Below are 1,125,861 nucleotides of genomic sequence, written 5' to 3'. Positions count from 1 at the left end.
CTGGCTGCCAAGTTTCTCTTCCCTGCAAAGTTCTCGAGCCGGACCCCGCGGCCTGGCGCCGGCAGCCTGGGGGGGAAGCGGGCCGGGTCGGGCCCGGCGGCCGCGGGGCGAGCGGCGCGGCTCCGGCTCGGCGGCGCGGAAAAGGGGAAGGGGAAGAAGGGGCGGGGAGCCTCAGCGGGGTGATCCCCTCCGACCCCGGCCTGCCCCGCGTAGCCGCACCGCGGGACGCGTGCGCTGGTTTTCCGCCTGGGGCCTTGGCCACTCTGCTCCTCTCCCAACGACACCATTCTCACCACCCCCAGTGGTTAAGAGCTCGGGCTCTGGGGTCAGGCCACTCCGGTTCAATTCTTTCTCCACTACTTTAAAAGTGTGTTATCTTAGACAACTTATTTACCCCTCTTTGTAAAACTGAATGCCCTTTGGCTCAGTGGTGAAGAACCCGCCTGCCAATGCAGGAGACGTGGGTTGGATCCCTAGGTCTAGAAGATTCCCCTGGAGTTGGAAATGACAATCCACTTCAGGATTCCTGCCTGGAAAATCCCATGGAGACAGGAGCCTGCAGGGCTGCAGTCCATGGGCGGCAGAGTCGGACACGACTGAGGGCGCATGAACACTTATTAGGCAGTTTACTTTACCCGTCTTTGCAAAATTAGGAAAACGGTCCCCGTCCAGGGCGAATTCAGACTTTGTGGAGCCTGAAACTTAAAACAGGGAGAGGAGGAGTGTTCTGTTAGATTCAGGACCTCGCAAGGGACTCATGGAAGTGAGGGCCTGCTGCTGAAGCCTCATTAACTCAACGTGTCAAATGCTCAGGTTGTTGCAAGAATTAAATGAGGCAAACGGTGAGAAACGCCTGGAATGGGGCCTGGAACGCTCAACAGGTGTTGTTTGTCGGGATGATTTCTCTGTAATCGGTCAGGTGGATCTGAGAGGGGAGGAAATGACACTGATTGTCAATTATGTGACAGATGTTTTAAGTACACATGTGCTTAATTCATGCACAAACGTTAGGCCAATTTCACAGCTCAAAAGCTTCAAGCGCAGAAAAGCCATGTAACTTGCTCGTGGCCCATGGTCACACACAGTCCAATTCTGCCATCTTGCAAGTCCTCGGTTTTTCCACAATTCCACCTCACAGGTAGTAATATGTAAATATATCACTATAAGCTGTCGTTTGGGTAGGAAAAGAAGAAATTCCCTCCATGAGAGAGCCAAGTGCCTCAGAAATACCTGTATTTCTGAATTTTCATTGCAAAATTTCCCCAGCTAAGTACAACAGCAAATGGATTGCCCTTGAAACTACAGGGCCTGCCTGTGAAGTACCTTGTTGGAAAATCAATAAACATCTTTACTTAAAAGTGTTCAGATTACACATTTGCTTGCTCTGCTAGCATTACGTGTTTACTTTTTCTATCGATTATTAATACTACTGCAATTCAGATTAATGAGTTTATAAACTATCTCCAAAGGGCTTATAAAGTAAGATAAACAATAGGATAATGAAAGGAAGTCTCCTTGTATAAGGCACTTATTAAAAAATTACAAACTTTTGAATCTCCTTGAATCACCACATCTCTTTGCTCTAATTGTAGTTACCCTCCATTATCAGATGAAATCTCAAAACTATGTAAATTTGTGTACTTTCACACAGATAATGGGGATTTGAACCAGTTTTGCTTGGATCCTAAACCTTGGTTCTTTTACCTACACTTCAGGGAGAAGAAAAGACACTAACAAAAATACATGAAGTCAGATGTCTTGCAAGTGGGAGGAGAGAAGATATCAAATTCTAGTAGTTATTTTCTTAAATTAAGTTTCTATAGCAGAAGAACCAAACATAAAGCCTAGATCCACAGGTTGTTTTTGTAGAATGAGAAAAGTGCCTAGTATAGTGCTACACATATAACCATATATTTGTTGAATGAATGAATTCAGCAAAGAATTAGTGATGTGGTACTTGGTGGTATCTATTAAGACAATAAGTGTGATTCTTGTAAAAATGACACAATAGTAAACAGGTTTTCCTTTTCCCTCTATTTTTTTCCTCACTGTCTTCACTCCTCAGTCACCATTGGCCAATAAAATGTGCAAATCAAAATGTTAAGAGGGAGCAAAAGCAAAAAGGAAAGAACATAGGAAAAAGGACCATAAGTAAGAGATGTGGAGAAAACAATGGCAACCCACTCCAGTATTCTTGCCTGGGAAATCCCATGGACAGAGGAGCTTGGCAGACTACACTCCATGGGGTCACGAAGAATGGGACGCGATTTAGCGACTAAACAACAGCAAGCAAGAGGTGGGCGCAATGAGGGGGAAGAATGAAGACATCCTTTTCCTTGCCTGTTTCTCAGGAAAAGATTTTATACCTAAGAAATACGAAAAAAAAAAAAAAATCAGTGTTCAAAAATTTAATGTTCAAAGACATTAAATCCTCTAAATTGTGAGATTGAAGCCATAGCTTTGTTTTTATTGCATTAATGAAACAAAAGGCAGTATTTTGTTGAGGCAGAAAAGAAAACCTGCCTCTAAGCAACTTGTTGGTGCCTCCCCCACAAATCTGTTAGTCCTGCAGTGGCTTTGGAGGGGGTAGGGGATGGGAGGTACGCTTTTAGATAAGAAAGTCAAGTTCACTACCTCTCCCTCAGGCAGGGAAGCAATCATGCAGGAAGTGAACTTTCAAAGACTTTCAGAAACGAATTCAATAAAGGAAGTGAGAGAGGGGGCCTACAGGCAACTTTCAAGGAATAGGTAATTTTTTCAGAAATTCTCAGGATGAAATGGTAGCTCTAATGAAGCTAACATTTTAATGTTTACCCAGGCTAGCTGACTCAGGGTCCGTGCTCTTTAGCCCATGCTATTAAGCACTCACGCTAGACCACCTGATGTAGATACGGCAGGCTAGAGAGCAGAAAGGGAGGGGGAAAGGAACTCTAAATGACCTGCAGAAGATGTGAGTTTCTGGAGCCTGAAGTTTAAAGCAAAGTTTAAAGAAACAGGTGAAGGGGGTCAAAAGGTCAAAAACAAAAACACAAAGAACATCTGTTAAATGAATAAATATGTTGGCCAAACTGCAATCTGAGTCATTTCTTATAAAAAACAAGAATACAGAATTGACTTTACTCATTCCACTTTCATTCAATAAATATTTGGTATTTTTAGTGTTATCACAATGTACACATGTAACTCATGGATGAATAAACATCAAAGTTAAGCATACTGAGACAAAATGAAAACTTCAACTCTGCATTTTTTTTCATTGAGCACAAGATCAGTTTAGATGTTCAGCAATTGAAATATTTTTTTTCAATTATCCTTCTGTATTTTTAATATTTGAAGAGCAAATCACTTACTGTATAATTATCTAACAAGACCAAAAAAGTAAATGTTTTTACCAATAAATACATACAAGGATTAAAAAGGATATTTGTCTCTACTCACAGATTTTATCCAATCCCATCACCTCATGGCAAATAGATGGGGAAACAGTGGAAACAGTGGCTGACTTTATTTTTTTGGGCTCCAAAATCACTGCAGATGGTGATTGCAGCAATGAAATTAAAAGACGCTTATTCCTTGGAAGGAAAGTTATCACCAACCTAGACAGCATATTAAAAAGCAGAGACATTACTTTGTCAACAAAGGTCCATCTAGTCAAGGCTATGGTTTTTCCAGTGGTCATGTATGGATGTAAGAGTTGGACTATAAAGAAAGCTGAGCACCGAAGAATTGATGCTTTTGAACTGTGGTGTTGGAGAAGACTCTTGAGAGTCCCTTGGACTGCAAGGAGATCCAACCAGTCCATCCTAAAGGAAATCAGTCCTGGGTGTTCATTGGAAGGTCTGATGTTGAAGCTGAAACTCCAGTATTTTGGCCACCTGATGCAAAGAGCTGACTCATTGGAAAAGAGCGTGATGTTGGGAAAGATTGAAGGCAGGAGGAGAAGGGGACGACAGAGGATGAGATGGTTGGATGGCATCACCGACTCAAAGGACATGAGTTTGGGCAAACTCCGGGAGTTGGTGATGGACAGGGAGGCCTGGCGTGCTGCAGTTCATGGGGTCGCAAAGAGTCGGACATGACTGAGCGACTGAACTGAACTGAACAGATCTTAAGAGTAAGGTGATAAGACAGTATACCCTGAAATATTGGCTTCCTTGATGGCTCAGACAGTAAAGAACCTGCTATGAAGGAGATCTGGGTTCCATCCATGGGTTGGGAAGATCCCCTGGAGGAGGGAATGGCAACCCACTCCTGTATTCTTGCCTGGAGAATCTCATGGACAGAGGAGTCCATGGGGTTGCAAACAGACACGACCGACCAACTAACACTTACACCCTGAAATGTTATAACTTTTTATTGCAGCACAACATGGAGTGCCTCTATTAAAATTTTGCTGTTGTTGTTTAGTCTCAAAGTCATGTCCAACTCTTGCAACCTTACAGGCTGTAACCTGCCAGGCTCTGTCCAGGCAAGAATACTGGAGCAGGTTGCCATTTCCTTCTTCAGGGGATCTTCCTGACCCAAGGATAGAACCTGTCTCTCTTGTGTCTCCTGCATTGGCAGACTGATTCTTTACCGCTGAGCCACCAGGGAAGCCCCCTATTAAAATTAAATCAAAATATAAAAGGCAAAAAATAGTGGAAATTCAAGGAAAAGTTGACAAATCCACTACTTGTTGGAGGAGATAATGGAGAGGACATGACCACTGGTAGACTTGAGAGCTGAACCTGGGCAATCAGAGGTCCCTGACCCCTCCCCTGCTCGTGGAATATTCACTCTACCCACCCTTCCCACAGTGCAAACTGTGTTCAAGGATAGAGTCTTGAGAGAGAAGGGTGTTACTGAGACCACCTGGATGGTGTATGGAACTGAACCCAGTTAAGTCCTCTATATAAACTTTTAAGATTGGTAGGTGCAGAGTTCTACTTACCTTTCGGCTGCCCAAGACAAGGCTCATATGAAAGTTTGCTTGCTTATTAAACCTGCCACCTGCCAATCTGGAGTGGTCTGCCTCTTACTAAGTCTCTCCTTGCCCTCGGTATACAGGGACCAGTTTAAGAACCAACACCACTGTAGCAGGAGGTTTCAGCAGAATCTCTCTACATTACTGTTGGGTTAAGCAGACAAAAATAGTAAGGATACGGGAAGTTTGAAAAACATACATAACAAGTTTGATCTACCAGACATATATAAAAATAAAATAAAGCAAAATTTGTTCCCCAACCTCAGATTGAGAATACTGTTCTCCTTAGTTATGTATCTAGTTAGGACAACCCTGATAGCCAGGTTTCACTGGCATGTCCAGCAGACCTCAGCTTGTGAATGCAGTATCTCAGTTGTGAATATACTGCACAGTTGTACATTCTACATTAATCGCCGCCCCCCTACTCCCCACATCCCCCAGCTACCAGTTCCATCTGGGTCATCATCTGCTGAGAGATGACATGAGCTGCCTGCCAAGTGATGGGTGGTGTTATCAACTGCTCACCAACAGGTCAGACTCCTGGGAGAGCCTGAGTAGTGCTGAGGGCTTGTGACCCCAGTGCTCAGTGCCCCATACCGAATGACAATGCTCTTCAACCTCCGCTGCCCCTCAGATGGCATCTGGAAGGAGGCTGGGCGGGGCTGGTGGGGGGTCATGTCCCAGAGGCTAGAACATGCTCCACCCAGTGGGTGGTGGGGAGTTCACGGTCGTTTCGGCGGGCAGCTTCTAACCCTTAACGACAGCTTCAAGCTCTGTCCCCTTCCCTGTTCCAGCTAGGTAGCCTGGCATGACCCTGGAGTGCATGCTAAGTCACTTCAATCGTGTCCTACTCTTTGCCACCCCATGGACTGTAGCCTGCCAGGTTCCTTTGTCCATGGGATTCTCCAGGCAAGAATGCTGGAGTGGGTTGCCATGCCCTCCTCTTCCCGACCCAGGGATTGAAGCCACATCTCTTGTCTCCTGAACTGGTAGGTGGGTTCTTTACCCACTGAACCACCAAGTTTAGTCTCTAGGTGCGTGGGACAGGAGTAACCTGATGCCAGCATCTGTCCATCTTTCTTCTTGGGGTTCCAGGGTGGGGGCAGGGAGGTTATAACTCTCATTTGCTCCCCAGTCTGCTCAAGCCTGAAGGAGCCAGAGCTTACAGAAACCGTAATGAGGAATTCTGCAATCATTTCTTTGTTGTAGTAATGAGAACCGTTTATAACATTTATGGGTTTTCTTTCCTTATACATTTGCCTTTTGGACACATTTCCGGGAGCTCATTAGTTACCGATGTAAAGGACTGCCTTAGTGAATACATTATTCCAAGTTTATAGAACTCTCTTCTCGCACCACAGCCTTCCATTCTGCTCTGTTCTCTCTTGCTTCCTATTATAAAAAAACTTCTCAATGACCTTTAATCCCTGGACCCCCTTCCTATTTTCTCAGTCCATTACCTCCATTCTAACTTCCTTTATCCACCTACCCAGTATAGGTCAGTAATTATTTTTTTAATGCATATATTTCCTTACCACCGTGAAAATCTTCATTCCCTTCTGGGTCAGGAATCTACGTCCCTGACTCTTTTATTGTTCTTTCCCAAATTTTTGCATGTTGCTGAAATAGCAGAGGAATATGCTAATAGGATCCACTGTGAATTCATATAATCTAAGAGCATTTATGAATTTTCAATATCATTTTCATCCTCTCTCCATTGCATGTTCCATCTCTACAATTCTAAACCTTTTCCATCCAAGACCTTAACTGATGCCTCTTCTCATTGTCAACCAATGGGGCTACTTTCTACTTCAAGTAGAAGTACTTCTTACCCGCAGGAGTTTCCACAAATACTTTTTCATCTTTCCATTGTTTATCTTTCTTTCTTCTCTCTGAGAAACTGTCACTCCCTGCAAAAGCTAATCCTTTGGCCTTAAACCCCCAATTTCTCCAGGATTAGTAGTAGTAATAGTCAAAGTGTTAGTCGCTCAGTCGTGTCTGATTCTTTGTGACTCTGCGGGCTGTAGCCCTGTAGCCTGCCAGGCTCCTCTGTCCATGGAATTCTCCAGGCAGGAGTGGGTAAGCTATTCCTTTCTCCAGGAGATCTTCCCAACCCAGGGATCGAACTCAGGGCTGCTTTGCAGGCAGATTCTTTACTGTTTGAGCCACCAGTAAAACTTCCTCCAGGGATTAGACTCCCGACCATTTTGTCACCTTTAACTTGTGTTTTCAAAGTCCTCCACTTTGTGGGCTCTAGGGCTCTGCCTTCAAGCCCAGTCTTTATTATTCTTTAAATAAAAATTATTAATATTAATATAAAGTTGTTTAACATCTCTGCTATTTTCTCAAACTATTTACCTATAGATAGTGTTCCTTTACCATCAAACTTTGTCAATGAATGTCTATTACCATTGCCTCAAATACTGGCCTTTACTCTCTGCCAAACATCTTAGAATCCACCCTCTTTGGAATCTGGGCTTCCCAACCATTCTAGTTTACCTCCTTCCTTACCAATAAATGTTGCTGTTGTTGTTTAGTCTCTAAGCTGTGTCCAACTCCTTTGTGACCCCATGGACTGCAGACCGCCAGGCTCTTCTGTCCATGGGATCTCTCATGCAAGATTACTGCAGTGTTCCTTCTCTAGGGGATCGTCCCAACGCAGGGACTGAACCTGCATCTCTTGTGTCTCCTGCATTGGCAGGCAGCTTCTTTACCCCTGAGCCACCTAGCAGTCAATAGTCATGTCCTAACTGCTGGTACACTGGGCTCAGTCTTCATCATCCTTGACATCTCTGAACCATTTACTAGGTTGACCTGCCCCTCCTTCTCACTCTGCTCCCAGGGATTTTTCTTTTTTAAAGGAAAATTAATGTATTTTTAAAAATTGACTACATGACATCTACCTGATATTACCCTTATTAGAGGTTCCTTTGGTAACTGATCAGTTTGCACACTTCAAAACAAGCCAGATTCCTGGACATTCCATGTCATACCTCAATAATCCAAAATTATGTGGACTTCACATACCTACATTTTATATACTCTTTCAATACTTTCTACCTATAAACTTGCTAGGGAGACAGAGAAAGTCTTGGAAAGAGCCCCAAGGAAATACCTAACATCTCTGTGCTGTGCGTAGTCTCTCAGTCGAGTCCAATTCTTTGCAACCCCATGGACTATAGCCCGCCAGGTTCCTCAGTCCATGGGGGTTCTTTCTCCAGGCAAGAATATTGGAGTGGGTTGCCATGCCCTCCTCCAGGGGATCTTCCCAACCCAGGGATTGAATCCAAGTCTCCTGCATTGCAGGCAGATTCTTTAGCATCTGAACCACCAGGGAGGCACATCTAACATCTCTAAGCAGAGGCAAAAGCAAATGTCAAGAAGCTAAAGGAAATCCTACATGAAATTATCTGTCCATTCAAAGCTATCTTCTCTGAATTGAGGAAATAATGTCAGCTCTGGCAGTAAACAATTTCTCATTTAGCCTCTGTGATTCTGTATTGCCTGATCCTTCAAACACACTGGAAACTCTTTATCTCCATCCTTTCCTCTTCCCCTTTCCTAAATGTGGGGGTGGTTCTTCAGTGTTCTAGCGTCAGACCTTTTCCTTTTCCTATCTTCTCTCATTCTCCTTTCCACTCATGTCGTTAATAAGCCTGTTATGAATCACCTGCAGGCATACAAATCGTGAATTTCTAGCACTGAAAGATTGTGAGTCATCCTCCCCTGGGCTTCCCACCAGCCCTGGTAACTCAGCATTCCAACCTGAACGCAGTATCTTGTCACTCTAACTAGTTTCATATTTCAATTTTCATAATTGTATCACCACCGCCATTCTCCTACATACCCTACTTGAAAACTTTGTGCTTTTTTAGTTTTTTCTCAGTCCCATTTCTCCCATACCATACTCCCTAAATTTCATCATAAGTGTACTGGAAATATGCTTGGCATATATATTCTTAGGATACCTATCTTACCTTGTCTTGAATTACAATATGTGACAATTTTAAGAGAAAAATTCTATAAAAGGAAATTTAAACCTTACTATTTAGATACCTTTCTTTTTTAGATACTTTAATATCAATGATATTATTCACTCTGTAAAAATGTTCTTTATGGCAAGAACAAGATGTAAAACTCAACCTCTACTTTAAAATTTTAATAGGCTAAAATTACATGCAATTATATTTGTACTTACTAGAAAAAAATTAATACAATTTAAACTACATTTTTTAAGTAATTGATTTCATTATATTATGGATGGAATTATGTCCCCCCCAAATTCATGTGTTGAAGCCTTAACTACCCAAGTGCCTGCATTCAGAGATAGGGCCTTTAAAGAAAGAAAGTAAAAGGAAGTAATAAGGGTTGGGCCCTAACCCAACATGGCTGTGTCCTTCTAAGAAGAGGGAGAGCCAGAGATGCACATGTACAGAGGAAAGGCTACGTGATGCCACAGGGAAGGGAAAGAACAACTATCTGTAAGCCAGGAAGAGATCCTCACCTGAAACCGGTCCTGTTGACACCTTGATCGTAGATTTTCAGCCTCCGGAACAGTGAGAAAACACATTTCTGTTGTTTGAGCCAGCCTGTCTCTGATTTTTTTTCTTATGGCAGCAGTCTAATACATTATGAAAAATCTAACTATCTAAGAAGAGAATATAGTCAAATAAGCCCCATATAACCATTGCTCAAATTTAATAATTACAGTTGAACCACTGGATTTATAGGTTCTGTGCCCTCAGTATGGAAATACATATATTTTTTAAATTCTGGAGAGTTCTAAAAAGCAAAACTTGAAATTTGCCATGTGTGGACAAGAATTTATATAACATTTACATTGCATTTACATTGTATTAGTTATTAAAAGTATTCTAGAGATGGTTTGAAGGATACAGGAGGATGTACCTAGGTTATATGCAAATATAATATTATACTATTTTATATAAGGCTTTTGAACATCCACAAATTTTAGTATCTGAGGGGTTCTGGAACAACCCCTCTATGGATACTGAGGAACAACTATACCAAGATCTTGCCACATGTATATCATTTTCTTCCTTTCATTTTCTTCGTTCATTTCATTCCTTGCATTTAAAGAAAACCCTAGACATCAGTTTATTTCACCCTACCTTCCTTCACTGGGCATCTTGTATACAACATCAAAGCCACTGTCCCACTAACAAAATTAACAATAACTTGGAATTGTATAAAACCTAGTCCCTGGGTTGGGAAGATCCCCTGGAGAAGGGAAAGGCTACCCACTCCAGTATTCTGGCCTGGAGAATTCCATGGACTTGCAAAGAGTCCTACACAATTGAGCGACTTTCACTTCACTCGTCCATATTCAAACTCTTCACTGTCTAAAAATGTGTTTTTACAACAGATTTTTATATTGTCTTGTTTTGTTTCAATCAAGACCCACAAAAGTTCTATCTGGGGCATTTGACTGTAGTGTTTCCTAAGTTTTTTTAAATGTTTTTTATTTTCTATGCCATTGATTTGTGGAAGAAACCAGGTCCATAATGTCCACATTCTGCATTTGTCTGTTTACTTCATTCCTGTGGTTCTTATTCCTCTAGCCTCATGCTTCCTATAAACTTGTGCTATTTGGTTTGTTTTCTATGTTTTGTTTTATTCCCTCTATCTTATGGGTCACTCATAAAAACATGCCTTTCAGTGACGCCTTTTTTCTTCTGAATTCATCTCAGTTGGTTCTTAGTCTTTTAATAGGTACCAATTGTGATGAATTAGTCATATTCTAATGGTTTCCCTAAGCAGAATGATGACATAGTGTAGGATCTGAAGACACACAAACATGAGTCAAGTAAAATTATTTTATAAGAAATTCAGGAAATGATCATTGTTTTATGTGACTCTGTTCTATGATTCAGTAAGCTCTACTATAAGAATATTCTCTCTTTTAAAATTTACCCATTAAAAAAAAAACAAAATACTCCCACACACCAATTACTTTTCCTGATTATGAGGGCCGGATTTTGAAGTTTTTAGATGTATAGAGGCAATTATTTTTAAATAACTGGAGAGATTTAGCTTATGTGTGTGCATGCACGCTATTCTTTGCAATGAACATGCAGAATCTTGTGTTTGTAGATTAAAAACTGAAACTATATAAGATGAAGTGTCTTCCCAAGTATATATAGATATCATACTTAAACATTTTATCATATATACAACTTTTTCATAAGTATGTAGTTTCTAAATATTCTTTCAAGACTTGATAATTTCTCAATGGTATGGAAATTTCATGAAGGATATGGCACAATTATAATTACTTACATTTATTAGGTACCTACAATTTTTCAGGTATTAGTTTATACTCTTTATATCTCATAAAGCATTTAAACTTCATAGCAAACCTAAAAATAGATTCTAGAATCATTCCTATTTAATAGGTGAGGAGTCAGAGAGTCATAAACCAATAAGGTTCCAAGTTTTTTCTTACAGCCGGTAAGTAGCAGAGACAAGCTTTGCATCTAGGCAGCTTAACCCCCTGATCCTTAGAGGCCTGATCCTGAGCCTTAGATCCTCAACTTCTATGCTGTGCAAAGCCTGTATGAAAGTGGTCTAAGCCCGAGGGAGGCAGAAGTCACTAATTGGTTTTCAGCCTGTGCTGACCAGTGCCCACTTCGCCGTGGCTCCGGGGAGACTTCTCCAGTTTCAGAGGGAATTCAGGGAATCCCCATCCAAATAAGGCTGTGTTGGATGGATCTGAGAATACTGCTGATGAGAAGCGGAAAGCCCCAGTCATTGAGAGACTTGAAAGAATCTAGCCATTGCCCTTCCTGTCTCTTCTGACAGAACTAGTCAAAATTAGTTTGTAGAGACTGCAGTCAAGACAGAAGTGGGTATCAGTGCCTTTGAAGGAGTGTGGATCTAATCTGTGTCAGGCCATACTGGCTAGCTCCACCAGGCCTTCCAAGAACACTGAGGATAGAGGAGTTTGCATTTTGGAGATTAGTTTTGATAGAACTGACTTGGTGAGAAACTGCTTGTCACACGTGCCTTTTTAATCCTTCATGCTGAATGTGTGTGTGTGTTCAGTTGAGTCCGACTCTCTGTGGCCCTATGGCCTGTAAGCCTGCCAGGCTGCTTCTGTCTGTGGAATGTTCTAGGCAAGAATATTGGAGCATGTTGCCATTTCCTACTTCAAAGATCTTCCCAACCCAAAGATCTCTTGCGTCTCCTGCATTGGCAGGTGGATTCTTTATCACTGCACCACCTCAGAAGTCCCGGTGCTGAATATGTCACTTTAGATCTTCAAAGACTACAGCAAAAAAAAAACCTGTCTAGAATAAAAAGACGAAAAGTTGCAATTGGACTGGTTGGGCTTTGTTCTATTGTAAAACCCCTCTACGTATCTACATTACAGCACCTGGAAAATTGTTGTTAAAACTTGTTTTAACTATATATATATCAGTTTCTTAGGGTTGCTATAACAAAGTACAACAAATTGGGTGACTTACACCACAAAACTTTTTCTATCTTTAATTTTTTGAGAAATTGTTATAATGATTTCCATAGTGGCTGTACAATTTACATTCCCACCAACAGTGCACAAGGGTTCTCTTTTCTCCGCATCCTTACCAACACTTGTTATTCCTAGTCTTTTTGAAAATAGCCATTCTAACAGGTGTGAGCAGCGAGCAGGGGCTGCTCTTTGGTGTGGAGCGTGGGCTTCTCATTGCCGTGACTTCTCTTGTTGCAGAGCGCAGGCTCTGGGGTTGTGCAGGCTTCAGAATTGGCAGCACACGGGCTCGGTAGTGGCAGCACACGGGCTCTAGAGCTCAGGCTAAGTAATTGTGGCGTGTGGGCTTAGTTGCTCCGTGGCATGCAGAATCTTCCCGGACCAGAAATTGGACCCATGTCTCCTACATTGGGAGGCAGAGTCTCATCTGCTCTGTCACCAGGAAGTCCTTGTTGTGGTTTTGATTTGCATTTTCCTGATGGTTAATGAGGTTGACCATCTATTCACGTACCTGTTTGCCATCTGTTTGTCTTTGGCGGAATGTCTGCTTAGACCCTCTGCCCATGTTTGGTTTTTTGCTATTGAGTTTTATGAGTTCTTTATATATTTTGAATAAACCCTGTATCAGATATATGATTTGCATATCTTTTCTCTCATTCTGTAGGTTGCCATTTCACTCTGTCAGTGGCCTGCTATGCGGTGCAGAAGCTTTTTGTTTGATGTAGTCCTACTTGTTTATTTTTGCTTTTGTTGCCTTTGCCTTCGTGTCAAACTCATAAAGTCCTTGAAAAGACAAAGGAGAGGAAGCTTACCTCCTGTGTTTTCTTCGAGGAATTTATGGTTTCAGGTCTTATGTTCAAGTCTTTAATGTATAAGACAGTAGTCCACTTTTGCATGTGGTGCTTCAGTTTTCCCAATATCATTTATTGAAGAGATTGTTCTTTTTCCCCTGTACATTTTTGGCTCCTTAATCATAAATTAGCTGAATATATCCATTTGGATTTATTCCTGGGCTCTCCATTTTGGCTTATTGACCTACATATCTGTTTTTTATGCCAATACCATACTGTTTTGATTACTAAAGCCTTGTTGTGTAGCTGAAAATCAGGAATTTTGATACCTCCACCTTTCTTCTTTCTCAAGATTGCTTTGACTGTTTGGGGTTTATTGTGGTTCTTAAAAATTTTAGGATTGTTTTTTCTAAAAATAAACAGGTGAAAATACCATTGGGATTTTGTTAGGTATAGTATTGAATCTGTAGATTGTTTTGGATAATATGGACATTTTAACAATACTAATTCTTCCAATCCACGAGCAAGGAATAACTTTCCATTTACTTGAGTCTTCAACTTCTCTTATCAATGTCACAGTTTTCAGTGTGCAAGTCTTTCACCTCTTTGGTCAGATCTATCCCTAGGTACTTTGTTCTTTTTTGATGCAGTTGTAAATGGAATTGTTTTCTGAAATTCTCATTCTGGTCATTCATTATTAGTGTATCTTTTAATTCCACCTGCTAATAATTCATTGAGGATATCGCCATCTATGTTCATCAGGAATACTGGTCTATAATTTTCTCTTCTTGTCATATCTCTGTCTGGATATGTATCAGGACAATGATTGCATCATTAAATGATTTTGGAATCAAAATCTCTTCTATTTTTATGAAAAATGTGAGAAGGATTGTTTTAATTCTTTAAGTGTTTGGTAGAATTTACCAGTGAAGCCCTTTGGTTCTAGACATTTTTGTTGTTGTTGGGAGGTTTTTTTTATTATGGATTCAATATTATTAGAAATAGTTGTTTTGTTCAGATTTTCTGTTTCTTCATGATTCAGTCTTGGGTGGTTTTATACTTCTAGAATTTTCCATTTCTACTAAGCTGCTCAATTTGTTGTTGTATAATTGTTCATCATAGTTTCTTATGCCCCTTTGCATCTCTGTGGTATCAGTTGTAATGTCTCCTTTTTCATTTTTTTAAAATTAAATTTATTTATTTTTAATTAAGGGCAATTACTTTACTCCTCTTTCATTTTTTGTTTCACATGCTTGTGCTCTCTTTTTTTCTTGGTAAATCTAGCTAAAGGTTTGTCAGTTCAGTTGTTCAGTCGTGTCTGACTCTTTGTGACCCCATGGACTGCAGCACGCCAGGCTTCCCTGTCAAACACCAACTCCCTGAGCTTGCTCAGACTCATGTCCATCAAGTTGGTGATGCCATCCAACTACCTCATCTTCTATTGTCCCCTTCTCCTCCCACCTTCAATCTTTTCCAGCATCAGGGTCTTTTCCAATGAGTCACTTCACATCAGGTGGCCAAAGTATTGGAGTTTCAGCTTCAGCATCAGTCCTTCCAGTGAATATTCAGGACTGATTTCCTTTAGGATGGACTAGTTGCATCTCCTCACAGTCCAAGGGACTCTCAAGAGTCTTCTCCAACACCACAGATTAAAAGCATCAATTCTTCGGCACTCAGCTTTCTTTATAGTCCAACTTTCACATCCATACATGACTACTGGAAAAACCATAGCTTTGACTAGATGGACCTTTTGACAAAGTTTTGTCAATTTTGTTTATTTTTTTAAAATCAATTCATAGTTTCATTTATCTTTTTTATTATCATTTTAGTCTCTATCATTCATTTTCTCTCTGATTTTTATTCCCTTCCTCCTACTAACTTTGGGCTTCATTTACTGTTTTTTCTCTAGTCTTTGAGGTGTAAAGTTATTTTTTTTAGTAATTCTTTTTTCTTAATGTAGGCATTTATTGCTATGGACTTCTCTCAGAGTTTCTTTTGCTGTACTACATACCTTTGGGGATATTGTGCTTCCATTTTCATTTATCTTAAGACATTTTTAAAACTCTCTTTTGATTTCTTTTTTGACCCACCAATAATTCAGTAGCATTGTTTAATCTCCCCATATTTGTGAATTTTATAGCTTTCTTCTTATAATTGATTTCTAGTTTCATAGCATTGTGACTGAAAAAGACACTTGATATGATTCAATTGGCTTAAATTTATTACTTGTTTTGTAGCTTAACATATGGTCTATCCTGGAAAAATGTTCCATACACACTGAGAATATGTGTATTCTGTTGTTTTGGATTGGAATGTTCTGCATATATCTGTTGAGTCTCTTTGGTTTAATATTTCGGTTATAGCTAATGTTTCCTTATTGATTTTCTGTCTCAATTATCTGTCCATTGATAGATCTCCTACCACTATTGTATTGCTTTCTATTTCTTTCTTTAGATAGGTTAGTATTTGCTTTATTTATTTAGGTGTTCCTATGTTATGTGCATAAATGTCAACAAACATTATATCCTCTTGTTTGATTGATCCTATTATCATTATATGACCTTATTTGTCTCTTATTACAGTCTTGAAGGAATGGCCTTATGTAGGAGTTAAAGCTTTTCATTCAAACTTGCCCCAGCTCTTGGTTTGTCTTTCAAATCTTTGTGATCACCCAAGCAGCCTACATTATTTTAAGGGGTTCCCAATAGTTGAGGATATTCCAAGACCTATCAATGTCTCAAAAGTGAGAATCTGACTCCCACCTAGATTCAAGCTGCTTGGAATCCAGACCCTCAGCCAGCAACTTTTAAAGTATGCACATATTCATTTTTCAGAGGAAGATTGGGAGAATAGTGTTTTTGCCTGCTCCCTCTTCACTTAGCCCTGGGGTAATAGGCAGTTAAGAACTGTTTCTTTCTTTGCTACTGAACACAAGTCCCACATGCGCCAGAGCTAAGCAATCATGGGATGTGTCCTTTGGGTGGCAGACACAAAACCCAGGGAGCCAGATATGTACACAAGCTCATTTCTTGGAGACAACAATGGCCCCTATATGTGTGTTCAATAAGATGCCTGCCTCTCAGGTGGGAGCTTTAAGACAAGCAAATAAGCTCTCCCAGAGTCTTTTTTAATTGATTACCTTTTGTGGCTGGGTCTTTGTTACGGCATGAGGGTCTTTCCTAGTTGCTGTGAGGAGAAGCTACTTTAGCTGTGGTAGGTCGGCTTCTCCTAGCGGTGGCTTTTCTTGGTGCAGAGCATGCGCGCTAGGCAGGCGGGCTTCAGTAGCTGTGGCTTGCAGGCTCTAGAACACCATCTCAGTAGTTGTGGCACTCGGACCTAGCCACTCCTTGGTATGTGGGATCTTCCCAGACCAGGGATCGAACCCATGTCCCCTGCACTAGCAGGCGGATTCTGAACCACTGGACCACCAGAGAAGTCCCTTTCAGAGTCTTACTGGTGACTTTTCAGTCAGCTGCCTCTGTGCGAGCCTGGGTGTGTCTATGGGAGCCCTCAAAGAACTGTTTCTCAGTTTGCTATATTCTTACGGGTCTCATGAGTGTGAGCCCCTTGGCTTTCAAAGCGACAGGTTTTGTGGGCTCATTCTCAGGGGCAGGTCTTAAAAGTTGGAGTACCAGGTATGAGTCAACCCCTTCACTCCTAAAGCAGAAGCTCAGGGTCTGAGTTCTTTCCTGGTTGCGTGTTGGTGCACTGAGGCTGGGGTTTATGGTGAGACTGTCCCTCAGCCTCTCCTACCCTCTTCCATGTCTGTGTGTGTTTTCTCATTTATCTAATCTGTATGAGTTACTTAGCTAGTTTCTAGGTTTTCTTGTTTGTTTTTTCAGAGAAAATTGTTCCAGATGCAGCTATAGATTTGGTGTGTCAGTGGGAGACAGTGAGTTCAGAATCCTCCTAAATCACCATCTTGGCATGGATCTGCTCCTATTTTCACTTCTATTTATTTCTCAGATTACTTGTCCCATATTCATTTTCCAATGACAGATGTCAGAACTTTCTCCTTCATTCTGTATCCTGCCCCTTCCATCTCCTTCAGCCCCTTCCATCTCTTTCACTCTTCACTCTCTAGCCAATCCTTTCTTAGTATTGATTCCAGGTTAATCTTCTAAGTTATTCTTCTATTACTCCTTTCCTGGTATTTACTCCAAGTTAATCTTCAAACAGCCTAACATTCTGAATAAGCGAATTTCTGCTTGGCTATCCCCATTAACCTATCACTCATATTATTGAGTCCAGGCTCCTTCATTTGGCACTTAGAGATCTTTCACAATATGGCTCCAACATAGATTTTCTCAAAAACCTTCCACTCTTAACTTTCTCTGAACCACCCATTCTGGCCAGGGGCATCTTTCTTCCTAAAGTACATCATTTTACATCCATTTTTTTTTCTTATTATCTATTCTATTCCTTCTAGAACTCCTCTCTCTTCCTCCTTTTTGTTTACCTGAGTCACTCTTTGCTCCTTGCTCAATAGTGTCCAACTCTTTGAGACCCCATAAACTGTACCCCGCCAGGCTCCTCTGTCCATGGGATTTTCCAGGCAAGAATACTGGAACAGGTTGCCATTTCCTCTTTCAAGGGATCTTCCCAACCCAGGGATGTAATCCAATCCATGTCTCCTGCAGTTCCTGCACTGGCAGGCAGATTCTTTATCACTGAGCCACCTGGGAAGCCTTTATCTGAGTCACATGCTTTCTAAAATGCCAAGTTCAATACACACTTCTTTCAGTAGACAGTCCCTGCTTATATGATGTGACATGATTTCAGAGATATAAAAATGGGGCAAGGGAGGGGAATGTGCATTTTCAAATAAATTAAATGCAATATGTAGCATGAAGCTGACTGAATGTTTAAGAGACTACATATTTATAGGGGTCAACTCTGGTGTATTTTTTTCCAGCATCCATTCAATCTCCTCCTAATAACTGTTTCCATATTTCTCTTAATGGGTCCACTTCCTGCTGTGGGGTCAGGGACCTCTTGAGGCATTAACTCCACTTGTAATCTAGGGGAGGAACACATGCCCAAGTCCAAGTTAATCAATATATTGTTTCCCCTAGCCAATATGATTGATTCAGGAAGGGTTTTGGATTTGAACCTGGAAGTATATAGCTCCTGGAGCTACTGGCAGCTTTCAGGAAATCGATGCAGCACTGAGGAACCAGAAATAAAGAAAGTAAGAAAGAGAAAAACAAAGTTCTGGTCGTGTAATTGGATCCTGGATCATGATGTGCCAAGGAGAGCACTTGGACTGGTTAGTAACACAAGCCCGGAAGTTCCCTTTCACTTCAGCTAGTGTGGGTCTCAGTGTCTTTCTTTTGCAACTAAAATAATCCTGACTTAGAATAGAGAAGTCCCTAGGCATAAAGACACATTCAGTAAATATTTATTGCAAGTCTACTATGTACTAGTTTTGAGAAAATCTGTGTTGGAGGCATATAATTAATGAGTACATAAAAATGAGTAAAATAGTCTCTCCGGTCAAGCTCCTTTTAGGTAGGAAGGGAAAATCTTCCAGCAGCTTCGCCCAGGTCAGTCTGGCATTCTAGCTTGACTCCTTTGTACACCCTGAACCAAATAAATAGAATTTCATGTAAGTGGCTACGTCAGGAGGAATTTCTGAAAGTAGTACTGTAACAGACACAATTTGGACTTTTATTAACCACATATTTGTGGTAAACTCTATCCTTAGAAAACCATAATCTCTCATTACAAAAAATTAAGACATGATACCAATTTAAAGCATAGATTTAACACTATCTTTTAAAAGCAGCAGTGCTGTTTTAAGCGAGCTGTTTATTAAAGATACCACATAAAAATTAGAAGGTAGTTTGAATTAAACCCTTTTTAGATTTATGTGCTGTGCACTTCTGATATTTAAGGTTCAGTTACTTGGTGGAAATCTGGAACAGAAAATATTTAGCAGATTAGGCTGAAGAACGAATAAAGGAAGGGCCATCCTGGGTACAGCACTTGCCGTACAAATCAATGCCATATTTATTTCAGTGCTTAATGTGACAGATAAGTCAACTGATGCTGATTATTAACATGCTAGGCGTATAAAACTGCATTTTAGCAATCCCACAGATAGTCTGACACTGAAAGATTTCAGCAATTTAGAGCGAGTCATAAAGCTCATAAAAAGCTCATAAAAATCAGTATTATTACATTCATACTTGAAAAAGTGAGCCAGTTATTATTGATACTAATTGGAATTTTAAAAATCAAAGGCTAAGTGAAACACAGAGTTTCAGTAGAAATCTGTTCATATATAATATTATTATTTGAAACTTAAAAAAGGACACGGAGACACAATGAGACTCAAACTTTACCCTATTAATTGCCCAGAACCTTGAGTCAGAGGCAAAAGTGAGCTTTCATGTAAGTTAGTAACAATACATTAGGATGAAAAGAGACCTTAATGATCTGTACGATTACCTAGATGTAGGGCAAACTCCTCGTTTGTAGAGGAAGAGTCAACTGAATACATACAAATATGATTTTCATAAAGGCACGAGGCAGCCCTACTCTGACATAAAACAAATTTGAGGTAATTTTACAGACATTGACTATCAAAGAAACTTTCTGTATGGTGATATCTATATCTATTTCTATCCATATGTCTAGAAATACGTATAAATATATACATATATATAGTCTAAAAATTAAAATAATCCTTCCCGCAATACAAAATCAATAACCACTATGCCCAAACTTTGACTCTCTGAAGAGCACTGCTAGGAGGCAATGCTGGCATTTTACAGCCCACAGAATGTTCTACCCAAGTCTACGGCCATACCACCCTGAGCGTTCCCAATCTCATCTCATCTCGGAAGCTAAGCAGGGTTGGGCCTGGTTAGGACTTGGGCGGGAGAAGGCACTGCCTGAGCAAGACACGCCCTTTGAGGCTTCCCTGGCGGCTCAGTGGTCGAGAACCCACCTGCTAATGCAGGGGACGTGGGTTCAAGCCCTGGTGAGGGAAGATCTCACCTGCCGAGGAGCAGCTCGGCCCCAGGTCCACACCTACTGAGCCTGAGCTTCAAGAGGCTGGGAGCCACAAGTACTAGCCCATGATCTGAACCACTGAAGCCCGGGCCCGAGCCTGCGCTCCATGAGAGAAGCCTGTGCCCTGCGCTGGAGGAGACCCTGCTCGCCGCAGCTAATGACGAGTCCGCACAAAACAGAGACCCAGCACAGCCAAAAATAAATGAATGAATAAAATTATACAGATTTTAAAAAGACATGCCCTTTGGCTAGCTCTCTGGTAACAGCATTCAGACACTTTCACCTCCTTCTCACTAGAAACACTTCCAATAGTCCTGGCCTACATAGGGTTGCAGTTTTTAATCTCATTATAGAGTTTGTAGTGAGGCAAATTACTGACTTAGATAGTGAATAAGCCTGCATTTATGGTCTCGTTCAAAAAAAACTTATGTTATATAAATTCACCATGCTTAAATTTTTTAAAAAGAGATGTGATACAGAAGCATGAACAGCCAGCTTAAATATAATTAATACATTAAACATACTTAAGTGTTCCAAATACATATGAATAACCCCAACAAGCCCCTTCTACTGTAACCACTCATAAAGATATGTAAATATTATTTAGAATGCATTTAATTTCTCATTGATAGTGTTCTTTTTATAAAAATCAAGTGTGTTATTAAACTATGGAATCCTTCACATAAATACATCTTACTTGCTACCTTAAAAATTCATCTCTAGGCAAGGGAAGGAGAGGGTGAGAGAAACTGAGAGTAGCACTGAGACATATATTAATATGTCACCATATGTATAACAGATAGCTAGTGGGAAGTTGCTGGATAACACAGGGAGCTCAGCCTGGGGCTCTCTGACAACCTGGTGGGGAGGGCTGGGATGGGGGCTGGAGGAAGGTTCAAGAGATAGGAGACCCATGTACACTCCAGGCTGATTCACGTTGTTGTACGCCAGAAACCAAGATAACACTGTAAAGCTATTATCTTCCAATTAAAAAATACATTAAAAATTCATTTTCTATGACAGGAACTTCAGAGTATGTGAAATTAACCCTACATGTCTTACTAAGGTGAATTCTAAAGAAGTTCTAGGGCTGCGAGAAAAGGATATTGATGTGTTGGCATCATTACACTAGTCAGCTGTTGAGTTTCTTATGACAGAACAGCAAGAGACAAGAGGTAAACGGGGAGGGAAATAGACCCCAAGCCAGAGGGAACACTAAAGACCAAGAAAAAAATGAATGTCTAATCTGCTCACAACCGCAGGAGGACAAACATGTTTTCACAATCCAGACTCTAATAATCACAGGCCTATTTAACTGGAAAACAAGGTACATATTTAGTCCTGTGCAAGCATATTATACTCAGCATCCCCAAAGATGTTCTAATCCCAGATTTTGTTTTCCATATGTTGATAAATTTTATGTTTCTAGGAATATATCCATTTCTTTTAGGTGGTCTAATTTGTTGGTATATGATTGTTAATAGCATTGCATGATCCTTGTTGTTTTTATTTATTTTTATTTTTTCATTCTAATTTCAAAATTGTATTTTTCAAATGAAAAATGAAAATTTTTCAAAATGAAAAAATTAAGTTTTACTTTTTCATACCACGCACATGGCATGTGGAACTTCTCCCACCAGGGATGGAACCAGTACCCCCACAGTGGAAGCAGAGTCTTGAGCACTGGACCACCAAGGAAGCCCTGATAATTATCTTCTACTACCTACAGGAGATGTTTTGTGTTTGGTAAAATATCCTTTCCCCAAGAAACTAAGAAAAAGAATTCTCATGTGAGCCTATAAAAATGACTATTGTGGAATTGCTTATTAAATCAAAAATATATTCTGAGATCGACTTAGCTTAAGGTTTTCATTTAATGTGAAATTGTCAAGTTATTTGAGTACTTGATGTTTTTTTACATTGCTTACTCATATACCAAGTGACAGGCAATGTATGTTCAGCATTTTCAATGACCCTCTCAACCTCACCCAATCTCCATTGCTTCTCATGTACTTGTTTACTCATTTATTTATTTATCCACTTATTTGTGATTCAGCAAATGAAGTTATTGAGTACCTGATATTCTAGAATTGGAAGATTCACTTATGTACTATGTTTTCCCCATTAATTATGACTTTATTTTTATCCTCTTTAAATTATATGTTTAGTTTAAAAAAAATAAATTATATGTTTAGTTTTTTGAGGAACTGACAAACAGTTTCATTTGTATATTTTTTAAAACACAAAATACTTCTATGTCAGATGGGTGGATAGGTAGGTAGATAAACAGACTGAGAGAGACAGATGTTTGGTGTAATGGATAAACTGAAAAAACACTCATAGAAGTCGTTTCAGTGGTGGGGATGGAATTGATATGAGGAGAGAGGAAAAATTAGGCTAGGAGTGATCAAAGGAAACATTAGTTTTATCTGTAGTGCTTCCTTTCATTTTTCAGAAGGGCCACACTCACGTATATTATTTGCAAAATTATTTTAAAAGTGGGAAAGAGGGACGTAAATTTGATAGAATATAAATACTTGTCAATTTGAGGTAGAAGGAATATCCATGTTATACTATTCTTTATACCTTTCTTTTTTTTTAATTAGAGAAAACGATTTTTCTAAAAAAAAAACCAATATTACTTGATCTATATAAAAATTGGTGAAGGAGATAGGATCATGATATAACAGTATCCTTACTGTAAAAGGCAGAGCTCTGAAATAGTGGTGGGCCAGAACCAGGAGTAGGGCTCTGGTCTGCTGGTGGAGGGCTTGAAGAGGAAAGCAGGACTGAAGAGGTGAACACCCTAAATTCTTTGATGCTGTGTGCCAAAACCCCTAAAATTGCTTATTTGTTCCCCATTTTTGATGGTATGAAGACATTTCTGTTTTGAAGTTCGCTGCTTTAGTAAGGTAACATGGAGGAAGAAAGGATGAGGTTCAGGAGAACACAGAAACAAGAGGCAAGGCTGGGGAACAAGATAACAACTGAGAACAGTTGATAGGAAATGAGCGAAGTGGAGGAAAGGAAGGATTCTGAGGTAACACAGATCAAAGTCAGAGAGCTTCAAAGGGCCATTTGCAGCAGGCCATTTGTGCCAGTGAAGACGAGATGGATTTTCCCAAGTCTTGATTTCCTACCAGCACCCCTGACCTCTTCCCAGGTTTCACTATTTCCGTGCTAAGTGACCGAGAGGGCAGGTATGTGCAATGTGTGTATTGCAGGTAAGGAAAACGAAGGACACGAGGAGGCTGGAAGCAATGTGGGATGTGAGATAAAAAGCCAGTTAAATTAAGAACAAACTGTCATCTCTCTGAAGTAGACCAACTGTTGGCTGTCAGATCGTTCAAAGCCGACGCTTTGTCAGATACATCTTCCAGACCCTAACAAAATTAGTAAACAAAAACTTCCAAATTCCTCAATAACATTTCTTTTTTCACATCCTAGCCATGGAAAAAGATTGCTTCATTACTAATTTGTGCAAAATAATTAAGTCTCTTTTGTTTCTAATGTCTTTAAGTTGCTAGTTTTAGAGACACGAACAGTATCAGGGCTGAGAACAAAGAACTCTTCACTCACAAATGTACTTATTTTCAGCTGAGGAAATTAGAATAATCTAAGAAGGAAAGGAAAGTTATCTGTGGTTATGAGTTCCACCTACACACTGCCAGCAAATTCATTTTCCTCAAGCTCAGGGCTGAATACATCATTTCTCTATTCAAATTTCTCTCGCTGACAAAAGCAATATCCCCCCAAAAAAATTTCTCAAAATTATCTTGGTATTTCTTGAGAAAAGGAACTCCTAGTTCAAATAAGTTTAGAAAACGATAAGCAAAATTTCTTACTGCAGAACTTTAAAAAATTAAACTGAAGCATGAAACTGCATGGTGTAGAGCAACTCTGAAACTTATTTAACCAAAATATTCCCTTGCCCTTATTCCCTCCCAAACCTCTGCCCTTCAAAAACCATCTAAAACTTTTCGTGGAATTAGAATTCTGTGAGACATAGTTTGAAAATCTTGAACAACCTTATGAAAAGCCTGGATGCTAAAATCAGACCTGGGTGTAAGTCCCTGCTCAACCACTCAGTAGCTGAGTGATATTATGCTAATAACTTAATTTTTCCTATTTCTGTTTGCTTTTTGGTAGAATGGGATAACCACCTTTGCAGGGCCGTTGTGAAGATTAACTGAGATAACATTGTTATCCTTGGATTTAGGCCTCAACCTGTTTTTCGACCTTCTGAAAAGAATAAGGACCAGAGAGTGAAGGGCCATAAGTTATTGGAAGTCATGGTAAGGTTTTAAATAGGAATAAGGTGAATTCTCCTACCCTTCCTAGGGCAGCTTGTTCACATCTCCAGAGCATGGTCATGCCTTGCCCTTGTTTTACACATGTAAGTCCTACTTACCACTCAAGATCCTTCTCAAAAGCCTCTTTCTCAACAATGCCCTCTTCCATTCCTTCACAGGCAGTTTGTAAATTCTTCTTGTAAACTCTCTCACCTTTTTCCCCTATACCTTTCTTCTAGCACTCAACTCATGCCATTACAGATCAGAGATATTTATGTGGTACTGTATTTATTTCCCTGACAAGTAACCTTTGAAGGGTAGCATCCTTAATTTGTCCCATCCTAGTAAGTGTGATACCGTGATCTGGAGTATTCACTACATATCTGTCAAAGGGAAACATGTTTATTATTTTATGGTTCACAAAGTGGCTTTCTAATTATACCACTGAAATAAAAAGAACTGGTTTTCTCCCTTTAGCAGAAATCTACAAGTTTAGAGCGCCTTCCAAAAACTCCTTCCAAAGAGCATCATCTGCTGCCCTCCTGTGTTTGATTCAAAAATTTCATACCAGTACAGAGTTACAGGTTCAATTAAATGTATTTGGACCGCATTTTATTTACTTTCAAACCCTTGAATGGATTTTTCCTACATAAGTGATTATTTCCATTAAAATCATCTTTATTCAATACATTTCAAGTTACATTTTTTAAGTGTTATATAAGAACTTTCACATTGGTCTGATAGTCCTTCATTATAATCTACTAAACTTTTAATATTTCCATTTTTCATCTGAGACAGTAGCTTATTTCCAATTATTCTAATGTGATTTTCTACCTGTTGGGGCAACAGTATGTTTAAGACTTTGTACTTTGGAACTAGAAAGACCTGGTTCAAATCCTGGCTTAGCCACATAGCATCTGGGTGACCTTGGGCAAATAGCTTTTCTGAAACTGTTTCATCTGTAAAACAAAGATAATTCCTCCCAGAGATCACATCAGATAAAACACTCAGTACACCATAGAAGCTATTGATATGTTAGCTATTATTACTATCTGAGAAGCATGTTTTCAAATATCTCTTTCCTTTGCTCTGACCTACTCTGGTGAACTTGAAGACTGCCTAAAACATAAATTAGTATATTGTCTAAATTAAGCCTTATCTTTTCACACTCAACACAATATTTGTTGAACACTTGTGATATGCTGGCACCATTTGAGACACTTGCGATTTATCAGGTAATAAAACAGACCCAAATCCTTGTCCCTGTGAATCCTGATAGTATAAATTCAAGCCAGTTCATGTAAGTCTCTAGGTTACTAACTTCCTTCTAAATTCCTGCAGTTCTTTATTGTCCACATTTTCATTTGATTCTTTATATAAACTACCCTATACTAAATATTCAGTCCCTTCCCCTCTATTTCCAACATGGGTTGTCATCTCTCCTGGTCTACTGCTACACATCCAATTAGAGACAAGGGGTCACTCTCATTCCAGTTTTGTAAGGATGAGAATTTACAGCTTGACTCTCTCCTATTCTTTATGGGGGGAAAAGCATCAGTATTGATACTTTTATTTAACTGCTGACAATTACAGTCCGTTCTTTATTACATCACCTGTATCTATTCTCAACACAACAGCCAGACAGACACCTTTAAAAAGTGGCTCAGTTGTTTTCCTGGAAATGATGGCCTATCTCATTCTTTTTCTGAGAAAATATCTGCTAAATACTCAAGTCTTATTCAGTTGCTCAGTCGTGTCCGACTCTTTGAGACCCCATGGACTGCAGCATGCCAGGCATCCCTGTCCTTCACCATCTCCCAGTGCTTGCTCAAACTCATGTCCATTGAGTCAGTGATGCCATCCAACCAAGTCTAAATAATATAGTTTAATCTATCATTATATAAGTTTTTGTTCAAGTGAAAATGGTGGGAATTTCAGAGAATCTGTGAAGTTGACACTATTTTAATAATACTTAGATTTTACTATTTTAATAATAATACTTAGATTTTACTTGCCATTTTCACTGCGTTATCTTGATATAAAAGCAATCGTGAATAAAACTACTAGCACTTAGCATCAATCAGGATGGCGACACCAAACTACTAGTAGTCATTGTATTCTTCACTGCCATATACTCTCAACAAAAATTAAAAAAAAAAAAAATCGACTCCGTTTCACGTAAGAATGTCCTTGATTAGGGCTTCCCTGGTGGCTTAGTGCTAAAGAATCTGCCTGCCAAATCAGGGGACACAGGTTCAATCCCTGATCTGGGAAGATCCCACTTGCCTTGGAGCAGCATAGCCCATGTGCCACAACTATTGGGCCTGTGCTCTAGAGCCCACGTGCCACAACTACGGAAGCCCGTGTGCCCTGGAGCCTGTGCTCCACAACAAGAAAAGCCCGCCCACAATGAGAAGCCCGCGCCTTGCAATAGAGTAGCCCCTGCTTGCCACAACTAGAGAAACGCCCACGCAGCAACCAAGACCCAGCGCAGCCAAAAGTAAATAAAATTATTTTTAAAAACAATGTCCTTGATGAAATAAAACTGATTTTATGAAATCTTAGCCCACAAGGACACATCTTTTTGAATGATCAAAACTGGTAGTATGCATAAACCATTTTTGCTGCCACCAAAGCACAGTGGTTTTTTTTTTTAAGAAAAAGCACTTGTTATTATTTGAGTTGCAGACTAAATGGACTCTTTTTTTCTTTCTCTCTCAAGGAACATCATTCTTTACTTGGAAGACTGACAAACTGCAATTATTCAGAATTTGGTGTTTGACAGATATTTTCTTGAAAATGAACCAAGTAAGCTTGTCACTTTAAGGGAAAAAAGAGACACGATTTGCTACCAGTAACCAAATTTAGGCTATCAAGTAAAAACTTCAAATTGTGGAAAACTTATACCATCACTGTTAGTTTTTCAGCTTACTAACACTCTAAGACTTTTCTCAAGAGATCAGCGATGATACTAACAATATGTACAAAGAACATTACTTTGGTACATACAATGAAATCTGTCAACACTTAGAGGGCCTGCACAATTCAGTGAGCCAACACTTTCCAAATGAGCAATTCAAGATATTATAAAATCACATATGGGTAAAAGGTCCATTCAATGCTCAACATAGATTAATGAATTTTAATACAATAGAGAATGAAAAGTTGATCATATCCTACCTTCTATCTAATTTCTAAGATATTTGAAAAGGCTATTGAAGTATTTCTCCCTTACTATATATTTATGTGAAGTGCGTTTTTTTAAGATGACTTTAAAAAAACTTTGTTTTTTGGTTGTGCTGGGTCTTCCCTGACACACAAGGGTTTTCTCTAGTAGTGGCAAGTGGGGGCTCCTTTGTTACAGCCCATGGATCTCTCACTGCAGCGGCTCCTCTTGCTGTGGAGCAGACTTTCGGTGCACGGGCTCAGTGGTTGTGGCCTGCGGGTTCCAGGGTGCACAAGCTTCAGGAGCTATGCACACAGGCTTAGATGCTGTGCAGCATATGGAATGTTCCCAGACCAGGGATCGAACCCTTGTCTCCTGCATTGGCAGGAGGTACCACCAGGGAAGTCCTGAAGTGGGTTTTTTCATACTTCAGCCAAAACTTCATATTCTAGGAGTTTGAATGCAGAAGCAGATAAAAGAATACAGCTGTCTTATATTAAGCTGGACATTGAAGAAGGGGGCTGGTGACTCAGAGGGCAAAGAATCTGCCTGCAACGCAGGAGACGCAGGTTTGATCCCTGGGTCAGGAAGATCCCCTGGAGAATGAAACGGCAACCCACTCCAATATTCTTGCCTGGAGAATTCCATCAATTAGAGAAGCCTGGCGGTGTACGGTCCATGGGGCCGCAAAGAGTCAGACACAACTGAGCAATTAACACCGTTATATACCGACACTGAAGTCATATGCAAAGTTGTTTTAAAAAAAAAAAGACACTATCTTTTTCACTAAATTATTTTGGAAAAGTTATTTTTCATGAAAAATATTCTCGTTAACATGTAATGGTCTTTTTATTGTTATTTTATTGATTTATGTATGGTTGCACTGGGTCTTTGTTGCAGCGTGTAGGCTTTCTCTAGTTGTGGAGTATGGGTTTCTCATTGTGGTGGCCTCTCTTCTAGTGGAGCACAGGCTCTAGAGCAGATGAGCTTCGGTAGTTGCAGCACCCAGATTTAGTTGCCCTGCAGCACATGCAATCTTCCTGGACCAGGGATCAAACCTATGTTCCCTACATTGGCAGGCAGACTCTTAACTGCTGGCCCACCAGGGAAGTCCTCTTATTGTTATTTTAAAATGAATTACCAGGTATTTTAAGTATTTCTCAGTTTTAGTTTTTAATTTGGTGACTATCGACAGCTATAACCAAAAACAAAGGCTCCGTGGGAGTCTTCAAGAATTTTTAACAATGTAATGGTATTCCAAGGCCAATATGCTTGAGACTCACTGATCTAAAATGTGTCAGACCCCATCACCTAATAGTCTTCCAATGGCTCCCCATATACCCAGGATAAAAGCCACAAGTCCTTACATAGGCCCACCAGGCTCTACTCTTATCTGTTCCCTCTCCATAAGCTATACCTCCACTCTCCCCCGGCTCATTCCCTTCAGCCATATTTGTTTCTTTACTCTTCATCCAATAAGCAATACACAATCGGTCTTAGGTACTTTTCACTGGAAGTTTCCCCCTGTTTTCTGCATGGCTATTTCCCTCACTTCCTTAAAGTCTCTGTGCAAATGTCACCTTCTCAACAGTCTAACACTAGGCAGCCTATTTAAAACTGCAATGCTACTGTTACTCCTTTAGCCACAGTTCCTTCTAACATTTGCTTGTTATCTACAATTGATGCAGTGTGCTGCTCCCCCAACTGGTGTTAATATAAGCCCCCAAAGCATGGAAAATGCCTGCCACATAGGACTCAACTAATACTTGTTGAATGATGAATGAATGAAAGAATTTGTCTGACAGCTTGTCAAGTCTCAAGACACATCCACAAAGTCCCAAAAGAAAGAGAGAATGCAATCTGCAGAGAGGAAAACGCCAGCAAAGATTTTCTTTTCTTTTTTTTGAATGAAAGAAAAAGAAAGGATACCATGATCACAAATTTCCATACTGAAAGTATTACGGGCCTGAAAAAAGCTCTTGGGAAAAGTCTGGGTTGGGGAATGTTATTAAAAGTTATGCAGGGTGCATCTAAGTGTCCGGCAATGAACGCTGGCCCTGAACTACCTACCCAACCCTTTCCTAACCCTCCCCTTCTTTATCCCTCCTATTCTCCCGCCTCCCCCAAAGCCATAGTTCCAAAGCCCTCCCTGGACCCCTCCACCAGAACATAAGTAGTCCACACCAAGAGACTGAAACATTTCTAAACTTTATGTAAAAAGCAACAATCAACTAGGCGAAAACGAGCCTCTAAATCCCGTCTCACTCCACTGCCGTCTTCTCTAAAGTTTGCTCCACGGTCCAGTCACAGTTCTCAGGTGTCCTGACGGTCTCCCAACGCTGTGTTCCACAGGAAAACAGGGTCCACAGGAAGGCAGGTCACGCGGGACGCCCTGGGTAAGCACCTCTGTACAAGGGAAAGCACGAGAAGGAGAGAGATGGAGAATCAGTTCACTTAAGAACAAGCGAGAATGCAGGCAAACCCGGGGGACTCAGGGACAGGTACTCACGTACAGCGGTGATACCGCGGGGACTCAGTTCTCCTCCGGCTTGTCGGCTGGCGGGCCGCAAGGCTGCAGCATCTTCTCCATCAAGTTGAAGCGAACTCGCGCTTTGCTCTCATTCTCGGCAATGGCGAAGTAGTTGAGAAGATCGAAGTGGCCCATGTAGGAGCAGTAGGAGTCGCGGTGCTGGTTCACCAGCCATTCCCACTTCGTGGTGTCCGCGTGGCCGGTGCCGATGTACTTGGACTGCAGATGCTCTAGCTGGCTGTGAATGGTGTAGCGGTCCGTCATCTCACCGCTTTTCCCTTTGTGCCCAGTTGAGAGGCAGCCGATTACAGGAAGGCGCTCTGGAACTTCAAGCGGGACTGCGGAACCTCCGAACCCACGCGGTCGCAGGCGGATGGCGTCACAGCGACGAAGCCGCGCAGATTCGCGGTACCAGGACTCAGAGGCGGAAGCGGAAGTGTAGTCTGTCACCGAATTGGAGTTGCCTAGGCGACACTACAAGTGGGCCGTCCCTGTAGAGAGTCCCGCCCCCTTCGCAGAGCGTTGCATGCTGGTCCTTTTAGTGGTCCTTTCCTAAAAGGAGCTTTGCATGCTGGGACTTGTGGTCTCTGAGGGCTGGTAACGCAGGCTTTTTAGGAACCCTGAGAAATGTTTAAAGGGTTTGCCTGATGGCTCAGTGGTAAAGAAACCACCTGCCAATTCAGGAAACATGGGTTCTAGCCTTGGGTTGGGAAGATCCCCTGAAGAAGAAAATGGTAACCCACTCCAGTATTCTTGCCTGGGAAATCCCATTGACAGAGAAGCGTGGCCGGCTACAATCTATGGGGTCGCAAAAAGAGTCAGACACAATTTAGCGACTAAACAACAACAAGAAATGGAGAGATGTTTAAAAGGATGTTGGCGGCTTAATGGAGGGAGGTGTCTGGGAGGCAAGAGGCATGCTCAGGAGGTTTGGGGCCAAATGGAAATGAGAAACTCTACAGGACAGGGCAGGAACTAGGAATATGAACTCCTGGTATGACACCGCTTTCGGAGCTAACGAGGCACAGTGGTAGCCCGTTCACAACCGTGGGTGGGTCACCTTGAAGTCAGGAGACGCAAGTTCTGGTCCCAGCCACCTTTTACAAGTTGTGTGGAAAGTTATTTAATCGCTTGCAGGGCTGCCGTTTCCTGCCTGATCACCAAAGTATAGCACCAGTTCCGACACGTTCCGGCGCCTGCATCAAGCCGCTCCTTCCTCTTGAGCTTCTAATTTTGATATTCTCCCTTCAACTTCTCACCCTGCCCTACACGCACTCAGCTTATAAATCTTTCTCAATGTTCTATGCTGCTCGCCTCCCCAGATCTCCGTTCCTGCTGTTCCCGCTGCTTGAAATGTTTTGTTCCCCCTGGCAAACGCTTTTCTCTGTCACCTCGAAAGTATCTCCTTGAAATTGACTTTGGCTACTCCAGACAGGTGGAAATTCTTCCTCTTTACATCTCTATGTCATTATCACTTTAAATCCAATTTTTGGTTTAAAGAACTTCTTCACACGAATACAAACTACTTAAGAAAAATTGTTTGCGTCTGTTGATGATGATATGCTTCTTTTATGATATCCTCATAGCCTGGCAGAGAATGTTCCTCTAAAAACTTTTGATGAATGGATAAACAACTGAATGGTAGCCATATACAGAGAACTCTTTACGGGGTGAAAGACAACTTTAAAATACTTCTATTCTGGTGCAAAATGGCAGTTACCTAGTACCAGTGAGTCTAGAGGGGTACAGCATGATGATTATAGTTAATGCTATACTGAATGCGAAATTGTCCAGAGAGTAGATTTCAGGTGCTCTCATGAGTTTGAGTAAGCACAGGAGATGGTGATGGACAGGAAGCCTGACGTGGTGCCCTCCATGGGGTTGCAAAGACGACTGAGGGGCTGAACAACTCTAATGGGAGGAGATGCATATGTTAATTAGCTTGACAGTAGTAAACAACGTTTCACTGTGTATATGTATGTGAAATCTTTTTGCACCCATTAGATACACGCAGTGGGTTTTTTTAAAGAAAGATTGAAAAAAGAAAATGACACAAATATTCTTAAAGCATCAAATAAGTGTATCAATAATGAAAAAAAAAATGTTACCCCTTCAGTTCAAACTTTGCTACAACAAATGTTTCCTTCCTAAAACCTAGAAACTAATATAAGGCATGCTTGTGGATTTACCATCCAGATGTATCAAACTTGGCCTTTTGCCATTTTTGCTTCCAACTTCATTATTTTGTTTTGGCTTTGTTTTTTTAAAGAAATAAAGCTATAAAATAAACTCGAAAAGTTCTCTGTATTGATGTCCCTAACTTACTCACTTTAGGATCCTATCTTGAGTTTAGAATTAATCATTCCTGAGCCCGTGCTTTTGACTGCTGCAAGTTTGTATATCCATAAACAATAGATGTTTTTGTTATGCATGTTTTAAAGCTTCATAAATCTCATGGACAGAGGAGCCTGGCGGGCTACAGTCCATGGGGTTGCAAATAGTCAGACACCACTTATCAACTAAACAACGACAATAAATGATACAGATAAACGTGTGTACTGTTATGAAAGTTTTTTTTTCCTCGTCAGCGTACTTGTTGATATATATAGCTATAGCTATGTGTTTTATTTAGCATTTTAAAAAATGTGTTTATTAACCTATTGTATTCCTGCTTCTGTGAATTGCATATTCTTATCCTTTGCCCATTTTCTTATAGGGATGTTTGTCTTTTTCTTACTAATTTTTAAGTAGATCTTTAAATATTCAGGATACTAGGCTTGCCACTTGCATGCAACGAAAAAATTTTTTTCCAGCCTAGGGTTCATCTTTACTCTTTATTTATGGTATGTTTTGTTATACAGAAGTTAATTTTAAAGTAGTCAGATGTATCAACCTTCCTTTATGGTTTGTCCTTTTTGCATTTGGTTTGAAAAAATGAAATTAAAAAAAACAACAAAACCTCTTTTCTACTCCAGGACCATAAAAAATAGTTTTCTTAATTTTCTTGTAAAAGTTTTAGAATTTTGCTTTTTCATATTTAGAAACTTAATTCACCTGGAAGGTTTTGTTTCTTTAGGGATCTAATTAGAAGGAAATGGCAATCGACTGCAGTATTCTTGCCTGGAAAATCCTGTAGACAGAGGAGCCTGGCAGGCTATACAGTTCATGGGGTCACAAAGAGTAGGACACGACTGAGCACATAAACTCAACTCAACTCATATGGCTAACTAGTTAAATATGTTTCTTTATGGCTAACAGTGATAACCAGTCACTCACTAAATAGTACATCCTTTCCCTACTCACCTTTAATGCTTCTGTTGTACAAGTAGGTCTGTTTCTGGGCATTATGTTCTATTAGTCTCTTTGCTGTGTCCATACCAGTAACACAAGATCTTAATTATTGTATCTTTATAATAAGTCTTGATATCTGACAGCGTGAAAGTCTGTAGAATTTCCTTCTTTCATAAATGTCTTCACAATTCTTGATCCTTTGCTATTCCACATGAATTTAGACTGTCAGTAAAAACCTCATGGAAGTTGTGATTGAGTAGTTAAATAAAGCCATGAAAGTTAATATTATTTGCGTATCATTAAGAATGATTCTAAGGATATGAGAGAAAAACCTCGAATTCAAAGACCTTTGAAGCTAGATAGAAAATATTTATATGTATTAAGACCCAAGGTGTATAAGTTTGCTACGGCTGCCAAAACAAAGTGCCACAAACTGGATGACTTAAACAATAAAAATTTATTTCCTTCCAGTTCTGTAGTCTGAAGAAGATCAACGTGTTGGCAAGATTGGTTTCATTCTAGGACTCTCTCATTGTCTCACAGATCTCATCTTTTCTCTGTCTTCACATGGTTTTCCTCTGTGTTTCTGCGTCCTAATCTCCTCTTCTTAGAAAGGCACAGTCATACTGAATTAGAGTCTGGTCATAACACCTCATTTCACTTAAAGGCCCTGTCTCTAAATACAGTCACCCATAAGTTACGAGGGGTGAGGACTCCAGTGTTTGTTTGAACTAGGGTGAGGGGTAGGGAGGTTCATCACTGTTCTATACAGTGATGTGGAATATATGAGAACTTTTGAAAACCTTTGTAATTTGTGAAAATAATACAAGTACATGAGAGCTTGCATTTGTTGTCAGACAATTGCAATACTTAAAAGGAAAACTGGAGAATTATGTTGAAAGTTATGGTATAAAATATTTGAGAGTAAAAATTTGGAATGAAACTCAATTTTATCTAAAAGCCTCTTTAAAATGACTGTGAAAAGTTGCTAGACTAATAAACAGTTTAGGATTTTTTGCTGAGCTTGAAAGTTTAAGGAGGGCTTCCTTGGTGGCTCAGTAGTGAAGAAGCCTCCTGTCAATACAGGAGACATGGGTTCGATCTCTGATCTGAGAAGATCCCACGTGCTGTGGGACAGCTAAGCCCAAGCACCACAACTATTGAGCCTGTGTTCTGGAGCCGCAACTACTGAATCCCACGTGCCCTAGAGTCCGTGCTCTGCAACGAGAGAAACCACTGCAAAGAGAAGTCCGCTCACCACAACTTGAGAGTATGCCCTGCTTGCCACAACTAGAGAAAAGCTCATACAATGAAGACCCGGCGCAGCCAAAAAAAAAAAAAAGTTTAAGGAAAGAGGCGGTTCTTCGATTTATGGCTTTAATAAATTGAACATTAGCTTTAAAAATCTAAATGAACCTCTGAATATTATTTTGTACAAAAGATTCTCAAAGTCACCAAGAAAGCCTCCATGTATCAAGATCAGCATACAGATAACACAAAAACCCTGCTTCACTTTTCATTGTAGTTACACTGAATTGATAGATTTATTTGGGGAGAATTGTCATCTTAATTATATTGAATTTTCTCATCTGGTAGATAGTAAATATTTCCATTTATTTAAGTCTAATTTTTTTGACTTATATAAAGCTTATGTAATTTTCTCCAAATGGATCTTTCATGTCTTCTATCAGATTTATCCCTGGGTATATGCTATATATATTTAAAGATGTTCCTTATGAGTCTTAAATTGTCACCTTGTAAAGAGTATCACATTTTCTTACGTTTCTTGCTAATAAAGAGTTTTGGTCTGGAACCAGTGGTCTTGTTGGTGAGATATATCAGAAGAACTGTTACTATTTCCTGTCTGAAGATATTACTTTAAGTCAGTCCTGCCTATTAGGTTACTTCAATGTAACTATCAAATGCCATCTTGTATTTTGTCATTTAAGTAAAGAAAATAAGCAAGACAAGTTTCCAATAAAGGATATAGAATAAAAAATGTATAAGGAAAAGAAAAGATATCTGTTTTAGGTGGAAAATTATACTTTAATCCATTTCTTAAGTCCAGTAATGCAAGGCAACATTTTTCTCTTTTCATCTTCTGTTGGTCTATCTTTGTAGCTGCTGGCTTTAAAATTTTTTTTAAGTCATTTAATATTTTGAATGGTCAAGGTTTTGTTCAAGACCAACAGAATGCATTTTTCAACATCTACGCATTTCCCATCCTCAGTAAGTAACGACTGCTATGTGTATCTTGTTTACCCTTCCAGAGATTTTAAAAATCAAAGCACAAATATATATGATATACTTATTTAAGTGCCTATGGATATATTTGATATTTAACCCCTTTTAAAATTTAGATGGTAGCAAAATGCTTGCTATAGTTCTCTATTTTGACTTTTTGTTTGCTTTTTGTTTTATTTTCTTGGACATATCATGGTGATCATCTCATATGAGTATATAAAAAACTTCCTCATCCTTTTTGATTTCTGGTCTTGTTTTAAAGCTGCATAATATTCCATTGTATGGGTGTATTATGCTCTATAAATAAGCACCCTCTTATTGATTATCAAATGTCTTGTGTATCCAGAAATTATATTTAAGTTTTATTACTATTGAATAAAAATACAAAGTTCAAATTGAAATGAACAAAAATAACATCTCCTTCGGTGAAATAATTATTTTAGATATCCTTTTTCTCTAAGCAAATCTTAAAATAGCAAAAGGATTGTCTGTATGTCCAGGTGTTGATATCATGTTTCACACTAGGGGTCGCCAAAACAGTATTTAAAGCTAACAAACAAGCCAGTAGTTCAGTTCAGTTCAGTTCAGTTCAGTCGCTCAGTCGTGTCAGACTCTTCCCGACCCCATGGACTGAAGCAGGCCAGGCCTGCCTGTCCATCACCAACTCCCAGAGTTTACTCAAGCTCATGTCCATCGAGTTGGTGATGCCATCCAACCATCTCATCCTCTGTTGTCCCCTTCTCCTCCTGCCCTCAATGTTTCCCAGCATCAGGGTCTTTTCAAATGAGTCAGTTCTTCACATCAGCTGGCCAAAGTATTGGAGTTGCAGTTTCAGCATCAGTCCTTCCATTGAATCTTCAGGACTGATTTCCTTTAGGATGGACTGCTTGGGTCTTCTTGCAGTCCAAGGGACTCTCAAGAGTCTTCTCCAACACCACAGTTCAAAAGCATCAATTCTTTTGTGCTCAGCTTTCTTTATAGTCCAACTCTCACATCTATACATGACTATTGGAAAAACCATAGCTTTGACTAGATGGACCTTTGTTAGCAAAAGGATGTCTGCTTTTTAATATGCTGTCTAGGTTGGTCGTAGCTTTTCTTCCAAGGAGCGTCTTTTAATTTCATGGCTGCAATCACCATCGGCACCATCGGCACCATTTTGGAGCCGAAAAACATAAAGTTTTTCACTGTTACCACTGTTTCTCCATCTATTTGCCATGAAGTGATGGGACCAGATACCATGATCTTAGTTTTCTGAATGTTGAGTTTTAAGCCAAACTTTTCACTCTCCTCTTTTCACTTTCATCAGAGGCTCTTTAGTTCTTTTTCGCTGTCTGCTGTAAGGGTGGTATCTTCTGCATATCTGAGGTTATTGATATTTCTCCTGGCAATCTTGATTTCAGCTTGTGCTTCATCCAGCCTGGCATTTCGCATTATGTACTCTGCATATAAATTAAATAAGCAGGGTGACAATATACAGCCTTGATGTACTCCTTTCCCAATTTGGGATCAGTCTGTTTGTTCCATGTCTGATTCTAACTGTTGCTTCTTGACCTGCATACAGATTTCTCAGGAGGCAGGTCAGGTGGTCTGGTATTCCCATCTCTTTCAGAATTTTCCACAGTTTGTTGTCATCCACATAGTCAAAGGCCTTGGCATAGTCAATAAAGCAGAAGTAGTTGCTTTTCTGGAATTCTCTCACTTTTTCGATGATCCAATAGATGTTGGCAACTTGATCTCTGGTTCCTCTGCCTTTTCTAAATCCAGCTCAAACATCTGGAGGTTCACAGTTCACGTCCTGTTGAAGCATGGCTTGGAGAATTTTGAGAATTACTTTGCTAGCATGTGAGATGAGTGCAATTGTGTGGTAGTTTGAACATTCTTTGGCATTGGAATGAAACATTCTTTGACATTTCTTTGGGACTGGAATGAAAACTGACCTTCTCCAGTCCTATGGCCATTGCTGAGTTTTCCATATTTGCTGGCATACTGAGTGTAGCACTTTCACAGCATCACCTTTTAGGATTTGAAATAGCTCAACTGGAATTCCATCACCTCCACTAGCTTTGTTCATAGTGATGCCTCTGAAGGCCCACTTGACTTTGCATTCCAGGATGCCTGGCTCTTGATGGGTGATGACAGCATCGTGGTTATCTGGGTCATGAAGATTTTTTTGTACAGTTCTTCTGTGTATTCTTGCCACCTCTTCTTAATATCTTCTGCTTCTCTTAGGTCCCTACCATTTCTGTCCTTTGTTGTGCCCATCTTTGCATGAAATGTTTCCTTGGTATCTCTAATTTTCTTGAAGAGATCGATAGTCTTTCCCATTCTATTGTTTTCCTCTATTTCTTTGCATTGATCACTGAGGAAGACTTTCTTATCTCTCCTTGCTATTCTTAGGAACTCTGCATTCAGATGGGTATATCTTTCCTTTTCTCCTTTGCCTTTTCCTTCTCTTTTTTTCTCAGCTCTTTGTAAGGCCTCCTCAGACAACCATTGTGCCTTTTTGTATTTCTTTTTCTTGGGGATGGTCTCAATCACTGCCTCCTGTACAATGTCACGAACCTCTGTCCATAGTTCTTCAGGGATTCTATCTATCAGATATAATCCTGAGTTGAGAACATTTTATTATTAGGCACCTTGAGTATCTCAACTATGGGAAGCAGGAAAGGTACATTATGACTGAAATGCTGAAGACAAAATTTTGGTTTGCTGTATTTTCAAAGGCAACTAAGGCTTTTATAACATAGGAGAAAACTAAGCTATCTTTTCTTTATCATCATAAAGATTTTACTTTAGGGTTTTATGTTTAGTTGGAATAAGTGATGATGTGGAATTTAGGTAATATGGAATTTATGCAACTTTTAAAAAGAAGTTTGCTGGACATGATCTTACGTTGCTGTGGTTAAAAATGTCTTTAACTCCAGCTTTTCTTCTTCCAGCTAACATAGTTTTCATATATTGGAGCGGATCTAGAACTCTCAGTTTTTGTAGGGCTTTACTTCTAATTGGGCACATACTTCAAAAGTGTAAAGTGTTCTGTACTTTAAAAGTTCTCCTTGGGCAGATATGATTGCCATGGGTTTGTATTAAATAACTTTTCATTTGAGATTTTATAGGCTGGTCCTTCTCTGTTTAGTAACAATAGTCAATGACACGCTGGTATAATTTTTGAACAAAACTTTCTCATAGGAAAAGTTGCACAAGGGAACTTTGAAGTATTATGCATATTTTCCATTTGTTTCAGTAATATGAAATCTTGTAGCATTAAGATTAATGATTTATATATCATAGGTGCTGAACCAATATTCAATGAATAGATCAGTGAATGAATGTTCATGACAGCATCTTAAGTGACAATAAATGATTGGAAACAAGCTTGGTGCCAAAAATACAGGAAAAATTACATAAATTAAGCTGTAAACTTAGTACACATGGCATATCTCATTTGAATATAAGCTCCTCTGAAATGTGTGACTTTTTTATCCATTATATTAGCATGGTGATTTACCCATTGTCAGTGCTCAATAAATATTCCTTGAATTACAATACTTTTCTCACACTGGGTTAAGCATGGATAGCGCCAAATCACACAGCATCCCCCAGGAATTGGGACTGTCCACCTCAAAATCACAACCATCCTTTATAAGAGACATGGATTTTGGGGGAATAATTTTTTCTATGGAGTTAATGTCAGAGAAAACAACCCATGACAAGGCTTTACAAAATTATGAATATACTACATTTTAACTGTTTTAGAATTGCTTCACTCAGTTATCTAAGAAGATTGCAAGGAATAGTTTTTCATAGCTGAGCCAATTCAAGTGAGGTCCGTGAACATCCGTATTCAGAACTTAGGATATAGAATCAAAGAACAAGAAATGAAATGGATGGGACTGACATATGCAACATTTCAGATATCCAATTAAACATAAGATTCATTCTTGTCTACGTGCAGTAAAAGTCAAAGATGTACCTGGAGGAAAGGAATTGAGTTTATACCTTTCTTCTGATTTGCATCTGAGCAAGTGTAAGGTTTGGGGTTTGTCTTAATTTTCATTAATTTATGGCTATGCTGAGTCTTCCCGGCTGCGTGGGCTTTTTCTCTAGTTGCAGTGCTCGGGCTTCTCGATGTGGTGGCTTCACTTGTGGAGCACAGGCTCTGGAGTGTGCAGGGTTCACTAGTTGCAGATCCTAAGCTCAGTAGTTGCGGCCCGTGGGCTTAGTTACTCTGCAGCATGTGGGATCTTCCCGGTCCAGGGATCAAAACCGTGTCTCCTGCATTGGTTACCACCGAGCCCCCAGGGAAGCCCCGCTAGTGGAGGTTTAATGCCTGCAGTTTTGAATCAGCATGGGCAGTTGTTTCATCTTGAACTTTTAGAACAAGTGTATGTGTACAAGAGAAGCCTTTTGGCTTATCAAGGTATGGTGTTTTTCACTCTTCACAAGTTGCAGTTGATTTCATAAAACAGAAACCTATTTCAAAGTCTGCATGTGTGTTTTTGTGACCTTTTTTCTTTTGTATTATTTCTCCTTTGCATATCACTTATGAGTGTTTTCTAACAGCATTCCCGAAAGGTTCTATGTTAATATGCTGTGTACAGTGGCCCAGAAAGAAAATGACACAGAAGCAGGCCTAATACTTTTAATGCTGTTGATTTATTTATGGTAGCTTAAGGCCAAAAAGGAATTTGGAGGATGGGAGAGATTGGCACACACAGTCATGGCAAAGCACCAACAGTGCCCTATCCCCACCTGTTCCTTTTGCATTTTTTTCAGCTTATGTAAACCACTCTACAAATGAAGTTTCAAGTCTCCCCACTTCCAAATAGACCTCTGCCTCTAAGCCTCTCTTACAAAGGAATTCTAGCATTACAGCTACGGAGGACTGCTCTAATAAAAAGTTTTAGGGAGTGAACTGTTTGCATTGAGTGAGGAACTGGTTTGCTCTATAGAAATATAGACAAATCTGCAGTTACTGCCTCATCTGTGGGGCCCTTGAGAGAGCAAAATGCTGTTGGTTTAGTCTTCTGTCTCTACTTTTGTGTCCCCTGATTTGTTAGGATAATCTTTATGTTCGACTTAATAGTTTAGCTTTAAAAAGTCAGAAAAGCGCCTGAAGTTTTGTCCTAGTCTAGATGCCACTCTGCCCCTAGGTCAAGACAAGAGTGGGCCTTGAACTGGGCCCCCATCAGTTTAGAGGGTCCTGCCATGGCTCCCCGCTAGCTTCACCCCCCCATGAGCTGAGAAGTCCATGGGTCGACGGACATACCTATCCCTGTTGATACTCCCTTTAACCCCTGGCTCACACACACAGACCAAGTTTGGAAACACAAATTCCAAGGACTAGAGAACTCGCACAGGCTTCCTGCCTGCTCTGTCCTCCTGAAGGCTGACCTTGGGGTTGGTGTGCACACCCCTTGCCTGCAAAGGGCCAGGAGAATGGCTACTGGCTGGGGTGTTTACTTTATGAACTCAAAGAGGCAAACTGAGGCATTTCACTTGAAGGGGTTGGGCTTGGAGGCCACTCTTAGAGATGATTTTTAGGACTCACAGTTCTACCCATAATTCAGAAAAGGTTGTTGTTGTTTAGTTGCTAAGTCATGGCTGACTCTTTTGTGACCCCCTGGACTCTAGCCCAGCAGGCTCCTCTATCCATGGGATTTCCCAGGAAAGAATACTGGAGTGGGTTGCCATTTCCTTTTCCAGTGTATCTTCCCCACCCAGGGATTGAAATTGTGTCTCCTGCATTGGCAGGTGGATTCTTTACCACCGAGCCACCTGAGAAGCCCTCAGAAAAGATTACCCTGAACCTAAACTTCCTCCAGGTTCCCTTCCCAGTCTCACATTTCTTATCTTCTGGTTATTTATTGTAGAATAAGTAACAACGACGTGTGCTAGGTGGTAACCTCGGTTTCCTAAAATGGAACTTCTCTGATCATCTTCAGTGTTAAAGCTGTTGCTTCATTAAGTAGGTAAATGACTTTTTAACCAGAGGAGAATTTATCAGTTCAGTTGCTCAATCGTGTCCAGCTCTTTGAGACCCAATGGACTGCAGCACACCAGGCCTCCCTATCCATCACCAACTCCCAGAGCTTGCTCAAACTCATGTCCATTGAGTCGGTGATGCCATCCAACCATCTCATCCTCTGTCATCCCCTTCTCCTCCTGTCTTCAATCTTTCCCAACATCAGGGTCTTTTCCAATGAGTCAGTTCTTCACATCAGGTGGCCAAAGTATTGGAGCTTCAACTTTAGGATCGATCCTTCAAGTGAATATCCAGGACTGATTTCCTTTAGGATGGACTGCTTGGGTCTTCTTGCAGTCCAAGGGACTCTCAAAAGTCTTCTCCAACACCACAGTTCAAAAGCATCAGTTCTCCGGTGCTCAACTTTCTTTATGGTCCAACTCTCACATCCATACATGACTACTGGTAAAACCATAGCTCTGACAAGATGGACATTTGTCAGCAAAATAATGTCTCTGCTTTTTAATATGCTGTCTAGGTTTATCATAGCTTTTCTTCAATATTTTCATGTTAGGTTTAGAAATGATCTGTTTATGTATGTTATTTAAAGTATTTGTAATACTTAAGAGACTTTGGCATTGTAGACTATCTGATAGATAAATATGACTGTTATTTAAAACATGTCATTGACTTATAATTTCTAATTAAAAGAAGAATGTGAGCAAGTTTTTTTGTAAGTTGTATTCTAATATTTAAGAGAAATAGGCTTACCAAATTTGTAAGGTAAATAAGATTTACAACAGTCTGAAATGCTTTGGATGGTTTCTCTTACAAGGATCATGTACTAGATTGGTCAGACATTTGAAATGCTTAAAAGTAATTTGAACATATTAAACTCATTAACATAGTTTAAAATATTTAAGTGACATTGCTGGATACAAAAATCAATATAAAAAAGTAATAGTATTTCCATATTCCAGCAGCAAAAAGAAAAGAAAGAAACAACCACTATAAAAAAGGATTCTTGATAAATGACAGTGGTATATTACAGGAAAGTGAGAAAAAAAGACAATCTTTCCAATAAGTGGAGGTTGGACTGTTGTGTACCATGTGTGAGAAAAATAAAATTGGACTCCTAATTCACACTATGTATAAAAATCAACCTCAGGTGGATATGAAATCTAATATGAGACAAATTATAAAGTTGTTCAATGATTAATATAGGAGAGTATCTTCATGACCTAAGGGGTAGTGAAGGGTTTCTTAAATGAGACACAAATTCACTAACCCTAACGTACAGATTAGGAGAGCGAAAGGAAACTCTGAGCTGGAGGCAACAGGTTTAAGGCCCAGAGAGGGTGACTGGCCAGTTCCAGATCATGATGCCTCCAGGAGGAGGACTGAGCAGTCCTTTTGGAAGTGCAGAAGAAGCAGCTCCTCCCCATAGGCTGGCACCTAAAATATGTGATCAATGGAAGAACCTCAGAACACATCTAAAATGACAGCTCCCCCAAGGTGGCGTTTATAAGATGCAAGGTCACAATGAGGTTTGATGACGTGGGATTATTCGCGTCCTTGTTGCATCAGCGATTCTGTCAACTAACTGAGTATCTTGAAAGAACTAAAATAGTAGCAGAGTTTAAAGCCACTGTAAGGAAAACAAAGCCAACTTCTTCACTGCTGTGGGATAGAAAAGGAAGGCATAAGCAAGGACACTAAAGGTCGTGGGGAGTCTCTGGTTACAACCTTGTTTAGATCTCAAAGCCATTTACCCTTTGGGGATTCTGCTTCCTGTTCTGAGACTCCTGCTGCTAAATCCCAAATGCATACATTTTATTTCATCCCTAGCTATTGTTCTGCAGTCTTTTCTTGAATGATCTTTATTGCTTTTCTTCTCTGCTGCTAGCTGTCAACAAAAACCAAAATGTTGCTCTTCCTTCAGGAGAAACTGGTTTTGGCCTCTTCACAGGTGGTTTTGTTATGAATTAATTGTTCTTTTGTTCTCTCACCAGCCTTAAAGGTCAACCTTTATCCTTCATCAGTGTCATGGGCAATTTCCTTCACAAGCTACTCTTCCTCTCTCTGGGCCCACTGACTTCTGTAAGACTTTATTCAGATGTATTTAGGTAATGGGGTTATGTAAAACCTTAATAGTTCTTTATTCCTGTTAATTGTGAGAAGAGATGCTCAAGAACCATAGGCCTGAAATTTGAATTCTTTAGTAATAACTAAAAAGTGATTTAAAAAATCTGCTTCCCATAAATGAATACTGATTCTGGCCTATTTCTGATACCTTTCCAGGGAAAAAGTCAGTTATTCAGGTACACCAATTAGGCTACTTTATAAAGCTTTCCAAAAGCTCTAGATCATATTTACAAACAATTTCCAGAAAAGACTTGGAGACCTTAAGCCAGGAGGTTAAGCAGTTTAGCAGAGAAGTGTCAACTGGCTAAATTCATGGTATTTGCCCAAAGATCATGGGCTGGCAAGAGTTATGTTGGCTTCCCAGTTGTGCAGTAGTAAAGAATCTGCCTGCCAGTGCAGGAGACACAAGAGACCCACGTTCGATCCCTGGGTCGGGAAGATCCTCTGGAGAAGGAAATGGCAACCCACCCCAGTAGTCTTGTCTGGAGAATCCCATGGACAGAGGAGGCATGAGGGCTATAGTGCATCGGGTTGCAAAGAGTCAGACAGGACTGAGAGCTCACACACGAGTCTTATTGCTATAATCTGACAGGCGAAAGTCTCTCCCAGTCAGTTTGTGTAGGGCTACAGTCTCAGTTCCCACCCTTCACTCTTGTTGGACCAACTGTTACCAGAGGAGAGAGTCCGGGTGGTGGAGCGACTTGTATGAGTGTCTGCAAAGCTGACACCAAGTGCTAGAAATATCTTCATCATTATTACAATTTAGAAAAGCCCAAAGTGTGTTTAGTCACTACACTCCCTTCGGCCTCGCTGATTAAGGGCCTGCAAGAGCTACCTGCCAAGCTCCACTTCACGTCCTTGGCACATCAAGAGGATCTGCTCACGGCTTCATCAACCAGTTTTCCCTCTTTCAATTGCCCTGCTGACTTTGGAGCCAAGAAACGCCCACCCCAATGACTTTATCAAGCACTTCCTATCTCCATCCTTTAAATGGTTTGCAGCTCAAAAGTGGTTATAGCAGAGTTGATTGGAATTCAGAGCATTTCTATCCCATTAAAAAATGTCATAAACAGTGGTTAGCTTTTTAGGCCCAAACATGCTAACTTGTTTAACTCACAGTGTAATGGTCTAGTTGTAGAAATGAGCTACCATTTTTGTCTGTGGTTTTGTTTTTCTTTTAATAGAGAATAAAATGATTTGTGAATTCGAAATTGGATTGCCAAGAAGAAACCTAACATTGTAGTGCTGACCTTGTGACCCACCCCGCTCCCACCACTCGCTGCTGTCAGCCAAATGAGAGGAAAAGCTCTCCAATTCCATCAAAGGCAGGGATCTGGGGAGGGGAGATGGGGGGAGCCAGAGATGGGAATACAGACCTGGAGGAAAGAGAAAACATGAACTATAGCATAAGCCTCTGGGTGGCAGTGATGGAACTCTTTGAACTTTCTTCTCATCATTTCTTTTCCTCCATGAGGCTGTAAGCATGGGTTTATAGTGCCTGGGTAGTCTGGTCACCATAAGAAGCACAAGAGGGGTTTCTGTGCTTGATGGGGGTGGTCATTTGTACTAGGAAGAAATTCTGTATATTGAGGACTGCCTGTACTTGGAAGATTCAAAAATTCTTAGCATTCTTTTTCTCAACTTCTAGGCTGCGCTGAGAAATTGTAGACTCTATTAAGCCTAAAAGCTTTCTAAAAGTGCATTTGATGCCGAATGTTTTTCTAGAGTTGTATCAAAAGCAAAACATCAAACCTGTACTAACATTGCAATGTAATTTTGACAGGAACATTTTGCTATTTTCATCAGGCAGGATTCGATATAGCAATTGAATTAAAGTAGCAATCATGTATTTTTTTAAAGTAAAGATTAGTACATCAATTATATTAAAGGAACGTACTCTGTTTATCAAAAATTCACTTTAAAAGCAAAAAATACAAACCACAGATTGGGAGAAGGTATTTGCAGCCTATGTAACCAATCAGTAACAACAATAAATATTTTGTTTTTAAATATATAAGGAATTTTTACAGTTTGAGTCTTAAAAAAGGCAGAAAATCCAATAGAAAAATAAGTGACTTGATTATGCAGTACACAATAGAGGAAATCCAAATGGCTAATAAATATTAAAAAGTGTTTTTTAACATAGCTAGTAAAGAAGATATGCCCACTATTATTAGCAAACTTTCAAAATTTTATAACATCACATATTGGTGAGGAAATCTAACTTTGAGTGGAAATGGACTATAAATTATACAGGCACTTTGGAAAACAGTTTGGTATTATCTAAATTGATGATATCCATATTCTATGTCCAAGCAGTGCCCCTCATGAATGTTTTTTCAAAGTAGGTTCCCTGGATTAGCAGTTAATACTGCTAATATAGCAGATAATACTGTATCACCTGGCAACATGTGAGCAATGCAGGTTTTTTGTCCCTACATCAAATCTACTCAATCAAAAACTTGGGAAATGGGGCCCAGAAATCTGTTTTAACAAGTCATCTAGGTGATTCTGATGAAAACTAAAGTTGAGAACCACTGACTTAGAGATTATTCTGTTCCTGCAGACACAACAACATGTAAACAAGAAAGTTTATAGTGGATTCCCAAATGGAAACAACCCAAATCCCCATTGCTAGTAGAATGATAAATTCATTTTTAACTAGCGGCTAACTGAAACATCTTTATATACTGGGGGTTGAGAACAAGTCAAGGCAAAAGTGTGAAGTTAAAAGAGAAGAGAATAATTTGATGGAATAAGTTGAAGATGATAAGATCTAAATGGGGGTATTAATTGAGGAAAAAAGAGGCACCCCTTTGTTGAAAACCAGAGAAGGAATGCAAAAATTTTATTGAGCTGGTAGAATAGGAAAATTTAAAGTTTATTCGTGCATGAAAGCCTTTAGTTTCTTTATTATCAGGAATCAAGATATATTTTTTTCTCTACATATGCAGAGAAAAAAGGTGATTCACCTAGTTTAGTTTGGCCAGAGGGGTAAATTAAATGGAGGATAAAATGAAGACTGATCGCCTCTGCATCCTTTAAATTCTTGAGGATGACACTCAACTCTGCCCTTCCTCTGCTGGGATGTAATTCTATTTTTGATTTACAATCTTTGCTGAGAGGTGAGGGTGTAGTTTTCGGGACTTCTACTTGCCTTTCCTACTACAATAACTTTTAGTCTACAAGTCAAGGAACTAGTATGAAGATCCTGTAAACTTCTAATGTCTGTTCCAATTATACTTTAAAAAACCGAGGAAAAAAAAAAAATAAAAAAAAAAAAAATAAAAAACCGAGGAAATGATCTGTTTGGATCTGTGGATGAGTGGTCATGTATACCTGGCTAGATCTCCATTAATACGGTGACCCTCACATGCTCCTACTCTAACAAGGGTGTCAGAAGGTGCTTTGGGTCTCTGGATATTAACATCAACTCAGACTCTGTATCTAGTAGTCCTTAAAGGAGCCGTGTATTCCCCTATCTCCAGTTCATGGCTACTTGAGTACACAGCCATAAGACCCTTTGGGGAAGAACCAGAGGAATATTCAAGTACCATGGCTTCCCTGGTGGCTCAGAGGATAAAGCGTCTGCCTGCAATGCAGGAGACCCGGGTTTGATCCCTGGGTTGGGAAGATCCCCTGGAGAAGGAAATGGCAACCCACTCCAGTATTCTTGCCTGGAGAATCCCATGGACAGAGGAGCCTGGCAGGCTACAGTCCTCGGGGTTGCAAAAAGTTGGACACGACTGAGTAGCTTCACTTTCTTTCTTTACACCCTGCCATGGTACTGCGGTCCTTCTCTATGTGGACCAAGTCTTTTTTTTCAGTCAATGGGGATGTTCTGGGGTAAGTTTGAAAACTGGCTCAGGTTTGAAAAATAGGCAAGGGATCATGACTTTCCTCTGAGGCAGCTGATTCACAGTCTTCTGCCTATCTGTTCTTGATCTCTTTTTATTAGATATATTAAGCTATATCCTTGGTGGATGCACATCTATCTTATTCCTTAGAAACCTTATTCTATGAAATATCTCCATAGATTCCTAAAGATCAGCCCCATATTCACTGCATTCCAAATGTGTTGCCCATTAAAAACATTATACCCATGTTGATTTTGGTAGTTAAGTGCTACCATATGGCTTCTGCTCTTCTGGGATCCCATCATCTCCATGGCTATTAGGGACCCTAGTTCTGTAACAGAATCATTTTATCAATTCTAACCTACAGAGGAGAGCCACTACTGAGCTTCTGAAAGACATTGATTCAGTGGGTGTTCTGGAGCATTAATTGCATCTCAGAGTTGGTGCTACTGAGACAAGGGACTCAGTATTTAATTTCCCAGTGTTCATCACTAACTGTGGTCTGCACCAAGGGTAAGGTGGCTCCTATTCAATCAGGGACAATTCCTTGGAGAAGAAGGTACTTCTTCAAAAGTTGATAGCAGCCAGTGTCTAGAGCAGTTGGGGATGGATGCAAGAATGTGATAAAAGTGATCTGGGTGGGGCAGATCCTGAAACTTCTGTGCATTAGTTTCCTTTATCTATAAAACATAGATATAAAAAAAAACATAGGATATCAATATTTAGTTCACAGATTTATTTGGAAGTAAAGGAAATTAAATGATAGGTGGCTTGAATCTAAGTGGAATTTGGACAAGGCAGAATAGAATGTCTGCAGAAAAATCTTGACTAAGCCTGCCAAGAGCCTGTTTGGGTATGGAGTAAGAAGCATTGTGGGAGAAGATTCAAATTGTGATTGTTAAGACTGATTCATTCCTTCATTTCCTGGCAAATGCTGAGTGCTCTTCGTTCATGTGCCTGCCCTCTATTAGGCTGTGAATGTCTGACTGGTTTAAATGTGTGGAAGTTAGGGAGGTGATCCATCAGAAGTCCTTTCCTCTCTGTCTCGGAGCTGAGACACATCGAAACATGCATCAGGCGTGATGAGCCTGACCGAGCCTGAGGCCTGGGAAGACTGAGGGCAATAAGGAAAAACAAAAAGAATATTTTACTAAAATCTCTACTGTAGTGGAAACGAGGAGCACAGCTTAGGAACTCATCTGACAAAGTCTTGCACACAAATGGGGGCAGGGAGTGGGGCAACGACTTCTCACTTCACAGCAGAACATCAAGAGCTTTGTCATCAAGGGGTTCACTGAGACTGATGGGGGAGCACTGTGCTGGGAAGACTTGTCAGCAGAGAGCACGGTGACTCTGCGGGACTATAGCAGTAGGAGGCAGACACGGACATCTGTGAGCACATGACTACATGTGTGAGCGCTCTGGGCACTGTCAGAAACTCCCCAGGCCCTCCTCAGCGTCTGGCTGATGAAGCCTAAGAAGCTTGCTTCCAGCTCTAGCCTGTCTAGAACTCTCAGCAGGGTGTGCAAAGCTTTACTCTCATTACTCAACCCATTATTTGATCGGTCCTTCCTCAATTCAGTGCCTTGACCTTGCTGCCCTTAGGTCACCAAGCAGGCACCCTAAATACACATTTTAATTACTGTCAGTTTAAGGAACATTCTAGCTCCCAGACACACCCTCCCAAATTCTTTCATTTAACGATAAAGTCTTTGTTAACAATCTTTTTATTAAATTCCAAAATGGCAACTATTTATTCAAAGTGGGTAGAAGGAACCAATAACCTAGAAAATCTAGGGCTCAAAGTTAACCTTTCCAAAAAGATACTGGTTTTTTCTCAGGTGGCACAGTGGTAAAGAATCTGCCTGCCCATTCAGGAGACAGGATACCTGGGTTTGATCCTTGGGTCAGGAAGACCCCTTGGAGGAGGAAATGGCAACCCACTCCAGTATTCTTGCCTGGAAAAATCCCATGGACAGGGAAGCCTGGCAGGCTACAGTCCACAGGGCCGCAGAGTCGGACGCGACTTAGCGACTGAGCATGCACACTGGTTTGTTGTTTTTGTTATGCTTTGCTTTGTACCCAGATCATTCCATGAGTCACTGACTAAATGACTTGTCTTTTCTTTTGTTTTTTGCTGCCCTAGAAAGGTAACTGATTTTCCTTACATCTAAGATGACTCATTTGACATAGAGTTAGAACTAGAAGTATTAGTCTTATGGTTTATTTTCATCCTACCGTATACTTTTCTGTCTTCCTCCAGCTTAGGCTTCTGCTTGAGTGATGTGTGGTCCTGAGCTCTGAGGGGTGTTCCAATTCTTCCCATACAACCAAGATTAATACAAAGTGCATGATATAGTTTAAATCAGATCAGAAACAAGAGCTATGGACCAAAAAAGAGGTCATATGTAGAATAGACAGAGAGGCCAATAACATGAAATTACAAAAGGGTTAATATGAAATCCTGTTTCTTAGGAAGAGGTGTCCTTATAAGGCCAATATGGGATCTACTTTCAAATAATTTATTCACCTTAAATTTAGAGTTTGTTTATTTCAACAAATATAGCCATATTTTTCCTGTCTCATTCTAACAACGAACTAATGAAATTGGCCAACATGGACAAATCATTCATATGAAGTAGAAATTGTAGTCCTATTATAACACACAGTTTAATACTGCAACTATTTTCATTTCTACTCTCTGTCACAAAAAATTAAGTAGCAGTCAAAACTATAATTTTCTTTTCTTCACATTTCTGAATAGGCCTGAGAGGTTAAAATAGAAAGTGAAGTAACATAAGTTACATACTAAATGACCTAGCAAGTGTTTGACAGAGATAAGTTATAACACTTATGCTAAAAATTGAAAAACTGTCACTTCCTTGTTAAAACTGAAAATAGCTCTTACCAATTGTTCTTCCTGATGCAAATCCATATTAAGCTTTGTATTACAAACACAAATCACTCAAAACAATTCCAAATGAGCACATATAGACTTAGAGAGAATTATGCAGTAAGTAATACTAGATTGGTGATAAAGCCTTTAATCCAATTTAAATGAGCGCCTCATAAAAAGTGAGCTGGCATCCAAAAGTCTACAAGCAATAAATGCTGGAGAGGGTGTGGAGAAAAGGGAACCCTCTTACACTGTTGGTGGGAATGCAAATTAGTACAGCCACTATGGAAAACAGTGTGGAGATTTCTTAAAAAGCTGGAAATAGAACTGCCATATGACCCAGCAATCCCACTTCTGGGCATACACACCAAGGAAACCAGATCTGAAAGAGCCACATGCACCCCAATGTTCATCGCAGCACTGTTTATAATAGCCAGGACATGGAAGCAACCCAGATGCCCATCAGCAGACGAATGGATGAGGAAGCTGTGGTACATATACACCATGGAATATTACTCAGCCATTAAAAAGAATTCATTTGAATCACTTCTAATGAGATGGATGAAACTGGAGCCCATTATACAGAGCGAAGTAAGCCAGAAAGATAAAGACCATTACAGTATACTAACACATATATATGGACTTTAGAAAGATGGTAACGATAACCCTATATGCAAAACAGAAAAAGAGACTCAGATGTATGGAACAGACTTGTGGACTCTGGGAGAAGGCAAGGGTGGGATGTTTCAGGAGAACAGCATTGAAACATGTGTATTATCTAGGGTGAAACGGATAACCAGCTCAGGTTGGGTACATGAGACAAGTGCTCGGGCCTGGTGCACTGGGAAGACCCAGAGGGATCGGGTGGAGAGGGAGGTGGGAGGGGGGACTGGGATGGGGAATACATGTAAATCCATGGCTAATTCATATCAATGTATAACAAAAACTACTGTAATGATGTAAAGTAATTAGCCTCCAACTAATAAAAATTTAAAAAAAAAAAAAAAGTGAGCTGGCTTGAGATTTTTCTCTTACCTTGTATAAATTTAGCACTTATATACCAATTTCATTTAGTAAACATGTATTATGTAGCTCTAAGGTAAAAATTCAGAGATTAGGTGCTCCCAGCCCTACAAAGGTAAGATGTAGTACTATGTAATTTACAATATAATTGTTATTACAAATATGAATATTTTCCAATTTACTATAAAGGAATGCAGTATAAAAACAGCAACTATTCAGAGAATGGGTAGGCTATTTTTAATGGAAGTGATGGAAAATGACTTTACAAAAGAAATATCATCCGGGAGAAGCTTGGACATCTGCGCAGCACAAAAGGTGGTGATGGGCTTTTAGGAGATCATCCTGGTAGAAGGTCTGTCATGAGAAAAATCATGGTGTATTCACAGAATGGCCAGTTGAGAGGAATAAAGAAGGGTAGGAAAGAAGAGGGTGACCAAGTATTGAGATGGTATTATAGAGGATTTTAATAATGCATTCAATAAAAGTGTTTAAACTTCTACATAAGTAATAGGGACCTATTGAAGATTATGGGACAAGAGAATAGCTTACTGTACTTTAAAATTTTAATTATTTATTTTTAATTGGAGGATAATTGCTTTAAACCGTTGTGTTGGTTTCTGCCGTATAACAACACGAATCAGACATAAGTATATACGTAGCCCTTTCCTCTTGAATCTCCCTCCCATCCCCACCTCCATCCCACCCCCTAGATCATCAGAGCACAGGGCTGAGTCCCCTGGGTTACACAGCAACCTTCCACCAGGTAACTATTAATATTTTACACATGTAAGCCGGTACTTTGAATGGATGGCCAATGACAGTGACCTAGAAGAATCTGAAAGTGGAGGCAGATAGACTGGTGAGGTGGTGTGATTATACTCTAGGTGGGAAACAAGGTCAAATTTTGGAGAGCCTTGAAATGTTAGGCACCTGAGACGAGGACAGTGTGTTGTCTCCAAGGTCGATTTTCCTCTTCTTCCTTTACTTACAAATCACCCCATTTTAGTCAAACATATGTTCATTTGGAATAGAGATTAATCCCTGCCTGCCTTGTGGTTACATGGGCCATGTGTCTAAGGTCTGGTAAATGGGTGGAGGTGGAAATAGCCTGTGTAACTTCTGTGGAGTGGTATTAAAGAATAGGTATTATAGTCAGCTTTTCTCCTTCCTGATGGTTAGAATATAAACTAAACCTTTGTCCCTGCCCCCATCCTCAAATTCGAATGTCAAATCGTAATTCCAGTGTGAAGGTATTTGGAGATGGGGCCTAATGAGGTGATTAGATCATGAAGGTGCAGCTTCAGTGTATGGATTAATGCCCTTATAAAAGAGATCTCTTGACCCTTTCCCTATGTAAAGACACAGAAAAAAGGCAAACATTTGTGAATCAGAAATCAGGCTTTCACCAGACACCAAATTTACCAGCACCTTAATTATGTACTTCCTGGCCTCCAGGACCACGAGAAATAAATTTCTGTTGTTTATAAGCCACCCAGTCTATGGTACTTTTGTTATGGCAGCCTGGATGGACTAAGAAATAGGGACAAAATGACTAGAAATGGAACAGCCATGCTCTTGGGCCATGAGGTAAGCTCAAACATGGTAGCCACTCATGGTAGAAGTTAGAAGCACCCCAAGTCCTTAGCATCTGGCTCTACATATGCGACCTGGAATACTTATCTCTGCAACTTCATCTGAGACAAATGAACTTCGGTTTGGTTTTAGCTATTGTTGTTGGGGCTTTCTGTCATTCATAACACCCTCTCTGCGAGCTGTGAAGAGCCACAAAAAGTTTTAAGCAGAGGAATGAAATTATGAATATAATCAGTTGTAGAAGCTTGCTCACTGTATCTTGAAAGAACTGGAGAGATGAAAATCAATAGGCAAAGACACAACTTGGAATGATATGGCAGCCAGTCTGGTTTGAGAAGGTCCTGGGCTACAGTGGGTTAGCGGGAATGAAAGGCTATCTGAAGTTATTCTGTGAAGATACCCCCAGCCCTCTCACAAGTCCCACATTTTGGCTCTTGCTATGCCTTCTCATTAGAAAGACTTACCCTTCAAGACCTAGTCCCGTGACATTGTCTTCCACATTCTCAGTATTTCTCTTTTCCATAAAAGTTTGCGCACTCATTTAGTTCATGCTAATAGCGCTCTTTCAAACACATCCATAAACCTGACGGTTTCTTGTTGCACCTCCTTAGCCTTGCAGACAAGGCTTTTGAGGAGATAGCAATCATGGAGTGCTTACTATGTGCCAGGCAGTGTATTAAACCCTTCATATGCATGATCTCAGGTAATTCTCAATACATTTCTATGAACAGAGCAGACTGTCTCAAAGAACATGCCACCACTCTCAGCAAAGCAGCCCCTCTCTCCTAGTTATCCTACACAGGCAAAGTGAAAGTGAAAGTCGCTCAGTCGTCTCCGACTCTTAGTGACCCCATGGACTGTATACTGGAGTGGGTAGTCATTCCATTCTCCAGGGGATCTTCCCAACCCAGGGATTGAACCCATGTCTCCTGCATTGGCAGGTGGATTTCTTTTTTAATCACTGAGCCACCAGGGAAGCCTCTGTGTGTGTAATTCTCTGCAATTTTATTCCATGTATAGATTCATGTTACCACCAGAGTAACAGATATAGAGTGATTCCATTATTTACCTCTTTGTATTTTTACCCACCTCTCACTTCCTCCACTCCTTGATTCTCATCCCTGTTCCCTGGCAAGCGCTGTTCTGTCTCCATCACTATCATGTTACCATTTTGAGAATGCTTTATAAATGGAATCTCACTGTGGGTAATCTTTTGGGAGGGCCATTTTTCACTGAGCATACTGCTCTTGAGGTCTAACCAGGTAGATAATTGTATCAACAGTTCACTTCTTTTCATTACTGAGGAGTATTACGTGGTATGGATGTACATTTTTTAAACCATTCACCCATAAAGGAACATTTGGGCTGTTTGTAGTACTTCGTTATCATGAATAAAGCTGCTGTGAACATCCATGTAGAGATTTCTTGTTGTGAATATAAGTTTTCATTTCTCCGAGATTAAAGAATGTGGCTGCTCAATTATATGGTAAATGCTATTTTGTTTTGTAAAAAATTGCCAAATTATTTTCCAGAGTACCTATACCATTTTACATTCCCACCAGCAATGTATGAGTAACACAATTTCTCTATATCCTTGCCAGCATTTAGTATTATCACTATTTTTTTCCATTTTCTTAATTGTGATACAATTCAAATACCATAAAACTCACCCTTTTAAAGCATATGATTCAATGGGTTTTAGCATATGCACCATCACCAATACATAACAGAAGAACATTTTGATCACACCCTAAAGAAACCCTGCACACATTAGCAGTTATTCCTCACTCCCCACTCCTCCTCCCAGCCCATGGCAACCACCAATCTACTTTGTGTTTCTAAAGACTTGCCTATTCTAGACGTTTCATATAGATGTAATCATATGTAGTCTTTTGTGTTAACAGAAATTTTAATTTTAGTAGGTCTAATAGGCGTGTAGCGATATCTCAGTGCAGTTTTAATTTTTATTTCCTTAATGGCTAATCATGCTGAAAATCTTTTCACGTGCTTATATGTCATCCTTATTTCTTTTTGGTGAAAATTTCTTCATGCCTTTTGTTTACACTATAACTAAATTGTTTACTATTGAGTTTTGGAGGTTTTTTAGATATTCAAGACATAAGGCCTTTGTCAGATATTATATACAGCTTGCAAATCCTCCCCAATTCTGTAGTTTGTCTTTCATCTTCTTTGCAAGATTATTCATAGCACAAAAGTTTTTAATTATGGAAATTTATTAATGTCCTCCTTAGTGATCATACTTTTAGTGTCATGTCTAAGAACTTGCGTATCTCTGTTTTAAAAATATACAAAAACAAAAACAAAGGCACATCATAATCAACCTCCTGAATCTCAACAATATGGAGAAAAACCTGAAAAGAAACTAAGAAAAAAAGTACATTAAATATAGACTTTAAAGTACTGAAAGAAAACATACAAAAGGAATTATTGATATTTTAATTTTAATTTTGTGAATGCATATATGAATGTGTGTGTACACATATACATACATACAGGCAGTTGATCTTACACAACTGTATTGCTTGTTCAGCGGACTCTGCAAGGCTGATACTGGAGCTTGAAGTCCAGAACAGCAGGCAGGAAAGGAAGATGAGCAGAAAATGGGGGGAACCAAGAAAGGGCACCCCAGAACAAGCCCCAGAAGGGTTTCAAACACTTTGTTTATGGAGAATATATCCAGTTAGGCCCCAGCAAAAAACAAGTCCCTCCAGGCAGGATTTGGATAAGAGTCGGCTTCCCAGGTGGCACTGGTGGTAAAGAACCCATCTGCCAGTGCAGGAGACATAGAGAAGTGGGTTTGCTCCCTGGGTTGGGAAGATTCCCCGGAGGAGGAAATGGCAATCCACTCTAGTATTCTTACCTGGAGAATCCTATGGACAGAGAAGTCTGGCAGGCTACAGCCCATAGAGTCACAAAAAAAGTCAGATACAACTGAAGCGACTTAGCACTAACTAAGTTTACACAGGTGAGGACAGGTAAAAGGAACCAAGAGAAAGATCTGAGGCAGGTTTCATATGGTATGAATGTTCCATATGAAACCATATGTTTCATATGATAATTTATGTTCTGGAATGTTCCAGAACAAGTGCCGGCAGAAGGCTTTCCTTCCCCAGATTTATAAGCAGACCAGAGCTCCATGGTAGCTGCTGTGATCAGGGACACAGCTACTGTCAGAACCTCGGTGTAGAGCCTGGAAGGGAGTGAAGAGGAAATATTCTGCTGATTGTCATTCTGCCTTAGGAACTCGTGGGACTCAGAGCAGCAGATAGAAGGCCTGAAAATGAATCTGGGAGAATACACAGAGACTAGCTAGCATTGTGAACAATATCCCATTCAGCCAAACTTCCTAACGTTTTACCAAAGAGCCTGAAATATTTATGATGATAAATAATATAGTAGAAAGTTTACATTTTCTGTGAAACTGGTTCTTTTCCACTGGTGTTGCAACTTTATTCATCATTATCTTGACAAATGCCATTAATTTTCATTTTCCTTCCAATGGAACATTGCCCTATAAATTATTTTCATAGCAAAGAGTGACTCAACTCTCAATAAAAGTGATTTATGGGATTCTGCCATGTCCTCACTCTGCTACTCATAAATTTTATGCATGAAGTCAACTTTCTTAAGTATTCTGAGCCACAATAACTCATGGTCAGGCAATGAAATGCAGTTCAATTGTTCCAAAGGTGAAATGTATGATGGGTTAATATGTCATTCGAGTAATAATACAAGAAAGCAAGCAGCTCAACAAAGTCATGGCACCCAATGCCCTTAGTTCAAAAAGTGGTGGATTGAAGTCAGGGTTATAACAAAACGCTTCTCAAGTACACTCTTACCTTAAATTTTAAAAGTCCAGTGTAAATCTCTGGCTCTTTCTTTGGAATACAGTTGGTATTCTCTCTTTCTTCCTTTTCCCCTTCTTTCCATCGTCCCTCCATGACTTCCTCCCTTCTGTCTCTATGTTCAAGCACTTTTATGTGTCCTGTCTTATTTAATTCTGAATAGAGATATTATCCCATAACACAGATGATGAAACCAAGGCCCAGGAACTTTGAATATTATCCAGCTAGGAAAAGTACAACCTCAAACTGAAGGTGGATCATTTGCTTACTGAAACTCCCTACTTCAATTAAAACACTTTCTAATGTTTTAAAAGGCCGTTGTCCTGCCTGCTGACTCTGTAACCAATACTTTCTGTGAACCATCATCTTAAAAATCAGTCTATTCTAACTTCACTTCTATGATTACCCTGCCTTGCTAGAGGGCTGTGTTAATATAGCCTTATAAAAGAGCTAAAAAAAAATTTTTTTTAACTTCTTGGTAAACTTATCAGTTCCACAGTGACTTAAAAAAAAAATTCAAGTGTAGTAGTGATCTTTAATGGAGAAGGCAATGGCAACCCACTACAGTGCTCTTGCCTGGAAAATCCCATGGGCGGAGGAGCCTGGTAGGCTGCGGTCCATGGGGTCACTAAGAGTCGGACACGACTGAGCGACTTCACTTTCACTTTTCACTTTCATGCATTGGAGAAAGAAATGGCAACCCACTCCAGTGTTCTTGCCTGGAGAATCCCAGGGACGGGGGAGCCCGGTGGGCTGCCGTCTTTGGGGTCGCACAGAGTCGGACACGACTGAAGTGACTTAGCAGCAGCAGCAGCAACCTTTAAAAGTAGGGGGCTTCTCTGGCAGTCCTGTGGTTAAGACCCCACACTCCTAATGCAGGGGTGTGGGTTCCATCCCTGGCTGGGGAACTAGGATCCCACATTCCGCATGCATGTGTGCTGCTCCCCCAATATGTTTTTTTAAGATTTTTTTTTTTTTTTTGGTGTAGACCATTTAAAATTCTTTATTAAATTTGTTACAATATTGCTTCTGTTTTATGGGGTTTTTGGCCATAAGGCATGGGGATCTTCGTTCCCTGACCAGGGATTTAACCTGCACCCCCGGCATTGGAAGGCAAAGTCTTAACTACTGGACATTTTTAAAAAATTAAAAATAAATAAAAATTAACAGCCACTCCAGGTCAAGAGATAATAAATTGGCTGAAGGACCAGAAGTTATCAAATGCACCTGACAGATATATAATCAGCTCCTAAATCAACTTAAAAGAGAAGGCTTGCTAAAAATCTGTCTATTTAATCTTCTTCAACAAGCTTTGGAGAATGCAGGGGAGGGTTTCTCAGCTCATATTTTCAGAAAAATCTGCTCTTACTCACTACTCACCCTCCATTCACAATATAACAATTTTACTAATTTTTTTATTGGAATATAGTTGCTTTAAAATGTGTTAGCTTCTGCTGTATAACAAAGTGAATCAGTTATATATATACACATATCTGCTCTTTTAGATTTCCTTCCCATTCAGGAAAATCTGAACAGTTCCATTACTGATAAAAAGACTGAATTAGGAAAAAAAAAAAAAGACTGAATTAGTAATTTAAAAACCTCCCAACAAACAATAGTCCAGGATCAGATGGCTTAACTGATGAGTTCTACCAAACATTTACTAAAGAAGAATTAATGCCAATCCTTGTCTAACCCTTCCAAAAAGTAGAAGAGGAGGGAACACTTCTGAACTTATCTAATGAGGCCAGCATTACCCTAATATGAAATCCAGGCAAGGACACCACAACAAAAGGAAATTACAGGCCAATTTTTCTGATAAGCATAAATGCAGAAATCCTCAACAAAATACTAGCAAACCAAATTCAATAGTACAGTAAAAGGATCATACACAGTTAAGTGGGATTTATTCCAGCGATGCAAGGATGGTTCAACATCTGCAAATCAGTCAATGCAATATATCACAATAACAAAATGGAGGATAAAAATCATATAATTATCTCAATAGATGCAGAAAAAGCATTTGACAAAATTCAACAGATTCACTGGAGAAGGGAACGGATACCCACTCTAGTATTCTGGCTTGGAGAATTCCATGGACTGTATAGTTCAAGGGGTCACAAAGAGTTGGGCATGACTGAATGACTTTTACTTTTCACTTTAACATCCATTCATGATAAAATCTTTCAGCAAACTGAGTATAGAGAAAATATACCTCAACATAATAAAAGCCACAAAAAACAAGCCCACAGTGGACATCATGCTCAGTGGTGAAAAGTTGAAAGCTCTTCCTCTAAGATCAGGAACAAGATGAAGATACCCTTGTCACTTTTGATATACTACCGCAAGTCCTCGCCAGAGAAATTAGGCAAGGAAAAGAAGTAAAAGGTATCCAACTTGGAAAGAAAGAAGTAAAATTTTCTCTATTTGTGGGTGGTATTTTGTAAATAGAAAACTATAAATACACCACCAAAAATACTGTTAGAGCTAACAAATGAATTCAGTAAAGGTGGAGGATCCAAATTTAATACACAGAAATCAGTTGTGTTTCTACATGCTAACAATGGACTACCAGAAACAGAAGTTAAGAAAACAATCCTATTTACAATTGCATCAAAAAGAATAATATACCTATAAATAAATTTAACCAAATAGGTGAAAGATCTATACACTGAAAACTATAAGATAGAAGTGAAAGAAATTGAAGAAGACAAAAATAAATGAAGAGGTAATCTGTGCTCATGAACTAGTAGGATTAATGTTGTTAAAATATCCATACTACCCAAAGCATTTTGATAAGGATTTAATGCAATCTCTACCAAAGTTCCAATATCATTTTCATAGACAAAGAATGGTGGTTGATGTAAATACAGGCATATAGATCAATGGGTTAGAATAAAGAGCCCAGAAATAAACTCATGCATATATGGTTAATTGATTTTCCACAAAGGCAGAAGAATATAATGGGAAAAGGACAATATTTTCAATAAATGGTGTTAGGAAAACAGGACAGCCAAATGCAAAAGAAAGAAACTGGACTTCTCTCCTACACCCTACCCCACAACTAACTCAAAGTGGATTAAATACTTGAGCATAAGTCCTGAAACTATAAAACTCCTAGAAGAAAATACAGGGGTAAACTCCTTGACATTGGCAGTGATTTTTTTTGGATTGGATGCCATAGCAAACTCAACAAAGGCAAAAATAAAGAAATGGGACTACATCAATAAAAAACTTCTGTATAGCAAAGGAAACCATCAACAAGATGCAAAGTTAGTTTACTGAATGAGAGAATATGTTTGCAAATCATATATTTTGATAAGGAGTTAATGTACAAAATATGTGAAGGTCTCATACAATTAAAAGCAAAAAACCATGGAATTGAATTTTAAAATGGACAGAGGAACTGTGTAGACATTTCTCCAAAAAAGGACTTGCAAATGGCCATCAGTACGAGAAAAAGTGCTCAACGTGAGTAATCATCAAGGATTAATGAGTAATGAGTTATCCGCTCATATCTGTTAGAATGGCTAGCATCAGAGGGACAAGAGATAAAAACTGTTGGTGAGAATGTGGAGAAAAGAGAACCCTCGTACCCTGTTGGTGGGAATATAAATTGGTGCAGCCACTATGGAAGAGAGTATGGAAGTTCCCCTCCAAATTAAATAGAACAATTATATGATCCAACAATCCCAATTCTGGATATAAACCCAAAAGAAATGAAAAAACAAGATACTGAAGATATTTTTAAAAAAAGATACTGAAGATGTATCTTCACCCCCATGTTTATTGCAGTACTATTCACAATATCCAGATTATGAAAACAATCTAAGTGCCCATCAACAGATGAATGGATAAGGGAGATATGTTATACATAAGTACATGTTTCTCTGAAATGGCAACCCTCTCCAGTATTCTTGCCTGAAAAATCCCATGGACAGAGGAGCCTGGAGGGCTACAATCCAATGGGCTTCAGAGAGTAAGACATGACTGAGCAAACATAATAAATATAAATGATATATGAAATAAATTTGTAGTATGATTTAGCCATGAGAAAGAAGGAAATCCTGTCATTTGCAACAACATGGATGGACCTTGAGGGCATTATATTAAGTGAAGCAAGCCGGACACGGAAAGGCAATTACTGCACTGTGTCACTTATATGTGAAATCTCATAGAAACAGAGATTAGAAAAGTGGTTGTCAAAACCTGCAGGTTGGGGGAAATAAGCAAAGGTTGGTAAAAGGCTATAAACTTTCAGCTATGAGATGAATAAGTTTACACTAAAACCTGTGTAAACATGGTGTAAAACATGGTGACTATAGTTGATAGCACTGTACAGTTCCTTGTACAGCACAGGTTTGAACTGCATGGGTCCACATACACATATATATATTTTTTAATTAAATGCATATTACACAATCTGTGGTTTGTTGACTGGCTGTGAAACTGCTGATACAGTAGCCTATTAAAATTATACTTTGATTTTCTACTGTGTGGGAGGCTGATGCCGCTAGCTACCATATTGTCCAAGGGTCAACTGTATTATATTGAAATTTGCTAAGAGGATAGAACTTTAATATTCTCACCAAAGAAAAAAGAAAGATCAGTATGTGAGGTGATGGATATGTTAATTAATTAGGTGGTGGGAATCTTTTCACAATGAAACATATATCAAATCACCACCACATATACTTTTTAATTTCTTACATTTCTATTTGTCAATTGTATCTCAATAAAACTGAAAAAAATTGTGGCTTGATGATTCAAGATGAATGTATAGTTTAAAAGGGAAAATCATAGCAATAATAAGGAGAATCATTCAAAGGAGTGTTATCTTCAAAATAAAGAGACTCATTTAGATAAATGAAATACAAATTACCCCAATGCACTTTTGGAATAGACATTCGGTTTTGCTTCATCAAAAAAACATTAAATCAATGCTGTTTATTTTAATATTATTAACTTTATACTTGTAGTGCGTGGATTTGCTTAAATTTTATAGTTTTTTAAAGAACTTATAGTCATACAGAATTTATGCCATATTTATATAAGCTACACTGTATTTATATTATATTCAAGTAATTTGTCAATATTAGGTGCCATTTATTCTTTTTCCTTGAAGAGCAGTGTACTCCTTACTTAAGCTGGAAAGATGACGTACTAGTACCGTAAAAGAAATACGGAGTGAATAGATTATGTCCAGCACTCATATCCACATTGTAATCAATTAGGAATTTCAATTTGCAGGGGGGCATTTGTTTTGTAAATGTTTCTTTGTGACTAGGGATGTTGAGTTGTGTCAAAAGTTCCTGTTTCATAATTGACCTTTGCCTTCATCAGCCTATAGAAAAGAGGGTTTTAAGAAATCAGGAGGGGTGGCCTGCTTTCAACACCCAGAACTAGTGACGCAAGACCCTGTCAGCTGCTAGCAAGGATTCCTGCTCACCCTGGGACACACAGGAAGGTGAGGAGCTGGGGACCTGAGAGGAACATCTGTCAGCTTCTACACAGTCTCCTCAACAAGTTCATCATTCCAAGAGCAGCTATCCTCAAGGAAAGACTGTCCACTGAATCTGTGACTTCTCTGCTCGGACTTCAGTCTACTTTCATTGCGTCACTCTTTTGTACCAAGCTCATCTTTAAAATACTCATCATTTAAAACACACTTGTTTTTTTGTGGTGCCAATATTATACTTTTACGTTTTCTTTAGTATCACGAAGGAATGCTGGTTGTGGTCTATGAACTCATAGAAATTATAGACCACCTTTGATGAAGGAATCTGTCCAATTGAAGTGTGTATTAAAAGGAAAAATAAGACAAATAAAGATATGGAGCTGCCGCAAGGGGATGAAATGGATGACGAGGAAAAAACGAAGACCACGTCTCAAAGTAAGGCTTTTTGCTGTAGAAGCTTACAGTTTCTAAATGGATGGCACAAATTCTTCTAAATGAACAAACTATACATGTAAAAATGTTTAGTCTATTTGTGAACACTACACCTTTGAGAACTAATTTAATTATTCAAATTCGAAAGCAGCATTGGCTAAACATCCTGTAAAAGGCATTGCTTATTTGTTACCTTCTGTTGGTGTTTTTTGTTTGTTTGTTTCATTTTTATCAGTTCCTCAGGACAGGGCTATGGTGCAAAAGGGATTTACCAGAAGTGAGCATTGATCAACAGTCTCATCTTAAAATACTTTTGCAAGTTGTTATGCAAAATTACAGTTTTAGAAAAATTGAGGTATTAAACAGATCAATTATGCTATCTCTAGTCCAGATTTTTTTAGCCCATTCTCTTTCACAGAGAATGTTCTGTTTGTATGCATAGAGTAGCCAATACATGCTAAACTTCAGGCCTCTTACAACAAGTATGCCAGTATATCAGAGGAAAGTTTTCACTTATTTGCAATTTCTGTTAAATTGAAAATACAATGGTGTCATTTCAGGAACTATAAGCAAAGATAACATTTAACTAATACCAAAATAGTACAATTTGCACCCTCACTTTCTACCCCTTCTTGTGTACCATGCACAAAAAAATAAGTTTATTAAACAAGAAATTGCTTTTCTAAGAGAGATGTCTGTTGCATTTTTTATTTTTGTATATTTGTATTTATTTTTTAATTTTTAAAATTTTTATTGGAGTAGAGTTGATTTATTAACACAACGTTGTGCTGGTTTCAGGCACACAGCAGAGTGAATCAGGTATACACACGGCCACTCTTTTTAGATTCTTTTCCCATATGGGCCCTTACAGAGTATTGAAAAGAGTTCTCCTTATTAGTTATTTATTTTATATATAGTAGTGTGTATGTGTGCATTCTTGTTTCTTTTCTTTTTTTAGTAGTTTTTCTAAGCTTACCTTGAGTTTGATATAACAGGATGAAATAAATCATTTGGTTTGGAAAATTTTTCTTTTTTGTTTTATCTGTGGTCTTTGAGTTGCTCTTGGACACTTTTTTGTAGTTAAGAACATAACCTTTTATGTTGGACGCTAAGATTTGGATCCAGGTTCCTTTGCTTGCTGGTCCCGAGACAGTGGACAGAAAATTTGAAGGCTCTTTTCCTCCTTGGTCAGATGAGGTTGAGTTGTGCATACCTCATACCTTGTGATGCAAATGATAAGTGTTGGTTATCTTTGATATGAACCTGCCCTCAATGTGGGAGACCCAGGTTCAATCCCTGGGTCAGGGAGATCCCCTGGAGAAGGGAATGGTTACCCACTCCATTATTCTTGCCTGGAGAATTCCATGGACAGAAGAGCCTGGGGGGCTACATATAGTCCATGGGGTCACAAACAGTTGGACATGACTGAGCGACTTTGATATATTAGTATTATGGGGTTTATTTTTTTTTTAAATGATGTGTTGTTTGCTAATATTTGTAAGTTTAAATCTTGAGTTTCCAAGATGTCTTAATCTGTTTGGACTAAACGGTATACAAAAATACTCAGACTGAGTGTCTTATAAACGACAGAAATTTATTTCTCACAGTTTTGGAGGCTGTGAAGTCTTACATCGTGGTAGTTATGAATTTGGTGTTTGATGAGAGCTTGCTTCTTGGTTCATAGATGGCTATCTTGTTGCTATATCCTCTCATAGCAGAAGGGTCAAGAGTTTCCTGGGGCTTCTTTTCTAAGGGTACTAATCATGTTCTTAAGGTTTCTATATTCATGACTTCATCACCTCCCAAGGTTCCACCTCCCAATACCATCACATAGGGATTGGGTTTTAACATACGAATTTTAGAGGGACAGAGACATTCAGTGTATAGGAAAGGGTTAGAAACTCTGTTCTCCTATATGCTGTATGTTGAATAACAATGGCTTATTTGAAGTACTGATCTACCAATTTCCTCATATACCTTTAAAAAGCTTATTTGGGAAAAATAAATAAATATGTTAAAAAAACTTATTAGATACTGGATAAATGAAACCTTAAAAAGTTACCTGTTTACTTTACAAAATCATATTTCTGTATTTCTATAAATTGCATTTTATATAGATAATCTATATGCAAAAAGATTTGGATGTGAATCTGAGAATATTTTTCTAGTCTGAGTATACTAGGGAAAAATTTGTATCATATGACATACAACATTGTTTCTTTGAAAAGCTGACCAGTGGGTTTAAATAAGAAGATGAAAATATCATCAGGGAACATTTTCATAGACTGTGGGTATAAACATTTCAGAGCAGATTCAGGTGCTCCCTTGGCTCAGTGGTAAAGAACCTGCCTGCCAGTTCAAGAGACCTTGATTCGATCACTGGGTCAGGAAGATCTCTTAGAGAAGCAAATGGCAATCCACTCCAGTGTTGTTGTTTGGGAAATCCCATGAATAGAGGAGCCTGGCAGGCTACAACCCATGGGGTCAAAAATGGCTGGACACTACTTAGCGACTAAACCATAATCCCTAATCTCTAGCTACCATTTAAGGATTCTGTGGCAGTTAGGGTCTCAATGTGAAAGAGATGGCGCATTCAAATTAAAATAACTCAAGGAGGGTTTGTAAATAAAAGTACTATTGTAAAGGCTGAGCAGAGAGGGAACTGAAAGGGATCTCTGGGTTGTCATATCCCAGGCCTGAGAACCATGAGTAGAGAGAGGTACCCAGAACCGAGGGAGAGGGAATCACGGAGAACAGACCACCTTAGAGGCAGCGTGAGCTTATTTTGAGAGACAGAGACACAGATAGCCCTTCTGTCTAGAATAAATTCCCTGACCTCACCCCTGCTTCTGCGCTCCTATAGGACTTCCCTTCTGGCCAAACCCAAGGAAAGCCAGAGGGCACAGGAGCCTGTTAGAATAGTCCATTTTAGCCTCCGATTAAAAAAGAAAAAAGAATAGTCCCTACTGGGAGTCATCAACTTCCCAGGGTTGAGAGCAGAACAGAGGGAGATAGAAAGCGGATGTTAAGGAGCAAACAGAAGATTATAACGCTGACATTATAAAATCTAGAATTCATTTTTCTCTTGTTTTATTCATTGGTGGCAAGTGTTTCTCTGGTGGCTCAGATGGTGAAGAATCTGCCTGTAATGCAGGAGACCCGGGTTTGATCCCTGGGTCAGGAAGATCCCCTGGAGAAGGACTTGGCTACCCACTCCAGTATTCTTGCCTGGAGAATTCTGGAAAGAGTGGTTTGGCAGGACTACAGTCCATGGAGTCGCAAAGAGTCAGACATGACTGAGCAACTAGCACCATTCATAAAATAGAGTTAAAGCTTTATAAACGTGCAATAGACAGAATCCTTGTAGGAATTTTAAAACAACTTTTTCAACAGTAGGATAAAAGAACAAAGCTTAAGTTCCATGTTCTGTTTTTTTTAAAAAAAGTCTTTTAAAGCTACATCAGTGCTAGAGACAAATTCCAAAATCTCGTTTTACCCAGCGTCACCCTCTAAAATGTTCTCTCCGTGACCTGAGCTCCACTTGGGGCTTATGTTGGTCATTTATTCATTCATTATGTAACAGATATTTATTGAGAGTCTCCAATGTCTGAGGTATTTTGCTAGACTTTGGGTAAATAGTAATAAGTAGAATGGACACAATCTCCACTGTGAATCTTAGAATGTTTTCAAAATTTATGGTTTAGTAGGTAAGTAGTTTAAAGGATGTAAAGAAAGATTTAAATAATTTATAGGGATTTTTCTGGTGGTCCAGTGGTTAAGAGTCTGTCTTCCAATGCAGTGTACACTGGTTCTATCCCTGGTCATCGAACTAAGATCCTGCATGCTGCATGGTGTGGCCAAAAAAAAAAAAAAAAAATTAAAAAGCTTAAATAATTTATAAGTCTGTGTTCATAAAGGTAATCATCCAGAATAACAGAACCATATGCTCACCAAAAGTCCAAATTAATATCTAAACATAAAATTTGGGGGAATTCACAGAGCAGCCATTTATGTACTAAAGAGCCACAGACATTTTAGACAGTGTACAGCCCCCCTCTGAAGGAGATCAAACCAGTCAGTCTTGAGGGAAATCAATCCTGAATATTCCTTGGAAGGACTGATGCTGAAGCTGAAGCTCCAGTATTTTGTTCAGTTGATGTGAAAAATTTGACTCATTGGAAAAGTCCCTGATGCTGGGAAAGATTGAGGGCAGAGGAGAAGAGGGCGTCAGAGGATGAGATGGCTGGAAGACATCACCGATGGAATGGACAAGAACTTGGGCACATTTCGGGAGCTGGTGAGGGACAGGAAAGCCTGGAGTGCTGCAGTCCATTGGGTTGCAAAGAGTTGGACAAGACTGGGCGACTGAACAACAACAGCTTCCTCTCTTATTAAAGAAGGATTTTTGTCTTAAACTTTAGTTATCCAGCTCTGGGAAAACTTATCCAAATAAAATTAGTGAGACAAAGAATAAGTGGCTACCAGGATCTAGAAAGTGCTGTCCAACACAGTAGCTAAAGAGTTGTCTGCGATAATGGAAATGTTCTATTCTGTACTGACTGATACATTAGATACTAATAAGCGCTAGTTATTATGGTGACATGTCAGTAATGAGACTGATGAACTGAATTTTAAAATCTGCTTAATTTTAATTAATTTAAATTTTAAGAGCCACATGTGGCTACAATAAGAACAAGATGTACGAGGTGGGGCTGGCTGAATACAAGTTGATTCATTTAATCTCATTTCCCTTTTCTACAGAGTTAATAACAGTTATTTATTTACTCATGCAGCATCATGGGCCCAGCAGGATATCAAATAGAGAGGAAATTAAACATAGGTTATATGAAAATAACAAAGAAGTGGAAAATTTGGAACACTTATGCGCTGCTGTGTGAATGTAAAGTAGTGCAGCTGTTGTGGAAAACAGTATAATGATCCCAGAGGAAATAGAATTACCATTTTGTTGTTCAGTCACTAAGTTGTGTCCAACTCTTTGAGATCCTGTGGACTGCAGCATGCCAGGCTTCCCTGTCCCTCAATATCTCCCAGAGTTTGCTCAGATTCATGTCCATTGACACGTCCACAACTGAGCATCATCATTTCTGCTTTGGTCCAACAGCTTCATTCTTTCTGGAGCTCTAAGTAACTGCCCTTCACTCTCCCCGGCTTGCATATTGGACAGCTTCCGACCTGGGGGCTCATCTTGCTACATTATATCGTTTTGCCTTTTCATGCTGTTCATGGGGTTCTCGGGGCAAGAATGCGGCAGTGGTTTGCCATTCCCTTCTCCAGTGGACCACGTTTTGTCAGAACGCTCCACTAGGACCCATCCATCCTGGGTGGCCCAACACAGCATGACTCATAGCTTCATTGAGCTATGCAAGCCCGTTTGCCATGACAAGGCTGTGATCCATGAAGGGGAGAATTACCATATGATCCAGCAATTCCACTTCTGGGTCTCTACCTCAGAAAAATGAAGGCAGAGACTGAAAAAAAAAATAGTATTCAATATTTAAAAGGAAGATTTTGACACATGTTATAACATGCATAAACCTTGAAGCCATTGAATAGACTGAAATAAGCCAGTTATAAAAAGACAAATATTGCACAGTTTTACTTATTTGTAGTCTCTAGAGTAGTCAGAGACAGAAATTAAAGTGGTGGGTGCCAGGAGCTAGGGAGAGGGGGAGTGAGGAGTTGGTGTTTACTGGCTACAGAGTTGCCAGTTAGGGAAAATGAAAAAGTGCTGGAAATGGATGGTGGTGGTTGCATAACAACGTGAATGTACTTAATGTAACCAACTTATTTTTTAAATGGCCACCGTGGTACATGTTATGTCACATATATTTTATCGCAGTTTTAAAAAGATAGGTTAAACACCTGTCCTCAATAATTTGAAAATTAGCATAGAAAAGAGAAACGGGAACTGGTGATTGTTACATGGTGTAGGGATATAAAGTGGCTATTGAAAATGTTGTATGAAAGGAGAGATTGCTCTATAGCAGAGACTGGCAGAATGTCATAAATCAACTGCACTTTAATTTTAAAAAGTAAAATAAAATGACTATTTATAGATGATCTTCTAACACTGAGACTGAATGGGTTTATGAGCCCTTCCAGTGAGGGATCGTGGTACACAGGATGATGTATGCAGTATCCAGGGGGTGAGCCTTTATGTGGCAGATGTGCCCCTCTTCAAGTGTGCGCCTTGCTTTATCTGAGCTTTACCCTAAAGTACTAATGGCTTAGAGAATCCAGACTGGAGGGAGACTTCCCTGGTGATCCAGTGGTTAAGGCACCATGCTGTCATTGCAGGGGATTCAGGTTCCCTGGTCAGGGATCCTTGGTCAGGGAATTAAGATACCCCCTTGAGGTGCAGTACAACCAAAAGATAAATAAAGAAGAATTAAAAAAAAAAAATCCAGACTGGAGGTGAGAGCCAATATCTCCAGAAAAACGTCTATAAATATAGAAGACCTATCTGGGAGCCTAGCCAGGGTGGTCAGGCCAAGTGCAGAGAACCAGGTCAGTCTAGATCTTGCCATTATCAATATCAATATCTCTGCATAGTCTGCTCTCTGACAACCAACTTTTTTTTTTTTTCAACTGAATCTCTCTAACCACCTCCCTCCCAACTGCAGCAATTTCTTGATACCCTGGATCTTCTGATCCATGGACCTAATATCTTTTCACATGGCCCCATCACTATCATTCATGTCCTCTCTTCTCTCCTTACTCGGTTTAGATTCCATGGTCCTGAATTATGGTTATTCCCTGGCATAGACCCTCAACACTCTGGTCCCTGTGGCCTCTGTCACATTCATCTGGCAGCTCCAAACTCTGATTATCTCTGGACCTCTGCCTAATTTTATTGGTGCCCAAGTAGACACATGAGGTTCGTGAAAACACAACTATACCAACTGGTCTCCCTTTACATTCATGATCCCCGATTTCGAATTCTTAGTACCACCTAACCATCCGACTAGATTTTCAAAATACATTAGCTCTCTCTCTGTCCCAGGGTGCTATTTCCTACTTTCTCCTCTATCTCAAACTTCCTCTTACTCCTCACTCTGAGCTGATGACCTTCCTTCTTCACTGGTAATACTTGTTCCTATTTCCACATTCAGTAGCATCTGTGCCTGTACATTCTGCCTCCCCCTCCGCCATGAGGGGAGAAACCTATCTTCTCTTTTTAATCCCAGCTTTCCATCTGTGCACTGGATTCCATATCTGCTCATCTACTCAAGAGCACTGTTTTGGCAATTATCCCTTTTCTGTCTTGTCACCTTTTACTTGTCTTCTGGCTCATGCCTGTGAGCATACAAATATGTACATTTTCTAATTTAAAAAAATTCTCCCTTGACCATACATTTCCTTCCAGCTATTGCCCCATTTCTCTGTCTCCATTTTATCTCTTGTTATTCTCTCTGGGCTCCACAGAAGCATTGGTCATCACATACCACCAAACCCTTATCAATTTCACCATCGACCTCCATATGGCTAAACCCATTGCTCAGTTTTCAATCCTAATTTTATCCACTTTAGCAGCATTTGACAGAATTGACCCACTCTTGAAATATTTTTTTTCATTTGGCTTCTGGCACTTTCTGCATCACTTTACCTCCTCTCCCACTGATTACGCCTTCTCATCCTCCTTTCTTGTTCTTCATCTTCCTGACCTCTAAACTTTGGAGTACCCTATCACTCAGACTTCAGACATCTAAATTCTGTGTGCTGAAGACTTCCAGATTGAAACCAACATCCCAGACTCACCAACCCAACCGATACTTTTGACAACTTAACACTCCAAACTTCAAGTGTCCGAAATGGAGCTGTTAGTCCCCACAAACCTCCCCTCCCCTCCCTCAGTCCCCACAAGTTGCTTCCCAGGCAGTCTCCTCATCTCAGTCTAATCACGAATCAGCCATGGGTGTAGATGTATCTCCCTGTCCCGAACCCCCCCGTCTCCTCCCTCCCCACCCCATCCCTCCAGGCTGTACCGGCTTTTGAGTGCCCTGTTTCATGCATCGAACTTGGACTGGTCATCTATTTCACATATGGTAATATACATGTTTCAGTGCTATTCTCTCAAATCATCCCACCCTCATCTTCTCCCACAGAGTCCAAAAGTCTGTTCTTTATATCTGTGTCTCTTTTGCTGTCTTGCATATAGGATCCTTGTTACCATCTTCCTAAATTCCATATGTGTATATTGGTGCTTTTCTTTCTGACTTACTTCACTCTGTATAATAGGCTCCAGTTTCATCCACCTCATTAGAACTGACTCAAATGTGTTCTTTTTAATAGCTGAGTAGTATTCCATTGTGTATATGTGCCACAACTTTCTTATCCATTTGTCTGCTGATGGACATCTAGGTTGCTTCCATGTAGAAGGCACATTCTTAACCACTGCACCACCAGGGAAGTCCCTAATCTTAATTCTTTTCAAATGGTTTTAGATTTACAGAAAAAAATTACAAAGATAATAAGAGTTTCCATAAATCTTATTTCTATTTTCCCTATTATTATCGTTGTATAATTAAATATGGTACATCATCATAACTCATGTACTAATCTTGATACTGTAACAGAAGTCCATACTTGATTCATATTTCCTTAGTTTTTACTGAAAAGCCTTTTCCTGTCCACATACATTTAGTTGTCAGCTTTCCTTAGGATGCTCTAGGCTATAGCAGTTTTTCACACTTTGTTTTTTATGATACTCACATCTTTCAGAAATATTCAATGCAGTTCAGTTCAGTCGCTCAGTCGTGTCCGACTCTTTGTGACCCCATGGACTGCAGCACGCCAGGCTTCCCTGTCCATCACCAACTTCCAGAGCTTACTCACAACTCATGTCCATCCAATCGGTAATGCCATCCAACCATCTCATCCTCTGTCATCCCCTTCTCCTTCTGCCTTCAATCTTTCCCAGCATCAGGGTCTTTTCAAATGAGTCAGTTCTCCACATCAGTTGGCCAAAGTATTGGAGTTTCAGCTTCAGCATAGTTTGTAATCTAATACTACTTTATCTTGTTGTTCAAATTGCTCCTCCTCTGGCTGTGGGAGCTCTTTCGGTTGACTCCTGCATTTCTTTGACATTCCCCATCTACGCAAATCATTTTCATCCCCCTTCTTGAGCACTTTCTAACTTTTAAGCCTCAGGTTTATTCAAGATACCACTAACCTCCCATAACAAGCATTTTATCTGTCCATCTTTCCTCACTGGAATTCCAAGTCTTTGCGGGTAATGTCTTGGCTGTGCTTGACACACAGCATCCTCATCGCCTGTGTGGACGCTGGGTTGGTACTAAATGAATGAACGAATGAATGAACGAACCGGACTGGTGTTTAAAAGCTCACAGGAAAGGGGTGAATTGGAGTGGGTTCTGGGAAGAAGATACTCAGCCTCGGGGTGACTCGCAGCCTCCCTGCCGGCCGCCTACGGGGTAGGCACAGGTGCAGGGCCGCCACAGGCCCCCCGCACTGAGAACGGCGCGGGAAACACACCTGCACGGCCCGCAAACGTCACCAGCGCAGGGGGATCCCCGGGGAAAGTCCAGAGCCTTTGGGCCACCCCCGCCCCCCGGCTTCCAGGGGGGCCTCCAAGGAAGAGGAGGCTAGGGAACGCGGTGAAGTGAGCCGGGCGGCACGCTTCGCGGCTGGTCCTCGTCGCCCCCGCGCAGAACATCCGGGGCGCACGCGAGGGAGAGGAGGCTGGAGCTGGTCGGCCGGGCTGCCCGGGGTCCGGAAAGCACAGGCTCGGGGCGGGGAGGGGCGGGGCGGGGAGCCGGCGCCCGGGGGCGGGGCCTGGTCCCCAGCTGTGGGTGCTTCCGACGCCCCGGGGCCCGGGCGGGCGCCCAGATGCGGCGGCGGCGGCGCGGAGCTCGGGCGGCCCGGGAGGAACCGCGGAAGGCGCTGGGAGCCCATCGACCGGGAGTCCAGCCGCAGGTTTCCATCCCCGCTGGGACGCGCGCCCACTGGAGACGGCCCCCGGGGTCGCCCGCGCGGTCCCGTTCCTGGTTCGTGTTTCTCTCCTTGGGGCTGCTTTTCTCTCTTCCAGGAGAGGCTGAGCCCTGTAGGCGTGCGGCCGCAGGGGTACTCGCTCGCTCGGGGACACGAGGGATGCCTTCGGGGAGGGGGCACCTCGGGTCCCTCGCTGCCTGTTCACGTCGGGGGACGCGGCCTTTGGGTCTCTAACTCGGAGAGGAGTGATTGTTTTTTCCACCTAATGGACAAAGTCTGCGCATTCAGGGCTTCTTAGAGATTATTTCACGGACATCTGTTGGTAGGCTTCCTTTATACGGTATCCACCCAAGACTGCTTTTGTTTTTTCAGTAGAAAGGCTGAAGTTTGGGGGGATTGTGTTTGTTTTTTGAATTAGAAGGGGTCATGACTTCGATCACCTCTTCACTCCCCATTAGGTTGCACTTTCTGACCAGCTTGGCAGTATGACTCAGGAGTCAAGGAATACAGAGAAGTCGTACCGCCTTGAAATCGTTCCTTCCCAGCCCACAGAAGACTTTTTTTCTTTCCTTTTTTTGTTTTCAGTAGAATGCAGAGCCTAGGTGCTCCACACCGGCCAGAGAGGGAATTCTAGGCTCGGCTCGCGGTGCCCACGGTCTCTATTACTTCCGGTGGTTCTCACGCACTTGTTGAAGCCGAAGCCGTTTCTCAGCAAAGGGAGGAGTTGTTATTTCGGGTATCCAAAAATGAGTCACAGAGCTGCTCTCTTACATGTGAGACTTTGTTAATGAACTTTTGAAAAGTGAGGTTTGCTCTGGCTGTATTTAAAATAAGCCTAAGATGTGAAATGCAGGCGCTGATAAACTGGAACTGGTTGGATAGGAAGTAATAGTTTAAAGTTTTGTTTCCATGAGTGCCTGGGTGGTACAGCATACCAGCTAGGCTTACCAGGCTGATGTAAGATAACCATTAAAATCATGTGCTTTGCCACAGAGGCCCAAGAGAAATTTAATTTCATTCTTCAATAACTGGTTTGTTATTGCTTTTGCTGGGATGATGTGGTGGAAACATGTCATGTTACATAGTGATTGTATGTCACGCTGAATAGAAATCTTTTAGACAGTTTGTCTTTATAAATTAGTGCCATGTAAAAATTGTGAAGATGGTGGATACCCCTTGGGGCTGAGAAACTAAAATGTTCAAGCTGATTAGTCCTATTGCAGCTGGATAGAGACACAGTGGAGATGTGGACAGCATCACTGTTGGAGTTGAGTTGAATTCAGCCCAGCAAACAGTTGTTGGGCACCTTCTCTGTGCCAGTCTCTTTATCGAGCTCTGGTTATACAATTGAGAATAAGACAGGATCTTGCTGACAAGGACCCTAAAGACCAGTGTACAAGGCTGGCAAATCCACTAAAAAATCCAGTAGAAGGAGTTGAGTGCAATGACAGATCTATGCCCACAGTTGAGCCTTTGTCCCAATATGACTGAAGTTCCTGCAGCTCTGGGATTCTGAATGAAGTGGGTTATCATTGCTGGAAGAATGATGAGGGTTTGAGTTTAATCATCTACTTGTCTTTGTAGGCAGCCTGTTGAGTTTATTCAGTCAGTGTTTTATTCAATAAGTGATTTAAAAATATGTTCATTAGAAAGACATGCTTTTTAGAGATTTTTTTTTAATTAACCACATTTCAAATTATCTAGTAACCATGTAAAAATAAGTCCAGTCTGTTATTACCCCTAGATAACCACAGACATTTTTTAAGTGACTAATTAATGGCTAACTTTACAACACCATAGGGAAACAACTTTCTGATCATTGTTTTTACAGTTCAGACCAATCTTTTCTAACACATTATAGCTGTGTAACTCAACATGAGTAAATCCACTGTTGGGACTGAAATCTACTGAGATGCTTTTTGAACCTAATACCAAAATAGATCCAGTTTCTCCAATTCCATAAGATATCCACCATAGGGAAACAGTGCTAAATTTGACACAAATTTTTCGTAATTTCCACACTTTATTTCTCTTTCAAGAGCCTCAAAATTACTTTTTCTATGAGAAAATGTGGAGTGTGATCTTCATCATTGTACTCCTTGAATTTGGCACAGGCTTCTGTCATGATAAGTTTTAGGGAGTAGGTATCAATTAAATAAGGAGCCTTAATGTAAGAGGAGGATTTGTCTTCCAATGGAGGAATAGATGACCCAGCAGAAGGATCAACCCGTTCAAGGTGGACACTGGCTGGGGAGAGGGCTCGAGAGATAGACTGGGTCAGATCACATAGGCCCATATGTCATGGAAGAGCTTTGAATTTATCCTATACAGGACTTTAATCGTGTGAATTATATTATCAGATTCATCTGTGTTTGGAAAAGCCAACTTTGACTCAAGATAGAGAATAGGTTGGATGAGCGTGGCCCTGGCCTTTGGGTGACATGGAGGAGATTGTTGTAATATTCAAGATGAGAAATTAAAGAAGCCTTGAGTCAAGCAGTGACAGTGAGGAACGGAAAAGAGGGAAGGAGCTGAGAGGTATTTAGTAGGTGGAATCTGGCCCGGAACCCAGAAATGGCAGTGAGAGAGAGGGAGAAGGTTGGGATGACTCTCACATTTCTAGTTAATGACTAAGATAGGAAGATAAACAGAAGAGCAGGCTTGGTTTCAAGGATAATGAGGACCTCATAAAGGGTTTGGCATATAGTCAGTACTCATAAAACATTTTTGAAGGGATACTAATAACAGCTAACATTTATTGAGTGCATATTATGTTCTAGGCACTATTCTAGGCTCATTATGTGAATCAAGTCTTTCACTCCTTACTGCAATCCTCTGAGACAGGTACTGTTGTTAACTATGTTTGACTGGTGCAGAAAGTGCAGTGTTAGTAATTGTCAGAGCCAGGAATTGATCCTGAGCATCTCTGACTCCAGAACTTGCTTGTATTCTTTTATCGTTTTTTATGTTTAGAATGTTTACTGACATAACTAAATATTAACAGTCTGTTACTGAGTTATAAACTGTATGAATAGCATGCTCTTAGCTCTAAAAAATTGTTCATATGTACATGTACATTTATGAAGCAGTTTAGAAAGCTATACATCAGAACGCAGAGCTTGCTTGTATCCTTTTTGTTTGTTTGGGTTTTGTTTTGTTTTCCTTGCTTATGCTCTTACCACTCTGCTCTGATAGGCTGTCTTTATGAATGAATGAGTGATGTTTTAGACACTGTGGTAAACTCAAATTGGAGTCATTCTGCTGATTCTCACAGTCCTCTTGCAGCCAGGAATAGCCCAGTACATGAGATGGCTCCCAGGGGTCCCACTGTGGTGCGGCACCTCTGACCCTCCCGTTACCCCAAGAAGTACCTGGTTGGTCTAAGAATAAGCTTAGCTTAATCAGAGCATTTCTCCTGGGAATTTAAAATATTTTAATGGAGATTTAACATGTCTGAAGTTTCCCAGAGCTTCCACAGCTGTGTCCTCAGAGGCGCTTCAGTTACTGCCCTTCCCAAAGCCCTAGATGTACAATGCTATGTTTCCTGCCTGTTCGTGCATGCTAAGTCACTTTGGTCGTGTCCGACTCTTTGCAGCCCCAGGGACCGTAGCCCACCAGGCTCCTCTGTCCACAGAATTCTCCAGGCAATACTGAAGGGAGTTTCCATTTCCTCCTCCAGGGGATCTTCCTGACCCAGGGATCAAACTCGCATCTCCTATGGCTCCTGTATTGGCAGACGGATTCTTTACCACTGAGCCACGTGGGAAGCTTCCTGTGTTTCTTAGATGCTCCATGTTTTGTAGCTAAGATCTGTAGTATGCCTCCCATGGGAAGCAGAAAGGCTGGCCAGAGGACATACATCATCTACTGAGCAGGGTCTGATGGTAGAAGATTTACTAACAGATGCACGCAGGTCCATAACAGCTCCAGATCTTACAGTCTTGGTTTATCATCTGTTTTCTGAGGCCTCTTTTGCTTTGGTTTTACCCAAAACCAGGTAATTACCAACCCCTCCTGCTTCTAACTTTCTGAATCTTGGTAAATTGAAGCTGGCGCCACTATTTCCCGTTTTCTTGATTTAAGCTAGGCAAAATAATTCAAGTTTCCTGGGTTTGGGCTGTCATTTTTATTTACAGGTCCATTCATTTGGTCCTGATAAATATATTTTTCACTATCAAACCCCAAAATCTGACCCCACCTCTTCACTATTCTCATCGGCTCATGATTCACTCTCTTTTGACTTGGAACAATTCTCTGATTTTTGCCCAGCAAGCAAGATCTAATTCCCTTTTTCCTCAACAGCCTCTCCTTTGGACGATGTAAGGTTTATAGACATTGAATTATTGTTGTGCCTAAATGAATGGCAACCCACTCCAGTACCCTTGCCTGGAAAATCCCATGGACTGAGGAGCCTGGTAGGCTACAGTCCATGGGGTCCCAGAGTCGGACATGACTGAGTGACTTTACTTACTTACTTAAATGAATCAGCAAACTCACTTAAGTGTGAAATTATAAAATGCTCAAATATCTTAACACTTGAAGCTTTGAAATGTTTTCTCCATGCATGAACAAACCGTTTCATTCAGCATTGCTTTAGATTTACCAGGAAATCTCGATATTCATAGTTTTACATTATATGAAACTGATATAAAGCCTTCTGAGATAATCCAGTCCACATGTTTACCCCTTGGTCTAAATTCCTATATGCCTGCCTGTTACTCATTCAGTGTTCAGAGAATAAGACAGGGAAGGGTTTTGGTTAATATTTCATGTGGGTTTGTCTGGCCTTCTCATTTCCACTGTGGTTTTCCTGAGTGCAGAGAATTGCCAGAGTTAACGGCTCTTGTAGGTCTCAGGCTCCTCTGAGTTCTAACTATTCTGTGACTTTTGCTGATCATGAAACCATCTGTCAGAGTAAGTTTGCTGGTCACTCCTTCTGAGTTTCTGGATACCAGACACTATTTGTGCATCTCACTCAAGTTCTTTGTAAAACTCAATAATTTGATTATTTTTAGTAGGAAGAAGTTTTAGGATTAGTAATTTTCATTTATCTTTCTTGAGCTAATTGAATGTTTTCAGTTAGTTTATATACTTTTTTTCTTTCTAGTGGATACAATATCAAGGTAATCTAGAAAGTACAAGTTGCTTAGTAAAGTGTTCCCCATTTTGTATACCCAATTGTTTCACTCATTTCTCTATTCAAAGATAAAGGACATTTCATGCTCATTGCATAACTTGTTGGGTAATAATGTAAATTCTGACTTTTTACAGTAGTGGAAATGGCTCAATTGCTATCTTCACATGGAAAAAGAGGGAACAAGGATTGTTCTCACTTTTGTTTCAGAGTTGCATCAATGCATGTCTCATTCCTGGTTTTGCTTTTAATTTCTGTTATGTGCCTGGGTGTACTGATTAGTGACACAAATCTGTTGATTTGATATAAAGTCAAGCACATTGTGTAAGTGGAATTCTATAATATTAGTAGATATCCACCTTCTTTTTCCCCTCTTACCCGATTATTACGTGGCTAAACCAACATACAATGATGTCAGTTGACAGAATTATACAGTTCTTCATTACTTACAAAGTAATCTCATAGATATTTTCTCTTTTAATTCTCATAAAACTCTGGCAAAACAGATATAACACGTATTATTGTTTTCTGTATTTTAATTGTGTAGATGAGGAAGGAGACCACGGGAGAGATTCAGTGACCACCCAGCATTACCTGAGAAGTAAGGTGCAGAGGCCCAGTGCACTGTGATGTCATTACTCGACTAAAAGAGGCGAGTTTACTCTTTTGATGTTAGGTCAAGCTTCCTGGGAACAGACTCTGAGATTTGCATATGAGAAACTTATTGGGAGGTACTCTGAGAGGACTTGGCAGGGGGAGAGGAGAGCAGGAGTGTGCAGATGGAAGAATGAACTGCAGTGCAGGTACAAGGGGGGTCTTCACAGTGGGAAACCTTGGAGGTGGGATGGCCCTTCAGAATTGTAATGCCATCTTGAAGCTTGGGGGCTGGTCGTTGTATCCCTGGCATCCCTGTCATTGGATGTGGGCTGTATCCAGGCAGAAGTGTGTAATCTTGGACCAAACAACTCCCTTTATTTAGTCAAAGGCAGTTCCTGGAGCTGTGACCCTTCTACAGTCAATGTTCCTGGCAGCCGGAGGAGCAAGGGCCTTGGTCCTGAAGGGGATGTGAGTATCCCATCAACCACTGCATTTCTCCGGAAGGCAGTGTTCTCCTCCATGAGGGCTTTGCCATGTCCTTCTGAGCCAGACTTGCCCTGCTAAGTGGAGCCCAGAAAGCTGGGGTTTTGTCCAAGACCCTGGAGGCTATAGAAGAGCTGGTCAGAAATCAAGAAGATAATAGTCTTAATCCTGGGAAGATTATGAGCAGAAGAGCCAGGTGAGGGTTGGCCAGGATGAGTAGAGAAGAGTGCATCACAGAGAAGGCTAACCAAACACACAGGCTGTTCAAACAACGGACAGAAGAGCTGGTTTTTCCTGTAATTCAAAACTTTGCTGTATTGGAATTAGCATTTACTAATTCAAGTATTGGCCACCTGATGTGAGGAGTTGACTCATTGGAAAAGACCCTGAAGGTGGGAAAGATTGAAGGCAGGAGAAGGGGACGGAAGAGGATGAGGTGGTTGGATGGCATCACAGATTCAATGGACATGAGTTTGAGCAAACTCCAGAGATGGTGAAGGACAAGGGAGTGGTGTGCTGCAGTCCGTGAGAGCCCAAAGAGTCAGACACCAGTTAGCGACTGAACAAGGGCAGCAACAAGGCTTTACCATTGCTAAATGGTAAACAATTTTATTAGGCTCTGTTTATTAGGCTGCCTGGTGGGCTATAGCCCATGGGGTCGCAAAGAGTTGGACGCGACTGAGTGACTAACACATACATTTATTAGGCTACATTTTCTCTCCCTTCTCTCCCTCCTCTCCTCTCCCTTTTTTAAAAGCCTTTGAAAGGCCACAAATCAGTCCAGTGAACCTCAGTGTGTAGCCTGTAGATTATAAGATCAGAATTGCCTGGGATATTTTAAAACATGCCCCACAAACAAGCAACAAAAAGAAAACAGAAAAGAAGTCCAGGTTTACATTCAAGATATACTAGAGTAGGATCTTTAATAGTGGAAACCATGAATTGACATTTTCAACCCATTTTCCACAGATGATTTTGATCTGTGCTATAGTTCAAGTACCATTGCCTGGAACTCTTATGCCCTTGATGGTGACCAAGCCTATTGGGGTTTTTCAGATTAGCAAAAAGTCACAGGAACTGTGGAGCAGAGGAGCACCTGAACCTTAATCCCAGCAGGATGGATTTAGTGATATTTGCTCTTTGTCCTTTATAGCATATTCCTGGCTTGGCCACCAAAGAGCCTGGCGCAAATTCCCTGGCTGGCTTCCAGCTGGGGTTGCTTGAGAGAGGAGTTTCTAGCTTGGCCTTTTACTATCTTGATAACTGGGGGAGAGATGCCAAATTCCTGGAATAGTTGTAGATAAAAAGGTTGGGGGTGGAGAATGAATCAGTGAATTTATAGGAATCAGTAATTACAGGTTGGGGGTGGGGAGAGAATCAGTGAATTTATAGGAATCAGTAATTTCTAGGAGAATAAGGAGGTTCCAGAAAATCTTATGCCAAATGAAACTTGGAGGTGCTGTCTTAAAGCTTTAAATGACCATCTAATAGAATGAGATAGATAACTATGATAGGAAAATATATTACCTGATTCATTGAAATAGGGAATAATTATTTCCCTGGTGGCTCAGACGGTGAAGAATCCACCTGCAATGTGAGAGACCTGGGTTTGATCCCTGGGTTGGGAAGATCCCCTGGAGCGGGGAATGGCAACCCACTCCAGTATTCTTGCCTGGAGAATCTCCATGGACCGAGTGGCCTGTCACACTGTAGTTCATGAGGTCACAAGGAGTGGGACACAACTGAGCGACTAAGCACAGCACAGCACATTTTTCTTCAAAGGGAAAAGCATTGATTTTGAGTCAGGTCATTGCAGGAAAATGAGTCACCTAAAGAGTAGTCTGATAAACTCCTAGCAAATTTTGATATGTTTTGTTCATCTTTGCAGCACCGAATTGCTCTGGTTCCTATACCTTCGATGGTCTGGGTTGTCTCTGCCTGGTCCCTTCCCCTTTTCCTTGCTCAGCAAACTCCTGATAAACCATTTAGAAGCATCCAGTTGAGTTCTCTGGAGAAGGCACTGGCAGCCCACTCCAGTAATCTTGCCTGGGAAATCCCATGGACAGAGGAGCCTGGTAGGCTGCAGTCCATGGGGTTGCTAAGAGTCAGACACCACTGAGCGACTTCACTTTCACTTTTCACTTTCATGCATTGGAGAAAGAAATGGCAACCCACTCCAGTGTTCTTGCCTGGAGTATCCCAGGGACGGGGAAGCCTGGTGGGCTGCCGTCTCTGGGGTTGCACAGAGTCGGACATGACTGAAGTGACTTAGCAGCAAGCAGCTGCAGTTGAGTTCTCCATCTTCCAGTGAGTTCAGAAAGTACACCCATCTATTCCCCTATTACATTTTATTATTATCCTTCTACAAGCATGTCCTCTTTTTTTTTTTGGCTGCTACTTGAAGCGTAGCATGTGGGATATTAGTTCCCCCCCAGGGATTGAACCTACTTCCCTGAATTGGAAGGGTCGAGTCATAACCACTGGACTACCAGGAAAGTCTCTCGTCTTCTTCATCTTGAAGATAAGGAGTGTCACTTCCTCTTTGTGTACAAGAGACCTAGCTTCATCAGAAATGGTTGAAAGAAATAACCAGTCTGGCAAGCATAGTTATTCAACAGATATTTACTGAGGTTCTGCTATGAGCTTGACGCTCGAGGGCACGTGGCAAACACAGTTAAGTACAGCCCTTGACCCCGTGGAGCTTATTGGCCAACAAAGAAGATAAGCAATGAAACAAGTAACAATAGAAAATAATGACTGTCAGGAAAGAGGAAGTATCATGGACCAGCAACCCAGCTTAGTCTCGGGTCAGAGAAAGTTTCCCATTCTTATGGAACACAGTTTATATAAAAAGTAGAATCTGTGAACCTGGCTCTGGTTCTAAGACAAGGGACCTCTTTTTAAATAAAGAAAGATCTTTTGTTCTATCTAGTTCAGAATTGACCAGTCCTTCACACACATGTGTGTTTGTGAGCACACATACTGGCAAAGATAGAACAAGAAAGTGACTCCATTTTTTTTTTTTTTTTCTTTTTTGGCTGCATGGCATGTAGGGTCTTAGTTCCCTAACCAGGGATTGAACCTGGACCCCCTGCATTGGAAGTGTGAAATTTTAACCACTGTACCACCAGGGAAGTCCTCAACTCCTTCATTTAATGAATAAAATAGATAGCAAGGAACTGAGAAGAAAGTTTCTATTCATCTCTTTCAATGTGCCATTGCTAGAAGCTAATGTATACATATTTTAATATGTAATATACAGTGAAGGAATATAAACTTAAAGCTGACAATCATGAGCTTATGTTACAGCTTTTTAAGGGTTAACTTTAAAAATCTGATGATTACAGCCTAGGAGGGTGCTTGACAGATTTGCCTTTGGATCTTGTTTTAGATCAAGGTAGAGGCACCTGTGCTCAGAGGTCAGTATCTGCTCTGACTTCTCGTCTTTCCACTTCGTTTTCTTGGCCCTGCTGTGGGAGGACCTGGCACAGGTGTTGTAGCTCTACCTGGCTTAGCAGCTCCTGCTGAGTCCTTTTATTCCTTTTATGGCCAGTTCTTGCTCTTTGATTATTTCTGTACCTGCCTATTTCTCACTATACATTTTAAAAAACTTAGTTGAGGGCAGCGATTGTGACTTCTTGATTTTTTAATCTTTGAATCTCCTACATCTCTTCTACTGCAATTTATTTATGTCCAACAGAAGTCCGTCTAGTCAAAGCTATGGTTTTTCCAGTAATCATGTATGGATGTGAGAGTTGGACTATAAAGAAAGCTGAGTGCCAAAGAATAGATGCTTTTGAACTGTGGTGTTGGAGTAGACTCTTGTGGGTCCCTTGGACTGCAAGGAGATCCAACTAGTCAATCCTAAAGGAAATCAATCCTGAATATTCATTGGAAGGACTGATGCTGAAGCGGAAACTCCAATAAGTTGGCCACCTGATGAGAAGAACCAACTTATTTGAACAGACCCTGATGCTAGGTAAGATTGAAGGCAGAAGGAGAAGGGGGTGACAGAGGATGAGTTGGTTGGATGGCATCACCAACTTGATAGACATGCGTGTGAGTAAGCTCTGGGAGTTGGTGATAGGGAAGCCTGGTGTGCTGCAGTCTATGGAGTCGCAAAGAGTCGCACATGATTGAGCGACTGAACTGAACTGATTACATTAAATAAATAAATATAGTATTTGAATTAAGAGTCTTTGGGTTGAGAAAGTAACCAGATTGCTTCTCTACTAAGAATCGATTTCCTGTTTAACCAGACATCACAAAGCAAATATGTGCACATTTAACCTATGAATGTCTGCTTTACTAAGAATACCATCCATTGGGGAATTCCCTGGTGATCCAGTCGTTAGGACTTGGGCACTTTCACTGACAAAGCCAGATTCAATCTCTGGTCAGGGAACTAAGATCCCACAAGCCTCATGTGTGACCAAAAAAAAGAAAAAAGTCCGTTTGGCCGATTTCAGGGCAGGGAGGGTTAAGTCATCATAGAACGGTGTTTACTAGATGTAGATGGAAATGTAGAATGCTCCGCTGTGTCTCATTTCTGTCAACTTAAACACATCTGCACTGTCCACCATCTAGCATCTCAAAACAACATCTCAGAACAACAACATCTCAAAACAAAAGTGGAATTAAAGACTACAGTGCAAGTAAAAATATAACTCAGATATGAAGTGTGATTTTAAATGAATGGACAAGTGATGTCCTGTGATGACCATAAGCCATGTTTTCTCTCGTCTTTCTGCCAATGCTTGGCATTTTCCGTAGTATTGCAAATGTACTTTTATGTTCTAATTTTTTTATTGCTTCTACTATAAATATTGTATTGATATACAGGGAGTATATGAACAATGAGCAAATCATTGCATCAGTTTTTATACTTTCTATTTTTCATAGTTCGAGCTTGGTTTATCGCTAAGTGTAGGTGGGTGACAAGTTTAACCATGGTGAATCCAATTGAATACTTTTGTAAATTAGTTCAGCTTTTATATGTATATTTTTTTCAGCTTTTATATTTTCATTGAGTTTTTTTCAATGAGAAATTTCCATGAGATTTTAAAAATATATTTGACTTACAAATTATTTATTTATGGCTGTATCAGGTCTCAGTTGCAGTGTGAGGGATCTTTCGTTGTGGCCTGTGAGCTCTGGAGTGCGAGGTAGTTGCCCCAAGGCATGTGGGATTTTAGTTCCCAGAGCTGGGATCGAACCCATGCCCCCTGCATTACAAGGAAGATGCTTAATCACTGACCAGAAGGGAAGTCCTTATATTTAATTTTTTATTTTATATTGCAGTTTAGCTGATGGACAATGTTGTGATAGTTTCAGGTGGACAGCAGAGGGACTCAGCCATACATGTACATGTATCCATTCTCCCCCAAGTTCCCCTCCCATCCAGACTGCCACATTATACTGAGCAGAGTTCCCTGTGCTATACAGTAAGTCCTTGTTGGTTATCCATTTTAAATAAAGCAGTGTGTACATGTCCATCCCAAACTCCCTAACTATCCTTTTCCTTCTGTCCTTCCTCCTGGCAACCATATGCTAGTTCTCCGGGAGTCTGTTACTGTGTGTAAACAAGTTCATTTGTGTCATTTCTTTTTGGATTCCATATAAAAGGGAATACTATACTGTGAGAGGAAACCTTTTTTCTGTTCCTGCAGGTGAGCTGAAATATTTTTCTCGTTTGAAAATGTAGAACTCTTGAGAGGATGAAGCTTAGTCCTTAAAGAGTCAAAATTATAGTAGTGCCAACCCATCTGAAAAGATTAACAGCTGGTGGAAGAAAATTCCATGTAGTCAGCATTATTTTGTTTTTGTTTAATTAGAAAATTTCTCAAGATATTAACTGCCCTTTACTGAAACTGAGTGCATGGACATTTTCTCCTTTCTGTTGACATCTAGACCCCTACACCTACCACTGACAGCAACATAAACACACAATAAACATTTTCAATTTTGTTCTTTCCATCTGGTAACTAAGGCATCAATAAACCTTGTGGTTTTTTTCTCTCTTATTTCTATCTGTTAGTCTAAAGTAGTGTCTTATCTTTAATTTGTATTTATTTGCTAAAGAGCAGATCTTGTCATTTCCTATTTTTATTGAGAATATTTTATTTCCTGTGATTGTCTTTTTATATGTTTTCCTCAATATATTTTGTCATGTTGTTTTCTTTCTGGTTAAGATTGTGTATTCACATAACATTGTATATCTACCTAATGTCTATTATGTTTTGTGCAAATATTTTCTTCTGGTCTCTTGCTTTGATTTTTAATATTTATTATTTTTGTTTCACAAAATTTTCAAATTTTGTGTAGTCACATTTGGTTATCTTTTTCTTTGCGAGTTCCCCTACAACCTCCAATCTAGTTTAAAGTTATCATTATCCCAGAGTACTGATAAATACTCCATTTTAGTTTCTCTTAATGTTACTGTTATTGATGTTTTCATTTTTAACTCTCTCATGTTTCTGAGGTATATGATGGGGTCTGTGATAAGGATTAGAGAGAAATAAATTCTTTTTTTAAATAAATTCTTGCTCGTCATTCTAGTTGCTTAAATTTTTTCCTCTCCTATTATTTTTCAGTGGCTGCTTCTTCATAAACTAACATTTTATATATAATTGGCTTAGTTCTCCTTGTTTTATTCATGTCCATTTATCTACTTTTCATGTTTGCAAAAGTATCACACCTTTTTGTGCTTATTCACTCAGTCGTGTCTGACTCTGACTCCATGAACAGTAGACCACCAGGCTCCTCTGTCCATGGGGTTCTCCTAGCAAGAATACTGGAGTGGGTTGCCAGTTCCTTCTCCAGGGATCACGCTTTGAGTGATTGTCTTATAGTAGGTGTTCATATCTGTGGGGCTTTCTCTGCTTTACCAGTGTTGTGTTCTTTCCAATTTCTAAAAAAATTAACCATTTATTATTTGAGTTTTATTTTAGGATCACTTTTGTTTTCAGATTTATTTTTTAACTCTGTCAGGAATTTTGGGTTTAGTTCAGTCAAAATGTTAACTTGAGGAGAGTTCCAGATTTCACTTATAACTGTGTCTAACTGTCAGTGCTATAGCAAAACCTGTAAAGAAATGTTGGCATGAGAAGGAAATGAGCAGACAAGACGGAGGGTTCCTAGAGAGCTTCTGGTTAACCCCAAGCCAAACCCTTAAATTCATATCATTGCCCTTTGGATTGGTGGTGTGGATTTCTAGAAAGCCTTCTTTCTTCCTTCCTGCTTTCTCCCCTCCCACCCTCCTCTTCGCCCTCCCTTTCTGCCCCACTTCCTTCTTCTTTCTGTCTCTTTCTTTCTCATTTTTAATTTCATCAAACTTACATGTAGATAATTAGAATGAACTAGTTCTATAAAACATTTAATAAAAAGAAGTCTAATGACGAAAATGTCTATTTCACTTCCCCTTCCCAAAGGCAGCTATTTTCGACTATTTTTGCTGTTTCTTTTAGGATGTATATTCATGTCTCTAAATAACACACTTCTATTACTATTTCTTGATTGCTTTCTGTTTTGTTTTAAGCATGGCCTATTGACTTCTCTGTGTGGAAGATGGTGTTTTAGTTCATTTCACACCTCTTTTCCATAGACACACATCCTTCCTGTCCCCTTCTCCCATTCTCCCAACACAATTCCATTATACGTTGTTAGATCAGTCTTCTATGATCATGTTTTTATGATTATGAAAATGCCAATCACAGCTGAGCCATGATTACTTTCCTGTAACTACATATTTCTTTTTGCTTTTCTAGAAGTTAATGGTGTTTTTAAATTGTTGTTGTTAGTTCTATTTACACTTAACAACCTACTCAACCCCACATGGTCTAAATCTCCTCTCAAGATATTTTGACTCCTTAGAAATTCTATCAGTTTCATCTTCCTGCAGAAACCTCTCCAGCCGCCTACTCACCTCATCTAGACAGAGGATCCTCTCAGCCAGGTTCCTAGCCGTCATCTTTGTCTCCTTTGCCATCATCCTGGGATACCTTTGCCTTTCTCCTCTGTTCGAACTTGTTAGGAGTCTTTATTCTGTGTTATTTTTCCGCTTCATTTCTTTCTTTTGTTGGAACGTATTCATCAGCTTCTTCCTGGAAAGGAGAACAGAGGAGATAACTTTTTTGAGACTTTGTTAATCTGAAAATGTCTTTATTCTATCTTCACCTTTGATTGATGGTTTGACTAAAGTCTGGGTTAAAAATACGTCTTCCTCAAAAGTTTAAAAGGTGTTATTCCATTAGTTTTGTTTTGACCTTTAAGTGAAGTCGCTCAGTCGTGTCGACTCCTTGCGACCCCATGGACTGTAGTCCACCAGGCTTCTCAGTCCATGGGATTTTCCAGGCAAGAATACTGGAGTGGGTTGCCATTTCCTTCTCCTTGTTTTGACCTTTAAAGCTTTTTAGGCGATCTATTTCTTTCTCTCTGGAATTCCTATTATTTGGAATTTGAACTTAAACAATTGGACCCCTAAAGTCCCATCTATTCTGTTATTTTTTGCTTCTTTTTCTTTCTTTCTACTTTATGGAAAAGGGTCTTCCATTCTCCTACTTATCGGCTGCAGGTCAGTGTGCTGGACGTTAGGTGAGTGAAGACATTCACTTAAACATCTTCTCTTTAGGTGGGCATCTGTAACCCAGTCTTGGTTCAGATTCTAGCCTTGCTTCTCTCCTGCCACAGTAGGATACACTCACTTCTTTTAAAAAAAAAAAAATTTATAAATATTTTTATTTCTTTGGTTGTGCCGGGTCTTACTCGCAGCATGTGAAATGTTTTAGTTGCAGCATGCAAATTCTTAGTGTGGCATGTGGGATCTCGTTCCTTGACCAGGCCTCCTGCACTGGGAGTGTGCTGTTTTAGCGGCTGAACCACCAGAGAAATCCCTACACTCACTTTTTAAGAAGGCTTCTAACCAAACATATCTTGTTATTACCTCACTGCCACTGCCTCCTTTTCCGTCCTCAGCTTTCAGTTCTGGTTCCTAAGCCTTTGAGTACCTGTTTATGGTGTAATCATTTCTTGGTCTTCTCCAATTTTTGCTTAGGGTTCGACTTTCTTGAGAATCTGCTGAGTTAGTTACCATTGGCCCATTTGCTTTACAAATTCTGAAATTTTTGTTGCTGCTTTCTTCTGTCTTGTTCTTTACCTTGTGGGTGTATGCCTTCAAAAATTCCTTTAGTGGAATTTTGGAAGAAAGCAAAAGTAATGTTCAGTTTGCCATTTCACCCAGAATATAGATCTTCTTTAAATGTGTGTGTGTCTGTGAGTCACTCAGTCGTATCCAACTCTCTGCCATCCCATGGGCTGCAGCGCACCAGGCTTCCCTGTCCCTCACCATCTCCTGGAGTTTGCTCAGTTGCATGTCCATTGAGTCGGTGATGCTGTCTAACCATCTCATCTTCTGCTGCCCCCTTCTCCTTTTGCCTTCAGTCTTTCCCAGCAGCAAAGTCTCTTAAAATGAGTCACCTCTCCACCCAGGTGGCCAGTGTATCGGAGCTTCAGCTTCAGCATCAGTCCTTCCAGTGAATACTCAGGGTTGATTTCCTTTCGGATTGACTGGTTTGATCTCTCACCATAATTCGAAAGCATCAGTTTTTTGGCCCTTGGCCTTCTTTATGGTTCAGCTATCATAGCCATACATGACTACTGGAAAAACCACAGCTTTTGACTGTATCGACCTTTGTCAGCAAAGTGGTTTCTGCTTTTTAATACACTATCTACGTTTGTCATAGCTTTCCTTCCAAGGAGCAAGCATCTTAATTTCATGCTGCAGTCATCATCTGCAATGATTTTGGAGCCCCCCAAAATAAAGTCTGTCACTGTTTCCACCTTTTCCCCTTCTATTTGCCATGAAGTAATGGCACCAGATGCCATGATCTTAGTTTTTTTAATGTTGAATCTAGGGTATAGCAAGGAGAGATAAGAAAGCCTTCCTCAGCGATCAATGCAAAGAAATAGAGGAAAACAACAGAATGGGAAAGACTAAAGATCTCTTCAAGAAAATTAGAGATACCAAGGGAACATTTCATGCAAAGATGGGTTCAATAAAGGACAGAAATGGTATGGACCTAACAGAAGCATAAGATATTAAGAAGAGGTGGCAAGAATACACAGAAGAACTGTACAAAAAAGATCTTCATGACCCAGATAATCGCGATGGTGTGATCACTCACCTAGAGCCAGACATCCTGGAATGTGAAGTCAAGTGGGCTTTAGAAAGCACCACTATGAACAAAGCTAGTGGAGGTGATGGAATTCCAGTTGAGATGAGCTATTTCAAATCCCAAAAGATGATGTTGTGAAAGTGCTAGGCGCAATATGCCAGCAAATTTGGAAAACTCAGCAGTGGCCACAGGACTGGAAAAGGTCAGTTTTCATTCCAGTCCCAAAGAAAGGCAGTCCCAAAGAATGCTCAGACTACCACACAATTGCACTCATCTCACATGCTAGTAAAGTAAAGCTCAAAATTCTCCAAGCCAGGCTTCAACAATACGTGAAATGTGAACTTCCAGATGTTCAAGCTGGTTTTAGAAAAGGCAGAGGAACCAGAGATCAAATTGCCAACATCCATTGGATCATCGAAAAAGCAAGAGAGTTCCAGAAAAACATCTATTTCTGCCTTATTGACTATGCCAAAGCCTTTGACTATGTGGATCACAATAAACTGTGGAAAATTCTGAAAGAGATGGGCATACCAGACCACCTGACCTGCCTCTTGAGAAACTGTTGCTCTCCAGGTCAGGAAGCAACAGTTAGAACTGGACATGGAACAACAGACTGGTTCCAAATAGGAAAAGGAATACGTCAAGGCTGTATATTGTCACCCTACTTATTTAACTTCTATGCAGAGTACATCATGAGAAACGCTGGGCTGGAAGAAGCACAAGCTGGAATCAAGATTGCCAGGAGAAATATCAATAACCTCAGATATGCAGATGATACCACCCTTGTGGCAGAAAGTGAAGAGGAATTGAAAAGCCTCTTGATGAAAGTGAAAGAGGAGAGTGAAAAAGTTGGCTTAAAGCTCAACATTCAGAAAACTAAGATCATGGCATCTGGTCCCATCACTTTATGGAAAATAGACAGGGAAACAGTGGAAACAGTGTCAGACTTTATTTCTGGGGGCTCCAAAATCACTGCAGATGGTGACTGCAGCCATGAAATTAAAAGACACTTACTACTTGGAAGGAAAGTTATGACCAACCTAGATAGCATATTAAAAAGCAGCGACATGGGTTGGGAAGAAAAAAAATAAAAATAAAAAGCAGCGACATTACTTTGCAAACAAAGGTCCGTCTGGTCAAGGCTATGGTTTTTCCAGTAGTCATGTATGGATGTGAGAGTTGGACTGTGAAGAAAGCTGAGTGCCAAAGAACTGATGCTTTTGAAGTGTGGTGTTGGAGAAGACTCTTGAGAGTCCCTTGGACTGTAAGGAGATCCAACCAGTCCATCCTAAAGGAGATCAGTCCTGGGTGTTCATTGGAAGGACTGATGCTGAAGCTGAAACTCCAATACTTTGGCCACCTCATGCAAAGAGTTGACTCATTGGAAAAGACCCTGATGCTGGGAGGGATTGGGGGCAGGAGGAGAAGGGGACGACAGAGGATGAGATGGCTGGATGGCATCACCAACTCGATGGACATGAGTTTGAATAAACTCTGGGAGTTTGTGATGGACAGGGAGACCTGGTGTGCTGCGATTCATGGGGTTGCAAAGAGTTGGACACAACTGAATGACTGAACTGAACTGAACTGAGGGCATTAATATTCTGTCACCTGAGTTATAAGAATAATACAGAAACTGATATCAGAATAGTTGTTTGGTTTTATAGGATCTTTAAAATCACTTGGTCTGTATGGGTTTCTTAAGGAATAGTACTTTGAATAAACTACCTTGTGAAATAAACTGATTATGGATGGAAAACATGCAAAGCCGTAACTCCTAATATCATGTTGTGGGTTTCCCAGGTGATGCTAGTGGTAAAGAACCCCGTCTGGCACTGCTGGAGATAGAAAAGACAAGAGTTTGATTCCTGGTTGGGGAAGATTCCCCTGGAGGAGGGCATGGCAACCCCCTCCAGTATTCTTACCTGGAGAATCCTGTGGATAGAGGAACCTGGTGGGCTACAGTCCATGGGGTTGCAAAGATTTGGACATGACTGAAGCGACTGAGCATGCAATAGCATGATTGTAAAATACTTAAAAATTTACAGAGTGCTTTTATATACATTTTAAACCTCATTTAATTGTCAGAAAAAGAAGCCCTTATAGGTAGTGTCATTACCATTGTACCAATGGAGAAACTGACACTCAGAGGCATGAAATGTCTCCATGCACTTTATAAGCTAGAGCTAGAAGCAGGAAGGCCTCTGACACCTCGGGGAGCATTCATTCTCCCACACCTCATTTGTTTTCAGGACTCGAGGCAGTTAGCTGATGAGCTAGACTCTTCTGTGAATGCTCTTGAAAAGTAAAACAAACTCCTCCCCGACCAACAACAAAACCTTGTGGGGTGAGGTAGGGAATAGGGCTTATCTTTATAGGCATTTATGAGGGAGGTGTTTGGAGGATGTTTACTGAATTAAAATTGTACATCTGTTCCTGAAAGAAAGCCTGGCCACTGACTTTATAAACACTGAATCCTGAAGATACCAGTCCTTATTCTCCTGCTTTGGGATTCTTGAACATGAAAGTAAAACACAAGGATTCTCTCATTCTTTTTCTTAAAAAAATTAAGTCTTTATTGAATTTGTTAAAATACTGCTTCTGTTTTATGGTGTTTTTTTTTTTTTTTTCTTTTGCCTCGAGGCATGTGGGATCTTATCCTCCCCACCAGGGATCGAACCTGCACCCCTGTGTTGGAAGGTGAAGTCTTAACCACTGAACCACCGTGGAAGTCCCCTCTCTTTTTTAAAAGAATTTCCTTTCCTTTTCCAGGTTGCTCCTCGGTGTTCCTTTCTTACCTGATATCACCTGGACAGAAATGGTGGTGGTGGAAAGTACAGTGTTCCCCTGGCAGGAATAAACCTCTAGAGTACTCTTGCAGTTTGCCAGAAAAATGTCCCATAGTTTGTAATCAGGGTCAGCTCTAATGGATACTGTTAAGTATTCACAGCCTTCGTGAATAGAAAAGAGTCTGGAAGACTGTGTATTAGAGTTTAATCATTGGTTATTTTATAGTTATTATGTATTGTTGTTGTTGTTCATTTGCTAAGTCATGTCCTACTCTGCAACCCCATAGACTGTAGCACTCCAGGTTTCTCTGTCTGTGAGGTTCTCCAGTCAAGAATACTAGAGTGGGTTGCCGTTTCCTTCTCCAGGGGATCTTCCTGGACCAGGGATTGAACCTGTGTCTTCTGCATTGGCAGGTGGATTCTTTACCACTGAGCTACCAGCGAAGTCCTAGTTATTATACATAGTGGTAGTAAGTGGTGAGATGTTTTTACTTTCTATGTAAAACAGTTCTGTGTCATTGGATTATTTCTTCTTCATCTTTTCAAAGAGCAAGGGTTGCTTTCATAATCAGAGAAAAGGAGAGAGACTTTTACAAAGAAAATCTTAAATAATCTGCTGACCCATGGGTATTAGAGTTCACTTATGATTATGATATGAGTAACAAGATGTTAGCAATAAACTGTTAGTGGTTTATCAGCCAATGCACTATTTATACTGATAGTTACTGAATCTGCATTAGTTTTTTGAGTGAATTAAAATCACAGAGTAGATGATAAGAGAGCACATATACAGAGTGCTTGCTCTCTGCCGGACACTCTTCTAAGACCTTTTTTTTTAATTGGAAGATAATTACTTTACAATGTTGTGTTGGTTTATGCCATACAGTAAGTGAATCAGCCATTAGTATACATACACCCCGCCCTCTAGAGCCTCTCTCTCAGCACTTCCTCATCCCACCCCTCTGTGTCATCCCAGAGCACGGGGCTGAGCTCCCTGTATTACACAGCAGTTTCCCACTAGCTGTTTATTTTACACGTGATAGTGTGTATATGTCAATAGTGAAGTGAAGTCACTCAGTTGTGTCTGACTCTTTGTGACCCCATGGACTGTGGCCTGCCAGGCTCCCCCATCCTTTGGATTTTCCAGGCAAGAATATTGGAGTGGGTTGCCATTTCCTTCTCCAGGGGATCTTCCCGACCCAGGGATTGAACCGGGGTCTCCTGCGTTACAGGCAGACTCCCTAACATCTGAGCCACCAATGCTACTCTCTCACTTCATCCCACCCTCTCCCACCCAGCTGGGATTATCTCATTTAATTCTCTTCCTCATCTTCTGCAGTCGGTATTTATACATGTGGAAGATAAGACAGAGAGGAGGTGAATGTAAGGAAACGTGACATCAGCAGACATTTGCAAAGCACTTACCTGTTAGGAATTGCCCTCTCTTACTGCCAGGAACCCTGAAACCAGTGAGGAAACCCAGGCTACTCCCAGTGTCAGCAGAATTCTCTCCCCAGGCTGGACACTTTGCCACACTCTTCCACTGTGCTGGCTGGGTGTGGAATTCTAAGCAGATCCTACAACTGGGAAGCGGTATCCTGATTGCCTTAAACACTCTGAAAGACTAGTAAGGTCTCAGTCCAGTGCTCCTTAGGAACCTGGTTCACATCACATTAATTTTTGTTCCTTTTAGTCAGCAAGAAATGTCTCTGGTTCAGTCTTGGGTGACGGAGGATTGGGACATGGCAGGAGAATCATGTTTGGAAGTTGCGTTTTGCCTAGCTGGTGTTATTTACTGATTTGAACAATAGATTGATGATACATTTAAACTATCTACTTCCATTTCAAAACTGGCTTTTCAAGTTCTTAGAACCTCGTATCAGACTGAAACTCAGCCGGAGTTAAAGCTGCCTAGCCTGTCTGTGCTGCCCTGCCCCCACTGCTCGAGAGCCTCGATTTAGCGTACTGCATTATCAAACCGCTTCTGCAGTCTTTCTTGTGGAGGCTGCTTGTGTGTGAGATAGTCTTTTTTTAGCATCGTTTTTTTCCCCCTTACCATGCTCATGACCACAATCCTCAAAAGGAAAGGAAGGCTGTCCTCAGACTTGTTGAGAAACACATGCTCCTTTTATATGTATGCTTTACATTAATGTCTGTATACAGTATGAACAGGAAGTTGTAAATGTAGACTGTCAAAACCCAGGTGTGTAATTAGGCCATGATCATCAGGACAATGATTTGGTACACGTTTCTTATGTTTGTGTGTGTAAATTGTAGCAATGAACTTTGGTTTAAATGCAGCAGCCTTTACTTTCAAAGAATTATGGTTTATCCATGAGTCACATCATCCACCTAGGTGCTCTTTAAGAAGAACACAAATACGGGGGTATAGAGAAACCCAAAGAGTGGTGTATCAGTTAGCTCTGTCAGTATATCAAAATACTCCCAAGTCACCATTGTTATTTCTCATCATTGTGAAGATTAAATGAGAATATCTGCAATATGTAAAGCTTCTACAGTGGTACCTGGCAGGAAGTAAATTCTGATTAGTTCTTCCAATGGGTTCACTTTGAGGCCAGTCATACAGATGTAGGGGTGGGTCACCTGGGGTGCGCTGGCCCCTCTCTCCTTGTGGCCATTATCTTCTAGGAGGCTAGTCCGAGCTTCCTGACATGAGGTTTTGGTGTTCTTGGTAGTAACAGGGCACACGCCCCAGTCTGCGAGTGCTGTTCAAGGATCTGCTTGCATCATGCTTTCTATTGTCCCGTCTGTAAAAGTCTCATGGCCAAACCCAGATTGAAAGTGTAGGGAAGTTGACACTATGTTTTTTTGTTTTTTGTTTTTTTGAGAATGATACTTTCTGTTTTAATACACATACTATAAGCATGTGTACATACAAGTACATAGATTGCCAGCTTTTGGTGCCCCCTCACTAAAGAACTGTTAAAAACACTTTGTCAAACAGGTCCAGTTGATGTGTTGACATCTGCTCGACACAGACTGGTCCCCTCTTCTTCCACATGCTGTCTCGGTTCTGTTGTACCTGCTCTTCTCTGCAGACCCCACTTACTGCCAGGGCTGTGAGTTTCCTAGCCCTCTGCTCTCCCTGTGAGTTGTGACTGCTGAGAAAGCAGCTGATTACTCTCAATGAAGCTTCACCTCACTCCTCCAGAATACCGAGAGTGATGAACTTTTATTAACAGGGCATGTCTTTTCCATCAGCACCGCTTCTTGATCAGGAGGTACTGCTAAGAATTTGTGGCCTTCTTTTGTGCAATCAAATATCGTCTGCCTTTGGTAAAAATTACTCACATTTCTGCTATAAGAAAGATACATTCACTCCTATCATAGGATTTGAAGAAGCCTTATCACATTAAGGCATCAGCCTCTGAAGTCCAGAGGCTTATCCATGATCTGTATCACTTCTGGGTACAGATGAGCCCCCTCAGATACAGCTCATCAGATATGGATCCTCTTGATCTAGTTGGATCAAGAGGATCTGGATCTGTGGATCTAGATGTGGATCCGATAACTAGATAACTTTTTACGATCATATATTGTATCTATATTGCATATAGATATGTTATGTACACAATATATATGATAACATATATTTTAGTTATGTATCAATAGTTATCATAGTTTTTACTTATCATGGACAAATGATCTCCTTATACACACCCAACACATAATGGTGAAAAGGCAAAAGATAACCCCTCAAAACTACAGAAACAGAATACAGGCAGCACTCAGCAGTCCACAGCCAGTCTATCCAGGCCCGTGTGGTTAGCTGCCCCCCACTCCTGGGCCAGCGGAGGTTCCTTGATTAGGACCCAGTTCTCTTCCCCGGGAATGGTTCACTGGTGTCTCTCTACTGCCCTCGGCTCTATCCTCTGAAACATTCTTCCTTTTTCTATAAGAAATGGCTTATATTTGCTTCTAAATAATTTCTGTGGCCTCGTTATTGTAAAAGCCCAAGCATCTAGAGGCCTCTTTTCCTTTGAATGATCTCTGTCTCTTTTAGGTCACACTTCTGCGCTTGCCAGTGCAGGCATGCATGCTAAGTTGTTTCAGTTGTGTCCGACTCTGTGTGATGCTGTGGACCATAGCCTGCCAGGATCTGCCCGTGGGATTCTCCAGGCAAGAATACTGGATCGGGTTGCCACGCCCTCATCCAGGGGGTCTTCCCGACCCACCTTTTCTTGTACTTCCTGCACTGACCGGCAGGTTCTTTACCACTAGCGCCACCTAGGAAGCCCATGCTTGTCAGTAAAACTCGCTTAAAAACCTTGAGGATTTCCTTAGTATCCCAGAGAGCCCATTCCCCTAAAATCCACAGCCACTGTTTGTTTTTTCCAAGTCTGACAGACCTCCCTTGACTCTGAGCTGAGTGTCAGACTGCTATGAGACAGTGCCTCTAGGGGTCTCAGAGGCCCTCTTGTCCAGATGAGAAGGGCTACAAGGCATCACATTAAATTTTACAAAAGTCTTCTCTCTGAGGCCATTTCTTGCTCTAAGAAGCTTGTCTTCCAGCTGAAGAGATTGGAGATATAAAAAATTTTCTTTTCCAATATCATGAGTTCTTCTTCTTCTCTATTTTCTGTAAATAATGCTTATTAACGGGATAAATCATTTTGCAGCCCATCCGTCCTTTGCAGAACCTTATATGCAGCTAGAAACACTCAACGAATACTTCCAAGCTTCTGCCTGGAGTACCTGGGAGCTAGATTCAAAATTCATTGTGTACATTTTTTGTCTTTTATGCTGCCACAGGCATCACTTTTACCAGTTGTTTTGCTGCTGAAGAATGCGGGTTGCATTTTTGCCTGACAGCTGTACGGTTTCCTCATCACTGCTCCAGCCTCCACTAAGAGTTTGTCTGCCATTTACCTGGGTTTTGCTAATAGCTACCTCTCTGCTTTTCACCTGCTGTTTGCTCCCAAAGCTGATGTTGAGTGTCTTAAGCCTTTCATGGCATCCTGCTGCTTCTAGGTAACAATTTCTCTATCAGTTAGTTTTGTGGCTAAAGAAACTGCTACAAATCTTAATGGCTTAAGCAGCAATGGGCTTCCCTGGTCGCTCAGAGTCTGCCAGCAATGCGGGAGACCTGGGTTCGATCCCTGGGTCGGGAAGATCCCCTGGAGAAGGAAATGGCAACCCACTCCGGTACTCTTACCTGGAAAATCCCATGGACAGAGAAGCCTGGTAGATAGTCCATGGGGTCACAAAGAGCCGGACATGACCTTCATGTTCACTTTTAAGCAGCAACAATTAATTATTTCTTAAAATTCTATCAGTTGGCTCATCAGTCTTCTGTTGGTTGTCTCCTGGATCATGTGTACAGCTGCAGTCAGCTGATGGATTAGCTGGGGGCTGTGTTCAGCCAGGATTACTAAGACTCCTGGGTCTTATTCTCCTGCAGGGGGAATCCAGGCTTCTTTATATGTTTGATATAAGGGTCCCCAGTAACAAGCTCTTTTGCAGATGTGCTTTTCAAGCCTCTGCTTGCATTGTGTTTACTACTGTCTCATTAGCCAGAGCAAATTCCAGTCTCATGGCCACACCTCAAATTCAAGGAGTTAAGAAGTAGTCTGTACTTGTTGATTAGAGGACATGCAAAGAATGTATAGCAGATTTTTTTCAACCTTCCACAAAGAGTATGTCCATATTTGGGAGGGGAAAATTGGGCCCTGTAGGAAGTCAGGTTAAGAAAGTAGATTATGAAAAAAAAAGAAAGTAGATTATGAATCGACAGTCATCACATCATGGAAATAACCTAACAATTTGATGCTTTCATAGTTACTGTGAATCTTGTTGATGGGTTATATTTCAGTTGTCCAGTACAAAGGCAGGCCCACACTGACACTAGCTTTTCTCCTTTCCTACTGTGCTTAGGTTTGACCCTAGAGGGCTACTGACCCACTCACAGCTTACATTGTTAAATGCTTGGTTTTTATATAATTTCTTGGCCTGATACAACCTGTATGGGGAGGGAGAGGAATGTCAGTAGCAGTATACAGAAATAACTGAGGTCAAGTCTGACATCATAACCGTGTGGAAAGAGAAACATTTTAAAACAAAGAAAAGTGCATTATTACACAGTTTAAGGATTTTAGTAATGATAATCTGAGTCACCAATAAATCGTATCCAATGCCCTGTCTTTAAGGAAGCAGTGAAATATATCAGTGCAGTTTAGAAGAGGATTTCCAACAAAAAAGGAGTGATATTTTTCACATTTGAAGGAAGAAACTTCAGTTAGGTAAAAGTCACTCATACAAAAAAACCTCATGCACTGATGATGTTGAATAACAGATTTTTCTGCACTTATGTAAAAAAATGTTAGCCAAGAGACTTCCTTGCTTCCACTTGCAGGGAGCATGGGTTGGATCCCTGGTTCGTGGCCTCCTCTCCCCAAAAAAGTCAGCCAGAATAATTATTTGTTTCCCTGGGGAATGAAAGAGGAAGAACCAGCCAACAGTATTAGGATCACTGGTTTATAGGACTTTGTTAAAGAGGAAGAGGGACAGAGAAAGAAATGTAAAAATTCTGTGAGATTGTCCTTAAGTAGTATTATGAATTGAAATAGAAAAGATAATTAATAATTCTGGAAACACTATTGAACCACATGTAGTATGTGGGTTCTTAGTTCCTCGACCAGGGATTAAACCTACATCCCTTGCATTGAAAGCATGGGGTCTTAACCACTGACCACCAAGGAAGTCCCTGATTTCTCTTGTTTTAAAAAAATACTGTACAGAATAGGTATGAAATAAAAAGTTTAATCAAACTGGACTCGATTTATTCCCCATCACTCTTTCTTTCTACATAGATTTCTGCTGTATTTTTTAGACAAAGTTTTGCTTCACATCCTAGGGCCAAACCAGATCAGGTGTAAGATACAGCAGCAACAACTGTGTGTTTGTAGGTGCTGATATAGATAACAGTGGGAGAACTTGTATGGATGATTTGCCCTTGAATCTGGAGTGGTCCTCCTTTACTTTCTCCCTTACAAGGTCATCTCTAGCATTTCGTCTCTTGTCACTTCTACACCCGCAACTGTAAAACTTCTCCCTCCAAGTATCAGTACTTTGGTCTTTCAACAATCCTGAGTCAGTCATAACCACAGTGGATCTTTGTTAGAATTATCTGTGTTTATTAATAGTTTTGTGGGCTTTGGACAGTTATGATGAGTGACAACCTGACTGAGTGCTCTAATAATTGAAACATTACTGTGTTGGGAAAACTCTGATATGAAGACATGATTGTGGGAAAGAAGGTAATGGTTGTAATAGTAAAAAATCTTTTCATGTGTTCATTGAGAGCTAGGTTATTAGGAGCTAACAGTTGCTCTAAATAAAAAACCTCACTTAGGGAATGCTCCGGTCTGGATGCTTGTGTTCCCCTGAAATTGATAGGTTAAAGTCCTAGCCCCCAGGGTGATGGTATTGGGAGGTGGGGTCTTTGGGAGGTGACTAGGTCGTGTGTGGAGCCCTTGTGAATTGGAAAGGTGCCCCCATCAACAGACCAGAGAGAGCTTGCTTGCCGCTCTGCCCTGTGTGGTTACCATGAGAAGGCCATTTATGAATGAGGAAGCAGGCCTTTATCAGACACAGAACCTGACCATGCTGGCAGTCTGATCTCACACTTCCAGCCACCAGAACTGTGAGAATTACATTTCCATTGCTTACAAGAAAATTTCTGTTGTTCATAAGCCAGCCAATATATTCAGAATAAGTTCAGAGAAAGTTCCCTATAAGATGAACAATTTCAGAAAACCTTTTAGGGCAAGGCTCAGGAAAAAGAAGCTAGCATAGCTTTGTGGTTTACAGAAGGGCTCTCAAGTCAGGTTTTCTGGATTCAGATCTCAGTTTCATATTTATTTACGTTTATGGCTTTAGGCAGATTGCTTAAAACACCAGATTTCACTCACTGAAATAAAATGATTATTTATGGATCTGAATCAACACACTAGGAAAGTACACTCCTTGTTCTTTAAGGGTGGTGTTACTAGTGAAAGTGAAAGTTGCTCAGTCATGTCTGACTCTTTGCGACCTCATGAACTATACAATCCGTGGAATTCTCCAGGCCAGAATACTGGAGTGGGCAACCTTTCCCTTCTCCAGGGGATCTTCCCAACCCAGGGATCGAACCCAGGTCTCCTGCATTGCCTGCCGATTCTTTACCAGCTAAGCCACCAGGGAAGCCTGTGTTGCTATGGTGTGTCCTAAAAGTAACTCCCAAGTCACTGTGACACAGGCCCTATAGGGTTTCTTGGTTCTTACTGCATGTCTGTGGTGATGGTGGGCGGGAGGGACTGGGTGAGGTGGTCGAGAAAGGATGATCACATAGGGCTGTTCAGCACCAGGGTGAGGGGGCTGGAAACCCATCCCATGCCCAGTTCATCGGTCCTGTGCCCTGGCGCAGGGCTGCATCCACCCGGAGACGTCAGATGTCATAAGGTCCCTACACAAGTGCTCACAGAGGGACTGTCTGGACCAGTGGTGGACCTCAGCATAAAGACACATTCTGATTTGGAATCATCTTGTTTATTTTTTTTTAACAGGATTTTAAAAATTGGTATAAAGTCTGGACTTAGGAGATACAGATTATAAAATCTGAAAAGCTGAATGTGGGTGCTACATTTCAAGTTCCTGCTCAAAAGTGCTCATTTGGAATATATATCTGCAAGATCTTTTTAGTTTTATTAATAACAAAGACCTGTGTGTGTGTCTAAATGTGTACTTCAGTTCCTGTTGAAAGAAAAGTCCTAAACTTTGTGAACTCACATCACATAAACACATCACATCTCTCTCACATCACATAAGAGATTCTAAAGCATCTCTTTGGCGTAAACACTGAAAGGAAGGCTCTTCCATGCTTTTGGATTGGTTCTCCTCCTGTAATCTATAAGTTAATCTCCATAATAAGCCTCACATGATTTGTGTGTTGCCCTGATGCTCTGCATTGTATCTTCCTGTGTCTGAGTTTTTCACATAGCGCTGAGAGGCAGGGAAATGTTTTTTCCCTTGCTAGTAGGCAATGCAGTTCAGTTCAGTCGCTCAGTCGTGTCTGACTCTTTGCGACTCCATGAATCACAGCACGCCAGGCCTCCCTGTCCATCACCAACTCCCGGAGTTTACTCAAACCCGTGTCCATCAAGTCGGTGATGCCATCTAACCATCTCATCCTCTGTCGCCCCCTTCTCCTCCTGCCCCCAATCCCTCCCAGCATCAGGGTCTTTTCCAATGAGTCAACTCTTTGCATGAGGTGGCCAAAGTACTGGAGTTTCAGCTTCAGCATCAGTCCTTCCAATGCGCACCCAGGACTGATCTCCTTTAGGATGGACTGGTTGGATCTCCTTGCAGTCCAAGGGACTTATCTCCAGGTAGAATTATATTCTGAAGTACTGGGGTTAGGGCTTCAACATATGAGTTTGCAAGGGGGCTGGGAGGAGGTAAGACAATTCAGCCCATAACTTTGTAGGTTTTGTTCCCTTAGAGTAAGTAGGCACATGAAAGATAACATCTCTTATGATCAGAGATATGACTATGTATTGTGTTTATAACTGATTCCCTTAGAAGCAACTAGGGATTAATGCTTTCATGGGCATTCTTGGTTGGTTGTGGTCTGTCTGACTCTTTTGCAACCCCACGAGATTGTAGACTGCCAGGCTCCACTGTCCATGGGATTTCCCAGGCAAGAGTAGTGGAATGGGTCACCATTTCCTTCTCCAGGGAATCATCCTGACTCAGGGATCGAACCCACATCTCCTGCATTGGTAGGCAGATTCTTTACCACTGAGCCACCAGGGAAGCCTAGGTTATTTTCTGTAGCGTCCTGCATATTGGGTTACTTACGCAGTTATCACCCCTATTCATTGATCTTCTGAGGTAGGTAGAAACCTACTTTCTGAATCTTCCTTTCCCCATCTTTCTGAATCCTTCCCTAGCAGTTGCTTGTTTATCAAGATGCCCCAACCTGGGAGCTATTATAAGTTGTCCAGGACAGCATGAATAAAAAATTGCCATAAGTACCTGTGGAGTCGGTCTGAAATTTGAGTGTGCATTAAAATCACCCAGAGGGAATCCTAGATCCTCTGAGTCAGAACCTCCAGGGTCCCAAGCATCAGTACTTCATGTTTTCAGCTTTTCAGAAGATGCTGTTGCCTCCTAAAGTCTGAGAGTCACTGAGTTACCATCATCTATTTTCTCTTACATTGAATCACATTGCCCCGTGAAAGAAGGCTGACAATTTCCCGGAACTTGCCTGTGGAATCCAGGTCTCAGAACAGATGACCTGCGTGCCTGAAAAGAAAATTAGAAGCAGATTTCTGGTAGCTGGTTGTAAATTTTCTTTTGAATTCTTCATCTCCATGAGAATAAAAAAAGCAGGATTTATTAAAAGACTCTTGCTCCTTGAAGAAAAGCTATGACAAACTTAGACAGCATATTAAAAAGCAGAGACATTACTTTGCCAACAAAGGTCCATCTAGTCAAAGCTATTGTTTCTCCAATAGTCATGTATGGATGTGAGAGGTGGACCGTAGAGAGCTGAGCACCAAAGAACTGATGCTTTTGAACTGCAGTGTTGGAGAAGACTCTTGAGAGTCCCTTGGACTTGTTACCGAAGTAACAAAGGACTTGTTACTGAAGTTTTTCCTGACAGCAATTTTCAGAAAGAAATTTGGGCCAGGCTGAAAGCATATTCAAAGCTCCCCCCAAATGCCATGAGAATTTCCAAGCAGATCATCAGAAACAAGGAGAAAGAAAAGTCACATGCAGTTAATGTGGAGGAAAGCAGTGTCCTGAGGGAGAGGTGGCTGTCAGACAAGTGCATGATTGCCATCATGAACTTCTTGTCCAAAAAAGCAAAAGCAAAGCTATGGTGACCAGCATGGCACAGCTAAGTGTTTCCAGAGATGTGTTGTACTACTGCTTCTGCTTTTCAACTCCTGAGCCAAATAAACCTCGCTATGCCTTAAAAAAAAAAAGAAAAAATGCAGGGAGATCAAACCAATCATAAAGGAAATCAGTCCTGAATATTCATTGGAAGGACTGATGCTGAAGATGAAGCTCCAATACTTTTACCACTTGATGCAAAGAACTGACTCATTGGAAAAGACCCTGAAGCTGGGAAAGATTGAAGGCAAGAGGTGAAGGGGACGACAGGATGAGATGCTTAGATGACATCACCAACATGAGTTTGAGTAAGCTCCAGGAGTTGGTGATGGACAGGGAAGCCTGGTGTGCTGCAGTCCATGGGGTCACAGAGTCAGACATGACTGAGCAACTAAACTGAATTGAACTGATTTGAACAATTTTATGAATAGTGTACCAAAGTTTATTACATTATCCTTTATCATAATGAGACAGGAGGGTCAATAGAATTGTTTGACTTTTCTTTCTCATTTACTATGGTTCCCTTTTTCAGCTGTCACAGTAGAGAACCAAGCTATTGGGTATATGGCTTATATTGATTTTCTTGCTGTGCCTACTTATGTATTTTGGTATAACTACAGTAAGGAGTACATTTAAACTGTTTAGGGAATATTGTTAGAAGTAGTAGCCTCTTGGTTGACTTTCTGTTGTAATTTTCCCAATGTTTGCACCTTGGCAACCAGGAAACCTTCTAGATCAGTGGGACCAGCTCATTTGGGGCTGAGCTGGGCCAAAAAAGGTGGGCAGGAAGGCAGTGAAGGCCACTTCCGTGTGTACACCTCCTAGAGAATCTGGAGCTCCCACATCCTGCCTCTGTCCTGACTGGTTTGTAGACCTGAGCCTTCAAGTGAACTTAGACCTTCATCTCATTTAGGACCCATGGCTTCACGTTGGTAGGTATTGGGAAGGAATGACTGCCTCTGAACACCTTCTTCGAAGGCCACTTTCTATATAATTGCAGTGCACTTTGCTCATCCTATTGTGAGTGAAATGATTCCCTTGAATAGCTTTTTCAGGGCCCCAGGAGAGCAGGAGCGGGCTTGGGACCTGTCTAGACTAGTAGAGACCATCAAGCAGGTCCCTAACGTTCTGGTGCATGATGTTCCCCTTTAACTACCCCCTTACCTTCTTTTTTTTTTTTTTTTCCAATTTTTTTCCCCCTTACCTTCTGTGGTAGTGCTTCTCAAAGCCTTCCTTGCATCCATCACCATTTCTTGTCTTGTCCTTCAAAAATTTTTCATTCTCTGTTCTATTTACATTAAAAAAATAAAGTTTATTTATATTTTATTCTATCTATATCTTCAAAAATTATTAATTCTACACTTGCAGAGTAGCATATGTTGGCTGCTAACTTAAGCATATAAATAAAGCTCAACTCCATACTAGCCAACTCATGTACTTTCCTCATGTCACATATGGTGGTAACCTGATTGTAATGCATACATCTCAAAGGAGTTAGCCTTTTAAACAAATACTTACGGTTTTGTGGGGTTTTGTCTAATTGATAAATCTACAGGACATTATAAAAATGTTGAAAAATAGAGAAAAGCACAAGGAAGTAATTAAAGTGATAAATTATTCCACAATTTGAAGAAAACTACATTTTGATGTGTATTATTCAAGTCTTTATTTCAAGATATTTACATGACAGCACTGCTCATTCTCTTCCCTTCACAGATTTTTTTCTACCTAAAATATTTATGCTTTTCATCCCATTAGATAGCCTTCTAAATTCTGTGATTATGTAGTCATCACTTTCTCATTCTTGCACCTTTAAATTATTTTTGAATTCCTGTGAAAACTGTGGTGATGAAAATATTTACAACGATGAGCTTCACATAACTCTGAATATATGCTTAGAATAAATGTACCTAAAACAAATACACATTTTAAAAGCTTTTAATACATATTATTCAACTGCCCTCCTACAAGGGTTTTTATCCATTTGCCCTCCTACAAGCATTTTTTTCAGAGTTCACAGAATTCTCTTTTAAATTATTATTATTATTTTGGCCACAGCCTGTGGCATGCAGGATCTTAGTTCTCCAACCAAAGATTGAACCCAAGCCCCCTACACTGGGAGTTCAGATCTCAACCACTGGACTGCCAGGGAAGTCCCTAAATTATTATTTTTAAAAATTCCTGCCAGCTTGATGACCAAAAAAAAAAAAAAATTTCAGTGGCTTAACTTGCATTTCCTTGTTTTGATAGTGAAGTCCCTCATGCCTCACTTTTTTACACCTGCTGGAAATACTTGAAGGTAGTGATTAAGCGGGGCCACTCTAGAGCTAGACTAGTCACTTACTGGTGACCTTGGGTATGTTCCTTCATCTCCCTAAACTCACTGACCAACTCTGATAATGACAGTACCTACTTCATGGAGTCTGTATGAAGATTAAAGACAGTATCACATGAGAAGTACTTAGAACATGCTTCCTGGAATTACAGTAAGCACCTGATACCTACTATATCTCCATGTTCTCTGGCACTTCTATTTCTTCTTATATGAATTGCCTTTTCATTGTCTTTGCTAGGGCAAGTGGTTTTTCTGTTTTTTTTGGTTTGGAGGGGCAAGAGTTTTTAATACAGTATGTTAACTCATTATCTACTATATATTGCAATCCCCTCACCCCCACCAACTTGTGCTTTATCTTTAAATTTTATTCAGAATGAGGAAATATTTAGGTATCAGGCAATTCAGGCCAGGGAAGGCATAGTTTTGGTCCAGCCTGGTTCTTTTTTCTTCCTCTCAACTGTGCTTCCTGGAGTCACTTTCTCCTCAGTGAGAAGGTCTGGTATTGATCTTTGTCATCAGAAAGCAGAAATGGCATTTTAAGCAGGATAACTTGTTGTATTAAAAATCACCACTATGGAATAAAATTTTGCTTAATTTATGTAACTAATGGTCATGGCAGATGGGAATCCATGGTTAATATTTCACCATTTTCCATTTATCACTGAACCCAAGTTGTCAGCATTCCATTAGTGGTGTTGTGAAATTAATTACTTAACTTGAGGGAGGCTTTTAATTTGAGATCAAGATCCCTAATAGACTGAGTAGCCATTAAATGTGACTATTTTCCCCGTTTCCTGCAAATTATATAAATAGAAAGAAATCTTTCTAGCCACAAAATCTTGTATAAAATGGCAAAATGTTCATTATTTTGGCATATACACAGTATTAAAAATGCAAGTTTTTAACTTCATTGGAAAAAATATGGACACAGAGAACATTATTTTGCCTTGCTAAGGAGGGAATTGATCAGAACCACCCTTATAAAAGCAGGGAAATTCTGCTTGAGCTGCCAACTTATTTCAAAAAGCTATTAAAAATGGGCAAATATTGCTGCTGTGTGATGGGTATATGGGAGTGTGTTATATTATTTCTAGTAGGCTTGTGTACGATCGAAATTTTCCACATAAACCTTTTTTAAAAAAGCAGTTTTGTTAACATTTACCACTAGAGATATTGGGAAAAATTGAATGTCTTTTGATTCTGATTCTTCCCCTGGCTTTTGCCATGTGATTCCTGCATAAACATCTTTCTGCTCACCTGTCCTACTTATTAAAATCACATCAGTCAGTCAGTGAAAGTCGCTCAGTCATGTCCGACTCTGCCACTCATGGACATGGACATGGACAGTCCATGGAACTCTCCAGGCCAGAATACTGGAGTGGGTACCCTTTCCCTTCTCCAGAGGATCTTCTCAACCCAGGGATCGAACCCAGGTCTCCCAAATTGCAGGCGGATTCTTTACCAGCTGAGCCACACTTAACTATTTCCTGATCTCTTTTACTCAGTATCATTCATTAGCTTGTATTTTGGGATTTTCCCCCAAAATATTTTTAAGCACTGAGTCTCAAACATTCAAGTTAAAGTATGTATTGGTCATATGGGCATAAGAGCAAGGAAATTTCAACTTCCAAATTTTATACTTCCTTATTAGATTTTCATCTTTGTTCATTTTGTTGTTTTACTTTAAGCAGGTTCAATTTTTATGTTTTTAAGATAAAAAATTAAACCACGATTTATATCATTAAAAAACCGTTATGATGTACAAGACTGAAGATGCTCACCAGTGCTGAAATAGACACAGAATAGACAACACTTAGAGTTGGACTCAAAGCCTATAAATTGACTATCCTTATTTAACAATCTTTTTCTTTTTCTTTTTGCTTCTTATTGGCCTTTATTGTTCTGCAAGTAGACTGAGGCTATCTGAGTGGTTGAACTTTGATATGTAAAGCAACATTTTCAGGTGATGGATACTACATATGCTATAGGTTTAAATCAAGAGATAACAATAAATAGTGGTAAATAAAAACTGTTAGATGTCTCAACAGTAAATAGTAAAATGCAGCAATTATTCTTAAAAAATAAATTTTAAAAATAAAATGCAGAAAAAGATCCAAAAAAATCTGAAAATCAAGGCAGAAATTCATCATTAATGTGTCAATGTATTTTTTTTAAGTATGTATTTTACTTATTTAACAATCTTTATCTTTGCTAAGGGCATCTCAAGTGGCACTAGTGGTAAAGAACCCACCTGCCAATGCAGGAGACATAAGAGATGTGAGATCAATCCATGGGTCGGGAAGATCGCCTGGAGAAGGGCATGGCAACCCACTCCAGTATTCTTGCCTGGAGAATCCCATGGACAGAGGAACCTGGTGGGCCACAGTCCATAGATTCGCAGAGTCCCACACGATTCAAGTGAGTTAGCACGCACGCAGGCAAGCATGCATGCATATAGATAGGGCTTCCCTAGTGTCTCAGTGGTAAAGAATCCGCCTGCCAATGCAGGAGATGCCGGTTCGTATCTCCCTGTGTGGGCAGGATCCCCTGGAGGAGGAGATGGCAACCCACTCCAGTATTCTTGCCTGGGAAATCCCATGGACAGAGAAGCCTGGCAGGCAATGACTTAGGGGCTAAAACAAGGAAGAATGAAGTGGCTGGGCCAAAGCGAGAAGGACCCTCAGCTGTGGGTGTGTCTGGTGGTGAAAGTAAAGTCCCATGCCGTAAAGAACAATGTTGCAGAAGAACTGCAAGCTATAAAACACAAAGGTGTCGTGACTCCTAGTCACATCAGTCCTTCACTCATAAGCCAAATGTCGTGAACCATTTAGCTCCTGTAGTGCATTTTGTTACCTACACTCGGGAGTAAAGAATTGAGAGTGATGAGCAGTGAGCAGAATGTTTCTCTATTTTAATGTCTAATTCTCTCAATGCAAATATTCTGAGTCTCGCTAGAGGAGCTGAACCTCCATGTTTCTATTTGCAGGCAAAATGAAGGACCGACTAGGAGAACTCGTGGAGTTAACCAAGCAGTATGACCAGCAGTTCCCGGACGACGACGATGATTTTGACTCGCCTCATGAGGACATTGTGTTCGAGACGGACCACATCCTGGAATCCTTGTACCGAGACATCCAAGACCTTCAGGAGGAAAACCAGCAGCTGATTGCCGACGTGAGGCGCCTGGGAAAGCAGAACACCCGTTTCCTCACGTCCATGCGGCGCCTCAGCAGCATCAAGCGGGACACCAACTCGATCGGCAAGGACATCAAGGCCCGGGGCGAGAGCATTAACCGCAAGCTGGGCGCCATGAAGACGCTGAGCGAGCAGGCGGAAGTCCAGCACGGCGCGCACTCGGCCGTGGCGCGCATCACGCGTGCGCAGTACAGCGCGCTCGCCCGCACCTTCCAGGCAGCCATGCACGAGTACAACTGCGCCGAGATGAAGCAACGCGAGAACTGCAAGATCCGCATCCAGCGCCAGCTGGAGATCATGGGCAAGGACGTGTCGGGCGACCAGATCGAGGACATGTTCGAACAGGGCAAGTGGGACGTGTTCTCCGAGAACCTGCTGGCCGACGTGAAGGGCGCGCGGGCGGCCCTCAACGAGATCGAGAGCCGCCACCGCGAGCTGCTGCGGCTGGAGGGCCGCATCCGCGACCTGCACGACCTCTTTCTGCAGATGGCCCTGCTCGTGGAGCAGCAGGCGGACACCCTGGACGTCATCGAGCTCAACGTGCAGAAGACCGTCGAATACACTGGGCAGGCCAAGGTGCAGGTGCGCAAGGCTGTGCAGTACAAGAAGAAGAACCCCTGCCGGACGATCTGCTGTTTCTGCTGCCCCTGCCTCAACTAGCAAGTGGCCCCGGACCACCACACTCCCATCCCTGAGCGGGATGGACAGTTAAGCGCTCTGGGGGTAGATTTTGAGGCCATCTGCCCTGGGGTGAGTTGCGCTAATCACTATGGACCTGAGCCCTTAGAAAAAGGGGGGAAAAAAAAACACGAGGTGCAAGAATTCCAGCCCAGCTCGTACTTGGATCAAGGGTCCCACCCGCTGATTCTTGAGTCATGACAGATGCCGGCTGAAGTTTTATGAGGTCGTTTAAAGGGCACATAGCACCCTTGCCTCTTAAAGGAAGCCAAATAAGGAACTGACGTTGTGACAACTCTACAGTAGATGTCCAAGGCATGTTTGTACATGAACCTCTGGCCGGAAGTCACTTCTGGATCGGCTCACAGTATGAACTTGTTATCAAAATTCCAGTTCGTTTACCTTATCCTGAAAGTACCTCGGTTCTGTTCCTTTTCGAGTGAAACTGACCTTGGGAAAAACTGCACATCTTCCATTTCTGAGTCTTCCTCTGGTTTATGCTATGCGATCCACATCTGAATGTATATCTTCTGCTCACATCCTCTACTTACTAAAATCACATTTAACACTTAGGATTTCCTTACCTCTCTACTTTCAGTGTCTTCCATCAGAATACATTATGGGATTTTTTTTTTCCCCCAAAGTTTTTTGAGCACTCAGTATTGAACAAGCACTCAAATTGAAGTATGTATATCACATTATATATTTTTTCATAAATAAAAATAATTTAAAATTTATCTTTTTACTTGATAATTATGAATACACTTATATGTTAATGTAAAGTGCCAATATTTACTAATGTATGTACATAATGACCAGTTGGTTTAGCTTTACCTTTGTAAATATGATATATAAATATCAAGAAAAACATTTTTACTGTGTTGATGTTGGTTTGCTTGTTTTGAGTTTATCTCGCTCCTGTCTGCATTTCCATAGTTCAGTCTGGATCAAACCACCCAAGTTTATTTTGAGTTAGTTGGTTATGGTGGTAAAGAACAGATATCAAATACTGAAAATACATACAGAGTTAGAAATATTAAAAAAAAAATCTGAGAAATAATTACTTTTGTTTTACTGTGACCCATTCCTTTTGTGCATTGAAATGTAGTAATTTAAAATAAATGTTGTTTTTCAAGTTAAATAAACATTACATTATAAGCATGCTTTTTATGTATTTGTGTCCTGACCATCTAAATCTTAGTCTAACTTTTCAATTATTGTTTTAAAAATTCTACCACCTTGTTTGAGGCTGCAACGGGTGAATGGACTCTGAATGGGGGAGGGGAGAATGAAAAAGAATTCACAAGGGGTTGTGTTGCTTTCTCTCTGTGTTATTAGTAATAATTTAGCAAAGTCATCATGTTTTGGAGATTTGGTTTCATTTGCAAACTTTGTAATATCCTTACCTACACTCACCATGTTTCCTGTCTTTTTTATGAATCAACTCTGAACTCTTTCTACTCATTGTTTAATAGATGAGAGGGTTTATTCAGTGGTCATTATTCTCGGGTGCTTCAGACAGTGAAATTTTAAAAGCAGTAGAAAGAATATCTGAACTATTTGGAACTCACTAACTAATCTGCTTACGACCATGAAATCTAGCCCTGCTCCTAATTTTAATTTCATGGTTAAATATGAGAACTGTGGAAACCGAGTCCCACTGGATTCTTCTTAGACTTCTCCCAATTCTTTCTCAGCTAATTCCAGGGATGATATGTTTCACCTTTGACCTAATTCCCTTTCTCTAAAAAATAAAGTTCACACAGCTCCATTACTAAGTCTTCCATGGTAGTGAAGAGATACTGGGAATACAGGACACGAGCTATTACTAGTTTCCATAAGAGAGAATACTTCCTGAGTTTACCCCATAATGCATTTTCTTTGTTTGGAACCATTCCTGAAAGTCAAGGAGTTTGCTGGTTCTGTGTATTTAAAAAATTTTCACATTGGAAAGTTAGGTAAAAATTTCACTTTAATATACTCAGAGATTTGTGAACTTTTGCTTATTGAAAAGGCAAGAGTTTTTCTTCCTGCTCTTCAGTAACTGTCCAACTGTGGCATAGCAGAAAAGAACACAGATTCAGGACTGCACTCTCTGGGTTTAAATCATGACTTTGCCACACACCAGCCATATGACTTGTGCCTTTTTCCTTATCTGTAAAATGGATATGATAGGACCCACCTCCTAGAGTTGTTCGAAGAAGTAAATGACTAAATATGTAAAAGTACTTAGGATAGTGCCTGGCACATGCTAAGTACTATATTCATTATTGTTACTGCATAACTTTCTTGTAGACTGATAGAGCTGCTATTAATTAATAGCTATTAACTTCTGAGAAAAAATACATGTTTATAAGGGCTTCCCTGGGGGCTCAGCTGGTAAAGAATCTGCCTGCAATGCAGGAGACCTGGGTTCAACCCCTGGGTTGGGAAGATTCCCTGGAGAAAGGAATGGCTACCCACTCCAATATTCTTGCCTGGAGGATTCTGAGAGAGTCAGTTCCTAGGCAGGTTGATAAGAAGTCTAGGGGTCCCCAAGGAGAGAGAAGTATGGAATATTCAAGGAGGAAGAAAGGACAAACTTTTTTTACTTTTTTTCCTCTACATTCCTTAGGATTATATAACAATAATGTATCCTGCCTGAGGACAGTCTCTGGCTAATTCTGTTATCTTAAAACATAAATTATGGGAGTAGGTCTGGTCTTTACAAGGATGTATCCTGCCTGAGGACAATCTTTGGATTAAACCTTCTAGCCAACTCTGTTATCTTAAAATGTAAATATGGGAGTGGGTCTGGTGAGGTCTTTGCAACCTCCAGACATTCTTTGGATTCATTGGAGAGTATCTAACTCCATTGCTAACACTAGCAAAAGGGGTACTCTTTTGCCCCCTTCTGATGCCTATGTCAGAAGCTTTCTCTATCTCCTTTATACTTTAATAAAACTTTATTACACAAAAGCTCTGAGCGATCCAGCCTCGTCTCTGGCCCCGGGTTGAATTAGTCTCCTCCGGAGGCCAAGAATCCCGCGTCTAATCGTTCAGCAACAATCTTTCAATTCCATGGACAGAGGAGCCTGGTGGAGTACAAACCACGGGGTCATGAAGGGTTGGACACGACCGAGCGAATAACACTTAAACTTCCATTCTTCTGTTAATAATCTTTAATAAAATAGAAGAAAGAAACCAAGACCTTATCTTCTTTGAATATTAGGGTTTACCTTTTTTTTTTTTTACAATGAAAGGGCTGTTTTCATAGTGGCATTTCATGCCTTCTTATATTCAAGTATGTTACAAAGATGAAATTAGATATTCCACTCAAAAACTGCTAAGCAGGAAGCAGCTGTTCTGCTCCATGTAACAAGTGCTTTCCCCTGATCCTTCCAAGCTATGAGTCAGAAAGTCCCAGAAGTTCAGCTGTGGAGGCCAGGTCACAATAGACCAAAGACTCTTCCCACACCCCACCCTATTTCCTCAAAGCCCTTCCCGGCTCTGACTGCCCTGCCTTGGGGTGGGTGGAATGCTGGGTTTTTCCTTAAGAAAGGGGGCATCAGTGCCATGAGCAGGTGCTTGAGAGTGGAGTTTCCCTCGTCCTGTGATGCTCACTTGGTAAACTCTGAAAGTTGCCTGTGGGTAAGAAGCAGACTTTGAGGCAAACCTGGAAACTTCATGCACTGCGTCACTTCGGTACGTAATGAAAGAACCAATCACAAAGAACAACAGATCTTTCAGGGGTTGAAGGTAAAAATCCTTTAAAGCTATTTTTAAAAACCTTTTTCCTTTTAAACACTTGGCTGCACCAGGTCTTGGTTGCAGCACACAGGATCTTTAGTGGCAGCATACAGGATCTAGTTCCCTGACCAGGGATTGAACCTGGGCCCCCTGCATTTGGAGTGCAAAGTCTTAGCTACTGGACTACCACGGAAGTCCCTTAAAGCTGTTTTATTTTTAATTTTACTTTTTAAAACTAGAGGATAATTACAATATTATGATGGCTTTTGTCATACATCAACATGAATCAGTCATAGGTGTACACATGTCCCCTCCCTCTTGAACTTCCCTTCCATTGCCCTTCCCATTCCACCCCCCAAGGTCGTCACAGCACTGGCTTTGGGTTCCCCGACACATATATTGAACTTCCACTGGCCATCAGTTTTACATGTGGTAATGCATAGGTTTCAACGCTATTCTCTCATATCATCCCACCCTCTTCTTCCCCCCACTGTGCCCCACCCCCGCCAGCTTAAAGCTATTTTAACATATGAAGTGACTCCTAACTAGCCAAAAACCACAGTTCTAGCCACAGACTCTAGCCGATGACAATCCAGAAATGTAAATAATAGGAAAGATGCTCACCTTGGATGCATCAGTATCCAGGATAAAAAGAGTTAGAATTTTTAAAAAGCTGATCAATAACATTAAAATGTTTGAACTGTGACATCACAAGAGTCAGTTTATAGTCTTTCAAGATAACAACTTGGAAAGAAAATAGGGTTTCTTGTGTCAATGCTTTAGATATACTTAAAAACAGTTCCAATGCTTTGTAGTTAAATGTCACATGCAAAGATTTTTCAGGCTCAGTATAAACTTGCTATAAACAGTATAACAGTTTAAACTTATACAGTAAACAGTATAAACTTGCCATCTTGACAGGCAACTACTGAATGTTGTGCGTAGCTTAAAAGTAATAAAATAGGGTACCCGTAGTCTTGGTTTCTCTATATAAATTCTGCCATTCTACTTTCTATTAATACTATCAGAACTCTCTCTTCAAAATATGAAAGGTAAGTATTAATGGATAAAATGAGAACCTATGCATAGCAGAGGAAACTCGACTCAGTGGTCTATGATGACCTAGATAGAGAGGAAGTCCAAAAAAGCGGATATATGTATATGTGACTGATCCACTTTGCAGTACTGCAGAAACTAACATGGCCATGTTGCTGTAAACAACTCTACTCCAATTTAAAATATATATATAACGTATTTCAAACTGCAGCATGCAAGTCTCCCATTTGTAATCAAGGTGATAGTTTGAAACATGCATTTATAATCGGAGTAACAGTTGACTTACTTTTGATAGCAGAATTAAAAATCATTGGACTTAATAAAATAGGACTATTAGAAATGGAAAATAAATAGGATCTAGAATGTAACTGCACCATCATATAAAAATTGAGCCTCTTTATTAGCAACATGTGTTGTGAAGAATGAACAAGATGTCTTTATACACATAACAATGTGCTGTGCCTAGTCATTCAGTCGTGTCCGACTCTTTGGGACCCCATGGGCTGTAGCCCACCAGGCGCCTCTGTTCATGGGATTCTCCAGGCAAGAATACTGGAGTGGGTTTCCGTACCCTCCTCCAGGGGATCTTCCCAACCCAGGGATCGAACCCAGGTCTCCTGCATTGCAGGTGGATTCTTTACCATCTGAGCCATCAGGAAAGCTCATAACAGTATCTGTTGGCATCATACTTTTATTTGGCTGCACACCTGGGGGGTTATCAACTCCCCAATCAGGGATCAAACACAGGCCCTAGCAGTGAAAGCCCAGAATCCGAACCACTAGGCCACCAGGAAACTCCCCTATAAAATGCTTTGATTTCATTCTTTTCATGAGAATTCTGTGAAGTAATAATACCTTCTCTTTTTTTTTTTTTTTGGTGGAAACTAAGAAGCAGTCCTATGCTGGGTGCTGGGCCCAGATTAGGGGCAGTGTCCTGGGAGCAGGGGTAGGTCTTGGTGAGAGGAAGACAAATAAGACTAGAGAAAAAGCTACTTGGGGAGAAGCAGATCAATCCAGAGAATGGTCAGTCCAAAAAGACTTCATGGAGAGAGAATGAAAGTCTGTCTCAGGGGACTGAAGTAGGCAGAATTGGGGTCAAATTGAGACCAGGAAGACTCTGTACCTTATTAAAGGTACAGACTAAGGTGGGCTGCAAAGAAAGTTGTAAAACTTAAGTTTTAAATTTCAGTTTTAAGAAGGGACTTTTTTGTTTTCTTTTTTATTCTTTCAGCCAAACAAAGATTATTTTTAAAATTGCGCACAGGGCTTACCTGGTGGTCCAGGGATTAAAAATCCACCTACCAATGCAGGGGACACAGGTTCACTTCCTGGTCCAGGAAGATTCCACGTGCTGCGGAGCCGCTAAATTCATGCGCCACAACTGCTGAGCCCAGATGCTGCAACTACTGAAGCCTGTACCCTCGGGCCCGAGCTCCCCAACAAGAGAACCAATGAGAAGCCCACGCACCGCAGTTAGAGAGGAGCCCCTGCTTGCTGCAGCTTGAGAAAAGCCCACACAGCGACAAACACCCAGCACAGCCAAAAGTCAATAAAATAAATTTAAAAATGTTTTTTTTTTAAATTTTGGACAAATTATGTTGGCTCAGGTTTCAGCTATACATAGTCCTCTCTCATATGGCATCTAGTGGGGTCATTTACACAAGATACTGAAAGTTTTGTTCCTGACCCTCAAAAAGATGCCGGATTCTTGGCCTCTGGAGGAGAAGAATTCAATCTGGGGCCAGAGACGAGGCTTGATCGCTCAGAGCTTTTGTGTAATAAAGTTTTATTAAAGTATAAAGGAGATAGAGAAAGCTTCTGATATAGACATCAGAAGGGGGTAGAAAGAGTACCCCCTTGCTAGTGTTAGTAATGGATTTATATACTCTCCAATGAATCCAAAGAACGTCTGGAGGTTGTAAAGACCTCACCAGACCTTGGGCTTCCCTGGGGGCTCAGAGGTTAAAGCATCTGCCCGCAATGCGGGAGAGCTGGGTTCGATCCCTTGGCAAGGAAGATCTCCTGGAGAAGGAAATGGCAACCCACTCCAGTATTCTTGCCTGGAGAATCCCATGGACGAGAATCCCAGGGACGGAGGAGCCTGGTGGGCTCCAAGCCTTGGGGTTGCAAAGACTCAGACAGGACAGAGTGACTTCACTTTCACTTTCACCAGACCTACTCCCATAATTTACATTTTAAAATAACAGGATTAGCAACAAGGTTTAATCCAGAGACTGTCCTCAGGCACCATGCATTATTGTTATATAATCCTTGTAAAGACCAGACTTACTCCCATAATTTATGTTTTAAGATAACAGGATTAGCCAGAAGGTTTAATCCAGAGACTGTCCTCAGGCAGGATACATTATTGTTATATAATCCTAAGGAATGTATAGGAAGAAAATTTGTCCTTTCTTCATCCTTGAGAATTCCAGACCCCTCTCTCCTTGGGGACCCCTAGACTTCTTATCAACCTGCCAAGGAAATGACTCTTTCAATACTAGTGTAAAAATCTGGTCATAAAAGGCTGTGTTTCAGGGCAGTGGCTTTGGGCATCAGTCCCAAACTGTCTCCAGTCACTGAGGTTTTTTTATGAGGCTGCCCTGAGATGCATCAGTCCATTTTCCTAAGTATGTCAGGCTACATCCACACTCCAATACAGATTCCTTAGGGATCTATAATACTTGTCCAGTGCAAAAATGTTCAACTGCAGGATGATTGAGCAGAGAAATAACTGGCAAGGCCATTCCTTTTGCAGTAGGAGTTGAAGATCAAGGAGAGATTGGGGGACCCCAAACCGCCCATCCTTTGAGCTGTGAGCTCGTCTGGGCTACGAGGCCTCACTCTCCGCCTTTGGAAACCATTCTGGCAGAACTACTGTTAATGTTCTCCCAGCTGCCAGCAGCTGGTGCTCCAACACTTTCAAAAGACGGTTTGGGACCAAATCAAGGAAAGAATCTCCAGCGGGTAGAGAGGTTTTAGGAGGAATGTCACCCCTAGATAAAAAGAAATGATATAGCCTGCATGTGACAGAACAGGAATTTCTCTTGCAGCGAGGAATGTTTAACCAGTTCATTTTTCGCCCTGCCCTGTGGTTTACCCTGGTCTAAAGCACCCTTAAAAGGGAACAGATGAGGTTACAGAGCCTCTCTTTCTCGATTTTCATCACACTTGGTAATCCGGTTGGTCGAAGAAACCTGTCAAACGAGAAATGTCACTGGGTGGCAAGATGTTAAAACAGGCACCAGCGCAGGAGAAAGTGACACTGGCAAATGAAACAAAATGCCTGCTCTTTCAATGCTGGGACTCCTCAGCAGGGGAGCTTCTTGGGTTTGGCACCCTGCCTTGGGTGTTATCAATACATGAATAACTTTGCAACAAGTGTTCATTTCCAAAAAGAAACCACAGCTTTATTAGCAAAAGTTGCATCCCTTCTCCCTGATAAGAATTTCACTGTTATATTAGATATGACTGGCAGAGCACACCGGGGAATATAAAAACGGTGACGAGAAATCCTTTCCTTCTTGATAAGAGACAAGAGGCTTAAAATCAATATTTCTGGAAGGAATGGTGTGAATGGTATGAATGAATTTGATATTTAAAATAGGAAGAAGGAAGGATGACCTGTTCCTAAAATAAAAAAGCAAGATAACCCTGGACACCCTAAAGGGAGAAGGATCAGGGGACATGGCTGAAGTGGAAAGAAGTTGAAAAGGGAAGATGAAAATACAAACATAGACTTTTCAGTGAATTAACCTGATTGATTTTCACCTGTGTGCTAAGAAATAGAAATTCTGAGCAAACGATGTACTTGGCTGATGTGTCAACAGGGGTAGTGGTTTCAACTAGAAGTTGGTAGGTTAACTTCTTTTTATCTCCTCTGTGTATGCCCTGTGAGTATAATTTGGTTAAATTATGTACTATAACATTCTAGAATATAATTTTGTTTGGACCTAACCTAAATTCAGTGTAGTAAGTGGGTTGAAAATTTTGGAAATTTCTCTTAACTCCTAAAGGCTTTCATAAATTTCTGATAACTCAGAGTCTTTATACTCACTTGCATATTAATTTATTTTCCTTTCACATTTTTTGTAAAACAAAAATGAAAAAACTGTGCCTCGAAATTTGATATAATATGATTGTCACTACTCTCTTCATCCTACTATTACATTATTCTTTAACAATAAATAAAACTTGGAGAGGCTGATGCCATTAATTCCATTTAGTCTATTGTTTCTTCACCTGGTCTGCTTTTTTATTCAGAAGAAAATTTATATGTATGTATATATGTAATAAAATGTACAATATATACATATATATATTCCCCTTTTCAAAATTTTTGCAACACTTAAAATAGATACTACAGTTTTACACCTTAAACAATAACTCCTGGGATTAAAGGTACATCATGTGGCAACTGAACAACTGAATTACCTTCTTAAAAAATATTGCTAAAATAAAACAAAACAAAAGGAAATATTCACGCATCCAGATTTATATTACCATTTCATCTGATTTATTTGACTGGAAAAAGAGGCTGTGATCTGCCAATGCCATGCTCTTGTGGGCTTAGCTGACAGAGTTTGCCTTCTCCATAGCTACACTACACAGCTAAATCATCAAATGAGTAAGGCAACTAAGAATAAAGCGGGAGGGAAGTGACTGCTCCCCAGGGCTTGGCAGCGTAAGAACACAGAGGTACCACATATATTTTTCAGAGCAGTGGGTCAGATGAAATGTGAAATGGCCAAGGGGGTCTACCCTTGACTCTCTCCTCTCTGTACCTTCTTTGTAGGGGACCTCATCCGTCCCATGGCTTCACTGCCTATGGTGATAATTCTCAAACCTCTGTGGAGAGAAGGCTGCTTGCTGATGACCCCAGCATCTCTCTTGAGTCTGCCTGACGAGGAGGAAGCAAACAGTTTTCGGTGCACTCAAGGCACCGTGGTGCCGTCAGCATGAGTGGGCCACCTCCCCTGAGCAGGCGGCCCCCAAGTTAGAGTCTTTTTCTTCTGGTTGCAAGACCGCTCCTATGCTCACCTGTGGGAAATACTATTTTTGAGTAGCAAGGGTGAGCTCCTAACGACTGCACTGGGTCCTGCTCAAGGATATCCTGGGATCACTAGACATCACACCACGCTACCTCCCTCCCGCCAGCCTGTGGTTCTGCCTGTACCGTGGGACACTCAGACGTTTGCCTGAGCCATTCACTCAATAATCTATATCTTAAGCCTGGACTTGTCGCCTGAACGGCAGACTTTTATATCCTACTGTCTACTTGAATTCCCTTCCTGAATGTCCCACGGGTTCCTCAAACTCAGCTCTTTCTTCCTACTCCAATGGACCTGCTTCAGTTAATGGAATCATCACCCTCCCAGATATCTAGAGGCAAAACACCAGAATTGCCTTCATTCAATGCTGTCCACAACAAAAAAAGATATTAAAGAATTGCTGTTTATACTTTTTGAAAAAGATGAATATTTGTGGGTTATTATGTCGTTAATGTGGGCTTTCCTGGTGGCTCAGTCGGTAAAGAATCTGCCTACAATGCGGGAGACCTGGGTTTGATCCCTGGGTTGGGAAGATCTCCTAGAAGAGGGCATGGCAAACCATTCCAGTATTCTTGCTTGGAAAATCCCCATGGACAGAGGAGCCTGACGGGCTGCAGTCCATAGGGTTCCAAAGAGTCGGACATGACTGACTAACCACACACATACACATGTGGTTAATTTAATCCAAAATGCACATGAGATACTTGAACTGTAAAGGCAGCTACAATTTTCTGTCTGGATTTTTCTAAGTGACCCAACAAGAAAGTTTCACATTTCAGGAATTGTGTTTTGATTTACATTTAAATTTGTATAGGGGCTTCCCTTGCTGCTTTGACAGTAAAAAATCTGAACGAAAGGCAAGAGACCCAGGTTCCATCCCTGGCTTGGGAATCCCCTGGAGTAGGGGCTGGCAACCCACTCTAGTATTCTTGCCTGGAGAATTCCAAGGACAAAGGAGCCTGGTGGGCTATAGTCCAAGGACAAAGGAGCCTGGGGTCACAAAAAGTTAGACACGACTGATTGACTAACATTTTATGTTTATATAACTATCAATGTAGTTGTTCATTCAGTAAATGTCTTTTAAGTGCAGAGGTGATAGTATTTAATTCTGGTCTAAACTTGCATACCCATTTCTTTCAAATACATAAGTTGCCTAGCACCAGCTTCTTGCAGATCTGTCGTCCAGCATAACTTTTAATAGCTTCTTCTTTCACTTTCACAAGTGTCTGAGTGTGGATGATAAATTGTATGGTCACCCAACATACATCTGATGTATAATTTGAGTGTCCCTTTGTATGACATTTTCTAAGTTCACCGTGCCCTTTAACATTTAGCCAATATAGTCTGAGTCCTCATTGTGAGTGGCTGCAGGAAGACTCTACCCTTTGTTAGATTGTCCCTCTCCTACCCTGGGGACAGAGGATAGGTCCTTTCTCACTGCCACTTCCTGACGCTGTATTTCCTACTTGCTAAAAACAGAAAGTAAAATAAATACCCCTAAAAAAATTAAGTATAACAATGCAAAGAAGAGAGAAAATTAAGAAAAACTAAAATGTTAAAATCCAAATACAGGTTAAAATAGAAATATCACGAAAAGTGAACTATAGCAAGATAAAATAACTAGATTTAACTATAAAATAAAAATTAAAAGCTAAATAAAATAAAATCAAAGCATAAATATAGACTAAGTAAAAATCTAAACTAAGACTAAATATAAATTCAATCAGATATAAAAGTAATAATACTTTTAAAGGAAATGCAAATAAGGGTAAAGTAAGGAAAACAAGATAGAGGCATAACGCTTAAATAATAAAGAACTAAAATATAAATGGGACACATCCCTGGGGTCTGGTGGTTAAGACTCTGAGCTCCCAATACAGGGGATTCAGATTCAAACCCTGGTCAAAGAACTAGCTCCCGCATGCTACAACCAAAGAGCCCGTGCACCACAGCTAAGACCCAGCACAACCAAATAAATAAGTAAATTTTTAAAAATAAACATTAAAAAATATATACACACATATAGGGAAAATTAGATAAAATGAGATAATAGTGTAAAGTGCTTCTCACAGTAAAGTGATCTGAAGACACTGCCCCAAAAAACAGAATCTGTCTTTGATAAAATTGGAAAACAAAAGATGAGGGGGAAAGAAGGAGAGAAGGGAGTAAACAGCCCTGTTGAAGGCAGACTAAAAGTCCTGTGCAAAATTCAGGATGTGCTTCTCTGTAGTTGAGTCCTGAATTGCCAGGAGGCAGAGGGCACCAGGCAACGCAAACCTCCCTCCCCTGTCCGTCCCTTGTCTCGTGTCCCAGCAACCTTGCATCCCTTTGCGATACCTCTAGCCCTTAGCTTTCCGAAAGAACCTCATCACAATTTCAGCAGAGTCAGAGCTGGTTGACCTCACGCTTGCTCAGTCACCAACACAAGAAAGGCACACCGAGGTATCTGAAAGTGCCTGAGAAGTATTTGGTAATCCCCACTGCAAGCAAACAGAATGCTTCTCTTTCTCACCTTCAGATGAAAAACTACGTCCTGGTGTTAATGCCGTTTAGTGATAATGTTATCCAGTCTGGTTCTGGGTCTCTTTAATCAATAGAAGTTGGTAACAGGCCAGACAAGCAATTCATGCAAAGTTTTATTGGGACTTGGGCTGCAAGCTCAAGGGAGTGAAAGCAAATAATAGATTCCCTTGCTTGCTCCCTCGGCAGGGTGAGGTTGTCCCTTAAACGGGGTGAAGGTAGGGCCAGATTCAGGCGTTGGGAGAGGGGTGGCTTAGGTGGTCTACCCACCCCCTTGATGGTGCTGTGTGCAGGGATCATGAGAAGTAACCTGCTTTAGCTCCTGACACCTCAGAAGTGGCAGTTGGGTTTTTGATCTTATCATACCAACTGCCTGTATACACACTTATATTTAGTCCCTTACAGTTTCTTTGTATCCTGTTACTGAGATGTCTGTCCAGGCGCGTCACAATAATATTCTAAAAATCTATGATGTGGTCATATTTCTTCATTATAGAGATAAAGAAGGGGATTAAAGGAAGCTGGAAGTTGAAGTGTTTAACTGATGTTGAAATAAAAAAGTGTTAGAATGAAGTCAGGAAATGAGAGATTTAGGGGAAGGTGAAAGTGAAGATTCTATCAAAGGCAAGACACAGCTAGAGAGAAGGCAGCTTCGGGGCTCTACACAGTCATTTATATATTTATTTAAATACTGAAAGATAGCAAGTGCATTCTCAGGAGACAGTCTCAGGGGAAAAAAGATAAATGATAAGTCATGCCAGTAATGGGGAATCAGTCAAGGATGGATTCTTGACCTTGGGGGAATACTGTAGAACCCTTCAAGTGTTCTACATGTACTGTCTAGCCCTCAGGAAGGTTTTGGCAGAAACCCTACGGTGAAAACAGTGCTACAATATGAATGCATATATGTGGAATCTAGAAAGATGGTACTGATGAACCTATCTACAGGGCAACAATGAAGACGCAGACATAGAGAACAAACCTATGGACACAGTGGGGGAAAGGGAAGGTGGGATGAACTGAGAGAGTAGCATGCAAACTCATCCATTACCATATGTAAAACAGACAGCCAGTGGGAATCTGCTGTGAGACACAGGGGTCTCAAACCTGGGCTCTGTGACAATCTAGAGGGGTGGGATGGGGTGGGAGGTGGGAGGGGATTCCAGAGGGAGGGAACATGTGTTTACCTATGTCTGATTCATGTTGATGTATGCCAGAAACCAACACAACATTATAAAGCAATTATCCTCCAATTAAAAATAAATACATTAAAACAAACAAGCAAGCAAACCCTGAGCATGCCTCACAACCCCCCAGTGCTGAGACACAGATTCAGGAAGTTGGGCTGGGGCCTGAGAATCGGTGTTTCCAACAAATTCCCCGATGATTCTGGTGTTCTGAGACCCACTGGCATGTATTCCAAGGCATGCTAATTATCCCATATCACAGACAGATTGAGGGTAGGTAGTTTCTGGCTAGCAGTGGCTCTTCAAGGTCATTAAGAGCAAAGTTTCTTTCAAACACATCTTTCTGACATCATTGGGTGTTAGCTCTTCAGCCACAGGCTCGTCCTCTTGTGGCCACAGGATGTTAACACAGTTCCAAGAATTTCATCTCACACCATGTCGTTGAAGGCAGGAAGAAAAGGGGAAGGCATAGCACAAGTTTTCACTTCCCAAGACTCCCCCCTCCCCCTGCCTTTTTTTTTAAATTCTGAAAGAATACCTTTCTCAGAAGCTCTAGACAACTTTCCTTATCTCCTACTAGCCAGATCTAGATCACTGGTCCACTCTCCCCCTTATTCCCGGCCCCAGACCAATTATTGGCAAGAGGCCAACAATAATTTACCTCATGGGGGAGGGGGTAAAATCTTCCTTCCTTGAAATCAAACTGGGAATGACCTTTTGAAAAGCAACAAGCAGTGACTATCACAGGAGTCCCCTTCCAACCAAGCAGCCTGCTAGATGCTTTCCATGTGGTTTTTCACTTAATTCTCACAACATTTCTCTTAGATAGGTATTATTAGTCCCACTTTACAGATGAGGACATTGAGACTTGAAGACGTTAAGTATAATGTCTATACAGCTTGGGAAAAGTCAGAATTTGAACTAGATTTATTGACTCCACAGCCTAAATAATGTCTTTATATTATGACATCCTGCTTCCTCGTGTTTCATCTGTCGAAAAATCACTGCTGTCATAACAACAACCCTTAGACAAAAAGACTAATTTATATGCTGCTTAATATATAGGAAATGTGTATTCTACATTTCATGAGTTTTGAGACAAAAATTTAAACTCTATACCTCAGGAAATTATGTTACTAACAATAATATGTTATCACACATTGTTATCACACATACTAATGTTATCACATACCTTATTATAGTAAACAAGATCAAGCAGAGTGATAAGGATGCTTCAAAAGGCTAATTTGGAACTTCCTAAGTTTTGTACACTCATATTTGCAGGTCAATGTAACTGACACTTACTCATTTCACCTACAATTCAATGTGTAGTGGGGAGGTAGGGTTTATGCTGAGCCTTGGAGGACAGGTGGGCAGAAAGAAGCAGGAGGAGAGAGACAGAAAATGCCCAGCATTTCTAAGGGACAAGGGTCCCAATTCAATATGACTGGAATGACAGGGCTTGTGGAAAACGGTTATGCACTCTACTTCATTCATTTCTATATTGTTTGAACTTCATACAACTTTTTCAATCTGAATCTGTTTTAGTAAAGATGTTTTCATTCTGAAAAGATAGAAAAGGGTAGAAGCCCCACAGTAGAGGATTCTGGAGAAAAGTGAAAGTAAAAGAGAGGACTTGGGAAGTGTGGGCAACTCCATCTAAGAGTTTGAAAACAAATGGAGGAGGGAAAGTTCAATTTTAGCAAAAGGGTCAGCAGGATTATTCTTTTAAGATGTATGTATGTATGGACGTAGAGAACAAACAAACAGATACCGGGGGGAGGGGGGGGAGGGGGAGTGGGGTGAACGGGAGATTGGTATTAACATATACACACTATTGATTCTATGTATAGAATAGATAACTAATGAGAACCTACTGCATAGCGCAGGGAACTCTACTCAAAGCTCTGCGGCGAGCTCAATGGGAAGGAAACACAACAAAGGGGATAGATGTGCACGTATAGCCGATTCACCTTGGTTACAGCAGAAAGTAATAGAACATTGTACAGCAACTATACTCCAATAAAAAAATTTTTTTAAAGATATACGTATAGAAACAAAATATACGCCTATGAATACACTGTCAAAGCTAGAGATGGCAACCCACTCCAGTACTCTTGCCAGGAAAATCCCATGGACGGAGAAGCCTCTTAGGCTACAATCCCTGGAGTCACAAAGAGTCGGACACGACTGAGCGACTTCACTTCCACTTAGTATGTCTATTAGTTACCTATAGCTGCATAAAAATAATCACAAAAATATTTATCATCTTGCACTGTTTCTGAGGGGCAGGAAATCAGGGTTTCTCCGGGTGGTTCTGATTCAGGACCTCTCAAGAGGTTGTGGTCGAGATACTGGCCAAGGCTACAGTCATTCAAAGGCTTGACTGGATTGAGGCCTCCGTTCCTTGCGGGCTGTTCTTTACCACATGGGCCTCCAGAAAGCTGCCCAGGAGGTGGCAGCTGGTTTCCTCCAGAGGGAATCGTCCAACAGAGAGAATCCAGGCTGATAGCAGCACTGCCTTTTGATGACCTGGTCTCCCAGGTTGCACACTGTCTCTTCTGTTTTATTCTTCTCATTGGAAACAAGATCCATCCATACTCCAAACGCTGGGGACCCGGGGTGTGATCCCGGGTCAGGGAATTAGATCCCACACACCACAGCTAGGACCCCAAGCAGCCAAATAAATAAATAAGCCTTTAAAAACTAAAGAAACAGGATCCAACCTACATTGAAGGAGAAGGTAATTAGCCTCCATATCTTAAACGGAGGGGGGCTTCCCAGACGGTCCTAACGGTAAAGAACCCACCTGCCAATGCAGGTGAAGATCCCCTGGAGGAGGGCATGGCAACCCACTCCAGTATTCTTGCCTGGAGAATCCCATGGACAGGGGAGCCTGGTGGGCTATGATCCATGGGGTTGCAAACAGTCAGACATGGCTGAAGCTACTGAGCACAGTCTTGAAGGGAGGAGTATCAGAGCAGTTATGGACATATTTTCCAAACCACTATAGAGTGCATAAAGAATGTCACGTCTTAAATAAACACATACACAGCGAAAAGTAGTTTAAATAGAGTAAATCATTTCCCCATGAGAATTATGTTAAATGTAATTTCCAGAACATGAGGCCATTTCAACCTTAAAAAAATCCATTTTAATACTATCTTTTGCGCTCTAGTAGTGTCAGTTATAACAAATGTCATTGCATGGTGCTTTTCATATTTTGTTCTAGCTTTCAGGTGGATATCTGTCACGTCTTGTGATTGCTAGCATCTTTTGAACACCTTCTGACATTTGAGCAATCTCCTCCATTTTGAGGCCGGCTTCCTAAGGAACAAGCCCGCACTCGGCCTCCGAGATGGAGGTGGTGAGTAGTGGGTGGTGTGTCATCACCACACTGGTGCCTGTAGACCCCGGCAAGAGTCCAAGTTCATCTGCCCTCAATAGGGCAGGGCCGGCCTGAGGGATGCTCTGGCTCTGTCCTTTGCAGGCTCTGGGAGGGCCAGGCCTGACGGCCAGCGGGTGGGACAGTGTTCAGGCCGGAATGTACACGCAGGCCACTGAGCCCTCGCGATGCTACGTGGCCAAGTGGGTAGGGGGCAGTTCCACCCATTCCTCTCCCGGGGAGCTCTCTCAGGGGTGGCCCGTACTGGTGACTGGTACTCAGAGAACCAGGGCAACAGGCTGGGCCAAGGCCTCCCCGGGGTCATGGCAGTGTTCCCGGGGAGGACAGCCGTCCAGGAGGTGCCAGGGCAATGGGCTTCTCCGTGTGACCCAGTGGGTGATGAGCCAGTTGGTGATGTGAATATGTGTACATACTCCAGGACGATGGAAGCTCTCGGTCCAACACAGCCAGCCTGCACAACCTGGACAAGGGCCTGGCTGCCAGATGGTGGCTCCCTGACGCTCCTGGACGCAGAAGCCTTGGCTGTGTGCTGGATTCCAGGTCCTGGGTGGTGGAGAATGGAGCGAAAGCCCTGGAAAAGGAGGCGAAGTGAAAGGCCCATGTGCAAGCTCTGGTGCAAAGAAAGGAAGGAGAGCACTGCAGAAAAGTTAAGATAAGAACGTAAACATCTAGGTGCACGGGCGGGTCAGCGACCCGCGAGAGGAGGTTCCCCGCACTGCACGGAGGCCGTGTCCGCAGCCAGCCGGGCGGGCGAACAGTGCTGCGCTTCCTGCACTTGCCGGTCTGTGTAGACCCACGTGGCTGCAACACTCCCTGCCGGTGTGACCTGTCGAGGAGAAGAGCGGTCCACAGGGACGGGGCGGGGAGGGGTAGGGAGGGTCCCCGATCTCTGCTGCTGCCCGCGCAACCCACTCCTTGAAGTTTATCCCACCCGGAATAAAACAAACCCACCGCCACCCTCTGGGCGGCGTCGCAGCGCCGCGCCCAAACGCGGTCGGCGAAATCTGGAGGTTCATTGGCGTGTTTGTTTCCCGCGCCCGCGCACCTCGAAACCGAAAGCAGAATGGCTGGGCCCGAAGCCCGCCTGAGCGAGCGGCCTGGCCCGCCGCCGCCGCCGCTGCCCAAAGCGCGCCGAGCTCGGCTGCAGTTGCCTTGGCGGCCGCGGCCGGCCGACAGCAACAATGAGTTGCAGCGGCAGAAAAAGCAGGCTCCGGCTGGCGGGCAGCTGCAGCTCCGGCTGGGGAAAAAAAAAAAAAAAAGGAATGGCGGCGAAGAGCGAGACGGTGTAGTACGGCTTGTAGGGTGAGCGAGTGAGACACCAGGATGGCCGAGTGGTTAAGGCGTTGGACTTAAGATCCAATGGACGTATGTCCGCGTGGGTTCGAACCCCACTCCTGGTAGTTAGGTTTTTTCCTCATATTAAAATTTTTTTTTTTTTTAAAAACATATATACATTTTCACTAAGCACATTATGCCTTAAACTCAGGAATTCTGTCTCCTAGTTGAGAGAGGAGTTAAGTCCCACAGCACACGGCTCCGCTTCCCACCGGCCAGAGGCAACCCAGCGAGCGGGCCGGGCGTGGGGCTCGCGCGCGGGCGCTGACCCCCGGTCGAGGCGGCGGGGTCGGGTGGGGTGGGCGTCGCACGCGCTCAACTGCTTCGGGGGGCCCAGGCGGGGTCGGGACTCGGGAGGCAGCCGCGCGGCGGGGCGCACCTCCCTCGCTAGCTGGGCAGGAAGGCCGCCTGTGATACGGCAGGCAGCGTAGTTAGAAAAGTGCAGAAAAAGTCAAGAATGCATCTCTCCCTTTTCCTAATTTTTCGCCAAAATTAATTGTGTGCCCAGAATTCTTTCGTTAAATCCATGAAGGCGGAGACAGTATGCATCACAGCTACAAAATGGACTCTAATCGGTAATCGGCTAAGAATTTTAAAATAAGATACACAGTCTAGGTTTTTTTTAAATTTTTTGTCTTTGTTGTTTTGAAAATACTTTTAAAAAGTGAAAGTGATCTAAAATCTAGAGGGGCGGAGTTGCAAGTACAATGAAAATTACTCCCCCCTCCAAAAAAAATCATTTGAGAGTAAGATGCCAAATAGATGCTCCAGTACAACCGTTAAAAATCAGTAAATTAAAAAAAAAAATTAAAAAAAAAATCAGTAAATTAACGTTGATAATTTACTACCATCTAATCCCCAGGCCCCATTTAATCACCAGTCGTCCTTTAAAGTAAAAGGCTCCTCCTGTTCAGAATAATGCGCTGCATTTACTGGTCACATTGCCTTAGGCTTCTGCAATCTGAAATAATTCCTCACTGTTTCCTGACTTTCATATCTTGAAACTTCTGAAGATGACAAGCTCGTCATTTTGCAGAATACCTCTTCGTCAGTTTGGGTTTGTCTGATGTTTTCTCGTGATTCGATTCAGGTTGTACTTACAAAGCCCAGGGCTCTCCCAGAATTGACGCTGCGCTTGCTTTCTGGCCTCTTAGGTGGCATGGTTTTGATGTGTCCTGGTACTGATCTGAATTCACTTGATGAGGCTTTTCTGCCAGTTTCCCCGACTATACTTAACCCTTTGTGACTGACGCATATTTTGAGATGAAGTGCTTTGAAGCTATGTAAATATCCCATTACTCATTACATTTTCTGTTTTATTCAATCATTATAGAATCACAAGTTAGGCACGTATGCATTCATGGTGTCCTGTTTTTTTTTCCCATTTATTTTTATTAGTTGGAGGCTAATTACTTTACATCATTGCAGTGGTTTTTGTCATACATTGAAATGAATTAGCCATGGATTTACATGTATTCCTCATCCCGGTCCCCCCTCCCACCTCCCTCTCCACCCGATTCCTCTGGGTCTTCCCAGTGCACCAGGCCCGAGCACTTGTCTCATGCACCCAACCTGGGCTGGTGATCTTCCTGTTTTTAATTAATGGTTACAATCTATTTTATTTCTTTTGATGCTGAAAGTGTCCCAGATTTGGCCCCAGTGGGAGTCTGTTCAAACTGACTTTTGACATGCCTGCATTTTTTAGCATGTCCTTACTTCCTAGTCCAAGATGGTCCATGCTTACCTTGTATTGCTCTTGATCCAGACAATGCAGGATCAGACATTTTGAAAAGAACCTTTAGTTCTTTAGGAAACCGAGGAGAAAAGTAATTAGAAACCGAGATCTCAGTAGTAGATGTGCTCCTTGGTTCTGTTGTGTTACTGTTCCCAGGCCCTCTCAGTGGACAGAGATAGACACGTGTGTACACACCTGTATCTATCTATCTATCTATTTATATTTAGGAGTTCATACCAATACTCTAATTCTGATACAACACTATAAATCTTGTTCTAGTCTTTCTATCCATATTTGTAATTCCCAAAATTGCCCCCTGGTCCCCTGCCCTAGTGTACCATCTACCTTGTTTGGGCCCATCTAATGGATTTAGAATGGAATTGTTCAAGAAGAAGGGAAGAAGAAAAGAAAGAGGGTCTAAACAGGTTAGAAATAAGCATTCTGCCAGCACCTAGAACTGGCTGTAAACCAGTCACTCTTAGACCTTTCAGATGTGCAGATTAATAAGCCAGCCTTTCCTTAAAGGAGCTTAGATAGTGAGAGACAGATTTTAAACCACACTTATGATGAAAAAATAGAAATTATATGCCAGATGCTAAAGGAGTAGTGCTGATAGCCCTCTTTCCCAGTGAGTCAGCTTTAGATGAGAACTGAAGGAAGAGGGGGAGGGTAGGAACAGAGAAAGGCAGAAAGAGGGGTACATGTCGGGGAAGACATCTTGAATCCATCCTAAATATGGTGCCTGAAGTCCACTGAAGGATCCAGAACAAGAAGCAGCCTGATCAGTGTTGCATTTGAAAGTATCTCTTGTCTATTGATGTGCAAACTCTTGATGTACAAACTCAATGGGTCTCTTTATGCTCAGGACAGGGAGCATGTTGAATTGGCAGAAAATATTTCTTAGGGAAAAAGTTGAATGCAGTCAGTAGCCAGTTAGACTGAACTCTATGCCTCTCTTCCTCCTTAAAAGTTGAGCAAGGAGAAAAACAATATTGACTTGAAGCCTTCCCAGTCTGAACCCAGGGCTTCTTGCTGATTTTTTTAAAAATTTTGATTTGTTTTTATTAATATGTTCATGTGCAAAAATGGAACAAAACTTCCAAGAAGAGGCAGAGTAGTGTAGAATTATACTTTGTTCCTTTAAAAGTATATTGTATCTCTAGTCAGTAGTAACCAGTTACTGTGCTATAGCAAAGATGGTAAAAGTCAGCTAGTATTCTTTCTTGTGCTTGTTAAAATTCTGACAGATCCCTGAGATGCCGTGAAAAGGAGTGAAATGATGTCTGAAAGCTGCTGGTCTGGAAACAAGAGAATTTATTAGATGAATCCTAGGGCACTGTGATTGATCAGTATAGTTGGCCCATTTAACCGCAATCTTCACGTGGCAATTTAGACGGAATTTTCTGCTTTACTGTATCCTTCTCTATGAAATGTTCTATCATTGATTTCCTCTGATTAGAAGAATTCTCTAAGTGAATTTCAATTTAGTGCGGCAAACTCTAAGACTATGATTCAGTTTATGATGTACATAGCACAAAGTGACTCGGTAGGAAGAATCCAGGCTTTGGGGTCAGACAGAACGTACCAACTTTCCCAGGTTATCAGCCTTCTTTCTTCATTTGCAAATGGGAAAATAATATTTTACCCACACAAAATGCTTGTGAGGCTGTGATATTCTTCTCATAAAAGACAGTGTTTTGTAACTGAGTTCACTTCCTTTTTCTGGAGCAATCTTTTGTGGAAAGTACAGTAGATCCCAGCTGTGCAAGTAGGAAGGAAGCTTACCTTGCCTGTATAGACCACTTTGCAGTTTTCCCAAACACTTTTACATTCATATCCTCCTTTGACAGACAATATCATATACGTAGATAGGTGGTGGATACGATTAGACACAATTTTCCTTAATAAATGTAAAGAATAATGTTTTCTTTCACTCAAAATGACATAGATAGAGCTAGAGGATAGCATTAGTTCTTAAAAAATGGAAACTCTCTCCTAAAATGTAGCAGAATTTTTACTTTTCCTTGAGAAGTAGACCTGTTATATTTGACTATTTATTTTTTAAAAATTCTTAAAATATTTTGAATTTAAATTTGAATCCTTTGTAGGTATACTACACCTAAATTTAGGATGATATTCCAGTGATTATTTTAACAATAAGAAATTAAGTCATTAAGTTGAGCTATAAATATGAGTGTAGATTTATGAGCATATTTTCAGTTCAGTTCAGTTCAGTTGCTCAGTCGCGTCTGACTCTTTGCGACCCCATGGACTGCAGCACGCCAGGCTTCCCTGTCCATCACCAGCTCCTGGAGCTTGCTCAAACTCATGTCCATCGAGTCGGTGATGCCATACTTTAAGTTATTAAAAAATTGATCTTTTTCTATGGGACTTTACACAGAACATAGGAGAAGTGTTGCCAATGTATTTAAAGAGTGACATCTACTGGTTCATTTGAGGTAAAATGTTTGCTAAATTCTGTCTGCCTTACTCTGACTGTAAAATCCTGATAGTTCCTCCACAGTTACTGTGTTTAGGAGTACCTTAAGATGTGTAATCCAACCAGCAAATTGAATTTTTCTCTCTCTGTTTCTATCATTAATGATAAAGCAGCCATTGAAGAGAATCTCAAATCACTGACACCACTCACATGAGCTATTATTTTAATTGTATGAATAGGGCTTTTATCTCATCATATCCATCATCTTTGGTTCTTCTAATATAATATTTTTCTTCCAAAACTCACTATGAAGTTGAAGGAAAATAGAGATTTGGATTAGTCATGTGCTTTACAGAAGTCATACCCAATTTGAGAAATCCTGAACAAGAAGCTTTCCCTGGAGAGCTTAATTATGCCCTTTCTTTTACATTTTGCTTTTAATACAATTGCAGCGATTTCATGAACAAATTGGGCTTCCCTGGTGGGCTCCGTGGTGAAGACTCCACCTGCCAATGCTGGAGACACGGATTCAGTCACTATGTCAGGAAGATCCCCAAGAGGAGGAAATGACAGCCCACTCCAGTATTCTTGCCTGGAAAATTCCATGGACAGAGGAATCTGGTGGGCTACAGTCCATGGGGTCACAAAGAGTCGGACATGACGGAGTGACTAACTTTTGTTTGCTAATTGTTCAAATGATGTAAATGGTAACGCCCCAAGTTTTAACAAATGTGTCCAATTATGAAGATGCCATGTAGGAATCAGAGACATAATCCTAGGTCCTTTGCATCCACCCTATTATTTATTGAAGAGAGGGCCATCGTGAAGAACTTGGTTCATTAGTGAACCACTTAGTTTCATTTTTATTCATATAGGTTTTGGTGTTTCTGGACCACTTATCAGTGCTTGGCAAAGAAGCAGTGATTGCACTGGGTCTTTACTAAAGTGAGATGGAGACTGCTTAACAGGTGTCTCTTCTATACGTGGTATGCACTCTATAAATGCTTGTTGAATAAATGAACAGCCTTGAAGTCCACTGAGTATATTTCACAGTTCATTCTATCTATTGTACACACACTAACTTTCATTTAGGATATGTGTTTTAAAATGTCCCCAGCATTTTCTTCAATCAGGCATGTTAAGATATGGAAATGACTGTCAGGAAGAAGAATTTTTTATATTCACAGATCCCTGGAAGCAAGAACCATGGCACACCATGCAGGGCCACCTAGGGAAGAATGAGGATCAGGAGGCAGAGGGAACAAGGAGAAAGCGAGGGCAAGAACTTTTATTGTGGTTTTATTGTTGTTGTTTCGTCGCTGAGTGTCCTACTCTTTGCGACCCCATGGACTGTAGCCCGCCAAGCCCTCTGTCCGTGGGATTCTCCAGGCAAGAATACTGGAGTGGGTTGCCATTTCCTTTTCCAGGGGATCTTCCCCACCCAGGAATTAAACCCGTGTCTCCTTCTCAGCAGGTAAATTCTTTACCACTGAGTCACCTGGGAGAAACTTCATTTCAGTTTTTACAGGAAGGAATGAGCAAGGCAGAGTAAACAGGCTGAGGATTGGCTAGTTTGAATAATTTCAGCAGGCTCTGGAGTGTTGGGGTTGCCCTGAGTTTTCTGAAGAATTGATGCTTTTGAACTGTGGTGCTGGAGAAGACTCTTGAGAGTCCCTTGGAAAGCAAGGAGATCAAACCAGTCAATCTTAAAGGAAATCAGCCCTGAATACTCCTTGGAAGGACTGAGGCTGAAGCTCCAAAACTTTGGCCACCTGATGTGAATAGCTGACTCATTGGAAAAAGCCCTGATTCTGGCAAAGATTGAAGGCAGAGGAAAAAAGGGTGACAGAGGATGAGATGGTTGGATGGCATCACTGATTCAATGGACATGAACTTGGGCAAACTCCAGGAGACGGTGAGGGACAGGGAAGCCTGGTGTGCTGCAGTCCATGGGGTTGTGAAGAGTCAGACACGACGGTGACTGAACAACAACAGAAACAACAGTTGTATTTTTAATTTTTTGACGTATCTCCACGCTGTTTTCTATCATGTCCGCAGCAGTTTACAGCTCCACCAATAGTGTTCAGAGGTTCCCTTTTCTCCACATCTCTCCAAGATTTGCTGTTTCTGGTCTTTTCTATAATAGCCATTCTAACAGGTGTGAGGTGATTTCTCATTTGATTTCGATTTTAATTTCCCTAACAATTAGTGATGTTTAGCATCTTTTCTTGTACCTATGTTTTCTTTGCTGCTGCTGCTGCTAAGTCGTTTCAGTCCGACTCTGTGCGACCCCATAGACGGCAGGCAACCAGGCTCCCCCGTCCCTGGGATTCTCCAGGCCTGAACACTGGAGTGGGTTGCCATTTCCTTCTCCAGTGCATGAAAGTGAAAAGTGAAAGTGAAGTCGCTCAGCTGTGTCCGACTCTTCGCGACCCCATGGACTGTAGCCCACCAGGCTCCTCTGTCCATGGGATTTTCCAGGCAAGAGTACTGGAGTGGGGTGCCATCGCCTTCTCCGTAGGTCTTCTTTAGAAAAATGTTTATTCAGATCTTCTGCCCATTTTAAAATTAAGTTGTTTGGGGTTTGTTGTTGTTGAGTTATACAAGTTCTTTATGTATTTTGGATATTAAACCCTTATTAGATTTATGATTTGCAAGTATTTTCTTCCATTCAGTAGGTTGCCTTTTCATTTTGATAATGGTTTCCTTTGCTATGCAGAAACGTTTTAATTTGGTGTAGTCCCATTTATTTATTTTTGCTTTTGTTTCCGTTGCCTGGGGAATCATATCCAAATTTTTTATTACTGTTTCATTCTGCTTACTTGTAATTGGTCTGTTCAGATTCTCTATTTCTTTACAATACAGTATGGTATATTTCTAGGAACTCATCCATCTCTTCTAGATTGTTCAATTTGATGATGTGTAATTGTTCATAATGGTCTCTTATGATCCTTTGTGTTCCTTCTGCTTCAGTTTGTAACTTCTTTTTCATTCTGATTTTATTTATTTGAGTCCTCTCTCATTTTCTTGGTGAGTCTAGCTAAAGGTTTGTTGATTTTGTTTATCTTTTCAAATCTCCTCTTAGTTTCATTGATCTTTTCTGTTGCTTTCTTAGTCTACTTATTTCTGAGCTTTCCTTATTGATTTTCTGTCTAGTTGAACTTTCCATTGGTGTAAGTGGGGTGTTAAAATTCCATGCTACTGTTGTATTGCTTTCATTTTTTTCCCTTTAAGTCCATTAATACTTACTTTATGTATGATGGCTCCTCTGTTGGGTTCATGTACATTTATAAATATTATATTTCCTTGGTTGCTAGGTTGACTTGTTTATTATTATGTAATGCCCTTATTCATCTTTTATTACAGTCTCTGTTTTAAAATTTATTTTGTGTGATACAAGTTATAGCTACTTCAGCTTTCTTTGCATCTTTATACACTTGAATATATTTTTCCATTCCTTCACTTTCAGTCTGTGTGTGTCTTTGTTGTGAAGTGTGTCTCTTATACACAGCACATAAATGGGTCTTGGCTTTTTTAGCCCATACAGCCACTATATATTTTTATTGTCAAATATGGTCCATTTTCATACAGGTCTTATTGACACATTTGTTAATTTTGTTGTTTTCTGACTGTTTTTGTATCTCCTCTCTGTTGTTTCTTTTCCTTCTCTCTTCCCTTGTGTTTTGGTGGTTTCCTTTAGTGTTATATTTTGATTCCTTTCTCATTTTCTTTTGGTTATTTGCTATAGGTTTTATATATATATATATATATATATATATATATATATATATGTATATTTTATAGGTTTTTTTACTTGTGATTACCATGAGGTTCACATGTAACATACTGTGTCAATAGTTGCCTGTTTTTTTTTAAGCTGGTAACAACTTTAATTTGAATACTTTCCAAAGCTTTATCTTTTTACCCTCTGTAATGTGAATGTTACTTCTCTTCTTGTTGTCTCAAAGGTCTATTAAAGTACATTTACTTTGCTTAATTCTTTTTAAATTTTGCTGCTCTGTTTGAGTGAGTTCCAATGCTTTGTCTTCCATCTCATTGATTTGTTCTTCCGCCTTATCCGGTCTGCTATTGAACCTCTTTATGTATTTTTCAATTCAATTATAATTTTGTTTTGAACTTGCTTATGTTTTTATCTCTTTGTTGAAGTTCTCACTGTGTTCATCCATTCTTCTCCTGAGTTCAGTGAGCATTTTTATGACCACTACTTTGAACTCTTTATTAGTGAGTTTCAGTTCAGTCACTCAGTCGTGTCCAACTATTTGCGACCCCATGAACTGCAGCACGCCAGGCTTCCCTGACCATCACCAACTCCCAGAGCTTGCTCAAAATCATGTCCATGGAGTCGGTGATCTCATCCTCTGTCGTCCCTGGCCATGGCCATTCCAAGAAAAATCAGTTTGTTTATCCCTGTTTCATTTAGTTCTTTTTCCTGAGTTTTTTGTCTTGTTCTTTTGGTTGGAATATATTGTCTCCTTATTTTGCCTAATTTTCTGTATTTGTTTTTCTATATTAAGCAAATCAGCTCTCCTGGTCTTGAAGGAGATGTTCTGTGGGGCTCAGAGTCAAAATCCTGCCTAGCCACAAGAGAAGGAGCTCAAGGGGTGTCCTGAATATGGGCTACATACACTTTCTTGTTGTGTCAGGGTTGTGACTACTGTTGTGGCATGCTGGTGGGCTGGGCTGGACCTGGACTGGCTGCAGGGCCTGGCCATGGCCATTCCAAGTTTTAATCCCATCTCCACATTTTATTATTAATAGCTGTGTGACTTTAGGAGATGCAAGCTCGATCTCTGGGTCAAGAAGATCCCCTGGAGGAGGGCATGGCAACCTACTCCAGTATTGCCTGGAGAATTCCACGGACAGAGGAGCCTGGCGGGCTACAGTCCATAGGGTTGCAAAGAATTGGACATGACTAAAGCAACTTAGCACATGAGACTTTAGACTAATTATTTACCATTTCCAAGACTTCAATTTCTCACAAGTAAACTGGGTGATAACAAAAGTACCTATCAAACAGCTTGTTGTGAGAATTAAGTCAGTGTTGGTAAAGTGCTTGGAAAGTAGTGGCCTGTAGAAAGACCAGGAGATTAATCTGTTGTTACATTTTGTGACATAGGTCTGTATAATCAAAGCTATGGTTTTCCCAGTAGTCATATATGGATGTGAGAGCTGGACTATAAAGAAACCTGAGCAACGAAGAATTGATGGTTTTGAACTGTGGTGTTGGAGAAGACTCTTGAGGGTCCCTTGGCATGCAAGGAGATCAAACCAGTCACTCCTAGAGGAGATCAGTCCTGAATGTTCATTGGAATGACTGATGCTGAAGCTTAAACTCCAACACCTTGGCCACCTGATGTGAAGAACTGACTCACTGGAAAAAACCCTGATGCTGGGAAAGATTGAAGGCAGGAGGAGAAGGGGACAATAGAGGATAGGATGGTTGAATGACATCACTGATTCAATGGAGAGGAGTTTGAGTAAGCTCCAGGAGTTGGTGATGGACAGGGAAGCCTGGCATCCTGCAGTCCATGGGGTTACAAAGAGTCAGGCACAACTGAAGGACTGAACTGACTGACTGACTGATACTTTGTGATTCTTATAAAATGTACCTATTTTGTAAAGTACATTTACAAAATCCAGTATGAGACCAGATTTTTTAAAATGGTAAAAGTTGTTCATGGAATTGATTCTGCTATAGGAGATACATGATATTTGCCATAGAAATTGCAACAAAAGACACAGTTTTTAAAAGACATGAATATTTGGAAGAAGGACTTAGATTTCATTCTTCTGATTTGTTCGTTAAACTTTATTTTTCCATTTAAAAGTCTGTAAATGTTAATATTCCATAATCAACATTCTCTTTATAAAAAAACTTCCATAAGTCCTTTAATAATTTGTATCTTAAAAAACAGCACAGAGTTCTAAACTCCAAGTTTTCAAATTCATTATAAGTGAACTTATTGTTTTCCTTTGGGTGTTACACCCACTGGGTTAGTCACAGATAGCTATATTAAGGATGTTGTTCACATTTTTTTAAACACTAGCAATTCTGACCCACCCAGTTTAGCTTCAATTTTAAGAGCAACCTGACTTTTTTTTTTTAATTTCACATAAGAAAAATAAGAAATGCCTGTCACTGGAACATATGCAAAATAATATATAATGTAATGCTTTTAAGTATGGAAAAGTGCTTCTTACACTATAGACTGGCATTGAATTCTATTATTATGCAGGAAAACTCTTTTATAGTGATTCAGTGGAATGCCTAATTTTACTAGTGCATTACAAAGAACAGGGAAAAGTATGTCCATGTATGCTAAATCCCTTCAATCCTGTCTGACTCTTTGTGTCTGACTCTTTGGGACCCTATGGACTGTAACCTACCAGGCTCCTTTGTCCATGGATATTCTCCAGGAGAGAATGGGTTACCATGCCTTCCTCCAGGGGATCTTCTCCACCTAGGGATTGAACCTGTGTCTCCCAGGGCTCCTGCATTGGGAGACCCTATGGACTGCAGCACCCTAGGCTTCCCTATCCATCACCAATTCCTAGAGCTTGTTCAAACTCATGTTCATGGAGTCAGTGACGCCATCCAACCATCTCATCCTCTATCATCCCCTTCTCCTTCTGCCTTCAATCTTTCCTAGCATCAGGGTCTTTTCAAATGAGTCAGTTCTTCACATCAGGTGGCCAAAGTATTAGAGCTTCAGTATCAGTCCTTTCAATGAATATTCAGGACTGATTTCCTTTAGGATTAACTGGTTTGATCTTGCAGTCCAAGGGACTCAATCAAGAGTCTTCTCCAACACCACAGTTCAAAGGCATTAATTCTTTGGCGCTCAGCTTTCTTTATAGTCCAACTCTCACATCCATACATGACTACTGGAAAAACCATAGGTTTGAGTAGATAGACCTTTGTCAGTAAAGTAATGTCTCTGCTTTTTAATATGCCATCTAGAATGGTCATAGCTTTTCTTCCAAGGAGCAAGTGTCTTTTAATTTCGTGGCTGCAGTGATTTTGGAGCCCCCCAAAATAAAGTCTATAACTGTTTCTATTGTTTCCCCATCTATTTGCCATGAAGTTGTGGGACTGGATGTCATGATCTTAGTTTTTTGAATGTTGAGTTTTAAGCCAAGGTTTTCAGTCTCATCAAGAAGTTCTTTAGTTCTTCACTTTCTGCCATAAGGGTGGTGTCATTTGTGTGTCTGAGGTTATTGATATTTTTCCCTCCAATCTTGATTCCAGCTTGTGCTTCATCCAGCCTGGCATTTTGCATGATGTACTCTGCATAGAAGTTAAATAAGCAGGGTGACACTATATAGCCTTGACGTACTCCTTTCCCAGCTTGGATAAGTATACATAGAATGAAATTTTACAGTGGCCTAAAGAATCAAAATTACCACAGCAATATACTAATTTAATCAGTCAACTTCTTTCATGCTGATTTTGGTCTATGTGTAATTCTCGGACTAAGGTGAAATGGGGGTGAATTTGGGTAATTCTGGATGGAGAAGCCCCTTAGGTGAATCTGGGATGAAGAGGATCCCTCCCATTGGATTTCTCTATTTTGCTTCTACATCTCAGCACCATGAGTCAGCCCATTGCCTGCTTCTAGAACACACAGCTACTGCTGCCTTTTGCCCATATTTTCAAATATCTAGGAAATTCTTGTGGCAAAATATCAGAAGTGGGCAACCTCTAGTTTCAACAGGGTGAGTCACTCATTCTGTAAGTATTTGTAAAAGAATTTTATTTGTTTATTTTTGGCTGTTCTGGGTCTTTGCTGCTGCACAGGTTTTTCTCCAGTTGGGGTGAGTGGGGGCTACTCTCTTGTTGCGGAACCAGGCTCCTCACCAAGGTGGCTTTTCTCGTGGTGGAGCACATGCTCTAGGATCCAGCACTCGCAGGCTCTGGAACACAGACTCAGTAGCTGTGGTGCACAGGCTTAATTGCTCTCAGTGGGATCTTTCTGAATCAGGGATCGAACCCGTATCTCCTGCATTGGCAGGTGGATTCTTTGAGCCACCAAGGAAGTCCTCTGTGAGTATTTTTTAAGTGACTCGAATGAGCAATGCTATGCTGGCTGCTGGGATACAGCAATGCATAAGAAAGACCAGGTCCTGTCAATAGAGCTTACATTTTATTAGGGAACGCAAGTGTTAAAACAACTACTTGCAGCGTTAACTTCTTCATCCTCACAGTCTTTCTTGAACCGTGGGACACAGTTCGGAGCAGGAGAGGAGAAGCAGAGACCTTCCAGAGAGTAGACAGAATGTGAGTGATGCCCGTAACCATCTGCGCATCGTCACCAGGAGGCAGCCTGGATTCAGCCTACAGAAAGAAAGAGGAAAAGGAGAGAGGGGTGGGGGAGAGGGAGGGGAAAGGAGGGCCAGAGGAAGGGAGGAAGGATAGAAAGGGAGAGAGAAGGACTTCCTTGGTGGTCCAGTGGTTAGGAATCTGCCTGCCAAGGCAGGGGACACAGGTTTGATCCCTGGTCCAGGAAGATCCTACATGCCTTGGAGCAACTAAACTGGCTTGTTACAATTAAGACCCGATGCAGCCAAATAAATAATAATAATAATAATAAAAGGAAGTGGGGGTTTCCTTGGTGACCCAGATAGTAAAGAATCTAAAAAAAAAAAAAGGGGGGAGAGAGAGAGAAAGGAAAAGAGGAAGGAAGATGAGGGCATGACCTCACTTGACTTCTTTTTTAAGACTGGGTCTTCGCTGCTTTGTGCCAGCGGCCTCTATTTGTGGTGAGCAGGGGCTGCTCTTCGATGCCGTGCGTGGACTTCCCATTGCGGCGGCTCCTCTTGCCGCAGAGCGTGGGGTTCTAGGGCACCCGGGCTTCCCGCAGTTGCAGTGCATGAGCTGAGGAGTGGTGGCGACTGGACTTACTTGCTCCGCCACATGTGGAATCTTCCGGGACCAGGGATCGAACCCCTGTCCCCTGCTCTGGTATGTGGATTCTTATCCACTGTGCCACCAGGGAAGTCGCTCATTTGACTTCCTGAATCCAGTTATTTCAGAACCAGCTGCACACTCTTGGTTCCAAGTTTGTGTGTGTGTGTGTGTGTGTGTGTGTGTGTGTGCGTGCGCGTACGTGCACTCAGTCGTGTCTGCCTCTTTGCGATCCTCTGGACTATCAGGCTCCTCTGTCCGTGGAATTTCCCAAGCAAGAATACTGGAGTGGGTGGCCGTTTCCTCCTCCAGGGGATCTTCCTAACCGAGAGATGAATCCCGCGTTGCCTGCGTCTCCTGCATTACAGGCAGATTCGTGACCCACTGAGCCATCCGGTTAAGACAGTAAAGCCTTGTTTTGTATGTGGATGGACACAAGTTTGCGTTGGTTTCTTGTTATTTGAAGCTAAGAGTTCTGACTGAAATAACTAATATTCATATAAATTGAGTATCTTTTTGAATATCAAAGAAGCAGAAAAATATAGTATTTCAGAAGGCAAACAAGTAGTGGCTTCATGAGATGTAATTGTGGGTTTATTGAAGATTAGAATTTGAAGGGTTTTACTTAGACAAAGCTTCCAATAAGGCAGAAATAACCCACCAACAACTCCTGCCAGATGCAAACTTGTTTCTAAATCAGTGGTCCTTAACACTGGTCCTGGGGGACATCTGAGAAGAAAGTAGGGTTCTTTGGGCTTGTCATCATAATTTTTGGAGTCTACTGCCATTAGGGAGAGAGCAGGGATGTTGGGCATACTGCAATGTATGGGTGTCCCACACATTAAAGAATTACCCTTCATCCTGCAAGATTTTGAAATGTCCAGCAGGGTATCCCTGTAGGTTAAAAGCCTGTTTACCTGAAACTACAAACTAAATCGATTTTTCATATTAAACATAAAATGTTTTTGCAAGCTTTCAATATGCAGTGGATTTTCAAAGTACACCACTACCATGTAAATCAAGGGAACACTGTATTTTGTTTTATATAGAATTTCATCAAGGGTTTGTTTCCATGTTGGAAAACTCACTTCACTCACAGCAAAAGCACTGGTGGCATTTGAGTCATTGATTCAACACACCTGCTTCAGTGTGCATGCATAGCTGTTGTATTCCTCCTGGTTCAACTGGCTCTGTCTTCCACGTGAAGTGAAGTTGCTTAGTCGTTTTGGACTCTTTGCAACCCCGTGGACTGTAGCCCACCAGGCTCCTCCGTCCATGGGATTCTCCAGGCAAGAATACTGGAGTGGGTTGCCATTTCCTTCTCCAGGGAATCTTCCCGACCCAGGGATCGAACCCAGGTCTCCCACATTGAAGGCAGAGGCTTTAACCTCTGAGCCACCAGGGAAGCCCCTGTCTTCTATAGTCATGCTCTAACACTTACATATTGAGATATAATTTAGAACCAGAAGTCTTCAACCTTCTCACTCATCAAGATAGGCCTTTCTGTGTCCCAGCTATTGTAAATAGTGCTGCAATGAACATCGACAGATGAATGGATAAAAGAAGTTGTGGTACATATATGTGATGGAATACTACTCAGCCATAAAAAGGAATGGATTTGAGTCCATTCTAGTGAGGTGTATGAACCTAGAGCCTGTTATACAGAGTGACATAAGTCAGAAAGAGAAAAACAAATATCACATATTAATATGTATATATGGAATCTAGAAAAATGATACTGATGAACCTATCTGCAGGGAAGCAATAGAGACACAGGGGCTTCCCAGGTGGTGCTAGTGGTAAAGAACATGCCTGCCAATGCAGGAGATGTAAGAGACACGGGTTCAATCCCTGGGGCGGGAAGATCTCCTGGAGGAGGGCATGGTAACCCACTCCAGGATTCTGGTCTGGAGAACCCCATGGACAGAGGAGCTTGGTGGGCTACAGTCCATGGGTTGCAGAGTCAGACACAACTGAAGCAACTTAACGTGCAATAGAGACACAGAGAACAGACTCGTGGCCACAGTGGGGGAAGAAGAGCGTGGGACGAATGGAGAGGAGCCTGAAACATACATTACCATATGTAAAATAGATAGCCAGTGGGAATTTGCCGTTATGATTCAGGGAACTCAGATCAGTGCTCTGTGACAACCTAGAGGGGTAGGATAGGGTGGGAGGGACATTCAAGAGGGAGAGACATACACATACCCATGGCTGATTCATGTTGATGTATGGCGGAAACCAATGCAACATTGTAAAGCAATTATCCTTCAATTAAAAATAAATACATGTCAAAAATAATAAAAATTTAAAAAATCAAAAAGGCCTCTCTGGTCTTATAATTTAGATAAGATGGTATTGGACAGGTTCTCCACTGTAAAGTTACTTACTAAGTATTTTATACTTTCACCCACTAGTACTAGCCTCTGTTGATTTTGTTTGAAAAAATTACTATGATTTTTTTTTTCCTATGTCCATCATTCTTTCTATATTTCTTAGTTGGCCTTCATTTATAAGACAGACTTTTCTCTTCTCCCTTACATATTAATTCATTTACTTATTTGTTATCAATGTAGGCTCTTGGATTCCTATTTTTACTCAATTAATTATAATCTATACAATCAACAACTAAAATTTCACTGCTCAGATTTTTTAAGATTTGGTCTCTGGGAGCCCCTTCAAGTTGGGTCATCTTCTCCTTGACTCTGTCCACACTTGCCAACCAAGTAGACTCAGCCCATTTGCTGTGGTCATGTTGAGCTGACACCCTTCCCAATTCTGGGCCATCCATACCCAGATCCCAAGCAGTTATGAATCTAAATACTGAACTTGATACAGGTCTTTTAATAGCCTTATTTAAAGTTTTTTTTTTAAGGTTATTGAGATCATTTTGAATTTTGATTCTGTCATCCACTGTCTCTCCTACTGTTGAACCACCCAAGCATTTAATACATTTTATATTCAAGTTGCTGATAAAATCTCGAACATAACAGAGCGAGACTTTCCTGCTATTAGAGATATTCTTTCTAGGAGAATTGATACATTAATACACATCTGTGTATGTCATTGTTCAACTATTTCCAGACTTACTTTCAATAATTATCCAGTTTACTTTTATTTATTGTGACCACAAGAATATCTTAAGATATTTTTTCCAATGGTGTGCCAAAATTAAAATGCACTCTGTCTATGCATAGTAGTGGCCTTGTAAAAGATAAGAATTATGTTAGTTTGACCTAAGATGTTATTAATGAATCTACACTGGCTTCTACTGCTCATGACTTTCTTATCAGAGAGGTTAAGTAACTTGCTCAAAGTATTGCTACTAAATGAAGTCCTGGAATTTGAATTCAGGCTGGTGTGTCTCTAGAGCCTTGCTCTTTTTACAACACCTCCATCAGTTTACATGGAGATGGGGAAGGAATCTTCTCTTTCCCCATCTGCAGCCAAGGACATCTTGGGAAAGGGCTCAAAAAGTGTAAATAACAGTTTCCTGTATACCTCTGTTCCCCTACCCCCCACCCCCACCCTCAGGGACCTGAGACAGTGGTAACTCCTAAGTCTTATCAGATTAACCTTTGTTTTGCCATTGGGTACCCTGGGGCTTCCCAGGTGGTGCTACTGGTAAAGAACCGGCCTGCTTGTTCAGAAGACATAAGAGACTTGGGTTTGATCCCTGGGTCGGGAAGATCCCCTGGAGATTCTTGCTTGGAGAATTACATGGACATATATAGATAGAAACCTAACATAGAAAAGCATGTGTATTTCTTCAAGAGCCAAGCATTTCTAAAACACAAATATGAAATTGAATTATTTGTACATGTGAAATATTTAGTCAACATTGTTTTATCTCTCAGAATATCAATATTTCAAATATGGATTTCTATGCAGCTTTTTAGTTCAAGAAAGTTACAAATTTTTTATAACGCCTTTATATCTAAATCTACAGCTTAGAAATGCCACAGAAGCCACGGAAGATATACCCATATCCAAGAACTTGATGAAGGTGGCCTTGCTAGCCAAAAAAAAATAGAGGAACAAACATCTCAAGTACTAGAAGTGGTCTATTGAGGCTTTTTGCTGGATTTGATAGAATGTTTTGTGCAAAGATCACATTCTTGAGGTTGTGGTTGTGTTGAAGGGGTCAGAACAGAGGACAAGGAAAGAGTCTGAACAAAGGCGGATTTAAGTTGACTGGCAGGGAGAAAAATCCCCACAGAGGAGTCTGTAAATTCAAAAGCAGTGGTGGGAGTTCCCGCTGGAATACTCGAAGATGAACTGCCTGAAATAACAGAGGCCCTTCTGTGGGAAAGAGCCCAAGCTGGCAGTTGCTCAGACAAGTCTACCCACCAGGACCAGAGTCAGTGATGGCTCTAGGGCTCTCTCTGTTTCTGTGGAAGAGTTCCCTGCCTACAGCCTCTCAGAAAAATGACCTGCAGGCCTCTAAGTCCTGGCTCAAGTGATTCCCACCACGCTGGATTACACCTGGAACTGAGCAAGCAGGAGGAGCCTTAGAAAACATCTTATGAGCTCATTGACTTTATCCATGTGAATATCTTTATTTTTTCTCTACAAATACAAAAGTAACATTCTTGGCATGTTCCTTGGTGGGCCACTCTGAACTTCCAACGCAGGGGTCGTGGCTTTGATCCCTGATTGAGGAACCAAGATCCCACATGCCATGTGGCCAAAAAAAAAAAAAGTAGCATTCCCTTTCATGATCAAATATCTAGGTATTTTCTCAAGGTCTTATCCATTGTTCAGAGAATAGCATTGCTAGACTGCATGTTGTGCCCCTCCCCACATGTACTCTTCACGTCATCGGTAGTAATTGAAGCTGCGTTCGAGGGCACCCAGAGCTGCCTTGAATAAAGGCCACATTGTCCAGTTTTCTCTTAACTGCAAGCTGCAATGTGAATAATTGGCCAGTGACTTATAAGTGGTCCTGGAAAGCTTCCAGGAAAACATACTTAAAAGATTGTCAGTGTGCCCTTTGTCTGCTCCTGGGAACACCAATTTGATGACTGATACTTCAGCCATTGTATTGGACCACAAGGATGGAGGTCACAGCCCAGAATTGGCAGAGAAGTGAGCTAGTCTTTTTTTCCTGACGCCTTAGTCAAGTCTCTATCCCAACTCTGGACTACCAGCCTTCAGACTTTCATGAAGGCTGAAATAAGCTGTTATTTGAAGAAGATTTCTTTCATCTGCAGCCAATGCTAGACCTACCTGATATTAGTGCAAATTAGTGTAACTATTAGTATAAGAAATATAGGAAAGAAGTCACTAACCATCTCCCCATAATACTCTAGCTTTTTCTTTTTTATCACGTGTCCTCTCAATCCTTCTCTGAAATAATGCTATAGAATCTAAGAAAAATTGTTACAATTTCAATTTCTCTACCTGAATATTGACTTAGAGAAATACTCACATGCTTCAATTTTTTTTTGCTTCTGGTCTCATGATTGTGTCCCTCCCTTCTGGATCCTCCCATTCTCTGCTTGCCCGAGGACCTTCAGATATATGATATTAAAACTCAGGAGAGAGGCAGGTTAGAGACATTAGATGAGAGTTGCCAAGCTACAGGTGGCAATGAAAGCAAAGGGCTGAATCCAATTGTTCAAGAATAAAGAGATCAGTGAAAAGACAGTCTCGGATGAAGCTCTGCAGAAAGTTCACATCGAAGTAGTGGGTACAGAAAGGGCATCGGTAGCACAATGAAGACCATGAAGAAGTGGTCAGAGGTAGAAAAACCAAAAAAAAAGACATTATTTGGGATTTCCCTGGTGGTCCAGTGGTTAGGACCCCCTGCTTCCATGGCAGGGTGTGTGGGTTCCATCCCTGGCTGGGAAGCTAAGATCCCTGGCTGACAAAAAGAAAAAGACATTACCATGCCTTTTGTTGATTAATTGGTGAACAGTATCAACTTCTTGTGACCTGGGAAATAAGATACAAATTGATGGATGGTTCTTTGGATCTAGCGACTAGAAGGTCATCAGTGAGGACTGATGCAAGGAGCAGTTTCAGGTGGCAGGACTGGGGGTGGGGAGAGGTTCAGGCTGGAGAAGGACTGAGATTCTGTGTATAGATATATCCAAGGCTACATCCAACACCCAAACTGCTGGGCTGCTTTTTTTTTTCTTTTTTGCATTCAATGGCAAAATCAGTTTAAAAGTCAGTTGACTGGACTTTTCAAGTCCTTTGACGCATCTTAGCATGTGTGTGCAAACCCAACCTCTGTTAGAGGAAGGAGAACAACTGGAAAGCAGCTTTTCCTGGTGGGTAAAATCTTTATGGTTGGCAAGCACCCTCCGGTTACATGTGTTAATCGCTCAGTCGTGTCCGACCCTTTGCGACCTCATGGACTGTAGCCTGCCAGGCTTCTCTGTCCATAGAATTTCTGCAGGCAAGAATACTGGAGTGGGTAGCCATTCCCTTCTCCACGGGATCTTCCTGATCCAGAGATAGAACCTGCATCCCCTGCAATGCAGGCAGATTCTTTACTGTCTGAGCCGCCAGGGAAGCTAGTGGCAGGCATCAAAGCGCTGCTGAAGTGCCTGGTTGGAGCATGTGGAAATGGCAGGGAAGCCCTAATGGCCATTGCTAGGTAGAATCTTCACATCAGCCTTGAAAGGCATTAGCTATCTAAACAACTGCTCCCCTGTATCCAAAATCAGGCACTTCACATGGAGAGGGAGGCTGAAAACTGGGAGAGAAGGAACCAGAAGTGCCTGAGAAACTGCCCCGCCTTTTGGGAGCCAGAATTAGGATGGAAATCTGGAACTTGGACTGTTTTTTCCCCACTGATTGTTTTTTTAAAAATCACGTTCTTTCTGCACATGCTGAGTATTTGGTAAAGTTCTCTAATCATGTAGAGACAGTTTCTTCTTTTTATCTCTGTTTCTCAGTGCCTCGCCTTATCGTGTGCTAAATATACTTCACCATTTTATTTACTTCGGGCTGAAGCGCTGACACCATTATGTGACTTTTCCACATCCAACTCGAAGCTGCACATTTCAAAGATAAATCACTGTAATTATTTATTCTCCTGAAAAGGAGCAGGAGGTGTAAATGCCAAACTAATATGCACCTTTTAGCCCACCCAAATGACACTTTGGAAGCTGACTGCTCTGATTGCTCTGAACTCCTAACTTTTGGCTCCCTATTTCCAGATCCTCTAATAGTCTGAGATAATTGAGGTTCATAGAACAAGTTGGGAAATTTTACTTATCTTTCAAAGACTACCAACCATAGCTACATATTTATTAGGATTTCTTTTTTTGGCCACACCAGGCAGCATGTGGGGTCTTAGTGTCCCCAGGACCAGAGAACCTGCAATGAAAGTCTGGAGTCTCACCTGCTGGACCACCAGGCAAGTCCCTATTTATTAGGGTTTTTATGAGCCCTACAGTGTCAGCTCTCAGGGCTGGTAAATTCATCAAAAACTTAAAGATAAACTGACAACTAGAAGTTTGGATTCAGGATGAGCTTTCAGTGCTAGGACTAGCAAAGTTTTTATTCAGTTGCTATGGTTTATTTCTAGGAGACCATTTTTTTTTCTCAGTAACATTCTTCTTTGTTGTTTAGTCGCTATGTCCAACTCTTTATGACCCCATGGACTGCAGCCTGCCAGGCTTCCCTGTCCTTCACTATCTCCCAGAGCTTGCTCAAATTCTTGTCCATTAAGTTGGTGATGCCATCCAACCATTTCATCCTCTGTCACCCCCTTCTCCTCCTGCCCCCAATCTTTCCCAGCATCAGGGTCTTTTCCAATGAGTCAGTGGCCCAAGTATTCCCATCAGGTGGAGCTTCAGCTTCAGCATCAACATTTTTCTTAGATAACTTACAATGTGATCATACTGACAAATTCAAATTCCCTTCCCTTCACAGTGGCAGAAAAAGAAGTTTTTAAAAAATTATTTCCTGGATTTCCCTGGTGGTCCAATGGTTAAGAATCTGTCTTGCAATGCAGGGAACTTGGGTTTGATCTCTGGTTGGGGAACTAAGATCCCACATGCCATGGGGCAACTAAGCCTACACACCACAAGTAAGACCTGATGTAGTCATAAATAAATAAATTTTAAAAATATATTTCCTATTCCAGTCTGATGTAGAAAGAGAAGTTTCATGGAGAATTTTTTCTTTAGATGGATAGACCAAAAAATGGCCCACAAAGGTATCTTGAACTGGCTTTGCAAGGATAATGCACAAAGATGATCACTGTTTTCTTCAGAAAATATGCCAGTGTCAGGGCCTTAATGTCAAATAAGACCTCTTACCCCAACACAGTTGCCAAGTTCTGCTTTAAAAATGTTTATTTTCTGCGGCAAAAATGTCTTGGTTCATTGTTGAAGAGTACCTCCCAGGCCTTTGGGAAAAAGCTGGGTGGATTAGAAGTGGCTCATGATTTCCTTCTCCCTACTCCTGCCTTTTAATTTTAAACACTTTAAAAATGTTATCTCTTAAGAAACGTTAGTGGAAAATATTTGGGTTTAACCCATTTTATTTATAAATCATTTTCACATAAGTATAAATTTTGTATATGATTTGTTATTCAGTTGCTAAATCTTGTCCAACTCTTTGTGACCCCATAGACTGCAGCACGTCAGGCTATCCTGTCCTTCCCCATCTCCTGGAGTTTGCTCAAACTCATGTCCATTGAGTTGGTGATGCCATCCAACCTATTCTCCCTTTCATTTTAGATGATGGAAGCTAGTAGTAAGCAAAAGCCAAGAAAATAATATGCAGGTTCCAATTCATCGAAGGCCAGTTTTTTGAAAGCTAATCTGTAGGCTAATATGTCATATTTTTATGAATTTACAAAATTCACTATTTTCCTTTGCAAAATATTTAACAAAATGTTAGCATTTCATGTGAAAATCTTTCAGCTCTTACTTTTTTCTTAATATATAAGATTGTTTTAGATAATTTCTGATTTATTTTAGACAGTTTTACATTCAAACTTAAAAGTGAAAGCTGATAGGGACTTCCCTGGTGATCCAGGGGTTAAGACTCCAGACTCCCAATGCAGGGGGCACAGGTTCAATCCCTGGTCAGGAAACTAAGATCCTATATTGAAAGGAAGCTCTCTATTTAACCAGGACTCATTCTATGACTAGGGTACAATTGAACCAGTGGGTGCTAGAGTTCTCATTGCTGGGACTGGATGGACCTGGAGTCAGCAAGTACGAGATTTAAATAATTTAAATCCTTCCCATAAGTGGCTTCTTAAAAAGTAGGCTGAGCATGTGATTATTTCAGTATGTCTTGTATCTTGGATTTCTTGATATTGACGTCTGAATGAGAAACTCTCGACAAGGTTGGGTTGTCACTGAGAAAGGACTGATGGTCTGGCTTCCAAGAGGTCTCACAAGGTGGCATTTATCTTAATGACTATCACAGTTTTCCAGATGCATAATTTCCAGCTTGCCATCACTCTAGAGTCGATTCAATTTGGACAAGCCAACTCACGCTGCGTAAACATCAGGAGCCTGACATATGTAAACCCAAATATGTGTTAATTCACAATGTATCAATATGACTAGGGCTTCTCTATACAGAAGACTATTTGGGGGAAAAAATATTAGAAAATACTTTGTGGTGAGCATGCAGTATATTTAGAATGCCTAATGGCCTGAAGCTCTGTCAGATGCACAGCCTCCATCTCCACCTTGGGACTGTGCACACCTGCTTTGCTCAGCCTGCAGACTCTCTGCCTGGCACAAGGCCTGCCACACTTGCCTCTCCCTCTGCCCCTTCTCTTTGCTTTCTTTATTGATCCGCGTCCTCTGCTGATTGCTTCTTCTTTTTTCAAATGTGTTAACTTTAATCAGGTTACTATCAAATCTTCCAGGTCTGAAAGCCATTCTTTTTTTTTTTTTTTTTTTTTTTAAAGTCTCTTTATCAAGGTGACTTTACATAACTCTCCTCTGGTCTGTCATGTAGTGAGTTTATGTTTGATTTTCAGACAATAGCTTTTAAAATTATCTTTATTGTTTTCTTTTGATTTAAAAATACACTTTTCAGTCTCCGGTCATAGCACCATGAATGTGCCCGATCTCTAAAAATGCAATTTTTATTGGAAAATTCAGAAAAATATAAAGATAATTTGTAATTCCACCATCTGGTGGAAACATATTTTTTAATTACAGAGTTTGTTTCTGCATTACTGTGAGTGTTCTATCAATAGAACTGCTTTTTTAAACAATTCTATTGATATAAAGTTTATATGTAAAATTCACCCATTTCAATGATTGTTAATAAATATATGGAACTGTGTAACCATCATCACAATCCAATTTTAGAACATTTACATCAGTTCAAATCAATCTCTCATGCCTATTGGCTGGAGCCCATTCCTACCTCCACCTTTGTCAACCACTAATCCACTTGTGTCCTTAGATTTGCCTATCTGGACATTTCCTAGAAATGGATCGTATAATATTTGATTTTTTGTTACTGTCTTCTTTCACTCAGACAGTAAAGTTTTTGAGGCTCATCTATTTTGTAGCATGTATTGTTCCTTTTTATTGTAGAACAGTCTTCCATTATGGATATACCACACCTAACTTAACCATTCACTACTTGAGAGAAGTTTGGATGGTTTCCACTTTTTGACTATTAATGAATAATGATCCTGTGAACATGTATGTGCATATTTTTGTGTGTACATATGTTTCCCCTTCCTCTTGAGTAGATTAGAAGTGAAACTGCTGCACCATATGGTAAATTTGTGTTTAACATTTTAAGAAACTGTCTCTTTTTAAAGTGGTTGCACCATTTAAAATTCCCACCAGCCATGTATGACTTTTCCAATTTTTTCATATTATTGCCAGCACTTGGTATTGCCTGATTTTTTTATTATATTCTAATACAAGTGAAGCAGTATCTCATTATGGTTTCAACTTGCATTTTCCTAATATGACGTCTTCTTACTATTGATTTGAAAGAAGTCTTCCGTGAGATTTTCCAGGCAGGAATACTGGAGTGCATTACCATTCCCTTCTCCAGAGGATCTTCCTGACTCAGGGATTGAAGCCGGGTGTCTTGCATTGCAGGCAGATTCTTTGCCATCTGAGCCACAAGGAAAACCCTTATATGTTCTGCTGCTGCGGCTGCTAAGTCGCTTCAGTCGTGTCCAACTCTGTGCGACCCCATAGATGGCAGCCCACCAGGCTCCCCCGTCCCTGGGATTCTCCAGACAAGAACACTGGAGTGGGTTGCCATTTCCTTAGTAATTTATCAGATATATGATTTGCAAATTTTTTTTCTTTTTCTACATCTTTTCATTTTCTTGATGATATCCTTTGAAGCACAAAATGTTTTAATTTTGATGAAGTCTAATTTAGCATGATTTGCACCTTGCTCTATGATCTGTTTTCAATATTTCTGGAGTATAATGTGAGGTAAGAATCTAAATTCGTCTTTGTGCATGTGGATATTTAATTACTCTAAAACCATTTGTTGAAAAGGTAAGTCACATTGAATTGTCTTGCCCCCTCTTTTAAAAATCTAATGACCATAAGTGTTTCTGAGCTATAAATTCTGTTGATTTATAATTAAAAAAAAAAATCAGTACCACACTATCTTGATTACTGTAGTTTTACATCGAGTTTTGAAATTAGTATCTTTGTTTTTCTTTTTGGCAGTTCTGCTCTGCTCTTTGAGCCATAGTCACCACTTGGTATGTTTATTCTATTTCCTTTCTTGTTGTCATTTCCCATATCTGGTTGCTATCATGGTATCTAATACTAGGACTCCCTTTTTCTCTTCTCCTTCTTTTCCTCTTTCTTCTTTTTTTTCTTTTTTCCACCAGCTCATTTTAATCATATACTTAGGTCTGGAAACCAAAGAACATTGTCATGTGTTGATGTGGTGCTTTATATTTCCCACATCATGTGTGAGTTACCAACGTGGAAAGAGGACTGGAAAATAACAGCTCCAGTTATCATGTGTGTGGTGCTTACTTGCTCAGTCGTGTCTGACTCTTTGTGATCCCATTGACTATAGCCTGCCAGGCTCCTCTGTCCACGGGGATTCTCCAGGCAAGAATACTAGAGTCGGTTGCCATGCCGTTCTCCAGGGGAATCTTCCCAATCCAGGGATCAAACCCAGGTCTCCCACATTGCAGGCAGATCCTTTATCATCTGAGCCACGAGGGAATCCCAAAGAAAGAGGTATAGTTTCAGAATGGAGAAGACACTCTCAGTCCCTCCTATATTGATATATAACATTCATTATAAAGGAGGTGATTGTCCTGCTGTATTCTCTGGACTTACCTCACCCAGGATACTGAGTTCATCTGGACATCACAAGGTAAGTTCTTCTAGTAAACACAGCTTGCTTTCCCTCTGAGACACCAATTGTTTCCCCACTTAAGTGCATGCATTTCCAATAAAGATGTCTTTATTCCTTACTCTTGACCAGTCAGCATATGACATTCTTTTGGTGACAGAGGCGTGCTCAGGGGAAAGCATTTGGCATTTGACACATGCAGAGCTACTAATATGCAATGAAACTTTGTCTGGAATTCCTGAAAGATTCCCACTCTTCTCTGTTAGACTTGAGACTGTAAGAAGATAAGACTGGAATTCTTTAACCATCTAACTGTCCTGAGGGAAAAGCCTGCCTGAAAATCTTTCTTAGAAAGATGAGAGCTGGGAAATGAAAGAGACAGCAAATCCTGATTCTGGGGATCTTCTGTGAACTCTGGTTTCAAACCATGTCTTAAATGAAACTGACTTTGGAATTTTAAATTATGTGAGCCAATAAACCTCTTTTTTGCCTAAGCTAGCTTAAACTGAGTTTTCTGCCATATGCAACAAAAATAGTTTTTAGTAATTCATTTTAAGAGAGACATTGATAAATTCAAATAAGCCTAGAGAATTGCCACTGGGGGTAAGTGTGATCAGAACTATGTTAAAAGGGGAGAAATCAAAGAGAGTTTGACTTGAGGAAAGAAAGTCTGGTGTGTATGTGTTCCAGGAAAAGAAGGATGTTAAAAGTATGGAGCAGGGTAACAAAGAAAAATACCTTCAAATATTTAGTTAGAATTCATGATAGCAAGAACCTGGGAAACAAATTTCAACTCAAAGTGTTACAATTTTAACAATTTAATGTGTCTGAAAATCGAATAAATTTTGTTGATAATACACTTGCTAAGTCTAAAAGCATTTTAAATCACTTATCAGAGATATTATAGTGAATTCAATAGATGGTGTTTTCTGAACTTTGGTCATTTGAGTATGGTCTTTACTGGTTTTGTGCCAGTACCATACTATCTTGATGACTATAGCTTTGTAGTATAGTCTAAAGTCATGAAGTAGCAGGTAGATTCTTAACCACTGGATGACCAAGGAAGTCCCAGGAGTTCTTTCTAGAAGTCTACAATGCTACACTACTTACTCTTCACATTGATGAAATCCAAAATTCAGTTTGAAGTAGTTACTCTTTTTTTTTTTTTTTGGTAGGGTTGACTGCAAATTTATTCATCTTATAAACGTTTTATAAAGACAACATAACAAAAACTAGAAAAGCCTACTGAAATACCAAAACTTGAAAAGTCATAAAATATGTTTAGAGGACTATAAGAAGAAATGAGATTAAAGCAGTGCATGTGTGCGTATGTGCTCAGTCATGTCTGACTCTGTGACCCCATGGACTGCAGCCCACCAGCTTCCTCTGTCTATGGGGTTCTCCAGGTTCCTCTGCACGAAACTGGAGCAGGTTGCCATTTCCTCCTCCAGGGGATCTTCCTGACCCAGGGACTGAACCCCCCAACCTCCCAGGTTCCTTTATCTCCAGCATTGGCATGCAGATTCTTTGCCACTGAGCTACCCGGGAAGCCCATAAGAACAAATTAAATAAAAGCCGAAGTTACTTAAATTCTTCAAACTCTTCTTCACTGTGCACAGAGTTGACTTTCTAGTATCCAATTTAAAAATTATATACAAAGGACGTCTAGAAACAGAAGGAAAAGCTGCCCCCAAACATTCATATCTACCCCAGATTAAAGAAAATAGAATTATACATAAAGCAAATAATAGAATATATTTTGCCTTTTTAACAGCAAACAAATTAACAGTAAAAAACTTAGAAGTGATGGAGCAGCAGGTGGAAGAAAGGAGGAGAGGAACCTGCAAGTATAATCATATAAACATCAAGATTGCTTGATGTGAAAATAGATGACTCTTCTGCTTTCCTATGATCAGGGAAAATAACCCAGGGCGATAAAAAAGTAACATAAGAATCAAATAGCAGTGAAATGACTAATGTTTACATCACTATAGAAGAAAATCAAGATGGTAGCCCAAGGGAAATATCTGAATTTTTCTTATCGGTATTATAAGGAACAGTAGATGGAGGGGAGGGACACTCCAAGGAACAATAAACAATTAGGAAACAAATGAGAGTCTTCCTCTAACTATATTGAATAATAAGGATGGGATAAAAAGATGCAAAGATTTCCCACCTGCATTCATTTTCCTTATCAAATAGACAAACTTCTTAGTAAATCCTAAATAAATAGATTCTCACTTTATTCCTCTTTTTAAAAAATGTTTGTTTATTTGGCCTAACAGCATCTATGAAGATTACATGTGTAAGGTTTTCCAGTCTGAGTAAATAGAACTTATCACAAAATGATTTAGGCTGAGGAGTTAATGAAATATATAATCATTAATAGGGGTTTCCCTGGTGCCTCAACAGTAAAGAGTCTGCCTGCAATGCAGGAGACTCAGTTTTGATTCCTGGGTCGGGAAGATCCCCTGGGGGAGGAAATGGCAACCCACTCTAGTGTTCTTGCCTGGAGAATTCCATGGACAGAGGATCCTGGCAGGTTATAGTCCATGGGGTGGCAAAGAGTTGTGACAGAGTGAGTTTTACTTCACATTTTCATAATCTGTTCTCTGATTAGGAAAGAATAGTAAACAGCTCACATCAATTAATACAGTTTATGTTACAGTAACTGGTCAAATAAAATGATTTTTCTACTTTGTTAGCTCTCCAATGCTGTTGCAGAGAATAGCAATGAATGAAGACTCCAGTGAGCACTGGGGGCCCTCTACATCTCTGGTGATACACTGTCTCCTGATGGGATGCAAATAAAACAGGTGGTGTCATGAAGTTTTCTTGCCAAAATTGTTTAACTAAATCTAATCAAGTTTTAGATACAATTCCCATAAAACATGAAGTAGTTACTTTTTTGTCTCTGGGTCTGCAAACTCATAGGCTAACTAAAGACCATCTTTGCACCTTCTGGAATATTCTCTTTGGGGATATTTGGCATCTCCCTTGTACATATGACAGAGGAGCAGCAATGAAATCAAGTTGCTATGTTACAATGAGAAAACACATCCTCCTTGCTCCGTAACCATCAAATGAAACCACAGACAGCTTCTCTTCTTGGATTATAAATCCTTCTCTCCAACTGACATTGGAAAGTCTGACTCAGTAAAAATGTGGGGTGTGTGGGGGTGTGTGTGTATGAAGAAATCTTCTTTACAATTCTTCTAATCTTACATGTATAAAGGTACTTTAGTTCTGAAAACAATTGGTTCATTCTAAACCAAGTAGATGAGCAGGTAAGAGGAAATTATTGTCTTTAAGAGCATAGCTTTTGACTGGGGTTACCTTATTTGGAAGAATCTGAAATGTTGCTAAGGCTCTCTGTGGCTCTATGACTGATGGAGAACATCTGATACCAGTTTACAGATTCCATGATTCATTAAAGGATTTTGGTCTGTTTCTACTCCTTTAGTGCCCTGTCTTTATCCTAAAGATTTCCCCACAAACAGATTTCAGCATTTTCCTAAATGGACAGATTATTTCTCTGAGTTTATTTGTGTGATTTATTTTTTCCTTGTCTTTTTTTCCTAATTGTGGTGATTTACTGTCACTGGTGTTTTTTTTTTTAGTTCCTTTCTTGGGTGGGAGATCATTTTTGGCTTCAGACTGGAATGTCCCAGAATAACTGCTGTTTAAAAGACTACTTGTGTGTTGCAATTTTAAGGAACTCTCATGATTGAGGCCTGAGATCTATCTATAGGTCCCTAATAGGGTGGGAATATTTATATCTCTGATTTCTGTGCTAAAATTCCCATTACTTCAGAGTACATTTAGCCCAATTCTCTACTCAGGCCTAGAAGAAGCAAAGCAGTAAAAGAACATCAAAGTATGCTATAGACTCAATTTTTTATGTCCCCAAAACCAGTAAGTTGAAACCTAATTGCCAGTGTGATGATATTTGGAGGTGTGGGGTCTCTGGGAGGTAATTAGGTCATGAGGGTGGAGCCCTTAAGAAAGGGATTAGTGTCTTATAAAAAAAGACCCCAGAGAGCTCCCTTCCCCCTTCAGCCCTGTGAAGATATAGCCAAAAGACAGGTATTTATAGATCTTAAACTTTTCAGTCTCCAGAATTTTAAGAAACAAATGCTTTTTACTCAAGCTACTGAGTTTATGGTATTTTTGTTAGAGTAGCTCAAATGGATTAAGAGTGTATGGTATAGTAAGAGGCAGGATTTTGACTCTCAGTTTTCAATCATCTGAGGACCTTGTTAAAATGCAGATTCTGAGTCAGTAGGTCTGGAGTGGGGACTGAGAAATTGCCTTTCTAACAAGTTCCAAGGTGATACTGATGCTGCTGATCAAGGCACCGTACTTTAAGAACCACTGTGATGTAGTCTTTCCCGAATTTGCCTGAGGCTCATCAGAAGTGACTGTTGTATATACAAACACCAAGTCTTTCCCCGGGAGCAGTGATTCAGAGGTCTCCTTTGGGGTCTCTAGTCTGCCATTCTAAGAACCTCTTCATGCTACAGTTCCACACTACATCCTGACCTACTGGTACTCCTCTACCCTCCCTTCATTCATTTTCCTCCTTCCCTTCAGGGGCTTCGCAGGCAGCTCAGTGGTAAAGAATCTGCCTGCAATGCAGGGGACATGGTCCCCAGGTTCGGAAGATCCCCTAGAGGAGGAAATGGCAACCCACTCTAGTATTCTTACCTGGAGAATCCCAAGGACAGAGGAGCCTGGTGGGCTGCAGTCCATGAGGTCCCAAAGAGCATGACTGAGTGCGCGCGCGCGCACACAGGCACACACACGCACACACACACACACACACACACACACACTTCCCTTCTATCTCTTTTTCTCCCTTCCTTCCAACAAATATTTATTGAGCATGCACTTGGGATATATATCTGAATAACAGACTACCCTTGCAGACAATAGACAAATAAATAGGTAAATAAGCAGAAGAATTACAGTTTGTGATGTAGCTAAGAGGGAAATAAATAAATCTGATGAGATACAGAGGGATGGGCGGGGGTGGGAAACCATTTAAGTCAAGGTTGTCAGGGGTGTTCTGTAAGGAAGACAGTTAGGCTAAAATTCTTATTGAACCCTCCAGCCTAAGCCTCACTACTTGTGTTTTGGGGACACAATGCCTTGGTTCATGCTTTTTTTTTTTCCCCACCATGAGTGTTTCAGAAGAGTTCTAACATTAGTGTAACATTAAAGAAGGAAAAAAAAAAATAGAACAGAATTTCCTTCCTGTCTTGTATTAGTTTGCCATGGTGCTGTAACAAAGTGCACATATTGAGTGGTTGTAATAACAGAAACTTACTATCTCACAGCCCTAGAGGCTAGAAGGCTAAGATGAAGGTGTCAGCAGGGCCAAAAGCTCTCTGAATGTGCAGGGAAATATTTGTTCTCAGTCTCCCTCCACCGCCAGCTTCTGCTGGTTCCTTGGTTTAAGGCTGCATAATTCTGCCCTTCCATGGTATTCTCCCCGTGTGTGAATCCCTTTCCCCAAATTTCCCCTTTTCATGAGGACACCAGTCATATTGGATTAGGGACCCAACCGACTGACCTCACCTTAACTATGTAAGTTAACAATCCCATTTCCATATAAGGTCACATTCTAAGCTACCATGGGTTAAGGCTTCACATATGAACGTCTGGGGGACACATTTCAGCTGTGGACAAAGAATATCATGACTGCCTTGTCCTAAAGCCATCAGCCACTGCAGCCACCCCGCTGTGGGGCACATTGAGAGAATTCAGGATGAAGAAAACTAAACCCTGGCCCTAGATAGTTAAGGTGCATGTCAAAGGGATGATTTCAAAGAGTCCAGATTCTTGCATCTTCCCATACATAGAAAAGTACTAAATTTATTAACTTGAGATAGGTTTTTTAAGTAACAGTAATAATTTTAAAAAAATATATATTTGTGTATTTATTTATTTGGCTGCAACAGGTTTTAGTTGCAGCACATGGGATCTTTAGTTGTGGTGTGTGAACTCTTAAGTTGCAGCTTGTGGGATCTAGTTCCCTGACCAGGGATCAAACCTGTGCCCCCTGCATTGCGGGTGCAGAGTCTTAGCCACTGGATCACCAGGCAAGTAACAGTGGTCTTTGGATGTTATGACCACGAGGGTTTGTTGGGGTTTTTTTGCAAAATTTCCTATATATCCTCCCTTATATCCTCCTATATATCCTCTTCAGAAGAGCCCCTCAGAGCTATGAGAGAGCGTCCCCCAGCCTCAGTGTGTCTGCTGAATAAACCCTAATTCTCAACTTTTAGGTTGTGAAAGTTTTTCAGTCGACATAACCCATAACAGATTTCTACTACATAGCTTTTCTCACAATGCTGATCCCTAACTTACAGAACCTGATGTAGTTGTGCTATTTCCCCTTCCCAAAGCCAACACTGCTGAGGGGTCAAGTGATCAATTTAGACAAGTTTCACTGTGCCAAAACTGAACCTAGCTTTAGCTTCGATCTTCAATAGATGCAGCTGTCCTACAGTTACCAGCTCCAATGTGAGTAAGTTTTTCTCATAAGCAGACGAAGTCACCTACATAACTCCAAAAACTCAGCTTGCCTTAAGCCACAATAACCTTTGATTTCTTCTGACCTTCACTAAAGGGGTGTGTTGGTTTCTGCATATAACATTACAACATCTAGAAGTTATGTTTGATGATGCTTAAAATGCTTAAACTTTATTTCAAAGTGGATTTAACTTAGTAACTTTCACTAAGTTTCAGAAGTAAAAGGAAATGAAATATTGAGACAGAGCAGGTCTCTGTGGGGGCCTTCCTGGGTACAAAGCCTTTCTGTGTCCCTCATTTCTTGTTTGTAGGGAAAAGGCTTCACCCTTCTAGACCTTCCCTGAGTTCCAAAGAGCAGACCTCTGTGAATTGTGTGCTTCAGTCGTGTCCAGCTCTTTGCAGCCCCGTGGACTGTATTCCGCCAGGCTCCTCTGTCCAGGGGATTCTCCAGGCAAGAATACTGGAGTGGGTTGCCATGCCTTCCTGCAGGATATCTTTCTGACCCAGGGATAGAATCCATGTCTCTGGAGTCTCTTGCATTGGCTGGCAGACTCTTTACTACTTAGTAAGCCACACTGGAAGTACATCATAATGCAAAATAGGTTAGAGTGATACAGAGTCAAATTTTTAAAGTCCAATCAGTCACAAAGCACAGGATATGTAAATATTAACAATATTGAATCGGCCAACAAGGCATTTTGCTTAATAGACTGCAAAATTCCTAAGGAGAGAGATTCTGCCATCTGACTCAGCTTTGATCCCCAACACAGTGCCTAGCCCAGGGCATTGCACAGAGCACGTTTCTGATACATTAAATTGAATGAAGTTTTTAAAAAAGTGGCTTATCTCCCTTAACAGAGATTGAAGCATTCAAAGTTAAATTTAAGGAGTTAAAGTAAAACTCTACTTTCGGGGAACTGTTATAAGTACAATCAGAAACAGAAGTAGACTCAATTATCTCCATCCTAAAGAAAAAGAAATAGAGATTAAATAGCTCACACAACTAGGGAAGTAACCGTGAGAATTCACAATATGTTTATAATCATTATGGTCCACATACTCAACCATTGTTCTATATGTCAGTTAATACCACTGGTGAATAGCCAGAGGTCCAGAGCATCCTTTTTCTAATGAATTCTTCAACTGAGAGGTTTGCTATTAGCTTATTAGTGTATTCCTCCTGTTGAAGTCAAGAAATATACTATAATGATTATTCATTCTATCTTTGGCATTACTCAAATTCTGGCTTTGGCACAGTATAACTGTGTAACTTTGTGCTACTCAACTTTTCCAAACTCAATTTCATCATCTGTAAAATAAGGCTAATTATTGCTACCTCATAGAGTTGTGATTTCATGTTTAAAGCGTTTAGCACAGTTCTTGGTACATAACCCAAACTCCATAAACGATATATCAAAAGTATACCTATTTTGTATGTAATATGTCATTGTATGAATAGACACAATTTATTTATTCACTGTTGATATACATTTGAGTTGTTACCAGCTTTTGATTATTACAAATCAAGCTACTTGAACATTCTTATATGTTTTTGTATAGAGTTATGCTTTAATTTCTCTTGGGCACAGTTCTAGCGTGGAATAGGAGATGTATTTTTAGTTTTTACAAGATTGCCAAAGTGTACCAAGGGAAAGGAGGTGGGTGGGATGAATTGGGAGGTTGGGACTGACATATACACACTGCTGTATATAAAACAGATAACTATAAGCACCTACTGTATACCTCAGGAAGCTTGACTCAGTGCTCTCTCATGACCTAAATGGGAAGGAAGCTTTAAAAAGAGAGGATATATGTGTACATGTAACTGATGCACTTTGCTGTTCACTAGAAACCACCGCAACGTTGTAAAGCAACTATACTCCAATAAAAACTTCAAAAATAGTACAAAAAAAAATCTCCAAAGTCTTGCCATTTGGTCGTGCCATTTGGTATTCCCACTAACAGTGAATGAGAGTTCCAGTCCTTCACATTGTTATTACGACTTGGGATAGTCAGTTTATTTATTTACAGAAATGCTGTGTGTGGTGAAACAAATAAAATTTGCTGTCTTGACTAGTTTTAGTGTACAGTTCATTAATGTTTAGTACATTTACATTGTTTGAAACATGTTCAGAACATTTTAATCTTACAAAACTGAAAATCTATATCCATTAAACAAGTCCCCATTGTCCCTTCTCCCTAACCCCTGGCAACTACTATTTTACTTTCTGTCTCTATGAATTTTACTACTTTAGATCCCCAATATAAGTGAAATCATACACCATTTGTCCTTTTGTGATGAGTGATTTCATATATAAAATTTTACTTCTTCCTTTCCACTTTAGATGCCTTTTATTCCTTCTTTTTCTTGTTTAATTGTACTGGCAAGTAGTGATAGCACTGTGTTGAAGAGAAGTGGTTAAAATGGGCATCCTTGTCTTATTTTTGATCTCAGAGGAAGAGTTTTCAGTTTTTCACCATTGAGTATGATATTAGCTGCAGGCTTTTCATATGTTGGCTTTATTATGAAGGTAGTTTCCTTCAACTCCTATTTGGCTGTCTTTACCATGAAGGGATGAGAGAACTTGTCAAATATTTTTTCTGCAAAAGTTGAGATGATCATGTGTTTCTTGTCCTTCATTTTGTGAATTTGGTCTATTATGTTGATTTTCATATGTTGAACAATTCTTGCATCTCAGGAATAAATCCGGCTCAGTCATGGTGTATAATCCTTTTAAATGTGCTTTTCAATGTAGTTTGCTAGTGTTTAGTTGAAGGTTTTTGCATTAATATTCATCAGGGAAATTAATCTGTAGTTTTCTGGTAGTGTCTTTATCTGGTTTTGGCATCAGGGTAATGCTACCCTCAGAGAATGAATTTGGATATGTTCCCTTCTGCTCAATTTTTTCACAAGCGTTTGAGAAGAACTATAGTTAATCACTTCTTTAAATGTTTGGTAGACTTCTTCAGTAATATCTGGTCTTGAGTTTTTCTTTGTTGGGAGATATATATCCATCTGTCTCTCTCTGTATATATCTCCGTGTCATTAGAAACAATAAAGACTATATTCTATTTGGAAATGAGACTGTACCAAACAATGGCTGCAGAAGAATCATCCATTCTGTGCCTTCTCTTTTGTTGGGTCACTCAGAAATACATCAGCTAGTGGTTTTTGCTTGTCACTTCCAGTTATTTTTTATTTGTGCATTTAGTTGCACCTACTTTCCCTTCCATATAAATTCAAGACCCCCTTTTCACATACTGTTCTGCCAAGTCTCTGAGGCCTGGCCAGAAAGCTGATATTCTGTGCCATGTTGTCTTTTGACTGACATCGCCCATATCTCAGTTTCCCCTGATCACAACATCTCATTTACTGCTAGAGAAAACACTGTTGCGGGATTTTCCCTTGTCACCTGTCTCATGACAGAGTCCTGACTCACTTGCCCAAATAGCTGCACACAATTCAGAGATCTTTTAAGAACCAAACTGCGAGTTATTTGAGACTCATCAACCTAGGAAATACCTGTAATACAGGTTTTGGAAACATGGTTTATTTTTTGGTTACAATTGTTAGTCTTCCTGATGCTCTAGCCCCTGATGTCTGAGAGCTCAGAGATCTGTTGGGAGGGTTTTTTTTTTTACTGATTCAATCTCCTTACGAGTTATTGGTATGTTCAGATTTTCTTTTTCTTCATAATTTAGTTCTGGCCGATTTCTAGGAATTTTATCCAATTTGTTGGCATACAATTGTTCATAGTATTCTCTTATAATCCTTTTTAATTATGTGGCATTGGTTGAAATGCCCCCCTTTTCATTTCTGATTTTAATTATTTTTTTCTTAATCTAACCAAAGGTTTCTCAATTTTGTTGTTCTTTTAAATAAAGCTGCTGTTAGTTTTATTGACTTAAAAAATCTTTTTTTATTCTCAATTTCATTAATTTCTGTTCTAATCTTTATTATATCTTTAAAATAGTAATTTTTATGTTATGTTTTCATGATAATTTAAAAACAAATTTAAAACATCTTTTAAAAAGGAGGTCAGTTTCCCTGGGAGAAGGAACAAGAATGAGAAGGGTCCTGAGGAAACTTTTCGAGATTGATGGATTTTGATTGTGGTCATGGTTTCACAGATATAAACATATGTCAAAACTCATCAAATTGTACATTTTGCAAATGTACAGTTTATTGTATGTAATTATACCTTAATAAAGCTATCAAATTGCAGATTTCTAAAAACAAGTCAAATTTTTAAATTGCAGGCATACGTTATTTCAAGTGATTTTTTCCTAAGTTTAGTCTATTCAAAATTCCTTCACTACAAAGTCAGTATTTGTATATCTCTCTCCTGTGCTTTGCCTGTTCCTGGATCTCCAGTTTTGATCCTGACCTGCTATTCAACTCTGAGCCAATCACTCTCAGTCTTCTTGAGTAGAGGTAGCACTATAAAGAAGTTCAACAGAAATATTCTCTCAACCATTTTCCAATTAGACTCTTTCATCATTGCATTTTCAGGTTGATATTCATCTCATCAAAGGAGGTTGCACTTATGAGATAATCTTGTTCTCTTAATTTTTAAAAGCAGATAACATTTATGACATGATTTCAGATACTTTATACATTTAACTTTGGAGTTTTACTTTTCAAGAGCTTTATTTATCAGTATGAAAACTGGCAATGATGTTACACTACCCCCGATGGCTTTAAGATGCTAATTGTGTCTCTGACGTTGTACAGTTTCAATAATAGATGTGACTCCTTTGACACTAGTACTTGGAAAAATCTACAGACCCTCTTTGTTAAAGCAACTGAACCTAAAATACTAATATGTGCTCTATAATAGATGAAAGATGTTTTAAGATAGGCAGGCCTAGGGGCAATTTGACATTTTTCTCTTTGATTTTTAGTTATTACCAATGTAATCATACCAGGTTCAATGCAATCCCAAGATTCTTCCCTTTTTCGTCTTCAAAACTTGAAAATTCTTACTTTTTCATATGATTGATTCCATCATATACTGCATCACTTTGTACACCTACAGCAACTCCAAATCCACCTAGTGGTTTTATCTGCAATGTAAATCTACCCATCATCTCTCTTGAAGGCTATGGCTTCAACATAATTTATTCAGCATTTTATTCAAAAGATATTTATTGAACATCAAACTATATGCCAGGTCTCTATACCAGAGATATGGCTGTGAACAAGGAAAAACAATCACTCTCATGGAGTTTGTAGTCTAACTGGAAGACAGATTTTGAACAAGCAGTTAGAAGGTTGATGAGTGTTAACAATAAAGGAAGTACAAGACCAAGATGTTTGCTACGGGAGCATTTCTTTTTCCTTCGCGCTTTGAAGGGCAAAACCACTAGCTTAAAAAATGATATGTATTTCTTCCAACTCCCTGCTCCTGGCAACCCACAGGAAAGATTCCACATAGGGAATATCATGTCAAGAAGTAGAAACAAGTCCTTATGACTTTTTTTTCCCCCTTTTTAGGGAAGTCAAAACATCCTTCTTAACAGTAGTCATTCTGGTTTAGCTGCTGGCTGAGCAAGACTAGGTATTTAAAACAATTCTCCAAGTTTTCTCTGGGTGGCTACAGCTGTTCCCCACATTTTATAAGCTATCACTGCCTGGGAGATACTTAGAAGAAACACCCTTCGAAAAAGATTGTTTTCCTATGTTTTTAAACAATAGTTCAGAGAGTTGTTAGACCATATCTACAAATTGGTTCCATGAGAGCCTTAAGGAGATTTTTTTTTTTTGTTTTCTTTAGTCTTAGATTTCTTGACATACCTGGGGGCTCTCAGAGAAAAGACTTTATTGACTTTAAGGCCATGTTTACAAGTCAATAGCTCAAACATTTTTGCTATGAAAGCTGTTTGGTGGCTCTACAAGCACAGTTAAGCTTGTCAGAGGGTAAGTAAATGAACAACTACAACTTAGGCATCTTCTGAAAGATCATTAGGTCCAAACTCAACCCCAATGTCAACAGCAGCTGAAAAAGACACTGAAAAAGACAGAAAAAGACAGTCACACCTGGTGAAAAATACAAAAGAGATAAGATGCTTTTCAAAAGGCTAACCTAGGATTATCTTTCAACCAGGGCTAAACCAAACAGAAGATAAAAGACTGTTTACTTGCAGAATCCTATCATATTTGTGCAGACCCAGAGTCCAGGCCTGCTTAAGTGAGTTGTTTTCGCTCTTTATTTGTCACTCCAGTTCACAGAGGAGGGGAGGAGAGTTTGGGTGCCTGCCACTCAAACCTTCCCCCAACCCTCTGCTTCCTAACATCCCTGGTGTGCATGGGTGGATCTGTGAGGCCAGTTCCGCATTTTGATTGAGTCTATAATCTTCTGGCTGATGAGGACAAAAGGTTTTGCTGGCAGTAGACCTAGAATAATCAGGCAGCACATCTGTGTGAATGTTAGCACCTTATGGTGGAAAGAGCCCCAAGTCTTGGTAAAATCACATAACCTCTCTGGGTCTCATTTTCCCCTTGTTTTAAAATGCACTAGATTAGAAGACTGCACATCTGAATCACCTGGGATACTTATTAAAAGTAGGTAGTTCTGGGGACTTCCCTAGGGATCCAATGACAAAGACTCTGCACTCCCAACGTAGGCGGCCCAGGTTCGATCCCCGGTCAGGGAACTAGATCCCACATAACGCAGCTGAGAGTTCACATGCGGCAACTAACAGCCAGTGCAGCCAAACAAATAAAATATTAAAAGGAAAAAAAAAAGGTATTTCTGGCCCTTCCTTGCAGATTCAAGTGGTGGCATGAGGATAGGAGCTGGGTTAGGGGTAAGAGTGTATGTCGAAATCTGTTTTCTAGAAGCTCTGCTGGTGGCTCTGCTGGGTAGCCTGTCACATTCTGTTGTAAATTTTTCAGAGATGATTTCAGAAAACCACAAAGTTAATATTAAGCAAGGAATACACTAGTATTGTACTATATAAAGTATTAAAATATGTGCTGAGTGCTCGCTTCGGCAGCACATATACTAAAATTGGAACGATACAGAGATTAGCATGGCCCCTGCGCAAGGATGACACGCAAATTCGTGAAGCATTCAATATTTAAAAAAAAAGTAAATAAATAAAATAAAATATGTGCTGAAAAATACAGCAGTTGGTGCTCTTTCCTCCCATCTCCCAAAGACTAATCTGAGTTAACCCCAAAGTTATAAGCACTAGTAACAATAACAATAATATTAAAACTTAACTACATGCCAGGCACTGTCCTAAACACTTCATAGGTCTTCAGACAATTATCTCAACAACCCTGTGGGACAGAGTATTACTGTTAGTCCATTTGACATATGAGGAAGCCAAGGCATGAAGAACTCAAGTAACTTACACACGGTAACACAGATAGCAAAATAAACCTGTTGGATTCAGGCTGGGCCAGAGGAACATTCTGTCTGGAGATATTCAAGTAGTTTCCCTCTGACATTTGCAGGCAGTATAGTTTTCTGGAAAAAGCCAAGGCTTTGGTTTCAAACACTTATTCAATTCTGGTACAATTACTCACTGCTTGTGTGGTCTTGAGTGATCTTACTAAAATAGCATAGTTGTTGTTTAGTTGCTAAGTTGTGTCCAACTCTTTGCAACCCAGGGACTGTAGCCTGCCATACTCCTCTGTCCATAGGATTTCCCAAGCAAGAATACTGGAGTGGGTTGCCATTTCCTTCTCCAGGGGATCTTCCTGACCCACATCTCTTGTGTCTCCTGCATTGGCAGGTGGATTCTTTACCACTGAACCATGCAGACTGGGTGGCTAAAGAATAGACATTTACTTCTCACATATCTGAAGACTGGGAAATCCACGATCAAGATGCCAGCCACTTCAGTTCCCAGTGAGAGGCCTCTTCTTGGTTTGCAGAAGGCCCTCTTCTTGGTGTATGCTCATGTAACTCAGAAAGAGAGGGTTCTGATCTTTCCTTCTTCTTCTATGGGCACTAATCCCATCATGGGGGATCCACCCTCATGACTTCATCCAAACCTAATTATCTACCCAAGTCCCCCCTTCAAACAGATCACATTGGAGGTTAGCTCTTAATGTAGGAACTTCAAGAGCACACACCATTCAGTCCATAGTACTGAGTTTCAATTTTTTTAAATCTTCATGTTACATATCATAGCTATTTGTAAGGTTTGAAAATGACACAAAGCAAGATTTTTATAAGGCCATAGCTCGGTCCCATAATAAAACCAAAGTAAAACGTTCAAAACTTTTATTGATTACGTACTGATTACATATCAGTCTCTCAGTTGTGTCTCTTTGTGACCCCGTGGACTGTAACTCGCCAGGCTCCTCTGTCCATGGGATTTACCAGGCAAGAATACTAAGTTGGGTAGTAATTCCCTTCTTCAGAGGATCTTCCTGACCCAGGGATCAAGCCAGGGTCTCCTGCATTGCAGACAGATTCTTTCCTGAGCCACTAGGGAAACCCGAGCAGCTAACACATGGTGAGAGTCTCATGGTGTATACTTTATTTTCAAACTCACTAAAATGTATGCATTAAACATGTACAACTTTTTAGTGTTTCAGTCATACGGCCCCCACTTCCTCAAATCATGAACTTAAACAGTGGAGCAAATTGACTTAAAAAGAATCCAGTGGCCATAGTCTCTGCTTTGCCCCTGTCCCACCCTCTCCTCTTTGTTTTTTTCCTAAAATTAATTTTCATTGGAGTATAGTTGTTTTGCAACGTTGCCTTAGTTTCTGCTGTACAACCAAGTGAGTCAGCTCTCCATGTACTTATATCCCCGCTTTTTGGGATTTCCTTCCCATTTAGGTAACCACAGGGCAGTGAGTAGAGTTCCCTGAGCTATACAGTAGGTTCTCATTAGTGATCTATTTTACACACAGTATCAATAGTGTGAAAGTGAAAGTCACACAGTCGTGTCTGACTTTTTGCAGCTGTAACCTGCCAAGCTCTTCTGTCCATGGGATTTACCAGGCCAGAATACTGGAGTGGGTAGTCATTCCCTCCTCCAGGGGATCTTCCCAATCCAGGGATGGAACCCACGTCTCCCGCATTGCAGGCAGATTCTTTACCAGCTGAGCCCATATAGGGAAGCCCATCAATAGTGTATATATATGTCAATCTCCCAGTTCCTCCCACCCTGCCCCCAACTCTTGACGTCTATTACCCAAGGCCAACTTCAAGGGGAGAAATACAGCTGTGAAATCTTTAGCCTAAGGGCAATGTTCTTTTCTAGCTCTAGAATTCTTTAGTGTATGTGCCATCATCCAGCCCCTCCTTCTCTGTTTCTGATTCATCAGTGGAGTGTGGAAATGTTTAATACTTTCTCCCTTGGAATAATTCTTCTGTGACCTTTTCACCTCTAGTCTAGCCTACAGGCTGAACTACTAGATTAAAGATAGAAAAGCTTTGGGTTTTAGAGGAAACAATAGTAAACTGGGATTGAGTTTCCTTTTTAGGAAAAAATTTCTAGATTAAAAAAGATAGCAGTATCATTTTAATATTTTAAAAATATGTTGGTTATGAAATTCATGGAGAAAATATAAAGTAGTATAGCAATGTTCTGAAGAAACTGCATTGTAATCACAAAACCACACAACTGGTATTAGAAACAAAAGCACTGACAGAAAAGCCTCTTTTCCCACATCACCGGAAAAATGAATCTAACCGCTGAATCTCTTATTTGGCAAGATCCGAAGACTCAGCTACTTAAGGTAACCACCGGAGAGGCTGGCGGTCAAGTCCAAGGAGATGCCACAGAGAAACCACACTACAGTATTCATCCAGCCAACACAAGACCGTTAATCAACCACAAAGACAGAAAGATGAATAAGGAGACTCGAGAATGTGAAGACGTTAACCCCAGGAATCTTGGCCCTGTCATGCAGTGACCCCTCACGTTAATACTGGACAGACCATATCATTATCTGGAGGAAGATAAGAAAGTATGCAGGGCTCTGGCGCATCTGCATTGAGCCACTTCAGGGAACAGCTCTTGCAGAAGGGTCTATGAGTAACAACCTGCTAACACCTAACATTTTGTGACGATTAAACAAGCATTGCTATTCACAATCATTGTGGCACAAGACCAAGAAGTAATCAAAAATTTATTCATGTGTTTTTCTGTCTTAACCTTGTTTCTGACCTCGTCTTACCTTTCCAACCTATAGTTTTAATTTGGTTCAGCTTTCCTCAGCCATTTAGCTTGCATTTTATTTAATCATTATATAAATAACCTTAAATCCCATGGAGAGTCAGCAGAAATCATTAAATAATTAAATACTTATTAAGACAATGACAGCAAGAGACTTCTTTCTCCCTCCTTTCTCTCTAGCTCTCTCTCTCTCCTCTCTTTTCTTTATACAAAGATTCCTTGAGAATGCAGTGATCTCAGGCCTAAAATATTCAGCTCTGCCTTTTGTTCAGGACTCCTGGAAAGCTGGGGTGGTCTACAATCTTAATCTACAATTAAGATGTCATCCCCGCTCCCTCCTCTTTTGCCCCATGGTTTGCCTGCACAAATGGAGGCTTTGGGATTTTGCAGTGTGCTAGCATCTAAAACCCTATTAATACTGTTGCCTTTTTGGTTGACAGATTTGTAGTTACGGTAACTAATCTGAGCTAAAAGATGTAGAGGTTTTTGCAAGTTCAAACAAAACCTATTATTATTTTGAAAAAAAAAAAACAAGCCACCAACTCAGCCTCCATACTTAATTTCAAAGGACAACCATCAGAACAATATTCTTTACCCCAATATGGGAAATTTAAAAAAAAAAAATGTATTGTAAAGGATTTTGCAAACTGCAAAACAGACAAAAGTTCCTCTACTTAAAATTTGAGGTTAATAAACTTCAGAAATCTTGCTAAAATAATGAATGAGACCGGTTTCCCAAGCACTTCCTGTTGTAGTTGAGGAAAGAAAAGGCTCCTTCCCCAGCCCTCCCCCAACCTGAAAGACAGTGGGTGCTACTAGGACTGCATGCTGGTTGATAGGCCTGGCTGGAATTCCCCCAAAAAAGGCGCAGCCAGGGTGGGGCAGAAGCACAGGCCTCCAAATTCACAGCTGCTATCAGTTTTGCTAACTGTTTTTAGAATCTCCAGGGTTGGGAGTGGGATAGATTATGCTCTGCACAATTTGGTTTGCGGATCTGGGAAGGGAGCCAGATAGAGTTCTGTGATTCTGGAGATGATGTGTGCTCTCCAGAGACATGTGAAGTTACATGGGCCTTCGGATATCACTCGGTGAATCTGTCCATTTGTTTTCCAGAACATGCAATGGAGGCGCAAAATGTAAAATAATAGTGTCCAAGGTCATCACATAGATGTTCTCTTGACACAGCAGGGACTCAGACCCAGTGTTTTCTTCCAATTCATTCATGTCTAATAAACCAAGTAGATAGTAATCAAAATTGTCAGATATAATTTGAAGATATATAAAACATGGACTTTGGTTTAGTATGCATGTAATAATTTTAATGTAGTAAAATATATATAACATAAATATTTTTAAGTGTACAGTTCAGTGGTATTAAGTACATTCACATTCACACATATATTTTACAATGCCCACTATCTGCATGGAAGTGGAAAAGTTCAGCCAAAAATATTTTGCTATTCTCAATCAATTATTGAATGGGAACCTACTATGTGGCCATGTTAGGCCATTTCTAACATGGCCTATTGTGTCTACCATGTTAGAATCTGACAGACTCTAGGACCTCAGGAGTTTATAACTTGTTCAGGAAACAAGATTCATAAATAGGAGGCTGTAACTAAACATAAAAGGAAGTATGATGCCTTTTTCTTTTTGGTCACACAGCTTGTGGGATCTCAGTTTCCTGACCAGGAATTGAACCTGGGCCATGACAGTGAAAGTGCTAAATCCTAACCACTAGACCAGCAGGGAACTCCAAAGGGCAGTATGATACATATTAAATGAATGATTACGACAATAAGTGTGTAGAATCCAAAGGACAAAATCATTGTGAGATGTGTGCGTGTGTGCTCAATCACTTCAGTCGTGTCCAGCTCTTTGCAACCTCGTGGACTGCAGCCCCCCAGGCTCCTCTGTCCATGGGATTTCCCAGGCAGGGATACTGGAGTGGGTTGCCATTTCCTTCTCCAGGGGATCTTCCCGACCCGGGGATCGAACCTGCGTCTCCCGCCTGACGGATTTTTCACCACTGCACCAGCTGGGAAAGCCTCGTTTTATGATGAGTAGTCAGGAAAAGCTTCAAAGAGAAGGACTTGCGCCGCATGAGTAAAACAGAAGTCACCAGTGGATGCTCCAGAGGAAGGAACAGAGTGACCCAAACCATGGAGGTGCATTGCAAAAGACTTTTTGACAAAAACTAAATTAAAAAGCCTGAAAATAGCAAAGAGTAGCTTGCTACCAGATTCAAATGGCCAATTCTATGCAAGAGGCCATTTTGTTGGGAGCTGTTAAAGACTCTGGAACAACATGATTTTAACAGCACGTTGCAATGAAAAGTGTAGGATGGATTGAAAGAGAACGAGCTGTAATTAGGAGGCCATTATGAAAGTTTGAGTACAGAGAAAAGAAGGAACGGTGGGGTTGGGACGTGGTGCCATAGATAAGTGAAATATTGCAAAGAGAGAATCAATAGAACTTATTAACCAATTAGATATTGAAAGTGGGGAGGAGAGGCAAGAATCCTAGGTTCAAGCTAGAGTGACCAGAATTGTGGTACCAAAGACTGGATTAAGTCAAGAGAGGGAGATAATAGTAAAGGGAAGCTCAGTTTTAGATATGCTGAAATGGAAGGACTTCCCTGCTGGTCCAGTGGTTAAGGCTCTGCCTTCCAATGCAAGGGATGTGGGTTCAATCCCTGGTCAGGGATTACTATTCAAACACATTTTCAAGAAATTCTTTTAATTTTCACTAGCATCTTTGGCACAAAGTCTTAATCTCCTCAACTTAACGAACTGAAATGGGAATGATTAAGTTAATCACAATGTATGACATAATCTTCATGCAGAAGTAGAAGGACTGTAACTCAATGGCAAATATCACGTTCACTTTATAATAATGGAGAAAGAACTGGAGACAGAAAGCCTTTTAATATTGTATTTGGTTGAGAATAATCCTATTGAAAATTGCAAATACATCCAGCAAGTGTGATATTGGTTTATATTAAGCAGCTGTGGTGGTGGTTTAGTTGCTAAGTGCCGTCTGACTCTCGCGACCCCATGCACTGTAGCCCCACCAGGCTCCTCTGACCATGGAATTTCCCAGGCAAGGATACTGCAGTGGGTAGCCGTTTCCTTCTCCAGGGAATCTGCCTGACCCAGGGATTGAACCTGCATCTCCTGAATTCCAGGCAGATTCTTTACTGCTGAGCTACCTGTATTAAGCTGCTAGGTTCAAGCATTTCAACATGATGTTATTGCTCTGAAACAAATTTAGAAAAATCAAGAGAAAATACTGTGTAATGTACTAACAGTGTTGGAATCAGACCAAAAGAAAGTTTTATTGTTTATAAAATTATTTAATTTGCCATCATTCTGACCTAGAAATTTTGATATCTAGCAGAAAAAGCATTAACTATAGAGTAAATGAAGTCTGTATTTTTCTGTATATTTCTCCTATAGGATGGATCTAATCAGTAGGTACAGTGCTTAGGGACCATGATATATATATATTATTTTGGGACCGTGATATTTTTAAAAAACCCATGAAATTTTATTAAATTTTGTCTAAGAAGAAAAAAAAATGTTGAAGCATATAAATTATATAAAAAATAATTTACAATATTGATATTAGAGTGGGAGGGAACTACAGAGTCAAAAGTGTCTATAGGGTCCACAAAAGTCATAATGTGGCCTGCCCTCTGTACTCAGATCTGGGTCTCTAGTTCTAACCATAAACCACTGCTTTTCAAACTGTTCTGCATTCACTTAAGAATTCTGTCAGCCTATTATTTTCTTTTAAAGTTAAACATGCTCATAATTAAGGATCAGCTAGTTCTACAAAGTTTGCAAAGACAAATGTCAGTCTCCAATTGCTTTTCTCCATATCCTCTTTCTCAGAAGCATCTACTTTGTACTTTTAAGCTACGCTTCTGATATTACCTCTAAATCTCTAAGTAACAAGCTTGTAATGCTCCTTGTTTCCTTTTTTAAGGTTTAGATTTTATCTATTGACTTCCTGTCATGAAGATAATTATTTATTTATTATTATTTTAAAAGTATTTATTTATGTATTTGGCTGCACCGGGTCTTATGTTCGACATGCAGAATCTTTAGTTCAGTGGCATGTGGAATCTAGTTCTCTGACCAGGGATTGAACCCTGGGCCTCCTGCCTTGGGAGTGCAGAGTCTCAGCCACTGGACCACCAGGGAAGTCCCTGGTTAATGTTTATATTATACTGGGCTTGTTCAGTCACAAGTGATAGAATTCCCACCTAGGTTAATACTGAGAAGAACGGAGCTATAGAAAGGGCACTCTTTTGTATGTGGAACTCTCACATCCTCAAGTCTCCTTTCCCGCATTTATTCAGCTCCAGATGTGGTACTTTATTTTCTCCTCTATAGGTATAGAACTCAAGCTAGCAGTAGGAGCAGGAGATGGGTGTGGAGAGATTCTATTTTATGCTGCTCCAGCAAACTAATTCCAAAGAGAAAAAAGAAGATTCCCTTCCAGTGTTATTGTGAAAACTCTTCTGGAAGGACTCATATGGGCCTAGCCTGGATCTCCCATCTTCTCTTTTAGGTTAATCATTATCACAGGGTTTGAAGCCTATGATTGGCTGTTCTTGAGGCATAAGCCCACCCCAAGGCAAGGTAGAGAAGTGACTGACATCTCCACAAAATTTGACTGGCACAAGAGAGGAGCAATTACCTAAAGGAAGAGGTAACATTCCTTCCAAAAGGGGAGAAAAGATGTTGGGCAGAGTCAAGACCATAGATGTCCTTTATGATCTCTATGATCTCTTAAGGATCAACTTGGGTGTCATTTCTTGGTATCCCTTACGCCCTCAGTTCAGTTCAGCTCAGTTTAGTCACTCAGTCATGTCTGACTCTTTGCAACCCCATGGACTGCAGCACGCACCAGCCTTCCCCATCCTTCACCAACTCCCGAAGCTTATTAAAACCCGTGTCCATCAAGTCGGTGATGCCATCCAACCACCTCATCCTCTGTCATCCCCTTCTCCTCCTGCCTTCAATCTTTCCCAGCATCACGGTGTTTTCCAATGGGTCAGTTCTTTGCATCAGGTGGCCAAAGTATTGGAGTTTCAGCTTCAGCATCAGTCCTTCCAATGAAGATTCAGGACTGATTTCCTTCAGGATTGACTGGTTGGATCTCCTTGTAGTCCAAGGGACTCTCAAGAGTCTTCTCCAACACCATAGTTCAAAAGCATCAATTCTTTGGGTCTCAGCTTTCTTTATAGTCCAACTCTCACATTCATACATGACTACTGGAAAAATCATAGCTTTGACTAGACAGACCTTTGTTGGCAAAGTAATTCTATTGGGTTACATGTCCCTTTCTGGGCTCATGTTACATCTTGGCTGTACTGCATCCATATTAAATTATATGTGCATCCATATTAATTTAAAATTGTCTGTGTGTTGGTCTTTCTTACCAAACAGGAGCTTTCTGAAGTGAGCTACTGTAGCTTATTCCCATTTGCACACCCAGCCCCTCAGCAGATAGTGGGTGTTCCAGGAATGTTTAAAAAAAATTAAAGATTATTACAAAATGGCAGCAAATCCTTTTGAATTGAGAGGGAAGAACAAAATGAAAGCTTAAAAGTATCAAACATTGTGATACATGGTTTATAACAAGGGATTCATTTGATTTTTCACAACAGCATTTGAGGGAGGTATTCTTTCATCTCACAGGAGGTTACAGATCAAGGTCCCACAACCTCATACAAATGATGTGTCAATATAATAATAAGCACTTTACTACTTGCTCAGTGGTAAAGAATCTGCAGTGCAGGAGACAAAGGAGACATGGGTTCAATCCCTGGGTTGGGAAGATCCCCTGGAGGAGGGCATGGCAACCCACTCCAGGATTCTTGCCAGGAGAATCCCGTGGACAGAGGAGCCTGGTGGGCTACAGTCCATGGGGTTACAAAGAGTTGGACACGACTTAGCACACTCACTGCACACAGGTAACTTAAACCAGCCTGTTCTCTTTCAGCTACACTATCTTCTGCCCTCCTCCTTCAGGCTAACAATGAACTTACATAACTGAGTGGTGCTCTTCTCCCTTCTTGGTAATTTGGACATTTTCTGCCAAGATTGTTTTATTTTACCTAAAGGTACTCCCTAGTAAGTTTTGCATCTTTCATTTGTTTATATCTTGAAAAAAAAAACTTTTTATGTTATATTGGAGTATAACCGATGAACAGAGTTGTGATAGTTTCAGATGCACATCAGAGCCACTCAGCCATACATATACATGTATCTGTTCTCCCATCCAGTCTGTCACATAAGATTGAGCAGAGTTCCCTGTGCTACACAATAGGTCCTTGTTAGTTACCCATTTTAAATATAGCAGTGTGTACCCGTCAATCCCAAACTCCCTAACTATCTCTTCCTCCCATCCTTACCCTCTGGTAACCATAATTTTGTTCTCTAAGTCAGGGAGTCCTTTTTCTGTTTCTTGAATCAGTTCGTATGTATCATTTCTTTTTAGATTTTGCATATAAGCGATATCATACAATATTTCTCTTTCTCTGTCTGGCTTATTTCATTCAGTATGACAAACTCCAGGTCCATCCATGTTGCTGCAAATGGTTTTATTTCATTCTTTTTAATGGCTGAGTAACAGTCCATTGAACATATATCCCACATCTTCTTTATCCATTCCTCTGTCGAGGGACATGTAAGTTGCTTCCATGTCTTGGCTATTGTAAACAGTGCTGCAATGAGTACTGGGGCGCACATACCCTTTCGGACCATGTTTTTCTCTGGATATATACCCAAGGGTAGGATTGCAGAGTCATATGGTAACTCTATTTTCAGTTTTTTAAGAAATCTCCATACTCTTCTTCATAATGACTGCACCAATTTACATTCCCAACAACAGTGTAGGAAGGTCCATTTGTTTCTTTATCCATGAAATTAAAGGGTTGAAGGAGAGACTCTGTATAATCTCTGCCAGTGGCAACATTATAAAATTATACAAAGTAACTGAAACCAAGTAAAAGTAACAAGTATGCTAACTCCATAAAAAAAGCTGAGTGCCGAGGAATTGATGCTTTTGAACTGCGGTGTTGGAGAAGACTCTTGAGAGTCCCTTGGACTGCAAGGAGATCAAACCAATCAATCCTAAAGGAAATCAGTCCTGAATATTCATTGGAAGGACTGATGCTGAAGCTGAAACTCCAATACTTTGGCCACCTGATGTGAAGAACTGACCCATAGGAAAACACTGTGATGCTGGGAAAGATTGAAGGCAGGAGGAGAAGGGGATGATAGAGGATGAGATGGTTGGATGGCATCACCGACTTGATGGACATGAGTTTGAGTAAGCTCCAGGAGTTGGTGAGGAACAGGGAAGGCTGGCATGCGGCTGCAGTCCAAAGATTTGGACACGACTGAGCGACTGAACTGAACTGATGATAACTCCAGTTTTCTGGCTGTCAGGGGGCAGGCACACGGAGGAGCTGGTGTGGGTTTACACCCTCCACTCTCTGCTCCCCTTCCTTCTGCTTCGGAGCCTCCTTTATTCTCTCCTTTTGTATCAGTTGCTCTTTCCTCCCCAACAGCTTAGTCCTTTTATTTTATCCTTAGTTTCCCTGGACCTGGCATTTCAGCACGCCTACTCTCCAGGGTCCTCTCCTCTGCCCTCACACCATCAGACTTTTCCTTGCAGATCATCCAGGCAGGCTTTGAGCCACAGAGCAGATTGAATTGCCCAGAGGGCTCCTGAGATGTGAAGACCTCTGGTAATCTCAGAGTGATCCACAACTGAATGAAACACTTGAATGTGAAGTGTTAAGGCTAATTGTGGGTATTATGAAATTATGATTGATCCAGTATGGATCTTTTCCCTTGTAGGGCAATTTCTAGACCCATTCAGTCACCCAGAATGGCCTATTTGAGGCCGGACCCTTAGGGAACAGTTGCTCAAAGTGTGATTCCCCAACCATTGTGATCTAACCTCATGGGTTGCTTATTAAAACTGCAGCTTCCTGGGCCTCACTTGACTAGTAAATCAGAATTTCTCACAGCTGGCAGGCAATTTGAATTTAAAATATGCTCCTTGGTGATTTTTAAGTTCACTAAATTGTGAGAAACTCTGCCATTGTGCTAACAATCATCTAAAAATCATTATCCTCTAAAAACCACTATAATTTCCCCCTCTTTATATTACAAAGAATTTTATTTATATGTACCTTTAACTTGTGCAAGTGTTAGATATTAGATATTAGACTGAAGAATTTAGCAACAATATTCAGCAAATATTCTACTATTATACATAAGCCATGGAGCTATACTCTCTTGACTTGAAAAAGATAAGGTGAATTCTCCAACCTACATCCCTCTTTTAAATGCTTCCATGTAGGGGGAGTGACTCATAGGCAACAAGGAGCACCTTGCTTTTTAAAAAAAATTTTATTTATTTTTAATTTAAAGATATTTGCTTTATAATACTGTATTGGTTTCTGCCATACATCAACATGAATCAGCCATAGGTACATACAAGTGCCCTCCCTCTTGAACCTCACTCCCACCTCCCACCCCATCCCACCCCTCTAGGTTGTCACAGAGCCCTGGTTTGAGTTCCCTGCGTCACACAGCACATTCCCACTGGCTGTTTTACACACATGTTGGTGTATGTATATCATGCTTCTCTTCCATCCGTCCCACCCCCTTCCTTCCCGCCACCCCCATGTCCATGATGTCTGCATGGACATTATACCTGCATATCCACTACTGCCCAGTAAACAGGTTCATCAGTATCATCTTTCTAGATGCCACATATATATAAAATGGAAAATTACTCAACACCTTTTTAATACATTGTGTATTTCATGATGCTTCTAGGAAATGGCAACCCATTCCAGTATTCTTGCCTGGAGAATCCCATGGACGGAGGAGCCTCGTAGGCTACAATCCACGGGGTTGCAAAGAGTCGGACACGACTGAGAGACTTCACTTCTTCACTTCACTATTGTTCAGAGAGGATCTGCATTTATATAATTTTACATAAAAAGTTTAGTTGGAAAGTTTTCTTTTTGGCCCTTATGTTAGTATACAGTTGCCTATATATGAACCATATCTATGTAGAATCATGTCTCTTGATATTACATATACCTACATATGCATATATCTTTATGTAGAAATCTATCCACTAGTCATATCATCATATTTTCTCCTATGTCAGGGACTTTATCCCTGAGACATCAGTTCAGTTTTCTTCAATTTTCATGTTCTCTGGTGACTGTGGGGCAGTTCAGAGTTTGGATTAATGACAAACCCAGGCCACATTCCTATTACTTTTTCTGATGGGGGTTGAGGGGACAAAATCCCATTATAGGCTACTGTCCCTGTGATATAGCCGGACTCAGAAAGCATTTGATCTATCCTTTTCTTATAGCACTTATCGCTGATCTTGCATATTCTTATTTTTTTACTTGCCTTATCTCACTTAGTAGATTTGAAATTCTTTAAAGCAACATCTCTGTCAGATTTATCTGTGTATTTTCCACAGTACCAGTGAAACTGGCAGGCCCCAAATTGATGTTTGTAAAATGAATGAAAGCAGATGATTAATTATACTTACTTCCTATTAATATTCTGGATTGTATTTGGCTTATGTGAAGAAAATTCACATTAAGGAAGGAGTCTAAGCTAGAGATTTTATAAGGAATACTATCTTTCAGAATGCAAACCCCACCACCCCACCCCCAGACCTTTTACTCTATAACTAATAAAAGACAGGTGAGTTCTTTCTGAAAAAACTGTTTAAGGTCCCTAGTGTTTGTCTTTACTAACTCATAAGTTGTTAACTCTCAAATATTAAACTAGCAACAAACCAGAGTTCCTTTTCTCACTATTTATAGGAACTAGGAATTTAGGTTGCTGTTTTTTTTTTCCCCCTCCCAAGTATATTGATCATGTAAGAGAAACACACACCACACTGGGAATGAAATATGTAAATAAAAAAATGCATACACAGCACAAAAGCTGTATTACAAAAGCTGTAATAATTTCTTATCAGATATTATTTTGACCAACACCTCAGCTTTGAAACAGACTCTGCAACAGATGTTTTAGTGTGTATGTATATTGAAAAAAATGGAAAAATCAGATCAGCGCAAACACTATTTGTATATATGTATGAACGAATGTAAAACGAAATTGTCAAGTTTTTCTTAATATTAAAAACGACACCAAGAAAATGATATAAAAAATATATACCCTTGGAACTAGGACCAAAAATTTGACAACGTCAACACACTGGGATGGGGCGAGTGGAGGGGTAAATGAGAATTCATTTCTCAAAGGAGGGAAACTGGAGACCGGGTTGGCCTGGGGTGGGTGTGACTCACATTTTCGGTTAATCTGAATAAACGGGACCGAGGCAGCACCAGGCATCCATGCTAGCTCCGGGCTCCCGGCACGCACCGTCCGCTCCGGGTGCGCCGCCCCAGGCCCGCCGAGCGCCAGCCGGGCTGCTGCCTGCGGGGAGGGAGCGCCGGGCGGGGGCTGATTGACGGGGCGCGCGGTCAGGTGACCCCGGGCGCCACGTTCCCGGAGCCCAGCCTGCGGTGGCCGCCTGGGCCGGGCCGGGGCCGAACCCGGAGCCGAGAGGACCTGATCTCCCGGAACAAAGTTGCCGGCCCTGCGGTAGCCGGGGCGGGAGAGCCGGGGGGAGCCGGACCTGCTGGGCGCCCCTCTACTGGGGAGGCCGAACCCGTGTGCCCAGACGGGAGCCGGTTCCCAGGAGGGCGGCGGCGCGCACCCCGCGGTGCTGCGCCCTCCCCGGCCTCCGGCGCTCCTTTCCCCGCTTCAACAAAGGGGCCGGCCGGCGGGCGGGTGAGGGGAGGAGGAGGAGCCGGGGGCGCGAGCCGCCGGCGCACCAAGTTGTGGAGTCGCCTTTCCTCGGAGGAGGGGAGCGGGCTGCCGCGGCGGCCCGCGGGCTTTCTCCCGCCGAGGGGCGAGGAGGAGCCTCCGGCTCCCGAAGCCGATTGGGGAATCTCGGGGAGCGGTGCCCTCCCCGCCGCCACCCTCCTTCGGGGTCATTTCTGCAGACGGAAAACTCTCCAGTGTTTGGCAAACTTGCTGCCTGCGCGCCCGTTCCAGGTTCGCACTGGGACTGTTTTGTTTTTGGCGGAACTACGGGGCAGGAAGATTGCACAAGTTAGGGGCGTTTACAATCGAGTGTCAAAAAAAAATTTTTTTTTTTTCTTTCGGATCTGGTCTGGTTTTCCATATTTCCTTAAACAAAACAAAACAAAACAAACAAACCAACCAAAAAAAACCGCACCACAAAGCCCACGTTTGCACACACACCCGCGATTACTACGCCTGAAACACCTCCGAGGAGACCCGGGCCGGCTTGGGACTCGGCAGCGGCGGCGGCGGGCTGGCGAGGCGGCCCGCGGGGCATGGGAGCAGGTAAGTCCGTGCATTATTGAGCCTCGGGCCGGGCAGTGTGACCACAGCCTCGGGGACGCGGGACGTAGGATGGAGGAGGATGGAGTTTTCTGCGACTCCTGTGCCCAGGATCAGCGTCCCGAGCTCCTTCTCAAGGCTGAGCCTAAGATGTAACCAACTTTTGCGTGCACTCTCCTTGGAACCTCAGTGCAGCTCCCCGCCCCGAGGCAGGGAATTCCAGAAACGTGGGGGGAGAGCTCGGGCTCGGAAGTCCTCGGAATCCGTGTAGTATTTCCGAACGACCCGAACTCCTTCGACTGGTTCTGGGCAGCTTCTTGACTCCCTGAGTCTTTCTCCTGGCTGGGGTGAGAGGGTCGTGCCTCCGTGCGCTCTGGGCCAGTGATCCCCAAGAGGGGACGTGGCTTCCTAGGAGAGCCTGTCACACACACACACCTCAGCCCTGGGAAGGCGGGGCCCCGGAGGTGTCCGCCAGGACCGGGTGGGGAGACGTTCCCAGCCATCCGCCTGGCAGGAAACGTGCTCGACCTCCGGGCCGTTGCTTCTCCCGAGGGTGGGGCTTTGGAGAGGTGACAAGGAGCGCTCAGTTGGTGCGTAGTCCCGCGCGACTGCCTCTTCTGGGGTCCCGGATCCTTGGCATCTCTTGCGGCAATTGGTAAGGTAATTCATGTCCCTCCCTGTGTGGCTTGGGGTCCGAGGCACTGGTTGCCCAAGGCCCCTTTAGGAAACCGACACGGCACAAATTTTAGGCTGTGCAACTTTTAGAAGGCACGCTGTTAAAACTGGATTTTTTTTTTTTTTTAAGCCAAGCCCCAGATTACGAAAGGGACTGATTCCAGGGTTGTTTCAAGGGGAGGAGAGAATGTGCCCGACTTGCAGGAGCCAGAGGACTCGCATTTTGTTTTCCACTGAACTGGGGAGCCCGGGTCTAACCTGGGTCTCACTGCCCTCCCCCGCTCCCGGGATGGCCCGGGAGAGTCTCCTCTTTTCCAGCCCCCAGGTGACCTGGGTCACCGGGGCCTCGCGGGTTGTAACCCCTTGTGGGGGAGTGAACCGAATTCTGGGAAGCCCGGATCCCAGGGTCCGGGCGGGAGCTTGCTGCTCCTGGGAACCCGGCAGTAGCCTCATCTATTCCTTTGTAACTTGCACGGGCCTCGGGAGTCGGGTGGGCGCCTCTGGGCTGGTTGCTAGTGGACCCGGGGGACCCGGGAATCAGGCGACAGCTGCAGGAATGTGGAGCTCCTGGGTGCTTCGGCTTCCAGAGCACCGGGGGGCGAGGACCACGGTTTACGCGGAGCCATTCCCCGCCCCCTGGACCAGTTTCTGAGACCCAGAAGACTTCGTTTTAGCTCTCCTTCAGGTGTTTAAGTGAAATTGATCGCCACCGTAAACAGCATTAACCACAACTGTATGAACTTCCCTTGGAGCGCTTCCGAGAATGAATGGCAATTCTTGACACTGGGCGGTGTCTTTTACTAAGTTTCCTAAGGAGCCTCAAACTCTGGCCTCCGGGCTTTCCTTTCCACTATCTCTAGCATTCTTAGGATTGTGTAAACGAAGGAGTACTTTTTGCCCAAGGACCTACACCATATTTCCATCATAATTGTACATTGTTGAAAATGCTTGTATTCTTACATCTTGTAATTTCCAAATTAAAAAAAAATTAAAGCTTGAGTTTTGCCTGTAAGGCCATCCCCCGTCCTTTTAACCCAGGTTTATCGTGTTGGCTTCTGGTTCCCTCTGACAGCCAGAGAACTTTTGAAGAAAGAACTGGATGTAGAGTTGAGGGTATTGGTTTCAGTGAGAAAGAGCTGGCTAAACTTTGCAGAACTTCATTTTGGGGAAACAGAACCTAGAGCAGAGGTAACAATAAATTATAATTATAAAGCAATATCTCATTCTTTTATTCGGTTTGTCACCTAGCTTGGTGTGGAAGATGGTGGTGTTTCCATAGTCTGTATGTGGAAGTGGAGGGTCGCACGGAGGTGCCTTGTAATGAAACTTTGAGCCTGTCTTCCGGCAACCAATAATGACTTGCTCCCAAATGTTACTCAACTTGGAGACCCCTGCCAATTAGTGGCATAAAGTATCAGTCAGTGGTAATGTCACTGTTAAAATTTTGGTCATCTGCAGTTCTCCCAATTTGCCCAGTCTTTCCTTGTCCTCTGATCTCCCTTACTGCTGAATCTGTGTAGCCTGTAAAGGATTTTGATTATCAAGAGAAAATCTGAGATTATCTTAAGGAGCTGGCAAAGTAAAACTTTATGATGAAGGAATATTAATGTGCAGATGAAACACAGTTCTGTGCAAGCAATTTACTTTTCTCTTTTGTGGGATGGGAAAAATCTTTTGAAGACCTTGGCTAAGACCACTTATGAAAGAGAGAATTAGAAATATATTTCAAGGGAAATAACTAGTTGCTTTCCAGTAAGAGAATTTTTTGCTGGGAAAAGCTGATTTTCATAGTAAAATTTTATGTGCATTCTTCTGAACAAAATTTTTGGTACTCGAATGTAATAAAATACCTTTAAGTATTTAGCAAATCTTTGGCAGGTATTTACCCCCCAAAAAGAACCTAATTACATGATAATCCATAAAGTACAATAGTAGTGGACAGTATAAAAAGTGAAAAATGTTTTTATAATCTCTCAAAATCTCGCAGATTCAGGCTGATGATCTAACCCATATATTTCTCCCTTTTGGAGAGAAAATTGTTCCTAAAGCTTTAGCAATTCATCAGTTTTCATCTACCTCAAACACTTTAACATTTAAAACCTGTTTCTAAGGTGACCTTGACCTCTTTATTATTAGAATATACCCTTTTCCTAACTACTAAGGAAAAGAAATTTTATATTTTATGTATTTCTATTGTTATGAAATATATTATAAAACAATGTGGTGTGTCCTTGAATGTTGTATATTATAAACATAATATGTAAGAACTTCTAAATAGTGAATAGATATGTAAAATGAACTGTATTACAAAATAGTAATGCATATGATGTGTCCTTGAATTAAATAATTGAGTTTTCTAAGCCTAGCTAACAATAAACTCTGGTTTTGATATCTATTATAATATGTGAATTAATGTCTATTATTTGTAGATTAATATTTGGATGTTTTGACTTATTTTCCCAATTAAATGATTGATTTATTTAGCTGGCATTTGAGATGCTCATAAGGGGATGTTAGGGTATAGCCAAGTTGCTGAACTTAAACTTGAATTCTGATTCTGTTTGGGTTGCTTGGGCATTGTGTTCCAGAAAGTTCTAGGACAGTGCATGTCTAATTGATGACATTTTAAAAGAAAAGTGGTACTGCAGGGTAGAATCCTCAATTCTGTAAATTCTCATCATGCCTCGACTCTTTAATTACTAAAAGATTAAAATTATTTTGAGTGATGTCTATTCTCAGGAGAATTCACATGATGGGTTTTCCAAAATAAAATCTGTGTCAATGGATAGAACATGTAACTGTCCAGATTTACATATAATCCAGACCATTCCTGAGATCAGACTTTTTGGTTATCTCCACGTGTAAATCTCAAACTCCATCAGTCCAAATCACACTCCTTGTTTCGTCCTTCAGATTCTCATGCTTCAGTGTTCCCAACTCATTGAATGTCTCAATTGCACAGGCCAAAATTGGGCAGTCAATTTGTGCCTCAGTATCCTGAAACTCTCATATCTAGTTAGTTCCCAAATCCTATTGGCCTTCATTTAATATCTAATAGCCCACATGTCCACCCACTTCTTTCTATCTGCACTTATTTAGGCCACAATCATATGTTGCTTCCCAGCTTAAAATCATCTGCTGTTTTCCCACTGCTCTTCGGAGAAATAACAAAATCCTGTACAGTCTGTCTTTACAGCCCTACCCCTGGTCCTGTCTACCTCACCTAGTTCAACAAATCCCTCTCCTCTTAGGCTCCAAAAGCACCTGCCTTTGCTCAGGTTTTCGAATGCTCTTTGATGCTTCCTGTCACTCTACATGGGAGATTCTTACCTTTTCCTCTTCCCATCTCTTATCCTTGAAGGCTTGGCTCAAATGTCACATCTTCAAGAAAGCCTTCTTTAATTGCCCAGAGCAGGTCAGATTCCTCTGCAGTATGCTCATATTACTCTATGCTTCTCCTTTGTACTTTTGTAACTTAGTAGTAGTATAGTGAAATACTCCATTATATAATTAATTACTTGGTGTCTGTGGATTTCAAACTAGTATAGGTTTTGTCTCTTTGATAATCATATTTCCATTGCCCAGATCAGTGCATTATACTTGAAAGTGAAAGTGTTAGTTGCTCAGTCATGTCTGACTCTTTGCAACCCCATGGACGGTATAGCCTGGCAGGCTCCTTTGTCCATGGGATTCTCCAGGCAAGAACACTGGAGTGAATTGCCATAGGCCCCAAATAAGTATTTGTTGAAGGATTACTGTATGAAACCATATATAATGTGCTTGTGTGTGTGCTCAGTCGCTTCAGTAGTGTCTAACTCTTTGAGACTCCATGGATTACAGCCCACCAGGCTCCTCTGTCTATGGGATTTTTCAGGCAAAGATACTGGAGTGGATTGTCATGCCCTCCTCCAGGGGATCTTCCTGACCTGCAGATTGAATCCTAGACTCCTGTCTCCTGCAGTGGCAGGTGGTGTCTTTACCACTGAGCCACCAGGAAGCCCACATGTAATATATGTACATATATTTTAATATTTATAGTCATATATATTATACATCTATGATATATATTGTGGTTATATATTACATCTGTATGTAATATGTTATACATAATATATATGTCAGCATATATTACTATATTACAACATATTAATATAGTCTTGTATATTTTAAAAAATCCATGTTTTTCCTTTTCTCTTTAGGTATTGATGTTGATAATTATAGAAAATTGAAAGTCTTTAAAAGAGGATCTTGTCAAGCCTTTGGATTGTACTGAAGTGCAACTAAGATGGCCAAGTATGGAGAACATGAGGCCAGAGCTGACGATGGGCAGAATGAGTTCAGCGACATCATTAAGTCCAGGTCTGGTAAGTAGTGGAAGCTTCAGAAGATGGCTGATTTTTGTTCATAAGCTACAGAGGAGACATAGGATTTGGTTTGTTTTGCACTGTCCTTAGGAGACAAACTTCTTTTGAGAAGCAGAAATCTGACGAATGCCGATGGCTCTGTAAAAGGGAACGCAGCATCTCTGTGTGTGCTGTGCTTAGTCGCTCACTCGTGTCCGACTCTTTGCAGCACCCTGGACTGCAGCCAGCCGGGCTCCTCTGTCCATGGGCCTTCTCCAGGCAAGAACACTGGAGTGGGTTGCCATGCCCTCCTTGATATCTCTGTGTATTCTGTCTTAATTTCTCAATCCATCTTGGTCTCCTGGTATGTTGATTGGCATTGCTTGGTGAAACTGCTGCCTGGTAGCTGATAGCTTTTCATTTTTAAGAAGCCTCTTGAACATAAAAATGCAGCTTAAAAAATGATGCTTTAGGTAGGAAATGCTGTGGTTTCTGATGAGGTGGGTAGTCCTCCTGAGATTTGCTTTCATACACCCTCTCCCCCATCCCATTTCTAACCAGTGCTAGGCCAGTGTTTTCTACCTGTGCTTCCCTTTTTGAAGCATCTTACAAACCTTCTCAAGGTACACTTTTACCTAGGTTATCTAGTAAGCTAGATTAAGACAGATGAATGGTTTTCATTGAAGATCTAAATTGATGACATAAGGATACCACTCCCTCCCCCAGTCTTTTTATATAACCAAGTACTCTACCACTCTGGCTGTATAACTGAATCAACTGGGGAGGGTTTTTTAAGTAGAGATACGTTGGCTCCACTCCAGACCTACTGAGTAAAAGTTTTGGTATTTTTAAAAAGCATCAAATGTGATTCTGAGATAGACTCTATGGGGAGATATTTTTGAGCAGCCAGGACCTGAGTTTTGAAAATTACACAGAACTTGACCCTGGGTGTGAACACTATACTTAAGTAACTTTGAGAGTTACTTTGGGCTATAAACTTAATACCCAGTGTCACTTTAAAACCAAAAAAGGAACCTCATGTCTGTTTTTGCTATGTGAACCATCTTTATATTATGTTAGAAGGTTGTTTTTTATTGTATGAATCTGCAGAAATATGCACTGAAAATAGGCTGTAAATTAATAGAGATGAGGGTTTCCCTGAGGGCTCAGATGGTAAAGAATCTGCCTGCAATATGGGAGACCTGGCTTTGATCTCTGGGTCAGGAAGATCCCCTGGAAAAGGTAATGGCAACCCACTCCAGTGTTGTAGCTTGGAGAATTCCACGGACAGAGGAGTCTGGTGAGCTACAGTCCATGGGGTCACAAAGAGTTGGACATGACTGATCTACTGACACACACACACACACATTTAAGGTATATTTCCCTTCATGGCCCTAGTGTTGGTTGGTTGGTAAAGACTGGTTATTACAGTCTTGGCTCTAAATGTGTAGCCTCTACTGTGTAGTTTGAAGGATCTTTTAGGGGATACAGCTTAACATCCTATTTTAAAGTATGCTCTGAGAAAGTTTAATGCCCCCTAAAGTTTGTCTTGATTTAAATGCTTTAGTTGTATAAAGTACTATGTTGATGTAAGGGATTACTAATATCTTCTAAACAGTACAGAATGTATGTCCAGAAAAATATAAATGTACCAAGGAGGAAAATGACAGTGAGACAATTTAATGTATCCATGCTTGTCATGTTCTATAAATTGTGAGGAGTTATGTTCTTAAATAGTTTTCTGAGTCAACCACCATGGTAAGACCTTTGATATTTATAACTGTACTTTAGCCATGTCCATAAAAAAGTAATTATATAAGTTTAAAAATACGTGTTATATATGATGAGTACACATAACTTTTAAACTACTCTTTAAATTAAAAATGATCATTTCAAAAGACTGACTATTCTCATACACTATTGGGGACAGTTGGGGGGAACTTATTAAGTTTTTAACGTATGCATTCCAACTGGCCCAGTACCTCTATTTTTGGAGTTTTGTTTGGAAGTCACAGAAATATACAAGCAAAAAGTTGATCATAGCATTTTTATTACAGAAAAAAAAAAACTAGAAATTCCATAAAAATCCAATACTGAGGATTGGTTAAATCATAATTTCCCAAAGCATTTGAAACAAGCCTAAGTTCTAATGTATAAGTTGAAAAAGGATGTCACAGGCAAATAACTTTAGGAAACAATGGTTAACCTATGCTGTTTCTTTAGTGTAGGGCACTTGACCAAATCATATAGAATCTCAGTGGAGCTAATTACGGTGTATTCATAAAGTAAAGATTATACATTCATAAAAATGTTATGATATGTATATATATGAACATAGAAACATGTTCTTGATGTTGTTATATAAAAATTATGTGCAATATGAAATCATGTATGTGAAAAAAATTTTTTTCCCCAATAAAGTTCAATGGAATGTACACAAAAATGTTAATGCTGGTCATCCTGGCATTTGGGGATTATTATTTTTCTCTTTTTCACTCATATGCACTTTAAAAGCTTTTCAATGAGTCTGTATTACTTCTTAAAGTATTTCTAAAGTATTCTTAAAAATCTCAAATTGCTTCAAGTGTTTTGATGCCAAGGTGATGACTGTTACTTTCTTTTTTAGTTTCGATGGCTCCTACTTCAAAAAGCATTGAAAACTTAGCTGTTGCATAGCTGAGATCTGAATCACATTCTTTTGGCTGGATTATGTTGCAAAAGGCAGTAGATAAATTTGGATTTGAATGGGCCTGTTAATTTCAATCTTGCTTTCTGAAAGTCAAAGGAATCATATACAAATAATGCATATTCTCCTATAGGAGAATTTTGATTCAAATATATTTCTGTGTTTCTACCTTTTGAGGGTCTAGCTATGGCGGAGGGGATAGAGATTGGGGTAGGGAAGACCTGATATTGAGGTTATACTGATAAACTTTTGTCTTGGTTCATGAAGATTTGTCTTTTTCCTTCTCAAATCCTTAAGTTTGGACAGTCTAAAAGCCTGGCTTCATAAAAGTATTGGTGCATTTTATGTTAAGGTATTAGGATCATTTATATTGCCCTCATTCAATTTTAATTTGCTTTATGCAGTGTATGAGGTTTAATAATTTTTAAAGTAGTTTCCACCAACTAAACAGAAATCTGAAATATCAAGAGTAGGTGATGAAATATTTCATGAATATAGAAATCACATATTTCTTAATGATTGTAATACATTTGTCTTGGATTTGAGTGAATTTTAGAAAAGAACTTGAAAGAATATGACCTTTAATGATTCAAGGTTTGGAATTGGGTAGAAGTAAGTCTTTCCCTAACTTAAAGACATGCAAGTCAAATTTGCCTGTCATTAATCAGAAAAGAACTTGAAAGAATATGACCTTTAATGATTCAAGGCTTGGGATTGGGTAAAAGTAAGTCTTTCCCTAACTTAAAGACATGCAAGTCAAATTTGCCTGTCATTAATGATAGCCAGAATTAGTGAGCTTCAGAAAGTTTTACAATTTATTAAGTATTTTAAGTGTAGGTCAAGAGTAAGTTTTTTTTTTTTTTTAAGTGAAATATGTTATCAATGAAGTCTGTGGTGCGTAAACTTCTGCTGGGAACATTTTAAATGTGAAATAATAAAATGGTTTGAGATATGTGTAAAATCAAAGAATAGCCTCACTGCTATTTTATTCTATCAATAGTGACACTTTAATGCCAGTAACATAGAGTAAGTCAACCTTTTCTGTTCTTCTCAGTGCTGTTCTGGTAGGTTTTAGCTCATAGCCCTGTAAAGAGGGTAGACCTCGGGGCTAAAGACTGCCAGCTAGCTCCTTGTGCGGATTTTGACTAGTAGGGATTAGAATCACAGATTCTCACATGGGAAGGGGCCATTTGTTGAATGAATTAGTCGGTAAAACTCCGCATTGTTGTATGATTCAAAACATTCTTGAACAGCCTTTAGGCAGGAAGCCTGAGTGTAACAGTTTTATCATTGCTTCCTTCACTTTTTCTCTTCTTGTGTAATTCTGACCTAATTGTGGATGGAACCTGAGAGGTCCTGTTGCCTGGCCATGCCCTTGTGTACCCAGCGTCTTCTTGCACACCTCTAGTAATGGGATCTCACTGATTATGATCATTCTAGCAACTGACATTTATTGAATACATGCAGCGTGCAGATGTGGTGCTCAGAGTTTCATCCTCACAATGACTGTTTCACAGATGACAGACATGAGCCGCACAGAAGTAATTTGCCAAACTGGCCTTCTTTCTATTTCTGCAGAGACCCAGCCATGCCTGCCTGAGGGCCTTTGCACATCCCTCTTTGCCTGTCTTTGCCTGATGGGCTCCTCTTCTTAGGTAGATCTAGGCTTTAGTATCGCCTCTGAGAAAACTTGCCTGCTGACTTTAGGAAGTAACTCTCCCAGTCATCTTTTTGTTGTTGTTGGTACTGTTTATTTACAAGACTTTCCTGCTCATCCTGTGATTAAGAATCCGTCTTGCAGTGCAGGAATGTGGGTTCGATCCCTGGTTCAGGATCTCAGGGTTTTCCCTGGTGGCTTGGTGGTAAAGAATCCACCTGCTGATGCAGGAGATGCGGGTTCGATCCCTGGGTCAGGAGGATCCCCTGGTGAAGGAAATGGCAAGCGGCTCTAGCATTCTTGCTTGGGAAATCCCACGGACAGAGGAGCCTAGCAGGCTACAGTCCGTGGGGTCACAAAAGAGTCAGACATGACTTGGTGACTAAACAACAACACTGGGAACTGAGATCCCACCTGCTGTGGAGCAGCTAAGCTCGACCGCCACAGCTAGAGTCTGCGCGATGAAAAATCCCACGTGATGCAACGATGACCTGGCACTTCAAAGAAATAAATATTTAATTATTTGGCTGTGCCAGGCCTTAGTTGTGGCACCAGGGATCTTGAGTCTTTGTTGGCAGCATGCAGAGTCTTTTAGTTGTGACATGTGGGATCTAGTTCTCCGACTAGGGATCGAACCGGGCCCCCTGCATTGGGAGTGCAGAGTCTTAGCCAGAGGACCATGAGGAAGGTCACTCCCAGGCACTTTTGACTGTATCAGTATATGGAGTTCCCCCATATTCTGTCTCTCTCTGGTAGTTTTCTTGTTTCTGTGTGTGTGTGTGTGTGTGTGTGTGTGTGTGTTAGCTTCCTTGGTAGCTGAGATAGTAAAGAATCTGCCTGGAATGCAGCAGACCCAGGTTTGATCCCTGGGTGGGGAAGATCCCCTGGAGAAGAGCATGACTACCCACTCCAGTATTCTTGCCTGGAGAATTCCGTGGACATAGAAGCCTTACAGTCCATGACGTCGTCAAGAGTCAGACACAGCTGAGCAACTGACACCTGAACTTTTCTTTCAATGTCCTACTCAACTTAATTCCACAAGAGCAGGGACCCATGCACCCCTGGGACTCAGCCCAGTGTCTAGCTCATAGCAGGTAAGCAGTGAATGTCTATAGTCAATGAAAAAGGCTACGGAGCTAGAAATGTCAAGAGCTGGGGTGATCTGACCCCAGAAACTCTGCATTCGAACTCTGGATAGAGTGCCCAGTTTCCTAATTTACCAGGTAGTTTATTTTGTTGCTGCCAGATGGTGCTTTGTTTTTTTCGTGCCTAACTTTATTCCTTAGAAATTTTGCAGAGTATTAATTGTTTCGCTACATCCCTCTGCTTCTGCCTTTATGGTTACAAAATTGGGGCCCTTGGCTTTGAGATAGAGCTGCTCCAGGCTGCTGGCGGGCATCCTGTCCTGCCATGGGAAGGCCGGTGGCAGGAGACCTAACCTGCTGCTCTCAGCCCTGATTATTGGCTCTGGTCTCTGTCATTCTCTTTTAGAAGTTAGCAAAGGAGAATACCAGAGGACCGGCAGTCCTCTGGGTGGAAGGTAGAAAAACTGATAAGCTTTCTGACGTGAATTCCCTTTTCTCTTTTCCTTTGCCTGCTGCTCAAGGCTTTTAACTGGCTGGTGAAAAAAAAGGTAGTGGATTTCAGATGGACTGCAGTCTGGCACAGTTTGAGGCCTGGTCTGATGCCTGGATGGGTATCTATGGCATTGAATGGGTTGGTTGGGGAGGAGGGGACTGGGAGGGGAGAAAAGGGAGGCCAGTGAAATAAAAATAAAATGAATTCTTTACTATGGAATATTATACCTGGTTAAATTTATAACAGGTCTAACAATGATACTGTGTTTGCAAGATACTATGTTTCAACTTTCTTAAGAAGATGTGGTTTTATGAAGCTTGGGAGGAAGGTTACCTTATTTGTTTATCTTTTAGAGGCCTTTCTTTAGGAAAAACAGTGGTTACGTTGTATTTCCCATTGGTCTTCTTTCTTTTTCATTTAAAGAAATATCTGTGTGGGGATTTTCCTAAAGAGTTTAAGGGACTGTGAAAAATAGTTGTTTTTTTTTTTTTTCTTTCCCCCCAAAGCATTACTTGGCTGGAATGCCTGTGCTTTGAAGGGAGTCTTTGAGTGTGTTTGGTTTTTTCCATGAGCCCTGGGGATTTGTGGTGAGGGACAGTGACCCTGGTGGAAATTCAACTCTTAACAGAGGAGAACAGCTATTCTTGTCATGCACATAAAATATTCTGTGTTGGTACCTCATTAGGCTGAAATAGTGCCATCATAAAAAAGATTTCTGCATTCATGTGATTCTCATGACCTGTAACTAAGGTTGGGAAAGCTGTGTAGGTGATCTGTTCTCCACAGGAAAACATAAATTTTGGAGAATGTTCTAAGCAGTAGAAGTCTTTAGTATATAGACAGAATGGAAAATTCAGTTTTATTGGACCTTATTTGAGCCCAGATTTGAACTAGATGTCGATAGGATGATTTTCAGGAAACAAGGGAACAGGCAAGATCATTGAAGCAGTTGTAAATATTAGTTAAAATTCTATTGCGAAAGATTACTCAGGTGGTTTCACATGTACTGGTTAGATTTTTTTTTTTTTTCTCTTTAAGCTGCGTGTGTATGGAGGCATAGATATTTACTGTTTTACTCTTTTTATTTTCTGGTGTGCCTTAACTGCTTAATAATAAATACAGTCAGTTTAGTATTTGAGAGGTGAGTCGGTGTGAAATTTTAACATATATTTACTGTCGAAATGATGATTGTGGATTGAGACATCTAAGCTGGACCTAGTTCTTTCACTTTTCCTTGCTCTACCCCTGGATTTGCAAAGGTCAAGTGTGGGAAGCAGATAGTCCCAGCCTCCATGTAGCTCTCTGGCCTTGACATTCGTGCCTTTTCACAACCAAACACCTGAGATTTATGTATATTCTGTGAACCTTCTCTGTCAGAAGCTTGTTCTCCTAGCCTAGCCGATAATAGGAATTGTTTGTGTGTGTGTGCCCTCTTGGCAGTTAAGATTAAAGTTTGCATTGGTACAATCTTATACCGATTTTGAGATCTGTTTAATTAAAAAAGCAAAAAAATCAGTTTTGTTTGTCACAGTCATTAAAATCAAGGTGTAAAGCAGGAGAATAACATTTTGTAGGTGAATATTTTCAAATGAACTTTTTTTTGGTGGGTGGGTGGCAGGCTAATTATTATGATTTCTGTCTAGCTCATCAGTCTCAGTATTGAATTATGTAACATTCTTTTTCCTGAAGATCAGGACAAAGCACACTGACAAGCACATTGATAATGACATTTCTGATAGAGCAGAGAAATCTAGTAAAAAATATGACTTTCTGTCTCTAGGCTGGCACAACTTAGAAAAATCCCATGATTAAAAAAATATTATCTGCTGAGATCATCTTCTCTAATTCCATTGTTTTAATGTTTGCACATTTGTCCCAGGCCGTGTTCTGATTAAGATTTTGGTGTAGGATATTTATGTCCAAAAAGGCTTTAATACAAATTGATTGGTTCTCTTGCTCCTTATGGGCGAGTCTTGTGATTTTCATTAGTTCAGTAATTACATAGATGTTGACATATGCTTTTATTTTGAAAGTCGGGTTTTGGGCTCAGTCTCTCAGAGTTCATAACTCTGGCTGCATGTCAGAACCACCCTTTGGGATTCCCACTCAGTCATGTGGGGTGGGGTCCCGGCGTCTGGAGTTTTAACAAGCTCTGCAGTTACTGTTTAGTGCCGTTGATTTATGGACAAAGGAAGCAGGTTTAAGACTCTTGGAACCAAAGTGAAAGTGGTCTGTGCATTTCAGAGGAGAAAGGAGAGCTATGGTCCAATGTTGAAGATTATTTCTACTTCTTCTTTTTAAATAATTTTAAGAGGTAATGGATTTTGTGGTATTGGACTTTTTTTCTTTTGCCTTGTATTCTTGTGCTGAGCAAAGGTAAAATTGTGTAAAGAGAGCAGGAGAGTGATGAAACTTTGGTGCTTTTCTTACTGTGGACTGTTGAACTGGAAGATCCTACCAAAATATCCAGCCCTGAAATATTTCTTCTTGGAGCACCTTGGTCTTCAGTTTGGTGCATTTAGCCTCTTCCTGCTGCAAGGTTAGAGTCAAAACCTGAATTCTTTCATGGAATGCTCTGAACTTATCATAAAAACTTACTGTCTGTTTTTTTCTAAGAAAAATTTCCGAGACAGATATGGTTTGACTCATGGTGAGAAAAAAATCCCACATCCATCCTTTATGTTGATTTCCTTTCTTTTTACTTAAGTTATAATTTATTCATACAGTGGAATTATTTGCAATGAAAAATCACAAGTTCTTTCTGTATTGATATGGGATGGTCTCTAAGATATGATATAAAATGCAAGAACATAATAACTTGATGGTAGTTTTCTTATCTTCTTTAAGGTTAATAAAGTATTACAATTGCATTTACCTCCTTGTTTTTGTAATTGTACTTATTTTTTTAATAATCTTTATTTTTTATTGAGGCATGTTTGATGTACAATAATACAATATGTTATGGGTGTACAATGTAGTAACTCACAATTTTTAAAGGTTATACTCCATTTATACTTATTATAAATTATTAACTATATTTTGCATGTTGTGAAATATATTCTTGTAGCTTATTTTATACTTAATAGTTTGTACCTCTTACTTCCCTACCCTTATGTTGCCTCTCCCCTCACCCTCTCCCCACTGGTAACCACTAGTTTGTTCTTTATATCTATGAGTCTGCTACTTTTTTGTCATATTCACTAGTTTGTTGTATTTTTTAGATTCCACATGTGATAACATGTAGTATTTGTCTTTCTCTGTCTCATTTATTTCCCTTGGAGCATAATGCCCTCCAAGTCCAATATTAGAGTTACAAGAATTTCAGTACTTTTGAGGTTTACTTGTCAGATAATTGAATTGTCTTAAAAGATAATCAAATATGTCAACTGTGGTTTGAGCTGCTGAAAGGAGTTTAAGTTTGTAAAGGAAACCAAGGATCAAACCCCCTGTATTAGTTTCTATGGCTTCTGTAACAAATGACCACAAGTTTTACAGTTTAAAACAATGGAAGTCTATAGTTTCCCAGTTCTGGAGGCTAGAAGCCCAGGATAGAGGTGTCAGCAGGGCCTTGTTCTTCTGAAGTTTCTAGGAAAGAATTCTCCTTGCCTCTTTCGGCTTCTGGTGGCTCCTGGCTTTTGCTGGCTTGTGGCAGCATCCCTCCAACTTCTGCCTCTTTTTCTAAAAATTGGAGGATAGTTGCTTTAGCCTGCTGTGCCAGTTTCTGGTGTACAGCCAAGAGAACCATCCGTATGTATACATACACTGGGTTTCCCAGGTGGCTCAGTGGTAAAGAATCCTCCTGCCAATGCAGAAGACACAGGTTTGATCCCTGGGTCGGGAAGACCCCCTGGAGGAGGAAATGGCAACCCACTCCAGTATTCTTGCCTGGGAAATCCCATGGACAGAGGAGTCTGGTGGGCTACAGTCCGTAGTGTTGCAGAGTCGGACACGATTGAGTGAGCATGCGTGCATACATATATCCCCTCTTTCTTGGCTTTCCTTCCAGTTTAGGGGACCACAGAGCACCAAATAGAGTTTCCTGTGCTATACAGTGGGTAGGTTTAGTCGCTAAGTCGTGTCCGACCCTTGCTACCTCATAGACTGTAGCCTGCCAGGCTCCTCTGTCCATGAGATTTTTCCAGGCAAGAGTACTAGAGTGGATTGTCATTTCCTTCTCCAGGGGATCTTCCCCAACCCAGGGATTGAACCCTGGTCTCCTGCATTGCAGGCAGATTCTTTACCGACTGAGATACCGGTGAAATGGATTCCTGTCCATGTGGAATGGTCTGCCTCTTTCTTTCATCTCTCTTTACTTTTTGTGTATGGGGCCATGTTTGGAATTTACTCAGGGAATTCTAAAGTTTGCAAGACACATGACCCCTTATCAAAATACTGTCTTTTAAAATGCAAGTCTGACTTAGAGCTGGGAGAGTGACTGAGTCTTATTTGGTGTTGAAGGCTCTGGGCCATATCCAGAAGCCGCCTCCTGGGATGCTCTGAGATAAAACTCCAGGTATACTCTATTTGATACTTCCCTGGTAGCTCAGTTGGTAAAGAATCCACCTGCAAACAGGAGACCCCGGTTCAATTCCTGGGTTGGGAAGATCCTCTGGAGAAGGAATAGGCTATCCACTCCAGTATTCTTGGGCTTGCCTTGTGGCTCAGCTGGTAAAGAATTGCCTGCAATGTGGGAGACCTGGGTTCGGTCCCTGGGTTGGGAAGATACCCTGGAGAAGAGGATGCCTGGCTACCCACTCCAGTATTCTGACCTAGAAAATTCCATGGTCTGTACAGTCCATGGGGTCACAAAGAGTCAGACACAATGGAGCGACTTTCACTTTCTACTCTATTTATTTTGTTATCCTTATAGTCCCTTTGTAAGTTGTTTAGAAAATGTTATACTGCAGAATGTAAAGCTATTTATTTTTGTGCTTCTACTTAGGGTATCTGTGGTCAGTTCTATAACATAACAGACCCTTCAGTTCAGTTCAGTTCAGTTCAGTTCAGTCGCTCAGTCGTGTCCGACTCTCTGGGATCCCATGAATTGCAGCACGCCAGGCCTCCCTGTCCACCACAAACTCCCGGAGTTTACTCAAACTCATGCCCATCAAGTCGGTGATGCCATCCAGCCATCTCATCCTCTGTTGTCCCCTTCTCCTCCTTAATCATGTACTAAATCCCGTTATAGTACTGTGTCTGTAGAAAAAAAATCAGAGTGACTTGAATTATTCTCTTACGTGTGCTTTTTCAAGAGGTGTGGCCTGTTAGAAGCGCGTTGGTATTTGGAGAATGCACGCACATGCTTGCTGTCTGTCTGGGGCTGGCCTTTTGGAGCATTTGGTGTAGCACAGATCTTACTTTGGGGACCTGGCATCAAGGCAGATTGCTCAGAGAGGAGAACTCATTTGCATGCATGTTTTAATGGAACATTTAGGGAAGTCTGATGCTGACCTATCTTTTTATGTCTCCCTCCCTCCAAAAAATACCCTGTGAGGGAGGCGCACGGTGCTTGTGAGGACGGCCCGTGGTCCTTTTCTTGTCTTTGGGACGTGGCTTGCTTTGTTTTCTCTGCTTGATTGTTCTTCCCTCCCCACCCCTTGGTTTTAAAACCTCCATCTTTCAAACATCAGCATAAATGCCACAAAGCATTCTATTCTTTGATCGATCACAGAGCCACAATCAATCTTCTTCCCTCTTGCTCACCATTTATTTCTATTTTTGGCTCCTCTTGCTTGTGCATGGGCACACGCTTTCCTGACTTGACCTTCTGATGCAGCCTTTAGCTTAGTTTCCACACACAGTAAGTGCTCAATAAAGGTTCGCCATGCTCTTTAATGGTTTAAAATAATCAGACTTGCTGATATACACACTTTATTCACTCCGCAAATGCTTGTCATTCATTCAGTGTAGCTAGGTGATGGGCCCAGAGGTGAGCAAGGCATTGGTCTCTGCTTCATTCAGGTGTTCTCAGGCTGGTTGGGAAGGAGACAGCCCTGCACAGACCCTGTGTAGTGTGCCCAAAGCTGGGGAATCAGGGGAGGAGGAAGGACAAGGTCTTACTTCATTGGGAAAGAGAGAGGCCTAAGAGGAAGGGAGCTGAGGTGTGCCTTGAGGGATGCATAGGATGCATAGTTGTGTGACTGTGAAGGGAGGGCATTCCAAGGTGATGGGAAAGAACAGTGCATTTTGAGCCTGCAGCTGGTGGGTGAGTGTGGCTGGGGTGTTGTAGATGAGGGGAGAAGTTGGTACCAGGTTTTGAAAGCAGGTTTGATCTTTTCCCTGTTGGGAGCTACTGTGGGATTTTAAGTGGGTTAATGATGGGCTCAGTATTGTTTTTCAAAAAGGTAACTTGGTGGACAGTAAGAATGATAAATTTCAAAGCGAGAAGAGTTGAAGGGAGGAAGGGAGCAGATAAGTTGTGAAAATAACTAAGGTTAGAGATCATGGGAGCTTGGACCAGAGTGGCACGAGAGGGGAGGAGTAGGGGAGGGGATTTGGAAGATGGTTTGCAGTTAGTAACAACGTGCATAAAGCTATAATGCAAACTTCACTTCAAGGGATTTGTTTTATATTCTTCAATTCTTCGAGCTTTTCACATTATAATTCATATATATATTTTTCAATCAGATGTATAATTTTAAAAATTATGTTATAAATCATGTTACAGCCCTTTTAGTATTTGCTCTTCCTCCAGAATTAATATTCTTAACTTGATTAATTTCTACATTTTAAAGGTAGCTTTTACTCCTTAATTACATTAACAATTGCTGTTTTTCTAAAATAGCGCTGTTGGTTGGCTTGTTCAGGTGACTTTGAATTGAACTGTTTTAATAGCATTTGTAATTTTTTTCTATATGTATATTCTGAAAGAAATATGCTTTAGAGAAAAAGTAGGTTGATTAAGAAAAAAGATAATATAAAAGCTCTTTGAAAAGGAGGCAAAGAAAGGTAATATTAATTTTTATCTTGAAGGGAATAGTCTTGGACAGCTGAAAGAACATTTATGTGTGAAAAGAGCCTGGAAAACTATTTCAGAGGAAATTTAATTAAAGAATAGGATGTTTCATGTGAGGATAGTGTCATCCTATATCACTGATTTCACTTTCAACAGATAGGATAGAGTAAATGCAAATTAAAAATAAATCAAGAACAGACGTTGAGAAGTACCTCTCATTTAGGAAATAATTAAGTGGTGGAAAGGTCATTGGAGTTCAGTCAATAAAGCAGGGATGCTCAAAAATCATAATTATTCAGGTAACAGATGCTTTTGCTAATGTGATGCTCTGTTGTAGAGGTTTGAGGAATAGAAGAAAGAAGAAGTTACTATTGTCATATTGTTTTTTCTTTTGCGTTCCGTCTTTCAAATACTAATATTCAGTGGGCTAACTTTAAATTCTAATATAGAAGCTGATATTTCAGAATGGTGGTTCCCTTGACCTTCAAGGAAAAACACAAGAGCTAGCTTGAAAATTCTGTGTTGTTGGGTTGTACATTGTGGTTTCTAAGGTTTTGACTTGGCCAGTTTAATTGTCTCTTGAGGTGGTGAATCTGGCTTCAAGATTCAGCTTTATTTTCTGTTATGGAGATTGTTAGGGAAGGACTTATTTGTCTGTCTCTGTCTACCTACCTACCTATCTATTCATCCATCTGTCCTTCTAACCAACCATCCATCCATCCTATCTGTAAAAGACATTTTGACTAGCATGTTGTCGCCTCCTATATGTCAAGCACTTGGACTGGCAAAGGGTGACTAAGACATAGTTCCAGAGGTCAGTTAATCTTTTGCTTGGAGAGGGCGGTTGCACAAGCTTTTAAGTAAACAGATTGAACAGGCAGTTAAGAGTTTTAAAAAATGAAACAGCACAGGTTGCTGTGTGAGCTTCCTGGAAGGGTAGCTAATGTCTCAGGAAAGGTTTCTTTCCTGAGGAGAGATATTTAAACTAAGAGGAGTGAATACAAGTGAGACAAAAAGTGGGCAGAGGGAGATGAGGAGGGCTGTTGAAATAAAGGGACTCGATGACATGTCAGAGGTTTGGAGGTTAAAACCGCAGATCACTCAGTGTGGCTGAAGTGGGGTTGAGAAGTAAAAGTAAAGGCTGAGAAGTTAAACTGAGACCAATTGTTGAAGAGTCTTATAACCATGGTTGAGAGTTTGGGTTGTATCCTAAGAGTGACTGTGAAAGGATTTTAAATTTTTTTTTAAGTTTTGTACTGGGGTATAGCTGATTAACAAGCAAGGTTGTGATAGTTTCAGATGAATAGAGAAGGGACTCAGCCATACACATAAAGGTATCCATTCTTCCCCAAAGTCCCCTCCCATCCAGGCTGTCACATAACATTGAGCTATTCACAATAGCAAAAGACATGGATGCAACCTGAATGTCCATCGACAGAGGGATGGATAAAGAAGACGTGGTACGTATATACGATGGAATTTTCAGTTCAATTCAGTTGGTCAGTCATGCTTGACTCTTTGTGACCCCATGGACTGCAGCACGCTAGGCTTCCCTGTCCATCACCAACTCCCGGAGCTTGCTCAAACTCATGTCCATTGAGTCGGCGATGCCATCCAACCATCTCATCCTCTGTCATCCCCTTCTCCTTCTGCCTTCAATACTACTCAGCTATTAAAAAGAATGAAATAATGCCTTTTGCAGTAACATGGATGAACCTAGAGAGTGTCATACTTAGGGAAGCAAGTCAGACAGAGAAGGAGAAATATTGTGTGACATCACTTATTCATGGAATCTAAAAAGAAGTGATGCAAATGAACTTACTTACTGAACAGAAACAGACTGAAAGACTTCCAGAGCAAACTTAGGGTTCCTGGGGGGTGGGGAGGATAGGGGAAGGGATAGTTAGGGAGTTTCGGATGGACGTGTACACACTACTTTATTTAAAATGGGTAACCAACAAGAACCTACTGTATAACACGTGGAACTCTGAAAGGAATTTTTTTTTTTTAAATTTAAAACTTAACACTATTAAAAAAAAATAATGAAGTGGTCCATACCAAAAAATGTAGAAATGATATACCGGATATGAGAACAGTTCCTGAAAGAAACAAGGGAAGAAGGTTTGGGTGCAGGGAAAATCTGAACTTCAGTTCAGTTACAGCCGGGGCTCCATCTGACTGCTTAGCGAGTCCTGTAGCTGGGCGGCTCTTCAGAGGTTTCCCCAAGTGAGACCGTGGTGTTGAGCTCTGGGGCCCGTGTCTTGGCCTGTGTACGGGCTTTAGGCTGACCGTGGGAAGGAGGTGAGGTGAACGTCTGGCCCAGTCAGCTACCTTGGGCCAACTGCCATTCCTGGAGCTATGCAAGCTAGGAATTCTCGTGCCAGCCCTTTGAGCTGCTGGAGGAATGAGTGACGGTGTGTGTTGTCTCCTGTGTCATACAGCCTAGCCTCCCTTCAGTGATACACACTGGGCCGTTCTCCTGCTGTCTGTCTGTGGGTTTGAAATAGTTCCTATTTTTTCAAACCTCAGCATTCAAAAAAAAAAAAAATTGTCCAGTTTCCAGATATTTCCCAAATTACTCCTCCAACACACACACATACACACAGATTACACACACTACAACATAAACCTCAATTCAAGTATCTGATCCCACGCTATTTATTTTTCTCTGGCAGTTGGTGATGCCCTCCTGTCTCTCATTCCTGGCTTTAGAAGGTTTTGCCTCTCTGAGAGGCTTTAGACAGAGGGCTGATCTGATGAGATTTGCTCTGTAGAATAGAGGACTTGTGTTGGGGCGGTGGGTGGGCACGTCTCGAGGCCTGTGTGACTGTCAGAGTTGAAGAATGAGGGGTGTTGTTGGCCTGAACTAAGGAGTGTGATTGGGATAAGAAGAGGGGGGTGTTGGAAAGCTTTAGGCAAGAGATAGAATGGGATGGAATGGTGGGGAAGGAGTCTGCTTTCTGCCTTCCATGCCTGGCAGGAGAAGCCTTTCTGTTAAGGTTTTGGGGGAGAGAGATGGTTGAGTGTCAGTGTTATTCGCTCAGTCATGTCTGACTCTTTAGCGACCCCATGGGCTGTAGCCCGGCAGGCCCCTCTGTCCATGGAATTCTCCAGGCAAGAGTACTGGCTAGATTGGATTGCCATTCTCTTCTCCAGGGGATCTTCCCGACCCAGGGATTGAACCCAGGTCTTCTGCATTGTAGGCAGACTCTTTACCTTCTGAGCCATTTTAGGGGAGAAAGATGATTAGGGGATGTATTCTTTCTGCCCTTCTGTCAGTCTGTCTGTTTGCCTATCTACCCATTATCTACATCTCCTAGGAGTGTGGCCCAGACTAGGATCACATCCTTGAAAATTGACAGCTGGGGTCTTGACTATTTTCCTCAGTATCTATGGAACTCTTTTAAACACATCCTTAAAATTTTTCAAATTTTGTCAAGAACTGTTTTATTTCTCTTCATATTGTCTGAGATTTTTGCCTGACCCTAGAATGAGCATCTGGAAAAGGTAATTTAAGACATGGTAGATGATGGTAGTGGAAAATGAGGAATTAAGAAGTGATTTTTGATTTTTAATATTTTTAACAGATATTGGTAGTTAACCCCTTGGGAGTTGACTGTATTTGTCTCTAAGGGTCATAGGAAACCAATTTGCAGATATTATTCTAGCTGACTTGGTTAGCTTGGGGAGGGAGTGGAGAGGGTTATTAAGAAATGGTTGTAATGTGTCCAGAATTTTTACTGAGATGCCTCTGTGCATTTTCTGGGGAAAAATTGTCCACAGTTTTCATTTTTTTCTCAAAGGAGGTGTATGATCCATCAGAAAGTTACGTCTTATTAGTCTCTTGTAGGGTTTCAGTCTTTTCTGATGGGAACTAAATTGGTGGTCTGACACTCTGACATGAGTTGGGGACCCACATTATTGCCCCAGGTCAAATTCTGGGCCTTATGTCACCTCTGTTTTCTCAGAGCCATTCAAATAAAAGACCTGATTGCCAGGATTAGGGTGAGTAGACACAAAGCTTGAAGGGCAAAATTTCTAATAATGTTTGACACTAGTTTTGCATATAATGAATTTCTATTTGTTGATGAATCTTTCCCTTTTGTTGCTAAAAGTAGCAAATCATCAGACAAATTGCTAATTAATAATCTGGCTCAGATCTTTTTTTTTAATTAGTGGAACTTGTGCTTCATCAGGCTCAGGTGGAGTGGGTATCACAATGCTTCATTTTTTTTAACATCAAACATTTTTTCACAAATAATGATATATCTGTCACTTGAAAATGGATTAACAGTCTCTCCTGTAATCTTGGAATAAGAGTAGTGGTCCTCACATGAGAACCCCACTTCCTGATGGCCTTTCTGATATCTCCTTTCTTCCACCCTCTCTTTTTTTTTGAGAGATCAGGTCATGTACCCTTTGCTTCTCATGCCACGTGCTGCCCAGACCACCCCCCCCACCCCCCATGCCTCAGCTTAAATCTTATATCAGTGAATTGCATCACCCACTAAATGTCATTGTTGGGATGGCACTCTGTCCCCCCATCACTCCCTCTCATTTCTTGGTCATTTTACCTCTTGGTTCACTGTTAACTCTCTCTAAAAGTCACTCTTTTTAAAACAAACTTATGGCTACTGAAGAGCAAAGGATCAGGGAGGGATAAATTAGGAGGTTGGGATTAACATATATAAACTACTCTATATAAAATAGATGACCAATAAAGACCTACTATATGGCACAGGGAGATTGAACTAGTTAGTCCTAAAGGAAATCAACCCTGAATATTCGCTGGGAGGACTGTTGCTGAAGCTGGATCTCCAACACTTTGGCTCCCTGATATGAAGAGCCGACTGTTGGAAAAAGACCCTGATGCTGGGGAAGACTGAAAGCAAAAGGAAAAGGGGGTGGTAGAGGATGAGCTGGTTAGATAGCATCACTGACTCAATGGACATGAATGTGAGCAAACTCTGGGAGGTTAGTGGAGGACAGAGGAGCCTGACGTGCTGCAGTCCATGGGGTCACAAACAGCTGGACACGACTTAGCGACTGAACGACAGCAAATGGCACAGGGAACTCTACTCAACATTTCATAATAACCTATAAGGGAAAGAATCAGAAGAAGAAAGTAAAATACATATCTGAATCACTGTGCTATACACCTGAAACTAACATGATCCTGTAAACAAACTATACTTTAGTAAAAAAATTAAAAAAAAAACCCTCTTGTTTTAGTGATTTTAATGTAAACATAGATGATTCTTTCAACACTGTACTCTCTCAGTTTTGGAGTTTCTTTTTCTAGTGATCTTGTCTTTCACTTCAGTGCTTATATCCTGGCCAAACCATATCATCATTTAGGATGGCAGGTCCTCCGCAGTCTGAATGTCAAGTGTCACACTTTCTGGCCACCACACCTTAGACTTCTAGCTCACTCCCTCTTGCATCATAAGTTGAGCAGTTTCTGCTCCAGCAGGGTCTGGAATCCGTCATCCCACTATCATGCTGTTGCCCATCCCTTTGCCCTTTACTGAGATTGCCAATCAAAATCACTCCTTTCTCATGCCTTCAATTTCCTTGACGTTCTTACTTTGTCATGATTGTCAAACCTCACCCCTGGTTAAATCTAAGTCTCTACCTATTCTCTGCCAGTCCCCATGCAGAGACCATGGCTGGAGAAAAACACATTCCTTCATTCCTTGCTGCTGCTACTGCTAAGTCGCTTCAGTCGTGTCTGACTCTGTGCGACCCCATAGACAGCAGCCCACCAGGCTCCCCGGTCCCTGGGATTCTCCAGGCAAGAACACTGGAGTGGGTTGCCATTTCCTTCTCCAATGCATGAAAGTGAAAAGTGAAAGTGAAGTTGCTCAGTCATGTCTGACTCTTCTCAACCCCACAGTTTGTAGCCTACCAGGCTCCTCCATCCATGGGATCTTCATTCCTTGTCTCAGTGTAATTTAAAATCATGCGTGAGACCTTGATGCTACTTGGCACTCATCTCCCACTGTTCTGCATGATTATTTCATACCGTCTGCTCTTTCCTGAAATATTCGCACCTTCTTTCCTGTTCTGACTCTTAGCTGATGATTTTGCCTACTCTTGTCCTAAGAAAACTGAAGTCAACTGAAGAGGAATCCATAAGGTTTGACACTACATCTGCTTCTGACCAGCTCCTGCCTAAGGCTGTCCCCACCATATAATGGTATCCCGTCCTCTCTTGCTCACTTGAGGGTATTTTCACTGTACTTTCTGCATTCTTATTATTTTCCTTTCTAGTGGATTTTTTTCCATCAGCATATGAACTACTACTTTTATTCTGTAAAAAAATCCTTCACTCTTGATCTTCCACCTCTGTCCACCTATCATCTTATTTCTTTGTTCGCCTTTATAAAAAGACATCCTCTGAAGAGGTTTTTATACACAGTCACAAGTCCTCTCCTTTCATTCTTTCCTAAACCACTTTAATGGCATGTAAGTGCATAGCTTCTACCATGCAACTGAAACTGCACTTGGCAAAGTTACTAGAAACTTCCCTATTGCTAAATCTGGCAGTCAGTTTCCAGTCCTCATTTTGCTTGATCTCTCAGCAGTGTCAACACAGTCCATCGTTGGTTCCTCCATGAAGCACTTCCTTCACTCGTCTTCCAGGATGCACTGCACTCTGCCTGGTTTCCCTCTTGTTTTCCTTTGCTGATTCTTCTTCCCCACATTGGAGGATCCACGGTATAGTCCTTGGACCTCTTCGTTATCACCACTCACACCCTCTGTCATTCTTCAGTCTTGTTTTAAATACCATCTGAACACTGGACTCACATTTCTATCTCTGGCCCCAACATCGTCCCCTGAGCTGCATACTTATATTAACAGATGCCTGCTTGGCATCTCCACTTACATGCTCAAATCTGAACTCCTCATCTCCCCCCAAGCCAAACCTGACCCCACAGTTTTGCCCATCTCTCCTAAAGGCAATCTGATTTTTCCAATTGCTCAGGTTGAAGGTTGAAAATTCTGGAGTCATCTCTGTGGTCCCTTTCTTCCTCTTATAACCACATCCAGTCCATCAGGAAATCCTGTTGACTCTATTTTCCTGATACTGTTCCTACAGAATCCTAGTCCAGTGTTAGCATCTCCACTGCCATCGGCGTGGGCGAGGCCACTGTGACACGTGCCTGAATTTCTGCAGCACCCCCCCCACCCCGCCATGGTCTCCCCACTTCCCTCCTTGTCCCACTGAGGATGGTCTGAACCAGCAACAGAGTGAGCCTGTTAAAAACAGAAGTTTTAAACTTCTGTTAAAGGCATAAAAACAGGATTATGTCATTCTGCATTCGAAGTTCTGCAGCTACTTCCCATTTTACTTACTGAAAAAGCCAAAGACCTGGCAGCGACCACAGGCCCCGGGTGATCCGGTTTTATGTCCCCTTGGCCTCTTGCTCCTTGTACAAGCCAGTGCCCCCCCAGTTCAGGACCTTTGCCCTGGGGGCCCTGTCTGGAGTGCTCTTCCCCTTTCTCTGTGACTGGTGTTACTATCTGATTAGAACTGTAAACCCTCCTTTCTGAAGCACTCTCCACCCACTTTACCTGGCTTAATGTTTTCCCATAACCCTTCTCACCCACTGGCACAGTCTGCAGTTTACTTGTGTGGTATGCTGACAAGTGTCTCTTTCCGCTAGAATGTAAACTCCATGAGGGTAGGTCTTTTCCCTGAGTTCAGTTGCTGGCGTCTAGAACAGTACCTGACACACAGTATGTGTTCACTGCGCATGTCTGCTCAGTCACTCAGTCTTGTCTGACTCTCCGTGACCCTATGGACTGTAGCCCGCCAGGTTCCTCTGTCTGTGGGATTCTCCAGGCAAGAATACTGCAGTGGGTTGCCATTTCCGACTCCTGGGGATCTTCTAGACCCAGGGATCAAACCTGCATCTCCTGCATTGCAGGCAGATTCTTTACCACCCAGCCACCAGGGAAGCCCTTGTGTTCAATAAATAAAGGTTTTCTGTTGCTTCAATAAACGTGTAATCCCTGAGATAAATATCAGTTTAATCTTTATTGTATCTTTATTGTAGTGATCGAGTAGCTCCATGTTAGCCTATGACTGTTTCCCAGTTACTGGTTGGCAGTCCGCTTTATGTTTTTAGCACTCAGACATGAAATGAGAAGACTAAGGCCAATGTAATGTACATATTTGTTAGTGTAAGGTCATCAACAGCCTTTTCTTTTCCAAGAATGTCATTTATTCTGAGAGCACATTAACTTTTTATTTGGCACAAAAATGCCCATTTAATGAAATGATCATGATAATTTTTCTGTGAGATGAATTTTGGCAGTAGGAAACTTTCTTCAGATTAAGCACTCCAAAAGGATCCAGGTATAGAGTTCCTGAAAGTAAGGATGCTCATACTTTGTTAACTGTGTTAACTTTTCTCCCTCCATTCTTCTTTCCTTTCTTTCCTTTTTTTTTTTGGTCTTGGAAGTCTTTCTGAAAACAAGTCTTAGCTAGAGGCCCGTTTTAGGACTGTGACGATGCACTGCTATTCTCTATAATGCAGGCTGACAGGTAGAGGGTAGCTTTGGGGGATGGGAGTGGTGGGAAGCCCTCCTCAGGCCCCTCAGGGTCCTTTATGTTTTTTGGAACTTAAAATCACTGCTTTAGTTGATAAATTCTAGAAAATCTGGGCACTCTATTAAAAAGAAAGATCTTACTTTAGTCTCAGAGAGGAGTAAGGATCTAGTTTTGTTCTTCAAATAACCAGGTATGTGACCTTGAATTAACTAGTCAGTTTCTCTGCGCAGTTAATTGATTTGTTTGTAGGGTAAGAATCAGCTCTAACCCAGTTTGTTTGTGGGCTAGATGATCTTACATAGATTGCTTTAGAAGCTCCAGAGAACCAATTGTTCAAGTAAATGAATTGGGCTTCCCTGGGGGCTCCTGCCTCCTTATGCACGAGACCAGGGTTCAATCCCTGAGTTGGGAAGATCCTCTGGAGAAGGGATTGGCAACCCACTCCAATATTGTTGCCTGGGAAATCCCATGGACGTAAGAGCCTGGCTGGCTGTACAGTCCATGGGGTCACTACATGCCTTAGCGATTAAATAACATCAACAACAATTATCTAAGCTGTGCTAGGGAAGCAGTGCATTCTGTTACCATTTTCCTCATTGAACTTCAGTTCAATGAACTTCAGTTTTGTCTGCATTGATCTTGTGACTGTCCCAAATATTCTCTATCCCTGGGTTCTTACAGGCAGTATTCTTGTTGGGATTATAGAAAGGATTATATGATAGCATTTGGGCTAAGCATTTAATGTCTCAATAGGATTAGGGATGAATTATAGCATATTATTATTTCATACAATGTTTGAAAAGCAGAATATGAAAATCCTGCAGTACTTAAAAATTTTGTCAATACTCTCTTGCGGCAATACTATAGGGATTGGTTCAAAACTGTATTAGAAGATATGGTTTTGAATCTGAATGTGACCACCCATTGGCTGTGTCAACTTGGGCAAATTGCTTAGCTCAGTTTCCTTATCAATGAAGTGGACATAGTAATAGTACCTTCTTCGTGTTGTTACAAAAATTAAATTAATATACGTAAAAGTACTTGGGTACACAGAAGCACTCAATAAATGTTAGCTGTTACTGCCATATAAGAACTTATTATACTTGTGGCTGTATTCTTTCCTGACTTTCTAAACAAGCATGTAACAATAGCTTCAATCATCACGCGAGCAAAATTCGTGTTTTTATTTTTTAAGTATATCCAAAATTTTACCTTTTTATGTTCAATAAGAAAGCATTCTAGTATGGACTGAGCATTTTCAGGTCATGCTATAGACCTTCTGATACTATGGTTAATTCTTATTTGGAGCTTTTTATTTTTTCTTCTATGTTTAGCTATATATTTGATACATTTTTCTGGTAGGATTTTTGAGGGGAAAAAAAAAACAAAAGCTTTGCATGCATATAAAATCCCTCCTCCCTTTCTGCATTTTATTTTTCTTGCTAAGGCGTGGTGCTGTCGTCTTTTGTCTGGAGTCACTATATATATAGTTGACATATTGAATGTGTTAGTGTATCCGCAAGTATCAAATTTATAACCGGTTTATTTAGATCATTTGCAAATGTTTACTTAGAAAGAGTCTAGACCAAAGAAACCCCAATGCAGTGGCTCAAACGAGAGCAAAGTTGTCTTCCCTCTCATCTTACAGTTCAGAGTTGCTGGGTGCCTTGTGGCTCTGCCCCATACGGTCTCTCAGGCAGCCTGGTTCCTTCATTCTTATCGTTCCATCGTTCTGCGGTGTTGTCTCATCTTGTTTGCGGCTGCCTCTCAACACTGCGTCCAAGTTCTAGTCCGAGGAAAGCGGGGAGAGGAGTGAAAAATAAGCAATGTCCTTTTTGAGAGATATGACCCAGAGACTGCATCCAGGCTTCCTTTTGTCCTGTTGGCTGCAGCTTGGTCGCATGGTTTCATCCAGAGGCAAGGGAGGTTGGAAAGTGTGATTTGTGGTGGGTGGCCGTGTGCTGAGCCAAAAATTGCAGGAGGACAGGAGAGAGCTGGGTGTCTGATACCAAAGAGAAGAAGGGAAGAATGGATAATGCTGCGTATACTTTTATAGCAGCTTGGTGGGCTAGGTTTGAATTTAGAGTTCTTTACCTCCTAAGTAGAGGAGCTCTGTGTCAGAGCTTGGCAGCCAGGAGAACTAGCCTTCTCCCTGGTTTTCCTGTGTCTGCTCCGTTCTGCACTGGGAAGGGCCATGTGCACAGGTTGGTGGTCACCTGGCCAAACCTCCATGGTCTCTCTTCGTATCTCACTTGCAAGCAGTGAGTGGTGTGGCTCACCCTTGGAAAATGAGCTCAGGGCTTGTGTGGGCAGAAGAGGTCACATGGACTCTGGGTGCACTTGGCTCCTTGGGTCTGTATTTCTTCCATCCCATGGGGAGGGATGAGGCTGGTAGAAGACAATAGAGCCCCTCAAAAGGGCAGTGTTGAAGGCAGCACCCCTCTAGGTCAGAGGTTGTATTATAAAGGGAAATATTAACTTGATTTAGTTCTTAAATTTTTCTACTTTCCCTGTCTATGCTTCATTTTACTCATATTTATCATTCATAGTATACATGTTATATATTTAATCCACTAGAAGTGGAGTATCTTTGGAATGAATGGAGTGTCATTTTAATGGATGGTGAGGTGGGGAAGGACACCAGTGGAAGAGGCTGGAGAATGTTCACTTATTTAGCTTAATGTTGTCAACAGCTTAAAAAAAGTCCCTTTGAGTGGCCCTTGTGATTCAATGGCAGTTTGCCCAGACTTGTGGGAGCCAGTGCTGGGGATGAAAACTAGATTCACTTTGCAAATTTAGGAAAAAAAAAAAAAAGTAACTAAATAAGTTATATTAAGAATGTGCTTGATGGCGTGTGTCCTCTAAGAGCAAGTGAGGTACCTCAGCGGGCTTGAGCTCCTCGTCCGCTCTCTGCCCAGCCTTCAGCATTCCCTCCTCTGACCCTGTGCCTGGCCTGTTTAGACCCAGGACCCCAATCCCAACCTGTCCCAGGACTCAGCCCCTGCTGCTCTGACAGCCTGACAACTCCCTGATGGGAAACAAAGCCGAAATCCAACCTGTGAGACTGCCCTTGGGTTGATTCAGCAAACCACCACCTCCTTCAGTTGAGAGATGAGTTATGATACACCCTCAATCACGTATTTTTTGGTTTCAGAGAATTTATGGTACATATGCTCTATATTACGGGTCCCCAGCCTCTAGGCCATGGACCAGTACCTTCTGTCAGATCAGGGAGGCATTAAATTAGAAATAAAGTGCACACTGTTTATAATAGCCAGGACATGGAAGCAACCCAGATGCCCATCAGCAGACGAATGGATGAGGAAGCTGTGGTACATATACACCATGGAATACTACTCAGCCATTAAAAAGAATTCATTTGAATCAGTTCTAATGAGATGGATGAAACTGGAGCCCATTATACAGAGCGAAGTAAGCCAGAAAGATAAAGACCATTACAATATACTAACACATATATATGGACTTTAGAAAGATGGTAACGATAATCCTATATGCAAAACAGAAAAAGAGACTCAGATGTATGGAACAGACTTGTGGACTCTGGGAGAAGGAGAGGGTGGGATGTTTCAGGAGAACAGCATTGAAACATGTATATTATCTAGGGTGAAACGGATAACCAGCTCAGGTTGGGTACATGAGACAAGTGCTCGGGCCTGGTGCACTGGGAAGACCCAGAGGGATTGGGTGGAGAGGGAGGTGGGAGGGGGGACTGGGATGGGGAATACATGTAAATCCAGGGCTAATTCATATCAATGTATAACAAAAACTACTGTAATGATGTAAAGTAATTAGCCTCCAACTAATAAAAAAAAAAAAAAAAAGTTTAAAAAAGAATTTCAAAGGAAAAAAAAAAAAAAAAGAAATAAAGTGCACAATAAATGTAATGTGCTTGAATCATTCTGAAACACCCCCTCCTTCCCAGTCCGTGGAAAAATTGTCTTTCATGAAACCTGTCCCTGGGGCCAAAAAGGTTGAGGACTGCCGCTGTATATGATAAACTGTCTCTGGGGTTGTTCGACACAGCATTCCATAATTAAGTAGATGAATATTTATGCATTAAAATGTGTGAATATTCGCACAAATGGAAAATAAACAAGGTTATAAATAGCCTCAGGTCAGTTCAGGTTATGTTTTGCTGCCAAGTGGGCTATGGGAAAACCTTAGGTTTTCAGAGCTTTTTTGATGCTGGCATCATGGATTAGGAATTGTGTGCCTGAGATGGCCACTGTTTTTCTCAGTGACCAGACAGTCCTGTCTATTGAGTTTTGTAGCGCTCACAACAGATCTGGGAGGCAGAAGATATTTTATTGTCTTTTGTTCTCTTTTTCTCTCTCTCTCTTTTTCTTCTTCTCCCACCTCCCTCTGTCTCCATCTCTTTTCTTTCTTTCTTTTTTGTAGATAGGGGAACTGAAGTTTTGTGAGGCTGGGTGACTTGCTTGACATCAAGTGGGGCCCAGTACTCCTGGCCAAGGCACTTACTGTGTTGTAAAAAGTTCTTATTTGCTTGTTTGAAACTCTAAACTCTAAGCTAGCCCACAGAATCCTATGTCATTGAATGGTGCAGAAAGAAACGAGAGCATTAACAGTGCCATTGGAGGCAATCATCCTTTATAACATTGTTTCTTGATAAAACACCTCTCGGTTCATCCACGGAGCAGGAGCAGGGTCCGAGACTGGGCTCATCTGTAGTGATCGTCCTTCCAGCAGCTCCTCCTCCAGGCCTGGTAGGGGCAGTGGGTCGGCACACTCTTCCAGGGCTGGTGGGAGTGCGGGCGGGACGTGGGTAAAATGCAGGGCAGAGAGGGGAAGGTTAAGGTATTAGGTGTGATAGGAGAGGTCAGGGAAGGGGAAATTGACTGAGGTTCTGACACTGTGTGGTCAGGGCCAGCCCCAGGTGCTGGTTACTGTTTCATAGTGGTTGCCATGGGCGCTGCTGAAAGAGGGATCAGAGACCTGGCAAGTCCCGTGGATCTGTTAGGGCTGCTGCTTGGCAGCGTTTTGTCTCTATGAATATTAGGCCAAAGCATCCCTTCTAGGTGGGCATCGGACAAACACGACCTCCTCTGGAGAGACGCAGTCTGATGGCCGCACTTAGTGGACTGTGCCTTTGTGCAAAGAAAAAGGTGTTCCTTCTCCTTGGAGTCATTGTTCTGGCTGGTTTCAGCCCCTTTATCCTCTTGCATGGTACCTTCATGCTGTGTACAGAATTCATATTTGAATGTAGCAGCTTGGCATTTGTAGAGATCTGCCCGAAAAGCCCTGTATCCATGTTGGAATCCTAGGGATTGTTTTATGATGAACTGGGGATTAGATAGTGCTTCCCTGGTAGCTCAGACAGTAAAGAATCTGCCTGCAATGCAGGAGACCTGGGTTTGATCCCTGGGTTGGGAAGAAAGGAAATGACGACCCTCCCCAGTATTCTTGCCTGGAGAATTCCATGGACGGAAGAGGCTGGTGGCACACAGATCATGGAGTTGCAAAGAGTCGGGCATGACTGAGTGACTAACACACACACAGGGAGTAGATGTGACTAGCAGGTGACAGATGAGAGTGCCATGGCTCTGGGGGCTGTTTAAGCCCGTCTCAGGAGTCTGTGACTCCTGGCTCCCTGGCATCCTGATTAGGGCTATTTTCTGTCCACTCCCTCCTCTTAAATGGAAGATGCAGCTTTGGAGTTTCAGTATCTGTTTCCCCCAACGTTGCACTCTCCGCTGCCTCTTGTACTGAAAGGAGATCAAACCAGACAGTCCTAAAGGAAATCAGTCCTGAATGTTCACTGGAAGGACTGATGCTGAGGTTGAAGCTCTGATACTTTGGCAGCCTGATGTGAATGAAGAGCTGACTCCTTGGAGAAGACCCTGATGCTGGGAAAGATTGAAGGCGGGAGGAGAAGGGAATGACAGAGGATGAGATGGTTGGATTGCATCACCAACTCGATGGACATGAGTTTGAGCAAGCTTCAGGAGATGGTGAAGGACAGGGAAGCCTGGTGTGCTGCAGTCCATGGGGTCACAAAGAGTCAGACACGACTGAGTGACTGAACAGCAACAACTCTTTCATTACTGTGTTTAAAAATGGATAAACTGATATTATTATTGAAGATATTATTTCTCCAGTATTTGGCGAAATTGTCACTTGTTGGCTCGGACTGGTCTCACAGCTCTCACTCCTGAGTTTGGGTTAGAGTGGGCTCATAGGTGTGCCACTGAGTGGGGAAATGCAGTCATGTTAAAAGAAAATATCGGAAATCAGGTCTGGGTAAATATGTTAGTATATCAATCCCTTTGTTACAGTGTCTTCATTTATATGACCCTAGTTTGTTAAACTTTTACTTCATGTAATAGATGGGTTCAGGAGTCTTAGCTAAAGTCAATTTTTTTAATGGGAAGTATCTGGATATACATTAACCTTTTATAATTGTAACTGGTTAGTTATACCATAAAAGCTAGCAATGTGTGAATGAATTGATTGCTTGCTAAACAGAAGAACATAAGGAAAATTAATTTTAGGTTGAGAAAGTGTTTCCTAAAAGAGAAGGAGGTAGAGAGGTCAGCTTATGTACTGGGACCTTTCACATGCATTACTTCGTTTACTCCCCAAACTAATTCTGTGGGAAAGATATAATCATTTCTGTTTTATAGACCAGGATACATTTGAGTTATTAGTTGGATTTTACAGTAAGTTTTTGTAATATTTAAAAGATGCATATGTGTTTGTTGCTCAGTTGTATCCGACTCTTTGTGACCCCATGGACTGTAGTCCGTCTGGCTTCTCTGTCCTTGCAATTCTCCAGGCAAGAATACTGGAGTGGGTTGCCTTTCCCTTCTCCAGGGGATCTTCCTGACCAGGGATAGAACCTGGGTCTCCCACCTTACAGACAGATTCTTCACCGCCTGAGCCTCCGAAGAAGCCCTTACCCGCCATCTTATTGCAGATTACTACAGAAAGTCACATAAGAAGTAGAATTTGGGGGGGAGAAAATCAACAAAAGTGCAGAGAGAAGAAGAAATGAGTCAGTTAATAAGATAAGGCCAAGAGGAGTTAGTGCACAGACATTCTATTTGTTTTGCATAAAATGCCCTGTGCTATTATTAAACTTTGAATTCAGGTTTGTTTCAGAATGTCTGTTAGGCAATGCAAAGAGGAAAATGGTTAGTTAGAAGACTGGCATTATACATAAATTTTCAAAAAGACATGTACTAATGTGAAACAGTTGTTTTCATGGCCCTGAGCCCTCCAAACCTTTTCCCTGGTACCTTGTAATGGGACAGTGAATGATGTGGAGAAAACTGTGTCCCCAGCTCTACATGAAATCTGGACTAAATAGACTCTGACTCTGACTTGTGGCATCCTTTATTGTAAACCTGGTACAGATTTGTAAAGTCATTTAAAATAATAGATATGGGAAGAAGTTCTCTGGTGTTTTGCCTCAAATCATCAACACATTTAAAAGATCCCGTTACCTCGGTCAGTTATCAAATTGTTGTAATATGAGGATAACATCTACTCTTACCTTTCTTTTCATAAATGATTTTTTAAAAAAAAATGTGGTCCTCAGACTTCCCTGTCAAGAAATCCTTTGATATTTGATCGTGTGGTGTGGAACTTTTTCCACAGTTGTGTGTACATTTCTGCTCTCACAGTCAGTAATTCTTAAGCATAAGCTTTCTTTCTGGGTTTTGTTCTTTCTTCCTTTCCTTTCCTGGAAATAGCTTCCAGATGGGAATTAATTTTTTTTTTTTTTTAAACAAACCTCAAATCCTTATTTTTATCGCCTTTTGACCTATTACCTGTTTTTTTCTGAGTTTCATTTTTGGCTTAGGCATTCTGCTGTTAGGATTTTGTTGCTCTGTAATACATCCTGAGAACACTTGGCAACTGTCATAAGGCCACACAACAGCTCTGCTAATGATGCTATGCCCTGGACTTCTTTGCCACTCCCAGTTCTTAGAGGAATTATCTTCCTTCAGGATATTCCTTCTTTCTCACACCTGTAGGTTTCTTTAGAAAGTACAAGAAATACATGGTTAGCTAGTTTAATTCCTGTATCATCTCTATTGAAAAAAATAGTAAAAAGACAGACTTGCTTGGTATCTTTTTGAAATAAAGTGAATTTGTACAGTATTTAATTAGACTCCCACCCCCGCCTTGTTCTTTTGTAATTTTCTAAATGAAGCCACACGTCTTTCACCCATATGATGTCATGGCCCAAGGTGTTACTGTCCATGAGGTCTTTTCTTTGGGAGGGCTTGTTCTGGGTGGACCACAGCTTTTGCACTTACATGTTCCCTTTGCCAGAGACCTTGGCAGTTAAGGATTTCTTGATAAAATGCTTCCAGTTGTTTGTTTTATGAGACATTCACTTGATCCTAGAGATTTAGATGATTGTTGCTTAAGAGTAACTTGGGTCACTCGTATCCCGCTTCTTGTTTTCCTGTCATCATTTCTGTAAGTAAGGGAGCCTGGTAGGTTTTCCTGTAGGATTTTATATATCATGAAATTTATTTGAGACATTGTATCTGTCTTTGATTTTTGGTCCCAAGTTATTTAAAGAAACTTCCCTGATGGCTCAGATGGTAAAGAAACTGCCTGCAGTGCAGAAGACCCGTGTTCGATCCCTGGGTCTGGAAGATCCTCTGGAGAAGGAAATGGCAACCCACTCCAGTATTCCTGCCTGGAGAATCCCATGGACAGAGGAACCTGGCAGGCTATAGTTCATGGTGTCGCAGAGTCGGACACGACTGAGCAACTAACACTTCTACTTATTTAAGGGAAAATTTTAAAATGTTAAATCTGGGGATTAAGTAGAAGGAAAAGAATGATTCTACTAAATTTTAGTGAATCTGGAGAGTTGCTGTGAGGATTAAATGAGTTAAGAGTGGTGAATTCTGTTGGAGGCTCTTGCTCTTGCTGTTGTCGTTATTATTATTGTTATTTTCTGCCTTTATTCCCACCCTCCCTTCTCCTCTGCATCCTTGCCCTTGACTTTTGGTAGGCTGTGGAGTGAGACGGGGGCTCCTCTGTCGAGCCAGGTTTCCCAGGTCTGGCCAAATGGACTCTGACCCGTGTTTCCGGCCACTGTGTTGGTTGGCATATGCCTGATGTTCACACAGTGGGACTTTCTGGTTGGATTTTGCAATGTAGGGAATGAGGGGAGAGCAAGAGAGTGAGGAAGTGTATTAAGTAAGGTGAGAGGGTGCGTTCTGGAGCAAAGGACAGTTTCTCATAGGTAGGATTACTGAGATAAGAACATTAATCAAAACAAATTAGTGTAAAAACATTCATCAAAACAATTAGTGTGATCACTGTGTTTTTCAGCCCTTCCTTTCAGTCCGGGTGTGAAATATTAGCATTTAGTTTGATGCTGGACTCTTGTAAGCCTCATTTAATACTGGGAACATTCATTGGAGTCAGCTTTTTAGAATCTGTTAAGTACTATCTCAACTCCAAGATAGATGGTACTTCGGCTTTATTTACCATGTTCTCTTATGGCCTTTTTCTGCTGATGGGGAGGAGTGGGAGAAGGTGCTGGTTGAAAGCACTCACATGAGCTTGCTGTGTATGAACAGCTATATGGGCACAGATGTTTGGAATCAGCTGACAATTTTAAATAATCTCTACCTCATCATATTAAATACATTTGCACATGCTTAGTGGTTGCTTAACTTTCGTCTGAAATGCCATGTAAAAACGTTTGTTGTATAAGAAGCATTGCAGTAACAAGGAGAGTAGCTTAATGGTTTTTGCATGCTTCTTCTGCCAGCCACTGTTCAACCATTTTAATATTATTTATTGAATCAAACACCCACGTATGAATATATACATATGGACACACACACATATGAATTTATTTATTTCTGACAATAACACTATGAAAGTGGCACTTTCTTTAACATCCCCATTTTACAGCGACAAAACCAAGGGACAGAGTGGTTATGTAACTTACCCAATGTAGCATAGGTAGTGTGTGGCACAATTGGAATTTAAATCCACGTAGCTGTGCCTCAGTCCACATCACTATGCTGTAGTACTTCTCATAGCTTAGTGTTTAACTCCAAGCAAATAATAATCATAGTAAATCCGTCCAAAGTTATTTTATTACAAGAAAATCTAAAAACGATATATGGTTGACCCTTGGACCATGCTTGTTTGAACTGTGCAAGCGGGGCCATGTATATACACGGGTATTTTCAATAGTGAATACTACAGTGCTAGCTGACTGCGTGGTTGATTGAATCCCGACCTAAGGAGGAACCGTGGCCATGGCAGGTCAGCTGTAAATTATACTTGGATCAACTCTTGCCTTGCTCAGCAGTCAACTGGAATTTGAAAAATGGAACCTGGTTCTGTGGCATGGGACAAAATGGGCCTTTGTTTGGCATTTGGCTCTCTCTCTTTAAGTAGAGAGTTTAATTGTCTGGATGTTTCTGTGACCAACATCGTTGTGACTTCCTGAACTGTGTCCTGCATTAGTGAGCACCCAGCAAGTGTGTCCATGGAATTTACTGTCTCTCCTCTGGAAACCTGTATCAACTGATCCCCAAAAGTCTGTGAGTGGCCTTTCACAGTGGCCTGCAGATAACTTTGTGGGCCAGGAATTGATTTCAGCCACCAGAAATGTTGTTATGACTCATCATGTAGCGTTTCTATTTTTCCTTATTAGGTATTGGAAACTAACAAAACTAACTCAGAAATGTTTCCCACACAGAGACCCTTTAGGTGAGACTGATATTTCGGTATGCTGAGTGTTGGAGAAAAAGAAAAAGGATTTCATGGATCGTTTTATGTCACTGCCTAGAATGATGCTCGACATGTAGGGACTGGATACTCATATAATGGATTAATACGTAGAATACCTTAGGTTTGTAGGAAAATGTGTAGGGAGTGTTTGATTTTGATTTTTTAGAAGGTGAATTCTGTTTAGATGTAGAGAGTGGCACTGTTTTGGCTTGCTTAGGAACTCAAGGACTAATTTCCACATTTATGTAGCAAAGACACAAAGAAGGTAATTCTTTGTAATTCTTAAATTTGGTGAGATTGGATCAATTATACTTAAATTGTCATGACCACCAGGCAAATTTAAGATTAAATACTATAAATAGTATTTGTAAATATTTTAGTATCTTCATCTTTACTCCTCAAGAGTAATTATTATAATTGATATAACTATTATTGTTTGAATGAGAGCAAAATGATCCTCCCACTCTAATGATATGATAGAAAAGAGCAAAGAAATGTATTTCTGAGATACTCTGTTTTGAATGTTGGAGTTATTAAATATTCTTGGGTCAGAATCCATGGAGCACCATATTAATACATGTTTTGCTTTCAAGTTTGAAGTCACTTAATAGTAATTACCTTAATTTTTAACTTCATCTATCTCAGAAACACATAAAGGTTTAAAGGGAATAAAGGAAAGAACCCATTATTACATTTCTTGTTTTCTGTCATCACTTATTAACTTTTTGTGATACATTAAAGATATATCACAATGTTGGTAAAATATTTTCTGTGAGCTTCCATGACTTTCAGTGGCTTAATCAGATTGGCTTCTAAACAAACTGTTTTGGGCAAAAGTTTCCAATTTTATGAATATGTTGAAAATCTTTACTTTCTTAGCTTGAGAAGTTTCTTCTTTTTGTTGGATTTTATAGGGGAATATTGACATCTAGCTGTGAAGTTCTTTCAAGTCCAAAAGCAAAGTATTGAGAAATTATGGGAAATGCTTTCTGTGTTTTAAAGCTTACAGTCAGTTCTTTGAGACAGTTAGCATCTGGGTTATAGGAACATCTTACATTGGATGTTTTTTCTTTCAGTATTAATAATATACTTGATACGGTTAGAGAATTTTTTCTTTAGTAAATATGGGCTTTGAATTTCTGTGTTTATTTTAGCATACATTTTTAAGACATAAAATTCATTTGACTTTATTTAATTTTTGTTAAGGCGATTTAGTACTTTCAGTACATACCAGTCAGCCTGCTTTGAGGTCCTCAAATAGCAGCTATAATTCGGCTGTATTGAATTACTAAGCGTAAATTTTCACATTTGAAGATAAAAGAAAGAGATGTAACTTTATACTATAACTGCTTGTTGTTGTTCAGTTGCTAAGTCCTGTCTGACTCTTTGTGACGCTGTGGACTGTGGCACACCAGGCTTCCCTGTCCTTCCCCATCTCCCAGAGTTTGCTCAGACTTGTGTCCATTGAGTTGGTAATGCCATCCAACCATCTCATCCTCTGTCATCCTCTTCTCCTGCTATAACTGTTACATTTCATTATATATGAAGTCACTGTGTTGTATTGTAAATATTGAATTCCAGTTCTAAACTGGACCCAATCATAAAGAGAATGAGTAAAGGACAGTTACATCTGATGTGACAGGTATTACTGTACAAAGTCTGGTTTGACCTTAAAATATTCAGCAAGATTGTCTTTTGGAATTTGATCCTGCGAGAACCAGGTCTTGCTTGCCTCCTACTGCCATGTGCCACCGATGCCCAGCTCTGGGTAAGTAGCCTTCTTAAGGGTGAAGTGCAGAAAGCAGAACTTGTAGTTAAAAGTGAAAGAGTCCGTATGTGCCCATTTTCGCTGTTGCTGTCATAGCACTCGAGTTAGAGCAAAATCCCCAAAAGGAATAAACTTACATGGCCAAAGGGAAGTGGAGGCAAGGGAGCTGTGTGTGCTTGAGGAAAGTGATGGTAGGGTGGTGGGGCTGCCCAGGGGACTGGGGCAGGGTGTTGGCAGTCAGAGGCGGCCTGCTGCACCTCCAGACTTGGCAGGCGCCGACTTAGAGTCACTAGTACTGTCGGAGGTTGGGTCGGGGAAGTGGATGGAGTTTGGGGCTAAAAACTGTCAACAGCGCACTTTGTCTCTCAGGTCTTTCCCCTTCATCCCCTCCCGCACAGGAGAACAGAGATTTATATATTTCATGGAAGATGATGAGGTTCCGGTTTGACATCAGGAAAGTGAAGGGACGTCAGAATTCTTGAAGCTATCCCAGTCCAAATCAGAGAATGCTTTTGTTGGGAGTATAGTGTGAAAGTATGAAAGTGTGAATCACTCAGTTGTGTCCAGGGGTTCTTCCTTAACAGAGATCGAACCTGGGTCTCCTGCTTTGCAGACAGATTCTTTACCATTTGAGCCACCAAGGAAGCCCTTGGAGTATAGTGTAGTCACAGCATGGAATTGGATGACCTACTTTGAGCCCAGGAGTTGGCAGGTGACACCCAAGCTCATAGAACTTGAGCGGTCGATTGCCTTGTTTTGAAATGTGAGAGGCTGCCAGAAGTCAAATGTTGGAGGGGAACCTCTGTCATTATAGCCACAGCCGAACAACAGGAAAAAGGAGTTTAGGGGAAACAGAGAAAAATGATACCTGATATTATATTTATCAGAGATTTGGGAAAATAATTGCATCTTTGAAGCAAGAAAATGCTATTAAAAAATCAGATTCAGAGAATAAGAGACCTTGGAAATTAAAAGTATATCAGAAACTGGGAGAGTGAAACAAGTTATATAGAAACTCTGTAAATAATGTCTGACAGTCAGAAAATAGTAGTGTAAGAATAGTATTTTTTTTTTTTTAATGGATGTTTCATTTAAGTTTTTATCTGGATCAGACCTCTTCAACATTATTCTTTTTTTAATTTAATATTGATTTATTCATTTGGCTGTGTCGGGTCTTGGTTGCGGCATGTGGGATCTTTTAAGTTGTGGCGTATAGGATCTAGTTCCCTGGTCAGGGATTGAACCCGGGTTCCCTGATTGGGAGTGTGGAGTCTTAGTGGTTGGACCACCAGGGGAGTCTCAAATGCAGTGTTTAGAAATGCATAAATGAATGTCAGAATAAATCGATAACAGATGAAAGGGGTCAGCCTCATGGAAGTAAAACTGAAGCAGGACTACTGCATTTTATTGTAGTCCTATGTGATTTAAAAAACTACGTGCATTTATTACCTTGGTAAAAATGGAGAAACATGTAATGAGAGATTTACTTCAGAAACCATTTTGTTGAAAAAAATTATTGACAGGATAGGAAATGTGGCACGATATTACTTTTTGGCAATCCCGGAAGTAGTATGGTCCTCTAAATTTTTTTAGTAGCTGTCTTTTTTCAGCACCCAATTTCTTGCCAAAGTTAGGTATGGTTATCCTACCATTTTCTATACCTTCTGCCAGGCCTGGCAAGCTTCGTGGCTTTTGAAATCTTTTATTGTGCATATGAACTGCAAAGATCTAGATTATTTTGAGACAGGCTTCTCCTCACGTTACCACCATGAACTTTCCATATTGCCAGTGATGGTGGGAAGATTTTCTGTTGGATATTTCACAAGTTGTGGCTGTAATGGAATACAAATGTGAGGAACGGAACGTTTTAAATGAGCAGTGAGAGCCTGCAGACCTTTCAGCCAAAGTGGACTCTTTCCAGCATTTCCAGACTTAGAAACCATTTTTTAGAGCTAAATGGCCTCCTTCAGCTCTTCACTTAATAACTGTGGATGGCTATTGTGAAAACATGGGCCTCCACGGAATGTCAGAGCTGGAACATGTCTTAAGGGGCCACCTAGTCCATATCTGTTGCCCGATGATTGTTGAAATTCATTCAAGGACCCAGGAAATGACTTTCCCTGGGTTACACAGTGGCCCCAGACGCAGTATTCTTGCTGCTTCCCTGGGCTGTCTGAACCACAGAAAAATGTCTTGCTCACTTTCCTTCAAATCTCATTCTGTTCTTGATGGTTGTCTATGGATTTGTATCTGAAAAGAGACAGCTTTCCAGGAAATATTCATATGTTTAAGGGTGGAGTCTGTGGACTTCTCAAAAGATTCTAAGTTTATATTTACTGTGTTGTGTGTTAGTCGCTCAGTCGTGTCCGACTCCTTGCGACCCCATGCACTGTTGACCACCAGGCTCCTTTGTCCATGGGATTTTCCAGGCAAGAATACTGGAGTGGGTATCCGTGCCCTTTCCAGGGTATCTTCCTGACCCAGGGATCAAACCTAGGTCTCCTGCATTGCAGGCAGATTCTTTTATTGTCTGAGCCACCACGGGAGCCCAGGGGGTTTGTTAATTTCCTGAAAGAGATGTGACATACACCTGTGGATTGAGACAGGCTGATCTTGGGCTTGAAGTCTTCAGTTTTCGCACAGACAGAGATAGGGTGAGAGAGGGGAAACGTGGGGGGGGGGGGGGGGGGAAGAGAGTAGAGGTGTGAGCACCAGTTCTTTCCTGTTATTTTCCTTTTGGTTTATGTGAAGAAAAGCTGTGGTGTTAAGTCTTCCAGAGCAGTTTTTACAATGCGGCAGAGACCTGCTTGCTGCCATCAAGGTTTGTGCAAAACTGGATGTTGGTACCTTCTCTGAACTTTTTCCCTCTGATCCAGCCTCTAAATGTTGTTCACTGGCCTTCTAACTCCATCTAGGCTTGGCATCTCCTGGAGCTCCTTTGTTATTGGAGTGTTGTGAGTATTAATGGTTGGCTGATTAAAGGAGCTCACAGCAAGGGTGTTAATGATTACTCTTTACGTCTCCTGGAGGGCATGTGCCTGTTCTCACAGAGCTGTTCCAGAAGCAAGATGGGGTAAACCTCAGTTGTTGCTATGGAAGCTCCTGGTAGCAATTTGAATGTGGTATGTTTTGTAATCCTGAAAAGTGAAATTGAAAATCGCTGAGTTGTGTCCAACTCTTTGCAATCCCTTGGGCCTATTGCAGGCAGATTCTTTACCAGCTGAGCCACAACGGAAGCCCAAGAATACTGGAGAGGGTAGCCTATCTCTTCTCCAGTGGATCTTCCTGACCCGGGAATCGAACCAGGGTCTCCTGCATTGCAGATGGATTCTTTACAAACTAAGCTATCAGGGAATCCTTTGTAGTCCTACCTGCCTAGTTTGTGCTTTGCAAACCCCAGAGGCTTAGTGACTCAAAAATGAGTCTTTCTGGAAAAAATCTGGAGAAGTTTCATCATTATCAAGAATATGTTAAAAAGAAAAAGGTGCTAACATCACTAATTATCAGGGAAATGCAAATCAGAACCACAGTGAGATATCATCTCACACCTATTGGAGTGACTTATCAAAAATAACAAATAATAAGTGTTGGCAATAACGTGGAGCAAAGGGAACCCTTCTGCACTATTGGTGGGAATGCAAATTGGTACAGCCACTATGGAAAACAGTATGGAAGGTCCTCAAAAAGTTAAAAATAGATCTACAGTGTGATCTAGCAATTCCACTTCTGGGTATATATCCAAAGGAAATGAGATCTCTGTCTCCAAGAGGTATCTGCACTTCCATGTTCTTTGTATTATTATTTAAAAAAATTTTTTTTCATTTATTTTTATTAGTTGGAGGCTAATTACTTTACAATATTGTAGTGGTTTTTCCCATACATTGACATGAATCAGCCATGGATTTACATGTGTTCCCCATCCCGATCCCCTCTCCCGCCTCCCTCCCCATCCCATCCCTCTGGGTCTTCCCAGTGCACCAGCCCTGAGCACTTGTCTCATGCATCCAACCTGGTCTGGTGATCTGTTTCACCCTTGATAGTATACTTGCTTCAATGCTATTCTCTAAGAACATCCCACCCTCACTTTCTCCCACAGAGTCTAAAAGTCTGTTCTGTACATCTGAGTCTCTTTTTCTGTTTTGCATATTGGGTTATCGTTACCATCTTTTTAAATTCCATATATATGTGTTAGTATACTGTATTGGTCTTTATCTTTCTGGCTTACTTCACTTTGTATAATGGGCTCCAGTTTCATCCATCTCATTAGAACTGATTCAAATGAATTCTTTTTAACGGCTGAGTAATATTCCATGGTGTATATGTACTACAGCTTCCTTATCCATTCGTCTTCTTTGTATTATTTTTGACAATAACTAAGACACAGAAACAACTAAATGTCTACTGACACACACAGAAGATGTAAATACACACACACACACACACAATCCTGCCACTTGTCACAGCATGGATAAACCTTGAAGACATTATTCTAAATGAAATAAGTCATACAAAGGGGGACAGGTGTTGCATGGCCTCACTTACATGTGGAATCTAAAAAAAAAGAAAAAAAATCCCACCTGAACTCATAGATACAGAGAACAGATTGGTGATTACAGGGGCAGGGTGTTGGGGGGAGAGATAGATGGGTAGAAGTGTTTAAAAGCTACAAAAATAAATTCTAGTGATTTAATGTACAGTGGAGTGACTACAGTTAGCAATACTATAATGAGTATTTGAAAGTTAGTAAGAGAGTAGATCTTAAAATTCTCATCACAGGAAAAAGAATTGTAACTATGTGTAGTGATGGATGTTAACTGATTTTTCTTATTGTGGTGATCATTTTATAGTACGTACATATATCAATTATTTGTGCTGTACACATAAAACTAATATTATATACCCCAAAAATAATACGTTGAAGATATCTGTTAGTTGAATTGTACAGTAACTATTAAAACCTATGACTGTCCTCTGAGAATTCCTTCTTTAAAAGTTGTGTGGGTGCTCTGTCGCTTCAGTCCCGTCTGACTTTTGTGACTCCCTGGACTATAACTCTCCAGGCTCCTCTGTCCATGGGATTCTCCAGGCAAAAATATTGGAGTAGGTTGCCATTTCTTCCTCCAGGGGATCTTCCAGACTGAGGGATCGAACCCGTACCTCTTATGTCTCCTGCATTGACAGGCAGGTTCTTTACCACTAGTGCCACCTGTTTAAAAGTTATTTTATACTAAACTATTGAAATACATATTTTTATTTATCATAAAAAATAACTTATTGGTTTAACAATTCTTCTAATTTTAAATTGTCTTTCTTTTGGAAATGTTTTATTCATTTCCCCATTGAGTAAATATATAATATATGTTGAACCCATTGAAAACAGAATATAAGTGTTTCCTGGGAACTCCCTGGTAGTCCAGTGGTTAAGATTCCATGCTTTCCCTACCAAGGGTGAGGTTCAATCCCTGCTTGAGGAGCTATCTTGCAAGCTGTGTGGTGTGGCCAAAACCAAAACAAAACAAAAAAAGCAGCATTTCTCAGTACATCAAATGTTTATATCTTTTGATAATGATAGAGGTTAGGGTTTTTATTGTTTATCATCACATCCTTTCCTGTTTTACCTCTGGACTCCTTTGGCAGTTAGGTGAATCAAGACAAGTGTTTTTAAATGCATATAGAATAAAATATTTGGCATTACAAAGAAAAATTCAGTTACAAAATGCTGAAAAAACCTGTGATAGAATAATTTTTTTTTTTGTATTAGTGCATTCAATGACAAGTTCCAACAGTGGATTCAGTAACTTTCATTTTAGTCTAGTCTGGCCTGCTCTGAAGTGATTATGAGACAAATGATTTTCAGCTATAATGTGATGTGAAAATGGCTGTGATTTTTGTTGGTGATCCTGCCGAAGATACTCCTAAGAGTGTGTTTTGTGATTTAACTTCTTAGTAGGAGATGCAAATTTCTGTTAGAAGTGGGTTGAAGAGTCTACGGCCACACCACCCTAACGCGCCTGATCTCGTCTGATCTTGAAAGCAAAGTAGGGTTGGGCCTGGTTAGTATTTGGATGGAAGAAGTGGGTGAAGATATCTCATTTTTTCCCTCCTGTCCAAGTTCAGGGATCCTTGGCATTGTAATCACCTTGGATGATGGTGATTATTTCAGATGAACATCTGTTTCCTTAGAGCTTTGGCAGTGGCAGCAGTATGTTATGAAGAGTATTTTTTAACTTAATTTTTATTGGAGTAGAGTTGATTTACAACGTTTCTGCTACGCAGCAAAGTGAATCAGTTATATGTATGCGTATGTCCACTCCTTTTTCGATTCTTTTCCCGTTGTCGTTACAGAGTATTGAATAGAGTTCCATGCACTATACAGTGGGTCCTGTTTTATATATAGTAGTGTGTATATGTCAATCCAAGTCTCCCAGTTTGTCCCTCCCCCCACGGTCCCCCTCGGTAACATAAGTTTGGTTTCTACATCTGTGACTCTTCTTCTGTTTTGTAAGAAAGTTCATTTGTACCATTTTTTTTTAGATTCCACCTATAAGCTGTATCATATGATATTGATGTGGAGTATTTTTACAGGGACAACAGTTTGAATGGGAATACCTCTTTGTTGAATGCCCCCTAGGCTGGGCACTCTACTGGGCATGGTCAACGAAACCGATGAACACACAGTGATGGTGCCCAGCCTTTGCAGTCTGGAGACGAGGAGAAGAAACAGACACCAAACTGCGGAATATACAGAGTTGTGTAATTGCCTAGGGCATAAAAATGTCCTGCAATGCTGTGATAGTGCGTCATGAGGGGGCTTCACTCGACCTGGGAGGGCTCTAGTGGTGGGAAGGCCTCCTTAAGGAAGCCACATTTAAGTTGATGCCGGGGTGTTGTCTGAGGGTGGAACTTGGCCCACGGAAAACCTGAATGAGGGCAGTGATGGGGAACGAAGTGAGCTGAGACCGTGTGGTGAGGTTGGCAAAAAGATGCAGTTTATATTTCACTTGGTAGTGTTTTTACATCTGGTTGAAGAGGCCGAGTTTACCTTTTAGCTTGATGGCATATATTATTTAGTATATTAAAGGCTCGACCTCTAAAAGCTTTAGAAATTCATTTGGAGTATATAGGTTGAAAAATTGATTATAAAATTTATGAGAACCAGCTTTCTTGAGAGAGCTGGACCCTTCACATTTTTAATCCTTTAATTCCTAAACGTTATTTTCACCCACATTTTCATTTGGCACAAATGTAAGAAAAACCTAAAGAGAATTGAGGAGGCGCTATGCTCCTTCCTTCATGTTTGTAAAGATACACACCTTCCTTACCTGGCTAGTCCTGGGCAAATAAGTGTTGTTCACTCTTCTGGGTTTTAAGGCAACAGGCTCCACAGCCTGGCAGAGGCTCAGATGGAGCAGAAGGGGATTGGGCCGAGCACGGGGCAGGAATGCAACCATTCTGGTCAGGCCAGTTGGGGAGGGACTCCTCTCCCCACCATTCCCATACTGTTTGGCCCTCTTTTAAAATTTGACTCCAGCAAAGCACACTCTCCAGCCGAGGGGTGCACACATCTTTGTGACTTCAGGAAACATGCACGGTTGGCTTGTGAACCTTAACTACCTTTGGAGGACATGCTGAGCCGGCAGGAAATGGAAGTGACATCCGCTTCTACACACTGGGACGATGGAGGGTCACAGGCAGGTAAAGAACATACAATGGCCCTGAAACTTTTGCATGTTGGTTGTAGAAAGGAAACCTCGGCAGGACTCATTAAGCCAAAAATTAGTGTAAACATGACTGAGCAACAGATTCTAAATAATTTTGTCTCTTGGTTGACCTTGGAATTTTTTGAAAACCATTTTCTTGCAAAAATATTATGAAAGAAGTTAGTTTACAGTATTTTGGAAACAGGATTTGCTCTCCTTGCTAGTGCTGTAGACCTTCCAGGGCAGAACAGAACCGCTGTCAGCCCTTGAGCCTAATACCCAACCTGGCACTTCACGCATGCTTGTTGGTACGGATGGATTGGAGTCTGTATCTAATGACAGTCTGAAAATTATCCATCACTTGTCTGTGATGCCAGGAGATTTGTCCCAAAGTGTTTGTTGTGTGGAAATCATAAGGGGATAGAAATCTACACGCGCCCTCCCCCCCAACTCCCAGGCTATAAGTGGGTTAATCAGCTAAAACCGTGGTGTGGTGCTATTCCAAAGCTCCAAGGCTGAGTAATGAATTGGCATGAGTGGCCATCCTGTGTTCGCTTCATCTGGCCATTCCTCTCTCGATTTGTTCGCTGACTCACTTGTCATTTATTGCATGTCTGCTGGTGCTGAATTCCACGATAGGCTGTTGAGAAACAGACAAATAAAGCAAGACCTGCATTAGTGGCTTTTGAACAATGACTCAGTGCCAGCTGCTGAGGAGTGTGATAGTGGCGAGTCCTGGGGTGGTGGGGCCATAGACTAGGAGGGATTCATTTCTGGACTTTGACTCTTCCTTGGAGAATCAGGGGATGTTTCCCAGAGGAGGCACCTGCGAGATGGCAGAGGAGAGTGTGGAAGGCAGGGGTTCCAGGCGGAAGGGAAAGTGTGTGTCAGGGGATAGGCATGTTGGGTGAATTATGTGGTCAGATGCTGTTTCTGTATTTATTAATGAGCCTCCTCTGTCGCTGCCAATCGCCTCAGCCGTGGCCAGCTTGCAGCTCCGGAAACAGCCTGTGTACAGGCTCTTTCCTCTGCCTGGATCCCTTCCCCAGCTCTTGGCTAGCCCCTTTAACTATAATTGGGCGATGGATTAAATTGCACCTTTTCCGAGATGCTCGTCCTGACTACCCGTCTGCAGTAGATTCGTCCTGTTATTCCTACCATCCATCGGGTTGCTTGCTTTAGCTTACTTGTCACAATGCTGATTGCTTGTTTACTTTGTTGCTGAGAGGTCCCCAGACTGTCATTTCCACCAGGGCATTTCGTATTTACTGGTGTGTCCATAGTGCTTTGCACAACGCTTGACCCGTAGGGGTGATAGATCCTTGTGGATGAGGGAATGAGTGGATGAAGGAATGAATGAAAAGGCCTCACTTGAAAACCAAAGACATTCTTTTTTTTTTTTTTTAATTTGATTGTCCTTTTGTTTATTTTTTAAACATTTTAAAACTTATTTATTTTTAATTGAAGGATGATTGCTTTACAATATCATGTTGGTTTCTGCCATACATGAATATGAATCAGCCATGGGTATACATATGTCCCCTCCCTCTTGAACGTCCCCCCACCTTCCACCTCATCCCACCCCTCTAGGTTGTCTCAGAGCCCCGGTTTGCGCTCCCTGAGTCATACAACAAATTCCCACTGGCTGTCTGTTTTACACATGGTGATGTACGTTTGCATGCTACTCTCTCAGTTCATCCCACCTTCTCCCCACCCCCCTTGTGTCCACAAGCCTGTTCTCTATGTCTGCGTCTCCACTGCTGCCCTGCAGATAGGTTCATCAGTACCATCTTTCTAGATTCCATATATATGCGTTAGTACACGATATTTGTTTTTCTCTCTTTTTTTTTTTTGTTTCAACTGTTTATTAACGGACCAGATTACAAAAAGAATCCTGGTAGATACCTTAGTTCATCCTTCTAATAAGCCTGTTGATCTGGTCTTCCCTGTTGCCAGCATCTCCACCTTCTACAAAATGGGTGGTCTTTTTCTTCATTCCACCTCGTGGAGAAGACAATTTAAAGGGCCACAGGAAGTTGTTTGCTTCTTTGAAACGTTTTCCAACAGTATAGATCTCACGAATCAGATCCTCCATGCAGATGATTCCGTATTTCCCAAGAGATCGAGGAATCAATGCGTTGTCTGTCAGGGCAATTCGCTTTTTGTTGATTTTGCCATAACCACGCTTGTAAATCAATTCATTTACAGACTTCAGATTTGGGTACCCCCATGCAGTGTATGGCTCCACAATTCTCAGCATGTTAACTGATGCCTTGTTGAGCTTCACAAAGGTGCCATTGAAGATCTGCCTGAGGCGAAGGAGCTGCATCACCTTTCGAACCTTTGGGCTCACACCGTTGATACCTCTGATCCTGATGACAAATGCCAATTTGGGTTCCGCGGGTACATAGAAGTTGCCAGCTTTTCGTGCCATCCTAGCCATTCGAATTTCAGTTCTGTACATCTGCCTGTATTCCTTGTGGTAATGCTTAGCTTTTTCATAAATAAGCTTCCTCCTTGCCTTTCGAAGCATCTTTTGGGCAAACTTCTTTCTCAGGCGCTTGATCTTAAGCTCTGCGAAATTCTTTCGCTTTTTCTTAAGGGTTTCTGGCACACAGCAGGAACCTTCTTTTTTTTTTTTTTCTTCTTCTCTTCTGCACCCTCCATGGTTCCAGCCGGGAAAGAGGTTGTTTTTCTCTTTCTGACTTACTTCACTCTGTATGATAGACTCTAGGTTCATCAATCAAATTCTTAATGGTCTTGTAATTCCAGTTTATGCCTTGAAGTTTGAGGTATACTTACCTAGGCACTTAGTATCTCAGTGAAGAATTTTGTTCAAGACCTTTTGGTGTTACCTTGAGGTAAAAGAAAGTGGGAGTTTACTCTGGATCTTAGAAGTGAGTGAAGTCGCTCAGTCGTTGTCGACTCTCTGCGACCCCATGGACTGTAGCCCACCAGGCTCCTCCGTCCATGCGATTCTCCAGGTAAGAATACTGGAGTGGGTTGCCATGTCCTTCTCCAGGAACTTAGAAGGAGTGACATTAAAAAAAATCTAAGGATTCTTTAAATTGAATATGCAAGGGTGGAATAAATTCTATTCAGAATGCTTAAGTTATAAACAAGAGAAATTTATGAATTTAAAGAAAGCTGAATGAACTGCATCATTAAATCAAGTCATTCTTTATAGTCATTTTATAAAATTATTTATTATAATGCATTTCTATTTGTACTGCTTAGTTCTCTGACTTGTCCTGATAATTTTGGTGATTTATTCTTATCTGTGCTCTGAAATCTTATTTTAATAATTAATATCATCATTATTATTTAAACCCTTATGTAAATCAGTGATATTCTCATGTTGATAATTATTCTTTTTATTTAATACAGTATTCATATAACATTCCCCATCTGTGGACTCACTTTCTTTTTTTTTTTTTTAATTTAATTTTATTTTTTTTTAATTTTTATTAGTTGGAGGCTAATTACTTTACATCATTACAGTAGTTTTTGTTATACATTGAAATGAATTAGCCATGGATTTACATGTATTCCCCATCCCAATCCCCCCTCCCACCTCCCTCTCCACCCGATCCCTCTGGGTCTTCCCAGTGCACCAGGCCCGAGCACTTGTCTCATGTACCCAACCTGGGCTGGTTATCTGTTTCACCCTAGATAATATACATGTTTCAATGCTGTTCTCTTGAAACATCCCACCCTCGCCTTCTCCCAGAGTCCACAAGTCTGTTCTATACATCTGAGTCTCTTTTTCTGTTCTGCATATAAGGCCATCGTTACCATCTTTCTAAAGTCCATATATATGTGTTAGTATACTGTAATGGTCTTTATCTTTCTGGCTTACTTCGCTCTGTATAATGGGCTCCAGTTTCATCCATCTCATTAGAACTGATTCAAATGAATTCTTTTTAATGGCTGAGTAATATTCCATGGTGTATATGTACCACAGCTTCCTCATCCATTCGTCTGCTGATGGGCATCTGGGTTGCTTCCATGTGTGGACTCACTTTCATTGCCATTTCCCTCCACTTTTTCTTCAGTTCTTAGAGTCTGTAAAATGTCTTCATTTCCAGTTTATTTTACCCACACTCATATTTTTCTTATACACATCACATATAGCACAAGATATTTTCCCTGACATATCATTAGCAGATTATTTTCATCATATTGGAAGATTATGCAGCAACATTTATTTTGTAAGTTCTATAGTGATGGCAGGTGGAAACTGTTATGTGAAATGGCACTCTGAGTGAAAGGAAAATCCTAAAGTGAATTGCTTCAGTGGTTATGATTGTTTTCCCCATTTGTTCTCCTCCAAATGAGAGTGTCCTTGCAGATATGTTAATCTCAAGGGGCGGCAGACAGGGCTTCTCGGCTTTAGTCAGTGGCTGGGTGATTGGCACCTCCTGATATGTTTCATTATTGATATCTCTTTCCCTGGCTTCTGATTCCAGCCTTTTGTTCCCTTCTTGGAGAAATGGGGAAAAATACATTTATATACTATTTTGAAAGTAAGATTTTGGTTATCGTTCTTTGTGAAGGCAATGTCTTATTTACCTGTTGGTTTCATTCATTCATCCAGTAAATGTTTACTGCCCACGTACTCTGTACCAGGCACTGTGGTGGTCACCAAACACTAAAAAATGACTTACGATTACCAACGTTGAAATTATTTTACAGTGTTTCAGGAGAGGATAATGTGAAAGAAGTCTTATGTCAGCAGAGAAATATTTTGTGGTCTGCCTGGTAATTTTTTTTTTTTTCCCAAAATTGCTACTGGCTAGAAAATGATGATGGCTTGCACTTCTGACAGCGCTGCTAATGTTGGGTTTCTGTGCCTGGGCCCTTTGTGCGGTGCAGACAAGAGGCGTTTGGAGACGCTTAATTTCACCGGAACGCTGCACCTGTTGCTGGCTAATCTTGCATACGAAATCCAGAACCTCGAGTCACTTGCTTTCATTTCCTTTTCCTGCCCCCTCTTTCCGGCGAGGAGGGACTCAGTTTAGTAACTCAGATGAAGAGTAACCATCTTGTTCCTTTGAGGCTATGGTTTTAATGCCCTGGGGAGTGGAATTGTCGGGGGGCCTTTTGAAATTCTCTTGCAGAAATGCTCACCTCGATTGACTGGCCTCAAATTCTGCAGCTTGTGTTTAATCCAGAGTTTGGGACTGTGATGGGGGTGGAGCCGGCTACCTGATACCTGGGACCTAATTGCTGTTGAGGAACATGCATTTCCTTTTGGTTTCGTATGGTTTTTGGCTATGACTTTGAGGAAGAGAGGAAGTATTATATAGTATTATTTACCCTCAGAGAAACAACTTTGAGACCTCTGGGCTTCATGATGGTTCAGGCAGTGCTGTTGACAGCCAGTGAGCTGCTTCTCGAAGGCCCACGATGGGATGGGAGGAAATACTTGGGGGCAGGGAGTTAGCTCTGAGGTTCAGAACACCCACGGCATGAATTTGGTGTCATGAATGGAGAAGGAAATGGCAACCCACTCCAGTATTCTTGACCCGCGAATCCCATGAGCAGAGGAGCCTGGCAGGCTATATAGTCCATGTGGTCGCAAAGAGTTGGACACAACTGAACGAGTAACACTAACTTGGTGTTATGAAACCTTAGTTACCTCATTTTTCAAAGAGAGGCTGAGATACTGACACAGCTTCACCTGTAAGAATTTTGCAGGCATCCATGAAAAGAAATGTGAAAGGACTCTGAAGTTCAGAGGTCCCTAAAATTGGTCACTTTTTACTGACCAAATTACAGACTGATGTTCCAATAGAAACATGGGTCGTTCCAACCCTCTACTGAATTGGCAGCCTCGGGGAAGTTATTTTTAGTGTCACGTTCCTCGTTTAAAACCAGGTTCGTTCTATTGGCTGCATTTTAAAATCTTTTTATAGATAGATGGATTTACTCATGAACATTCTCTGGAGGAGAGAGATTTTATGGAAAGTGGAACTTTGTGTGAAGTGGCACATAAGTGGTTCCAACCTGCAAACTGTGGAAGAACTTGCTTCCTGTCAGGGGCAGCCCTGGAATAGGGGCCTGGCTTTCTTCTCCTCTTCTTTATGGATCGCCGTTTTCTCTTTTGAACCTTCTGGTATTGTTTCCGAGCTCCACCCTCCCTGTTCTCTGTCACTCCTTAGACGCTTTAATCACAGGCTGTTCGTGCATTTCTTGCCTCTGTCGTGTTCGCTCCCACCTTCTGTGGCAGCCCCTGCCCTGTCCTTTCCCCTTTGGCAGGCCCCAGCCTGTGTTGGGGCTGATCCCTGAGGGAGTGACAGTGGGCACCACACATTCCCTCTCCAGTTGCCTCACTGCCTGCCCTGGGAACTAGTTCTCGTCTGCACCGCGTGGAACAGAGTAGGTGCTAAGTCAACAAATCAGTTAGCTGACCGACTCCCATGGGCCCAGGCTCAGGGATCTTCTTTATAAGTCCCATGGCTCATAAGTTCTGGGCTGACAACCATTACTTGCATTCTCTGTTCCTCACCTGGTTATTGGACTTCCCAGGTGGTGCTAGTGGTAAAGAAGGAATCTGCTGGCCAGTGCAGGAGACACAAGAGACCCAGGTTCGATTCCTGGGTCGGGAAGATCCCCTGGAGAAGGAAATGGCAACCCTCTCCAGTATTCTTGCCTGGAGAATCCCTTGGACAGAGGAGCCTGGAAGGCTGTAGTCCATAGGGTCACAAAGAGTTGGACATGACTGAAGTGCCGTATCATGCACCTGGATATCTCTTGGCAGCTTCATCATCCTAGAAATCCTGAAATGGATTTAAAATAGCCAAGGTCAGTTCTTTGGCATTGGTTCTGCCTCATCATTACCTGGATCCTTCATTTTCTCCCCACTCCCAGCCCTCAGTAGGTGATTATTCCCACATGGGAGTGGGGTGGGTGTGCCGTGAGTAGGCAGGACTATCTTTGTGTGGTATCAGCTGCAGGCTGAATATACAGATGACTCATGCAAGTTAATACCCATGTCTAATGAGTGGCCAACAGCTTCAGATTTGCATAAGGGCCTAAGAGCTCCACAGGAAACACTGAATTGAGATTGTCACTGCAGGTGACCAAAGGAAAAAGTGTTGTGAGTGACATGTCCAGCTTCATAGGGTGTTGTGCCCTATGAGAGTGAGAAATGGAGTATTTCCTGATGTGTCAATAAACTGGGATGTCACAGTCATCAGTGATTCCAGCCCTCAAGGCCACTAAGAAGGAGAAGAATACCTGTGATCCAGCAGCCATTCCCTCTGGTGAGCACTGAGAAAAAAAAAAAAAAACAAAAACGTGGGATACTGGCCCCAGGTAGCTGAGATGCATATGAAAGGAATGATTTCAGTGAGCCCAGACTCTTCCCATACATAGAAAAGCACTAAATTCCTTAACTAGAGATAATCTGGTTTTCTTTAATTCACAAAAATACTTTTGTTCTTCAGACTACCTGCCCTTTGTTGCAAGTATCTATATAACCTGACTCCTTCCCCTGTATCCTCGGAGCAGTTCTCTCAGGGTCACTTGAGATGCTGTCTCCTGGCCTTGAAGTCCAAAAATTCCCGCCAAATATAACAACTCTCAACTTTTAGGTTGTGACTGTTTTTTAAGTCACCAGGATACTTAAGTCACCTCTCCCACCAGATGTTTTTACAGCTAACAATGAAGAATAATCCCCATGCTTCTTTTTTTTATACTTTTCCATGAAGCTTGAGGGTTCTGGAACCTTCTAGAACCTGGAGAAGTTTTCCTCACAATCAGATGTACTTCAAGAAAACTCACTGGCTGATCTTTGCTCCACCCAGCAGGTTGCCGATGATATTGCCTCTATCTTTACAGCACTTTTATTTCCAAATGTATCCTTTTTTACATTCCTGAAAGCACCCTTCTCACTTGGTCACAGTTCCCTGATCCCTTTCTGCAATGCTGTGGTCTGCCCCAGAGCAGAGTCTTCCCCAGAACTGCTATTTTTGATTTTGCTCATGTCATAGACTGTGGTACCTCCATTCTGCATCAGATGGCCTTGTTGTGGAAGCTTTGTGGGTGTGAGAGATGCCCAGGGTTCCTCTCACTGTCCTGGTTCATTCTTACTTTTGTTCTGGTGTCTTCCACATCAGCTTGTGTCTCTTCTTTCAGTAAATGCCCTTTTACTAAGTCCTTACAACATTTCAGGCTCCATGCTAAAGGATGACAATACAAAGGTAAATGAAAAATGACAGTGTGTATTTTTTACCTGATTGATAGAACATGTAGAAAATTCAGGAAAATTACTCCCTTCCTCTTTCTTGTTTGGTAATGTTTTACAAGTCCTCTTTTAAAGCATCTGGGTTTTATTCATCTCTTTTCACGTCTCCTTAAATACCTGTTCCTGCTCCCTAAGGAACCCTGGTGATAACCTTCCTTCCTTCTGCTGGAGTGAGGTGTTTGCCACGTGAGTGGCTGTCCCAGGAATCCCTGTCTTAAGCAGCAGGCACTACAGGATTCTCCCAGGGCCCTGGCAGATTGGATCCTGGCTTTTACAGAGTGGTGGCGTCACTCGATGTCCATGCAGTGTTGGCCTGTTCTACCATGACTGCTGTCAGCCACATATGCCTCACCTCGGTCGGATCATAGCAGTTGTCACTTCTGTTTGGAAGTAACTTAACACTGCCAGTGAAAATCCTGCCATGTGTGCATACACACAGTCACACACACAGTCTGCTGTGAGACGAAGACAGCCCTGGGAGGGAACCCTCTTCCCCTCTCTTGGTGTAGGGAGAAGCAGGTATATACCGACCACTTCTCTCTACCCTCATCATTATGGGATTCAGTGGTACTATTCTTTATCTCTTACTCTCACTGCTTTTGTGCACTTTTCCTGAGATAATTGTAAGAAAGGTTATAATTTTATTTTCAAATACAGTATCTAGAAACTTTTACCATTCTGTGTGTCTGACTATTTGCACATTGGAAAATAAAACCAAAATACTTAAAATGTGATTTCTTTCCTCTTTCTTTGGTGTCTGCATCAGAGATAAGTCTCTATGTGGTTGGGGATAAATTCTGAGCTCTTTGGTGGTGGGGATTTTTGTTTAGCTCTCTCTAACATGATTTTGCTGGTTATAATGTCATTCACTTCCATTAATATACTAATATGGAAACAAGACATGGTTTCAGCTTTTATTTATATCTTTGTGCTTTGGAAAAACAATCTCATGAGAACTCACTCAGCCCATTAAATACCATCTTTGACGTTGCTTTTTTGGGTTTGCTTGTTTTCAGAAAAGTTTTTCTGGCTTTTACCCTTTGTATTTGGAACAGTAGCATAGCAAGTATTTTTAGACATGTGTTGTTAAAATCATGTGAAAAATCCTTATCATGTCAACATATGGGATTGTATTAGTAATCTTTAATGTGATCAAGAACTAAGGTAGAATTTCCTAGCTAGAAAAGAATGAGTTAAAAAAAAATTCCCATATTCCTTTGATGGTTGGAGAAGCTACATTCTATATTTTCAGTTTGATAAAAATATTCAAGAGACTGAATTAGATTGGCAGCATCTTGAGGACAGAGATTACACCTTTTTCCCTTCTGTTTTCTTCTTGGGTGTAGCACTGTTATAGTCTAGAGGGTTGGCTTAGATGGTGGCTGCTGCTAAGTCGCTTCAGTTGTGTCCGACTCTGTGCGACACCATAGACGGCAGCCCACCAGGCTCCCCGTCCCTGGGATTCTCCAGGCAAGAACACTGGAGTGGGTTGCCATTTCCTTCTCCAGTGCATGAAAGTGAAAAGTGAAAGTGAATTCGCTCAGTCGTGTCCGACTCTTAGCGACCCCATGGACTGCAGCCTACCAGGCTCCTTCATCCATGGGATTTTCCAGGCAAGAGTACTGGGGTGGGGTGCCACTGAGCCTTGTAAAATATACCTCAGGAGATTAGACTCCAACCTCCTTTTTTTTTTTTTTTGCATGGGAAATCTTGAAGGATTTTTGAAGCTAGAGAGCTGCAAGTAATTTACAAAGGTCACCCTGGAGACTCTGTGGGAGGGTTAATTGGAGTGAAGAGAGCCTGGAGGCAGAGGTAACACTGGAGGTGAAAGAGGATGTGGTGTGAAGGTGGGTGGGCGACACATGAAGCCACAGATTTCACTGGTAGAGGTCCACACTCTCATTTGCAGTTATAATAGCTAAAAGAACTCTGAAAAAGAAAAGGTTTTTGTAATTCACTTGATAGTAAAACCTGAGCTTGACCTGAGCTCATTTTTTGGGCAAAATTTGACCAGAAGTGTTGGGATGCTTTTAAAATCTTTCCTTATCCCACTTACCTCCTAAAACACACATATTTACTGCAGAAGTATTAGTGTATTTGATTGGGGGAAATTACCCTACATCTCGCCGTTTCTGTTTTGTGTGCTGTGCTAAGTCAATTCAGTCGTGTCTGACTCTGTGCGATCCTATGGGCTGTCGCCTTCCAGGTTCCCCTGTTCATGGGATTCTCCAGGTATGATTACTGAAGTGGGTTGCCATTTCCTTCTCCAGGGGATCTTCCTGACCCGGGGATGGAACCCGTGTCTCTTATGTCTCCTGCATTGGCAGGCAGGTTCTTTACCACTAGCTCCTCCAGCGGAATGCAGAGCCTATGTAACTTTTCTCAAGTGGGAAAAGCTCTGATTTGGCAGCTCCTCTATGTTCTAAGGGCTTCCCTGGTGCCTCAGATGGTAAAGCGTCTGCCTTCAATGCAGGAGACCCGGGTTCGATCCCTGGGTTGGGAAGATTCCCCTGGAGAAGAGAATGGCAACCCACTCCAGTACTCTTGCCTGGAGAATCCCATGGACAGAGGAGCCTGGTGGGCTACAGGCTGTGGGTTCACAGAGAGTCGGACACGACTGAGTGACTTCACTTCACTTCACTATGTTCTAAGGGTTCTGGACAAGGAATTGAGAAACTCAGTTTGACCTGTGTTTACAAGATGAGGCTGATAAGACTCTCAGATTAGCTGTGAAGAGAATGGTGGAGGAAATAAGCATCTCTAGCCTGGAACACTCAATGGTTAATAATGCAACTACCTCGTCAACATGAAAGAAAATAGGACTTTTGGTGGGGGATCAGAAACATTCATTAGAGAGTGAATGAAAGGATGTATTTATGAAGTGTTGCTTGTGTGCAGGCCCTGGGGTTCAATCATGAAACAGAGAAAGGGAAGCACTGGAGACATTTAAATAAGATCTGTGGAGTAGTTCATTGTATTGCATCAGTGCTGATTTTCTGGTTTTGACAGAACTGCTCTGGTTCTGTAAGATGGTAACATTTGGGGAAGCTGAATGAAGGGACTATGAAAACCCTGTACAATTTTTTACAACTTTTTGGGTAAGTCTAAAATTATTTCAAGTTATTAAAAATGAGGAAATAGTTGCTTTAGCCAACCTTAGATAGCAAGACGTGGTATCATCCATGCTCCCTTTAAGCAGAGAATATCTGTTGGCAGGAGTATGGTTTTCTTAGAGATTTTAACTCTAAAAATGCAGGTTAAGTAGACTTCCAGGTTTCTATCCCGCCTCAATTTTTTCTTTTTCTTTTTTTTTAAAAGCTGGCCTTGTTTTCGCAGAAGAAGATTAATTGAAAAATGTTTGATCCAAGATAAAGCCTTGATCCTAGCTTACGTGCATACAGAAGAGTTACAACATGAAACCAATTGTGTCTGGACAGTTCATGGAAGTGTTGTCACTTGCGTTCCCTCACTTTTCATCTCCCTTGTGTTGGAGGGTGTGGTTTATTTCTGGCTTTTGTCTGCTGCTCTGCAGGCTTAGGTGTAGGTTCATTGGTTTGCACGGAAAGTTGTAATAAGATGTTCAAAACCCAGAGGTTTGCAGATTACAGAGAGAATGAAGAAAATGCCTTTAATGGTCAAGGTTGGGTGACTTGGGCTTGGCTGTGCTGATGGGCCCAGCATGGGTCTCTGTGGTGGGAGGAGGGTTTGTCTTGAAGGCCTCAGCTTCACTGTCTCACTTCCACACCACCTTCTGTGGTTTCAGCTGATGCGTTCTGTAATTCTCTCTGCAGTCTGCTCTCCTCCCTCCTTTTGGGTGAGAGCAGGCCTAGGCTGGCAGCCAGTAGCCACTGAGCTATAATAGAGCTAGTGGTATGTACAAAATTTGATTACTGCTGTCAACACCAGATTGAATAAGAAAGTGCGTACCCTAGATAGATACTTGGGACATAAATGGTCTATTGATTTCATGAGAACTAGAAATGAGGACACTGTGTAATCTAGCAGAAGAAAGGGTCAGTGGGTAGACGTTACAGAACAGTTTGTAAAAGTGCCCTTCTTTTAGACTTTTTTTTGGAAGAACTTTCAGATAACCTTGATAAACTGATTGTTGCTTCTGATTTTCTTCACCAAGTATTTACAGAAACTCCAAAGTAGCCTTTGTACTTGTTTTCGTTCAATGGTTTGCCTTTCCTGTGTAAAATCTGGTTTAGAAATTGTACTGGGTGATATAAGCCATACTTGCTCCTGAACTCTGATGACATTTCCACTTAGCTTAATATGACTGTTTTAGAAATTTCCCACAATGGAAAGTTCTATTTGACATAGGAAAGTTCAGCGGTCAGTTTCATAGTCAGCTGTATGCCAAGAAATAACGAAAACAATGGATTACATAGTGCAGCCTTGGGACATGGAAAATTTCTTAGAAGATGAATGAATCATATTATTAATACATCTTGTGGGGCTTGAGGCCTTATATTGAAAAACAGGGGAAAAAGTTGTTATTTTTTTAAAGCTTGTAGCCTTTTCGCATTTTCCTTCTTGTGTTTTATGTAGACTTTATTCTTTTTAATTTTTTAAGGCATTAAAAATAATTTAAAATAGCATGTTTTAGGAATAAAATAATTCACTTCATTGTACATGAATTTTTTCAAACACCAGAAATCTGAAAAAAATGAATATCTCTTTGAGATTGAGTTAGATTAGATAAACACTTCAAATTAGAAAATATGATAATCCCTCAAGTTAGATTGGATTATATTTTTTGAATTTTGGATTAGATAATCTCTTTGAATTTTATTGGATAAGCCCTTTGAGTTAGAATGATTACTATCCTCTTAATATCACATGTTTTAGAGAAAAGGGGAAAATATTGGTAGTGTCTAGAATCCTGACTGGTTCCTCTTGGCATCCTTAAAATTTTGTAATAACCTTAATCTTAAATCTTGTCTAAAATTTCTTCCTATAAATAATTATGGTTATTCACTTATAAAAGGCTGTTTTAATTGAGACTGTTTCTATTTAGGGAGAAGACAAATATAGAAAGACATGTGGAAACAACTGATTTAGAATTTAATTTTCTTGTAAGTTTTCATAAGCAGCCCGTGGGTAGGAGAAGATAAACCAACTGCTTTAGCAGCCTCTTGCTTAGAGATATAATCTGAACACCAGCAGTATTTAGCTGGTGTGTTATACCAGATTAAAATGTTGAAATACATTTTTGTATTTGGGCTTTGACAACCATCAGGGAAATGTATATCAAGCCATGATGATATATCACTTCACACCCACTAGGATGGCTATAATAAAAAAAACAAAACAAAAAAACCAAAAACTAAATAACAATAGGTGTTGGTGACGATGGAGAGAATTTTTTTTTTCTAGATTATTTTTTTATTGAAGTAAAGTTGATTTACAATGTTGCATTAGTTTCAAATGTACAGCCAAGTAATTCAGCTATGTACACACAAACACATATTCTTTTCCAAGTTCTTCTCCAGTATAGGTTATTATAAGATATTGAGTATACAAAAATTTCTTTATAGTCCCTGTACTTTTTAAAATGTCATTTGTAATCTCTCTTCTTTTATTTTTGATGCTAGCAATTTGAGTATTTTCTCTTTTTTCTTGGCCAATGTAGCTAAAAAATCCTTTCAAAGCATCAACTTTTGGTTTCACTGATTTTATCCACTGTTTTTTAATCTCCTATTCCTTCATGTACTGCTAGTGAGGGAATGGAAGATGGTGCAGCCACTTTGGAAAACTGTCTGGCAGTTCTTACAAAGGTTAACCGTAGAATTCCTATTATATGATCAAGCAATGCTACTTCTGGGTATTTATACTCAATAGAAATGAAAACTTATGTTGATATAATAATTTTTACCTGAATGCTTATAGCAGCATTATTCATGTTAGCTGAAAGGTAAAGACAACCCAAATGTTCGCCAATTGAAAAGTGAATCAATAAACTGTAGGATATTCATACAAGAAAGAATATTCAGCTGTAAAACAAAATGATATGCTGACATATTACAGCATGAATGAAACTTTGAAAACATTATGCTAAGTAAAACAAGTCAGTCATAAAGGACTGCATATTCTATGATTTCATTTATATGAAATGCTCAGGAGAGGCAAATCTATAGTGATTGAAATTAGATTTTCATGGTTCAATAGAACTGGGGTGGGGGGTTGCAGAGAGAGGATGGAGAATGAGTGCTTTTTGGGGTGATGAAAAATGTTCCAAAATTGATTGTGTGATGGATGCGTAACTCTGTGAATATACTAATAACCACTGGATTATGTACTTTAAATGTGTTAATTGCATGCTATGTGCATTATATCTCAATAAAGCTGTTACCAAAAAAAAAAAAATCAGGCTTTGACCATGTGACCTAATCCATAGCATTGTGCTTTTCTCTCTTTCTCTCCTCACCATAATCCCACGAGACAGGTGAGGTCTCTACTCTCAGTTTACAGATTTGGATATTGAGGCTTAGAGAGGGTGTTTTGCCAGGCATATGGTTTCTAGTCTTAGAAAATACAGAGATAAGGAAGAGGAGAGTGGGGACTGACTGTACCTCAGCCAGTAGCAGGAAGAGAGATGTCTTCTGATTTCAGTCTCTGTGTATCCTGACAAGAGAACCTAAATTATGAAAATCTTTGCTTATAAGTCGAAAGTTTCTGTTTCAAAGCAGGAGAGGAAAAAAGAGTTACACAGGAATAAAGAAGCCCATGAGGCACTATGGGCCATGAATTTCCTTGCTGTTGTATGTGTGTGGATGACATCTGTATGTTGTTGTTGCGTTGCTAAGTCCTGTCCAGCTCTTTCGCAACCCCATGGACTGTAGCCCATCAGGCTCCTCTGTCCATGGGATTTTCTGGGCAAGTATAGTAGAGAGGGGTGGCGTTTTCTTCTCCCTGGGATCTTCCCGACGCAGGGATTGAAACTGTGACTCCTGCATTGATTCTTTACCACTGAGCCACCTAACATCTGTGTTAAGTGATAATAAAAGAGCGAGGCAAATACATAAGATAGAACAGGCTGGAAAATATGAGTCAAAACTGTTACCTCTGATCTTGTGATTCTGTATGGTTGAAGGTATTTTTTTCCATAATAGCAATCTCTAAGGAATTAAGAAGAAATTCTTTTGAGTTCCATTTTTCCCAAGGTGTATATGCATATTGAAGTGAAATAAAAGCTCAATTTATGCTTTGAAGTAGAGTTAATATATAACCAAACTCTTCAGCCCAGTTGCATACCCAGGGCAAACGCCTCTATTTATATACATGTGGGTAAGGAGGTGGGTGGAGGTGTCCTTATCAGCTGAGGCTGTCAAAAACAGGAAGCAAAGTTATAATCTCTTTGTAGTGAATCAGAAACAGTCAAAGGCCCTCAGTTGTGACAATTAAAAGAACAGTGACAGAAAATGACCTAAGGAGTTTTCACAAACTGCGAAGTGTAACATCCTGTCTGGTATTTAGAGGAGATTCAGTTAGGTTTTAGTCAGATCCTCTCATGGGAAAAATAAAAGCCACCCTGAAACAGGACATCCCAGTGTGCAGTTCGCAGGCTGCTTTTGTTAAAATCCACTTCCTCTGCATCTTTTTCCTCGTCACTTAAGCAAATGTAGGTGATGAGCGGCCCGGTGGCCACCGCGTTTCGCTGGAAAAAGTACAGACTCGATGTGCTAGGACGCGTAGCTCGCCCGTCTGGCAAGCATTTACCAGGTAAGTCTGTCAGCTTGCCTGACTCCCTGCCCTCCCCCCCGTGAGGTTTTGGAAAGAGGATGTCAGCAAAGACAGGGCTCAGTCACTTACTGAAGCCAGTGTGTTAACATAGTAGAGCGTCTGGAGGCAGGGCCGACCGGGCGTGTTCCTCCCGATGTCGCATCTGGTGTGGAGTCTGAGGAGTCGGGACCAGCTTTGTGGGGTTTCATCTTTTCCTCAGAATGCGATGATTTTCCAGTTCTTGGCTTCTTAGAAAAAAAGTACACAAGGAAGCATGTATTTGTTGTGACAAATGTGCTTCATTATTTTCAGACTAGCTTATTATGTGTTGACTATTTTCTGTCCTATAGAGAAAGTTTCCTTTCTGCTGTTGTGTAGTGATAGTGTTGATTGTACTTGATTTACTGTGCTGACTAAAAATGTATTTTACTTTTAAAAGTGGTTCAGAGCTGATTAAGGGGAGAATCAGACATTGTACTTTTGGGCGGATTGTAAATGAAGGGGTTTTGTGTTTAGGCAGTCTTGTACAGAAGAACTCAGACACAGAACTTCATGTTAGATGTGGTCATGCACTTTTCTGCCGCTGGAGTTTACTTTCAGGGGGACCTAGTTTTTCTGATTGGTTCTGATGTCCATATCTTGTTTAATCTATATATTCATGTTCTGGTCAAATAAGCTTTCTGAGGAAAAAAACAAACAAACTCAAGTGATGTGTAATATTTGACCTTACATATCATGCTTGAATGTTGTTAGTATGGAACAACTTTTAGACTGGTTAGAATTTTTTGAAAAATAGTTTTCTTTCTTTTGGAATTACTCTTTCCCTCTTAAGTTTTCCCTCCTAACTCCATGTGAATGTGGTGGTAAATGCTGGTAGGCATCCTCTCCCTGGAGTGAATTCTCAACTAGAATGATTGGAGCAGCCCATGTTTTCTTAGCAAATTTGGCTTCTTGGTCAAGTGTAATAAGAGATCAGCATGCTATAATTCACTTTGTTGGCTGTTACTTTTCTCTCTTATTTAAAGAACCGTGTGGTCTCAACAGAAAATTAAAATATCTGTCAGAAACCTGAATTTAAACTTCAGGTACAAGAGCAGCATTGCAGCTTGTAGCCTTTCAAATATATCTCTTGACTTTCACTTAATTCTCTTCCTTTTCCCAGCATGAATAATCTTCATTGTCTGCTAGTCTGCACGGTAATGTCTTGCTTCCAAGGGTCTCAGAAATAGGAAGGTAATTAGAAGAAAAATTTCAAATAAACTTTTAAATAATAAGCAAACTTTATACGGGTAGACTTCAGCTTTAAATATGAATTCTCATTCATTCAGATAGCATTTTTTCCTACCCTGTGATCAGTCCAAAGGCTTAAGGACAGTAGAAAGCATTTTTAAAAAATATATATTTTAGGGGACATTATTTTAATAAAAATAGAATATTAGTGTGTATATGATTTGTAAGGGCCTAGGTGCTTTTCTTATTGGCTGTTATTAATTTACTATTTTCTTATATATACAGGATAGCTCTCTTTAGTGATTTTGTTGTAAATAAAGGTATAAAAAAGTGCATGTTTATGGATGGCATACTCCATTGCAATATGTGGCTATTTTTGATCTTCAAGCAGTCTCCATAATAGATTAAACTTTGGGGTGAATCCTTTATTTACAGACCTCAAGTAAGGTGGAAAGAGTGAAACTGTAAGTGTTTTGCATTAAACTGTTGACGTTACTGGGGTTGAGGTTTCAAATGACTTTTGCAGAATCTAAAGGGAGTAACAAAACAAGTAATAAAATGGAATAAATTGAAATATATGTTTGTTGAAAGTAAGCCTTTCAGTGTTATTCTTGAAAATGCCCATCCTTTTGCCCTGTGTTGTCTTCTAAAATGTGGAACTCTAATTTAGTGTGTTTGCCTCTCAGTAAGTTGAAATCTGATTATCTGTATCTATCTATCTCTGGTATAGAATCATTACATTTTAAAATATTTAAAATACTTCCTTTTCTTAATCTTGTTGTCTGTGTACACAAATGCCCAAATGTTAGCAAATAATCTAATTGAAGGAGAGTAAGTTTAAAAAGAAAAGACTTGAAGGTGTGAAATAAAAAAATTATTGGAGTTGTAGGCATCTACCAACGCACTGATGATTTAGGTCTGCTCAGGAAGCCACTTCTGGGAGGCCTCGCTCTTCTTGCCATCCTTCCTCTTTCTCTTCAGGCTGACAGAACTCTGTGTCAGTCGCTTCCTTTTTAGATGAATGGGTTCACATGTCCCCAACCTTGGATGCACATTAGAGTCACCAGCGTGCTGGAGCGTCCCACACCTGGAATCTAGATATAATTAGACTGAGGCCTTGACTCTGTAACTGTTCAAAAGCTGTCCAAGTGATTCTGACGGGGATTCAAGATGGAAGCGTATGCGGGAGTGTTACGGTTCCCTGTTAGACTGAAAGCTCCAGAAGAAGGGCAAGAAGGAAGCTTATGCTGTCCTTCCACACTCAGCCCATGCCTGTCAGCAGGGGAGTCTCAGGTTCTGCTTCCGGATTGGATGGATGAACAAATTCCTCTGAGCTGGAGGAGGCTGTGTGAGGACCAGACCTCCTGGTTTCTGGTTTGAGCTGATGGAGAGGAGTGTGTTCCATGAGACTCTCGTCTGTCTGAAGATGGCTGTCATTGGGAAGAAGCTCTTGGAAGAGCTCACGGGGGAATAGGCCAGCTCGGGGTGCACTGAACAGACCACTCTTAAGAGACAGAACTCCTAGATGGTAGTGTCTTCATGAAGCAAGGCAAGTGGAGAACTTCGGAATAAGGATTTCATCAGGGGCGGAGGTGCCTATGTCTGAATGTGGAGGGTGGGGCCCGTTGTGGACGCTACAGGGAGGTTGCCCCAGAGGTTCTGGGCGCCAGGCTTAGTTTGAAAGGAAGAGGTGTGATTATCTTTGCCGGGAATTAGTGGCTGCCTGACCCACCCATTGTATCAATATAAAGACTGTATGAGTATTTAGTGGTCAGAGTGCAGGGAGGTTTGTCTGAGGCAGCTTCTCAGGGCTTGTGAAATTTTAGCTGATCTTAATGTTTATAAAGAAAATGAGTTAGTGGTTAGGGAGAGCAGGTGGAATGTAATTTGCTGAGGCTTGAGAGAAATTAATCGTTCATTTGGGTGAAGGGTAGATGGAGTGAGTTGTTTGGAACTGAAGAATTTTGGGGGGGAAATGAGAAGTGTAATTAACATGGTAATGAGTTGTTTGAGGAAGGGGACCCGGGTCTCGGTTGCCTGTGCCATCCATGTGTAAGTCACTGAACTTCTGAGACGGGTCCCCAATCAGTAGCATCCCCCAGGTAATTTTGGTCATAAATAATTAGGTAACATGTTCTAAAGCTCCTTGCAAGCTATAATAACAGTTCCAGGTAAATAAAAGGAATAGTAAGTTCTGTAAAAATTATAAAAATATAGTCAGTTGATAATAAACTTTGCCTGCTATCTATAGTATAGGAATGGAAAATCAAATATTGTGTGTTGGTATGGCACTTACAATGTATTTAAGCTTAAAATGGTACTTAAAATGTATTTAAGCTGATGCTGTGCACTCTGTCATCTTTTTAGTTGTGGTTTTCCTTGGCATTACTTGAAAGGCATGATTATGACACGGGTCCTGGTTTCATGTTTCACTACAGTTCTTTGACCCTAGTTAGAGGGTACCAGGTGTTTCCTCTCTAATTGTTGGCAAATTTAGGATTTGGTTCGAAGGCCACTGATAGACTGGTGTGAGAATTAGGTGGGATTTGGGCTTGGTGACTCCCTCCCCCTGGCCCCAATATTTTGACCTTGATTTGAACAGTTCAATGAACTGGCAGCTCAAGTAGTTTTTTCCCACTGAACTAGAACTCTCATTGTTTGGCAGAGGAAGATGAGTCACAGCCCAGTCCTACCATTGTGACAAAGTGAAATTTTAGTCCAGGGCTAAAGGAACACAGCTTAGAAACTTTCTGTCTAAACCAGAAAGTATTGAAACTTGGATTGTGAGCTGGATGGGAATTAGTGTGGCCCTCTCTGTGGGGTTACCCTCAAGTTAATGAAGCATTGGCAGATGGTAAAGAATTTGCCTGCAGGCAGCAGGAGACCTGGGTTTGCTCCCTGGGTAGGGAAGATCCTCTGGAGAAGGAAATGGCAACCCTCTCCAGTGTTCTTGCCTGGAGAAACCCATGGACAGAGGAGCCTGGCAGGCTATAGTCCATGGGGTCACAAAGACTTGGATACAATTGAGTGACTTTTACTTTCTCACTTTCTATATTGAAGTACATTTTTGATCCTAAATCTCATTTTTAGTGATATATTTAAATAATCATGTCCCTTCTTAAAAAATTCAATGCAGAATTGAAATTATATAGAGTGGCAAATTTCCAATTCCTCTCTCCCTCCATATCATTGTTATGTTTTGTTTGTCCTGCCACAACTGTTTTTTTGTGATTATACAAATGTATACTTTTAGGTCTAAATTCCCACAAGCACAGTTTTTCTTTTTAAACTGAAGTTGAAACCATCTGGCCATAGTGTATCCCATTTAAAAAATATTAACAATAATGACCTGTGTACATATAATTTAGTTCATTTGGGTAATTTCTGTGGCAAATATGCTTTTACTATTAAACTGTCATTTACAAAAGGGAGAGAGATGAAAACTAGTATATATTTGTTTGGACTTGCATTGTGTGTGTTTGTTTGTGTGTGAAATTGAACTCTGCATATATTTTTTGGCTCTTTGGAGAAATTCTTCAATGAATTGCCTTTTTATACGTTGTTCCCCCCCCCCCCCCACCCCCGCCTCACCCCCATGGTGTTTGGATCTCTGACTTTTAAACCTCTACTGATTTCAAAGGAAATTAATGCAAAATGGCAGATTTTGAATGACTTACTTGAATTTTGAGTTTTAAGATGCTTAACTTCCAACCTAAAAGACAAACCTGATTTCTGGGTCTCTGGGACAGAAGTTTGCGTCTTTGGACTTTGGTTCTGTGTTTTCTCATTCTCCTTCAGCTGTGGAAGCTGTCATCATCCCAATCTGAGCTGAGACTGGTAATTATTTAGGTGCCTTCACTATTTTATTTCATTTTCACACCCTGATAACTTATTTTCATAGTGATGGTGAATCCCAGGATTATTTTTAGAATAGCCCATGTTCTGTGTAATTTGTGGAACATGTTAGAGTTATCAGAAAGGATCTGGACTTGGAATTGCATGGTTGAATCCCAGCTATGTTGTATCCTGAGTCTTAGTTTCCTGTTTTGCAAAATGGAGATAGTGGAGCTGTTCTAAGTCTTTAAAAGTGTATGCATGAAAGGACTTCCCTGGTGACTCAGTGGTAAAGAATCTGCCTGCCAATACAGAAGACACGGGTTCTATCCCTGATCTGGGAAGATCCCACGTGCCTCCGAGCAACTAAGCCTGTGTACCCAACTACTGAAGCCTGTGAGCCCTAGAGCCTGTGGCCCCCAAAAAGAGAAGCCACTGCAATTGAGGCCAAGTGCTGCAACTAGAGAGGAACCCCATTCACTGAAACAGGAGAAAAGCCCACACAGCAGCGGAGACCCCAAAATAAAAATATATAATGAAAAAATTTTAAAAAAGTGTACGCATATAAGATCCCTTGAACATTACTTGGTAAATCACAGGAAAGATTATAGTAGAGCTTTTTTAAGTTAATGGAAAAAAATACAGTTTAGATGCTAAATGAGGATAATATTGGTTTCAGTGAGGCCCCACATGGACCATCGTACTGAAAATTTACCAGTTTTTTCTCATCCTTCGATCAAGATCTGTTAGTGATTTTTCACATCAAAGCATCAAAGCTGTAATTCTCTGCTGGGCTCATTTAGCCACAGGTCCAGTACGTGGCAAGAAATTTCAAGTTATACAGGGTGGCAGACGGCCTGCAGTTGCTTGGAGGGTATCTGTGGCAGGGTGCCTGAAATGTTTTGCTAGTTTCAAAGTTCACTTTCATTTGCTCAGAAAGGTTTGTATTGTTTGCAGGCAGGCAAGGAAGGGAAAGGGTACACAGCTTCCCCCAGGAGTCTATGCTGTGTGACCTGTTTGCCTTTTGGTGCCTTATAGAAAAAGCTTTGTAGTCTGTAGAGAGGACTGATTCTCCAAATAGAGGAAAACTGTCATGATGGTCTGGAAGCGTGATAGATTTCACTTTAATGCCATTGATCGGGATACTGTTAGAGGCTGGGCTCCACTGCAGTTTTAAGATAGGTATCTTGCACAAAGTCTTCCAGGTCACTTGCATATCATCAGTGGGAGTGCCTCATCTGATAGCTGTGCATGTGACCTTCTGAGAAACAGCTCCTCCTGACACACCAACGCAGACTTCTGGCCCAGCCCTCCGGCTCCCAACTAGGTACCTGCTGCCGTAGCGAGTCTCCAGGCTTTTGACTTGGCCTGTTTTCTTGTTTGACTCCTGGATTCTTTGCTTTTAATTTCTGCTTTGACTTTCAGGCATTAACTCTCTTTCTGCTGTTAGAAGCTCCTGGATTTTGTTTGATGGAAGAAATGTATTTCCCTATCGGATGCATTTTCTCCCTAGATAACCCTGACCTACCCATGCAGTCTGGTATCTGACGGTACTCTAATAACTGTTTAGTTAATTGTTAACAAATATTTATTGTCGAACTCTGAATAACTAGTATTACAGCAGGCAAAGGAAAATTAAAGTTTGTGTGTGTTTGCAGGTCCACTGATTTATGGGACATTTGGAGAAGGGAAAAAAATCGTGAAATGAAATACTTACTCTATTTTATCCCTGACCATGTGGATTCTTTAAAGATTACATTCCATCTTTACTCACGTGCATTTAAAAAATCATGGTGGATTTCATCGTAATGGACTTTAAGCTGAGAAGTTATGGATATTTTGCAAGTGGATTGAGAAAGCTGTTCTCATTTTCCTCTGTGTCCCACTGGATCCTTCTTATCCATCCAACTACTTCCTATCCATTTCTTCTGCTGTTACAAGAAAAATCTTATGCTTTATGTTGAGAATTTGTCTGTGCTTGAATTAACTGAGCACCCTTAAAAAATTTCCTGTGTATTTACTGAATTTGTTGCTAGGCCTTATGCTGCAGAATTTCTCAAAGTAATAAAATCCAAATAAAAAAGAACGGTGTTGAAGGTAAATCTCCCTCTTGATTACTGTAATAAAGAATTGACATTTACTTCCCATAATTTGAAAGTCAGTGGGTAATATTTGTCTGGTGTTTTATGACGAAGAATTCTTATCATATTGGGTTTGTGTTAGGAAGAAAGTAAGCATTGATTTCCCTGTAACTTTCTAATTTTATTTTTCTCATCATTGGTTCTTACCTAGAGTAGTGCTCAATTTTCTGTCAACCTCAACCCAGCTACACATGGTTAAGAATAAAAGATAAGAAAAAAAAAAAGAGCCAAAAATAAATGATTCAGAGAATACTTACAGAGACCTGCTGTTTTCTGAGTCCTGTCATAATTGCTGAGTGCTTTTGTTTGATTAATTAATTTATTTATTTGACTGCACCAGGTCTTAGTTGCAATATGTGGGATATTCATTGTGACATGCAGGATCTATTTCCCTGACCAGTGATAGAACCTGGGCCCCCTTCATTGAGAGCTTAGAGTCTTAGCCTCTGGACCACCAGGGAAGTCCCACTGGGTGTTTTAAGTCAGGTTTTAAACTAAATGATTCCGCTCACTGGCAGTCTAGGACCGCTGTGTGCCCTGCAGGCTGCACATAAATGTTGAGGGACATCAATGGGGACATCACTGTGCAGATGGGGAAATCAGTGAACTGTCTTCAGTTCAGTTCAGTTGCTCAGTTGTGTCCAACTCTTTGCGACCCCATGGATTGCAGCATACCAGGCTTCCCTGTCCACCAATAACTCCTGGAGCTTGCTCAAACTCATGTCCATGGAGTTGGTGATGCCATCCAACCATCTCATCCTCTGTCTTCCCTTCTCCTGCCCTCAGTCTTTCGCAGCATCAGGGTCTTTTCCAAGGAGTTAGTTCTTTGCATCAGGTGGCCTAAGGATCGGATCTTCAGCTTCAGCATCAGTCCTTCCAATGAATATTCAGGACTGATTTCTTTTAGGATTGACTGGTTTGATCTCTTTGCAGTCCAAGGGACTCTCAAGAGTTTTCTCCAACACCACAGTTCAAAAGCATCAATTTTTCAGTGTTCAGCTGGGTCCTAGGAGCTCATTTTAGTGACTGTTTCCTTAATTCAGACTTAGATGTTCAGTTTGAAAGTAACATTTGAAAGGTGGGGGGCCTGAGGGCTGCTAAAAATGGAAACACTGACAATCATGAGACAGGCCTATTGGCAGGCTGATCCTAGAGAAGACAAAAAAGTAAAGAGCAAAAAAATGTCAAAGCCAAGCAACAAGAGTCAGTATGACGCAAATACTTTGCTACTCAAGTAGGCTAAATTGAGAAAACTATTAGCATGTGAAAAAGCTCTCCCAGTGAGATGACTGTGCAAGTGAGAGGAGGCGGGACGGTTTTCTGCAGCATCCTTTCAGGCTCTAAAGTCCTCTTTGCATACTTTGTCTGGGTTAGTGTTAGTCACTCAGTTGTGTCTGACTCTGGGATTCCGAGGACTGTACCCCGCCAAGCTCCTCTGTCCATGGAATTCTCCCGGTGAGAAGACTGGAGTGGGTAGCCATTCCCTTCTCCAGGGGTTCTTCCCGACTCAGGGGTCAAAACCAGGGCTCTTGCTTTGCAGGCAGATTCTTTACCCTCTGAGCCACCAGGGAAGCCACCTGAATTCTGACCCTGGGTGGCCTGAGTTAGGCTAATCTGTGCTGCTGGTTTCCAGCGGCGAGGCATTGGTACTTTGCAGCCAGTGTTCACTTACTTTCGGAATCTGTAAACATTCTTGGTACGGAGCCTTCCCTGCTCTGAGCAGTGTGTCCTCAAGTTCATTCTTCTTTTCTTCTCCCATCCTAAAACTATTTATTTTTATTTTTTAAAAATGTATTTTTTAAAAAAAATGAATCTTTGTTACTGCACACAAGCTTTCTGTAGTTGTGGCGAGCAGGGGGTTACTCAGCAGTTGCAGTGTGTGGGCTTCTGATTGTACAGGCTCTAGAGCATGGGCTTTGTCGTTGCAGCAGTCTGGCCCACTTGCCCCATGCCATGTGGAATCTTCCCCGACCAGGGATCGAACCTGTGTCCCCTGCATTGACAGGCAGATTCTTAAACACCGGACCACCAGGGAAGTCCCTTAAGTTCGTTCTGCTATTGGAGTAAAACCAATTTACTTCATGGCTGGTCAAGTACATCTTTTCTAGGAAAAGATGCCTTCCAGGTATGGATTGGCTACCCTCCCCTCTGCTTCTCCCACAGCTTCCCCACCAGGACCAAAGTCAGCAATCCCTAGAGTGTTCATCTGTCCTAGCATTTATGACAGATGTTATTGTGCCCAGTCACTTAAGTCATGTCTGACTCTCTGCGACCCCATGGACTATAGCCCACCAGGCTCTCTGCCCATAGGATTTCCCAGGCAAGAATACTGGAGCGGGTTGCCATTTCCTTCTCCAGGGGATCTTCCTGACCCAGGATTGAACTCATGTCTCCTGCTTTGCAGGTGGATTCTTTACCACTGAGCCTCCGACTGCACTGTGTTTAGCTGAACATATATTTCCAGTAGGCAAGATCTTACATGTGCATGCATGCTCAGTTATGTCTGACTCTTTGCAATGCCATGGACTGTGGCATGCCAAGCTCTTCTGTTCGTTGAACCTGGATCTCCCACATTGCAGGCAGATTCTTTACCGTTTGAACCACCAGGGAAGCCCCAAGATCTTATTATAGATTACATATAAACTCCATATTTATGATATAAATGTGTTGAGGGCATGCTACTTTCCAAATCAATGCACATAAAATAGGTGACTTTTAAGCATAATTTGAACATATGAATTTATATTTTGGTTTGATAAGATGGCTTATTAAAATTTAGAAATAATAATTACCTATCTCTACTTGGTATTTGTTTTTCTTCTTGATTTCCATTTACAGATGTTATAGATCAGTGTTTTTGAAGGTGTGCTCTATCACATTTTAAAATCTCTGCAAGTGATTTTGCCTGTTTGAGAACCCCTACTCTAGACTTTGAGCTTAGAGGCAGGGCTTGTTCCTGTCTTTGAATCCTCAGACCTACCACAGCTCCTGGCACATTTTAGTTGCTCTTTTCTTTTTTTTCTCTCCATTGAATGAGATAGAATCCCAGTCAGAAGTGTTTGGAGAGCGGTGTGCATGTGGAATACAGCAGCACAGTCAGAAGCCACCTGGATAATTCTTGACCATTTTTCTTTATGGTTTTGTAAATCAACAGTGTCTGAGAGTGAAAATGTAATATGGATATATGAGAATTAGCTTTTAAAAAATTTTCTTGCCCAGAAAAATATACTGTAACTTTGTTATTTGTGTTTTTACCTTGTTTGAAGCAAATTTTATTTTCGGATAGTTTTACATTTATAGAAATTAAATGCAAAGATGGTACAGGGAATTCCCATATACCCACCTCTGTGTTCCCTTCCCTCTGTTGTTGATATGTTTTATTACTATGTAATATTTGTGTGGGCTGAGGTGCTCAGTCATGTCCAACTCTTTGTGACCCCATGGACTGTAGCCTGCCAGGCTCCTCTGTCCATGGCATCTTCCAGGCAAGAATACTGAATAGAGTGGGTTGCCATGCCCTCCTCCAGGAGATCTTCCCGACCCAGAGATTGAATCCAGGTCTCCTGAATTGCAGGCAGATTCTTTACCATCTGACTCACCAGGGAAGCCCTTACTATGTCACAAGTAGTGAACAATAATGGTATATTATTATTCATTAAATCATTATTAATAGCATTAACTAAAGGCCTCCCTTAGGGTTATTATTAAAAGTTTGTAGATTTACAGATGAAATAATATTTATAACTTCTATCAAGTTTAAGTTAGGCTTTTGTATTTGAATTCTTGCACGCAGTCATAGTTGCAAGTATATTCACAAAGCGAGTGGGCCAATTCTATGATAATTAGATTAGGCAATAGATTTTTCAGGTGTCATTGGTTTTTTTGGGACCTGGAAAAGGGGAAGGTTATTTTCAAAGGCTGACATTCAGTTAATATATCTGGAGCACTCTGTGTTAATGAAAATATTTATTGACCTCTCAGGTGTTGTTAGGTATGAGGCTTGTTTTAACAATTTATAGTGTATTCAGGTAGAGGTATACTGTTAAAAAAGTATTTCACAACTGGTATGGCATGGGCCCCCACCAGTCAGAATGAAGTCCAGATGATCGGAAGGAATAATGGCAGGCAAATGTATTTGTTAGTCCTGGCGCTCAAATGTTCAGTCAGGTCCAGCTCTTTTTGATCCCATGGGCTAAAGCTCGCCAGGCTTCTCTGTCCATGGGATTTCCCAGCAAGAATACTGGAGCCAGATGCCATTTTGTCCTCCAGGGAATCTTCGCGATCCAGAGATCCAACCTGCATCTCCTGCATTGGCAGGCAGATTCTTTATCACTAGTTCCACCTGGGAAGCTCACCTCCTAATGTCTAAAATCTCCCCCAAATATCTCCAGACATTGTCAAATGTCTCCCATGGGGCATGGTTGCTCCTGGTTGTAAACCCCTGATAGAAAGCTTTTTGAGCCATCTATTACCGCTTCTGTAAATTCTTTCTAAATATTTGCTGTTATTGCTGTTGGTGGTGGTGTCTTCATTTCAGTTACTGCTGATGGTTAAACACATTCAGCTAACTAAGAAAGACACATCAGGATTCTTTATATAGTGAAATCTCGACATGTAAATAAGGTTGTATTTTTTATAATATTTACTCAGTTTGTCAGACACGTACATATGGTGGAAGAAATCTCAGCTCTATTCACAAAGGAGGTTTTCTGCTTTCCTCACCTGCCGGTTTCCTTCCTGAGGTTGTAGCCTGTGACTAAGACAGCTCACAGGTGTGGAGTTTGGAGGTTTCTGTAGGTGTGGAATGTAAAGATCAGTTGTTCCTCCTCCTTCCTCACACCAACCTGTAGCCTGCTAAGTTGATAGTGGCTCAGTCTGGGCAGAAGCCTGTACTTTGGTTCATGCCAAATTCCCCTCATTTCCCATGATGATATGTTATTAGTGTCCTGATCCCTGTTATTTGTTAAGTTAATCTTTGCTTCAAGGATCTCAGAAGATCACAGCATTTTGTTTTCAGCCACTTCATTTTGTAATAAATACTCTGCGGAGGTGAGACGACTAGAGATTTAATATAATAATTTAATATCTACAAATAGTGTCTTATATTTAATCTTCCTATCCATTCCTCTTTAGCGTACTAGAAACAGATGCTTAAATTGTCTAAACAGACATTTCTTCTTCCTTAGTCTTAGGTATCCATTTTCCTATTGACAGGAGATAGATAGACTTATTATTTTAATCTTCAGATCTGTGAGAGGGAGAATGTCCCAGTAGGGGTCCAGGATCAGATGAAATCCCAAGTGAGAATCGTTGGTTGTAGGACTTCTTATGAAAACTCTGAAAGCCTAGTTTTTTTCTCCTTTGCATTCTCACAAATAATTATTTGTCAATATTGATTGATTTTAAAAATAATTATTTACAGTATTTAAATCTGAAATAATAAAAATTAATTTTAGTGATTTAAAATTATTTAAAATGTGAGATCCTGTTGGATAATTTATTTTTAGGTCTACGCAGAAAAATTAGGAAATATACTTCTTTTTCTTTTTAGATTTTTTTTTTTAAATTTTGATGTGAACCATATTCTAAAGTATTTATTGAATTTGTTACAATATTGTTTCTGGCCTTTGTTTTGATTTTTTGGCCATAAGGCATGAGGGATCTTACCTCCCCAGCCAGGTATTGCACCCGTACTCTCTGCATTGGAAGTCAAAGTTGTAACCATTGGACTGACAGGAATGTCCCAGGATATGTACTTCAAAAGGCAGGTTTACATCCCATGTATCAGATACGGTCAGTTCATTGCTGTAGGGAGAGGAGCAAGGACAGAGCCTGTCTTCCCCCTGACCCCCACCTTGTCCCAAGCACACTTATATTTTGATTGGAGCAGTTGGGCTTCAGAGGAGTCACTACCTGAAATTCACTCCAGGTACTTCCATTTACTACCTGTCTACACACTGGGCAAGTTCCTTAATTTTTTTTTTTTTTTAAGTTCCTTAATTTTTAAAGTCTGTGAGCTCTGCTGAAAAGTGGGGACCATAGAAGCATTTATGTCATATGGATGTTATAGGGGTTAGATTACATAGTAACCCATGAAGGAAGCATTAAATATATGTTGCTAATAATGGCAACAATAATAATGTTACTGCTACTAATAAGACTAGTATTACCGACTTGCCACGTGGCTTAGAAGTTAAGAATTGTGTCTGCCAATGCAGGAGACCTGGGTTCAATCCCTGGGTTGGGAAGATCCCCTGGAGGAGGGCATGGCAACCCACTCCAGTGTTCTTGCCTGGAGAATTTCATAGACAGAGGAACCTGGCAGGCTACAGTTCATGGTGTCATAAAGAGTCAGAGAGGACCGAGCAACTAAAACTTTCACTTCCCTTATGTATTAGAGATGCTAATATGACTCAAACTTAGCTGAATTGAAATTTGATTCTTTTTGCCCATTCTCCTTCGGTGATCTTTCCAACCCAAGAATTGAAGCCAGGTCTCCTGCATTGTAGCCAGATTCTTTACTGTCTGAGCCCTTTAGGTGATAGTGAGCCATAAAATAGGTACAGTGTATGTGTTAGTCTCTCAGTGGTGCCCGACTCTTTGCGACCCCATGGATTGCAGCCTGCCAGGCTCCTCTGTCCATGGGATTTTCCAGGCAAGGATACTGGAGTGATTTGCCATTTCCTTCATCAGGGGATCTTCCTGACCCAGGGACTGAACCTGGGTCTACTGTACTGTAGGCAAATTCTTTACCAACTGAGTTACCGGGGAAGAGAAAGAGATATAAAATCTAGCTGCTTTATTCTTACACTGAATAGAAATATTATGACTTCAGAATTTAAAGAACTAACATTTGGTGCTATTCCATGGAAATCCTTCTTCCTAAATGTCTTGATATTAACTATCTTCTTAGCTTGTTAATTTTTATGTTGTTAAGAAAAAGATAATGTCTTATTTCATAAACACTTTCATTCCTTTAAGAAAATTCCAGATTTCTTACTTACATTGTTGAGTAATTTTTCTTTTATAAATCACAGAAATATGAAAGAATGTTAGAAAAGAAAAATATTCCTATATCTGCCATCTTAAAACATTAGTACCTTTCAGGTCTTTTTTTCCCATTTACTCTTTGTGTTTCATATTTTAAAATGATTGTAATTACACAACTCTTCTAACTCTTTGTTTTGGTTATTTTAGTTTTATAATATTTCATAAGTAATTTTCATGTTTCCATTGGATAGCTTTATATAATTTATTTAACTCCCTGTTTTTTTTTTGGTATTTAATTTATCACTAGTTTTTCAATATTAAGGGTAACAGTGCATTGAAAAATAATCTTCATTGATCTGTAAAATGAAGATAATGAAAGTACTATAGGATTGTCTTGTGGATTATGTAAGTGAGTAGGTATAAAGCAGGGTTTATCAACCATGGCACTGTTGCCATTTTGGGCCAGGTACATTTTTGCTGGAGGTTCCCTGATGGCTTAGTGGGAAAGAGTCCACCTGCAGTGCAGGAGACACAGGAAATTCGAGTTTGATTCTTGGGTCAAGAAGAACCCCTGGAGGAGGAAGTGACAGCCCACTCCAGTATTCTTGCCTAAACAATTCTATGGACCGAGGTGCCTGGCGGGCTACAGTCTAAAGGGTCACAAACAGTTGGACACAACTGAGTGACTGAGCATACAAATACACAAAAATTCTTTGCTGGGGGGTCTGCCTTGTACTCTGTAGATGTTTAACAGCATCTCTGGCCACTACCCACTAGTTTTGATAAACAAAAATGTTTCCAGACATTGTCAAGTGTGTCCTAGAAGGCAGATTGGCTCTCAGTTGGAAACCCTGAAATAAAACATTTAGAACAGCTGGGCACTGCTCTAATATGTGCTATATAAATATTTGTTATTACTGTTATTGTTTTTTGCTACCATTCTTCATTTCAGTTGACTTGTTTCTGATAAGTTCCTAGAAACAGAATTTCTGGGACAAGAGATTTAGTTTTAGGGTTTCTGACTTGTATGACTAAATATCACTCCCCAGAAGGACTGTGTTAAGTTAAATGCCATCAGTTGTGTTTAATTACGTCAGTATCTCTGAGATCCAGCCAGTATGCACTCCTTAGTAGCACATATTGTTTTATTTTCAGTTCCTGCAATTACTAGTCCAGACAAGCATTGCCTATGCTTCTTTATTTGTATTGTCATATCTGAGGATTCTGACTTATCCATCCTCACACCCCTGTTCCACCCACACTTTTGTTTTTGAGCTGTTTTGCCATCCACCATAAGAAGTTGAAAAGTCATACCCTCAATAAGCAAGTTTGCATCAAGTTTCTTTGCTTGACCTTTAATAGCATCCAAGTTGAACGTTGTTGAGGTCCTTTCAGATTACTGTGTTTTACCCAAATAGTCCTTTACTGTTTCAGATTAAGACACAGTAATTGACAGTGTCCCATAATATGAGAACTTTCTGGATTTAAATATACGGTGGCATCCTCTTTTTTTGAGGGATATTTTGGTGGAAAAGCACTCAACCTTGTATTCTGTGATATGTGTCATCTAATGTGGTTGCCTCTGGTTTACCCTTTTGGAAACAATCTGGATCCTAGCTGTAGCAGAGGCCATGGGTGCCCTTCTAGCAATCCCTGCTTCCAACACTTTGTTGCACAGGGGGGTTGCCAGTTCAGGCACCTGCATTCTTTCACTTTTCTAGAAAAGCTCATACCCAGGGTTGGTAGGAAGTGCCAGCCCCCAGCAACTCATAGCCAGTGACTGCTAAAGGATAAGTCCCCAGCTCTCTTGCAAATCTCAGGTAAGATACCTTTGAGATGGGCCTTTTACATGGGTTCTCCCAAGTTCCCTGTTGAATTAAGATTCACTGATAATTGAAACACCTCTTTTGTTGGCTCCTTTTTCTTTCCTGACTCAATTTGTCACTCCCTACCAGTGTTTCCTGGGGTCGTCTCCAAAATAAACTACTTATACTAGAATCCTTATCTCATGGGCTGCTTCTGGGGTAAAGCGGGCTAAGATGTTAGCCAACTTTTCTTTTGACCTTGGTGAAAGAAGAGAAAAAAAACAGACCAGGAAAATAGAACTCTTTGAAAGACCTGACTGTGTAGGAGATAGATGAGTTTAGTTTCAGTGACTGAAGACACAGTTTGGACAAGTAAAAATTCTAGTTATGCCACTGCCAGGAAAGAGTCTCTGGGCTGCATGGTGAGATTAAAGCCACAGTAGGTTGGCTTTTAGTGTCCCTGCCGAATGTAACTTTCTGCCCACTTCCTTCACACCATGGAGAGACTGCAGGGCTTGCTGGTTTTCAGTTTGTGACTTTCTCCATATAGAGAGAGACTAAAGTTAGAAAGAAAAAAAAATCCTCATCTACTGTCCTCTGAATTTTGTCCTTGAATTTGAGCTAATTATCAATGCCATTTAGCTTGCAGCTCTGCTCGTTTGACAGGCAGGGCAACATAGCCTGGTGGCTCAGCAGTAAAGAATCCACCTGCCAATGCAGGAGACACAGGTTTAGTCCCTGGATTGTGAAGATCCCCTGGAGAAGGACACGGCAACCCACTCCAGTATTCTTACCTGGAAAATCCCATGGACGGAGGAGCCTGGGGGGCTACTCAGTCCATGGGGGTCGCAGAAAGAGTCAGAGGTGACTTACTGACTTAACAACATTTTTGTTTTTCTTGTCAACCAACATACATACTTTTACTTGTAAAAATTAAAACTTTTTGTTACATAAAACTTTACATACATTCTTTGCAAGTTTGCAGGACATTAAGTGACGGCCAGCATTCCGCACAAAACACAGAGTGGCAGCTTAGATCATTTAGAGCTTGTGTGGTGGACAGATGTCTGCCTCTCTCTGCTCCATGGGCCCAACCAGGCCCACCACCCTGGTTCTCTAAAGAAGAGCTGCAGCTGTCCTGGCTCAGGCAGGGCAATATTTTTAAAAAAATTGTATTAGTTTTTAGTTTGGAAATATTTGCTTTATGATACTGTGTTGCTTTCTGCCAAACATCCACATGAGTCAGCTCTAGGTGTACATCTGTCCCCTCCCACCTCCCACCCCATCCCACACCTCTGGGTTGTCATGGAGCCCTGGTTTGAGCTCCCTGAACCACACAGAAAATTCCCACTGGCTGTCTGTTTACATACGGTGGTGTCTGTGTTTCCATGCTGCCCTCTCAATTCGTCCCACTCTCTCCTTGCTCCACTGTGTCCGCAAATCTGTTCGCTGTGTCTGCGTCTCCTCTGCCGCAGGTGGGGCAATATTAATTTCCATTTCAGGCTTAGTCTGGAGGGCTGTGTTTGAGTTAAAAGCATCAAGGAATTGAGGGGAAAACCGGATGAGCTTATTTATGGACCCTAAAAGGGACAGGTGATAAAGAAAGAAGTGCCTTTTCAATTAGAGGCTCAACTTGATTCCAGCGATTTTTTTTTTTCTCATTATGCTGCCACTGCCTTACTAAAATTTAAAGTCTAAAAACAAAGTCCAAATTAATAATAGGGATAGTAATGGAAACAGAGAAAAGGAGTAAACTATTAGCTTCATTAATTTAAAAAAAAACATCAACTCACTGGAGCTGGTTTTTAAAAAGTCAAATTTGGTCAGAAAGTAATGATTCTATTTCTTTAAATGGGTGGAGTCAGAATACTGAGGTCCTGGTGTGGGTACACTAGATGGGGTAGAAATTTTCCCCCTAGAAAGAGCCCACCCAGGGAGGCGAGATGCTCAGCATACACAGAGGCACCTGCGCCTCTGCCCCTCCCGACACCCTCCCGTCTGCCCGTCACCCTCCCGTCTGCCCGTCACCCTCCCGTCTGCCCGTCACCCTCCCGTCTGCCCGTCACCCAGCCGCTGTCGGTCAGCACACCCTCTTCCCCGTGCAGGCCTTGAGGAGCACTTATCTAGAAGTCCCAGAGCTGGGCTGTTTCCTCGCCAGCACAATGTTGAATGTATTCTAAAAGGCTGAGGTCATTCCAAGGGCTTCAGTGACCTCAGTTGTGAACGTGACCCAGAGTGACCCACAGTGAATGTTGGCCCACATAGGTTTTACATTTTTCATGTGAAAGTTCTTCCTTTGTTGTTTGTGATTAATAACTGAATAGGATATAGTGCCAAATGATTTCATTGTTGAACGCAGACTTGAAGGTCATGAGAAACTGCTTGTTCAAAGTAAGCTTTGCCAAGATATGGAGAATAGGTCTGCATTAACACCTGGATAGTTTTTGAAGCAAAGCAGAGAAAAGAGAAAAAAGAAAAAAGAAATTTATCTTTCTTTTTAATCTTTTATCAGATTGTTCTTTATATGATGTGAAAGTTGATTTCAGTTAGGTGAACTGATCATTGAATCCTTAGGATAGATGATGACTTATGAAGCTGAGTTTGCACTGTAACACCTTGAAATAAAGGTGTATTTGAGGACCTACTGTGTGCAAGTTGTTCAGAATAGAAATATGGTGAAGAGTTAGTTATAGGCATGTCTACTTTGTTAGTTGCTTGATTTTAAAGTTTGATATTATATTGGTTTGTTATTTGAAATATGATTTTGAATCATTTCTTAGTACTTGGCACTTTGAATTTATGTTTTCAGAATTTAAGAATAACGCATAATGATTTAAGAGTAGCACATACTAATTTACTACTTTAATTTAAAGACAGACAAAATATTATGACATGAAACCCAGTATCATCCAGAACTATGCTTTGTGCTTATTTTCTTTTCTGTGCGTTTTCTGGGCTTTGGAGTCAGAAGTTAGGAAAAGATTGCCTTCTCATCAGCCCATCTTTACTTCCATCCATTGCGGATGGAAGTGCCCCTGCCTTTAGTTATTTGTTTATGCACACATGTCCATTAGTATGGTGAATTGGCATAAGATCTCGTAGCTATAACCATTACATACTTGGGACAGATTCATTTGAAAGGCAGTGCATTGAGACCCTGGCCTTCCCAGGACTGGTGTGATGTAAAATGGTTGAGAGGTAAGTGGGCCTGGCTTCATTCTGTTCCTCCTGTTATTACTTGCTTGCTTTCCAGTCGGTCTTACATCTCCTCTTTTCGGGACAGCTTCTAGGCTGTAACTCAGCTGGTAGGAATTTGATTGTGTGCTAGGAATAACTGCAGATGGGCAGAGATACAAACTACTTATTACAACAGTTCCCATTAGAATTTTCCCCTGCTTAAAGCAAGCAAACAGAACAAAACAAAGCTCCCCTCACCCCAAACATTATTATTCTGTTGGAATTGAATTAACCCTGTTAAAGAAATTTTCTTACATGGCTAACTCTTAATTTCTTCTTAATCATCAGAACTTTTCTCTTTTCCCTAAGGATATACTGGCTGATTTCTTATTGTATATTTGTGGTGTGTAAGGAACTATATAGAGAGGCCAGGGAATAAGAAAATTTCTTCCTTCAGGGAATTAAGGGTCTCATTAGGAGGGGAGATCAACATAGGCATGGATATATAATGTGTGTGTGTATGTGTTTGTGTGTATAGGCCGTGTATATGTATATATATTAGGGATTCCTTGGTGGCTCAGATGGAAATAATCTGCCTGCAATGCGGGAGACCCTGGGTTGGGAAGATCCCCTGGAGGAGGGAATGGCAACTGACTCCAGTAGTTTTGCCTGGAGAATTCCATGCACAGAAGAAATTGGTGGGCTGCAGTCCATGGGGTCACAAAGAGTCGGACACGGCTGAGTGACTAACACTTTCAAGATATTACTAATTTTCAAAATCCCCCAATTGTTTTGTTATAAGTAATGAACAAAATACAATGAGAATTCAAAAGATGGGAGTGGGACTTCCCTGGTGGTACGGTGGATGGAAATCCACTTGGTGGGTGCAGGGGACATGGGTTCGGTCCCTGGTCCAGGAGGATTCCACGTGCCGAGGAGCAGCGAGGCCCGTGTGCTGCAACTACTGAAGTCTGCGTGCCTAGATCCTGTGTTCCGCCACGAGAGAAGTCACTGCAGCGAGAAGTCTGTGCACCAAGGCTGGAGAGTAGCCCCCTCTTGCCACCACTAGAGAAAGCCCAGATGCAGCAGCGAAGACACAGCACGACCAAAAAGAAAGAAAAAACCCACAAAAACTCAAAAAACAAAAGGTGGGGGTGGAGGATAGAGCTGCATAGAGGGAGAAAATCTGTCAGAAGGCTTCCTGAAAGAGAGGGTACTAGCTGATATGAAAACTGATGGGGGTACTGGGCTGGAGGAGAATTCCCAGGCAGAGGGCACCAGTGAGTAGGGGGTGACTATAGGCACGTGTGCCAAATGCCATGCGAAGTAGGTTACTTCACACTGTTTAATAGAGATAACTGCGCATGACTTTGAAGGCATTGGGTAATGTCTGGAGATGTGTGTATAGGACTTGTGATCATAAGAGCTTAAATCTTTCAAAAATCTTTAGGATGCAAATAGAAGGGTGGATAGTTCTACTTGTAGTACATCGAGAGGGGGATGGAGGATCTGGACCCTGGAGTTGGTAGCTTGGGAATGTCTTGGCTCTGCTGAGGAATTAACTTGAGTTATGGCAAAGCTCACTTCATGGTTTTAAGTATTTAAGATTCTGCCGCCAAAAGCTGAGCTTGCTCTTCTCCTGGGTGTAACTGTGATTGAAAGAACTTGTGTGTGAATGACTCTTTCCTGCTGTTGCATGTTCAGTGTCAGTTTCTTGTTTAGGAGCTCAGCCAATACCTGCAGAAACTGTTTCGATTGTGATCTGTCTCTCTTTTGTGTTTTTTCCTAGTAATTTTTCCCTTGAAAGATAAAAAGAGGCTCTGAGGCCAAATTTCATTCTTTTGATCCAGTTTGTGTGGGCTTTGTTGGTAGCTACTGATCTCCTTGGGCAAGTATATTTTGCCCAAGGAGGGCTAGAAGCTTAGATAACTATAGCTTTGCGCTCCCTGCTTTGTGTTGATATCATTACTTCTGATTTTATATTTCCAAGTTTGTAATTCACTGGCAAGGATGAATGACTAAGAAATGTTGCAGATAAGTAGATGTGTTCATTTCTTCTTGCTGCTGTATCACATTGTATGTGTGCAGTGTCAGTCATCTCTGACTCTTTGCAACCCCAGGAACTGCAGCATGCCAGCCTCCTCTGTCCTCAACTATCTCCCAGAGTTTGTTCAAGTTCATGTCAATTGAGTCAGTGATGCTCTCTAACCATCTAATCCTTTGCCACCTCCTTCTCCTTTTGCCTTCAATTTTTCCCAGCATCAGAGTCTTTCCGGTGAGTTGGCTCTTCGCACCAGGTGGCCAAAGTATTGGAGCTTCACCTTCAGTGACAGTTTTTCCAGTGAACATTTTGGATGGCTTAAAACAGCCACAAATTTATATTTTACAGTCCTGGAGGTCAGAAGTCAGACATAGTTCTCACTGTACTAAAATCAGGGTGTTGGCAGGCCTCCGTTCCTCCTGAAAGCCCTAGGGGAGAATCAGTTTTCTTGTCTTTTCTGGCTTCAAGGGGCTGCCCATGTTCTTTGGCTCATGGCTCCCTTCCATCTTCAAAGCCAGCAATGGTGGGTCAAGTCCTTCTCATGCTGTGGTGAATACCTCTTGATTTGCACTTTTTGGGGGGCGTGGGGGGAAAGAACCTCTGCCCAAACAATTTAGCTTGGTGGTTAATTCCCCAATCATTCCTTGCATGTCTGAAATAAATTTCAGCACTTTTTTTTTGGGAAGCTGAGTTATAATTAATTTTTTAAAATGTTGGAAAAAGTGTGTGAGTGTGTGTGTGATGGTGTTATGGTCTGCATATTTATCTGATGATGGGGAAAAGGGAAGGAATGAACCCTGTGCTTTCAACTCAAGGACAGTATAGGACTGCAATTCTGGAATGAACAATGAAGAGCAGACTTAGCTTTGCTCTGACAAAAACATGTAAACCACTGGCACTTCATTCTGAAGCCATATACTTCAGTTACTGTGATTTAGGGGTTTTTATCAGTGTCATTTGGCAAGATGTTATTAAGGAGAAATATCCAACATGGTGTTGAAGTGTATTTGGGAGCAAAACAAGTGAGTAGCTAAATTAAAAGTGAAATTTAAATGATTCATTTTATGAAAAGTGAAGAAGGTCGAGGTTAGTTAAAAGGTGCTTCTTTGTTCATCTGTGAATTCAATGACAGTTTGGCATTTGGAAGGAATTTATTTTAGGTCATTCACTGTTATTATGGCAGATGATACAGATTTTATGTTCATTGCATTCTACTGTTGGCATAAGAACTTGGACATTACAATTATCATATGAATATAAAAGTTGATATGTTATATAGTATTAAGTACATGCTCAGTCGCTTTAGTCGTGTCCGACTCTTTGAGAACCCGTGGACCATAGCCCACCATGCTCCTCTGTCCATGGGATTCTCCATGCAAGAATACTGGAGTTGCCATATCCTCCTCCAGGGGATCTTTCTGACCCAGGGATCATCGAACCCATGTCTCTTTCATCTCCTGCATTGCAAGCGGATTCTTTACCCACTGAATCTGTTAATTTAGTTTGAATGGACATGACTGAGTGACTGAACTGAACTGAACTGAAGGAGCATATTTTGGGGGATATCACTTCCAAGAAATCTCTACGTAAATTTTTAAGAACTTATATGTGAAAAAAGGATTTATTAAGAAAATACTTCCAGAAAACAAATACTTCCAAGACCATAAGAGTCATTTAAACATGTTGCTTCTTCCTTGATTACTTTATAGATCGTGATTTTTTTCCTGACCTCCATCCCACTCATCATTATATAAATAATGTAATTGTCACTGATTAATATTTAGAATTAAAAAAATATCAAATATTTAGAATTATTTTTAGAAAGTGTACATTTCAGAAATACTCAGTTCAGTTCAGTCGCTCAGTCGCGTCCGACTCTTTGTGACCCCATGAACCGCAGCACGCCAGGCCTCCCTGTCCATCACCAACTCCCGGAGTCCACCCAGACCCATGTCCATCGAGTCGGTGATACCATCCAGCCATATCATCCTCTGTCGACCCCTTCTCCTCCTGCCCCCAGTCCTTCCCAGCATCAGGGTCTTTTCCAATGAGTTAACTCTTCACATGAGGTGGCCAGAGTATTGGAGTTTCAGCTTCAGCATCAGTCCTTCCAATGAACACCCAGGACTGATCTCCTTCAGGATGGACTGGTTGGATCTCCTTGCAGTCCAAGGGACTCTCAAGAGTCTTCTCCAACACCACAGTTCAAAAGCATTAATTCTTTGGCGCTCAGCTTTCTTCACAGTCCAACTCTCACATCCATACATGACCACTGGAAAAACCATAGCCTTGACTAGACGGATCTTTGTTGACAAAGTAATGTCTCTGCTTTTTAATATGCTATCTATGTTGGTCATAATTTTCCTTCCAAGCAGTAAGCGTCTTTTAATTTCATGGCTGCAATCACCATCTGCAGTGATTTTGGAGCCCAAAAAATAAAGTCTGACACTGTTTCCACTGTTTCCCCATCTATTTGCCATGAAGTGAAGGGACCAGATGCCATGATCTTAGTTTTCTGAATGTTGAGCTTTAAGCCAACTTTTTCACTCTCCTCTTTCACTTTCATCAAGAGGCTTTTTAGTTCCTCTTCACTCTCTGCCATAAGGGTGGTGTCATCTGCATATCTGAGGTTATTGATATTTCTCCTGGCAATCTTGATTCCAGCTTGTGCTTCTTCCAGCCCAGCGTTTCTTATGATGTACTCTGCATATAAGTTAAATAAGCAGCGTGAGAATATACAGCCTTGACATACTCCTTTTCCTATTTGGAACCAGTCTGTTGTTCCATGTCCAGTTCTAACTGTTGCTTCCTGACCTAGGAAGCAACAGTTTCTCAAGAGGCAGGTCAGGTGGTCTGGTATGCCCATCTCTTTCAGAATTTTCCACAGTTTATTGTGATCCACATAGTCAAAGGCTTTGGCATAGTCAATAAAGCAGAAATAGATGTTTTTCTGGAACTCTCTTGCTTTTTCGATGATCCAGTGGATGTTGGCAATTTGAATCTCTGGTTCCTCTGCCTTTTCTAAAACCAGCTTGAACATCTAGGGTTTTGTCATAGACAAATAGATGTCAGTTTAATAGCCTACTAGCTTAGACACTACCTAAGTCTTTTGTTTTCCTGTGATAAATTTGATTAGCTTTTATTTTCAAAGAGAAACTTATCTTCAAGGAGATAATTATTTGTTGGATGAAGACCAAGAGAAAAAGTCTAGGAATGTTGTGCCCCTTTGCAAGGGGAATTTTGATAATCCTTGGTGATCTAAGGATTGGTAAGTTTATCACTACTCTTCCTTTTCATTTCCTATAAAGATCTTTTGTATAGGCAGTTGAGAATGATTACGTGGACATTTAAGGTGGCCTAATTCTGTATGTTCATTCCTTCAATTTCTATGTTCTGTAGTGAGTAGAAGAAAGAAGGAAAGCCCTTGGACTACTGGGCTATCACAGTAAGAATGACATTAAATAGAGAACAGTGAGTCTGATTTGTAGTAGATGCTTGATAAACAATGACTAAAGGAAAGAATCAAATACTTCGTAGATGTGGTTACAGTTAGTTTTCACGGGGTGGACTCCCTTTTTCCCTCCCTCTCTTTTTGCTTTGGGAAAGGTGTTTGTGTTGTAAATAAAGGAAAGAGAAACATATCATTTAATGTTTAGAACTATAAATTATAAGCTTAAAAGTAAGATTGGCTTAGTGTCATCCTAAGAATTTTGGAAGAGGATCTAAATGAGATCTAGTGACTATTTTTTCATGATTTAGAAAATGTCTGTACTATATTTGGCTTAAGGGATTTTGTTTTGTTTTTTGATCCTTTAGTTTCTGTCTTGACCTTTCATAAACAGAGACTCTTTAATAATCTTTAGAGATAATGTGCTTAAACATTTTTGGGGCCAAAGAGTCATTTAAAAATTGATGAGAACTGTGGAATTTCTGCCCTCACTCCAAATCACATACCATTACACAGTTTTTCTCACAACTTCAAGAAGTTTATAAAGTCACTACAACTTATCCAGATATAGAACAAAATATAAACTTTTGTTCATTTATTCATATTTATTCATTCATTTCCATGACTTTTAAGGTTTGTGGAATTACTGGAGAGAATGCTCCCCTTAAAAAAAAATAAAATATTCTGTATATATGTTTAAAAAGTTGAGCATTTCATCACATAAAAATTAAGCCCTGCTCCTAGGGAGGGAAATCCTCATCATTAGATTTTGTTTGTTTGTTTGTTTGTGTGTGTGCATATGCTCACAGACTATGTTATTATATATTCATAATTCCTATTTTTAACAAATACAAAATCATATTTTTTACAGGTTTTTTGTTTTTGCTTCCCCTATAAATATTGAATTCCTTCTCATGCCAGTAGTGGTATATTCCTTTAAAACCATTGCTTCACTCTTTATTTAGCATTAACATCATTCTATAGACACAATAAAATCATTTGTAGATTGACTTTTATATTTAATATGGTTGGAGGCAGAAATAAGAGGAGAGTCAAGAGCAACTTGTCAGAATGACATCTTAGTTGCTAAAGCTCTGCTTTGTTCATCTCCTCCAAGTGTGGTTGTGTAGAGCTGGGGGAGGCATACATTTCGAACAGAGGGGCTTGTTGGCCAAGAAATGGGCCTCCACCTAACAGAACACGCACTGTGATGATTTACAATGTTTAAATCTCAGCAAAAATACCACTTATATTCTGAATTCCTTTGTTTCAACTACATAACTCAGTAAGAAAGTTTCCTACAATTGAAAAGAATAGACACTGTTTAGAGGCCAAGTTTTGCCTTTTAAAGGCTGAATGTGCTTTATTTTAAGCTACTCTTTCTTCTCAAGAAGACTGGTATAAACAAGAGGAGGGCCCTCTGGTATTTCTATGCAAAGCACCAGTAATGCTGTTTTTTTTTCTTTTTTAAAGTTAATTATTTTTAATGCTGCTTATTTATTTACTACTTAGTGTTTCTGACAGTACATCCTACTGATTAGTGGAGGCAGACTGCCTGGGTTGGAATCTCTTCTTCAATTCTTATTAGCTATGAAACCTCAGGCAAGTTTATTAACTCTATTTCCTGATCAATAAAATGCAGGATCACATTACGATCTCATGGTTGTTATGAGGACTAAGTAAGATAACACAAGTGAGAAGACAGTGTAGCAAACAGGAGAAAATATTTAGAAATTATATTTCTGATAAGGACCTAGGATCCAGAATATATAAATAATTCTTACAGCTCAACAAGAAAAGGACAAATAGTCCAGTTGGAAAGTGGGCTAACTTTTAAATAGACATTTCTGCAAAGATATACGCAAATGGCCAGTAAGCTCATGAAAATACGTTCAACATCCTTAGTCTTTATGGAAAAGCAAATTAAAACCACAGTGAGATTCTACTAAAATGAGTATAATAAAAAATACAGGAAAGAAGTGTTGATGAACTCCCCTGGTGGCTCAGCTGGTAAAGAATCCGCCTGCAATGCAGGGGACCCAGGTTTGATTCCTGGGTTGGGAAGATTCCGTGGAGAAGGGAATGGCACCTCACTCCAGTGTTCTTGCCTGGAAAATCCCGTGGACAGAGGAGCCTGGCGGGCTACAGTCCATGGGGCCGCAAAGAGTTGGACACGACTGAGCGCATACACGCACTCATACAATTGAACATTATTTAGCCATAAAAAGCAATGTAGTATTGATATAAACATGAACCTTAGGAACATAATGCTAAATGAAGGAAGCCTGGCACAAAAGATCACATACCATGTGATCTATTTATATGAATTGTCTAGAATAGGAATATCCGTAGGAAGTAGACTAGTGGTTGCCTAGGGCTTCGGGAGGGGAGGGAATGGGGAGTGACTGATAAAGGGTACAGAGTTTTGGGAATAATGAAAATGTTCTGGAATTAGATGACTGTTGCACAACTTTGTAAATATACTAAAGTTCACTGAATTATATACTTTAAATGTATGGATTTGTGACTTGTGAATTATATCTCAACTGACCAAAAAGGAAGATAATACGGGGGAGTGATACCATTCCCTTACATTGTAAGAACTCTGCACATATTAACTACTTCTGCCATTGCTATCATCATTATTATAAAAGAGCAATTGCTTGTAATGTGCTTATATTATTTTTAGTTCTCTTCTTCAAACTACACAAATACTAGTAATTTGGTGCTTGCACAATGTCTTTTAAGATTTGCATTTGTGAACAGGTTTTGTGAAGAAAAGCCTTTGGATTGCCGTTGGCGTGTCTTTTTCCATTTGCTTCCACTGCATCTTTTTAGATAAAATAGAGTACTTCTTGGCAAGTCATATGACATTTATATTGATAGATTTTTTTTCTTTTTACTCTCTTTCATTTGATTTTTCTGATTGGACTTGTAATGAAGTCCACTCTTGTAATGAATAGAAAGCAGAAAAACCAAGAATAAGATAATCTAGAATTCCTCAATCTTGATGAAATCTCCTTTCAATATTTTTCCTCCCACTCTTAGACTAGGAATTTTTCTCCTTCTGGCAATAGCTACATAGTATGGGACTTGTAGTAGGACAACATGCTAACATAATCATACTTGGATTTATTTTTACATTTTTTAAAATAAAATATCTATAAAAATTGAGTCTTTTCTTTCTGTAGTCAGTTATCTGGAATAACACTTATAAGTTTACAAGTGTTAGTCGCTCAGTCATGTCTGACTCTGCGACTCCATGAACTATAGCCCACCAGGTTCCTCTATCTGTGGGATTCTCCAGGCAAGACTACTGGAGTGGGTAGCCATTCTCTTCTCCAGGAGATCTTGCATATGTCTATCTTATCCTCAACACTGATCCTTTTAGGACTAATAATAGGTGAAACTTGAGAATTTCATGGTTTTCAGGATTAAATGGTATTTATGCAAGTATACAAACTGTAATACATTCTAGTTTATAACATGTTAGAATATTGGCTTATGGCTAGGGAAATGCACAGTATCTGCCTGTTATAGGATATGAAATTGATCTGAGCTGTAACTTTCGTTTCTATATTTACTCCTTCAAGCTTATAGGATGTTCTAATTTCATTACTATCCATATTAACACAAGATCATTTCAGTTTCCTTGTAGCTGGGTGTCATGGTATCATTTTTTTTTTTTTTTTTAGCCAGGCTCTTTGTTTGAATGTGTGACCTTGCCTGGCTTGTCTTTGATTATTATATATCTCTACTCAGTGTGATTTGCCTGGCTATTAATTTGCTATTTCACTTTGATGTCTGGTAGAGCTGTTCCACTGACTCTTTCTTTCCTAGTGGGGACCCACCTGGTTGCCCTGTCAGTTGGGTGCTTTGGTCTTGCTTGCTGGTTGGAGTGTATCCCCTGGTGGCTTTAAAAACTAGTATCCTTGTTTCCTAGCTCCTGCCTGGCTCATGCCTGGGGGGGTCCCTCTTTTTTGCTCTAGTGCACAAGCTGCTGGTCACCACCTTCCGCATGGCAGTTTTGTGGCATGATTCCCACCCCCCCAACAAAGGGTAGCAGCCTTTTTATAAGTCGTATGTTTGACATGAGTATTAACACTAAAATCTTAGTTATGTATGAATACATTTTATATGGTTACTGTTTTGATTTGAGAATTTCTGTAATAATATCCTAAATGTTATTTTTTTTCTTCTTCTTATTAAGCAGAAATAGTTTAATTAGTGAGCTCCGGTACTTTATACATTAAAAAATTATGTATACGACTGCCATAGGTGTCTTTGATTAAATTCTTTTATTAAAACTTCTCTTTTACTGAAGTGAAAAACTTAGCATTCTTTCTGTGTGTATGTGTGTAATATATCATAACATGTATTTATACGAATGAAGTGAAGTGAAAGTCGCTCAGTCGTGTCCGACTCTTTGCGACCCTGTGCACTGTATGTCTAATTGTGGTTGTATTCTACTAATGTGTATTCATATACATCTATTAAGTCCAAATATGTGTACTGTTCGTGAAAGTTTGGCACCATCATGCCTTTGTATTATATACCCATGTGATCTTGGAGTTTAGTCTTGCAGCGGGGCTGATGGCCAGTGTGTATGATTACAGGGGAAAGCATTGCACAGTTTCTTCTCTGGTTAGTTGCTGCCGACACTGTTGTCTCATTGTGTGTGGCTTGGCCTCGGAACCCACAGTGTCTGCTCCTAGACCCGCTCCTCCTCTGGTTGCAAGTCAGGGTAGTGCTTACTGGCAGTGAGTAACGGGGCCGGTTGCTTTATGCTGTGCTCCGGCGTACCCTCATTAGTATTACTGGGTTCTCCCATCAGCAGGTCTCTGATTTCTTCATCACAAAATCATCTTGTGCAGAGTCATGATCCTCCTGCCTTTACAAATCAGCCAAGCTTTGGAAAGGGAAATGATTGTTCATCAAAACTCTAAGCACCAGGATAAAATGTTCTTGTTTAGATGAATCAGGGGTCAATTTAGTTTTCTAATGAGCTTTAGAATTACTTTTCTTGTCTGCCTTTAGGGGCTATTTTAATTCTTGCTCTTCTTCTTTTTAATGTTTCTAGAAGTCACATTTTCATTCTTTTCCAATAATAAAATGATCTTTAAGCATGTGGATAAGAGGAAATGAGAAAGAGAATCTGGGTCATCTCAGTGATCATGGTTTTAATATTTTGCAGATGGATAGATAGAAAGGCCATAGATATAACAGATTCATGTTCTTTCATTGGAGTGGACAGTTATTAAGTCTAGATTGAATTAGAGTCAAAATATAGTTTGTTTGAACTTAATGAACACATTGAATACATCCACTCAATAAGTTTTAAAATTGATAACCTGTATTGGGAGCTGTGTATACTATGGTGATCAAAGTAGACTTTTCTTGCCCTAATGGGCTTACACAAATCAAAATGTAATCAAATTCAGATAGACATAGGGTGCAAAAGAAAACTGGATACTTTGAAAGATTGGGGAAGTTAGAAGTCTGCTCTGAAGAAAAGATGTTTAAAATTAGACCTGAAATACCCATATGGGTTCAGCAGGTTGAGAATGGGCTCTAAGTAGACATTGCAGCATGATCAAATAACCTGGGGTAAGAAAGGGCTGGGTACATCTGAGAAACACAGAGGCCACTGATCGGAGCTGCAGAGAGGAGGAGAAGGCAGGCAAGATAAGACTCGGCATAGGTAAGGGTCAGAAGGTCCAGAGCTTTGTAAACCATGTTAACTTAATTGTTCCAAAGTCCATTCTTAAGCTGGCTACATTTCGAAGGTGTATTGGAAAGGAACAAGAATAGAAATTAGGAGATGGTGCCAGGTTATTGGTTTTAGATTAGTGGATTCCAAGCAGGAGATGACAGTAGCCCGGACTGGAGATGGCTGGGAGATGAAGAACTGTGGCTAGAGTTAAAGTATATTTAGGAATTGGGACCAACAAAATGTGGTGATAGATTGGAATGCCAGGGATTGGTTTCAGGGTCCTGGCATAAAAAAGCAAATGGATGAAGGTGTCAGGCTCTGAGTTAAGAAAGACTGGACAGAATTGATTTCAGAGAAGACCAGCAGTTCAGGTTCACATGTGTTCAATTTGAAATGAGTCTGTGCAGGTGTCAGATCGATGGCTGGATACCTGCTGTGTTATTTATCTCTTGCTGCATAACAAATTACTCTGAAACTTAGCATCAAATCTATATTAGTTACCCATTGCTGTCTAACAAATTATCCCAGCTTTTAGCAGTTTGAAACAACAAATGTTTATTATCTCATACCGTTTCTTTGGTCAGGAATTTGGGAGTGGCTTTGCTTGGTGGTTGTGGCCCAGGATCTCTCATGAGGTTGCAGTCAGTGTGTTGGCCAGGGCTGCAGGCCTGACTGAGGCTGGAGATCTGATCCTGGAATGATTTATGCTCATGGCTTTTGGCTCACCATCAGTCCAAACTGGGCCATATGGTTATCCTTAGTTTCAGGGGGAGATGAGTGTTATAAATGACTAACTTGCTTCAAGGGGAAAAAAAAAAAAAGTGAAATTAGACATGAAAGCAAGGAAGGGAAAAGGATGACTGAGTAGGAAGCCAGCGGTATCTCCCACCCTGGTTTTGAACCAGTGTTTCCCTCTGAAGTAAGATGACTAGCGGTATGGTCATAGTGAAAAACAAGTCTGATTCTAGAATTCATAATACCTGCCTTTATATTCAAGGGACCATGTTAAAAATGTGGCTTTTAAAAGATGAAATTGAAACCAAGAAAAATTTCTTCATTTGTCTCGTTGGGGAATATATGCATTGAGACATACTAAATATCTCTTCTTTGAAAATCAGGTTTTTGATTTGAAAATAGAAACGAAAATGGTTATTGATGTGCTCCCCCCCCAATTTTTCTTTGTGATGCAATACTCAGCATAAAATTCACCATCGTGATCACTTCTAAGTGAACAGTTCAGTGGTATTAAGTACATTTGTGTTGTTGTGTAACTATGACCACCATACACCTCTATAACTCTTTTTTTCTTGAAAAATGAAAACTCTGTACCTGTTAAACAATGACTCCCAATTCCTGACTCTCCCCTAGTCTCTGGAAGCCACCATTCTACTTTCTGTTTTTATAAATCTGACTACTGTAGGCACCTCATATAAATGGAATCACACAGTATTTTTCTTCTTGTGACTTTGTTTAAAAAATGTCCTCAAGGTTTATCCATGCCATACAGTGGGTCAGAATTTTTCCTTTTTGAAGGGCAAGTAATATTCCATTGTCTGTATATGTCATGTTTTGTTTATCCATTTCATCCATGGGTGGAAACTTGGGTTGCTTCCATTTTTTTAACTATTGTGAATAACACTGCTATGAACATGGGTGTGCAGATGTTTCTTCAAGGTTCTGTTTTCAGTTCTTTTGGGCGTATTACTGTGTGTGCTTTAAACTCAGGTTCAGTCGGGTTTGCTAGTTTACTGTTCTCCGGAGGGAAGTGCTAATGCTTTGAAGAAAGATTATCTGTCCAAATCTTTTTTGTTTGATTCACTCTCTTGCTAATTCCAAAAGAACTTTGTCACCATGAATTCTGTTTTCCAGTATAATGTCTAGAATGATGGAAAAGAGGTACCAATTGCAGTGTTCTCAGAAGACTCTGTCACTGGGCTTCTGCAAGGTCAAAGGACCCTAGTTGTTAGGGTGTCATTAGGAAGGAAATACGGGAGAAAGCAGAAAACATTATCCTTTCTTTGCAAAGCTGTTTTGACTGTGCTCAGGGACTATTGGTCTCCTACTTTAGAAATGATTTTAGAGTGAGAGAGATCTAGTAAGGAAGCACAAGTCTTGGAGGAAATGCTTTTGGTGTTTTTATAAAACCGACTAAAATGATTAAGATTTTTCAGTCCAAAATGATGGAAGAGGAGAGAAGATAGAATTCTAAGTACTAGCTATAAAGTCATTTATTTCAGAAAAGCAAGCACGATTTTCTGCTAATCATCAACTAAATTGATTAAATTAATCTTCAAGTTAAATTAATCTAGACTTATTGATGCTTTATTAGTCAGTCAGTCATGTCTGACTCTTTGCAACCCCATGGACTGTAGTCTGCCAGGCTCCTCTCTGTATGGGATTTTCCAGGCAAGAATACTGGAGTGGGTTACCATTCCCTTCTCCAGGGGATCTTCCCAACCCAGGGATCGAACCCAGGTTTCCTACATTGCAGGCAGATCCTTTACCAGCTGAGCCACCAGGGAAGCCCACTTTGATGCTTTAATGCGGTACAATGAAGATAAAGAGAAGGAAGAGCTATGATATACAGAAATAATTGCCAAGTTTGCAATTCCAGACTGAATTTACGAATTTTTATAAACAGCAAAAAAATCAGACCCACATTATAGGCTATTAAATAAAGACAGTGCTAATTTGAAGCAGGATCCTAATTTTCAACAATGATTTTAGAGGATAAATGATCATAGATGATAACTTTCGTGTGCTGGGGAGTGGTTTCTTACATTGTTCATACTCTAGATTTTATCTTTTAGCTCCTTTGTCTAACCCTACCTGAATAAGCTTTTCAATAAAAATTGTTAATAACTCCTGTGAACTTAACTAGTTATGTAAACTGAAAGTGAGGAAATATGCATTTTTCAACATAAGGCTATATTTAATTTGTTTTGTTTATTAACTTTCAGTTTATATACCTTTAAGCAAAGGGTGCTGTGTTTCATCAGCTGATTTCCTAACTCTGAGGTTCATGGGAAAAATCTTTACCCCTGAGTTTATAAGGGGAAACATAGTGTTCCTTTCTGGCATTTTCTTCCTGCTTATTATAAATATTTATCTTGGGCAAAGGATTGTATTTTAATGGATTTGCCATTTTGAAAATTTAGTAAAATGATTTCCTTTTTTAAAAATTATCTTACATCTTGATTTTAACTTGCTGTGGCTCAATGTTAAAACATTCTAAAATAGAGAAAAAAAGTTCAAAAAGCTACTTCTGATATACTGTATTTTTTTTTTTAATTTAAAAATTGCATTTGCACTACATGTTATTTCATCAGAGTACATGAACAAAGGACAAATACTTTTTTTTCTCCCAGGTATATGTTCTTTTTCTCAAAGTGGGTATAATATTAGGCTTTTTATAAAGTCTAAGTAGCTTGTGTGAACTGTGGATCTCTCTTTTCTTTAGTTGCTAAGTCGTGTCTGACTCTTCTGACCCCATGGACTGTAGCCTGACAGGCTCCTCCGTCCATGGGATTCTCCAGGCAAGAATGCTAGAGTGGGTTGCCGTTTCCTGCTCCAGGGGATCTTCCCGACCCAGGAACTGAACCTAGGTCTCCTGCATTGCAGGCAGATCCTTTACCAACTGAGCTATGAGGGAAGCCCTGAACTGTGGATAACATTGTTTTGCCTTACTCTTACATTTTATCTTCTCATCTTCCTAACTGATCAGTACACTGATCATTTTGCCTAGATATACTTGAATTTATTGCAAATGGTGTATTTTAAATGATGGAACTTCCTTTTCAACAATGTTCCCACAGTGAATAGACTAGAAGGTGGGGAGAGATGGACCAACTTAGGCACCTTTATTTTACATTTGTCTGATAATCTCTTCAGACTGGAGTGGAAAACTCACTGGACAGGCAGATACAAGTAAAAGCAATTTAACCTGGAGAATTTCATTTTTAGAAATATGTGCCCTTAACTACATCTAATTTAGAAAGTGTGGTTTCTGATACATGTCTCTCACTCATCCTCTGGGGTTTGGCTCCCTGAGGGAACCCTTCTTGGGTACTGAGTGTTGGCATCTACCATCTCTCCCTCCCCACTAGATCCTTCCTGTCTGCGTGTAATTACAAACACACGGAAGTCTCTTTATTCTCACCATCCCCGTCCAGAGCAGACCAACAGGCAGGCAGGCCTCCTCCCAGCCTGGTTTATTTTTATAGCTGCTAAATTCTCTAACCTTTCTACTTGTGCACATTGAAATAGAGAAAAATATACCTTTTGCAGGGTCAGTGTTTTAAAGAAAATTATGTATATTATGTGTAGAGTATTATGTATTTCAGAAATTAAAAATATAGTAGACTATAAGAGTCTCTCAGGCTCTTAAATAAACAGCGCTAATGTTTTGGCTCTTGCCTTTCGGGTCATGTTTTATAAATGACTCATTGTGTGTACTCTTTGGCCTGCACTTTTATTCCTTAATATAGTGTGAAACATCTTCCCATGGTCTTAATATATTCTTCTTTAGTATCACTTTTGATGTTTGCATTTATGTATGAAAATATACTCCTAAATAATGCCCAAGGATGAACATTTAGAATAACAATTTTTTTTTGCAATTATGAAGAATGTTTTAAAAAACATCCTTTTAAAGATATCTAAATATTTGTGTGTCTAATGATTTCGTAAGATGAATTCTCAGAACTTCTGGGTCAATGGTTATGTAATTTAAAAATATTTTAATATAGATACTGTCATATTGCATCAGGAAACTTGTAACAATTTGCGGGTCTGCCAGCCCAGCTTCCCTGTTCCCTCATAGCATCGTATGCCGGCAGGTCTTAGGGGTTAAGTTCACTTATCTTTTTTTCAGGCCTCATTTTCCCCAGCAGTTCCGATAACTTTCTTTCAAACTGTGGGATATGCCTTTCTTCTGAAAACTTGAGCTTCTGAGATGGTCTCTCTATGTGAAGACTCTCTCCCATCTGCCCTAATCCTGCTTGGTATCTTCACCCAAATATCCTGCTAACCTCTAACTCATTAAGTGAAGAGAATTTCCTTTCCTAATCCATTTCTCTTCTGGTGCTTTTTTTCTCTAATATAGAGACACTACTGACCTTCTGGGCTTCCCAGGTGGCGCTACTGGTAAAGATCCCGCATGCCAATGCAGGAGACTTGAGACGTGGGTTTGATCCCTGGGTCAGGAAGATCCTTTGGAGGAGGGCGTGGCAACCCACTCCAGTATTCTTTCCTGGAGAATCCCATGGACAGAGGAGTCTGGGGCATTGCAACTCCGGTCCATAATCATCCAGCCAGAGAAAGGCTCACATTTTTGTCTGCCTGTCTGTTCTTTTCATGCCTTTAAGACTTTGTTTGCTTCAGCTGGTGTCTTCCACGAATGCCCTCCCCCGCACCCCCACCATTTATATATGCTTTTAACATGTCAATTCAAGGCCTAATTCAAATGTAACTTTTTCCTTGAATTCTTCCCTGATCTCCTCCTCACCTCCACCAAGAAGAAACATTTTCCTCTGAATTTATAAATTTATTTGTATCTAATATATGGGCATCCCTGGTGGCTCAGATGGTAAAGAATCTGCTTGCAATGTGGGAGATCTGGGTTTGATCCCTGGGTCGGGAAGATCCCCTGGAGAAGGAAATGGTAACCCACTCCAATATTCTTGCCTGGGAAATCCCATGGACAGAGGAGCCTGTCCAGCTGTGGTCACAACGAGTTGGACATGACTGAGCAACTAACACACACACCCCTAATATATTAATTATAATTGTCCATCTGTTACTTATGTACTTGCCTCACACCCGACTCCCAATTCTTCTTGACACACCTCCCCTTGATAGCTTCTTAAAAGCAGCACTTGGATCTTTTTTGGGACCAATAGAATTTGTCTGGTGCTCAGTAAGTGTCACCATCTGTTTCTTTGTACAATGTTTTCCTCAAAATAGATGAACATTAATTTCCATTGAAAGAGAAGAAAATATTAAAACTAAATGATGAATGTAAGAACAACTTAGAAATATTTCCTATCCTTACTGTCTATTTCTTGGACTAAAAGTCTTACAGAATGAACAAGACCAATTTGGTCATGCCCAACTGAAAATTTCTGCTTTATTTTTGCTCAATAATACTAGCTCCAAGTGCTTAAAATAGGGTGTGAAGGGTAACCATTGTCCCACCATCAGGGTTAAAATGAAGGCAACTTTTGGACCATACCTGGCGTGCACATTGGCATTCATTAAACAATCATTATTAGCAAGCAGGCTCAAAAAAGTTTCATTCAGCCTGTTTCATGAGCTTGGTGCCCTGTCCTTTTGAAGGACATGAGGTTTTAGTTGCAAGAGATGCAGCGGTATTCTAGACCTGTGCAATGCAGTGTGAAGGCTGTTGTGACTGGTGCAAGCTGAAACATGCTAAAGGTGTGAAATAGACACTGAATTTCAAAGACAGTAAGAAAAAAAAAGTTAAGATATCAATAGTTTTAAAAATAATGAATATATGTTGAAATGATACTATTTTGGATATATTGGGTTAAATAACATTACTAAAATTATTTTTACCTCTTTTTTTTTTTTAATGTGGCTACTAGAAAATTTAAAATTATGTGTCTTTCTGTTTGACAGTGATGGTTTAGAGAAACAATTTAGGTAGACTTATAGACAGCACTGGATAACTAGGACCCTCCCAGCTCATGGCTGAGGGCAGGGCCTCCTAGGCTTGTTAGATTTCAGTTGCTTAATTGATGTTCAGACACGTCTGTGAAATATTTCGGCCAATTCACATTCATTGAATAAAACTAAATTCACTCGTGGGAGATTGTTTCCAACCTTCTAATTATGCCAGTTCTCAAGCCACAGAAAAAGCACATTTCTCACATTCATTAAATTAATTAGCAAAGGCTCTGGTGTTAATGGAAACAAAGATAATTGATGCCTTTGTAGCAGCCACCTCTGGAGTTTAGCCTTTTAATTAAATTACAGCTCATCATCTCTGGAGTGTTATCTTGGGTTGGGACAACTGTGAGCAAGCCCCTGGAGTGGTTTGCCCACTGGAATATGTGGGTCCCCTTGTGGCCAACTTTTCCAAGTTGTTTAAGCCACGTGAGGAGGCATCTTAGGTACCTGCTTTCTGCTTTCCTGTCTTTCCTTCTAGGATTCTCCTCCTACAGTTTTCAAGAGGAGGACATACTTCTTACCCTCCATCCATCTTACTGGGCTGCATTATTGTGAGGCTCCAAACACAGGGCAGTTTAAGAATGCAAAGCAAAGAACACTTCCTTAAGAATTATTAAAATAGTCAGTGACTTATTGTACCTGGGGCCAGGCGCTGTGCCTTTTTCTGTCCTCCCATCCATCCATCCATCCATCCATCCGTCCGTCCGTCCATTCATCCATCCATTTATCCATCCGCTCACCTTAGAATCAGAATTCCGAATTGACTTGTTGCCCTGGAGTACATGTGAAAGTAGTTTTAATTTTTTAAAGTTTTTTGAAATTTTATTTATTTATCTGACTGCACCGCGAGGCTTGTCTGATGTTAGTTCCCCAACCAGGGATTGAATCCAGGCCCTGGTAGTGAAAACCCTGAGTTCTAATTACTGGACCACAAGGGAATTCCCTGAAAGTGGTTTTTATTTTATTTCATTTTAATTTTTTAAAATTGTAGGTTCTTTATTATGAAATATTTAAAATCCAACTGTGTCTTTAAATAGAAAAATAAAGTCAGACTTTCCATGTCAGAAATTATGTCTGATTTAGCTGATTAGTTTGACAATGAGGAGTTAGTTTTGACAATTAGGGAATAGAGGAGGCATTTTCTATAATTGAATGATCTAGGTTTGCACCTCATTAACAGTGTGCTAGGACTTTTGTCTGTTTCAGTATTTAAATTGACTATAAATATTAGTTGTCAACTTAAAAATGTGCCTGGGGATTCTTTAAGAGAATTTTCATGGAAACTTACTTGCATGGATTTTCTACATCTTGAGATATATTTTTAGGAAATAGTTTTTTGAGGGTTCATAGACAGGGTAGGAGGCAAAGGGAATGAGAGGATGAGATGGTTGGATGACATCATCGACTTAATGGACATGAGTTTGGGTAGACTCCGGGAGTTGGTGATGGACAGGGAGGCCTGGTATGCTGCGGTTCATGGGGTCACAAAGAGTCAAACACGATTGAGCAACTGAACTGAACTGAAGACAGTTTTTAGAACACAACAGATCTTTATTTAGCTGAAATAAAGTGAAGAATCAAAGTTTGCAGAAAAAATTTTAATTAGTCTAACTTTTGTCAGTCATTAAGAAAAAATTAGTTTTCTGTAGACTTTTCATGACAGTGACTCATCATCTTTATGACTCATTCAGCTCCTCCTAAATAACCTCTCCTTATTCTGCGATATTCCCAGTGATTTTAATAAAACTCTCTTACTCTCAGGACAGAAGTCCAAAGTGAAGTGTGTTATGTATGTAAAGTTTACAGTTTCTGTCTCCTTGTTCTTCTGCATTAGCAACACATATAATATGTTTATATCTAAGATGTAAAGAGTTTTTCCAAAGGATACTTCCACAAAGAAGGTTTCAGCCAATGCCAGGTGCCTGTAGGACTTACAGACACTCTTCAGTTAAGATTAGCAGCTATAAAGAGTGAAAGTAGGAAAACATTTCCTCCTGTATTCCTGTACATTCATTTAAAAAGCATGAGGAATTCATCAAAGAGAAAATAGGTAAGAGGTAAATACACTCTAGAATTAGAAGATGGACAGGAATTAATGGTTATACCAAATTTTGAAAATAATTCTTTGAGGAATAAATGAATTATTCTGCAATCTTGTGTGGATTAAGTGCAAAAGAGCTGTCTCTGAATCCTAGCCACTTTGTAGCAGCATGCTTTTGAACTTGGGCTAGTTTAGAGTCGTCAGGAAATTTCAAAATTTAGGAGATTTTGCTTGGTAATTTTTGAGTTTCCAAAATGCCTTTTTATGGTCGGCATCATTAAGTCATTAGAGAAATGCAAATACAAACCATTACATACCACTTCACACTTACTATGATGGCTATAATAATAATAATTTAAAAAAAGAAAGTGTTAGTGAGAATGTAGAGAATTTGAAACCCATATACATTGCTAGTAGTGTGGTAGTGTTAGTCACTCAGTCATGCCCGACTCTTTGCGACTTTGTGGACTGCAGCCCACTAGGCTCCTCTGTCCATGGATTTTCCAGGCAAGGATACTGGAGTGGGTTGCCATTTCCTTCTCCGGGGGATATTCCCAACCCAGGAAGATCATTAGGTATTATTATTATTCTTAGGTACATTCTATTAGGTACTTTATTAAGTAACCTGAAGATGACTTGGAGTATATGGGAAGACGGATGTCGGTCATATGCAAATACAACACCATGCTATATAAGGGACTTCAGCCTCTTTGCTAGTGGGAGTATAAAATAATGCACCTGCTATGGAGAACATTTTAGTAGTTCCTCAAAAATCTAAAGATAGAATTACCATATGACCCAGCAATTCCACTCCTAGGTGTATATCCAGGGGAACTGAAAGCAGGGGTTGGAAGAGACACTAGTATACAGTTTTCATTGTAGCATTATTTATAATAGCTGAAAGATAGAAATAACCCAAGTGTCTATCAACAGATGAATGGGTGAAAAAATGTGGCATATACATACAATGACTGCTATATACTATGACTAGCCACAAAAAAGAAATGAGGTTCTGAAACACACTACAACACGAATGAATCTTGAAAACATTATGCTAAGTGAAATAAGTCAGACACCAAGGGACAAATGTTGTGTGAATTCACGTCTGTGAAATATTAAGATGAGTTAAATGCATAGAATTAGAAAGTGGGTTAGAGGTTACCGGGGACTGGGAAATAGGGGAATGGGAGAAGAGTTGCTAAATGGTTACAGAATTTCTGTTTTGGTGGATGAAAAATTTTGTAAGTAATGAGAATGGTTGCACAACATTGTAAATGAAATTGATGTTACCAAATTGAGTACTTTAATAAATTAAAGTAGCAGATTTTATGTTATATATATTCTACACAATTTTAAACATTGACATTTTAATATACCAAAACTCATTAAATTGCATGCTTGAAATGGCTGACTTGTATGGTATGTGAATTATATATGCAGAAAGATATTTTTTAAAAAGGGCAATCTCAAAAAAAAAAAAAAAGGCAATCTCTATGGAGATTCCTTAAAAAACTAGGACTAAAGCTACCCAGTGACCCAGCAGTCCCACTACTGGACATGTATCCTGAGAAAACCATAACTGAAAAAGACACTGATACCCCAGTGTTCACCTCAGCACTATTTTCAATAGCTAGGACATGAAAGCAACCTAGATGTCTGCCAACAGATGAGTCAATAGAGACGCTGTTGTAAATGTTGTAAATGTTGTAAAATGGAATATTACTCAGCCATAAAAAGGAACACATTTGAGTCAGTTCTCATGAGGTGGATGCACCTAGAGCCTATTATACAGAGTGAAGTAAGCCAGAAAGACAAATATATGTTAACGCATTTATGTGGAATCTAGAAAGATGGTACTGATAATGTATTTGCAGGTCAGCATGAAAACAAAGACATAGGGAACAGACTTGTGGACCAGTGGGGTGAAGGAAGAAACCACGTGATATTGTACAGCAATTATCCTAAGTTTGTGTTCATATTATATACATGTAGATAGACCTATGGAAATACAGGATTTTGTTTTATGGTTGTAGTGTTGGATTATTATTATTTTTTTACAGAAACATTATAGATTAAGACTTATATTGAGATTTGTTTCTAGGTTCTGCTAAAAGAATTTTTGATGTGCCCTTGAGCTGGTGAAGTGAGAAAAAAATTTAAGCTAGTTTCCTGGAAGATTTATCAGGCGGTTTTGTTGATGTTTCTTGCTTCACTTCTCTTACCCATCACAAAAATAAAATTCCAGACTGGGCAGCAGCCCTTGGATCTGTGTGAGCTTGTCAAAAGCATTTTAAGAAGAGCAAAATATTTAGAGGAAGAATTTGGAAAATCAGCCTTAAGGGATTTAACACATTTTTCTTCTCCTAATTCAGTCCCGTGTTTGTCCCCCTAATGGAGAAAGGTCATTAATGGGTAAGATTTACTAAGCCAAGAAAGGCTTTCAAAAGTTAGATGTTTTTTCTAAAACAAATATAAAGAAAACACTTGTTTGGAAACCTGAAAGAATAAATTTAGCATGTAAATTATACTCACTTAATACACATATAAATAATCCAGTTATCTGTAAATTTGTATTGTTTGCTTACTCATTTTTATTTTGGAAACATTAAAATAACTACTTGTAATGGAGAGTTGAACAAATTTGAGATTTGAAATTTGGTATAAATTTCTATATATATGATCAAAATGGCTGATCGTAATAGCGTGATTTAGGATTTTAGTTGTCATGCTCCCAACTTTGCCAGCAAATTTCTGTCTCCCTGAAACACTGACTTGGGCCAAGGTTGTTAGCTTAATTTTTTGTGGTGTGGAGGGCAGTTCTATACTAGTAAGTAAGTGTTCCAAATTTTTTACATTAAAAAAAAATCTCATAATTGAAAAACTGCAGGCTAATTCCTATTCCTTTACTGAATTCATATCTGATAGCAAACAAGAGGTTTGTGTGTGTGTTTGTGTGTGTGTGTGTGTGTGAGAAGGGAAATGTGAAATCAAGGCTTATTGAGATGTAATCCCTCTTTTCCCTTTTAACTGTATCAGGAAAATGAATAAAGAAGAGTGTTTATAAAGTTTGGAGTATTTTTAAAAAGTTTGAATGCAAGACGTTTTATCTTTTACAAGGCACCACTTTATTTCCGATGGCTCAGGGGTGAAGATCCTGCCTGCCAATGCAGGAGACGTGGGTTTGATCCCTGGGTTGGAAAGATAGCCTGGAGAAGGAAGTGGTAGCCCATTCCACTACTCTTGCCTGGGAAATCCCATGAACAGAGGAACCTGGCGGGCTGTAATCCATGGGGTCGCAAAAGAATCGGACATGACTTCACAACTAAACAACAATAACTTCATTTCATATCATTTACTTAATTAGGCACATATTCAGACTTTTATTTGAACCAAAGATAAAGACTATTATAGAAACATTAACTTCTAATTTTTACAAACATCTCTGTATAATGGGAACCTATTTTAAATAGTTGATCTCATTCTATATGTGATACAGTTGAAGGTTCTTAGTTATCATCTGGGGACTCCCCAGGTGGCACTAGTGATAAAGAACCTGCCTGCCAATGGAGGAGACTCAGGAGATGAGGGTTTGATTCCTGGGTCGGGAAGATCCCCTGGAGGAGGGCATGGCAACCCATTTCAGTACTCTTGCCTGGAGAATCACATGGACAGAGGAGCCTGGTGAGCTATAGTCCATGGGGTTGCAAAGACTCAGACATGACTGAAATGACGTAGTACTGCACAATCATCATTTGATAAGGTGATAGGTACTCATTTCTTTGTTTACATTATCTCTGGAGAGGGACCCATATAGTATTTATTAGCTATTTTAACATGTTTTTTGAAAGTAAGAAGGTTAAATGCTCAGCAAAGAGGTTAAAAAATGTAGAAATGTAGAAAAATAAAACAGAAATAAAATGTGAAATAAAACTTGCTTCTCAGAATTTCCCAAATTCCCAATAATTTGGTAAAAATTATTAAATTCAGTGAATTTTATGGAACTGAGAAAATGTAATAGTTATGACCATTATATATATTTTTGTTCATAGCAAAATAATTGGATTTGCCAAGTACTCTGAACACTGATATTTAAGATTAAATTCATATTAGTGGGCTGGTATAGCACTGTGTAGGCTGATGTGTCTTCCTCTTGCCTTACATACTGTGTGTACTCTCAGCTCTGTCTCTCTTCGATGTGACGGTCAAGGCTGGGACATTCAGAGTGTGTCAGCAGGTCCTCTTGGTTAATAAATGGCTCATATGTGGCATTGATCAGATGGTAGAAAGCCTGAAATTGAGGCTGATGCTGACTGTGTTGTCCTTTGTGAAAGGCTAAGTCTTAGCTCAGTTGACAACACGCAGTTTCTTAGAAGTTTTTTCATCCATTGCCCTCTTTGCGTTTCAGAGTCAGTCTCCAGTTACCTTTATGGATCTGTAGAAGGGCACTCTTTTCTGAAACTGTTGCTATATTTATTCCAGGAGTGACCTTTTAATTACAAGCTCTCTTTCCAGAGCAGAATAAAGCCCAAAGATACCACTAACTTGGTGAAGTCGTGGTTCAACTTGTAATTATGCTATTAGAGATGAGTGAGGAGGTCTGGGTTGAAGGCAGTTCTTTTGAAATTGATGCATTGAGGGCAGGGTGCACTTGAGCCTTCTCTGTTACTATTTTACTGTTCTCATGTGGGAAGCAGCCTGGCAGAATGGACAGTAATGGAACAAGGTGTGTGTGTGTTCAGATAGTACCACAACTTTCTGCATTGTTCCAAATATTCCTTACATGGACAGTAGTGGAAAAAGGTGTGTGTGTTTGGAGGGTGGGTCAGATAGTACCACAAGCTTTCTGCATTATTTCAAATACTCCCTACACAGCTTTTAGAACAACTCAGAGATGGTTAACGTGCTCCTTGGTAGGATTTATGCCAACAATGACTGTTGCTCATTTTAACAGATAATTGAGGAACAATTGAAGAGGGTATGATTAGAAGTAACAGAAAGGGTAACATGGATATTTTTGTCTTTTCACACATATGCTATAATAATAATTATAACTAGAATAACAGCAAAGAGCTCAATGCCCGTTCTTTGCCAAGTATTTCCACTTGTATCCACCAGCCCTCACAGGGCCTTGCGTTATTAACTCACATTTTACATGACTTCCTTATACCTAACTAGATCACTTTGCCTATCTTCAAGAAGTTCAGGATGCTTTAGATTTTTTAAGGTCAATTTTTTTTTTGTTTGACCTGAAAAATGAATTTGTAATTCAAGCCAAAGTTAGTCATTAAAAAAAATAAATAAATAAACTGCTGTGATTTCTCTGCTTGTAAAATGTGTAGATTCCTTTTTTTTTTTTTTAGGGAGGTTGTTTATTTTTAATTGGAGGATAATTGCTTTACAATATTTTGTTGGTTTCTGCCATATATCAGCATGAATCAGCCATAGGTATATGTGTGTCCCCTCCCTCTTAAACCCCCTTCCCATCTCCCATCCCCTCCCACCCCTCTGGGTTGTCACAGAGCGTAGGATTTAAGCTCCCTGTGTAAGTTTCCACTGGCTATCTGTTTTTCGTATGGTAATGTATATGTTTTAATGCCACTCTCTCGATTCTTCCCACCCTGTGTCCACAAGCCTGTTCTCTACGTCTGCATCTCCACTGCTGCCCTGCAGATAGGTTCATCAGTACCATTTTTCTGGATTCCATATATGTGTGTTAACATATGATGTTTGTCTTTCTCTTTCTGACTTACTCCACTCCGTCTAGTAGGCTCTAAGTTCATCCACCTCATTGGCACCAACTCAGTTGCGTTCCTTTTTATGGCTGAGTAATATTCCACTGTATATACAGGTACCACGACTTTTTTATCCATTCATCCATCTGTGGACATCTAGGTTGTTTCCTTGTCCTCGCTGTTGTAAATAGTGCTGCAATGAACACTGAGGTACAGGTATCTTTTTCAGTTATGATTTTCTCAGGCTATGTGCCCAGGGGTGGGTGTAGATTGCTTTCAAAGATAAGATCGTTAAAACTTTGTCATGTCAGTCTTAATACAGGAAAACGGGTTACAGAATTAGCTACAAACTTCATAGTAGTTTTTGTTCTATAGGAATTGTATGAAAAGGGGGGAATCATGAGTTTCTTAGTTTTTTTTAAAAGAGAACTTCCATTTTTTGTCTTGAACACGCTATAACATTTTTGTCATGCTGAAACTGTATTTAAACAAAATGCAACAGAAAGTTTATGTGTATATGTATATAATACTTTGAAAGCAAGGTCTTGATTCTTTTCTCATGAACGTGGATTTAATGGCTGGTGGCAATATGCTGAGATGTGGGGTGAGAAAGCCAGCTTCTCTGGAAAGGTGTCTGGGCCTCCCTCTGCTATGGGTATTTGTTAGCAGACTCCATACATACCAAACTCATCAGTCACCCCTTCTTCATTAACTGTGGATCATTGTGCCTCGGGAACTCTACTAATAGACAGTGTAAAACTCCCCAGGGTGGAGATAATCTTATTTAGCACCTAAGTAAAACTATAAACTCTAATATTTTCCCTTCTCTCTACTTTTCCCTCCCACAGATGAACACAATGATGTGCAGAAGAAAACCTTTACCAAATGGATAAATGCTCGGTTTTCAAAGGTAATGGAGACTTTCAAAAACTTTGATGATTCAGATGCCTCATTCTGGTTGATTTGGTTGGAGGTGCAGTGAATTTTCCCCAGGAAATGTGACCTAACAGAAATGTATTACAGATACATTTATTTTTCGTTTACTGTCTATAATGTTTAAATGGAAATTCTGGTGTAAAAAAGTCATGGTATAAACATTCATGGTCTAAAAAGCTCTGTGTTTTTATCTAACATTCCCTAGGGGTTTCCCAGGTGGCTTAGCAGTAAAGAATCCGCCTCCTAGTGCAGGAGATGCAAGAGACACGGGTTCAATCCCTGGCTCAGGAAGATACCCTGGAGAAGAAAATGGCAACCCACTCCAGCATTCCTGCCTGGAGAATCCCATGGACAGAGGAGGCTGGTGGGCTACAGTCCATGGGGTTGCAAAAGAGTCGGACAGAACTCAATGACTAAAAAAATAACAACAGCACTCTCTAGATACAAAGCTGCTAGCTTGCTGCTTCGGATTCTGTGACTTCTTGGTGCCTTTAGGAAATAATACCTCATTGGGAAATTTTTGTGCTTACTTAGCTAAAAATATGATGATTTAATTTTTGCCTGGTTAAAATCAATTTGCTATCATTCAGGTAGTCTTTTCTACCTGTACAGTTTTGGGGATTGTCATACTGATGGGTCTGGCTAATAATGTTTACTGCCCTGTGGTTCTTTTCTTGTGAACTTCCTGATTTATTTCCCCCAAATCTGTTCTTTGTCAGCATTTCTAACCCTTGGATCATAATCAAGTTTTGATTAATATTTTTTTAGGAGCAAGATTGCTGAAGAGAGAAATTGATATTACTCTTTTTTAAACTAGTTCTAATATAATTATTCATTGGTCATTGGAGTTGGAATTTTGTCTTCTAAATCTGAGATGGGAGAAGAATTGTTAGATTTTTCGATTATAGGACTATGTAAAAAACTGAAGGTTTCTCAGAGAAATGCAGTTTTGGGGTTTTTAATTTTAAAATTTCTTATTTTTCCATTTGAGAATGTTGCAAAGGTCAGGAAAATAAACATTGGCATTTCTTTGAAGCAAAATCAGAATGTTTTAAGATTACTTTGAGTTGCAGTGCAGTTTAAAAGTTGTTCCAGTTCCCACTATTTACAGTTGATTATTTGATTGCAGTGTATGTTTAGGTATTCTAAGTTTTTGTTGAGGGATATTTTATCTTGCTTCTGAGAATGTAAGGAATGTGCAAACTGCCTGACTTTGATAGAGGGTCAAGGAAGAGAATTACTCCATAATTGATGGTTTTGTGTGTACTATTACTCTGAAGCAGACATAGGTGTTTTTGGTAAAATTTTATTTGTTTTGTTCAAGAGGTACAGTACATCTGAGTGCTTTGGGTTCAACATTATTCAAAACTTTTGAAGTAATCGTCTTCGAGGACCAGATTCTGGGCCAGATTCTGGTTTTAGGAATGAAGAGAGTCTATACAGGAGATACTTGATCCCAAGGGTCTCATGAGTGCTCAGTTGTGTGAGATTCTCTATTTTGACTATTACTGAGGTTAATATGGTCCTTTTCTAGACAGAGCAAGTTAAGCAGACCTCATTTTTAGAAGCTTGAGTCATTGTGGAAGAATCACCTTAGAGCTGATTTTGAAGATTGATTTGAAACTTTGTAGTGTAAATAGGTTTGCATTTAGGTAACATTTGAAACTGGGTGAATTACTTTTGTTCCTGTGAATTACTAGAGAGATGTAGATAGTACAGTAGGATTCAAAAAGAGGAAAAGTAGAATAGAGATGACAGTTGAGCAAGAATAACTGAAAATGTTTAACCTCATCATTATTGCCATGAATCTGACCCAGACAAGACATTCCCTTAACGGCACATGATAGATCATTGAACTGGGGCATCACGCGGCAGATCCATGTCCTTTCCAGGTCCATAGCCGTGGCTGATACATGCAAGGTTACACCCTTGAACCCGTGCTGCCCAAGTACTGCTTCACTCTGAGCTTTAAAAAGATCCTCACTTCTGTCATTGTCCTGGGACTTCTTCACTGGATGGTTCTCAGTATTTACGGATCATGTGGGTCATATACCCCTCTGAATTCTTTCAAGAAGTAACTCAGTATTTATCATGGGTCACTGATCTTTAGGCGTCCCTGGTGGCTTAGATGGTAAAGAATCCTCCTGCAATGCTGGAGACCTGGGTTTGATCCCTGAGTTGGGAAGATCCCCTAGAGGAGGCCGTGGCAACCCACTCCAGTATTCTTGCCTGGGGAATCCCTTGGACAGAGGAACCTGGTGGACTACAGTCCATGGGGTCTCAAAGAGTTGGATACAACTGAGTAACTAAGCATAGCACAGCACTGATACCTTTAAAAAGATCTGAACACAAAGTCCAGTAGTTCTAGAATAGTTTATTTACTGAACTTGATAATTAAATGTATACATTTATAATGTATATATTATTTTGTAATATTAAATGAAGGCTTTAAGTCCCATGTAAATTCTTTGCCCCAGGAAGCTTGTAATTATTAGAAAGACAATGAAATGATTAAGTAACATTATCAGTTGTAGTAAAAGGTCCAATTATGTAGACTGACATGAAAGCTAAAAGCTTGTTATCATTTTCAAGAACAATTTTTGTTAAGACCACTATCAGTTTTTTTTTTTTCAAGAACAGTTTTTTTTATTATGGCTACTATTAAAAGATTGTTTGGAGAAAAATATCAAAGTAGAGCTGCCCCTGGAAACATTTCCTTTCCGATTACTTCTGGTAAGAAATCGAAGTCTAGAAGGAAATCTGGAGGAACCTAGAACACAGTTATCAAAGGATTTATGATTATTTGGATATAAAGAGGAGAGCTCACAACTGTCACACTAAATTTCAAGCACACTGTTTCCTTTCTTCTGGTTGTTTTAATTCTGTAAATCGGGCTGCTTCCACGCTGATGATCAGAAAAGGGAATAAAAGTTCTGAACTAGAAGATTTCCATAAACTCCCCACAGATTCTTGCTGAGTTGGGATCAGGTTGTAATTGGGCATGGTGTCACTAGGTAATCCAGAGGTTAGCAAGGGAAAAAAAAGTGCTATTAAAGGGAGCGGATTTTATTTCATTTCTTTTTTACCCATGTCCTTTGGTATATTGTGGTGGACTCTTAAAATGTAATTATTGATCAAGTCTACTTTTTCTGTGCAATGTGAGTCTCTCTACAGAGCAATAGTGTCCTTGTGCTGAGAAATCCAAGTAGACCCTTATGGCATCTTCTGCCATTTAGGAATTTGTTTTAAATTCCTTCCCTGGATGTCTCCTTCTTGAGCATCCCCCCACTCCAACCAAAGTCTCAAATGCCAAATCTTGATTCTAGTACCATATACATTCAACATTGTCCATTTTCCTCCATCTTTCTTGACACTTGACACCCCCTTTTGCCAAGTCATTTTTATCTGAGTTAATTAAAGAATAATTAAAAGCCTTTATGATGGGCAGAAAATCTGTGGGAATCCTGTCAGCTCAGCCATGTGCTGTATCTGCCTTCCATCATCTTTGAGCTACTGTACAGCTCAGTGAGTTGTAGAAAATGGATAGTAATGGAGATGATTCTTATCCATAAAAATGCAGAGTGGCTGGAATGCAATTGATTATTTCCCCTTGGGTGAACTAGGTTTTGCATCTGTTGTCAATTTATTTCAGCTTTCCTTTATTGCATTTAACATGTGGTTTTAAAAATTTTTCTTTGAACCAGTTGTAATACCTTACGGGTTTCCTGATTGCTTAATGAGTTAAAGCCTTTAATGTACTGTAATAATACATTTGTTTGAGAGTCATGACTTTACTATTTGGGAAATTTATCCCTGAATATGTGGGCCATTATCATAATCTACCACTAGGTCTTCCTTTTCATGGTTCACCTTATCCATCTCCTCCCTTCCATTTTCTACAGAATAGCTGGAGTGTATCTTAAAGTGTAAGCCTAAATACCTCTTTGTCTTCAGTGAAATCTTCAATGGCTGCTTGTTTGTTTTTATTTGGCTTTTAAGAGCCTAAGAAGTTGCCCCTCCAATCCACCCTAATTTCACTTTACTCCGGCTCGTTATGCTTTGGCCACTGCAATGGACCGTCTCATGGCTTTAGCACGTTCTCCTTCCTCCATCTTTTTTTAGGCAACTCCTACTCCTCTTTCTTGTCCAAGCTTAAATGTCATTTTCCCAAGGACACTTTTTCTGAGCTCCCAGACTTGGGCAGATATGCTCTGTGTGCTAAAGTGTTAACCTTTGAAGCACTTACCATAATTGTCTTTTCACTAATTGCATCTCAAAATACTTGTCTTCCCTTTTCTAGACAGTGGTATGTTCCGTGGGTGCAGGGATTGCCTATTTTATTAACTGGCACAACCTCTAGAATTTAGTAAGCGTTCAGTGAGTGTCTGTAGGCTTAATAAATAAATGAACGGCAGTGACAGAAACATACATTTAAATGCCTAACAGTATATATGTCCAAAAACCAGGTGAAAGTGGTTGTCTTGGAAATAGATGGAGTAGAATCTGGAATTGAGTGCAGAATAGCATAAATTGCTTTATTTCATGGAAACAAACATTAGGGCTTTTGCTGCATTTATCCACAAAAACAAATCCAGCTATGCAAAGTTTCCACATTTACCTGGTGTCTTGGAAAGATTGTTAGATCATCATTTGGATTTAATAAGTATGATTCTCTTATTTATGGGAGAGGCTTCTTCAAATAGGATGCACCTACTGAATTCACAGTGATGAAAAATGAACTTTAAAACTTAAAATCTGCTCAGTTCATTCCTCTATAGGGGATTTGGTTAAGAGTTTGAGAATACCATGTAATATTTTCATAGCTAAGACATAATTTACTATACATATATATTCTTTTTGCTGCAAGTCCTTGTTAGTATGTCACAGAATACATGCCACTTTGGAGTCTGGTTATCCTGAGAAGTCACACAGTGTAGAATAATTTAGGATTGTTGGGTTTGAAAAGTTATGGAAAGCATAGGAAAAAATGATTATCTAGAGGAGTTGAGAATTTGGAAATTAAATACTTATTCCTGGGTATGCTGCTCATTTATTTATGACCTCGGGCAAATTATTAGCCAGTTTTTTTTTTTTTTTTTTGGCCAGGTTACTTGGTTTTTACTCCTTTAGCTATAAAACACACTGGAGCATAATTACTTGCCTCATATTGCTAAGAAATATTGAGGCATTATTGTGAAACTTTATAGGAGATTATAATTACCCAGGAACGCTAAATTAAAACTCTATCAGGGGCCCTTCCAATTTGTGGTACCCCTGATCTGTGCTGTGCATATATTTTAAAGCAGAAATGGAAAAAGGCATTGGCTCATTAAGCCCACTTTATTCCACGGTCTGGTGGGTGAAGTTTGAGTGTTTTGTTCACTCTGATTTTAAGAGGCTCGTTTATTAGCGGATTCTTCTCCCAAGGGAGGCAGTGAAGGCCTCACTCTCTCAGTGTTGGGAAATTTGTTCTGACTTTAAGCCTGCATTTTCTTTGGCTGACTTTCAGAGCTGCTCATCTGTCAGAGCAGAGATGTACAAATTGCAGAAGCTCTTTTATCAGTTTGGTGAGGCAGTTCTCAAAAGAAGTTTAAAGAATAAAGGTTAGGTAGAGAATAGGCCCACTTAAAAATGCTGAACTTCAGTTTGGGCAGATTTCTGCTTTTCCTTTTTCGAAGACAAAGGTGAGCCAAGTTTTCATTTTGTTACTATTCCAAACTTGAACTTCAAATGTATAGAACATCAGAAAGGAAATCTGTGAAGCATTTTTAAGCCATTTCAATGTGAAGAGCTTTTCCGGTATGTTCCATTTGGAGACAGTGGGACATTGCTTTCAGTGTCCTATTGTTTCCAACTCTGTTCACACTGGATGTGGAGGGTCACAAAAATAGGAGTGGGAAAGGATGTGTAGGAGAGTGCAACAAAAGCTGCCTGTATGTGTTTTGTCCTCTCCTTAGCATCGTGAGGGAGACTGTACAGGCGTCCTTGTTTGACCATAAATAACATCTGTAGTAGAGATTTGAGTTGGAGTTACACATTGAGGTTACTATTGACTTATTTTCATGAATATGTGTATGGTGGCTCAACTAATTATTTTAGGGGGCTGTAAACATTCATGTGGTTCCTTAAGTTTCAGTTTATGTCTATCCACCAGTACCTATAAAGCAAACAGTACAGTGCATTTCATATTCCTAAACAGCTTCCTGACATGTTTTAGTTCTATTATGTAAAAATTTGGGTTTTGTTGTTGTTGTTTTCATTCAGTTTGATTGGTTTGGTTCCAAACATACTTGCAAACATGACCTTCCCTTAGTTACTGTGGTTAAGTTAAAATATATATATTAAACATTATTTAACATGCTGTGTTTGTACATATTGAGGATTCAATAAATAAATTTGATTGAGCCTATTAGTATTGATACGTTTGAATTGTGGTGCTGGAGAAGACTCTTGAGAGTCCCTTGGGCGACAAGGAGATCAAACCAGCCAATTCTAAAGCAAACCAACCCTGAATATTCATTGCTGAAGCTGAAGCTCCAGTACTTTGGCCACCCAATGCGAAGAACTGACTCATATGAAAAGATCCTAATGCTGGAAAAGATCCTAATGCTGGAAAAGACTGAAGGCAAAAGAAGAAGTGGGCCGCAGAGGATGAGATGGTTAAATAAAGCATTACTGACTCAATAGACATGAATTTGAGCAAACTTTGGGAGATAGTGGATGACTGGATGACAGAGGAGCCTGGTGTGCTGCAGTCCATGGCACTGCAAAGAGTTGGATATGACTTAGTGACTGAACTTTAGTATTTGTAATCGTTAAACAAGTTTGGACATTTGGTAGTATATGCTAAGCCTTTGTCATTGATAATCAATTTTGGGATTGATTTGCTGATAGGGAATGGCTTTTTAGCCTTCACCTAGAGAGGGGAGAGCAGAGCCACATACCTTGTGCTTTTGCATTCAGCCCATGTGACCCACCATCTCCACCTTCAGAAATGGGCTCTGATTGGCACATGGATGTGTAGATCTAAGATATTGTGGGCCAGTGATTTATAACGAGCGATTCTTAAAGAGGTGGTGCTTTTGGGGGAAAAGAAGCTCTTTATGTTAAAGAGGCCTAGGAGATCTTGGAACCATTTTCAACTGTACTTGCCCTAGGAAGCTTTTAGCTCCAATGGCCACTGGTAGTCACCCTCCCAACAATGACCAGCCCTGATGGGAGCAGACTGGGTGGGAAGTAGGGGGAGCTGACACTGCTGTTTTTATTTTTATAATTTGTTGGGGAGATAAAAAAAATCCTGTCAACCTAAAGATCTTTATTCAACACAGAATACAGAGAAAACACAATTTATTATTGAATGTTTGTATCAGATGAGGTGCACACAGACCAGTTGGTAAAAGACCAGAAATCTGGACAGAATTTCACACAAATAAACAAAAAATAAAGTAGAACAAAGAGCGGTAAGTGTGTTTCTCCCGGAAAGACAAGTGGGTGCTCCTTGTGTTGGCCTCCTGTCAATCTTCTGAGAGACTTCTGAGATGATTTTGAAGTCTTTGTTATTTTGCACTGGAAAATTGAAGATGGATTTATCAAATTCCTGACCCCCAAAATTAGGCCTGTTGTGTCTTTAATGAGAAACCCTAAGGAGAAGGAAGGGGCAGGGTGACTGCCTCTCCTTTATTAAACAAAAGAAATCTTTCCTTTACCTTTCCATTGCCACTATCAATGCCCTAACTGATGCCTTGCCCTTTTGCATGGAAGCCTGTCTGTTGAGGCGCTGGATTCTGCTGCCATTTCCACTGCTTTGGTAGTTGAGCATACATGGAATGAGCTGTATTGTTTGCTGATTCAATAGACCTCGCCTGGTTATTTGTCCATGGAGTGTGCAAGTGGCCTTGCCCCTGGCTGCTGGGTGTGGGAGCCTTCTGTTCAGCAGCTCAGTCGAGTCTGACTCTTTGTGACCCCATGGACTGAAACATGCCAGGCTTCCCTGTCCTTCCCCATCTCCTGGAGTTTGTTCAAACTCAGGTCTGTTGAGTCAGTGATGCCATCCAACCATCTCATCCTCTGTTGTCCACTCCTTCTCCTGCCTTCGGTCTTTCCCAGCATCAGGTCTTTTCCAGTGAGTCGGCTTTTCACATCAGGTGGCCAAAGTACTGGAGCTTCAGCTTCAGCATCAGTCCTTCCAGTGAATATTCAGGATTGATTTCTTTTAGGATTGTATTCCTTATCATCCCGGTTTTCTCAGTATTATCTCAGTTACTTTTGTTTTTACCGAAAGTATTAGTTGCTCAGTCCTGTCCATGAACTATAGACCTCCAGGCTCCTCTGTCCATGGGATTCTCCAGGCAAGAATACTTCATTGGGTAGCCATTGCCTTCTCCAGGGGATCTTCCTGACACAGGGATCGAACCCTGGTCTCCTGCATTGAAGGCAGCTTCTTTACCTTTTGAGCCACTTTTTGTTAATATTGTATGACTTTTAAAAAAATTTTTATTGGAGTGTAATTGCTGTACAATGTTGTGTTAGTTTCTTCTCTACCAAGAAGTGAAATCTGCTATATGTATAGATATATTCCCTCCCGTTTGGACCTCCTCACCCTGCATCCTACCCAGCTAGGTCATCACAGAGCACCCAGCTGAGTTCCCCGTGGTATACAGTGGCTTCTCACTAGCGGTCTATTTTGCACATGGTCGTGTATACGACCAGTCAATCCCGGTCTCCCAGTTCATCCTATCCCCCTTGTCCTGCTTGTGTCCACATGTTTGTTCTCTATGTCCGTGTCTCTGTTCCTGCCCTGCATAGTAGTTTCATCTGTACCATTTTTCTAGATTACACATGTATGTGTTAATATATGGCATTTGCTTTTCTCTTTCTGACTTACTTCACTCTGTATTACTTTGATTTTCTGAAAGATATTATTAGATTTAACTTGTATTTTATGGTATTCTATAATTTCTAAGGCAAATGCACCTTCATTACTTTGACTCCTTTGTGAGCACAGCAATTATCACCGCTGGGTAGCTACTGTGATGTGAATTGGATTGCCTGAGCTTCTCCAGAATCTTTCTCCTTCATTTTCCTCTTGTCCTCCCTTCTTCCAAACAAGATTCTAAATGGAATCTTGTCCAGCTTATAAGGACTTGTGCTGACCACCACGAATTCTTAAAGAGACTGGCCGAGAGCCATACACTCACTCATTCTTTAAGTGACTGTGGCACATTTTGCAGGTTTTCCTTTATCAAGGTGCTTACTGACCTCCTTGGCACTTTATTGCTCCTGTTTTGCTTTTCAGTTGGAAGCAGTGCAGCTTTCGCTCTTTCACCATGGGGCTGAATCATAAAGTAGGCACTGAAGATTATGCAGTCTTCATTTCATCCATTAAGCTGCATGCTTTGTAATTGCTATGAGCCTAATTTCATCAGTTTGCTTAATTTTTCCTAGAGATCAGCTCAGTCAGTTCAGTCGCTCAGTCGTGTCCAACTCTTTGTGACCCCATGGACCACAGCACGCCAGGCTTCCCTGTTCTTCACTATCTCCCAAAGTTTGCTCCAACTCATGTCATCGAGTCAGTGATACCATCCAACCAACTCATCCTCTGTCACCCTCTTCTCCTCCTGCCTTCAGTCTTTCCCAGCGTCAGGGTCTTTTTCAGTGAGTCAGTTTTTCACGTCAGGTGGCCAAAGTATTGGAGCTTCACCTTCAGGATCAGTGCTTCCAATGAATATTCATGACTGATTTCCTTTAGGATTGACTGGTTGGATCTCCGTGCAGTCCAAGGAACTCTCAAGAGTCTTCTCCAACACCGCAGTTCAAAAGCATCAGTTCTCTGGCGCTCAGCTTTCTTTACAGTCCAACTCTGATATTCACACATGAATATGTTTTTCCATACATATGGAAAAAACCATAGCTTTGACCAGACAGACCTTTGATGAAGTGAAGTTGCTCAGTCGTGTCCGACTCTTTGCAGCCCCATGGACTCCAGCCTTCCAGGCTCCTCCGTCCATGGGATTTTCCAGGCAAGAGTACTGGAGTGGGTTGCCATTCCTTTCTCCAGGGGGCCTTCCCAACCCAGGGATTGAACCTGGGTCTCCCACATTGCAGGCAGATGCTTTACCATATGAGCCACCAGGGAAGCCCCTTTGATAACCACTTTTTAAACGATTTGGGCTCAGCTGGTAAAGAATCCTCCTGCAATGTGGGAGACCTGGTTTCAATCCCTGCATTGGGAAGACCCTCTGGAGAAGGGAAAGGCTACACACTCCAGTATTCTTGCCTAGAGAATTCCATGGACTGTATAATCTATGGAGTCACAAAGAGTTGGACACGGCTGAGTGACTTTCACTTCACCTCAGTTTTTAAACAATCTATATTTATTTTATACTGTAATACACATTACAAACATCAGATGGTAGAGTAAACCCAAAGAGACTTTTTAAAACCACTTTTAATTCCGCCGTCAAGAGAAAAAGTACATTTTTGTTGTAAAATGCTCAAAAGAAATCCTTTTGCACATACACATAATTAACCAAAATGACATTGTACATAGTGCTCACTGATACATTATTGATTTTTAAGGAAAAAAAAAATTACAAGAGGTACATTTTTATTAGTGCTGAGATTTGGGATTCATAAATTAAAGATTCTGGTTTTTAAAATATTAAAAGAAGTATTAAATTAAACCATTCACTTCTTTTTGAGTTTTTAAAATAACTCCTTGCAAAAAAATGACTCAAAGGAAAAGAGAGAGAGAGAGACTATAAAACTTACCATATGTTATCAGATGCTGGAGCATCATTTTAAAATTGATTGGGGCATCAGACTGACCTGAGAAGAATGCAGAAATATGATGGCATGTACACTATATGGGCTTCCCAGGGGACTCTAGTGGTAAAGAGTCTGCCTGCCAATGCAGGAGACACGAGAGACTCAGTTTCGATCCCTGAGTCGGGAGGATCCTCTAGAGTAGAAAATGGCACTCCACTTCAGTATTCTTGCCTGGAAAAATTCCACGGACAGAAGAGCCTGGTGGGCTATGTCCATGGGATTGCAAAGAGTTGGACATGACTGAGCACAGCACATACACACTATACACGTGTGTGTGTGTGTGTGTGTGTGTGTGTGGGTATGCCATATATATGGGGGCTTCCCAGGTGGTTCAGTGGTAAAGAATCTGCCTGCCAATGCAGGAAGACACAAGAGACTCAGGTTCAATTCCTGGGTCGGGGTGGTTCCCTGGAGAAGGAAATGACAACCTACTCCAGTATTCTTGCCTGGGAAATTTCATGGACAGAGGATCCTGGCAGGCTACAGTCATTAGGATCACAAAGAGTCGGACACATCTGAGCAGGCACGCAAGAGAAGATGCCATATATATTAATATGAATATGTATGATACACACAGAATTAGACATACATAGACTCATATACTCACACACACATGCTGTAAATAGTGGGGATATTCACGGAATTGAATAGACTGCTTCAAATCCTGTCTTGAAAATATGTAGAGTGTAAGTAAGTAGCAGAATAATCAAACAGTGTCAAAGGGCTCAGATTTATTATTTGTTTGCAAGATACCATCATCAGACAAGTTAGTAGTGAAACCATTTAGAAACTGTTATCTGTTCACTCTTCTCCCTGTTGTTCACAGTTATAACTTCATTATTCATGATGGGATTAGGTAAACTGCAGAATAGAATCAGCCTCTATACTATTAGTATATTTCTTATTTGGTGCAAATTTGGCAGAATCAAGCTAGTTCGTAAATCCCTTTTACTGTGCTCCTCATGCTGTTTTAGTACCGGTTTTATTTACTGAGTTTAGATTCTGAGTGCCATGAAGGCACAGACTGTGTTTCTCATCATCTACTTGTTGGTGTCAGTATGGCACATTACAGAGAAAAAGCCATTTTCTGACCCCAAAATCCAAGTCCCAGATCTGCCTCTGGTTTGTTTATTGTATCATCAAAGCATTAGCATTTCATCCTTTTAAGGACTCCAAACTGCACTTCCTAAATTTTACTGTTATTGAATCTTTTATAAATTTTTTTTTTTCTGTTACTACTATGACTGCTGCTGGAAAACTTTACCTCTGATGGAAATAATTGTGATTTGCCCGTACTGAAGAAAGGGGAGAATAATCCAATATTAGATTATCAGATTAGAGGGAGAGTGGAGGGATCACGTGGGATCTCTCATTTGGAGTTTGAGTTGTATTTATGTGATGGGAGTCCACTAGGTTAAAGCCGAGACATGATGTGATGTGATGTGCACCTTAAAATTAGTTATTCTGACTCTCGGGCAGCAGTAAGGAGGATGCATGGCTTGCTATTGGAGACATGGATGAGAGTAAGGAGTAGTGGTCGCCTTTGGAACGTGTGTTGGGAGGTAGAAAAGACAGGGTTGTTATGATTAGAGATGAGGCATGAGTGAGAGGAAAAGAATCTGGTGTGACTCCTTTGTTTTTTTTTTTGGTCTGAGTCAGAATAATGACTTTGCTGGTATTTTGCAATCAGTCATATTCCCTAGTCTGTGGATGGTGGGGTGTGTGTGTATGGGTGTCTCTGTGTCCTATCCGCAGAGCTTATCAGTTCCCCAGAGGACTTACTGTTGACCAGTCTTAGGTTTCACCTGTATGTGATTATGCCCTGCGAGAGAGATTGCCAGTCAGTTGTCCTGGGATCCAGTATGTCTGTAGACAAGGTTGGTTCATCTTGCACAGCGTTTTAGGACGTTACAAATATCAGGAGATTATATGCATAAATTCAGAGTTCCCACTCTTTGGAGAAGCCAGGAGTCCTACCAGCAGTGGGTGGGATTCCCACATGGCTGGGACTGAGCACTAGCTGTCACCTTCAGCCTGCAGGGCTGGCTGATTCACCAGGTGTGATGGGCCCATCCCGTTGGCCACGTCCAATTGAACCATCACGTCTCCGTGACTGTGTTTGCAGCCCTTGCCCTCCGTCAGACCCCTGCTTATGCCTCCCACGTTGTCATGACAGTTTGTTTCTGTCCTCTGACATGTTAGGGTCGGGAGCTACAGTGTCTCAGCTGTAGGTATTAGTGTGGTCCCTCTTGAAGTCAAGATGATGTTAGAGCTGGTGTCAAGAAAGTTCAGAGATGTGTTGGGGACCAGGGCATGAGAGGAGGCAGCCAAAGGAGTCATCTGTAACATCTGTCGTTTGGATTCCTATCATATTGTCTTTTTAAAAAAATTTTTTTTAAAGCTAAATGGGCTTCCCTGGTGGCTCAGTGGTAAAGAACCCGCCTGCCAGTGCAGGAGACAAGGGTTCGATTCCTGGGTTGGGAAGATCCCGTGGAGAAGGAAATGGCAACCTACTCCAGTATTCTTGCCTGGGAAATCCCGTGGACAGAGGAGCCTGGCGGGGTTCAGACCATGGGATTGCAGAAGATTCAGATACAACAAAAAAAGGCTAAATGCCGCTCAAGGCTTATTTGTCTTTCAAATTCAGGATTATTCATTTGTACTATTTTGTGTTTATTGAAAAACTATGGAAACCCTCGCTTGTAAATGGGGAGGGTGACTTGAGTTTGGCATTTCTGCAGGGCCAGTCACAAAGGAGGTATTCACCAAGTATTTGTCCAATTGAATTATTAAACTGTATTCTCTCAGAGAAATTTCTGCAAATAAGTCTCGGCAGAGAATTAAAAATCTAAATAAGAGTTTAACTGTCGGGCTGAATCAACTTTTATTTTTATGCAGCAGTGACTTCTGACATTTCCAGCTGTTTCCCAGGGTGGATCCCATGTTTAGAGCCTGTGATTTGAAAGGATCAGAGGTGCTTTAAAGCCATGAACTTGGAACAGAATTTTTATTTTTAGTTCATTTAAGTGTGGTATATATCTTGTTTGCTCTCTTTGGGAAGTCATTAAATAAATATGCCCCTCCTTTTCTCCTCCCACCTCACCGCTAGTTAATTAGTGGTGTTTCCTTCTGTATATGTCAGGACAGGACCCCGTGCTCTCGTAATTTTAGTCTCAGCTCAGTATGGACTTTGAGAACCTGGGTTTGGATTCAGACCTTGTGGTATCACTGCCTGGTTCTGCCTCTCACCTGTCATGTCACTTCTGTGTCTCAGTTTTCTTACCTGAAAGTTCTATTTAAAGAAACAAAGAAGGCATTTAAATCTGTATTGATCTCTTAGAACATAACTGATACATAGTAAGTCATGCTATTATTATGTCTAAGAACTTTTCATGTTTCCACTGTCAATTTTTGTATGGCCCATGAACTAAGGATGGTTTTCACATTTTTAGGTGGTTGCAAAAAGTCAAAAAAAAATATTTCAAGGTGCATGGACAGTCTATGAAATTCAGATTTCAATGTCCACAGATTCAAGTTTGTTGAAACACAGTCACCGTTCCCTTTGGCTTATCTGTTTATATACTGCTTGCGCTGCTTTTACATCATGACAACAGGCTTGAGAAGTTTCAGTAGGGACCTCCTGGCCAGCAAAGACTAAATGGAATACTATCTGAACCTTTACAAAAGACATTTTCTGCCCTCTGTTGCAAGACACAAAGCCCTGAATCACCATACTTACAGGTGTAACTCTACTAGTTGTAGGTGGAAAGGAGTCATGGTTCTTTCCACCTGTATGTGGGATATTCCTAAATTGTATTTTTTCAGGAATATGCAGTATTTTATAGTGATTGGCCATGGGTGTGGGGAGTGTGAATGTGTATTTTATATGTAAATTCTGAACCACAGTTTTGAATTTGTGAGAGCCCTGGTACCTCCCTTCCTTCAGTTTGTATGGTAATTTAACATTTTGAGGAAAGCTGGAACAGTTTTCTACAGTGGCGCGTCTTTTTACATTGTTGCTAGCAGAGTACATTTTTCCAGTATTTTCACTTGCTCTCCAACACTTGTTAATTCTCTCCAATCTTGTTATTTTCTGTTGTGGCTGCTTTTTAAATTAGCTATCTTAGATGTAAGGTGGTTTCTCATCGTGATTTTAATTTGTCTCTCTCTGATGGATGTTAAGTGTCTTTTCATGAAAGTGAAAGTGAAAGTCTCTCAGTTGTGTTGGACTCTTGACTCTTTGTGACCCCATAGACTATACAGTGCATGGAATTCTCCACACCAGAATACTGGAGTGGGGTAACCTTTCCCTTCTCCAGGGGATCTTCCCAACCCAGGGATCAAACCCAGGTCTCCCACATTGCAGGTGATTCTTTACCAGCTGATCCACAAGGGAAGTCCAAGAATACAGGAGTGGGTAGTAGCCTATCCCTTCTCCAGTGGATCTTCTTGACTCAGGAATTGAACCAGGGTCTCCTGAGCTTAGGATAGTCTATATTGCATTGAAACCTAATTTAAGGGAAAAAAATCTCCACTGAGGAGACCCATGGGCTGTATTTTCCTTCCTGCAGGTGTGTGTGGTGCTTCTGAAGGTACCAGGTGGAAGTCACAGTGACCATGTCATCACTGGGAGTGGGGTGGGGGAGTTGGGAGAATAGGGACACAGCACATACTGATTTCATACTGATTGCCATCAGTATTTTCCTGAAATTTGGGAAATGAATAAAGCAATTGTATTGTTACTGTTGGATTTGTTTTGGTTTTTAAACAGTATAAAGGCATTGATTTACCTTGGATGAGGGATTAACTTCTAGAAGGATAGAACTGTGTCTCAGTTACCTTTGTTTCAAGAGAATGCTTCACAAGGAGTTTTTCTGAAGATGTGTTGCTCAGTGAACAAATGAACTGGACAAGAGAGAGGAAAAGGGTGTCTGATGCAGGAGAATGAATGCTGCCTCTTGATGAATGCCTCCTGCTTTAACCACTGAGCAGCAGTGTCGCTTATCCATTGGGTTTGCTGCTGAGTTATACTTGTCTCACAGTGCATGCATAACGTTCAGGTGTGCTCTTGTACAAGCTTGTTCATTGTTTTTGAATGGGATGTATCCGCACACGTCATCGAATTGGTGAATTTGGGACTTGGAAGATCTTCTCTGTGAAGTGACACTAACATATACTCAGGTTCCGAATTTGCTTTTACATCCCTGCCTGAGATGAAGTGCTTATTTATTTTATCCTTTCTTTCAGCTGTTGTTGACATTTTATGGCACTTTTATGACAGTAGAAAACATGAAGGTTATGCTTCTGATATGAATGATAATTCCAAACATTAGTTGAATCTCTGTCATCATCAGATGAGTCAATAGATGTAGAAAGGCCACTTTTCCAAAGTTACATGACTGGTTAAGAGGCTGGTCTACAATTAGGTTCTGAATGGGCATTCATAATTGTTTGTAATATGGAGTAATACTTGCATTTATATATTTTTCAATGTATGTGTTTATTCTGTTTCTGGCTGCACTGGCTCTTTGTTGCGGCACACAGGCTTTTCATTGTGGCGTGTGGACTCTCTCCAGTTGTGGTGTGAGGTCTTAGTTGCCCTGTGGCATGTGGGATCTTAGTTTCCTGACCTGGGATTGAGCAGCAAGTTAGAATGAACATGGACCCCTGCATTGGAAGGTGGATTCTTAACCCCTCGACCACCAGGGAAGTCCTTGACTAATATATTTACTGTATTTTATTCTATGCTGGTCTGTGTTACTTTATTTCTTTTTTGGAAAATGGATAATGTAGTGGATTTGGGAATGGATAAATGCCACCCAGGGGCTTTCCTGGTGGCTCAGTGGTAAAGAATCTCTGCCTGTCAGTATAGGAGATGTGCATTCGATCCCTGGGTTGGGAAAATCCCCTGGAGAAGGAAATGGCAACCCACTTCAGTATTGTTGCCTGGGAAATCCTATGGACAGAAGAGCCTGGTGGGCTGCAGTCCATGGGGTTGCATAGAGTCGGACATGACTTATTGACTAAACAGCAACAATCACAAATGCTGCCCAGACATTATTTAGTGGCCTGTATCCTCAGTATTCTTAAGATCCTTTCTGTGCTAGGATATCCCTATTTGTTTCTTCCATGAACTTCACCTGTATTCTTGTCTCTTTGCTCTAAAACCAGAGCTGTTCACTTTCTTCCTGAAAGGAATCTGGGTATTTGGTGGCCACTTTGCTCAAGTGTGCTTGGGTGGGTTTTGAGAGGAGGAAGGTAGGGGTAGCAGATGATTGGGGCCTTTTCTGCCCTTTGCTTTTACTGACGGCAGGTAAGGAGTCTTTAAAAAATTTTTTTTCTTTCTAAAATTTTTGGCCACACCGTGAGGCATGTGGGATCCTAGTTTCTTGGCCAGGGATCTAACCCATACCCCCTCATTGGAAACATGGAACCGTCCCAAGAAGTCTTTAATGTGCAGGAAACTTTCCTGATCTGCCTCAAGGTATTGCCTCTGGATCTGGTCTCCTGCATCACGCAAATCTGTTTGTTATGTGATAGATGGAGATCATCCATGTGTTTTTGACATCATCGCTGGTAACGCAGTGGTAGCTGGAAATAAAAAAGCAGCTTTGTTTCAGATATAAATAAATGATAGTTTATTCTTTACTGATTCTGTAGTGAAGACTTTACCATACTTCCCGTCATTTAGAATATGTGAACTATGGAAAAGCCACCTGATAAAAACCATTGGTTGAGTATATGTTATATGTAATCAAAATCATAAGAAATCAAGAGGAGAGGAAAAAAAGGGAAAATGCAAAGTTTTAGGAAACTTGAGAATGGTTTCCTTCCTGCTTATCCATTTCAAGCTCAGTATAATTCTGTTTCATATGATTTCATGTTTTTTAAAGTGAAGAATAATGAAGATACAATAATTAATGGTTATAAAATACCTTTATTACTGATAGGAACTAAGACTGTTAATCTCTGGAGATTTCATGTTGGAAGAGAATAATTTGACTCAACATAATTATGCAACATTTATTATACTGTGCTTCATAACTTTTTCACCTAATATTAATTTTTTAATTTTTTTTATAATAACCCGGGATTTAGAAGACAGTTAAGTTGGTGATTTAGGTTCACTACTTAGTTAATGGTCATACTGAGATTTTCCATGAGTAATTGTCCTGTTGCATACAACTATGATGTCACACACAGACAAGGTCTATTTGTGAATGAGTTTGGATTTTCTGGCATCAGACATTCATCAGGGGAACGTCATGCGTCTCTGATGGCCCAATGGTAAAGACTCTGCCTTCAGCGCAGGAGACAGCTTTGATCCCTGGGTGGGGAAGATCCCCGAGAGTGGGAAATGGCACCCTACTCAGTATTCTCGCCTGGAAAACCCCATGGACAGAGGAGCCTCGCAGGCTACAGTCCATGGGGTTGCAAAGAGTCTAACACGACTGAGCAACTAACGACATCAGAAACAAAGAGTTTAGAAATTATGTAAGTTTTGTCATTTAAAATATAGGACTCATACTGAGTTTAGACACAGAGCCAAAAATATCCTAATCTTTCAGCAGTTAGTAGCTAGAAATACAGACCAAGCACAGACTAGGCGCCTGAGAGTGAAATTGGAGAGCTGAAATTGATGACGACATGACCTGCTTCCATAATGGAAATAGCGAACGCCACGGTTATACTGTGAATGTAAAGTGTAGAGCTGAAATAAGAATCCGCTGTTTTCTTTGGTCTCTGCACCCAGGTGCTCTATGCTTATTTATATTTTTAACACCTCTTCCTTCTCAGGAATACACTGGACTCTTGAACAGCATGGGGTATTATAGCTGCCGATGCTACAGAGTTGAAAACCCACAAATAATTTAATTAGCTTTCTCCTCTCCCAGTTCCACATCGGTGAATTCAACCAACCACGGATCATATAATATTGTAGTATTTCTTACTAAAAAAAAAAAAAAAAAAAAATCCACCTGTAAGTGGACCTGTAGGATTTAAACTGTGTTGTTCAGTGGTCAACCATATTTACCATAGTCAAAGCATATTGACATTAACCACAGTTTTATTTGCTCCTTTTCTAAGAAATAATGCAGTTTATATCTTTCAGCTTACATCATTTGTTATAGAATTCGAAGTTCTTTGGAATTTTTTTTCCATCCAAGGCAAATTTGTATTGTCCACTGATCACACAAACTTGTAACTGGAAAAAAAAATTACAATTTATGTGTGAAATTTCTGCTGCTGATATTGTACTTTTCTTTTATAGAGTGGAAAACCACCCATCAGTGATATGTTTACAGACCTCAAGGATGGAAGGAAGCTATTGGATCTTCTAGAGGGCCTCACGGGAACTTCACTGGTGAGAGATGTTTTCAAGAACCAGTCTAATGGTGTGTCTCTTATTGCTGATACCTGAAGACCCTCTGGGGGTCCTTACAATGTAAAGGCTGATATAGGAACATAAAAAAAGGGTTTTAATGAATTTTTTGATGGAGCTATGTTTAGGCTTTATCAAAGACTGTGTTTTTATCCAAAAAATTACTTTTTATTTTTATTGCTCTCAGGCAGTAGAGAATTACAAAGAAGGATGGATATTTAAGAAGGTATGATATTCTGAATAGTGGAAAGTAGAGACAAATATGCTTAATGTTATTTAACAAATGGTTAAAAAAAGTTATTAAAACATGATGTCTATTTTTATTCAGACTTTCAGTATTATCTTCATGTTTGTTTCATCATCAAATCTAACTCTATTACTTTATGTGCACGGTAGCTAATACTCACAAAGAAATAACTTTGCCAATGAAGAGGATGCATTTTATGGGTATAGACTTTGACACTAGACGTAGAATTACTATAAAAGGTATAGAGAGATGCACTTCTGAAGATGAATTTCTTTCTTGCTAGAGTGTGGGGTGTTACACTCTACCCTTTGCACCAGATGGTGGGTAGGCACCTGCTGGAGAAGCTGATCCCTTTCTTAGATAAGATTCCCTGGCCAGTGAGGCAGACAGAAGCCTCCCAGGTCTCCCTGGCAATTCCAGTCTTCCCAGCGGGTCCTCGTAATGCTATCTGGAGCCTGGTATAGCACCTCTGAATCCTCTCTGCTCAATCAACACTAGTGCAGGTAGAGGTGACATAACTTCTAAATCTCTCTGCCTTCAGCCCAATTGAGACAGAAGAAGCTTTCTCCCTGGTGGAGCATTGGTTCCCAAGATTGTTTGTACCTTAGAATCACCAGGGAAATCTTGTACAAATTCCCAAACCAGACTACACTAAAACACAATCATAGGGAGTGGGATTGGACATAGCATTGGCATCTTGGGAAGATCCCTAGCGAATTCCAGTGTTCAGGCATACTAAAGAACTACTGTCTCAGGATGCTATTTGTGGGAGGATTTGCATTCTGTCAACGCTGGCCTCCGTGGCGGCCTGAGAACCCAGCCTGGGCTCCTGGCGCAGAGGGGATCTGTAGGCTCAGCTGCTGTTCCATGTGCATCTCAGTGTCAGTCACTGACAGCAATATGGGGGGATTCTGTCTCATTTGCTTTTGTGTTTTGCTTTCCAGCCAAAAGAACGTGGCTCCACAAGGGTGCACTCTTTAAATAATGTCAACAGAGTGCTGCAGGTTTTACATCAGAACAATGTAAGTTTGTCATGTGACTTCAGGGGTTCTTTGATGCCATCGGGATGATTTATTACGAAACCAGCCACCTGCTCTGGGCACCGGTGTCAACCAATTTTTGGAAACATTTTTCATATGAGAAGTATTGAACCTTCTCTATGAGTGAAGGAGTAGTTGTGCTTTTTTGTGATTACTTTATTGATCTTTTGTTTAAGTAATACATTGTTGTGACTTAGGTTTACCTGACACTCTAAAGTGAAATTTTTCTTACCATTTACTTATATTGTTGTCCAAATGTGCTTAAACAAAAACCTGGGTTTCTGTAGAAAAATTGTCTTAAAAGTTATTTTTTCGTTTTACTAGGTGGATTTAGTGAATATAGGAGGAACGGACATTGTAGATGGAAATCACAAACTGACTTTAGGATTACTTTGGAGCATCATTTTGCACTGGCAGGTGGGGACATTCTCAATTACTTCTTAATAGGAATTGGAAATGGATCATAGGTGTATTGGTTTCTTAGAGTTGCCACAGGGTGCCACAAACTGGGTGGCTTCAACAATAGAAATTTGTTTTTTCACAATTTTGGAGGCTAGAAATTGGAGATCCAGGTGTCAGCAAGGTTGATTTCTTCTCCTTTACTGGTAGGTGGCTCCCTTCTTGTCTCCTCCTGTGGTCTGTGTATGTCTGTGTCTTAATCTCCTTTGCTTATTCCAAGATACCAGTCATACTGGATTAGGGCTAACCCATGTGATCTCATTTTACGTTAACTACTTCTTTACAGATTTCTATTTCTAAATACATCCCTATGGTGAGGTGCTTGGGGTTTAGGATTTCAACATACGAATTTGGAGAAAGGATATAATTCAACTTATTTGGAATGAAAAGCTTGACAAACTGCTCTATTTTCCTGGTATAGAGAAAAAGTATTTTTTAAATATTAAATTTTAAAAATACCGGACTTATCAAAGCATTGCAAAAATAACTCAAAGAATTCCTGGATACCTTTCACTCAGATTTTCCAAATGTTAACAGCTATTTGTATGTTTGTGTTTTCTCTCTCTCTGTCCCTCTTTCACTAAATAGTTAAGTGTGTATTTTGTAAAAGCAAATTACTTCTCTAAAAACAAGAAGTTCTCTCATTTAACTATAATATATTAAGATAATATAAAATGTTGAATACATAATATTTCAGTTCAGTTCGGTTCAGTCGTTCAGTTGTGTCCGACTCTTTGTGACCCCATGAATCACAGCACTCCAGGCCTCCCTGTCCATCACCAACTTCCGGAGTTTACTCAAACTCATGCCCATTGAGTCGGTGATGCCATCCAGCCATCTCATCCTCTGTCATCCCCTTCTCCTCCTGCCCCCAACCCCTCCCAGCATCAGGGTCTTTTCCAATGAGTCTACTCTTCGCATGAGGTGGCCAAAGTACTGAAGTTTCAGCTTCAGCATCAGTCCTTCCAATGAACACCCAGGACTGATCTCCTTTAGGATGGACTGGTTGGATCTCCTTACAGTCCAAGGGACTCTCAAGAGTCTTCTCCAACACCATAGTTCACAAGCATCAATTTTCCGGCGCTCAGCTTTCCTCACAGTCCAACTCTCACATCCATACATGACCACTGGAAAAACCATATCCTTGACCAGACAGATCTTTGTTGGCAAAGTAATGTCTCTGCTTTTTAATATGCTGCCTAGGTTGGTCATAACTTTCCTAACAAGGAGTAAGTGTCTTTTAATTTCATGGCTGCAATCACCATCTGCAGTGATTTTGGAGCCCAAAAAATAAAGTCTGACACTATTTTCACCGTTTCCCCATCTATTTGCCATGAAGTGATGGGGACAGATGCCATGATCTTAGTTTTCTGAATGTTGAGCTTTAAGCCAACTTTTTCACTCTCCTCTTTTACTTTTCATCAAGAGGCTTTTTAGTTCCTCTTCACTTTCTGCCATAAGGGTGGTGTCATCTGCATATCTGAGGTTATTGATATTTCTCCTGGCAATCTTGATTCCAGCTTGTGCTTCTTCCAGCCCAGCATTTCTCGTGATGTACTCTGCATATAAGTTAAATAAGCAGGGTGACAATATACAGCCTTGACGTACTCCTTTTCCTATTTAGAACCAGTCTGTTGTTCCCTGTCCAGTTCTAACTATTGCTTCCTGACCTGCATACAGGTTTCTCAAGAGGCAGGTCAGGTGGTCTGTTATGCCCATCTCCTTCAGAATTTTCCACAGTTTATTGTGATCCACACAGTCAAAGGCTTTGGCGTAGTCAATAAAGCAGAAATAGATGTTTTTCTGGAACTCTCTTGCTTTTTCCATGATCCAGCAAAAAATATATTATTTATATATTATATATTATTATAATATTTATGCTGCTAATATTAATCATTATACAAATATTATACTATGCCCTAACAAATAGTATATAATTATTAAAATCAGGAAGATAATATTGAAACAAAACAATTATGCGATATAGAGATCTGATGGAAATTTTGTCAATAGCCCCAATAATATTGTCTAGAGAAAAGAATACAGGATTATTCATTACATTCTTTTGTCTTTTCTTTTTAGTCATCTTTATTCAGGCATAATTTCTGAGTATTTCTTTGCACTTCATGATATTGACGTTTTTGAAGAGTACTGAATAGTTATTTTGTAGAATGTTCTTTCATGTGGGTTTGACTGATATTTTCTCATGGTTAGATTTAGGTTATTCATTTGTGGGACAAATGTCACAAGAATGATGTTGAATTTTTCTTTATACACCATATCATGAAGCACATGCTGTCTGTTTTTTTTTTTCTGGCTGTATTAACTCATCATTTGGGTAAGGTGAACTCTGCCAGTGTCTCCACTGTAAGGTGACTGCCCTTTGTTATTAAAAAGTATCTTGTGGAGATATACTTTGAGACTTTGTAAATATTCAGCTACTTATTAAACTTTTGTCCATTATTTTTAAGATCCATTCGTAGTTCTTGTTGTTTTTGTTTAGCCGCTAAGTCATGTCCAACTCTTCTGTGACTCCATGGACTGTAGCCGGCAGGCTCCTCTCTCTATAGGATTTCCAAGGCAAAAATTCTGGAGTTACATTTCCTTTTCTAGGGGATCCTTCCGACCCAGACTGAACCAATGTCTTCTGCATTGGCAAGCGGATTCTTTACCACTGAGCCATCAGTTATTATTATGGTGCTTGGCAAAGTGATTTTCTCATTTCATCATTTCTTCTACATTTGTTAATTATCTTTCCACTTGTGAGGAAGAGCTTTCCCTTGTGTCTTGTTTCTCTGTATCTATCTGTCTATTCATTTATATATCTGTGCATACTGATGGATTTTTACTCCTTTAGTAGGTTATGATCTTTCACTATCATTATTTATTTTATAAACCCCTTTAAGTTGGCTCTTGTGTGTTTTTTTTATGTCCACATCATTATTTGAACACTTCCTTAAAACATATGTATTAATTTAGAATAATAACATAAAATATTATTTCTAGATTTTAATTGTTACTGCCATCAGGAAATGCAATTCATTCTTGGATTTCATAGTCAACCAAATTCTTCCCTTCTTTCTGATTTCTGTAGAAAATCAAAATTGAGTTTTCCTCCTATTAAAAGATGTTTGTAACTGTATAGTTTTAAAATATTTTTTGTGGCTATGAAATTAATGTTCACTGTAACCAAATGTATTAAAAGTATTGCTAAGGTATAGAAAATGCCATGATACGTAAAGGTGATGTTAAAACCACCTCTGAATCAAAGTCATCACTGTTAAAATGCTTTTATGTTTCCAGTGTTTAAAGGAAAGTTTTGAAATAAAATGAATACCATTGGCCTGGCCCAGCGGTTCATGGGTATAGCATTCCTTATTCAGGGACTTGATTCTCGTCACTACGTGAAGTTATTGGCAGGCGTTGTTTCATTTGAAACAGGTGAAAGATGTCATGAAGGATATCATGTCAGCCCTGCAGCAGACCAACAGCGAGAAGATCCTGCTGAGCTGGGTGCGCCAGTCCACGAGGCCGTACAGTCAGGTCAACGTCCTCAACTTCACCACCAGCTGGGCAGATGGGCTCGCCTTCAATGCCGTGCTCCACCGGCATAAGTGAGATGCGACTCTTCTTAGCTGTGCAGCTTTGTACACATCTGTACATCCTTCCTGTCTCTCCCTACTCCTGTCCACTCCTTCCTAGAGTCCCTTCCAACCACCGCCTCTCTCCTCTGTACATGCTCTCTGAAAACATAAAAAAAAAAAGAAACATCACGGGAAAAAAAAACCACCCATCACATTTTGTTTCCATAGGACTTAAATGCCACAGTGTACAACATCCCTGATTTCTTGTACGTATTTATAAGTTAAAAAATGTAAAATAATTCACATAGTTCAAGCACACTCATTCTGCACTACACCAATAATATACACAAAGAACTGTGATACTTTTCAGCCTTCTGCTTAAAGGAAAAAACTCTATGAATTTAGTGCAACCCCAATTGAAAATAATGATTTTTTTTTCATGAAACTTGTGATCAGAGTCTGATTCTATAATAAAAAGCCAAAGGATCAAAAGGAGCCACTTCATTCTTGAAAAAGAGACAGGCCGAAGTACTTTCCAAACAGAAAGCAAGACTAGTTATGAAGCTGTATTAATTGAGACTATGTAGCACTACAAATAAAATACAATGTAATAATAAGCTGAAGCATAAGAAATTGCCAATATTTGACTGTTTTTGACACGTAAGAATGGCAGTTTCATGTAGTTCAACCTAAGGGAATAAATAGCTCAGAAATAGCTCCATTCTGGTCTGCAGATGAGCCAGTGCTGCAGATTGATAGATGGTGTGGAATAAGTGGAAACGGATGAGTTGGATTCCTGCATCACCATATCCCAAATAAGTTCCAGATGCAGCAAGAATTTAATTGTGAACAGCAAAATTTGTTATGTGTTTTATCCCTCTTGTAAATTATTTATTGTCTCAAGTTTTATTTCCTGTATGTTCTTTATTGATATATAAAAATGCAGTTGACTTTTCTATGGCTTATAGCTAGAAGACTGTTAAATTCTGATAAATTTTGAATTTGTTATTGTAGGTTTTATTTTATTACTGTAGGTTTTTTTCATGACCGTGAATTATAATCATTTATTTTCTGCTTCCCTCCCTTCCTCTCTCTTTCTCTCCTCTTCTCTTTCCCCTTCATTTATGCCTTGTTCTTCAATACAATGTTGATCTAAATTGGTAGTACTGAGGCAGAATGTCTTGTTCTTTAATGTTTTACCATAGCTGTGCTATTTGCTGTATTTTTTTTTATATACCTTTTATCTGATTAAAAAAAACCTAGTCTTCTTCATCTCCTTTATCAGTTTAAGGAGGTTGTCCTCTGTTTCTAGTTGGTTAAGAGATGCTGTCAGAAAACTTGAATTGTAGCTAAAACATTTTTCTATCTATTGCTTGATTGAACAGATATGTATGGAGTAGCTTCTGTGTGCTGGGCACAGGACGTAGAACAGAGATAAAAAGCAAACAAAAATCCCAGTCCTCCTTCTTGGAATTAATGTTCAAATAGAGGGAAGCAGGCAATTTTTAAAAAATGGAAATGTGAGTTGTGTAGCCTATAGAAGTGGTAAATATTGCTGAATAAAAACCTATTACGCAACATGAGAGGAATTACCTGGCATGTGGGAGGTCCTTGGGTGCAGCGGTGTGAGTAAGGGGTGTAACAGGAGACGGAGTCAGAGAGGGAACTGGGGGTTGGGGTGAGCGAGGCAAATCTCAGAAGGGTAGGCCGGTCCAAGGTGCAAGAGCAGATAGAGCTCAAAGAAAATGATCAACTTGTAAGCAGTTAGGGTGACAATCATGTCCAATTTGTGGGATTAAAAGAAAATCACGATAGACATGAAATACTAAACAATAGCTCTATGGAACGGGGTGGATGGAAATTCTCTTAGGGATTTTCGCCTTAGAAATATCCTGTGAAGGGATTAGAGCTGGGTTTTCTATTCTGCTAATCTTGGTCTTTTAATCAGAGATTTTAGTCCATTAACATTATTGTGATAACTGATGTATTTACAGAAGTTCATTCTTAACTTTATTTCGAGCTCATTTTTATTACTTTTTCTTCTTGTCTTCTTGTAGGTTCTCCCTCCTTTTTTTTTTTCTTTCACTATTTGGGAAATATTATACCATTTCTAGTCATTCAGTGGCTGCTCCAAAATTTTAACAGCATATTTAACCAATACAAAAATCTTAGAATGTTTTACCTGTCATGTCCATATTTATATTTTATAAAGTATTATATATTTGACAAACTTTGGGGATATAAAAGACAAACTTTTAAATTTACATTCACAAATAAACAAGTAAAAAACTGAAATGTATATGATTATAACAGTAACAACTTTTTCATCACATATTTCATCATCACTGAATTTTATTTGCATGCTAATTTCAGACCTGATCTCTTCAGCTGGGATAGAGTTGTCGATATGTCCCCAATTGAGAGACTTGAACATGCCTTCAGCAAGGCTCAAACTTATTTGGGAATTGAAAAGCTATTAGATCCTGAAGGTATTGTTCAGTGTTTAATTTCAACCTTGGTTTTGCTTTACAATTTTGAATACTTGAAAAGCAGTATTTGTTTGTTTGTCTGTTGTTGTTGTTTTTTTTCTTTGTAGAAAGAATTGTGAGAGTTAAGGAAGTGTTTTTCCTTTTGAAATATGGTACAAGAGTTTTTATTATAGACATAATACTTTTGTGCTTAACAGTTTCTAGGATCCTTCAGGAGGAAATTTAATTACATCACTGGAGAATAGTTAATAAATACCAGCATAAGATTTAGCGTTTTTGGAAAACAAAATTATTAGACAAACAATTTAGTGTTTGGTTCATTTCATTAAAATGTGCTTTTTGTATGAACGAGCTTCTTATATATGATGTGAAAACTTTACCTAAGAATGTTGCAAGACTGAAGTCTAGACTTATTTTCATAATATGAATGAAATCTGTGACATTACCTTAAATGGTAGCTTATCTTTTAGCCTTGTGGGGGAAACTGTAAGGGAAGATTTTTAAGGAATGGGATATTGCACAAAAATCCATAGGTAATCATCTTTACCTGTGTCTCATATATTATAAGAAAGTTACCAAGCTGTGGTATTGCAAAGATAGTATACTAGTATTGTTTATGGGCACTAAGGACAGTTATTTTATGCCTAATATTGAGCAGTTCACATACTTTGGACATCTAATTTAAGCTGGTTCTTATTTTCTTTCACTTTTAGATGTCGCAGTTCAGCTTCCTGACAAGAAATCCATAATTATGTATTTAACATCTTTGTTTGAAGTGCTCCCTCAGCAAGTCACCATAGATGCCATTCGTGAGGTAGAAACACTTCCAAGGAAATATAAGAAAGAATGTGAAGAGGGAGAAATTAACATACAAGTACAGGTAAATTTTTATTAATATATTTGACTTGCCGTATTTGTTTTTTGTAAGGTACTAGGTAAGATAGTTCTGAGGGTTTTTTCCTTGACTGAGAGGATCTTGATTTCTCAGCATCAGAGCTTCAGTTTATCAGTTAGCATCTGTCACCATCATGTGCATGTAATGGAAAACCACAACTTTACTGATTTTACTTTTTAAAAGGGAAAATATATGTTTCACATAGCAAGGCCGGAGTTAGGGCCTAGGATGATCATGCTTTTGCGTAACATGCTGTTTGATTAAGAGCAAGTATATTAGGGAGTTTGCGATTGACATGTCCACACACTGCTGTGTTTAAAATGGATAACCTACTGTCTAGCACAGGGAACTCTGCTCAATATTCACTGACAATCTAACTGGGAAAAGAATTTTAGAAAGACTATAGATATGTGTGTGTATGTATATGTGAGTGTATGTGTTAGTTGCTCAGACATAAAGAGTGTCTGACTCTTTATGACCCCATAGACTGCAGCCCACCAGGCTCCTCTGTCCATGGATTCTCCAGGCAAGAATACTGAGTGGATTCCCATTCCCCTCTCCAGGGTGTGTTCCCAACCAAGGGACTGAACCCAGATTTCCTGCATACCAGGTGGCTTCTTTTACTGTCTGAGCTACCAGGGAAGCCCAGATACATGTTATATGGATAACTGAATAATAAAAAAGAGCAGTGTATTGACATTAAACTCTTCATCTGCATGCTTTCATTAATGCCATAGAAGCTGAATTAAGTTAATGGAAGGAATATGATGTGGTCAAGTTGTAAATCATCTACTCTTTGACCTGTCTTGCTATCTTCTACTTTTCAATGAGTGCTGATAGCCCGCCTTCCTCTCTTTCTCCTTCTACAGACATGTGCTTAGAGCATTAGGTGGTCAGTAAATAATTCCTGAATTTCTCTTGAAATTGATCTCTCAGTCAAACATCTCCTCTTGTGTTTGAATGAATACCTTCTGAACACTTGGCATTTAGATAACGCCTTCCATTTTCCACCTCATAGACCCTAGTGCCTATCTTAATAACCTTTAGCTGGTCACTAACTTTCCTAGTTCTTGGGTATCTTCATTAGAATATGGAGGTTTGGTACTAAATGACCTCCAGGATTATTCTGGCTTCCCAGTGTCAGAGTTTTAGGTCCAGAACTTAACTCATTTTTCCTTCTCTCTCTTTGGCATCATCTCTCTCCTAATTATCCAGTGTTTCATCTATGGGCTCACTGATTGTGTTTAGCTCCTGCATGTCATTTACCGGGTCCCTTTGGTTTCTTCCTTCAAAGTATCTTGGGGTGTGTTTACTTTCTGTTCCAGCTCTCATACTTATTAAAGACCTCATCTCCGCTTGTAGTTTACAAGGCCCAGCCCCCTGCCCCAACTCATCTCAGGCCAGTGCACTCCAGTCATGGGAGACTTCTCCTCTCCTTCCCCCAGATTCTTGTACCTGTGGGCTGATCTCCATGAAACGCTCCTCCACCCACTGTTTGCATGGCAAGCTTCCCGTCTTTCCCCAGTTTCAATGGAACTTTTTCAGAGAAGACTTCCCTGATTAACCTAATTGAAATCCGGCCCTACACACACACACACTCACTCACTCTGTTTCTTGCTGCCACAGTATTTTTATAAACTATGTTAAGAATTTTCAATTGTATCTTAAGAGCATTAAGAAAGCAGTGGAAGATTTTAAGCAGGGAAGTCTTAGGATATAATTGCATTTTCCAAACATCATTCCCGCTGCTCTGTGAGAAGTGGATGGTGGAGGTAGAAGTTTGGATAGTAACAGGGAGCTGAAGACACTGGTGATCAGGCTGTTGTAGTCCTGAGGTCAAATGACAGTTGTGAAGATACAAAGACCTGGATGGGTTTGAGGTAAACTTTGAAGGTAGGAATTGCTTATCCATATTAAATGTAGGAGGGGAAAGAAAAAAAGGAACCACGTCTGGCCCCCTGGATTTTAGCTGGAGGAGTTAGTTAAGTGCATGGAGGAGCCATTTACTGAAATGGGAAGCCAAGAGAGGTTTGGGGGAAAAAAATGAAGGGTTTAAATATTGACAAGGTTTGATATGCCTATGAAAAATTGAAGTGGAAATGTTAAGGAAGGTGGGACATAGGAGTTTGGGATGAGAAATATAAAGGTAATAGGATATGTTAATAGATGGTTCTTGAAATCTAATAGCAATGGATGAAGCCATGCAGGCAAAGTACATAAAGAGAATTAAAAAAGGGCCTGGGACTTACTTTTGAGGAGCTGCATTACTTACATGTTGGCAAATGCTTTTGAACTAGGAGAAAAACCAAGGTGGTGGTATTAAAGCAGCGGAAGGAGAACTTCGAGAGGGCGGGGACAGGTCAGATGTATAGAATGCCACTGAGAGCTTAAGAATCAGAAGGTGACCAGACTTCTGGCTTTGCTTTAAACAGTTCTGGATTATGTATGTTGTTCTAGCACTGTGATGATAAAAAATGTTCTAGTTTTGTGGTCATTACATGATCCTTCTAAGGATGATGCTAGAAGAATGGATTTATCATTGAGAAGTTTATTGGTAACAGTGGCAAAATACTTTCCAGGTGTGTGGGAGGGACCAATACCTGATCAGCATGAAAGGGAGTGTTAAAAAACATAGTTGTTAAATACATGGGCTTTCCTTATGTTGTTTTTTGTACATTTTTGTGTGTTTCAGATACATGAAAACTGTGGATGAGAGGTGAAAAGGTAGAGACAGGCTGTAGGCAAATTTTAAAGAACTTTGCTCTGGAAGGGAACTTGTGAATGAGATAGGTGGTTAGTTTGGTTATACAATTCTGAAGTATATAAGAAAATACTCCATTGCTTAGAAGGAGCTTGGAATAACTTACTCCACAGGCTCTTAAAAAAAAAAAGAAAAAAACCCAGCTAGTAAACTAGAGGGTTACTGCCTCAGAAAAATGTCATCAGTACAATAGCCTGTATACGTATGGCTGTCTTTTAGTGTCTAAAATGCAATGCTAAAATGCTATTCAGTAAAAGCAATTTAACAAGGGTTCTAATTGCTCTCTACCCTAATTGACATCTACCCTTTCAAGGTCCAGCATGTTCCAGATTCTCTGTGAAACTTCCTGTTCTATCCCTTGATGAATTCAAATAGCATCCCTTGTCAGACCCATGGAATTTATAACTTTGTCAAGAGCCTTTTTATTTTTGTTCAGAAGTGATTCATGTGGGTTATTTGTCTCTTCCCAACTGTATACTCTGGGAGATAGTGAAGGACAGGGAAGCCTGGTGTGCTGCAGTCCATGGGGTCGCGAAGAGTCAGACAGGAGTTGGCAACTGAACAATAACAGCTATATTAGAGTATATCTGAGTATCGAATCCACGAGTGATACAGCTTTTGTACTCTTTGCCACCTTGGCATGAATAAATGCTTTCTGACTAGTTCACAGCATTGCTCACCCAGCTCCTGAGAATCCAACGGATGCCTTAAGACACAGTGGTGTTTACCTTGGGTCTCCATCCGGTGTGCCTTTGTTGAATACCTTCTGTCTTCACGATGCTTGTGGATTTTCTTGGATTTGTTTCTATAGAGCTCGGCACCAGAGGAGGAGCAAGAGAGTCCCCGAGCTGAGACCCCCAGCACTGCCACGGAGGTTGACATGGATCTGGACAACTATCAGATAGCACTGGAGGAAGTGCTGACCTGGTTGCTTTCTGCCGAGGACACTTTTCAGGAGCAGGATGACATTTCTGATGATGTGGAAGAAGTCAAAGACCAGTTTGCAACCCATGAAGTAAGTAATCTGTGGCTGATGAGCAGGATATATGTGCCATGGTGCCTGTGTCTTAATCAGGAGATGTACCCTCATGTATATTGTTTACTGAATTCTGCTCCACAGAAATTTCATGGCATTATTTGAGGACTTCAGTGCAGTTCAGTTCAGTCGCTCAGTCGTGTGTGACTCTTTGCCACTCCGTGGCCTGCAGCACGCCAGGCCTCCCTGTCCATCACCAACTCCCGGAGCTTGCTCAAACTCGTGGCCATTGAATTGGTGATGCCATCCAAACATCTCATCCTCTGTTGTCCCCTTCTCCTCCTGCCTTTACTCTTTCCCAGCATCAGGTGGCCAAAGTATTGGAGCTTCAGCTTCAGCATCAGTCCTTCTTCCAATGAATGTTCAGGACTGATTTCCTTTAGGATGAATTTGGTTGGATCTCCTTGCAGTCCAAGGAAGACTCAAGAATTTTCTATAACATCACAGTTCAAAAACATCAATTCTTTGGCACTCAGCTTTCTTTATAGTACAACTCTCACATTCATACATGACCACTGGAAAAACCATAACTTTGACTATGGACCTTTGTTGGCAAAGTAATGTCTCTGCTTTACACTTTTTTTTTTTTTGAGGACTTAGAATTTTTAAATAGGGCTTCATTATAAAACTGGCATGGGTGATTAACTGTACATTGGAATTAAATTTTCAATTTTGATCTTACCATAATTTGTAGATTCAGTGGAGCCACTGACAAAATCAACGCTTTAGTACTGCTCGTTTTGGAAGTGTATTATTATAGTTAAGACATAAAATGGCTAATCAGTGCATCAAGTCTTTAAATTTTGAATGCTCCCTAGGAAGTGGTTATTTTTATTTGTTATATGATTAAGCAAACTTGTATCCAGTATTCTTATATACTTTTATATAATGAAAATTTCCTACCATTTCAGGAATATATTGCATTGTAGTGATTGGCTTATGTGAAGAATTCTTTTGATTAAGTAGTTTTTGGTGCTATATTAATTGACAGGTCTTATTTGCTGTTTTGGTTTGAAAATAATACAAATGGTCATTTTCTTTAAGCAAGTCCTGTTGGGTGAGCATGGTATTTTATTTATTATATCTTCTCATAGTTCCATGTTCATAATCTATCAGTAGCATAATCAGCATTGACATAAAAATAGCTGGTGTTATCAGATGTAACATGGTCTTCTTTGATCTTTTTTTTTCCCTTAGGTCAGCTGCTTATTTCCTATATTCAGAGCTTAAAAAAAAAATGGATCTAAGTCGTCTTTATTTGAAGTCTGCATGGTCACTTTTTTTTTTCCCCCATAGCATTGATATTTGGGCATTAACAATTTATTAAGATTTGCTTTTCTTCAATGAGCAGCTCATAGATCATAATGATGTACCTTCCCAGGCTTTTATGATGGAGCTGACAGCACACCAGAGCAGTGTGGGGAACGTCTTGCAGGCAGGAAACCAACTGATAACACAAGGAACTCTGACAGATGAAGAGGAGTTTGAGATTCAGGAACAAATGTCCCTGCTGAATGCCAGATGGGAGGCGCTCAGAGTCGAAAGTATGGACAGACAGTCCCGGTGAGTGGAAGCCCAGGAATGAACACTGCTGCAAGATGGCGCCCAGTTGTTTTCTTTTAAAAATTTTTAAAAAGTCTTTATTGAGTTTGTTACAATATTGCTTCTGTTGTTTATGTTCTGGTTTTTTGTCCACAAGGCTTGTGGGATCTTAGCTCCCTGAGCAGGGATCAAACCCTTACCTTCTGCTTTAGAAGGTGAAGTCTTAACCACTGAAAGTCCCTGTTGCCCACTTTAACACAAGTAAAAGTCTACATGTTTGTGGGAACAAGATAACTAGAGAACTTGCCTTATCGCATTTTGACTCTTCTGTATGTAGCATTGCTGGAATTTTTATGATCTGTATTTCCCCTTTGATATGTTAACCAAATGAAAAGGTAAAAGTGGCCATACAGAAATCAGCAAAAAAAAAGGGTGAAGACATTGTATGTGGACTTTGCAGTATTAAAATTGGCTAACCGTCAACTCTGACACGAAGATAGGGCTATGTTATATTTATCTAGAGTTCCATTTTATAACATTTTTAAGAGGAGTTTTCCTCCACGGTTCGTTTTATTTCATGTATTGTATGTTAAGGAGCAAACTATTCCATTGCAATTTCCACCTATTTAATAGGCAGGAATTCCTGATTAAAGAAACAATGATTCTGATACAAATAGAGGGTGCTGTTATTTGCATTCTTGGAGTGCATTTAATTGACTCCATTTAGGAAGAAAATAATTTTTTTGCTGGTTTCTATATTTAAAGACTAAATGTTGCTTTAAAACGTTAGACAAGAGTATGTCCCCTGCCCCATTTCCTTGATGCCTGGAGTGTGTGTGTGCCTTTGCAAAGGGAAGAAGGAGTGGGGATAACGCTTTGCTCCCCTTGGACAGGCTGCATGATGTCCTCATGGAACTCCAGAGGAAACAGCTACAGCAGCTGTCCGCCTGGTTGACGCTCACAGAAGAACGCATTCAAAAGATGGAAACTTGCCCCCTGGATGATGACTTAAAATCCCTGCAAAAGCTGCTAGAAGATCATAAAGTAAATCTGGCTCATATTTCTTTTATACCTTATCAAATATGGAAAAGCAGCACTTAGAATTCTCAGGGGCTGATGGCGTCTATCATTAGCACAGAGCTGGGACATTCCTTCAGTAGCTTGCTTGCAGGGTGGAGTGCGTAGGGATGGGGGTTTTCTGAGCCAGGGATGAAAGCGAAGGTCAAATTTTATATGGGCATGTAGAGGTTTGTTATGAAAGTACATAGTGTTTGTAAGATTCTCAAGGTTTTTTTTTTTTTTTTTGGACTCATGAGTGGTTAAGAACCCTAGTCTATTGCATGAATGCCACGTGTTGGGAAATAAGGAAACCCTCAGATTGATCTGTTCATAATCCTTCCAGGAAAGCTATTGCTTCTTTTCCTAGGTGAGGATTCATGAGTTTTATGAGTGGTCTGAAAAGTGAAAGTTGCTCAGTCATATCCGACTCTTTGCGACCCCATGGACTATACAGTCCATGAAATTCTCCAGGCCAGAATACTGGAGTGGGTAGCCTTTCCCTTCTCCGGGGAATCTTCACAACCCAGAGATCGAACCCAGGTCTCCTGCATTGTGGACAGATTTTTTACCAGCTGAGCCACAAGGGAAGTCCAAGAATACTGCAGTGGGTAGCCTATCCCTTCTCCAGGGGATCTTCCTGACCCAGGAATCCAGCTGGGGTCTCCTGCATTGCAGGCAGATTCTTTACCAACTTAGCTATGAGGGAGGTCAGAAATTTAAGAGATAACTTTTCATAGTCAAGGAAAGGTAGAGTAAAATAGCTTCTCTGCAAAATGTTTGAAGAATTTTATTTCTCAATGAAATATCTACATAATGGGTAAATAAAGCTTTAAGGGTACATTAAAGACAAAAACTCAAGGCATTTGACAACACTATTGGTAGTATTTGAATAAATTACCTATATACATATGTCTTGTGACCTGGCATTCTCTTCGCATGGAAGAGGTAGGAAGAAAATTGTCTGTATACCCCAGTTGCTTTACATAGTAACAAACCAGAGCAGCTTCTGACTAACAAATCAGAACAGCTTCTGATTATCAAATCGCATTTGACTTATGTCACTTTATACAGTGTTGTACTAGATAAAATGATCTCTGACTCTGTGTTTTAAATTTGGAACTTTTTTGATTTAATGATTCTGTATTCTTAATCCCTACTGTATGCACTCAACTTGATTAAGTGACACCTTTTCTCTTATTCTTTCAGCCAAAACTTGGAATAAAAATAGTAAAAGTGATGACATAACATTTGCAGTCTGTTATGACATTGCATTTTCAAATTGCTTTGGTTCATAATGAAATGTAAAGATGTATAATGGGTTTGTTTCCTTAGGAGAACACTTAGGCTAATGGTTGGAAATTTAAACAGGATGCCTCATTAAGTGTCCTTAATTACTATTGACAACTGGGTAGATTTTAAATATGTAAATGGGAAAGAGTAGACATAATGGTTTATCTGAATTTTTTCTCAAGAGTTTGCAGAATGATCTTGAGGCTGAACAAGTGAAAGTGAATTCCCTGACTCACATGGTGGTGATTGTTGATGAAAACAGTGGCGAGAGTGCTACAGCTGTTTTGGAAGATCAATTACAGGTAAGGACTTGTAAAGTAGGATAGTGCTAAGGCACCTGGGGTCTGAGCCCCAGTGACACACTGTTCCTATTCTTCATGTTCAGTCTGTTTATTTAGGTTAGTAAAGTCATCTTCTTTAGGTTGCACTTCCGAGCTGGGGTTCCACAGCATGGGGGTTTATAGGAGAACCAGGGTATCATTCATTTACTTCAGCCTTTGGGCATATGAACAAGATTTTGAAGCTCAAGAACTGATCCCAACAAATGATCTACAGACTTCTTGCTCAGGATCACTTGACGAATTTGTTAAAATGCATGTTTCTGGGCCTCACTTAGGAGTGGGGCCCAGTGAATATGTAACAAAATGTCAAGTTTGATGGAGAAGGAAATGGCAACCCACTCCAGTATTCTTGCCTGGAAAAGTCCACGGACAGAGGAGCCTGGCGGGCTGCAGTCCATGGGGTCACATGCCTGAGCATGTGTGCATGAGGGTGGAGGGAGATGGGTTGGTCACAATAAAATGGTAGAACTAAAAAAAAAAAAAAAAGTCAAGTTTGAGAATTTCAGTCATTAGGATTTAATATCCCTGTTTCTTTGGTAGATCAATGTGTAAATGTGAGCATCAGTTTTGGGAACCCTGACAACTTGCTTCTTTTTGCTGTGACTATAGTGTATGTTTACAAGTCTCTTTTTTATAGAGTTTTTGGTACAGTTGACCCTTAAACACATGGGGTTTGGGGCACTGACCTCTCAAGCAGTCGAAAATCCTAGTATAACTTTTTACTTCCCCAAAACTTAACTAGCAATAGCCTATTGTTGACTGGAAGCTGTACTGGTAACAAATAGTCCATTAGCACATATTTTGTATGTTATATGCAATCTACAGATATTTTATGCATTCCTGAATGCTTAACTTTTTCTTAATTTTTTTTGATGTTTCTACGCTTTGTGGTTTGTCTTCATTTCAAATTGTCACAAATCTCCAAAATTTTTTCCTATGTATTTATTGAAAAAAATCCAAGTATGAGTGGACCCACCCAATTGTTCAAGGGTCAGTTTTATTTTATTTGAACTTGGATTAACTGATATAATGTTGCCAGGTGATGATTTCAGTAACTTTCAGTTGATGATTTTCAGTAACTATAAATTATTATATGGCATTCTTTCTCTTTTACAACATTCAAAATTGGGTAGTAGTTTTGAGATTTTGGTGCAACAGTATTTAGTTTCTGCAGTAATCTTAGAGGTAGGCATTCATGTCTTGTCTGTTTAACAGTGAGGATATTCATAGTGGTTGTGGGGAGGCCCTGAGGTTTAAACAGGCAATGAGTTTTCATGCGGAAACAAGAGACCTGTCTTCTGGCTCTATGTTCTCTACTTTTGCACTATACAAAGCCCATTTTGATAATAAAAATTGAAATAAGATAATATGCATTAAATAATTCTTGCTCACAGGTAAGTAATGAAGAAATAAAATTTAGAACTTGTTAATCATTATTTATAAAGTGGTAATACTTAGTTGGGAAAGTCATCCTGAAGATTGATTTTTTAAATGTATCAAATTTATTTATTTAGTCTGGCTAATACTTATCATATTCTGTTGCTGTTTGGTGGAATTTTCTGTGGATCATGCAATATAAACAGAACAAATCAAAACAGTTTTTATAAGTTAAAAACTTTTTTTTCATAATTTTTGGTACTACTGATGAAGATTGTCTTGGCATGTAAAAATGGTTAAGAAATTAGCCACGCACTGAATTTTGTCTTAAAGATAATTATAGTCTGAAAAAATGGAAGCCTTGAATGTAGATACGTTTGCTGTATTTTGAAGGTATATGTGAAGCTGTCAAATTCTCATATAAAAACCACAATAAAATAGAAAAGAGCTGAAGTTTGGAGTCAAAAGTTACAAGATAGAGTTCAAGTTGTGCCATATTCTAGCTGTGTAGTATGAGATAGTTAAATTCTATGGAAATTAGTTTGTCTTATCTATAATTTTATGAAATTCATCTGTATTATTTAAAGTAACTTTCATGATATTTTTCATAATTACTACTCTGTAATAAAGAACAATGGATGTCAGGAATTTCTTTAAGGATTGTGATAACTATCCCTTAAGGCTTTGTTGATAAACGATCGGTTTTTCCTTTTCTAGAAACTTGGTGAACGCTGGACGGCTGTGTGCCGATGGACTGAAGAACGTTGGAATAGGTTGCAGGAAATCAACATTTTGTGGCAGGAATTATTGGAAGAACAGGTATGAAGCTGTATACATAATGGGAAAAAGTGGTGAAAAGTAACTCATCATTAATTACTGCTTTTGAATAAATCACTTATATTTCCTTTCTTTAGAAGGAAAATTTATAAATAATTATTTATTATGTTAAAAGTCAGATTTCTGTCCATTTTATAATGCAGTTCCTTCTTAGAGATTGCATTAAAAATTAGCTGCATTGTAATAACAATTTCACCTTGTTCATTAGTTAGATTAGTTTTTAGATATGCTAATTTTAGGATGTACTTGACATAATTTTTACTGCATTTGTGTTGGATAATGTATTTGAACTTGTAGCCACACAACCTAGTGCATGATTTGTGCTCAGTACATAATGATAAATGAATCCACTCAGTACTTTGTGAACTTTAAACCTGTGAATTTTAATCAGAATAACTGCTGAAATTAACAAGAAAAATATTATTTAGCAACACTGATGATTGAACACGTAGCTAATTTTTTTCCACCAAGGATTAACATAGAAAATAAACCTTTGGTGCAAAGCTGCCACTTAATGTTTTCAGTCTAATTCGTGGTCTTTTGCCCATCTCCATCCTTCCAGAAAAGCAACCATCAAAACAGAATACAAATAAGCAAGACTTTTCTTCAAAATGCCAAAGAGTTGTGGTGTAGAAAATAAACAGATACTCTGTTCCCACATCCCAGGGTCCACTGTGATTCTTTTAAATGCCTTTTATTTCCATCCACAAAAAGCAGCTATATTCTTTTCATGGGATAAAAACAAATGTATACTGTTTTGTGATTTACTAAATATGGTGGCAGAGAGAACTCTTGAAAAGCAGGTTGCAAAATTTGTCCCCATGTAAATTGTAAGTTACTGCCACCTGCCCTCAATCTTTGACCAGAATTTTCCTCTTAAGAATCGCATGATAGACCTGATTCTGATTTCTGAAATATTTACAGTTTGCTTTACAAAGATTTAAATTTACTTATCTTTTCTTCAGGCTAAAAAGTCACATAGAATAATTTAAATTTAACTTCATTAATGATTGTAAGGAGACTGATTGCTTGGGGACCACTGTGTTATTCTTCTTAAAATAATTAAAGAATTAAAATAATTTAAAATTCAGAAAGAATCACAATTTGGTAATTAAAAATATTTAAAAATAGAGAGTGGCTAGGATTTTGGCCATTTATTATGTTAGGTTTAAAACTGACCTTTGAATGGCCTTCTGTTAGTGATATGGAAGGAGGAATCTTGTTAAAATGTAGACACGAAGCCAACACTGGTACTTAATTGATAATTTGTTGTTACAGAGAATAAGACCAATCAACTGTGTCTGAATTAAACAGTCTTTCAAGGGATTATTTTTCACTTAGTTGCAGAGGCTTTAAGATAGTTAGAAATGTGTTCTGAGAATTAGTTCAAAATTTCTCCAGCATGAGGCAAGTGTGGGCAGCGGGATGTTCTGTGACTGACTTTAACCTACCTTTCCAAACTTTCCCTCTGTCCTTTCTTGTACTCAGTGTTCAGATCCTGAATTCCCATTTTGTAGCTCATTCTGAGACTGTCGTGGCCACGAGTTTTGTTGTTTCTTCTCAGTGCTGTATTCTCAACCCATGGCCCATGGTGGATTCCTTAAGGCTTTTGTCTTTGTATCGTTTTCGTTTTTTTTGAAAGAGCGAACTAGTTTTCTAATCTCCGTGTTTTTGTTTACGTGTGGCATCTGCCTTGAAATACCTTTTTGCCTATCTGCTTTTAAGTTCTCCCCGCCAGTTACCAACTCTTGTGAGTCCGGCTCCTCCAAGAGCCCTCTTGCCTTGTGATATTCGAGCCTGTAGAATGAAACTGTCTGGTTCAGAAGCAAAGGTTTATGCTTTGATGAAAGAATGGAAAGGAGTGAGCTTGCGCTCTAGTCAGTGCTCTCCCTGGCAGTCATTGGTGAGGCTGATTTAGAGGGTTCCTTTTGGGGGGAGGGGGCAGCGTTCTTGTGGCTTCAGATCACAGGCCAGGTGCAGCCTCTATACCTGCCGCCGCCATCTTGGTCTGAGGCATCCCACACAGCACTTCCGCCTACAGGCTGCCCAGCTGAGGTGGTGGGCACAGTGACTCTCCTCTGGGAACTCTCATCCATCCTGTTAGGTGTGAGGGCTTTGCACACTGTCCCCTGTAAGCAAGTGAAGCTAGACTAAACCCAAAAGAGGTCAGACCATGTCACTTAGATTCCACCTTATTTTCCCCAGTATCCCAGTGGGCTTTGCAGGTGAGATATCGGTCAGGGACCATGAAGTCATTTATGAACTCCCTCCCCCTCCCCCAGTATTTCAAAACTGGAAGCAGTCTCTTTGTGGTGTCTGCACTTTCTATTTGGTGCCACAGGTATTTTTGTGATAACTCTTAGTACATTGAGGACAGAATTCATATTTACATTATTTTCTTAATATTTGTCCTTTTCTGGGTGAAATATAAAGGCAGAGAATGGTTGTTAAGTAAACTGACAAATCAAACTTGAGAAAGAGTTGATTCCAAACACAGAACCAAGAATTGCCCCCCTCAACTCTATAGAAGAAGGTTTCTGTGGTAAATACTACATTTTGGGAAAAATTATACTAAGGCGGCCATTTTTTTTTTTTTAATCCCTACTTCAAACTTATCTCTTTACTAAATATCTTCTGTCTAAAAGACATGCGTTGTTGGCCAGTGAAGTTTAAAAATTTTCATACTGGCTTTGGACTAGCCTCAGGCTTCTTCTAATCATAACTGCTGTTGAATCTGGAGCATTAGTGTGGTTGTCCTGCAAGATACATGGAAAACCATCGGCTTTGGGGTGTGGGTCTGTGATCTGGTCCTGCAGTTTACAAGCCATGTAACTTGACTTCTGTCTCATCCCCTAACAGAGGGACTGAGAAAAGAAAATCTCTGACCTTCCCTCTGCATCTAGAGAGTTATAAAGTGCTTCTTTTGGAGACTTGGATAGTTGGATTTAGCCTTTTAGAGCCATCAGACTCCCTGAGAATTAGGTTTAGTTTTCCAGGTTTGGGGCTAATTTTAGGTTGATCAGTTGCAAATCTGTGAAGGGTTATATCTTAAGCAAAGATATCTTTCTGAGTTTTTTTTATGCCTCAGGCTTAGGGGTTTGAAATCCTTCTTCTCTCAGATGTGGATAAAGCCTCTAGTAATGTAAAAATGAGAGATTTTAGAACTTGATTGAATTGAATTACCAAATGATTCCCTAAATATATTTCTAACTTTGGTTATTATTTGCAGTGCTTGTTGAAAGCATGGTTAACTGAAAAAGAAGAATCTTTAAATAAAGTCCAGACGAGCAACTTCAAAGACCAAAAGGAGCTAAGTGTCAGTGTTCGACGACTGGCCGTAAGTGATGTCGTCAGCATCTCTCTGTGAGCCCTTGATATCTTAGTGTTTATTGTCAGTGGTTAATACAATTTAGTGAAGGAATTCATTTCCCTAACACTAGAATGCTGCCCTGTGACGATCTAGAACCAGAAGTCTTATGTTTTAGCTTTACGGAATTAAAGCAGATAAATTTTACTATAAAATACACATATTTACATTTTCTGACTGGGGAACAGGAAGATAAGTTCCTGTTTAAAGTGATGCAGTAATCTAATAAGTATCTGAAATACTAGATTTTGAAGGAAGACATGGAAATGAAGCGCCAAGCATTGGATCAGCTGAGTGAGATTGGCCAGGATGTGGGGCAGTTACTTGATAATCCTAAGACATCCAAGAAGATCAACAGTGACTCAGAGGAACTGACTCAGAGATGGGATTCTTTGGTTCAGAGATTGGAAGATTCCTCCAACCAGGTACCTTTTGCTTTGGGTAATACCTTGTGCCATTAAGTAGAAATTATATATTCAGGTTTGTTTTAGTGTTTATGAAATAAGAGCAGTAGTTTAACTAAAAAGTTGTTTTTTTATACCTGGTTAACTGTAAAATTGAAAAATTGACATGTGTCTTCTTTAGTTTTCTAAAGTAAATTTTAATAGACCTTAAAAAACTTCTGATATCCAGTCATTCGACCATTAGTAACTGATAACACTTAGACATGAATCCATTAAATGATCTTTGTGCTCAGTCACTCAGTTGTGACCCCATGAACTGTAGCTTGCCAGGCTCCTCTGTCCATGGGATTTACCAAGCAAGAATACTGGAGTGGATTGCCATTTCTTTCTCCAAAATGATTTTTTCTTCTTAAATAATCTTATAAATTTGAAAAATATTTTAGCACCTTGATAAAAAATAACATTTTGTTCTGTACATGAATGTTCATAGCAGTAAAATTCACAATAGCCAAAAAGTGAAACAACCCATATATCCATCAATAGATACATAGATGGACAAAATGTGGTCTATTCATACAATGGCATATTATTGTGTGCTGTCTGCCAAGTCACTTCAGTCATGTTCTACCCTTTGCGACCCTATGGACTGTAGCCTTCCAGGCTCCTCTGTCCGTGGGATTCTCTAGGCAAGAATACTGGAGTGGGTTGCCATTTCCTACTCTAGGGGATCTTCCCAACCCAGGGATCAAACCTGCATCTCTTACATTTTCTGCATTGGCAGGCAAGCTCCTTACCCCCAGCGCCACCTGGGAATATTATTAAGTAGTAATGAAATAATGTACCAATACATGATACAACAGAGATGAACCCCTGAAAACATTGTGCTAAGTAAAAGTAGCTGGTCACAAGGTTAATGCATTGATTCTATCAATTAATACATGACATATCCAGAATAAACAAATCTGTAGAGACAGGAAAAAGACTAGTCATTTCCAGAGGGCAAGAGGGAGAGAAGGATGGGAGTGACTGTTACTGGGTATGGGATTTCCTTTTGATATGATAAACCTACTCTGGAATTAGAAAGTGGGCATGGTTGCACAACGTCTCTGAATATATTGATTACCATGGGATCATATATTTTCGAAGGGAGAATTTTATGGCTTGTGAATTATATCCCAATAAAGCTGTTGTAAAACATTAAACCTGATTGATTTTTATTTCAGGTGACTCAGGCTGTTGCAAAGCTGGGAATGTCCCAGATTCCTCAGAAGGATCTTTTAGAGACGGTTCGCCTAAGAGAACAAGTAACTACAAAAAGGTCTAAGCAAGAGCTGCCTCCTCCTCCTCCCCCAAAGAAGAGACAGATCCCTGTGGATTTGGAAGCTAAAAAAAAGTGAGAACTATTTTGCACGTGATATATTAATATATTGTGCTGGGTACTTACTTTGTACTGATCACTAATCATATGCAAATTTAAGCATAATTATTGTAATGGAAATTCAACTACTGAACCACTCACTACCTCTGAGTCTTCTGAATATTCCAATTTATACTGGTTAAGCATCTAAGTCATCTGGATGATTTTATCTATCTTTGGTTCGATTGGGAGAACTGTGTGCCTATAGCCTTCATGGACAGAATATATCATTTCCTGAGTTCTTTCTTTCCCATTGTTTACTGTGGGCGGATATAATTGTCCAAGATCCTTTGTTTATCCTTTCTTCCACTGTCACAGTTCCTACAGTTTTGCTTTAGATCTATCTCCTTATTCTTTGTGACTCTCCTTCTTCTTACCTTTAAAAGATACTTAATTCAGGGAAGTAATTCCTTTAGATCTTTCTTTTTTCCTTCCTTTTCTCTCTTCATGTCTTCTTTCTTTCTTTGTTAATTCCTTTGTCTTAGTAACAGATCCTTCATGTTATCAAAGATCCATCTTTGGTAAAATTTGTTTCATTTTCTGACTCAAAAGAAACTTAGGATCTTGATAGGAGGAACAGCCATGTCTGGCATACATTGAGCTTTCACCAGTGTTGGATTCTCTGCAGGGCTATTCTATGGGCCAGGGACCATGCTCACGGGCCCTGGAGCAGATAGTCTCAGAGCAGCCCTTGAATACTGCTGTTTTCTTGCCCTTTGACAGTAGAATTCCAGTGCTTGGGTATATGGGTAGTTACTTTTGCCTGAATAAAAATGATATGATTTCCCCAATTTTGTTAGACAAAGCAGGATTGCAGTTTTACCTGTTAACTTTAGTTTTGGTATTAAGGCTGCGTTCCTGCCTCCTAACAGCATCTCCTTGTAGGACCAAGCGTTGGACCTCTGAGTTGCGAACAACAGCTGTGGAACTTTTACTTCTGGAGCCAAGGCAGCAGATGAGGGAGATGCTTGTGATGTTGATCTTACTGTGGACCTTTTATTTCCTGAGTGTTTATATTCTGTCCGTGTATCGGGCAGTGCATCTGTCCAGTGCTGACTTTGTGCATTTGGAAGGTGGGCAGGCTGTGAAAGACTAGGGTGCATGAATAGGTTCTGGTACCAATTCTAACTTCACAGGTTAGGGGTTTATTCCTCCAGGTCTGCTTTCTCCTGCTCCTCCCCCATCGCAGATCAGATGCCAGGTTACCTATGCTTCTTATCAACTGGCTACAGGTTAGAGGGTTCCACTACCCCTTCCTTGGACTTCAGATGCCAGTTACAAATCCAGATGATTACCTATAGTTCTGACCAACTGGCTATAATTCAGAGATTTCTAATACCACCTCCTCTGCTTCAGTTCACTTGGTAGAGCAGCTTATAGAACTTAGGAAAACATTTTGCTTAATAGATGACTGGTTTGTTATAAAAGGATACAATTCAGGGAGAGCTGGACTGAGGAGCTGCACAGGGCAAGAATGGGAAAGGGTGTGGGCTCCCACGGCCTCTCTAGGTGCCCTGCTCACCCTGAGCATCCATGTGCTCACCTCCCCAAGCTCTCTGATCCCTCTGCTTGTGGGTTTTTAGGGAGGCTGAATTACAAAGTCATGATTGATTAGATCACTGATCTTTGGTGATTGATTCAACCTCCAGCCCCCTCCCCTCTTCCCTGAGGTCAGGGGTGGAAGGTGAGACTAAAAGTTCAAACCCTGTAATCACAAGGTTGGGTCTCCTAACAACCAGCCTACCTTTTTAGATGGGATTCAAAAGTCATCTCACTAACATGACAAATGACACCTTTGTTGCTCTGATCACTTTGGAAATTCCAAGAGTTTGAGAACTCTGTGTCAGAAGCGAGGCCGAAGACCAAATATTTATTTTTTACTATGAATCACAATGTCACAGTGCCTAACTATACAATCTCACACATGTCCATGTTGTATAGGGTGAGTTCTGTTGCAAGAAATAGAATACTGTGCCTAAAGTGACTTATACAGCGAGGTCATTGACTATCTCACGTTGCAAGAAGTCCGGAGGTGGGGCAGTTTTAATGGGATGGTGGGGGTCAGCATGTTAGCCAGGTAAAAGGCAAAACTTGTCTTCTCGTGGTCCCAAGATGCTGCTGTAGCACTTGGCATAACAACTTTGTGTAACCTGCTTTACATGCAGGCAGGGAAATTTTTCCTTATTTGTCTTCTAAAAAAATTTTTTTTCTTTTTTTTAATCAGGGAGAAAGGCCTTTTCTGGAAGATATTAGCTAACTCTGAGTCTGGTCTCACTGGCCAAAACTCAGACATTTACCCTGCCCTGGGTTCCCGGGAGGTTAAATCTATCGTGTGTTTTCCATCTCTGTAGTTGTGTTCTGGGGATACTCAGGCAGCTAGGAAGAAATGTGGGGAGGGAGGTGTCTGTTGGGTGGGCAACCAGTTGTGAGTTCCACAGTCTTCTGTCTGATTTGATTGATGCACAAATGGCTTCAGTTCATTCTTAGACATATAGAGGCTTGAGTATATTCAGTTTGTTATAATAGCAGTGAAATTTCATTATTAGAAAATCTGCCCAAATATTGTTTTTTGTTTTTTTTTTTAAACTTTAAAACCCTTCTCAGTCTACTCATGCTGCTAGTTTTGCATTTTGGAGTGATATGCAACCACATCACCCCACTTCAATATGGTACCTCTTCCGGATTTAAGGATACGTTTCATATTCTAATTTACATTGTCCTAAAGTCCAGAATATTGTTAAGCATCCTAGTGAGACTTGATTTTCAGATCCTTTAATATTTTTAGTCTGATGTAGAAAGCACTATTAGCTTATCTTAAAATGGGCTGTCTGAACAGGTGTGAACCTTGAATAACTGCATAGCACAGCTTATAATACATGATTCAAAAGTAACAGTTGATTTCCCCTTCTCTCCTGGTGCTGCTAGTGGCTGTTTTTTTTTTTTTTTTTTCCTTTTTAACACCATAGTAACAGTCATTTCCTATAATCTAGATTTCTATCTATTAACATGACCTGAGATGATCATGGAGGCTCTAATGCGTTCACATTGTTCTTGCTCATATTGAGGGCAGAGATGGACTGAGACTCCAAGGTCATTTAAAACATGATCTTTGGTTTGTGCTCCTGAAAGATTAAATAGAAATCTGCTGTGAAGATGACATGAGGAGTATACCGTGGTTTGACTGATACTGTGACCTTTGGATATTTACCTAGAGTGTCACAAAATCCCATTCAAATGACAAGAAAAATTTACCTTGGTGAAAAGACAAATACTCAGAATTCACTGAAAACCCTTTCAGCCAAGTTTCCCAAAAGAATCAGCAGGGACAACCTGCGCTTACCTGAGAATCTCTAAAAATACACAGAAATTGCTTTGAGTTTTGTGTGCAGAGTCCTGGTCACAAGTGCAGACTGCTCAGCTTAAATCGCAGCTCTAGCCTTTGTTAGCTTTGCGGTCTGGAGAAGTTATTTAAAACCTCTGTGAGCTCAATTCCGTCATCATTAGAAGGGATAATCATAGTGCATACTCACAGGGTTGTTGTGAGCATTCCTGGAGTTAATAACGCACAGAAACCATTTCGAAAAGGGCCTGGCGTATGGCCAGCACCCAGGGAATGTTTCTCCTCTTGCTCCTTGCAACTGTGGTTTTAACTGACCTTCTCAACACCTCCCAGGTCTGTTCCCCCTTTTCCTTTTCCACTGTTACTTAGTTCTGGCACCTGTGACTACCACCATCTATTCTCTGGACTTGCCGCTCTTCTTTCTTTTCAGGGACCCAAAAGGATAAATATAATCATGCCAGTCCCATGCTTTAAGCCCCTCTCTGGCTTTCTGTTGCCTTTGGGTTAAGGTCCGGCTCCTTCAGCTAGCCTGCAGGGCCTTCCAGTTATTGCTCCGAGAGGCTCTCTGCCACCTCATCTCTTGTTCCTCCCTGCTTAGGTAGTGCTCGCTATTCCAATTGCACTCAACTGCTTACAGTGCTCAAAGTGTGTGCCTCCCTTTCTTTGTTCTCCTCTTGCAGGGATAACTCCTGGGCATAAAGCCGTTGTTCTCCAGGAAGCCGTCCCTCCCCGATTGAATTAAGAGGCATCCTGTGAATTTCTGGGATCTTTCCTGGTTTACCTTTATATTAAGAGCCCAGTCCAGTGCCTGGCATATATGAGGCTCAGTAATTTCATGTTGAGTTAAAGAAGGCATTAGTTTAGAAATGTCTGTACTTGTTGTTACCTGTGGGTATCTCACCATTAGTTTAGGAATGTCTGTACTTGTTGTTACCTGTGGGTATCTCACCATATCTGTTTTTCATGATCTACAAAGAGCTTGTAAAATATACAAGGGGTTTCTTATAATGTTTAAAAAATTTTATTTAATGATTTTATTTATTAACTTTACAACTTTGTTCCTCTTTTCATACTTTAAACTATAAATGTATGATATGATTTTGTGTGGTTACTGTATTTCTGGGTTGCCTTTATTTTTGAGGCATGTTTAAAACCACATGTCCTATCGGCATTGTGGTTGCTCTCTTTCTTGAGCCAAGTGAAACAATAGTAGAAAATGAATGACAATTGGTAACATCTGAATCTTAAATCAGGTTTGATGCTATAAGTGCTGAGCTGTTGAACTGGATCTTGAAATCAAAGACTGCCATTCAAGCCACAGAGATAAAAGAGTATAAGAAGATGCAAGAAACGTCAGAAATGAAAAAGAAGTTGAAGGTAAAAGATAAAACAAAAATATCCCAGTGAATAAAATATTTCATCAGAATGGATCTGCTGTTGGCATAAAGATGTGATGGGATCCAAAAATTTTCCTGTAAAATAAATGTAGCCATAAGGTAGCTTTTAGAACTCTCTATTACATTTTAAATCTGTTCAAGCTAGCTGACATCAATTCCCTTTTTTCTACCTTCTTTAACCACTGAGATGTGCAGGAAGGGACACTTGCTAAGATGGTCCAGTTGTTACAACTCTTTTTTAGCTTGATTAAATCTGTCGTAGTCTGACACCTAATATATGAATGTATGCTGAAGATGTTTTGGCTTCTGAATACAACAAGCAATTTCGAATCTCCAGATTTCTTCTATATACATTCTTTTTAGATAAGAGATGTATTTTAAAAAATAAATACTATAAAATGTATGGGATCTTAGCTGTGCTACTTTATACTGTATGTGTAGTACTGTAAATTGAAGCAGGAGGTTGTAGTGATTTATGTCTGTTGGTGTTCATGAAGTCTCTGTGCATCTTTGCATGAATTATTTGGGCACTTTGAGCAGGTCTATATTGCCATCTCCATCACCAGTGGAGTTTGTAAAGAGGTTCAGTTCAGTTCAGTTGCTCAGTCATGTCTAACTCTTTGTTACCCCATGGACTGCAGCATGCCAGGCTTCCCTGTCCATCACCAACTCCTGGAGCTTGCTCAAACTCATGTCCATCAAGTCAGTGATGCCATCGAACCATCTCATCCTCTGTCGTCCCCTTCTCCTCCTGCTTTCAATCTTTCCCAGCATCACGGTCTTTTCCAGTGAGTCAGCTCTTCACATCAGGTGGCCAAGGTATTAGAGCTTCAGCTTCAGCATCAGTCCTTCCAATGAATATTCAGGGTTGATTTCCTTTAGGATTGACTGATTTGATTTCCTTGCAGTCCAAGAGACTCTCGAGGGTCTTCTCCAACACCATAGTTCAAAAGCACCAGTTCTTCCGCACTCAGCTTTTTTATGGTCCAACTCCCACATCCATACACAACTACTAGAAAAACCATAGCTTTGACTAGACAGACCTTTGTTGGAAAAGAGTTTGGAGAACATTTGGAAAATAAGATGTGTATGTAGATGTCCACGATGTGAGTTAGAAAGTAGTAGGTACTGTGGGAATTGAGAAGAGGCCAGGATTGCAGCTGTCTCTATCTACTGATTAAGTCTTGAAGTTGGGCTCAAGGGCAAACCTGGCAGGCAGTACCTTGAGCAGAGGCTCAGAGTGGGGCAATCATGCTGCAATGCTTGGAACAGAGAATTTGTTTTGTTTTGTGCTAGATGTATGTAAAAGTGGTAGAGAATTAAGGCTGGAGAGGTGGTTTGGGGTTAGACCTGACTTTGAATGTTTGATTGAGAAGTTGAGACTGATTCCACTGTGATTGTTCTTAGCTAGAGGTCACCACTGACGATTGCTTTCGAAAGGATAGGTTTCCATTTTCCTCAGACCTCCCTTCTCTGCAGCATTTGATACTGTTCACCTTCCCTTCTCAAATTCTCAGTGGTCAGTCTAAGACATCAGTCTGATCATGCAGCTCCAGTGCTTGCAATTAATTGATGACTTCCCTTTGCTGTGGGGAGATGATGTAAATGACGCCAGGCCCCAGCATACAAGGCCTCCCAGGCCCCTCAGCACAGCCTCTGCAGCTCTCATTCACTCCTCAGAGCTCCAGCCCTCCTGACTCCTATGTTTTTCTCAATCCTTTTGCCGTCTCCATGTGTTGTTTCCCGGGCTCCAAATGGCCGTTTAGTAAGCCTTTATGCTTTGTGGCTGAAATGCCCTCTATTTCAGAAAGCTTCCATTAGCCGTGATAGGCAGATGCCATATTGCTTTGACCATACCTCTGTGAAAACCCTTATTGCACTTACATCATTGTTTATATGTCTACTGCCAGTGCTTAGAAAGTGAGGGTGATTTTCCACTGAAGCCTGTGTTTTCAGCACTCCGTAAAGTTCTAGGCTTATGGAAGGAGAGAATGACGACTGTGGACATTGGGGACGTGGAAGCACCATTATCAGAGCCCTCTGCACAGGGGATCAAGAGAGCCAGATGTGAGAGCTGTGTTCCATGATTTCATGTGCTTCTGAAAGACCAATAGAGGCTATTAATCAAAGGCAGTAAACTGGCAGAGAACTTGGAAGTTATAGTGATCTTTATGGAACAAGTCCCATAAAATATTGATAAGTTCCATCCTGTGATCTAGACACAATTTTACTTACAGAAATTGTTATTGTAATATTTGAGAGGAAAAAAATAACAAGTGTGGATGGGATAGGCTACCCACTCCAGTATTCTTGGGTTTCCCTTGTGGCTCAGCTGGAAAAGAATCCACCTGCAATGTGGGAGACCTAGGTTCGATCCCTGGGTTGGGAAGATCCCCTGGAGAAGGGAAAGGTTACCCACTCCAGTATTCTGGCCTAGAGAATTCTGTGGAGTGTATAGTCCATGGGGTCGCAGAGAGTTGGACACCATGTATATGTAAGGCATGATTGCAGTTCTTATGTTTTTCCTTTATAAGTTTGCTTATTTTGTTGTTTTAGACAAATAGTGTCAGTGGGATGGGAAATATGTAAAATAAAGAAAATTTAACCATTGCTAATTTTTCTTGCAAATTTGGGAAATATCAGCTAGTTTTGTTTTAATGAAGGGATAACTTGTTCTGATGCAGTATCTGAGTGGAGAATCCTTTGTTCAATCTACCACTGCCATAAAAAGCAGGAGAACATCAGTTTAGTATAATGCAGGTAATAATTTTCTCCAGTTTGATGGTAACTTTTTTGCACTGGTAGTTTAACAAAAGTAAGTAGTGTTTCTTAGAATCTCTTGTTCTTTCTTGATCTTTGACTATAAAAATGGTTGGTTGACTGAGTTGCAGTAAAGTTTGTATGCATCAAAATAAGAGAGCTAAATTTATTGAATTTTGATAGTGGTTACCTGCATAGACCTTCAAAGTGGGATTCTTCTCCAGGTTATCTGGTTGAAATAATATGGTTTACCTGGAAGTTTTTGTTTTTGCCTGGAACTTTTGATTGTGCTATTTTGGACACTATCTGAGTAGTTAATTAATAGATAATTATCAATTGGAGAAATTTCTAAGATTGACTCTGTACACAAAAATTTTAGTGTGTGTGTGTGTCCATGATCTTGCTCAGCCTTTTCTTACTGATTCTGGAAGATTTTGTGTTCTTCTGTCTCTGAGATATAGGGACATCGAGAATATCAAACCATAGACATAAATATGAAAATTAGCAGCCATTTTTCAAATATAAAGAATATAATTCTTTAGTTTGGTCCTGAAACATATTGTCAGTGTCTAAAAATTATGTGTGAATTATGCTTGTGGTTAAACTTTGCATTATACCCTATGCTTAATATGAAACCAACAAATGATATTGAGACTCAAATTATTTCTTTCTTAAATCTTAAATAATTTATGTTTGGTAGTCTCTGTCTTCATAGCACATTCATTTGACTCAAACTTATTTTTACTGAGTTCATATATGTGACTAGATATCCTGGATCTAAAATACTAATTTTAATTATTTCCTCTGATAGAATCTCATAACTGTAGTGTACAACTTTTTCTCTTATGAAAGAAATGAAGGTTTTATACTGTTTGTTTGAATTTACCTTTTGACATTTAATAACCTCTGGCATTCTGGAGGGCAGCCTGAAATGGCATAGTTTTATCTTGTAGTATTTTCTTAGGTAAACTTTGTAACACCTAAAGAGAATGTGGAAGGGCCATAAAATATAAAAATGTCAAGAAGCATCAGCATTATACTAGAAGAAAGTTTGAACTATTCTTATATTTGGGACTTTATTTTCAGGGATTAGAAAAAGAACAGATGGAAATAAAACCCCGACTGGATGAATTACACCAAACTGGACAAATCCTTTTGGAGCAAATGGGAAAAGGTGAGAACTTTGCTTTTTAAAAAATATTTTCTTAGATGGTGACACTGAATGCTGTTTCAGTTCAGTCACTCAGTCATGTCTGACTCTTTGCCACTCCATGGACTGCAGCACGCCAGGCCTCCCTGTCCATCACCAACTCCCAGAGATTACTCAAACTCGTGTCCATCGAGTCAGTGATGTCGTCCAACCATCTCATCCTCTGTCGTCCCCTTCTCCTCCCACCTTCAATCTTCCCCAGCATCAGGATCTTTTCTACTGAATCAGTTCTTCTCGTCAGGTGGCCAAAGGATTGGAGTTTCAGCTTCAGCATCAGTCCTTCCAATGAATATTCCGGGCTGATTTCCCTTAGGATTGACTTATTGGATCTCCTTGCAGTCCAAGTGATGCTCAAGAGTCTTCTCCAACACCACAGTTCAAAAGCATCACTTCTTCGGTGGTCAGCTTTATTTATAGTCCAACTCTCACATCCATACATGACTACTGGAAAAACCATTACTTTGACTAGACAGACCTTTGTTGGCAAAATAATGCTATTTACCGTTTAACAAATAAAATATTTACTTGTAAGACTCTAGCCCTCTTTTTACTAGAAAAATGGTTTTTCATAAAAATTTCTAGGCAGTAGAATCATTTTAGAAATGAAAATTTATGCTGAAGCTGATTATATAAAACAGATAATAGCAAAGTTGTTCTACTTTTATATGGATCAGTTCAGTTCAGTTCAATCACTCAGTTGTGTCCGACTCTTTGTGACCCTGTGGACTGCAGCACGCCAGGCCTCCCTGTCCATCACCAACTCCCGGAGTTTACTCAAATTCATGTCCATTGACTCAGTGATGCCGTTCAATATCTCATCCTCTGTCGTTCCCTTCTCCTGTCTCCTTCAATCTTTCCCAGCATCAAGGTCTTTTCCAATGAGTCAGCTCTTCCCATCAGGTGGCCAAAGTATTGGAGTTTCAGCTTCAGCATCAGTCCTTCCAATGAATATGCAGGACTGATTTCCTTTAGGATTTATATGGATATTTATATGGATAAGAGAACCCAAATAAAACTCTTATGCCTCAGCAGGAGTTAAAATCCAGTTGTGTGGGAGATTTTAAAATCTCCTCCTTGGGGTTACATATTGGAGGTAGGCAGTAGAAGAAAATGTTACTTTGGCAATATTAGGGATGCAAAGTTACGTTAGGGAAAATTCATTGAGATTATTTGATTTTTGATAGCTTTCAGTGCATTATGTTGATTTAGTACAGATATTTTATTATTGTTAAATTTGAAATTTTACCTACATTTGAAATTTTTACCTACATTAAAGAACTTTTTTCCCCCATAGACCCAATGGCTCTGGAGAATGTAAAGATTAATATTTCTGCCATACATTTTTGTATATGATTCTTTTTGGGTTTTGCTTTGAAAGACTTTTCTTATAAGCCGTAGTCTTTATTCCAATAATAAGTGATTTGGAAGTCTGTTGCAGTGCTCCTTGATTAAAGCCAGAGATACCCAGAGCTCAGTTATGAATGTTAGTCGATGAGACTCTTCAACAATGTAGTTTTCAACCTTTTTATTTTTTGACTTCTTACTGTAGAAAATGGAAATATACACAAAGCAGATAGAATAGTACAGTGAACCTCCTGTATCAATTATCCCTTCAGTAATTAATGATAGTCTACCATTCTCGAATTATCTATACTCCTACTCCTCATCAACTTAATCATTATTACTATTTTCACATTTTTAAAGTTATATTGAAATATACAAAACTGTGTTGTTTTGACAAAGCAACACACACTTATGAATATATAGACTATTTCCACCCCTCCAGAAAGTTTCCTGGTGTCTGTAATGGATCAATCAATTGCTTCCATCTCAGAAAACCACATTTTAAAACACTTTAGATTGTTTTTCCCTCTGCTTTTTGAAAAATATATCAATTTATTTTGTGTATATACTGAGGTCACATACACATACACAAAGACATGTATGTGTCCAGTATATATACATTTATTTATTAATTATGCAAATGTACCATTGTCATAAATTATTAGTACAGCTTAATTTCTTTCTTTCCTTCTCCCTCCCTCATTCCTTCTGTCTCTCTTTCCCTCCCTGTCTCTCTACTTCCCCTTCCTTCCACATAGAATAGTATTTTCATTCACAGTCCACCGTAAGTGTCTTATTACTGGGTGTGGGCACCCTACTTGAAGATTACACTTTTAAGTATTTACTTGAAGGGACTTAGAGACAGAGAATGTAATTTCCTTTTAAGATACTTCAATAATTACAATAAATTGTGTGTTAAATTCATGTTAGTTATAATCATAGATTCTTCACTTCTACATCAACATTTGAGCTTGGAAACCAGACTTTATCTGGGTGATGAGGGGGTAATTTCATAAGTCTGTGAACTGAATTAACTTCTTGTCTGTGTCAGCTTTTGGTGGGTATGGCAGATTTAGAGTTCAGAGACTCATAGGAAGAATACATGGGAGGTGGTGAGAGGTGATATGTTAAAGTAAGAATAACACTTTACACTGAATTGGGGATTGAATGGGAGACCTTGGTGTCTCCTGTCTTTTCCTAGTTTTGTGTCATTGGGCAAATCAAGTAGCCTTTTTGTTACTTTGTTCCCTTGTCTAGAAAGTGAAGAAGTTTTGATAGGTGACCACACCTTTTGCTTGATAAAATCTTACTGTGAATAGGCATTTTCTATAATATATACTCTGAAAACTGAGTTCATGTGGAAGTGCTATTTGCGAAAGATCAAGTACAAATATCAGGGAATATATGATATTTTATAAAGGGGTGAATTTTGTGACCTCATGTATACTTGTTTAATTTTATAGTGAACCTTTGATATCTTGCATTACCTTTTTTTTTTTTGAGCTTTGATAGGAGTGGAAATTCATTCATTCACTACAGGGCCCCAATTCTGTTTATTTTAAAAAACATCTGTCGTTAAAATTTTTTAAGATGGGATGGGAAGCTTCGAAATGGGGACATCGATCAGAAAAGAGTCTATATATTCTGGGTTTAATTTTCTCATTTTTGGGGAGTGTATGCCTTTTGTTAGTGAGAGAATAAAAGTGATTTAAAAATTTCCCACTGTCATTCCATTTTATCCATTATTCTAATTTTATGGTGTTGCATTTTCCTTCTTAACATGTGGTTAGTGCTATTAATCCTACTGCTGTTTTAAAACCAGAAATGTTGAACAGAAATGAAAGAACAACTGCGTGATCCTCCCTGCCCTTCTTCCTCCTCAATACATTTGAAATAAATCCTAGACCTTGGATAATTAATGTAGAAGTTTTTTTTAACTTTACCCAGAGTATATTTACCCAGAGTCTGCCTATGTAAGGATGCAGATACATGATTCAGTTCAGTTAGAAAAACACATCAAATTCTTCAGTAGACAGATGTTCAAATAATGGCATCACTGGTTTTCTCAAACTAGTTTCATCAAAACATTCCAGTACAGTGCAGTCTGATAGGACCTTTCTACCTAACACGTGTGAATTATGTTTTGTGACATCTCTTGTGGCCCAAAAATGTTTTTAAAAAGTGAAATAATCTGTTGGATAAGAGTTGGATGTTCGTTCTATAGAAATAGAAAAGCTATTACTCTGGACCTCTAGGAGCAAAACAATTGTTTTAAAAGACAGTGTATGGTTTTCCTTTTTTAAGATGTAAACTGTGCTTTATTTATTACTTTGATACTTGTCCAAACTATAATAATATCAATCTTAGAGGAGGGAGATTTAAATTTTGAGAACTGGTTTGAAAGGGCAAAGTGGATGGATGGTGAAATATCGTCAGTGAATTTAAAAAATATTTGAAGATTTTTCAAAATTGCCTAGAACCTAAAATAACTATCTCTTACCTATTTTCTGGATTTGTAGTGACAATTTTCCATCTCAGGAATTTTATTTGCCAGCTTAATTTCCTTTCTTGTTTATCATAAATTACCCTGACATGTAAATTTGAAGTGGCTGATGTTATTTCTTTGTCCACTTAAAAAAGAAATGGCCAGGCAGAAGCACAGGCTAGATTTCCATTGCTCAGGTAGTTTGTCAGAAAAAACTATATATTTTTTTTTTTTAGTAATTTATTTAGTTTATGACCTGAATTAACAGAGATAATTGAACTTAAACTGTGGTGTGAATGTTTTGTCTAGGTGTGATATTGTATTACCTGTGTAATGATGGACAGTTTACTTCAGCAATTGACATGGTGATATATGCACATTATGTAATGTCACGTTTGCATTTCTAATTTTCAGTGGATGTAGTGTGTTACAAAAATTTTCAAAATTGCATCATCTCTGATCCTAAGTGATCTTTTGTCTTACATGCCATTTTTCCCCTGTAGAGCTCTCATTACCCTGGATTTTGATGGCATATATTTACAAAGTTTTATTGCCCTCCTGCTTAAATAATAAAGATGTTAAACCCATCTTTTCAACATGCATGCCCTCCTCAGCAGAAAATATTTCTTTTGCAATTTCCCATAATTTTTCATAGTAATTTTATGACTTGATGGTATTTTATATTAAGGGAAAGACTATGATAAAGCCTGTTATATATAACTCTTATTTTTATGAACATTCTCTATCTCTCAAAAATATGAGACAAACAAAATTATAAGATGTCAACAATAAACATAATGGTTTTTTTTTTTTTTCTGATATGTTTCTAAAGTAGATAATCTTAGCACTGCATTGATATTTTGGCATTTCCTGGTCTATGTGTAACATTCCAATAGGCTTGCTAATGCTTCTTGCTGAATCCTGCCTGCTGGCTTCCTATTCCTGCGCTCACCAGGTTGCTCCCAGCACTAGGGACTCTAGACATTTGTTTTGCAATTCCTATGACATGTGGTTTGGTCACCAAAGTCTCAATTTTTCTCCCCCTTTTTCTCTCTTTTTCCTGGTGACAGAGGGCCTACCTTCTGATGTCAGAGGCCCAGACAAATCCAAACACTTCATTTTATTTCTCAGACTCAGACCAGAAACTAATAGAGCAGTAGGTTGCTAAGGACAGAAACACACATCCTATAGAGAAGGCAGTGGCTGACACTCCACTGTTATGCTTTTTGTGATGGTCACCCCACTCCTGAACTGCTATTATAAGCTCCCCCTATCCTGTTTTTATCAGGGAATTAAGCATAATTATTTTTGAGAGCATCATTTTAATTTTTGTTGTGTAAAAAGGAACTTAAGAGAGTGATCAGTAAATATGATACTGCCTCATTATTTTTAATGTTATAATGTTTACAGCGAATTGAAAACTAATTTTGTAATAATATCTAAAGTGTCTGCTTATTTTTTATGTCTATGTAGAAGTTCTGCCTACTGAAGAAGTAAAAAATATTTTAGAGAAGGTATTATCTGAATGGAAGAATATATCACAGCGTTTGGAAGATCAGGCGAGAAAAATACAGCTGCAGGAAGATATTAATGCTTATTTCAAGCACCTTGATGAGCTTGAAAAGATCGTAAAGACAAAAGAAGACTGGGTAAAACACACTGCCTCTTCAGAATCTCCCCAGGAGTCTGTGCCAAGCTTGAAGGACTCCTGTCAGGTAAAGACACAGAACATGAAAGGACTCTATGTCCAGTTCTGTATTTAAAGAAGATGCTCGCTATATAAGGAATCAAGAAAAATAGTACTGAAGAACAGAAACACAGAGAATGGACTTGTAGACACAAGGAGGGTAGGAAAGGGTTGGGCGAATTGAGAGAGTAGCCCTGACATGTATACACTGCTGTGTGTAACATGGCTAGTTCCCCGCTGGCTCAGTTGGTAAAGAATCTGCCTGCAGTGCGGGAGACCTGGGTTCAGTGCCTGGGTCGGGAATATCCCCTGCAAGAGGGAATGGCAACTGACCCCAGTATTCTTGCCTGGAGAATCCCTATGACAGAGAAACCTGGCGGGCTGTCATCCATAGCGTCTCAAAGAGTCGGACACAACTGATCAACTAGCAGTTTGACTTGCACACAACAGCTACCCGAGTATAGAACAGGAAGCCCAACTGGGTGCTCTGAGATGACCGAGAGGGCTGGGGTGGGGTGAGTTGGAGGGAAGCTTACAGCGAGGGAATACATGTATACGTTTAAAAAAATGCAGAAGATGCTCCTTGTATCCCGTGCTTCCGGTGAGCTCTGCCCTGATTGATTTTCTGTGAGGATGTCCATCCTCAGCGAGTTGTGTGATCACATTTTCTCTTCGTAGCGGGAGCTGACAAACCTGCGTAGCCTCCACCCCAGAATTGAAATGCTGCGTGCAAGTTGCTCAGCCTTGAAGTCTCGGCCTTTCGCCCCAGACTTTGTCCAGCAGGATTTCGAGAGCGTGGCGGGCCGCTACCAAGCCGTGCAGCAGGGCTTAGAAGAGCGCCACCAACAGCTCGAGAACGGTAAACCCACTCTCTTGCGTTTTTCTCTTAGATGGTTCCACCATCTTGCTTTCTCAGTTTGACTTAACTTAAAAATTACTTCCAATATTTAAACCTGGAGAAGGAAATGGCAACCCACTCCAATATTATTGCCTGGGAAATCCCATAGACAGAGGAACCTGGCAGGCTATAGTCCATGGGGTCGCAAAGAGTTGCACGTGACTAAAAAGACATAGCATAGCATGCGTTTAGACCTTTAGTACATTTGCTTGTTTTACACCAGCCTCCCTGTATTTTCCTCTGGGCCTGCCACTGTTCCACTTCTTAAAGTATATTCAGACTATTTCCTGGATTCACACTTGTTTGTAAAAATGAAGACATCTTTCACATGCTGTTCAGACTGTGTTAATGGGATATAATGATTTTTAAAGAGTTTTTTTTTTTTTTTAGGGTGTAGTTTCTCCCTTTCACTGAAGGAGGCCAGCTGATATCATTACTAACAGGGCTAAAAAGAATGATCGCTTGCTTCTGTTTGCTCCAAATGGTTAAAGTTTTAGCAATGCCATCTCTTCTTTTCAAGGAAATAGTGTTCCTCTTTCAACGTTGGAAACATTTTGAAGAATTTTTACCTTTGGGTTAAGACTGGTCTGGGAAAGTTAATTCCTATAGATCTTTAAAACTCATTCCTCATATATTATTTTCTCCTTGGCTTTTAAGTCAGGAATTGCGTTGCATTATGTAATACTATGGGGAAGGCATGCTAAAAAGCTACACATTTAACCATACCCTTCCTTGAGGCAACTGTAGGTTATATAATGATGTATAAGACTCTATGGTGAGCAATTTGTCATGTTTCCTTTCTTTTGGAAAAGAATTTGGACACCATACTTCTGTTGACTGAACTCAGTTAATCTAGACCGTGAAGGGTTTGAGAGGACCTCCTTTTCAATTTGCCATTATGAAATCAGCTTTCATTTTTGACAAGAGCAGTTGAAATATTTATTCTTACCTTTAAAACAATTGGTAAATTTATTTATTTTTGTTTTTGATTGTTGTAACATATACATAACTTAAAACTTACCATTTTAGCCATTTTAAAGTGTAGAGTCCAGGAGTGTAAAATATATTCACATTGTCGTGCAACCCAGCCCCAGGACTTTTTCACTTTGTAAAATCGAAACTATATACCCGTTCAGCAGCAGCTCTTCATTTCCTCCTCCCCCAGCCCCTGGCAGCCACCATTCTACTCTCTGTTTCCATGAGTTTGACTATTCTAGAAACCTCTCCTAAGTGGAATCAGACAGTTTTTCTTTTTTGTTGACTGGTTCGTTTCACTTATCCTCAGAGTTCCTTTGTGTGGGTTGGGTATGTCAGAATTCCCTTCCTTTTTGAGGCTGAATAGTATTCTATTTTATGTAGACTTCATGTTTTGCTTATCTATTCATTTGTAGATGGGCGTTTGGCTTGTTTCCGACCTTCGGCTATTGTGACTAATACTTCTGGTTTCTTAACTTTTGCTGCTGGTTGGTCTCAGCTCTTTGTGCTTCAAAGGAGCTGGCTTCCTCTCCACTCTAGTGTTGCTTGTCTGTAAATTTGCCATCAGTGGCTGAAGTACCCATCCCTCCAGCTGGCTGGGGCAGCCATTATTTCCCAGGGTACCTGTGTGCCTAGCTGTGGTGTTCTGTACGGCGTCCACCCCTCTGCGGATGGCAGCCTGTCTACACACTTGAACTTAGAGGATGACTGGCTGGAGGGGATCTTGTCTCCTTTTATTCTTTCTGTAGCTACTGGGGCAAAGGAGATTATATGAGACAAAAGGATCATTGTAGTACCATCTTCAGAGAGACATTTCATCATGATGAAATGAAGAGAAATGATGGTGGGTTATTTAATATTTCAAGCATCAACATCCGCAGGAATGAAGTCACCACTGTCTGACTCTCAGAAATGCCAGTGGAGTGATTTATTTGATCTCTAAGAGAGACCCTATGTAATTTTAATTATGGAGTTTAACTTCTTGTGTAATAGAATTCACCTATTATATATAGAGATTAACAATATATATAGCAATATTAATTTCCTAACAATAGTTTCTCTAAGTGAGTACTTTTCCATGAACAGAACTGAAGAGCCGACCTGGACGTGTGTATTTGGAAACATTGAAAACACTGACAGATCTGCTAAATGACTCTGAAAATAAGGCCCAGATGTCTTTGAATGTCTTGAATGATCTTGCAAAGGTGGAGAAGGCCCTCCAAGAAAAAAAGGTAATATATAATTTAGGCCTAAGTGGTCTAGGTTCATTTCTAACATATCATATATTTTGAAATGTTTTTTAAAGATGTATTTGTTTTGGTCAAAATTGGTCAAACATTGCTTATATTTCTTATAATTTGAGAGTTAATTACTATAATTTAAGATCTCAGATACAAGGTGGTTATTAAATGTTTTTAATAGAATTTGCTAAGTCACTTCTGTTGTGTCCAACTCTTTGCTACCCCAAGGACCATAACCCGCCAGGCTTCTCTGTCCATGGGATTCTCCAGGCAAGACTTCTGGAGACGGTTGCCATTTCCTCCTCTAGGGATCTTCCCAACTCAGAGATCGAACCTGTGGCTCTTATGCCTCCTACATTGGCAAGTGGGTTCTTTACCAGGAGTGCCACCTGGGAAACCCTCTAATAGAATAAAAGCATATTTTCTCCTTCTATTGTGACTAGCTTAAAATTCTCAACTGGATAAAATATCTTTAATGAAATGAAGAGTATCGATTGTGTTCTTCTTTTTCTGTGTTGAATGAAAATGCTTCCCTGGTCACTTAAAGTATGTGTCTGCACTATTTCATCAGATACAAGTGATCCCCCATCGAGCCTTGCACACCGGGCCCTCATTGGGCCTGTTGTTCTGCTGGGTTTTAGTGCAGAGAATGTTGGGTTGGCCAAAAAGTTTGTTCAGGTGTTCCATAAAATATTACAGGAAAACCCAAATGAACTTTTGGCCAATCCAATATATTGTCTTGAAACCATACACAGCTCATATAGGGAAAGCTATGACTTTTTTGATTATACTTATTGGTTTTTCATGGGACTTCCCTGGTGTTTCAGTGCTAAAGAATCTGCCAGCAATGCAGGAGATGCAACAGATGTGGATTTGATCCCCCAGTCTGGAAGATCCTTTGGAGGAGGGAATGACAGGTCACTCCAGTATTCTTGCCTGGGAAATCCCAAGGCCATAGGGATTCAGTCCATGGGGTCTCAAAGAGTTGGACATGACTGAAGCGACTGGGCACATTATTTTTTCATGAGTTTTTCACAATTCTTTTTTGATCAAATTCTGTTTAAAAAGTGATTTTGACTGTTTATAATCATTATTATTGAATACATCTTCACAGATAGATTATTATGTGTATTTTTAATCTTGAAATCTGTTTTCCAGGCTCTTGATGAAATCCTGGTGAATCAAAAACCCGTGTTACATAAACTTGCAGAAGAAACAAAGGCTTTGGAGAAAAATGTTTCTCCAGATATAGAAAAAACATATAAGCAAGAATTTGATGATGTTCAAGGAAAGTGGAACAAACTGAAGGTCAAGGTTTCCAAAGATTTGCATTTGCTTGAAGAAATTACCCCCAAGCTCAGAACTTTTGAGGTAAATCTAAAGGCCACTAGGAGGTTAAGTTTATTGCAGACTAAAGTAGTAATTGTCATTAAATATCTATTATTTGAGTAGTTTGCATTCTTTCTGGTCCCATGTTTGTTAATATACTTAAGATGGGATATATACTTCCAACCAAAGATATACTTTTAATGGTACTGGAAACCACATTTATCTCCTTTTGCCTAGCAAAAAGACTTGTTGGTAGCAGTAAACTGGACCTTGCAGATAAGAGAAAATCGCTTAAAATTGTCAAAATAATGTTTCAGAGATGAGCTCGCATGAAATATTGGTTGGTGGTTAGATTGCAGTGGTGACTCGGTTAGAGTGGTAGAAGTTGCCTGGATAGTAGCAGATAGCTGAGTTCTTGAAGCTGTTTCCTTAAAATTTCAGACATTTTTAGACCTTTGAAAAACCTGAACTAGGCTACTAACAACCAGTATCAGATTGGGAAAGCAGGTAATTCGAGGGACATGAAAATTCAGAAAAGTGAAACTGAAAGCTGACTCTTTGCTACCCCATGGACTATACAGTCCATGGAATTCTCCAGGCCAGAATACTAGAGTGGGTAGCCTGTCCCTTCTCCAGGGGATCTTCACAACCCAGGGATCGAACCCAGGTCTCCCGCATTGCAGGCGGATTCTCTGCCAGCTGAGTTGCAAGGGAAACCCAAGAATACTGGAGTGAATAGCCAATCCACTCACCAGGGGATCTTCCTGACCCAGGAATCAAACCAGAGTCTCCTTCATTGCAGGCTGATTCTTTACCAACTGAGCTATTCAGAAGCAGGATCCTTTGTTCCATCTGAAAATGTTGACAGATAGAGAGTTCCAGAAGAAAGGATAATGTGAGGATGTAAGGAGAAAGTGGTCAAGGTCCATGTCAGACGGGACAGTCAGGATTTAACGTTTCACCTGCAGGGAGGATGAAGAAAGGAAATAATAAAGTTTCTGAGTCACCTGGTAGAGAAGGTCCAGATGAAGGATGAACTGATTACACTCCCTTTGTAACCCACTAGTGCCTCCTTGTGTCCCTTGTGGCTCAGCTTGTAAAGAATCTGTCTATAATGCAGGAGACCTGGGTTCTATCTCTGGGTTGGGAAGATCCCCTGGAGAAGGGAAAGGCTACCCACTCCAGTATTCTTGCCTAGAATTCCATGGACTGTATAGTTCATGGGGTCACAAAGAGTCGGACACGACTGAGTGATTTTCACTTTCACTTTCAGTGCCTCCTTACCTTGGTCTTTTGTGGTTTATTTTCTCTACTTATGTATCCAAGGTATACTTCTCATATAGTGCCTGGCACAGAGAAGACACGCAATGATATTTTTCGGTGAATGAAATGAGATTAGTAATATGAGATTTAGATGTGCATATATATATATATATATATATGTATATATTTAGAGATGTTCTATATATATGCTTATATATATGAGAATTTTTATAAAAGTTGTTTCTAAGAAAGTGGAAATATTGAAATGAAGACAAAACTTATGAAAATGATGTTTTAAAAATTAAAATCGGAGCATGTGGTAGAAGCTGGTAGGCTATACAGTCTAGGAAAGGATCCAGGAAGATGAGCAGGAGAGGGGATCGCTGAAATATGAGGGAAGCTGTTTGACACAGAAACCAACATTTCCAAGTCATGACGGGAGAATAAGGATGGCAGGGGTTCTGTGTGTGCGTGTGGTCGTAGTGGAAGGAATTAGTTTTCTTGAAGTGTAAGCTGCAGTTCTACACTGAGATCTCGTTTGAGCAAACCATTAATTTTGAAGAGGAGTGTGTTTTTCTGTAGTTTTTTGGCTTAAATTTGTGAGTGGATCCACTTCCCTTTGTGTGTGTGCATGTGTGTGTGCGCGCATGCGCATGTTAGTAACTCAGTAGTGTTAGACTCTTGGCGACCTCATTGCAGCCCTCCAGTCTCTGCTGTCCGTGCAGTTCTCCAAGCAAGGATACTAGAGTGGGTAGCCATTCCTTTCTCCAGGAGATCTTCCAGAACCAGGATTGAACCCAGGTCTCCTGCTTTGCAGGCGAATTCTTTACTGTCTGAGCCACCAGTCTTCAATTGTTCTTTCCAACATTAAAAACCACAATTACTCTTATTTGTGATTTAAAATTTTTGTTATGTTCCAAGTATTGGATTATCAGTGGTTCTCGACCGTGGGTAAATTTGCCCCCAGAAGGACATTTTTTAAATGTTTGGAGACATTTTTTGTTATCACAACTATAGGGAAAGGGTGGATTCTGTTGGCAAGTTAGTGGGTAGAGGCCAAGGTTACAGCTGATGCACAGGATAGCCCACACCACAGAAGAATTTCCCGGTCCAGATGTCATCAGGGCCAACGTTGAGCAATGCTGATTAAAGTATTTCCTATCTTTTCAAAAGATCATTGCTTTATTTTCATAAATTCTGAGATATAGTTAGGAAAATTTACGGGTGAAGATTAACCCAAGGGTTAATAATCTCTTCTGACTTCTTGATGTGTTATTTTAGGGTTAGCTAAATGGGTGCCAATATTTTAATATGGAATTTAAAGTGAATAAGTATTCCTGCAGAACACAAAAGAGGGTTCTGTGGTTGTTACTAATGTAACAAATCCAGGCCAGTTGGAGCATATGCCAACTTTTCTTTTTCTTAAGTTCAGTCATGTCTGACTCTGTGACCCCATGGACTGCAGCCTGCCAGGCTCCTCTATCCATGGAATTCTCCAGGCAAGAATACTGGAGTGAGTAGCCCATCCTTTCTCCAGGGGATCTTCTCAACATAGGGATCGAACCCAGGTATTCTGCATTGCAAGCGGATTCTTTACCATCTGAGCCACCAGGGAAGCCCAGTTGGAGCATATGCCAATTTTATTTCCATTAAAAATATCTCACTTCAAGCACATGTGTCTGCATATTTAGATGTTTTTTTTTTTTAAATTACATTAACAGATTTTAATGTGAATTACAATTTTTATTTTTATTTTTATTCCATTTATTTTTATTAGTTGGAGGCTAATTACTTTACATCTGAATTACAATTTTTAGATTTACTTTTTGTGTCCTAACTGTTGGCGATGTCTGTATTCCCTAGTCATGCAGCTTCTTTATTGCAATATGTATTTCTTCAATTCTAAAGAACATTTTGCTCCTGTATTTGCTTTGAACGAATTGCTTGTTACTTAAACTGCTCACAATTCACTTAGGAAAACTTTTACTTTTTCCCCTGAAGATAATTGCAGTCAATATTCATTTGTAGATTAAAGTTGTTTTTCCTTTTTTAATGACCTGGTGTCTTTTTCTAGGCATTCAAGTTCTATTTTGTCTTTAAGGCATGAAGTACTGTAGGTTTTCGGTTCAGTGCCAATTTATGATGATGTTTCTTAGGAACAAAGTGGTTGACTTGTTTATTTTTCAAATGCATTTTAAACTGTGTAAGAAATACATACATACTGCTCATTGAAGACACTGAGTAATAGAAACTTACTGAGAATGAGCACTGAGAAGTTCCCTTTCTTTCCCAACGCGCTTCCCTGGTGGTTCAAATGGTAACGAATCTGCCTGCGATGCAGGAGACCCAGGTTCAACCCCTGTGTTGGGAAGATCTCCTGGAGAAGGAATTGGCAACCCACTCCAGCACTCTTGTGTGGAGAATTCCTTGGACAGAAAAACCTGGCAGGTTACAGTTCATGGGATTGCAATGAGTTGGACATGACTGAGCAACCAACTGTGACTTTTCTTCCTCAATACCATTTCCGTTCCTGGGAGTCGCTAACAGTAACAGTGATCCTTGCTGGAGATACACATACTCAAAATAAGAAAGAAAAGTTCATGAATATGACTAATTCTAATCACTTTCCCCCCTTACTAACAGAACCAAGTGATACTGGGACTCCATGAGGGATTCCATTGATACTCCCAGTATTACTTGTATTCCAGTATCACGTCTATTTAAATAGATGGTACCCAGATGCATGAATATGGATTAGAATATCAATTTCACTACTCAAAATAATAATGCTTTTTATTGACACAGCACATTTAAACTTTGAGAGTATTTTCAAAGCTGTGTACTTATAGTTTCCCTACCATCCTACAATACTTGAAAGGTGATCTTGGTATCTTTTTATGTACAAATTTTAGTTTTCTGTTATTCATTGGCAAATAGTGTTTTGCTTATGTGCCTGCCTTTCCCATATCTACATGGCTGGTTTCTTTTATATAAATAGTGGTGGGGCCTGCATTGTTATTCACAGTGTCATGTTCAAATATGTTTGTAAATTCTTCTTTAAATCTATTTTTGCCATATTAATGATCTCAATTCTTGTTAAGATGTTGCTGATGCTTTAAAAAAACTCTCCCAGAAAGTCTTACCACTTTTTCCAGGAAGCAAAATATTTTAAAACATGTGAAAAATTTCACTATTGATTTTACTAACATGACTTTCTTATGAATTATGGGGATTAAATATTATAAAATCCTAAGACACTGCTATCACCAGCAGTACTGTCTTTGAGTTCAGGGGCTGCAAGTGTATTTCCTATGGTTTTCTTTACCCTGTTCAAGATCCCCTGTAGCTTGTCATGCGCTTCCCAGGTGGCGCTAGTGGTAAAGAACCCGCCTGCCAATACAGGTGACTTAAGAGATGTGGGTTTGATCCCTGGGTCAGGAAGATCCCCTGGAGGAAGGCGTGGCAACCCACTCCAGTATTCTTGCCTGGGAAATCCAATGGACAGAGGAGCCTTGTGACTACAGTCCACAGAGTCGCCCAGGGTTGGACACAGCACCTCCAAGTCATGAAACTGTCCTCAAGGCCCACACAAGCTCTCATATTTACCAATATTTACCTCCCTCCTCTTTGAACCTTCTCTTTAGCCCCTTCCTTCTGTTTGCAGACTGTTATAAACCTGTTGCCCTGATAATCCCATTACCATTTAAATCTGACTCCTGCTTGCAGCTCTTCTCTCTTGGATTCACTGGCCGCACTAATACCAGAGTTGTATTTCTGGAAGGCAGCTGGTTGTCTTTGTCAAAATAATACAAAGTGCTCTCACAAACATCTCCTGTCTTCTGCCTTCTCCTTGCTCTCGAGCCCTGCCTGCATCTTCTCCTGTGAGCTGTCTCGGGTGGGGAGACAGTGTGGTGGGTCACGAAGAACACATCAGACAATTGCCCTTTTCCGGAAAAGTCACTTACTTGCTAGGAATTTACAGCCTCCTTTTCTTGGTTCATCCTTAAAGAAGAAGCTGCTTCTCCGAGCAGTCTTTGGTCTTATTCACCATTATACTCAGAGCTGATTATTCCTTCCTCCACTACATGTTGTTTATACCTTCACAATTACTCGATCTCGGGCCACCTTTTATTAAGACTGAGACCTGTATGTTTGTCCTTCGCCAGGGCGTGAGCTCTTTGAACATAGAGACCTTATCTGGCATATAGCAGGCGAGTGGATGTGAGTGTCTCCGCTTTGCAGGGGCCTGCAGGCATAGTATGCGTTCGTACTTCTCTAGTGAGGTTGGATCTGTTATAAAGTCTAAATGTCTGGGTGTCCTTGGCAGGACACCCATGTAGTCACACCTCTCCCTTTAACTGATGGACAAAGACACACGCTGAACTCTGTGTTCTCACCCGGAGTGTGGAAGGGAACATGCTGGAGCTCTGAAACAAGCAGAACCAGGTTGAGAAATTACTTTGGAACACATTTCAGGGTAGAAACCCAAGGGTAAACATTTTCTAAAAGTAATGTGCCGTGTAACTGATTTAATTCTTTCTAGGTAACACATAACTGATAGAATGATCTCATAGGTTTCTTTTTTTTCCCCTCTTCCTCATTGCGAATGTGTTTTACTTTAATACAGGAAATATTGGTGCTTTTTGGATCTTAAATTGAAGAATGCTATTGGTTTCAGATTAATAATTGCAGTAGCAGTGTCACTGCTGGCCTTCTCTACTAAGTGAGGGAACACAGAGTGTTTTGAGGTTAATGAATATAAATCAAAGAAAATAGAAACATACTGCCTTAAGTTGCTGTTTTAAAGTTGGTTTCACAACTCTTCTTGCCTATGTCTTGGGTTAGATATTGGCTGTTTAAAAAGCTGTGGACATTCCAATAGATAGGGGAGGAACAAGATAAAATGCCAAGAATTTCGCTGTAAATAAAATCTTGGGTGGTAGTTGTGTACCTTGGAGTCTTACTGTCGTCCATCCAGAGATAGCAGGCTTCAGATTTCCTCCATCCCTGGTTCAGGGGCTGGGGGTGGGAGATGGACGTGTAGGCTTAATGGAATTGTTTCTATGACCTCACATTCCATTTCTGTGGCCCAGCAGCAGGTGTTGCTCATCTGAAGTGCTTGCAAATCAGTGCTTTTGAGTCATGGTGGTCAGCGCAACATTTTGATCCCTCCAAACTGGAGTATTTGATACTTTGGTTTTAAAAATTTCCATGTTAGTCATTTTATATTTCATTGAGAATTTATGAGTATAAATACGAATGAGAAATGGTTACCTTCGATTAGTATATATAGGGTGTTTCTGCCTCTGAAATAATAACATTCATTTTAGAAATATACTAGGATTTAAACACATTTTTTTTTTGTGCTTTAAAAGAACTGAAGTCCTTCCAGTGAAGACAGAACATTAGAAATTGCCTCTTTAGGGCTTCCCTGGAGGCTCAGCTGGTAAAGAATCCGCCTGCAATGAGGGAGAGATTGCCCCTTTAAGCATCTCTGTGTATCTCTATTCCTATATTCATTCTGCAAGTAAACGGAGAAGGTAAAAAAAAATTAAATACACATTAGTGTACATTAGAAACTCATAAAGGCATCAGCTGAGTGATTGTTAAATGGATAGAGAAACACTTCATGTGAACTTTTTCATTTTCTTTGTAACCTCGTAGCTGTACCGTTCGCTTAAAGATCAGCAGATTTCGGTATTTTTTTTAAAAGCACGGGAAACATCTACTACAAGTGGACTAAGATAGTTATTTTTCTTCTAGGGGAAGAGGTGATATTGGAAAGCCTCTCCACCTTTCACATTTACCTGCACACAAGTGGCTGTTGTAGTGATCGTAGTGACCTAGTAACCTTTCCCACACGGCACAGCCGCAGGGTAGAGAGGCCTTGAGCAGCTGCTGTTATCAGGCCCCTTTCTTTTGGGCCTTCTCTCATGTACTTGGGTTCCTTCTGCGGAGCTGAATTCAGCCAGGTCTGGTGAGAAAGATCATAAGCAGTAGCCCTTTCACACAGTCACTTTGAACAGATATAGGATGGAACTAGCATTGATGTTGACAGCAGTTGGACACTTTACACTGATGCTTATGCAAATATGTCCTCACCCTTGCTGCTGGTTCTGCGAAGCTTCTGTTGGGAACAGACACCAGAACCCAAAGTGGTAAGTCTTTTGTGGGCTTAATCTTGGTAATAAGACACTTGATTTTGTGGGTCTGAGTAATAACAGCTACCATTTACTGCAAACCTACTCTGTACTAGAGCCAATCTAAACCATCTCTGTTTTTCAGAATAGTCAGGCAGAGTAGTTGTTATTATTCCTGTTTTATAGGTGAGCTATGGAAGCTCCCAGAAGAGAAACTGAGAAGTTTCTCAAGGTCTCGTGGCTGGTTAGGTGCTGAGCTAGGTATTCAGACCTTGGTCTTTCTTTTCAAAGGTCATGCTGCCTGTCTTAGAACTGAGCGCAGTCAGGATTACCCTGCAGGACTTTTAGTAGTGAAAACAGCTTTTCAGATTCCTCTCTGTTCCCTTTGTTATCATTGGAATGATCCATCGGTCTCCTGGGTTGTCTGTGTCTGTTGCTTCCCTCTTCCTTTTTTCTCATGTTTAACTGTAGGAGGAGGTGGCTCAGTGGTAAAGAATCTGCATGCCAATGCAGGAGCCACAGGAGATGCTGGTTTGATCCCTGGGTCAGGAAGATCTGCTGGAGAAGGGCATGGAAACCCACTCCAGTATTCTTGCTTGGAGAATAATACCATGGACAGAGGAGCTTGGGGACTAAAGTCCATCAAAGAGTCCAGCACGACTGAGTGACTAAGCATGCACACATGCAACTGTAAGAGGAAGAATGGGTGTGTGTGTGTGAGTTGTGTGTGCTCACAAGGGTCTGTGTGTGTTTGAAGGAGGAAGAGAGGGAGGAGGTTGATGGAACAGGACTTCCTTTTCTGTACCAAAGACAGGGATCCCTCAGGCTGCTCACATCAGTCAAGGCTGATTGTGGTTAAAACCTCCATATAAATTTCAAAAATTCTTGGCCCGGGAGACTGTCAATTTTCCTTACTCCATACTTGATTAAATGAAATGCCCTGTTACATAGCAGTAATGCTGCCTTGAATTCTGAAAAAGTTCAGACTAGAGATTAACAGTGCAAGAAGTGGTAACAAGTGGACAGTTTAAAAAGGCCCTCATGAACTCTACAGATGTATTTGTTCTTTCCTTTTGCATTTTTTATCTTTTGCACACCCCACCCTACCCTGCCTTGACTATGTCTTCCTAAGCAGTCTTCTTGGATAAGGCCTGTGAATGCTGAAGCAAGCCTAAAAGAAGAGAGACGTCACCGACTGAAAATATTATCAGAGTAGCATGGATGTATGAGAAGACGTGACAGAAACGGGATGAAGAGCAGAGGGAAGGGAAGCTTGGGGAAAGAGCTCAGTGTGACTGAAAGGGCTTTCATAGCTTGCTTGGGACAGGGAGAATGAGAAATGTCTGCTCCGGGTGGTGTAATATGAACAGAGGAGACAGAAAGGCTCGGCCACAGAAGCCCTCTTTGCTTCCCATCTTCATCAGAGAATGACCTTGCGAGCTGGAAAGTGGAGAATGGTCATTACTGAGAGTGCATTAGAGCCTGAATTATGAGTTAGATGGAAAAACCACGCGATCCTTCTGATGCCGAAATCTACATCCCCAGTAATGTGGTGTTTTACCCATGATCTCAAGGTCGCATTATGTGACTTGTGAGGAAATTACCAGGACATTGGAGATGGGTGAATGTCTTAAATAAGAGGGAGATGAGTGAATGTTTTAAATAAGGGGGAACATTATTTTCTAGAAGCTAAGGACCTGCACTAAGCTTGGTGTCAGTTCCTGGCAAAGCTGTAGATAAATGATTGCCCAGAGACCTTACCTGTGCTTGGTAAAGAGTGTGGTGGTCCCCAGAAATCAGCATGGACACCACTCAGAAGCCTTGTCCAGACCTCATTTTTTTAAGTACTGCTTTCTTTTATTTAATTTTTTGGAGGAGGATACTAGATTATTATATATACAGATTCATAGTCTCACATTTCATGTGTGCTCATTTAGCTTAAATAGTGCTCACAGACTATCATTTTGGGTAAGGCTTGATTTCAGTAAAGTATTTGGGAATATCCCTTAAAACCTAAGTGAAATGCTACTTCGATGCTATCCCATGTTTTGAAAACTAAGCCGAAAAGTTTGTTGGCTAATGAATGAGGTGATGTCCTCGTGTGGGGATGCTCAGGAAGGGACTGTAATTGGCCTTATTTTTCACCTGGGAAAGAACCCCCAAGCCCAACCAAACAACAACAACAACAACAACAACAACAACAACAACAACAAACCCAACTCAACAGGAGAAGGATGCCTCACTGTCAGATTGCAGATAAGAGAAAGCTGGGAAGAGCAGCTGATAAGAAAGTGGAGAGACTAAAAATTCGAATCATCCTGTTGGCTTTTTATTATTTTATTACTAAGTAGTATTGTTAAATATTGTTAATATTTGTAATTCTGTTATGCCCGATGTCTGAATCCCTGAGCGGGAAGAGAGAAGGCTTCCAAGACAGTGCAACTCTCATAAAAGGGAAGTTTATTGCTGACTCGAGTCAGGGCTCCTGCCACGCGTCCAACGCAGTGGTACGGGGTCAGAGAGCGCTGAACTCAAGCTGTTACCCAATTTATAAGGTGTGCATAAGCAGTTGGTAGCTGGCTTAAGCAGATTGGTTACATGTTTGCAAAGTAATCTTATTGGCCCAAACCTTCGCGGGCTTTTTTCAAACTTGGGCGTTCGCGGGCTTTTCAGCTTTCCCCTGATAGGTTCCCTTTTTCTTACTAGGCGCATGTTGATTGGCTGGCTCCAGGTGGCCTGATAATCATGTTACCCTGGAAAACCAGGCCTACTCCTAATCTAGGCTGTCTATCATGGTGCAGCCTCACAATTTCAAGTTCTGAATTTATTACCAAAATCAATTAAACAATATAGTAGGGTAGGGAAAATATCCTTTTGAGGTTGTTATGGAATTTTTGGACTTTTAGCTAATCATAATATTATGAATAATATATATCTATAAAAATTTTCAAAAAGGAAGCAAAATGCAACTCTACAGTAAGCAAAATAAAACAAAAGAAATTCAGATGACATTTTCTGAATATACTGTCTATATCTGAAATACCACTTAGGTTACCTCTTTGTCATTCATTCCAGCATTTTAAGGATAAGAGTAATTGGTTCTTGGTGGCATATTTTAAGTACGTTAAAAAGTTGACATAATTACCAGAGCAAGTTGATTGGAGTGTGGAGAACAACAGTATCTGGGTATCGTGTTCTAGAGACATCATGGCATGAATTGTGATTTTATAAACACTAAAAGACTAAGGGAAGACATAGTGGCTGCTTTCCAATCTGAAGGTTATCTTTGAATAAGATAGTTAATTTATCTCCATTCCTAGGGAGGAAGAAGAAACAAATAATTGAGGAAGGTACAAGGAAAGGAACAAGTCATACTGACCAATGATGAATGGGCACCTGGAAAGAAATGTTCATCACTTTAATGTAGTTTTGGAGCTGAAGTTAGATCTAGTTATTTGCATTCTTTAAGGTCCAGTTCCAATGTTACTACCTCTCTGAAGTCTCATTCTTTCTGCAAAATGTTTCCTTTCTCATTTCCCCAGCACCACATACAGGAACTGGATAACAGTGGGTGCTTAGTAAGTGCTGGGTGAAGGAATGGAGCTGGGTAGTGGACTGCACTGTGTTCTTAGATAACAAAGCATCCAATCACAGAACTAAGAACAGTCTACTGTATTCCCTCCATTGTGCTATTTTTCAAATCCTGCCTTGAGTAGCTAACTTAAAGGAGAAAATTGTTCTAAATTATATAAGAATAAATGATTTTTTAAGCTGATTATACCTAGAAAAGCATCTCTCCCTTTAATTTGAATTTTTAATCATAGATATAGTTCATATTAAGCAAGATAGCTTTGTTCACTGGAGAACATTTTGAAATTTTTAGAATGATCACCAAGATATCATCTCATGAGGATTTTAGGTGACAATGAAAGAAATAATTATTTTCAATGTTGGACGTTTTTATTTTTTTTTTAAAGAAATAAAATAAATGAAAATGATGCTATCAAAGTTTTGAAAAGTTGCCTTTTCTCCTGTAGCAATAGATCTTGAGATGTAGTAGGTTGAATGTCACTGAGTAATATCCCTCTTTGTTATTGTGTTCGATCTAGGCTGATTCAAAAGTCATTGAGAAGTGGATGGATGGTGTGAAAGACTTCTTAATGAAAGAGCAGGCTGTCCAAGGAGATGCCGAAGGGCTACAAAGACAGCTTGACCAATGCTCTGTGAGTTCTGCTGAGCTGGGGAATCCGCTATAATAAATAAAATTTTCTTCTTCATCTTTATTATTTGCTGCTTTTATTAAAATTGTAAGAATATGGCATGACAATAAACCTAGATAAAACATGTTTCAATATAAACCTGTTTTTTGACTTTATAACTAGTCAAAGAATGACTTATAATTCACATTTCTATTTTTGGCTGTGATTATAAAGTTTTTAAAAAATTATTTATTTTATATTGGAACATAGTTGCAGCAAAGTGATTCAGTTACACATGTATCTGTTTCTTTTTCAGATTCTTTTCCCACATAGGTTATTGCAGAATAAATTTTGGATGGAGAACACAAGAGCAATTTTAGTTCATTAGTAGCTGCTGTTTTATGTTGCAGTGACAGTCTTAGTGTCATAACTACCAATTGTATATTGTTCTCACTAAACTTATGGTGAGACTTTAAGAAAAACACTTTTTACAAATGAAGTTTGCCAGTAATACTTCATGCATTTTATATTTGGTGGAATCATTAGGCTTCTGTAAATTAATTAAAAGTACTATTCCCAGCTGAGAGTCAAGTATTTGCAGTCTAATTTGTCAGATGGCTATTTGAATCATTCATGTGAAATGAATTTCTTAAGACACAATATTTCTTAAGTTGTTAAACGTCTTGACTCCCAAGCAGTCTGTTCTTAAAATATTTGCAGAGATAGAGGCAGACAGACTATAATAATGGCATCCCCTTATGTCGGAATGGACTCAACAAGGGCTTATTTTATGTGTTCAGGCATTTGTTAATGAAATAGAAACAATCGAATCGTCTCTGAAAGACATGAAAGAAATAGAGGCTAACCTTCGAAGCTGTCCAGTTGCTGGAATCAAAGCCTGGATGCAAACAAAACTAGTTGACTGCCAATCACAACTGGAGAAATTTAGCAAGGAGGTAAGGTTTTCAGCTTAACCTGCATATGAATTTCAAGAGGTAGATAATGGCTTCTCTTGACTGAATAATTTTATATCCCATCCAGACTGAAAACCAGTGATCTATAATAACTATAGCATGGGTGGCAGGTTGGGGCAAGAATTGGATAACTTTTTTTTTTTTGGATAACTTTTTTAATGAAGGATGGGTACTGTTGTCCACTCTGCCCCTGGATGGGAATGAGCTTGATGTGTGCAATAAAGAATAAGAAAGTCATTGTAGCTGGAATAGAATGCAGGGAAGAGTTAGCAGGTTGGAGAGAAGGATTTGGGGTCAGGAGGTAAGTAGAGAAGGGTTGTGTATTGCTTTTGAGGCATAGGTTTTGAATTTTATTTCAAGTATGATTTCACTTAGAAAGCAGAGGGTTTTGAGCAATGAATTGACATATGATAGATCCTTTAAGGCTTCCCTGGTGGCTTAGACGGTAAAGCATCTGCGTGCAATGCCGGAGACCCAGGTTTGATCCCTGGGTTGGGAAGATCCCCTGGGGAAGGAAATGGCAACCCATTCCAGTACTCTTGCCTGGAAAATCCCATGGACGGAGGAGCCTCGGAGGCTGCAGTCCATGGGGTCGCAAAGAGTTGGACACCATCACTCTTGCTTCTATGTGGATAATTTGCTCTGGCAAAGCAAGAATAAAAATGGGGAGAATACTTAAAAGGTTATTGCAGTCTTAGAGAAAGAAGATGGCCCCTTGAACTAGGGAGATAGTGGTGGAAGTCATGAGAAATGTTAGGTTTGGACTAAATTTTGAAAATGGAGATGGGAGTGTAGTAATAGATTAGTTAATGTGATATGGGAAAAAGTGTATAGTTAGCAACTGTTCTGGATTTTTGCAAAGCTTCCAGTTTGTGTAATTGTGGTGCCATTTACTGAAATGGTGAAAAACTCAAGGAGAAGCTTTAGTGGGAATAGGTCAAATGATGCTGCCCATACTGGGACTAAATTCAAAATTACAGTACATGTAAATAGGGTTTCCAGCTCTAATCACCAGCCAAGGATGCTAAGAAGGAAAGGTTTGCCCCAGGGGAAATGCCAGAGGAGTAAGACCCCAAGGGCTGGGTGGAGAAAACTTTTCACAGCTCAATGCTGAGCTGAGCCCAGTCAAAACTGGAAAGCACATTAGATGGAAACTTTTGATGACCTTGAGAAAAGTGGTTCCAATGGAGTGGTGGGAAAGAAAAGCACACTGCATAATGTTGAGGAGAGGAAAGGAGATGAGGTCCTGGGGCAAGGGTAACCAGCTTTGAGAATTTCTCTGTTCAGGGGAACAGGGAAATGAGATTTGAATACTAGAAGGGACATGGGGATCCAAAGAACTGTTTTTGTAATTATTTTTTTTCAAAGATATTAATGAAAGTTTGCATGCCAAAAAAGATTTCCCTTAGAAAGAGATGATACAGGAGACTGAGAGAGATAATGACGGAAACAAAGTCTGTGGTTAGGCAAGAGTGGATGAGGTCCACCCTTTAAGTGAAAGAGCTCGTGTGAGGAGGTCCCTCTGTGGTAATGGATGGGGCAGCAACTGTGGGTACTGTAGGAATATGGTGTAGTAGTTTTGTTTTAATTGTTCTGTTTTGTTAGTGAAGTAATAGTGAGGTTGCATAGAGCTGAAGTGAGTGAGAAGGAATAAAAGAATGAGAAGAGAAAGTGTGAAATGCAGGAATACTCTATAGACAGTCACATAGGTAGTATATATCTCTCAATACAGTGCTTTTTTGTTTAATGTTTATACAAGAAAACTTTATATTTACATCCCTGAGTATTTGTTACCCCACAGTTTGCTTATTTTGAACAAGTTGAATTTTAAAGAAAAGTTAAAATTATGGTTGAGGGAACAGCCATAAACCATTCCTAAATTTGACAATTGTTAGTGTTTTACTGCGTTTGCCTATTCTCTTTCTCCCCCACCTCTTTACATCTATATATGTACACACCACCCACGCATATGCCTTTTTTTTTTTTTACTACATGTAGTTTTGACAGGAAGTTGAAAGTATTTTGACACTTCATTCTTAAATACTTCAGCATGCTTCTTCCATGAATGAGGACAGTCTTCTACAAAAGTGCAGTATCATTGTCACACTTAAGAAAATGTTTTCATAATATCATCTTGTATTCTAGTCAAATTCAGACTCCTCTAAATGTTTTATAATTTGATGATATGTGCTTAAAAGGAGCTGGGGTATTTTTGGGAAGTAAATAAGGAAAATGATTTGGAAGTGATGATGAGAAGCAAGGAAGACAAGAGATAGATAGGATAGATAGATAGAGCCTTAGATACATGTAGATATTTATATCTATTAATCTGTTGATAGATATGTATCTATGTATCTATGAGGGCAGAAGGAGAAGAGGGCATCAGAGGATGAGATGGCTGGATGGCATCACCAATGCAATGGACATGAACTTGGGCAAACTTCGGGAGATGGTGAGGGACAGAGGCCTGGCATGCTGCAGTCCACGGGGTCTCAAAAGAGTCAGACACAACTGTGCGACTTAATAGCAACAACATCTGTCTACATATATACATACATACACAAATGACAACATGGAATTAATTGTGAATTGTTATTGACTCAAAGTATGGGAATAAAATCACAGGAAAATTTTTTAAGTGTCTCCAGCAAGAAGGTAATTATGTAAAGCAGTTCTAAACTATTGTATTTCATTGAGTAGTAAAAAGGTTGAAGAAATTTTGGACAAACATCATGTTGCAAAATTTTTATTTTTCTAAGGAAGGACAGACATATAAAATCAACAAATAAAAAGTCTGTTATATTCCCAATCTCATGAAAGGAAAAAGCATCTTAATGCCAAAATATAGGAAGTATGTAGTCTTGGAATAATTAATGACAACTTTGAGTTTTTCTTTTTTTGAGAAGTTTGCTGCAGTGTCTTTGTCTTTCTTCTCTGAGGCTCCATGAAAATTGTATGTGACTGACTAGTGTTTAGAAACTACTTGTGAAAAGAATTTGGGGAATGTGGGTCCCCGAGATCTGTGTTTCCTTTTTTTAAAGTGTTGATCGGCAGGGCTGTGTGGCTTGCTGGCAGTAGGCTTTCTGAGTTCCATGTTGGGCAGTGAAATCCAAGCCCCTGTTTAGTGCCCGTCTATTTTTATGACCATGACCCTGTTTGGACAGTGGAACAGGAAGGCCAGTAAGTATTCCCACTTATTCTCATGAGAGCCGTCGTATTCCTATACTGCCCTTCACAGCCAAGCAAACCCTGGCAAGGTGACCATACCGTGAGATTTCATTTGAGCGGGAGGTTGAATAGTGAAGTGAGCCCTGGATGATCTACATGGTATATCTTCTTTCACAGTAGAAGTCAGAGTGTGGTTAGAGGGAGGATCTCTCTGAAGGGTGTTTTCAGGCCCCCTGAAATAGTTGACAAAGTTATTGAACCAGATTCAGACAAATAACCTATTTTCCAATGTAACTTTTTTGTAGCTGCGTGGAATATACCAATAGAGGAGGTTATCAAAACCAAAGTTTTGTAAAGCAGTGTTTTATGAATATCTTTAGTAGTAGTCTCCTCTCCTCTATTTTTTAAATTATTTTTTTACTCGTTTAGTTTTGGCTGTGCCGAATCTTCGCGGCTGCAGGTTTTCTCTAGTTGCGGAGAGCAGGGACTTCTCTCTGGTTGCAGTGCGTGGGCTTTTCATTGCAGTGGCTTCTCTTGTTGCAGAGCACGGGCCCTAGTGGTGTGGACTTTAGTGTTTATGGCGCGTGCATATCAGCCCTCAGTAGATGGGGCACATGGGCTTAGCTGCCCTGCGGCATGTGGAATTTTCCCAGGCTAGGAGTGGAACCTGTGACTCCTGCATTAGCAGGCACATTCTTAACCACTGGAGCACCAGTGAATTCCATCTTCTCTGTTTTCTAAAAATGCACTTTTAGTGGGGAATCCTGTGAAGAAGGAGAAAATGGACATTTTTGGCTGCTTCAGTTAATAGATTTCCTTGAGATATATGCTTTTATTGATGTAAGTTAGAGCATTACTCTTATGCATCTTCAAAATTATACTAGATATTTCCATATTAATGTCCAAAATGTGATACTGAATCCCAGTTATAATTGTTGTTTTCATTATTGCTTATATTCCACAGCATCAGGACCAAATGTATTCAGGGCTTCATCTGACTTTTAAATCTTGAGATTCTTGGTGGAAAGTTGTTACTCTGTCTTTAGATATTAAAAACTAGAAGTTGACACTTAATGTATTAATATTTGTTTATTCGAGCGAATGACTTTTCCTTTGTAGATCGCTATTAAAAAAAATAGGTTGTCTGAAAGTCAGGAAAAAGTGGTGAACCTGAAAAAAGACTTGGCAGAGATGCAGGAATGGATGACCCAGGCAGAAGAGGACTACCTGGAGAGGGACTTTGAGTACAAGTCACCAGAAGAACTTGAGAGTGCTGTGGAAGAGATGAAGGTGAGCCTGGGACAGTTAGGGCCAAGGCGCTTCATATCTCATCTCCTCTGTCTAGAACCAGTCAGTCAGTCATCTCCCTAGCCTGAAAAGGTAGTATGTACATAAAATCTCTCATAGGAAAATTTCAATTTAAAACAAGTAGAAGGGCAGCTACCATTAATGATTTGGGTAGGGATAGGAAGCTGAGACTCATGTGTTGAACTTAGGCTATGAGTTGAGTCCATGAGGGCCCCTGAGAAAGTCTTCTGTATTAGAATTTTGAGGAGCTGCAGAGAATGACTCATTTACTGGCATCAGTTTTATATTCACAATGTTGTACAACCATCACCACTGTTTATTTCCAAGTATTTTCAGGAAGAATTATTTTTCATAAAGAACAAGCGAGAATTACCTATTTCGGTGGGGAGCTATCTTTATTTCACCAGCCGTATTCTTCCAGCTAATACATAGGGCACACATGAATACCAACCATTTTACTGGGGCAGGTAAGAGTAGTCATAGGAATATTGTCAAGGGATTCAATGTCAGTTGGGTCCACAGGATGTATTTCTTGTTAACTTTTATTCCTGTGTCAATGGTCTTGCACAGTCTCTTTTTTATATATATGAAAAGAACTGGATATCATTCCCATGTTTTTAACACTGTTTTTACTGTCCTTTAGTGTTGAAGCCAAAGGACAAAGTGTCTTGAAAGCTACTTTTTAAAAAAAATGTGTTGCAACTTGCCTATAACAAAAGCAAAAAGTCTCTATACAGAGAGTTTTTAAAAGGATTGTATTTTACCAATGCAAGGGAAAGGCTACCCACTCCAGTATTCTGGCCTGGAGAATTCCATGGACTGTATAATCCATGGGGTAGCAAAGAGTCGGACACGACTGAGCAACTTTCACTTCACTTCACATAATTGCTTTACAATGTTGTATTAATTTCTACTGTTGTAGTTAGCCCTCTTATTTCACAAAGTACTCTCTGTTCCAACTAGGTAGTTAGAATCATCTGGATGTTTTAGTTTGGGTTTGGTTATTTTTTTGAAGAAGAAATTGGTTATGGAGACAGGGAGCTGATTTTTAAGTTCATCCTGTGTTGGAACAGAGGGCGAAAGAGGACGTGCTGCAGAAGGAGGTGCGAGTGAAGATTCTCAAGGACAGCATCAAGTTATTAGCTGCAAAAGTGCCCTCTGGTGGCCAGGAGCTGACATCCGAGCTGAATGTCGTGCTGGAGAATTACCAGCTTCTCTGTAATAGAATTCGAGGAAAGTGCCACACCCTGGAGGTACGGGATCTTTTCTCTGATGCCTTTCTGAGATTCAAACTCTGTACTGTACTGGCTGTTTCCGTATCTTGGAAAAAAAAAAAAACTCTCCGTTTTTCTTTTCAAATACAGTGTCATTAAAGTAGTTCTTTAATGATTGAGATAATGATTGGAGATAATAATAGTTACAATATATTATTAGATGATAATTTAGGTAATAGGTTGATAAGAATGAAACAGAGAAAAGAAAATTGGATATAAGGATCTGACTGCAGTTGGTGGAAGGTTCTTGGAAAAGTTGCTTCTTAGCTTTAGGCATTGACTAAATGTGAAATCAAGGTTTTCATAATACCGATGATCTGTATGGTCTGTTCCCATTCTGAAATTCTAAAACAATGTACATTGAGTACTTCCTCTTTTTTTGCCTGGTAGTACACAGAGATGAACTGAGGTTTCTTTTTTACAATAGTGTCTAAATTTATAAATGAAGAATCAACCATTAGCCTAGTTCTTAGGAGAAGTACTTTAAACTTGAAAGAAATGTGCCTTATATGTGGCTGACCATCATAATAGTTATTTAAACTTCTTGACATCCTGCATTTAAGGTTATTTTTATGAGCCAAAGATTTCAGAGGTTAATTTTTAAAATATTTTTTGGAAATTACAGTTTGTATCTGCTAGATATGTGTAATTGTTAAAAAGGTATACATGTGTCATTTTAAAATTCCAGAATGATAGTGTAATACTTAATGTTATACCTTCCCACTTATATTTTATTAAAAGAAAGTATAGATAGGTGGTGATGACCTTGGCTTTCCAGACGGTACAGTGGTAAAGAATCCACCTGCTAGTTTAGGAGATGCTGGTTCAATCCCTGGGTTGGGAAGATTCCCTGGAGTAGGAAAAAGCAACCCACTCCAGTTTTGACTGGAAAATTCCATGGACAGAGGAGCCTAGCAGGCTACAGTCCATGGGGTCTGAAAGAGTTGGATGTGACTGAGTAACTAAGCACTGAAATTATAGGTTTTACTTAGAGTGAAGGAAATACTAACTTGAATGTGCTGGTATTTTGCTGGACCATTTCCTGTATCCTGGCCATTGGGTTTAAGACGTAGATGATTCTGTGAATTTTTTTTTTTTTAAATATTAAGTGTTTGCTCGTTTGTTTTTATATGTGTGAATTTTGTTACATCTCATTGAAAAGACTGAAGAAGCTCTTCAATTTATAGCAATTTAATTTAAATTTAGTTCAACCTAAAACAAATGACCATATTGTGATAAATCCTAAAATGTCACTGACGATTGCAAACTATAAAGTAAATTCACTAATTAGTCACTCGTTCTGAATCTCCTTTGTGCTAATATGTGTACTGTGCACTTCGTTGCTCACTGGTATCTGGCTCTTTGCGACCCCATGGACTGTAGCCTGCCAGTCTCCTCTGTCCATGGAATTCTCTAGGCAAGAATACTGAAATGGGTTGCCATGCCCTCCTCCGGAGGATCTTCCAAACCCAGGGAATGACCCCAGGTCTCCCACATTGCAGGCAGATTCTTTACTGTCTGAGCCAGCAGAGAAGACCTGTGCTAAGATAAATTGTGTATAATTTGGATTACAAGTCACACTAAGGAAGCTGCAAGTCAAACGCTAACTCATTCTTTAGTAGTAAGATATTGTCTAACATGAAACACCTGAGGTTACTCAGCTGAGAATCTAAAATTCTGTGAACATGTATGTAACATTATGTATGGCTAATCTTAAGTCCCAGTGGATGATCCTGGAATTGAATTCTACTACAGTCTTGTCTTTTCTGTCCCAACCACTCATGATTTTGCTTTTATTTCTTTGTTTTCCTATTTGTTTATAGCCAAAATAGCTACTCATAGCTATTATGTTTAAATAATAGGGTCCCAGGGTATCCCAAGCTAATGAAAGACCACAATAAATTCTGTGTCATTTCTTCACAGTGTCTTTATCACCCAGAGGTGACAGTTTGAGAATGAAGAATGAAAATATTTCAAGGTTTTAGTATTGCTTTGGGAAATACTTTTAGAATTATTTTGGAATTAATTTGAGAGAATTAGTTTAAGAGAATAAAGGAAAAGTGTAAGAAAGCAATATAGATAAAAGAGAAAAGATGACACCTTGGTATCTTTGAACAGAAAAGTGGCAAGAACAAAGAGATTTGAATGCAAGCACTCAGAATTATGGACCTTGGGTAGAAACAGCCCAAACTTCTAAATTAGAGTAAGGATGCTTTTCTTCTGAAGAGTCCAACTTTGTTACCTTGATTATTTCTATATGCCTTTAAAGTGTTTTAAATTATGAAGTATTACAAACTTCTTGAAGAGTATAGATGATATTATTAACACCCATAAATATGTCCCTCAGATATAGCTGTTAACATTTTCCCATATTTTTCCAGATCTTGTTTTTAAAATAGAATCCATTGGCATTACAGAACCTGTTCCCTTCTTTCCCATCCCATCCCATCTCTTGATCCCTCTCTTGAAGTAACTGTTATTCAGAAGATGGTATTTAATCTTCCAAACATGTTTTTATATTTTTAGTGTATACTCTCGTGTTTCAGTTATTCATGGCTGTATAACAAAGCTTCCCCAAATGTAATAGGTTGCAAAGCAACCATTTATCAATTTTTATGGTTTTGTGGGATGATTTGGCTGAGCTGGGTGGCTCTTCTGCTTCATGTGGTTTATGGATGTTCCACTCGGGTTGCTGCTGCGTTCAAGTGGGAGCTCAGCTGGAACTCCTCCTCCAGGTCTCTCTCCGCCAGTTTTATGACTTTTCTACAGCAGATTTCTTTCTTTTCTTTTTTTTTAATTTTGAGCTACTCTTTATTTTTTTTAATTAAAGGATAATTGCTTTACATAATTTTGTTGTTTTCAGTCAAACCTCAACATGAATCAGCCATAGGTATACATATATCCCCTCCTTTTTGAACTGCCCTACCATCTTCCTCCCCATCCCACCCCTCTAGGTTGTTACAGAGCCCCTGTTTGAGTTTCATAAAGCATACAGCAAATTCCCATTGGCTGTCTATTTTACATATGGTAATATAAGTTTCCATGTTACTCTTTCCATACATCTCATCCTCTCCTTCCCTCTCCCCATGTCCATAAGTCTATTCTCTATGTCTGTTTCTCTACTGCTGCCCTGTAAATAAATTCTTCAGTACCATTTTTCTAGAGTCCGTATATGTGCATTAGAATATGGTATTTATCTTTCTCTTTCTGACTCATTTTACTCTATAATAGGTTCCAGGTCCATCCACCTCATCAGAACTGACTCAAATGCATTCCTTTTTATGGCTGAGTAATATTCCATTGTGTATATGTACTGCAACTTCTTTTTTTTTTCCATTTATTTTTATTAGTTGGAGGCTAATTACTTTACAACATTGCAGTGGTTTTTGTCATACATTGAAATGAATTAGCCATGGATTTACATGTATTCCCCATCCCAGTCCCCCCTCCCAGATTTCTTCCTTTCTTTTTAAATATTTATTTATTTGGCTGTGTCAGGTCTTCGTTACATCATGCGGGGTCTGTAGCTGTGGCATGAGAACTCTTAATTGCTGCATGTGGGATCTAGTTCCCTGACCAGGGATCGAACCCAGCACCTTTGCATTGGGAGCACAGAGTTTTAGCCAACAGACCGCCAGGGAAGTCCCTCAGCTGAGTAGATCTCTCAGCCTGCTTCCTGCCTCTAGCAATTTGGGGGACAAGATACCTCTTTTCCCTTCCAGTCTTAGCTGGGAGTTGGCAGATTATAGCCTAAAGGTCAAGTCTGCTTTGTGGCTGTTTTTGTATGGCTCAGGAGCTAAAAATTGTTTGCATATTTTTAAAGTGTTGTTAAAAACAAAACAACACACACAGAAAGAATTAACAAAGAAGAATCTGTGGCAGAGACCAAATGTGGTCTGTAAAACCTAGAATATTTACTATCTGGCCTTTTATAGGAAACTGGCTGACCCCTGACCTGGTAAGCATATCTCATATGGAGTCCACGCTGAAATGTGTCCTCTCTCAGTGGGTCTGAAAGAGGACCGATGCAGGAGGCTCCATGCTGATCTCTGTCTCCTAAATTTATCAGTCAGACAGGCGCTTCCAAGGGGCATGTTCCTCCCACAATTTTACTCTTAGGAACTGAAGGATAAATTCATGCTCTAACACCCAGCTCCCCATAGGAATAGGGAGTCGATCCCAACTAATAGAATTGCTCTTGTTGTTTAGTAACTAAGTTGTTTCCAACTCTTGTGACCCCATGGACTATAGCTTACCTGGCTTCCCTGTCCAGGGGGTTTCCCAGGCAAGAATACTGGAGTGGGTTGCCATTTCCTTCTCTAGGGAATCTTCCCGACCCAGGGATCAAACCCATATCTCTTGGGTCCCATGCATTGGCAGGTGGATTCTTTACCACTAAGCCACCTGGGAAGCAGCTAATATAGTAAGCATATTTTGGATAAAATATTTTTTGGATATATTTGGATATCCAAAATAATATTTGGATAAATATGGTTCTCTGCATATACTGACACATTCATATGAATTTAGAAAAAAGTTGGAAAAAGTCTGTATAGGAGCAGGGTAGTCCCCAGGGAATTCTCATTTCCTATATAGTTGTTAAAAAGAGTTACAAGTCTGAGTATTTTTTTTTTTAACTTTCTATAAAAAAACATAATAATAATGTTTCCCTCCTGGCTTCTTCTACTAATTACATAATTTTATTTTTGGCATTTAAACAGACCCTTGGAATTTATCTTAGGGTAAAAAGATGAGGCAGCTGATTGCTGTTTGCCTCCTACCTTCCTCCATTTGGGCTCCTCTTGTGACTCAGATGGTAAAGAATCTACCAGCAATGCAGGAGACTCGGGTTTGATCCCTGGGTCTGGAAGATTCCCTGGAATAGGAAAGGGCTACCCTCTCCACTATTCTTGCCTGGAGCATTCCATGGACAGAAGAGCACGCTACAGTCCATGCAGTCACAAAGAGTCAGACACATCTGAGGGACTGACTTACTTTCCCTCTAACTGGTCTAATAGAATTAATTGAAGAATTTGATTTTATTCCACTTATTTGAAATTCCAGCTTCATCAGTTTCTCAACGCCCATTTGTACTCATATCTAAATGAAGTTTTTCTTGATTATAGAGACTGTGCAGTCGTAGAGATGCACTGTATCTCTCAATGGCTCTGTGTCTTGTCTAACTTTTTCCCACCTGTTTTAGGAGGTATGGTCTTGTTGGATTGAACTGCTTCACTATTTGGATCTTGAGACCACCTGGCTAAACACTTTGGAAGAGCGCATGAAAAGCACAGAAGCCCTGCCTGAGAAGACAGAAGCTGTCAACGAAGCCCTGGAGGTAGGAGCCTGCATTCTGAGTGGAGCTTTTTGTTGCAGTGAGGCTGAAAGAGAATTCAAATGAGGAACATAATGCTTTATGCCGGCAAACGCTTTTGCTTCCTCCGTGGTTTTCCGTGTAACTTGTGTTTTCTTGCATTGCCTGAAATATTCATACCATCATATATTTAGATTATTGGTGACCTACTAACTCAGCCTCATGAGATGGTTAGTTGTTTTCTGATTAGTACATTTTAGACACCATAAAGTACTCTAGTGGTTCTCCAGATTGTTTTTACCAGTCCCTGGATAAAACTCTGCCTTATGTTATTAGGACAATTGCTCTCTTGTTTCTTCATAAAGTTATTTTTGCTCCTTAGACATGGCAAGGGGCCCCTGTATTTACAGTGCCTCCTACTCTGTTTTCTTCAGATGTGGAAAGTTGGAGGACAGATTGAAAACAGCAGTGTTAGAGGCCTGGGATCCTGTCCCCATGCCGGGACGTGAGCTCCTTGAGGCCAAGAAATGTGCCTGAATTTTCTGTTGTTCCCCAGTTACCAGCACAGCCTGTGGCACATGATAACTTAGTAGCTCTTTCTTAGGTGGAATAAAGTGTGGAGAGAATAGATTTTCTTAGAAGATTGTAGCCATGCTTTTAAAACTGTAAGAACGGAAGGTGATGAAGTGATTAAGAAGATGACTAGATTCAAGGTCAGAAGTAGGTCAGATGTGGCATCTGAATTCTAGGAACCGCATGCCCTGCTGGAGAGAAGGTGTCATTTCTCAGATAAAATAGTAGAGGTCAGAGATTGAATCTATTAAGGAAAATATCAAAGCTTATTTTAAAAACACATACTATCCTAACATGAGAGTTAAAACATTTAGTTCCATTCTAAAAATATGGAACATGGAGAAAAGTATAAAGTCAAGTCTAAGCTAACACTTTAAAACATTTTAGTGTACTTCTTTACAATTATTTTTCTTATTATTTTTACGTCTACATGCTGAAAGGTAGTGCTTTTAGTGACGGGATCAAAGGCTTTGGAGCTTAGGAGCCAAGTTGGCATCTTAGCTCTTCATTTTATTGTGTGTATGTTGGCAAATTACTTAATATCTCTGAGCTTTAGTTTTCCCATCTGTAGTATGAAAATAGTTTTTGGCCTGATGATTAGATTTATGTGTGTATGTGTGTGTGTGTATGTATATAAATTGGAGGTGAAAATGGCAACCCACTCCAGTATCCTTGCCTGGAGAAGTCCATGGACAGAGGAGCCTGTTGGGCTACAGTTCACGGGGTTGCAAAGAGTCAGACACAACTGAGTGACTAACACACACACGTGTATATATATGTGTGTGTGTATAAAACAGTGCCTTGCATTTTATATATGTTGTAGAAGAACCTATTTTTAATAATGTAATTATTTGAAATAATGCTATTTGTATAATAATTGTTTTTTGTTTTTAAACTTTGAATCATACCATGAACATTTCTCTATGTATATGGAAATTATTTTTATGGAATTATATCATCATTCATGTGGAATTCTCAATTTTATTTATTTTATCTAATTATTTATGATCTTGTTCCTTTGATAGATTTCTAGAAGGCAGAATTATTTGTTTAAAAAAATGAGCAATTTTGTTTTTTCTTCCAATTTTATTGAGATACAATTGGCATATAATATTGTGTAAGTTTAAGATGTACAGTGTATTGAGTTGATACACTCATATATTGAAAAATGATTACCACAACAGGGTTAGTTAAATCTCTATTGCTTTACATAATTACCGTTTATTTTTTGTGGTGAAAACCTTTAAGATCTACTGTCTTAGCAACTTTCAAATATATAGTACTGTTAACTATAATCACCATGCTATATATTACAAATTCAGAATTTATTCATTTTATAGTTGGAGATGTTTACCATTTGGCCAACTTCTCCCCGTTTCCTCCACATTCCACCCCCACCAGTGCCTGTTAACCAATCTACTCTGTTTCCATGAATTTGACTTTTTTAAGATTCTACGTATATGTGATATCATACAGTGCTTGTCTTAAAAAAGTGAACAATTTTAAGATCGTTGATATATTTTGCCTTGGTAAATGCATTATTTTTTTTTTCTCTGTCCAGTCTTTAGAATCTGTTTTGCGACATCCAGCAGACAATCGCACCCAGATTCGGGAACTTGGCCAGACTCTGATTGATGGAGGAATCCTCGATGACATAATCAGTGAGAAACTGGAAGCTTTCAACAGTCGATATGAAGACCTCAGTCATCTGGTAAGAACTGAGCCATGCTTGAGTGTTGGTTAAATGTTTATGATATGGAGCTGACCTCAAAAACTTACACCAAGGGGAAAAGTTGGTAACCAGTGGGGATGTTGAGGACATTTAAATACTAGGTGGGGAGGAGTAGACTTTATCAGGCAGGCAGAACTTGATGATTAAAAGGTTTTTATTTTTGTGATTGTTGCTATCTGTGAACTATTTAATTTTCTTTAAAGATTATCCTACAGTTGTATATAAAAATAATAACTCATATTATCCTAGTAAACATTAGAGCCATTCATTGTCTCTTAGATATATACTCAGAATGTATCAAACATGCCTGTTCATATCAGTAAGCAGAGAAAGGAGACTGTTTTTATAGAAGGGATAAGTGTGTATTAGACGTTTTTAGATACATCTTAAAAAATAACTGTTGATGATTAGATCATGAATAGCTTCAAACTTAACCCCAAAGTGCAACAAATAGTGGTTCAATACTATGTACATCTGTAGAACTTTTTTAAACTTTAGAAAAATAGAGATTTATGTATCCACTCTATTTATAGATGTTCTGTTATATTTTATATTTTTGTTTATAGGCTTATTATTGAGTCCTAAAATTGCCCTAAATTTGTAATAAATGACATATTTTTATTTATTTTAGTATGTTATGTAAGAAGTCTTTACATTTTTCCCTTTTTTATTGAGGTATAATTGATATGACATTTATTAGTTTCAGGTGTACAACATAATGATCTGATTTTTGCATACACTAGAAAATAATTACCACTAGAAGACTAGTTAACCTCTGGTATGATACACAGTTACAGTTTTTTTTTTCTTGTGATGGGGATTTCTGAAATCTAATCTCTCAACACAGTATTGTTAACTATAACCATCATGCCTTACATCACTTCTGCATGATTTATATATTAAATTTATAACTAGAAGCTTGTAACTTTTGACCCTCATCACCCACTTTGCCCACTCCCAGCCCCTAGCCTGTGGCAACCACCAATTCTCTGTTTCTGTTAACTTGGTGTTCCTTTTTGTCTTTTTCTTATTTTTGTTATATTTTAGATTCTCTATATAAGTGAGGTCGTACCATATTTGTCCTTTACCCTCTGACTTGTTTCACTTAACATAGTGCCTGCAAGAGCATTTTCCTATTTTGTTATGTTACGTATACAGAAAGAAATAATTTCCTGCAAGATGCATAAGGTATTAGAAGGACAATTTCACTGTTATTGCTAATTATTATTTATAGTGCAGGCCAAAGTCTTGAAGTAGTGCTTTTATAGTTTGCTGTTTTTCTTGGTGGTTAGAACATAAGGGTTTTCTTATATTCAGCCATTTCTGTTTGTCCTGAGAGACTAATGGTTACATTTCCCCTCCTGTAGGCAGAGAGCAAGCAGATTTCTTTGGAAAAGCAACTCCAGGTCCTGCGGGAAACTGACCACATGCTTCAGGTCTTGCAGGAGAGTTTAGGGGAGCTGGACAAGCAGCTCACAACGTACTTGACTGACAGGGTAGATGCCTTCCAAGTTCCGCAGGAAGCTCAGGTACTGCCAGGGATGTGAGGGTGTTCTGCTCGTAAAGGGAGCGTCTGTAATCATTTCCTCACCTGCACGGTCTCCAGCCCTGCCCACCATTCAACCCAGAATCAATGAGAGAGGCTGACCTTACTTACAGGGCAGCATGTGGGTTTGGGGGTTCTCATAGTTTTTATATGAGGTCCTAGTGAATGGCCACCATTTAAAAATTCTAATTTTCTAAGCTATGAAATTGGGAAGATTCTGTCTTTGTAAATAAGTGGTGAGCATTCGAAATGACCAGTGCAAAGACCGTGCACCATGCACAGAGTCCTGCAATATGGGTGGCCATATTGTTATTATCCTGGAGGAGGAAATGGCAGACCACTCCAGTATTCTTGCCTGGAAAATCCCATGGACAGCAGAACCTGGCAGGTTACAGTCCATAAGGTCACAAAGAGTTGGACACCACTGAGCGACTGAGGATACACACACATTATTATTATGCTGCATGCTGATTAAAGCTTGTATTTTACCTCTTGTATGACTCTATGAAACTTAGAAAAGACATTCTCTCCCTTTTCTAATCTCTCTGTAGAAAATCCAAGCAGAGATCTCAGCCCATGAGCTGACTCTAGAGGAGTTGAGAAGAAGTACGAGGTCTCCACCCCCGACCTCCCCAGAGGGCCGGACTGCCAGGGGAGGAAGTCAGATGGATGTGCTGCAGGTGAGGAGGGGGAGCAACTTCCTTTTACTTCTCAGTGTGTTGGGCATAAAAAGAAAATGAGAAAGAGCTGAAGACTTGCATGCCTTTGGTCTTCTCTGTGATGTGAAGAGGGGGCTGGGAGTGATGTGTTGAAGGAACCCTGCATCCTAAGGTGAGCAGCAGAAACAAATTGTTCTCTGGGTGGAAACTATTGGATCTGAATTTTCTAGTTGAGAAGACAGAGCAATCTCGATTTAGAAGTTCACTTTGTATAGGTCTTTCCATTGACTAGAACCTCCATCAGTACAGGCTTCCCTAAAGGCTCAGTGATAAAGAATCTGCCTGCGAATACAGGAGACGCAGGAGACATGGGTGTGATCCCTGGGTTGGGAAGATCCCCTGGAGAAGGAAATGGCAACCCACTCCAATATTCTTGCCTGGAAAATTTCATGGACAGAGGAGCCTGGTGGGCTACAGTCCATGGGGTCGCAGAGAGCTGAACACGACTATATGCATGCACTCCATCAGGACTGCTGTGGCTGGTACACTGGGCCGGCTGAGTCCATGGGACACAGTATGACTTAGTCTGTGATGGAAGAAGCAGACTGACTTTCACTTTGATTTTGCGTTGAAGGGCATTATGATTTCTAGTTTTCTGAACTGTGTTTTGCAGACAGGTGAGAAAATTAACGTGGTTTTCATTCCAGTGAGGCTAGCCTAGCCTTTCATTATATTTCAGATTGAGACCCTGAGTGTCAAGGAATTCATGACACTGGGCTGTACAGTTCCCTAAGATGATCAGGCAACCTCACAGATTTCTGTTAAGGAATATTTTTATTGTTCCTTTATTCTACCCCTTCGTGAAGTATGTGTTATGCTAATATTCTCTGCTGAGAGAGATGATCATTCAAATGTGAATTATTATTTTCATTTTTGCCAACAGAGAAAACTTCGAGAGGTGTCCACAAAGTTCCAGCTTTTTCAGAAGCCTGCTAACTTTGAGCAGCGCATGCTTGACTGCAAGCGCGTGCTTGATGGTGTGAAAGCAGAGCTTCATGTCCTGGACGTGAGGGATGTGGACCCTGATGTCATACAGACCCACCTGGACAAGTGTATGGTGAGGCCACTGGCTGGCTAATGTGTCCAGTGGGTTTTCCTGTTGCTAACATGGCTTCATCTAGTGCTTATATATATGTTTTGTACCATAGTTGTTAGTCTAAAATGTGCTAAGAATAGGGATACATGATGAAAAACAGGTTAGAAAATTAGAAGTGTGGTCCTTTCCTCCTCGGAAATTAGAAGAGATAGGAGAGAGAGTAAAATCAGAAAAAATCAGTAAAACCAGCAGAGAGTAAAATCAATTAGTACAGTGTAATGAGATAAGGAAACTAGAATAGACATGCATATAACATGATTTAAAAACAAGAGGAAAGCATATCTTAATCACAGTATGAAGTTAGGGAAGACTTTAACAGAATGTGACTAGCCAGCTAAATTTTAAAGGATAAATTTGAGTTAGCTAGAAGAACCAGGAAATGGCAACCCACTCCAGTATTCCTGCCTGGAGAATCCCATGGACAGAGGAGTCTGGCAGGCTATAGTCCATGAGGTCGCAAGAGTCGGACACAACTTAGTAACTAAACCACCACCAGAAGAACCGTACTTAGAGTGAATGTCAGGAATATTGCAATGTACAGCAAATTCTCAAAGAGAGTAAAATTTTAAATTTTAATTTATAAAGTTTAAGCCTAAAGTGTGAAAGGAGAAATTATACGTAGAATAGATGTCAGTGATGTGGTAGCATAAAAATCATTCTCTAGGAAAATAAAATTTTAAGTCAAAGTCTAAACTTAAGATGTAAAAGAATAAATTATTTAAAAGACCTTATTACTCTTTTAGTTTTGAACTTTAAAATTCAGTTGCACAGGAATTTAAAGATCATGTGCCTGAATATTCAGTCTTAGAATTAATGTTCTGTTTGAGTAGAGTCATGAGAAAACTGAAGGTGACACTTGTTAAGAAAAGTCTGGGAAGAGTTCTTTGTGCTTTTCAAAATTGCAGTCTCCACATGTCTGTTGCATACTGAAGATTGTTTGATTACTTAAAAACTGGAATGAATGGAAGGATGAACAAATAGGATGAATTTTTATACATAATATGTGTGCATATGCGTGAATGAGTGTACATGTATATTTACTGAGATACAGATATCAACAAAGCAAGCACTGTCCTTGACCTTGAGTCATCTAGTCCAGTGGTCTGTTAACTATGTGACCGCGCCACATGACGTGTTTCAGGTCAACACTATGATGGATGGAGATAAGAGAACCTGCCCAGGATAAAGCTGTTCAGTTTCAAAGCAGTGAGGATGAGGGCATCTCTGAATTTGACCTGTATAACTTCAGCTTCCTATGGTCATATACATATTGATGCATGGAGCTTTTATATGTCTTTTCATTATGTAACTTAACAAGTGCTGCTCTTTGTGGCAGACTTTGTACTTCAGAGAACTGTAAGAAAAAATTGAATCTTAATACTTTCCAAATTCCCACAGCCAGAAATAGCCAGCATTAGCTTTTTTCTAGTCACGGCATTTAGGATTTTGAAAAATGTAATTTTAAAAAATGTTGGACGTTCAATTTTTAGTCCTCATGTTTTCCCATTTTATGTAGGAAAAATGTTCATATTATCAAGTACTTTCCTAAGCCTTTAAGATACAGGTTTGAGTCTTTTTTAATAAGACAAGTATAATCTCTACGAGTGTATTTTCTTATCTGAATTTAAAAAATTATTACAACCTTGATCTCATCTTACTCCTTCTTTGAACCAGATCTGAGAGAGATAAAACCCTTTGATCTCCATGGTTAGTTCTTGGCTGTCAATCTTTGTCATCCATGTTCTGAAATGGTTCCAGTTACCACATTTTCACTAATATGTAAAATTTGTCTGGCTTTATTTTTAAGAAACTCTATAAAATTTTGAGTGAAGTCAAGCTTGAAGTGGAGACTGTAATCAAAACAGGAAGGCACATTGTCCAGAAACAGCAAACCGACAATCCTAAGGGGATGGACGAACAGCTGACTTCTCTGAAGGTTCTCTACAACGACCTGGGCGCCCAGGTGAGAGCGCCGCTGTCTCTCTCATCTGTGTATTCTGAAATTTTACTTCTGGGAGAGGAATGCTTATTTGAATTTTATGGCATCGATAATACATGTTTTAATTTATTCCAATACTTTTTATTATATATCTTTAAAAGTGTGTGTTGTCCATGAGGGCCACTCCATTTCTTCTAAGGGATTCTTGCCCACAGTTCAGTTCAGTTCAGTCGCTCAGTCGTGTCAGACTCTTTGTGACCCCATGGACTGTAGCACGCCAGGCCTCCCTGTCCATCACCAGCTCCCAGAGCTTGCTCAAACTCATGTCCATTGAGTCGGTGATGCCTTCCAACCGTTTCATCCTCTGTCATCTCCTTCTCCTCCCGCCTTCAATCTTTCCCAGCATCAGGGCTTTTCAAATGAGTCAATTCTTCACATCAGGTGGCCAAAGTATTGGAGTTTCAGGTTCAGCATCAGTCCTTCCAATGAATATTCAGGACTGATTTCCTTGGGGATGGACTGGTTGGATCTCCTTGCAGTCCTAGGGACTCTCAAGAGTCTTCTCCAACACCACAGTTCAAAAGCATCAATTCTTTGGTGCTCAGCTTTCTTTATAGTCCAACTCTCATATCCATACATGACTGCTGGGAAAACCATAGCTTTGGTAGTTATAATGATCATCTGAATTAAATTCACCCATTCCTATCCATTTTAGTTCACTGATTCCTGAAATGTTGATTTTCACTCTTGCCATCTTCTGTTTGACCACTTCCAATTTACTTTGATTCACGGACCTAACATTCCAGATTCCTATGCAATGTTTTTCTTTACAGTATTGGACTTTCCTTTCACCACTAGTCACATCCACAACTGAAGGTTGTTTTCGCTTTGGCTCAACCTCTTCATTCCTTCTGGAGCTATTTCTCCACTCTCCTCCGGTAGCATATTGACCTTATAGACACCTTTATAGACCATATAGACACCTACTCACCTGTGGGATTCATCTTTCAGTACCATATCTTTCTGTCTTTTCACAGAGTATGTTACTATTAAAATGATGAATAGTTACATAGAAATGTATTTTAATGTGTAATCCAGACTAATTTCTATATTTTCAAAGGGTACGGACATTTCATAAGTTATTGTGAGGAAACTCCACAAGTAATAGTCTCCGTAAACACAGGTTATTGGTCCTTGGGTTTCTAGATTGAACAATCCATTGAGAAATGTTAAAAACATTAGGACTCTAATAAATAGTATCAGGAACTTCACATTAATCCAGCAGGATTTAAAATCTTATCCAGAAACATCTATAATTTGGACATTTTGGTGAATTTGTGAGGAAGTTGTTAGGCCCTTTATTGCGAATGACTGACTGAATCCATTAAGCTTAACGTCTTCTCTTATTGAGAATCTCTGCCCTGAAACCAGACAAGCAAAAACAAGATAAAACACAGAAACAAATGAAGTGAAACATTCTCATTAATATTGAAAAGCTGTGTTAGATAATATATTAGACCCTTCTGTGGTTATTAAATGTTAACCAAGTTTCTACACAAGCCCAGAGAATACAAGCTGAAATTTTGTGATCACTTTGAGATTACTAACAGTCATACATTTCCTGGGCAATTTGGATTTCACTTCTGCAAGATCAGATTACTGATGTGATATACTGTATACCATTTTTGATACATTTCACATCTGGAACACGTATGGTAAGAGCTTCTTTTTGTATTATACGGCTGAAGTTATTTGTGAAATATTACTGTATTATTTGGGCTTCCCTGGTAGCTCAGATGGTAAAGAATCTGCCTGCAATACGAGAGACCTGGGTTCAATTTCTGGGTTGGGACGATCCCCTGGAGAAGGGAACAGCTACCCACTCCAGTATTCTGGGGAATTCTATGGACTGTATAGTCCAAGGGGTCACAAAGAATTGGACAAGACTGAGCGACTTTCACTTTCACTGTATTTATTAATTGACAGGGCATTTTATAAATGGTAACAGTGTGGCTGGTTTTTACACCAAATTTCTGTGATTATGGCTTTAGAGTTAAGTCATTTTCTCACTCAACACAACTAAACTTTAATGTGTATGAGGAGTTATACAGGCAGTTAGAGATATAGTGATGAGCAAAAACATGTTATCTCTGCCAAGTGGAACTGTGAGAAATAAAAGAAGAAAGCTTTAATCAAGCAGTCATACAAAGTAATGTCAAATTATCAGCCTAAAGTGTTATGAAGGAATATATGTAGCACTGTAGGAGTATGTGTAAAGAGGGATTTGATCCAGTCTGGGTTAGGAAAGCTTCCCTGAGCAAGTGGTGCATAAGCTGAGATCTGAAGGATGAGTTGTCGTAGTAGCCAGGGTAAAATCAGTGGAAGAATTTTTGAGGCTGATGCACCATCATGTGTAAAGGTCTGTGGCAAGAGGCAGCGTGGTACATTTATTTGTGTGGCTAAAGCAGAGAGAACAAGTGTGGGAACAAGGTTTTGGAGAGATGTGATGATACCAGATCCTACCAGTGTCTTTGAGTTTGTGATAAAGATTTTAATCTCTGTCTCTGGAGTAATGAGCAATTATTGCAGGGCTTTAGCAGGGAGAGAACATGATCAGATATATGTTTTTCTAAAAGGTCACTCACTGCAGTTTGGAGTACATTGCAGACAGGCAAGCATGGATGTAAGAAGACCAGTTAGGAAGTCATTGTCATGCTCTTAGTGAGAAATGATGGTGCTTGAACTAGGGTGGAACATTGGAGATAGTATGAACAGATTTTTTAAATAGATATTTAGGATGTAAAGTGAGCAGGACTTGGTGGAGGGTTTGATGTGGAGATGCAGGAGAGAGATGAAGGAGACTCCTGGGTTTTGGGCTTGATTGAATGGCAGATCACAGTGCCATCACTGGGATGGGACACTTAAAGGCAGAAGCATGGAAAATCATAAACATGTATGGGATATTTGACATTTTAAGTGTCTTTGAGAGAGTTAATTGCATATGTCAGATATTCACAGTTATTCAAGTCTGGAGAATATATCTGGGATGAAGATATAAATTTTATGAGTCATGTGCATAGAGGTGATAATTAGAATTTTCAGTGATGATGAGATTGACTAGGGAGAGGATATATCAATAGTGAAAAAAGAAAAGGTCCTGAATTAGTAAGTTTTGAGGGGTTGCATCACTTAGGAGGATATTTGAAGAAGATGAGCTTATAAAAGAAACTATATATGTAAGTGTATGTGTGTGTGTGTGTGTGTGTGTATGTATATATGTATATCACATTTCTTCATTTATTTATCAGTGGCTATTGTGAATAATGCTGCAGTGAATATGGGAATGCAGATATCTCTTTAAAATAATGATTTCATTTCCTTTGTTATATACCAGAAGTAGGATTGCTGGATGATAGAGTAGCAGTTCTTTTTTAAATGTTTTGAGGGCCCTTCCTATTGTTTTCCATAACTGCAAACTTGACATCTGCTCAGAAAGTAGATCTTAAGTGTTCTCACCACAGAAAAAGGTAACTGTGTGATGATGGACATGTTAATTAACTGTGGTACTCATTTCACAATGTATATGTGTATAAAATGATTACAGTATACACCCTAAAAACGCATATTGTGCAACCATATATTTTATATGCGTGAGAAACTACATATAAAAAAGTGGTAAGAAGTGATAGTACCCCAGGAATGTGCTAGGTCTGGGAAGCTGAAGGATGGAGGGGATTTGGAGAATGAGTGTAGGTTTTTGTTTTGAATATTACTGAAATATTAAAAACAAGGCATCCCCTTAAAAGCATACTTTAGATCTTTTGCCATTGGGGTCATCACTGAGCTTAGCAAAGATGATTTCTGTGGAATGATGGAGGTAGAAGCCAGAATATCACTGGCTTGAACATTCTGTATGGGGGATGACAAATGGTTTTGAGAATTTGTATGGGAAAGGTAGGAGAGAGGGAGGGAAGGTGGGGCCAGAGGAGGAAACTTGTGTGTGTGTGTGTGTGTGTGTGTGTGTGAGAGAGAGAGAGAGACAGACAGACAGACAGACAGACAGACAGACAGACAAATGCTTGGGTATGTTTCATCCTTGGTGGGAATGATCCTATTGAGAAGGAATGCTTGCATATCCAGGAGGGAGAAGGGATAAGTGGTTAGGTAAAAGATTTACAGCTTGATACTGCCTAATTTAATATGCAGTACATCTTAAAATGTATTGATTAGATCAGCTGAAGAGAGTGTAAATTGTTATAAGTTGAACTGTAAATTATTTTCTTCCTGGTATACCAAAATCTTTGGTAGCATTAAGTTTTATGATGATTGTGTAGTTGCCTGGGCATGTCAGTCAGATAAGTATCGTAATATCTTTTAATATAATTCAAATATTTTTCTCCTGAAGTCTGCCTTGAGGTGCTATTAATTTAGAGTCATGAATTTTAATTAAACTCCACAGGAAAACAATTTCACTTTTAAGAAGGAATTGAATAATAATCAATCTTGGAGACATGCAAGAGTAAAAATAAACTTATAGGATGAGTAAGAAATGCAATCCCGTTTTACTTACTCAGAAAATTTGATTTCTATATCTAAGAAAGTTTATATTATTTTATATCATCTAAAAAATTTCATCCCATACATGACATTTCACTCCACCACTTATAATATTATCATCTATACATACATGCACATAGAAGGAGGAACATGTTTTTGTGTATGTATTGTGTTTGACATCCTTTAAAGTATCAGCTCACCGTTAGGTTGTGAATCATTTTAGTCTGAGAGTACCACTGTGTAATGCCAGTGGTCAGACCAGGCTCAGTCTCATGGTCATGCTGCTCTGCTCATGACCTTAACCTTTTTAAGCTTCACTGTCCTGTTCTGTTAAGTGGAAAAAAATAGTTCTGATCACAGGGTTTTATTGTATAACATGCGTAGATTCATTAGTATAATATGAGAGGCTGGTAAATGTCAGTTAAGTTCATTTTGCTTTCTGTCAACAACAGTAAGAACAAAATAGTAATAAAAGTTTGTATTCCATAGCCATTTAATGTATTTTAAATTAAGCGGTTAATTGTGAAACGTATGATTGTAAAAAATCTTACCATTTCTCCCTCATGTTGATGTGTGTTTGTTTTTTAAACAGAATCCCTCATTGAGAGGGTTTAAGACATCTTCTGCTCAAAATGATGAAAGATGCTATTCATTGATTCCTTAACCTTGTTGAAGGGACTGGGGCAAGACCTTTGTGTATATATTTTCCGCACTAAAAACTCGTAACAACCTTCTGAGGGCGTATCTCTACCAGGGCCACTTAGGAAGTTAAGTGGTAGAACTAAGATGAAAACTCAGGGTTGCCTGAAACTTAACCACTACAGTGTATTGTCTTTCTGCAGAAATGCAAGAATGAAGTGATTCTAGGTGCCAGAGATAAAGGTTAGGTATGTCTTGGGGGTTATGAATCTGTGTGGATCTTTAGTTCATGTTTGTTTCCACTCATGTTCATCTCTCTTGTGCTTTCTTTTTAAGGTGACAGAGGGAAAACAGGATCTGGAAAGAGCATCCCAGCTGGCTCGGAAAATGAAGAAAGAGGCTGCCGCTCTCTCTGAATGGCTTTCTGTTACCGAAACCGAATTGGTACAGAAATCCACTTCAGAAACTTTGCTTGGTGATTTGGATACAGAAATTTCCTGGGCTAAAGTAAGTTGTAGTTCAGGTGAACCACAAAGATTATCAGTGTAATCTGTGGCATTTTAATCAGAGAAATCTGGGTAGATGTCATTTGTCTCCATTTCATGCTAAATATCGTCTTTTCCTTTTTCCATTCTTTTTTCCACATCTCTATCCTAAGAATATTAAAAGCAGCTATCTTCAGAAGACACACACACACACGCATGCATATATATACAAATAACATATACATATATATATATATATAAGATAGGGGAAAGATTTGTTGATTGACTGATTTTGGCCACACCTCTCAGCTTGTGGGATCTTGGTTCCCCACCAGGGAATGAACCTGGGTCCTTGACAGTGAAAGTGCAGAGTCCAAACAACTGGAAAGGAATTCCCCAGAAGATATTTTTATCTCGATTCTGAAAGAGTTAAACTCACATGGCTTATCAACAAGGTTTTTGTAGTCATTATACTTATGTGGTACTTGAACACAGTATAACTATCACCTTCAAAATCAGTGACATTTTTTGAGTATTCATTCTTCACAAAGTATTGTGCTGAATTTATTAATTCTTCTATAGTAAGTTTTGTACCAGTAACTAATCTTTCTATTGCAAGCTAACTGGTGTAGAGAGCAGAGAAACAGAATTTAAAAAAAAAAAATCAATAAAAGATCAAAGAATTTTCTCTAGTCCTATGTTTACTTAGAAATCACATAGATTAGACAGTTGATTTGCCAGTTCTCTCTTTTGAGGTGGACAAAGAATTGAATGAAACACAAAGTAGTTTTTCTTTTTTCTAACCAAGCATTCTCTTTTTCTCAATTCATTTTGTAAGAAGCATGTATACTAGAGATAAATGCTGAAAATAAAGGATCAGTACTGTGACAGAGCTTTATATAAAACCCCAGGTATCAGTTTTGACTTCTACAGGGTCGACTTTTGGGGTGTGAAGAGGAGGTGCTCTGAGGTCATGGGGTGATGCAATCCCTTAATTTGAATGCTCTTTGGAGCTAGCTGTTGTAAGAAAGTCAAGATGTTAGTCACTAGAAAGAATGTTCTCAGTTTAATAGCTTGTGGAATGTGTAATTGCTGTGGGCTGTGTGGAGTAAAAGGGATATATGAAGAAGTGAAACACACTGGAATTCATGGTTTACAGTGGATGATTGACAAAGGCGCTAAACTTTATTTTTTCAATTAAAGTTTTTCAAGGAAATATTTTCCTTTTTTCTACAATACACTTTGAAAGTCATTATTTTTTACTAGTCCCATGAGTCCTATAAGCTAATAGAATGATATTTGCATAGTGTAATACAAAAAAAGAGACAGGAGCAAAAATGATCTTTAATCAAAGAATACCCTGTTATCATTTCAGTTTTTTGTAGGCCCATGTAGACATGCAGGCGCAAGCATATATTTTAAAAAGAATTATATTTAGTGTTTCAGGACCTTTTTGAAAAGCAGGTTGTGTCTTTACATTTTCTTTTATCTACAAGTGTTTTGTGTCACACAATGGAGATAGATAGTATTTCATTGTATATTTTAATTCTTATTGTCCCATTCCTCCATTCATGTCAGTTGAAATTATTACCAGTTTTCACTATTGTAAAAACTGCTGTGATGAGTATACTTGTGGTTAAATCTTAGCATATATTTATAATTAATTTTCTGAGGATAAATTCTTAGCTCTAAAAATATTGGGTCAAGGGATGTATCCATTTTAAAGTCTATACTGGTTATGAAATTGTCCTTCAGAAATGTTTTACCCAACAGCTGTGAGTGAGAATTTCTACTTGCTTGTTTTAACTAAACTTTTGACAATGGCAGGCAAATAACATGTCTCAGTAATTTAATTAGAACATTTTCCTTTAGTGTATAGGCCATTTGTAACTTCTGTCACCATTTGATGTTGTAATTTAGAGGTCTTTACCTGTTATAATTATTAATGCTTAATATGTTTTGTATTGATGCAATTTTTTGCCACTCTAGTTTCCTTTCTGTTCTGTATATTTTTAAAACACTTATTATACATTTTTTTTAAAGAATAAATTTTCTTCCCCTAATTATTTCTGCCTTTAGTGTTTAGAAAGGCCAACTTTACAACAAAATTACATAATTATTTACTTATATTCTCTTCTAGCTCTTTTATAGTTTCATCTTTTTTACCTTTAATGCTTTAATCCTTCTGGAATTTAGTTTGGTGTATGTAATGAGGTAAGGCTCTAACCCTTTTCCCCCCAAATATTTTACCAGTTATCTCAGCACTATTTGTTGAGTAATTATCCTTTCCTCACTGCTCAATTGACCTGCTCAATTCATGTATTCTTTTTATCTGTTACTTTGCCTTATTTTCTGCTTCCCTGATCTGACCTTCTGAAAAGTTCTTCAACTATTTAATATGTGGTTCTATAATATACTTTAGCATGTAGTTAATGACAGGATTTCCTGACTTTATGTTCCTTCTTTTGTATATATTCATATGAATTTTAAAATTATTACACTTAAATTCTTAAAAAAATTCTTTTAGAGGTTGAATTGCCTTAAATTTATAAATTTGTTTTGACGGGATTTGACATCTTTACTAAATTAAGTCTTTTTAGTAACATGTAAATGTCTCATTTCCTCTCCAAATTCTCTTACATCCCTACATAATGCTTTGTAAACATTATGCGTATATGCCAAAAAGTTTATTCTTGTGTATTTATTTTATTGGTATACTTTTCTTTTTATTTTAAACCAATTTCTTATAGCTGGTACACAGGCAATATCAATTTTTGCATATTTAATTTTTAATCATCTTTGTGCACTCACATAAATTCAATTAGTTTTTCAGTTGATTCTCATCATTTTTAAGGCAAAGACAGTAAGTAATGATGTTTATTTCTTCTGGAACCATTCACTCTTAAATTCCCACTTAATCTTATTTCAGATTTGAAATAATGAAGATGGTATATACAAATCACAAATTCACAGTACATTTTTATCATTAGAGTAAACCAAATGAAACATCAGTATGTAATATAATCACTCATTTTTTTCAACATTGTATTGTCAGATTTAATGACCATGCATATTTCACAACACTTCTTTTTTTTTTTTTCAATTTTTAAGTTACTTTTTATTTTATTTTATTTTATTTTTTTTCGATTTATTTTTATTAGTTGGAGGCTAATTACTTTACATCATTGCAGTGGTTTTTGTCATACATTGAAATGAATTAGCCATGGATTTACATGTATTCCCCATCCTGGTCCCTCCTCCCACCTCCCTCTCCACCCGATCCCTCTGGGTCTTCCCAGTGCACCAGGCCCGAGCACTTGTCTCAGGCACCCAACCTGGGCTGGTGATCTGTTTCACCCTAGATAATATACATGTTTCATCTCTTGAAACATCCCACTCTCGCCTTCTCCCAGAGTCCACAAGTCTGTTCTATACATCTGAGTCTCTTTTTCTGTTTTGCATATAGGGTTATCGTTACCATCTTTCTAAATTCCATATATATGTGTTAGTATACTGTAATGGTCTTTATCTTTCTGGCTTACTTCGCTCTGTATAATGGGCTCCAGTTTCACCCATCTCATTAGAACTGATTCAGTCAAAACCACAATGAGGTACCATTTCACAACACTTCAGTGTATTTCCACCACTATAAAATTATGTAAAATTATTTTCCAATGCAAAATTTAAATAGCATCTTCATTCCAGAATGTAATGTTTTTATTCCATAGCTTAAAAATCAGTATTTTCAGTGTAGCCATTTTCTTTAAAGTCTATTAACATAGTTTGTGTACTATTTAAATTTAGTTGCATATAGTTAATTATTCCTTATAGTTTTTAAAGACTACTGTAGCCAATCAGTCCATAGCCACTAAAGGAATGTAGAAAGTTAAAAACTGTGGAGAGCATGGCTGTGGGTATTCTGTTTTTCTGTTTGTTTCCCTCTTTGCTGGAGAAGAACACTTACTTGAGAGAAGTGTTTTGATTCTTTATAAATATACCAGTAATTAATGAGGCCAAATGAGTCCTACATGTTGACTCACTTTTGATTTTTATCTTTCAAAATGTGATTTAATGATGTGAGACTGAATGTGGACTTGAGCTCCTTGAAATGATTTGTTTAAATATTATTCTAAGGTACAACAGCAGTAGGGTAGATATGTGCATGTTACTTTTTGATTGAAAGAACTTTGCAGTTTTAATTTTGGAACCCGACATTCTCTTTATAATTCTCTGGTCAAACTTATAACTGTGAGAATTAAGTTATCATAATACCATCCAAGGTATTACCTTTACATAATATGACAATCGCAGAACCAAAGCTTAGACGTGCTACTTCTCCTGTGATATACTTAAGATGAAATATTTTTTGTAATGTTTATAAACAGACTGTATGTTAAGTTACCTAGTTATAGGGTTGTTCAGTTCAATTCAGTTCAGTCGCTCAGTCGTGTCTGACTCTTTGTGACCCCATGAACTGCAGCACCCCAGGCCTCCCTGTCCATCACCAACTCCCGGAGTTTACCCAAACTCGTGTCCATTGAGTCAGTGATGCCATCCAACTATCTCATCCTCTGTCATCCCCTTCTCCTCCTGCCTTCAGTCTTTCTCAGCATCAGGGTCTTTTCAAATGAGTCAGCTCTTCACGTCAGGTTGTAGTCCTTGCAAATAAATATAGTGCACGTCAGTTGTTTCCTGTAGTAGTCACGGAGATAAATTCACTGTGAATATTTTAGAATTTTGAGTTCTGGGGTAGTCCTGCTTTGCCCGCTTGTAGTTACTGAAAATAAAATTCATTCTTTATATCTAAAGTTATGATGCAGATAATTGTTGATGTGTAATAAATTAAATTTATATTTAAAAATAAATGAAATTATTACCTTTGCACATCTAAAATTGTTACATTCTTTGGTATTTGTGTAATTAAATATTTAATTTTTCTTTGAAACTTAAAAACTCTCATGTTAGCAAGTTGTGGAATCTTGTGCACTTTTGACGTGTGTAGGCAATCTAGGGAGTCCTATATATATATATATATATATATATGGAAGAAAAATATTTTTAAAATGAAGGTTGTGTAAAGTTTTATAATGTTCTGCAAGATGAAGTGGGTCTTGGGATTTTTATTTTCTAGAATATTCTGAAGGATCTGGAAAAAAGAAAAGCTGATTTAAATACCATCACAGAAAGCAGTGCTGCCCTCCAGAACCTGATCGAGGGCAGCGAGGCTGTTTTAGAAGAGAAGCTCTGTGTCCTGAATGCCGGGTGGAGCCGGGTACGTACCTGGACTGAGGATTGGTGCAACACCTTGATGGTAAGTTTCAGGAAGGATTTCATGGTGAAATCCTTTCTCCTATAAATGCGTAAAAACGAATACAGCTTTGATTGGAATTCCAAGTCGTATTTTCTGTTTGTCACAATAATGTTTTGCTCGTGAATTAATTTCATTGACTTTTCATTTATCTTTTTCTTTGAAAAGATAATAACTAGAAAGAGTTCAGAGTATTTCTATTAAGTAATAAACCATTTGTGATATACATAAAAATGTGTACTTGAACATCTTACTAAATGTAACTTATTTGCAACATTTTAAATGACTTAATATGTATTTAATTTTCATATTATTACAGGCTATATGTATAATTTTTTTTATGTATAATGTTTTTAATGTTCTAAAATTGGTTTACTAGTTAAGGGCACAGGTTCTAATATTGGATAGCTCAAGTTAAAGTTTTGACTATAAACTGGAGGACCTTGGTCAAGTTACTTAAGCATTTTCTAAATCTCAGTTTTCTCATATGTAAAATGGGCATTATTATAATTTTTACCTTATACAGTTTTTGTGATTATATAGTAGAAAACATGTAGGGCTCTTATAACTAAAAATATAATCAATATTAGATATTATGAAAGCTATGGTAATTACTAAATGTTATATGCTATTAATCTTTGGTTATACCACTACACAATTAACTAGTATTTCATGAAATAGTGACCCTCTACTTTCATAATGCTTTCTGTTTCTCTTATATTAATACTAACAATGAATACTATATGGCAGCATTACCATCTCTTCCCTTAAAAAGAGTTTTCATCAATAAATTATTTGTTCTGATATATCTGAAATAAGACTTTTTCCAAATTCATAGAGTTACTGGGTAATGGGTAGAAACAGAGAAGAATAAATTATCATGTGTTTCAATATTTATTGAAATCAATCAGAATGTATAGGGCATTGAAGTTGGTGCGCTTACGTCTTGACCTGTCAGATTCATATTCAGAGTTCATCTAAAACTTACTGTCTTCATAACCTTGTGTGAATTACTTAATTTCACTAAGTTTTAATTTCCCTATATATAAAATGGAGTTAAAAGAACATATTCAGCAAAGTTATTAAATGTTGAATAACAAATGTGAGATCTTGGCTCATAGAATATGTTCTTTAACTATTTTGTATATTCATTTACATTGTAACTAGTTTTATTCCACATTCTCATAGTCCTTACTTCTGTTTTCTGCAGTCTGTACCTTCTAAATTCTCCTTTCAAATAATATCTAATATTTCTATTAGAACATTTGATTTACCTGCTTTGGTCTGATGTTTATCAATTCTTAATTAGAATCCAGACCATTGTCAAAACTTTTCTTATGTCATTTATTCTCATTTTTCAATGATTTTTTCATATTATACATTAATAATTTGCTTATTTTAAAACTTACTTCATCCTATAAAATATATTTCCTAAAAGTTGTTTATTTCATCATAAGGCTCCTACACTCTTTTTGATCAAATTCTAAATTCTTGCTTTTGCCTCAGTAATTCTGCCCTGTTTTAACTGGCTTAAGTGTTTGCTTCTGTTTTCAAATTTATATTCTCAATCACATGTTATATCGTGCTGCAGGAAATATCACTGAGGTCTATGCCAAGTGTCATGTTAAGTGCTAATGGTACTGAGGTGAAAAGACAGGGGCCGTGCCTCAAGCACTCAAGCTTTCAGTAGGCAAAATCTTATTCAACCATATTTGAATTGCTTTTTATCCTAGTAGTTCCTTAAATGAGTTCGTAACAAATATGATCAAGGCAGGACCAGTAAGATTATTTGTAGTATATGAATGAGAAATAGGGATTAAAATGAAATGAAATTTATAAAGGAACTTTTTGCCATTTATTCTTCCACTTTTCATTGTGTTGAGGTCTAAATTAAAAAGAAAAAAGTACCAACCACAGCTGTGCTTCCACGGTGGCTCAGGCAGTAAAGAATCTGCTGGCAATGTGGGAGACCCAGGTTTGATCCCTGGGTCGGGAAGATCCCCTGGAGAAGGGAGTGGCTACCCACTCCGGTATTCTTGCCTGGAGAATTCCGTGGACAGAGGAGCCTGGCAGGCTACAGTCCATGGGATTACAGAGTCGGACACGGCTGAGTGATTAACACTTTCACTTTTACAGCTGTGCAGGTTTTGGAGTGAGATTTATCCATTGGGGAAGAGCTTTGCAGGAAGGTAGAAGTTCTTCTTGAAATTCAGCATTACTTAGGTCTTTGAAGATCTTTTAAATGTCTTTGAAGATTATTGTCTTAATTATTTCATATAGTCATATCAGTGTTTTATTAATTCCTTTCTAGAACCATCAGAACCAGTTGGAAATATTTGATGGAAATGTTGCTCACATAAGCACCTGGCTTTATCAAGCTGAAGCACTGTTGGATGAGATCGAAAAAAAGCCAGCAAGCAAACGAGAAGAAATTGTGAAGGTAGCAGTAACAGATCTGAGAATGGAAGGTTTTGCTGTTGCCTTTCTCTTGAGGAATACTCCAAGTTACTGCACATGTGTTTCTTGTGCACTGGATTTATTAACTTTTATGTTGGTGGGATAAACTTGAGAATGAGTCTTTTTTTTTTTTTTTTTTTGGTTTTTGTCTTAGCTAAATTTTTGTTCCATTCCTCTGAGGTAAGAATTGGCATCTAAAAGTGCCACATTATGGGAATATTAACATAATTTTTCCATTGTAATTTGATAAGCTAGGAAAACAGAAAATACGTCTTCATTTTGTCATGCTGCATAGTTGAATGCTGCGTCGTTAGTTAACAGTGAAAGTGCATTCTTAGTTATTTTTTTCATGACTTGCAAAATTTGGTGGCATTACAGAAAGTCGGAGCAAAACTGACTTCATAATGAGCATTTGGCTTTCATTTCTTGCTGCATATTCCCCACCAACCCAGCTTTTCAGAGGGATCAGCTGTGCAAAAAAAGATAGTATGCTTTTTTAGAAGTGCAGTATGGCAGACTTCTTCACTTTGCTCAGCTGCTTGATACTCTTACTCATTGGTGATAAGCAAAGAAGAAATTGTTGTCCTGGGGATTCAGAGTCTCAGAGTACCCCTTATTCTTCCCTGTGTTTTTACATTTTGTTTCAAAGTTGGTCAGACCTAACTTTTAAGAATTCCTCCTGGGAAATCTTTTCTATCTACTGCTCAGGCTCCACCTATCCTCCTTTGGAACTCTCTGACACATCAGACATGGATGAACAATTGAATTCTGGGTTACAAATATACTCTCGCAACATTTTGCAGACATCACTGAATGAATCTTTTTTTTCCCCTTCACGTTGTTTATTGATGACAGGAAACACTGCATAATTAAAGATTTGATGAGGAACCTGCAAACAATAAAGAATGTGTCTGTTGCCAGCAAAATAACAATTATTTCAAGTCCTTTAGACGTTACAGAGCTTTTTCACACCAGATGGTTCATGTGAAACAAAACCATTTTAGAGTGTTTAATTATTCGTCTGTAAAACCTTTAAAGCATGAATTAGTTTCCTTTCTTTACTACATTTTCCTTATTTCCAGGACTACACTTCTAGTGAATTTATTAAATTTATTACGTTTATTAAATTACTAACATACATTTAACATAACCTTTAAACAATTTTTCATGAAAGTCAAGACCTATTTGCAAAGTGTTTATTTCTTTCCACTTGATTTTTCTTAAAGAGAATTTCAAGAATCTGTACACAACTAGCAAAATTTGAGACAAGCAGTGGCTGTTTTTTTTTTTTTTTTTAATATGACAATCAGATTTAGATGCAAGAGAACACATATGAAAAGTTCCATAGTTAAGCTGATGTTCTCCTGTTTCTGTCTACATATACTAATTTAAAAACTACTTCCTCAAACTACTTAGTTTCTCTCAGCCACCATAACAAGTAAGCACAGATTTTCAGAGCAGTGGATTAGGCTCCACGTCTGAGATCATTGAGTGCCTTGCGGTATCCTTCTTTCTTGTAAATCACCAGGAAAACATCTGCAGAATTTATAGGTACATATGGATAAGCTAGTACTTCACTCAAAATGTACTTATAGCCATACTCCTGAGAGAATTCCAGCACTCTTCAAAAACTTATGAATGAAGTAGGAATCGAGGCAGGTATTTGCATTCCTTTCTTAGGCCTGAAAATGAATTTAATGACCATTATGAAATTAGCCAGAGGAAACTGCATAATGTTGTTGTACATTTTAGCTAAAAACTAAATGATAATATTCAACTCACTTCCAAATCAGTTTACCTTCACCAAGGAAAAGGGGATGGTGGTAAACAAGATTTCCAGGGGGAAAAGAAGTTAAAGTCTGTTCCTTGCTACTTAATCTTTTATCAGCCTCAAGAAGCTTTACAACTCTTAGAATAAGATGGTTGAAGAAATGACACAATAAATCTTATAGACTATTCAATTATAAAGTAAAATTTTATATAAACTGGGAGTAGTTTAAAATGCTTCCCATATAGCATTTCCCATTCTCTCTCTTTTTTAAAATATATGAATAGCTCTTATTCAAATTGATGGTATTGAAATGTCTTCCTAGGAACCTCAGACATTTATTTAAGCTCCCTTTACTTCCCAGTTACCACTGCACACGTGTTTGGTTTTGATTTTTCCCATGTGATAATTTTGTGCTTTCTTACAATTAGCGTTTACTCTCTGAGATGGATGATGTCAACCTCCAAGTACAAAATGTCCGAGATCAAGCTGTTGTTTTGATGAGTGCACGTGGAGGCTCAAGCCGGGAGCTTGTAGAACCAAAATTAGCTGAATTGAACAGAAATTTTGAAAAGGTCTCTCAACACATCAGAAGTGCCAAAGTAAGTAATTGTGTTTTAATATGAAACTATTTTCTTGTACATATGTAGCTGAATGGTAGATAGTTATATGGTGCTAGTGCTAAGTCGCTTCAGTTGTGTCCGACTCTTTGCGACTCTGTGGAAGGTAACCTGCCAGGCTCCTCTGTCCATGGGATTCTCCAGGTAAGAATACTGGAGTGGGTTGCCATGCCTTTCTCCAGGGGATCTTCCCCACCCAGGGATTGAACCCACGTCTCTTACATCTGCCTGTATTGGCAAGCAGGTTCTTTACCACTAGTGCCGTCTGGGAAGCCCCAATTATATGATATATACAACAAAAAATTAAACAAAAATGGTTTTATCACTTTTCTTTGATTGGAGCATTTGTTCTTATTTATGATTGTGCAAGTGAAGGAGAGAATCTAAGAAATTAGTATTAAAGAAAATAACCCATTTGAGAAAAGGTTTCAAGTATTAAAATTACCTAAGAGGAAGGGTCCTCATTTTTGTAGGCAGTAAATATTCTCTAACTTTGCTTTGTTTTGAAATATCTGATGTTGTTGTTGTTTAGTCGCTAAGTCCTGTCTGACTCTTTGCGACCCAATGGACTACAGCCCACCAGGCACCTCTGTCCATGGGATTTTCCAGGCAAGGATACCAGAATGGATTACCATTTCCTTCTACAGGAGATCTTCCTGCCCCAGGAATCAAACCTGGGTGTCCTGCATTTGCAGGCAGATTCTTACCACTGAGCCACCAGGGAATCCCAAAATATCTGATAAAATAGGCCAAACTATCTTTCATAGCCTAAGAATATACTTAGATTATTTGCAACTTAAAGAAAACAAACAAAAATCTTGCTTTAACTCTTGCCTTCCTTACCTTGTGATCTAAGCTTACTTTAGTCTTTTCAGTAGCTCTATGGGAGATTTTTCTACAAATGTAAAAAAGTAATATAGGAGACATAGGAGGTGGATTGAAAGAAAGTATGAAGAAAATGATTATTTTTCCCATAAATAATTTCTGTTAACATTTTGACATGTATTTCTATTCTTATATGTATGTGAAACTAAAGTATCAAAATTTTTATATTGTTTTGTGTATTCTCCTTTGACAAGGTTTTTTACAGCTATTCAATTATATGATCTGTTGTGGGTTTTAAGTCAGTTTTCCACTTTTATTGTGCTTTTATAAATATTGTCTTTTTAAAATTCTCTTATGCGTGTCTTTTTACTTGTCTCTTAATATGCCCTTAGGATCACTTCATAGAATTCCTTGAAATTGTCGTGAAAGTTGTACATACAAATGCTGTTAAATAGCTTTTTCCAGAGAGGTTGCTAGCTTCCCCGTGTTCAGTCAACACTGCTAGTTTTCCTGCATTTCATTTTATTAAAGTTGTTACATTGATTTTGGACTTCTCCAGTGGCTCACTGTTAAAGAATCTGCCTGCATTGCAGGAGATTTAGATGACACGGATTCTATCCCTGGGTTGGGAAGATCTTTTGGAGACAGGTCATGGCAACCCACTACAGTATTCTGGCCTGGAGAATCCCATGGACTGAGGAGCCTGGCAGGCTGCAGTCCATGGGGTCACGAATAGTCAGACATAACTGAAGCAACTGTGCATGCACACACATTGATTTTAGGCATGCCCATAGAAACTATTTCTATATAGATATTGTCTGAAAATACTGCATTCAGAAGGATACACTTTTTTGAAGTTTGGATATCACAATCCAAGGGGCACTGTACTGGAGAACATTAATTGGGAGTCATTCTTTGTCACGTTCCTGTATTCGGAGGTGGTCTTTCTTCCTCTCTGGCCAAGGCAGGGGTGGCTTCTGCATCATGGCACTGTTTCCTGATGTTTGACCACCAACTGTTTGCTTGTGGTCCCAGAATGCCCCTCACACACTCCAGGCAGTCAGGGTCCCTTGCACACTACTTCACATCTGTGGCTGGAATTTGGAGAATGTGGTAACCAGAGATGCCCAAGTTGGTAAAAATTATTGCTGTGTGAATGAATAAACTAAAGTCAATTCAAATACATGCTAGTTCTTTCTTGACACTGATTAATGGTGAAAGGTCAAGTTAAGACTGTCTTTTTAAAGAGCATTTTTCCCTCCACAGTTGCTAATTGGCCAGGAACCATTATCATACCCGTGTCTGGTCACCAGTGAAGCATTTGAAGTTGGTGTGCCTTTCTCTGACTTGGAAAAATTAGAAAGTGACATAGATAATATGTTAAAAGTTATGGAAAAACACTTGGAATCCAGTGATGAAGATGAAAAGGTTGGTTCAAGGAGATTTTCAAAACCATGGTGTTGTCACTTTTGTTCTTTGTTAAATACATCTTTACACTAATGATGTTTACCCAGATATCTGCCAAATATGATAGAACAGATTTAAATGTGATTTTCTGCAAAGTGTCAATGTAAGATTTGTCATGTGATTTACACAATATCTTAAAAAACTAGACATATTTTCTGATGATAGTGTTATCTTAGTGCTATTTAACTTCTAAACTAGCAGTCTTTATGAGCTATTTTAACTTCATATATAAATATTTTAAGAGAAACACAAACATTTGTTGTGTATCATTCAGATAAACATATGTTGACTATACTATACTTTGTAGGTTGGTTCTGCTTGGGAACTGATAGTAATTGACCTTGTGCTTTTTTCTTTTGAGTAATTTATATCTTTCAAACATTCAGATGGATGAGGAGAGAGCCCAGATCGAGGAAGTTCTACAAAGAGGAGAACAAATGTTGCATCAACCTATGGAAGATACTAAAAAAGAAAAGATCCGTTTACAGTTACTGCTTTTGCATACAAGATACAACAAAACTAAGGTATTGTCATGGGGGAGATTCTTTTCCACTTAAATAACTTTTTCAGCTCTTGCCATTCAGATGTTTGATGTTGCAAATCAAATGATTTCTCAAATCATTTGAGAAATGATTTCCCAAATCAATGATTTCTCAAATCAATGAGGCATCAAATCAATGATGTCTCAAACCAATTGGAATGGTATTTCTTTCTCCTTTCTAGTGTGTATTGCTAGATAGGTTTATATTTTTGGATGAGGCAACACTAAGAAAATAGAAAAACAAAACTTTATTATAGGACATCCCTTTTGGATTTTAGATAATGTTTTAAACCTTTGGGGGTGTGACTTCCTCCTTCAGTTTTGTATTTTGTGTGTAGAGGTCTTGACCACATTAAAAAAAAAATTCTAGTTTACAAATAACTAAATTTGTGACATTGATAAAATATGACTTATATTCTAGAAAAAGATTCACCACCAGCTCCCTTTTCAATGGCCATCTTTGCAGCTACATTGTAAATGTTCTGGTGTTCCTTAGAGGTCTGTTAAGTAATCCTAGAACCAGTTTTCGTCGATGATATTGGAATCTACTAGAAGATTCAGGTTTCCTGGCTTGCTGTCTACTGGATGTCTCCATCTGTTTGTACTGCTGCCTTGTAACAGGTTCCAAGTTGAACTAGCCCTCTCACTATCTCCCCCCACCCCCAACCTGTTTCCTACTTTATTCCCTATCTTACTTTTCAAAACTACCCATTCTCAAGGTAGAAACCTCAAAATCTTCTCAATCATTTCCTATTCCACATAGGCTTTGTTCCTCATACCACATGGAGGTTGGATTAAAACCATTAGGTCCAAATGAAATAAGATACGGGACTGAACCGGCAGTTGAATCCAGTTCTATCAGTTCCTTGTTTTATGAACTTGGGAAAGTAACTTCCTAAATCCTCTATCCCTTCCATAATTCAGACTTCTGTGATTTTTACCTATTAGTTATTTCCCAAGCTTCTCATAACTCCAGCCCATCTTCTGTATTTTTCTCAGGATTATTCCTCACCCCCTAAGTCATGGCTGATCATATGATTCCTATTCCAAGAACTTGTTCAGGAATATTGTAAAATGCATAAAAAGCTTTAAGTGCAAGATTTGTCACTGTAATGATAGATAGAGGCTTTGGTTTGACCTCTTCCTCCTCTGATTCACTGTCATTCCCCATATAGTATAGCTATACTGGTTTTTTCTACCTTTTCTCAATATACTGGTGCCTTAGTACCTCTCGAGTCTTGCTAATTTTATTGTTACTCCCTGGTGTGAGTTTTATCTTCTTATTTTATCTGAAAAATATGTTGTCTCTTAATACTTGTTTCCATTTTTGTTTCTAACATCTTTCAGATTATATTATAGTACTTTGTTTAATTGTTGCTTTTAAAAGTATCTTTTGTCTCTGGAACTTCATTTTTGGGCCCCAAATAGAGATAATTTTTAGACTTTTAACACATAAATACATTTGCTTTTTTTAAAGTACTAATGTATACTGTTACAGAGTGGCTTCATTTTGGTTTTACTAGCATTAGTTATTGTAAATAAAATGATTTTAAGACATTAAAGCATTTTTATCCTTCTTACACTAACCTATATACTTCTTCAAATCTATAGTTTTTAAAACTGTTAACTGTGAACATTAGAATCCCTTAAGTAGCTTAAATAAAGTCAAGCCTCAAACCAGTTAAATCAAATTCTTTCAGGTTGTGCCTAGGTGTGGAGACTTCAAGAAGAAAACTTTATAGATGGGTCTAAGGTTCAGTCAGCACTGAGGACCACCAGTTTACAGGACTTGTTTTCTTCCTTGTCTTTCTTTTCTCTTTTTTCGGGTGAGCAGTGAGCCACTGCCTGCTATGGGCAATATTTTACCCCCAGTTAAATGCTTTGAAAAAGTTTATGTGGATGAGAGGAGGTGGGGAAAGGGCCTAGAAAGGATTGCGTGGTGTGTGCACCTACAAAAGGCTGGAGCATGAGAAGGATTTTAGCTGAAAAAATTCTTTCACTTTCCCCTCAGTGAGTTTTCATTTGGATTAGCCTCATTATTGGGCTTCCCTGGTGACTCAGATGGTAAAGAATCTGCCTGCAGTGAGATCTGGGTTTGATCTCTGGGTTGGGAAGATCCCCTGGAGAAGGGAATGGCTACCCACTCCAGTATTCTTGCCTGGAGAATCCCTTGGACCGAGGAGCCTGGCGGGCTACAGTCCATGGCGTCGCAGAGTCGGACATGACTGAGCTACTAACACTTTCTCTTCACTTTTCACTTCAACCTCCTTGTGAATTCAGGCTGGAAATGGGAAAAGGAGTGAGAGGAGAATTGGGTGGAGATTGATGAAGAGAGAAAACGGAAGGAGGTGACAGGCAGTGGGGAACCAGAGCCTATTGTGAAGGGCTGTTAAATTTCCTGTTTGTTTTTTTAAAATAGACTTTATTTTTTTAGAGCAGCTTTGGGTTCACAGCAGAGAGTTTCTGCATACACCCTGTCCCCTCACCCCCAGTACACACACAGCCTCCTCCTTTATCACATCCCACCCCAGAGAGGTATGTGTGTCACAACTGATAAATCTACGTGGACACATCACAGAGTCCTTAGTTTCTGTCAGGGAAGGGACATTAAGCTTTCAGTCAAGATCACGCTCATCCTCCGTGTCTCCTTCTCTTCTGTCCGTATTTATAATGTAAATAGTACCTCAGGTCAGAGACCTCCAGAGTCTCCCCTGAGAGCACGGAGCGGCTCCTGTCTATCATTTTCCTTTTCACCTGCTGCCTTTCACATGGTTTCTCCTACAAAGTGATATCGGTGGCTTTTAAATAACTCTGAATGTAAACTGAAAAAAGGACTCATTTTCTTATTTGAAATATATATTGAATGACCTTTTCTCATTTGTTTAATAGGGTATTGCTATTTTAAATTATGTGCTAACTCTTCATAAACTAAAGCTGTTAACCTTGTCATATTTGCTTTAAAAGTATCATCTTATTGATTTTTATCTTTTAATTATTTTACTTTTAATATACAACCATTTAAAATTTTTGTTTAGGCCACACATGACTAGGTTTTTCCTTTTTGAGTTTTTTTTTTAAAAATGTCCTTATCGTCCAGAGAGCTGATGAATGTTCAGCTCTGTTTAGTTCCAAGTTCTCCCTGTAAGTATGTTAGTGTTAGTTCTCAGTCATGTCCGTCTCTGCGACCCCATGGACTGTAGGTCGCCAGGCTGCTCTGTCCATGGAATTCTTCAAGCAGGAATGCTGGAGTAGCTTGCCATTCTCTTCTCCAGCGGATCTTTCGGACCCAGGGATCAAACCCAGATCTCCTGCATTGCAGGCAGATTCTTTACTGTCTGAACCACTAGGGAAGCCCCAAGTTTTCCGTATGGTTGGATAAAAACAAAACTTAAAAAATGTTTGTAATAGTGGTAATGGTTTAATCGCTAAAGTATGTCCAACTCTTGGGCCCCATGGCCAGTAGCCTGCCAGGCTCCTCTGCCCATGGGAAATGTTTGTAAAGTGTCATTTAAAATCAGTTTTTTAATGTATCTGGAACTTAGGTTGCTGTATGACATGAGGTGCATCATGTAGTATTGTCTAATTTTAGCGCTGCATTGTATATATCTGTATTTTTGTGTTCTAGCTGAATTCTTTAAAAATAAAAATATTGAGAAGTAAAGTCTAGGTTAGATCTTGAGGATCGTATTTTTCTCCTCGGGTGTTTTGATTGATCACTCTCTTGGGATAACACCTATTTCGGGAATATAGTAAGCTTATATTTGAATCCTGAATGGCCTTGCTGCTTCTGCAAGGGTATGGAGGCTCACTCAGGAAATCCTAGATTATGTGTATAGTATTAATAGAAAGGCCTTCCAGGTGGCTCAGTGGGTAAAAAATCTGCCTGCAATGCAGGAGATGCAGGAGACTTAGTTTTGATCCCTGGGTTGGGAAGATTCACTGGAGGGGGACATGGCAACCCACTCCAATATTCTTGCTTGAAGTATCCCATGGACAGAGGAGCCTGGTGGGCTATAGTCCAGAGGGTCACAAAGAGTGGGACGTGACCGAAGTGACTGAGCATACATGTATGCATTAATAGAATACAGTATTTAATGAACATAGTTTTTTTTTTTTTTTTTTTAAAGAAAAACCCTTCGAATTTTCTATTTACAATACTGATTGGCCTGCCCAGTTCACCTTGACTCGGATACATGTGACCTTGCAGAATCACAATCTGTTGTATAAATAAAGAAACAGCACAGAATTCCTTGCCTTGTAGTGGTTGTTAAGGTATATAAGTGACTCTCACCAGTCATTACAGATTGAAAAAGAATCTGCCCTATGATGTTTAGTGGTGCTAATGAGGAAAGTACTATAAAGTTGAATGTTCTACAAGCACAGATCAAATATAGCTGGAGGCCTGGAGTAATTTTTGGTCTTGAAAAAACAGAGGCTCTATGAGCAAGACATTGATTGACAGATGTAAAAGCCAAGTAGGAGAACAGGTTCCAGTTTTTTTACTGCTTTGCTATGATTACTCAACCTGTTAAGTACTTTTTTTGTGTCTTTTTTCTTTCTCCTTAAAGTTAAGAAGAGGAAGAACTGGGTTTCCTTTTATGATGTGCCAAAAAATTGGCCTGTTTAAAGTTAAAATCTGAAAAAAGATATTATTAACAAATATTTCACATCTGTTTATTAAAATTGGTTCCTAAGTGTACACATTTTTTTTCAGCCTTCTTTTATATTTACTTAAAATGTATAGTTCGCCATCTTAGACATACAAGTAGATAGCTAGACATGTTTTCTGACTGAAATTTGAATGTGTGGCATTAGTCTCATAAAATTAACATTAGTGTCAGGTAGAAACAAACCTGTGGATACAGTTAAGAAATCAGTGGACTTGCTTCTCACCTGGCTATCCAGGACTGCCTATCAATTGGTGAAAGTCGTAGTTTATCAGATTGTAGGAGACAGATAAATGCAGACTGCAGGAGTCGCCACCATCCTGATCATTCACTGTTTTTAACCTTGGTTTTAGGTCTCATTTAGGAATTGGAACTGTTTTCAGTCATGACCATGTTCACTGTCATCTTTTGTAAGAACTAGTCATGTATTTATTTATTTTGGGTAGTGCCGGGTCTTTTTTGCTGCACAGCCTTTTTCTCTAGCTGTGCCGTGTGGGCTCCTCATTGCAGTGGTTTCTCTTGTTGCAGAGCGCAGGCTCTATCGCACACGAGCTTCGGTGGTTTGGGCCCATGGGCTCAGTAGTTGCACCTTCAGGCGGTAGCGCGCAGGTTCAGCAGCTCTGGCACTCGGGCTGAGCAGCTCCATAGCATGTGGGATTCTCCTGGATCAGGGATCAAACTCGTGTCTGCTGCATTGGCCGGCGGACTCTTTACCACTGAGCCACAGGAAAGCCCTTCAGTGTCATCTTCGAGTTTACAGAGGAGGACCATTTTTCAGAAGTTCGATATAGAAATCTGATGCAAGTGTCAAGGAAACTACTGTAATTCATGAGTCGGATGCTCTTTGACCATTGGCAAGTAGTAGACAGCAACTGTTAAATGGTAGCTGTCAAAGAGTAAAGGACTTGAACCCAGCGACTAATGGCCTATCCCAGAGAGCACTTTACTGTCTAGAAAGCTCTGATTAGGGGATACAGAAAACACTACACTGGGATAAATAATTGTCCACCTAAGTTAGAACCTGTCTGAATTTTGCATGGTAGGACCTATCGTCTTATGTAGGGCATTCATATTGTGTTTTATTGTTCTCAGAGATTAAGATTATATACTGAATTGCCTGGATATTATTTTAATTAAACCTCCCATTGCATTTGCTATGTTATGTTACAAATACATGTTTTACCCTTATTTACTTTTTCACCAGCAAGGCCCAGAAGTGTTTAATCTAATTGTGAAATTTAAAAAAAAATGGAGTGTAATAATGTATATTATTAGTAATGACAATGGTATTAAAATTTTTGTTTCATACAGAATTTCATGATTTGCAGCATATTCTCATTTCTTAAATAACTTTGGAAAGGAGTTGTTATGCTTTCCTATTTTCTAAATGAGTTTAGTGGTGTAAGTCTTAAAGAAAAACCTTTTAAGCATTAACAGCTTATTTAAGCCTTTTAACAACAGGCTACAGAGAGATTGTTAATGGTTTCCATAGCAGTGCAGGGAAACTTTTAAAAAATTAAAGCAAGTTTTAAAATTTGTGCTTATGGATTTGAATTTCTCCACAAAATAATGTTGATTTTTTAAAAAGTTTTTTATTTACTGCAGTTCATTGTGGGTATATTCTAAGAGGTGTGTATTGCTATTATTGGTGTCTGTACAGGCAGTCCCTATTCAGCAGAGAACAAGTCAGCTCGCTCCTGGAATTAGATCACCACCCCTTCCTACAGATTATCTGGTTGAAATTAACAAAGTTTTACTTTCCATGGATGATGTTGAATTATCACTTAATACTCCAGAGCTAAGCTCTGTTGTCTATGAAGACTTCTCGTTTCAGGAAGATTCTCTGAAGGTAAATATCCAGGCAGTACATTTGAATACCTGCAGTTAATATAGAAATAAAGCAAGGAATTTGTCACTGTGCCTACTTAGATGGTCTTTAGCCTTTTATATTTGTGCCAAGGAAATAATAATATGTATGAAAAACAAACTTTTCCTATATTGCCAATGAAATGCTGTCAAAAATTTTAATTTATTAATAGTAGGTATGGATTTTTAAATGTCCACAGTTTTTTTTTGCAACAGATACTTTAAAATCAAACACATGCACAAATCATATTCCTATCTTATAAACTTAATTGTCATTTGATGTAAAATGTGAGCATTATCTTACCATCTAGAACGATTTGATTGTCTAGTGGTTAGATTTGGAATGGCATGTTGATTGTAAGTTAATTAGGGATCTGAAAGTTTTCAGGTAATTTGTGAAAACTATTTGATATCAACAAGACTCATATATTTTGATTGCATTTTTGTATCATGTCATAATAAACTTGCTGATAGAGTTGATAGGTTTATCTGATAACTCAGTTTTGTCTTAAATGACAATTTAAATATTAACATTATTAGTTGTTTGAAAGTATATGTAATTTCTAGCTTTAAAAAAAAACTTCATTAAAGAAAACACTTCATTAAAAAAAAACCACTTCATTAGTTTTACAGACTATTATTAAAGCTTTTTATATGTCCTGTACAAATGCTACTTTGAACATTATTGAGGAATTTTTCCCCACTATTAAGATATTATGTAGCATACCTCATGCTTTGGCCTGTACTGGATATTATTTTTTTAAAAAGTTTCCAGTTTTGATGAGCAACAATTATGTCTCATTATTTTTAAGTAACTTGTTCTATATAAATTTTTGGTCTCTTGTGATTCCATTCTTATATCTCTTTGCTGTCTTTTGTTAATTTATGAAAATATCTTTGTAGAATATCAAAGACCAACTGGACAAACTCGGAGAGCAGATTGCAGTCATTCATGAAAAACAGCCGGATGTTATCCTGGAAGCTTCCGGACCTGAAGCCATTCAGATTCGGGATACACTTACTCAGTTGAATGCAAAATGGGACAGAATTAATAGATTGTACAATGATCGTAAAGGGTATGTGCAAATTAAATTAATATTTAATTGTTTAAAAGACCTGTAAATTCATATGTACTTTATTTTTATTGAAGTATAGTTGAGTTACAGTATTATATGTTTCAAGTGAACAACATGGTGATTCAATATTTTTACATATTATGTAAAATACAAATTATTACAATATTATAGACTATATTCCCTGTGTTGTGTGCTAAATCTCTGTAACATGTTTATTTTTTTTACATGTTTATTTTATACTAGTAGTTTGTTTCCCTTAATCCTTCCTTACCTGTGTCACCCCTTCCCCTTCCCCTTTTCTCCTCTAGTGATAACTAGTTTGTTCTCTGTATCTGTCTTTTTCTGTTTTATTATATTTGTTTCTTTTGTTTTTATATTTATTCTACATATAAGTAAAAACATACAGTATTTGTCTTTCTCCGTCTGACCTATTTCACTTAGCATATACTCTTTTGGTTTATCCATGTTGTTGCTAATGACAAGGTTTCATTCTTTCTACAGCTAAGTGCATGTATATATATAGCATATATATATATACACACACCTTTATCCATTCGTGTGTTGATGGACATTTAAGTTTTTTCTCTATCTTGGCTCTTTTAAGTAAAACTATTGTGAACATGAAGGTGCAGATATCTTTTCAAGTTAGTTTTCATTTTTTTTGGATTCCCAGAGATGAAATTGCTTGATTATAGTGTAGTTATATTTTTAATATTTTGAGGATCCTCTTTCCTGTTTTCCATAGTGGTGGTACAAATTTGCATTCTTACCACTAGTGGACAAGGATCCTCTTTTCTCCACATACAAACCAGCACTTGCTATTTCTTATCTTTTTGATGATGGTCTTCGTAACAGGTGTGAAGTGATATTTCATTGTGATTTTAATTTGCATTTCTCTAATGACACTAGTTGGGTATCTTTTCGTGAACCTGTTGGCCTTTTGTATATGCTCTTTGGAGAAATGTCTCTTCAGCCTCTGCCCATTTTTTAATTGGATTGTTTGATTTTTTTATATTGAGTTGTGTGAGTTTTTTACGTATTTTGGCTATTAACCCCTTGTCAGACGTCATTTGCAAGTAACTTCCTCTCAGGTGGCAGGTTGCTCTTTCATTTTGTTGATAGTTTCCTTTGCTGTGCAAAAATTAGTTTGATGTAGTCCCATGTGTATGCTTTTGCTTTTGTGGTCCTTGTCTGAGGAGACACATCCCCCCAAATAGTGCTAAGGCCTACGTCAAAAGCATGTTGCTTATATTTTCTTTTAGGAGCTTTATAGCTTCAGGTCTTGCACTTAAGTCTTTAATCCATTTTTAGTTTACTTTTGAACATAGTGTGAGAAAATAGTCTAGTTTCTTTTTAACATGTAGCTGTCCAGTTTCCTCAACACTGCTTATTGAAGAGATTGATACTATATATGGAAAATTCTAAAACCTCCATCAAAAACTACTAGAACTAATACGTTTAGTAAAGTTGCAGGATACAAAATTTAATATCCAGAAATTGGTTGCATTTCTCTACACTAACAACAAACTCTCAGAAAGAGAACTTTAAGAAAAAAAATCCTATTTACAATTGCATCAAAGTGAGTAAAAGACCCAAGTGTAAATTTAACCAAGGAGGTGTAAAAGACTTATACTCTGGAAACTATATGACACTAATAAAAGAAATTGAAGACAACAAATACGTGGAAAGATATTGTGCTCATGGATTGGAAGAGTTAATATTATTAAAGTATATATACTAACCACGGAAATCTACAGATTCAATATAATCCCTATCAAAGCTTCATCACCAGTCACATCCACACCTGGGCATTGTTTCTGCTCTTCATTCTTTCTGGAGTTATTTCTCTATTCTTCTCCAGTAGCATACTGAGCACCTACCAACCTGGGGAGTTCATTGTTTAGTGTCATGTCTTTTTGCTTTTTCATACTGTTCATGGGGTTCTCAAGGCAAGAATTGGTTTGCCATTCCCTTCTCCAGTGGACCACATTTTCTCAGAACTCTCCACCATGACCTGTTGTCTTGGGTTGGCCTACATGGCATATCTTATAATTTCATTGAGTTAGACAAGGCTGTGGTCCGTGTGATCAGTTTGATTAGTTTTCTGTGATTGTGGTTTTCATTTTGTCTGCCCTTTGAGGGATAAGGATAAGAGGCTTATGGAAGCTTCCTGATGGGAGACACTGACTGTGGGGGAAACTGGGTCTTGTCCTGATGGGTGGGGCTTAGTAAATCTTTAATCCAATTTGCTGTTGATGGTCTGGATTGTGATCCCTCCCTGTTTTTTGACCTGAGACCAAACTATGGTGGAGGTAATGAAGATAATGGTGACCTCCTTCAAAAGGTCCAGTGCACGCACTGCCACACTCCGTGCCCCGACCCTGCAGCCGGCCACCCCAGATCCATGGCTCCACCAGAGACTCCGGGACACTCATGGGCAAGTGTAGGTCAGTCTCTTGAGAGGTCACTGCTCCTTTTTCCTGGGCCCTGGTGTGCACAAGCTTTTGTTTGTACCTTCCTATGTAAATTCTGGTGGCTCTCTGGTGGGGTTAATGGTGACCTTCTCCAAAAGGGCTTAACCCACACCCAGGTCTGCTGCACCCAGAGCCCTAATCCTTGCGGTAGGCCACTGCTGACCCGTACCTCTGCAGGAGACACTCAAACACTCAGAGGCAGGTCTGGCTCAGTCTCTGTGGGGTCTCCTGGTGCACATAAATTCTGTTTGAGCTCTCCAAGCATCTCTGGCAGGTATGGAGTTTGATTCTAAATATGATTTTGCCCCTCCTACCATCTTTCTGGGGCTTCTCCTTTGCCATTGGTTCCGGGGTATCTTTTTTTGGTGGGATCCAACATTCTCCTGTTGATGGTTGTCCAGCAGTGAGTTGTAATTTTGGAATTCTTGAAAAAGAAGATGAGTGCATGTCCTTCTACTCCACCATCTTGTGGAGAGTTGTAAAGAACAATATTGCATAGGAACCTGGAATGTTTGGTCCATGAATTAAGGCAAATTGGAAGTGGTCAAGCAGGAGATGGCAAGAGTGAACACTGACATTTCAGGAATCAGTGAACTAAAATGGACTGGAATGGGTGAATTTAACTCAGATGACCATTATATCTACTACTATGAGCAAGAATCCCTTAGAAGAAATGGAGTAGCCCTCACAGTCAACAAAAGAGTCTGAAATGCAGTTCTTGGATGCAATCTCAAAAACAACAGAATGATCTCTGTTCATTTCCAAGGCAAGCTGTTCAGTATCACAATAATCCAAGACTATGCCCCAGCCAGTAAGGCTGAAGAAGCTGAAGTTGAATAGTTCTAGGAAAACCTACAAGAACTTCTTAAACTAACATCCAAAATAGATGTCCTTTTCATTATACGAGACTGGAATGCAAAAGTAGGAAGTCAAGAAACACCTGGCGTAACAGGCAAGTTTGGCCTTGGCGTATAAAACAAAGCAGGGCAGAGGCTAGCAGAGTTTTGCCAAGAGAACGCAGTGGCCATGGCAAACACCCTCTTCCAACAACACAAGAGAAGACTACACATGGACATCACCAGATGGCCAACACCGAAATCAGACTGATTATATTCTTTGCAGTCAAAGACAGAGAAGCTCTGTACAGTCAGAGAAACAAGACCGGGAGCTGACTGTGGATCAGATATGAGCTCCTTATTGCCAAATTCAGCCTTAAATTGAAGAAAGTAGGGAAAACCACTAGACCCCTTAGGTATGACCTAAATCAAATCCCTTACTATTACACTGTAGAAGTGACAAACAGATTCAAGGGATTGGATCTGATAGAGAGAATCCCTGAAGAACTATGGGCAGAGGCTCATGATATTGTACAGGAAGCAGTGATCATGACCACCCCCAAGAAAAAGAAATGCAAAAAGGCAAAATGGTTGTCTGAGGAGGCCTTACAAATAGCTGAGAAAAGAAGAGAAGTGAAAGGCAAAGGAGAAAGGGAAAGATATACCCATCTGAATGCAAAGTGCCAAAGAATAGCAAGGAGAGGTAAGAAAGCCTTCCTCAGTGATCAATGCAAAGAAATAGAGGAAAAACAATAGAATGGGAAAGATTAGAGATCTCGTCAAGGAAATTAGAGATACTAAGGGAACATTTCATGCAAAGGTGGGCACAATAAAAAACAGAAACAGAACAGACTTAACCGAAGCAGAAGATATTAAGAAGAGGTGGCAAGAATACACAGAACTATACAAAAAAGATCCTTATGACCCAGATAACCACGATGGTGTGGTCACTCACCTAGAGCCAGACATCCTGGAATGCGAAGTCAAGTGGGCCTTAGGAAGCATCACTACGAACAAAGCTAGTGTAGGTAATGGAATTCCAGTTGAGCTATTTCAAATCCTAAAAGATGATGCTGTAAAAGTGCTGCACTCAATATGCCAGCAAATTTGGAAAACTCAGCAGTGGCCACAGGACTGGAAAAGGTCAGCTTTCATTCCAATCCGAAAGAAAGGCAATGCCAAAGAATGCTCAAACTATTGCACAATTGCACTCATCTCACATGCTAGTAAAGTAATGCTCAAAATTCTCCAAGCCAGGCTTCAACAGTTCATGAATGGAGAACTTCCAGATGTTCAAGCTGGATTTAAAAAAGGCAGAGGAACCAGAGATCAAATTGCCAACATCCACTGGATCATCAAAAAAGCAAGAGAGTTCCAGAAAAATATCTACCTCTGCTTTATTGACTACGCCAAAACCATTGATTGTGTGGATCACAACAAACTGTGGAAAATTCTTAAAAGGATGGGAATATCAGATCATCTTAACTGCCTCCTGAGAAATCTGTGTGCAGATCAAGAAGCACCAGTTAAAACTGGACATGAAACAGCAGACTGGTTCCAAATCAGGAAAGGAGTATGTCAAGGGTGTATATTGTCACCCTGCTTATTTGACTTATATACAGAGTACATCATGTGAAATGACAGGCTGGATGAAGCACAAGTTGGAATCATGATTGCTGGGAGACATCTCAGTAACCTGAGATACACAAATGACACCACCCATATGGCAGATAGCAAAGAGGAACTGAAGAGCCTCTTGATGAAAGTGAAAGAGGAGAGTGAAATGTTGGCTTAAAAGTCAACATTCAGAAAACTAGGATCATGGCATTTGGTCCTATCATTTCATGGCAAAGAGATGGGGAAACAATGTAAACAGTGAGAGACTTTATTTTCTTGGGCTCCAAAATCACTGCAGATGGTGATTGCAGCCATGAAATTAAAAGATACTTCCTCCTTGGAAGACAAGCTATGACCAACCTAGACAGCATATCAAAAAGCAGTGACATTACTTTGCCAACAAAGGTCCATCTAGTCAAAGCTATGCTTTTTCTGGTAGTCATGTATGGATGTGAGAATTGGAACATAAAGAAGGCTGAGTGGTGAAGAACTGATGCTTTTGAACTGTGGTGTTGGAGAAGACTCTTGAGAGTCCCTTGGACTGCAAGGCGATCAAACCAGTCAATCCTCAGGGAAATCAGTCCTGAATATTCATTGGAAGGACTGATGCTGAAGCTGAAGGCTCCAATTCTTTGGCCCCCTAGTGCGACGAACTGACTCCTTGGAAAAGACCCTGATACTGGGTAAGATTGAAGGGAGGAGGTGAAGGGGACAACAGAAGATGAGATGGTTGGTTGGTGTCATCGATTCAATGGACATGAATTTGAGTAAGCTCTGGGATTTGGTGATGTACAGGGAAGCCTGGGCCTCTGCAGTTCGTGGGGTCGCTAAGAGTTGGACATTACTGAGCGACTGAACTGAACTGAACTATCATAACACCCATGCCTTTTTTCACAGAACAGCTTTGGTGTTTCTATGCACCAACTCTTTTTAAAAATGCTTTGCCATTGTCATTATGGTTCCTTATAAAGTAGGACCTTGTTGATTATCCATTCTGGGTGTAGTACTTTGCCTCTACTAATCCCAAACTCTTAGTCTGAGTCTCCACCACCTCTCCTCCCCCTTGCAACCACACGTCTGTTCTGTATGTCTGTATACACCAACTCTTTAGTAGCAAGAGTAGAGACCCTGCTTATCTAAGTCTTGAACACTTCCCAGCTGACTTTTTTTGTGGAGCCTGAGTTAAACACTAATCTGTTCTATTTTGCTTTATTTTTCTTAAATGAACAGCCAATTTTCTCTATACATTTTGCTGAATAACCCAGCTCTCCATTATTGTTGGTGATACTTCCTTTGTCATACACTTAAAGGCATTTCTACTTTATATTTACTTAATTTTGCTAATTCCACCTTATCACACCATCAATTTTAATCTAATACCATAGTATTTTCATTTTTAAAGCATTATACATTTTCTTAATCCACCACAGTAGATTTCCCCTAATTATTCTAACATTAAAATTCATACTCTTTTTCTATATTTATTCTTCCAGTAAAATTTTAGTCATTTCAATCAGTTTTAGAAAAAATGGTCAATTTGAAATGCAGTCTTTCATTCATTTAGATCCTTTCTGTGTCTTCAGTAAGGTTTTGAAGGTTTGTCTACATCTTTCTCTCTAGGACTATTGCTTGGTAGTTTTGTGCTTTTTTTGTTTGTTTTGTAGAATTGATGTATGGTAGATTTCTTCTGCATCTTCTGCACTATGTGTATTTGTGTGTGTGTGTGTACACCTCGGTATATGGGTATAAAATTTATTTTCTTAGCCTTTCTTATGACACATCAGTTGTATGTGTGATTATGTTTCTTCTTTTTTCAGTTATTCTATTTCCATATATGCATCTGGCTAATGTGGCAGAATTTCAAGGACGTTGTGAATTATGTTGATTGCCAATATTCATGCCATTTTTGTGATTATAAAAATTTTAGCAAATAGTTTTTTCCTAGATTTTTAAAAATTGAGATGAGAACAGAACAGTGTTTTCTTTTTTTTCTTTCTTTCTTTTTTTTTTTTTTTTTTACTTTTCATTTGTTTTTATTAGTTGGAGGCTAATTATTTTACAATATTGTAGTGGTTTTTGTCATACATTGACATGAATCAGCCATGGATTTACATGTATTCCCCATCCCGATCCTCCCTCCCACCTCCCTCTCCACCCGATTCCTCTGGGTCTTCCCAGTGCACCAGGCCCGAGCAAGAATAGTGTTTTCTTATGTTAGAAAATTCTTCTCTATCACATTTTAATTTTATTTAAATTTATTATTGTTTTCCATGCTTACTAGATTTCATTTGCTGGGAGGTTGTCTCTTGTATTTGGTTTGGCCCAGCACTTGAATGCATTAGTTGTTTATGTTCTTATTCATGCCTCTAATTTTTGTTTTGCTTTCCTCTTCCAACCTTGGTAATCTATCCTAAAATGTTTATTTTCCCCCTTTCCTGTATATCTAGTTTTACAGCAATACTTGAGTAGTCCTTTCTATTCTGTTTTTCATAGAATATCAAGGCAATGGCAAATATCCTCTGCTTGCATGGTTTCAGTTATAGGTGATAATTACACCTGCTGATCACCAAGTCCATTTGTCTACACAAGGTCTCTATGCTGTTTTGCCTATGAATTTTTTATAAGTATTATTGGTCTGTGGTAAAAGATAAATACCTTGAAAATAAACAGATATCTTTCTTTGAGAACTCCTTTATGCCTCCTTTGCAGTAAGATGAGTTTGGGAGGGAATATATCAAGTTGGAATATTAGAGACAGTAAACTTACATGCTTCTGTTTCAAATACAAACCATAGATCGGATAAGACTTGTATTTTGAGTCCTATGGGTCTCTGGAAGTCCATAGTCTTTCGCAGTTCCCTGCTGCCTCCTGTATAAGCTGGCTGGATTAGAGAGGATGAGACAGTTCTTTGAATCCCATCTGAACATGGATCTCTCTGTCGTTTTTTTTTTTTTTTCTTTTAATGTAAAATCTACAAGTATGATGCTTAGATTTATTTGGAATTTATGTTCTGTTTTGATGGTAATGATCTTTACTAAGTTTAACATTTCTATTCTCAGTCTTTAGATCTTTGGAGCAGCCTTTCTAGCAATATTTTCTATTCACACTGCACCATCTCAGAAGTTAGAATTTATGTTTGCTATGTTTTTACAAATTATAGTGAAGATTATCTTAATATCTTCCCATCATGTTTTGTTTGAAGTGCTCTTATTTTTGTCATGCCCAATAGAATGTTGCTTCCTTGTGGGCACTCAGCAAATATTAACTGAATTTTCAAAATGATTTTCATGGAAGAAGGAAACATAAACATTATTTAGGAGTTAGCAATGTTAGGGACCATTTTATTGCTTTTTGAAAATACTAATATTACCTTTTTATTACAAACTATTTTGTGTTATCACTAAAATTTCTGAGATCTCTTCTAAACTTCTCCTGGTACCACTATTCTAAATAAAAAGGCAGACAGAAATGACATAGGATCCCAAGCCAAGAAGGCTTTTCCTCCTCATACTTATTTTATTTTGTTCCAGATACGGCAAGCACCGGAGTCTGACTTTATCTCATTTCTAACGAGTTAGGTTTGAATAGAAGTCTTAGTAGTCTTTGTCTCATTGCCTAACCTGAGCTTTCCAGCTACTCCCATCCTGCTGTGTGTTCCGATCAGTAAGACACAGGTTAGTTACCGCACAGAGTATACGTTAGTCTGCTAGGGCCGCCATCATAAGATACTGCAGATGGCCTAAACAACAGACATTTATTTTCTCTCGGTTCTGGAGGCTGGAGGTCCAAGGTCAAGGTACCAGCAGAACTCAGCTTCTGGTGAGGCTTCTCTTCCTGGCCTGCAGATGGCCACCTCCTTGCTGTGTCCTTACATGTCTTTGCTCTGTGCTCTTGCAGAGAGAGAGAGAGAGAGAGAGAGAGAGAGAGAGAGAGAGAGACAGGCAGACAGACAGCAGAGATACAGAAAGAGATACACACAGAGAGATTTCTGATGTCTCTTTCTCTTATTAGGACAACAGTCCTATGGGATTAGTTACCGATACGACCTCATTTGGACTTCCCCGGTGGCTCAGATGGTAAAGAATACACCTGCAATGCAGGAGCATCCCTGGGTCAGGAAGATCCCCTGGAGAAGCAAATGGCAGCCCACTCCAGTGTTCTTGCCTGGGAAATCCCATGGCCAGAAGAGCCTGCTGGGCCACAGTCCCTGGGGTCACAACGAGTCGGATATGACTGAGCAACTAACCCTTATGATCTCATTTTAACCTTAATTACCTCCCTAAACACCCTGTCTCCAAATATAGTCATGTTAGGGGTTAGGGCTTCAACATATGGATTTTGGGGGGTACACAATTCAGTCTGTAGCACAGAGTTAATAGACTGCAAGGAAATTTTGAAGTGTTTTGGCCTTTAGGTTTTGTTCTAGGTGGGAACTAAGTGTTCTGGAAATAAAATACCCTATTTTTTTCTTAAGAGAATAAAGTAATTAATCATATTTTACATTTCACGATATCTGAACTGTTGTGTTCAAAGTTGGGTGGGTTAACATGCCTGCAGCTAATCTATCTTGATTTTTGCAGCCAGAGATGCCTGTCTATTCAGTTAGAATAGACAGTGTGTGTGTGTGTGTCTGTGTGCATGAATGTGAGGAGGGCGGGGTGTATGCAGATTGCTTTACTCTTGGTATGATGCATGTTTCTCTAAGAGGAATCATTAACAGTAATCCATTACAAAAACTGGCCTTATAGAGCAGTGAGCTGTGAATTCACTCATTTTGAGGCTTTCAGTTTAAATGAGATTTGAATTTCCTTTTTAGAAAATCGCTTCTAGACGGTCCTGGAAAGTTTGGAAACCTATTTTATTTGGTTGTCGTCCCTTAGTTATTTTGATAGGGCTATGGAGGAATGGAGGCAGTTCCACTGTGACCTTAATGACCTCACACACTGGGTGACAGAAGCTGAAGAATTGCTGGCTGGTACTTTTGCTCCGGATGGTGGCCTGGACTTAGAGAAGGCCAAGATACACCAGCAGGTGAGTGCTTTCTGTAAGAGGCTGGGGATCTGCTGAAAACTTGACTTATTTAGTATGCACCATTTAAGACAGGTTTTAAAAGGAGAGGCCTACAATATTAATTTTTCAGGGGTATACTGATAATCTGTCATTTTTGTTCCAGTTCTAGTTTTCAGTTTTAAAGGTCTAAGAACAAATAGTCTTTCAATTTTAATTAGGAATTTAAAGAAATTTAAATAAAAATACTCTTTAGTGAAAAATATGAAAACAGTTTTATTTTACAAATTTTATATTCAGAACTTATAAAATTTTATACTCAAGACTCTATCAAGGACAAAAAGATATCTGTATACCTCACCTTTATTTTCTATAGTTAAACACTTAGAGATCTTATTTTCTTTGTATCATTGGTCATTATTATAAAAGTAAATTATTTTTGAGTTATATCAGGGCAACTGCTCATGTAAATCTAATTCAGTCTTGGGAAAATAGAACACAATAGCTAAGTCAGTTCTGCTGATAGTAATAGGTCATTAGAAATAATGGTCAAAATTTCAGTTTACCCTTGTTGAGAATATTTTCTCTTTTATTAATTTTTAAAAATATATTTAGTGTAGAAGGTTTATGAGGAGTTAGAGAATACTTTTGTTTTCTCATAAATATGTTAACACATTTTTCTTATTTTTAGAGTAATAGAGAAGTACTTAAATTTGACTTTAAAATGTCCTTTCTTAATCCATTGCTTAAAAATTTACAGACCAGTGAAGCAATGTCTCAATAAAATGCACATTGAGGTTTACTTACATATGGTAGGACATAATAATATATGGGAGTAGAGGGTTTAAACAGTTTTTTTAAGAGACTCTTGAAAGCCCGTGTTTAGAGGATAAGGAATCCACTTTAATCAAGCATGATTGATGCTTATGTGTCCATATAAAAAGCTGTTATTTATTTTATGTTATTAGGCTGTTCTCTTTCACTGTATTTTGCCTGATGACATTCATAAGAGTGGGTTAGATTTCAAAATAGATTTCATTTAATCTGCTGATTGAAATGTAATTAAAGTGTTAAAAATGCCTTTTTCATATACATAAAATATCTTTCCAGGGCTTTGTTTCTCTAACACTTATATTGACACCACGCTGTGGCACCTAAATGGATTCACTACCTCAGAACAGTTTAATTTAGCAGTGGAGTTAATCTTGAGTGGTTCTCTGTTACAGGAACTCGAGGAGGGGATCAGCAGCCACCAGCCCAGTTTTGCAGCACTAAACAGGACGGGGGATGGGATTATACAGAAACTCTCCCCGACAGATGGAAGCTTCTTGAAGGACAAGCTGGCAGGTTTAAACCAACGCTGGGGTGCAATCGCTGCAGAAGTGAAGGATCGGCGGCCAAGGTGATTAAGCCGTGACAACTCAAGGGCACGGGGTGAAGGTATTTGGGCAGAACCTTTTGAGATGCAAGATGATGAGTTCCAAGTTCTTTTTATCATCTGCTATTAGGGGGAGGGTATGGCTACTCCAGTATTCTTGCCTGCAGCATCCCATGGACCGAGGATCCTGGCGGGCTACAGTCCTTGGGGTTGCAGAGAGTCAGACACGACTGAGTGACTAACACTTTCACTTTTTGCTCTCACATTACAAGAGTTTTGTTGACGTTTAAGACCTCCACTGTCCACGTTCTGTATTTTTGTGTTTAAAAGGCCATCCGTAGTCTAACTTTTCTCCTCATGTATGTCAAAAAAAAATCTTCATTCCTCTTTTTTTCCTTTTGCTTCCCGACAGGGTCTCTGGGTCTTGATGAGGAATCTGTCTCACTGAGGAATTCTTGGTGTCTAAGGGTGCCCCGTGTCTTTATATGTCAGTGCTGGGTACATAATATAGTTCCTCATCTATATGACATAGTAAATATAATTCATTATTGTGTTTTTATGTCAGATTATGTTGCACTGCCCCACATATTATCCATACTAGGGTGTCTTCTGGTTGCAAACATGTTTGATTACCAGTGAATATAATACTCAACATTGTATATATTATTTCATGTATTGCTTTACCATTATTTGAAATTATGTTTGAGACAGTCAGGATTTAATGGATGATTCCTATTTTGTTTAATGCATTTCATCTTGAGAGGGTGAGTTAATGATAGTTTCGGTTTAAAATCTCCGTGATTTTTTTTCTGATAATTTTAACAGATGATATATATATATATATTTTTTTGATGATATATTATTTTAGCAATAAACTATTGTTTTGTTAAAGGCCAATCAAATACTTTATCAAGTTCAGTGTTATAGTATAACACAAAATATTGAACTTTGAGTATTTGGCTTGTGGCTACTTTTTAAAGATTTATTCTCTTTTATTGTAAAAATAATACATGCTTGTTGCAAAAAGAGCTTTTGCCTACTTTAGAAAAATGTTTATTTGTTTATTTAAAATTTTTGGCTGTGCTGGGTCTTTGGTGTTCCTTGGTCAACTTTTCTCTAGTTGCAGCAAGCAGGGGCTACTCTCTAGTTGCAGTGTGCAGCCTTTTTATTGTGGTGGCTTCTCTTGTTGTGGAGCACAGGCTCTAAGGGCACGCGAGCTTCAGTATTTGTGGCTCGTGGGCTTCAGAGTGAGAGTTCAGTATTTGTGGCACATGTACTTAACTGCTCCATGGCACGTGGGATCTTCCTGGACCAGGGATGGAACTCATATTCCCTGCATTGGCAGCTGGATTCTTTACCACTGGACCACCAGGGCAGTCCTGGCAACTGTTTATAGACTAACATCATCTTTTATTTTGTGTGGTTTGGTAAAAAGTCAAATCATAGTTTGTGTGTCTTGATTGAGAGGTTTCCTTGTGGCAAAGACAGCATTTGGCCTCATTTAATCCTCACAACTACCCTGTGAGGGGGCTATTTAGATCCATTGTACAGCTTTGGAAACTGAGGCTCAGAGTGGAGAAGTGAAGTATTAATAACTGTCCAAGGTCTCATAGAAAGTTAGTGACAGTACTTTTTTTTTTTTCCATTTATTTTTATTAGTTGGAGGCTAATTACTTTACATCATTACAGTAGTTTTTGTCATACATTGAAATGAATTAGCCATGGATTTACATGTATTCCCCATCCCGGTCCCCCCTCCCACCTCCCTCTCCACCCAATCCCTCTGGGTCTTCCCAGTGCACCATGCCCGAGCACTTGTCTCAGGCACCCAACCTGGGCTGGTGATCTGTTTCACCCTAGATAATATACATGTTTCAATGCTGTTCTCTTGAAACATCCCACCCTCGCCTTCTCCCAGAGCCCACAAGTCTGTTCTATACATCTGAGTCTCTTTTTCTGTTTTGCGTATAGGGTTATCATTACCATCTTTCTAAATTCCATATATATGTGTTAGTATACTGTAATGGTCTTTGTCTTTCTGGCTTACTTCGCTCTGTATAATGGGCTCCAGTTTCATCCATCTCATTAGAACTGATTCAAATGAATTCTTTTTAATGGCTGAGTAATATTCCATGGTGTATATGTACCACAGCTTCCTCATCCATTTGTAGTGACAGTACTTAATCTCTTGAATACTGTGTGTGTAAAAGGTGGGTAGACCTCAGAACTCTCTGGCTGTTTCCTCCTCTGTGAATGAGAACTGAGGTATCTTCTCAAAGGAGTGTCATGAGGATTAAAGGAGATACTTTTTGTAAAAAGCTTATGCCCTATCTATTGATACTAAACATTTAAAATATCTAGTTCTGTTGTTGTAAGCTATCCTATGACATATTCTCCAAGCATGATATTGCTGAGTTTTGCCAATGATTGATTGAATGATTTGATCAGTATTTATGAACTTTGTATTTAGCACAGGGGATACAAGTATGACTAAGGAACTCAGAGGGACTATGGTGAAGAAAATGTTTAAAGGAAAAAGTAATCTGATGTGATTAAAGGGCACATTATTATTATAAGAAGATAGTGTGTTGTCATAGACTCAGGGATGATGGGCTGTGGAATTTAGACATCCAGCAGAGGAATCCTGAAGCTGGTTTTGAAGAATTTATAGCAATTTCCTATAAATTCTTTTTAGGGATGGTCTTGTAGGGAAAAGATACAGAACAGGCAAGGTGGGAGGCATGAAATAGTGGGATTGAGTAAGAAATCTGTGACGGTTAGATGGTGAGAAGGGCTTGGGGGACCAGGGCCAGGGTGGGGAGTCCCGTAGGATTTTATGTGTCATGCTAATGAGTCGGCACTGGCAGGAGATCCAACCAGTCTATCCTAAAGGAAATTGGTCCTGAATATTCATTGGAAGGACTGATGCTGAAGCTAAAACTCCAATACTTTGGTCACCTGATGCAAAGAACTGACTCCTTAGAAGAGACCCTGATGCTGGGAAAGATTGAAGGCAGGAGGAGAAGGGGACGACAGAAGATGAGATGGTTGGATGGCATCACCGACTCAATGGACATGAGTTTGAGCAAGCTCTGGGAGTTGGTGATGGACAGGGAAGCCTGGCATGCTGTAGTCTATGGGGTCACAAATAATCTGACACGACTGAGCAACTCAACTAAACTGAATGAGTCAGCAGGGAGAGTCCCTCTAGCTTGAGAATGATCTCTTCCAGGTCTTCTTAAGGAAAAAGATGTACTTGCTGGTATGGTATTAGCAATAACTGAAGAAATTTCCCTAATCAATTTCAAATGGATCTCTGTGGAATGTGGTAATTATTGCTTCTGGGACTGACATGGTGAAGCTAAAAGATGCTCGACTCATTTTTTTTGAGAAGAGGAAAGAATAATGAACCTCTTTTCTAGCATCTTGTATTTTAACTAAAACAGTATTTGTTTTCATAAATTCATGTTTAACTTTAGGTTTGAATTTGTCTTAAATTGGGGTCACCTTGCAATTTTATGGGCTTGTTATGTGTACTGTTATTACTCACTGAGAAATAGCTCAATTTATTTTTGTATTGAGTGTCTGTTGTTAAATATTTGCACAGTTCAGCAACTTATGGTGTTATTCCTTAATGAGCAATTGTCATCTACTGTTTGAACATGAATTTATAACTTGTTTTTACTTAGTGATAACATTTCAAATGTAGATTATATTTAGCTAGTTTGCAGATGAAAATTTTGTGTGACTCAAATATGTCTTATTGAAATTACTTGATAATGTTAGTTTTCCTCATAGATATATTTTCAAAATACGACATCAGTTGTGATTATGAAACACTGGAAATTTAAATTGCTCCTTTTTTTTGAAACACAAGGTCGATAGTAGTATTTTCATTGTTTCCCCAGTTGTTATTTAAAGACTCTTTGATACAGAGGGTGAATTACCTGTTTGGGTTCTGGTAGTCTAAACAATTCATATATAGCTTTATTCATTTATTTAAATCTTGAAGCAGTGTTCTCTCCTGATGAATACTCAAAAATGAAAACTTACGATACTCTGGAGTTTAGTCTCTAAGTTGTGTCCGACACTTGCAGCCTCTTGGCCTGGCCCACTAGTCTCCTCTGTCCATGGGATTCTCCAGGCAAGAATACTGGAGTGGATTGCCATTTCCTTCACCAGGGGATCTTTCCAACCCAGCGATCGAACCCTGGTCTCCTGCATTGTAGGCAGATTCTTTACCGACTGAGCTGCTGGGGAAAGATACGATTCTGTAGTGATTATCATTAATTTTTTTCAATTAAAGGTTATTTACAATGTTGTGTTAATTTCAGGTGTATCACAAAAGTGATTCAGTTATACATATACATATGTATATATCTATTCTTTTTAGATTCTTGTCTCTTATACTTTATTACAAAATACTGAATATAGTTCCCTGTGCTATAGAGTAGATCCTTGTTGCTTGTTTATTTTATACATGGTAGTGTGTATATGTTAATCCCAAACACCTAATTTATTCCTCCCCCTTTCCCTTATTAGATTTTTAAACATTAAAATACTCTCCTTCAAATATCACTGACTCTCTATTAAATATATAAGATTTATTTAGCATGTTATTCTATATGTATTGCATCATTGTGTTAGGTGTATTTGTGATTAAAAAGAAAATATTATAGCCATAAAAATGTAAATTCTTATTAGGGATGACATAATGTAATTCATTTAAAAAATTGCATTCTATTTTTAAGCCAGCAGCTAATAGCAGGAGCTATAGAAGTGATACCACCACCAAGTTCTAAATAGCTTTCAAACTCTTTCTTAAAAATACATAATCTTGTTTGTCAAATGAGTTCTAATCATATTCTCATCTTTTGACAGATGGTTTATGTAATTATAAATGTTATTCTTATAACATTAAAAGATGTAATTAAGGCAGTTTCTTTTTTATATTCATATGACTGTTTCCTTATGTCCTTTAAAACTTTGGCTTTGTTTTTTTCTAGACCCTTTTTTTGTAACTTGGTGCTATATTCAAATATAATACTCATTTTAATGAGCTCATCAAATTCCCATTTTTCTTGTCTTTCCTAATATTTCTAAAAATTTCCCACTTTTGGTATCTTACCTTGTTCTTGCTCTTTCTTTCCTATGAATAAAGTAGAGTAATAGTTGCCCCCTAATGTGAATGTCATATAATGATACCTTTCTATCTCCATGGAGTACTCAAAGAGAATTATGTATTTTTCCTTATTATTTTAGATTAAGACATTTTTCATGTTTTCTTCTTAAAGCCTCCATTATGCTGTATGGTGGTGTCTAGCTTTAAAAAGTACTTTGTATTAGATTTCTACATAGTTTTTATGATGAAAGAAGACAACATTCTTTAGTTTCAATGTTTTTTAATTTAATGAAGGAAGAAATCTTATTCTTATATTTGCATATAACCTTGCAAAATGTATGCATTACTATTAATACTCATTTAGAAATGCATGTTAAAATAATTGATACATATTAGGATAATTATTTTTTTGTGTGTGGCATAGTCAGAATATCCAATGTAGATATATAATGTTCTAGTTAATTGGTTAGTTTTCTCAATATTTTTAAATAATATGTCCTTTTAGGTTAAAAGGAGAAAGTAAGCAGGTGATGGACTATAGAAAAAGACTAGATGAAATTATCTGTTGGTTAACAAAGGCTGAGAATGCTGTACAAAAAAGATCAACTACTGAACTGGAAGAAAACCTGCAAGAATTAACAGTAAGTGATATATTTGTCTCTATATTTGCTGATGCTTTTTTGATGCATGAACATTTACACTAAAAATAATATGTTGCATGACTAAAGAAGAAAAGGGGAAGAAGCTTTGTATTTGTGGTAAGAGTGGTGAACTTTAAAGAGGAATATCTTTTTTTTTTTTTAAATTTTAAAGAGCAACTGTTATTTCATCATTGCAGAGGTAAGGCTTCACTCATGTAAAAGTGATGTCATGTGGGCCTAAGATTGAACCAAAGGATTTTGGAATGTTTTAAACAGACATCATCATTTTAGAATATAATAATGCTGTGAAGTATAGTTTTTTCCTTTCGAGTTTAGAAGATTATTAATTACTGATTACTATCTATAAAATGAGTTATACAAGAAGACTCCAAGTGACTTGAGAGTTACTGCAGCTTATTATGGACTTTGTGTCACAGTTGTATTATATAAATTTTCTTTGTTGATCTGCAACCAGCAAGAATTGTTTAAAATTGTATAGGTATACAACATATAAAAATACATAAAGGTATATACGTATGTTATTAATAATATACCCAAATATCCATATTTTTATATCCACAAATTTTATATTTTTTGTGTTAAGAATTAAAGTACTTGTAGAGCAATAAGCAATATGAGCTCACATTTTTACTAAACAAAAGAAATTGTGTGTGAGTATAGACACGTACACATGCATGCACCAAAGAATACCTAAAATGATACCCACTAATCTGATTAGAGATTTTGTCTAAAGGAATATGATTGAGGTGTTTCAGGAAAGAAAATTTTAATACCGATGAAAAATACATGGCAAGTGGTTATTAAGTTTTCATTTCAAAATCTGACAAATATCTGACAAGCTTGTTTTTAGAGTTTAGTTAGTTTAGTTAGTTGAGTTAGTTTAATAAATAGCTAGTATTTATTATAAAACTTTCAGTAGTTTTCTTGGAATATGCCTTTTGTAAACAATTTGGGATCAGTCTCAAGGATTAGGATAGTATACTGGGATAGGTAGACATGCACACATAAAATGCTTCTGTTGTTTCTGGGGGTTTTTGGCCTTTCATTAGAATAATCATTTTTTATTATTTTTCTCAGAACAGAATATTAAGTTGTCAATGTAAATATGATTTTATATGACCCTGTTAAGAGGTGCAGAGTTTGGAGTAGCAATTCATGTTCACACAGTGCATACTGAAAGTGGGAGTTCATTTCCAGATTAATTACAGTTTGTTATTGGCAACCCACTCCAGTGTTCTTGCCTGGAGAATCCCAGGGAGCCTGGTGGGCTGCAGTCTATGGGGTCGCACAGAGTCCGACACGACTGATGTGACTTAGCAGCAGCAGCAGCAACGTCAACTCAGGCTTCTTAGAAGTTTATTTTCCATTTAAGAAATTAAAGGTCTACATTTATAGGACTATTTCCCATAGAGATTTCTAACACAGTTCTTGATCTTTCGCTGGTGTGACAACCTTTTAACCATACGTCTCTTCTGACTCCTTTAGGACTTAACCCAGGAGATGGATGTACAAGCTGAGAAACTCAAGTGGCTGAATAGAACTGAATTGGAAATGCTTTCAGATAAAAGTCTGAGTTTACATGAAAGAGAAAAAGTTTCAGAGAGTTTAAGAACTGTAAATTCATCATGGAATAAGGTGTGCATTAAGAATTATTGTGATACCTTTCTCATGTTTATTGATTTTGTTCTCAAAGAAGTGGGATTATGTAACTGTTTTAAGTATACCCAAATATAGGCACATTTTACTAATGCTTACTCGTATTGGTAATTATGTTTTTTTCGTCTGTCATAGATGGAAACTTATGTTCTCAAAAAATACTTATTTCACTTGGGATTTTTTGGCATAGAAGATTTATATGTTATATACTATATTAAATAATGAGTATATATTAGAATTAGGCATAAAATGCTAATAATTATGCTCTGAAAAATGAAAGCATTAAAATGACTTTGTGATGTTGCATGTGACTTTTCATATATATAGATTTATTTTAAATGGTTTTATCCATTCAACATGTATTTACTAGGTTCCAAGTAGGTTGTAATGATATGTGGCTACCAATATGACTAAGATAAAGTCCTTTTTCTCATACCATTGCTTCTTTTGCAATTGAATCAGAGGTAAAGTAATAGGTTTCTATTTATTTTGGCTTGGGCACATAGCATAATGGGGCTTCCTAAGTGGCACAGTGGTAAAGAATCCACCTGCCAATGCAGGAGATGCAGGAGACCCAGGTTTGACCCCTGGGTTGGGAAGATCCCCTGGAGCAGGAAATGGCAACCCACTCCTTATTCTTACCTGGAAAAGCCCATGGACAGAGGAGCTTGGCGGGCTGCGGTTCGTGGTGTTGCAGAGTCAGACATGACTGGGCAGCTGAGCACATACTCAGTAAGAAGTCTGTCTGGGACATTGAACAGATATGTTTCTGTCTTGACTTGGACAGGACCCATATCAGTCAGTTTTCCTCTCCATCCTTTAAAAATGATAGCCATCCTCTGTATCTAATGATTTAGGTGCTTTATTGATCTAGCCTCTCTGCTTGAGAACTACTATCTTGAGGGGTCACTGTTACTGATGACTCACAGCTGCATCTCTGGCTTCGACCTCTCTACACACTCAGACTTCATCACGGCTGCTTGCTGAGCATCTGTACTTAGATATCTACGATATCTAAAGGAGATCAGTTCTGGGTGTTCACTGGAAGGACTGATGCTAAAGCTGAAACTCCAATACTTTGGCCACCTCATGTGAAGAGTTGACTCATTGGAAAAGACCCTGATGCTGGGAGGGATTGGGGGCAGGAGGAGAAGGGGACGACAGAGGATGAGATGGCTGGATGGCATCACCGACTTGATGGACATGAGTTTTAGTAAACTCTGGGAGTTGGTGATGGACAGGGAGGCCTGGCGTGCTGCGATTCATGGGGTCGCAAAGAGTCGGACACGACTGAGCGACTGAACTGAACTGAACTGAACAAGCAAATGATACTAACATACAAGACTGAGTATCTGACTCCACCTCCCTCTGGGGTCTTAGTTTACTTTTACCACCTCAGTGACTGGTAATCACATCCTTATTATGGTTTTGTGCCAAGACTCTGGACTCAGTTTTATGACGTGTGAATTATATCTCAGTGAAAAGCAAACAAACGAATAAACACTGGAGTCACCATCATCAGCTTCTCTTTCAAAATTCCTGTCTCCTTGATGGACGGTTTGAATGGAAGGCTGCATGAGTAGATACACAATAAGGCACTGGGAGCAATTTTAACACTTGTCAATACTGAGTGGCACGTGGGTATTCCCTGGGCAATTCTTTCATCTTTTCTTAGGTTTGCAAAATTTCATAAACTTGGCCACTTCTCACTGCCTCCATGGCCACTGAGTTGTTCCTGTGTGATCATCATTGCTGTCCTCTCTTGCGTGATTCCTGCCATGGCCACTTCATTAGCCTCCCTTTTGCCTCCCTTTCCCCTTTGTCCATCTCTCTTTTTTTTTAAGAATTAAAAAATTTTTTTCATTTATTTTTATTAGTTGGAGGCTAATTACTTTACAGTATTGTAGTGGTTTTTGCCATACATTGACATGAATCAGCCATGGATTTACATGTGTTCCCCATCCCGATCCCCCCTCCCGCCTTCCTCCCTATCCCATCCCTCTGGGTCTTCCCAGTGCACCAGCCCTGAGCACTTGTCTTATGCATCCAACCCGGGCTAGTGGTCTGTTTCACCCTTGATAGTATACTTGTTTCAATGCTGTTCTCTCAGAACATCCCACTCTCGACTTCTCCCATAGAGTCTAAAAGTCTGTTCTGTACATCTGTGTCTCTTTTTTCTGTTTTCCTTACTGGGTTATTGTTATCATCTTTTAAAATTCTGTATATATGTGTTAGTATACTGTATTGGTCTTTATCTTTCTGGCTTACTTCACTCTATAATGGGCTCCAGTTTCATCCATCTCATTAGAACGGATTCAAATGAATTCTTTTTAATGGCTGAGTAATATTCCATAGTGTATATGTACCATAGCTTCCTTATCCATTCGTCTGCTGATGGGCATCTAGGTTGCTTCCATGTCCTAGCTATTATAAACAGTGCTGCGATGAACATTGGGGTGCACGTGTCTCTTTCAGATCTGGTTTCCTTGGTGTGTATGCCCAGAAGTGGGATTGCTGGGTCATATGGCAGTTCTGTTTCCAGTTTTTTAAGGAATCTCCACATCGTTCTCCATAGTGGCTATACTAGTTTGCATTCCCACCAACAGTGTAAGAGGGTTCCCTTTTCTCCACACCCTCTCCAGCATTTATTGCTTGTAGACCTTTGGATAGCAGCCATCCTGACTGGTGTGTAATGGTACCGTGTTGTGGTTTTGATTTGCATTTCTTTGATAATGAGTGATGTTGAGCATCTTTTCATGTGTTTGTTCGCCATCTGTATGTCTTCTTTGGAGAAATGTCTGTTTAGATCTTTGGCCCATTTTTGGATTGGGTCATTTATTTTTCTGGAATTGAGCTTCAGGAGTTGCTTGTATATTTTTGAGATTAATCCTTTGTCTGTTGCTTCATTTGCTATTATTTTCTCCCAATCTGAGGGCTGTCTTTTCACCTTGCTTATAGTTTCCTTTGTTGTGCAAAAGCTTTTAAGTTTAATTAGGTCCCATTTGTGTATTTTTGCTTTTATTTCCAATATTCTGGGAGGTGGGTCATAGAGGATCCTGCTGTGATTTATGTCAGAGAGTGTTTTGCCTATGTTCTCCTCTAGGAGTTTTATAGTTTCTGGTCTTACATTTAGATCTTTAATCCATTTTGAGTTTATTTTTGTGTATGGTATTAGAAGGTGTTCTAGTTTCATTCTTTTACAAGTGGTTGACCAGTTTTCCCAGCACCACTTGTTAAAGAGGTTATCTTTTTTCTATTGTATATCCTTGCCTCCTTTGTCGAAGATAAGGTGTCCATAGGTACGTGGATTTATCTCTGGGCTTTCTATTCTGTTCCATTGATCTATATTTCTGTCTTTGTGCCAGTACCATACTGTCTTGATGACTGTGGCTTTGTATTAGAGCCTGAAGTCAGGCCGGTTGATTCCTCCAGTTCCATTCTTCTTTCTCAAGATTGCTTTGGCTATTTGAGGTTTTTTGTATTTCCATACAAATTGTGAAATTATTTGTTCTAGTTCTGTGAAAAATACTGTTGGTGGCTTGATAGGGATTGCATTTAATCTATAGATTGCTTTGGGTAGTATAGCCATTTTGACAATATTGAGTCTTCTAATCCATGAACACGGTATATTTCTCCATCTGTTTGTGTCCTCTTTGATTTCTTTCATCAGTGTTTTATAGTTTTTTATATATAGGTCTTTCACTTCTTTAGGTAGATATACTCCTAAGTATTTTATTCTTTTTGTTGCAGTGGTGAATGGTATTATTTCCTTAATTTCTCTTTCTGTTTTCTCATTGTTAGCATATAGGAATGCAAGGGATTTCTGTGTGTTAATTTTATATCCTGCAACATTACTGTATTCATTGATTAGCTGTAATAATTTTCTGGTAGAGTCTTCAGGGTTTTCTATGTAGAGGATCATGTCGTCTGCAAACAGTGAGAGTTTTACTTCTTCTTTTCCAATCTGGATTCCTTTTATTTCTTTTTCTGCTGTGGCCAACACTTCCAAAACTATGTTGAATAGTAGTTGTGAGAGTGGACACCCTTGTCTTGTTCCTGACTTTAAGGGAAATGCTTTCAATTTTTCGTCATTGAGGATAATGTTTGCTGTGGTTTTGTCATATATAGCTTTTATTATGTTGAGGTATGTTCCTTCTATGCCTGCTTTCTGGAGAGTTTTTATCACAAATGGATGTTGAATTTTGTCAAAGGCTTTTTATGCATCTGTTGAGATAAGATAATCATGTGGTTTTTATCTTTCAATTTGTTAATGTGGTGCATTACATTGATTGATTTGCGGATATTAAAGAATCCTTGCATTCCTGGGATAAAGCCCACTTGGTCATGATGTATGATCTTTTTAATATGTTGTTGGATTCTGTTTGCTAGAATTTTGTTAAGGATTTTTGCATCTATGTTCATCATTGATTTGGCCTGTAGTTTTCTTTTTTTGTGGCATCCTTGTCTTGTTTTGGTATTAGGGTGATGGTGACCTCATAGAATGAGTTTGGAAGTTTACCTTCTTCTGCAATTTTCTGGAAGAGTTTGAGTAAGATAGGTGTTAGCTCTTCTCTAAATTTTTGGTAGAATTCATCTGTGAAGCCATCTGGTCCTGGGCTTTTGTTTGCTGGAAGATTTCAGATTACAGTTTTGATTTCCATGCTTGTGATGGGTCTGTTAAGATCTTCTATTTCTTCCTGGTTCATTTTTGGAAAGTTATACTTTTCTAAGAACTTGTCCGTTTCTTCCAAGTTGTCCATTTTATTGGCATAGAGCTGCTGGTAGTAGTCTCTTATGACCCTTTGTATTTCAGAGTTGTCTGTTGTGATCTCTCCATTTTCCATTCTAATTTTGTTGATTTGGTTCTTCTCCCTTTGTTTCTTGATGTGTCTGGCTAATGGCTTGTCAATTTTATTTACCTTTTCAAAAAACCAACTTTTAGGTTTGTTGATTTTTGCTATGATCCCTTTTGTTTCTTTTGCATTTTTATTTCTGCCCTGATTTTTAAGATTTCTTTCCTTCTACTAACCCTGGGGTTCTTCATTTCTTCCTTCTCTAGTTGCTTTAGGTGTAGAGTTAGGCTATTTATTTGACGTTTTTCTTGTTTCTTGAGGTAAGCCTGTATTGCTATGAACCTTCCCCTTAGCACTGCTTTTACAGTGTCCCATAGGTTTTGGGTTGTTGTGTTTTCATTTTCATTCGTTTCTATGCATATTTTGATTTCTTTTTTAATTTCTTCTATGATTTGTTTGTTATTCAGAAGCGTGTTATTTAGCCTTCGTATGTTGGAATTTTTAATAGTTTTTTCCCTGTAATTGAGATCTAATCTTACTGCATTGTGGTCAGAAAAGATGACTGGAATGATTTCAATTTTTTTGAATTTACCAAGGCTAGATATATGGCCCAGGATGTGATCTATTCTGGAGAAGGTTCCATGTGCACTTGAGAAAAAGGTGAAGTTGATTGTTTTGGGGTGAAATGTCCTATAGATATCAATTAGGTCTAGCTGGACTTTTGTGTCATTTAAGGTTTGTGTTTCCTTGTTAATTTTCTGTTTAGTTGATCTATCCATAGGTGTGAGTGGGGTATTAAAAGTCTCCCACTCTTATTGTGTTATTGTTAATTTCCCACTTCATTCTTGTTAGCATTTGCCTTACATATTGTGGTGCTCTTATGTTGGGTGCATATATATTTATAATTGTTATATCTTCTTCTTGGATTGATCCTTTGATCATTATGTAGTGTCCTTCTTTGTCTCTTTTCACAGCCTTTATTTTGAAGTCTATTTTATCTGATAAAAGTATTGCGACTCCTGCTTTCTTTTGGTCTCCGTTTGTGTGGAATGTTTTTTTCCAGCCCTTCACTTTCAGTCTGTATGTGTCCCTTGCTTTGAGGTGGGTCTCTTGTAGACAGCATATATAGAGGTCTTGCTTTTGTATCCATTCAGCCAGTCTTTGTCTTTTGGTTGGGGCATTCAACCCATTTACATTTAAGGTAATTATTGATAAGAACAGTCCTGTTGCCATTTGCTTTGTTGTTTTGGGTTCACGTTCATACAAACTTTCTGTGTTTCCTGTCTAGAGAAGATCTTTTAGCATTTGTTGAAGAGCTGCTTTGGTGGTGCTGAATTCTCTCAGCTTTTGCTTGTCTGTAAAGCTTTTAAATTCTCCTTCATATCTGAATGAGATCCTTGCTGGGTACAGTAATCTGGGTTGTAGGTTATTCTCTTTCATAACTTTAAGTATGTCCTGCCATTCCCTTCTGGCCAGAAGAGTTTCTATTGAAAGATCTGCTGTTATCCTTATGGGAATCTCCTTGTGTGTTATTTGTTGTTTCTCCTTTGCTGCTTTTAATATTTGTTCTTTGTGTTTGGTCTTTGTTAATTTGACTAATATGTGTCTTGGGGTGTTTTGCCTTGGGTTTATCCTGCTTGGGACTCTCTGGGTTTCTTGGACTTGGGTGGCTATTTCCTTCCCCATTTTGGGGAAATTTTCAGCTATTATCTCCTCGAGGATCTCCTCATGGCCTTTCTTTTTGTCTTCTTCTTCTGGGACTCCTATGATTCGAATGTTGGGGCGTTTAACATTGTCCCGGAGGTTCCTGAGGTTGTCCTCATTTAATTCTTTTTTCTTTTTTCCTCTCTGCTTCATTTATTTCCACCATTTTATCTTCTACTTCACTTATCCTATCTTCTGCCTCCATTATTCTACTCTTGGTTCCCTCCAGAGTGTTTTTGATCTCACTTATTGCATTATTCATTTTTAATTGACTCTTTTTTATTTCTTCTAGGTCCTTGTTAAACATTTCTTGCATCTTCTCAATCCTTGTCTCCAGGTTATTTATGTGTAACTCCATTTTGTTTTCAAGATTTTGGATCATTTTTATTATCATTATTCTAAATTCTTTTTCAGGTAGATTCCCTATCTCCTCCTCTTGTATTTGGCTTGGTGGGCATTTTTCATGTTCCTTTACCTGCTGGGTATTCCTCTGCCTTTTCATCTTATTTAGATTGCTGGGTTTGGGGTGGCCTTTTTGTATTCTGGTAGTCTGTGCTTCTTTTTTATTGTGGAAGTTTCTCCCAGTGGGTGGGGCTGCGTGTTTGGCTTGTGGAGGTTTGCTGGTTAGAGAAGCTTGTGTCGGTGTTCTGGTGGGTGGAGCTGGATTTCTTCTCTCTGGGAGTGCAATGGAGTGTCCAGTAGTGAGTTTTGAGATGGGTCTATGGGTTTGGTGTGACTTTGGGCAGCCTGTATATTGACGCTCAGGGCTATATTCCTGCGTTGCTGGAGAATTTGCAAGGTATGTTTTGCTCTGGAGCTTATTGGCTCTTGGGTGGTGGTTGGTTTCAGTGTAGGTATGGAGGCTTTTGGATGATCTCTTATTAATTAATGTTCCCTGTAGTCAGGAGTTCTCTGGTGTTTTCAGGTTTTGGGCTTAAGTCTCTTGCCTCTGGGTTTCAGTCTTATTCTTTCAGTAGCCTCAAGACTTTTCCCTCCATACAGCACTGATAATAAAACTTCTAGGTTAATGGGGAAAGGATTCTCCACAGTGAGGGACACCCAGAGAGGTTCACAGAGTTACATGAAGAAGAGGAGAGGGAGCAAGGAGATAGAGGTGAGCAGGAGGAGAAAAAGGGGGACTCATGAGGAGAGAGACAGATCTACGCAGTTGTCTGTTCCCTCAGTGTTCTCCGCAGCCCAGAATAGCCACAGAGATTCACAGAATTGGGTTGAGAAGAGAAGGGGGAGGGAGGAAATAGAGGTGATCTGGGGGTGAAAAAGGAGAGTCAAAAGGGGGAGAGAGTGATCAAACCAGTAATCACACTCCTGAGTAAAAATGGGTACTAAAGGTTAGATTCTTAAATGTCCAAAATTGATATCAAATACTGAAAAACAAAGATTAAAAATCTAGAGTAGAGGTTAGACTCTTAAAAATACAATAGTAAAAAACCACAAAAACAAAAAAATTTAAGAAATATATATGGAGTTTGTTTTAAAAATAGGTTTTTTTTTTTTTTTGCCAGGTTATAGTAGGATATAAAAATGAAAATTAAGGAGTAATAGAGGAGTAATAAAGGACTTTAATAAAAGAAAAAGTGAAAAAATTAAAAATTAAAAAAAAATAGTCGTAAAAATATATCTAGGAATTTCTCTGGAGCTGTTGCGGGCAGTGTGGCATCGGTTCGGTTTCAGATAGCTCCTTGTTTGAGCTTACACTTCTCGCTATCTATAGGCCTCTTCCGGTGTAGCTGGTGTTAACTACGGGGATTTTAATCTGTTGCACCGGTCACTTCTGAAGCAGTTCCCTTTGTTTATTTGGCTTCTGTTTGCAGGTCTCTTCAGTATCTAATTTCCGCCCTGACACACGCGGGCGAAGGTGGTCTCTGGTTCAGTCGTGCTGCGGGGAGGGAGGGCGCTGCAGGCAAGTGTCACTGGCTTGTGTGGGGAGCACTCCTGGTTTTCCGGCCACACTGGGTTTGCCCCCGCTCGGGGCGTGTGTGTGTTCTTTCCCTGTCTACACTGCTCAGGCTCCAGGCTGCTCTCCAGGGAGCGGGCCCTGCGCTGCGTGGACTTCCCAGGCCTAAGCCGCTCAGATTCAGGTTTTCGGGTACTCCACAAAGGCGCAGACTCGGTTGGCCCTGTGTTTTGTGCCTTCCCCGGTCGGAGCAGCTCAGGCAGCCAGGAGCTTGACGGGTGCACTCTCCCCGGGTGCAGGGCGCCTTCTCCCCTCCGCGGTCCCTGCCTCAGTTTCCGTGCACGGGCCTTGTGTCAGTTCTCGGGAGCTGGACTCTAGCTGCGACCCTCCCAGTGGATGTCGACCATCCAGAATCTCAGGAAGTCTTTGGTTAGAACCTGGAGGCCTGTTTGCAGTGTGGTAGGGGTGCCGTCTCTGGGGCCGAGTTTGCCCCTTTCCCCTCCCCCCCTGCCTCCTGCCTCTGGCCGGGGTGGGGGGGGGGGGGGTGTGGGCCGGTCCGCTGGCTAGCTCTTCTCTGGTATTTGCTCAGTCCTTCGTTCTGGGAACGGGCAGGTAGTGCCTAAGTTTAGGGCTTTTCCCAGCTTAATTCTCTCTCTCTTGCTATCCCATAGTTTAAGTTACTATCTCACGTTAGCTCCCTCCGATTGCCCTCAGGGCATTCAGGCCCCGGCCTTACCCTAAGCACTGCCGCCGGCTCCTCTCCGTTCCACCCCCACTTGCTGGTGGTGGATGCGGGCGCCTGGGGTACTTTTCTGCTGGGAGTTGCTTTTAGGCATGGAATCTGTGGGTTTTATTTATTTTTCCTCCCAGTTAGGTTGTCCTCCGAGGTTTGGAAACTTCCTCTATTACGACTCCCTTCCCGGGACTGGTCTCCGTCCCTAACTCTTTTGTCTCTCTTTTTATCTTTTATATTTTGTCCTACCTCCTTTCGAAGACAATGGGCTGCTTTTCTGGCTCCTGATGTCCTCTGCTAGCCATATGAAGTTGTTTTGTGGAGTTTGCTCAGCGTTCAGTTGTTCTTTCGATGAATCTGTAGGGGAGAAAGTGGTCTCCCCATCCTATTCCTCCGCTATCTTAGTTCCCCCTCTGTCCGTCTCTTCTTAACAAAGCAACCAAAGTATTTGTTAAGAATCGTTCAGGTCAAGTAAATCCCCCGAGAAAAACCCACTAATAGTATTCCCTCTCATTCAGAGTGATGGCCAAAGCCCTTAAGGTGGCTTATGAGGCTGATCGTGTTCTGGCTTCCTGTTAGCTCTCTGACTTCGTCTGTTACCCTCTCTCCTTGCTGTTTTTCAGACATGTTGGCCCCGTGTCCAACATGCCAGACTCAGCTTGTGCATATTCAGTTGGAGCACATGTATTTATTTAACGCAGAGGACGTCAACGGGTATTGTGTAGAATAGGGCCTGGTGGTCACTTTGGGAGCACAGTATAAGACAGACCTTCCTTTATCACAGGACTTTACGTAGATTCTACGCTAATTATGTGAATTATGACAATCTAAGACCAAGCAAAAGCAAAGCTTATCATGTAAAGAATTTCAACAGACATATTTTAGGAAATATTAATCTGGAATTTTTCATTCACTCATGCTTTTATTTGCTTAATAGGATTTTACTGGGCTCTCATTTTATGCCAGGTACCATTTTAAGAACTGGAAATGTAGCCAAGAGTATGAAAATGCCTCTTAACCCAAAGAGCTTGTTGTGGGTGAGACAGGTAGATAAGCAATTGTAACAAGGAGGTATCTGTGGGAATATATAAGTGGAGAACCTACCTAACTTTGGGTGGTAGCCGTGGAAGGTTTTGTGGAATTCATATCCAACCTGATTTATTAAAGATGAATGAGTATTAGTCAGATGGAGGATTGGAGGGAAAGACATTGCAGGGAAAAGAAGCATAAATGACAGGAGCTAAGAGGAGACAGAGAGTGAAGAGCATGTTAGGGAGACAGGTGATGAATACACATTTGGACATATCTGAATATACAGTTGACAGGAAGAGTATGACTGAAGATCTGTTTTGAAAAGTCATCAGTCTCTTAAAACCCCATTTGATAAATGAAGCAATTAGAAACCAGGACCCAGGGAGAGAGGCCAGAGACAAGCATAGAATATCTGTCACAGAGGTGGGAGTGAAATCACGATTGTAGAATACTAAGAGAATCAAGGCAGAGGGAGCGGCAGCATTAAATGATGTACAGAAGCAGGCCAGCTAAGGACTGGATGATGTTCTTGATGTCAGTTGGGGGTCAGGCAAGACCGCAGTGGACAGTGAAAGTGGACACAGAAGCTTAGGCATTGAGGAGGGGCAGGAAAACGGCAGCGAGATCATTTAGAAGAACGCTTTCTCTTTTGAAAATATCATCCGTATTTCTGTATTATTCTTCTCTTTCTGTTTGGCCTGATGCTGTAGATATGCAGAGCGGTGCCTGGTGTGCTGAAGGAACGCTTCCAGGATCCCTGTTCTATTGCTCAAACGAGAATTGCTGGTAAGATACAGTTTATTCCTTCACAAAATTTTTCATAAACGTAGCAGAATTTTATGATTATGAGCGTTGTATGTGAATTAGGAAAACATTTAAAAACACAATGCAGTTATGACTTATTATCCTGCTTTCAATCATTTGAAAAGAATGTCTTTAAACACAAGATGTATTTCACTGCCTAGTGTGTGCAAGGCATTTCCTCTCACAGGAAGTAAGAGTTTTAGCCGTTCTTAAGGCCAGCGTGGAACCTGAGCTCCAAAAGAGCTTGCTGAAGGCAAGGGGAGAGGTAAGGTGGGGACGTTGGCGGAATAGTTTTCCAGGGACATGCAGCTTTTCAGCAACTCAATGGTAAGCATTGTGTTAGCATGTTCTGGAGATGTATAACTAGGCATTGATGATGACTGAAAGCAGAAAGTTTGGATGCCCCTGGAAGCAGGAGTTGGGGATTTGGAAGAGGTGTCCATCTCAGGGAGGCTGTTTGTGGACAAATGCTGATCACTTAGATAGGGGAATGAAGAGCGTTTTCTCACTATTCATTTCCTTCTCTTTGCTGAGACTAGAGTGCAGGCTACTGCCCCAGAGCCACTGTGACCTCTGCTAATTAATCACTGCTTCGCAAGCTCTCTGAACCGCCTTGGCCGGCTCTCCTGCTATGAGTCACCAGGCAGAGCCTCAGATGTGGTTAACCCCGTCTGCTTCCTGTGTGCCAGCTGCTGCCTCTCCCCGTCCTCCTGTCTGTCCTCCTCCTCTTCCTCCTGCTCCCACTACCCTCCCCCCTCTTCCCACTACCCCCCCCCCCCCCCCGCTTCTTTCTCCTGTTCCGCTCTGGAGTTAGAAAGTGATGAGTGACAAGACTGTTTTTTTTCTTTTTTTAAAATTGAGATGGGAAGCTTGTCCAGGGCCAAGTTTGTGTTCAGTTTTTAATTGTGTTTCCCAATACCTTGTACTGGGAATACCTGGCACCTGATTGGCTTTTTCGATCAAGGTCCAAAACACTTGGATTAGCACTTGGGTCCTGCTGCTTTGTCACCTCAAGTTCAACTCCATAACCATAGGGAAAAGGCCTGATGCATTTTGCAAAAGCACATTAGGTTATCGTTTAGAAGAACGCTTTCTCTTTTGAGAATACCATCATCCATACCCATATACTATTCTTCTCTTTCTGTTTGCCCTGAGGATGTAGATATGCAGAGAAGTGCCAGTGACTTGCATCATTAGGTATCATCATTATGGCAAAGGAGCAGGGGAAATTCGAATGCGTATTTAAAAGTACAAAAACCACAACGTTGTAAGTCAACTATGCTCCAATAAAAATTTAAAAATACATATCGAAACAACAAAAATAAAAAATAAAGTACAAAAAGCTGCCAGCAAAACTACACCTTCCATGTGGTGGGCAGTTTATGCTTCATAAGATATTCCTCCCTGAAGTGTGAAACCTGAAGCTAATTCCAGTGTATTCCGCTCCTCCTATACAGTATTTTAATTCTGTTTTTTATTATTCTTTTAAAAATTATATTAAAAAATAAAGTTAACTGTTTTAAAGTAGACAATTCAAGGGCATTCTCATGTTGTGCAGCCACTGCCTCTATCTAGTTTGAAAATATTTCCATCACTCCAGAGTGAAAACTCTTCCCCAGCAGTTTGTCCCCCTTCCCTTCTAGCCCCAACCCCTGGCAACCACCAATCTGTGTTCCGTCTGGATGGATTTATCTGCTCTGGGCATTTCCTGTAAATGGGATCATACAGTGCTTCTTTTACCTGTGTATTGTCTTTGAGGTCTATACATGCTAGTTTCTTGCTGACTACACTAAGATGGGCGCTCAACACTGAAGACAAACCTATTGCACTTTCTTCTGAGTGCCCTTTGCTCCTCATTTCTCTACTAATGATCTCATCTCATTTTTTAAAAACAAAAGTGCTGTTGTTCAATGAGGTCTTCTTTTTCCCATCACAGACTCCTTCCACCTACAAACTACATGCTTTCTTCCTATTTGGTGGAAGAGTTATCTCCATTTTGAAGACCATCTCCTCCTCTACTTCTGCTATGGATCACATCTCCTCTTGAGTTTAACTGATCCTCTTTGTCTCCTCTCTAGTGGATCATTCTCATTAGCATACATCTTGATGCTTGTAGCTCTAGTATAGTCATTTAAACTGATGTATAATATTTCAAGGCATGGGTATACCTCAATCCTCAGAACTTTTTTCTCTAGCTTTGTTCACCAGTCCCATGACTTTTTTTGTGTGTGTGTAATAAAGTTTTATTCAAATAAAAATGAGATAGAGAAAGCTTCTGACATAGGCATCAGAAGGGGGCAAAAGAGTACCCCTTTGCTAGTATTAGCAATGGAGTTATATACTCTCCAATGAATCCAAAGAATGTCTGGAGGCTGCAAAGACCTCACCAGACCCACTCCCATAATTTACATTTTAAGATAACAGAGTTGACCAGAAGGTTTAATCCAAAGATTGTCCTCAGGCAGGATACATCCTTGTAAAGACCAGACCTACTCCCATAATTTATGTTTTAAGATAACAGAATTAGCCAGAGGGTTTAATCCAAAGACTGTCCTCAGGCAGGATACAGTATTGTTATATAATCCTAAGGAATGTAGAGGGAAAAAAAGTAAAAAAGTTTGTCCTTTCTTCCTCCTTGAATATCCCAGACCTCTCTCTCCTTGGGGACCCCTAGACTTCTTACCAACCTGCCTAGGAAATGACTCTCTCATTCCCCTCTTTCCTTTTAGGAGAATTATGTTGCCTAGGGAAAAGGGGCGTCATTCTCATTACATAACTGCTTCCGAGCTGACAGGGGGCGTTGTCCCTAAATTGGTGAGGCAACATATTCTCCTAATCCTCATAGTGAGGATGTCTGATCCAGGGGCCCCAAGTAATAGTTGGAGGAGGCTGTGCACTCATAGGAGCTCGGACAACTATTTGTAAATTAAAAACTTTTAGACGGTTAGAAAACCCCATTATACAGTTACAGATGTAAGGCAAAATAGTCATTAAACCAAGTTAAAATCAAAATGAAAAGTCACATTATGCCCATAGTTACATCAGTCCATCTTAGTGTTCTTTAGATGTCATCAGTTTAAGAAGAGGCATCACATGTGATTGTTGAAGGTATTTGCAGACTTGGAGAAAGTCTTTTCCTTGAAGTGGAGATGTCCACCATGGGAAGCCTTTCACAGATGAAGAAGGGAGTGGTCCACAGACCCAGCAGTTAGACCGATTGTGGAATGCAGCATAGGAGTGAGCCCAGGACAGGAAGGCATTGTCTTGAGGATCAAATGGCAGACTCAGGATTTCTGGAGTCAGCAGAAGTAGGCTCACATAGATTTTCAGGCCCATCTTGTCCTGAAGGATCCCGGACGAGCCCCCAAGATGAAAGGTTGTTGCTGAACAATGAGACGCGGAATTCTTGGCCTCCGGAGGAGATGAATTCAATCTGGGGCCAGAGACGAGGCTGGATCGCTCAGAACTTTTGTGTAATAAAGTTTTATTAAAGTATAAAGGAGATAGAGAAAACTTCTGACTTAGGCATCAGAAGGGGGCAAAAGAGTACCCAGTCCCATGACTTTAGACACTTTATAACTTTAGGTAATTTGGCCAGTTCTTAGGCCAGTGGACTTGGAGTCACCCTTGACTCTTCTCTGGGCTTCATATTCAATCCATTGCCACCTTGTGCCAGTTCCATGGCCCATCCCAATTACTTCCCTGGTCTTAAACTATTTATCTTTCATATAGATTGTTGGAATATTCTCTTAACTTACTGTTCAGATTCTATTCTTATCTTGCTATGCTAATGCTAAGTCACTTCAGTCATGTCCGACTCTTTGTGACCCATGGACGGCAGCCCACCAGGCTCCTCTGTCCACAGAATTCTCTAGGCAAAAGTACTGGAGTGGGTTGCCATCTTACCCCTCATCAATTATTCTGATAGCAGCCAAGCAATAGTTCTAGAAAACAAGTTTGATGTGTTATTCTTTTGATTTCAGTCTTTTAATCACTTCCACTAATACCTAAGTGATTTCTGCCACCTTACCATGGTCCAGAAGACCAGGTATGATCTGTCTGCTACCTTACCTCTGTAGTCCCATTTCTACCACTTTTTCCTTTGTTCATTCTGCTTCAAACATACTGGTCTTCTTGCTGTTTCTAATATGTCAAAAACATTTCCATTTGTGGCCTTTGTGCTTGCTATTTCTTCTTTCTTTCTTATCCACATGTCCTTCCCTCAGTTATTACGTTTCACATACTCACTTCACTTAGTTCTCATATATTCCCTTTTTAGATGGGCCCTTCCTGACCTGAGCACCATAACTCAGTTACATCCTCTTTCCAAGATCCATCCTGTCTCTCTCCAACTTCTTGCATTAGATTTACTGTATGCCATATATCCATCTCTAGTGGCTCAGATGGTGAAGAATCTGCCTGCAATGAGGGAGACCCAGGTTTGATCCCTGGGTCAGGAAGATCCTCTGCAGAAGGGAATGACAGCCCACTCCACTATTCTTGCCTGGAGAATTCCATGAACAGAGAAGTCTGGCAGACTACAGTCCATGGGAATGCAAAGAGTTGGACATGATTGAGCAACTAACATTTTCACTTTCATATATCCATCCACCCCCACCAGAATGCAACCTCCACGAGGTCAAGGCCTTTGTCTTGAAGTGAAGTGAAGTCGCTCAGTCGTGTTCGACTCTTTGCTATCCCGTAGATTGTAGCCTACCACACTCCTCCATCCATGAGATTTTCCAGGCAAGAAGACTGGAGTGGGTTGCCATTTTCTTTTCCAGAGGACCTTCCCAACCCAGGGATAGAACCCAGGTCTCCTGCATTGTAGGCAGATGCTTTACCGTCTGAGCCACCAGGGAAAGTCTTACACATTCCCATGCCTGTAGCATCTAGTCAAGTGCATTGCATATAGTAGGTTCTCAATAGAGGTTGATGAAGCAATGGATGGATAATGTAGGTTGTTTTCAATTTTTTAAAACTATAAAAAGTAACACTGAGGATCAGGCAGAATGATGGGTGAGTTATTCTCCAGGGTATATCATGGTAAATTACTGGGGTGACCATGATGAATATTGGCAACTTTACTTCACTAACTACAGTCTAGACTAGTTGTTCCAGATTACCTATCCACTTGCTGAATATGAACCTTTCCACTCATTGTTCTACATTGTTCTTAGCACTCCAACATTTTATCCCCAGAACTACTGTATGCTTTTAAAAATTATTGGTTACCCCCAAAGACCTTTTGTTTGTGTGTGATGTTAATCAATGTTTACCTAATTAGAAAGTAAAACTGAGAAATTTCAAAGATTGTTTGTTAATTTGTTCAAATGACAATAATAAAAATACATTCTATCAATAAAATATTTTATAAGGTATTAACATAAGAAAGTGTATCTTCCAAAACAGAAAAAATCAGAAAAGAGACAGCATCACATTTTAAAAAATCTTTAAATTTCTGGCATAAGTGAAGATGCTTGAATTCTTGTATTGGCCTTTGCATTTGCTTAGCTGTGATATCATATGTCTCATAACCTTGAGTAAAATGACACTTTACATTTGAGAAAGAGTGAGTGGGAAGAGGCAAATAACTTATGATGATGATGCTTATGGTTTAGGCATCCACATTCCTTGGAAGGATCTCTCAGGACCCAGAGATCCCCAGACATCACATTTGGAACATGTGATCTGTGGAGATAGGGAGCTTGATTTTAATTTGTCTTTTCTCAGTTACCTGTGTGCTTTAGCCTTTAAAAATATGTTTATTGTCTTTCTTATTTCCTTTTCTGTGGATTGTTGGTTGATGTCTTTTGAGTTTTAAAAAAATACTTAAGTTACTAATTCCTTGTTTGGAATGTGCATTGCAAATGATGAGTGAATGAGTGAAAGTTGCTCAGTCATGTCCAGCTCTTTGCTACCCCTTGAGACCCCCTGGACAGTTCATGAAATTCTCCAGGCCAGAATACTGGAGTGGATAGCCTTTCCCTTTTCCAGGGGGATCTTTCCAACCCAGAGATTGAACCCAGGTCTCCCGCGTTGCAGGCAATTCTTTACCAGCTGAGCCACAAGGGAAGCCCAGGAATATTAGAGTGGGTAGCCTATCCCTTCTCCAGCAGATTTTCCCGACCCAGGAATCAAACCAGGGTCTCTTGCATTGCAGGAGGATTCTTTACCAACTGGGCTATCAGGGAAGTCCTACCTTCTCCCTTAATCTGTGGCTTTAAAAATTTTTGTTTGTAGTACTAGTTTCAGAATTCTTATAAATTAGTGATCTATTAATAGCTTTCTTTTTTTGTGATTTATTTTAGAGCTCCTTTAGTCCTCTGAAATCATAAAGATATTCTTCTATATTTTACAATTTTAGTTTTCATATTCAGGTCTTTCATTCCACAGAGAATTAACTTTCCTAAGGTGCATATGAGATCAAAATCTGTCCTATTACCTTCCTACTGCAGCCATAGGTCACGACTTTTCCCAGCACCACTTATTGACCAGTGAATTCTTCTTCATTGATCTACAGTGTAGTCTCTGCCAAGGTCAGGTTTCTCTGCCACCTATGCTCTGTGGTTCCTCTTTTCTTGTGGTCTATTTGAATGTTTGGATCTGTAATACTCAAAGTTAATCATTCATTATTAGTTGAGAAATACAACTAAATATCTGGTAGGGCATAACCCTCTATCCAAAAAAATTGTTTTGACTATTTTTGACCCTTTTCTTTCCAAATTAATTTTAAAATCAGAGTTCGAATATATAATTTTGTCAAGTTACAAACCTGTTGGGGTTTTTCTAAACATTTTCTAAACATTTCCAACTTTTAAGGAAAAAGACTTGGCAATTAGTAGTTAATACATTAAATGTTTTCATATTTTTTACTCCAGTGATTCTGTTTTGGGAATTATCTACTAAGATGGCAATCAGAAATATAAAGATAAAAATTACAAAGAAATGTAAAGATACAAAAAGATACATCTTACAAGTTCTTATTTTTCTAGCTTTATTTTTGCAAGTTTTTTTTTTTTTTAAAATTCAGCAAATATTTATTGGGCATCTACTATGTTCCAGGTATAGTTCTAGGTGTCAGGGATTCATCAGTAAATACATAAATGAATGAAATACATGGTATGTTAGAAGAGAAGCAGAGATGTGTAAGAGAGACTGTGCCACTGAGTTGGCTCTGAAACACTTGAAGAAATCAGGTGTGCTGAGAGAATATTGAGATTTTAGAAAGAGTGGCATGAGACCTCATTTAGAAGATGACAAGTAAGCAAAGACGAAGAGCAAAATTGCTTTTGTTGAATTTCTTTAATATTCCTTAATATAAAGAGTATTCTTATGTTCTCTGACTTTCAGTGTTGTGATAGGAATTTAAAATTATCCTTGATAGATAAAGCTGTACCTGTGTTAACTTCTGTTGATAATAGCTTACTTGAGAACTGACAAATGTTAACCACCTAGGTATAAAAAGTTTGTTTTAAAGCTTTCAGAATAATGATTTTTAAGCTCTTTTTGTTCTTTTGAAAAACAAACAGTTAAAAGTATTACTAACCACTCTATAATGCTGTTAATTAAATTTATTGATGGGAGGGATCCTGATTTATCAAGCTTTTCTCTGAACTTGGAATATTATATCTAAACATTTATATATGGCTGATCAGCCCCTACATATGGACAGAAGAAAAGCAAAGTAATCACATACACAGTTTAGGTAAAAACTTGACTACTTAGGGAAGGAAAGGGTTAATCTAGATTGTCTGAATTAACTTTGATGGATGACCAGAAGATATCTTAATTTTCAGGTCCCTTAGGCCCATGAATGGAAGCTAGATTTTAATGTATTTACTGATTTCTTTTGATTGGCAGTGGCTCTATGGAATGTTGTGTTGAGAAGGTACATCTTAAGTCATTGAGAAAAATTGTAATTTTTTAGAAATGTCTGCGATGTAAAGAAAGAGGACAAAGAGACAGCCCTTGTGCCAAGTATTCATCAGCTTTGACCTACATTGGCAGAGTTAGCTTATGTGCCACATCAAATCTGGGGGCCCAGCCTGTCAAGGTTTTATAAAAGCAAAACCAAGGGCTTGTGCTTTCTGAGCTTGTAAAATCTGTACTGAAAATCAGTGAGCAGGAATGGACTGAGTCAATCATCTAAAAGCTTCAATCACAGAGAAGAAAGACTAAAGTCTGTGTCTTTAAGTGTGTGTCATAAGCCTAAGTGGAAAATATGGCAGATGGACAGTGCAAAATGACATTCTTGTGTTAGAACCTGTGAAGATCAAGAAAGGCAACTAAAAACAGGAATATTCAGGACCTGTCCATTAAGTGAACTGAGTGGGATTCTGCCAGCAGGTGTTTCCTAGTCTAGTGCTACTTTTTGTGAGGTGCTTATGTCCTCCACCCTTCTACAAAGACAGCCTGTGAGAGGCTGTGCTCAGCATCAGGCACGAATGGAAACATTAGAATTGCAAAGTCTTTTTTTAGCTTATTATGACTAACTTTGAGTTTCATACCCTATTACTTTGCATCTTCAAACCTAGTTTTTCCCCCCAGTTTTATTGAGAAATAACTGACATATATATCACTGTATAAGTTTGAGGTGTATAGCGTGATGGTCTGATTTACATGTATTGTGAAATGATGATCATAAATGGATCATCTTCTCAGATAGACATAATTAACAAAAGAAAAGAGAAAAAAATTTTCTTCTTATGGGGAGACCTCATACTATTTACTCTTAACTTTTCTGTTTCTCATACATCACGGTTAACTATAGCCTTCATGTTGTACATTACATCCCTAGTGTTGATCTTGTAACTGGAAGTTTGTACCTTTTGACCACCTTTTCTAATTTACCCTCCCCCTTCCCATTCACTTCTGGTAACCACAGGTCTGATTGATCTCTTTTCCTATGAAATTTTTTTTTTCTTATTTGGATACCAGATCATACAGTATTTGTCTTTATCTAGCTGACTTACTTTACTTAGCATAATACCAAGGTCCATCCATGTTGTCTCAAATGATAGGATTTTTCTCATTTTTTAATATCTGACATATGTATACATATATATTTCAATATTAACCCCTTAGCAGAGATATGGTTTACAGATATTCTTTCCTGTTCTATGTATGTTGTCTTTTCACTTTGTTGTGTTGATGGTTTCCTTTGCTGTGTAGAAGCTTTTTAGTTTGATGGTAGTCCCATTTGTTCAGTTATATTCTTCAGGTGTTATGTTCAAAGAGTCAATACCATGACCTGTGTCAAGGAGCTTCATTTCCTATGTTTTCTTCTAGGAGTTTCATAGTTTCAGGTTTTACATTAAAGTCTTTAATCTATTTTGAGTTAGTTTTTGCAAGTGGCATAAGACATTGTTCCAAATTTACTCTTTTACATGTGAATGTCCAGTTATCTTAGCATCATGTATTGAAAAGACTATCTTTTCTCTATTGTATATTCTTGGCTCCCTTGTCAAATATTAGTTGACTGTACCTGCAAATCTTTTTTAAAGTAAAAGTTCAAGAGGAGTCTAAGTATCCAGCTGTAAGAAAAGGGGTAACTAAAAGTTAGTGACTATAAATAAAGATTATTACCTAGGTATTCACAATGATGTTTATTAAGAATGACTAATACTCATGTTATGAAGTTAAGTAAAAAAGGGACAGAAAATTGCAGATAAATTGGCTTTATAATTAGAGGAAAAACATCTTGATAAAATAACACTCCTAACTTTCTCATGATTGATTTATTTTTTAAAATTTTCTCTTGATGTCAGTCTTAGTTCCTGTTAGTTGCTTTTGAGTTATTGCTGCCCTTGAATAGGCTGTGTGCATGCTAAGTTGCTTCAGTCATGCCCAACTCTGTGTGACCCTATGGACCGTAGCCTGACAGGCTCCTCTGTCCATGGGATTCTCCAGGCAAGAATACTGGACTGGGTTGCCATGCCCTCCTCCAGGGGATCTTCCCAACCCAGGGATTGAACCCGTTTTTTTTGGTCTCCTGCATTGGCAGCTAGGTTATTTACCATTAGTGCCACCTGAGAAGCCCAAAATACGGTGAGACTGTCTTTAATTAGCTTTATTGCAACCATAAGTCCTATAGATACTTCAGGAAATAACATTGCCATTTGATTATTAAAAAAAAAAATGAGGGAGGGTATGTATGTGCACTTATGGCTGATTCTTGTTGTGTGGCAGAAACCAACAAACATTGTAAAGCAATTATCCTTCAATTAAAAATTAAAAAAAACCCTCTTTCAATCATTTTACTTACTTAAACTAAAATTTACATAAATACACATATACATACATCTTCATTATATCACCAATATCAGATTATCCTGCTGTGTTATTAACACTTTGCTTCATTTTTAATTTCAGCTCATCCCAGTGTCCAAAAGGTGGTGCTAGCATCATCTGCATCAGATATTCCTGTCCTGTCTCCTCGTACTTCAGAAATTTCAGTTCCTGCTGATCTGGATAAGACGATAACAGAACTAGCCGACTGGCTGGTATTGATTGACCAGATGCTGAAGTCCAACATTGTCACCGTCGGGGATGTAGAAGAGATCAATAAGACAATTTCGAGAATGAAAGTAGGTACCTAGTGTAAAGGTTTGTCATGGAAACACCACAGCACAGGAGTAGACAAGATCTGTTTGGATCGCTTGTGTTTATCTTAAACTCTGCGAGGATGAGCTTTAAAAAATTCTTTTTTTAAAAAAAGTGTTTCTTTCCCATTTAATCTGCTGTGTTTTCATCCCACTGAATTCTTAACTTACATAAATTGTTTAAGCAGCACTTTCTTAGGAACAGGAGGGCCACTGAAAGAATCCAGGATGCTTTCAACCAAATTTTCCATCATCTGTCCGTCTTGCGGGATGAGTTGCACTTCCACTGTGAGGTGTCAGAGTGACGTGACGTTCTTCAGCTCCAACAAAGGATGATCTCTGGGCAGGGACTCTGGGTATGTCACAGTCAATGCTGCTGCCTTAGTGAGCCCGGTAGGGCGGATGTTGATGAGGATGGCGGTGGGCTTCATTAACCTCAGTTCCCGCCTCCTGATCAGGCCCTGGGTCTGGGGCATCAGGCTCACAGCCATCACAGGGTCCGACCGCTGAAGCAGGTCATCCAGCCTCTCACAGTACATGGCCCCAGCAGCTTCCTTCTCCTCCAATTTTCAGTACTCTTCTGTTAATAAACCGCTTTGGGGGCTTCCCTGATGCCTCAGATGGTAAAGCGTCTGCCTGCAATGCGGGAGACCTGGGTTCGATCCCTGGGTTGGGAAGATCCCCTGGAGAAGGAAATGGCAACCCACTCCCGTATTCTTGCCTGGAGAATCCCATGGACAGAGGAGCCTGGTGGGCTACAGTCCATGGGGGTGCAAAGAGTCGGATACGACTGAGCGACTTCACTTCACTTTCACAAGGAAGGCAACTGTGCTTGCGTCTGGAAAGCGGGGCCTCGAAAATGATTAATTAGGGGGACTCTGCATGGGAGTGAACGGCGCCGAGCCCTTCCTCAGCGAGGTTATCGTCTCCGTCCACTCCTAGGTCCCGCTGGCACCGCAGAAGCTCAGATGCCGATTCACTGACTGGAGAGGCAGTAGGTGTGAAGCAGCCCGGCCCTACCTGGTCGCCGCCAAGACGCTCACGGCATGGACCACCCGTCCGTCCCCGGGCCCTCAGAGCCGAGTCCACGTCCCTGTTAAAAAATTCTTGATCTGTCAGCCATGCTGGCTAGCTCTGATGAATAAAGCTTTTCTTGCATTTGTGTTGTTTTGCTTAAGAATGTGAGCTGTAGACTCTGTTTTTACGAGCTAAAACTGACGTCCCAAATCTGGCTGTTCATCAGTATAAATGTAAACTGGTGTTAATTTTGTCCCTAGTGTCGTATAGGCATTTGTTGAAGTGCCTTTTCAACCTGTATTTCATAATGAGCTTATTTAATTGTTGACATCATCAGTGAGACTCTCCTGACTATAATTTTATTTCTATACATACATGCCATTTGATATCAATTTTAAAGTTCTTTCTCCATATTCAGTGTATTTTTGGTCCTGGGTTATGTGTTGTCTAGGGATGCTGAAAAGAATATATCAGATAGAAACTAAGAATGAACTATGAAAAATAATAAAATAATAGCAGCTATCACTAACTCTTATTAAGTGCTTAGTGTATGCTAGGTGTCTTTCTAAGTATTTAACATGTATTATCTCATTCACTTTAGCAATCTTGTGAAGTAGGTACCAGTTTTATTCCCATATTAAAGATATACGTGACGAAGCACAGTCTAATAAAAGCCACTGGGCAGGTACAGGCCATGTGGCAGAGGAGCCAGGGTGAAGAAGGGGTTACATCCATAGTGAAGGAATGAAGACTATGTGGAATTTTGATGCTTAGAGACAAAATAAATGACATTCCTGGTATAGGGACCAGGGTGAATAAAGATTTGAGGTGGGGAGCATGAGGGATGTTTCAACAGTTGTGCAATAAGGAGGTGTAGTGGGAAGACAGTGAAGTCAGATGAAGTTCACTTTCTGAAGGAGCTTGTGGACCAAGCAAAGCTCTTGGGACTTTTAGTCTGTAAGCCATCAGTAAGCATCTTTTTTTCCCATTTTCTTTTTAAAACTGTGGCTGGAGACTGATCATAACAATGATCTGTTTGAGTAAGAAGATTGGGAATAGTGCAAGAGATGCTTAAAACAAGGAGAAAAGCCCTTCTGAGTGGCTGAGATGATGTCATTGCAATTAACGGAAATCAGAAACAGAAGAAATGGAATGTGGATAAGGGTTTGATTGATTTAGTTTCAGATACATTGTGTTGAGAGGTCCTTATGCCACTTACAAGGAAATGATCAGCATTCATTGAACTGTCTCTGTGTGATTTAGGATTAGAAGTTGTGAATAAGCCATTTAGAAATAATACTTGACACTATAGGAATAATTGACATCTGAAAAGTTAGTGAATTCACAGAGGAAGAGCTGTGGATTCTTTTTGGAAGTTGTATATTTTAATCTTTATGGCTATGTGTGAGTTCTATACCTAAAACACACCGTTTTCCTAATATTGCTAACTTTTCCCTCCTAAGAAACTCAAACTTTCTCAAGCAGCAGCTTTTTATGCCTGTGCTGTGCTGTGCTTAATTGCTCACTTGTGTTCGACTCTTTGTGTTTAGGGTCATTTAATTTGCAGTTCTTCCAGTTCGAATTTTTCCAACCCCTCATCTGCGCCCTGTAGGTGCCATTGGTTTATGTTCATTTCAGTTGTAGGACAGATGTGCAGAGCATCAGCTGCAGAAATCACTGCTAATGTTTTTGGTTTTTTGTTGCAGGGCATGGGCTTCTCTGGTTGTGACACACGGGCTCTGCGGGCTTAGTTGCTCCAAGGCATGTGGGCTCTTAGTTCCCAGAGCAGTGACTGAACCTGAATCCCTTGCAGTGGGAGGTGGATTCTTAATCAGAGACCACCAGGGAAGTCCCATTGCTAATGTTTTGAACATACTTTTTAGGTTTCAAAGGGATTTTCTTCATTTAATCTCCTCAGACTTGATATAGCTGAACTGCAAGTGCTTTTTATTATTTCTTTCTGTGGAAATAAGAGAGGTAAAGTACCTTGCCTGGTGATCCAGATAATAAGTGGGAGAACCAAGATTCGAACCTGGGACCTCTGACTCCAGATCCTGCGCTTTCTCCTCTATATCACTGATGCCTCACTGCTCCTTTCAGGAGGAAAACAACAGCTTGGATGGCAGCACACCAGTTATGCTTTGATAGTGTTTTTATCATATGGCTTATTAACCTATCTTAACCATCATTTTGTCTTGACAGATCACAAAGGCCGACTTAGAACAGCGCCATCCTCAGCTCGATTATGTCTTTACATTGGCACAGAATCTGAAAAATAAAGCTTCCAGTTCAGATGTGAGAACAGCAATCACTGAAAAATGTAAGATTTAAAAAATAAAATGATACAGCATCATTCACTTTCCTTGAAAATGGTAACATGCACATTTTTGAAGATTATTCAGCCAGAAATTAATATTATTTTATAATTTGATATTTGATAATCTCTATTAATAAAATAGCTTTCCCTTGTTTTTAAATTTTTTGTGAAGATTGTCATAATTCCCTATGAGTTCCTTAAACTATGAACAACATTACTCTTTAAGTAATTAGTAATACATTGAAGTTTTCTTTTTTTTTTTTTTTTCATTTAGGTTAGAATTTCTTTTAAAGAAACCAAAAAGACAAAAGTTAGAGAAACCCATAGGAATGCAAATCCATTCTCCTTTTATATTCACTGAAATCAAGTCTTACCATGTCTTTTAACTCCTCATAATTCAATCCAAAAATATGTATTGAGTAGCTACTGTATACCTGTGTACCTGGCTCTAATTTGAGAATACTTTAGTTAAATACAACATGAAACAAAACAAAAATTAAGTACAACTCAGCAGCAACAAAGTTCCCTGTTTCAAATTGGCTTTCTGGCCTAAAGGCTTCTGTTAAATCTGTATGACATACACAACAGTCAGGATTCTTAAGAATGTCATGTAGGGGCAATCACTGTCTGTTTGCATCATTCCCTTCCTCTCTCTAGCCCTCAGCACTGTCTGTAGCTGTTCTGAACGATATCTGTTCCTTATAACGTCCTGACATTTCCTAGTCTTCTTGCCTTTATTCACATTATGTTTTCTTCTTCTTGGCCTTCTCTCCCCAGGTGAAATTCTACTCAGCAGATAAAATGTCACCCACTCTGCAAAGTCTTTCCCACCCTCTTTTAACCCCTGGTGAACTATATTTTCTATCTTTAGTTCCTGCCATGGCCTTTCCCCCCATAATTTCATTGTAGATCTCACAATTAATTTGCTCTCCCTTCTATAAGTTGTAAATTTTCACCTCTTTGGCCCCAAGATTTCCCACACTTCCCAGGACCAATTAGGACCTTAATAAATATTTGTGGCAGAATATAAACTGGAAGGTATTTCATTACCTTGCCTAATATTTCTCAAGGAAAGTCAACTGTTCCCCGTCTTAAACATGTTTTGATTTCAACATGAATGTGACGCCAGCAAAGTTATTAGAAGAGATGAGTTAGCAGAGAACTTTTAGTATCTCACAGTGTTGGTGTGTTCTTACTAAGTGAGCCATTTTATTTCTTTTTAAATTAATTGGTAGATTGTGTGTGTGTGTTTAGTTTTGTCTGACTCTTTGCAACGCTGTGGACTGTAGCCGACCAGGGTCTTCTGTCCAAGGGATTCTCCAGGCAGCAGAGGTTGCCATTTGCTTCTCCAGGGGATCTTCCTGACCCATGGACTGAATCTAGTTGGAGACTTCTTTACCATTAGTGCCATCTGGGAAGTCCCTTCTTTTTCATAACTCCCTCTTAAAAATAGAAGAGGAAAGAAAGTAGGAGAGAGGAAACGAGAAGAGAAAGGGACAGAAAAAGAAAATGAAAGAAAGAAAAATAAAAAGAAAGAGTAAAAAAAGAGAGAGGAAAAGAGTCAGTATGGATTTTTTATAATAGAAACTGTTGATACATAGAACTTGAATCTCATTTACTTTTAGTGCTTCTCTTAAATATATAAAAACACTTCCTTTTAAAGAGGTTTCATGCTACAGAAAAACAAATGTGAAAAGAACTCTTAAATATTTTGTTTTCTCTTAAAATCAATGCTACCTTGGAGCATTTCCTTAGAGGATGACAAGTGACTGTATCTGTGGTCATAAAATTATATCATAAAGTACTGTCAAAATCTCCCTTCTTCAGACTAGGTTCTATAAATATAAACTAGGTAAGAATTAATTTTTTAAATAATTTTTTGTTTATCAGTTTAAAATAGTAAATATCTTTATTGTGAGATATTTTAATGCGATCAGAATAGAGTTTAATTCAACATTTTTTTCTTCAAGGATGATTTCAGAAATGTATCAGTCATATAGTGTGGCAGACATAATAAAATTCTTTTAAAATGTATGTACCGTTTGGCTACCTTTCTCTTTTCCATATATGACCTTATTTATGATGAATTTGGTGTCATATATTTTTTCCTTTTCCTAATGGCTGCTTTCTGGGATTTTTTTTTTTTTTTTTTTTTTTAATGTAATGCCTCCTCCAGTGGAAAAGGTCAAGACCCAGTGGGATAACACTCAGCATGGTGTGGAGCTAAGACGGCAGCAGTTGGAGGACATGATTATTGACAGTCTCCAGTGGGATGATCACAGGGAGGAGACTGAAGAGCTCATGAGAAAGTTTGAGGCGCGCCTCTACATTCTTCAACAGGCTCGAAGGGATCCACTTGTCAAACAGATTTCTGATAATCAAGTAAGTAAGGCTCATTAGTTACTGGCATTACCAATTTGTGGGATATGCTTTTTTAGTCTACTGTTAACCATAATTTTAGAACCCTTATCATAAAGTTTTCCCAAGTGCTTAGAATGTACATTGAAATTTATATAAAGAATTTTACCAGAAAGGTTTTTTGGAAAATTTCCAGAATAATGAGTAGAAATGTACATGTCTCCCAGAATTACAGCCCGCTGATTCTTTGCAGATGGAAACACACCCATGAACCAAAATCAAAAAAGAAAACACCTTCAGAATCTCAGGAATCCTCCTTTTGCTCCCCTCTGTATTTACGTTGAAGGTCATTTTTACTTATGAAATCTCCCAAAATTTTCATGAGAACTCAGTGAACAAGGGCTTCCAAGGTGACACTAGTGGTAAAGAACCCTCCTTCCAATGCAGGAGACTTAAGAGATGTGGGTTTGATCCCTGGATCAGGAAGATCCCCTGGAGGAGGGCGTGGCAGCCCACTCCAATGTTCATGCCTGGGAAATCCCATGGACAGAAGTGCCTGGCAGGCTACAGTCCATAGGGTCGCAAAGAATCAGACATGACTGAAGAGACTTAGCAGACATGTAGTGAACAAATCAAGTATTAAGTTTAGTTTCTTTTAATACCTTTATAACCAAACTGTTTTATCAATATCATCAGAGCAAGTACCTTTTTTATGATTAGTTTGATTATAGAGTTGATGTTATTGAACACTTATGGTACTTCAAAGTGCTGTTTTAAACCTCTCTACAATCATAGAAAATATTCTTGAATTGGAGGTTATGGTTGTTAGGTTATATTTTGGTATAACATTGATTTACCCTTCAGATAGCCTAGATGAAGGTGTATGCTTGTGAAGGATATAATATAGACTATACGGGAAGCAAAATCTGAAACAGGGCAGCATGTTGTTATTCTTCAGACCTGTAGACTTTTCATGATTGCAATTTAAAAATCAAGTGGCCAGGTATCCTGGTTTTCTGGATCATTCTCTATCTATCTCTATGCTATGCTATCATTATCATTCTCTATGCTATCTGCTGATTTGTTTTCACCAAATGACTCAAAAAATAATAATCAGCAAAGCCCTTGGACTCTTAACCAGAGGAATGCAATTGAAAACGATATCAGTATTTCAATCATTATATTCAGAATATTCTTTTCTAAATAGCAGCATTATGAAAAGGGAAAAAGATATGACACTGAAAGATGAACTCCCCAGTTCGGTAGGTGCCCAGTATGCTACTGGAGAAGAGTGGAGAAACAACTCCAGAAAGAATGAAGAGATGGAGCCAAAGCAAAAACAGTGCTCATTATGCATGTGACTGGTGATGGAAGTAAAATGCTATAGAATGTTAGGTGCATGAATAAAGGTAAATTGGAGTCCATGAATCAAGGTAAATTGGAAGTGGTCAAAAAGGAGTTAGCAACTGTGAACATCGACATTTTTGGAATCAGTGAACTAAAGTGGACTGGAATGGGTGAATTTAATTCAGATGATAATTATATCTACTACTGTAGGTAAGAATCCCTTAGAAGAAATGGAGTAGCCATCATAGTCAAGAAAAGAGTCTGAAATGCAGTGCTTGGGTGCAATCTCAAAAATGCAAAACTTGCCATATCTCAGTAATCCACATCTATGCCCCAACCAGTATTGCTCAAGAAGCGAAGTTAAACAGTTCTATGAAGACCTACAAGAACTTCTAGAATTAACATCCAAAAAAGCTGTCCTTTTCTTTTTTTTTTTTTTTTTTTTTGGGACCTTACAGCTAGGTTAAAGTAGGTTGAAGGATGAAGGAGAGATGAGGAGGTAGGTGAAATGCAGCAGGATATTAAGAGGCTACTGCTACATTTCTTGTTTGTAGGAAATAGGCTTCATTCAGCCTCCTTCGGAGAAGGCAATGGCACCCCACTCCAGCACTCTTGCCTGGAAAATCCCAGGGATGAAGGAGCCTGGTAGGCTGCAGTCCATGGGGTCGCAAAGAGTCGGACACCACCAAGCGACTTCACACTCACTTTTCACTTTCATGCATTGGAGAAGGAAATGGCAACCCACTCCAGTGTTCTTGCCTGCAGAATCCCAGGGATGGGGGAGCCTGGTGGGCTGCCGTCTATAGGGTCGCACAGAGTCGGACACGACTGAAGCGACTTAGCAGCAGCAGCAGCAGCCTCCTTGGGCTTCCCTGAGTTCCAAAGTGGGTGAAGTGAAGTCATTCAGTTGTGTCCGACTCTTTGCGACCCCACAGACTGCAGCCTACCATAGACTGTAGCCTACAGGCTTGCTTCTCCGTCCATGGGATTTTCCAGGCAAGAGCACCAGAGTGGGTTGCCATTGCCTTCTCCAAGGGATCTTCCCAACCTAGGGATCGAACCCAGGTCTCCCGCATTACACGCGGACGCTTTACTCTCTGAGCCACTGGGGAAGCACCAAGTTCCAAAGGGCAGCTTCAAACAGTCGCTTATCAGGGAAGGGAGAGAATCAAAGCTGTCCTTTTCATCACAGGGCTCTGGAATGCAAAAGTAGGAAGTCAAGGGATACCTGGGGTAACAGGCAAGTTTGGCCTCAGAGTACAAAATGAAGCAGGGCAAAGGCTTACAGAGTTTTGCCAAGAGAATGCACTGGTCATAGCAAACACCCTGTTCCAACAACACAAGAGAAGACTCTACACATGGACATCACCAGATGGTCAATATCTAAATAAGATTGATTATATTCTTTGCAGCCAAAGATAGAGAAGCTCTGTACAGTCAGAGAAAGAAGACTGGGAGCTGACTGTGGATCAGATCATGAGCTCCTTATTGCCAAAGTCAGCCTTAAATTGAAGAATATAGGGAAAACCACTAGACCCCTCAGGCATGACCAAATCAAATCCCTTACGGTTAAACAGTGAAAGTGACAAACTGATTCAAGGGATTAGATCTGATCAACAGAGTCCCTGAAGAACTATGGACCGAGGTTCGTGACATTGTACAGGATACAGGGATCAAGACCATCCCTAAGAAAAAGAAATGCAAAAAGGCAAAATGGTTGTCTGAGGAGGCCTTACAGAGAGCTGAGAAAAGAGAAGCGAAAAGCAAAAGTGAAAAGGAAAGATATACCCATTTGAATGCAGAGTTCCAAAGAGTAGCAAGGAGAGATAAGAAAGCCTTCCTCAACGATCAGTGCAAAGAAATAGAGGAAAACAATAGAATGGGAATGACTAGAGATCTCTTCAAGAAAATTAGAGATACCAAGGGAACATTTCACGCAAAGAGGGACAAAATAAAGGACAGAAATGGTATAGACCTAATAGAAGCAGAAGATATTAAGAGGTGGCAAGAATACACAGAAGAACTATACAAAAAAGATCTTCATGACCCAGATAACCATGATGGTATGATCACTCACCTGGAGCCAGACATCCTGGAATGTGAAGTCAAGTGGGCCTTAGGAAGCATCACTATGAATGAAGCTAGTGGAGGTGATGGAATTCCAGTTGAGCTATTTCAAATCTTAAAAGATGATGCTGTGAAAGTGCTGCATTCAATATGCCAGCAAATTTGGAAAGCTCAGCAGTGGCCACAGGACTGGAAAAGGTCAGTTTTCATTCCAATCCCAAAGAAAAGCAATGCCAAAGAATGCTCAAACTACAGCACAATTGCACTCTTCTCACATGCTAGCAAAGTAATGCTCAAAATTCTCCAAGCTAGGCTTCAACAGTATGTGAACCATGAACTTCCAGATGTTCAAGTTGGATTTAGAAAAGGCAGAGGAATCAGAGATCAAATTGCCAACATTTGTCCAATCATCAAAAAAGCAAGAGGGTTCCAGAAAAACATCTACTTCTGCTTTATTGACTATGCCAAAGCCTTTGACTGTGTGGATCACATTAAACTGTGGAAAATTCTGAAAGAGATGGGAATACCAGATCCTTTACTTGCCTCCTTAGACATCTGTATTCAGGTCAAGAAGCAACAGTTAGAACTGGAGATGAAGCAACAGACTGGTTCCAAATCAGGAAAGGAGTACATCGAGGCTGTGTATTGTCATCCTGCTTATTTAACTCATTTACAGAGTACATCATGAGAAATGCTGGGCTGGACGAAGCACAAGCTAGAATCAAGATAGCTGGGAGAGATATCAATAACCTCAGATACGCAGATGACACTACCCTTATGGCAGGAAGCAAAGAAGAACTAAAGAGCCTCTTGATGAAAGTAAAAGAGGAGAGTGAAAAAGCTGTTTTAAAACTCAGCGTTCAAAAAGCAAAGATCATGGTATCTGGTCCCATCACTTCATTGCAAATAGATGGGAAACAATGGAAACAGTAAAAGACTTTATTTTTTTGGGCTCCCAAATCACTGCAGACAGTGACTGCAGCCATGAAATTAGAAGATGCTTCCTCTTAGAAAATCTATGACCAACCTAGACAGTATATTAAAAAGCATAGACATTACTTTCTCAGCAAAGGTCCATCTAGTCAAAGCTATGGTTTTTCCAGTAGTCATGTATGGATGTGAGAGTTGGACCATAAAGAAAGCTGAGCACTGAAGAATTGATGCTTTTGAACTGGGTGATGGAGAAGACACTTGAGAGTCCCTTGGACTGCAAGGAAATCATACCAATCAATTGTAAAGGAAATTTTTCCTGATTGTTCATTGGAAGGACTGATGCTAAAGCTGAAAGTCCAATACTTTGGCCACCTGATATGAAAAACTGACTCCTTGGAAAAGACCCTGATGCTGGGAAAGATTGAAGGCAGGAGGAGAAAGGGATGACAGAGGACACGATGGTTGGATGGCATCACTGACGCGATGGACTTGAGTTTGAGCAAGCCTGGCATGCTGTAGTTCATGAGGTTGCAAAGAGTCAGACACGACTGATCGACTGAACTGAATTAGCAGCATGGTTCTGTTCTTCTGGTACTCTAGGATGGATTTTTCTGCGAGTTGCTCCAAAAATTATGGGAACATTCATTAGTCATTTAGGTTTCATGGGAAGTATCTTGATGCAGGGGCTCTCAGGGGTAAAAAAAAAAAAACATGTACCATACAGCCAATGCCTATGGACACACAGCATCAATATAGTGTACTCAGGCAACTCTCAGTAACCCTTGCTTCACTACTAGATCCACCCAACAGTTAACTTTGTAAGCAGGCATAGTGATCCAGGGGGAGGAAGATTTCCATATTGTCGATCTTTCTGTATCTCCAAGCACATATAGAGGAACTAACTCTGTAGTAAATTCATTCCTGTGAGATGCATATTCCTGTTTTGATTAGATGCATAGCATTTGTAATGAACAAGACAAATGGTTTGAGGAATTAAAATATATCGGAGAGGAAAAGATAGTAATCTTTTAACACCATCTGCTATCTACTTGCTATGTACTTGATCACTTTTCACTTCCAGAATTATTTTTGTTTGAGCTTACATGCGAGAATTTGTCTTATAATATGTTCCTTTCTTTTGATATCTGTGTCTGAAACATATTAAAACCTATTGAAAGGACCTAGTGTTTCGGTCATATTTGTAACTGAATGATCCAGTGTTAATGATTACATCTGAAATTACACCTTAGATGTTGCTTCAAGATCTGGCTCCTGGAGATGGTGTTGTAATGGCATTCGATAATGTCCTGCAGAAACTGCTGGAAGAATATGGTAGTGATGACACGAGAAATGTGAAAGAAACCACGGAGTACTTAAAAACATCATGGATCAATCTAAAACAAAGGTATTGGCTGAGGCCTTGGCAGGTGTATGTATGTATATTGTCAAGTTGAGAATTTGATTGCTTTGGCTTTCTCATGGAAGCATGTAGAAGATGTGCCTACTAGATGCATATTTTATTATTTTTTTAAAAAAAATATTATGCTGTGCTGAGTTCATATTATCAGACTTCATATAGAGTGTGATACGTTATCTAATTGAATTTCTGCTATGGAGTTTTTCCTTGAGTAAGTCTAAACCTCGACAGTGGTCATTTTATGAGTTCTGATTTTCTTATGCCTCTCAGTTTTGCCTAGAATACATTTTGTGGTACTCTGATGTTAAAGAACACTTTGGTATTATGGCGCCTGAGGGTAACATTATCCCTAATAGTGAAACATGTGCTATGTGGCCAGGTTATCCTCATTTGAGGATGTGAACACATGGATCCACACTAGACTCCTAAAATATACTAAGTGTATATTGGGCTTCAACTCATTTATTATCTTTTCTTTCCATTACTCTGTCTTGTCAGTATGTTTGGAACAGTCTAAAATAGCATGTGTTTATAAGAGAAATTTTTCTGTCACTTGAACATCTAGAATTTGGGGCAGTGTTACCAGTGGTTAGCATCTCTTTAAGGCTGTGTATTTATATTCATCTTCGGTAAAAGAAAGTGTGTACTTCCTGCATAGTACTGGGAATACCTGTGTCTAAGTGAAATTATGACTTCACACGCATCTTATATATTCAGATGCAAATGCCTGAAAGCTAATTTGATATCAAAACCACATTTATTTTGCAGTGAATAAAATGGAACACTTTATTATACATATTACTAGTAATGAATTAAAGCCAAATGTTTAGTAACAGTTTGATCTGGATGTATTTTGTACATTTTTAAAATGTCACTTTTAGTTAGAATCTATATTGTAAATTTTGGGAAACTCAAAGAAAATTATGAGTCAGTTCATGAACATGAATATGTTGCTCTGTCTCCCTTGGATTCTGGAGAAGATAAAAACAAGTGTAGGAAATACAAAACTCTGAAGTGGTTAAAGCAGAATATAGTTGTAATATTGATCTTTCTAGCAATTTAGAACAACTGCTTTTGTTTTGTTGTGACAGGTAATTTGGGCATAGTAAGGATTCTAAAACTAAGGTGGGGAAGAAGGGGAATTAAAAGCATCTTTAAAGTACAAACTTACATTCTGGGGCTGTAATGTAAAGCATGGTAATTATGGTTAACAATATTGTGTATTTGAAAATTACTAAATCTTAAAATTTCCCATCACAAGAAAAATCTGTAACCATGTGTGGTCATGGATGTTAACTAAACTTGCTGTGCAAATCATTTTGCAGTATATACATGTATCAGATCATGGTAAGCTAATATAGTCACATATGTCGATTGTATCTCAGTTAGAAACTCCAAACATAAGGATGAGAGAGATCATCCTTAAGTGTACTTTGCCTGTGTTTCCAAATATTCCATCTGTAAGAATTATGACTTTGTTTATATTGTAAACAATACTGGAAAAATTGATCACTTTGGAATGCGTGGCCTGCTTTATTTAGCAACTCCAGTTTTTTTTTTGCTTTTACTTTGTAAATATTTTAAGACAGCCTACAGCAGTAGTTAGATTAGATGGAAGAAGCAATTATAAATGAATTATATTCCAAGGTGATCTTTCATTTATCAAAGCTGAGACGACCATAGTGTTCCAGTTTCATAGTAGTTAACAAGTCATTCTCTTTACTCTATTTTCTTTCTGCATTTCAGGGGGAAATGAATAAACATGTTAATATATAGACATGATTTAGATATATTATTATCTATAAAGCAGAGAAAATTCAACAAAATTGTGGCTCACAGAATCCCAGCATGAATAATAGCTCTATTGCTAGGATTTTTTATTTTAAACAGAATGATATTTACAATTTTTAACTGTTTAATTGGAGATATTTCTAGAATATAGAAATCTTTCCTTACCTTCTTAAGTATAGTACGTGAACCTATATTAAACATTTTTTGAATCCTTGGCATTATTGTTATGAAGATAGAATTAAGGAACTGTAAGAGCTGTACATGAACCTTACAGTTCACTTAAACTGGTGTTTCTTAGCCTTCTTGACATTATCATCCCCCTTAAAGAACACTTTCAGTTTCCTGCTCCCAGGACATTGTAATACTGTGATCTGTCTTGGTACTTTATAGGTATATGATTTCTTCATAAAAAGAGCCAATTTTTCTCACTTACTCTACCACCTCACCCCACCAAAAAAACCGTTTATCTCTTCCGTTGAGAATACTTGGTTTACTGTAATGCTCTTCGGCTCAGAGAAATTAAATGACATGTTCAAAGGCACGGCACACAGCCAAGATGACATTTTTCTAAACTGAATTGTGACAGTGCTCTCCATGTTCTGAAGAATCGGTAGCAAATTTATTCAGGTTGCTATGCTTTGTGAGATTCTGTGCTTTGTTTTTAGTGTATAAATTTTATTGGCCATCTCCTCATGGTCAGGCTCTGTGCTAAGCTCTTCCCTTGTATTATTTTATCCTTACAACAACCATAAGAGATGGGCAGAATTTTCATCAACATTGTCAATGAATAAATTGAAGCAGAGAGAAGTTAAGCAAGACATAAGATCACACAGCTCATATAGACAGAGCTGAGACTGGAATCCAAATCTTTTTGCCTGCTATCAGGTTCTTACCTTCCTTTAAAAATAGTTTTCTTTTTCTTCTTTGTTATCAGAACTTTAGCTGTTGCTGATGACAGCTCTGTGTACCCACCTCTTGGATCTTTGTCATTCCAGTACTGGTTCTTATCTGTGTTGAGTTTAGAAACCTGATCTGATTAAAGATATAGGAGCATCTGCTATGTATAAATGTAACTCTCTTCCAGAACGTGGCCATTGTGCCTGTTGTAGTGGCCATGGAACAGCCTTATACTGTGGTTTTTCCCTTATCGTCCAGCCATATTCTGAATGTACATCATTGTCAGCAGCCAGATTCTGGAGGGGTGAAGGGTTATTAGATTGCCTTGGAACACTGTTATTGCGGCATAACGTGTGACGTTTAATATCAGCTTTCAGAGGAAATGTTTTGTCTGAATTGCAGTTTGACTAAGTAATTTGGCCATTCATAGTTATAGGTCCACAGTCCCTTATCTGTCATACCAAAATCCAGTAGGCTCTGATAACCGAATGCTTTGAATTGACATGAGGCTATTTATTATAGTCTTTATTTATCCTGCTTAGTGCAAATAACTTTGTTCCTAGATGCAGAAATATTAATGTGTTTGCTACTTCAGACTGTAGTTGGGGTTAATATGCCATTTAGATACTTTCATAATGGTTTCCTAATGTACAAAAAATTCTTAGTTCTTAAACATTACTGGCTCTCGATATTTTGGATTCTGTAACCAACAGGTCTATGTCTGACATTTTAAACTAATTGAAATACCTTGTGCTTAGTTGTGTCCGACTCTTTGTGACCCCGTGGACTGTAGCCTGCCAGGCTTCTCTGCCCATGCAGTTTCCAAGGCAAGAATACTGGAGTGGGTTGCCACTTCCTACTCTAGGGGATCTTTCCTGCTCAGGGATCTGATCTGTGTCTCCCGCATCAGCAGGTGGATTCTTTACCACTTAGGGCCACCTGGGAAGCCTAGGACATATCTTGACTACCATTCTTTTTACCAATGAATTTTTTTTTTTACATTTCTTAATGCCCATTAACAAATTCTGTAGTGCACATTGAGATAATGATAGTTGAAATTTACTATGGTAACTTTTGGAGCGTAGATGCCTCAGTTGGATCTGAAATGTTATTTTAACCCTGGTGTGCATGTATTCATGCATATGTGTGTATATATACACAGACACACATACTTGCACACATACATGTACATAGTTATTTATCCTGAAATATTGTGAGGGAAATGAGACAATATAACTTTATGTTATAAAGAATAAATGATCCTATAGATCATTAATTACTGGATATTTTTCTCTTTGTCCTCATCCCTGGAAGCCAGCTTTTGCTACCTACTTTAAGGCATTTCTTAGTTTGTATAGTCAGGACAGAAAGTACACTGGCTATGATATCTAATAGTTCTTGATTAACATCTGTACTTTATTCACTTATTTGTGTGAACTTTGACCAAGTTATTTCAATTCACTGAGTCTCAGTTCCTTGCTTCTTCTTCTTGTTCGTTGTTTTAGTCACTAAGTTATATCTGACTCTTTGTGTCCCCATGGACTCCTATGAAGCCCACCAGCCTCCTCTGTCCATGGGATTTTCCAGGCAAGAATCCTGGAGTGGGTTCCTTCTCCAGGGAATCTTCCCGACTCAGATATCAAACCTGCATCTGGCAGGTGGATTCTTTACCACTGAGCCACCAAGTAAGCCCCCACTTGTACAGAACATAATATCTAATGAGTGAGACTATTGTGAAGATCAGAAATTATGTATAAAAGTTCCTTGTACATGGTACATGCTCAACAAAAGATTACCCCAAATTATCATCGTCTGCTGTGTCGTACTGTGTCTTCCTTATAAATCCATTGACCTTCAGCCTGTTTGACAGTACTGTCTGTGGTTAAATGAGCGGAAGGCTGAGTCATCATCAGTTGTTTGTCTGTAGTCAATTTGAATAGTCTTTGCTTCAATTAGTGACAAAAGAGTTGGTGATCTGATTTACTGAGTACAGTATAGATTTTCTAAATGTTTATTAACAGATGGAACTTTTAGAAAATGCAGCTTTCTTGGTTGGTGTTCTTGCCTATTCAGTCTGTTATAACAAACACCACGGATTGGGTGGCTTATAAACTACAGAAATGGAAGTCTGAGATCAGGGTGCCAGCATGGTTGGGTGGGGACCCTCTTCTGGACAGACTTCCTGTTCCCCCACATGGCAGAAGGGAGAAGAGAGCTCTCTCAGGCTCCTTTTATAAGACCATTAATCTCATTCATGGTGGCTCTGCCCTCATGACCTAATTGTCTCTCAAAGCCCTCAGTTCAGTTCAATTCAGTTGCTCAGTTGTGTCTGACTCTTTGCGACCCCATGGACTGTAGCCCACCAGGCTCCTCTATCCATGGGGATTCTCAAGGCAAGGATACTGGAGTGGCCTCCTCCAGGGGACTCCCATCCCAGGGATTGAACCCAGGTCTCCCTCATTGCAGGTGGATTCTTTACTGTCTGCGCCACCAGAGAAGCCCAGCATTGTAGCAAAGAGAATATTTAAAGAAAGAATGGAGAGAAGAGAATGTTTCTAGGAAGGAATGATCCATTGTGTTTCATTAAACTGAGAAATCCAAAAAGATGACGTAACACTATTCCTGGAATGCCACATCTTGGAGATTCTTGTTAGTTTGAAAAGAACAATTTCAAGGAGTGATGGAGTAGAAGCTAGAGAGTTAGGTGAAGTTGAGGAAGTAGAAACAATTTATGGGACCGTCTGTAGAGAAGTTTGTTAAGAGGGACAGAGAGATTAGGTAGTACCTGGAAGGCAATGAAGGGTAGAGAGAAGTGAGTAACTTTTCTTTAAAATGGGAAAAATAAAGCATGTGAATGTGCTCATGGGGTTGATCTAGTAGAGTTATGATTCATGACTGAGGGGAAAAAGGAAGAGGAAAGAGGTCCTTCTGTTGATAAGAAGGCAGGATCTATAGAATTGAGTTTGGTAAGAGCTGAGATGCTTTTTCCATTATGACAGAAAGGCAGTGAGAAGATGAATGTAGATACACATGGTCTGGAGCTTTAGTGGTGGGAAGTTGAAAGATTCTCAGTGCAGTGACGTCTGCTTTCTTTATGATCCATGAGGCATCCTCTTAGTGAGGTTGGAGGTGGGATTGTGAGAAGTTTTAAGAAAGAGGGTTGTTTGTAAAATCAGAGTCTAGGTGGATGGGACAGATAGCTTCCTAGGGGAACTTCAGTGTGGGGCAGGGCTGGGTGCCTATTTGTGACCTCTAATATATGTCAAGGGAAGATAGTCCTGTTGTAGTGCTCTTTAGCAGTGTGTATCTACTTGGAGGTAGGTCAGAAGAATGCAGATGAAACACAGACAGGGAGTGGGGGAGAGGAAGGTATTTGTAAGGGAGTGGAGACTGGGACACTTTTAGTCCATAATGGTGTCTATCATGTCCCTTCCCCTGTGGGGCGAAGTCCCTCACTGGAGCCTGTGGCTTGTCAAGCAGATCTTGAGTTTGATTTCAGACTCTACTTCATTGTTGAGGCAGCGAGCAGTGTCTCTGTGCCATTTCCATGGACATGGAGGTTAGCATATGGACACAGTGGAGAAAGTCTCCTGTTTTGAAGGAGTGGGATTTTGTCTGGAAGATGGGGAACAATGGCTTAGAAAGCAGCGATGCGAAGGAGGCAGACCCTCATGTGAGTGCTTCACCCCAGGCATATAAGGTTCGAGAGAAAAAAGAAAAAAGCTTTGTTAAAAGTTTGCAGATAAATTCATGGCCCTATGGAAACCAATTTCACTTGACAAGGTGAAGGGATTGACCTGAGGAGTCCGCCATTGGTAGGATAGGTTTCCAGGTTTAATGGAAGAAGGGTTTTGAGGGTAGATTGGGGAAGGTGTGTAGTGTTGGGGAGTGGTTCAGTATTGGTTGGCTAATGAAGATCAAATATCTTGTAGTGACTTAGTGAAAAGGGAAATAGGATGTGGTGTGCTGAATCCTCACAGGGAAATAGTTCTGTCTTGAATATTTATACAGTGGGGGTGGGGAACTTCTCTTAAGCTTCCAAGTGATGTGGCATTGGCAGCTTAGAACAATCTCCTTAAATTCAATGGAGTGAATTTTTAAGTGCTTGATGAGAACCCAGTATCTGTGTAACAAAGATTAGCCACAAAATACCATAGAGGGTTGGGAATGTCTTCAGTGACTAATTCATCATCAAATCCACTGCATTTCCTCACTGCATTAAAGCGTGCTTTTAATATATTTCCTAATTAAATGATATTTTATACACCAAAGGACAAATTACCTTGTGAAGGTACTTATTGGAAAGCTTAAGGAATTGTTTCATTGCAAGTTTTCTACATGCCACTCAAACTACTGATGCTACTATTTTCCACTCTAGAAGAGAAAAATGTATTTAAATCTCATGTGACTGTAAAGGTCACCTTTAAAGTATACCAAAATTTAGCAAGACACATCTCTAGATTTGCTAAGACATTCTTTTCCATTGAAGTTTAAAAAAAAAAAGATTCACCTATTTACATTCAGACACTCTTTTGACTAATGATAAGCACATGCATATTAAACAATATTACATTTTATAGATTAAAAAATGAAGTATTCTTTAACATGTAAAATCACATTTTAAAAATGTCAGTTATGTGGGTGACCATGTTTTGTAATGCTACAAAATTACTGTAAGCTATTTTGTAGCCTTTCAGCTAGTTGCTTGTATAACAGACTTCTCTTTAAAAAATAAGCATTTGCATTTTAAAAATCCCAGTTCCTTTTAATATGAACTATTATAAATTTGTCACCCATGCATTCCTTAAATCTTTTATGAGATGTTATTTATACTTTTGTTCTCTACCATTTCTTGCTCTAAAGAATTCTATAATCTGTTACTTCTGTGTGAAGAAAAACTTTTTATTTCTGCTAAAATTATCCTTCTAAACATCAAAACTTATGTCTTTTAGATTTTCAGCCTATCTTTATGCTTTATGATTTGTGGATTTTGAAAGATTAAAAAAAAAAATCTTCTGTATCTTTGTCTAGTAGCCACAATTTCCTGAATGTAAAACCTTTCCGGTTCATTGCCAGTGTTCCTTCTGCTATACTCTCTCATTTACATTTCTCAGAACTTCCTCCCGCTCTGTTCTGATCTTTCTTGAGATGTAGCAACCAGGACTGCCAGATAGGAGCTCTGCATTGAGAATTGAGGACTAGTGTAAATTCAGCGCTGGATGTGCTGTTAGGACTGAATCTTACACATTAGTGCTTCCTGACCTCTTTGCTGTCTGCACCACATATCCATTCCCATCAGTAACATTTTATTTACGTGCAGTGATTCTTCATGAAGCTGAATTTGAAACTAGGGATGGAGTGAGACTGGATAAACTCTTCCAGTAGGTTTTATAATCTCTGTGGTGGATTCTGTAGTTTTCAAAGGACCGCTAGAGATTCTGATTATGACATGGGCCCTTTACTCAGCTAGTCCAAGCTCCTTATTTTAAGGATGGAAATAGAAAATTGGAGATTTGAATGGTTTACCCCCAAGGCTTATATCTAGTAAATGGCAGAGGTGGTAAAATTAGGTGGTTTCCTTCTGAGAGCAGTGCACAAATGGCAGTAAAAGTAACTTATTAGCCGGTGTCATGTAGTGCATACATACTCCTGAGGCTCTAATTTTAGTGACTTTTTTTGCTTTGTGGCATTATGATAAATCAAAATTCCTTGAAAATAAGTAAAAGATTCTTATACTATCTTGTGGTGTCCAGTGTAACTATTCTAGACTTTTTAAAAAAAACAATGAAATGTGTGATGTGGGGAACTGATACCTTTGAGCTATACCTACTCTATTAGAAATATCACATAAACTTATATTAGTTTCAAAAATAGACCATAATATAAATACTGTGATTGTGCTTTTAAAATGTATATTTATTATAATAACATGAAGATAATTTGGACTTCTGTACACAGAATTTGGTTTTCTGTATGTTCACTATTTTTTAGTTGATTATGATCATGGTAAAAAAAAATTCTCCAGGACATTTATTATTAAAGTGCACATTTGCACCCTACAAATAAAATTAATTTCTTAGTATTTCACCAAATTAGGAAAAAGTTTTAAGCCACTGTATTTGTGGTGATTTGTCATAACAGCAGCAATGAGCTGCTAATAGCCACTGTAAGAGAAATCATGGGATGCTGTGGAATGAGTTACCATAGATTAGAAAGGTGTCTGCACCCAGTTCTGTAAGGGAAGTAGAAATTAACCAAGTGGAAAGGGAAAAGTCAGTGGGAGGAGGGAGGAGTGAAGAAGGATATTTAAATAAAAAGTAAAGCTCTAAATGTGAAATAGCGACCACTTTGAGGGTTAGTCATTGGTTCATTTTTGTAGGTAGATAAAGCCTGAGGCTTGGAGTGATTAAATACTCTTAGGAGAGGTAAGCGAGGCTCAGACCATGGAAAACCTAGGTGCCAAGTGGAGTTTAAGGATGATGAAAATTATGTGGGAGGAGGTGGGCACTGCCTAGCTTTTACAGCTAGTCAGTGGTGGAGCCATATCTGCCTTGATTCAAAACCTGTATTCTTTTTACTATCAGTTCAGTTCAGTTCTTTTAGTAACCAACAAAGTAGACGTCTCTTAACCATTGCCTAGAAGTTATTTTGCAGCAGTTTCCTACAAAGTGAATATTTTTAAGGGACAGTCTCTTTTCCCACTGATGACTCGTGGATAATTTGACAGATTTACAGTAAATGCCCTAGTTTCTGAATTCAGAATGTTCTGCTGGTTACCAGAGTGTGCTGCTGGTATTAATGCAGCTCAGTGGATCCAGTACTGTCTAAGGTCAAGTGCTCATGATCCTCTTACCTCCCTTTTCCTTTGAAGCATCATTTTAGACTTTTCCCATCCCCTGCTAGGCTAGTCCTTCATGCTTGTTAAGTATATAAATAACTCATATCGAAACTCTCTTACTTCACCCGTGAGGTTCTTAGACGTTTGTGTCCTCTTCCTTCTTCCCTAGTCTGGGCATTCTTAGGGTTTAATAGAGCTGATCTGTAATAATGTGATTTTACATTAGCTGTTTGCCACATAACCCGTTATGTACATGTTATGTACATCTTTATTCTTAAGAATATAGGACACTAATTATGTAAAATGAAAGTGTTTGACTTCACTAAATTTTATAAATACCAAATTTTATGTGTTCTTAAAATAAGAATAGTCTACTAAATTTATAATTACTAAGTTTTGTATGAATGTTCTTAAAATTAGAATCATTTGCTCGTGGTTGATTACTTGTGCATATGTAGTCCTTTAATTCTGACACTTTTTTTGGTGCAGGCTTTATTTGGCTATTCTTAGTATTTTTTTTTAGTTGATGTTTTAATAATTGAAAATATGGGCAGGGTTAGGTGGAAGACTAAACACCATCACCACCAACCATGCAAATTCTGGTGGATAACTTGTAAATATTAAAAAGAAATATATGCATATGATTAAAAATATTTTAAAAATTGAAAGATTTATAATACAGTAATCCCCTCCAAACAAATGAGTTCTATTCTGAGAGCATGTTCATAAGCCCAATTTGCTTATTAATTCCAGCGAAGTTAGTGTAGGTATCTAACTAGCCCAGTCAGCTATATAGTACTGTGTTGTAATAGGTTTATAGTACTTTTCCCACAAATAATACATAAAAAAAAAGAAAAGCACGTAGAATAGACACTTTTAATTACAGTAATAGTACCTTGAAAAGTTCAGTAGTCCCAACTACATCACTGCTGCTTTTATGCTTGTTTCCAGTCATTCTGGGCTTGAAATAAAGGTACTATACTACCATACTCTACACAGTACTGTGTAGTAAAGTACATAAAAAAACCACTTGTAGAGGATACACACGCGCACATACAATGGATGCCAGGCATGTGAACTAGCTTTCATGACTAGACATGGAAACGCACATTTGCATCTTTGAAAGTTTGCAACCTGAGGTTCATGTGTAGGGGACTTATAGTGGTTCTCTCACCGCTCATCACAGCCCTCCCCCTAGGGGCAACATTTTTCATCTCCTCGCTTGACCATGTTAATTCTATTTTTAATTTTTTGAGGACTTGCCATATTGTTTTCCATAGTGTCTGTATCATCTTATCATTGAATTTTTAGAGAAGCAGATACTCAGTGTTGACAGTATTGTGTCTGTCTAAGCATCATTAACAGCCAAGCACTGACATTTACTATAATTTTGTTTCTTCTCTATTTATTTTACCATAAATTAATAATTGCCTTGTTTTTATATGCTTAGTTTTCTTTGCACCTACTGCTAATTCTTCCCACGTTTTCCATGGCCTGACAGTACAATTTCCTACAAGGTCAATCACATTAAGCAGTCTATCACTTCTAATAACTTTTCTTGCAGACATCTCTTCTGGAGACAGTTTTCAAAGCCTAGTGCACAGGCATTATCCTAGGGATTTTCTGTGCTTTCCTCCTACGATCTCATGGCGTTTTTGGTTTATTTGTTTTTGTCCTTTTTTTCTTTTTTTCCTGTTAGGATGAGAAGTTGATTTTAATGTCATACTAATGTTAAGAGAGTGCAGACCTCAACATATTTGACATATGACACATAAGTTAAAATTACAGTACTTTTTACAAGCTTAACTGGTGTATCCATAATAACAACACCTAGATTTGTCCACTTTTCAAGACTCTGTTTTGCTCAGATGGTAAAGCATCTGCCTACAATGCAGGAGACCCAGGTTCAATCCCTGGGTTGGGGAGATCTCCTGGAGAAGGAAATGGCAACCCACTCCAGTATTCTTGCCTGGAAAATCCCATGGATGGAGGAGCCTGGTAGGCTACAGTCCATGGGGTCTCAAAGAGTCAGACAGGACTGAGTGGCTTCACTTTCACTTTCACTTTCTTCTTTGTTAATTTTGTCAAATTGAAACAAGAAACAGAGCAGTTGGTATGATGAAGACAGGCCTCATCTGATCCGATTTGAGTACATAACCCTTTGTCTGAGATCTCCTTTCACCATTAACGTGAGAACCTGTTTGCTTCTCCATATATTGGATTTCTTGTTTTTATGCTTCCTAATGTATTGTCTTCTTTCTGGATTCACAAACTGAATATTCTAGAGACCTTCACTCTGTAGCTTCTTGAAAAGTGGTATTTGGGAGCTAATTTTAAAGTCCTATTATAAAAAGATTTTCATTATTTTATAAATGCAATTATAATGGTGACTTCTTTGTAGCTCAGATAGTAGAGAATTTGCCTGCAGTGCAGGAGACTTGTGTTTGATCCCTGCGTCTGGAAGATCCCCTGGAGAAGGAAATGGCCACCCACTCCAATATTCTTGCCTGGAGAATTTCATGGACAGAGGTGCCTGGTGGACTACAGTCCATGGGATCACAAAGAGTCAGACACGACTGAACAACTTACACAGAATGCTATAACAAAGACTCTGAGAAATATGGAGATGCAAAAGACTGCTTTTACCTATTGTGTGTTTATAGAACTGGGAGAAAGACAAGAGATCTCTATGATATAGTTAAAGTAAAATGTAAGAGAGATAAGATCACAGTCTAAGGGTTTTTTCAGGATACATGTGATAAATTTCTGAAGAGGAGTTTTGACCTTTTATGAACTCTGGGCAAGGAAACCTAATTAGACTGAGTTGTTCTGGAGGAGGTAGTCCTTAACCCTTAAAGGACTGGAAGGATTTTGATAGGTGAAGATAGTCAGAAGGACATATATTTTTAAAATTAGTTTATTTATTTTAATTGAAGGCTAATTACTTTACAATATTGTGGTGGCTTTTGCCAGACGTTGACATGAATCAGGCATGGGTGTACATGTGTACTCCATCCTGAACGCCTTCCCACATCCCTCCCCATCCCATCCCTTAGGGTTGTCCCAGTGCACCTGCTCTGAGTGCCCTGTTTCATGTATTGAACTTGGACTGGTGATTTATTTTACATGTGGTAATATACATGTTTCAATGCTATTCTCTCAAATCATCTCCCCCTCACTTTCTCCCTCAGAGTCCAAAAGTCTATTCTTTATATTTGTGTCTCTTTTGGCTGTATTGTATATAGGGTCGTCGTTACCATCTTTCTAAATTCCATATGTATGCGTTAATGTACTGTATTGGTGTTTTTCTTTCTGACTTACTTCACTCCGTTTAATAGGCTCCAGTTTCATCTACCTCATTAGAACTCATTCAAATGCATTCTTTTCAATAGCTGAGTAATATTCCATTGTGTGTATGTAAAACCACAGCTTTCTTATCCATTCGTCTGCTGATGGACACATAGGTTGCTTCCACATCTTAGCTATTGTGAACAGCGCTGCAATGAACATTGAGGCATATGTGTCTCTTTCAATTCTGGTTTCCTTGGTGTGTATGCCCAGTAGTAGGATTGCTGGGTCAGATGGCAGTTCTATTTCCAGTTTTTTAAGGAATCTCCACACTGTTTTCCATAGTGGCTGTACTAGTTTTCTTTCCCACCAACAGTGTAATTTTCTTTTCTCCGCACCCTCTCCAGCATTTATTGTTTGTAGACTTTTTGATAGCAGCCATTCTGACCAGCGTGGGATGGTACCTCATTGTGGTTTTGATTTGCATTTCTCTGATAATGAGTGATGTTGAGCATCTTTTCATGTGTTTGTTTGACATCTGTATGTTTTCTTTGGAGAAAATGTCTGTTTAGTTTTTTGCCCCATTTTTTGATTGCGCTGTTTATTTTTCTGGTATTGAGCAGCATGAGCTGCTTGTATATTTTTAAGATTAATTCTTTGTTAGATGCTTCATTTGCTGTTATTTTCTCCCATTCTGAAGGCTGTCTTTTCATCTTGCTTATAGTTTCCTTTGTTGTGCAAAAGTTGTTAAGTTTAATTAGTTTCCATTTTGCTTTTATTTCCATTACTCTGGGAGGTGGGTCATAGAGGATCCTGCTGTGATTTATGTCAGAAAGTGTTTTGCCTATGTTTTCCTCTAGGAGTTTTATAGTTTCTGGCCTTAGAAACTTTAGATCTTAGATCTTTAATCCATTTTTAGTTTATTTTTGTGTATGGTGTTAGAAAGTGTTCTACATGTAAATCTATGGCTGATTCATGTCAATTTATGACAAAAACCACTACAATATTGTAAAGTAATTAGCCTCCAACTAATAAAAATAAATGGGGAAAAAAAAAGTGTTCTAGTTTCATTCTTTTACAGGTGGTTGACCAGTTTTCCCAGCACCACTTGTTAAAGAGATTATCTTTTCTCCATTGTGTATTCTTGCCTCCTTTGTCAAAGATAAGGTGTCCATATGTGCATGGGTTTATTTATCTCTGGGCTTTCTATTTTGTTCCATTGATCTATATTTCTGCCTTTGTGCCAGTACCATACTGTCTTGATGACTGTAGCTTTGTAGTATGTCTGGGGTCAGGCAGGCTGATTTCTCCAGATCCATTCTTCTTTCTCAAGATTGCTTTGACTATTTGAGGTTTTGTATTTCCATACAGATTGTGAAATTATGTGTTCTAGTTCTGTGAAAAATACCGTTGTTAGCTTGATAGGTATTGCATTGGATCTATAGATTGCTTTGGGTAGTATACTCATTTTCACTATATTGATTCTTCCAATCCATGAACATGGTATAGTTCTCCATCTATTTGTGTCATCTTTGATTTCTTTCATCAGTGCAGAAGGACATTGTTATGTGAGTATAAAATTTTTATGTGGATGTGGTATTAAGAATATTTTAGAGGAAAAGGAACCTCCCACTTTGATTTGAATCATTGGAATGAACTAGGAGGTAAAGCTGGAAAAGTAAGTTAGTGATAGGTTATGGAGAATTATTACTGACTTCCAGGAAAGCAATTTCAATTTGTTCTGTAGGCAGCCAAACACTGTTGGAGAATTTTCAAAAGTAAATGTTGAGATGAGGTTGATGACATTCCAGAATGTCATGTAAATGGGATCACAGTATGCAGCTTTTATGTCTGGCTTCTTCCACTTAGCAAAATGCATTTGAGGTTCCACCCATGTTGTTGCATCCTTCATTAGCATTTAGATTTTTATTGCTTAGTAGTATTCCATTTTATGCATATGCCCCAATTTATCTATTTATGGGTTGATGATATTTGAGTTATCATCAGCTTTAGACCATTATGAATAAAGCTGCTTTAGACCATTATGAATAAAGCTGCTATGAACATCTGCATTTAAGTTTTGTGTGGACATGTGTTTTCATTTCTCTTGGGTAAATACTTGGGAATAGGATCCCTGGCTTGTATCTTTAAGTGCATGGTTAATTTTATTAAAAACTGCCAAACTGTTTTTCAGGATGGCTGTACCATGTTATACTCCTACCATCAACTGTGAGAGTTGCAGTCATTGCCCTTTGTAATGGTACCAGAACTTGGTTTGGTCATTTTCTTAAAGCCATTCTAATATGTAGTGATATCTCATTGTGGTTTGAGATTACATTTTTCTGATGATTAATGATGCTGAGTATCTTTTCATGTGCTTTTTTTTGCTATCCATTTATCTTCTATGATGGTATGTCTATTTAAATTTTTCATCCATTTTTAAAATGAAAGCATTTTTTGATACATAAGAAAGATGCTTGTTTATTGTAAATTCAAAGAATGCAGAAAAGTACTAATAGGAAAGTAAACCGCACTAGAATCCAGCACCTGGAACTAATTTAATATTAAGTTAGTGTTCCAGACCTTTCTCCATCTATCTGTATATACAAATGGATGGATGATGATGAATGGATGAAAGAGTGGATAGACAGTTAGAAAAAATATGTACATGAGATCTTGTTACATGTGCTGATTTTTAAATTGTGGTATAGTTCATGAAATTTACCCTTTTAAAGTGTATAACCAAGTGGCTTTTAGTATCTTTTCCCTGTTGTGCTTCATCACAACACTCTTAATTTCAGAACATTTAATCACTCCCCGAAGAAACCCACAACCATTAGTAAGTCAGTCCCCATTTTCTTCTACCTTCCAGTCCTACTCAACAACTAATCCTACTTTCTCCTTCTATGGATTTGGTCCTCTTAAATATTTCATATACATGAAATCACAAAATATATGGCCTTTTGCATCTGTTTTTTTCATTTGGCAGAGTGCTTTCATGGTCCATCCATATTGAGCATTTATCAGTATATCATTCCTTTTTATGATGCGATAATATTTCATGGATGGATATACTACATTTTGTTTAACATATCCTCTCTCCGTTAATGGATGTTTGGGTCAATTCTATTATTTGACTCTTCTAAATAAGTAATGCTGCATTTGTGTACAAGTTTTTTGTGTGGATATATACTTTCAGTTCTCTTGAATTTAAATACTTAGAAGTGAACTTGTTGGTGTCCATTCATAAATTGTTTTCTTTTTTGGAGCTTTGAGATACAGGAAGTTTTACAGATTGGGTTTACAGGTGTGTGTATCTCTTAAATCATGCAGCTTCAAGATATATGCTTTAATTTTTGGTGTAGATTTAATGAATGCTTTATAAAAACTTGATTGTCTCGTGTCTTCTGAATATTATTATGTCATCTTAAAGAACCAATTTGCATTGATCTGAAGTGTTTAAAATATATAAAGTAAGTCCTTTAAATTATTTGATTGTTTGTTAATCATTTACTGAGCCATTACTTCTTTCTTGAATTCACATGTATGAATATTTATTGATATTACCTTTGAGTTGTTGGTGGAAGTCACTCAGTCGTGTCCAACTCTTTGTGACCTCATGGACTATACAGTCCATGGAGTAGGCCATGAATACTGAAGTGGGTGGCATTTCCCTTCTCTAGGGGCTCTTCCCAACCCAGGGATCAAACCCAGGTCTCCTGCATTGCAGGTGGGTTCTTTACCACCAGGGAAGAATAAAATGTACGGGGAATAACTTAATGTACAATTACGATTTGTAAAACGTGATGATTATTTTATGATATGGATATGATTTTGTTAATATTTATATCTCTCACCCACTCCTTCCTTTCAAAATTCCATTACTATTAAGGATTATTCAAGACACATAGAAACACATCTCCTAGTTACCTTAGGTACTTAAATAAAGGTTGCTTGGAGGCTGTGTGTTAATTTTTCTTTAGGGTGCGCTTGCTGTGTCCTGTCACACTGTAAGTAATGGAGGTGTGCCTGTCATTTTGTTACTTGCAGCATTGCTGATAGACAGAGTGCCTTGGAGGCTGAGCTAAGGACAGTGCAAAGCTCTCGCAAGGATCTGGAGAACTTCCTAAAGTGGATACAAGAAGCAGAAACCACAGTTAATGTGCTTGCGGATGCCTCTCAGCGGGAGAATGCTCTTCAGGACACTGTCCTGGCCAGAGAACTCACCCAGCAGATGCAGGCAAGTGCATGGGAAACTGGGCCTTCTATTTTAATTTTTGTCATCCTCTTTTGATCCATCTACATGCAAAACGTATTACAGTTCAAAGGTGAGGCTATCACCTTATTCAGTTATGAAATCCATGCTTCTCTATGAATAATTGGTTTCCAGAAGTGAGGTCTATAAAATACTCTTAGTTAATAATTAAGGAAAAAAACACCTTGTTTTATGGAAGTGATAATTATTTATTTAGACTTATAGGCTCATAAATACTCCATTTTCTGTCATCTTAAGCCCTATTATAGTTAGCCTTATTGAAACCTGATTTATCAGGGCAGTTCCTTTTAATATGAAGTTGTTTCTTTGTTCATTTATTATAAATACTTAATATAAAAGTTGCAAAGGCCCTGTGGCTTAGTTTGTAACTAGGAATATTAGGCTTGAGGGTATTGCTTTTATGTCTTCAGCTTGATGACTACGATTGTGAATGCAGTCTGAGGTTCAAATTTTCCTTCCACATGAAATATGATAGTACAAAATCTTTCCTTTAAAAGAATTTATGAGGAATCTTATGAAGCATGTCTGAATCTTTTTTCTGTCCCAATTGCAACTGCTTCAGTGCCCTTGAATTTCCCATTTTCTTTGTGCAGAATGACCTATTCTTGCCAATCACAGGCCTTCTCACTTAGAATTCGGTCTTAAACCAACTTCATTGGAGAAGTCTCCTTGTTTACCAGAGTTTTACATCTGATTACGTCTTTATGCCGTGTCATTCTCATAACATTTTGGCAGGTATTATTTCTGATGCTTCTGAACTCATGATCCATTGTCATCTGATGCCTGTCTCCTCCTCTCCTAGTTGATCATGTGGTTCTTCAAGGGCAGAGATCACATTATTCCATACTGTTGCCTATGCAGAGCTCTGTGTGGAAATTCTAAGTAAATACTGACTGCTGCCCTTGGGCCCTAAAACATCATCATTATGAAATTCAGCGTCATGACCTTTTTTGAATCCTTTCTTAGAAAATCTTTTCCCTCAAAACATTAGAATGTTAACAGATATGTGGGTCTGGATGAAGGGTCCAGAAACTTTCTTGGAACAGTTCCAATTCTTACAAATTTTCTCTGTTTGAAATTATTATAATTAAAAAGTTCTAAATTTTTTAAAAAGACCCGTTTGGAATAGACTTATTAATAACTTATTCCCTTGCATATTGACTATTAGAGTGTTTGATGGTTGAATTCTCAAGATTAATTCAACAAAAATCTGTTTACTTACATTACTTCTTATTTTTTATTCATTGATTCATTACATAATACCCTTGTGTCTTGATAATGAGAATGAGCAGCCAAATGTTGAAGATAAATCTGTTCTTTTTGTATGTGTTTTGTCTTACCCTCTGGAGTCCTATGAGGTCACTATACATGTTAATTGATAAGATATTTAGCTATCATCTCATGTTTACAGGCTTATGGAGAGCTCTCAATGTGGCTATATGCTAGAATATATTATTTTTTATGATTTAATGATAAGTCTGACCCAGTAATGCTCATGGATACTCAATTTATATAATGATGTTAAACTCGAACATATGCAGGTTGTGCATTTGAGAAGGTAACACTTTTAGACAATGAACAAAGAAGGCTTGACATGAACCTTGATGGTGAGCACCAGTAAAATACAGACCTATTTTGGAGTTTAATAAGGTCTTTAAATACATCTTATCCTGGGATATATTTTTACATAGCCAACAACTCTTCTCAATATTTAATGAATTATTCAAACTGTGGAAGAAATACATGTAAATAGAGATGTTTAAAATCTTTCTGAATAAAAATAGCTAAGATGGGACTACTTGTCTTAGGCAACCAGCATCAGGAAAAAGAGGTTACTGACTAAAGTACATTATAACATGAATGGTAAATGCTTCTTGAAACTAATTTAATGTTGCTAAAATAATCTATTTTGTCTCATAAGATATAATAAAGAGGGTATTTATTAAAAGCTTATTAACATCTCTCTACCTAAAGGTAAGCACATTCATTTATTTATGGTTTGGATGTTTCATATTATGATAGTTTGCCTGAGTTTTCACTCTCTTGCTTCTTTGTTAATTGCTCTTAATTTTAAAGCATTCTCTTCACTTTATTAAAAAAAGAAAATCAGTGGCTTTGCTTTGGTCACCTTATGGGTAGATGATTTTTAGGCTTTAGTACCATTTGCTTAGTATTTCTGATGCAACAGAATTTTAATTTTTCTTTTGGATTTTTGTTTTAATGACTCTCCTTTTGTGTGAGTGAACAGACAGTTAAAAATGAAAACTCATTTGGAAAAGGAAAGATATTTGTTGAAGAAAAAGAATGAGGAAAAGCACTTGGAATTGTAAAACACGTGTTCTGTTGGTGTGGTGATGGTGGTGGAGGACATGTGTGCACAAAACGATGGAATGAGGACCTCGGCAAGCGTGTGCTCCATGAACCAGGGGTGTATGTAGACTGCTTACACAACACACTCTTTAGTTGCACTTGCTTTGTGTCTTAACACAGTGGGATGCAGGGCCATGGGAATATTTCATGAAGGTGAAGAAATTTATTCTGTATTTGGTTTAAGGTGAATTTGGGTAACTTTTGATAAAGCATAGTTTGGAAGCACATGGGAAGATGATTAATTTCTGGGAGTATGCCATGATACATACCACTTCTGATAAGAATAAATGATCACATGGATGTATGAATTTATGTTTTATCGCCCTGCTGCATGGCAGTTAGGTTTTTCTCCTCAGCAGAGAACTGTTGGCAAGAGAAAACCTGATCTTTTTGGAGACGAAAGCTCTTGGAAAGCTGAGTGGTCCAGATCATAGAGAGTCTTGTGTGACTTGCCAAGTATTTCATATTTTAACCTGGTGGCAATGAAGAGAAGTCTTTAAAGAATATTAAGCAAGAGAGTGATACAGTGGGACTTTATCTTGTAGGAATCTAACTGATGACTTTATGGAGAATGTGTTTGAATTGGGCAAAACTGACAGCCAAACAGGATACTCCAGCCATCTGGTCAGGGATGAAAATGACTAGAAATGAGGCAGTATGGGTGAAGAGACCTAATGATTTGATAGTTTGAGTAGACTCAGGGCAGGAGAAGGGTTATTGACAAAGAAGACTGATAGGCGGTGTCGGAATCTGAGATTGGGGACGACAGGAAAAGAAAAAGTCAGGGCAGCCGTGTAAGTTAGTGCAGAGTATGATGGTAAATTCCGTTTGGACTGTGTGGAAATGAGGCATCTGAGGAGGGTTCAGGAGAAGATGCCGGGCACACAGTGGTCACTGTGGGTCTGTATTCAAATTCGAGAACTTGACCAGAGATGCACAAACTTTTTTTTGTTTTGTTTTGTTTTTGAATGAAAGTCTGTTATTGATTTCCCAGTCAGTTTATCTATTAATTCAAGTGCATTTACTCTTTAATTTTCCTGCCTGTATTCTAAGATATTATTATCATCACCTTAATTATATTTCAAAATATAATCTTTAAATTTTATCAGTACCAATTAATTAACATGTTTTGATTCTTTCCTGAGTAAAATTCTGTTGCCCTGTTGCCTTTCTGGGGTTGCTGTTTTTACTCTCTAATAATATGTGCTCTGGGATTATTCTCTTTTGTCTCCTGTGTTCTCTTTCAGCCTGATTTGTATCCTCTTTGCCCTAGGCGTAGACTTGGGTTGTTTAGATCGTTTCAGATCTTGTCTGTTACCCAGCTCTCTGGTGTTTAGGGGGTAGCAATGGCACCCCACTCCAGTACTCTTGCCTGGAAAATCCCATGGACGGAGGAGCCTGGTGGGCTGCAGTCCGTGTGGTCGCTAAGTGTTGGACACAACTGAGCGACTTCCCTTTCACTTTTCACTTTCATGCACTGGAGAAGGAAATGGCAACCCACTCGAGTGTTCTTGCCTGGAGAATCCCAGGGACGGGGGAGCCTGATGGGCTGTCGTCTGTGGGGTCACACAGAGTCGGACACGACTGAAGCGACTTAGCAGCAGCCTGTACTGTGGAAGCTTCACCTGTTGATTCAGGGACAGGAATTACAACTTCAGTTTGTATAACAGCCTTATTAACATTCCACATACCCTACAAGCCTTCCATTTCATCACTTTAAGTTGTACAATTGAATTGTTTTTACTGTATTCACAGAGCTGTGCAACCTTTATTATAATCAAATTAGAATATTTTCATCACCTCAAAAAGAAACCCTGTAACCCTTGGCTATCAATCCTCTGTTTCCAATTCTCTGACCCTCAAATAGTTACTAATCTACTTTCTGTTTCTATATATTTGCCTAAAAAATTGCTAGTTTTAATCACCTTGTTCTTTGATGACCTCTTCCCAGTTGGGCTTTGTATAGATATTTTGATGTTGTTAGACTCTCCAGAAGGAGGCAGTATAGGTTCTCAGTATACAGCTGCCGGGAAAAAATAGACAAACAGAAACACAAAAACGCTGCTTGATAAACGCAACCCTCTAAGACCCACTTTAGGGCTTTAAATCATGCTAAAATGAAGGACTAAGAAGGCAGACAAAGTAAAAGAGGAGAAACGAATATTTTTAAATGCTGTGTTTCTTTTAAAGAATCATGACAATGATGCAGAAAGGTGAAAATGCAGACTTACCCAGGTTATTAATTTGAGCAGGACATAATCAGAAACGTCTGGCTTCTGTTTCTGGCTGTGCCCTTTAACCTGGTTATGGAATCATTCTGGGTTATTTTGCTTATTACCTAACAGTACTTTACCTCAGTGGATATTTACTGTGGTATTCAAAAGCTGAAGTATTTAGAAAATGCATCTGAAATATATACACATAAACAGAAAACCTCAAAATTCTGTACTGGGTTCTTCTGTCTATGTGGCATATAGATCATGTCTTACATTTCTTACTTTTAAAATTGAAACAGCTTTATGGCAAATAAAACAAGATCATGAAGATACTAAGGAGAAATGTGGTAATTTGGAATGTCAATTACAGACTTTTTTTTAAAATTAACCTTACTGTGTAATTAGGGGAGTCTTAACCTGACATTCGAAATTTGATTTCTGATGGCTTTCCTCTTAGCCAAGCAGGCATCTGAGAGCCTGTGGACGACTCTGCTTTTAGGGTATGTTAGGTAAAGTCCCCTGCATGTATTTTTTGTTTTGTTTCAGATGGTCTTGTTCTGAGACCTGCATGGAGGGGATTTATTAACACTGAATGTCTGGGCTGGTATCCTTAGAGTCAGATCCCCTTCTGTTCTGCTCGAGATTTGTCATGGGCTCTATTCACTCATCCCATAGAACACAGCCAGAGCTGTGTTTAGTCGGGTAGCGAACGCATCTCTCTTTAAAGTGAGAGAGTGAATGCCACTGGATCTCTTAATATAAACCTGCTACAAGGCATGCATCTTGGTGATGTGTTGAATCTCTGTTCCCCGGGGATATCTGCTTTGTATCTGCAGCTTTGATGTTTCACTTAATATCCTTTTTGGCTACTGAGCGCTCTCCTCTCCCAGCGGCAGGCAGCGTTTGGCTGCCCAACAACTTCCTTCATTGTCTGGCCGTGCTGGGCTGAGCAAGTCCTGGCTGTGTGCATCTGCTGGGGGCTTTCTGGGTGGCGTTTGTGTGTGTTTTTTAAAATTGAGAAGAAGTTGAAGGAATATCAGCCTCCTTCTGCCTAGCACCTAAGTCCCCTGTATTTTTTAAATGCTTTCCTGGAAACGAGCATGCTCAGAGAACTGGCAAATCATTGTCCAGTGACCGGGAGGAAATGATCATTGCTCTTCATTTATAATGCAAATTCTGAGGTGTCTGCAGAAGTGTGGTAAACTTAAAATGATGGCTGTGGTGAGAACGTCTCTGCAGAAAGTTGTGGTTTTGTTACATCGTTTACAAAGGATGGCAGTATCTTCTCCTCGGTATCAGAAGCTCTGTAAGGTAACTGAGTGATTGAGAATGAGGATCTCTTGGTGTCAGACAATTCTACTGTTTCTCGGGCTCTAAAACCTAGTCTTTCAGGGTTCTTATCAAGGAAAGATTCCTTTTCTTAGTGACTGACTGTAGAAGCTGTTAAAGTGAATTGCTTAATTACATTTTGTTTCAGAATCAGGAGCAAGTACTATTTTAGTGCATATTTTATTTTGTAACTGACAAAATCTTGTTTTTTGTAAAGGACTAGTGAACTGTTTGGAGAAAATAATAGCAAAACTACATTCATTAAGACCTGTTAACTCTGAGGTACTTGTGTTCTTAATACTGAATGGGCAATTAATTTTACATAAATGTCAGTAGATTTTTAAAAAGTTTAATATAATCTTTCAGAAGATTCATTAAAAACTGTCCATCTCTCTATAGTTCATTGTTTAGCAATTAAAAAATTAAAACACATTTTAGAAACTATCTTGAGAAACACATCTCATGGTAAAATACCCCCCATATTCCTGAATCTTCATATACTATAGTTAAACATGAAGAACTGAATTTTTTTTGGACAGGTGGATTTAAGTACACTTTGAGAAGGCAACTTGTTTGACAGTTGCAAATTTCAAATACTACGTCATCCCTAAACATAAACCATTGAATGAGCTTCTGTGTATTTTTTAAGTTAGCTATTATATTTTTTACATTGTTTTGTTTTATGTAAACTGTGTTCATACTTTCTTCTTACTTTTGTCAGAAATTGGAGTGATTTGATATGAAAAAGGAAGGAGGGAGTTATAACTGGAATGCTGAAGAAATTTATCCAGCACCGCAGTACAATATGCTTCCTTCATATCATGTTTTTAGTACCATTCCTGAGAATGTATCTTGTTGCCTTGTTAGCCAAAATCATTTATAATTCAAACAGCTGTCTCTAGGACAGTGTTATTTTTCTGACATTATGACATGTCTGAGCACCTAAATCGTGCTTACTGTATGGCAGTGGATTAGACAAGGGAAAGCAGAATTCTATTAACATTATCATATATTGTTGTTTCTTACATTTTGGCCAATTAAATGTATTTCTGTCTGGAATATTTTTTTTTTTTTTTAAGTTTCAGGAGACAGATTATGGTGATGGGCATTCTTTGCAGAAATAGAAGCATTTTCATTTGAAGTTCATTAAAACTTAATACAACTTGTAAAAATTCATATATTATTTATTCAAATGTTTTGTGTTTTGGTTCACTTCAGATAATAAATTTGTCCTGGTGAAATGTTTGTGTAGTTCATAAATAGGCAGTTTTGATAACAGAGAAGGAAAGCTCACTCACTAACTTGTTATTTTATCATTTTATCTGTAAGTATGAATATATAAAACATCCTGTTTCATTAACTGGATCTTTTTTCTCATCTATTTGTATATGTACTTTCACAAAATTAGATAGTTTCCTTAAGTCATGTGACCAAGGTATTTAGATGGTCTTAAGATGAAAGGCAGAAGTTCAAATACTGGAGAAGTTTGCTTAGTTTCATAATTACTTCCCAAATTAGTACAACTTAAGTTAATAAAGTCCTTGGATAACTTAGTTCCCAACTGAAATACTCTTTGGCCTGACTTCTTAAGATTTTAATTTCCTAAAGAAACCACTAAAATTTGGATGTTTAGAATTAAATTTTACTTTTTTCTCTTAAAAAATTAAAATTTGCATTATTCTCAGTTAAGATGTTTATCTTTCACATTTTTTTTTCCTCAAAAGTAAAATTAACAACTGTCCAGATAATGAAATGAGAAATAAACAATTCCAGTACTTTCCAGCAGGTGTCAATGTAAGTCAGTGATATATGAAATTTATAGGAAGTGGCAAATTACTAGGAAATAAATCACTTAGTAATGGATATATTTTATTTGCTTGGTTATATTTTGAAAACTGATCTTAATTACTGAACTATATTAGCTCATATAATGTAAGTAAAAATTTTGGTTGCAGAATTGCATATAAATAAGCAGTTGCCATCTGAAATACTGACATAAGTGAAATATCTATACCAACCAAAAGTACTTTATTGTATTTTAATTATCAGTAGTGTTCTGTGTATAATACTTAAAAGTTTAAATAAGTTTGGTGTTTGTTTACTTTAAGACACTGTAAATTTTTTTCCCCTTACATTTTAAATGCTATCATGACTATCGCTTCCTATACCTCCTACATTCTCTAAATTTAGTTTCTTAGAAAGGAAATGTTCTAAGTTGCAGTGTTTCTTCATAAAAAATAGAGGCAGTCTATTGTAAGTACATTTACAGACTGAAATGAATTGGAAATAGTGTTGAGAAAATGACTTTTAAATTCATATTTGTGTTTTGAAATCCAGTTTATCTCTCTTTTAAATTTTCATTTAGGATCTCTGTTTTTACATAGTAAGTGGAAATTCAGCCTTTCGTCAGGCCTTTTCCTCTTTGATACCATCTCTTTCTTTGCTTATATTTATATACCTTTTATCTATAAGAAAATAGCTTATGTATGACAGAACTAGAAATTTGTGTTGAATATTCTCATTTTTTTTTTCCTGTATGTTTTGAAGATTAGGAAGGAGTGAAAAGAAGCACTTGGAATATATAACTCTTGGAGTTAAAATATACTTTTTCCCTTCTCTTAACCTATTTACACTTTCACTAGTATTTTTGGCACTTAAAATATTTCTTTCTGGTCATACATAAAATTTAGACAGGAAACTGAAAAATAAGTGCTGCCTACTTGAAGGTATAATTAACAGCATTGAAATTGCCCTGATGACCTAAAATCACCTTATGCTGGATGCTAATTTCTCCAGATTTGGTTTTGATTGCTTAGTTCCTTTAAAATATTAATGACTATAAAGATATTTTTTCTTCTAATAGAGTACAGTAAAAGCAAAGGTGAATGTAAATGATTAAAAAATAAAATGGACTTTTATTTGTTTTCATTGTTACCTGATTACTTGGGGATATTTCATCACTAAATCTTTGCACTAGAAGCTGAATAAATTTACGTTTTATTAGTACAATTCTTTTCCTTAGTGCCAATTTTCATAAAATATTTGTTATGAAAATATTTGAGGACATGCTAAAAGCAACTATTTTTAAAGTAGAATGAGATATTAACCATTATAGAAAAATAAGAAAAATATAAAATTAGTGTTGTAAATTGGATTCCTCATAATTTAAGTATTTAAAAAATTTTATTTATGTAATGTAACTTGTTTGCCTGCAGAGAGAGATATATATATGTGTGTGTGTGTGTGTATAACTCACTTTAGCTTACACGGTTTTGATCAGCTCCAAACTTTTTTGATCATGTAGTGCTACCTGTAAAAATATTTTAAATATATGTGTGCATATATTTTTTCATTTAAAAATTATGCACATATGGCATTGTAATATTGTAATAGAGTATATTTTATTATTAAATATTAGTAGAGTATACTTTCTACTATTCTTTTCTTGCAACCCAGTTGGTTGTCTTTTTCTTCTTATGTGATATATACACACACCATTTTGGTAACTACTGATTCATCCTTACAGTGAAACTCTGACTATTCTTAGCTTAGTCTTCTGGAGGACTCAGATTTTCAGAACTGTACTGATCTCAGTCATCTCTGAAAAACCATGTCTTCTGTGGTATCAGAGCAGCTGCCTCTGAGTACTTTGTGAACAATAGAGATGGGAAGATTCCACCCAGAAATTGGGATTGATAGGTGATGTCTACAAATGTTTTGCATTGTGTGTAGTGTGTGTGTTTGCATGTAGGCAACAGAGAGCTATGCGGAAGCTTATGGTGCCAAAAAATAAGGGTGTATGATGACAGAGGTACATAATCTCTGAATAGAGTTTCAGATTCACTGATGAATTAAGTTTATGTACCATTTGTCATCTACATATGGGGGCCCCCTTTATTTAGAGGTAGTTAAGGTTGATTTTGGGCTTCCCTGGTGGCTTAGAGGGTAAAGCGCCTGCCTGCAATGCAGGAGACCTGGGTTCAATCCCTGGGTCGGGAAGATCCCCTGGCGAAGGAAATGGCAACCCACTCCAGTACTCTTGCCTGGAAAATCCCATGGACGGAGGAGCCTCGTAGGCTGCAGTCCATGGGGTCACAAAGAGTTGGACAAGACTGAGCGACGACACGTTTAAGGTTGATTATGCATTTTTAAAGAATATAGAGAGTGGAATGGCATATCTTCAAATGATTTACACTCCATGTAACTAAATTTTGTATTTTTTACTCCCTTAAATGTCCTCTTTTGCAGGTGGAAAATTTGCATTCGTTGAATAATTAAATCCTCCAGTGTTCTAGGATCATAGAACTTTACTTTGTCTTTACTTGAGTGTTGAGATGTAGATATTTGATGGTCATCTCTGAGATTCCCTCAGTTTCTTTCCATAATCGAATCACACACATGTTGTTTGAACTCCAGGAATGGTCAGAGTCGTGGCCTCTCGCCTGGAGGTAGAACTCCAGTTGATAACATGAACACTGTCTCTTCTTGGTTGTATGATAAACACATTTTGAATAGTTCAAAAAATTTGTGAAGCCTGAGGTATTTAATGGGAGAAAAATGCCAAATGTAGCAGGACTTACCTACAGCTTACCCATCTCCATCAGTGTGCTGGGGATGTTGCCTCGAGGCTGTGTGGACATCTGGGAAGTTTACTTCCCTTATTCTCACTGTGTTTCTTCTTTCTCAGTGGGTTCAGATTACAGCTTAAAGCGCAGCGGGTCAAGAAAGACAGTATCTACCTCCCTATTTGTCATCAGATATTTTCTTCTGGCCTCCAAAAGCAGCAGCATTATTTATATGACTTCCTGATCTGTATTTTACATAGCTCCTCAAGTCAACATGTATCTCAAAATTATTTTTAAAAAATTATCAAATTAACATTTTGTTAATCAGAAAACTCATGCTATCAGTGACTTTTAGCTAAAGCAGTGTAATCAGATATGAGGTAATGGTTTTCTAATTAACTAAAAAATAATTGAAACCATTCTACAGGATTGCCTTCTAAATTGTTTTTTAACAGCCAGGATATCATTATTTGCTTTAGTCTAGATTTGTAATCTAGAAATCGGGGACAAACAGCCATTTTGACAGCATTCATATGGCATTATGACTATGGATAAAAGATCTCCTTTAGAGTATTGAGAATTTAAACTAAAATATTGGTGATTTGTGTTTAATTTAGGGATAGAGTTTATTAAATTTCAAGGGGAAATTTCCAAGAGGAATGCACTGATAGATTTTAAATGTACAGACATTATCCACTCCCCTTAGTAGTGACTGTGAGCACTTCCTGCTTTTCTTGGTATATTTGGTACTTTATTTTTAGCCCTCTAAAATAAGCAATTAGTAGAACTCCTACTATAGAGATAGAAGAATAGAGAAAATTTCATGCTATGGTAGCTTGCTCAGTTTCACAAAGTATATTCATTTCTGGGCAAGGTAAATGAATCCAAATAATTGAAACTGGAAAGCATATGAAGTGCATCAGAGGATTTCTTTTCATTTTTCTTCTTCTAGTTTGTTCAGTTCTGTGGAATTCTAGAAGATTAATTTATAAAAAAGCTTGTTTATAAAAGCAGAAAGAACCTTTAAATGCTTAATAAATAATAGGCCGATATGAAGGTATGGCTAGATAAAGCTTAAGTAAGAATTTTGGAAAAGCATCAAATGGAAGAAGACATTGAACTGTTTCTACAGTAGACTATTTTACTTTTGCTTTAAGAAAATTGAAAGAAAAGTGGTCAAACACAGCAGTAAAATAACTTCAAGCTTCCATGACTGAAAAAAGTCTTGTTACTACTGGTGCAGTTTATTTTTATTTTTAGAGTGTGTGAGAATTTACAGTGTATTTTCTCATATATTTCATCATTAATACATATGGCATTAATTAACTACTGCATGATTATTTTTCCTTAAGAGCTAGGTAGGAAAGAAATTTGTCACTATTCCCATTTAGCAAGTGGAGAAACAGATTTTATAAATTGGCAGGTTAAGAAATATGTCAGTAATTGCTCAACTTATATGTGTTACAAACTAAAGTAAACACAGGCTTTCTGATTCCAGATTCAGTGTCTCTTTACACTTAATTTCAGATAGTTTTAGGAATTATACTGGACTAAAATGAACCATGCATTATTGAAGGTATAGAAAGATAAGTCACATTGACTAAGTAATAGTATTATTTCTAAACTTATGTGCATTTCGTTTTCAGTTATATAAATTTCTGCTAGTATCCTTTAAGACATGAGCTAGAGAATCCTGGAGCAAGAGGAGATGTTGGAAACCATTGAGTTCAACCTTTTCATTTTACAGATGAGGAAACAGATCATCTATAATGGATGCTTTATTGCTGCCAGTTTTGTGAGGTGCAGATGTAGTTGTTTTCTCCTAGAAGTTTAAGCAAAGTGAAATATGTTCTTTTCAAAGATATTTTGATATTTGAGTTCTGGCTATATAACTCTAAAGAGGATAAAGACTTTGTTCTTATTGAAATTTGTTCATTGGATGCTTTTTTAATATACTCATTTTGTGGGTCTAAGAAGATGGATTGGTTCATTTTAATACAAATTAATACAGTTGATTTTGGATTTTAATTCATAATTTAAGGTTTCTGTACCAAAAGTATTGAATCTTTTTGCTTGAAAACATTATCTGAAATCATATTTACTCAGAATTCAGAATTTTAAAAAAATGAAGGTGGGTGTGTGCCTACCTAGAGTGGAGCTTCTGGGCAATTGGCAACCCTCATGCCTGTGTGATTGTGATATGAAAGCAAAGGAATTGTTGTTTATGATTAGGTTTTCTCTGGAATTCTATAACCTTCTTTTTAAACATTACACACCATTAATTTTTCTCTGTGTCATTAAACATTTTGTTATATTGTGATTTTTTTAATGGGGTAAATATAAATTCTATTGAAGGATAATTTATTTAAGGGATCCATTATAGTTAGATAATTAGGTTATTACCAATGTTCTCACTATAAACAATTCTGTGCTGAACATCATCATAAATGATTGAGACCATCCTGATTATCTCCTGGATATATTTTCATTATAGAATAGGATAACTGGATCAAATTTGCATTTAATGACATTTGCAATATATTGCAAAAATTTCCCCTGGCAAGACTATTTACACGACTACTGGCAGCTTGAATTCTCCTTTCCTATTTCTTCCCAGAAGATAGGTGATATCATATGAAATTTTCAGAAGAAAAATGAAACCATGTTGTATAATATAAACTAAAATATAGTGATGTTAACTGATATACTGAATTTTGGGACCAAATAGTCTATTCCAAACTATCTGAGTTCCAGATGCTGTGCTGGGAACCCAAACACTGTCTAAATGGAATGTGACAAAAGCATTCAATAAAGTTCAAACCTGTTTGAACATAGGAGAGAGTATATTTTGACTTGAAAATGTAAGAGAAGAGTTTAGAGAAAGGTAATAATAGAGATCTTGAGAGTAGGTAGAGTTGAATAGAGCATTCTGGAAATAAACCCCTCAATGAGTGAAGACATAGGCAATAGAAGTATGCTTACGGTATCCAGAGAACGTTGGGTACTTGTTTATCAGAAGTGGCTATGAAGTTCATTTATCAATATTTTCATCCTAATAAAAAGAATTACTCTTATTACTCTTTTGAATGCCAGTCAAATGTCATTGACTTTTGACTTTTTCCAAAATTTAGACCGGTTTTAAAGAAAAAATGTTTGTGAATATTGGAGATATTCAAACATCGAGATCATTTCCAAATAGCATTCTAAAATGAAAATTTATTGAATAATATTGAAATTATTCAATATTCATATCTTTGAAATAAGAAAACAGTTCTTCTGAATGTCTCCCTTAAATGGAATGACCTTCCTTTGGATGTGAGTCATTTTGGTATGATAATGACAAAAGTAGTTATACTCTGTTGATGAGAGATTGACACAATTTTTCAAGAAAAAATGAAAAATAATTCATGATAGAAATCAGTTTGTCTAGCATTAATCTAAATTGTAGACTTATAAAACTTTGGAGTATATAAAATTGTATAAGTTATTTTACCATTTTTCTCATTTTATTTAGGAGGAAACAGTGCATTTACATTTATGGAGAGCTTTGTTCTTAATGTGCTTTAATATATTATTTTATGCTGCTCAAGATCACACAGCCAAGTGATACTTGGCTACATATTTAAATTTCCAGGGGATTGCTCTAGTATCCATTACATTTTATGTGTACTTAATTTTTATATATTTAACTTTCTCTGGTATTAAAATTCACTATTTCTTCATTTCACTTTCTAAAGTATTGTCAATTTCTTGAATTTGGTGTCATATCTTATTTTAAAAGAGTGTTTAGAATAGAGCAAGTATTCATAAATGTTGAATAAATAATCCAAATTTCAATTTGTCTTTAGATTTGTAATGTTATTATGATAAGTAAAATGCTGTACTTTGACTCCTTATTTTCCTGTTTAAAATAGCTTTATTGAGATGTAATTCACATACAATACAATTCACTCAAAGTAAATAATTCAGTGTTTTTTAGCATATTCATAGGACTGTGCAACTATTGCTACAAATGAAATTTTAAAAAGTTTTTGTACTCCCCCCCAAAACAGAAACCCACTACTCATGAGGATTCTTTATTTCCTCTCCTCCATCCTCCTAGCCCTCTGTTCAGTTCAGTTCAGTCGCTCAGTCGTATCTGACTCTTTTCGGTCCATGGACTGCAGCACACCAGGCTTCCCTGTCCATCACCAAATCCCGGAGCTTGTTCAAACTCATGTCCATCAGTTCGGTGATGCCATCGAACCATCTCATCCTCTGTTTTCCCCTTCTCCTCCTGCTTTCAATCTTGCCCAGCATCAGAGTCTTTTCCAATAAGTCAGTTCTTTGAATCAGGTGGCCAAAGTATTGGAGTTTCAGCTTCAGCATCAGTCCTTCCAATGAATATTCAGGACTGATTTCCTTGTGGATGGACTGGTTGGATCTCCTTGTAGTCCAAGGGACTCTCAAGAGTCTTCAACACCACAGTTCAAAAGCACCAATTCTTTGGCGCTCAGCTTTCTTTAGAGTCCAGCTCTCACATCCATACATGACTACTGGAAAAACCATAGCTTTGACAAGGCAGACCTTTGTTAGCAAAGTAATGCCTCTGCTTTTTAATATGCTGTCTAGGTTGTCATAACTTTTCTTCTAAGGAGTAGCCGTCTTTTAATTTCATGGCTGCAGTCACCATCTGCAGTGATTTTGGAGCCCAAAAAAATAAAGTCAGCCACTGTTTCCACTGTTTCCCCATCTATTTGCCATGAAGTGATGGGGCAAGATGCCATGAGCTTAGCTTTCTGAATGTTGAACTTTAAGCCAACTTTTCACTCTTCTCTTTCACTTTCATCAAGAGGCTCTTTAGTTTTTCTTCTGCCCTAAGGGTGGTGTCATCTGCATATCTGAGGTTAGTGGTATTTCTCCCGGCGATCTTGATTCCAGCTTGTGCTTCCTCCAGCCCTGCATTTCTCATGATGTACTCTGCATATAAGTTAAATAAGCAGGATGACAATATACAGCCTTGACGTACTCCTTTTCCTATTTGGAACCGTTCTGTTTTTCCATGTCCCGTTCTAACTGTTGCTTCTTGACCTGCATACAGATTTCTCAGGAGGCAGGTCATGTGGTCTGGTATTCCCATTTCTTTAAGAATTTTCCGCAGTTGTGATCCACACAGTCAAAGGCTTTGGTGTAGTCAGTAAAGCAGAAGTAGATGTTTTTCTGGAACTCTCTCACCAAGGGACTGTCAAGAGTCTTCTCCAACACCACATTCAAAAGCATCAATTCTTCAGTGCTCAGCTTTCTTTATAGTCCATTTCTCACATCTATACATGACTACTGGAAAAATGATACCATTCATGTCAATGTATAACAAAAACCACTACAATGTTGTAAAGTAATTAGCCTCCAACTTATAAAAATAAATGAAAAAAAAAAGGAAAACTTAAAAAAAAAACCATATCCTTCTATTCCTAGGCAACCACTAATCTGATTTCTGCCTTTTCTACTTTTTAGCATTAGATTGGGAGTAAGAGTTTGAAACTGTAAATGTTAGGTTTAAAAGTGGAAAATTTTTTCAAATTTATTGTGATAAATTTGACTTTATCTTACAGAATTTGATAGTTTTGGAATGTGTTAATTGTTAATAATAATTAGGATAGCTTTTGTTAAACAATTTATAAACTTTATATTGTACAGTGCGTGCTAAGTTGCTTCAGTTGTGTCCGCCTCTTTGTGACCCCATGGACTGTAGCCTGCCAGGCTCTTTTGTCTATAGGGATTCTCCAGGCAGTGCTAGAGTGTCATGCCCAGCACTCTTTGCTAAATAATTTGTAAACTACAAAATGTATAATTTGTTTTTCATGTTAGTTCTTTAGAGTATATTAAAAGGGAAATATCATGGGGAAAATGCTGAATTTGGGATCTGAAGACCTCCATTTGATCGTCTTATTTGCTGTCTGATCTATTGCAATATTCAAGTGGTATATCCATTCTCAGTTTCTAGATAGTGGGAGTAATGTGCATTCTATTTATTTTAGAAAGATAGTATAGGATTGATAAGTTAATGTTCATGAATTCGCTATGTAGGGATGCTGCTGCTAAGGCACTTTAGTTGTGTCCGACTCTGTGTGACTCCATAGACAGCAGCCCACCAGGCTCCGCTGTCCCCGGGATTGTCCAGGCAAGAATACTGGAGTGGGTTGCCATTGCCTTCTCTGTATGTAGGGCTAGAGTATTACTAAATGGAAATATTAGATTTTCTGTAATTTTTTATATTCCAAGCAAACAAAAACCATGACAGTATTTATCCACATGGTTTACTACTGTTGACTACTGGATTAATTTTTGAAATAGTGGAAGAACATGTTAGCTAAAAGTTTCTGTTTGTCTCAACTCAGGTGGCAGAATGTTGTATACCAACCACCTCTTATCTTTCTGCAATGCAGGGTCATTTCATTTTTCTTCTTTCCTAGGGCACGAAACCAACTTCCCTTTTAGGGTACATTCTCTGCCAGCAAAATCATACTATTTCCAAACAACTCAGATTCCCATTGGAGCTACATGAAAGGGACCATGTCTTCTGAGTGTGACTAATGGCCCCTGAGGCAGCAGTATCTGGTGAAAAGAAATATTCTGACATTTTTGTTCAATCTACAATTAGGGCATTGGGAATTCCCTGGATGTCCAGTGGTTAGGACTTCGTGCTTTCACTACTAAGGGCATGAGTTCAATCTGTGGTCGGAGAGCTAAGATCTTGCAAGTCATGCAACATGGCAAAAAATAAAAAATAAAAAAATACACAAAATTAGGGCAGCCATAATTTTTATAATCTATGTACTTTTTATCTCAGATGCTGGTGGCCACGTGTTAGATTTGGGGAGACTCAGGGGAAGATCTTTCTTAAATTTCAATAATTAAACCTTCTGATGATTCTCAGATAATTTTGGCTTAATCTCTATTTTGTGAGTGAGGTTTTTGATAGGTAGTGAATAACTTGAATTAATGACTGCAATGACTGCTGTTCTGCATTAATATTTGAAGCAAATCCTAGGTTTCTTCATTACATAGCCAATCGTTGTGGGAGATAGGTGATGTGGTGGGAAAGAAAAGGGAACATTTGCTCTTTTGAAGTAATTGCTTCTAATGGAAGTCTAATGACCTGTTATGCTTATTTATAAAAGCTGAGCAGTGAATCTTGATAGGAAGCTAATGAATGCTTGGTGAAATTATAATATAAACCAAAATCTCAGGAAATCTCATGTAGTTGAGAATCAATACTTTATGACAATTAAATAGTCAATAATTTACTTGTACCATATGTCATATTCGGTTTAAAGCTGTAGTGATTTCCAGAAATGCACCCACAGCACTGAGAGTTGAGGGAGAGGACTGCTTCTGACCAGGTGTCTTGTACCTTTTAGGTGTTTTAAGATTTATCTGAATTCCATGTCAAGATTGAAGAAACCAGTGAGAGCAGTTTTGTTGTGGTGTTGAGATGATAAATATTATGTCCAAAGGCACTTGTGTGCTTAGTCGCTTAGTCGTGTCCGACTCTTTGAGACCCCAAGGACTGCAGCCCGCCAGGCTCCTCTGTCCATGGGATTCTCCTGGCAAGGATACTGGAGTGGGTTGCCATGTTCTCCTCCAGGGGATCTTCCCAACCCAGGGATCGATCCCAGGTCTCCCACATTGTAGGCAGATTCTTTACCGTCTGAGCCACCAAGGAAGCCCATAACCAAAGGTGACATTGGATATGTTCAAGTTTAGCGCCCTCATTTTTTAAAGGTAAGAAGACAGAGGCTTGTAGAGGTTAAGTGATTTGTCCTAGCACCGATTAATAGTGGCAGTGGTTGAACTGCTTTGATAAGGGTATATTCTGTTTTGGGGTTTTATGAGACTATATTATAAAAGTATATTTTATAGATTCTGGAGATGGATAGACATCAGATGAATCAAGTAGTTGGTATGAATGATTTATCTGGAAATGATTCCCCAAAATAAATAAATAAAATATATCTCTTCAGCTAGAATCCATGTGGTAACATCTTACCAGTTGTTAAGTCTGGTTGTCAGTATATGACAGTATACCATTCTTTCAACTATTCTGTATGCTTGGGTATTTTCATGATAAAATGTTTCAAAAGCAACAGCAACTCTACTCTGATAGTGGTTGAAGAGATTGCTTGAAACTCTGCAGACATAACTGTTGAGGGTCTTTAAAAATAAAAGATGCAACTGCCCTCTTTGTGTTTTTTCACATTTTGTTAACTTGAGACTGTGACAAATACAAACTAGTTTAAAAGTGTCTTGACTTTTTACCTGGTGGTCAATATTTGCTCTGTAGCTTTTCATTCTTTTAGGTCATTTCAATGTGAACAAAAGGCATTTTAAAATTCTCATTTTTCCTTTTACAAAAGCTGCACATGTCTACAGCTAAAGTTTATGACTTCCCAAGGCAGGAAATTTGTAGTGTTGACACCCTCATTTATTATAGTTTAGTAATTCCTATAGAGATTAGAAAGAAGATTGTCTTTTATGAAAGCATTTATTTTAAAAAATTCAGTCTAATAGGAAAGTTTGGTTTGCACCCCTATTTAATAAGATTTTCCAAATCCTGTTTGGAACTGATAACTTCTGTTGAGGAGGGCCTTTTCATTTTGGGTATTGACATAATGTCTTTGACTTTCACATTTTTCTCAGTTGGTAGAAGTTTATCAAGATGAAATTCTTAATTTCTTAATCCTGTCTTGGGAAAGACATACAAACTTTATCACAAAAGCAATTTACTCCTGGTAGATTATTATAAAAATTGTTTTTATTTACATCTTTTTGTTTTAATTTTTCCCATTTCTTACAAGTTGACATTTAAAGCTGCTTCTATACAATATGACTTAATCACATATGGTCTGGTTTTTGTCAGGACATGTGCTATTATCTTTAAGCTTTTTGTCTTTTGTAACTCAATATCCATAATACTTTTCGCATTGCCAGATAAACTGAAATTTCTCATCTGGTGAAGAAATGATAGAAATTGTAATATTTGAAACTTAGACTTGCTCCTTATTTACTGAAAATTATATGGAACACATTTTATACTGTTTCTAAGACTGAATTGGAATGGCATATTCTGAGACTATAAATAACTGGAAGAGTTGTTGGGAGATTTCAAAACATATTTATTTATTTGTAACATGTAGTTTGTGCTCTTGATTAACTGCTCTTGATTAACCTCCTTGCTCTTTAAATTAAATCAAAATTAGCAAATATTTATTGCAATCTTGGAGAAATCTCATTTGAGGCTCAAAGTGATATAAAATAGTAGAGTGTTGGCTTAATACAAACCAGAAATTGAAGATTGGGAATCCATCACCCCATTTCCCGATATATACCTATTCAGGACAAGTGTGTATCAGGAAATAGGGTGGTAGATTAGGGCTGGAAGGAATTGAGGAGGTACTCATTTAAATAGTTCTCCGTGTTATCATTTTACATTGAAAACATCTTTGGGAGGTTAAATAAAGAATTACGGTACAGTTGATCCTTGTTATCTGCAGGTTCTGCATCCCTGGATTCTACCAACCACAGATCAGAAATATTTGAAAAGAAGAAAATTCCAGAAATTTCCAAAAATCATAACTTGAATTTGTGATGTCCCCAGCCTTCCAATATGGGAGATGAGGGTTCAATTCCTAGGTCAGGAAGATCCCCTACATGAGGGAATGGCTACCCACTGCAGTATTCTTGCCTGGAGAATCCCATGAACAGAGGAGCCCGATAGATTTAAGGTCCATGGGGTTGCAAAGAGTCAGACATGACTGAGCTACTAACACACACACACACACAGCAACTATTTACATAGTATTTACATTGTACTTACAGGTGTGTACATAGAATTTACATTATAGTATGTGTTACAAATAATCTAGAGGCGATTTGAAGTATGTGGGAGGATGAGAGGCTGTGTGTAGATACTATGCCGTTTTATGTAACAGACTTGAGCATCCATGGATTTTATTAAGTCTAATGGTCCTGGAGCCATTCACCCCCATATACAGTGGAATGACTACTTCTGAAGCAGCAAGAGATAGTAGAGGGGACCCTGGAAGGGGAGTGAAGAGATTTTCTTTCTGGACTCAAAAGTTGTGTTGTGTTGAGTGAAATGGTCTTACCTTGCTCACAGCAGTTACCTTACTGAGCCTTGGTTTTTCATCTTGAAAAAGTTGGTATAAAAAGTTGGTTCTTCAGAAAAATCTGTGAATTATACTGTCATCAAAGACAGTAATGACAGTCAGCTTTTAAACACACATGTGCATATATATAGCAAACCACCTTGAATATTGTTTGGCAAATTGAAACAGATTTCATTAGTTTTAAAGATAGCATTTACATTTTTACTCTTGAATATATTAAAGAGAAAGTGCTTTTCTTGTAAAATGCAGAATGAAAGGAAGAAGAAAATAAAACTTATCAGTTAATTCTGCTGCTCAAGAGGGAAAGTTATTGTCTTTCTCTATTTAATTTTACTTTTCTTTGTATAAATGTATTTATGTAAAGCATATTTATACAAATTTAGAATCATATTTTGTATCATCCTTTTGTCTTTTTGAATACTGATTTCTTTCTTCCTCTCATAATAATGATTTATAAGCTTTTTTATATTTCTTTATATTAAAAAATCATGATTTTTATGGTAATATTAGATATTCTGTTGTACTTTGTAAACTGGAAAAATGACTTTTTTCTGTTTGACCTTATAATGTTGCAGTGGATTCTTTCTATATAAAGATTTGACTCTAGTGGACTGTACTTTTTGTTAGGATGAATTCATATAAGTAGTTCTGCTGGATCAAAAGTTGTACACTGGCAGTTGGCTTTCAAGAAGGACTGTTCCCAGATATACTCCTATAATGTATGAGAGGTCCATCTAGTCAAAGCTCTAGTTTTTCCAGTAGTCATGTGTGGATGTGAGAGTTGGACTATAAAGAAAGTTGAGTGCCAAAGAATTGATGCTTTTGAACTGTGGTGTTGGAGAAGACTCTTGAGAGTCCCTTGGACTGTAAGGAGATCCAACCAGTCCATCCTAAAGGAAATCAGTCCTGAATATTCATTGGAAGGACTGATGCTGAAGCTGAAACTCCAATACTTTGGCCACCTGATGTGAAGAACTGACTCATTGGAAAAGACCCTGATGCTAGGAAAGATTGAAGGCGGGAGGAGAAGGGGACGGTAGAGGATGAGATGGTTGGATGACATCATCGACTTAATGAGCATGAGTTTGAGTAGGCTCCGGAAGTTGGTGATGGACAGGGCAGCCTTATGTGCTGCAGTCCATGGGTCGCAAAGAGTTGGACATGACTGAGCTCCTGAATTGAACAGACTGAATGTATGAGACTATTGATTTCATCATACTCTTGTGAGCCACGAATTTTATAATTTAAGATACATGTTGATTTGATAGTTTTACATTGAAATCACTGACTACCTGTAAGAATTTTTTCTTATATTTATTTGGCCCTTTGTCTATGAAAAAATTTCAATTTCCTTTGAGCTGTTTTATATCTGTTTGATATATCAATACCTGGCCAACATCTAGTTGATGTTATGGGATTCAAATTTCTTAGAAAGCAATTCCATCACTGAAGTTATGAAGTAGTTTCCTAGATATTTGAGAACAAAATATCATGCCTCAGTTTCTACAGTAAAACATTTTGACATCTATGAAGAAGATCAGATATACCATTGTTTGCTAAAGATGCTGACTTGCAGATGTATCTGTTAGTCCTCAAAATAAAAGCAGAAGTTACAAGTATAGTCTTAGCTTTATTTAAGCAATTAATATTTTCTTGGGAATTTACATATATTTTAAATTAATTCTGAAAGGGTCTAGTCCACTCCTGACACAGGAATAGAGCATCAATATTCATATTCTCATAATAAACAAAATGTTTGAATTAAATGATTTTAGGTATGATTGCACTATAAGACCTTCTAGAAAATAGATTTTTGTCTGCCTCTGCATCTTTATCTCTACTTCTCTTTCTATGTAATTCCACAGCCTTTGATCACACTCTCTTTTGTCACTTTCAAGCTGTCTGAACCCTGTTTCCACATCTATGTGGTATGCACAGTAATTCATATCTCTAAGAGTTGTCCAGTAGACAGACTCTGCATGACAATAGTGCATCATAACATACAAATGTAGGAGCTCTCTCAAAAATGTTTAGTTGCCCCTCCCCAATGGTCTTCTGAAAGATCACAGGATTATGAGAGAAAACAAAGAGTGGGAGGTAGGTGTAACTTCTACCTCATTATGAATGATCTAGTCTTAAGAAATCAATGATCTGATTTTAAGAGTTTAAACAATTTAGTGTTATTTAGTGTTATTTTAACACTTCATAAAATTATAGGCTGATGTTCAGATATAATTGACATATAACATGTACTGATAATATGGTATTTGTTAATTTTAGTCACCATGCTATACCATAGATCCCTGGAACTTATTACTCTTATTACTGAAAGCTTGTTCCCTCTGACCAACATCTCCCCATTCCCCCCACTCCCAGCCTCTGCCAACCACCACTGTACTTTTCTATTTCTATGAGTTCCACAAAAGATAAATTCTTTTGTCCTTCTTCCGCCATCTCTCTCCAGTGTAATGGATAGGGCATTTTGTGATTGTTGCTTAATTCTAAATATTGCAGTTTGGTAGTATGTTTTGATGGCTTTCAAAAGGTATAAACTATTTGTTTTTCTCTTTCTGACTTCTCTCTATATGTGAAACTCTAGCAGGGCAGGAATAAAGACTCAGATGTAGCAAATGGACATGTGGACATGGGGTGGGGGGAGGGTGGGATGAATTGGGACAATAAGATTGACATCTGTAGATGACAATGGGCAAGATAGTTAGCTAGTGGGAACCTGTTGTATAGCACAGGGAACTCGGCTTGGTGCCCTGTAATGACCTAGATGGGTGGGATGGGGATGCAGTAATTCATATCTCTGAGAGTTGTCCATAAGACAGACTCTGCATGGCAAAAGTCCTACATAACAAGCAAATGTAGGAGCTCTCTCAAAAATGTTGTAGTTGTCTCTCCCCTAATGGTCTTCAGAAAGATCATCGTAATTATGAAAGAACAAAGAAGGGAAGTAGAAGAGAGAGGGGATATATGTATGCCATCAAGAGAGAGGCAATATATGTAAGCATACGGCTGATTCACTTTGTTGTTTAGCAGAAACTAACACAACATTGTAAAGCAGTTGTAGTCCAAAAAAAGAGAGAGAGATGAAAACTCATTAAAGTCTGCGAGTATTTGATCTGAGCCTAGTTTCTTGCACTGTTTATGGAAGGATACGTGCATTATTGTCTATCCTCGGCTCCCCTACAGCTCTGTTGCCGTCGAGTAAAATTCTACTGCCCTGTAAAATTCTACTGAAAAAGTTCTTCCAAGTTCACAGTAAACATGGATCTCTCTTTGGCAAGAGCTCGATATTATCTCTTGGGTCTTAGACTTGATTGAATTGCCTTTGTACCAACTCATAGGACTTACTCAATTCATCACTTATTTCTGACAGTTATATTCAAAATAGCAGGGTACAAAATTTGAAACAAAAATAGATTTTCTATGCATCAAAATTCTATAGTGCATCTGTCAAAGGTTTGCTGTGCACAGAAAATCATAGCCTTGATAGCCAGCATTGGCACATAATAGATATTCAAAAGTATTTGGAATAAATTAGGATAGAATATCAGTTGCTAGGCAGGGCATTGATAATAGAACTTCCCCTGCAATATCATTGTTAAACTTCAATTCCAGATCTGTTCCCACTCTTCTTTCATTACGACTGAATAACTTTTCCCTTATCGTCACTTTGGCAAGAAATAACCTGTCAATTACTTGTAGAAAATTACTTACAAATGAATCAATATTCTATTAATTGTGTCACCTCTACTTTAAAAGGCTACAGGCCTGTGTTTTGGTATCTAATCTCAGAATCTTTTAACTTTAGTGTGTGCAGTGTTTTTTTAAACCTTCAATCTTTTATATCTAACAACTGAATTTAATACTAGGCATAAAGTGATAAATTTTCATTTTCAGATTTCATTAGTATAAATGCAGGTTAAGTAAGTTTTTTGGTATCTAAGATATTTAGAAAGGAAGCAGGAGAAATTATTTTAGGGTTTCAGACAGCTGTCTAGTCTCATTTTGGATCTCCCTTTTCTTTGTAAATGTTTGCCTTTCTGAGTTGCTAAAAAGAGTAATATTTAAGGTGTATACCTGTTTTAATGATATTTAAGTTCATACTGCAGTGACTCTTTCTTGGAAAGTTAAACATGGAATGTATTTTGTGACCTTTTTCCATGTCTTAACATTTTATTGGTATTTTGAGGGCATTTGTTTACTAGAACTTAATGGAAATAAATTCTGATTATAACCCATTGACCTGAAATGTGACAAAGTCAGAGATTATAGATGAACTTCATTTTATTCAGTACTATTTATAAAACAGTATTTAATATTGGGAAATAAAATAAGTGATCTCTTTGCTATATTGGTTTTGTGATGTCACCCTACACAAAACACAATTTCAAATCATACGCAGTTTATACATGCACAGATGTAGTTGCTAATACAAAACAAAAAAAGAGAGAGACAGAGAGAGAGAGCTAGATGGTGGCTAGGGCATATAATAATTAGCATTTTCAGTAACAACATCTGTTGCTGGCAATATTGGCAGCTTTGGAGGAGAAAGCAATCATTTAAAATTAGCTAATGCTCAGTTTAAGTGCCATGCAATGTACTGACATTTTCAATATTTTTACTAGTTTTCTGTTTTCTTATTTCAATAAGTATGCATTTTTGTTTGAATGCCTTGTATTATATTTAAAAGAGTCTTCAGACCTTATCTCCAAATTGATCTGGTCCTAAAGTTTGTCTCTCCAGTGGATCAAACTAGCACTGATCCAAATTGTCACAAACATGTTATCCAGCACCCTTGAATTGGATCTTTGTGTTGTTGAGCCTACTCGATTTAGATCCCCTCCCAGTTAACAATCCACACTGCCCCCCTCCCAACCTGCAAGACACAATTTTCCCCTGATCATATTCTCTTATCTTGATCATTTATCCTGCAGTTCATATATGAGATTTAGTGTCAGTATAAACTTAAAAACTTATTGGAGCTTGTAAAGTCAATTAGATTAATTTGACATGTATCCCATTGATTCCCGACCTATGAATCCCGACTGGTAGAAGGATGTATCGCCCACCAAGCCTCAAGTGAACCCAAAGAGAGGGGCTTCTACTATACCACGTGGTGGCCTTGATCTCCTTGTAGAGCCTTTCTGTTTAAATATGTATATACATATATATATGTATGTGTATATATATTCAAAAATAAATTATATATATATATATATATATTTTTTTTTTTTTTCTCTCTAGAACCTTGTCAAAGATTTGTTACCAGATTTTGTTCTTTTCCTCTGTGTTGGGTACCATTTTTTTTCTGAGGCATTTGTTTTCTTTTCTTTCCTTTTTTTTTTTTGAGGCATTTTGTTTTCTTAGAGACATTCAGATCAGTTCAGTCACTCAGTTGTGTCCCACTCTTTGTGACCCCATGGACTGCAGCACACCAGGCCTCCCTGTCCATCACCATTTCCTGGAGTTTACTCAAACTCATGTCCTTTGAGTCAGTGATGCTATCCAACCACCTCATCCTCTGTCGTCCCCTTCTTCTCCTGCCATCAATCTTTCCCAGCATCAGAGTCTTTTCAAGTGAGTCAGCTCTTCGCAAAAGGTGGCCAAAGTATTGGAGTTTCATCTTCAGCATCAGTCCTTCCAATGAACACCCAGGACTGATCTCCTTTAGGATGGACCGGTTGGCTCTCCTTGCAGTCCAAGGGACTCTCAAGAGTCTTCTCCAACACCACAGTTCAAAAGCATCAATTCTTCAGCTCTCAGCTTTCTTTAGAGACATTAGAAAACTTGATTAAGCTACTGCCACTTCACCAGACCCAAGGGCAGGAATTCACCATCTTCTTACTGTGGTACCAATTTAATTAATATTACTTTGAGGACAGTGTTCCTGGGAAAAATCTCTTCTGTCACAGTGTATAACAGTGTTTTGATACTGAAAGTCCACAACAGTGAATGTAACCAGATTTTGCCTACGGAAAAGGATTTATGATGTTTAATTATTATCTCTCATGATACTCAATAGTGTTCTTACAGACTCTAACTTTAGGAGACATTCCACAAGGTCAGAGTCTTCCAAAGAAAGAAGACAATAACTTAAAAAAAAATTTTTTTTTTAAATAGTGTTCAAGATAAATGATTTGTGCAGCTCTGTTTGTTAGCCTGTCCTGGTGTCAATTTTACTCTCAAATATTTTTTCTTTGTCAGAATCTAAGCCATCTTGTAATTGAACTCATTATTTTTTGCTTAAAGATTTCTTTTTCTTTTGTAAGTAGTAAGCCCAGATATCCGAGCCATTTCCGTTCTGGAGGACATGAAGCTGAAAAGGGCAATTACATTGCATGTGGAAAGCACCAAAGATAGCTGTAGTCTGCTGGAATTCCAAATCTTATTCAGTTCCAATGAGAGTCAAGTTAGCAGAGATTTAAGTGAGTTCCTGCACTCTTTTAAGAATATGAAGTGCTAGGGAACTCTGCTTATGTGGCAGCCTGGATAGGAGGGCAGTTTAGGGGAAAACGGGTACATGTGGCTGAGTCCCTTTGCTGTGCAGTAGAAATGATCACACGTTGTTAATTAGCTGTGTGTGCTCAGTTGCTTCAGCCGTGTCCAACTCTTTGTGACCCCGTGTACTGTAGCCTGCCAGGCTCCTCTGTCCGTGGGATTCTCTAGGCAAGAGTGGGTTGCCATGTCCTCCTCAGGGGATCTTCCCAACCCGGGGATCAAACCTGCCTTGCTTAAGTCTCCTGAATTGGCAGGCAGGTTCTTTAGCACTAGCGCCACCTATACGTCAATATAAAATAAAAAGTTAAAAAAAGAATATGAAGTGCAGAATTATGGGATAGAGGAAACTCATTAACTGTTGCTGGTTTCAACTGAAGAGTCCATAGAGCATAGTATAAGGCAAATTTTGAGAAAATATTTAACTTTTTCTGTTTTGGCTTAATTGAGCAAAGATAAATACTATGCTGACTTTTCAGTGGAGTCCATCCTTTTCTCTTCCCTCCCCCCATCCAAGGAGAGGTACATTAGTGTTTTAAAGGTCAAAATTTGGGTTTCCTTACCCTCTCGGGAAGACAGGTAGATGAATAGACTATATACACATTTTTTTCAGGGAGGGAAGAATTTGAGAATGATGTTGTTACTAGAGTGGCCCTTCAGATGACTCTCCTTTGTGTTTCATAACAACACTGCAAGGCGATTAGGCTGTGTTATTTGCAGAATAAGAAAATTAAAATGGCTTTTTGAAGTTAATATTAGTAAACAACCCTGCTCTATTAAAATATCTCTGGGTGGTTCTGCTTGAGGGTGGCTGATGCGTATCTTCTTTGTTTATTTATTCATCCATTCCCAGACTTAGTTGCAAAGCATTGATTCGGTACCTGCTATGGGCAGGCAGCATTTTATGGCTGGGGATACAGTAAGGGACAAATTCGACCACAAAGGGCCTGCTCTCCTGGTACTCACATTCTAGCAGGAGAGTTAGGCTAGTGCTGTGATGGTAGGGGAGCACCATTCAGGAGTCCTGGGAGGACAGATTTTCCCTAGTAGCACAGTTCACCATTCATTCTAGTTAACCTCAGCTGTGTTTGAAAAAACAGCAAAGTAGCAAAATCTGCTTTGGGAACTATCTTTGCTATGCATAGGGAATACAGCCACATCAGTTTCTCATGCAATATGAATATTGAATAAACAATGTTTAAATAAATTGAATAAATATTGAATAAAGTAGGTTTGTAGAGAACTTTTGCCAAAGTAATATTGGAACGTTAGCAAAAAAATTCATAAGATGAGAGATTCTTTAAAGTTGTAAGGGCAGTCTGAAATGTTCAGAAATGACATCTTTCATAGTCACAACAGTAACAAGAGTGACTTCCTTCTGCTTTATATACTGTACTTTTCCCTAGTGGACAATAAATGGATTGAAAGGTCTCTATGGAAAATGCTAAGTTTGAGTTAAAAGGAAAAAAACAAAACAAAACAGTATCACCACCATTTGTGACTTTTTGGAAAGGTTTAATGAGTAAATGAGGATAGTATATATTTTCCAAAGAAATGTCCCTAGCTATGTTGTTTCACCTAAATTTTGTATTTGTTGATAGGATGATGAATTTGAGTTGTGGATTATTTTATGAGCTTTCAGGGTCCTCAATTGAATGTTAAGAGGCAGAAAACTGAGAAAGGAACCTTAAAAAATTGTTGATTTAATTATATTTTGTGAAATATAAAGTATTATACATGTTAAGATGTGTGTGTATATATATACATACATATTTAAAAAGCACACTTTTCTTTATATCGACCAGTGCTAGTAAAAGTTCAGACTGTTACTCATTTCTCCCGCCTTTCCCTACCTCATTACTATAGGAAAGAAGGAATTCTATTAGAAACAGCATCCTTTTTCTTTTTTCCAAATTTTCAATTATTTCTTAGCACTAGAAGTGCTCTCAGCAACCTGGTTTGTCCATCATTAATCATTTAATGGAATAAAATATATATGATATATTATGCAGTACAGTGCCAGTGTTTAATGCTTTCTGCCTGCTTCCAAAACGTGCTTGTTTTCAGATGTGTTGAGTGTGATTCTTAATGGTAAACAAGAACATAAATTCAAATGTTACCTTAAAACAGGAATAGTAAAGCAAGGAAAAAGATATGGCAGATCCTAAAAGAGCAGATGAAGGAGAATAATGAGTGAAAGGTACAAATTATATACAAATGTCATATTTTCTTAGATGTATAATATGAATTCTGTGTTAGTTGCATATTCTGCTGGCAAAATGAATGAACAGATGAACGAATGTAAGGGACCTGGTTGTCAGATTCCTCTGACCTACGGTGGAGCTTCCATTACCAGCGTGGGTTAGTTAGTTACATTTAACTTAAAAATGAAGTGGTTGAATGTTGTGCACAGTGGTATGAAATGTGAAGAAGGATAAATTCCTTTCAGTGCTTTGAGCTATGCAGTCAGTATAAGGTTGGAAATATAACCTCTTCCTAAATTGTTTTCCTTCCCAGTGAAGTCTTGTATGATAATCACAAGAGCTTAGAAGAAGTTCTGGTGCTAAACAAAAATAGCATCTATCCCAATATATGGGTCTTTAAGAAATCCTAAGTATTCCAAAGGTGTTTCAGATTGGAGCACTTTATTTCCTTTATTAAAAGTTTCACCTTGGGTAGTATACGTAAGAGGTCCCTTTTTCCTGGTATTCCTTTGCAGGATAAAAAGTATTGATGGCAAAATTAAGGTCAGAAAAAATGGTGAAATTGTTTAAAATAGTGTTAAAATCTATTGTGTTTCAGTATATGAAAAACTTATAATTGTTCAAAAATACTTTTATTGACCCAGTATCCCAAACTGCTGGATCTGTTTGGGTGAGGATCAATTTCAATGAGGAGTCAGTCAGTGTGTATATCATGAACAGTTGCCCACTTCTTTTTTTTTTTTTTTTAATTGAATTGTGTACTTCATTTATTTATTTTTATTTATCTTTTTTTTTCATTTATTTTTATTAGTTGGAGGCTCATTACTTTACAATATTGTAGTGGTTTTTGTCATACATTGACATGAAACAGCCATGGATTTACATGTATTCCCCATCCCGATCCCCCCTCCCACCTCCCTCTCTACCCAATCCCTCTGGGTCTTCCCAGTTGCCCACTTCTTAACAGCTCACTTCCAAAAGTCCTTTCCTTTGCTCTTTGACCATAATTCAGCTTCTCAAATGTATGGACCTAATCTTTTGATTCTGATCCTTACCAAGTATTATTCCTTCTGACTATGTGGAGTGTTCTGTTTAGGAGTCTTATAATTCCTTCAGCTCTTGAAAGCCCACCTTGTTATCTTCATCCTGATTAGTTTCTGAATTTTTTAGCTTGAAAAAAAGCCCTGAAAGTAATGCTGCTTTGCTCATTTTTCACCTGTCTTTTGCTCCATCCCTGTTTGGTCCACATCAGGGAGCATGTCGGTCTGTCTTCAAAGCAGGTTCTCAATCAGACCATCCTCTTCATGTTCACTGCTAATCAGTCAAAGCCACGCCGTTTTAACTAGACAAATGTAGTAACCACCTAAGTGTTCTCTTGGCTTCTGTTATTACTTCCCTGCAATCTGATCAGCAGCCCCAGTGATCTTGTTTGTTGCTCAGTCGTGCCCGACTCTTTGCCACCCCGTGGACTGCAGCCCACCAGGCTCCTTTGTCTACGGGATTTTCCAGGCAAGGATTCTGGAGTGGTTTGCCATTTCCTTCTCCAGGGGATCTTCCCCACCCAGGGATCGAAGCCGGGTCTCCTGCACTGCAAGCAGATTCTTTACAACTGAGCTACCAGGTCTCTGCTTCAAACCCTAAAGGCTTCCCATCACACTTCGAGTAAATTTCAAACCCTTTAATCTGTCCTGGGCTTCCCTGGTGGCTTAATGATAAAGAATCCATATGTGATGCAGGAGATGCTAGTTCGATCTCTGGTTTGGGAAAATCTCCTGGAGAAGGAAATGGAAACTCACTCCAGTGTTCTTGCCCAGAATATCTCATGGACATAGGAGCTTGGGAGGCTACACAGTCCATGGGGTCATAAAAGAGTTGGACATGATTGAGCGGCTAAAACTACAACCTGCTCTACCAGGTCCTCTATGATCAGGGATCCATTTGTCTTTCCGTTTTAAAAAAATCACTCTGGTCCCCTTGGCCAACTACACTTGAGCCACACTGACCTCTCTTTTTGTACACATCAAACTCTTTCCTCCCACAAAGGCTTTGCACCACTGTTCCCTTATCTTGAAACAATTTTCATAGATCTCCATGTGGTTACTCCTCATTAGCAGTAGTATTGGGCTCTAAGGATATGCATGTTTAATCCTGTGTTTTGTTCAGTTACTCTGAGGGAGATAAATAGAGGCCCATACAGTATATCAGGGTGAAATCTTGAAACATTTCAGAAATTACTGACTCTGAACTGTCGGATAGTTCTCACAGTTAACTATAATTAGCATTGTTGCTTAAGAACTACTTAATAAAGTTGCAATCTGAAGGGAATTTATTAGATATCTTCAAATAATGAAGATGATTCACACAGATGAAAGGAAATAATTGTTAGCTGATCTCTTTGGATTAAGCACCAAACTGTGATAATCTGCAGCAGCGAGCCTTGTGATGCTAATCACAATTGTGAGTCAGTTATATTTGTTTCTTTTTCAGTCATGGATCAGTGGTTGCTTTGGAAATTTGTGTTTTCCCTAGCAGATTTTTCACTGATAGCTTTTTTATGTTTGGATTTGAAAAATTGAGGTGAATTTCACGTAGCATAAAATTGACCCTTGTGAACATATTGAATAGATTTTAAACTCTGCTTTCCATCTATGTTGTTGGAGTTACTTACTATTTCCTAAGACCCAGAATGTTTTTCCAATATTTGAGAAGAATTCTTTCGTCTCTCCAAATCATATGCCCACTGGCTCATTGGATGGTCTCTCTGAACGCCAGTTCTGCTCTTGTGAATTGGGAGCCTGCATTTCTGGTGCCACGTTCTGCTGCAGGCACAGGCGGGCTGCAGCCCAGCCAACCTGCCATGGTGCTCCATCACCTGGTGAAGAAATCTGTCAGGAGTATGAGAAGACTGCTTGTGGCTTTTATTGACTGTTCCTTTGCCTTTGAATCTGTGAGCAGAAATCCACTATTGAATAAAGCACATGAATTCAACTCAGACACTATATTATTGATTTTCAAGCAGAGCTAGTGCTATAATATTGTTACACTGTTGGTTACATTCAGGGTCAATGGGAGTGATCTCTTGAGAAATCAGAAGGCAGTTTTTGTTAATATTAGATAGGAGTGTGTTCTTGTCTTCCACCTGTCCACATCTTTTAAGTTCTTAATGATTTAATACCAGTTTGGGATGAGTTGGATTCATTATAACCTTACATGGCAAATAGAGAAGCATTCTCTAGAATGCAGATAACATGTTTAGTAACAGGAACTGAGAATGTTTTAAACCACCCATTGATTCAGCTATTCAGTCCTTACCATTGGTTCATTATTTTAAAACCATCATTTTAAATCTCACTTGATAGTCCCTAAGTTTAAACTAGTATGATTAGAAATATGAAAAAGCAAGTTGTATCAATTTGGTCCCCAGGTTCCAAACCTGGAAACCTGGGTGCCAGGTGTTTCGCAGCTAATTCCTAACATTATCAGAAGAGCACATGTGTTAAAGCTAGATCTGCTGAGGTTATGTTCATGAAGTTCATGTGAGTGTTGGGTTATATTTGCTTTGAACAGCCTCCAGTTTAAAGTTGTTGTGACCGTTCTCTGTGGGTGAATTGTAGGAATTTGATTGTCCTTGGGTTCACATTAGAGTGATCTTAGCCCCTCTACTTCATGTTAGGAGAGTTGAATTGGACTTTTCTTGAGAAATGTGGTTTTTAAAATTTGGCTGCTGTTCTCAGCATTGAAACATGTATATTATCTAGGGTGAAACAGATCACCAGCCCAGGTTGGGTGCATGAGACAAGTGCTCGGGCCTGGTGCACTGGGAAGACCCAGAGGGATCGGGTGGAGACGGAGGTGGGAGGGGGGACCGGGATGGGGAATACATGTAAATCCATGGCTAATTCATTTCAATGTATGACAAAAACTACTGTAATGATGTAAAGTAATTAGCCTCCAACTAATAAAAATAAATGGAAAAAAAAATAAAAATCAAACTATGTATATAAAAAAAAATAATAATAAAATTTGGCTGCTTATAAATATCCATCAGCCCTGTTCTTCATGGCCAGATTGTTAAGCATGATCACTTTGCATTTAATAAGCTATATAGATAGACTTACTATTCTATTGGGAAGTATAGTTGCAGGGAGCATAATCTCAAATTTTATTGCCACCCACTCAGTATCATTCAGCCCTGGCCTGAGAACTTAGGGAGGATTACCTGAAATATGCGATTCAGTCATTCCTCCAGATCATCAAAATCTATCCCTAGATTTAGTGGACCTTTGGGAAGTCCCTTACTTTGATTGTATTGTATTGGTTCTCTAAAAGCTTACCTTAATTAAATTGCACCTTGGTGTTTTAAAAAGAGAGTATATATGAGTGTTAATGCACTTACATTGTAATTCAGAAGATGGGTTATTTTGCAAACTAAATTAAAAGGTATAGTGACCATTCAGAGAAGTCATATGTCACTATTTGAAAGTTAGAATTAGGATAATAATTTTTAATGTAACTGTCGTATGTTGGAAAACAAAAGAGTTGGGACATAAATTTGAGGTTCTCCCCCTCCTCAGTAATGTTACACTATTTTAAAAGTTGGAAATATAGTCAGCTGAATATTTTTCAATTTTAAAATTATACTTATTTTTTAATTCTTAATACTGCGAGGCACAATGTTTCATTGCACGTGATTTCCTTAATGATATGTCTTCAACATGTATGACTGCTCTGCCACAGCTAATCTTCAGTTTCAATTTATACTTCCGTATAAACTAGGTAAGTACAAAACATAGAAGATTGCAAACTGTGTTTTAGTCACAGACTAAAAAGCTTTAGAGTTAATTTTCAAAATCCATTTGTTTCAAATAATTTTAATACTAATTTTAGTAGCTAATCATGAAATTTAAAACAATGGAGCCCATTCTAGTTTTATCTGTCCAGCTGTTCATTCGTTTAACAAACGATTATTTGTGCTTACTATGTACCTATGCTTAGTTGCTCAGTCATGTCCGACTTTCTGCGGCCCTATGGACTAGCCCGTGAAGCTCCTCTGTCCATGGAATTTTCCAGGCAGGAACACTGGTATGGGTTGCCATTTCCTATTCCAGGGTATCTTTCCCACCCAGGGATTGAAGCTGTGTCTCCTTCTTTGGCAGGCAGATTCTTTACCACTGTGCCACCTGGGAAGCCCCTACTGTATACATGGCCCAATGAAAACCTTTGCTCAGTTCTTTTTCTCTGTCATTATTAATTTTTGGAGATTAAAATACATTACAGTTACATGCTTTATTTGTTAGAGCTATTCATGAAGGTGTGTCACCAAACACAGTAGTAACGGCCAATAAAGTCAGGATGCACCAAATATATTTTATTTATACTCAGAGATTTAGTATGGCATTCTTAGATGTTGTGTTTAATAAGCTTCATGTTTCATCAGAATTTATACTTTTTTCAAGAAGAATTATTTGTAAGAGGAGAGTTAAACTGACCATGTGCAATTCTTGATGAAATTAAACTATTTAGTCTTTTAAAATGGAATCAGTGTGTTTTGACACTTAGCAAAGAGCCCATTATATTAGATATAATTGCTTTGTGATCATAGTAAGTTTAAAATAATAAATGATTCCAAGTTTTGGTAGCATATTACAAATTTGCTATATATGTGACTAAATGAACACAGCAAATTCAGATCAAATTGATCAATATACACATTTTATTATTGTGCAGGTAGACTAGTTGGTTTTTAGTAAAGTAAGTAAAGTCTCTCAGTCATGTCCAACTCTTTGCCACCCCATGGATGGTAGCTTACCAGGTTCCTCTGTTCATGAGATTTTCCAGGCAAGAATAGTGGAGTGGGTTGCCATTTCCTTCTCCAGTTGGCTTTTAAGTTAACATTAATTTTTTCAATCAATAAATAGAAGTATGACCAATTTCATATTCATTAGCCAAGTACAACTGCTTTTAAGCCATCAGGAATATTGCCATTTAAGCAGTACTTTCTACTTTAAATGATGCCTTATCATTTGAGAATATACCTATCCAGTCTAGAAATGCAGTCCATTATGGGATTAAGTAGAATAACTAACAAATGGAGCAGAATATAGCTCTACCACCTCTTAAACCAGAATATGGAAGAGGTCCAATTTACCCTTCAAACGTTTTGGTGTCTACATGGAAAAAGGTGATAATGTGCCATGTGAAATTTCTCAGGAAGTACCAAATGGTGAATACATTTATTGTTCTATGTGCTTTATTTTTGGAGAGTTCCTTTCATCTTTCTAAAGTTGCCTTGGAATTTGGTTGAGTTTGCCAATATACCAAAAACATAAAGTATCTTGCCTCTTTGACTTGAAACACATAATCTGGAGAAGACAAAGTTTGACTGACTCCATAGGAAAGAAGAGAATTTAAATGACCTCTTAAAATCTCTCCCAATTCTGATAGTGTGACTTTTGTGAATTAATGTTTATATTACAGTTGAGTTAGAAATAAAGAGGTGTTTTAAAACCATGTGAGTGATTAAATCCAGACCACCCAGAAAATGCATTTGGTGTCTACAAAAAAGGTCTTTAACTCTGGAATAACTCACCACATATATTGTGTAAGTGTGAGCCATAGCCTTAAGCCAGGTATCCTGTGTGTATATATGAGTCTGTCTGTCTATCTGTCTCCCTTTCTTTCTCCTTTTTGCTGAGAATACAAAAGCAATGTAATCTATTGTATACCTTTTGTATGATTAGTTTAGTTACTGTCTGCTTCTATCAAGACTGACTTATTTGGGGTTGGTTTGTGAATTTAAAGAGATCATAACACATTGTGATGGCCATGATTGCAGAATGGAAAATGTCGCTGCTACATGCCAGTTCATTTAAGTCATTTTTAAGTACCCACCTGTGCTGCTGAACTCTCCATTTGAATTTTATTGGCTAATGTGTTTTTGCTCCGTTTTGGTTCCTTCAACTCTTATGTGTAAGTAAATGAATCTGTGTGTCTGTGCCGTCACCCTTTTAGCTTTGTTCTTGCTCTAATGAAGGTACCATCTGCCAAATTGGTAAACATATAGCCCTTTCATATTTTAAACGTCAACTTGAAAAAGCATAGTTCGTAAAGGGCAAGAAGAACCATGACCCTTTAAAATGCATCATTTAAGAAACAGTCAATTTCTGCTGTTGACCTGCTGAATTGTAATGAATGAGAAATAGCATCACAAATAATACTTTCCTTTTTTTTTTTTTTTTTTTTTTACTACTTTTTCCCATCCATTGTGCATCTTTGTGTCTGTATTTCATGAAAATCTGCCTTCTCTTGCAGAGGCGTGGGGAACTGGAGACAAGTAGCCCAGGGATTTCTCTGTCTGTCTCACGCAGACACAGTCCTCTTTGCTTTTAATCCTCCTGCTGTTGATGACATTACCATGAGAATGAGGGGGAATAAGGGATTCTCAGAGAGTGAAATGAAAAGTCTTGAAGTCTGAAACAATGAGAGGAAAGAAGGAAAAAGAGAGAAGTGGAAAAGGGTTCTAACTAGACGCGGGAGGTGAGTGTGAGGTCTCAGACCTTCCTTCTTTTTGTACAGAGTATATTAGGCAGGCATGAGGAGATGCTTAAGAGTAAGGGCTGCCCTGGTGCAGTATCATGAGGACTGATGTTTCAGTATATGGGTCAGAACATGGCTCTAAGGACATCCTGAAATCAGATTGTGTGACTTTGTTAACCTTTCTGGGCCTCAGTATTTTCATCTATAAAATGGGGAGAGTAATAGTAGCTCATACCTCTTAGGGTTGTGAGGATTAAATGAGCTATTATAGACAAAGTGTGTAGAAAATGCTTATTTAATTGTTATCTTCTTATTTAATAATTTTTTGCTGGAGTGGGAATAGAAATCTGAGTTCTACTTTAGAGAGCAGTAGTTATTTTATCGCTAATGTGAATAGACCACACTGTACATCAGTTTTGTCATGGGTCTTCAAAGGAACTACACATTATTTTGATTTTGTGCCCTTCCTTTGCCCAGAATGCCTTCTAGAAAGAAATATTTACTGATCTTTCAGGGCTCATCTCAGATGCTGTCTTCTCAGAGAATTCCCTATGAGTGCCTTCAGGCAGAATTAGTTTACCCTCTCCCAGGGACCCCCATGGTGCTTATAAAGTTAATATCTTTAATATGGTGCTTATCTCATTATAATGAAACTATCTTCTTACATTTGTGTATTCCCTCCTTATTAGCAAATGCAGAATCTTGTAAATTTTAGTAATCAACATGGGCCATCTGTGTATATGAAACAGGTGAATGTCACTAATACTTGGTTAGGGAAGGTATAGGATTCGCCTAGTGTTCATAGGTAAGATTCTCTTCATACCTGAGACACTGCCATGCCTTTTATCCTGCTTATAAAGATCCCATTTTTAGAATGTAATAAACATTGCTTCATTTCCCAGGAAATGCTCAAGGGAACTGGTAAGGTGATCTGGATGGTTCTGGAAAAGAAATGTTTATTTTCTTTCTTCCTCCTCTTCCCCATTTCCATTTTCTTTTCTTTTTTCTCCTTGTTCCTCTTCTTTCTTTATCCCCACTTCTTTTTTTTGGGGGGAGGGTATAGTTACTTAAAGTCACTGTTTATTTTTGCACATCCATTTAGAGATTTACTTAATCTTGGTATAAATAGATTTTCGTCCTGTTTATGAAGTATTTTATTACATTTTAATGATATTTTAATTAATAACTGGTTGATTATTTTCTGTGTATAAGCTATTTATATAAATACAGTATCCAACCCCAATCTGTTTTTTTTGTTTGTTTGTTTTTTGGTCTTACAAAGGGTGGTGTTCTATAATTTAAAAAAAAAATAGTAGAATTATGACACCAGATTTAAGAACAATAGCCATATACAAATTTGTGGGGTTAGCTGATAAGAGAGAGATGCTGGTTTATTATTTTTAAATGGGATTAATAATAGGTGTTTTGTTCTGATATCTTCACAGGTATTTTAGAAATCATCTGTATTATAATGCTGTATCATCTAATCCAGGGGGAAATAAAGCGTGAACATTTATAGAATTTTATTTATAAGTGGATCTTCCACACACGTTTCCTCCAAAAGAGGAAGTTTCACTCTAGAAAACAGGAAAGGATTGTAGAAACTCCCATCTGCTTTGGAAAGTGACTTTTCTCATGCTGGGCCAATGATTGTTGCAAATGGTATCTATTTCATTCTGAACCACCTCTATTTAAAAATTAGAGAAGACTAATTAATATGTGATATTATTAGTAATTTTATAATATTAGTATAAAGACAGTACTAACTGGGAAGGTATGTTTAGAGCACAAAATATAAGTTGTCCCTTGGTCCACCTATGACCCTAGGACAACAAAATCAAGTTCTTTATATAAAATGGCTTATTATTTGCATATATTAGCCTATACATATCATCCCATATACCTTAAACCACCTCTAGATTAATTATAATACCTAATATACTGGGTATACTATGTAAATCATTATAAATACAAAGTCAGTGCTATGTAAATAATGGCTGGGTGTGTGGCAAATTCAAGTTTTGCTTTTTGGAATGACATGGAATTTTCTTTTCTCTAATACTTTTGAGGGCTTCCCGGGTGGAGCTAGTGGTAAAGAACCTGCCTGCCAATGTAGGAGAGATAAGACACAGGTTCAATCCTTGAGTCAGAAAGATTTCCTGGAGTAGAAAATGGCAACCCATTCCAGTGTTCTTGCCTGGAGAATCCCATGAACAGAGGAACCTGGCAGGTTACTGTCCATAGTGTCGCAGAGTCCGACAGAACTGAAGCCACTTACCACCCAATACTTTTGATATGAGGTTGGTTGAATCAGTGGATATGGAACCTGTGGCTGCAGAAGGCTGACTATAGGAGAGGTGTTATAAAGACACGCTATGACAGTGCTTCCTATCAACCAGGTCTCTTTCAGAAATTACAGAAGAATCTCTCATATAAACTTACCTTTTACTGGCTGTATTTTATCACTCAGCAGAGTGGCTCTCTTGACTTGAGGACTCAATACAGTGTGGGTCCTGACTTTGCGGCTTTATGAGCTGCATGAGTTGAATCAAGTCATTTAAGTTCTCTGACCTTCAGTTTCTTCATCTGTGACGTGAGAAAGGTTGAAATAATTGATTTGGCATTGCTCTGTTCAGTCGCTCAGTTGTGTCTGACTCTTTGTGACCCCATGGACTGCAGCATGCCAGGCCTCCCTGTCCATCACCAACTCCTGGAGCTTATTCAAACTCGTGTCCATCGAGTCAGTGATGCCATCCAACCATCTCATCCTCTGTCATCCCCTTCTTCTCCTGCCTTCAGTCTTTCCCAGCAACAGGGTCTTTTCCAATGAGTCAGTTCTTCGCATCAGGTGGCCAAAGTATTGGAGTTTCAGCTTCAGCATCAGCCTTTCCAGTGAATATTCAGGGATGATTTCCTTCAGGATGGACTGGTTGGATCTCCTTTCAGTCCAAGGCACTACATTTTATAAATCTTAATAGAAACATTACTGCCATCAGTGAAGTTTACATTTGCAAAGTATTTTAATCATTTAAGGAACTTAGATGTAAAATGCATCTTTGAAATTCTTTACAAAGTGTTGTATTTGTATTTCATTCATAGATGGAAATGGATCTTACTTAGGACACTGAGGAGGGTTTCTTTCAATTTCATTATGGTACACACAGAATTTAGTGAAGAAAAAAATAGCCCCCTTTGGAATAGATGACTAAGTCAGCTGTTTGAAATTCTTGGTGTAAAAGGTCCTAGGACCCTGCAAGCTGTAGAAAGAGGAAATATATTTGCTTCAATATTCCCAATTCATTCTTTGCTGTGTCAGTGTTTTACAGATTTCACGGCTTTTTTTTCTTTTTCTAATGAATATTTATGAAATTTGTTCCTGTCATTCTACAACAGGTTGTAGAGCACATCTTAGGGAAATTACCCTGCCTTGGTAGAAGAAAGAAAGATATAAAGATGAAAGATAGTGATGCCTTTAAAAAAACACTGGAATTTTAGAGGGCAGATAAAACTATATCACTATAGCAATCAAAGAAGACAAGTAGGGTGAAGTTATCATTGAAAGAGAGGCACAAAGTGTTATAGTAAGTCTGACTTGAGAGACACTGCTTCTAGTTGGGAAAACTGGTAATCTGGGGAATGCAAGAATGGTAGAAAAGAGGAAAAGGGCACCAGTGTTGGAAGGGACAGTTTGGGTTGTGTTTTAGAAAAGGGATTAAGGCAGTATCACCAAGTGGTACTTATTAAAAGGAAAAGGGTAGAATTAGGTCAGAGAATTTGGATTTCTTGTAAAAATTTTTGAATGTGATGCTTTCTAGACTCAAAGAAGTTGTTAAAGGTTTTTGAGCAAAGGAGAGAGCCTCACTGTATCTTAGAAAGATTAATCCAGCCACAGTGTGTAACATAGTTAGGTGGAAGGAACAGGGAGAACCAGGTATGGTGACGTTATGACTGTAGGCAAGACAATAAACAAGAACGGAAATGTCAGTGAAAGTCAACAAGCAATAATTGATTTGGGCAGTTAGAATTAGTAGAAAATAATCACCGATATCTGGTTATCAGGGGTATATAAGAGAAGAAGAGGGAAGAGTTGGAGATGCTTTTCAAGATTTTAGCTAAGAGGACCAGAGGCATGATTGGGAGCACCATTACCAGAAAGAGTGGAGTGAGGCTAAGTTTGTTGAGACTGGACAGAAGGGACAATGGGAGGGGATGAAGAGTTGTGCTCTAAATTCATTGAGATTTTGACATATGTCAGCTCTCCAGCTAGACATGTCCACCAGGCTCTTGGCAAGATAGTACTAGGCTAGTATAGAAAGACCTTTAAGAAAGCATTTGAGTAAGTAGTCTTAGGAACTTAGTTTAAAAGTCAATACTTCATGAGACAATGAGTATAGTTATTATTTATTTATTTATTTATTTATTTATTTATTTTGGCAGTGGAATTAAACCAAATGCCATGAGTAGGCTGAGAGATTCATGAGGTCGAGAGACTTGTATCCAGTTAGATGATATACATGGAGGAAATGATGAGATGCTACTGGAAAGAAACCAATGGATATAATTCAAGCACTCAGGAAAGCTAAGTTTCAAATACAGAGCAGACACAGTAAACATCCATAATATTAGGTCAGCAATGAATGAACAACAACAAAATGAATTGACTGATACTGGATGTGTGTGCTTAGTCGCTCAGTTGTGTCCAACTGTTTGTGATCTTTTGGACTGTAGCCCACCAGGCTCCTCTGTCCATGGGATTTTCCAGGTAAGAATACTGGAGTGGGTTATCATTTCCTTCTCCAGGGGATCTTCCCAACCCAGGGATGGAACCTGCATCTCCTTGTGTCTCCTGCATTGCAGGTGACTTCTTTACTTGCTGAGCCTTTGGGGAAGGCCCCAGTACCAGATAGATTCTTACAAAAATGTCTCTTCTCCCTCCATCAGATATTTCAAATACCCACACAGGCTACCTGGCATATGAAAATCTGTGTACTTACATAATTCTGAGTTGTGTTTTTATGGTGTATGTTTTCCATGGAGAAATTTGATAGGATCATTTGTTAGTAAGGTGTTTGTATATTTGATTCCTGTGTATACTTGGTACTTGTTATTTTTCGACTTTGTTAATTCTCAGAATTGAAAACTTGAACTTTGTTAAGAAAGCATTTTGTCTGTTTTTGGTTTATAAACAATATCTGACATAAAACCACTACAGTTAGAATTCCCTTAGAGTTTTCAAAGGAAGTGGCTTAGAAGCTTGAGGATTCAAGGGAAAAAATTGGTATGCGTTGTTCAGAGAAAAGCTACCAAGTTTATGAGGAAATGTAATAATAAAAATACTTGTGAATTGATTTGGTCTGAATATTTTTCCTAGTGCCTTTCAGTCGTCTGTTACTTATTAGAATCAATTCTATGCAACGTGGAACAAAGCATAAATGATTTCTTTGGATCAGCTGAATAAATTTTACCTTCCTTTTGTGCCTGCATATATGTCAAAAATGATCAGGAAACATTGAATGATGCTTAATTATTTTGAAAATAGAAACAAAATTGAGATTTATAAAGCTTAGTTCTAAGACTGAAATAGGAAAAATCAATTTCCAGCTGAAAATCTTTCCATTGACACTGGGCCAAGTAAATAGTTTTCTTTTGAGACAATATTTCTGTAGCTGTATCTCAGAAATCAAGGCCTGACAGTGGCCAGTAAAGTTTCACTGCCTCAAACTTTTAAAGAAAGAGAATGAGAATGTAGATTTGTAAAGTTCTTGATTAAAATGTATGTAGATAAGGAACAAGGATTTACTATATAGCATGGAGAATTATCTATGCTACCCAATATTTTTTAATAGCCTATCATGGAATATAATCTGCAAAAAAGCACAGAAGACAAATCAGTATGCTCTATACCTGAAAGTAACACAGTATGGTAAATCAGCTATACTTCAGTGAAAAATATGTATATATATATATGTGTGTGTGTGTGTGTATATATATATATATATATATATCTATATATCTATATATATATATATATAAAGTAATTGATATTTATTTAGAGAATTAATGAGACTGCTGATTTAAAATTTTCAACCAGTCCCCCTATAATCTCTAACCTTTTCCATTTGTTTTTCAGGTACTACAAAAACTATTTCAACAAATCTGAAAAGCTCTTGCTTATGCATCAGTAATAAATAGTCCATAATTCTTAGCATGGCTTTCAGAAATACCTGCAGATTTTCTGTTCACAAAGTACCTCTTTTCCTTTTTTTTTTTTTTAACTTTAGAAACTCTTTTAATTTTGAAATGATTTTAGACTTTACAGACAAGTTGCAAAAATTGCACAGTGAGTTTAAAGTACTTCTCTTCTAATGCTAGGTCTTCTACTAGATTAAGGACCAAGTACTATAGGTACCTGAAATGGTTTCTACTCTCATCCTGCAATAAAAAAATATATATATATTTGTTTTGGTTGTGAAGAATCTTCACTGTGGTGCACGGGCTTACTAGTTATGACGTGAGGGCTCGGTAGTTGCAATGCGCAGGCTTAGTTCCCTGACCAGGGATTGAACCCAGGTCCCCTGCATCGGGAGTATGAAATCTTATCCACTGAATCACCAGGGAAGTCCCTCATTCTGCAGTTGTACTCCACCTTCAAGATGCAACCCCAGAGCTATATTTTATGAGAAGCTTCATTTCCATTAGTTCAAAATGATTTCTCTTGGAGAATTGGTTGTTGTGGTGACCTTGGACTTGTACATGGCAGCAGCTGTCTGGAAGCAAGCAGATGCTCCTTTGTTCTGTTGCTTCACAGGAGCCTGACCCACCACTATGTCTTCTCCAGTATTGAGGGTGTCACCCATCTGACATCAAGTTTGTGCTGTTATTTTTCTTACCCACTGTTCACTTTGTGCATTTATGCTACCAGCACTTCAGTTTGCAGCTCTGGGGAATAGCTTGTGTCTGAGTAGATCAGGCCCCATTTGGTAACCATTTTAACCATTTGTAAGTGTTCAGCTCAGGAACATTAGGTACATTCACAGTGTTGTGCAACCACACCATTGTCCATCTCCAGCACTCTTGCGTTATCTCAAGCTGAGTCTCTGTACCCGTGAATTAGTACTCCCCGTTCCCTGCACCCTGATACTTCTGCTTTTGTCTCTGTGAATTTGACTCTCTAGGTATCTCATATAAGTGGAGTTAGGCAATGCTTGTCCTTTTTGTGTCTGACATTTCACTTAGTATAATGTTTTTAGGATTCATTAATGTTTTTTCGTGTATCAAAATTTCATTCCTGTTTTTTTACATAAACATAGAATATATTAACATTTATTTTGCCTGTAGTTCATGGAGGAATCGGGGGAATATACAACCATTATAGGTTTTATATATGTATACAAATGTACGAAATTATATATATGTGTAATTTTGATAACAGGTATGCTATAAAATAATTGTTTCAGCACCATATGGGCTGATTTTTACTTCCTTTTAAAAGTTGTGGTATAATATATAAATATAAAATTACCACCTTAATAATTTTTAGCTATACAATTCAACATTAAGTACATTTCCATTATTGTGCAACCATGGTCATCATTCATCTCCAGAACTCTTTTCCTTTTGCAAAACTGAAACTCTGCCTATTAAACAATAGCTTTTCATTCCCTTTTTCCCTAAGACCCTGGCAACCAGCATTCTACTTGGTGTCTCTGATTTTGAATACTCTAGGTACCTCATAAAAGAAGAATCATACTGTATATTTATTTCGATGACTGGCTTATTTTGCTTCACATCGTGTCCTCAAGATTCATCCATGTTGCACATTTGTCAGTTTCCTTCCGTTTTAAGCGTGGACACTATTCCATTGGATGTTGGATAAGACACTTTGCTTATCCCTTTTTCTGTTGATGGACATTTGGGTTACTTCCATCTTTTGGTTTTGTGCATAATGCTGCTGTGAACATGGGTGTACAGTACCCGAGTCCCTGAATTCAATTCTTTGGGGTATATATATATAAACATGACTTTAATCAGGTGTTTTATTCATCTCTTACAGTTTTTGTCCCAATCTATATTTCCTTTGCTATCTGAATGTTTTTTGCTATCTAAATATCTCTATGCTTTCATTATTGCATTCCTGGGAGGGATGTGGTAACCCTTTTTTTGAAATGTATACTGGACTCCAGTGCTTGAAACTTCCCTCTGAAACCATTGGTTCTTATCTCACAAGAATTCCGCTGAAGCTCTGTTCCTTAGAAGCTCTGCTGAAACCATGCTTATTTAGAACTTCCAATACCTGTAGCGTTTCTTTGACTTTTTCTTTAGTAGATATTACTTGATATTATTTAGGTAAAACATTCATTTATTGATTGCTGTCTGAACTGGATTTTTTAGCTTACTGATTATCTAAACTGAGTCATCTAATTAGAGGACTTGGAAATAGTTGATTTTAGTTTGATTGGTGTTTTGAGATAGAAAGTTTCTTTTTCTATGAATCTTAATTTGCATTCTGAGACCTAGGGTTAGAGATTGGCTGATTCACAATCCATATCTTCTTGGGATATATCAGCTGTCATTGTGGAGAAGAACAGCCTGCCCTGGGAGGTGGGAGGATCTGGGATAGGACTGGTTTAACTAATCAGGTCACTTAACCTGTACCTATAATACATCTTGAATGTTTGAGCTGTAGAGATAAAGCTCTACAGCTGTTAAATCTGATGATTACCATGTGTGTGGAGAAGGAAATGGAAACCCACTCCAATATTCTTGCCTGGGAAATCCCATGGACAGAGAAGCCTGGTGGGCTATAGTCCATGGGGTCACAAGAGTCGAACACAACTTAGCGACTACACTGCCACCACCGCCGTGTGTATGGAAAATTGGTTACTACATTTGCAGCTCTTTTCTAAAAAAAACTTTTTATGTTGAATGTGGGCATTAGAAACACTAGCTCTCATATTTGAGGTTTTTCCCTTTAACTGTGAATGCAAATCTTCATGACCTACCCTTGATGTTAATGTGATGTATGGGTGAAGTTTTAACATATTGGCTTTTACTGAGTTTTCAAAAAGTGCTGCCTATATTTAGTTTTTTAAAAAGTGGAAAGGATGTGTACTGAGTATTTTTCTCCCACGAGACAAGTCACTGATACCATTTTTTGTGTGTGTGTTCTAGGAACACTCAGTGTATTTCTTCTTATTGTGCAGTACAACATATATATATATATAGAATGGTATATAAAGCATATATGTTCAGTATAAAGAATCATAATAAAAACAAGCCCTGGGGCTTTCCTGGTGGTTCAGTGGTAAAGAATCTGCCTGTCATGGCAGGTTCAATTCCTGGTCTAGGAGGATCCCACATGTGTGGAGAAGCTAAGTCCATGCACCACAGCTCTTGAGCCTTTTCTCTGGAGCCCAGAAGCCGCAACCACTGAAGCCCGCATGCCTTAAAGCCTGTGCTCCACAAGGAGAGGAGCCACCACATTGAGCAGCTGCACACAGCACCTGGGGAGTAGCCCCCACCCTCCACAACTCAGAGAAAAAAGCCTGTGCAGCGAAGACCCAGCACAGCCAAAAATAAATTAATGGAACATTTTTTAAATTTAAAAAAATAATAAAAAGAACCAAACCCTCAGGAGAAAGTTGTTGCCAGTCCTTTAAAGCTGTCTGTGTGTGCCTGTCTAGTTGGACCCGCCTCCTTTCTCTTAAGAGTTGACCACAATTCTGACTTTTGTGATGACCGTTCTCTTGTGTCCAGCAAAGAAGCAGCGACACTGAATCCTAAAAGCCCTTGCTAATGTACATTTTTCAGATATAGAGACTGAGTCTCTAAAGCACTGACGAATTCTTCATCTTTTTTTAAAACTACATTATAGATGTTTCCATGTAATTATAGCACTCTTGAGCTGAAACTTTGCTCCCCTTATCACGTGATTTAGATATTTGAAAAGTAATTCCACCTATAAGAGCACTTCAGAATTTAATATATTCATGTTATTTTAGACATATTGCACACCTGCTAATGTAGCATGGCGCTTTGGAAAATGGAAGACAGTTTTAAAACCTGTAGAGCATTCAAACATGGCATCTGGGAATTACTAAATTTTTATTGTGAGAAGGATTAACCTTCAAAAAGGGAGCTTAGTCTTATTTTGATGGTCTTCAGGGTGCTTATACATAGCAGGTTATTAATAGATGTTTATTGAATAGTTTTGAACTGAACAGTTCATTTGTCATAGGTGTTCTTCAGTCATTCTGCACATCACTAATGCTTTTTCCTCTGTTTAATGACTTGAGGACAGTATTTGTCTACCTGACTCTTGTCTTTTGCTTTAATTTTCACCCTTCCTTGTCGGTCACTCCGCTCCCCATCTTTTACAATAAGCATCCTAAGAAGACTTTTCAGGTTTCTTCTGATCTGAGTGAGAAAAGGAAGAAGAAGATACTTCTATTGTTTCAATTTTGGCTCTCTCGTCACTTTGTCCATGTAGTGTGTTAGAAATGATGTCCACTGGTCGCGATGGAGCAGAGACTGTCAGACCAACTATACTGAGAAGACTCTTCTCAATCCTGGTCTGTTGCTGAGCCTGATTAACTGACACCCTCTCCCAGGCTAAGAATGGAAGACACTTCTGCAATTGCTTAACTGGAAGTAAAAAGCCATGTGTGTATGTGCATTTGTAACTCTTCATTTTAAGATGTTCTGGGCCTGCTCCTCAGTGAGTAACTTCCCGCCTGGAATTCACTCATTTCACCTGGCAAACTCTAGCTCTGCTGGTCCTTGGATATTTTTACCATACAGCTCATGTTCCAAGTGTTGGAACAAAGAGAGGAAGCTTGTAAAGAAATTTCATTTTACAGAACTTGTAAAATATTCATGGTTCATGATTCGTCATTCTTTAAAATTCAGAAACGACAGGGTAATTTGTGGGAACAAATAATTAAGGGAAAAACTGGTTTTGTGTTGGAAAGGAGGAGCAGGCAGAACAGAAAGTTGGGCGTAGATACTGGAAAATGACGGTAATTTAGCAGGTAATCAAAGATGTTGAGAGCAGTGCTTGTCACGATTTCAAGGAAATATAGAATATTTTCTTTCATTTCATCTGCTGTGGGTCAGTTCTCCTTGAGTTTGCTGCTTCTCCCATTTCTTGTTTGTGAGGACTTCAAGCTCTTTTTTTTTTCCCCTTTTGTAAAGTCTTTCATTTTGTTTAAAATTTTGTTGAAATTCCAGTTGACATTGGGAAGGCAATAATGTCTTGTACTTCACTATGGCATACTAATGCTCTGAAAAGCAAAGAAAAGCAAGGAAAAGAAGAAGGAAGAAAAGCTGAATTTTTCATGGTAAAGTAATCCTGAACTTTCCTGAGAAATCCTGGAGGACTGACATTCAGATGTTAAGGGAAAAGTCCTTCTGATGTGTTGTCTTCTGAGGGACCTGAGGAGGCCCCAGGGTACATCAAGACGTAAGGAAATTTATTAGTAACCACATCTCTGTAAGCTTTCTGAGTTCCCTGAGGCTCATCCAGCCTTCAGAGTATCTTGAGACAGAAAGTTCTGGCAAGGAAAAACTCAGTTTTCTCTTGACTCAGTCCTATTAGGAAGCAACTTAAGTCCCAGCTGCTCTAAAGGATATGAAAATCCTTTTTAAAAATTGGGATTTCTAGTTATTTGTCTGTATTCTGCATGACAACTGTATCCAGTAAAGAAGTCTTTTCTAAATACACTGAAACAAAAAAGGAAATTGAATTGAGCAGCATTTATGCACACAGATACAGATTCTCTGGGCATTTACCTTCCCGCCCGGCCCCACCAAGTACAGTTGTCTCAGGTGTCTGCAGGGGATTGACTCCAGGACCTCCTGCAAATACCAAAACCCAAAGATCCATATATATAAAATAGTTGAGTATTTGCATATGACCTATGCACATCTTCCTATGTACATTAAATCATCTCTAGATTTCTTATAATACCTAATACTGTGTAAATGCTACGTAATTAGTTGCTAGCACACAGAACATTCAAATTTTGTTTTGTGGGACTTTTTGAAATTTTTTTGTTTTTAAACATTTTTGATTTGAGGTTTGTTGAATCTGAGGAAGCTGAACCCACAGATAGGAGAGCTGACTGTATCAGAAACTTACAGCGAGATTAAGGAAAGGTTTTTATCTTAACTACTTTTTCCCTGGGAAATTCCAGAAGTATGAGGACTAAAGTATTAGCAAATATGGCTTCTGTGTCCTCAGACCTTTATATTGTCTTTCTTAACAGCAGAGATATACAGTTTTATAAAATATTGTTTTCAGTATTGAACCATGAAAACTCACTTCTCAAATGGCTGCTAATATTTAGACTTACATGTTCATTTTCATTCTGTGATAATAATGAGAACATACCAATGATTAGCTTTCACAAATGTTTGAGATACTGTGTAAGAGTATACACCATTTTAAACTTTTACCTTTCTTTCAGTATGCTTTTAGGCAATTAATAAATGGCATAATTTAGTACTTTGCCAATCCTTCATTGCTTATTTGCAAAGAGGCATTTAAGAGAATGAATTGGGAGTGTAGATTTATAATTCTTTCACCTACTCAGTCAGATAATATAGTTTTTAAGGAGTTAAGGAACTTGAAATATAATCTCCTCCTTCTCCATTTTGAAAACAGAAATACATTATTTCTCAGAACTGTGGTATTGAATTATATCCATTGTTTTGCAGTGAGGACATTTTCTCAGTGAATGCACAGTTTCTTTGAGATAGTCACCAGAATAATCATCAAAAAGAAACACCTACCATTTAATGTGTTATAATACACAAATATTCTCTTGAGTTCTGTTTGAGAGATTGACTGGATATTTTTAGTGATCTGTTAGGATAATTTTCATTCTTTATCTTCCCTGCAGTATGATAAATTCTTTCCAAATGATTTTATTCAACCCCAGGAAACTGAAAATAAATGAAAAAAAAATCTTATTTTGCACTTTCTCAGAAAATGTTTCATCAATACTTAACTGTTCTGTAATCTCACATATCGTCTAATTAGTATCTGCTTAGGAGGTGGAAGGTTCTGGAGTTCGCTGGGCAGTGATAGGTATTCTGTTAGCCACAGACGTCCAGCTGTACAAGCTGGCAGTCAGATCAGGCTGCGCAGGGGAATTCCTGTGTCAGCCACCTGCAGATAGGCAGGTGCAAGCTGGTGTATGAAGCACAGCGAGCACAAACCCAGGCTTGCGATTTGTGGATGTGCAGTCTTCCCAGTGGTCAGGAACTTGAGAATTTAGAGCTCTTCTGAGTGGTGCCAGTGGTAAGCAAATGCCTGACAATGCAGGAGACAGAAGAGATGTGAGTTCAATCCCTGGGTTGGGAAGATCCCCTGGAGGAGAGCTTGGCAACCTGCTCCAGTATTCTTGCCTGGAGAATCCCATGGACAGAGGAGCCTGCTGCTGCTGCTAAGTCGATTCAGTTGTGTCCAACTCTTCGTGACCCCATGGACTGCAGCTTACCAGGCTCCTCTGTCCATGGGATTTTCCAGGCAAGAGTACTGGAGTGGGTTGACATTGCCTTCTCCGACAGAGGAGCCTGGTGGGCTACAATCCATAGGGTCAAAAACGTCAGACAAGACTGAAGTGACTTGTGCCCACACACAAGTAGGGTAAATAGGCCATGAGGGCAAGGGTGTCAAAAAATTCTGATAGTAGGACACCAAGAAGTGTCTTGGATTAAAGAATTTGGGCATAGAAGCCCTGTGATCTGTTGCAAACCTGGTTAACAGTTGCCTATCAATTTCTGACTATCCGCTGAGGGCTGGTCATCCCTGGTTAGAGCTGCCGTGTGGGTGACAAGAAGACTTTGCAGTAATTATCCATGATTCATGGCTGGAGTGGTTTAGATTCTGCCTCTGGCAGAGTTGGTTCAGAAATAGGATTTATAAGGTTGGGATCAATGAGTACAATGGGGGAAGGTATTGATTTGTTAATATATTTTTAAGAATTTTTTAACAGCTTTATTGAGATTTAATTCTCATACCATGTAACTTAACCCTTTTAAATTGTATAGTTCAGTGGTATTTAGTTTATCCATGGAGTTGCACACCCATTATTACAGTCTATTTTAAACCATTTTTATCACTCTGAAAGGAAGTCCCCCAACGCCTTCCCAGTGTTTTCTAATCTCCAGTCCCCTGGCAACCTCAAATCTATATTCCATTTCTATAAATTTGCCATTCTGCATATTTCATATGATTTCATATGGTTTGTGATACTCTTTGACTGGTTTTTTTCACTAAGCATCATGTTTTCAAGAATTGTCCATGGTGGAAGGCAAAATGGTGCAATTGCTATGAAAAATATATAGAGTTCCTTCAAAAAATTAAATATAACATTTCATGTGATCCAGCAGTTTCACCTCTAGTTTAACACTTACTATGGACTAAATTGTGTTTCTCCAAATTTATATGTTGAATTCCAAATCTCTAGTACTTTAGAATGTGATTGTATTGAGATATAGGGTGTTTAAAATGGTGATTAAATTAAAATGAATTTGGTTCCCCCCCCCCAAAAAAAAAAGAATTGTCCATGGTGTAGTTTGTTATCGGTATTTTTTTATGGCTAAGTAATATTCCATTGTATGGATATACCATTTTTTATATATTCATTCATCAGTTGATGGGATATTTGCTTTATGTCTTCTTTTTGCCTATTATGAACATTGCTGCTATGAGTATTCCTATACAGTTTTTTTTTTTTTTTTTAATGTGAACATGTAATTTATCTTGGGTATTTCATGTAGGAGTAGAATTGCTAGGCTGGTTAATATGTTGTAATTTTTTGTATGTATTTGGGGCCATTATCAACTAATGTGAATTATTTTATCAATAACATAAAACCTCAAATTTTTTGTGGTTGTCACTAAAAGGCTTTTTGCTTTTAGTACAGTAAAGTTTTCTGAACTGTTAGTAGCTAGCCCTTCTTTTCTATCCAGATTTTTAAAATATTTAAGCCTATTCTGAATTTCTTTGGCTTGTGGGCTCTTTGGCAGTTATTCTGTTACTTTTTTATAAGAATGTGATGACTTTTGGCACCATATAAGGGTTCTTGCTTACAATTTATATACATGAATTTTAAGTGTCTTAAGAATGGTAATATATGTATGTTGACTTTTTTAAACAGAAAATTCTAAGGTACAATATGTTACAAGTTAATAGTTTCCTTACACTGAAATGGACTTTCCCGGTGGCTCAGACGGTAAAGTGTCTGTCTGCAATGCCAGAGACCCGGGTTCGATCCCTGGGTCGGCAAGATCCCCTGGAAAAGGAAGTGGCAACACTCCAGTACTCTTGCCTGGAAAATCCCATGGACAGAGGAGCCTGGTAGGCTACAGTCCATGAGGTCGCAAAGAGTCGGACACAATTGAGCGACTTTACTTACTTTACTTACACTGAAATGCAAACTCCTATGATTTGATTTGTCACTTCATTATGCTTGTAATGAGATTAATTATTTTTAACCGGATTCTCCAGCGAAGTTTTCCTTTAATGATGAAGATAAGATAGACTAGACCAGCAGAAATATTCTTTTCTCTATTTTTCTAGACATTTTCATAGTCGTCTTTATGGTTTACTCCAGGACCATGACTTAAGAATATAGTTGTTTACAGTATGAATTTTATGTGTTTGGATTTTTATTTTCTGCTTATGAGTCATTCTGAGAGCAACTCTTGTTTTTTTCCTATTTTTTCATCCTCTCTCTTCCTCTCACACTCGCTTTCTCTCATCTCTCACTGGTCCTGTGAAATAACATGGTTGGATTTCTGCTTTAAGCTATCTTTAAATTTGATTTCACACCATAATAGAACATTGAGTTTTTTTTTATGATAACTATTTTGCAATCATGTGGTTGAAATCATGCATCTTTATTTTCATCATGTTATGTTCAGAATCAAAAGCATCATTTGGCCCTTAGATTATATTGACACCCACTCTCTTCTTTATTATTTTGCTTTTATTTATGTTAAATTTTGAGATATAAAATGTTTCTTTTAAGAAAAACATTAAAGCTTATAAATTATACAGTGAAATATCTCCCACACTGTGATTCTTTATCTCCCAAGTACCACAACCCAGATCAACCAGTTTTGAATGTAGCTTTCCAGAAAATGTTATTATACATACATACACTTCGGACACTTATATTCACATACATTTTTTAAGGAAATGTTATTTTATACATTACGTATGCTTCAATATCTTGACTTCTTTCCCCCATCCCATCTAGAATCGACATTGAGGGGTGATGTAACTAATTTCTACTTTCATGTCTGCTTTGACAGCCAGGGGACTCTGGGCTCACAGTTGCCAGGAACCTTCTGTCCAATTACAGTTGCCTATTATAGGACCAATTTTCTGGCTTAATTTGTCTTCTGTCTTTTTAATTTTCTTTTTTTTTTGGTGGGAGGTGGGTTATTATATCTTCTTTACATGAGCCATGTAAGCAGTTTCAGTAAATAGGAGAATTGAAAAGTTATTATTAAAATAACAGATCTATTTGACCTCATGCACCAGTTATTGTTCGATGCTATTGTGTATAATTTATGACTTCGGAAGTTCTAAACAGCAAGATAATATTTGGCAAACTACTTTTTCAGTATTGTAGTTGGTGCTGAAGTACTCCAAATAAACTACTTTAATATAATTAACAAACTCAGGAAAGTTTTTTTTTTAATCTAATGAGAGCATTATTTAAAAAAAGACACTAATGATTTTCTATTTGAAACATTTAAAAAAATTTTGAAATAGAGGATGGTTCTTTTTTTTTTTTTAAAGGTAGCGACTGTTTCGTCCTTAAGATAAACTCTTGTGCATCTGTTATCATCCTTGTTGATATAGTTACACTGTATTCTTTGGCAACATATTTAAATAGGAAATGTATTTCATGGATTTTTGTTGTTCTCTGAGTCTGCAGTATTATGGTTTGACTGTAGTAAACATGGATTTTATTACCCTTGGGGACCGCTTTTCTCTGGACCCTAGGTGATTCCCTTGAACATGGATTCACAGGGGGTGAATTTTTGTTTCAGTGAAAGAAGTCATTTCACATAGGTCTGTCCTCATTTGTCTTTATATATAGAATTCTTAGGAGCTCAGTGTCATTTTCTTAGCAAGGAAATTAGGCCTAAAATATGTCTGTTTGGAAAATTAGATTAGAATTGATTTTCAGTTAGGGTTACTAATTAGTGCTCCAGATTAACAGTAGTATTAAAAGTTATTTTTGGAAGTGTGTGTGTGTGTGTGTGTGTGTGGTTTATTGTCTTTTTATTATTTAACTTAATGTCCATGTATTAAATTGTGGCTCTTGGTTTTGATCCTTTTCTAGAGGGCAGTGAGATGAACTGGTCAATCACTGTCCAGTTACTTTATTGCTAGGACTCCAATTATTTAATTAAAAGAACTAGGACTAGACTTACTACTATTCATATATTCTTGCATCTGTTAGTGGTTAGCTTAGCCAAGATTGTTTTTCAGTGTTTTTATGAATCATCAGGATAAGCTGTTCTGTAACATTCATTCATTCATCATTTCTCTCAGTCAAACATCTTGAAACAGTTTCTACTCACAGTCTTGACATCGACTCTCCCCATTTGCTTTCAGTATAATGCAGTCTAGCTTTTGCTTCAACCACATCAGTGCTGTGGTTGCCAGGATCATCAATGACTTTATTGCTTACATTTCCCAAGTCTTACCTAATTTTGTCTTTCTGTACTATTTTACATGGAAATACTCTCCAAGTGTTCTCATCTCTTGGCATATCACATACTCTTACTTTTATTGCTGTAGTTGGCTATCCCTTCCCTTTATTCTTTGTTGGCTTTCTTTCCTTTGTTCAATATTTAGCTAATTTTCCAGAATTTTGTCCTCAAACAATTTTCACTTGGTACACTCTTCTCTGGCCTCTGTCTCTATTTGCTAATGACTTTCAAATCTTTATCTCTAGACCTTGACTTTCTTGAGCTCTAAGTTCTTTTGTCTAACTGCTTACTAGATATTTCAGTTGGTGAATTCACAGATCTTTTAAAACCCAAATCCATGTCTCGCACTGTATTCCTTTTTTCCCCTTAATCTTGCTCAGTTACCCAAGACAGAAATTTAGGCATCCTCCTTGAAGATTTTCTCTGTCATTTGTCACATCCAGGCAATCTAATACCAAGCCCTATTGCTTCTTACTTTTTTCTTGTCTTACTGCTTTTACTGCCATTATTTCTTGAATCACAAAGCCATGTAAACAGAGAAGGTAAGGTAGCAGGTTATATTAGGGCTGTCTGCAGGAAGCTGCTATGGAGTTGCTAGGTTGAGGGAGTAGGCACTTAACCAAGCCTTGAAATCTCAAAGTCTAGAAGTTGCCATCTGCAGTTGGAAGAATGTATTAGCATTATCCTGGCCAAAGGGACATGAGGCCTTATCAGGGGAATGAGAGAGAGGGTATATTCCCAGGAAAGGCTCCAGCATGTGCCAGAAACCAGGCAGGTAAGATTAAGACAAAGTTATAAAAATCTAACATTAAAAAGGCGTTTAGGAAAGATGGTTTGGCAAAGAAACTTCTAGGCTAAGGGAAAAAAAAGAGAGAAACTAAAAGAGACATGATTGTTACATTCAGATAGAGGAAGGATCATCTTTTGAAAATGTGTTTGTCTGTGATCTCAGCAGGAGGGGAAGAAGGTAGGACAATAGAACAAGTGTACCATTTCCCCCTGCTTTAATAGAAAGGAGAAAATTTAGGGTCTGCTGCATTGAGAGGCAATCTTCACTGTTCCAGATGTTTGTATAGAAACTGGAAAATACTTATCAAGTATATTGTAGGTGGAATCATCATACTGATTGTTACAATGTTCATACTGCTAATAATACAATTATGGGAAATCATTATATTAACTGAATCATTATATAAATGTAGCTTAGAGGGCCCTCTAAAGTCCACTTCAAACATCCTTTGCTTCGATACTAAAGAACTTCAGAGACTTAATGGTTTACTGTTAAGCTTGAAAGCGTTTGCAAGAATAAACTACTTAATAGACAAAGTCTGAACTGTCTTTTATATCTATTTTCTGAACAGGTATCATAAATAAAATTTATCTGTTTATTCTCAACTAAGATTATTAGCTTACAATTTCCTGAGACATTGCCAGAAAAGAAATGTTTTACTTTATTTTTGTATTCTTTAAAGAGCATCTTGCAACATCCAGATTTGAGGTGGGGAGACATATAATCATGAGACAGTTTATATTTATTTGTTCAAAGCTCTGGTCTCATGAAAATTGCTTTATGTATAGTTGTTTCAACAACTGTTATTATTAGGGGTTTGTATGAAAGTCTGCCAACATGGTCTCAATATTTATATTATAGATCAAAATGTTTTGAAAAGAGCTGCTTCTCAACTGTGATCTTTGTTGTTTTTGAAATCCAAAATGTACTGGAGTTGTTTTCATTTCATACAGTTGAAATAGTTTCTATTGCCAGTCTTTTTTCCCTCTTTTATTTAAAGACCAGAAGTTCTTGGACAAAGAGTTTCTATCTCAGACTGATAAGAAAAATGAGAGAATTTTTTTCTGGAACAGAGGAGGGTGAGAATTAATAAAAATTACACCCTTAAATGTTAGTATCCTAGTGATCCTAACACATTCTCATCAATGATAGCAACTCATTATTGAAATTGTTCTTTGGTCCTAAGGTAGTCATGAATTCTGGATATCATTAAGCAATGTAGATTAAGCAATGTAACAAAATACTAATTTTACAGTTTCAACTTGCCTTGCCTTCAGTAAATTCAGTTGAGCAGGGCTCAGTTCCTAAGGAAAAAATACTTGAGACCCGAATAATATTTCCATGAATAAGGTAATTGATTTGTGATTGGTTCATTTGATGCTTTTAGGTTCACAGAAATCTTATTGCTCACAAATCTTGACACGGGCAATGCAGGTGTTTACATGAATATAAAATTAGCAACTATATTTAGCTGTAATTAAAATCTAGTGTGGTATGTAAAATCTGTCTTTGACTATAACTTATTCCAAGTTAATGAGATCTTAACAAGGCATAGAGTGTATGTCCCTTTTTGCAAAGGTGATGATATTTTCTTAATGAGTGTCTGTGTATGGATTAGCTAATTTTGACTTAGCTACAAACCTGCAAAAACATGGTCTAAACTTTTTTTTTTATTATAGCCAATTTTCCTTTAAATTTATACTACTTGTACAAATACCCTGTATTATGAGCCAGGAAATTTCACAGGTGTGGATTTAATTTGTTGTGTTAGTCCGCAGAGGTTGTACATATTGTATAAATGTTCAGTTCTTTTTCCTTAGTTGGCTGAGTCAAATTAAGATTTTTCCAGTCATTGCTCTTTAACTTCCTGCTAATCCAACGTCATTTACCCCATAATCAATTTCTTTTTTTCATGTGATCTTTTGTTTTTTCTAGTCTTAATCCCAAGCGGAAAAATTACTATATTTTGAAGGATTAGGGAGGGATACTTTTAAATTTTTGTATTCCGTGTTTCCTTTTCTCCCCTCAAGCAAGTTGCAATGCTTAAGGCTCAATTCCAGCTGCTTTATGAAGCAGCGACAGAAGGTCATTTTAGAGATAAAATGTCACAAATCTACCAACTTCCTCCACCATCTCAAGGAGCTCTATAAATTCCCATTTTCTTGGCTTTTTAAACTGGAAATGCTTTATTTTGGGAAATTTTTAAAGACACTGACACAGTATCACCAACCCATGAAAGAGGAGATCTTTCTCTAATAGGGTAGTTGTTTTATTCTGAGTGTAAAGGGTGGTCACCTGAGAATTAGGGGAATAAATAAGTATGACTTTATCATGTTGACTTCCCTGCATGAATTGTTTATAACTGTGCAGTGTGTTGTGGATGTGCTTCTTAGATATGTGCGTGTGTTCTTAGTTGCTTAGTTGTGCCTGACTCTGAATCCGCATGGACTGTGGCCCTCCAGGCTCCTCTGTCCATGGGATTTCCCAGGCAAGAATACTGGAGTGGGTTGCCATTTCCTCCTCCATGGGATCTTCCCTACCCAGGGATCAAACCTATGTCTCCTACATTGACAGTTGGATTCTTTACCACTGAGCCACCCAGGAATCTCTTGTTTCTTAAATAGATGTCCTATAATCAAGAATATTTTAACCCTGGGCCTAGTTAAATACTTTTTTCTCCTCCTGAATTAACATAGATAAACTTTTGATTTTTCCATGGAGTCTTTCAGAACCCAAAGCACTCTTTATCAGTTGCTCTTTCATCCAAAATAATCACACAGCGTTAGTGAAAGTTGAAGTACATTGTCCTAGAAAATTTGTTGATGCAAGGGCTAAAGTATAAGGCAAAAGTTAAAGGTACTGTCATCAATGACTCTTGTCTCAGGACTTCCCTGGTGGTCTAATGGCTAATATTCCATGCTTCCAATGCAGGTGGGCTTGCAATGCAGGGGGCCTGGGTTGGATCCCTGGTCAGGGAACCAGATCCCACATGCTGTGATTAAATATCCTGTGTTCTGCAACTAAGACCCGGCACAGCCAAATAAAAATACTAAGGAAAGAAAAAAAAAAGATTCTTGTCTCTCTCAGAAAGTGATAAAGTCTAGAAAATGATGAAGTCTAATGAGGTAGATGAACCTAGAGCCTATTATACAGAGTGAAGTGAGTCAGAAAGAGAAAGATAAGTATCGTATACTGATGCATATATATGGAATCTAGAAAGATGGTCCTGATGAATTTATTTGCAGGGCAGCAATGAAGAAACAGACACAGAGAGCAAACTTATGGACACGGAGGGAGGGGAGGAGGGAGAGGGTGAGAAGTATGGGGAGAATAATATGGAAACTTACGTTACCATATGTAAGATAGACAGCCAGTGGGAATCTGCTGTATGGCCCAGGGAACTCAAACAGGGGCTCTGTGACAACCTAGCGGGTGGGATGGGGAGGGAGATGGGAGGGAGGTTCAAAAGGGAGGGGGCATGTGTATACCTATGGTTGATATTTGTTGATGTTTGACAGAAAACAACAAAATTCTGTAAAGCAATTATCTTTCAATTTAAAAAGTTTTAAAAGATGAGTGGTCATCATTTTAGAATTAGAGCTTCATGGAAGAAGTGGGGAGGGAATTTTAAAGGTGGAAGTTTAAATTTGGATTTATCAGAAAGAACTAGAATATAATGTATTTTAAGGGAACTACAAATACACCCAAGGTCTAGATTCAGGTGCGACTGTTGCATGCAGGAAAAACAAGACAATGAGTTTAGCTTTGTCCAATGAAGAGCAGGTTGGATTGGATAGTTTCAATGGAAATACGCAAATTCCTGTTTATTTTTATAAATAATTGGGCTTTATTAAAGATTTATGTCAATTATGCTGAAGCAACACTGAGACTGGGTCAGAAATTGTACTGCTGTATACTTCTACATACATACACATGTTCACTTTTCAAAATGATGTTTTGAATGTACAGTTGAGTCCCCAGTGTCTATGGCTTGCCATGGGGCTTCCCTGGTAGCTCAGATGGTAAAGATTCTGCCTGCAATGCAGGAGGACCAGGTTTGGAAGATCCCCTGGAGAAGGGAATGGCTACCCACTCCATTCTTGCCTGCAGAATTCCATAGACTGAGGAGCCTGGAGGGCTACTGTCCATGGGATTGCAAGAGTTGGACGCGACAGAGCCACTAACACTTTTTACATGGCTTGCCGTATTTGTGATTAGGTTATTATTTTCATCATCTTCCTGAAAAGAGAAAAACCAGTAGGACATTTTTCTCTTTAATAAGTCACATACGATTATAAGTTTACTTTTACATTTGCAAAAGAGGGATATATATGTGAATAAAAGCACGGCTCCTTAGTTGTGGAAGTGAATCAGTATCATGTAGGAAAAGCAAAACCCTATATAGAAACATGTACGAAACTCAGTGTTTTTTAAGAAAAAATTCCTAATCGTCATCTTTGTCCAAGGGCAGAGATAATACCACTTAAAGTTTAATGTCCTTTATTCAAGTCAAAAAAGGTGAGTGTGGTACTTCACAAGCAGTAGAGTACTCTTCCCAAGGGCTTTGGGGCAAGAGTGAGGGTTTTTATTTTTCCCCCAGTATAAATGTATTTGGCTGCATTGGGTCTTCATTGCAGCATGTGGGATCTTCGCTGCATTATGCTGGGTCTTTCGCTGAGGTGTTAGGGTTCTCTAGTTGTGGCATAGGGGTTTAGTTGCTCTTTCCCAGATCCAGAATGGAATCGGTATTGCCTGCATTGCAAGGGGCCACTGGGCCACCAGGGAAGTCCTTCAAGAGTGGGTTTTATTGCGTTTAGAGGAGGCAGAGTGGAAACAAGAACATGACTGGCTAAGAAGTCGGACTTTCTTATAAGGCTGCGAGGTCCTGTTTTCTAGGGTAAAATGAGCCAGCTGTGGTTGATTATGATTGGTGGATGATGCTGTTTCCTGGACAAGAGGTATTTCCCAGAAGTGCAGGCTGACTTGGGTTCTGCTTTGTGACCTGAGCTGGGGTACCGGGATGGCCTTTATGTGGGTCCATACGACTTTCATTATCCTCTTATGTTGTTTTAAATGAACTTGAAAATTAGTATTGGAAAAGTCTCTCTGACTAGTTCAAATGGCCGATGTTTATGTCATTTGTGATCCAGATATCCAAAATATAGAGTTTCATACAGAGGTACAATCATTTTCTAAACGGAATTAAGCTTCTGGTATAAAGTACCAGAGTATTCAGGGTATAATGACCTCTCATCCGAGTGATTAAGAATTAAAAGAAAAAAATTCATAACACATGTGCTATTATTTAGTTTTATAAACTGTTAATAACCTAATAATAAGTCTAAGAGCTTTATAATAAAGAGGAAATTATGATAGCTAGGTATATGTTTAGTTATATACTTGATCGTACATTTATTTTTAGAGAACTAATGTATATTCCCCCCCCAGAAGCTTTTTAGTTATATTTTTTCATAGTGTTTTTTTATTTTTCTTTTTTAAAATTTTTAATTAATTAATTAATTTTACTTTACACCATTGTATTGGTTTTGCCATACATTGACTTGAATCCGCCATGGGTGTACATGTATTCCCCATCCTGAATCCCCCTCCCACCTCCCTCCCCATCCCATCTCTCCGGGTCATCCCAGTGCACCAGCCCCGAGCATCCTGTATCATGCATCGAACCTGGGCTGGCGATTTGTTTCACATATGATAATTTACATGTTTCAATGCCATTCTCCCATATCATCCCACCCTTGCCCTCTCCCACAGAGTCCAAAAGTCTGTTCTATACATCTGTGTCTCTTTTTCTGTCTTGCATACAGGGTTATCATTACCATCTTTCTAAATTCCATATATATGCGTTAGTATACTGTATTGGTGTTTTTCTTTCTGACTTACTTCACTCTGTATAATAGACTCCAGTTTCATCCACTTCATTAGAACTGATTCGAATGAATTCTTTTTAATGGCTGAGTAATATTCCATGGTATATATGTACCATAGCTTCTTTATCCATTCGTCTGCTGATGGACATCTAGGTTGCTTCCATGTCCTGGCTATTGTAAACAGTGCTGCGATGAACATTGGGGTACATGTGTCTCTTTCAATTCTGGTTTCCTCGGTGTGTATGCCCAGCAGCAGGATTGCTGGGTCATTCGGCAGTTCTATTTCCAGTTTTTTTAGGAAATCTCCACACTGTTCTCCATAGTGGCTGTACTAGTTTGCATTCCCACGAAAAGTGTAAGAGGGTTCCCTTTTCTCCATACCCTCTCCAGCATCTATTGCTTGTAGACTTTTGGATAGCAGCCATTCTGACTGGCATGTAATGGTACCTCATTGTGGTTTTGATCTGCATTTCTCTGATAATGAGTGATGTTGAGCATCTTTTCATGTGTTTGTTAACCATCTGTAGGTCTTCTTTGGAGAAATGTCTGTTTAGTTCTTTGGCCCACTTTTTGATTGGGCCTTTTATTTTTCTTGTTTTTTAAAAAATAGCTATCATTTCATAATTCTTAGTTTATCAGAGAAACCAGCTTTATCTCATTTTTAATAAATAGTGCTAATGAATTCAAGTCTAGTTGGCATAGATTCTCTGAAGTCTTAGAAGTATATCCATACCAGTTATGAAATTGAATTCTTATTCTCATATAATTTTTTTCTTTCTTGTTCAGTCACTCAGTCATGTTTGAGTCTTTGCAACCCCATGGACTGTAGCACTCCAGGCTTCCCTGTCCTTCACTACCTCCCTGAGTTTGCTCAAATTCATGTCCATTGAGTCATTGATACCATCCAACCATCTCATCCTCTGTCACCCCTTTCTTCTCCTGCCTTCACTCTTTCACAGCATCAGGGTCTTTTCCAGTGAGTTTGCTCTTCTCAGCAAGTAGCCAAAGTATTGGAGCTTCAGCTTCAGCACAGCCCTTCCAATGAATATTCAGGGTTGATTTCCTTTCGAATTGACTGGTTTGATCTCCCTGCCATCCAAGGAACTTTCAAGAGGCTTCTCCAATACCACAGTTCAAAAACATTGATTTTTCAACACTCAACCTTCTCTGTGGTCCAGCTCTCACATCTGTACATGATTACTGGAAAAACCATAGCTTTGACTATATAAACCTTTGTCGGCAAAGTGATGTTTCTGCATTTTCTAGGTTTGTCTAGGTTTGTCATAGTTTCTCTTCCAAGGAGTAAGCGTCTTTCAGCTTCATGGCTGCAGTCACCATCCACAGTAATTTTGGAGTCCAAGAAGATAAAATCTGTCACTGTTTGCATTGTTTCCCCATCTGTTTGCCATGAAGTGATGAGACTGGATGCCCATGATCTTAGTTTTTTGAATGTTGAGTTTTAAATTTAGTTGTTTGTTGCTTTCTGCAATGAGGGTGGTGTCATCTGCACATCTGAGGTTGTTGATATTTCTCTTGGCAATCTTGATTCCAGCTTGTGCTTCATCCAGCAAGCATTTTGCATGATGTACTCTGCATATAAGTTAAATAAGTTAAAAAGAATTACTTTGTCTGTCCTATTATTCTGCATAATTTTGTTTATCTAATGTAATAGAATTGTAGTTCAATTTTAAAAAGTTACAGAGCTTGTTAGACACTGTTTAATTATAAAGTATTTTGTTTGCAAGATGTGTTTAAATTTAATGGCTCTAAAGACAATTTTTGTATTCCAACTTGGACCTTGCACCTAGTTCAATTTGAAAATAGAGAAGACACAAGAATTTAGGTGAATGACACAAATATGATCCAAATGATAGAGTGGTGCTTTGCAACACTAACAAGATAGTTAATACAAATCAGTAAGGTAGGTTGATAACAGGAGACAAAATATTAAGGGTTAGAGGAAATATGTAAAAATCTGAAAAAGTAAAATGAACCCGGAGAAAGCAGCCTTAAAGGTGGTAATTAAGAAATTTGTGCTGAATAGAGGAGTTGTTGGGGCTTAAGGATGCCCCCCCAAAAAAAAGTCAGGGGAGGGAAAGAGGTAGAAAGTCTTGTTGGTGAGTGTCTGAGCTGCTGGGAGCAAGGTTCTGACTGTCAGCAAGTGGGAAGATGCCCATGGTTTGACTGCTAGGGAGCGGAGGAGGGAGAAAGCAAGCACCTCTTTAAAAAAATTTATGTCAAAATGGTGTTCAGTGGTCCATCACATTGAATCAACACACCTTTATGGAGAACATTATTTAGCACACCCTAGGGGGGCACATTTCTCTTGGTCTTTGAACTTGAAAACCTTTTCTTGTTGATCTTTAATATGGGTCATTGAACAGATTCTGTTTTACCTGATTAGATAAATGGTAACAAGACTTAGGTCGACTTCTTCTATTTTACTGTACTTACTTAACAGTTCACTTTGTCAAATTTCTACTCCCTCTACAAGATTAGGGAAATTAGTGGTTACAAGGTAATGTAATTTATTCAGCTTGAAAAGTTACTGAGGCATATATTTTCCCACCTTCTTAACCATCATTTATTTGTTAGAAGCATTCCCTGAAGTATATGATGAGTCAACATTTCTTTTGCCTAAGTCCAATAAAATCAAAGCATTATTTAATTTAAAATGTTATAGATCTTGTGCATGTTATGTTCTTTTCTTAACATTTAATTGGAGACTTTTTCTCAATTAGCTCACTAAAATGTTACTAGGTTCCTCTGTGTCTGTCTGGTATTTGAACAGAGAGGCAACTAATTAGAATAACAGAACAGCATGATTGTCATTCCTGCATTTTTATAGGGTTTTTTTTTAAATGGAGATTTTTTTAAAGGAAGCTGTGCCCAAAGATGTATTATATTACTAAATATAAGATCCACACTCTTTCTTAAGGCACTTTTTCACCTCATTATCTAGATATTCTTTTATTTTCTATCGTAATACCAACCAAAAAAATGGAATGTTTTCCCAAGTTAAAAAAAAAAAGCTTTCATGCATAAAAGCTCAAACTGCTAAAACAAATATATCAGGAGGTGGTTTTTGACAGAAGATCTTCTCCATTACAAAAGAATTTCCTGAAGATTACTTTAAATAGACAAGTCCCTTAGTGTGCTGAGAATCCAATCAAAGAATGTTCCAAGTTTTAAACACTTTCTTTTATGGGCACACCTGTTCCTAATATTCATATGTAAATGCATGCTATTTACATGTGTGTCCCTGCGTGGGGGGTAAGTGAAAAATGGTTTGTGAATTGCCAATGTTGAAAAAACAGTCATGATGCCTTAGTCTACTTTTGCCATATACTGTTTTGTCCTGCTAACCTCTCATCCTTTCATCCCAATCCCAGAGGAGAGTGTTGGAGACAAAGTGAAATTTCACCCAAGGAAGCATCCTCTGTGTTATACTCCAATAAAAATTTTTAAAAAAGGAAAAACAAACAACTTAGAATTTTGAAATATTAAGAAGGAAACACGCTCTGTGGAGAGGAAATTATTAGATAATACTAAATTAGGTAATGCTAAATAAGTTTTACCCTCCTGTTCTAGTTCTTGGTACCCTTAGATCAAAATACTTCAAATTTGTCACTCAAGTGTGCTTTTAGTAAATTGATCTAATTTAATTGAATCCTTAAAGTCCATAGTATTTATAGTGCTCATTTCTGTGAATTGTGAATCTGCTCACATTTGTTGTTCATGAAATTGTGAAAAGATTTTTCATGTATTTTCATGAATAGCTTTGAGTGTGAACTTCAAAATAATACTTTCATGGCTTTTTAAAATGGTCCCTAGTAACTGTACCTGGTACCTTGTACCTAGTACTGTTGCAGGAAGGGGGACCCCTTCCAGGGCCTGAAACTGGGCTCTTGTCTGACACTCGGAAATGAATTGTCCAAGGAGACACATGCTGACAAAGCAAGAGATTTTATTGGGAAAGGCACCCGGGTGGAGAGCAGGAGGGTGAGGGAACCCAGGAGAACTGCTCTGCCGCGTGGCTCGCAGTCTCGGGTTTTATGGTGATGAGATTAGTTTCCGGGTGGTCTTTGGCCAATCATTCTAATTCAGAGTCTTTACTGGTGGCGCATGCATCGCTCAGGCAAGATGGATGCTAGCGAGAGGGATTCTGGGAAGTGGACGGACACACGGTGTCTCCTTTTGACCTTTCCCGAACTCTTCTGGTTGGTGGTGGCTTATTAGTTTAGTATTCCTTATCAGGATCTCCTGTCATAAAACAACTCATGCAAACGGTTACTATGGTGCCTGGCCAGGGTGGGCGGTTTCAATCAATGTGCTTCCCCTAACAGTACTGCATAATGGATGCATAACTAAAGGACAACATATATTGGACAAGTGTTTAACTTTATTTTACCTCTGCTATTTCACTTAATCTCAACACAAATCTGTGCAACTGGGGCATTATTAGAATACTACTCACCTTATATGTAAGACTAAGTGGACTTGCTATACCTATGTGTTCCAGAAACAAACTCACTCAGAAGGACAATGCAGATAGTGGAGTGCAGTTTATTACACCGGTGGGCCCCAAGGCAGAGTCTCCTCTTAGCCAAGGACCCTGACCAACTTTTGTGAAAACCTTATATACCTAAGTGTACTGCTGAAGCCCACATCCCCAGATTCCTTAAACCTAGCCTGGAAAGTGTTAAAGGGAGATTACAGTCAGGTTACAGCCATGATTCATCATCAGAAGGGTCAGCTGGTTATACATTGCTGCCTACACTAGTGGTTGCCATAAATATTGCAAAGGTGATTGATTATTGCATCAATAGGGGATTATTGCATTCTTTTTGGCAACGGGAAATCTTGGTATGGAATCCGGTGCTTATCAGTCCGGGAGGCCAGTTCGGCTTTAGGTATGTTATCCCCATGGCTACATAGTCCAGCGCTCCCTGAAAGTGCAAGATGGAGTTTACTTCTTTTTCAAGATGGAGTCAGCTCGGCTGTTCTTCTCCTCCCTCAGGCTCAGAGACAGCTCATTCCCAGGGTCAGACAGCGCGTTGACTTCAGACTAGTCACGTTGTCATGGGCTCATCTATTCCTTCACCGGCTGTTGCTCCCTTTCTCCCCTCAATCAATTCAGTTCAATTCAGTCGCTCAGTTGTGGCCGACTCTTTGCGACCCCATGGACTGTAGCCTACCAGCCTCCTCTGTCCATGGGCTTTTCCAGGCAAGAGTACTAACAAATTAAAAGCGGCAATTTTTTATCCTTATTATTGTGAAACGATACCAGTCACTCCTTCATTGTTTACCAGTCACTCCTTCATTGTTTCACAGTTTATACTACAAGTGTGAATTTACCATGATGATCCATCCTTCCTTTATTTGGACAATTAACCAAGAACAGGAGGAAGATACCTCAGGGGAAACACAGTTTGGAGAGAAACTCCATTTTGTTTCAATGTTAAATTTTAACTTTCAATCCCACTGAAGTATTTACTCAACTGTCAGTAAAATGACAAATCTTCTACCTCATTTCACAAGAGGGCAGCACTTTCTTTTACAATTTAAAGTATGACTCAAAAATATAGTCAAATTAACTTTTTCTGTCTTGAAGTTAAGCTTGAGTGGTTTACAGAAGAACTAGCACCTATCTTTCTTTGGGGAAATTTAAGAGTAAGATAAGTGCAAAATTTTAGAGTAACTTGGGATCCTTTCAGGAAAGGAAAAGATGAATTATAATAACCCCTAGAATTTTTTTATTTTAAAAGCTGTGAGATGAACTACTTTAGTAACTTTTAAATTATGTAAGAGTCTAATAAGATCATGGCTGTCTCTTCAATTTTAAAATCACATTAAGGATGTATCATTTTAGTAAATTCTGGTTGTTTTACTCTTGTCAATTAAAAACTATTTATTGGACAGTGGCTGCATGTTAAGCAGTCTACAGGGCATTTGAGGCACAAATTAACTTTTTCTCCCTCTTTTTTCTTCAAAGAGCCTAATCTCTAATGAGGTGAAAGGAAAGTGAAAACAAATTCACAAGACAGCCTCTAAACAAAACATGCTATTAATGCCTGTAGGTAAAATACAGGGTGATAGTGCAGCATGATGGAGATAGCCAACGAGGAAAGAAAATTGTTGAGTTAAAGCTGTATAATACAGGGCTTTGAGTAGAGGGTGGCAACTGAATTGGAACTTAATGGCTGGGTAAAACTTGAACAGAGAGAGAAAAGGGAGGCTATTATTTGAGAGGAAAAGATCCTATCATTAGAGAAAAAGTTGAGTAGGTATTGCAGAAAGTTAGAAAAACATGTCCTTGGAAATATTGTGTGGAGATCACACCTGGAATTGTATGGCAGGGTCACCAGTCACATGTGACTATTACATTTAAATTAAAATGAACTAAAACAACATCAAAATATAGTTCCTCAGTCACATTAGCCACATAAGAGCCATTCTGCTCTTAGGTACATCAAAAATAGAGAATATTTCCACCATTGCAGAAAGTTCTACTGGACAATGCTGTATTACAGTTTTGATATTTTGGGGTTGGGATGTGAAGAATCATTAAATAAAGATAGAAGGGCTGATATGATAGTATCAAGAACTTCTGGTAAAAGTGGCAATATGTTTTAAAAACTGAGATAAGTTTTATTATTTGGCTCTCTGGTTAATTATAAAAGGGTCTCTGAAGTAATATTCCAAAAAGGTTTTGTGCGGTAGCAACATTGCTTGGGTATTTGTTTAGCCTCCCAAGGTTATAATTATGATGCCAGTATTCCTTTTATAAGCCTAAATACTAGATTCAGTGTTGTGCTATCAAAGGCTCTATTACTGCAATCATCTCATAGTTTTATTTTAAAGTTAAAACACCTGCCAGATCAAATTTTGCATTTAAATAGTGCTCTAAAGCCTTGGCTTGACAATATTTAATGTAGAGCTAGTGGTTCAGTGGTAAAAAAAAATCCTCCTGCCCATACAGGACACATGGGTTCAATCCCTGTGTTGGGAAGATAACTAGAGAATGAAATGGCAACCCACCCCAGTATTCTTGCCTGGAAAATCCCACTGACCGAGGAGCTTGGTGGGCTACAGTCCATGTGGGTTGCAAAAGAGTTGAATACAAGTCAGCGACTAAGTAACAACACAGACATTATAGACCTCCTTCTACTATTTGATGTAGCCTTAAACAAGAAATTGCCAGATCTCTGTGTCCCGTGGTTGCTTAAGCTGTAGTTGTACATTTCCTGCAGTATTTTGTTAAAGACACCCACTCCAAACATGGCAAGCAAAGCAGAGTCCATGGCCTTTTCTCTCTCACTACTGTAACTTGGATCCATGAAAGAAATCGCTGTTTGTATTTGCAGCATCTCTTAAGCCATTAGTGGACTCTGGTACTCGACTCTCTCTCCCAACCCACCAGGTCAGATCACTAGCCCAGTTTGAAAGGTGAAGCCATACTTAAATTGCCTTGAACAAATCAGGCTAGATATTCTTTTTGGGGTGTATATCAATGGGTTTTATAAGCATTCCTCATTTTTTATAGGGTAGAATATCACAGTATTAGATGACAATAGGAATACTAGTTTCCTTAGAAAAAGAATAGCTTGAATTGTACAATGCCTATTTAGACACAAAGTTATTACTTAAATAAGCTGGAGCTACTAGTTATAGAGTAACTTACGAGAACAAAAAGGCTTTGTCTCCATCTCTTTTAGAAAAGTTCACCATTGACCAACCCACTGCTGTGGAAGGCTTATTTCTATTGAGGTTTGATTTGCTAGAATGTCTGACCATCTGGCACCTCAAAGTTTCTGAAACTTTGATTGTCTGCAGTGGGATTTGCTTTCAGGTCTAATGAGGCTACCGTTTTTAAATAGGATCTACCTCGAAAGATAATTTTTTTTTTTTATAATTTTGTTTTACTTGGGAATTTTTCATCTATTTCTTGACTTAATTTTGTGTGGAAAAAGTAACATGGCTCTGTAGTAAAATTTTCACACAGAATAAAAGACAAAATAAAGTGTCTCATTCTAGGCACTCACATCTCCAGCCCCCTCTTAGAAGTATCTGTCTTATCTTTTTCTAGAAATACTGTTTGTATTTCATATATTGTTCCTTTATGTAACTGTATCAATTATCTCTACTTTTTTAGTGTATACATATATATCCCATATACATGTATGAAATTAGAGATTATTTCTTATCTGCACATAGCAGTCATCTCCGTCATTTCCAAAACTGTGCAACATTCCATTGTAGGAGTCCACTATAATTTATTTACATAGTTATCTATTGACAGACATTTAGATTGTTTTCAGCTTTTTGCTATGTCACATGTGACCACTGTGCATCCTTGTACATATGTCTGTTCACATGTTTGAAAATTAAATTCCTAGGGATAGAATTTCTGACTCAAAGTTTATATGCATTTTAATGTTTGATGAATTTTGCTAAATGATCCCCAGCCCCAAGTTAGGCAGATTTTTTAAAGTCAACTCTGCTGCTTTTAATAATCTTCAGGAAATGTAATGGCTTAACTTAAAGCTATCAAACATAGGAATTCCTCATTCCATAATCAGGTTTTATTATGAGCTGCATAATGCATTGTCTGGGCTCACTGTGTAGAGAGTACTTTATTGAAACTTTTTGGGGAGGAAATAAAGACATAATATAGAACTTGTTGCTTAGTGTAAACAGACTAGGGAATGGAGATAAAGATACAGATAGTAAATAAAATTAAATATCCTCAGGGAGAAAAAGGGATGACTATTTGTAGAGAGCCATATTTGTAAGTATAAGAGGTTTGTGTGGTATGTGTATTGATTGGTTATTGTTGAGACTAGTGAGGGTGAATTATGCTTAAGGAGTCAAAGTAGGCTTGGGGCGTGATTTTGCAGAGAATTGCAGGTGAGATGCTAAGCAGGAAGATGGCAGGAGCTTGGATCAGAGCTGAAGCAGCAACTCAGCTTTGAACGGATTGGCCTACAAGCCTCACAAAAGCCCCACCTCTTATTGTCCACAGAAGCCTCTCTGATCTCACTAGATTAGTCCGAACTTCTTCATGGTTCCCTGAATGTCCAGTTCCTCAAATCCATACCCAGATTGTAGGAACACTGCCCTCCTGGGAAGAGTACCAGTGTTTCACTCAGGAGTGAAAACAGCGCCTTCAAGTTTGACTTATCCTGACACATTCATTCTTATTATTAAAATTTGTATTTTCATTTTGTCTTTAAATGTCTCAATCTGAAGAGCTGCGGAAAGTTGGAAACGCCCTTTAAAAATCTTTAAGGACCTTCTTCAAAGCCCTTGCAATTTAGTTGCTTATTCCACTATCAGTACACATCTGGAATTGTGAGGTTCAGCCATCTGGGATGGTTTCACTCTTGTCTGATGCTGCATAATTTTTAGGAAGGATATGGTTTTGAAGCATTAACTTATCTTGGCATTATTTTACTCACTTAATAAAGTACTCTCTGAATCATTAACTATTGAGAAGGTTGCTGAAGGCTGACCCCTGCACCTGGTTGACTAACTCATAAGCAAATCAGCTGGAGTTTTTCCTCCTCAGACCCCACCGCACCCATCCACTTCCCACAAGAAGAAAAAGCTCTTTGTGCCTTTAAAAATGTGAGGAGAGTCTTCTGCCTGTAGGTTATGAAAATCTTATATAGAATCTTTTATTTTACAATTTGTAATTTTTATTTCCCAATTGCTACCTGCATAATTATCAAAATAGATGACATTACTGAAGAGATGAATGTGCAAAATAACTCTCTGTGCACCAAGCATGTTGCCTAAACTTCCTGGGATAAAAGGAGAGTTCCGCCTTTCATCAGGGGGTTCAGGCCTCCATTTTAAAATGAACCTTCTGCCCTTTAGGGCTGTATATTATTTTAAATAGCTACCAGCTGACAGACTGGGTTGCTGGCTGCCGTTAACTAGAAGGCAGTAATGTATTGAGTAGTCTTCCCTTAAGAGAACTGCAGAGGCAGTAGACAATGAATGGAAGTTTCAGATCATGATTAGGGTCTACAAGCTATTTTATTTTTGACATAAACCCCAAGTTAGAAACGTTATGAGAAAAGATAATTGTGTATAGTCCTTTCAAAGCCATTACAATCGGGATCTTTCCTTAAGTCTGAATGGCTTTGTAATAAGTAAAATTTTCTACCCATGCCTGAGCTCTTCATTTTGAATAAAGCCATGATGTACTGATTTATTTGTAATCACCTATTGACCTCCATATGCTTTGCTTTAGAAACTCCCAAGAAGGCTTTCTTTTCTTTTTGTTATCTTGATCAATGTAAAGAGAAACCTGTTAGATTTTGCATAGGAAACATACTTTTGTCTTTACAGTGTTTATAAATGTGAAGTTTATGTTTAGTGGGAAGGGTACTTTAAGATCCACTGTTTGGGTATGGCATAAATTGTTTTTCAGTAAATCATTTAGACTTCTCCTTTTGCTTATATTTGACTGAACCCTAAGGAATGTTTTCTTGCCTTGATGAAATTGCTAAAAAGTAAGTCATCATTTAAAAAACTAAATAAAATACTGTTTTGAAGTGTAAAAAATGTTAAAATTAGCCTATCCTTTGAAAGTTTTTGCCAAAACCATATATACATGTAGCTCTTTTCATTTTGGCAGTGGAATGTCATTTTTATTAAGCAATGTAGGTTTAGATTTTATTGATTCCATTATTGACTTTTCCTGTTCTCTCTGGTTCTGTAACCTTCACTTTCTCATGGAACTATGTTGTCTACATTTGAGACATGATTTATTTAACTGGAGAATCAGAATAGTCAGTGTTTTTAGATCTGTTACAAACAGATTGGTAGAATTATGTTTATTCCACTTGAAGATTCAGTGCACAATTACTTTGCACACTAGTTTAGACTGGCAGAATGTCAGTTGCTTCAGATTTCACCATCCAGTTTACTAAGTGTCTGTGGTGATGTATTGCTTTCACTGGGGGCCTGTTTGTGTGTGTGTGTGTGTTTTAATAATTACAGGATTACAGAAGATAATTTATCAAAGAGGTGCTTGGTTAAAAACAGAAAGGACTATGGAGATGTAAGGAATATTACCAAGAGGTTATTTTGTGTACAGAGTTTAAACTGAGAAAATATTCTTATTTATAGATGCCAAAAACAAGCAGATAGTAGAATGTGCTCACAGTTCTAAAAACAATTCACAGTCACATTTTACAGGTTTTACTTCTAATGTGTCACTCAGTTACATAGGGCACAGTCCTTTTGAATAATATACTAAATATTTAGTATTTGAAATTTATGGAGTATCTTTGGACTTTACATAAAATAATTTGTCTTTAACCCTTTAAAAATAAAATTGTTAATGTCACTTCTGCCTCAATTAAAAACTAACACTTTTAGTTACTTTACAGTGTTTTAGTGAAGATATAGTCACAGTCTTGTTAAAATTAGATGAGAATTAAAATTTTTTTTTTGAATGGTTCCATGTGATCCGTTTTTCTCCGAAAGAGGATGTCATCATAGCTAGGTTCATCACTCTCTTAGTTTTTGGTATTTTATAATTGTGAGTGCATGCATACATGCATATTAAGTTGCTTCATCATGACACACTCTTTGTGATCCTACGGACCTTACCGACTCCTCTGTCCTGTCAGGCTCCCCTCCAGGCAAGAATTCTGAGCGGGTTGCTGTACCCCAGGGATGGAAATTGGGAGTAGGGAGCTTTGTTTAAGTATTCCCTTTTCTGCCCAAGCAGAGGATGTCAGTTCCGAGAATGAGCACCAAACATTCACAGGGAACATCAGGGCGGTGAGTGGTTGGTAGAGCCTCTGACTTCTGGACGCCCCACTCTTGAATTCCACTTGGGAATTCTTCTCTTTCCTTGTTGTTCGGTCACTAAGTTGTGTCTCTTTGCGACCCCATGAACTGCAGCACACCAGGCTTCCCCATCCTTAACCGTCTCCCAGAGTTTGGAGTTTGCTGAAATTCGTGTCCATCGAATCGGTGAGGCTATCTAACCATCTCTTTCTCTGCATCCCCCTTCTCCTTTTGCCTTCAAATCTTTCCCAGCATCAGGGTCTTTTCCAATGAGTCAGCTCTTCGCATCAGGTGGCCAAAGTGTTGGAGCTTTGGCATCAGTCTTTCCAGTGAATATTCAGGACTGATTTCCTTTAGGATGGACTGGTTTGTCTGTCTTTATCTCTTCTAGTACTCAAATGCCAGCTTTAGTCATGCTGATAAAGTTCCCTCTGCTCTTTTCTTGGGAAGGTACCCTAACCTGCAGAGTGCTGCTTCCTTTCCCTCATAAAGATTAGCCTTGCCTAAGCATACCAGGTATTCGGAGCTCCAACTGTATCACACCATTCTTGTCTTGGTATAAAACCCCTTTAAACATAAAGCTCTACTTCAGGGAAAGACTGTGTTCCTCCTGTCTGTTACAGAGAGTTCTCATTTAATTCACTCTTCTGATAAGTGCATGGAACGGGGTTGGGTGGTGGGGCGGGGTTCATGTTTGCGCACGTCTCTGATCACAGTCACCCAGCATCCTGGGTGGTAGCTGGACGTTTGCCCAGCTGAGAAAGATGGTTCTTTTTCTCTCTCTCTCCCCTTTCTTTGTTTTTTGTGGTGATGGTGCTGGAGGTGGTGTCCATGCTGGTGGTTCCTTTTGTCTGGTATTTATGTAAAAAGTTTTATCTGTGGCTGCTGAGAGCTCTCAGCATGTGGCCTCCAAGCCCTCCCAGGTCAGGGCTGCCCTGGTGAGTTTCTATGTAAGTTTCTTCACTCCGTTTTTGATGATTGGTCTCCATGCTGATGTCAGTGCTTTTTTTTTTTTTTTTTTTTTTCCCCTGAATGTACCTTGCACAGACTAATTTTATTTCTAAATTTCTGGATAATCAGTGTACTACACTTGTGTTTGAAATTGTAGTGTCTGTATATAAATCTGAAATGGGCACTTTGAAAACACATTCCACTAAAGATCTCATAAAGCCAGCTTGCCTCTGGGGACTTGTTGATTTTTATGAATAAATGATGAAAATATTTATTAAAACCTGTTAAATTTTGTATAGATCTGCATATGTAAAACACATGCTACTTCAATACTGATATGAATAAGTTGGGAATGACTTGGAAAGAAAAATTGTTTGCAAATCCAAAAAATAATAATTACATTGTATAGTGTTCCCCTATAGCATTTGTTTTTTCTTTTTGTTTGGAATCTCTTTCTCCATATGATTAAATGGGTGCTAGTAATTTTGATGTTTAAGTAATTCAAATAGCTTTTTAGGTGATACATATTCTAATTTCAGGGTTATTTTTCCTTTGCTCTAAGTACTGATGCAAAAAACAAACTTAGTTATATTAAGATTAAATTCTTTCCATTTGTGATAGTGTCACTTTTAAGAGCATTACATATTTATGATGAAATTCTGCACACAATTAAAGAAGTATGTTTCATATGATCATATCTGTTATATGTTTATTGGTATACTAAATGGCTATGTAATGCAAAAACAAAATCACATTTTTGCCTTGGAATGATGTCCCTAAGAGCAGTGCAAAGAATATATCATTTGGATTCGATTTTTTCCTTGAAAACATTTAAACTCTTAAAACTTTGTAGAAGATAGTGTTTCTTTCAGTGTGAGGAATAATTTAACATCAAAATAGAGGGCACGTTTAAAAATAACTGATTATTGCTCACATTTTGAGTAATTTCACTTAAGTTTTATTTCAGAAACAAGTAGATTCCCTCCATGAAAACAGTCAATGAGATTTAAAAAAAAAAACTGTCCTTTCAAAAAGACTTTCCCATCCATTTTGCTGTTAAAATATTGTTTTAGAAGTAATGTGATTGATCACACTTACTTTGTTTGATGATTTGTATGGTCATGTTTTCATGGGTGGGCTCTGAACTGGAATATGGGTCCTGTGATTATTCAGGATTGAGACAATTTGAGAGGTTCTAGTACTGCAGATTGGGGCGGGGAGACCTCCAGGAAGTGGGAGTGAGCTTCACTTCAAACTGTGTCTGAGGGGTGGTGGAAGGGAGGATGGTGATTAAAATAATAAACAACTGCTTGAAAGAGAAGTGGATTACCACACTCCTGTCAGATTGGCCCGGGGAGCTGCCAAAGCTGATGAGGCTGCCTGCCCTGTTGCACATTCTGCAAGGGGGACCATGAGACCTGCTGCTTAAACTTTTCCCTGGGTGCATAGAACCACTTTTTAAATAACTTAGTTCTTTTGCACTGACACAGCATCCCTTAGGCACAGCCTGACTTAGGGAAATGGATTGAAACTAGCTTGGTGGTTACCATAGCAACACAGGCTGCCGGTGTCTGCGAGTGCAAGCCGGTGGCCTCTTGTCCCGAGTTCGGGTGTTTCTTCAGACACGAGTGCCCTCCTTGCTGTTCGAACTCCACATAAGTCATGCTTTTTGAAAACTGGCTCCTTACCCAGGATTTTTTTTTTTTTCCTTTTTCTTCCTGAAACCAGTGTGAATGGAGGAAGTTGGTAATGCTTGGCTCTTTATTTTTATTCTTTTTTTTTTTCCCTTTCTTTCTTTTTTTGGCCTTCTCTCATGCAAGTTTCCAGGATATAACTTCTTTTTTTGCTGTGCGTAATTGAGACCAAACCCTAAGCTTGGGGCCCAGGAGAGAACAGTTGTGGGCTGCAGGTCATTAGTGAGGTGAACAGAAGGGACTCCTAAGCTTCCCAGAGAAAAAGGAGACCATGCCAGCCTCGTGGAACGCAGCTAGCAGAGACCATACCGACAGGTCTTTTCCTTGTGAACTCCGAAGTCCATGAAGTCCCGGAGCCTCGGTGAAGTGGCTAAAATGTCCCAACGCAAGCTGCTGCTGCTCATGGGCCATAGCTCAAGGGCAAGGCTCGTAAAGGATTTTACAAAGGATTTTAAAGTATAGCCAGAAAAGATACGGTTTTTAGAAGTTAAATGCTGCTGTCTGAAGGAAGTTTGCCGGAAGGATGTAGGCTTCAAGGGCTACTGGACAATGATTGGTCTGAACTTCAGCTTACGGGAATTGCTGACAAAATTTGAAAAGGTATGCAGAAAGCAGACTTCATGAATGTACTTTTTTTCCCCCTCTCTCTCCTTCCTTTCCTTGTCTTCTTCTTTCTACTATGCATTTGAATGGCAGATATTCTATCAATTCTGATTATTTAATATAATTTCTAAGGCATTTGATTTGATATCCTCTTAAATTTTTTTTTTTCCAACTAAAGATTGAGTTAGCAATCTTTCCTTTGGTCTGGGGGGCTTGTCATGATGCCTGTCAGTTTTAGAATTTCACATCAGAAGAGATCCTCTGTAGTCAGGTCGGCTGGTAATTTAATTGAAAGTTATTTTGGAAAAAAAAAAAAAAACAAAAACCAGTAACAACACTCTGTTTTCATGCCAGAGTCTGACTTCATCAGGCGTGGGTTCTATTTTCCATACCCCTCAGGTTTCTCTCCCTGCAGTGGCCAAGCACTGACTTTTCTAGCCTCATTTCTGAAGTTTCAGTTCTGAGAGATGGGGGAGGATGCCTCCCAGGGCTGATGGCCCATTTGATCCTAGACTTTTCCTCTTTCTTTCTGGCCGGGTCTGTCTTAAATGCGAGTGCTTGTGTGCACCGTGGAGCTTTCATGCTTGGATCTTTATTTTTGCATTTAGTTCTTTTTTTCCATAGGAAAGTTCTTGGCACACTCTTGGATTGAGTCTAGCCTGCCAAATGCTACCTTACATTTATAGTTAAACAAAACAGAAACCCCCAGAGTGCTGCTCATGGGCTCCTGCCTTCCTCAGCTTTTGGATACCAAACACCTATCTTCTTTCAACTTCCCATGTTTAAAGGAAAGAAAAGGGGCAGAGGATCTGCTGTGCATAAATCAATTACTTTTCGGTTGTTAAAGATGTACTCAGGGGCTTTCACCACGAATACCCTATAGTTCTTTGAATGTACAAACATAAGCAAGACTATACTGAGTCACTGAAGGAATTATGGGCTTTTTCTTACAAACCCACAATTGCCGGAGAAAAAGGGCATAAAACCTCGTCATTTTATGAAAAGTTTGAAAGCTTTTCCAAAACAGTTGCAGTCATTGCTTGCCTCCTGATGGTAGAAACAGCGCAGTGAAAAGAGGATGGAAGAATTCAACTTCTGCTGGTCAAATGATCCCTCCTCCTGGCTTCTCTCCTTGCACCCCAACTGTCCTAGGAAGAGTTGTTAACTCAGGATTCACTTTGACCTCTCCCTTTAATATGTTATTAAGCACCTACATTCCTGAGGATAAAGGATGGTTCCTGGTTAACTCACCCACCATTTAGAAGGGGTGGAGGAGATTAGAGAAACTTTCTTTATGGCAGCTGGTAACAGCAGGTGACAAACTTTATGATCATAAAGAGGTCTGTTGGCTTGGTTTGCATATATTTTTCTGTTTCTTCCTAAAAAGGTATAGGGCATATGTTACATAAATAATTCATTACTTAGACCCCCTGAGAAGCAGTAATTGTGGGCGATAGCTGGACTTTTGTATTGTAATTGCTGGCATTAGTCTCCAAAGCCTAGGTCAGATCCCCGAGGTTAGTAACCTGACTCAGCCTTTTGGCCATTTTATTGACGAAGTTACAAGCTCTGGTCATATTCCTCTGTTTCCTTCTTTAACTCCCAAACTTTAGTACCTGCATGTGTCTATTTTAGTAGTTAAATTGACAGTAAAAGAAGCCTACTGACTTCGTCCTGTTAAAGGCTTGATTTAGGGTTGTTTTTTTTTTTTGAGACAGAGCAAATTCAAAGAAACAATCTTGTTGCCATTCATCATCTGAAGTTCTCCGTATATATTTATTTTTGTTTTAGATGCCTTTATAAAAATCTATGTGAAAGTTAATCTCTTTGCCATATTTCATTTTTAGGAAGTTGTCATACGTGAGTGTATTTTTTCTCCAACTTAAGTCTCTTTGAAAAAAATCCTTTGTCTATTTTCACAAAAGCTATCTCATATATTTAGCCTATGCTACATTGATCCCTTGCCTGGAAAACTATATTATGGAAAGGTACCACTACCTCACAGCTCTCAAATATTCCCTGTTCCCCCCAGCTCTGGAAGCAAAAGTGTCATTTCTACGGAAAGGCTAAGGCTTACTGTTCTAAAGCAAAAGGCACACGATACCTTTGGAAACTGAGTAAAAGTCTTCCCATAGTCCCTTTATTCTTAGTTTCTAGTCTTATCTTTTCCTTAGTCTTAGTGATCTGCTTCTAGAGAGAATACTAACATTGGTGATTTAACACTTTTCTTTTCTTATCAGTAACTGTAATCAGTTCAGTTCAGTCCCTCAGTCATGTCTGACTCTTTGCGACCCCATGGACTGCAGCACACCAGGCTTCCCTGTCCATCACCAACTCCTGGAGCTTGCTCAAACTCATGTCCATTAAGTTGGTGTTGAACCATCCAACCATCTCATCCTCTGTCCTCCCCTTCTCCTCCTGCCTTCAATCTTTCCCAGCATTCCAATGAATCAGTTCTTCACATCAGGTGGCCAAGGTATTGGAGCTTCAGCTTTAGCATCAGTCCTTCCAGTGAATATTCCAGGACTGATTTCCTTGAGGATTGACTGTTTTGATCTCCTTTCGATCCAAGGGACTCTCAAGTCTTCTCCAGCACTACAGTTCAAAAGCATCAGTTCTTTGGCGCTCAGATTTCTTTATGGTCCATCTCTCACACCCACACATGACTACTGGAAAAACCATAACTTTGACTAGAAGGACCTTTGTCAGAAAAGTAATGTCTTTGCTTTTTAATATGCCGTCTAGGTTGATCATAGCTTTTCTTCCAAGGAGTAAGTGTCTTTTAATTTCATGGCTGCAGTCACCATCTGCAGTGATTTTGGAGCCCAGAAAAATAAAGTCTGACACTGTTTTCTGTTGTTTCCCTGTCTGCCATGAAGTGATAGGACTGGATGTCATGATCTTAGTTTTTTGAATGCTGAATTTTAAGCCAACTTTTTCACTTTTCTCTTTCACTTTCATTAAGAGACTCTAATCTAGTTCCTCTTCGCTTTCTGCCATAAGGGTGGTGTCATCTGCATATCTGAAGTTATTGGTATTTTCCCTTCAATCTGGATTCCAGTTTGTGCTTCATCCAGCCTATGCTTCAACTATTAACTGTAATAGTTAAGGCTTATGCTTGAGTTCTCAGAGCAAAAAGGTATTTTGCTGGAGTCCTGAAGCCATTTCAGGCTAGAGTCCAAGTTGGCAATAGTCGTGGGTTTTCTGAAAAGTTGCAGATTGGTCAGATAAGTGAAGTTTCCAGGTGATAGCTGATCTTCAACATAACTTCAGGACAGCAGTTTGTAAATTGAAAGGGGGTATTTAGTTTATGTTTTTGAATTTTAGAGAAATCGAGTGGTTTGTGACTTACATTGGGTATCTGTTCACACATAGATGTTTGGCATATGGTTGGGATCTGTAATTTGGTTAGCTAGTCCCAAAGTGTGTGATGCCAGAGTTGTGGTTTCCCCCCATAAGCGGGATGGGCAGATTGTACCTGGTCCTCAGGGTTCCTGGGGACCCAAGTGGCAGGAAGTGTTCTGTAGTGTTTCCTCATGGTGACAGCTCACCAGGGATCAGGAAACCCCAGCTGAAGGGAACCACATGTTCTCCAGAGCAGTCTTAAAGAGGAGATCGGAACAGAAACTTCTCATCAGGGGAGGATGACCTTATGGCAAGAAGTACCAGTCAGCAAGCAGGTCCTAATCACTCAACCAGGTGATGAGGGGTGAGCATTTGTACCAGGGTGTAAACAAAGAGTTCACACTCACAGTTGACTTGGCGCAGTAAGCTGATCCGCTAAAGCATATTTCTGAAGTCCAGCCTGTGAGTTGTTTTATTGCCGCTTTGATTTTAATGAATTAATTTTCTCCTTGAAATTACTTCATAAAGAAAGTATGTGACGGACTTAGTGACTGTTAATATTGTCATACTTGAGCCACCTATACTATGCACTGTGTGTTCCATTTCTTTATATAGTAGTCACAGAGGACAGAATAATGGACAATTTTAGCTTAGTGGCATTTTGAGTGACTGTTGCCTTTTATTTATGCAGTTCTGCTACTCGATGATTAACAATAATATTAGTTCTTTAAGGATGTGTGTGTGTGTGTGTTTCTGTAAGTCCACCCTCTTGGTGAATCCTTTGGGAAAGATGTTTCTTATAATGACAACACAGACAGAAACCATTCAGTGCTAAATTTCCTTTATGATTTTGATATCCTTTAGGATGATCACTATTTAAAAATATAATTTGAAGCTATACTTTGCTGCTCCATTTGTAGTATCTAGTTACAAAAATTTTTTTCTAGAAAGACACAGTATCCAATTTCAAGATCTACTCTTTCTTTAATGTATATTTAGTAAATATTTGAGAAATGTACACTATATACCAGATACTGGGATGAGTTCAAAGATGGGGTGGATTGGATAACAGGGAAGACCTCCCTTCTTTGAGCTTGTAGCCTAGTAGGAGAAAATAGACCTTAAACAAGGGTGTATTATGTAAGTCTGTAATTGAGCAAAAGGAGGAAGCTGTAAGTAAGTCTAAGAGGTAGACATAATCTAATCTGAGTGCAGTGAAGTTTCTTCTGGAGAAATGACATTTAAGCTGGGACTTAAGATGACTTTAAAATTAAGGAAGGAACTGAGGTTGTGTGCTGATATGTGGATGGTGAGGGTTGTGTTGGGGAAGAAATTGAGAGCTTTCTGAGCAATAGAACTGCTTTTTCACAGATCAGGAGTTGAAAAGTTGGGTGCCCCGGGACTGTAGTTTAAAATATTTAAAATACAAAAACCTTTGAGTTTTCAAACTTGTTCAATTTTATTTATACAGTCTGATTTTGGGAATTATGGTAGGACAATAGTTTGATTACATAAAAACATTGGTTGATAACTATTCTTAAACTCATGTTCCTGTGCAGATCAAGCCTGCTTGTAGAAAGTGCACCTCAGAAGGAAAGCCACTATGTTTTAACTCACTAAGATGTTAGTATGTTTTAGTAGCAGTTGGTTTAGAGTCAAGGATTTTGAACACCATTTTTTGTTGTTGTGAAAGATCTCTTTCTTGATAGCAGTGTTTGCTCTGTTGGAATTTAAAATGTAGTTTGTTTATTGATTCTCTATCATTTCAGGTTGGCTTCTTCAAATTGTCTTGCAAGTGCAGTTAATTGTAAATTTGTTCCACTTGGTAATTTAACTTTTTTCCTACTTTATTGTCTAACATGTATTTATAATCACAGATAATGGGAAAAAAACATTACTGGCATTGATTTCTTACTTTTTAAATGCTCCTATATACCAGGGGATACCACTTTCTTTTGTGTGTCAAAATGTGCTTCCATAATTATCAGTAGAGTGGTTAAAACTTATGAAATTAGCTATTGAAAGAAAAGATAATTTATAAATAATTAATTGAATGCTTTGTTGACATCAACAAATTAATTATAATAATTAACTGACTAACTGCAATTGCTCACCATTCCAGAAGTCTCACAAACTGTCTCAAAGCACATTTACATAGCACATAATGACCTTTGAGGATATTGTTTGGTTGTGTATTTTTTAGGTAACACCTGCCTAATTTTAAAGATACTCATGATCCCTCATTTTCAAAACGTGAAATTTTGGTAGTGATCCTACTGGGCTCTCGACAATCCATCCTAAATGGTCTCTGATTTCTGGTCTTACTTTTGAAAGGAACAGTAGATTTCTTGTTCCCTAATGCTTAACTTTGTTGATTTAGCCTGAGCCTTGGGATATAGTTGGGAAGTTTTTGCTAACCTCACTTCTTTGCTTTCAGGAAAGGGGTCAGAACTCCTTCAGAGAAAACATTGCAATGGCCATGTAGGGTTAGGTAAATATGCCGTGCAAGAATAAACCAAAATTATGTCAACAAAGGGGATGAATCTATCCTAACACCAGCTTAGTTGTCGAAGACTTCCTAGTGGTACTGTTCCGAATTTCTTTTTCTTATCAGAGAGCTAAAACAGTTCTGTTTACTGTAGTCTAAGAAAACATTTTTTCTTATATAGTTACAGCCACATTTTGATCCTTATGAAGAAATAAAATGTATGTGATTTACAGTATAAAGTGTTTGCATATAATATCTCTAGGGGTTATATCATTAGAGAAATGTTCAGTTAGGGTAAAGCTGGTATTAAAATATCAACTATTGAGTAAGAAAATAAATAAATGCTTTTTCTTTATTTGCGTCATTTGTTTTGACCTGGGTAATGGGTGCTGTGTACAAAAAGAGTAATTGTTCATCCAGTGAACCTCTGTGAACCCTTGTAACTGTTTTCTGCAAAGTTCTTCTGTAAGTGTGCATCTAAGGCTTTTGATGGTATTTTACTTGGAGTGTGTGTGTGTGTTCAATCACTTAGTTGTGTCCAACTCTGCAACCCCATGGGCTGTAGCCCACCAGGCTCCTCTGCCCATGGAATTTTGCAGGCAAGAATACTGGAGTGGGTTGCCATTTCCTTCTCCAGGGGATCCTCCCAACCCAGAGAACGAACCTGCATTTCTTGCATTGGCAGGAGGATTTACCACTGTGCCGCTGTTTTACTTAGAGAGTAATATGGAATCTCTTTATTCTAACCCTTTGCTTTCTGTAACCTTCTGCATGATGCTTATGTTATTTGAAGGTTCATTGCAAGCCTTTCACATGAATTCCTGAAGTATTCTGTTTTCAAATCTTAGTTTAACTGCTTGAATATGTTGCTAAGGCCCCTCTGTGCACATGACTGGCTTAGGTTAAATGCTTGGAGGAGCATTGCTTTGTGCTTCTAGAGGGATTACATTCCCATTACTAATTATCAATAAGCATTTCGAGCTTTAATGTTTCTTTAATGGTCAGAGGCTTTCAGGTGACAGAGGTGAACATTAGTAGGGCAAGCTGGCCGGCTATGCAGTGAGACTCAACCCTCTTTCATAGAACTTTAATTTATTTTGGCATTTGATGTTACATCAAGGTCATGATCTGACAGCCTCCCATGCTGGCATCTTGATTTTAAAAACCAGTGCATCATTACACAGGGATCTATGAAGGAGCATGATTCATTAACCATGTGTAATTCTAAATTTCCAGTGAGAAGCTGAGGCAAGGCTTTGCGAGGCAAGGCTTTGCCATGCAAGCTTGTAAGTAATTTTAGATTCTCCATGTTATATTTCTGAAATGAAGAGATTAACCAAAATGATTGCTACATTTTCTTCTAATTATTTGTCTGATTTTTCTTGGCATTACAGTGGTTAATATGCTAGTCAATCAGATGAACTTATACAAACATTTATTTATGCATTTTACAACTATCTATTTATACTTATCTATCTATCTACATCTGTTTTTCTGTGTAACAGAAACTGTGTAGGATACAGAAGGAATATTATGATGATTGTCTGTTTTTAGCAGCTCTTAATACATTTGACCAAATAAATATGCCACCGGCTGTTAAATTAAAAAAATAATGTATGCTGGTTTCTTCTTCTTTGATCATTTTCTGGTTGTTGGATTTTCTTCCTCAATTTTGATGAGGCTAATGTGTGGAAGGGTTTTCCACATATTGAAACTTATATTCCAACATGAGTATATGATCACTGCTGGTGCCGTTAATCACAACTTTATAGAAATGCTTATAATCATTGACTGGGCCAGTGACATAGTTCTGTTTTACTCCATTTGTAATTGTGGCCAGATTGGAAAACCCATCACTTGATCTGATGTGAAGAGCCAAATTTGCTTCATGCTGTTGGTATCCAAATTTCCTCATGTTGTGGAATGCTCTTGTGAAACACAACTGTTTATGAATCTTATGTCTATGCCTTTCTATGTCTCTTGAATATGAAAAGAAGCAAATAGGCTGCTTCAGGAAGCTGTGTTTTGAAATTGCCTTGTGATTTTTGGTGTGGTCCACTGATAATGATATTTAGGAACCTGCACAGGAAATTTGAGGCCAGGTTCTCCTTCGCAACGCAGAGCTTATTTACTCTGTCACTGAGCTTCTTAAGAAAAATGGCTATCATACGTATTTACAGCCTAAGTTTTAAAACTTGGCTTTTAATGTATCTCTTTGGATGTCTTCAAATGCACTTCAGGATACAAAAACAGAACAGTTCTGTTCTAAAGGATAGGACTGTGTTGTTCAGGAGATGTCATGAAAGACTCTTCCAGCAGAACTTTTCTTTCTCTTTTTTACTGAGAATTTCTATTTGAAATATCCCAAGCAAAGACTATAACCAGATTTCTATTTGCATGCATAATGTTGCCCAACCTGAAAACCTTAATCAGTATCTGGCTGTGTTCCACTGCTTCCCCGTCAGTGTCTGCTCTGTACTCTCTGGGATGGAGGTGCTAGTAAATGGAGAAGAGTCAACAGTCTAGCGTTTTTGTTTAGTGCTTAATGCTAATTCTGGGTGTACTCAGATTACACTTTGCAGGAACACCTGGCTTGGCTTTGTCATTAGATAACCCAGAGACCAATGGGTTTGCAAATTTGGAGCATAAATTTTGCAGCAGCTTTGTGTTCACCTCTTCCACCTCTCAAATAAGACTCCATTAATGTCATGCTAGATATCTCAGATTTTCTCAGAAGTTGTAATACAACAGTTCTATACCTTAACCTCATGTAAGTGTTATCTTTTTACCATGCTGATTGGAGTAATGAGGCAGAAAAGGCTTTTCCATGTGTCCTAGGTCTGTAGATGCTTGAAAAACAATTTGATGCTGGCCACTAAGCCTTGGTTCTTTTTTGGGTGGTTGGAGGGACTGTTTCCCTCTCTTGTTTTTTTCTTTTTCTTTTTTCCCTTTTGGCTGTGCCTTGTGCTTTGTGGGATCTCAGTTCCCTGAAGAAGAATTGACCCTGGGCTTTCTGTAGTGAAAGTGCTGAGGCCTAACCACTGGACAGCAGGGAAGTCCTCTAAGCCTTGATTCATAATGGAATACCTGAATTGCTTATCAGGAGTGAGTTCTAAACTAGTAACAGGTTTCTGAGTATTGGAAAAAGTTCTGTTTAATTTTTTACCATGCTCATTTAGAATTGGAGAAACTTAAGAATGAGGTTTATAAGGGAAATTAAAGATGAGAAATATAACAAAACTATAATGTTTAAGTGTTTGCTCTCCTTTTACCAATTCTCATTCATTACCAGAAATACAGTTTTTATTTCTGCAGTACCTTGCCTTAATATTCATTACTAATTAATGCCGTGGAGACTTACCCCACAGACTCAGGGCCCCTCTGGTGTCTGCTTTTCCGTTTGTAAGTTCATGCTTGCTTGTTGCATGATGATGACTATCACACTAGAGTGAGCCACATGTCCCATTCATTTTGAAGGAAAGATAATTGCCAAATTAATACAAAAAATTGTGTTGACAACTTTGTAACAGGGAGATACTAAAAAATTCATAAGACTGGATGTATTTTAAAGTTTAAATTTGTTATATTTATTTAATTACAGAAAGAAATCCTGTTTTTTATAGAAACTTGGAAGCTCAGGGAAATGTAAAGAAGAAAACTAAAATCACCTTTAATCCTCTTATACAGAGATTACACTATTCTGATTTATTTCTTACAATTTTCTAAAGTATGTGTGTTCAATGATTTACAAATACATATGCTAATTTAAACACCTACTTTAAAAATTAAATTGACATCACAGTATCCTCCATTTAAAAACCCAATAGTATGTCAGCATTAATGTATTATGATGGTTTTTACTTTTTTACTTTAAAAACAATCAATGTCATTAATGCGTTTATACATAAATTTTCTTAGGATAGGTAACTTGAACAGTTTTAAGACTTTTGGTACAAATTGCCAAAATGCTTTCTCAAAGTCTGAACCAATTTTTATTATTAATTTATAGTAATTCTTATTTTACTTAAACTATACTCAAATTTACTTCATAAAAGTGAACCAAATATTTTCCTTTTTAACAGGAGAAATACTATTTTGTCATTGTTTTTTATTTCTTAATAGGATAAACACTTTTGTGAAATGCTTTTTTAAATTTAGAAATGAATTTTATTGGATTGGAAGAATGAACTGTTAGTAACTTTGTCTAAATGTAACAAAAATTTTCAAATATGTAATAACATAGTGACCTCTGTAAAACTTCATATTTTGAGGGAAGTTTTGTTTGTGTGGAAAGGGGAGAAAGAATTTGTTTGGGTATTAAGTAAAGTTGAGTGATTTGGCAATCACAATTGTACAAGATTTCAAAAATTTCTCATTGAATTTGAACATCTAACTAGTTAGTACTTGAAATGTAGATTAATACATTGTATTTTTAAGAATGGGGAAATCAGTGCCTTAAAGATTCAAAGACTATTATTTTCAATGTAGAAATTGTGAAAACACATCAATTTGTTATCATATAAAGTAAAATTAGCTATTTTGCTTTTAAAAAGCTCATCTGTGGAGTATAAAAGAATACAGACTGTACAGCAATCCCAAGTAGTGTTGACACTAATATCTAATATTTGTATTATCTCTTTGCCTTTTTCTGTTCAGGACATCCAGGCAGAAATTGATGCCCACAATGACATATTTAAAAGCATAGATGGAAACAGGCAGAAGATGGTAAAAGCTTTGGGAAATTCCGAAGAGGCAACTATGCTTCAGCATCGACTGGATGATATGAACCAAAGATGGAATGACTTAAAAGCAAAATCTGCCAGCATCAGGTCAGTGATGTCAGTGTCAAAAATAAAAAGGGGGCAGGATTTTCATGATTTTTGCATATCAGGAAGAGAACAAGAGGCCTTACCACTGTCCAATGCCTTTGTCACCTGTTCCTATTTACAGATTTGCATATCACATTTTAAACTTAGTAATGTTAATGATGTTACCAGTACCTGGTAATTGTTGACAGTTCACCTTGACCAAGTACTGCCTTTACAAATATTGCTTGATTTAGTATTCAAAAAGTCCTTGTAAAGTGAATAGTAAAATCCTTTCTTACATGAGGTATCTGAGGCTTACTAAATATAAAGTACTTGACAAGTTTTTGAGCTAACTAGTTTCATACCAGGATTTGAATCTAGAGCTTTTTGACTTTTGGCAATGAATGTGTTTTGGTTCATTGTGCTATTTGTATGTCCAATTTGAAGGTGTACATTTAGAAATTGCATGTCACTTATGGATACTAAAATATAAAATTGATGACATGTCTCCATTTGGAGAAAGGGGAGATCTGGATTCGATCCCTGGGTTGGGAATATGCCCTGGAGAAGGCAAAGGCTACCCACTCAAGTATTCTGGCCTGGAGAATTCCATGGACTATATAGTCCATGGGGTCGCAAAAAGTCGGACAGGACTGAGTGACTTTCACTTTCACAATTAAATAAGGATGAATTTGACAACCAGAATGTTGACTAAGAAAGGACCTTGAAAAATGACCTTTGTGGCAACTATTAATATTATTGGGAGTTAAGGACATTTAAAAATTATATTTACTGAATGGTGGATAATACCTAACTAGCTATGAGTTCAGTGGAAAGTGACAGAATATGTTATTGAGCAAAGGTACAAAAGATGAATGTTGGTATAAAGACCTGGATCTTGTACCTCGGTTGGTTTCTTAAATTTTAAAGTTCAGAAACAGTATGATGTCTTGAAAAACGTACAACCTTCAGCCAAATGATCTTGAATTTGACTTTACTATTTACTTACTGATCTTGGGCAAGTCACTTAGTCTCTGAGCCTTGGTTTTCTCATTTAAATATCAAAATATAAATATTTAGCCCACATGATTACTGTGAAGATTGAATGTGGTAATCTGATAGTTCCTTAATCTATATTAAGTCTTTGTAGCATCTGGTTTTATTTTTTCTTACATAAAGGGGCTCAGGGAATCTGCTTCAACTGGTTTCTGCATTTCATAGACTACTTCATGGAGAGCAGAAATCTTTCAGTGGCTATTAATCATGAATGAATTTTTTTTTTAAATTAAAATTTTCTTTCTGAGGAAGAGAAATCCTGAAAGGTTTTTTTTTTCTTCAAGACTCATGAAGGGAGATTTGTACCTCTTTTTACACTTAAAGAAGGAGGTAATGTAGCATGATTGTGGAAGCCTCTGTGTAAAGATCCTGTTGGACTTTATCCACCCAGTGCTCTTTTACAGTAAGAGGAAAATTAGGGAGTGTTATACACTGAGAGAATATACTTATGCTTGCTTAAAATTGAATTTTCAACTAGCCAGATCCCATTGGTTTTTCCTTTTCTGTTCTCCATAAATTAAATAAATAAATAGATTTAAAGTGTAACACAGTGAAAAACGTTCACTGAGGTTCTAGAAAAACCAAGTCTAACAAGCTGAAAGCCACAGGGATGGCCCTGATGAAGATTGTGCATGTGGTGCTGAAATTTTGAGAGTTTGGAGGATGAGTTCTTCAGAAAGGAGAATTTAATGAAGACAAAAAACCTTCTTTTGAACTCTCCATGGCCTTTATTGACTAAGCCTGTCAAGTCACATATTTTTTTTTCTAACCTGGAAAGGAAGAATTCATAAATTATTGTTGGAATATTATCTAATAAATGATGTTATTTTTAGAAGATGGGAGAATAAGCTTTGTCAGTGGACTTCTGCATCAAGACAAATCATACATTCCAGTAAAATGTGTTATTAATGTGATAATGAGTTAAAATAATTTTCAGCCTCATTACCCATCTCTGGAGATTCAAGCATTTAATGAGAACTTCTAAGTTTGAGGCATTGCTAATCATAATTAAGTTATGGCCGCTACTCATAGAGGTTTCACAGTTCTGTTTAGGATAAGATGGGTCCAAAGGAGAAGGTGGTTACTTTCCCTTCAGATGATCATCAGAGGCTTCAAAAAAGAGGTGATGACTAAGCTGAGCCTTGAAAGATGTATAGCTTTCCCCAGATGGACTGGCTGAGGACTAGAGAAAGACATCTAAATAGGAGGCTGGAAATAACACTGTTTGCACTGAACAGTTAAGAAGTTCAATCTGAGTGAGAACAGCATTTGCTGATGATGCAGAGAGGAAACATTGTGAGTAGAGAAAAGGGTGAAGGGCGAGGTAAGAGAGAATCTTGGGACACCTGTATATAGTATGCTGCATTATAAAATTTGAAAAATAAGCTTTGGAAAGATCCCTCCCACACAACTATGGAGGATGCATTATTAGGCAAGAAAAGTTCTAAAGACAAGGAGTGCTGCTAAGAGACCTTGTCAGATAAATACAAGAGTGGAATTGCTGGATTGTATGGTAGTTCTATTTTTAATTTTTTGAGGTATTGATAAACTGTTCCTTCCCATAGTGGCTGTACCTATTTACATTTCCACAACAGTGGATAAGGATTCCTTCTTCTCTATGTCCTCACCAGCACTTGTTATTTAGTTGTTTTTGACTATGGCCATTCAGACAGGTGTGAAATGATATCTCATTGTGGTTTTCACTTGCATTTTCCTGATGATTAGTGATGTGGAATATATTTCATGTGCTTGTTGGACATCTGTATGTCTTCTTTGGAAAAAAATGCCTAGCCAGCTTCTCTTCTCATTTTAAAACTGGACTGTTTTTATACTGAATTATATGGGTTCTTTATCTATTTTGGATATTAATCCTTTATGGGACATATTGTCAAATATCTTCTCCCATTTTGTTGATGGATTCCTTCTCTGTGCAAAAGCTTTTTTAGTTTAATGAGATCCCAGTCATTCAATTTTGCTTTTGTTGCCTTTGCCTAAAGAGACAAATCACCCACAAAAAATATTGCTAAGACCAACAAAGAATATACTGCAAAGATGTTTTCTTTTAGAAGTTTTACGGTTTCAGGTCTTACCTTTACATCTTTAATCCATTTTGAGTTTGTTTTTAGATACTATGTGAGAAAGTGGCCTAGTTTCATTTTTCCTGGGTAGTGTCCAGTTTTCCCAACACTTCTTATTGAAGAGACTGTCTTTTCCCCACTATATAGTCTCGCCTTTTGTTGTAGATTTATTGACCTTTTGTGCACGGGCTTATTTCTGGCTATTATGTCCCACTGATATATGTTTCTGTTTTTGTGACAGTGCCATACTATTTTGATTACAGTCACTTTAGGTATAGAGCCAAAGAAAGTGAAAACACCACTTCAAAAAGATACATGCATTCCAGTGTTCATAGGAGTATGTTTTTACGATAGCCATGATATAGGAAACAGCCTACATGTTCATCAACTGTTAAATGCATAAAGAAGATTATATATGTGTGTATGTATACACTTATAAAAGAATATTTTTATAAATATTCATATAATTGTATGTGTGTGCGAGTGCTCAGTTGCTCAGCTGTTTCTGACTCTTTGCAGCCCTGTAAAGAGTAGCTAAAGGGCTGTAGCCCATCAGACTCCTTTATCTGTGGAATTTTCCAGGCAAGAATTCTAGCATGGGGTGTCGTGTCATTTCCTACTCCAGGGGATCTTCCCGACTCAAGATCAAACCCACGTCTGTTGCTTCTCCTTCACTGTCAGGCAGACTGACCAGTAGCATCATCTGGGAAGGTCCATCTGTGTTGTCACAAGTGGTAAAATTTCATTCTTTTTTTAGGGCTGAGTAATATTCCTGTGTGTGTGTGTGTGTGTGTGTGTGTGTGCACTCTAAATCACTTCAATCATGCCCAACTCTTTGCAACCTTATGGACTGTAGCCCATCAAGCTCCTCTGTCCGTGGGGATTCTCCAGGCAAGAATATTGGAGGGAGTTATCACGCCCTCCTCCAGGGGATCTTCCCAACCCAGGGATTAAACCCATGTCTCCTGTGGCTCCTGCATTGCAGGTGGATTCTTTACTACTGAGCCACTATACACACACATATTGTGGAATATACATGTATATGAGCTGATATATATATATATAACCTGAAAGGTATTCAGTTCAGTTCAGTTCAGTTGCTCAGTCATGTCCGACTCTTTGCGACTCCACCACCATATATATATGTATGACCTGCAAAGTATTCAGTTTAGTTCAGTTCAGTCGCTCAGTCATGTCCGACTCTTTATGACCCAATGAATCACAGCACGCCAGGCCTCCCTGTCCATCACCAACTCCCGGAGTTTACTCAAACTCATGTCCATCGAGTCAGTGATGCCATCCTTACGTAAGTAAGACAAAGACATATACTGACAAATATTGTATGTTTTCACTTACATGTGGAATCCAAAAAATTAAACAATTGGATAAATATAACAAAATAGAAACAGACTCACTACTGAGAACAAAATGGTGATTATCAGAGGGAAGTGGGCATAAAGAGAATTAAGGTATACAATAGATAAGTTTCAAGGATATAATGTACAAAACAGGAAATATAGTCAGTATTTTATCATGACTATGGCGTGTAATCAATAAAAATATTGAATGTTGTACATCTGACACTAATATTATATGTCAATTATATCTCAATTAAAAAAAGATAGAATGGTTCATTATTCTTAGTAATGGGCCCTCATATAGGAAGCACATCCTCATATAGGATGCATTAATACTCTGGAGCTAGACCACCTAGATTTAAACACCGGTTTTGTCTTTGGCAGCTGTGACACTGTGGAGGAGGTTAGTAACCCAATATGTATTTCCTCATGTGCAAAATAAGAATATGAAGAATAACTTCATTATAGAGTCATCATGAATAATTGATTTAATTAGCCTTTATAAAGTGCCTAAAACACATAGTAAGCACTGAATAATTGTTAACTATTCCCTGGGTGGCTCAGATAGTAAAGACTCTGCCTGCAATTCAAGAGACCCGGGTTTGAGCCCTGAGTCTGGAAGATCCCCTGGAGAAGGGAATGGCTACCCACTCCAGTATTCTTGCCTGGAAAATCCCATGATCAGAGGAGCCTGGCGGGCTACAGTCTATGGGTTCGTAATGAGTTGGACATGACTGAGTGATTAACACTTTCATTTACCTTTTTTTCATTATTATTATTCTCATTGATTACCATTATGTTTGGAACTAATTAGTTCAAAAGAACATAGAAATTCTCCCTACCTCATCTTTTTTTCTCGGTCACTAATATTAGAGATTTCTGAGAACTAACATCCTTCTCTCCTTGCTGCTTTCAGAAGAAAAAGTAAACAAAAGTAAGAACAAGTGAGAACAGCAGTGTCATGTTAATTACTGACAGAAGCCAGGCTTTATAAGAGGTAGCTTAGAGTGAGAGCTAAATGAAACTGGTAACAGCTCCAAAATCAGGCAGAATCACCAGCAGTTACTGGACAGTGTGGTCTCCCGTGTGGGAAACCCTCCATGGAAGGATAGAAAAGAACTCAGTCTCTGTAGGTTTGTTCTCAAAAGGGAAGATGGGGCTGACCTAAGTGTATCCAGTTATTCCCCAAATCTACAAATCAGATTCCTCCCTCTCCCTCCTCTACAGGGATGGAGAAGCATCCAGGCGTGTGCTTAGTGAGAAAAACCCTTCCCAAAGAGTTGGGTTGGGGAGGTGTTCTCATACTGGAGTGGGTTGCCATTTCCTTCTCCAGGAGATCTTCCTGACCCAGGGATTGAACCCAGGTCTCCCGCATTGTAGGCAGATGCTTTACCGTCTGAGGCGCCAGGGAAGTCTCTCATTAACAAAAGTGTAGAGTAATCTACAACACCCCCAACCAACTGCCTGCTTCAGTCCTTACTGAAGATAATGTGTGCTGAGTGTGCTATGAATTTGTTTCTGTCTTCTTGATTCTCATTCCTTTTAAAGTATCTACCCTTGCACTGGCCTCTATTGTGAACAAATTCTCCTCTGTATTTCTGTAAACTCTCTCATCACTTTTCTCCAAAGTTGAGCATTGTCCTCTTAATTGCCTGCTTTACTTAAAACACTCTAATAGAGTTCAGTTTTCCCATTTTCCTCACCGGCAGTCAACAAGAAGAATCTAACATATAACAACTACTGTGGACGGCAAACAATTAGAATGCCAGTCATAAACTGTCAATATGGTGCCAGCAGACACTGGCTGAACAAGAGCCCTGCTGCCCGGGGCTAAGAGAGAAGGTTGGCAGCCTCATTGGTTTCTTAAGCATTGCTTTTGCACCTCTCAACAACTTGTCCTTAGAAATCAATACATCCATTATTCTACCCTCTCACTGTCTTATTCCTGCTTCTTCCTGATCTGGAGGGCACTCTTCTACTTCACTCATTGATTTGAGCATCTGACTTCCTTTTTATTCTCCATCCTTTCTTCAACTGTCATCCTTGGTATTGATATCTCTCTTGATAACGTGCTATATTTTGACTTCTGTTTCTTTTTTACTTTATCTGTAAATGCTTTTATTCCCATTTTGTTTCTAAGCCCCATAGATCTGGCCATGCCTGGGACTCAGTTAACACCCCGTGTTATCTTGGCATCCCTGGGATGATCAATCTTAAGAGAGCAAGGGCAAATTGTTTTCAAAACACACATTTTATTTTATTACATACCATCAGGCCGTGAGCATCTGAGTGCCATTGATTTTACCATGTTAGTTACAGAAGAGCCCTCTGTTGTAGCAAATCAGGATTTGTTTAGAACATCATCAGTAAAACGAATGTCTTTCACATGAAAAATATGAATTTTATGAAGGAGACCTTCCTCCATTAGCTTCTTATATACCAGGACCATCCTACCATATACTGTCCTCCAACTTTATCATTTTAATCTGTATATATAGTGAATCTACAATACTTCATCCAGATTGTTTAAAAATGCACATCCGCCAATATTTTCAACTGTGGAATTCCTTGCTTTCTTTTTATTTTTCCTTCTTCTTCCCCAACTTATCCATCTTTCTCCTTATCTTTAGTTGCTAAAAACTTTCCTCTTTTCAGACTTCATCAGCCCCTTCTACTGAGCTTGGATTTCATGATAAGCCATTTCAGTGATGTCAGGACTTTGAAATTGCTGTCCTCCTTGAACTTCCTGTCTGCTTTTCCAGCCTCTGCTGCTCTGTCCACTACACCTTCCCTATCCCCTGATCTAAATTCTGGACTCCCTAGTGTTGCAGTGGAAAGTGAAAAACAGTCAAAATTTCTTCAACTATAATTTGACAGTTTCTACTTAGAATTGGTGTTGTGATTCTGAATGATTTTCTATCATATTCACCACTATCTCTAACTTTTGAAGATTTTAATTCCTCTTTAGCTCCCAAAACTTCTCTCCAAATCTCCTTTGTGATATGCAGCCTTGCCTCATTCTTTTCTGAAAATAAGGCTATCAGATAGGTGTCCTTTTTGTACATTCTTTTTTCAAATTGTTCTGTAATTGTGCTGAAGGAAATATTGTCATGGCAGAAAGTATTTGCTGCAATTTATCGTCATTTTTAGAAAAGAGAATATCTGTCAAATATCATGACAGTCAATATTTATTTAACATTCCACATGCCTATAAGAAATGCTTGGTATTACCTCCTTTGACCATGATGTGGTCATTAGAACTATGGAATTATATGTGGCTCAACGCCTTGGGTTAATATCTTAAATATTATTTTCAAGTCTTTGCAGATAACTTCAACTACACCTTTAAAATAGTGACATCTAATTTGCCAACTATTCTTTTGCAATCAAAAAACAATGTTAGTGTGGAGATTTCTTAAAAAGCTGGAAATAGAACTGCCATATAACCCAGCAATCCCACTTCTGGGCATACACACTGAGGAAACCAGATCTGAAAGAGACACGTGCACCCCAATGTTCATCGCAGCACTGTTTATAATAGCCAGGACATGGAAGCAACCCAGATGCCCATCAGCAGACGAATGGATGAGGAAGCTGTGGTACATATACACCATGAAATATTACTCAGCCATTAAAAAGAATTCATTTGAATCAGTTCTAATGAGATGGATGAAACTGGAGCCCATTATACAGAGCGAAGTAAGCCAGAAAGATAAAGACCATTACAGTATACTAACACATATATATGGAATTTGGAAAGATGGTAATGATAACCCTATATGCAAAACAGAAAAAGAAACTCAGATGTATAGAACAGACTTGTGGACTCTGGGAGAAGGTGAGGGTGGGATGTTTCAAGAGAACAGCATCGAAACATGTATATTATCTAGGGTGAAACAGATCACCAGCCCAGGTTGGGTGCATGAGACAAGTGCTCGGGCCTGGTGCACTGGGAAGACCCAGAGGGATCGGGTGGAGAGGGAGGTGGGAGGGGGGACCGGGATGTGGAATACATGTAAATCCATGGCTAATTCATTTCAATGTATGACAAAAACCACTGCAATGATGTAAAGTAATTAGCCTCCAACTAATAAAAATAAATAGAAAAAAAAAAGACAAAAAACAATGTTTACAAATATATATTCCACTTAGATGGATATAAAATTATCTAGTAACTTGAAGCTTGAGCTAGAAGATAGATGGTTAAGAACTTTGACGGTGTATTCAATATTTTACCTCCTGGAAAAAAACATGAATTGGAAATTACTAATAAATTCAGTAATGTGAATGCCACAGCTTAAACTTTTATGTTACATTTGTGTCATTTAGAATTACGTTAATTAAATCCTCACTTACAGCTTAATGATGTTTAATATGGATCCTTATTAACATGGTTTCAAAGGCCAGGGAAATTGTCAAATCTAATGAAAACAGAGTTCAAAGATAAAATTCTATCTTCCCTTCCCTTTATGAGCCTCCTAAAGATTCAGAGCACCTTTTTTAAAGCCCTTAGAGAAGATTAACCTTTAACATCATCATTACATCTGATGTTACCACACTTTTGCAGTGTCATCGACACCACTTTCAACTTAAGCTAGTTGATTTTGCTAGCCATGTTGTAAAACTACTAAAGTTTTCTTCTCTCAGATCTCATAGAAGATGCTGCAGCTTTATTTGTTTTTCCCTCTGGCTGAGTGCTGTAGAGTTTCTACAGCAGAAAGTTTCTGTAGAACTTTCTGCAGTGATGGACATGTTCTCTACAGCTGTGTGTGGAAAGTTGAGCAGGTGAAATGTGGCAAGTGCAACTGGTGAACTGAATTCCCCATTTTATTTATTTTAGTTACCTTAAGATTTAATACTTATTTGACTCCTTGACAGCACTGGGTCTTAATTGTGGCACGTGAAATTTTTTTTCCTTTTCTTTCTTTCTTTTCTTAGTGGCAGCATGCAGGATCTTTAGTTGGAGCATGAGAACTCTTCGTTGCGGCGAATGGGATCTAGTTCCCTAATCAGGGATCGAGCTTGGGCCCTCTCTGCTGGAAGCTCAGAGTCTTAGCCACTGGATCACCATGGAAGTCCCTCTTAAGCTTTAAACTGAAATATCCACATGTTGCTGGTGGCTGCAATGTTGGAAGCACAGCTCTGGTGTTCTTTCCAGAACTGTCTGAGTTTTGAGAACTCCACTTTTTTCTCGTAGTCAGTCTTAATTCCTTTTCTGGGAGCAGGAATAACTCCCATTTAATGTTACTGTTGATTTTTGCACTAATGAAGGTTTTGTTTTGTTTTGTGTTTTTCATTATAACTCAACTTATAATCTGTGGGTTTTACCACGAAATAAAAGTTTATGTGTAGTCAAAATGCCAAAGTGGATATTTAATTTTGTGCCTTCCCTGGTGACCAGTGGTAAAGAATCCGCCTGCCAGTGCAGGAGACATGAGATACATGGGTTCGATTCCTGGGTTTGGAGGATCCCTTAAAGTGGGAAATAACAACCCACTCCAGGATTCTTGCCTGGGGGATCCCATGGACAGAGGAACCTGGTGGGTGCAGTCCATAGGGTTGCAAAGAGTCAGACAGAACTGAGCAAGTGATCATAAACACAAGCACGGTTCCTTCTTTCCACAATAAGGGGTAGTATATCTTTACTCCACTTAATCTGAATCACCAAATTCTTTGGCAGACCTACTACACTCCAAATGCATCTTTCCTTGTCTACATGTATATCTGGGCAGTTTCTATCTGCCCTCTTGAGTGTTCTCCATGATGAAAGCAGCATAGTGTAAAGGGCTTGGAATTAAGTATGAATATTCCAAATTCTCACCACGGCTTCTTGAGCAAATTTCTTCCTTCTCTGAGCTGTTGCTGCAGAGAGTTCTTAGATTTCCTATCTCAGAGTATATTTGGTTCACTTCTCTTTCTCCTAACTTGACCCTGGAACTTTATATTTCTGAAACAGTGTAGTGCTAATATCAGAGCAAGGGCTCCACAGATGTTTGCTTTTATTGAAAAAAATGGAAAACTGTATTTTATTTTAATAGATGTCCCTCTTATACTGTTTATTTTTTTTCTTTTTTTGTATCTGTATGTTGGGAAAAGGAATAAATACTTCTTTGAGAAACATAATAAATAGCTTTTTGGGTTTAGAATAAGGGGTTTAGAATACATATTATTACACAGTTTTGTTAATAGTTCCTTTTCTGCTATATTTAAATGATGAGGTGCCTTTTTTAATGATTATTTACCTTCTAAAATGTTTTCATGTTATAGTTTCAGAAATAACTGATCACTTAAAATTGTTTACAGAGTTGTAAAATAAATGACTCAACCTAAAAGAAGTAACTTTTGTAAAGCATTTTCTGTAGTAGACATCACTCTGAGTTAATAGCACAATAAAAGTATCTGTTGCTTTGCACATGTTAGGTACCCAAAGAATGAACTGAAGCAGGTGAGGGTGTAATAAGTCTATTATCCAAAATGTGAGTGCCCACAGATATGTGTGGGATAAAGAAATGTTTTAAGTGATGATTCTGAAAGCATGATTGATGACTGGTTATCTGTAGTCTTGGGAAAATACAAGCTTCAGAATGTTTAAAGTAAAATTAAAGAAGTACAACTACACCAAACGCAAATGTAAAGTTTCTTTTTGTAAACCATTCAACCCAGTGCCCAAGAAAAGGCTTTCATCTTGAAAGATGAAAGAATTAAATTGAAACTAGGACACTGAAGGCTACTACAGAAGCATACATTTATTTGGACATATGGTAGTAATCCACTAAACACATATTTATAATCTATCAGAGAATAACCAGAACAGATTTTCCAGGCAAAGATTCTGTCAGATCAGCTTGTTTTTTATTATGGAAAAGGAAAGAGTCTGAGAGGCACATACACAAATGTTATCTTTATTTATTTCAAAGTTACTTCAGTATCTCTCTTAAAAATGTATTTCCTCCATCTTTATAAAAAGTTATTCAGGTCCTGTATGCTATAGATTTCAATGATCAATTTCATTATCCCTGTGCAGTCAGAAAGTTAATTGCAGTGGAAAAGACTTTTGCATGCTCTTCAATACAATGAGTATGTAACTGGGTTTCAAAGGGATGTAATGTCTGGTTTGGTTATTGATTAAAGCATTAAACTATAGACATTGAAGATGCAGGATCAAATAATCTAAAATAAAGAGGTCAGGGTATGTGCATAAGTGTTTTGCACACAAAGACACTCAAGACACTCAAGCATTTATTGATTGACTAAGGACTTCTGATTTCTAGCTGTTATTTATTTATCTGTTATTTATTTATTTAGCTGGATTTAAAAATATTGGAAAGAAATTGCAACACCTGGCAAATATACTTGACAAAATGCTTTGTAATTGGCAGAGAGAATTTTCAGTTAATATCTTCCCTGATAGCTCAGTTGCTAAAGAATCTGCCTGCAATGCAGGAGACCCTGGTTTGATTCATGGCTTGGGGAGATTTGCCGGAGAAGGAATAGGCTACCCACTCCAGTGTTCTTGGGCTTAGCTTGTAGCTCAGCTGGTAAAGAATCCACCTGCAATGTGGGACACCTGAGTTCGATCCCTGGGTTGGGAAGATCTCCTGGAGAATGGAAAGGCTACCCACTCCAGTATTCTGGTCTAGAGAATTTCATGGACTGTATAGTTCATGGGGTTGCAAAGAGTTGGACATGACTGAGTGACTTTCACTTCCATAATTGAAATTATTTTGTTCTGTGCCAGATAAAATTATTATTTATCAGGGATAGGTAATTACATATTTGGCTTAAAATTAATCAGTGTGAACACAGAAAAGTTGGCCCTCAGAACAGAACTGGGATCTTATTACAGCGCAAGTTTATAATGTGAGGTCAATCTTAGCACCCGTAGAATGAACAGAAACGAGTTTAAATACAAGGGAATAAGATAAAATTTTAAATTATAAGATATGTCAAAGTTCTTTCTGTATTTATAATTTTTTAAAAAATATTTCATATCTTGGTTTTATAAGACATAGAATTTTGTTGTTTGAAGAGTTTGTTTTATATTAACCAGCTGACAATGGAACTATAAATAGATTGCAGGACAGTTGGTCTTTTGTGTTTGACTGAATGCAGGTATTGGTATTTTAGAGATATGCAGAACTACCTTTTTTTTTTCTTTTAGCCAAGAATATTGGGTGCTGGGCTGTGGCCATTGTGTTAGGAATTAGAGATGAACTAGAAATCAGAGATCCGTAGTTGTTCTTCTGAAAACATTATGAACTTTTAAACAAGACTTATGATGTTGTTGAGTATCCACTGCTGAGATAACCTAATGTGATTTGCTTTTTTCTAGAGCACGCTATTATTAGCTTTGAGACAAAGGTTCAGATTTCCTTTCCCAAAAGGGAAGATTCACAAAGGAATCTCAGTCTGAGAGACAGCAGTTGTGCTTGGTTGATTGTTTCATACTGTTCAGTAAAGCAGCAGTTTTGTGGAAGTATGGACCATAAGCCAGTGTTACGGTGAAAGTTGTGTATGAAAGGATGTGAAGCCGGGTGAACAGAGGTTTCATGTACCTGGGTTTGCCCCAAATGAGTCATCTTTATCTATCGTAAATCTTTAGTCTTTGGAAGCTGTTATGTAACAAGGCTTATGTCTGTCTCCATTAGCCTTGCCTCTCTCTTTCTGAAAGGTCATGGACAGTCAAGGTAATTCCATTTCGTGCAGTTTAGCTTGTAAGTCCACGTTCATGGTCTGTCTGCTGCAAGAATGAGGAAACACTGATTCCTTGAGTCTTTTGAATTGCTTTTGACTGATTCATCCTTTTAAACCCGTGTGGTGTGGGCTTGAGGCTGTATAACTGGACTTTCTCCAAGGTTCTAACAGGAGCAACTAGCAAATTTGTCTTTTGTTTACACTTCTATTTTCAAAGGCTTTTCTCTTATTTAAATATTCACCACATAAAAATGTATTTCCTAAATAAAGTTCCCTAATTATAAGTTCACAATTTAAGAATCTGAAGGTATTTTGTGTTAAAAACAGAAATTTTTTACTGAAACAAAGACCTTATCTTTGATTCAGAGTATAAATACTGCAATCAATGGTTTTTGATCAATTATTTTCTTTTCACAGTGGACGTATGTCACTGGACATCAGTCATCCATAAACCAAATAGTGTTCTGTCCAAGTAATGTCTTATTGTTTTTCAATATTCTGAGATAAGTATTGGTGATATTCTGCTTTCAGTAGTTTATTTCACTATGAGAGAAATTAAGACATTAGTAATCCCTCTGAAAATTAGCTTTTTTGGAAAGAAAAATCACATAAGCCTGTTGCATATACTCAGTTAGTACCAAAATATATAAAAATTAAGTGGTTATTTTGCTCTCCGTAGTAACTACATCTGGTATGTGTCTTTCTAAACATTTTATATACATATAATTTCTTGTATCCCTCTCTTTGTATATAGATAGAAGAAATGAAAAAAGTTACATTTGAATGTGTATATACACTATACATAAACTGTTGAAACTTGCTTAATTTTGCATTATATCATGGATATTCTACTTGAAAGCCTCACAGATGCCTTTGTGGCATGGAAGTGTATGTTTTAACTTTTGACAAATATTGCAAACACATCCTGACTAGTCTAGCTTATTCAAAAGAACTATTTCTTACAGGAAATATATATTCTTTTTATAAAGTGTCAGTCTCTTTCTTAGATGTGAGCATTAGTTGGTTATACAAGAGTATTAGGTCAAAGGAGGGTATATAATTTTTCAGATGCATTTCAAATGTCTAAATGTGGTCAGTGTTATCTCTCAACAGGGCTCATTTGGAGGCCAGTGCTGAGAAATGGAACAGATTGCTGACGTCTTTAGAAGAACTGATCAAATGGCTGAATATGAAAGATGAAGAGCTTAAGAAACAAATGCCTATTGGAGGGGATGTCCCAGCCTTACAACTCCAATATGATCATTGCAAAGTAAGTTGACCACATTCAGTGGGTACCTTTCTTTGTCCATTTTTATTTTGTGAAGTAAATATTCCAAATAAGATAAATATGTTAGTGGAACCAATTATGACAGGATTTTTTTTTCCTCCCTCTGTTTCTAATTACTAGTATTTAGGAATCTTATTGAAATTGCATGCCTTGCTCCCTTTTGTTTCAGATTAAGTTTTCTCTTCGTATTTAACTGAATAGTTTTTCAAATCTTTCAGGTATCTAAAGCTTAATATTATTCTTAGCTGATCATGAAATTTATCTATTCCTTATAGATTTGTAAAATGTTAATATATTATATTGAGGAAATATTTACTTTAAGTTAATCTTAAATAAGTTACAGAGTCATAAAGAATTACAAACTATTTTGTTTTATTAAATGAAAGTGGAGAAAAGTAAGGACTTGAATGAAGACCATTGTTTTTAAAACGGTTTTACAGGTTTGTGGGGTTTTCTTTCTCTTTTTTTATCGGTTTGATTTTAAACTCTGTTGCATTTCTCTTCTGTTCAAATATCTATCTCTATGCAAATTTGTACTTTTACTTTGAAAAGCAGATATACTGAATATTATCAAGTGACACATTGACTCTTATGTCCTTGAATTATTTAAATTGTTTGCCTCTTTAACTTTCCATTCATTTATTTTATATCTCTTTATACCCATTTTCTCATGTATTGCATATCACCTTGTTTTGTTATATTGTTTTACTCTTCACATGCAACACAAGTTCTTATTCTAAATCTGTACATTTTGCTGTGATGTTAGAACTCTGTTCCCATTTTAAAAAATGACAAAAACTAACATATGCTTCTTCTAAAGGAAGATGTCCTCTATGTTATAAGTTGCTTCAATGCAAAACGATAAGATCCTGAAATTTATTATATTTCAAATGCTTGTGATCAGGTTATTCAAGTTACCATTTGGGTAAATTTTCTCTTTGTACTTGAAAAGAGAATATAGTATAGAAATACCTCTAAGATTGAGATAAAAAGGAAGATAATTTTAATAATCATGATAGAAGATTTAAAATTACTGATTTAAAAAATCAATGTCTCACTTTTTTCAGCTTTGTCTTCTATTGATTATTCTTTTTTTTTTTTCCATTTATTTTTATTAGTTGGAGGCTAATTACTTTACATCATTACAGTAGTTTTTGTCATACATTGAAATGAATTAGCCATGGATTTACATGTATTCCCCATCCCAGTCCCCCCTCCCACCTCTCTCTCCACCCGATTCCTCTGGGTCTTCTCAGTGCACCAGGCCCGAGCACTTGTCTCATGTACCCAACCTGGGCTGGTTGATTATTCATATACCCATTTTGAAGAGTCAGGTATTAGTGATGAAATGCAATAATACAAAGCTCTTCTAATAGAATTGTTTTGTTAAGGAATAAAATGTGTTTGTGACTGCACTACCATTTTGATTAAAACTGAAATCTTGAGGTAGGAAATGATTTTTCCTTTGTACAGGTTCATATTGATTCTGGATTGTAGAACATGTTTTATCATAGTCTACCTTCTAAATTTACCAATGATCCAAAACTAGAAGTTCTCTTAATATTATATATTATTAATGTTTTGATGAAAACTTCATATTTTACTTTAAGAACTGAGGTGGAGATGTTAGGAGAAATAACTTAGGCAATAGATTTTAGAGTGAAGTTTGTGGAGATGTGTTAGTTTGCTAGGTCCACCAGAGCAAAGTTCCTAAATAGGTGTTTTAAACATCAGAAATTTATTTTCTTATCTTTCTAGAGTCTGGAAGTCTGAAATCAAGATGCAGGCAGGGTGCATTTCTTCTGAGGCCCCTCTCCTTGGGTTGCAGATGGCTATCTTCTCCCTTTGTCTTTACATGATGTCCACTTTGTGGGTATTTGTGTCTTAAAACTGGTCAAAATGCCCTCCTTTTATTAGGACCCCTATTCTACTGGATTAGGGCCTATCCTAATGAATGGCCTTATTTAAATTTGGTTAGCTCTTTAAAAGCCCGGTTTGCAAATATTGTCACATTCGGTCAAAAGTAACCTTCTTTCCTAACTGCCAAGAGTAATGTTTCTGATTGCCATAAATTATTACAAGGAGGGTGTGTGTTAGTACAAACAAGGCAATATTTAGAGATATGACACCTACATGTAATATTAGTTTACTTTTCTTACTGAACTTTGTTGGCTATAGACATAGAATTGTCCAAGTGTAGTGAAACCTCAGCCTTGCCAGAGTCCTCTCCTCAGTCTTTTCTTAAAATCAAAATCCATTTGGATGTACCTGTGGTAGCTCTATGTTTCAGGCAAGATTTTTCTTTCCTGGGTACTTGGAGATATCTTTTCCCCCGGTCTTCAGATGCTTTTTATCTAGGAAAGTATGTGTGTGTGTGTGTGTGTGTGTGTGTGTGTGTGTGTGTGTACAACTTAGAATTATCAATTGTTAGGACTGAAAGGAACCCAAGAAATAATTTAGTCCAGTCGCCTTATTTATAAGAAGCATATGATCTCATATCTGAGTTTTCCTTCCTCCTTCCTTCACTTCTAGCAAATACTTAACGTTTATTTCATGTGCATCTGGCAGTTTGTAACACAGTAGAAGGACACTAACACACCACCCCATCACACACACACCAGCCCTGTAGTCCCAGCTTCGGGATATGCTTTGGGGCATATTGTCTAATCATCACTATATATGACCACTTAGCAGGGTACAAATAGTAAGTAAAGCAACAGATGTTGGAGTTATTCTTTAAACTAGGACTTAAGCTTATATTTTATAGTATATTTTTAATATTAGTTGCTCTGTGTCTACATTTTGTATTTTTCCTCAGATTCATTATATCTGAGTGCTCTAAGTTTTAATATCATAACCTACACTTATTGTTTTAGCCTGTTGGTGCCTTAAGCAAACTTAGACTCCTCAAAAAATTGGATGAAGCCATTGAAACAACAATATTTTTGAGAATTTATATGGGATAAGATATGAGCTTAGAAACTGGACGTGATTTATTTCTTGTTCATAATAAAAGATACAACTTATCATGAAAAGGCCAAACCCATAAAACTAAAGTGCGTACACTGCCTTTAATTAACTTACTTAAAGGTAATAGGCCAATTATATATGTTTAACCATGAATCTAATTACCTTGAAAGGCAATATTTGAGTGCTTGTAAGTAAAAGAACACAAATGCATAAAATATAAAATATGCCTTATTTTATATTTACATTTCTTTACCCTGGGTCCAGACTGCTTTCAATATTGCAGATGGTAAGAGATTCTCTTATCTCAGATGTATCTATTCAGTCACCTCAGATACAAAGAGGTTGATTTATGGGAACTCATATATTCTCAAAGTTTTCTGAGTCCCACATATATTTTTATACTCTAGTACTTTGTATGTATATCAATGATTTAATGACACTTTTTCATAACTGTTCTTTGATAATGGTGGTGCTAGTCACTTCATCATCCATCCTTCTATCCATCCATCCATCCATCCATCCATCCATCCATCCATCTATCTATCTCCACTATTCACAGAATGACTTATATTTTGAAATTGATGCTGAATATACAGAGGGCAGTAAGACACAGCCACTACTTCAGTAACATATTTTAGTTATTCTTATACCTAAATGCTCTATGCTTGTGACTGTATCCAGAAGAAATATACATTTAAATATTTAGGTGATGGCTCTGAGACTTTAGTTAGAATAATACTGTAAGGTCTTATTTCAAATCACCTCATCTGCTCAAATGCCTAACAATTACAGATAAAATGTGAAAAACAGAAAAATCGAACATGGCAAAATTGGGCTCCAAAATACAACAAACATTCTGTGGATCAGAAACAAAGCAGAAAAGCAAAGAAGCTAGTAGGGTTGATGCTTCTGGAAAAATGTAGCAGTCCTAGGCAATGAGCAAGCAGAAAGCCCCACAGCAAAGGCTCAGCTCAAAAATCTGTCTTATACAGGGAAATGCATGACTCATGGATTGGCATCTTTTCCTTCTGTTATGTAAATGTCCCAGGAACTGATATTATGAAACATCAATATATTTTGAACCCTTAATTAAATATCTATACTTTTTTTGGATGTTTTAACCAGTGACTTAGAACACTGATAGATTTTCAGCAATAATTCTTTGTTTTTTTTTTTTCAGCAATAATTCTAATAAATGCTTTGTTTAATGTTTTAACAGCCCATCATAGGCCAACTTGTTAAATCATATAATCATAAGTCAAAGTGCCTTGATGGTAAAGTGTTTGGCATGGCACCTGGTTCACAGTAAATACTCAGTAAGTGGTGGCTGGTCTCATCTCCCATAACTGCTGAGAACCTGTCTTGATAGTTATTTTTTTATTTTGTTTAAAACTGTCACAGGCTATATGAGTTGTTTTTCGCTAATTAAATAAAATCATATTAATATCTGTTATTTACTGTCCAGCAGAATTAGCCTCCCATTACAATCTAGGGTCAACCTGTTACCTTAAGCAGAAATCACGCTCTAAACATTTTAGGTTTCTGTTTGGCAAACAATGCAATCATACTATCTTTTTCTTCTCATGCAGGTACAAGTTTAATCCCCTTCAATGTTGAAATAAATTACTACTATAAAATATATAGTATTTCTAATGACTTTTAGAATAAATTGATAAAGTTTAATTTTTCTACTTAGTATAATTTTAAAAGTTTTTTGGGAAATAAAGCTTATATGTAGTTTCACTTTCAAAAGTGTGAGATTATTGTTCAATCAGCAATTACTTAGAAAGCACCTATAATATATATAGCATTCATTTGTAATGTTATGAAATTACTTCAGTCAGATACTTGAAGATTGGGGTAAAATTGCAGATTCAGTTTTTGCTATTTGCACTTCATTTTCATAACAATGTATATATTAAGTTATATAGGAGCAGTTATCAGAACTCTAATGCTCTTTCTGCAATATAATGGATGTTTGATTTTAGAGAAGGCAATCGCCAAGAATAATTGAAAGTGTGTGATTCAGGTGCAAGATCTTATGAGTTTTTCCATTCCTTCAGGGCTACTCTGTCCTTTGCTTAATTCAATTTAATTCCTATATTCAAAGCTTGTTATATAAAAATCAGGACATTTGGGCCTTAAACTGAATTGCCAAGATATATTTGCAAGTTTACTCATTAAAATAACAAATTTGAACTTTGTCTTTAAAACAATAATATGCCACCTTTAAATTCAGTGTGTGTGTGTGTGTGTGTGTGTGTGTGTGTGTGTGGTTATTCTCCCTATTAAATATATTATTCTCCTTGCTACTCTTTGCCTGAAAACCTGTGATTTCAAGGTCTTGCTCTGTTATAATGTTACCTAATGTGAAAAGTCAGTCTTTTCCTAAAATTGATTAAATTATTTCCAAGTTCCCCTTCAGCCTTTGCCACCTGTGTTGACTTCCTTCTTATCAAAAGCACAACCATCTAAGGTCTGTAAATAAAGACTGTGTGAAAGACCTAAAAAACAGCAGTTCTGTAAGTGAGTCTGCACCTACCCACCCATTCAGCTGACTGCAGTTGACTTGCCTCCCAAGCCTGACATGGGTATTGAGAACCTAACCCCAAAGGGCCATAGAATATCTAAGTTTAGAGGGAAAGGCGAGGCAGCCTAATAATTATCACTGCCTAGTGGTGAAAGTGAAGAGTCAACCACAGATGTAGGCAAGTTAAGGTCCGTGAAACCAAGCAATACGGTTCTCCCTTTCATTCAGCCCTTTCCTAGTGAACTGCTTCTGGTCATATTTAGCTGAGAGAGAGTTTCATTTATCAAACAGTTCATTTATTCCTTCAGGAAGCTTCCAAGTTGCACCTGATGTTGGCTACATTCCTTGCTAGGTGCTGAGCATGCCTCAGTTCCTAAGACTGTTTTTGCTGTCACAGACTTCATCATCTAAGGACAGAAACAGGCTCAGAAACAAGTGACTACAGTAGATATCAAAAGTGCTGTGATGTGAGTATGTGTGCGCAGCCAGGAAGATACGGATGAATCAAGGCTGTTTGTACTTGAGAAGATTGGAAAAGCTCCATCGAGCAAGAATGTAGCTTTTGAGCTGGAAAGAGACCTTGGAATAAAAACTCACTAAAGAGTGTAATCAAAACTCTTGGAGGGAAAATCCTCCAAACTGACCATGGCATGACTTGGAGTATGCAACAGAGCAAGAGATGTTGCTCATTCTCTTTCTCATTATATTTAGGACAAGGCTGAAGGAGAGACAACACAAGTGCATGACCTAATAGTGTGCCTGGTAATAGTAAACACTAAATATATTTGCTAGGTGAAGGGACACATTTATATATGCACATATTTTTTAAATGTAGGAAAGACTACTGTTTTATTACTGTGAAAAGCTTGAGGATTCCTATCTTAGTTTTAGCATTCATACTTAGTCTTCTGATTCAAGCATCATTTTTTTATGTCAATGGGGTGGAACCAAAATGAATTTATATATTAAATGTTCATTCAAGGATGTTAACCAAAACTCTTAAAACACTATGGAGATTCTTTTAAAAAAAAAATTTGTCTGCATACCAACGACAAGTAAGCTTGTTTTCTTTGCCTTTTTTCACGTCGTTTTATTAGTGCTATCAAATTTAACGACTCTTCTGCCCTTTTTTGCTGTCATACTATAATGACTTCAGATCCATATATGCTGATTTAGCTTTGAAAGCAAGTTGGGGAGAAAAGTAAATTACGTTCTAACAGATTCTACTTATGTTTGTATCTTTTATTTTTTTCTGCTTGCATTCTCTAGTAAGCAGTTAAGTGCTTTTTTGAAACCAGAAGCTCAGAAAGCCTGCGGTACCAGCAATACTTCTGTTTACTATGGTTGAGATGCCTTGTGTCGTGGGTGTGTGTCCCATGCCGTCACCATCACGTACGGTTCTGTTCTTTGAAGGGCTCTGCACGTTTTAATGCTCTGCTGCCTCCATCTTGAAATTATTAGTAATATTTGGAAAAGGGGCCCTGCAATTTCACTTTGCACCGGGCTCTGCAAATTTTATAGCCAGAGCTGCTTGCATCCAAAAGAAAAACATTAATGTATGTTTTGACATACATAAAACAACACTTTTACAAGAATAAGAACAAAAGCCTCTTAAACTTACACAAGCATCTCTTTTCTCAAGTAAGCCACCCTGAGCCCCGACTCTTGAGTTATATGTCCCTCATCGTAACTTACGTCTCTGTTTGTTAATGTTGGCGGACTTGTGACATTTTTGGTTCACTCCTGTTGGCTCACGAACAGTACTTCTGTCTCTACCTGGCTCCTAAGATACTACTGTATCATGATTTTCTTTTCACCTTACTTTGTAGCTCCTTCTCAGTTTCCTTTGCTAGTTGCTCCTTCTTTCCTCAGCCTTCTAAAATCGAGATGCATTGTGGTTCAGGCCATGCCAGCTTCTCTATATTCTTTCCTTCCTGAACTCCTAATGAGTTCGTTCATTTGTCTGACCTCCTGATGAATTTTACATGTCATTTATATGGTCACTCTCAAATGTTATATGTTTTCATACCATCTCCATCTGGGAATCTAACAGACATCTCCAAATTAGTATGTTTGAGCTGAATTCCTGAACCTGCCCCTCAAAACTTGATCTAACCGGTCTCCCTCATTTCAGTTGATAGAATCCTATTCTGACTGCTAGCTAAAAAAATAATCACCTTCAATCCTGCCTTTCTTGCATACTCAGTCTGTTACTCTTGTTGGAAATCTTTTGGAAATCTTGTTGGCTGTATGTTCAGAACATAGAATTTGAATCTGTCTACTTCTTGCCAGCTATTCAGAGCTCCAAGTACATCTCTGTTCTCAGCACAACAGCCAGAGTATTCATATTCAAATCAATCAGAAGTCTCTAGTGACTTCCTGTCTCATTCAGAAGGAAAGCTACAGTTCCGATCATGGTCTTCCAAACCTTGCATGATCTGACCTACCTCCACTACACCTTGCTCACCTCCTTTTACCAGTTTTTCTCTTACATGCTGATTTCAGCCATGCTGTGCCTTCAGCCACAGCTCCATGCTGACTTCTATGCCTGGAATGCCTTTTCCCTGATATTTATGTGGTTAATTTTCCACTGCTTTCAAATGTTTGCTGTATGGCACCTTCTTAATGAAGCCTACTTAGACTTCTCTACTTGAATTGTAATTCCCATCCCAATACTCCTAAACTCTCTAATTCCCTTTGCTTTTCTCTTTTTCCATAGCATTTATAATCATTCAGTTATTCATTTTCTATTGTGTCTTTGTCTACTTCTGGCTCTTTAAATGCTAAGTCAATGTTTATTGAATGTTGAGTGAATGAAAATACCCAGAAATAAAGGTCCTTTGGTATGAGTGTTCCTTTTTCCTCTTTATCTCTCTATAATCCCTTTTTTTTTCCAAAAAAGAAATATATTTTGAAGATATTTCTACTTTATATAGCTGAATCTTTAATAAAGGTAATAGCTGATAGAAACGTAGGCAACAATCTTTCTTCAAGAGCTGGAAATAACATGCTTGAAGTTGTAAGAAAATTTATCAATACCATTATACTTCTTTATGCCTTAATATTGTAGTCAGTTAAGAGGTTACCTTCTTCCTGTCTTAATACTGCCTAAATTATTTAAAACGAGAGTGGGAAAGATTTTTTTGTGAGAGGAAAAGATTTGGAATATCTTTGATTGTTGAGGTAGATTTAAAAATATAGCTTATTATTTTACCCTCTTGCACTGAGTACCACTAGATTCTCCCAGTGCTTAGGCTTCACTATTGTGTAGAAATTTGACACCTAAAAAGAGAACAGATTGGTGGTTGTCAGAAGTGAGGGAAGAGATTGGCAGAAATGGGTGAAGGCAGTCAAAAGATACAGACTTCTAGTTATAAGATGAATAAGTTTTCGGGATATAATGTACAGCATGGTGGCTATAAAAACATTTTTCTTAAAAGATTTTCTTCCTCTTTATTGCTGAGTAGTGTTCCATTATATTGACATACAATTTTTCTGCCCATTCTCCAGTAGATAGATATTTGAGTTTTTTCCAGTTTGAAACAATTGTGAATAAAGTTGCTATAAACATAGGGGGAAAAAAAAAACTAATTGAGTTAAGATCCCTACCAAACATAGGAAGTGGCATAAACATGTGAAGTCTCTCATTTGGTAACTGTGTTGTCATGTTAATTTTATAAGTAACTCTAGCTTCAGAGATGTCCTGAATTGCATTTTATAAGTGAATCTAGATTCTCATTGATATAAAACATAATGGAAAAGTTTTATGATTGCTACAGATATGAAAAGTTTGCTTCTAAAACACATTTGAAATTCTTAATAATGCTGTTCAAAAATAGTAATTTGTTCCATTATAAATGAACTTGATTCCTTTTGGCAGTCTTTTCTTAAAAGCATAGTTTTTAACTGAAAATAATTTATTACAGATCTTATAAAATAAAGGGCAAAATATTAGCCATAATTTTACTGCTCTAATATAACCATTTTCATTTTGGGTTATTTTATTTTCACATATTCACCTTTCACACAGTTTTAATAGGGTCAATAGTTTTTTCCTATCTTTTCCCCTGAGATACATGTCATACCTATTTCTTCACATTGCTATGCATTCATTTTCACAATCATTTTTCAAGGTTACTTCCTTAATGATCCCTAATGTAGCTACACTGTAGTGAATCTAAATATTTCCCACGTGTTAGATATTTAAGTTGCTTTCATTTATTAAATCATAAATAATGTTATAATGAATACTTTTGTGTTTGTAGCTCTTTCTGGATCATTTTCTTAGGATATAGTCTCGAAGGTGAAATTCTTGTTTCATACAATATGATCATAGTGATGACTCTTGATAGATTGCCAACTTACTATACAAATGATTGAACCAATTTTCTGCTTCCACCAAAGCATGGAAGTAGTTTCATGGCAATCTTGCTTATGATTTCTCATTTTTATCCCCTTTTCTTGAACATCTTGTATTGTTAGAATTAAAACACTGGTGTTCCGTGTCAGCGTGGGAATTTAGAAAGTTGTTTCAGAATGTCTGGCTTAAGTTCTCTCCCAAAAAGAAAGAAGGAGAACTGGTGGCTATGTTTGACTTTGTTGTTTCTAGATGGACAGGAAAAAAGTCTCCATTTGTTGGACTGAACAGTTGAAGAAATTTGATATTTCTACAAGTTAGGATGAGTGATGTAACCTGGCTAACCATTTTTACCACCACAGAGGTTTACATTGCTGTTTTATTCTGGAACAAGTGGTTCACAAATAGCCACTGGTTCACAAATAGCCACTACAATTGTTTGCCTTCTAAGAATCTGAAGCGACATAAGAGTCTTGTGTGTGTGTGTGTGTGTGTTAGTCTGTCAGTTGTATCTGACTCTTTGAGATCCCATGGGCTGTAGTCCACAAGGCTCCTCCATCCATGGAATTCTCCAGGCAAGAATACTAGTACTTCCCCCACAAATAACAGTAATGGAAGTTGAGGAAAGAAACTTGGTCTCAGAGAAGAGCCGCGATTTACGGGTAGGACTTTAGGTTGGCCTGGTGGCTCAGATGGTGAAGAGTCTGCCTGCAATGCAGGAGACCTGGGTTCGATACCTGGGTTGGGAAGATCCCCTGGAGAAGGGAATGGCTACCCACTCCAATATTCTTGCCTGGAGAATTCCATGGACAGAGGAGCCCGGTGGGCTACAGTCCACAGGGTCACAAAGAGTCAGACACAACTGAAGCGACTTAGCAGGCACACACATACAGACAGTGTGGGTGATTAATGCCTTTAGATTAAAGAGAGGAGAGGGGAGAGTTTTTATTTATAAAGGAGGGGATGACACCAGGATTTAGCTCACACCCACAGATTTGTCATTCTCGTCTTCTCAGTCCGGTGTGACCAAGTTGTCAGTTGAGAACAGAGAAGATGGCGGGATTTGCCTTCTCCCTCTCGGTTCCCTCAGACTCTGTGTTCATATTAAGGAGCTTGCAGGATCCTGTCCTCGTCCATGTCAATGGTGCCAGAAACAACTGATAATACTGCCGTTTCCTTGGCAGTGATTCAGCCGTCCCAGTGAGTGATGCCTCTTTCATGATGACAATGAAGAGCAGCTGATTGATTCATGAGACTTTCTAACTTAAGCCACACGGGTCATTTCTTTATACCACCTTATCCCTTAATCCCCTGCCTTCCCACGAACTAATAGCGGGTGCGGAGAAGTGTTCCCCGACCATTCAGAAGGATCATTGAGAATCTCTCCTTAGGCATTTTAAGTTGACTAAGAAGCAATTGACTTACTCAGCTGCCAGACACTCATGGGAAAACAGCAGGAGCCACTGAAGAGAAGTGGGAGGAAAGGAGAGCTCTGCTGAAGGGGTGTTTGGTTCACAGAAATTGCTGAGGATGAAAACTCTGGGATTTTAGTAGTTAAATTCTGATATGCACATCAGGTCTTCATCCATCTGACCTTCTGGGGCTTCATTTTGTTTAAATGAGTAGACAGAAGCTACCTAATAGGAAAACAATGAGAGACTAAATTAGCTTACCGGTTTATTCTGTCTTCTTGAATTGCTTTCTCCCTAATTACGTTTAATCTGATTCCAATTTCTTTTTCAATACAGAGCTTACACATTTTTGAGGAGGTTGCTTGTAACTGCCTCTGCCTCCCCGCTCCTCTTTGCTTTCTCAGCGCCCTATTTATACATCTCTAAAGATCGGTGGCACCAGCATGTTCTCACTTGTGCTGTGTTTTCTTTAGACTCTAAGTTCCTTAAGAGTTTGGATCATGGTCTTATTAATTGCTGTCTTCTCTTGTTGCCTGGCATATTTCTTTATAGATTTGTGCTCATGCTAAGTTGCTCAGTCATGTCCAACTCTTTGCAACCCCATGTACTGTAGCCCACCAGGCTCCTCTGTCCATGGAATTTTTTCCAAGCAAGAATACTGGCGGCTGCTGCTGCTGCTAAGTTGCTTCAGTCATGTCCAACTCTGTGTGACCCCATAGACAGCAGCCCACCAGGCTCCCCCATCCCTGGGATTCTCCAGGCAAGAATACTGGAGCAGGTTGCCATTTTCTTCTCCAATGCATGCATGCATGCTAAGTCACTTCAGTTGTGTCCGACTCTGCGACTCTATGGACAGCAGCCCACCAGGCTCCTCTGTCCATGGGATTCTCTACGCAAGAATACTGGAGAGGATTGTCATTTCCTCCTCCAGGAGATCTTCCCGACCCAGGGATTGAACCTGCCTCTCCTGTGGCTCCTGCATTGCAGGCGGATTCTTTACCACTGAGCCATCAGGGAATCCCTTCTTTGTAGACTATGTGAATGTAATATGTGTTTTGAAATGTTAACGTTGGTGGAAATGTCTGTCGGAAAATTCTATTGTACATTCCCATGCCACCTTGGGATGGCAGAGACGTTGACTCTTTCTTATGGGCGTGGGGCAGTCCTCGTGCCCTCCATTTATTTTTGACTTGAGGTAGCTGAGTCTCTATCCCCTTAAATTAAACACCTAGGAGCATGCAATATAATTTCAATTGTATAATTTAAAATATAATTTCAATTGTATTTTTTGAAATTATTCCGTATCTTCCTCTTATTACAGCTGATCATGGTCTACTGCTTTTAAGCTCAAGCTTCATTTTGTACGTGTTTTTCTGAGAGGGGGATTAGGATCTTTCTGCCTATGTACTAGGACAGAAAATGCATAAGCTTTGTGAAACGGAGAACTGTTAGGCTGATAGCTAAACCAGAGTCAGCAACATAGCCAGACTCTGTTGTATGAAGAAGGATGTGGTTACCAGGTACCTCTCGTAACAACACAGCATGTTTTCCCCTCTAACTTTCATGATATAAAATAATTTTGCAGAAGTAGTTACCCTCATCTGCCACTCTGCACTGTCAGTCCTGACAGTGCCAGCCTGCCAAGTTGGGCAAACACTTCCCTAGGACCTTGGCAATTATAGCTCCTTCTACCTGGATTGCATGCTGTCTAACATGGCAACCCTTGCCACATGTCACCATTTCTATTTGATTTAAATCAATTACAATTAAATACAGTTTAAAGTTCAGTTCCTCCACTGCACCTGTCATATTTCAAGTGCATACCAAATAGCCATACACAACTAGTGTTGCCTTATTGGCCTGCATAATTTTAGAACATTTCCATCATTGTAGGAAGTTTTGTTGGACAGAGCTATTCTAAAGCTAAGACCTTAAAAGATCTTGCAGTTTTCATTCTGCCCTCTGGGGACACCAGTCATTATGTTGAAGAAGCCTGGTCCAGCCTATTGGGCAATTAGAGATCACACAGAGGGAAACCATCGTGTTCCAGCCAATAGCCAGCAGTAATTCCAGATATGTGAGTGAGGCCGTTTTGGGCTTCCAATCCCATTCAACCACAGATGATTACAGCCTCACGAGCAATCCTCTGTGACAGCAGCAGAAGAGCTGATCAGGTTAGCAATCCATAGAATCATGACAAAAGTTGTCATTGTTTTAAGTCAGTCCGTTTAGATGAATTTGATATGATAGTAATAACAGGTGCTACTTTCAGTCTAATGACTGCATTAGCTTTGGAACTATTACCCTATGCATTTACCTCATGAATTAGGATGTGGAAAAAATAAGCAAGATGAAGTGAGCTTATATCACTTCTTTCAGTGAGATAAGTTCTTTGGTTAGAGAGATAAAAGGATATTTGCTATTAATAAAACAATGACCAACGGCAAAGTAAAATACTAGTTAATCGCTGAGTTACTAGATTATCTAGCTACTTACAAAATGATAAGAGAAAATTAACTTTGCATCCAAAATTATTTACCAGTAATTTTCAAAGTAGATTGTTCAAATAATCCAGAGCTAACTGGAATCTAATAATTATTCCGTATTAGGATAGTCAGAGTTGGGGGACTCTGGTGTATTTTGCTTTGTCAGAATTTAAAATTTAATTCTGAAATCATGCCTTCTTTTATTCATTGTTCCCCAAGCATTTATTGGGGAAACAAATGGAGATATATATAGGATATATGTGAAGTGAAAGTCACTCAGTCGTCTCCAACTCTTTTCAACCCCATGGTCTATACAGGCCATGAAATTCTCCAGGCCAGAATATTGGAGTGGGTAGCCTTTCTTTGCTCCAGGGGATCTTCCCAACCCAGGGATTGAACCCAGGTCTCCTGCATTGCAGGTGGATTCTTTACCAGCTGAGCCACAAGGGAACCCCAATAATGTATTAAGCAAGTATGTTATTTACCCCATTGAATTTTAATAAAGTATTATGTATATAAAACATAGGGTATATATATTATATATATGGGCTTCCCTGATAGCTCAGCTGGTAAAGAATCCATCTGCAATGCAGGAGACCCCGGTTGGATTTCTGGGTTGGGAAGATCCCCTGGAGAAGGGACAGGCTGTAATACGGGAGACCAGGGTTTGATACCTGGGTTGAGAAGATCCCCTGAAGGGAGGGCATGACAACCCACTCTAGTATTCTTGCCTGGAGAATCCCCACAGACAGAGTAGCCTGGCAGGCTGTGGGGTTGCAAAGAGTCAGACATGACTGAGCGACTAAGCATGCACACTCACACACACGCACACACACACATTCTGTATATGTCTAGACAGGTACTGAGAATTTGAATAATTAAAAGGTGAGTCCTACCTGGAAAAACTAGTAGTATAATGGAGGGGAGAGATGCATGGTTACAATATATGAGGTTGAGCTGTCCCTGGAAATGCTGAGGTGGGAACATACTTAATATACAGGATGAGCAATTACCTTGCAGATGGGTGTGAATGGAGGTTCATAAATAAAGAGATTACCTAGGGGGCTTTTTTGGGGGGAAAGAACAGATTATTTTAATAACTTTATTGAGACATTATTCACATAGCATTAAAATTCACTCTATTAAAGTGAACAATTTAGTTGTTGTTCAGTTGCTAAGTTGTTTCTGACCCTTTGCAACCCCATGGACTTCAGCATGCTAGGCTTCCTTATCCTTCACTATCTCCCAGAGTTTGCTCAAACTCATGTCCATTGAGTTGGTGATGTCATACAGCCATCTCATTCTCTGTCATTCCCTTCTCCTCCTGCCCTTAATCTTCCCCAGCATTAGGGTCTTTTCTAATGAGTTGTCAGTCCTTCCAATGAATATTCAGAGTTGATTTCCTTTAGGATGGACTGGTTTGATCTCCTTGTTGTCCAAGGGATTCTCAAGAGTCTTCTCCAGCACCACAGTTGGAAAGCATCAGTTCTTTGGCGCTCAGCCTTCTTTTTGGTCCAACTCTCGCATCTGTATATGACTACTGGAAAGACCTTACCTTTGAATATGCAGACCATTGTCAGCAAAGTGATGTCTAAGCTTTTTAATACCCTGTCTGGGTTTGTCATAATTTTTCTTCCAAGGAACAAGCATCTTTTAGTTTCATGGCTGTAGTCACCATTTGCAATGATTTTGGAGCCCAAGAAAGTAGAATCTGCCACTGTTTCTATTTCATCTCCATCTATTTGCCATGAAGTGATGGGACCAGATGGTCAGTGGCTGTTAGCATATTCAGAGTTGTACAGTCATCATCACTATCTAGTTTTAGAACATTTTTGTTACTGCCCCAAGAAACCTGATACCCATGAGCAGTTAACTCACCCATTCTTCCCTCAAGCTTGAAGTCCTAAGCTGCCACCAATCTACTCTCTCTATGTATATACTTACCTATTTGGGCATTTCATAGTCATGGGCTTTTGTGTCTGTCTTTTTTCACTTCATGTTATGTTTTCAAGACTCATCCATGTGGTAACATGTATCACTATTTCATTGATTTCTGTTGCCTAATGAGATGTTATTATATGGTTATACAACATTTTGTTTATATATTCACCAGTTGATGGATGTTTTGGTTGTGCCCACATTTTGGCTATTATGAATAACATTGCTATGAATGTTCATGTGTGAGTTTTCATGGGGATGTATACTTTCAGTTCTCTTAGGTATATACCTAGGAGTGGTATTACTGGATCGTATGTTAAATATGTTTAACATTTTTAGGGATTTCCAAATTGTTTTTCAAAGTCGATGCACTATTTTAAACATTCCAGCATCAGTTTATGAAGGTTCCAACTTCTTCACATCCTTACTAATACTTGTTATTACCTGAGAACAGGATTGTTTTGAATGAAAATATAAAGTCATTAAAATAGAAGAAATTCCAATTAGATAGTGTTATGCTCATTTAAGATAGTTCATATATGTCATGTGATATTAAAACCTAAAGCTGAATGCCACTTTGTAGCTCTGTGTACAAAACAACTCTGTTGGAGTCTAATTATCTTATCATTAATGTGCACCAGGTGGTTAGGAAATGCTGGTTTTCTTTTATGTCTAATTGAGAGGTAAAGGGCGGTAGAATGATTATATGTATAGTGCTGTTGAAAGTTAAACCCATTTCTGACATGCAATTAAATATAATTGGAATAGAACAAATTGAATAACAAAATTAAATTTGCGAAATAGAGTATGAAAAGATATTGAATGTATGCTGTTCCCTGGGATATTTGAGTGGTGAGTTGGCATTAGAGCTTGAACCCCATATTTTTATGTACTCGGCATGGTTCCCACCTGCCCACCCTTGCGTCCTCTACTTCCCTTCCTTGGCACATCCCAGGAGTTCAGGAGACAGTCCCTGCCAACACCCTGTGCCTGGGAAATCCCATGGACAAGAGGAGCCTGGCAGGCTACAGTCCGTGGGGTTGCAAAAGAGTTGGATGGGACTTAGCTACTAAACAACAACAACAAATTGTGGGTTGATATTTTTGTTGTTGTGTACTTTTATTCCTTTAATTTGAAATTTTTATCAAAATATAATTGTATACAATTTATAAGTCAAATAATATTTACAATGCTTATCACAAAACCCAACACTGTCAACTCCATTTCTCTCTACTCCTTGCCTGCTCTTCTCACACCTCCCCACCTCTGATGGTCTCTTTCAACTTCGTTACCAGTGTTTTTCTGGTGCTCAGGTTCAGGTTTTTTTACATAAGATTATTCTGACATTTCTGCTGCTGCTGCTAAGCCATTTCAGTTGTGTCCGACTCTGCGCAACCCCATAGACAGCAGCCCATCAGGCTCCTTTGTCTCTGGGATTCCCCAGGCAAAAACACTGGAGTGGGTTGTCATTTCCTTCTCCTTCTAGATATTTAGAATTTTTGGTTTTTATTTACTGTGGATGATGAGGATATGGCCTCCAAATACTGTATTTGGAGGCCATATTTCCAGTATGGCCTCCAAATCAAATGCTGTTAAAAATACTTAGGTTTAGAAGGACTTGGTTGATTATAACATACAATTTAGAGGGTAATATTTTAGAAAATACAAAGTTGAGTTTTCATAATGCATTGCCAAGGAACTGTATTAAAAACAAAATATTAGAGCCAGTAGGTGTTTATGTACATAATTTAACAGGATAACAATAATTTTGATCTAGCTACAGTATTGAAATAGCACACAAGAAAGTCTTCTTTTACTTTTATCTTGCAGTAGACACTGGATGAGTTTTGTTGTTTTTAAACCCTAGTCAATTAGTCTTACTCACCAAACATTTATAGGAGCGGAGGTGAAAGTTCAACCCTACTGAAAACAGCCAAAGTACTATAGATAAGCTGTTCTGAGACTCGTAGATTTGCATGAAAAATGTCACAAGGGAAAAATTGTAATTGCCTCAGCATGAGAGATAGAATATATTTCAAGATAATTGGAGACTGTCTTTTATGTGTTCTCTTTGGTTTAGTTTTGATTTCATATACTTTAATTTGTTTCTATCTCTTAATTTTTTTTTCTTAATATATTCCAAAGGATGTAAAACACTTCTGAGGATCTCATTACTACTTGTGAAATTGCCTTTTTCTGTATCATTGGATGTGATCTTTTTGGTCAGTCAGTCTCATAAGAGAAAAGTGTCTTAGATCAGGCTCTTATATTTTAGCAATCTGATAACCCTAAAGTACATTTTGTGTAAGTTCAGATATACTGTAGCAATTTCCCTCAGGTGAATATTGTAAATTTAGGGGGTTTTGGTGGGTTTTTGCATGTTAGTTCTACAGAAATCATCTTTTTGCTTTTCATGTTTCAGCATTCCAGTGTGTAGAATTTACATTTTCACTTTGTAACCTCGCTTACATGCTGGTGATTAGCCATTGCCTTGACAAGTGTGAACAGATGTGGTCTAATTGAAGATGTTCCATGACTTGGTGAACACATTGGGTTACAAATTCAACTTTTCCTTCTCTTTGCAAAGGCACTGAGACGTGAGTTGAAGGAGAAAGAGTATTCTGTCCTGAACGCTATAGACCAAGCTCGCGTTTTCCTGGCTGATCAGCCAATTGAGGCCCCTGAAGAACCAAGAAGAAACCTACAATCAAAAACAGGTGAGCCTGGTTTCTTTAGTATGTCATAAAAATACATATGAGAAGAACAAAACACCAAAATCAACTAGAGAATTTTTTTGCAGCATTTTAGGACTTGGTATCTTTAAATTCCTTACAGAATCTCAGGGCCTAGTATTCAAATTTTTCTTCTAAGTATTACTTGAGTCAAATATGTCATTAATAAATATCTAGATTCTTAAATTAAAAAATGAAATGACTGTATATTCAGTATCATTATTTTAAAAGGGAATTAACTGCAGAAAAATTAATTTATTAGAAAACATACTGTAACTACAAATAATTTCTTTAAGAAATAAATATTTACATTTCTTACATTTAAGCTACATGATAATTATATATAGAAGAATGGTATTTAGAATATAAGAGTAAACATATAAATTATTTAAATATCTATAAAGTGATGTTTTTTAACTTATCTTTTTCAAGATTACAAATTTAAATAAGACACTGAAGTGCCTTTTTTTAATAAGCAGACCACAGAATTTATTTAATTTAGATGCTAACAACTTATATTGTTTATGTACTTTGGCTTAAAAACGAAATGGTATCTACCTTACTAGCAACCAGTAATAAATTACATAGTAGGTTTAAGAGATGAACTTGGGGGCCAACATATATCTTTATTTTGATTTTTCACTTTTGGCATAAAAGCATGCTGATGCATTTTAAAAAATAAACATGCCATTCAGAATATTTTCTCATCATTCACTTTCCATAGTAAAAGCAGACCTGAAAGATTTCTCATGCTGTGTCCAGAAGTGTAATTCATGAGCATTTATTACTTGTAAGGGATGTAGTGTTGGAAAATGCTTTGACTGTACTTGGAACCGGATCAGACATTTGGAAAGTAGCCATTTTCCTTCTCAGCCTTGGTCAGAGCTCTACTTCAATGTGAATACATTTCCCATCAGGATCATACCACTCTTCTTGACCCTTTGGGGGGATGTGTGTGTGTATGTGTGTGTGTGTATACATACAGAGACACACACAGCACGCTTATCATCTCTCGCAGCTTTGCTTTACTACTCTCGCCTGGCAGTATCACTGTTTTTCCAGTCAGCCTACCGGGGGACCTAAATCATTGTTGAGTCTCCACCTCTCGCCGTCTGCAAATTGTTCATGATGGTTATTTCTGTCTTTGGAGAACTAGGCCTTCTGGGTACTCTGTTATAGATGTAATTATGTGTGTGTTATATACACACACGGACATAATGTATGCACACACACCACGCACACAGCTACGTGGTAGGTGGTTGAATGGCTTGGACGCTGAGCACGCTTGGGTATGGATTGGATACTGACACGCCCGGGTGTGGATTGGACACTGAGCACGCCCGGGTGTGGATTGGATACTGACACGCCCGGGTGTGGATTGGACGCTGACACGCCCGGGTGTGGATTGGACGCTGGGCACGCCCGGGTGTGGATTGGACGCTGAGCGCGCCCGGGTGTGGATTGGACGCTGAGCGCGCCCGGGTGTGGATTGGACGCTGAGCGCGCCCGGGTGTGGATTGGACGCTGAGCGCGCCCGGGTGTGGATTGGACACTGAGCACGCTCGGGTGTGGATTGAGTGATTAGTCAGGATAGAACCATTGGAAGCCGCAGCCCAGCGTGAGGAGCAGAGCAGCTGTGTCAGGGCAAGTCAGCGGAGCTCAGAGAGGGGCAAGGGGTGGTGGAGCGGGTGCGCAGGGACTGCGCCTGCGCAGGAGGTACGCGTGAGGAGATCGCGCCTGCTGAATGGTGCAGCTTATGGAGGCCCCGGGAAGGTTGACAGCACATTTCACCTTAAATACAGCAAGAAGAAGGTGCTATTTCGCCTGTTTTTTTAAGCTTGGAAGAAAAATAAGAAGTTCACTTGTCTTACTTTATCCAATTTAAAGTCTACCTTAAATCTGCCTGCCTCCTCTCCTTGTTTCCCCGATACTTTTCAGAGAATAAAGATTTTTATAATTAGTTACTTCATAGCAGTAGAAAAGTGCTACATCACTTGAGTTTCACTTTGCTATCAATTTTCTTTCTCAGTGGTTAGTCAATTTAAAGGGTAAAAACATACTGCTTTTTGAGCCCTTATATTGGGAATTTTTAAGGTCCATTTTCATATACTGTATTTGGGAGGCAAGGAAAAAAAGTCATGTCAGTGTAACTTTATGATGTTTTTTGTTTTGTTTTTTTTTTTTACAATTAGTCATTCCCGTGCTTTCTCCTGATATTATTTTGTATAATGTTGGCTGATTTTACCTGTTGTTAAAAGTAAATGAAAGAAAATTACCCATAATAGCTTTTATACTTTGTTGTTTACTGTGACTTATGAACCTCTGCTGTCAGAGACAGAGAGTGTTTGAACATTAGTTATCTTTTTTGATGCTACTCAAAGTGCTCAGTGTTGAAGGAAATAGAGCAGAGAGAACCTGTATGATTTTTTTAGGGGTTCTATTTAATAAGCATTTATTGAGTATACTATGTGTAATGTACCAAAGGACACAACCAAGGTGAATCTGTGTCTTTACTTTTGAATAACTATTTCAGAAAATACTTCTCTCCATGATTTTTCTCTGCTGAAACCTTTTCTCCTAGGTCCTTTTTTTTCCTATTACCAATTAGTATCTCACAGTGTCATATGTGTATATGTGCATTTTATGATAGCTTATTGAGTTTCATTTTCTTACTGAGTAACACTGGATGAGTTGCTCTTAGGCATCTTTTAATAAATGCTGTTAAAAATACAAGCAAACTAATTATTTCAACCAAATAATCAGTTGTTAACAAAAGAATCTTATCAGGTACGCTCTGCTAAAAATCCCCCCCCCCCAGTTTTATTGCAATATAATTCACATAACATTGTGTAAGTTTAAAATGTACAACATAATGATTTAATATTTGTATATATTGTTAAGTGGTCACCACATAAGACTAGGAACATCTATCATCTCACATAGTTCCAACTTTTTCCCTTGTTTTGAGAACTTTTAAGATCTAGTCTCCTAACAACTTTCAAGTATTTATATTTTAAACACTGAAAATCACTACTGACATTAATTGCCCTATTTCAGGTCCTTACCATCTTTTGCTAGGACTGTTGCAATACTTTCTTAATTGGTACCTCTGCATCAAGGTAGATGCTACCTCAGTTTCCCTGGTGGCTCAGACAGTAAAGAATCTGCCTGCCATGCAGGGGAACCAGGTTTAATTCCTGGGTTGGGAAGATCCCCTGGAGAAGGAAATGGCAACTTACTCCAGTATTCTTGCCTGGAGAATTCTTTGGTCAGAAGACCCTGGCAGACTACAGTTCTCCGGGTTGCAAAGAATCGGACTCAAGTGAGCAACTAACACTTTCACTTCACTTTTCTTTTTAGTAGCATCTCATGCCTCTCTCTGCTCCAAACTAATATCATTTAACACCAACTTCTCCTGATGGTCTGCAGGTAATGATCTTCATTGCCCATTCTATTTTTTTTCTGCCTGTTGGTCTCTTCTACCTGATCTCCAACTCCTTCTTTCTTTGCCTACCCAGCCCTTGCTCATTCTGTCCCACTCACTGAGGCTGTGTGTAACCCTGAATCCATTCCTCCCCATCTCTTCTCCTTGCTCCCTGGCACCTGGTCGCCTCTCTGACTATATACTAATATCTGTGTCTGAAGCTCAGCCCTGCCCTTTATTAGTGACCTCTCCCATTTGCTGAGAATCTGAGGGTATGAGAAATTATCTGAGCAGTCAAGAGAGTATTATGTTGAAAATATAGTGAAGATCGTAGAAAAGCCACTCTCTCAGAGGTATTAACTCTTACTTTAGACACTGTTGTAACTAGTTTCACTTGTTTTCCAGTGAATTATGGTTATGTAGCAAGATGGAAATGATACGGCAGGGGAAAGGGTGGCAGTGAGAAATGATGTCTGGCAGTCTGACAGCTATGAGGAAAAAGAAAATTATAAAAAGGATACATGAGAATTCTAAAATAAAACAAACCAGAGTAGTCTTTGGGGATTTTTACAATAAAAGAAAAGCTGAAGCAATGAGCTGTGGTTTGTTTATTTTTGAAGATAGACGATAAATCAGTTAAGAGAAGGCATAGTAGTTTATACTATATTTTAGTAAATTTCCTTCCAAAATGGCAACCATACAAAAATAGGGCTAAATGAATGAAATAGAGCCATCTGGACCCCTCAGCTTCCTAGAATTACTCATTCTGCCCATGAAAGGTTATTAAGTCAATATAATTTTTACTTGATCTAAAATTATCTGAGTAATTATAGAAATTTAACAAAGTTCACAGCTTTGTCAATAGTTTCCTTCTCTTGAGTGATAGGGAGCTACTTAATTTGACTTGAATTGTATCATGTCAATGTATAATATTTCCTTTTAGTGAGGTTGAATTGAAAAGACCCTGATGCTGGGAAAGATTGAGGGCAGGAGGAGAAGGGGACGACAGAGGATAAGGTAGTTGTATGGCCTCACCCAACTCAATGGACATGAGTTTGGGTAAACTCCAGGAGTTGGTGATGGACAGGGAGGCCTGGCATGCTGCAGTCCATGGGGTTGCAAAGAGTCAGACACGACTGAGCGACTGAACTGAACTGAACTGAATTGCTTTTCATTTGATTTTAACCACCTGGTTTATATCTGTTAGAAAGTAGAACAATGAGACAGCAAAAACTTCATCATCATTCATACTGGTCTTCCTGTGTGTACTCTTCAAACCACTTCTGTAGTTGGCCTAATGAATTGAGCAGATGGTATAGATGCCTCTAAAAAAAAATTAGGTTAAAACACAAAGGCCAAGAAAATACTGTGGTGCTGACCAAGGTCATCAGCTATTATGGAGTAGATCAAGGACAGAACCAACCTTGTGTGTTGGTAACCTTCCTTAACTTGGGGTATGGGGGCTTGTTTTCAACTCATCCCTTCATTCTCCTCTCCTTTCTCTTTCCCTCTGCTCATTGGCCACTGACCTCCTAGCTCTTTCTTGACTCTCAGTGTCTAGAGCCTCTTAACCCTGCGCAAATGTTTCTTGGCTTCTTTCTTGTTCACCCAACCTCCTTTGCGGTTCTCAGTCCTAGATTTAAGTAGACGAGAAGGACAGCTGTGGGGCTTTAGCCCACTCTTGCCCCTACACCTCTTGAGGTAGTCAGGGAATATACGTAACTTCTCACCTATCCGTTATCTAGAGTTCAGGTTAAAAGTCAAAATTGCACAGGGAATTAGAGCCTTATGTCTGCGTTCCCCTCTCTAACCCCAACACAGATGCAGGCACATGTGTATGCAGATGCAGGCATGCTCGCACACCCCCACCCACACACACATACGTATTTTATGAGTTGAAGCTATGGTAGCAATTATTAAACAAAACAGTTAACACTTTAACAGTGTAGTTCACCTCTGAAAGTGTTTAGAAAATTATACAAATGATGGTCAGTGTGGGTGTGGAAAAGCTATTTTCCTCTACTCAGGTTCTGATTTTAAGACAAAAAAAGATTGTATTATTTTGCTCATAAATTTCCCTTTGAGTCTTCTTTAAAATTTATTCCTGTCAAGGCATTACGATTACTACAACTATTATTTTACTGAAGGCTGTTTGAACATTGTTTCTTTTTCACCCTGGTGTTTCATTTAAATGATAGAAGAAAAAAAAAACATTTTATAGTATATATAGTATACAGTCCATGGAATTCTCCAGGCCAGAATACTGGAGTGGGAAGCCGTTCCCTTCTCCAGGGGATCTTCCCAACCCAGAGATCGAACCCAAGTCTCCCACATGGCAGACAGATTCTTTACTCTCTGAGCCACCAGGAATTAATGGCTAATAAAAAACTTTTCAGATAAAAAGTACATATGGATTAGTGTTTTTCCTCTTTGACCTTTAACAACTGTGTGTATATTTAGTAATGTTTAATATTTTAACTCAGAATATGCTATTTTCTTTTAATTATTAAGTGCTTCATATTATTTTAGAAAGCCAATTAGGAGTATTTTTCACCTCTGTGAAATCTCATATATTTTACGATATAACAAAGAAATAATAAATGACGTTTTTCAGTCCACTATGTCAGTCCATTTTGTGCCAGTATTAGCAAACTTGTACAAATAAAGTTTCATGACCATTAAATGAGTGAAAAAGTGAAATTATCATAGAGTTTAGAAGTAACTCTTATATTGATTCTCAGTATAACATAAGATCACATAAAAATGATGGCAGTAATTATTTCCTTGCGTCTCATAAAATGAGACCAAGTTATACATAACCTAACGTAAGTAATGAGGCAGTAAAACTCATGGATGTTTTTCCCCAGGGAATTTCTTGTTTTCCTAATAACTAGTTTATAAATTAGAACCGCACTCATTGGAAGTGACAGACACCCAGCTTCCATAAGCATAGACACAGAGGGGAATTTATCCACATTAAACCCCATAACAAAATTACATTGAACACAAGGACACAGCTGGTCACAGAAACCAAGCTCCCAGCTGGCCCTTTCTACCTCTCTCCACAAGTTTTCATTTTCTTCACTTTCCTGTGACCTTGTACCTCACAATCACTTATCAGGTAGGGAAAGCCCTGCTTTAGATCTAGCACATTTCAAGAGAGAGCAGCAACTGACTCACCTTGAGTAACATGGAGCTTGGAGTCTTGTGGGATTGGCAGACACCCCCCCCCCACCCCCGCTGCCACACTTTATAAGTATCATGTCAGATGGAAGAGGAATCAATGCCCAGAAAGGAAGGAAGAGGAGAAAAATAGTCCACATGAGTGTTCACCACAAACTGACACTTATCCTTGAATAAATTATAAACCTGCCAGGCACTGTTTCCTGAAATTCTCATAACAACTCTTTGAGGTATGTGTCCTTTACCACCCATTTGACAGATGGAGAAACTGAGGCTTTGTGATATTTGGATGCATACTGTCACCCATGTGACAGAGCTGAAACACCAACTCAGGCTTGTCACATCCCTTGTTTGCCTTAACCATCATAGCAACCTATCTTAACTATATTTGTCTACTTATAAAAAATTAGTACAACAGTTAAAATGCTTTTTCCTTCACTATTACTTTTCCTTTACTGAACTATTAGGCTGCTTAATGGAATGACATACCAGTTCACTGATTTCCTAGCACCAAGGGAGAGGGTGTTTAGGCAATATTAGACTTTGTCTTTTTAATTTTCGTATAAAAACTTGAAGGATAAATAATTGCTTTCAGGTTTATAGACCAAGGCAATAATTTAATTAGCTTCTTAAGTCCAAATTAGGTTTGTACAGTTGTCATGCATGAAAAAGCACAGAAACATATAATGTTACTTCCATTTTCAGTGTTAACTACAGAGCAGCAATGTGATCCTTCCCATTTTAAGGTTCTATAATGTATGGATGGTTGTACTGAATCCATTCTTCAACTTTCTTTAAAATATAATGAACTAGTTGAGTAACCCTATTGATTGGATAAAAATTTCAAAAACTTTTTTGGATGCTAATGAATACCATCATAGTGAAATTCAATTTAAATCTATCAAATTCTTGATGGACTTATATGAGAACAAAGGTTAGTTTGATGGACGTAGGATTTTAAATTAATTGTTTACCATCTGTTATGGTCTTTCATCACCATTATCGCTATGCATAAATCACATGTGCCTCATAAAAAAAGATGGCAATAACTTACACGTATGTACTTTATTGAAATTAACATCTGGGGTGTCACTCTCTGATTTAAACTTAAAGAATAGGAGGAGACTAAATGCTTTCAGTGCAGTGTGTTTTTTTCTTCCTGTTGTTGCTGCTCATCTTGAAAGCTGGTATCTTCAAGAGTAATTGGAAGCTTTGCTATCTTTTGAAAAGTGTAATCCTAGACAAGGAATAAATTCTCCACTTCAAACTTCTCATTTTGACAGTACGTTAACCTAGGACATGCCTAACTTCTTTAGTGAGAATCACTAAGCTTGAATAGAAAGCCTGGGACTTTTTTTGTAAGTTGACGGATCATTAGCTGCTATATTCCTCAGGGAAGCAGCTCGGGGAGAGATGGGCAGCAGTGTAGCAAGAAATGCAAGACTTTTAATTGAAGATTCCTGTCCTCTGATCTTAAAAGTGAATTTTTTCCAAAAGAAAGAAATACGTACATGCATCTTTTTATTCCCTTGACCAGTACTTATTGAATGCCTACCTTGTGCCCGCCTTGTAGTGTTCTAGATCCTGGGGAAACAGCAGTGAACAAAACACATCCTTGCCTTCCTGGAACATACATTCCCAGCTTCTCTTCTGCCCCTCTCAGGACCACTCTCCTGTTCCCAGTGACCTGTTTATAGCTGTCTAGCACTCAAAACTGACTTGAATAAGTTATAAAATTGCCATTGGTATGAGGAAATTCAGGGAATATTCCATTACAGAAAATTGAAAGCTGGGTCTTAAGTGTCTTAGGTAGATCTGTTCCAGGGCCATTCTGCTATTTCTACCCTTTTCCTTGGCAGTTAACCTTCTTAATGGTCTCTTGATTTTTCATCCTTAGCCCTATGCTAGGTTTATTTACTTTGGCCCACTTTGAGAGAAGGGTAGAACATTAAAGTATTCAGATTCTAGCTCTACCTTCATTGATTTCTGCTCTGAAGTGCTGTTTATCCCTCTCCACCGTGTGGTCTGTGTTCCTATTCTTGCCGTCCACCCCACCTCCACCCCTGACTCATTCATAGCTTGTATTTTGGTATTTGTGAAAGATTTTCCCTAAATCTCTTTACTGTAGAGTTCTTGACCTAAATGTTTCTGTTCACTGTTTTCTTTCCCTTGAGGATTTGACAAATTCCTTGGCAGCATGATGGATCCTTATTATGTTTATCATATACCTACTGAAAGACTTAGGCTATATATTATCAGGTTAATCCGCTCTGGTTATCATCTTACTATTGTCATCCTTATAATGTATTAGATGAATATAATTAGAAATATTACAGTAATCAGATGATAGCACTTGATGGTGCACTTGTAATCTGGTTCCTAATGAATTGTCACCAATCATCATGCAGAAAAGGAAATGGGCAGGGTCGTCTTCAACACTGATCATTTCAGAGAGATTAAATTGATCTTAATCATGTAATCAGAAACTTTGAGAACATATTTTCCATTATCTTAATCAGAAACATCTTCTGAGACAGAAAAACAGAATGGGCTAAAGAGAGAGACAGAGTGAAGTCGTCTCTAGATATACAAGGAAGCTTTGTTTTTTTTCCTGTGAATTCTTGTTGGCTAATCAGCTTAGTTTGCTTATGTGAAAAATCTCTAGAGGTAGCTAAACCTCCCAGACATAGTAACAAAATCATTTTAAAAAAGAAAGAAATTAACCTTTGCTGAAGCTTTTCTGTCAGGCATGTGTCAGTAGCCTTATAGATATTAACTGAAGTTCAAAGACGTAAGGAATATATCTATGCTATGAACATTTAACTAGTTAGCATTGGATTGGCATACAAACTAATTCTTCCTTGCACCAAATTGTCCACGGGGTGAAAAGGCTACTATGGAGAATTTTTGTCCTCTACTTGTTTGTCTTAACATGTCTTCTTTATCTCTCAATGAAATATAACAAGATTATAGATACATGCAAAAAATAAGCAAACAGTACAAATGAGATGAAATTACCATACTTTAAATGACTTCATAAGCTTTATCCTTCTCTTTCACAGTAAAAAATAATAATACTAATAATTAATAGAAATGCTTTAATGGGTTTAAGGTGAAGGAATTAAAAATAAGTGGAAAGATTTCCATTTAAAATTATGAAGTTGAATATTCTCAATAAAGAGTAAAGTTGCAAATTCCATTCAGAAAATTGAAATTTTCAATTCAGTAATTATATATATATATATTGAAGACATACTAGTCTCTAGACCGAATATTGTAAAACCAAGATGAGAAGAAACAAACATGCATGACATAAAGCTTTAAATTCTAAGAATAAAAAGTCACTATGGAGATTATGTGTTAATTCCAAAATTGAGAAAGAAAATATGACAAATGTGGAGAATCTTTGTTTAAAATAACTGAACTGATTCTAATTTCTACAGGTTTCTATGGTATTTCATTGGGGAAACATATTTGAATGTTTTTAAGTGTAAAATAAAATTTATAAGCACACAAAAGTGGGAAAAGAAAATGTTTTTCCCTCTAATGTGAGACTTCTTTGAGACACACAGTGGCTTTGTTTTTCTTGTATAATTGAATTTCAGAGGTAAAAGGGGCCCTGTGTAAAATCTTTTTCCAGCATGAGACCATAGAGTTCCCACTGATCAAGCAGGTCCTCTAGCTCACCTGGGAGCCCAGGGCAGGATGGGAGCAGTGCTTAGTCCCTGCTTCCGGTCCAGGTTCCTTTTCCGAATGTATTCCAGTGAAGCGTAGAATACAGGGTAGAAAGAAGAGAGTGGTGTAAGTGCCACCCAATTAATTTGCATACTTGAAGAGTAAAGGTCACTGGACTTGAAAGAAAACTTCAGCGTTGGTCATTTCTTTCTCTGCTCTTTCCCTGTTTCTCCTTCCTAAAAGACAGTTACCTACTCTTTATTAAATGTTTTGTAACACAATAAATGAGTTTCTGTTTTAATTATATAAATATAAAGTAAATATGTTAGTATTTATAATACTTTATAACACATTATACTATATATAATATATAGTCATAAAGTAAAAGTTGCTCAATTGAGTCTCACTGTTTGGACTGTAGCCCACCAGGCTCCCCGTCCACGGAATTCTCCAGGCAAGAATGCTGGAGTGGGTTGCCATTCCCTTCTTCAAGGAATCTTCCCAACCCAGGAATTAAACCTGGTTCCCCTGCATCGCAGGCAGATTCTTTCCTTCTGAGCCTATAATACAATTATAAACATAAAAATGAATACAGTCCCATCCTCAGAGATAAATAGCAAGGCTTGAAGGGAGAAGAACAGGAGAATGGAGAGTGAAGCAGAGTACGCCCTCCCAAAAACATACAGACACACACATACAAGGGAGTAGGAAAGTGACCTAGGAAAAGTGCTTTTGGTCTGTGAATTGTCACTAAATTTACTTGGTTTTATCCTACTGTTTCCTCTGTCTCTTAGCCTCTATTACTGCCTTTTCAAATGCAAATTAGATTCCCCTCTTATCACCAAGCTTCATTTGCTTTCCCACCTTATGTAGTTGGCACCCTGCTCTGCATGGGAATGACACAGCAGCTCAATGGGGTGGAAACACTCTGTCCAACTTCAGCAGCAGTGACCAGAGAAATCAATTTATAATCCAATAGACTGATGCGGCTCCATCCTGGCAACAATTGCTGTTACTTGGAGAACTTTTTAAAATATACCCATGCCTCCCTTCACCCTTGACCAACTAAGCCAGAATCTTTTAATACTTGGTCCATGGGGACCAGCACTTAAAAACAAACAAGTAAACAGACAGACTCTATCCCGGAGGTTTCTAATATGTTACCAGAATTCCAAACCACTGGTCGAAGAGATTCTCCACTCTTGCATGAGGGTCTTGAAATTTACTGCAAAATATCTACTTGGAAATTTTGAAGGAAGCTCTGTCCTTTGATTTTCAAGTAACAGGAGGTTTTTTGTTTTTTAAAAAGTCTGGATATCCTTTTATTATTTTCATCTTTTATGCTTTCTTTCTGTTTTGATTTGATTTATTCTCTTAGCACAAATTGTCATAATTTGAGATTTCACATGTTGCTTCTTATTACCTATTTTACAGAAGTTCTGGAAGGTTTTGTTTGGCTTTGTACTTTGCTCTGTTCTTGGTTTAAAGTGTGTATTAAACAGATTGTTGCTGCAACAGGAGCAACAATTCTGATTCTGTGATTAGTTAATATGCTTTCTTTCTGGCAAACAGATGGTGAATTGAACGTAGAATTTTCTTTTGAGTAGCTGCTTGAGTGGGGATTTTATTATAAATACCACAGAAGGACTGCTCAATCAAAAGATTTTACGTTAAATGAAGACAAAAAGTCACAGCCAGAGTTGGCTATTTTGTCACAGGACAAAGAAGCTGTGTGTCTCCCTACCAGGTTATTCAGTGGCTGACTTAGAAACAGTTTTTACTTTATCTAGAGAAAATAATCATAATTAAGTTGTCTCTTCTGAAATTGGCACTGTATTGTGTTTTTTACAAAAGTCAATAAAACAAGAGTGTTTAAAATATATCTTTCAAAAAATTCAAGTGATTTATTAACAAACACAGCTGTTGCCATCATAAAAATTATTAACTCCCTTTCTCATCAGGCTAAGAATGATTTTTTTCTCTTACACATAGCATGTTATATTTATATAAAATATGAATAGTATTGATATAACATTTTTTGATTTATAAAAAATCTTGACGGTTTAAGGATTTAAATAAAGTTGCCTTTTTATTTATTTATTTTTTTCCATTTATTTTTATTAGTTGGAGGCTAATTACTTTACATCATTACAGTAGTTTTTGTCATACATTGAAATGAATTAGCCATGGATTTACATGTATTCCCCATCCCAGTCCCCCCTCCCACCTCCCTCTCCACCCGATCCCTCTGGGTCTTCCCAGTGCACCAGGCCTGAGCACTTGTCTCATGCACCCAACCTGGGCTGGTGATCTGTTTCACCCTAGATAATATACATGTTTCGATGCTGTTCTCTTGAAACATCCCACCCTCGCCTTCTCCCAGAGTCCACAAGTCTGTTCTATACATCTGAGTCTCTTTTTCTGTTTTGCATATAGGGTTATCGTTGCCATCTTTCTAAAGTCCATATATATGTGTTAGTATACTGTAATGGTCTTTATCTTTCTGGCTTACTTCGCTCTGTATAATGGGCTCCAGTTTCATCCATCTCATTAGAACTGACTCAAATGAATTCTTTTTAATGGCTGAGTAATATTCCATGGTGTATATGTACCACAGCTTCCTCATCCATTCGTCTACCGATGGGCATCTGGGTTGCTTCCATGTCCTGGCTATTATAAACAGTGCTGCGATGAACATTGGGGTGCACGTGTCTCTTTCAGATCTGGTTTCCTTGGTGTGTATGCCCAGAAGTGGGATTGCTGGGTCATATGGCAGTTCTATTTCCAGCTTTTTAAGAAATCTCCACACTGTTTACCATAGTGTCTGTACTAATTTGCATTCCCACCAACAGTGTAAGAGGGTTCCCTTTTCTCCACACCCTCTCCAGCATTTATTGCTTGTAGACTTTTGGATAGCAGCCATCCTGACTGGTGTATAATGGTACCTCATTGTGGTTTTGATTTGCATTTCTCTGATAATGAGTGATGTTGAGCATCTTTTCATGTGTTTGTTAGCCATCTGTATGTCTTCCTTGGAGAAATGTCTGTTGAGTTCTTTGGCCCATTTTTTGATTGGGTCATTTATTTTTCTGGAGTTGAGCTGGAGGAGTTGCTTGTATATTTTTGAGATTAATCCTTTGTCTGTTGCTTCGTTTGCTATTATTTTCTCCCAATCTGAGGGCTGTCTTTTCACCTTGCTTATAGTTTCCTTTGTTGTGCAAAAGCTTTTAAGTTTCATTAGGTCCCATTTGTTTATTTTTGCTTTTGTTTCTAAAATTCTGGGATGTGGGTCATAGAGGATCCTGCTGTGATTTATGTCGGAGAGTGTTTTGCCTATGTTCTCCTCTAGGAGTTTGATAGTTTCTGCTCTTACATTTAGATCTTTAATCCATTTGGAGTTTATTTTTGTGTATGGTGTTAGAAAGTGTTCTAGTTTCATTCTTCTACAGGTGGTTGACCAGTTTTCCCAGCACCACTTGTTAAAGAGGTTATCTTTTTTCCATTGTATATCCTTGCCTCCTTTGTCGAAGATAAGGTGACCATAGGTTCGTGGACTTATCTCTGGGCTTTCTATTCTGTTCTATTGATCTATATTTCTGTCTTTGTGCCAGTACCATACTGTCTTGATGACTGTGGCTTTGTAGTATAGTCTGAAGTCAGGCAGGTTGATTCCTCCAGTTCCATTCTTCTTTCTCAGGATTACTTTGGCTATTCGAGGTTTTTTGTATTTCCATACAAATTGTGAAATTATTTGTTCTAGCTCTGTGAAAAATACCGTTGGTAGTTTGATAGGGATTGCATTGAATCTATAGATTGCTTTGGGTAGTATAGCCATTTTGACAATATTGATTCTTCCAATCCATGAACAGGGTATATTTCTCCATCTGTTTGTGTCCTCTTTGATTTCTTTCATCAGTGTTTTATAGTTTTCTATGTATAGGTCTTTTGTTTCTTTAGGTAGATATACTCCTAAGTATTTTATTCTTTTTGTTGCAATGGTGAATGGTATTGTTTCTTTAATTTCTATTTCTGTTTTCTCATTGCTAGTGTATAGGAATGCAAGAGATTTCTGTGTGTTAATTTTATATCCTGCAACTTGACTGTATTCGTTGATTAGCTCTAGTAATTTTCTGGTAGAGTCTTTAGGGTTTTCTATGTAGAGGATCATGTCATCTGCAAACATGTCATCTTCTTCTTTTCCTATCTGGACTCCTTTTACTTCTTTTTCTGCCCTGATTGCTGTGGCCAAAACTTCCAAAACTATGTTGAATAGTAGTGGTGAGAGTGGGCACCCTTGTCTTGTTCCTGATTTCAGGGGAAATGCTTTCAATTTTTCACCATTGAGGGTGATGCTTGCTGTGGGTTTGTCATATATAGCTTTTATTATGTTGAGGTATGTTCCTTTTATTCCTGCTTTCTGGAGAGTTTTAATCATAAATGGATGTTGAATTTTGTCAAAGGCTTTTTCTGCATCTATTGAGATAATCATATGGTTTTTATCTTTCAATTTGTTAATGTGGTGTATTACATTGATTGACTTGCGGATATTAAAGAATCCTTGCATTCCTGGGATAAAGCCCACTTGGTCATGATGTATGATTTTTTTAATATGTTGTTGGATTCTGTTTGCTAGAATTTTGTTAAGGATTTTTGCATCTATGTTCATCAGTGATATTGGCCTGTAGTTTTCTTTTTTTGTGGCATCTTTGTCTGGTTTTGGAATTAGGGTGATGGTGGCCTCATAGAATGAGTTTGGAAGTTTACCTTCTTCTGCAATTTTCTGGAAGAGTTTGAGTAAGATAGGTGTTAGCTCTTCTCTAAATTTTTGGTAGAATTCAGCTGTGAAGCCATCTGGTCCTGGGCTTTTGTTTGCTGGAAGATTTCTGATTACAGTTTAGATTTCCTTGCTTGTGATTGTTTTGTTAAGATCTTCTATTTCTTCCTGGTTCAGTTTTGGAAAGTTATACTTCTCTAAGAACTTGTCCATTTCTTCCAAGTTGTCCATTTTACTGGCATAGAGCTGCTGGTAGTAGTCTCTTATGATCCTTTGTATTTCAGTGTTGTCTGTTGTGATCTCTCCATTTTCGTTTCTAATTTTGTTAATTTGGTTCTTCTCCCTTTGTTTCTTGATGAGTCTTGCTAATGGTTTGTCAATTTTGTTTATTTTTTTAAAAAACCAGCTTTTAGCTTTGTTAATTTTTGCTATGATCTCTTTAGTTTCTTTTGCATTTATTTCTGCCCTAATTTTTAAGATTTCTTTCCTTCTACTAACCCTGGGGTTCTTCATTTCTTCCTCCTCTAGTTGCTTTAGGTGTAGAGTTAGGTTATTTATTTGACTTTTTTCTTGTTTCTTGAGGTAGGCCTGTAATGCTATGAATCTTCCCCTTAGCACTGCTTTTACAGTGTCCCATAGGTTTTGGGTTGTTGTGTTTTCATTTTCATTCATTTCTATGCATATTTTGATTTCTTTTTTGATTTCTTCTATGATTTGTTGGTTATTCAGAAGCGTGTTGTTTAGCCTCCATATGTTTGAATTTTTAATAATTTTTTTCCTGTAATTGAGATCTAATCTTACTGCACTGTGGTCAGAAAAGATGACTGGAATGATTTCAATCTTTTTGAATTTACCAAGACTATATTTATGGCCCAGGATGTGATCTATTCTGGAGAAGGTTCCGTGTGCACTTGAGAAAAAGGTGAAGTTGATTGTTTTGGGGTGAAACGTCCTATAGATGTCAATTAGGTCTAGCTGGTCCATTGTGTCCGTTAAAGTTTGTGTTTCCTTGTTCATTTTCTGTTTAGTTGATCTATCCATAGTTGTGAGTGGGGTATTAAAGTCTCCTACTATTATTGTGTTACTATTAATTTCCTCTTTCATACTTGTTAGCGTTTGCCTTACATATTGCGGTGCTCCTATGTTGGGTGCATATATATTTATAATTGTTATATCTTCTTCTTGGATTGATCCTTTGATCATTATGTAGTGTCCATCTTTGTCTCTTTTCACACCCTTTATTTGAAAGTCTATTTTATCTGATATGAGTATTGCGACTCCTGCTTTCTTTTGGTCTCCGTTTCCGTGGAATATTTTTTTCCAGCCCTTCACTTTTAGTCTGTGTGTCCCTTGTTTTGAGGTGGGTCTCTTGTAGACAGCATATATAGGGGTCTTGCTTTTGTATCCATTCAGCCAGCCTTTGTCTTTTGGTTGGGGCATTCAACCCATTTACATTTAAGGTAATTATTGATAGGTATGGTCCCGTTGCCATTTATTTTGTTGTTTGGGGTTCACATTTATACCACCTTTCTGTGTTTCCTGTCTAGAGAAGATCCTTTAGTATTTGTTGAAGAGCTGGTTTGGTGGTGGTGAATTCTCTCAGCTTTTGCTTGTCTGTAAAGCTTTTGAGTTCTCCTTCATATCTGAATGAGATCCTTGCTGGGTAGAGTAATCTAGGTTGTGGGTTATTCTCTTTCATTACTTTAAGTATGTCCTGCCATTCCCTTCTGGCCTGAAGGGTTTCTATTGATAGATCAGCTGTTATCCTTATGGGAATCCCTTTGTGTGTTATTTGTTGTTTCTCCCTTGCTGCTTTTAATATTTGTTCTTTGTGTTTGATCTTTGTTAATTTGATTTATATGTGTCTTGGGGTGTTTTGCCTTAGGTTTATCCTGTTTGGGACTCTCTGGGTTTCTTGGACTTGGTTGGCTATTTCCTTCCCCATTTTAGGTAAGTTTTCAGCTATTATCTCCTCGAGTATCTTCTCCTGGCCTTTCTTTTTGTCTTCTTCTTCTGGGACTCCTATGATTCGAATGTTGGGGCGTTTCACATTGTCCCAGAGGTCCCTGAGGTTGTCCTCATTTTTTTTGATTCTTTTTTCTTTTTTCCTCTCTGCTTCATTTATTTCCACCATTTTATCTTCTAACTCACTTATCCTATCTTCTGTCTCTGTTATTCTACTCATGGTTCCCTCCAGAGTGTTTCTGATCTCATTTATTTCATTATTAATTTTTAATTGTTTTTTTTTAATTTCTTCTAGGTCCTTGTTAAACATTTCTTGCATCTTCTGAATCTTTGTCTCCAGGCTATTTATTTGTAACTCCATTTTGTTTTCAAGATTTTGGATCATTTTTATTATCATTATTCTAAATTCTTTTTCAAGTAGATTCCCTATTTCCTCCTCTTTTGTTTGACTTGGTGGGCTTTTTTCATGTTCCTTTAGCTGTTGGGTATTTCTCTGCCTTTTCATCTTGTTTAGATTGCTGTGTCTGGAGTGGGCTTTCTGTATTCTTGTGGTCTGAGGTTCCTTTTTATTGTGGAGGTTTCACCCAGTGGGTGGGGTTGGACGATTGGTTTATCAAGGTTTCCTGGTTAGGGAAGCTTGTGTCGGTGTTCTGGTGGGTGGAGCTGGATTTCTTCTCTCTGGAGTGCAATGGAGTGTCCAGTAATGAGTTTTGCGATGGGTCTCTGTGTTAGGTGTGACTTTGGAGAGGCTGTATGTTGACACTCAGGTCTAAGTTCCTGCATTGCTAAAGAATTTGCGTGGTGTGTCTTGTCCTGGAGCTTATTGGCTCTTGGGTGGTGGTTGGTTTTGGTGTAGGTATGGAAGCTTTTGGATGGTCTCTTATTCCTTAATGTTCCATGTAGTCAGAAGTTTTCTGGTTTTCTCAGGATTTGGGCTCAAGTCTCCTGCCTCTGGATTTCAGTTTTATTCTTCCAATAGTCTCAAGGCTTCTCCAACTATACAGCACTGATAATAAAACTTCTAGGTTAATGGTGAAAAGATTCTCCACCATGAGAGACAACCAGAGAGGTTCACAGAGTTACATGAAGAATAGGAGAGGGAGGAAGGAGATAGAGGTGAGCAGGAGGAGAAAAAGGGGACTCAAGAGGAGAGAGACAGATCTACACAGTTATCTGTTCCCAAAGTGTTCTCCGTAGCCCAGACACCCACAAAGATTCACAGAGTTGGATTGGGAAGAGAAGGGGAAAGGAGGAAATAGAGGTGTTCTGAGGTAGAAAAGAGAGAGTCAAAAGTGGGAGAGTATCACCACACTCCTGAATAGAAATGGGAACTGAATATTGGATTCTTAAATGACCAAAATTTATATCACATACTACTGAAAAACAAAGATTGAAAATCTAGTGTAGAGGTTAGACTCTTTGAAATACAATATTTAAAAACAAAAACAAAAAAATTTAGAACTGTATATGAAGTTCGGTTTAAAAAAATAGGGATTCTCTCTCTCTCTCTTTTTTTTTTTTTTTGGCAAGGTTATAGTGAAATGAAAATGAAAGTTAAGGAATAATAGAGGAGTATTAGAGGACTCTAAAAGGAAATAGGAGAGAAAAACAAGAAAAAGAAAAAAAAGAGAAAAAAAATTTTTTTCCCCTAATTAAAAAGATCGTAAAAATATATGAAAATGAAAGTTGAGGAGTAATGGGGGAGTAATAGGGAATTATAAAAGAAAATAAAAGAGAAAAAATAAAAAAAAAAAGGAAAGAAAAAAAATTTTGTTTTTAATTAAAAAAAAATGTACATATATATCTAGGAATTTCTCTGGGGTTGTTGCAGTCAGCGTAGGTTCAGTTCAATTTCAGATAGCTCCTCTTTCCAGCTTACACTTCTCTATATCTGTAGGCCCCTTCCCGTGTAGTCGTTGTTACCTTCAGGGATTTTAATCTGTTGCACCGGTCCTTTCTGAAGCGGTTCCCTTTGTTTATTTGGCTTCTGTTTGCTGTCTCTTTGGTGTCTAATTTCTGCCCTGACACAGGCGGGGGGAGGTGATCTCTTATTTAGGTTCTCTAGTTCAGTTCAGTCCTGCTACGGGGAGAGCGGGACGCTGCAGACAGAGATCGCTGTGTATGGGTAGCACTCACCGTGTTCCGGCCACACTGGGTTTGCCCTGCTCACGGGTGTCTGTGCTTTCACCGTCTACACTGCTCAGGCTCCCGGCTGCTCTATATGGAGCGGGCCCTGCATTAAGTGCGGTTCCAGTTTTCGGGTACTCCACAAAAGCGCAGATTCGGTTGCTCCTGCGTTTTGTGCCTTCCCCGGCCTGAGCGGTTCAGGCAGCCAGGGGCTTGGGCGCACTCTTCCTGGGTACGGCGCGCTTTTTCCCTCCGCGGCCCCAGCACGCGCCGCCAGTCGGGTCTCAGGAAGTCTTTAGATAGAACCCGGAGGCCTGTTTGCAGTCTAAAGTTGCCTTTTTAATGATGTACCTATCCTCACAGTTTTTATTTTTTTATCAAGAACTTTGAAACCCTGACCTGTAACAAGTTTGAAAATTTTTTTCTCCAGGATTCTTAACTCCCTCCCCTTACCATTGTACTGGATTGTGTATCTAATTCTAAGCAGTCCTTAAAGCTGGGCTCTAATTCACTTATTTTCCTTATTTATCTGTTACTAGTATACTCAGTCTGTCTGTCATAACATTGTCTCTTCTTATAATCAATTCATCTGCTAAGGGATTGGTCAGTTTCTGTGTAGCCTCAGAGCCTTCAGCAGCACACTAGAAGTTCTTGGGTTTCTAAGCTCCTCATCATCCATATCATTCCTGGAGATTTATTATAGCTGTTTGCATATAAATATTGAGGTCTAGAAATTTCTGGAACCTGGTTGTTGCTGTTCACTACCCAGGTTGTGTCTGACTTTCTGCGACCCCATGATCTGCAGCACACCAGGCTTCCCTCTCTCTCAAGATCTCCCCGAGTTTGCTCAAACTCATGTCCATTGAGTCAGTGATGCCATCCAACCATCTTATCCTCTGTCGCTGCCTTCTCCTCTTGCCCTCGATCTTTCCTAGCACCAGGGTCTTTCCCAGTGAATTGGCTGTTCTGGAAACTTAGATAAAAATAAATGTTTTGTCTGTTTTGTCTCAGCTTTTAAATAATATTTAAATAAAGACAGGCAGACAGATTTGTGTGGCAAAGAAGAGTTACAGTTTAGAAGGGCTTGCTTCGGTGCATCTTATCAGAAGTTTTGATGAACTTCAGTGCATTTTGTGAGTGGTGTGGAATGTTTTGAGGTGAAGTGGATGTTGCTAATGTGATTCATCCTGAAAGATGGGTTGCTATCACAAAGGAGATTATGCACTTCTATCTTAAAGTAATATATAGTTTATTTACCTTGATTGTATGTTTCTGACTTGCCTCTCTGTTTCCAGGGGACAAGCATGAGAACCATTAAACCAGCTGCTAGGAAGGAAAGGAGGCATCCTGGGGTGTTAAGGGTAGTGAGGCTCGGGAGTGTTTAGATGGAGATCTCTGCCTGCTTGAAGAGTGTCTGTTCTACGACCATCAAGTTCCCCTCTGCTTGTCTTGCCAGCTTCTCATCGCTGTTTCTGACTCTTGGCTTTCAACCTGACTTTGATTTCTATTTCCTTTGCTTGTCTTCTGGACTCTTACCCTGTCTTACCGCCCCGTCCTATGGCAGCATCTTGCATTATGCCTGCCCTTTTCCTGTCTGAAAAGTGTGCTCTATTTCAGAAATTCTGCAAGTCCCACTGATGATAATGCTAAGTCGCTTTCGTCTGACTCTGCAGCCCCAGGGACTGTAGCCCGCCAGGCTCCTCTGTCCAAGGGATTCTCCAGGCAAGAATCCTGGAGTGGGTTGATGTGTCCTCCTCTAGGAGATCTTCACAACCCAGGGATCAAATCTGCTTCTCTTTTGTCTCCTGCAGTGGCAGGCGGGTTCTTTACCACTAGTTCTTTACCACTTGGGGAAGCCCAAGTTCTGTTGGTCTAGTAAATATTTAGGGTGGTCCTTGAAGTCTTGCTGTGTTTTTGTTGAAGTATGTGTAGCTGTGTTATACTTCTAGGCTACAGAGAATGCCTTGTATTAAAGATGAACTAACTGCCAAACAGATTCAGCGATGATGAAGTATCTATGATATGTTATTTGTGTTTGTTATATGTTATTTGATATGTCAGTTGTATTTTTTTTGGTAACAGGATAAACTAGTCGTATTTTCTCAAAGTTTCCCTCATGACTTAAAGCTGTTTCTCTCCCAATTATCTTTCCCATTTCTATAGAGGACAATGAAAAACTAACGAAAAGCTGTCTTTGGATTTTACTTAACTAAATTTTTATTAAAGAAAAATTGCTTTATTTCTTGAGTTGCTACATTTCAAGGTTTGCAAATATATTAAAATTCAAAAGTCACTAAAACCACAGGGCCGCTTATTACTCTGAGTGACTCTTGTCTATTTTGGAGAAGAGCAGGGATAAGTAGAAGCAGTATGGAGACAGTTTTTCTTATTCTGCCTAATGTAGCTTAGGTGCTATCCTTTGAAAGGTGGTATTTGCACTTGACTGTAAGAAAGTTGAGTTGATCAGTCATCCAAATATTCTTTTTTTTTTTTTTTTTCTAAATTACAGAATTGACTCCTGAGGAGAAAGCCCAAAAGATTGCCAAAGCCATGCGCAAGCAGTCTTCTGAAGTCAAAGAGAAGTGGGAAAGTCTAAATGCTATTACTAGCAATTGGCAAAAGCAAGTGGACAAGGCATTGGAAAAGCTCAGAGACCTCCAGGGAGCGATGGATGACTTGGATGCTGATCTCAAGGAGGCGGAGGCCGTGCGGAATGGCTGGAAGCCTGTAGGAGACTTGCTCATCGACTCACTTCAGGACCACATTGAGAAAACCATGGTCAGCATCCCTGCCTTAGATAAGGGGTTTTAATAAATCCTTTCCCTGGTGACTCAGAGGGTAAAGAGTCTGCCTGCAATGCGGGAGACCTAGGTTCGATCCCTGGGTCAGGAAGATCCCCTGGAGAAGGAAATGGCACCCCACTCTAGTATTCTTGCCTGGAGAATCCCTGTGGACAGAGGAGTCTGGCGGGCTACAGTCCGTGGGGTCAGGAAGAGTCAGACACTACTGAGCAACTTCACTTTATTGTTAAATATGACACAAATAAGGAGAGCCACATACATTACATAAATTGTTACAAAGGATTGTTACAGGGCCAACACTGTTACAACATCCACCAAAATCAGGTTGTAGAACTTTTCTAGACACAACAGATGTTTTCCATATGCCCCTCACCATCAGAACTCCCCTCCCCATCAAAACAGCCACTAAGGTGACTTTTACAATACTTTACTTTTATTTTGTGTTATACATTTTCACCCAGCTGTGAATCCCTGAGCAGTATAGACTTCCCTTTGAATCTCCAGATTTCCCCTCTATCTTTTATTTTCTCTGCAAGGTATTTGTTGAAGAAACTGAATTGTTTCCTTTATAGTGTTTTTCACAACCTGGATCTTACAGAATGGCATCCACATGATGTAGTCTGGCAGGTTGCTTTTTAAATGGGTGGTTGGATTTAGAGGTTTAATCAAAAGTGTACTGTTTTACTGTGCATTCTTTACCAACTATATCTTATTGTTGGAGTATATAATAAGGAATTACTTTAGCTATAAATTCTGTTTGTGATCACATATTTTCCAGAGTTAAGGATGTTGGACTTCTGGTCTAGATTCCCTTTGGCTCTTGTATTCTAGAACATATCCAGAAAAGAGATTAGTGGAGTTTAGGCAGTAAAAGACACAAGTAACAGATTTAGAATGTATTGAGATTTGTGAAAAAGTAAAAGTCTTCGTCTCTCAGTCGTGTCTGACTCTTTGTGACCACATGGACTGTAGCCTACCAAATTCCTCTGTCCAGGAAAAAATACTGGAGTGAGCTGCCATTCTCTTCTCTAAGGGGTCTTCCCAACCCAGGGGCTGAACCCAGGTCTTCTGCATTGCAGGCAGATTCTTTAACATCTAAGCCACCAGGGAAGCCATTGAGGTTTATAATAGCATAGTAAACTATCTGGGTTTCCCAGATGATGCTAGTGGTAAAGAACCTGCCTGTCAGTGGAGGAGGCTCAAGGATTCCATCCCTGGGTTGCGAAGATCCCCTGGAGGAGGAAATGGCAATCCACTCCAGTATTATTGTCTGGAAAATCCAATGGATAGAGGGGCCTGGAGGGCTACAGTCCATAGGGCCGCAAAGAGACACCACAAAAGCAGCTTAGCATGCAGTAAACTATACAGTAGGTAGTCATGAAACAAAGAATAAATGGATGAAAAGTCAGACTGACAATATCATATTGTGATTGGGATTTTTATTGCAAAAGATATACATCTTTTGTGCACAGACTTTGGATAATAGTTTCCTTTTTGTTTTGCATGTGGCTGAATAGGAAAGAGAAGAAAGAGAAGAAAGGTCTAGGAAATAAACTGAATCCTACTCAGGCAAATTGCATAAGTAAATATATATGTGTGTATAGACATAGGAATAATAATAGCATTTATTGATGCTTAGTATGTGCCAAGAGCTGTTCTTTAGCCAGTTTGCATTGGTATCCTTTTTAACTCCCACACCAACCAAGCAAGCTAAGTATTATTATTTTACATGTGATAAAACTATAGATATTGCTTCATGCCCACACAGCTAGTAAATGGTGGGGTTTCATGATTACTTTCTTGCTCTTCTCTTTCATTGTAGAGAGCTCATTGATGTTACTGTCATTAAGCTCAACTTTGATCGATTATTTAAATTTGAATCTTTAAAGGTTACATATTGTATTTTAAACAAATTATTTATTATTTAAAAGTATTGGGGTCTGCCATCTTTCATGGTCAATATACATGTTTCCAGTGACCCTATGAGTTAAGTAGCCTTCTTCATGTAACTGTAGTATCCACAAATCTCAGTTAAGATAGCAAACTGAAAATACAACTTTTTAGGATAGGATAAGTTCTTTGGAAGGTGCACACTTCTTGTGTTTTAAAAGATGATTTTCAAACACTGAAAAATCTTTAAGCCAATAGATTACAGAAACTATGTTCTGTTGGTTTGCAAAACTGCCTTTTGATTGAGTAAGAATTTATCTATTTGAATTTGAAAGCATCAGTTTTTAATATGGGATGATTAGTGTTGAGGGAAAAATGAAGTTATATCTGGCCTAAAAATTTGGGCCTTGTTAATCCCATTTGACTGAAGAAATTACCCATCTCTGCATCCAAATCCTTCTGTTTACATTTCTGCTTATGTGGGAAAGCTAGGAAAAATACAGTTAATATTTAAGACCAAGGATTAAAATATTTTAACATCTTACTAGGAAGAAAAGAAAATAAAACCTAGGTCTCTTTAAACCAAATAAATATATTCAAAGTTTGGCATGTTTCATATGTGCTCAAAGAATACTCCTGAAGTTATAGGCAGGTGAAAATAAGCTCTGATTATTGCTAAATATTATTAAATATACAAAAGCAACTGGAAACAAATATTTTAGGGTGATCGAATAATTTCAAGTTCCTAAATTATACTTAATCGCTCTTATCTGTTGGAGTACCCACCTCTGACAGCAGAAGAGCTCAGTTTCCCATCTGCCCACAGGCTGCTGGTCAGCACCTTTAACACACGCAGATGTTTTTGTTTTTATACCAAAGAAAACCACATAGAATTTTATTCTCCCATGGGAAAATGCAGCCAAATCATGATAAATTGGTTCTTTATATCAGAACACATAGCAGATCTGAAACCATTTTACAATTTGCTTTATTTCAGAAAGCCCGTTAGTTTGGAGCTCTTAAAACCCAAAAGATAAACTTTCTTAATGGAAAGATTCCTTGTTACCATAAAATACTGGACCACAAAAACAAAATTAAGCCTGAAATGCATTATTTGTCTAAGGGCTTTTAATGTTTTTACCTGTGGCTTGTAAGAAGAAAGCGTTATTTTTATGTAGCAAGGATAAAACTCTTTTCATCTCTAAGATCAAAAAAGATCTGTCTTGAAGTTATAATTTTTAAAGAACTTTCACCATTGTTTGAAATAAAAGTGGTTATTATTTAAAATTATATAAATCTGAGAATATTTTCTAGCAGTTTATTGTTCATCTTTAAGGCCTTCAAAATACAAAGATATTGATTTTAAAAGCTGATTATTAGTGTGTGATATAAGGTCATCCTTGAAGAAAGCTTGCAAGATTTGAGTTCTGTAATTATTCTCAAACTGAATCTGAGGGAACTTGGGCCTTTTCAAAGTCCGGACTGAAAAATTCTCTTTTCCCACCCCTTTGTATGTTGCATGCTTCTTTATTACATATGAATTCTTTAGACCTATAATGTCTCTGTTGTCATACATCTTATTTTGTCATTGACCTGTTATTTGTGAATCTGTTTATTTGTATACGTTCTGTCACCCATGAATGATCAACATCTGCAGTCGTGGAGAAAAACTATCATAACCTGAATTCCTTCCATGCAGCAGCAGTTCTCACATCTTCATGGGCTTCCGTTCTTCTGATTTTGAATTTTTTTTTTTTTTTTACTTTATGCTTGATTACAGAGTAATTTATTTAACCCCACCACTTCAATCATTTATTTACAGCTGAAATCAAATGTCTACCCAAAGCCTGACTTTGAAATGCTGGTGTCTTCAAGGTTCTGGTGGTATTTCCTTCTGTACGTTGACTTCTGTGCTCACTGTATCAGGTGTCATTTACACAGTTACCTCCAAGGTCTGTATCTTTCATCCTGTCTCTGGGCTCCAGATCTGTTCTTCTGACTCTCCAGCTTGTGCTTCATGTGGCTCTTGGACATGTTCAAGAATTTTGAAATATTAAAACGTATTCTCTGATTCTTTTTAAAAACAAAATTATATTAGTAATGTTATTTTGATGTTTACCAACCATAATGATTATTTTTAGCCTTTTCATGTTATAAAAAGAGGAACTGGGAAGCAGCTAAAGGTTTCCTTTTTATAAGCTTGAGGACAAAGTCAAATTAATATTGTGGTATTTTAATAAAACTTTATAGCATTCAAAAGCACTTTGACATCTATTATTCATTAGCTAATCTTGGAGTGATGAAAGAGCAGAAGAAATGGGACTGAGAGACATATGCCTACTCTCTTAAGGGGTGGAGATTGCAAAAATGATTACACTTGAGAGCTTATTCTAATAGCATGTTCACAACACTTAATACCTGTATGTTTGGTACACAGTTAATATTTAGCATAACAAAGAATTAAAAATATTCAATTGTCTTTTAATATCCCACTTCTGTTCCTGGTGCTATATTGGCTTGTGTGTTGGTTGCTCAGTTGTGTCTGACTCTTTGTGACCCCGTGGAGTGTAGCCCACTAGACTCCTCTGTCCATGGGATTCTCCAGGCAAGAGTACTGGAGTGGGTAGCCATTCCCTTCACCAGGGGATCTTTCTAACGCAGGGACCGTACCCCGGTCTTCCACATTGCAGGCAGATTCTCTACTGACTTAATCTTGCCTCAGATACCATTTTTGAACCTTCATCATTAGAAATGAACTCTGCCCCTCTCTGATTACTAACTTTGTGCTGAGTACTGGAGAGTGTCTGTTCTCAAGAAGCTTCCATTATATGGAGGGAGATATTAAAATATGAATGCTTACATGACCAGGAACTAAGAGCTCTGATAAGAAATAGTATGTAAAATCTATAATCAGTGGTTCAAATGGCATAAAACAATAAAAAATGCCTCCACTGTAAAATCTGATTTGTGTGTCCAGAGATATGCAGCTTGGAAACCCTGGCTGAGTTAGAGATGAGGGCTAGAAAGCTGGTGAACTCAAGGGCAGGGCCTTCAACAGGACTGGAGTAGGAAAGGCATCTGGGAAGTCTTCTCAACAGGTGGGGCACTCCAGTGAGTCTTTCAAGGGATGGATGGAATCTAAGCAAAACTTTATGGGAAAAAAGATACATGAGCATAGAGGGGGTTGAAATTATGTGGAGAGAAGGGAAAAACTTGGTGTTTTCATTATTTTGTTGTTTGTTCTTACACGACATATCACAGTCACTAAACCCAAATATTTTTGTTTTGTTTTATTTTTCCTTCTTGACATACATCCCTTCAACCTCCACCTGTTCGAGGTCTCTTACTCTGCCCAAAACTGTCGTTTGTCAGTTCTAAGCTTCATTTGCCTCTTTTCTGATAGACCCTGCTCTTCCTTCCCTACCTCTAACCACAAAGAAAGGTCATAAATGACTTTGAAAGAGAGAGCACTTACCTCTTGAGTATATAATAGGCATGGATTTTATGGTTAGGAAAGCTTTTTGTACTGGCCACTTTCTAACTTAATTTTAAATAGAGACATTTCAAATCGAGCTGTTGCATCAAGAGAAAAAATATTAAAGTATCCATATGAAAAAATGGAAAACATGAAAGAAAGTTAAAGATAAAAATCCAGCCTAGAAATTAGTAAAATGGATAATAATGTTTTCCAGACTAAATAGTATAAATGGAAGATTTGAAGGAAGTACATAATCATTTAAATGAGTTTATGTAACAAGTTTTCTCTTCATACGTCTGTTTATATTCTCTGGCTTATAAAGGGGGACTCTAGCTGGTGGACCTGGTTGCTCAAGACCTCAGTCAAGTCACTTGTTGAGTGAGCAGGTATCATAGATGACTTCTCAGCTGGTCTTGGTGTTTTATTTATTTATTTATTTAGAAAATATGGAATACTAGCTTTTGTTTTATTTTTTTCTGATGACATTATTCTTATCTTTTCTCCTAGGCATTTAGAGAAGAAATTGCACCAATCAACTTAAAGGTTAAAACAATGAATGATTTATCCAGTCAACTGTCTCCTCTTGACTTACACCCGTCTCTAAAGATGTCTCGCCAGCTCGATGACCTTAATATGCGATGGAAACTTTTGCAGGTGTCAGCCAATTCCTCTTCATAATGCAGGCTTACACCTTGGTCTTTAGGCCCTACCTCACTGTTCCACCACTCACCATCCTTTTCTCTGTCTTTATGGGTTGTATTTAATAATGGATTTCTAGCATATGATGACATTAGTTATTTGTCTTTCTGTACCTTGAAACCAAAGGCCTCATTTAGTTTTGAATATAGATTTTAATGTAATTTTATAGCATTCTCTTCATAGGATTTTTGTAGAAAATTGCAAAAGGTCAAATAAATCACAGTAATTGAAACCTATGGTAGGTCACAGAAACATTCTTTCCATGATGGCTCATAAAGGAGTCATTTTTCTTACTTGAATCGTGTTTTTTTTTTTTCTTTCTTTCTTTTGAAAAGTTAAGAAAGTCTCCATCCTTTTTCCGTTGCTTGCTTTTCATGTATCTTGCTCATTTTTTCCAGCTAGCACACTTTAGTATAATGGTATTTACCTTTAGCTCTTAGATCTTAGTTGCTATAATGTAGTTGTTTTAATGTAGTTGAGCATTTCAGTTTTAAAAGAGTCAAACCAGGAAGAATATTGTTGAGTGTTACTAAGTATCTGCAAGTCACCACATGTTCCAGTCAGTAATTTTTGGCTCAGTCTTTGTAGAGCTTTGTCACATTGAGTATCCAGTTTCTAGGAGTCATAATAATAATTTTTTCCCCTGAAAAGTAGTGGGATAGTTTAAATGAAAAGTGAAAGTGAAGTTGCTCAGTCAGGTCTGACTCTTCCGGACCTCAAGGACTGTAGCCTACCAGGCTTCTGCGTCCATTGGATTTTCCATGCAAGAGTACTGGAGTGGGTTGCCATTCCCTTCTCCAGGGGACCTTCCCAACCCAGGGATCGAACCCAGGTCTCCCGCATTGCAGGCAGATGCTTTACCCTCTGAGCCACCAGGGAAGCCCCAGTTTTAGTGGAAGATTGAAAAATAATAATGCTTACTAGTCTCTCTATATGTTTTGGATCTAAATTGAAGTGATATTAGACAAGATAAATATGCAATTTTAAGGTAGCACATAAAACCATTTTATTTTAGAGGTATAATATTTTATAGCATGGTAGGTCCTGAATAAGTCCTGTGGCCTTGAAGTGTTTTTAGTTGCTCAGTCATGTCCGTCTCTTTGTGACCTCATGGACTGTAATCCGCCAGGCTCCTCTGTCCATGGAATTCTCCAGGCAAGAATACTGGAGTGGGTAGCCATTCCCTTCTCTAGTGAACCTTCCTGACCCAGGGATTGAACCTGCATTGCAGGCAGATTCTTTATCATCTGAGCCACCAGGAAAACCCCATGATAGGTCCTGAATTAATTCAGCTGTTGAAACACCTAGTGGTTTATATTTTCTTCATGAGATGGAATAGGTTATAATTGAGTATATAGTATTAAACAGTCTTTTCTGTCTTTGTAAAGAATATTAATCTGGGATTAGGTAAGCAGGATCTGTTAAACTCATACATGCTTTTCTACTGAGTAGGACAGAGAAGCATTTGACTTTTACTCTATTTCATTTGATTCTGCTTCATTTCTCCAGTTCATTGTCTTCATACTGGTATTGCTGTGTCCATCTTGATTCCCTTGTCACTATGCTTCTGCTGTTACCATCTGCAAAGATTAGAAGTCAAGGAAAATGTTATGCATGAAAAAGTTATTCTTTCATCCTGATCTCTGGGCTTGGTAACCACTATAGCTCAGATGTTGCTGCTGCTGCTAAGTTGCTTCAGTCATGTCCGACTCTGTACAACCCCACAGGACAGCAGCCCATCAGGCCCTTCCATCCCTGGGATTCTCCAGGCAATTACACTGGAGTGGGTTGCCATTTCCTTCTCCAGTGCATGCATGCATGCTAAGTTGCTTCGGTCGTGTCTGACTCTGTGTGACCCATGGACAGCAGCCCACCAGGCTTCTCTGTCCACGGTATTCTCTAGGCAGAATACTGGAGTGGGCTGCTCAGCTGTTAGTTGCTGATTAAATATGAGGAGCTCAATTTATGCTAGCTGAGCGTGGTGTTAAATTTCAAGAGTAGCACCTTGTGCTCTTCAGAATGTAAATGTGTGGCATTTGATTGCTTTTGGTCACAACAAACCAAGTACCTGCTAATGTAATTTTGATAGCTAGCCAGGAAAAAAATGGAGGTATCCAGTGAGCCAGAGACACACGTTCCATTTAAAGGCAGCTGAAAATAAGATTGGCAAACTAAGTGAAACACCTGACTAGCACTACTAGACAAAGACCAGGAAAAGGAAATGGAAATGTCAGGAGGTTGTGTGCCATTGTTATTGATTTGCAGTTAATTTCTCAGGGTGCCAAATCTGCATTTTCAAAATGTAGAGAGCTAAGGCTGTGTGTAAACAGATATATAGAGTGTATTATTCACCTGGTGTCTACCTGAATACTCCCAAGTCAAGATGATAAATATGAACTTGGAGGAATATAAATCATTCCATATTTATATGTCCTTTCACTCTCCATCTATATCTGTCATGTCTTATCATCATTATCATCTATTTTTTTCCCTTGGAATATTTTAGACTCTTTTTTACAGCCCTTTTTACCACCTTCCTTACAAAAGAGAGATGAGTAGCCACTGACCCCATGGCCACATCTTTACTTTAGATGCTTTAGAGTGTTACTGCTTTTGACTAAAGTGTTGAATAATGTCAAGACATAGATTCTGACAGATGGATTGAGTGTGAATACTAACATTGCCACATACTAATAACTTTATTTCCTTGAACACCTCTTTAGGTCTCCATATCTTTATCTGTAAAACAATGATTATAAGGAGTAATACTTACTCAGTGTGAGTTTTGTGAGAGTTAAAAGAATTCACATAAAGTACTTAGAAGAGTACCTGGCAGTATTTACTGTTACTTGATGTTAGGAGTCTATTTTCATATCCATACTTTGATTCCAAATTTAGAAGAGTCTGTACCAGCAATCATATCTTGGGTTATAGTACCATTTGTTATAGTACCTAAATCAAGGTTATTATTAAGGTCATTGTTTTGAAATCAAATTATTTCTTGTATGTATATGTGCAGGTTTCCGTAGATGATCGCCTTAAACAGCTTCAGGAGGCCCATAGAGATTTTGGGCCATCCTCTCAGCATTTTCTCTCTAGTAAGTACCAATAAGCTCATTTCCAGTTAATTCATTAATTGAATCAGCGTATTATTTCACTTTCACTCAAGGAACTGTATCCTTTGCTATAAATATGTGTGCTTTATTAGATGAATATAAATAAAGAAGATCTCAACATCAGTGACCAATCAATACCTAGTGCTTATTGGTTACTGTTTCCATCATCTGGTCGTGGTAAGTCTTTGAAGTGAAGCAAAAATTAATTCATCTTTAGCTAGAGTTTTTCACTGAACCATCTGTTGTAATAACTAATATAGTATCCTATTGCTATGCCATATGCAAAGATTTTGAACTTTTTCACAGTAAAGAAATCATTTTTATATTTAAAAATTTTTAATTAATTTTCCTACTTAAAAAATGCATGTTTATTTTCAATGCACCTGGAGACTTAAAAAGCAAAAAAAAAAAAAAAAAAAAAATTCCCCATAAGTCTTTGAGAAGATTCTGGTTTATTAGGCTCACTGCAATCATACTTAGCTTTTCTGCTAATTAAATATTGCAGATTTAGCCAAAGCACATATGTAGGGTTTTATGCAATAGTCTTCAACTGAAGTTTTTCATCTTATGAACTGACTGTTCATGAGATCTTTAATAAGTAATTTGAGCTCTTTTATCACTCACTGCTAAGGAAATTAAAGAATATAAGATTCAGAGTCACCCAGATTGAGATTAAAATATTAATTTTCCCTTTTACCAGGACTGTGAAGTCCTGAAAGTTCATTTTTTTATCTTAAAGTTACTAAAATAATGCTTATTTTCTCTGATTGCCTTGAGATTTAAATACGAAAACATACCAAGTTACACAAAACACCTTGCACAGTTCTTGGCACCAGGGTTTTCTCTAAATGTTGTTCCTTTCCTTTCCTTGTCTCTGGAAAACAAATGTAAGCAAACAGTTTAATTTAATAAGTGAAGGTTGAAACTTAATGCAAAGCTAATTTTTCCAATTATGGTACCTTTGTATCTACAGTCATAGAGAAAACTGAAATAATATCGTGTCTTCCAACTAAATTTATTGCATTTATGTTTTCTCTTAATATTTGCCATGCTTGATAATTTGCTTTACCTCAATTCAAGGTCAGGCTTTTCTTACTCTCACAATTTCAAGAATCCTAATCAGTCGTTGCTGATCCTCCTGTCCTACGCCGCTCCAGTGCTCAAGCCAGCTCTCCCGGGTGTGTGTCTCTGTTTCATCTCTCCCTGTCTCTCCCCGGTCCCTCTCACCCCATCACTCCCACACCTGTTTCACACACCTGAGCTCTTAGGTAGCCTGTCTTTGAAATGTTGAGTCCTTCCTGGAATATGCTGTCTACCTGGATGCCATAGTGAATTTCCAAAGTTTGGATGCTGTCCATGTTCATGAGTAAATAGGTTTGCTTCATTATTCATTAGCTATGAATTACCCCAGATTGCTTGCACTTAATTTTATGGAACATAGAGCTATATGCTGAGACCAAAGTAAAGAGAAATTTAACAAATCATTGAGACTCTATAGTTCTACAGTGTATGTATTTACTAATATTGATGAAACTGAACACTTTCACCTAGTAACCATTCTTTCATAATAGAAATCAAACTCTTGCCCTTTAGCAAGTGAAACATTGTAAAAATTGTGAAACTCCAGCACATTGCCCTTCATTGCCTGGCATGGACAGTCCAGAGGGTCAAAGTTATTCAAATCAAAACAATCATTAAAATGAATGGAGAATTATACCAAAAAAATCCCAATTAATAAATTTAGTAATTGTTATCCACTGCTGCTTGAAATCTTTGGCTTTATTAAATTTCTTGAACTTTAGCCATGGTTATGAAAGGAGCCTGTTTAGTTAGGCACAAAATAAAGACTGACCTATTAATTTGGTGCCAGTGCTGAAAAGAGGTTGGCTCTAATGAGAAATTTAATATACCTAGTTCCACATTGTCATCCTCCTTTTATTCTTTCATGGACATAGTTCAAGAAGGAAATGCTCACACTTTAGAAGGAGAGGAAGGGTTGTTGAATGGAAATATTTCTGACTGGTGGTCCGAAATCCTGAAATCATGTTTGGGTTCAGCCATTTATTTTTGGGCGAGTTATTTCATGTCTAATATTTAGTTTCTCATTGTTGGCTTCCTTATTAACAGACATATTGAAAATGCTTTGCAGAGTTCAAAAGGCTAAATACTAGTAAGTAGGATTATGACACCCTATTCAGGAGAAAAAAAAAAAAAATTAGCGACAACTGGTTATATGAGAATCTAGTGATATTTGCAACACTTTAGATGGATTTGCTTGTTTTTTAGTTTATTTACCAAAATTCCTTAAAGGTTCTAGATGCATAGGTACAATTCTACTTAAATAAGTCTTAAAATAATTAGTTTAATGTAGAATAAAATTTTTATAAATAGTAAATGGAATTGTAAAAATTTTGTACCTCAGTAAAACAAAACATAAAATCTCAATCATAGTGCTGTCTAGTGTATAAAAGTAGGGAACTGTATTTCCTGTGCATTTCAGATGAAAATAAGTATTCAGAATTATTCTATCTAGATAATTGCCTTAGTTCTTTAAAACCTTTGGGCTATGTTTAATTTTCCTCTTTTAAAATCCATATAATTGAGTTTGTTTAAATGACATCTGTACTAGTTATTCTGTGCCTATGAAACAAAGTGAAGAGTATTATTAGTGACCTGGAAAATTCAATCTTAAGAAATCTAATTTAAAATCTTGGTATACCTAGATTGTAGATTATACCTAGATTTTGCCTAGGTAAAATTAACTTTGGTTTAAGCTTATTCAGAATTTATACAGCGTATGTATTTTCTAATAAGTTTTAAATGTTGATTGTTAGAAACAATAAAATGTGATTTTTAAAAATATTTATATCAACAGGTTCGATTAGAGTTGGCATTAGAATTTGAGACTGTACTGTTTCACATTTATATGCTTTAAATAAATCTCTAAAGCCACTCTTTGTTTGGCCTAGCATATTTCGTAATTATAGGAATCCAGCAGTTCTTATTGAATTTGCTATAAACATATTCAGTTGTTTTGCATTAAGGTGTAAGACATAAGAGTTAGAAGTGTTTCTAATAACCTCCGTTTGTTTCTCCAGCTTCAGTCCAGCTGCCATGGCAAAGATCCATTTCACATAATAAAGTGCCCTATTACATCAAGTAAGTTGATTTTAATTCTCCTTTATGATACCAAGACAATAAAATTGTATTAATAACTTAAGAGGCTTTTCCCATGTAACTTTAAAAACTGGATTTCAAACCTATTATAGGAAGGAATTTATATGTTTATATGGATATAAAGAATATATATTTAATATTTGAAAAAATTAGTTTAAAGATAAGACTGATATTTGTAATTCATTATATTAGGCAATAGATAATATAGCTGATATTTTTATAAAGCAGATATTAAAATATTCGGGGAGAAGGACAAAGTTCCTAAATATTCTTGACATAATGAATACAGTTTCTCCAACTGTATTGCTTCTAAGCCATTTGTGTCTTCCAGAAAATTCATTTAAAAAGCACTTGTACTCTTCTCATTTTAGTCCACCAAAAAGAAACAGGGTTTTATCATTAAAAAGTTCATTATTTTCAAGTTTTTTCTCAACTCGTGGAAATTATCTGCAGTTAGTTTAGGTTTATTATCCCGCACTTTTCTTGTCAACTTGACAATTTCTCCTTTTTTACATAGTTTTTTCCATACTATGTAGTATTTTACAAATTTTGTATGAGTTACATAAGGTCTGCATAGGATATGATCCTTGCCTGTCTGTGTGTTGTCATTGGGCAGAATGGTAAACTACATCTTCTGAAATCCCTTGAAGTGTAAGTTATTGATTTACAGTGGGGTAAAGGTGATGAGAGTTGTAGTTGAATGTATTTTATATATAAGGTGAATGGTGGCTTCGTTTTGAGAGAAAAAGTTCACTATTGTCCGGAGTTAACTATGTCTCAGATTAGTCCTATGACCATAGGCAAGTCAGGTGAAGATGTCTCGGCCAAGTTTCTTTTATATCTTTCCTAAAGTGTCATGTGGTATCTCCAAAACTTGTGCCAAGGCTAATAGTCTATTTTTTCAGTATCCCTCTTCCTAAAAACTATGTGTGTGAAATCAAAATGCTTACAAAATGCCATTTACCTATGAAGGTTTTATTGTGGTCTGAAATATATCCTCATATTTAAAAAAACAAATAATTTTGCCATAGTCATAGCAAATATAATAAGCAATATATGTTACATTGTCTTGAAACAACTTGATACTTATATCAGTGTATAATCTACCATGTACTGAGTTGTGATAAATTTAGTATAAGGTAGCAAAGTGGTGGATTGGTATCAAATGTATGCAAGTATAAAGGGAAAGAAGTCACAGGCTCTACAAACTGACATCTTTATTAAGAGAAGATGCTCTGGAAATAAGTTCATCTGTACCATTTTTCTGGAGTCCATATATATGCAGTAATATACAGTGTCTGTTTTTCTCTTTTTGACTTGCTTCATTCTGTGTGACAGATTCTAGGTGTATCCATGTCTCTACAAATGACCCAATTTTGTTCCTTTTATGGCTGAGTAGTATTCCACTGTATATATGTGCCATATTTTTTTAAAATTTATTTAATTGGAGGCTAATTACTTTACAATATTGTGATGGTTTTTGCCATACATTCGCATGAATCAGCCATGGGTGTACATTTGGTCCCCATTCTGAATCTCCCTCCCACCTCCCTCCCCATCCCACCCCTCAGGCAGTCTACCAGCCCTGAGCACCCTGTCTCATGCATCGAACCTGTACTGGCGGTCTTTTTCACATATGATAATATACATGTTTCAATGCTATTCTCTCAAATCATCCCACCCTCGCCTTCTCCCACAGAGTCCAAAAGTCTGTTCCATACATCTGTGTCTCTTTCGCTGTCTCACATATAGGGGTCATCATTACCATTTTTCTAAATTCCATATATATGCGTTAATATATTGTATTGGTGTTTTTCTTTCTGACTTAATTCTCTCTGTATAATAGGCTCCAGTTTCATCCACCTCATTAGAACTGATTCAAATGTGTTCTTTTTAATAGTTCAGTAATATTCCATTGTGTATATGTAACACAGCTTTCTTATACATTCATCTGCCGATGGACATCTAGGTTGCTTCCATGTCCTGGCTACTGTAAACAGTGCTGTGATGAACATTGGGGTACATGTGTCTCTTTCAATTCTGGTTTCCTCAGTGTGCATGCCCAACAGTGGGACTGCTGGATTGTATGGCAGTTCTATTTCCAGTTTTTAAAGGAATCTCCACACTATTCTCCATAGTGGCTGTATTAGTTTGCATTCCCACCAACAGTGTAAGAGGTTTCCTTTTTCTCTGCACCCTCTCCAGCATTTATTATTTGTAGACTTTTTGATAGCAGCCTTTCTGACCGGCGTGAGCTACCTCACTGTGGTTTTGATTGCATTTCTCTGATGATGAGTGATGTTGAGCATCTTTTCATGTGTTTGTTAGCCATCTGTATATCTTCTTTGGAGAAATGTCTGTTTAGTTCTTTGGCCCATTTTTTTTATTGGTTGCTTATTTTTCTGGAATTGAGCTACAGGAGTTGCTTGTATATTTTTGAGATTAATCCTTTGTCTGTTGCTTCATTTGCTATTATTTTCTCCCATTCTGAAGGCTGTCTTTTCAGCTTGCTTATAGTTTCTTTCATTGTGCAAACGCTTTTAAGTTTAATTAGGTCCCATATGTTTATTTTTGCTTTTATTTCCATTACGCTGGGAGGTGGGTCATAGAGGATCCTGCTGTGATTTATGTCAGAGAATGTTTTGCCTATGTTTCCCTCTAGGAGTTTTATAGTTTCTGGTCTTACATTTAGATCTTTAATCCATTTTGAGTTTATTTTTGTGTATGGTGTTAGAAAGTGTTCTACTTTCATTCTTTTACAAGTGGTTGCAGTTTTCCCAGCACCACTTGTTAAAGAAATTGTCTTTTCTCCATTGTATATTCTTGCCTCCTTTGTCAAAGATAAGGTGTCCGTAGGTGCATGGATTTATCTCTGGGCTTTCTATTTTGCTCCATTGATCTATGTTTCTGTCTTTGTGCCAGTATGATACTGCCTTGATGACTGTAGCTTTGTAGTATAGCCTGAAGTCAGGCAGGTTGATTCCTCCAGTTCCATTCTTCTTTCTCAAGATTGCTTTGGCTATTCAAGGTTTTTTGTATTTCCATAGAAATTGTGAAATTGTTTGTTCTAGTTCTCTGAAAAATACCCTTGATAGCTTGATAGGGATTGCATTGAATCTATAGATTGCTTTAGGTAGTTTACTCATTTCACTATATTGATTCTTCTGATCCATGAATATGGTATATTTCTCCATCTATTTGTGTCATCTTTGATTTCTTTCATCAGTGTTTTATAGTTTTCTATATGGTCTTTCATTTCTTTAGGTAGATATACTCCTAAGTATTTTATTCTTTTTGTTGAAGGTGAATGGTATTGTTTCCTTAATTTCTCTTTCTATTTTCTCATTGTTAGTGTATAGGAATATAAGGGATTTCTGTATGTTAATTTTATATCCTGCAACATTACTGTATTCATTGATTAGCTCTAGTAATTTTCTGGTAGAGTTTTTAGGGTTTTCCATGGAGAGGATCATGTCGTCTGCAAACAGTGAGAGTTTCACTTCTTCTTTTCCTGTCTGGATTCCTTTTATTTCTTTTTCTGCTCTGATTGCTGTGGCCAGCACTTCCAAAACTATGTTGAATAGTAGTGGTGAGAGTGGGCACCCTTGTCTTGTTCCTGACTTTAGGGGAAATGCTTTCATTTTTTCACCATTGAGGATAATGTTTGCTGTGGGTTTATCATATATGGCTTTTATTATGTTGAGGTATGTTCCTTCTGTGCCTGCTTTCTAGAGGATTTTTATCATAAATGGATGTTGAATTTTGTCAAAGGCTTTCTCTGCATCTATTGAGATAATCTAATATGGTTTTTATCTTTCAATTTTTAAATGTGGTGTATCACATTGATTGATTTGTGAATATTGCAGAATCCTTGCATCCTTGGGATAAAGCCCACTTGGTCATGATGTATGATCTTTTTAATATGTTATTGGATTCTGTTTGCTAGAATTTTGTTAAGGATTTTTGCATCTATGTTCATCAGTGATATTGGCCTGTAGTTTTCTTTTTTTGTGGCATCTTTGTCTGGTTTTGTATTAGGGTGATGGAGGCCTCATAGAATGAGTTTGGAAGTTTTCCTTCCTCTGCAACTTTATGGAAGAGTTTGAGTAGGATAGGTATTACCTCTTCTCTAAATTTTTGGTAGAATTCAGCTGTGAAGCCATCTGGTCCTGGGCTTTTGTTTGTTGGAAGATTTCTGATTACAGTTTCGATTACTGTGCTTATGATGGGTCTGTTAAGATTTTTCTATTTCTTCCTGGTTCAGTTTTGGAAAGTTACACTTTTCTAAGAATTTGTCCATTTCTTCCAAGTTGTCCATTTTATTGGCATATAGTTGCTGATGGTAGTCTCTTATGATCCTTTGTATTTCTGTGTTGTCTGTTGTGATTTCTCCATTTTCACTTCTAATTTTGTTGATTTGATTCTTCTCCCCTTTTTTCTTGATGAGTCTGGTGTATGATTTGTCTATTTTATTCATCTTCTCAAAGAACCAGCTTTTAGCTTTGTTGATTTTGGCTATGGTCTCCTTTGTTTCTTTTTCATTTATTTCTGCCCTAATTTTTATGATTTCTTTCCTTCTACCAACCCTTGGGTGCTTCATTTCTTCTTTTTCTAGTTGCTTTAGTGTAGAGTTAGGTTATTTCTCTGATTTTTCTCCTATTTCTTGAAGCAGGCTTGTATTGCTATGAACCTTCCCCTTAGCACTGCTTTGTTACAGCGTGGACTGTATGGACTGTATTTGTATTGACTTCTAGATTTTGTATGGTACATGTATTAGTTTTCTGTTGCTACTGTAACAAATTTTCATCCATGTCTCCCTGAGCTGGAATCAAGGTTTGCAGGGCTGTGTTCCTCTCGGAAGGTTCTGAGAGCACATCCTTTTTCTTTGACTTTTGCAGCAAATAAGAATAAAAATGTTTTAAATGAAAAGGAATTTTTGTATGTTCATGTCGATTAAATGTGACCGAGCATTGCATTGTCTAAGTCATAATTTCACTAGATCAATATTTTTATAATTTGGGGAGGATCTAGCAGAATCGTTTCCTTGCCCAGTCTACAAGTTCTTAGGGGCAGGCAGGTAAAGTGAAGGCTGGTTTCTCTGGCATTTTATTGGCTAGAGTGCATAACTAGCATTTCAAAATAAGTATTAACACATTGATGGCCAATATTTTTAATGTGGCCTGTAGGGTTATACCATCCTGAAATATTTTGAATGCCGTTAGTGAAAGATTGTGTTTTCTTAAGTATTTTAAATTTTTAGTGTTAAATATCCTAGGATTTTCAAATATTTCAAACTCTGCCTGTGTATATAGAGTGAATTCTCTTATATTTAGAAAACTTGTTTAACCAGACTGTTCCATTACTTGCTCTGTTGTGAAACCTAACAGTTTATTTAGACCTCATAAAGAAGGAACATCAATCACTAGAGATAAGGTTATGTAGGCCAGTGTTTCCAGATGAAAAATTATTATGGAAACAAAATTTATTTCCCATATAAATTAATAAGTAAGTAAATGATGAATGAAAAGGATTTTAATATATACTTCGCTTTGCATGGTTGCACAAGTAAGTAGAAGAAAAATGTTAGAAACACGTTTTACATGATTGTCACGCAACTAGAGCTTTCTGGAACATACTAAGATATATTAATTTGACCAACAAGAAAGTAATATTCCAGTAGAAATATTAAATATTTTCAGTATTTAAGTATACAGTTTTATGTACTCTAATGCTAGAGAAAGAAAGTTGGCAGAGAATACGAGGGACAAATTGTTTTTATTTTGTATTTTAATTTTATAGGTTAGTTAAAACATCCTTGGATAGTTTCTCAATGCATTTCTTTCTCTCTATTAATATTTTGAGGTGAACTGCCATGGTTCCAAGACTTATTTGTTTCTAGAAAAAGATAGGATATAGATCTGAACTGTAAGAATCTGTATAGTGTAAATCCCTCTGTTAATATCTTAAGTTGAAACTCATATCTTTAAATGATACTTGCTGCTTATAAGGTAGACTTTCCAGAGCTGATCTAATTATTTTTCTTTTCTACTATAGTCCAATGCCAACTCATCAATTTAAGAAAATTTGAAATGGCTCTTGCTGCCTTCACAGTGTACAATAATACTGTAAAATCAAGATCTCTTTCTTTGTGAATTTTTGGCCCTGCATTGTGCTTTGTACAAGTTGTTCATTTCCTCAACTAAAAGTTAACATCCACAGAGTTTCAGGTATAAAGGGAATCATGAATAAAAGCCTTGAGTTGAATTTTCTTAATATGTCATAATTATCATCTAAAACTCATTTCTTCTCTTTTTGATGCAGAAATAATAATAATAATTCATAGTCATAGAGGGTGATAATAATGATCATTGTAATAAATGATATGTTTTGAATATTAACTTGCTAGCCACTGTGCTAATCCTATGCCTGGGTTATCTCTTTTAATTCTCACAGTAGCCCAGTGAGGTATAGGTACTATGTTGGTGGTTTAGTCACTAAGTTGTGCCTGACTCTTGCGACCCCATGGACTCTAGCCCACCAGGCTCCTCTGTCCATGAGATTTCCAGGTTCTCCAGGGGATCTTCCCGACCCAGGAATCTAACCCAGGTATCCAGCATTGCAGGTAAATTCTTTACCAACTGAGCTATGGGAAGCCCATAGGTACTATCATTACCTCCATTTATAGACAAGGCTTAAGTCATAAGTACACACATAACTTGCTTGAGATCACATAACTGGTAAATGTCACAGCTGGCATTCAAACTCCAGTGTCTGAATCCTTGATGGGTATGCATTTACTGCCTCTTATTCTCTGTATTAGAAGAGGTAGACAACAGAGATTTTTAGTCCATGGAAAATTGGGGTGGGATGAAAGATGATATTTAGGGAATGCAGTCAAGTGGAGAAATTAGGAGCAAACATCCTTTCTTAAATACTGTAGACTGGTTACCATCTATTGTGCACTTGCTGTGTGTCAACAGTGAAGTTCAGGGCTGTCTTAGCATAAGGCCTTGCTTTCTTCCATGCTGCACTTTGCCTTTTCCAGAGGATTCTCCATAAGCTATTGTCAGTAGGCCTGATGTATGACTAGGGCTTCCCTCGGGGCTCAGTGGTAAGGAATCCGCCTGTCGATTGAACTGGCATCCTCTAAGCTCAATCCCTGGGTCATGAAGATCTCTTGGAGAAGGAAATGGCAACCCACTCCAGTATTCTTGCCTGGGAAATCCCACAGACAGAGGCGCCCCGAGGGCTACAGTCCGTGGGGTCGCAAAAGTGCTGAACACGACTCAGCAACAATATATGATTAAGGAAAGTTCACACTGTGGCCTGACAATAGACTAAGGTGCTCTTCTGTAGACAGTGAATGTCGTTCGCCACGGCCCTGCCAGTGGGATGAGGACTGTTCGGAGGTGGTGGGGAGAAGACTGTCTGGCCCTCCTCTACTTTTTCTCATGCACAGGGTCTGGAGGTTTCTGACACTGGGGAGATTTCCATCTCTGAGGAGTGTGGCCAGCAAAGCTGGCTTGTAGGTCCCCTGGGGCTTTTAGCATAGCTGCTGCTCCGCCTTATTTAGCTTGTTAAGTAAGCCATCCTGGTTCCTAGAATTTAATGAGGGGTAGTTAGGAAATAGAGCTTTCCTCTCTCTCCGCGTTGGCTTCTCTAAACCCCACAGGTAAGCCTTAGTCTTGGTACAGATGATGATGATTCTGCTCTTTATGACAGCTTCAAGCTCACAGCTCAGTTCTATAGCTTTATTTTCCCCATTAGAATCTAAAGTACAAAGTTGAATTCTTTCTAATGCAGTCACACACACCCAACTTTAACATGAAGACTTTAGTCATCTCTGATTATGTAGATAATACCTGTCACCTTCCCTACAGCTGACATTCCTCAATCTTACAATGTATTCACCAGAACAAATGAATCTTCAGCTACAAATACCACTACCTTGCAGTCTCTGCCTTTTCTAAAGCCTCCTTATGAGTAGGTCTAAATCAAGATTTCCCTCCATTTATTACATCTCTTTTATGTTTTCCTTTTCCATCCTTGTGTTCATTATGGGTAATCCTGCAGTACTGTTTTGGACCCCTTTCTTGCCTCCCAAGGGCACCCTCTGCTGCCCTAATTCATCAATTCCTAGAAAAAAAGATGAAGTTTATAGTTGTAAATGAAATCTTGGAGAGCAAGTAGTTGTTCTTTATAGCAGTCATGCAATTTATTTGCATAAACTGTATATACTTGTCTCATTATGTATGTACAGTCTAAAGGAGAGAATTAATGCTTATTTCTTCAGAGGAATTGTGAACCCTGCTTAGATGATGTAGGTGAAATATTTCTCCCTTTAATAAGAGCAGAGAGGAGTGGCAGCTTGGGAGATTCAAATATCCAGCCTCACCAGGAACTCACAGCTAACAAAGGTATAACATCAAAAAAGAAATTAACATAAAACATTTTATCTTTAAAGGTTAAGGAAGCTCATCCCAAGGCAAAATAAATCCACAACAAAGATATTTCTAACAATGAAAGATACAGTTCTCTCTGAAAGGCTTCCCAAAGCAGCCTTCATCTCTCTCCTCCTTCATCAGGATGGGAAAGGGTGTCTTTTTGGTTCCAGAATTTTAAGTGGAGAAGTCTTGGGACATGCTTTGAGTATCTTTCCAGAAATGGGGCTTGTATTTTTTATTTTAATGATAAAGAAATAAATGAAATAGAAATATAAGAGAATGTCCTAGAGAGTCTGCTTTTCCAAGAAATGATCTGGGACTTTATTTTTATTGAAAATAAAATATTTAAAACTCACTGGGCCGAATCTGCTGATGAGGAGGTAAGAATGAATTTGCTTTATGAGAGAATTAAGTACCTTGGGATCACTTAACCTCCTGGGCTTGGGGGCAGCTTCAGACAAAGGAGCGTAGCTTAGCTCACTTGAAAACTAAGCAGCAGACTGCCTGCTCTGTAGTAGCCCCAAATGGGCAACTTCTAGAGTACTTAGCAGTGTAAATAGTTGCTTGAGATAATTTAGGTGGAGTTGACATTATCTTAGAAATATATTGACTAGTTCAGGACTTGAGAAGATATCTTTCCTGTCATTCATCCATGCGTTGTTGGTGCCAGAGATATTATAACCATGAAGTGGAATTTTGGCTTGGAATCTTCTGGATTACTCAGCTTCATTGATTTATAACAGCACCATCAGTTGTACTGTACATTTTGATTTTTAGGGTCAGGGAAGCAATTAATAAAGGCTTACATATAGCGTAGGAAGGATCACTGAGGGACCATTAAGGGAAGGAAAAAAATGATATTGAACTTGAATTTGCAATGTTTCAGTTTTTTAAATAGTCACTACAATTAGCAAAGATGCAGAAGTAATAATGATCAAATAAACTGTGAAATAAAATAGAGTATCTTTATCTGTACTGATTATAACCTGAAATGATACAGTAAAAGATTCAATACAACCCTATAGTAAAAATTAGAATTAATTTCTCATTTAAGATATATGTGAAGTGGGGCTATCTTCATGGTCCAGTGGTTAAGACTTTGCCTCCCAACGCAGGGGGTATGGGTCCTTGGGAGCTAAGATGCCATATGCCTTGGGGCTAAAAAACCAAAGCGTAAAACAGAAGCCATATGGTAACAAATTCAATAAAAACTTTAAAAATGGTTCACATTAAAAAAATCTTTGAAAAAATAAAAATAAATGTGAAAGGGAAAAAATAGTTCTGTTTAAAAACTGAATGATACACGTTCAGCTTTGAAAAGCAAAACTTAAAGGATACACCAATAAATTGAACTCTGGTTGGAACAGAAACCTGAGGTTAACATCCTCAGGCAAGGGCGTACACAGCAGGGCCAGCGCCCCCCGGATGACCTGTGGGTCTTCTGTTGGTTATGTGTGGGTTGATGGTCTGATTCTTCCTAGTTTGAGGGCTTACAGAGACAGGAGGGTAGAGTCGGGTGAGGTCGGGGCTTCCTTTGAGTTCTGGGCTGACGTAGAGTAGAGGCTCTCTTGCATTTGCTCTGGGCTGACCAGAGTGGAGGCTCTCTTGCATTTGTGAAGTGTTTTATTCTTGCAGTCAGCCTTCCACTGCCTTAAGACCATTGCCACCTCTCTCTCCTGTATCTCCCCTCACACCTAGGCACATCCACTTTGGTCATTAATCCTACTACTTTACTTAAACACATGCAAACAAACCTTGTCTTACTGTTCCATCATCCATGCGTGGGGTGCTGACACATGTATTTTGGGGTATGCTGTGGCCTCTGCTTCTGTATAGCTCTTTATGTGCTGGTGTCTTTGAGCCTACTCCTATGTGTGAGAGAACTTTTAAGTGCATTAAAAAAAAAAATTCAACTAGGTAAATGTACACATGTAATTTGGCTTTATTCAACAATTTATGAAGTGGACAGCATCCCATTTAGTAAATAGAAAGCAGCTTCAAGGAGCTGTACAAAATGGAAGTCTTTTATAGAAACTGGAGGGAAAAGAAGGAGCTGATAACAAGGAAGTTATTAGCCAAAGAAAAGAAAGGATTGTTTCAGGCCAGGTCATCTTTGGGGAAGGGAATGTAAGAGTCTTCTTATATAGATTCCCTCACAAGTGCTGACCAGGACATTTCAGACTAATGGTTTATTCCACTCCTGGGAGAGGGTGAAACTGCAGTTGGGTTAGGTATTAAGTCTTGGTGGGGTTTAGCACAAGTGACTCCATTTTGAATTTATTGTTTCTTTGTAATAGCATTTTATAATTGAATTCAAGAGATTATCCATTGTTTAGAGCTATGTCTTCATTATCATGACAAACAAATGGCATTTTTTGTGGTTGTATGACATCCATGGGATCATATATCTTATTTGGATTTTGAACAGAAAGGTTTTCTTTTTTTTCTTGAAATGTTGACATTCATACTTTTTTCCCCTTAGATTTATTCTTAGGTTTCCAAAACTATAATCCTGGATTTTATGCCTTTAAAAGCTTAGAGAATGGTAGAAAGTATCAGTGAAGATTTAAGAAGTTAGATGTAACTAGAGAAACAAATATGTTTACCCGCACACAAAGGTATCTACTGCCCTGTCTCCTCGCAAGTCTGCTCAACCCTAGTCACACACATGAGCACACACAAACGCACAAGCATGCACACAAAGTATGAATCAACATTATGACAGGTGAATTCCATATTCTTCATATATTCATGCATGATGAAACCAAGATTGAGGGGATTATAAATTCCAAAATGTCACCTCTTTGATCTTTAAAAAGATATTACTCAGATAAATGATATCACATGAGGTTGCCAAAATGTGTTTTAGTCTTTATGCTTTCGTCACCTGAATGCAAATTTGATTACTTGGGAGCTCTGCTTGGTCCCTACATATAACTTGTATATGTAAAGAAGGTGTTCAAATAGCGTACATTTTGCCTACGTCAACTTCATTCTGGATATTCTGTTTTTTACATAGCATCTCTCAGCATCATCATCTCTACACTAGATAACTTACGCCTGAAGCCTCTACCCTATTTCTCTTTGCTTATGAGGAGAGGTCTAATGAGCTGAAGACAGAAAAGCAGGCATTCCACTCGACAACATGGAGTGCCTTGATAATTCTGACAGGACCAGTTTGGGTGGAGTGAGGTTAAAATCCAAATAAAGTGACTTAAGTCCTGAATGAATCCGGAGGATGTGGACTATTCATTTGAAAACTTCATCTGTAAAGAAGACAAAAGGGGTCCTAGGTGGCAGAAAATGCAGATTCGAGATAGGGTATGAGTGAGTGAGTGTGTGTGTGTGTGTGTGTGTGTGTGTGTGAGTGAGAGAGAGATTGAGAATAAGGATGGCCAGCCCTTCTACATCTGCATTCTGAACCTAGTCTTATTGAGAGGAGTTGATAATCAGCACAAGAGTTATTTAGAAATCTTTGGGAAGAATTGGCATTTCATAGGAGAAGGGGTCACTCCTCATTTTAAAAAAGGGGAAAGCAGATAATATGGCAGATGGAGGGAAGCTTATTGATTTAGAGGTGGGAAGATGAAGAAATTCTAGTGCGATGGTTTTTAGTTTTTTCAATAAAGTGTGAGGTCGAGTTAAATGATACTAAGACAGGCAGGGAAATTTACTTAGGTTTGGGGAGTGAGATGGCGGTGGTAATTGTTGCCTTGGGCTCTGGGAAGCACTTTATTAGGGAATGTAGTGCATTTGCCAGCACTTGGACATTTGAGGTTTGAAGTCAAACATTTAAAGTAAAATCAGTCTGTTGAGTGATTTTCTCCAGCTGTATTCATGCACAGCTGCTCTGGTCCAGAGAAGGCAAGTAATTGAGCTGATCCATGCTTGGGTTTTGCCAGGAGTGAGAGAAGCAAAGGAGATGAGGTTGTTTGTAATGATTATAATGATGGACCTCGGACTCAAATTTAGACAGCTTCATCAGAAATATTTTAAAACCTCAATCGTGCAAGTACACATCCATATTAAGAACTCAGGCTTAAAATCAGACCATCTGGGTTCAAATTCCCTTTCTACTATTTACAAACTATGACCTTGAACAAGTTATCTAAGTTTTTCCTAGGTTCATTTATTTGTAAAATGGGGATAATATTGGCCCCAAACTCATAGAATCATTATTTGAGAGTTTAGGAGAGGACTTGGTACAAATTGCACATTCAAATAATAGACCATTACTGTAATGAATATTACATATCCTCACCTAGTGTATTAAGTTTCACTGTGTGTAGCAATTGGGCTTCCCAAGTGTCGCAGTCTTGAAGAATCTCCCTGCTAATGCAAGGGACACAAGTGACACTGGTTTGATCTCTGTGTTGGGAAGATACCCTGCAGTGGGAAATGGCAACCCACTCCAGTATTCTTGCCTGGGAAATTCCATAGATAAAGGAGCCTGGCAGGCTGCAGCCCATGGAACTGCAAGGAGTCAGACACAACTGAGCACACATGTGCACGTGTACCGCAGAGACGGAATACTTCTCTTTCTGTGATTGTCTTAGCCAGAGCATTATGTTCTCACACACATTTATATTTTACTTTTATATTTTTAATTAGCTAACTCACCTAAAGATAATTCTTTTCTCTTATGTATGTGCTTAGTTACTCAGTCATGTCTGACTTTTTGCAACCCCATGGACTGTAGCCCGCCAGGCTCCTCTGTCCATAGAATTTTCCAGGCCAAGAATACTGGAGTGGGGTGCCATTTCCTTCTCCAGGAGATCTTCCCAACCCAGGGATCAAACCTACATCTCCTGCATTGGCAGGTGAATTCTTTACCACTGCACCACTTGGGAAGCTTTTTCTCTCATAAGCCTTTATAATTAAAATTGGAATGGAATGATAAATAGCAAATCCACAAAATCCAGTTTCAAACATTAAATTGGATAGATAAGTAACAAGAAAGTGTTTGTGTGTCGGGTTTTGAATATCCAGCATCCCATCTTATCATGTTTTGATGAAAAAAATGAGACCACTCTAATGAGAACAAATGGGTTCAACAGATATCTTCCCCAGAGCAGTCTTTGCCTAGAAATCAGTATCATATTGATGTTATGTGTAAAGTGCTATTGGTTCACTATATTATCTACTGGGCAAGTGTTGTGGCCCCAAAATTTTTGTGTTCTCTTCATTGGTGCACTGTCTTATTTGTGTTTACCTTTCTGTGGCTTGTGAGAACACATTATGCATAATAATAGCTAGAAGCATATGCTACTTATTAACCATACTGGTTTAATATTTCATCAAAGTCCATAAAATATAGAGTCATATGTTTTCCCAACTGGAACACTTAAGGATACAGGGACACTTTAATAATTATATGCAGCAGCAGGTATAATCCAGGACTGTCCCAGGTTTTGAAGGATAATTTTAAAAATTAGGTAATGGAGATTTAATGCACAGCACAGGGTTTATAGACACTGATCCTGTATGATAAGGCTTTCCAGATGGCTCGGTAAAGTGTCTGCCTGCAATGCAGGAGACCCAGGTTCGATCCCTGGGTCGGCAGGATCCCCTGGAGAAGGAAATGGCAACCCACTCCAGTACTCTTGCCTGGAAAATTCCATGGATGGAGAGCCTGGTAGTCTATAGTCCATGGGGTCGCAAAAAGTCAGACATGACTGAGCGACTTCGCTTTCACTGTATGATAAACTTGAAAGTTGCTGAGACTAGACTTTAAATGTTCTTACCACAAAAAAAGGAAATGATGATTGTGTGATGTGATAATGGTGTTAGATAATGCTATAGTGGTAATCTTATTCCAGTATTCAAATATATCAAACCAACATGCTGTATACCTTAAACTTACAAAGTGTTGTTTGTCCGTTATGTCATGGTCCAGGTGTGGGTTGGAGAAGAATTTCCAGACATGAGACAGAATGAGAGGGAAATAAAGTTTATTAGAATGGGAGATGCTGTTAGAACAGCGGGCCAGCTCAAGGGAGAACCGACATTGAGTGGGGGTCCTTAATCTACCTTTATTCCCAGGGTACAAGGAATGGGATAGGGGTCTTGTAGGTCATTTGCTGATTGGATGAGGCATGTGTACTGGGTGAGGGAAGAGTGAGACAAATACCGTCTCCCTATGGGGCAGGAGGGGAGACAGGTTATGCTGCTCAGGAAGACCTGAAATCCATTAGTAGTTACAACATGGGGGGAGGCGATAAGGGTCTGGTTTTTCCATTCTTGCTTTCCAAGAACCTCCTTGATTTTATCTGCTCTTTCATTCTTGAGTCATCACAAATTGCATCTCAATTAAAAACATTAAAAATTTTAAAATTTAAATATATAAAAAAATTTAAACTGTGGAAAATCTTGACTTGTACAAATATGAAAAGAGCATTCACTAAATAATAAGGGAATGGATAAAAAGTTCTAGCAGGTTCCAAGGAGAATACTAAATATTAGTCTTTATAGTTAAGTAAGGCATGCTGAAATGAACTAACAATGGATGCAAAGCTGACAAACTGGTCAGTATCCATCAGAACAATAATCAGTTGCATTCAAGTGGACACAATTTGCATTTCTGTGGGCAAAAAATCATTTGCATTACTATCGGTTTTCTTCATTTTGTAGAGTTTAAAATAGCTTAAAGATAATCGCAGCCACACAGGTGTATAACTCACTAATTTCTGACCCACATCAAAGGCCTTCACAGTTTTCCCTGATGTGAGCAGGCTAGGCACCTGCTTAGTTATATGTCACATATTCTCGCTGTTTGCATCACATGATCTGAACTTAACTCCTAATTGCTGCTTTGGTGGATTTTTTTTTATTTTTCATTTATTCTTAGACCCTGTGTTGGTTCCCTCTTAAAAAGAGGATTTTTAGTAACAAAATTGGAATTTTATTTTATTGTTTGTCAAGTTGTACAATATTAAGTTCCACTCCTCTTTCATGTTTGAGATTGGCCAGAACCTAAACTGTTGTTATTTTGGGAGGAAAATGCTACTTTTATTCTGTTTTGGTTGCCTCCTCTGGGAGGACTGAGAGCATTTTGGCAGGATGAACTGAGCAATCTGCAGCTGTTCAAATACTTTGAGCCTTTGGATTGATAGTGGATTTTGCTTTAAAACCCTCCCCCCACTTAAAAAAAAGAATGAAAGAAAATCCAACAGTCAATTGCATCTACTACTTTTTTTAAAAAAACTGTTGTTTGGTAAGCTGCAGTTTTACTTTTGTAAGCAGAGGCTGTGTTTATTTTCAGCGTTGGCAGTTCTGCCTAATGAATCAACTGGTATTGAATTCACAAGGGGAGGTGCCGTTTCCCCGCCCTCCATCTGTTTGCCAAATGTGTGTGTTCCCTCAACTCTTAGTGGTGGCTTCACTAAAAAGAGCCATTAGCAGGCGGGTGTTCTCACTGATTTCTCAGTCCTCTGTCTGACTGCTTGCTGGTATTTTTCCCCTGTGGTTCCATAGAGGTTGTTTGCCAAAGCACCACACTTGTGATTCTAGAGAAAGTGTGTGTCTGCTTGTTGTTTAGGTATGAAGTTTGGCTCTGCATTACTCATAGATTTAGTTTGGTTCTTGAGCCTTGGTTTGGTCCTTCACGATGGGGTGTCTGTCTCTGAGCAGTAGTGTTGCCATGGGGATTGAAATTACTCCAAGGAGGAGACAAGAGCTCCAGTGAATCCTAGTAGGCGCTCTTAAAAACTGGGAACCTGTGATGAATTTCTTTGGATCGCACTCTTATTTTCAGCAAATCCTTCTTTAATTCTTTTTCTTCCCTTTTCTTTTAAAATTCTTATGGGTGATAGGGAAGAAGTTGTTTTATTAGCAAAATTTGGAGGTATCTTTTTCATGTTTTACTTTCGTTTGTATTAGGAGTCTTTTAGGTCAGTACTTCTCTTGATTGTGCATATGAATCACTTGAGATTTTGATGAGATGAAGATTCTGATTCAGTCGATTTAGGAATCTGAGTTTTTGCATTTCAATTCAGCACAGGCCATACTATGAACAGTAAAAAAGCCTCAGGGCACATAACTTTGGTACTTTTTCCATGGCCTTTGGAATAATTTAGATAGTCAAAGAGTAGAATGACTTGGTTGGTGTTTAGTAGCAAAGTATTTGGAGATATTTGCCTTCACATTGGTATCAGGAACCTGGTAGAGGAATCAGACAATTTTCTAACTCTTCCTAAGATAGACATTCACATTGAACATATGTCATTTTGTTTGAGATTTTGAAATTTCTAGGACATTTTACATACCCAATTTCAAATCTAAACTTGAAATATTTTTCCGAAGCAAAGTATGAGTTATTTGGGAGTTCTATTACTTGTGTACAAAAGCATTGATTATGTTCTTTTTCCAGTGACATGCCTCACTTCTTGATATATTACTTAGGCTTTAAAAATAATTTCCCTGACATTTGATTGTATGAGTATTTTAATATCACTGTCTCTTGTGTACTGTGTGATTTTACTTAGCCTACTAAACAGTTTTATCAGAACTGAGTGTTATCTAAGAAGTCTTTTGAGTACTATTAAATGTTATTACTCTATGCTGACCTAGATAATGAACAGTAAACTATTTTAAATAAGGCCACTGACCCACTGAAGAGCTGTTCACCACATATATACACAAAGAAGGAACCTAATTTAAGCACTGCATTGATCTGTATTACCCTCACCTTATTCCCCCAAACTTCTAATTAGTTTTGGAAGTTACTGAAAAAGGGAAAGTACAAAAACTTGCTTTTAAAGCAAAGGATAAGGATCATGAGAAAAACTGTTCAATACTTATAAAAAAATATTGGCTAACTGGAGGAGGCTGAAAGAAGAGTATGAAATTAAAATAGCAAAAGAGAAATGCATATGTAAGGAGAGTGAAGAATATAGATGTTCATGAAGAGCGTATCAGGGAAGAGAAACAACTTTTTCTCCACTCTCTTAGGTTCAGTTATTGGAGGCCTGTGAATTAAGGTGACAAAGGACAAATTTGCAGGAGAAAAGAGTTTATTTATGAATGCAATCTGCATACAGTAATGAGTAACTCAAAAAAGTGGTTGGAATTTAAGGCTTATATACCCAATGCAGTAGGGGAAAGAACTGGGTAGAGAAAGGCTCCTATGAGAAGACCCAGCAGGTTTCTTTAGGAAACACACGTGTTTCTTGAGGAGAACAAACATGAGATAAGAACATCTGTGATAATATTTGTTTGTGCAGGTGTGAGTGTTTTTTTCTGTTTTTTTCATAGCCCTGAAACTCTCTTGGAGAGACTTTCTTGGAGAGCCTTGTTTCCTAGAAGATACTACTTTAAGTCAGATAAAGGAAGCTCTGACAAAGCTTCTTTCTCCATTTGTTGACTCTCAGATGTCTTCAACTTAAGATCATCTTTGTACTAATCTTTGTACTCTAAGGGTGTGAGGTCTGAGTGGATCCCCACAGGGTAAGAGGGCACATATACAGTGAAGAAGGAAAGACGAGGTTAAAGAGGAGGAAGACTCAGTGGATTGTGTGATGCAGGTGTTATTCACAGTTCTCCTCATTTCCCTCTTTGGAAATTTGATTAGGACTCCTAAAGTTAAGCGGCTCTTCAGAGCACTTCTGCTCTCAAAGAATTTATTCTAAATGAGAATCTACATCAGCCGGACACAGGTACAGTTATTTTGGAGCCTACACCTGTCTGGCTACATCAAACCTGAGGCTCCAGGGTCCATGACAGTCACATTTTATACCTAGGTTTTAATCTTCAGTTGCATTTCTTTTTGAAACAGATAAAGCATATTTATACATCTGTACTGCCTGTGTATATATATATAATCTATATATATATAATTGCTCAAACAAAAATCTGATGTCGTTTCATATACTAAGTATTGGGTTGGCCAGAGTGTTCATTCAGGTTTCCATAAGATGTTACAGAAAAACCCAGAAAAACTTTTTGGCCAGAACAATAATAACTGGGCTAAATAATAACTGGAAAAACCCAAACAATGTTTTTGGCCAAAACATTAATAAGCCTGAGTGATCCATCAAGGGGATAATTTTGTATGTATTCTTAAAAATTTGAATAAGAATTTGGTTTGCATATTTTCTGTGTAGCAATTACTATTTTATACAGTCTTTTATTTAAATGTATAATTTTTTTTTTCCTAGTCATCAAACACAGACAACCTGTTGGGATCATCCTAAAATGACCGAACTCTTTCAATCCCTTGGTGAGTGTTGTTTTAGTTAATAGTAATTAATTGACTTCAACAACTTGAGAATTGTATATTCTTAAATGGACTCTAGTCACCAGTTTTCCGTACGTGGCATATTATGTTTAAAGGACCATGTCATGGGCATGTAAAAGCAGTTGAATTTCTAAAGGCAATGCAGTAAACAAGTTTTACTTTTCTTAAGAGAACGTATGGTTCACAATAGCATGAATTCAAGAAGGTTGATTTTAAAAGAAGTATAATTGGTTTTACCTCCCTCATATTGTATCATCTTAAGCTTCAGCTTTGTGTGAAAACAAAACAATAGAGTACAGCAGCCTGTAATCCACTGCTTCATATTTACTTTTTGCTCACTGTTTATTTAGTAAATATTATTAAATTAGCTTGTCTAATTTCATTCTAAGTAGTCATTAAAAGCTAAATTCACTTTAATAAAAGTGCATGAGAACACGTGAGATGAGAATCCTAACATTGTGGATTTCCAGTAGAATATGGCTGTGGGCTGATTATTATTACTGCTTCTCTTAGGTCATTCCAGTGGCTTTGAAAGAGTTTCCTTACAGGGGATCGATCTAAAGTGCTGCTGGAGAAGGGGAGTGGCACCCCAAGGCTCTCATTCACACTGCCATTTCAGCAAGGAGGGGGCACTCTTTTTATCTCTTTATGTATCAGGCTTCTGTGTGAGCTTTCTCTTGAATGAGTGAGGACAGTTGCAAAGGTTGAACAAGCAAGAGACAAACCACTGGATTGTTTTAGTTTGTAAAATGAGCACACCAACGTTAAGAATTAGAGACTAACTCTTCTCATTTCTCTTATGGATACTCTTTATCTTTAGGAGACAAAGAAAGAAATTCCAGTGTCTTTTTTTTCTCAACTTGATGCTAAATCTTTCAGGTTTTTTTAAAATTAAGATAATATATAACATTGCATTAGTTTCAGGTGTACAGCATAATGATTTGATATTTGTATATATTGCGAAATGATCACCATGATAAGTCTAGTTAACATCCATCATCAAACATAGTTACATAATTCTTTTTCTTGTGATGAGAATTATAAGATTTATTCATTTAGCAACTTTTGAATAGGCAATATGGTATCATTAACTGGAGTTAATCTATCATTTCTAAAGACTGAAATATTGATTATTGTATAATTTTAACCAGATTGGTTAAAGGGTGGAAGAAGCAAATAGAGCAGGACAGAAGGAGCACAGACATAAGACATGCTTTCTGAGTAGTGAGACGGACGCCTAGGTGGCAGAAAACCGATTGTCCTTGTGGGGAAATGACCTGGAAGAGAATCCCTCTTAGCGGTAGAGAAGGCAGCCTGTGGTGTGATGTATTTATTAAGTCATGGAAAGTCAACAGGCCATGTTTCCCTTTCCTCATTTCCCTCCTTTTCCTGTTTGAAAATGCTTTTTTGAGATCCATAGAGCATTGCTTTGGAAAGTATCTCACCATGATTCTAGTGAACATTTGATTATTTTCTTGTAAACGCTGTGGATTTTAGGAAAAGACCTTTTCATGTGAAAAGACATAATGATTTTCCATCATTGAAGTGAACAGATACATTCTTGCCATTCAATGTAAGTTAAATAATCCTAAGCATGCTTTTTGAATGTGTTCCATTTTCCATTTCAGCTGACCTGAATAACGTACGTTTCTCTGCCTACCGTACAGCCATCAAAATCCGAAGACTCCAAAAAGCACTATGTTGTGAGTTTATTCTGCCAGATTTAATCACTCTGTTGTTTGGATTGCCTTTCTTGTTTTTTTTTTTTTTCTTTTAAGACAAAGATAAATGGAGAGGGTGATGTGTGTGTCGAGTTAATCTGATTTTCAGTGTACCTAGCTCAAGGAGTTGGCTGTATTTCTGTGAATGCTCTATTCTCCCCATCAGCAAGCGTGCAGTGGTAAAACAAACGAACATACGCCATTCTCAGTTGGAGAACAAAATTAACCAAAATACAGGAGTCACATAAAAAGCTTTTTCAAAAATTATGCTGCCACCCAATTTAAAAGGATTAAATCAAGGAATTGAAGTAGTAGATCATTGCCTTTTTAGAACTTTGTATTCATCTGTAGGATTCATTTGGAGCATAGGGTTCGGAACAGTTTAATTCAGAGCAATCATATAATAAAGAAATCCTGAAAAATTATATTCCTGATCCAAATTTGAATTGACCATTGTTGTCGTTCAGTCACTAAGTCTTGTCTGACTCTTTGTGGCCCCATTGACTGCAGCACACCAGGCTTCCCTGTCCTTCACCATCCCCCAGAGTTTGCTCAGATTCATGTTCATTGAGTCAGTGATGCTATCTAACAATCTCATCTTCTGACACCCCCTTCTTTTGCCTTCGGTCTTTACCAGCATCAGTGTCTTTTCCAGTAAGTCAGCTCTTCACATCAGGTGGCCAAAGTATTGGAGCTTCAGCTTCAGTCCTTCCCATGAATATTCAGGGTTGATTTCCTTTAGGATTGACTGGTTTGATCTCCTTCTGTCCAAGGGGCTCTCAAGAGTCTTCTCCAGCACCCTAATTCTGTGTGCATTTAGAGCTCTGTGTTCATGTAACACAGTGTCTTGAGACAATTAATATTATCAATATGAACTTTAACCTGTAGAGTGTATGTTCATAATGGTAATCTATGATAGTTTTGGGTTCCCCTTTTAGCTCAGTTGGTAATCTTCCTGCAGTGCAGGAGACCCGGGTTGGGAAGATTCCCTGGAGAAGGAAATGGCAACCCACTCCAGTATCCTTGTCTGGAAAATCTCATGGACAGAGAAGCCTGGTGGGCTGCAATCCATGGGGTCGTGAAGAGGTGGCCACGACTGAGGGACTAACACACACACATGATAGTTTTACTAAAGGATTATTCCTTCTCCCATAACCTAAATTTAAGTATCAATATGAATGCTTTGCAACAGAGTATAGATGCATGCTATCTGGATTCTATCTGTAGCTTCTATTCTTTTGCTTTAATGATTGAGTCTACTCAAAGAACTTTTAGGCCTTATCAGGTAGTTAATATGGAAAGTGCCTTTATGCTTATAACAGCCTAACTTGAATAATTCCAAATATTCTTGTTGCTACCTTTTGTTAACAGTTGTTGTATGTCTAGGCCATTCAGTGAAGCTTTGCAGGTTACCCTTAGAAATGATATATTAAGGTTAAAAATCTGCTAGGTCAGTAAAAATTAAAAGTACAGTTTAAGCTGGTTATGTGAGGAGAGTTGAGGAAAGAGATGTGTAGAACCATTCCAAGATAATACCGCAAGGCAAAGCTTTAGAATAAAAAACACTTAAGCTATGTTTGGGCTTCCCTGGTGGCTCAGCTGGTAAAGAACCCACCTGCCAGTGCAGGATATGCAAGAGATGTCGTTTCAGTCCCTGGGTTGGGAAGATCTCCTGGAGAAGGGAATGACAATGCAGTCCCATGCAGTCCCATGAACAGAGGAGTCTGGCAAGCTATGGGTCATACAGAGTTGGACCCAACTGAGTGACTAATGTGGTGGAAGCTACATGTGGAAAAGCTGTCTGAAGGGCTGAAAAAACCTCCAAGTGAGGGAGTGGACAAGAGGCTGACATGGCTTGGAAGCCCATCATCCTCGGAGCGCCAGAGATGATTGGCAGATTGTAGCGGTCACAGCAAGGATGGCAGAATGACCAGTTCCCAAATAGAAAGCCTGTGCACTCTGGTGATCTGTATGTTCAGCTGGAAGGGAAGAGGAAGTGAATTGGGAGCACGCAGAAGGGATTTCAGGGAGCTCAGTAGGGCCAGGGTACCAGCAGTTTTGAAAGAGGCTCAGCTGCAGGTCTGGCATCCAGCTGACAGACCTGGAAGGACTTCTCAGGCCGGATGAGCTGTTGAATGAGGGCAGATGACTCAGCCACAGTACTGCAGTGGGCAGCCTTTCCCTTCTCCAGGGGATCTTTCCAACCCAGGGATTGAACCCAGGTCTCCCGCATTGCAGGTGGATTCTTTTCCAGCTGAGCCACAAGGGAAGCCCAAGAATACTGGAGTGGGCAGCCTTTCCCTTATCCAGGGGATCTTCCCGACCCAGGAATTGAACCTGCGTCTCCTGCCTTGCAGATGGATTCTTTACCAACTGAGCTATCAGGGAAGCCTCTCCATTGACAGGAGATGGCTTTGTATCACTGTGAACACGGGTCCAGTTTTCAGTAATGCTTGTGGGCAGATAAACAGATTAAACACATTTACTTGTTTTCTTCTGTGGGTTCTCTGAGTCCTAAAAAAAAACAACTCTCTCCTTAAACTCATCCCTTCAAACTGGAGAGGAGCAGAAGAGACATGCCTCCCACCTCTAAACTAAATGACCTTTAGTGGCACTCACTTAGAAACGGGCTGGGTTGTGTTTGCGAATGTTCGAGGTGATGTCCTCAGGGCCCCTGGCCTCCACTTTCTCAGCCCCCATTGAGCTCCTAGTGAGTCCTTGGCACCCCTGGTCCAGCTCACCTGTTTATGATTAATCTGCTCCTTCCTCTCCCATCTTTTCCGTTTACTCGAAATGCCTTGACCCTTCCTCTGCAGTTGTCTGCAACCCTTTATTCCCTTCCAATGCTGTTAAAAATTTACTTCTTTTGGAAACATTTACAAGCTAATCCCACCTGCCTCCAGCTTTTCCAGAACTTTATGATGGCCTGTAACGACTTTCTCTCCCATCGAGCGCCCCTCGCGTGCCTTTGTGTGACAGATAATGTGAGGAGGATTGCGCTGTCTGCATCAGCACCTGCTTTGAATCAACAGTTGTCTCTCTCTGTGTAAATCTCCGCCCATCATAGTGTCCTCACCAAGAGGGCATACTGTCGTTGCTACCATTGTTCTTTCATTTATTGGGCTTCCAGATTGGGCAGGGGATAAAACAGTAGAGACTTTGTTCCCACACTCAAGGAATGTCAATTCAGACACAACCTGCCTGCTTCCAACAGTCTTTGTGCCCTCCGCATGGAACAGCCTTTACCGTGGCCAGTCTCTCCATCCTCCTCATTCATCATGGCCCACGGTGCACTCTTGTAGTTCGAGAGGATGTTGAAAGGGCAAACTCTGTTTTCTGCTCCTCCTGCCTGAAGAGCTCATTCCCTTTCTTTTTAGGTCCTAGTTTAACTGTCATGCATCTCTAAGCAGGCTTTCTTGGCTACTCCACTCCAAATTAGGTCACTCCTGATTTTGCATCTCATAGATTCAGTTCTTTTCTAATGTGACACTTGTTTGTCCTTCAGACTCTCACAGTGTTATATTTTATTTTTGTACATTTTCTTTATAGATTGAGATACTACAGAATGCTTTCTGTTTTGCCTAAGTTAGGAGATAGAGCCACTCGTGGATGTACGTGTTAGGCGATATCTAAGATCAAAGTACCAAGGGAACAGAGGACAAGTAAGAGCTCAGGTGAAAGACGATGAAAGCTGAGCGTTGGAGGGGAGATGAGAACACAGATCTGTGAGCAGGAGGGAGAACTAAGGACTGGGGGATTTGGTACTGGATAGATTGCAGAGAGTGAAAAAGTGTTAGGGTGTCTCGGGAGTTACAGACTAATGATCTATGGATGGTAGTAACAGCCTTGTTCAGTCACTAATTCGTGTCATGTCAAACTCTTTGCAACCCCATGGACTGTAGCACGGCAGACTCCTCTGTCCTCCACTATCTCCCAGAGTTTGCTCAAATTCATGCCCATTAAGTCAGTGTTCCTATCTAACCGTCTCTGGATTTCTATGTCATGAAAAGGCAAGACCTTTATTTGCACGTATTAAGGTGGAGATTCCTGGAAGAAGGTAGTATAGCTCTGATTGGGAACAAAGCAGCAGGAATGTGGATCGGATATTCAAGCAGGAGATGAGGAAGAGAATCTCGAGTCTTCCAGAGAGAAATAATAACCGCAGTAATGAACGTGAATGAGAGCATCAGGCTTATAGAGGGAAAGGGCAGACATGAGACCTTGAACACCACTGACATTTCTGAGATGTCTGGGGAAGAGGAGCTGGGAAGGGATAAACATTTCAAGAGGAGGAGAGTCATAGAGGCCCAAGGTCGGATGCTAAACAGTGTGTGTTTTTGCAGAACCGAAGAAAGGTGATCCAGTTCCATTCAACCCCCTCTGCTTTGTTGTGGGTTTAAAGAAAAGCCTTAAAGTTGGTAGAAAATGATTCTTCTGTTTATTTCATTTGCTGCATGACTGAGCCGTCATTTGTCTCTCTTTGAAAAGAGAAAGTCATCATTTTCTATGATTTAAATGTAGTCTGTCGTTAAAGGTACCTAAATGTGACACTTCAGGGAGATGTATTCCTGGCTTAGGCACTAAGGTAAAGTGTCAGAATAAATCACTAAAAATTGAAGACATGGTAGTCTGTGGGATGTGGCAAATCACTGTCACAGCTACAAAGTGTATCACAAAGGAGACTTTTCTAGAAGAAATTCAAGGACAACCTGATCCAGGAAATGGTCTTTTTGGAATTTGGTCTTTTGTCACTTCATGCCATGTGGGAATGTAATAGCAGTGCCGTGCTGCTGGCAGAATTAGTGTTGGAATTCAGAAAACTTAGAACATTTTGGCAGTATTTGAATACGTTTCTCTATATCTGTGTGGAATTATAGTTCTATGGCTCTGTCATTTATTACACACTTCTCTTTGTCAAGCATTCTGAAGAACAAATTTGAATTTTACTCCTGTCCTCTTCAAGGTTATAATTGAAAATAGTGTACCGTGCCAAGAAATGGGGTAAAAATGGCGATGAAAATTCTAGATGGCTCTTTATGTTTTTTTCTTACACCATCTAGAACGCTTACACAGGTCACTTTTGTAATTAGCTGAAATTTTACTATCTGAAGGAAATGGATTCATCTTTTATCTAGATGTATGTGTTTTATATTCTCTCTCTCTGTTGAAAGAAATGACTTCTCTGTTGATTCAGAAATCATTTTAATCTGTACAATTTTAAAGCTGTTCTTTACCACTGTAGATAGCTTAGGAAAAAAAAAAATCATTCTATGGTATTTAAGCAGCTAAAGTAGACACATTTCATAAATGTCTTTAAAAATTAAAAATTACTGGTTATTCAGTGGTTAAAAAAAGATACAAAGGAAGCTGTTTCTTTATTTTATTAAACTGTCAAAGTAGGTCATATTTTTGAGGGAACAATTTTGTATTATGCAAAAAGAAAATGTTATTTACATATAAAAAAGTTTTCTGACGCTTATTTTTTAATGTTAAAAAGTTAAGTATGGCGATTGGGGAAGAATTTTATAACACAGTAGTTTTCCTGAGCAAACCTTAAGTTCACATGGGTTCTGTAATTTTCCAGACCTACAGGTTTACATTTAGACATCATCTCCATACTCAGTAAATGTATAGATATGTTGTGATTTGATAATCTAACGTGTTTTCCTGTTTTCAGTTAGCTACTGATTGACTCAGAGTGAATTAAAAGAAAAGATTAAAGTTCTTCTGTTTGTCCAAACTCTTCTCCTTGGCCTTGGAGGGCCTCCTCTGGGCCAACATGGCCTGCCATCTGTGTCTGCCTCACAGTAACCATATGCTGCCCCGTGTGTGACCACACACCATCATACTGCCGTCACCATTTCTTGGAGCTGCCTAGACTTCTTTGAATTCTTTTCTTTTCTCAAGCAATTTTCTCTTCCTGGAGTTCTTTCCTTGCTGTACATGGATCTCTTGTGTCTTATCTATTGTTTAAGGTCCGTTTCAAATCCCACCTTCCCAGGGAGCTTTCTCTAGGCTGCTTCTCCTCCCCTGGCAGTAATAGCTCTCGTAGAAATCCACGTCTTCTCTTAGGGCATTTTCAGTGAAGTCGTCAGAATGCCTATCCTCCTTCTCAGACTGGTGATCTGTGAGAGCAGGGCTCTTCCACTTTCTCCTCTGTTCCCTCCCTGCATGCTCTAGCACCAGCCATGCCCATGTAGAGTTTCCATCCATGAAGAGTAAGCCGTGGAAGGAAATACATGAGAGTCATGGCTGGGGGTCCTGGCCTGTGAGCCTCTTCTACCCCTACCTAGTTACAAGTTACTTATTGGCCAAAGTGTCATGGAAAGCAAACCAATTTGGCACCAGATTTTGAAGGCCTTATAAATTAGGCTTGGGCTTCCCAGGTGGTGCTAGTGATAAAGAACCCACTTGCCAAAGCAGGAGACATAAGAGACATGGCTTTGATCCCTGGGTTGGGAAGATCTCCAGGAGGAAGGCACAGCAACCCACTCCAGTATTCTTGCCTGGAGAATCCCATAGACAGAAGTGTCTGGCAGGCTACTGTCCTTAGGATCGCAAAGAATTGGACACAACTGAAGCAACTTAGAACATAGATAAGACTTGACTCAGTAGGCAGTGGAGAGCTATTATTTTTCTACAGAACCTGTTTTAGGCACTAAATATCTTCAGTGAACTTTGTATTTAATGATGTGCATGGGAAGAAACTATTTAAGAATGATCAGGTTCACAGTGATATAGAGAATGAATGGGAGAGTGGTGAGTGGGCTGTTCTCAGGAGTTTGAAAAAGAGCAGTGTCATATTTTAGGTGTTCTATCATAAGGAATAGAGCTTCCCAGGTGGTACTGTGGTGAAGAATCTGCCTGGCAATGCAGGAGATGCAAGAGACTCACGTTAGGTCTCTGGGTCAGGAAGATCTCTATATCTGTTACAGTTAGGAAATGGCAATCTGTTCCAGTTTTCTTGCCTAGAAAATGCCATGGATAGAGAGGCCTGGTGAGTTACAGTCCATGGGGTCCCAAAGAGTCAGACTTGACTGAGCGACTGAGTACACACACACACACTCACTCACACATACACACACACACACACACACACACCCCATAGGAATAGACTTAGAGATTTATGCTTTCCTACATTCAAAAGTACAAAGAGGCTGAAGAGAGGAAAACCAGAAAAATAAAGTAGCAAAAACTAATATTCTATAGAGTGAAAAATGAGGTCATATTGAGAAGTGTCAAGAATATAGATTAAAAAGTGTGAATGTAAGAGATGTGGATAAAAGAAGAGTTTAGAGATGTACGAATGGAAATGCTATTTATTTCTTTAAAAATTGAAATTAGCTAAAAAGGATAGATTCTTAAATTGAAAAACCAAGCTAAAAACTAAGACTGTAAGGACTTTGTTTAATGTTGTTCTATAATGTAGTGACTGTACATATTCCTTTTTCTCACCTGATTAGTGGATCTCTTAGAGTTGAATACAACAAACGAAGTTTTCGAGCAGCACAAACTGAACCAAAATGATCAGCTTCTTAGTGTTCCAGATGTCATCAACTGTCTGACAACAACTTATGATGGCCTCGAACAAATGCATAAGAATTTGGTCAACGTTCCTCTCTGTGTGGATATGTGTCTCAACTGGCTACTCAATGTATATGATACGTAAGTTTGCATTTTTTCCATTAAAATATAATCATTTGATGAAATTTTTTGACAATGTAAAATATCTGAATTTTTGTAAGTATTTTTAAGAAAGTATTTTCAAAGTACTTTTCCCAGTGGAAATATTTATGTTAATTGTTGAGAAGGAATGACTTTCCAAAAATTGAGTTCTTAACCAACAATGGAACAAAAAAGAATGTCCATCTATGATTTTAAGATCTTGCTTCAGTTTCAAATTTGTAGTGTTTTTAGTCTCTGTGCTAGAGGAAACCTAATGAAAAAAGTCTGATTTCCTTCCTCAATTTTTTAGAGTATTTTTTCAAAAGACAAAATTTCATATTTATTGTTTTGAGTTTAAAAATATATTGGTTCATAATAATCCACTCTGCATTTTTTTGTATAACTACTTAAGAGCAATTTGGATGGCAGTTAAAAGGATTTAATTTCTCTTTTGGTATTGGCTTTATTTATTGCAATTGTGGTTATGTGTATATATTGTGTTTTAAATAACATATGCTTTAGGCCACTCTAATATCTAATTTAATTAGATACTCAGTGTTACATAGAGAGCACTCCCTACTTCCAGCATGACTCATATGCCATTAATTTGACTTTCTTGAATGTGACAATGCATTTGTGAAATAATCAATTCTAGAAAGCCCTGCTGTGGGCTGACATTTCTGAAATATTAGGAATTATTCATTCTTCTGGTAGGGGGTTAAAGTATGCAAAGATGAAATAAGAAAATTAGAACTTTTGTTTTTCTCTCAGACTCTGAAAGTTATTTTCCATTAACTAGCTATATGAAAATCTGTGCTTGTCAGTTTTTTATTTGATTTAGAGTGAAAGGAAATAGATGATAGTTCATAAATGCAAGCAGCTGATTGATTCTGTATAAGAAGTAAATGATAGTTACAATAGCTTTCAGGATGATTTAATTAACATTTCATTTATTCTTTGGGTTAGAAAAATCTTTTATCTTTCATTACTTACGAATATCATAGCAAAGCCTTTTTTAATAATCAAATCGCCATTGTGTGGTTGAGAGCTCTTAAGAAACTCCCTGAAGAACAGGTAGCATGAATCTCCATTACCATGATGAACATGGGCTTTGCTATCTCCTTGTCTAATACATTTTAATGCATTTCATTTTAATTCCAATTTTTATACTTCTAGGATAAAACATGACTGTTAGCATTAATTCACTGTTAAGTTGATCTTCAGTTTTTTTAAACCTATAAGAGACATTTTCTGTAGTAACTTCACTAAAATAACTGATCAATTAGGTGTTTTATCTACAAAATGTTTCACTTAATTTTATGTCCCAAAAAGCTATAGTTAAGAACTTCCTTAGCTCTATGGAGTATGATAGAGGTGTGCATTTTGATCTATATTGTAAGGAAGAACTGGGGAAGATGTTAAATTGCCCTCTTTTCGGCATTATCTGTGACTCTAACACACTGTATTAATCAGCTTGGGCTGCTGTAACAAAGTATCACAGCACATCCTAGGTAGCTTAAACAACAGAAATTTATTTCTCACAGTCCTGGAGGCTGAAAGTCCAAACTCACGATGTCAGCAGGGCTGATTTCTTCTGAGGCCTCTTTCCTTGGCGTTTAGATGGCTTTCTTCTCCTTGTGTCCTCACATGGTTTTCCTTCTGTGTATGTGTGTGTGTCCTAATGTTCTTTAAGAACTCTAGTCATAGTGGATTAGAGCCCACCCTATATGCTTCATTTTAACTTAATTGCCAATATTAAGGCTCTCCATATATAGTTGCATCTTGAGGTACTGGGAGTTAGGACTGAAACATATCAATTTTAGGGGAATGTAGCTCAGCCTGTAACATGTACATATGCTATTTTCACTGGACTGCCCAAAGGGAATAGTGCCACTTAATTGGAAAGGAAGCAGTGTGTGAAATGTTGTGATTCATATTCCAGGGAGTTAAATTTTGGCACATTATCACTTTCTACCATCAAATGTGAACACATGAGAAATGCAACACAGAGATAAGTGTTTCTTATTTAGAAAGACAGTATTTTGAAATTCTCCGTTTTAAAAGAAAAGAGCTTTTAGGATTTATCCCCTTTCCATGCCAAAGAGAGTCCTTGACTCTCGAGAGTCCCTTGGACAGCAAGGAGATCAGACCAGTCAATCCTAAAGAAAATCAACCTGAATATTCCTGGAAGGACTGATACTGAGGCTGAAGCTCCAATACTTTGGCCACCTGATGTGAAGAGCTGACTCATTGGGAAAGACCCTGATGCTGGAAAGATTGAAGGCAGAAGGAGAGGGGGCGGCAGAGGATGAGATGGTTGGATGGCATCACCGACTTAATGGGCATGAGTTTGAGCAAACTCCAGGAGACATTAAAGAGTTGGACATGACTTAGTGACTGAACAGCAACAGCATGCCAAAGAAACAGCAAGAACCATGCTGGGTTAGAGCAGTGGCCATCCAGTTGAGTTTTCCATTTTGAAGAGAAGCACCACTAATTCAGCTAAGGAAAAAACAGTTACTCCTCTGATGATAGTCTCAGATGGCCAGAGTTAATTACCCAAATTTCTATAGCAACTATGACTTATTCATTTATCTAAACAAGAGATATCGGTCTTCCCTTGTCTCTCTGCTGGTAAAGAATCCTCCTGCAATGTTGAAGACCTGGGTTCAATCCCTGGGTTGAGAAGATCCCTTGAAGAAGGGAACGGCTTCCCACTGCAGTATTCTGACCTGAAGAATTCCATGGACTGTGTAGTTCATGGGGTCGCAAAGAGTCAGACACGACTAAGTGACTTTCACTTCACTTCAAACAAGAGTTATTAGCTGTTTTCAAGTCATTAGTTTCCTTTGAGAAACTAATAGAACTGTGATCTACTCCATCCAATGCACCAGGATATTATGGACCCCTAAGAAGTCTCTGAACCTTGGAAATGGTATCATGACCAAATTCTTCTATTCATTCAGTTAATCTGACATTCTTCTATTAAATATATATATAATATGTATATATATATTTTTTTAACTGCATTGCTTTGTGTAGCATGTTGCAACAAGACCTGGTATTTTCAGCTATTGAAATATATTCAGCCGACTCTTGAAATAAATTGATGCACAGACCGAAGGTCTTAGAATTCTGGAAGCAGAAGGACTTCAAGAATCTTCCATTCTGTCCTTTCTTTACTGATTGAGAAATTGACCCAATGAGATAAGACAATTTATCCACAGCTACCTACTGTATATTTTTAGTGGTAGATATGTAACTAGTATTCAGGTTTTTTAATGATCACTTGATTTTTCCTACTATATTGCCATATCTAAGAAAAATGGGACTTTATAAATTATATTGTTTACTGTTTCTTTCAGCTTTTAACGTGTGCCACCTTCTAATATTCTGAATTGTCTGAAAAAAGTCTATTTTCTTCTGTTGTAGAGGATAAAAATTCAAATTTTTGGTTCTGATTGCTTTACAACTTGGGAACCACTTAATTTTTGGCATCTCAATTTTTCAGATGAAAAGCTGAGATAAAAATATCTGCTCTGCTTCTCATACATAAGTGATTGTGAAGGGCAAATGATCTAGTATATTTAGAAAGTACCTTAGAAACTATAAAGATAAGATTGATTCCATTTATGTGTTCACAGCCTCACTCAGTCTTAATCTTCCTGGGCTAAAAAGTCTTAATTCTACAATCTTCCTTTTAAATTTAATGGAAATCAAACTTATTTAAATCAAGATTTAAAGCAGTAGTCTGGATTATTTGGTTTAAATATTTTTGTCCCTGCAGAAAATATTAATCTCATTTGATGCATTGTTAAGTCATTTTCCCCACTATCCAAGGTGCATATAATTTTATTTATAAGGTATAATACATATCTTTCTGGCTGAATTAATTTCAGGAGAACTTATGAAGACTATCAGGGAACTAAATACTGAAATATAGGGTTATGTCACTCACTAAAAAATTTTATTGTCTCCCTATTCTCTTTCAAATTCTGTAACATATTTAATATCAAAGCCCTCTATCATCTGGCTCCATATAACCTGGGCAACATTATCAGTCATTTACCCTTGATGTACGTTCTTGCTGTACGTGATGGATCTTGACTCTAGTGCTCACATCCCCTTCCTCTGTCCCCTTGTCTGGGCTTTTCCTATGATAATTTGCTTTCTCCCAGTCAGGGTGGTCTAGCCATGTCATGTCTTCAATGTCTGATTTTAGACTTCTCTATCAAATGCTGTGAGGCTAATAACGACTTAGGCTAAACACCAATCATTAACGACTCGTCAGCCACAGTGATCTTGTACTTGATTATTTCCATGCGTAAGATCGGTCTTGTATTTCCTTATGATTCTCTGTTTTCTTGTCTCACCTGTCCAGCTAGGCATGGGTAGGAATTGTGTCTTACACTTAAGGTACACAGAACAGTGCTGGGATCTCAGTAAGCCTTCCTAAGCATTGGTGGTGCGATGAATGGATGATTGACATTTTCAATAGTCTTCCTGATGGTGTTGCTTTGTTGTTCTGTCACCATTGACTGGAGGTCGGCCTCCAATATGTATGAGTTTGATCTTTTTTTTTCCCCCTTAAGGGCTTACTTTGTCCTTAGCCATATTCATGTGCTCGTCCATTTGCACGGCCTTTTGTTATTTTCTGCAAGTCTATTGTCCAGAGAATATAATATCCTGAGTTTTGGAGGGTAAAAAACAGACACAGTCTTCTTTTCATGTGATAATTAGGAAAGACCTTAAAAATATGAAGTAGAAACACACTTTATAGCATGGCTCAGTTTAAGGCTAATTTGAAACCTGTATTTCTATAATTGTGAGAAACTGGAATGTGCATGTAAAGTTTAGATTTCTGCTTATAATGGGTTTATTTATTTTAAAATTTAAGTATTAGTTATTTCATAGGTCAATTCTGAATGTAGTACACATACATAGCAAGGGTTCAGTATGTTTGTTGGGTGTGATTTAATACAGGTTATAAACTCTGGTCTATCAGGGGACTTTTTTTTCTTTGCTGTACCCTACAGTTTGCAGACTCTTAGTTCCCTAACCAGGGATTGAATCTGAGTCCTCGTCTGTGAAAGTACAGAGTCCTAATCACTGGACAGTCAAGGAATTTCCACAAGGGACTATTTGAAAATACATTTTACTAATCCCTAAGCATGTTTTCCTTTTTATAAATTTATTTTATACTTTATATGTCATTGTGTGAATACAGAAACTTATTTGAGTATTTATAATTTGAGAATGAAAGATATCAATTAGCATTAATAATAAAAATATCAATAAGCCAGACTTAAGTCCAGTTTGACAATAAACTACCTAAAATTAAATGAGACAAATATTTGTATGTTTTTAAATATTATGAGTTACTAAATTTTATGGACTCGTATAATTATGTAAACATTTAGTTACAGGTTTTGAATGTGCTGTACTTGTGTATGGAAAACATAAGAAAATTCACAACCAAAACTGAAATTGAAAACTGATCCTGCTTATGTGAAATAGTAAAGATAGCAGTCTTTATTATCTTTATTTTTTCGAGACTGTGTGTCATTTCACAGCAAGGATCATGTGTTATTAATGTTTGTAGCTTCTGCATTTTCCTTTCCACAGCCCCAAGATCCAGTACAGCGTGACATCTGATAAGACAGCTCATTTGTTCTTTAACTAAAGAATAAATACAACTTTAACGAAAGATTTTAACTTTTGTTAAAATTCTTTAACAAAAAAATAAATAAAACTCTGTGCTTTTAAACATAAAGTTTTTCTAGCCAAAATATATGTGAAATTGAAATGATCTCTCATTGGCATAATATGAAGTTATTTCCTAGTGTTAATTAAATACATTTTGTGTTTAATTGTAATTTGATACTTTCCCAAATAAAGATTGCACACCTGTGTGTTTAAGATCATTGACTATTATAACTGCAGTAGTAATTTATAGAAACTACATTGACAGAGCTAAAAAAAATCAATGAAGGCCAAGTGTTTTAAGTATTCAACAAGTTATAAACCCTCAATATAGAACTAATTTTCCAGTCAATTTCCTTACATCTGTTTTTAGGTACATCATTATCCCTTTCTTGCTGTATTGTCACATGCATATTATATATATCAGTATCTATTTGTAAATTGCATATATAATTATTAACAAATTTTAATTCAGTGTTTATAAAAATAAAATCTTTTTAGCTTTATAATTAGCACTTTCATTTTGCTTTTTTTTGTTGTTGTTCTTTCTAGTTCATATGTTGTGTAAAGTGATTTTAGGCTGTATATTCTTCCAGACTAAGTCAAATATACTGTTAAAATTTGTCATGAACTTATGGTGTGGGCTTAACATTAATTAATAAAGTTGAATAGAAAGTTGCATTAAGATACAGCTTTTTTATGGTTTACCCTCAAGAGAATAGATATCCAGAAATAATTAACATACTCTATAAAATTTTAAAGGCATCTAACACACTGAGATTCTTACAATTTCAGGGGCCGGACTGGAAAAATAAGAGTGCAGAGTCTGAAGATTGGATTGATTGCTCTCTCCAAAGGCCTGTTAGAAGAAAAATATAGATGTATGTAAGACTTTTCCTTTACCAGTACTGTTTTTAGTAATAATAATAACAATTTATTGGATACTTTTGTGATTTGCTAGTAATAATGGTTCCCATTTTTTAAAAAACCTTGACTATACATGTACTAGGCTAGACAAAGGGTATTGGTGCAAAGAGATGTGGACTTCTGTGAAATGGAAAACTGATTTATAGGATCAAGATGTGAGGTGCCTTGACGAAATAAGAACCAACCAAAGATTATATCTCATTTAATTCTTAGAGTGATTGTCCCATAATATAGGCGTTGTGATATCCATCTTCCAGCTGAAAAAAAAATAATGCTGGGGTTGGGTTAAAAATCTAGTTCAGGCTGCAGAGACAGTAATTGTGGAGCTAGAATTAGATTGTAGATTTTTCTGACTGTAAGGCTACAGCCTTTTCTATTTGTATATATTTCCAATGCTTAAGAAAACTGGGATGACTACAACTGTTATAGTGAGACAAATAATTGTATTTTATAGTGTGAAAAAATTAAAAGTAGTACATTAAAAAAGTTTTTTTGTTATATTTGTTTTTATTCAGCAAATAAGTCAGTGGTGACCTTTTAACCATCAGTTAATAAAGGTCAGCATCTTGGCATTTGGAAACAAACAGGCTTAGGAGCCAGGAAGACCTGCCTTCAAATCTCAGCTCTACCGCTTAGTGGCTAGGTGATTCCACTGAATACGAACAGCTAAGAGGTAGTAAGAATACTCCCATTTCACATTTCAGGAAGCTAAAACTTAGCAAATCTTCAACTGAAGAGTGAAACTAATAATTCTTGCTTTGAAAATAATTACCTAAAATAGCAGTTGTTGAATAAATGGTAGTAAATACTGCTGTGTCTCCAAACTCTTAATTACTGTAAAATTTTTGATTTAATTATATCCATAAAATATGAGTTACTTGATTATGTCTTGCATAGCCTCATGTGATTCTGTATAGATACATCTATCCATACTTTCGAGAGACAGGGAGAGGGGGATATTTCATGAATGGGAGATACCACAGACGAGAATATTTGACCTCAGCTTCTATAAATTTTAGTTTTGCATCTTCTCTGAACATGAATACATTTTAAAATGCATTTATTTTCTGGGACAGCTGTGAGGTGGTTTGATTTTGAATTCCAGGGCTAAATCATGATGGCTTGTTCTTACACAGTTTGGAAAGAATGCCAATGAAAAGAGATGTGGATCTATATGAATTGAAAAGCTGATTGTAGGATCAGGAGGTGAGGTGCCTTGATGGAGTCAGAACTCAGTAAACCATGCAGAAAAAATCTTTACCCAGACTTTTGCGTGGTGGCAATTTATCTAGAATTTAAATTGTCTTCAGCATCATAATTGTCAAAAGATATCATTTTCAAAGCTAAAAATGTTGTTACTATAATGAGTGAGAAAAATGTTAATGAAATCATCAGTGTATCAGATTAGAAAAGGACTTTTTAAAATCAGCTGTGATTTGCTGTTTTCATGTGCTCCTGAAAGAATTTAGGGTTTGTTGCAAAGTTACAGTTATGTCATGGGGCTTAACCTACTCTGAAAAGAGTATAAATACAATTTTGCAGAGTTTATCATGAATACTATTAAAATGTAATGGTGATCTGTTTTTCTAGATCAATAGTTCCTCCTCCTCCTCCTTTTATTTTTCAAGCTGATTATGAGTCATCTAAAGCCAAAAGAGTTACAACATGGTGGCTGTAGGTTTAGAGTAGAAACCAAATTCAATGCAATATATAAAAAAAAATCTCTTATCTACACACATACCTTCACACATACTTCTGAAATGTATAATCTTTCAACTGAGGAGGTATTTCAGCATACGTGTAGTCATACACTAGAACTACAGTGGACACACTTTCCACAAATATCCGTGAACTTAATACTCTGTGTAATTCAACGTTAAAGTTTCAGATTGGGGCAGGGGAAGAGGAAGCCCTGCAATGAAAACCTCTGATATTTAATTTAATCCATGAAGTATGCCGTTTAGGGGGCGTCCCAGGTGGCACTAGTAGTAAAGAACCCGCTGGTCAATGCAGGAGAGATAAGAGACGGGGGTTCAATCTCTGGGTCAGGAAGTCCCCTGGCGGGGAGCATGGCAACCCACTCCAGTATTCTTGCCTGGAGAATCCCATGGACAGAGGAGCCTGGTGAGCTGCGGTTCATGGGGTCACAAAGAGTTGGACACAACTGAAGACACACAGCGTGCACACACATGCCATTTAGAAATTAAATAAGAAATCTTTGGGTTGAAATCTTTAAATCTTTCTTGAGAGTGTTGAGACTCAGAATATTCTGTGTTTTTTTGCTTGTTTTTTACTTTGAGGTCCTTAGCATCTCTGGTTCCAGATGTGATTTCCCCGGTGGTATCAGAACACTTTCTCATTATTATTTTCTTTGTTGGAATTAATATTCAGGACAATTTGTTCTCCACACTCAGGGGCAGAGCTGCTCTTCTGGGTGAATGGGTATCCATCTGAACATTGATTTGCAATGGTTCATGTCAGTGTGTTTACCCCATGACACCCTCTTTCTTTCTGTGACTTCCTGGGAATGTCGCTTGATTAGGTTCTAACAGCACCTTGGCCTGCCTGCTTATATAGCTCAGTGGTTTCCTGGCCTCATCAGAGCACATTTACAAAGATGCTTTCAAATGGCCTTTTGCATCTCTTTTTTGCTTATTTATGTTTAGATTGAGACTTTCCTATGATCCATCCCCACATCCTGACATTCCTTATTGTATCTGATTGTAATATCAAAATGTGAACTTCTGTAAGACTTCAGAAATATGTCAGAATGTTAGGAAATCGTTTATGTTTTGCATGTAGTTTTATCTTACTAGTGGCATAGTAGTGTAGCTGTCTTCCTCAAAAGGGGAAAGGTGGGCAGGATGGATCTTGCTGAACATGTATACTCTCTCTAGAGATTATTATTACATGTATGCATCAACTCTATTGATTTCAGAGGCCTCATCCCAGGAACAGGTTTACTCTGAGAATCATAATAAGAATTTTGAGTCATATGGTAGTTTTACTCCTAGTTTTTTAAGGAATCTTCATACTGTCTTCCACAGTGGCTGTATCAGTTTACATTCCCAACAGTGCAAGAGTGTTCCCTTTTCTCCACACCCTCTCCAGCATTTATTGTTTGTGGACTTTTTGATGATGGCCATTCTGATCAGTGTGTGATGATATCTCATTGTAGTTTTGATTTGCATTTCTCTAATGATGAGCAATGTTGAGTATCTTTTCATGTGTGTGTTAGCCATTGTATGTATTCTTTGAAGAAATGTCTGTTTAGGTCTTTTCCCCACTTTTTGATTGGGCTGTTTGTTTTTCTGATATTGACTTGTATGAGCTGCTTGTATATTTTGGAAAGTAATCCTTTGTCAGTTGTTTCATTTGCTATTGTTTTCTCCCATTCTGAGGGTTGTCTTTTTACCTTGTTTATGGTTTCCTTTGCTGTGCACAAGCTTTTAAGTTCTATTAGGTCCCGCTTGTTTATTTTTGTTTTTATTTCCATTACTCTAGGAGGCGGGTCATAGAGGATCTTGTTTTGATTTATGTCATCGAGTGTTCTGTCTATGTTTTCCTCTTAACAGTTTTGTAATTTATGACCTTACATTTAGGTCTTTAATCCATTTTGAGTTTATCTTTGTGTATGGTATTAGGAAGTGTTCTAATGTCATTCTTTTATATGTAGCTGTCCAGCTACATGTTTTTCTAGGACCACTTACTAAAGAGGCTGATCCTTGCCTCCTTTGTCAAAAATAAGGTGCCCATGGGTGCATGAGTTTATCTCTGGGCTTTCTGTCTTGTTCCATTGGTCTATGTATTTCTGTTTTTGTTCCAGTACCATACCATCTTGATGACGGTCGCTTTGTAGTATAGTCTGAAGTCAGGAAGGTTGGTTGCTCCAGCTCCATTCTTTTTTCTCAGGGTTGGCTATTTGGGATCATGTTTTCATATGAATTGTGAAATTTTTTGTTGTACTTCTGTGAGAAGTGCCATTGGTAATTTGATAGGGATCATATTGAATCTGTAGGTTACATTTGGTAGTATAGCTGTTTTTACAGTATTGATTCTCCCAACTCAGGAGCATGAAATATCTGTCCATCTGTTTATGTTGTCTTTGATTTCTTTCATTGGTGTCTTATAGTTTTCTGTATGCAGTTCTTTTGTCTGCTTAGGTAAATTTATTTCTAAATATTTTGTTGTTTTTATTGCAATTATGAATGGGATTGATTCCTTCATTTCTCTTTGATTTTTCATTGTTAGCATATAAGAATGCAAGTGAATTCTGTGTATTGATTTTGTATCCTACAGCTTTGCTAAATTCACTAATTTGCTCTAGTAATTTTCTGATAGTATCTTTAGGGTTTTCTGTGTATTGTATCATGTCATCTGCAAACAGTGAGAGTTTCATGTTGATGTTTGGCAGAAGCCAAGACAATTCTGTACAGCAATTATCTTTTGATTAAAAATAAATTAATTAAAACTTAAGAACTCTGGATAAATAATTTTGGCTAGAATGGTCTTATTTTTAACAAATGAGAAGAAACATGTAAACTCTAACCAAATCTAAGTGAACAAATGATAAAAATTAAATTTATTTTAATTGAATTTGCTTTCCCTATGTATGCTTTTAATTAAAGTCATATTTCATTATAATTACTGTGTCAATATCACTGAGCTTGGTTTATTTGCTTGAAAATTTACTGTTGACAGTGTTAAATCTAGCCTTATTCTCTTTGAAAAGTGGGGGGAGGGCAGAGGAATGATACATTTTGATCTGATACTCATTTATCAGGTGTTTGAAAATGGTTTTTAGGATCCAAAAAATATTTAGTCTCCTTTCTTCTATTTTTAGAAAACCTCATATGAAAACCCTTTAGAATCTGTACAATTTTGAATTTTTAGAACTTGAAATTTTCTTTCCAAAAAGTATTCGTTTCTATAATGAAGTGGATTGTTTTTATGTGAAATTTCTCCCTACTCCAAAAGTAACTTGTTTAAGTATGTTAACTTTGTTGCTGGAAATATGGTAACAATCTTTAAACATTTTTAAATGAATAGAAAAGCCTAAGAACTATGAAAGTATGTATTTTTCTTAAGTCCTTTACCTTGGAATTAATGTAGTTTGTTGCATAAAGTGAAGTAAAACAAAAATAATTTCTATCATTGATAAGGAATGAGAGACTGGGAAAAAAAAAAAACACCCTAAAAAAAAGACAATTCCTTGTACTATTTAATGTTTCTTTTGCAAAGTAGATGTGAGTCTAGAAACTTTAAAAGAAATTGAAATACATATGTTTAATAAATACTGAATTTAGAAGTGAACACAAAAAGTTGATGAACAAATCTTTTAAAATTTAAAGATTTGCTGCTTCAGGTACATTCATTCCTTTGACAAGTCATAGAGAAAACTTGGTTTTAGCTCTCTCTTTTTCAGTCAGAAGGGAAACCTATTTGAAATAATTGAATGAATCCATGTGCATACATTGGCCATTTAAAAAGGAAATTTGTATTTACTGGTCTGTTCATATTTACTCACATACTACAGTAGATTGTTCTAGGAAACATGTACTTAACCAGTTCCTGATTACAAACATACAGAATATCAGAGTTGTCAGAGTGCAGGAGACAAGTAATGTAATGCACGTCCCCATGAGTTTTTTTTTTCAGTCTGCATTGTTCATCCCAACAACCAAAGGTATATTTTACTTAAAAGATCAGTATGGGAGGTTAACCGCTTGCCTGTCTTCCTTGTAGATCTCTTTAAGGAAGTGGCGGGGCCCACGGAAATGTGTGACCAGAGACAGCTCGGCCTGTTACTGCACGATGCGATCCAGATTCCTCGGCAGCTGGGGGAGGTAGCAGCTTTCGGGGGCAGTAATATTGAGCCCAGTGTTCGCAGCTGCTTCCAACAGGTAAACGTTTTTGAAGGATCGTTGGTGTATAGAGTGTGTGGAGAGTGGTACTGAGGATGTTCTGAGAAATGAAACAGGGGTCTTGGGCTGGACCCAGGTGGTGGAAGACACTGGGTACCATCCCAGGAAGTATATATTTTAGTTCTTAAAGCACATTTGATTCAAGAAACAGCAACCCTTTCAGGGAGACTCACTGTCCCTCAGTGGATAAAACCTCAAATCTTGACCATGCCCCATTATCATGCCCTATGATAAGGCCCAGCCTTTGCCCTAGCCTCACCTTGTACCACTGGTCCCCTTACTGTCTGTTGTCCAGTCATACTGTTTTAGCTCCTTCGTTCTGGTGCTGATCTCTCTGGACATGTGCCCTCTGTTCAGAATGTTCTTTACCCTCTAACCCACAAACTCTCTTCTCAGTGCTAATCCTTATTTATTCTGTAGATCTTCCCTTAAATCTCACATCCTCTGAAAAACCTCTGACTCCTTCAGATGAAGCTCTGTGTGCCTGCTATATTCACCTGAATCTCCTCTGCCTTCTTTGCATGCTCATTAAAATTGATAATTATATATTGAATTATATAATTATCTGTTTAGTGATTTAGTGGGTTATTCTTCTTCTGTTATAAACCTAAGATCCATGAGGGCTTCCCTGGTGCTTCAGTGTTAGAGAATCTACTTGCCAGTGCTGGAGGCACAGGTTTGATCCCTGGATCAGCAAAGATCCCCTGGAGAAGGAAATGGCAACTCATTTCAGGATTCTAGCCTAGAAAAATCCATGAACAGATAAGCCTGGTGGGCTGCAGTCCATGGGATCTCAAAGTGTCAGACACAACTTAGCAAATGAACAACAAACCTCCATGACCAAGGGATGTTTCTTTTTACTGTTGTATCACTATCTACAGTGTCTTGAACATCATAGCTGCTTAATAGTTGTTTATTAAATAAATGAATAAAATTGCCCTGAGCTCCTTATAGGTAAGATTTTTTAAAAATATTAAGATGTGTTAAAATTGCATTGTTTTCTTTGAGACATATGTACAAAAGGAGAATGATATACAAAATTTTATACTGATCTAAGTTAGTGTTATTAAACAGGAAAAGCATGTTTGTTTCTTTTTGATGCTTATTGTATAGAAAAGCATTTTAGGAACGTTACTACTGATGTTAGGCATATGCATAAAGTACAAGCCTGTAGATATTTTTTCCATATCCAGTGATTTATCATTGCTGAGGAAAAAATGCTCACACCATCTCTTTAAGGAGAATTGATGTTATGGGTTATTACATTTTATAATGGCCCCATTTGTTGTTTTAGAGATAACAAAAAATACCAAATGAAAATTCTAAATATGATTCTAAAATATGCTGGTTCATAGAATGACCTTGACAACAGCAGGAGATGGATGTTGGTACAAATTAAATTTTGCATATGTGAACATTACTTAGTCTTAGGATTTAAAAAGACACCAAGACATTTCATACAATTTATCACAGTACATTTGGAAATCCTGCAAAATATATTCATGGTAATGTGCTCCTGGTGTGATGTTATACCAGGACTGAAAAAGAACAGAGAAATAACAGTTTTTGGGGTCATGGATTCATTTATATGAAGTAAAATTTATAAAAAGACCAAAAAAGTATATACAAATGTATGATAGCGGTTTCTTCTACAGAAAAAGGAACGTGAATGCGGTGAGGAGAGTGGCAAGTAAAAATTAGGTCTTCAACTTATCTGTTGTGTTTTGTTTCTATCACATAAAAACAATCAAAGAATTATAAGAAAAACTGGCAAACTGTAGAAATAACAGCTTTTATTTAGCGTTTACAATGGCTTTCAAGTTTGGGAATTTATCAGTGAGTCTTTACTTTCTCAGTGTTTGCAGTCTTAGATGAATGAGTTTTATAGTTTTAAAGTATCTGTGTGAAGAGCACCTAGAATTATATGAGTTTGGGTTTTTTTTTTAATCAGTCTATTAAGATATTGAGACTTTTTTTCTTCTTCATATATGATAATTTCTTCTTTTTCTCTTTTCCAATTCTAGAATTATTTTTCCCTGATGAACCTTAAATATTTTGCGATTTAAGTGACCTGGAAAGAGTTCTGTAATTCTCCTTTTACTTCTATACAGATTTTCAGAAGTTTGAAGCAACAACAGTTGCTGCAGTTTAAACGGAGACATTTTCTTCACTTTTAACGTACTTGTTTCTTGCCCAGAATAACAACAAGCCAGAGATAAGTGTGAAAGAGTTTATAGATTGGATGCGTCTGGAGCCACAGTCCATGGTTTGGCTGCCGGTTCTACATCGCGTGGCAGCAGCTGAGACTGCAAAGCATCAGGCCAAATGCAACATCTGTAAAGAATGTCCAATTGTTGGATTCAGGTAGGATGCTCCACTACCAGTGGTGCCAGGAGGCTTTTTTTCTGTTCCATTTGTGTAGTTTCAGTGTTTGTCCATTATTCCTTCCCACTTGTTCCCATTTGGGGGTGGGGGTTGCCTCTTAAAGAAGTAGTATGCTTGATATGTACCATCTGTCTGAAAATAGCATTCCCTCGAATAGCCAGTACATGAAGCTTATTTTTTTATCGTTTATTTATACTATTTGGCTCCAGAACCAAAGATTTTTCTGAATTTCTATTTACATAGGTCACAGAAGTGTCCATGCGGATAATATTTTGCATAACTCTTTATGTATATATGACCCTGATGGAATTTGGTGATGTTCTAAGACCGTTGGGATCAAACTTGGTAAACAAGAAGTAGCATTTAAATGCTAACAGAAGTAATCAGATTACTTCATGTTACTTCTGCCGAGTTTGACATGATGGAGATTAACCCAGCTTTCACACAAGGAGTCTTTGTCAGGGAATTTTGAGATTCATTTTTTATTGATGGTAAAGGTGATATTTTAAATTTTGATGTGTCAAGCTAATAAACATAACTCTTTCTTTGTCATTTTGCATTCACATTCAACATTATAGAAAATCTTTTGACATGGGTATTTGTCATCTCATTATGTTGAAACAGATGAAAACATGATTTAGAGACTTCAACTACAAAAATTTGCCTTTTCCTCCTCACTTAGGAGATGGTTTCTTTAATTTCTTTTGTGAAATTTAAGATTCTCTCTGTCCTAACTTGGAGCTAAAATACTACAAAAGCAAATTCTACATTTCTGGTCAATATAACTTTTAGTTTCATTGTGATTCAGATGAGTGAAATTCATTACCACAAGTGAGTGTTTTAGACTATATAATAAGCTTACAAAGCAAAGAATTTTCTTTTTCTCTCTCTAGGTATAGAAGCTTGAAGCATTTTAACTATGATGTTTGCCAGAGTTGCTTTTTTTCGGGTCGAACAGCAAAAGGTCACAAATTGCATTATCCAATGGTGGAATATTGTATACCTGTAAGTACTGAACCATTGTTTGCTTATTTTTTTTTTAACATACTGCTGTTTCATTCATTAGTGTCTAAAATTATTCAGTTTTAATATTGTCTGAAAAAAAGTCCGTTTCAAAATTGCTTAACCATAATTTTTTCTTGTTTTTTTTAGGCAGATACATCTGTGTTGAAATTTTTAGCACAGAATAATTATACTCTTTTTTCAGAAAAATTAACTTATTAAATTTTATTTACATCTATGTTTTGATTTTGAACTTAACATTCTTAGTAGCTAACTATTTTAAGAGCTCACACTGACCTACATTAAAAATGATACTGTGATGAGTTGTTTTTTTTTAGACATACTTAAAATAGTTTACATGACTAAACATTGTATTTACATTAACAAAATTTAGACAACTGGAGAAAGTAAAAACGTCATAAATCTAGCTGTTGAATAAACTACCTTGCAATATTCTTCTATATCTCTGATTTTAAGGCTTTATTTTCATATTTCTGTGATTTTGATACTGCTTTTTCACTGAACATCTTATATAAGTATTCCCACATGTTGTCATGCAGTATAACTTTTCCTAGTTACAGAATGTGGGAGTGAATTATTATAATTTATTTTACCATTCCGTTAGGTTTCAACATTTAGTTTGTTTTCAATTTTCTGATATTATAAGCAACATTCATAAATATCATTGTGAAAATAACTTTCCATATATTACATAAATTACATTTCTATAGAATAAAGCACTTAGAAGTAGATGATCTGTATCAGCAGCCAAAATACTTCATGTCAAGTTATTTTTCAGAAGAGGTTTATACGACTTTACATTGGGCTTCCATGGTGGTTCAGATGGTAAAGAATCTGCCTGCAGTGTGGGAGACCCACATACAATTCCTAGGTTGGGAAGATCTCCTGGAGAAGGGCATGGCAACCCACTCCAGTATTCCTGCCTGGAGAATCCCATGGTAGAGAAGCCTGGTGGGTCCATGGGGTCACAAAGAGTCAGACACAACTGAGCAACTAATATTTTCACCACTTTCCATTCTTATAACACTTCGTTAATGCTTCACTAGTATTGGATACTGATTCCTGTTGTTCCTTTGATCTGAAATATTTTTTTCTGACATTGTCTTCTTTTTCTGTCAATAACTATTTCTCAACTTCTTTCCGAATAGTGAACCAAAATTTATTTGTAGAGCTGTACATTTTCTTTGGCTTAGGGAATTGAGTTACTTTTTGGGTCATAAATTGATGGAAAGGCAGCAATACTCACAAAATACACACATAAATCTCACTCACATTCTTAGGTATCTGATGTCAAATAAATAAGTACCATATATGTGGAGGAAAAAAATCTCTAGAATGTTGCTGAATTATAATAGATGGAATGCAGTGCATAATAACTTTAGGAAAAAAATGCCAAGAGAATCTGTGAAGCACCATTTATTACTATGATTAGCATGCTCATTCACTCAGCAAATAAATATTGAGGACTTGCCATGTGTCAGATGCTATTTTTGGCTCTGATAATTCTTCAGTGTACTACCAAGATAGACAAGATCACTGACTCTCTTACTCCTTTCTTTTCGGGAGGAGGAGATATGTGACAGAGAGCAAGGAAACAAATAAATGAGATCATTACAGATTGCAGTAAGTGCCTCGAAAGGAATGAATGGATAATGAGGTAGAAGATTAGAGGAGGCACTTTAGATAAAGAAATCACAGACGGTCTTTTGGAGAAATTAACATTTTAGTTGAGCTTGAAGGATGAGAAAGAATTGGATGTGTAAAGAACTGGTATCAAAGGGTATTTTGGAAGGAGGAACCAGAGGTGGGGAAGAGGTTGGCATGACTGGAGCATAGAAGAAAATGGAGCGTATTATTGCACAACGGGAGTGTGGTCGGTAGCACTGGCTATTTGAAGTGCCCAGAGCAAAGTAAACACATGGGGCCCCTTGCTAAAAATTTGCTAAGACTTTCAAGATGGTAACAGCGGAGCATTAAGCCACGCTCAAGGAGACTCTGAGTGTGGACACCTTTGTAACTGCACAGGCCACACCACCACAGAGCTGGCCCTAGGGTTGGGAAGGAGGTGAGAACAGCAAGGCTAGGAACAGAAAGAAACTGAGTTTCACGAAGAGTGAATTTCTCCCTTCACAAAAGAGAGAATGAGAAAGGTAAGAGATGAGATTAAAGAGAAATGCAGCTATCAGGCTGTGCAGACCCCTGCTGATCACTACAAGGTCTCTGGATTGGGGAGAAGTATATATTGAAGGACTTACCTGGTGGCTCAGTTGGTAAAGAATCCACGTGCAATGCAGGAGACCCCAGTTTGATTCCTGGGTCAGGAAGATTTGCTGAAGAAGGGATAGTCTGCCCAACCTAGTATTCTTGGGTTTCCTTTGTGGCTCAGATGGTAAAGAATCCACCTGCATGGAGAAGGAAATGGCAACCCACTCCAGTATTCTTGCCTGGAAAAGTCCATGGACAGAGGAGCCTGGTGGGCTGCAGTCCATGGGGTTACATGACTGAGCGTGTGTGCACGAGGGTGGAGGGAGATGGGTTGGTAGCAATAAACTGGTAGAACCAAAAAAAAAAAAAAGAAGAATCCATCTGCAATGTGGGAGACCTGGGTTCAATCCCTTGGTTGGGAAGATCCCCTGGAGGAGGGCATGGCAACCCACTCCAGTATTCTTGCCTGGGGAATTCCATGTACAGAGTAGTCTGGAGGGCTACAGTCCGTAGGATCGCAAAAGAGTCGGACACGACTGAAGCAACTAAGCGCGGCACAGCACATATATTGAAATTCGCATAATTACAGCTAGAAATTTAGGAAACTGATTATAAAGAACTAATGTCAACATGGGAAAAATCATAAAGTAAATATACATTAAAGATGTATAAAAGTGACTACACATTTTAAGATGTATGAAGTCATTAGACAGCATTTTGAAAAGCAGAGACATTACTTTGCCAACAAAGATCTGTATAGTCAAAGCTGTGGTTTTTCCTGTAGTCATGTATGGATGTGAGAGTTGGACCATAAAGAAGGCTGAGCATGGAAGAATAGATTCTTTTAAACTGTAGTGTTGCAGAAGACTCTTGAGAGTCCCTTGGATGGCAAGGAAATCAAACCAATCAATTTGAAAGGAAATCAGTCCTGAGTATTCATTGGAAGCACTGATGCTGAAGCTGAAGCTCCAATACTTGGCCACCTGATGCAAAGAGCTGACTCATTGTAAAAGACCCTGATGCTGGGAAAGATTGAAGGCAGGAGAAGAAGGGGATGAGAGAGGATGGGATGGTTTGATGGCATCATCAGCTCAGTGGACATGAATTTGATCAAGCTCCAGGAGATGGTGAAGGACAGGGAAGCCTGGGGTGCTGCAGTCCATGGGGTTGCAAAGAGTCAGACTCGACTGAGTGACTGAACAACAGCAGCAAAGTCAGCAGGGCTTCCCCAGTGGCTTGGCGGTAAAGAATCTGCCTGCCAACACAGGAGACCCAGGTTCGATCCCTGGGTCAGGAAGATCCCCTGGAGAAGGAAATGGCAACCCACTCCGTGTTCTTGCCTGGAGAATCCCATCGACAGAGGATCCTGGTGGGCTGCAGTCCATGGAGTCACAAAAGAGTCAGACATGACTTAGAGACTAAACAACAATGAATTCAGTAAAGGTGTTTAAAATTACTATTTTTCTTGGCCTTCATAGTGATTCTTAATAATAATTCATAAAGATTTTGACAAACACCCACAATTTGAAATCTACAGCTCTTCAGCATCAATCTGTGGTCAGTGGGGTGAATCACGGATACACTGATGAATTTTACTCTCTGGCTATCGTTTTAGGATAAAATCTGTTACCCAAAGCTCGCTAGTCTTTGCAAAATCACTGTTACCATGCCTAAGAGTACAGCTTGCCCTGCATTATATAGGATGGCTTCCTTTTTGAAGATGTGTCCTGGAAGGGTTTTTTGCCCCTTTCTGAAGTTTGCATAGCAATATTAATCAGCAGCCTCCTCATCAATCACCTCTTAGGGCAGGTTATTTTCTGCATTTGACCCCACAACTTTTGATAAAAATGACTAAAAATATATATAAATTGAATCTTTGAAAGATATACTGTTAAATTCAAATAGTAATGAATTACTGGATTTAACTGCTTTCCAAAATTTCTTTCTCTTCCAATGAGCTTTATTCATTTATGGTATATTCACCTGTTATCCAGTGTTCCATCAACTCATCTGATGTCTGCTTATAAAATGAACTCAAATGTGAATTTTTCAATACAGTAATAGTAAGCACCGCTTAAATGTTAAATGGATTAGACATTGATGTATAAATCCTGATGTTGGCATTTCTTATAGTACATCTCCACTTATGGTCAGGAAAATGCCCTAGTCATATTACTGACTTGATTTCTTTCCCATTCAAGTTTGTTTTTCAGCTGAATCTGAATGTTTCTGTTGGCAAAAGCTTTCCAAAGCTTATAAGCCTTATTTTAAACCCTCAAAGCTCAAAAAATATTTTTTTCAAATGTATCTTGAAAAAACACTGTATTATCTATGACAGTGTTTGTCTTTGGATGTAGAATGACTAATAGTGTATGAATTAACTATCCTAATTTATGAAGATATTTTATGAAATTGATAGTAAAGCATTTATCTACAGAAATGAAATAGAATTTTTCTTTTGCTAAGAAATGACTTTTTAAAACTCTTATTTCCTCTCCACCATTCTATAATCCAGATTTGTACATTTAAAGTTCTTTCATGAGGCCCAAAAAGAGTTCATCTAAAATAGACGGCATGACAAAAACTATATTTAATGCTTGTTACCATTATTTCTCCATTCATTTGAAAATCCCACTTTTTCACAAAAACGACATGACTCTAATTTTCTTTGTGAAATCTTCCCAAATTTTTTCACCTTCTGCTCAACAAAACAGGTCATTCTGTGGTTTTCACCACTAGCCCTTGCTTTACTATTTGGTATTTGATTCTGTATTATCTTGAATTGTATTCTCCGTTGGTGTTTTTGCCTCTTCAACTATCTTTTTCACTCCTTGGGACATGGATGATATACTTTTCCTAATATGCGTAGTTAATTCTGGTACACAAAAACTGAATATGCTTATATCATATCATATCATAAATACTATTTATAGAGTATTAAAGCTGGAAAGAGTCTAAGAAAATACCTAACTCATCCTCATTTTTTAAAAAAGACTAAGTAAAAAATAAAAAGACTAAGTCTTAGAGAAAGTAAGTGATTTGTTTAAAGTCAGTGCTTGGATTTAGTGATTTATCCACATTTTGGAAATATATATACAGTTTAGCTCATTAACAAACAGTGTTTTCTGTATGCTTGGTGGAATATTATATTTGTTGAGTATACCAGGCATTTTGCTTGTTACTAGAGATATAGAAAAAATATAACCAAAGAGAGAAAAAAGGCTTTTATGTAGATAAATTCAACAGGACTATATATAATATTTTTTTAAGAAAGAATAAGCTTATAGACTAAGATAATACATGTTTTTCTTGTTATCTGTGTACTATATGTTTGAATTCTGGATTAACATTTATTTTTAAAAATAGTTACATTTTATATGCAAGATACTCAAATTTTAAGTTTCTTGTTTATTGGAATGAGTTAATGATCATTTAATTTCACAGTGAAATTACCGGTAATTTGATTTTTTTTTTAAAAAGTCTATGTTTTCTGTTGTAAGTAACCAAATTTAATTCCAATTAGAAACATTTTTATGTTAGGCCATACAGTAGATAGTTCTTTAAATTAGGGAGGGGGATGATGTATTTCATGTATGATTTATAAGAGTTCATGCCATATCTGACAGTGAGAGAAGCTGGATAGGGTTAAATATGAATGAGAAAGCAAAACATTTGGAAACGCTACTGGAGGCTAGCATGAGTCTCCAAGAGATGAGTAAATTGCTCCGTTGCCACAGAGTGCAGCTGAGGTTGGTTGGCAAGGATTTGCAGTCTGTGATTCCATCACTGCTTAGTGAGTTTGGAATTAGATGGCAGGTAGAATTGAAGGCCAAGGGAGTGCGTGATTCAAAGGTATTAAATGATACTAGAATTGATCTGGGCTAACCTCATGCTGAAGAAACCAAAGGGGTGTGGGGGCTCTAGATCAAGATAATGAGGGCAAGAAGTTAGGAGCAAGAGTCAGAAGGTTTGAGTTACTGAAAGGGTTTTTTGAATTAAAAATTCAGGTTTGAAAGATGTTTTGAGTTAGAGTGAAGCCCGAGGTGGGGCCAGCTCCCAGTGTATGATAGAAGTGCAATATAGGGGGTTTTAGAGATGAGATGGCATTTAGAAGATCATAAGTATGTCTCTAGAAAGAAGTGACTGATGATAGCTGCATCTGGCCAAGAGCAGTCAAAGGGGAACAGATAGGCATATTGGTCATAGGTACTAAGGCTGAGGCTAAGGGGGAAATGGCACAGACCTCCTTTATTCTTGTTGTTTGATTGTATAGTCCTTGATGGAAAGGATTGTAGGGGAGATGGTATTGTCATGGGAGCATCAGTATTTACTGAAAGAGAAAGGTTGAAATTGCAGTTATGAACAAGATGTAGGGGAATGTGTTCATAAGTAAAATACAGAATCCACACTAACAGCTAAAAGGGAAAAAGTAAATAAAAGATAGATAGAGGCTGTGTGCATCTGTGGACAGTGGCCTGATCCACATTGGGAAAGTGGGGAAAGTGAATAGAGTGCTTACTCATTGGTAAATACAGACATCAGGAACTGAAGCAGTAGCCCAGATAGGAAGATATTTTGAGAGTTATGTTAGCTCAGGGAGAACGGATGAGATATTTGTAAAATTTTATTTCTAGCAAAGTCAGCAACATCAGCTACTTCCAGCATTCAAATTGTTGGGAGCGGAATCAAGGCAAAATTCTCGCTTACATGCTGGGTTTGGACAGGACTAGTTTGTTCTGATAGTCATGTTGAGTTCCTGGTGAGAAGAGGATAGGTAACAGTCTATTAGAAGTTAGCAACACTTAGAACGTATTGCATTTTTTAGAAAGTGTATGTTACTTTTAAAACAAGAATGTTCTTCTCACTATTGGTTATCATATAGGGGAAAACTAAATTTCATATTTTCAGTGTTTTTAGAGGTATAGAAAAATCAGTTTCCTACTGAAAATAAAACCGAAAAAAGTTTTCTTTTTAAAGCTAAAAGTGAAATCACTCTTTTCTTTACAAACAATATGTCACTGGCAAGAAACAAACAAAAAAAAGAACAAAGGAAAAAAAACTAGAAATATTTGCTTTGTCGACCCCTCCCTGCCCCTGCCAACATCACTGTATTCATAGGACTATAAACATCAAATATAGAAAATGCAGATTCATTCTTTGGAAAGCTCTCCACTGAGTGTGTGGTTTGTTTCTGGCAGGCTTACTTCTTCAGAGGAGACTTGGGATGTTGCCAATATGCTAAAAATGCAACATCATTGCTATTTCTCTCACCTCAGCATCCTAAGTGGTCTTTTAGTTCTTGCCCAGTCTACATTGTTTTCCCAGTAAGTTGAGTGCATTTAGACTGCTTTGTTCACTTTTAAGGTGACATTTGAACAAAATCTATTGTTTGGATGACTCATTTACCCTACTTATTCTTGACCCCTTGATGATTTTTTTTAATGCTAATGTTTTAGTTTCATATTTTTCCATTAGAACTGAGAATGCTCTGAAGCTTGTCTTACTAATTTCATCCTACCTATAGAATTCAGTGTATCAAGAGTTTCAACTTGTTGAAATCATTGAAACTTGAAGCTTTGCTGAGAGGTTGTTTTTCATTTTTTAAAAAACTCTTGGAATGTCTTTAATATTAGCTCTATGATAATGCAATGTACTTTTTACACTTTGCATCTGTCATTTGAGACTATTGACTATATATTTAAGAAGTAAATCTTGCTAATGAGAATCTTGTTCAACAGTGGTTTTTGTACTTGTGTATGACCTAGATAATATTATTTAATTATTCTATTCATGTGCCAAAGATCCTATTGTTTCTTATGTAACCTTGATTTTCCTCTTTGTTCTAGCCTGTTTTCCTCTGTTAGCCTGTTCATGCATATATGTAGTTAAGTTAAAAATATGATGTTGGGAGTATTTGGTACAGAATTAGATAATACTGCTATCCCAAGTTATGAATTGACCAAAGAAATTTTTAGAAGATTTAAAATGAATATAGTTTTGTTTTTGAAATAGAATTCAAGAGTTAAAAATCATCTCATACCAGCTTACACAGGAGTTTTGGGGGTTTTGGTAGAGACTTACTGCAGGCTACCTTTTATAATTCAGTAACACATTTTAAATAATTGATTTGTACTAGTTGGTAGGGACCAAGTCAAGAACTAATTACTTGCTATTATCCAAATAAGTTTTCATTATCATCTCACTGCTACTTAATAGCAGCATAGTAGTGAAAGAAAACATAAGTGCCCACTTGTCTATGTAGGTTCAGTTTTAAAATGTTTTTCACAGTGACTCACCTTTGTTAGATTTCCAAAAATGACAGTTTGAATGACAGTCCTTGTTTGAATATGTGAGTTCTTACATAATTGTTACAAATCAATCCAGGAGGATTTGGGGGAGATGGTGGTAGCAATGACTTCAGAGTTTTTCAGTCTATTTGTCTTTGCCATTTTCTCCCCATTAGTAAAGTAGTTATGTAAAAAGATACACAGCAGATAGACAGCAATACCAAACCTCTGGATAATATTTACAACAAAATTAGGTAGTGAGATATCCCCCAAATAAATTTAGGTGGTAATAAGCCATGCCAGTCACAAAACTTGCAAGATATTGTTGGGGAGGAAAAAAAAAATTTACCTCTTCCTTTTCTAGATTCTTCTGGCTGGTCTAATAATTAACATGAGATAGATTAACAGGAGAAAATCTAATGTTAATTTTGTGCATACGAGAAACTCAAAGAAGTGACCAGAGCCGGTAGCTTCTGTACCTTTAAGACAAGCAAACACCAGCAAAATAACTTTGTGAAGAACTGATAATGCCAAGAAATTTAGGCTTGGGTACCAATTAGTGACGCATCTAAGCAGATGGTTTACACAGCTTTCTCGGCCTTGAAGTCCCTCTTTCCATTGATGAGGATGTCTCTGTCCCTCCTGTTGCAGGGAGACTACCTTTTACATGGCAGGTGATTTCCTGCTTTCAGGGGGACAAAGAGGAGGGTCAGAGTGTTCTAGCACTGGCTATTTTCTTTTTTTTTTTTTCCATTTATTTTTATTAGCTGGAGGCTAATTACTTTACAGTATTGTAGTGGTTTTTGTCATACATTGACATGAATCAGACATGGATTTACATGTATTCCTCATCCCGATCCCCCCTCCCACCTCCCTCTCCACCCGATCCCTCTGGGTCTTCCCAGTGCACCAGGCCCGAGCACTTGTCTCATGCATCCAGCCTGGGCTGGTGATCTGTTTCACCCTAGATAATATACATGTTTCGATGCTGTTCTCTCGAAACATCCCACCCTCGCCTTCTCCCACAGAGTCCAAAATTCTGTTCTGTACATCTGTGCCTCTTTTTCTGTTTTGCATATAGGGTTATCATTACCATCTTTCTAAATTCCATATATATGCATTTAGTATACTGTAATGGTCTTTATCTTTCTGGCTTACTTCACTCTGTATGATGGGCTCCAGTTTCATCCATTTCATTAGAACTGATTCAAATGAATTCTTTTTAATGGCTGAGTAATATTCTATGGTGTATATGTACCACAGCTTCCTCATCCATTCGTCTGCTGATGGGCATCTAGGTTGCTTCCATGTCCTGGCAATTATAAACAGTAGCACTGGCTGTTTTCAAGTAACTTTAACAACTGATTGGTGTGCCCTTTTGTCATATTTGGGGTGATAGAACTCAGGAAAAAATTAGAAATAAAAGAAAAATAATTTTGAAAGTTGAAACTAATTAATTTTAGTCTTAATAAACAGAACACATAAATACCATAAAAAAAATAGAAGGTGAATAAGAGGCTAACTTTAAAGCTCAAAGAAAAGTTAATAGAGACACAGAGGTAGAAAACAAAGATAAGGATACCAAGGGGAAAGCAGGGGTGGGGGGCGGTGGAGAGGGTTGAATTGTGAGATTGGGATTGACACATATATCCTGTTGATGCTGTGTATAAAACATAACTAGTGAGAATATACTGTATAGCAAAAAAAAACCCCCAAAAAAAACCTCTAAGAGAAGTGAAGAAAGCAACATAAAGGATCAAGAGAAAATGACAACTACTGAAGATAGTCATAAAAGAAAAGAAAAAGTGGAAAATATGGACAAATATGAGTCCATGAAGAAGAAACCCAAGGTAAAGTAGAATAAGCACTAGTAATAAAAATGCCAGAAAATAAGGAAAACTAATCAATTCTACTTCCAAAAGTATTTTTTAGAGAAAAATCTTTCCATTTACCAAAAAAAAGAAAAAATGAATCTCTATACTGAAAGAGTATATTATGCCTGAGGTCTCCAACACTGTGGAATATCCTGGTAAAATTACTGGTCTTTGAAGTAAAACGAAGTGTTTTGGTCATTTAAACAAAAGGAAAAACTGAACTATAAAAGAAAGAAAATTAAATAACCGTCATACTTTTCAATACCAATGCTTTATATACATGAAAATGGAGGAACATACTTAAGAAACTCAAGGGAAAAATATATGAGCCAAGGATTTTATATCTAGAGAAACCAACTTTCTAGTAACTAGCAAAGAACACAGGACATGTGTCATCAACATGTAAGAACTCAGGTAATATTGGTCCTATGAACGCTTCTTGGGGAATTTTTTAGAGATCAGACTTCGGATAACTAAAGTAACTAAAGAAATAACATCCTAGGGACTGATGGATTAACAGCATTAAATACATTGTTACAGATGGTAAAGAATCTGCCTGCAAAGCCTGAGACCTGGGTTTGATCCCTGGGTCAGGAAGATCCCCTGGAGAAGGGAATGGCTACCCACTCCAGTATTCTTGCCTGGAGAATTCCATGGACTGAGGAGCCTGACGGGCTGCAGTCCATGGGGTCATAAAGAATTGGACATGATTGAGTGACTAACGTATACACAGCTTAGTAGAACTTAAACAGGACAACCAGGAAGAGGCCCCTACAGGCCAAAGATGGGACAGTTTGAGCTTCAGTATTGGTAATATAGTTAACCCTTGATCAGCTCAGGGGTTCAGAGTTCCAACCCTCTGAACAGTGGAAAACCCATTACAGTGGGTCCTCTTTATTCATAGTTTGTGTAGTGCTATCCTGCATATTCAGTGAAAAAAATTGTATATGAGTGGACCCGTGTAGTTCAAACCCATGTTGTGCAAGAGTCAACTGTAATTGACCCTTTCATCAGTAGATGAAAATCATAAATATATTAATCTATGAGTTCATAATGATATTTTGAAACAATTTAAAAATTGGTCATCTTTGGAAGATGATACGAAACCAATCCGTTACAGAGCAAAGTGGTCAATAAAAGAGAAAATCAAACATGTAATTTGCTTTCTTGAACTGTACCACTGAGTAACTAAACAGATGGGGAGGATGTCTTTAATTTTTTAAACTAAAAATGAATGATGGAATATCACCATTTAAAGGTCCTCATTGGATGGATATAGGCATTTAGCATGAAAGGTACTGAAGTGAAGTGAAGTGAATTCACTCAGTCGTGTCTGACTCTTTGCGACCCTATGGACTGTAGCCTACCAGGCTCCTCAGTCCATGGAATTTTCAGGCAAGAGTACTGGAGTGGGTTGCCATTTCCTTCTCCAGGGTATCTTCCTGACCCAGGGATTGAACCCAGGTGTCCCGCATTGCAGGCAGGCGCTTTACTGTCTGAGCCACCAGGAAGCCCATGAGAGGTGCTAGGAGTACATGATAGAGATGACCAGGCATCATGTGTCTCCTATAATCCTATGAGACACCACCAATAATCTTGCCAGAAGTGCAAACCTGAGTCTCATGTATTCTCTGGATCCAGCTGCCAATTTCAAGGAACATGCTAAACTGCACCAAAAATGTGCAACCGGCAAAATCTAGACAATAGAAAAAACGCTCCAGTCGAATTGCCTGGGTTTCCAACAGATAAGTTGTAAGAAAATAGACAGTATGAAGAAGAACTCTGATAGATTATAAGTGACTTTAAATATATCATATTTTTTAAAATGAGCTAAACTAAACTATAGTATCTAAGGACAGACATTGGAGTGATAAAACTACTTTTAAAACACAAGGAAATTGTTGTCACAAAAATGAGGATGATGGTTTTATGGAGGTGGGGAGGGGTTGTAACTGGAACAAGTCTTCTGGAATATCCAACAAAGTTCAATTTCCTGACTTGATGGCATTTACCATATAATTTATTTTATTAAACCATATGTCTATTGTATATAGTTTTATATGTGTGTTCTATTTTGCCATAAAAAGGAATAAAAATAACTCGAAACAGTACCAAACATTTTAAGACTGATTGTCTCTGGGTGACAGAAGAACTGGTAATTTTAATGTTTCTTTTTTCTCTTTCATGTGTATTTTTTTCTAATTGTACTTACACTGAACATTTCTGAGATATGCAATTTAAAATTAGAAAGTGACATTTCAATATAAATTTTGTAAAAATCAGCCACAGGGTATCTTGGTAGGACTTTATTTAAAGTAAAGGGGAAATTCAGAATATTATAATACTTTAATCAATGGCTGTGACTTCTTCTTCTTACAAAACTTAAAACTGTTTAGTTTTTCTTAGAGAGGTGACACAGTGCCAGTCTGGTGAACAGATGCAGGTTTGCAAGTTTTCCTGACCTTCTTGATCCGAATCCCTCTAAGCCTTAGTGTCACTTTCCTTTTGGGTCAAAAAAGCGGTGACGGTCTTATCACACTTGATAGTAAAAAGAAATTCAAGGAAAGCTGTTTGTAAGGTGAGACTTCTGTGCTAATACATCACCCTCATTACATCTACTGAGTTCTGCAAAATCTTGTGTTCTTTTTATTTCTTTGCTTAGAGCAATAAATGAAAACCTAGTCTTTCAGGAAATGCATGGATAAGTTAAAATGCTGGATAATTTGTGTAGTAATGAATGATCCTTTCAATTTCATCTTCACATCATATTATCAATAGCTGTTTGCTTAAAAAAGAACAACTCTCCATCTTAGCATGGAGACGGAGTTGAGTTTGATGATATTGATTATGGTAGGTGGCTGGTCCTCTGTTTGACCTTTTTACCAAACTGTTGCTCAAGCACCTTCAAACAGAGAAATATTAGGTACTATCATTAGACAGCAAATTAGACCACATATGTACAAATATATTTTAACCTTTTTTGGTGAGAAAATAGGCATAATTCATTTTCTTGGTTCTATCTCAACTAAGGAGTCACATTCCTGTGGGATGAATTACTTTTCACTTTTTCTTTTAATATTACACAAAGTTTATGGTGATAGCAAATTTAGTGCCCTTAGATTACGAGGGCACTTTCTGCTCATTAGCAGTCTCTATATGAGAATGCACTCATCTTTTTCTAGAAATAAAACTTGAGCATTATCAGAAACCCCTTCTATAACTTTTTTGGGAGGCAGGTAGTTGTTTTTTGTTTGTTTTTTGGTGGGAGAGAGAAGGGTTTTTATTGCTTGGCTGGTTTTGCTTTCTTCTTCCATATCGTGAATGTCTTTACCTAAAGAATGTGTGATGTGGAACGGGACTTGTACTTTTAGATGATATGTCATTTTTTTCCCCATCAAGAGTTCACGCTGAAACCCAAATAGAGATAAGCTGGAAGAACATTATGCTTAGTGAAAGAAGCCGGTCACAGAAAACCGTATATTATATGATTCCATTTATAAGAAATGTCCAGAATAGACACATCCATAGAAACAGAAAGTAGATTAGCAGTTGCCAGGGGCTGAGGGGAGGAGATGGGGGTGGTAGTGGGGACGGGAATGATTGCTAATGGGTACAGGCTTGCTTTCTCTTGGAGGTGATGATGCTATTCTAGAATTAGGTAGTGATGATGGTGGCACACCACCGTGAATATACCTAAGGGTCCTGTATTGTAGGCTGTCCTGGAGGAGGTGCCCTGCCTACCTGACCTTTCTCCCACCCGCCCACTCAGGGTTGCCCGAGTTAGAGACCTGGATGTGGCTTGAAAATCACTCATCCGAACAACATAAACTCTTTTATCGCCCGATAAAAATAGACCAAGTAAAAGCTGGAGGCCATTACTTCCTTATCTCCTTGTATATTAACAGTGTGTTAAGAGCAGACATAGAAATAAATTGGGTCATAAATGCTTATTCTTGCATGGGGCCTTTTTGTATTTCTATCGTGGAAAGCCTCTTCCTTTTTTTTTTTTTTTCTTTTTACCAAAACATTCAGGATAAACATATCTATAAACTTAATGATCTGCGGCTGTGATACCCATTGCTGAAAGTCCAAATGTCCTTTAAAGCAGTGATATATCCTTTTGGCTTTATTCTCAGGACCAGGCACTATGTCTCTAAATATTGCCTTCTTTATTCCCAGCTGTGATCTGCGCCTCTCCCCTGTTCTGCCTGGTTAGAGATAAATACCCCCAAACCAGCATCTCGTAGTCTTCCCTGTGTAGAGTGCCTTGGATTCTTTTCTTTCCTTTTTTCCCATTAGTAGCTTATTTTCTCCACTTTATATTTGGGAGGGTCTGTATCTATATAATGCAGTATTATGTAGTTTATTCTTTGTTATTCAGAAAAAGATTTGACATTGTGGGTCTGGTAGCAAGGTCCGGTGATAATGTGGGCTTTGCTTGCTATACATATTCTTTTAAATAAAGATGAAACTGATGTGTACGTAGCTTGGGCTGATTTATGTTTTCTCTCTGCTCTGCAAGGTTAGAGAATCAGGTAGTAGTCGTAGTTTAGTCGCTCAGTCGTATCCAACTCTTTGCGACCCCATGGAATGTAGCCCACCAGGCTCCTCTGTCCATGGGATTCTCCAGGCAAGAATACTGGAGTTGGGTTGCCATTACCTTTTCCATAGAGAATCAAAAGTTCCCTTAATTGTTTACTAGAGGAAAACATATTTAGGTGGCATGAGAGCAAATAGAAAGTAACAAAACCATGTAAGGATTGACTCAATTCAGTTGTTTCAAAAAATAATATTTTGTTAAGCTTCTATTTTCAAAACAAGTTTGTATGAATCCAGGGCATGCTTATCAGGAGGGAAAAGACAGACTGAGGAGGGTGCAAAGGCTGGAGGGAGCAGGTGGCAGGTAGGTGAATCTGTTGAGCATTCAGTTTGTTAATGTAGAAAAGTTCTCTGGTTTTGTTTTGTAACAAATGAGGTCTGTCTAGTTGTAGAAGAGATAGTCGACTAGGAGTCAGCTGATCAAGGTTCCTGTTCATTTCTGAGCAGATCAGTATTTTTGAATATATTTTCAGAAGGTCCAAAGTTGATGTCTGTTTAACATATTCTAAATAAAAAGTAGAATCAATGATAAGAGAGTAGAAAACTGGGGCTCAGAGAACAGTTTATGAAATGAGATGAATGGATGGGGGTTGATTTCAGCCACCTCACCCTAAATGATTATATTAACTAATCATATTGAAATGCTTTTCTAAAAAGTCACAATTAGTAATTTAGTCCATGTCAAATGCATGCTCTGTGTGTGTACGTGTGTGCGTGCTCCAGTCACTTGGTCATATCTGACGCTTTGCGACCCCATGGACTGGAGCCTGCCAGGCTCCTGTATCCATGAAATTTCCCAGGCAAGAATACTGGAGTGGGTTGGTGTTTCCTACTCCAGGGGATCTTCAGGGCCCAGGGATTGAACCCACATCTCCTGCATTGCTGGCAGATTCTTTACCACTGTACCACCTGGAAAGTCTCATGTCAAATTATTATACGTTTGTATGAATAGGAAAGAACAAAGAATCTGATAGTATTCCTTGCAGTACAGAGAACCAACGTGGCCCTGGTCTTTCTCTCTTGTGTACTGTTTTCTCTTTTTCTAGACTACAATTTGTGCTGGCTTCTGTGAATTATGAGGATGTGTGTGCCTCATTACTTAGCTGAAATCATATAATATCTAGAGTACATCATCATCAAGTGTTTAATAGCAAATTGCAGCTTTTTTAGTGACAGGAATCAATGAATAACATTGCCAAAATTGATTTTAACATATTGGGGAAATGATCTACTTATTGTTTATTCTCAACACATTATTAAAACTTATAAGCTAATTGCTGGATTGCTGGGAATATTTAATGATGAGTCTTGATAGCCATGTGTTCTCATGACCTTCTGTGCTATTCCAAAAATAAATAAAACTACTGAAAGTGTTGTCATTTAATTGTATCAATTTACATCTGCTCTAATTTGATTGTAGATAGTTTTCTCCTTCCATTTTAATAAGAAAAGTGTAATTTTTTTCAACTGCATAGACAACATCTGGGGAAGATGTACGGGACTTCACAAAGGTGCTGAAGAATAAGTTCAGATCGAAGAAATACTTTGCCAAACATCCTCGGCTTGGCTACCTGCCTGTCCAGACAGTTCTTGAAGGTGACAACTTAGAGACGTAAGTTTAATTTTACTATTAAACTTGTATCTGTATATGCTCTTATACCTGATACTTTTATATTAGTGACAAAAGATAAATCTGATACCAAAAAAGAAGTTGCGTTTTGGTAAAATGTTTCATCTACAAAGAGGTAAAATAAACTTGGAATCAGTCTTTGCAACATGAATTTTGACTGTTTTTGTCAACACAGGTTTAATTTTGCATGTTTTCCTAAACTTTTGAACTATGTAATAATATGTCCACCTTTGCACTGGTCATCTCTTTTACTGTTAAAAATACTTAAAGCAAATTATTGTATTTATGCTCTTTCATTACTTTATTTTCCATTTTTCTCTCTTTGTGGGATTTTTGTTTTTTTACTATTTATATATTTTGCACTCATTTTACTTATTTTAATATGTTTATTAATAATGCTTAATTCTTTGCTTCAGATATATACCTATATGAAATCTCATCAAAAATCTCACATTGCGTTTCTAATTTCCTTTTTTCTTGAACATGGAAGTGAAATGAGATAGCTTTAAATAGAACCTGTAATAGAAAAAGTTTTCTTAAAAGTATATCATTTGAGTTTACAAACATAAATGAAACAAAGTTTCAGATTGCAAAATTACTTTGGGATTATAAAATGAAAGATAATAGTTTATAGCCTGAAATGAAAAGAAATTTTAAAATGAGCCAGAATAAATGCAAGAACAAAATTTAAATTACTAAGCAATTATATGTCAAGATCAAAATAAATATGATTTTAAATCTTTGAAGTACTTTTTTTTTGAAATATCAGCATAAATATGCCTGCCAAGGCAATTTTCTTGTGCTTGAATCTTGGGGAAAATTAAGTTTTATTGCTAATCATCACCAGAGTGCCTAGTCATAAAGAATAGTGGAGTTCTAGTTACAGAAATATTTCTTCTCAAGTAACTACAAAAGAGAAGCTCTGAAGGGTGGAGTTTTCTACATTATAAAGTAAAGAAAACTGAAGTAAGAACTATAAAAATGTGTTGACATTTAACCTTCAAAACTCATGGTTAATTTATTTGTGTATATGAGAGATAACCAGAGAACAGTAGCAGTCCAGTATATTATGACAGTCCATGTCTCAAAGATGTCAAAATAGAGGGATAGACTATTTAGTTCAATTTTTTTTTTTCCATATAAAACCCTTTGGACGAGGGGCTTTACTACATTTATATGCAATTTTTTTTTTTTAGTTTATTGAACTACTAAGAAATAAAAGGAAGACTACAGACAAAGTAAAGTGGGTATTTTTATCCCTCCATAGGTAATATTATGGATGTACATGAAGAAAGAAATACAACACGGCTATATATGTAGATAGGTCCAAAACTACCACATACTCATTTAAAGCATACCAAAAACTTCAAACTTTTTGATAACTTTGCTTGATATCAAATTCCATACAATTAAGATATATGCCTCCCAGTCATTTTTTTCCACAGTACATTTTAGAAGAAATTTTATTGAAACAACTTTATTTTAAGGCACACTATTGAAATGCTTGGGATTCCCTGCTAGATTGGCTGGTAAAGAATCCACCTGCAATGCAGGAGACCCCAGTTCAATTCCTGGTTCGGGAAGATCGACTGGAGAAGGGATAGGCTACCCACTCCAGTATACTTGGGCTTCTGTAGTGGCTCAGCTGATAAAGAAAGTGCCTGCAATACTTAAAATCTGTAAAGAAAGGTATATTTTGGATCCTGTCTTTGTTTTGCAGATAGATTATTTTCCCTTTCTTTCAAAAGGTATATAATAATACATTCTTATTTGTTTTAGTATCTAACATATAGTTTAACTATGCTGAATACCTAATAAAGTTTTGCTTATCTTGGTATCAGATCTAAATAACCTTTAGAGTAAGTGCCCTAAGCATAGAATTATCACACAGTGGTTTTATTTACAAGATAATTTGATAGGTTTGAAATAGTGATGTGCTTTTGATTCTTTGGATAAACCATTGGCATTTTATGTTCCAAATAGCTACATCCCTTGCATGAGTCATGCAGATAGATAGATCTTTTAAGTTGCTTTTAAGCAGTTTTGATAATTTGCCTTTCACTGTTAAAATAATGACTGACGTTAATAATTTTGAGTGATTCACTTAAAGGAAAAGAGAACAGAAAAGTGTGTGCCAAATAATTTTGTGCTGATTTTTGGCTGTAAATCTGAAGATGCTTCATTTCATCAAAGATGAATGTACCAGCATTTCAGTGAGAGGAAAATGAGAGAAAGAAAAGGAGTGTAAGATTAAATCAGATGTCATGAGATCCTTTTTTGAAAAAGATTTATGAGCTACTGGATACATTGGGCAGATTTTCTTCCTTTTTTAATCCTAGAACGTATTCTTAGAGTCGGTATAGTTCATTTTTCTACTGAGCCCTTTCTAGTACAGGGCCACTTAATCTTCTGGTGTAACAATTTATGTGAGTAGGCAGTAAAAATTTTGATTTCATTTATTCTATTTGTGGGAGGAGAACATTGGAGAAAAACCAGTGAAGTGGTAAATGTGTTGAAGTTATTTATGAAGCTGATTAGAATTTCCTTTTGCTTCTTTCTCTTTCATCCCTGCAAAATGTAATGTCTTATCCCCTATCCAGTAATTTTACATGCATGCATGGAGGGGATTTATGGGAAAATTAGTTATTATTAAAAGGAGGTAAACAAACCCATGGTTAGGTTTATTCAATTAATTTTATAACTATGCAAGATTTTTTTCACAATAAATAAATCAAAATAAATGAGTAGAGCTTGATGAAAGAGTTATTACCACTGAAAATAAACCTGAGAAACAAGCTCAAAGGGTGACAAAGTAATTTGAGAACTGAGTGAGATTTATTGGCTAAAAAGGTAGCTTAGTTTCCCTGAAAATTAAAAGGAATAAAATAGGCACGTCTCCCTGGTATTGGCTGGGCTTCCCTGGTGGCTCAATTGGTAATGAATTCGCCTGCAGTGCAGAAGACCCGGGTTGGATCCCTGGGTTGGGAAGATCCCTTGGAGAAGGAAATGGCAACCCACTCTGGTGTTCTTGCCTGGGAAATTCCGTGGACAGAGGAGCCTGGTGCGCTACAGTGCTTGGGGTCACAATAGTCGGACACGATTCAGCACTAAACCACCGCTACCACGTGTATTGGTTAAAGTGGAATAGATGAGTTTCTTGGTTTTTTAAGTTCGTACTGTAGCAAGAACCATCTCATAGTAAGTGGAATTATGGTTGTGGGAGCATTGGACTAGGACGAAGTGACAGTTCATCCCCAAACTGAAAGATCAGTAGGGCCCAAAACTCAGTGTTTGCTACCCCGGGGAGGAGAGGGAGAGTTTCCCGGCAAGGCAAACATTTTCAAAAGCCGAAAGACAACCCTGTTTTGGAAACTGAAATGGGAAGTTGAGAATTGTGATGAGAAATGAGAGTGAAAAGGGAAACAGGAAGCAGATCATGATCAGCCTTGTAAAGCAGGTGAAGATGTTTGTAGTCTGCAAGAGCAGGAGGGAAGGGGGCACTGAAGCTTTATCTGTTACAGCCTCTGGGACCCCTGCTATGGGACAGATGGACTTCAGAAGACAAACAGAGGGTCTGCCGAGAACTTAAGGCACTGGAAAGTCTCTAAATTCTTCAAAGAAAGTCTGGATTGCATTTCCTATAACATTAGGTATATTTAGTAGAGTCTCGTGTATTAGTGTGTGATTAGCCAAAAGACCCTGTTCAGACACCACTCTGGAACACAGTTGAGAGGCAGCATTATGAAGTCTGGGTTAACATAGAGATTGGTCTTTTCTTAACCCCCTTTAATCATGGATTCTAACAATTCAGGGAGAATATTGCCCAGTTTTCTTCTTCTGGAATTAAATGAAAAAGCTTATCAGTTAATATATTTTCTACAAATCAAAGTGCTTTGAAGTCAATAAAGCCTAAAGTTTTATTTATTTTTAATCATTTTCTTTTCTCAGAAATTTTCACAATATATAAAGAAGCTTTCTTTTAAGACACTCTTCAGTTCAGCTTTTTGCCTCTGCCATTCTTATCTTAGTTCAATGAATCACTATTGTACTAACTGAATTAACTTTATGGGAACCAGTCAAGCAGTTTCACAAAGCTTTTCTGAGTTCAATTAAGATTTAAATATACACACACACACACACACACACACACACACACACACACATGTATTTTTCTTACATTTAGAGCTCACAGCAAATGTTGTTGTATAGTTGAATTTTAGAAATGATCTCTGGGGCAGTTCCTGTGTTTTTTAGAGTGTTGAAAGTGTTAGTCTCTCAGTCATATCTGACTCTTTATGACCCCATGGACAATAATAGCCTGCCAGGCTTCTCTGTCCTTGGAATTCTCCAGGCAAGAATGCAAGGAACTTTCCCTTCTCCAGGAGATCTTCTTACCCAGGGATTGAACCCAGGTCTCCTGCATTGCAGGCAGATTCTTTACCATCTGAGCCACCAGGGAAAGTGTATAGAAAATCACTTATCTGACACTTAACATCTGTATTTCAGAGTTAATGAAAAGTAGTGATGTGAAAGACTTCCCTGGTGGCTTGGACAGGTAAAGCGTCTGCCTATAATGCGGGAGACCTGGGTTCAATCCCTGGGTGGGGGAGATCCTCTGGAGAAGGAAATGGCAATCCACTCCAGTACTCTTGCCTGGAAAATCCCATGGAAGGAGCCTGGTAGGCTACAGTCCATGGGGTTGCAAAAAGTCGGACACAACTGAGCAACTTCACTTCTAGTGATGTGAAAAAGCTATTGAATAATACTGTTTTGTTTCATTGTTTTGTCTATTTTATACATGGGTAATTAAGTCTATTTACAGTATAAATGTTCTGACAAACACAGATCAGATAAATGCCTTTTTTTGAAATAACTCCTAAGAATCTCAGTTTTCCACACCAGTAAGATGACTTTCCATCATCTTTAAATCTTTGCTTTGCAGACATCGACTTTTGCTTCTCAGTGGGAGGTAATGAGATCATTAACTTTTTCTTAAGTAGGTATCTATAATAGAAATAGGAGAATCAAGTAGATCTAGAATAATTTAAATTTTTCTTCTTCTTTGTTTCAACCAGCATTAGTTTTTGCAGGAGACTTTATTTAATTAGACAAGTAATTTTCTTTAGGCTTGTAAATTTCCACATTCATCAGTATTCTCCCACACCTCCCCACACCCCCAATAAAAAAGGGTTAGGGTTTGAACTAACTTTTTATTAGGATCATTTGTTTTCAAACATTATTTCTTACAGACTTGGGATTTTCTAGGCAGTGCTGTGAGATTGGAGTGTATCTCCAGGGCTAGGAATGATATTGAATAATTAAGTTCCAGTCTCAAGCTCTGATTCTAGTAGACACTGTTCCTTTTATCAGTTTCTTAGATAGAATTTCTGGATAAAATTTTGTTTGATAAAAGTGTATCATGATCTAGCAACATTGCTTTCAGTTTTATGGATAATCGAGAATTTTGGCCAGGTGTAGAGGAGAGCATCTAGGCTGTATCTTTTTTCAGTGTATCTGTGAGGTTGAGATACTCTGTGTACACCTTTATTTGGATTTTATTTAAAATTGGGCAAAGGGGACTCCCCTGGCAATTCAGTGGTTAAGACTTCGAGTGTCCAATGCAAGTGGCGCAGGTTCCATTCTTAGTCAGGGAACTAAGATCCCACATGCCATGTGCTGCGGCCAGGAAAATATGTTTTTGAAAGATAATAAATAAAATTGAGCAAAGATTCAGAACATTCCCATTTTATTGCAACTCTGCCATTAATATATAATGTAGTCCTTGGTATTTAACTTTTTTTTCTGATCAAGTTTCTTCTGCAGGAAAAACAAAAATATGATTGCACCTCTGTCCAGTACATTATGAAACATTACTTTTTAAATTATCCCATAATTTTGAGCTATTTTAGAGCATTCTCTTTCTTTTTCCAATCAGACTATTTAAATGTGTTTGCTGTCTATAACAAATATCCTATAATATCTGTGAAAAGGCCCCTGCAGGCACTTGAATACATAGCATCTTTTCTAGAATAAACAGTCATTTCTGTTTGTTTTGACTTCTTTCATGGTGGACCTCAGGGCTTCCAAATGCAGGCGTGGAAGATGATTGAGACTGTACCCTACCCCCCACCCTCCGACTGACCACTTTTGTCCTAAATTGCTCTAAAGTGTTTGTTCTATGACTTTTGTCTCCCTCTGCCCTCTTTGCAGTCCTATCACACTCATCAGTATGTGGCCGGAGCAGTATGAGTGAGTATCCACAGCTCCGTATGCGCAAGACGGATGTTCTGATCAGTTTTACTAGCATGGGGTGATTACTGAACTCTTATCCTAAAATAATAGTTCTGCCTCCTGGGTAACAATCCTAGTGGTTTGTTTGCATGTCAAATTCATTATTTAACTAAGCTAACATTCCTAATAGTAACATCTGTCGATATTTGGGCATAAAACTGTTTCTTTGCTTTCTCTCTTCTAGCCCTTCGCAGTCTCCTCAGCTGTTTCATGATGATACCCATTCAAGAATAGAACAGTATGCTACACGGTAAGAAACTTTGCTGGGATCCCTCCACCGTACTGCCACCCAGAATGTATCTCCTTCTGTATTAATCTTATATCATTCACATGCCTTGATTTAAGAGATGTAGTTTTGCAGGAGTGGTGATTCTATTATATTTGAAATCTGGGCTTTCATCTTTCTACACTGTAATTTGCACTTTACCAAACACTTGCAATATATTCTACTGAGTGAATCTCCATGGGATGTGATTAGTGAGCTCATGAGAATGCAAACACTGTACAAACAGGATTTAGATAATGTAACCCAGTTTCAATGAATGAAACTATTGAAAGTGTTCTCAGGAGATGGTGTACATATGAATTACAATATGTAATTAAATGTATGCTAATACTTTACCATAAAGGTTTATTTTGGAGTTCCCAAGCAATATAAAAGTATAAGCTGGTCTTATTGGGTTGTACAAACTTTTAACAAATATGTACTAGGCATTGACAGTGCTAGTAACTGGCTGTGCTTTAAAAGGTTATAGTTCAACCTACGGTTGCTGAGGGGAAGGATGATGGGATGGGACAGTCAGAGAGTTTAGGATAAACATGTACACACTACTGTGTTTAAAATGGATAACCAACAAGGACCTCCTGTATAGCACAGGGAGCTCGACTCAATGTTACGTGGCAGCCAGGATGGGAGGAGGGTTTGGAGGAGGGTGGATACATGTATATGTATGTCTGAGTCCCTTTGCTGACCACCTGAAGCTATCACAATATTGTTAATCAGCTACACTTCAAAATAAAATGAAAAGTTTTTTTAAGAAGGTGTGACAAATCTTAAGGACAAATATAACACCTGAAAAAAAATAAATAAAAGGCTATAGTTTAAGCAACATAATAAAAACAGTCACATTTGAGCTGAGTCTAGGCCAAGTAGAAATTTCAGGGAAAAGTGTAAAAACATGCTTAAAAGCATTGAGCTCAGAAAGAATACACTTTATTCAAAGAATGGCAAGTAGAGAAAGGGGCAAGGACAAGACAGAGTGAAGGGATGGAAGCTGAAGTCCAGTAATGTGGGGCCCACTTGCTAAGGATGGGCTTCCCTGATAGCTCAGGTGGTAAAGAATCCGCCTGCAATGCAGGAGACCCTGGTTCGATTCCTGGGTCATGAAGATCCATTGGAGAAGGGATAGGCTACCCACTCCAGTATTCCTGAGCTTCCCTTGTGACTCAGCTCATAAAGAGTCTGCCTGCTTATGCAGAAGACCTGGGTACAATACCTGGGTTGGGAAGATCCCCTGGAGAAGGGAAAGGCTACCCACTCCAGTGTTCTGGCCTGGAGAATCCCAAGGACTGTGTCATCCATGCGGTTGCAAAGAGTTGGACACGACTGAACGACTTTCACTTTCTAAGGAGTAAGATTCTGTCCTTTGGTAAAGAGGAGTTAAGGAGAATCTTTAAAGATGAGAGGGAGAGGGACATAATCAGATGTGTGAGAGAGTGAAGACTGACTCAAGAGTCTGAGAGATCAACTAGAAAACGAGGTCCACTAGGAAACTACATAACATGATGTAAAATAAAAGTCTTTAGGCCTGAAGGCGGTGGTGATAGAAATAGAACTCAACATTAGATCTTGTTCTCATTTCAACATCTTGTTAGGGAATTTGAGCTGTTCTGGATTTTGTGGGAATTAGGACAGTTTAAGAAACACTGAGGCTCTAACCAATCAACTATACCCTATGTGGCCACATTCTCTAACCTCTTCATTTTCGTTTTTCAGACTGGCCCAAATGGAAAGGACTAATGGATCTTTCCTCACTGATAGCAGCTCTACCACAGGAAGTGTGTAAGTAAATCATGAAATTAATGCTGCCTTGGAAAGCTGGTTCTTATATTATGGCTGTCGGAAGTAATCTTCATTGACTGTGGCTCTGAATTTTGATCCAAATCAAAATTGATAAGTGTGGTTATAAAAATGTCTATATAGATTTTATGGTCTGAAGCCATGATAGTATAAATTGGATATGTTTATTTATTTAGTTTCATATAAGTTACTGAAAATCCTATATTTGGCTACTCGCCTGCCCTAGGAAAATCATATTATTTATTTATAAATACAGGTATAGATACTCATTCCATTTATCTGATATTTCTTGTTAATTTAACAGATGTAATTCTATAGAATATGTGCCATTCTGTAAAATTCTTTTCCTTCTGCACGCTCATATTTTCTCCATAATCTCTGCCACTTAATAGTTATGACCTACACAGGCTTGGACGTCTACTCTTTACCCTTCACTGGAAAGTGTTAACTCCTCTGCCAATAATTTGATTTTATTAGCAACTAGGAAAAGCCTCATTAACTTTAGAATGCTTTTTAGAAACCTTTCTTGGCAGATATTTTCTCTCTGATTATTCCACTGTCATGTGCCATCTTGCTTTTATAGCTTTTCCCACCCTCCACCACCTTGGAATTAACATTTTCAATTCTGAATGGTGTCTGTGATTTCAGCAGTGTCGAGTTCAGTTGACTCACCCAGTCATTGTGGTTTGGATCTGGTGGGAAGCTCTAAGGTTGCCAGGAAAGTTGTCAAACTTGGCTCTTAGGTATTTTATACTAAATAAGATTATAGAGACAGCCAAGTTGAAATACCTAAGATACTCTAACATGAAATGTCTCCTGGTCAATATTTTAAAAAAATTGTTTTACTATCATTAAGCTTATAAATAAAAGTTCTCAGGAGATTTTTCAATTTTCAATTTCAAAAAATAGCAAGTTAGTACTTTATAACAATACAGTAGTGACTTATACATTATTATTAATGTACTGTGTGTTTGGAACAATTCCTAAACCAAGGTAATAGCATATTCATAGTGCTTGTTTCATATTTAAACTCTTAGTATGTATTTCTTATAAAGCAGTTAAGTATCTTGAATATCCTAAATCAACATATTTTCCATCAAGGTTGAGAAATAGCTAAAGAATTAAACAAAATTTAAAAATACTAATTAAAACCAAACTTAAATTCTTTAAATGTGTTTTTCACACCTTGTGATCCAAGTAAAGGCAATAATCAAATTTAGTATTTCCTATTTTCAAAATAGAATAGACCCTATTGATTTTTCAGTTTAGCACTAATGTCTGAGAAATGACAATATAATCATATGACTAACAGCTGAATACATTTTAATATACTGTCAAGAGATATATTAACTCATTCTTCCATCCAAAAAATTACTTATTGCACGCCTACCTTGCAGTGGTGTTCTGGAGGCAGTTGTAAGAGCTGGTTGTTAAATTTTTAAGATGTTTGTAAGCTGCTTGTTAAACAAACACATGATTAAAATTCATTTGTATATACTTATGGACTGTTTCCCACCAGGCTTCTCTGTCCATGTAATTCTCCAGGCAAGAATACTGGAGTGAAGTGCCATGCCCTCCTCCAGGGGATCTTCCCGACCCAAGAATTGAACCCGTGTCTCTTACATCTCCTGCATTGGCTAGCGGGTTCTTTACCACTAGTGCCACCTGGGAAGCCCATGTATATACTTCCAAACCAACAGATTAGATTAAAATAATAACAAAAGTAATACTCAGAACTCATTACATCTTAGCTATTTTACCTCATTTTACTCTTACCTATGCTCTTGGGGTGTCAGGGGCTGTGCAGCTATGTATCTTTTTTCAGCTCTATATTCAGTGAAGTCATTAGCTTAAGTTGGCCATAAAGAAAGTATTTAAACCATAAAAATTAAAAATGCTACAAAGCAGAGCCTTTTTGTTTATTGATCTTGTAGAGAACCTGCTGGTGAACGCTCAGCAGCACACCCCTGACATGTGCTCAGTTCTGTAAAGGCCGATGCCGTCTTCAGGAATCTTACGGGCTAGCGGGGAGATGGATAAGTGGTCCCACAGAGGAGGAACGTGGTGAGGGCATTTAAAGTAGACAGAATAATGGGGCCCGAAGAAGCCCACATCCTAATCCCTGAAACCTATGGCTGTGACTTTACATGGCAAGAGGGACTTTGCACAAGTGACTAAATTAAGGATTTTGAGATGGGGAGGTTAACCTGGGTTATCTGGGTGGGCCCAGTGTAGCCACAAGGGTCTTCGTAAGACGGAGGAGAGTCAGAGTTTGGGAGAGGGGAGGTAACCACGGGAGCAGAGGTGAGAATCAGAGACTTCAGAGGTGCTGCACTGCTGGCTTTGAAAGTGAAGGAGTATGATGGCCTTGGGGTACTGGAAAGGCAAGAAGCAAATTTTCCCTTTTGTGGAAGATTAGATGAATAGTGTTAAGAATGTATAAACCTCTGAAGAGAAATTGTTGTCTAGTTACTGATACATTAATATTTTTAATGAATATTTTAATAAGTCTTACTTTGATAAAGCCAATCTGTAAGTCCTTTGCTCTTCCACACTTTAAACTACTGAGTATTTTGGGGATCTTTTCCTGTGAACATGTAGGGATCATTCAAGTGAGAACATTAGCAAGGACTCAACCTTTGAAGTCCTACTTTGGACCTAAAGTCTGGTGGTTTGACAAAATTTGTTGTTGTTTTTTAGTCACTAAGTCATGTCCAAGTCTTTTGTAACCCCATGAACTGTAGCCCACCAGGCTCCTCTGTCCATGCGATTTTCCAGTCAAGAACCCTGGAGTAGGTTGCCTTTTTCTTCTCCAGGGGATCTTCCCAACCCAGCAATCGAACCTGTGTCTCCTGAATTACAGGCGGATTCTTTACAATTTTGCCACCAGGGAAGCCCCAAATATTTTCATTTTAATCGGCATTATTGACTTGACAAAGTGAATAAGTATTACAATAATAAATATCTTTTCTCCCAGTGGACAGCTCATCCCAATGAGGGTGACTATTCCCTCCTACAAAGAATGCTCAAATTACTGCACAATTGAGCTCATCTCACACACTAGCAAAGTCATGCTCAAAATTCTCCAAACCAGGCTTCAACAATATGTGAACCGTGAACTTCCAGATGTTCAAGCTGGATTTAGAAAAGGCAGAGGAACCAGAGATCAAATTGCCAACATCTGCTGGATCATCAAAAAAGCAAGAGAGTTCCAGAAAACATCTACTTCTGCTTTATTAACTATGCCACAGCCTTTGACTGTGTGGATCACAACAAACTGTGGAAAATTCTTAAAGAGATGGGAATACCAGACCACCTGACCTGCCTCCTAAGAAATCTGTTTGCAGGTCAGGAAGCAACAGTTAGAACTGGACATGGAACAACAGACTGGTTCCAAATAGGAAAAGGAGTACATCAAGGCTGTATATTGTCACCCTGCTTATTTAACTTATATGCAGAGTATATCATGAAAAACGCTGGGCTGGATGAAGCACAAGCTGGAATCAAGATTGCCAGGAGAAATATCAATAACCTCAGATGTGCAGATGACACCACCCTTATGGCAGAAAGTGAGGAAGAACTAAAGAGCCTCTTGATGAAAGTGAAAGAGGAGAGTGAAAAAGTTGGCTTAAAGCTCAACATTCAGAAAACTAAGATCATGGCATCCAGTCCCATCACTTCATGGCAAATAGATGGGGAAACAGTGGAAACAGTGTCAGACTTTATTTTGGGGGGCTCTAAAATCACTGCAGATGGTGACTGCAGCCATGAAATAAAAGCTGTTTACTCCTTGGAAGAAAAGTTTTATAACCAAGCGAGACAGTATATTAAAAGCAGAGACATTACTTTGCCAACAAAAGTCCATCTAGTCAAGGCTATGGTTTTTCCAGTAGTCATGTATGGATGTGAGAGTTGGACTCTAAAGAAAGCTGGCACTGAAGAATTGATGCTTTTGAACTGTGGTGTTGGAGAAGACTCTTGAGAGTCCCTTGGACTGCAAGGAGATCCAACCAGTCCATCCCAAAGGAGATCAGTCCTGAGTGTTCATTGGAAGGACTGATGTTGAAGCTGAAACTCCAATACTTTGGCCACCTGTCGTGAAGAGCTGACTCATTTGAAAAGACCCTGATGCTGGGAAAGATTGAAGGCAGGAGGAGAAGGGGACGACAGAGGATGAGATGGTTGGATGGCATTACTGACTCAATGGACATGAGTTTGAGTAAACTATGGGAGTTGATGATGAACAGGGAGGCCTGGCGTGCTGCAGTCCATGGGGTCGCAAAGAGTCAGACACGACTGAGCGACTGAACTGAACTGAATTGATTCCCTCCTTTGAATTGACAGTGCTCCTCATGAAAGCAGGGTTAAGAATGAAACCTACTATTTTCCTGGCTCTCCTGCTAAGTTTCCCATCTAATAATTTAGCATCTTGGATCATAGGATACAGCAAGAAGTGTTTGCTGCCCTTATCAAGACATGGTGTTGTTCTTTCTTTGCTTTTAACTTGGAACAAAGCTTACCTGTTTCTTACAGGACCTTATTGTAGTAGCAGGAAGTATATGTGCAATATGAGCTTCCCAGGTGGCACTAGTGGTAAAGAACCTGCCTGCGAATGCAAGAGACTTAAGAGATGCAGATTCAATCACTGGGTCAGGAAGATCCCCTGGAAGAGGGCATGGCAACCCACTCCAGTAATCTTGCCTGAAGAATCCCATGGACAGAGGAGCCTGACAGGCTACAGTCCATAGCGTCGCAAAGAATCGAGCACAACTGAAGCTACTTAGCACACACACGTATGCAATATAGTCTAACACCCTGGCCTTTTCCTGGAAGTCTTTTAAGGCTCTGGCATTGGTAGGATCCTGATACAATCCCCAAAGACAAAAGATGACAGTATTCAGTGCCACCTAACAGTATTGCCAACTTTTGAATGAGGGATCAGTGGCTTTTTAAGGCAAACTTGGCTCTTCTGCATCACCCTCAGATCTGTCTTGAGGCAACCAACATCGGTATTAGCAATTTAAATCCCAAGGTATTAGTAATTTTTATTGTTGTTGGGAAGGGTTAAAAAAAAAAAAAACAACTCAGAGTGCCTTAAGCCAAAAATTGTATGTTAGCAAGCTTCCACAATTATTTTGCAATTTTTTCTCTCTCTTGAATTCTCCACCTTACCCCTAGGCCCTCTTGAGTTGAGGTTTTTGTTATTCCAAGCAAGGGTGTAGAAATATTACTGAATATTTCTTGAATAATAATGGTGATGGTGCAAAAACAACCACTATCTCCTCCTTGATATAGATAGAGACTCCTCTAAGAGCCAGGCAGGGCTTCCCTGCTGACTCAGTGGTCAAGAATCTGCCTGCAATACAGGAAATGCAGGAGACATGGGTTTGATCCCTAGGTCGGGAAGATCCCCTGGAGGAGGAAATGGCAACCCACTCCAGTATTCTTGCCTGGGAAATCTCATGGACAGAGGAGTCTGGAGGGCTACAGTCCATAAGGTCTCAAATAGTTGGACACAAGTGAAGCAACTGAGCATGCACGCAAGAGCCAGGCAGCCACTGTTCTAAGCACTTTGCCCACCGTCGCTTATTCAGTTGTCCATGATGCTCTTGTTCTCATTACACCACTTTATAGAGGAGGAAATCAGGACCCCACAAGGTGAAGGAGGTTGCCCAGGGTCTCGTAGTCAGTGGTGGAGCTGGGATTCAGACTCAGGCATCCTGGCTCCAGGCACAGGGACCCCTGACCATGCCTGACTGCCTCACTTCGCTGCCTCAGCTGGTGTGGGAAGGGAGGGCTTCCTGCAGTGGGGGACGTGGGAGGGTCAGAGCATCCGCAGATCCTTCCAGGCCCCTCTGTCCTTGTTCTGCTTCTGCTCATGTCCGTCTGTGCTCCAGTTTCACAGTCTGGACCCAAGGAGAAGATTTTGTAATTCACTATCTGCTGGGCCCAACCTCCCAGATTTGGTTTTTAGGTGGTCTCAGCTGTCGACAGTAAAAGAAAGCCCCTGCCTTGAGGTACGGATTTTGAGATTTGAGCTTGTAATTCTAAGTTACCCCAGGCCCTTTTAGTCATTTGTATCTTTAGAAGCAATCATCCTATCCTGCAATTTGAGCCATTCTCTGTCCCTCAAATTGGTCTATGGAACCAGTTCCCTGGCTCCTCACAGCATTCATCTTCCGTGAAAGTTGTTAGTCACTCAGTTGTGTCTGACTCTTGCGACCCCATGGACTGTACACTGCCAGGCTCCTCTGTCCATGGAATTCTCTTGGCAAGAATACTAGAGTGGGTTTCCATGTCCTCTTCCAGGGGATCATCCCAACACAGGGATCAAACCAGCGGCTCTTATGTCTCCTGCATTGGCAGGCGAGTTCTTTATCATTAGTGCCACCTGGTGAAGCTGGTTAACTTTATTAAGAGTTGTTGACCCTTCATGCATCATGGGCTGCTGCTTCTTCAGCCTAGACCGGAATTAATCTCATGGCATTTTGCCTCACATAAACCTAATCCACAATACTCCCTTTTCTTCTGAAAGTCTAACTTGGAAATTGTAAAGGCATTCATTTTAAGGATACTAATTTTATTTCAGGGCTTCCTGAGTAGCTCGGTTGGTAAAGCATCTGCCTGCAATGTTCATTTCCTGGGTTGGGAAGATCCCCTGGAAAAGAAAATGGCAACCCACTCCAGTATTCTTGCCTGGAGAATCCCATGGACAGAGGAGCCTGGTGGGCTACGGTTCTTGGGATTGCAAGTCAGACACAACTTAATTTTCTTTCATTTCAAAGAATGAACCAGGCCTGTCTCAAAAAGAGACAGGACCCAGGATAGTCCTGGGAAATCTGAGTAGCTGAAACCCAGGGACATTTCCTTAGGCCATTGCCATCAGGGTATCTCACTCCACCTCCCCTCTTGAGTGAACTTGTAGTATGTGGAAGGATCAAATTGGGGAGCTGGCATGATTTGCACTGGCATTGCTGTTTGCAGCTCTAGAGCCTGGAACAAAACAACTCTTTAAAGGAAGGAAATTATTGTTATTTTTGTTTATGTCTTACTTGCAAAAGGTCATTCAATGAATCACAGTTCTTTTGTCACTGGATGAGTACTAATTTTGTAATCCAGACAGTGTTTACTATGCATGACTTAAATATAGTGTAATGGTGTTCTGTCTAATTGTATTTCATTGGTACAGTCCCACATGTTGGTGGCATTTTCTGTTTTAGCACTGGGCACACTATTGATGTTGAATGACTTTAATCTGGTACCTTGTGACTGTATAATTAAGAACTCAAATATATCTATTTTTACATTTAACTTTTAGGACTAACGGTCTGTGAAAACCACTTAAGACTAAAATTATATGTTATATACGAATGATATTTAAATTCTTAGTTTTGGAAAAATTGTCTTAATTTTCTCCCAGACACCTCATTGAAAGAATGTAATGATAGAGATGATGATGGTAATTATATTTTTAAAATAATAATATTATGTTAAAGCCCCATACACTTCCCAAAAGAAATGAATCTATATAAATGTCGACAGCAAGATGTATCTCAAGTCAAATTTTAACTCAGCTGTTTGTATTTGTTTCACTGTAGATAGTCCCCAGATATCTAAAACAGATATTTAGTTGGTGTTAATATTGAGCATTAAGTATAATTCCTGAGGTCAGGTGCCTGAAGGCATAAGTGCTCCAAGGACATAAATGGATTAATGTCAGGGAATATGGGAGAGGAACCATGTGAGGGTCTATGATCCAATCATAGGTCTGCCAGAGAGCTTATAGGGACCAGGCTTTCCTCTAACTCATCTTATCCTTATAGTAATTTTTTTTTTAACATTTACTCTGGTCTTTGATTTTCTTTTAGGTGAGTTACTCATAGGAATCATATAATTAATTGTTTTTTAAACCAATATGAGCTTCAGTTTGTCACTCTTTATTTACTACGGTCCCTGAGATCACCACCTAATTTGGTTCTGTTTTGCATTATTGTTGCTCTCTCTTTCTTTTGCTTTATGGACAAAGTGCTTTGCTTTACATTACGTAACCTGGCTGGTCAGAAGAATGGCTAGGTTAGGACTATAGGCATTGACCAGTCTCTTTGGACACTAAATATTATGGAGAGTAGGAGGCTAAACCTTTTTCTTTCTTTATGTATGATTTACTGTTTTGATTTCTGGCTGATTGCTTGTGATGCATGCTTTATTCTGATGAGATAAAATTTTCACTGAGATATATATGAACGTTTTTCTTTTGTTACTATTTCTTTTTTGCCTACTCAGTCTTTTTGGTTTCTATACTCATTGTTTTTGGCCTAAGAAATATTTTAAATGTTCTGCTTTGCTCCTACTTTTTAATTATTTTATTGTTTGTTTAATGCACACTATATCTTTCTAATTTTTCCATTTGTTCCGTCCATATATCAGATCTGTACTTTATAATCCCCTCTCATTACAGTCTTTCTCTTCATTTAAATTGGGTGAAGTGACTCCAAGCATTACTCAATTAGGGTCTTGTCATCCTTAGCAGCTAATTGGTGTCCCTGTGGTGTTGCTCCGTTAGCCTCATAGCCTTCTCTGCTCCTTCATAATACAGTTAGGGTATTAGGTTTAGGGTACAGTAATAAATTACCCATTTATTCTCTATCAAGAAAATACCCTCTCCCTCCTCAAAATACACATGCACATACCTCCTTGCCACGTTTCTTTTCTTTTCTTTTTTTTCATTTATTTTTACTAGTTGGAGGCTAATCACTCCACAACATTGCAGTGGGTCCTGTCATACACTGACATGAATCAGCCATGGATTTACATGTATTCCCCATCCTGATCCCCCCTCCCACCTCCCTCTCTACCCGATCCCTCTGGGTCTTCCCAGTGCACCAGGCCCGAGCACTTGTCTCATGCATCACGTTTCTGTTTGACTCTGCTACATGGGCATCCTAAGAGCTTTGCGTTCCGCTTTCAAACCCTGCTGCCCTGCAGCAGTGCAAGAGCCATTCTCTCCTCTTCTGCTCCTCCTTCTAAATTTAGGAGCAAGTGTGAGATTCTTCTCAAGGCTCCCTTATTTATTTCACAGTGATACCGCGATTTTGCAAGACTGGTCATCAAAGGATGATGCCATAGCTTATTTCAATCCTTCCCATCTATGTTTCTTATTTCCAGTTTAGTCCTTTTTTATTCAATTGATAATAGAAGGAAGGTGGGCTAGGGAAATTTACTGATAAAGGAGCAATGTAAACTAACAAGGGGCTCATTTGAACCTTTGCTTTGGCTGTTTCGCAGCCCTAACATTCATTATTTTCATTTGCTTCTTTATATCACTCTGATCTCAATGATCAGGACACAACTTTTCTAAGAATGCACTACCTATCAGATGCAATTTCATGTCCCCTCTTTATCAGAGTAAACTGTGATAACACAAGGTTAGATTTTCAAATTAGACTCAGGGTCACAGATCTTACCCAGTATCAAGCATGTTCATCAGCTCCAGGGCATAAGTAAAAGGTCCAGGGCTGCCCGTGCCACTCACCTTCCTTCTGGCTGCTTTAGGATGTGCCTGACACCAGGGTAACAGACAAGCTCTTTAAGGAATATTTACAGTCACATCATTACACAGGAGGGAGCTGGTTCAGGCATGGGATAGCTTGATTTTATACTCTTGATTGCTACATAACTTAGAAGATGTTTTTCTGAAGCCCCACCCTATACATGCTTCCCAGGTGGTAAAGAGCCCACCTGAAAATATGGGAGACATAAGATGCACAGGTTTGATCCCTGGGTTGCGAAGATTCCCTGGAGGAGGGCATGGCAATCCACTCCAGTATTCTAGCCTGGAGAATAATCCCATGGACAGAGGAGCCTGGCAGGCTACAGTCCGTAGCGTCACAGAGAGTCAGACACGACTAAGGCGACAGCATGCACGCATGCACCCTATACATCCGTAGATTCCAGGATTTGTTTACCCAAAGCCATAAAAACCAGATCAGGCACAATCTGCCCAAGATGTTCTGTAGCGGGACTCTCCTGCTAGCATTAACCAGGAAATCTATCACTTGCACATTTACAAGGAGATCTGACTGGATCTCTGGGCTTCCCTGGTGGCTCAGATAGTAAAGAATCTGCCTGCAATGCTGAAGACCCAGGTTCAATCCCTGGGTCAGGAAAACCCCTGGAGAAGGGAGTGGCAACCCACTCCAGTATTCTTGCCTGGAGAATCCGATGGACAGAGGAGCCTGGAGTTCCCACAGTCCATGGATACGACTGAGCGACTGACAGCGACTGACTGTGGTAAAAGAAGGGAAGGGATTCCAAGCTTGCTGGTAAGCATTTGCTTCCCATAGACATGTCAACTCTGCCTACTCTCTTATGCTTCTGTTTCTGTCAGTTATTAGATTTGACCACATTATTAATACATCTAGTCCATTAGACAAGTAGTTAGAAAAGTGGGAGAACCCGAGTGAATTAAATGGAATTCCTTGTTTAATGCAGAATGATTGATCCTAGAAATGATGTGCTGATAATGTCAAATAAAATAAATATAGATATTTTATAAATATCTACAATTATAATTTATACTAAGTTATTTAAATGAAAGAATGTGACAGTTAGCTTCTACCACCCTTTGGGTTACAAAGCATTGTACAATTGCTTTCAACCACATGCTAAAGATAGTGAAATCAGGTACTTGATTGGGACAGTGATTGCAAAAGACTTTAAACTGGATGGTTTATAAATGACAAGCATTTTCTCTCATAGTTCTGGAGCCTGAGAAGTCCAGGGTCAAGGGGCTGGTGGATTTAGTGTCTGATGAGGACCCCCTTCCTGGCTCATAGCTGTCACCTTGTAGTTCCCTCACAGGGAATAGGGGGAAGGGACCGCTCTGGGATCTCTTTCATAAGGGCACTAATCATATTCATGGAGACCCCACTCTCATAACCTAATCACCCCGAAGACCCCACCTCCACGCATCTTTACACTGGGGGTTAGATTTCAACATGTGAATTTCAGGGAGGGGAAATAAACACTCAAGACTATAGGAATTTTTTTTTTTTGGCCACGCAATGTGAGGCATGTGAGATCTAGTTCGCTGACTAGGGATCGGATCCCACGCCCCCTGAATTGAAAGCATGGAGCCTTAACCACTGGACCACTGAAGTTCCTATAGCAGTTTAATTTTAGTTAACAGTCTTTTAACTTACTCTTTTGGCATTCAGTTTTTCTATTTTGCCTATAAAATCTTTTATATTAACTATTCAAGTGTTGTACTTTATATACTTTGCTGAGTAAAATATCTCTTCTAAGTTTTGTGAGATATACATGCTAGACCAAGGCCAAGCATGAAATGTTGGTGTGTGTGTGGGTAAAATATCAGGTAAAATATCTTCCCAGAGTTTTAAAGGAAGGTCATAGGGACGGTGAGTTTTAAGGCAGTCCAGGCTTAGCAGCCAGCCTGACTGTCATTGTTTCTACTTCCTCTGTGTCCAGCGACATCCACCGCCACATGTGAGCCTTTGTGTGTGTCTCCTTTGTCACCTCAGGGAGGACGAGCATGCTCTCATCCAGCAGTACTGCCAGACGCTCGGAGGGGAGTCCCCGGTGAGCCAGCCCCAGAGTCCAGCTCAGATCCTGAAGTCGGTAGAAAGGGAAGAACGCGGAGAACTGGAGCGGATCATTGCCGACCTGGAGGAAGAGCAAAGGTGTGCTAGACTTCGGAGAAATCAAGAAGTCTTTCACCCTGGGAAGACTTCTCGTGGGAAATCCGTTCGCATGCCCTTCCACATGGCCCTTATGCATTCTTTTTTCAGGACTACTGTCCAGGGAGCCCTGTGGAGGCAAAGTTTCAGAGGACATTAACACGCTGGGCAGCTGGGTGCAGATTACAGCTACATTTCAGGGTTCAGGGGTGCTGTCTGTTAGAACATCTATTTATTTAAAGCTACGGTTTTATTCATGCTTGCTTGTCTCATTGATAAACGTTTTTACCTATGAGGAAATAGATAGCCTGGGCTACATTTGGAGTTCATGAGCAGTTTTGGAGAGAAGGTGATATGTCCAATACTAATTCCAGTTTTCCCTCCTCCACTAGAAATCTGCAGGTGGAATACGAGCAGCTGAAAGAACAGCACTTGAGAAGGGGCCTGCCTGTCGGCTCCCCTCCAGACTCTGTTGTGTCCCCTCATCACACGTCTGAGGATTCAGAACTTATAGCAGAGGCGAAACTCCTCAGGCAGCACAAAGGTCGGCTGGAGGCTAGGATGCAGATTTTAGAAGATCACAACAAGCAGCTGGAGTCTCAGCTCCACCGACTTCGGCAGCTGCTAGAGCAGGTAGAGTGTGCGGAACCTGGCATCCCCTGTCCCCACGCATCTGCCCCAGTCCCACGTTCCATGGGGCTCAGTCCCCGAGTGAGTAGGAAGATTCATTTCTGGTTTCTCCTCTGCATAGTTGATTTCAACTGGCTTAGAAATCCCTCTACAAACATAAGCATTAAATCCTCACTGGCACCAAAAAAAAAAAAATGCATTTTCCCAGCTTAAGATGGAATTGCTCATTCTTCTTTAACACTGAAATCTGTCTCAGCTCTGAATAGGTTAAAGGAAAAGATCCTGTCACATACATCTGCATAAATTACATTTGGGAAACATCTGTGGATATTAAGGGAAAGGAAGTGACCTGAACTCTTCATGCTAAAACCTCCTTCCCATAAACTATTTTCAAGAAATTAAGTAACAGATGTTTATTAATTTTCAGCTATTATTTCCTCACATAGCACCATGTTTTATGGCAATTGTTTGCAAACTTTCTCGACAATAAAAATACAATTTGCATTATGATGAATGCATACAAGTATGATGAATACAAAATACTAATTGCTGTTATTAAAAAATGCTGCCTCTTTCTATTTTTCTTCCCCCCTCCTCCCTTCTTCCTTCCTTCCCCCTCCTTCCTCTCTTCCCTTTCATTTTTCTTCTATCTTTCTTAGTGTTGGTCAGACCCAATTTTATAACTCATCAGTGGATAATAGCCTGCAATTTTGAAACACACTGTTCTTTGGGATATAAAAGAAGCATCAGATATAGTTTCTGCAATCTTGTTAGGGACCATAATAAGACAGTATGATATATAACAAGATAGTATCATCTGTAAAGACATACACACTTTAGAGAGTTAAGTAACTGATTACATCTAGCAGCTGAAGAGTGGGGATCATGTCACAGAGCTAGCAGTGAAGATATCTTTGCAGCAGGTGTTTCTTGTGACAAATTCCTGACGATGGGCCTGGAACTTCCCTCTCTTGAAGAATCCCTGACATCAACATTCATGCTATCTTTTGCTGTCTTCTCTGGCCCATGCAGTGTGCGGGCCCCCTAGACAGTAAATAGGAATGCTTTTCTCCAGAAATGATGTGTTTATCAAAGGCAGAAACAACTTTCTCTCCAGTGATTTTCTCAAATTTTAGAAAACCATCTTTTCACAGTTGCTTGCAGTATCTTTTAACTTTTCAGAATCATTCAAAACAGTGTAATTTTTGCATTACCTATACAGCGGGCTGCAGAACACCCATTATACTTTCTGAATGTCTGTCACTGTTTCAGACTTTGTGAGAGCCTGTTTGGGAGAAGCTTTACTTAGAAACTGTGCATCATTTAGACCTTCCCCAAAGCCTGGCAGGCTTTCTCTTAGTCCTTTGAATATTAGGTTCTTACCTTGATTTCACTCCCCTACAGCAGAAAAACTATATTGTCAATATTGTAAATATGATGTTTCTGAGTGGTGCCTGGACAAAGGATGGCTTTTTCCGCGAACTCTCTTATTCAGAATATGAAGTGTGAGTATTAAGGACTTAGTGCACAGCTAGACTTGTTGTGGAAGGCAGCTGTGCTTGGAAGTTTTGTTTGCTGTAGCCTGGTGATGCTCTGAAGACAGAGCCAAGGCTCTCCGGCTCACCGCCCGCCTCCCCCCACCTTCCTCCCATTAGACTGAGCTGCCTAATGGCCCCTGAGCCTTCAGAATTGCACAGTAATGCTTTACAAGATATCGGATATCTAAATAGCTCTGTCTATTCTAGACTATAGGGCTCTTATCTCTTCTTAATGACCTGGCATGAATGCCAAAAGTTGATGGAAAATTCAACGCTGATACTAAAAACTAGCAAAACTGCCAGACTTCAGCTAATATGGATTTAATGGAAACAAACAACATCAAAATCAATGGAACTTCTGCATTGCCTTTACAATGAATCACGCTTTTCTCATCTGATCATGTACCTGTCAGTGTATCCATCACTATTTCAAATTTCCTGCCCTTGTGAAGTATTTATTAGGTGTGTCAGACTCCTTTCCAATCACAGCAGAAATACTAATTGATCACCTCCTTCATAAAACCCTCTGATGCAGATACTCTTTATCACCAACCCTAGTTTAAAAAAAAAAAACAAACTAGGTTTTTATAAATAAAAAGCAGATAGTTATAAAATTGCCTCAGAATTAGACAGCTCTGAGTGACCAAGTCTGTATCCAAGCAGCTGAATCCAAAGTCATGCTCTTCAAGCAGAGGGAACTTTATTCAGTACTCTGTAATGACCTATATGGGAATTTAAGAAGAGTGGATGTATATATATATAAAAGACCCACTTTGCTATACAACAGAAGCTAACACAACATCATAAAGCAACTTCAATAAAAAAACACAAAAAACAAAAATCGTACCCTTTATCTCCAATATTGCTGTTAAATATTGATTTAAGTTAAAAATTAGCATAATTTTTAAATTAGATAAATTTACTGGATGAGAAGCAGTGTTAATTTTAAAGATGAATGAAACATCTTTCCAAAATCTCTTGATTGACATAAAAGCAATAGAACAATTGAGGGAATGACCCTGACATTGATAGGTAAATCCTGCCATGTTTGGTCCTCAGCTGAACCCTAGCGAGTCCACGAACAGATCTTAAAGCGTATTTGAAAATGACTGAGGGTGAAGGATGTTATGTGATTTAATTATCCATCGTTGGGGAAGGGAAGTTAGAAACAAAAATGTTTTCTTTAATCATTTTTTGAATCTCTTCAATTCTAACCTCTGAATGTGTGATTCCAGCCTGAATCTGATTCGCAAATCAATGGGGTCTCCCCTTGGGCTTCCCCTCAGCAGTCGGCACTGAACTATTCGCTGGATCCAGACCCGGGCCCACAGTTCCACCAAGCAGGTCTGTGTACCGAAGACTCGACTTCTCTCTCCTGTGGTCTACCCCAGGCTTTGCCACTTGTCTTTTCATTTTAAATAACATTCTTGCACATGTGTGCCTTAAGCATAAGGGAATTTGTATTCTCTTTCATCTCAGCTGAGTACAAAGCCATTTTAACAATACCAAAAAAGCAAGCATTTTATAATAATAAACTATAATGCACTTGTCTGTGTAAGGTGTAGTAGTGAATTGAATTTTGATGGGAGAGAAAAAAGAGCTCCTTCCTTTTGGGATGAGCAACACTTTATTTTGTCTTTTGACTTAGGAATGATTTTTTTTTCAATAACAACTTCTGACCCTGAAATTTCATAGTTGTACACAATCAGAATAAACGACTAACAAATATCACACCAAATATAGTTTTCTCTGCCCAGGGCTGGGGACTCAGTATTCTACCTTCTCCATCCTATTTCCCCCAGGCATTTCTGCCTCACCCACCCCATCTGAGGCTGAAGTCCCACCTAGTCTGTCCTTGGTCACAATGGGGACCTGTCACTTCTGCGAGGATGGACTCTGTCAACCAGGAATTCTGGAATGACATTTTGTTATTGATGAAATTAAGTTCTAAAATCCTACTGAGAATCCCATACTTTAACCAAATTAATTTGTTAATGGGATATCTTTTGCTGCATATGTCAGAGGAAAACCTAAAATAGTGAAATTATTTTAAATCGTTAAGTAAGAGAATTATTTAGCTATTGATTGTAGACAAAATAAACATCAAAGTAGAAAGTATCTTATAAAATACCTCTAACTTTTTAGCAGTGTGAACTAGCCTACGCTGGAGTCTCCATAAAGAAGGAAGGAAAAAAGTTGATGGAATATATTTCTCATATGAAAATATACTTTTGGGCTTCCCTGGGGGCTCAGTGGTAAATAATCCTCTTGTCAATGCAAGAGACACAGGTTCAATCCCTGGTCTGGGAAGATCCCATATGCCACAGAGAAACTAATAAGCCCTTGCACCGCAATTACTGAACCTGTGTTCTGGAGCCTGGGAGCAGCAACTTCTGAGCCCGTGTGCTGCAACTACTGAAATCTGCGACGCCCTGGAGCCCGTGCTCCGCAACTAGAGAAAAGCCCACATGCAGTAACGAAGACCCAGCACACAACTAGAGAAAAGCCCACATGCAGTAACGAAGGCCCAGCACAGCCAAAAGCAAATAAAGTTATTTTAAAAATAGCTGTGCAAAATAGTGGATTTCTAACTAAGAAATAGTATGACCCCATTACTTACTTTTCACTCGTGAATTTTCCCCTGGCACTTGAATTCTTTCTATAGAAACATCTAATACATTTTAATTATGTAAAATTCTGTTACCAGAAATTAATGCAAAAATGATTTTGGAATTTTCCCCTAAAATGATTCTTTGCAAGGAGACTGTTTTCACACTGATGTTTAGAGGCCAGTGCTGGCATTTTCCCCCCTGCAGTTGGGTTTTAGTGGAAGACGGGACGTTAATTTGAGAGCGTCCGTTGTTCCTTGTGTCTGCAGGCACGGTGGCAGAGGAGCTGCTGGCACCCCCTCACGACACCAGCGCGGACCTGACAGAGGTCATGGAGCAGATCAACAGTACGTTTCCACCCTGCTGCCGTGAGTATGCAAGATCGTGACGCCACTGCTGTGCTTTCTCCTTCCATTTCTTCTTTCCTGTGTGAGGCCCTTTGTTTTCTTTGGTGAGATAACAGCAATATTGCAAGCGAGACTGAACATTATTTGAAGATAAATCAGGCTTTCCATATGTCGGCAAGGCAAACAAACCCAACCTGGATGCCATCACATCCCGGGTGGAGGGCCAGTGCCACCCTGCTCTTTGAGAGCCTTTGATCTGCCCTGTAAGCGACAACATGGGGCACATCAAACAAGCCTGTCTTTAAGGAGAAATTATCCTCTTCAGTGCAGGCCATAGTAAGAAAGGTGTATTTCTCCAAAAGGGTGTTTTTTGTGGTATGCCAGACTAGTTCTGAAAATAGCTTTTTCTAAGTCATTCCTTCTCTTTTCTTCAGATACTGTCTTCTGATGTCATCAAGTTCCAATGTAAAAAGGGATTATTTTCAATTTCACCCCCTGCCTTTTTTTTGTTTTGGTGTGAGTTTTGTTTTGTTTTTCTTTTTCTTTTTTTTTTTTTTTGGGTTCGGGGTTCTTTTCTCAAGGAATAAAATAATCACTGTATAAAGCCCAAACAATTTAAAGCATGGAAGATTATGACCCTGTGAATTTTCCATATGAACAACCAAGAGCCAGAAAATAACCAAATAAAAACAGTTCAAATCCCAAAGAAAACTATATGATTGTTATTTATTGATTTTTTTTCCCCAAACATTTTGTCTTCAGCACCTTGGCGCCTTGTAGTTTCTGCTGAGCTGTCAGCAAAAACATTTCTGCTGTTTCAAACAAACAGTTTACTGCATATCTATACATACTACTTGATGCTGCAGTTATATTTTAAATAATATTTTAAGGAAATCAGAATATATTATTTAAAAATATATTCATAATTTTAGGGTGATTAACTCTACTCAGCCTGCACTAGGATTTTAGTATTACATATCAGGTGGTACTAGTGATAAAGAACCCACGTGCCAATGCAGGAGACATAATAGACTCAGGTTCGATTCCTGGATTGGGAAGATCCCCTGGAATAGGAAATGGCAGCCCACTCCAGGATTCTTGCTTGGAGAATCCCATGAAGAGAGAAATCTGGCAAGCTATGGTCCATGGGGTAGCAAAGAGTTGGACAGGATTCAGGTGACTTAGCACAGAACCGCACTATTATGTACTATTCATCATATATATGTTGTATGTAGTATATAAAACAGCCTGTCAATGCACCCGTTTCCATCCTGTCCTCAGAAAATACCATTTTAAGTGATGGTAAGGAGTCTTTATACTTTGATAATATAAAAATCTCCCGATAGGGATAGCTTTTCATAAAAATAAAAACATAATTGATTTATTTGTTAAATTACTATATACTTTTAAAATTCTGCCTAGATTTATTAAACTTTAAAACAAAATGGATGTAGAATAGAAATGAGCACCTACCATAGATTTGGTGCCTGATATATTTCTGAGTTGAATGAGTGAATGAATGAATGATTAAATGTTCCCATTGGGAAGGAAGGTTTAATTGACAGTACTGGATAGTACTTAGAAGGTTCTGTCAGATTCCTTTGCTTTGTTGCCCCTTTTAAGTTGCACAAGCTATCAAATACTTTAATAAGCCTGAGCATTTCCAAAGCTTCAGTTCAGTTCAGTCACTCAGTCATGTCCGACTCTTTGCGACCCCATGGACTGCAGCATGCCAGGCTTCCCTGTCCATCACAAACTCCCAAAGCTTACTGACCATCTTTGGAGAATTTTTGAAAACAAATCGGATTGGTATCCTCCCAATGCCAAGCCAATCCCTTGAGCCCCTGTAACTAATGAGAACTTTAAAATTGCTGGTCACCAGCATATACAGTGAATTGATCTGCATGTTAATCTTGACTTTTGATCCTTTGTGAATTAAAAATTTGCATGGTCACAAGTGAATTTCCACTCCTGGCACTCTTGGAATTAAAATGAAACTATTCGTAAATCCTAATTGCATGAATTGCCTACTTAAACATGACTTTTTTTTCTTACTGTGTCTGTATATTGTTGTACATAACACTTTAGAATTCCTCTATCTTGGATTAATATCCCAGTTGGTCCTGATAGCATCCTTGAATTATGGCCTTTTAAAGTTTTCTTTTAATTATTTACGTTGAGTTTCAGAGCAGAGAGGCAAGCATTTCCATCTCTTCCTGGCAAGGAGTTAATGAAGGGAATGTAATCGTTTTGCCTCTTAACTGATGTACTAAAATTTTCACTGACTGCTGTAACTAATTTTTTCAGTGTAACATCATTTTGTTGTTTTTTTCTTTTATGTCATCCAAATATACAGGATGCTAGTAGTAAGCTGAATATTATTTTCACCAGTAGACCAACAAATGCTTTTTAAATTATTTTTTTTATCTGCAGGCATATTCTCACTGTGGATTGCCTATATTTATTGAGCTTGATTGACATTCATCAAAACTTCAAGACCTACTGAAATATAATGTTTCCTGATTTCTTTAAAATATGTATTTGTATGATTTGTTCAAGACGGTACTTGTAGCCTTTATTTAATAAGAGGCTACAGGGAGAAGGAAATGGCACCCCACTCCAGTCCTCTTGCCTGGAAAATCCCGTGGATGGAGGAGCCTGGTAGGCCACAGTCCATGGGGTCGCAAAGAGTTGGACACGACTGAGCGACTTCACTTTCACTTTCACAGGGTTAAAATGTTGGTTTGCAGCAAAACGGATTTGATTTCTGTTTGGATTTGGCTGTTTGTTACTGAGAAGAGAAGCCTCACTCTACCTATGGTATACTTCATGCTCATGCAACTAAGCTTTCCCTCGAGAGGGTGTAGTTCTGTGCAAGTGTAATTCCCATATGTAAGAAAGTCTACCCTTTTTTCCCTGATATAACGTACATAATTGGTAGGACTTGATTATTCCCCCCAATACTACTGGGGTGCACACTTTCCCTCCAGGGCATCATAAGAAGCTTCCGCGTCTTGCTCTGTCTTTTTCTCATGAAGCACCTACTGTGTGGTCACAGATTTTTTTGTTTGTTTTTTTGTTTCCCTTCAAAAAGGGGGGAAAAAAAAGAATGATGAAAGTAGTCACATGCTGTTTAGTTAGGGACAATCCTTAATGACCCAGAATAGATGCTCCCACCATAAGCAGTGGAGCTCCTCTCTCTCCCAGGGCTGACTGTCGGTTCAGGAATTGTGAGGTGTCACAGTGAAGGGGGAGATGCAACCTCAGAGGCCTTAGAGGGGAGCTGTGCTAGTGGCTGCCCTTCCAGGTAGTGCTGGATCAGCTTCACCGCACCATGCCCTCTGCCACCAAGAAGGAACTGAGCTGCTTAGATGCAGAGGCAAATTAGACACCATATTCTAACTTCTCTCACGCTCTTAACTTAGCCCATGGAAGGCACAAGTATTAACCAAAGTTCCTACAAGACTTCTGAGTGCTGAGGACTGGGCTAGCTCTTTCCTTGATGCAAACACATGGCCACCATCTTCCTGGTCTTTGGGGTAAGGGTGGCAGAAACTAAAGACTCTGGCCCTGGCATTTCCTTAATCACCTCTTGGTCAGAATTTGTACTATTCAGGAGAATATACAGAATTTTCTCTGTTCTAATGCATAAGCCAAATATATGGCATGATTTCAGTGGGAAATTTTGGGATTTTTTTTTTTTTGCAAAACTAATTATTCACTGAATGCTTTAGCATGTACTGATTTGAGAGAGCTGGCATATCTTTTGCATATTTTGGTGGAATTTTTATTTCTTAAAGCACATGGAATATGAGAAGCTAAGTAGGGAAACTAGCCCTGTTGAAGCATCTGGCCAAAAAAAAAAAAAAAAGAAACTTCCTCAAAGCTCTTTCTTATTTTCTTATTAATATCCATTTAATAGCTGGGAATGGTGCAGTTCACACTTATGCATGCATAAAACGGGAGAACCACAGAACTGTCTTCAACTGACTGCTTTTGTTTTCTCTTTCAGCAAATCTCCCCAGCAGGCCACAGGTAAGAGTTCATGGGTTGACTGGTTTAGGTGTTACAGATTATAACTTGGAGTAAGCGATTAGTGGGACTTCCCTCGTGATCCAGTGATTAAGCCTCTGTGCTTAGAGTCAGAGTTTGATCCCTATTCAGGGAACTAAGATTCCACATGCTTTACAGGATGACCAGTTTTTGGTTTTGTTTTTCTTTTTTTTTTTGTTTTGTTTTCCATTTATTTTTATTAGTTGGAGGCTAATTACTTTACAACATTGCAGTGGTTTTTGTCATACATTGAAATGAATTAGCCATGGATTTACATGTATTCCCCATCCCAGTCCCCCCTCCCACCTCCCTCTCCACCCCATCCCTCTGGGTCTTCCCAGTGCACCAGGCCTGAGCACTTGTCTCATGCATCCAACCTGGGCTGGTGATCTGTTTCACCCTAGATATGCATGTTTAACTTTAAGCTATTAGCTACTGTTGATTTTTTATTTTTGCTTTATTTCTGCCTTATGAAATCAGAGGATTGAAATTCTTTTATGCTATACATGTGCATTCAGAGTCCATGAACCATGCTCTGTTTTTATTTAGGGACAGAATTTTTCCTGTTAGATCCCTTTCTTCCCATTTCTTGGTAGGACCACGGTATGGAGTTTATCCCTGGCTTCCTGCTAGCACAGGGTGCTCCGGCACAGCCCCCTCGCAGTGCCTCCAGCTCTGCCCTAGGACATGATTTCTCCTGCGTTTCTCTTCACTTACTTCATATCCTGTGCTTGAAGAGAGCACATAAAATGCTGCTCTGACACTGTTCAGCGTTTGTCTTTGTACTGGTGCCCTTGCTTACTGCATATGTCGTGGACAGCAGCAGTGTAAGGCTCTGCAGGGCTGGAGAAACCATGCATTCAGGAGGCCTGTGTGCAGTTGATAACAGACCAGTTACATGCCTTATGAAGATAGTCAGGAGACAGATCTGTAGGTTTGCTTCTCCACATTCTGATACCATGAGCTAATGGGAACAAGGTTTAGGAGGTCTTGGGCTTCCCCAGAGAAGGCAATGGCACCCCACTCCAGTACTCTTGTCTGGAAAATCCCATGGATGGAGGAGCCTGGTGGGCTGTCGCTAGGAGTCGGACACGACTGAGCGACTTCACTTTGACTTTTCACTTTCATGCATTGGAGAAGGAAATGGCAACCCATCCCAGTATTCCTGCCTGGAGAATCCCAGGGATGGGGGAGCCTGGTGGACTGCCATCTATGGGGTTGTACAGAATCAGACACGACTGAAGTGACTTAGCAGCAGCAGCAGCAGTGGGCTTCCCAGGGCTCAGGAGATAAAGAACCTGCCTGCCATGCAGGAGACAGTGGCGATATGGGTTCGATTCCCGGGTTGGGAAGATCCCCTGGAGGAGGGTACGGCAACCCACTCCAGCATTCTTGCCTGGAGGATTCCTCCAGGACAGAGGAGCCTGGCGGGCTACAGTCACGGGGTCGTAAAGAGTCGGACACGACCGAAGTGACCAAGCACAGCACAGCACTGTTGATTTATCCCCCATGTAAATAAGGAAACTTGCTTGACATGTTAGTTGATTTGGTACAACAGTTTGTCAGTCTGGGAAGGGGGACCCCTCCCAAGTCAGTTTTTCCAGATGCCCCAATTGCCAAATCTTTTGTGTTCTAACAGCTTTTTAGCGAAAGTTGCTCAGTCATGTCCAACTCTTTGTGACCCCGTGAACTATACAGTTCATGGAATTTTCCAGGCCAGGATACTGAAGTGGGTAGCTGTTCCCTTCTCCAGGGGATCTTCTGACCCAGGAATCAAACCAGGGTCTCCGCATTGCAAATGGATTATTTACCATTTGAGCTACCAGGGAAACCCAAAGTGAAAGTCACTCAGTCGACTCAGGCCTTTAATAGTTCTGTGTACTATGTATTATCTGTAACCCAGATAGGTTTAGCTGACAGGGTTCCACCAAACATCTACTTCAGATAGCTACCACAGAACATAGACTTGAAAGCCATGCCTGGGGCAGTACACAAAGCTGCTTTTGTTACTCTGAGGGGAAAAGAGTTTGACTTTTCATTTAAGAATTTGCTGAGAACTGTTGGCAGATATAGCCCATGTGTTTTTCAGTATTTTCCTTATCAGGTAGTCTTAGAAATAGTGTGTCCCAAGACCACAGTAAATCTTTGGAGAACATTTTTCCTCATGAACTTGTTTATGAATCTCTTTGAAACCGTTAACCCTCTGTATTACTGCCTTCATGGCATGAGAGGCTGAGATATAAGAAGCCCAGGTGGTTCATCTTTAGTAACTGGAGGGAACACAAGGGAATATGAAGCAGATTAGTGGCTGTGGCATGAGAGCCGGTGAGAAGGCAGAACCTCATCCCAGAGAGCAGAAGTCTTGTGATTGTTCTGTTGTCATAGTGAATCAGAAGCAGGGCCTTTAGCAGAGAGTGAGGATGGGGAGGAGGCCTTGGAGGTATGAGGAGAGACTGGAGGATGTGCAGTAGCTGCTTGGAGCTTGGGAGCATGTGGAAATAGAGTGACTACCAGGTAGCCTTAAAGGCCACCACTTGCTTGCTTGTGAATTTCACTTGAGGCCTGTCTGCAGGACTATGTGTTGCCCTTCGGCCACATTCAAGTTCATGGGCACAGGCACCAGAGTAGGCCAAGCATTGCATTTAACTTGAAATGTATTGCATTTAAGTTGAAGTCGTTGTTTGGCCAAGAGAGTACAACAGTTCAAGGGAAGAGGCAGAGGAGTGATGATAATGCTTGAACCCAAGTCTGATAGGAAGAATAGTGAGGATGCAATATGTGTGGGAGACAGAAAATCCATGTGCTGTAGTACCAAAGGATGAATGAAGTTTGGGTCCTAGTGGGAGTAAGCTGGAAAGGTACAGGTGGGTTGTCAGAAAGTGGGATGATTGAAATTGAAATATTGGAAGAGAGGCAGGTATTGGCAATCATCCAGATTTGAGACTTTGAGTGGAAGGCTGAGAAAGGGTGAAGGACAGATTCTGGGAGAAGAGGAGCTCAAGGAGCTAAGAGGCCATAGGTTTGGAAAAACCATCTATGTATTGAAATCCTGAACATTTAAAACCAGTGAATGACAGCCATTTTTTCTTCAAGAGGTAAGGGGACATGAGCTAAGACACCAGAAGATGACTGCATAGTGGGTGGTATAGTTTAATGACAGGAGATTCAAAGCTGGGTACTTTTAGGAGGGAGAGAGAGAAAAGGCCCTGAAAAACACAATGTGAATCTATCCAATATCTGAGGGAGGTGAGAGATAAAAAACAGTCTTGTGTGAAGAAGTCCTTCCTTTCTATGGAGGAAGCTGTGCCTTTAGGGAGATGTAGATATCCATTAGAGCAAGCTAGTGAAAGATGCATTTAGAGAAGAGTTTGAGGACACAGGTTTTAACGATGATGAACCCAACCATTTGACCTCCGAAAGGTTGATGCCACTCCTCTGAGTGTGACTTGAATTTCTATCCTCCTTTGCCTCTGTACATTAGCCCTGAGCCTTTAACTGGCACCATCGTACACCCTTGGACTGTGATTCCTGTCTTGAGTTCTTATTGCCTGGATCCCAGCTGGGATCCAGCTGGTACCCTGAAATTGTCCAGAGTACCAGTTCTGTGGGAGACCTCCCACAAACCCTCAGGGGAGCACAGAGTGCTTGCACCAACCTAATTCAGTCAGCATTAGTATCTCCCAGGGAAAAAAAAAAAAAAAGACAAATCGTCTCAGTTTTAACTTGGTTTCCAGCCTGAAGGAGAGAAAAGTCTTCCAGACTTCCTCTATATCAGCTGAGTTTATGAAAAGCAGGCTATGAAATCTTAGGATGAAAGCAAAGGACTTTATTCTAGGAACAAAAGTCACGTGGGTGTAAAGTATCCCCATTAAACATAGCAAAAGAGGGCTTGTCTATACTGAAAGAAGCACTTTTATTTTTTTGAGTTGACGGGTCTTTGCTACCTGTAATGCCTTCTGTAAATGTTGTTCTGACAGTGCTATTTTCTCTTCCCACAGGCAATGTGAAGTATTCATCTAGCCAACCAACATTTCTTGATTTACAATGTTGCCCTTTTCAGCAAATGCCAGTGTCAAGTTCCATTTAATCAGAAGCTCCATGCTGTTTGAATTACGCTGTTGAGTGCTGACTGTGTGTTCTGCTGAAGGAGGAAAACACTGACTATCCAAAGAGGAAAGGATATTTTGTTTTTATAATAATCATATATTATTGTTTTCTTCTTCCCTTTCTATGCAACTGTAAATTAATGAACAGAATGGTATTTGGAAATGGAAATACATTTGTCACTGATTTGTATACTGTATACAGTATTGGGAAAGTGGGTGGGGGGTTTCTAATGTGAGACCTTCTTTTTAATAACCATGAAAAAATGCATAAGAATTAGAAGACAATTTTACATTTTTACATTCCTTCATATTAACCTTGTACAATAACTTCATTTCTTTGACTCTTTTACCATTATGTTTTGGTTATTTATAATGCATCAGCCACATGACCAAATGGATATTCTTTATTTCTTTCCATGATTTGGCCAAATTAATAATTTCATATATGTCAATCAAATATTACGTGTTTATGGATTAGGCTACAGCTCTGTGTATGCTGTAACTTTACTTCACATCATACACTTATTTCTTTAGTGACCACTTGGATAACCGCAATAAAAATCCTGTGGGCCTAACAGGCATTTCTATTGGGATTTTTTTTCCCCCTTGTCTTTTATCTCCCCGCTCTATATAAGTAGGTGTTGATTTCTTTATTTATTTCATGTTCCAGTCTGTATGACAGAATTATAATAATCTCAAAGATTATTTTACCAAAGGTTGCCCATTTAAGCATATTTTCATTTTGACACAGAAACAAGACTTGGTCCAACTTTTCCTAGTTCCAAGGTCTTGATTTTCATCATTCAGTACACAGCAGACCTGTACCTAATTGTGATACCAAAATACATGGTTGTCTTTAGTTCCTTTTGAAGAAAGTTTGATGGTTGTTTATGTCTCTAATATTTTCAAGCCCTCTATGATTCTTGAAACCTTCAGTTATTTTCCTTCTGAAAGCAGATGCAAATTTAATGAATATCTCATTTTACTTTTTGAAGGAATAGCTATTATATTACCCTTTATTTGACCAATGCATTTGGAAATGATGTTTATCAAAAGCCTATATCACTGCTTCTATTGAAGAATGAAATTAATGCTTAGATGGTGGAATCCTGGCTTATACCTTTGAGTGCATTCAGTTAGGTATTTTGTCTAGCTCCTGATTCAACATTTGTTTGGTTCAGTTTAAACATGCCATGTCATTTACCAAATGTAAAGAAACCAAAAAAAAAAAAAAGTGAAAATAATGTGTTTTGATCGAAGCATATGTGCTTTAAAACATCAGGACATTTTAACTTTGAGTTCTCTTTAACTGGGATCTGGCCAGAAGGAGGCTTAAAGTTAGAAATTCCTATTCTTTTAGAATAGGTTGGGTGGGTTGGGGGGCAAGGGTGTCTATTTGCAGTAAAGATATTTTGAGAAGAAGAAAATTGTTTTATATAAGAGGAAAGCCATGACCACCTTTCTACCTCAGATCCATCTTCATCCATCGTGTTGGAAATAGCTTTATGCCGCTGCAGTTTGAAAAATCTAGAGCTTCTATCAGATCACATCATACCCAGTAAAAATACCTATTTAAAGAAAAAAAAATTCCCTGAACCCTGAACTACAAGTTGTAGATTTGGTGTCTTCCTTGTCCTTACTTTGAAAAGTTATGTATTAATTTTTTTTCTGCCTGTAATTGTGTGCAACATGTTCTCTATCTGCTATTAAGGAAAAGCTACATAAAACACTACATTGTAACATTTTAAGTAATGGTAAATATAAAGAAATATATTGCAGTAACAACAAGGGGAAATAAGTATGTAGTTCTTTTGAAAAATGTGGTAAAGAACTAATCATAGACTATCATCTAATCTGGTTACATGTTGTATTTTTCATCCTGAATAAACATAATTTTAACACAAGATGACTTTGATATTCTTCAGTGGTGTTCACTGATAGACTTAGAACTTTGAATGTACGTTTATGAAAATAAAATATAAAGAAAGCCTGTATCCTGATAATCTACATGTATTCCTGCAGCTTCTCTCATACACCCTAATACATTCTTCCTTACTCTCACTGTCTCACTTTCTCTATGTTTCTCTCTTTTCTCTTATATATATAATTCTCAATTTTCTTTACAGATAGAAGGTTAGGGAAAAATAATACTGGATGTTAAAAACATGTATGTGAAACCTATTTAGCTTTTGTTTTAATATCTTAGATGCTATTGGTATTTAGTCAATTATTCTTTCTTTTTTTTTCTCATTTAGTTGTTTATTTCACTCATTTGTATTAAGTATACCTTTCTTTAATGTCTTAGTATATCAAGAAATAAGTTAAACCTGTCAATTACTCTTTCAAATCTACTTTCAGCTTCAAGCTCTTAAATAATGTAATTTTTATATATGCATTGGATTTTACCACTCTAGTAGAAGTTTAATCCATTTCAAAGCTACCCATGGGAACTAGTGCTGAGAATCATGTTGCTTGATTCTGAAAGTAAAAGCTGTCTATGAAATAGAAAAGTCCCCTTATTTATAGTTTGTTAAAGAAAATCGACCCACTCTAATGAACATACATTTTAAACATCCTGTCTACTTCAAAGTAATATTCACATTAAGCATTCCTAAAGAACCAGTTGTTGGTTTCCAGCAACCTATTGAGTAGGTAGTTGAAAATAGAGGTGAGTAGATAGTTGAAAATCTAGGTTTCCCCAGTGGCTCAGCAGTGAAGTATCTGCCTGCAATGCAGGAGATGTGGGTTCAATCCCTGGGTGCAGAAGATCCCCTGGAGGAAGGCATGGCAACCCACTCTTCTTGCCTTGGGAATTCCATGGACAGAGGAGCCTGGTGGGCTACAGTCCATGGGGTGGCAAAGAGTTGGACAAAACTGAAGTGACAGCATGCGCATGCACACACACACACACACACACACACACATATATATATATATATTTGTTTTTGTTTTTTTTTTAAGAAGAGTGTCCCATGTACAGAAAAGCCTGGTGGGCTACAGTCCATGGGGTCACAAGGAGTCAGACACAACTTAGTACTAAACAACAAACAACAATATACAATATTTTTTTAAAAGAATATAGTTTGCCTTTGGTTATTCCCCCACCACCATTCCACTGTTTCAATTGACCAACTTTTTCAGGGTCATTTCTTAATTCACTCGTTGAGAATTGAATAGAGCTGAAGCCACTAATACCACACCACCTAACACTATACGTTGTATCCCCAAATTCATTGACATATGATATCAGCTTGTGTTTTTTGAGATTCACTAACAAAAGCAAGCCTTCAATGGAGGCCAGGGCGCAATCACAATCACATTACGTTCACTACCTGTGGCATTAGTTATTGCTCTCCACAGTGTGACACAGCAGTCATAAAACCTTTATTTAGTTTTGGGGATGTGAGAGTCAGCTGATCTGGACAGGACTGTTCTGATTCCATCTGGACTTATCTGGATTTGACTGGCTGTTGAATGGTGTGGGATGGCTAGACTGGGATGACTGGGGCTATTGGGCTGAGTTCTTTCATCTACTAGCAAGCTAATTAACTGGGTGTCTTATTGTGCAATGACGGAAGTGTTGGAATGTAGATGGGCTTTACTGAGAACTGGTGCATTATCACTTCTACTGAATTCTGTTGGTCAAAGCAAATTACAAGGCTCAGAATGAGGAACAGAATCCACTTCTGTTGTGAGAGAAATTGCAGAGCCACACAACAAAGGGTATAGCTAAGCTGGGGAGGAACCATCAAATCTCACCTTATAAACTTAGAGGGAGGCAAAGCAAAAGACTTGGGCTAGAACACCAAAGTGTCCCTTCCCTTGGGTGTGATGTCGGCTGCCTCAATGGAGTGGGAAGTAAGTAGACTTTTCACAAGGCCTTCTAAACTCCTTGTGGCTCAGCTGGTCAAGAATTCACCTGCAGTGTGGGAGACCTGGGTTTGATCCCTGGGTTGGCAAGATCCCTGAAGAAGGGAAAGGCTACCCACTCCAGTATCCTGGCCTGGAGAATTCCATGGACTGTACAGACTGTGGGTCATACACAAAGGGTCGCGAAGGGTTGGACAAGACTGAGCCACTTTAACTTTCACATTTCTTCTAAAACAAAGGTCAAGAAGATCGGGCCCCTCTGCCCCAGGCTATCAATCCAGTTTCAGGGGAAAAGCAAGTATGAAGACTTAGCAAGTCTCTGCCCCAAATCCTAGGAGAAGCAGAAGACATGATGGAAAAGGATTGGCAGTAAAATTAGAAAAAGAAAAATCTAGATGACAAATGGAATAAAAAGGATATTATTATCAATTTCACATTGAACAAATGAGTAGGTACATGTGACACTGTGCCCTGGCAAGCATTTGTTTAGAAATATGCAATTTATCTGTGTTTTGTTTAAGCTTACAAATGTGGCACTAATCTTGCATTGTGAAGCCATTCCAATTGGTGATGTATTTTTCATAATTTGGGAATATTTACAGTGTATGCTTGGATTCAACTATTCTTTTACAGATAGCTTATTTTTGGTACTATTTTGAATTTTGTACTTGATTAATTAGAAAAAGTTAATAGATGTTTTGCCCGCAGCCTTGCCCTGTTGTCAACCCAGAAAGCACAAATGTTGAATTTGTAATTAAATGAGAAGAGTTCCCAGGCTGCCATGGGATGTAATTACAATTAATTCCTGACATTATTTTTTAAGAACCATTTTGAAAATTATCAAAATACTGATTTTTAAATTTTTACTTCAAGTTTTTTTAATTTAGATAAAATGGCATTATAAAACCATTAGAAAGAATCAAGTCATTCTAACTTAAATCTGACCCAAGTGAGCCTATCAAAATCTAGAATAGTCTTGTTTATATGAACCATGCTTACCCCTTAGCAAACTGAGGACAGTTATGTATGCTGCTTGGGATGTGCCTGAAGACAGTTTCAAAAGCTCAACCCTTCCCAAACAATCCTCATGCACCCTGTTTTCTACCCACTTCCACCTCCACCATGCAGATTTATATATTGATAATGATATCCAATGTACGATGCTGCTTCAGTTCAGTTCAGTCGCTCAGTTGTGTCCGACTCTTTGCATACTGTTGGACTGCAGCACGCCAGGCATCCCTGTCCGTCATCAACTCCCGCAGTTTACTCAAACTTCTGTCCACTGAGTCCACGATGCCATCCAACCATCTCATCATCTGTTGTCGCCTTCTCCTCCTGCCTTCAATCTTTCCCAGCATCAGGGTCTTTTCTAAGGAGTCAGCTCTTCACATCAGGTGGCCAAAGTATTGGAGTTTCAGGTTCAGCATCAGTCCTTCCAATGAATATTCAGGACTGATTTCCTTGAGGATGGACTGGTTGGATCTCCTTGCAGTCCAAGGGACTCTCAAGAGTCTTCTCCGACACCACAGTTCAAAAGCATCAATTCTTCGGCACTCAGCTTTCTTTATAGTCCAACTCTCGCATCCATACATGAATTGGAAAAACCATAGCCTTGACTATAGGGACCTTTGTTGGCAAAGTAATGTCTCTGCTGAATTGAAATGAACTGAACTACGTCGGTCATAACTTTTCTTCCAAGGAGCAAGCATCTTTTAATTTCATGGTTGCAGTCACCATCTGCAGTTATTTTAGAGCCCCCCCAAAAGAAAGTTTGCCACTGTTTGCACTGTTTCTCCATCTATTTGCCATGAAGTGATGGGACTAGATGTCATGATCTTAGTTTTCTGAATGTTGAGCGTTAAGCCAACTTTTTCACTCTCCTCTTTCACTTTCACCAAGAGGCTCTCTAGTTCGTCTTCATTTTCTGCCATAAGGGTGGTGTCATCTACATATCTGAGGTTATTGATACTTCTCCTGGCAATCTTGATTCCAGCTTATGCTTCATCCAGCCCAGCATTTCTCATCATGTACTCTGCATATAAGTTAAATAAGCAGGGTGACAATATACAGCCTTGATGTACTCCTTTTCCTATTTGGAACCAGTCTGTTGTCCCATGTCCAGTTCTAACTGTTGCTTCCTGACCTGCACACAGGTTTCTCAAGAGGCGGGTCAGGTGGTCTGGTATCCCATGTCTTTTAGAATTTTCCACAGTTTATTGTGATCCACACAAATCAAAGGCTTTGGCATAGTCAATAAAGCAGAAATAGATGTTTTTCTGGAACTCTTGCTTTTTGATGAACCAGCAGATGTTGGCAATTTGATCTCTGGTTCCTCTGCCTTTTCTAAAACCAGCTTGAACATCTGGAAGTTCACAGTTCATGTATTGCTGAAGCCTGGCTTGGAGAATTTTGAACATTACTTTACTAGCGTGTGAGATGAGTGCAATTGTGCAGTAGTTTGAGTATTCTTTGGCATTGCCTTTCTTTGGGATTGGAATGAAAACTGACCTTTTCCAGTCCTGTGGCCACTGCTGAGTTTTCCAAATTTGTTGGCATATTGAGTGCAACACTTTCACAGCATCATCTTTTAGTATTTGAAATAGCTCAACTGGAATCCCATCATCTCCACTAGCTTTGTTCATAATGATGCTTCCTAAGGCCCACTTGACTTCACATCCCAGGATGGCTGGCTCTAGGTGAGTGATCACACCATTGTGATTATCTGGGTTGTGAAGATCCTTTTTGTACAGTTCTTCTGTGTACTTTTGCCACCTCTTCTTAATATCTTCTGCTTCTGTTAGGTCCATACTATTTCTGTCCCTTATTGAGCCCATCTTTGCATGAAATGTTCCCTTGGTATCTCGAATTTCCTTGAAGAGACCTCTAGTCTTTCCCATTCTATTGTTTTCCTCTATTTCTTTGCATTGATCGCTGAGGAAGGCTTTCTTATCTTTCCTTGCTATTCTTTGGAACTCTGCATTCAAATGTGTATATCTTTCCTTTTCTCCTTTGCTTTTTGCTTCCCTTCTTTTCACAGATATTTGTAAGGCCTCCTCAGACAACCATTTCGCTTTTTTGCATTTCTTTTTCTTGGGGATGGTCTTCCTCCCTGTCTCCTGTACAATGTCACAAACCTCCGTCCATAGTTCATCAGGCACTCTGTCTTCAAATTTAGTCCCTTAAATCTATTTCTCACTTCCACTGTATAATCATTAGGGATTTGATTTAGGTCATACCTGAATGGTCTAGTGGTTTTCCCTACTTCCATCAATTTAAGTCTGAATTTGGCAATAAGAAGTTCATGATCTGAGCCACAGTCAGCTCCCAGTCTTGTTTTTGCTGATTGTATAGAACCTCCACCTTTGGCTTCAAAGAATATAATCAATCTGATTTCGGTGTTGACCATCTGGTGATGTCCATGTGTAGAGTCTTCTCTTGTGTTGTTGGAAGAGGGTGTTTGCTATGACCAGTGCATTCTCTTGGCAAAACTCTATTAGCCTTTGCTCTGCTTCATTCTGTACTCCAAGGCCAAATTTGCCTGCTACTCTACGTGTTTCTTGACTTCCTACTTTTGCATTCCATTCCCCTATAATGAAAAGGACATCTTTTTGGGGTGTTAGTTTATAAGGCCTTGTAGGTCTTCATAGAACTGTTCAGCTTCTTCAGCATTACTGGTTGGGGCATAGACTTGGATTACCGTGATATTGAATGATTTGCCTTGGAATGAAGAGATCATTCTGTCGTTTTTGAGACTGTATCCAAGTACTGCATTTCAGATTCTTTTGTTGACTATGATGGCTACTCCATTTCTTCTAAGGGATTCTTGCCCACAGTAGTAGATATAAAGGGCATCTGAAGTAGATTCACCCATTCCAATCTGTTTTAGTTCTCTGATTTCTAAAATGTTGATGGTCACTCTTGCCATCTCCTGTTTGATCACTTCCAATTTGCTTTGATTCATGGACCTGAGATTCCAGGTTCCTATGCAATATTACTCTTTACAGCATTGGACCTTGCTTCCATCACTAGTCACATTCACAACTGGGTGTTGTTTTTGCTTTGGCTCCATCTCTTCATTCTTTCTGGAGTTGTTTCTCCACTGATCTCCAGTAGCATATTGGGCACCTACCAACCTGGGAAGTTCATCTTTCAGTGTCCTGTCTTTTTGCCTTTTCATACTGTTCATGGTCTTATCACATGGACCACAGCCTTGTCTAACTCAATGAAACTATGAGCCATGCCGTGTAGGGCCACCCCAGGCAGACAGGTCATGGTGGAGAGTTCTGACAAAATGTGGTCCACTGGAGAAGGAAATGGCAAACCACTTCAGTATTCTTGCCTTGAGAACCCCGTGAACAGTATGAAAGGATGCTGCTTAATGCAAAACAAAATGCATGCTGGATACTATATTCCCAAAATGTTGATGAAGTAATACAATTTTAAGTAAAGAGGAATTTTCTGATTAGAGGATGTTAACCATGAATCAGAATTCTTCCTTGACTGGAAATTTAGTGGCTATAACTGAATTGGAAACAAAGTATCTAAGTGCCTGCAGTGGGCAAAGCATTGTTCAAGTTGCTGAAAAGAGTTAGGGAACAAATCTCTACTTGCCTAATCTAGCAGATTGGCCCAAACATAAACAAGAGTGTATAATATTGATAATAGAAATGGAAGCTGGAAGGAGGATTAGCAGGCCCTTATAAGAACTTGTCACCTGCAATGCAGGAGACCTGGGTTCGATCCCTGGGTTGGGAAGATTCCCTGGAGAAGGGCACAGCAACCCACTTCAGTATTCTGGCCTAGAGAATCCCCATGGATAGAGGAGCCTGGACTGTAGCCTTACAGTCCATGGGGTTGCAAAGAGTCGGACATGGCTCAGTGACTAAGCAGAGCAGGGCACATACGAACTTATAGTGCATTGTAGATCCCCACAAGTTGTGTATCCAAATATAGGGCTACAGCTCATGAAAAAATATGTGGAATTAGCAGCTTCCTATGGAATCATATTGCAGTAATTTCACTGTGATGTTTCAATGTGCTTGTTGGTGATGTTAGTAGTCCAAAGACAATGATCACTAAAATGCAATGCATGTAACAGTATTTCCCCAATAAAGCGATTCTCTGGCCAAATAGTTTTGAGAAACAATACATGCTCTAAGGCACTTTGGAGATTCGCAACGCACATGAACATAAAAGCTTTGAGAAATCCTTAAAGAAACCTGTCTAACTGTGTATCACTCTACATTTCTAAAGCTTTAAGCAACAGAATTCTTTTTCTGCTAACCTATAAACTTTCTGCAGTGTATACTTTGGATGCTAAACTAATATCATAGGTGTTAATCTTGCAAATATACATAGGCGGTGAGCCCATGAAATCTAGAAAAGTGACAAAAGTAAAGCAATTATCAGTATTAATTCAGGATTTTAAAATGGAAAGTAATCTTGCATGACAACCAATATATTCCTTTTGTTAATGAGTTACACTAAAGCATGGGTAGGAATCAACACGGTTTGTCTCTGTTCTCAGTTCAGGAAGCATTTATATTTCTAGAGAAAAATAATTTCTATTTCTAAAATCCATGTCTTCCTAGACAAACCATGCATAGCAGGTGTTACTAAACCAGGCATATATTATAAAAATCACAGAATCTAGCAATGGCTGGGGTATCCAAAATTTGTGTCCTAAAACCATTTTTTAAAAATTTTCTTTGATTAACTAATAATTGGAATTTCTTATGTCTGCTAAAAATGACCCAAACATTATCCAATCACAATATGATTACTGGGATTTCCCTGGTGGTCCAGTGGTTAAGAGTCTGTACTTCCAAGGCAGGGGACACACATTTGATCCCTGGTCAGGGAACTAAGATCCCACAGGCCTTGCAGTCAAAAAGTAAAAAACCAAAAAAAAAAAAAAAAAAAAAACCAAAAAAAAAAAAACCCACCATGATTGCCATGTCAAGTGGAGCTATAAATAGCATATAGCTATTTTGTTTCTCTCTTCCAAAAACCCCTTTTTTTTGTAATCTGGCTCTTTTGCATGCAGGTAAAAACTCAGTCATATTTTCCTCCAGATCTAGTCATATTTTTAAAATAGCAAAACAATGTTCTAGATCATCACAATCTGTTTGAATTATTTTCTAAATCTATTCCTTTCATGTTTGGAGAAAATATCTACAGATTATTAAATTCATTTCCCACATACTATTGGTAACAAACAAAGGAATTGAAGACAGGAATTTTTGGAAATGAGCACTGCGAATGTAATGGATCCTTTCAAGATTAGTTATCAAATGTCAGTGCTCTTGGGTTTTAACTCCCATAGAAAAATTATTTAAGTGGAGTTCCTGAATCAGAACAGTTTAGAACCAAACCCATAAACAAGAGGGACTGGAATTTATGCCACTACAATTGGCCTAGCATCAAAGGGTAATTAGTTAATTAGTTTAATCTAAGCCAGCATTTAAAAAGGTAAATACTGTTGACACAGAGTTTTGAGATTCTTGTATCACCATCCTCAAAATCACCCAGAGTCTGATTAGGCCTTTTCCAGACTAGTGAGTGAGGGTCCATAGGCCGTGCTTAGGAATCTCTGTTATACCAGTCTACTGGTTCCCCAGACCCAAATAACCTGTTGATAAGAGAAAGTTGAGTTTATTGGTAAAAGTATTAAAAAAAAAACACTATTTGATGGATGTTTTTGTAACATGCCAGAGAGGAAAGGGTTTGATTAGGATTGCAGACAGGGAATATAACAGTTTATGATTGAAAGGCACAGTAAGATGAAGGTTTAGAAGCAAAAGTTTTGAAGAATTTGGGAAAATAAAGTGGTCTGATGCTATCTGTTGGAAAAAGAACCGAACAGTCTGATGTTCATATACAATTTTTCTTCAGGAAGTTTCTGCAACAATGAAGTTATAGTAAAGCCATGATAAAGACAGAGGAATACCAAAGCTATATTAGTGAAGAAAATAGAGTTCTAAACTCATGACATTGTAGACAGAGTTGAGTGGGTATAGATGCTTTCAATTCTAAGCTTCTCTAGCATGAGCTAAAGCTTAGATCATTAATATCTGGAAGTGTGATCAAGTCACAACTTCAGGGCAATTTGTCAAGTATCATATTTCTGGGGTGATTGTTTCAACTGCCCTAAGCATCAAGTTTTCCTGTTCTTTTTGTTGGAGAATCATTTGTTGGGTCATTAAACGAGACAGCAGCTATACACATAATATGCAAAATTCTGGGGATCACAGATCTGAACACTGCAACACAAATAGCAAGTAAAGGTTAACGATAAGAATCTGCATTCCACTTCTCAAGAGCCACAACCTAAACCAGGAGAATAAATACAATCACCCATCTGAAGAGCCTGCAGAATTAACAATGGGGTTATTAGCAAAAATCTTCAAATTTATAACTTCTTTGTTTGCATCCTGGATCTCAGTAATATTTTAGATTCCAGAGAGGTCTAGAGAGATGTAATTACAACATCCTTCTAAAATAGTACCTGTTCCCTTTAGAGAGCCATATTACATGGCAGCTATATTCTGAACCACCTATTTTCCTGTTTCGGTGTTCAAATGTGCTTAGTTGCTTCAATTGTGTCTGACTCTTTGTGAGCCCATGGACCGTAGCCCTAGGCTCCTACATCCATGGTATTTTCCTGGCAGGAATACTGGAGTTGGTTGCCACGCCTCCTCCAGGGGATCTTCCCAACCCAGGGATTGAACCCGCGTCTCCTGCAGGCAGGCAGGCAGATACTTTACTGCTGAGCCACTGGGGAAACTCCCAGTTTTAAGCTATGTTCTATCAATAATGAAAACTAAGTGTTGATTTTCTAAACTAGTTTCTAGCCTATTGAAGAGCCTAGACAGTTTGCGAAGGTTAAGTGAAAGTCACTCAGTCATGTCTGACTCCCTGAGACTCCATGGACTATACAGTCCATGAAATTCTCCAGGGCAGAATACTGCAGTGGGTAGCCTTTCCCTTCTCCAGGAGACATTCCTAACCCAGGGATTGAACCCAGGTCTCTCGCATTGCAGGTGGATTCTTTACCAGCTGAGCCACAAGAGAAGCCCAAGAATACTGGAGCGGGTAGCCTATCCCTTCTCCAGCGGATCTTCCCACCCAGGAATCGAACCAGGGTCTCCTGCATTGCAGGTGGATTCTTTACTAACAGGGAAGCCCAAGTGTCTCTTAAAGATGGTAGTAAAAGAGTAGCAGGATTCAAAGCATTACAATGATGCATAGAGATATGTAAGAGAGAAAAGAATAGGATTTCCTAGAAAGTAAGTCTAATTGTGGAGAAGCATTGTTTATTTTCAAAGAGTAATAAAGAACAACACGAAGAATTGTCAAGTTTAAATGAGACCCTAAAAAACAAGTTAATAGAGCCTTCATTAGTTTGGCTGCTGTGGCTTATGCCCTTAACAAGATGAGTAGACTTTTGCCACTGGGTCAAGAAAGAAACCATAGTAAGCTATTGCCTTTTAAATGATTCACAAAAGTTGAGTCGGAATGCTCAGGGCTTATTCAAATCTCTCATTATATAAACAATTAGACAAGTACTTGATAATTAGACATAAAGTGGGAGGTTTTTCAAGTTAGTTTTAATTCATGAAAGGAGTGTTTGTGTTTAGATTTTCGAAAAGGTTGATTCAGAAGATGTGATTGAGTCCTACAGTGATGTAGAGACTTCAAAAAGCTGGGAACTGCAGCAGCTAGTGAGATCTAGGAATCTTCTTAATTGTCTCTCAATTAATGGCCTGGTGAAGTTTTGAAAAACCAAATCCGTTAAGAGAAAGAAATGTACTTCACAGGAGAAGTCATGTTCTGACACATAGACAAAACTTAGTTTGTATTACTTTGACAAAATTGTTTATTTGAGACCCCTGTGCCCTTTCTGAGCTAAAACAATAAGCAGGTACATGGAATCAATCTTAGAGTTCACTTCATTTTAGGAACACAACAAAAGGTCATCCACATATTAGATAAGAATAGAATCACAAGGAAATTTGGATCCTTGAGGTTGTGGTTGAAGATCTATGAAGAGAAGGAGGGTGCATCAATAACACTTTTGGCCACAGCAGTCAAGGTAGACTGTTGATTTTTCCAGGAGAAGGCAAACAAGTATTGATAATTTTGACCTAAAGGATCACTCAAACAAGAACACAGACTTATTATTGTAGAATTTGAGCCTCAGGAGCCACCTAAAAGAAAACAATATTTGAGTTTGGTACTACTGGGAAGCAGGGAACAAATTGTCCTCATGTTCTGGACAAGCACATAAAATTGTCAATGGGTAATCCTGCAAGTACTGGTTCTAGGACCCCTGTGGATATAAAAATTCACACTCAAGTTTCTTATACAAAATAGCATAGTACTTGCAAATAACCTACACATATTTACTTATATACCTTAAATCATCTTTGAAAGTGAAAGTCTTTTCCTACTCTTTGTGACCCCCATGTACTGTAGCCTACCAGGCTCCTTTGTCCATGGAATTTTCCAGGCACGAGTACTGGAGTGGGTTGCCATTTCCTTCTCCAGAGGATTTTCCTGACCCAGGGATTGAACCCAGGTACAATATCTAATACAATGCAAATGCTGTATAAATAGTTACCAGCAACTGAAAAATTCAAGTTTTGGGTTTTGGAACTTTATGAACTTTTCTTTTCCCAAATATGTTTGACCCGTCCTAGCAATGGCAACCCATTTCAGTACTCTTGCCTGGAAAATCCCATGGACGGGGGAGCCTGGTAGGCTGCAGTCCATGGGGTCGCTAAGAGTCAGACACGACCGAGCGACTTCAGTTTCACTTTTCACTTTCATGCACTGGAGAAGGACATGGCAACCCACTCCAGTGTTCTTGCCTGGAGAATCCCAGGGACGGGGGAGCCTGGTGGGCTGCCGTCCATGGGGTCGCACAGAGTCAGACACGACTGACGCGACTTTGCAGCAGCAGCAGATGGAATCGAGCTAGGCGGAACTCACGCTAGGAGCCCAGTTAGGTGGAACCCACGCTAGGTGGAACCCAGGCTTAGCGGAACCAAGCTCAGCAGATTCCAGTTTAGGGGGAAACCCAGGCTCAACGGAACCGGGGTAGGCGGGATGTGTATTGAGTCCTGTGGATTATTAACGGGAATGTTACCAATGTTACAGGGAATGCGATAAGGTATGTTTGTTGATTGTCTTTAACTCTGGCTAAGAGGTTGTTGTGAAACTTTGAGTTGTCACTTTTGTGGGGCAGTCTTAACCTGGAGCGGTCCAGCCCCAGTAACGCATCCTAGAATATGTTTCCCACGAGAAGTCTGGTACCTCGAGATTTGCCCGTGAGCTTGGGTTAGATATACTGATATTGGCAGGTCACTGTCCAGATTAGCGCTGCCGTTGTGATGAATAGGAGGCCCTCGGGGACTTCAAGAAAGGCACTAGGAGCATGTTTTGTTTGGCAATTCAGTTTGCACAGTAAACCACTGCATGTGAGTGAGAAGGTGTGTGCGATCACTAAGGTGGAAAACAAGCTGCTTGGTTAAAGATCCGAGGTTGATGGTTATGGCTGGAACACGGGGAGTGCCAGGGTTGTTAGGGACACCCACCACTGAGTATTCTAATAGTTCCGTGCGTTGTTTGAATGTATTCTCAAAGTTCATTCCTCAGTGAGGTTCTGTAACAGTGGTAGGATTTCAGGTGGATATTACAGCACCTGTATCACTAAAAATTTTGCATGGCTTTCCTTGAATACCTAGAGAAATGTCTCCTTGTAAGTTTAAAAGTGAAACAGGACATTGGGTTCCCCCTTGGAGCACCTTTACTGATTTTTCACTTCATTTTGTCACTGTAGTTTCTGGGCTAACACAAGGTAATTTTTTTCCAATGCAGTTCTGCTTATAGTAACTACTCATGGCTTCATCAGTAGATGGCCTTTTCCCATATAGAATGACTGCTTTCCCATATAGGATCCCATATGCTAAGTCGCTGCAGTCCTGTCCTACTCTGTGCGACCCCATAGACGGCAGCCCACCAGGCTCCGCCGTCCCTGGGATTCTCCAGGCAAGAACACTGGAGTGAGTTGCCATTTCCATATAGATGTAAGTATCTGGCTGTTTTTTTGTTTTTGTTTTCTGTAAAGGCATAAATTTATCCTGAATCTTACTCTATTTTTGTTCTAAGCCTTTTTCAAAATAGTATTTAAGGCCTGGTAAAGGCTATTTACCAATCTAGTTTTTGCTTTCATATGAAATCCTCTATTTATAGCTTAAGACCACTGATAAAAAATGAGAAGAAAACTGGGGTTCCATTTGCCTCAGGATCTACTCCTAAATTTTGCCTAAATAGTAAAGAGCCTGTCCTTGAAATATCAAATAAATGTAGCCTTGCTTTGCTACAAGACTATATCATAGTCCAATCTATTTTTGTAGAAAAGTCTTTGGGGATAATCACCAAAATACTGTGCTCAACATTTCGAGCTTTTCTAAGCCTCTCTAGATCCCTTTTTAATTAGGACTTGATTCAGTTACCCTTGAGATCTTCTCATTCTGCCATATTCTTCTAATTTTCTGCACCTGAATTTCCACTAATGTATTAATTAATTGGTATAAACCTGGAAGCCCTGGATTATTGCTTTCTAAAGTTATTCTACATTCCTCTGCAAATTTCTTTCTATCTTATATAGACTTTGGAAACGATTTGACAGTGGCTTTCAACTCATGGTGAGACCTCAGCTTAAAACCAACCATAGGAGATTTTTTCCTGTTCTGAGGGCAGTATAAAGAGTTAATTGAGGTTTGAGGGTTTCTGGCTAACTAGGAGTGAAAGAGAGAGTGCCAGAGAGAGAGCTAGAGTAGAGAGAAATGAAAGTATGTAGTCTGGTGGAAAAGAATGATACAATAAAGACTAATAGGTTCATTTTGTAATTTGAGGGAATCAAAAGGAGAGATGGCTTTATATTTTTCATACCATGCTTTGGAGAATTTTTTTTTTAAGGAAGCAACTTTGGATCTGAATTTCTTTTAGCCACTTCCCTATGCTAATCAAAATTTACAAAAATTGGATATTTAAAATTTTGTTCCCCTTTTGGGTCTAAGGTCACTCTCAAATGAACACTTTTGGTTATATCGTAAAGTTCCCCTGTAGTGACTACTGTAATTCTAAATTATCCTTGGTGAATTATGTCATTTCAACAGCTAAGCTCATGATTTGCAGTTGTAGTGTTAAAAATATGAGAATTAGACATCTGGCTCAGAGGGAATGCAGATGTGTATATGGATGAACAAAAACCCGCAGGAGTCTGGGAGTGGTTGGCCAGAGAGGGTGGTTTGTGCACCTCACGACTCTAATCCTCCTGCCTAATGGCTTGGCCATATCCGATTAATCTCAGAGTTTGGAAGAACTTGGAGAAATCTTTCCCAACCTGGACTCCTGTGGACAAAACAAATCAAGACTTAGGGAAGTCCTCTTAGATTTGGTTAGGGACCAGGACAGGTAAGAAGCTAGCGAATTTCTCAGTTTCCTAGGGCCAGTTTGATAAAGGGACATATTGGGACCTCTGTTCATTTTCAGATATGAGCAGACAATAAAGAATTCCTAAAATGGGTTCCTTTTTCCTAGAAGTTAATCTCAGCATTTTGGGAACTCACCAGCAGAGTTTTTTGGTTGAGTAATTTTGGGGTGGGGCAGGATTAAGAATGTGCATTTCTAACAAGTTTCCCTGGCAGGATGTCAAGGGGACTTAGAGTAGCAAAGTCCTAGTCAAGGGTCTTGGCTTGCTACAGTAAGGAGAGCTACATTGGATGTTGGTAGGAATTGCAAGATGTCAGATACTTGCTCCTGGAAAAAACCCAAGACATTAAAATAACCTCTTGATAAGACAAAGCTGAGAGTATTTTTGTTTTTTTGTTTTTTTTCACCATGGAGAAAGAGAGCACTGCTTAATAGAGTCTTGGATGGGGATGTATATAAGCTTTTGGAGTCTGGTTTAAGGTAGATCTTTTAGTACAGGTATTTGATTAGGATTGGATAAGTATCATGATAGAATAGTTTAGGATTTTAGTTTAGATGAAATCTAAATAGATCCAAGAAGGAAAGGATTTTAAGGCAAAGGTTTTAAAGAGCTGTGATGAGTAAACAGATGTTTGATGCTATTTATTGAAGAGTTGAACAGTGTGATATTCATTTAAATGGTGTTTTGGGAAGTTCCTGGAATAAGCAATGAAGTTATTTGCAACTTTTATCTTCCTGGGCAAGAGATTCTTGGAATAGTAAAAGCATGTTGACAAAGATAGTGAAATGCTAAAGTTAATGTTAGTGAAGATGGCCTAATGGTAAAAATTGCATTAACAGAAGCAGTAAGCTGTGTAGGCATAGATTTTGTAGTGATATTTTCATACTTCTCAGAGCATTGCATATATGCAAAACGTCAATACCCCAACTGCGTGTGCAGTTGTCATATCATTGATAAAAATGGCCTGCAAACTTAGCATTATTAAAATCAGCCAGTGAGCATACAATTAATAGGTTTTAAATAACATATTTTCATCTTACATAACAAACTTTATTCAAATTATGCTGGGATTTTTGTACTTTGAGTCCAAGAAAGCCTCATGTTAAGGGTAAAAACCAGAATAGGTAATTTATCTTGCCAGGGATGAGAGGTGGGATGGGGAGTGGGAAGGGTAGTTTTATTTTGCCAAATCAAACTAAAAACAATATACAGATGTTTGACTTACTTTTGAATATAAGTAAAATTTAGTGAAGGAGATGGGATATTTAAGAAAAATCCCAGTAAATTTTAATTAAATGATAAAATGGTTGTCAAATTTATGGGAAAGAAAAGAGCTATTATTGATAAAGTGGAATCTTTAGACCAGTGTTGTTTTGCTCAGTCACTAAGTCATGTCTGACTCTTTAATAATTGCTCTCTGCTCTTCCCCAGTAGCATGTTCTCACCTGGGGGGCTCATCTTCTGATGTTATATCTTTCTGCCTTGCCATACTACTCATGGCGTTCTCCTAAAAAGAATACTGGAGTGGGCTGCCATGTCCTCCTCCAGTGGACCACGTTTAGTCAGAACTCTTCACTTGGACCCGACTGTCTTAGATGGCCCTGCAGGGCACAGCTCATAGCTTCACTGAGTTATGCAAGCCCTTTTATCTTGACAAGGCAGTGATCCATGAAGGGGGTAGACCAATATTATATGATCTTTCTAAGTAATATAATCAATAAATTTAGATTTACTTACACATAGTGGATCTTAAAGTGATGTCCCTGGACCACCAGCATCACTGTCATTGGGAGCTTGTTAGAACACAAATTTTGGGGCCCCACCTCAGACTGAGTGACTCGAAACTCTGGGACTGGGCCTGGAAATCTTGTTTCAATGAGCCCTAGAAATGATTCTGATACAGGTTCAAGTTTGACAGCTCCTACTGTAGGACACAGTCAAATTGTGCTGAAGCATAGATTGCCATGTTTCTTCTGAATGTTTTGAGCCCCAAATATTACTTTGAAACTTCTTCTTTTTTTTTTTCTTTTTACTTTGAAACTTCTTTAGTAAAATCAGTTGAGGTTCAGAGAGCTATATTAACAAATTTTAGCAAATATGGGAGTATTAACAAATTGTATTTTTAGAGATCTGTGAGGGCCCATAGATTTAGAAAGTAATTATTTTGTGTGTGCTATTTCGCTTTAGTCATGCCCAACTCTTTGCAACCCTATGGACTGTAGCCCTCCAGGTTCCTTTGTCCATGGGATTCTCTAGGCAGGAATACTAGAATGGGTTGCCAGTTCCTTCTCCAGGGGATCTTCCTTACTCAGGGATTGAACCTACATCTCTTATATCTCCTGCATTGGCAGGCGGGTTCTTTACCACTAGCACCACCTGGGAAGCCACAGAATTAGAAAACAATTGTTTTAATTTTATTAAAAAGTTAAAATCAGGACTCTCATACAAATATAAAATGAACACATTTCAATAATTTTATATAGCTCACTAAATCAACAAGAAAACCAAAGACATTAAAACCATACTGCTGAATATTTCAAACTGAAGCAAAAGCAACAAGGTTAAGACTAGGGATTTGCGGTTGAAAAATAATACAGGTACTCAAATTTTTTGAAGGAAAAAGTATAGAAAATGGAAGAGTGGATATCCAGTACATTTAAAGGACTTATAGGTCAAGAAAAGATGTGAATGTTGATTAGGAGATCATTAGAAACTTTGAGTCCATTTTTAGTAGGGTACTGGAGGTATATGTAGATAATAGGGGGCTAATTGAATAAGGGGGTCCTTGAAATAATCTGTATTCACTCATTTAAGAAATGTAACTGTAAAAGGGAATGAGGAATATAATATGAAGCATTGAGTAGCAGTGGAGACATATAATTTTAAGATGGGATCTCCATTTCAGAGGATTTTGGTTTGCCAGGGCCGAATGTCGAGATAAGGGAGAAGGAGCTAAACTCATACCATGAGAGACCACATCTGTAATTTTAGTGTATTCTTTTTCAGTTCATCTATATAATCCCCAAGAAGAATATGAATTTAAGAAAGCTCTGTATCTGCTTATTTTTCAGTTAACAAGGAAGCATTTCTGAAACTTCACTTTGGGGACCTAGATCTTCTCTTCAGTAGAGTAAACCTGTATCCATTTTATGAGTAATAGTCTGTCTCTGAGTCTCTGTCACACACACAGTCAAAATTCAGAGGCAAAGGGGATCTAATTCTCTGACCAAAAAACAGACAAAAAACCCCTCCACTTAGAAATTATAATGCTCATTTGTCTGTAATCATCCCAATCTGGTCTCCATTTACCATTAAGCCTTATGGAAAACAGGAGGGAAAAAATGATGTTTTCTAATACTGAGAAAGTAAGTGATTTTGCTTTAAATATAAGTTTTTCTGTTTGCAACAAGGAACACTTTGTGATCCTTTGAACAGGAAACTTTCCTATTTATCCATTTTAAAAATAGCAAGGCACCACTGAGCAGCGCGAGAGAGACCATTTCTCGGTTTGAGGTCGCAGTTTTCTCTGCGATTAACAAGAACTAGGTGTTTTCTTCAGGGATCATGGCTATTCCTTTCACAACATAATTTCTGAAAATGCTGAGAAAGAACATGTGCTGTTTCTGCTGAACTCTTGCAAATGTGTTTAAAGTGTGCTCAGGCCTTCATGTGTACATAAATGATTTCCCCAGTGAAAAATGTGTCCCTAAGTCTGGTTACTTGTTAAATGCTTCTAGGTATTGGGAAAGAAAGTAAAAGTGGAAGTCCGACTCTTTGTGACCCCCATGGACGATGCACTCCAGAATACTGGAGAGGGTAGCCTTTCCCTTCATCCAGGGGATCTTCCCAATGCAGGGATCAAACCCAGGTCTCCCACATTGCAGGCAGATTCTTTACCAGCTGAGCCACAAGGGAAGCCCAGGTATTGGGAAGATGCATTCAATTGCCTCTAGGTTCCTGAATCCATTCTTCCCTGGCACTTTACCAGAAATTGAAATATCTTTCCTTTATTGAGCATTTTCTATGTTGCTGGACACTTGTGCTAGATTCAGTACACACATTGCTCCAGTCCTCAGAACACCCTGAAGATGGGTAATTTGACGCCTTCTTACAGACAAGCAAGCCCGTTCAGCAAGGTGGCTTCCTTCAAAGGTCACAAGAGAGCCTGGGCTTTGAACCTAGATATGCCCTACTCCAAAAGTGTATTCTTACCTCAAAAAGCAGCCATTTAAAAGAGCAAGAGTGCCACACGTAATTCAACATCAGTCAGGTTAAAACTCTAGTGAGGCAGCGACATCTTGAAATAAGGTTTAGGAATGACAACTTTTTTGGTAGAACTCCAAATTTTCCTTCATGTGTATCACAAGGTGACAGATAAGCCGGGTCAGTGTTGTCCCCAATGCCTTCACATTCTGGGCATTGAGCCTCTAGTTCATGTCACTCTATTGGCCCACTCAGTGTCAGATCCCTCTCCTGTTTATCTATCTGGTTATCCCCTTTTACCACCACTATCCACCTCCCTTTCTACTCCCCCTACCAATGAGGCAAAGACTGTGAACTCTAGTCCCAGCTCGGCCCCTTACCAGCCAAAGGTGAGGCTTGTTGCTTGGCAGTGACTGAGGCAATGCAGATGGACACAGGGTGGAGATCTTAGTCACCCTGTGACTAAGTATAACTATCTTATACTAACTATCAAGAATCAGGAGAAATCACGTGCAGGTTCCAACAGGCCTTAAAATTCACTATTTGAGTCAAACTGAACTACATGACCCTGGTGGACATTGAAACCACATAAATATAAGGAGAATACCATGTTGCCATGAATTTTTTGAGCACTTGGATGGAATTTGGAGGAATGTGTCTACCAAAATGTATGGATGTGAGAGCTGGACTATAAGGAAAGCTGAGCGCTGAAGAATTGATACTTTTGAATTGTGGTGTTGGAGAAGACTCTTGAGAGTCTCTTGGACTGCAAGGAGATCCAACCAGTCACTCCTCAAGGAAATCAGTCCTGAATATTCGTTGGAAGGACTGATGCTGAAGCTGAAACTCCAATACTTTGGCCTGACTTATTGGGAAGGAGCCTGATGCTGGGAAAGATTGAAGGCAAGAGGAGAAGGGGACAACAGAGGATGAGATGGTTGGATGGCATCACCAACTCAATGGACTTGAGTCTGAGCATGCCTCGGGAGTTGCTGATGGACAGGGAAGCTTGGCGTGCTGCAGTCCTTGGGGTCGCGCAGAGTCGGACACGACTGAGTGACTGAACTGAACTGAACCGTCTACCAGAATATCTGCACTGCAGCTCCCTCAGACTCATGCTTCCACTGAACTGGCTTTCCCAGGAAGAGGCAAAATGAGGAACAAGAACCATGTCAGGCTGCAGAGAGGGAAAGTAAGACCGTCACAGAGATGCAGGCAGCCTGAGTTGCAGGAGGCAGGTGTAGAGCTCGGCTGAGGTGACCATCAGCTGGTGAGTCAGGAACACTCTTGAAGCTCTTCTGGTTCCTCAGTGGCAAGCAAATGATTTCTTAATTCTGCCCCATGGCTGTTGTGAGCTTGTAATCAAGCAACACTGTCAGACACTTGGGGAGCCAACTGGCCAGAGGTGTGTATCTAAGATGACCATCATTTTCCTGAATAGTTCTACAGAACTTCCCTTCATTTCTTTGCTATTAGCAATTTTTCTGAGGCTTGAGCTCAGCTTCTTCCTCTGTATAATATGGCACACATTTAAAATGGTTCCATCATTTTACACTTTGGGAAAATAGAATTAGAAAGGAATGAGAAGGCGTCAGACTGACAGTTTTGCACCAAGCTACCAACAAGGATAGACTCCCTGTCTCTGACTCGTGACAGATAAGGGGTTGATTTCATTTTTCATCCACCATCTTGGTGGATGGTACTGACCAGGTTTTAACCCATAACAGGAAGACAGAGTGGCAAGTAGTGTCTCTGTTCAGGTTCCTCTTCTTTGCCACTGAGGCCCTCCATGCAAGCAAAAGAGTAGTTCTGACCTATTTCTTTCTAATAGTATTATAGCTCTTACCAGTTTTCCATAAAAATCAGGTGTGGGGGAAAAAAGTGAAAACTTCATGGAGCACAACATGGGGTTGGATAAGAATGTCACTTCTCCTTCGCTGTTTCACATTTTTCTTAACTGTAATGAACACATGCCCTTGGAGGCAGAAACCCAAGGCTAGTTGTGACAGAAATGAATATCAGGCAATTCAGGTTCATTGCCACAGAAGTGTCATGATTCACTTTCAGTAGACAAGAGGTACCCAGGGACCCTGCTTGTTTTGCGACATTCTGACCTCCACTCTACTGAATTTGCTGATTACATAATTGAAAATTAGAATTTCCAGCCTGGGGGTGAGGGTGCTCTTTCTCCCCATCTAGAGCCATCAGTTGGAACGTCCTTATCCCATTGCTCACTCACAGAAAGCTGGAGAGGCTACGGGAGACAGAATGCGTCCCTGGAGGCACAGGGATACATTCAGGCTTTATCTTCCCTGCCAACACATGCACTGGGAATAGACAGAGAAACCTCTGGAGACGTTAATGTGGAGCTTGCCAGAAAGAAGCATTCTGAAAACTGGCTCCTTGCAAATGAAGTTGCGGATCATTTTGAAAGCCCAGCATCATGGTAAATTTGTCACCAGGTGTTCAAACATCTCATGATGGCAAAGAAGCTGGGATTGGGGCAGGGGGAGGGTACTGCCAGGGGGCTATATATGTGGCTCACAGCATAGTGTCAGACAGACCTGCAAAAAGACTGTGTGAAGCAGAGTTGGAGAAGAGGAAGACAGAGCCTGGAGGAAGCCCACGAATGGCTGCCTGCCTTGAGCCCAGCTCCCTGCTGCTCTTGAGGGCATCTCCTCCTTTCTACCACCTGAGGCTGACAGGCAGAGATTTCCTGTGTGTACCAAGCCCAGTTAGGCTAGGAAGTAAACACAATGGGAAACCCAAGAGGAAAAAATGCAGCTCAGCAAATATAATATAGATGATAACATTAAGTGTTCCAAAATTGGAAAATAATCACTAGAAACACAGCTCTCCTCCTGCTCTGTTTTCATGTATGACTAATTGCCAGTTTTCCACGAGACAGCACCTGGAGTCCCAGTGTGACAGACGGCGACGGGTTTTGGAAATGTTTACTTTGGTTGGTCAACAAGAAACACCCCACTGCTTTTCCTAAAATGCATGGAGTTCAAGGTCAGCCTGTTGTGCAAGAGGAATCTTTGGTAGAAATCCCACCTGGTTGCTGGCACAGAAGAGAGATTTTCAGACGCGGAGATCCATGTGATTGAATGTTGCTTGTCTGCTTTGATAAATATTCAGGGAAGCAGCACTGCCCAGCATGTGGAGATAAAACCTGTTTGACTTTGACCACGGGCGTCCTCAGACTCTGATATTTTTAATGGCATTCAGCACTCTGGCCAGTCGGGGAATAAGCCCATGGCTTTTAAACATGTGTGGAAATCCAGCAAGCCTGTTGGTGTCTGTTGTTAAAAACCATGAATTGATAGTAACTCATGTGGTTCTGAACCAGGAGGCTGATTCCATTTTGGAAGGACCAGGGAGATGGGCATGCAGGGAACAGTACAGACAGTGAGAAAAGCGCAGCCCTTTGAGCTCGGCCTGGGCAAGGCCACCACTGAGGGTCCTTGGGCCAGCTCCCCTGGGCTCTCACCTACCACATGTGCACAGATTTCCTAAATGTTCCAGGGAACCAGTAGTCTCTCGGTGCCCAGGTGGTATCACAAACCCCATCCCTGCTGTGGGCTGCACTGTGCCCGCCTCACTGTGCCCCACCCCGTTCATGTGTTGAAGCTGTAACTTCTACAACCTCAGCATGTGACTGTATTTAGAGACTGGACCTTTAAAGAGGCAAGTAAATTAAAATGAGGCCCTTAGGGTGGGCCCTAATCCAATGTGATTGGTGTCCTTGGAGGAAGAGAAAATTTGGATATGTAAAGAGACAGGAGGGACCACACGCACAGAGTAACAACCCTGTGTGGACGCAGGAAAAGGCAGGTATCTGCCAGGGAAGGAGAGAGGCCTCATAAGAAAGGAAACCTACTGACTTCTTGCCTCCAGAACTGTGACAAATTAAATTTAAGATGTCTAAGCCATGCAAGGAGATCCAACCAGTCCATCCTACAGGAGATCAGTCCTGGGTGTTCATTGGAATGACTGATGCTGAAGCTGAAACTCCAGTACTTTGGCCACCTCATGCGAAGAGTTGACTCATTGGAAAAGACCCTGATGCTGGGAGGGATTGGGGTCAGGAGGAGAAGGGGACGACAGAGGCTGAGATGGCTGGATGGCATCATCGACTAGATGGCCATGAGTTTGAGTGAACCCCGGGAGTTGGTGATGGACAGGGAGGCCTGGCGAGCTGCGATTCATGGGGTCACAAAGAGTCGGACACGACTGAGCGACTGAACTGAACTGAACTGAAGCCACTCAATCTGTGCATTTATTTTTTTATGTTGCCCCTATTAGACTAAAACTTTGCCTTTACCAGAAACTTTATTTCCTTCCCCTTCTCCTTTTTGGTTTTTCTCTCTCCCATAGGAAAACTCGGTTTGAAGAAAACATCATAAAATCATTCACACTGAAGTGTACATGACTAAGAGACCTTGAAATGTCCCCTTTCTCTGGGCTCTCATGTCACTTGAATTTAACATCCCTACTTTGAGTCCCAGGGTTGAAGATCTAAGTGGATGACCAGGAACCAGGAGAGATGTGGTGGGTGGACATTGGTCCTCTTGAGGGCTTCTTGTACTTTAGGCCTCCAACTCTGGTGCTTGCCCTGGAGCCTCAGGCCAAAGGACATGTTATGGACCAGAGGACTGACTTTTCTTTCTTGGCACAGTGAGGATGAAGTGTCAGGTCTGGAGATAGGATGCCAGGGTCAACTATTGACAATTTTCTCCATCGTAGGAAAAATCCAGTGGTACCCTTCCCCCTACCCCAAATGTTCCCATCATCTTATTTTTAAGAAATCTTCAACTGATAAAAAGGAGAAATGCCAAACTCCAACTACATATTTTACATGGTAATAGAAATCCAACTCAAAAGGGTTTAAACATAAAAGATTTTTTATCTTGAATATTGGCAAGTCTAGGAGGAGAGTTGGCTTTACATTGATTTAATGGCTTAGGCATGTCACCAGGCACCCGGTCTGTCCTCCCTCTTTTTGCTTCCTTCAGTGTCAACTTCATTCTCAGACAAGCCAGCAACCAGAAGAAGAGGAGAATGTATCTTTCTGTAGCTTTTTCTTAGGAACCAGAAAACTTGGAAGCCTCCTAGGCAATTCCTTTTCACATCTTGGTTTTCTATAAATAAAGAAGGCTGCAGATGGGAATAGATGTCAAGTAGTGACTAACAGTATCCACTGCAGGGCACTTGTAAGTTTTTATCAGATCTGAGAGTCAAGAACAACAACGAATGACAATAGGAAAGAGTGTGTTGGTTTAAGCCCTGCGCTGGTCAGGAGATTATAGACACCTCCAGCAATGGGGTTACAATGCGATGAGTGGCATGAAGAGTGATTGAACTGTCTAGGAAACACAGAACAGGAACAGTTGTGTTTGAAGACCCACAGTTGTTCTGTGGTCCAGCGACTATGTGACTTTGTGTATGTGTGACTATGCTCCTTTCTTTGGTTTCTGCTTGTCTTTTTATATTTCTGTTCTTTTCACTACCCACCCCTTGGCTATCTCTCTAATTTCCCTATCCAGATTCCACCCAGAGATAGTCTGCATGGGCTGCCTGGCAGCACCTTTTGCTCTTGAGCACTATCCTGGGCATTCCTAGCTTATAACCAGGTTGACCTTAGGCCACGGGGGGCTAGGTTTGATTCCATCACCAGAGAGTTCAAGCCAGAGCAGGAATATTGGCATATTTGCAGTCATCACACCTCTCTCTTATAAACTCCAAGAGCAAGTCTGTATTTAAATGTTCTTAACTGTGGTAACATCAAAACAGAAAAGGATTTAATGGTCCAAATCAAAAATAAAAGTCTAGTGTCATAATGTTTTAAGTAACATGGTATATTTCCTACAGTGTGTAAAAAGAAAAAAACAGGGAAAGGCAGGGACTATAGTTATTTATTTATTTATTTATTTTTTTTACTTGTTAGACTTTAATTAGAATTTTAGGTGCTCATGCTCAGTCACTAACTCATGTCCGACTTTTTGGGACCCCATGGACTATAGCCTGCCAGGCTCCTCTGTTCTAGGATTTTTCCCTGCAAAAATACTGGAGTGGGTTGCCATTTTCTTCTCCAGGGTATTTTCCTGACCAAGGTTTGAAGCCGAGTCTCCTGCATTGGCAGCTGGATTCTTTACCACTGAGGCACCAGGGAGGCCCAGAATTTTAGTTGCTACAATAGTAAGTCATATTGGGATATTTAAGGATATGGTTTGAGTCCCCAAGTCCTTTATTTTCACTGTTATTTGAGTGATGTTCTTACAGATTCCACCATGGAGTATAGAAGAAGGAAATAATGGCACAGGACTTTTAAAAATCCCAATTTACATACTGTTCAGTAAAATACTCAGTCACCATACATGTGGGCTTACAGTTTGCTCAGAGCCAGGACCAGAATTGGCACCTGCTCTCTCTCTTTCTGCCTCCTAAAGACATCCAAAAAAGAAACAGGAACTAAAGACATAACTCCATCATTCTTTATATATCTGCTGATTCCCAGCATATTCACTGAGGGTCTATTACTGGGTGAGCAATGTAGTGCTGATCCACTTTGATGAGATCTTATACCTCACTGAACTAGACAGAATAAATAGAAGGTAAAGGAAGTATCTACAGAAAAATTAACATATATAAGAATGGAACAAGAGGGGAAAAATAGTCTATAGGAATTCAGGAGAAGATATGAGTACAGGTGGTAGTAGAAGATTTTCAAAAGGAAAATTATATTAAACTCAGCACATCTTATTGTTTTATGACTTTCTCTGATTGTCTCATGTGTCTTCTCACTGGCTGGCTTATTAACAGAGACAAGCCTTACACGTGAATACAATTTACTAGTAATATTTTGGGCAATCAAGGAATCCTTGTCAGGTTCACCAATAAAGAAATAGGTGTGAACCACCATAATCCAAATTATAAGGGTGCTTATTATAGTAATCAGTTCAGTTGTAACTATTAAGAGTAATTGTTTGGGCATCAGTTCAGTTCAGTTTCTCAGTCATGTCCGACTCTTTGCGACCCCATGGACTACAGCACGTTAGGCTTCCCTGTCCGTCACCAACTCCTGGAGTTTATCCACTGTCATCCCCTTCTCCACCTGCCTTCAGTCCTTCCCAGCATCAGGGTCTTTTCTAAGGAGTCAGCTCTTCACATCAGGTGGCCATAGTATTTGAGTTTCAGCCTCAGCATCAGTCCTTCCAATGAATACCCAGGACTGATCTTTAGGATGGACTGGTTGGATCTCCTTGCAGTCCAAGGGACTCTCAAGAGTCTTCTCCAACACCACAGTTCAAAAGCATCAATTCTTCAGTGCTCAGCTTTCTTTATAGTCCAACTCTCACATCCATACATGACCACTGGATAAACCATAGCCTTGACTAGATGGACCTTTGTTAGCAAAGTAATGTCTCTGCTTTTTAATATGCTGTCTAGGTTGGTCATAACTTTCCTTCCAAGGAGCAAGTGTCTTTTAATTTCATGGTTGCAGTCACCATCTGCAGTGGTTTTGGAGCCCCCCAAAAAATAAAGTCAACCACTGTTTCCCTATCTGTTTGCCATGAAGTGATGGGATATATCCAGATAAAACCATAATTCAAAGAGAGATATTCACACCAGTGTTCATAGCAGCACTATTTTGAATAGCCAAGACATGAAAGCAACCTAAATGGCCTTTGATGTATGAATGGATAGAGAAAATGTGGTATGTATATATATATACACACACACAGACGCACAATGAAATTTTACTCAGCTGTGAGAAAATAAAATAATGCCATTTGCAGCAACATGGGTGGACCTAAAGATTATCATGCTAAATGAAGTAAGCTAGACAAAGACAGGTATCATATGATATCACTTATATGTGTAATCTTAAAAAAATGAATGATATAAATGAATTCATTAATACAAACAAATCAGAATTAGTCCTACAGACAGAGAAAACAAACTTGTGGTTACCAGTGGGGTAAAGGAGAGTGGGATAAATTAGGATGTTGGGATTAGCATATGTATGTTGCTGTGTGTAGGTAACACACAAGGACTTAGATAACCAGCAAGGACCTAGTGTATAGCACAGGGAAATATATTCAATATTTTATATTAACAAATGAGGGAACAGAGGAGTTCCCTTGTGGCTCAGATGGTAAAGATTCTGCCTGCAGTGCTGGAGACTTGGGTTCAACCCCTGGGCTGGAAAGATTCCCTGAGAAGGGAAAGACTACCCACTCCAGTATTTTCGCCTGGTAAATTCCATGGACAGAAGAGCCTGTCAGGCTACAGTCCATGGGGTCACAAAGAGCTGGACACAACTGAACAACTAACATTGACACATACCAGCTCAACATTAAAACCCAGCATTCAAAAAACCAAGTTCATGGCATCTGGTCCCATCACTTCATGGCAAATAGATGGGGAAACAATGGAAACAGTGACAGATTTTGTTTTCTTGGAATCCGGAATCACTGCAGACAGGGACTGCAGCCATGAAATTACAAGAGACTTGCTCCTTGGAGGAAAAGCTATGACAAAACTAGACAGCATATTAAAAAGCAGACACATCACTTTGCCCACAAAGGTCCGTGTACTCAAAGCTATGGTTTTTCCAGTAGGTAGGTATGAATGTGACAGGTGGACCATAAGGCTGAGCACCAAAGAACTTATGCTTTCGAATTGTGGTGCTGGAGAAGACTCTTGTGAGTCCCTTAGACAGCAAGGAGATCAAGCTAGTCAATCCTAAAGGAAATCAACCTTGAATATTCATTGGAAGGACTAATGCTGAAGCTGAGGTTCCAGTACTTTGGTCGCCTGATGTGAAGAGCTGACTCATTAGAAAAGATGCTGATGCTGGGAAAGATTGAGGGCAGGAGGAGAAGTGGGTGACAGAAGATGAAATGGTTGGTTGACATCACCAACTCAATGGACTTGTGTTTGAGCGAACTCTGGAAGACAGTGAAGGACTGGGAGGCCTGGCGTGTTGCAGTCCATAGGGTCACAGAGAGTCAGACATGACTTAGAGGCTGAACAACAAGAACAGTGTGAGGGGGAAGAATCTGGAGAAGAACACACACAACTGAATCACTTTGCTGTATATCTGAAAGTAACACAACACTGTAAATCAGCTGTGCTTTAATAGTAAATAAAGTCACCGTTCCCTTATGGGGAACCAAAAGAGTAACTGTTGTCACAGGAAGCTCAGGCTTAAGTTGATGTGAAAGGATCAGTCTGGAAAGGATTGTAATGGAGGCTAGGAAAGACTGAAGCTGAATAGGGGAAAGAGTTAAAGGTATATGTCTCTGTGTGTGAACTCAAGTGGATAGGATTAATGGAAGTTTAAGATAAAATAAAGTACAATGGGAGAATGGCAGTCATATTATGATGTCTCTAGAGTTGAAGCAGGAATGAAACAGGACCAATAAAATGGGACTTGGTTTGGTCTGATAAGCATACTCCATTGAGACCTTTTACGCTAGGGAGAGTCTGCAGCAAAAGAGATTAGAGATAAGAAGTCGCCATGATGGTACATGAAAATCACTTAGAAGCATATAGAAGAAACTTAATACTAGTGTTATTAATATTGCACAAAATTTCAGTGTCTCAATAATTACTGGATTTTGAGACTTAAAATTTTTATGAACATGTACCCAAGTACTTGGGTCGTTACTTCTTTTCTTGTTGTTTCCTACCCAGAGCCATATAATCCTGAAATAGAAGTGTGATTTTCTTCTGTGCCTGCCAACGTACCTGTCACAGCTGTTATAGATACGCAGCTTTCTTTTTTCTGTGTTAATGCAGTGAAAGGGCTTATATATATGTTAATTTTTACACTTCAACAGGTAGAGAAAAGCCATGCCTGCTTGTAATAGTAAAGTCATCTTGCAGTTATTTAGTAATGTTCACTTTTCCCTGTTGACCACCAAATGCTTTCCTGTCTCCACCTGCACACTAGCCGCAGTGGCTGGGTTAATTGTCTAGTCTAGTTGATGGCTTGCTTTTTAACACTCTCATGCTCACTTGTAAATACATTGTGCAGGTAGAAAAACTGCTGCAAATTTCTTGGCTTTTTGTATGAAGAGTCAAGAAAATGAAATTTCCTCAGGGTATCTCATCAGAACAGACCAAAGTAGCCATCTGCTTCTGCCTGATTATAGCTGACCTCTCTGAATGAATTTTGGTACCTAAGAACTATCTGTGCTTCTCTCTCTTGGTTTTCCTACATAAATGTTAAAGAAATTTATTTGGAAATTGCAATTCCACAACTTGTATGAATCTTTTCCTTTTTCCTTTACGTTTTACATATAAATAGCATTATTTTAAGAAAAATCTAAAGAGACATATTTTTAAAAAGCATGTATGTAGTCCTATGTGCATTAGAGGTTCAAATTTTACCTAAGCAAGTAAAATATATCTTGATATCCACTTTAAGATTGAGCACAGAGTCGTATTATAGTTTTCCGTGTAAGACTCCATTAAAACAATAGTAAAGGGGCATTAGAGAGTTGCAAATCCACAAAAGTGAAAAGAAAGAAGAGGAAACTAACCGTAGATGAAAATTGTCAACCAGTGTATGCTGTGTTAGAGTTCTCCGGAGAAACAAAACCAATAGGGTATATAAGAAAGCTGAGCACCAAAGAATTGATGCTCTTGAACTGTGGTGTTGGAGGAGACTCTTGAGAGTCCCTTGGACTGCAAAGAGATCCAATCAGTCCATCCTAAAGGAGATCAGTCCTGGGTGTTCATTGGAAGGACTGATGTTGAAGCTGAAACTTCAATACTTTGGCCAACTCATGTGAAGAGTTGACTCATGGGAAAAGACCCTGATGCTGGGAGGGATTGGGTACAGGAGGAGAAGGGGACGACAGAGGATGAGATGGCTGGATGGCATCACTGACTCGATGGGCATGCGTTTGGGTAAACTCCGGGAGTTGGTGATGGGAGGGAGGCCTGGCGTGTTGTGATTCAATGGAGTCGCAAAGAGTCGGACACGACTGAGTGACTGAACTGAACTGAATATATATATTGAGAGATTTATTTTAAGGAATTGGTTCATGTAGTTGTGAAGTCTGTAAAGTTTGAAATCTGTAGAGAAGACTGGGAGGCTGAAAATCAGACAGGAGTTGATGCTGAATTTCTTATTTTGGAAATTTGTTTTTGTTCTTAAGACTTTCAACTGGTTGGATGAAGTTCACCCACATTATGGAAGGTAATCTCATTTAATATAAGGTCAGCTGATTTATAAATGTTAACCACATCTACAAAGTACTTTCTCAGCATCACTGAGATTAGTGTTTGCTTAAATAACGGGGTCTGATAGCCTAGCCAAGTTGACCCATAAAACTAACCATCGCGTATGTTGACTTATGAAACAGGGAGGTGAAAATTGTAAACAGAATTGATGATTGTATAGAGGGCCTGATTATTCTCTTCTGCTTGAGAAAGAAAGGAACAGATACCCATGCACACCCCCCCACCCCATTACCTGCCCTATGCCCAAGCACAAAACACTTAGCCAGGGTACTACTACCCCATGTCACAATCTGTGGTAGGCAGACCCTGTGTGATCTGCTTTCTAGTGTTTATATTTTTGTATAACCTGCTTCCCCTGAGGTTTCAGGATGTCAGTCTTGTTATGTTAAATGATATAAGTCTCTTTTCCAAAAAGACTCACTGTGGCTATTCTTGTTGACCAGATAAAGTAAGAAATCATGTTGAGGAAGCCCATGAAGTAAGGAATTAGAAGTGACCTCTTACAGCTAAAGGTGATCGCTAAACGAATTCTTCCAACAGCCTGAATGTGCTTGAAAGCAAATTCTTCCCCAGTTGAACCACCAGGTAAAAACTGTCTTTATTCACATATGGCATGATCTTCTAATAAGGAAACTATGAAATCTCAAAAAAGCAACTAGAAGTAAAAAGTGAGTTTAACAAGGTTGTACAATCTAAAATCAATTTATGGAAATCAACTGTATTACTGTAAATACATTAATACAAGGAAAAAATGTAAGTTAACATTTAAAAAATACCACTCAGCTTTGCATGACAGACATCAAATGCTTAGGGATCACATGGACAAAGGTCGTGTAAGATCTGTGTGTGCAAAACTACAAGACATCGCTGAGAGAAATTTTAAAAAGATCTAAACAAATTGAGAGATATGCCATGTTTGTGAATAAAAAGATACAATTTTTTTTATATGGCCATTCTCCTAAAATCAGTCTGTATGTTCAATGCAATCTCATTCAAAATATCAGCACAATTTTTCTGTAGTAACTGACAAGTTGTTTCTAAAATTAATGTAGAAAAGCAATGCAGGTATGTAGAATAGTCAAAATAAAAAAGAAAGTGAGAGAGCTTCTTCTTGACTCCAAATCTTATTAAAATGTATAATAATCAAGATAGTGTGATATTACATGATGGTAGACCAATAAATCAATGAAACTGGATAGAATCTAGAAATGGACTCCTACATATGTGGTCACTTTGAAAGTCAATGGTGAAGGGATAGGCTTTCAGCACCTGGTATGGGGAAAATTGGATATGCATTTGCAAAACAAATGAACCCTGAACTGTATAAAAATTTAGCACATACTATAAAACCACAAACTAGAAAACTAAAAAAAAAACATGCAAGAAAGAAATACTTGTGACATTGAATTAGGGATATTTCTTTTAGACATGACACTAATAATATAATCCATGAGAGAAAATATTGGGAATTTAAACTTTATCAAAATTAGAACCTACTGATTATATAAAGACATCGTGGATGATAAGAGTAGCCACAAAATGGAACACAATCTTGTAAATCACATATCTGATAAAGGATCTGTATGTAGAGATATAAAAATCCCAAGAACATAAGAAATTGCAGTAAAAATGGGCAGAAGATTTGAAACAGCGCTTCATCAAAAAAAGTGTGGCATAGTTAAAAGTCCATGAAAAAATGCTAAATATCATTAATAATTAAGGGAATGCAAACCTAAACCACAATAATGTGGACCTATTTATTACTAAAATTAAAAAGACTAACCATGCTAAGTATCTTTAGGGGTATGGAGAAACTGAAATGCTTATATGCTATTGAGCAGAATGTAAAATGATACAACCACTTGGGAAAACAGTTTGTCAGTTTCTAAGAATATTAAATATATACTTACCATATCACCTAGCATTCAACTCCTAGGTATTTATTAAAGAGAAATGAAAACATATAATGACCCAAAAGATTGTTCAAGAATTTTAGCAGCTTTATTTGTAAGAGCCCCATGTTAGTTTCTTAGGCCTGCCACAACACATTACAATGCACCTGTGGCTAAAAACAACACAAATGCATCCTTCTACAGTTCTGGAGGCCAGAGTCCTGAAATCAAGATATTAGCAGAGTCATACCCTCTAAAGCCTTGAGAGGAGAATCTTTCCTTATCTCTTCCAGCATCTGATGGCTGTTGATATTCCTTGCTTTGTAACTGCATAACTCCGCTCTTTTCTATGTTTACATGACCTTCTTCCCTGTATGTCTCAAATATCTTTTATGACACCAGTTTTTGGATTTAGGATCCACTCTAAATCCAGAAAGATGGCATCCCCAAATCCTTAGCTTGATAACATCTGCAAATACCCTATTTCCAGATATGTTCACATTCACATGTACTGGGGCTTAGGACCCAAGCTTGTCTTTGGGGAACTCAATTTAACCCAGTACAGCCCCAAACTAAAAACAACCAAAACTTCTATCAGTAGGGAGTGGATAAACAACTTGTAGGACATTCTTACAATGGAATACCACTTACTTACAAAAAGGAAGTATTCATGTGTACCATGATAGGGATACATTTCAAAATAATTATGCTGAGTGAAAGAGGCCAGACAGAAAAGAAGACATACCGTATAATTCAATTTATTTAAAATTTAGCAATTGGAAATGATAATCTGTAGTGACAAAAAGCCGATTATTTGTTGCCTGGGGAGAGGGATGGAATAAAGTGGGAAGAAGTGAGACAAAGAATTGCAAAGGGACACGAAGGAACTTATTTGGAGAGAAAGGATATGTTCATTATCTTGAGTGAAGTGATAGTTTCACAGCATGTGTGTGTATAAATATATGTGTGCATGCTAAGTTGCTTCAGTTGTGTCTGACTCTGTGCGAGCCTGTCCATGGGATTCTCCAGGCAAGAATGTTGGAGTCTGTTGTCATGCCCTCCTGAGGGGATCTTCCCTACTCAGGGATCGAACCAGGATCTCTTTATATGTGTGTGTGTGTGTGTATATATATATATATATAGAGAGAGAGAGAGAGACAGACAGAGACAGAGACAGAGAGACAGAGAGACAGAGAGTCAGAGAGGCAGGGACAAACAGAGAGAGAGATGTCTACATTTATTAAATTGAATAAACTATTAATATTTTCTCTGCTTCTGAACGCTTCCTTTCTTTAAGGTCCCCTTTCCCCACTTGAAGTGATTGTTATAAACCTGATGAACAAAGGAGCTCCCCAACTCCTTTGCCAGGTGTGGTTAAATGAGACCTTTCTGGTGACTGATTTGGATGCTGGAACAAAGAGGCCAAAGGTATGGACTCTGAGTTCCTGAAACTAAGGTTTAGAGGGTCATCTTTATTACATGGGGAGAGAGTCTTAGTTTAAATAAAGTCCATAGAAGAAAACAGAGAAAGGGAAAACAAATTCTGAGACATTGTTTGAATCCTCAAATCCATCCTTTCCTGAAGCCAGTAATAACCATGAACTTCCCAAATAAATGAGTCAGACAATTGCATTTTTTAGATAAGATAGTGTGAGCTTCTATCACAACAACTGAAAAGGAGATTGACTGGCAAAATGCTGAACCCAAATTTGTGTCACTCCCAAACTGAAGCTCAAAGACACAGTGCTACACCATGTCACTGGATGTCCTATTGTGCAAGAATCAGTCTAGTGAAAATGTTGCCTTGGGAGGTAATAAACAATTAAATGAAGTAGTATAATCCAGGTATACCAGGGATGACAACTGTGTTTTCTATAGTAGAGGAAGATACAGGCATCAAATCAATTAAAATAATTCAGAAATCTGCCTGAAGAATGAAATTGAATTGTCTGTTGAAGACAACAGAAGGACACAGGGCAGAACTGTGCAGAAGGTATGGTCAGGCTAACCTAGTTTCCTTTGCAAAATAAAATGCCTGCCAGATAGAGCAATGGCAGGTTTTGCTGTAATAGGACATTAGTTTCCAGACAACCCAGCCTCATTGTTTGATCTTGAGAAAGCTGCATCTTCCCTTGGGCCCTCAACTTCCTCGTCTGTGTAATGAGGCCATTTTAATATTTATGTTCTTCAATTCCATAATTTTATTTTTTAAAGAGGAGGATGTCTGGCTAGTGGAATGGAAGGCTGGGTTCTAGAATGCCTCCTCTCGAGGAGCCTGAAAGGGCCCCCCAAAGCTGATCTTCCTCCAGAGCAGACCCCTCCACCTTGTCTCTGTGGACATTTGGGGCTGAATAATTCTCTGCTTGTTGGGGTAGTCCCAAGCACTGTAGTATGTTTAGTAGTGTCTCTGGTTTCTACCCACAAGATGCTAGTGGCAACCAAAATGTCTCCAGACATAGCCATACATTTCTGGGAGGCGAAAAGCACTCCTGTCTGAGAAGCTTTTGAGGCTTTGTGTTCTTACAGGTAAGTAACATTTGGAGTCAAAGGGGAAAAGCCACGTAACATAAAATGGGTGGCAAAGAGGCAAGTTGCGATTTGGGTTGTGGAAGAAGTAATTTCTAATGAGAATCTAGAAGAACAGCATTCTCCAGCCAAAATTAGCTGCTTATGGTCTTGAGCCTGAGTGTCACAGGTCTCTGCCATTCCACCCCTGGAAAACTGGGGGAGGTGATTAAAGAACCCGACAGCAGCCCTGCAGAGAAGGGCTCATCAGCCTGGAGGTGGGGTGGCCACCATTGCCTGAGGGGACGGACTCAGCCTTCAGCCCCTGGAAGTCAGGGCCCACCTGCTCTGCTGATTTCTGGTATCTCCCACTCCACCCTGCCTCTCCAGAGGGAAAGTTCATCTTCTTCTTCCATTTCTTCTTACTGTCGTTTGTATTTTGAGAACTCTCTTTGATTTGTTTAAACTTTGTTCCCGAGGGACTGACTTACTGCTTCCAGTGAGTCTACGGAGAGACTATTAAATGAGACCCTCTTTGTTTAATTAGCTCCACCTCTTTGTTTGGAGTCCTGCCTTTGGCTTATTGAATGTCATCGGCAACTCAGTTAAAGGTTGCTAAGCATGTTGAGTAGGAACCGACTTTGACTGAATTCATGTAGAAATGACAAAAGAAACAAAGGAAACCGTTGTTGAATCTGTACCCTCTCTTTTAAGACATTATGAATCTTTATCTCAATAAAGAGAACAAGTTAACAGTGGGAAAGATAAATAAGGACCAGATAGAAGAGCATGTCAAACCTGTGGGAAATTACGAAGCACAGGATTGTTTGTCTCTGAGGGACAAAAGGTGTGGTGAGTCAACAAGCAGAGAGGCTCTGGAGTTACCGGTGTGGCTCTGGGATACAGACGTGGTGGCAAACTTACTCACCCTAAACTGAGACTTCAAGGAAAATGTAACTTTATTCTCCCTGTGTTACTGATCATCTTGAGATAACAGAAGAGAGAAGCTGTGTATAGGTGTGTGTGTTTGGGGGCTGGGGGAGGATGATGGTGGCAAGAATTGATTAGTCCAATCCAATAATTTTAGGATGAGTAAACACAGACTATCTTTCTAGTTAAATAAATAATTCAAGCCCATTGTAGAAAATCCAAACATTATATAAAAGGAAAAAAGGAAGAAAAATATCTTGAAATTTCTGCCAACCCTGAACAGATTGGTGACCATCTTTTTGCTGATTCAATACTTTAAGCAGCCGTAGGACTTCCCTGGTCGTCCAGTGGCTGTGACTCCACATTCCCAATGCAGAGGTCCCGGGTTCGATCCCTGGTCAGGGAACTAGGTCCCACATGCTGTAACTAAGAGTTGGCAGGCCACAACTGAAAATTCCACCTGCCTCAACGAAGACTGAAGATATTATGTGCCACAACTAATTGCAACAAAATAAATAAATTCATATTGAAAAAGTCTCCCTTTCTAGAGTGTTTCAGATACATTAAACCTGCCCCACTCTCCTCCTCAACAAGGGAAGATTCTCCTACTGTATCTCTAAGACCGTAGGGTCCTCAGGAATGTTGGCTTGTTTCTTAGTCACTGCAAGAGGATGGGCAGGGGGAGTCGCTGGAATTATTCATGATTTATTCCTTTGCACTTAGTCCAGTGCTTGGCGTGGTTGCCTCTCCACAATCACTTGTTGAGGAATGAAAATATAAGTGGTTGATACATTCTATTCTATATAGCTAACTAAAGTTTATTTTGTTTGTAGACTGAGAGACAAAGCAGATGCCCCTCCAAGGTCGTGGGTGTCTCACTCAAGTCAGTGTACACACTCCCATGGCTAGACAGCAAGATATTAAAATCTGTCAACATTTTATGCTGTCCACCTAGCCAGCTGCTCTGTTCAGCCCTGACATCTGTAAACAGGTCATTTGTATTCTTCTGTCACCTGTGTTACCCTGAAGGAATATCCCTTAGGTTCACAGAAATAAGTTATCCCGCAGGCTGGACAGATGATAGATAGGTGGCTTTTTCACTGGCCCCACTTGATTTGGAAAATGCCAGATGCCTTCGTGGTTCTGCCTATGTTGATGCGCATGATTAGAGAGCCGGGGGCACAGTCAGAGCAGGAGCACAAGAAGCAGACGTTTCTCCCCCAAGGGAGCTGTCTCAAGCGACCCAGGACTGCCACTGCACTGGGACAATCTGTGACGTCTTTCCTACTCCCCACCCCTCCCTAATCCCTCCTCGGAGAGAAACCTGAAGGAGTTGCAGCCTTGGAGCAAGGAGGCCACCCGCTGTTTATCTTCTCTTTTCTCAGTGGGGTCTTTCTCTGCCTAATTGTCCCATTTTCTTTCCCTGTTCCCTTTTAAAAGCCTGCCATTCAAAGCAGAAAGAATTCTGTTCTAGGATGCTGCCAGCATAAAATCTACCTAGTTTTGAATTCCAAAATTCACCTTATTCTTAAAAGGAGGACATTTGTTGCTTTGTGTTCTTTTTTCTTGATTCATCAGGCAGAACAACCTGTGTTCATTGTTCTATTGATTAAAATGAAGAGGACATTCAGATTTCCCCCTAAAGCCATCTAGCATGTATCTTTGGACCATTAGGCAAACCTGTTGAGGGTAGTGGGGGCATCGTGGAGAACGTAGCAATTTGGCTCAGGGGGTCATGCTTGCACTCCAACTCCCAGAAAGTTCTAGAATATCATCAGTTTATCATAGGGAAATGCTTGGATTTCATCCTCCATCCTTATCTTTTCGTGCCTTAGACTACTCCCTAGAGAGCAGACATTAAGTATTAGGAACACTCTAAAGAATGTTTGTGTGTCATTTAGCGTATTATTGATCGGAACATTAGCAAATATTCTTTCCATTGTTGTTTTGTTGTTGTTGTTACAGAATCCACGTGTGAGTGAGAAAGTGGCTTTTTTGGTTCTCATATTTTTTTTTTACAAATACATACTCCCCATTACTTGAACAGGTAGCTCATCTTTTTGACTCAGTTTGTGTTAACACTGTATTAGTTTGCTAGAGCGCTCATAACAAAACAGCAGAGATTGGATGGCTTATACAACAGAAATTAATTTTCTCATAGCTCCAGAGACTGAGCAGTCCATGATCAGGATGCCGTCAGGTCTGGTTCTTCTGAGGCCTGTCCCCATGGCTTCATACAACTGTCTTGTCATGATGTCCTCATGTGGCCTTCCCTTTCTTCTTGCAAATCCTTGGTGTCTCTGGGTGTCAAAATTCTTTCTTATAAGGACACAGTCAGATTGGATTGGGGCCCACCCGAATGGTCTCATTTTAATTTAAATCCTCTTTAACAGCTTAATCTCCTAAAGCAGTCATATTCTGAGGTAAATACTAGGATTGTCTCTTCAGCATATGAATTTTTGGGGTGGAGGGTTCAGTTCAGTCGCTCAGTCATGTCTGACTCTTTGTGACTCCATAGACTGCAGCACACCAGACTTGCCTGCCCATCACCAACTCCCGGAGCTTGTTCAAACTTGTGTCCATTGAGTCGGTGATGCCATCCAACCATCTCATCCTCTGTCATCCTCTTCTCCTCCTGCCTGCAATCTTTCCCAGCATTAGGGTCTTTTCCAATGAGTCCTTCAGGTGGCCAAAGTATTGGAGTTTCAGCTTCAGCATCAGTCCTTCCAGTGAATATTCAGGACTGATTTCCTTTAGGATTGACTGGTTGGATCTCCTTGCAGTCCAAGGGACTCTCAAGATCTTCTCCAACACCACGGTTCAAAAGCATCAGTTCTTTGGCACTCAGCTTTCTTTATAGTCCAAGTCTCACATCCATACATGACTACTGGAAAAACCATAGCTTTGACTAGACAGACCTTTGTTGGCAAAGTAATGTCTCTACTTTTTAATATTCTGTCTCGGTTGGTCATAGCTTTTCTTCCAAGGAGCAGGCGTCTTTTAACTTCATGGTTGCAGTCACCATCTGCAGTGATTTTGGAGCCCAAAATAATTAAGTCTGTCACTGTCTCCATTGTTTCCTCATCTATTTGCCATGAAGTGATGGGACCAGATGCCATGATCTTAGTTTTGTGAATGTTGAGTTTTAAGCCAACTTTTTCCACTCTCCTCTTTCACTTTCATCAAGAGGCTCTTTAGTTCTTCTTTGCTTTCTGCCATCAGGGTGGTGTCATCTGCATATCTGAGGTTATTGATATTTCTCCTGGCAATCTTGATTCCAGCTTGTGCTTCATCCAACCCAGCATTTCACATGATATACTCTGCATATAAGTTAAATAAGCAGGATGGAGGGTGGAGGGACACAATTCAGCCCATAACAAACACCTGAAGTTTTTTCCTGAGCGCTCTTTTGTGCCAGCCAGTGTGATAGGCATTTATGCTCTTGTTTGTTCCTCACCATGATCCTGAATTGTTGTACTGATTGTTTACCTGATCAGATCCTTTAAGCCAGCCACACTCATCTGCAGATTATTCACAGGATGGTCTGTAGAAATTTCCTGGCAAGGGACCTCATTTCCGAGCCACCTTCCTTACTTCAGCCCTGCGGTACTGCAGCCCTGACCTCACCCATGACCTCGAGGCCCACACACTCAGCCCTGCTGCATGCTGTGTGCTCTGGGTGTGCAGGTTCCAGTTCCTTTTCTACAGACCCTGGGCCAGGAAGGCATATTTTGCAAATGAGGAAAATGAAATACAGGAAGTCAAGTGACTTCCGCAGGTGCTACTCCAGCATGTGACACAGCCATCATTCTGACCTCTGACTCCTGTCCAGCCCCACTCTTTTTGCCCCACACAGTCCCCAGTCGGTGATGGGAGCCAATTGGAATTGAGATCATGCTCTTCTGATTGAGACTTGAACCCATGAGCTGGGACTTGAACTGAACCTAAATCTAGATTGGGACTTGACCCCATGACCTTTTAATTTTAATCACTCACCTGGCATCTGGACCTACTGAGGCTCAGGTTCTTTGTGTCTCAGTGTGGAAAGAATTCAGTAAGAGACAAAGTGATAGGTAAGAAGTAGATTTATTTAGAGAGAAACACATCCTGGAATGTGAAGTCAAGTGGGCCTTAGAAAGAATCACTATGAACAAAGCTAGTGGAGGTGATGGAATTCCAGTTGAGCTATTTCAAATCCTGAAAGATGATGCTGTGAAAGTGCTGCACTCAATATGCCAGCAAATTTGGAAAACTCAGCAGTGGCCACAGGACTGGAAAAGATTAGTTTTCATTCCAATCCCAAAGAAAGTCAAAGTCAAAGAATGCACGAACTACTGCACAGTTGCTCTCATCTCACATGCTAGTAAAGTAATGCTCAAAATTCTCCAAGCCAGGCTTCAGCAATACATGAACCGTGAAATTCCAGATGTTCAAGCTGGTTTTAGAAAAGGCAGAGGAACCAGAGATCAAATTGCCAACATCTGCTGGATCATCAAAAAATTAAGAGAGTTCCAGAAAAACATCTATTTCTGTTTTATTGACTGCCAAAGCCTTTGACTGTGTGGATCACAATAAACTGTGGGAAATTCTGAAAGAGATGAGAATACCAGACCACCTCTGCCTTTTGAGAAACCTATATGTAGGTCAGGAAGCAACAGTTAGAACTGGACATGGGGCAACGGACTGGTTCCAAATAGGAAAAGGAGTACGTCAAGGCTGTATATTGTCACCCTGCTTATTTACCTTATATGCAGAGTACATGATGAGAAATGCTGGGCTGGATGAAGCACAAGCTGGAATCAAGATTGCCGGAAGCATCAATAACCTCAGATATGTAGATGACACCACCCTAATGGCAGAAAGTGAAGAGGAACTAAAAAGCCTCTTGATGAAAGTGAAGGAGGAGAGTGAAAAAGTTGACTTAAAGCTCAACATTCAGAAAACTAAGATCATGGCATCTGGTCCCATCACTTCATGGGAAATAGATGGGGAAACAGTGGAAACAGTCAGACTTTATTTTTGGGGGGCTCCAAAAGCACTGCAGATGGTGATTGCAGCCATGAAATTAAAAGACGCTTACTCCTTGGAAGGAAAGTTATAACCAACCTAGACAACATATTAAAAAGCAGAGACATTACTTTGCCAACAAAGGTCCATCTAGTCAAGGCTATGGTTTTTCCAGTAGTCATGTATGGATGTGAGAGTTGGACTATAAAGAAAGCTGAGTGCCAAAGAATTGATGCTTTTGAACTGTGGTGTTGGAGAAGACTCTTGAGAGTCCTTTGGGCTGCAAGGAGATCCAACCAGTCCATCCTAAAGGAGACCAGTCCTGGGTGTTCATTGGAAGGACTGATGCTGAGGCTGAAACTCAAATACTTTGGCCACCTCATGTGAAGAGTTGACTCATTGGAAAAAGACCCTGATGCTGGGAGGGATTGGGGGCAGGAGGAGAAGGGGACGACAGAGGATGAAATTGCTGGATGGCCTCACCGACTCGATGAACATTAATTTGAGTAAACTCTGGGAGTTGGTGATGGACAGGGAGGCCTGGCCTGCTGCGATTCATGGCGTCACAAAGAGTCGGACACGCCTGAGTGACTGAAGTGAACTGAACACTTCATAGATGGAGTCTCAGCCATCTCAGAGGGCGAGAGACCCCAAAATATGGTGTGTTAGTTTTTGATGGACTGACATGGCATAGATTCGTGAGTGAGAGGATTATTCCAACTATGTAGGAACAGAGAGCAGGGCTTTCCAGGAATTGGGCCACCGTCCACTCTCTGGTCTTCAACGGTCGGCCTTGGAACTGTTATTAGTGCTGGTGGGTGTGCCACTTAGCTTGCTGATGTATAATAAAAAGTGAGAGCGTGTGGTGAGGCTCAAGGTTTGGTGAAATTTGACTTGTGTGGCATCTTGAGCCTATTTGGCTCTAACTGGTTTTCATCACATCCTATGGCTCTGTCATTGTTTTATAGGCTGTGTCCTGCCCTCTTCCCTCTGGTTTCAAGATAATTGGCATCTCTGCTTAGAATCCTCAAGACTTTCATCAGACCCTGAAATCATACTCTTAAGTAAACAGGTACATCGGCTTTAAGTCTGTTAAATCAACTGATTTGTCAACTGGAGATAGAATAATTTCTAATTTCTCTGGCGAGAGAAATTCCTCACCTCCTGCAAGAAGCAGCACAAGGGAGGAATTCTGTTTTTATCCTGACAGTTACGTTTCTGTTGACTCGGTGTTGTCCTGTAAGCCCGTTGAGGTTCAGTAGTTGAGATTTCTGAGGATGGGTAAAGGCCAAAGATTGTTGTAAGAGTCTCTTATCCACAGGTGATTTAGAGTTTTCTTTCTGAAATGCCACAGCCCTCACCTTTGATTTGTAATGTTCAGAAAAGATACTTCTAATGTGTCTGATTATTAAAAGTATGATGTGGGCCCTGTGCACTCTTTTTTGTTCACAGCCAAGTTGATTTTCTGAGATTTTTCTTTCATGATAAATTAAAAGTTTCTCTTGGATTTGATTTTGATCTCTGCTCTTGAGGGTTTCCTAAAAGTTCCTCTCTAATTGATGAGGTAATTGGAAATCAGATGATGTAAAGTTTTATGACAAGGAATGGCTTCCTCCCTCTTGCTCCAGATTGTCTGCCAGGAAGAAATATGCCCTGGTTTTTCTGAAATGGCAAAGACAGCATGGAAAATATCCCCTGCAGTTGTTAAATTCTCACTCATTTTTGGGGGCCCTAACTCCGTAAGTAGTGTTAAATATATATGTCCTTTGCTTTTCTTATTTTTTAAAACAATTTTACATAAGATAAAATACACAATTGTAAGAGAAGAATTTAGTGAGTTTCAACAAATGTGTAGATCCTTGTAAACTTCATGAAAGTAAATCTTTCCATCATCTCCCAAATTTCTTCCTGCCCTTTATAATTAATCTCAGCACCCAGTAAACTAATCTTCTCTCTGTATAGTTTTACAGAAAGAGTTATAGTTTTGCCTGTTTTAGAACTTCATATAAATAGAATTAAACAGTGTGTAGTTTTGTGCCTATATTCTTTCGCTCAGCATTGTGTGTGTGTGTGTATGTGTGTGATTCATGCATGATAGTCTAGGTAATGAAAGGTTATTGCTTTTTTTTTTTTTTAGGTTATTGCTTTTTATTAGGGAGTAATATTACATTATATGGATGTATATTGCTACCATTATCTTGCACATTTACATGTTAATAAATATTGGGGTTGTTTCCAGTTAGAGGCAATTTTAAATCGAGATGTTACATACAAATCTTTTTTTTCTTTTTTCTTGTGTTAATACTTAAGAGTGGAATTAGTGGCTTGTATTTTAAGAATAAGTTATCTTTGTAAGAAACTGCAAAACTATTTTCCAAAATAATTGTACCATTTTACACCCTTACCAGCAGTGAAATGAGAGTTGCAATTGTTCTATATCCTTAGTGATACTCCAACACTTGGTATTGATAGTCTTTTTTTTAGGATGTCCCTGTGGAATGCAGAGATTTTAATTCCCTGATTAGGGATTGAACTGTGCCCCCTGCATTGGGAGCATGGAGTATTAATGACTGGACTGCCAAGAATTTCCCTTGTCTTTTTAATTTTGTGAGTTTCTAGTGGTGTCTCTAGTTTATTTATTATTATTATTTTTTTAATATTTGAAATTTTTAAGATCAATTTATTAAGTTCAATGATGAAAGCCATCAGAAGAATATTCTCCTGAAAATTATTTTTTTCTTAGAAAAAAGAAAGGAAAATCAACACCCTCTCAGCATAGCCACAGATGCTGTGGCAGTCAAGCCTCTCTGCAGACGGGAATAGTCCATCAGTCGGTCAAGTCACTCTCCCGGTCAGCAGGATTGTAGTCTGGATCATCTTCATCGTCCTCCAGCTCCAAGTCATCCATTTCCTGGAACAAAGACTCGTCTACCTCCACATTGTTTCCAGCATCTTCCAAGAACTGGATATCAGATGTGTCAAGATTATGATCTGTTTCAAATAGTTGTCTCCCACTTAATTTATTTTTTCCTGCTTGCTCTTCTTCCTTCATCCGTTTCTTTTTAATTTCCAAGAGTTCTGCATCAAACTTGGCCTTCCAATTTAAGAAATTCTCAATTGTAACAGGAGTACCATGGAATAATTGCTTCTCGGCTTCTTCCGCTTCTCTTTCTTTTTGTTTCTTTTCTTCTTCTCTTCTAGTTTTTATTTGATCTACTATTTCATTTAATTTCTCTTGCACAGCTGTCACTAAGGTGAAGATCATCACCATACCAAGGTTTTCTTCTGCCTGTAATGCTAATAATTTTAAAATGTCTGCTACATCATTATCTTCTAGATTTAACTGGGCGAATATTTCATAAAGGGGAGCTTCATCTGGGTATTTTTCACTGTATGTAAACTTGAGGGTTGTCTGGACAGTTTCATCATTTTCTCCAGCCTCAGATGTCACGGTAATGGTGAAGCTGGGTGGATTTTCTGATAATACTGTGAAGGAGTCAGGGTAGATGGACTCCAGAGCCTCCAGCTCGTTGCGCTGCTCCTCGCCGTAATCTGTCATCGCGGCCCTCGCTGCAGCCCATGGATCGCCCAGACACCCAGGCGGCGTGCTGCAGCCTGGACCGCGGCCGCGCTGGGAGAGCAGGCAGCCGCTGGGCGGGCGCAGGCGCAGAGTCCCAGGCAGAGAGGCCTGGGGCCCACGGCCAGGCTGGGCCTTGTCTCTTGTTTAAAAATCTCATTTTCCTGATGGCTAATGATGTTGAGCATATTTTCATGTGCTTATTAGTTATTTTTAAGTTATTTGAGAGCATTTTCATGTCCTTATAAGTCATTTATGTGCTTATGAGTCATGTGTTTAATAACATCGTTAGTTTGCTAAAATATTTTCCTCATTTTTATTAGGTTGGCTTATAATTACATTGTAAAATTTCTTTATCAATTCTGGATATAAGTCCTTTGTCAATGTATGTATTGCAAATCTTTTTTCCAAGAATGTAGCTTGCCTTTTCATTTTCTTAATGCTACCTTTCAAATAGCAGAAGTTTTAAATTTTGAGGAAGTCTAATTTATCAATTTTTCTTTTATGTTTTATGTTTTTTGTGTTCTCTCTAAGAAAGTTTTGTCTAGCCCAAGAGTGGGAACCCAAGCTTCCTGCATTTTTTTCCTAAAAGTTTTAGCCTTTCTTTGTGAGATAAGGGGTTGTGGCTGGCTCTTTATTAACTTTTAAAAATATGATTGTCCACTTATGCAAGTACCATTTGTTGAAAAGGCTTTTCTTTCTCAGCATTCCAAAAAATCAGTTGACTGCATATGTATGTCTAATTCTGGACTTTATTCTGTTATCATTGATTTATATTTCTATCCTTACACCTATATTGTCTTGCTGACTTTTGTATTATTAAAATGTCTTAAAAACCAAGTAGGGTAAATTCTACAACTTTGTTCTTCCATTTTAGAATTATTTTACTGAAACTTTTGCATTTGTATAAAATTTTAGAATATACTTCTCAATTTCTACAAAAAGAAGTTGCTGGGGTTTTGAATGAGGTTGTGATATACTGATGATTAATTTGGGGAAAATGGATATCTTAATATGGAGTCTTCCAATTCATAACCCTGGTATATCTATTTATGTTTTCAAATCTTTTTTCTCAGCAGTGTTTTCATATTTTATTTTATAGGACTTGCACATTGTTCATTAAATTTATTCCCAGTGATTCCATGTTATTAATAATTTTCTGAAATAAACTTTGATATTAAAATTTTTATTTCCCAACTGTTTTTTGTTAGTGTTTAGAAATATAATTAAATTTTGTTAGTATTTGGATAAATACTAGGATAAACTGATTTATCCTGTATCTTAGGATGTTGCTAAATTCACTCATTAGTTTTTGTAACTTGTGGTTTCTTTAGAATTTTCTACATACATGATTACATATCCACAAAAAAAGACAGATTTCCTTCCCCCCGCCCCAATCCATATGCTTTTTGTTTCTTCTTTTTTTTAAAACCTTATTCCACTGAGTAGGCTCTTCAGAATTATGTTGAGTTAAAAGTAGAGAAAGTAGAATCCTTACTTCATTCCTGATTTTAAGTGGAGTATAGGTTTCATCTCTTAAGTATGAAACTAGTTGTAGGGTTTTTTTTGACTTACACATGCACACACACACACACACACACACACACATTTTTTATGAGGTTGAGCAGGCTTTCCACTACTGGTTTACAGAGATTTTATAGTGATGTAAATTCTCTCAGATTTTGTTTGATAGAATTCTTACCTTTTTTGCAATTGGGAAAAGTTTTATTTATTTGTTTGTCATTACAAAGGTCTGTCTAATCAAAGCTATGGTTTTTCCAGTGGTCATGTATGGATGTGAGAGTTGGACTGTGAAGAGAGCTGAGCGCCGAAGAATTGATGCTTTTGAACTGTGGTGTTGGAGAAGACCCTTGAGAGTCCCTTGAACTGCAAGGAGATCCAACCAGTCCATCCTAAAGGAGATCAGTCCTGGGTGTTCATTGGAAGGACTGACGCTGAGGCTGAAACTCAAATACTTTGGCCACCTCATGTGAAGAGTTGACTCATTGGAAAAGACCCTGATGCTGGGAGGGATTGGGGGCAGGAGGAGAAAGGGATGACAGAGGATGAGCTGGCTGGATGGCATCACCGACTCAATGGACATGAGTTTGAGTAAGCTCGGGGAGTTGGTGATGGACAGGGAGGCCTGGCGTACTGCGATTCATGGGGTTGCAAAGAGTTGGACATGACTGAGCAACTAAACTGAACTGAACTGAGGTAAAACACATAAAATTAACCATTTAATAGTGTACTATTCAGTAGCATTTAGTATAGTCACAGTGTTATCCAACCATCTCCTCTATCTCCTCTTCCAGAACATTTTCATCTCCCCCAGAGGAGACCCATTAAGCAATAATTCATTTCTTATGCCCTAGCCCCTAGCAAGCACTAATCTGTGGCCACATACTTACCTATTCTGATTATTTCATATAAATAGAATCATACAAAATATGACATTTTTTGTTTGACTTTCATGGAGCATGACATTTTTGAGTCTGTCATATCAGTATATTATTGTACATCAGTACGTATCAGTACATTATTGAGGCACATTATCAGTACATGATTCTTTTTTATAGCTAATACTCTATTGTATGGATATATTGTGATTTGTTTATCCATTCATTCATTGATGGAAACTTGGGTTGTTTCCATCTTTTGGCTATTGTAAATAGTGCTGCTATAAGCATTTATGTACAAGTATTTATTTGAGTCTCTATACATTCAGTTCTTTTGAATGTATACCTAAGAGTGAATTGCTGGATCATATGCTAATACTATGTTTAATATTTTGAGGAACCACCAAACTGTTTTCCGTAGTGACTGCACTGTTTTATATTCACACTAGGAATATAGGAGGGTTCTGATTTTTCCATAACCTTGCTAACACCTGTTACTTTCCTTTTTTAAAAGGTATAACCATTCTAGTGGGTTTGAAGTGTTGTCTCATTGTATTTTTGATTTGCATTTATAATGGTTTAAAAAAAAGCCACTGCATTTTCATAGGGATTGCATTGATTACAGATCCCTTTGGGGAGTATTGTTATCTTAATAGTATAGACATATGATGTTTTTTGTTTATTTAGGTATTCCTTAATTTCTTTCAAAATTGTTTTATTGTTTTATAAACTTCTGGTAAAATGTTGAATTTAAGCGGTGAAAGTAGGCATCCTTAACTTATTCCTGAGCTTAAGAAGAAAGCTTTCAGTTTTTCATTATTGAGTGTTATACGAGCTGTGGGTTTTTCCCAGATGTCATTTATCAGGCTGAGAAATTTCCCTTTTATTCTCCATCTGTTAGTGTTTTTATCATGTGTCAGTGCTTTTTGCCTGTCCCTCGAGATGATCATGTGGCTTTATCCCCTTGAATTTTATTAATGTGTAAATATTGTATTGATTGATTTTTGTGTACTTAACTACTCTTGCATTCCTGAGATAAATCTCGTATAATTCACCTTTACTTTAGAAGGATATTATTGTTGAATATAGTATTCTAGATTGGCAGTGTTTTCTTCTGGAAATTGAAAATGTTATACACTATTTTTTTAGCTTCCTTCTTTTTTCTGACATGAGGTCTTTATTCATTTCTTTTTCTCCAGTTGTTTTAAATTTCTCTATCATTGGTTTTTTAGCAGTTTTATTATTATGCACCTTGATGTTTTTCTTTGGTTCTTCTGCTTGAGTTTTGTTAATTTTCTTGAAACTATGAATTTATAATCTCCATTACAATTGGAAAGTTTTTCTCTATAATATATTCATATGTTTTTATTAGCCATTTCCTTTTTCCAGGACCTCAATTACAGTATATCAGACAAGGATATTGTCTCAGAAGTCACAAAGAAGCTGTTCTTTTAAAATTTTTTTAAAGACAATTTTTTTTGTTTTTTTCTCTCTGTGTTTAGTTTGCAGAATCTATATTACTGTTTTCAAGTCACTGATATTTTCTTCAAAAGCATTTAATCTTCTCAAACAGCAATTCTACCATGTTATTCTTTGTTTTCTCTTTTAGTGCTTCAGATAGTGCTTTCTAAGCAGATATCCTGAGCAGTTAAATGCTCACCATGTTTGATTCCTTTTCTCAGAGATCATACTCTGACATTGCTTACTGTCTAGTGCTTAAAGGTAATTCTTTCATATATTTCATCCAGTTTTTAAGTTGTTTAACATGGTCAGAATTTTGGTATTTGTTACTGCATCATGTCCAAAGCAGAAGTTCCTTGTTTCTTTTTTTCATTTAGTGCCTGAGTGATAGTTTGGCTTCAGCTTTTAACTGGTTACCTTAATATAGATGTCTCCAAATGGTTACTTGACTCTGAAATTGATTGATAAGTAAAAAGACTTGTCTTCATGACTCTGGGGGTTTCAAACAGGAAGTAGAAGTTGTTTGGGCTAAACAACTACACTGAATAAGTGCTGAGATCCAATTACCAGTCTGAGGGACCTATGTCTTGAAAATGTAGGATATGATGAACTTTTGTTACTTGCAGGTTAATTCTTGTGACGACATGTTAACCTCCTTACCACCTGCCTGTAGGGAGCAGGTGTTGGCCCTAAGTATTCTAAGAGACACTACCACTGCCAACAGGAAACTCTCAATAGCCATCATTATATTTCTCCTACTCATATTTCACATCATCTATTTATCTAATGAGAACCATATGTAATTTGATTTAGCACATAAAGTCCAAAATAATACAAGAGTTTACAATTTCAAAGGTATGAACAGCATCAACAAAAATTATTTATCACAACTATATGAAGTAGAAAAGGTGAAACAAACAGGATAAAAGTGAAAGATCATCATATAGTCCATGCGTGCTTACTTGCTTCAGTCGTGTCCATGACCCCATGGACCATGGCCTGCCAGGCTCCTCTTTCCCTGGGATTCTCCAGGCAAGAATGTTGGAGTAGGTTGCCATTTCTTTCTCCAATCATATAGTCCAGTTGTTTTTAAATATGGCTGCTCATTAGAAACGTAACTAGAGCTTTGGATGACAAAAAGCAATACCTGGCCGTTTATATTTATATTTTTGAGAAAGTTCCAAGGTAATTCTGATATGTGTCTGAATTTTTAAAAAAGTGATTAAAGGTTTTTTTATTAAATGGTAGTTTAATGATATATAATCCTAATATTTTCTGTTGACCAATTATAGTACAATTATTCTTTTAAGCAAAAATTACAATAGTACATTTATCATTTTCACAATCAATAGCCAGACAAAAAAAACAAAAGATCATTACAGTTGCAAACCATAATGGAAACATGGTTAACCTAACAATACAAAATAATTACATACAATTGGAGGGGGTTCAAGCAGAGTGATGTGGTAAGTGGAAGTGCATACTGCACATGTTTTTATCCAATCAGCCAGACTATGTCTTTTGGTTGGTACATTTAATCCATTTACATTTAAGGTGATTATTGATGTATATGATCCTATTACCATTTTCTTTATTGATTTGGGTTTATTTTCTGTAGGTCTTTTCCTTGTCTTGTGTTTCCTGCTTCGAGAAGCTCCTTTAGGATTTGTTGTAAAGTTGGTTTGGTGGTGCTAAATTCTATTAATTTTTCCTTGTCTGGAAAGCTTTTGATTTCTCCCATCAAATTTGAATGAGAGTTTTGCTAGAGTATTCTTGGTTGTATGTTATTCTCTTTTATCACTTTAAATATATCATGCCATTCCTTTCTGGCTTGTAGAGCTCCTATTGAGAAATCAGCAGATAGCCTGATGAGAGTCCCTTTGTATGTTATTTGCTATTTTTCTCTTGTTGCCTTTAATATTTTATCTTTGTCTTTAGTTTTTGGCATTTTGATTATTATGTGTCTTGGTGTGTTCCTCCTTGGATTTATTCTGCCTGGGACTCTGTGCTTCCTGGACTTGATTGACTATTTTCTTTCCCATCTTAGGGATGTTTTCAGCTATCAACTCTTCAAATATTTTCTCAGTTCCTTCCTCTTTTTCTTCTCCTTCTGGGACCCCTGTAATGCAAATGTTGGTGCATTTAATGTTGTCCCAGCTTCCCTGATAGCTCAGTTGGTAAAGAATCCACCTGCAATGCAGGAGACCCCAGTTCAATTCCTGCATCGAGAAGATCTGCTGGAGAAGGGATAGGCTACCCACTTCAGTATTCTTGGGCTTCTCTTATGGCTCAGCTGGTAAAGAATCTGCCAGCAATTCAGGAGACCTGGGTTCAGTACCTGGGTTGGGAAGATCCCCTGAAGAAGGGAAAGGCTACCCTCTCCAGTATTCTGGCCTGGAGAATTTCATGGACTATATAGTCCATGGGATTGCAAAGAGTCAGGCACGACTGAGCTACTCTCACTTTCACTTTCAGAGGTCTCTTTGGCTGTCTTCATTTTTATTTTCATTCTTTTTTCTATATTCTGTTCTGTGGCAGTGACTTCCACCATTCTGATTTCTAGGCCATTTATTCTTTCTCCTGCCTCAGTTATTCTATTATTGATTCCTTCTAACATATTATTCATCTCTGTTTGTTCTTTAGTTCTTCTAGGTATTTGATAAACATTTCTTGCATCTACTCCATTGTTTTCTTAAGATCCTGGATCATGTTCACTATCATTATTCTCAATTCTTTTTCCAGAAGGTTGTCTATCTCCATTTAGTTTTTTTTCTGGGGTTTTATCTTGTCCCTTCATCTGGGACATAACTTGCTGCATTTTCATCTTGATTAACTTTCTATAATGTGGGTTTCTGTCCTAACCACCGTGGAGTTGTAGTTCTTCTTGCTTCTTATGTCTCCTCATTGATGGATGAAGCTAAGAGGCTTGTCTAAACTTCCTGATGTGAGAGACTGGTGGTGGGAAAAATTGGGTCTTGCTCTGATGGGCAGGACCTTGCTCAGCAAATCTTTAGTCCAATTATCTGCTAACGGGTGGGGTTGTGCTCCCTCCCTCTTAGTTGTTTGGTCTGAGGCGACCCAGCCCTGGAGTCTGTGGGTTCTATTGTAGGGTTAGTAGAGAACTCCAAGAGGGCTTAAGTCCAGGGGGACCTTCCAGGACTACTGCTTCCAGTTTTTCTGTCCATGTGGTTAGCCCCTGCCAACCCATGCCTCCGCAGAGACACTCTGACACTAGCAGGTAGTTTTGGTTCAGTCTCTGTGGGGTCACCAACCTAGAGCCAGACATCTGGAGGTGTGAAGTCAAGTGGGCCTTACAAAGCATTACTAAAAACAAAGCTAGTGGAGGTGATGGAATTCCAGCTGAGCTATTTCAAATCCTAAAAGATGATGTTGTTAAAGTGCTGCACTCAGCATGCCAGCAAATTTGGAAAAACAGCAGTGCCCATAGGACTGGAAAAGGTCAATATTCATCCCAATCACAAAGAAAGGCAATGCCAAAGAATACTCAAACTACCATACAGTTGAGCTCATCTCACATGCTACCAACGTAATGCTAAAAATTCTTCAAGCTAGGCTTCAATAGTACATGAACCAAGAACTTCCAGATGTACAAGCTGGATTTAGATAAGGCAGAGGAACCAGAGACCAAATTGCCAGCATCTGTTGGACCATAGAAAAAGCAAGAGAATTCCAGAAAAACATCTACTTTTGCTTCATTGACTATGCTAAAGCCTTTGGCTGTATGAATCACAATGCACTGTGGAAAATTCTTAAAGAGATGGGACTACCAGAACACCTTACCTGCCTCTGAGAAACCTATATGTAGGTCAAGAAGCAACCATTAGAAATAGAAATGGAACAATGGACTGGTTCAATACTGGGAAAGGAGTACATCAAGGCTGTATATTGTAACCCTGCTAATTTAACTTATATGCAGAGTACACCATGCCAAATGCCTGGCTGGATGAATCACATGCTGGAATCAAGAGAAATATCAATAACCTTAGATATGCAGACACCACTGCCGTAATGGCAGAAAGTGAAGAGGAACTAAAGAGCCTTTTGATGAAGGTGAAAGAGGAGAGTGGAAAAACTGGCTTGAAACTCAACATTCAAAAAACTAAGATCATGGCACCTAGTCCCATCACTTCATGGAAAATAGATGGGGAAACAATGAAAACAGTGACAAACTTTATTTTCTGGGGTTCAAAAATCACTGTGGATGGTGACTGCAGCTGTGAAATTAAAAGACGCTTGCTCCTTGGAAGAAAAGCTATGACAAGCCTAGACAGTGTATTAAAAAGGAGAGACAACACTTTGCCAACAAGGTTCATATACTCAAAGCAATGGCTTTTGCAGTAGTCATACTAATGTGAGAGTCTAATAAAGAAGTGTGGGTACCAAAGAATTGATGCTTTTGAACTGTGGTGCTAGAGCAGACTCTTGAGAGTCCCTTGGAAAGCAAACAAAGAAATCAAACCAGTCAATCCTAAAGGAAATCAATCCTGAATGATCATTGGAAGGACTGATGCTGAAGCAAAAACTCTAATAGTTTGGCCACCCGATGCAAAGAGCCGACTCATAGGAGAAGACACTGATGCTGGGGAAAGATTGAGGGCAGGAGGAGAAGGGGGTGACAGAGGATGAGATGGTTGGATGGCATCACTGACTCAATGGACATGAGTTTTAGCAAACTCTGGGATACAGTGCACGGCAGGGATGTCTGGCATGCTGCAGTCCGTGGGATCGCAGAGTCAGGTGCAAATTATCAATTGAACAACAACCTGTGGGGCCCTGCTCCTTTCCTCTGGGTCTTGGTGCAAGCAAGATGATGTTTGTGCACTCTAAGACTGGAGTCTCTGGTTCAGGTCCTGTGGAAGTCCTATAATCAATTTCCACTGGCCTTCATGGTCCGATTCCCTCAGGATTCCTAGTCCTTTTGTCAATCCCCAGGCTGGGACGATCTTTAGTATTATTTTTCACAACAGTGGGAAGACTTCTTCACAACAGTGGGATAACTTCTTTGGTATTATTGTTTTCCAGTTTGTGGGTCACCCACCCATTGGGTATGGGATTGGGTTTTATTGTGATTGTGCCCCCTCCTACCATCTTGCTGAAGCTTCTTTGTCTTTGGATGTGGGGTATCATTTTTTGGTGGGTTCCTGCATTCTCCTGTCGGTGACTGTTAAACAGCTAGTTGTGATTTTGGTGCTTTCACAGGAGGAGCTGAACACACATCCTTCTACTCCACTAGCTTGAACCAGGAAAATAATTAACTAGAGAAATTAAAAAAATTTAGAACAGTTGAGTGAAAATGCCAAATGCCTATATTCCCACCATCCTGAAATAGCAATGTTTAACATTTAATTATATTTGCTTGTTTTAAAAAAGATAGGATAAAGAAGCATTACAAATACAGCTAAGATCCTTTGCTAATGGCGCCTGCACCACTGTCCACTTTCCCTTCATATACTAGAGAACCAATTGCTGCTATTATATATATATATCCACATACATGTTTGTGAACATGTATTTTAATTTGGATAAATGCCATAATATGGTATGCATTGAGCTGTATAGTGATTTTATTTCTTCATCCAGTATTCTGAGCTTTATCTGTGTGGATGTGTCTCTGTAGTGCTCCATTATAAGGAGTTCCAACACCGTTCTCATTTGTGTTGTTTTCAAATTTTGACTTGTTTGTACAAGTCAAGGACTTGTGTCCTTCTACACTGTACATCCTTGTGCACATTCATGAGAGTTTCTCCAAACTATATACCATAACTAGGATTGCTCATCACAGGCTATGTTCATTTTCTATTTTATTATATACTAGTAAACTGCTTTCCAAATATTTCCATATCTGCATGTCTTTTCCACCTTTGAAAGGGTCAGACTGTCTTGATTCATCTAAATTCCTTTGATTACCGATGAAATTCAGCGTCATTTATTTTGTTTATGATCCATTTGGATTTATTCTGTTGTAATTTGATCACAGTTATTACTCATCCTAAAAATTAGATTTGTAGAGTGATTGTAAGATTTATATATTCTGAAAAATGCTTCAGACAGTGGTTTACCAAAAGTTATTTTTGATGTTTCCTTCAAAAATTTTATGTGTATATTTACATAGAATCTAAAGTTAATATTCTTAACTCTTGTGTAAATTCCTAACTCTTGCTTTTTATTTTTATTTTTTTCCTGGAGTGTTAAAAGTGAACTTATTTAGATTATGTCTAAATTTTTTTTTCACCTTCATCATTCTTCATTTGATCAGAAGATATTATTCAGGCAATGTGTTCAGTTGCTCAGTTGTGCCTGACTCTTTGCAGCACATGGACTGTAGCCTGCCAGGCTCCTCTGTCCATGGAATTTTCTAGGCAAGAATACTGGAGCAGGTTGCCATTTCCTGCTTCAGGGAATCTTCCTGTCTCAGTGCTCAAATCCATATCTCTTGCATCTCCTACATTGGCAAATGGGTTCTTTACCACTAATGCTACCTAGAAAGCCCTAAATTATAAGTGATAAAGCTTTTCAATTCTGATCTTTTTTTTCCTATCTTACATGTCATTTTTCATAATTTTAATTTTACCATCAAAATTCATCATTGCCAAAATTATTAATACTATTTGTTTATGTTGTTAATCTTTATGTAGATTTATCTTCATTGCCTGAGATCTCACTTGTAATTCTTTTATGAATCTCAACACTTACTCCTAGGTTTGCTTTTTTTCCCTGGAGCATTAAAAGTAAACTCATTAGATTATGTCTATCTGTTATTTTTTTGTTCAACCTTCATTCTTTGTTCCATCTGAAGATTAGGTTTGTTTTTTATTTTTTCCAGGAGTGTGAAAAGTGAACTTATTTAGATTATTTCCATCTGAATGGTTTTTTGTTCACCTTCATCATTCTTTGCTGGATCTGAAGATATTATTCAATTATTTTCTGCTTTCAATTGTTGACATTGATATATCTGGAGTTAGTCTAATTAATTCTATCTTAAAACACAGTACTTTCTTTATACTTCCTTTAAGGTTTTTGCTATTCTACATATTCATTATGAGGGTTTCCTTGGTGACACAGAGGTAAGCTATCAACCTACAATGTGGGAAATTCGGGTTCGGTCCCTGAGTTGGCAAGATCCCCTGGAGAAGGCAATGGCAACCCACTCCAGTATTCTTGCCTGGAGAATCCCATGGACAGGAGAGGCTGGCAAGCTACAGTCCATGAGTTTGAAAAAGAGTCAGATACGACAGCAAGTAAACTACCACCACCACATATTCATAATGCTAGTTGTGGATTTCTTTTTATTTATCTTCCCTTGGATTAAGAAATCCAGAAGTTCTTTATTCTGGTGACTCATATCTTTTTGTCAACTCTAGAGAGTTCTTGGCTAGTCCCAATTCTCTAATCTTGCATTCCAAACCATGTTTAAATGAAAAAGGTGTATGTTTCATCTTCTCATTCTTTCTGTCTCATTACTTCTCTTTCTAACTACTTAAATATTTTGATGACTTCCAGTTAATTTCTTGAGCTCAGTCTTCCATTTTATAAATGATCTCTTTATTGGTGCCTAATTACTATTAACTTGTCAACTGAGATTTTAAATTTATGAATCAATATAAATTCTTACTATAACTATTTAATCATTTTAATTTTGAACCTGTATTTGATAATTCTATTATCTCAAGTTCTTAGGGCATTAAGTTTGTTTTTGATTGGGCCTGGTGGCTTCTGCTTATCAAGAATTTTATCCCTGTAGGTGAGCTCCTGTTTGGTAGGGCATAATTTGTAGAACTCTGTGTATTTTTAAAGTGAATATGTGCATTTCTTTATGCTTACATAACCACCATCTTGGGATAATTTTTATGTTGATTTCTCACTCTATGGTTCTCTGATGACATAGCTGGTATAAATTCAAACTCCAAATTTGTGTGAACACAGGTATATGCTCTCTGGGGAGAATTATTTTTTCACCTACATGCTAGCTCTAGGAAGATAAGAGACTGGTCATTCCCTGATCTGATGGATAATGTTTTATAATACACCCTTTTATGCAGGTTATAGCCCTTTAAGAGTCTAGGCTTCACAAGAAGGCTGTTAGTTCTAACCTTTTCCTTCATATGAACTCAAAGCGTCATATCTTTTCCTTGTCTTTTAAAACCCAAGCTGCTTGTTAATCAAGAAATGTACCTCAATTCCATACAGCTATAGCATCACTTCTGCTGTTGCTTGTCTTTAACTCTCCTCTTTGTTTTGGCCCTTAAGAATTTATAGTTCTTTAGATATATTTATTATATTTTCCAAAATTTATTTATATATTTTGGAAGAAGAGTGTATTTCTAGTTATTGGTAGCACACTACATTGACAGAAACTGATGTCTACTGGGTTTTCTATGTAGATAGTCATATTCTGCATCAAATGACAATTTTATTTCTTCCTCTCAAAAATATGTATTTTTTTCCTCCTTGTTTAGTTTGCCAGGACCTTCAATTTTTACCTTAATGGTATTTTCACCATTCAGAATGATATTGGCTATAGATTTTAAGTAGAGATCTTTAATCAAATGAAGAAAGTTCTCTTCTGATATCAATTTCCTAAGATTAAAAAAAATTTAATCATAAGTAGAATCAAATTTTATATATGCTTTTCCTGCATCTGGTAAAATCATTATTTTTTCCCTCCATCAATCTCTAGATTTTGAGAATCACAGTATAGTTTTTCTAAAGTTGAAACATATTTTTATTTCTGGGACTAATCTAAACTGGTCATGATACATTTTCCCCAATTTTTTATTCTGAAAAATTTTAAACCTCCTAGTAAAAAGAAATATTTCAGTGAGCAACCATTTATCTTTTGTCCACATTTGTTAACATTTTTGCCATATTTGATGTTTGCCTGTACCTTCCTCTTTGTGCACACACAAATATATACACATAAATGATAGGTAGCAGAATATGTCAACCCCAAATGTGCTACTGTAGCATAGAATTATTTTGAGCTGAGTGTGTTTAAGAATAAGCAGATACAAGAAAATATTTCTGCCCTTTTCCCTATTTGCCTAAAAGCAAGATATAAATTTTTGAAGATTTCCCCTCTCAGCTCTCTATTAGGAAAGAGAGAAGTTAATCACTGGACATAATTCTAAACTCTGATTGTTCCAGAGAGGGCACCAGAGGAATCTACATAACAGTAACAAACTTTACTTAAGATAGCCCAGGGGTCTTGGGTACCCAATTCCAACATATGAGGAGCTGAGTGCTATAATTAGGCAATGTTACAATGCTACAGACACTAGCTGGGTGTTCTGCAATTTAACCCAATTTTGACACTGTGTACTTGGAGATAGCATCTCAGGTAGGATTAATCCCACAGCTTAAGGATTCAACCATCTAAGCTTGCCTTACCTGCTCCTCCCACAACTTCCGATACCATTCTCAAGCCCAGGTTATCACCTGTACTTCTGACCAACTAGCTATAGATTCAAGGTTCAATCACCTCCACGTTGTTTATTCTGCTTTGTCCAGTTGCTCAGTCATGTCCAAACTCTTTGTAACCCCATGGACTACAGCATGCCAGGCTTCCCTGTCCATCACCATCTCCTGGCGCTTGCTCAAAGTCATGTACATTGAGTCGGTAATGCCATCCAATCTTCTTGTCGACTGTTGTCCTCTTCTGCCTTCAATCTTTCCCAGCATCAGGGTCTTTTCTAATGAGTTGGCTCTTGGCATCAGGTGGCCAAAGTATTGGAGCTTCAGCTTCAGCGTCAGTCCTTCCAATGAATATTCAGGACTGATTTCCTTTAGGACTGACTAGTTTGATCTCCTTATGGTCCAGAGGACTCTCAAGAGTCTTCTCCAGCACCACAGTTCAAAAACATCAATTCTTCAGTGCTCAGCCTTCTTTATGGTCCAACTCTCACATCCATACATGACTACTGGGATGGACCTTTGCTGCAAAGGAATGTCTCTGCTTTTTAATACGCTGTCTAGGTTGGTCATATCTTTTCTTCCTAGGAGCAAGCATCTTTTAATTTCATGGCTGCAGTCACCATCTGCAGTGAATTTTGAGCCAAAGAAAATAAAGTCTGTCACTGTTTCCAGTGTTTGCCCATCTATTTGCCATGAAGTGATGGGACCTGGATGCCATGGTCTTAGTTTTTTTGAATGTTGAGTTTTAAGCCAACTTTTTCACTCTCCTCTTTCACCCTTCATCAAGAGGCTTTTTAGTTCCTCGTCACTTTCTGCCATTAGGGTGGTGTCATCTGCATATCTGAGGTTGTTGGTATTTCTCCCAAAAACCTTGATTCCAGCTTGTGCTTTATATAGCCTGGCATTTCACTTGATGTACTCTGCATATAAGTTAAATAAGCAAGGTGACAGTATATGGCCTTGACATAACTCGTTTCCCAATTTTGAACCTCCTTGTTGGGTTCCATTAATTTGCTAGAGAAGCTCATAAAACTTGTGAGAAGCATTTTGCTTACAATATCATTGGCTTATTATACAGGAACTTAATCCAGGAACAGTCAACTGGAAGAAATGCATACAGCATGGCGTGGGGAATGGGCACAGGCCTTCCATGCCATATCCAGCTGTGCCCTTCTCACCCAGTCTCCATGTGTCCACTAGCCTGAAAACTCTCTGAACCTCTTCTTTTGGGATTTTATTGGAGCTTCACTACATACACATGAATGATTAAATCATTGGCCATTGCTAATTGATTCAGCTTCTAGCCCCTCTCCCCTCCCAGGAATTGGGAGGGGAAGCTAAAAGTCCCAACCCTCTAACCACATGACTCGCTCCCCAGTGTGAGGCCACCAGTATTCCCCTCACCCCCCTTCCCTCACCTCCATCTATAGGGAATTTCCCAAAGTCACCTAGTTAGTATAAACTAAGTTGTGGTGGGAAGGGGCTTGTTGTGAATAACAAGACACCCATTTTGCCTTTATGGCTCTGAAGCAGTTTCAGGAACTGAAGACAAGAAACCAAACTTTCTAATAGAAGATTCTCCCATTGCTCTTATTACTTAGGAAATTCCTAGGGTCTTGGGCACTGTTTGCCAGAAATGAGGATGATCAAATATATATTTATTATATACCACAATATCATCTAGCCCCATCTACTATTAGTTTCCCCATATATTTGCCTTCCCACAATTTGCCACTGCCAGAAGTTCAGAGTCCCTCCTTTTCTTTTGTCTTGTCACTTTTCTAAAAATTTATTGTTCTTTTGTTAAGATGCTATATAAGCTCTAGTTCTTTTTTTTTCTCTATTTTTTTCATTTATTTTTATTAGTTGGAGGCTAATTACTTTACAATATTGTAGTGGTTTTTGTCATACACTGACATGAATCAGCCATGGATTTACATGTATTCCCCATCCCCATCCCGATCCCCCCCCCCCCCCCACCTCCCTCTCCACCCGATTCCTCTGGGTCTTCCCAGTGCACCAGGCCTGAGCACTTGTCTCATGCATCCAGCCTGGGCTGGTGATCTGTTTCACCCTAGATAATATACATGTTTCGATGCTGTTCTCTCGAAACATCCCACCCTCGCCTTCTCCCACAGAGTCCAAAATTCTGTTCTGTACATCTGTGTCTCTTTTTCTGTTTTGCATATAGGGTTATCATTACCATCTTTCTAAATTCCATATATATGCGTTAGTATACTGTAATGGTCTTTATCTTTCTGGCTTACTTCACTCTGTATGATGGACTCCAGTTTCATCCATTTCATTAGAACTGATTCAAATGAATTCTTTTTAATGGCTGAGTAATATTCCATGGTGTATACGTACCATAGCTTCTATAAGCTCTAGTTCTGACCACACCTTTGAGTTACTTATTGCTGAGTACTCCTATGTGCATTGATGATGTACATGTTAATAAACTTCTGTTTGTGTTTCTTTTGTTAATCTACATTTTATTAGTTTAATTTATAAGGTCCTAGACAGAGAACCCAAGATGGGTAGGTTAAAGAAAACTTGCTTTAAAAGAGAACCTATACTTCTACATGTTTCTTTATCACTCTCTCACACACAACAGTACAACATTTCTGATACTAGATGTGTTTTTATTTCTCCCCCAGCAGCAACAAATTCTGCAAGACTAGCTGGATGCCCTACAATTTAACTCAGTTCTGATCTCACAGGTCAAAGGCTCAATCCCACAAGACTGCCTCCAACCCCCATTTTAGTTGCCAATTGTTAGTTCAGGTTGTTACCTGGGCTTCTGACCAATGGCTTATAAATAGGTTTCCCAATTCCCTTCTCAGATATAATTAATTTTCTAAAGTAGTTCACATAACTCAGGAAAACAACTTACCCACTGTGAAGCAGTTTATTGTAAAAGTATGTGATATATACAGATGTTGGACTAAAATGATGTACACCTGAAACTTATATAATAATAATAAAAATGAAAGAATATGGTAGAGGATACAGGTGAACATCTAGATGGAAGAGATGAGCAGGGTATGTGGGAAGGGGCCTGGAACTTCCATGTTTCCTTTGGGTGCTCCACTCTCCCAGTATCTCCCCACATTCAGCATTCTGGAAGCTCTATGAACACTTTACTTTGGGGATATTTATGGAGACTTCCAAGTTTGGCCTTGGAAATGAAGCAGGGCAAAGGCGAACAGAGTTTTGCCAAGAGAACGCACTGGTTATAGCAAATACCCTCTTCCAACAACATGAGAGATGACTCTACACATGAACATCACCAGATGGTCAATACAAAAATCAGACTGATTATATTCTTTGCAGCTGAAGATGGAGAAGCTGTATACAGTCAGCAAAAACAAGCCGAGGAGCTGACTGTGGCTCAGATCACAAAATTCAGACTTAAATTGTAGAAAGTAGGGAAAACCACTAGACCATTCAGGTATGACCTAAATAAAATCCCATATGACTGTACAGTGGAGGTAATGAATAGATTCAAGGGACTAGATCTGATAGAGTGCCTGAAGAACTATGTACAGAGGTTCATAACCTTGTACAGGTAGTAGTGACCAAAACCATCCTAAAGAAAAAGAAATGCAAGAAGGCAAAGTGGTGTCTGGGGAAACCTTACAAATAACTGAGAAAAGAGAAGTGAAAGGCAAAGGAGAAAAGAAAAGATATAGCCAACTAAATTCATAGTTTTGAAAAAGGTCAGTGTTCATTCCAATCCCAAAGAAAGCAAGGCCAAAGAATGTTCAAACTACTGTAAAATTGTGCTCATTTCACATGCTAGCAAAGTAATGCTCAAAATCCTTCAAGCTAGACTTCAATAATTCATGAACCAAAAACTTCCTGATGTAAAAACTGGATTTCAAAAAGGCAGAGGAACAAGAGGCCAAATTAATTGCCAACATCTATTGGATCACTGAAAAAGCAAGGGACTTCCAGGAAAACATCTCCTTCTGCTTCATTGACTATGCTAAAGCCTTTAACTGTGTGGATCACAGCAAACTGGAAAATTCTTAAAAGAGCTGGAAATATCAGACTGCCTTACCTGACTCCTGAGAAGCCTCTATGCAGGTCAAGAAGCAGTAGTTAGAACCAGACATGGAACAATGGACTGGTTCAAAATTGGAAAAGGAGTACATTGAGGCTGTATATTGTCACCCTGCTTATTTAATTTCTATGCAGATTACATCGTGCAAGATACCAGGCTGGATGAGTCACAAGCTGGAATCAAGACTGCCAGGAGAAATACCAACAACCTCAGATATGCAGATGACACCACGCTAATGGCAGAAAGTGAAGAGGAACTAAAGAGCCTCTTGAAAAGGTGAAAGAAGAGAGTGAAAAAGCTGGCTTAAAACTCAACATGCAAAAAATTAATATCATGGCGTCCAGGTCCCATCACTTCATGGCAAATAGATGGGGAAACAGTGGAAACAGTGACAGACTTTATTTTCTTGGGCTCAAAATTCACTGCAGATGGTGATTGCAGCCATGAAATTAAAAGACACTTGCTCTTTGGAAGAAAAGCTATGGCAAACCTAGACAGCATATTAAAAAGCAGAGACATTACTTTGCCGGCAAAAGTCTGTCTAGTCTAAGCTATGGTTTTTCCAGTAGTCATGTATGGATGTGAGAGTTGGACCATAAAGAAAGCTGAGCACCGAAGAATTGATGCTTTTGAACTCTGATGTTGGAGATGACTCTTAAGTCCCTTGGACTGTAAGGAGATCAAACTAGTCAATCCTAAAGGATATCAGTCCTGAATATTCATTGGAAGTACAGATGCTGGGATTCCTTCGTGGCTCAGACAAGGAGTCAGCCTGCAATGCTGGAGACCCAGGTTTGATCCCTGGGTCAGGAAGATCTCCTGAAGAAGGAAGTGGCAACCCACTACAGTATTCTTGCCTGGAAAATCCCATGGGTGGAGGAGCCTGGCAAGCTACATATCATGGGGTCCAAAGAGTAGGACATGACAAGACTTCACTTTCACTTTTTCATTGATGCTGAAACTGGAGCTCCAATACTTTGGCCACCAGATATGAACAGACTCACTAGAAAAGACCCTGATGCTGGGGAGGTTTGCAGGCAGAAGGAGAAGGGGAGGATAGAGGATGAGATTGTTGGATGGCATCATCAATTCAATGAACATCATCAAACTCAATGAATTTGAGCAAACTCTGGGAGTTGGTGATGGACAGGGAAGCCCGGCGTGCTGCAGTCCATGGGGTCACAGAGTCTAACATGACTGAGCAACTGAACTGAACTGAAGAATATCCAGTAGCACTATTTTGCCAAATTAATGGTCCAGTTGTAATTTATGGTAAAATAAAATTTAATTTAATTTAAATTAACTAAGGTGAGTCCATTCACCACAGTTGGTTTTCTGCAGGCTCATTCAACTGATTTGGTGCAGGTGAGGAGTAGGTGGCACTACTTGAATTGGTTGTTGCTGAGGGAATTCAGAGGAGGGAGAGTGGGAAAAGGACATTAAATGTGTTTGCTCTGCATTGAATCCTAAACAGCCACAGGGAGAAGTGAGCACATTAGTGTCACATTATTTAGTGAAGGTATTGCACACACATAGGCTCAGTGATGTCAAAATATTACTGGAATGGAAATGTTAGAGTACACTGGAACACAGAACCTGAGAATCAGCAAGAGTGAAGTTATGAAAGGATAGTTCAGTGCAGTCTTTGCTCTTGACAAGGTATGGCCATCAGTTGCATGGCTCAGGTGAGATTGGGAGAAGAATAATAGGAACTAAAAACATCAAGAACCTGAGAAGTGTCAGAAGTGGATGTTGAAATCACAGTAAGTTATGCCGGAGTGTGTGGTAGAGAGTTGCTGAAGTCACTGGTGAGTAAGCGAGAATGATTAAGGGACCATATTTGAAGTAAATGGGAGTGATCTAGGATTTTGAAGTCAGTTGACTTGCACTTCAAGGGAGCAGGAGAGGATTTTTGTTTTTTGTTTCCAAGAAGAAAAAAAGACACTGTTGCCTGACAACCTCTAGACAGCAAACATTTATTGTTTGTTGTTGGTTGAATGCTTCCATGAACTAAACATTCTAAATGAAACGCGTCTCTCTGGGTCCATTTAGAACTTTTACACTGTCTCCTTGTTGATTACATTGTCTTTAGGGTCATGATACTTTTAACTGTGTCATACAAAGGAGTGCTCTCCTTGTGCCCCCAAATAGCTCCTGAAAAGTAGCTAAGAGCTCCCTGTCCTTCATAAAATTCAAACTAAAATTCAAAATAAAGCAGAGATGGCATAGTCTACCTGCATGTCTTCCTGTTGTTTGTAAAATGTGGCTTTGCTTTTGACCTGCTTCACAAAAATAAATAAGCCATTGCAAATGCAAAATAGTCAAATAGGGAGAAATAATTTTTCCTCTGGGCTGAAGCTACATTACTTGTTTAAGTAGTTGGGACACAAACAATCTCCTTAAAGAAGCTTTTATGGTCACAGGTCACAGGACAACAGTTGGGTTATGCAATATCCACTGATAGTCTGATGCTGGGGAAGATGGAAGGCAAAAGGAGAAGGGGGCGGCAGAGGAGGAGATCTTGGTTGGACGGGATCACCGATTCAGTGGACAGACTCCACTTGCTCAGACTCCAGGAGATAGTGAAGGACAGGGAAGCTTGGCATGCTGCAGTCCATGGGGTCACAAAGAGTCGGACACAACTTAGTGACTGAATGACACCAACATCTGATATTCTTGGAAGGTGCTAGTGTGACAAAGCACAGACTGATTAATATTGGGCCTTGACAGGGAGAAAACTGGACAGGTAAGTTGTCAAAATTAGTATCTGCTAAGAACTTGAGAAAAAAACATTAAGAAATCATCAGATTTATCATCAGTTAAGAAAGAATATTATTTGTGGGAAAAATTGAAAATAGATGAAATGACCAGACATTTTTAAAGGAAAATGATAAATTAGCACACTAAAAAGAAACAAAAAACTGCATAGATTATTAACCACTAGAGAAATAAAATTCTAATAAAAATTTTTTCCTTACCTATTCAACCAAAAAATATACTAGGCCAAATTTATAGGCAAATTTTTGCAAATTTTCTTAGTTAAGCAATATGTTATAAAAAGTATACCTGAAACTATAAAAAGAGCTAAAGCTGTGTGATTCATTTTTATTACCTTGTTATAAAAACTAGAAAAAGACAGTACAAAAAAAAAAAATTGTAGGCCAGGAAATTGAATCTAACAGCATATAACAAATAACCGTCATAAACAAGTTGGTCTATTGCAGAATGAAATGATAGTTCAACATTAGAATTAATGCACCACAATACCTGGAGATTAATAAAGAAGCATATGCAGAAAAAAACCCACATTTGATAAAATTCAACATCAACTCACGGTAAATCTGTTAGCTGTGCAAACTCTTAGCAAACTAACAGCCGAAGGAGTTTCTCTTAACTTGGTAAAGGATATAAAATATCAGAGGTAAACATGATGTTTAATGATCAACTGTCAGAATATATTTCCATTAAATTCATGAATAAGACAGGATGCCTGCTCTTCCTACTATTGATTACCATCAAGGTGTGTAGGTCCTAGACCTTCTAGTAAGAGAAAGAAAAGAAAGGTATAAAGATCAGAAAGAAAAAGTTAAAACTGTCATTGCTTGAGAGTATCATCATCTCAAGAAACAGATCAAGAAGATAAATGGGCAAACATTTTAGGCTAAAGGAGAGCTCACCATTATAGAAAATTCAATAATGTTTCATTACACCACTAATAAATGAAAAATTTACTAGGAAAAGTAACACTGGTTTCAAAACTATAAATAACATGTAAATCCTTTTCAAGAGCTAATCTGTAAGTATTGACTAGGCGGAGCATTTAGAAAGATAAACTTCACCATAAGAGGAAAGTGGAACCAGAAGAGATTTGAGTCAAACACTGTAATGTTTTCAGTTACTTGGAGGGCTTCTCAGGTGGTGCTAGTGGTAAAGAATCCACCTGCCAGTGAAGGAGATGCAAGAGATACGGGTTTGATCCCTGGGTTGGGAAGACCCCCTATAGTAGGAAATGGCAACCCACTCCAGTATTCTTCCCTGGAAAAATGTCATGGACATAGAGCCTGGTGGGCTACAGTCTATGGGGTCACAAAGAGTCGGACGCAAATGAGCACACACACACACATTAACTATTAGTCTATGTTCTAGACTCCTACTTTTGTAGCAGTTCAGTCCTGTTAATTCTAATAATTCTCACCAAAATGTTCTTCTAATTGTTATGCCTTTCCCAGTCATTTGTTGGGTTACTTCGCCGAACACTGAGCTCCTTGCAGGTCTGACTGTGTCTCCTTCACCTCTCTATCTTTGATGCCTAGTGCAGCATTTGCCATATAAGAGAAGGCATAGCATATCTTTGTTGAATGGACTGCACTTGGAAGAAAAAGATTTGCCATGTATATATATGTCCTTGATCACCTGACACCAAAGATGGAAAGTGGTTTTTTTTTTTTTTTTAATGTGTGTGTGGTGGAAACACATGTGGAGAGTTGACATTATAATATTTCTATCACCTAATGATATTGTAAGTCTTCCCAGGTAGCGCTAGTGGTGAACAACGCACCTGCCAGTGCAGGTTTGATCCATGGGCTGGGAAGATCCCCTGGAGGAGGAAATGGCAGCCCACTCCAGTATTCCTGCCTGGAGAATCCCATGGACGGAGGAGCCTGGTGGGCTACAGTCCATGGGGTGGCAAAGAGTTGGACATGACTAAGCAACTAACACTGACTAACGATGTTGTGTCTTAAAAACAAGGTAATTTATAGCATTCAAGAGAGACTACAGAAGTTTTAAGCCTAGGACACTGTGTATATTTGTGATGAAATGCACTTTTCTCAGGAAAAGGCTGAGTAGGGTGGTCCTTCAGAAAAACATCAGGCCCCCAGACTACTGAAAATACCTCAATTCAGGATTCTGTTATGCCCTTAACACTCTGGTTGTGAAGTGCCTGCTTAGTCATTCGTTTGGAGTTTTCTGCTCTCAGGCTTTTGTTCTCAAGTAATCAAACCAGCATTGAGTTTCCTTCTCCCGCTTTCTTCCCTAAATGGCCCTTTTCAGTTGCTTCTGATAGAAGACCGCCTTTGAAAGGCTGCCTCATCTCAGGGAGGGACGCTGCAGGGGAGCGGGTTCAGTTGTACCTCTCACGCCATCCCTACTGCACCCGTGGCTTTGCTGGTCTCCTGATCGCATTGCCCATTTTCTTCATGATTCCTTTTCAATCCCAATAAAGATAATAACAATGACACCTTATATTTATGCTTTGCTGTATAAATATAAATAAATATAAATCGGGGCTTCCCTGGTGGCTCAGGCAGTAAAGAACCTGCCCGCAATGCAGAAGACTTTGGTTTGATCCCTGGGTTGGGAAGGGGGAATGGCAACCCAATCCAGTGTTCTTGCCTGGAGAATCCCATGGACAGAAGAGCCTGGTGGGCTACAGTCCAGGAGATCACAGACAGTTGGACACGACTGAGCAATTAACACTGACTGACCATACAGTTAATAATTTTCCAGGTTTTCTTCAAATTAAAAAAAAAAATCCCCCTTCTGTCTTCAGATAAAATCTTACTTAGAAGCTTAAAATAGATAACCAGATTAAATGGCTGAGATGCTCAGTTGATAAGAGTGTAGTAGAGAGTGGGATGGAAGGTGTGTCTCAGAGTCCTAAGATTTCTACCTCTTAGGGCTGCATGGATCGAATTTCAAAACCACTGACATGTATTACTACCTCATTCAAACCAGATTGGGCAGGCGTTTATAATCCAAACTTTCTAGGTAAATAAATTTAAGCAATTTGCCCAAGATCTTGCACCTAGTAATTAACAGAGCGATGACTGGGGTTGATACCTATTCAAAGGAGCAGTAGTAGTCTTTACAAGCAATGGGTTTTGCCCTGGGCAAAATGAATCTTGTGTATGAAAAGAGTAACAATGTATACATTCTAGTTAAAATTGTCATACTCATATTTTTCTTCAACTAAAAATATATCCAGTTGGTTAAATAAATGATATTAATACATCCTTTCAATGGACAGTTTTGTGGTTGTTAAAAAGAATAAGGCACTCTATATGTACTGATATAAAATAACTTAGTTGTTAAATAAAAAATGAAGCAAGACAGAGCACTGGCTGGTATATAGTTTTTAGTGTAAAAATGTGTGTAAAAATACTTGCATGCCTTTATGCATATGTATATGACAAACCTAGATAGAGTATTAAAAATCAGAGATGTCACTTTGTCGACAAAGGTCCGTATAGTCAAAGGTATGGTTTTTCCAGTAATCGTGTACAGATGTGAGAGTTCGACGATAAAGAAATCTGAGCCTGAAAAACTGGTGCTTTTGAATTGTGCTGGAGAAGACTCTTGAGAGTCCCTTGGACTGCAAGGAGATCAAACTAGTCAATCCTAAAGGACATCAAACCCGAATATTCATTGGAAGGACTGATGCTGAAGCTCCAATACTTTGGCCACCTGATGGGAAGAGCTGACTCATAAGAAAAGACTCTGATGCTGGAAAGATTGAGGGCAGGAGGAGAAGGGGATGACAGAGGAGGAGGAGATGGTTGGATGGCATCATCGACTCAATGGGCATGAGTCTGAGCAAAATCCGGGAGATAGTGAAGGACAGGGAGCCTGGAGTGCTGCAGTCCACGAGGTCACAAAGAGTTGGACAGGACTGAGTGACTAAACAACAACAATGTGTACATTTAGAGTAGAATGCAAGAATGCACCAGAAACTGTTGATGCCAATTCTTTCCAGGAGTGAAACAGGGTGACTGGGGATGAGGAGAATTATCCTTCATCTTATATCACCAGTACATTTGACTTGTACCACCTGAATTTAACCACAATTAAAAAGTAATTAGTTGATATAAAAGCTTGGTCTATGACAATATTTTTTTTACTAAGGGCCACTTTCTGACGCTCAGCCATATCAGTTTCCCCAGATATGTTCTCATGTCACTGTATATCTTTATTTACCAATTTGCAATTATTTACCTGTTTTGTAATTAGTTGATTAATATCAATCTTTCACAAGGCTAAGCTCCAGAACATCAGGGCCATCTCTGTCTTTGCTCTTTTAAACTCTCAGGAAAAATTGTCTAAGACTTGAACATGGGCAAAAGAAGTTGCTGAATGCCATTTTGTTGTCCAGTGCTTTATTGACTATGCCAGAGCCTTGACTGCATGGATCACAATAAACTATGGAAAATTCTGAGAGATGGGAATAACAGACCACCTGACCTGCCTCTTGAGAAACCTGTATGCAGGTCAGGAAGCAACAGTTAGAACTGGATATGGGACAACAGACTGGTTCCAAACAGGAAAAGGAGTACATCAAGGCTGTATATTGTCACCCTGCTTATTTAATTTCTATGCAGAGTACATGATGAGAAACGCTGGCCTGGATGAAGCACAAGCTGGAATCAAGATTTCTGAGAGAAATATCAATAACCTCAGATGTGCAGATGACACCACCCTTATGGCAGAAAGTAAGAAGAGCTAAAGAACCTCTTGATGAAAGTGAAACAGGAGAGTGAAAAAGTTGGCTTAAAGCTCATCATCCAGAAAACTGAGATCATGGCATCCAGTCCCATCACTTCATGGCAGATAGATGGGGAAACAGTGGAAACAGTGGCTGACTTTCTTTTGGGGGGCTCCAAAATCACTGCAGATGGTGATTGCAGCCATGAAATTAAAAGAAGCTTACTTCTTGGAAGGAAAGTTATGACCAACCTAGACAGCATATTAAAAAGCAGAGACATTACTTTGTTCATAAAGGTCCATCTCTTCAAGGCTATGGTTTTTCCAGTAGTCATGTATGGATGTGAGAGTTGGATTATAACAAAAGCTGAGTGCCGAAGAGTTGATGCTTTTGAACTGTGGTGTTGGAGAAGACTCTTGAGAGTCCCTTGGACTGCAAGGAGATCCAACCAGTCCATCCTAAAAGAGATCAGTTCTGGGTGTTCATTGGAAGGACTGATGTTGAAGCCAAAACTCCAGTACTTTGGCCACCTGATGGGAAGAGCTGACTCATTGGAAAAGACCCAGATGTTGGAAAAGATTGAGGGCAGAAGGAGAAGGGGATGCCAGAGAATGAGATGGTTGGATGGCATCATTGACTCAATGGACATGGGTTTTGGTGAACTCCGGGAGTTGGTGATGGACAGGGAGGCCTGGCATGCTGTGGTTCATGGGGTCGAAGAGTCGGACACAATTGAGTGACTGAACTGAACTGAACTGGACCCTCCAAAGATTATCTCTGACTCTATGGATTTACATATTTATCTTTCTACTAAGTTATTGTTGAATTCTGTGTGTGAAAGTTACAGAAAACTGATAGTTACACAAATGATTCCCATCTATAACAAGGCAAAGAATTTGTTTGATAGCTTATGTCTTGTTGAATAATACCACAAATACTATGTTTTACTGTCATATATATATTAACCAGTTTTCCATCTGTTAGTTAATTTCAGCAGTTTTTTATTCTGATTATATACATATAATCAATAATAATTAATATCAGTATTATCAATACATTTCTATTCATTATTCAAATTCTTCTTTGAACTATTTTTAACATTTTACTCCTTCTTATTAAGTCAAAAAGTGAAGGATCTGAAATATTCCTTTGCTCACAGAAACACTAGACTCTGAATAGGATGTCACACCTTCGTTATTCATAGCAATAACAGTGAAGCACTGGTTCCTCATGCCTAGCACCTTTCTAGGTGAAGTGATGAGAGCCAGATGGTTACACCTGTGCTTGTAGGAGGTTGCATCACAGATGAAAAACCCCCAAATTATGAATCTCAGAGCTTACATAGGAGCTGGTACATTCACCCTTCCTCCCTTCTAGGGAAAGAGAAAAGATTATGTTTTATTCAGAATGTAAACAAATCCTCTCTGGGAGGAGGGAAGATCTTTACCCTGGATGGACACATTTGGCTTGGAGAGGGATAGGAACAATGTTATGAATCATTGAATGGGAGCAGATGCCTCTGCCTTGAAGGAGTCAAGCAGCTTCATGAGGAATACCTTTCAACTGTGAAGAGCAGATGGTTCTGGGGGTAGAGAAGACATTCCCTATCATTCTAGCGAGTCACTTTCAGTGCTCAGGAGACTCACACTGTGTGGAAATGTGAAATAATAGAGAGAGGACTGGCTTCCAACAGTCCCTTTGTTAATGAGTTGGATAAAATCTTTGACATGCATTCATTTTATAATTATACAAAAGTAAGAATTTCAGCTTTTTGACAATTACTCTGTAGGAATCCCTCTGTGTTTTATAGTCCCCACCACCTAAAAGATATTCAATGAATGTTTATTGAATAAATACATAATACATTAATAAAAAGTAAGAATTTAGTTTTTCCCTTTTTCAAAAACTGATTATGAGGTTTTTAATGATTTAAATAACATTACAGAAAATGCCCACCTCTTCCTTCCCTTTTCCAGTTTTTACTGGTAGGACTTCTGAAGTAAACATTATTAATTGAGCTACTTTATTCTAAAAGTAAACCTATCTTACATGCCTGCATGCGCAGTTGTGTCTAACTGCAAACCTAGAGACTGTAGCCCACCAGGCCCTTCTGTCCATGAGATTTTCCAGGCAAGAATATTGGACCTGATTGCCATTTCCCCCTCCAGGGCCATCTTCCCCACCCAGGAATCAAACTCACGTCTTCTGTATTGGCAGGCAGATTCTTTGCCACTGAGCCACCTGGGAAGTCCCCCAGACCTATCCTACTTTGCACATTATCTCCTGTGTTACCTTGTTTCTTCTCCAGAAATGAACCGTATGTGTCCTGTTCCAGCTTGCAGTAAAGGAGGGCTTGCTGATCACGTGTGTGTTGCTTTGAGAAGGAAAAAGGGTCTAAGTAGGCAAGTTCCAAATTCCCTTGATTACAGTTTATATTGATTAGGACTCTTTGCTTGCAAATAACAGAAAATCAATTCAAACTACTCTAAGCAAAAAAGAAAATTTATTGGCGGGATAATGGACTATGTCATTGAATTTGAGGGCAATGAAGCGGCCGAACCTTAGGAACAATAACTTGCAGTGCTGCAGGGGACCCAGAAAGCCCTCTCTCCAGCTCTCATTTCTGCCTCTCTCTCTCTGTTCATCTGTTTCATTGCTCTCTCTTGCTACTTTCCTATTAGCTGCATGGCCTGGTAGAAAATGGCTGGTACCTCCTGCTTCCAAGTAACAGTTGCTTACTGCAGACCAGTGGCCCACTAGGGAAAAGATCTCCTGCTTGCTCTGGTTAAAGAAGTGTTTTCCAATTCCCAGGGGACAGACTGATTACCCAGCTGGGTCAGGTACCCAATCAATGGGACCAGAGGATGTGGGTGTGGGGTGACACGCATAGCAATGTGTCGGCTTCTGGAATAACCCTGTGGCTAGCTAAAAAGGAGGTAATTTCTAGAAAACCAGAGTTAGTGAGATGATTCAGTAAGTGCTCACTGGAGTGACTTTTCAAAACAATTTGTGAATAAAAGAAAGCATCAACCCAGCAAATGGGGAAAGCATAAAAGAGGGCAGAGGCACAGTCTGGTGATTAAAGCAGAGAATGGAGATTTAAAGTTGTGGAAAAACAGCGTCAATGAGACTCAGAGGGAGAAGGGAGAAGGTGGAAATTTTCCAGTAGGATGATAATGGTGCTTGCATTTTCCTAGAGTTTGGAAGTCTAACAAACAAAGTTGTAAAAGTGTTTTGTCATCTCTTCTATTAAACTATCTATATCTGCAGTCCAGCTTGGTAGCTCATCAGCCGCACAGGGCTAGTGAATGCTTGGAACGTAGCTAATGTGAATGAAGAGCTGAATTTAAAATGTTGTTTTCATTAATTTAAATTTGAATAGCTACATGTGTCGAGTGGCTACCGTCCTGAATAGTGCAGCCTCATACTGAGGGACTGAATATGCACACAGACAATGGCCATACCACAGAAAATAGAACTCTTACCCACAAGCTGCAGTAAGCTGCCCGGGAAACCAATCCAGGAGGCCACCCTGCTATACCTCAGGTTGGTAGGAAGCCAGAGTACTATGTCTGGGAACAACTAGGAAGCCAAACTATCACCCCTAACGTTCAGCCACAGATGGCCAGGGCTTGATTAATAACTGACAGCTTCACTAATTTTTGTCCCTGCTTCCAACTCAGGACCAAGCAGAGAAAGCCAAATACATGATCCTAGTCAATCACGTAGGATCCCTGCTGTAGTTCACACAACGCCCTGTGCCAGCAGCCTACAGTCAGGGCGCATCCGAAGCCTTCTCTTTGTCAACTAGAATGCTTTCCTATTCTGCTATCTGCATTTGAGTCTCCGCCACAATGTAAGTGTCAGAGGCTGACTCCTGTGCTATAGCAACTCTGAATATAGGCTTTCCTTGTTCTCTTTGTGTGGTATTTATTTCTCCCTAGCAATTATTTAGTGTGTACAGTTTGTTCCTGTATGAATTTCAAGGTATGCCAAAAATTTAGAGATGGCCATGCCCTTAATCGGCTTGGTGTGTGTTCCTTACTGCAGTACTTTCATGATATTTTAACGGGAAATCACTGTTTCATAGGGATTTATATTTTAAAAAATAATTGACAAAAGTCCCAATCATCCTTAATATATGGAACATGGGATAGTGACGAATTTTGGAAGTTCTAGTTTAAGGTAGTCTTTTCAGTGTCAGTCCAGATGGAGATTGTTGAACACACCTTGGATTTGAAATTGAAGAGAAAAGTGATTAACCCAGCTAATTTACTTGAATGAAGTCTAGTGTTATTTGGATAAATGAATATTGAAAAGTTTCTGAACTAAGCAATATCATTATCTGCACATCAGTCTTCCTTGGCAAGAGTTTCCTAGGATGGTGAAGTCCTGTTGCTGAAAACAGTGAGCTATGTGGTTGATGGTTAGAGGGCTGGGGGCTATTTCAGTTAGTTTGGTCATGTTGATGACCACTGATGTGATGGGTGAGTCATAGGCAGTTCTTGAAAAGAGCATTCCAGGTAGGAGGAAGGGAAAAGGGCCAAGCACCTGAGATGGGAATAATGTGGAGTGTGCAAGGACCAGCAAGAGAACGAGGGTGGCGGGGGAGCCTAGTACATTCTGGGGAGAAATTACTTTGGAGAGACAGTCAGGAGCCAGGTTGTTCAGGACCTCCCTAGCTCTAAGGAAGGGGTTGGACTGAATTCTAAGTGATATGGGAAACATTAATGGCTTTCAAAAGAGGAATAATCTGATCTATAGGGTTAAAGGACAGCTTTGCAGGGAGACCAGATAGAATGCTATCTTAGTGGTCTGGGTGAAGGATCAAATGATTTTGTCTTCAGCTATAGCTGGGGAGGCGATGAGATGTCCCTGATGTAGAGGTCTCCTTTAAGGGTAGATTGGGACCTCCCTGGTGGCCCAATGCAGGGGGCCTGGATTTGATCTTTGGTCTGGGAACTAGATCTGACATGCCACAGCTAAAGATACTGCATGTCTCAAGGAAGATCAAAGATCCCATATGCTACAGCTAAAATATGGAGCAATGAAATAAATTAATTTTAAAAAATAGTAAAAGTAGGTTGATTGGATGTGGGATATGAGAGAAGAAGAGGGATCAAGCATAATGCCTAGTATTTTGGCTTGAACAGTAGGTAAAAGTTTGTATGCCATGTGCTATAGTCTGAATTGTGTCCCCCCGGACCCCCAATTCATATATTGAAGTTCTAAGTCCAATGTGACTGTATTTGGAGATAGGGCCTTTAGAGTGGTAAAATTAGAGTTATATGAAGCCATAAATGTCAACCCACTGCATTATTCTTACCTGGAAAATTCCATGGACAGAGGAGCCTCGCAGGCTACAGTCTGTGGGGTCACAAAGAGACACAACTGAGCACTCAGCATGAGGCCATAAAATCAGGGACCTGATCTGATAGGATGGTGTTCACCGAAGACCCTTTCTGTACCCACAGAGGAAAGGCCATGTGAAGACAAAGCTAGGAGTCTACTGTTGACAGGCCAAGAAGAGACCTCTCACCAAAACCCACCCCGCTGGCACTTTGATCATGACTCTGGCCTCCAGAACTGTGAGCATATAAATTTCGGTTGTTTAAGCCACTCAGTCTGTGGTATTCTGTTATGGCAGCCCCAGCAGGCTAATATACCATGTAATAGTATATAGAAAACTGTGGAAGGAGTAGATTTGGTGGGGTAGAAGGGTGGGCTGAAAACCAAGAGTTCTCTTGGAGATGTAGTTGTGATGGTTGATACATAGTAAAGGATGTTGAGAAACAAATGTGGGAGTCAGTGATGTGTGCCTCACAGATTTTGATTTCCCTTTTCTTCTCCAAACATCTGACTGCCATCACTGCCTTCCCGCCTTCTCCAGCACCTACTGCTTTTATGCCCTTCCTCACCTTCCTACTGAAAACTACTTCCTGAAAAAGATCAGCTGTGATGTAAAAATCTCTGGACATGGTGTTAAATGCACTGCATTAATGTGCCACCTCTAACACTTACCATCTCTAGTCAGGGAGTCTTGGCAACCAATTCACTTAACCTTACTTGGCATCAGACTCCTCTCCTGAAATAAGAATAAGGATATTTGTCTTACAGGGTTATTGTGAAATGACAATGATGCAGGAGAAAAATGAATGTGAAAGCATTTTATAAAGTTAAAATTTCAATTAAAATATATGAGATCATTGGTATTATTCAATTTCATTTTAGTGTGGTGAGTTATTTTCATAGGTGTGATTATATATAATCTGTAGAAAAAAATTTGACCCATGAAAAGCATGTCTAGAATTAGTGCTGCAGGAAAACTCTATCCACTCTGCTTTCCCAAATCTCATCTGAAAAATGAGTGACTGATCTGCCCACAAATGAAACCAGTTTCATCCTCAATTCTCTGTGGAGTGGATCTGTTTCTGTTTACAAACCAGACTGCCTTGTTCTAGAAGATATAATACAGACTATAACAGAGTTATAAAATCATAGAATGTTAAAGAATCCTCAGATATATTTCCAAGGATGGCAAAATTGCAGCTTAAATCACCATTCTCCTATCCTTTGACCATAGAAAACATTTCTTATCCATCATAGTGTGCTTTTCTCCTAGGCTTTTGTATAGCCTCAAAAATTCTTTTCTTTATGGCACTCGTATAACAAGTACCATTCTGCTTTGGTGGACAAATTTTATTTCCTATCTGTGATTTTAGTTAAATTCTCTTATTATACAGATGAAGAAACTGAGACCATGAGAAAGAATTTGCCTAACAGTGTGTTTATGTTTCCAGTAGATGCAAAAACTATTTAAGTAGACAGCTGTATTCCTATGTATATAAAATAAATGTGCTTATTAGGCATGTGTGTGCCATATCTCATCATCCACCCCTACCCCCACGCCTCCCCCCCCACCCATGTAGATGATTATTCACTTGAAGTCTTCTTTTCTGATTGAAGACATTGCTCGGGAAGTTGAGATGCTCATTCAACAAATCTTTCTGGTCCAACATTAGCAGTATTGAAGCACTGTCTTCTGAGAGATATGAATCTTGCCTTTTGCCTACTCTCAATTTCAGTTCAGTCTCTCAGTTGTGTCTGACTCTTTGTGATGCTATGAACCGCAGCATGCCAGGCCTCCCTGTCCATCACCAACTCCCGGAGTTTACCCAAACTCATGTCCGTTGAGTCGGTGATGCCATCCAGCCATCTTATCCTCTGGCATCCCCTTCTCTTCCTGCCCTCTATCTTTCCCAGCATCAGGGACTTTTCAAATGAGTCATCTCTTCACATCAGGTGGCCAAAGTATTGGAGTTTCAGCCTCAGTATCAGTCCTTCCAATGAACACCCAGGACTGATCTCCTTTATGATGGACTGGTTGGATCTCCTTGCAGTCCAAGGGACTCTCAAGAGTCTTCTCCAGTACCACAGTTCAAAAGCATCAATTCTTCAGCACTCAGCTTTCTTTATCGTCCAGGTGTCACATCCATACCTGATGACTGGAAAAACCATAACCTTGACTAGATGACCTTTGTTAGCAAAGTAATGTCTCTGCTTTTTAATATGCTGTCTAAGTTGGTGATAACTTTCCTTCCAAGGAGTAAGCGTCTTTTAATTTCATGGCTGCAATCACCATCTGCAGTGATTTTGGAGCCCCCCAAAATAAAGTTAGTCACTGTTTCCACTGTTTCCCCATCTATTTGCCATGAAGTGATGGGACCAGATGCCATGATCTCAGTTTTCTGAATGATGAGCTTTAAGCCAACTTTTTCACTCTCCTGTTTCACTTTCATCAAGAGGCTCTTTAGTTCTTCTTCACTTTCTGCCATAAGGGTGTTGTCATCTGCATATCTGAGGTGATTGATATTTCTCCCAGCAATCTTGATTCCAGCTTGTGCTTCTTCCAGCCCAGCATTTCTCATGATGTACCCTGTATAGAAATTAAATAAGCAGGGTGACAATATACAGCCTTGATGTACTCCTTTTCCTATTTGGAACCAGTGTGTTGTTCCATGTCCAGTTCTAACTGTTGCTTCCTGACCTGCATACAGGTTTCTCAAGAGGCAGGTGAGGTGGTCCGGTATTCCCATCTCTTTTAGAATTTTCCACAGTTTATTGTGATCCACACAGTCAAAGGCTTTAGCATAGTCATCAGAGCAGAAATAGATTTTTTTCTGGAACTCTCTTGCTTTTTTGATGATCCAGCAAATGTTGGAAATTTGATTTCTGGTTCCCCTGCCTTTTCTAAAACCAGATTGAACATCTCTGTGTTCACGGTTCACGTGTTGCTGAAGCCTGGCTTGGAGAATTTTGAGCATTACTTTACTAGCGTGTGAGATGAGTGCAATTGTGCAGTAGTTTGAGCATTGTTTGGCATTGCCTTTCTTTGGGATTGGAATGAAAACTGACCTACTTAAGTAAAATATAAGTAAGACAGGAATTATTAGATTCTTATAATCCATTGTTAACTTACTACATTACAACTGAGCTCTTCCATTCCTAAATCCCTTTTAACTTCTGAAATAGGCAGGCAGAGTGGTTTCTTCTCCTTTGATCTTCTTAAGGGTAGTGATACATTAAGGGATATCATGTCCAAGATATCATGTCCCAGGATGCCAAAATTTAACACTAATAATACTGTGTGCTCTCTGAACATAACATCCTTCTATAGCATCTTCCCTTGACAGGCATAATTAATTGAAGTATCCACAGGGGCCTCTGGATGAAACTTTCTGTGTTTTTGGACAGTTTTGTTTCATTTAATCAGCTGTCTACATGAATAGCACATGAAGAGAGTTGTTTCCTTCCTCAAAATGGAAGAATATCATCCATCTCTAAAGATGGACTAAATTGAAACTTCCTAAATTAGAAAAATAATCACTTTGGGGTTCTAAGTAAGCCCTAAATATATAAGCCCCTGTGTTACAGTATTTTTTGTGCCATCTAACCTCACTTATGAATTTGCAAATCTTTCATCAGATTATTCTTGACTCAGGATGTTAAAATGGGACTCTTCCTGTTTCAATTTTAGTTGAGGTCAAAAACAATAGGAGGATATTTCTAAAGTGAATTCTAAGTCAAGTCACCATGGTTTAATTCATACATAAATCATATTGAAGGTCTAAGAATTGTTAAATTATTGGGCCTAAAGAAAGTTAGATTTCTTTGGAGAAAGTTACCCTATTGAGTCTGTATCCTCAGTCACTTAGTTACTGCTATTTAAGGCCCCATGGACCATGGCCCATGAGGTTCCTCTGCCCATAGAGTGAGTTGCCACCTCCTACTCCAGGGGATCTTCCCAACCCACAGATCCAACCTGCATCTTTTGTGTCTCCTGTATTAGCAGGAGGATTCTTTATCACTAGCGCCACCTGAGAAGTCCTTAGCACACACATCCTGTTGAGTTCACTCCATCAAAAGAGAGAAGTGTTTGTTTACAGGAGGAAAATGCTTCCTAATCTCATGTCTCATAAAAGAAACTGTAACACAGTCGCATTAAAAGCTTGCTATGGAATCTCTCTAGGTATAGGACACAGATTACTGAGGCTAGATTCATGCTTGAGAAAGCTTAAAGCATCTTGTGGCATGGAAGTGGGCTGTGTTTGGAAAAGTACTGCCTCCCGTCCAATGCAGATCACAGGGCATAAACTATAGGGAACAAATGTGGTACCCAAACAGTTCATGTCAGCTTGAAGTAATTGTAAAAGAGACCAGCCTAGAGGAACTTCCATTTAGGGTACTATGGAGAAATTGGTAAATCTCCTCTGACAAACTAGGCAAAATTTTAAAAAGAAATAGATTTCAGGGCTCTGGACCAGAGAGTCCACATTGTGTAGACCACAATTTAGGAAGCATATATTCTTTAATTTACTTATTTTTATCTCTCTGTGCTGGGATTTTGTTGCTGTGCACAGACTTTCTCTAGTTGTAGTGAGTGGGGACTTCTGTCTAGTTGAAGTACAAGGGCTTCTCATTGCAGTGGTTTCTCTTATTGTGAAGCAGAGGCTCTAAGGTGTCCCCCATGGCATGTGGGATCTTCCTGGGCAAAGGATTGTACTGGTGTGCCCTGCATTGCAAGGCAAATTCTTAATCACTAGACCACCAGGGAAGCCTGAAAAGCATATATTCTTAAACAAAATTGGAATGCTTTGGGTAAGAACAGCAGGAGTCTATGGCTTTTTTGCTTGGACTGCTCTCATCTTCTGTCCCACCTCAGCACAACTGGCAAGAAGTATAGTTTTACCAGCTTAGAGCTGGCTGCAAAACTTGGTAGCATTATTGCCAGAGTGAGCAGAGTCCATTTGGGGAAGGAGGAGAAATCTAGAACCCTGTCTACTTAAAGTAAAGAACTTGATAGGAAATGATTGGTGAAAACTTATAGTTTTACTTGCCCAAGTTTGTGGTCCAGGTTAGGATAAGCAGTGGACTAGCAAGAAATTTAATGAAGCCGTTCTGGAAAAGAGGTAAGTCTAAAAGGGCTAAGTAAATAAGCTCTCCTTAACACTTGTCCTACTGGGAAACTACATTTATCCCAGTTTTTTTTTTTTTTTTTTGCAGCATAAAGTATAAGTGAAGGGAGACTTGGAGTGTACTTCCTGGTGCATATATAAATCAATAGTCAGAAGGTCTCAACACAAATTATTTATTTTTTTTTCGATGTTAAGATCCTTTTGTTATTAGATAAATGCTTAATGGAAATAACAATTTATAATAGCTACTGATAATTGCATCTCTGTTTTCAATTAACTGTTACTTTTATATACACAAATATAATCTAACCCTCATGGTGGTGGTTTAGGTGTTCAGTCATGTCTGACTCTTTGCTACCTCATGGACTGTAGCCTGCCAGGTTCCTCTGTCCATGGGAGTGGCCAGACAAGAATACTGGAGTGGGTTGTCATTTTTTTTCATTTATTTTTATTAGTTGGAGGCTAATTACTTTACTATTGTAGTGGTTTTTGCCATACATTGACATGAATCAGCCATGGATTTACATGTGTTCCCCATCCTGAACCCCCCTCCCACCGCCCTCCCCATCCCATCCCTCTGGGTCTTCCCAGTGCACCAGCCTTGAGCACTTGTCTCATGCATACAACCTGGACTGGTGGTCTGTTTCACACTTGATAATATACATGTTTCGATGCTGTTCTCTCAGATCATCCCACCCTCGCCTTCTTCCATAGAGTCCAAAAGTCTGTTCTATACATCTGTGTCTCTTTCTCTGTCTTGCATATAGGGTTATTGTTGCCATCTTTCTAAATTCCATATATATGTGTTAGTATACTGTATTGGTGTTTATCTTTCTGGCTTACTTCACTCTGTATAATGGGCTCCAGTTTTATCCACCTCATTAGAACTGATTCAAATGTATTCTTTTTAATGGCTGAGTAATATTCCATTGTCAACACAAATTATTGGCTAATCACAAAGCTATGTAGCCACAAGGATGACCCCTAAAAAGACAGGCTGATATATAATAATAAGAAAAATGAACAGTTCTGTTCAGTGCACATTGTGGGCACATAAGCATTGCAGTTTATATCCAGGCAAATGAAAACAACCCTCAGAAAAATAAAACAGAATTTATAGTTTCTATAATAGGTTATCTAAAATGTCCATTTTCCAACTAAAAATTATGAGACATGCACAGAAATAAAAAAGTATGACCCTATACTGAAGGAAAAAAGCAATTAATAGAAACTGACCCTGAGTAGGTTCAAGTGCAGGCTTGAAGACTAAGACTTCAAATATGTGCAGAGAAGTCAAAAAAGATATTATGACAATGACTCAACAAACAGGGAAATTTAAGAGAGAAAAGGCTCTAACAACCAAATAAAATTATTGAATTAAAAATTCCAAAAACTGTAATGAGAAATTCGATAGGTGAACTCAAGAACAGATTTGAGATGGCAAAAGAAATAATTAGTGAACTTGAAGTTAGAGAAAACTTAAGAACGTAGGGAAAAAAGATGGAAGAAAAACAAGCAGAGTCCTGTGGGATAATGTCAGTGTAGCAGTATATGTGTAATGGACCTCCCAAAAGGAGAGGAAAGAGGGAAAAGGGCAGGAAAAAATATTTGCAAAAATAATGGCTGAAAACTTCCCAAATTTGATGAAAGCGTTAATTTACAAATCCAAGAAGCTCAATAGACACCAATTAAGATAAACACAAAAGGCTCACCTCTAGGTCATAATAGTGAAGTTGATGAAATCCAAAACACAAAGAGAAAAAATTGAAAGCAGCAAGAAAAAAGTGACATTACATACAGGGGAATGTCAATACAATGAGTGGTTGACTTCTCATCCAAAACAATGGAGTCCAGAAGGCAGTGGAATGATATACCCAAAATGTTGCAAGAAAGAAAAAAACTGTCCTTCAAAAGTCTTATATACAGTGAACCTCTCTTTCAAAAGTGAAGATGAAATAAAGATATTCCCAGGTACACAAAAACTTGGGGAATTTGTTGCTAGCCTACCTGTCTTACTAGAAATATTCAAGGAACTTCAGGTTGAAATGAAATAATATTAGACAGTGATTTAAATTCACAGGATGAAGTGAAATAAATATGTAAGTATATATAATCTTGTGTGTGTGTGTTTTTCTCCTTTTCTTCTTTTATAAAGTTGTTGCCTTGCCAGGTGAGGGGTTAAGCAGTAAAAAGTCAAGATAGAAATTTGGAGGAAATTGGGAGTAGTTAGCTGAATGAGAAGGTTGTATCCCTGATGATAGTGCAGTCAGAGGGGCATCTGTGAAGAAGGCACAAAAGTGACTGGGGCGAAGAATAAGCTTTAAATCCTGGCCGTATTCAGAGAGCATGAAGCTTTCTTTAAACTGTTATAGTCAAATAAGAACTTTCCAGTCCTCCCTACTCTCCCTCAGCTTGGCTCTGCTTTAGTTCTCGCAAGATTTAAAATAGCTTGGTCTGTGGGGAGAAAGAGGAGAAAACAACTAGAAATGTACCTTCCCAAGTGGTGGGCAGCTCAGCTATAACTAGCCCTAAAGGAGAAGAAGAAGATAAGCTTCATCTTTCAATGAGGGTTGAATTGTGATTGGTATTGTAGTGGCCAATTTTGATTATTGGAATGTTGGCGAATTAAAGGAGCTGTAGAACCATTCACTACCTAAGAGGGGTCAGGCTTTTCTAGAGGCAGAGAACATTCTACCCCATCCCCTTACCCGACAGGTTTAAAGGACAGTGGGGCCAATATGTAAATTTCCTTTATGAATCCATCCCATCTTTCCCACATGTTAAATATCTAGTAGGCTTGCTCATTCTTCACTACCACTGAGATTTTTAGTCCCTTAACCTTTCGTCTTTTCTTCCCTGTTCATTCTCATGATTTATCATTCTTATCTATTCAGAACAGGCCCCACAATTTGTTGCTTCAACCAAATTCTTTTCTGAGTGTTTTAATGATTATCCTTGTTTTTCCATCATGCAAATCTTGTAATAAATCTAACCTTTAGAGAACACCGCACACCTGAGTTCTCAGTATCAGGATTTTTTTATGGTCTCCAGTCTCAGATGACCCATTTACATGACTCATCAAGATTCCTGTCTGCCTCTGGTCAGTTTCCTCTCCCTGTCTCCATGTTTATCACAGATTTTAACTCCTCTGTTCAAGCTCCTTTTTCTGCACTTGCCCTTTCCTCTTCCAGTTGGTAAAGCTGCTGTCTGCATCCCAAAGATAATTGAAGTTGAAGTGGGATAAACTTTATGCTCACTCACATCTTCACTTCTTTCCCTGCAGCCTTAGGGGAAGACACTTCTATTTACAGCTGATCTTAAGCTCATTCATCTTCTCTCCTCTCTTCTATATTTACCCCTCTTCTGTATTTTTAAACTTATCCTCTTCACTAGCTTCTCAACACTCGGAAACATGCTCAACTTGTTCTCATTTAGAAATTAACCTCTGTGTAAGTCCCTTATATTCCTTCTCTTAGAGCCCTGTATCAGGGCACCCCTTCACAACCAGGCATATGGAAAAGTAGTTTCTATTTTTCATCTTCACTTTTTCAGGACCCATTCACTCTGCTTCTAGAAATGAGTGTGTGTGTGTGTGTGTGTAATATATATATATATATATGTATATATATATATACACACATATATATAATATATATCTTCTGTTTGATCAGTATGATGCTATTGATACTTTCTCAACTGCCTTGTGAGGTTTGACAGTGTTGATGCCCCCTCCTCCTGCAGACGCCTCTCCTTCCTTGACTTCTAGGACATGACTCTCCATGGTTTTCTTCTTTCTTCCCTTTGTCTTATTCCTTCTCTATTTCTGAGACTCTGTCCTTAGATTTTAGTTTTTATCCCTAAATGATGACATCCGATCTCAAAATTTTAACTGCAGACACATGATAATCTGGATCCATGGACTGAATCTCTGTCTGTTCAAGACCTTGGACATCTTCACTCAGATTTCCATTCCCCAGACACCACAAACTCAGTGTGTGGAACGCTCACATTATTACCTTATCCCAGCACACAGATCTGGCCTGTCATGGTGAAATGGCATCACCCATCATCTTGCTATCCAAGCCAGACATCTGAATTGAAGTATCACCTATTTAATTAACTTTTATCTTCTTACATCGAATTTTCAAACCATGTAGATTTTGCCACCTTGATATCTAGCCTATAGTTTTCATTCTCTTCTGTTAAAATCTCAGTGTAGGCCCTCAAAACTTGCATGGATTTTTTCTATATTCTCTTTGTTTCTGCAACTCTGTTGGACTTAAGTCTTTTAAAATGCACTTTCCAGCTTACATCTCTTAATATCTCATAGTTTCAAGCTAAAACCTAAATTTCTTACCAGGCTTATAGGTCTTTTATGTTATATAGTCTCTGCCTCCTTCCCAAGCACTACCATGTCCCCTTCCTCTCCAGCACCGCCCAGCTCTTTGTATCGTCACTAAATTATTTGTTTTTCTTCACTTCTACTCTGTGGGTCATGCCATTGTCCTTTTGTGCTTACCATTCCCACTGCTTCTCTGACCTTCCCTGCTTGTTACTCTCAGAACTCTCTTTTTCTCTAGTAGAACAGACCCCTCCCTTATTTCTGCCTTCACCTTATTCTATGAAAGCACCTTAGTGTCACCTTGGAATTTAATTAGGGTTTTTGTTAGGTTCTTGGTGGGCAGAACCTCATACTGCTTATTATTATATATGCAACACAGAGCACATAGTAGGTGATCAATCAGTGTTTCTTTCAGTACAATCAACGTAACAATAATAAATTGCTCTGTGTCTAGAGAACATATTTCTTCCTCTTTCCAGCCTTACTCTCTCAAATTTTGTGTGGGGATCAAGATTGACAGCCCACACTTAAACAAGCCCCAGTTTCATCTCTTGAGGTAACTGGGGGAGGAGCAGGTTATAGGTGGAACTCCTAGATTTTTCTCTGGATCTTTGTGTTGAGACTCTTCAGTGAACCTCAAGAGAGCCAGTTCGAGTGGGAGAGACCACACCCATGATTGTTTCCCTATTTATTTATTTTTAAAATAAATAATCAAGAATTTTGGAATATATGTCCTAAAATTCTAGTTACTCTTCTCATGTTTGGCATCGTGTTGTCATCTAAGGTTCTAACGTAATTAAGAAGCATAAACTAATGTTTAGTGGTATGTCTTCCTTTTTTTCAGAGAAACAAAAGCATGCGAGTTTCAGTGACTTATAAAAGGAAATTTCTAATTTCTGATGAATTAGAAAGAAGTATTTGCTCCCCTTATATCCAGTCGTGGAATCCCTATATCCTTTTAAGGAAACTAGAAAATGAAATATGGAAATATTCTTCTCAAGTTGGTGGCATTTTTAGATTAAAAATTTTTTTAACTTTATTTGCTCTCTTACCATCTAGTCCATAAAAGGATATTGACTGATCACCTTTTACATGAGGCATGGTACTACACACTACAGACTTGCACCCATCTCGAGCTGGTCCTAAATCTCACCCTTCTGCCTAGCAACTGTGTGATCTTGGACCAATTACTAACCCCCCTTAAGTTTCTCAGCAATAGAATGCATTTGGAGTATACAAGTGACATGATTGATTCTGACCCTGAAGATTTGTTCTTTAACTGGACACGTATGCACTGTACTCCACAGACCAACGGTACCACAGCACAGCACAAAGAAATAGTTTCCAGACTTCAGTTCAACATGAAGTAGAATGCAGGAAACAGGGATTGGTCAGAATGGTGAATGTGTACTTTGTGGATAAAGATCCATTTTTTTTTTCTTTTTAGTAAACTTGAAGGGCCTTCTTGGCTCAGCAATGAAAGAAGAAATTGCCTTCTGTAATTAGCTTCTCATCCTCACTTGTTTGCCTCCATTGCCCCTTTCTCTGGTGATTGTCCTCCTGGAACCCGTGCCTTTTATCTGGTGCTTATTTTTCACAAACTATTAGCCTGTCATGTAGGCTTATTTTCTACCTGCTCCTTCTTTAGAACCTAGAAATCTCATTGGTATGGCTGATAAGGCCATAGCCCAAAGCTCTAGAAATCTAAAGATCTAATTCTGGGACAGAAAAATCCTTGGCTGATGCAGGGGAAAAGCCATTTGTTATTATTTTGGTCTCTGTTACTGATTTTGTAGATTTGTTGGAAGTATAATCTAAAGTAGGGATGTCAGGTACTCTTTTAAAGAACTGACAATTCAGGATAGTTTATGTTTCTAATACACATCATTAATAATAAAACAGCCTTCTGAAGGTTAAGTCCTTTCCATGTGCTCTTTCTTCTCAGCAATGGGGAAAACTGGGTCAGTGAAAGGGGCGGCCAGGGCACCGATCTCTGTCAGTCCAAGCAGAAGTGAGTCAAGAGGTAGCATCACGAAAGGAGATGATGCACTCTTTCTCACACTGTAAGGCCACCTACTGGGAGACATGGGATTCTAAGCAAGCAATGGAAGCTTCCTTCTAACTGCTACTGTCTTCCAGCATTTAATATGAGCAGGCTGGAATCTTAAGAGAATCCTTGGGGGACAGTACAGTAATAAAATGTTAACCTTGATGCCAAATGATTGTTTTGCCTTCTGGATTATGACCGGGAAAAACTTGTGGCACCCCAGTTGGTGATGGTTTTCAGAAACATGTCTTCGGTTGATTAATAGCTTTTCATGGACTTGGTTCATTGGCTTTAGAGTTGGTGATGGGAGATATAAAATAATTTCGGAGATCATTTTGTGAAAGACATTAATGATGGCCAACTATGACACAGTCACCTCAGGTAAATGGTTTGGAATGATGCGAAGGATTAAGGGGCATAGAAATAATAGAACAGAAATTATGGAATTTAGGGGGGAAATGGTGAAGGGATGACTAACTTAGAAGTAAATTGTGAGAAAAAGGAGAAAAATCTTCCAGAATTCAAGGAGAAGGTGACCTGACGGGGCTAAGGACAAGCAAAAAAAAAAAAAAAAAGCAAATATTGATTGAAGTAGTTCCTGGTAGCTGTGGGACATTTTTCAAGTACATTTGCTTTTGCGAATGCCATTGCAAACACAAAGGACACTGAGATATGTCTGTGAATCATTCATGGAATGACTTTAAAATGTTCCCTTTAGTTAGCGATGACAACCAGCTGGCCAGTTTAGGAGTCTCGGTGGACCGAATTAGATTAAATCCACCAGAGAGGGTGTCCAGTGACCCAGCACACGGGAGAAAAGTCCTCCCATCTCGTCAGAGCTGCAGTGCGTGTGAACTCTGTCTGAGCTAGTTGAGAGAAACACCCTCTGACTTTCAAAAGAGGCTTTTTTTTTTTTTTCCATTTATTTTTATTAGTTGGAGGCTAATTACTTTACAACATTGCAGTGGTTTTTGTTATACATTGAAATGAATCAGCCATGGATTTACATGTATTCCCCATCCCGGTCCCCCCTCCTACCTCCCTCTCCACCCGATTCCTCTGGGTCTTCCCAGTGCACCAGGCCCGAGCACTTGTCTCATGCACCCAACCTGGGCTGGTGATCTGTTTCACCCTAGATAATATACATGTTTCGATGCTGTTCTCTTGAAACCTCCCACCCTCGCCTTCTCCCACAGAGTCCACAAGTCTGTTCTATACATCTGAGTCTCTTTTTCTGTTTTGCATATAGGGTTATTGTTACCATTTTTCTAAATTCCATATATATGTGTTAGTATACTGTAATGGTCTTTATCTTTCTGGCTTACTTCGCTCTGTATAATGGGCTCCAGTTTCATCCATCTCATTAGAACTGATTCAAATGAATTCTTTTTAATGGCTGAGTAATATTCCATGGTGTATATGTACCACAGCTTCCTCATCCATTCTTCTGCTGATGGGCATCTTTTTAAAAGTGGAAATAATTAAAGGAGTGTGTTTTCCAGGAGAATAAGGCACAAAGAAAATTGACTCCACAGAGAGCAGAGGCCTTTGTCATACTCAGGAGAAAGAAATGAGAAACAATATGCTTGGCTCTTCTCAGGAGCCAGACAATGTACTCCTCCAGGGAGCAGAACATGATGCTGGGTTCTCTCAATCCTACATTTTCTCCCAGGATTCTAGACCTCACTCATGTGGAGCGTGCCTAGGCCCAGATCAATGGTGCCTGCATTGTGCCTCTGTCCTTTGCTCTGTCTCTGGTTTATATGTAAAGCAATAACATCACTTTGGACTAGGAGAGCGCCTGGTGGCCATGAAGGACAGTCAAATTGTGGGAAGCGAATGGCCATTAGACATTTACACTGAAGTCTCACAACTTCTGCAGTCTTTGTGTCTGCCTGTCTGTCTGTCCATCTGTCTCTCTCTCTGTTGTCCTTTGTGGTCAAAGGACAAATCTCCCCAAACAAAGGTCAATCTCCCCAGACTCTTACTTCCTCAACTGAAAGGGTCACAGGATCTGACAGGTGATCACACCATTAAGTCTGAATCTTAGACACTCTGTGGAGTGAACCTTTGACTATGTTATTCAGAATTTTACATCATCATGGCCTAGAGCTATCAGCAAACATCTTATAATTCTATTTTACTTTATTTTATAATTTTATTATTTGCTAACCTGAGGTAATATCTACACTGGATTGGTAGACACAGAAAGACTGAAAAGTATTCAGTCATTTCTTATTTCTTCACAACCATCTCTCTGACCTAAGTCACCATCTATTCTCATTACAATTACTTCAGTTGTTTCTAACTTGTTCTTACCTCATCCCTTTTCCCTTTGTCAGTCCACAATGGCCAATTTTAACATCATCCTGATCATGTCACTCCTTTGCTCAAGAGCCTGCAATGATTCCTTATTTCATCTTCAGTAAAAGCTGAAGTCCTTACAATGGCCTCCAAGATCTGAATAATCTGGCTTCTCACTAAATTTCTCTTAAAATTCTACTACTCTTCTCCTTGTTCACTCCTCTTCACATTGCAATAGCCTTCTCACTGCTCAAACATGTGAAACTCTGATGAATATCAGTTCCAAAGTTCTGATGTCTCACAAACCATCCACTTAAAATTTTCTCTTATCTGATAAAATTAAAATGTCTAAAGCAGGAGGCTGGCCGAATCCTGGAGCCAGAAGAGATTTTAGACTTTGTCTCCCTATTGATACAGAGGCAAACTACTTGAAGTCAGAGCTCAGCCAACCTCTGTCTCATCACCCTGATCTTAGGATCCAAGAGAACATGTGGACCTCACACTTCATGAACCATTCTTTTAGGACATTTATGCTTCTAAAGACATAACAGAGCCCTTTGTTCTCAGGTGTTCAGGAAGTTGTGCTGGCTGGTTCTAGATGGAATGCAACATGCTCACGTGTGGCTGTTGTAGATTGACAGCCACACATTTGAGACCGATGATGGAGCATGGAGGTAGTAACCAAACCTGGAATGGCCTGAGACCCTTTCCTAAGCTACTGATGCCAGAAAAAAGGATGAGAAATGATGCAGAGAGTCAAAGGAAGGAAATGAAGATCATCTCCTTCCTTAGACCAACATGATTTTCCCGAACACACTTTGTAATTAATGCTAGAACACCAACCTCTGAAGTTGGGAGAAATCAGCAGTCCTAGATTGGGATGTAAACCAAAGATCAGTTGATTTCCTGGTGCAAATACTGAGGCAGAGGAATAGAGTCTCTTTGACGATGTATGGGTGTCTGAGTTTTGACAGAGTTATTTGCACATTAGGCTATGACCTGAGTTACAGGATGGGCCTTTAAAACCTTCAAGAAGAACTTTATTACACCTATAGTTTGGTCAATGTCAACGAAGGGAACATTAAGATTTCTGTTCTTGTGAGAAATTGAGATGTGCCAGGCCATGAGTCTGTGTACGGTCATGGGAGCATGTATTTGGAAGTTGTTCTAACAGTGAGGGTGGGTTGCCCTGCTGTAAGCGCATTTGCCCAATGTATCTTTATAGGTTGGCATTTAGCCTGCATTTTCTGCCCAGAGAAGAGACTTGTGTGTTCTTTTTACACATTTGAGGACAAACCTCAGACTGAGCACAGAGCAATCTTTTTTTTTTAATTGATTTGCTTTTTAATTGAAGGATAATTGCTTTACAGAATTTTGTTGTTTTCTGTCAAACATCAACAAGAATCAGCCATAGGTACACCCATGTCACTTCCCTTCTGAACCTCCCTCCCACCTTCCTCCCCAAGAGCAACCTTTTAAAATATTAAAATCTAGTCATTTAATTCTCTTTCTTAAACCCTTCAAAGTCTCCTAGTGCCCCTGAGGAAATGGTCAATATTTTAATAGCCACCGGGGTCATAAAGAGTCTGACTTCTGTCCATTGGTCATTTCCTGCTGCCACACATATGCTCATAGTGCACCAGGCACGCTGACCTTGATGTTTTGTGAATTGCAAGGCTGCTCACCCCTCTTTCTGGAGTTTCTCTCCCTGAAACACCCTTTCCTCTGTACTCACAGGACCAATTTTCACTCCTTCACATTTCAGCTTAAATGTCACTTTGGGAGGAAATATTTGCCTGATATTTCCAAAGGTAGGGTGCCCCAAATTCTGTTATTTGCACCTTATGTGTTGTTGTTGTGTTATTTAATTGCTAAGTCATGTCCAACTCTTGCGACCCCATGGACTGTAGCCTGCCAGACTCTTCTGTCCATGGGATTTTCCAGGCAAGAATACTAGAGTGGTTGCCGTTTCCTTCTCAGGGGATCTTCTGGACCCAAGGATTGAGCCCATATCTGCATTGCAGGTGGATTCTTTACCACTAAGCGGCCAGGGAAGCCCACTGTGTCTTATGTATTTTTTATAACCATCGTTTGAGTGGTAATTATTCAGCTATCTCCTTTTTTGTTAGACTCCAGACTCCATGACGCCAGGAACTATTTCTACCACAGACACCGCTCTGTTCAATTCCTGTGCAGGGTGTGGCACAAAGTAAGTGGTCAAGAAATACTTTTTGGAGATTGAATGGTTTATAACCATGACCTTAAATGGTTTATAACCATGACCTTAATCATTTCAGTCTCATGCTGGGATTCTTGTATAATGAACCTGCATTGCTGGCAGATACTTTTAAGACAAATATTTTAAGTTTAACAAAGGGAAATTTTTGGATGTAAAAAGGCAACAGCAGAGTTCTAGCAGAAATACTAGCATAAAGAACTCAGCCCTCACACTTCAGAGAGTAAACCAATCACCATTTCAGGGAAAGTTGAGAGATGTTTCCCTCTTGCCTCATCCATCAGAGTATTGCAGTTGGCAGACCTCTTTATGAATTCACTTTTCTTCCTCTGAATGGTCTTGGATGTGCTCTGGTACATTTCTCAGTGACACTACAAAGGACGGAGCATCAGAATATTCCCAAAGCAGATCTGTTCTTTGTCCACAACACAGTATTCAAGACAAATGTTTAAAAGCTACCACTTTCTCAAAGGAGGTTTGGGCTTAGTGCTCCTGGTCATTGAAGGATGCTTGTGCCAAGGCTAATTCGTTTAGGTTCATACCTTGTGCTCTGGTTGCTCAGCCTTTTAGAATTCTGGGTAGAAGAGCATCCATTCCTAAGTTCAATGAAGACAGAACTATGCCAACTCCAGGAAGAGAAAATCTCAGGGATGTGCTGCATCTCACTGCTCAGAGATTCAAGGCTCCCTTTTGTGAAGAGAGCGCTCTCTTACCATCTTAGAGTTCAGGACCTCCACAATATTTGTGAAGAGCTCTTTTTGTACTTGAGTTGGAATGAAGACACATGATACAGATTATGATATTTTATATGCTTATAAATGTATAAATATGAGTGTTTGTTGGTGTATTAACATTAGGTAGAGCTCTTTCTAATATGAACATATACAGTCTCCATCCTGTTTTATTGACTATGAGAAAGCCTTTGACTGTGTGGATCACAACAGACTGTGGAAAATTCTTAAAGAAATGGGAATACCAGACCACCTTACCTGCCTCCTGAGAAATCTGTATGCAGGTCAAGTTAGAACTGAACATGGAACAACAGACTGGTTCCAAATTGGGAAAGGAGTACATCAAGGCTGTATATTGTCACCCTGCTTGTTTAACTTATATGCAGAGTACATCATGAGAAGTGCCGTGCTGGATGAAAAACAGCTGGAATCAAGATTGCCAGGAAAAATATCAATAACCTCAAATACACAGATGACACTGTCCCTATGGCAGAAAGTGAAGAAGAATGAAAGAGCCTCTTGATGAAAGTGAAAGAGGAGAGTGAAAAAGTTGGCTTAAAACTCAACATTCAGAAAACTGAGATCATGGCATCCAGTCCCATCACTTCATGGGAAAACAATGCAAACAGTGAGAAACTTTATTTTCTTGGGCTCCAAAATCACTGCAGATGGTGACTGCAGTCATGAAATTAAAAGATGCTTGCTCCTTGGAAGAAAAGCTAAGACCAACCTAAACAGCATATTAAAAAGCAGAGACATTGCTTTGCCGACAAAGGTCCATCTAGTCAAAGCTATTGTTTTTCCAGTGGTCATGTATGGATGTGAGAGTTGGACTCTAAAGAAAGCTGAGCACCAAAGAATTTATGCTTTTGAACTATAGTGTTGAAGAAGACTTTTGAGAGTCCCTTGAACTGCAAGGAGATCAAACCAGTCCATCCTAAAGGAAGTCAGACCTGAATATTCATTGGAAGGACTGATGCTGAAGCTGAAACTACAATTCTTTGGCCACCTGATGTGAAGAACTGACTCCTTAGAAAAGACCCTGATGCTGGGAAAGATTGAAAGGAGGAGAAGGGGACAACAGAAGATGAGATGGTTGGATGGCATCACTGACTCAATGGACATGAGTTTGAGTAGACTCCAGGAGTTGGTGATGGATAGGGAGGCCTGGTGTGCTGCAGTCCATGGGGTTGCAAAGTTGGACAGCACCGAGCAACTGAACTGAGCTGAAACTGAGCAGTCTCTGTATTTAGTAAATTCAATACTGTGTAAATAATCCTATTTCTCTTGAACACTGGGGGATTTTCCCATGCCTCCATGCCATGAATATTTATTTTCATTTTCTAAAATTATGGTTGCAAGTACAGAAACCATGAAAGATTGGAATACATGTTTACAGACCCAAGGATATCATCTGAAAATTTCACTTTTTTGGGATCCTTAATTACTGGCATATCTTTATTTTCTCTTATTTCTTTCCTCTTAAATTAAATGCCAAAATATTCCAACAAAGTAAGTTATCCGATATCAGGAGTTCCATTTGTTGGAATACTTGTCATAAATTTAAGAGATGTAATAATTTCTAAATTTTTAACCATGTCTCCTATGGTATTCCACAGTGATGAGGTTTGTTTGTTCTAAACTTAGGAGAGAAAAACCCCAAAATCAAATTCACTGTTTTTTTTTTTTTCATATCTAAGAATCAAGGGTTTTTATAGAGCCTGAGATGCAAGTTGTAATAGGGGTGTGTGTGTGTGTGTGTGTGTGTGTGTACCTGTGCGTGTGTATATATACCTGTGTGTGTTATTCTCTCATCCAAACAACTCCCTATGGAAGAATAACTTTCATTTTATTAATACTTTACTTTTACTGGCTACCTAGCCTGATGTAGGAACTGTAATTCTAGAAAGATAAAGCTGTTCTATTATAACTTGTATTAATAACTAGGGCATTATAAGCAGATTCTCTTCATAGCACTTCTCACCATCTACCACTCATCTATCTTATTTATTTTATTATTCTGATGTGTCCCATCATCAGAATGTACATTCCATGAGAGTAAGGTTTTTGTCTGTTTTTTTTTCATTGCTTTGTTCTCAGAGCCAGAATAGTGCTAATCACAAGAAAGGCACACAGTAAGTATTTATTAAATATATTTTAACAAACCTCTTTTTGAAATCTATGTATTGAGGGTTTAAATTACTGTTGTCAAAGGAGAGGGCAAGCATCCGCTGGAGAGGGGCCAAGCTCCCTGACAAGGGGACCTGAAGGCCTGCTGAGAGAGTGGCGTATAGCCAGGTTGGGGACAGGGCTCGCCTGTAACCTTGCCCAGAAAGCAAAGCAGCCTTTCCATTGCAGAACTTCTGAAGAATTTCAAAATTGCAGTAATTCTGGTGATTAGAAAAAAATTGTTTTTTATCCAGGGGTGGCATTAGTGAATATAACATTTTCTCTTTTAATGGACAGTTAATTTTTTATTTTATTTTATTTATTTTTTTAAATAATTGAATTGGTACTATTTTATTGAAATATGACAGTCTTTAAAGTCGAATCACTGATAAATTAGCATTCACTAAAGATGACTATTTGAAAGTAGAAAAAATAACAACTCCGTTTATACTGATTATAATCTATTCCTGTTAAAAGTAAAATGTCATCAGTATGAAGATGTTCATTCACATTACTACAGTGCTTGGGTACTTTGAGTATCATTCCAGCCTAGCATAAGAAATAGCAAGGACTATGGGTATGAGTATTCAAGTTCAGAACCAAAGATAGAGTTTTTTCCTAATCAAGTATTTTTTTAAAGTTCCATACCTAGAGTTCATGTGTTCTTATTAAAGTGACTTAAAGATCTTAAAAAAAACAAAAAGGTATATAGATATATTTATTTATAATTATTGCTAATACTGCCTTATCTAAACAATTTTACTTAAGACATGAAATATGAATCATTAAACTGTTCTTTAAAAAAAAAACGCAAACCTGTATGTAGACAAAAACCAAGCACCTTGTAGTTTCTGAAGGTAGATAATGCTGGTGGCCTTGCAAGTAGTTCTTTGAAAGGGCCAGTCATGCTGTGGCACTGGGTCCACTTCCCACTTCTAGACTCCTTGCCTCCTTATCAGAGATGGTACCAGAACTACCAGTTAATTTTTTTAGAAGTAGAAATTCCATTATTTATTTCCGAGAAGAGAAATTTAACAATAGCCTGCACCATGATGGACAAAGGTACTCTGTGTGTGTGTGTTTGGTGGATGTGTGGGTGGGTGTGTGGGTGTATGTGTATGTATATTTGGTTGGACTCAGTTAGATTTTAAGGTTGTACTGAGAGAGAGCAGGCTTTATTTGCTCCCTTGGCTCCACTGATTTTCATTTCACTCTATAATAAATGGATTTATTGTCCTGGAGCAGTCTCCATTGATTTGAATTTAAAGACATAGTTCTTTTCATTCTGCATTCATGCATGACACAGGAATTCAGTTGTGCATAAAACATATTACTTTGCAAAATTAAAATGTTTTCAGATAATTTGACTTATGCCAATAATGTGGAATGTGGCCAGGGGTCATTTGAACATATTTCATTTCATGGGAATTGAGAATAGCTGGGGATCTGGACTTTGGAGTTGGTCAGAGTTCGTTTGAGCCCCATGTGATGACTTCCAAACTACTGTGGTCAAACCATGTCACCTCTTTTTGTCTCATTGTGCTGTGTTTCTGAAATTTGTGACTCAGAAATCTATAAAGTGAGGGTGCCTTATGAAATCTACAAGGTCAGATTTAAGGGGGTTTGGATTGGGAACTTAAAGAATCCTTTATCACTGTAGAGACAAAGGAAGTTTCTTTCTGGCATTTTTGAACACAGTAGAATGCAAACAAAAGTTTATCAAGTAAGTCCTTTATTCCCTAAAGTGTTTCTATTTATCCTTTTATTAGGTTAGCTGTGTAGAATTCTAAGGTCAGAGGAATGAATTAGGGACAAAACAGTTACCTGGTAGTTTATTTGGTAGGTGTGGGCCAGGGAGGCTTGGCAAGAAGTACCCTTCTCTAAGACACAGGTAAAAGTGGCTCTTGCCCAGGGACCCACGCTTTAGAGGGTCCTACTCTGGCCCTACTCTGCTTAAGCCCCCCTTATCAGATGAGGAGTTTGGGAGGCCAAGAGGATGTGCCCACATAGAGCCCCCACCTTTCTGTCTGGACTACAGGTGAACTTTTTCCTGGGATCCCCAAATTCCCTGCTCAAATGGCCACCCCCTCCCCCGAGTCTCTCCATTTTAAGCAGACCCCCGGCTGCATGCACAACCCTAAGTTCCAGGCATGGCCGAGGAGCAGAGGTTTGGGGGATGGAGTGGAGGAGTTGCATATATGGACTAGAGCGGAGGGCTATGTGTGTGCACGAGCCCCCCATCATGCGGGAAACAGCCTGGGATGAGAAGCAAAGAGGAAACAGGCTGTAAGCTGGGGGCCTGGGCAGGCAGGGGCTGGCTTTCCCAGTGCTACCACATTCCAGAACTCTTAAGGAGTCCAGGAATTCTGAATTCAAATTTAGCCCCCCAGGTCTTTTAAAAGGTATGTTATCAAGCATATTCCATTTAGCTGCTTTTCCCTTTGATTTATAGAACTTCTGTGCCATGATATTATGCTGTGTTACGTGTGTGTGATTCCATTGATATTCTCGCTGTGGACCCTACAGATGTTAGATGTAGTCTGCAGTGCAGGGCATGTTATAAAAAGTCATAGATTATAGAGCGTCAGAGCTGGCGATTGTCACGATCAACAGAGTGCAATCGTCTCATTTTACTGAGAAGGAAAATTAGATCCTTTAGACTTTGGCAGAAATTTAACAGAACAGCATTATAGATTCTTTGATGAAAGAGGACACAAGTTCTATAATACAGGTGATATGATGCTACAAATGACTTCAACCATGTTAATTATTGTGTTTGAAATTCAGAAGATATGGGTATTTTGTTCACTTAAAAAAGTTTTTGTTTCCCTTTTCCTGACAGATGATGGTTGGAGGTACTGGTGAAGTAGAGTGCAAGCCTCACATGCCTTCCGGAAGCCAGTGCCCATCCTGGGGGGTTCTGGCCTAAGCCCTCCCGTAGGAGGCGTCCGTAAGTGCATCCTTGCACCCAAGTGGCCATGCTCTGTGCTCTCCAGTGCCCTCTGCTGGCTGCCACTGAAAGCGCCAGGAGCATATGCCCGGTTCAAGGGAGACTGACTTGCCAAGCACCTATTGAGTGTCTAATAGGACTGTTTTGCTTGGCAGGGACATTGGGACTAATTTGATCCTATCGAAGGCAATCTGAATGTAAAATACAGAGAGAAGTGGGGTTGGTACTGGGGGAGCAGTTCAGTGCCATATACAGAGAAAGCAGGAGGGGGACATGAAGAATAAGCAGAAGCTGGAAAGGCAGAAGCTATAAAGTCAAGGAAAGAAGCAGTAGACACAGGTTCAGGGGAAAAAGTTGAGTCATATTTGTGGTGAAGATGGGTGAAAACAAATAGATCTATAGCTGAGGTGGGTTTAGATGGGGGAGGAAATAAAGTAACTTGGTCATTAGCACTACCCAGATTCTCAATGACTTACCAATTCATGATATTCCAGACTTCATGAGGCCTGCCTGCCTGAGATGGATTTTCCTTCCCAAGAATTCTTACCATTTAGCTTTTGCTGAAGCATAGAAACATAACACTGATGAATGATAACATTTACGGAGCTCTCACTTTTTGCCAGAACAGTTTAAAAAGTTTTTCAGGGATTTTCTCTTCAAGCCACAATACAATTTTTTGAAGTACTTTCCTTAACCCCATTTAAAATGTGGGAAAACCAAGGCATGGAATGTTATATAACTTGCCCAACATCACACAGTGACTAGGAATAAAACTTGGAATTCAAACACAGGTGGCATGATTGAAAGCCCAAACTCTAACTGACCATACAAAACCACTCTGCGTGGTTGATATTTGTTTTTTCTCATGTTTAGTATTATTTTGCTGCTCACTTCCTCACACACCATATTCTAGATGGGGTTTGTGTTCCTTACAATCCGGAGTTCCGAATTATGTAATCTCATTCTGGGCAACAGCAGGCCTGCCAGTCTCAGTCACTAGGCAACCAACTTTCGCTCCCTCTTCATAGGCGTGGGTGTGATGCTGACCCTGTTGTCCACATAAGCAAGGCCAGCTCCTTGGGATACAGTGTTTGTCTCTGACCCATTCCTAAGAAGAGTGATTGTCTGTCTTAGCACATCCTGTCCTAAACTCAGCAGAATTGTTGTGTCTCCTCCTCCAGACTAAGGTCTCCTGAGAGTACAGATTGTTCTTTTATTTATTTTTGTCTGTGGTACTTCTCAGGCTGTCTGGGACAAAGCATATGCTCCAAAACAGCTCAATAAATGAACACAGTGCCTTCTTATTTATGCTCTGGGCTTCCAATGTCTTCTGTCCTAGCCTACCTTGGGAACAAGCCAACTGGTTAATAAAGAATACATACCAATGAAAAAAAAAAGAAAGAAAAGGAAAAGAATATATACTTAATCCACATGACTTTCAGCTCAGAGTGATAATCTGTAGGCATTAAAAAAGATTACTTTGGAATTAGAGACAGGAAACCAGACCAATAACTTTGTATCAAGATGCATGTGACTGATATTGGTTTACAATAGTACTTTTGTGTAGCACTTTATGGTGTGAAAAGCATGTTTACTGAAAAAAATAGTCTCATTCGATACTCACAGTATACTTTTGAAAATTTATTACTCTGGTCTTGAAGACTTTTCCTTACTGAATGCTGGTGGGTAGACATGTGGGCCAGCGGTGCCTTCTCTCTTTCTGTGGTTCCATGGGATTTTCTACTCTGTAGGTCACAGGGGGCCTGGCTTAGGAAACACCAGGATGGGGGTGGGATTGGGGCTGGGATGGAGAGGTTCCTCATCAATTCCCTCTGTGATCAAGCCTCTTCCAATGAGGGGGAAGGTGATCCTTTCCCCCTGGGCATCACCCTCCTTCTTGCCACCATCCTGCTGTCTTCTCCAACCCATCACATACTCGACTATGATGGAGGTTGAAGATTTCTAATGGCTCAGATTTCAGAAGAGAGTGATCTCTATCTAAGGACTTGGTCTTCAAAAGGAGGGTGAACCATTCAAAACTCTCTCTCTCTTTGATCTCTTTCATTTCTGTTGCCTCTCCCGTCAATCTTTTCTCCAGTCTCCTACACCTTTCCTTGAGAGTGTCTATTACCTTCTACATGAAGATGCATCCATCATCCTTTTTACCTTCCTAAATCTTAGCCCAATTATTGATTCAAAACTGTGCTCTTATCTGCACAGTCATTAATTATTTAGAGGCAAAACTGGGGGCCATGGTCCTGCCAGTGCTGATGGAGATAGGAACTTCAGATCCACTTCAGTCTCCTTCCCAGAGATGAACCAAGACAATTTCCTCACAAGTTTACCTGGGATGCTGGCACATATTGTTGCTGTCCGAATTACTTTCTCTGGGTTAATACAGTCAAATGTCTATTGTTTAGCCGTTAAGTTATGTCTGCTTGACTGCAGCACACCAGGCTTCCCTGTTCTTTGCTAGCTCCTGGAATTTGCTCAAACTCACGCTCATTGAGTTGGTGATGTCATCCAACCATCTCATCCTCTGTCACCCCCTTCTCCTCCTGCTGTCAACCTTTCCCAGCATCAGGGTCTTTTCCAATGATTTGGATCTTCACATCAAGTCCTCCCAATGAATATTCAGGGTTGATTTCCTTTAGGATTGACTAGTTGGAGAAGAATTGATGCTTTGAAATTGTGGTACTGGAAAAGACTCCTGAGAGTCTCTTGGACAGCAAGGAGATCTAATGTGTGAGGCAGAAAGAATAGTCAGCCTGCTTCTTGAGAACAACAAACTATGGCATTATTGTGAGGGCCTTTGACTTTTTCCTGGACTTATATCAAATTACCAGAATTTCTACCAGGTGCAGATCTGTTTCTTTTTGCCATCCAAGAAGAATGAACTGCCTCTGATTACCTTTCTAGACTTTCAGTCTCAAATATTTTCTTCTTCCACACCAAACCAGTCTCCCTTACCCAAAGGACTGGGGTCAATTGATTCTACCCCAGCACTAAGGAAATGGAACCTTAGAGAAACTTAAGTGAATTACCAAGCAATGGCAGATGTAGGCCCTACAGTGCCTCACTCATAAATATTAATTATGTACTCTGCAAAAGATTTACTGGCAGCTGTGAGGAAACTTCTGATGGTAAATTATCGAATCTGTTTGTTGATATCATTTTCTACATTTCCTTCTTTTCCTTTCCAGCACCCTCTTTTTTTTTTAAGTGTTAAGTGTATTCAAAATTCTTGATTTAGAATGATCAAGAGGTGAAGTTTTGTCTCTTAAATAAGCAACATGGCAATTTCTGAAGACAGTAATGTAGAGGTAAGTTTTCTTTAAGAAATTGCTTCTTTATAGCTTCCCCAGAGTTAATGCTCAGAGCATACATATTCTATTTAAATTCTCTCTTTAACCAACACTGTGCCCTGCACATAGTAGGAATTCAACAAAATCACTGTTACAATTCTATGTATGATTCCATTGAGAATGTTTAAATAACATCATCTCAGAATCTGGACCTTGCGAGTAATATTAGACTGGGTCAATTTCCTACCAACCAATTCTGCTCTGACGCTGTTATTTTGTAGAAGAAAATTATGTGGAAGTTAATGTGTTTCCTGAAGTGGAAAGGTCTAGGAAAGCCTTTTCTCTTTATTTTTGAGGACTTCCAATTGTGGCAGAAAAAAATTCTGGCTCATTATTTTCCAAGCAGTGCTTCGTCTAAGGAGACATGCATCTCCTTTCCTACCTCACTCAGTTTTTCCGGTCAAGCCTAAAGACCACAGAGTTTTCAAACAAAACAAAATAAAGCAAAGCACCGCAAAGCCCCTCCCCCTGCCAAATCCTCTCATCCTCACTTTACCTCCGTCTAAAACTCTCATTTCACCAGCCTTACTGCTGCCTCGCCACCCCCTACTCCCCAACTGTGCTCTTTCTGTTGATTACCTGTCTCTCCTGTATTTAATGCACACCTGCAGAGTGGAATTTCCCTCGGTGAATGCTTATTATATTTGTTTTAACAACCATTTTTATGTGCTGAGATCTTATTTTTTCACCTCTGCCAGCAGCCCAAGCATCCGTGGGACATATTTCCAGATTTTCAAGGAAAGAAGCCCAGTTTTCCAGCTTGGGGTAATGGGCTCATTTTTTCAGATTGGTGAGTGTGCCACAGGCTGGGTGTGACCTGGAGTCTTCCCAGCAGCCCTGAGGAAATATGTGTGTGCTAAGTTGTGTTAGTCCTTCCTGACTCTTTGCAACCCCGTGGACTGTAGCCCACCAGGCTCCTCTGTCCCCGGAATTCTCCAGGCAAGAATACTGGAGTGGGCTGCCATTTCCTCCTCCAGGGGACCTTCCCAACCCAGGGATCACACCCATGTCTTTTATATCTCTGCATTGGCAGACAGGTTCTTTACCACTAGCGTCACCTGGGAAGCCCATGGGGGGTATGGCTGGCATTCAGAAGCATTGCTTTCAGTCTAGGTAATTGTAGAGCAAGGTGAGCCACACAGCAGGAATGCATGCCCTGAGTAGATACCGAGATGGGTGGACAAAGGAAGGCAAAGAAGCCCACAGAGACTTTTGCAGAATGGGGTCTGAATAGAGCACGTGTGTGTAACGGGTTGTTAGGTAAGATTCTTGCTGTTTCACTCATGGCTGAGGCCTCAAAGCTAACCATGGTGGCAAGTTCCCCACATTCTGAAAAGGATGCACTATTATGCCCAGAAGATAAGGGTTTCCTTGAAGTAAACAAAGGGATGACTGTGCAGTGGCCTTCTCTTTACACTGGGGAGCTGATAGGGGCGCTTCCTAGGATATCAAGAGAAAACCAGAGGGCCTCAAGAAACCATCTCGAAGTTGGCTGGGATATCAGCTAGGAAGAAAACTGCCCTTTCGATCTTGTTCTCATGACATAGACGTTAAGACGTGGTCCTGTGTCACTGACGGACTAACCCAGATGAGAGCAAAGCATGAAGGGAAAGTTCTTGGAGAACTTGACCTGTGCCTCCTAGTCTTTGGGGTATCAGAGACTGTGTCTGGTTCTCACCTGGAAGGTCCGAAGGCAACAGGCTGGCTGGCAATTGCCTCTGATGGCAGCAGAAAGAGAAAGATGGCAGGTGATCAACAGATGAGAGATAAAGAAGATATGGTACCTATATACAATGGACTATTACTCAGCCATAAAAATAATGAAATAATACTATTTGCAGCAATATGGATGGACCTAGATATTATAAGTAAGACATGGAAAGATAAATATCATATGATATCATTTACATGTGGAATCTGAAAAATGATACAAATGAACTAATCTACAAAGCAGAAGCAGACTCACAGACTTAGGGAATGAAAAGAATTTAAAGAGAATTTTTAAAAAAGAAAGAGCCACCTATCCTTTCAGGTTTGGCAGGAAAAGTACTGAGTGTTTTGCCTTTCATCCTTAAGAGGGTCCCCCTCCGAAGGGCTGCCTGATACCAGGCAGAACCCAGCAGAGACAGCAGCAGTGGGAGCCAGACTGAGGAGTGCGTCTCGGTGTTCAGCCAGAGATCACATGGGCCAGAAGAGGGATTATCTGGGGAGTAGTCTCTGTGGGCATGGGTGAAAGAGTCTTCAGAAGTGCCCCATGAAAGCAAGAACCAGCATTAGAGGAGAGGACTGTGATGAGACGCCTCCACAGTCAGGGAGCCTTTTTATCCGTCCCCCTTATGAAGCCCATCTGCCAGTGCAAGTCCCCAAGGCCAAGGGCAGCACAGTGAGAAGGGGGGTGAAGGAGGAGGACGAAGAGACAGGGACCAGGAAGAGCCTACTCCTCTTCTGTGGGTTCTGAGCCTGGGTTAGGTTCAGCTCAGAGGAGTCAAAAAACCTTTAAATCAATTGCGAAGGTGAAACTTAATATGAGACAGAACTGAGCCCTGGTGGTTCAGACAGTAGAGAATCTACCTGCAATGTGGAAGACCCGGGTTCAGTCCCTGGGTGGGGAAGATCCCCTGGAGAAGGGAACGGCAACCCACTCCAGTATTCTTGCCTGGAGAATCCCATGGACAGAGGAGCCTGGCAGGCTACAGTCCACAGGGTGGCAGAGACTCGGACATGACTGAGTGACTAACACAAACACAGACTTTTTTTTATACCTAAAGATGGTACTGTTTATTATTATCCAAAAGACAATGGAAAAGCAATAAAGCTGTGTGAGCAATTGCCCAGAGAGAAAAAGAAAGATAGACATGAGAAAGAATAAAGATTTCTTTTCTGTCTTCATACTCTGCTGTGCCCAACTTATTCAATAAATCAGTTATATGTTCTATCAATAAATGTTTGGTAAAACTCTATATCAATTTACTACATTTCTGATGAAAAGCTCCTGTGGACAGACTCCCTTCAGTGTATTAAGCTTCAGTAAACAAAAAGGATTCTAAATGACTTGGGTGGGAAGGTATTGTTGTAGAATAAAGATGTGAATACCCGCTGCACGTTTTTCTAGCATTTGCTCAAGATGTTCATAAGTTCCTTTTGGTTAGGCAATATTTCAAATAAAAATACTCTCTGAGACTGGAAATATAGCTTGGAGCAATTCAGATAATGGCTCATGGCCTGATCCTTGCTAGAATCTTTACGTAACATTGCACATCATTGGGAATTAACAAAGAAGTTCATTATCTTCCTTTGAATAAGAGTGCAGAAGAACTATTTATTTCAAGTGTTACATTAGATGAAGTGTAGTGGTCTCTTAATCTAGCTAAACTTTAGCTTGGCTGTGTGCCCAAGTGTTGATAATACACAGGAGCATAGAGAAAATTCTACTGTGATGAATTGAATAATTTCTTGGGGATGGATATTTAATTTTTTGCAATTATAAAAAGTTTTTTCTATCACTGTTTGGGGACTGATTCTGAGATGGTCCAAAGCTCTAGTCTATAGTGACACGAAGTATATTGGGCTCACATGTGATAAATTAAGCCCCCAAGCAAGAAAACCTTAGGGCTTCAGTAAAACTGATGAAAACATCATGAAGTGCACACACAGAGAATATTAGGCTTATCCCATGCAGTTGCCAAGAACTGGATGGTTTTCCTCTCCAGAAGAGATTATTTTGGTGATCTCCAGAAATATGAAGAAAAGAATAAGTGAAGGGTAATTTGCTTCTTCTTTCTTTTCATATCTCATATGGTATAGCCAAAAAATCAAGTATAAAATACAGCACCTAAAATTTAGATTAGATGACATAAAACATGCAAATAAGGATTGCTGAGAGCGTGGAGTCTTTTGGACCAGTTGTATAGGGAAGGCAGTACCTGATTTTGACATTGGGATGTATGTCACTCAGGGCAAACAACTGGGCTCCAGCAGTTCACCCAGTCCTCTTAAACTCTTCCCCATATGTCCATACTCCGCCAAGAATTTCAGTCTGGGGTATACAGAGGTCTGTGATGTGTTCGCCTCCTCTTATACTGCCTTCCACCTGTGGGTTTCCAGAGGATCAAACAAATCTTTCACTTTACATTAGAACCTAAGTTTAAGTGTTTTCAAACTAAACTTCTTTTTCCTAAAAAAAATCATGATAACTTTGACATTCAAAATTAAAATCAAGAGGCTTATTTATAACCAACTATTTAAAAACCATCAAACATTTCACTCATTTCCATTTGAGAATAACAGACCTATTTGCAAAAACAAAAAACCACTTAAAGATAGGCATACCCTTTCCAGATTCTCCTGGAGCCTACCCTTTTAGAAGCTGCAAAAGTACATGTTATTAAATAGGGTGTTCCTATTAAGTTGTGGGGTTAGTAGGTAAAAATCTAACAACTTGAAACTCAATTATAGTGAAATTTAATCTGTACTTGCAGTTAAGTGATTCAGTGAAATCACACATAATGAGCTTGTTATCATGAGAAATACACAGCAGAAAAATTTAAGTTTCTATTACTACCATGCAAGCAAAATTCTTAGGAAAAATATGATCACAGATGCAATGAACCTATGGAAAAAAGTTAAAATTTCAATGTTAGCCTAGCTATTTATAAAATCTATTGGCATAAAATCATAATAAACATACTCGAGGAAAGCATCATTCATTTTGAAAGTTCCTCATTGTAATTTTCTTAGTGTTATCCAATACTTATTGTATTACTTAATACCTATTAAAAAAGGAATCTTGTTATTCACCTTGGGAAAAATTATAGAATTGCTTATTTTCAAAATATTTTCTATAATTAAAGGCAAAGCTTTTCTTATTTTGTATCATAGTATCTCCATTTCCTGATACTGACCTATGCTACCAACAATTCTCTTCTTGCATTTTCATTGTTACCTTGAAAGAATTTATAGTCTTTAACTATGTTCAGCTGAGTCTCGTCTTTTCTATTATATACAATTTACCTCTACTAGGTTCTCCATATGTCGTCCCATCTGACTGCTGAATCTTTCTGGGCTGTTGCTATTATATGTGTTGGTCAAGTTGTTGGGAGCTGAGGTGCATATGAGATCCTGTGTACAATCCATCCCAGCGCATGTCTCTTCCTGTGTCATTGTTCAGTCACTCAGTTGTGTCCGACTCTTGAGACCCCATGGACTGTAGCCCGCCAAGCCGTTTCCTTCTTCAGGGAACCTTCCCCACCCAGGAATGAAACCCACATCTCCTGTATTGGCAGATGGATTCTTACCGCAGAGCCACCAAGGAAGCCAATCTCCTCCTATACCCAGGGCTTAAATCAGATTCCGTCTCAAATTTAGGCAGAGGTGCTGCGCATCTTCCTAGCAGGGCAGGGACAGGAACAGCTACGTGTACCACAGGTTTTGGCTCAATAAGCTGGTGGGAGAACAATCCAGAGAAGGAGCATATCCAATGCCTTCTTTCACTCTGGCATCACATGGAAATTTTGCTGCCTTCTCCTAATACTTCACTGATAATCAAGCAAAAGGCAGATACTGGCTTTAGATGTATCCTAAATCCAGAGCTACTTCCTTAGATTAGTGGAAGGCTCTGGGCTTCCCTTGGAAGAAAAGCTAAGACCAACCTAGACAGCATACTAAAAAGCAGAGACATTACTTTGCCAACAAAGCTCCGTCTAGTCAAGGCTGTGGTTTCTCCAGTAATCATGTATGGATGTGAGAGTTGGACTATAAAGAAAGCTGAGCACTGAAGAACTGATGCTTTTGAACTGTGGTGCTAGAGAAGACTCTTGGACTGCAAGGAGATTCAACCAGTCAATCCTAAAGGAAATCAATCCTGAATATTCATTGGAAGGACTGATACTGAAGCTGAAACTCTAATACTTTAGCCACCTGATGGGAAGAACTGACTCATTTGAAAAGACGCTGATGCTGGGAAAGATTGAAGGTGGGAGGAGAAGGGGACGACAGAGGATGAGTTGGTTGAATGGCATCACTGTCTCGATGGACATGAGTTTGAGCAAGCTCCAGGAGTTCTGATGGACAGGGAAGCCTGGTGTTCTGCAGTCCATGGGGTCGCAAAGAGTCAGACATGACTGAGCGACTGAACTGACTGGGCTTCCCAGGTGGTGCTAGTGGTAAAGACCCACCTGTCAATGCAGGAGATGAAAGAGATGCAGGCTCTGTCTGTGGGTCAGGAAGATCCCCTGGAGGAGGGCATGGCAACCCGATCCAGAATTCTTGTCTGGAGAACCCCATGGATAGAGGAGCTGGTGGGCTATAGTCCATAGGGTTGCAAAAGGTTGGACACGACTGAAGTGACTTACCATGCACTGGTCTGTTTATTGGGCTTCTCTGGTCTGTTTATTATTAGATCAGCCTCATTACATCATAGTCATTCTGTAAATAAGGAAAATATGCCATATGAGTATTGAAGAAGCAAAAATCAATAATGTGAGAATTTTGGAACTCCTTATATGTGGCATTTGAAAATAGATAAAACTTCTCTGAGCTCTGTCTGACCCTTCTATAAGAAATCAATAGAAACAGTCATAGCACCAGTAGTGTTCTAGTAAATGTTTAATGACAAGTTCTCTGAAAAAAATCTGTGCGTATATATGTACATAAATGGGCTTCCCAGGTGGCACTAGTGGTAAAGAACCCAACTGCCAATGCAGGAAACGTTAAGAGTTTCGGGTTTGATTCCTGAGTCCTGAAGATCCCATTGAGGAGGGCATGGCAACCCCCGCCAGTATTCTTGCCTGGAGAAGTCCATGGATAGAGGAGCCAGGGGACTTACAGTCCATGGGGTGGCCAAGAGCTGGACAAGACTGAGGGAACTTAGCGTGCACACATGGATGTACATAAGTATACTACAAACCTTAATGATAGAAAGGATGTGTAGCACAGCTGACAAATAATAATAAAACATAAAGTACTCTTTATCTCTAATGCCATATAGCCAACTGATTCTCATAGAATGATTTTTGCTGAACTCTATTTATATCTAGCCAACCTATGGCTGTAATTGATGAATGAGTACAGTTCTGATATGAATGTTAGTTGATATTGTTTATGTTAATAAGTAAGACTAAATTGAAAGCAAAACAATGACGATGTTTACCAGAACTTCATTAGTGTGTGAGTGACATGAGCAATTTCTTTGCTTCAGATACTGGAACAGTAGCCCTCAATCTTTTGTGCTACTCACACTGTAATGGCCACAGACATTTACAGGTTTAATCTGCATTGTTAACATTTTCTTCATTACTTCTCATGTCAAGACAATCAACACAAAAATAAATCAACCTCTCATTGGTGGCCGCCACGATTAGTTTAAAGCTACAAACATAGCGTCACTCATTGCAGAGTTGGGAGGAGATACACAGTAGCATATAGTCATAAATTTTTCATAACACTCGGATAGAGTAGGTGTAAACAACCTCAAAGGCAGAGATAACAGAAAAAATGTAGTATAATAATAAGGATGTGATGCATTTTAAGTGTTTATTGTCTTTATTTTAATATTATTCCTTTAATATGTAAGTTTGCATAATGTAATTTTAAATAATGGCTATGTGTACCAACTGCTTACAAGATTCTTAAAAAGTTATTAATCAACTCTTGTAAGCCAGCCTAAGTGAGCTCCAAAAACACCACTGGCCACAGCTCAGAAGTATTAAAACATCATAATGATGAGAAATTAGAGCTGGAATGGATCCTGTCCATTGTCCCTGGTAAAAATGTGGACACTGACATGTTGTGGTTTGCACAGGAAACTATTGACAGAATAAGTTCTGGTCTGGTTCCCAGATTCCCAGTGGTTTGAATCACTGAGAAAGCATCCCTTGCATAAATTGGCTCATTTCAAGGGGAAGCTTGGCCAAGGAATGGCCGCTTGTGATGAAGACCAGGCCAATTTCTGTGTCTGCCATGCTCTGTGTAATGTACATGTATGTGGAGGAAGGTGGGGCAGAGAAAAAGGGACTTGTCAGGAGTTAGCATTCTAGCACCCAGAACTATAAACCCTTGGGCAATCAGGGGCTTTGAGAATGTCTGGGTTCCCCTCAGAGGAAGATTTTCTCTGTATAGAAGCAATCAGCTGAGGTTGAGCATGGAAATGGTAAAGTTTTGGAGATAAATGAAGTTTCAAAACTGTGATTATGCAGAATGGAGGAGGAAAAAGTTAAAATCATCAACTCCAGCTGGGACTAGAAACATAATAGCTAAGAACAGTTAACATTTACTGATTTACTGCATATTTATCATATGCTAAACACTTTACATGCAGAGTTTCATTTAACTTCACCACAACCATTTAAAATAGGTATTATTTTTCTCATCATTTTTCAGATAGGAAAACTGGTTGAGATTAGTTGCACAAGGCAATACAGGCAGAAAAGGGCAGAGCTGGAATTCATAGAAAACGCAAACCTTTGAATCTTGAACACACATAGTCATTTGAATTTTTCGATCAGTTTCCCATGTATTGGGACTAAGGAGAACAGGGTTGTGCTTTACTTGTTAGATGGGATAGAAAATCCAGCAAGAGGAGAGGAAAAGTGTTGTTTTTGGTTCTTTGGAATACTTTTCTATGACCAGAATGAAAAAGAGGATAAATCCAATTATTTCTATCACCATTAAGGAGCGTGCATGCTCAGTTGTGTCTGACTTTGTGAGACCCCATGAGCTATAGCCTGTCAGGCTCCTCTGTGCATGGAATTCTCCAGGCAAGAATACTGGAGTAGGTTGCCATGCCCTTCTTCAAAGGGTCATCCCGACCCAGGGATCAAAGTCCGCTCTCCTGCACTGGCAGCTGTGTTCTTTACCGCTAGTGCCACCTGGGAAGCCCTATCACCATTAAAACCCTGGTCAAATACTACCATCACCACTACCAATGCTAACAATGAATTAGCAAGTCCTTGATATCAAAGGATTATCAAGTTCCAGGGTTCTAGACACCTAGAATGAAACCTGTAATAATAGTTCCCTCATTTCAAGCCCCTGTTCCTACTTAACTATTTGTTGTCATAGAATGTTAATTTTACTCAAAAACTAGTCTGAGAGGAACAGAGGCAAATGCATGTTGGCTGTCAGACTGAAGATAGGGATTAATTAGGAAGCAGTGGTGATATCCATCTGTGGTTATGGAATGATGTCTCAGTGGGCTGTGAATCTATGCTACTTGTGGAGTAGAAAGAGGGTAAAACCTTTGTCTGACAGTGGCCCATGGCAGGTCTTGCATGGGTTCTGTCCCATCGTTGCCCTGAGTTGATGATTTGGATTCAATATTTTCTTGACTCCATGTATACTCAGCCCTATTTACCATCTTCTAAGTTTTGGCAACAATATTTTTTCTACTACATAAGTCTTCTCTTTGCTTGCTTAATACTTAAAAATGAAGCTTAATTTGTGGCTGTTACTGTGGTGGTTTTACTGGCTAGCCCCAAATGCAAGTCTGAATATAATGAAAGAAAAAGGGACATGCTTGAGACATCATATTGGGTTGGCCAAAAAGTTCTTTTGGAATTTCTGCACTGTTACAGAAAGCACATTATTACTGGGAAAGATCCTGATGTTGGGAAAGTTTAACAGCAGGAGGAGAAGTGGGCAATAGAGGATGAGATGGTTGGGTGGCATCAAGGACTCAATGGACATGAGTTTGAGCAAACTCTAGGAGATGCTGAAGGACAGGGAAGCCTGGTGTTCTGCCCTTCATGGGGTCACAAAGAGTCAGACACAACTGAGCAACTGAACAATAGTGGAAAGAACCAAATGAACTTTTTGGCCAACCCAATACATCACAGTTTTAAAAATGTTGACCCTTCCAGTGTCAATTTGGATGCATTTATCACAATAGTTATAGGTCAGGTGATGATATCTGAGGCTAGGGCAGAAAAGGCAATGTAGTTTCTTCCTGGGCTTGCAGCTCTCTCTTTCTAGGAAATTCCACTCAGAACCCAGTCTCCATGCTAAGAGAAGCTCAAACCATATGGAGAATGGCTTGTATATGCTCTGTTCAGCAGTCCTAGTTGAACCAGTCCTTTTAAAAAATTGTTTGTTTTCTTGTTATCTGTTTGTGTTTGGCTGCCTTTGGGTCTTCACTGTTGCATGTGGGCTTTCTCTAGCTCTGGTGTGAGGGCTGCTCCTTGTGGTGGCTTCTCTGGTCATGGAGCACAGGTGTGCGAGCCCCAGTGGTCGCAGCTCCTGGGCTTCAGAGCACAGGCTCAGCAGTTGCAGTGCTCGGGCTTAGTTGTTCCATGGCATATGCGATCTTCTTGGACCAAGGATCGAACCTGCGTCTCCTGCATTGGCAGGCAGATTCCTATCTGCCGCACCACCAGGGAAATCCTGAAGTCATCTCAGCCTGGGCACCAGACTTGTGAATGAAAACGCCACTTTAGAAGTGTTCTCTTGCCCCACTTCTTAAAAGGTAGACCAGTGAAGTAGCAATGAATGTTATCCAGTGAAGTAGCAATGAATGGTAACTTAGAGCCTGTCCAGGCCAGGTGAGGGTGAAAATACATCAGAGCATAATGGCCCCCTCCCCTTGTAAAGGATGACCATATATTCCAGTTTGCCCTAGGCAGTCCAAATTGATATCTGTTCCCCTGACATTAATATTAGAACCTCTTCACTCTTTTTTTTTTTTTTTTTTTTAGTGGAGTGCAGTTTATTACACCAGCGGGCCCAAGGCAGAGTCTCCTCTTAGCCAAGGACCCCAACCAGCATTTGTGAAAATCTTTTATATCCCATGTGAACGTGTCCAAACCTACCAACCCAAATCCCTTGAGGCTTACAAAGCAAGGGTAAATACAATCACAATAACCCCATCATTCATGTGCTATGTGTTCAAACATTTGATAATCAATAAGCCCACGGTTATATTCCAACCAGTTAATAACCGATAAGCCTGTGGTTACATTCTGATAGATACTGTCTGGAGGCAGGGGTGATTAGTGTCTGTTTTCTCTTAACCTGCATGTTATCTTCAAGATTCCCCTGCCCAGAGGGGGTCTTATCCTTCCACTGTCATTCCCACAGGTGCTAAGCACAGAGTTCAGAGTCCACTGGAGAGGCGGCCTAGCATGATCAGCACGGACAGGCCTGAGATGGAGTCCAGGCCCTAGGAATTCCTTCTTCATTCCCCCCTCTTGATGCTCTTAGTTTCCATAAGGAGCATCATTTATTGAGATATATTGTACCTTAGCCCTCCTGCCACCCATATGAGAGAATGCTATCAACCTCTGGGTAGAACCCCTTCACTCTTAAATGTGTTGTGATTTGGATGATATGTTAAATGGTCTCTCTGTTCACAAGTCCAGGGGAAATCTCTCTAGCACACATGCATACACTTGGTGGCAGGTTCCTTTTCATTAGAATCACTGGCCACAGCATGGAAAGTTGTGTCTGATTTCTTCCATTGTGTGTAAAGCAGATCCATTAAATCCATATGCCCCATCCTGTGTGCTTAGTCACTCAGTCGTGTCCGACTCTTTGTATCCCCCTAGACTGCAGCCCGCCAGGCTCCTCTGTCCATGGATATTCTCCAGGCAAGATTATTGGAGTGGGTTTCCATGTCCTCCTCCAGGGGATCTTCCCAACCCAGGGATCAAACCCAGATCTCCAGCATTGCAGGCAGATTCTTTGCTGTCTGAGCCAGCAGGGAAGCCCACATGCCCCTGGCTTTTCAAGATAAAACCAAATTACCTGCAACTAAAGCCCTGTTTGTTTCATTTGTATGGACTAAACACCTATGACTTTAATGGCATATCTTTTGGGGTTGGTTTACATTTTGCAAATAAATTATTTGAAACCATTAAAAGCTCAGTTTTAGCATAGTTCTCTAGAATGGACTAAGTACTGTTTCCCATAAGTGTTTCTTAGATTCAATTAGACTGAAAGGCCAGCTAGAGTGTAGAGAAAAGAACATCAGACTCAGAGTCTGGAGCTTTGTGATTTGATCTATACGCTGCCCCCCATGAGTAGAGGACAAAACATCCCAGTTCACCCAGGGTTATCCAACTTATGCCTGCTCTCCAGTGCAGGTAGTAAGAGTGCCCTGTTTCCTTCTCCTTCTGGTTTAAAAGATAAATGATATGGTCACTCTAGTAATATCATATAGAATCAGGCCTCATTTGTCTTCATCCCTCATTTGTCTAAAAATACCCATCCTGCAAAGTTACTTTGTGGAGTAAGTGAGAGTGAAAACATGAAATAGCTTTTAAAAACCTAATGTACTGAGCAAGTGAAACACATTTGATGAGCGTCCTATTTTTTGTACTTGTGCCGTGGGGTTAGCAAAGTCCAGGATCCGTAGTTTCTCTTGGCTGAGCCTGGTTCTCACGCTCGGGTGCAGTTGCTGTTCTTTCTATCAAGGCCCAGCCTGCTGAGTGAGAGGGTAGGTGGGCATGTGCAGTGACTGGGTGCTGTCCAGTGGAGTGCTGGCAGATGTGACCCAGGCTGTTTCCTGCCTGGCACGTATCTCCCCCACGTGATCTTCCATACTCTTTCCCTTCTGCCTGGCCAGATGGAAAAGACCCGCAGGGAAACACTGAGAGTCCTGGATTGGAGAATTTTCACTGTGAATCTGGTTTCCAAATTAGTGCTTGGAGGAGAGTGCTCCAAAATGGAACATTAGCATCAGACTGAGAGGGAAATAATCTTTTATTATCTTTAGTCAGTAAGATTTGAGGTTTGCCTGCTATTATTATTAGTTATTGTTAGTGTACTGGTGCTTTCTTGATCTTATCAGAATAATCAAGCTTTGATTCCCCCTTCCCCCACAAACTATGTCACTAATGGCAGTAACTATAAGAGTCTGCCCACTGTAGGATGCACTTTGGCTTCAGAGATGTTAACAGGTGAAATAAATGTGCATCTGTGCATCTTAGAATGGATGCAATAAGACAGTCTATGTTCCAATGTGGATTTGTTCATACCATTGTTTGAGTTCTATAGCCAGTGCCTTGAAGAATGGAGAAACTGCTATTCCTGATGCTCACAATGTAGGCTCCTAAAGGACTTAACATTTATCTGCTTTATTTACTCTTCCCAGGTGGCACTAGTGGTAAAGAATCCACTTGCCAAAGCAGGAGACTCAAGAGTTGAGAGTTCGATCCCTGGGTGGGGAAGATCCCTGGAGAAGGAAATGGCAACCCATTCCAGTATTCTTGCCTGGGAAATCCCATGGGCAGAGGACCCTGGCAAACTACAGTCCATGGGGTCACAGAGAGTTGGATGCAACTGAGCATACAACTGAGAGAAGGCAGAGGAACCAGAGATCAAATTGCCAACATCCGCTGGATCATCAAAAAAGCAAGAGAGTTCCAGAAAAACATCTATTTCTGCTTTATTGACTATGCCAAAGCCTTTGACTGTGTGGATCACAATAGACTGTGGAAAATTCTCAAAGAGACGGGAATACCAGACCACCTGACCTGCCTCTTGAGAAACCTATATGCAGGTCAGGAAGCAACAGTTAGAACTGGACATGGAACAGCAGACTGGTTCCAAATAGGAAAAGGAGTACATCAAGGCTGTATATTGTCGCCCTGCTTATTTAACTTTTATGCAGAGTACATCATGAGAAATGCTGGGCTGGAAGAAGCACAAGCTGGAATCAAGATTGCTGGGAGAAATATCAATAACCTCAGATATGCAGATGACACCACCCTTATGGCAGAAAGTGAAGAGGAACTAAAGAGTCTCTTAATGAAAGTGAAAGAGGAGAGTGAAAAAGTTGGCTTAAAGTTCAACATTCAGAAAACTAAGATCATGGCATCTGCTCCCATCATTTCATGGCAAATAGATGGGGAGACAGTGGAAACAGTGTCAGACTTTATTTTTTCGGGCTCCAAAATCACTGCAGATGGTGATTGTAGCCATGAATTTGAAAGACGCTTGCTCCTTGGAAGGAAAGTTATGACCAATCTAGACAGCATATTTAAAAGCAGAAACATTACCTTGTCAACAAAGTTCATCTAGTCAAGGCTATGGTATTTCCAGTAGTCATATATGGACATGAGAGTTGGACTATAAAGAAAGCTGAGCGCTGAAGAATTGATGCTTTTGAACTGTGGTATTGGAGACGACTCTTGAGAGTTCCTTGGACTGCAAGGAGATCCAACCAGTCCATCCTAAAGGAGATCAGTCCTGGGTGTTCATTAGAAGGACTGATGTTGAAACTCCAATACCTTGGCCACCTGATGCAAGGAGCTGACTCATTGGAAAAGACCCTGATGCTGGGAAAGATTGAGGGCAGAAGGAGAAGGGAATGACAGAGGAGAGATGCTTGTATGGCATCACCAACTCAATGGACATGAGTTTCGGTAAATCCCAACAGTTGGTGATGGACAGGGAGGTCTGGTGTGCTGTGGTTCATGGGGTCACAAAGAGTTGGACACGACTGAGTGACTAAACTGAACTGAACTGAACTGAGCATGAACCCATACACAGATTCACTCTTCTGTCTTTAACATCTGCAGCATAACCTGGTACACTGTAGGAACTCAATAAAATCTGTTGAACGAGGGACTGATGTACACATATAAGTAATATAATGATAAGTTATTAATTTGTGGTGAGAAATCTCATTTCTTCATGCTGCCTGCCATGTTCAGGTCTGCATGAGGAGTTAATTCTCCATCTGTGGCTAAGCCTCACGGGAAAGTGAGCAACAATAAGGAGCATGGCTCAGAATTTGGAGTTGTTTTAAAAAATTAGGTGTTTATAGGCATCATGGTATACGCATGTTAGTGGGGCTTCTGAAATGTGAGGGAGAGGAGTACCTGGAGGCAGAGATTGTACCTTATAATGTGGATTCCTGAAGAAATGTCTCAAGACTTTAAAAACAGAATTTATTTATTTGTTTGAATTATGGCCTTTAGTGTTAAAAAATCCATAAAGCCGTTTGCTCCATTTGGTTCTAAAACATTTCAGGGGGATGCTTTGTTTCTGATGTTTGCCTGTTCAGTCTCTGTGAGGATTTCTCTGTGGCTAGGAGAAGAACGCACACCCTTTCAAGAGCGTGTCCTTCTCAGACATGCCCTGAGTTGACTCTGTGGCAGGACAGAAAGCATGGGCTGTCCAGTGCCTAGGACAGCACCTGGGCTCAGAACTGGTGCTCGATGCATATTTCATGAATAAGTTGTAACTACTATTTAGAATGGCTGAATGGATGAATCAAAGCTGAAAACCTATCTGGATTCCAAAATAATATTAGCCCCAGTGTTTGAGCAGTGATCATGAGCCAGGCACTTTACAGATATTATTTTGTCTAGTGTAAGAGGTAAGCACTAGCATCATCTCTGTTCAGTTCAGTCGCTCAGTCATGTCCAACTCTTTGCGACCCCATGGACAGCAGCACGCCAGCCTTCCCTGTCCATCACCAACTCCTGGAGCCTACTCAAACTCATGTCCTTCACGTCAGTGATGCCATCCAACCATCTCATCCTCTGTCGTCCCCTTCTCCTCCGCCTTCAATCTTTCCCAGCATCAGGGTCTTTCCCAATGATTCAGTTCTTTGCATCAGGTGGCCAAAGGGTTGGAGTTTCAGCTTCAGCATCAGTCCTTCCAGTGAATATTCAGGACTGATTTCCTTTAGGATGGACTAGCTGGATCTCCTTGTAATACTGAAGAAATTGAGACCCAGAGGGACAAACACTCGCACAAAGTCACAGAGCAACAAGAGGTCAGGTGTGAGCTCTGGTGTGGTGTCAGCCTAAGCCTATCTTAACCGCTGTGCCTAGTGAGAAAGCAGTGCGCTTGGAGCCATGGCATAGCATTAGCACAGCTCCATCCCTGGATACTCCTACTTCCTTGGGCTTGACCTCAAATCAGTGAGCCAAACATGGAAGTGAGTAATGCTAAGTTTGGAAAACAGCGTTCCGGGTGAGCCATATGTTTTCAGGCCCCGGCCTGAGGCATCTGTGATACGAAGCGAGAATGAGCACGGAGCGGAGCTACCTCAGTTGCTGAGGATCTGCAGTTAATTCCAGACATGAGTTTCTGCACATATTACAGGTTCAGAGTGGCCAAAACATTTGCAAGGACATAAACTTCTTGGAGGTGCTAGTGGGAGGTCTCCCTGGGAAATGAAAAGATTGCAGTGTTATTCTTCTTTAAATTTTACTAAAGCACTCATAGTTTTCCTTTTAATTTCAATGAAAAAATATACATATTTTTACCCTGTGGCAGAATAGAACTGGGACTTATGTTTCAAAATGAACATCTCTGACAGCCTGTCCTATGCATGGTTTATTTTGACTCGGACACTTGTGATTTGTTTTTCCTTCCCACAGGAAGTTGGAGTGGCATGCCACCCCCTTTTTCCTTCTTTGAGTTCTCACCCAATGATACACATTCACAGCATAGTACTAGTCACAGGTTGAAATGATTTTGCATGTCACCCACTGGAATAACTCAACATATTTCACATTTCAGATTGGCCACCAAATATATAATTTCTATTTTATTCAGTACTAGGCTCCATGCGGGGAGGTCATTTTCTGGGAACTGATTATTTGTCAGGTATCAGTTTCTGTAACAGCAGTGTACAGTATTCTTTGCAGAAGTCACAATTGCAACCCTCACTGTTTTCTAAGTGCTGGCCAGAAACTAGGGGAGCTTTGCAAACATAGTGATTTTATCGAGAAATTTTCATGGAGGTACAAGAGCAGATTAGGGTCTCTGATTACTAAGCAGAAGGGGGTCGTGGAAAAAAGCAGGTGCAAGGCAGAACACTGTTCTTTGGTAGTGAAATATTTTTACTTTAATTTTTGTCTCAAACAATTGAGAAAATAAAACTAAAGAATTGAAAGGCAGTCACTTTTTAAACTGTTTCTGAAAATAAGAATATGAATAAATCTCTTTAGGGTGTCATGGACTGTCCTTTGAAATTATAGTCAGTGAAAAATAATGTCTTAATACTTTTCTCAACTAGCGTCACACTTGTATTTATAATGATATATGTTTGTTATTAACCTCTCTGTTTGTTGAGATGGTGTTAGAAATAACAAGTATCTCATATGAAATATTGAGATAATAATGGGCCTGGATTTGTAACCATAGTCTCAACATGGATATGTAAGTTGTGTTATATTTTTTTGTTGTCAAATCAAGTCTATTCTGAGCCCCTGTCCTATTAATTAGGCTGGTGAGAAGCTGGTCATTACTGGGAACGAGGGAGTTTCCAGTTTATTAGAAAACAACAACAATGGCAGTAGAAATGACAAGAATAACAGCAATAAAATACCTAACTTCAAAGTGTTCCCTCTAGTTTTCTGTAAGAATGCAGCTGTTCAAGTTTTTGAGGTCTAAAAGTTAGTGACCGGGGAATACATGTAAATCCATGGCTAATTCATTTCAATGTATGACAAAAACTACTGTAATGATGTAAAGTAATTAGCCTCCAACTAATAAAAATAAATGGAAAAAAAAATTAAAAATAAAAAAAATAAAAGTTAGTGACCATGTGGCTTCCATGTCTCATTTTGGCAAGGGATTGTTTTGTTGCCAAGAATTCAGCCTTGGCAGGAGCGCTTCTTAGCCCTTCTCCTTGGAGGTGCTCGTTGGGCAGGCCATGACCCCTTTGCTTTCTGATCCTGATGCTATATTCCTCTGACAGGATGTGGATTTACTAGAAAGAAAGTGAAAGTGAAAGTTGCTCAGTCATGTCCGACTCTTTGCGACCCCAAGGACTGTATAGTCCATGATCTGGAATTCCATGGTCTGGAATTCTCCAGACCAGATTACTGGAGTGGGTAGCCTTTCCCTTCTCCAGGGGATCTTCCCAACCCAGGGACTGAACCCCGGCCTCCCACATTGTAGGCAGATTCTTTACCAGCTGAGCCACAAAGGAACTCCAAGAATACTGGAGTGGGTAACCTATCCCTTCTCCAGCAGATCTTCCTGATCGAGGGATTAAACTAGGGTCTCCTGCGTTGCAGGCCAATTCTTTACCAACTGCTTGATCAAGGATTTATTAGAAAGCTCATTAAAACTAGCTTCAAAGCGCCTCATTTCAGGGACTGTTCTGAGATTATTGAAAGGACTCTACATTGCATTCATATGATCCTGTATTTTGACTACGATCAATGAGGACTATTGTCTTCACTCTGATTCCATCTCTAGTTGGATGGCTTTGGTATTTACTGGCATGCTGGAAGTCACACTACATGGAAGGTGAGTTGAGGAAATGTTTAGTTGGTTTAGATCATGCTCAATGCCTTCAGGGTGTGATTATGTTATTGCCAGTGGTAGGTGTAGTGTAGGACTGGCTTCTGGAAATCCTCCCAGGACTCATTCAGCACCATGAAACAATGGTGCAGGACCACTGTGATATAAATATATCCTAAGGCACTAGAAAGGAGAAGGAAATGGCAACCCACTCCAGTATTCTTGCCTGAAGAATCCCATGGACAGAGGAGCCTGGTGGGCTATAGTCCATGGGGTGGCAGAGAGTCAGACATGACTGAGCAGCTAAACAACAATAACAGCAAGGTACTGGAAATATGTAGGCAGTGGAGAAAGGATGAGTTTTGAAAGGTTTGGAGCCAGAAGCTATTTTATGGAAAATTCTTCCAGTTATCAGATGTTAGTGTTAAAGCAGTTCCTACTGATGCCTAGTCAGAACATTTTCCATAAGGAAATACACTTGATGATTCATTATATACAATCATAAATGTAACATGAATTTTCTTTGTAAAATGAAAGTTATAAAAAAATCCATTATCTGTCAGAATTTCTATATTTGTGGAGCATAAATCTATAACAGTACTTTAAATATTGGCATTTTTGTATGTGAAATCACATTTTTAAAAAAAACCTAACACATCAGCTCACATCTTAGTGTATTTGAACCTTCCCAGGTAGTGCTAGTTGTAAAGAACCTGCCTGCCAATGCAGGATACTTAAGAGACCCAGGTTCGATCCCTGGGTCAAGAAGATCCCCTGGAGAAGGGCGTGGTAACCCACTCTGGTATTCTTGCCTGGAGAATCCCATGCACAGAGAAGCCTGGTGGGCTACAGTCCACAGGGTCACAAAGAGTCAGACATGACTGAGTGACTAAGCTTGCATACCCATGTCCTGAAGTAGTCTGCGGGTCCCAGATGAATTAGAATGCCAAATTACCACTAGCAGAGCTAAACATCATCAAGAAACAAGTGGTCCAGTGACAAAGTTCCTACACATATTTGTTGATGTGCCACAGTATTTAATCTAGAGAAATATTATTATACAACTGTGTAGGTCCCTACAGTGGCAGAAGACTAAAAATAAATATGAATTTTATATGCCTTAATTTCAGATAAGTTAAATACATGGTTACCCAGAATTATTAATTACACACAAATTCAGGTACTATGGGAAGAGAGTATTCTAGTAGAAACCAAAAAATATAATGGGTAATTTTGGCAAAAGACAGTTTGGCACAAAAAAGACAGAATTTGGCACACCAAAAACTCTTATTGCAACTGAAACTAAAGCTTGTATAATCACAAGAGCATGAGGGGCTTTCAACAACTTTATTGGGAAAATTCACTGACTTTGATATGTACCATATTTGTCCTGATAGTACTATTTAATAAAAGAAAGCTGTTTTTCCCCCCTAAAATCATGATGGCAGTAACATTTACAGAGTATTAAACAGAACCTACAACAGACATTAGAAATATTTTTCAAGGAGATATTATGAGCAACAGCAAAACCCCAGTGTTCCAACTGTTAAAAGATTCCAGCTACTGAGTCCAAGATAAGACATTGTATATACTGTATTATTATATAATTTATAAAATGTTTTCAGTAAATTAGACAGAACTTCCTGAAAGTCAGGAGGACTTCACAGACAAGAACGTTCTTGAATCACACATCAGTCAAGTACAAATGCACTAAATGAACACCTTGAAGAACCAAGGAGAGAGAACAGGTTTATTGACAATATTTAGAGTATTTTTAAGCATTTAATTGAGTACTTATGCCAATTAAATTTTCAAGTGAATGGGATTTGCCTTTCAGAGGGTACAATGAAAAGTGGTGTTCTTTAAATAATGATAATTATTGGAATCATAAGACTTATTGAACAGATCACTACATTTGATTCAGTTTTGTATGAGCACATTGAAAAATGTCAAAATAAAAAGGAAATGTGACTTAATTATCCCAAATCATTTTTTCAGAATTAAATAATGGGAAGAGTGTAAAAATGAAGTGTTAGGTAAATAAAACAGATGCCAAACATTACTACTTTATTGTCATTGTTTAGTCTCTCAGTCATGTCCTGACTCTTTGCAACCCCATGGATGATAGCTCACCAGGCTCATTTGTCCATGAGATTCTCTAGGCAAGAATACTGAAGTGGGTTGCCATTTCCATCTCTCCAGGGGATCTTCTCAACCCAGGGATCGAACCCACATCTCCTGTATTACAGGTGGGTTCTTCACCACTGAGCCACCAGGGAAGCCCCACCTGATCGTTGTCTTTGCCAGGTTCGATTGGTTGGCTAGTATATGCTGCTCTTCTTACTGAAATCCTATGAATAATTTTAAATTCTTTTGCCAGCCAAACATTTTCTCTGTATGAGAGAGGACTTGATACAAAAAGATAGCGGATTTGCCCTTGGATTGCTTAATAATCTAATTAATGAAGAGGAGTGACTCACATGGACACATTGGAAAACAATTTAAACTTTGTTGTTTTGACATAAAAGTGACTTCAGTGATCGTTTTATAGATGCACAATGCAACACTACAGTGAAGACAGTGACAAATGTCGCTGGGTGTCATCAATTGAAAGAGTAAGATTTGTCACAGGAAAAGAAAGCTTGAAATGACCTGAAGTCTTCCACCTCATAAATAAAATAGACTTGATAGAAGTTTCCTGAATTTGACTATTCTTAAAATTTACAAATTACCAAAAAGGAGTAAGCTGAAGGAAAATTTTCTAAACTTTAAGTAAATAATCAAAGATGATAATATATCAAAATGCAACTGACCATGATAGAACAAATAGTGAATTATCTACCTTTTCTTTAGAAAATATATGGTTATCATATGAAGAAATAATAGAAGAGTATGCAGCTGGAAAGTGTAAGCAAAAGCATTATCATATGGGTGTGTGGGGCAGTTCATCAATAAAAATGTATTTATGGATTTGTGATGTTTTCTCTTTTTAAGTATCTTTAAAATTTGTAACTTGTGATTTATCTTTCTAAATTTATTTTAAAATCTAAGTTTGTGTTCATAACTTCATTTTTTTAGAAAAAGATCTCTCAAACTGTATAAGCTTCAGACCCATGAACCTTTGGTCTGGTCTGTTCTCATCTTAGTCTTCCTTCCACTTTGGGAAGATCTCTTCTTTTTTGGTCTTTGGACCTCTCTTCTTCCTGGAATCAGCTGCACTTAGGCTGAGAAGGTCACAAGACAACTTATTTTTAATTTTCCCCTGCAGCTCTAGACCCAACAGAGAAGGGGAATGTCAGGGAGGGTGGGAAAATATTGTGAGCCTGAAATAAGGCTGTCCCACCATTTAGCCTCCTGCCACCCTTGGATTGCTCAATGAATGCCTGTCCCATGTTGAGTTAGCTTCCCTTCTCCTGTTCATTCCCCACTGCAGTCAGAGTAAACTCAAAAGCAAAAATTAGAGCTACAAATGAAAGTCTCATTTGATCACATGACTCTAGCTAGTTTATTTATTGAGCACATTTCCTGCCCTAACAACTTGTGGTGTCCACAAGCAGAGTGTCAAAAGGTCTGTGGTCTTCAAGGAAGGACCTTAGGCTGTGTGTGGAGGTTGGAGGAAAGGGGTCAGCTGGCCACTCAGCAGCCCAGAGCATCTAAGGTCTTATCTACTTTATAGGCTTTGGTATAAGATTTTCTCAAAGAATTTGCCTGTATTTAGAAGAGTTTTGAATGTCATTAGTCTTGGAATTCTAAACTCATGACTTGCAAGGCTCTTCAAGATCTAGGCACTCTTGTCCAAGCTCATTGCCTGCCCAGGATATGCATTGTTTATTCCAGTCACAGAGAATCGCTGCTCTTCTCTCAGACAAGCCAAAGACTTTCCCCACACTTTGCACACATGCCTCTCTCTCTGGGAGCATTTTTCCTTCTCTGTTGGAGAGACAAACTCACTCAGTCTCAGTTTCAAGCCTCCTCTGCCCAGTCACAACTCTCTTGACCCCATTCACATTTTTCCCTTTCCCTCTGGCCGAGCCCACACGATGATTTATTTTCTTGGATCAATTTCAGCCTAGGACTTTGACATACTGTCTCATAATTATTTGTCCAGTTGGCTCACTGTGAGTTTTATCTTGTTAATCTTGTATCTTTGAGACCTAGCTCAGGACTTGGTAACGTAATGGGTGCTCAGAAAAAACAACAACAACAACAAAAACTATTAAATGCAGGAAGAAGAGTTAAAAAATAAGATACACTAAGCTATGTTTGTCAAGTCAAAAGAATACTTCCCTGAAAAACCATTATCTGAGCTATTAATACAAACATTTGTGTTCATACTAAACAAAGGAATTGCCAGATATGTCTTGGCTTCATTCTACCCCCTCCCCATTGATGATGCAGACAGCCTTATGCTATCTGCATGATACTTCCTTCTAGTCAGATCTAGACATTGTATGATGCTGTGGTTTCTTCTCTACCAATTGCTTCTTACCTTTGAAATGAGAGAATTCAAAATATATATTAGCCCATTTCTTTTGACTTTTTTTTTTTTCCTGAAGCTTATTCTACTGTGCTTATTCTAACCTCCCTTCCTTTCAGGCAAGATCTCTTTTCTGTTCCTTTGTTTCATTTCTTAAACAATATCCTCAAACCACATCATGGTGTAAAAATCTTGTAATATTACATTTTTATAAAGAAAAGGGAGGGCTGCTTTATTTATTTATTTATTTTTTTTTAATTTTTATTAGTTGGAGGCTAATTACTTTACATCATTACAGTAGTTTTTGTTATACATTGATATGAATTAGCCATGGATTTACATGTATTCCCCATCCCAGTCCCCCCTCCCACCTCCCTCTCCACCCGATCCCTCTGGGTCTTCCCAGTGCACCAGGCCCGAGCACTTGTCTCATGTACCCAACCTGAGCTGGTTATCCGTTTCACCCTAGATAATACACATGTTTCAATGCTGTTCTCCTGAAACATCCCACCCTCGCCTTCTCCCAGAGTCCACAAGTCTGTTCCATACATCTGGGTCTCTTTTTCTGTTTTGCATATAGGGTTATCGTTACCATCTTTCTAAAGTCCATATATATGTGTTAGTATACTGTAATGGTCTTTATCTTTCTGGCTTACTTCACTCTGTATAATGGGCTCCAGTTTCATCCATCTCATTAGAAGTGATTCAAATGAATTCTTTTTAATGGCTGAGTAATATTCCATGGTGTATATGTACCACAGCTTCCTCATCCATTCGTCTGCTGATGGGCATCTGGGTTGCTTCCATGTCCTGGCTATTATAAACAGTGCTGCGATGAACATTGGGGTGCATGTGGCTCTTTCAGATCTGGTTTCCTTGGTGTGTATGCCCAGAAGTGGGATTGCTGGGTCATATGGCAGTTCTATTTCCAGCTTTTTAAGAAATCTCCACACTGTTTTCCATAGTGGCTGTACTAATTTGCATTCCCACCAACAGTGTAAGAGGGTTCCCTTTTCTCCACACCCTCTCCAGCATTTATTGCTTGTAGACTTTTGGATAGCAGCCATCCTGACTGGCGTATAATGGTACCTCATTGTGGTTTTGATTTGCATTTCTCTGATAATGAGTGATGTTGAGCATCTTTTCATGTGTTTGTTAGCCATCTGTATGTCTTCCTTGGAGAAATGTCTGTTGAGTTCTTTGGCCCATTTTTTGATTGGGTCATTTATTTTTCTGGAGTTGAGCTGGAGGAGTTGCTTGTATATTTTTGAGATTAATCCTTTGTCTGTTGCTTCATTTGCTATTATTTTCTCCCAATCTGAGGGCTGTCTTTTCACCTTGCTTATAGTTTCCTTTGTTGTGCAAAAGCTTTTAAGTTTCATTAGGTCCCATTTGTTTATTTTTGCTTTTATTTCTGAAATTCTGGGATGTGGGTCATAGAGGATCCTGCTGTGATTTATGTCGGAGAGTGTTTTGCCTATGTTCTCCTCTAGGAGTTTGATAGTTTCTGGTCTTACATTTAGATCTTTAATCCATTTTGAGTTTATTTTTGTGTATGGTGTTAGAAAGTGTTCTAGTTTCATTCTTTTACAGGTGGTTGACCAGTTTTCCCAGCACCACTTGTTAAAGAGGTTATCTTTTTTCCATTGTATATCCTTGGGGAGGGCTGCTTTAAAAACACATGGATACAACAAATACTTATTGAGCTCAGGCTGTGCTATGTAATGTGGACATAAAGGTGACAAGAACAGACAGTGTCCCTGATATCATGGAGCTTGTCTCTAGTTGGAAGACAAGGTTAAAGAAATACTAAGCACAAGAAATTGTACTAATTCCTAATAATTATGATAGAGATGAAGTGCATGGATTCTCAGCCCAGGATGCTATGCTGTGTTGTAAGGAGGGCCAGATCTCACCTGAATGGCCCCCTAGTCTGAGATCTGAGGATGAGTAAGTGGTAGCCAGGTGACATGGGGAAGCTGGGTGGATGGGGAGAACTTCAGAGACAGAATGAGCATCATGTTAGAGACCCTGAGCTCAGAGGAGCCTGCAAAGGTTGAAGAAAAAAGAAAAGTCTGCGAGGAAGGAGCAGAGAAGGCTAGAGATGAAGTTCATTAACAAAGTGAAGTAACAAAACTGTGTTCAGCCCTGAAGCTCTTGACACTGTCCAAGGGTTCTTTTTCAGACTGAGTTTCATTCCTCAGTTTTACTACTGTTCCTGCTGTTTAATTGTGAATATAGATGCACTGTTTTCTCCCCCCTCCTCAATATTGTGCATTTTAACCAAATTATGACTAGTTTAGGTCTTTGTGGATGTGTGTGGAACTCCAACCAACACTTATTATGTGTTTGCCTCTGGGGACAAAGCTTCCTGCAATTGAAATAGCCCTCTTCCTGAATTCTTTCAGAGCACCTCCTTTCCAAGCTGGTAGGGTCGGTGTTGCTACCCAGATGCTTTGTCTGTGATGACTGCTGAGGGGCAAACATTGAGCTCATTGTGAATAGCAAATGATAAGGCTTTGTTATCTGTAGGGGAAATTGCAGTTTTCATAATTTTATTGCTAAAGAAATAGTTGTCATGGCAATAATTTATGTAACTTTGAGCAGCCAGTGGTTAAGAAGTACTGTTAATGGTGCACTTTCAGTATACCAAGAAAGTACTGCCTAATAAAGCTTTTACTTAGTGCTTTATTGAGGCTGGTATATTTTCCTGAAACAATTAATCAAGTTTTCAGAGCCTCAGGTGATTTCTGTACATGTTTTTTAAAATTTATTATTTTTTATGCACGTTTATTTTAATCCCTCAAGATGTTCCTTTATGTCAGGAATTGTCCCTCTGCTTCTGTGTGCTTTAACCTTATTCCTTCAATCATGTGGGTTTATAGAACTCAACCATGAGATTCAAATCTTAGCAACTCCAAAATAACTTTGTTGTTGTTGTTGTTCAGGTACTAAGTCATCTTCAACTCTTTGCGACCCCATGGATTGTAGCATGCCAGGCTCCTCTGTCCCCCACTATCTCCCGAAGTTTGCTCAAATTTATGTCCTTTGAGTCAGTGGTGCCATCTAACCACCTCATTCTCTGTCGTCCCCTTCTCCTCTGCCTTCAGTCTTTCCCAGCACCAGGGTCTTTTCAAATGAGCCAGTTCTTCGCATCAGGTGGGCAAAGTATTGGAGTTTCAGCTTGAGCATCAGTCCTTCCAATGAAAATTCGGGACTGATTTCCTTTTGGATGAACTGGTTGGATCTCCTTGTAGTCCCAGGGACTCTCAAGATCTTCTCCAACACCACAGTTCAAAAGCATCGGTTCTTTGGTGCTCAGCTTTCTTTATAGTTCAACTTTCACATCCATACATGACTACTGGAAAAGCCATAGCTTTGGCTAGAGGGAACTTTGTTAGCAAAGTAATGTCTCTGCTTTTTAATATGCTCTCTAGGTTGGTCATAACTTTTCTTCCAAGGAGTAAGAGTCTTTTAATTTCATGGCTGCAGTCATCACTGCAGTGATTTTAGAGCCCCCCAAAATAAAGTCAGCCACTGTTTCCACTGTTTCCCCATCTATTTGCCATGAAGTAATGGGACCAGATGCCATGATCTTATTTTTCTGACTGTTGAGCTTTAAGCCAACTTTTTCACTCTTCTCTTTCACTTTCATCAAGAGGCTCTTTAGCTCATCTTCACTTTCTGCCATAAGGGTGGTGTCATCTGCATATCTGAGGTTATTGATATTTCTCCCATTAATCTTGATTCCAACTTGTGCTTCCTCCAGCCCAGCGTTTCTCATGATGTACTCTGCGTATAAGTTAAATAAGCACGGTGACAATATACATAGCCTTGTCTTACTCCTTTCCCAGTTTTGAACCAGCCAGTTGTTCCATATCTGGTTCTAACTGATGCTTCTTGGCCCGCAAGCAGTTTTCTCAAGAGACAGGTAAGGTGGTCTGGTACCCCCATCTCTTCATGAATTTTTCACAATTTGTTGTGATCCATATAGTCAAAGGCTTTAATGTAGTCCCCAAATAATTTAATTGAATCCAAAAAGTATTTTTGGGTGCCTATTGTGAACATGACATAATGCTAGGCCCTATGATGGATAGAAGAGATTCTGAGGGATGTGTCTTAGAAAAACACAGCAGAAAACTTGGAAATAAATGTTGCTTGATGTTATGACAAATAACATTTGGAAATAAACATAGCTGCTGCTTGATGTTATGATTAATTTAACAGTAGCATTGCTATCAGTTAGAATTTGCAGCTCAGACCGCATGAGAGGGAGCTTGATGAGGACTGGGTGGAACTCATCATAAACAGAAAACTCCCTGTTTTCTGTTTATTTTTTTTTTTTACTGTTCTCCTTGTAAAAGGAAGGCGACATAATGTAATCATTCAGAGTGGACTCTGGGACTCCTCCATTTAAACACATTTCTTATCTTCTCCCTGAATTCCATTTCTTCTCTGTAAAAGGGGGTTCTACAACTCTTTCCTGTAGAGGTTCATTTTGGGGTCTAAATGATTTAGCATACACAAAGTACTTACAGCAATACAGCCTATGCTAAGCAATTAGTAATAATGATGGTTGACTGTCATTATTATTATTACTGAAAGACGTGATCCATTTAGACATGTCTGGCACACCTTGGTTCCCTGGTTTGGTCCAACTTGAGTCTTTTTAAGCAGTAAGTTGTCTGCCTCAGAATGATGGAGATGTGTATTCATCCATCCAGTAATCATTTATTCAATAAACAAAAATTGGAAGTCATGGACTTAGATGCTGAAAATATAGTGACAAATAGACATAGCCTGGGGATGATGGGAAGGAGCAAGATCATTTGGACCTCATGAAGCAATAATATTGCAAATAGGAATGTGGAGACTGGTACTGGGTTGTTAACATTTTACTTTGCCAAGTAAGGATGTTAAAAAGAGGCAATTTCATTTTGCACCACTGTATTTCAACCCCCAAACAGGAGGAAGAACATAGCATCACAACAGGTCGTCTGTAAATTTAAATACATTTTGTGTTGGACAAAAAGAGCTGACTGTGTTTACCTGGCACAGAATAGGTATTCCATCATCATTTGGTGAATGAATGTGTAGACCAGTGAAACTTTGTTTGCAGACTAGTTTTAAGGAACGTGGAAGAAAATGGCCTTCTGGTTGTGCATTTAGATTAGAATCTGCAGACACTTTTTACTTCATGCATCTTCAAGGAGAAAACTAGATGCAGAGGTACATCTGACTAATAGAAGGTAGTGAATGATATCCAAATAAAAAGAGTTATCATGGATAAGGCTTGGAGAGCTCTTCTGTAAATTATGGGAGTGAGTTTTATTTCATAAATCAAAATATTCTATGAGCTTTGTGATCTTTACGTGCTTTGTGGCTGAAGGTTATATTCCTGAGAGTTTAAGCAGAAGCTGCATGGTTAACAGTTAAACATATCGGAAGCACTCTGCTTGCTCTTAGTAGAGATAATGAGACAGGACCTGTAAGGGTGTAAATGGAGAGATTTTTTTTTCCCCACAGGATCATCTTTTATCAATGCCCTTTGTTCACTGTGACCCTGTTTTCAAGGAACATTACTTTTTTTTTTAAACCTTTTGTACTTTATCTTTCCAGCAGACAACTATAATAGACTTATGTCAGCAGAATGCTTCCTTCCAAGGCTTATTAGGTACCATTGGGTGCTACATTGTCTCTTAATTTTAACCAAGACTGAACAGTTTTTTTTTTCTTAATAGTTTTATTTTTACAGGAACCGCTGATCAAAAACTGACTGTAATCCAACTGATTTCTTAAGACTGAAAATAACATTTCTTTATGTAGAATATGATACATTTATCGAAAAAGGGATGATTTTGTAGTTTTGAGAAGTGCCAGCATTTGATGGGCAGCACATCAGTGTGGGAACAACAAACTGAAGAGGTGTGCCCATCTGCCTTGTGGTTGTCCTCATAAACTTGGATTCTCTGGGGATGAGATTCTTTACCCCAGAGTCACCAGAGAAGTCCTCCTAGGAATCAGAAAGTCTTCTTAAGGCCTATCTCGGGTGAACAGTTACAGACAGACTGGGATGATCCGGAAGTCCTGCTCAGCTTCTTTGGGATATAGGAATGAAACTGTCTCCAGGAAGTGGCATTATGATCATTTAAACTTTCTATTTTAATGATTTTAGTTTGCTGTAATAAATAAATTATCTTTATAATCTCTGAGAGAGGGTTAACTTGCCTTTCCAAATAAAAGGTCAAGTGATGTATGTCAAAGACCTAAAGTTCTTAAAGAGTACTTCACATTTTCATTCAAAACCTTATTCTAGACACAATTCTAATGTGTTTGATTATTTGTTTTATTAGTTCATATCAGTGGAAAAGATGTAAATGACAAACGGTAAAGAACTTGCAGTTAAAATAAGCAAAGGCACTAATTATAATTTAAGAAAAAATAGAGACTGACAGCAAGAATGGCAAATATTCTAAATCTAAACAAACATAAAAAATTCCAGTTCATTCCATTGAGTATAGGGGCATGGCCTTTGTGTTCTGTGATTCTATTTCCCTTCAAACTAGCATTATATTTAATGCCTTTTAATTAAGAAGACAGAAATATATATAATGTGTTTAAATATTTTTTCCCTTTAAACATGTTTAAGAAATCATGTAAGAGGAAGATTTCATTATGTGGCTAGTTCATTTGTTTAATCAGGGAATTCTGTTAAATGCAACATATTTGTAAGGGAGGCAGGATTATAATAAGTGAATTTATCTTAACCCTCTCCAAAAAACTTTTTCCTGTACCCTTAAAATTATATTTCTATTACATCATCGAGGAGAATCAAATAAAGAAACAGTTACCAGACTGAAGCTGGAAGCCTTTTATATTTTCTGCAGAAGAAAACCTGGGACACTTATTCTCCTTTCCATGGTGACATTCATTAGAATCTAAGGAAAGGTATTTATGTGCAACAGGTGGTGATCAACTAGACTCTGGTCTTCCAAACTGTACTATGCATGAGCTGCCCAATGGTAATTTTCGAGACATTATCTTGGTTTAAAGTATTTCTACATCTGGGTAGCTTTGTGCAGTTGTTGCTGCTCTTTGAATCAAATATAGATGTATAACAGTTATGCCAGCTATAATCACCTTCTATCTATTACACATCTATAGTCTGTAACAGTTATATGAGCTATAATACAACTGTTATATTATACCTGATAATAGATTTTCAATATTTGATTCAAAGAGCAGCAAGAACTGCAGAAGTATATTTATACTTAATAATGAGCCCAAAGTTTAGAAAACTATCTGTGGGAAAGGAATTAGCTATTTCTCAAAATTATTAATTTGTCATGGACTTAATACTTTTGTAAAATCCAATACAAATGTTGTAGCAATATGAAACGCGCTACATGATCAGTCTGTTCTTCAACGTATCTCATTGCAGACTGGTAGCAAACAATTTGCAAACTGGCATAGGTCCACAGACAACTCTGAGGAGCACTGGTTTAGAAGACATTAAGCCTAAAGGCATTATCTGCAATTGCCCCACTAAATTACTGAACGTGTCCAGAATTATGTGGGCCACAGGAATCTCCAGGTCATGAAGGAGAGCCTTGGTAATTAGACAGAATTGGTATTTTTGTTCGGTCTCTTCTACTTAGTAATTGTGTGACCACAGGTATCTTTTTTTACCTTATTCGAGCCTCAGTTTATTCATCTCTAAAATGAGGTATATTCATCAATTCTCCAGAGATACAGAAGCAATGATATATTTATTTTCATTATGACATTTACTATATATCTACATGCCTACCTGAGACATATAGAGGTTTACATCTATATCTAGACATAATGAGATTTATTATGAAGAACTGGCTTACCTGATTATGTAGGCTGATACTTCTGACAGTCTACCATCTACAAGCTGGAGTCCCAGGAATCCAACAGTCTAGTTTGAAGGACTGAGAGCCAGACAGCCAACGATATAGGTTCCAGTTTGAGCCTGAAAGTCTGAGAACCAGGAGTGCCAAGGGTAGATAGAGAGTGAATTCAACCTTCCTGTGCATTTTTGTTCTAGTCAAGCCCTCAACAGATTGGATGGTACCCACTGACACTGGGGACCACCATCTACCTTAATTAAACAAAGTAAATGCTAATCTCTTTTGAAAACACCCTCATAGGCACACTCAGAAATAATGCTTAACCAGGTATCTGGGAATCTTACAGCTCAGTCTAGTGGAGACATAATATTAACCATCATATTTATATAGTAAGTCCTCTACATATAAACCTTCAAGTTATGAACCTTTAAAAATGCAAACGTGCACTTGTATGTCCAATCATGTACGTTAGTTCACTGTCTGGCATACATTGTCATGTGTGTGCATGCCCTACAAATGGTTAGGCTTTCGTGTACTCTATTGTGCAGTAGTCTATGCAGTGCAGTAGTGCAGTGTCTTCATTTCAAGCCCAGGATGTCCAAAAGCATGTGCAAAAGCAGAGATGATATAGCTGGTGTTACTGTACTTTTCAAAGTACTATACTGTAAAATTAAAAGTGTTCATTTTTTGTGTTTTTTTTAAATGTATTATTTCTTGGACTTGTGAAAAAACTGGACTTATGAACATGCTCTCAGAACAGAACTCATATGTTGGGTACTTATGGTATATGATATTAATTATATCAGTCAGTCAATGTCTAATTGGGAGACAAAAACTACATAGAGACTATTAAAAATTCAGCATAAAAATTGTAAACAGAAGAATGATATAATGAAGGTTGACTAACAGAAGGAAGAAAACCTTAGGGTACAAAAATGGTAAAGGTAAGGAGCAGCCACTGTGCAGGGGACTGGCAGAGCCCCAGGAAAGTGACCCCGCCAGCACTGAGATCCAGACCTCATTGAAGAGCACCTGCCTATGGCTCCCTGGATGGCACATAAATCACTGTGGCTCATGCTTGTGACTTTCATTGGAAATCCAATGTCTGGGGTTCCAGGGGACTTTGCTGCCTTGGGTGGGAGGTGGGAAGGGGTATCAAGGGAGATTTCTGGATGAGAATCCGGAACACAGGATTCTCTCTAACCCTGCGCTTTAGTTAATATTCTGTCTTCTGTCAGGGAGCTCTGACTCCAACTGCACTCTGGTATAAAACAGGCCAAGTCTGTAGGAAGAGCGTGACAAATTTTCAAGTCTCCTGAAATTTCCTTTTAAGAGTCAGGGGAAGTGAGGAGAGAGTTAGGAGGGTAATATATATATATACCGAAAATGTTGAGGCCCTTCTCCAGGAGGATTTAGAACTCATTTTCAGCAATATACTGAAAATATAATGAGCTTGGTGGTTTCTAAGGTACATCCCCAAGGAAATATTAATTTGATTTCTTTAAGCTGCAAGAAACAGAAACCAATCCTTTCTAGCTTAAAGAAGAAAAGGAATTCATTGGAAAGATATTAGGGAAGCTCATGACATTAAAGAAAAAGTAGAAGATCCTGGAGTTTGGAAGGAAGATCCTCTGGAGTCGCAGATGCAGAAATTAAGGTCCTTTCTTCAACTTCTTGCCTGATTGCTCAGGCAGTAAAGAATCTGCCTGCCATGCAGGAAACACAGGAAATGCGAGTTCAATCCCTGAGTTGGGAAGATCTCCTGGAAAAGGAAATAGCAACCTGCTCCAATGTTCTTGCCTGGAGAATCCCATGAATACAGGATACAAGACCCCTAGGCTACAGTCCGTGAGGTCACAAAAAGTGGGACACGACTGAACGGCTATGCAAGCATGTCTTCAACTCTTGGCATCGCCTCAACTCAGCTCCAGTAAATGTCACTCCCCAAGTGTAGGAGGCAGCCTATGACTGATCTAGTTTGGGTGAGATTGAGCCCTTACCTGGATCTTCTAGTGATGGCCCAAGTCACAAATCAGAGACTATGGCTTGACCAACAGACATCTGAACTGGGTTCAGTTCAGTTCAGTTGCTCAGTCGTGTCTGACCTTGTGACCCCATGAACTGCAGCACGCCAGGCCTCCCTGTCCATCATTAACTCTTGGAGTTTATCCAAACCCATGTCCATTGAGTTGGTGATGCCATCCAACCATCTCATCCTCTGTCATCCCCTTCTCCTCCTGCCCTCAATCTTTCCCAGCATCAGGGTCTTGTCAGCTCTTCACATCAGGTGGCCAAAGTATTGGAGTTTCAGCTTCAACATTAGCCCTTCCAATGAACACCCAGGACTTATCTCCTTTAGGATGGACTAGTTGGATCTCCTTTCAGTCCAAGGGACTCTCAAGAGTCTTCTCCATCACAACAGTTCAAAAGCATCAATTTTTTGGGCACTCAGCTTTCTTTATAGTCCAACTCTCACATCCATACATGATTACTGGAAAACCCACAGCCTTGCCTAGACAGACCTTTGTTGACAAAGTAATGTTTCTGCTTTTTTGATCTCCTTTAGGATGGACTAGTTGGATCTCCTTTCAGTCCAAGGGACTCTCAAAAGTCTTCTCCAACACCACAGTTCAAAAGCATCAATTTTTGGGGCACTCAGCTTTCTTTATAGTCCAACTCTCACATCCATACATGACTGCTGGAAAAACCACAGCCTTGCCTAGACAGACCTTTGTTGACAAAGTAATGTCTTTGCTTTTTAATATGCTGTCTAGGCTGGTCATAACTTTCCTTCCAAGGAGTAAGAGTCTTTTAATTTCATGGCTGCGATCACCATCTGCAGTGATTTTGGAGCCCAAAAATAAAGTCAGTCACTGTTTCCACTGTTTCTCCATATATTTGCCATGAAGTGATGGGACCGGATGCCATGATCTTAGTTTTCTGAATGTTGAACTTTAAGCCAACTTTCTCACTCTCCTCTTTCACTTTCATCAAGAGGCTCTTTAGCTCTTCTTCACTTTCTGTCATAAGGGTGGTGTCATTTGCATACCTGAGGTTATTGATATTTCTCCTGGCAATCTTGATTCCAGCTTGTTCCTCCTCCAGCCCAGTGTTTCTCATGAACTGGGTATCATGGCCAAAACCAGAAGTGCTGGTGCCTTGTTGAGTCAGGCAATCAAAGGAGAGAAAGCTGCATAAAGGAAATTTTACCTATAGCTGTTCTTGGTAATAAAACGTGCAAGGGACTATCTGGGAACAACCAGTCCCATTCTCTCAGGTGAGAGCCAATCCTCATTTGGGAATCTTCAATTTGTGACTAGCCAGACATCCATTACCATCAGGTAAAGCCTGGCAATAATGAGCATCTTCCTGATTACTCTTGTCACTCTTTTGCAAGGAGCTGAAAATGATAATAAATGCAAAAGCTGTGTTTATTGGTTCGTGAAGTTGAGTGTGTGCAGCCCTTTGATAGTGCGTCTTCTTGATAGTGAAAGTCTGGGAGGGGGTGGGAAACATTCTGCACATTAAAGACTCAATTTATTTGACAAGGTGTGTCAACAAAGACAACCTCATGCACATGAAAATCTTGGGCTTTTGTTTGCTTTACCAAAGTAGAGACAACAGAGCAAGAAGCAGGTGTTCTCCTTATTCCCCCTCCTTTCAGAGACCCCTCCCACGCCTTTGCTTTCCTCCTTAATAAGACAACTGCAGGGTTGGGATGACTTTAACTGTTTTACTCAAGGACATGGTTCAGAGTTTTGCCCCTAGAACTCTTCTCACTCTGAGTTCTTAGTAGGAGGCCAGAGTGAGCAATTTTATCTAATAAATTCTCAAGCCCTCAAGGAGACATCGAGGCATGGAGATCTCATCTGTAGCTTAAGAAAACAGAAAACTGTGCTAATAATTAATGCAGATTCTGGGACAGAGAGCCTCATAGCTGGAAGCCCTGAATATGCTCCTCCTTTTATTAAGCTGTGAATTTTGGTTATGACCAAATCTGAATTGGATAGGATTTTGGTGTCAAATATTAGTCATGATGATAGTGAAAAAAATATTGATGGGAGGCTCTAAGAACTCTGATACACACACACACACACACACACACACACACGAGGAGGCAGCAATGTGACTAAAGAGAGAGAGACTGGAGTGAGGTGGCCATAAACCGAGGAATGTCACAGTCATCAGAAGCTAGAAGATGAGCATAGGCAAGAGTTGGAGACTCTGAACAGAAGTAATAGAGGAGATTCTCAAAATTTGGGGACTTTCAGGATTGGAAAATCTAGTTTCTGGACTCCAAGTGCCAAGTAATGGGAATGAAAAGAAGTTTGAACAAAGATGTGTTAGGATTTTTGTAGTTAAATAGAAACCATACTCTGGCAACAAAATATTTATTAAGGATGTTTCTTTCTCACCAGAGTCTATTTTTTAGGTGTCCTCAAGAAGCTACCATTAAGAAGAAAGACATAAGAGCAGGAAAGTTATGTATTCAGCAATGTTGGGTAATAATGTCACACGTTCTTGGCACATGAGGCTGAATAGAAACAGCTGTATCAGAAGGTTAGTGAGCTTTTAAGGCAATTGTACTGCCAAAGCCATCACAAGCCTGGATTGAAAAAGGCCTGTGCTTATAAATCAGCCTGAAGGTACCATTAGGACATGAGCAGAAGACAGTGTGTAGCCTCCACAGAGGGAACACAATGCTGAGCTCAGAGGTGACCGGGGAGGATAACAGACAAAAGGAAACTCCCAGGGAACAGAACCCGAGGCTCTGGAGAGCTATGGACAAAGCTATGGAAAAAGCAAGAGCAGAGTAAAGCTTGGAATTTCTTCCATTGCTCAGGCTGAGGGTCTTTCTTCTTTCTTCCTGGAAAGATTCCCTATTGCTGTGGGCCATGGCTGCTAAGTATAACCATTCTTCCCTTCCCACAAAGGAAGTTTTCACTGGACTGTGTCACTGGCCCACAAGGAGACTCACCTGTCCCTGATGAGGAACACCATACACCCACCACCAAGGGATCCTGGGTGTGGCCCCAGATACAGTGACTGGATGGGACTTGGGGTTGACATCTTTGGGGAGGCAGTGAGGGTATTCTATATGGGAAGAGGGCTGGACTGGAGGGACCAGCTGTGCAGAGATGGCTTCCTGGCCATAAATTCTGATGCTTCACCTTTGGCATTGTTGATGGGATATGGTGCCTTGTGAAGGGCCACTGTTAACCAGCCTCACCTCCTTCAAGCTGAGGCCATGTGATCAGTACTTCACTAAGGAGGTGATGTGTATCATTCTTTGTTTTGCTTTTTTTTTTTGAGTTCACATTTGTTTATTGTTGTAATATTTTGTTTTGAACATCAAACACTGCACCAAAATATGAGCCATTTATCTTCAAACAGTTATCTTTGCCATAAAGTACTGATGTTGACAATTTCTGACAACTCAAGAAACGTATTAGTGGCACTGCTGTGTCTAATAATCAAATGTCATCATAGACCGAATGTAATGATTAAAATAAAAGAGCAACATTTCCCCTTCCTCTTCCTACCTTTAAAACAAACCCAAAAAAGTAGTTTTCACCTGGAAAGAGCACTTACTTTAAACCAAAACTCAAATTTTTCACCGGTTTCATTATACCCAGCATTCTCTAAAGCGGGAAAACAAGGCTTCCCAGAGTTAACTATTGATGATACTCGAAAAGATGACAAAATCCCCTGGGAGAGTGTTTTCACCAACCTGCAGACAACTCAAGTCCGCTCTTGGCCTGTTCCTTTGGGTCTGACCGGTACCTCTGAGACACACTCCATCTGCAGGGCCATGTGTAGTCGGGGGTACGAACACTTCTGGCTCCGGTGGGTGGCCATCACTCCTGGATTGTCAGCAGCTTTTATCTCACATCATGCTAGGAAGTTTTTTCCTTTTTCCAACTGAAAACTAGGCAATGTCTTACAGCACAGCAGATGTGGTCCTCACATGCAGGGCCGAGCCTGCCTGCTCTGGGCCCTCGAGCATGCGTCCTGAGCCCCGCAGAGACGCAGATGTGGACACCACAGCCACACGAGCTTCTGCGCACAGACACCAAGGCAGCTGTACAGTTGGGTGGGATGCAGTCAGGAGGGACGGAAAGAGGGAAGGGGCCACGGCCATTCCACTGGCGGAGAGAGTGACCCAGAGGCGGCTCCTTGAGATGTCGCCCGCCCCCGAGGGCAGCGAGCGGCCACTGCTCCTCCTCAGCTCTCCTCCTGAGGTCTGTGTACAGACAAACCGAGGGCATCTCTCTTTCACAGAAAGAACAAATGTCATTTGTACCAAATGGCAATGGATTTTCAGCACAAACAATACTTTTGTGACACTCGAGCGATAGTCGTCATCTACGTTCAGCAAGAGGGGCTCCTTTAAATGAGGAGGAACACTCAGGTTGATCAGCACGAGTACCCAGCGGACCGGTGACACCCGCCGATCAATGTACAGGGACAAGATGACACACTCTAGCGCTGACGGACACCAGGCGGAGGGGTCGGCCACCCCAGTGCGGGTTCCCAGTCGTGACCCTCTAAGATGCCCCCATCCCGAGATGAGAACTCATCAAGGAGGAGAAGCTGTCTCATGAGAGACTCTTTAAAGCACAACCAATGAAGGACGACAGGAAGGCATGTGTCAAGCTTTTCCGTACCGCACACAAGCCTATGCGGCTCCAGGGAAGGGCCTGCACCCAGCACAGGGCCAGGCCGCCCCCAGCAGCCATGAGATGAAGGAATCATGGGCGACTAGGATGTCACTAACAGGGCAGAACCTCGCATGACAAACACAACGCAGCTTCCTGACCTGCTGTCCGTGAATAGGTCTTTAAACGATGCATCCTTGAACCGTTTGCGGTGGGAAGGTTTGCCCTGGGGGAAGCATGTCTGGTTTCTCTGGGAACACGGCTTCCGGGCTCTGCCTCCAACATGGCTCAGTGGAGTCCGGACCTTCAACCCTCCACTCTGGAGGGCAGCCACCCCCACTTCTCCAGCTCGAGATGAACAGTACCGTGGTGGAGCAAACTGAAGAGAGGAGTGCCCCCAAAACCAGCAGGGAAAGCAAGAGGCGGACCCGAAACCACGGTGAGGGGAGGGGTGAGCACCGCCCTGCAGTATTTCACTATCACCCCCCTCGCCCCCGACTCGGACCTGCTCACTGCTTTCTCACCCAACGCGGGGCTGCATGAGGTCACCACTGGTCCCCAGGGCCTCCTCTCTAACAGTTCTCTTCATTTTAAGCCCGAGGGGGCTGTCCGCACCAGCTCATCTCTGCAGGCTCGTGCTCACAGCCCTGGAGGGGCGTGTGGACGGAACCCTTCCTGAGTGGCTTGCTCAGTTGCAGGCAGGGGGAGGGGCAACAGACCGCTTCCCGGGGCCTGGCACAAGCACACGTCTGCATCTCTAGGCCTCCCTGAGAACTGAGTTTCCCTACTGGCTAACCGGCTCCTGCTGCCAGGACCACTCTCACATCATCACACACATCCTGCAAGATCCGTGCCTTCCGGTGGGTCCAAGAAACAACAGTTCAAGTCCCTGCCGAGGAACGGTCAGGGTGAGGAGGCGATGGTCCTTCCTTCCCCTGAAGCCCCAGGTGCCAGAGCCAGCATCCTTCTTCCATGGAGTAGGAGATGGAGGGAGGAGCCCGTGGGAGAAGTGAGCGGGCGATTCAGACATCATCAATAACTGGACCCTGATTCCCTACAAGCAAGCCCTCCTCTCAGAGAGAGGAACACTCTCAACTGCCCAGTGGAAATCAGAACACTTTACTTTGTGCAACGTTTGGTCCACTCTTAGCTTCTCTTTTCTTCTTCTTAAATTATGCAATTGAAGGAGCACCTGGCATGCAACTCGACACAGAGCATGTGGGAGGCCAGGCCGGTGACTGGAGCCCGGGCCTCAGGCCTGAGCCCCTTGCTGCGCCGGCCGCCGCCACCACACGGCAGCCCCGGGTCCGGGCGGGCACGGGGGGGCGGGGTGCGTCCAGCCCCGGCAGCTCCCCAGCCCATTCCTGCCGGCGCCCGGCGGGCAGCACGCCGTCCCACACCTGTGGCCGGGAGGGTCCCTGCATCCTCTGTCCAGCAGAAGGCCGGTCGCCTCCCCTGCTGCGGGGGCCGCAATCCAGCCCCCTGCCAGGGGTGCCGCCTCAGACCAGGTCCTCCAGGTCCACCTCGGGGATCGGCTGTCGGCAGTAGCAGAAGGAGCTGAACTCCGGGCATGGGAAGGCGGAATTCTGTTCCTTGTTGAGAAGCGGGAACACATGTTCCACGAGCTCGCTCAGCCTGTGGTTCGAGGACTTGTTTCCTTTGGTCCTTTCTTGTATCAGCTCGCCCTTGGGGTTCACGGTGAAGATCCTGCAGTCTGGGACGCCCACTTGTCTGTAAGCATAGACGTCATTTGGGCGGTTCCCAAAGGCAGCGTAGAAGGGCTGCTGAGCTGGGGCAAAGAGATTCTTGATGTCGGTCAGACACTCGAACTTCTCCGGCTTCTTTTCTATTACTTCCCTGCGGAAGGCAGAAAACAGGCTGCTGGGGGAACAGCATGAGGGGGCCGCGGGGCAGGATGGTGCCCTTGTCGCTGACCCAGTGCAGGGGGCCGCGGGTCATGCCGGCCATGCCGATGGCGCGGGCCGAGCAGTACAGGCGATTGTAGCCATTCTCGTTGATGGAACGGTAGAGCTTCGCGACACCCTGGTGCGGCCAGTCTTTGCCCAGCTGCGGAAGACTCTGTCCCAGAGCGTCAGACTTGGTTATCGTCCCATCAGTGTCGGAAACGATGACCTTGTCGTTCCAGTTCCACAGGTAAATGGTCCCGGCACAGCGACAGGTGCCTTGATCCTGTTTGTGATACTAAACACGACGTCGTTTGGGCCATCTTGGAGGTCAGTTTCGCAATCTGGTCTGAGGACAGACGAAGAGACTTCTTATAGGAGGTTGTGCCACGATGGCTTGGGGGTTCTGTGGGGGCGGAGTCCACCTTGATGGACTCTTCCAGTTCCTGGAACCCTTCCTCACTCGATGAGTCATCCTCAGCCAACCTGCCGCTGGCTGGCTCCTTTGTGCTTGATGGCCGGTCACTGGGCGGTGGGACCTCTACTTTCCCTTCCTTGGCCTCTGGCAGCTGCTTGGTTATGCTCTCCCTCTTACGCCAGAACCACCAGCGGCCAGATTTCTTTGGCATCTTATCTTTGACCCAGGACTCGACTGTGGCCTTGGGCAGGCTCTTCTGGAAGACCTGAAGGCTGAGGACCATGGGGGCCGCCAACGCCCAGCTGTAGTAACGGTTATATATCCATATCCCAAGGTTGGGATTGTCTATGAGTCCAGGATTTTCTGCGAATTCATGGTACGTAATGATGTGCTCCATAAATTTCTCTTTGGAGATCTCTCCATTCTCGCTGAGGCCGCCGCAGAGCGACAGGATGACATCGGGCAGGTCCATGGCGGAGTCCGAGAGGCACTCGGTGCCGCTGTCGGCCGCCGCGCTGCCCACCGACTGGGGGGACTGGGAGCCGGACGGCGTGTCGGACTCGGGTCACTGCTGGGAGCCGGGCTCCAACTCGCTTTTGGGGAAATAGAGAGCTGCAACCTCAGGTTCCAGTGCCTTCAGGTCATCCAGGTAAATATCATCAGGCCCCTTGTGCTGGCTTCTCTTGTGGACACCTCTCTTCTTGGAGGGTGAGTTGACCTTAGCAGCTGGTCGAGCTTCTGAGGGGGCCTCCATGAAGTGGGGTGAGGGAGGCAGGCGGGGGGCATCCAACCCCACGGGGGGCTCCCGAGGGCCGGCTGCCGAGGCTGCCCCGCCATGCTGCTTCCCTGGGGCTCGCGGCTTGGGCTTCACGATGGTGCAGACCGTCTCCCCCATGGAAGCGTCCTTCTCAACCTCACTCAGGAGGCTGTCCTCACTGGGGATCACCGGAAGTGGGTGTTTTCTGACGGCGTGATCATCGCTGTCCTGGGGTGATACTCAGACCGCTCCCGTTTGCTGACCTTGGTGGATTCCGGGAACCCGACCCAGGTCCACTCCATGTGGGACTCGGATCTGAGCAGGCTCCCTGCGGGCTTCACTTCCAGCTCTGAGTCACTCTTAGGACAGGCCACTTGGGGGTAGGGGTTGTCTAAAGGGGGCCAGTCTCCATCAGACAAGGGGTAGTGGTCTCCGGAATGGAAGAGCAGGGGCTCCTAATGTTCTTCTTCCTTTAAGGAAGCATTTGAAGATCTTCTTGCCGACTGGGCCCCCTTGCCATCGTCAGAGCTCAGGTCCACACCCATGGTGTCCTCGGCAGGGGGCGACACAGCCTGCTCCTCCTTCTTACTCTCCTGTTTGCATTTCTTCCTTCTTCGTTTTCTCTTTTTCACAGAACTGGGGGTGAAGACTGTCTCTGCTTCCAGGATGTGGGCAACATCCGAACTCTGAGGAGGTCTTTCATTTCCACCTGGTTTCACCAAACAGCTGTCAATGTATACTCGACAAAGAAAGCTTCCCCGTTGTCGCCCAACTTCATGTGGAGATCCACAGCGTCGCCATTGATCTCTATGTCAATCACCTTCTCCTTGGACCTCAGGACCCCCAGCTTCCTGAAGCGCACGTGGAAGGGTGAGCACTGGTAGGAGCCATCCTGCTGTCGCACAACCACTACGTCGATGCAGCCGGACAGCGTGGCCTGGTTGATGCCCTTGTAGAGCTCCTTCACTGCGACGATCACCTGTCCCGCCAGCTGCCCCACATAATTCATGGTTTGAGACTGCGGCGACTCCGCTCCGGCCCGCGCCGGCGCCCGGAGGGCAGGCTCATTCTTTGTTTAAGAAATGCCTTCTCAACTGTCTGTTGCTGCTTCTTCCTTGATGCAGTGAGCTCTGAAACCTTAGGCAATGGTAGAGTCATAAGACTGAAGGTCTCTGGACTACCTATGGCACAAAGGAGAAGCATTCACCAACCAGAAGTGCCTGCAATGGGTTGTTGCATGAAGGAGAAAAAAATGACTTTTACAGTAAAATACTACACTACTCACAGCTGCATACACACTTACATCACAATACTTTCTTTTTTCTTTTAACTGAAATATAGTTGCTATACTATATTATATATGTGGAGATGGGTGGATGAGGTGCTAGAGTAGAAGTGAGTACTTGAACTGGAATGTTCTTGTGGATAATTACATAGACAGAGAGTGAGGCAGCTTTCAGGAGATGCTGACTAGCTGGTGATAGAGCTAGATGTAGGGGTGAGGTCTGTTAAGTCTCTGTTCAATGATCTTTCCACCTGACTGGTCTTCTTCCCACTTGGAGAAATCACTTAAATTGCACATCAGGGACACATCAGTAGCTCTGATAAAAAGCTTATTCCTGGAGGAAATTAAAACTATTGACAACAGTGAAGTTCAAGATTACTTCTAAGCTCCAATCATCTTGCCATACATAGCTTCATGAATGATTAAATAGAAGGTGGTTATGACCGAGAATCAGCATTCACTCTTCACTCTTTGTGGGGTTTACTATTTTCTAAAAAAACATTTTCCAGTTTGAATCTTTAATGTTTTATTTTTAACCTCATTATATTTCTAAGCTCAAATAACTATTTTAAGTGTACCCTCTGCTCCGTCCTCCTGGAACTCTGAGCAGATGGCCTTGCCACATTAACAAGGATTCTGGAGACCATCATGAATCGTTTTAAACCCTGACTCCTCCCCCTAAACCTACCTGTACCCTCGCCCTTACCCTTACCTAACTTCAGAAGAACAAATCCCCCTTCCTGCCTAACTCTAAATCCTTCACCTGCGCTCAAGTTACCATTTCCGTCTAGTTCTTCCTAAAGTTTGCACCATCAACTATTCTCTCATTCTCTCTCCTATATGTTTAAATTCTCATCTTAGCCTATAAACATGCTTGCATCTCTTTATAAACAATCCCCAGAGTGAAACTTTCAACCTTTTTCCAGCTGATACCTTATCTCCTCTGTTCACTTAAAGGTTCTTGAGTTTTCAGGATTCACTCTCTCCACCTCCTCATATCGCCTTAAAAGTCACCAGTAAGTTCCTGATTGCAAAGCATTGGAGTCACTTTATTTCTACCTCCTTTGTCTTATCTGTGATATTTAGCATTAGTTATCACTCCCCTTTCTTTTGACTCTCTTGGTTTTCCTTCTACTGCTCTAGTAGCACCTACTTCATCTCCTTCACCACTTTCTGTTCTTAGAGTTTGTAGTCTAAAGCTGGGATATGATGATATTTTGCCCTTGATTGTTCTATGAATGAAATGATATAGTCTACATAAAAGATATGATAAGCACTTGGGACAGGGTAACTGCTTGGAAAATAATATAGTCACTCAATGAGTTTGGTTTTAGAATGTTCAATTTGAAATGCTTGTAGCATCCTAAAGTTAGGGGTGGACATGTACACACTGCTATGTTTAAAATGGATAACCAACAAGGACCTATGGTATAGCACATCTAAGTCTGTTCAATGTTATGTGGCAGCCTGGATGGGAGGGGAGTTTGGGTACATATATGTATGGCTGAGTCCATTCGCTGTTCACTTGAAACTGTCACAACATTGTTAACTGGCTGTAACCTCAATACAAAATAAAAAGTTTTTTTTTTAAAAAAAGCAGCTAGAAATAAGGATCAAGCTATAGTTGTTGACCTGATTTCATCAGTGCATAGCAGAAGTTATGGAAGTTTATCAAATCACCCAGGGAATGTGTGTCCATCAGGATAGGCTAGGGTATCACCAAAATTTAGTGGCTTTAAGCAACAGAAGTCCAGTTCTCATTCATCATTCGTGTTGATTGTGGGTTAGCAGCTCATTGTTATCATTCAGTTACTGAGGCTGCCTGAATAGCTGCCGACTTAAAGGTGGGCAGGTAGGTTCAGGAGAAAGGGAGCTCTGGGGAGTCTCACACAAGCAAGAAAGTGCTCTGGTTCCTCCTGCTCACAGCAGGTTGGTTAAGGCTTATCACAAGGTGCTCCAGGCAAGAAGTGCAGTTCTACTGTATGCTGGGGAAGTGGGGAGGCAGGAATATGTGATGAGTGGCACCCAGAACTACCAGACTCTGTCTGGGGTGAAAAGCAAATAGAATACACTCAGAACACACTGGATTGCTTTTCATTATCCTTTGCCTTTCCCCTCCCCAGCCCAATGCCTGCATTGTTTTTCAAATCTAACTTTTCTGTATGGTCCAGCCTTATATCCCTAAATGTCTGTGCTCCTTCATCTCGTTTACTCTTTCCCTCTAATTTTCACTTTCACTTAAATATAGCATTCTATCAATTCAATAGGTGTGATATTTACTGACGGCATGCGCTTCCCTCCATCTTCTCTGAAACTATTATTAGAACCTCCAAACTGCTCTCAGCTAGTCTGACCTTCTAAAGCACAAATTCTGTCATCCCACATGGCTTTAAAAATAGATTTTTTTTCTAATAAAATAATTTGCAGGATAGGTTAAAGATGGAGCACTGGTGGTTATATATGAGAGTTTTTATATATTAAAATATAGACTGAAAGTAGAAAAAAATGTAAAAAATAGAAAACTAAAAAGGGATAAATGCATATCTCCTTGTGGAATCTGACATGTTCATTTACTCCTTCTTGAAACTATTCATGTGGTCCTAGTACTGTCTCCAGAACTGCTTATCCACCCTTTATCAGTCAATTCTTTCTTCCTCTGCAGGGGTCTTGGGGTTCTGTTTTGGTTCCAGTCTCCTCTCATTCTTTTTTTTTTTTTCCCTCTCATTCTTTTACTCTGTACGTTCTCCCCACTTGTCTTCAGGGTCTCATCCATGAAGACCTTATCACACACACGTCCAGTACCAACCTCTTTCATTATGTTCTCTTACAGGGTTAAATATTGTTGTCGTTTAGCTGTTCAGTCATCTGACTCTTTGCGACCCCATGGACTCAGCATGCCAGGCTTCCTTGTCCTTCACTATCTCCCAGAGTTCGCTAAAACTCATGTTTATTGAATCAGTGATGCCATCCAACATTCTCACCCTCTGTTGCCCCTTTCTCTTCCTGCCCTTCATCTTGCCCAGCATCAGCGTCTTTTCTTATGACTTGGCTCTTCACATCAGGTGGCCAAAGTACTGGAGCTTCAGCTTTAGCATATGTCCTTCCAATGAATATTTAGGGTTGATTTTGTTTAGGATTGACTGGTTTGATCTTCATGCTGTCCAAAGGACTCTCAAGAATCTTCTCCACCACGATAGTTCAAAAGCATCAGTTCTTCAGTGCTCAGAAGAATGGTCCAACTCTCACATCCATGCATGATTACTGGAAAGCCCATAGCTTTGACCATACGGACCTTTGTCGGCAAAGTGATATCTCTGCTTTTTAATATGCTGTCTAGGTTTGTCATAGCTTTTCTTCCAAGGAGAAAGCGTCTTTTAATTTCATGTCTGCAGTCACTGTCCACCAATTTTGGAGCCCAATAAAATAAAATCTGTCACTGTTTCCACTCTTTCCCCTTCTATTTGTCATGAAGTGACGACTGGATGCCGTCATCTTAGTTTTTTGAATGTTGAACTTTAAGCCAGCTCTTTCACTCTCCTCTTTCACCTTCATCAAGAGGCTCTTGAGTTCCTCTTCACTTCTGCCACCAGAGTGGTATCACCTGCATATCTGACGTTGTTGATATTTCTCCCGGAAATCTTGTTTCCAGCTTGTGAATCATCCAGCTTGGCATTTCTCATGATGTACTCTGCATAAAAGTTAAATAAGCAGGGTGAGTATTTACAGCCTGATGTACCCCTTTCCTTATTTTGAACCAATCAGTTGTTCCATGCCTGGTTCCAGCTGTTGCTTTTTGACCCACATACAGGTTTCACCGGAGTCAGGTAAGGCGGTCTGGTATTCCCATCTCTTGAAGAATTTCCCACAATTTGTTGTGATCCACACGGTCAAAGGATTTAGCATATTCAATGAAGCAGAAGTAGATGTTTTTCTGGAATTCCTTTGCTTTTTCTATGATCCAGCGGATGTTGGCAATTTGATCTCTGGTTCCTCTGTCTTTTCTAAATCAAGCTTGTATATCTGGAAGTTCTTGGTTCACATATACTATGTTCAAAATTCAACATTTCTCCCCCCTCTCACCCCAGTTATTCCTCTGCTCAGTTCCTTACAAGTTCTACAAGTCAGAGATGTAATTACTCTTGTTTCCTCTCTTCTCTACCCTTCTGATAGAATTAGAAACAAGCACTATTGTTTCTGAGTTCTCTCTAGCTTTTTACTTTCTTCTCCATACCCATTGTCACTGCCTTAATTCAGGTGCTTAGCATTTCTCACCTGGGGAGTGACAAGAAAAATTCTTTCTGAGTTTCTTTGTCTTCCTGACCTTTCCCGAAACCCTCAATCCAATAATACATCCTGTCACTGAGGAAGTAGACTGAGTCTTCTAAAGAACAGAGCTGATCATGTTATTCCTCTTTTAATTCCTCAGTGGCTCCTTGTTGTCTTCAGGATAAAATCTATGGTCCTTAAGCACAGAACAGATTTTCATGACCTGCTTCTTTCATGGTTCTCATCCTTACTTGCAGTCTTAGTCTCTTACAAATTCTTCAGGAGCATCTTGGAATTCAGAGATTCCAAGTTTTGGTCCTTTAAGGCAGCACACTGTTTACATCTTTATAAAGAACTTTGCTGCATGGCATGGTCCCTTTTATCCTTCCTATCTCCACACACCCCTTTTCTTATGAGATTCAGTATTTTCTACTCCTACTCATCATTTAAGATTCCACTCTGCAGTGAACTCTTCTCAACAGTTTTTGTGGCACTCCTGAAATCTCTCCCTCTGTCCTACTTCCATCCTCTGGTTTCCATGACATTCTGGGACTCAATTTTAACTTGGCAATTGGTTATTATACTGTGGGGTAATTTTGTATTAACTGTGATTTGCTTGAAGGAAAATAACTGTATTCCCAACATCTAGAATAGTAGCAGGCGAAAGCATGGTGTTCAGAAATACTGCTGAAGGGAGACACTGTGCTGAGCGCTCCCATGGCTCTTCAGACAGTGTTTTTATCACTACACTGTCCTGTTTCATTTATATGTCTTTTAAAAAAAATAATAATTCATTTTTGGCTGCACAGGGCTTTTGGTGCTATGTGCAGGCTTTCTCTAGTTGCAATGAGCAAGATCTACTCTTGTGGTGCTTGGGCTTCTCTCTTGCGGAGCATGGGCTCTAGGCATGTGGGCTTAGTAGCTGTGTTGCATGGGCTTAGCTGCCCCATGGCTCATGGGATCTTCCTGGACCAGGAATCAAACTTGTGTCCCCTGCATTGGCAAGTGAGTCTTTACCTTTGGGCCACCGAAGAAGTCCTATCATTTATATGTCTTTCTCTACTAGATTGTGAAACATCTCCAACATTTACACGAGTCTAGACACAAGATAAGTACTATAGACATGTTACCTGGTGCTGTCTAATTTGGAAATTATTTGTTTCAAAGCACTGTTTAAGGTAAGAATCTATAAGGTGAAGATTTATTTCAGAGCTTAATATAAAGCAGGATATATGACCTGTTATTTTCATTATGACTATAAGATGTAGAAATGGAGAGAAATCGATACTAATTTTATATAAACTGTCTTCCTCTTCCACAGTTAAATTCTCTTAGCTTTTCAAGATTGTTCCTAACAAATATAAGAAGTTATCTTAATGTTTGCCTAAGAGGAATGAAAAGAGAAGGAAGTAAAAACAGAAGAGAGAAAAGGAAAGAATGAAGAAAGACTGAAGGAAGCAGAAGAGAAAGGAAAAGAAATACAGATATAGAAAGGAACTTTTGCTTATCCAAAACACTGACATTTATTAAAAAAAAAATAAGGACATTTTAAAAAGTGTTAATTATTCAAGCATTTCATATCAAGAAATAGACTGAAAAGTATCTTTACATATTTAAAAACACATATAATTATGTATACACTTGAAAGAATTGATTAAAAGCACACTAGATCTAACACCATATTTAACTTGTAAATTTAACATTTATTAGAGGAAATGAATCTGTTTCATTCCCCTTCTTGTGTTCATATCACACCTTGTTATCTACCACAGTGAAGGGACACTGTTGTCATGCTGGAACAAAAGAAACATTAGCATTTCCAGCACATCTTAAATGCATATTGGCAATAGATGAGAATCACAAATAATTTCTGATGTGTTTTTCTTAACAGTTCCATTTTTGTGTTTTAACGAACTCCTTAAATTTGCTCGTTAAATCTATTCCATCAGTTTTGAATTATTTTCTTGGGGGAAATGATTAAGGAAGAAAATCTCCATTAGGGGAAAAGTTCTCAGTAATATGAGTTAATCAAAGAACAAATAAAAGAGGATTAAATTCAATGAGGCAGCTACATTTCTAAATATGTTTTCCATCTCTTCAATCAAGACAAGGGTCTTGTTCTTGAGAGACTTATAATCTAATTGGGGAAACAGAGCATATACATAAAAAGATGAATAGCACTATGGGGAATCCAAATGAATAGGCCAGACAGTAAATGTTTCCAATTTAAGAGTCTGGAGTAGTGCCTGAAAGCTGGAGTGACTGGATTTTAAATTGATCTTCAGAGAAATGGGGTGATCTTCAACAAGGGGTAGGAGGAAATAGGGAGTGACTGTTAATGAATATAGGGTTTCTTTTTGGGGGGCCATAGTGAAAATGTTCTAAAATCGAATGTGCTGACAGTTACACATTATTGATGTCAATATTAAAAGCCATTTAATTACATATTTCCAATAAGTAAATTGTATAGCATGTGAATTATATCTCAATAAAACTGCTTTTTAAAAAAAATCAGTTATAGTCTTGGCAGCAGTTACTGAAATGGGGGTGGCAGGAGCTCTGGATATTCTCTCTATCCTCTTTGCCTTTTCCTTTCTCTCTCTCCCTCTCTTTCTATATATATATATTTATAAAGGGAAACTGGTAGTGTTAAAATTTGTAATTTGGTGCACAAGTCACTGGACCAATGAGGAACCACATCCAAAATAGATGTGAATGACTGCATATCACCTGAAGTTCATGAATTATCAAGACAAAAATACTGATGGGGCTTTGTGTCTCCTTTCTTTGAGGAAAGTATGAGAATAACTTTCTACAAAGAAGACTTGCAGCATATTGGGTGGAAGCCTGATGGTATGATGTATGGAGAATAGAATATGGTGGAAGCCAAGAAGAGATGTGACATGACCCATCTTTGCCTTGTTTTGCTCTCAGATCCATTCTTCACTCTTTGATTCTGCTCTGTATAATCTCCCTTGCGGTTGTGGGGAGGGGGTGACTTTTGTGGACTGCATTTTCTGGGTTATAATGACCACTGGCTTCTGGATTGGTTTGTCCAGAAAGGGGCATCAGCAGACGTTGGAGGACAAAACGAAGTGAGAATTCAGCTTATTCCTCACTCTCTCTTCCTACTTGGGCAGCATCTCTGGCAACAGCTGCGTCTTTTTTTGTTGTTGTAGCTTCTGCCAATGATGGTAGTTTCTTCTGGGTCATCTTAAACCTTGAACTTTGTACTAAAATCTCCTCTCCTCATTCTTTGAGCCAAGATTCGCTTTTGCTAATCTATGTGTTACCTCATCATCCCCTGTTGGACTTCCATCACTTTTGTAACCCATTTCCTGTATTAACTTTTGTCTGCACAGAGCATTTTGAGCAGTTTCTGATTTTGTGTTTGGATCTTCAAATGGACAGGTATGAATTTAGTAAATATTTGGTGAATAAATACACTTAGTAAATGTGGAACTAGAAACTTCCTTGGTCCATTACAAACAAGGAGACATTTGATGAAGATAGTAAGTTTGGTTTTAGGCATGTAGAATTTGGGGGAATGCAGTGATAATGAATCATTGCCTGAGGTATGGGAAGAGGTTTGGGACTGGATACATGAAACTTGAGATCTGTTTCCATAGAAATGAATCCTGGAGTAGAAGCAGTAGGAAAAGAAAAATCACATTCTTAACAAGTGAGAATGTGGAGCAGTTGAAGGAAAATAAAAGGTCATGGAGAAAAATTTAGGTAGCCATAGAGACAGACTTTAGGGAACCAATAAAAGATTAGAAAGATTAGTCAAAGTTAGGGAAAGATCTACTTAACAGTGAGGGCAATGCCATGGAAACCAGGTAAAAGAGATAGAGAAGGAAAAAACAGTTAAGTGGTATGTAATACAGAGTAGTCAGGAAAAAGGGAGACTGAAAAAGGTTATTGAGTTTGGTGATTAGGATATTTTTTTGATGATCTTGAAAGTGTGATTTCATTAGTAGTGCAATGGCTGATCACATGTTGGCAAATGGTTACTTAGGTGAAGAAAAAACTGAGGATAAATTATACAGTGATAATTTGATTGTATATTTTTTTGTCGGAAGTAAAAGACAGCTAGAACAGTAGCTAGAAGGGATACAGTCAGTTAAAAAAAATTTTTTTTTTAGATAATGTAAAGTCTCAACACATTTATTTTTTAAACACATTTATAAACAGAGGAAAAAATACCATTGGATACTGAATGAATGAAAGTGAAGGAACTACAGAGATAAATGATAAAATTAAAGGCTGGGAAAAGTAAGCAGAAACAGAGTTCGGGACACAGGGAAGTGGATATACTACTGAAAATGTAAAATATTTATTTTGAAATAGAAAAGAACAGATATTTATAAGTAGAGAAACAGATTTGGAGATGGAGAGTAGAGAAGCTTAAGGAGCTTGTGATAGACAGCCTGAATATCTGTTGAGAGTGAGGGAGGTAAGATGTTGATAAGCATTTCTGAGACGGATGAAAGTCAGAGAGCAAGAAATCCATACCTGGCTTGTCAACAGAGAAAGTGATTGGTGAGCAAGGTGGAGGGAATGCCCGTGGATAAGGGTGAGTTTGGGAAGTAATAGCATATGGTAAGAAAGTTCGAGCACTTGATCACCCATCTGAATGAGTCAACATAGAAAGTGTTAACTGAAGGCTGACACCAAGTTTATTACCACTGATAGAAACTGTTTCTCTGAGTGGGACAGGAAAAATGATGTACTTGGTGTATACATGACATCTTAAGTTTGAGTTGAAAATGTCCCAGTTTGCAGTGGGAGATGCTGGACTAAATTTCTGAGAAGCAGATGTAAATTTGAAGTCAAAAGCAAAGATTTGATAGTGAGGCGAAGAAAGTAAATGAGAGCTCTGACGTACATAGAATAGAACAAGAAGATTAGAATGCCAAGGACTAAATGCATAACCACATCTGGGGATAAGAGAGGAAATATGCAGAAATTAAAATTAAAAACCTTTTCTCAAGTGGAAAGTGGCAGTGCCTTCTCTGTAAGTTAAATTTCTATAATCCAAATGTTTCACAAGAGGAGCTATACTGGTTTTGTCCATATTCTGCACATTTGCATCCCTAATAGACATCTTGCAGATCTCCTTGAATGACTCTAATGTTTCTCCACATTTAAGAAGATGAGCCCATTCACAGAGAAGCACACCAACTGAAAGAGAAATCTCTGCAAATGACTTGTAATAGGCACATTCATGGGTTGCAAACACACTGAAAATTCCTAGAGATGTATGTGTAGGAGCTGAATTGATGTTTGTGTTTGTTGTGTTAAAGGAAAGAAACCACAGGTCCAAAATGACGTCACTTGTTCGAAAGTTCATGATACCAAACCTACATGCAACAACTAACCTGACTGCAGTTTTGACCTTCATCAGAAATGTAATGTTAATGAAGCAGTCTGAAATTTTCTGGTACGCACCAATAAAGTGATCGGTCCTGTGGATCCTTTCCATTTCCCCCCTCCTCCACAGGAAGAAGAGATAATCTGCATTATAAAACCCTTGCCATCCCCCCTAAAACATGTGCTGGCCTAGAAATCATCCTTTTTTCCTTTTAGTATTTACTCCCTTGCCCCACTCTTCTAAAAAACTTCCCATTTGTACAACCCCTGGGAGCACCATTTACTTTAGTAAGTGGGATGTTGCCTGCCTCATGAATCATTGAATGAAGTCAATTCTTTACTTGGCTGAATTTTGTTTTTTAATATTTGATAGTGAGAACATGGGGTTATCATAGTCAAGTCTTCAGATTTGTTCTAAGTCCTTTGAAATAGATTGCTACAATGTCAGATTTTCTCAGGAATTCATTGTGGCCTAAGACTACACTATGCTGGCTTAGTCTTGTCTAAGACACCTGATACATACATGATACATACATGAGACAGGATATTATTCTATTCATCTAAAATGAACTTTACAAAAAACAACAACAACAACAAAACTCTTCAGAAGTGACATGCTCCTGAAGCTACAGGTAGCATCCTGGTAACAGTCATCCCTGACTCCCAGTGGGTTAAAGCCAAATTGCTTATAAGAGGGACAACAAGGGAAACTGGAAGTAGGGGTGGGGTTATATCAGTATTGCATAAGAAACCCACTGAAATACACATGTTCTGAGAGCTCTCTTCTCTCCCAACTGCATCCCTTCCAAAATATCACCAACTTAAATTTACTTTAGGATAATTCTTGTCACTGTTTTTTTAAAGTTAATTTTATTATTTATTAAAAAATTTTTGTGGCCGTGCTGGGTCTTGGTTGCTGTGAGTGGGCTTGCTCTAGTTGCGGTGAGCAGGGTCTATTCTCTAGCTGTGATGCACAGACTTCTCGTTGCAGTGGCCTCTCTTGTTGCGGAGCATTGGTTCCAGGGTGTGTGGACGTCGGTAGCTGTGGGACTCTGGCTCGAGCTGCAGGGCTCAGGAGTTGCCGCTCACGGGCTCTAGACTGTGGGCTCACTAGTTGTGATGCATGGGCTTAGTTGCTCTATGGCATCTTCCCAGACCAGGGATGGAACTTGTGCCCTTTCAATTGGCAGGTGGATTTTTAACCACTGGGCCACCAGTGAAGTCCATCTTGTCATTATTTAAAAAAAAAAACAAAAACATACATTAATAATGAATTAAGCTTTCTGCTTTGGGGAAATAGTCCTGATTCAAGGACTGAGAAGCATCTAAACATTTCTATGACAGTCATCTAGAAATTCCTGTAAGCGAATAGGTATTTCCCGATTTTAGAATGAAATCTTAGCCACACAGCATGATTCCAGCTTCTCGATACAGCTCAGATTTGCCCTCTCCCCTCCATTTACAGTGCCATGTGTGACTCACACAACTATCAACTCTAGTCTGATGATGAAATTTAGTTCTTATTCCTCTCCTTACCTTTAATCTTATTCATGCAAAGAAAATTTCATATTGCCATCAGAATAAGCTTTAATATCACAAATTGTTAATGTTATTACTTCATGTGTTAAAAAAGATTGACTGAGCACTGACTATTTGTCAGATACTTTATTAGATGCTAGAAATACAATATTGTCAAAGAAGTCAAGAGGGAAAGACATATAATGAAGTAATTACACCAAAGAACATGTGACTGACACAGGGATGTCAGGAATGTTATAGCGACAATGGAAGAGAAGCGAGAGAAGGGGGAAAGGGAGATTAATCTAGACCAGGAAGCAGACCGTGCAATCGGAGCAGGAGGAGGGGGGACAAGATACATTTGAAGAGCTGAGAGGAGGCTGCACTGGCTGTAGTTCACAGCGAGAGGTGAGAAGAGATGGGAAAGGTAGCAAGAGCCTGACTATGCAGGTTCTTATAAGCTTTAAGTGTGAAGGTTTTAAACATGTAAAGATGGTATTAGATTTGCATTTTGAACAGATCTGGCTTTGATGTGAATATCAGATTGCAGGAGATGGGGGAGACTGGAGAGATAGTGGTAACTTTGATTTGGATGGCAATGGTGGATGAAGAGATAGCATGATGATTAGAGAAAGGCATTTTAGTAGTGGTTTGGTAACATGATGAAGACGGGGACGAAGAGGTTTAATATCAAGGGTACTGCATTTGTCTCTGGCTTATGAAACAGCACAGATAATGGTGTGTGTGTTTAGTTGCTCAGTTGTGTCCGACTCTTTGTAACCCTTTGGACTATAGCCTTCCAGGCTCCTCTGTCCATGGGATTCTCCGGGCAAGAATACTGGAGTGGATTGCCATTTCCTCCTCCAGGGGGTGTTTCTGACCCAGGGATCGAAACTACATCTCCTGTGTCTCCTGCACTGCAGGTGGACTCTTTACCACTGAGCTATCAGGGAAACCCAGATGGTGGTGACGGTCCCTGAAATATGGAACTCCATATGAGAGCTAGTTTTGGAGAGAAACTAGATGTGTTAAGTTTGGATGTATTGAATTTAAAGTGATGTTGAGATTTCCGAGTTTACTAATAAACATGCTTAATGGCTTCCCATTGCCAAAGAGTTCAATCAAATTTCTTCAGAAGGGTTTTATAAAATCCTTGTGATTAATTCCAGGCTCATCTTCTGTCATACTCACATGTGGTCCTTATTTCAGCCATTCTGAATCAGTGCAAATTTCCTGAATGCCCCAAAGTATTTTGTAAATTGATAGCTTTGCAAATAGTGTTACTTTTGCTGGACAGATCTTTCCCTCTGCTTCCTTCTAGAATGCCAAGTTAACTATTGTACTCAACTTAAGCATCATCTCTTCTAGAAAGGCTTCCCTTGTGGTTCAACTAGTAAAGAATCTGCCTGCAATGCGGGAGACCTGGGTTTGATCCCTGGGTTGGGAAGATTCCCCTGGAGAAGGGAAAGGCTTCCCATTCCAGTATTCTGGCCTGGAGAATTCCATGAACTGTAAAGTCCATGGGGTCACAAAGAGTCAGACACAACTGAGCAAGTTTCACTTTTCCTTTAAAAGAGTTCCTTTTAGTTTGTCTTTAACTCTATGTGTGTGTGTGTGTGTGTGTGTGTGTGTGTGTGTGTATCTGTGTACATACATGCTTGCATGCTTACTCAGTCATGTCTGACTCTTGTGACCCCACGCATATAGCCCACTGGACTCCTCTTGCCTGGAATTCTCTAGGCAAAAACACTGGAGCAAGTTGCCACGTCCTCCTCCAGGGGATTGAAGTCACATCTCCTGCATCTCCAGCTTTGGCAAGTGGATTCTTTACCACTGAGCCACCTGGGAAGCCCATGTACACACACACACACATCCGTGTATTGTATATGAAACCATGGATAATTAGTCAAATCCATTTCACCTGCCTTACTAATCAAGGTTGTTTTAAGACTTGCATATCTCTAAGTGATAGGTAGTCTAAACAGTAAGACATCTGCTTGAGTTGTTTTCCAGAAACTTGGAGTCAGCTTCATCTAGTTCCAGCTGAGCTGGTTAAGACTGATGGGGCCACCTACACTTTAACCGGGCACGGGTAGGAGTCAACTCTGTGACCTTTGGAGTGTGCAGAGATGTGTAGTTTAGTTATGCCTGCACGCCTTTTCCCAGTCATTTTCTCCCATGGTCCCCACTCCTCAAACCTCCCTTCTCCTTTATTCTTGATCACATAAATACCCTGAGCCCCTTCCTTTCAGGAGGTGGATTTGAGATTTGTTCTCCTGTCTTCTTGCTCAGCTACATTATAAAGAAGTCTTCCCTTTTCTACAAACCTTGGTGTCTCAGCTTTCTGGCTTCTGTGTGTTAGGCAAGGTGAATCTGGCTTGGTAGCATATGTATATGTATATAACTGTTTATAATTGTCAATTTAATACTCTCTCCCACTAGATTGTGAATTCCTCGATGTCGGGGACTGTATTTTGTTCATTTGTATAAACCCCATGTATAACAGTCAATCAATGAATTCAAACATGGAATAAAGGAAATAATGAATTCTGAATATGTTGTTCTTTCCAAAAAAACATGTTTTAAATGGACTATTTTCGGTTAATGTAACCAGAGACTGCTGACAAAACTGGAAAATCAGCACTCCTGTTCCTATGAAAGTTTTATATTAACAATATGGCACTAAAGAATTCATCAATCATTGTTTCCCTATGTGATCAACTACAATTAAAAAACTGTATTGTTCTTTATAAGATACTTAGAATATCATTCTAACATGACCATAAACTAAAAGTCAAAGCTAATATGAAACAACAGAATTAAAAAAATATGTTTTCCTGATTATAGAAATGTAGTTCCACTGGGAAAAACACAGAAGAACACAAAAAATAGAAAATGTAAATATCTCACCACCAAGAGAGAGCCACTTTTAATATTTTATTTGTAAATCTTTTCTGTTCCTTTTCTGGGAAGGCACATGCATTTTACCAGCTTTCCTAATGGATAAAAACATTAGATATGCCAAAGGTTAGCTTTCTAAATCACCTTGTAACTGGTAATCAGAGTAATTATGTGTTCAAAAAAATGCATGATGTTTTTCTGGTTCTCTCCAGGACCTTCACCTCCTGCTTCCATGCTTTAAGAGGTTGAGGACTAGTCAGAGCCAGACTCACCTTGGGCAGGCCAGCTATTCTCTCTCTCTGTCTTTCTAGAAATAAATTAACTTGGTAGCTTTAAGAGTCAGATCTGGAGAAAGTGAAAGACCACATTTGGTCCTCAAGGCCTGAGCTTTGTGCTCAACAATGTTTTTTAAATAGCAGTCTTGCTGTAGGGGATATTATTGAACTACTGGGAGTTTTTAACTCAACTGCTGGAATGGATGAGTCATACTGTGAGTCAGACTCATTTTCTTGTATATAGACCTCTATAGAGATACGTGGGAAGGACACATCACTGTCAAGCAAGTACTCAGGCATTTCCTGGCAGTTCTGCTGGTTAAGAATCCACCTGCAATGCAGGAGACCCCGGTTTGATTCCTGGGGTAGGGAAAATCCCCTGGAGAAGGAATAGGCCACCCACTCCAGTATTCCTGGGCTTCTCCGGTGGCTCAATGGTAAAGAATCCTCCTGCGAAGAAGGAGACCTGGGTTCAATTCCTGAGCTGGGGAGATCCCCTGGAGAAGGAAATGGCTACTGACTCCAGCATTCTGGCCTGGAGAATTTCATGGACAGAGGAGCCCTGTGGGCTACAGTCCATGGGGTCAAAAAGAGTTGGAAATGACTGAGAGACTATCACTTTTCACATTCTGTGTTTCCAGGACATCAGTGCATTTGACACATCTAAGTTCTAACTAACACTGTGCATCTCATAAGATTAAGGGATAAAGTGGTAACAAATGTGTATACAGACCATATGTTTGGCCACATGGAATACCACAATATCAACTGAGGGATCCTTTTATAAATATATTTGTATATATATACATACACATAAAACACACACACACACACACACACATATATATACATACATGCATGTGTGTGTGCTAAGTCACTTCAGTTGTGTCTGACTCTGCGACCCCATGGACTAAGCTTGACAGGCTCCTCTGTCCATGGGATCCTCCAGGCAAAAATACTAGATTGGGTTGCCATGCCCTCCTCCAAGAGATCTTCCCGGCCTAGGGATCAAACCCACATCCTCTGTGGCTCCTGCGTTACAGGCATATTCTTTACCACTGAGTCACCAGGGAAGCCCCATATATGTACCTGATTCATCCTGATGTAGTTGCTAAGTTGTGTCCAACTCTTGCAACCCCATGGACAGTAGCCTGCCAGGCTCCTCTGTTCATGGGATTCTCCAGGCAAGAAGACTGGAGTGGGTTGCCATTTCCTTCTCCAGGGGATCTTCCTAACCCAGGAGTCGAGCCCAGGCCTCCTGCATTACAGGAAGATTCTTTACCAAATGAGATATGAGGGGGAGCCTCTATATGTATAGGGAAGCCTATATATGCCAAAGCCTTTGACTGTGTGGATTCAACAAACTGGAAAATTCTTAAAGAGATGGGAATACCAGATCACCTGACCTGCCTCCTGAGAAATCTGTATGCAGGTCAAGAAACAACAGTTAGAACTGGACATGGAACAACAGACTATTCCAATCGAGGAGTATGTCAAGGCTGTATATTTTCACCCTGCTTATTTAAGTTATATGCAGAGTACATCATGCAAAATGCCAGGATGGATGAAGCACAAGCTGGAATCAAGATTGCTGGGAGAAATAGCAATAACCTCAGATACGCAGGTGGCACCACCCTTATGGCAGAAAGCAAAGAAGAACTAAAGAGCCTCTTGATGAAAGTTAAAGAGGAGAGTGAAAAATTTGGCTTAAAACTTAATATTCAAAAAACTAAGATCATGGCATCCAGTTCCATCACTTCATGGCAAATAGATGGGGAAAGAGTGGAAACAGTGGCTAACTTTGTTCTTTGGGGGCTCCAAAATCCCTGCAGATGGTGATTGCAGCCATGAAATTAAAACATGCTTGCTCCTTAGAGGAAAAGCTATGACCAACCTAGACAGCATATTAAAAAGCAGAGACATTACTTTGCCAACAGAGGTCCGTCTAGTCAAGGCTATGGTTTTTCCAGTGGTCATGTATGGATGTGAGAGTTGGACTATAAAGAAAGCTGAGCACCAAAGAATGATGCTTTTGAGCTGTGGGGTTGGAGAAGACTCTTGAGAGTCCCTTGGACTGCAAGGAGATCCAACCAGTCTGTCCTAAAGGAAATCAGCCTGAATATTCATTGGAAGGACGAATGCTGAAGCTGAAACTCCAATACTTTGGCCACCTGATGCATAGAACTGACTCATTTGAAAAGACCCCGATGCTGGGAAGGATTGAATGTGGGAGGAGAAGGGGACGACAGAGGATGAGATGGTTGCATGACATCACCAACTCGATGGACATGAGTTTGAGTAAACTCCGGGAGTTGATGATGGACAGCGAAGCCTGGAGTGCTGCAGTTCATGGGGTTTCAATGAGTTGGACATGACTGAGCAACTGAACTGAACTAAACTGATATATGTACATACATACATACATATATATATATATATACACACATACATATATATATATATAAAAACACATACACATACATACATTTGCATGCAGGCACATACACATATTTCATCATCATCAAAAAAGTAAGTTCTAGAACTAAGATATTTGTCAGAATTATTTCTGTTTATTTCATGGCAATTTTGAAAATCCCAAATATATTTGCTTTATTTCTGTTTGATTTTTTGAAATTATAGCATTTTTAATCAGCTGATATATTTTAATTCTAATATGGAAGAGTGGCTTATCAATTATTAGACATCTTTCCTCCTAAGTGTTCATTCATTTTCTTGTTAGTCACTCGGTTGCTTGGCTGAGGAGAAATGTCACAGTAACTGAATGTGTATTTCTTCATTTCAGTTCAGTTGCTCAGTCATGTCCAACTCTTTGCGACCCCATGGACTGCAGCACACCAGGCTTCCCTATTCATCACCAACTCCTGGAGCTTCCTCAAACTCATGCCCATGGTGTCAGTGATGCCATCCAACCATCTCATCCTCTGTCGTCCCCTTCTCCTCCTGCCCTCAATCTTTACCAGCATCAGGGTCTTTTCTAATGAGTCAGGTCTTCACATCAGGTGGCCAAAGTATCGGTGCTTCAGCTTCAACATCAGTCTTTCCAATGAATATTCAGGTCTGATTTCCTTTAGGATGGACTGGTTTGATCTCCTTGCAGTCCAAAGAGTCTTCTCCAACACCACAGTGGATTTCTTAGCTTAGTTTTAAAGGCAACATGAACACTGAAAGTGTTTCCCTTTCCCTTGACCTCTGTCCATGCCACATCCTGCCAGCTGCTTATGCTTAGGTGTAGTAGTCTGCATATACTTTATTCCTGGCTCCAAATCCCTGTTTGCTTTCCTTCCTTGTGAGTTATGGTGAATTTTGTGGAAATCTAAAGGAGAAGGCTACAATGACAAAAATACCAAATGCACCAAACCTTCTCAACCTCTCCTGTTCAGAGCCCAGGTGGATCCAAGCTTAAATGCATTTCCCGTTGGCCTCACTTTCCTGAATCTGCCTTACCCAGGAGGCTGTTAAAGATTTGGGGATGGCAGGCGTGTTGTAGAGCACACTCTGGGGAAATGGCCGTCTGTTTAAGGGAGTCAAAAAGACCTTCTCAGGTTTCTTTTATCCAGAGGATCCGAGAGGGCTACTCTCTATGAAGTGTAGGTCAAACAAATGCATCTTAAAAAGTGTTTTGTTCAATGATGGTACAGCATAGACTGACCACAGCTCAGAAGAACTTATTCTATCAGGAATCCATTGAACCGAAGAGCTCAGTAGTCCAGTTGGAGCTTTCCTATCTTATTGTTATCTATCATTATTAAATTTCCTCCTCCATTGTTCTCTTTTGCCTTTGTCTTAGTTTCCCTTGAAATTCAAGAATAGTATTAGATTTTTAAATCAGCCAGACTTAGGTTAGTTTTTGCTTCCTCGGTGACTCAGTGGTAAAGAATATGCTTGCCAATGCAGGAGATGTGGGTTTGATTCCTGAGTCAGGAAGATCCCCTGGACTAGGAAGTTGCAGTCCACTCCAGTATTCTTGCCTAGGAAATTCCAGGGACAGAGGAGCCTGGCGGGCTACAGTCCATAGGGTCCTAAAGAGTTGAACACAACTGAGCGACTAAACAATCAGCCAGTCAGTTCAGTTGCTCAGTCGTGTCCGACTCATTGCAGCCCCATGGACTACAGCACGCCAGGCTTCCCTGTCCATCACCAACTCCCGGAGCCTACTCAAACTCATGCCCATTGAGTCGGTGATGCCATCCAGCTACCTCATCCTCTTTCGTCTCCTTCTCCTCCTGCCTTCAATCTTTCCCAGAATCAGGGTCTTTTCAAATGAGTCAATTCTTTGCATCAGGTCGCCAAAGTATTGGAGTTTCAGCTTCAGCATTCATCCTTCCAATGAATATTCAGGACTGATTTCCTTTAGAATGGACTGGTTGGATCTCCTTGCTGTCCAAGGGACTCTCAAGAGTCTTCTCCAAACCCACAGCTCAAAAGCATCAATTCTTTGGTGCTCAGCTTTCTTTATAGTCCAACTTTCACATCCATACATGACCACTGGAAAAACCATAGCCTTGACTAGACGGACCTTTGTTGGCAAAGTAATGTCTCTGTTTTATAAAATAAATGTTATTTTTATGTCATCCATCCTTTCACTCTGAAATGTAAATGATGTTTATTCAATCATTGTCATTCTTTGAAAATTTATATAGTCTTACTTATAGAAAATACAGCTCATAATATATATGCTATGATAATCCTTTGCTAAAGATGGTTGATGCACATTAATCGCTGTAAATATTTTTCTAATTAAAAAAATATACCCATGAGCTTTATTACATGTTTTAAAGAATATTTTTAGATATTGAATAATTTAAAAATTGTGTCCCAAGTCAATTATACATAAATGATTCATATATAAAAACAAAGTGAAACAAATGCAATTACCTGGATATGAAAGTTACATCAACCAAAAAGACGATATTTGTAGTAGATACTGTAGTGTTTTTCCCAGATTCCTGAGGATCAAGATACTTATTCATAAAAATAAGTTATATTAATCATATAAAAATGATATTTGAATATTTATGATACAGCAAGTGATAAGATAGGCATGATCTTTACTCTCCATTAACATAGGCTTCATCAAAGTAGGTGGATATAAAACAAGAAATAAACTTGGCGATTAATTTAGAAAGAAACACAGGATAATGTAAGGAACTTAAATGTAATATCCCAACTTTTGCTTTCAGAATAACAAGAAGATAGTTTCTTGAATTTCAAAGTTTCTTTCATTGATGAAAGTTCCTAAAATAGACAGAAATATAATTTATGACTTCAGGATGGAAAATAAAGTAGCATCTCACTCAAGCTCATCTGGCTGTAGTTGTCTTGCCATATGCCTCTGCTCCCAGCTTTTTCATGGTTGGCTCCATCTCATTCTTTAAGGATTGGCCCCATTCCAGTCCTTCTCTGACCATATTTCTTTAGGCATCCTGATTATTTTTGTCATGGCATTTGATACTACTAGTAATCATTTGATGTTTTTTATTGCCTGCTTTTTATTCCCAAATGACAGGAACTATATCTGTTTTGTTTACCTGTGTATTATGTAGCAATTGTTATAACATGGACAAGTAGTTTGTTCTGAATAAATTTTTGATGAATAAATGAATGAATAAAACTCAAAGGCAGTGAGATAAGGCTGAATTTTCAGTTATCCCAGAGAATATAAACGATACACTTACCCATTTGACCACTGTTCATTAAATATGACCAGTGAAGTCCCAAGAGACTATATTTGTTATTTTTTAAAGAGTTGTATGGTTGGATACATTTGGCAATCATTGACTTAAATAAACTTAATCTGATTCCTTTGGGTTTCTCAGTATATCTATATCTATGTATCTATATCTTTATCTCCATCGAGTATGGTTTGAGAAATGCTTGCTTACTCTGTCAGGAGGTGGGACCTATTAAGTGATAGATCACAGGACTTTACAATCTAGTTTAGCAGTGACCATGGCTAGATCTGATTCAAAGGTGGCCTCAGGAAGGCACTGGGACATGAACTGACCAGATATGTTGTGTCTGCATCCTTTGGAGATTGGCAGACTTTTATGTAAAGCTACTTCCTAGTTACTGCAAAGACTTCTGCACCCTGGGAAAAAGAGAGAAATGATCAGTCAACCTGCTGCCCTGATCCTTGCTGAGCTGTGGCCCGTGTTGTCCCCCTAAGGCTGCTGCCTGTGTTCTTTACGATTCAGCCTGTTGAGAATTTTATCTCTTCAAAAATCCTTATACCACACTTGCTATTTTTCTGTTGAAAGTAGCTTGCTGGTTTTATCCCTGCCCTTCAGGAATCCTGTATTAATGCACTACATAGAAAGAGATATTTTAAGATCAAGAGGAGAAGATGCTCTCCCATCATCTAGACAATTCATGCTCAGAGTTCATGTCTCTGCTCAATGGGTGATCTTGCTTTATGGGTGTAAACATAAAACCCTGTGCAGTGATAGAGATACATACCTCTGGCAAGGGTCACCTGATCCTCTCCTTCTTCAGGTGGTCTAATAGTCAACTTATAAAGAAGAGGGAAAAGAGGTTCTCCCTACCTTCACCTCAGTGTGGCCACCATCTGGTAATTCCCCCTCTCCTGGTGACATAGGTCTCCTGGGTTAACCTTGTGGGACCCACAACTTCCTAGAGCTGTGTTCATCTGGGACAGGAGAGTTGGTGAATGGACGGGCGGCTTCCAAGCTCCAGACTCTTCCACTCAGCCTATACAGTGCCACTCTTATGTCTCAAGGCCTGATGACGGTATCCTCATCCACCTTTCCAGAGTAGCCGGTATTCCTGTATTACTAATAACTAAAATTTAATTTGATGATAGCAGTGCTTTTCCAGATTTTTTTTTCCTTCCATTCTGAGCGAGCCTACCCAGATGTATTCCAGCCCTATACTGTGGAAATGAACTCATCAAGCATGGTGGGATGCTACCATCTCATCTCTCATGAAAGGATTATAGTATGGGTCACTACTCCCCCTTTCTTAAAGGTGCCCCTTTAGCTGCTAAGAATTCCTAGGGATTCAGTTTGCCTTGCAAATGTTAAATGTTAAATTCTCTTGAGGGCAGCAATTTTTTTTATCAGAGTGACCAGCACTTGAGCTTTACAACAATGACCATCACAGCTCTCTAACTTGGAGTCGACTCTTATTTTTTATGTTTAAATCGAACCCCCAAGTGTTGGAGACATGAATGATAGTGTTTTCAAATTATTTTTAGCCCTATGAAGTATTATTATATGAAGGTTATTGTGAGAATGTAATAAAATATGTAATGTGTCTTGCACATTACTTGGCACTTACTGGGTACTCAGCAAGTTTTAATCCTTTTCTCTCTCATCAATCTAATAGTAAGAAGATAAAAAATATATTTGTATGCTTGCTTCCAGTATTCAGTTTTTCTGTACCAAAAGCCTGATGTTCCTGGGTCAGAATTCTAGCAGTTGTAAAGTAGAAATTAAATTCTTCTGTAGGTCAAAGACGATAGGGAGGAAGTTGGGTGTTTCTCTTTTGAACCATATTTTTAGGCCCTTGAACAAAGAACCAAACTGCACAGACTGAGTATTCACTTGCCTGTGTCTGACTGACATGCAGCTGAGGTAATACACCCAACATTCCCAGCCCTTCCATTTCAGTGGCCCATCATCCCTTCTTTCTGTGAGGGAGGCAAATGGTATTCTTGATCCTGACTACCTGGATGAATATTGAAAAATCTCTTCAGGCTAGTGTCCTAGAGAAATTGAAAAAGTTCCTTTTCTATTTGAAATGACTTAAACAGTGAGGCTGGAACAAAGGACTAATCTCTTCAATAATCATCTCACCTTCCTGTCACTTGGAGTCCAATTAAATAAATGACTGCCTGATCTTTTGTCAATTGTCAGCAGATCTGGCTTTCACTTAATCAGCCTGCACATCTTGTGGCCTTAAAAAATTTTTTTTCACCCTTTCCTTTGTCCATAAATATGAGAGTAGGAGTTGAAAGGAGTAGGTTTAAGAATGAGATAAATATGCAGATTTCTATAAGACATTCTTCATATTCTTTCTGAGTCACCGTTCCTGTGCAAAGATAATTAGGCCACTGATTTAACTTGTCAGGAGCACTGGATGACTTCCGCATGCTGGGAGCTCTCCATTCTGGAAGATGTTTTTAAGGACTGTTTTTTTCTCCTTTTTCATTGCTATTCCTATCTTTACAGCACAAAACTTCCTTTTAAACAACGAAGTATGCTCTTTACCTGGAAACTGGTTGAAGGAAAAACAGGTGCTTGAAAACAGGAACGGATTGTCTCTCTCTCAATGACTTGGGAACCTGTGCTCCTAGTCTGTGGGTAAGATCCTGTAATGAGTGTTTCTATGTTGCTCAGATCGAATGAGATCTGATTCTTTTTCTCAAGAAAAAGTCCTTGACTCAAAGAGAATTGCAAGTCAAGGGGATACCAGAAAGGAAGACAGAAATGTTAACAAGAGAAGAAATAAAGATTCAGTAACATTCACCAGGACTGATCTGCAGTGTTAATTTATATGTGTGCAGTCTTCACTTCTTTCGTACCCTGCAACCCAGGCAGCAGTACCATTAGGAAGGGAGCCTGGAAGCTCACATCTTTTCTGGCAGGAGTACAGATGTCCCGGCACCGGAGAAATGGTTGCCTATCATCTTTTCTTTACCTTCAACTCAGATGAAAATGGTAGCTTTCGATGAATGTGTGTCAGGACCAAAAGTAAAATAACAAAGGAGGGTTAAAAATACCTGGTAAAACTTCTTTTCGGCATTATGACCCACCAGCAATACTACCCCTCCCAAATGTTGGTAGGCAAAATTTAACAAAATATTTTGATTGCATGGTTGAGTTTTAAAGACAGAAAGGGAAAACTCCCATGAGAGGAAGGTGAAAATCAAGGAGCTGAACTGTCTTAGGGTCACTTGCTGAATTTAGTGACCAGGCTTTAACTTCCCCTTGGAGTGGGAGACAGCCTTGTGCTCTGTAAGATGGGACATTAATTAACTTTAACTCCATATAAAACCAGAATCCTAACAGTTGGTGAGAGGATGGGCTAAGAAAAAAAAAAAGATATATATATATATATATGTGCCAGCAGAGATAGACTATGAGAAAAAGTATCTATTTCCATGGTAGATAGAAGGAAAAAAAAAAGTCACCCCTGAAAATTTGTAACCCTAGGTCTGGCCTCATTTCATTCACTGTTTTGTAAAGATGTTTGCCTCTTGAATACTTGAGATGATAATGCATATTAGCATTGTCCCCAGGACACACTACACTAATGCAAAAGTGAATCATTTCTGTAGGGCCATGATCTCTGCACTGGGCCAAGATCAAATGTCAAAGCAAATTTAGGAACTTAAAATAATGAGAAATCAAGTTTCATATTATTTTATTTAAAAATGTAGTACAAATTGTTATAAAAAGAAGAAATGAAATAAAAACATGATAAATTAATACACTATTAGAATGAAGCAGACAGGTTTAGGAAAGAACTGAAATACAGTTTCAAAAATGAAAAATACAGCTGTTTCAATGAATCACTTAATAAGTTGAAGAGTAGATTAGACAAAGTGAAGAAAGAATTTTTGAACTAAAAGCTAGACATAGCAAAATCCATCAGGAAACAGCAAAATTAGAAAAAAGATAAACTGTGAGGGAGATTAAAAGATGAAGAGAGTAAGGAGATCTCACATACATTTAGCATGCACCCAGAGAGAGAAGGCTGAAAAAGGGAGAAGCAATATTCAATGAGAAATGAGGGAGAACGTTCCAGAACTGAAGAGAGATACGATTCTGCAAAACAAAGATAGTCCTAAGCAGGATACATTAAAAAGAAAAAAAAAAAATCCCCCGGTAAACACATTGTAATGAAACTGTACAACACCAAACACCTTAAAAGCAGCCAAAATGAAAGACAGATTACTTACAACAAAGCCACTCTTATAGTAACAGATTTCACAAAAACTAAAGGGGTGGGGAAATGCTTGAAGTCTAAAAGTGGAATAGAGTCCTCAAATTAACTGGTTGAGATAAATCCAAATAAGCCAGTATTTACAATAAAAGTTACTAAACTATCACAAAATTTACTTCACTGAGGATTTTCATGTGATTTTTTATTTCTTTTCCAGATAAATAGTAAGAATTAGTCTTGTGCTATCACTGAGGCCACATTCATTCATGCAGTTCAGTTCAGTCGCTCAGCTGTGTCCAACACTTTGTGACCCTGTGAACCACAGCACGCCAGGCCTCCCTGTCCATCACCAACTCCCGGAGTTTACCCAAACTCATGTCCATCAAGTCAGTGATGCCATCCAAATATCTCATCCTCTGTCATCCCCTTATCCTCCTGCCCTCAATCTGTCCCAGCATCAGGGTCTTTTCAGATAAGTCAGCTCTTCACATCAGGTAGTCAAAGTATTGGAGTTTCAGCTTCAGCATCAGTCCTTCCGATGAACACCCAGGACTGATCTCCTTTAGGATGGACTAGTTGGATCTCCTTGCAATCCAAGGGACTCTCAAGAGTCTTCTCCATCACCACAGTTCAAAAGCATCAATTCTTCTGCACTCAGCTTTCTTTATAGTCCAACTCTCACATCTATATATGACTACTGGAAAAACCATAGCCTTGACTAGACGGACCTTTGTTGGCAAAGTAATGTCTCTGCTTTTTAATATGCTATCTAGATTGGTCATAACTTTCCTTACAAGGAGTAAACGTCTTTTTATTTCATGTGTGCAATCATCATCTTCAGTGATTCTGGAGCCCAGAAAAATAAAGTCAGCCACTGCCTCTAGTGTTTCCCCATCTATTTGCCATGAAGTGATGGGACCAGATGCCATGATCTTCGTTTTCTGAATGTTGGACTTTAAGCCAACTTTTTCACTCTCCTCTTTCACTTTCATCAAGAGGCTCTTTAGTTCTTCACTTTCTGCCATAAGGGTGGTGTCATCTACATATCTGAGGTCATTGGTATTTCTCTCAGCAATCTTGATTCCAGCTTGTGCTTCTTCCAGCCCAGCATTTCTCATGATGTACTCTGCATATAAGTTAAGTAAGCAGGGTGACAATATACAGCCTTGACGTACTCCTTTTCCTATTTGGAACCAGTCTGTTTTTCCATGTCCAGTTCTAACTATTGCTTCCTGACCTGCATACAGGTTTCTCAAGAGGCAGGTCAGGTGGTCCAGTATTCCCATCTCTTTTAGAATTTTCCACAGTTTATTGTGATCCACATAGTCAAAGGCTTTGGCATAGTCAATAAAGCAGAAATAGATGTTTTTCTGAAATGCTCTTGCTTTTTCGATGATCTAACAGACATTGACAATTTGATCTCTGGTTCCTCTGCCTTTTCTAAAACCAGCTAGAACATCTGGAATTTCATGGTTCACATATTGCTGAAGCCTGGCTTGAAGAATTTTGAGCATCACTTTACTAGCATGTTAGGGATTTGATTTAGGTCATACCTGAATGGTCTAGTGGTTTTCCCCACTTTCTTCAATTTAATTCTGAATTTGGCAATGTGTTCATGATCTGAGCCACAGTCAGCTCCAGGTCTTGTTTATGCTGACTGTATAGAGCTTCTCCATCTTTGGCTGCAAAGAATATAATCAGTCTGATTTTGGTGTTGGCCATTTGGTGATGTCCATGTGTAAAGTCTTCTCTTGTGTTGTTGAAAGAGGGTGTTTGCTCTGACCAGTGAGTTCTCTTCGCACAACTCTATTAGTCTTTGTCCTGCTTCATTCTGTACTCCACGGCCAAATTTGCCTGTTACTCCAGGTGTTTCTTGGCTTCCTACTTTTGCATTCAAGTCCCCTATAGTGAAAAGGACATCTTTTTTGGATGCTAGTTCTAGAAAATCTTGTAGGTCTTCATAGAACCATTCAACTTCAACTTCTTCAGTGTTACTGATCGGGGTGTAGATTTGGATTACTGTGATACTGAATGGTTTGCCTTGGAAACAGAGATCATTCTGTTGTTTTTGAGACTGCATCCAAGTACTGCATTTTGAAGTCTTTTGTTGACTATGATGGCTACTCCGTTTCTTCTAAGGGATTCCTGCCCACAGTAGTAGATATAGTGGTCATCTGAGTTAAATTCACCTATTCCAGTCCATTTTAGTTCACTGATATAAATATAAATAAATTTACTTCATTATTGCCAATACATAGTAGGCACTCAGTTTTATGTGCCGGAAACAGACAAGTGAAAGAAACTAGCAAAGATTTTGCTTTCCTGGTTTGCATTCATTCATAAAGCCATTCACTACCTAACTATAATGCACAAGATATTTCTTAAAAGACATCTCCAGGTTAAAAAGTTTTCAAGCCAAAATACTTTCTCAATTTTCCTGTAAGAAAATTAAAATTTTCTCATTTTTATTTGTTCAGTTAAGAGAAAATAAAAAATAGTCAGCTTGGTAAGTAAGATTAACAATTCTACCTTCAGGACATGATCACAGTTTGTAACATTTTTGCTACTGAATTAATGATATATGAAAGTATCAGATATCATTAATATTTCCACCAAAACGCTCTACTGAGAGTTGAGGAAATATTAGATATGCAATAATTAATTTATTGGGTAATCATATCTTACTAAAGAAATGATCAGAAAATTAAGGAACCGCTAGAGTTTATTTCCAGAATTTGTCTATTAAAGTGTCTGAAAGCTCCTCAAGAGTAGTGACTGTGTCTGCTCTGATTACTATTCTTTCCCCAGCATGTAGCATAGTCCCTGGCATGAAATAGGTGCTCAATAAATATTCATCTGGCTTCCCTATTGGTTCATTAGTAAATAATCTGCCTGCAATATAGGAGATGTGAGAGACACTGGTTCGATTCCTGGTTTGGGAAGATTCCCTGGACTAGGAAATGGCAACCCCTCTCCAGTATTCTTGTCTGGAAAATCCCATGGACAGAGGAGCCTGATGGGCTGCAGTCCACAGGGTCACAAAGAGTTGGACACGACTGAGCAACTAAGCAGCAGCAGAACCAGTGTGTTGCAAATGAATGACCAGTGCAAGTCAACTAATTTGCACCACACAAGGCCAGTGAGAAAAATGAAAATTAAAAAAAAAAAATTATACTTTCCTTTCTACAATTCTAGGAGATTGGAGAAATAAATAAACTAGAATATAGGGATGGGCTTTTGACCTTTTAAGTGAAACTCCATAGGAATTGAACTGTGATTATCATAGATTTAAATGTTATAATCTGAATCATTTCTACACCCAACTGTATTAAACACCAGTAAGAGTATATAAAACCCAGTCTTGCCATACTTGTCAGTTAGAGTCACACATGGGCAAATTTTTTGTGTTTGGGATTGAATGGGAAACGCAGTCTGTATAATATGAAAGAAAATTAAATACAATGGTTGTCTAACTCTGATAAAAAATACCCTAACACTTGCTGATCTCTTTTTGTTGTTGTTGTTGTTGTTGGAGAACGAGCTCTGGATCAGCATGAAACAGTAATATTTGTGCCAGAAAATTAAGTCTGGATTTTCAGCCAGGAATGATCATATCATAATCCTACTTGAGATCTAATTCATCTCTAAAACAAAGCCCTGACGGGCCGAAGAGTGCTTCTTTTGACTTTTTGTGTATACCACCTGGCATAGTTGGCCACGTGTGGAGGAGGGTCCATTTTCTTTGTTACAGTGATAATGGTGAATAAGAGCCCGTTCAGAAGATATGAAGAAGCCTCAGCATGACATGGACTTTGAAATAGCAAATTGCTGCAAGGGGAAAAGCTCATGATTTAAAAATCTTAGGGGGAAAAGTCATCAATAAATACTGAAGATCATTACCAATTGGTTTCAGCATAAAATATATAGGAAATGGATGTCTTAAACTGATTGGGTTTTAAGAATTGATGTTAGTGATAATCTTCATGCATGAAATCATGCCCACATACCTAAATTGCAGGAAAAGAAAGAAATGGGTGACTAAGGTAATCTCAACACAAGATGGTAAAGCAGTTAGTTTGCTCAAATCAAAACAAACACTAAAACTGGCCATGTAGGTGAGTTACGTGAGAGTATAAGAAGTATGGGAAAGCATACATGTATTAAGCTCTCAACTGCTACCTTTTAAAAAAGTGAGCCTATTTTAAAAATATGAGGGAGACAGGAATTTGGAACAAGGGCCAGGGAGTTACTTGTTTGGGAAAGTTACTTGTTTGAACTTGCCTGGGGTCCTCTGGGGACCATTCTGTACTGGGGTATCATTACTGGCAAACACTGTGAAATGATATCTTTTCCAGAAGATCCAGAATAATCATGTGCTCTATTTCTTAATTCATCATTATGAAGATCAGGATTTTTTTCCTTTCCCCAAATAAATAGAGCAAACAGAGTTCAAATACTTTTACAGCCTCTCATCACTGCCCAATTATAATGACTGAAGACATATTGAGTCTTTAATTATTAGCAATCTGGCTAGCAATTCATAACAAAGTCTACTTGCTAATTGAGATGAAATGCCTTTTGTCATCGACAAATTGAAACAATATTGCTATGCATGCTACAATATTTGTTTCTCTCTTTTCAGATCCTAATATGAAAAGATCATTAGTTTAGCGCCATTTGGTCATCATACCCTCTCTGAGTTTCAGAGCAATTCCAAAGAAATCAAAGTTATTCTGATACAATGCACTCAATCTGTTGAGCTCCACTCATTAACTTTGGAAATTAAATGGGTGTGCTTTCACCACTCTCCAAGCCTTCAAATTGGAACTTAAAAAAAAAAGACATTACATAAATCCATATTGGGGAAATGTGAATAATGTCAGTGTTCTTTTTTTGTAGGGGAGGGATTCTTCAAGGGCAAACGAAATTGTTTCTGTTCTATATGCATAGGTTGGAGAGAAGCAGCTTATCAAAAAGGCAGGAAATAAAAGAGCAGGGTAACTATTATAGAACTTCAATTTAGAATTTTTGATTTCTTTGTGTTCAGACTATAGCTCATGGTAGTGCAACTGAAAGTCACAAAAATCAATGAGAGGGTTTTTGAAGACACACAGCATGAAGGCCCAATCTGCTGCCTTAATGCCTGACTCCTCAGAGCTGAGAAGGAGGTTAATCAATACATATATATTTTGGATTTAGGTGTATTTCAGGTTGGAATATCTTCTTTGAAGAATGTGGATGTGACTAGGTTATTGGCCTCAAAGTCTCTTCTTGACCACAGTAAGTCTGTCTTCTCTTTGAATTGGTGAGTCTAGAAAGAACAGCAGAGGAATGCACTCAGTTTCATCCCAGCATTCACGTGTGCTGATGCAGCATGAAAGAGGAATGTACCAGGAAAGATGAGAAAAAGGCAGTGGTGAGAAAGTTTCCAATGAATTGTGAACTCTTTCTTTCTCTCTTATGTAATTATTTGTGGTGTAATCCGTAGCATTGAAAGTCAGGCTTTTTAGTTTCTGGCAATTTCTGCAAGAGTTCATTGGCCTTACCTGGGGAAAGAATTATGCCGACAGGCAGTAGCCAGCAGTGACCTGAACAATTTCATCTTCCGCACTCTGTCATCTTGTATCCCAACCACTTGTCTCAGCGTCATCCTATTCCTTAAAGAAATGAGACTGCCATCTTCTGGTGCTCTTCTGTGTGCTATTATTAACATAGGCATTTTCTTTGCTATACAGATGACTCTATGACTGTTTATATCGTTTAAATATGCTTGTCTTAGGCTTCAGGAATAAAAATTCAGATTTGGTCAACAAAATGGAGAACTGACTGCATGTTGACAGTTTTGCCATTTTTTTCTTTTGATGTGTTCATATCAACCCATCTGTGTTGTAGGTATTGCAGTGGAATAAAAAATTACTTGATGATTCATTTCTAGAATCAGCACATCAGGCAAATACTGTATATAGTCAAAACTTCATGAGAAAAATTGTTTGAATTGCTCAGAAAGTGTAATAAACATGATTTTGTGTATACAATTATACATAGTAAAGTGAATGTCACCAGTATATAATGTATGCAGAATGATTATATATAATGAAGTATGCAGATATAAAATATAATTTTATAGTGTCTTTAATTATGTAAAAGACAGCCATTTGGTTGACTTGTCAAAGTTAAATGTAATATAATATCTCTACAAATGAGATAATTAAAACTCAGATAATATATGCCCTATCATACATTATAAGAAACAAAATTAAATTGTGTACTTATATTTATTCCGAGTATAAACTTAAAGTTATGAGAATTTAAAGCTTGTAGAAAAGACCAAATATATTGGAGTGCAATATTTTTCAAAAGGATAAAATTCATCTGACTTGTGTGTTGATATTTGTTGATTCATTTAGTGATTGTAAAGTATATATTTTCTTGTGCTTGCTCCCTCTCCTGACATTGTCTATTTGAACTGATTCCATGTTTCAGCTCATTTCTTTTCTCTTTTTCCAGGGAGGATTTAAACAGCATATAATTTGTGTTAGAAAAAAAATTCTTAATACAGTGATATATTTACTGCTCAAGAGAATTTTGTGAAAACAAACTTTAAAAACAGGTGTGATATTTAATAAAACATGGTCTATCACTGGGCTTCCCAAATGGCACTAGTGTTAAAGAACCCGCCTGCAAATGTAGAAGGCATAAGAGACATGGGATCAATCCATGGGTTGGGAAGATCCTCTGGAGGAGGAAATGGCAACCCACTCCAGTATTCTTGCCTGGAGAATCCCATGGACAGAGGAGCCAGGTGGGCTACAGTCCATGGGGTTACAAAGAGTTGGACATGACTGAAACTACTTAGCATTCATGCACACAGTCTATCACTCTTGACCAAAGGACATCAGAAATATACCTTTATCAAAGTTAAATCTGTTAATATTATTATTGATACATACCAACGTAGCTGTAGAGTGCTTTGCGAAAGATGGAGTTAGGGAAATGTACTTGCAGGCTAGAGTTGATCATATGGGCCAGGCTTCTCAAGAACTAGTCAGAATTTGTAAACTAGGGAGCTTTCCAATTAGAGATTTTATGAATCTAGGCAAAGTTAAATCAGTTTGTAGTTTGTCTTGGAACATATGGGTCTGAATGAAGTGAGAAATTTGAGCTTAAATAATTTGCTTGCATGTCACAGTTTAGTATAGTTTACCTGTTTTGTGAGTTAGACAGTTTTTCAAGTTGTTATTGTACTTCACTTCTCAATAACAAAATGATTTCATTTTTGGCAGCCTTGATTCTGCAAAGATAAAACTTGTGATTCCTCCCTCTTTGCCGCCAACAGTTTTTTTTTTTTCTTCAAGTATTTATAAATTATCAGATACATGGCAGACACTACTATTGTTACATGGAACTTATAATCTAGCTAGACAATGACTTAATTATATGATTAAAGCAAGTGTGGTTTGGCGTTTCTAGTCCGTGTGAGGGTTAAAATAAGGTTCTAGGCTGCTGTCAGTGCCCCCATCCTCACAGCCAGCCACTGCCAGCTCATTTCTCCATAGGAGACCCTCCCACACTAGCAGGAGGAGATGAGCACAAGTCCTTCAACTCCGCCATCTTGAACTAGAAGGCACAGCTGAATAATTTTTAAGATCTAACTGACTTTATTCACTGGAAGATTTCAGTTACCCCAACAGGAAAATGTCAGTTACTGCCCTCAACAGGAAGAGTGGTGCCTTTCACTCCCAAGCAGGAAGGGCAACTACTTTACTCCTCCGACAGGAGGAAGACCTCTTTCTTGCCCAGCAACAAATGCAGTCGGTGAAAAACACCTCAGCTTAGCCAATGAAGAGCCGTCTTCACCTGAACTTTTACTTTTCTTCAGTGAACTTTCTTTTTTTTTTTTCCCCTTACTGATGACTTTCTTGTTGCCAAAACCTGTTTTGTGTAACTCCTTGGAGCACCTCTGTGTATGCCAGATGAGACATTGCCTGATTCGTGAGTCATTTAATAAAGTCAATTCGATCTTAAAAAAAAATTCTAATCTTTAATTACTCTGAAATGAACTGAGTATCTGTCTGTCCCACTCCCACCCTCCCCTCAGTTCATATGTTGAAATTCTAATTGCCAATGTTGATGTTATTAGGAACTCTGGCCTTTGGGAAGTAATTAGGTCATAAGGGTGGAGCCTTCATGAATGAGATTAATGCCTTTATAAAAGGGACCCCAGAGAGCTTTCAGTTTCTTTCCATCGTGGAAGAATAGTCTGCAATCTGGAAGAGGACTCTTATGAGAACCAGACATGACACCCTGGCCTCAGACTTTGGCTTCCAAGATTGTGAGAAATAAATTTTTATTGTTTATATGCCACCCAGTCTATGGTGCTTTCTTATAAAAGCTCAAACTAAGTCTCTCTCTAATTCACGTGGAAAGATTCTTGGTTTTTACCTACTGTGGCAGGCAATTTTGACTGACAGCTATAGAGATCTCAGTTTATAGGTGAGCAAGTGGCTATCTCAAATTACGGCTTCCTATGATTAGATGTAACCACTTGAAATTATGGCAACAGGATGTAAGTGAAAATGGGGTTTACTTTCCAGAAAGTATGTTCAACTCAAAATGAAAATGTATGCCTTCTTCAAAACTTTCCCCTCTGATGGCTGAAATACAGATGTGATGGTTAGAAGTTGATCAGGATTTTGGGAAATCAGGTGAAATTCAAATGATGAGAATGACAGAGGAACAAAATAGAGGGAATTAGAGTCCCTAAGGATCGTGCAGTCCCATTTACCTCCAAAATTCATTTACTTCAGCAATAAATAATTGTTTATCTTGTTTAAACCATTTCTACATTGGGACTTCTGTCACTGCTTAAGCCTGCATTGCATGTGTTCTCAGTCGTGTCTGACTCTTTGCAACTCCATGGACTTAGCTTGCCAGACTCCTCTGTCCCTGGAATTTTCCAGGCAAGGATACTGGAGTGAGTTGCCATTTCCTATTCCAGGGGATCTTCCTGACCCAGGGATCAAACTCACATAATGAGCGTCTTCTACACTGGCAGGCAGATTCTTCAACACTGCACCCCCTGGGAAGCCCCAGGCTTACTTTGTTCAAGAGTAAGATAAGCAAGAATTGAAAGTGTTGCATCTAATGATCCCACCACAGATGGACGATGGTTGGAATATTGAATATTTTAAACTTTAGTACTTCTCAGTCATGAGACTATATAAAGCTTCCTTATATGGCACCTCTTGCATTTCAGAAAACTTTGCAGATGTGTCCTTATTCAGTCCTTATGGCAAACTTGTACAGGGAACAGGAAAAGTATTAATGACCTCATTTTAAAGATGAGGGAACTGTGACTCAGAAGAATGATCACATGCTCAAGCTTATTGAGCAGGGTGGTAATATATGCAGGGCTAAAATCCAGGCCATCCTGGTTCAGAGATTTTTCTGACCATAGCTTTTTTTAAAAAGTATTTTACTCATTTATTTTTTATTATTTTTGGCTGTGCTGGATCTTTGTAGTGGCATTCGGATTTCTCTTGTTGAGGAGCACGGGCTCTAGAGCTTGTGGACTCGGTAGTTGTGGTGTTCACGCTTAGTTGCCCATGGCCTGTGGGATCTTTGTTCCCTGACCAGGGATCAAACCCACGTTCCTTGCCTTGAAAGGTGGATTCTTAACCACCGAACCACCAGGGAAGTCTGCCTCCCACAGTTCTTGAGTGGCAGCGCATGCTTTCCCTGGCACACAGTGATCATGAAAGGCTAATCAGGATTCCATGTTTTTGTCTTAGCAACTTTAAGTTTGCACCTACCACAGCTGATAAAGGAGGTTTATTCTTTTCAGAGGCACCTGACTGAAAGGATCAAGTCTGAGAGTCTTGGGCTCTGACTCTGTTCTAACTTATCTGTTAAAAGAAAGCAGTAGATTAGAAAAGTTCCCTCTGAGGAATGCATTCTCTCTGGGGAGCCATCCAGCACTGATATCTTCTGACTGGTTTCGAGAATCTAACCAACATAGAAACATCTGTTTGCTCCCTATTTTTGGAGAAATTATAAAGAATCGAGAGAATGTCTATTAGTTTGAAAGAAGAAAGTGCTTCCATTAGAAATCTGTGGGTACTCTACTTCAGGAATCCTTAACTGAGAATAAATATTACCAAAACTTTGTATGAATTGGGAATGATATCACTTTCTATCAGTTTCCATGGCAGTAGGATTGTAATACTTAGCAAATAAAAATGTAAAATGCCCAAATAAGTCTGACTTTCAGGTAGGTTATGAATATTTTTTTTTAGTATCAATGTGTCCCTTGCAATATTTGGAAAATTCTAAGAATTATTTGTTGTTTATCTGAAATTCTAGTTTAACTGGGTGTCTCGAATTTTATCTGGCAATTGTTTGTGGGGTAGATACTAGAGACTGGCTTGTTTACCAATTATTCAGCCTCTGTTGAGTTCCTTAGTGTACCAGGGAAGCTGTAAAGCCTTTTGCATGTGATTTAGGTACTGTCAATCTGATGCTCTTGTTCAAAACTTATATTCAGAACTGAGTTACACAGTCAGAGAAAAAAGCATGAAGCTCCATCTCCTTGGTGCAGTGCATATAGAGGCAGTGTTCCTTTTCTAGTTTTGCAAGCTGCTTGCTGGTCATGGAAGGAGAAGCAGCATTTTGGGATGTCCAGTTCTATGTGACATCTTCAAGACATCTCTAGAAACTCTGTCCAGAGTCCGTTTCCTCAACCATTGCCTCAGTCCAGGAGTAAATGCCATCCAGCTTAATCTAGTTGGAATGGTTTCTTTTCTTTGTAACTGGACCATGACTGATACAGTTCTTAAATTATTTTAAATATTAAAGGGAAGGGGAAAAATGAGTTGTTCTCTGTTTTTAAGCTTATAAACAACATCATAAAAACAAACATTTATTGAAGAAAGAAATATAGCCTTCATTCTACCACCCTAAGTAATCCTGTATTTCAGTTCATCAAAAAAATCATTTTTGTCTTCCTTCTAGTCCTAGTTCTTATGCAGACATCGTTTTTCATATTGTAATCATAATGCAGATACAATTTTACATTCTACTTCCCTTCCTTCACATTATTCCATAAATACTTTCAGTATTGTTGCATAGTTTCCATAATCATTTTAATGACTGTATAACTAACAGTTCTTCTAGTTGATTATTATAATTCACTTAATTATTCTCTTATTTTTGGATGTAAAGGGTTTTTTGGCCATTATAAATAATTCTTTAGTTAATAAGAAGTTTTTTTCCTTCTTTGGAATTATTTCCTTAAGATAAATTCCCAGCAGTGGGATAACTAGGTCAAAGGCTGTGAACACTCTGTGTCTCCTAAAATGTTTCCCTCAAATCGCTTTCCACAAGAGATGTGACGATTTTAACTGGGAGGCAAATTTCATGGGTGATTGAATTAAGGAAAGTCAGTGAAAGGTAAACATCCTTCAGAATGTATATGACCCAGCTGTACACAACCCACAAAAAGGAGAAATGCATAGAACATGTGACCAAATAAATAAAGACATATTAGAAAGATTTGTTTTTAATAGAACATGATCCTCTCTAGTGCTTTAATTGAAGTATATCTTACTTATGTTAGAATATATAAGGATGTCTTTGCATAAAGAGCCAGAAGTAGCTACTCTGGTCTTCCTTCTTTTGGTCACACTTTCCTAAACTTTGTCTCTAACTCAGTGAGTGGAGCAACCCATCAAGAATATGTTTCTTTTATTAATGCAAATTAATAACAAGTGCTCATTATTTGTTTTAAGATTTGACTCAGAAATTCTGGTGTTGGTACCCCTGTGATATACAGTTGGCTTCTTGTGAAGAGAAAAGAGACAGGAACTTTACTTATTTTTAACTAAACTATTCTTCAAATTTTCTTTCAAAGATTTTCAAATTTGGAGGGTTTTTTTTTTGCCCCCCAGTCACTAAATGTAATCTAGACTTTTAACTGCCATATCCTTTTATTTTCTCACCAAAATGACCTGCAATAAGGCTTTTTTGGTTTTCAACTCTAATTAGCTGGAGGTAGTTTCCAGGAGAGAATGCTTCATATAGAAGAACCTCAGTAATTACCATTGGAAGATGGTAGTTTGGGTCCCCTTTTGAACCATCAAAATAGAAAATGTTTTCAAGTGTCAGATCTCATTAAGACATATTGCGATCCTGGACAATTTTGGACAGAGCTGGCTACTTAATTATCATGGTGGTAGCCAACTAACTTTTTTCAGAGTTGACCAATTTTTCTTATAGTGATCTGACTCCATAAGGCATGGAAACAGTATATTTTTCTGTTAAGGACCAGATAGTAAACACTTTCAGTTTTGCAGGCCATACAATCTCTGTCCCAGTTAGTTAACTCCACTCTTGTAGCAAGAAGGCAGCAATAGAGAATATATGTAGATGGATGGATGTGACCATGTTCCAATAAAAGCATATTTACAAAATCAGGCTGCAGGGCCACTTGGCCAGCTGGCTGTAGTTCAGCAATCCCTGACTTCCGGAATCTGGCTTCAGATGGCACTCATAGTAATCCAACTTTGTTTCATAAATCTCTTAACACTAGTAAGATTATCAGCTTTACAATGAAAAAAATTAATACGAAAAAGAAGACTTGGTTTAAAATGAACTCTGATGATAGCTTAAAGAGAAATAAAGTTTGCATATGAGATAATCTGGAAGCAATAAGAAAGGACACCAATACTTAGAAGTAAACTTGGAAGAGCTATCCAGAATTTGAAAGAGCTTTGGAAAATGGATTCCCACCCAAAACCTAGAACAAGGATAAAGGTAGCTGACCAGCCTCAGGAATAATACCTATGCCCTAGCCCTCATTCCGTCATGGTATTCCTTCTCTCAGTGTCTGAGTCAATCTAAGGACAGAGTTATTGACCTTTTGACTCTGCTTTTTACTGGCTAGAATGGACCAACATCATTAGAGTTCTTGCCGCAGATAGCTAACACTGCACACTCCACTCCAATGTGGAAACCCCGGGGGCTGTATTAAAGGTTGAGTCTCTTGAGTGAGGAGAATGGGGCGGGGTGGGTATCATTCCTCATCCTCTGTAGATGCCAATCAGTGGGAGAGTGGAACAACAGCTAGACGCGCTTGTTAGGCCCCCTTGAGTTTTTTACTTCAAGTTTAGGCAATCAACTCTCTTTAGTAGTACATGTTTATTATCTATTGTGTGTTAGGACATGCTCAGCTATCTGACTTACAGTAGATATAATCCATGTAATAATAGTTGACATTTATTGGATATACCTGGAGGTCTATGTAGTACTGAACATACAGTTTTCAATTCTTACAGCAACTCTATTAAGTGGGGACTATTATTATCCACATTTTATAAGCAAGGAAACAGAGGCCCCAAGAGTTTAGAGAGCTGAATTACCCACTGAATGTGGACCATTACACACCCAGTATTCTTGACTGTAAGGCTCTTAAACATGACATAGTGTCTCTTTTGGTTCAGTAGGAAATGAGACCTTCTTCCTTTTTTTCTATTACATCCAGTAAGCAAGCAGGCAAAAGTGAAAAATAGAACACCTCCTGTTAATGTCAGAGATGTCTGGTCATCTTCAGAAATGGTCACCTAAAAATAGTAGCCCTTGAAAATGAGGAACCTGGGAAGAAAGACCTTCTTGCACGTACAGGAATGCTGATCTGTCTGTACTTCGTCTGCCTGTTCGCTGAGGAACGTGCATCCTCATGGGTGAGGGTGAGCATCCCTCCAGGGGGTGGAGCCCTGGAGAGGTAAAAAACAAGGTGGATTCCACAGAGAATAATGATTCTGCTTGTGCTCTCGGCAGAAGAAATAGCGTACATACTTCCTCTCAGTCTGAGCTAAATATCCTTTGGCTTCTCCTGCCATAGACCCTCCGATGGCTGGTTTTCTTCTGCTCCTTAGAATTGTTTTGATTCTCATCCTGTCTAGCTGTGCCTTGGTGTCTGTTCTTGTTCCATGATATTGTGTACTAATGCATATACATGGAATTCAGAAAAATGGTACAAATGTGAACCTATTTGCAAGGCAGAAATAGAGACACAGATGTAGAAAACAAATGTATGGACACCAAGAAGGAAAAAGAGGGGTGGGATGAATTGGGAGATTGTGGTTGACATATATGCACTGCTATGTATAAAACAGATAACTAATAAGAATGTTTTCATACTGTTCATGGGGTTCTTAAGGAAAAGATACTGAAGCAATCTGCCATTCTCTTCTCCAGTGGACCACTTTTTGTCAGAAGTCTCCAGTAATCATGTATGGATGTGAGAGCTGGACCATAAAGAAAGCTGAGTGCTGAAGAATTGATGCTTTGATGTTGGAAAAGACTCTTGAGAGTTCCTTGGACTTCAGGGAGATCAAACCAGTCAATCCTAAAGGAAACTAGTCCTGAATATTCATTGGAAGGACTGATGCTGAAGCTGAAGCTCCAATACTTTGGCCACTTGTTGCAAAGAACTGACTCATTGGAAAAGGCCCTGATGCTGAGCAAGGTTGAAGGCAGGAAGAGAATGGGAAGACAGAGGATGAGATGGTTGGATGGCATCACCAACTCGATGGACGTGAGTTTGAGCAAGCTCTGGGAGTTGGTGATGGACAAGGAAGCCTGGTGTGCTTCAGTTCATGGGGTCGCAAAGAGTCAGGGTCACCAAGAGTCAGCCATGACTGAGGGACTAGACTGAAATGAATGAGAACCCACTCTATAGCATAGGGAGCTCTACTTAGTGCTCTCTGGTGACCTAAGTGGGAAGGAAGGCCAAAAAAGAGGGGCTATATGTATACGTCGGAGAAGGCAATGGCACCCCACTCCAGTACTCTTGCCTGGAAAATCCCATGGACAGAGGAGCCTGGTGGGCTGCAGTCCATGGGGTCGGGAAGAGTTGGACAAGACTAAGCGACTTCACTTTCACTTTTCACTTTCATGCACTGGAGAAGGACATGGCAACCCACTCCAGTGTTCTTGCTGGAGAATCCCAGGGACGGGGAGCCTGGTGGGCTGCCGTCTCTGGGGTCACACAGAGACAGACACGACTGAAGCGACTCAGTGGCAGCAGCAGCAGCAGCATGTATATATGTCTAGCTGATTCATTTCGCTGTACAGCAGGAACTAACACAACATTGGAAAGCAACTAAACTCCAATAAAAATTTAAAAAAAAGAAAAATCAGAAAACCAAAACAATTAGCGATGTTAATTTTTCTTTTAATTGGAGTGACTTCTCTAAATTTCAGAGGTTGATGTGAACATGGAGGAGGGGGAAGCACTAAAGGAACATGCCAAGCTGCTTATTTCCTGTGTTTCATGGGAACTTACCTTTTGGCAGAGCTGATTTTTTTCCCCAGATTCTAAAATTCCATGAGTGACAAAATATCAAAGACATTCAGGTGTCATTTACAGCTTGGCCAAGTTTTAAATTTTGTTTGGTAAGGACATTGAAAAGCAAAAACAAACACAAGTAATCACCATTATAACCACTATCATTTCAGAACAGAAAGAACATTTTCAACACTAGAAGAGGCCATAATCTCAGAAAAAGAACAATGCTTTAAATTGAATTCATTTTATTTAAAAAAAAAAAAAAAAAACCCGCTACATTGTCCTTGTATTTTTCATTTTGCTTGTGACAGCTTATAACTTAATTTTGAGCTGGCCCAGGTCCAAGGCCTGGTGTTTGGGAAGTGCTGGTGTAATGGAAAGAATCTTATCTTGGAGTCAGACAGGCCGGGCTTCAAATCCTGGCTTCTGCATGTGACCTTGAGCAACTCAGACAGTGAGTCTGGAGTTCTCCTAATGGGGAGAACTGAGAGGCCCTCAGGAGGTCCCTGGGGGTTCAACCCAGGTTCGATCCCTGGGTTAGTAAGGTACCTTGGAGAAGGGAATGGCTATCCACATCCTGACTGATGTCTACTCTGTCTTTCTTTTCTCCCTTATATGTCACAACTGTTGAACAAGAAAGAAAGCAAATTTACCATGAAAGCTATGTTTAGTTTTTTATAAAATAATTTATGTATTTATTTGGCTGCCCCAAATCTTAGTTGCTACATGTGGGATCCTCAACCTTCATTGTGGCGTGCAGGGTCCTTCACTGTGGCATGCAAACCCTTAGTTGCAGCATGTGGGGTCTAATTCCCTGACCAAGCATTGAGCCTGGGCCCCCTGCATTGGAGTCTTACCACTGGATCACCACGGAAGTCCCCTGATGGTTTTTACTGATATATAAGCATATGAGTTATTTGAATTGTAGCCTTTCTATAAATTCACAAATACCAGTTAGTTAAAAATGACTCAGGTGATTTCTAAATTATGCCTTCAAAATAATTTCTAAGATTATTTTGAACAGTTGGCCAATGAACCAAGGGAAAGTAAAATAAACACAATCAAACATGTAGGTAAATGTGGTCCAGTTCTTGGACCCTGGGCTATCACACCTCTGTTAGTGTGAAGACTGGTTGTGTGTATCATCTTAAAGGACTTGACTTCCTGACTACATTTTAGCTGGGCTTCTCTGAGCCCTCTTCTCTACTAGGCCTTATCCTTGGCCTGTCAGCCTAGTTCAGCAAGAATCCTGCCAAACCAGTTTAGTAGGGAGTCCCTCTATCCTTGACACCAAACCAAATTCCTCATAACTTTCTTTCTACTTCCTCACCCTGCACATTGGCTGCAAATACCCAGCTGCTATTGGTGGTTTCCAGAGTTATGTTCAATCTCTCTCTGTTACTGAACCTCCAATACTTTGGCCACTAGATGGGAAGAGCCATCTCATTGGAAAAGACTTTGATGCCGGGGAAAATTGAGGGCAAAAGGAGAAGAGGGTGGCTGAGGATGAGAATGACATGGTTAGATAGTATCACCGACTTCAATTGACATGAATTTGAACAAACTCCAGGAGATGGTGGAGGACAGAGGTTCTTGGCATGCTGCAGTCCGTGGGGTCGCAAAGAGTGAGACATGATTTACCAACTGAACGACAATGACCTCTACTGAGATGGTCTTGAATAAAGTCCTCATTTATTTTACTGTGTGCAGTGCAATTTTTCTTTGATGTATCTCAAACCTACACTGTGTTGGAAAGATATAAATTAATTAAATTAATTGCTCAGTCATATCCGACTCTGCGATCCCATGGACTATAGCCTACCAGCCTCCTCCATCCATGGAATTTTCCAGGCAAGAGGACTGGTGTGGGTTGCCATTTCCTTCTCCAGGGGATCTTCCCGACCCAGGAAAGATATAAGAAGATTTAAGATATAAGATGTGGAAGATCACATGAGGAATTAACTCCAGTAATAGTAATACTCAGTTGGTCTTTCCTGGTGGCTCAGAGGGTAAAGAATCTGCCTGTGATATAGGACACCTGTATCCTTTGACCTGGCATCCCTGGGTCAGTAAGATCCCCTGAAGAAGAGCATGGCTATCTACTCCAGTATTCTTGCCTGGAGAATTCCATGGACAGAGGAGTCTGGTGGGCTACAGTCTATGGGGTCACAAAGAGTGGGACATGACTGAACAATTAACGCTAACACTATAGTAAGTTCCAGGCTTTATAAATTATTATTATTTTTTAATTTCAGGGATTAAAACTAGACAGAGTTGCTCTAATTTGATCATCTGAGGGCAAAGAGAAGTTAATTTCCATCCCTAAGAACTAATCATTTGAGAAGGAACTGGGCAAAAGAATTTTTCACTCATGAAGTGTTTGTTAAATACCTTATATTACCATAATTATTTTTTCTAGTGTTCGGAAGACTAGCAAGGAAGCTTTCTTAAGTGCCTTCACTGATGACAGGTTTGTTATAGGTAAAAATGCCAGAGGTTTTTTCCTAGCAAGTGTGTGTCAGCACTGATGTTGCTATTAGTAATTCCCTCCCCACCGACACTTTGCTTCCTGCTGCTTCATGTTGCCTTCTTAATTATGGAAAAGAAAGAATCCTGGGGGAAGGGGGAAAAAAGTAGTTCAAAAAGTTTCCTTTTCTCTGCAGAACTGCTCAAGAAACCATCTGATTTGCATTGTACCACTTTGTCCTGAAGTTATTATTATATATTATTATTATTATTTTTACTCTGCGGTGGTTTACAAGTCATTTGCAGTATGGCCTAAGTGCTGAGTACTCACAGCCTTGATCCTCTTGTATCTTTCTCCCACTATGTTGGTAACCTGACAGGGTCATTGAAAAGAAAAGAAAAAAAAATTTTTTTTTTTCCCCTATGAAAGTCAGTGACAGTTTTGATTCTAAGTTCTTCCAAAGCAGGATCTGGTCATACGTATCTCTGTGTTCTCAGCAGCCCCAATTTGGGGCATAGTTAGTGCACAATAAATAGGTATTGAGATTTGTCATCCATTTTTGAGTATTCCATCCAGTTTTCTTCTCAGGGCTGTACTAGATTTCCAGGGTTGCTGTAACAAATTACTACAACAAAATTTTATTTTCTCATAGTTCTGGAGGCTAGATGTCCCAAATCAAGATGTTGGCAGGACCACACTCTCTCAGAGGGCCCCAGAGGAAAATCCCTCCTTTGACCTGCCTAGATTTTGGGGCTTGCTGCAATCCTTGCTGTTCCTTGGCTTATATCACTACAGTCCCTCTGCCTCTGTCCTGCCCCCCTGTGTTTGTGTCAGATTCCGTCTTCTTAAGAGGATACCCAGTCATTACAGTAAGGCCCACCCTATCCAGTATGACTTCATTTGAAATTGATTATATCTGCAAAGAACCTTTTTCCAAAGAAGGCCACAGTCAAATGTCCTAGTCAGTCAATTCTTGTTAGTCGTTTAGTTGCATCCAACTCTTTGTGACCCCATGGACTGTAGCCTGTCAGGCTCCTCTGTCCATGGGATTTCTCAGGCAGGAATATTGGAGTGGATAGCCATTCCCTTCTCCTGGGGATCTTCCTGACCCAGGGATCGAACTTGAGTCTCCTGCATTGCAGGCAGATTCTTTACTTTCTGACTACCAGGGAAGCCGTCATAATTCCTAGGTAGACACAAACTGGGGTTGGGGGTGGGGGAGATCACTGTTTAACCCAGTATAAGGCATAAAGAATCCATCACTCTGGAGGAGGAGTAGAATAGTGTTAGTTGCTCAGTAGTGTCCAACTCTTGAGACCCCATGGACTTGTAGCCTGCCAACCCAGGGATTGAACCCAGGTCTTGTACATTGCAGGTAGATTCTTGACCATCTGAGCCACCAGGGAAGCCCAGTAAGAATTGCTTTGAGCTGCAGCAACTGAGAAGCAGGTACAAGGAACATTCCCTGCCCTCCTCCTATTTGCCTAACTAGATTTTGCAGCACGTAAATGTGTCCCCCTTCTCCTCTCCACCAGCAAGGACAAAAGTTAATCCCTAGTAGTTAATCCTCAGTGCCTAAACAGCTTTAGGTTGTAGAAGGCCCTAGAGAAATCTACATAACAAACGACTAACTAGCCTTTATCTGCTCCTAGCTTCCTCCCATAGATCTACCTTCCCACATTTTGCCACCTTTGAAAGTCAAAAAAAGCTTGCTTTTCCCTTGTCATTTCTCCACGAGTTTATAGTTCTTTATTGAAGATGCTATGTATAAGCTGGAGTTTTAAGACTTCACTTTGAGTTACTCAATTTTCCCTGGGTGTCTCCCATTCATACATGAGGTATACATATTAAAAACTTGCTTGTTTTTCTCTTGTTAATCTCTTCTGTTACAGGGGTCTCAGCCAAGAGTAGAGGGAAAATTATTTTTCCTCTTCTACTATTGTATCATTTTAGACTTTTTGAAGTTATTGCTATAGTTCTAACTCCTTGAGATAGCTGTTGGCCATTCAAGGTATTAAAATTTCCTTGGTTTCCTTTTAGCTCTGAGTTAAATATCTCTTGATGCCCTAAACCATCACTTGATTTGATGGGGTACCCAGCTTCTCAGCCCAGGGGAGATGGCTTTTACTTCCATACTGCTTAGCCAAATACAGGGGACAGATTACAATAATCCCAAGAGCCTTCCTCCCGGGTATGAATCCCTCAAGACAGTCCTTTTTCAATTAAGATGAATAATTTTCCTCCTCTGACTACTTTCTCTCTCTCAGATCCTTGCCCTTTGAAGCTTGGAACGAGTGTAAATGCTAATTTGAAATTAACATACAATTTATTTCTTTGCTAACCTCCCCTGGTTTACTGCCGGCTTCTTACTTTGACCTCTCACAGATACCTTAGGCACTGATTTATTGATACTTCCTTTTTAAAGAGCCCATAACTATTTTTCTCCAGGTAATGTTGGAATCTATTTAAGTTCTCTCTGTCTCTTGTGTGTATGTGGGTGTGAGGGTAGCAGTGGGGTGTGGGTGGTGTACATGCATGCAGGTGTCTGTGCGAAGCAAAGGCATTGGATTAATGTCCTGTCTCCCTCAGGTACCTGTGGGAGCAATGTAAGATTCCGTCTGGAAGTAAACAGCCGCTTCTTATTTATTACTATGTTTCAGAAGTTTCTGTTAGTGCTCTCTCCTCAAAGGCAAGAGGTTGAAAAGACACTTACTTACTTGAACAGGTAGTCCCACCAGACACTACCTCAAAGACCATCCCTTTTGCCTGGGAGGACAATATTTTTTGCCAGTCATTGTGGCCCTTTTCATTTTCACATGATGTCCTATAACTTCTCTCTGATTAAGTGACATCTTTTCAGAATGTTGTGTATTATGTTGAAGGATTCTGTACTACTCTTTCTGTGGATCACAGCTAAACACCACCACCTGAAGGCATGTTTCCTATGATCTTCTCAAATAGCTTCATTGCACTGACATTTCCTTTAGTTTATCATCCTTAATTAGGGTTCACTGCTGTTTGGGCTTTTTATCTCTCTCTCATTACCTTCCTTCTTCACAAATATTTATTGAACTTCTATTCTTTACCAGGATTGGGGCTAGAACTCATTGAGAAAAGTTAATACAAGTCGTAGGATTTTCCCTTAGACACTACTTTTACAAATGGATAAACCATATATAACAGTAGAACTTTGATCTATCATCTCTGCAGCAACCAGCCTGGAAAGTTAAACCAACACTTCTGCAGCAATCAGGCAAGGATGGTCAGGACTTGGTCTATGAGTGCCAGGATCCCTATTTATTTGTCTCTACTTCCAGCTCAGGACCAACAAGAGAGAACCAAATATGTTCTCCAAACCAATCACGTAGAATACCTGGCTTCCTGTTAGCCCACCTCCTGCTTCCCCGTGTTAACAAATCTCTAATCAAGGCACACCTGGAGTCTTCCTTTTTGCACTATGAAGTTTTCCACTCCCTTGCCTGCTTTTGAGTCTCTGTCAAATGTAAGTGATGGTGACTGACTCCCGTACTATAGAAAGTTCTCAATAAGTAGGCCTGTTTGTTCTCATTTGGATGATCTTTGCTTATTTCCCCAGTTTTCCTGAAGGTTCCACTGAGATCCACTCTGCACTGCCTGTCACTTTGATGTCTGATGCTCATGGAGGCCCCTGCATTTTGCTGCTTGATGCTCATTGAATCCACACTGCTGAGGTAAGTCAACACTAGGCCTAAACTTGACTGCTTTTGTGTTACTTGGCTATTTATTCTCAGTTTGGTACCGGGGTTTTGTTATTGGTTTCCATTTGCTAGGCATCCTTGGTGGAATCAAGCCACTCCTTTTCATCCCCTTTTGTGCTTCCATGTTTGGTTGAGTCTGTAAATGTGTCGTGATAAGGAGACTTACTGAATAGAACATAGGCATAGACACTTACAGGGTTTAAGACCTTTATAGGGTATAAGCCCATTGTGCAAAAGCTAGCTTCATTAACCATTGAGTTTATGGTTTCTGAAGCCAGTGTCCATTTAGAAAAAAAGAAATGTGTCAACAACAAAACTGGATAGAGGTCTCCTTCCATCGTTAATTCCTGACTTGAGAGCTTGACTTTGAGAGTTCTGAGAGCTTGGTGTTTATTGGGAGGTGAGGACTGTCAGGTCTGTGTTTGGAGGCAAATAAATGTTAGTTGGGGCCCAAGGCATGAGGTACATAATCATCACTTTTCAGTGACCATTGCTACGGGTTTGTCTAAGTCTAAATCACCTCTTTTTATTAAAAAAAGTTCCACTTCTTATGAATGCTCTCTTAAATCTTGCACCTATTTCTCTAATGGCATAACTTCACTGAGGGTGATTTGGCTTTTAGTGGCCATTCTGGGAAACATTTGACTTGAACATGATTGTTCATTTGATATTGCCACCTGGAGAACGTTTGACTTGAGCACGATTGTTCATTTGATATTTCTGCCACCAGCTTTTTATGACCCCAGAGAGGCACAGCCACCCCCTGCCTCCCCAGGAGACCCTCCAAGACTAGCTGGTAGCTCTGGCCCAGGCTTCTCTGAAGTCACTGCTTGTGCCCTGGGTTCTGGCATGTGCCAGACCTTTTGTGTGACCTCCAAAAGTAGAGTCTCTGGTTTTCCCCAAGCAATCAAGCCCCATTGGCCTTCAAAGCCAAATGCTCTGGGGACTCCTGATCTAGCTTCTGATGTGGGTCTAGAACTTTTACTCCTGTGGGAGAACTGGTCACCCATCCAGAGGGTAAGGGATTTTACTATCTTGCAAGTGTGACTTCTACCCACTCGTTGGCTTTCTTCTTTATATCTTTGAATGTGGAATTATTTTTGGTAGGTTCCAGTCTTTTTTATTGATGCTTGTTCATCATTTAGTTGTGATTTTGGTCTTCTGAGAGGAGGTGAACTCAAGGTCCTTCTACTCTGCCATCTTGTCTCCAATCTTTAATTGATCATTTTTAGAGGCACCCTAGAAGGAAAGAGAATAATATTTTTCAAGTCCAATAAGCAGCATTTTTTACTGGTAGCAGAGGCCTCCAAATAAAATTCTCATCAACAATTTCTTCACTAGAAGACTCTCTGGCCAATGACAATGAGCAATTTGACAAGCTCGTATATTAAAAGATAAGATGCATTTCCGAGGTAATTCCTCCCCAGGCTTGTCTTCCAGTTGCCTCCCACTATCAAATATTCCTCTTCTTTTTTCCTTTATAATCTCTCTGTTTATACCTCTGTGGACTCCCCCCCTTTGTCTCTCTTGTTCAGATCACCTAATTTTTTTAAGGGTTGAAACTCCAGTTTTGTCTTAAGATCCATCCCTCCCATGAATCAAGTGTGTAGGCAACTGTAGAATTTAAACTTTGGAACCAAACTAAATCATGAGCTATAACTAAGGTATCTTTAAATGCAGACAAGACCCACAAATATTCATAGAAAAATTTAAAATTCTTTGGGGTGCATTAGACCCATGGTTGTGCTGAGCTCGGTTGCTAAGTCATGTCTGACTCTGCGACCCCATGGACTCTTAGCCTGCCAGGCTCCTCTGTCCATGGGGATTCTCCAGGCAAGAATACTGGAGTGGGTTGCCATGCCCTTCTCCAGGGGATCTTCCCAATCCAGTGATCGAACCCAGGTCTCCTGCATTGCAGGTGAGACCCATGGTTACCTGATCTATGTTAAGTTATATACATGTTGGTTGGAATCTCAGATGCTAAATTCTGAATTGCAAAAGGTGATTGAACTGACCTAGAAAGGGAACTGCAGGATCCTTCCTTCTTCAATAAACTTGAAAGTCAAAAAAAAGCACCTGCCAATAGAGCAAAGTCTCCTAAAAGTCATACCCAAAATATTTCCAGTAAAAATCAGTTGAAGATCTGTTTCATGATAATGTGAATGTAGTTAACACTACTATTAGTCACTCAGTGGTGTCTGACTCTTTTCAACCTCATGGACTGTAGCCCACCAGGCTCCTCTGTCCATGGAATTCTCAAGGCAATCATGAAGTGGGTAACCATTCCCTTCTCGAAGGGATATTTTCAACCCAGGAACTGAATCCACCTCTCCTGCATTGCAGGTGGATTCTTTACTGTCCAAGCTTCCAGGGAAGCCCAACACTACTAAACTGTACTCTTAGAAGTAGTTAAAGATTTAAAATTTTACATCACATGCTTTTAATCCATAATTTCATATTAAAAAATTTTTTTAAACATTTAAAAATTTGGTTGCACCATAGTTTAATCATGCAAACAGAAGAGAGATGAAATAACAGGAAATTTTTAAAAAGATTAGAAAATACTTTCTAAAAAGATATATCTGGAAGTTCAAGAATGGGCAGTCCTTTCATCTCATTTTGACCATGGAGTTAAACATGGAATTGGAAATAAAGATGAAATTGGAATCTTAAATAGTCCCTTTACCTGGATTACACCTGACAGAACATCTTGAAAGTGCTTTAGAACAAAAAACAGACAGAACCCAAATAATCTTAAGGTCCTATAGATCACATCGTTAGGTAGCTCACTTCCAAACTAACCACCTGTTGCCAAGGATGAGTTGTAGATGTTTGTAAATTGAATTGACACCGGGGGAAAAAAAAGGTAGTCCCATCCAAAGAGAAACCAAGGTGAAGAAAAATTCTTTTATTTGGAAGAATAAGGAATGATGCAAGGAAGGAAAAAGAGCTTCATATTTTCAACCTTAAACATTCAGTGTGAATTAAATGTAAATATAAATGGTTAGCCTCATCAATTACTGGTAGACATAGACACTCGTCTTTTCTATGTTAAGCTTTACTATGTTTGCTCAGCTCTCTAAGAGTTAAACACACCACTCAGATGGTAGGTATTTCAAATAACCATAGGTGTTCCCTGTCTCCTAGTCCTTAACTGTAACCTGTGGGCCCTTGACTAAAAACATTGCTTCCTGCTCTGTGATACTACCCCTGCAAACTTAATAGCGAAGGATTTATTAAATACTTTGTAAATGAAACTACAACATTAAATACACACCAGAGGGACAATTTCTTAAGGGTACTCTTATTCATAATCAAGTTGTGTCTTCTCTGGCTGGTCCTTTATCTTCTCCATTATATTTGGTACGTAGCCCAGATAAAGATCTTTACATCATATCTGACTCTATGAGTTAAAGTTTCAGTTGACATAGGAAAAATAACAGAAGCAAAACAGCAAAATTCAGGCATATCCTACCAAGCTTATACGAACTTCCCCAATAGCTCTTGAAGCCAGGAGCAAAAAAAGGGATTAAACCTATAGTTGAAAGCTTTATATCCCAAGGCAATTACTCAATAACCTTCATAATACTCCTGTCCTGCTAGTAAAGAAACTAGAGAGATGAGGATATCAATTTATTCAGCCCTCAGGGCCATTAGTAAAATTGTTATCCTTTGGTTCTTGATAGTACTTAAGGTAAATAGCACCCTGTCATTAACTCTGCCTGAAGCCACTTGCTTTACCACATTAGATCATTGTCTTTTTCAGTGTGGCTTTAGAACAGAATAGACAGTATATTTTTGCCTTTACCTGAGTAAGACAACAATATACCCGGACAATCACACCCCAGGTTTTTTTCTTTTTTTCCTCAAATCAATACTTAAAGATTAAATTTCCCTTGTGAGTCAATTGTGAAATATATGTGACCTCCTATTTTCTTCAGAGAACAAGGGAAACTCATAAAAAAGTATTCAGTTTACATTCTCTCAACCTTAGCAGAAAAGGAACATATAGTTTCAAAAGCAAATGTGCTAGAATACCGTTCATTATTTAGGATATGACCTATATAATGAGGGACAGAACACTATTTCCTGATAGATTAAAAACAATCTAAACTTATCCTAGACCCTTCAAAAAAATAGCTACTAAAATAATTTCTAAGTTTAACTGGATATTCTAGACGATGGGTGCCAGACTTCACTGAAATTGCAAGAGCATTTTAGGACTTTACTAAGGCTACAGTAAAGAAACTCTCTTTTCAGAGAGTCCAAGCATTAACAGGCCTTCTCTAACAAGAGAGTTCTTCAACATCCTTACTTCAATATCATGAACTACAACAAGCCCTTTTGTCCATTTGTGCACGCTGGACAAGATTTTGCAGCTGTTACTCAATTTCATGGGAATCACCAAAAACTCATTGCTTGCTATAACCTCACTCCTGATAGGACAGCTGCCGCTCTACAACTTGTTGGCACTTCTGCTGAACGAGAGCTAGGTTCCCTGCTTGACCTCATGGCTTCTCATATAGTACAAACATCCCTGCTGCCTGAGAACACACAGCACTTTTCAGCCGGTCAGTTAACTTTTCATGAAATTCTTTCACTGTCTCCCTCTCATATTATTTTCCATTGCAATACCCTGAATCCCCCGGCTCTCCCATTACAGCTAGAAGGGGAGCCTCAGGCCTCAGCTGGGGAACTCTGTACTCTGCTTGTGTTTACTGGAGACTCTTACTGGGAACTCTGACCTGATTATTAATGGGTTATGCCTCAACACTGAACCTGAAGGTTATCAAACAGGACATGCTATCACTAATTCAAACTCCCTTTTAGAATATACTCCTCTTCCATAGGTAGATATAGTCTAGTACGCTCAGTTGCTCAGTCATGTCTGACTCTTTGCGACCTTATGGACTGTAGCCTGCCAGGCTCCTCTGTTCATGGGGTTTTCCAGGCAAGAATATTGGAGTGGGTTGCCATTTCCTCCTCCAGGGGATCGTCCCGACCCAGGAATAGAACCTGCATCTCCTGCATTGCAGGCAGATACTTTACTGCTGAACCATCAGGGAAGACCTTACAGTGTGTAAAATAAGCCTAATGGAGAGCTTACTGTACATACTAGACCTTGTCAATTAACCAAAGGCCAGAGAACAAACATGTATACAGACAGCAGATATGCTTTTGGCTTTAGAGTGCTTTGGAAACAAAAGAAGACTCTCACTGCTGCTAGAACCCCCATTAGAACCGAAAAGCCAGTTAAGGAACTTTTAAACACATTCCAACTTTCCTAGAGAGGTGACTATTATAAAAGTTGAGGCCTGTGTAAAAAGACATAATACAGAAACTAAAGGAAGTGCTCCGGCAGATCAGTATGTGGAACAGGTGGATTATCATCCTGTCTAATCTCTGAAAGGATAAATCCCAGAGGGATGCAAGGAAGCCATTATAAAATACCCACATTTAGCCTCTGGCTTGTAAATGGAAGAATGGGAAAAATCTGGTTGCACTCTTCACTCCAATGCTGAAACTATTCTTTGGCCTGAAGCTATTCATTATGGTATAGACAAATTGGTTACTATGTTAAATTAATTTTGGTGGGGAAATTTAAAAAACAAAGCTGAGATTATTTGGCGGTCATGCCTCACCTGTCAACAACATACTGCTGAAAAAATTATAAAGGTAGGACATAGCCAGAAACCAAAACCTCAAGGGCTTTTTGAAAACCATGAAATGCATCTCATCCAGCTTCCACCGCCATGTGATTTGACTATATTTTAGTTATTGCCTTTCTGTTTCCAGAAGAGGCTGAAGCATTTCCTTGTTGAAATCTACAGCCCCTGGAGATGCTAAAACTCTGCTTAAATTTGTGTTTCCAACCTCTGGCACATCAACTTTTGTGTCAGTGAACAAGGCACAGGCTATATGGGGAATAATAACTCTAGGTTTCTCAAGACCTTTACTCTCCTTACTGCCTATGATCTTCTGGAAAGGTTGAAAGAAGCAAAATCTTCCTTAACTTAAAATTAGGAAAAATCTCAGAAACTCTTGAGTCTCCCTGGCCAAAGTATTCTCACTAGGTCTTGTGGCCCTATGGCCCACTCCCTGGAGGACACGTTGGTGACTGGAAGGCTCATGCATTTAGTGATTTCATCTTCCCTACTGCATGCAGATAGGACAAAATATTACAGGGGACTTATGTGCCATATCTGTTCCCTATTGCCACCTTCCTACAACATCTTCCCAAAGAGCCTCTGTATGATAACCAAGAGTTTTCATCTATTGGAAGAGACATCAAGGAAAAACTGCCCTTGAACCTCTCTGGAAGTAACCTTATCTGATAACGTTAACAACAAATACAGCAGTGAAACTCCAGGGAGTCAATCTTTGGGTTCACCTTTCACAACTAAAGAGGTAATTTGAAATTCTACATAATTGAAAGACTACTCCAATAGGGGACCTCAAACTGAGAATTCTCAGAAATCCTTCCAAACAGCATATTTTCTGAAACTGTAACCCAAGAACATTAAAATAAACAAATGACCTCACATAATGTATAGATTCCCCCAAGACACGGGACTAAAACACCTGCCTAATTCTTGCTTTGTTTTTGATTTGCTTGTGTATATTCACCCTTTTCTAAAGATCACTGGTTTTTGCCTACCTGCAGTTATTTTTTTCCCTTCCTTCCTAATAACATTTGTTAGAGTATATGCTAATTTCATTCTTAGGTTATCCTAAATGCTATCCACTCCCCTCAATCTCACTGATTGCTAGAAATGCCATCTATCAACAGACCCTATCATCAAAACCTCCGGGCAATTCTGGTTTCATCAAATGAGACCATAGGGTGATATTTCCACTTGCATCTGCAAGAACAGATGACCTTAAAAAAAAAAAAAAAAATCAACCTGTGACTTTGCTAGTGACCTTCTTTTCCAGAAAAAGAGCCAATTATTATAATCTCTTGATCAGATCCTCGATAATTCTATATTTTAATTCAACAACCTTTGAAGGGCAATGACCAAACATTTTGTCATTTGGAAATGACTAACGGAGATCCAAATGTGTAACCCAGATAATGTAATGGCTTGGTTCCAACTTTATGTCATAAATGACTCCTTTTCCCCTGGATCTCCGTGTGCCCCTATATGGCACTGCTTCCTTTGTGGCCAGCACACTGGTCCTGTTTGCTTTACACTAATATCTCGTTTACTTCAGGAAGGGTATTCTGAAAATTCTCTGTATGGAGAGAACTTAATTCTTTAAGTTACCAAAGCTTGAGAGAAGATATTTTATTAATACAAGTTTGTAATTAATGAAATCTTATTTATAATTCCATAAATCAGATGTAAGTTAATATATGAAGGCACTCCTAATTATTCAAACACTCTCCCTGGGAGAATTACTGACTCCTTTATGCAAACAGAGAATTATCCACAGTGTTGGTAATGAGACAAAGAGACAAATTGCTTTTTAACAATATCACCTCTGCCTTAGATGGAAAACATATCAGTTTGAACTGGTTGGCATGAGTAGTGATGCAAGCTTCTAACACTGTTTCTTATTGGCTAGCTCTGGTGTCATCTGTGACGCTGTCAATACTTCTTGCTATATTTGGATCAATTAAATGGGTGCAAGGAAAGTAGAACAAGCTTAAGGAAAAAATCTTAAGGAAAAAAAATCTATTTGTTTTCTAAGGCTGATCTTCATAGCATATAAGATTTATTCTCCTGACCTGGGTTAAGCAACCAGAGTTCCTGATTCTGAATCATCTTATGGGGGCTACTGATTATTCTTGTTTCTGTCATAGTGGTCATGATGATGGTTTGTTGTATTTTATCCAGATTCTTAAATGCATTTGCACAGCCTACTCAGATGATTGTCAGAATGATATAGCAACCAAAAGGTCAAGAAGATTTTGTAATGTTATTGAATATGGAGACAACTAGAGAATCCTCAAGCAGTAAAGTATCTGCCCTTATATCTACCTTTTCCTGAACTAGTCAACTTTCTGCAAAAGTGTCATTGATGAAATGGGGAAACTGAGAGAACGACACACAAAGGGACAGTGATCAGATTGTTTATGACAAGAGAAATCCGACTCACAGTCTGCAGCCATCAGCCCAGAACGGTCAAGACTTGGTCTATGAGTGCCAGCATCCCTATTTTTTGCCTCTGTTTCCAAATCAAGACCAGTCAGAAAGCCAAACATATTCTCCAAACTAATCACACAAGACACACCACTTCTGTTTAGCCTACCTCCGCTCGCTCATGCCAACAGCTTCCAATCAGAGCATACCTGAAGCCTTCCAGTTTTGGCAGTTATAAAGCTTTCTCTTGCCTGCATTTGTGTTTCTACCAAGTACAAATGATGATTGCTGACTCCCTTGTTATAGTGAGTTCTGAATAGATATAACCTTTGCTTTTTTTCTTTTTTTCATTTAGGTGGAGTTGTTTATTTTTACAGCTCCTTAAGAAACTCACAGTCTTGTGGGGAGAGAGAATATTAGCCATGTAATTATCTTACATTACTATATGCAAAGCAATCAAGTTATACACTAAAAGGTATGGAGGAGGCAGAAAGAAGGGAATAATAGACATTTCCTTTTTTTCCTTGATAGACTTATTTTATTGTATCACTTCACTGAGTTTGGTGAGGAATGTTGAAGTGGCCTGAGGCTTCTTTGGAAAACTGGTGTTCAGCTGTAGCTGAGGAGACCAAGGAATGTAGATGGCACTCAGTCATCATCAGATGGAGCCACTGCCTCTAGAGCACAGCTGCTGATTCTTCGCGACCTACACCTACAAAGCAGTAAAGGACATTATAGGCCCCAGGATGTCTATCTCTGCAAGACACTGAAACAGATTATGTCGAGCTCATGTAGGGTACTCCTTGCCAGAACCTGGCTGGTTGTCGAGCTTGACCATGACTGGAGGCTGATCTGGAGGAGGAGCTGTACCATTAGGATGTTTCACAGTTATGATTCTAGTGAGGAGCATCATTGGCAGGGTTGCAATGAAAGGAGAGCCTTCTGAGAGAGAGGCATTCTTCCTGGGTCCAGTCCCTTCTAGTGATCTCCCTACTATAAGGTTGTTGTGATGGTTGAGCACTGCTCAAGAAATCCTGGCTACCTCAGAAGAGAATAGCACAGATTGTGGCTTGTCGTTCCTCCTGCAAATTGAAGCTTCCTGGAGTCAGCCTATCCATCAGCCTGTGTGGAGCAAATGGCCTTCTCCTGCCGTATGGGTCTTGTGATACTTATTGCTCGTCCTCTCTCAGTGCCAAGAACAAACTGAGTGAAAAATTAGGAGTCTAAAAATTCCAGCGGCTGGGGAGTTTCCATGAAATGTTTTGGCTGCCATGCAAGAAAAGCATGGTGGCTTGATAACCTTTTCTTTTTTGGTGGAGGGTGGGCATAAGGAGCCTGGACAGTAGTATTTTAGTAGTGGAATTTTACTACTAGCACTTGTTTTTGTTTTGAATTTTTTAAGTTAATTAATTAATTAATTTTTTAAAGTTAATTTTTATTGGCGTATAATTGCTTTACAATGTTGTGTTAGTTTCTGCTGTATAACCATGTGAATCACATACATGTGTACATATATCCTCTCGCTCTTGAGCCTCCCTCCTACCCCACCTCCCATTCTACCCATCGAGGTCATCACAGGGCACCAAACTGAGCTCCCTGCACTGTACAACAGCTTCCCACCAGCTGTTTTACACATGGTAGTGTATACGTGTGCTTAATCACTCAGTCACATCCGACTCTTTGCGACTCCATGGACTATAGCCCAGCAGGCTCCTCTGTCCATGGGGATTCTCCAGGCAAGAATACTGGAGTGGGTTGCCATGCCTTCCTCCAGGGGATCTTCCCAACCCAGGGATCGAACCCAGGTCCCCTGCATTGCAGGAGGAGTCTTTACCAGCTGAGCCCCCAGGGAAGCCTGGGAGTGTATATATGTCAGTGCTGCTCTTTCAGTTCGTTCCATCCTCCCCTTCCTGCTCTCTGTCCATACATCCATTCTCTACATCTGTGTCTCTGTTTCTGCCCTGCACATAGGTTTATCTGTACTATTTTTCTAGAGTCCATGGTATGCATTAATATATGATATTTGTTTTTCTCTTTCTATCTTACCTCACTGTGCAATAGACTCTAGGTCCATCTATGCCTCATCAGAGAAGAAGAGAAATAAAAGGAATACAAATTAGAAAAGAAGAAGTAAAACTGTCATTGTTTGCAGAGGACATGATATTATACATAGAAAATCCTAAAGATGCCACCAGAAAGCTACTGGTGCTATTTAATGAATTCAATGAAATTAATGAACTAATTGATAGAAATCATTGCCAGCATCAACATAGGGTTTATTTTCACAAAGATGTTTGGTGATTTCAACCAAAGATGGCCTAGTACATCCAGCTTCTTCTTTTTGTTGTTGCTTTTTATAATTTAATTCATTTGTTGACTTTTGGTTGTGCTCGGTCTTTGCCGCCGCATGCAGACTTCTCCCTGGTGGTGGTGAGTGAGGCTACCCTCTAGTTATGGTGCACGGGCTTCTCACTGTAGTGGTCTCGTTGCAGGTAGCAGGCTCTAAGGCACACAGGCTTCAATAACTGTGGCGTGTGGTCTCAGTAGTTGTAGCTCAATAGAGCAGCTTCATTAGTTGTGGTGCACGAGCTTAGTTGCTCTGAGACATGTGGGATCTTCCTGGATCAGGGATTGAACCCTTGTCTCCTGCATTGGCAGACAGATTCTTTACCACTGAGCTACCAGGGAAGCTCACATCCATTTTCTTCTTTTGAATCTGCTTCCCACTGGGCCTTGGTGGTCAGTTCTTGGCTGGACACACTCTAACAGGAGCAGGGCTGACTTGGTAATGTCAATATTGCCACTGGAGCTACCTGTTCTCTCCTTCCATGGTTAACCAAGTCCTTTCATATGGCTTGCTATTGTTCTTTAGACTTTCATTCTGATTGGAGCTGAAATTCGTGGGTCCAGGTAGTAGTCTTTCTTTCAAAGATGAGTTTGCTTAATTCTTTTCTAATCCTTTAAGCATTGATTTTTTTTTAACTCTCTGAAAGATATTTATTTTATTTCAGAGTTTGAAGAGCTGCTTCCATCCAGCTCACAAGAACTGTCAGGCACTCTTACTTTAAAAATAATCCTATTCTTAATTCACTGATTGACCTGCTTCTTGAGTGTCAGTCCTTATAATTATTTCTTAGTGTAAAAGAACAGAGCTGTAATGAGAAATTTAAAAGAAATCCACTCATATTCTAGAGGGAAAGCATGATGTTATACTCTTATTATTGCACCTTTCATCTTATTTATCATACAAAAATCCTCAGTAGGCAAGTGGGAAACGCTCTTAACTTGAAGTCAGGTTGTGGGGGCATTTTATCATTTGATAATTATATGAATATCAAATGTTTGATATTTGTGAAAACATCAAACATCAAGTGATAGTTTTTCTAACATACAGAGTTAGTTTAAGTTCTCTGAGCCTCAGGGTTTTAAAAATCTATAAATTAAAGATAATAGTACCCAACCCAATATTCTCACAGAGTTGTAAAGAAAAATGTAATTTTTCAAGATACTTCATGAATAGTAAAGTGTCATATAGTCACATTATTTTATTAAAATTGGTTTTAATAATACTCATAATTCTTAGGATATTAATTTTTGTGTAGTGCACATGTTTTATGGCCCTGCTCAGAATCTGTCTCCAGAACTATTATTCCCAGCTGATAGAAGGGCTGACAGAAGATGTCTTTTAGCCATCAGTCTTCCTTAGGAATTTTTCCTTAGCATTCTTTTCTACCCAACAGAAAGTTTTATTCACTTAGTCTGGTAGTATTTACCATGTTTTTCAGTATTATGTCAACTCTCTCTTTAACTGTCATAATATGGATCAGATGAACATCCTATAGAACATGACACTGGTTTGCCGTATTGATAGTATCTGTAAAACAGCAAGGATAAGCAAGAAATGGGTAGTATGTTGGAGAACTTTGTGAGGACACATGTGTTCTAGAGAAATGGGACTAAACCTTCAGGGACTCTTTACATCCTCCACATCAGTACATCGCCTCAAAGTAAAGGATAGGTTATTAAGTTTGCAACTTCTCCCATAAAGAAGAATATCCAGTGCTTGGTAGACTTTTTAAGTATTAGGTGCAGCATATCCCACACTTGAGAATAACACTCTGACCTATATTGAGTGACACAAAAAGTTGCCAGTTTTGAGTTAGGCCCACAGCAAGCAAGAGCCTTGTACCAAGTCCAATCTGCAGTGTGAATGCCTTGCTATTGAGCTGTGTGATCTGTCAGGCCATACAGTGGTGTAATAGATATTTGTGGTGGAGAAATGCAGCACGTGGAATTTATGCCAAGTTCTTCTGGGAAAAGCGACAGCACATGTTCACAAGGTATTGGAGAAAGGCTATGCCATTATGCACAGAGAATCGTACATCTTCTAAATAATAACTCCTGTCATATTACTGGCCCTAGGAGAGACAGACACCTGACCATAGGACACCAAGTGCTCATTTGGGCAGAACTGTCCATTATGAGATGGATTTTATCAGAGTTACTGCATGGTAAGATCAGGTATATCAACTAATCTTTCACAGGGTGGAAGATAATCATCTGGGATCATAAACAGAGCTAGGGGCACAAACAATCGGAGCTAGCATGTAGAGCAGATACCCATTTTCTTCACCACTATTGTCTTAGTGGCTCTCTTTCAGTCTACATCTTTGGTAACATGAGGCATCCTTTATACCAACTAATGGAAGAGGAAAAAGACTGAGCATTGTTAATAAGAGGAGCAGCTGAAAATGATCAGAGGTTGCACTATAGTACCATTCAGGCATATTCTTGAAAAAATATGATAATAAAAGCCCTCCCAATGGGTAGTGTCCAGGCAGTGCATCTGGTCTTTTATACTTTGTCCCTCAAGGATGAAACATAAAACACATAGACTTCCCTGGCAAGAGACTTCGCCTTCCAGTGCAAGGGACGCAGTTTCGATCTCTGGTCAGGGAGCTAAAATCCCACATGCCTCGTGATCAGAAAGACAAAATATAAAACAGAAGCAATATTGTAACAAATTCAAGACAGACTTAAAAAAAATTGTCCCCATTAAAAAAAAAAAACAACACTTGGGCAATAGTGAATGGTTTGGTCGGCTAGTCTAGAAGAAGAAAGATGAGAAGATTGGGGACATGGAGATGTTGGGGAGAGGCACACTGATGGACAGATTGTATGAATAAAAAGTGTAAAGATCTTTCTATTGCATATTAATACCCACAAGAGTGTATCCGCCATGGAAGAGGCACTTCACAACAATACAGATTGCTGAAATCAGCCAATTTCTGTTCTCATCTACTCCCATGCGGACACAGATGCATGCCATAATGACATTTGTGGAATGATACTGTACTATTTTCAAAATAGATATGGAGAATGCTGTGCCACTATGTAAGAGTCTGCCCCCACAGAAAGGAAGTCTGGCATTCTATATGATTTCAGCATGCCTGGAAATGGCCATGTGGGTAGAGATAATGAAAGAAGGGAGTTTATTGATGGACCAGTGGTTTTCAAAGTGAGGTCTTCTGAACAACAGCAGCAGCCGCATCTGGGAACTTGCTGGAAATGCCCACCTCCCCATCCCTGCTCTGGGGGATGCCCCAAATCCTAGCCTACTGAAAATAGTCTCCTGTGAATGAATCCCACTGTCTTTGGATGTCAGATGCTGAGGTGGTTTGATTTGCTTTTCCCAGGTTGATGTAGCTGGGTGAGAAGAGCTACTGTTTGCCTCAGATCTTAGAAATAGAGATGATAAATTCTGTGCCTGTCGATTTCAGGACCTGGAGCCTCAATGCCTCAACAGCAGGTAGTCTGTGCTTTATGGTGTCAGTTGAGGTTCACACTGCCAGGATTACTCCCTATGGGCCAGATGGTAGGAAATGAGAAGGGGGAAAGGAGATGTGGAGTTTGAAATGTGAGTTAGAATCTTACTTTACGCTATTACCCCCTAATTTGTCCACCTCTGCCCTGGAAACCTAGTAAATTTTACTTGATAATAGTAAAAGACCTTTTTAGGGAAAATGTTTTAATTGTATAACTATATAGTCTTTTAACCAAATTTATTTTCTAAGTACTTTCCTATTAGAAATTATCTAGGGTATACACCCAGCACGAGGAGTCTGTGTATCTTTCTGACTTTATGATTTTACTGAGATGAGTGAATCCATTTTTTTCTTCTCATTAGACCAGTTCCATTCAATCTGGCCCCAAAGCAAAAATCATCAAACAGAATTTAAATTTCAAAAGAGAGTAGCAGGGTGCAGAGGATGTGTATGTTTCTTCTATCCTCTTCTTCAAGTATTCATAAGTATTTTTTGTTTTTCCTAAATTCCTCTATCCAGAGTCATTCCTAGTTATTACACATCCATTAGATGATCCAACACTGTGTGAGAAAGATTGGCATTAAATGCTAGCATCTGGTACCATAAAATAAGTGGTGAAACCATTTTTCATTGAGTTTCAAAACACTAGTACTCCAACAGTAAGATAGCATGGTGAATCACCAAATTTACTAAGCTTTAAAAAAATAAAACCAAAAAATGAAAACATGATAATCTCTTCTGGGAGTCACTGAGCTTCACCTGAGAAGAGAAAAATGGCTAATGGAGTGTAATTAAATATACACCATTTACTACTTTATGTTTTTCCCACAGTCTTTTTTTTCCTTCTTTCTTGTGTTTATTATATCAAGTGAGAGAGCAAGTGTAAGACTGATTTTAATATAACTTTGATTTTTCAATCCCTGGAATTTTATTAGAATTTGGTTCTCTGGGTAGACATATAGAACTTGCCACAAAGACTGTATGCTGGATTGGCCAGGAAAATGAGTAAGACGTGAGGTTCAAGGTCTCCGTAATCATTATCATAGTATTTCATCCACTTTATCTTATACTCAGGTATCCATGTGGAAAGCAATCAGTTCCTACCTGGTCCTTGAAACTTCTCATGATTACCCTAACCTGCCTGAGCCCCTGCTTTCTCCAAACACTAGTATGTACCACTTATTTGACATTGATCATCTACAGCCTGAAATTTCATATCTTTTTGATCTGTCTAAAGACTAGATTGCAAGCTCTTTGAGCCCAGGAACAATCTTTTCTAACCTACATGTGAGAAAATCATAGATCCTTATATAAAATATTCTCATATAAAAATCTAGACCATACATCAATAAGAATCAGCCACAGGTATACATTTGTCACCCGCTGCCCTTGAACTTCCCTCCCCCAGCTCCATCTTGCCTCTCTAGGTTATCAAAGAGCATCTGATCTGAGCTCCCTGCATCATATGGCAAATTTCCACTGCCTCTCTATGTATGGTAATGTACATTTCCTATGCTACTCTCTCTACTCATCCCACCCTCTCCCGTCCTCACTATGTCCTCAAGTCTGTTCTCTATGTCTGTGTCTCCATTGCTGTCCTGCAGATAGGTTCATCAGCCCCATCTTTTTAGATTCCATATATATGCATTAATATATGATATTTGTTTTTCTCGTTCTGACTTACTTCACTCTCTACGTCTGAAAGAGACCAATGCAATTATCCTCCAATTAAAAATAAATAAACTTATGAAAAATAAATAAAATGGACCTAGAAAAAGTTTTTAAAAAAACCAAACCAATCTTCAGAGACTTGACTTTGAAACTTGTAAATACTTTACATAATTTTAAAACAAAATTAGCATTAAAAAATATCTATAGTCACTGCCCAACATTATACATGAAAGAGTAAATCCTAAGAGTTCTCATCAAGTGGAAAACATTTTTTTTTATTTCTTTAATGTTTTACCTACATGAGATGATGGATATTCACTAAACTTGTGTGGTAATCACTTCATAATGTATGTAAGTCACATCATTATGCTCTATCTTAAACTCACACAATTCTGTATGTCAACTATAGCTCAATAAAATTGGAAGGGAAAAAAAATCTAGACCAACTTCCTACTCACTTGGGCTAATAAATATTTATTGTTTTTAATGTACTATACTATTAACTTTCCTCAAAGATTTTTCTCATAGCATAAAGAATGAAATGTTTCCCCAAGAATCTCTGAAGTCATGCAATTCAGCAGTATTCTAGAGACTGTTGTTCTCTAAGGCATGCTTGAGAAGAAAGCAGTAAAGTAAAAAGAGAATATTACAAAATTAAGCAGAAGCAGATAGTGCCACGTCTGAAAAGACAGCTCACATAAAGAAAGAAAGCCAGATGGTCTTCTTCATTAGAAAGATATGAAATCTGATACCAACAGGCGGAAAGAATTTTGGTTGTCAGCTTTTTTTCAGTTCTAAACTTTACCTTAAATTGCAAGTTAAATTGATTCTCTGAGAAAATTCTAAGTGCTTTATGATGATTTCGAGGTTTGTTTCAGGTGATTAAGCTGGTGTTGCCCTTGTATATATATGTTATACCTTCCTGGTTTTGAAATAAGTACATGCTGTCTTTAAAATGTTTCTTTTATATTATGTAAATCTATGTATTAAAATCTTCCTTCATGTCTTGCTATCTGTATTTTTCTAGGATTAGAGTTTAGGTCTAAAGGATTAAAGTTTCATATTTCTCTGCCTCCGATCTTTTTCTCTTTCTGGGTTCACTGTCCTTTCTTTTCCTACTGATTATGTATGTTTTTGCTCTTTGCTGTCTTAAGATATGCTATTGGCTTCGTTGCTTCATGTCAATGTAATGCAAGATTATATTTGAAACTCTGCCATTGGGGTTCATCTGCATGTTTTTATTATAAAGTGAGATTTAGTGTTAAAGTAATAAAATTCCATTAAGATCTTATCTACATTGACTGTATAATAAGACAGATTGGTAGTTTACAAAATATGACAAATATTTGTAATTCTTGAGTATTACAATGATAGCAAGTATATAGAAACTCTCAGTCCAAATGTAGGCAAGAGACTTTATCTAAATGTATTCTTGAGTATCTCTGACATGTGTCCTGTCCTTTTACAGTCTATCATTCAGTTTTCTGTGGTGCTATGTGTAATGCCTAAAGTCTAGTTACTGGCATTTAGGGCAATTTTCTTCCATTCTTTAAGAGAACGTCATCTCCTCATCTGAAAGACACATTTGAACCAAAGCGACTGAGCCTTTTTAAATGAGTTAGAGCTGCTAATTTTTCAAAGTACAACTGTAGACAACTTAAATGTTATAAGTATTTCCAGAAGCAATGTGGTTGCATAGGATTTAGTAACTAAATGTCCATGGGCACCTAGGGAATCAGTTCATGGACTTCAGGGGGCCCAGAAACACTCCAAAATATTGTATATTTGTGTATCTGTTCAAGTTTTTTCTATACAGAGAGATGGATCATTCAAACATATTCATAACAAAGTCAATCCTCGTGACCCTAAATGGAGTTAGTATAGGAAAACTGATTGGAGACTTTAGTGTGAAAACCTGCATTGAATTCATTGATGTAAGAGTGTTAGACAATAATGACCACAGGAAACTGGGTAGCAGAGCCACTTACTTTAGGAAGTTTGTTACTTCTGAATGTATGGTATCGGGCTGCCATGGTGTAGACAGTTTCAGTTCAGTTCAATTCAGTTGCTCAGTTGTGTCTGACTCCTTGTGACCCCATGAACTGAAGCAAACCAGGCTTCCCTGTCCATCACCAACTCCCAGAGCTTACTCAAACTCAGGTCCATTGAGTTGGTGATGCCATCCAACCATATTGTCCTCTGTTGTCCCCTTCTCCTCCTGAATTCAATCTTTTCCAGCATCAGGGTCTTTTCCAATGAGTCAGTTCTTTGCATTAGGTGGCCAAAGTATTAGAATTTCAGCTTCAGCATCCGTCCTTCCAATGAATATTCAGGACTGATTTCCTGTAGGATTGGCAGATTTGAACTCCTTGCAGTCCAAGGGACTCTCAAGAGTCTTCTCCAACACCACAGTTCAAAAGCATCAATTCTTTGACGTTCAGCTTTCTTTATGGTTCAACTCTCACATCCACACATGACTACTGGAAAAACCATACCTTTGACTAAATGGACCTTTGTTAGCAAAGTAATGTCTCTGCTTTTTAATATGCTGTCTATTTGGTCATAGCTTTTCTTCCAAGGAGCAAACATCTTTTTAATTTCATGACTGCAGTCACCATCTGCAGTGATTTTGGAGCCCAAGAAAATAAAGTCTCTTACTGTTTCCATTGTTTCCCCATCTATTTGCCATGAAGGGATGGGACTGGATGCCATGATCTTAGGTTTTTGGATGTTGAGTTTTAAGCCATCTTTTTCACCCTCCTCTTTCATTTTCATCAAGAGACTCTTCAGTTCTTCATCACTTTCTACCATAACGGTGGTGTCATCTGCATATCTGAGGTTGTTGGTATTTCTCCCAGCAATCTTGATTCCAATTTCAGCTTCATCCAGCCTGGCATTTTTCGCGAGATGTACTCTGCATATAAGTTAGATGATGTACTCCTTTCCCAGTTTGGAACCAGTCTATTGTTTCCTGTCCGGTTCTAACTGTTGCTTCCTGAGCTGCATACAGATTTCTCAGGAGGCAGGTCAGGTGGTCTGGTATTCCCATCTCTTTAAGAATTTTCCACAGTTTTTTGTGATCCACACAGTCAAAGGCTTTGGCATAGTCAATAAAGCATAAGTAGATGTTTTTCTCGAACTCTCTCGCTTTTTCCGTCATTCAGCAGATGTTGGCAATTTGATCTCTGGTTCCTTTGCATTTTCTAAATCCAGCTTGAACACCTGGAAGTTCTTGGTTCATGTACTTGGAGAATTTTGAGCATTACTTTGCTAGTGTGTTAGATGAGTGCAGTTGTGCGATAGTTTGAATATTCTTTGGCATTGCCTTTCTTTGGGATTGGAATGAAAACTGACCTTTTCCAGTCCTGTGGCCACTGCTGAGTTTTCCAAATTTGCTGGCATATTGAGTGCAGCACTTTCACAGCATCAGCTTTTAGGACTTGAGATAGTTCAACTGGAATTCCATCACCTCCACTAGCTTTGTTTGTAGTGTTGCTTCCTAAGGTCCACTTGACTTCACATTCCAGGATGTCTGGCTCTAAGTGAGTGAGCACACCATCGTGGTTATCTGAGTCATTAAGATCTTTTTTGTATAATACTTCTGTGTATTCTTGCCACCTTTTCTTACTATCTTCTGCTTCTGTTAGGTCCACATCATTTCTGTCCTTTAATGAGCCCATCTTTGCATGATGGACACTGTGAAGTAGTGGCTCAGAGAGTAAAGCGTCTGCCTGCAATGCAGGAGACCTGGGTTCGATCCCTGGTTCAGGAAGATTCCCTGGAGAAGGAAATCACAACCGACTCCAGTATTCTTGCCTGGAGAATCCCATGGACAGAGGAGCCTGGTGGGCTACAGTCCACTGGGTCGCAAAGAGTCGGATATGACTGAGTGACTTCACTTTCACTTCTTTTCACTTTTGCATGATAGACAGTTCCAGACCTTATCATTTCCCATTTTGTGGAAGCCTATCAGCACCCAGATATGGCAGCTCTTTTTAAAATGACTTGCCAGGACCTTAGTCAAGGGTGGCATAGAGGAGAAGAAAGAACCACTGTGGTGATCTTCCAGCCATCAAAACCAGGTCAGAAAGGACTTGCTATATTTAGGAAAGGTTTCTGGAAAGAAACTGCTGACAGTGTCACTGTCCCTGATGTCAAGAAGTTCATTGGAAAATCTCTCTAAATGTGTTCAAGATGGTTTGGATAATTAGAAAATCCAATCTTCAGGCAGAAGGAGGCAGTGAAAGTTATTTCTGGATATTGTTTCTACATCTGTGAGAAAATAAAGCCTCAGTGGAACCCTTTGGGCTGTCTCATGGTGCTCTGAGTTTTCAAGCCCAGTGAGATAAGTGGCAGAGTACCATCTTGCCTAGAGAAAGAAAGCAACCTAATTTTTATAGACTTTGGAGCACTGGGATTTTTAAGGCTAAATAAAGTACTCTGATGTGGTTGTGCTGTGTTTTCCTCTCCCTTCTTCTCTTTATTTGATTCCTCCTCCTCCTCCCACTTCTTCTTCTTTGTGTCCTACAAAATAAAATCAAGAGGACCCTGATTTTACCCAGTGAAGTTTTAGAACAATTGTCAATGAAGTTATAGAATAGTTACGCAAACAAAGAAATGATCCAGTTCAAACCCCTACCATGTGTGAATTTATTCTAAAACATCACAAGACATGATTTAAAATTTGCTTGAGCACTGCCAGGAAGACTGAATCTATGTTCTTGCAGAAGACTTATGAGATTTAAAGCATGGTTCCTAGTGATCCTCTCTGCAGGGGAGTGGTGAAGCCTCTGGGACCTCATAGGTAAGTCCCGCAGGTTGGGTATGAATGCAGGTTTGCACACTTCCTGGAGTTGACCAGTGCCTTCCTGGTGCTTACCCCCTTGCCTGTTTTTCTCAAAATAAAATCACATGGAATTAAGCCCTGATATAACACAGGGACGTGGTTTCCCTGATGGTCCAGAGAGTAAAGAATCTGTCTGTAATGTAGGAGACCTGGGTTCGATCCCTGGGTTGGGAAGATCCCCTGGAAGAGGCATGGCAACCCACTCCAGTATTCTTGCCCGGAGAATCCCATGGACAGAGGAGCCTGGTGGACTACAGTCCAAGGGGCTCACAAAGAGTAGGACACGACCGAGTACCTAAGCACAGCACAACATATACGACAGGGGCTCCTTTGGTAGATCTTCCTTCGAAATTACTTCCTCGTGGCCGAGCCTTCTCCTTGGCAATGTTCTAACTCCTCCCATGCAGCTGTCTTTAACCCTTTGTGTCTCCACACCCAAGTGTTCAGAGACCTTCCCCAGGACCATGTGTCTTTCCAGTCTCATCCCCAGGTATCTTGGCTGGATGTCAGTGGAGCTTCCTCAGCTCTAAAAGTCTCCTTGTGGCTGAAGGGGGCCCACTGGTCCTGGGCAAGATGGGGTTGAGGGAATGACAGTTGCTTCAGCTCTTGTTCTATCTTTGCCCAGTAACAGAGCTGTGATTTGATTTTCTGCTTAAGTTTTTGGCATAAACAATGTGGTGACCATGAGAATTAATTTTTTTTCCTCAAAAATCAGCCAAGTCTAGTTTTCATAAGAAATGTGTAATTCCTCCTTGTAATGAATTTTAGTCATGCCTTTTATGAAATGAAAAACCTTGCCTTTTCAATGTACAAAAGCACACAGTTTCTTTGTTTTTCAGGCGTTCCTGCACTTCACATCTCATTGAAGCTACATGTTAATTGACAATGCTTCCAGAGTCCAGATAAATGGCACCTAGTTTCCAAATTTCTTTCTTATCCTTAAGCTTTCCTCTTGATCCAGGAAAAGGGATTTTGGTGCTTCTTGTCAAATTAGACATTATGAGACACAGGCCTCCTTAGACGTGATGGCAAAGGATGATATTCAAGGATTTGATGTATTGAGGTTTTAAATGTCTTTGGCTATAGCTGTTGCTCCCTCTGAAATCTTGGTTTTCCATTCCCATTTAGCTTCTCAAAGGTGGATTCATGGTTTGGAGATTAAAAATCAGGAACAAGACTTGATTTAAATTTAGAACTCAAAGGGAAACTGTCATGATATTTAGTGTGATCCAGCCGTTAGCCAGACCTTCCTCATGGTTCATATTCCCTCAAGGTAAAATTTGTTCAGCTTCACTGAATCTATACAGTACTTGGTAATATGTTTACATGAGCAGCTGAGTGCTCTCAGACTCCTTATAAACTGATAAAAAATCCACCTGCTTTTACAATCTCCAGAGGTATTTATAATGATGCTGATTTATGGAGTTAGAAGAAAAGACAGACTGACAGGAAATAAATAGTCTTAAGTCTACACAGTTCATTAGGAAGGTTGATAGAGGAAGATAATGAAGTCAGTGAGTTAAAAAAATACAGTACTGAGTGCATGCATGCTAAGTCACTTCAGTTTTTTTGTTTTCCCAACTTGTTTTGTACAATGAATATCTATGATTACTGTGTTGGGAACAAGTCACTGTGTTTAACTGAAGCATCTCTGATATTAAAATTTCATCCTCATTTCCTAACAAATCTTAAATAGTAATATGTTCTCATTCAAGACTATGTATGAAATGATGGAGTACTTTATTCACATGCTACAATGTAATAATCAGAAGACCATTACACTTCATAGAATAGTATGCCCAGTGACAATGCCTATAACAATGAGCTAATAGCAGCCTTGAACATTCAAGGAGGAAGGTGTATGAATCATTAAACAGATCCTACCATCATTAATAATACACACTAGGAATAAGGTATAAGGTATCATAAGGTTTTCATCATTATTGTTATTCCTCAGACTGTAGATTTACTTTCAAAGGTTGAATTGATGATCCCATAAAACTAAGAACAGCACTCACAGAAAACAAAATGTAAGTTAACATATTATAAAGGACTTGAAAACCAGTTCTTGCTAATTGCACTGAAGCATAGCCTAGATATTTACTTTTAGTGAGTAATTTTTAAGGTAGTATTTTCCAGAAACCAATCTGGAGCTCTAAGGATTCCTGTATGCTCCCTTTGGGGGTACCTTAGTTAGGGGATTTGGGTGTCTTCTTCCTCTTAATTTTATCCTCAAATACTAACTTCTTTTGTGAAATATTTTAAGTGCTTTTTTTCCTCCCCAGGATGCTTCCTGTGGTTCCAACATCCTCTTGCTCTCTCAATTCCCAAATTGTGTATTATTTAGACTCTGTCTTTTGGCACTTGGGCACATGGATCCTGACACTGATGGAGCTCTCCAAAAAGATTATAAGTTTCTGAAGTTATTATGCATTATGTATTGTGTATTATGTTTATTCAATATTTTCCGGAGCATATGGTACGCTATACATGGCAGGCACTTAATAAAAATTTGAATTGTGTGTGAATGATATAATTATAGCATTTTTACCTTATGAGACATCCAGAAATCATTTAATTCATGTCCCAGTTTTACAGATGCGAAAAATGAAGCCAACAGAGTTAAGTGCTCAAGGTCATATGACTAATGTATAATTTTAAAATAATCCAAGCACTTATTTGCTTAGGAAGTAGATATTTCATTTATATTCTTGCTTACCTTATTTGTTTCCTTAATAGACTTCCCTTTTCACCAACATTGCAAAATTGTATCTCATCCCTACTACTGAGGGGATAAGTGAGAATTTGGACATATTTGCCATTCTCTTTAGTGTCCTAGAGCTGTGATGAATATGCACAAACACATTTGTTAATGCTTGTAAGCTCTTTCTTTTTTTTTTTTAAACTTGATAGTTTTAAGCTTTGTTGTCAAATCTCCATCTTTTGTTCTGATTGGAATAAATGCATCTCCCTGCTTACACAGAGCTTTGTTTCTGCCTCAGTTTTGTTGCTTCCTACAATTAGACATGTATTGTCATTTGATGAATAGATAGCTATCTCCCTTACTATTCTGGGGCTATTTGAGGGTGAAAGAATCACATAATAATCACCTTGATTTCTCTGTATTACTTAGCCTAGTTCTTTGAGTACAGTAGAAACTTCAAGAATGCTGAAAAATTATGTCCAGAATATTATAATATAATTGTGTCCAGAATAAAATAATGAAATGATAATGATAAGAATCTGTTCCTGAAAATAAGATATTTTGCATAAAAATGCTAACCAAATTGTATGACTCACCATTTAAAAGGAGAAAAATTATGATCTATTACATGTCAACACACAACAACCAACCAATTTCCTCAAATATAACTGCAACCCAGTAAAAGATCTAGGCAGAAGTAGCTGACAAGTTGGAAAGTAAAAAGATTAACCATTCCTTCCTGATCAGCAAACACTTGGTAAGACTATTAATAATGCATTTTATGCAGTAACATGTACACTTTTTATTCCATGTCATAAATATTGTGTTTACGATAGGGCATTAAAATGGATACATAGCAATAAATCTAGCTGTTAGGGGAAAAAGCTAATAAAAATTTACAATAAAAAGTTCATTTCTTGTAATGAATTATTTGTCATTTGTAGGTTGAAAAATATTGAGAATGGAATTGGGGAGAAGGGTTGAAGCCATTGTTTGCCAAGGATTATGGAAAGAGGTGATGTAAGAAGTTGGCATGACTGGGTGAAAAAAGGGCAATTTCAGGCAACTATCAGAATCAGAGGAACAGTTTTGAAGTTCTGAGGCTTCTCTAAAGGCTCCTGAACAGAAGACTGATCAATCTTCAAGGAGCTGGTTGAGGCTCTTGGACGTAGAAACACTAAAAACAACCAACTTTATATATATATTTTTTAAAGTTTTTTTCCAGAGTCTTGTCATATCACCAGTGTGTTCCAGGATAATCTCCGTCATTGCATCTGCAGGATCCCTTGTGCCACAGCCCACTCTTAGGATCCACTTTCTTATACCAGCAATAGCCGGGATAGGCCCACACCTTCTGTATTTTGTGTGATGCTGTATTTTGAATGTAACTTAAGATTTTAGGGCTTCCCTGGTAGCTCAGATGGTAAAGAATCTGCCTGCCTGCAACCCAGATTCCATCCTCTGAAGAAGGGAATGGCTATCCACTCCAGTATTTTTGGCTGGAGAATTCCAGGGACAGAGGAGCCTGGCGGACTACAGTCCATGGGGTCACAAAGAGTCAGGCATGACTGAGCCACTAACTCTTTCACCTTCACTTTTACTGAGATTTTTATCTGAACGTCAGGTTCTTAATAATGTTGCACTGAGGTTTGGTGACATGAATTTTTTTTTTCATTTATTTTTATTAGTTGGAGGCTAATTACTTTACAACATTGCAGTGGTTTTTGTCATACATTGACATGAATCAGCCATGGATTTACATGTATTCCCCATCCCAGTCCCCCCTCCCACCTCCCTCTCCACCCGATCCCTCTGGGTCTTCCCAGTGCACCAGGCCCGAGCACTTGTCTCATGCATCCAGCCTGGGCTGGTGATCTCTTTCACCATAGATAATACACATGTTTCGATGCTGTTCTCTCAAAACATCCCACCCTCGCCTTCTCCCACAGAGTTCAAAAGTCTGTTCTGTACATCTGGGTCTCTTTTTCTGTTTTGCATATAGGGTTATCGTTACCATCTTTCTAAATTCCATATATATGTGTTAGTATACTGTAATGGTCTTTATCTTTCTGGCTTACTTCACTCTGTATAATGGGCTCCAGTTTCATCCATCTCATTAGAACTGATTCAAATGAATTCTTTTTAATGGCTGAGTAATATTCCATGGTGTATATGTACCACAGCTTCCTCATCCATTCGTCTGCTGATGGGCATCTAGGTTGCTTCCATGTACTGGCTATTATAAACAGCGCTGCGATGAACACTGGGGTGTGCATGTCTCTTTCAGATCTGGTTTCCTCGGTGTGTATGCCCAGAAGTGGGATTGCTGGGTCATACGGCAGTTTTATTTCCAGTTCTTTAAGAAATCTCCACACTGTTCTCCATAGTGGCTGTACTAGTTTGCATTCCCACCAACAGTGTAAGAAGGTTCCCTTTTCTCCACACCCTCTCCAGCATTTATTGCTTGTAGACTTTTGGATAGCAGCCATCCTGACTGGCGTGTAATGGTACCTCATTGTGGTTTTGATTTGCATTTCTCTGATAATGAGTGATGTTGAGCATTTTTCATGTGTTTGTTAGCCATCTGTATGTCTTCTTTGGAGAAATGTCTGTTTAGTTCTTTGGCCCATTTTTTGATTGGGTCATTTATTTTTCTGGAATTGAGCTGGAGGAGTTGCTTGTATATTTTTGAGATTAATCCTTTGTGGTGACATGAATTTTTCCCTTTATCATTATTGAGAGGAAAACATTGTGTTTAAAGATACATATGATTTTAAGTTTAATTGGGTTCCATTTGTTTATTTTTGTTTTATTTTCATTACTCTAGGAGGTGGGTCAAAAGAGATCTTCCTGGGATTTATATCAAAGAGTGTTCTTCCTACATTTTCCTCTAAGAGTTTTATAGTGTCCTGTCTTACACTTAGATCTTTAATTCATTTTGAGTTTACTTTTGTGTATGGAGTGAGGGATTGTTCTAATTTTATTGTTTTGCATGTAGCTGTCCAGTTTTCCCAGCACTACTTGTTGAAGAGACTGCCTTTTCTCCATTGTATATTCTAGACTCCTTTATCATAGATTAGGTGGCCACGACTGAGCGACTTCACTTTCACTTTTCCCTTTCATATATTGGAGAAGGAAATGGCAACCCACTTCACTGTTCTTGCCTGGAGAATCCCAGGGATGGGGGAGCCTGGTGGGCTGCTGTCTATGGGGTCGCACAGAGTCGGACACGACTGAAGGGACTTAGCAGCAGCAGCAGCAGCAGGTGGCCACAGGTACATGATTTTTTATCTCTGGGCCTTTTATCCTGTTCCATTGTTCTGTATTTCTGTTTCTGTGCTAGCACTATCTTGTTTGCTCTGGCTTTGTAGGCATATATACAGTACCATATGTAAAATAGCTAGCTAGTGGGAGGCTGTGGTATAGCAGAGGGGAAACAGCTTGGTGCTTTGTGAGGACCTAGATGGGCAGGATGGTGGGAGGGTGGGAGGGAGGTCAAAGAGGGAGGGGAGATATATATATATATATATATATATATATATATATATACACACACATAAGCTGATTCACTTCATTGTATAGCAGAAAGTTACACAGCATTATAAGGCAACTATATCCCAATAAATTAAAAAAGTCATAAAAGTTAAAAAAAGATACATGTGTTTTATGAAGTGTGCATATTAAAATCTAAGAGGAAGTTTACTGAGAAGTGACTAATATGGATTGTCTTCCGTGGTAATGTGTACAGTCTCAGCTCGCTTTGTTCCACTTTAGGGAGTATGTAGTTCTTCCAAGGGAATAAAAATTCTCAAGTCATTAAAGATATTTTTTGAGAACATAGAATGTTTATAGCATTGTCAACAGTAATGTAGAGGAGACAGACAAATCAGGCAAGGAGACCGAGATAAATAAGGCCTGTTCAGAATCAGCTACTCGACCTGGTGGGAAATGATGGGATCTGAGAGCAAGGTGCAGAATCCAGAGGACTAGGGACCTGGGTCACAGAGGAAGTGGCTGCATCTGGAAGAACCTGGTGGTGTCCTCCAAGATAAAGGTAGAAATCAAACGTGAGCGTGAGCAAGACCACACTCTTACTTAAAAGCAAATTTATCCTTTACAACAAGCAGTATTCCCACGGGGAACAGCAGGGAGAGTGTGAATTGGCTTTTCAGTGGCAGGTGGTGGCTTTCCATTGAGTTATTGGTGTTCTCCCTCTCGGACTCTTTGGGAACTGTGGCAAACCAGGAATACTGCTTCAGTCTGAGGCTTTAGTGGACAGCAAATCCAAAGACCCTCTGGTCATAAAGCTTTCTGCCTATACTTCCTCAGATAAGGGGAGATGGGAGTTGGGAAATCATAAACACATCCTTGGTACCTTGGTTCTGTTCAGGGTGAAATCATAGTAATGATGAATTCATACTGGTTGAACACTGATCTGGGGATTTTAATTCTTGCAAGGGACGCAGCCTTAAGACAAGCGTGGACTGGATAAGCATAGATTTACAAGGTACGGGGATGAAAAGGCTTGTAGCTAGCACCTGCTATCTGTGCCGAATATCTGTTCTTTGCTACCCAGCGTCCATCCTTGTTCCTCACTTTCCTTTGGCCCGTTCTCAGTCATCGTGGGTGTGGTTTTGACCTCGCTGCTGTCTCCAGGGCTGGGTCTTGACTGTCTTGAGTCTCTCAGTGTGTCTCAGTAGAGTGACTGAATCAGGGGCATTCATGTCACACCCGTGGACAGAACTAGATGTGAGATGTTTGCTGAAGCAGACATGAAGGAGAAGTTTCTAGAAGAAAAAAAAAAAAACAAAAAAAACTCCTCTGTCATTCTTCTTTGGATAATGGAAGAAAGTAAGTTCCAAAACTGATATTGTGTCTTTTACTATTGGTATTTAATAGTTTTTTAATTTTAATTTGCTTTAATTTACTTTAGGCTTTGGCTTCCACAGGAGGAAAACCTGGAGCTCTTAGAAGATGGAATGTGTGTCTCAGGGTGGGGTAACACAGACGTGATTCGGAGCTGGGAGACAGAGAACCCAGGCCCTTGGTGACAGTGTCAGGGCTATTGGGACAAGTTTTACCTGAAGCTGGCCCCATGGGGATAGGGACTATGCCTGGAACTGTTATAAATCTCTTAGGTACCATTTGGGCAAGATTTTTCGTGTGTGTATACATGCACTTGTGTATTCATTGTGGGTGGGGCCAACCAACTTTGAAATGAGACTGTTATAAAATGAGGATGAAAGGCTCAGAACTGGGTGAGGCGAAGTCCCCTTATTGCAGTAGAATGACTTGCCTTAAGTATCAATGCATCTAAAATTGTCTTGGAAAATCCAAGTGAACCAGCTGAAAGATTTTAAATTAATGGAAGTTCAAAGAGCATCTGATTCAGGAGAAATGCACAAAAGTCAATACTTCTCTATACCAGCAATAACTCGTAAGCAAATAATGGGGAAAAATTCCATTTGCAATACAGCCCCAATCCCATTAACTAATTATGAAGCAATGAAAAAAGAGATGTATATGTCTCATATGAAGAAAATTATGAAAACTTAAGGAAGATATGAGAGAAGACTGGCTTTCTAGCTAGATCAAAAGATTCACTGCTCTAAAGGTAAAAAATCTGTCTCAATTAATGTTATAACTCTACAACAGTTTAAATTTGTATAACTTTTTTTGAACTTGACAAATGAAAGCAAAGTTTTAGGAAAAAGTTACAGATGAGAACAGATGTTTCAGGAATTTTTATTTTTGTTCAAATAGCAAAAAGTGTCTCTTTTTCTTTCCAAGCCCCAAATTAGTTCTTTCTTTTTTTTTTTTAAACAGGAGATTAGATGAAAGGGTAAGAACTCTGAGACAGACATTTGTTTGAAGGGTTATTCAATAAAGTTATATGATTTTCTCTCCAATACAAAATTAAGTTAAAATAAAATATCACTTGAATCGATTTCACAGCCCTGTTGATGGTAACTTTTTCCTGAAATTCTATTAAATGCCTAAGGAAATCTTGGGCTTTATTCTTCTATCTCATATGAGACTGCAGTCACAGTTTCTCCTCCAGAGGGACTTGCTTCCCTCTTAAAGGACCAAAATAGACAATGATGTCATCAAACACAACTTTCCATTTTTTATTTTGTTTTGTTTTGTTTTTTGAGACACTGGAAATAGGTTTCATCAGTCCTCTAAAACTGATATAAAATTGCACAGACTTGCACATTTTTATGATACAATGAAGCCTAAAGAACAGATTGCACTATCCCTTTCTTTCTCTTATTAAGATTTACATAAGCTATCTCATGAGAATAGAATGAATGACCTAAGTGTGACTGTACTCCGCTTTCTGGGTAGCATGTGTTGACAGTAAAGAAAATGATTTCATATTAATTCAAAGATGTTTACAGCACTGGTTATCAAAGAGGTATAGATTAAAATGAGAAGACTTTTTTGTTAATTAATTTTATAAAGATAGGCTAGGTGGTAACTCATAAAACTGCCGAGGGGAATGAAAAAAATACACCCACGTATTGATGGTGGCAGGCATAGTGGTGCAACTTTTCTGATAATTCAGCAATATGCACTAAGAGATTAAAAATATTTCATCATGTCTCACCAGTTATTTCCCTTCTAATAATGTCTCCCATGGAATAAGCCATGTACTCAAAGGTGTACTAGGGCTTACTTTGCTTGTATAAATAGAAAAATATGGAAAAAGAAATATTAAATACTTAGGGAATAAATTAAAGAAGGATCATGGTGAAATGTCTAGTCCTTATACATTAAAGCACATCTTTTCCTTGCTTATCACTTGTCATTCTAAAATTGAGCTGTAACATATATAAAGTGCACCAATCTTAAATCCAAAATTCATCAAAATTTATCTTTTTATACAGCCATATTCATAACCACGTCTCTGATGGAAAGAGTAAATTTCTGGACATCAGAGGAAAGAGTTACAGAAATAACCAAACTTTGCCAATGTCCTCTACAGGTACTTGTCATGTTTTGTGGCTAACTCAGCTTCTACTGAAAACCTGCTGATCTTTGGGAACGTCCCACATCCTGATTCTCATCTACCCAAGGAATAAGCCACAATTCACTCTCTCAGTCTTCTTTGCAGCAGTCATGGGACCTTAGCTTCACCAGTTAAATGCAGGTTAGTGAAAGCTTGCATCAGGAGAAAGTAACATGAGGAAGCAGGTGCTCAAAGTAGGTTTCATCTTCCGGTGTGAGAAGCAGTGGGTTCCTTTGTTTTCTCAGGAGTCAGGAGGTAAGACCCCCAGGCCCGGTGTGAGCAGCAGTGTCAGTGCTCTGTGACATCATCAGGACCCTTGCACATGTGATTTGGTGTTGCCCCAGGCTCATAGACTCCAAGTCTCTGGCCCTTTCAAGATTCTATAAACTGATTAATGCTCTTTCATAAATAGTTTTGCTGCTTACACTTGATCTTAGCCAATTTGCACAACTAGAGGAAGGGGTGCCCTGGGCAAAGTATCCTTCACTATTTTCCAGGTGGAAATGCAGGCATTGAGTTTACAGAGTCTGATGCTATGGAAACATTTAGCTATAACTCCCTTGCTCATGAGACAGCTTCATGATTATCTTTTGTGTCTACTGGGGGAAAATGCAATGAAAATGCTGATGTGTTCTAAGCACTAAAACCATTACACTTCTCATTTTTAATTCATAAATTATAATTCTGGTTTTTGGACAAGCCTTCTGTGAGTTTGACTTAGAATGAATTAGACATAAGAGATAAATTTATTCTCTGTGTGCTGACAAAATCAAATTGCCAAACCTAAAAGCTAGGATCACAAACTGAATCTAGTTACATATTTTTAAACTTAGTTGACCTTTTGTAAAGACACAAGCAAGCCCATTTCTTGTGACCCTTTGATATTGCCACAAGACTTCCCTTTTATTATTTATAGTTATTCATAAAGATTCAAGAATGACTTATGTGACCATTTTTGGACATGTTAAACATGTTAATACAATATACTTTGAAAAAAGAACAGCTCACCTATAACAGAATTTTCTAAATCATGTGTTAAAATTTTAAGTTAAATCAAGTAGCTGCCCCACTTCATGAGCTCATTCAATCTGAATAAGAAATTAAGAATTGATTTATTGGAATTAAATTCAAGTTTGCAGTTTTACATGTAAAGTGGGAAAGAGGAGCAATGGAAAAAAGTCGATTGAAACATGGAATAATCTCCTCCAGATGATAGAAAAGATCTTCACTCCACAGAATTCTTCTTACAGGAATAATTCCCCTTTGGCATTAAAAAAAAGCTTATTGAGTGTTATAGGACTCTTTGTACCTGATCTATATTTTCTCATTTGGTAGATATATTACAGTTTCTTCCATATTCTTTCAAGTAATTGAATCAATTTAAAAAATCAGCTTGGTGACCAAGAAATAAAAAGCTGCTTGTTGAGAAACAGTAATTTAGATTTGATGATTGTGATTCAGTCTGAAAAGTTTCTTCTATAAAAAGCATGAAGTGAAGGTGTTGAAGGACACTTCAAGGAATTAACAGTAACATAGGGTGTAAAAAGTGCCAGACTAAAAAAGTCCCAAAAGTCATTCAGTAATAGAAGTGTTGTATGCAACTCTAGCTATTAGAGAGTGGATGGTAGGTACTATTATGGCAAATTCATCCTAAGCTAATCATTGCAATCAGGATGTTTCAGTGAATTGGTATTAATTTAAATTTGATGGAATGAAATCAACTGATAGGATAATTTGGAACATATGAATAAATATATATATTTGAAGAGCTATTAGAGAAGATGTGGGGTAACTGAAATTTTCTTACATTGTTGATGAGAGTCAATTATATTTGGGATACAGTTTGGCAGTATCTACCAAAATTAACATATACCTAACTTATGACTCAGCAATGCTACTATTATAGATATGCTCAAGAGAATGAATGCATGTACCCACAAAAACACATGCTCAACAGTATTTATAGCAGCTTTATTCATAATAACCTCACTGGAAACAGTAAGAAAATTCTCCATCAATAGGAGTGGAAATAAATTGTGGAATATTCATATAATGGAACATTAAATAGAAAGAAAAAAACAACAAGGGGGAGAAATTCCAGATACACACAATAACATAGATCAACTTCATAAATAAAATGCAAAAATGAAAGAAGCCAGAAACAAAAGAGTGCAAACTGTGATTATATTCTTATGAAGTCCATGAATAAGCAAAGCTAAGCTATAGATTTAGAAATCAGTACAGTAATTGCTCCTGAATGAAGAGTTGACTAGAAAAGAGCACATGACAAATTTCTGGAATTCTGGGAATGTTTTCTGTCTTAACAAGATATTGGTTCCGTAAGTATACACGCACAAAAAGGTCATTGACTTGTCCACTCAGTGTAATCTAAATCTAATCTAATTAGTGCAATAAAACAATTTTAAAGGGAATTCCCTGGTGGTCCAGTGGTTAAGACTCAGCACTTTAACTGCCAAGGGCCCAGGTTTGATTCCTGATCAAGGAACTGAGTTTCTACAAGCCATATGGCATGACCAAAAAAAAAGAAAACCACACATAAAAAAACAAAACACACAATTCAAAAAATTCATCATAAAGTCAGTATTCAGAGGAAAAAATAATATTTCATTATACCTCTCTTTTTTTTTTCTCCCACTTCTCAACTGGATACTTTCACCTTCAGTTCAGTTCAGTCACTCAGTTGTGTCCAACTCTTTGCGACCCCATGAACTGCAGCATGCCAGGCCTCCCTGTCCATCATCAACTCCTGGAGTTCACCCAAACCCATGTCCAATGAGTATTTGCTTAAAATTCTCCAAGCCAGGCTTCAGCAATACCTTCCAGATGTGAACTTCCAGATGTTCAGCTGGTTTTAGAAAAGGCAGAGGAACCAGAGGTCAAATTGCCAACATCCGATGGATCATCAAAAAAGCAAGAGAGTTCCAGAAAAACATCTATCTCTGCTTTATTGACTATGCCAAAGCCTTTGACTGTGTGGATCACAATAAACTGTAGAAAATTCTGAAAGAGATGGGAATACCAGACCACCTGACCTGCCTCTTAAGAAACCTGTATGCAGGTCAGGAAGCAACAGTTAAAAGTGGACATGGAACAACAGACTGGTTCCAAATAGGAAAAGGAGTCCAACAAGGCTGTATATTGTCACCCTGCTTATTTAACTTATATGCAGAGTACATCATGAGAAACACTGGGCTGGAAGAAGCACAAGCTGGAATCAAGATTGCTGGGAGAAATATCAATAACCTCAGATATGCAGATGACACCAGCCTTATGGCAGAAAGTGAAGAACTAAAGAGCCTCTTGATGAAAGTGAAAGAAGAGAGTGAAAAAGTTGGCTTAAAGCTCAACATTCAGAAAACTAAGATCATGGCATCTGGTCCCATCACTTCATGGGAAATAGATGGGGAAACACTGGAAACAGGGACAGACTTTATTCTTTAGGGCTCCAAAATCACTGCAGATGGTGATTGCAACCATGAAATTAAAAGACGCTTACTCCTTGGAAGGAAAGTTATGACCAACCTAGACAGCATATTGAAAAGCAGAGACATTACTTTGTCAACAAAGGTCTGTTTAGGCAAGGCTGTGGTTTTTCCAGTAGTCATGTATGAATGTGAAAGTTGGACTACAAAGAAAGCTGAGTGCCAAAGAATTGATGCTTTTGAACTGTGGTGTTGGAGAAGACTCTTGAGAGTCCCTTGGACTGCAAGGAGATCCAATCAGTCCATCCTAAAGGAGATCAGTCCTGGGTGTTCATTAGAAGGACTGATGTTGAAGTTGAAACTCCAACACTTTGGCCACCTGATGCAAAGAGCTGACTCATTTGAAAAAACCCTGATGCTGGGAAAGATTGAGGGCTGGAGGAGAAGGGGATGACAGAGGATGAGATGGTTGGATGGCATCACTTTCACCTTAATGAGGAAATAATTACAATATTCAATAGAGCCAAAGATCACAGTTCAGTTGCTGGATTGTGGTAAGTCTTTTTTGGGAAGATCCCTTGTGACTACTATATTTCTCATCCATTTAAACTAGTGCCATCAGAAAGCTTTCATGTTTATATCATCCATCTCCTCCTCTGTGGCATTTATTATAGTGAAAAACAGTAAGTACCATTTTCCAAAAAATATTTGTATTAATAGTTTGATTCTATATCATTATAGCTTCATGACAGCCTCATTCAGGTGCAAGATCAGTGGGTTTGTCCATTCAACCATATTCCCATCTCTACTACTGCTGTGCATTAAATTGGCATAACTTAAAACTTTTTACAGTTGGATTACAAGACTAGCTGTGTATTTTATCTAAAAAATAAAACAAAACCAAGACCCAAACAAATAAAAACAAATAAGAAAATAAGACTCCAAACTCAATATAAGAGTATATAGCACCTGAAAAACTGAAAAGCACGAGTCAACTTCTAAAAAAACAAAGGATTAAATAAAGTCTACAATAGAGACATTGATTGCTCTGCCACATCATCTTCTCTCCACCCTGTTCCCAGAGTACTGCCTACCAAGTTTATGACCTCCAGCTTTTCTTTACTAGCTAAAAAGAGCAATTGGTATGTCTACTTTGGTGGCACCCTTGCAAAAGCACGTCATTCATCTCACCACACAGAAAAGCAGGTGTTAAATCTGTAATACCCCATTCTTAAATATGAGTGACAAACCAAGTATGCTGGATACTTGAGAAAAGCTTCCAACATGAAATAAACTAAAATAAACAAAAAGAAATTTTAGAAGAATACATAGAAAAAACCCCAGGAAACTTTTGTCATCTAAAAATCTATAATTGATCATTCTCACAGAAGATATTGTTTCCATTAATTGAGAAGAGAATACTGTAAAAAAAAAAAAAAAGGTAGTGAAAATAAGAAAGAACTTTCAGAAAGTAAAAACATGGTGGTAAAAATTTCAGAGAGATCTATAGAAGAATGGAATGCAAAAATTGATCAATACTTCCAGAAAGTAGGGCTAAAATATAGAGATGGAAATTAGGGAAAGAAGAATTTATGGGTGCAATCAAGAAGGCACAATATTTGATTAGTAGGAATTTCAAAAATAAATCATAAAATGATAGTGGTGGGGGGTGGTAATTGTCCAAGAAGTAATACAGACTATGATTTCACATTGAAAGGATCCATTGTGTGCCCAGCACAGTGAATAAGAAAAGACTTCTGTCATCATACAGTGTCTGAATACAGCTAAGGAGGAGAGAAACTAGGTATCCCAAAAAGGACTGAGCATCAGATTGACACTAGATTTTCAACAATGCATTGAAGCTGGAAGATAATGGGACAGTGATTTCAAAAACACCAAAGGGAAATTTTGGTTTAGAATTTTTTATCAATAAAGAATAATGTAAATGTCACATAAATTCATTTTTATATGGGCAAGTTCTCAAAAAATTTTTACATCTCATACAGCTCTTCCTGTCCAGCTAATGGAACAACTACTCAATAAAGAGGAAGACATATTATTCATGAAACAAATCATTCAACACAGGAGGAAGAAAAAGGAGTTAATTATTAAAGGAAGGAGGAGGGCTTTCCACGTGGCACAGTGGTAAAGAAACTGCCTGCCAATGTAGGAGATGCAAGAGATACAGGTTTGATCCCTGGGTCGGGAAGATCTCCTGGAGAAGGAAATGGTAACCCACTCCAGTATTCTTGCCTGGAAAACTCCATGGACAGAGGAGGCTGGTGGGCTACAATCCATGGGATTAAAATGAGTCAGACATGACTGAATGACTGACTACACATTAGAGAAAGTCCCATGTATCAGAGAGATAGCAACTAGTTCACACGTGTTGGATCAGAAGGGCCAAAGCTCTAGGAAGAATCTCAAACAGGAAAACAATGAACATGTTAGATTCCCTGAGATGCAGGACTGTACTGAATGATGAATTCTCACTTTTTGGTCTCAGGAGCCATTTATACTTTTTCAATCTTCAAAAACCCTATGTGAATTATCTTTGATATTTACATTACTGGAAATTAAAAATGAAAAATTTTAAATAAACTTATTTGAAAAGCAACAATAAATCCATTACGTTTACATATTTTTAATGAAAAAAAATCATTGCTTTTCCAAAGAAAGACAACTAGTGAGAAGAGTGGAATTGTTTTACATTTTTGCCAATGACTTTAATGTCTGGTTTAATAGATGAATGCTACATTGTCCTATCTGTTTCTGTATGCAACTTACTGCAATGTCATACATTAGGTAACCTCTGAACACCTTCACTGTACACTTGTCTACAGAATGAAAGTGAAAAGGGAAATAATGTTCTGGTATTATTATAAAGGTAGTTTTAACCTCAAAGATCCCATGATAGGGCCTAGAGGATCCTGTGGTCTAAGACATTAAAATGCACTGACTTTGAAGAGCTTTCAAGAGAGAAACTCTAAAAAGTCAGTCTTTAGAAAGTAAGTAAACAATAGATTAGAGATGAAACATTTTTCTTTGTTTGGAAATTATGAATATGAACTCAGAGTAGCAGCAAAACCTAGTGGTTACGAGCTGTTTTTCTGAAATCCGACCACAGGAATTCAAGTCCTGGCTCTGCTGTGGCAGCTTAGACAAGTTACTAAATCTCTCCAGGCCTCAAGATTGTTATCAGTGTTAAAATATGTCAATATTCCTAAACACTTAGAATATTGACTGGCACATAATCAGCACTATCATATGTCTGTGGAATAATAAAAGCTTCTTCCAGGGGAAAATTCAGCTTATCACAAGAATGCTGACCGTGAGGCGGAAGGCGTGTTTTTCATATGGACTTTATCACTATGGGTCACATGACCTTGGGTAATTCTTTAAACAATTGACCCCTAGTTTCTCTGAGTATGAATTCTCTACAAAATAGTTGTGGGTCTCAACTGAGATGGTATTTGTGAAAACATTTTTGGAAAAGCTAAGAGCTATGCTGCTCTGGAGATGTAAAGAATTATTCTTATTTATATTCTCACCTGTGAGATGATCTGCCTTAAAATAACATCATGGCTTTTGATTACTTTTAAGTATCACTTGTCCTTCTATATTTCCTTTGCCTGTGGGTGTCAGGAATGCAACTATTGAAACATTTCTTCCTCTGCCTTTTGGCATTTTGATTTCTGTTTTATGAGTAGTGTTCCTTTCCAAAGTAACCTCGTTAGGCAGCTTTTGGGTAAATGATTTGGTTTTCACATCATGTAAAATTCACCGAGTTTATCCATCCCAGGGGCCGCCACAGGACAGAAAGGGGGAGGGAGACAAAAAGCTCTTAGAAATACCATTATAATTGTAATTACTCACTATGGGCAGAAGCTGATTTTATTTTAGATTCAAAGTGTTGCCAGGAGGAAGGGAGAGAGGAGAGCTGAGCCAGGGAAGCTGTGATGGCCAGTCAGGACTTTGGCTGCGAGACTGTAGCATATCAGAGGGACAAGAGGCCCTGGGAAGTCTAGTTCTGGTCCCTCTGTCCAGATCTAAGGGAGATGATGCAGATGCATCTGTGGAACACCCCATTCCCTAGAACCTACCTCCCACCCCCAAGCAGAGCTAGTGATGGATTCGGTACACTCGAGCTGCAACCAGGAATTTAGGTTGTTTATTGACTCTGTGACCTATAAAATACAATCAAGAAGAGTTTACAGAACATGATCCTGCCAGTCTTCCTACATCCCACTCCCATCATGGAACTATGGTCGTTTCTAGAATTTCGTGTGTTCTTTTACTTCTGCCTTTGCACATGTGAAGGGTGCCTGCCAAAAGCTTCTGCTTTTAGATCTGGTAAACTATTTCTTTTCCTTCAAGATAGGCTACTTCCTGTCTTGAAGGAACTTCTCTGAGACCTCTAGGACATCTACTGTCCTTTTCTTGGTCTACCTCCATTTAGATCTAATTTATAGAATCTAGACTTGACTTAAAGCCCCCAGGAATTTATTTATTTGTAAATGTTTGGTTATCATGTCTGTTTCTATACTGGATGTTGACTTTTCTTGTGGGCAGTTCTCGCTGCACTACATGCATTTCTGTAGCTTTAAGACTTATTGTAGTTCATACTGGGATAATCAATAAATGTTTGTGGAATGGATGCTTGAGGAATGTCAGGAGTGCTGCATGTCTGGATCTGCTGTAGGAAAAAACAGCGGAATGACTATTGGAACCCTCTTTCCTTGGATCCTGGACTTCATGGTCTTGAGGCTGAGAGCCAGAATATAGGCAAGGTGAGTTGTGGCAATGAGGAGGCCGTGTAGGTGAACTCAAAGTTCAACTTCTTAGAAGACTTACATATGGGAGAGGGCAGGAGGGGTGGGATGAGAACAGTGCAGTTCAGTCTCCATCACCCAGCACTTTTTAGATTATAATCACAGGGATTTCAGTCAGAAATCAAGAAGTTAAGATGGTACCACAGATGGAACTTGGGCTTTGGGCGTCATATAGAACTGGGTTCAGATCCTGTTCCCACTCAATGCAAGTTTGATTTTCTATGAGTTAGATAACTTAGGTCCAATCTCAGTTTTTGTTTGTTTGTTTGTTTAGTTCTATTTTAAAACAGGACTAAAACATTCTTAAGGCAGTCAGAAGGTGGGGGCTCGTGCTGGAAAACTAGATTCCAGAGACAAGACGCACTGGGTTCATACAAAGAAAGGTGACTGAATTTTCAAAAATATAATATTCAGCAAGTAGAAGGAAAGAAATAAAATCTGTAGCACAGCACATATGTCAATTTCAAATAAAAACATCAAAAGATAAAAAAAAATAAATATAAAGATGATTGACTTTGTAGTGTCCCATGTTCAAAGTTTCATTCTGGCACTTAGTGAAGTCCTAGGGCATCCTCCATTTTCCTCTTTTTAAACAGATAATAATACTACCTCTTTAAGGTTGTAAGCATTAAATGAAAGTACATAAATTGTGTCCCCAAAATGCCTGACATACAGTTGAATAAATGTACGCTCTTATTTTTATTACAGAATATGTGAGACACCCAGCACACAGTAAGCATACAGCACCTTCCCTTCCAGCAGAGTGGAGAGATAGTGGCAGGTTGGCTTGGTTCTATCACAGTGCTCAATAATGTTGATAAATGTCAGATAAATGAACTGTATGAAAATGTGAACTCCTTCTTATTCCTCTTTGATTCCTTCTTTCCTCCATTTTTCTCTCCTTCCCTCCCTTTTTTTCCCCTTCCTTTATTTCATCTTTTTTTCTTTCTTCCTACCTGTGTAGAGCACTTGAAACTACAAGGGTGTGGTTCTTGACCCTTTGGAACATGTGTTGGGCTTCACACAGTGCAGGTATCATATTCCTGTGGAGGTGGATTTTTGCGCAGCCTGAGGATAAAGAAGCAAAGGCCAGGGGCCATTTTCTTTATATTAAATGATCATGCATTTCTCCCCCCCAAGCCCCTCAGCACACTGAGCCCTTTTTTTCCTGTTATCCTGTGCAGAACTCAGAAGATAAATCACAAGCTCATCTCCACACTGCTGTCTGGGAGGAAACACCTGGGAGCTGACAAAATACAGTTTAACTAAAAATGGAATTACAAGTGTTTAATCTATACTGAAAAGGTGTGTGGCAGGCATGCCAAGGCCCTGGAGGAGGAAGGGATGAAGAGGAGCAATATTCCCCGCTCAGCGGGGGCCGAGGGCCCTTTTCTCCGGGCAGAGATGTAGGCGCCTGAGCCCTCAGCTGGGGAGAGCCTCCCGTGGCTTTGGGGCTCAGATGGAGTCTCAGCCTTATCTAAATCTAAATGAACTCTTTTCCCCTGGAGCCTGCAGGAAGCCAGAAAAAGACCTCTTTTTTACTGTGAGGGAGGGCTGCCTGGTTCGGGGATTAGCAAGTGAAGCACAGCAGCTTCAGCTCCGGTGGTTTTGATCCAGGTAAGACAGGTAGGAGTGTGTCAGGGAGGCCCGTCCGCTGTTCAGTGGCTTGTGAGAATTGAGTGGGGGTAGCTGCTGTGTTCCTTTGCACAAATATTTTATCGGCCTTCGAAAAAGTCTACTCTGAGTTCTCGACTATATATGATGTAGTTTCGTATCCGTCTACTCTAAATTTCAGAAAATGTTAATAAGAGAGAATTGCACAGGTGTAACATATTATAGCTACATTAAGATATTCAGAAATAATGTCTACTTTAGATAGGTGTCTCAGTTCAGTCAAGATACTATGACAAAAATACCATAGATTAGGTGGTTTAATAACAAACATTGATTTCTCAAAGTTCTGGTGGTTGGGAAGTCCAAGATCAAGACACCAAGAGATTTGGTGTCTGATGAGGCCCTCCTTCCTGGTTCTCACCTTTGTCCTCACCTGGCACAAGGGGAGAACTCTGGTCACTTCCGCCCCTTGTAAGGCACTAATACCATTCATGCGGACTCCATCCTCATCACCCTAATGACCTCCCAAAGGCCCCACTTCCTAATATCATCACATTTGGAATTAGGGTTTCTACATATGAATTTCAGGGGAGGGACACAAACATTCAGTCCGTAACGGTTAGTAAATTATCCAATTTACCAGAAATTATAAATGTTAATATGGCCACAGACATTGACAGACAAGATTTGAAATAAGAAAAGATGGAAACCAGTAGCACAATTTTATTATTAATAATTCACCAAACCTTGATCACCACCCAAGGCATCAATGACATTATCTGTTAACTGTACTTTATCATTGCTGAGAGGAGGTCTCTGTGTATGAGCAGTTATAGTTCTCTGTGCAAAATACTTAGGCTAAGAGGTTGTGCTGTCAATACTTTGGGATGAAAAGCTTGTAACCAGAGCAAACAGCAAAAAACACACTATCGGCTCATCCATTGAGCAGGAGTTCACCAGTGAGATCTCCTTTTATCTGTAGAATGACTTTATAGCAGTTCTTCTGCAGTCTGTTTAGCACAAATCTTGTCATCTGAGATATTTTTGAAATCATAGATTTTAAGACTTAAAAATTTCTTTAACAATGTAAAGTTTAACTTGGTTTTTAGAATCAGTCCCAATGCCAACTGTGCAATCCTATGTGGTCTTTATAGCTCTCCACATTTAGTTTTCTCAGTGTGAAAATTGTGCTGAATCATGGTTGAGCTGGACAATTAATCAATTTCCTTCTTGCTCTAGAACTTTCTGAGCAAAATCCTTTGCTTGTAAATAGGTTGACACTGAAGAAAATTTTCCTATAAAGAGCTAATAGACACTGAAATAATGATCCACTCATTGGATCCCAGTATACTCTATATTACAAAACTATTTTTATTAAAGTTTGAGAAGAGATTTTGTCGAATGTTTGTGAATCAGGGTCACCGTCTCAACAGGAAATAACTGGCACACTCAAATGTACACATTTAGGAGAATTCAGGTGAAATAACTATTTACACAGGTATAAATGGGATTGAAGGACACCTGACAAGGTGTGGTGAATATCCCAGGTAAATAATGATAATAAACTATAGCTGCACCAAGGCCTGAAGATGAGAGAGGACAGAGTGGTTATCATAATCCAGAAAAAGAGAGACATAGAACATTAAAATAGGAAAAAAAAAAAAAAACAAAACAAAACACTGGGCAGGTGCCACAGCCATAACTAGGACAAAGTCAGTGCTAACCAAGGGCCCTACAAGAAGGGAGCCAAGGAATACCTCACTCTCTCCTTTCCCTCTGATCTTCTTGTCTATGCCTCCAGCTGACCAAAGCAAGTCCAAAGCTAAAGAATACAGTGCCCATGGATATATATACATGAAGAGATAAGGACAGAGACATACAGAGAAAGAGACAGACAGATTTATTTTAGGGAGTGTTATTGAATGTTGGGCATGGAAAGTCTGAAATTTACAGAGTAGCTTAGCAGACTGGAGAACAAGAGAAGAGTTCTCTGCAATCTTGAGATGGTAGGGGGGTTCTAAAAGTGGACTTCTATCCTTATCAGGAGACCTCAGTCTTTTCTCTTAGGTCTTCAGCTTATTGCTTGACCCACCCATGTTATGGAGAATAATCTGATTTACTCAAAGTACATTAATTTAAATGCTCACCACATGTTAAAAATACTTTCATAGTAGTGTCTACTCTATTTCTTCTAAGGAATTCTTGCCCACAGATATAATGGTAATTTGAGTTTAATTCACCTATTCCCATCTATTTTAGTTCACTGATTCCTAAGATGTTGATGTTTAATCTTGCCATATCCTACTTGACCGTGTCCGTAGGCTTCAGCAGTACATGAACTAGGAATTTTGGTTCATGTACTGCAGAGGAACCAGAGATCAGATTGCCAGCATTTATTGAATCATGGAGAAAGTAAGGGAGTTTCAGAGAAACTCTGCTTCATTGACTACATTAAAGCCTTTGACTGTGTGGATTACAACAAAATTGTGACAAATTCTTGAAAAATGGGAGTACCAGGTCACCTACCTTACCTGTCTCCTGAGAAACTTGTATGTAGGTCAAGAAGCAACAGTTAGAACCAGACATGGAACAATAAACTTGTTCAAAATTGGGAAAGGAGTATGACATATTTTTATATTGTCACCCTGCTTATTTAACTTATATGCAGAGTACATCACGCAAAATGCCAGGCTGGATCAATCACAAGCTGGAATCAAGATTGCTGGGAGAAATATCAACAACCTCAGATATGCAAATAATACCGTTTCTAATGGCAGAAAGTGAAGAGGAACTAAAGAGCCTCTTGTGAAGTTGAAAGATGAGAGTGAAAAAGCTGGCTTAAACCTCAACGTTCAAAAAAGATCATGGCATCCAGTCCTATCACTTCATGCCAAATAGATGGGGGGAAAATGGATGCAATGACAGATTTTCTTTTCTTGGGCTCCAAAATCACTGTGGACAGTGACTGCAGTCATGAAATTAAAAGACACTTGCTCCTTGGAAGAAAAGCTATGAGAAACCTAGGCAGTATATTAAAAAGCAGAGACATCACTTTACTGACAGAAGTCCATCTAGTCAAAGCTATGGTTTTTTCCAGTAGTCATATATGGATGTGAAAGTTGGACCATAAATAGGACTGTGTGCCTAAGAATTGAGGCTTTTGAATTGTGGTCCTGGAGAAGATTCTTGAGAGTCCCTTGGGCTGCATTTGGAAACCAACCCTGCATTTTCATTGAAAGGACTGTTGCTGGCACTGATACTTTGGCTACCTGATATGAAAAGCCCCCAACTCATTGGAAAAGATCCTGATGCTGGGAAAGATTGAAGGCAAAAGGAGAAGCAAGCAGCAGAGATCAGATGGTTAGATAGCATCACTGACTCAATGGACATGAAGGTGAGCAAAACTCCAGGAATTAGTGGAGGATAGGGAAGCCTAACGTGCCATAGTCCATGGGGTCACAAAGAGTTGGGTATGACAATGACTGAACAACAAGCGGCACCTAGACTATTTGACCAAACAGCCGGCCACTGTGTATTATCCAAGTTGATCCATAAAATAAACCATCACAGTATCCATGTAGGTTAGATGTTGGGGGTAGAGAGGACTGGGAAAATCCAAGATAGTATCTGTGGGGCTGGGATACAAAGGGGGAATATTTTGTCACCCACGTAGATAGCAATTCCACTGACTTCCCATTCTTTTCTGCCAAGCTTCTTCAGGGTAGAAAGTAGGAGCATTTTGTAAATTGCTGGATTCCTAGCACCTAGCCCAATACCTTGTGCATGCTACAGTAGATACTCTAAGAATGCTTATTAAAGTGGCTTGAATGTTATAGAAGCAAGTTCTGAGAAACAAATGTTTAGTAGGTTGGCTCTGGGGAGTAGAAGTGTCTAAAGAGCAATTTACAAGAAAATGGTAAATACCATGACACTTCTCTATTATCTTTTGAGTGTATGGTAAAGCACCACATCAAGTTAATCAGATGTAATCATATCTTCTAAGGTTTAACACCAGATGACATTTCTAAGCATCACTCTATGCCTTGTTAATAGAATAAATTTAGTCATTGAACCGAATGATCCTCTATGCTGGCAAAGACTTTAAATTGCTCCCTTTGTAACGAGGCAATTATATAAAGGCTTGGCTATATTGCTGGAGTATGATGTAAGCCATTTATCAGGTAAATAATCTCAAAGACAGTCTAGTCTTAATGGTCCACAATTGCAAGGACTGTGACACCAGATTTACTCCCAGCGAAGAAACAGGATGAGAATCAGAGTGCATCTTATGTGTCTCAGGACAATGGAGATACTACAAATGGATGAAACTGAGAAGATCTAGGGTGTAAAGTGCACCCTAGAATTTATGACATCATTTTTCATAGTCCCTGAAATGGTTGTTCAAAAGCTACTGAAATATTACCTGTTGAGGAATCAGTTTTTTGGCTAGTTCCTTTTCATCATCCTAAAACTAGGAAAGGGGCAGCTATAAAGATGGAGAGGAATGATGAAAATCACAGGGATGTAGAGTGGCACCTCCAAGGCCATTGCACCACCCAGCTGCTCAGCAGCTATTGATCAAAATGCCACTTTGGTTTCATGTGTCAGTAGGTTCTGATAAGAATCTTTCTCTTGCATCTGTTGCTTTCCTGGCTTGCTGTCAGAATGGCTGGATTTTTAAAGTGGTATATTAGTAATTGGGCATCTGAGAACAAAACTGATGAAAATATGTAAATACTTCATGCAGGCAGGTGAGGCATGGGTGGTGTTGCTTCTTGTAACGTGTTATAAAAAGAAATTATCTTACAGAGACAGCCTGAGGCACAAGTATGAAGTGGCTGAAAGTTGTCTCTAGGATATCTGCTTTCTGTCCCTGCTTCTGCCTCTTTGTCTAAAGACCTTGCTATCTCCCTAGCATGCACCCAGTATATTCGCATGCCCTCATATGCACACACAGACACACACACCCCTGGGTCTTCTTCCTACAGAACCTGATCTAGTTATTTCTCAACTAAGCTACAGACATTGACTTATCTGATATCCGGGGTTTAGCACAACACCCGCAATAGTGAGAGTATCCAGTATGTCTTTCATGAGTGAATGAAGCTTCAATAAGCTCTCAGCCACTTCTGGGATTCGGAATCTTTACAATTTCATAAGGGATTCTTCAACTTAGAATTCCTAATGACAGAATTTCTGGAAATGGAACAATCCAGGGCCACAAATGTCAGCAGGTAGTCTTACAGAGCTGTGATGATGTCATCCCCAAATATGCTTGTTGTTTGTGAGCAGAAGACAGCTCCTGGCATTTCTCAAAGTTCTGGGTTCTCTTTCAATCAGGAGCCTCAAGTCACAAAAGGCTGCCAAGAAGTGGTTTCTATCTCTCCTCAGCTCTGAAATAAATAGGCAGACAGGGGGCACCCTTATTTCCAGTCCTCTGAGGGAAGCAGGGCTAACACTCAAGCTCCATGACGATGTCAGGCCTCTGTCTTTATCTCCCTTTGGAGCCTAATAGAATATTTTTTCAGATGAAAGTTATTAAATATATGCTTTTCTTTTTTGCTTGATTGATTTCAACTTGCTGGTTAGAACTATAAATCCTTGAACTTCTGATTTCCCTAAGGAAGTTATTTTTGAATTTCTCATTGCATTTTTTTCCTTGGCTAAACATTATATATATATACATTCTTGCTTAAAATATTCTCTAGTGACTTCTCAATATAAAGGGTATTTTTCTTCCCCCCAACCCATGTGCTAGTAATAGGTCCTCGCCTGATAAAACATCTACACTTACATTCATGCCCACTTAAGGCTGTTCACAGAGGGCTCTGTGTAGCTCAGAGTTCCAGACTGGTTGTTTCTGGTCATGAGTAGCATCTCTGTTTAACCCAACTTACTGTTCAAATGTTACCATTTTCCTTGCATACCATGATGTGGCAGGGAAGCTGCAAATCACAGCTGTATGGTAGAGGTCAGCAAACTTCTACTGTAATGGATCAGGTAGTGAATACCTAGGCTTTTGGGGCCATATGAGCTCTGTCTCAAGTAAACTTTGACATTGTAACATGAAAACAGCCACAGGTAATAATTGAATAAACTGAGTGTGGCTTAATTACAACCAAACTATCTACAAAAATAGGTGGCAGGATGGGGACTTGGCCCAACGTCCGTGTTAGCCAATCACCAGTCCAGAGGATGAAGTTTACTCTCCTTGGTACAGTTACTCTTGCTCCTGCCTACATTTTCAGCTTCTTCTACTGGCTTAAACATTCCACATTCTGGAAGCAGTCCCTCTTATTTCTAACAGAGTTATGAGACCATCTATGTCACTGCTCCTAAAACAACACGTTCATACATCCTCTCACTTCAATGTCATAGTATGTTGAAGGGTCTGTCTTCTCCACCAGACTGTAAAATCTTTTGTGGTGGAGGCCAGACTTTGCAACAATGGTCTGTATAGTCAAAGCTATGGTTTTTCCAGTAGTCATGTATAGATGTGAGAGTTGGACCACAAAGAAGGCTGAGCACCAAAGAATTGAGGCTTTCGAATTGTGGTTTTGGAGAAGACTCTTGAGAGTCCCTTGGACTGCAAGGCGATCAAACCAGTCAATCCTGCAGGAAATCAACACTGAATACTCATTGGAAGGACTGATGCTGATGCTGAAGCTCCAATACTTTGGCTACCTGATGCAAAGAGCTGATGCCTGATGCTGGGAAAGAAAGATAGAAGACAAAAGGAGACGGGGGCAGCAGAGGATGAGATGAGTAGATATCATCACCAACTCAGTGGACATGAGTTTGAGCAAACTCTAGAAGATAGAGGAGAACAGAGAAGCCTGGCATGCTATAGTCCATGGGGTCACAAAGAGTTGGATACAACTTAGCAACTGAACAACAACAGACTATGTCACAGTTATAAATATATATCCATCAGACAAAATCTGTCATATGGTTGATTCTCAATGTTCACTGAATGCAGAAGAAGGGAGTATTGATGGAAAGGAGGAAAAAGGAAGGGAGGAAAGAACAAAGGAAAAAGGATTCTCTCTCTAGTTGAACATTTTAAGTGAAGTTCCATCGTCTCCAAAGAGTTTGAGTGTCAGGGATAAGTGTTAATAAGAGGTCAGTGAGGGTGGTAAAGAAAATGAGTAGATGGTAGATTTAGAGAAAATCTGGGGCTACAGGCTAGAAAGTTGTCTGAATTGTACAAAGATTTGTTGTACAATTGTACAAAATTTGTTGTACAAAAGCCAAAAGTTTTTTGGCTGCCATTGAGGCTGTACTATCTGAGTTACTTGGTGTTATCCCAGATAAACTTGCATCCTAGAAATGTGTGCCTCAAGCAGTGAGATAAAAGGTTACTGTGGCAAAAAGCAATTCAGTGATGCATTTGCAGTGACTCTAGGACTCCGGAATTTATGACAAGCAAATGAACCAGAAGTAAATGAATCAGAAACTGTAGGGAGGAACAACTGCAAACTACAATTTAGTTAATAATATATCTTAATTAGGAAGTACATCTAGAAACTTCATAAATTCATTTCTTTTTTTCCCCCCTGTTTCTTATGAATTCCTTCCAGGTTTCCCCTGTGACATAAACACTCGTATCATTGTATTTTCAGTGTAATTTCATTTCATCACATCCAAGACTTTGACTGAAAGCTTCTTTATCTTAAAAAGTACAAAGTTTCACAAGCCAATTTTAAGTGCATCTCTCTGAGTTATGTTTCTCTAACTACTGGGCTTTAACCCCCTCAAGTATTTTTACTGGTGGGTAATATATAGTGAAATCTAAGAAACAGAATCCAGAAAAATGCCAAAAGTGAGAGTAATATTTTTATTTTCATGTCATAATTTGTCAGTTATAAATAACATTTCCATATATTTTATTTTAGTTCATCTTTTAAATTTGAATATTATAGGAACCTAGACTGTATATACTGAAACTTTCAATCTTTCAGTCTTTTGATATTGCTTATGTGGCCTGCATATCATCGTTGAAGACACAGACAAAGCAGAAATTTGGTATCTTCTACCCTAACCCCCAGGTCCTATCAACATGCAGCACTGTTATGTGCCTGTTTTTTTCTATTGATCTTTTCAGTTTATATTAAATGTTCTATGCATAAACTATGACTTAATGGTGTTAACTTATGGTATAAAAAGTTTTATTTGATAGCATGTTTCTTTTGAAATTCATTTCCCAGATTTGTATCACAGAACTTTTTCAGTTCTTCCAAAGTAATACAGACTTTACTATTTGCAGAAGCTAAAATCTACCAGTTAGAGGAACCCAATTATTCAAATCAAGGGGGTGCTGTAAGGATGAAATGAAATATGTATGTTTGTTCTTATTCAGGAGCCATAATGTGCTGAGATATGGTTGTTCAGCTGATGCCCATAGACTACTTCTCTTGGTGGAACATTGATCGTCTCTCTTAAGGGAATTGTTGGAAAGTGAAAGTGAAAGTCACTTAGTCATGTCCGATGATTCTTTGCGACCCCATGGACTGTAGCTCGCCAGACTCCCCTGCTCTTGGGAATTCTCCAGGTAAGAATACTGAAGTGGTTGCCATTCCCTTTTCCAGGGGATCTTTTTGACTCAGGGATTGAACCCAGGTGTCCAGCATTGCAGGCAGATTCTTTACTGTCAGTATGATGTCAGTTACAAGGGCAAGAGGAGGTTCTCAGATAAGAAATGAAGACTCTGAAGTTAGGTCTTAGGAAGAGGGGAGAGAACACAATGTTTTTCTCTAAGTCTTTTTCTCTTTATTCTGAACAGAAGAGTGTGCATATCTAGTTCCAAGCCTCCTAGAAGACATGGAGGATATGCCAGTATCCACTGTGGGGAGATGAACCCAGAAAGAGGATGGGTTAGATACTGTGAGCCCCAGAAAGCAAATGAGATGCTATAAGTAGAAGTATCTTCAGTAGCCATGCTCTAGGAATGTATTTTTTCTTTCCTTTTGTTATGGCTGAAAGTGAGAAAGTTGTAATCCAAATGTTTCAGCCTTTCATCAGCCATACTATCGGGTACACAAGGTCAGGTTGGAGTTATACTTCGGCTAGTTACTTGTAGGGTTCTCCGAGATCAGTGTGGAGACAGCAGTGGGAAGTGATGAGTGCTTTCTAAGATGGGTGGACCTTAGGATATCCATGGGACTCCATAGTCCAGTGACCACCATCCATGTAGAGGTCCTTCTTCAGGTTCTAACCTTTCGTTATAGAATGAACTATAGCTGCTTAGGCCAGGTGGGGACCTTCCAAAATCTTAGGGTTGCAAAATCCAAAATCTTGGGCTCTTCCAAAATGGAGCCCATTCCACGGGCTCCAGATCACCCCCAAGCAAATGCAGTGTTAAACCCACACAGAGGTGAACCACACTGGCCTATAATACAGTTTCTAGTCATTTCTGGTTTACAGTAAGAATGATCTGATGGCATTGTGTATGTGTGTGAAGTCAGTCATGCCCGACTCTTTGTGACCTCATGGATTGTAGCCTACCAGTGTCCTTTGTCCATGGAATTTTCCAGGCAAGAGTACCAGAGCAGGTTACGATTTCCTTCTTCAGGAATCTTCCCCACCCAGGAATCAAACCTGCGACTCTTGCATCTCCTGCATTGACAAGTAGGTCCTTTACCATTTGGGAAGGTCTGATAGCATTAAGCTTGTAAAGTGAAAACACAAAATCCTTTAAAATATACTTAATGAGATTAGTTTTTCTTCTCAGCTTTTAATGAGATTAGTTCTTCTCAGCTTGATTTGATCCTTCTGCTATTTATTGCTACTCAAAAACATACCAGTGAACAATATATATTTTTTAAATTCCTAAATGTGCACTTCAATGATAGAAGCAAAGCTGAACTAGTACAATTCCAAAAAGTTTTCCCTAGGTGTCCTAAATCAGTTAACTTAGGACATTCCATTATTGCCAAGAGGGAAAATATTCCTGGCTTTCACTCCTGTTTAACTATACCTTGTCATATGTACAGTAAACCTTTTCTTCTTATGAGTCTCAAAAATTGGGAGACTAGTTAAATTATTCATCACCAGGTAGAGTACACATTAGGCTCAGCTTTTGCTAAGTTTTTGGGTTGTTTCTGCTGTCAGTTATGCCTCTAGGATAGATTGGATTTATGCAGAGGGAACTTTTGGGGGCATTTGGGTAATTCATCTTCTCCAAGTTCTCTGAGAAGCAGTATCTCACTGGCCAAGTGAAACACTTCTTTTATTTAACCAGCCACATAATGGAAGCAAATGTTTTCAGCATCAGCATTTCCCTTGGTCTAATATATGTTTTAACATTCTATTAACTTAAATGATTTTAATAGCCTTATGTTCAGGAAACAAACACATAAATGAGTTGCAGGGAAAATTTTCCTTCAATGTTTCTCTTTTTAACGCCCATTTGGGGAGAAAAATAACTGCAATTTCTACATTTTGAAGAAAATATCCAAGTCCCTCAAATTATTCCCAGAATGTATCAAGGAATATGTATTGTTAATTTTTAGGATCTAAAAGCTCACATATTTTGCTTACTATGTGACAAGATTTGTTTGAAATGTTTTGAATATTTAAAAATATTTTTAACCCTCATGTGATCTGTGTGCTTTTTTGTTATCATTTTCATTTTATGGGTGAAAAAGTAGAGACACAAAGAAGTTAGATAATTTGCTAAAATCTCCACCAGTATTGGCTTCCCAGGTAGCTCAGTGGGTAAAGAATCCACCTGCAATGCAGAAGACCCTGCAATGCAGGGGACACAGCTTTGATCCCTGGGTCAGGAAGATCCCCTGGAGAAAGGCATGGCAACCCAGTCCCAATATCCTCGCCTGGAGAACCCCATAGGCCGAGGAGCCTGGTGGGCTGCAGTCCATAGGGTTGCAAAGAGTCAGACACGAATGAAGCGACTTAGCATACATGCCACTAGCATTCGTTTTGGACCTGCTTTAAAACCTGTCCTCTTAGTAGCAGGCTACCTTGCACTCTGTCATCTAATTGGTAACATGTGCCAAGTGCTTTCCCTTTGATATTGCTGATACCAGCCACAGCAGGGAAGGAGGTATTACCACTTTACATTTTCTAGATGAGAAATCAGAGGCTCACCACAACCTAAGAACTGGCCAGAGCTCACATGGCTCATAAGTAGTAGATCTGAGATGTGAACTGTGACCTTCTGAGTTTTATTATTCCAGTAATAAAACAATACTATAATAAAATAATAAAGTAATAAACAGTGCAGTGCCACTAAGATGGTTAGAGCTTTTACTGTGAACCCTAAGAGCTATTTTGGAAGGAGAAATCATTTAAGAGCTAATTTTAGAGCTTCCAAAGGGAAAAAAAAAACTCTCTCCATGTCTTTGCATATTCACAGAGAAAATTGCAAATTAAATTTAGGACTAGGTTCTTGGGGTGTTTGTAACTGGGAATTGTAACTCAGAGAGAAGCTGTGAGTTGGGGATCAGCCTGGACTGATTTTCTAAGAGGAGACCTGGGAATTTAAAAGTGAGTGGTGAAATATTAGGGAAAATAAAGGAGCAGAAGCAACATAAGATATTTTACATAGTACCTGGAATCAGGATTTGAGGTTTTTGAAGACCTTGTGCCATGTTTGGAATAACCCATTGAAAATGGGTCAAAAACCATGAATACAACTAGCCATAACTACAATTAGATAAAACTTTTCCTAGTAGATTTCCCCATCATTGATTCTTTGAACTAAGCTTTAGGTTGATGAGTTAATTATAAAGCCTACTAATGTATCCCAATATTTTCACTAACAGTTGCCATTCAAATAAAGTATACTGTATATTCTAGAATATCTAGAAAAGAACTTTAAAGCTACCTTGGGTAACACAGTGACTGTACAAGTGAAAACCTGGGATTGTTTTATAAAAATTGATAATCATTCTATTCAGAGGTTAATCATTTATTTAGCTATTTTGAAAGTGTTCGCCTATAAACTGTTTTAAGGCATAAATATGAGAGATAAAAAGGCAATTAATTAAAATATCTCAAAGATCTAACAATAATGCTAAGAGGTACAGAATAAAACCTCAGTTAGATAAATGAAGTTAAAAAAAAAAATGCCTGACCACTTCCCAGGTGTCTCAGTAGTAAAGAATCTGCCTGCCAATGTAGGAGATACAGGAGATGTGGTTTGATCCCTGGGTCAGGAAGAGGGAGAAGGAAATGGCAACCCACTCCAGTATTTTTGCCTGGGAAATCCTAGGGACAGAGGAGCCTGGTGGGCTCCGGTCCCTGGGTCACAGGAGTGTTTTACCTCTTGTTCTGTAGAAATTCTCCAGTAGGCAGGATGGGGCTAGCATTAGGCAGCATTGTGTGATAGGAGAATTTAATATTTCCTTCTCGTCCGATTTTCTCCTCTCTGTAGGTGGGTTCATCTAGGTATGTCCTTTTCCTTATGGAGTGAACTGTCTAATAAGATCCCTTCACTGAGTCAGTGGGGATTTAAGTGTAATTCACCCTTGGAATCTGTTTAAAAGCAAGATGAGAGGTGGAGGTGGGTGTGATGGGGAGAGAGGACTTCAAACAGGGCCCTTTGCTTTATTTTTTGTATCACTGGTCATACAGTAGATAGTGCCCATAATTAGTGGGCAAGCATTGTTTTGTGACGTTTTTGCTTTTTTTATACATTGTGTGTGTGTGTGTGTGTGTGTGTGTGCACGTGCATGCGTGTGTGTGTGTGTGTGTGTGTGTGTGTACTACAAGACAGTGAGAACTATATTTCAAAATATAAGTCATGGTATAGTACAGTGGCAGTGTGGCTAACCTCAATTTGTGCACCAGCATGTGATGGTTCAAACCTCAGCTTGCAACTAAGTGGTTCTGTGACTTTAAGCAAGTTGTTCAGTTATTTCATCAGTTATTAGCTTGTGATGTAATCTCCTAATCTTACACGTGTGTAATAACAGGACCTTCCTCACAGGGTCTCTATGGTCATTAAAAGAAGTTAACAAAGGACTTCCTTGGCAGTCCAGTGGTTAAGACCCTCAACTTCCAATGCAGTGATGCAGGGGACAGAGTTTCAATTCCTGGTCAGGGAACTAAGATCCCACATGCTGCATGATACAGCTAAAAAACAAAACAACAAAAAAAAAAATTAGGAAAAGAATCTTGAAAATAATAAATATATTGAATCACTTTGATGTAAACCCACAACTTACACATTTAAAAACAACCATACGTTAATAAAAATGAACAAGTCATGACACTTAAAAAAAAACAGCTAACAAAAGCAAAGCACTTAAAACAGTGGGCATAAAGTAGGTGATCTTGGGTTATGGTTGTTGTTATTATTGTTACCTGGGGAGACTTTACGAATTACTGTCCAATGTCCTCCTGGACTAGACTGAGAGGAGTTAGCTCGGAGACCAGCATCATTCATTCTGTCTACATAGTGGCTTGTTTCCTAAGGCTCCTCACAGAGATTAATGAACAGTAACTGATGAAGTTCTGACTGCACCTACTTGCTTTCATAGGCCAGTTACCTATGGTTTGATTTCTGTCTGGAGTGAGCACAGGATTTGCTCAGCCACATGTGTATCATTATGTGACTCATATCCAGAGTCCTCCTGAATGCCAGGAGCTGTTCTAGGTGCTGATGGCAGAGAGCAAAATGGCTAAAGGTCCCAGTCCTCAGGAAATATTCAGTGGAAGAAAGAAAACATATACGTACGGGTTTAATGTAATCGATAGTGCTAAGTGCTATTAAAAATGAGGTAGGGTAAGGAGGATAGAGGTTGAAACGGGGCTGGGACTACTGGAAGGATGCTATTATAGTTGAGGTGGGCAGTGAATGTCTCTCTGCTAATGTCTGAGCAGAGACCTGGGTGAAAAGTGGGGAGTGGCACACACTAGCCGGGAGAAGAACTTTCCTGGCAGAAGTAGTTCAGGCCCTAAAGTGGGAGGGTGTTTGGTGTGTTCAGGGAACATCAACGAGGCCAGTATGGGTATAGGGCAATGGGCAAGGGGCAGAGTAATAGAGATGAGGTCAGAGGGGGCAGAAGGGGCTAAACCATGGAGGGTCTTAGAGGCCATGATAAGGATTTTGGATTTTATTTTGGGTGAGGTGAAAAGTCACTGATGTATTTTAGTTGGAGAAATAATTATTTCCAAAGGATCGCTCTGGCCATTGTGAGAAGAGTATGGCAGGGAAAGCATGGGGACAGGAGACCTGACAGAAGGCAAGCATCCAGAGGAAAGGTGATGGTGACTAAAAACCCTGTAGTTTCTGAAGAGGTGAGAATGGAGATTCTGGATAGCTGCTGAAGAAGAAGCTAGTGGAATTCGCTGATGGATTGCATCTGGGGGTGTGAGAGAAGGAGAGGGGTCAGTAAACACTCTTATTCTGAAGTGTTGCAAACTCGAATGTTGTCTTATCACCCTTGCTTGTCTTATCAGCCTTCTTGGTTGCAAATGAGAGAAGCCCAATTCAAATTAGCTTAAGTTAAAAAAAATCATGAAGCTAAAATAAAAAGAACAGGGATGATGATGCTAGCCTTAGGACACTTTTCTCAGCCTCTCCCATTGATTTCTCTCCATAGTCATCTCTGTCTCAGAATAATTTTCCTTGGCTGTGGGCATTTATAAACTAAGATTCTTAAACACTTGTACCTGAGAGGAAAGAACTCTCTTGGTCCTGCCTAGGTCAAGAGCATCCTTGAAGGAAGATCCTATTACCAACAAAGTTGCCCCCTAAACATCTAGGCCAATTTCTGCTTGCCACCCTCAATTAAGAGCTACTGGGAATGCCCCATCTTAGGTCACCTTTCTCCCCAGTTCCATTCATCCTCCCAAATAAGAACCTAGAACTGTTCAAAAGCTACAGACCTTCTGCCTGACACTGTGTGAATTTGGGGACCATTTCTGCTTTTTGTATAGGTCTAGAATCAAAAGAATGAATAGGTACCATAATTGGGGAGAATATGACAGGCAACTAGTAAGGTCTGAAAACTTAAAGCAATCCCAATTAGCTAGTAAGGCCCTCCTTTCCTGTTTTAAAATCTTTTCACCTTTTATTTAATCGTTACAGTAGTCCCTGAAATTGAGGAAGATAGGAAACTAAGCTGCCACCCATTCTTCACCCTTCTCCTTTCTTCCCCCCACCAACCATTTAGAGGGAAGGGAAAGGAGTTCTGGCAGGTTAAGTCATCAATCAAGGCTAGGTAGGAACCAGGTAGCAGCTTCAGGTATGGATTCCTCAGTCTTCTCAATGCTACTCCTGATTCTATAGGAAACCATATTCAATCACCCATACGCTCCCCAAAGTAGATTACTGGTGCTTCTGTGGCTTTTCTTAAGAGGCTTACCAGATTGTGCAATTTCTTTCTTTGACAATAAAATAAAAGAAACTCAAACACCAAGCACAGAAAAAGAAATCAGACAACTCTCAGGGGAAGAAATGCAAATTGCTACAGAAATATTATGGAACACTGTTATAAAACATTTTGGACAAAAACATAAAAATAACACATTTGATGAGAAGGCAGGCCACCCAAAGAGCTAAAGGCTCTGTAAAACAAACAAGCAAACAAAAAACAAAATCTGAAAACAAAAACCTGAAATGAACAGGAATGCTTGAAAAGGATGGCTGTTATTCTCTCATCTGGGTAGCACCCTGTTCCCCCGCCTCCTTAATCCATGCTGAGCCTGGTGCCCACAGCCTCTCCTTCAGAAGCCAAGGGGAGTGATCTGACCTGGTGAGCCAAGGTAGTCATGCAAACCAAACCTTTCATCATGAAAGTTTGTGAAAATTCTCATTCAACTTTGCTTGCGGCACTTTCTGAACTGGCAACAGTGATAGACACAGCTTTCTAAGTTTCGTTTTTCTAACATCTAGAAACAATATGTGTATTTTTTATATACTGTGAGCAATTAATCTCCCTGCACAGATTCTTAAAACAAAGCTCTGATATTTGTTAATGTGAATAATTTTTCTCAGCCTGTTTCATATCAGTCCAACATTTATTTCTTTATTCACTCACATGTTCACCTTTCACTTCCCTGGTAGTTCAGAAAGAATCTGCCTGCAATGCAGGAGACCCAGGTTTGATCCCTGGGGAAGATCCCCTAGAGTAGGAAATGGCAACCCACTCCAGTCTTCTTGCCTCCAGAGTCCCATGGACAGAGGAGTCTGGAGAGCTATATAGTCCACGGGGTCGCAAGGAGTAGGACCCAACTGAGCAGCTAACACTTTCACTCATCCATTCACGTACTTACATTTTCATACCATCCCTCTGACCTTCCATAGTTTCACTATTACCCGAATGCTTCCTGTGTACAGGCTCCAAGGTAGATAGGACGGGGACTTGTGAATGTGTGTGAGTACTGTGGATGGGGTGAGCTCTGTGGTCAATGCTGTTTATGTCATATATCACCAAAATTAAAACTTTGTCATGAGCTCCAGTTTTAAACAAAATATAGACTAATTTTGTTAAGTGAGCCAGCCGGTCAGCCCACCCCTGGAGTTTTGCCTTTTTTTTTAATTAGTTCTCATTTCCTCTCCAATTACAAGAACAGTTGGGTCAAGGTAGAGATTTATCCACTGTAAACGATTCTTAAGAGACTTTAGTCTGTGTATTCTTTCACTGGATGCTGATGAAGTTGGCCATCAGGTGTAAATGGCTTCTGATGCAAATTTTACAGTTTCATATTTATTTCTTTAAATGAAGTGGTAATTGTTCCCAAGGATTCATTTTAGATAAACAAATAACGACTTAACTTATATCTTGTCTCTTTTGCTTTCCAAGGCTTTAGGACTAATTTTCTAACCTCATTTTTTGTCCTTATAAGTCATAAACAGTATCTACTGTTCAGAAGCTCATCAAAAGGGGTAGGGTGTGGGAAACATATGGATTGTTTTGATCTTAGACATTATGGCTGAAGAAATAGGGCAGAAAACTTAAATGATGTTGTATTCTATGCTTCTTTCCTAATTAGTGCCCATGACCTGATTTACTGAGTCTTCTCTTTTACTTAAGATAACAATACCCTACTATTCAGACATATATGTTGACTTTATAGAAGCCACATTATCTTTTATCTTATTTGAACCAGATCTGCCCCCCACCACCAAAAAAATATTTTATTTTATTCTTCCCATAGTGTAACTATGCAGGAGTTTAAATGGCATCTTTTATCGTTATCCTGTCTACCTCTATCAATAAAATAAGCACTTAGATCTTAGCTAGATAATTTCAGGAGATTAAAAAAACCCCACAAACTACATATTTAAGATAAAGAATTACTTACTTTGTCTTAAAAAATAAGTATATTTCCTTGAAATGCACTCAATATTTTAACCCAGAAAAGACACACATTGTTGACCCCCTCATCATAATGGATTGTTAGGATTATTGCTCATCTCTCATTTGGAACATGGACAGGAACTGTGAAAGGAACACAGCATCCTTACTGTGTATTCTTATGTATTCTTATAATAGTTTAATGTCACAACTCTGTTGCCTCGTTTGCCCATGTTATAACCAAACACTGGACAGGACAGAATTTGTCATTCTGATATATTGACTCACTTGGCGTATGTAAGCAACCTATCAATTTTAGTCTCATTGGATACATATAGAGCTTTTACTGCACTCTCACTTCCATGTGAAGCTTTTCTGCCCTTGTTCTTCTCTTTGGCCCGCTGACAATTTCTCCTGGCCACCCGCATAATGCTCTGGTGTACCTCTGCCCTAGCTGTTGCCTCTAAGGAAAAGCAGTGTCTACTGAAAAGCCTTAGAATCTTTTTTGAAAAGTGAAAGTTAGAACTAGAGTATAGGAAGATCCAGTCTCCAGTTCAGTTAGGTAAAATGTCTTCTGCACTGAAGAACCAAATTCAAATTAAGAACCTAGACAGAGGTGCCTAATTTTTTAGATCAGTTGCAGGTTTGGGAATCAGAGACCTGTACTGTTTTGTTTTGTTTAACAACTCTAGTGAGGTCTGAGCTCCCTGGGCAGTGGCCCCCTTCTCTAACAAAATGACTGTTATCCAAGAGGTTGCTGGTCATAGTTCTCTTTGCAGGCAGACACAGTAGCATTCAGGAATTGCTGTGAAGGACACTGGGAAAGGTACTCCTCCATTTCTCAGAGATGTAGACTCTCAAATACAATTCAAAATTCATATTGAAACCACATAGCCAAACCCCGTGTAGAATATCTGTCAGCCGTTGGCAGCAGCATGAATTATGATGCCAGACGTAGTTGTTTTCCCTTTGGTGATTGTCTGCCGTCATCTGTGAATGTGTCAATCTTGCAAGGTTACACACTACCATATTTCTGAGAAGTGACGAGGGACATGTGTTGGAGATCCCTTTGAATCTAGTTTGTTTATCTTCTCTTTGTGTCATAACATGACATATTCCTCAAAAGATTTTAAAAGAGTGATTGGTTTAACTGGAGCAAATATTTATTTGAGGAATATGGTTATAATGTGTGCTTTAGGTATACTCATGTGTAATATATATATAATGTTTTCCTGGAGAAAATATTTAACACAGTTTTTCTTGTGTGTAGGAAATCAAATGAAGAGTTTAAGGGTACAATGAGGCTTGAGATAAAACTTGGTAAAAAGAGAAGGAAATATAATCTTATGTGCATTCTAAATAAACTTGCTAATAACAAATTTAACTTCTCAGTAAAAAGAATGGGATTTTATCTTTTCCATTCTTTCCCCAAGTATGGGAGGAAAAAATCTTCCAATATCTATTTTTAAAAGCTTTTTCTCTGACAGTCTATTTTGAAAACTGTCAAACCTACAGAAAATTTGCAAGAATAGTACATTCGATACCCACATGTCATTTAAGTATATTCACCAATTGTTAACATTTTGCCACATGTGCTTTTTCCCTTTCAATTTCTCTCTGATTTCTTAATGTTCCATTTTAATCTCAGTTGCAGATAATTATGAACCTTCAGTCCTCTAAGAACAAGGACCTTCTCCTATAAAACTACAGTACAATTATCAACTTGGTAAATGTAACATTGATTTTATGTTATTATCTAATTTATTGCACATATTAATATTTCTATATTAATCACAATAATATCCATTATGTTTTCTCTTTAAATCCAAGGTCCAGTTGAGGCGTGTACATTGATTTTAGTTGTCATATTTATTGTACTGTGTTATTTAAGATGTTAGAAGAAAACCATACCCTTTGAAAATACTTCTATCTAATAGTACTTTTTTATCTGCAAAGGAATCAACATCCTTCTGGATCAAGAATGACTACTAGGTTTGCTGACTCTCCCCATGAGCAGTGCCCCTTGCTGTGTGTGCTTTCTTCTGTCTAGATCTTTCTGATAGCTCTCTATCTCAACTTAATTGACTCTGGCATTTAAAAAAGTACATATTTTGAGTTTTATTCTCAAAGGTCCATGCTTTCTCCTGTGATAAGGAAGTAATACAAAAATCTAGGCCAGTGGCTGGCAAATCTGTTCTGCATGGGACCAGATGGTAAATATTTTAGGCTTTGTGCGCCTAAAGTGGTCCCTGTTGAAACTACTCAATTCTGTCACTGTGGCTTGAAGGTAGCCACAGACGATCTGTAAATGAATGGACCTGGTTCTTTGCCAATTTGCAGCAACAGGCATTGGCCAGGATTTTGTCTATGCACAATAGTTTGCTGACCCTTCATCTAGGCTAACATGGTAAGAGGTAGTAATTTTTAAGAAATTAGTCTTCTTGGGTAGGTTAATTTTACATTGGCTGCAACATTCTGGCAATAGTCCTTTCATGGATCAAAAAATTTCTTCTCGGCTTTGGAGAGGAAATTGCCTAACTTCAAGAGATTCACGAATACTAATTAAGAAATGATTAAGTCTTAGTCTCTGGAAATACTTTTCAAAATTCAGAAATTTTTCAAAAAAATGTTTGATATTTTTCAAAATATTTTTAATTGTGGATTATCACTATGAAAGAAAAATTTAGTCCTTCTAATGTGCCCTCATTTCCTAATGAAAATGAAAAAAATACATGAAAAAAAAATGTGGATGTTTTTGCTCAGTTGTGTATATCAAGTTCAAGAGGTTCTAAGCCCAAGTCTGTAAAATGAAAGCAATTCCACTAATTAGGATAACTAGTGCAATCAGCATTGATTCCAAAACTTCATAATGAAACCTATGGAAAGACTTTTTTTTTTAAGTGATAAATTTAGATGTTCCTTGTTTTAACAGAGACAGTCTTCACACTTAAAGAAAAGAGGTAAAGAATGGATAGGTATGAATAGAGCATCACAGATGGGTATACACGGAAACCAAATGGAATATACAGGGTTTGGCTCTAGTTTACACAAAAGTCAGATGGAATAGAGGAAAATGTGGAGTTCTGATGCAGCCTCAATCATGGCCTTATAACTGATCACGTGAGGTGTCCCTTAGCTGAAGTTGTCCTACATTGGGCCAAAATGTCCTTGAGATATAAATATCCTTAGAGTCCAAAGGCAAATCACTAGGCTGTATTGGTTTGATGCAAATTTTTATTATGGCAATTATTCTTTGGGTGGTTTCCTCACCATGCACCTTTTATATGATTACTCATTTGCTCTCTGCATGTGGCCAACTTATCCCCATTCCTAAGTTTAGCTATAATTAGAGCAAAGTGTTAACATTCTGAGCAGTAAAACCAGTTTCTTGTGAGTCTAGAGAACCACCTGGGTACAAAAATTAAGTTTCTGTGCCTGCATGTAGTTGCTATGGCCCTCTCTTCTGCACAGAAACCTTCTCCACCCTGACCTAGCCTATGACTGGTGAGGCAGGTGGTAGTCCAATAGAACTCTTTCTTTAGCCATAACTATATTCAGGAGTAGGCTCCAGGAGTTGGTGATGGACAGGGAAGCCTGGCATGCTGCAGTCCATGGGGTCACAAAGAGTTGGACATGATCTATCGATTATCTTAAACACTGGCATTAAAATTGATGGCAAAACTTATCTTCCGATCAAGATGGCAAGGCTTCTCTCTTTAAAAGGGGCCCTATCACCCCTAGTCATATAATTACCAAGAGTATTCACTTACTAGTGTTACAGAAGCAAGGCTATGGATGAAGGTGCTGAAATGCAAATGCCTTTGACTGTTTCCTTAAGTGTTCCTTATGTCACACAAAGTCGTCTCGGAGAGGGGGAGCTGTGAACTCTTCACTCTTGAGCTTCAAGAGTGAAGTAGCCTTTTCTCTCCTGCTGGAAACCTTCGGAAGCCAGGCAAGAACCAAGAGTGCATCAAGGGTATGCAGAGAGTAACCAAAGTCGGAGCAGATACGGTTTTCAAGCTGCAGTTAATCTGCAGAAAGTAAAGGCAGAGCCCGGCGATGTCTGTCCGAGGGGTCAAGAGCCTGAGCATGAGGAGATGGAACAGACAGCTAGCAGAAGGGATGCTCGTTTGCAGTGACAGAGACTCCCCAGGACCCAGAGGTCTTCTGTCTTGTAGGTGGGCACGTTCAAGGGACTGGGCGTATAGTTTTGCTCACTTGAATTTCTATTCCATATACCCTGCTGTGATTTGCTCTGATGGGTTGGAGAGACTGGCATGAAAACAAAACAGGAATATTTCTCTTGCATATCATATATTGCTTGATTTGCTATATTTTAAGGTATGACAAATGTTTTGGATAGAGTTATTGGCTCTGTTTTTAAGAACAACGTAATCCTTATTGTGTGGATAAAGGAATTCTGGGTGCTGCCAAGGTGCTAAGGACTTTGTAGAGCACTGCCTAAATGCTGAAGAGTAAGCATTAGTGTGAGGAAACACAGCACCCTACAGAGAATAAATGCTAACTCTGGATGCCCACTCTTTATAGGTGGAGAGAGAAGTTTTCAAGGGGTTAAAGAGCTAGCCCTGGGTCTCAGTCCTGATAAGAGACGAGTACTGTTCTGCTTGATTCCAAACCTCAGGCTTTGAATCACTATGCTCAAAAATTGTTCAATAAATGTAGCAGAGAGCAGACACGTTGCCACAGTTGCTGTTAAAGAAATTCAGGGGTTCTTAAGGCAAGAAGAGCCTCACAATCTCACAGTATTTTCAGCTTCTTCCTCATCCCTATTTCATGGGGCCAGCAGGGAAGGACAAAACAAAGGAAAAGAATCTATTTGAAAGCTCTCAATAAATCTGCTGTCTGGCTTCTATTACTATTTATAATTAATAAGGTGGATCATTTATTTAGAGGATCATTTATTTTAATAAATAATCAAATAAGAGGATCATTTACTTAAAAACAATACCTTATATTTCTGTGGTTGTTTGCAATTAATAAAATGTTTTCAGGGATGTTGTCTCTTATTTCATTTGAGTATGTTTCAGTCCTATCTGTGTAATTCCAAATGTTGAGTGAAATGCTTAGGGAGAGAGAAAATGTGGAAGTTGGCCATTCAGCCGTGGCTGGATACTTTGAATCCGGAGACACAACATTCATACAATTGATTGATTTTTTTCCCATTCTATCGGGATGTTTTGTCATAAGCCTCAATCTAACCTTTAAAAAAGGAAAAAAAAAAACCACTTTAAACATATATTCAATATTTTTTATCTGGCAGGTTTCCCAGATATTTCAAGCATATTTTATTTACTAGCATTAGAAGTTAAACCTGGCTATTGTACAGTGCTAGTTCATTCAGTCCCTTTTTTTCTTTGCATATTCTTACCTGCCTTTTGAAAAATTCATTTATCTATCCTTCAAGATTCATACCAATATAAATGAAAACACGCACACACACCAGCCAAGAGAGAATAGAGAGATCAGATTTAGGCTGGAAGGACCTGTCCTAGAAGTCTTTGTGATAGTTCGTATTATCTGAAGGCATGGGTATTTGAAACTATAAGTCTGGTCATTGATTCTAGCAAACAAGTAAAAGGGTTTTCTTGAGGTATGAAAATTCTTGATCTTGGAAACATAAAGCTAAATTTCTATTCCTGTTCTAACACAATAGCATCATCACAGTTAGTAAAACTATGTGCTATGCTTAGTCGCTCAGTCATGTCTGACTCTTTGCAACCCCGTGGACTGTAGCCTACCAGGCTGCTCTGTCCATGTGGATTCTCCAGGCAAGAATAATGGAGTGGGTCACCATGCCCTCCTCCAAGGGATCTTCCCAACCCAGGAATCAAACTGGTGTCTCCTGCATTGCAGGTGGATTCTCCCTACAATTCTCCTGCATTGCAGGTAAACCTGCATTGCAGCTGAGTTACCAGGGAAGCCCAGTCAAAATATAGCTTCAAGTTATTACAATATTGAAGATCAAGACACTTATTGTCTTGATTGCCTATAAGGAAATTACATTTTGAATGGAAAAATGGAAAAACATATAACAGAAAGCAAAATTTGTATACCATGTAGAAATCTTAGTAATAACCCAAGGAGAAAATAATTGATCTACAGAAATGCTGTGAAGGATGTCAAAGATTTTTTTAAAATTTAAACTTACGAACTCTCCCCTGACAAAGATTACAAATCAAACATTATTACTGGGCCAACAATTTTGAAAGTTCAGAAGTCTGAATTGACATAGTATCATTGCCAAGAGTTCCTAGTTTTAAAGAATTTCACTGCAAGCGTGTTTGTAATTATTTCACTAGCCAATTAAAAAAAAGAAACCTAGCAATTAGGAAGGTATTGTAAATAAAATGAATGTAAGAAACTGTAAAATAAGAAGAAGGAGGGAAAATTGAATAGTTTTTAAATTTACATGACTACTCATAAAGGATACATTTACTACTATTAGTAGAACATGAAACATATTTTTCCTTTACTTATTGCAGAAGTTGAGCTTTGCAAAACCTGCCATTTTCTTTTTTATATATTTCACTTACTCGTGTTAGATGAAACCTGTCTCTCTTTGTTTATAGCTTTTGTCATTTCAGTCTCATTAATTCTATGTTATAGCACTGGCAGCTTTTATAATACCAAATACAAACCCAGAAATGATCAGGCAAAAGCAAGCCAGCAGAAATGAGCAACTTGGAGTTTATAGTCTATCTCCTCTGTGATGCAAGTGAACATGTTTTTGCGCTGATACTTTTCCCCCAAGGACATCCCTAAGTATTTTCCCTGTTTAATCTTAGCTTTCACAAATTCTTTTGCATCCACAGTCCAACACTAAATTGGGGTGGTGATGGAATATAGGTAGTGGAATACAGCAGACCTGGTTTCATAGTCCAGTTCTGCCACTAAGAGTCAATCTGGATAAACCCTTTACTGTTCAGAGGCTGGCATCTTCATCTGTACAAGTGGATAACAGTGCCTGGCTGGTACCAGTGTTGTGGCATTGAGCTGATTTTCTTGGTGCTCCTGGCTTTATGCCTCATATAGAGTTGATGCCCATTAAAATTAGCTTGTGGCAGGACAAGTGGAAACAGATCATTTCCCCAGATACATTTACCTGATTTCTTCTTTCTAACCAATCTCTTCCTGCCAGGATCTCTTTTTTTTTAAATGAACACTTCCATATAGGGAGGTATGTGCACTTGGTTATAGACAAATGGATAAGTGAAAATGATCCAGCTATTACATTAGCTACAGATCTCAGCGACCCCCTTCTCAAATTCTTTGTCTATCACCTTCTCTTTTCCTCTACCCACTGTCTCCATTTGGACAAAGATCAAGCATGTATTTTTATGCAGGCACACTTTCTGAATTATTTATGCATATTCATTGGAAGGACTGATGTTGAAGCTGAAATTCCAATACTTTGGCCACCTGATGCGAAGAGCTGACTCATTTGAAAAGACCCTGATGCTAGGAAAGATTGAGGGCAGGAGGAGAAGGGAACAACAGAGGATGAGATGGTTGGATGGCATCACCGACTCGATGGACATGAGTTTGGGTAGACTTCAGGAGTTGGTGATGGACAGGGAGGTCTGGAATGCTGTGGTTCATGGGGTCGCAAAGAGTAGGACACGACTGAGTGACTGAACTGAACTGATCCCATATGAGTGTATAAAAATGTCTTTTCAAGGCCTTAACTGTTGTAAAAATGACTACTATTATTCTCAATGATTCTTTGATTATGTCAATCTCTTAGCAGTGAGACAATAAATGTAAAATACCCAGGAACTCATAATACAGGATAGGAACTCAGGTGAAATTGAGTCAAGGTCCTTCCTCAATGTTCTCACTTTTACTCTGTATAATAGTAATATATTCTTTGGCTTAATCTTCTCTAATAGATTGTGAGTCCTTCCATTTTAAAAACATAACACAACACTTCAGTTCATAAAAAGCTTTCAATACAAATTTGTTGAATGAATATAATAATTTACCAATGTTTGAATTAATGTTTCTTTGCTAATTTTACTAATAAAACTTTTATGATAAATGAAATTTAATTTTATAATAAATAAGATCACCCTGACTCTTATCATATATTAACCTGAGAGTTGGCAGTTCAAGTTAAACTGATGAATCCCACTCATATACAAATGTGAAAAAAGACATTCATTCTAACCTAAAGTGCTTTACATAAACAAAGTAGATGAGTGGTCATCTCACCCTGCCCAGCCTGAAAGAAAGCTCATTTACTATTGCTTTAGTCAGGGGCCAGGCCCTATGAACCAAAGATTGCCAGCATTCCTTCTACAGAGGTCACTCCCTGTGAAGGAAGCCTGTCCACTGAGCTGCTCTGTTATGCCAGGGAGTGAAGATGGGGAAGTCAGAAGTTCCCAAGTGACGTAGTTAAGAGAACTCAGGTAGAAAATTAGGTCAGAGAGTCCCTAGTGACTTGTAAATCAGATAGAGTGAGGAGACCCCATTCTCTTGACAAGGAAGCTGAACCTCTGCCTTCTCACTCAGATCCTCAACAACTAGAATCCCTACCTAACAAATCAAACTTGAACCTAATGCATCAAGTTTTTGTTTATCACTGGAGGCAATTACTAACTGGCAATGGTGCCCCAGGTAATTAAATGAACAAACAGGTTGTTTTGGGGGGTCCCTTCCCTACTTATAATGCCATGTAACATATTAAAATGTATTCAAATGAAGCATTTTATATTTTTTTCATTTATTTTTATTAGTTGGAGGCTAATTACTTTACAACATTGCAGTGGATTTTGTCATACATTGAAATGAATTAGCCATGGATTTACATGTATTCCCCATCCTGATCCCCCCCTCCCACCTCCCTCTCCACCCGATCCCTCTGGATCTTCCCAGTGCACCAGGCCCGAGCACTTGTCTCATGCATCCAACCTGGGCTGGTGATCTCTTTCACCCTAGATAATATACATGTTTCAATGCTGTTCTCTTGAAACATCCCACCCTTGCCTTCTCCCACAGAGTTCAAAAGTCTGTTCTATACATCTGTGTCTCTTTTTCTGTTTTGCATATAGGGTTATCATTACCATCTTTCTAAATTCCATATATATGTGTTAGTATACTGTAATGGTCTTTATCTTTCTGGCTTATTTCACTCTGTATAATGGGCTCCAGTTTCATCCATGTCATTAGAACTGATTCAAATGAATTCTTTTTAATGGCTGAGTAATATTCCATGGTGTATATGTACCACAGCTTCCTTATCCACTCGTCTGCTGATGGGCATCTAGGTTGCTTCCATGTCCTGGCTATTATAAACAGTGCTGTGATGAACATTGGGGTGCATGTGTCTCTTTCAGATCTGGTTTCCTTGGTGTGTATGCCCAGAAGTGGGATTGCTGGGTCATATGGCAGTTCTATTTCCAGGTTTTTAAGAAATCTCCACACTGTTTTCCATAGCGGCTGTGCTAGTTTGCATTCCCACCAACAGTGTAAGAGGGTTCCCTTTTCTCCACACCCTCTCCAGCATTTATTGCTTGTAGACTTTTGGATAGCAGCCATCCTGACTGGCGTGTAATGGTACCTCATTGTGGTTTTGATTTGCGTTTCTCTGATAATGAGTGATGTTGAGCATTTTTCATGTGTTTTTTAGCCATCTGTATGTCTTCCTTGGAGAAATGTCTGTTTAGTTCTTTGGCCCATTTTTTGATTGGGTCATTTATTTTTCTGGAGTTGAGCTTCAGGAGTTGCTTATATATTTTTGAGATTAATCCTTTGTCTGTTGCTTCATTTGCTATTATTTTCTCCCAATCTGAGGGCTGTCTTTTCACCTTGCTTATAGTTTCCTTTGTTGTGCAAAAGCTTTTAAGTTTCATTAGGTCCCATTTGTTTATTTTTGCTTTTGTTTCTAATATTCTGGGATGTGGGTCATAGAGGATCCTGCTGTGATTTATGTCGGAGAGTGTTTTGCCTATGTTCTCCTCTAGGAGTTTGATAGTTTCTGGTCTTACATTTAGATCTTTAATCCATTTTGAGTTTGTTTTTGTGTATGGTGTTAGAAAGTGTTCTAGTTTCATTCTTTTATAGGTGGTTGACCAGTTTTCCCAGCACCACTTGTTAAAGAGGTTGTCTTTTTTCCATTGTATATCCTTGCCTCCTTTGTCGAAGATAAGGTGACCATAGGTTCATGGATTTATCTCTGGGCTTTCTTTCTGTTCCATTGATCTATATTTCTGTTTTTGTGCCAGTACCATACTGTCTTGATGACTGTGGCTTTGTAGTAGAGTCTGAAGTCAGGCAGGTTGATTCCTCCAGTTCCATTCATCTTTCTCAAGATTACTTTGGCTATTTGAGGTTTTTTGTATTTCCATACAAATTGTGAAATTATTTGTTCTAGTTCTGTGAAAAATACCGTTGGTAGCTTGATAGGGATTGCATTGAATCTATAGATTGCTTTGAGTAGTATAGCCATTTTGACAATATTGATTCTTCCAATCCATGAACACGGTATATTTCTCCATCTGTTTGTGTCCTCTTTGATTTCTTTCACCAGTGGTTTATAGTTTTCTATGTATAGGTCTTTTGTTTCTTTAGGTAGATATACTCCTAAGTATTTTATTCTTTTTGTTGCAATGGTGAATGGTATTGTTTCCTCAATTTCTCTTTCTGTTTTCTCATTGTTAGTGTATAAGAAAGCAAGAGATTTCTCTGTGTTAGTTTTTTATCCTGCAACTTTATTATATTCGTTGATTAGCTCTAGTAATTTTCTGGTAGAGTCTTTAGGGTTTTCTATGTAGAGGATCATGTCATCTGCAAACAGAGAGAGTTTCACTTCTTCTTTTCCTATCTGGATTCCTTTTACTTCTTTTTCTGCCCTGATTGCTGTGGCCAACACTTCCAAAACTATGTTGAATAGTAGTGGTGAGAGTGGGCACCCTTGTCTTGTTCCTGATTTTAGGGGAAATGCTTTCAATTTTTCACCATTGAGGGTAATGCTTGCTGTGGGTTTGTCATATATAGCTTTTATTATGTTGAGGTATGTTCCTTCTATTCCTGCTTTCTGGAGAGTTTATCATATATGGATGTTTAATTTTGTCAAAGACTTTCTCTGCATCTATTGAGATAGCCATATGGTTTTTATCTTTCAATTTGTTAATGTGGTGTATTACATTGATTTTTGCAGATATTAAAGAATCCTTGCATTCCTGGGATAAAGCCCACTTGGTCATGGTGTATGATATTTTTAATATGTTGTTGGATTCTGTTTGCTAGAATTTTGTTAAGGATTTTTGCATCTATGTTCATCAGTGATATTGACCTGTAGTTTTCTTTTTTGAGGCATCTTTGTCTGGTTTTGGAATTAGGGTGATGGTGGCCTCATAGAATGAGTTTGGAAGTTTACCTACTTCTGCAATTTTCTGGAAGAGTTTGAGTAAGATAGGTGTTAGCTCTTCTCTAAATTTTTGGTAGAATTCAGCTGTGAAGCCATCTGGTCCTGGGCTTTTGTTTACTGGAAGATTTCTGATTATAGTTTTGATTTCCTTGCTTGTGATGGGTTTGTTAAGATCTTCTATTTCTTCCTGGTTCAGTTTTGAAAAGTTATACTTCTCTAAGAACTTGTCCATTTCTTCCAAGTTGTCCATTTTATTGGCATAGAGCTGCTGGTAGTGGTCTCTTATGATCCTTTGTATTTCAGTGTTGTGTGTTGTGATCTCTCCATTTTCGTTTCTAATTTTGTTAATTTGGTTCTTCTCCCTTTGTTTCTTAGTGAGTGTTGCTAATGGTTTGTCAATTTTGTTTATTTTTTCAAAAAACCAGCTTTTAGCTTTGTTGATTTTTGCTATGGTCTCTTTAGTTTCTTTTGCATTTATTTCTGCCCTAATTTTTAAGATTTCTTTCCTTCTACTAACCCTGGGGTTCTTCATTTCTTCCTTTTCTAGTTGCTTTAGGTGTAGAGTTAGGTTATTTATTTGACTTTTTTCTTGTTTCTTGAGGTAGGCCTGTAATGCTATGAATCTTCCCCTTAGCACTGCTTTTACAGTGTCCCATAGGTTTTGTGTTGTTGTGTTTTCATTTTCATTCATTTCTATGCATATTTTGATTTCTTTTTTGATTTCTTCTATGATTTGTTGGTTATTCAGAAATGTGTTGTTTAGCCTCCATATGTTTGAATTTTTAATAATTTTTTTCCTGTAATTGAGATCTAATCTTACTGCACTGTGGTCAGAAAAGATGACTGGAATGATTTCAATTTTTTTGAATTTTCCAAGACTAGATTTATGGCCCAGGATGTGATCTATTCTGGAGAAGGTTCCGTGTGCACTTGACAAAAAGGTGAAGTTGATTGTTTTGGGGTGAAACGTCCTATAGATGTCAATAAGGTCTAGCTGGTCCATTGTGTCCTTTAAAGTTTGTGTTTCCTTGTTAATTTTCTGTTTAGTTGATCTATCCATAGTTGTGAGTGGGGTATTGAAGTCTCCCACTCAAATGAAGCATTTTAGAATGAACTTAAGGACTATCCAAAGAGGCTATGTCTATGACTAACTGGCAGGTGGACAATTGTAACTGTGCTCTACAGGTTTGTTTGCTTGCCTACAATAAATTTTGTTTAATAACGATTCCTGATGAATCCATGTGAAAACCACCTCCTGGCCTTATGGAAATCTTTTGCTGTAATGTAGCCAATGTTTTCTTTCTGATTTTATTTATTGCAAGCACAGTATGGTCACCACAGAAAAATGATGCTCTCCAATTTACCTTTGGAGAGCAAGGTGTCTTTACATTACCAGGTTATGTTTGCATTTTGTGGGTGACCTAAAGCACCAATTGTTGGAAGATAAGGAAGTGATTAATCATTTGCATGGAAGAAGAAGAGAGCTGAGAAATGTTTCAGAGGACAGAGTGAGGAAACAGTTTCCCTCTTTCACTCTGTGAACAAAGGTGCATTATCATCTTTGTTTTTTCGGGCAAGAAAATTATCACATGTAAACTGAACTTTAAAATGTTTGTATTAAGCACCTACTGTGTTCTAAGCATTTCAGCTTTTGTGAACTCATACCCTTAGGATTATGCAAACAAATGTTGAGAATGAACTACAGTTATTGTTGTTGTTCAGTCACAAAGTCTGAACAATGGACTCTTTGCCTCTTTGCTACCCGATGGCTGCAGCCGGCCAGGATCCTCTGTCCTCCACCATCTCCCGGAGACTGCTCAAATTCATATCCATTGAGTTGGTGATGCTATGTAGTCATCTCATCCTCTGTTGTCGCCTTCAGTCTTGCTGAGCATCAGAGACTTTTCCAGTGAGACAGCTCTTCGCATTAGGTGGCCAAAGTACTGGAGCTTCAGCTTCAGCATCAGTCTTCCAATGAATAGTCAGGGTTAATTTCCTTTATGATTGACTAGTTTTATCTCCTTGCAGTTCAAGGAACTCTTAAGAGTCTTCTCTAGCACCATAATATGAAAGCACCAATTCTTTGACTCTCAGCCTTCTATTTATGGTCCAACTGTCACATCTGTCCATAACTACTGAGAAGACTGCTGGGAGAAATATCAATAACCTCAGATGTGCAGATGATACCACCCTTATGGCAGAAAGTGAAGAAGAACTAAAGAGCCTCTTGATGACAGTGAAAGAAGAGAGTGAAAAAGTTGGCTTAAAGCTCAACATTCAGGAAACTAAGATCATGGCATCCAGTCCCATCACTTCATGGCAAATAGATGGGGAAACAGTGGAAACAGTGGCTGACTTTATTTTTTTGGGCTCCAAAATCACTGTGGATGGTGATTGCAGCCATGAAATTAAAAGACGCTTACTCCTTGGAAGGAAAGTTATGACCAACCTAGACAGCATATTAAAAAGCAGAGACATTACTTTGTCAACAAAGGTCCATCTAGTCAAGGCTATGGTTTTTCCAGTAGTCATGTATGGATGTGAGAGTTGGACTATAAGGAAAGCTGAGTGCAGAAGAATTGATGCTTTTGAACTGTGGTGTTGGAAAAGACTCTTGAGAGTCCCTTGGACTGCAAGGAGATCCAACCAGTCCATCCTAAAGGAGATCAGTCCTGGGTATTCATTGGAAGGACAGATGCTGAACTGAAACTCCAATACTTTGGCCGCCTGATGCAAAGAGCTGACTCATTTGAAAAGACCCTGATGTTGGGAAGGATTGGGGGCAGGAGCAGAAGGGGATGACAGAGGAGAGATGGTTGGATGGCATCACTGACTCAATGGACATGGGTTTGGGTGGACTCCAGGAGTTAGTGATGGACAGGGAGGCCTGGCGTGCTGCAGTTCATGGGGTTGCAAAGAGTCAGACATGACTGAGCAACTGAACTGAACTGAACTGAACTGACCATATGGATCTTTGTTGGCAAAGTGACATCTCTGATATTTTTCTTAATTTATTTATTTTTAATTGAAGGGTAATTGCTTTACAATATTGTGTTGGTTTCTAGCCATACATCAACATGATTCACCTGCTTTTGAATACGCTGTCTAGGTTTGTCATAGCTTTCCTTCTAAGACGCATCTTTGAATTTCATGGCTGCAGTCACCGTGGCTGCAATCCATCCACAGTGATTTTGGAGCCTAAGAAAAGAAAATCTGTCATTACTTCCACTTTTTCCCCTTGTATTTGTCATGAAGTTATGGGACTGGATACCATGAGCTGGATAGCATGATCTTAGTTTTTTGAATGTTGAGTTTCAAGTCTGCTTTTTCACTCTCTTCCTTCACCTTCATTAAGAGGTTCTTTAGTTCCTCTTCACTTTCTGCCATTAGAGCGGTATCTTCTGCATATCTGAGATTGTTGATATTTCTCGCGGAAATCTTGTTTCCTGTTTGTGAGTCATCCAGCCCAGCATTTTGCATGGTGTACTCTGCATATAAGATAAACAAACAGGTTGACAATGTACATTCTTATTATATTCCTTTCCCAGTTTTGAACCAGTCCACTGTTCTATGTCCAGTTCTAACTGTTGCTTCTTGCCCTGTGTACAGGTTTCTCAGGAGATAGGTAAGGTGGTCTGGTATTCCTATCTCTTTAAGAAGTTTCCACAGTTTGATGCGGTCCACACAATCAAAGGCTTTAGTGTAGTCAATGAGGCAGGTGTTTTTCTGGAATTCCCTCGCTTTCTCTATGAGCCAACAGATTTTGTCAATTTGATCCCTGGTTCCTCTGTCTTTTCTAAACCCAGCTTGTACATCTGGAAGTTCTTGGTTCATGGACTGTTGAAGCCTAGCTTGAAGGATTTTGTGAACAACCATGATAGCATGTGAAATAAGCACAATTGTATACCTGGGTTTGATTCCTAGGCTGGGAGGATCCCCTGGAGAAGGGAATGGCTACCTACTTCAGTATTCTGGTGTGGAGAATTCCTTGGACTGTTTAGTGCATGGGGCCACGAGGAGTCTGAAACTACTGAGCAACTTTCACTTTCACTTTTCACTTTGAACATTCTTTGGCATTGCCCTTCTTTTTCCAGTCCTGTGGCCAGTGCTGAGTTTTCTAAATTTGCTGACACATAGAGTGCAGCACTTTAATAGCATTATACTTTAGGATTTTAAATACTTCACCTGGAATTCCATCACTTACACTAGTTTTGTTTGTTGCAATGTTTCTTAAGGCCCACTTGATTTTACACTCCAGGATGTCTGACTCTAGGCAAATGACCACACCATTACGGTTATCAGCTCACACCACCAGCTCATTAAGACCTTTTTTGTGTAGTTCTTCTGTGTATTCTTGCCACTTCTTCTTAATCTCTTCTGCTTCTGTTAGGTCCTTACCATTTCTGTCCTTTATCATACCCATTCTTGAATGAAATATCCCCTTGATATCTCTAATTTTTTGAAGCTATTTGTTGCTTTTCCCATTCTATTGTTTTCCTCTATTTCTTTACATTGTCTGCTTAAGAAGGCTTTCTTATCTCTCATTGCTACTCCCTGGAAGTCTCCATTCAAAGGGGTATATTTTTCCCCTTTCTCCTTTGCCTTTCTCTTACCTTCTTTCCTCAGGTAGTTATAAACCCTCCTCAGATAACCTCTCTGCCTTCCTGTATTTCTTTTTCTTTGGAGTGATTTTGGTCACTTCCTCTTATATAATGTTATGAACTTCTGTCTATAGTTTAAGAACTCTGCCTATCAGATATAATCCCTTGAATCTATTTGTCACTTCTACTGTATAATCATAAGGAATTTGATTTAGGTTACACTTGAATGACCCAGTGGCTTTCCCTACTTTCTTCATTTTAAGCCTGAGTTTTGCAATAAACAATTCATGATATGAGCCAGTCAGCTCCCAGTTTGTTTTTGCTGACTTTATAGAGCTTCTCCATCTTCAGCTACAAAGAACATAGTTAAGCTTATTTTGGTATCGAACCTGTGTAGAGAATTGTCTCTTGTGTTGTTGAAAGAGGTTGTTTGCTATGGTCAGCCTGTTCTCTTGACAAAACTCTGTTAGCCTTTGCCCTGCTTCATTTTTTACTCCAAGGCCAAACTTACATATTATTTCGGGAATCTCTTGACTTCCTACTTTTGCTTTCAATCCCCTATGATGAAAATGAGATCTTTTTTTGGTGTTAGTTCTAGAAGGTGTTGTAGGTCTTCATAGAACTGGTCAACTTCAGCTTTTTAAGCATCAGTGCTTGGGGCATAGACTTGGATTACTGTAATATTGAATGGTTTGCCTTGAAAAGTAACCAAGATCACTCCATCATTTTTGATGTTGCACCCAAGTACTGCATCTTTGACTCTTTTGTTGAATATGAGGGTTACTCCATTTCTTCAAAGGGATTCTTGGCCACAGTAGTAGATATAATGGTCATCTGAATTAAATTCGCCCATTCCCATCCATTTTATGTTCACTGATTCCTAAGATGTTGATGTTTCACTCTTGCCATTCCCTGCTTGACCATGTCCAATTTACCTTGATTCATGGACCTAACATTCCAGGTTCCTATGCAATATATATATATATATATTTACAGTATCAGACTTTCTTTCACCACCAAACCCATCTACAACTGAGCATCGTTTCTGTTTTGGCTGGGTGCTTCATTCTTTCTTGAGCTATTAGTAATTGCCCTCTACCCTTCCCCAGTAGTGTATTGGACACCTTCCAATCTGAGGGGCTCATCTCCCAGTATCATATCTTTTCGCCTTTCCGTACTGTTCATGAAGGAACAGTATTCTTGCTGGGGTTCTAACGTCAAAAATGCTGGAGTGGGTCAGAAATCTTTGCTATGACCTGTCTATCTTGAATGGCCCTGTCCAGCATGACTCACAGCTTCATTGAGTTATGCAAGCCCCTTCACCATGACAAGGCTGTGATTCATGAAGGGGAATGAACTATAGTATTAGTAATACAAGATTCAGTGGAATCACAGAGAAATTAGCACTGAAGTTTGTCCAAAGCAATCAGAAAAGATGTCACTGGATTTTTTTGTTTGTTTGTTTCAGTGCCTTTTTACTATGACAAGACCTAAACTCATATGTGTTCTGTCTCCACCAAAACCATCTCCCTATACCCACCCCACTTCACCCTTCTTATATCCAACACCTACACCAGTTCTCTGTGAGGCATTGGGATGAATTTCTCCCCTTGCCCTTTCTTTTTCTCTGGCTCACCAGCCTTCACCATCAGAGTGACTAGAGATCTAACACTTCATTAGTTTGAGAGTCTAAAAGTAAGGGCCAGTGAAGGCCACTAAATCTGCTTTTAATAAGGCCATAGGTCTGAGACAGTCAACAAGTCTTTCTAATTCATCTGTGGTCTAGCCCGCCACACCCTGGCCATCTGAAGCCAAACCACTTTATTCATGCATTCAAGAGATATTTATTGAGCTTTTACCAGTGCTAGGCTCTATTCTGGGAGCTGAGGATAAAGTAGCAAAACTAACAGAGAAAGTTTTCACTTTCATAGGAGATTGAGGTGGAATGAGATGAATTTATTTGCTGAAGGTCAAACTGAAAGTCACTGGCAGAATTTAGCTTAGCCCTCGGGTCTCTTAACTCCCAGAAATCATGGAGGTATTTTTCTACTGCTATAGTTTTGCTATTTATATATTGACCTTGAATGCTCACAGTTCTGAGTCTGTGTGTGTGTGTGTGTGTGTGTCTGAGAGAGAGAGAGAGAGAGAGAGACAGAGGGAGAGAGGCTACACAGCATTCCAGATCCTGCTAGTATCTTCAGTTCAATCAGCCTTATGTTCACCATGACCCATTATGTGACACAGTCCATATCCTCAATAACTTAATTCTCTTTAGGTAAATTTTAGATAGTGGTAAGTCCTCAATAAATATGTATAGAATGAATGAATGAATGAATGAAATGTGAAATGCCTTGTGAACAATTTACTATATTAATTGTACAGAAGCAGTAAAATAAGCAATTCAAAAATGAAAAAGAATCCCAGAATGAAGATGATATGACAAAATCAACCCTTTAATTTGAAAATGTTCTGTTTCCAAAACAGGCTCCCTTCTAGTTTCTTCACCTAGGGTCAATTATTGAATTGATTTGGCATCAGCTGACATTGTTCTGAAACCCATTTCTAAATTTAGCTAGGCTTTCTGAACGGCTGCCAGCGGTCACTTCCCACAGCAAATGCCCTGTCACCTGCAGATGCCCGAACTCTTACACAGTGGGTGATGTCATCACTTCAGCTGGTCAGCCATCAGTGTGACTTACTCTCTGCCATCAGGTCCGATTGGGAAAGTGGTTGAAATGGCCAGAGCACACCCTTATGTTCAGATCAAGTCTGTATATCATCTCTCTTCACCTGTCTCCAAAGCTTCTTTGTTGTTACTCATGAATCTCTCACTTGAGAGATTTCACGTGAATTTTTAAAGAGTAAAAGATTTCAGTCTGCTAAAATGTGCATGATTTTTAAAATTTCTACACTCTCTATGGCACTTTTTATCCCCTGGCCATGGTTCTGGGACTAAATGGTTTCTGTGGCTGTCTTTTATTTCTCTGGGAGCTGCCTCACTGGTAAGAGGGCAGGCTTCAGCTCTGACGTCCATACTGTATATTCAAGCCACAGTAAAAATTGTATCTAATTTATTCTCTGAAATGTTGAAAACAATTTTGGGGAAGAAGCTGAAATCTAAAGGTAGTAAAGTTTGAGGAATAATCTGCCATGGCTGTCAGAATGCTGATAAAAGACAGTCTCTCTTCATTTTAATCAATCATTTCAACATTGGGAGAAAGAAAAAGACAAGGGATTTCCTGTCCTTTGCTTCCCAGTGACTGAAAAGAAACTCAGGAAAGAGACAGATTGAAGCTCCAGCGCTAAGGGTGAAGGTACTTGGATCATTTGCGATACATCTCATCTCATATCTGAAGGACTGATATCCGTGAAGACCCGAGGCTGGGCCCCACCATCCTACACTCTCCCAGGGAGCAGTAGATTGACCTCATGTTTACCTGACCCCCTGGAATGATGTTCTTGAAATAGTTTCCTATGATTCCAGTGTCTACAGTAACCTGTTCTGCCCTTTGGTTCTTCTGATAAAACAACACTGTACTAAAGACTCTTTATGAACCCAAAGAAGGTATATTTGTGCAAGAGGCAGTAGTAATTTTTAATTTCATATCATTTTATTTATTTTACAAGCATACCTCGTTTTATTGCACTTCACTTTATTCGTCTTTGCAGATGCTGCGTTTTCTGTAAATTGAAGGTTTGTGGCAAATCTGAGTAGAGTGAGTCTATTGGTGCCATCTTTCAACAACTACTTGTTCATATCATTTCTCTGTGTCACATTTTAGTAATTCTCATACTACTTCATGACTGTCATTATTATTATGGTTATTATGTTGATCTGTGATTTTTGATAAAGTGATTATTTATATTACTATGTAATTGTTTTAGCATTTCTTTGCAGTATTTTTTTTAACTGAGGTATGTACTTTTTTAGACATAATGCTATTGTATACTCTATAGACTACAATGTAGTGTAAGCATAACTTTTATATGCATTGGGAAACCAAAAACTTCACATGGCTTGCTTTATTGTGATATTTACTTTGTTGCGGTGGTCTGGAACTGAGCCTGTAATATATCTGAGGTCTGCTTGTATATGTTTTTATGTTTTTATTTATATGTTCACATTATCTATTTTATATCTATAGTTATTATTTAATAAATCTATATATTTTTAACATGTGTGTTTTAGTCACACAGTTGTGTTTGACTCTTTGTGACCTCAAGAACTATAGCCCTCCAGCCCTCCATGGAATTCTCTAAGCAAGAATGCTGGAGTGGATAGCCATTCTCTTCTCCAGGGGATCTTCTCAACTGAGGGGTTGAACCCGGGTCTCCTACATTGCAGGCAGATTCTTTACCATCTGAGCCACCAGGGAAACCTGTTTGTTAATATATTTTATATTAAAGCACAAATACTTTGAGCCACCAGGGAAACTCGCAAAGTTTTTTGTTTTTTTGTTTTTTGTATTAAAACAAATGCTTTGTGGAAGGTGGGTTATTTAGCCTTGGATTCTCTAGAGGCAGACAAGGGTTTGGATAGTTTCCTTGCCGGGAGATTCTAGGAAATACTGACAAAGAAGTGGAGGAAAAGGCACTGGGATAAAAGGGAAGCCACTGCAGAAATGCCGTGAGCAGAGTCTGCTCTGGGCACTTAGGGCTCCATGCCTCAGATGGCCTCTAAGCCACTTTGTAAAGCAGAGCTCTGAGTTCTCCCATCCAGGAGGGGTGGACACTGGGGTATTTATCCACCAACATCTACTCCATCATTGGTTGATGGCTGCCGCCAAGCACATTAGCACCAAGGAATTTGAGCCTGGGTTTTATACAGACAGAGCACAGAGAAAACCTTGAGCAGAAAGTTAGAAGCTGGCAGTCAGAAGCTGTTGGTGTCCCTGAGAACAGTGGGTGCTGGGGAGAGAGATGGACAGAACAGCTGCAGCATCTGGTATAGCGTGCCCGAGCCACCTCCTGTGTGGGGAGAATCACTGACCAAGCACCGCAGGAAACGAAGGGTGAAAATTTGGCCCAAGGATTCTGGGACCTGGGTGATTATTCCTCCTCTTGTCTTCTGTCCCCGCCTTGTGACTTTTAAAAGTTTTCCAAAAATGAAGTGGAAAAACCTTGGAGAATTGCATGTAAATAAGAGGAACACAAAAGCAGTCTCCCCATATATTATGGACAACTTTCAGTTCTACCACTTTCCTAAACAGTCTGGCCCTCCCTCATAACAATAATAATTTATCGGTTCTGTCTTGTTAGCTCCCAAAGTGTTCTCACTCTTACTAACTCATTTGACCTTGTGGAGGCAGACAGGCCATTCTCATCTACATTTTCACAAGAAGCTAAAAGCACATAGTTATTAAATGAATTGCTCAATAGAGCCGGGGATAAAACCTCGGTCTCAATAAATACATATTGAACATCTATATTCCAGAAACTGTGCTCAGTTTAGGGGATATAAAGATTAATTAGACATGGCCCTCGTCCTTCCGGAAGTCACTGGCTACTGAGAGAAATAAATGTAAGAAAATTCAGTAACAATATGATGTGGTATTCACTGAAACAGATTTTAACAATCTGTACAGAAGAATTGGGCTTTGCCGGTGGCTCAGTGGTAGAGAATCCACCTGCCAATTCAGGAGACTCAGGATTGATTCCTCTGTTGAGAAGATTCCCTGGAGAAAGAAATGGCAACCCACTTGAGTATTCTTGCCTAGAAAATCCCACGGACAGAGGAACTTTGGGAACTGTAGCTCCTCATATGTATGTATGTTAAGTCACTTCAGTCATGTCCAACTCTCTGCAACCCTGTGGACTGTAGCCCACCAGGCTCCTCTGTCCATGGGATTCTCCAGGCAAGAGTACTGGAGTGGGTTGCTATGCCCTCCTCTGGGGGATCTTCCCAACCCAGGGATTGAACCCTGGTCTCCTGCGTCTCCTACATTGGCAAATGTGTTCTTTACCACTAGCGCCCCTTGGACTACACTGTCAGTCACTTCAGTCACTCAGTCGTGTCCAATTCTTTGCGACCTCACGGACTGCATCACAGCAGGCTTCCCCGTCCATCACCAACTCCCGGACTACACTATAGACTCCTTAAGACAATGCCTATTTCTTACGGATCTTTATATCCTAGTGTACAGCTCAGTGTCTAGTCCATTAGTGCCTGGTGTTCAATAACTGTTGCTTGACTGGAACTGAATTGACCAAATAACCACTTCCAAGTTCTAATTGATGCTACACCTGCCTACAAGAATTAACACATCTTGCCAACATGTGACTAGATTGCTCTACAGTATCTAATCAAGCCAAGTCAGACTAGACTGTTTGTGGTGTGTACCTTAAACAGAAAGGGAGACAGACAGCTCACAACTTGACCTACAGATTCAGTCTTAAAGAATAAGTACACACAATCAAGGAGGGGGAAAAGGAGCATGTCCTGATGTTCTTGGGTCCACCAGATGTATTACTCTAATTTAGCTGCAGCCAACACCCAGCTTAATTTTACAAACAACATTCTCTTGTTATTTGTAGCTAGCAGTTCTATACAAGACAAAAAAACCTAAGGCACAGTTTTCAAGAGATGACCTGACTTTCTTCAGACTTTCTAATTAAGTCCGGTCAAGACCCTGCAGATGTACATTTGTGGGACTGCCTTCCAGCCAGATACTCAGTCAAGCCACTGTAGTTGGTTTTATATCATCTTATGACATATAAACAGGCAAAAATAGGAAGCTGCAAATTTAGTATGTCCTTGGTGGCTCATTCTGCTGTTTATTCTACTTCAGAATTTCAAGGGACCCATAGAATAAGTATTCTTAGTATTCTAGACTCTATGCTCATCATATCCCACAATCTTTAAGGCTTTTTTCTTCACTAATTTGCCAAGCCCTATTAATGTTGCTAAAATTTTGTATTTTTAAAAACTTCTACTATCATCACCATGTCCCTTCAATTTATTCTCCTTTCAGCTAAAATGTTTTAAAATTAAAATCTGGTGATGCTATTCCTTTGCTTAAAGACTTCCCATGGGGACTTTCCTGGTGGTACAGTGGATAGAAATCAGTTTGCCAATGCAGGGGAAATGGATTTGATCCCTTGTCCAGGAAGATCCCACATGCAACTAAGTCCAAGTGCCACAACTACTGAGCCTGAGCTCTATGCACTCTGCAAGTACTGAAACCCTCAAGGTTCAGAGCCTGTGCTTCACAAGACAAGATACAGCAGTGAGGAGCTTGCGTACCACAATAAAGAGTAGCCCTTCCTCATTGCAACTAGAGGAATCCCAAACAAAATAATGAAGACACAGCACAGCCAAAAAAAAGCTTTCCGTGGTTTTCCAAAGTCATGGAAACATGCCACGAGACCCTTCATGCTTTTACCCCTACCTGACTCTTCACTCATCTTTTACCACCCTCCCTTGGCCTCAGCACTCCCACCACAGTCCACCATTCATTCACTGCCTTCTCCCTCCTACACCTAAAATGCTTCCCCTCTCCCAATGCATACACCCCCCCCCCACTGTCAAATTAACTCCTCTTCATCCTTCTGATTTCACCCCAAACCCTGCTTCCTTGGCAAAGTTTTTCCTACCCCACTCCCATCCCTTAGACTAATTCAAGTCCCTCTTGTTAAGTGATCTCATTCTGCATCTTTAGCTCACAGCCCTTAGAATTATTTTTGTGAATCTATACAAGTAATTGAAGGGCATGGATTTGGTCCATTTTGCTTGCTATTGTATCCTTAGCACCAGGTGTGGGGCTTTGTCCTTTGAGGGCTTCAGTGTACAGTTGTATAATGCTGAATGAATGAAGAGTACCTTCTTGTTCAGGAGTGTGTGTAGAGTGCATAGGTAAGTGACCTAGGTTTCTCCAATATGCTCCTGGAATGAACACTGGGGAGCCTTCCTTATAGGCAAAACATCTCTATAAAACTACTTTTGATGCTTCAGCAGTCTAAAGTAGGCCTACTTCTACTTTTACTCAATGTTAAGTTTTGAGGTTCCAGGGTAGAATGTGACTTTATGACATTTCTGGTATTTGAATTAATTTTGCATTTGCATTCTTAGTCATATTTTTATTCCATTTACAGCCATGTTAAAAAAAACACAACTGTATTGTATATCTTTGTATCATCTTCTCCCACCCATGCCTCAACTCATTGTAATCTGGTATTGACTAGAAAAAAAAGTGCTCAATATGCGAGTTGTGATTTAAATTTTATTTGGGGCAAAATGAGTACAGTATCCCAGGAGACAGCCTATCAGATAGTTCTAAGGAACTTCTCTGAAGAGGTAAGGGGGGAAGGTCAGTGTGTATGTGATTTTGGGGATATGTGCAATCAAGCACATAGTTTTGATAGAAGATTGCTGCTAGTCATGAGAAAGTTGGTGGTCATCACCAGGAGATGCTTCTCTTAATGATTTTCGTGCCTTTTTAGATGTGGAAAAATGCAAGAATTTGGGCTCATAAAATCTTCTTCTGAACACAATATATATTAAAAAAAATTTAAAAATGGGTGGAAAACCTAAATAGACTTTTATTTAAGGAAGATATATTGATGGCCAACAAACACATGAAAAGGTGCTTAATATCAGCAAATCAAAACTACAATGAGACATCACCTCACACTGGTCAGAATGGCTTTCATCAAAAATATTTGCCAGCAATAAATGCTAGAGAGGGTGTGGAGAAAAAGTAAACCTCTCACACTGTTGGTGGGAATGTAAATTGATACTGCCACTATGGAGGACAGTATGGAGAGTCTTTAAAAAACTAAAAATAGCACTAACATATGATGCAGTAATCTCACTACTAGACATACGCCCAGAGAAAACTATAATTCAAAAGCCATAAGTCATGTTCCGTTTATGGCTGAATAATATTCTATCATATATATTTACCCCGCGTCTTCTGTATCTTTTCCTCTGTTGATGGACACTTGGGTTCTTTCCATGTCCTGAGTATTATAAGTAGTGTTGTAAAGAACACTGGGGCGCATGTATTGTTTTGAATTGCCATTTCATCTGGTAAGTGCCCAGTAGTGGTATTGCTGGATCACATGGGATTTTTCAGTTTTAACTGGCTCTCTTTTGCAAATCCTTCTGAAGCCATTGTCTGTCCTGTAAACATTTTGTCAATTTTTAGGGTTTTTTTTTAGGTGTTGCTGTGTGAATAATGACTAAATTTGCCAAGATTATAAAAAAATAATTCTTTTGACTATGTGCATGTAGGCATGCTCAGTTGCTTAGTCGTGACTGATTCTTTGCAACCCCATGGACTGTAGCCCACCAGGTTTCTCGGTCCATGGGATTTTCCAGGCAAGAATACTGATGTGGGTAGCCATTTCCTTCTCCAGGGGATCTTTCCAACCCAGCTATCAAACCCACATCTCCTGCATTGGCAGGAACCACTGAGCCACCTGGGAAGCCCTTTTGACTGTGTAGAAATTTTATAAAAATTAGTATGATGTGGAATATTTGTAGCAATTTTCATGGATTTCAGTATTTTTACTCTGTATTGAGGTATAACCGGAGAAGGCAATGGCACCCCCCTCCAGTACTCTTGCCTGGAAAATCCCATGGATGGAGGAGCCTGGTAGGCTGCAGTCCATGGGGTCTTGAAGAATCGGACACGACTGAGCGACTTCACTTTCATTTTTCACTTTCATGCATTGGAGAAGGAAATGGCAACCCACTCCAGTGTTCTTGCCTGGAGAACCCCAGGGATGGGGGAGCCTGGTGGGCTGCTGTCTATGGGGTCGCACAGAGCCGGACACGACTGCAGCGACTTAGCAGCAGCAGCAGCATTGAGGTATAACATGGAAATAGCACCTGACCTGCCTCCTGAGAAATCTGCATGCAGGTCAAGAAGCAACAGTTAGAACTGGACATGGAACAACAGACTGGTTCCAAATAGGGAAAGGAGTACATCAAGGCTGTATATTGTCACCCTGCTTATTTAAATTATATGCAAAGTACATCATGAGAAATGCCAAGCTGGATGAAGCACAAGCTGGAATCAAGATTGCCAGAATAAATAATAATCTCAAACATGCAGATGACACCACCCTTATGGCATAAAGCAAAGAGGAACTAAAGAGCCTCTTGATAAAGGTGAAAGAAGAGAGTGAAAAAACTGGCTTAAAACTCAACATTCAGAAGATTCAACATTCAGATCATGATATCTGGTCCCATCACTTGATGGCAAATAGGTGAGGAAACAATGGAAATAGTGACAGACTTCATTTTCCTGGACTTCAAAATCACTGCAGATGGTGACTGCAGCCATGAAATTAAAAGACACTTTCTCCTTGGAAGAAAAGCTATGACAAACCTAGACAGCATGCTAAAAAGCAGAGATGTTGCTTTGCCAACAAAGGTCCATATAGTAAAGTTATGGTTTTTCCAGTAGTTATGTATAGATGTGGGATTTGGAACATAAAGAAGGCTGAGTGCAGAAGAATTGATGCTTTTGAACTGTGGTGTTGGAGAAAGCTCTTGAGAGTCCCTTGGACAGCAAGGAGATCCAACCAGTCCATCCTAAAGGAAATCAGTCCTGAATACTCATTGGAAGGACTGGTGCTGACTTCTGAAGCTCCAATACTTTGACCACCTGATGCAAAGAATTGACTCATTGGAAAAGACCCTGATGCTGGGAAAGATTGAAGTCAGGAGGAGAAGGGGACCACAGAGGATGAGATGGTTGGGTAGCATCACAGACTCGATGGACATGAGTTTGGGCAAGCTCCAGGAGACAGTGAAGGACAGGGAAGCCTGGTGTGCTGTAGTCCATGGGGTCACAAAGAACTGTACATGGCTGAGGGACTGAACAACAACAAATAAGTGGTAAAGATATAGAGCTTGATGAATTTTAACATACATATATGCCTCTGTAACCAGGTCCCGATGCTGCACATTTCCAGCACCCAGAAAGCTCGTCTGTGTACCCCTTTTCCAGTTCATACCCCTCCAGGCATCTCTCTGAATTATTTTATGACCTCTAATAGCATAGAATAGTTTAGTCTTTTGATAACAGCTTTTTAAGTAGAACGTTTGATTTTCCTATTCCTTTCTGCCTTGGTTCTTGGCAGGCAAAGTATGGGAACTTACTGCTAGTGGAAGAAAGATGGAGGTTATAGTTCCAGACAAAGAGAGACTGAGGCAGGGAGAGGAATTTGCAGATCTGGACCCCTGGAGTCCTGGCTTCCCACAGCTTCTGTAGACCCTGCCAGTCCAGCCAAGGCCAGAAAACTGGAATGGGTAGCCTTTCCTTTCTCCAGGGGATCTTCCCAACCCAGGGATCCTGCATTGCAGATGGATTCTTTACCAGCTGAGCCACGAGGGAACCCAATATTAAGTAGTAAAGGCATTATACACAGTTTAAATAATGTATTTTTAATTAATACGTAAAAGTGGGAACTTAATCATTTGATAACTTGATCTTTTAATGTGTGGCCTCTCAGTGAACTCTGAGTGCCCCACAGCCTCTCTTTCTTATAACAGCCGGGCTGCGAGGCAACGTTTAAAGGCCAGCTTTGAGACCAGGAAGGAAGGAATGGGTGAAACTCACAGGCTTGCAGAACTGTGCTCAGAATAGGCCTCAGCTGTACTTCTTTGCCCACTCAGAGATGATGAGGCAGAAACACACGTGGGGCTTCATGGAGAGAGACACTCATGACCCTTGAGAGAGCTGACCTACCCTGACAGGCCTGGTGCTCCTCAGCTGTCCCACAGCAGTGAAGTCAGGCTTTGGGACCATGCCCTTGAGTGACCCCAGGCCATTTTGACATGCTTTGACATCAGAATGAAGTTGTTGCACTGTCCTGATCATCACCTTTGACCCTGTGTAGGACTGACAAGACCTGAGTGTCCATTCTTTCTGTGTGAGTGAAGGAAACTAACGAGAGGGCAAACCAAGGCCCAGAGTTTTCAGGCTTGCTCAACAAGATTTAATGCAGTGTCATGTGCTAATTGGGAAAAGTATAGATTTGTGGGAAAAGTGGAGACCTTAGTTTTTGTGAGGTTACATTTGATTTCTTACTAGATGGCCAAATGGATAAAGTAAGGAAGCAGTTGGATTTATAAGCCTGGAAGTGAGGCGAGAGAGATAAATTAAGGAATTTTTAGCATATAGATGCTATTCAAAGTTGCAGGGAAAAGAGTGTTTTTAGAGCTGTGAGTCACAATCCATTAGTGTTATCACATCAATTTAGTGGGTTAAGACCAATATTTAAAAAATTAAATAGAATAAGATATAGTGGAGTAGAAAGTATGAGAGAGAATCATATAGATGCATAAACTATTGTTTTTGTGAAACTGATGATTCCAATAAACTATCTATGTGTATATGTATATACATACATATATATATACACATACACATATTTGACATACATGTCATTAAGATGAGAGGAAAGAAGAGGGCCCAGTGTTAAGTCTTGAGTGATAACAATACTTTAAGATTTTGCAAATAAGGAATAGTAAAATAGCTGGTGTTGGTATAAGGAAAACTGAAAGTAGAAGGGTCATAGAATTCAAGAGAGAATGTTTCAAGTAATAAAGAATGAGCAAGTATATTTAGTAATGCTGGGAGGTAGGACAGATGAGGGAAGAACCCATCTTCTCAGCTGTAGATTCCTAGTGACTTTGGCAAGAGTCTTTTGAGTGGATTGTGGGAAAGAAGCCATATTGGTGTGGATTGATAAGAGAATGATGGATGGGAGAGTGGAGAGAGGGTGGATATATAATCTTTCAGGAGGTTTGACTGTGGAAGAGCTGAAACTGAAGGAGGCAGAATGGTACAAGGTGGTTTCGTTTAAAAAAGTAATAAATAAAATAATTTTTAGAGATGAGAGAATGTAGAATACCTTTGCATATCTACTCCCTTAATTCCAACTCTTATGTTGGTTTCTTAGTTTAGAACAATGATGGCAACTTAGATAGACTGGGAATAACTGCTTGGAGCAGGGCCAAGAAGAACTGTGAGGCAGTGTTTGACAGCATGTTGCTATCATTGACTTAGATTGAGATGTTGGAAGATGGGTATATAAAAAAAAGATTTTAAAGAGGGATGACAGGGTTTAGTGGTTAGATTTTGTTCAGTTGCCTTGAAAAAAAAGAGCAATCTCGTTCACTGAACAAAAATATACTTAATAACTATGTGTTTAGGAAAGTACTTGTTTTTTTGTAGATGACAAAACAAGATTATTTTGTACTGCCAAGGATCTTATAATCAAGGCAGAGGGGCAAGGCATACACACAAAGCTGAAGATTAGTATATAATTTCATGCTTAAATGACTGGTAGAGAAAATAAGTTCTACAAAATAAGATGATTAAAATGTGCTGTGGGAGTTGAGGAAAGCTTTGTAGAGCAGTGGTTTTTGAACTGTGAATCTCAGCCCATTAAAGCATTGTATTAATTTGCTAGTGCTTCCACCCTAGTAAACTTAAACAATACGTGACTTAACAGAATGTATTTTTTCACAGTCCTGGAAGCTAGAAGTCCAAAGTCAAGCTGTCAGCAGGTTGCTTTCTCCTGAAGACTTCCTTCTTGGTTTATAGATGGCCATCGACCCTGGGTGGACCCCTTTATGTGGGTGCATGTACTAATCTCCTCTTCTTATAAAGATGGCCATCACATTGGATTAGGGCTCACCCTAAGACCTCATCTTTCCTTCATTACCTCATTAAAAACTCTATCTCCAAATAAGATCACATTCTGAGGTATTGAGGGTTAGAACTTCAACATATAAGTTTTAAGAGACAGAATTCAGCCCATGACACAGTATCATCATGAAATCAGTTTAGTGATTTAAAGCAGCATTTAAAAAAAGGAATGGAATAGGATAAAGTACAACAGAATAGAAGATCTCAGTGTGAATCCTATTGTGCTCAGCTGTATCCAGGTCTTTGTGACTCTCTGGACTGTAGCCCGCCAAGCTCCTCTGTCCGTGGGATTGTCCAAGCAAGAATACTGGGGTGGGTTGCCATTTCTTCCTCTAGGGGATCTTTCCACCCCAGGGATTGAACATGCGTCACCAGTGTCTCCTGTGTTGGCAGATGGATTCTTTACCACTAAGCCACCTGGGAAGCCCAATAGAATCATGATAAAGAATTTCTTTTTATCGGTTATAGTAAAAATAATAGTTTAAAAGTCACTATCATAGAGGATCCAGGAATGCAGCAATGTGTGAATACATTGAAGGACTGGGGAAGATTATTAATTTATAGGAACAGAATGAACAGGCAGTAAGAGAATACCAAACACATCTTCTTGGGAGAAAAATAAGTGTCACCTGTTTGGAAGTGAACCCTCACATCAAGTCATAATTAGACCTTAACTTTGGATCATAATATATCTATATTTTGGTCAACTGACGCGAACAACTGACTCATTGGAAAAGACCCTGATGCTGGGAAAGGTTGAAGGCAGAAGAAGGGGATGGCAGAGAATCAGATGGTTGGATGATATCACTGACTCTATGAACATGAGTCTGAGCAAGGTCTGGGAGTTGGTGATGGACAGGGAAATGTGGCGTGCTGCAGTCCATGGGGTTGCAAAGAGTCAGTGATGACTGAGCAACTGAACTGAGCTGAACTGAACTGATAGTCTTGAAGACAAGCTAAGAACATGAATTTTCACACTGTTGGTGAGAGAAGATTTTATGCAGTAGTGAATTTGGTAGTTTGTGAAGATATAATGGCAACTGAATTAGAGAGGGGAGAGTCTAGAAACAAGAATATTGGAAGCAGATGGGTTTCACTTGCATAGATTGAGGGGGGTCCCTAAAAAAGCTGGTGAAGGGAATAGAAAAAGAACGATGACTGTCAGATATACATATAAAAAAAATCGTAGGACTTGTCTGAATAAACATAAGAGACAGAAAAGTACAACTTGTGAAGGTTAGAGGGCTTCTGGCTTTAAGGAAGTATGTAGAAGCAGGTTGTCCAATTTACTTTTTAAAAAAATTCCTTTCTTTTTAATTTATTTTTTACTGGAGTATGGTTGATTTACAACGTTGTGTTAGTTTCGGGTATACAGCAAAGTGATTCAGTTGTGTATACACATATATCCTTTCTTTTTAAAATGAAGCAAGAAATTCAGTCACAGTAGCCACATTCGAAGTGCTGAGTATTCATGATGTACCTAGTGGTTGCAGGATTAAATAGTCCAGATATTGACCATCCATCATCACATAGCTCTACTAGACAGCACGAGCGAGTCCTTCCTTGAACTTTTGAGATGCTAGCTCAGCACCCATGACTTTCATACTCAGAGCACTTTCAGGTATTACTTTGATAAAATTTGCTTGTGGTCACTAGAAAAGCCCGTCTGTTCTCAAATCATTCACTCTTCAACCTATTGAATTTCTACCTCTAGTTTCCATTGCTTGGGCTTAAACTCTATACAGATCTAATTAAATTCCCAATACTCTAAAAGAGGCATGAAAAACCATCATAAGGATACTTTAAGATTTTTTAAATGTGTAAAAAGCAAAGAAAGAATATAGATCTTTTGAGTTAGAATCAACTTTTAAGCATCTATCAGAAGTAAGTAGAGTTAATAAAATATACAATGCAGTTTAAATATTTTCCAAGTTAATTACCTAGTTGATAGAAATAAAATGGAACTCAAATATTATATGTCAACATTTTGGAGGGGAAAACAAGGACTCCCAAGGCCTGATGTTCAGGAGTCAGTTTAAAATAGAAGAAAATGTTTACATATGGTCACTAATCTCATCCTGTGAGATAGTTATTATTTTCCCCATTTTAAATCAGGAGAAAAGGGCGTAGGAGAAGTTCACTAACCTGCTCAAGGTCATTTAGCTACTGAGGGACAGAGACAGTCTGGGCACTCAGGTCTTTAACTAATTCCCTGTTCTCATATGCTTTAGCCACCTTTCCATGGGAGTACAAGAATCTCAGGTTGCTTGTTGTTAAGTGATGGGCTGGATAAATTAATTGAATTTTTATTGAGGAAATAATATGATCTGAGGGTATCTTTTTACCTGACTTGAAAGTGGATGTTACCCAAAGGTTTGGTGTATGTCAACACTTGGGAAAACTGGTAACATTCAAGTATTTCACTCTATTATATGCACTTAGTCCTGTCTAGCATCTCCTCTGGCTGCTGATTCAGTTCATTATTACCAACTGATGGTGACGGTTGTGGTTTAGTCCCGAAGTCGTGTCTGACCCTTTGCGACCCCATGGACTGTAGCCAGAGCGTCTCTGTCCATGGAATTCTCCAGGCAAGAATACTGGAGTGGATTGCCATTCCCTTCTCCAGTGAATCTTCCCAATCCAGGGATCAAACCTGCATTTCCTGCCTTGCAGGTGGATTCTTTATGGCTGAGCCACCATTAAAGAAGCAGTACTATCACCTACTGAGATACGTTTTATTGGTAGGATTTTCTTTTCCGACTGACCAAATATCCCTAAACTTAATCCACCAAACACACCACAAAACATAGAACAAAAATCACATCTTAGTGGCACTCATGCTCTCTTGTAGCATATTGAAACATCCTCATACTGTGTCATAGGGGTTGTGAGTAAAGCTGGGAACTGATGAAGCTCACCTGTATGTGCCAACTTCTGGGAATTTTGTTTCAGGCTACACTTTTTAGAGTTTTTAATGAGCTAGATTTCTGCCAGAAAAATATTTGGTTTTATTTTATAGGAGTATACACTTCAGCTCGTATATAGATGATGTCATCCCATATGAGATTTCTCTAATTGTTAATACACATGTTCTTCCCATTTGTAGGCACTAATGGTGTGACAGTAAAAATCTTGCCAAAATTTCACTGAGGCCATGAGTAACTTTCTTTCCCAGATGTATTATACATGACAATATGCTAGGAATTAATTTTTCTTATAGGTTTCAGCAATAAGAAGCCTGAATTTTATTCCTGGGAGGTTGGACAAAAGACTTTGTATAATGTAACGGATGTGTTGGGAGAAATGATGCCTGCCTCTGAAGAAAATTGGATGAGGCGAGGAGAAAATATTTTTAAAAATTCTATCCACAATTCCATATCTCTAGCACCTATACCCAGGGGTTACCCAAAGCAAAACTCCTTCAAGAATTGGAAGAAAAACATTAAATTCAATATGAGGTAAGACTCAGAATTACAGTGTATAGTGGGTATTAATTATAGACTTTATAGTAGAGAATAATGTGAAGTGGCATTTTCTAAGTGCAGGATAATATCATCTCATCAAGATATCATAGAACCATCAACCCTCCCTCTTCTGGCAGATTTTGTAGTCTCTGGATCTTCTTATCAAAGAGAAAAACTCCATTAAGGGGATTCTGTGCCGATGATACAGCCTTACTTATCATGTCAAATGCAATTAGTTGCATCTTCTCAATAGCCTGGCATCCATGTCTAAGAAGCTGCCTATTTCTTGGTTGCAAATAGAGGAAAGAATGACTTATTTTCCTGAGTTAGAACAATTCCTCTCAGGGACCCAGTCTTAGGAGATGATGAAATTTGCCTTGTTTTAATATTGACATCCATCCTTTCTTTTTTCCCTTCTCAAGATAGGCATCGAGGCTCCAGAAGACAGCTTGGTCGTTTGTCGTCGCTGACCCTGCTACGCGCCTCTGGGTTCCTCTACCTCATCGTCGATGTGGCCCTAATGGTGCGGCAGGCTGTGAATTCCTAGAGCGCTGGAGTGAATTTAAGAAGATTTTGTCCACGTGTATGGCATAGAAGTTGAATTTGTCCTCCTCCACCATGAATGAGGAACCTGATGCTCTCTCTGTAGTTAACCAGCTCCGAGACCGAGCCGCAGATCCTTTAAACCGACGAGCCATTGCCCAGGATCAGGGGTGTCTGCCTGGCCTTATTTTATTTATGGACCATCCCAACCCCCCTGCCGTCCACTCAGCTTTGCTTGCTCTTCGATACTTGGCAGAGTGCCGTGCCAACAGAGAAAAGATGAAAGGAGAGCTGGGAATGATGTTAAGCTTGCAAAATGTTATACAGAAGTCTACAACTCCAGGGAAAACAAAACTGCTAGCCTCTGAAATCTATGACATTCTTCAATCTTCCAATATGGCAGATGGGGATAGTTTCAGTGAAATGAATTCATGTCGAAGGAAAGCTCAGTTTTTCCTGGGAACTACAAACAAACGTGCCAAAACAGTGGTTTTGCATATAGATGGTCTTGATGATACGTCCCGGAGAAACCTGTGTGAAGAGGCCTTGTTAAAAATTAAAGGTGTTATTAGCTTTACTTTTCAAATGGCCGTTCAGAGATGTGTGGTACGAATCCGTTCAGACCTTAAAGCAGAGGCGTCGGCATCAGCAATAGCATCACCCAAGGTTATGAAGGCTCAGCAGGTTGTGAAGAGCGAGAGTGGAGAAGAGATGCTGGTCCCATTCCAGGACACGCCTGTGGAGGTAGAACAGAACACAGAGCTGCCTGACTACCTGCCCGAGGATGAGAGTCCCACGAAGGAGCAGGACAAGGCGGTATCCTGGGTGGGCTCCCACCCGGAGGGTGGAGCTAGCTGGCTGAGCACAGCTGCAAACTTTTTATCCAGGTCATTCTGCTGGTGACTTCCCTTTGGGGCTCAAGAACTGTATAAGCGAACAAGGGGCCAGTTTTCCATTGTCGTGGTGAACTGTCAAGTGCAATTTGCAATAAGTTATCATGAAAAGTTTCTAGATCCCATGATTGGGAATGCTGCATTTTACATTCTACCGGACATTTTACCCCCCTAAGTGGTAAAAGGGACAGAGGCGACAGGTGGAGTTGCTTTGATGATGAAGGTATTTTGGTTTTTTTAATTGCCTTTGTTTAATTGCCTCACTTAAAAAAAAAAGGGTCCACTGTTAAACCAAACATGTATTTGTGCAGCTTTACCTTTTATTTGACATGAAGCACGTGATTAGGAAAACTCATTTTCTCAAGCTTCAGGACCTAAAAGATAATTTTTTTTTTTTTAGCTCAAGTTGTGCATGACGTACTGAACACTTTTCTCTGTCTTTTCTCGTGAAAGATATTTGCTTTGGTACTCTTCACTGAAAGTGGAAAGCATTTCTCGTTATTCCCCTTTTGTGCCTTTTTAAAATTTTGCCAACCATGTTTATGGACAAGACGTTACCAATGACATTTTGTGAATTAAAACATATTCTTTGGAACGTAGCAGTCCCCCTAAGACTACAACTCTTTGAAAACTTTGCAGTCTTACTTGTTAGAAGCTTTTGAAGGTTAACACAAAATCAGTCTAGAAGGGAACATGTGTATCAGCAAATTGTTAGTGGAGACTATTTGAATGGGCCCAAATGTGGCTCTAGTTGAGTACTTCCTGCTCAGTCTGGTTTATATCAGCTCTTGAGAATGATGTCCGCCCTAATATTGGGAGTGACTATGAATGGTTTCTAGGCCTTACTTTGTGATTACACACTATCCCCTGCTAGGGGGGAAAAAATTAGCAAAGAACTGACAGACTTGAAAAAATAAAAATGGAATGTCTATAATGCCATAGTGCTACTTGGTAGAGTCCTACCTTAACATGACTTGTTTGGCAGATGCCTGTTCGGTAGGTGTTTGCTTATATTGCCTTTTGTGAATTTATTATGAACATGCAGTTTCCATTGAATGAAAAAAAAAAGACTTCAGTTATTGCTTATAAAGAAATAAAGCCAGCATTTGTCTGTCCACTAGGTTCTTATGTTCAGCCAGGAAAAAAAAAAAAAAACAGCACTTCAGTGAAGATAAGATAAATAAATACAAATATATATATATATATATTTTTGGTAGATAAGAGCTAATTACATATATGTAATGCTTTAATAAATTTCTGAAAATACTTGGCAACTAAAAATTTTCTTTGGGAAAGCCCACTGACTCCAGATAAATTTTAATGCCAATATGATTAAAAACTGAAGGAGGAATAGGAGGAAACTGAAAACTTTTTTCATCCACGTTATAGCGCTGCTATTTTACTACTTGGAGAATGTGATGTGAAAATTGGACCCTTGCATTTTCATTGCTTCTCTTTCAGAGAAAAAACTAAAAGCATCCAGTGTCATTGGAGAAAAAATTGTAAAATAGTTCACCAACAAGAATCTTGAGTTTAGGAATATTGTGACCTTACGGAGGGAGGGGTGTTGAGAGTATGGAGAGTGATTACTTTTCTCATCTGGGCTCTGAGTTCAGATGATGCACACAACTGAAAATATAAGCTTTCAGGGCATGTATTGCTCTAAATGCATATTACATCTTGTTGCCAGACCAGATGTTTTTTAAAAAAAAAAAACAACAAAACCACCTCCTTTCTGTAGCCATTGAAACAAAGTTTACTGTTCTAACCAGTTTGTATTTTATTTTGCATTGCCACACATCTGCTTATTTAAGAAACAACATCCCTTTGGTAGTAATGGTTCAGCACAAGTAGGTATTACAGCTTGATGGGTGTGTTCTAATTCTCAGTGTTCTTTGATTCCAGGTCTTATAGAGCAGTTAAGGCAACTCTAATGGCATTTTTTGGAAATATGCTGTAAAATAATAAAAGGTGACATAATTAAAAAAAAAAAAGATAGGCATCATTTTGTTCCCTTTTCAGTCATAGGATTGTCATCAGCCCTGTGTGCTGGCTGACACAGGAGTCTAAAATGTAGCTTCCTCCTGGTTTGGTCTCTCTTTCTTGTGAAAACATCTCTGCTCCCTTTTACCCTCATACTTATTAATATCATATTTGCCTACAGCTTTTTCTTGATTCTCTTTTCTTGCCATCTTTAAGTAATCTCATATATTTAATCTCTCCATTTCTGTATAGTTTACTTCCATGTTAATTTATAACCTTAAGCTTTCTTTCAATGTATTTCTCTATATTTCTTTTTTTAAAAAAAATTCATGCATACACGAAGTAGGCAGAATAATGCAATGAATTCCCATGTTGCCATCACCTAGCTTAAAATTATCAATATTTTTCCAATCTTGTTTCATATATACTCAATAATGTCTGTAAATGTCTGTTAGATCTAGAGGCTGGAAGAATATATCATACATGGTGATGCTGTGAATTTCCTAAGAAATCCTTTCATTAGGCATGACTTGTCTTGTGTTACTAAAGTTAATATTATTCATGGGTTTTCCTTATATCAATCTGATCAATTCATCGTAAAGTTCCCCATCAACTTAATGACTTTAGCAAAAAGCATACTTCTATTGCTGATCATTGGAATCTTTCCTTCTGGTCTTTGCAAGCAAAGCTATAAGAAAGCTACTATAAAAGCTAAGGCAATGACATAGTGGCATTTTTTGGTAATAGCGAAAGATAGGAGAGACCTAAATGTTCAGCAATAGTGGTCTGGTTGAAGAAACTGCTTTTATTTACATCCTCTCAAAGGACTACTGTGCAACTATAAAATGGGATAAAGAAAACTTCTACATATGGGTAATCACCTTGATAAATGCAGGTGCAAAATAGTATTGTTTGTTAACTTTGCATAAGAAAAGGGAAAATATAAATTTATATATATAGTTGCTTAAGTTGTATATTATTTATATTAATATTTATATTGTTTATTAATATTTTGTCATAAACATAAATCAAATTATGTATTATGTATTAATATTTTATATGTAATGTCTTTAATATAGATAATATTAATGTATAATATTGCCATATATTGTGTATATGACGTATATCTTATACATATGGTAGACTCCTAGAAGTGGGATTGCTAAATCAATGGAAAATAAATATACATGTAATTTATTTATGTTTTATCACATTTTCTCCTTGTGGGTTATATAATTTTGCATTACCACCAAGAATACATTACAGCACTTGTTTCCCCACAGTTTTATCAAGAGACTATGGATTTTGTCTACATGATCTTTGGAAGTGGTTTCATAGTGAGTTAAAATTTGTATTTCTCTTATTATGAGTGAGGCTAATCATTGTTCCCTATGTTTAAAATTTAGTTCAGTTAGTTTCTCTGGGAACTACTCATTCATATTTTTTTGCTTATTTTTCCTGTGCTGCTGTATGTGGTTTTTTTAATTCTCAATTTTTAGCAGTCCTTCATAAATTAAGGATATTAGTCCTTTACTTATCAGTTGCCAAAAATCCAGTTTGTCATTTGTCTTAAGACTTTGTTCATGATGTTTCTTGTCATTCAAAAGTTTCCATAGTTAGAGTGTCATATTTATTAATATTTTAAATTGCTCTTAGAATTTGAATTACCCATACTTTTTAGCAATCTTTGTTTTATCTTTACATTTAACTCTCTGATCCCTTTCACTTCTGCATTTTTAATTCAAAATCAATATGTAAAAGAGTTAAATTAGCCTCTTTTATACTTCTGTAGACTTACTGTCTTCTCTTGACTTCCTTATTTCTTTTGATGGTTCCCAACAATCTCTCTGTCACTTGAGCCCCAAATTTCCAAGTCATTCTTCATTTCTTACCTTCCCTTCTCACCTCTGAATAGATTTGTTAATTCTGTTTGTGATTTTCTTATTGGTAGGGGAGAATTCCACAGAATATTGAGATTATAGAAAATGTCATAAAATTCAGGCTCATTTAGAATTAAATATCAAATGTATTTTGGCATAAAACTACAATAAATGTAGTATTTATTGATCAATAATACCAACTGGAAGACTATTTTTATTTTTCTTTAGTATGCTAAATCGATTGAACCAATAATTAATAAAGCTCAAATCCTCTGAATGGGTTTTAGAAATAAATAAATCAGTGAGAAATAAACTTTTCAACATCTTAGACAAGATGCATAACCCAAGACCACGCCTGCTTTTGATGACTAGTTAACTCAGGCATGGGGCAACTGAGTGGTAAACCTTGTTTGTTCTAAGAGCAAACATCCCTAAGAAAGATGGTCCAACAAACTATTGGGAGTGTGGTTCAGCGGGAATCATCAGCATGAAATCTACCAATGGTTACATCCAATTTGTAGAAGAAACATCAAGAACAAAATGTGTTGGACCAAGAGTATGTGATTAGGAGTTTGGTGACTGGTGTCACTTCCACATTTTTGTTACCCAATAAATATTTTTAAAATTTTCTGATGTTTTGAAGTTCAATGTGGGAAGCCTGTGGTCAGTTTATATAAGCTATTGCTTAATTTCTAAAAGAAATTCAAATGACCAATGTCACTTGGTAGCTGATTTTTTTTTTAAGGTGAAATAAAGCTTGTGAAGAGCAAATATTAATATGTTGATAGTGGTTTGTGTAGATGATAAGATCTGTGGTCAACAAGACCAGAGTTTTATTTTCATGACTCTTCGAAATAGTTCACACGTTTGTATGATTACTGATGCATCCGAGAATTCGGAGCAGAATTACATGTAGGCTATCAAGAGAGTGATAATTTTCTTCCATTAAAAGGCAACAGCTTCGGGCTCCCCTGGTGGCTCAGTGGTCAAGAATTCACCTGCCGGTGCAGGAGACCTGAGTCTGATCCCTGATATGGGAAGATCCCACATGCTGTGCATCTGAGCCTGTGCACCACAAGTATTGAACCTGTGTTCTAGAGCCCATGCTTTGCACCCAAGAGAAGTCACCACAATGAGAAGCCCTCACACCACCACTAGCATACACAACCAAAGAAAAGCCCTCACGGTAATGGAGATCCAGCACAGACAAAAATAAACAAATAAAATTACTTTTTTATAAAAGGTCACAGCTTTTTTGAGTTTAGCTTATCATCTGCATTGGAAAGAAAGCTTTTAAACAATTGTCAGCAACTGAGCAAGGCGAAGTAGTTTTGAAGAATGAATTTAAAAAATAGTGCTGACAAAAAATAGCGAACTACTTAGTCAATCATATTCAGAAATAGAATCGGAAAATTTTAGAGTTATAAATCTGAAGTTCAAACTGATCATTAAGAAAACCTATGAAACTAAATGACCATTTATTTGTGTGATTTCACAAATAATGATAAAAATAAATGTTCAAAGGTATAAGGACAAAATGTAAACCGAAGTAAGTAGGCTCACTATTTATTGATAGTTGACTTTCTACTCAACACTGCTTGACTTTCAGTTGCTATCCATTACTTTACCCCAGATTATTTTGTGCCAGTCAGTCCTGTAAGCAATTTGTACGTGATTTGTGGTTGACAAACAAGTGACATGCCTAGAATCTATTTTAGTCCTGGTCTTACAGTGTGATTAATGAAGAATCAGTGACACAGTTTTTTCCCCAGTTGTTTAAAAGGTAGATGCCAGGCTCTAGACAAATTAGCTCTATTTAACTTTGTATACAATTATTTATCAAGTATCGATTTATAAACATTGCCCACGTAAATAGAACAAGAGTAGGACACTCATGAATTACATTATTGCAAAATGCATAACTGGAGAAGAAATGGCACCTCACTCCAGTATTCTTGCTTGGAAAATTCCACGGACAGGAGCATGGTGGGCTATAGTCTATGGGGTCGCAAAGAGTCAGCACAACTGAGTGACTGAGCACAAAGTGCATAACAGAAATTATAGATTAAAACAAAAACAGAATCTAAAAATAAATCTAAATAATTTTGTTCCCAGGATGTCTATTTCTATCAGTGTAGTAAATTAAACACTGAAAATGAATCTTGTAATTGAATCAATTAAAATTCTGGATAAAAGGTATTTTGAACATCTTGTAAAACACACTGATAAAAAGGAAGGGATTTGCAGAGACAGAACCAAAGTTAAACGGGAATGCTGGGGGGTGAGCAAGTTTTGATGCTGGCTTTTGCTCAGGAGTTATCTGCACTGAGACCTTGAGCTTTCCTGCTGAGGCTATACAAGCAAAGGAGATGGAGGGAAGTCTTCATAAGTGCATGAAGCAGAGGACCTAACAATAGCCTTATGAATAAAGCTGGAACCCTGGAGAAGTACATTCTTTATATTCTTGACTGTGTGGATCACAGCAAACTGTGGAAAATTCTGAAAGAGATGGGAATACCAGACCACCTGACCTGCCTCTTGAGAAATCTGTATGCAGGTCAGCAAGCAACAGTTAGAACTGGACATGGAACAACAGACTGGTTCCAAATAGGGAAAGGAGTACATTAAGGCTGTATATTGTCACCCTGCTTATTTAACTTGTATGCCTAGTACCTTATGAGAAACGCTGGGCTGGATGAAGCACAAACTGGAGTCAAGATTGCTGGGAGAAATAGCAATAACCTCAGATACCACCCTTATGGCAGAACTAAAGAGCCTCTTGATAAAAGTGAAAGAGGAGAGTGAAAAAGTTGACTTAAAACTCAACATTCAGAAAACTAAGATCATGGCATCTTGTCCCATCACTTCATGGCAAATACATGGGGAAACAGTGGAAAAAGTGACAGACTTTATTTTTGGGGGTCTCCAAAATCATTGCAGATGGTGACTGCAGCCATGAAATTAAAAGATGCTTGCTCCTTGGAAGGAAAGTTATGGGCAACCTAGATAGCATATTAAAAAGCAGAGACATTACTTTGCCAACAAAATTCCATCTAGTCAAAGCTATGGTTTTTCCAATAGTCATGTATGGATGTGAAAGTGAAAGTGAAAATGAAGTCACTCAGTTGTATCCAGCTCTTTGCAACGCCATGGACTATAGCCTACCAGGCTTCTCCGTCCATGGGATTTTTCAGGGAAGAGTACCAGAGTGGGTTGCCATTTCCTTCTCTAGGGGATCTTCTTGACCCAGGGATTGAACCCTGGTCTCCTGCATTGCAGGCAGATGCTTTACCCTCTGAGCCACCAGGGAAGCCCATATGGACGTGAGAGTTGGACTACAAAGAAAGCTGGGTGCTGAAGAATTGATGCTTTTGATCTGTGGTGTTGGAGAAGACTCTTGAGAGTCCCTTGGATTGCAAGGAGCCCCAGCCAGTCCATCCTAAAGGAAATCAGTCCTAAATATTCATTGGAAGGACCAATGCTGAAGCTGAAACTCCAATACTTTGGCTACCTGATGCAAAGAACTGACTCATTTGAAAAGACCCTGATGCTGGGAAAGATTGAAGGTGGGAGGAGAAGGGGATGACAGAGGATGAGATGGTTGGATGGCATCACCGACTCAATGGACATGAATTTGAGTAAACCCCTGGAGTTGGTGATGGACAGGGAGGCCTGGCGTGCTGCAGCCCATGGCGTTGCAGAGTCGGACATGACTGAGGAACTGAACTGAAATGAACTGATAAGTAGGAAAGAAACCTTATGGTGAAGAAGGAGAGAGCAAAGAAATTTAACTGTGCTTACCATGATTTGGGGCAAAGGAAAAAAGAAAAATCTCACCTGAGAATGTGTAACTAAATTCAGCCCTCACGGATATGTGTGATCTTGATTTATTCTATACATGTAGTCTGGAAAAACTCAAGTAGCAAATTTAGAGTGATCCTTGTTTGGAAGTGACTCCAAGCTAGTGACACAAGGAAATACAAATTACCTTTGGAGAGACTTAACTTCAACCCAGCCTTCAAAATGTTTTTACAGAAACAATTCCAAGGAGAATGAGCTGCCCATAGTCAATAATTGCAAAGCATATGAAGCCCCATGGGAACATGTGGGACAAGAGACACCAGAACAGATCCATAGAAACTTTGGAGATTATTGCAAATTGAATATGAAATAACTATGGGATATGTCTAAATCACTTCAAATTAAGCTTGAAAATTGGAGCAGAGAAGACTATAAAAATATGCTAACAAACAGGAAAAATATCAAATAGAACTTTTAGAAATTAAAAATGTACAAAATAGACTTAAAATCCTATGGATAGATTGAATAGCAGGTTATACAGAGCTAAAGAGAAAGAAACTCAATGAACCAGAAGATAAAACTATAAAAGTACAGAATATGGATTCAGGAAAACAAGTGAAGGGAATTATGAAAAGCAGAATAACTACTAGTCTTATGGAGGATAGGAGTGACGTATATACATACATAATATGTGCTTATGAATTATAAAAATGGTAAGGTACATATTTAATACATGTAATACATATTATATATATATATATATATATATATATATATATATATATACACATATAATTTCAGGGATAAGTAATAGCAACAAAATTGAAGAGGCAACATCTGAGGGATAGTGAATGAGAATTTATCAGAATTCTTGAAAGACACCAATCCTTACATATAGGAAACTCAGTGAATTACAAGCAGGTCAAAGTATTCCACTGTATTCTAGTCCATCTCCAAAATTGGGTTTCTCATAATGTCACAAGCTGCAACTAAACATATGGAATGCCTTTCATTATGTTTTAAATATTCCCTTAGTTCTTATGAGCCTTTAGGGGAGTTTCTGGGAGTGAAGTTTTCTGTGCCCAGGAGCCGTGCTGACTTCTGAGAAAAGTGGAAGTGGCAGGACCCTATTGTAGAGGGGCAGCCTTTGGGTATGTGTCATCCCCCAGCATGATCATCTTAAGATGTTTGTGGCTGATACAAAGAAAAGGCAGTCTTGTTGTGGGGAAGCTGTAAGGAATGATGGTGCTCTGTCTTATATTGTCCCTTACTGGTCAGTTACTACTATGCTGATATACCAACTGGGGGACGTTTGGGGGTCAAAGAAAACCATGCTCCATGAATGATAGGCAGCACATGTAAGTCTTACCAAGTCTCTTTAAAAATGCACCATTATTTATGAGTTGCAGGAAGAATACAGAAAGGAATTGAATATTTAGGTGTGTTTGTAAAATAATCCAAATGCTATGTTAGGGATTGCAGAGGTGTTTAACCATTGACAGAAGTCCCACAGAGACCTACGAGGCCATCAGGGCTCAGAGGGAGGCCAAGTACTTCTGTTGGTTGCTGACTGGCAGCATCTTTCCTCCTTATTTCTTGTAATACCACCTGGCTTTCTTTACTTATCCGCTGTGTAGCTTGAGTGTCAGTGGCCCCACTCCAGCTCTCGAGGTGGGCTCTGATGGCTTTCAGTTAAATTGAGTGTCCTCACTTTCTCAGGGCAGTTCTTGTCCTAGGATGATCCAGTCAGGGTATACCCTGCACCACTGCAGGGAGCCTGGGGCCTGGGCTCCTTCTCTTCCACGGTGAGGTGTCCCTTGAGGACCGGGGATCTGGAATTGGGGCAACGACTCTTCTCTTGACCAAATCCTAGACAGATCCCTCTGTGCCCAACTAGACCCTGTCTTGAGCATCTCCTCAAGAGCCCAGTTTTAACAAGAATCCTAATTCAGGTTATAGAGAATCCCTCCCCTTCAGTATTTGATCACCCTCAATATCTGATCCGATTTCTCATGTCAGCATCCCTCAGGTAATATGTGATCACCCTAGCTTGCCTGCAGCAAGAACCCATCAAGCAGGCTTAGACAGAATCCCTTTAAGCGCTGATGTTTCCTCTTAATAACTTTCTATCTGCTGACCCCCTTCCCTTGCTTCTTGGCCATTAATCCTTAGTTTTCCTTGTTGCATTCAGAGTCGAGCCCAATCTCTCTCCCCTCCTGCAGAACCTCATTGTTAAGGGTCCCTGTGCTTATAACAATAGTCCTAAGCATGCCTTACTGTTGTAACAAGTGTCAGAATAATTTTTTTCTTTCAGAGGTGCTATTTGTGGGGAGCCAACAGGGGAAAATTGAAGAAAATAATGTAAAAATTCAGGTGACATGGACCTCTGGACAACCTGGCTGGGGACTCAAATTTTTTCCTGACCAAGTATTTTTTCCTTTCTTCCTTAAAGCACTTTGGATCAATTTTGTTCTTATGATTTGACATATTATGAACTAACATTAAATAGGAAATGGGATATCTAAAATATGCTTACCTTTGAAATCTGTACTTCTTGTTCACTATACAGGTTTCCTAGTCATAAGGATGATCATTGCTGTTGTTTAGTAGTTAAGTAATGTCCAGCTCTTTTCAACCCCATGAACTGTAGCATGCCGGGATTCCCTGTCCTTCGTTATCTCCTGGAGTTTACTCAAACTCGTGTCCATTGAGTCAGTGATGTCATCCAACCATTTCATCCTCTGTTGCCCACTTCTCCTCCTGCTTTCAATCTTTCCCAGCATCAGGGTCTTTTCCAATGAGTCAGCTCTTTGCATCAGGTGGCCGAAGGATTGGAGCTTCAGCTTCAGCATTGGTTCTTCCAGTAAATATTCAGTTGATTTCCTTAAATCTCCATCCACTTGACAAAAAGTTTCAAAACAAAGATTCTAATCCATCTTTTGCCATGATAGTCCTGATTGGTAAATGGAGAATGGAAATACTGTGTTAAAATTCAGAATATGGTTTAGTAGCAATTTTTGTTCTACTTATTTATCTCTTCTCCTGACAGAAAAAGGCAGAAAAAAATAAAGACTGATCAAAGCTCAAAAGAGAAAAAGACTGAATAAAAGCATAATAAAACTAGATCAGAATATTTTGATGTTGGATTTTCTCCTTCTGCCATTTTGGAAAGCCAGGATGTTTCAGCTGGCAAGAAGGTAGCATTTGTGGATTGATTTTGCTGGTGAAGAAGAAATACAAATTCTTTTGTTCTAGACAAGCAATTTATACAAAACACCAAAGCCCCTGGCCACTACAAACAGCTGTTCAACACTCCATCAGAATAAAATCCACATATTCATAATAATTAGTGCATATTGGAACTTGAAAGACATTTTTATGGGCCTTTTACCTGAAGAACTCTGATGATTCAGTTGTCTTCACTAAACTGCTAAATTGATATCTATTATGGCATTAATTTTAGCAAACAATTTCTAAGACTTGACAGAAATTTCTTTTAAATACTCATCATTCTGGTAGGGAAAGAATGTTCCTAAGATTTTATAGACAGAAATCAGAGATGCATAGAGAGATGAAATGTCCATTAATATCAGAAGCTGGCAAGGAGAAGTGCATGATCAGCTTTCTTTGTAGAAGTCTTTTCTTGGTATTTCCTCTGCCTTCCCTGGAACCATTGAATTCCCTAAAATATTAGAAGGTTATAAGTCATAGAGGGCTTCCCTGAGGCTCTGTGGTAAACAGCCCATCTGTCAATGCAGGAGTGTGAGTTTTATCCCTGGGTCGGGAAGATCCCCTGGAGGAGGAAGTGGCTACCTACTTCAGTATTCTTGCCTGGGAATCCCATGGAGAGAGGAGCCTGCTGGGCTATAGTCCATGCGGTCTCAAAAGAGCGGGACATGACTTAGAGACTAGACAACAAGCCACAGAGGAAAGACCCCAAGAGAAGCCCATGAAGTGGACAAGACTATTCCCAGACAGGTGTTCCCTAAAGAGACGAACTGGATTTTATGATCCAACAAACCTTGCCTACTAGTAGGAACCATCTTTGAATGTAACAATAGGTAAGCGACTTCTACCAGGAAATTACTTTCTTTTGGTAAAGCCTGAACCACAAGTTCAGTGGTTGTGTGTGTGTGAATGTATAAGGTTAACCTAAAGTCAGAATTAACCTTTGGATACAGAGTATGCATCTATACTCTATGCATCTATACTCTTTCCCCCCCTGAGCACTGGCCCCAAATGTCAATTTGATGCTTTTACTCTAAATTTTAAAATCATGTCTTCAGTTCAGTTCAGTTACTCAGTCGTGTCCGACTCATTGTGACCCCATGAATCGCAGCACACCAGGCCTCCCTGTCCATCACCAACTCCCGGAGTTTACTCAAACCCATGCCCATTGAGTCAGTGATGCCATCCAACCATCTCACCCTCTGTCGTCCCCTTCTCCTCCTGCCCCCAATCCCTCCCAGCATCAGGGTCTTTTCCAATGAGTCAACTCTTCACTTGAGGTGTCCAAAGTATTGGAGTTTCAGCTTCAGCATCAGTCCTTCCAATGAACACCCAGGACTTATCTCCTTTAGGATAGACTGGCTGGATCTCCTTGCAGTCCAAGGGACTCTCAAGAGTTTTCTCCAACACCACAGTTCAAAAGCATCAAAATCATGTCTTATGTAATGCTAATTCTATTTATAAATTTTGAGAACTCTAACAGGCACAAATAACCTCAGATTATGCTGCAGTGAAAAAAAATCAATTAGCTCTTATATCAGTTTTGGAAGATAGCTAAAGACAAAAAGAAAAAGCTAAAAGACATTTCCTTGTATGTTTGTTTGCTTTTTCCTTTAACATATGCTTTATTTGTCCTCAGGCATATGCAGGACATTTGAATAAAAAGTTCGTATAGGTAGAAATGTACCTGAAGCAGTACAATAACAGAGACATTTCTTTTGTGTTAGTACCTTACAAGTTGTTGATCACATTGGATTCAGTCACATACTTTCCAGGGTTGGGTAATTTTTAGTGAAGTCTCAATTCTAATTTTTCTCTGTGTCAAGGATTCCCTGAAAATATGTGTTCAAATAGTTTCCCTTATTGAAAAACATATATGTTTCAAAATATCAAATTTTGATCACAAACTGTGTGCATAATTGTTTTTCAAAGTTATCAGAGATTTTTTGCTTTCATTTGACATTCAAAACCTGGCAAAGATTTTCTTCTGAACTTCACAACAGGATGATGGTAGTAAGGAGACAATATTCATATGTATCTCCTCTTGTGTCTCAGAGAAGATTAATAATAGTCTTGAAAAGTGATACAGAAAGGGCATGCCATTCTTAATTGTACAAAGAGCAAACTATCAAGGATGGTGCTTTGTACAGTCTATAACACTCCTTAGGAATTTCTGTAAACAATTGGAAATGTTAGAATATTGAGGCCTGGAGTCCTGAAAACAGCATGCAGCTAATGGCACCAGTCAAAGGAATTGTTGCTTCTCTCTTGTCCTTTTCATTAGTCACTGCTTCTCTTCTGTTTTGCCAGTTTCATTTTTCCTCCAGGCAGACATCCTGTAAGGCAAAAGAGAAGAGGGTGGGAGACTAATTAGTGTGTCGAGGGGAATGAGAAGGTATGGTGAGAATTTCAGAATCTCATTTTCTTTTCACCCCCTTGGAATTGATTTTGCTGTCACCATTTAAAAAATAACAAATGGATGTGCTTCTATTGTTTGAAGGAGATAAAGTTCTCTCTTCCTCTCTCCATAAAGTTTGCTGCAAATTCTATTAACCAAATATATATTTCAGAACCAAAATTATTAAAAATTTGGAATGTCTTAAATAATTTAATGATAGCAATGAAATGAATTGATTTGTATTTGTTCATATATGTAATTACTATAAGTTCAGATAGAAGTATGTTAAAAGATATGTAATCAGATTAGAGTGCTTGCCAGGAAAGTAATGATTTTTTAAAAGCTATGCATTAGGGGGAAAACTTTGCAATCTGCCATTAAAAGCATTCCATTTATGCCATTATTTAGTTGCAGATTGAATCCGAGGTAAAGCTTTGCTGTTTGTTTTTTAATCCAGACTCCTGTCCCAGTAGAAAGTCTTGTTTACAGTGTGGTTTGTGAATGTTGATGGAAAATTTTCCCAGATGAAGTCTTATTAATGCCTTCTTGTTTTCTTACTGAGGGAGGTGGTGGGCAGGCTCCAGCTCTTCCTGTGAACTAGCTTCATTTAATACTGAGAAGAAAGTGATCGATTCCCTCCCCTTGTTATCATGTTTTGATTGATAATCACATCCTTTTCCGCTGGACGTTGGTGATATGGAAAAATTAGACTCTCTTGCCAGGGCTTCGTGTTACGTATTGATTGTTGTTGTTTAGTTGCTTAGTCATGTCCAACTCTTTTTCGACCCTGTGGGCTGTATGTAGCCCACCAGGCTCTGTCCATGGGATTTCCCAAGCAAGAATAATGGAGTAAGTTGCCATTTCCTTCTCCACGGGATCTTTCTGGTCCAGGGATGAAACCTGCATCTCCTGCATTGGATTCTTTACCACTGAGTCATGAGGTGTTGATGAGTGAATATTAACCTTACACTTCCGTTTCATAACTTTGTTTGCTTTACTGGTTTCTTCTCCATTCTCTTGTTCTAGGAGATCAATTCTGTGTTAGGAGTGTTTGTTTCCAGAAGTCTGTTTTCCTGAAGTTTGACATGAAGAAATTGATTTATTTCTCCCTTTCCTCCTCTGGAATGATACCACTGAGCTTATTTTACTGTATTATTTATACTCATTTTTTTGCTTCATTAATTTAGTACCAAAGATTTCATGGTCTCCCTTTTGTTTCCCATTGTTTCCTTGTGGAAAGTTATTTTAATAATGATATCTTGGGATTGGTTAACAGCAAACTTGCATGTATGAATGAAAGCATTCTATTCTTTCTACTTGGAAAGTAGACTTTCCTTCTTCTTTCTTCTTTCCCCTTTCCTTCCTTTCTCTTTCTCTCTCTTTCCCTCCCTCCTTTCTTTTCCTGAGCTATTATACTCCCAGGTCTGCTTTGGGAAACATATTTCAGTTCTTAACAACGGGGTCAGGGGAAATATTTGAAGACGTTGAGTTATGAAATCAGGGTCCAATCCCCACACCCATAAACCTTAAAAAGATCAGATAGCCCAAAGGAGAATTAGGCAAGGGTTCTGTAAGGAATCGATCAAATTTTCTCCAAGTCCCTTTGAAGTCTGGTTTTCAGGATCATCTGTGGAAGGCTGGGCCAACATCAAATCTTGTTCTTTTCACAGGGCTTTTAAAAACTGGATTGAAAACCAGTGGACTTTTATCAATTAAAAATAACTGTCTCCCTTCTCTAAGGGGAACAGAGAAGGGAAATTGTTAGAAGTTAGAATAAGACTGGGGAAGCACTAAGTGAAGAATGAGGGTGGAGTGATGTGGGGAATTCAGGAGGCCGAGGGCTGCTCGAGAAGCTCCAGAGCTGAGCCTTGAATCAGCCTCCTGGGGCCTCATCCTGACTATGTTGCTGTGGGCCCACCCCGTAATCTTTCCGACTTCCAGTTTCTTCCTTTGTGAATATGAAAATAATTAATAAGCACCTCTTAGGGTTTTTTGTGAGGCTTAAAGGAGATAACATTTACCCTGGACCATGCCTCCTTGAGGACAGAGAACTTGTCTTTTGAACCTTTCTGTGCCCCAGAATGTAATACCTAATTCGGTGCATAGTAGGTGCTCAGGAAAACAGTCAAAAGGAAGGGAAGGACAAGGAGACCAAGAGTAGGATATAAAATGAGTAGACCAAGAAGATAAGCAGGAGAACAAAAGAAGAAAAATAGAAAACACAAAAAAGGGGTCAGTTAAGCTGGTCAGGATTCCTGGTTAAAAAAACCACTACAATATTGTAAAGTAATTAGCCTCCAACTAATAAAAATAAATGAAAAAAAAAAGAAATACAATAATATTATTAAAAATTATGTTAAACAATAAACTATTAAAAATAAGGGAAAAAAAAAAAAACAAACCTGTGAAGCATCCCAGAACCACTATGCCCTCTTCTCATGTATGCTGGGAAGTGGATTTCTGCTGTCTTTTTCTAAAGTCCATCAAAGTCGCAACTGCAAAAACAGGATAAAAGTATGTAGTGCTAGTTCTGGCGTGTGGGGGGAAAGGTAAAGCTTCTTTTACATGAGTTTGTAAGTCAGCCCCTACTACCCTAGCCAGTCAAATGCTGATGGTGGTTTGTTCAAATTCCATCTCAACCTCCAGATTCATGAGAACTGGTTTCAGTGCCACTACCCACACTGACCCACAACCAAAAACAGTGCAACCAATAAAATTGGCCTGTGTCATTGCCTTATTTATTTAGCCTAACTAACACTGAGAAGTGGTGGTAAGTTTTGTTTCTTGTTTTTCTACCAGTTTTCATCTGACACCTTGAGAAATGCTTATGGGTTGTAGATGGCCAGTTCAGAAAGGTCGTCAAATGTCAGCTCAGCCATGGTGCATTGCAAATGAATCCTGGCTGCAATGCAATGCCATTTTGGTGCTTTATTTATCATGAGTTTTGAATCATTTTTTCTTCACTCTACAAATTCTATGATGTTTTGATGCATTTGGGGGAATGACTCCCCTCTGTTTGCATCAAGATTAAGAACTTGAAGTTATCATGGACTTCTCTATGAAGATCTAGTTTTGATGTTAATTATTAATGTCTCAAAGTTCAAATTAATAAAATCTGTACACACCAATAACAAAGAAGGTGATAGTATAAACAGGAATGAACACTTCATAAGTCATCAATATGAGAGAAACTACCTACCAAGACAACAAAACCTTATGCTTTTGAACTGTGGTGCTGGAGAGGACTCTTGAGAGTCCCTTGGACTGCAAGGAGATCAAACCAGTTAATCCTAAAGGAAATAAACCCTGAATACTCATTGGAAGGACTGATGCTGAAGCTGAAACTCCAATACTTTGACCACCTGATGTGAAGAACTGACTCATTGGAAAAGACCCTGATGCTGGGAAAGATTGAAGACAGAGGAGAAGGGGATGACAGAGGATGAGATGGTTGGATGGCATCACTGACTCGATGGACATGAGTTTGAGTGAGCTCGGGGAGTTGGTGATGGACAGGGAAGCTTGGCATGCTGCAGTCCATGAGGTTGCAAAGAGTCAGATATGACTGAGCAACCGAGCTGAACTGACCTGATACACACACACACACACACACTCACACACACACAATATCTTCTTAAGCCAATGGTCTGTTTCTTTGTTTTTTTAAATTTTATATGGAGTATAGCTAATTAACAATGTTGTGATAGTTTCAGGCGCACAGCAAAGGGACACAGCCATACATAAACATGTATCCATTCTTTCCCCAAACTCTCCTCCCACCCAGGTTGTGACATAACATTGAGCACAGTTCCCTGTGCTGTGCAGTAGGATCTTGTTGGTTATCCACTTTAAATATAAGCAATGTACACATGTCAATCCCAAACTCCGTAAGTATTCCTCCCCCTAGACAGTTCCAGGCCATTATAAGTTCATTCTCTAAGTCTGTGAGTCTGGATAAACCAGTGGTCTGTTGATGGACACGTGGGTTGGTTCTGTGTCTTGGCTATTGTAAATAGTGCTGCTCTAGACATTGAGGTTGCTTCCTCTATTTGGGGGCTCTCAGCACAGCAGGTCCTCAGTCATCACGGAGTACTGGATGGTCAGGGACTGTCACCTCTGGGCTCTAGGAAGGGAGGACAGCTGCACTGTTTCCTGGTCATTCTTTTAGAATGAGCAGGGAAGGAGTTCTTCATGTGAGGTTGATGAGTAGAAGTGATTATGAGATCCAGTTTGCAGCTCTCCTTTCCGTAACACAGGTAAGGTCTATGTTTAAGTTTATCGAGCTCATGCCCTTTGGATACATGAAGTTCTCAAGAGATCTTCAGTGTGTGAAAATTTCTTTGAATGAAAAGTGAAATTTGATCTTTCCGAAGGGACAGTCAGCATGAGAAGAGTGTCAGTGAAGGAGGTGTGACATTAGATTCTGTATTGATGCGCTTTCGTGGAATACCTACTGTGTCCTAATACTGTGCTGGGTGTTTCCAAACAGAACAGGGAACTTGGTGGCTGCATGGGGCCACCACATAGCCCTGATCCTGGTCACTGTCAAGGAGATGGCAAGAGTGTAAGTCCTCCAGTAAATTATGCTGACATGACACCTCAGATGATAGCCTCCTTCTTCCTTGTCTTCCTGTTTTGTGCACTTTGGAGCCTTCTAGAAATGTCAATGTAAAGCTCCATTTTGGGAAAGGATTCACTTACGCTATTAGAGTGATAAGTGGTAGGCCTTTGCTAAAGTGGAGAGAGCACGCACTGCCATTGAAAATAAAATGTCCTTGGATTCTATCATTCCTCATACGCTTGTGACACTGTGCTTCCTCTGCCTTATAAAATGGCCTTTCCTCATGCTGTTGTAAGGGCTGAAAGGTCATATAGCCCTTGGTTTATTATTCAGAACTCTCAGGGAAGAGCTCAGTATCTTTTAACAGCATTTCCCTCTCACTGCATTAGAAGCATGTCAGATGGGAAAGATCGGGCTGGGATGGACCGAAGTGCTTCCTTTACCTGTGATAAGCAGCACATTTTTCAATACTAAAAATACTGGGAAACTTAGTTGGACCATTTACTCTGAAGGACACTGTGTTCCCCTATCTCCTCCTGTTTGTCTTCACAATAGCCCTGAGAGATAAAATAGTGAAGCAAATATTACTCTCCCCTTCATACAGATGTGGCAACTGAGGCTCAGAAAGATTACATGTCTTGCCCAAGGTCATTCCTAGTTTTATTTATCAGCTCAATAAGTAACGGCTTCTTTGGTAGCTTAGTGGTTAAGAATCTGCCTGCAATGCAGGAGACACGCCTTTGATCCCTGGGTCGGGAAGGTCCCCTGAAGAAGGAAATGGCAACCCACTCCAGTATTCTTGCCTGGAAAATTCCGTGGACAGAGGAGCCTGGCAGGCTACAGTCCACCAGCTCACAGAGTTGGACATGACTGAACGATTAACACACACAATAAGTATTTGTTAGTCATACAATAACTGGCAGGGCTGAAAATACAATTTGATTTTTCAGCTCTGTGTTTTTCACTAAGTTAGGCTTACACCACTTTTTTTTTGGCTGCACTGTGTGGCATGTGGGATCTTAGTTCCCTAACCAGGGATTGAACCCATGCACCCTGCAATGGAAGTGTGGAGTCTTAACCAGTGGACCTCCAGAGAAGTCCTCCACTACTTTTTAAATGACCAGATTTGAAATGTTAATTTGTAAAAAATTGATTATATAGGATTCCAAATGCAAAACTGTTTAAAATAGAATTGTCCTGGATTCAGAACATATCTTCCTAGACATTGTCAGCCTAAGACAAGTAGGAGGTGACCTGTTCTTTTGGAAATCCATCTCAATACAGTTTTGAAATAGCATCTATCATCTTTCACATACTGAAATTGATAATGAAGTGATACTATATAAACAGTCCTGGCTTATTTGCAGACAGCTTCAGAGAACATTTGCTTTGTTTTTCCCATCACGCTGGGCTTTTGTCTCCTGAATCTTAGAGAGGCATTTTGCCCCACTTTGTAGATGTCAGCTCTCTACTCCTGAGTGTTATTTGGGGGCTGGCCAATCTCAGTCTTAGTTGAAAAGCAGAGCAGAAATTTTCCATGGAGGATGGCCATCCTTGGAAAGAAGGATCTGGGTCTGTGAGTGCAGGTCAGGTGTACTGTGTTCAATTAACAGGGTGGCAGTGGACCAGCATGAGATCTGTCTTCTTTTGTCTCCAGTGCAAACACCACACACCTGCTCATCAAATCTGTCCACTTCCCCTCACTCTGTAAGGTCAACATGAGGGGCCAATATCAAAGGAACAGCCAATCATATATGTTTTTGAAGAACATGCCTGTGAGTGAGTTTAAAAAGTGATGCTTGCCTAAGGTTTCTATCCTTGGGCTCCAGAGTGAACATTACTTGAGTGACTGCTCTGCTGAGCATCCCGATTACTGCTGCTGCCCTGTGTAGGCTGAGGAAGAGCCAGCAAAGCGAACTGGGCAGGAAGGAGGCAGTGGAGAGAGACTCAAACGTATAAGACTTCAAGCCCTCAGTAAACCTTTCTGTCAACTTTTCTGATAAGTGAAACTATCATTTGTCTGCTTTTGCGTTTACAAAAGAGCATCTCATTTAAGAATGATGTTCTTAAAAGCTTTCATCACATCATAGTTACAAACTCTGTAACTATGTCGATTGTTAACTATACTTCTTGTGGGGATCGTTTTCCAATACACACAGGTATTTAATCATGTTGTACACATGAATACGACGTTGTTGCTGTCTCTCAGTTGTATCAGACTCTTTGCGATCCTGTGAGCTGTTTAAGCCCACTAAGCTCCTCTGTCCATGGGATTTTCCAGGCAAGAATAATGGAGTAGGTTGCTGTTTCCTTTTCCAGGGGATCTTCCTGACTCAGGGATGGAACCCGCAGTTCCTGCATTGCAGGCAGATTCTTTACCACTGAGCCACCTGGGAAGCCCAAATATGATGTTATACATCACTTATACAGAGATTTTTTTTTTAATTAAAAAAGAACAATATTATTATCCTCATACTATTCGCTTTCTATTGCTTGCCCTAATTCACCCAGCAGGTGAATCGTAGGGGATACCCTCCAGGTACACATAGCCAGTCTCTTTGGTCTCTTTAATGATGGGAGAAGCTTCCTCAATGCAAGGGCTGTGTCTTCAACTGTGTGACCTCCCCTCCCAGCATACTGAGCATTTGTGCACAGTGGTAAGTCAGTAAGAGCTACCATCATCCGTCTTATGGGTCATAGAATTTTGTGCATTAGTGCAATGGTGCTTTTCCTTCTCAGCGCAGCATGGCTAAGCAATCATGACTGCTCCCTGCATGGCTTGCTGTCATCATGGCAGTAGCCTCTGGCTAGAGGGCCGGTTTTTTATTCACAAAGTCATAGTTCAGTCTTCAAGACACATGTGGCTTTCCACAGAATTGCTGATTTTCAAACATTTTAGAGGAAGATGAAATTTCATGTTCATGAAAGCAAGACAGCAACTGCTCTGGCAAGCAGACATGATAATCTAGCTAAGTTTAGGCTTTATGATGAATCATCTAGAGACTGTTAACTTGCTCTGGGTCGTTAGCAATTTTATTTTTAGCAAATCTGAATTTCAGTCAGATCCATTTGACCGTAGGTGACTGGAGTGGATTCAGTCCAAGCTAGGTAATTATAGGTCAGCTGGAGGTGATTACCTCCATCCAGGAGCTTGCCTGGGGGTAAGAGGCCCTTTGCAAGGCTTTTAAAGCAGCATTTTCTTCCTCAGGACTGATTTCAAATAAATGAAACTCTTTAAAGGCTTTCCTTGCATCATCTTAACTTAGTTTGTTGTCCTTCTGCCTCTTCCTGGGGAAATTAATCTTCTGGCCAAATTCTTTTTGAAACAGTGAAAAAATAAAGAATGGTTGTGTTGAGCTGATACCATTAGATTTGTCTGCTGTAGCCAGGCCACCGTCATTTGAGGGTGTCCTTTTTAGGGGAATATTTTACAAGACTTCAAACCACAGCTGGACAGCTTGGAACCACGCTCCTTGATTAGAAAAGAGATTTCACAAGGGTACTCTTTAAATTTCGAAGCCCTTAAAAAAAAGTCCTAAAGAAGATTGGCAATGCACTTTTCTTTGCAACCATTAGTGAGAAAGCAAATGCTTTCTTATCAAATGGCTTAAGTCTGAGGGGCTAGTTTGTATCTCTCATGGGAGGAAAGATGTTAGGTGTGGCAATGAGAATTTCTCATCTCCCAGTATGTGATTTTCCCTGAGCTCCAGTTATTTTTCTACTGTTGAGCAGTCAGCACCTCCCTCATCCGGTCTACTCCTCATTCAGCCTCTGCTTCCTCTGTGCCTTGTCTTACTGTTGTGATGAAATCCAAGAGGTCCTAGGTCCTAATAAATGTGTCATCAGCATCTCATGCCTCAGATCTAATCCTTACTCTTCGTTTAGCGATTCTAGCAGGAAAAAGAAGAAATGTCCATCGCTTAGACTCTGCTGGAAATAAGCCCGGTTTTCCCCATTAGTGGTTGTATATTATTTCAGAAAATGTTTCTTGGAGACCCCTTTGATGACCATGTTAGCCTATAAGCCTCCTTCACTGATCAATGACTGCAAACGCAATTTCTGGCCTCATATAACCTGGAAATACAAACTTCATAATGCTATTCTTTCACTCTTGAACCTAAATTGCAACAAGTGCAATATGTTTGTGCCACTTCAAACATGGTACGGTGGAAAGAAATTAATTTGTAAAGTTAGGAGAATATGGGTTAACTAATGCAACAGTCATCCATTGGTTAATCTTGACATGCTTATTTAATTTGAGTGTCAGTTTATTCATTTTGGTAATGATAAAATATTCCACAGGATTGTGTATATCATAAGAAATGGTTTTATTAACCAAATAAATATTCCAAAGCTAATAATTGTTAGCTTACTACCAATTTATACCTCCATATGGTCTAATTTAGTCATACATAAAGGAGGCAGAATTCCATATTTTATATTAATATGTATATATGTCATGAGTACTCTGTATGTGACCCTTTCTAATTCTAGCAGTGTGACAGGTACAGATAGAAATAATATATGCCAGATGAGCATGGAGTGGATGAACTAAGTGGATGAACTGAGAAAAAGAAACTGAAATTAAAAGAAAATATCCATGGAGTTTTAGAATCATAAATCTGGAAATGGCCCTAAGGATGATGTAATGTGTTTGAATTTATGGGAAAGTAAGATTCATAGATATTGTGGGGTCTGTTTAAAATATTCTTAGCTAGTCACTCACAAACAGGGGCTGGCCCCAAGTCTCCTGACCTGGCCCCTCGGTCATCCTACCCCACATTCTGTTATGAACACCGCCAGTGTAGCATGCTCTCTTTAAACTCTAGATACAAGTGCACTGGGTGAATGTGAAATGCTACCAGTTAGAAGAGAGGCATAACCTATAAGTCAAGGTGTATTTGCCACACGAACAAAATATTACAGTTGACGTACAGTCGAGGTACTATGCCCATCATTTTCGTTCGGCTCCTATCTTCCCTGGAGCCCCAACAGGAGCCATTGGTTTAGCTCATTTTTCTTCTCTGAGTTTGCCTTTGCTTTCTGTAGCCACTTCAAACACATTTATGATTCTTTGGATGGCAGAGAATACTGGAATCTCATTTCTTTTCCCCTGTCTGGTGGGAAATACCCACCAGAAATCAGATTTCTAATAGTCATTCTGAAGATCTTAAACCCAGATTTTCTCAATACACCCACACTTGACTTCACAAACTAGGGTAGTATTCTCAGTTGCTCAGTCGTATCAGATTCTTTGCCACCCCATGGACTGCAGTCCACCAGGCTCCTTTGTCCATGGAATTTTCTAGGCAGGAATACTGGAGTTGGTTACCATTTCCTTCTCTAGGGGATCTTCTTGACCCAGGGATTGAACCTGCATCTCCTGTGTTGCCTGAACTGGCAGGCAGATTCTTTACCACCGTGTCACCTGGGAAGCCCACAAACTAGGGTGGATAGGCAGTAAAATGAGGACTAGATAGACATCTAGACTGAAGTCAAATAGTTGCAAATTTAGTAGTAAGAATGGAATCCATCCTGTTGTCATCAAAGCCATTCTCTTTAAAAGATGCAGAAAATTTCTGAAGATTCAAACTGATCTCCCAGACTTATTTTAGAGGAAAAACTGCTGTCATAAAATAACTTGACTAAATAACTGTCTTAACAGGCCTCAATTTCCTCTGTAAAACAAGGATAATGACCTATTAGCAGAGCTGAAATGAGGCTCCAAAGATGTAATAAATTTAGTGCACCTTGCACAGTGCCTGGCATATATTAATATTTAATAGTAAGTACTGAAAAAGGAAGACTATTTTTTTTTCAAAACAAACAAATTTTGAGAAGAAAAAATCTCATTTTGCACTAAAAGAAGGAGTGATATTTGCAGGTTATATTGGATAGGGTACAGATGGGAATCTGTGCTGTGTTAACTGCTTAGATCAGGGGACACAAAGAATGAGTCAGGCTCCAGTTCAGCTCAGAGGTCCATTCTGTAACTCTGCAGGGTGTTAGCTTGAGATACCTGAGCTATTCCAAACAGAAAGCAAGCTAACCCTTTGTTGTTGTTGCCGTTCAATTGCTAAGTCATGTCTGACTCTGCAACCCTATGGACTACAGCATGCCAGGCTTCCCTGTCCTTCACAGACAGAGTTTGTTCTCCCAGAGTTTGTTCAAACTCATGTCCATTGAGTTGGTGATGTCATCCAACCATCTCATCCTCTATCACCCACTTCTCCTCCTGCCCTCAGTCTTTCCCAGCATCAGGGTCTTTTCCAAAGAGTCGGCTCTTTGCATCAGGTGGCAAAAGGATTGCAGCTTCAGCTTCAGCATCAGTCCTTCCAGTGAATATTCAGAATTGATTTCCTCTAGGATTGACTGGTTTGATCTCCTTGCTGTCCAAGAGACTGTCAAGAGTCTTCTCCAGTACCACAGTTCAAAGGCAGCAATTCTTTGGCGCTCAGTCTTCTTTATGGTAACCATTTATATCATGTTTATAGGTGAATAGTAAAAGTGGTTTTGATTCAGTAAATGTTTAGCTTGATTAAGTACTTCAAAGACCATATTTAAATTTAGATCACACTTCCTGACTCCAAATGCTTCTCCTTAATGTTCTCATTGCTGAATTATTACTAACTGATTTCTGGGATCAGACAGCATCAGACAATGGCACAAAGAAAAAGTATAGAAAGTCTTTAAAAAGACTCCATTTCTCCTATTAGCTGTATGGCCTAGGGATAAGATAGAGTGCTATATAAAAACATAGCTAATTAGAAAAAAAAAAGCTAGAGATGATGCAAATTTTCCTTATCTATCAAATTTTAATAAATTGCCTTTTCTAATTTTGCTTTTTTATTCACATCTTTTTTAGGTGGCTTGTTTAAAAATGGTAGGCATCATTATTTTAAAACGAAACAGAACAGAATCACTAGACTTTATCAAAGAATCTGAATTCCTCTTTCTGAAAATATTTTTGAAATGGAAATATATTTGGAAATAAATATAAATGGAAATATATTTTAATCAAATTTTCATGTAATAAGAGTCATAGACTTGTATCACCTCAAAAGATAACTAAGTTCTTTTAAGCTTGCTTTACTTTGATAGGGAAAAAGAAGTGATAACTTTGAACTAACCTTTTAAATAGCCTGAAAAAATAAGGACACTGATTCCTCTCTTCTCTTCACATACAATGGGTCCTCTTTATTTCTTACAAGATCTCACGATGTTGAAATCTGCTCTCTCAGGTTTTAAACTACTTCCCTTCCATTTCTGTTCTATTAATAAAACCTTGAATTATTCTGTTGACTAACCATCTTGTCCAAAATTTTATTTCTATATTTAAACTTAAATTATAAATGTAATAAAGCTTCCATTTATTTATTCAATAGCATTCATCTAGTGCTTACTGTTTCCCTAGTAAAGATACAGACTTGAGCAAGACCTACCTACTACCTTACCTACCTACTAGGTAAGACCTAGTAAAGATATGTTTCCCTTGTAAAGATATAGACTTGAGTAAGACATACCTCTGTACTCACGGACCTCATTTACCTTTATCAATTACCCTTGTTGAAATCATTCCAGAGATACTTGCTCAGCACATTTAGAATGTGTCAGCTAGTCACAGATTGAAGGCATGACTGTGGATTTCCTTTGGTCTTCATCACTATGACCCTTGACTCTTCTGGTGACATTTTGATACCTTCTTGCTATTTACTCAACTGAAAATTAACCAAAATTTAAGAAAAGAGTTTAGACACCACTTTCCAAGGATCTGATAGGCAGTGCATCTCCAGAAATAAGGCTCTGGAATCCTAAATATTTTCCTCCTCATTCTGCTACCAATTCTTTGTATAACCTCATCAATTTCTTCCAGTGCAAAATTCTATTAATAAGTCCGCTGAAAGCTCTTTGAAGATTTGCCAAAACTAAGATCAGCTATAAAAATTTTCTGCTTTTGAACAAAGCAGCACAACTAGGTTTATTACAGTAGGGTGACTTTTATCTTCTTTCAAATTGTCTGATACAAAAACTTCATTTTGCAAAAATCTAATCAAGAACTAATTCATTTGCAAATAAATAATGGGCAAAAAGGTCCCAACATCAGATATTCTCATTTTTACATCAGAGGGTCTCTCTGATTTGTATGTAATGAGATATATTTTTTATAGCAAATCACCTTTCCTATTGTCATGCACAGGAATATGCTCCTAGAAGGAAAGAAAATAGGACAATGCCGCCCGTACCACACAATATATAATCTATTAGTACTCATTTCATTTTACTTGCTTTTAAAATAGACAATTTAAATATTTTACATTTTTCCATGTACTAAAGTATACATGTAATTCTCCTATAATGCCTTTTCACTAAGTTAGTCAAATGGCTAAACTATTGAAACTTGCAGATTCATTTTAGTATGGGGCATATGTTTAAGTGGAGCACACAATTCCTCCATCCTCAGGGGTCCTCCCCGACTCTGGCTTTGAATATTTAAACAGTCAGACTGGTTATGTCATTGCTTCAGTTGTTTGCCAGGCCCTGCTAATTGCATTAAAACCACTGGAGATGTGATTTAATCAGCTCACCCATGGCAAATGTTCTATAAAGAATGTGCACTCTCTTTAAAAAAGACTAGGCTTCTAGGAGTTGGATTATCCAGCCCAGATTTCTACAAGCATCCTTTTAAAAGCTAACTTTGGGAGATGGTATCCAGCCATAACATGAATTTGTCAAGGGTAAGTCACAATACTGGATGATGGGACTTCCCACTCCAGTGTTGGATAGAGCAAAGTCCTTTCTCAAAAGTACTAGTTGGCCGTGGTGGTTTAGCCACTATGTCATGTCCGTCTCTTGTGACCCCATGGACTGTAGCCTGCCAGGCTCCTCTGTCCATGGGATTCTCCAGGCAAGAATACTGGAGTGGGTTGCCCTTTCCTTTTCCAAGTACTAGTTACAGACCCTTTGTTTTTTTCAAAAACAAAGGACAAGCTTTCCATTTCCTCAAGAATATTTCTTAAATATTTAGAGGCAGGACTATTTCTTAAATATGTGACGATAACACAGGGGTGGAGTCAACCTCCTGGCTTATTACTCTGTTCATTTGGACTTCTTCAGGTCTTCCCAGCTGGCTCAGTGGGAAAGAATAACTCGAGTTCAATTGCTGGGTCGGGAAGATCCTCTGGAGAAGCAAGGGCAGAGTGGAAGGCAGGAGTGTGGAGTGCTATGCAGACCTGCTTGGTTTTTGTGAGATTAGGCAGCCAGGCAAGGGCAGAAAAGCTCAAGTCTGAAGAAGAGAGGGTTTGGGTAGCAAAGGTTTTATAGGACAGGAAGCCGGGATATCCTGACAGCAGCTGCTGGTACAGTTACCAGAATGTTTGTGCTTGAACATTAAATACTCCTGTGGAATTCAAAAGTGCTACAAGAGAAAAGTCAGTGGTAAACTATGTTGGTCTTCCCCGGTGGCCCAGTGGTTAAGACTCCACACTTCCAATGCAGGGGATTCAGATTTGAACCCTGGCGGGGGTACTAAGATCCCCCATGCCACATGGCGTGACCAAAAATTTAAAATATTAAAACAAATAAAAATTCAAAAACATGTTGAGGAAATACTTGATTAAATAGAACTAAATGGGTTACTGTTTAATTGTCAATCTAATGTACTGGAAATTGTCAGTTTAACGTACTGTGGTAGATTGCCATTCTCCCATAGGAAGGCAAGGAACACAGTATTTCAAAACATCTTTAAACCTGAAATCCTGTCTTTTTTGCAGGCAGCTTGGGTTTGTTGATTCATCTTCCTTTTGGATGGCCAGCTTCTCTGGGTTTAAGGGTCTGTAATCATTTCTCACATAATTAAAATAATCACAAGTTGAAAGGAGATGAGATTATTCTATGCCAACTCATGTGACATACAAATTTGTATTCTCTGTGATAGTTGTTATAAAGTAGATGTACTTCACTGGTTGGATGCCAGGGGCTGGACTTGGTGGGGGATGGGGAGCGGGAATGGGGAGTCAGTGTTTAATTGAACACTGTACAACTGTGAATACATTTAGTGTCATTGAAATGTACAGTTACATATAGTTAAAATGGTATGTTTTATGTGACTTTTACTACCAAAAAAAAAAAAAAAATTAAATAAGTAGATGTACTTCAGAATCACCAAAGGAACCAGTCAATAAAATAAGGTATTAGGGCCCTCATTCAAAATCAGCATCTCCAGTATGGAGACCTGGAGCCTGAATGTTGAGGTTTCCGGGTGGTTTCTGTTCAGCCATCCTATTAGCGCTGTTACATCCACAAGGCCCCAATAGGTCCTTTGACCTATCCCTAAATAACACACAGTTAGCCAGTTGAGCCATGTTAAGAGCTGGAGTTTCCAAAGATCTAAGTCCCACAGTGTGTGTGACATGTTTTGTGGCCTTGGATAAACTTTTTAACCTTCCTAAACTTTGACTTCTCCATATACTTCATTAGACTTTTCCTCATACTGCTTTTCTGAGGATAAACTGAGAAAAAAAGCAGTGTCTAGTTTGTTTCATGGCACATACTGAGTTCTGACACCCTATCTGGTAGCTATTGTCATTGTTATTTTCACAAGTATGTTAGAATTAATTAAATATAGCCAAAGAGGATATATAGTTTGACATAACTTCAAAGTGTTTTTAGTTAAAAGCAGGTGAACCTCCTGAAATCCAGGTATCTCCTCCCTTCTTTGACAAAGGGCAGCATCTGTTTCCAAAATAGGAAACAGTCAAATGTTCCAGACAGTTGACTCCGGGCTTTGTTGCCTTTTCTTAGAAGTTAGGCTTTGAATCTGGCAATGGTATAGGTCCAATACGATTTGGAAAAGCTTCTGTATATTATGGGATGTGTCATTTAACAAAAGCTAAAATTTGTGTTTATGAGTGTGTTTCAAGGATCCCACCTAAAGTGCCCCCTTTCCAGACGCTGACTTGAGCTTCAGGGCTCTGCCAAAGTCAGCATTTGCTTGATTATTTCCATGGTACGAATGGCTCACCAGCCCCTGAGGCAGTAAATCCCATTTCTGGGAAACGTCAGCCAGGAGAAAAGTCCCTCTGACAGTGGGAACTTGGGCAGCCTGGACTCTGAAAGAGTTTTGTCCCACCACAGTATAGCCAAACTTCTCTCTGATTTGGTAGGCAAGAGTTTTCTCCAGCCACCTTTTATTCAGAGTGTCCCTTTCAGGTTTTGCTTTTTTGCAGGGATTTCTTTCCTAACTGCCTGCCTCTCTGTACCCAAGATGTTAAATTCCTTCATTGCCTCAGTGGCTCTAGTCACTTGCCACTGTCCTTGCCACTGTCCATTAGGGTAAATTTCTGGATCCAGTACCAGTCCTGTTTCTCATCCCACCTTAATTAATCCCTTCTTTTCTTCTTTTCTGTCCTATGAAGATATTCCTTTCTTGTAAGATTTCTCGCTGCAGTTTCCACCTGTCTGCTGATGCCACCCAAAAGGTCTTGTTCTTTTTTCATATAATTGTTGTTGTTCAGTTGCTAAGTCCTGTCCGACACTCTGCAACCGCATGAGCTGCAGCATGCCAGGCTTCCCTGTCCTTCACTATCTCCCAGAGTTTGCTCAAACTCATGTCTGTTGGGTCAGTGATGCCATCCTACTATGTCATCCTCTCTCACCCCCTTCTCCTCCTGCTTCAATCTTTCCCAGCATCAGGGTCTGCCCCAGTGAGTCGGCTCTTTGCATAAGGTGGATAAAATATTGTAGCTTCAGCATCAGCATTAGTCCTTCCTATGAATATTCAGGACTGATTTCCTTTAGGATTGACTGGTTTGATTTCAAAAGTCTTCTACAGCACCACAGTTTGAAAGCATCAGTTCTTCAGTGCTCAGCCTTCTTTTATAGTCCTTCTTTTATACTCACATCTATACATGACTACTGGAAAAACCATAGCTTTGACTATAAGGATCTTAATCAGCAAAGTGACGTCTCTGCTTTTTAATACACTCTCTAGGTTTGTCATAGCTTTTCTTCCAAGGAGCAAGCATCTTTTAATTTCATGGTTGTACTCATCGTCCACAGTGATTTTGGAGCACAAGAAAATGAATTCTGTTACTGTTTCCATTTTTTCCCCATCTATTTGCCTTAAGTGATGGGACTGGATGCCATGATCTTAGTTTTTTGAATGTTGAGTTTTAAGCCAACTTTTTCATTCTCTTCTTTCACCCTCATCAAAAGACTAGTTCCTTTTCACTTTCTGCCATTAGAATGGTATATCTGCATAACAGCCCTTTATATATATATATTTGCAGATAGTTATGGCATTCTATTTCCTTTCTATAGATTTAACATTCACCATTACTCAGTTTACCCAGATTTTGGTAGAAATCAAAGCTCTTTAGAAACTGTTTTTCACTTTACCTTAAAGACAAAGTTTCAAAGCCTAACAACTCGGGTTAACCAAAGTAAATAGACTAGACTCTTCCTTCCTTCGCTCCAAATGCTGTTAATGAGTTCTGTTAATGCAATCTATGATTGTATATACTGGTCCATTTTGACAGTCCTGCAATCTGTTGACTTAGATTAAGTTTAGTCAAAGAAAGCTCTGCTGTAATACTTGGTAGAATTAAGTTCAATTCTCTTGACTGGTTTCAGTAAATTTAAAGAGATTGAAGATACATATTAATTATCTATTTGAAGTACTTTGGTTAAATTATGGAGAAACAAGCATATTTACAAGTGAAAAATCTGAAATTATTTCAAAGACACCATAATTTGCCAGTATTAAAAAAAACCTAAAACTTACTAAATGTATTTAAAATGTGACCACTTTGGCTTTTTCACTTTTATTGGCTCAATTCATAAATTTTTTACAAAGGTCAGAGTTTTGTATTTTCCATTTTGGTTTTTAAAAATGTTTTTTTCATTGTCATGGGCCTTCTGACAATATCTCTAATTTAGCATACAAAACAGTCAAACTACTTTTTTCCTGCACATTTTTTCCTCCTGCCAATGAAAATTTAACTCTATCAAATACTTGGAGATAAATTTGGTTTGATTCAGCAGGTTGTTTCCATTTTTAAAAGTATTAGGTGGTGCAGTTACTGCCATCTGGTGGAGCAATTTAGAGGCAAGAAAAATAGAAACTAGATTAGTCAAAACATAAAAAATATTGAGAAAGGTAAAATTTCTTCATTGAATCAGTATTCTCATTTAACTGAAACCATGTAAAATTAATCCAAGACCACATGAAACTTTAATCTGAAAGAAAAAAAGACAGTATTCAATTATATATCTTCTTCTAGTTATTAATTTACCATCCCAACTGTGTGGTACTTCTTACAATTATAATTAAAATTTGGCTACTTAGATGTGGAGGTAAAAATCGAAACAATCTAAACTCAAAAGTTTCTACCTTAGATTAGTTTTTGACACTGTGTGCTGTTGTTTGTATTCCTTTGTGAATTAGTCTCATTTGGGGTTTTGTTTTTTCTGGATTTTTTTTTTTTGTTTTTTAATGCTCATCTGAGTTTTACAGGTTGCTCTATTTAACATTGCAGCAAGTCAAAATCACCTAAATTTTATATTGATGTTTCTTCACCTTCTAGTCCTTTTCTGCCCAAGTACTCATTATTCCTTTCCTTCATTCATAAATAAATTGTGAAGGATCTAGTCCCAATTTTATCGTCTTCCTGGTAAACATCTCAGACAAGCAGCTGTGCTTTTCTTTCTCAAATTGCACACCTATGTAATAACAGGAATTTGCTTATTTATATTATATGATCTCTTACAATTCTGAAACCCCACTAAGTCATAAACAAATTAAATTGGTTTGATCAGTTTAGTTTAACAGATAAGTTAGCATTTATTTGAGTCACTAGAAGCTGGTAAAGTTTCCTAGACTTCAATACTAGACTGAACAGGTAGCCTTTCCTTAAATCATAGCACATGGACAACTGCTTGGCTTATTGTTTAAAATTTATAACAGATTCATTGTTTCTTTTATTTGTCAACATGATAATTCTATATTAGGTTTTGGGGCCTCCAGTAATTGGAGGAAGGCAAGACAGGCAATTTTGGAATATAGAACACTTGATTCCTGGTGGATGTAGGTTCCATCATACTGTGATTCTGTATCTAAAAGTAACCTTACATTGTACAAAAGACATAAGGAACTGGTCGTGAAACTCTTTTGGCCCAGAAGCTTAAAAAAAAAGAGACTAGAAATTTAAGAGAGACCAAAAAAAAAAAAAAAAAAAAGAAGAAGAAGAATCAGGAAAGTAGCAAGGGTAAATTTAACCTATTTTTAAAAATGTGCTGAGAATCCAGTAGTCTTACTATGGAAGGAGAGAACCCAGAATTTGAAAATTCTAAGTCATGTTTGTGAGGCAGAGGACCAGAGACAGGGAATATATATGTATATATTCATTCATGATATATATAAAATATTTACATTTCCAGATGTCTGCAAAGGAGACTTCTTCTCAAATCTTTATCAGAATACTGATCTAGGTTTGCATATTAGGAAACTGTCTGAGTCAGGGGGAAGAGTCACGGAAAGGAGCAGGCAAAACAATCCGCAGAGTGCGCGTAGGGTCATGAACCATTGTTGTTGTGTTATTGTTTAGTCACTCCGTTGCTCTTTGCAACCCCATGGACTGTAGCCCGCCAGGCTCCTCTGTGCATGGGATTCTTCAGGCAAGAATACTGGAGTGGGCTGCCATTTCCTTCTCCAGGGATCCCCAACTCAGGGGTCAAACCCATGTCTCCTGCATTGCCAGGTGGATTCTTTCCCACTGAGCCACCAGAGAAGCCCCATGAACAATTAATATTCCTCAAAACCAGAGTGAGAAATACCTTCAAACACAGAGCACTGGATACAGTTTTCAGGAAGTTACTATCTCAGTAGTTGACAAATTAGCCCCAAAATACCCCAAGCAGAATAAACATGAAGAAACCACCACAAAGTGTACATCCTAATAAAATTGCTGAAATCAGTGCTAGAGAGAACATGTTAAAATCATCCAGGAAAAACAAAGACATGTTAAGTATAGAGGAGTGACAGCCAGCTTGTAATCAGAAACCACTAAAGCCAGAAGCAAATGGCTGAATATCTTTAAAGAACTTAGAGAAAAAGAAAAGTCAGCATAGGAACCCATATCCAGGAAACATTATGTTTTAAAAATAAAAGTAAAATGAAGACTTTTCCTAGACATAAAAAGGCTAAGATAATTTATTACTATCAGATATTTTCTACCAAAAAAAGTTAAGATAAATCTTTCAGGAGGAAAGAAAATGTTACCAGAAGTTTGGATCTACACAAAGGAATGAAGAACATTGGAAACAGTAATTATATGGGAACATTTAAAAGCTTTCAAAAGTATTTTAAAGACTTTAGAAGATAATAGTCTTTTAAAAGCAGTATATTCTGGAATCTATAACATGTAAAATAAAATATGACAAAATAACACAAATGGCAGGAAAAGCAGAGAAGTGGAAATACACTGTTGTATGTTCTTATGCTGTACATGATGTTGTATAATATTACCAGAAAGTAGAAGTTTAAGATATACATTGAAAACTTTAGAAATACAGTTAAAACTCCCAAAAGAGTTTAACTAATGAGTCGACAATGTAGATAAGGGGAGTAATCAAACCCAAAACAGCAAGAAAGAGGAAAAAAAATCCCAACTACAAACATTAGGTAGGACAAGTAGAAAGCAAATAGCCAGAGAGTAAGTTTAAGCCTTACTTTAAAAAAAATTTCATTAAAAATTAATAGTATAATTAAAAGGCAGAGATTGTAAGACTGATATAAAAGCAAGACCCAATCATAAACTATCTAGAAAAATGTGGTTTAATTATAAAAGACCAGGTTGTTCAATGTAAAAGGATCAAAAATGAGAGATCATAAAATACTAATCCAAAGAAAGCTCTAGTACTTTAATACTAACATCAAATAAAGTAAACTTCTGAAACAAAGAACATTACCATGGATAAAGAAGATCCATGGTATTGGAACTATCAAAGGAATATTTCATGCAAGGATGGACTCATAAAGGACAGAAATGGTAAGGATCTCACAGAGGCAGGAAAGATTAAGAAGAGGTGGCAAGAATACACAGAAGAATTATACAAAAACGGTGTTAATGACCTGGATAACCACGATGGTGTGGTCACTCACCTAGAGTCAGACATCCTGGAGTCTGAAGTCAAGTGGGCCTTAGGAAGCATCACTACGGACAAAGCTAGTGGAGGCGATGGAATTCCAGCTGAGCTATCTCAAATCCTAAAAGATGATGCTGTGAAAGTGCTGCTCTCAATATGTCAGCAAATTTGGAAAACTCAGAAGAGACCACAGGACTGGAAAACACCAGTTTTCATTCCAATCCCAAAGAAGGACAGTGCCAAAGAATGATCAAACTACTGTACATTTCAGTTCAGTCATTAAGTTGTGTCTGACTCTTTGTGACCCCATGGACTGCAGCAACTCCTGGAGTTTCCTGTCCATCACCAACTCCTGGAGTTTACTTAAACTCATGTCCATCAAGTTGGTTATTCCATCCAACCACCCCATCCTCTGTTGTCCACTTACCTGTTGCCTTCAATCTTTCCCAGTATCAGGATCTTTTCCAATGAGTCATGTCTTCATATCAGGTGGCCAAAGTATTGGAACTTCAGCATCAGCATCAGTTCTCCCAAAGAATGTTTAGGACTGATATCCTTTAGGATGGACTGGTTGGATCTCCTTGCAGTCCAAGGGACTTTCAAGAGTCTTCTCCAACACCACAGTTCAAAAGCATCAATTCTTTGGCGCTCAGCTTTCTTTATGGTCCAACTCTCACAGTTGCACTCTTTTCACATGCCAGTAAGGTTATGCTCAAAATCCAGCAAGCTAGTCTTCAGTAGTATGTGAAATGAAACTTCCAGATGTATAAGCTAGGTTTAGAAAAAGCATAATTTTTCTATTAAAGAAAATAGATCAAATTGCCAACATTTGTTGGATAATAGAGAAAGCAAGGGAATTTCAGAAAGGCATCTGCTTTATTGACTATGCTAGTGTGTTTGACTGTGTGGATCACAACAAATTGTGGAAAATTATTAAACAGATGGGTATACCAGACCACTTAACCTGTCTCCTGAGAAAACTGTGTATAGGTCAAGAAGCAACAGTCAGAACCTGATATGGAACAACTTATTGGTTCAAAACTGGGAAAGGAGTATGACAAGGCTGTATATTGTCATCCTGTTTGCTTAACTTATTTACAGAGTACATCATGTGAAATGCCAGGCTGGATGAAGAACAAGCTGGAATCAAGATTGCTGGGAGAAATATCAGCAACCTCAGATATGCAGATGATACCACTCTAATAGCAGAAAATAAAGAGGAAATAAAGAGTCTCTTAATGAGGGTGAAAGAGGAGAGTGAGAAAGCTGGCTTAAAATTCAATATTTAAAAAGCAAAGATCTTGGCATCCAGCCCCATTACTTCATGGCAAATAGATGCAGAAACGATGCAAATAGTGCCAGACTTTATTTTCTTGCGCTCCAAAATCACTGTGGATGGCAACTGCATCCATGAAATTAAAAGATGTCTGGTTCTTGGAAGGAAAGCTATGACAAACCTAAACAGCATAATCAAAAAGCAAAGACATCACTTGCCAACAAATGTCTGTATAGTCAACACTTTGGTTTTTCCAGTAGTCATTACAGATGTGAGTGTTGGACCACAAAGAAGACTGAGCACTGAATAATTGATACTTTTGAATTGTGGTGCTGGAGAAGACTCTTGAGAGTCCTTTGGACTGCAAGGAGACCAAACCAGTCAATTTTATAGGAAATCAACCCTGAATATTTATTGGAAGTACTGATCCTGAAGCTCAAGCTCTAATACTTTGGCCTTCTAATGCAAAGAACTGACTCATTGAAAAAGACTGTCATGCTGGGAAAGATTGAAGGCAAAAGGAGAAGAGGGCAGCAGGGGATGAGATGCTTAGGTAGCAACACCGATTCAATGGACATGAATTTGAGCAAACTCTGGGTGATGATGGACAGGGAAGCCTGGTGTGCTGCCATCCAGGGGGTTGTGTAGAGCCGGACACTACTGAGTGACTGAACAACAACAACATCAAAAGAAGGTCATTTCCTAGTGATAAAGGTATCAAGTTATCAAAATATAGCAGTCTTAGTTTTGTCTACCCTAATGTGCTAAGTTGCTTCTGTCATGTCTTCACTCTTTGTGACCCTATGGACTGTAGCTTGCCAGCCGCCTCCATCCATGGGGTTCTCCAGGCAAGAACACTGGAGTGGGTTGTCACTCCAGTAGATCCTCCAAGGGATCTTCCCAACACAGGGATGGAACCCATACCTCTTACATCTACTTGCACTGGCAGATGGATTCTTTACCACTAGCTCCATCTGGAAAGCCCTATATACTCTAATAAAGAGTTTTAAAGTACATAAATTTTAAAATAAGAAAAAACCTAGTAGAACAAAAAGGAGAACTATCCACAATTATATTTGGATATAATAAAGTTCTATTCTCAATAATTAATAAGAAACAGAAAGAAAATCATTGTAATGCACCATGTTAACAGACTAAAAATTAGAAATAATATGATCATCTCAATAGGTGCAGAAAATCACTTGACAAAATTCAGCACCCATTTGAGAAACGATTCTTAGCAAATTTAGGACAAGAAAGAAATTTTTTCAACCTGATAAAGGGCATCAACAAAAACCCTAACGCTAACATCAAACTTAATGGAAATTTTATATGGAATTGCAAACAATTGCAAATAGTCAAAGCAATTAAAAATGCATACACACAAAGTTGAAGAACTTGCACTACCTGGTTTTAGGACTTAACCCTAAAGCTCTAGTAATCAAGACAGTATGCTTTTTGGATAAATAAAGACATGCATTGATGTGACAGAGTGGGGTATATGTATAAATCTAATTGATATCCAACAAAAGTGTCAACCTATTTTCAACAAAGGTAACAAGGTAATTCAGAGAAGGAAAAGACCTTTTCAACAAATGATGTGGAAAAAATCAGATAGCTATATATAAAAAGTAATAGAGAGATAAACCTGTATACAGGTCAGGAAGCAACAGTTAGAACTGGACATGGAACAACAGACTTGTTCCAATTAGGAAAAGGAGTCCATCAAGGATATATATTGTTACCCTGCTTATTTAACTTATATGCAGAGTACATCATGAGAAATGCTGGGTTGGAGGAAGCACAAGCTGGAATCAAGATTGCCGGGAGAAATATCAATAACCTCACATATGCAGATGACACCACCCTTATGGCAGAGAGTGAAGAAGAACTAAAGAGCCTCTTGATGAAAGTGAAAGAGGAGAGTGAAAAAGTTGGCTTAAAGCTCAACATTCAGAAAACTAAGATCATGGCATCTGGTCCCATCACTTCATGGGAAATAGATGGGGAAACAGTGGAAGCAGTGGCTGACTATTTTTCTGGGCTCCAAAATCACTGCAGATGGTGATTGCAACCATGAAATTAAAAGACGCTTGCTCCTTCAAAGGAAAATTATGGGCAACCTAGATAGCATATTAAAAAGCAGAGACATTACTTTGTCAACAAAGGTCCATCTAGTCAAGGCTATGGTTTTTCCAGTAGTCAAGTAGGGATGTAAGAGTTGGACTATAAAGAAAGCTGAGCACCAAAGAATTGATGCTTTTGAACTGTGGTGTTGGACAAGACTCTTGAGAGTCCCTTGGACTGAAAGGAGATCCAACCAGTCCATCCTAAAGGAGATCAGTCCTGAGTGTTCATTGGAAGGACTGTTGTTGAAGCTGAAACTCCAGTACTTTGGCCACCTGATTTGAACTGACTCATTTGAGAAGACCCTGATGCTGGGAAATATTGAGGGCAGGAGGAGAAGGGGATGACAGAGGATGAGATGGTTGGATGTCATCACTGACTCAATGGATGAGTTTGAGTAAACTTCAGGAGTTGGAGATGGACAGAGAGGCTTGGCATGCTTCAGTTCATGGAGTCGCAAAGAGTCGGACATGACTGAGTGACTGAACTGAACTGAACTGAACTGAGCTGAAAAAAGCTGCGTTAGCCATTTATGTCTAAAAAGAGAACTCTTCCCACTTCAATGGATTTCAGTGTTTCCATGCACTATTAATGTTAACAGTAGTAGAGTGGAGCAGTGTTAGTAACAGCACAGGTAGTAAAGAGAGAGTGCCTTGTTGTTCAGTCATGGTGTCTGACTCTTTGCTGCCCCATGGGCTGCAGCATGTCAGGCTTCCCTGTCTTTCACCAACTCCCGGAGTTTGCTCAAACTCATGTCCATTGAGTCAATGATGCCATCCAGTTATCTCAATTCTGTCACCCACTTCTCCTCCTGCCCTCAGTCTTTCCCTAGCATCAGGGTCTTTTCTAATGAGTTGGCGCTTTGCATCAGGTGGCCAAAGTATTGGAGCTTCAGCTTCAGCATCAGTCTTTTCAGTGAATATTCAGGGTTGATTTCCTTTAGGATTGGCTGTCCAAGGAATTCTCAAGAGTATTCTCCAGCACCACAATTCAAGAACATAAATTATTCAGTGCTCAGCCTTCTTTATGATCCAACACTTACCACTATACGTGACTACTGGCAAAACCTTAGTTATGACTCTATGGACCTTTGTCAGCAAAGTGATGTCTCTGCCTTTTGGTACACTGTCTAGGAGTACTTTGAGTCCATATAAAATAAGTCCTCCTATCTTCCTTGATGATTTAATCAGTTCTGTTACTGGTTCTGACTTAAGTGAAGTATTCTCATTATAATTGAGGTTGTGGACATTTCCAAGGTGAGCATGATAAATACAGAAATCCTTATGCTGCTGATAAAATGTCCATTCTACCACGAAATAATGCCACAAGGAAGCAATGTTAATTTTAACTTTTCATTTTCAAAGGATAAATAAGCCTGCTATTTAAGAGAAAAAGAAATACTTGAGGCACATAACAGAAAACTCGCTATATTATGTATTATTCAGTTTGCCAGCTTGTGTCCCAATCTTGTGACCCCATGGATGGTAGTCCACCAGCTTCCTCTGCCTATGGGATTTTCCAGGTAAGAACATTGGAGTGGGTTGCCATTTCCTTCCCCAATTATTCAGTTATAGCTCTTTAAATTGTTTTTATCTGTCCCCTAGAATAAGGAATGCATAAAGTTAGAATTCCAAGACTGGTAGAGAGTTTCCATGATGCCACTTGAGGCCCTGTATTCAGATTCTTCATGTTTGTATCCTCAGGGTTAACCCATGGCTGTCTATCTATACCATCACATCAGTGTTCCGTGTGGGAGGAATTGAAAGTGCAAAGAGTCAAAGGGCTTTGTCAACCTGCTTTTAAAGAGTTTTCTGAGAAGCACATATGACTCCTGCTTACATCTCGTTAGCCAGGAAATGTCACTGGTCACACATACTTGCAAAGGAGGCTGGGAATTTTTTTTTAATGAAGAAAAATTGATATCATGGAAACCATTGGGATTGTGATGATGTAGAATAAAAGGCAATGGGTAGTTAATAGGCAACAAAGTGTCTGTTACGGGATCTCTTTGCTGCAATCAATGGGCAGCTTTTATTGACTGGCTGTCTCATACTGAAGATATTCTATCTGTATACACAATTTTAACCCAATTAGGTTTTGGATCTTTATAGATCTGGTGAATAATCTATTTTTTACAATGATTTCTGCTTTCCTTTGGTGTAAATTTTGAGGAAAAATTGAGAGAATGCTTTCCTCAGTTGTGGAATGGCTGAGGCCTCTCTCTGCCTAGTATAAAGATTGTATTCCTTCATATACTCCTTATCTTGACCTATAAAACATTAAAGAAGAAGGTTTTCTTTTCTTGGATGGATCAGGTTACCCTTCCTGAAGTATTTTAAATATATGTCTGAATTGTGCCTACTCAAAAAGCTAATTCACCCAAAAAACTGTACAAACACCAATTTATCTAACATTACTTTTTTTTAAAACAAACATAAGAGTACTTGGAAAACAGCATCCTGGAATGCTCATCAATGAGAATTTTAATCTAACATAATTGCTTACTTTGTCCCCAAAAAGAATTAATTTAATTTGTCAGCCAATGGGTTGTGAAGTAATTCCTTTGCTTTAAGGGTGATAAACATTTTCAAAAGCAACTTTGATTTTGAGAAAAACATAGATACATTTAGAAACAATGAGGAGTACAGAAGCATTGCTGCCAACTGTATAAAGTGATGATAAAAAAGAAGTCTAGAAAGTCTCAATTTTATTCTTTATTCCTCTACTCTGATTTTATAAGACTTGCAAAAATTTGCTTTGACTCTACATAATGTCAAAAACATCCAGATGCAGAATGAAAAAGGGTTTTGATATCTTTTAGACATAGCTTTCATCTATCTGCACTTCAATTTTCTCCATACTGAGAAAAGAAGTGCTTGTTTCTTACCCACTGTGAAGAGATGAAGAGATTTTCCTTTAAAGTTTGAATTCTTTAGCCAAATTGATTCCATTGCATGAACAATATACAACCTCACCATGGGAAAAGGGATTATATTGCCATCATTTTAGACCACTTCACTTCCTGGGCAAAAACAAAAGCAACTTCCCAACTGAAACAAGCTTGGAGCAGTTGTAATTAATAGAGGTTCAACCTGAAATCAGTGAAAAGAAAAACAAAGGGAAATAAGATGAATACTTATTGAGTATGCTAGTGATATACTAGACTCTTTAAGGTACCTCTTATAGGGAAGCCTGGTTTAGGAGTCAGAAAATCTAGTTTTAAGAGCCAGTTCTATCATTAGACAAGTTTGAAATGTTGGACAAACACACATCTATGCCTGGGACTCATATTTCTTAGTTACACATGAAGATGTAATCCTGATACCTACATTAAAAGATAAAGGATCAGTGCATTTTCCAGTGAGTCTGCTTTCTCAAAGGGAAACATGGATATAACGCTGAGTCAAAATAACCTCTTTCGTGACCTAATGTATTCATGAAAATGATTCATATTCTTCAGGAAGAATCTAACTGAGCCTATCAAAGCAAGGTATCACTTAGGGTTTCATAGCTGAGCTGAACTTTTTGACTGACACTTTCACCTAAATCCTAAAGTCTAACCCCTAGAAAAACTCCATAAATTCCTATGAGGCTTAAGTATAGGCTTAAGGATTGACTAGTTGACCCAGTAGACCAATAGTTTTGCCAGTTGATTAAATAATAATTATATTTGCTCTTTACTCAGTAGATACTCTTTGGCTGGACTCTGAGATTTTCATGTATTATTGCAAATCTGCAGAACAAATCCTCAAAAATGGGTATTAGTTGGGTAGCTCAGATGGTAAAAAGTCTGCTGGCAATGCGGGAGACCTGAGTTTGATCCCTGGGTTGGGAAGATCCCCTGGAGGAGGAAATGGCAACCCACTCCAGTATTCTTGCCTGAAGAATCCCATGGACAGAGGAACCTGGCGGGCTAGAGTCTCTGGGGTCTCAAAGAGTTAGACACGACTGAGCGACCAACACTTTTGTTCAGTTCAGTTCAGTTCAGTCGCTCAGTCATGTCCGACTCTTTGCGACCCCGTGAATCGCAGCATGCCAGGCCTCCCTGTCCATCACCAACTCCCGGAGTTTACTCAAACTCATGCCCATCGAGTCGGTGATGCCATCCAGCCATCTCATCCTCTGTTGTCCCCTTCTCCTCCTGCCCCCAATCCCTCTCAGCATCAGGGTGTTTTCCAAAGAGTCAGCTCTTTGCATCAGGTGGCCTAACTACTGGAGTTTCAACTTCAGCATCAGTCTTTCCAATGAACACCCAGGACTGATCTCCTTTAGAATGGACCGAGTTGGATCTCCTTGCAGTCCAAGGGACTCTCAAGAGTCTTCTCCAACACCAAAGTTCAAAAGCATCAATTTTTTGACGCTCAGCTTTCTTCACAGTCCAACACTCACATCCATACATGACCACTGGAAAAACCATAACCTTGGCTAGATGGACCTTTGTTGGCAAAGTAATGTCTTTGCTTTTTAATATGCTGTTTAGGTTGGTCATAACTTTCCTTCCAAGGAGTAAGCGTCTTTTAATTTCATGGCTGCAGTCACCATCTGCAGTGATTTTGCAGCCCAGAAAAATAAAGTCTGACACTATTTCCACTGTTTCCCCATCTATTTGCCATGAAGTGATGGGACCAGATGCCATGATCTTAGTTTTCTGAATGTTGAGCTTTAAGCCAACTTTTTCACTCTCCTCTTTCACTTTCATCAAGAGGCTTTTTAGTTCCTCTTCACTTTCTAGGAAACCAATTCTCATGGAGGTAAAGGAATGGCCTGTGGCCAGGCACTTGTTAGATCCCAGAGATGATACTCAAACCCGGATCACCAGACTTCAAAACCAGGCTTCAAAAATATGAATATTTTTCATATTCTCAGGCCTTAGTCAACTCCTAAACTTGAAGGGGTGCTGGCTTCCTAACAGGCCATTTTTCGTATAGCACTGCCTTTGGCTAAAATGGGATTCCCTAGCATTTCCAACAAAGTATAAAACTTTTGGAGAATTCCAGAAGTAGGTAATAAACTATACAAAAGTAGAGAGTTTAGAGAAATATGAGGCAAAGAATTATAGACGGGTTAGCATTTGAGTTGAGCTTGAAGGAAAAGGAGTCTTGACAGATGGGATGAGGAGCGGAGGCAGATGGGAATATTGGATTTGCTTAGGAGACATTGAACTGTCCCTACCCACGGAAGTGCAGAGGGAGTTGTAACTGAGTTGGGTAATAATTTTCAAAGGAAGGTAAAGCCAGACTTGATGTGTGCTAATTATGTCCCAAGCCCTCTGCTAGATTCTTCATAATTAACATTTCAAGGCCCTTTGGATAGGAGTGAAGGGTGTCAAGACAGAGATTGTATTGTGTTTGAATTATTTGATGATGAGGATCCACTGAAGTGTTTTGAACAGAATGGAACCAAATTAGTGCCAGGTATTAGAGAGATTACTCCATCAGTCCTCTGCTAAATACATTAATCATATAGGGGGAAAGTTGAAAGGAGACATGTTAAAGCTAAATGGAACCCTAATCCAGGGACACATATAAATACATTGGTTACACACATGCTTTTCTCTACTCCAGCTCTCAAGCACTAATTTTCATTTTTTCATTTTCAGAGATATTCATTTATTTTGATTTATGATAATATTTTAATGAATAACAATAGCTATGAGTGCCTTATCTACATGTCTTTCGATGTATATAAAGGTACCTTGATAGTCTTATTTGATAGATATGGAAACTGAGGTTTAGACAGGTTAAGGCAGATGCCCACGACCATATAACCGGTGCTAATGCTGGTATTTGTACTCATCTGTGAATCCAGAGACTTTGTTCCCAACCACTGTGGTGCTAAAGAATAGACCAAGTAAAGAAATGCCCTGCCATTTTTGAGAAAAACTTCATTTCTCTTTTAGAGATTGAAAAATTGGCTTTTGAGGCTTGGATAGTAAATGAGCTAACATAATGTTAAGAGCGTGTGTAACATTAGTCAGACTGTTGGCGATAACTCTTTAGGTAGATAGCCAATGAGACCAGCCCACTAAGAAGGAAGAAGGCTTTAAAGTTCTATTTAAAGGAGACCCAGTAAGAATCACTGTTAAAAGAAGTGGGCATAAATGTATCAGTGAAGCACAGCAAATAACCGCTGATATCCAAGATTATTATACCCGCTGGCTTCCAAGATTGAGATCCAGCTGAAAGAGCTGGGGAGAATTATGGAGAGATCTCTGTGCCAGCAGCTGGGTGGTGCTACAATGTGGCAAGATAAGGTGAGAACCTATTGAAGGGACTGACTCATTCTGCTCCCCAGTGCAGCTATTCTGAGCTTGAAGATAAGGTTTAATCATTAAACTCAATTTGCTGTTAAGGTGACTTGTTGGGAGGGGAGGATAATTGCAACTGATCACGAGTCTCAGTGTATAATAGTCTCTTAAGTGGCATTATCCAGAGTGTCTGTGGTTACATGGAGACCAAACTGTTCCCATTTAGTTCCCATACCTGCAATTGATCAGAGCATTTGTTTCAGGTGTCTAGGGCTTTCTTGTGGCTCATATGGTAGAGAATCTGCCTGCTAATGCAGGAGCACCGGGTTCAATCCCTTGGTTTGAGAAGATCCCCTGGACACCGCAACTCACTGTAGTGTTCTTGCCTGGAGACTTCCTTGGACAGAGGAGCCTGGCAGGCTACAGTCCAGGGGGTCACAAAGAGTCAGACATGACTGAGCAACTAACACACAGGCACATGCCTGGGGTGTCTGCATGTAAGTGAAAACATCGGTCCAGTTTCTGGATCTATGATACTGAGGACCAGTTTATCATTAGGTTCAATTTCACTGAATCTGTTCATGCTACCCAAATGCAAAGGAGGCTGATTTATAAACCAGGTTTCAGTTATTAATTTTAAAGTTCTAAATCCTTTTTGGCATTATTCAGAATAGAAATAATTGGAGACTGAGTGGTAACGTGGAGAGAGCAGATGGTCTAGAATTAGACAAAATGACTTCAGAGAACCTAGTTTAGCTACATGACCTTGAACAACATCTTAACAGCTCTGAGTTGTGGTTGCCTCTGAGAAATAGAAATTATGTTACATCATAAAGTTAGTTTGGTTCTGGAATACTCAGCTCAAAGGCAAAGGGCACTGGTCAGGAGAAATACTGCAGGCTACTCAGGCTGACCCCAGCAATCACAGCTGGATGATCCAACACACAGAATCCCCCCCCTCCCCCAAATCTTTCCAGGAGTGGGTTAGACTAGCTTGTTACCAAGAGTCTCAATTTGGAGACTGGGCCCTATTAGTTTCAAAAGGGAAAGTGCTAAAGTTAGTCACTCAGTCATGTCTGGCTCTTTGCAACCCCATGGAGTGCAGCCCACCAGACTCCTGTGTCCATGGAATTCTCCAGGCAAGAACGCTGAAGTAGGTTGCCATTCCCTTCTCCGGGGGATTTTTCTGGCCCAGAGATCAAGACTCTTGCATGGCAGGCAGAATCTATACAACTGAGCCATGAGACTGAAGGACCTCTCCATTGTAGAAAACCAGAGAATACGATATCTTTTACCCCAAAGTCTGGAAATGTCAAGATATTAAATCATGCCTCTGATCAAGTGGCATTGGTTTCAGGATCTGACCCCACTAATAAAGGAAGAGTGGTAATCTGATACAGGGTAGCCAGGGCAATTTCAGGTGGACTTCTGTGCACTGAGCCATCCCTTATTAGGGGCAGAGAGCCCTGGTGCCTCTGCTCCAAGTCCTAACATTCCATTCCAATTCCTGCTGTGTGATGGAAGCAATACATTTAACAAAATACATATTGAAATAAGATTTTTTTTTTTTTCAGAAAGAAATTCATAGCGTAGCTTTAATCTTGTTCTTTGTTGGAGTCAATTTCTGAGAATAACCTTTTAACCTTCTCCCTTGATTCTGAAGATGGTCCTTACATCAAATTGGTGACTCTCTGTTTTCTGGCCATGGTTTCCAAGAAGTGTTTTGGTGATAACTTTGGGTCAAATTAATTACTGTTGTCAGTATAAATGGAAGCACAGTTGACAGGCATTCAGAAGTGTCACTTATGATTTTGTTGTACAGAAAACATTGATGAAGTTTAACCAAGGTTTCTGGTATGACTCTGCCAAAAATAGCCTGTCTCTGTTCAACAAGTAAGTTCATTTTTATATGTTCCAGTGTGATGATGACCAAACATATTTGTTAGAATAAGAGTTACCTATTTGACGACATTGACAACAGAAATATTTTATACCTGAATTAGTATCCAGGTTTTGGAAACTCAGAAAAGAAGGTAAGGAATAAGTAACCTGGCCAGTAGGATAGAACAAAAGTAAAGTATATCATACTTCAAAGTTTAAGGATAAGACTGAATTTTTGTAGATCTCTGGTAGATACTCAGAGATCTTTTTGGTGATTTCAAATGTCTCAAGTAATTTGCATCTGGTTTTGCACTAATGTTCCCTGAAGTTGGGCGACTCGTATGTGCTGTGCTTTCTCACTTAGTCGTGTCTGACTCTTTGCAACCCGCTGGACTATAGCCCACCATGCTACTCTGTCCATGAGGATCCTCCAGCAAAAATACTGAAGTGGGTTGCCATGCCCTCCTCTAGGGGATAGAGAAAGTTAATACAACATCACAAAAGAAAAGATAAATATAAAACGGAAAACTGTTCAAGCATGTCCCAATAATTTGCTGCTGCCAACGAACCAAGGTAAAAGCAATTCTTTCTCGTCATCACTGTAGTTTGAATGATACATTCACTGGCCAAAAAAAATTGTGCATCTTTTTTTTTTAAGATCCAGCACATTAAATAGAAGAAGCTATTAATTACTTGGTGGTACATTAGTCTATTGGTGGATTAACATGCTTAATCATGCATACCTTTCCCACTTCAATTCCTAAAGCAATAAAGAAATATCAGTAATAATAAAATAGCTTCAAAATACATAGCTTAATATAAAAAATAGTTTCCATGTGTGCAGCAGATCCTCTGCTATTTGTGCTAATGGTGGGGCTCCAGTTATACTGCATTATTCTAGGGGAGAAGTGAACACTATAGGATGAGACTGTGAGCTGAAGCAGGGTAGGGGAAGCCTGACTAGTGGAGCAAGTTTCTTCCTTCCTCCCTCTTGGGAAGGGACCAGGAGCCCAAGCTAGTGAATATGTGACAATCTGGAATCCCTGCTCAGGTGCCATGACCATAGGTGTTGCACAGCCCTCAGTCCTTTGGGGAAAAGGTCTTCTCAGGGTCGTGTGGAGCCTGCCGGGTTCTTAACAAGGGAGGATGGTACAAGCTGATACTGACAATTGTGAGAAGAGTTCCAATAGAGATGGGAAGGAAGAAGAAAGACCTAAAGGTCTCAGCTCCTCAAATCGGCTAGCTAAACCCTCAGGACTGGTCTCTAATCCTACAGAAAGCTAGATCGTCAGAGAAAGCAAAGGATCTCAGTAGAAGGACCATTGAGGTTGCTTCCATATATGAAGCTGGGTAGATGGGGGCATAGACTGGTGCCCATAGAATAAAATTCCTTTCTGAATCTCCAGGAATATTTCCAGGCCCATGATTCTCATTTATACCAAGGGCCTGCCTCCCAGTGACCTAGTGCCTGAGTGGCAGATTTTAGAACAGGCATCTGGGTCCAGATTGTGGTGTTGGAGAAGACTCTTGGGAGTCACTTGGACTTAAAGGAGATCAAAGCAGGTAATCCTAGAGGAAACCAGTCCTGACTATTCATTGAAAGGACTGATGCTGAAGCTGAAGCTGCAATCCTTTGGCCACCTGATGAGAAGATCTGACTCACTAGAAGAGACCCTGATGCTAGGAAAGATTGAAGGCAGGAGGAGAAGGGGACAACAGTGGATGAGATGGTTGGATGGCATCACTGACTTGATGGACATGAGTTTGAGCCTGGGATTTGGTAATGGACAGGGAAGACTGGTGTGCTGCAGTCCATGGTATCACAAAGAGCATCTTTATATGAGTTTTTTGTTTTTACTACTTTTGGTCCTAAAGAAAAGTAGAGAGTATGTTCTCTTCCTCCTGTCCTTGGAGTAGATTTCTTAAAACCTAATTGTGCAATTCAGGTAGGAAGGAATTTTTATTGCAACCAATACATCAAATAGATCATATTCTTTCTCTTATTCAAACTCTGTGTGTGTGTGTTAGTCATTCAGTTGTGTCTGACTCTTTGTGACCTCATGGATTGTAGCCCACCAGGCTCCTCTGTCCATGGAATTCTCCAGGCAAGAATACTAGAATGGGTTGCCATTCCCTTCTCCAGGGAATCTTCCCAAGCCAGGGATCAAACTCAGGTCTCCTGCATTGCAGGCAGATTCTTTACCATCTGATCCACCAAGGAAGCCCCATATTCAAACTAGATGATGTTAAACCCTTATCCCACCTGTTGCAAGAGTATCTTTTTTCTCTTCCTGAAATCTCTTTTGTGACAACTGCGACAACCTCAGGAATGCATTATAGTCTATTTAATTTAAAAGTCAGGCCATTCGCTGTTCTAATTTTTACTATATTACTGCCATATAAGGTCACCAAAACTCAGATGGTCCTGCCATCCTAATATCTACCTTGTCTACTGAAGAGCAATCTGGCTTGAACAGACCGAGCACCTCGACACTGACCTGGTAACCCTGTAAAATGGGGTGATTCCTGGACTCTCCTGAGGTACATTCTCTGCTGAGGTACGTCCAACCATAGGAATAGGGTATAACATGTACTGGGGTGGGTTATTACCTTAGGGCCTCTGTAACAAATGATAGCAAACTGTAGCTCAGAATAAAAGACATTTACCATCTCATAGTTCTAGAGACTAGAAATTTGAAATCAATGTATTGGCAGAGCCATGCTCTCCAAGCCTGTAGGGAAGGGTCATTCTTTGTCTTTTCCCAGCTTCAGGTGTTGCTGACAATCTTCGGCATTTTTGACTTGTAGATGTGTCACTCCAGTCTCTGTCTCCATCATCACACCGTGTTCTCCCATAAATGTGTCCATGTTCAGATTTCCCTTATCTTACAGCAACATTGCTATCTGAATCAAGGCCCACTTTAATCCAGTATGGGCTTCTGTTGTGGCTCAGCTGATAAAGAATCCGCCTGCAATGTGGGAGACCTGGGTTTGATCCCTGGGTTGGGAAGATCCCCTGGAGAAGGGAAAGGCTATCCACTCCAGTATTCTGGCCTGGAGAATTTCATGGACTGTATAGTCCATGGGGTCACAAAGAGTCAGACACGACTGAGTACTTTCACTTTCACTTAATCTGGTATTCAGTTAAGTTCAGTCACTCATTCGTGTCCGACTCTTTGCGACCCCATGGACTGTAGCACGTCAGGCCTCCCTGTCCATCACCAACTCCCGGAGTTTAACCAAACTCATGTCGATTGAGTCGGTGATGCCATCCAACCATCTCATCCTCTGTCATCCTCTTCTCCTCCTGCCCTCAATCTTTCCCAGCATCAGGGTCTTTTCAAATGAGTCAGCTCTTCGAATCAGGTGGCCAAAGTATTGGAATTTCAGCTTCAACATCAGTCCTTCCAATGAATACCTGGGTCTGATATCCTTTAGGATGGACTGGTTGGATCTCCTTGCAGTCCAAGGGACTCTCAAGAGTCTTCTCCAACACTGCATGGATTCACATTAACTTAATTATATTGCAAAGACCTTATTTCCAAATAAGATCAAATTTACAGGTACCAGGGATTAGAACTTAACACATCTTTTGGGGAGACACAATTCAATCCATTACAGTCCAACCTCTGGTCTCCCCAAATTCATATCCTTCCCACAAGCAAAATGCAGTCATCCCATCCCAACATCTCCAAAATCATAACCTTCCAACACTGGATAATTTGGTGCTTGTCCCTGCCCCCAGCCCACCCCCCCCCCACCCCTCCCACTAGCCCACCCTGTGGAGTACTGCACTCAGTAGTGGTGTGGATTCAGGCTCACACTTCCATTACTTAGGTCTTTGATTCTACATACACACACACACTGTATTTCCCCCTGATGCTTTCCCCAAGTACAAATTGAAATATTGAATATCACAGCTAGTGATTAGAAGCATCTATGAGGAGACAGTGGGAACAAACTAGAGGAGAGATAAAGTGAGAGAGAACCTTCTCTTCACAGAGAGTAGGTTTTTTTTTAATGTCCTTAGTGCGGGTTACTCTTAGTTTTGCGTGAGCCCAGTCCTCTGAACCAGGAATTGCCATACCTGGCAATCCCAGTGGCTATTTCAAAGGAAGGTGAGCCCACCCATGTGGTCTGGACACACAGCCTGCCTTTCTGTTTAAACAGGACCCACCTCCCTCTGACACTGTGCTCTGACTCCCTCTTGGGGAACCCCCGGCCCTTCTGGGCTCCTCTGTCAGCAACTACATTTGGGCTTTGACTTTCTTTCTCATTTGCATCCTGCTCTGCTGTTCTGTCCTCTGATTTAGTCCATAACTTCAGCTCCATAAAAAAAGAATTTCATTGATTTCCTGAAATCCTGCCTCTTCCAGATAGACAGCCCAATTCAAATGGTTCCTTTTGGCAAGGCGCCCTCTTTCCACATCTGCTCACGCAGCCTGATAAACTCTTCCCTGGATACTGAATTAACCTCTCAAGTTGGATGCTAGCCTAACTATAGGCTTCTGAGAGGCATGTCTATATTCTAAAGGAGTTGAGAAGTTAAAGAACACGCTGAAAAAAAACCTTAGCCCAGGTTGAATTAAGGAGTTAATTTTCTTAGGGGCTTCCCGGGTGGCTCAGCATGTGAAGAATCTGCCTGCAATGCAGCAGACACAGGAGATACACGTCTAATCCCTGAGTGGAGACTGTTCCTTGGAGGAGGAAATGGCAACCCACTTCAGTATTCTTGGCTGTTCCATGGACAGTGGAGCCTGGTGGGCAATACAAAGGGTCACAGAGAGTTGGACATGACTGAGCGACTGAACACACACACACACACACACACACACACACACACACAGAGTTTCCTTAATTATTGAGCTCAGCACTGTCTAATATAACTTTCTGTGAAGATGGGAATGTTCTATTTCTTTACTGGCCAATTCAGTAGTTACGAGCCATATATGATTATGGACTACTTGAAGTGTAGCTGTGAGCTGAAGAGCCAAGTTTCTAATTTCATTAAATGTTAATTAATGTGTGTGTTTAAATTTAAATAGCTATATGTGGTTAGTGATTACTGGATTGAACAGCACAGGCCAACTCCAATCCTTTATATCCTTTGGCAAAACCACAGTTAAACATTCAGAAACAAATGATCAGATTGAATTTATTTGTTATGGTAAAAACTTTATAAGATCATAAAAAGAAAAGGAAAAAGAAAATAAGGTGATGAAAACTTGGATATCAGAGTATAACCAAATCACTCCTGGGCAATATGACTAAGGTTCATCATCATTTATGTTGTGTTGGAGACTGATAGGCCCATCTTTCTAGTTCCAAGCATACTTTAAGACCTATAGAAAATCTGACAAAGGGTGAAAAATTTTGAAGCATATTCAGCTAAATGTCCCAGAAGCCTGATGAGATTCTGGAGAAGCAGAGGACCAAGACTTTCCTGTTGAGTATCTCAGCCACTTGATCAAATTGTTTGGCTCTCATTTTAAGCTATTGCAGCTTAACAGACAGATTAAGGAATTATCTTGGCATTTTGAAATTGTCTCTTTTAATTTCTCTGAGTCCAATTTAGTGTTTTCTTCAGATAAATTGCCTCATTAGCATTCAAGTGCAAAATGTTATTCAGACTTTAAAAATAGAAGATGTCAAAGTTGGGGTAGTGTATCTGATTGGAAGATTATCTTGCTCCTGAACTGGAAATTCAAAGAAAGCAAAGAAAAAGAGAGCAGCTAAGCAGAGAGACATACTGTTGACTCTAGGGAGTGCTTCCATCGTAAGGCTTAGGGTATAAGATTTTCCTATGCTGTGCAAAGATGAGCAACTTTATGAAGAACTTTAATCAATTTGATTAAACTTTAAGATGTTAGGACTTCTGAGTTCCATATGTTTCTGTGGTCATCAGGAAATTCTTGCACAGAAAAGCTTTAATTAAAGACAGCTCAATCTGGAATTAGTATAATTTACCTTCCTATCTCATGGGACAGCTCTGGAGACGTAGATGTGTAGAGCAAACAGGAAACAGGAACTGGGATGAGTTGAGAGATAATTTAATAACACAAGGACTCTAATACCTTAATGCAATTGAAAATACACTTATATAAACACAAAACCCTCCGTGTTTTTTTTCTCCCTGAATTCTAAAGGACCAAGTAATCTTCAGCATGTATGATTTTGCATGTCTACATATTTACAGAATGGTTTTTCACTTATTTCCCCAATTTCTTTAGGATATTTGTAAATAAACTCATTTTCATTAGGTATGAATTAGGCCCTCTAAAATGTTAGTTTCAGGTAGTTTTCTTTATTTAAACAGAACACCAAGCCTGTTTGTCTATGTGGCGAAGGAGGCAAGTCCTTCTCTTCTTCCTTCCTCGCTCAACTAATTCCTCCCTCCTTCCCTCGCTTCCTTCCTTCCTTTTTTCCTTCCTTCTCTTCTTCCTTCTTATCATATTGCTTTCTGGATGTAGGTGGAAATTATAGAAGGATTGGCTGAGAAAGGATACTATTTTAGTATATTGATTTTCAAGATATTTGTGAAATCTTTAAGCCAGGCTTGACTAGGATTGCTGCCTGATTTCCATGGTGAGGTGGGAATCACCCGATTATGAAAACCTCCTGCTTCTCTGTTACCCATCCCTTGCTATTATCTCTCTAAGACAAGAATGCTTTTCTTTTCATACCCAGGTTTTCCTTTCATTTATCTATTAAGTCCTTTATTTTGCATAGAGATGAGGAGATGTTTTACTGTTCATTTCACTGTCACTTGCCAGAGAACTGATTTATCGTATGTGACACTAGAAAAAATAAAACACTAATTTATATTCATGAAGTTCTCATTTGTGTTTTCTAAACAGATATAATACAATCTGTCTAACCTCTCCAGGATGTTCTATAGCACTGTCATTTTGTGACATTTTCCGTCCAATATAAGCAGGAGGAAAAATAGTATATGAAAGCTAAAAATATTACAAATGAAACTGAATAAAATATTTTTCAAATAAATGAAAATTAAAAGAAATCACTAGGTGAGATTTTAGTTCTTAACTTTATCGACATCAGAAGATGAAACAAGAAGTTTGACCAGAAGTTTGAAGATTATCACAATATATCTCTCATATGCAAATGAATATCTGTGTTGACCAACAAGCCACCAAAACCAGAAGACATTCATCAGTAATAACTGGACACATTCAACCAGAGAAATTTGTATCAGGACCTTCACCTATGAACTTTCAATGTGCCAGATCTTTTCTTTTTCTTAGATATCCTGTAAAATTTTACCATAATACATATCTCAAACAAGTGAAGAAATAACATGTATCCTTTTAAGGTTTTATGCTGCTAACTAATGTCATAAGATTCAAGATCTCCCAGTGAAGCCAGATTGGATCACATAGTTTTAAGTCTTAGTTTAAAGATCACTTTCTGGGATTCCGCTGGCAGTCCAGTGGTTAAGAAACTGCACTTCCACTGCAGGGGACATGGGTTCAACCCCTGGTCGAGGAACTAAGATCCACGGTCAAAAAATAGAAATAAATAAATAAATAAATAAAGATCACTTTCTTGGCACAAGCTTCCCCAAGTTCCTGTTTGGCTAGGTTCTCCTGGCATGTACTTTAGAAGCCTTCTTTATTTCCCTCATAGAATTTCATACAATTGCAGTGTAGGCGATTATTTTGCAAATATTTGCTTCATGGCCACTCAAAATTAGACTAATCTCCATCATGGAAACACTGCATCAGTTCTCTTCCCCACTTTACACCCGGGGCTGAACATAAGACCTCTCTGCTATATATACTGTATTTGTTGAAAAAACACTTTGAATTAATGAGTTATGATTTTTACAATCATTTTTAATGTATTTTAAAGCACTTAATATTTGCACAAGGATAAAGGAATCCTTCCTTCTGAAGGGAATTGGCTTTGGGGTATCCGTACTAAGCTGGCTCAGCACATCACAACATTGGATTCTATCAAGGACCCAGGAATGTGTTCCTTTGTATTTGTATATTTTGGAAATAAAAACAGTGAGTAATGTGTGGCTAAAGTATTTGTGTGATGAGGCCAGAATTAGGCTTACTCTGTGACTAAGCTAGTTCTTCTTCCAGCAGAAGGTGTGTTGCAAATGATAAAAACTGAGGACAATAAAACACTGTCTTCCATGAAGGTGAGAGCAGGAGATGGAGTTTGCCGACCTGGTCGAGTGGTCATAGGAAGCTGCAGAGCTGGAATCCAGTCCTGATCAGTTTCCTGTCTCAGTGGGAGCAGAACCTAATCAGTTAGAAATAGACTCAGGAACTTTTGTGAAGAGTGTTTGGAAAAGAGATTGTTGGTAAGCATACCAACTGAGTCATTGATGAGTCTGGTCATTTGGGGTATTGGATGCTGGCTTTCTTCAAATACCCCTGAAAAGCCTGGATGACCAGACAAATCTGAGTTTACTATTCACAAAGTCAAGGAGAAAGGAGAGCAAACTCAGGATATTTCTGAGTCTTTGGCATCTATTGTAATTATGGGTTAAGACTGGGTAAGACCCACGATGGGCTTCCCTGGTGGCTCAGATGGTAAAGAATCTGCTTGCAAATCCTGGAGACCTAGGTTCAAACACACACAGAAACCATGACATGATAATGAATGATGGTGTAATGAACATCAGAGGACAGATATCTAAAGTATGAAAACAATCTAATCGTCTGTCAATGGATAAATGAACCACAAAACCTGGTCAGTATGTGTGTGTATAAAATTACATATACTTATATGTAATGTATTAGTATTCAGCCCTTAAAAAGAAGAAAATCTTGCCTTTTGGACAATAGGGATGAAGCTTGAAAGCATTAAGTGAAACAATACAGACAAAGTTAAATACTGCTGGAATCACATGTGTGTATTTTTTTTTTTTTTTTTGTAAGTTGAACTCAGAGTAACAAAGTTTTTTCCAGGAGTGAAACTATAGGGAGAGAAAAACAGGAATGGATGTAAGGATGCAAACTTTCAGTTATAAGATGAAAATGGCCTGAGGATCTAATGTAGACTGTGGTGACCATTCTTGATAATACTATTCTATAATCAAAATTTGCTAGGAGAGGAGAATAAATGTTCTCACCAAAAAAGTCAAAGTGAAAGTTGCTCAGTCATATCTGACTCTTTGTGACCACATGAACTATACAGTTCATGGAATTCTCCAGGTCAGAATACTGGAGTGGGTAGCCATTCCCTTCTCCAGGGGATCCTCCCAACTCAGAGACCAAACTCAGGTCTCTTGTACTGCAGGCAGATTCTTTACCAGCTGACCCACTAGGGAAGCCCCAAAAAAAGTGGAGGGTAAATATATGAAGTGATAGATGTGTTAATTAACTAGATGAAGGAATCCTTCCAAAACGTATATGCATATCAACTAACTGCATTGTACACTTTAAGTAGCTTACTATTTTATTTGTCAATTATACCTAAGTAAAGTGAAAAATTAAAATAAAATTAGTGGGTACAGCCAGGCAAGGGTTTTATGATGAGGTTTCCAAGAGCCCTGGAGAGTCAACAGTCATTTGCTTCTACCTCTTAGAAAGCTGGACAGCCTGATACTAGGTGAAATGGGATTTTGGAGACTTTTCCAAAGTAAACTATGACATTAGCTGTGACTTTTATGTTCCTGGGCAGGAGTTTCTGGAATGGTAAAGTCCTGTTGACAAAGGCAGTGGAATAGTTACAGGTACAGTTAAAAGTGGATGGTGACCTACATGGGTGTGGGGATGGTTTCAGGTCTCTATACTCTTCTTGTTTTACCATATTCTTCTGTTTTAGCAAATGGAAATTCCTCAGAGGAGCACTGGGGAAATAATGGCTACCTTGGCACAGAGTTCTGAAAATCATCAGTAGGAAAGGGCTATGATATCTTTCGACCGACCTACTCTATCATGAGCAAGACTTATTCTTTAACCTCTACTTCAGAGTGGCTATTAGAGCTGTAAATTTAAATCCTCTCACTCCCAGATTTCTCATGAAATAAATATAAAGCACCAAATAGATTCCACAGCAGGAAACGGTGTGTGTGTGGTGGTGGTGGGGGGGTTGTGTGTGGAGTGGCAGATGCTACATTTACTTATTTAATTCATGTGCTTAGGGAATTCCGGAAATATTTGGTGGGGGAAATTATTTGTAGTGGGAATAGATAACATAAATTTATAAAGTTATTTATTAATGCATTATGCACACTACAGTGGTAGTGTAAGCAGTATAATATTTCTGATAGGTATGTGGGGAAATGCTATTAAGTGGACCAGCAATAATTTATATTGTCTTATTATATGCTTAGTTAAAAATGGCCATTATCATAATCAAATGAATACTAGCTGAAGTGAATGTTGTGATTCAATTTTAACACATGAAAAATGTTTCTAATAAAATACTTATTTAATTTTTTGGGGGAAAAAATATTGCAACCTGACAAAATGCATTAAAATCCTAAGCAGAATTCTAGAAAGAAAGTCAGTTGTCAAGAAATGGAAGTGTATAAAACCCTCCTGCCCTGGCCGAGGAGACAAGAAAACATATTAAAACCCAAATGGTTAGAAAGTACTACCTGAACACACACCCGAGTAATGGGGGTCAGAGGACAGCCACAGCATCTCCATTGTTTGAAGGGATACAGAGAGAGCAGGACTGCCTAGGATACCTATGCATCCCTTCTCTTAAGCCTATAAGAACCCCTCCTCTTCCCCAAAGGCGTCCCTCTGAGGTCATGGTGGTGTAAAGCAGATAAATAGACCTGCCATATGACACATCAATCCCACTGCTGGGCATACACACCGAGGAAACCAGAATTGAAAGAGACATGTGTACCCCACTGTTCATCGCAGCACTGTTTATAATAGCCAGGACATGGAAGCAACCTAGATGTCCATCGGAAGATGAATGGATAAGAAAGCTGTGGTACATATACACAATGGAATATTACTCAGCTATTAAAAAGGATGCATTTGAATCAGTTCTAATGAGGTGAATGAAACTGGAGCCTATTATACAGAGTGAAGTAAGTCAGAAAGAAAAACAACAATACAGTATATTAACACATGTATATGGAATTTAGAAAGATGGTAATGATGACCCTATATGTGAGACAGCGAAAGAGACACAGCTATAAAGAACAGACTCTTGGACTCTATGGGAGAAGGCGAGGGTGGGATGATTTGAGAGAATAGCATTAAGACATGTATATTACATGGATTATGTAAAGCAGAAGTTACACACTCAAACGCCCACAGAGAACAGGAATTCAGATGTAAGATTATGGGGAGCAGGAGGGAGTGGTTACCGCTGAATTAGAAGGAGCAGCTTCCACTCAGATCTAGTTGATGGCCACCACACAGGAATACATGTCCAATGTGTCAGAGTCTCAATGTTTCAAGTCATGATGGCAATTCAGATTTTTACGTAGTAGTTTTCTTTGCATAAAGCACATTTTAAAGGTCAAAAAATAACTAACACATCTGCAAGTTAAGCTTCACATGTGAGCCACATCTTTTTTAAGAGCTGAATTCTAAAGACATAATAGCCAATATATTGATATAACACAATGTGACCCTCATCCCTCTCACTGTGTCAGTTAGGAATCCAATGATGCCTTTTAATTTGAGGGCAACACTCCCACCCTTACCCAGAGCATCCTTTACTGCCTGCAACAGGATCTAAATTTCCATTGTTATATTGGCACATTATTCTTTTAGGACAGAGGGAATGTTAGTTCCCTGTTAAACATGAAAATATATCTGGTTATCACCTTACTTGATATAATAAGATGAATCTAATCCACTAGAAAATTTTGCTGAAACTGATAAACTAATGGATGATGGAAAGAAAGCAAATCTTTGGAGAAGGTTCTACTGTGTAAAAGAATCACTTGTTCAAAATGCAGATCCTCCTGGCTGCAGCCCTAGAGATTCAGATTCTTAGCATCTGGGGGAGAGGCCAAACCACCTGTCCAGCAAACACTCCTGGGTGAGTGGGTAGTTTTTGTTGTTGTTGTTGTTTTTTTTAGAAATAAACAAAACCAGAAACCTAAGCAGTAGTTGTTAAACTTTTAGTATGCAACAAAATCACATGGAAGGCTTCTTATAACACCTCATCCACAGAGCTTCTGATTTAGTAGATCTGGGTGGAGACCACGAATTTGCTTTTCTAGCATATTCCCAGGTGATACTGATGCTGCTGGTCCAGGGACCACACTGCATGCAGACAGGTTGTTTGGAAGGAGCTGAAGAAACCCTGGTAAGTACACTGGAGCAGACAGTGAAGATGGGAGAGGATGGAACAACTTCATTTGCTCCATAAAGTCATGACCATGGATCTGATGCTGGAGCCTGAGCTTAACTGAGTTGCAGACTTTGCAGCTCGTTCATCCACTCATCAAATAATTATTGACATTTGCCATGTGCCAGGTACCATGCCAGGCAAAATGCCAGGCATTTTGTTGCTGCTGTTCAGTTGTTCGGTCATGTCCAACTCTTTGTGACCCCATGGACTACAGCATGCCAGGCTTCCTTCACTATCTCCCAGACTTTGCTCAAACTCATGTCCATTGAGTAGGTGATACCTTCCAACCATCTCATCCTCTGTCGTCTCCTTCTCCTCCTGCCCTCAACCTTTCCCAGCATCAGAGTCTTTCCCAATGAGTTGGTTCTTCGTATCAGGTGGCTTTTCATATCAGGTGGCCAAAGGATTGCAGCTTCAGCTTCATCATCAGTCCTTCCAATGAACAGTCAGGGTTGATTTCTTTCAGGATTGACTGGTTTGGTCTCCTTGCTGTCCAAGAGACTGTCAAGAGTCTTCTCCAACACCAGTTTTCAAAAGCATCAATTCTTCAGTATTCAGCCAGGCATAGGGCCATAAATTAATTATATTACTAAATCATTAATTAATTTAAAAAATTCAACACATATTTTGGGGGCACCTACCATTATCCAAGCCATGGACTAGTTGCTAATAAGAGACATATCTCAGCCTCCAGTGAATCAGGAGCTCAGAACACTCAGCTTCTCTGCTATCTTTCATATTCTGAAGATGGCTGAGAATATACTGGTGCTTCCTGGGTAAAAAAAAAAAAAAAAGAGCACAAGAGAGGTGTTCTGTTGTGCTATCCTGTGGGAATGATGTTCTACTCAGATCCCTGAAGTGGGGAAGGGGGAAGTATTTCTGTCTAAACAGTGCTGACAGCTGTAGTCCTGCCAGCCCAGTGGGGAACACTTTCCTGTCACAAGCATCTAGACTTCCCAAGGTCACCGCAGTGCCTGACAGCAGGACCCCCGACACTTTTTCTAGAAATGGAGCTTGGTCAGTGAAGATAAATGCATGTGAAACAGGCTGTCAAAAGCTGCCCCCATGAAGTCTTCCTGCCATTTCCTAGAAAACATGCTACCGGCGCCCCCCAACCCAGGAGACCTGGCCTTCTCTGTGTTTGCAGACAATGGGTAACAGAGGGCATGAGGGATCAGAAGCACAAATATTTCTAAAGTTACAGAGGCTGCCCTATATAATACCCGGAGACAAGCAATTCATTTTTAAATGTGAGAGCCAGGGCTGGAGGAGAACTGAGAGTCTCCTGGAAGCTCTCCGTTGGCTTTCTTGAGTCAGACTCTTTGTACAAGCATGGACAATGATGCTAATGACAAAAGGCACTTGATCCAGTCTGGCTTTTTTCCCCCTTAGTGTTTTGAGTCTAGCCATTTTTACAAGGGCTAAAAAGTAAACTATTACCCAGGGAACGCTTATCAAAAATATTGAATGTGTTTAAGTGGATTGGTTACTTTGGCATCAAAATACAGATCATTTCCTTGAGAAGTCTTTGAGAATTTTTTTCCCTTCATTGCTGTGTACGGGCTTCCTCTAGTTGCAGTCAAGAGGGACTGCTTTCTTGTTGCGGAGCACGGGCTCTAGACACAGGGGCTCAGTAGTTGAGCATGTGGCTTTGGTTGCCTTATGGCTGATGAGATCTTCCCAGACCAGGATCAAACCTGCATTCTCTGCACTGGCAGGCAGATTATTAACCACTGGGCCACCAGGGAAGTATATTAATCTTTAAAATCATAAGTGTTTAGTTTGTAACACTCAAACTGAAAACTCCTTGATAATAGGAAGTGGCTAATTCATTTCTCTCTCTCTCCAAGACTTGCACAGCGTGGACCCTGGAGGGGTATTTGCTGAATATATTCACAATGGAATGAAAACATGAGTAAATATTATGGAGTATCAAGGAAGTAGGCTCAGGCGAGTGTGGTGATGTCTTTGAGGTTTTCTTGCTACAGTAGCAGCTGAGAATGTGTCTCTTGCCTTGCAGGGCAGTCTTCACCACTGTCAGAACCCTGCTGACCATTACTGATAAGTCTAGATGCTTGCTCTCTGCTTAAAACTGAGATTTGAAGAGTCTAAGGAAAGTGAGCCATATTCAGGATAGTAAATATTTTAACATAAGTTGAAATTAAAAATAATTTCTTTGGGAAGGTCATTTCCACCCCCGCGCCACCACCCCTTCCCCAACACCCTGATCTGGGGGAAAATGTAAGAGAAATATCTGATAGAAAACTAAATATATAATCCCAGACTCAGGTAAAGATTCCCATAAAATCTCCAAACCCCATTAAAGCTATTTCAGGGAAACATATGTACACTTTTTACTACAGATAGTTTAATTAACTTGATAAATTGGGTTCACCAGCAGGTGGTAAAATCTCTCTTAGACTGGAAGGAGGAATATTTAATTTCCATACCTGCTCAGGAAACTATTTAAACTTAGAATGTTTATCCTTATGGCTAGATAATAAGGGGTTTTTTGACACTAGTGAATATAAAAATGGGTGTAGTTCTAATAATTCTCTGAGCTTATATCCTGTGTGCTGTCTCTCAATTAACAGACCTCTCAGGCCTCAAGCTCTTAAGGCATCATTTGTTCTACTGGTTACCCTCTGACATATCTCCCAACCCCCTTCCTCTGATACATTTCCTGTAGCCAAATTTACATTCTCACAATCTCTCTCCTTCTCTCTCAGGCTGCTGTTAGCTCTCATTTTGCAACCAAGGACAGATTATGCCCTTTCCTAAAACCCTAAAATATCTCTCCACTGGACAGAGGGATGTCCTCACCCAAGAGCAAAGAACTCAGGGTCCTCCACAGCCTTGTTCTGACTGCTCCATCCAAATTTCTCTCTTGCCACCTCCCTCCATGCAAACTGTTTCAGCCTCGCTCAGCTACTCAAGGTCCCTCTTCAGCTGATAAATGAGAAAGTAACATACAGCTGTTAAAACAGGAAGCTCTAATAAACGGAATACAACCTTTAAAAATTGCAAATCTCTATGTTGTACAGCTAAAAGTTACACAGTAGTGTACACCAACTATATACCTCAATAAAATAATTATTATTATAGAATTATCATTTTAATATATAAAATAATTATTAATTATAATTATTATAGAATTATTTAATTCTGTAATTATTATTAATAATTATTTGATTGTGTGATAATTATAACATTATAATATAATAATTATTATTATGGAATTATTAAAGAATTTTATAATAACAACACCAACCTCTCTCCCGCTCCCCTCAACAAAAGAGCTCTGGAGGCTCACTGCTTGAATTCAAAAGCTAGCTCTTTGCAAATAAGTTTATTTGTCCCAGTTTTCTAGATTCCTATTATGTATCTTGGAGAAGGAAATGGCAACCCACTCAGATATTCTTGCCTGGAGAACCCCATGGACAGAGGAGTCTGGCAGGCTACAGTCCATGGGGTCTCAAAGAGTCAGACACGACTGGAATGACTTAGTATTATGTTTCGTTGTTGTTCAGTTACTAAGTCATGTCTGACTCTTTGCGACCCCGTGGACTACAGCTCCATGGATGAAACAGAAAACTAATGATAACCTGCTGTACCGCTCAGGGAACTCCACTCCATGCTCTATGGTGACGTAAATGGGAAGGAAATCCGAAAAAGAAGGGATATATACATATATCTGATCCACTTCGCTATACTGCCGAATCTAACACAATATTGTAAAGCGGCTATACTCCAATAAAAATTTTTTAAGAAGCTAGCTCTACCGTGAACTTGGTGACCTTGAGTAAGTTACATCACTTCTCTGCATCTCAATTTCATCATCTGTGAAACAAGTAGTGATAGAACCTGCCTGGTGCAGTTATCGAGAATCTGACACGAGAGAATACGTGCAATGTGTTTAAACCAAGCGTGTTAGTCACCACTGTCACCTTTCACTTTGTTGCTGGCGATCGCTCTCAGTGACATCAGGGTATCAGACTTACCCACTGCAAACCGTTCCTTTCTTTGCCACTTTGGAAACCAACAAATAAGCTGCTGAGTTTTCTGGATTCCTGCAGCACTTTGGCTGTCCCTACTTTGTTGCGCCTTGAGGTGTAGTGAGGTCTTCGAATCCCCACAAGTTGGTGAAATCCTTGAGAGTAGGAACCTTTGAGACCATCCTTCCATCTACCATGCCAGCAGAGTGCTTTGCACCTGGAAAATGCTCATTCAAACAGTTGGCAAAGCAGAAGAATGATCTGTGAGACGTTCAACGCACTTTATGTTTGAGTGCACATATCCAGGAAAATAATCTGTTTTGAGACTACTATGCTATGTCACCTCAGTCATGTCTGACTCTTTGCGACCTTATGGACTGCAGCCTGCCAGGCTCCTCTGTCCGTGGGATTCTCACGGCAGGAATACTGGAGTGGGTTGCCATGCCTTCCTGCAGGGGATCATCTCCATCCAGGTATTGAACCTGCGTCTCTTATGTCTCCTGCAGCGGCAGGTGGATATTTTTTACCACTAGCACCACCGGGGAAGCCCACTACTTATTTGCCGTATGTAAAAACTAGCATCATTCATTTGACAAATATTTATTGTGTGTTAACTATTGCCAGTCGCTGTTCTAGGAACTGGGGAGGCAACAATTGAAGACATAGTGTAAAAGACAGTTTTAAAAAATTCTGCGGTCCTAAAGGAGCTTCTGTTCTAGTGGATGGAAACAGTTAAGAAACAAGACTAAGAAGATGATGAGTGCTGCGCGTAAAAATAAAGCAGGGAAGAAAGGCAGATGAAAGAGTGCTGCTTTACACATGGATGGTCCAGGTAGACCTCACTGAGAGAGTGGCACATGAACAAAGACCCGAGGGAAGCTTGCAGCACAGAGGAAGAGCTTCCCAGGCAGAGGGAGCGGGCAGTGCCAAGCTATGACGTAAAGCTGGCCTGGAGAGTTTAAGGACCAGCAATGAGACCTGTGAGCTGGAACAGTGTGATCCCAGTAGGGAGTGGTAGGACTCAGGGCAGACGTGACTGGAGCTGAAGCTTGTAGAACCTGTGGGGTTCATGCTGGTTGACTGTAAGAGTTAATTTTTTTTTAACTCCAACTTATGTTAAAATATTAACTATTCTGAATTGGTTCATTTCGCTTGGACTCTTCAAATCTCAACTTTAGTAACAGAGATCAAACATCTACACTTATCCTTAAAGTCAATTTAAGTATTGCAAAGTATAATTCTCTCCCCTATTCTCACCCCATCACAGGTTGCCCTCAACATCAGTCTCTTCCTCTCCATAAAAAAAAAAACAAAAAAACACTGGGGTACATTTCACAGTATGCATCTCCTCCCCACTTTTGAACTTGAGTTCTGGATGTTTTCAACACCCAGGTAGACAAAACATTCAATGATGCAATGACACAATTTCAGGTCCTTTCTCCTCAGGTGACCTTTACCTCTTCTCCAATCAGCTACCCTCAACTTGGACCATGTCATCACTGGGAAACACCTAATTAAACATTTTTCCTGTCCAATATACCACCTTTCCCATTATCTCCACTGGAGCTGTCATTGGTATCATGCAGACCTCTGGGCAGTTGAAGCTGCCACTTTCTCTCATTCCATCTGTACCTCGGGCACGTCTTTCTGGTCTGTTAGGCCAGACCCAAACTTGATCAGCTGAATTCTTCTCATACTTCCATTCTCAATTTATTGGCACTTAATCTTGCTGCTGCTTCTATCCTTCAAAATTCCAATCCTGTGCTAAACGCTGAAAATCCACCTGTTCATTCTTTTCTTTCTCCTGACGTGGAATATTTTGAAAGTCTTTATTGACATTGTTACAATATTGCTTCTTTTGCTTATGTTTAGGTTTTTTGGCTGAGAGGCATATGGAATCTTAGTTCCCTGACCAGGGGTTGAACCCTCACCCCCTGCATTGGAAGGCAAAGTCTTAACCACTGGATCATCAGAGAATTCCTTCACCTGCTTCATTATTAATGGCAAAATTAATCAGTTTTTCTGGAAAACAAAAAAGCACTCTAACCATGCCAACCTTTCAAATTATGGTCCCTCAATTTGAGTGGATCATTAAATCTGTCCATTGGGCTTTTTTTAGTTCTTGTTTTTCCTCCCTCCATTCTCACTGCAAATTGCTGAGGCTAATCGTCAACCAAAACAACAGGGAGGCTATTCTGCTTTGTGTAGTTACTTTAATTAACCCATTTTCAAGTAGTCAATGCATGTACAACATCAAAATTCAAAAGGTTAAAAAATAGTTGTTGTTGTTGTTGTTTAGTCACTAAGTCATGTCCAACTCTTTCGCAATCCCATGGACTGTAGCACCCTCCTCCTCTGTCCACGGCGTTTCCTAGACAAGAATACTGGAGTGAGTTACCATTTCTTTCTCCAAGGGATCTTCTCAATCCACGAACTGAACACATATCTCCTGCATTCGCAGGCAGATTCTTTACCACTCAGCAAGGGTATTATAGTAAAAAGCAAGTTTGCTATGGTCCTGCCACTTCAATATGCAGTTTCCTTTTAAGAAGATGATGATTATTTCAAATATATTATACATCTGTCTAGATATGTGCTCTAAAATACACAAGTTAAAACATTTGTGTGTGTGCCTGTAAACACCACTTATAAACACACAAGTGTGTGTGTTTGTGTGTACACATATTTGGTAGAACATTATAGACACTATCTTACATCTTTTCACTTCACACTACATTTTAGAGATTCTGCTACAACTGTGCATGTGAATCTGCTGATTATTTTCCATAGCTGTATAATATTCTTTGTATGCTTGCATCATCCTTTTTATTTTTAATCAATGTCAAACCAATGGATGTTCAGATTGCTTTAACCTTTGGCTAAATAGATAACTTAACAGATAATTAACAGACAATTCTGCCATGAAAAACTTTCTATATGTGCCATTTCTTACAAGTACTAGTTGTAATAGCTATAGGATATTCCTAGAAGCTGAATTGCTGACTTAAAGTGCATGAACATTTTACATTTTGAGAAATATCTTGCATTTAAAATGTTGTTGTTTAGTTACCAAGTTGTATCTGGCTCTTTGAGACCCCATGGATTGTAACCTTCTAGGCTCCTTTGTCCATGGGATTTCCCAGGCAAAAATATTGGAGTGGGTTGCCACTTCCTTCTCCAGGGAAATCTTCCTGACTCAGGAATTGAACTCATGTCTCCTGCATTGGCAGGTGGGCTCTCTACCACTGAGCCACCAGGGAAGCTCATTTCATTTAGATAAATATTGCCAAATTACCCTCCACACATATTGTACCCATTTACACTTTGGCCAACAGTTGCCTATGAGGTGCCTGTTTCTCTACTAAGTAGAAATGACATCTCACTAGAGTTTTAATTTGCAACTCTCTGATTATGAGTAAGGTTGACCATCTTTTCATATGTTTATGAGATATTTGTACTTCTTTCTCAAGGAGCAATCTGTTCATATTGGAGTCTATTTTGGATGCCGTTTAATTGTCAGATGTTTGGAATCAAAACTGTTCTAGTTAATATTTCTTCCCATTATGTTCTGGGATTAAATGATGCTATAGCCTCTCTCATCCTGCTGCTTATCTATCAAACAGCTCCACCTAAATATTTTGCCTGAACTTTGCTCAGTGAATGTTTGTGCATTGCAGATGTAGGCCAGGGGGCTAAAGTGGGAGAAGGAGTGTCCCAGGACAGTGCTTCAGACTTAGCTTAGATCTTCAGATCTGTTGTCTGTGCAGGTCCAAAGGCTATCCTCTTCCCCAAATTCTCATTGTATTCAGGAGTTGGGAGAAATCCTATACTCTCATGGCCTTACTCAGCCTCCAGTATCTTTGGGTGATGTTGGTTTCTACCCTTCACTTTATCCTCATCCCCTCAGCAGATATTTTGAATCTGTACTTCCTCAGTACCTGTGATTCTTGCATTAGGTGATGTTGTGGTCAGTGGCTAAGTCATGCCCAACTCTTTGTGACCCCATGAACTGCAGCATGCCAGGCTTCCTTGTCCTTCACTATTTATACCCCAAAATATTTTTTGAAAAAGGGTTGTGGAGTGATATTGTAGTTTTGGTTGGGTAGGGAATAATTTATGATTTAATGCATAGAATGATGTTGAAAGGAGATGAGGAGGAATATCTAGAGTAGTGATGCATCTACTGGTTGTGTAGGAGGAGATGGTCGTGGCTGGAGTTAAGGGTGTAGAGGACTGAGTTGACCTTAAAAACACTGTTTCCACTAAGCTTGCTGGAATGGAGGGAAGAGTGAATGGCTGCAGATAGATCTGGTAATAGAGAAAGTTAAATAAGATACATTATGTGCAGCAACTTCAATTTTCTCAGGAAGGTAGAAAGAAGGTCATTTACTAAATGGGTCATAAATATATCAAGGAATAGCAATCCAGTGGGAAGTCTGATAAAATTTAAAGAAAAAAAATAAGTTGCTAATGCCAGGACTTCTTTTCCAAAGGATGCAGATCTTTAAAGAAAGTTTGACAGAATCCGAGAGTATAGGATTTTATACTGATGTCATGTGTGTGGACCACCATCAGAATTTGGGCATGAATGCATATAAATGACTGCCCTCATTTGGTTTTCTGCATTTCTGATATCAGTCCTAACTTGTATGGGTTTGTGTGCTCCTCTGTCTTGAACCATCCCTAAAATGTCCCTTCTCCCAGACTCTGTCCTTGCTCACGACCCATCTCATCCTTCTGCTGCTTCTATGCTTCAAAAGTCCAATCTTGTATTTCTTTGCAAGGTTCTATCTTTCCTCCCCTCCTTGAAATATCTCACCAGAGGTTTGCTTTCACTTACTGCTAATATGTGGGGGAGACAGTGGAAACAGTGTCAGACTTTATTTTTTGAGCTCCAAAATCACTGCGGATGGTGACTGCAGCCATGAAATTAAAAGACACTTACTCCTTGGAAGGAAAGTTATGACCAATCTAGACAGCATATTATAAAGCAGAGACATTACTTTGCCAACAAAGGTCCGTCTGGTCAAGGCTATGGTTTTTCCAGTGGTCATATATGGATATGAGAGTTGGACTGTAAAGAAAGCTGAGCACCGAAAAATTGATGCTTTTGAACTGTGGTGTTGGAGAAGGCTCTTGAGAGTCCCTTGGACTGCAAGGAGATCCAACCAGTCCATCCTAAAGGAGATCAGTCCTGGGTGTTCATTGGAAGGACTGATGCTGAAGCTGAAACTCCAGTACTTTGGCCACCTCATGTGGAGAGTTGACTCATTGGAAAAGACCCTGATGCTGGGAGGGATTGGGGGCAGGAGGAGAAGGGGACAACAGAGGATGAGATAGCTGGATGGCATCACCGACTCGATGGGCATGAGTTTGAGTAAACTCCGGGAGTTGATGATGGACAGGGAGGCCTGGCGTGCTGCGATTCATGGGGTCGCAAAGAGTCAGACATGACTGAGCAACTGAACTGAACTGAACTGCTAATATGAGATCTTCAAATCTCTGTCCAGCTCAAATCTCTTACAAGCTCCAAAATTTTAAGGATAGCCACGCAATATTCCACAGTCACTTCTATTTGGCCTGACTGAATCTTCTCCCAGATCTGCTTCTCTTCTTGGCTTCTTTGTCTCCACTGAGAACAAGAACACAGGGATTCACTGCCCTAATATTGCATGCTGACATTCTGAGAGTTATTTTTAATTTTTTTCTGAACCTCTCATTCATTGCAAATTAATGTTGCAAGCTTTATTTCATAAATATTTCACAAATCACAAATCTTCCCTTTTCCCGACAACTCAGCCACCACTGCCCCAGTGAAGGCTCTTTTTCTCTCTTGACTGTTATATTTCAGTAGTTTCCCAACAAAATTTCTAGCCTTTTAAGTCTTTCTTAGGTTATTCAGTATATGTTGAAGTCATGTTTCTATAATGTAAGCCTGGCATTTCATTTATCTTTTAATCCTCGGTGTCTCTTCATCTCATGTGTTATTCCGCCTCTATTTTCTTTAATTGGATGCTAATTAATTTACTATATTGTAGTAGCTTTTGCCATACACAGACACGAATCAGCCATGGGTGTACATGTGCCCCCTTCCTGAAACCCCTCCCCATCCCAGCCCTCAGGGTTGTCCCAGTGCACTGGCTTTGAGTGCCCTGTGAAATGACAGCCTTCAGAATGGGAGAAAATAATAGCAAACAAAGCAACAGACAAAGGATTAATCTCAAAAAATATAAGCAGCTCAATACCAGAAAACTAAACCCCCCAATCAAAAAATGGGCCAAAAAACTAAACAGACATTTCTCCAAAGAAGACATACAGATGGCTAACAAACACATGAAAAGATGCTTAACATCACTCATTATCAGAGAAATGCAAATCAAAAGCACAATGAGGTACCATGTCACGTCAGTCAGAATGGCTGCTATCCAAAAGTCTACAAGCAATAAATGCTGGAGAGGGTGTGGAGAAAAGGGAACCCTCTTACACTGTTGGTGGGAATGTAAACTAGTACAGCCACTATGGAGAACAGTGTGGAGATTCCTTAAAAAACTGGAAATAGAACTGCCATAGGACCCAGCAATCCCACTGCTGGGCATATACACCGAGGAAACCAGATCTGAAAGAGACACATGTACCCCAATGTTCATCGCAGCACTGTTTATAATAGCCAGGACATGGAAGCAACCTAGATGTCCATCAGCAGACAATAAGGAAGCTCTGGTACATATACACCATGGAATATTACTCAGCCATTAAAAAGAACACATTTGAATCAGTTCTATTGAGATGGATGAAACTGGAGCCAATTACACAGAGTGAAGTAAGTCAGAAAGAAAAACACTAATACAGTATACTAATGCATATATATGGAATTTAGAAAGATGGTAACAAGGACCCTATGTACATGAGACAGCAAAAGAGACACAGATGTAAAGAACAGACTTTTGGACTTTGTGGGAGAAGGCGAGGGTGGGATGATTTGAGAGAATAGCATTGAAACATATACATTACCACATGTGAAACAGATCACTAGTCCGAGTTCGATGCTTATACCTCCTCTTATGTGCTATGAGGTCTCTGGTTTCAGGCGTTTGGTTCAGACTCAAATGATATTAAATGCTTTCTGACTCATCGTTCCCCAATTAAGGAGCCACCCAGGAAGATTCAACTGCTGCTTGTTTTTTAAATTCAAATCTGATATCACCATCTCCAGGACACTCTCTCTGATCTGTCCTTCCCACCCATGTCTAGTTTAGGGGATCCTTTCTTGTGTCCTTCTGAAACCTTGAACTTGCCTCTTCTTGTCTTAGCACACTTCATTATGGTTGTCTGTTTACACAACTGTCTCTCCACTAGATTTGAGTACTTGAAGGTTTATCTACATATTTCTAATGACTAAGATAGACCTTGGCACATAGTTTATGCTTAATCTTGTTGTTGAATAAAGATATGAAAGAATGGTTTAAAATAAAACATGAAATGGATATCTCAGAGTTGAACTGAACACTGGGCCAATATCATCGTTTCAATTTTCTTTGTTATTATCCTTAGTGTACAATGGGGAAAATAGTAGTGATTATGTTATGTGATTTTTGTGAGGATTAAATGAGGTAATATTATGTAAAGCACTTGGCATAGTGCCTGACATGGTAATTGCTCACTAAATATTTCAATATAATACTGACAATCAGCTCTATTATTTCTACCATTATTTCTACTATTACAGTTGGTTAAATGTCATCAGGAGAACACTACATGAAGTCTCTTCTTTTCACCAGTTCTATTATTAGCTTTAACAGTGAGGAAATTGGCCTTAAGGTGGCTCATTTTCTCAGTAAGTAAGCTCAAGGATCATGCTGGTTTTATTACTATTTTTAATTACAAAGCTATTTTACTTTATTTTCCCAATTGAAAAACAAAATGCAAGGAACAGTTAAAAATTGCTTATTAACCCCACTATCCAAATACAACCACTGTTGGTATATGTATTTCTCTCCTGAGAGTCCCTTCCTATGCACACATGGTTGAAGGTTGTTAGTGATGGAGTTAGTCCTGACATTAAACCTGCTACCTAATGCAAGAATCACAAGTTCTGAGAAAGTGCAGACTTAAAAGATCTGCAAGGTGTAACCTGAATCTGGGGCTGGAAAAAAGCTGCAAATGAAGGCAAAAGTGGGACAATCTATGACTGTCAAATCCTGCAGGGGTCACAGAAAAAAAGTGTTTTTTTTTTTTTTTTTGTTTATTTGAAAACTCCAAGACTTAGGTTTGATGATGTCTATAAATAAAAATGATAACTTTGTCAACTCCCCATAATCTGGAGGTGGTATGTTCCAAGACCCCTATTTTGTCCCTGAAACCATGAATAGAATATATATATATACACACACACACACACCTATGATAAAGTTTAATTTATAGATTAGGTACAGTAAAAGATTAACAAAATGAATGATAATAAAATATTAATGGAACAATATGCTGTAATAAAAGTTATGTGAATGTGGTCTCTCTGACTCAAAATATCTTATTGTACAGATGTAATGCCTCTTCCATCTTAACTAAGCACTTATCATGAACTGTGGCCATAACTTTTACAGTATGGAGTGTCACAGCAGAACTATCACAAATTTCTTTTCCTTCTTCACAATTTGATGGATAGAAGTTTCATCCTAACCATAAATCTTAGCAACCTCAGCATAGGATTTTTTTCTTTTCTTATTCAGTCGAGAACTTTCACCTTTTCATGTAAATGAAGCACTTTATGGCTTTTCTTCGACATATCTGAATTGCCCGCATCACTGTCCTTGCATTTTGAGGCCATTATTAAGTAAAATAAGGGCTCCTTGAACACAAGCTCTGTGACACCACCGTAGTGGATCAGAAAACTGGGCCAGTGACTAAGAGACTAACAGGAGGGATAAGTTGGACAAGGGTGATTCACCTCCCAGGCTGGCTGGAGCCAGAGAGCATGAGATTTTATTATGCTACTTAGAATGGTGCTTAATTTAAAACTTAGGAGTTGTTTATTTCTGAAACTTTCCATTTAATATTTTCAGACCATGGTTGACTGCAGGTAATTGAAACACTGGAAAACAAAACTGTGGATAAGGGGCAGGGTGGGGGGGGGGTGCTACTGTACTTGCTCAGCTCATAAGGATTTTCAGTAACATATAACTTTAAAAATAATTTGTTTTCTTATGATTTCTCACTGCATTATGTTTATTGTTTTACCAGTGGCCAAATGCTGTTGCCTTCTGGCCATAAACACCTGTCACTCTTAAATAGTTTTGTCAAAAGTCACCATTTATTTAAAAGATTTTAAACAATAGTGGTGGACATTATTTTATTGATTCATGCTAAGGTTAAAATTAAAAAAAGATTCATTCATTTATTTATTCTTTAATTGATTAACAGCTACCTATTTATTGCCTGACCTTTATATTCTAGGCCTAGTCCTTGACTGCAGTTAAACTGTGATGAATAAACCTGACATGGGTAATGTCTTCAAGATGCTCCAACACAGCCAAGGAACTGATAGTAAACAAGGACATAATCAGATAAATGTAGAATTTAGGAACACACATCACTGAAATAGAATATTTGGGCTAGAGAGAATGGGGTAGGGGATTCCCTTCCAATAGTGAGGGAAGACCTCCCTGAAGAGGTAGTATTTCAGCTGAGACCTAATGGGATATAAGGGCCAGCTGGGTAGCAAGTTGGGAGAAGAGGCTTCTGGCTGATGGCTAGGAAGTGCTTGGTCCCTGGGGGTGCTGAAAGATCAGTGTAACTGGAGTGGGAGGTGAGCAAAGGGGTGAGGGGACCAGATGAGGACAGAGGCCAGATCTGGTCATGCAGGGCCTCACTGGCTGTGTTAAAGAGTTTGAGTGTAACTGGATCCTAACCTGCTGGGGTCTTATCAAAGTCTAATCAACTTAGGGAAAGAAAACCATCCAGCCAGTTCCGTCCAGCCAGTTCCAACCATCCTGTCCCACCTTTGGGGAGAGAAAAAGCACAGAAGCAGTGGTGAATTCCACAGTTCAGAGACCAGACTTACTCAGAAACTAAGGCCTAATCACAGGACTACAGAATGCTCCCCGCCCTCCACACTCACCACTGTATTATTGTACTGAAGATCTACTTATAGCAGTTGCTTTTACCCAGTACATCATGTCCACCTATCAAGAAAAAAATTATGAAAAACGCAAAAAAAGCAAAAATACCCCCCTCCCCCAAAGCCTATTTGAAGAAAGAGCAAACATCAGAACCAGATATGGCAGGGATGTTGCAGTTAATCGGACCAAGAATTTAGAAGGAGTGTGAGAGTTGGACCATAAAGAAAGCTGAGTGCTGAAGAATTGATGCTTTCAAACTGTGGTGCTGGAGAAGACCCTTGAGAGTCCCTTGGACTGCAAGGAGATCAAATCAGTCAATCCTAAAGCAAATCAGCCCTGAGTATTCACTGGAAAGACTGATGCTGAAGCTCCAATACTTTGGCCATCTGATGCGAAGAGCCAGCTCATTGGAAAAGACCCTGATGCTGGGAAAGATTGAAGACACAAGGAAAAGGTGACGACAGAGGATGAGATGGTTAGATAGCATCACTGACTCGATTGACATGAATATGAGCAAACTCCAAGAGATAGTGGAGCATAGAGGAGCCTGGCATGCTGCAGTCCATGAGTCACAAATAGTCAGACATGACTTAGTGACTGAACAACAAAAGATTGATATACTAAGAACACTAATGGTTAAAGTAGATAACATGCAATAAAATACGGGCAATGTAAGAATTTTAAAAACAGAGATTCACTCATTAATTTTTTGAATTATTTCAATAGTCATCTACGGGAAATGCTAAGGAAAATGCAAACAAAAAGAAAGGCTAAAGATAAGAGTCTGTGCATCTCCAAACCTGCTGTTTCCAAGCTTGTGTCTCCCCCCTCTCTCTGCTCTAGATGATTCTGCCATTGAATTTGTCCAACACACCTGTGCATAATGTTACCTTGGTGACTTAGTTCACACTCATGTTCCTCCTGCTTGGAATGGAAATAGTATCAACTTGAGTTAGAATGTCTGCTTAGAGACCTACAATCAATATTGTCCAAGGCAAGGCTTGAAACCCTGCTGGGCTTAATATCTTATGTAATTATGAAAAAGTACATCTCAACCTTTGGATGTGAGAAATAAATGAAATACTATGAAATGAAATCCCTTCACATTGGGTCTGATGAAAAACATCTGCTCAGTGGTTACTTTCCTGTATCTTTCCATCTATTGAGTTTCTACTCATTCTATTCCAGTGCTCTTTGTAAGCTACCATAGGATTTTGTTTCTGCACCATCTATATTTATTAGTCTAATAACTCACTGTAGATTTGTTCCTTATGTGTGTCTGTCTTACCTCTCCCAATAGATGAGTGTAGAAACTATGCTGAAACTCATAGTGACAAGAAGCAATGAACACAAAGGTGATGTTTAGTAAGTCTGTTAAGTTTGTGTAATTATCTTAACTGGAAAAACCATGGTGGTTGCAGGTAACAAAAAAGACAATGAAAATGAACTCCATAATGGCAAGAAAGTTAAAGAAACCTGAAGAAGGAACTTGGGATGAAGAAGAGACAATGCCTTTATAGGAGGGAGAAAGAGTCCTTTAATGATGGATAATTTAGAGATACCTGTGGTTACACCTATAATTCCAAACAACGTGGTGAACTCTGGTGAATTAAAATGAACTGGTAATTTGGACTTCCATTAACTAAATCATTGAACAAATGTTTATTTACTGTTTACGATTGCTGATGTTATGTCTTAGGCTAGTACAAGATACTGGTAAAAATCTCTGAACTGAATATATTAATTTTGGACAGGCTGAATATTGATGTTTGATACAGCTATATCTATGGGTGATTTTAATGTAGAGCATGGAGGCATAGATCTCTTATATTATAGTTTTCTACATTAAATATTTAGCATATTAAATATTTAACTAACAGGTTATCTATTTGCTTTTGTACACATTCAATTTTGTATCATTAAATTAAGCAATAAAAATTTCAATATATATATGCTTTTACAAGTAGAAGGAAAATGGTATTTTCTCAAAACATTTTCTTTGAATATTACTTAAAAAAAAATACTTTTCCTGATAATCTTGAGGAATTTTGATATGGCAATGCAAACATATAGTTTATAAAATACAAATAATGTGTTCCCAAGTCCCTATATAGAAAAGAGATTCAAAAGTTGTTTCAAAATCCTATTTTTAAGATAATTTTTAAGGTATGTCTATCTTTTCACTTGTCAGTGTTTTTACGTTCATGTTTAACTTTTCACTTTTTAAAAGGTAAACACTTTAAAGGCAGAGTAATTTATAAAATAGAATAATCCCTTGAATACTTTTGTGTTCCACTTTTTGGTTTCTCTATGCCTTTAGTCTCCCAGAAAAATATTTCTTTAGTCCTCACTATAAGCAAACTTCTCAGATGTATAAACACTTGACTTAGAGATTCTGTATTAATACTCTTATTCATCTAAATAGAAGAAAGTCCTTCCTAAAGAACATCATACAGAATGAAGTCAGAGAGAGAAGGACAAATATTGTTTATTAATGCATATATGTGAAATCAAAGAGTAATATGCTGTTATTGTTTATTTGCTAAGTTGTATCCAACTCTTTTTTGCAACTCCATGGACTGTAGCCTGCTGGGCTCCTTCTGTCCATGGGATTTCCTAGGAAAGAATACTGGAGTGGGTTGCCATTTCCTTCTCCAGAGGATCTTCCCGACCCAGGGATCAAACCCACATCTCCTGCATTGGCAGGTGAATTCTTTACCACTGAGCCACTAGGGAAACCCAGAAAAATGGTAGAGATGATCTTGTTTGCAAAGCAAAAATAAAAACTTAGGTGCAGAGAGCAAATGTATGGATACCAAGGGGAAAAAATGCAGGGGTGAGGAATTGGGAGATTGGAATTGACATTTATACATTATTGGTGCTATGTATAAAAGAGATAACTAGCTAGAACATACCATATAGCACAGGCAGCTCTACTTCATGTATTGTGATGACCTCAATGGGAGGGAAATCCAAAAGGCAGGGGGTATATATACATATATATATTTATATATGATGCATTTTGCTATACGGTAGAAACTAACACAACATTAGAAAGCTACTCTACTCCAATAAAAATTAATTTTAAAAAATTAATAGAAGAAAGTCCTTGAGTATATCAGCCCAGGTATTTCTCCAAAGCATTTATATTTATCTGCAACTCTGTGGTCGAAGTTCCAAGCGATGCCTGTAATTAGAGGTAATTACATGTCATGTTGCTCAAGCAGTGTGACACATCAGTTTACAGTTCTGCCAGCATCCTCCCAGTACCTTTTCCACATTCCCTTCCCACCTCCCACTCAGAGCCTCCCTTATCATCCCCACCAAGAAAATGGCTCCAAATTACATCCTATTTCTAAAACTGTTTGAGAAGCAGCTCCCTCGAGAGCCTGTAATCAAGTGTGATAACCAGACACAACATTGTAATAATGTCCACTTTCCCCTGAGGAGTGTATCTTTAATTTCCAACTTTAAATCTCTATTTAAGACCTCCTCGAAACAGGTAGTTGACGAGAGAGTCTCAATCTGAAGCAGCTTTTCTATTTGCCCTATATAGCTCAGTGTCCGTTGATAGAATTTTTCTGATTTTTCTTGCACTTACTTGGAGTGTAACAGTTAGAGTAATAGTATGCTTTCTCATCAGTGTCAAAGGCACACTTGCTGGCCTCCTTTTCCAGAATATGCTTAAAAATAAAAGGTTTAGCTTCTGGCCCAGGCAGGCTCTGTGTGGAGTGAAAGGTCCAGGCAAATGTCCTGAGGTGACCGTCTATGGATATCTGTTTCCATTCTGCACTCAAGGTCCTGAAATTCTTCAGAGATATTCTCTTAAGGGATTAGGTGTTTGCAAATGTACTAGAAAGTTTAGTTGTCATTTTCCTCTTTTCTTTTTTAACAAACTTTTTCTTGGTTTCCATTTTTCAACATGGCAGTTGGACGTTTCCTTGCAGTTGGTTAAATGAACCACTTGATAAATAATATAAATAGCAATTTGTTTGTTTGTTAACCCTGTTAGTATCACATTTCCAATTCCCCCTACCCCTCCCTCTGCCCAATTCAGTGAGCTTTCCTTAGCTTTACTGAACAGGCTCAATTTGGTGGCTTTCCTGTATCACACTGAAGGATGGGCAGATATGCTGTTGCCATGGAAACAAGGTAATTGCTCAGAGGCTTCATCCTGCATGGGTAATATTGAACTAACTGCTGTACAGCTTCTCATTTATTACAAAACATTTACAAGGAAAATGTGATCTGTTTCACGATGTTAAAGTGTTTGCCTTTTTTCAAGAAGCTAGGTAAAAATTTCTTATTGGAATAAATGCTAAATGGGGTGGAAACTCTTCAACCGAAAGTAAACTTAAAATATGCAGAGGTAACTGATGACACCAAAAAGCAATTGGTGAGTGGAAGGCCTTGAGTGGGGAGAGGATGTGAACGTGAACACTTCTTTTCTTTGGGTCTCAGCTATTTATGTCTGTTGAGTTTTGCAGTGTTTGTCTCCAGCCTGTCTTGCACAAAAGCACATGGCTGGAGCACACATTCTCTGCGATGCTGTTTACACATCATTTCACGTTCCCTCCTCTTTACTTCCTCCTTTGCACAAGATAACCTGATCAACTTTTATGTCCTCACTTTCTTTCTCTCTAATTTTTCATATTCTCACCCACACTTTAACTTCCTTTCTCTGACCTTGGACAGAAGAGATTTTACCACATACTTTAATTTCAATCTTAAGACATCACCTTGTGTGCTATAGGATTTTAATAAATTTTCATTGACAATGCCTTCTGACAAGACCTTAATTCTCCTCAAAACCAACCAAAAAGATCAACGTTTCCGTGCTTCTTAGCTCACAATGGGCTTCCAAGATAGCACGCCTTTTGGTTAGGAGTACTTTGCTCTTCTAGTTCTAGTGCGACTCCACCCCTGTTCTCTAGCCTAAGAAAGCCCGTTCTATACTTTCTAAAAGTACGCATGTCTTCTCATGTATATTCTTGCCTACTCCTAGTTTGACCTTGAGACTCATGGTACTAGAAGACCTTCAAATTGACTTTCTGTGTTGATTCTCAGTTATTCAGTGATCCTGTTGTCCAGTTACCACATTTAGGAAACCTAGTCTGAGCAGGCTGGCTTAGCATACCTTTTAGGAACTTCCAAATAGCCGATGCACACTTTTTTTTTTGTTGCCCTCACTGTGTTTTATTGCTGTTAGCTCTTTAGCCATCTGGCATCCTCTAGTAGACTTAAATTTCCTGAGTATGAGTCTGTTTCTTATTTAGAGTTGTTTGCACAAGGGTTAACAAAAGCCTTTCAACACATATTTGATGAATCCCACAGTTGGTTAATTGCTAATGCTGATATATTTATGTCATCCAAATTAAAGCTTTATGAGTACAATAAAAGCAGATTCCAATAGGAAGTTTTTAAACCTTTTGTTAACATGGCTGCCACATCTCCTAAAATGTATTTAGGTTTTACCAGGACCAAAAAGGGTTAAGACACTGATGGGGGTTACTTGAAAGTGGCTAAGCTTGAGGATGAGATGGTTAGATAGCATCACCAACTCCATGGACATGAATTGAGCAAACTCCAAGAGACAATAGAGGACAGAGGAGCCTGGTGTGTTACAGTCCATGGGGTCACAAAGAGTCAGACACATCTTAGCAACTGAACAACAGCGACAAAGCTTGAAGACCACTTTTGGAAATCTGTTTGTGCTCTTATTTGTGTAACATTCTCCCTGTGCCAAGTTTGATTGCCTTGTTTAAATGGTGTAGGATTAACATCCATGCTTTACAAATGCTTGACTAATTGTTTCTTCATAGTGTTGTTAATTGGATGGCTACTTTGCCACTTGCTTTTGAAAACCACGGGATGGAGACAAATCATGATCCCTATATTTCCTCCTGAGGAGTTAGAATTGAATTTCAGTTTCATAAAATTAAATAGAAATAAATTACATGCCCTTATATGAAATGTCAACTAAAATTAATAGTAATTTTTTTTCCTTTTGCATTCGAACTGGACCCAAAGAATCAATTAGCAGTAATCTTGCCAAAATGCACAGGACACACAGGTTGCCAAAGGCTTTATCATAATTTTATTTGCCCGAAGCATTTGAATAAATGAGGTGAAATGTTGCCTCAAGTCTCTGAATCTTTGATAGATCATTTCTGGACCTCCTGCTGAATTACTGTCTACTAATTTTCCGCAGCAAATTTTTTCAGTGATTGTCACAGCCTGTAGTAATAGACGACTTTTCCTCCCATATATTACTATGCCTGGGTGCAGAGAGATGACATGTAGACTGTGTATGTGTGTGAGGATGCAGCTGTGTGCGCATCTTTTTATGAAGAAAAATAACTTTCTCTAGAGATTTTGTTGAAAATCCCCCATTTCTCCTCCCACATAGCAGGCACCCAATACATATTCACTGAGTCACATTCTTAATTTGTGTTTTATGTTGGTATTCCCCACAGCTGCAGGATTGGAAAGCAGGGCAGAAGGGATGATGAAAGGAAAGCCTCGAATGATATTGTATCAACGTAGTCATAAGTAGAGGTTCAAATTGGCAATGAGACTCACAAGGTAAAAATAAGCTTTGAGGCCACATTTTCTTAGCTTTATAGAAGGTTACAGGGCAAGAGCTTCAGCATCACCTCATGAGGGAATGGCAGTTACTCAGGTACATACCGCCTCTTTTCTCTTCCCCATTCAAGACCAGTGCAGTCACTGCAGATAGGAATCAGACTTACCACAGATCTTTTGTACTCATATAGTCACATAAATCCTGAGTGTGCAATTGTGCTCAGTCATGTCTGACTCTCTGCGACCCCATGGACTGACCCCCTCCAGGCTCCTCTCTCCGTGGGATTTTCTAGGCAAGTACACTGGAGTGGGTTGCCGTTTCCTTCTCCAGGGGATCTTCCTGATCCAGGGACCCAATCCGGGTATCCCGCATTGGCAGGCGGATTCTTTATCACTGAGCCACCTGGGAAGCCCCCACATAGGTCCAAGGCTTGCTTCCAGCTCCACAGCCCAAGCGTAGTCCTACAGATTAGGCATAAATACAACAGAGCTTATACAACATTCCATATTTATCTTAACACTGTACTTCCCAAGAAAGCAGAGCTGTAGGAAGACACTCTGTCCAGCCTCCACTCAAGCCTGAAGAAAACCCTTTTGACACAGGTATTAATTTCCATATCATTCGAATTGAAAAATAGGTGCAAGAAGCAATTTTTGAAGAGTATTTTGTTTTCTACTAACTTTTCCAATTGGAGAGATGCCTAGGAGGGAAAATTGCTCTGAGTGAAATGAACACTTCAACCATTAAGAGCTTAGGATGCTGATCAACTCCACAGAAAAGTGACCATGTACCCACCTGAACAGACCTGTTGGATGTTTGAATTAAAACCCAAGGAGTTACTTTTTTGTAGAGCTTTTCAATTCTTTCCTTTTGTTCAGGGCACCTCAAATATCTCTCTCAACCTGAGCAATTTGTCCACTGCCTGGGAATCCACTTTTACTCTAAGCTTCTGTCATTCATAATTTTGTACTTATTCTTGCTTGAAGGAGAATCCTAAAGATGTCTGTAGGCACTAACTGCACTTGGGTTGAAAATCCTTTAAATACAAGGCTTTATTCAAAAACTGTATTCTGCCCTATTGATTACATAATTTCAAAATTCCCAATTTGGTTTATCCAAAATGGCTATGATCTGAAGTCTTTTATGTTTTTGAAGGAATAGGTATTCTATAAATGCAATAGCAACAAATGTAGGTCCTACTTTTTAAAAAAGGCATAATAATCAAGTTCATAATTTTTCCAGAACTAAGAATTCTCTGCCATCCATACCTTTCTAATTAGAATGAATATTAATTCCAAAGTCTGAATCTCTCAACAAAGAACAAAATTGTGTATTATACATTTATATGTACATACTGCCTTTGAGAGTGAAGGAGAAGTTCTTCCCACTTGCCTTCTTATTTCCCTTGTTGCTCATTATGCTAATGGAGAATAACTTAAGTAGAGCTATATTTATGAGGAACTCACTTTGGAAAATGTGCACATCAAGCATAGTTTCTGAAAAATGTGAAAACAAATCTAATGCCCATCAAAGTTTTAAGCACAAAGAAGAATGGATTTTAAAAAATGATTGAAATTGTTTAAAAACATGTCATTTTAGCATATCCTTGAATTTATATTGCTCATATTTTAATCTACTTTATATATAGAAATCCCCAGACAACTTCTATAATTGGTATAACTACCTTCCAATGAAAAGCTTAATTTAAGTAGATTACTGATATAGGTCAAATTATTTGAAGTTGGGTACTCTGGGAAGAATCACCAAAATATTATGGATAGTGGAAGCATAAAACTATAAGACTATATATGACATTACTAAAATTTTTTTGCAATGCAAAATTTAACCTGATCCCCCCAAAACCCTTGAAAAACCTGCTGAGGAATATGGATTATCATAATTCTTACATGTCTGCTTTTCCTTTATGTATGCAGTGCGCCACTTGTGGATTCTCTTTATGTAATGCTTTAATTCCCTATAATTCAATTTTTCAGTTTAATGATATAACTCCTATAATTTCTTCAATTTTCCCCCTCTATAGACTTCATGTAATTCATAGGTAGCATATAGCAGCTCAAGTATTCTGACTTCTTCATTTAAATAAATATTTTCTTTCAATTAAATAATTTACTAAAGTTAGACTAACATCTTGTGTTTGTTTGTATTTTAATAAATGCATTATTTTATTTGACACATATGCATGCTTAGTCGCTCAGTTGTGTCCGACTTTTGTGACCCCATAGACTGAGGTCTATATCCTTCCAGGCTCCTCTGTCCATGGGATTCTCCAGGCAAGAATACCGGACTGGGTTGCCATTTCCTTCTCTGGGGGATCTTCCCAACCCAGGGATCGAACCCAGGTCTCCTGCATTGCAGTCAGACCCTTTACTGACTGAGCTATGAGGGAAGCCCTGACACACATAACCAAATCAGAATATCTTAAATTCACTACCCTTGTTGAAGGAAGAAAATTACAGTGGATTTTTGAGGTCATAGGAGGATAAAGATTAGTGAGAATGTCAAATTCCTGCCAAAGCTCCCCAACAAATTACTCCAGTGATCTTCATTTCTAGCAGAGAAAGATGGACCCTTCCATTATGTTCCAGGATAATTCAATATTCTTGGGAAAGATGTTATTGACAAATGTTATGACATAATTATATGATGTTATGTGACATTTATGTTACAGCATACTTGATACTACAAGATATGCTTTCTACTTTAATACTTTGTCAGCACTATCAGAAAATCACTCAGAAAGTTTCCAGTGAGTTTCCATTTGGGCTGACTTATAAAAGAGGAGAATATGCTAGTTATACCTCCATTATTGATGGAGAAGATGGGTGGAATGAAAAGTATATGTCTTAGCATGCATGCATGCTCAGTCATGCTTGACTCTTTGCAACCCCATGGACTGTAGGCCGCCAGGCTCCTCTGTCCATGCAATTTTCCAGGCAAGAAAACTGGTGTGGGTTGCCATTTTCTCCTCCAGGGGAATCTTCTGGATTCAGGGATCAAACCCGCATCATTTGAGTTTTCTGCATTGGCAGGCAGATTCTTTACCACTGTGCCACCTGGGAAGCACATATGTCTTAGCAGAGAAGAAATATCATATGATATCCCTTATATATAGAATCTAAAAAGAAATGATACAATTGAAAGTGAAAGTTGCTTAGTCATGTCTGACTTTTGTGACCCCATGGACTATACGGTCCATGGAATTCTCCAGGCCAGAATACTGGAGTGGGTAGCCTTCCCTGCTGCAGGGGATCTTCCCAACCCAGGGATCAAACCCAGGTCTCCCACATTGCAGGAATCTAAAAAGAAATAATACACTTGAACTTCCAAAAGAGAAAGAGAGTCACAGACTTAGAAAACGAACTTATGGTTGCTGGGAGGAAGGGATAGTCAGGGACTTTGGGATACACATGTACACAATGCCAGATTTAAAATGGATAACCAACAAGATCCTACTGTAACAGTACATGGAACTCTGCTCGATGTTATGTGGCAGCCTGGATGGGAGGGTAGTCTACGGGAGAATGGATACATGAATATGTATGGCTGAGTCCCTTTGCTATCCACCTGAAACTATCATAACATTGTTAATCGGCTATACCCCAAATCAAAATAAAAAGTTTAAAATTAAAAAAAAATATGTCTCAGAAGCCCCAGGCTTCAGGTATGTATTGAAAATTCATACATGATTTTCCCTTAATCTGAGATTTACAGTTTAGCTTATATCTACTGAACTGACCTTTATCACTTGATAAACTGACTTAGCAAGCTCTGAAGAAGACAGATACAGTTTTAAGCTGCCAAATTCTCTTGCAGTTAATTTGTTAATACTTACAGCCCCAATCCATAAAATGAGTTATGTAAGCACACAGCAATTTCCGGTAGAATATTTATGAGAAGGTGAGATTTGGAGTAAAAAAAGATAGCTTTGGCAAAAAAAAAAAAAAGAAATCATAGATAACAAAATTTTAAGACAACTTTTAGTGACTCTAAAGTAATATCATAGTTAGTTTGCAAAACACATAAAATTTGAAAACATTCAACATACCCATCAACACACACACCAAAAATATTTCTCATCTCTTCAGATCTTTACTATGGCACACAAGTTATCAGACACCTAATAACCATGACCTGATACAACTTTTTTTTTAACAATTCTTTTTTTTTAATTGGAGTATAGTTAATTTACAATGTTAAGTTAGTTTCAAGTATACAGTAAAGTGATTTATTTATACATATATATGATACTAATTTTTACATTTGAAAACTAAAAAGAAAACAATAAAATTTGTTTCTATCCAATATAGTCTTTAACTTTGTATAGCATCAAGGAAAATGGTTGTTTTTGTTCAGATTGTATATAATCTGTACATTTCTAGACATTTTAAAGTCTGTTCTGCTTCCGAGAGACTGAGATAATAATAGAGGGTAATAATACACATATTAAACACAAGTAATATTTATATATACATGTGTAGTAAATCCCATGGATGGAGGAGCCTGGTAGGCTGCAGTCCATGGGGTCTCGAAGAGTCAGACACGACTGAGAGACTTCACTTTCACTTTTCACTTTCATGCATTGGAGAAGGAAATGGCAACCCACTCCAGTGTTTTTGCCTGGAGAATCCCAGGGACGGGGGAGCCAGGTGGGCTGCCGTCTATGGGGTCACACAGAGTTGGACACGACTGAGGCAACTCAGCAACAGCAGTAGCATGGTAAGGCCATTGGAGATTGCCTCCTCACAGCACAGGTTTACGGATGCCATGAGCTAAATCATGTTTCTCTAGTGATGAATATTATATGTTTCCAAAATATAACATGAGGAATGTAGAAAATGAGTATAATTCTTGCACCATGAAATTGATTTTACGGTAGTATTTGCTGGGTTGGCCAAAAGGTTCATTCAGGTTTTTTTGTAAGATATCATGGAAAAACCCCAGCAAACGTTTTGGCCAATCCAATGTATGCCTATGGATAATTTGCTATGTAATTTCATATTTGGCCAAGGTCTAATAAAAGGTAAGCATATTGATTTAGAATGCCTTGTGTTGTCCACTAAAACGGGAAACTGGAGATCTGTCATTGACTTTATGTCTTTTAAGCCAGTAGATACTAAGGCTTGTATTAGTTTATGACACTATCCATTATAAAATAATGGAAAAAGTCAAATAACTTTTTCATGATATGCAGACACAGAAACAAAGGCTCAGAAGAGGCAGTCTTAAAAATGTATCTTTAACAAAAAGAATAGCAGAATCAGAAATGATTATTAAAAGGAAAAAAAAATCACATTTTTTCTTCAGAATCAATATCCCAAAATATAAATTAATCATTAAGTGAGTGGTGGATATTCATTTCTAAGACTATTTTGCATAAAAATTGGTTCTTTTTACAAACATTTCTTTCTTTAAGTCCATAAAATTGCATAAAGAATATGTCTGCGCTTTTCCCTATTTTGTTGTCCTTGGGAAAGGCACAACTACCATCATCATCATTGCAACTGCTATTCAGTTCAGTTCAGTCGCTCAGTTGTGTCCGACTCTTTGTGGCCCCATGGACTGCAGCACACCAGGCTTCCCTGTCCATCACCAACTCCTGGAACTTGCTCAAGCTCATGTCCATTGAGTTGGTGATGCCATCTAACCATCTCATCCTCTGTTGTCCCCTTCTCCTCCTGCCTTCAATCTTTCTGAACCTCAGGGTCTTTTCTAAGGAGTCAGTTCTTTGCGTCAGGTGGCCAAAGTGTTGAAGTTTCAACTTCAACATCAAGCCTTCCAATGAATAGTCAGGGCTGATTTCTTTTAGGATGGACTGGTTGGATCTCCTTGCAGTCCAAGGGACTCTCAAGAGTCTTCTCCAACGCCACAGTTCAAAAGCATCAATTCTTCAGAACTCAGCTTTCTTTACAGTCCAACTCTCACATACATACATGACTACTGGAAAAATCATAGATTTGACTAGACAGACCTTTTTTGGCAAAGTAATGTCTCTGCTTTCTATATGCTGTCTAGGTTGGTCATAGCTTTTCTTTAAGCTTATCTTAAAAGGGCAAGTGTCTTTTAATTTCATGGCTGCAGTCACCATCTTGCAGTGATTTCAGAACCCCCAAAAAATAAAGTCTGTCACTGTTTCCATTGTTTCCCCACCTAACTGCCATGAAGTGATGGGACTGGATGCCAAGATCTTAGTTTTTGAATGTTGAGTTTTAAGCCAGCCTTTTCACTCTCCTCTTTCACTTTCAACGAGAGACTTTTTAGTTCTTCTTCACTTTCTGCCATAAGGGTGGTGTCATCTGCATATCTGAGGTTAGTGATATTTTTCCTGGAAATTTTGATTCTAGCTTGTGTTTCATCCAGCCCGGCATTTCTCATAATGTACTCTGCATATAAGTTAAATAAGCAGGGTGACAATATACATCCTTGGCGTACTCCTTTTCCTATTTGGAACCAGATTGTTGTTCCATGTCCAGTTCTAACTGTTGCTTCTTGACCTGCATACAGATTTCTCAGGAGGTAGGTCAGGTGGTCTGGTATTCCCATTTCTTGAAGGATTTTCCACAGCAATTGCTAATACGATTTTATAAGCCACATTTAACTTTCTGGTTCTCTTTAGATGATAGCATTGGAAATGGCAGATCCCTACAGGGTCAGAAAAGACCCATTATCATCACATGTACACATTATTATATGATTTCCTCTCTGTCTTGATCTGATCAGCCTGTATATCCAATAACAAATAGCTTTTTTTCAGTCAAATTTTGCTGATAAATTTGGAAAGATCATCACCAGATACAGAAGAAAAGTCACAGTCAACCCCAAATCTTTTGATGGCCCTGTGTCTGACTTTGCTGAGAGAGGAAGTTCAGCTGTGGAGCAGATTCAGAGCCAAATATGCCTCATACCTTTGAGCAGACCTGGCCCTCCTCCTAGAGTGCTCAAGATGGGGAGTTTCAGTGCAACTCCTCATCTATTTATCTAGTGAATCCTCCCGTGTCTGCTGCCTGAATTTTTACATTTCTCTGAATTTCCATGAGAAATGTGTTTCGAACAGCATTTCATAACTGAAATCCTTTTACATTTAGATTCATTGAATTTTAGATCCGAGAACTTAGGGGACATTTACTCCTACCCAACATTTAACAGATGCAGATGCTGAAATTCAAAAGGTTAAGTGGCTTTTCTGTAGCCATCTAGCTATTTTTTGGTGACTGAGCCCAGATTTTCTCAATATTGGTTGAGGGCTTTTTCATTTTCACTACAGACAATTCTTTCTTAAATAGCTTACAGTGTGAAATCTATGTTAAAGCCTGTGTCTTTCTAGCTAGGCTTTTTCCTTTTTAAGTTGTATCCATGGAGAGTTGTTTAAGTAAATTAGTCAATGAAAAGTATGATATAGAATTGAGAAGGAAATCAAAGAGATGAATGCATTTGATATCTCATAGCTGGAGTGTTAGTGATTGATTCAGTACAATAAAAGAAGACACCTGCTAATATTTCTAAGAGTTGAAATTTCAAAAAAAAGCAGAAACCATGTCTAAAGTGTCTTATGTTCCTGGTGCCTAGCAACTTAACCAGCATATCGTAGACACTTGGGATGTTTGTTGAATGACTAAAGAAAACATTCTGGTGGTGAAGAGTTAGAAGGAATAAAAAGCATGTTCTTACTGTATGCTTCAAATAGCTCTGCTACATAAAGTTACAATGACAAGATTCCAAGAAATTCACATAGGGACACGTCATCTAAGAGGAACTTAGGAAAGTGACCGAGCTGGCAGCTCTGGAAGATCGAGGAAAGTTTTCAACTTTTAGGAAAACCAGGAATCTTTAAGTGTAACTGCTCCACAAATGTGCTGTGAACAGAAAATGAACTCAGAGGACCTGGGAAAAAAGTAGAGATCCAAAGTTGAAAAAGATTGGGTTAAAGCCAAGAAAGACTACAGAGGACTGGAAACTTTCTAAGTGGAGGTATTATGCTAGTGACACTTGGTTAGACCTTCATGAGGTCTGGACAAGATACTCTGTGGTTTTGTTTTGCGTCCAAAGCTGACAACTCTGAGGAGAAGAAATAATGAACTCTTGGGAAAGAGTCAGGACCAGCCGGTGCAATAAACCCTCCCACCTCAGAGTCTTTGTTGTAAACAATTTTTATTTTAATTTTATTTCTTAAAAACAAGTGAGCAAAAATAATTCTTTCAGTCACTTTCATAGAAATATATGCTCTTCTGGAAAATGGAACTATGCTCATTACTGCAGGAAAAGTAATGAGGTCAAAAGTGAGAGACCTAACCATTTTTTTGAAGAGACCTCACATTAGGCTTCCCACCTCCCTTGGGCTTCCCAGGTGGTGCTAATGTAGAGAACCTGCCTGCCAATGCAAGAGATATAAGAGACGCTGGTTTGACCCCTGGGTCAGGAAGGTCCCCTGGAGAAGGAAATGGCTACCCACTCCAGTATTCTTGCCTGGAGAGTCTTATGGACAAAGGAGCCATGTGGGCTACAGGCCATAGGGTCGCAAAGAGCTGGACGTGACTGAAGCGACTTAGCACACACAACTTGGGAAGCTCCCCTCTGAGGTTCTGACCCCATGTCAATTTATCCTGTTCACTCATATTATTCACTTCGCCCTATGAAGTGAAGTCTTTTATACGAACTCGGTGGTTTAGGGGAGATGAAAGATTTTCTTACTTCATGCATGCTGCTAAAATGTCTTCCAGGGATTAGATAAAACCTACAGTTTGCCTCAGTTCTTTTTCTTGCCCAGATTAGTGCTGATACACCAACTTTCCTGAAGAAACAAAATCCAAGGGAATATGCTAAGGCTATCTGAGTTCTCTGAAACAAAAGTTTTCATTGCATTTAAGTGACATGTATTAAAAAAAAAAAAACTGTTTGAGACCTTCATGAAATGTAACCTCAGCAAGCTGCGAAATGCTCCAGAAGTTTTTGAGACTGACCATGAGATGAAATGCTAAAAATATGTTGGAACTAAATTAAAAGGAAGGTCAGGACACAGCCATGTCTAAATGGGAGATATAAAGCACAGTGAATACAAATTGATAACGCTGAGGCGAGAGATCGTTTATTGCTCTTCCACTTTTCTTTTAGGGAACAAGCAATAAAATTGAAATGAATGATCCAATTTTAAACCTAATTTTCATACAGCATCATTTCTCCTGAAGGTTCACCAAAGATAGAAATCAAAGAGAAAAATAAAGAGAAAATCAACTTTATCTTCCACTCATCTCATTGTTGGGGGCTCAATATCTTATGAAATACTTAAAAAAATACAAATTCTAAGCTGCAAAATCTGCAAATGTATTTTATTCTTATATAATGTGTTCTTAACTTGTATATTAGTGCTCAGTATTGACAGGCACACATGAAAATACAGATACACACTCACACCCACAAATATGCACTTTATTCTCTCTTTGTGTCTCTGTCTTTGTCTGTCTCTGTCATCTCTCTCTCTCTCTTATTTCTATACTTACCTCTCTCTATATATCGATGTCTATCCATCTATTTGTATTTATCATTTCTATTTATGTTATTCAAAATATTAGAATATTATTTTCATCCTGTGCTTAATACCAGTTTGTGTGTGTGTATGTATGTATGTGTTTCCTCCATGCTTGGCCTAGATGCTTGACATCTATGTCTACTTTAATTGTCTCCTAGGAGATAAAATGTTGTTGCTTTGAGAGAGATCATAAAAACATCCTATGTGAGTGTCTCTCTGGAAGTTGCAGAATGTCACAAACTGTGAAAGGTCTGCAGTATTACCCTAATTGCAAGTTAAAAAGGTAACGTGCAACAGTTTCATGGATGATGCTAGGAGAAGACAGAACTCTTGCATCTGAAAAAAAGGACTTGATTACTTATGGCACAGCAGGCCTTCTAGGTGTCATATCCACATTTGTTTCCCTTGCTCCCTAGTCCCAAGTGGGCAGCCCAGGTAGATGTTACACCCAGAGTGTGGCCTTGTGTCCCAGGTAAGGAACTGGAGCTGAGGAAGTATTCTTTTAAAGGGACTATCAGCAAACAACGTTCAACCTTTGCCCAGAGAGAGAGCTTATATTTATTGCCCTAGACAACAACAACAAAAAAATAGAAAATAAATTTAAAAGTCTGCCTTTGCCCCAGAGGGAGACACTCTTTCTGTCTTCCAGAGTTGTTTGCTTAACGAAGACCCTGGAAAAGATAGTCCAGGAGAAAAGGGTGTCAGTACCTCCAGCACAAATAGGAGAGACCCACTGAGAATTTTCTCCCAGTAGAGACTTGCTTCAATAGTTCTGAGCAGAGATGTTCCTAATGTTCAGATCAGTATTTCACCCAAGATAGAGTTTTCCTGTTGGTTTCCACAAAGTTCTCTTGTTAGACAAGAAGCTCTATTTTTCTTTCTCTCTCCCTTATTCTCCCTCTCTCCTTCCTTCTTTCCCTCCTTCCATTAATCCTGGCAAAGAGGCCTCAGTCTTGAGCTTCTGTGCTTTGTCCTTAACATCATGGACAGATTTTCCAATATGTGTCACATTTGGACAATTTTTCCATCTTGTCTATCTTTTTTCTTTCTTTTTCCTATACTACTTGGCTGAACATTCTAGATTCAATGTTTATTTGTTGCCAGTATCTGTTCCAACTGACGTGTCAAGTTGTCCCTGCTTTTGAGAAGATCTCAGGAAGTGGGGATTCTAGCAGCATCTGAGAATTTTATCCTTGGGCTTTTTGCGCATCGTGCAGTGCTGCCTCCTACTCCTTCATGATCCTGTTGGTCTATATATATCCCTTTATCTTACAAGTTTCACACTGACAACAGATCATACTGCCAAAAAGCAGTGCTCTGAGAACCTCTATGAATCATACAGGTTCATGTCAAATGCTTTGCCTGGATTCCTGAATCTAGAAAATAGGAGGGCTTTACATTTTTCTTTAATTTGCATGCTCTAAGTAGAAATGCTACTCTGCAGGTAATGAAAATGATGACAAATATACCCCAAGTTTTAATTCAGAGGAATTTGAGCCCCATCAAAAATTAGCTCCTTGAAAGTCATATATTTACTGTTTTTGCTCTTGCTCAAAATGCCCTTGGAATTCTTTACAGAATCCAAGATATATTTTTTGGACTTTCTTTGGCAGCAGCCAGTCTTTATCCTATAATACTGAATTTCATTTTGGAGATAGCTAAAAGCTATTTAGAGCCCAATAAAAAAAAAAAGCAGATAAACAAGCTGGGTTTATAAAAATATGTGAATATGTGCAATGAAACAGATATCCTTATGTGGTTGATAAAACGGCCCGGAACACAATTCTAGCAGAGAAGTTTCAAATGCTCAGGGTTTTCAATGCTTTGGGGGAAATTAAAAGTGACTCTTCTTCCCAAGAGGATTGAGAGTTCTTTCACTAAAAGTACAATTGATTAAAAAAAAAGTTAAAAATATACTTTTTTTCTGCATTATTTCTTTAACAGGAATCATTTTTAAGCTAAAGAGGTTATATCAAAATGGAGGGATTTTGCCAGCAGCTGTGGCCTGGGTGTTGCCAGAGTCAATGAAAGCGCTTGCAGACTTCCCTGGTGCGTGCTAAGTCACTTCAGTTGGGTCTGACTGTTAGAGACCCCATGGACTGTAGCCCACCAGGCTCCTCTGTCCATGGGATTCTCCAGGCAGAAATCCTGGAGTGGGTTGCTATGTCCTTCTCCTATCTAGAAAACAGGTCTCCTGCATTGGCAGGTGGGTTCTTTACCATTAGCACCACCTGAGAATCCCTTGCAGACTTGCCTGCTTGCTAATAAAATGATTTGGTTAATTTCCCCTTCTTTTGTGAATTTCCCATGCTTCTTTGTTTCATCTTGTTTTTGAATGATAGTGTGTTTTGGTTATGAAAAATTGGTCATTTGTGAGTAAATTCTATGATTTAGACGACTCTGAGTTAAATTTAGGCAGTTACTTAAACTTTTAGCCTATTTACTCAAATAAAATTGGGAAGAATAATACCTGATTTACAGGATAGTTTTTAGATTAGTGAGGTACCTTGGAAGGTGAATGGCAAAATTTAAAGGAAATCTATGCTCAATAATTTTCCTCCCACTCTCATTTTATCTTCCTGCTTGCCCTGGGTTAGAATAGTGTCAATTTAATATTTCCCCTAGAATGAAGGAAATGGATTGAAACCTCTAAGTTCATGGAGGCTGAGCTTCCTGCTTAAAAAATAATTCATGCTTACGTCAAGACGAAGAGGCAAGATAAAGAACCTATTCCTTCTAGAACTTTCTCTGTGGTGATACAGATGGACGATTGGAACAAGATGGGGGTATAAACTGACACACCCCAAACTACTTGGCTGGGCATTAATCCTATGATCTTAGGAATAGGAACTATTTGAAAACAGTTTCTGCCAATATATGACACCCTTAGTGGGGGAATAATCAGGGAAAATATAAGAGGACTCTTCAGAGGGATAAGAAGAAATATTGAGATCAGTGGAAAAGAATAAAGGAATTGAGTTTTCTTTCCTCCTGTGCCTCTTCTTGGTCAATGGGGGTTGAAGGGAAAGTGGCTCCTTAGGTCAGTAAGCACTGGTGTTTGTGGAACATGTGAGGGAGTGAAGCATTGGAGAAAATAGGGTTTTGAGGATTCTAAATACTTTTCTACTATAAGTTACTGAAAACATTGAAAGAATTTGTGGAGTAGCATAAGCATATCTTAAATGTGTCCCTTTGACTGGCATTTTGCCTGAGTCCAGTATCATGGGCATCTGAGTGAGAAGGATCTGAGTGGAGCAGAGGCAAGGAAGCTGGTATCCTCACAATATAACGTGATATAACAATATAACAATATAACCAGATGTGGTCCTTTCTTAGTAATTCACAACTTCTGCTTTTGAACTTCCATAGTTATTTTTAGCTGTTAGTATGGTGGTAGGGAGTTTAAATACTGGTTTAAATATATGTTCTCCATTGAATCTTGAAGATCTAGGAGAGGAAAAGGTAAATTTGAGCTGTTTGGGCTTGTCTTTGACATCATTGTTCTATTTAGGCTTCCCTTGGACTGCAAGGAAATCAAGTCAGTCAATCCTAAAGGAAATCAGCCCTGAATATTCACTGGAAGGACTGATGCTGAAGCTGAAACTCTAATACTTTGGCCATCTGATGTGAAGTGCCGATTCATTAGAAAAGACCCTGATGCTGGGAAATAGTGAAGGCAAAAGGACTCGAAGGGGGCAACAGAGGATGAGTTGGTTTGATAGCATCACTGACTCAATGCACATGAATTTGAGCCAGTTCTTGGAGATAACGGAGGACAGGGGAGCCTGGTGTGCTGCAATCCATGGGGTCACAAAGGGTTGGACGTGACTCTGTGACTAAACAGCAACAGTTCTGAGATTGGTCAGCAAATGGCTCCAGTCCTGTGGGAAAAGCTATGAAGGTCAAGGGGAAGGGAAAAGAGTGCATACAAAATTAAAATGGGGGAAAAAAGAAGAAAGTTGGGAATCAAGGAGGTGTCAAGGAAACCAACAGCTAGTCCCCACTATAAACTTTACCTTTCTAAGCCTAGTATCCTTGGACATTCTATTTTGTTTGTTTTTTAAGAAGTCAAGAATGAAAATCTCTGCTCATTAAAATAACAAATAACCCTTTTCACTGGAAGAAGTAAACTTCTAGGAAAAAGATCCTAGCACTCTTCAACTGAGGATGTTTCCAGTAGCTGCTGAACAGTCAAAACACGAACACATAACAAAGCTCAAATAAAAAAATATTCAGGTGGATGCTAAAGTTTACTTTTTAAAAAGATTTCAGGAAGTAAGCGAAAAGGAGAAATCAGCAGGAGACCCTGGAGTGAAATTGAAAGTTAGACTCTATCATTATTACCTTGGAAGAAAAGCTATGACAAACCTAGACAGTGTATTAAAAGGCAGATATATCACTTTGCCAACAAATGTCGTTACAGTCAAAACTATGGTTTTTCCAGTGGTTATGTATGGATGTGAGAACTGAACCATAAAGAAGGCTGGGAGCTGAAGAATTTATGCTTTCAAATTGTGGTGCTGGAGAAGACTCTTGAGAACCCCTTGGACTCCAAGGAGATCAAACCTGTCAATCCTAATGGAAATCAACCCTGAATACTCATTGGAAGGATTGGTGCTGAAGCTGAAGCTCCAATCCTTTGGTCACCTGCTGTGCAGAATGACTCGCTGGAAAAGACCCTGATGCTGAGAAAGACTGAGGGCAGGAGGAGAAGGGGACGACAGAGGATGAGATGGTTGGATGGCATCACCGACTCTATGGACATGAGTTTGAGCAAACTCTGGGAGATAGTGAAGGACAGGGAAGCCTGGAGTGTTGCAGTCCATGGGGTCACCAATAGTCAGACATGACTTAGTGAGTGACAACAATAAGTGACCTCACTTATTTACAGTTTTAAGTATAGGTAGACCTTTCAGGGGAAAAAAAAAAAAATTGTTCCCTTTGCCTGTGATTATAGTGAAATAACTCTCCAATTTGATGGTGCATGAGACTTCTGTCTTCCTAGTAGCAGAAATGAGATTCCTGGTAGGAGCACATGTAAGTAAGTGAAGTTGCTCAGTCGTGTCCTACTTTTTGCGATCCCATGGACTGTTGCCTACCAGGCTCCTCCGTCCATGGAATTTCCCAGGTAAGGGTACTGGAGTGGGTTGTCATTTCCTTTTCCAGGGGATTGTCCTGACCCAGGGATCAACCCAGGTCTCCCGTGTTGTAGGCAGACACTTTACTGTCTGAGCCACCAGGGTAGCCCAATGCAGGAGTCCATGCATAGATGCAATTCTTGAGCCCAGGATTTTCTGCTGGAGCCTGCAGGTGCTTTCTTAACCTGTTCTCCTGGCCAGACCTGTGGTGGTGTGCACCCTGGTTGTAAATATGCTGCTGATTTACGCCCTCTGTGTTTGTAATAAAGGATCAACCTGGTGGGAGATTCAGAAGGAATTCTTAGTGTTTTATTCCTACAGCCACCACTGGCTAGAAATCATCTTTCCAACTCTTGACTTTCTCTGTTTGTGGCCCCACCTGGCTGATGGTGTAAGAGGAGGGGTGCTTAGGAAGGAAGGAGGTGACTGTTTTGCACGCGAATTTTGACTCAGTACATCTTGGGAGCTTGCGTCCACCTAGACCATTTTCAAAGAAGCACTTTAAGGTGACCAGTAAGCTAGTGAATAGCTCTCCTTTTGCATCACTAAATAATGTGGAGAATCAATATTCTGTTTCAGGGAGTATTTTATTTCACTGGGCTTTCTTGATGGCTGTTCATAGTTCCACTATAGATTTTTTAATTTTCCATAGAGCCCAGAGAAAACAATACTTTGTTGTATTTTAAATTTTTATTAATGACATTGCAATGCCTGTCTGAACTTTTCTTAATCATTGTTTAAGAATTTAAGTGACAAAAATGTTTGAGAATTTTTTTGAATTAGCAATTTCTGCCCAGTACAACCACCATTCATAGACATTCACAAGATGCACAGGCAGGCAGTATATTATCATTTAATAATATATTCAGTTCAGTTCAGTCCAGTCACTCAGTCGTGTCCGACTCTTTGTGACCCCATGAATCACAGCGCGCCAGGCCTCCCTGTCCATCACCAACTCCCGGAGTTTACTCAAACTCACGTCCATCGAGTCGGTGATGCCATCCAGCCATCTCATCCTCTGTTGTCCCCTTCTCCTCCTGCCCTCAATCCTTCCCAGCATCAGGGTGTTTTCCAGTGAGTCAACTCTTCACACGAGGTGGCCAAAGTATTGGAGTTTCAGCTTCAATATCAGTCCTTCCAATGAACACCCAGGACTGATCTCCTTTAGGATGGACTGGTTGGATCTCCTTGCAGTCCAAGGGACTCTCAAGAGTCTTCTCCAACACCACAGTTCAAAAGCATCAATTCTTTGGCACTCAGCCTTCTTCACAGTCCAACTCTCACATACATATATGACCATTGGAAAAACCATAGCCTGGACTAGACAGACCTTTGATGACAAAGTAATGTCTCTGCTTTTTAATATGCTATTTAGGTTGGCCATAACTTTCCTTCCAAGGAGTAAGCGCCTTTTAATTTCATGGCTGCAATCACCATCTGCAGTGATTTTGGAGCCCAGAAAAATAAAGTCTGACACTGTTTCCACTGTTTCCCCATCTATTTTCCATGAAGTGATGGGACCAGATGCCATGATCTTAGTTTTCTGAATGTTGAGCTTTAAGCCAACTTTTTCACTCTCCTCCTTCTATAATAAACATAATAACATATCCACCAAGGTGCACATGCAGAAAGTATTAATATTATTATTTAATATAATATTAAAAATTATTTAACATAGAATATATTATTATATATAAAATATTGTGTGTATATATATTAAAAAGATGATATTTATATAATATATATTTATATATATGGAGTGAGAGTATATATATATATATATATATATATATATATATATATATATACACACACACACACACATAAAGAAACAGAGATTAAGATTTATTTTAAGGAATTGGCTCACATGGATGAGGCTGACAAGTCCAAAATCCATAGGCTAGTTCAGCAAGCTGAAAATTCAGGCAGAATTTCTGCATTTCAGCTTCAAGGTAAAATTCCTTCTTCTCTGGGAAAACTCAGATATTTGCTCCTAAGATCTTCGACTGCATGAGTCTCACCCACACTTTTGAGGTTACCCTGCTTTATTTAAAGTCAACTGATTGTAGATGTAAATTGCATCCAGGGTGAGGTGTCACTGAGACCTTGGTGCAGCTACAATTGTCACCTGGAAAGGAAATGTAATGGACCATCATTAGTCGTTAACATAGTCTCACATCGGTTCATCAGTGAAGACATCACAGTGTGATGGTTTTCTACGTACACACACACTTTCCTTTCTAAAAACAAGCATTTCCTTCTTTAAAAAGAGCTACAAAAGATGTTTCTATAAGATAATAAGTTTATTCTTAAAACTTTGGATTGTGTCTCTGAACTTTGGCTGAACTTTAGAATGATCTGGTGAAATTTTAAAATGCTCGTGTTCGGTCTGTATCCCAACAATATGTTTGAATCCCTAGAGGTACGATCCCAGATCCAGTGATTTTTGTAAAGCTCCCTGAGTGATTCCACTGTGCAGCCAAAATCTCAAGCCTCTGCTCCAGATGTTTTCCAGAATGAATAAAATAATGATCTTAAGCATTTTTGCTTAAAGAAGCAGCCTTTTCCTCATAATGAAATTTAAAGATTGAGTTAATTTTTTAAAACAAAGAATTAAAATAAGTTAATTTTTGATCCATGATATATGGAGGCTAGAGAGGGAGTGAGATGATGCCTTATGATGTGTGGTTGTAAGGGTTTTCTTTAGTGAGCTTGTTAACCATGAGAAAAGAAGAAAGACCTAGAGGAGAAAAAAAATTAAACACAGTGATGTTGACAAAAAGCAGAGAGTTTGAGCAATAAGCTCTTTTCTTGAATATTATTTTTCTCAGCTGCCAAAAAAGAAAAACTGACAATGCAACATCAGGATTTATGGTGTATTTCTTCTCATTTTTTAAAATTAAGATTGACTATACCTACTATAAGAGCCACTATTTTTAGTGTACAGTTCTCCACATTTTGACAAATATATGCAGTTGTATAACCACCTTATTGGATGATTTTATTACCCCCTGCCCCAAATTACCCTCTGTCTATGTGTAGTCAAACCCTGCTCCTTCTTCCAGACTCTGGAAACCACTGATCTGCTTTCTATTCCTCTCATTTTCCCTTTGCTGAGTTATGTAAGTGATGCCATACAATTTCATTGTATTTTAAATAGTTATGTTTTGATATAAAATAATTAATGTGTAGATTCTGTGCAGTAAGTTCTGAAATGATCAAGCATCCTTGTCTGAAAAAGCAAACTGTCTCCCTAACCATGAAGCACTTCTTGGGGATCTTCAGGCACTGGCAATCAACATGGGGACCAGGAGAAGCCACTCAAGAGGGCAGAATTTACCAATTTAAACCAAACAGTGATAGAAATATTGAAATCAATTTTAAAAAGGAGCAGTCACATAATTAAACTCAAGGAAATAAAACACAAGACAGAAGCAACATACTTTCAATTACTGCCAAAAAAAATAAGTACTTTTCCTTTTATAAAAGCAATAATGGTAAAAAAAAGAAGAAGAAGAAGAAAGAAAGAAAGCTAAACAAATAGATGGAAAAACCCCCAAACAACTGGAAAAAAATAATGGTATATCTTTCTAGACTTTAAAAACATTTCACACATAGTCATACACACATAGAAATACTTTTTTTATTTTTAAATTTTTACAAAGCTGCGTCGGCCTCTGCCACACAACAACACAAATCAGCCACTATCACACATATATCCCCTACCTCCTGATACTTCCTCCCCTCCCCATTCCACAGCCCCCATCCCAGGCCATCACCAAGCACCAGACAAGGCTCCCCATGCCAAACAGCAACTTCTCACCAGTTATCCATCTTTTAACTTACAAAACTGGGATGTTTTACTTCCTGTTTCATGAAAGATCTTTCCCTCAAAACTTTCTACTGAACTATGAATGATTTATTTGTGCCAGTAGTACATGGTAGTGGTTGGAAGCATAGTTGTTAAGAGCACGAGCTTATTAATCAGACAGATCTAGTTAATATCCCAGCTCTTCCACTTACTAAGTATGTGACCTTGGGCAAAATATGGAACTTCTCAAATTTTTATTTTTTTCCTAAGAGAAATGTTTATATCTAATTCATATATTTGATGTGAGAGTTAAAATAAAATGAGATAATACATATAAATCACTTAGTATACTGCCTGGAAAATAAAATAATAATTCTAGAAAATTAATGAACAAGGAAAACTCAGGATATAATTTAAATGAATGCTTTGTTTTTGTCTCCCATTGCCACCTGATAAAATGTATTCATCATTGACCTCTACCTAATGCTCAGTCTCCTTGGCTTTTCTGTTCATTTTTAGGTAATGGTGTCTTGAATCACTCTAAGTTGCAAATGAGTGTATTCTCATTTAGAAACCAGGTTCCTAGTCTTAGACCGTAACCACAATTCTCAACTTGATATAATACCAAGTTCCCCCCAACCCTTGCTTTAGGCTACACTTCAATTTTCAATGGAAAATGAAGTTATAACGATGTTGTTTTGTAGTCACTAATTCATGTCCAACTCTTTGTGACCCCGTGGACTGTAGCCCAGAAGGCTCCTCTGTCCATGGAATTTCAAAGGCAAGAATACTGGTGTGGGTTGCCATTTCCTCCTCTAAAGGATCTTCCTGATCCAGGAATAAAACCTGTCTCCTTCTTTGGCAAGTGAATTCTTTACCAGTGAGCCACCAGGGAAGCCCAGTAATATAATGATACCTTTTCTATTGTTCTAGTTTGCAGTTGTCTTCCTTCGCCTAGTCTGCCACCTAGTTTTCTGACGCTTCTTCTGTAGGAGCTGAGAAGAAGTGGTGAGTACATAGAAAAGACGTTGCTTGAACTTGTTATAGACAAACCTGAGGCTCTTGGGGCCAGTGGACAGCTAATTCTCTTGGGAGAACTTTCCTTGGTTCTTAGACAGGTTCTCCACCTCTGTCCTGCAGCTCTCTTGACCCACATGACTGTTTCAGCAAACACTTAGTACTCCAAGGCTCCAGGAATCTGGCCTTTGCTTCCAGGATGTGGCTACTTTTATTTCTCTGTCCCATACAAAGTCATTCTGACCGCAGAGGCTGAATGTGTATTTACAGTCAAATATGGACATGACTGCAAAGAGCCCTGGGCAAAACAAGAACGACCTATTAAATTAAGAGGCGAATGACTTTTCTCAAATATTTGAGAGAACTATTTACCATTCAGCCAAGCTATAACTGCAATGATTTCTTTTGAACATTAACTCAGATTACCTGTGATAGTTTTTTCCTATTCTTTTTACCTCTCAAACACTGAGCACACTTTTCTCAAATATTTGAGAGAACCATTTACCGTTCAGCCAAACTAAAATGCCAATGATTTCTTTTGAACATTAACTCAGATTACCCAGGATAATTTTTTCAAATTCTTTCTTTCTCTCAAACACTGAAAACCCGTTAACTATTGCAGAGTAAATACTCTCACTAAATGAAACAGCACTATTACATTCTAGCCACCTGGTTCCTGATAATAAAAGTACCACCTAAACTTGAGAACGGTTCAGTTGAATAAAATGCAGGCTCTACTAATGCCACAAAATTGGCTCTGATCTAATATTTTACTGTCTAGTCAATGGACCATATTGGTCACTGCTCCTTTGAGTGACAGCATTTTCATTCTATGACTGTCTCTACTCCTGACTTGGCATTTGACCAAAATAGCTGGACAGTGGTGGAATGGTTTTGAGGTTTTATTCTTTTCCTTTTCTCATGAATGCATTCTCACTGGGACAGGCATCTGAGGGAAATAATCAGATAGGGTAGGGCCGTCATTATTCTTCAAGTTCCATTGCCCTGCCCACATGTACACCTGGCTCATATCCAATGTCCCAGAGCCTCTGGCTCTTAAGAGGCCCACAGCCTGGCTGAAAGGATGCCCAAGTCAGGTAACATTTTGACTCAGGAGCTTGAAATAGAGGTCAAAAGAAATATGATGCATTCAGCATTCTCTTGACATGCTGGACTTAATTTCATGACCTTACATAATAGACATGAAAAAAAAAAAACTATATGCCCTTGGGGAAGCAGAGCTGTAAATTATCCAGTTTTATTGATGAATCTTACCTAGTAAAACCTAACTATCCTCTCAATTCTACCATCAAAGGGTTAGCCTTCAGATTGATGTAGCTGGTAAGAATATTTGATATACATTTCAGCAAATATTTTTTAAATACTTTCTAAATGTATTTAATTAAACATAATGAATATAAAATATGTATAACTTGTTTAAATATAACATGTTTCACTGTAAACTAGTTAGGGTTCTATGGTTGCAAGTAATAGAAACGTAATTAGAGCCAGCTAAAGCCAAAAGCATATTAAAAAGTAGAGACATTACTTTGCCAACAAATGTCCATCTAGTCAAGGCTATGGTTTTCCCAGTGGTCATGTATGGATGTGAGAGTTGGACTGTGAAGAAAGCTGAGCGCTGAAAAATTGATGCTTTTGAACTGTGGTGTTGGAGAAGACTCTTGAGAGTCCGTTGGACTGCAAGGAGATCCAATCAGTCCATCCTAAAGGATATCAGTCCTGGGTGTTCATTGGAAGGATTGATGTTGAGGCTGAAACTCCAGTACTTTGGCCACCTCATGCGAAGAGTTGACTCATTGGAAAAGACCCATTTGGGAAAATGCTGGGAGGGATTGGGGGCAGGGGGAGAAGGGGACGACAGAGGATGAGATGGCTGGATGGCATCACCGACTCGATGGACGTGAGTTTGAATGAACTCCGGGAGTTGGTGATGGACAGGGAGGCCTGGCGTGCTGTGATTCATGGGGCCGGCAAAGAGTCGGACATGACTGAGCGACTAAACTGAACTGAACTGAAAGCCAAAAGAGAAAAGATACCAGAAACATATCCCAAAGTGTATGGAAACCAAAGAATGTGATAGAACCCAAAGGCATGATTCCACTGGGCTTAAAAATGGGCCACAGGATTGGTCCTCTGGTGGGAAAACTTTATTGTTTGCCTTTTATCTTGTTTTTTTCCCCCATGAATGTACTTTTTTCTTACCTTGTGCTGCTCCACAAAGGGGAATGTTACTTTCAAAAGGTGTTCATGTTGAACGTGTCACAGCTGAGGTGCCCTCTCTCCCAGATTCCCAAGGCAGGGGTCATTTGACTCAGTCTAGTCATGCACCCATCCCAGGGATGAACTGTGGCTCGGGTGACCCAGTCGTTCTACAAAGTTTCATATCAATGCTTTGAGATGGTGGGTTTGGCTCCCCAAAACTTTGAGGTATTTTCCTTGAAAAGTTTTATAAGGCAGATGAGTTGGTGGTAAACCCCAAATATTGGCATCTTGTTCTTTCAACTTTCAGATAGTGAATGCCTCATTATTAGAGTTTTCAAGAGTTTTGTGGATAATTGAGTGAATAACAGCAGAAGTAAATATGTACAGCATTACCACTAAATTAAAATGTGACTTGGATTTAGTTGAGAAACTTCTAACATAACAGAAAAGTTAAATGTTGACTCTGGAAATGTTTTGCCTAAATTTGAAATCTGACTCTACTCTTACAAGCAATGAGACTGCCCCTGCATACATATTTACTATCTGTATAATGGAAACTAACAGTATTACCCATTCTGATGGGTTATGATGATATTAAAATGAATTAATATACATGCAAAGTGCTTTTAACCGTGCCTGGCACATAGGAACCCTCAAAAATGTTAATTACTCTTGCTATTTTTTTTTTTTTTTATATTCAGCATGAGAAATCAGTTCCACTTTTATCTCACCTCACTGAGTAACTGTAACAATAATACAGGGCCCAATTTTTGCTGCATAATCGGACTCAGCTCTTTCTATGGCTAATACTGGCTTGGCTGCCTTTAGTGGGAACTTAACAGACCTTTCAAAGTCATCATACTCCTCAATAAAGCAAATAGCAAAGAATTGACGATATCTAATAGTCAGACTAGGTCTTGAATTCAATTTTAACTTTATGATTCTAGATGAATCTATATGACATTGGAGCCCTTCTCCCTCACTTATCATGTAAGAAGACAGATGCAGGTGAAAAATGTTGCTTCTCAAAATTATAGTCATTTTATGCACACATAAAATCAAGAGCCCTGCAGGTTAGGAAATAATAATATACCATTGTTTTCAGCTTCATAAATATGCATAGCCACACATAAGTCTTCAAGTTTTCATAGGCTCATGAATAAATCCTGGAACATGAATTTGGCACGTATTTCTTATTTCGTGTTTATGTGTTTGTCCATCTGTTGTTTAATCATTGAATCATACTGGAGCATCCATGCAGCTTAAAGAAAGACCAACTTCTACTTCCACATCTATTTTCATGAAATAGTGGATCCATTTTTAAATGTTATATTTGCTGATGGAATGGCACCATGGGATAGCCTACCTATAAGAGGCAAGTCCCAACCCTTGTTCAACATCACTTTCCTTTTCATCTACATACTTATTATACACACACACACGGAAAGTCCATGCTACCCTAGTTATTACTTGAAATTGAAGCAAGCAGCCCCACAGCAAGCTGAATTGGTTATTAGGTTAGCTGTGTCTACAAAACTTACATAGCTGTACAATAGTCCTGAATTCATTTTGACAATTCCAGAAGTCATATTTCTAAAAAGAATATTTACAAAACAGACTTTGACCAGAGAGGAACAACCTCTAACCCTTACCCCTGCTGTTAAAGGGTCTAAAAATTATGTATGTGCAAAATAATGCAAAGAGCCATGAATACATTAAGCCTTTGTCATTCAAGGTAGCTCAATGGTAAAACCTCCTCATGGCTTTAAAAATTGTACTGGTCACTAGACATAATTTTCATGCACAATAATGCTTTAAAATCTAGTTTTACTGAAATAATATATAATTGTTTAAACTTTCTGAAATATAGATAAACAATTAAACAGATATTTGTTTTGCTATTTAACAATGCATTGTGCTTAGTTCTGGGTGTTGTGACTTAGCTTTGAATATAAAGTGTTAGAGAGGTTGTCAGTTTAGTCATAAGAATAACAGGCAATTAGATATACTGACCTGAATTGGAATTGAAAGATTGAGGCTGAGTGTGAATAAATGTGAATGCCATTTAGAGAGAAATTATGATTAATGTAATCATCAAAAAAAAATCCTTATAGTCAAAGCTATGGTTTTTCCAGTAGTCATATATGGATGCGAGAGGTGGACCATAAAGAAAGTTGAGCACCAAAGAATTAATGCTTTCAAATTGTAGTGCTGGAGAAGACTCCTGAGAGTCCCTTGAACTGCAAGGAGATTAAACCAGTCAATCCTAGAGGAAACCAACCCTGACTATTCATTGGATGGACTGATGCTGAAGCTTAAGTCCTTTGGCTACCTGATGCAAAGAGCCAGCTCATTGGAAATGACCCTGATGCTGGGAAAGATTGAAGGCAAAAGAGAAGAGGGCAGCAGAGGATGAGATGGTTCAATAGCATCACATACTCAGTGGAGGTTAATTTGACCAACCTCTGGGAGATAATGAAGGATAAGGAAGCCTGACATGCTGTAGTCTGTGGGATTGCAGACTGGGACACAGTTTAGAGACTGAATAACAACATATCATCATAATGAGATGGGAAAGGGCCCAGGAACAGAATTAGGGTATTAAGATTGCCTATATTCCAAAGAGAGCTAACTTTCCAAGTTTTGATCACCCCACTTTACTCCCCTAACTTAGCATGACGCTGGTGACTAGTCATTTTCAGATGAGGATGAGAGTGGATGTGGCATCATTCTTCCACAGCTGCCTTTGTGCACACATGTATATGAATGTGTGTGTGTGTGTGTGTGTGTGTGTGTGTGTGTGTGTGTGATTCCAGGTGGCTTAGCGGCAAAGAATCTGCCGGCAATGCAGGAAATGTGAATTCGATCCCAGGTTGGCAAGGTACCCTGGAGGAGGAAATGGCAACCAACTCCAGTATTCTTACCATAGACAGAGGAATCCGGCAGGCTACAATCCATGGGATTGATGAGTCAGGCAGGACTGAGCGGTTGAGCATGCTCACACACATACTAGTAGATGGGGAAGCAGCAAATTTCTCTGAGAAGAAAACTGTTAAAAGTTGTCAGGAATGAACAGAAGTTACAGTAAGAACAGAAGAATAGAGTGTCATTATTGACACCAAGGGTGAAGAAAATTTCAAAAGCACAGAGTGATCAGTCATGTGAGATGGCATAAAGAGGAACATAAAAATGTAGAAAAGCAATTGACTTGGATAATTAGTTTATTGAAGTCATTCTAAACAAAACAAAACAAAACAAAATGGATTGTTAGGTAAAGATCCTATTTTCAGTGTTGGAAAATAAACTGAAGAGGGAGTGGAGGGTGTTATCTTTGAGCATAGCCTCTTATTTTGAGAAGTTCTCTCTTAACGGGAAGAGATTAGACAGTAGTTTAATGCAGAAGCAAGATCAAGGGAGGGATTTGTTTTGGGGAAGGATCCAGAGAAACACGTTTGTAACCAGGAGGAAGAAACAAGAGGAAGGTGAAGGATTCAAGATGAAGGAGCAGAGATGATTGATGGAGTAAAGTCCCAGAGGACAGAAGGATGAAAGGCATCAAGATAACAAGTGGAATGATGATTTTACAAAAAGACAAAGTAATCTTTCCTCTGAGATAGGGCTAAAGGAAGAAAGTATAGGTATAGACTCTGAGAAAAATCTAAGGCAAAAAGAAGATAATTAAAATGTCTGTTCCCCTGAATCTCATGGAAATGCACTCAAGGTTTGGTTGTCTTCAGTGTGGGCAGAAGGAGATACTGGCTTGTAGAACTGTGGGTTTTTTATGAATGATATTAAGCCATGTCAGCACAAGACTGTAATTTCTATTACTATATAAGATAATAGTTTTGCTGCTTAGTGCCAGCTCCAGGTCTAAACCTTGAAAGTACTGCTGTATATTATCATATGTGAAATAAATCGCCAATCCAGGTTTGATACATGAGACAGGGTGCTCGGGGCTGGTGCACTGGGATGACCCAGAGGGATGGGATGGGGGGGAGGTGGGAGGGGGGTTCAGGATGGGGAACACATATACACCCATGGCGGATTCATGTCAATGTATGGCAAAAGCACTACAATATTGTAAAGTAATTAGCCTCCAATTAAAATAAATAAATTAGTTTTTTTTTTTAAAAAGAAAGTACTGCTGGGCCAGCCGTGGGACAATCTTCCTTCACCAGCACTTGCCTCACGTGGCCCAACATTCTCCATTCATGGCTGTTCTCCCTTGATTTTCCCTGAATAGTTCTGACCGCAGTTAGCTAAGGTAATTATTACTTTTCTTTAAAGGCAGCAGTGTTTGAACACTTTTTTTAGAGATCGCAGGGATTGAGAATATACCTAGAGATGCAGAGCAAAAAATTAAATATAACTGGAACAAGATGAGTTGAAATTGATTTGTACTCTAATGATAAAGTTGAGGAAGATAGAGCTATTAAGTTCTATTTGGTAAATACTGGGTAATTATGAATAAATTAGAAGCTTGTGTTTGTATCAGAAGAGAGAAAAAATTGTCAACCTAAATTATAAGCACATCAATGCTAATAAACCAAACCAATTCTTAGATTTACTTCTTGATTTTCATCTTTTCATATTACGCAACAGTTAATCATCCAAACATTTTAAACTTAATTCTTAGATTAATTCAGATACCCTGCAATCTATATCTTATTCCCTGGAATCACTTTTCCCGGTATATGATTTGGTATTTTGTAATGAGACACTATAAAAAGATTGTACCAAATGTTCCTTTTTTTACCTCTGGTAGGGATATTGCTGAAGGTATTATTTACCACAGCAAGCAGTGTCTCCTTTATGCAGGCCTAGGGGAGTAATTTTTCTTTGGCCTCAGGGCCCAAGTTGAATTTTTTCAGAGCAACTGGAACATTTTGATTCTATGGGCATCAGAGATATTATAATTGGTTGTGATTCCTTTTTTTGCTTTGGCTGTGTATCAACATAGAATTCTTTTAGCCACAATTACTTAAAATAGCTTAAGTAGGTTTTTCTTTTTCTTTTTACATGGCAAGAAGCCTGAAAATAAATCACTGCTGGGATTGGTTCAGCATCTCATCTGGGGACCAGTGTCTCTGAATTTCCTTCAGATACTGGGTAAACTAGTTCTCTAGCTGGAGTTCTCAAACTTTGTTGTGCATTGGAATCATCTAGAGGGATGAGAAAGCAGAGAGACACAAGATCCTTGAATACAGCATAGGCCTTTATGTGGGTCACCAAGTTCCTCAGCTGATTCCCATAAGGACCAAAGCTTGAGAACAATTGATCGAGTGCCTGCCACCGAGACTGGAAGGAAGAAACAAGTCAAATGTCTCTTTTTTCATCAGGTTCTGTCTTCTCAGCTAGAAAGAAAAAAATTTCCAGAGTTGAACCAGTCCTCTTATTTGTCTTCTAAGAAATACTGGAGAAGGACCTAAGTTTTCTGAGATCAGAGAACTCTGATCGCCCCCTAAAGATCTCCAGTATATCACCTTTTCATACTGATCCTTTTGCTGATTTAATTTTTATCCCCTATATTAATTTCTTTCTTGAATGTCAAACCTTCTTTCTCATCAATACCTTTCATATTCTTAGTCTTCCAGCTATACCTTGTATACCAAGATACCAGAAAACACCAAATATGCCCCAAATATAGATAATAAAATGTGACTTGAATACCCAGGTTTGGAGTTGGGCAGTTCAGGCCAAAATTCTCAATCTGTACCTTATATGTTTGTTTCTTCACCTGAAAAATGGGATAATAATAGTACCTAATTTGTAAGAGTGTTGGCAGAAGAAAACAAGATAATGAGTATAAACCTTAAGAGGATTTCCTGGCACATAAGTGCATGAAAAATGTTAGGTGTTTGCCACAAATGCTGAGATGGAATTTGGCCCAAATATATTTATTGGGGCTCAACACCTATGAAAGGAATCAGGGAACAGTGTTTGGCAGAGGAAGAAGTTCAACTGAGATATTGGCCTTGATGAGTTTTCAAGTGAATAATTGCCTTACAGAGTTGTTCTGTGGGGTCTTCACCTGCCAATCACACTTGCCTGGAAAATCCCCATGAACAGAGGAGCCTGGTGGGCTATAGTCCATAGAGTTGAAAAGAGTGGAACAGGACTCAGTGACTAAGCACAGCACAGTGTGAGTTTATATAACCTATCAAATTATTTTTAAAATATGTGTGGATGGCAATTATGAAAAAATTCTTGTACCCTCTGTTCAAGGATCACTACTTTTCACATTATCAACAAAAGGATCCAGGGGTGGTGACATTCTCTGCTCAGTTGCCTCAGGGCTATAATGAGGAGAATGCTTGCATGCTCCATTTTCTACTTGCTCATGCTCTGTGGCATGAAGCAGGCTGACTGGGAGATATATAGAATCAAAGTGGAGACTCACCTTGATTAGGTAGAGCTCAGGATTTGCCTCTCCAGGAGGGTTGTCAGGATTTCTGAGCAGTGACATTCAGAGGATAGAGCCACCAGCTCTGAGTCTCAAGAGGCTGCTTAGGAGAGGAATTTAACTAGACGCTGCTGGAGACCAAGGACAATCTAGCCAACCTGGAGGTGGAATTACATGGAACTAGTAAACGAAGGCTTCCTGAACATGGAGCTTGGCAATTATCCTTTGCTGTGTCAATTGTCATCTCTCTGGGTCCACTTGTCAGTCCCAAAATTTCTCCCTACTTCTTGGTTGTCAGTGAGATGAGCTGGCATTCTACTGAGAATCAGAGGAAGGAACTCAACTTTTGCTGCTGAAATGCTAGAGCAAATTAATTAAAATCTGTGGTCTGGGGTCAAGGAAACCAAAATGGGACCCAGAGAGTAGTCACAACTGAAGCCAGGTTACCACCTAGGAAGAGAAGGACAGAGACCTTTAGAGACAAAAATTAAAATCAGTAAGAGGGTCACATGAACTAAAATAAAGTCAGAACATAGAAGAGAAATTTGGGTCAGAGAGTCTATCAGGCAGAGCGGCGGTTCTGCAACCCTGACTGCACATTAGAATCAGCTGGAGTCCTTAAGTAAAAACATGGATTCCCGGGCTCCACCTCCAATCAAGAGTATGCATCGGTATTTTTCAAGTGATCTTGCTGCATAATGAGGGTTATGATCTAATGAACAAGAGGCATGCCATGTCGAAAAATAACCAGGGTTCATACTCAGGCTAAATTTGCATAAAAGTTGTCCAAATCACTTTGGCCAGGAGGGTAACATATATATCACATAACCAGATCTCTATGGAGCCTCATGAGTAGGGGGACAGGAGACCACTAAATTCTGGGCCATTGACAGAAAAACCACAGCCCCTGTGGTTCTCTGTGATAGCTCCTTAGTGCATTCTGAAATCATTCTAGTTAGGCAGGGAGTCAGGGAATGCAGCATCATGAACAAATTCTGTCTACAAGCATTTGAAACGTGGAATTCGAGCCTTATTTTCTACTCAAAGGGAGTGGAGTTTAGCAGTGGAGAGTACAATTCTGGTTGTAACAGAAAAATGGGCTTAAATCTTGGCACTGAATGAATGGCTGTGGAATTTAAGGCAAATCACTTTATGTTTCCAAACTTTTCTTATCTTAAAAATGGAGATAATAATTCCTAACAACAGCATATTGGTGTCTATTGTAGTGCTTAGTACACTAAATGTGATAGTGACATCCACGTGGTCCTCATTGTTGTCTGCCTTTCCACTTACTCTTGCAATGTTCAAGAGAAGACTCATTTTTCCCTTAAATGCTTTTTTCTGTTTCCTCTTTCCTCTGTGAAAGTCACAACTTTGTCTTTCCCGCTGTAGTTTCTTACTCTCCTGCTTTTTGCTGATGGAGAGTTGTGTGGGGTATTCCACTGAGTGGGAGGCAAGCAATTTGGGCTATGCTGCTTCTTAGCGACTTCCAAATGACGACATCCCTATCAAGGGCTAATGTTGGATCAAATTGTTTCTTGGCGATAATATTGGCTTCTTTAAATTCCCAGTGGCCATCATGTGAAGTCCTAAGAGATGAAGGAAGCTCCACCCACTTGGGAAATGTAAACTCCACCCTGGATGGAGCCACTGCTCTATGGGTTTTATACTGAAGAAAGTCCACATCTTTCTTATACTGCTAGAAGCATTTTCTAGCCTTAATTTGCATTGGGACCAACATTAGTCCTTTTTATCGCTTCTCTTAGCTTTTTACCTGTATTTTTGCAACTCCCCAGATTTCCCATCTTTGGCACCTGTTCTTGCTTTGTGTACTTTTGACTTAAAGCAGGGTAGGCATGTTAATGGCTGCAGAATGAAGACTTGTGACACTTGCGGTGGTTGGAAACAGGTTGGACAAGTGCGTCAGCTGTAGACACTGGCTTCAAGGACTGTTAGTGGTCCATTACACTTGGAAACCTTATCCCTAGGTAGGCTAGCACCACTGTATTCACTGCCTCTCTCCCTGTTGCCTTTCTGTTAATATTACCTCAGTTCGGAAAAGCTTTAAAGCAATATGTTCTAGGATCAGACTGCTTGCATTCAAATTCTGGTTTTGTTACTTATTAAGGTTTTAACTTCTTATGACTCAGTTCACTCATCTCTAAAATAGGACAGTTATAATACCTGTCTTAAGGGGTTATAAGGGTCAGGTAAGAAAATACATGTAATGTATTTAGAATAATGCCTGGAAAAGTTAATGTCGGCTGCTATTTTATGATTACTATTCCTACTGCTCACGTAATAGGTATTCTAGCCAAATTTCACAGAGATCTGGCTTCTTTTAGGTTACCAACTAAGAGAGCAGTCATCTTCTGGTTCAGGCAAGGAGAACTTTAACCAAAAATAAAGAGATGACAAATGCTTAAGATTATCTGCATAGCATTGTGAAGCATGTACAAATGAAATCTCTTCCGTAAGGTTGAGGAGGGTGGAAAAATACATTGGGGATAGTACTTCAGTGTATGAATTTGGGGGGACACATTCAGTTCATCACACCACTTTAACAAGACCCATGACTTTGTAACTGATGCAGATCTCCTATACCTTCCCTCATCCTCTCTATCAGTAGATGTCAATACAATAATAGGACAAAGGATCAAGTCTTTAGTAGAGGGCATGATAAAATATCAATTTTAAAGAGAATTGGGAGAATGTGCAAAAGTTTGCTTTTCAGTGACTCCATTTGGAACAATTCCTGAGTTAATTTCTGACTTGCTAAAGTGACAAATGAATGAACGACACAGGGGTTCTCAAAGAGTGCTCCTGAGCGATCTAATTTGGCATAAAAATTCCTAGCAGTCAAAGCAACTTTGGAGAGAATAAATAAATGACTATAAATCAATGGAAAAGAAAAGCATCGATACTACTGATCCGTTAACTAGACACTCTGAGCAATGAATGAGTTCTTCACACATTAATCTATACTAAAACAAAAAGACTGTGAGCAGAAAGTGAGTCAAAATGGCTATAAATGTAAAAGATATGCTTTACCATAATGCCCAATATATTTAGGAGGAAAGATGTTGCATTAATAATATGAGTTAAGAACAGTGTATGACACCTAATGGTGTTTAAAAACTGAAGTCCGCTGCAGTCTGGGGGTATTTCATTCAATGTCATCATCTTTACCTGTCATGGCAGTACCAGAAATCCATCATTGTCTCTATTATTGATCAAATTCCCCTTTATTCTCCCCTTTTCAAACTCAAATTAATGAAAAGATTCCCCTCTACTCCTTTTGAGAACATTCTTAATCTATCTCTTGGATGTCTACACAGAGACACATGAAAATACAAGATAAAATATAATCTCCCCAACACACAGAACACAAAGCAACTCTTACTATCGAAGGCATGTGTAATTGAGACTTTATCATACAATATGCAGTATCCATTTGCATTAAGTAAACCAGTCCTTTAGAAATGGATGCAAATTTTCTGGACACAAGGAAGAGGATCCATTTTAAGTAGGTCTGAAAAAAGTTTATGGAATAGTTGTGATATGCCATGAAGCTTATAACAGTAACTGTCATCTCCCAATAAAGTATAATAAATCTTCTATGATTTCATACTTGGATATTTTGATTGCATTTAATTGCATTTGAGACATATCTCTATGTCACTGTTAGTGAATAATCTAAGAGTCTCAAAATGCATTATTCCATAAATTATAGGAATAAAAGCCCAAAGCATTTTTAGGTGGAATAAACTTGAACAATAAAATGTGAAATAGTCTATAAACATAAACCAATACCTGAAGGCATGAATATTTTCTTCCTTGTTTATTTTTGCTTTTCTAGATAACAATCCATTTCTGATTTTATATCACTCCAGATAAAAATTAATTTATTTCTGGGTAATGTAACATGTGAAATGATGGCATGAGGCTGCTAACGATACCTCAGGAAGACATGATAGTGATTTCTCCCAGGTGTTTGTCTATAAGAAACATAAAAATATAGTAACGAAGATGTGGATCTGATAAGCATGAAATGGTAGTGTTGCTTTTAGGCAGAAATAGCATGAATAATTTATCGACTGCATCAGTGGGTATATTTAGCTGCGTGCTATGAAGGTGAGCAGTTGGCCACGCGTTCCTCTTGCATCACTTTAGCTCACAGCCACGAGCACTGGATCCCTAGCTGTCCCAAGAGCTATTTTAAAACAGATGTGGCAATTTTTCCTAACACAGTAACTAAGAAATAATCAAAAGGTTGTGCTGCCTGAGTTATGGACTTTATCTCAAGGCAGGGAAATGCTTCAGCAAAGGGGTATGCCATAAAGAAGGCACGTTATATCCTAAAGACCATTTTCTCCAGATTATGGATTTGAACCTTGCATTCAAATAACCTTCTCTGTGATCAGCAGTTCTCCAATGTCCTCTTTCAGTCACTTGTCCCCAACCTCTCTATAGGTCCTTTGGTCCAAGAAACAATTATAGTAACTGAAAAGTATATTCTAGAAGCAGCCAGGCCATTGCTACTTTTTTCATTCTAAATATATGCTCTTTGATCCTTTTGCTACATGTTAGAGGTTGAGTTGTGCCCCTTAGAAATACATTGAAATTCTAACCCCAGGGATCTGTGAATGCAACCTTATTTGGAAATAGTCTTCGCAGATGTTATCAAGTTAAGATAAGGTCATTAGGGCAGGCCCAAATCCAATATGTCTAGTGTCGTCATGAAAAAAGGAAAAGAGACTCAGGCTCAGACACACATAGAGCATGCCAGGTGATGATGGAGAGAGCACTGAAGTGATGCTACAAGCCAAGGAATGTCTGAGGTTGCTAGCAACACCAGAAGCTAAGAGGAAAGCATGGACCAGATCCTCCCATAGACCCTTCAGAGAAAGAATGTTCCTTGCCTATGCCTTGATTTCAGAACTCGGAGGTGATACATATCTGTTTTTTATAACCACTCAATTTGTGGTGCTTTATTAAAGTAACCCTAGGAAACTAATAATCTATCTAAATTTAGATCCTCAAAGTGAGGGACAATAAGGTAAGCAGCTTACCTAGACAAACTAGTTATATATGATATGGATATTCACCAAAGGTGCCAATGTCTCTACCCATCCATTCACAAAAAAAGCGTGCTGCAATTTAGGTTGATCAGGTTTGTCTCAGCTTATCCGGAAAACCCTGTTTCTATTTACTTTCTGGGCATAATAACTAATCAGCCTCTGTTCATTTTCAAAAATACCCCAGTTTAGATGATAAATGATATCTTGCTATGTATGTGCACACTATTAAACACTTAGCTAAAAAAAATTCAGCATTTACACTCAGGGCTTTTGATTTTTAAAAGATGACATCTAGTGTCAGAGTCAAAATCCCTTCGACACTGCAGCAAACTGAAGTTCCAAATTCCAGGAGTCTGGTCACTTTAGGGTTAACTTACTCTGGGACCCACAAATTTACATCTCCCTTACTTGGGTCATATTCTTCAGGAAATAATATTTCAGACTATTTAAACCACTTGAAATAGGCACAGCTAGTCATACCCCCAGTACTCAGGGAAGAGGAGGAGGAGAAGAAATAGCAAGTAAACAGCAAGTCAATTTAATTGTGGCAGGTGGAATATCCTGAACCCATAATTCATTTCATTTATTGCAGGGTGATTGAGGCCAGCAGTGTGGACCCCAAAATAGAGTCAGAGATACAGGGCTCCTCACTTTGTCATAAATCTTTCCTAACCTTGAATAAGTCTGTCTTTGCCCTCAGTTTTCCCACTTGGGAAGTGGAGGCTATAGTAATTGCTTTTTAATTTTGTTAATGTTTGTTGGCTAATTAGAGAATTCTGGTGAAATGCCTTCAGCAGTATGAATAGCACTTTGTATGTTCCATCCCTTGATGATGGACTGACAGAATTTACTGCTCAGTGTGTTGGAAGGAAAAATGAATTCCTGTTTCTTGTCAGTTCTCTGCTTGTTATATTACTAAGTCATACTTCTGGAGAAGTGGATATATGTGAAAAATGACTCTATACAAAGTCTATAGATCTTTGTTCACTTTTTGTTAGCCTCTCCTCTCTACCGTTTTCAATTTAAAGTAAAGCAGTTGATGTCATTTTCTTTTAGTGATTGCTTTTAGCCTCATCTCTGATTTCTAAAGTTAAGATGAAGTTCCCTGTTTCTTTCTACACTTATATGACTCTTATTTTAACATCTTTGGAAGACAGTAGGGGATGTTGCTGATGGCAAAAATCATATTGGAAGTTCTTGGTATTGGGGCATCCTACCACCCTAATACCAAATGTTGGTGTGGGCAAGGCGGTCTAGTATGCTTGTAAACATGAGTACCCTACATTGCTCCTTCTCTGTGTTTATACAGTGCCCTGTGAGTAGTGATACCATTGCAATGACAGAATCATGATTTTGTTTATGGTTTTGTTTCTTCCACTGGGTAATGGGATGCAAAAGTTTGGGAACACATCTTATGTATATCTTTATCTTCAGTGCTTCCCAGATACCAAAAAATAGATGGCATTCAATGCACAGTTGTTGAATAAGTAAGTAGTAATTTTTCAAGGAACAATTGGCTGGTAATTTAATCAGCAGACTGGATGGGGGCTGTGTAATATGTCAACTTGGCTAAGCTCAACTGTGTTTACAGGATATTCTTTTTCTAAATGTTTTCTTTTAGAATGGCCCACAAAAGACATTCTTTGCATGAAATTTGGAGAGTGGAAGAGAAACAGCACCCATCTTGTCTTTTAATGCCTCAGGTTGAAGCAAGGTTGTCAGATATTTTTGTAGCTCATTTTTGCTTATCTCCTCTCACTTCTTTGGTGTTGAGAAGTAGCCAGGCTTGAAACAACTTCACCTGCCCTCAAATCCTCCTTGAGTTTCTGCCACTTGTATGTCACATTGTGTTTAGCACCATGATGAAGGGTGACTGTGTGTCCTGTGGAATACTCGTATATTTAGTTCTGGAAGCATTGGGAAATGATGAACTGACACTGATTCCAGTCTGTCCTTGTGGATTCCAAATTATCCTAGCCATCCCTTACACTCCAACATCTTGCCTTCAGACAGCCTGTCTGTGGACCTCAGACTCCTGGATTAGATGCAGAGACAACAGCCTCACTGAGATGGCTTAACTCCCACAACTCATGTGAGGTCAAATCTTTGTAACAGATATCTTTATACACACACACACACACACACACAATATAATTATTGTATTTGTCAGTATTTATGTATATACATGGGCTTTCCCTGGTGGCTCAGATAGTAAAGAATCTGCCTGCAATGCGGGAAACCTGGGTTCGATCCCTGGGTTTGGAAGATCCCCTGGGGAAGGCAATGGTAACGCACTCCAGTACTCTTGCCTGGAAAATCCCACGGATGAGGAGCCTGATAGGCTGCAGTCCATGGGGTCACGAAGAGTCAGACCTGACTGAGCAACTTCACTTTCACTTTTCACTTTCATGCATTGGAGAAGGAGATGGCAACCTACTCCAGCATTGCCTGGAGAATCCCAGGGATGGGGGAGCCTGTTGGGCTGCCATCTATGGGGTTGCACAGAGTCGGACACGACTGAAGGGACTTAGCAACAGCAGCAGCCAGTATTCTTGCCTGGAGAATTCCATGGACAGAGGAGCCTGGCAGGCTGTGGTCCATGGGGTTGCAAAGAATCTGACACGACTGAGCAACTAACACTTGTTAGTTTCATGTGTAGACACATCCTATGGAAGTTTGTGCATCTCCATCTGAATGCTGATTGAGACAGCTAGTCCATGAGAATATGAAGTAAGTTGCCTAAGAGTGTTTATCTGTGTGTGTGTGTGTGTAGGTGTCCATAAGGGCACCATTGGTGAGGATAATGCTGGCTATTGGAACTAACATATTCATAAAACAAAATTCTCAGCAATTTAACACAATAGACATATTTTTCTTGCTCTTGAAAAGTCTAGTGTATGTATTCCTGCTTGGTGGAGAATGTACATACTCTTTTTTGGTACCTATCAGAAACCCAGCTTGAGGAAATTCTACTGCCTTCAACAAGTACACCTTTGGTCTTTTGCAGCAACAAAATTCAGCTAACAGATGGGAAAAGAGACTAGAATATGCATATCCAGGTTAGAAGTGACACTCACCACTTGCTTATATTTCATTGGTGAATTAGCCCCATGGCACCACTTAGCAGGAAGTGGTGGTGCTGGGAAATGGGATTACTGATGGGGCACATTCTCCCCAAGTACAGCTGCTTGTAGAAGGGGACACAGACGTTTGAGGGAGCAGACAACTGTCAATGCCACACAGAATCTTATGTAAAATATGTTGATTAAATCAGAAAATGCAATCACCTTTGATATTGAATTCCCACCTGGTTGTTGGTCTGCTTAGGAGAGAAAAAAAGAGCGTCTATCTGTAGGGAGCCAGAGAGGAGGATCTGGCCAACCCCAGGATGGCTTATTCAACTGTATATTTCCTGAAACGAATGGAAAGCAGCTCAGCTTGCAGCCACTGTAGAGGGAGATCTGGCCCTTGGAGATCAAGCTAAAATTAGAATGCCCGTTTGAAAATATTACACTACCTGCCAACACCATCACCATCCATGTTCCATCTGAATGTGTCGTAAAGGTAACTCACCAACTCCTGATGCAACAGCTCCACTGTAGTTTGACCGCTTTGTTCCTTGGAGTTGTCTGCTGCAGATACAGACAGGTCTGGAGAAAGCAGTTATGTACCAGCCTTTGGTCCACCTTTTGGAATAAGTTGGCTGGCTGAGTTTACAAGCCTTTCTCCTTATTTCCCTCCAGATTTGGTACTTTGGTGCCGGAGTCAAAGCCAACCTCTACTTGAAATCCCGTTCTGTATTCTTTAAATATGTTTTATATTAAGCATTTTCAGTTTCATATATAAATAAATGGTCATATATTTGCAATTTAGAAAGAAATCAACAACTAATTAGAACTCACATATGTTAATGTTTTCCCTCCATTTACTCATTTGTATGTAAAATTGGTTTTCCTTTTATTCTTTTTTTCTGATTTGATTTTCCATGTTGGCATTTTCCCCTTATATTTGTTTCACAGACTGAGATTTTGTGATCTAATACAAATCACAAAACTATCAGAGAGGTAAGATTTAGTAAGTATTGTGTGTAATTCAACAAGCTGTACATCTGCTGAAAATCTCTTTTGGCTAAAAGCAGCACATCTGATAAAAGCTCGACTTAATTTACTGACATTTTCCTCCTTCCTAAAAAAGAAGAAACAACCATAACTACTATTTTGTACTTAATTCTAATCAACAAGGATGTCTGTTTGATGTTATCAAGGTAAGTAGAGACCCAGAAGGCAGTACTCTGCCATCTTAAAGTTTTAGGCTCTGAGAAATGGAATGCTTAGCCTAGACAGACATGTGAATTAAAGCTGAAATAAATATATTACTACAAGTTCAGGAAAGAAGTAATCCAGTGACCAGTTGAGGTCTTTCATCAAAAGTCTAACAAAAGCTGAGACTCTGTGGAAGGTAAGGGCTGGGATCCTGAGCTAAACTTTAAATGGTCTCACTTAAGACTGTACAACAACCCTATGACCACAGTCAAGACTTGAGAAACAATCTTGGAAAAAGGAACAGCAAGTGAAGTAAACCCAATCATGCGCTGCATTTCCCCTTGGGGCAATTACCAGTCCATACGGAGTGCAGAGCTAAAGGCTGCAGATCAGAGCAGAAAGATTTGCCTAAGAGGTTAGGAGATGAACTGAGTTCCCAACAGCCTCACAAAGGTGGGGACACTGAACTTGGAATCAAAGCCTATAACGGAAAGGGGCTTCTAGAATTCCAGTGAGGTCTCCATAGGATCTGTGCTCTAGGATTAACGGTAAATAAGAAACTAACCAGTATACAGGAAAGATTGATACACCTTCAAACCAGTTGTATCCCAGCCTGATTTTAGATGACATACCCTATTCTGAAAGTTTACAAGAAAGCAAAAGTTAATTCTATCTGGAAAAAGATAGCACTGGCTAGAGATTCAAATTATCTCTATAACTTTTCATATACAATTATTACATTACTAAGCAGACTAGAAGACATTAACAAATGACTGAAAACCCAGAGAAAAAGATAATAGAATAGAACTATGGGACATTTAAATATTGGTGTTAATAGCTATAGACTTTAACATGTTGTTGTTAAGTCACTCAGTCATACTTAACACAGGTGTGATTAATATGTCAAAGGAAAGAGATGAGAGAATAGATAACTTCCAGAGAACTGGAATCTATATAGACATCAAATGGAAAAAATGTTTTAGTAAAAAATATAGTAGTTGGAATTAAGGACACAATAGATGGTTTAATTACAGATTAGACACATGGAAGAGATCAGTGAATTAGAAAATAAATCAGTAAAACATATTGAGACAGAAAAAACAAAAAGAAAAATTGCTTGAAGTAATGGAGGAACTGATTGGGACTCTGATAAAGAAAAAAGTAATTGATTCTAGAGTTGGAAATATTAGAAAGAGTTGGAAAAATTGTCTATGAATGGGTTGGTTGCTTGTTTTTGTAAAAACAGTTTATCAGAAGATTTGTTGTTGTTCAGTCACTAAGCCGTGTCTGACTCTTTGAGACCTCATGGACCACAGCATGCCAGGCTTCCCTGTCCTTTACTATCTCACAGAGTGTGCTCAAACATTTCCATTGAGTCAGTAATGCTATCCAACTATCTCATCCTCTGTCACCCCACTTTTCCTCCTTCCTTCAATCTTTCCCAGCAACATGGTCTTTTCCAATGAGTCAACTCTTTGCATCAAGTGGCCAAAGTATTGGAGCTTCAACTTTAGGAGCAGTCTGTCCAATGAATATTCAGTGTTAATTACCTTTAGAATTGACTGATGTAATATCCTTGCAGTACAAGGGACTCTCAAGAGGCTTCTCCAGCACCACAATTTGAAAGCATCAATTCCTAAATGTTCAGCCTTCTTTACAGTCCAACTTATTGGAAGATGTGCTGTGCTTAGTCGCTCAGTTGTATCCAATTCTTTGCAACCCCATGGCCTGTAACCCACCAGGCTCCTTGGTTCATGGGATTCTCTAGGCAAGAATATTGGAGTGGGTTGCCATTCCCTTCTCCAGGGGATCTTCCCAACCCAGGTATCAAACCCAGGTCTCCTGCATTGCAGGCAGATTCTTTACTGTCTGAGCCACAGGGAAGCTACCACAAAGTCATATCTAAATTAAAGGCACAGAAAGATACAATATCACTGAATAGAAAAGATATGTACCTTGCAAACCTAAAGAAAAAACACACATGCAACATCAGTTCAGTTCAGTCCAGTCGCTCAGTCATGTATGACTCTTTGCGACCCCATGGACTGAAGCACGTCAGGCCTCCCTGTTCATCACCAACTCCCGGAGTTTACCCAAACCCATGTCCATCGAGTCGGCGATGCCATCCAACCATCTCATCCTTTGTCGTCCCCTTCTCCTCCTGCCTTCAACCTTTCCCAGCATCAGGGTCTTTTTAAATGAGTCAGCTCTTTGCATCAGGTGGCCAAAGTATTGGAGTTTCAGCTTCACCATCAGTCCTTCCAATGAATACTCAGGACTGATCTTCCTTAGGATGGACTGGTTGGATCTCCTTGCAGTCCAAGGGACTCTCAAGAGTCTTCTCCAACACCACAGTTCAAAAGCGTCGATTCTTCAGTGCTCAGCTTTCTTTAAGGTCCAACTCTCACATCCATACATGACTACTGGAAAACCCATAGCCATGACGAGACAGACCTTTGTTGACAAAGTAATGTCTCTGCTTTTTAGTATGCTGTCTAGGTTGGTCATAACGTTCCTTCCAAGGAGTAGGCATCTTTTAATTTCATGGCTGCAGTCACCATCTTCAGTGATTTTGGAGCCCCCAAAATAAAGTCAGCCACTGTTTCAGCTGTTTCCCCATCTATTTGCTATGAAGTGATGGGACCAGATGCCATGATCTTAGTTTTCTGAATGTTGAGCTTTAAGCCAACTTTTTAACTCTCCTCTTTCACTTTGCAACATATACATACACTAACGTGAGAAGAAAATGTTTTGATTTTAAAGCAAGAAATATTATTAGTGATAAGAAGTTTCATTATAGTAAAATGGTCAGTCTATGAGGAAGATGTTATCAGTTCTGTATTTAATGCAAGTAATATAGCTAACATAGCTTTAAAATATGCAAAGCAAAATGGATATAATTTTTATAGCAAGAAAAATACATAAATTTACAATTATGGTAAGGTTATTTTAATGCATTTCTTTAACTGGTAGAACATGCAAAAAAAAATCAGCAAATTTAAAAACTAAAATTAACAAACTTGACTTAGTAGATTTATATAAACACTGCCCACTACTTCAAAATAAATATACCTTACAACTACATATGGAAAACTTATTCATATAGACTTTTCATACAGCCAGTTTAAACAAATTTCAGAAAATTAGAATTGTTCATCTCACATTCTCTGACAATTAAGTGCAATGAAACAAAACAGACGCACTTAAAAGGGAGAAATCTAATGTTTGAACTCATATGTATTGACGGTCCCCAG

General features: G+C 39.2%; 4 protein-coding genes, 3 non-coding genes and 3 pseudogenes across 17 annotated transcripts; 5 read left to right on the top strand and 5 right to left on the bottom strand.

The window, feature by feature from the left end:
- Positions 1-29,913: 29,913 nt before the first annotated feature.
- Positions 29,914-30,637, bottom strand: SF3B5 (splicing factor 3b subunit 5). 2 transcript variants are annotated; one of them, XM_020877356.2, is made up of 2 exons: positions 30,231-30,637; positions 29,914-30,127 (listed from the first exon to the last, which is right to left on the bottom strand). In XM_020877356.2, exon 1 carries the CDS (start codon positions 30,513-30,515, stop codon positions 30,255-30,257), a length of 261 nt encoding a protein of 86 aa, XP_020733015.1. In that variant the 5' UTR covers positions 30,516-30,637; the 3' UTR covers positions 29,914-30,127; positions 30,231-30,254. The 2 variants fall into 2 exon arrangements, with proteins under 2 accessions (XP_020733015.1, XP_020733014.1); XM_020877355.2 differs by having other exon boundaries at positions 30,235-30,637.
- A 42,251-nt stretch (positions 30,638-72,888) lies between these two features.
- STX11 (syntaxin 11) lies at positions 72,889-110,439 on the top strand. 4 transcript variants are annotated; one of them, XM_020877363.2, is made up of 3 exons: positions 72,889-73,052; positions 78,678-78,782; positions 108,392-110,439. In XM_020877363.2, the coding sequence occupies exon 3, from the start codon at positions 108,397-108,399 to the stop codon at positions 109,258-109,260; it is 864 nt and encodes a 287-aa protein (XP_020733022.1). In that variant the 5' UTR covers positions 72,889-73,052; positions 78,678-78,782; positions 108,392-108,396; the 3' UTR covers positions 109,261-110,439. The 4 variants fall into 4 exon arrangements, with proteins under 4 accessions (XP_020733022.1, XP_020733023.1, XP_070317772.1 ...); XM_070461671.1 differs by lacking the exon at positions 72,889-73,052 and adding an exon at positions 76,094-76,993; XM_020877364.2 differs by lacking the exon at positions 78,678-78,782.
- A 2,688-nt stretch (positions 110,440-113,127) lies between these two features.
- On the bottom strand, positions 113,128-113,200 carry TRNAW-CCA (transfer RNA tryptophan (anticodon CCA)). Its single transcript has one exon. It is a non-coding gene; the product is annotated as a tRNA-Trp (tRNA).
- Positions 113,201-127,544: 14,344 nt separating this feature from the next.
- On the top strand, positions 127,545-127,627 carry TRNAL-UAA (transfer RNA leucine (anticodon UAA)). The gene has a single exon. It is a non-coding gene; the product is annotated as a tRNA-Leu (tRNA).
- Positions 127,628-166,477: 38,850 nt separating this feature from the next.
- On the top strand, positions 166,478-166,581 carry LOC139033066 (U6 spliceosomal RNA). The gene has a single exon (XR_011485703.1). It is a non-coding gene; the product is annotated as a U6 spliceosomal RNA (small nuclear RNA).
- Positions 166,582-181,614: 15,033 nt separating this feature from the next.
- UTRN (utrophin) lies at positions 181,615-728,051 on the top strand. Of its 7 annotated transcripts, none has more exons than XM_070461578.1 (75): positions 181,615-181,742; positions 185,962-186,121; positions 289,440-289,501; positions 308,627-308,719; positions 309,929-310,006; positions 310,349-310,441; positions 313,925-314,097; positions 316,441-316,556; positions 317,270-317,436; positions 321,024-321,227; positions 322,630-322,811; positions 323,684-323,834; positions 325,322-325,441; positions 327,575-327,676; positions 330,924-331,031; positions 331,307-331,486; positions 332,689-332,858; positions 337,476-337,599; positions 341,466-341,553; positions 346,892-347,133; positions 347,784-347,964; positions 350,065-350,210; positions 351,378-351,590; positions 363,061-363,174; positions 363,951-364,106; positions 368,412-368,582; positions 369,674-369,853; positions 375,078-375,212; positions 377,323-377,472; positions 378,861-379,022; positions 379,591-379,719; positions 380,642-380,815; positions 382,662-382,817; positions 388,326-388,496; positions 393,606-393,785; positions 396,094-396,222; positions 398,439-398,609; positions 400,719-400,880; positions 401,306-401,443; positions 407,788-407,976; positions 408,897-409,069; positions 418,877-419,027; positions 420,230-420,405; positions 426,009-426,144; positions 427,651-427,800; positions 438,709-438,784; positions 449,177-449,391; positions 452,626-452,743; positions 454,917-455,122; positions 460,696-460,850; positions 477,727-477,916; positions 564,817-564,989; positions 579,268-579,424; positions 597,723-597,852; positions 619,525-619,793; positions 625,692-625,838; positions 628,903-628,981; positions 632,098-632,158; positions 650,775-650,836; positions 652,483-652,557; positions 660,039-660,240; positions 666,739-666,824; positions 672,616-672,773; positions 674,992-675,158; positions 676,073-676,184; positions 692,643-692,779; positions 699,008-699,046; positions 699,273-699,338; positions 701,085-701,150; positions 712,709-712,867; positions 713,257-713,497; positions 716,268-716,376; positions 717,911-718,009; positions 722,001-722,023; positions 726,040-728,051. In XM_070461578.1, the coding sequence occupies exons 2-75, from the start codon at positions 186,058-186,060 to the stop codon at positions 726,046-726,048; spliced, it is 10,296 nt and encodes a 3,431-aa protein (XP_070317679.1). In that variant the 5' UTR covers positions 181,615-181,742; positions 185,962-186,057; the 3' UTR covers positions 726,049-728,051. The 7 variants fall into 7 exon arrangements, with proteins under 7 accessions (XP_070317679.1, XP_070317677.1, XP_070317678.1 ...); XM_070461576.1 differs by having other exon boundaries at positions 185,962-186,126; XM_070461577.1 differs by lacking the exons at positions 181,615-181,742; positions 185,962-186,121 and adding an exon at positions 243,414-243,749 and having other exon boundaries at positions 717,911-717,988.
- Positions 229,642-230,437, bottom strand: LOC139033048 (large ribosomal subunit protein uL30 pseudogene; annotated as a pseudogene).
- A 42,926-nt stretch (positions 728,052-770,977) lies between the features above and the next one.
- On the bottom strand, positions 770,978-771,979 carry LOC110138305 (RWD domain-containing protein 1). Its single transcript, XM_070461654.1, has one exon. The coding sequence runs from the start codon at positions 771,875-771,877 to the stop codon at positions 771,146-771,148; it is 732 nt and encodes a 243-aa protein (XP_070317755.1). The 5' UTR covers positions 771,878-771,979; the 3' UTR covers positions 770,978-771,145.
- A 93,932-nt stretch (positions 771,980-865,911) lies between these two features.
- LOC110138304 (phosphatidate phosphatase LPIN2 pseudogene) lies at positions 865,912-868,694 on the bottom strand (annotated as a pseudogene).
- Positions 868,695-1,005,594: 136,900 nt separating this feature from the next.
- Positions 1,005,595-1,007,773, top strand: LOC110134559 (armadillo repeat-containing protein 1 pseudogene; annotated as a pseudogene).
- The last annotated feature ends 118,088 nt before the right edge of the window (positions 1,007,774-1,125,861 follow it).

The sequence above is a fragment of the Odocoileus virginianus genome, chromosome 34, assembly GCF_023699985.2.
Source record: "Odocoileus virginianus isolate 20LAN1187 ecotype Illinois chromosome 34, Ovbor_1.2, whole genome shotgun sequence".
Lineage (NCBI taxonomy): Eukaryota > Metazoa > Chordata > Mammalia > Artiodactyla > Cervidae > Odocoileus > Odocoileus virginianus.
This window is presented reverse-complemented; position numbering and strand designations above follow the sequence as displayed.

Bases quoted from the DNA above. Each gene is read 5' to 3' on its own strand.
- LOC110138305 (XM_070461654.1), bottom strand. From the start codon at position 771,877: ATGACAGATTACGGCGAGGAGCAGCGCAACGAGCTGGAGGCTCTGGAG.
- SF3B5 (XM_020877356.2), bottom strand. From the start codon at position 30,515: ATGACGGACCGCTACACCATTCACAGCCAGCTAGAGCATCTGCAGTCC.
- UTRN (XM_070461575.1), top strand. From the start codon at position 243,656: ATGAGCGGCCCGGTGGCCACCGCGTTTCGCTGGAAAAAGTACAGACTC. The intron at 337,600-341,465 runs GTAAAAGATAAA...CTTTATTTTCAG, and splicing joins AAATGAAAAAGAAGTTGAAG to GGATTAGAAAAAGAACAGAT. The intron at 400,881-401,305 runs GTTGGTTCAAGG...TCAAACATTCAG, and splicing joins CCAGTGATGAAGATGAAAAG to ATGGATGAGGAGAGAGCCCA.
- STX11 (XM_020877364.2), top strand. From the start codon at position 108,397: ATGAAGGACCGACTAGGAGAACTCGTGGAGTTAACCAAGCAGTATGAC.